Consider the following 1,153,433-nt stretch of genomic DNA (forward strand, 5'->3'; position numbering starts at 1 on the left):
CTGGTCTCAAACTCCTGACCTCCTGATCCACCCACCTCAGCCTCCCAAAGTGCTGGGATTACAGGCGTCAGCCACTGCGCCCGACAATTCTTCTACTTTCCTCTCCATGGTCTGTCTGTCCTCCTATTCCAATCTGGATTTGTTACTCTCTAGACCAGGATTTCTCAATCTCAGCCCTACTGATGTTTTGGACCAGAGAATTATTTGTTGTGGAAGGCTGTGTTGTGCATTGTAGAATTCAGTATCCTTAGCCTCATATACCCATTAAATACAGTAACACACATTTGTGCGCGCACACACACTCCAACTTGTGACAACCAAAAATGTCTCCAGATATTACCAGTTGTTTCTGGCAGGCCAGTGGGGAGGCAAAATCACAACTGGCTGCAAACCACTGTCCTAGACAATAGTTTCCATCCAGAGATTTTTCTTCACTATAGTTTTGAATTGGACTATTTCATGGATCCTGTGTTGATCCCTTTTGTGATTTACTTCTATATTAGCCCATTTTCACACTGCTCTAAAGAACCACCTAAGACTGGGTAATTTATGAAGCAAAAAGGTTTAATTGACTCACAATTCTATAGGCTTAACAGGAGGCATGACTGAGAGTCCTCACGAAACTTACAATCATGGCAGAAGGTGAAGGGGAAGTAAGCACATCTTATCATGGTGGGGCAGGAGAGAGAGTGAGAGAGCAAAGGGGGAAGTGCCACACACTTTTAAACCATCAGATCTCATGATAACTCACTATCACAAGAACAGCAAGGGGGAAATCCACCCCCATGATACAGTCACCTCCAACCAGTCCTCTCCTCCAATTAGACATGAGATTTGGACAGGACACAAATCCAAACCATGTCATTCCACCCCTGGCTCCTCCCAAATCTCATGTCCTTCTCACATTGCAAAATACAATCATCCTTTCTGAATAGTCCCCCAGTCTTAACTCACTTCAGTATTAACTCAAAAGTCCACAGTCCAAAATCTCATCTGAGACAAGATAAGTCCCTTCTACCTATGAGCCTGTAAAATAAAAAAAAAAAGTTAATTACCTCCAAGATACAAGGTGGGTACAGGCATCGGATAAATGTTCCCATTCAAAATGGAAGAAATTGGCCAAAACAAAGGGCCTACCGGCCCCATGCAAGCCTGAAACCCAGTAAGACAGTCATTAAATCTTAAAGCCTTGTGTCACTTATTTGTAGTTTCTTCCCTTCCGTTTCCTCTGCTTTTTCTGTAACCCCTATTAGCTGGATACTGGGCATTTTGGATTTATTCCCTAATTTTCATGGCCCTGATTAGTGTAAATCAGTTATGATAATCCTCTCTTTCTTGCTAGTGATTGGTTTAGGAACCTAGGCTTAAGCCAATCAGAAGTGGACAATCCTAAAATTACATTAATAAGCTGAGGGATGGACAGCGACCAATAGAGACCCCAGTGAGATCGAATGAAAGATTTTTAGTTTTAGCTTAAAGGAGAGGCTGTATCTCTCCTTCCTATCGGATATGAATAAGCATGCATATGGTAATTACTGCAGATAGCTTTCTTAAAACCACAAAATAAACTAGCCCTAGGATGAATAGGACATTTTAGATGGCAGAGAGAGGGACCAAAGAACCTGTGTTGTTCATGAGATTATCTAGTTGCTGAGTCAACTAATCTTGCAGCATACACTATGTCTGGATGTTCTGTATGTGAGATAATACATTATATTTTATTGTTTAAGCCAGCTTGTCCAGGATTTTCTGTTAACATACAGTCAAAAGCACTCTGAGGAATCAACCCAAATGCCCATCAATGATAGACTGGATAAAGAAAACGTGATACATATACATCATAGAATACTACGTAGCTATAAAAAAAGAACGAGATTATGTCCTTTGCAGGGACATGGATGGAGCTGGAAGCGATTATCCTCAGCAAACTAATGCAGGAAGAGAAAAACCAAAAATCATATGTTCTCACTTATAAGTGGGAGCTGAACAATAAGAAAACAGGGACTCAGGGAGGGGAACAACATACACTGGGACCTGTTGGTGGGGGTGGGGAGAGAGCATAAGATAAATAGCTAATGCATGTGGGGCTTAATCTGTGCAGCAAACCACCATGGCACACATTTATTTATATAACAAACCTGCACGTCCTGCACGTGTATCCTGGAACTTTAAATTAAATTAAATTGTAAAAAAGCACTCTGATACCAAGACTTACACACTTACCCTTTAGTTTAATCCTTGTATAAAGAAATTAATTAAATTGATACCTCATGAAACCAAGCATGTATCTTCAGGGTTCATGACCTTTTGTCTGGAAAGTTTGAAAAAATAAATGTCTTGCTCCTGAATCGTTTACCCTATGACTTGAATTAATTCTCTCTGATCAGTAACTTTTTTTGTTTTTGTTTTTGTTTTTTTTCTGAATCAGGGAGGAACTGGAATGTCCATTTTTACGGAGTGACTATTATGTGCTAGGCATTTTGCCAGAGGATTTAAAACACAATATCTTATCTTAACCACTCTGTGCCGATTATATAGGTGAGGAAACTGACGATTGAAGAGGTAAAGTAATTCGCTCAAAGTCACTAACTAGGAAGTGGCAGAGTTGGGATTCAAACCAAAGGAGTCTGTGTCAAAGCTGGTGCCCTTAATCAGGGTACTATATTGTCTCTTTCCCTTTCCTTCACTCATGCCATAGGTGCAAACCTCTGTTTGAGTTTCCTTTTTCTCAGGGAATTATCCCACTGACTATATCACATTTGAGCTTTGTCTCCTTCAAGCAAACTTCTCAACTATGCTCTCCTTTCTGCCTTGACATCCAGAATCACTCAGACTCCACAATCTAATGGGGAAGGAAGAACATCCAACATGTATTTCTGGCCAATTTAGCTTATTCTGCATATAGCAATGGAGTTTACTAAAGTTTGAGTGTCTCTCCTCTGCAACTTTCCCAAAATAAAAAAAAAGGGATTTGCAAAGTCATACGACTAAAATTTGTTGTTATCACAGGGTGTTTCTTGAGGGGTATATTGGAGTATCTTTCAACCACTCCTTCTAGTGGCTGTCCACTTGGATTGCTCCCGAAGAGCAATTGTTTTCCTAGGCTCAGAAAAAGCTTTTAACAATGTCTTGTGAAACATATTTTTGGTTAAGTAAAGGGACTTTCCTACTGTGTGGCTAGAAGACTCCTCCAGTAGTTCTTACAATATGTTCTTCAAAATCGTGCTGGGTGCATCAATAGAATAAAGGATAAAAACCACACAGTCATCTCAAAAGACCCAGAAAAATTATTTGAAAAAATTCAATACCCTTTTCATGATAAAAACACTCAACAAACTAGGAATGGAACAGAACTTCCTCACCCTGATAAAGGGCATCTGAAAACCCCACAGCTAACATCATCAGTTGTGAAAGACTGATAGCTTTCCTAGGATCAGGAACAAGACATTTCTATTCAACATTGTACTGAAGGTTCCAGTTAGGACAATTAGGCAAGAAAATGAAATAAAAGGCACCTAGATTGGAAAAAATAAGCAAAATTATCTTTATTTACAGGTGGCATGATCTTGTACATAGAAAATCCTAAGGCATCCACAAAAAAGTCTATTAGAGCTAATAGTTCAGCAATGTTGTAGCATACAAGATTAATATACAAAAATCAACTGTATTTCTATACACTAGCAGTAAATCCAAAATCAAATTAAGAAATCAATTTCATTTACAATAGTATCAAAAAGAACAAAATACTTAAAAACAGGTTTAACAAAAGAAGCGCCAAACATATATTCTGAAAACTACAAAACATTGTCAAAAGTAATTGAAGAAGACCTAAATAAATGGAAAGATATTCCATATTCATGGATTGGAAGACTTAATATTGTTAAGAGGACAATAACCCACAAGTTAATCTATAGATTCAATGCAATTCCTATCAAAAATTTCAGCTGGCTTTTTTTGTAGAAATTGATAAGCTCTTAAGAGTTTTTTCAAACTACTGGGAAAAAAACAAAAAAATTTGACAAGCGGATCCTAAAATTCATATGGAAATGCAATAGTCAGCATAGCCAAAACAATCTTAAAAGAGAAGAACAAAGTTGGAGGACTCACACTTCCTGATTTCGAAACTTACTACAAAGCTACAATACATAAGACAGCATGATACTGGCATAAGAATAGACATGTAGATCGATGGGATAGAATTGATAGTCCAGAGGTAACTCTCACATTTACAGTAAATTGATTTTTGATAACAGTGTTAAAGACCGTTAAATGGGAGAAAGAAGAGCCTTTTAAGCAAATGGTGCACAACTGGGTATACACATGGTGGACAATGGACACACATGTGCAAAAAAATAAATTTGGGTCTATGCCTCATAACGTATACTAAAATTAACCCAAATTGCTGTAATCCCAAATATAACCCAAAATATACCAAAATATAACCCAAAAATATACCAAAATATAACCCAAAAATCCCAAATATAACCCAAATATACCAAAATAACCCAAAGTGCTGTAATCCCAGCACTTTGGGAGGCCAAGGTGGGTGGACTGCTTGAACTCACGAATTCAAGACCAGCCTGGGCAACATGGTAAAACCCTGTCTCTACAAAAATACAAAAATTAGCCAGGCGTGGTGGCACATGCCCGCTACTCAGGAGCTGAGGTGGGAGGATGGCTTGAACTTGGGAGGCAGAGGTTGTAGTGAGCCGAGATCATGGCACTGCACTCCAGCCTGGGTGACAGAACAAGACTCAATCTCAGGAAAAAAAAAAAAAGTAGAAAGACAACCCACAGAATGAGAGAAACAGTTTGCAAATCATACGTGTGATAAGGGACTTGTATCTAGAATATGTAAAGAACTCTTACAACTCAACAATAAAAAGACAAATAACTCAATTTAAAAATGGGCAAAGGGTCTGAATAGACATTTCTTAAAAAAAAAAAAAAAGATACACATAGCCAATAAGCATGTAAAAAGATCTTCAACATCATTAACCATCAGGGAAATGCAAATCAAAATCACAATGAGATACCAGTTCACACCCACATGATAAATGTAACTAAAAAGTCAGATAATAATAAGTGTTGATGAGAATGTAGAGAAATTGGAACTCTCATATACTGCTGATGGGAATGTAAAGTGATGCAGCCATTTTGAAAACAGCCTGGCAGTTTCTTGAAATGTTAAACATGGAGGACCATATGACCCAGCAATTCTACTCCTAGTTATATACTCAAGAGAAATGAAAAAAAAAATATGTCCACACAAAAATTTTTTATTTCATTTTTATTTTTATTTTTATTTTTATAACATCAACTTTTATTTTAGATTTGGGGGCTACATGTACAGGTTTGTTACTTGGGTATATTACTTGGGGTTTGGGGTATAACTGGTCCTGTCACCCAGGTACTGAGCATAGTTTCTAAGAGTTTTTCAACTCTTCCCCCCATTGAGAAGTCACCAGTATCTATTTTTGCCATCTTCATGTCCGTGAGTACCAAATGTTTAGCTCCAACTTATAAGTGAGAACATGTGATGTTTGTTTTTCTGTTTTTACGTTAGTTATACTAGGGTAATGTTCTCTAGCTGCATCCATGTTGCTGCAAAGGACATGATTTCACTTTTTTAAAGGCTGTGTAGTATTCCATGGCTACACAAAAACTTGTACATGAATGTTCATAGTACCATTATCCATAATAGCCAAAAAGTAGAAACAGCCCAAATGCCCATCTACTGATTAATGGATAAATAAATGTGGTATATCAATGCAATAGAATATTATTCAGTCATAAATAGGAATGAAATACTGATACATGCCACAAAATGGATAAACTTTTAAAATATTACCTTAAATGAAAGAAAGTAGTCAAAAAGGACCACAGATTGTATGATTCCACTTATGTGAAATTTCCAGAGTAGGTAAATCTGTAGACAGAAAGCAGGTTAATAGTTGCCAGGAGCCAGGGGTGGGGATGGGGGAGAGAGTGACCACTAATGAGTATAAGGCTTCCTTTTTTTTTTTTTGAGATGGAGTCTCACTCTGTCACCCAGGCTGGAGTGTGCAGTGATGCGATCTCGGCTCAATGCAATCTCTGCCTCCCGGGTTCAAGTGATTCACTGGCCTTACCCTCCCTGGTAGCTGGGACTACAGGTTCCCGCCACCACACCAGCCTAATTTTTATTTTAGTAGAGAGGGGGTTTCATCATGTTGACCAGGGTGGCCTCAAACTCTTGACCTCAAGTGATCCACCCGCCTTGGCCTCCCAAAGTGGTGGGATAACAGGTGTGAGCCACCGTGCCGAAGCTTCCTTTTAGAGTGGCAAAAATGGCATTTAAATCCATGAGAATGGGCTGGGCATGATGGCTCAGGTTTGTAATCCTAGCACTATGGGAGGCAGAGGCAGGCAAATAGCTTGAGCCCAGGAGTTTGAGACCAGCCTGGACAACATGGTGGGACCCCATCTCTACAAAAAAATACAAAAACTAGCTGGATGTGGTGGCATGTGCCTGTAGTCTTAGCTACTCGGGAGGCTAGGGTGAGAGAATCTCTTGAGCCCAGGGGGCAGAGGTTGCAGGGAGCTGGGATGGTGCCACTGCACTCCAGCCTGAGAGACAGAGTAAGATCCTGTCACAAAAATAAATAAATAAATAAATAAATTCATAAATAAATAAATAAATAAATAAATAAATGCATTACATTTGTGAGAATGGAAGTGATCACCCAGTGAAAGAATGTAGAGTGAAAAGAGGAGGGTATAGGGCAAATTACTGAAGAATACTAATATTTAAACATAAGGTAAAGGAAGAACAGGTAGCAAAGGAGAGTGAGGAGTGGCTAAGAAGTTAGGAGGAAAACCAAAACATTATGGTGTCAAGAAAGGCAAAAGGAAAGTGTATTTCAAAATGAAAGGAATGGTCAACAGTGCTGAATGCTGCTGAGACTGTGAGTAAAATGAAGACAGATAAGTGCCCATTCGATTTGGCAACATGTAGGTCATTGGTGACAATAACTGTTTTGCTGAAATGGTAGGGGGTGAAGGTCTGACTGAAATGGATTGAGGATTTAATGCGACAGCAGGAAGTGGAGACAACATATGTTGACAACTTTATATATGAGAAGTTGGTAATATAGAGGAATAAATAAATGGGATAGAAGTTGGAGGTAGATTTATCTTGGTCAAGGGAGACTGTTTATTTTTTAAGATTAGCAGTACTAGAGCTTGGTTGAACTCTGATGGAAATGATCCAAAGGAGAGGGAGAGATTGCTATTGCAGAAGAGAAAGAAGATAACTGAAGGAACAGATTCCTTGAGGAGAAAAAGAGGGATGAGATTCAGAGTACAATGGAGGAACTCTTGAGCTTTGTGTTTAATGGACTGTAATGGATACTTTAAGATCCATTCTCATGGATCTAACTTAAAGTGAAACCAATCAGCTCAGTTGTGTGATATTCTCCTGCACTATTCAGCAGTTTGGATGCAGGCTCCAAAAAGACAAATTACAAAGTTCATGTAGGGTTGGAGCTTTGCCAGTAGAGTAAAATGGAGAAGTGGGCAAGAGAGTTGAGTGTGTATTTGCAAAGATGAAACATGGATTCAGAATGGTTAAGTAAAAATACAATCTACTGAATGGGAGAAAATATTTGCAAACTAGGCATCCAACAAAGGTCTAATAACAAGAGTCTATTATATAAACCAGTTAAACAATTCAACATGCCCAGAGCAGTGGCTCCCGCTGTAATCCCAGCACTTTGGGAGGCTGAGGCAGGCATTTGAGAGCCCAGAAGTTTGAGACCAGTCTGAACAACATGGTGAAAACCCGTCTTTACAAGAAATGCAAAAAATTAGCCGGGCGTGGTGGCACTCAGAAGGCTGAGGTGAGAGGATCACTTGAGCCTGGGAGGCTGAAGCTGCAGTGAGCCATGATTATGCCACTGCACTCCAGCCTGGGCGACAGAGTGAGACCCTGTCTCAAAAAAAAAAAAAAAAAAAAAAAAATTCAACAAGCAAAAACCAAGTCACTCCATTTAAAGATGATCAAAGGACATGAAAAGACACTCACTCTCATCACCAACAGCGAGAAACCTGACTCCCGTTATCCACAACACATCATATACACTTCTATGGGTTATTGTTATGTTGCCCCAGCGGGTCTTGAACTCCTGGGCTCAAGCTATCCTCCCACCTCAGCCTCCCTAAATGCTGGGATTACAGGCCTGAGCCACTGCACCTGGCTGCAGTCTCTTCTTAGGTGAATTTATCTGCTCTCGTAATTCCAGTGCGCATGCTCATGACATCCACATCTATGTCTTTAGTTCTTATCTCTCTTCTGAGCAACTCATTCAAATATCCATTTGTCTTCTCAACAATTCTTAGTTGTTCCATAGACTACTCAAATGCGACATGTCCAAAACTGATCTCATTATCTTTCCCCACCCCCATTTCTTTTTAAAATTCTATTTATTTTATTTTTATTTTTTCTTATCCCCATTTCTTCTGAAAGTCTGCTCCTCTGTCTGCATTCCCTATCCCAGTTAGTGGCACCACCTCCAGTACCCAATCAGAAAACTGCCTCTTCACTTCTCACTTATTTTATTTATTTATTTATTTTCAGAGTCTCACTCTATCACCCAGGCTGGAGGGCAGTGGCATGATTTCCGCTCACTGCAACTTCCGCCTCCTGGGTTCAAGCGATTCTTGTGCCTCAACCTCCCAAATAGCTGGGATTACAAGCATGTGCCACCATGCCTGGCTAATTGTCGTATTTTTAGTAGAGACAGGGTTTTTGCCATGTTGGCCAGGCCTGTCTCGAACTCCTGGCTTCAAGTGATCCGTCCACCTCAGCCTCCCAAAGTGCTGGCATTACAGGCGTGAGCCACCGTGCCCGGCTTCTCTCACTTATTATGTCACAAAATTCTATTCAACTTTTAAAATTTCTTTTATTTATTTATTTATTTATCTGAGACAGAGTCTCGCTCTGTCGCCCAGGCTGGAGTGCAGTGGCGCGATCTCGGCTCACTGCAAGCTCCGCCTTCCTGGTTCACGCCATTCTCCTGCCTCAGTCTCCCGAGTAGCTGGGACTACAGGCGCCAGCCACCACGCCCGGCTAATTTCTTTTTGTATTTTTAGTAGAGATGGGGTTTCACCGTGTTAGCCAGGATGGCTACGATCTTCTGACCTCGTGAACCGCCCGCCTCGGCTTCCCAAAGTGCTGGGATTACAGGCGTGAGGCACCTCGCCCGGCCATTTCTTTTAAATATATGTTCTCCTTTTTATCTCTTGCTTAACATAGTGCAATTGTTTCTCAACAGCTTTCCTGCTTCATTCTCATTCCCTTCAAATCCACCCTTCCCACAGCTGAGTAATTTTTTAAAAATAAAAATTATATCGTGCCATTCTCTTATTTAAAACCATTCAAAGATTCTGGATAATGTTCATACTCCTTGGAATTTCATAATTCTTTCCATAGTTACTGGATAATGTCCATATTTTTTGGAATAGCATAAAGAACGTTTGTGATCTATTCTCTGACTACTTCATCTACCTTTTCTCTTCATTCCACTCCACACTCAACCTATGTTCGTACAATATTATCAGAAGTTATTAGATTCTCTTTGGCCTTTGTGCTGTTGTGCATGCTGTGCTATCTTTCTGAAATGCCCTTGTTCCCTTGGATAACCGCTACTCTACTTTCAGGACTCATCTTTCCCTGACTACCCTCCTGCTACTTCCGTGGCGTATTATGACACCATCCTACATGCACTGTAGCAGCTTGTATTGATATTTCAGCATTTCATCACATTTTATTGCAATTGTCTGTTTACTTATCTTTTCTCTACTAGAATGTGGGCTCCTTGAGAATAGGGACCCAATATATATTGAACAATTAAACTCCAGAATAACGAGTTTGATTTATGTAAGGCATCCAGGAGAACCAATCAAATTGCTTTGGAGTCACAAGCTTATATCTTGTTTTATTACATATGCATACATTAAAAATTATTTGAAATAAAAGATTCATATATTAATTGTCATATTTTTGGTATACTATATTTCCTAATCCTCTGATTCTGTCCATCTGCACTCCATTTTCACTCCTTGAAACTTTAATTTCCTTAGAAAGAAACTTAAAGTCACTTCTAAATTATTATCTTCAGTGAACAGGTGTTTGTTCATAGTCACACATAACTGAGTTCTTCATCTTCTCCTGAAAATGTGTCAGAAATTAGGGACTCTAAGGGTTGAACACGACCTTTATTGGTCTCATTTTTTAGTGTTTCCCAACCTGATAGTTCATCAGAAGCAGCCTGTAAATATATAGATTCTCAGGCCCCATCACAGAGATACAATACTATGCAACTTAAGACCAGTATTTCTAAATTTCCATTGATAAGTCCAAATGAACAACTGATTTTTAGAAACCTCCAGCCGGTCTAGCCATCCTTCCAGGGCTTACGTACCCTATATAGCAGTACACTCAGCCTTCTATAGCCATAGGTTCCACATCAGTCGATTCAACCAACCACAGATCAAAAATATTTGAGGGCTGGGTATGGTGGCTCATGCCTGTAATCCCAGCACTTTAGGAGGCTGAGGCGGGAGGATAACTTGAGCCCAGGAGTTCAAGACCAGCCTGGGCAACATAGTGAGACCCCCATCTCTATTAAAAAATATATTTGAAAAAAAACTGTGTCTGTGCTGAATATGTACAGACTTTTCTTGTCATTATTCCCTAAACAATGTAGTGTAACAATGATTTACATAGCATTTACATTGTATTAGTTATTATAAGTAATCTAGAGATGATTCAAAGTATACAGGAGGACGCATGTAGGTTATATAAAAATACTGCACCATTTTATATCAAAGACTTGAACATCCACAGATTTTGGTACCTGCAGGAGGTCCTGGAACCAATCCTCCATGATACTTGAGGGATAACTGTATAGCATATGCAATTCTTCTGAAACTTTAATGTGGAATTTCATTTAGTAGGTATGAGTAAGGGCCTGATATTCTGCATTTCTGGGAAACTATCCTGTGATAGGATGCTGGTGGTCCTTGGGTCACATTTTGAATAGTAAAGGCATTAAAAGCACACAACAGTGGAGTCAGAGAAACCTGGATTTAAATCCTACTTCCTCCAATTAGATGTTCAACCTTTACTTCATTTGTCTCATCCTCAGTTTCCCCATTTCTTTTGTTGTTTTGTTTTGTAACTTCTTAAAATTTTTTATAGAGACAGGGTCTCCGTATGTTGCCCAGGCTAGTCTCCAATTCCTGGACTCAAGCAATCCTCTCGCCTCAGCCTCCCAAAATGCTGGGATTACAGGCAGCAGCCACCATGCCCAGCTGGTTTCCCCATTTCTAAAAATGATACAATAGTGCCTCATTGAGCTGTCCTGGAGATTGTTTTAAAGTATACAAATTGACACACATATATTCTTTTGAAAATTACAGCAATTCAAACAAAGTGGACTCTCTCTTCATCTTAATTATGCAGACTAGTTTGTAAGAAATATCTTTACGATACTGTGTCTTTTAATACAGGAATATGTCTCTTTTTATTGAGGTCTATTTTATGTGCTATGATTAAATTAAATGAGATAATGCTTTAAAAGCACTTAGTATGGTTCCTAGCACATCACAGGTGCTCAGTACATGGTAGCAGGTAAATTTTTTTTTTCTTTTTGAGACAGGTGTTACTCTGCCGCCCAGGTACTGGAGCGCAGTGGCGCGATCTCAGCTCACTACAATCACTCCGGCTCAAGCAATCCTCCCACCTCAGGCTCCAAAGTAGCTGGGACTACAGGTGCTAACCACCACGCCCAGCTAATTTTTTGTATTTTTAGTGGAGACCGAGTTTCACCATGTTGCCCAAGCTGATCTTGAACTACTGAGCTTAAGTGGTCTGCCCACCTTGGCCTCCCAAAGTGCTGGGATTACAGACATGAGCCACCAAGCCTGGCTTCAACCCTACGTATGAATCACTTCCCCTGAAAACAGAGGCATGGATGCAGCCACACTCATCAGAAGATGACTTGTAATTGCTGCTCAGGGTCCTGACAACCCGTGTGTAGCAAGTGGCCTATAACATTGGAGTGTGAGTGCAAGCCCACCTGTCCCCTAACCTATCTTCGCTGGTCTGCCCTTGCACCCACATGCCTCTCGGAGGGAGCTAGGGATGAAACAGTATATGTGCATGGAAATTTGTGGGTTGAGCGTTATGTCCAATAAGCAGCCTTCAAAATATGCATGTGCTCCCAGGTGGTCCCCTAATCCTCTACCATCTGCCCATTGTTATGGGACTCCCTGTGCTCCTCCACCTTGGGCCTGAGCCCCCCAGAGTATGTGGCAATGTGCTGGCAGACACAAAAAGCCACAGTTACAATGTGGCCCATACTCCCGACACATTTGAATTTTTCTCCAAGGTTTTGGAGGAAAATATCATTGTGATGACGAATTAAATATTTCTATCTAAAAGTATCATGTGAGGAAGGCAAACACTGAATGCCTTTTAAAGAATACATCTGCCTCAATCTGCCCACCTTGGCCTCCCAAAGTGCTGAGATTACAGGTGTAAACCACAGCGCCTGGCATCCCCTGAATTATTTTAAAGCAATACTAGACATCCATATAATTTTCTCCATGAAAACTTCAGTGTATATCTTTAAAAGATGAGGCCCCTCTCCCTTTTTCTCACTCTCCCTTCTTCTCTCTCATTATAACCATTTTGCTATTATTTTCACCTAAAAATGAACATAAAATCCTTAATATAATCAAATATCCAATCAGCATTCAAAAATTCCCAATTGTCGCCCGGCGCGGTGGCTCACGCCTGTAATCTCAGCACTTTGGGAGGCCGAGGCGGGTGGATCATGAGGTTAGGAGATGGAGACCATCCTGGCTAACACCGTGAAACCCCGTCTCTTACTAAAAATACAAAAAAATTAGCCGGGCGTGGTGGCAGGCGCCTGTAGTCCCAGCTACTCAGAAGCCTGAGGCAGGAGAATGGCTGGAACCCGGGAGGCGGAGCTTGCAGTGAGCCGGTCGCGCCACTGCACTCCAACCTGGGCGACAGAGTGAGACTCTGTCTCAAAAAATAAATAAATAAATAAATAAATAAAAACATAAAATTCCCTAATTGTCGTAAACATCTTTTCAAGGTTGTCTTGAAAAATGTTTATGACAATTAGGGATTTTTGAATCAGGATAAAGATGGTATCTGTATTATTACTGATCATATTATCATTGCAACCCTTGCCAGAGAAACTTCTAGCCTATACATTGACCTCTAGTGACACGGAGCTTGCTAGCTCCCATGGCAGCTCATTTTAATCTTTAGATAGCATGACTATGAGGTTTTCATTCAACATAAAGAAATATTTTTGTCTCCCTATATCTCCCATCCATTGGGTGTCACACAGAACAAATCTGCTCCCTCCACTCCAAGACAGCGTATATTAGTTTCCTGTGACTGCCATAACAAAGTACTACAAACTTGATGGCTTAAAACAACAGACATTAATTATCTCACAGTTCTGGAGGCTGGGCTGGAAGTCTGAAATCAAGGTGTCGGCAGGACTATGTTCCCTCTGAATGCTCTAAAGGAGAATCTTTCCTTACCTCTTCCAGTTTGTGGGGCGGGGGCTCCCATTCCTTGACCTGTGGCAGTGTAATTCCAATTTCTGTCTCCATCTTTTCATGGCTGTCTTCGCTCTATTTCTGTGTCCCAATTTCCCTCTTCTCATGAAGACACCAGTCATATTAGCGTAAAGGACCACCCTATTCCAATATGACCTCATATTAACTAATTATACCTGCAAAGATCCCATTGTTAAATAAGGTCGCATTCTGAGGTTCTGGGGGTTAGGACATCAACATATTTTGCAGGGGGCACACAATTCCACTCATAACACAGCTCTTCAAATATTTGAAGAAAACCATCAAATACCTCACAGTCTTCCCTTATCCTAGCTAAACCTTCCCTGTTCCTTCAACTTTTTTTTTTTTTTTTGAGACAGGGTCTCACTCTGTCACCCAAGCTGAGTGCAGTGGTGTGATCATGGTTCAATATAGGCTTGAACTCCCAGGCTCAAGTGATTCTCCCACCTCAGCCTCCCAAGTAGCTGGGACTACAAGCATGTGCCACCATGCCCAGTTACTTTTTTTATTATTTGTAGAGCAGCCTCGGTCTCACTATGTTGCCCAGGCTGCTCACAAACTCCTGGGCTCAAGCAATCCTCGCATCTTGGCCTCCAAAAGTGCTGGGATTAGAGGTTTGAGCCACTATACCCAGCCCCTTCAACCATTTCTGAGGTTTAGCTTTATTTTTTCCAAACCATTGCCATTTATTGAATAATCCAACTTACCTGTTATTCAGGTGTAGTTTGGCCATGCAGCATAGATCCACACTATTTCCTCTCTGGATTTGTGTACTCTATTTCTATTACTGCTGCTTAAGTTTGAGTTAGTGTATTTTCTGTATCTCCTCTTCCTTCCATTCCACTCACCTCAGGCCAAGTTAGGTGTCCCTTTTCTGTTCTTTTGCTGTACCTCTATCATTGCACTTACCACACTATGTAATAATTACTTGTGTGAAAAAGAATTAAGGTTGTTATAAGTCAACTAAATGAAGCAGCAATGTATGGTGGTCATAAAATAGCTGACTCATTAAGCATTAATTGAATTCTCTCTATGTGCCAGGCACTGTACATAACACTGTGGGTACAACTTTGGATAAGGTGTAGTTCCTGCTCTGAGGAACTCATAGTCTAATGAGGGATACAGGCATGTGAACAGGCAAGAAAAATACAGAAGAATAAGTGCTGTGATAAAGGCAAATTTAGAATGTCTTGGCTGGGCATGGTGGCTCACGCCTATAATCCCAGTACTTTGGGAGTCTGAGGTAGTAGAATCGCTTGAGCCAGGGAGTTCCAGACCAGCCTGGGCAACATAATGAGACCCTGTCTCTACAAATCATAACTTAAAAAATTAGGTGGGCATGGTGGTGCATGCCTGTAGTTCCACCTCCTCAGGAGGCTGAGGTGGAAGGATCTCCTGAGCCCGGGAGTTTGAGGTGTAGTGAGCTAGATTGCACCACTGCACTTCAGGCTGGGTGACAGAGTGAGACCCCATCCCCCCAGCTCCTCAGAAAAGGATGCCTTGAAAGCATAGAAGATGGACACTTAACCCAGCCCAGGATGGGGCATGTTAAGGGAAGCCTTCTTGGAGGAGATAGTGCCTGGGCTCAATCTGAGAGGATGATAAGAAGTCAGCCAGGCAAAGTGGGAGTAAGTGGTAAGGGTTGGGACGAGCCTCAAGGCAGAAGCTACAGCATAAACAAAGGCAGAGAAGTACCTACATGGAGAATTGCAATGTTCCATGCCGTTTGGAATTGTGGAAACATTAGCTGTGAGTGAGCTAGTGTAACTACCCAACAGATTCTTCCTGCCCACTACACAAACAAAATCAGTTCACAGAACCCATGGCATTACAGTGAAGAAAGTTTAATTGATGAGAGGCCAGCTATGCCACCTGGAAGACAGAGTTATTATTCAAATCAACCTCACCAAAAGCTTAGAGGTTAGGCGTTCTTAAAGGTAGTTTTGGGGAGGGAGTGGGAGTGGCTAGATTATGGGTGCTTGCTCTTGGTTGGTTGGGGATGCAATCATATGGGGGTGGGAAATGGTCCTCTTGCACTTTGAGTCACTCCTCTGTGGGGTCACAGGAGCAGTTGGGGGATCCAAGTGGAGCCATCCGTGGTCAGATCTGCAAAGAACCTGAAAACATATCTCAAAAAACCTATTTTAGGTTCTACAATTGTGATGTTATCTGCAGTAGTAATTAGGTAAGTTGTATATCTTATGACATCTGAAATAATGACTTGTAATTGTTTATGTCTACACCTTAGCAGAATTCAAGCTCCTCTATCCTCCTAAACTGTTGGTCTCTCATTAACTTTACAAAGGCGGTTGGCTGAGTTTTGGGGAAGTGCTTTTATCATTTAAACTATAAACTAAATATTTCCCAATGTTAGCTTGGCCGAAGTCCAGAAAAAATTAAGGGCAGCTTGAAGGTCAAAGGCAAGATGGGGGTTGGCCAGATCAGATCTCCTCCACTACCATAATTTTCACACTGTTATAATTTTTGCAAAGACAGTTTCAATAGTAGCTAGCAAATTTGAGGAGATTTATATGGTCTTGATATAGCTTGGACTCCATCTTGTAGGCAATAAGGTGTTACATGATCATGTTTTCATTTAAAAATTCTGATGGCAGTGTGGAGAATCGGATAGGGTCAAAACAAGAGGCAGAGAGACTGGCGAAGAGTTGGTCATGGCTAGTAGGTGTGTGGAGTTGAGAAATATTTAAGAAGTAAAAGTCATTTAGTTTGGGTCAGTGTTTAGATATGGGGTGAGTGAGAGAGGTGAGGGGGCAAACATGACTTTCAGGTTTCTAGTGTGGGGGGCGACTGAGTGATGCTATTAATAGAGACTGGGAATATAAGAAAAGGAGTAGATTTGAGGAAGAGATCATGAGTTTGGTTTTGGACATGTTAAACTTGAGGTCCCTGTGTGATTTTTTAGGCTTGGAGTAAATTTCTGGCCTGTAGCTATAGATTGAGGTGTCATCAGGATGAGGGTAAAAATGGAAGCATCCACATTTTAGGGGCTGATGATGAAGGAGGATCACACGAAGGACAAAGTAAGAACAGTAAGGTGTTCAGGAAACTAGGAAAGTGTGGTGTCATGGAAATCAATAGAGAAAGCATTAAACATTTAACAGCAATAAATTTAACAGCATTACATGACAAAGAAAGTTCTAGTAAGAAAAGGTTTTGAGAAATGCAAATCAAAACCACAGTGAGACACCATCTCATGCCAATCAGAATGGCGCTTATTAAAAAGTCAAGAAACAACAGATACTGGCAAGGTTGCAGAAAAAAAAGGAATGCTTTTGCACTGTTGGTGGGAATGTAAATTAGTTCCACCACTGTGGTAGACAGAGTGGTGATTCCTCAAAGATCTAGAAGCAGAAATACCATTTGACCCAGAAATCCCATTACTGGGTGTATAGTCAGAGGAATATAAATCATTCTGTTATAAAGATACATGCACATGTATGTTCATTGCAGTGAAAAATAATAGCAAAGGCATGGAATCAACCCAAATTTCCATCAACGTCACACTGGATAAAGAAAATGTGGTACATAGACACCATGGAATACTATGCAGCCATTAAAATGAACAAGATCATATGCTTTGCAGGGACATGGATGGAGCTGGAAGCCATTATCCTCAGCAAACTAATGCAGGAACAGAAAACCAAACACAACATGTTCTCACTTATAAGTGGGAGTGGAACAACGAGAACACATGGTGGTGGGGGGAACAACACACGCTGGGGTCTGTTGGGTAGAGGGCTGGGGGAGGGAGAGCATCAGGAAGAATAGCTAATGGATTCTGGGCTTAATTCCTAGGTGATGGGTTGATCTGTGCAGAAAATCACCATGGCACATGTTTAACCATGTAACAAACCTGCACATCCTGCACATGTACCCTAGAACTTAAAATAAAAGTTGAAAAAAAAAAAAGATTTCAGGAAAGATCTTGTTTAATGCTTTGCTAAAATCCAAAGAAATGCGATTCTATTCCCATTTCCTTGTTTCCTCTATTAGCCTCATCAAAGAAGGAAATTAGGTTAGTCTGACTCATTCTTAGTAAATACTGTCTCCCTTTAGTAATCTGAGTGTCTTAGAATTTTTATTAAATTGGCAAATATTTATTGACCACTTATTATACGTCAAACATTCTTCTAGGCTCTGTTCTAGGGTCATCAGTAAACAAGACAAAATCTCTGCTCTTGTGGAGCTTATAATTGAGTTGTAGTATAGCACAATGCTTATGAGCCTGGACCTAAATCCTGAAATCACCACTGGCTAACATATGTGGTTGTGAATAAAATAGTTAATCTCTCAGCCTTTGTTTCTTCACCTATAAAATGGGGAGATTAAGGATTATTGTCAGGAGGTTATTATTAAGATGAAAAGAGTTAATATATATAAAGGGCTTAGAACAATGCCAGGTACATAATAAGAGCTTAATAAATGTTACTTATTATTCTGGTTTGTGTGTGGGGAGGAAACAAGTCAATAAACAAGAAAATATCAGTTAGTGATATGTGCAGTGGAGATAATTAAAATTGGAATATTCGAAAGCAACTAAATGTGTAATTACTTTAGATTGGGTGACGTAATCTGAGAAAATGATGTTTGAGCTGAATTCTGAACATAAAAGATTATTCATGTGAGGGTCCTGGCAAAGTACACTCCAGATGGAACAGCTATGGCCTTGAGCCAGATCTGGTTCACGGCCTGTTTTTGAAAATAAAGTTTCATTGTTTATGTATTGTCTATGGCTGCTTTTGCACTCAACAGCAGAGCTAAGTAGTTGGGCCAGAGATCATATGGCCCACAAAACCAAAAATATTTACCATTGGCTTATTACAGAAAAAGTGTGCTGATCCCTGCTCTATGTAAAGAGAACAGCAAATGCAAAATCCTTAGGCAAGGATGAGCACAGAGGGATCAAGGAAGAGAAAGAAACCCTGGAATGAGTAAGAGGAAGAGTGGTATGAATCTTGTCTCAAATCAACATTAAGCCCACTGCACTGGTCTTTAGTTTGTAGAATCCACCTTTCCCCTTTTGAAAGTTGGTCATCTGTAGTCTTTGGGGATCTGATACTGATACTTCTCCCAGTTGTATATTTCCCCAGAAATCACTGACAGGGATTCATCAATCTTATTTACAGGTTCTCAGTGGCCTAGGGGTAATTCATTCAGGCCAGAATATTTGAACTAATTTAGAGCAATGCTCATAACTAATTTTAAGCCAATATCCTACTAAAAGGTTATTAATTGAATGCACTATCTCCAATTGTTGCCTTACTGTAAACTTGAATTCCCTCCATCTCATCTCATGGACATCTTTGAGTTGGAATTTATTGCCACGAATCTTAAGTTCACTTTGATTAATATCCATAATATAGACACACACACATGCACACATGCAAACACACACACACACACATACATACATACACATCTCCATCTTTATATTATATATCTAGGCAGTGTTTCCAGAACTATAGTTTGAGAGACACTACTGACCTGTGAGATATTAATAAGTGAGTAGAATATAAATGTTCCATGGTCAAATATGTTTGGGAAATGCTAAACAAACCTAAAATGCATTTTATTTGTGACAGGACTCCTTGGAGCCTTAATATGCGAATGTGTATTGTGAGTCTCCGAGAGAAAGATTCAGTCTGCAGCATTCCCTAAATATGTTAGATCAGGTCATTTTTTTTCCCTCAGAACACCAGTTAATATCTTGAGGGACTCTAGCGTTTCTTGAGTAAGTTTGAGAATTGCTGGCATATAGGCAGTTGAGGCCCTGAGTAATGTGTCTGGCCTCCCAGCATGAACCTGCTGTAAATGCACTCGTTCTGCCAAAAGGACATCTCCGAGTGTGATATTTTTATTGCAGATTGAAGATTGGTGTAAGTCTATGTCAGGGTTGTGAAAGTCATCTCTGAACCATACTTTTCCCTCTGTTTACTGCTGTTCATCCAGCAAATATCAGCACCTACTATGAGCCAGGTACTGTTTTAGGTGTTGGAGATATACCAGTGATAGAGACAGACAAGGTTGTTGCTCTCATGATATGTATATTTAGTGTGTGTGTGTGTGTGTGCATGTGCACACGTGCATGGGCACACATACAATAATTTTAGCTAGTGATAAGTGATCTGTAGGAAAGGAATGGAGTGCTATATTAGAGAATAATGCAGAAGGGTTACTTTATATAGGGTGGTTAGGGAAGACTTCTCTGAGAAAGCGATGTATATAACCTGAGAGAATGCACTAGATAGCCATGAGAAGATTAGAAGGAAGAGCACTCCAGCAGAAGGAAAAGAACATGTAAAGTTCTTGGGGTAGCCAGGATCATGACATGATTCAAGGGATGTTAGAAGGCTAGTGTTTGGATTGTAGTGAGCAAGGGTGAGAGTGGAATAGGATGAGTTCAGAGAGGGAGGCAAGGACCAGCTAATGCCTGGTCTTATAGACCACATTAAATAATTTGAATTTTACTCTAACTGCAGTGAGAAGAGACTGAAGGGTTTCAAACAGGGGATGAGGATAAAATGATCAGATTTCCATTTGAAAAGATTACTTTGGCTGCATTACTGATTGGAAGTGGAAGTGGCGAGACCAAAATAAGACTTGATGATGGATTGGATGTTGGACACTGGGGAGAGCAAGGTGTCAAGGACAACTTCCCAGTGTCTGGCTTACACAGTTGGATGGTGTCATTTACTGAAATGGGGAGGAATAAAAACCAAGAGTTCTGTTTTGGTTGCATTAAGTTAGTACTGTCTGTGTGATAGTCAGGTGGAGATGTAAAATAGGTAGATATGCAAGTCTGGACCCAAAGGGAGAAATCTGAGCTAAAAAGGTAAAATTGGGATCCATAAGCTTATGGATTATACTTAAAACCATGGGACTAGAGGAGGTCACCTAGGAAGTGAGTGTAGATGGAGAAGAGAGTCAAGGACTAAGCCCTGAGGCACATTAATCTTCAGGGGTACAATAGAAGAGCAGGAGGAGGAATCAACAGAACCAGAGGAATAGGCAGTGAGATGAGAGGAAAACCAGCAGGATGTAGAATCATGAAAGCCAGACTCTAAGTGACCAGGTGCTGCTGGTTAAGAAGGCATGGCCAGCAGTAAGGTTTAGGTTGAAGACACAGTAAAACTCCAGAATAATATTTACCAATGTAATATAGTTATCCAACATACATGTTTATTGTAACAAACATAATTCAGGTACGTTCAAAATAGATAAAGGCAATAGCAAAATATAGATCAAAGAAGACTAAAATTAGCAGGGTGATATGGTTTGAATCTGTGGCCCTACCAAATCTCATGTCAAAATGTAATCCGCCGTGTTGGAGGTGGAGCCTGGTGGGAGGTGATTGGATAATGAGGGTGGATCCTTCATGAATAGTTTAGCACCATCTCCTCCATTGTACTGTCCTCACAATAGTGAGCTCTCATGAAATCTGGTCCTTTAAAAGTGTATGGCACTTCCCTGTTTGCTCTCTCTTCCTTCTGCTCCCACCATATGAGATGTCTGGTTTCCCCAGTCTTAGGTATTTCTTTATAGTGACGCAACAATAGCCTGATACAGAAAGTTGGTAACAAAGAGTGGGGCATTTCAACAAAGACACCTGAAAATATGGAAGAGACTTTGGAACTGGGTAACAGGAAGAGGTTGGAAGACTGTGGAGGGCTCAGTAGAAGACAGGAAGATGAGGGAAAATTTGGAACTTCCTAGAGACTTGTTGAATGGTTGTGACCCAAATGCTGATAGTGATATGGACAGAAGTGGCCAGGCTGGTGAGGTCTCAGATGGAGATGAAGAACTTATTGGGAACTAGAGCAAAGATCACCTTTGTTATGCCTCAGCAAAGCAATTGGCTGTATTGCGCTCCTGCCCTAGGGATCTGTGGAACTTTGAACTTGAAAGAGATGATTTAGGGTATCTGGCAGAAGAAATTTCTAAGGAGCAAAGTGTTCAAGATGTGGCCTGGCTGCTTCTAACAACCAGCAAATAAATGACCTGGAACTGGAACTTATATTTAAAAGGGAAGCAGAGCATAAATTTTGGAAAATTTGCAGCCGGGCCATGTGGTAGAAAAGTAAAACCCATTTCCAAGGGAAGAATTCAAGCAAGCTGCAGAAATTTGCATAACTAAAAAGAAGGCAACTGCCCATAGCCAAGATAAAGGGAAGAAGGCCTTGAAGTTATTTCAGAGAACTTAACAGCAGTCACTCCCATCACAGGCCCAGAGGCCTAGGAGGACTAAATGGTTTCCTGGGCCAGGGCCAGGGCCCCCACTGCCCTGCACAGCCTTGGGACCCTGCTCCCTGCATCTTAGCTGCTCCGTCTCCAGCTGTGGCTCAGAGGGGCCCAAGTACAGCTCAGGTCACTCCTTCAGAGGGTGAAAACTGTAAGCCCTGGTGGCTTCCACATGGTGTTAAGCTTGTGGTGCACAGAATGCAAGAGTTGAGGCTTGGGCACCTCTCCCTAGATTTCAGAGGCTGTATGAAAAAGTCTAGATGTCCAGGCAGAAGCATGATACAGAGGCAGAGCCCTCATGGAAAACTTCTCCTAGGGCAGTGAAATGTGGGATTGGATCTCCAACACAGATTCCCCACTGGGGTACTCCCTAATGGAGCTGTGAGAACAGGGCCACCATCCCCCAGCCCCCAGAATCATAGATTCACTGACGGCTTGCACCCTGTTCCTGGAAAAGCCACAGGCACTCAATGCCAACCCTTGAGAGAAGTCATGGGGACTGAACCCTGCAAAGCCACAGGGGTGGGGCTGCCCAAGTCCTTGGAAGCCCACCCCATGCATCAGCATGCACTGGATGTAAGATGTAGAGTCCAAGGTGATTATTTTGGAGCTTCAAGATTTAATGAGAACCCTGCTGGGTTTCAGACTTGCATGGAGCCTGTAGCCCCTTTCTTTTGACTAATTTTTCCCTTTTGGAATGGGAGCATTTACCCAATGCTTGTAACTCCATTGTATCTTCGAAGTAACTAACTACTTTTTGATTTTACAGGCTCATAGGTGAAAGGGACTAGCCTTATCCCAGATGAGACTTTGGACTTTGGACTTTTGAGTAAATGCTGGAATGAGTTAAGACTTTGGGGGGCTGTTGGGAAGGCATAATTGATTGCATTTTGTAATGTGAGAAGGACATGAGATTTGGGTGGGGCCGGGGCAGAATCATACAGTTTGAATCTGTGCCCCACTCAAATCTTGTATCAAATTGTAATCCCCAATGTTGGCAGTGGGGCCTGGTAAAAGGTGATTGGATAATGGGAGTGGATCCTTCATGAATACTTTATCACCATCCCTTGCATTGTACTGCCTTTACGATAATGAGTTCTCGTGAGACCTGGTGCTTTAAAAGTGTGCAGTATCTCCCTCTTCACTCTGTCTTCCTCCTGCTTCCAACCATGTGAGATGCCTCTCTTCCCTTTTGCCTTTTGCCATGATTGTAAGTTTTCTGAGGCCAAGCAGATGCCAGCATCATGCTTCCTGTACAGCCTGTGGAACTGAAGCCAATTAAACCTCATTTCTTTATAAATTACCCAGTTTTGGGTATTTCTTTGTAGCAATGCCAAAATAGCCTAATACACAGGGGCATGCCATTTCTTCATACTGGGGACATATTTATTTTAAACCACTCTCTCTTAAGCAGCCTGTAGGGCTTGTTCACAACTAGTTTTGGAACAATGTCCTATTGATGAGTCCATGGCAAAAGTGCTTTTCTTCTCACCATCCTGTTAAAAGCCCCTGGTTAGAAAAGCCTTTGGTCAACCTCTGGATTTCAGACAACTAGCTTATTCTTTTGAGAGCAGTATGAAGGTCCCCTTCTGCAGAATCTCTTACACAACAAAACCATCCTTCTGTGGTTTTCCTTCTGGAACAGACTGGGCTCTGTGCTGCTCTCTGTAGAAAGTATCTGGAGCCATTCCTCCAACACCCTCCCAACATTCTTAGCAGGAAAAAGCAGCCCATGAGCTGTCCCTTTCATACTGTAGGTCTGTGGTCCAATTAGCCTGCTTCAGATTAATTCAGTTAAAACACCTCAAGTTGAACCTGTCAAATGTCTTTTTTTTTTTCCATGGGCCAGATGTATTTTGTTAATAGGATCAACATATGTTATATACAAAGGTAACCATTAAATAACTATAAACAAATAATTTCATGACATATTCCCAGCCAATTTTGCATCTCCTGCCAGATACAAAACATTTACTTTTCATAAATTTACAGTGAGTAATTTGCATAAAACCAGTGAAAGTGGGGATATTTCCAAAGCAGCTGCTTATGTGATGTGATTAGCAAAATCTCCCCTCCCCACCCCATCATCCCCACCCACACATGCTATTAGTCATTCCTTTGAATTAATACGTTGAAGGCCTGTGTTAAAATTAAAATATTATCTACTAATAGGGAGACAAATGAAGCTATTAAGAGTTAGCTAAAATTGGTTGATTGAATTCCTTAATCATTTAGTGAGGTCTTTTGTGAAAAGGAGCCAGAAGCAGTTAAGTTTTGACAAGGGAAAGGAAATGTCCAGGACATGGACTGATGCTTGGAGAGGGAAGATGGGGTTCGGGAGCTCAGTATAGAGTTCTGGTAAGCCAGAGACTAGTTTGAAAGCATTGGCAGCTCAGGTGAAAGGGAGACTGCTAACAAGTGAAGGCTAAGATGATTTCTAATGGACGGTAAAGGTCATTAAAAGCAAATCTTCTTTACTGCCTGTTTTGCTAAGAGCTAGCTTGCTTTGTTCAGGTATGTCCATAATGAAAGAGATCAATTCTTCATATTTTTAGAAAACTCTCCAGCTCTCTGTGGGGATCACACAAAGTGAGATTGAAGAATTTTTAGAGATCAGTTGACTTCTGACTCAACTTTGGGTTCAACTTCTTTTTGGAGACATACCTTAATTTTTTTTTTCAAACTACAAAAGAAATTCAAACAGTTATAAAATAAGTAGAATCAAAATGGAAACATCCTTTCAAACACCCACCCCAATTCCAGGCCCACACTGTTTACAGGATGCTCCTTACAGGTTCTTTTCTTTTCTTTTCTTTTTTTGAGGCGGAATCTCACTCTCTTGCCCAGGCTGGAGTGCAATGGTGCAATGGTGTGATCTCAGCTCACTGCAACCTCCGTCTCCCGGGTTCAAATGATTCTCGTGCCTCAGCCTCCCAAATAGCTGGGATTACAGGAGCCCACCACCATGCCCAGCTAGTTTTTGTATTTTTAGTACAGACAAAGTTTTGCTGTGTTGGCCAGGCTGGTCTGGAACTTCTGGTTAAAAAAGCCTTTGGTCAACCTCTGGATTTCAGACAACTAGCTTCTTCTTTTGAGAGCAGTATGAAGGTCCCCTCCTGCAGAATCTCTTACACAACAAAACCATCCTTCTGTGGCTTTCCTTCTGGAACAGAATGGGCTCTGTGCTGCTCTCAGCCTCCCAAAGTGCTGGGATTACAGGAGTGAACCACCATGCCTGGCCCCTTACAGGTTCTTTTCTATGCATTTGCCAGCATATAGATATGTCTGTTTTCTTTTTTTAATTTTTTGTTTTTCGTAAAAGTAAAAAGATCCACGTTCTTGTACTATGTTGCCCAGGCTGGTCTTGAACTTCTGCACTCAAGTGATCCTCCCATCTTGGCTTCTCAACGTGCTAGGATTACAGGCAGGGGCCACTGTGTCCAGACTATATGTGTTTTCTTACACAATAGAATAATCTGTACTTGTTCTGTAGACCTCTTCCTTTTATTTTTTTGATTTGTTTTATGGTGGTAAATATACATAAAATAAGATTTACCTTTTTTTTTTTTTTTTGAGACAGAGTCTCACTCTGTCACCAGGCTGGAATGCAGTGGCACGATCTTGGCTCACTGCAACCTCCACCTCCCTGGTTCAAGCAATTCTCCTGCCTCAGCTTCCCTAGTAGCTGGGATTACAGGCACACACCACCACGCCCAGCTAATTTTTGTATTTTTAGTAGAGATGGGGTTTCACCATGTTGGCCAGAATGGTCTCGATCTCCAGACCTCGTGATCCGCCTGCCTTGGACTCCCAAAGTGCTGGGATTACAGGAGTGAGCCATTGCACCCAGCCGAGATTTGCCATTTTAACCATTTTTGAGTGTAAAATTCAGTGGCATTATGTACATTCACAATGTTGCATAACACTATTTTCAGAATTTTTTTCATCATCCCAAACAGAAATTCTGTATTCTTTAAATAATAATTCCTCATTTCCTCTCCCTTCAGTTCCTGGTAACCTCCACTTTACTTTCTGTCTCTAGGCTCCTTGCTCATAATTGTTTTTGAAAAGGTAATACATGAACATTATAAAAAACTTAAACAATACAAAAGAGCATATGCAATGTTAAATACTTCCTCCTATGCTTGACCCCCAGGCAACCAGTGTAACCAGTTTCTTAGGTATCTTTCAGAAGAGTCTATGCTCATACAAGCATTCATAGACATATACCTGCCTGCTTCTGTACGCGAATAGTAGGAAATCATACACAGTTCTGCACTTTGCTTTTTTCATTTCATAATATCTGAGATTGTTTTATATATGTATATGTATTATCATATAAATGCATATATATAATTATTTTAATGACTACATATCTTATTTATCCCCTCTTCTATCAGACTGGATTCAGCAGACTTCTGACTCATTAACTTTTAAAAAAATAATTTTTTGTGCCAGAAACCACATAACATAAACTTCATCCTTCCAACAATTTTCAAGTGTACAGTACAATATTGTCAACCACATGCACATTGTTGTGCAACAGATCCCCAGAACATCCCCCTCATCCTGCATGACTGAAATTCCACACCCACTGAACAACTCTTTCCTTTTCCCTCCTCGCAGTCCCTGACAACCAGCATTCTACTTTCTGTTTCTATGAGTTGACTATTTTAGACAGTCATATAAGTAGAAACATGGAATATTTGTCTTTTTGTGACTGGCTTATTTCACTTAGCATAATGTCCTCAAGGTTCGTCAACTTTGTAACATGTAACAGGATTTCCTTCTTTTTTTGAAACTGAATAATATGCCCTTGTGTATATATACCATATTTTCTTTATCTATTCATCTCTTGATGGACATTAAATTTGCTTCTGCCTCTTGAATGATGCTGCTGTAAGCATGGGTTTGTCAGTATCTTTTTGAGATCCTGTTTTCTATTTGCTCGGATATATATCTAGAAGTGAGATTGTTTAATCATATAGTAGTTCTATTTTTAATTTTTTGAGAAACCTCCATACTATTTTCCATAGCAGCTACACCAGTTTACATTCCCTTGCATAGTGGCTGTACCATTTTACAATGGTGTGCAAGGGTTCCAATTTCTCCACAACCTTGTTAACACTTATTATTTTCTGTTCTAATTTTATTTTTTGTAGAGACAACGTTCTCTTCATGTTACCCAGGCTCATCTCTAACTGCTGGTCTCAAGTGACTCTCTTGCCTCAGCATCCCCTCCTGAGTAGCTGGGATTACAAGTGTGAACCACACCTTGCCGTATTTTCCTGTTTGTTTGTTTGTGCGTGTGTGTGTGTGTGTGACCATCCTAATGGATGTGAAGTGATATTTCATTGGGATTTGATTTGCATTTCCCTAACAATTAGTGATGTGGATCATCTTTGCATATGCCTGTTGGCCACTTGTATATCTTCGTTGGAGAAATGTCTATTCAAGTCTTTTGTCCACTTCTAAGAGTTTTTTTTTAATTGAGCTATAGAAGTTCTTTATACATTCTGGATATTAGCACATTATCCGATATATGGTTTGCAAATATTTTCTATCATTTTGTAGGTTGCTTTTTCACTCTGTTGATTGTGTCCTTTCCTGTGCAGATGTTTGAAAGTTTTATGGTCCCATTTACCTATTTTTGCTTTTGTTGCCTGTGCTTTAAGTGTGATTCACTAACTTTTACTTCTCTTAGGGGCCAGACTTTCATCAGGAGAGCCTGGTTGTGATTTTTGCCTTGGTTTCCAACTCAGTGCTCTCTAGCACATTGTTTAACAGGAGTGTTGACTGATTACTGTTGGTTCCCTGAAGGGATATATCAAGAGATACCTCAATTTTTCTGGACTTGTTCCTATGCACAATGATGGGAGGCGTGTGTGTGTGTGTGTGTGTGTGTGTGTGTGTGTGTGTGTGTGTGTGTGCTGGGGTGAGTCTTCCCATTTTCTCATTTCTTTCCCCTTCTTCTCCCTTTTTGCCCCAAGTTAGAAACAGAGTCTCTTACGGGGCTTCCTGCTCTTTCCCTCTCCCATCCACCTTTTGAGTGGGGTGGTGGTCTCTGAGCCAATGACAGGTCAGCAAACAGGCTGACTCCAGACCAATGGGAGGATGCTGGATTCCAAATGGACCAATTAGCTTATTAGGGACCCGGAATACCTGGATAGCTAGCATCTGCCTCATTGTCCATGTGGTAATGACCATCTTGTTTTACTGGTCAGCAATTTGAAGGTACAAGAAAAATCCTACTTTTTTTTTCTTTTGATGGCTTTAATCCACCTCCACAACTTCTGCCCGAGGCCAATAAAACACAGCCATTCTCTCTTTGTAAAAAGAAAGAGAGGTTGGGTTTCCTTCAATTGTCTGCCCTTTTCTATCTCCTCCACTATTTTTGTTTTACTCTGTAGTTAACTTTGCATAGAGCAGCTTCATAGGGAGGATCTGTGCGGTGGACCCGGCGCTCTCTTCTTATTACCCGTTGCAAAGGCCTCTTCCTTGTTCTAACCTGGGGGTTTGTGGGGCTGGGGGACAGGGGGATTGGGGAGTGGGAGAAGAGTTTAGCCATAGTCTTCCTTCTGCATTTCACACACATTTTGCTCTCTCTGTCGCTCTGTCACACACACACACACACGCACACACACACACCACACACACACGCACATACACACCATACACACACACACGCACACCCGCTGGGTCCCTCTCGGTGTGTCTTCCTTCAAGATGACAGTGCGCTGGAGAAAAGGCTGCTGGAATCAGCTGGTAGGTACAGTAGTAACCCGAGCCCCACCCACCGGCTGCCTTTGCTTGCTCAGGTTTCTCCGGTCACTCCTGCCAGGGGAGAAGACATGTAAACGTGCCTCCAGAGGAAGGGCTGGGGGAGCTGGGAGTGGCGCGGGCGGCGGAAGGTGAGCCTGGGAAGGTGGCCGAGCACCCCTTCTTCTTGGGCCCTTCCCAGTGCTCCCTTGGGGTGTCAGCCCCAGCCCCGTTTGCCCCCACTCCGCCTCCCTTTTGGAAGGGATTGCCTTTTTTTTTTCCTCTGCGGCGGCGGAAATGACAGTGTGGTGCTGCCGTGGTGTCATGGTGCTGCCCCTGGACTGAGGGACGAAAACTCTTAAGTTTAGCTCGGGAGGCCCAGCTGCGGTAGCATCGCGGCCGCCGTGCTGTCCCCTGCGGAGCGCGCGGGCTGGCGGATCCCGGCTGCTGCGCGGCGTCGGCGACGGTAGCGGCAGCGGCGGCGAAGGCGGGCGGCGGCCTAGAGTGGTGGCGGCTGCGGCGGCGGCGACCGGGGCCCGGGAGCTCGAGCCGGAGCCCGAGCCAACCCGCTGCGGAGGCAGACGAGAGCCCAGCGCCCTCGAGCGAGCGGAGGAGATGGCTGGCACCTGGGAACGCTATGGGTAAAACGCGCCCCCTCGCCGCGGCCCTGGAGGTCGAGCGTCGTAGCCCTCGCAGGGCTGGTCCCCGGCTCCAGCCGCTTTTCAGGTGCCGCCGGGGCCCGGCGTTGGCCGAGGGCTCTCCGGCTCGGCGAGGCAGGGTGATGGGGCCCGCGAGGCTCGAGACGGCGACAGGGGCCCCAGCTCAGCTCCGGCTCTCAGTCATGCTGTTGGGGCCCGGGTTCCTGCCACTGCCCTCCTGGGACGGAGTTTGCACTCCGGGGTGCGGGACGGGGGCGGCCGAGGCCTCTGCGCAGCCGGGCCGGGCCGGGCGCGGGCAGTCGAGCGAATCCCCCGGCGCCTGGGCGCGAGTCTGGGAAAGGGCACGGCCGCCTTCCCACGCTCCCGCAGCCGGCAGCCTCCTCGGCCCAGGCGTCGCCCTTGGCCGGCCGTCTGCCGGGAGGTGCTGTCGCAGCAGCCGGCGTGGCTGTGGACGCCCTGCCGGCGGGGAGGCCCGGTGAAACTTAATCCCTTTTCTGCCAGGGAGCGATCCTCGAGTCTCCGTCTGGATGGTTCCTTATTTCTGGCCTAGCTGTGAAATCAGCTCTGTGGGGGAGAGGGAAAACTTACATATGTCCACAGGACAGACAGCGACGCAACCAGGGAGAGTGGGGATTTTCCATTCCTGCCTTGTAAGAATTAAGTAAATAACGGCGGAGTAGATTTACAGAAACATTACTGGTGATGATAAGGTTTAGGTTACTTAGCACTTCGTGTGTTGCACATTATTTTTCAGAGGTGTTTCTTCTTAGAGCAGGAAATTGAAATCGTGCAGTCGTTGTACTCTTTACTTTCTCTCTTCCACGGTCCCCTACCCGTTTTCATGATCACTCACCTTCCTATGTCACAACACTTACTTGCCTACCCAAATCCCCCAGCAGAGCCCCTTGGACCCCAGCCTTTCCCCATCAACGTGTGCACTCCCAGCCTCCCAGCCGTGCAGCATCTTACTTCTCAACCACTTTGCCTTTTTGAGGATTTCTGAGTGTGGGGCGGATAGATGGTGATGGTTGTGTGTCTCTGAGGATGAGCCCTTATAAAGGAATATATTGGAAACTAAATAGAGAAGTACCGTGTGTGGGTTGATCCCTCTGATTCTCAAGTTGGGCCAGAAGGGCTGCCTTTAACCCCATTCTGCTCCGTCCCAGTACTCTAATCGGTTCTCTGGCAATATTCCAATAGAAGGGAGTTGCTGAATAGGGAGTTCTCCTCCCCTGCTTTTCTTCTGTTTGGGGAGTGGTTTCATTCTACCCCAGATGGTTAGCTTCCCCCTGCCCACCCCCGACCCTCACATCCCCCTGTCTGTCTCCTCTCATGACTATACTGAGGGAGAAACTGTGTTTGCTATTTTTATATATTCCTGCCCAATCAATGAACTTAACATGGATATGTAATGTGAATTAGATTTCTCCTGGTTGCTCCTCACAACTTGATTTATGTGTTTGATATAGTTTGGATATTTATCCCTGCCCAAATCTTATGTACAAATGTAATCCCCAGTGTTGGAGGTGGGGCCTGATGGGAGGTGACTGCATCATGGGGGCAGATTTCTCATGAATGGTTTAGCACCATCACCTTGGTTGACTGTGAGTCCTGGTGATAGTGAGTAATCTCTCCTGAGATCTGGTCGTTTAAAAGTGTGTGGCACTTCCCCCCAACTCTCTTTCTCCCTTGCTTCTGCTCACACCGTGTGAGAATCTCCTGCTCCCCATTCGCCTCCCTCCATGACTGTAAGCTTCCTGAGTCCTCCCTAGAAGCAGATGCTGGCATCACACTTCCTGTACAGCCTGCAGAACCATGACCCAATTAAACCTCTTTTCTTTTCTTTTCTTTTTTTTTTTTTTTTTTTTTTTTGAGACAGGGTCTCGCTTTGTTACCCAGGCCGGAGTGCAGTGTCACATTCACAGCTCACTGCAGCCTCCACCTCTCGGGCTTAAGCGATCCTTCTCCCTCAGCATCTCAAGTAGTTGGGAACACAGGTGCATGCCACCACACCCAGCTAATTTTTGTATTTTTTGTGGAGATGGGGTTTTGCCATGTTGCCCACGTTGGTCTCCAACTCCTGAGGTCAAGCTATCTGAGGGCCTCGCCAAGTGATGGGATTACAGGTGAGAGTGACAATGCCCAGCCTACCTCTTTTATTTATAAATTACCCAGTTTCAGGTATTTCTTTAAGGCAATGCAAGAATAGCTAATGTAGTGGTTAAAACACAGGTCCAGGAGTCAAGAAGATCAGAGTTCATCCCAAATCTGATGATACATTGGCTTATGGCTTTAGGACATTCCTATGACTTTTCTTTCATAGTTAGTGCACTTGTGTAAAAGCTATAATATTGTGTACTGGGTATTGTTAGTCTTGACTTGGTCCTTTGAAGATGAAAGGGTTCTGTAAACCCTCAGCATTATACTTTTTTTTTCCTTTGAGACGAAGTCTCGCTCTGTCACCCAGGCTGGAGTGCAGTGGTGTGATCATGGCTTGCTGCAGTCTTGACCTCTCTGGCTCAAGCAATCCTCCCATCTCAGCTTCCTTAGTAGCTGGGACTATAGGCACACACCATCACACTCGGCTAATTTTTGAATTTTTTGTAGAGACAGGATTCACCATGTTTCCCAGTCTGGTCTCAAACTCCTGAGCTTAAGGGATCCACCTGCCAAGTCCAAGTGTTGGGATTACAGGTGTGAGCCTGTGAGCCACCACACCCAGCCAACATTATACTTTTCAAAGAAAGCACTTCCTTTACCTTTTACTGAGTTAGTGGATTGACTGGGTGTAAGTAGGAATCTTAGCTTACTGTAAACCTTTAGCTTCCCACCCCCAGAGCCAAATCTTATCATTGTACTTAGGTCCTAAATCTGTTTTTTCTCCAATACATGTTCAACTGAATGAAAACATACATACAACTAGGCATACAGAGTAATAATGATCGTTTAAGTTGAGGTTTGAATCATTTCTAATTCACTCTAACCTAACAATCTGAGTCAGACTAATTTGAAAACATAACCTCACCCATTTTTTAGCCTATATGGGGGCAGTTTGTTAGTTTCTAATGGAAAGTGGCATAAATAATTTGGGGCATGGCTATATAAGCATGATTAACACCTAGTAGCAGAGTCAACAATATTAAGCACCTATAATGTGCAGAGGACCTCTGCTGATTGGGCTGAGGCCCCAGATTTAGCCCAGTATTTTGGCCTCCTGCTTGTTCCAGGCCAAACTCCATACTTGCAACTCCAGGATTAGGTCAGGGAGGGGCTGTGCAGGACATGGGTAGAGGCTAGGGACATGAAAGGGTGGTTGTGTCCCTCTTATTTGTTTTCATGACTACTAGAATTCTCATCTGGCACGTTGTACCTTGCAAGGCCACCTCTGGGAAGTACTCCTATAAATCAGAGTGACTTGATTGCTTTATGAACATATCATCTGAACGGTGCAAATTGATTTAGATAAAATTAATTTAGTTAATCCCTTCCCTAAGAGCAGGGCAACTTGCTTCAACTCGCAGATCCTAAGGTAGTGCCAGTGGAGTCTCACAATTGCATCCAAATATTGCTCTGAGTAGTGAGCCTGTCCATTCCTTCATCCCTCCTCCCATAAAATGTGCTGACACCACAATAATTGACAAGGGAATTACACAAGGAGTATGTCTGTCTTCATCATTCAGCAAACCTCATTGGCTTGGTGAAGAGGAGAAAATGTTGTCTTCTCATTCTATCCCATAGAACTCAAGCTCTGTCTTTTCAAACAGGGACATAGAGCCCTTAAAAGGCTGAAGACAGGGCTGTGGGCACAGAATATGTCTCAAATGGCTGCTCTTGGAAGTACCTGCTTGGTCTTTTGTGTGTCTGCCATTCAATCTTTATGAATCTTGGTAATATCCTTGCTGTTGGGCCATGGGGCTCGCCTCCTAGTAGAGGCCAGGGTGTGTCCCATTTCCATTTAGCATTAAGTTTTTGTCCTCTCTTTGGCACAAAAGCGAGAATGAAGCTCTGTGTTCATGAAGCACTCCTTACTCATTAAGCTGGGTGTCTTGACTTAGAACATTGCATCATCAAAATATGAGATGTAACATGTTGATACTGGATATAAAACAGTTTTGGATAATTCAAAATTGTTTACATTTTGATAAATGAAATTTTGGTACCAAGATGGTGTTGCACTAACATCTGTACTTCAGGTCTTTCAAAAAATATTGTGTTCATCACTAAGCAGTGTACAGAAGAGACTAGAAAAGTGTTTCTCAACCAGTGTGTTGGGTCATACTAGCAAGTGAGAAGACCAGATGAGTGGTGTTGAGACAAGAAATTCCAGCTGTAATTATCTTCTTGTGCAGATAGCTAATCTACTTTTTATTTACCTTCTCATCCACGGATCAATATATTAAATATGTTCCTTTCTCCACTTTCATGTATTAAAACTCTGCTAAGAGTTTTCTGTGGGCTTAAGTAGTCTGTGGCTGTTTCTATTTGTTTCTCTCTTTCTGTCTTCCCCTTCTTTATGACCATAGGCAGATATAATCCTTTTGATGATGAATCTCCCAGATGCTGAGTTTTTTTTTAGAAATTCTATAAATTGCTAAGACTACTAGATAGTATAAGATGCTTAAAGTGTGGGTGGTGGAGGGATTTTGAGTAATGTGCCAGCAACCCATTATTTCCTTTTCCTTGTGGGATTCACCTGAATACACTCTAGGATGCTGGTTCAGCCTAAGTGGGTTGGCAAAGTATCATTTGTAAGCGTTATCCTACTTGGGTTCTGGCCTCCCTGCAGAGCTCTGGCTGCCTGACCTTGGGCTTTGTCTCAGCTTCCTTCCCGTAGGTCAGACTCCGCTGGTTGATGAACAGCATCCCCAGTCTCTGGATCATCGTCTTACAGAGACCAAACAATCTGATAACAAACCCATCATACAATCTGAAATCGTCCTGAAACATGAAATCCCAGTATTTGCAATTTGCCTGGATAGGAGCATAATGTATGGGCATGGCAGACAATGCTAATTCATGACAGTGAAGTGTCTTAATATATACAGCACAGAGGTAGAAAAGTGGTTTACGGTCCAGATCCTTGATCACTTTGTCTATAGCCCTTTGTTCAGTGTTGCTGGGATCCATGTGGTTCCCAGGGAAGTAGAAGCTTGATTTCAAATAGGCCTCTGTTCTCTATCCCTTGTTTCTGACCTGAACTTGGGGTCCTCTCAGCCTAACATTCAATAACATGTCCTACATACATATATTGCCAGTTTTATTGTGTAGATGACTGCCTGTCCAGGTGAACCACTGAACATTTAAAAACTTACAAATATTTTGTCGGGTAACAGAGGTTAGGAAAAGCAATCCTAGAGGAGATGGAAAGCTGTACCAGTAGTCACAGGTAAATTAAGTTTGTTTTCCATTTGTTCCTCAACCCTGCAACTGCCAGTGTAATCTGCATTAAGATAAAGGTGTTATGAATTGTATTTAGGATTCCTGTCAATTATCATGTGTTACCTTGGCAAATCCATTTGTTGGTTACTTGGATTAACCTTTTGGGTTTGTAGCAGATTTAGGACTTCTAGTTCTGCTATTTTGATACTAATTTTAGTGTTTGTATGATGACTATATTGTATAAAATGCTCAATGTTTGGATTTAAAAACTAATTATTGAAAAGAACATACATTAATTCCATGTACTATAAAGTATTAAGTAGGCTTTAATAACCTATTAGACAGGAGCTGGCACTGGTGCTCTCTGCCAGTTGGTAATCAGCCTCCAGTTCTGACTTCTCCCTGTGCAGGATGAAAGTTTAAGAGAAAAGAAGAGAGACAGCCCTTCACTTGGAGAGGGGTAGGGATCCCAGTCTAAAAGGGAAGACATGAGCATAACAAATACCATGATCAGTCCCATGATCTTCCAGAAGTCTTGTGGAGGAGTGTGATTGTCTGCCATTATGTCAACCATGTGTTTGGGATGAATTTCCAAACATTTTTGGCTTTTCTTAATAACTTGCTTTGTTTCTATAATCTATGAATGTATGATGAGAATACCTGTATTTGTAAAGCAAACTAATACTTTTATTTTATCCTCATCTGATCCTCACAATAGCCCATGAGATGGGCAGGGCAGGTATTTTTCATTTGATAGATGAAAAAGCTGTGGCCCAAAGAGTTTAAATGTACTTAGGATTGCTCAGCTAATTTGATTTAGATCCAGGACTACAACCAGGCTGTATTATGAGGGTCAAATGAGATAATGGCTTTGAAATAATTTGAAAAGTATAAAATGATATACAAATGTAAGGTGGCTATTATTGATTATTATTACTGACCACCTAGCCTCTTCTGTCTAGGTTTCTATTTTCAGTTCTTATCCTATACCTTGTGAATTCGATGCATTGGCTGCCTTTTGTGTTCCAAAATGATCTGCTTTGAGCTTCAAGGGGTTCTTTTCTAATCATGGTGTTCTGGAATTTGGATTTTGGTTTCTTTTACAGTCCCCAAATATATTCTCATTAGTTTATATTCCCATGGGACTCTCCTCTCCTTTAGTTGTCCTCTGGAACATCCATTATATCTTTTTTGAGATACAACAGACAGAAACCACTGTACTTTGAGCATCTTAGTAATGCATTTTGTTTATGTCCTGCTCCGGTGGCTGTGATGTCTATCACTTGTTAGCCTTCCTAGTCACACTAATAAATAAAAGTTGTGTTTTTAGGAGCTAGTTTACAATAATCCAAGGTGTCTTTTTATGTGGTAGCAGATAGCAAGAGCTCTATAATAATAGGATGTCAGAGCTGGAAAGCATCTTAAAGAGATCGTCTGGTGATTCTAGTTTAGCTTGAACATTTTACAGTTGAGGAAACATCAGACTAGGCCAGGACTCATTTGCTGCTTACCCCAAGGCAGGGAGACAGTTTCTAATACTTTAAGGAAGAGCTCATGGGACATTAATTTTAATATCCTGAAGAATGTTTATTTATATATACATATATATTTTAAAAAAACCTACAGCTCAGCTCATTTCTCAATCTACAGCCCAGAGATCAGGCTTGGTTTCACACTCATGGATTTTCTGTGAAGGGAATACTATAACTCCTCAAGAAGGTAGTGAGAGCTCATATCCATGCTTTGCAGACCTGGAAGAAAAAAAACTAGATGGAATAATAATTGTTAATTAAGTGGGCATTTAATTATGCTCAAGTAACCTTTGAAATAATAGAATTATGCAAAGTACAGATCACAACTTCTCTCTTGATCAGAGTTAGTTAAAGGCTAGATTTGGAGGACAATGCTGAAATCAGTCTTTTATTCCATAAGTGTAGGATGCATTATTTTTATCTTTTTAAAAAATTTTAATTTTTTAAATTTATTTTTTATTTTTATTTATTTTGAGACAAAGTCTCACGCTGTCACCCAGGATGGAATACAGTGGCACAGTTACGGCTTACTGCAGCTTCGACCTGCTGGGCTCAAGCGATTTTCCCACCTCAGCCTCTCAAGTAGCTGGGACTACAGGTGCATGCCACCACACCCTGCTAATTTTTGTATATTTTGTAGATATGGGGTCTTGCTGTGTTGCCCAGGCTGGTCTCGAATTCCTAGGCTCAAGCAATCTGCTTGCCTCTGCCTCCCAAAGTGCTGGAACTACAGGTTTGAGTCACCACGCCAGACCCATTATTTTTTATCTTAATCACCTTCATCAAAACTCCTTTTGTATTTCTACCCAGTTACACAGCTCAATGGTACCTTCTTCTAGTTTATGCTCATCGACTTCTTTTTTCAGAGGTCTCACCCTGTAGTAAGGTGCAAGGTAAAGAAAAGCCATACAGAAACAAACATACATATCTGACTATATATGGCAGTAACTAAATGGTTTGGAAGGGAACTAATCAGGGTGTGTGGATGTGGACATTTGTTTCTTAATATGGCAATTGGTCCTGCCCTCTCAGGCATTTCATCAATGCGTTTTTATGACAAATTGTAAAAACTTTCAAGATTACCTGTCATTGAGTTGCACCCTATCAGATTCACGTCCTGTCTTCATCCTTAGTATACTCTCTAACTCTGTATAGATTAGTGATTCACAAACTTTTTGAAATTGCAACAGTTTGCCATTGTTTAATTTTTGTCATGCCAGTTCCTCCTGCTAAAAGTATTTCATGATAATAGGAGTCAAATATTTTTCAGGAGTCACTTATATACTTTTTAAAGTGAATAAAAATTGGGAGCTGAGAATTTTGTGACACTCATTTATCACTAGAGATATCCCAGGGTATTGCAAAATCTAGACAGGGAATCATTGACCTAGAAAAACAATTGAAAGGAACAAGCAATCCAATAGAGTTTATAAATACTACATAATCACACAGTTGTTAGTATAGTATAGTGATTTGCTGTTTACACCCTGGAGTCAGACAGACCTGGGATTGAATCTCTTCTTTAAAAAAATTAGATGTAATTCATATGCCATAATATTCACTACTTTAAAGTATACAATTCAGTGGTTTTTGGCATCTTCACAAAGTTGTGCAACCATCATCACTACCTAATTTTAGAACCTTTTCATCATCCCAAAAAGTAACTCAATATTTGTTAGCCATCACTCCTCATCCCCCATCCTCCCCTGCCCAGGTCCTGGCAACCATTAATCTACTTTCTGTTCCTATGGGTTTGCCTATTCTGGATATTTCATAAAAAAGGAATCATACACATTTGTGTGTGGCTTCTTTTACTTACTGTTTTCAAAGATCATCCATGTTGAAGTATGTATCAGAACTTCATTCCTTTTTATAGCCAAGTAATATTCCACTGTGTCTATCCTTTCATCAGCTGAGGGACGTTTGGGCTTTTCCTTTTTGGCTGCTATGAAGACTGCTGCTATGAACATTTGTGTACAAGTTTTTGAGTGAACACGTTTCCATTATTTTGGGTATATACCTAGGAGTGGAATTATATGGTAACTCTACATTTAGCCTTTTGAGGAACTGTCAAACTGTTTCCCAAAAGCAGCTGCACCATTTTTTATTTCTACCTGCAATGTATGAGGGTTCTAACTTCTCCAAATCCTGGCTGACGTGCTGTTTTCCAGTTTTTGTTTGTTTTGTTTTATTATATTATAGCCTTCTTAGTGTGAAGTAGTATCTCAATGTAGTTTTGATTTGCATTTTCCTACTGGCTAATTATGTTGAGTACCTTTTCATGTGATTATTGGCCATTTGTATATCTCCTTTGGAAAAAATCTATTGAAATCCTTTGCCCACTATTAAATTGAGTTACTTATCTTTTTTATTGTTGAGTTGTAAGAGTACATTTCTAGAGACTAGACCTATATCAGATATGTTAATATGATTTGCAAATATTTTCACCTAGTCTGTGGGTTGTCTTTTTACTTCATTGATGGTGCTTTTTGCAGCACTCAAATTTTAAATTTTGATAAAGTACCATTTATGTATATTTTCTTTGGTTGCTTATGCTTTTGGTGTCATCTGAGAAACTGTTGCCTGCCTAACCTAAGTTCACAAAGATTTATGCCTATCTTTCCTTCCAAGAGTTTTATAGTTTCAGCTCTTACATTTAGATCATTGATCTGTTGTGAGTTAATTTTTATAAATGATATGAAGTAGAACTCCAACTTCATTCTCTTGCATGTGGATATCCAGTTGTCCAAGCACCATTTGTTGAAAAGAGTATTCTTTCTCCATCGAATGGTCTTGGAACCCTTGTTGAAAATCAGTTGACCATAGATATATATAGGTTTATTTCTAAAGTTTTATCCTAAATTTGACTCTTAGTTTTGCCACTTATAAACAAGTGTGACCTTGGACAAGTTACTTTTTTTTTTTTTTTTTTTTTTTGAGACGGAGCCTCACTCTGTCGCCAGGCTGGAGTGCAATGACAGGATCTCAGCTCAAGCAACCTCCGCCTCCCGGGTTCAAGCTATTCCCCTGCCTCAGCCTCCCGAGTATCTGGGACTACAGGCATGTGCCACTATGCCTGCTAATTTTTTGTATTTTAGTAGAGACAGGGTTTCACCATGTTGGCCAGGATGGTCTCGATCTCCTGACCTTGTGATCCGCCTGCCTCGGCCTCTCAAAGTGCTGGGATTATAGGCGTGAGCCACCACACCCAGCCTACTTTTTTTTTTTTTTTTAATAATGATAATACCTACCTTTTAGAGAGTTGTTGTGAAAAGTAAATGAGACAATGCACATAAAGGGTACTGTTCAGGTGCTTAGATAACCAGAAAGGTAGGGAAAATGGGGGATAATTGAAAGGAGTCTAAAATATTAGGAGTACCCAGAACAAGAAAGCCTCATAAATGAGAGATGATTGAACACGTCTGAAGAAGTTGATAAAAGTATTCAGTTCCCGAAAATTGGCTAAAACAGTTAATATATGATAATTAAAAATCAAACAGATTCGAAACAGTATAGAAAAGCTAAAATAAGCAAGAGGCAGTGACTATCTTATAATATTCTTTACGGAGCTGAAATAAGTTAAGGTAGGTTATTTTAGAGTACTAATGATTGGCTTTTTTTCTTTCAAAGACTCTTGAGAATCTTTTGAAAGCTATGGGCAACCCTTTCCCCAGGAAAAATGCATATATGACATACAAACCACAGTCTGCAAACAGTTCTAGGAAGTTCAGAAGTCCCCGGTTAATAAATCCTATTGACCTTACCCAAAGCAATCCTGACCCATAGCATGCTTTCCCAAGCTTAATTTCATAATGAGGTTCAAGTATCACACTGATTTGGAAACAAATTTTAGATTTCCAAGCAAAATTTAAGAGCTTTTCCTCTGTACAGGACAATTTATATGGCACCCTCTTAAGCCTTAGGAAAGCTGTGGTACTCTAATTGTTTTTATATAGTTTTCAACATACATAGACATGGCTTTCAGCAATACATCTGACCAACCCAGGTAGCTTCCAACACAGACATTGAAGAATGCAGGCATACAGTTCTAGAAGAGATAGTAATAGAAGTGCAGTGTGAGGTGGAGATGGGCCTAGAAGACAGAGATATGATTCTGGAAGGGACTCAGAATGAAATAGGCAGATTCAGAGAAAGTAAGAGAGACAGAGAGAGATAAAAATAGAAGTAGAAACATGCTGTTTAAAAAAAAAAACAAAACTCTATAAACTATGTTAAATATACCAAAGTAAAGATTTCCAGAATTAAAAAAAAAAAAACAACTGTCTTGTAAATGGTCCAGATAAACCTCAGCGAAGGAGGTGAGATGATTGAAATAAAGGTGTAGGGAAAAGAGCACAGGCATTGGTATTATACTGACCTGTGCTCTGGGTATGTATGTTTTTGGTTGATTTATTTAATGACTCTAAGCCCCAGTTTCCTAACTGTAAGGTGGATACAGTAATAGTAACTTCCTCACAAGTTTCCTGAAAGAATTAGTGAAATAATGTGTAAAGTGCTTAACATAGTACTCAGAATACAGGAGATGCTCAATGAATGCTAGACCCCTTCTTACTCATACTTTAAGTGATACTTCATTAACAATTATTGAATACAGTTTGTGTGAAGCACAAACTTGTGCTGTGAATGAAAATATAAAATAGTTGATACCCTCAAGGATAAACAAGAGTTAGCTGGAAATACAGCTATGTAAGTGAAATAAAACAGAATGTTCTGGAAGCCACCAGTGGTTGAGGTGATAAAAACATGTAGATGAGATATCTCTTAGATTTCTAGGCTTGGATGGTGATATTCACCAGACAGGGAACATCAGAAGAGGAGCAGGTGTTTTTTGTTTGTTTCGTTTTGTGGAGGTGAGGAGGAGCACAACAAGTCCATTTATGGACATGTTGAGTTTGAGAATCTGAGTAATATATCAAATGGAGCTCTCTAAGGCAATATTCCTGCTGTCAGTGGAAGTTGGAATCTTCATCTCTCAAAAGTCTGTTCCAATTCTAAGATTCAATGACGTATGTACATTTTAATTGTTTACTTTTTCATCTGTATAGGTGAACGTTGATAGATGTTATAAGCTACAAAATACTGGCCAACAACTTTCAAGCACCTGTAAATTCTAAAAGAAAAATACCATGTCTCACTTAAAAAAAGTGGCTGTACAAACATCTGAATCTACTAAACCAACTGAGAGAGTGACTGATTTACAAAAAGATTCTTCACTTTTATAACCTCATTTCATATAGATATTCATTAAATAGGTAGTTAAGTCCAGTGCATTTAAAAGGTTTGATTTAGAAACAGCTTTTAGGTGTACATCTATTGTACTTAGGCATAAAGTATGATTGTACTCAGTATTTATGTATCCTGTGACAATATCTGAACAAATATCAATGGCAGAGCAAAATTTTCAAGCTCTGATGAGAGTCTCCAATGATGACAAGATAATGAACAAAAGCTACTCAAAAGCAAACAATGCTTTTCTTGGGCTTGGCGCTGTGGCTCACTCCTGTAATCCCAGCACTTTGGGAGGCTGTGGTGGGCGGATCGCTTGAGCCCAGTAGTTCAAGATCAGCCTGGGCAACATGGCAAAACCACGTCTCTACAAAAAATATAAATAAAAATTAGCTGGGCTTGGTGGCATATGCTTGGAGTTCCAGGAGGCGGAGCCCGGGAGGCTGAAGCAGGAGGATCGCTTGAGCCCAGGAGGTGGACGTTGCAGTTAGCCAAGATTGTACCACTGCACTCCACCCTGAATGACAGAGGGACATCTTGTCTAAAAAAAAAAAAAAAAAAAAAAAAGCAAGAAAGATGCCCTTTTTCTTTCCTATACATAGGATTAACATTTTCAGTCAGTAAGATATGTTTTATATTTTTCCTTAGTTAAAGACAACTTAGAATATTTATGTGTGTGTATTTTAATTAATGGAAGACTCAAGGCAATTAAGAATTAGGTACCTGTGTGTTCAGCACAGAAATGCCTGTGGAAAAATAGATAGATTTACCAAGAGGTTGGTTTCTTGTCAGTTGGGTGGCTTTTTTTTTTTTTTTTTTTTTTTTTTTGGCAGTCTCGCTTTGTCACCCAGGCTAGAGTGCAGTGGCATGATCTCGGCTTACTGCAACCTCCGCCTCCCGGGTTCAAGTGATTCTTCTGATTCAGCCTCCCGAGTAGCTGGGACCACAGGCAAGTGCCACCATGCCCAGCTAATTTTTGCATTTTTAGTAGAGACGGGGTTTCACCATATTGGCCAGGAAGGTCTGGACCTTCTGACCTCATGATCCACCCACCTTGGCCTCCCAAAGTGCTGGGATTACAGGCGTGAGCCACTGTGCCCGGCCGGGTGACCTCTTTTACTCACTGATGCTCAGTAAATTGAAGTTTACCAGATCTTAAAATTTCTGGCACTTTGCTAATTTCTATCTAGATATTGATTTGCATCCTGTTATGTTTTAGAAAGTATGAAAAGACACATGGGAGGTGAGCTTCATAGCAGGCTTGTGCTAGTTCAGCAGGTGTTTAGTAATAAAACCAAACAAGCCACAAGGCAATATGACTTTATTATGATCAGCAACTATTGCTGAGTAAGTTGAAAAGTTTGAAATCATTCCCCATTCAGCTTGATGAACTGAAGGGGTTTCTGAAGGTGAGGGAAGAAGATGAAAGTGAAAACTATCATCTTTTGTCTCAAGTAACTCAGTTTACTAGGAATAGAATGGAACGGAAATTTCCATGTGTGATAATAATAAGTAATTCAAGTTCACATTCTGAGGAAAAACTTACTATCCTGCACCAAGGGCTACATTTTTCTAAAGCTCTCTCTTTTTTATGCAGGCTTTCAGAATGGAATCATTTCAGAAAGTAGCGAGTTACTTTAAAATATGGCATTGTTTTCCTTACACTGGATGTCACATAGAAGCAGCCCTACAGTTTACCTTGAAGTGAAATAGAGAACAATATTGGAGAATAGAGACTGGGCATTTTGCAGGGTCTCAGCCTCATCTTAGTCTAGGAAAAGAGATGTCAGTGGAGAATATGTGAGAGAACGATCCATGCAAATATTGTGAGCTGGAATGGTAATGTTAATCAGTCTATCAGGATTCAGAGGTGGCCATTTGGTTTTATCTATTTGTGCATGAAAATAAACATAGGCATTTGTCTAAAACAAGGTTTGATGGGGCAGAAAGTCTTCCTGATTAGTTCCCAAATTGCTTTTCTATTGCTTAAGCATCCCTGGGAATCCAGCACGTAAACGCGCCCATTGGTTAGTGTATAATTATGTTATATCCATTTTCCTTTGGAAATGCCTAATGACTCTTGCTTTGTATTCCTTGCAGGTGAAAGCACAGCCTCCGTGGTTCTTAATGCCTCAGGAGGATTATTTTCACTAAAGATGGAAACACTGGAGTCTGAATTGACCTGTCCAATCTGTCTAGAGTTGTTTGAAGACCCCCTTCTGCTCCCTTGTGCTCACAGCCTTTGCTTCAGCTGTGCCCATCGCATTTTGGTCTCAAGCTGCAGCTCTGGTGAATCCATTGAACCCATTACTGCTTTCCAGTGTCCTACCTGCAGGTATGTTATCTCGCTGAACCACCGCGGCCTGGATGGCCTCAAGAGGAATGTGACTCTGCAGAACATTATTGATCGTTTCCAGAAGGCTTCAGTCAGTGGGCCCAATTCCCCTAGTGAGAGCCGCCGGGAAAGGACTTACAGGCCCAGCACTGCCATGTCTAGCGAGCGAATTGCTTGCCAATTCTGTGAGCAGGACCCGCCAAGGGATGCAGTAAAAACATGCATCACCTGTGAGGTCTCCTACTGTGACCGTTGCCTGCGGGCCACGCACCCCAACAAGAAACCTTTCACCAGCCACCGCCTGGTGGAACCAGTGCCGGACACACATCTTCGAGGGATCACCTGCCTGGACCATGAGAATGAGAAAGTGAACATGTACTGTGTATCTGATGACCAACTGATCTGTGCCTTATGCAAACTGGTGGGTCGTCACCGAGACCATCAGGTCGCATCCCTGAGTGATCGATTTGAGAAACTCAAGGTAAGAGATCTGGGGAACATCCCCTACACAACTTTGTCGCATAAATGCAGTTAGCAAGTTCTCTAATAAAGTGGGTGACTTTTCCTATATGACAAGTGAGTTAACTTTAAGTTGTTCTCATGAGGAATAACCTGCTCTCCTGCAAGCTCTTCCTGGAGCCTATCTCATCTGTTGCATAAACATGCTCGCATTCACACACTTCTGGCTAACTTTTGGGGAGTCAGCTCATGGCCTGCAACACCAGTAGTTCATCCGGGGAAACAGCACCCTCTCTCTTCTGTCAGTGACATATTGCTTATTATATATCTTTGCTATGATCTTTCCACCTCTTCTTTTAAGTATGTGAGTACTCGTGTACGTGTACTATAATTAGCATATGTGTCGATTTGCATATGTAGGTATATGGCAATGGGAAGGCAGGGTGTGTCTCTGTGTAGGTGTGGGTGGAGGTGGCTGAGTGTATCTAGGTAGGTGAGAGATTTTTGTGGAGGACATTATTGTATGTTTGTGTTTGTGTACTCAATACACTAAAGAAACAAAAGTTTGGCATTGGCCATTACAAATTGCCATTAAGCCTTTAACATAGGGCTAATTCTAAGCCTGCCTTTAAAAACAAAACAAAACAAAACAAAACAAAGAACTGAAGAAACTTCAGTATTCCACGAAATTGGGAGAGATAATTAAATATCTGAACTAACAATTTAAACTGAAGGCAATAAATATTTAATCCAGTATCAAATTTTGTGACAGTGCTCACTATTATGGGCTACAAACTGAAGCACTTGTTTATAGTTCCTGCCTTACAAGTTCCTAGTCATTTATGTGTATTCAATGGACAGAGTTTTCTAAAGTTGTTGTGTCATATAATATTTATGTACAATTCTAAGTGCCCATTTTAAAAAGTCCTCCTACCTTACACTGATGATCCAGCGAATTGTTTTATTCCCATTGCTTGTCTGCTGTGTTGTATAATTTCTCTAAAGAAGGGAGCTACTTAGCAGATATTCTAGAAAAATAAAATGTTTAAACGGATAGTAAAATTACCACTCCAAATAGAACCTGAGTACATAAGCCAAGCTAGAAGAAAGACCCAGATAGGATAAAAGGAGGGCAAGAAGGGAATGGAGATTTTTCTCCTGCCATGCAGTGGATGATTCATTGTAACTTCTGTAAAAAGTATAATGTTGGTGAGAGTAGCAGTACTCAGAATAGGATATATTTGTCCTGTAATTTGTTGCAAATAATATTGAGATGTAGTCACAATGACTATGGTTTGTGCCTCTTTTGGTTATTATTTATACCTGATATGTATAAATGTGTACAAAATTCAATTTTTTTATTTCACTCAAGTTGATACTCTCATTCATATCAAGGCTGCAGAGGGGAATAATCTTGTTGACTTCAGTTCTTAGACTCATAAGATGTTTGTTAGGCCTTTGACTTGGTCTAGTCGAAGCACTATACTTTAAAGTTGTATAAACAGACCTTGATAGATTAAGTGACTTGGTCATAATCAAAGAAATGATTAGTAATGGGAAAGCTAGAACTGGAACTCAGCCTCTAGATTGAGTTAACTATCCTTTGTACTGTAGCCGGCTGCCACTTTGTTTTGGATCTAAGTTTTCCCCATGAAATGTGATTTGAAACTTAACTTTATGCTCCCACAACTGTACATTTCATGGTCATAGATAAATGATTAATGACATCAAGGAAGGGACAGATTGTATAAACTTACAGCTGTATAATGGCAAAAGATAGGAGCGGGGTTATAGGAAGAGTGGGGGATGTGAAGAGGACAGAACAATCTCTGCCAAATATTTGCAGGTGTTGGGACTATAATAAGTCATTGGCCTTGAGAAATATTCCAAACAGAAAAATCTGTGTCCATATGCACTGTTGAGATAACAAAAAGACTTGCTAGTGTAAGCTTGTATTACAGAAAACTAGCTATTTGAAAACATCCGAAAACATGATGATTGATTAGATATTTGGCATCATGAAGCTATAGCCCTCATCTCCAGGGATGGATGGAACATGGACATATTTTACCAAAATATATTTTAGTCTGTGACTAATCAGTAATTTTTGGAGAAAGAAAGCCAGATTTTGAATAGTTCCCCTTTAATATTTTAGGAAATTTGCAGAAAATTCTGATTATAAATTAAGTGGAAACTATTTTTGCTCATTTTTGGATGGAGAGTGGAAACATATGAATCATTCCCAACCGTGTGGTTCGTTATGTTGTCTGAAACATCTTGGACTTTGGGGAGGGTGAGAGAGGTACGGCTTGTGTGTGTGTGTTGCGGGGGTGGAGGGGTCACTTTGGTTTGGTGCCAAGTGTAAAAGAATATTAATTCTCCATGTTAAGCGGAGAGGAAGTCTGACTTTTAGTGTCACATATACTCACTTCTCTGGGTTAATTTTAAATTGGAAAATCATTTAGGATTACCCCCTTAGTCTGCTTGATTCTTCTCCAAGTAGAAAGGGAGAAAGTTGGCTGGCAGGAGCTATGGGAGAGCCTGCCTGAGTATATTCCCCTGGCCCTGACCCTGAGAGAAGCACAGGAGTCCTGTAGGAGATATATACTATACCCTATCATTCTTCCCCATACTATCATTCTTCCCCTGTATCTAGGAGGTTGGCTTTCTAGCCAGTATCTGATACAGTGTTTATTTTTACTTTTTGGTTCTGGAACTTCACTGTTGACATTTGTAACTACTTTTTATATACGAACCTCCCTGATTAGGATTAGTGGCTTCTAATATTTATTTGTTCAATAAAGAATAAACAAACCATTATGTTATAGATGAAAAGTCAGAATAACCAGAAACTAGCCTGTCTTTTTAACATGTTCTCAAAGTGGATTAGAGGGCTTGGGGTACTTAGTTTAGTTTCATGATCTTATTTAGTTGTCCAGTCTACCAATAGGGTTGAGATGCAGGACACGTCTTTCAGCAGGCTACCAGTAGTTCAATTAATTATTCAATTTTAAATAATATTTTTATTCACGACAGTTATTAGAGCAGTAAGTCCTATCAGAGTAATTATTTTCTCCATCACCTCTCACTTTTCACTTACTAGTCCCAATATATATCTTAGTTCATGATATATGGGGCATTTCTATAAAACGGCTTCACATTTTAGAATTTTCATTATCACATGAGTTTCCATCCTTATAAAAGATTGTTGCTATCGTTTTAATAAATTTTGGCTTCATAAAAGAGGCCAAATTTCGGTGACTGTTTATTGCTGATAGACTTCAACTCAATGTAAGTCCCATACAACTTTTTTCTTGTGCTGCCCATGTATTTTCCCCTCTACTCCTCTAAAACATGCTACCTTCATCTACGCCGGTGAGCCTCCTAACTGTCTGCAAAATATACCATTCTCTTTTCTGATTCTTAACTGTCACTAGTGTTCTTCTCTTGGCCTGTTTACAAATCCTACGTATTCTTTAGTGCATTATTCAAACCCCATAAGACCACTCCAAAACATCACAGCTACGCCATAATCTCCTTCAGGTCAGAAATAATGTCTTTTATTTCTTTGTATTCTCCTTAGTTTCTAGTACACATAGTATTTGCTCAAGAAATCCAAATGAATTCAGTTTTCATAATGGATTTGCAGGAAATATACCGGTGCCTATAGCTTGCTTTGGATCTCATCTTAGAAGATATAAATCTGTCTTGCCATTGCATATACCCTGAAAGTCTGAAAAAAGATCTCCTGTGAACTACTGACAATGTTCAAAACCAGAGTGCTAGCAAAAGTATAGCATGTCCTTAATTTTAAGTGCTTATTCATTTTGATCACTGGATTTTCCAACTGCCTACCCCTATGGTGACATCTGTATAAATCAGATGTGATTATTATAATTCTCTTTGAGAGTGATGTCTTCACATTTCCATGCCCACAGCCTGCCAAAAATATAACTGATGAAAACCAGGGGGAATAGAGGAATTTCCTGAAAGGAATAAACAAGCACATTTTCTTTTTCTCACTACATTTCCACAAATTCATTACTACAAATAATTCTTAAATGCAGTTACATTTACATATCAGGGATCTTGTTATAAAATATTACCCAGCACTGGAGTAAGCCTTTTGTCATGGGAAAGTAACACACACACACACTCTCTCTCTCTCTCTCTCTTTCTCTCTCTCTCTCTCTCTCTCGAAGCGAGACTGGGACAGAGAAAGCTAATGATTGCCAGACAACGAGAAGGGAGATATGAGACTTGGAGGATGTTCAAAGGAACGCCACAATGAGAGTTAAAAGGTTGGAAAATATAGTGTTCTAGAATCTTATCACAGTTGATTACTTGTCCTTCTTCCTACTCAGTCACTCTGTCATCTACCCACCCATTCTCACTCAGTCACCACCTTCTCCCAGTCATTTATCTACTCACCCACTTGACACCCACTACTGTCTGCCAAGACAGATACCCTCTCAACTAATGTACTAATGGGCATATGACTATTTCTCAACCAGTGTAAGTATAAACATAAGGGAAAGAAAGTGAAATATATTTATGAGAGACTAGGTTGAGAGTATATTTGCATACACATGTATGCATCACTGTATATGAGTGTGTATATTCCTCCATAAATATGTGGCTGAGAATGACTCTGTGTCTGTGTATGAAAGTATATCTATAAAATGTGTATCTTTGTATGTGAAGATGTGAGAGTGGGTAAATCTTCTGATAATTTGGGTAGGAGGGGGCCATGAGTGTAAGGTAAGCTTTCTGTTGTCACCCTAGGGAGTGTTAGAACCTCAGCAGAACCCATCCTGAGGCTAAGGATCAGTCTAATAAATGAGCCAGATCAAACATATGCATGATAAGAAAAATCTTCAATGGAGGCCAGGGTGGGTTACCATAGGTGAGGGAAAAGAAAAATGTTGTTTCTCACTCTCAGTCAGGTACTAAATCACAGTAGCTAAATATAATAAGAACAAAACATTTGAGACCATATTTATGCTCTCTAAGGTCTGGTGGTGATGGTGGTGAACATGTGTGTGTGGGGTTGGGGACAGTATCTGACAGGTTTCTCAGCTAAACCAGCCTTCAACTCATGCTCATAAAATCGTTCTTGCTTGTAGATCTGCCTTCTCTGTGGTCTCTTAACTGTTCCAGACTTGCTCCCCATCACATACAGTATGTATAAATCTGTACATGTTTCGTGTGTGTATGAGGGTAAAATACATTTTATTTCATCTTTACCCAAACTGTGCACTAAGACTCATTTGAACCCCTGTTCTTTTCTCTGCAAGACTTATATTGATTTTTCTGTCTCTGAACTCATTTATTATTAACAGGACCCTGTTTTGGAAGATGTTTTCCATTGTTTCTTTGGTTTGAGAGCAAGTTTAGCAAGTAGATACTCCTATTATCTGTACCCTTATCTTTCTGTTTTTCTGTTATTTCTTTTGGCTCAAGTTTTCTCTTCACCAATATTTGAAAGGAGCTAACAATCGTTTTGTTTGAGAACAATTTACAAAATGTTGACACAGAGATTGTTCTTGGGTGGATAGAAATCCTGTCTGTTATTGTTGGGCAAAGAAACATATTACAGAAATATAATATAGGTGAGGAAAGATCAAGGAAACAAGAATTACTGAACCCAAAGAAGTGAGGCTTAAAGGGAAAAATGTGATAATGGCCTTCAAGTTCATGAAAGGTTGATATAATGAGGTAGTGCCTTATTCTTTGTCTCACATGAAGCTAGAACTGACAATAACTTAAACCATAGCATCAGGGATTTAGGCTAGGAATTCATTCATTCACTTAGCAAACAATTAATGAACATTCACTTTGTTTACTAAACACAGTTGTTGACCACTGTGGTAGGAGCCGGGACACAGGAAATAAGGCACAATCCCAGTCCTAAAGGGACTTTGAGCTTAGTAGGGGAGATAGACAAGTGGGAAATTCCAATTCAGTATGGTAAGTGCCATGACAGAGGTTTGCACAGGATGCTCTGAAGCACAGTGGAGGGGTCAGGGAAAGGCTATCATTGAGCTCAAAAACAGGGAATCATGAGTGAATTTATTGGAGAAGAAGGACCAAACTGGAGAGAGTCCATGCGGAAAGAATTGACAAAACTTGGTGAATGACTGTGATGATTATACACCGTGAAGAGAATGAATTTAAAAGGACTTTTGAGGTGGAGATGTCTTGAAGGATGGTGGTATTGAGGAGGACAAAAATGAAATTAGGAAGGGGTGGCAGTTTTTTGGGGATGCGTTGACCTTAGATTTGAGTCTGATGTGATTGTGGGTCATTTAACAATCATTCATTCATCAAACATTTCTTGAACATCTATTAGGTGGCAGGCACCAGGATAGGTATTAGGGTTACAGTGATTAAGAAAGCACAGCCTCAACCCTGATGGAGCTCTCAGGTTAGTGTGGGGAGGCAGATAATTAACGACACAGTTATGAGATGGTGTGGTAAGTGCAATGACAGTGGAAGAACAGGGGCTGTTACAGAGTATAGGAGGAATAGCAAGATAGAATTTGGGTGGGTTTTTGAATGCCCTGTTAGGGAACAGGAGTTGAGGCAGGGAAGGGGAGTGCTCTAGTCAGGAGAAAAGAATTTGTTGAAACATCTGGAGGACAGAGAGCATGGGGGTCTCTCAGAACTGAAAGGGCAAGTGTCCAGAAGGGGTTAAAATTTAGGCTTTCCCAGTGGCTGAAAGATTGGGTCTGGAGAAATAGACTTGGGAGTCCTCAGCGTGGTGGTAGAGCCATGCAGTAGTGAGCTGAGCAAAGGCCAAGGATTGAGTCTTGCAGAACACTCATGGTCTAGAAATTAGGCATGAAGGAATAGAAGTTGAAAGAGAAAGAGGGGGATGTGTATGAGAGGCAGGAAGTGAAGAGGAATAGTGCAAGTGGAATACAACCCTGAGTCCTCCAGGAAAGTAGAGTTGGCTTTGGCTCACTAGTCTGAGGGCTATCAAAATAAACACTAGATTTAAGTTTTTAGTACAGGTTTACTTTTAGAATGTCCAAATAATGATGTATCCATTTGAGCTACAGATATAATCATGCTATGCACCTGAAGATGGGGGAAAGAAAAGAATATGGGAAGGTTTGGGCAGCATTTCTGATAAGGAGAGTGGGGGAGGTGTGGGTCTCAGCTGGATGATCGCAGAGCCTTTTGAAAAGATGGCAAGTCTTTCACCTGGCTTGAGGGTCAGGTTATTCTGTAACAAACCTCAAGTAGAGTAGACCTATGTGATATACATCCAGTATATCACCTTAATCTCATTCTGAGACGTAGCCTGTGTCTATACAACAGCAAATAAATGTTTGGGGAAAGAATAAATTCTGGCATAAGGGTGTGGGTTTCAGTTTGTGAACCAGATGGCGTGTTCTGTTGTTGAGAGGCCATATGTAATTGATACATAAAGTGACAGACTGAAGCAAAAGCAAAGTAAGTATTTTAAGACAAGCAGTTAAAAAAAGAAAGCAGACTGTGACCCTAAAAGCATGTGAAGATTCTGGCTTCTGGCTTTTGGAAGAGCTGAAAATGTCGGTGCATAGACAGGATGTCAAAAAAGAGCATGTCAAAGAATAGTAATGGGGCCACTGGCTCAGATTATTTTTAAAGATGAAGTTGTCTTCTGTCAATCAGGAAGACTCAGGTTTGGGGTGAATTGGCCTTTCTGCCCTATTTCACTTCTCCCCTTCCTATGCTCACTCCAAGGTTCAATTCCCACATAAAAGCAGTCAGGATCTTGTCTAGGTTTAGATAATATTCCCCTTGTACCTTTTAGACAGCAAGAGAGAATACAGACATTCTATGACAGTGCCATGTTTCAATGGAAATAATATGTTTCAATAGAACTAATACAGATTACACCCCCTTTTAGGCTTCAGTACTTATTGTGTCAGGTTGATGTGTGTAGGAGTGCTCATATATGTGCGAATACATACGCCTTCATGGAGTATGACAAATGGAGATCATGGTCCAGTTTGTGCCATAATGGGGTAATCTACCTCGCTTTAATAAAGAGGTGGTGTCTTGATGTATGGCTAGTTTTCTTGAGGGAGCCAATGAGAAAGTTACCTGAAATAATCTGTGTCTAGAGAAGTGAAAAAAAAAAAAAACAGCAATTATTTGAGAGGGTTGAAGAAGCCATTTCTGTTAATGGGATGCTGTCTGGAAGAAGAATAGCCTGTGCCCAGCTTTCTCAGATGGCAAAACATTTTCCTCTTTGGGAAGGGAATAAGAGAACACAAAGAGGCCTAATCTATACAACACAAATGAAGTAAAACTTGGGTAAAAATGGAATCAGTGTAGACTGCCAATTTAGCTAACTGAGGCCTTTTAAAATCTGTTATGCAAATCAGCCAAATCTTTCCCTTACTTTGTGCTGTTTAGACACATGTACAATTTTGTGTGAGCTAGCATGATGTAGTCATCTGGAGGTGAAGAAGGTCTCACAGTTTCATAAACTAAAATGACTTCTGTAACACCCATAAAAGGGAAGCACACAAAGACCCAGAGGTAACCTCTTGCAGCAGGAAATGGGAGCTTCATCCTGCCCCCTGGCTGCCAACCTCCTGTCCTGTTTCCTACCAGCAGATATCTCCATTCCAATCTCCCCTGCCACTTTGGCTCTCTTGCTGTCACGGTTCAACTGTCCTGAGAAAGTTGCACTAACTGGGCTTGAACATAAGGAACCTGGCCCAGCCATTAACTACATTGCACAGGAGCAGAGCAAAACACACCAATATTTCAAAACTGAACAACAACGAAGAGACATGTTTACTTTTATATAAAGAGATTTTAGACACACACATCCACACACACACACACACCACACACACACACCCTCTTTGTTTACTCAGCCAGAGTACAGACAAGATAATTACTTGGCCAAATCAATCAAATTATTCAAACCTAGAGTGGCCCAGAATTTTTTGTTCTAAATGATTTGTCAGTGCTAGGCATGATAAGGAAAGAGTGACTTCCTTAGATTGCATAATCGCTTCAATTCTCTGTTTCCCTTTGCATATGTTCATTATTGAGAATAAATTCCAATTTGAGAGGAGGCTTTAATTCCTTGTAAATGAATAGGAAATGAGTAAGTAAATGTTCGGTGTTTTCCTCAAATTATGTCTCATATTGTAAGAAAACAGTGGCAAAAAGCCATCAACAGATGGTGTTTTCATTAGCCAAAGATTTATTTTTCAAAGCATTTTCATATTAATGAAGTAAGGTTGAAATTAGAGTCATCTTGTCAGTTCTAGCTCCGTGTTGTTAACATGTGCTGGCATTCTGCAAATTGCTAGGGGGGCAAAGCAAACTAACCATTTGCCATAATTTTGTGATGGTAACTCAAGGCACATAGTCTAACCAGACCTCAAATTATGTGTTCAGCCCTAATTTTTGTTTTCAGTGGCTTTATAGAAGCCGCGAGTCTCAGTTCTGGGCCACAAAAGAGGAACACATAGCAGAGATTTTGCTATGTCCTGCTCTGTACTGTGAATTATTTATGAGATATCAGTTTTGTGACCAGTGTTGCAACAGGTTGAGGTACTTGTTAAAAACATTATCCTCATGGAATCCCATGTTTGAATGGAAATGCATTACGGTTGGAAACACAAATTTCTAATATTGTATTTGCTTGGCATTCATCAATCTACATTATATTTGCCTAATATATCAATATATTCATTTGTGATACATGGAATTTCCATTGATAGGAATTTGGGCCACTGCTAGAGAAAATTATCAACTGGGTTCACTACCAATTCCCACTGCCTAACTCAAGCTAGACCCTTTCATCCCACTACAGAGTTATTATATTCACCTTACGGCCAAATTTTTGAAGAGGAGTCTAGACTTGCAGCCTCTACTTTGTCACTACACCATACTCTAACCTCAGGATTTCACAAATTCTTCTAAAACCCTACTGAAACACCTTTTCAAAAGGTCATCTGTGACCTCTAATTACCAAATCCAGCTGCCTTTTATCAATCCTCATATTTCTTGCATTCTCCGCATATTTGACAGTGACAAATCCTTTCTTGAAACACATTTCTTTCAATTATCCTCAGTTTGGCCCAGACTTGCATTACCCTACGGCCTTGAATACTGCAGCCTTCTTCTAACCGGTGTCCTTCCCCTACCCCCTGCCCTGGGCTTTCCTATTTCAGTCTGCCCCACATACTGCTGCTAGGTTAATCTCCTAAATGCAACCCTGATTATGCCATTACCTTGCTCAACAGCTTTTGGTAAGTCCTCAGTGCAAACAACAACAACCACAACAACAAACAAACAAACAAAGAAACTACAAACTCCTTATCTAGGCACTTAAGACCTTTATAACAGGACTTTGATCTCCATTTCCAGCTGCGTCCCCCACTACTCTGTTTCTACCCTCCATTCTAGCCAAATGAAACTACTATTCCCTGAATATGCCATATATTTTGTTTCTTTATACTTTTTATTTATTTATTTATTATTTTTTTGAGACAGAGTTTCGCTCTTTTTGCCCAGGCTGGAGTGCAATAGTGCGATCTCGGCTCACTGCAACCTCTGCCTCTGGGGTTCAAGTGATTCTCCTGCCTCAGCCTCCCGAGTAGCTGAGATTACATGTGTCTACCACCATGCCTGGCTAATTTTGTATTTTTAGTAGAGACGAGGTTTCACCATGTTGGCCAGGCTGGTCTTGAACTCCTGACCTCAGGTGATCCACCCACCTCGGTCTCCCAAAGTGCTGGGATTACAGGTATGAGCCACCCACTGCTCATGGCCTTATTTCTTTGTACTTTTCTCATTACATTCCTTGTGCCTGGAACATCCTGCCCCCATGCATCTCTGTCTATTAAAATTCTGTTTATCCTTCAAGACCCATCTTAATTTTACTTCCTCTTTATCTGTGAAGTCACTGTACCTTGAGCAGAGTAGGTGTTCAATACATTTTTGTATTAAATTTCTGAACTGCCACTTCTTTTATTCCTCTGACATCAATTTAGCTTGGAGATCATGTCCAAATCAATGATTGCCTCCTGTATTCTTCTTCCTTCCCCTTTTCTTTGCCAAGAAGACCGCAGATTGAGATGGTAGTGGGATTAAAGGAGGTCAGGGGAGACATTGTGCCCCAACACAAGAAAAATAGAATAAATGGTGAAAAATCACTTCCATGGGAATAAAGCCAAGGAAGCCAAGAGAGACCTGGCAGGAAGGGAAGCAAGGGTTCAGCTGGTCCTCATAATCCAGTTTGAGAAAATGTGAAATCACACTACCCAGCCTGCAAACACATGTATCTATGTGAATATATCCATCTATTCATGGGAACAGTGCCAAATATATTAAGGAGCTACAGGTACTTAGCAGACAGGAAAGGGGTCAAGTACACAAATCCCTTCTTTTCCTTCAAGTTCCCTCTCTCTCCCACATCCCCCCATCCACTTTTTCAAAAGCATGAACTTTGAACTACAAAACATAGGAACAATGGAGATAGCAGTGTAGCACTTAACATGAATGAGGGAAGGAATGCTAGCAGAATGAGGGCCAGTAAGTTGGGGTATTACATTTGGAACAGACTTTATGGGGTATTGGGATAGTGGGTGAGAGAGAAGTAGATATTGGGGTGAGTCTTAGAGGAAAAGCAGCTACCAGGGCTGAAAGACTTGGGAGTGGGGAGAAATAAAAAAGCCCATGATTAATCTAGAGTGAAATGATACTCTTTTTCACATAAGGAATGGGAAACAGTAGCTTGCTCAACTGAAAACATGCTAGAATTCTGGCTACTGTTGTGACAACATTATATTCAACAGATCTGCAAAGTACCCCTAATATGTACCTGAAAGAATCTATGTACCAGTAAACGATGATAAGCAATGGATATCTTCTCTTTTTAAAATATTTATTTATTGAGATAGGGTCTCACTCTGTCACCCAGGCTGGAGTGCAGTGGTGTGATCCTGGCTCACTGCAACCTCTGCCTTCTAGGGTCAAGTGATCCTCCCACCTCAGCCTCCTGAGTCACTGGAACTATAGGTGCATGCCACCACGCCCAACTAAATTTTGCATTTTTTGTTGAGATGTGGTTTTGTTGTGCTGCCCAAGCTGGTCTTGAACTCCTGGGCTCAAGCGATCTGCCCACCTCAGCCTCCCAAAGTGCTGGGATTACAGGCGTGAACCACTGTGCCTGGCTGATGTCCTCTCTTGATACAGTCAGGCTTTGCATTTTGAAGCCCTGCCTCTCTTGTGAGGGAAGCCCCGGTGCCAAAGAAGGAAAGCTGTGAGATACAATGCTAGATTTTGATGAATTCCACACTCAAAATACTCTTTTTTTCCTGAAGGACCCTACTGATAAATATAAAATATTATAATCAAAAACAAAAAAAATCATGCAATACTGCAGCAAAACTGTGACTGAGGGCTGGATACAAGGGTTCCAGTCCTAGTTTTGCACATGCTAGTAATATGACTGTGCAAAATACTTTAACTCCACTTTGAAGCTTGGTACTCCCATTTGTAAAATACTAGCATCTTCTACTTTGTGGGATTGTTATGGTTTTTAAATAGTATATATGAAATTGCCTGGCATAGTGTCTGGCAATCGTTCAATAATTACAGACGGTCCCTGAATTACCATAGTTCAACTTACGATTTTTCAATTTGACAGTGGTGTGAAAGTGATATGCGTTCAGTATGCTTCTTGACTTATGTTGGGGTTACATCTGGATAAGTCCATCATAAGTTGAAAATTTCTTGTTGAAAATGCCCTCTCTAGAACATAACCGCATCATAAGTTGAGGAACATGTGTAATAGTTTTCTTAGTCTACTCATCTGGAAAAGAGATAATAATATCTGTTCTTCATATGTTGTGGGATTACTATGAGAGCGAAATGAGATATTGCCTATGAAATATTTTGAAAAGTTAAAGATATAATCTAAAACATAAGGTTTCTTTAATGTCAATAAATTCCCACATCCACAAAGTCATGAATGTCATATTTTCCCCAATAATGAGCAAATGTACAGCATTATTAATTTGTACCTAGATTAGTGCTTGGCTCATGGCAGATGCTAAATGAATCTTTGAAACATTTGTCTACTGACTAACCGATTTTCACATGACATTGGTTCTCAAGCTCATGGTTCTTTTTTCCCCTCTTCTCTGTTCCCCTCTGGATTCATACTCTCTGCGATGACAGCAAACTCTGGAGATGAACCTCACCAACCTGGTTAAGCGCAACAGTGAACTAGAAAATCAAATGGCCAAACTAATACAGATCTGCCAGCAGGTTGAGGTATGTAACAGAAACATTTGTGATTTTTCAGAGGACCTGAAATGGGTGACCCTTTGGGAGGACTTCAGTTTTGTCAGAGTGTAGCCCAGTCATTTGGAATGAAGGACTGAATGGCAGTTCTAGAAAGTCTCATTCCTTTAGGATGCTTGTTCCAAAAACAGTGTCAGAAACCTACGGTTTAAAAAGAATAGATGGTGGTGATGGATGGTGGGGGGATAATAGTTCAAGGGGCAACCTATTTTCCTTTCCAAACAGCAGGCAGTATGAAAATCAGACGTGAAGTGTGCTTCATCCATCATCAAACTGAACATTATCACTCCTTAAAGAGATTACTGGGGTGTCATAGGGAAGTTGGAAATCCTGGGTCCTTGGGGTATGGTGAGGTTAATTCAGCACAATATTGTTTCTGTAACAATATTATCAGGACTGCTTCTCCTCTTTCTAGCCTCTCCCCCTCTTCATCCCCTGCCCATGGTCCTATCTATACCATGCACCCCACCTGGTCCTCACTCATTACCTTTCCACTTATTCTTGTCATCAACAAATCATATCTATCTTAAAGTTGTAAATTGTAAAGTGCTGTAAAGTGTGAGATTTTCATCAATTGTCATCTACATCAAATCTTAGAGCAGAGCTTAGAAGAAGAGCTGACCTCTTCTTAAATGGACATAATAAAATAAAGATGTTATTTCTCTTTCTCAAGAGCATTAAACTTATACCATTTGGTTTTGTGTTGATTTTGTTGAAGAGCTGATGGTAGGGCTTCAAGTCTAAACAGGGTTGGGTAAAATATTATAGGATTCCTCATGGGCAGTGGTTGGATAAAAATGTTTCTAATTCTATTTAGAACCTGATAGTCTGGTTCTAATCTTACTTGTATGACAGACAAATGTAACAGTTCAAGTTTATTTTATTTCAATTTTATTAAGATCTCATCTCTTAATCCAATCTATAGATTCCTATTTAAGAGACTGTGGAGAATCTTCTTGTAAGGCAAAGAATCCTCTTATTATATGAGTAACCTTCTGACCCCCAATCATTTGGATTTCTTTAAGTATTGAGTTTCTTCAAGTAGAGTGTACTTGTATGATGAGCATACCATAGAAATTTAATCCCTGCTGGGCACTTCATTTGTGGAAGAGAGTGGTGCTGTATGTAGGGTCCATAGAGTACTGGTTAAACTCAGATATGAGACTGTAAAATGAAGTGGGGGATTAGGGAAGAAGCATAAGGAATGAAAAGAAAGAGCGCTAGAGTGTGATTTGGAAAATTGTGCTCTAGACTTGGCTCTTCCATGAAGTGGTGGTATGAATCTAAGTCATTTAGCTTCTCAGTTTCAGTGTTCTTACCTATAAAATGAAGAGTTGAACTGATAACATGACCTCCAACTTCTTTCTAGGTATCACAGGTCATGATGCTGTGAATGGTTACTTTCTTTATTCTATTCTTTTTCTCTCCTGGCTTATTCTTTCCAAGAAGGGAGAAACAAAATATAAAGTATTTCAAAGTGGCTTTCAGCTAATCAGAATCCCTCTAATGTTCCACTCTGTCAAAGTTTCTCATTATGCTGTTAGATTACAGTGTAAGACATCCACACTGGCAAAGGGACAAGGGAGTATTGTAAGCAGGAGATAAGATAAGAGATCCCTTGATTTAGAATTTGCATGATTGAATATAGAGTAACAGCTAATAGTGAATAAAATGAGGTTAGAAATTATAATCACCTTCCTTGTTCTCATCAAAAAGACTGTTAAGTACAGAACAAGTTGTAGTGAAAATAGCAAAGTAAGCAGTTTATTTTTATAGCTCATTCACTTTAGGACCTCTCTAAGGACTCATCTTCCCACTCTGAAGAGCTTATGACCCTGGCCAGCCTCACCCAAACATAGCCTGTTCCAACCTTTCCCAGCCCATCCTGCCAATCAAACCTTTATGTTCAGGGCCCTACTCTTTTTTTAAGTGACAAGTCTCATAAAACAATCCATCATTGTGTTAATAGGGAAGGACCCACTTTGGCTTTTTAGGTAACAAGCAGTGTTTTAACAGTTACGTCCTGAAGTTAGTATTCTTGCTTGAGTCTTAATGAGGTGACACTAGTGCTGCCACATGCAAATAGAGTAAGGGGAAAGAGTAGCCCATACCGTAGATATTCAAGAAGTTTTCTTTTATGGATGCTTGCTAAATCCGATCCTGTAGGCCACTGTCAGCTCTGGATACACAAAAGGTCTACTTTTACTAATCCTTTTTTATGCCTGGCATTGTATCAGGTATAAAGAAAACAGCATAGGCACAGTATCTACCCTCTGAGGGCTTACATGCTGCAAAAATCCACCCTGATGTGGATACACATGTGCAAGAAATACAGACAACTGAATATAAACATTAATTGAGAACTGGGAAAGAATAGTGAGATATTGTTGAGAGTGAGAATGTATTTTGGGATTTAACTTCATAGTTTATTGGGTTTAGGATTTTGTCTTTGATGACAGGGACCCTACAGGATGGCTTATGGAAAGCCATTTCTGTCTTCTATGACATCATCCATTCTGAAAGGTTAGGGATGTGCCCTTAACTTCCTCTTTTTTTTTTTTTTTTTTGAGATGGAGTCTCGCTCTGTTGCCCAGGCTAGAGTGCAGTGGCACAATCTCAGCTCACTGCAACCTCTGCCTCCTAGGTTCAAGCGATTCTCCCGTCTCAGCCTCCCGAGTAGCTGGGATTACAGGCACACGCCACCGTGCCCGGCTAATTTCTTGTATTTTAGTAGAGACGTGGTTTCACCGTGTTGCCCAGGCTGGTCTTGAACTCCTGAGCTCAGGCAATCCACCCGCCTTGGCCTCCCAAAGTGCTAGGATTACAGGCATGAGCCACCGGGCCGGCCAACTTCCTCTTAATAATATGGTGAATCCAGGTTACTTATTATCCTCATTCAACACAGAGCCTGTCTCTCCAAAAGCCTTCAGGACAAACCTGAGGATTAGAAATCTAGTTAATGAAGGGACTTGAGACTTCATAAATGCTTATAAATACAGTAGAAAATGAAATGTATAGTAGAATACTGTCAGTCATGAAAGTCAGACACTGATGGGTGATTTGGAATTTTTTCATTGTATGTAATCCAGATTCATCTATAGGGAATGACTATATTCACAGTGTATACCAGGCATTTCACATTGGGCGGGGGCGGAGGATACCAGCTAAGGCGCTTCTGAGACAACTGGAATAGGGTATTTTCCTGTCAAACCTGTTCCCCTTCTTTATTGTCTGCAAATGTTTTTGTCACAAATTGACTTTTCATAAAAGGGTCATAAATACTGCCTCCCTATCATGGTTCTTTCTCCCTGTTCTCTATTCTCCTCAGAAAGTAAACAAAGCTGCAGTCTTCCTATTATAACAGAAACAGAGATTAAGATCACTACAGATTTGTTAGCCGACTTCTATGGTAATGTAGCTTGTTATAATTGCTGCTGAAGGTTTCAGAATTCAGTAGATGGGTGGTTGGAAAATGTTTTCTGTTGGGGCTGGAGAGCATGGGAAGGAGGTAGAGGCAGCTCCAAGACTCCCTTTAATCTAATTAAGGAAGGGCATGCTTTGACCTTGCTACGATAGCCACTTGATCTCTATATATAGTTCTTTGTCCTGGCTCATCAGGCATCCTTTGTTTACATTTCCAAAGGAAACCTCTGTATAATGCATAGCCAAGGGAAAATGTATACCAACAGATGAATACTTCCTCTTCGCTTCCAATACTCCATGGTTCTGTGAATAATAGGCATTCTAAAACATAGCGAGGGACAAATATAGTTAAATACTTAGTAATCAGTTGGTCAACAGCATTTATTGAGCATACACTGTGTACTCAGTGTGGCGGGCAATTTGGGGGCTACAAAAGAAATATATGTGGTCGATGACCTCCAGGGAACTTTCAGTCTAGTTAGGGAAAACACGGTATATAGTGAGAAAGAGTATTTATAGAGCAGCATGCAGTGCAGAAAATACAAATGAATGTAGTATAGCCCTTTCAATTTTACTTATTTAGTCTTGTTCTTAGCTTTTAGGACACTGAGTAAATTAAAGCACTTTCCTGTATATTTTGTGTGCCACCTTTTTCTTCTTTCCAGAACTGCTGTGATACAACGGCTTAATCCATCCCAGAAGCTCCATGGGCAGGTTGATTTCCTTCTGGCTCTTCTCAATCCTTTTAAAGAGCTGGATGGCACTGCTCTTCAGCATTAGGAGAAAGAAGAAAGAAAGGAGATGAGTTGGAAGAGAGGGAGAGGTTTCCCTTAGTCTGGGGAATTTCAGCTTTCTGTCTTGCTACTAGGTCTTAGCTTCATTCACTTTTGGAAGTCTTTCTCTTTAGAGTTCAAACTTTAGATGGGCTGGTATTCTCTTCTTTCTGCTCTTATTGCCCATTGGAAGGATATTTAGTTTGGGAAGAGCAAGAATATTGGAGTTTATGTAATAGATGTCTGGCTGCTTCTCCAAGCATAAAATATAAATATTTTAAAATAAATTAATTTTAAAAACACTGCTATGGATGATTTCAGCAGATGATCCTTAAATATTTTAGGGTGGTTGAGCTAGAAGAAAGAATAGAATTTACACCATTAGAGCACAAATACATTTGTTGGTGGAGCCCTCTTTAAGGAGCAGTCAGTGAAATTAGTATAATTGGAAAATTTAATGGAGAAAATGCATTTTAGCCAAATGTTGAAGGAGAAAAAAAATTACTCCCTCTGGAGAGACAGAAAGCAGAGGTATTAGTGGAGGTGTAAATGAGCACATTTTATGGGGAAAATGGTGCCTTAAGCACTGAGTGTATACAGATAACTAGGAAATGGCACCTGCCCTCAAGGAACACACAGACTGGCTGAGAACCTGACAGGTAAAATGGCAAATAGAATGTGAAGTGATAATTACTGTAATGAATGTCAATGCATGATGACAAGTTAGCATGGAGGAGGAAACACTCAGGCCTGCCTGAAAAACTTAGGAAAGGCTGCAGAATGGAAAAAAAAATGAGTTATCTTGAAATGAGAGTAGAATTTTGCCAATAAAAATGAGATAAGGGAGTGAAGGGGACCACATACAAGAACACAGAAGGGTGATCAGCATGGAGACGTTCAGGGAACTATCAGAAGTTTGGCTTGGCCAGAATGTAAGACATGAGATTGCAAGAGGCGAGTATGATGAAGTAAGTAGCTTGGGCCCAGATAATGAAGAGCCTTGTAGGCCATGTATAGGTGTTTAGACTTTAACCTGAGAAGTCTGGGGAGCTATGGAAGGATTTTAAGCAGGTGAATAACTGAATAAAATCTACATTTAAGAAGGATTGCTATGGCTGTAGTATGGAGTATGGAGCAAAGGTCAAGGGTCCAGGGTAAAAAGTGAGGACAAAGAGACGAATTAGATTTTTACTGATCCAGGGAGAGATGAAGGCCCAGTTTGAGACAGTGGCAGTAGGATTAGGGAAGAAGGGATAAATTCAAAACATTTTTAGGAGGTGGATCAGTATTAATTGGTAATCAGTTAATGGGTGAAGGAGTGAGGGAGAAGAAATACTATGATGATCCACAGGGTTCTGGTTTAGGTGACCAAATGGGTTTATGGCCTTTAACTAGGTTAAGAAATATAAAAGGAGTTATTTTTAGACCTGCAAGGTTTATTGTTCTCTGGGTCAGAAAGGCAGGTAGGAAATGTCCAGTAGAAAGCTGGCTAGCTGGATTTAGAGGTCAAGAGAGAGGTCTGGGAAAGGGATATACTTGGAAGTCATTAGCATCTAAGTAGCACTTAAAGCCATGGAGAATGTATAGATTGAAAAGAGGGCCTGTGACAAATCTCCAACCCAATTGTTTGTCACTCACAATACAATAACAAACTGACTTTCCAAAAATAAACAGAAAGACTGTGGTGCTTTTGAGGAGATTACTAAAGAATGCTGTGCATTTTGAAAATTAAATATCAAAAGTAAATTATTCATTTGTGGAAAAAAATCAAAGGTTTAGACATTATTATCTTAAAGACTACAATAATAAGTAACACTTACTGAGGATTTCCTCTGTTCCAGCTGAGTGCTTAGTATGTGTTAACTCATTTAATTCTCACAACAGGTCTGTGAGATAGACACTGTTAATACCCCTACTTTACAGGTAAACAGAGATAAAGAAATATTTAAGTGTTTTGCCAAGTTCATGCCACTGGTAGGTAAGAGAGTGGGGATTTGAATACAGGCACTTTAGCTCTGGAGCCTGTGCCGCTGACCACTCCATTACACGTTGTTTTGCAAGGCCAAGGTACATGCCACTTGGATGTCTCTTGTTAATCACTGGTGGTTCCTGGACCCATTGTGAGGATGACTTGTAGTGAGCAAGGGGTATGGGATAGGGATGTGAATTCTAAAGGACAGCAAAGGAGAAACAAAGAGCAGTCAAGAGACAAGGAAAACCAACAAAAACAGAGGATCAAAATCTCAGAGGAAGGAGAGGCCTTCAAAATGTGGAAGATTTGATGAGTCAATTGGAGCAGAGGCATAGAAGATTTCATTAGTCATCTTTGAGGGAGAAGGTTCTATGCAAATATGAAGATGGAACATAAATTCAAAGAGGTCAGGAAGAAAGTAAGTTATAAGGAAATGCAGGGCTGGGCGCGGTGACTCATGCCTGTAATCCCAGCACTTTGGGAGGCCGAGGTGGGTGGATCACCTGGGGTCTGGAGTTCAAGACCAGCCTGGCCAACATGGTGAAACCCCGTCTCTACAAAAAATACAAAAATTTGCCAGGTGTGGTGGTAGACACATGTAATCCCAGCTACTCAAGGGGCTGAGGCAGGAGAATTGCTTGAACCCAGGAGGTGGAGGTTGCAGTGAGCCGAGATCGTGCCATTGCACTCCAGCCTGGGCGACAAGAGGGAAACTCTGTCTCAAAACAGACAAGCAAACAAACAAACAAAAGGAAATGCAGGTTGCAAGAAGTTTGATCACGAAGGTGAAGCAAGAAATAAGGTGGTAGTTATTATCCTTTCGAAGAGCAGAAAAGTCAGACTCATAAATGCTCTGTTTGTGTATTATTCTGCTACTGGTGAGTTAACAATAGGAATCACTAGATCCACTGCGTTTATCCACATATGCTTCCCTTCCCTCCCTGACTTGGTGTCCAGCTTTATCTCCAACCCAGGACACTGTAGCCTTAGTTTCTACAACTTGCCTCTCCTAAAAATGGTATGTACATCTTGGGAGGCAGTGTGCTGTGACAGCTTTGGAGTTGGACAGACAGGAGTCATGTTAGCTGTGCAGCCTTGAACACATACTTTTTCTGAGCCTCAGTTTCACCATCTATAAAACTTAGAGTAATACAATACATTGAAGAGAAAGGCAATACATGTAAAGTACCTGCTACTGTGCCTGGCATATATAGTCAAAGCTCAATAAACGGTGGGGTGGTAGTACTAGTCATAGTAGCAGGAGGAAGAGGAGGAGGAGGGAAAGAAGGAGAAAGAGGAAGAGGAGGTGTAATAGCAGGAACAGTTGCTAGTAGCAGTAGTACTAGTAGTAGTAATTTTGGGCACTACACATTTTGCCAGAGATTCCTAGCCCTGACCTCAGGACTTCCAAAGCTTTTTATCACTATCTCTGAGAGTGGGGAGAACAATCATTCCCAAATACTCATAACCAATTTCAAATTTTACATATATCAACTAGAACTTTTCTTGGGAAGAGGGAGTGGTAATGAAATTGCAGTAGCAAAAATATTGGATATCTCGGCCATGTGACTCTACATAGCCCACCAGTAACTCTGCAGATGTGATAGACTAAAAAGGGTTATTGTGCTCAATAAGCTGCTAGTTTGCAGTTACTAATTTAAACAAATTTTATTTAGTAAGGGAACATTTACTGCCCTTCTGCAAGAATATCCAGAAGATTCTTTGTGTTGATACTTAAGTAAATTTGCCCATTATCCTGCCCAAATTCTTCTTGATTACTGCCTTTATAAAAGCAAAGCCAAAAGAAAAGTTTTAGGGAGGGTCAATGCTTTCATCTCTAGTAATTTTAAAAAGAGAGAGTTTTATAATTTTTTATTTGCGATTTAAAATGTTTATTAGCAAAAATGTTCTGTGAATATTTTTGTGAGAGATGGAAGAGCAAGGGGAGCAGACTTAAGAGCTCCTGAGAAAGATTTGAACTGCTAGTGTCTTGTGAAAATGAAATACCTAGTTTGAAACCACTGTGGAATTATAGGTGGAGAAAATTGTTTCCATGAAAAATGGAAAATAAGTGAAGTGATCCAGTCAGTCTATTCATTTATACTACTGTAATGACTAATTCAGAGTATTACATTCAATCTTATTAAGAATATAACAATTGACATTTAATATAGATGAAAAACCTAAGTTAACTGTGCAATCCAGTGTGTGGTCATAGCCTATTTTTATACTAGAAAAGAAAGTGCTTTATAATTTTTCAGAGACCTAATGCATTCAATCCTTTTTAAAAAATACTTTGTGACAATTCTTCATATATGTCAGTAAAGTAACATTTTTGAAGACATTAAATGTTGCAGTTGAAATACTTGGAGGGTATTAACACATGACAGGGTTTAAGGATAAAATTAGTTAGGATTAATATTGTTTTCCTCTCCCTCCTCCCTCACATCTATAGGGCAGGTAAGCTTTCAGGTGTGGTCATGTCTTCATAGCCGAAACAGTTCACATAGGAATGCACTTTCATCCCACTTTTGCACTTTTCCTTTGGCACAGTGAAGCTTATCTTATAGTCCCATTTCCCATCCCTCCTCTAGTTCACATTTCTGTGTTCAAATTCCAGGTCACTCACTAAATGACCAGAACACTGCTTAATTTTGGCTCCTCTTGTTTGCTCCACTATATTCACAATCCACCCAAATTCCCCATTTCCAGTGTGCTCTTGGAAAGTTAATGGAATCCTAATAATTCAGCTAAGGCTCTATCAAGCTTATCCTATACCTTGAAATGTTTCCAGTTCCACTTTTACCTCTAATCTCTCCTGCCATCAACCCAACCAAAACCAAACACATTTTTTAAAAACCCAGACTTGAAACGAAAACAACTATCACCATAGCAGATAGGCACACAGCCATTGAGATGTCCTTACTGTCTCTGCCTGTCTAGAGGAGTCCAGCTCTGTGGTGTGGTAAGCAAGGATTGGGAGGAAGAGAATCTTACTTGAATAATTTGTTCTGGGCACTGTGCTAGAGACATCATTTCTAATCTCACTTAGTGTTTATGACAACCCTGTGATACAGCTGGTTAATATTCCCATTTTGCAAGTGAGGAACTTGAAGGCCAGAGATATTAGATGCCTTACTCAAGGTCACACATAAGTAAGCTGGGATGCAGTTCTACATATCTCTCACTCCAAAGTCCATGTTCTTTCCATTGCACTGTGCGGCCTAGTGGAGAAGTTGTTGGTTTACTTGCCACCGATTCATTTGTGCTCAGATAGGTAGGAGACAGCTCCAGAAAACCCTTTGTTTTTCTCCACTAAATAGCTCTAGCTCTAGAAAAACGTATGGTCTGTTTGGGGGCCTGGCGTTCCTGAATCCGTGGTAAGCCTCTTAGGTACTCCTGCCATTGGCCTACCTTTAATAGCCCAGAGCAGCTCTCCATATTCTGACAGCCCTTCATGGGGTACAGAGGAGAGGGAGTTGCCTAGGGTTGGCAGAAGGAAGCAATAATACCCACAATTAGGCATTTACTTGCTCAGATTTTTTTTGTGCCATGAGGGGTGAAAATAGTGTGGGCAGCTCCAGGTATCAACACTGTCCTCAGCCACTGTCCCAGAGTTTATGCTGGGACCCATATTTTCTTGCTGAGACTGCCGGGATGTGTCCTCATTCTAGGGCTGTACATGACCATGTTTCAGGGTAAAAGTAGTCTCCATGAGACACAGGGTTTCTTAACAGTTACTAAGAGTTTGGCAGTAAAGATGTACTCTCAAAAGTATAACTAATGTTTGCACGTTTAAAACAGGCTATAAATAACAAATATAATACCACAATGACCGCAAATATATAGATTTCCTCAAAAAAGAGTGAATGCATTGCTATCATTAATGGTGTCTTTTGATGGAATGATTACTTAGAAGTACACATACAGCCAGGAAATCAGCTATTTACTACCTCAAGACAGAAAGAGAATCTAATGCCTCTGTCTATTCCCACTACCTGTCCTCTCACCTAAATCAAATCTTGAATCCACGTTTACCCTATCTCAGCCAGTCCTAAGAACTCTTAATTATTCCTAAGAGCTTTAAATACATTCGCTCATTTAATCCACACAATAACCCAATGAAGTACGTATGATTCTCATTCTCATTTTACAGATGGGGTAACTGAGGCACACAGGGGTAACTTATTTGTATAAAATCACAGGTGGCAAATTAAGAGTTTGCATCCAATTTTACTGAGGTCCTTGCTCTTAATGACTATGCTGTATTAAAAAAGAGGGGCAAAACTAACAACCCATGGCTCCATGTGCAGTGTTTTGCAAGTCGCTGATTATTGTGCTTATGGTCTGGGTAAGGACAGAAAACCAGTATTATGTGAGCGTGTGCCCATGTGGGAATGATGTGGTGTGATACTAGAGCAATATTTGGGCAAGCCTTTCTTTGTGATGATAATCTCTCCAGAGCATGCATCATAATGCCTCTGCACGTGCTATGCATCTGTCTATCTATTTCATAGATGGCTGTGCCTGGCTGTTCATCTCTTATGTGTGTCTGGGGAGGGGGTTGTATATATAAAGAGGATATATGTGGAAAAAAGGATATATGCCCAGTGAGAGAATTAGTGTTTAAACTGGGTCATGAGGATTGCTTTGACCTCTGATTCCCCACCCCCCGCCCGCCCCAAAGGGTTCTTTTCAGTTCTTTGATGTTTTCACCATATAAGGGGAGAAACTGGGACACAACTGGAGGATGTTGCCTTTTGTTTTCTCTGATGAGAAACGTTGACTCTTTCCTTGAGAGAAGGTTTTCCTCCTCTTCTCCATATCCCAAGCCTGTTCCAGCTTCTCCTTAGTAACATCAAAGGCACAAAACAATCATTGGCTTTGGAATAATTTCTAAACCAATAAAACTCTAGCTAAAAGTGTATAGCACCAGTGCTAGTCGCATAGAACAACATAGTTCCATCCTGAGCTCCCTCATCCCAATCTATATATGGGTAGTTTTGCACTGGCATAGAATGGCAGGTTTACGAATGTCCAAAGATGTCTTATTAGAAAAATCTCAGGTGCAGGGGAAAGCCCAGGACATGAGGAGGATTAGAGAAGAGGGTGAGCGACCTAGGCAGGGAAGGATAGCAATGGTATGTGAAAAGGAAGGAGAAACAATTACAAGATGCCAGTTTACTCTATAGTGCACATATAATGAAACTCCTGCCAAATTTGTGGTGTGTTCTAGCATCTGAAGAGCTTTGAATCTTCTAGCACCCTGGGGATATTCTGGGATTCCAATTGCCCCCCACTCAACAGTCAAGAAATTCAAACCATTTCAGGAGGATTCCATTGGCTTTAGAATGAAATGGAATTTATATTATATTGGTAGCTCACAGAGAACACTTACATTTAGGAAGTAAAAATATGATATCACAGATGAATACGCAAATTGCATATTGTCTGCAGGCCAGAGAGTAAAATTAAACACCTTCATGCTTTTGTACTCCATTTCTGTCAAAAACAGGATATCAGCAGCAAAGCAACTGAAAAAAAAAAAACCACACACACACACACACACACACAACACTGACCTACAGTGAGTACTGCCAAACCCCATGCTAACCCAGTGACACATCATTAGCTCAGAAGTTGAAAGCAAATGGTGTCCCTAAGTGGACCTTTATAAAAAATATTAAGCTCCACTGTGGATTTAGCATAGTGTTATGTGATACAGAGGAATATAGTAGCAGGTGTATTAAGTCTCTATCCCTGTCTTCAAGGACTTTATAGTCTAGTTGAGAAAGCAGAGCTAACAGTATGAAGCATTGCCAACCAATATAAAATGATTTAAACTGTGTGACAATAAGTGCTGTAGTAGTTCGGGGGAGAGGGAGATCGAAGAAGGCTAACATCATTACCATCATTAATATCTATTGTTTATTAACACTTAATGTGCTCCAGGTGTCATGCCAAGTGCTTTACATGTATTATCTCATTTAATCCTCTCAGTTACCTCTGAGACAGGCACTATTATTATCCCCATTTTTCAGATGAGGAAACTCAGATAGCTAAATGATTTATCCAAGGGGAGTGTAGAAATGAGACTAGAGAGCCATTGAGGGACCTGATTACAGAGGACATTAAAAGCCATGCTAAGAAGTTTGGCATTTATTCTAAGGTCAAAGGGAAGCCAATTGAAATTTAGTACGAAGCCATTTTAAGCATGGGTGTAGTGTTTTTTGTTTTTTGTTTTTGTTTTGTTTTGTTTTGAGACGGAGTCTCCCTTTGTCTCCAGGCTGGAGTTCAGTGGTGAGATCTTGGCTCACTGCAACCTCCACCTCCCAGGTTGAAGAGATTCTCCTGCCTCAGCCTCCCAAGTAGCTGGGATTACAGGCATGTGCCGCCACGCCCAGCTAATTTTTTTTTTTTTTTGTATTTTTAGTAGAGATGGGGTTTCACCTTGTTGACCAGGATGGTCTCGATCTCCTAACCTTGTGATCTGCCCACCTCGGCCTCCCAAAGTGCTGGAGTTACAGGCATGAGCCACCGCGCCCGGCCTGTAGTGTGTTTTTTAAAAAGTTTATACTGCCCCTCTGCTGGGTTAAGTACACATTGGGAAAATCAATGATTGGAGACAGAGGGGCCAATTAGGAGACTGTAGTAGCATTGTGCTTGGCACATAGTAGGTACTCAACATATATTTGTTGGATGGATATATTAATTCAGGGAAGAGATCTTGGTGGACAGATCTAGTGAAATATAAGGGAAGATGATAGAAAAAGATAGATTTGAATTATATTTATGAGGTAAATATAGGGGATGTGATGATTAACTGGATGTGGGGAATAAGAAAGAGAAGTTAAGAATGAAGCCCTGTGTTTCTGAGGAGCTGGTGATACCCTTCATTCATTTAGGGAACATTAGAGAAGAATCAGATTTAATGGAACAGGATGTAGGAAAGAGACGAGTTCAGTTTGGAAACACTGAGTTTGTAGTGCCTGTAGTTATGCAAATGAAATGTCCAGTAAGCAGTTAGTTATATAGGTCTAAATTTCAGGAGAGAGACTTAGGATAGAGATAAATATAATTAAGGCAAATGGGGATCTTTTTGAGGTGATGGAATTGTTCTAAAATTGGATTGTGGTAATGGTTACAAAATTCTGTAAATTTACCAAAATTATTGAGTTGCCCACTTAAAATGGGTGAATTTTGTGGCATGTAGATTATATATCAATAAAACTCTTAAAATTAAAAAAGTTAAGCAAGGTACTGGCACATAGAGAGTAACTGAAGCCTTAGAAATGGATGAGGTCACCTAAGTCAGTGTGCTAGAACTCTCAGAATACTGACATTTAAGGGACAGACAAAGGAGTTGGAATGATCAGAAGGAAAACTAGGAAAATTTGTCTCATAGAAGCCGAAAGAAGAAAGTATTTTCAGAAGAAGTGAATAGATGACCTTTTAAATAATGATTTGAAAGACTTAAATATCTTGAAATGTCAATGGGAAGGAGTGGAACCAGAAGAGAGGTTGGCTGAAGGAAAGGGAAGAAGATTAATCAAATGAGGACCCCAAGAAGCTAGAAGAGGATGGAATGCAAAACCTCTAGGAGAGGACTGATGAACTTTCTAGAGAGATATATCACTTCTTTGTAATAGGACAAAGGAAAGATGTTTGCTTATTGTTTTGTGAGAATTTAAAATAATTCCCTGGGATAAATTTTATTTTCTCTGTGACAAAGGAAGTAAAATCATTTACTACGGTTTTACTATGAGTGAGAAGGGAGGTGGTAGGGTTGAAGCTTTGTGGATGGTACAGATCACTACTGTGGAGATATAGAGAGAGCTGTTAAGAGAAACACAGAATTAATAAGAAACTTTGAGAGCCTGCTTGAAGTTGGACACCACAAATTTAAGGGGGATCAATCTATGCTTCCATGATTAGCATATAGGTCACACTTAAAACCATGAAAATGAATGAATTTGGCCAGGAAAAGTTGATTAGGTGAGGAAAAGGACATAGATATAGATTAGATAGAGATAATATATATTATTAACCTTTTACCTGTCACGTGTTGTGATATTTTCCCCCCAGTTTGTCTTTTGTCTTTATTTTCTGTATGGCTTCTGGTTTTTCTGGCTTGTGAAAGGTCTCCCCCTCCTCAAACTTTCTTTTCATATTTTCGGTGGTTTTATTTTTTATATTTTAAGTCTTTAATGTACCTGGAATTTGTTTTAGAATATGAGATTTTGAAATGTATTTTAGGGCATGTAGTTGTGTTTCCTTTCAGATAGATAACTATTATGCTAAGCCCATTTATTAAAATAACAGTCATTTTCCTGTTGAGTGGATATGCTACCATTGCCATATATTGGATTTCCATATGTACTTGCTTCTATTCTAGACTCTATTCTGTTCCATTGATTTAATTTTCCATTCTTACGCCAATACCTTACTATTTTGATTATACTGACTTTTCGGTAATATCTGATATTTCCTTACTATTCTTAGATATTTGTTTCTCCATACTTTTACATATTTGTGTCTCCATATGAACTTTTACATAATTTTGTATAGTTACAAAATATACTCAGTTTGGATTGTGATTATCACTATATTACACTTGTGTATTAGTTTTTGGAAGGAAGACATTCCTATGATATGTCTTGCTATCCAGAATCATGGTATATCTTTGCATTTTTTCAGGTTTTATTTTTGGGACCGTCTCTTTAATATTTAGTTGTTTTCTTCAAATAGGTACAGTACATTTTTTTGTTGTTGTTGTTGATTCCTAAGTACTTTGTACTCTTGTCCGTGCTGTGAATGGGTTACTTTTCTATTTCAATTTTTAAAAGCATATGGAGAAAAGCTTTTGATTTTATATATTTTCTTGTGTATAATAATCTTACCATATTGGCAACCTTATATTTAAAAAAAAAAACCTAGAGTCTCGGGTTTATCTGAGGCACTTATATCTCCTTTACCAATATTTATACCAATTATTTCATGTTCTGACTTTCTTTTGCCTCAGCTAAAACATTTAAAACACTATGGTGATATCAGACATCCTTGCCTTGTTCGTAATGTTACTGGAAAGGGCCTTAGCATTTCACCATTTAGTATGAAGTTTGCTATTTATTATATTTGAATGCTGTTTTATTTAGAATTTTCACTTGGGCTGGCTACTGATTTTGTTTAAAAACCTTTTAGAATATATTAATATAACCCTGTATGTTGATTTTTTTCTAATCTTGAATCATTCTTTTATATTTGTAATAAAAAGTGTTTGGTTATGGCATTTTATTCTTTTGTTGCCCTGCTGCTTTTGTTAAACATTTTTCTCTATATATTCAGAACTGAAATCAATCTATAGCCTTACTATTTCTGATATCATTTTTAGGTTTCTGATACTGTGGAATTATACTAGATCTAGTAAATGCATTTGAGACCTTTTTGTCTTTCTCTGTGGTCTTAAATAGTTTAAGTTGTGTGAGAATGATTTGTTCTTTCAAAGTTTACGGAACTCAGCTCTAAAACCATCTAGGCCTGGAGCCTTAAAAAAAATTACAGATTGTTAATCACCCTTCCAATCTGGTCTAAAGTTATTAGATTCTTGAGGTTTTATTACTCCTTCTTGGGTAAAAGCATTTAATAGATTTTAAAATCACGTGGTATACATTGCATATGATATTCCCTTATAATTAATATCTCTCCAATGGTGTGCTGGCGCTGACTTTCCAATTGTGTGCATTTTTCCCATATTTTGGTTTGGTGTCTATACATTGGTAGCTTAAAATCCACTAAAGTGTAAGTTTTCACGCCATGGAAATCAGCAAGCACTACAAATTGTGGCTTTTTTTTTTTTTTTTTTTGAGAGCCAATTGTTAAATGGTTATCAGCATACTATTGTCTATATCTATAAGTGTATCTCCTTTTCCATTGTTAGTATTGTATTTTTGTTTTATTTTCTCCCTTTTTTGTTAATAAATAATTTCAAAGAAGCAGCTTTTGATGTTAATTATCTGTTGATTATCCCTTGTAAGTTAGTTTCATTTTGATTTTGTTAGTTTGAGCTTTTTAAAAGTGAATTTCCTCCTTCTATTTACTTTCATTTTATTGTCCTTTTCCAGTTTCTTAAATTGAGTGAATTCTTGTATTTTCCATTTTTGTATATTTTCCTGAGTAGAGGTTTAACTGTATCCCATATATTTTAGTATTTAGTGTGTGCTATTTCATTATTTTCCATAAAATTAACAACTTTAGTTTCATTTTCCTCTTTGATTACAAGGTTATTTAGGAGTATTCAAGCAGAAAATTTCCCTGACCCCTTTGCTGGCAGGAACTGGAGTGCATGGGTGCTAGAACTAGTCAGTCACTTCAGTGCCAGCAGTGGCAGACTCCACTTGCTTGGCCCCACTGTGTTCCACCCCTTGCAGGAGGGGGAGCGGAGGTGAGCAGGTGAAGGAGCTGGGGCAAGCGCTTTTGGGTGCTGGCAGGAGCAAAACTGTGCTTCCCCACAGCAGCATCTAGTGGGGTGTCCGTATCCCCTGAAGCCCCAGAAAGAGTGTTACAGTCAGTGCTCTTTTAGCTTTGCTGTCCGTGAATGGCTTAAGTGTTAACAGCTCAGTGGAGGGTCAGTGTGACGGCCTTTTGCACTTGCACTTGAGTTCTTGTTCGACATCCAAGAGGAATGAGGTCACATGAACAAATTGGAGATGGTAAATGTGGGGGATTTTATTGCTAATGAAAGTGGCTCTCAGCAGGAAGGGGAGCTGAAAAGGGGACAGAGCGGGACGATCATTTTCCCCCAGAGTCTAGCTGTCCCCGGCCGGACTCCTCTTCGAAGCAACACCGTAAAGCCGTCCCTCTGAAGTCAAGCTGCTTCTCTCCAACTTCAAACCATAGTCTCCAATGTCCAGCTGCTTCTCCTCTTCTCTCTGCTTGTGAACCCTGGGGTTTTTATGGGCACAGGATGGGGGCAGGGTGGGGTATGGGTGGTTTTGGAAAAGGCAGCTTTCAAGTGGGAAAATAGGAATGCATGTTCTCACTTTGGGCCACGGTTCCAGGTTTCAGGGCGAGACCTTTGCCAGAGACCTACCCTCTTCTGCCCAGAATTTCCCTGCCTCCTGTCCCTGTCATTTCCCTCCTCTGAGGAGGCGCATCTAACTGCTGGTGTAATATGGACGATGACTGGTCTTAGCTACTTCCTGTTTACAGGGGGTGTGAGTATGGGAAGAACAGCAGTCAGATTCCTCCCCGAGGTCTACCTAAGGGTCCCCAGCAAAAGGGAGCCAATGTCCGAGGTTCTGGTTGCCTGACTGTTTGGAGTTTGATGGCCTCTAGGTGCGAAGAAACAAGTTTTACAGGGTTAAGTATGCATGCACCAAATATATGTCCAAAGAGGAGTTAAAAGGAGAGAATCTAATGCTGAAGATTACAGAAATAAGAAGTGAAATATACTAATCATTCTGAAAACAACATTATACCCTGTGGTATAGCACAGAATGGAGGTAAAAACAGGAAGCCTAGGCAAGACTATAAAGAGGATATCCATGGAAGATTAATTATTAACACTTATCTTTTGTGATTTTCAGCTTGAGTTCCCCAATATCTTCACATTGGTACTTTGGGTGCTCTTCTGGGTTGATGCAAGTAACTGTCAACTTCCCAGGCCTTTACTCGGGTATAGTGAATACAATGATCTATTCCAGTGACTTTCAGTGCCATAAGAGTAGAAAGAAGTATAATCCCTCCCAATCTGGGCTTATAGAGGGAGAAAGGGAAGCAAGTACCTTTACTAGTACTAGGTCCCCTGGGTTGAATAGAGGTGGCCCTAGTTCCTGGGATTGGACCTCCAACAGTTGTTTCAGTTCCTGTTGGAAATGGGCCAAAGAAGTTATATGTTTAATCAAATCAGAGGTTTTTGGGTCTAGCAAGAAATCATTGGTGAGAAAAGGCCATCCATACATCATTTCAAAGGAACTCAAACCCAGCTTTAGAGGGATGTTTCTAACATGTAGTAGGGCTATGGGGAGAAGGGTAGTTCAGGGGTGACAAGTCTCCTAAGACAGCTTCCTGAGGTGCATTTTGATAATATCATTCATCTTTTCTACCTTTCCTGAGGATTGTGGTCTCCAAGCACAATGAAGATGGTACTGTATGCCTAGTGCCTTTGAGACCCCCTGGGTGACAGCTGCCTTGAACAGGGGCCATTATCACTCTGGAGGTACTTAGGGAGCCCAAAGCAAGGAATTATCTCATTAATTAGTACTTTTATCACCTCAGAGACTTTCTCCGTCTGACATGGAATTGCTTCTACTTAGTTAGTGAAGGTATCTATCCACACTAGGAGATACTGGATGCCTCTTGCCTTTGGCATATGGGTGAAATCCACTTGCTAGTCTTCCCCTGGATAGCCTCCTGTCCTTTGGATTCCTGGGGGAAGAAGCTGTCGATCAAGGGGATTATTTTAAAGGCAGGTCTAGCAAGCATTAATGATCTGTTTAACTGTATCAGGTTTTTACCTGAGAGCAATTTCTGGGCCAACTGATAGATTTTATCCTTACGTAGGTGGAAGGCTTGGTGAAGGATTTTAAGAACTTTCCATTGGTCAGCAGCCTGTAGATGAAGCTTGCTGTCCTCCAATTGTAGCCATCCTGGGGACTGAAAGATGTATCCCTGAGAGGATGCCCATTCTATTTCCACAGGAGAATATTTAGATTATATTTCTCTTAAGGGGCCCTCTCAGATCAGTGAGGCTTCAAATGGATCAGAAATCTGAGGCTTTGTTGCTGCTGATTTAGCTGCTTGGTCTGCCAATCTATTTTGCTTGGCTACTTCATCCATACCTTTTTGGTGGCCTTTATAATGTATTACTGCCACTTCACATGTGAGAAAAACCGAGGATAATAGTCTATTAATTTCCTGATGGTATTTAATGGGACTCCCATTACCTGTGAGGAAGTTTCTCGCTTTCCAGATAGTGGCATGGGCACGGAGGACTAGGAAAGCATACTTAGAGTCAGTGCAAATGTTAACTGTTTTTCCTTTGCTTAATTTGAGTGCCCTTGTGAGGACAATTAGTTTGGCTAATTAAGCACTTGTCCCTGAGTAGAGAGACACACTCTCAACAATATCATTCAGAGTAACTATTGTATACCTTGCTTTATGTATCCCTTGTTCTACAAAAGAACTTCTGTCTGTAAAGAGAATCCAGTTTGGGTTCTCTAAGAGGGTTTCCTTGAGATCCTCTCTGGTCACATAGGTCTGTACTACTAGCTGTTCACAGTCATGTTCAAGCTTCCCAGCTTCCTCTGGGAGGAAGGTGGCTGGATTTAGGGAGGGACAGGTTCTTAATTGGACTTCAGATCCCTCTAATAGCAGAACCTGATACACGAGGAGGCAGTTGTCTGTTAGCCAGAGATTCCCCTTAGAAGACAGCAGTCCTGACACATTATGTGGAGTGCAAACAGTTAAGTTATTCCCCATGGTTAACTTAGTAGCCTTTGGTACCAGCAAGGCTACTGCTGCATCTGCCTGGAGGCAGGCTGTCCATCTTTTGGCTACCAAATCAAGCTCCTTACTTAGGTAGCTTACAGGCTGCTGGGCTGGACCCGGGCTTGTGTTAGAACTCCCAGGGCCATTTGCTTTGCTTCTGACACATAAAGATTAAACATCTTCCCTATGGGGAGCCTAAGGGCTGGTGCCTTAAGCAAGGTTTGCTTTAGCTGGTCAGAGGCTTTTCTAGTCCCAGGTTCCCAAATTAGAGAGTGAGTTTTAGCTGCCTGAGTATCCTTTATTAGGTGATATAAGGGACAAACTATTTCACCATACCCAGGTATCCGTAGTCTGAAGAATCCTGTAATACCTAAGAATCCCCTCAGTTGCTTGAGGGTTTTGGGGAGGGGAAAGGAGAAGATGGACTTAATCCTTTCTTTGCCCAGTGCTCTGGTCCCCTCTGACAAGATCAGACCAAGGTACTTCACTGAAGTCTGACAGAGCTGAGCTTTAGATTTTGAAACCTTATATCCTCTATTAGCCAGAAAATTGAGAACAGCCTTACTACCCTCCGAGAGGTTTCCTCAGTTCGAGCACAGAGGAGAATGTCATCTATATATTGTAAAACTTTAACCTGAGGATAAAGGAACTCAGAGAGGTCTCTTGACAATGCCTGCCCAAACAAGTGAGGGCTGTCTCAGAATCCCTGAGGTAACACTGTCCAGGTTAACTGGGTAGTTTGGTTAGAGGGATCCTCAAATGCAAACAAATACTGGGAGTCAGAGTGTAATGGTATGCAGAAGAAGGCATCCTTTAGGTCCAGGACTGTGAACTGTTCAGTCCCCTCAGGTATTTGAGGTAGCAGGGTATACAGATTGGAAACCACTGGGTGTAATGGAACCACAGCTTCATTAACGAGGTGGAGGTCCTGAACTAGTCTCCATTCCCCATTGGGTTTTTGTACTCCCAATATCGGAGTATTACAAGGGCTGTTGCAGGGTTTGAGGAGGCCCTGCAACCTTGTTATCAATGATGGCTTCTAGTCCTTTTCTAACTTCTGGTTTCAGGGGATATTGTTTCTAATTAGGAAATGAGGTGGGATCCTTAAGGTGAACCTGGACTGGTATGGCGTTTGTGGATTGGCCAGTTTTCCCTTGAATTGCCCAAACTTCTGTGTTAATATCAGTCTTCACTAGGGGGAGACAAGTTGTTTGTTCAGAGGCCATCAGAATGGTGGTCTCCATACTGGCTAGAATATACCGGTTCAACAGAGGAGTTGGGCTCTGAGGCATAATTAGAAAGGCATGGGTGAACAACAGGTCTCCCCAACTACAACTAAAGGGTTGGAAAAAATACCGGGTTAAGAGCCTTTCTGAGAGACCCCTCTCATTTGTGCTAAGAGAAGAGAAGGGGCCCGGATTGGAGAGGAGAGCTGAGAGACCAACCCCAGTGTCCAAAAGGAGGTCCACTTTCCTCCTTTTGATTTTCAGAACTACCCGGGGCTCCTGGATGGTAATGGTGGTCTGGACCACTGGAGCTACAGAGAGGAGCCCTGGGACCCATCAGTCCTATTGGGCCATTTGGGAGATTGGCTCTGGACCTGGTGACCAGCCTCCCTGGGGACAGTCTGCCTTCCAGTGGTCCCCACTACAGATTGGACAGGGTTGAGGTGGCTTCCTCATGCTGCCTTGGCAATCCTTTCTAAAATGTCCTGGCATACTATATCTGTAGCAGTTAACAGGTGCACCTCAGGAATTCTGGGGTTTGTGGGCTTTCATGGTGGCCATTAAACCCTCTGCTTCTTTCCTATGTTTTCTCTCTCCTGGACCTCCCTATCTCTATTATAAAAGATCAAGGTGGTCACTTTCAGGAGATTCACTAAAGTACTATCTGGTCCCAGGGTCTGTTTCTGCAGTTTCCTCCTAATATCAGGGGCTACCTGAGTAATAAATTTATCCTTTAGGATTAGTTGTCCCTCGACTGAATTGGGAGATAGAGAGGTGTGCTTTACCAAGGCCCCTCTTAGCCTCTCCAGAAAGGCAGTAGGATTCTCATCAAATCCCTGGTCTGTCATGGGTAGCTTCGTATAACTGAGAGGCTTAGTTCTGGTCCTACGTAAGCCCTCCATCATGGACACCTAAAGTGTCTCCTCTTCCACTCTCCCATCTCAATATTGGGATCCTTCTTAGGGTCATCCAATGGTACTGCTTCCTTTCCAATTGGATAAAGTTTGACTCCTTCCCTGACAATATATGTGATACTAAGCTCATCCCCAAATCCCTCTGTCAGCTGCAGAATGGCGTGCTTCTCAGTGTTAGGGTTTGATTCAAAAGTAACATAATGTCTTTCCAGGAGAGTTCAGATACTTGGGTTATATTCTGGAAAGCGTCTATACAACTGTCAGGGTCATCTGAAAACTTGCCATGATCCCCCTTAATCTGCCTTAAGTCCCGTAGAGAGAAAGGCACCTGGACCTTACTGGGGTCAAATTCACCAGGCATCTGTTGGAGAGGCAGGAGTGAGACTGGGGCTTGTCCAGGGTGAAGATTTCTAGGAGGGGGCAAGTGAGAGAGAGAAGCTGGATGGGGAGGAAGGGGTGGACCCAGAGGAGCAGGGCTGGAGGGAGCTGGCTCTCCTGCTGGAGGTGTCTCTGGGTTCATTTCTTTCGTTCCTTGGGATTGCCACTTGCAGCCTTCCCTGAGATAGCAAACCGGAGGGCCGAACCAATCCTACACTATCAGCAAAGGTCTGGATTACTTGCAAGGAAAAGAAAGTCTGCATGTATGGCCTCAGACCATCTGTCCTCATGTTTACAGAAAAGGTCCAACTACACGATGGTATTGAAATGAATGGTTCCTTCCTGAGGCCAAGACAGTCCTTCCTGCAGATCATAATTTGGCTAAACCTTTGTGCTATGAGGCATTTTACCTCCAGAGTATGAGGGTCAAAGCAGTTCCAGTGATTCAGGATACCCTCCAGAGGAGTATAGACTAGGGTGGTGAAGATAGCTGGTTACCCATTCCGAAAGACAGGGAAATAGGTGTCCCTCATTTCACTTCCTTCTTTCAGTGAAAACTTGAGGTATGAGGGAGAGAGAAAGTGAACCTCCTCCTTTTCTCTTCCATCATTTTATCCCCAAGACCTGGCAACCTTAGATGGATGCCACCCACAGGTGCCATTGCAGCCTGCACTCATAAAACAAGGAGGGCCTAGAGAATAGGAATTGTCTGCACTCACCTATGCCTTCATCCCCTTTACTGCCGGCAACCTTTGGGTTCCCAGGGCTTTATCTATGCCATGGAGCATGGCCTCCTTCCATGAAGCAGAGGCTTAATCAGCAGGAATTGGTCCTACCCATCTATACTGTGCCTGTTGCCTCACTTGGGATTCCTCAGCTCTGGGGCTTCAACCCAAAGTTTAAATTGAGTTTAGGGCAAAAACGTGCATCAGTGGGTGCATGGATTCATTTAGATTAAGTCCATGATGGGCCCTGCCAAACTTGCAGTTATCAGCCAGCGGGGCCACTTCTCCATTGCTGCCCTATCATAACCAGAGTGCCGAGGTAGGAAAAGAACCCTATCACATAGAAAAAGGAAGGAAAAAAAAACCCCACCGAAGAGAGGGGGAAGAACCCCTTGCTCTATGCAAATGGGTTCCTTTAATCACTGTATTCTTCCCCCGCTTTAGACTGAGCTGAACTCCTCAGCCAGAGGAGTAAAGGCTCTATGGGCATGTGATGGGAGGGGGATGGTGAGTGGGAAATGCTGGACAGCTGCCCATGTGGGGTCCCTGGGCCCCAAGACTGCCCTGGGGCCCTGGCTGCAGCTGTGATTTTCTCCTGCCCTCCATGGCTGTTGGAAGTGGCACATGCATGCTTTGGACATGCCCAAGTGCCCCAGCCAGGAGGGGAGGGGATGGAGAGGAAACTCACTGCGTGCCACGCGTGTCTGCAGCTGTTGGGGTGGGGGTGGGGATGGCACCTCTAAGAACGAACGGAAATCACATTGTTCTGAATTGCATATCTGATTGCTGGGCCAAATGTTCATTCTACTTAATAACATTTCTGCAGTTTGCAGCAAAACTCTTAACATTATAAAAGAAGCAATAGGAGCCATTTGAAACCATGGAAGAAGAAAGGAAAGATACCACAGAAAAATCTGAGCATCTTGGCGGACCACCCATTACATCGGGGATGGGGTCCAGTTCAGGGGCCTTCTGGCAACACCAAGGAGTGGCATTGGCCAGATGCCTTCAGCTGCCCCAGGACTTTATTCTGGTCCCACATGATGGCTAGACCCATGTGAAGGGAAACAGAGCCTTTTACCCAAAAGAGAGAAATGGCAGGGTTGCATCCTGCCCCCTGCAAGTGGCATAGATCAGAGGAAAGTCTGAGGACAAGAAAAGACAGATCCACATTTTTGGATTTACTCACCCTTCTGACGTATCCCAGACAAGGCCCTAAAATGGAGCAGGAAATTTCCCTGACCCCTTTTCAGGCAGGAACTCGAGTGCAGGGGTGCTAGAACTAGCTGGCTGCTTCAGTGCTGGCAGAGATGGACTCCACTTGCTTGGTCCCACTGCCTTCCACCCATCACAGGACGGGGAGTGCAGGTGAGCAGGTGCAGGAGCCAGGGCGAGTGCTTTTGGGTGCTGGCAGGAGCAAAACTTCGTGCAGATCTGCAGCAGCATCTAGGGGGGTGCCCGTGACCCCTGAAGCCCCAGAAAGAGTGTTACAATCAGTGCTCTTTTAGCTTTGCCATCCACGGATGGCTTAGGTGTTAACAGCTCAGTGGAGGGTCAGGGTGACTGCCTTTTGCACCCACACCCAAGTTCTTGTCCAGTGTCCAGGAGGAATGAGGTCACATGAACAAATTGGAGATGGTAAACTTGGGGGATTTTATTGCCAATGAAAGTGGCTCTCAGCGGGAAGGGGAGCTGAAAAGGGGACAGAGCAGGAAGATAGTCTTCCCCTGGAGTCCAGCCATCCCCGACCAGACTCCTCTCCGAAGCAATGCTGTCAAGCTGTCCTTCTGAAGTCAAACTGATTCTCTCCAACATCCAACCATAGTCTCTGACGTCCAGCTGCTTCTCCTCTTCTCTTCTCTCTGCTGGCGGAGCCTGGGTTTTTTATGGGCACAGGGTGGTGGGAAGGGTGGGCCATGGGTGGTTTTGGAAAAGGCAGCATTCAAGAGGGAAAACAGGAACGGATGTTCTCACTTTGGGCCACAGTTCCAGGCTTGAGGGTGGGACGCTTGCCAGGGACCCACTTTCTTCTGCCCAGAATTTCCCTGCCTCCTATCCCTATCAGTATGTTTCTTAATTTTCAAGTGGTTAAGGATTTGGGAGTTTATCTTTTTGTTATTTTATTCTTATTTTACAGGATAGTGATCAGAGATGGTAAACTATAAACTTTTTCTTCATGATCAATTTTAAATGCTCCATGAATACAAGGGAAGAACGTATTATTCTGTAGGATGCAAAGTTTACATGTAACTATTATATTCATGTATTGATAGTTTTTTTCTATAGTCTTATTTTTGTTTTAAACTTGTTTTGTTAGTTTCACACTAAAACTATAACTGTCCAGTGGGTTCCTCTTGTCTGCTGCCCAGATAGAGCTGACTTATCAAGCAGAGGAATTGGCAATAGAGAGAATTTAATTGACATGAGGTGGGCCATGCCTCTCAGAATTTGGGGACTAGGGTTTTTCTTTCTTTTTCTTTTTTCTTTTCTTTTTTTGAGGCAAGGTCTGGCTCTGTCACCCAGGCTGGAGTGCAGTGACATGATCTCAACTCACTGCAACCTTGACCTCCCTGGACTCAGGTCAGCCTCCCACCTCAGACTCCCGAGTAGCTGGGACTACAGACACATGCTGCCATGCCTGGCTAATTTTTAAATATTTTGTAGAGACAGGATTTCACCATGTTGCCAAGGCTGGTCTCGAATTCCTAGGCTCAAGTGATCTGCCCACTTCAGCCTCCCAAAGCGCTGAGCTTACTAGAATGAGTCACTGTGCCCAGCTTAGGGTTTTCCAAAGGTAGTTTGGGAGAAGGGGTGGGAGTGTTTAGTCATTGCCATTGGGAAGTGGTTCTCTTGCATGCTGAGTTGCCTCTGGGTCGGAGCACATGAGTGATTGGCAGGTATAGGTGGAGCCATTCACGGTCAGATCTACAAAAAAACCTGAAAAGGTATCTCAAAAGGCCAATCTTAGGTTCTACAATAGTGATGTTATCTGCAGGGGTAACTGGGGAAATTGCATATTTTGTGAACTCTGGAATAATGGCAGGTAATCATTTATGTCTACATCTTAGCAGAATTCAGGCTTTTCTATGCTTTGAGCCTGGTGGTCTCTCATTAGCTTTACAAAGATGGTCGAGTTTTGGGGAAGGGTTCTTATCATTTAAACTATAAACTAAATGTCACCTAAAATTAGCTTGGCCTAAGCCCAGGAATAATTAAGGGCAGCTTGAAGGCCAAAGGCTAGATCCAGTTTCCATCACTGACATCGTTTTCTCACTGTTATAAGTTTTGCAAAGGCGATTTCAAAATTGTATCTTTTTTCTATCTTTTCCCTTTCTATGTTTAAGGATATTGTTTTCCTAGAAGTGGAATTGACAGTTTAAAGTAAAGCCACGTTTCAATATGTTGACACATATTGTCAACAGTCTCTATTTGCCAAGGCAATTTATACTCCCACCAGAAATATACAAGGGGGCAGATTTTCCTTTACCATGCTGTTAGAGTGCTACTAAATTCAGTCACCTACACTTAGCCTTTTTGGTCATCTCTCAGAGAAAGATTGTTGGATGCTGGGCAGTAGTAGAGAGCAGGAGCTCCCACTGGGTTAGGGTTAGGTCTGACAAAATTGACGGATGTCATCCAGTGGGCATAGTACTCCTGTTACAAATAAGACTGTTGAACTTTTGAGATTTGGGTTGCTTCAATACAGAAAGAGGTCACAGAAATCAGAAGCAGTTTTGATTAAGCAGTTAAATGTCCCCATGTTCGACTTAAGTAGTTCCCTCCACAATTTCTGCCATCCCTGCATCCTCTAGATTTCTCACTCTCTTTGTTCTGCCCAGTGATGACCTTTTCTTCTCTCTGGTATGTCCTTCAAAACTTGTTTTCTGAGATACTGAAATTCACAATGACATATGAATGAACAGAAAGCACTGTACAGGGATCTGACTTTTCATAAAGGACATACATTCCTGAAAGTAGAATTTTAAGCATGGATGGGGTGTATAGTACCAATGAGGTCTTCTATTTCTTCACTAGGAAACAGCACTCATTAATTATTCATTAGAAATATACATGGTATTTGAAAAACCAGTATTAAATGCCTCTTCATAAAGTACCTGATTCAAACAAATCAACTGTAAAAGTACACTTTTTTATATAATCAGGACAATTTAAATATAGAACAAGCATTAGATGAATGATATTAAGGAATTATTTTATTCATTGTGATTATGCAATAAGATATTCTTTTGTTTTTGAGATACAAACTGAAGCACTGGGGGGAAATAACATAACGTTTTGGATTTGCTTTAAAATGCCTCAGCAGACAGTAACCAAAGCAGCATGGTACTGGTACCAAAGCAGATATATAGACCAACGAAACAGAACAGAGGCCCCAGAAATAACACCACACATCTACAATCATCTGATCTTTGACAAACCTGAGAAAAACAAGAAATGGGGAAAGGATTCCCTATTTAACAAATGGTGCTGGGAAAACTGGCTAGCCATATGTAGAAAGCTGAAACTGGATCCCTTCCTTACACCTTATACAAAAATTAATTCAAGATGGATTAAAGACTTAAATGTTAGACCTAAAATCATAAAAACCCTAGAAGAAAACCTAGGCAATACCATTCAGGACATAGGCATGGGCAAGGACTTCATGTCTAAAACACCAAAAGCAATGGCAACAAAAGCCAAAATTGACAAATGGGATCTAACTAAACGAAAGAGCTTTTGCACAGCAAAAGAAACTACCATCAGGGTGAACAGGCATCCTACAGAATGGGAGAAAATTTTTGCAATCTACTCATCTGACAAAGGGCTAATATCCAGAATCTACAGTGAACTCAAACAAATTTACAAGAAAAAAACAAACAACCCCATCAAAAAGTGGGCAAAGGATATGAACAGACACTTCTCAAAAGAAGACATTTATGCAGCCAAAAGACACATGAAAAAATGCTCATCATCACTGGCCATCAGAGAAATGCAAATCAAAACCACAATGAGATACCATCTCACACCAGTTAGAATGGCGATCATTAAAAAGTCAGGAAACAACAGGTGCTGGAGAGGATGTGGAGAAATAGGAACATTTTTACACTGTTGGTGGGAGTGTAAACTAGTTCAACCATTGTGGAAGACAGTGTGGCGATTCTTCAAGGATCTGGAACTAGAAATACCATTTGTCCTAGAAATCCCATTACCCAGCAATCCCAAAGTATTATAAATCATTCTACCATAAAGACACATGCATACATATGTTTACTGTGGCACTATTCACAATAATAAAGACTTAGAACCAACTCAAATGTCCATCAATGATAGACTGGATAAAGAAAATGTGGCACATATACACAATGGAATACTATGCAGCTATAAAAAAGGATGAGTTCATGTCATTTGCAGGGACATGGATGAAGCTGGAAACCATCATTCTCAGCAAGCTATCACAAGAACAGAAAACCAAACACTGCATGTTCTCACTCATAAGTGGGAATTGAACAATGAGAACACATGGAAACAGGGAGAGGAACATTACACACTGGGGCCTGTCGGGGAGTGGGGGGCTAGGGGAGGGTTAGCATGAGAAGAAATGCCTAATGTAGGTGATGGGTTGATGGGTGCAGCAAACCACCATGGCACGTGTATACCTATGTAACAAAACTGCGTGTTCTGCACATGTACCCCAGAACTTAAAGTATAATTTAAAAAAATGCCTCAGCAGAAAAAGGAGGGAATAGATAAAACAAGTATAGAAAAATGTTGATGGCTTTTGAAGCTGGGGGATGGACACATGGGGCTTCCTCATATTCTCTAGTTTTAAATATGCTCAGTTTCACAATAAAAATGTTTAAAATTGCAATAGTAACATATTTTCACTGCAACCAGTTTTTTTAAAAGCCAAAATACATAAAGCTATCATTTTTAAGTTTTCCTTGCCCTCTTTTCACACAATCTACGGCATAGCTTATTTTTATACCAAATCCATTTTTATCAAAGTCCTATATCCCCATTCTCAGGACTAGCCTAGTTTTCTCCCATGCCCAATTTATCTTCCTTTTCATTACATTGTTTGAAGCTCCTCAGTGAGGAGAATGTGATGACAGGGAAAGATCCAGGTGTAAGAGCTAAGCCACATTATTGTTTAAACACAGTCTATGGGAAAGTGGCTGCTAAGGAGATGCATTCTTTATTAGAAAATATATTTGGAATCTGGTGCTGAGGATGTGAGATCAGAACTCAGTAAGAGATCATAGACCTGAATTGCTACAATATATTCAGACCAAAGTAGCGGAATAAGTTAGCTCACTATCCAAATAAGGACAACTTAGCCTTTTAGGTTCTAGATGAGATTAAGAAGAATTATCTATCCACATTTTACAGAATGGAAGTCATTTCTGAGTAAAAACTTAAGTCTTTATTTAGAAACATTTTTATCTACATACATATACACAAGTTATAAGTTCCAAATCTACCGCAAATAACCAAGAAAATATCCTGGAAGTATCAGTTGTAAATGATAAACTCTCAAGAGTTGAAATGCCAGCTATCCTATAGTAAGATGACACAAGTTATAAGTTCCAAATCTACCGCAAATAACCAAGAAAATATCCTGGAAGTATCAGTTGTAAATGATAAACTCTCAAGAGTTGAAATGCCAGCTATCCTATAGTAAGATGAGTAAGTAGAGACATAAATCAAAACCTGAATTTCAGCTTTTTGGGAAAGTACTTTTTGGGAAAGAGGTACCAGACCAGGGTAGCAACTTGGAGCTGGAGAGGAGTAGGCATGGAAATCAATATTTATTTAATTCCTACTATGTTCCAGTAGTGTGCTAAGACCTTTGTCTCTGTTATCTCATTTGATTCTCATAACCACTTGTGAGGTAGGTAACATTGTTTCTATTTTACCAGTCAGAAAGATAGCTCAGAGATGTTAAGTGACTTGTCATGAAGTCACTTGGCTTTCAAGTGTCAAAGCAGGAATTCAGATTCAGGCCAGCTTGGCTTAAAATCCAGACTTTTTTCCACTCTACTGTGCTGCCTGAGTAGAAATGGAAACTTAGCACAGGAAAATCCTCAAAAAAAAGGAAAGGTGGTTTTCCTCAAAAATAAAAATAAAAATAAATTTTAGCTACAAAGAGACCAAAACAAAACAAACAAACAAACAAACAAAAAAACAGGGCAGATTAGAATGGAACATGGCAGAAGCCTTGGCCTTGGAGTTAGGATGCCCAGTTTGGTTGTAACTCTGTCATTTGCTAGCATATATGACTTTGATAATTTACTTTACCTCTCTAGATCTCAGTTTCCTCATCCATAAAATGCAGAAAGTGGTGTCTACCCTATCTAATCAGGTTGTTGTGAAGATCAAATATAGAGATCAAATATATCTGAAAGCACTTTCTAGGCCAAGCCATAACAACTACACAGCTGTAATAACTATACCACCATAATTAATTATTTCTTTTACTAGCAGTAACAATGTATTAAGATGGTCAGATTTTTGGAATTTCCCAGCAGTTGAGATCCCTTCCCGTTTTTTATTTTTTTTTCCAGGAGAATCTTTTTTATTTATTTATTTATTTATTTATTTATTTTATTATACTTTAAGTTTTAGGGTACATGTGCACAATGTGCAGGTTTGTTACGTATGTATACATGTGCCATGTAGGTGTGCTGTACCCATTAACTCGTCATTTACATTAGGTATATCTCCTAATGCTATCCCTCTCCCCTCCCCCCACCCCACAACAGCCCCTGGTGTGTGATGTTCCCCTTCCTGTGTCCATGTGTTCTCATTGTTGAATTCCCACCTATCAGTGAGAACATGCGGTGTTTGGTTTTTTGTCCTTGCGATAGTTTGCTGAGAATGACGGTTTCCAGCTTCATCCATGTCCCTACAAAGGACATGAATTCATCATTTTTTATGGCTGCATAGTATTCCATGGTGTATATGTGCCACATTTTCTTGATCCAGTCTATCGTTGTTGGACATTTGGGTTGGTTCCAAGTCTTTGCTATTGTGAATAGTGCCACAATAAACATACGTGTGCTTGTGTCTTTATAGCAGCATATTTTGTAATCCTTTGGGTATATACCCAGTAATGTGATGGCTGGGTCAAATGGTATTTCTAGTTCTAGATCCCTGAGGAATCGCCACACTGACTTCCACGATGGCTGAACTAGTTTACAGTCCCACCAACAGTGTAAAAGTGTTCCTATTTCTCCACATCCTCTCCAGCACCTGTTGTTTCCTGACTTTTTAATGATCGCCATTCTAACTGATGTGAGATGGTTTCTCATTGTGGTTTTGATTTGCATTTCTCTGATGGCCAGTGATGATGAGCATTTTTTCATGTGTCTTTTGGCTGCATAAATGTCTTCTTTTGAGAAGTGTCCGTTCATATCCTTTGCCCACTTTTTGATGGGGTTGTTTGTTTTTTTCTTGTAAATTTGTTTGAGTTCACTGTAGATTCTGGATATTAGCCCTTTGTCAGATGAGTAGATTGCAAAAATTTTCTCCCATTCTGTAGGTTGCCTGTTCACTCTGATGGTAGTTTCTTTCGCTGTGCAAAAGCTCTTTAGTTTAATTAGATCCCATTTGTCAATTTTGGCTTTTGTTGCCATTGCTTTTGGTGTTTTAGACATGAAGTCCTTGCCCATGCCTGTATCCTGAGTGGTATTGCCTAGGTTTTCTTCTAGGGTTTCTATGATTTTAGGTCTAACATTTAAGTCTTTAATCCATCTTGAATTAATTTTTGTATAAGGTGTAAGGAAGGGATCCAGTTTCAGCTTTCTACATATGGCTAGCCAGTTTTCCCAGCACCATTTATTAAATAGGGAATCCTTTCCCCATTGCTTGTTTTTGTCAGTTTTGTCAAAGATCAGATAGTTGTAGATATGCGACATTATTTCTGAGGCCTCTGTTCTGTTCCATTGGTCTATATCTCTGTTTTGGTACCAGTACCATGCTGTTTTGATTACTGTAGCCTTGTAGTATAGTTTGAAGTCAGGTAGCGTGATGCCTCCAGCTTTGTTCTTTTGGCTTAGGATTGATTTGGCAATGCAGGCTCTTTTTTGGTTCCATATGAACTTTAAAGTAGTTTTTTCCAATTCTGTGAAGAAAGTCATTGGTAGCTTGATGGGGATGGCATTGAATCTATAAATTACCTTGGGCGGTATGGCCATTTTCACGATATTGATTTTTCCTACCCATGAGCATGGAATGTTCTTCCATTGGTTTGTATCCTCTTTTATTTCATTGAGCAGTGGTTTGTAGTTCTCCTTGAAGAGGTCCTTGACATCCCTTGTAAGTTGGATTTCTAGGTATTTTATTCTCTTTGAAGCAATTGTGAATGGGAATTCACTCATGATTTGACTCTCAGTTTGTCTGTTATTGGTGTATAAGAATGCTTGTGATTTTTGCACATTGATTTTGTATCCTGAGACTTTGCTGAAGTTGCCTATCAGCTTAAGGAGATTTTGGGCTGAGATGATGGGGTTTTCTAGATATACAATCATGCCATCTGCAAACAGGGACAATTTGACTTCCTCTTTTCCTAATTGAATACCCTTTATTTCCTTATCCTCCCTGATTGCCCTGGCCAGAACTTCCAACACTATGTTGAATAGGAGTGGTGAGAGAGGGCATCCCTGTCTTGTGCCAGTTTTCAAAGGGAATGCTTCCAGTTTTTGCCCATTCAGTATGATATTGGCTGTGGGTTTTTCATAAATGGCTCTTATTATTTTGAGATACGTCCCATCAATACCTAATTTATTAAGAGTTTTCAGCATGAAGGGTTTTTGAATTTTGTCAAAGGCCTTTTCTGCATCTATTGAGATAATCATGTGGTTTTTGTCTTTGGTTCTGTTTATATGCTGGATTACATTTATTGATTTGTGTATGTTGAACCAGCCTTGCATCCCCGGGATGAATCCCACTTGATCATGGTGGATAAGCTTTTTGATGTGCTGCTGGATTCAGTTTGCCAGTATTTTATTGAGGATTTTTGCATCGATATTCATCAGGGATATTGGTCTAAAATTCTCTTTTTTTGTTGTGTCTCTGTCAGGCTTTGGTATCAGGATGATGCTGGCCTCATAAAATGAGTTAGGGAGGATTCCCTCTTTTTCTATTGATTGGAATAGTTTCTGAAGGAATGGTACCAGCTCCTCCTTGTACCTCGGGTAGAATTCGGCTGTGAATCCATCTGGTCCTAGACTTTTTTTGGTTGGTAAGCTATTAATTATTGCCTCAATTTCAGAGCCTGTTATTGGTCTATTCAGAGATTCAAGTTCTTCCTGGTTTAGTCTTGGGAGAGTGTATGTGTTGAGGAATTTATCCATTTCTTCTAGATTTTCTAGTTTATTTGCATAGAGGTGTTTATAGTATTCTCTGATGGTAGTCTGTATTTCTGTGGGATCGGTGGTGATATCCCCTTTATCATTTTTTATTGCATCTATTTGATTCTTCTCTCTTTTCTTCTTTATTAGTCTTGCTAGCGGTCTATCAATTTTGTTGATCGTTTCAAAAAACCAGCTCCTGGATTCATTGATTTTTTGAAGGGTTTTTTGTGTCTCTATTTCCTTCAGTTCTGCTCTGATCTTAGTTATTTCTTGCCTTCTGCTAGCTTTTGCATGTGTTTGCTCCTGCTTCTCTAGTTCTTTTAATTGTGATGTTAGGGTGTCAATTTTAGATCTTTCCTGCTTTCTCTTGTGGGCATTTAGTGCTATAAATTTCCCTCTACACACTGCTTTGAATGTGTCCCAGAGATTCTGGTATGTTTTGTCTTTGTTCTCACTGGTTTCAAAGAACATCTTTATTTCTGCTTTCATTTCGTTATGTACCCCGTAGTCATTCAGGAGCAAGTTGTTCAGTTACCATGTAGTTGAGTGGTTTTGAGTGAGTTTCTTAATCCTGAGTTCTAGTTAGATTGCACTGTGGTCTGAGAGACAGTTTGTTATAATTTCTGTTCTTTTACATTTGCTGAGGAGTGCTTTACTTCCAACTATGTGGTCAGTTTTGGAATAGATATGGTGTGGTGCTGAAAAGAATGTATATTCTGTTGATTTGGGGTGGAGAGTTCTGTATGTGTCTATATGTCCGCTTGGTGCAGAGCTGAGTTCAATTCCTGGATATCCTTGTTAACTTTCTGTCTCGTTGATTTGTCTAATGTTGACAATGAGGGGGTGTTAAAGTCTCCCATTATTATTGTGTGGGAGTCTAAGTCTCTTTGTAAGTCTCTAAGGACTTGCTTTATGAATCTGGGTGCTCCTGTATTGGGTGCATATATATTTAGGATAGTTAGCTCTTCTTGTTGAATTGATCCCTTTACCATTACATAGTGGCCTTCTTTGTCTCTTTTGATCTTTGTTGGTTTAAAGTCTGTTTTATCAGAGACGAGGATTGCAATCCCTGCCTTTTTTTGTTTTCCATTTGCTTGGGAGATCTTCCTCCATCCCTTTATTTTGAGTCTATTTGTGTCTCTGCACTTGAGATGGGTTTCCTGAATACAGCACACTGATGGGTCTTGACTCTTTATCCAATTTGCCAGTCTGTGTCTTTTAATTGGAGCATTTAGCCCATTTACATTTAAAGTTAATATTGTTATGTGTGAATTTCATCCTGTCATTATGATGTTAGCTGGTTATTTTGCTCGTTGGTTGATGCAGTTTCTTCCTAGCCTCGATGGTCTTTACAATTTGCCATGTTTTTGCAGTGGCTGGTAACGGTTGTTCCTTTCCATGTTTAGTGCTTCCTTCAGGAGCTCTTTTAGGGCAGGCCTGGTGGTGACAAAATCTGTCAGCATTTGCTTTGTCTGTAAAGGCTTTTATTTCTCCTTCACTTATGAAGCTTAGTTTGGCTGGACATGAAATTCTCGGTTGAAAATTCTTTTCTTTAAGAATATTGAATATTGGCCCCCACTCTCTTCTGGCTTGTAGAGTTTCTGCCGAGAGATCCACTGTTAATCTGATGGGCTTCCCTTTGAGGGTAACCCGACCTTTCTCTCTGGCTGCCCTTAACATTTTTTCCTTCATTTCAACTATGGTGAATCTGACAATTACGTTACTTGGAGTTGCTCTTCTTGAGGAGTATCTTTGTGGTGTTCTCTGTATTTCTTGAATTTGAATGTTGGCCTGCCTTGCTAGATTGGGGAAGTTCTCCTGGATAATATCCTGCAAAGTGTTTTCCAACTTGATTCCATTCTCCCCGTCACTTTCAGGTACACCAATCAGACGTAGATTTTGTCTTTTCACATAGTCCCATATTTCTTGGAGGCTTTGTTCTTTTTATTCTTTTTTTGTCTAAACTTCTCTTCTCACTTCATTTCATTCATTTCGTCTTCTATCACTGACTTCCAGTTGATCGAATTGGCTACTGAGGCTTGTGCATTCATCAAGTAGTTCTCATGCCATGGTTTTCAGCTCCATCTGGTCCTTTAAGGACTTCTCTGCATTGGTTATTCTAGTTAGCCATTCATCTAATTTTTTTTCAAGGTTTTTAACTTCTTTGCCTTGGGTTCGAACTTCCTCCTTTAGCTCGGAGTAGTTTGATCGTCTGAAGCCTTCTTCTCTCAACTCATCAAATTCATTCTCCATCCAGCTTTGTTCCATTGCTGGTGAAGAGCTGCGTTCCTTTGGAGTAGGAGAGGTGCTCTGATTTTTAGAGTTTCCAGTTTTTCTGCTCTGTTTTTTCCCCGTCTTTGTGGTTTTATCTTCCTTTGGTCTTTGATGATGGTGACGTACAGATGGGGTTTTGGTGTGTATGTCCTTTCTGTTTATTAGTTTTCCTTCTAACAGTCAGGACCCTTAGCTGCAGGCCTGTTGGAGTTTGCTGGAGATCCACTCCAGACCCTGTTTGCCTGGGTATCAGCAGTGGAGGCTGCAGAACAGCGGATATTGCTGAACAGCAAATGTTGCTGCCTGATTGTTCCTCTGGAAGTTTTGTCTCAGAGGAGTACCCGGCCTTGTGAGGTGTCAGTCTGCCCCTACTGGGGGGTGCCTCCCAGTTAGGCTACTTGGGGGTCAGGGATCCACTTGAAGAGGCAGTCTGTCTGTTCTCAGATCTCCAGCTGTGTGCTGGGAGAACCACTCCTCTCTTCAAAGCTGTCAGACAGGGACATTTAAGTCTGCAGAGATTTCTGCTGCCTTTTGTTTGTCTGTGCCCTGCCCCCAGAGATGGAGTCTACAGAGGCAGGCAGGCCTCCTTGAGCTGTGGTGGGCTCCACCCAGTTCAAGCTTCCCAGCTGCTTTGTTTACCTACTCAAGCCTCGACAATGGTGGGCTCCCCTCCCCCAGCCTTGCTGCCACCTTGCAGTTTGATCTCAGACTGCTGTGCTAGCAATGAGTGAGACTCCGTGGGCTTAGGTCCCTCTGAGCCAGGTGCAGGATATAATCTCCTGGTGTGCTGTTTGCTAAGACCGTTGGAAAAGCGCAGTATTAGGGTGGGAGTGACCCAATTTTCCAGGTGCCATCTGTCACCCCTTTCTTTGACTAGGAAAGGGAATTCCCTGTCCCCTTGAGCTTCCCGGGTGAGGTGATGGCTCGCCCTGCTTCGAGTCACACTCGGTGCACCGCACCTACTGTCCTGCACCCTCTTTCTGAGACTCCCCAATGAGATGAACCCAGTACCTCAGTTGGAAATGCAGAAATCACCTGTCTTCTGTGTCACACACACTGGGAGCTGTAGACTGGAGCTGTTCCTATTCGGCCATCTTGGCTCCACCCTCTTGTTTGTTTTATACCTTTTTTTTTTTTTTTTTTTTTTTTTTGAGAAAGAGTCTCACTTTGTCACCCAGGCTGGAATGCAGTGGCGCAATCTCAGCTCATTGCAACCTCCGCCCCTCAGGTTCAAGTGATTCTTCTGCCTCAGACTCCCAAGTAGTTGAGCTTACAGGCATGCGCCACCATGCCTGGCTATTTTTTGTATTTTTAATAAAGATAGGGTTTCACCATGTTGGTCAGGCTGAGTGTAAAACAGACCTCAAGTGATCGCCTCCCTTAGCCTCCCAAAGTGCTGGGATTACAGGCGTGAACCACTGCGCCCAGCGCATCCTAATCAGGGCCTCTGACCCCCTTGGGGTTTTCCCCATAGAAACCCCTTTATTTATTTCTTGACTCACAAGGTAGTTGAGACCCCTGGAAATATGTTCTCAAGACCTCTCTGTTGCCCAGTCACAGAGTTCAGCGTTGGTTATTATTCTGAGGCTTCCCTTCCCTCTGATGCTTACAAACAGAATTCCTCTGGTCCTTGTCTTTCAGGCTCTTTCCTGGTACTTCTCTATCTTATTTCTCTACTCCCTCAGCTTAGAAGCAACATAGGCTCTTCTTCAGCTATTTTCACTCTTCCACTTGGGCCCTTGCTTCTTCTATTGGGCTGGAATCAGACTGTTTTCTGTCTGCCTGGAGTCAGATTTTTTCCCTTTTGTCATCCAGAGTTCCCTGTCTCAGAAAGAATGACCTCTTTTTCATAACAATGCCCTTTTCGATCTTAGCTATGAGAGTTCAAATTTCCCTGGCCCTCCCAGTAGAAATTCCTTGCTCTGTATATATACAGGGAGTATCAGGATGGTGAATCCATCCCTCAGAAACAAATGTTTTGGGAGGAATGCTTATGTCAGACTTCAGTACAGAGAGTGGCTAAATGCTCCCCACAATCTGATCTGAGACTTAAGAAGGCGGAAACATTCACTGGCTTGCTTTGTTCTCCTCCCCTTCCATAATTCCTTGGTTGTGAAGGCAGTGAAAAGGATGGCCTTGGAAAAAGCCCTAGACTAGAAATCAGGAAACCTGAGTTCTGCTGCTGGCTCTGTCACCCACTAGTCACGTGAACTTGGGTGGAACAGGCTGTGCAAACCTCTATTAGACTGCCTGCTCTTCCATGAAGGAATTTCTTGGTTACAGGCTGTTTCCTTGGTTGGACTAGAAGCTTCCTGAAGGTAGCAGCCATGGCCATGCCACAATCATTTTGGAAACTGCAGTTTCTAACTGGTCTCTCTGGCCCATCCTGTTCCCCTCCTATCCATTTTCCACACTGCTGTGGAAATGAACTTGTAAAATGCAAAACCTGTCATGTCACTCCCTACCACAAACCCTTTAATGGTTCCCCCACTGCCTTTAAAACCCATTATGATCTGGACCCTACCTACCTCTCTAGCATGGTCTCCCAGACCTTTTTGCTGTCTTCGTCTTCTCTGCTGTGAATCTCCCCTTCCTCTAGCTAACTCTTATTCATTCCTTAAAAATATCACATCCTTAGGAAGCCTTCCTTGACCATCTAAGCTCCCCACTTGACAACTGTTGGTTAAATCCCCATCTTATAAGCACCCAAAGATTATCCTTTTTATGTGATAAACCTCTTTTTCAGCACTCCTCAAACAGGTAACTGCTCAGTATCTGCTTCCCTGCTCCTTATGAGATTCACGAGATGATGGCAGAGGCCTTATCTAAATTATGTGCTAGGCTTACTAAAATGCCTAGCACATAATAACAGTAAAATTTGTTCAATGGTAATGTGAAATGACCTGTAATGTATCCACATAAATGAGTGTTGACTGCTTCAAGAATTGGGCGTATCCTCCATGGTAAGAGTGATGTCTGTCTATAATCTTTCATGTTCTTATGGCTTTCTGAAAAGTAGTGCTATTATTGAAATATCTCCCATAAACATTATAAAACAGTAAAACAGTTAATGTACTTTTGATCTTATAATGTAGTATTACACAGATCTTCTCATTTCATGTAAAAAACACAGTCTTTGTCAGTGCTTCTTTTTACTGCTAGAAGATGAAACTATGAATTTTGCATATTAGCTGAAATATTACTAGAATGTTTTTGTTTTGTTAATAACTCAGGTTAACAATCTGCTATTTGATTCTTTAACCTGTCTTGAAAAGGCATGTATATGTCTCATTATTACTTAAATAAATTGGGTAGCTGATTTGAGAATATACCATTATTTTAACTTTTTAGTTGATTCTATTTTTAACATGAAAATAAACAAATCAATTTAAAACTTTTAAAAAGGAACGATTAAGTAGATATATTTTATCTTGTTTTTGGAGGAATGTCAATATTGTGAAGCACTTTTCCAAGTCCTTTTAAGCAGAATATGAGTTGACTTATTAATAGTAATATGCTCACTGGGAGACAGTAAGTGGAAAGAAAAGTGATAGACTTGAGTCTGTCTGGCTCTGTTTTATAAGCTGCGTACACTGAACCTCATTTTATTCATCTAAAAAATAGGATGATAGTGTGTGCTTTGAAGAGTTATTGTGAAAGTTGAAGATAATATAAAGTCCTAGCACATCTAATGATGCCCTTTTGCCATCTGTACTTTATATGCTGTTCATTCATTCCACAAATATTTAAGCGCATTTCTGCGTTGGGCCAGGCACTGGCAACATAATGGTGGACATGGCACCTGTCTTCACAGAACTTACACTCCTTCGATTTTCCATCTGTAGGAGTACTGCTCAGCTCAGCCTTCACCTCCTTCAAGAAGCCATCACCCATGCTCTAAGCCTCACTCCCTGCCTCCCTCATCTGGTTCAGGTGTTCCTCTTCTGTGTCTTCAGGGTAACCTGTGCATACTTTCATCATAGCACTTCTATATACCGATTTGTCTCCCCACCAGACTAAGCTCTCAGGCCGAGTATGGTGTCCTATCCTTTTTTTTTTTTATACCCAGCACATGGCTTGGTACACGAATAGGTACCCAGAAAGGATATTTGGATAAACAGTGCCATCTGGTGGCCAGATGTTGTAAGTACAATCTTTTATGCATCATAAGGGTGAGTAAAGCCCAGGTGAGTAAAGCACCTAGGAAAGGCAACTTTTTCTTTATTTTAACACAGGGAAAGGAAATATTTCAGAATATGTGGTCTCCTAGGATCTCCTAGGTCTCCTAGAGGTGTTGTTATTCCAACGTCTCTCCAAATCTTTCATAATTCAGAAAACAATATTTAAATGACACAACAGATAAAAGAAAACTATTTTGAGTGTGCAAAAATAAAATGAAAGAGAAATTTGTCTCATGTAATAAAGAAATGCAACATAGTATACAATACCTTTTTTCATAATACCTTTATTTCAAGGCCTACACACATTCATTCATTCAACAAATATTTACTGAGCATTTACTGTGTGACAAGCACTATTCTAGGTGTTAGGGATACAGTGAACAAAACAAAGTGCTTAAACTTAAAAAGCTTGCATTCTAATGGTAGGAGACACACAATAAACAAACATATTTTTATTAGGGATTATAAGTATTACGGATAAAAATAAACTAGGTTACAGAGTGGGGTGAGTGTGTGTATGTGTGCGTGTGTGTGTGAGAGAGAGAGAGAGAGAAAGAACGCCATTTGAGCAAAGGCCTGAAGATGTATTAGAACTTCAGAAAACTACAGAAATGTTGGTTGACCAGGCGTGCCTAAACATTATGGGACTTCTAGAGAGTTTTCTTTCTTTTTAAAAATAAGTTTAATCTTACGTAAAAGTTGCTAAAATAATACAGAGAGTTCCCACATACATTTAACTAACCTTCTCCAATGTTAACATCTTACATAACCACACAACTATCAGAACTAGGAAACTGTCATTCGTACAATAATTCTATTGAGCAAACTATAGACCTCATTTGATTTTCACCAGCTTTTGCATGCACTCAACTTTTTTTTTGGGGGGGCGGATAGTTCTATTAATTTTATCACATTTATAGATTCTTGTAATCACCACTGTAATTAGGACATTATTGTTTTATCATCCCCCCAAAACTCATTTGTGCTACTTCTTTATAGGCACATCTGTCCCCTAGCAACCACTGATATGTTATATAGTTTTCTCATTTCTAGAATGTTATGTAAATGGAATCATATAGTATGTAAAATACTGTGATTTACTATGTCACTCATCATAATGCCCCTGAGAGCCATTCAATTTGTTGTGTACATCAATAGTTTTTGATTTTTTATTACTAAGTAGTATTCTACTATGTGAACGTTCTACAATTTGTTTATATGTACCCACAGTGAAGAGCATTTCAGTTGTTTCCAGTTTTTTGCTAATAGAAACAAAGCTGTTATGACCATTCATGTAATGAATGTGTGGACATAAATGTTCATATTTCTAGGGTAAATACACAAGGATGAGAGCTAGAGAGTTTTATTTCTTCAGAGGGATTTATAAGCAAGTGCCGTGCTTCACAAAACAAGCAGTAGATTGGAAAGAACACTGGATAGGACTCAGAAGATCTGGCTCAAGCCTTGCCCTGTCATTTAGTAGCAATGTGATGTTGGATAAGCCTCTCCCCTCTCTAGGCCCCATATTTCTATCTCTTAAGTGATGGAGTAGGAATCAATTATTTCTTCAGTCTTTTTAAGATCTAATTACAGGTTCTGATGAGATAGAAAGGAGGTTTCTGCCTCATTTCACAAAAAATTTTATAGCTATGTACATAAAATACCAGATGAAAAACCTAGGTTATATCTCCCACCTTTTTCTTCCATGTTCCAAACAGTTACGTGGTGGCTTACACCTGTAATCCTAGCACTTTAGGAGGCCGAAGGTGGACGGATCACTTGAGGTCAGGTGTTCCGAGACCAACCTGGCCAACAGATGAAACCCATCTCTACTAAAAATACAAAAATTAGCTGGGAATGGTGGTGCATGCCTATAGTCCCAGCTACTCGGTGGGGTTGTGGGGGGGTTGGGGGCTGAGGCAGGAGAATCACTTGAACTTGGGAGGGGGAGGTTGAAATGAGCCGAGGTCACGCCACTGCACTCCAGCCTGGACAACAGAGCAAGACTCCATCTAAAAAAATAAAAAACAAACAGTTGCTTTGCTTACAAAGAGAATATGGGGGAGACAGTAACTAAGCCTAAGGCTATAAAGGTTTGGTTGTCTGTTTCCTGAGGAGAAAGGACTCCAAAATCAACACAGAATTGCCACACGGCATAATGCCATTCCTAAGGCATGTATATGGAGCAGATTGTCCTCACCCTCTGTCTCCATTCTTTTTATTAGTTAGACATAGGGTAAAGTACATACAAAATATATGTGTGTATATATATGTGTGTGAACTGTCTATGCTTTTAAAATATGTTGTATTATGTATTTCTATACAGGTACTTTTTTTTTCAAAAGTCAGGAAGGAAATAACAAAATATTTGCAATGGTTAACTCTAGAGATTGTGATTGTCATGAGAGGCAACTCTACAGGAAAAAGAAGTATGTTTGTGAACACAGCCTCTCTCTCTCTCACACACACACACACGCACGCACACACACAGTGGTTAAAACCATAGACATGAGCCAGACTGCCTGGGTGCAAATCCTAGCTCTGATATTTACTAGTTATATGACCTTGGGCAAGTTACATAACCTCTATGTTTTCTCGGTTTCTTCTGTAGAATGGGAATGGTAATAATAGTGCCTACCTTATGGGGTTAATGGGAAAAGTAAACAAGTGAAAATACATGAAGCAATTAGAATAGTGCCTAACATGTGGTTAGCACTATAAAAGTATTAACTCTTATGTACTCCTCCCACAAGCGGATAGAAAACTTTTCTGTCAGTCAATGTCTATCTGAAGGCCTCACATAGCATGAGTCCCTGAGCCCAATTCACTACGATAGTTATACTTCTAGAAATGGCTTGGCTGCCACCTCCCCATCCACACTACTTTTCTAACTTTAACAGCCAATCTCCCAGCTACCTCTACCCTCCTAATCCCTCACCCCCTCCCTGGACAAAAAAATTACACACTGAAGCTGTAGATTGCTTAACTATGTCTCAGTATTTTTTTTGCTTGCTAAACTGTAGTTACTCCAGTACAGGTGACTAAAAATTCTATTAATAATTTCATTTATTTCTTACTCCTTTAAGTGACCACCTTCCCTCAAATCTAAAGAAACAGGTATAACCAATTTTTTAAAATCCCTGCTTCATGTAGTCATATTTACGTAAAGCTGGAAGGACCATCTTTGAAATGTTGCAGTGTTTACCTTTAGAAAACAAAAAAGAAGATTGTCTCTTCTTCCTCTTCCTTTTATACATTTGAAACTTCCTGATACAACAGGGCTATAGTGCTGGTGGTGATCATGATGCTAGTGCTAGTGGTAGTGATGTATGTGTATGTGTGTGCGTGTGAGAGAGTGTGAGGGTGGGAGGAGAGAGAGAGAAGGATCCTTAAAGTGTGATCTGGGTTAACACCTTAGCTTTGATGCTGCCACAGCAAATGCTATGTCTGCTTCATAAACATTGTGTTTTCTTAAATGCATCATTTTAAGAAAGTAATGAATTCTTTGCAGCTCAGTAAGGTGACAAGGCTGTTCATAATAATTTCTTGATAATTCATCAGATGTCCAATTTACCTCTTACTTTTCCTTCTCATCTCCTTTGCACAGAAAGTGACTGCTTATTAAATAAAGCCCAACTCAGCCTGTTTTTTCTGTTATGGAGTCTGAGAAGGTGGGATAGTGATCACCCGAGTGGTCCTGGGCAATAATGGGAAGTGGGAAGTTTGTTGTGTCCCCCTCCCAGTTCTTCATGTACTGCGTCTGCCTTCTCTCTTCACCTTGCTCTCAACTAAGATGTCAATTAACAATTCTTAAGGTGTTACTATAATGCTAAGATCCTGACATTTTTATCCAAGTACTTTCAGAGACTCAAAATGACAGCACAGCTCTCCATAATATATCTCCAACCCTTGTTTCTAGCCTTATTTGCCTCCATTACATCTGTCAGGCTGATCTGCTTTAACCAAGCACATTTTCTATTTTTCTGCTTATGCTTTTGCTCATGCTGTTCATGTAATTCACTCTGCCTAAACTTGTCTCCCCTTAAGCTCCATTTCTACCTGCCCAAGTCTTGCTCATCCTTGAAGACCAGCTCAGCTACATGAAACTTTATCTAACCCTCTGATTGTCCTTTTCCAAATTTTCTCTTTCCTATGATCTCATACACCTTTAATTGTATTCTATTACTTGTTTTGCTGGTCCTTAAATTATAATTAGTTATATTCACACTCATAGTCTCTACTAGACTGTAAGTGCCTTGAAGGCAGAAGCTGAGTCTTTTTCATCATTATATCCCACTCAGGGAAACCCAGAACTATGCTGGATACATGTGGGATATACTGTGGTATGTGGGAAACACTCAATAAATGTTTGTTGAAATAAAAACTTACCCAAATGATCTTTAATGCCAAAATTTCACAATATTCTGGTGGAAGGGAGATCTATTTGGGCAGAAGATTTCAGAGAATAAACTAGGTTGGCATTTACTATGTAGAGTGGAGAGCACTGAGATGGAGAAGCCAGTGAGGAATTCCTTGCCATATAATTATTATTATTATTATAATTATTGCATTTCACTTGAGTCTGGGTATATGGGATCATCTACTATTTCATATATCTTGTTCCATCTGAACAGGAAATCTCAGTTCCTTCTGAACTCCTGTGCAGTGATGCTGTATATGACTGATGGATGTGACTAAGCTGAGGTGAAAGTGGAAGTGGGGAAGTTATCGTGGGAGCGGGTTGAAGGGAAGGCTGATGAACTTTAAACCCAGGAATAAAATAACTATAGAATGAGCAATGGAATATCTCCCCTGCCCCTCTCCACCCCAAAAAAGAATCCTATCAAGTAAGCTCTCTGAAAGAAGCTAAGGGCAAAAAGGTCTAGCCCATTTACATTTCAATACAGAAGAGAAACAATTGCCAAAATAACTTTTTGCAGTTTCTTAAATCTTTGCAACTTATGGCTTTGGCGAACTCCCACCTATTTATTTCCTTGTATTGAACAGTGGTAAAGTCCTTCCATCGGGGGCCTTATGTGTTTGTATTAAGAATAGGTGGAAACTGGGGAAGACTAGGTCTTACTCTACAGTCAGTCTTTGGGCTGGGAGGTAGTAGGGTAGGATGGGCAGTTGGAAAGAAATATGCAAGTCAAATTTTTGCTGCCTTAAGAAGAAAGTAAAAGAGCAAAGAGCAGAGAAGAGGACCTGGAGACTTACCAGGGAGCCTGTGTTGTCTAGTGTTTAGGACTTGGAAGATTGAGGCTAAGACTCTTAGTCATAAACATCACAAACTGCCTCCCAAAAGTCTTTTTGGGGTGGGTGGATTTATACAAGTAGGTTGCCAAGATTGACCTAATGGTATTTTCAAGGAGGATAGATTTTTTTCCACAGACATAAAGCCATTTAGACAAAACCACTAACCTAATACAAAGAGCGAATGTCAAATAAAGAGCTAGGGTCTTCCACAAACCAACCAACCAGCCAAGTATGCTTATTAAGGTAACCCAGTTATTTTCAATTAAGCGTTAAAAAGCAAGTGAAATACCTCAATGTATTATGTCTTCAAACAAAGAAAATACCAGGGGCTTTCAAATGTCTTCCAAGCAATTTGAGTTGTTTTATTCACATCACAAAGACCGGTTTTCCCTGAAGTACTTCCTGTTCAGAAAACACTTAAGGACCCTGCTCTTCTGGGGTGCTTCTTGACATGAAAAGATTTTAATGTCATTGCTTTACCTTTAGTTTGGAATTGTGCCTCTTCAGCCAACTTTTCATTCTATTAGTTGTGCCTGGTTTTATCTCCCCTGATGTGACTGTCCAAAAAACATTCCCACCCTAGCTCCCTGATTTCACCTTATATTTTCTCTACAAAATACACTCACTGGAGTATATTTTATAATGCTTGGCATTCTTATTTTGATTTTTTTACTGTGCTAAATCAGTCAGTAAATATTTGTTGTAAGGCTTTGTACCAGTTATAATGGGAGAGACAAAGTAGTGTAAAATCTTCCCTCAAAGAGCTTGCTGTCTAATTGAAGATATGTAAGCGAAAGAGTGCTTCTTGTATTTGATATTTCCTTTCTATTTCTGATATTCTCCTTGGGTATGCCCTGTCCACATCACAATAGCCTCCTAAATAGTCCTCAGGTTTACTATTACCCTCCATCAAATCAGTCCCTGTTAATCTTCTTAAACAAGTTCACTGTGGTACTTCTTGTACCACCTTACCTTTCCTCCCCTCAAAAATACTACTTAAAGATACCATACTGCCTAAAAATAAAGTTCAATCTCATTTGTTTGGCTTGAAATTTCTCTCCTTCACACCTTTTTAATCTAAGTCTTACTCCATCTTTAAGGTTTAATTCAAGTTCCATTTCATCCATGCATCTTTCTTCCACTTACTCACCAAAAGTAATCTTTCCTTTTAATTTCAGTAGATTATAGTCTACATCACCCATTCAGTATTTAATTTATGCTACCTTGATTGGTTTCTTTTATATGTATATGGCTCTTCCCCATCCAGATTGCAAATTTTTTGAGGGCAGAGCCTTAGCATAATGCTTTGCACAGAAAAGATGCTTGAAAAGATGTCTGGTAATGAAGACATGATTTTTCCTGGCTTCAGAGTAGAGGAAGGATTATGAGGATGGGTGGCAAAGGAAATATTCTCAAGGTAGGGAGATTAATTAACGAGGTTTTTGCAACAACAGTCCTATCACAATAGGTGATAAGTGCTTCAACCTATTGGTTCCTTGGCTCAGATCCTCACTATATTAACGAATAACTTTGTTTAAGGGTAGTTAAGTGAAGCAGTGGGAGTGGAGAAGGAACAAAGAAACCTGTAACTATTTGCAATCAGTTAGTTGTAAACACTACTGCACTTGGACCAGCCACCGAGGAAATTTAGCATGATTAAAAAGGAAAGGAGGGAAGGACTTTGGGACTGCTATGAATTTATGTGGGGACAAAGGAGAAGTAGCAGTCAGAGCTTACTGAACCTGAGTAACTGCAATAATGATAGTAGCATTGACACAAAAATAGGAAAATCCGAGGTGGAAGCCAGATCTGGAGAGAAGGCGATAAGTTTGTTTTTAGACTTACTGAGTTTAGGGTAACTTGAGTAACAAAGTAGACGTGTCTAATGAGGAGTAAAAGATACCTTTTTTCACATTTAATTCAATCCAACAAATAATTACGGAGCATTTACTATGTGCCCATCATGATACTGGAGATAGATATAGTCACATAAGACCCAATTCTTGCCCTCCAGAACTCATGATGGAGTGAGGAAGACAGACTAATATGATAAAATATAGGAAATGGTATAATTGAACTATATATAGAGTATGTGAAAATATAAATAGGGGATCAATTGCTTATGTCCAAGCAAGTGAGAAAAATTACAGAAGTGATGATCTTTGAGAAGGGCCTTAAAAGATAAGTAGAAATGTGTTCAATAAACAGATGGGGAAATGACTTTCCAAGTAAAATGACAGTCTCGGGCAAAGGCACAGGACATGAAAGTGCATGGCATTCTAGGGGAACAACAGGAGTCTGAAGTGACTAATGAGAAACAGATGACAGAATAAAGATGGATGATTTGAAAGAGATGATGATTTTCAGAAATTGAAGAAAAGGGTGTTGTTACACTCAACTGGAGAGTAGCATATGTGTAAGGTTAAACGTGTAGTCTCTAGTGTTGGACTCTCTCAGCCCAAATCTCCTCTCTGCTACGTACTAACTGTGTAACCTTAAGCAAGTCACTTAATCTCTCTGTGCTTAGTTTTCCTCATCTGTCAAATGTAGACAAAGGTACCTACCTCGGGACTGTTTTGAGGATTGAGAGAGCCAATATATGTAAACTAGAGCAATGCCTGGCATATAGTGTTATGTAAAGGCTAGTCCAAAGATTACATTTTAAGAAACCAGATACGACATCATTGTGTACTACACCAATAGCCACCTAAAAAAGAAATTATAAATGGCAAGTGTCTAAGTTTCTAGATACTGTAAGCAAGGACCCAGAGAAAACTAAATGAATCTCTTAGTCTCAGATAAAGGAGTTCGTGAGCTGGTAAGATATCTGCCTTGGAAAGGTAGATCCAATTTAGGGAAAGGGTGAGGTGTCTGAGAAAAAAAAGTAGAATGGCTAGAGTGCCATTCAGAGTAAACAGAAGCCCCCATTGTGGCATTGCCCTAGAAAATGGAAAAAAGCAACATAAGATTGTCACTCAGCAACAGACATATTTTATTTCAGTTAAGTAGGAAACAGAAAATTAGCCATCAGGGAGCTTCAAGTATGAGAGAGGGGGTAGTAGGGTCCAGTGACAGGTATTTTGCTTGGGTTGGAGAATATGAAGGAACCCTCTGAAGAGGGATAGCAATTGGAAATGCAGCCCTACCTTGCTAATGAAGCACATCTAGTCCCTTGAGTTTTGATGCTCTCAAGTAACCCATTGTCTGTTCCTCAGCCTTCTAGAGCTCTGCTCGAGTGATCCTTGAATAGACTCTTGGAATGCTTGTGCTTCCCTGTATGACTGCTCTGTGTGCTGCTGAAATGGAACTGAACCTCGCCCGCCCACCCAGCCAGCCCAGGGGTTTCACTTGACAGAACTCGGTTTGAATTCTGGTTTTACCACTTACTAGCTGTGTGATTTTTGAGCAAGTCACTAAAATTCTCTATGCCTCAGTTTTCCCATCTGTGAAATGGGAATAAACGTGGTTCCTATATTGTAAAATTGTTATGATAATTACATGAAATAATTTACCTATGAAGTGCTTGGCAAGTTAAGTACTAAAAAGATGTTAGTTCCTTTCTCCTTCCTTTCCTGTTATACTTGGGCAGCCCCAAAATCCCCTGCTCTCATTTTAGCCCCTCCTGGGGGCTCTGTACCATCTAGTGTCAATAATAATAGAGATGAGGAGAAGGAGAAATCAATCCATGGAAAGAAAATGAAGAATGGTAGTTTTTTTTTTCCAACCCTGACTTTGCAGTAAAGATGTTTTGATGCAGCCAGTATCCCAAAATAGGAAAGGTATTCAGATACTGGACAGCCCAAGGTGAGAAATACCCACTAAAACACGACAACTATGTGAAAAATATATACACATGAATATATGTTTAATGATATATTTAATGTGAAAAATTAGAAGGGAACAAGGAAAACTGAAAACATTTTTGTTAGCACAATATATTGTTGTAATGTTATCTTAATATTGTGCCTGTGGAGGAGGATACTCTTTTCTTGACATACATAAATCTCCTTACCCTCTTTCCAAAAGAACAGCAGGAGGAAAGGGTACTGGAGTAAAGGGAATTGTTCAGTGGGAATAACATGCCCCCATCTCATCTGTCCTTCTGCCCAGCCTTCCATTAACCATCATGATCTACCAGAGGCCTGGAGAGCTTCCTAACTGTGGTGCTTCAATGCCCTTGCATCATTAATATCATCATCTCTACCCTTCTTCTAGGAGTGGATCGTATGAGGGAGGTATGGAAGAAGTTGTGCATGCTTAGCTGTCAGTCCGAACCTTTTAGAGCCAGCAGGGGACAAAGGCAACAATCACTGTGTAATACTCTGAAATTTCTTGGCAGGTGAATACTGCTATGCATGAGGCAAAACTTATGGAAGAATGTGACGAGTTGGTAGAGATCATCCAGCAGAGGAAGCAAATGATCGCTGTCAAAATCAAAGAGACAAAGGTAAAGCACATCACTTCAGTGAATCCAAGGAAGAGTTGACTTTACAAATATCAAAGTTTGATCCAGATGATTCCGGTTTGATCATGAAATCAAGAAGAAATGAGATTATAGGGGGAGAGGCAAAGAAGTGATGTTTGGCCTATTGCTCTGAATCCAGTAAAAACGATGGCCATTCTGGGTGTTAGAAACGTTCTATATCTTGACCTGGTTTATGTGGGTGTATGTGTAGGCAAAAGTTCATTGACCTGTATACTTAGGATTTGGGTGCTTTACTGTTGTATGTTATAACTCAATGAAAAGGAAAAAAGTAATGGTAGAAATGTGAGTCAGGATTATGGACCATGAATTCCAGGATGAGGACTCTGGGCTTAATCTGAAAAGTGTTGGGCAGCCATTCTAGTTTCTTAGGAAGGGAGTAAGATGGATTGATATGGCAGAGGTATGCAGGGTAGATCAGAATGGGATGATACCAAAGTCAGGGTAGCAAGTTATGAGACTTATGGAATGATGCTTTGTAAGAGTTGATAAAGACCTAAACCAGAGTAGTGGCAGCACAAATAGGGGGAAGAACACAACAGGCATTGCTAGAAAGGAAATGATAGGAAACATTGAACTTTTAAATATAGAAGATGAATGAGAGAGAGGGAAGACTCAGTGAAGACATTCAGGTTTCTAGCCTGGGAACTGAAGAATCATGATCATAAGGGTCAAGTGTGAGCCTCCATACAGATATATGGTTTTAGGCTTGTTGGCTTGCTCGTCAGTGTTAGTGGTTATAAGTTCATGCTGTGTGTATAATGTGAGATGTTTTGAGAGGCTAGAGTGATCACTAATAATTTGTGCCATGCTGAGTGGTTATAGCTTATCCAGGAATTAAAGTTTCCTGGATACAGATTTGTGAACACACAGGTATGCATAAAGACACTTAGAGAAATATATACATAGAACTGTAGATACTCATAAAGAAAAAGATGGTACTTTTTAGTAAACATGTGTGAAAATATATTGACAACAAAATGTAAACAAACAAAAATATAAACAATTATAATCTCTGGGTAGTAGTGTTTCTTTTATACTTTTTTATTTTCTGAATTTTCTATAATGGGCATGCATTGATTTATAACCAGAAAAATTAATGTTACTAATACACAGAGGGTGTAGATAACCGAGAGTATATGACTGTGTTGCAGCCTAAGTATACAAGCGGTAGACAAGAGAAGGAGGGGTTGGCACAAGAGACACGGTGGGTAGAGTGAGAAGGTGAGTGGTTAGTACAGGGACCATGGAATATTAATAAACCTTATTTTTAGAATCACTGCAGCATACCTTCTTCATGTTGTTTTTTATTGTTTTTAATTAAGCACTGCATGTTTTATCTTATTTTTTTCTTTTACTAATTCCTTAAAGGTTATGAAACTGAGAAAGCTGGCACAGCAGGTTGCTAATTGCCGCCAGTGTCTTGAACGGTCAACAGTCCTCATCAACCAAGCTGAGCATATCCTGAAAGAAAATGACCAGGCACGGTTTCTACAGTCTGCAAAAAATATTGCTGAGAGGTCAGTTCCTTGTAAGCGCGTGAGCTTTCTATGATGGTGTTGGTATAAGGGTAGAGAAACTTTTAGCTATATTGATAGGTGTGTGCTCTTCTCAGTCTGCATGCAGTTTCTATTGCTTTCATTTAGTTATTCTGCACATAAATCCTTTACGGCAGTAATTTTTAGGCCTTTATTTAATCACTCACTCCTTTCTAAATTAGATGAGCGTCATGAACCTTCTTCCAGAGGAAAAACAATGCATTTAATAAATATACACAGATAATTTTCTGTACTATTTCAGAGGACTCACAGATCCTTAGAAGCCCATCCATAAAAAAGTCCAGGGTCTAAAGTGAAACATTATTCAGTATAGTCACCAAGACTTCAAGAGGCTGCAGAGGCTCATTAGGCCAGATTTGACCTCCATATATCTCCTTCTCATTCATTGAAGACCTTGGCTCCAGGCTCACAGTATTCCTCCCATTGCCTCTGCCATCATTTTGGGTGAGTTCAGCAACAATCACATGGCTGACTCATCTAATGCTTTAGCCATCTAGCTTTTTTAACATCCCCTCTAACAGTGACTCTCACCTCAGAGCTCCATCTCATCCACCCATTTTCATGGACCACATGCTGAACTTCACCATCACTCAGAGTTGCACTGAAATCATAACTTAAAACACCCCAGTTTTTAACTATAACCTCTACTTAGCAACTCTTTTTTCTTATTTTTGTTTCGTTTTGTTTGAGACAGAGTCTCACTCTGTTGCCCAGGCTGGAGTACAGTGGTGCAATCTTGGCTCACTGCATCCTCTGCCTCCCAGGTTCAAACGATTCTCCTGACTTAGCCTCCCAAGTAGCTGGGATTATAGGCATGAACCACCATGCCTGGCTAATTTTTGTATTTTTAGTAGAGATGGGGTTTCGCCATCTTGGCCAGGCTGGTCTCGAATTCCTGGCCTCGAGTAATACGCCCGCCTCAGCCTCCCAAAGTGTTGGTATTACAGGCGTGAGCCACTGCCCTCAGCCAACAATTCTTTTTTTCTTCAAATACATATATACTTCAACTTTGTTGAGACTGCTAAGGCCTGACTCCTATACTTTCTTCTGACCTACCAGCTATTTCCTGTCTTTACTTCTTTCTTTAGCCTATTTAGGATCTGTGATTTCTCACTTCAGATACTCTCTTTTCAATATTCTCAATCCCCTTGCCCCATTGTCCTTTTAACATACCAATCTGATAAAATCCTAACCCTGAATCAGTCCCACTTTTTCCATTCCTATATTTGAGTTGCAGCACCCTACTGGAGAAAATCACATAACCAAAGAGGTCGGTACTACTGCATCACAAATGTATAGCTTCTAAACCTCACCTGGGCCTTCAGTGCTAACCTGAAATCCTTCTGCATTGCTTTGATCAGCTTTCTTTTTAACTTGTCATCATAATGGCTATCTCAAATCTTTTGTACTTACCTCAAAATTCCAACTCTGCCACTTTTCTGCTTATGCTCAGTAAATGCCCTCTTATTTTACAAAGAACAGTAAGTGTGAAATAATGAATTCAGCTTCTCATATCAAACTTCTGAACACACTTATGTCCACATCCATTAACTTCTGCCTTCCTTCTGATTAAAATGGAAGAGATGTCTCTTTATTTGTGCTTTGGCCAAATACACTCTTTTTTCCGTAGCTTCAATTTATCCCTCTCTATAGTTGACTTCACATCCATTTTTAACCCACTCATGTCTTTCCTACCTAAAACCAACCAAACAAAAAAACCCCATGACTTTCCTCTACTTCATATCCCCTCCAATTATCACCTGTCCCTCTCCTTCCCTGCACAGCAAACTTCGAGACTTTACATTTCCTCACCCCTAATTTACTCTTCTGAAATATTTAAAATGTATTTATATCCAAGTACCTTGTGCATAGTTAGAAAGTAAAATATTACTATAAGTCATATTGCAAGAAATAGCAATCTCCTCATTCTCAATGTCTGCTCTCTGATAATACTATTATCAACAGAGTTCTTACTTTGTACTGGGCATTATTTTAAGCCTTCGTAAGTATTAACTCACTTAATCCTCAAAAAAACTTTACGAGGTAGATACTACTTTTATCCCCATTTTATAAATGAGAGAACGATTTTCAGAGAGGTTAAATAACTTGCTTGCAATTGTCCAACTAGTAAGGGGCACAGGCAAGATTCAAATTTAGGGACTCTAGTGCCACAGTCTACACTCTTACAACAAAGCCAAGCAATTTCAGCTCTATCAGGTGTTTGTATCGGCAAGACCTTACATTTCTAAATAACATCCTTACATTGGTAGTTTAAATTTTTTTCAACTTTAGACAGTATCAATTAACTTCTGCAAATTTGGACTTTTTTTCTGCCACTACTTCTACAAATACTTTTTATGCCACTTCCTTCCTCTCTATTGGGGATTCCAATTACATGTATATTTGGCTGCCTGAAATTGTCCTATAGCTTACCAATGCTCTATTTTTGTTTTGCAGTCTTTTTATTTTTTTTGCCATTGTGAAAACACATGCAAGTGTGTTTCATTTTGGGTAGCTTCTATTGCTATATCTTCAAGTTCACTAGCCTTTTCTTCTGTGATACCTAATCTGCTGTTAACCCCTCCAGTGTATTTTTTATCTTAGATATTATAGCTTTCATCTCTAGTTTGATTTGGGTCTTTTAAAAAGTGTCTTCCATATCTCAAGATATTCAGGCTGGGTGTGGTGGCTCACAGCTTTAATCGCAGCACTCTGGGAGGCTGAGGTGGGAAGATCACTTGAGACCAGCCTAGGCAACATAGCGAGATTCTATCGCAAAAAAAAAAAAAAAAAAAAAAAAAAAAAGCCTGCATCTGGTGGCATGTGCCTGTAGTCCTAGCTACTTGGGAGGCTGAAGAAAGAGGATCTTCTGAGCCCAGGAGTTCAAGGGTACAGTGAGTCATGATGCTGCCGCTGCACTCCAGCCTGGGCAACAGGACAATGTCTTGTCTCTGAAAACAAAAAAAGATATTTAGCCTTTCCTCTAGCTTTCTGAACATATGGAATACAGTTAAAATAATTGCTTTTATGTCCTTGCTTGCTAATTCTAATACCTGTGTCATATCTGGGTCCGTTTCAATTGGTTGCCTTTTCTTCTCATTATGGATTGTATTTTCTTGATTTTTTACCTATCAGGTAATTTTTTACTGGATGTCAGACTTGTTAATTTTCTCTTTTGGGATGCTGTATATTTTTGTATTCCTATAAATATTCTTAAACTTTGTTCTGAGACACAGTTAAGTTACTTGAAAACAGCTTGATCCTTTCAAGTCTTGGTTTTCAGATTTGATAGGTGAGATCAGAGCAATGTTTAGTCTAGAGACAATTTTTCCCCACTACTGAGGCAAAACCCTTCTGAGTACTCTATCCAGTGTGCTGTGAGTCATGAGATTTTCCAGTTTAGCTGGTAGGAACAGACACTATTGCTAGACCTATGTGAGCGCCAGGGATTATTCCCTCTTATCTTTTTGGGTGGCTCTTTCCCCAGCATTATGCAGTTTCCTCGCATGCATTTGTTGATCAGTATTCTGTTGACTACTAGAGGGAAACTCTGAAGGTCTCTAGAATTCTCTCTGCAGCTGTTTCCTCTCTGGTACTATGTCCTGTGAACTCCAGCCAACTTCGTCCACTTGGATTCTCAGCTCTGTCTCCTTAATTTTAGGGAACTCGTTGGGCTCTGTCTGGATTTCCCCTTCCTGTACCACTTGATTCCCTTAAGCTTTTCAAACAAACTCTCCTATAGTTTCTTAAGAAAGAGTACATGGGAAGTAAATTTTCAAGAACTTTTTGCCTAAAAATATTTCAAGTTAATTTTCACACTTGATAGGTTGGAAATAAATTTTGAAGGCATGACTTCATTGTCTCCTGGCTTCCATTATTGTGTTGAGAAGTTCACTGCCGTTTTGAATCCAGATCTTTTGAATATAACCTATATTTTAAAATCCAGAAGCTTAAACAAAAGTTAATATTACTTTTAATTGACAAATCATAGTTGTATACATTAATGGGTTACAATATGATGTTTTGATATATGCATATGATGTGGAATGACTAATTGAAGCCAATTAACATATCCATTACCTCACCATTTTTTGTGGTCAGCCATTGAGATTTACTCTTTTAGCTATTTTGAAACATACAATATATTATTATTGATTATATTCACACTGCTGCACAACAGATCTCAGAAACTTATTCCTCCTGTCTAACTGAAACTTTATACCCTTTGTCCAACAACTCCCCATTCCCTCCTCCTCCTACCAGCCTCTGGTAACCACCATTCTACTCTCTATTTCTATGAGTTTGATTTTTTCAGATTCCACCTATGTGCGAGATCATATGGTATTTGTCTTTCTGTGCCTGGCTTATTTTACTTAGCATACATCCTCCAGGTTCATTTATGCTATCAAGGATAACAGGATTTCCTCCGACTTCAGTGGCTGAAAGGTATTACATTATGTATCTATACCACATTTTCTTTATCCATTCATCCATTGATAGAAACTTAGGTATATTCCGTATCTTGGCTATTCTGAATAATGCTTCAGTGAACATGGGAATGCAGATATTTCTTTCACATATTGATTTCAACTTCTTTGGATATATACTGACTAGTGGGATTGCTGGATCCTACAGTAGATCTATTTTTAGTTTTTTGAGGAACCTCCATACAGTTTTTTATAATGGCTGTACTAATTTATATTCCCACCAACAATGTATAAGGGTTCCCTTTTCTCTACATCCTCACCAGCACTTATCCTTCCTCTTTTTAATAATAGCCATTACGATCTAGAAGTTTTAAAGATCTTATCTTTAACCCAGTTTTTCTGAAATTTCACCAAGATTTGCCTCTGTTATAGATTTTCCTTTCCTTTCCTTTCCTTTCTTTTCCTTTCCTTTCCTTCTCTCTCTCTCTCTCTCTCTCTCTCTCTCTTTCTCTTTCCTTCTTTCTTTCTTCTTGTTCTGTTGCCCAGGTTGGAGTGCAGTGGCATGATCTCAGCTCACTGCAATCTCCGCCTCCCAGATTCAAGTGATTCTCCTGTCTCAGCCTCCCTAGTAGCTGGGACTACAGGCTCACACCATTACGCCTGGCTAATTTTGGTATTTTTAGTAGAGATGAGGTTTCACCATGTTGGCCAGGCTGGTCTCGAACTCCTGATCTCCAGTGATCTGCCCACCTTGGCCTCCCAAAGTGCTGAGATTACAGGTGTGAGCCACCGTGCCTAGCCCATTGTGGACTTTTTGTCATTCATTTTTCCTGGGCACTCAGTGAATCTTTCTAATCTAAAGACTGGTGACCTCTAGCTCTGGGAATTGTTCTTGTATTATTTGCTAATAATTTCCTCCCCTTTATTCTTTCTCTTCTTTGTTTATGGGACTTTGATTAGTGAACTGTTGGACATCCTAGACTTTTTTCTCTAATTTTATCTTTTCCATTTTCCATGACTTTGTCTTCTTATTTTACTAAGATACTTCCTTAATTTTTCATTAAATCCTTCTATTGAAATTTTAATCTCAGCATTCCTAATTTTATTCACAAGAGCTCATCCTTCATCCTTGTTTCTTTTTTAGCATTCTGTTTTTGCTTTGTGGATACGAACTATTTGGTTTTCTTCTTGAGAATATTATCATTTTAAAAAGTTTGCTTCTAAACCCTGCATTGTCTGGGTTTCCTCCCAGTTCCTTTTCTCTGTTAGTTTAAATTGCTGTCTTTTCCTAAATATCTGGCAAACTACTGGCTGTGTGTTTGAGTTTAAGCACTAAAAGATGACTGGAAACTGTGAGTGGATGGGAATAATTTATGGGTTGGTGAACTTTGCTATAGGATTATAAGGTTGAATGCCGGCTTTTTATTGATGGACTCCCAAGTGTCAGTTCTGTAGGTCTTTTCTCTTGGGTCAGTTTCCCTTGGATGGAATCCTCCAATTTCCCGCTTTTGATTGGAGGGGCAGCGGTGTGGAAGGTATAAACCTGGCTGCCAGCATTCTGGGAGCCAAGGAGGGAAAAGGAGCTGAGAGTTTTAAGACTGCTTTTAGTATAATGTCAAAGCTCAGCAGAAAGTAAAACTCACATATCCTGCCAGAATGAGGGAAGGGTAGTCTCTGGTTTAGTGTGCATGAATCTGTGGATCTAGTTGTTCCTCATGCAAACTTTCAACTTTCTGTGGCACTAAATCAACTTGATGTTGTTGGCTTCCTGATCTAGCTTTCTCTGGTCTGTTATTGGTTACCACACATTCATCCCTTTCTAGCTTCCAAACATTTGTTGACAATCTTTTACTTGTTGGCATCTCTTTTCCATTCTCTTTGTCTTTGTGGGTTTATGACATTTCATTCTTTGACTGTTATTTCCGTGAGAATTCATGAAAGCAAAAATAAAACATATATTCAAACCACTGTATTTAATAATCTCTACTCTCCAACCCTCTGAAATGTTTTGTCCCACTACCACACCATTGAAAGTATTCTTTTCAAGGTCACCAAATGAATACCTTGTTGCTAAATATAATAGACACCCCTTTGTTTCATCTTACTTGATCTCTCAGTAGCATTTGTCCTCCTGATCATTTTTACTTGAAATTTCTCTGCCCTTACCTTCCATGAACACTCCTGGTTTTCTTCCTACTTTGTTGTTTTTGTTTTGTTTTGCCTTTGTGAGCAGTGTTTCCTTGGCCTATTCCTTTAATGCTATTGTTCTTTGTGATTCTGTCTTAGGTTATTCTCTTCTCTCATTACATGTTCTCCTTGTTGCAAACTCATTGGTTCCTAGGGCTTCAATTACCATCTAGGTGGTTATGATTCCCAACTCTTTATCTGAATCTTCTTTTCATAGGCTCAGGTATAACCTGAGGTGTAGGTGGAATAGATGACTATATATGTAGTATGACTTGAGAATCATCTACCCACCTTCAATACCGGTCTCCGACAGGGTCTGAAAATTTCCCCCACCATTATGCATTGTGTTGTGTTAAGGCACCATGACTTCAGTTAAAATGAAATTTTAGCTGGGAGAGATATCCCTTTCCCCTTACAAATGACACCTTATATTATTTGCAATAGAAACCAAGGCCTTGCGAGACTGCAACAAGATCGCTAATGTTGTGTTTTGCTTAAATAAAAAAACACAGACAGTCAGATACACACACACACACACCCCACCATGTCACTTTTAACCCATTCTTAACCTTTCGTCCATCGTTAACATTTAGGAATAGAGTATTCTAATATTTCTATTTAGATATATTTCACAAACATGATATGCTATATATACTATATTATACTCTACATTTGAAACAATGTATCACAAACTTTTCTCTATATCATTGGATATTATAAAACCTGATTTCCAATTGCTTCACCTTATTTTATCTTTTGATGTATAGTACATTACTTAACTCAGTCTCCACTGTTAGACAATCAGGCTACATATGGTGTGTTGAGTGCCCTTGTAGTTCTATCTTTGCATACATTTCAATTATTTCCATAATAAAAATTTTATGAAATAGAACTGTGGTGTCAAAGAAGATTTATATTTTAAGCTATTTTGAAATTTAATGCTAATTTGGCCTTCAAAATATGTATCAATTTCAATCCTAATACAAATATGTAGGCATTATTGACTATAGGCATAAAAACTCCTATGCTGTTATTTGTTCGTAATTTAAATGCTATCTCATTTTAATTTATATTTCTTTGATTTCTCATAAAGTTGGACTTTTTAAATATATTTATTGGCCATTTGTTTGCTTTGACTTTGTTTTCTTTGATGCTTTGTGAATTAACACTTTTTGTTTTATTTGTTTACACTTATGCTTATTCCAAGACACTTTAAAATCTGGTCTCTTTGCCTCCAATTTTGACCCTTTCCCATCCCTCCACTGAAGCCGTAGTAGTATTCCTGAAACATGAATTTCAGCATATTATTTCCCCACCTAAAATGCTTAGTGACTCCCATCGTTCTTAAGATAAAATCCAACGTTTGTAACATGGCCTACAAAGTCCTGCATGATTTTGTCTCATTCTCCAGGCTTCAAACAAGAGAGAACACACACACATCCACATAGTCTTTGCTTAGTTAACTCTTACTCATTACGTAGGTCATTGGTTAAAATCGACTTCCTCATGGGAGATTTCCCTTAGCTCCCAAGTCTCTTCAGATAACTCCTGTGTATGCTCCACTCCCTTTGTAGCAGCACTTCTATTGCCCATGTAATGTCTTTCTCCTTCATGATGTGTGAGCTCTTGAAGGCAAGAACCACAACAAAACTTGTTCACTTTGTGTATCTCCAGTGCCCAGTACAGTGCCTGGCACATTAGTTGTGCTTAATAAGTATTGGACAGATGGATGGAGGAAATAAAGAAGATTGGAGAGGCCAGAAAGGAATTCCATGAGCTAATTTTCTAGATTAACTGTTATCCTAAAGAAGTTGTTGTCTCCTTACTCACCAAATCCTGGCTATTCATGTGAGAACTTAGGATTGTACTGAGCTAGTCTTTCCTTTGGCCTGTAGTTTATCCCTGAAACATCTCTATTTTCAGAAACAATAAGAGATGTTGTTGGTAGATGTATAGCAGGGTATATGTACATGAGGATATGTATTTTTCAGTTTCCCATTCCCTTACAACTAGTTCACCATAAAAGTTTCCTCTCTGGTCTTCCTACATTCAATGCCTTTTCTCTCTCCTCTAACCTACGTATTGTTGCCAAGTGAATGTTTCTTTCCTCATCATCATTTACATGTTCAAGGATCTTCATTGGCTCTGATTTAGAAGATCTTGCACAGGACTAAAACATGTATATTTTGGCAAAAGCTCCTCCAGATAATCCTGATGTGTAACGATGCCTAAGAATTGCTGAGATATATAAAATATACCTCAATTTTTTGAAGAAAAGAACAGTCTAAATGGTTAAGGGTATAGAATTTAGAATCAGATGGACATGGGCTCAATTATATTTCTGACTCTTACTGGTTGTGTGATCTTGGACAAGTTACTTAGCATTTCAATGTGTCAACTTTCTCATTTGCAAAATGGAAATAACATCTACTACATAGAGTTATGGTAAAGAGTAAATTAGATAATGTATATAAAGTGAATGCGCAGAGCATTGTATATACTAAGCACCCAATAAATGTTAGCAGTTATTTTGTTGTTAGTCATTCAATTGTTCATTCAACAATTATTTCTTCACTATGTGTCAAATGCTGTGTTGGGGTCATGGAAGATATTAAGAGGTACAAAATAGGAACCCTGCTCTTGAGACTCTTAGAATTAGTTGGGAAGATAAAACTATCATAGCACTATACAATCTGAGGATAATAAAGTGAAATATAAATATTATAAAAGATCACATAGGTCAGGCACGGTGGCTCGCTACTGTAATTCCAGCACTTTGGGAGGCCAAAACGGGTGGATCACTTGAGGTCAGGAGTTTGAGACCAGCCTGGCCAACTTGGCAAAATCCCGTCTCTACTAAAAATACAAAAATTAGCTGGGCGTGGTGGCGGGCACCAGCTAGGGAGGCTGAGACATGAGAATTGCTTGAACCTGGAAGGGGGTCGGAGAGGCAGAGATTGCAGTGAGCTGAGATGGCACCACTGCACTGCAACCTGGGTGACACAGCAAGACTCTGTCCCAAAAAAAAAAAAAAAAATCACATAAAGGATATATTTAGGGAAGGTGTTAACCTAGCATGCTGACTTGCTGACTAGCATAAACAAAAAAGAAAAATCTCTCTCAAACTGTTTTTACCAAGGCTTTAAAGGTCTAGTTTTGATGCTGTCTGCCAGATGGAAAATGATGCAGAGGGGAAAAAATCCTGTATTTACTTCTCAAAATTAAGACCGGATGGGGGAGTGTGTTTGGGGGGTGAACATATGTGAATAAATATGGTATAACTCTTAATTGGTTCCTGATGATTAAAATTTAAATGGTTTCCATTGGAAAGGCACAGATATGATATTTTCACTAAATAAATCAAGCCTTACAAGTCATTTATTTTCACCTTGTTAAACCAGAAATCAAACACTGGGTGAAGGTTGCAACCTATTTTGATGTATATTGATGTACTTTTCTCTTTTTCAGGGTCGCTATGGCAACTGCATCTTCTCAAGTTCTGATTCCAGACATCAATTTTAATGATGCCTTTGAAAACTTTGCTTTAGATTTTTCCAGAGAAAAGAAACTGCTAGAGGGGTTAGATTATTTAACAGGTGTGAAAATACTGTGCTTTCCTTCCCATTTAATTTTTTTTCTTCTGGTATGCTTTTATTTAAAAATAATTTGAAAAAGACAATATTTATAATTTACATATTTTATAATCTTTAAAATGATGCATGTATCTTTTCAGACAGAATATATTTTAGTTCATTAACAGAAAAAAAGATGATTTATGATTTGTTAACTATTTCTAGGGTCAAAATGGGTATACCATCTGTACTTAAGAGTAAAACACAAGAAATTGCTGATAGATTTGTCCTTATGAATCTAACAGTAATGTATTGTTGCTAGTTATGAGAGTAGAACTCAGGTGACAATTAGGGAATATTAGAGAATGCCTTACGTGGGTGTACGACCAAAATGGTTTTAAGGAAAATTAGGTGTTAGTAGATCAGGAAGAAAAATGTAAGAAATATCTGGCTCTCAGACAATTTTAGAAAATGAGGAATGCAACCAGCCTGTTAAAAATGCTAGCTTTCAGGATTATTTAATGATCATTTCATGAAAAAATATACACAAACTATTTTTTAACTGTTTTGTTACTATATTAAATAGCTGCTCCTTATTGAACATCTACTTTATTCTAGACACTGTATATTAATTTTGTATCTTTAATCCTTACAACAAATCTATAAGTTAATTATCACCCCTATTTTATAGATGAGGGAACTCATTATTTTGCACTTGACTATACAGCTAAAAATATATAATGGGGCTGGGCACAGTGGCTCACGCCCATAATCCCAGCACTTTGGGAGGCCAAGGTGGGTGGATCACCTGAAGTCAGGAGTTCGAGACCAGCCTGGCCAACACGGCGAAACCCTGTCTATACTAAAAATACAAAAATTAGCCAGACGTGGTGGTGGGTGCCTGTAATCCCAGCTACTCAGGAGGCTGATGCAGGAGAATCACTTGAACCCAGAAGGCAGAGGTTGCAGTGAGCCGAGACTGCATCACTGCATTCCAGCCTGGGCAACAAGAGCAAAAATCTATCTATCTCTCTCTCTATATATATATACTCATTTTGAAATTAAAAAAAAAGTTGAAGACCATATGTTAAGACAACCATATAATCACTTTAATGTCTACATAAGTGTTTATGCAGGCAGACTAGACAGCTGGGGCAATCATCACAAAAATTTAGGCTTATATCTTTGCCTAAAATATTTTTATTGTTGTAGCAAAAGTGGTTTTAGGGAGCTTGAGATCCCAGCATTTTGCTTCAGGTTGCATGGTTCATGCGATCTAAAGATTCTCTATTAAGAAAATCTCTTCAAGAGATGTTGGGTTATGCAGGAAGAGTAACAATTGTAAAATTCCAGAAGACAGAGTATGCTTTCCTTACTTTCTTTTCCACCTTTCCTTACAGCCCCAAACCCACCATCTATCCGAGAAGAACTCTGTACTGCCTCCCATGACACCATTACAGTCCACTGGATCTCGGATGATGAGTTCAGCATCAGCTCCTATGAGCTTCAGTACACCATATTCACTGGCCAGGCTAACTTCATCAGTAAGTCATGGTGTAGTTGGGGCCTGTGGCCAGAGATAAGGAAATGTAAGGAAGCAGTAAGCTGCTCAAGATTGGCCGGGGCGCCACGAGGCAAGTGTTTGTAAGACATGTTAGGTTGTTTAGCATAGTGTTTCATAGACAGTGTAAGCTCCCCAGGGCATTGCAAAGATCTTACTGATGGGTAACAAGCAAGTTGTATATTTCCTTGCTGGGCAGTTGCTGGGGCCATTCCCATTCATTTATGTAACCCTTAGCCTTTCCTCAATTAATCCATGTCACTCCACTTTCCTAAGGAGAGTACAGCTTGGTACTTGTTCCTTGCCACCATCATTGCTGGTTCTGTGTGTATGAACATCTCTCTCCTTGACTCTTCTTCTACTTCATTATCGTGGTAAAATACATTATGTTCAAAGACTTTTCCTTTACCAAACCTACCTCTATCAGTGAATATGGTGACAAGCCTCCTGCCTCTGTCACTCTTCCCTTTACTTCTTCCTTTCCACCAAGAATTATGCTAAATATGAAAACATGTCAGTGGGCCACAAAATGAAAAAGATTAACAAAGCTGTTGTTTAACTCACATGTTATGGTTTCACTTTCTTGCGAATTGGAGCAAGACAAAACAGAGTAGGAACTTCACTCATGCCAGTCAAGAGGGGTTGAGCTGAAAGTTCCCCTCAATGCCCTGGGTGCTGTGGGGGCGGGGATGGGTGATGGTGGAAATGGAAACAAAAGCAAAATTAAAGCTGGATTCAAGACTGGAACAGATTCCCAACCTAAAATAACATCTCCATAGCTGCAAATTAGTATTTTCTTTTACTTTTTTGTTCCTGCTTTTGTGTCTGACTTCACAGGCCAGCATGAGAGTAGTTTTTCCAACTAACCCCTTCAAGTAGGCTTCCTTTTCCTGTTTTGTGACAAATCTGGGGCAGAATTCTGTTTTGTAACAAGGTGGGGTGGGGAGATGAGAGGACATTTGGGGATCAAACTCTAAAAAACATTTGCCTCGTGCAGCTCCAACCTAAACCACTTGGCCCATGTAGCTATGTTCCTGGGTGTTTCTTCAGATTGTGAAGTCACAAACTGTAATGCTTCACTGATTTATTTGTCTCTCCTACTCTGGAAAGTCTTAGCGCCAACAACTGTGCTTCTTTTTCCTGATATGGGGAAAGCAGTAATCTCCCAGGAATCAAGAAGTCTGAGAAGTGACAAAGATCTAAAGGTTGTCACCTCTGTTTTCAAGGTTATATAGTCCTTTGTAAAGAAAAGCTTAAAGGATAATTCTTAACAGTGATAGGATCATAGCATCTTAGAATTGGAATGGACCTTAGAAGTCATCTAGTCTAATATTCTTCCCTCCTACCAGACACCCAGTAGATAATCATCCTATCTCTGCTTGAACATTTCCAGTGATAGGTACCTCACTTCTAACAAAACAACCCATTTGATTGTTGTGCAGCTATAAATAATGGCCAGTGCTTCCTTATAAGAGGCTTAACTTTTCCTTTTAGTAAATAATAACGACAATAATAATTTACATGTGTATTATGCTTTGCCATTTACAAATGCTCCCACATACATTATCTCATTTAGTCCTTATGGGTGCTTACTTAGCCTTATGAAATGTTATTAACTCTACTTTATAGGTGAAGAAACTGGGGCTCAGGTTGAGTGAGTTGCCCAAAGTCACAGAGCTACGAAATGAGGGAGTCAAGGTTGCAGCTTGAGCCTGTCAGACTTCAAGTTTAATGCTCCTTGAAGTAAACCACAGCAACCAGTTAGTCCTAGTTCTGACCTTTTGTGCCTCACTAACAAACCTAATCCATCTTTCACATAACAGTTCTTCAGATAATTTTAGTTAGTTCCTATGTCCTTCTAAATTTTCTCTTTTCCAGGCTAGGCATCTTCCTTTCTTTCAATTGCTCCTCATATGGTATAGTTTCAGATCTTTTGCTATCCTAGTATCATTTTTAAGAACACACTCCTGTTTATCACTGTGCTTTATAAAATGTTCTGTCAATGAAGTGAATTTGGTACTCCAAAAGTGGTCTGAGCACTGCAGAGGATAGCTGGATTATTTCTTTTGTACATTAGCTGATTCCCAATTGCCCTGTACCTTTTTTTCAGCAGCCACTTTGACTACTGACTGTTTACTGAGCATATGATCAACTGAATTTTCTATGTATTCCAAATCCTGTCCTTATACAACTGAATATCTAAAACAAAAATACAAAGCCTTGAATTTATCCCTAGTACATTTTATCTGGTTAGTTCTGCCATTTCATTTCAGCATGCTAAAATCCTTTGGGATACAGATTCTACCTTCAAATATACTTGCTTACCCTCACAGCCTGCCTTCTATTTCTTCCTCTAGTTATTGATAGAAAATTTTGTTAGAACAAGGACAAGGGCAGAGGCCTGAAGCAAAATTTTGGATGGCAATGAGAAACTATCTTACTAGGAATAAGTATTTTTGAAGATTCAGGATCCCAATCCTACCTGCCAGTCTGGCCTGCCACAGTTGACTGAACCTCCGTTCTGAGAGCTACTTTCCTTTGACATTTTTTCACATTTTCTTTGTCCAGAAATTTCATTCTTGTTGGTGAGGATTATTCCCCCTTCACCTTTTCTTTCAACTTTATTTCCTGATTTTTAACTTTCTTCCTACCTCTTCTAAGATTTGAAATGATCACAACCAATAATGTTTCAGATTATGCTGTGAGGTGAATGAGAATTCCAACAGATATTTGAGTGTGTTTGTCTTCTGATTACTGTATTATCTTTCCTCTGTTTGAATTTTGTGTTTTGCATTACAAAAGCATTAGCCGTAAACTGCCTAGCCAGGCAGACCATAACATACAACCAGAAAGACATAACTTCTATTTCCCTTCCTTTTCATTCTCATGCAAATACTCTCTACCACACATTTACACTCAGGTTCAGGGATTTCCATATTGTAATTTTTCCCTTTTGAACAAGAGGTATACTTCCACTGACATAATTCAATCATAAGTCCCATCTTACTAAATCTCAGTAATACCTAGAGGATCATATATTTACCTTTTTAAATTTAGAAATGATTTCAAAATCACAGAAAACTTGCAAGACTAGCACAAAGAACACCCATATATTCTTTACCCAAATTCACCTACTGTTAATATTTGTCCCATTTCCTTTAGCATTTGCTAACATTCCCTGTTCTTTTGGAACCATTTTAGAGCAAATTGCATACATCATGGTCTTTCACCTCTGAATTCTTCAGTGTATATTTCCTAAGAATAAGGAAATTCTCTTACATAACCACAATATAGTTACCAACTTGAAGAAGTTTAACATTGATGCAATACTTTTATCTAAACCAACATTTATATTCCAATTTTTGACATTTGACTAGATAATATTCTTTATGACATATAAAGAACCCAATATTGTCCTTTATAGTTTAGGGTCAAGTATTACATTTAATTGTCATATCTCTTTTGCCATATCTCTTTTAATCTGGAACATTTCTTCAGCCTTTCTTTGTCTTGAACAACATTGACATTTTTTAAAAAGTGTTCTTTTATGTCTTTATTATACTTCATTATACTGTTCCTTATTTTGATTTTTTCTGAAGTTTTCTCATGATTATATTTAGCAGTACAGTTCTTTCTTAGGGATTAATATCTGGAGACACATGATGTCCACTTGCCCTTCACTGATGATGCTAATTTTGATCACCTAGTCAAGATGTTGTCTGATTTATTCACTGTAGTTACTACTTTTTCTTTTGCCACTAATAAGGCATCTGTGTGGTATATTTTAAAACAATAAAAATACCCTGCTGCTTCATCAAACCATCTCATCCCCACCCCCACCCTTGTTTTATTATCAGTTGATGATACTTGCCTGAATCAATCATTAATACGATGATTGCAAAATGATGATTTTCCAGTTGAGTATTCCCTCCCACATTTTCAAGTTGGCACTTGGCATCCTACTATAAGCAAGAGTCCCACTCCCCATTTCCTCCCATTTGTTTATATATCAGTATTGGCTGATGAATTATCTTTTTTCAATTGTTAATAATTATTTACTGCCCTTACTTGTGTTGGTGTTCAGTGTGTCAAGATTTAGCCATTGGGAGGCTTTCAAGGTGATTTCTAGGTCCTTATAATATCCCCCCATCATTTTCTTGAGCACTTCCTTACTTTCTGGCATAAAATGTTCTAGGCTCATTTTGACCTTATTCTGTCCCAGCCTTGAAATCAGTCATTATTTTCCAAGGAACCCTGGTTTCTTTTAGTGGGACAATATTAGAGACCAAGACCTGAGTGCTAGATATGCTAGATATAAACACAAACATCCATATATGTAAGCATATGCACACACATATAATAACACATGCATACATACTTTATATATGTGCATATTTATGTGCACATGCACAAACATATATATATTTTAGGAATCATGAGTTTACATCAATACCTTAAATTCCAGTCCATCCCCACAGGTTCTTTCCTGCCTTTCTCCATTCTGTATTTGTATGTTCCTTCTTCCACAGTATGAACCCTGGCTCCCAACATCAACACATGTACTCATTTGCTCAATCCCATAATACATCTAAAATAGTTTCTGAATTGCTTTGTCCATGCCACTACAAAAACAAACTGGCTAACAATACTTCAGGATTTGTTTGAGGTTTTCCTCCCACCCCCACCACATTGGTGTAATTATGCTGTTCATCTGAAATGCAGTTGGGTTTGTTTCAGTTTGCCTTCATCTTTAGTCCCCACTTTTCCCACCTGTATTGATTTAATTTTATTTTTTTGAATTTGTAAAACAATGTGTTTCCCAAAGAGGATGCTATACAAAAAGGTACATTCAGAGAAATGTCATTTCCTCCCACATCCTTTTAATCCTGTTGCTCCACCCCTAACCCTTGTGGATAACCAACTTCATGAATTTTTTATTTCTCTTTCCTGTTTTTATTGTTGTTGCTTTGTAAATCCAAGCAAATATATGCATGTTTTCTTATTTTTCTTTCTCTCAAAAAAGTCATGTACTGCATATATACTACATATACGTACATACTTTTGGAATTTGCTTTTTTCAATTGACAATATTTCCTTGAAATCACTCTATATCAGTTCATAGAGATCTTTTCCTCATTTTTTTTCACAGATGCATAGTACTTCATTGTGAAGTTTATCTTTGTATTTTTGGGTGTGTATCTGGAGATTATATGTTTTCCTCTTTGTATTAAAATCTTATGTGCAGCTTGTGATTCATACTCTGTATTGGTAACATAGGCAAGGCCTCAAACATTGCTCCTACCCTTTTAATCCATATTGTCTTTTCATTAGAATCATTGGGCACCTCTACCAATTCTTCCTCATCTTTCTCCAGCATATCTGTTTGCCCTCCATTGTTTCTTTTACTAGTTTTAATTTAGGCTCTTCAATTTCCTCTCAGATTAATTATAAACCCTTTGTTCAGATCTCTTGCAAAACACTCATGACTTATTATTTTCAATTTTCAACCTCACTAAATTTTGTACTAGAGTTGCATAGAAATGACTGAATTCACTGCTTATTTTCCTTGCCTTTCCCTTTCTACCCTCTAGTAGAACTGTGGCTAAGAAGTGGTAAACTAACTGAAAAACAGATAGCAGTAGAGAGAAGTCTAAATAATCTGCAGACTAGGATGTTGGTTTTTCTTTTACCGAAAGCTTGCCAAATATATGTTTTAATTATTTACATTTCCCCTGTTTAAGTTAATATTTGCAGTCTAAAATATATCAAAAGCAGAAGCCTAGTTCTCTGATCCCTTTCCCTACTTGGAAGGGAGGAAGATTCCAGATAACAATGTGCTCCTGGACCACTCAACCCAAAATGAACATGGGAATCACACAACAGAATGTGTTGTGTAAGAGTGGTGAGATGATATCTTGCTTTGGTTATCATGTCATCTCTTTGGCTTCCCTACGGTACTGTGGAGACCAGCTAGTTTGGGAAGTAAGGGTGAGGATGGAGTAGGAGAGTGGAGTCGTAAGCCCTGAGAGCCTCACTACCTTGCAGAGACAAAAGAACATTGTTGTTCGCCCCATGAACTGTGATGTGGTAGAGAGAACACTGGGCTACCATTTTAAAAATACCAGGGTTCTACTCTCAGCACCATCACTGACTATCTGTGGCCTTGGGCAAGTCACTTTTCTTCTCTCAATCCTAGTTTCCCATTTGTAAAATAAGGGAAATACAGTACCTATGTGTCCCTTTGGCTGAGTTTCCATGTTTCCCTGCTCTGCACAGGATTGCTCCATCCATACAAGACCAGACTCAGCTCTCAGAGGTGTGGACGTTTGGAGTAAATATCCAGAGACTCCATAAGAGTGATGATTCTGTGACTCTGTATAGTAGCCATTCCTGTGTTATCTGGGAAAAAAATGGAAATAACCTAACTTTTGCTAGTGGTTCCATTCAATTGCCACAAGCAAGGAGCCTGGCCTAAGCCTAGTTCTGTGGGAATAATGAAATAGTGGAATCATAAGCTCTGGTTCATCTCATTACATCTTCTAAGACTCAAAAGAAAACAAAATGAATTCACTTTTGAGGGGGTGGCTTATGATGAATTTTCAGTATGTTTTTCATTCTGTCTCTCTTACCTGCTGGTTAATGTCCTTGTCTTTCCCCATTTTACAGGCCTGTATAATTCAGTAGACAGCTGGATGATTGTTCCCAACATTAAACAGAACCATTACACAGTGCATGGACTCCAGAGCGGGACTCGCTACATCTTCATCGTTAAAGCCATAAACCAAGCCGGCAGCCGGAACAGTGAACCTACCCGACTAAAAACAAACAGTACGTTGTGGTGATTTCAAAAGGAAAGATCAATTTTCTTCTCCATGCCAGAGGAGTACACAGCCTGAGCAGGCACCCACAGCAGTGCATGGGGAGCAGTGGCACTGGGTAGAGGAGCTATACTGTTGTAGTTTGTACTTTGGGCAAGGAGTTTGTTGGTGCCCATGGAAGATTTGTGGACCCAGAGATATGCACAAAAAGACTGTTAGCTTGGGAGGATGTTAGTGAAGAGTTTTCTCTGTACTCCACCCCTTATATTTGGGGGACAATTGCATAAAAGAGCATTATTTGTGATAATCTAGTAAAATCCTACTACAGACAAGCCATATCTGTTAGGAATACTTTTGACAGCAAATAACAAAAAGTGCAAGTAACATAGCTTAACAAATAGTGTTTGTTAATTGTTTAAATGAATAGTATATATTTTATCTCTCACACATACACATAGGAAGAAGTTTGAAGGTAGGCAGTTCACGGCTAATGCAGCTGCTCTGCAATGTCATAAAAGATGCAGGCTCCTGCTCCCTGTGTGCATTGGCTTCTTGCCACATGGCTGCAAGATGGCCACTGCAACTTTCAGATGTCATACTTCCTCTCCAGATAGGAAAGAAGAAAGAGTTGGTACACATAATGGTTATCCCTTTTATCTGGAAAACCAAAACTTTCCTAGAAGTTTCCCCTGCTCTGTCTGACTTCTGCTTCCATGTTCTTAGCTGCCCCTAGCAGTAAGGGAGGCTGGGAGATTGAGTATTTAGCTTTTCCAGCCTCTATAGTGAAAGTGAGTAAGAGAGAAAAAGTTGGGAAAGGGTAATGTGTTAGCCAATAGTGTCTGTCACAGAAGCATTCTGTATAATAAATCTCTTGCCATACCTAGCAACTGGTCCCTCAGTAACAATGCTTTTGTCATATGGTTATAAAGAATTATCTGTTGTGAATGATCCTACATAATAAATGTTTTCTCTGATCATTGATGATGCAACAGTCACTCTAACAAAATTGCCTAATTATATGTTATTTACATCCCAATTGTAAGAGGGCAAAAATAATTGTTCAGTTGCTGAGTTCTCAGGGTTTTCTGGTTCTGCCATCAAGCAGCAATTACCTCATCAATTCCCCTCACCTCAGACATCATAACACTCTTTCCCTTAAAATCTACCCAAATCCCAAACAACCCACTAAAATTAAGCAAAGTACAAAACATATTTGAGAGCATGAAACTTTGAGCACTCCCTTTTACTTTGATAATATATGATGCGGGGGACAGCTTATTAGCTCCTCTTTGCTTGGAATATGACTTCCCACAAATTGCTTTTAGGAGAGATCCACATTTTTTCCTACAGTGGGAAAATAAACGCCTTTATGAAGGTCGTTTTATGGGAGATTGACCTTTATTCTTATTTTATTGAAAACTCTGGTTTCTGGCCTGTTTTCTTAATAAAATTTAAACAGCAGCCAACTTGCAGGGGACCAAGAGTGATCATGTTATCGAGCATACCCTGCCAGTGATGATGCTGGTGGAAAAGGTAGAATTTTAAGATACTTCATAGTGCTTTTTCTTTTTTTTTTCTACTTATTTTTCAGGCCAACCCTTTAAATTGGATCCCAAAATGACTCACAAGAAGTTGAAGATCTCCAATGATGGATTGCAGATGGAGAAGGATGAAAGCTCTCTAAAGAAGAGCCATACCCCAGAGAGGTTTAGTGGCACAGGGTGCTATGGGGCAGCAGGAAATATATTCATTGACAGTGGCTGCCACTACTGGGAGGTGGTCATGGGTTCCTCAACATGGTGAGTGGATCCCATTTTCCTTTTCTCTTCTGTCCTCTGTCGTTAGGTTCTTAGGAGATTCAATTCTGTAGCACAACCATAATACCAATAAGTCAAGGTTAAAAGGTATGTGATGAAAACCACTGCTAGAAAAATTTGCCAGCTTTTTAATAAAATAATGGAAAATATACTGGGCTAGGAGATGGAAACTGCCACATCGCTCTAATTGCTGACTTTTTAAAGCTCTAGTGATATCAGCATTATGCATCTAAGTGTAAACTATTTAAGGAATAAACATATATCCTATTTGTTATATATTATATATGGTGTCTTACACAACTCAGATCATTCATAAATGTTTATTTCTCTCTCCTCTCCACTGTCTCACAGGTATGCAATTGGCATTGCCTACAAATCAGCTCCAAAGAATGAATGGATTGGCAAGAATGCCTCCTCATGGGTCTTCTCTCGCTGCAATAGTAACTTCGTGGTGAGACATAACAACAAGGAAATGTTGGTGGATGTGCCCCCACACCTGAAGCGTCTGGGTGTCCTCCTGGATTATGACAACAATATGCTGTCTTTCTATGACCCAGCTAACTCTCTCCATCTTCATACTTTTGATGTGACCTTCATTCTTCCAGTTTGTCCAACATTTACAATCTGGAACAAATCCCTAATGATCCTGTCTGGCTTGCCTGCCCCAGATTTTATTGATTACCCTGAGCGGCAGGAATGCAACTGCAGGCCTCAAGAATCCCCTTATGTTTCTGGGATGAAAACCTGTCATTAAGTTTCAGGAGAGCATATAATTCACTGGCTCTCTAGTTCAGCAGTTCTTCCCCTCCTACACCTAAGTTAGCGTTCAATATATGAGATACAAAATAAAGTTTGTTTGAAGCATCCAAAATAACTAGATATTGCAGATTTAATTTCTGTGCATTAAAGCTTGTATTTGAATTAATATATTGAGTTTTTCAGAACAAATTATCTGAGTAGTCTGTGTTCAAGCCATTGGAGAAAAATTTAGAAAATGCCTCTGTTGTCATTGGAGAATTAAAAATTCCCAATGATTTAAGAATATAAATTATATTGGAAGCAATTAGGGTAATTCTAGTTAAATAATGTGGAAAGATGCCCTGAATAAGGAGCCAGCCAGCCAGAAGGGGAGGTGGTCAGCCTTTCTAATACTGGCCAGTTTGGCCATGTAGAATTTTGAACAGTGTCAAATTATCACATATTATATTTTACTTTTGATGAAAACCTGTCATCAAGGGTTTGTTAGGAAACCATGAATGTGTATATGTAATATATAAAGTGAACATATATGTACTTTATATATATTCACTTGTGTATGTATGTATATGTATATTCACTTTATATATTACATATACACAAAAAACTTTTTTTTTCCAAACACCAACTCGAACTAGAACAAAAAACTTTTTAATTTGCTAATTTGAGTGAGAAATATACTGGAAGGGAAAATAAGTTACACCATCCATTTTTGTCCCCTAAAGGAAACAACAAAATCAATCAACATTTCTTTCTTCCCTCTATCCATCATTGCCTTCCTCCCTCCTGTCACGCACACATACACATGCAACCATGACATAGATAATGGGAAGAGCTTTATTGGATTAGCAGAGATTTACAGACAAGATTGCACAAGAGATGCTGTTGCTGGATAGAAAATTGATCAGGTAGAAGTGATGCTGTCTACTTGAGGATGGCCATCTGAATTGTTAAAACTTCTGTCATAGACTATTAAAAAAAAGTTTTACTACTCCCAAGTACATACAGTTATGAGAATTAGGCTTTTAAAAAGTTGCACAGTGAAGGCTCTTTAGGAACCTACTTTACTTAATCAGTAAAAATCGAGTATTATTGATGCACCAACTATTCCCATATAAATGTACTTGCATTTTCAGATAAAACACTTCTGATGTGCTCAAGAATGTCTGAAAACTGTTTTCTTAAATAGGATAAATAATCATTCCTTTTGCAATCTTGTTTACAGTATTTATTTGCTTAGCCAATCCCTCCACGCAAATGGAGACATAAACTTCATCCCAGTCCTAACCAGTATAGTTGAAGGGAATGGAGTCTTGTGGTCTATGATTTTTTAAAAAAAATTTCCATTGAAGGGATTGGGGATGTCAGAGAACCAGAGCTTTCCCCCTTCCAGGAGCTAAGTTGGCTTCGGAGGTCTTCTGGGATTTGTGAAAATATTACTGTTGTAAAATTACAAAGTGGTAGCTGTAACAACTCCCTCAGATTGGAGACTTGAAATGTCAAAACTCCCCTCTTCCTTTCCCCTAGTTTGGTGGATGCTCATTTATTAATTCATTCAATAAACTATTAGATGCCAGGTACCAAACTACTGCCATGGGAGTGCACATATTAACAAAATGCTCTACCTGCTGCCAAATGGCTTACTATTCTGTGGAAGAAACAAAGAATATAATCCTCCCCAATAACAGTTGTGTATTGTTTGTTCACTTAATGTGGAAAGCAAGACTGATGCAGACACACAAGGAAGGCTCAAAAATATAAATCTAGCAGCAACGTCATCTTTTTGTATTTTAAAGACCATATGTAGTTACTGCTAATCAGGAAATGAACAACCTCAGTAAAATTCATCAGTGCTGGTAAATAGTGTGCTGTAGTGGAAAGCTCATAACCTTTGGATTCAAATGATCCTAGTTTCTGTACCATTTATTAGCGTTATGACCTAGGACAAGTACCTCACTTCTCTGAGCCTGTTTCCTCCTCTGTAAAATAATGTCTACTTCACAAGGCTGTTTCAAAGGTTAAAAAAGATAGCATATGTAAACTGTCTAGCTCAGCGCTTGACATTTCCTAAGTGTGCCGTAAATATTAATTTCTTTCCTTATCCCCAGCTCCAATACGCGTAGCAGTGCTTTTAAAATGTATGTCCGTCATTTCTCAGTCACCTTTGTCTCTCCCTAGGGCGTATCCCCAAATTCTTAAACAAAAAAAATGATTTTTTTACCCTTCATCAAACTTTTCACTGGCTCCCTTAGCACCCAGTAGAAGGTCCCAACTCCTTACAGAGTCTGGCTTTTCATGTCCCTGTTTGCTTACACAGCTCCATCTTTTGTCACTTTCCCCCTCACATTGATTAAGCTAGCCAAGTTTAACTATTTGCACAACTATTCACACAAGTTATTCTCTGGGCCTGCAGCAGAAACATGATTAACAATTTTAATGCCCAGAGTAAACAACAGAAATTTTTCTTAAATTAAAGGAATAGTGTGAAAATGCTGTAAGTACAGAAAATGCAACCTCCATCCCAGTAGAACAATTTCCTTTGCCTTGCCCTTGGCTCTCCAAAACTGTTCATTTATTGTGGTGTCTTTTAGATTTTAGTGCCCTGGGACAAAGATCTAATTTCCCCACCTTACTTTTGACTCTATCCTGGACTACCTTTCCTCACCTCTATCTCTCTCAACCAGACTAACTTTTTATTCCTTAGACTTGATGATGCATCCCTCTTTGGAGATCCAAAGACACCCCAAGCATCCCCCTCTCTCAGCAATAATCACATTGTATAGCAGTGTTTTTCAAAGTGTGGTCCTCACACTGCCTATGTTAGAATCACCTTTAGTGTTTGTTAAAAGAATTGATTTTGGGTTCCCACTCCTGACCTAACCAGAATATCTGAGAACATAGGCAGGAATTTACATTTTTGACAAGCTCCTCATGATTCTGATGCACAAAAAATTTTAATGTTTAATCATCTTCCCTACTAGACTGAACACCTTGAGAGGAAGGACTGTGTCTTTTATTGTTGTTATATTTTTAATACCTGGCACAGTGCCTGGAACATTAGCTTGGCTAATGTTTATTGAATGAATGTATGAATGAAAAAATGAATTATGAAAGTTTCCCTCTTGTACTCTGATGTTCATAGTGATGTTTGTTACTTCCTGGGCAGAAAAGCTTGGTTACTACTCCATTTGAGCTGTATTAATTCTATTTTGCAGAGGTATCAAGGCTCGTACATAATAAATGATCATTGTCCTCCTCAAAAACTCTTTGGCAGTTATCTTGGGGAAATGTCTTTGGAGCATATGGCACCATTGTTTTCAGTAACATTTCAGTCTTGTCAAACTTTGTTGTTTGAAGGTGGATTTACATTTTGGTTATAGCCAAAAATCACTCAGAGCTAAGCCTACTTTAAAAAGTGGAGAATTAAACTGGGTTTGGAGTAAGCAATGAAGTTTGACTCTGAAGTCCCAAATTCTGAGCCAAACAGTGAAAAATGACTTCTAAGATACAACATGGTGACAAAGTACTCAGTGGGGGTGCGATGGGCCCCAGATATTTACTTCAGTTAACTTGGCTTTTATAGAATCCTGGCAATGCCATGGACCTAAAGAGAAGTAATTGGCTACCTCTAGCTAAACCCAGCTGGACAAAGAGAATAGGACCTGTATTTAACATTTTCAAAGAAGGTGACTCCATAAGCTTTTGTTATTGTTGCTCTACTCAACCTGTTCTCTGCAACTGTTTCTACCAGAAGATTATTTTATGTCTGCAATTTATGCTTGTTTCCACTTTTTATATTGTCTCATTGAAGAAAGCACAAAAATAATCAAAAATAAAGTAAAACCTGTTTTGAGAGTATGAAAGAAATTTTAATGCCACATTGAGGTTCTGGCTACTTGTAAGTAAGGGTAACTGCATCTGGATGTGTTTTTATTATACAATTCTATGTGTATCTTTGGCTGCAGTGAAATTCAGATTGCAGCAAAATCACTTATCTGTTCTTTTCGGCTAAAACACTCTAGGTGAATTTTCTAAACTTCCATGGTTTACATATTTATATATGACTACCAAGATGGAGCAGAGCAATCCACAGATGGACTTTTGAATAAACTCAAATATTTGATACTGCTTCCTCCAAGGAATGGAGAGTGTCAGGCAGGTAGGTAAGAACCACTCTTACACTTATTTCTAGCTCCTGAAGCCAACTGCAGCCTTGGAGCCAATGGCTGTATTTGGCTGTGTGTTACAGGTTGGCCAAACTGATTGCCATCAGGTCAGACAAAACTGCCTTTTATGGTGTAGTCTGCCAGCTTCAGACATATGCTGTATTGTTGTTATTGGCTAGACTATTTATTAGACTATTGTTGGACTATTTTTTATCAAATGCTTTACCCCACGCCTGTTTGTATTGGGAGCTCTGGACCAAGAGTGTCTCTCCTAGTGACAGAAATATGAGCATCTGTGGATTACACAGCCTCATCCCTCTCTACGATATTCCAGCCCATCCAAAATGCTATATTATGAATTAAATAAATATATATGTATTCATGAATTCTTGGTTGTCTCTTGCTGGAGTTGAATTGGGGAAGGACTAAAAGGAAGATGGCCATGGATTCTCCAGGAATTGGGTAAGTGACTAGGGGAAACCAAGGATCATATAATAGGTACTGATCTGGACAGAAAGGACCCAGGGGGTCTGGAGCTCAAAATCCAATCAGAAGACTTTGATTTCAGGAGCATGATATAGTCAAAAAGACCAAAGAAATGAAGATATAGGGTTCAAGGAAACATGACACATTCAGTTGTAGAGATTGGAGCAGAAGGTGAGAATTAAAGAACAAATAAAATCCCAGTGCTGGAACCCATTGATTAAGATTAGGGTAACACCAGAAGCAAGTGAGCTGACTTACTGTTAAAACACCTGGCCTGCAGGAGGAGACTGGGAGGAAGCCAGGAGGTCCCTCAGGGCTAGAATTGGGCATATCTTAATCAGATTTGTAGTGGCACTAAGACTAAAAGGGATCATGCGATATGAAGTGAATGAAGCAGGGCAGTCAAGGGTGGCAGCTAGAGAAGTGACTTGAAACAGGTCATCAGACCAGGGGCCTATAAGAACTACAGCCCAAAGGTAAGAGGAGTAAAATACAAAGGAGAAAAGAATTTGGAACATTGTGTGTTTAGTGGTTTAATTGAAGAGCAACCTAGCCAAATACCAAATATGAGGCTATTACCCATAGCTAAAATTTTAATATTTTTTTTTGTGTGTGTGTGATGATGTTTGGAAAGGCCATCTCCATTTAATGTGCCAGGACAGGGCAGATATGGGATTCTTTATGTTTCCCTATCTGAGAGTAGAATTGGTCCCAGAGTTTCAGTGAATCTGAGCCTGTATTTGGGAGGGAGGTGGTCTCAGTTATGATGGTTAGGAGTAACAGAGACCAAATAGGTTGCTACAAGCTTATTAGAAATGTATATAGCATGACAGCTAATGAGAATGACTCTCCTCCACCATGAATTTCCAGGAATGGAGGATCAAGGTGGTTTTCCTATACTGTTGGGTACAATACACAAATTACAATTGATTACAATTGCGACTGATCTCGTCGGGTCATTCAAGAGCAGTTCTTAACCACTAGTTATGTTCCCAGTACTCTTCTCATTTCTGTGGCGGGATATTAAGATGAAAAATATTCCTAACATTTATAATGGAGTACCCAATTCAATGCTGCTTCTCAGATAGTTTTACATCTATGAACTCAATGAGTTAATAGTGGTAGTTGACAAATGGAGCATTTACTAGAGACACTGGAGCGCAAGTGGAAGCTCTCACCAAGATCTAGCATGGAGACTTGTACATAGTAGGTGCTTAGTAAATGCTAGTTGAATAGAACTACAATCTGATAAGCAGAATGACAAGTAGGCCACCTCATACATTGTGAAGTTGGGTGAACTCACCAGCACCACATGTATAATCCCTCTCAGGCACATATTCCTGGTCCAGGATTCCTATGACTGCTTCTTTCCACTGTTCTTTAAGGCCAGGCTCCTTCAAAGGGAACAATTAGAAGAATTAATAAATTAGCCACCAGTAATGTGCTAATGGAGGAATGTGGGCAAAATTCACACAGAAAACAAGACATTGTTTCTCAGAAAACAAGAAATGTTAACAAGAATCTTCTAGGGAAAATGTTTTTGTGTCTGACTTGGGACTGACAAGTTGGGGAGGGCAAGCATCAGACTTTCCAGTTTAGAAGGGTCAGCCGACAATGCCCTGGCAGGCTAAGCCCCTGCCAGGGGAAATATTTTGGACCAAGAGGACTCTTTCAAAGGGGATATAGATGAGAACTGAGTCTCACTTAGCACAATGCCTGTGATCCTTCTAGAGTACAATGGCTGGCCTTGCACACAGAATGCAAAGAGGATCTGCTGCTCTTCCAGGCAGATTAAAAGTCCCAGAAAATGGAATTTGGGCTGATTTTCCCTTTGATGTATAGTGATAAGAAAAAGCTACTATGGTCAACACCTCTTTGTTCGACTTAACTCCCTCAGTGATAAGAGAGGGTCATGAGATAGCCAAAAATATGAAATTCACAGTAAGCAGCTGTCAAACACATATGGCAAGTCCAAGTCCAAGTCCAAGGCCTGACTGATTTAGTAGGTAAAGATACAAGGAATCACTTTTAGATTCAAACAGTTTATTATTTATACAGTGAAAGAAAAAGCAGTCAAAGATTCCAGCCCCAAATGGTCCTCGTCCCAAACAACAAAAAGGATGATACTGAAACACAAAGGACCAGAAGACTTCCAAGTGAGATGTGGGATACCTCACTGCTAAGAAGCCAATTATAGACTGCACTTAAGTGGCTTTATAGTCTGTAGCTCTATTCTGAGGGAAGTGGTTCAGGAAGTCTTGTACCTCATCAGAACCTGGGAGGTGGGAGGCTATGAAAATCTGTCTCATTAAACTTGCCAAGGGAGATAAGGAGGCAAGTGGGAGATGATCTTGAAGCAGCTCCTCTCAGGCCTCCCATCCCTTGTGCTCTGGAAGGATCACAGGCATTCTGCCAAGACTCAGATTAGCTGTGGTTCAAACCTTTGCTCGAGGGACCATTGTAGATATTGCCAGGTGACTAGGGTGCCAGGGTAGAGCTATTCTCATACAGAGACTAGCTGAAGGTCCAGGTAACTTCCTCAGGGCAAAGCAAAAGGAAGTAAAGTCAGGGTCTTTTGAAGTACCTCTTCTCTTCTTCCCTTCTGCTGACCTTCCATTCATGTCCTTTCATTTTTCTCAGTATTTTGGGAGTTGGGGGTGGGGATGGGGCAGAGATTAAACGCATAATTAGGATATAAAATAAATTCAGTCTCTGAAAGATTCAGTACCAAGGCCAGAGAATTCCAAGGCCTGGGTCCTTTGCTATCTCTGGCACTTAGTTTTTCAACTAGGAATTAAAGAGTATGGGTAATTTCTAAGGTCCCTTCTAGCCCTAACAGTATGAATTACCATAAATGCAAATTTAGTGAATGTAGTGATAGGAGCTTGATGTGCATACCTACCCCAATAATGTTGGGATATCAGGGCAGATCATCAGAAATCCTATGACTGGGACAGAGAAGTGGATGACATTACTGTTATTTTAGGACCATTATCAGAATCCCTTTTGGGGTGACTATCCTTCCCCATACACACTTCACTTCACTTGGACCTCCCTTGCCAATCCTCTGCTACCATTACTTTTGAGCTTTCTGCTTCAGCCCTCTCCCCCATCCTGCTTGATAACTGTACAAAATGCAAATACTGTTTTAGCTAGTGGTGTCTCTGTTTCAAATTTCAGGTCAGTCATCTGAGAATCTTCAATGTGTACATGCAGGGAATTGCCAAAGATATTCTACTCTCCAAGGGCAGAGCAGGTCACTTGATACAGCAACTAACAGGGGTCCTGTGTGCCACCTTCTCCAATTATGGTCTTCTCAATCCAAACTCCCACAGGTACATACCTTAAAAGGCAGAGGAGAGATCCTGGTACAGCCACCACTCCAAGTTATTATTCAGCCATTCATTTATTCACTCATTCAACAAATATTTTACTGATAGTCTGTTTGTGGCAGGTGCTGGAGTTCGGTGATGAATAAGACACATAATCCCTCCCCTCATGAGACTCATAATCTAGAGAGAAGACAGAGTATCAACGAATGAAGACTTTTTGAATCACAGGCGCTATCATTTATTGGTTGCTTACAGTATGCCTGGCACTATGCCAAGCACTCGAGATGCAGTGATTCATTCAATCCTCCCAGGAATCCTGTGAGGTAAAAACTATTATTGGCTCCCTCGAACATGAAGAGTTAATCAATCCCTGCGCCCATGCCCAGACCTGCAGATTCCTATATGCCTGGTGAGCTGCTAGCAAGGGTCTTAGCCATGGCTGCTTTGGGTACGAGGTAAAGTTTAAGGCCCAGCACTGAGGAAATAAATGACCCAGTGCAGCAGCTCCTGAAATCAGGGTTAACCGGGAAGGCCTTCCAGGTCTTTGCTAGACACCCCCAAAACTGCCCCCGACGCGATTTTCCCATCCTCTTTTTTCTCCCCTTTCCCCTCCGGCACCCCATTACCCTCCCTTTCCAGCCCAGCCCCTCCCTCTGGGCTGCCTCCTCTCTGAGTCATTTCCCCTTCTCCGCCCTAAAGACCTTGTCTTTCTCTTGGAATCCCTTCCCCTCTGGCAGGAAGTAGAGGAAGAGGAAACTGACTTTGGAAACCAGGTGAGCGCTTTCCCCAGCGAGGATGAGAAACGCCTCCCCGCAGTCCCCCAACCCACCCGAATTCGGAAGGACGGGAAATCCTGGGAGTTCCCTCGAGCCGTGCGTGGGAGGTGCCTCGCCCCGCCTGGTGTCTCCTGGGATGTGAGGAGGGAAGCGGTGGTCCAGTCGGACGGGCCTGTGTGGCTGCGACCGGCTCCGGCGCGGTGAGCTCAGCGCGCTGGGGAGGGACCCAGCTGCCGCGAAGCTGGGGGCACGTGGAAGGGTCGGATCCAGAAGCCAGTCATTGGGAGGAGAGAGGGGAAAAAGCTCCGAGCCGTGCGTGTGGAGGGTGCAAGCGCGTGCAAGTGGGCTGGTACGTGTATTGAGAAGGCATGCGTGTGTATGAAGGGGTGTAGAGAGGTGTGTACGTGGGGAGGTGCGCGTGTGCGGGAATGCTCGTGTGCGTGTGATGTGTGGGGGAGATGCGAAGATGTGATTTACACAGGTGCGGACGTGGGAGTGTGCGAGTGGTAACATGGAGATGCGTTCGAGCGTGAAGACTCACCGAGAAGCCCGTGGGGGATGTGTGTGCGTGTGCACGTGGAGGTGTGTGTGAGGGGATATAGATTTATTAATATATATACGTGCGCGTGGAGTGCGTGCGTGCGTGGGGGTCCGTACGTGGGGGTGTGTGCATGGGGGGGTGCGTGTGTTGGGAGTGCCTGCGTGGTGGTTGCATGCGTGGTGGGGAGGGGAGAGCGAGAAGGAAGGCGGGAGCCAGGTGCATGCGCAACTGAGAGTAAAGATGGCCGAGAAGCTCTTGCTGGCAGAGCTTAAAGTTAGGATTCTTAGCCTCTTTTTGTTTTTCTTGAGGTGGGCGGTAGGATGCACATGGCACCGTTTGAAAATAAGGAAAACTATTGACCAATTGACCACCTCCTTAAAAAAATGCCCATGGTTTGCATGTAAGCACAGAGGGTTCGTGAACCCACTGATGGTCATCTGTAGACCCTAGATTATGGTTTAAAACGGGGAGAAGATCCAAATAAATTACGTTGATATCCGCCATTGTGTCTTTTGATTCTATGAGAGAAAAAATGGAACAGCAGCTGTCCTTGGGTTGGTGTGGCTTTGAGGCTAGGTTTGCTGCTCCTGTTGGACATGGTGCCAGCAGAGTGGGGAGTGTAAAATGGGATCACTGCCTAGAGTAAGACTGTGGAAGGGTGCCTTGCGGTCTTCAGGATAAAGCTCGGCCCCTCCCTGGCGGATCACTAGCCACAGGTTTTGCGGGTTAGTTCCTTGATAAAGTTGGAAAGTGGAGATTTGTAGTTGCTTTCTTGTGTGATTCCCGTCCCCGCTCTCCGCCCCCAGCCCGGGCCCTGACAGCCTGTGGGTGGTGTCAGGGAGTATGAGTCTAACTAAGGTTGGGACTTCATTGGGTAAGTGACTAGAAGGAGAGCAGCAGACTTGGGTTCTGATCCCATCTTTACGATTAACTAACTGTGTGACGTTAAGCAATTTTCTTGATCTTCTTGTGCATCACTTTATTTATTTGTTTATTTATTTATTTATTTACTGAGACTGAGACTCGCTCTGTCGCCCAGACTGGAGTGCAGTGGCACAATCTCGGCTCACTGCAGCCTACACCTCCCAGGTTCAAGCGATTCTCCTGTTTCAGCCTCCCAAGTAGCTGGGATTACAGGTGCACACCACCACGCCTGGCTAATTTTTGTATTTGTTGTAGAAATGGGATTGTGCCATGTTGTCTAGGCTGGTTTGGAGCTCCTGACCTTAAGTGATCCCCCTGCCTCAGCCTCCCAAAGTGCTGGGATTACAGGCGTGAGGCACTGCACCCAGCCTCACTTTCCTCATTTATAAAATGGTAGTTCACAGGGTAGTTGGAAGTTTAAATAAGACTAAATAAATTCCCAGAACATGGGAAGCCTTTACTAAATGGCTGCATACCTAGGAATAAATAACATGTGTATATATATATATATTTTATACACGTATGTATATATATATACATTTGCAGAAAAGTTAAAGCTATAAGTTTTATTTTGAAAGAATGTCTTAAACTACTGATTTCTTTTGGTTTCTTGTAGGCATACCTAGTTGTGCTGTCAGCCAAAGCCCACCAAGTTCATCCTGTAAAGTCACATGCCTGAAGTAAGTGGGACTTTATTTGGAATTATTTGCAGTGTTCAAGTAGACAATTATTAGTCCACCATCAACTCTCACTTGGATTGCTGCCATGGTCTTCAAGCCTTCACATTTGCCTGCTTCCCTCTTTCATTCTCCATGTTGCAGTCACAGTTATCTTTCCCTCTGAGAGGCAAAATAGCCTACTGGTTTGGAGCACAGACCCTGGCGTCAGACATATCTCCTTCAGATCCCAACTGCACCCTGCTCCACCACTTTCTAGCTGTGTGATCTTGCACAAATTACTTCATTTCTTTTTTGGGGGATTTCAACATTTTAATTTCTTTTTAATATAAGTCACTTTTTGCAAGCTAGGAAACAGATTCAACCTAAGACAATCTAGTCCTCTGGAGATCCAGGCTGAGTCTTTCGATTTTTAGCAGAATGACATCATAATATAAGGTGCTAGCAATAGAGTTATAAACTCTAAATAATAACCACGTATCTACATTTTTCATTAGGAAACAACCAAAAGTCCATTACTTAAAGACATGATATACAGAACATATTGATCTACAAAAGACCCAACGACCCAAATTATATGCTGCCCAACCTATTGGTGAACTGGATTGGAACTGGCCAAGAATTGGTAAATAGAGAAAGGGTTTACATTTTAAAAACTTCCTCTGTGGTTAAAAAAAATTCCTGGTTGTTATCAATAAGAAAACAAGTAAAAAACGTTACAGAGGGATCCACACTGATATTTGACTTTACCAAGGTCTTCCACCAGAACATGAAGGTAGACATAAGTGTAGGAGATTAGATATTGAGATATTTTAACAATAAATTACTTAGTAATAAGAAGTTAGACATACAGCATTGTTCCATTTGCTGCAAGAACAAATGGACAATGAAGATTATTTAAAAGAAATGTTCAACTCTAAAGAGGGTGGTGGGAACAACACTTTCCACTAGAGAATAACCTCCCATTTTCTCAGACAGTTAGCATTGCTATTCTTCCGTAATACATATTCATATGGAAAAACTTGTCAAGAGCTTTTGCCAGGGCCAGGAGATGAAAAATAGAGCATGTTTTAATTAGCAAATTGTAAGCTCAGTTAACATTTTTTGGGATGGACCCATACAATCTGGCCATTGTTTTGTTAAACTTCTGTAAACTGCAGAATTCCCTAACCCTTAATTAGCTTTGGTTTTTGCTCAATATCCTGAAGCTGGGCACAGTCTCAATGTAACTCTTCTCCTAGGGGCTGAAGTGGGTGCTAGTTATCAAAGTTTGGAATGTCATTTTAGAAGCAACCTCTAGAAGTAATCCTGGTAAGCCCTAGAAGTAATCCTTTGGATGCATAGTAGGCTCTGTGCAGGTGGTAAAATCTGGGCAGGAATACCAGAATGTCAATGATCAGGACTGGAACTGCCCAGTCTGCCCTCGCTTTGCTGATGTAGCCAGAAGGTGAGCCTATGATAATGAGAAAGGCACCAATCAAAAAAGAGCACAGTGGCAAGTGCAGTGGCCTTATAAGGGATCTTAGGAGGGCTTTTCTTAAACTGGAGGTCAGTGTAGCCATCATCTGTGCAGGAGAGCCTTGAAAATATCACTTTACTACTGGAGATTCCAGCCAGGTTGATGTGGGAGGGCATCATAACACACTGACACAGCTACAGTTGGAGTGCCATGCCAGGCTGCCAGTGGCGAGACTTTGCTCACAGTTGGCAGCAGAGGCACCCAAAGCTGTGCCACCTAACTGCCACCCAGCCCACCCCACCAAGGACCAGTGCCCTGGAAGTCTGCTTGACCTCTTTTAGAATCTGTTTCCTTATCTGTGAAAGGGGACAATGCTGATACCACCTCAAGGGTTTTGTGAGAGATTGCAGAGATAATGTATGTAATGTGGCTCACAGTAATTGCTCAATAAATGGTAAATTAAAAATGGCAAGGGCAGTGAAGTAGCCAGCAAAAAAGTGGTTGAAGTGATGCACCATGGCACCTACACTGGGTAAGGATCGAAGCCATGAGGTGATAATGAGCTGGAGAATGGGAGAAATCAAAGGATGGGAGATCTTGATGAGAGTGAAAAATGTTTGGCTGTGAAATGAGTCCTTGATCAAAAATTTTTTTAAAAAAGAAAGAGAATGAGGAGTGGGTATTCTGAGAACCAAGAAGTAACTGGAGTAGGAGGTTGTAGCCAGAGATTAGGCTAGTAGAGTTCAGGAATTCTAAAGTGGAGCAGCTCCATGCCTATTGGGTGGTCTAGGAAACTAACGGCTAGTAATGACATAGAAAGTGGCATGTGGTCAGAGGTTGTTGAAGTAGAGGAGCTCAAAGGGCAGTGAGGCTAGCATGTTGGATGAGTCATCCACAGACACTGATGTTGCTTACATGATGGCAGGGGTTGAAATGGAGAGGAAAATGGAGCCAGTGCCAAAGCCAAGGTCCATCCTAATTAACGGAAGGCAGTCATTTATTTCACAAATATTTACTGAGCTTTTACTAGATGTCAGGACGTAACAAGACAGACAAGAATCATGCCATCATGGAGTTTACAGTCTAACAGGAGTAATAACAGACATTAATAATCCTACCTATAAATAGAAAGCTGTAAACTGTGATAAGAGCTATGAATGGGCCAGGCGAGTTGGCTCACGCACGTAATCCCAAAACTTTGGGAGCCTGAGGTGGATGTATTACAAGGTCAGGAGTTTGAGACCAGCCTGGCCAAGATGGTGAAACCCTGTCTCTACCAAAAATACAAAAATTACCTGGGCATGGTGGCATGCGCCTTTAATCCTAGCTACTCGGGAGGCTGAGGCAGGAGAATCGCTTGAACCCAAAAGGCGGAGGTTGCAGTGAGCCAAGATCACGCCATTGCACTCCAGCCTGGGCAACAAAAGTGAAACTCCCTCAAAAAAAAAAAAGCTATGAATGAAAAATAAGGGTTCTGTAAGTGTTATAACAGAGGAACCTAACCCTGTCTGGAAAGTTAGGGGAGGCTTCCCTGAAGAAGTGAGGACTGAAAGATAAGTTAGGGTAGATGAAGGTGGATGGTGGCTAGGTGGAAGACGTGTTCCAGGTAGAGGAAACAGCATGTGCAAAGACCTGAAGCTAGAACATGTATAGTAATTTGAAGAACTGAAAGATATCTCCTATGACTAGAGCATATTAAGTAATACTCTAGCCATAGGAGAGTAATATGAGCTGAGGCTGGGTGGCAGGCTCCCTTAAGGATTTGGGGCTTTATACTATGAGCATTGGTAATATTTGGATGACATGATCATATTTTAAAAATAATCAGGCCAGGCATGATGGCTTGCACCAGTAATCCTAGCACTTTGGAAGGCCAAAGTTGGTGGGTCACTTAAGCCCAGGAGTTTGAGACCACCCTGGGCAACCTGGACAAACCCCATCTTTACAAAAAATATAAAAAATTAGCCAGGCATGGTGGCGCATGCCTGTGATTCCAGCTACTCGGGAAGCTGAGGTGGGAGAATCACCTGAGCCTGGGGAAGTCGAGGCTGCAGTGAGCTGTGATCATGCCACTGCACTCCAGCCTGGGTGACAGAGTGAGACCCTGTCTCAAAGAAAAAAATCAAACACATAAGTATATAGGGTAAATAGTGAAAGGCCAGTTTATGTGTATGTTACTATAGGGGAGTATGTGTGTATGTGTATGTGTATTTGTATACATAAAATATACATGTATAATATGTAAACACATATAATAGATGTATACATATATAATATATAAAAATGATACATACCATTTCACCACTTTAAAGAATGTTAAATATACCATGGTTATATTTCAGTGTCCATACATAGACATCCAACTCATTCTTTTAAAAAAAAAAATTTATTACTAATACAAATAGAGATGGGGTGTCACCATTTTGCCTAGGCTAATCTCAAACTCCTGGGCTCAACCAATCCTTCCTCCTCAGACTCCCAAAGTGCTGGGATTATAGGTGTGAGTCACCAAGCCTGGCCCAACTCATTCTTAAGAGTTGCAAAGTATTCTATGTTATTAATGTATGATGACTTGTTTAACTATTGCCCTATTGATGGACATTTAAGTTGTCTCTAATTATATATTATTTTGCAGTGTGCACTGTTCACAATAGCAAAGACATGGAATCAGCCTAAATGCCCATCAATGATAGACTGGATAAAGAAAATGTGATACATATACATGATGGGATGCTATGCAGCCAAAAAAAAAGGAATGAGATCATGTCCTTTGTAGGAACATGACACAGCTGGAGGTCATTATCCTTAACAAATTAAGGCAGGAACAGAAAAACAAATACCGCGTGTTCACATTTAAAAGTGGGAACTAAATAATGAGAACCAATGGGCAGAAAGAGGGGAGCAAGAGACAGTGGGGACTACCTGAAGGAGAAGGATAGGAAGAGGGAGAGGATCAGGAAAAATAACTATCAGGTACTATGCTTAGTACCTGGATAACAAAATAATCTAAACCAAACGCCTGTGACACGAGCTTACCTATATAACAAACTTGCACTGCACATGTACCCCAAACCTAAAATAAAAGTTTAACAAAATTGCAATATGCCATTCTGTAAATTTTTTTCTCTAATATTATGCTTCAAATTTTATTTTTAAAATTACACTAGGAATACACAAGGAATTACGTGAGGAATATATGAATATATTCTTATAAAAATTGTAAAAATATAGAAATGTGTAACAATGAGAGTAAATGCTTATACAGGCCTTATTACTTATATAAGTAAATGCTTATTACTGTGCCCAACATCACTCTAAATGCTTTAAAGAGATTAGTACGTTTACTCTTTACAACAATCCATGAAATAGGTACTGTTATTTTTTTCCATTTTACAGATAGGGACACTGAGGGCACAAAGAGGTCATGTAACTTGCATGTGGTCATATAGTTAATTATTGTTGGAGCTGGGCTCTTAATCACCTCATTATTTTCCTTCACCTCTACCCAGTTTAGTGCCTTACCTCAAATGTGACAACTGTTCTTTGTTTCATTTGCAATTTTATCTACCTATATAAAACACATGCAAAATATTTATATTTTTGGTGCGTTGGTTTTCTTTTTATGTAATAGGTTAATACTGTGTTATCTTGCAACTACCTTTTTTCACTTAACCATGTGTCTTTGACTTTTTCCATGTCTTTATTTTTAAATTAATAATATATAAGCATATTTTTGTGGTAAAAGATCAAAATAATACACAGGTATAGAGAGAGTAAATCTTCAGACTTCCCTTTCCTGCCTGCTCTCTGACATCTCACCAAAAAAAACCCCCAAAAAACCCCCAATAAACAACCAACTGTCCACAGTTTGGTGAGTGTCCTTACAATCTTCTTTCCATGCATTTTGTGTGAATAAATAAGTATTTATATATATATTTACATAACAGGATTCATTCATATTGTTACATAGCCTTTTAATTTCTTATTTATTGATTTAATTACACACATGATACTTGAATACATTTTTCTTTTGAAAGACTAGAGCACTACAGGGAAGTTGAACACTTCCTTTGATCATCACTGACTTCCTCTCTACCTCTTCTGTCCCTAATCACTGTTTGACTTTCTCCTGAAACTTCTTTTTTTTAAATTATATTTTAAGTTCTAGGGTACATGTGCACAATGTGCAGGTTTGTTACATAGGTATACATGTGCCATGTTGGTTTGCTGCACCCATTAACTCGTCATTTACATTAGGTATTTCTCCTAATGCTATCCCTCCCCCTGCCTCCCACCCCATGACAGGCCCCTGTGTGTGATGTTCCCCGCACTGTGTCCAAGTGGTCTCACTGTTCAGTTCCCACCTATGAGTGAGAACATGTGGTGTTTGGTTTTCTGTCCTTGCGATAGTTTGCTGAGAATGATGGTTTCCAGCTTCATCCATGTCCCTACAAAGGACATGAACTCATTTTTTTATGGCTGCATAGTATTCCATGGTATATATGTGCCACATTTTCTTAACCCAGTCTATCATTGATGGACGTTTGGGTTGGTTCCAAGTCTTTGCTATGGTGAATGGTGCTGCAGTAAACATATGTGTGCATGTGTCTTTATAGTAGCATGATTTATAATCCTTTGGGTATATACCCAGTAATGTGATTGCTGGGTCAAATGGTATTTCTAGTTCTAGATCCTTGAGGAATCATCACACTGTCTTCCACAATGGTTGAACTAGTTTACACTCCCACCAACAGTGTAAAAGCATTCTTATTTCTCCACATCCTCTCCAGCATCTGTTTTTTCCTGACTTTTTAATGATCGCCATTCTAGCTGGTGTGAGATGGAATATCATTGTGGTTTTGATTTGCATTTCTCTGATGACCAGTGATGATGAGCATCTTTTCATGTGTCTGTTGGCTGCATAAATGTCTTCTTTTGAGAAATGTCTGTTCATATCCTTTGCCCACTTTTTGATAGTGTTGTTTGTTTTTTTTCTTGTAAATTTGTTTAAGTTCTTTGTAGATTCTGGATACTAGCCCTTTGTCAGATGGGTAGATTGCAAAAGTTTACTCCCATTCTGTAGGTTGCCTGCTCACCCTGATGGTAGTTTATTTAGCTGTGTAGAAGCTCTTAAGTTTAATTAGATCCCATTTGTCAATTTTGGCTTTTGTTGCCATTGCTTTTGGTGTTTTAGTCATGAAGTCCTTGCTCATGCCTATGTCCTGAATGGTATTGCCTAGGTTTTCTTCTAGGGTGTTTTATGGTTTTAGGTCTAACATTTAGGTCTTTAATCCATCCTCAATTAATTTTTGTATAAGGTGTAAGGAAGGGATCCAGTTTCAGCTTTCTACATGTGGCTAGCCAGTTTTCCCAACACCGTTTATTAAATAGGGAATCCTTTCCCCATTTCTTGTTTTTGTCAAGTTTGTCAAAGATCAGATGGTTGTAGATGTGTGGTATTATTTCTGAGGCCTCTGTTCTGTTCCATTGGTCTATCTCTCTGTTTTGGTACCAGCACCATGCTATTTTGGTTACTGTAGCCTTGTAGTATAGTTTTAAGTTGTGTAGTGTGATGCCTCCAGCTTTGTTCTTTTGGCTTAGGATTGTCTTGGCAATGCAGGCTCTTTTTTTGGTTCCATATGAACTTTAAAGTAGTTTTTTCCAATTCTGTGAAGAAAGTCATTGGTACCTTGAAGGAGATGGCATTGAATCTATAAATTACCTTGAGCAGTATGGCCATTTTCATGATATTGATCCTTCCTATCCGTAAGCATGGAATGTTCTTCCATTTGTTTGTATCCTCTTTTATTTTGTTGAGCAGTGGTTTCTAGTTCTCCTTGAAGAGGTCCTTCACTTCCCTTGTAAATTGGATTCCTAGGTATTTTATTCTCTTTGTAGCAAATGTGAATGCGAGTTCACTCATGATTTGGCTGTTTGTCTGTTGTTGGTGTATAGGAATGCTTGTGATTTTTGCACATTGATTTTGTATCCTGAGACTGCTGAAGTTGCTTATCAGCTTAAGGAGATTTTAGGCTGAGATGATGGGGTTTTCTAAATATACAATCATGTCATCTGCAAACAGCGACACAAAGGGGCTGCTTCCAGCTTTTGCCCATTCAGTATGATATTGGCTGTGGGTTTGTCATAAATAGCTCTCAATATTTTAAGATACGTCCCATCAATACCTAGTTTATTGAGAGTTTTTAGCATGAAGTGCTGTTGAATTTTGTCGAAGGCCTTTTCTGCATCTATTGACGTAATCATATGGTTTTTGTCATGGGTTCTCTGTATGTGATGGATTATGTTTATTGATTTGCGTATGTTGAAGCAGCCTTGCATCCCAGGGATGAAGCCCACTTGATCATGGTGGATAAGCTTTTTAATGTGCTGCTGGATTCGGTTTGCCAGTATTTTATTGAGGATTTTTGCATCAATTTTCACTAGGGATAGTGGTCTAAAATTCTCTTTTTTCGTTGTGTCTCTGCCAGGCTTTGGTATCAGGATGATGTTGGCCTCATAAAATCAGTTAGGGAGGATTCCCTTTTTTTCTATTGGTTGGAATAGTTTCAGAAGGAATGGTACCAGCTCCTCTTTGTACTTGTGGTAGAATTTGGCTGTGAATCCATCTGGTCCTGGATTTTTTTTGGTTGGTAGGCTATTAGTTATTGCCTCAATTTCAGAGCCTGTTATTGGTCTATTCAGAGATTCAACTTCTTCCTGATTTCATCTTGGGAGGGTGTATGTGTCGAAGAATTTCTCAATTTCTTCTAGATTTTCTAGTTTATTTGCATAGAGGTGTTTATAGTATTCTCTGATGGTAGTTTGTATTTCTGTAGGATCGGTGGTGATATCCCCTTTATCATTTTTTATTGCCTCTATTTGATTCTTCTCTCTTTTCTTCTTTATTAGTCTTGCTAGCAGTCTATCAATTTTGTTGATCTTTTCAAAAAACCAGCTCCTGGATTCATTGATTTTTTGAAGGGTTTTTTTTGTGTCTGTATCTCATTCAGTTCTGCTCTGATCTTAGTTATTTCTTGCCTTCTGCTGACTTTTGAATGTGTTTGCTCTTGCTTCTCTAGTTCTTTTAATCTTAATGTTAGGGTGTTGATTTTAGATCTTTCCTGCTTTCTCTTGTGGGCATTTAGTGCTATAAATTTCCCTCTACACACTGCTTTAAATGTGTCCCAGAGATTCTGGCATGTTGTGTCTTTGTTCTCATTGGTTTCAAAGAACTTCTTTATTTCTGCCTTCGTGTTGTTATTTACCCAGCAGTCATTCAGGAGCAGGTTGTTCAGTTTCCATGTAGTTGTGTGGTTTTGAGTGCGTTTCTTAATCCTGAGCTCTAATTTGATTGCACTGTGGTCTGAGAGACAGTTTGTTGTGATTTCTATTCTTTTACATTTGCTGAGGAGTGCTTTACTTCCAGCTATGTGGTCAATTTTAGAATAAGTGCAATACGTTGCTGAGAAGAATGTATTGCTGGTTGGTTTGGGGTGGAGAGTTCTGTAGATGTCTATTAGGTCTGCTTGGTGCAGAGCTAAGTTCAAGTCCTGTATATCCTTGTTAAACATCTGTCTCATTGATCTGTCTAATATTGACAGTGGGGTGTTAAAGTCTCCCATATTATTGTGTGGGAGTCTAAGTTTCTTTGCACATCTCTAAGGACTTGCTTTATGAATCTGGGTGCTCCTGTATTGGGTGCATATATATTTAGGACAGTTAGCTCTTCTTGTTGAATTTATCCCTTTACCATTATGTAATGGCTTTCTTAGTCTCTTTTGATCTTTGTTGGTTTAAAGTCTGTTTTATCAGAGACTAGGATTGCAACTCCCGCTTTTTTTTTTTTTTTTTTTTTGCTTTCCGTTTGCTTGGTAGATCTTCCTCCATCCCTTTATTTTGAGCCTATGTGTGTCTCTGCACTTGAGATGGGTCTCCTGAATACAGCACACAGATGGGTCTTGACTCTTTATCCAATTTGCCAGTCTGTGTCTTTTAATTGGGGTATTCAGCCCGTTTATATTTAAGGTTAATATTATGTGTGTATTTGATCCTGTCATTATGATGTTAGCTGGTTATTTTGCCCGTTAGTTGATGCAGTTTCTTCCTAGCCTCGATGGTCTTTAGAATTTGGCATGTTTTTGCAGTGACTGGTACCGGTTGTTCCTTTCCATGTTTAGTGCTTCCTTCAGGAGCTCTCATAAGGCAGGCCTGGTGGCGACAAAATCTCTCAGCATTTGCTTGTCTGTAAAGGATTTTATTTCTCCTTCAATTATGAAGCTTAGTTTGCCTGGATATGAAATTCTAGGTTGAATATTCTTTTCTTTAAGAATGTTGAATATTGGCCCCCACTCTCTTCTGGCTTGTAGAGTTTCCGCTGAGAGATCTGCTGTTAGTCTGATGGGCTTCCCTTTGTGGGTAACCCGTCCTTTCTCTTTGGCTGCCCGTAACATTTCTTCCTTCATTTCAACCTTGATGAATCTGACAATTATGTGTCTTGGGGTTGCTCTTCTCGAGGAGTGTCTTTGTGATGTTCTTTGTATTTCCTGAGTTTGAATGTTGGCCTGCCTTGCTAGGTTGGGGAAGTTCTCCTGCATAATATCCTGCAGAGTGTTTTCCAACTTGGTTCCATTCTCCCCATCACTTTCAGGTACACCAATCAGACGTAGATTTGGTCTTTTCACATAGTCCCATATTTCTTGGTGGCTTTGTTTGTTTCTTTTTACTCTTTTTTCTCTAAACTTCTCCTCCTGCTTTATTTCATTAATTTGATCTTTAATCACGGATACTCTCTCTTCCACTTGATCGAATTGGCTATTGAAGCTTGTGCACGCATCATGTAGTTCTCGTGCCGTGGTTTTCAGCTCCTTCAGGTCATTTAAAGTCTTCTCTGCACTGTTTATTCTAGTTAGCCATTCGTCAAATCTTTTTTCAAGGCTTTTAGCTTCCTTGCGATGGGTTTGAACATCCTCCTTTAGCTCAGAGAAGTTTGTTGTTACCAACCTTCTGAAGCCTACTTCTGTCAACTCGTCAAAGTCATTCTCCATCCAGCTTTGTTCCATTGCTGGTGAGGAGCTGTGATCCTTTGGAGGAGAAGAGGCACTCTGGTTTTTAGAAGTTTCAGCTTTTCTGCTCTGGTTTCTCCCCATCTTTGTGGTTTTATCTACCTTTGGTCTTTGATGATGGTGACCTACGGATGGGGTTTTGGTGTGGATGTCCTTTTTGTTGATGTTGATGCTATTCCTGTTTGTTAGTTTTCCTTATAACAGTCAGGTCCCTCAGCTGCAGGTCTGTTGGAGTTTGCTGGAGGTACACTCCAGGCCCTGTTTTCCTGGGTATCACCAGTGGAGGCTGCAGAACAGCAAATATTGCTGCCTGATCCTTCCTCTGGAAGCTTCATCCCAGAGGGGCACCTGCCTGTATGAGGTGTCAGTTGGCCCCTACTTGGAGGGGTCTCCTCGTTAGGCTACACGGGGTTCAGGGACCCACTTGAGGAGGCAGTCTGTCTGTTCTCAGAGCTCAAACACCATGCTGGGAGAGCCACTGCTCTCTTCAGAGCTGTCAGACAGGGACGTTTAAGTCTGCAGGAGTTTCTGCTGCTTTTTGTTCAGCTATGCCCTGCCACCAGAGGTGGGGTCTACAGAGGCAGCAGGCCTTGCAGAGCTGCGGTGGGCTCCATCCAGTTTGAGCTTCCCCAGCCACTTTGTTTACCTACTCAAGCCTCAGCTATGGTGGACTCCCCTCCCCCTGCCAGGCTGCTGCCTTGCGGGTCAATCTCAGACTGCTGTGCTAGCAGCGAGCAAGGCTCCGTGGGCATGGGACCCACCGAGCCAGACACAGGATATAATCTCCTGATGTGCCATTTGCTAAGACCATTGGTAAAGCACAGTATTTGGGTGGGAGTGTCCCGATTTTCCAGGTACAGTCTGTCACGACATCCCTTGGCTAGGAAAGGGAAATCCCCCCACCCGTTGTGCTTCCTGGGTGAAGCAATGCCTTGCCCTGCTTTGGCTGGCCCTCTGTGGGCTGCATCCACTGTCCAACCAGTCCAATGAGATGAATCAGGTACCTCAGCTGGAAATGCAGAAATCCCGTCTTCTGCGTTGATTACACTGGGAGCTGCAGACTGTAGCTGTTCCTATTCAGCCATCTTGGAACGGAATCTCTCCTGCATCTTTTTTTTATTCATTCGCAAGCATTTACAAACACGTCTGCATGTGTAGGGAATATATAATATTATTTAGTGGCCTTAAAAATATGAATTGTGTTATGCTATATGTATTGTTTTGCTATTTGCTACTTTCACCCAACATAATGTCTGACAGCTTTTCATGTTAATACATATAAATCTACCATTTTCCTTGTTGCATAGTATTCTACTATGAATACTAAGATAAACACTAGGATATTCTACTAGAATAAATAATTTCTGTAGCCATTTCCCCATTGACATGGTTATTTCTAAATTTTTGCTAATGTAAAACCTGCTGTAATGAATATCTTATATGCCCCTCTTTTCTTTTCTCCACTGACTTTTAAATACTACTTTTAATCAATATTAGATTCTTATTAATACTTGGGTTTGTTTCAGGATTCTCTATTTGGTTCTGTTGATCCATGTATTTATACATGCATCTACACCTTTCATTTTTATATTTTTGTAATGTGTTTTCATTTTATATTCACTTTTCATTTTTATATTTTTATAATACTTTACATTTTTATATTTTTATAATATGTTTGTTATCTGGCATTGAAAGAGCTTCCTTTCATTTTTGTGGTTATTTTTACATATTTACTATTTCAATGAATTTTAAATGCAGATTATCATACCCATGTAGGATCTTACTAGCATTTTTATTTGGTATTTCACTGAGTTTACAGATTTAACCAGGGAGAGTTAGCATCTTTACATGAATGAGTCTTTATATGAATAAACATGGTATGGCTTTCCACTTATCCAAATTTTTAAGTCCTTTAGTAATGCTTCATAATTTTCTCTGTAAATATTTTGAACATATCTTGTTTGCTTTATTTCTAGATACTACATTTTTGTTGCTACCTTCAATAGAACTTTTTCTTTCATTTTATAATTACTATAGGAGTATAAGAAAGCTATTGATTTTTATATGTTGTCTTTTGCCAGCAACTTTACTAACAAATTCTCTTTTCTTTCTAATCGATTTTTTGTTGATTCTATTGGATTTTCTTGGTAGGAAAACAGATTATTACAAATACTGATAGTTTTGTCTCTGTCTTTAGCCTGGATACCATGTGTACATTTTGCGTTTTAATGCATTGGCTAGGACCTCTGATTTAAATTTGAATCATAGCAATATCAGGTATCTTTATTTTTTCCTTCCATTTAATGGGAATGCTTCTAAAATTTCATCAAGTATTATGTTTGCTGTGGGTGTCTGGCAGTTACCCTTTATTAAGTCAAATAAACTCTCTTGAATTTCTACCTTTTAGAGGCTTTTTAAAAACAAGAATGGTCACGCCTCTAATCTAGCAATTTGGGAGGCCAAGGAGAGTAGATTGCTTGAGTCCAGGAGTTTGAGACCAGCCTGCACAACATGGCAAAACCTCATCCTTACAAAATAATAATAATAATAAATTAGCGAGGTGTGGTGGCATGTGCCTATACAGAGTCCCAGCTACTCGGTGAGGGCTGAGATAGTAAGATTGCTTGAGCCTGGGAAGGTCGAGACTTCAGTGAGCTGTGACTGCACCACTGTACTCCAGCCTGGGCGACAGAGTGAGACCCTGTCTCAAAAAAAATAAATAAATAAATAAAAGAAACCAAGAAGGGATGAAAAAGCAAAGCTTTATCCATTGTTTTTTCACCTATAAGTAGGACATATAGCTTTTTCCCTTTACATTATTAATGCATAAAATTGCATTGATAGCTTTAAAAATTTTTTATTAAAATTTCCAAATGTACATAACAGTAGAATGTACAATAAAACCCCGTACGTACTCATAACTCAGCTTCAATAGCCATCAACATCTTGCCATACTTGTTTCAACTATGATCTTCCCCTCTTTTATGCTGGAATATTTTAGGCTAATCAGGAATATCATATAATTTCACTCCTAAATATTTCAGTATGCATAGCAAAAGAATTATAGCAAAAAGAACATCTTCTCATATAGTCACAATGCCATTATCACACTAATACCCAGTGAATAAACTGATTTTTCTAATTGTCTGAAAATGTTTTTGCCATTGAGGTTTGTTGGAATTGGGATCCAATTGAGGTCACCTTATTATATTATATCTATTAAGTTTCTTTTAAAAATTTTATTTTTATTTATTTATTTATTTTTAATTTTAATTTTTATTTTTTGAGACAGAGTCTCACTCTGTCGCCCAGGCTGGAGTGCAGTGGCGCGATCTCGGCTCACTGCAAGCTCTGCCTCCCGGGTTCACGCCATTCTCCTGCCTCAGCCTCCGAGTAGCTGGGACTACAGGCGCCCGCCGCCACGCCCGGCTGATTTTTTGTATTTTTAATAGAGACGGGGTTTCACCGTGTTAGCCAGGATGGTTTGGATCTCCTGACCTTGTGATCCGCCCGCCTCGGCCTCCCAAATTGTTGGGATTACAGGCTTAAGCCACTGCGCCCAGCCTCTTTTAAAAATGTTAAAAGCTAAAACCAAGCAGTACCTCCTCTCTTTTATTGTAATGACATTGGCTTGTTGAAGAAACTTGGCATTTGTCCTCTAGACTGTCCCATATTCTGGATTCGGCTGATTACTTCCTTGAGGTGTTATTCTGCTTGTTTCTATATTCCCTGTTGTTTCTTGTAAACTGGAATGTAAAGCTAAAGACTTGATTAAACTGGATGGTGTGGCTCATACCTGTAATCTCAGCACTTTGGGAGGTACTTTGGGAGGTGGGCGGATCACTTGAGCCCAGGAGTTCAAGATCAGCTGGGACAATATGATGAAAACTTGTCTTAAAAAAAATGCAAAAATGAGCTGCTGTGGTGGCCTGCACCTATAGTCCCAGCTACTTGGGAGGCTGAGGTAGGAGAATCACGTGAGCCTGGGGAGGTCAAGGCTGCAGTGGGCAGTGATCATGCTACTGCAGTCCAGCTGGTCAACGGAGTGAGACCTTGTCTCAAAAAAAGAAAAAAAAAGACTTGATTGATTCAGGTTTTTATAATTATTATTTGGCAAGCATATCTCATGGTTGTTACTATGTACTTCCTTTTATGTAATTTGCAGTTGTCTCACTTTTAGTAATACTAAAAGTGGATTGAGGTGGTGATAGTCTGATCCCTTCATTGTAAAGTTCTCCATCATCCTTTCACCTTTTGCATTGCTTTACCATTTATTTCATAATTGTTATTCGAATCAATTATTTCATTAGGGGTTTCAAAGTAATGATTTTCTAATTCTTTCATTCTTTCAGCATTCATCAGCTAGAATTCCTCTGTAAGAAGAACTATCCCTCATCTACTAGGGTTATTTGGTAAGCCTAAAATACAGTTTCTATGGGAAAGACAGGGTAAATTCTTAACTCTTTCCCTTTAATTGCCAGTTTTCCAAGTAAGGAGTTAGTGCCCTGTTCCACGTTGACACATCTTTAAATGTTAAACCTTCCCTGCAGTCCTAGGATTAGCCTATTGGGGCATAATGTATCTTTTTAAATCTACTGCCAGGCCCCGGTGTGTGATGTTCCCCTCCCTGTGTCCATGTGTTCTCGTTGTTCAGCTCCCATTATGAGTGAGAACATGCGGTGTTTGGTTTTCTGTTCCTGTGTTTGTTTGCTGAGAATGATGGTTTCCAGCTTCATCCATGTCCCTGCAAAGGACACGAACTCATTCTTTTTATGGCTGTATAGTATTCCATGTGTATATGTGCCACATTTTCCACATGTGTATATGTGCCACATTTTCTTTATCCAGTCTATCATTGATGGGCATTTGGGTTGGTTCCAAATCTATGCTATTGTAAATGGTGCTGCAATAAACATATGTGTGCATCCATCTTTATAGTAGAATGATTTATAATACTTTGGGTATATATCCAGTAATGGGATTGCTGGGTCAAATGGTATTTCTGGTTCTAGATCCTTGAGGAATCACCACACTGTCTTCCACAATGGTCGAACTGATTTACACTCCCATCAATAGTGTAAAAGCGTTCCTATTTCTCCACATCCTCTCCAGCATCTGTTGTTTCCTGACTTTTTAATTATCGTCATTCTAGTATGAGATGGTATCTCACTGTGGTTTTGATTTACATTTTTCTGATGACCAGTGATAATGAGCTTATTTTCATATGTTTGATGGCTGCATAAATGTCTTCTTTTGAGAAGTGTCTGTTCATATCCTTTGCCCACTTTTTGAAGGGGTTGTTTTTTTCTTGTACATTTTTAAGAAATGTTTTACAAGTTTAAGTTCTTGTAGATTCTGAATATTAGATCTTTGTCAGATGGATAGGTTGCAAAAATGTTCTCCCATTCCATAGGTTGCCTCTTCACTCTGATGATAGTTTCTTTTGCTGTGCAGAAGCTCTTTAGTTTAAGTAGATCCCATTTGTCAATTTTGGCTTTTGTTGCCATTGCTTTTGGTGTTTTAGTCTTGAAGTGTTTGCCCTTGCCTGTGTCCTGAATGGTATTGCCTAGGTTTTCTTCTAGTGTTTATATGCTTTTTGGTTTTACATTTAAGTCTTTAATCCATCTTGAGTTAATTTTTGTATAAGGTGTATGGAAAGGGTCCAGTTTCAGCTTTCTACATATGGCTAGCCAGTTTTCCCAGCACCATTTATTAAATAGGGAATCCTTTCCCCATTGCTTGTTTTTGTCAGGTTTGTTGAAGATCAGATGATTGTAGATGTGTGGTCTTACTTCCGAGGTCTCTATTCTGTTCCATTGGTCTATATATCTGTTTTGGTACCAGTACCATGCAGCTTTGGTTACTGCAGCCTTGTAGTATAGTTTGAAGTTGTGTAGCCTGATGCCTCCTGCTCTGTTCTTTTTGCTTAGGATTGTCTTGGCTATACAGGCTCTTTTTTTGGCTCCATATGAAATTTAAAGTAGTTTTTTTCTAATTCTGCAAAGAAAGTAAATGGTAGCTTGATGGGAATAGCATTGAATCTATAAATTACTTTGGGCAGCATGGCTATTTTCATGATATTGATTTGTCCTATCCATGAGCATGGAATATTTTTCCATTTGTTTGTGTCCTCTCTTATTTTCTTGAGCAGTGGTTTGTAGTTCTCCTTGAAGAGGTCCTTCACGTCTATATTCCTAAGTGTTTTATTCTCTTTTTAGCAATTTGTGAATGGGAGTTCACTCATGATTTGGCTCTCTGCTTGTCTATTATTGGTGTATAGGAATGCTTGTGATTTTTGTACGTTGATTTTGTATTCTGAGACTTTGCTGAAGTTGCTTATCAGCTTAGGGAGTTTTTGGGCTGAGACAATGGGGTTTTCTAAATATATAGTCATGTCATCTGCAAGCAGAGACAATTTGACTTCCTCTTTTCCTAATTGAATACCCTTTATTTCTTTCTCTTGCCTGATTGCCCTGGTCAGAACTTCCAGTACTATGTTGAATAGGAGTGGTGAGAGAGGGCATGCTTGTCTTGTGCCTGTTTTCAAAGGGGCTGCTTCCAGCTTTTGCCCATTCAGTATGATATTGGCTATGGGTTTGTCATAAATATCTCTTATTATTTTGAGATATATTCCATCAATACCTAGTTTATTGAGAGTTTTTAGCAAGAAGGGATGTTGAATTTTATCAAAGGCCTTTTCTGCATCTGTTGAGATAATCGTGGTTTTTGTCATTGATTCTGTTTATGTGATGGGTTACATTCATTGATTTGCATATGTTGAACCAGGCTTGCATCCCAGGGATGAAACCGACTTGATTGTGATGGATAAGCTTCATGATGTGCTACTGGATTCAGTTTGCCAGTATTTTATTGAGGATTTTCGCATTGATCTTCACCAGGGATATTGGCCTGAAATTTTCTCTTTTTTGTTCTATCTCTGCCAGGTTTTGGTATTAGAATGATGCTGGCCTCATAAAATGAGTTATGGAGAAGTCTCTCTTTTTCTATTGTTTGGAATCGTTTCAGAAAGAATGGTACCAGCTCCTCTTTGTACCTCTGGTAGAATTCGGCTGTGAATTCGTCTGGTCCTGGGTTTCTTTTGGTTGGTAGGCTATTAATCATTGCCTCAATTTCAGAACTTGTTATTGGTCTATTCGGGGATTCGACTTCTTCCTGGTTCAGTCTTGGGAGGGTGTATATGTCCAGGAATTTATCCATTTCTTCCAGATTTTCTAGTTTATTTGCATAGAGGTGTTTATAGTACTCTCTGATGGTAGTTTGTATTTCTGTGGGATCAGTGGTGATATCCCCTTTATCATTTTTTATTGTGTCTATTTGATTCTTCTGTTTTCTTCTTTATTAGGCTGCCTAGTGGTTAATCTATTTTGTTAATCTTTTCAAAAAACCAGCTCCTGGATTCATTGATATTTTGAAGGGTTTTTTGTGTCTCTATCTCCTTCTCTTCTGCTCTGATCTTAGTTATTTCTTGTCTTCTGCTAGCTTTTAAATTTGTTTGATCTTGCTTATGTAGTTCTTTTTTTTTTTTTTTTTTTTTTAATGGAGTGTTGCTTTGTCCAGCCCAGGCTGGAGTGCAGTGGCATGATCTCGGCTCACTGCAAGCTCCACCTCCTGGGTTCATGCCATTCTCCTGCCTCAGCCTCCTGAGTAGCTGTGACTACAGGCGCCTGCCACCATGCCTGGCTAATTTTTTTGTACTTTCAATAGAGACGGGGTTTCACTGTGTTAGCGAGGATGGTCTCGATCTCCTGACCTCGTGATCTGCCTGCCTCAGCCTCCCAAAATGCTGGGATTACAGGCATGAGCCACCGCACCTGGCTGCTTCTCTAGTTCTTTTATTGTGATGTTCGGGTGTCGAATTCAGATCTTTCCAGCTTTCCAATGTGGGCGTTTAGTACTATAAATTTCCCTCTTAACACAGCTTTAGCTGTGTCCCAGAGATTCTGGTATGTTGTGTCTTTGTTCTCATTGGTTTCAAAGAACTTCTTTATTTCTGCCTTCGTGTTGTTATTTACCCAGCAGTCATTCAGGAGCAGGTTGTTCAGTTTCCATGTAGTTGTGTGGTTTTGAGTGCGTTTCTTAATCCTGAGCTCTAATTTGATTGCACTGTGGTCTGAGAGTTATGATTTCTATTCTTTTGCATTTGCTGAGAAGTGTTTTACTTCCAGTTACATGGTCGATTTTAGAATAAGTGCTATGTGGTGCTGAGAAGAATGTATATTCTGTTGGTTTGGGGTGGAGAGTTCTGTAGATGTCTATTAGGTCTGCTTGGTCCGGAGCTGAGTTCAAGTCCTGAATATCCTTGTTAATTTTCTGTCTCATTGATCTGTCTAATATTGACAGTGGGGTGTTAAAGTCTCCCACTATTATTGTGTGGGAGTCTAAGTTTTTTTGTAGTTCTCTAAGAACTTGTTTTATGAATCTGGGTGCTCCTATATTGGGTGCATATATATTTAGGATAGTTAGCTCTTCTTGTTGAATTGATCCCTTTACCCTTCTTTAATGCCCTTCTTTGTCTTTTTTGATCTTTGTTGGTTTAAAGTCTGTTTTATCAGAGACTAGGATTGCAACTCCTGCTTTTTTTTGCTTTCCGTTTGCTTGGTAAATATTCCTCCATCCCTTTATTTTGAGCCTCTGTGTGTCTTTGCACATGAGATGGGTCTCCTGAATACAGAACACCAATGGGTCTTGACTCTTTATTCAGTTTGCCAGTCTGTTAGCCCATTTACATTTAAGGTTAATATTGTTATGTGTGAATTTGATCCTGTCATTATAATGCTAGCTCTTTATTTTGCCTGTTAGTTGATGCAGTTTATTCCTAGCATCGATTGTCTTTACAATTTGGCATGTTTTTGCAGTGGCAGGTACCGGTTGTTCCTTTCCATATTTAGTACTTCCTTCGGGAGCTCTTTTAGGGCAGGCCTAGTGATGACAAAATCTCTCAGCATTTACTTGTCTGTAAAGGATTTCATTTCTCCTTCACTTATGAAGCTTAGTTTGGCTGGATATGAAATTCTGGGTTGAAAATTCTTTTCTTTAAGAATGTTGAATATTGGCCCCCACTCTCTTCTGCCTTGTAGGGTTTCTGCAGAGAGATCAGCTGTTAGTCTGATGGGCTTCCCTTTGTAGGTAACCTGACCTTTCTCTCTGGCTGCCCTTAACATTTTTTCCTTCATTTCAACCTTGGGGAATCTGATGATTATGTGTCTGGGGTTGCTCTTCTCGAAGAGTATCTTAATGGTGTTCTCTGTATTTCCTGAATTTGAATGTTGGCCTGTCTTGCTAGGTGGGGGAAGTTCTCTAGGATCATATCCTGAAGTGTGTTTTCCAACTTGGTTCCATTTTCCCCATCAGTTTCAGGGACCCCAATCAATCGTAGGTTTGGTCTTTTCACATAGTCCCATATTTCTTGGAGGTTTTGTTTGTTCTTTTTCATTCTTTTTTCTTTAATCTTGTCTTCACTCCTTATTTCAGTAAGTTGATCCTCAATCTCTGATATCCTCTCTTCTGCTTGATTGATTCAGCTATCGATACTTGTGTATGCTTCACGAAGTTCTCATGCTGTGTTTTTCAGCTCCATCAGATCATTTATGATTTTCTTGAAACTGGTTATTCTTGTTAGCAATTCCTGTAACCTTTTATCAAGGTTTTTAGCTTCCTAGCATTGGGTTAGATCATGCTCCTTTAGCTCAGAGGAGTTTGTTATTACCCACCTTCTGAAGCCTATTTCTGTCAGTTTGTCAATCTCATTCTCCATCCAGTTTTATGCCCTTGCTAGAGAGGAGTTGTGATCATTTGGAGGAGAAGAGGCATTCTGGTTTCTGGAATTCTCAGCATTTTTCACCAGTTTTTCCTCATCTTTGTGGATTTTTCTACCTTTGATCTTTGAGGTTGATAACCTTTGGATGGGGTTTTTGTGTGGGGGTCCTTTTTGTTGATGTTGATGCTTTTGCTTTCTGTTTGTTAGTTTTTCTTCTCACAGTCAGGCCTCTCTTCTGCAGGTCTGTTGCAGTTTGTGGGAGGTCCACTTCAGACCCTGTTCAACTGGGTATCACCAGTGGAGGCTGTAGAACAGCAGTATCACCAGTGGAGGCCACAGAACAGCAAAGATTGCTGCCTACTCCTTCCTCTGGAAGCTTCGTCCCAGAGGGACACAGGTCTGATGCCAGCCAGAGCTCTCCTGTATGAGGTGTCTGTTGATCCCTGTTGGGAGGCCTCTCCCAGTCAGGAGGCGTGGGCATCAGGGACCCACTTCAGGAGGCAGTTCTGTCCCTTAGCAGAGCTCGAGTGCTGTGCTGGAAGAATCCTCGTCAGGATCAGCTGCTCTCTTCAGAGACGGCAGGCAGGAAAGTTTAAGTCCACTCAAACTGCGCCCACATCCACCCCTTCCCTCAGGTGCTCAGGTGCTCTGTCCTAGGGAGATGGGAGTTTTATCTATAAGCCCCTTACTGGGGCTGTTGCCTTTACTTTAGAGATGCTCTGCCCCATGAGGAGGAATCTAGAGAAGCAGTCTGGCCACAGCCACTTTGCCACGTTGTGGTGAATTCCACCCAGCCCAAACCCCCCAGCCTCCTTAGCAGTGTCAGCAGAAAACCAAACACTAAAGCCTCAGTAATGGCGGACACCCCTCCCCGCACCAAGCTAGATCGTCCCAGGTTGACTTCAGACTGCTGTGCCAGCCGCGAGAATTTCAGCCAGTGGTTCTTAGCTTGCTGGGCTCCATGGGAGTGGGACCCGCTGAGAGAGACCACTTGGCTCCCTGGCTTCAGCCCCCTTTCCAGGAGAGTGAATGGTTCTGTCTCACTGAGGTTCCAGGCGCCACTGGGATATGGAAAAACTCCTGCAGCTAGCTTGGTGTCTGCCCAAACAGCTGCCCAGTTTTGTGCTTGAAACCCAGGGCCCTGGTGGTATAGGCACGTGAGGGAATCTCCTGATCTGCAGATTGCAAAAACCATGGGGAAAAACGTAGTATCCGGGCCGGGTAGCACAGTTCCTCATGGCTTCCCTTGGCTGGGGGAGGGAGGTCCCCTGGATTCTTGCATTTCCTGGGTGAGGCGATGCCCCACCCTGTTTTTGCTTGCACTCTGTGGGCTGCATCCACTGCCTAACCAGTCCCAGTGAGATGAACTGAGTAGCTCAGTTGGAAATGCAGAAATCACCTGCCTTGTGCGTTGGTCTCGCTGGTAGCTGCAGACCAGAGCTGTTCCTATTTGGCCATCTTGTCTGTACTCCAAAATTCCTTCTTGCTTGGGGGAGATTAGTCTTTGTTCTATTAAAGCCTTCAATTGATAGTATCAGGCCCACCCACATTATACCCTTTCATATTTTAATGTTAATTTGTGCCTTCTTTATTTTTGAAATCATACTTGCCAAAAACTTTTGTATTCTATTAGTCTTTTCAAATAAATATTATTTCCTCTTATCGATCTACTCCATGGTTCTATTATTGTTTGTTTTCTATTTCAGTAATTATTAATTTCATCTTAATTATTTTTATTTTTTATTTATTTTTCTTAATGTTTAATTTTTGCCAGTACATGGTAGGTGTATATTTTTATCTAGCACATGAGATATTTTGATACCGGCATGCAATGTTTAATAATCACATCAGATTAAATAGGGTATTCATTACCTCAAGCATTTATCCTTTATGTTACAATCCAATCATACTCTTTTAGTTATTTTAAAAAGTATAATTAAATTGCTATTGACTATAGTCAGCCTGTTGTGCTATCAAATACTAGATCTTATTCATTCTATCAATTTTTTTGTGCCCATTAACCACCTTCCCTTCCCAGACTCTGGTAACCATTCTTCTGCCTTCTATCTCCATGAATTCAATTGTTTTAATTTTTAGATACCACAATAAATGAGAACATGCGATGTTTGTCTTTCTGTGTCTGGCTTATTTCATTTAACATAATGACCTCCCGTTCCATCCATGTTGTTGCAAATGACAGGATCTCTTTTCTTTTTCGTGGCTGAATAGTAGGACTACATTGTGATGTGTACTACATTTTCTTTATCCATTTGTCTGTTAATGGACACTTAATGTTGCTTCCAAATCTTGGCTGTTGTGAACAGTGCTGCAATAAACATGAGAGTACAGATATCACTTTGATATACTGATTTCCTTTCTTTTGGGTATATACCAAGCAATTGGATTGCTAGATCATATGGTAGCTCTATTTTTGGACTTTTGAGGAACTTCCAAACTGTTTTTGTTAGTGGTACTAATTTACATTCCCATTGACAGTGTACGAGGATTCCCTTTTCTCCACATCCTCTCCAGCACTTGTTATTGCCTGTCTTTTGGACAGAAGTCATTTTAATGGAGGTGAGATGATATCTCATTGTAGTTTTGATGTGCATTTCTCTGATGATCAGTGATGTTGAGCACCTTTTCATATGTCTATTTGCCATTTGTATGTTTTCTTTTGAAAAATGTCTATTCAGATCTTTTAGCCATTTAAAAATCAGATTATTTGCTTTTTTTCCTATTGAGTTGTTTCAGCTCCTTGTACATTTTGCATATTAATCCCTTGTCAGATGAATAGTTTGCAGATATTCTCTTTCATTCTGTGGGTTGTGTCTTCACTTTGTTGTTTCCTTTGCTGTGCAGAAGCTTTTTAACTTGATGTGATCCCATTTGCCTATTTTTGCTTTGGTTGCCTGTGCTTGTGGGGTATTACTTAAGAAATTTTTTGCCCAGACCAATGTCCTGAACAGTTTCCCCAGTGTTTTATTTTAGTGTTTTCATAGTTTGAGGTCTTAGATTTAATTCTTTAATTGATTTTGATTTTATTTTTGTATAAAGCAAGAGATAGGAATCAAGTTTCATTTTTTTGCATATGAATATCCAGTTTTCCCAGCACTATTTATTGAAGAGACTGTCTTCCCCAATGTATATTCTTGGCATCTTTGTTGAAAATGAGTTCATTGTAGGTGAATGGATATTTTTCTGCGTTCTCTATTCTGTTCCATTGGTCTATGTGTCTGTTTTTTTTTGTTTTTTTGTTTTTTTGTTTTTTTTGCCAGTACCATGCCCTTTTGGTTACTATAGCTCTGTAGTGTAATTTGAAGTTAGGTAATATGATTCCTCCAGTGTTATTCTTTTTGTTCAGTATAGCTTTGGCTATTCTGGGTCTTTTATGACTCCATATAAATTTTAGGTTTGTTTTTTCTATTTCTGTGCAGAATGTAATTGGTATTTTGATAGGGATTGTGTTGTATCTGTAGATTGCTTTGGGTAATATGGGCATTTTAACAATATTGATTCTTCCAATCCATGAACATGGAATATTTTCTCCTTTTTTGGTGCCCTCTTCAATTTCTTTCATCAGCGTTTATAGTTTTCATTGTAAAGATATTTCACTTCTTTGGTTAATTCTAGGTATTTAATTTTATTTTTGGCTATTATAAATGGTATTTTTTTCATTTCTTTTTCAATTGCCTATTATTGTTATTGTGGTAAAACATACATAACATAAAATTTGACATTTTTACCATTTTTAAGTGTAGAGTTCACTGGGATTAAGTAAATTTACATTGTTGTTCAATCATCACCACCATCCATTTCCAGAACCTTTTCATTCTCAAACTGAAAGTTCACAACTGTTAAACAATTACTCCATTCTCAAACTGAAAGTTCACAACTATTAAACAATTACTCCATATTACCCTTTTCCTCAAGCCCCTCGTAACTTTCTGTCTCTGAATTTGACTACTTTAGGTAACTTATATCAGTGTAAACACACAATATTTGCCATTTTATGTCTGGATTATTTCACTTAGCATAGTGTCTTCTAGGTTTATCTATGTTGTAGCATGTGTCAGAATTTCCTTCTTTTTAAGGCTGAATAATAGCCTATTATATGTATAGACCACATTTTGTTTATCCATTCCTCCACTGATGGACATTTGGGTTGTTTCCACTTTCCCATTTTCTTTTACAATTGCATTTTTATGGATTTTATTTATTTGATATTGTTTGATTTTATTCACATACCATAAAATTTACCTCTTTTTTGAAGTGTACATTTTTGTGGTATTAGTATATTCACAATGCTGTGGAACTATTACAACTATCTAGTTCCAAAATATTTTCAACACCCCAAACAGAAACCCTATACCTGTTAGCAATCACTAGCAATTCTTCCTTCCCCCACCGCAGCCTCTGGCAACCATGAATCTACTTTCTGATTATATGGATTTGCCTATTCTGGATATTTCATATAAATGGAATTTCACAATATGTGGCCTTTTGTTTCTGGTTTCTGTCACTTAGCATAAAGTTTTCAAGGGTCACCTGTGTGTAACATGTATCAGTACTTCATTCCTTCTTTGTTTTTTTTTTTAAACACAGGGTCTCACTCTGCCACCTAGGCTGACTTAACACTACATAGAAGCTGCCAAGGCTTATGGCTTGTACCTTCTGAAGCAGTGGCTGGAGCTGTACTTGGGGCCCTTTGAGCTGGTGCTAGAGGGGCTTGGATGGGTGGTGAAGTGTCCTGAGGCTGCACAAGCCAGTGGTGCCCCAGGCCTGGCCCCCTAAACCATTATTTCCTACTAGGCTTCTGGGACTGCGATGGGAGGGGCTGTCCCAAAGACTTCTAAAATGCCTTTGAGGCCTTTTCCCCATTGTGTTGGATATTACCACTTGGCTCTCTTCTGAGTCATGCTAAGCTCTCTAGCAAGTGGTTGCTGTGCAGCCTGCTTGGATTCTTCCCCTGAGAATACTTTTCTTTCTCTGCCACAGGGCCAGGCTGCACATTTTCTAAACATCTGGACTCTGCTTTTAAATGTGAATCCCAACCTTAAGTTATTCCATTGCTCCCATATTGGATCATAGGTTGTTAGAAACAGCCACACCACTTCTTGAATGCTTTGCTGCTTAGAAGTTTCTTCCACCAGTACCCTAAGTCCTCACTCTTAAGTTCAACCTTCCACAGTTCCTTAGGACCTGGACACAATGTAGCCAAGCTCTTTGATAAGGCATAACAAGGGTGACCTTTCCTCCAGTTCCCAATAACTTCCTCATTTCCATCTAAGACCTCATCAGCCTGGCTTTCACTGTCCATATTTCTATCAGCATTTTGATTACAACCACTTAACCAGTCTCTAAGAAGTTCCAAACTTTCCCTCGTTTTCCTATCTTCTGAGACCTCCAAACTCTTCTAGCCTCTGCCCATTACCCAGTTCCAAAGCTGCTTCCCCATTTTCAGGTAACTTCATATTAATACCCCAACCTCAGTACCAGTTTTCTATATCAGTTTGTTCTTGCATTGCTGTAAAGAAATACCTGAGGCTGGGTGTTTTATAAAGAAAAGTGGTTTAATTGGCTCCTGGTTCTGCAGGCTGTACAGGAAGCATGATGCCAGCATCTGCTTCTGATGAGGGCCTCAGGAAGCTTCTAATCATGGCAGAAGGAGAAGGGGGAGCAATCTCATCAAATGGCGAAAACCAGAGGAAGACAGGGGGAGGTGCCACACTCTTTTGAATAACCGGATCTCATGTGAACTCAGAGCAAGAACTAATTTATCATCAAGGGGATGGACCTAAGCCATTCATGAGGTACCCACCTCCATGATCCAAACACCTCCCACCTGGCCCCACCTCCAACACTGCTGATTACCTTTCAACATGAGATTTGGAGCGGACAAACATCCAAACCATACCAAATGTGAGGTGATGGATGTGCTAATTAGCTTGATTGTGGTAATCATTTCACAATGTGTATGTATATATATCAAATCATCACATTGTACATCTTAAATATACACAATTTTTATTTTTCAGCTATATCTTAATAAAGGTTGGAAAAAATTGTAGCATTTCTTTCCCCTATTTTTGGCTGCATGCATACCATATAGAGTCACCATATAAGGTTTTTCAGTTTGTTGACTTAAAAGGCACAGGACCAAGAGTGTGAATGGGGACTGCATTAACCCATACTCTGCTCTCTAACTTATATATCCTAGTTTGGTCCTGCCCCATCCAAGAGAAGAGAGCACCATTTCACCATTTTGTAGTTCAACTACTTAGAGGACACATCTCAGTATGATTTGTCTTCTTGAAGAGGGTACCTTTTAGTACTTTGTATAAATATCTGATATGTATTGGTGGAAATCCTAAAACAATGGATACTATTTTCCTATCCTGGAATTTGGGCCACCTCACAGCCTTTAGTCTAGCCGAGACTAATAACCGGTTATAAAATGCCCCTCATAATTCCCTCCAAATGTCTGGTGATTGTAACTGGCTCTGTGGTATAATTTTTAAATCAGAATTCTTTAGTTGCAGACCACAGCAATTGATTTTGCATAACTTAAACAAAAAGGAATATTTAGAAGGATACTGGAATTACTCAAATCTAAATTGACATGCTGAAAAACAAGGCCTCAGGAAGGTCAGGAACCATCAAGCTTGAGACATTTAGGTAGCAGAACCTCAGTCTGTATAGTCCCCAGTCAGGATTAAAAATTCAAGGATGGGGAATCTGATTATTTCACTAAGAGGGATGGGATCTTTCATCAGAACAAGGTCAGTGAAAGAATGCTGGACAAACCAAGCAATAGTTACCAAAGGTGACAAAAAAGCAAGGTGTCAACATCCAAGTGGAGATGTTGAGTAAACCTTTAAATATATAAGTCTGAATCTCAGAGGAGAGGGCTGGACTGGGATAAACGATTGGGAATCATAAAGATAACTGAAATAATGGGCATTGCCCAGAAAGAGAGTGAGAGGCCATACAGCCCTCCAGCTCTGTTGCCCAAGGGCAGGAGCACTTACTACACAGTAATTGTAGCTGGAAGATTGTTCCTATTTTGGGGAGTGCAAAAAAATATTCCTAGAGATTGGGAAGAGTGTAGGGTATGGGACTATAACACTGTGCTGAGAACATTCCATTTCATAAGAATGAACTTGTTATGTGGAGATTTTAATGGAATGTAACATCTTTCTGTCAAAGTTACAATAAATGCCATCTTATTGTTTCTGTAACATTTATCATTTATATTGCACCTGGGCCTGTGTTGAGTGTTTTATGAGTATCATCTTATTTAATCCTCACAACAAATTAACGAGGTAGGTATTATTATCAACCACATTTTACAGTTTGGTTACCGAAATCTCAGAGAGTTTAAGTAATTTACTCAAGGTCATGTTGCTAAAAAGGGTAGAAATGGGACTTAAGTAAGGTCTACCAGAATTTAAAAAAATTTCTACTCTATATAAAATGGTACAGCAACACAAACATTAGCTATGGTTTAGGATTCTTGAGCCCCTACTGTGTAGCATGCAATGTGCTGAATACTTTACATTATCTCATTTAATCTTAATAAAACCTTATACAGAAAGTACCATCATTATCCCTACCTAACTGATAAAACTAAGACCTGGAAATATTAATTTCCTGGTTGTCACACAGTCAGTAAGTGGTAGAGTCAGTACTTGAAGACATTTGCTTGATTCTAAGGCTTATATGTTTCACCAACACACACTTTTCTCTAACAAAAATAACCAAATCTTATAACAGTGGCTCTCTTCTCTGGCTTTGTACTAGTATCACCTGGGAAGTTTTAAAAAAATGATGCTGAGCCTCATCATCAAAGATTCTGATATAATTTAACAGTAATGTGGACAAGTCATTGGGTTTTTTAAAAGCTATTCACTCATTCAATTTATTTGATAAATATTTAATGAATGTCTACTCTGTGCCAAACACTTCCTAGGCATTTACATTCTAGCAGGATGTATCAGTTAGCTATTGCCACAGTGATGTGTAACAACAACCACAAAATTTCCGTGGCATGAAAAATTAATCACTTATTAAGCATTTATCTTCACAGATCTGGAGGCCAGCTGGGACTCAGATGATTAAAGAGGGCTCTGTTGGGTAACTTTATTCAGGCTGAGGTCACTGTACTTTCCTTGCCGCAGTACTGTGGGTAAGCTATGGTGGCTCTGCTTCATGTATTTCTCATCCTCCTTAGACCAGTGAACTAGCTGGGTCTCGTTTCTCTGTGGCTTCTTTCATGAATCATAAGAGATGACATGTCCAACTCTGGGTTCACTCCATTAACCAAAGTCTCATGACTGAGCTCAAAGACAGGAGGTAGGAAAATAAGCTCTTTTTTCTGTGTGGATTGGCAAAGTTCATGACAAAGGTTGAGAAAGGGGCCAGTAATTCAGTTTGGGTGGGAAAGACTAACAAAGAACGATAAGCATAATACATAAGTAAATTATCAAATATATTAGAAGGAGATGAGTAATATTTCAAGATTCTAATGTGTAGCTAGGACTGAGAACTACTGATCTTACAGTGGTAAACCCGGAAAGAAACCTGGTCTAACATTCCTTGAACCATTTTGAAAATAGTAAAGCAGACCCTTCTCCCAGAAAGGAGAAGAATCTTATTCGAGGTCCATGGATGGATAGAAATGGAGCTAGGACCCAGGTCTTCTGATTCTTTAGATTATTTCTCTTATACCACAGTATTCAAATCTGTAGTCTTAGAATTCTCCCTTTATTGATGGCACCAAAAATATGTTGTGGAAGGACATCGTCATTCTTACTTCTCTTAATCTCAGACATTAGAAGTATGCTACCTAATTCCTATACTTCTCTTAGTGACTCAATTCAGAGCCCAATTTGACATTCTCTATATTTGTACCCTTCAAAACTTTATACACATTCTATCCTCTTTCAGCTTTTTTTTCTCTTCAAGTTGAAGACGGTTAGTTTTGGTCTGTCTTCATGTGATTCCCCAGGGTGCTACCTCAGCTGTCTGCTTGGTTATTGGGCCTTCTCTTTTCTCCAGCTCTCTAATGCCTTGAATGAAGAGTCTTGAGTTACTTTTTTACTCTGAGCATCCACTAGGCCTTATAGTCATCGTTGCTGTTCTGGATTATGGTCTTCCTGATTTGCCAGGATGAACAATCAGAAGAAAAGAAAATATATGGAACTTGCTTGTACCTGGAGTTTATTGTCTGGAGAGAATGGTGAGTAACTGAATGAAGTAAGAAAGGGTATATACTAGGTAAGCCTATTCATTCTCTTTCTCCTGTTTCTTTTCCTCATACCCTTTGAGATTCTTCTGAAACTTTAAAATTTTGTTAGATGTGAATTACTTGGATACAGTATTTACCCATTAATCTCTTGAAACTGTCTCCACAATTTTTGTGTTGCCTAAAATAAGGATAAAGAAAGACAGAGAAGAGGCAACTGTGGTTTCTGTTGTTTTCCATAATCCCCCAAACATTTACAATTATAAAAGACTCCAAGTCTCTTCCTTTAATGTAACCATAGCTTTTCACAGGAGACAGCACAGAAGAACAAAGAGTGAAGATTGCTGGAGTCCTGCCTCTTGTGGCTGATTCCTGAAATCCAAGGAATGTTTAGTTGTGGGGAACAGAAACCAGTTATTCTCAACAGATCACTCACTTGCCTGCTCATTTCTGTGACAGTCTAATGTCTGCCCATCCATACCCTGCTTCTTCCCATTCACCTGTTAGCACCCATGTAGTCACAACTTCTTCCCAACTCTAAATCTTACTCTTGCTTTTAAAAGTGTGCAAGAAGTAAACAATTATAGAAATGTGGAGTTGTGTGTGTGCTTGTGTATTCTTATTTATATATCTATATGTAAAGTATCTGGATTGAGTGTGTGTAAAATATGTATTTGAATGTAGGTCATCATATATATCTTATATATCTATCAAATTCATATTCAGCAAAGCCCTGTTCTTTCCCATTAGCAAATTAGGCTCAAAGGAAGCCACAACAGAAGCAAGAGGGTAATATTCAGTGGAAAGAAAATAGCAGAAAACAATCGCTTCAAATAATGTATGTATCTTTAAGCTCATGCCTAAAATTTTCCTTACTGATGATATAAATTAAAATACCCACAGCTAAATATATGCATAAGGGAAATTCTTTTTTTTAAGAGTTAGGATCTCACTCTGTCAGTCAAGCTAGAGTGCAGTGATGCAATCACAGTTCACTACAGCCTTGACTTCCCAGACTCAAGTGATCCTCCTGGCTCAGCCTCCCAAGTATCTGGGAACACAAGTGCACACCACTATACTTGGCTAATTTTTTACTTTTTGTAGAGACAAGGTCTCCCTATGTTGCCCAGGCTGGTTTCAAACTCCTGGGCTCAAGTGATCCTCCCACCTTAGACTCCCAAAGCGCTGGGATTACAGGTGTGAGCCACTGTGCCCAGCTGGGAAATTCTTATGTTTTATTTTATGTTGCATATTAGCTATAAAATACCTTTGTGGGTAAGTTTGAAAAGATGTGAGATGATTTACTTCCTTTGTTGTATTTCTGTTTGGGGAGCAGCATGAATGGCTGTTACAGTGTGGCAAAATTTCTGTGCATTTCAGGTTTTGGTATAAAGGTGTATTTGTGCTACTCCTAACTTTAACTCTTTCTCCCACAGGTGCTTCAAATTCTCTGGCTTCGTTTTCATGTAAAGAGCTTACAGGTAGATGTCTTTTCTATTTTACTCTCTTTTTCTGTTTTGAGAATAGTATCTTCCAAGAACCCAACTACCCATCCCTACCCCGCCCCGCTCCTCTCTAATTTTTCCCTCTTATTCACTGGGGCGACAATCACTGCTTTTTTGGCAACTATAAAGCCCCAAACTGTCACGACAAATAGGGCTTCTATTGAGATTTGGGAAAGACCAGGGGCAGATTTATATGGTTTGGATCTCTATCCCCAATCAAATCTCATATCAAATTGTAATTCCCAGTGTTGGAGATGTGGCCTGGTGGGAGGTGACTAGATCATGGGAGTGGAATTCTTATGAATGGGTTAGCACCATCACCTCAGTGCTATTCTTGTGATAGGGAGTGAGTGAGTTATCACAAGATCTGATTTTGTTAAAAGAGTGTAGCGCCTCCCACCTCTCTCTTGGTCCTGCTCTGGCCATGTAAAATGTACCCGCTTCCCTTTTACCTCCTGCCAAGATTTTAAGTTTCCTGAAGCCTCTCCAGAAGCTGAGAAGAAGTTTTTATGCTTCCTGTACAGCCTGTGGAATCGTGAGCCAGTTAAACCTCTTTTCTTTATAAATTACCCAGTCTCAGGCATTTCCTTAGAGCAATGTGAGAACAAACTAATACAACATTCTTAACATATATGTACATTTCTCACGCAAAAATACCTTGGAAAAGAATTGTTAAATCATAGGGTAGAAACATGTTTCACTTTATTAGAAACCATCAAACAACCCCTTCAAAGTAACTGGACTGTTATGTACTTCCGTTACCATGTTTGAAAGTAATAATTGTTCCAAATCTGTTGACCTACATTTGTTATTATCAGTCTTTATAATGTTAGCCACTTAATCATGTGTTGTGATACCACTGACGTTTTTTTCTTTGCTTATTTGCCATTCATATATCTTCTTTTGTAAAGTGTGTGTTCAAGTCTTTTAACAATTTTATTGGGTTGTTGTAGGAGTTATTTATACAATCCATAAAATTTTTCTCATGTCTGTGTTACAGCTACTCTTTCATTCTGTGGCTTATCAATTTATTTTCTTAAAAATGTCTTTTGAAGAATGGAATGTCTTAAGTTTGATGAGGACTAATTTATCAATTTATATGGTTAGTGCTTTTTTTGTCCTATAAGAAAAAACTTTGTCTATGTCAAGTTAAAGATAACTTTGTTTTTTTCTAGAATCTTTACAGTTGTAGATTTTATATTTAATTCTATAACCTACTCCCTTTTTCAGTTCAGGCTGCTATAACAGAATACTATATACTACATGGCTTAAACAATAATTTCTTTCTCACAGTTCTAGAAGCTGAAAAGTTCAAGACTAAACTGTGCACAGATCTCTTGTCTGGTGAGTGCCCACTTCCTAATTTGAACATGGCTGTCTTTGAATTATATCCTCACATGGAGAAGAGGAAGAGAGAGAGAGGGAAAGGGCAAAAGAGAGCAAAAGCAAGAAAAGAAGAGCTAGCTTTTTTTTTGTTGTTTAATAAAGGCACTAATCCCAAAAAAAAAAAAAAAAAAAAAAAGAAAATATTCAAATACCTATTCGAATACTGAGAGGACCACTGGTGGTGGTGGTCAAGAGCTAGATGTAGAAACTTTTATTCTGAGAAAAGGCCAGTCCTCTTCTGGAATTATCTAGATCAGGGCCAGCAAACTATAGCTAGTGAGTCAAACCCAACCAGTTGCCTATTTTTGTAAATAAAGCTTTATTGGAATACAGCTATTTGTTTACATATTATCTATGACTACTTTCACAGTAACATGGCAGAGTTGAGCAATTGCAACAGAGACCAAAAAGCCTAAACTATTTAAGAAATTTTACAGAAAATGTTTGCCAACTCTTATCTCTATTAGCATTCCCCAAACTGAGTTCTAGGAACAGTTATGCAATAATTAATAACTTTGCTGTTAGAAAAGGGTTCTGTAGTCATTTAAGACCAGAAAACTTTGGGTTAAACACAGTTAAACAGCCTTTTTCAACTGTAGGAGAGTTAAAGAGTGTTTCATATGCTAGTACAAGAGCCTTTCATATGCTAATAAGCATTGAGAAACTCTAAGAGACTAGAGGGTCTAGTCCCCTCAACTTATTAATGTCTTGCAGACAGTTTTCCAGGGAACCCTGATTTGGGAAATACTGGCATAGACATTCACTTAACGTAAGTTTGTACTTGATGTCACTTACTAGCATTGGACAAATTACCTAAAGCTATGTAAAGCAGCACTGGCTACATAATTTGTGGGATACAGTACAAAATGAAAATGCAAAACCTCTTTGTCAAATATTAAGAATTTCAAGACAGCAATAGCAGAGCATTAAACCAAGTATACATCCTTTTGAGCACGGAGACCTGTGTGACTGCACAGACTGCACACTCATGAAGGTGGCCCTGATTATAAGTTTCAATTTCCTCAACTATCAAATGTAGGTAATACCTACTTCATGGGATTATTGTAAGAATTAAATCAGAAATGTACAAAAAGGTCCTAACAGTATCTGTCACAGAATAGGCAATAATAAATAACTTGTTTGTAATCCAAAAGCATTTATAGCCATATTCAATAAATATTTATTGAGTGTCTGTTATGTGCTGGGCTCAGTGCCAGGTACTCAGGGTACTTATTGTAAAGGAGATAGACAGATAAGGCCCCTGTCTTCATGTATATTATTGTATAGTAGAAAAGACAGTGAAAAAGTAAATGAACCAGACAGTTATAAATTGTGATAAGAGCTATAAAGGTAAAAATATGGTGCTGGCGGTGAAACCATGTCTCTACTAAAAATAGAAAAAAATTAGCCAGGCGTGGTGGCGGGCGCCTGTAGTTCTAGCTACTTGGGAGGCTGAGGCAGGAGAATGGCGTGAACCTGGGAGGTGGAGCTTGCAGTGAGCAGAGATCGCACCACTGCACTCCAGCCTGGGCGACAGAGCAAGACTCCGTCTCAAAAAAAAAAAAAAATATATGGTGCTGGGAAGGGAAATAGTAGAGAGGATTTCCTTTAAATTGGGTGGTCAAACAAATCCTAGGAATTCTAGGAAGTAATCCTAGGAATTCTAGGAAGTAATATTTGAGATCAGAAGGATGAAAAAGAGCTTTTCATGGGAAGAGCAGGAGGAAGAATGTTCCAGGTGGAAAGATTAGCTAGTGCAAAGTCCCTGAAGTAAGAGAGAACATGGCATTTTGGAGAACTGAAAGTAGGCCAGTGTGGCTCTAACGTAGAGAGCGAAAAGGAGAATGATAAAAAATGAGGCTAGGGAGGGGAGGTAGAGAGGGCCCAGATCATGAGAACACCTTGTAGGATGAGGATTTTGGATTTTATACCAAGAACAATGAAAAGCTCTTGAAGGATTTTGGGCAGGGAAGTGACATGATCTAATTGGTATCTGTAGAAGACTGTTTTGGCTGCTTCATAGGAAGGAACCAGTAGATGGACAAGAATAGATTAGTAGGATGCTATTTGGCCAGTCTAGGAAAGAGGTGACAGTGCCCTGGACTTGGGTGATATTTGAGGATATATTGGTAAATACATGGATTTGAGGCTTATATTGTTAGGCCTTGCTAATTGATTGGATGTAGAGAATTGAAGGAAAAATACTCATAACATTTTTCTGAGCAACTGGATAGCACCACTTAACTGAGATGAGATGCCTGGGGAGGGTTTTTTGGTGGGGACAGAAGAGTATAAAAATCAAGAACTCGGGTTTAGACATGTAAAGTTGAGGATCCTTTGAGACATCTAAGTGGAGATGGTGGCGATGGAGGTACTAGTTAGAGTTGTTGTCTAGGATTCTGTAATTACTAACTCTTGCTGTCACCATGTTAGATTACCAGGAAGTATTCAGAAAAAATCTGAAACAAAAATACCTAAAGATAGGAGTTGATAAATGTTATCAGCATGGCAAGCATATAGAGTCACGACTGCTTCTTGTAAAAGACCATGGTATATCAGAAGAGACACCATGTGGAATTCCTCAACAAGATCATTTTATTGACACGGAACATGTATTTGATCCTAATGAAGAGGGCTCCAGCTCACCCTGAACTGTGGTGCTTCAGGGATGTGCTGGGACTGGGAAAACAGCTGTGGTGCACAAGTTCATGTTTGACTGGGCAGCAGGAACGGTTACTCCAGGCAGGTTTGACTATCTCATCTATGTCAACTGCATTGAAATCAGCCATATTGCTAACCTTAGTGCTGCTGACCTTATCACTAACACTTTTCAAGATATAAATGGACCAATCTTGGACACTATTCTCGTATATCCAGAGAAGATTCTGTTCATTCTCGACAGATTTCCTGAGCTGCAGGACCCTGTTGGTGACCAAGAAGAGGATCTTAGTGTTCACCCTCAGGAGAGGAGGCCAGTAGAGAGTCTCTTGTGCAGTTTTGTGAGGAAAAAACTGTTCCCCGAATCCTCCCTCCTGATAACTGCCTGGCCTACAGCCATGAAGAAGCTCCACTCTCTGTTAAAACAACCTATCCAGGCAGAGATATTATGGTTTACAGATACTGAAAAAAGAGCATATTTATTGAGCCAGTTTTCAGGTGCTAATACAACAATGAAAGTCTTTTATGATCTTTGAGAGAATGAAGACATTGACATTATGTCTTCACTTCCCATTGTCTCCTGGATGATATGCAATGTCCTGCAGTCACAGGGAGATGGTGTCAGGACTCTCTTGAGGTCACTTCAGACCATGACTGATGTGTATTTATTCTACTTTTCCAAGTGCCTCAAAACCCTTACAGGTATCTCAGTATGGGAGGGACAAAGTTGCCTGTGGGGTATTTGCCGTTTGGCTGCAGAGGGTCTGCAAAACCATCAGATTTTGTTTGCAGTCAGTGACCTCAGAAGACATGGGATAGGAGTGTGTGATACCAACTGCACTTTTCTCAGTCGCTTTTTGAAAAAGGCTGAAGGAGCTGTCAGTCTACACTTTCCTTCACTTCAGTTTCCAAGAGTTCTTGACTGCTGTCTTCCATGCCCTGAAGAATGACAGTAGCTGGACGTTTTTTTATGAAGCAGAGAAAATGTGGCAAGAAATGTTCCAACAATATGGAAAAGGTTTTTCATCACTAATGATACAATTCTTATTTGGCCTCTTACATAAAGGAAAAGGAAAGGCTGTGGAAACTACTTTTGGAAGAAAAGTTTCCCCAGGACTTCAAGAGGAGCTACTGAAGTGGACTGAGAGAGAAATAAAGGATAAGTCTTCTAGGTTACAGATTGAGCCAGTGGACCTGTTTCACTGTTTGTATGAGATTCAGGAAGAAGAATATGCAAAAAGGATAATTGATGATTTACAGTCAATTATACTGCTTCAACCTACCTATACAAAAATGGACATTCTGGTTATGTCCTTCTGTGTAAAAAGCAGTCACAGTCACCTGTCAGTGTCTCTGAAGTGTCGTCACCTACTTGGATTTGAGGAGGAAGAGTGAGCCTCAACATTCGTGCCACCGGCCTTAACACTCAATCAGTGCGTATATACAAGTCTTTCCTCCAGTTTTTGTCCTTCCCAGACAATGGGCACTGTACTAGTCACTGTGTGTGTGTGTGTGTGTGTGTATTAGTATTGTCACTCTGTGGATGTGCTTTGTAATTCTAAAGTGTTATGAGCATGTAAGGTCATCAAGTTGAAGACTCTGCTATTTTGGTGTAATGACCATTCTGGAAAAAGGTATAAACGTAACATTCGATTGGTTGTCACTCTCCTCTAAATATACTTCATCACTGAGGCCTCAAGGAACTTCAGGTTAGTAAGGGGCAGAGGTACACTCCTGTATTATCTTGCTGTAAATCCTGGTTATTTCCACCAGAGCTTGCAACTTCACAGAAGGTCATGAGCTGAAGTTTAAAGAGGCTTAGGTAAGTTACTTTTATAATATGGACTCTGTATACCATAAAATACAGTCCTACTGGCTTACTGACTAAAGAAGCAAAGAAGACTTATACCTGTGTTATCTAGAAAATGCTGTAAGTCTGTTCTCAATATTTGGGTTAAGATTGATAATGCCTCTCCCTTAGTTTTCAGGCCAGTTGAGGGGCAGGGGACTGGGAGGAGAGGGGTCAGCAGAAAGCTCCACTTGAGGAATGAAATAACTCAAGTTGTGTCCCTTATAGTTGTATTTCTTGTGTTGGCAATAGCATAAAGGTGGAAATGAGCATGGGATATGGTGTTTGAGGGAAACGAGAGGGAGGGAGGCATTAACAAGAATTTGTGTTTGGAACTAGAGGGGGAAGGGATAAGAGAGGTTTAATGGACTCAGAATTATGAAAGACCTTGCCTACAAGGTCTTGACCAATTCTGTATGTGTATATAATATACAGCTTTATTCCAGTTGTATATTATAAAGTAAAATAATGGGCCAATACATTTAAAGTTGAAACACTGATGGAAACAAAGGGTCTTCTGGTTCATTCTGGGTTTCCAGAAAGTCAACCTTAGATGGAGTCCTCCCCCATAACCCTTACTGCCTTTATCAGAGGGCTTAAACTCTTCTCAAAAATTTAACCCAACATTCTTCTTTCCCAAGCGTATTGGCTGTGTAAGAGTTTACTATTGAGCTTTCCTGGTTTTTAATTATTGTTATGAATTCTTCTATTAGTACCGACAACCAAGAACCAGTTATATTGTCAAGTTAGCTTGGGCAAGTCACTTGATGACTCAGAGCATGTGGAAAATGGTGATTATAATACTTGTTATTGGATTAAGGGCCAGATAAGATAATTTGTGAAAATGAAGTGCTTACCTCAGTGCCTGGCACACAGTAACATGGTTTTGGAGTCAGACCTGAGTAATGACCTCAGTTCTGTACCTACCTATGTGACCTTGAGCAGATTACTTTTTGTGCCCTAATTTCCTTATCTGCAAAATGGGATAATACCTCTCAAGGTTTTGCGAAGGGGTAAATTAGTGCTACTAGCAAGGTAACAAAAGCCAAATAAGCCTTTTACTTAAGTTTTATTTTAAATTACTTTTTATTTCCTCATCTCTTTTAGGTCCTTTCAGCTGCGCAGTTTGCCAGTGTCTCAGCTACACCTGCTCTGCCAAGCACTGCGTACTCCATACTGTAAAATCAAAGACCTGAAGTAAGTCGAACTTTGCTTTAAACTCTTAGGTATTTGCAGGTAAAGATTAGGTTGCTAGAAATTGCACTCCCAGCTGATTGACCTGAAAATAAAATATAGCCAGTTTTCAGCTTCTCCACAGTGGAGCAACAAATGAAGAGATATGCTACAGGCCTAGAAGGGGCAGGAAGGAGTCAGGCCCAGATCTCTGCCTGCCCGTCCTGCCTTTTCTCCTTTTGTATGTACTGTTTTGCTGTAATGAGTAAGTGGACGGTTGTAACACCTGAGAGATAAATTTGGGTGTGCTGCCCCACTTGGATCTGCCACCCCAACTTTCTTTTCCTCCCAGACTGCCACTGCTCTCCCCCTTAGTTTTCTTTCAGTTGGGTCTTATCCTATTCCATGCAGCCTGACGTTCCTTTTCTCTCCTTCCATTCCCCACCTTCACCCCGTAGTTATTCCCCAAAGTACCCAAAGAGGATCCCACCCCTGCCCTGCCCTTCCATCTTCACTTACTTCCAAGCACTTTGTCCACAACACAAACACACAGGCAGGTACCCCCTTGTTTTCATACCCTTTTGCCTTATAGATCAATGTCTGCTCTTCTTTCCTCCTGTCCCAGAGGAAAAGGCAGCCCTTGCAAGCCACCCAAGCCAGTAAATTCACTTCATTATTTTTGAATTTTTGTGAATAATTATTTTACTTTCATAACACAGAGGTATATAAAGAAAGAAAAGCCCTCCACCCAACTGCCCCATACCCCATCCGACCCTATATCCCCATACCCTGCTGCCTCCTATCCCCTGACCCTGAGCCCACCCCCACCCCAGGTACCTTGTTTGCTAAATATATTTCCAGACCATTTTCTATGCTTACACAAACATAAAACTGTAATGTAAGACAAACATAAATACATAAATTTGTAACATTCATATACATACTCACAGAACTTTGGGGGGTTTTGTTTTGCAAAAACAAAAGCAACCTTGTCATATGATTTTTTTTTCATTTAACAATACAGGGGCCATGCCTCCAATACAGTATGCAAAATCTACCACATTCTTTCACAAGTGTTTTGCATTTTCAAGCTTTCTTCAGCTATCTCCTTCTCCATGGCTCAAATTTCTCCCATATTCAAAAGAATCGGCTGGGCACGGTGGCTCATGCCTGTAATCTCAGCACTTGGGAGGCTGAGGTAGGTGGATTGCCTGAGGTCAGGAGTTTGAGACCAGCCTGGCTAACATGGTCTCTACTAAAATTACAAAAATTAGCCGGGCGTGGTGGCACATGCCTGTAGTCCCAGCTACTGAGGAGGCTGAGGCAGGAGAATCACTTGAACCCGGAAGGCAGAGGTTGGAGTGAGCCAAGATTGCACCACTGCACTCCAGCCTGGGCAGCAGAGTGAGACTCCATCTCAGGAAAAAAAAGAAAATTAAAGAAAAAAAATCCTCTCTCAACTGAGTATCTCACTTCAATCCTTCCCTTCACAACCAAGAATCCTTGAGGAAGAGCCTCCCTCACTGACTCCACATCATCCTCACTCACTCCTCACTTCTGCAGTTTGGCTTCTGCCCCTGCCACTCCCCTAGATCTGCTGGAAGATCCAAAGTAAATGCCAGACCCAGTGGATACTTTTCAGCTCCTATCTGAGAGGGCCCCTCAGCTTCATTGACCTTTTTCTCCTAATTCTTCCCATTCTGACTGCTCCTAAGTACCTCATTTTCCAACCAGGGACAATTTTGCCCTCTAGTGGACATGTGGGAGTATCTGGAGGCATTTTTGGTTGTCACAACTGGGACTCTGAGGGGGTGGATGCTCTGGCAACTAGTGGGTAGAGGCTAGGAATTCTGCTAAACATCCTACAATGTACTGGACAGCCCCCTGCAACAAAGAATTATCCAGCTCCAAATGTCGAGAGTACTGAGACTAAGAAACCCTGCCCTAGAGATATATAAAGAAACCCAAAGACATTTCTGAAATTGCAGGCCAGGAACCTGGCCCTCAATCCTGATTATTGTTCATCCCCAACAGGAGAAAACCTAAAAATCAAGTTTAGCTGCAGCAGAGATGTCCCAGGGCCATGACAGCTTCTTAGTCTCTAGGTCCACAGATCCTGGGCAATGTCCAGGGCTCCTTCAGTTGTGCCTCAGTCTGGTCCAGGTATAGCCCCTTCTCATCCTTCCACCTGTGGGCTAAAACATACATGTAGCTCCCATCAACAAAACTTACAATCATCAGAGGGAGAGAAGCAGACTAACCTGTCACCTACCCCCTTACCCTACCCACTCCTATCCTCCTCCACCTCACCCCTTCCCTCTGGAAGTTGATTTCCCACTGGGATATGTTTCTGTTCTGTTCTACATTTCTGAATTCACTGAGAGCTTTGTAGCCAGATTTCCCTCCCACATGTATGATGGTGGTGGGTTGGGGGGAGAGAATCTCTCAAGATGGCACCATGCTTTGGCTCATAGTCTAGACCAGCAAACCCTCTGAGCACTATCAGTTGCTGACTCAACTCCTTGGCAGTGGCAGTTCTCTTTTCAGATCTGACTGTCCCTGGTTCTACTCACTGGGGACTGGAAAGGATTCTCCTGTCATGGGGCCATACACTCATAGCAGTCTGCACCTGCAAGGTGCTGGTGTCTTCTGTAGGTAGGCCTAAGGGATTCCCTTAGGGGTGGCAAATCTCTGCTGTGTTGATTTGGTCAGGATGAACCTGGGGTTCATCCCGGGCCTGTTTTGATTGTTTCTTGTGATATAACTCACTCAGCATGAATGAACTTCTATCCAGTTCATTCATGGAAACTCTTGGGATTCAGGAATCTCCACTGCTCACCACACCCTGATGCAACTCCCCAGCCAGTCCCACCATTTTCTTTAATGGTTTTTTGTTCAAAATTGCTCTTCTGGTACAAACTTCTGACTGGGAAATAATCTGGTTGCTCAGAACAGAAACTCACTCAAATTATTTTAAAGTAAAGGGGATCTGTGTAAAGTAGATTTTCCTGTAGCACAACTACAGGAAGTGAAAAGTGATTGGGCCATCACTACCCTCTCCATCTCTCTGGAGTCACAGGATGAACCCCTCTATGCCTGTCTGCTCCCTGAAACCTCATACTGATGTCCTCTAAAAGACACTTGACTCTGTAAAGCATCCAGTTCTGTTCCCCCACAGCCAGGGCCAGGCCTCAGCTATGGCCTTGGTGTCCATGGCTCTGACCCTGGCCCCAACTCCAAGTGACCCACTGCTTCATTGCCCAACACTATTCTGACTGTGGAATCTGCCTGTCTGTTCAGATTTTCTAACGTAAAAATTCATTTGGCTCAGGATTGGTCAAATATATACTCCTGCTCCAATTATCTAAGGCCTACATGAAGGGAGAGAGTGTAGGTATTACATACTGCCCAGGTCCAACAGATACTTAAGATAGGGAGCTAGAGACACACACACAAATAAAAACTGCAGTAGTTCTGGAGTGTTGACTACTAATACTCTGAAATACAAAGGGAGTCATTAAAACATGTCTCTCCCTGCCTGTCATCTACATCCTCCCACCCACAACCCCGCCTCCCCACCGCCCCACTGTCCAATCTTCCCACTCATCCCCTTTCCTCCACTCCATCCAATCCCCCTCCCACCTCTTCCCTCTCCCCCTGAAGATTGATTTCCCATTGAGATATATTTCTGTTCTATTTTACATTTCTGAATTTACTGAGGCTTTTGCAGCCAGATTCGCCTCCCACAGAGGAAGCAATTTTCCCTCCGTGAAAAATTCACAGCTTTACACCACGGGCAGTCCCAGTCCCCTGGCCTGCGATATACTGGAGGTCTTCTCTGCTGATGGGGTTCGGAGTCTCTCCTGTCTCTTGGGGGCTCTTGAGGGTTTATTCCCTGGGCCTCTACATCTGACCACAGGCTAGCATCAGAGGCCCCCCAGTTGAAAGGCATCTGAGTTGGAACCCGTGCTGTGACCTTTGCTAGTGAAGGGGGTATATTGGGTATGGCTGAGAAGGCGGACAAAGGGCATGGGTATGAGTATGTGAATGAGGTAGGGAGCTGGACAGGAAGAGGCTCCAGTGAGACTGTGGACCCAAGCCCAGAGAAGACAGACATGGCTGTTTGTACTGACCTGAGATCTTCCTCCCTCTGCCCCGCAAAGGTGTAATTTGCCTGCTACACAGCTCCGAGAGGCTGCCTGAAGCCTCCTCCCAGCCCCTGCAAGGCCTCTGCAGGGGCAGGCCCTGCCTCTGCATACCTCTCCTCTCCTTCTCCTCCAGCAGCACCAGCAGCAGCCACCGCCTCCTTTTCCTGCTCACCTGCTCCTTCTGTCCAATCCCCTCCAGCAGTGGCCAGGCCTGGAAACACTGTAGCCTGGCCCTGTCTCTGGGGAGGTGCCAGCTCCTGGAGATAAGTAGGCAGAGCTGAAACACATCCTGGGGACAGGGCAGGGGGTCCGGGCAGGTTGGGGCAGGGCAGGGGCATTGGACAGGGACCATTCGGGGGATCTTACGGCATGGAAGAGCTTCCATCTCAGCATGTCCCGCTCTCTCTGCACCTCCGCAAGGCTGGTCTCGGTTAGCCGCAACTGGAAGGTCGCCTCATTGCATTCCATCTCCTGCTGTTCCTTGAGTTCCGTCAGATTTGAGGCCAAGACCAGCGCAGCTGATCTGTGCAGTTTGGCAAAGCCTTGCAGCCACTGCACCCTGCGGTTTTGTAACTGCCCCTGCCTGTGGGCAAAGCGCACGCCCAAGGCCAGGCTGCCCCAGGTGCAGGCCTCTTTGACCTCGCTGGGCACCTCGCTGTCCTCCAGGATGACCCTGAGCTTGTCTTCCACCTCCTCCCAGGATAAGGATATATTCTCGCGGTAGAACTCGGGGCCTTTCGTGTGCCTGGCCATTTTCTCATTGATGAAGGCCACCACGTTTCCATGCCGGAACCCACTACTGGGGTCCTCAGGTCTCAAGGCCATGATCGCCTAGGGGCTTAACGGTTTCACTAGCCCTGCGTGGATGGAGCAGCCAATAGGTTCCTTTCCTACCCCTTAGCCCCTCCCCTCATCCGTCTTCTCCCACCTTCTTGCCCCCGCCCTCCCCCCTCTGACAAGACCCTCCTAATGACCCTCTAACCGGCTTGTCCTACCCTAGGACACCTAACACCAGGCCTCACCTCTTCAGCCAGGGGCCAGGGGAAGTACAGGCCAACCCTGCTGCTTAACACGCCTGAAGAGAGGGGGGCCTCTTTCCCTCCTAGGGCTCCGCGGGAAAAGAAGCCTCAGGGCCAACGTTCGAGGCTTTTACTCTGGGACTGTTCCAATTTCCAGAGACCACAGGGGTGAAAGGGAGTGAGTGAGGAAGGCCTCTGCCACTCCACTGGGACATAAGGGAACCTGCCACATGGTTGGGAGACCTTGAAGGCTGAAAGAAACAGGAGTGGTCCGGAAGGACTTAGAACCAAAAAAAGTATTTGTAAACAAGTTGAAGACTCATCCCTCCCCACCATAATGGTTTGTCCCATGCCAGGGGAGTTTCGCCCCCCAACTGGAATATTCTAGAGCAGGAAACAGCCCCAACCCCTCAGTTGCCCTTGGAGGAAGAAGGTGGAGCCAGGGACGGAGCTTATCCCCTATTTGCTCAGGACTAAACATCACAGACACCCTAACAAATCCTGGCTTGCCCTTCCTCCGTTAGCTCCTCTTTCCCCACACTCCTCCCATCACCCCTTCTCCCACTCCTCCCTGACTAAAACGCCTTGAATCTTGAAGCAACTGTGGGAGAAAGAGAGTTGGGAGTAGCACAAATACACCTTTTTACCAAAACCTGAAATATCAGAGATCTTCCATCAGAGGGATATGAATATGTCTCTTAAAACCTTCGGCCAGGCGCAGTGGCTCATGCCTGTAATCCCAGCACTTTGGGAGACCGAGATGGGCGGATCACGAGGTCAGAAGATCGAGACCATCCTGGCTAACACGGTGAAACCCCGTCTTTACTAAAATTACAAAAAATTAGCTGGATGTGGTGGCACGCGCATGTAGTCCCTGCTACTCGGGAGGCTGAGGCAGGAGAATCGCTTGAACCCACGAGGCGGAGGTTGCAGTGAGCTGAGATCGCACCACTGCACTGTAGCCTGGGCGACAGAGTGAGACTCCGTCTCAAACAAACAAACACAAAAACAAACCTTGAATGACTTTCTGAGACCCACAAGATAAACCAGACAAATCTCAGGTTGAGTCCAACGTTGCTACCCATTGCATGACATTGTACTGTAACTGAATCTGTTTCTACCTATGGATCTATGATGATGGCCAATGACAAAAGGGCATGTAAAGTTGTAAGAGTAATGTTTTCTATGATCCCGTATTTGTATGTATGTGTGTGTTTGCATATGTTTGTATGTTTCTATAATCTTGGAGAACAAAATGAGGGAGGATATATAGCAGACTCAACGTTAATTATCTCTGGGAAGTGGGGTTGGACTGGAGGTTAGAAAAAAGTTTTTAACTTTAAAATACATTTTTCTCTAATTTCGCTTGTTATAAAGAGCATATAACTAACTATATGTATGCATGCATCACAAATCTGGAAAGTTATATACTAACACTTTAACAGTGGTTATCTTTGGGTAATAGGAATACAGTACTTTAAAAAATATTCCTGACATTTTTCTCTATTGTAAAATTGTTTATAATAACCGTGTTTTGTTTTTCAAAATTGAAAAAAAAATGTTTCTCCCAGTAACAGCTGATCATTGTAAATAATTTTTAAGTGCTTGGAAAGTACTTCTATAATCCTACCCTTCCTTCAACCTGGGTGATAATCCCTCTTAATAGTTATATAGTCTTTTAGATGGGCCATAGCAAGTAATTTTTAGTTTTTCAAACGAAGCATCTTCTCTCCTCTGTGGCCCTTGCACAGGCTCCTCTGTGCATGCACGGATTTCTCCTCATCCCCTCCTGCTCTCTCCACTCGCATTCTCTTCATTCACCTAACTCCTATACAGTTTCTATTCCCTTTTCATGATAGTGCTCAAACATTTCTTCCTCTTGTATTTCCTGATTCTCCAGACCCCACCTCAAGCTAGGCTGAATTGTGCAACCTTTTTGTGTCCCCATAACAACTTGTGCATATGTCTGGCAGTACTTTTCACACTGTATTGTAATCTGTGATTTTCTCGTCATTTTTCTGCATCACCTGGGGATTCCTTGAGGGTTTAGTCTGTGTCTTAATTATCTTTGTGTTTTCAGCATCTAGCACAGCGGTAAGCACCCAATATATTAATTATTGAATGAATTGAAATAATTTATTACATCAGCAAGGTGCTAACAAGTACCTCTAAAGATATCTCTATTTTTTTTTGTTTGATTCTGAAATGTATTTTTTCTCCACACAGACTGATTTTCTGTCGCCTCACAGCTTCTTGTGGTAGAGACCTCTCCTCAGTATTTGAAACTAACCAGCATCTGACAGATTTAGAATTTGTAAAAAATACCCTCGAAGATTCAGGAATGAATCTTCTGTGCGAAGGATTAAAACAGCCCAACTGTGTATTACAGACATTGAGGTAATTGTAGCAGGATAATTTGTTATTTGATATTCTTATTTTGGGGGTCAATTTCTATTTCTGTTGGGGGAGAGCATGAATGTGGTAATGAGGTCATTCTTCTGTTCTCTAAAGGTTGTACTGGTGCCTTATCTCTTCTGCTTCTTGTGGGGCTCTAGCAGCTGTTCTTAGCACCAATCAGTGGCTCACTGAACTGGAATTTAGTGAGACAAAACTGGAAGCTTCAGCTTTGAAATTGCTCTATGAAGGCTTAAAAGATCCAAATTGCAAATTACAGAAGCTCAAGTAAGTTGTAACTGTTAGTTTTCATTCTGCAGGAATATTTGAAAAATATGCAACTCAAGACGGATGTCTTAGGATCAAAACACATTTCAAGGAGTCATGAAGAGGAGGAATAAATGTGGCAGTCCCCAAAGTTACTTCTGTGTAACAAGTTTAGGAAGACAATTTTCATTTTAAGTGGAAACATTATCAATAACAATAATAATAACACATGCTTAGCAATTATTGAGTACTAAGCGTTGTGCTGAGTATGCACAAATTCTTTTAATCTGCACAACAGCTGTGAGAGATCCAGATTATTACTCGTATTTTCGCAGATGAGGAAATGGAAGAGGTCCAATGTAGTTAGGGTAAAAAAAAATGGCAGAGGCCCAATTCAAAACTCAGATGTGTCTGACATCAAGTCCACCATAATCACATTAATTAAAAAAAGTATTATACATGTTAGTCAAGGTTCTCCAGAGAAACAGAACTAATTGCGCGTGTGTGTGTGTGTGTGTGTGTGTGTGTGTGTGTGTAGAGAGAGAGAGAGAGAGAGCCAGAGCCAGAAACAGATTTATTTTTAAAAATTGGCTTATGCAGTTATGGAGGCTGGCAAGTCCAAAATCTGAATGGTAGGCCGGCAGGCTAGAGAATTGGGAAAGAGTCAGTGTTGTGGTTTGAGCCTGAAGGTTGTCTGGTGGTAGAACTCCCTTTTCTGAGGAAGTCAGTCTTTTTCTATTAAGGCTTTCAACTGACTGGATGAAGCCAAACCATACTATGGAGGATAATCTACTTTACTCAAAATGTACTGATTAGAACGTAAATCTCACCTAAAAAGTACTTTCACAGGAACATCTAGAATAATACTTGACAAAATATCTGGGTACCATGGCCTAGCCAAGTTGACATATAAAATTAATCATCACAATATGTATGTGAGATTTTTTTTAAAGCAAAAGCTCTTTAGCATTCAAGTGTTATGAAATCCACATTGAAAACTCATTTTATGCAAAGTACCTCTATTTAAAATTTCTAAATTGGGGAGATATAAATGCATCTCCATATGAGCTCTCTCTCTTTTTTTTTAATGCACAAGGATTTATTCTCTCTCTTTTTTTAATTATACTTTAAGTTTTAGGGTACATGTGCACAGCATGCAGGTTAGTTACATATGTATACATGTGCCATGTTGGTGTGCTGCACCCATTAATTCGTCATTTAGCATTAGGTATATCTCCTAATGCTATCCCTCCCCCAGCCCCCCACCCCACAACAGGCCCCAGTGTGTGATGTTCCCCTTCCTGTGTCCATGTGTTCTCATTGTTCAATTCCCACCTATTAGTGAGAACATGCGGTGTTTGGTTTTTTGTCCTTGTGACAGTTTGCTGAGAATGATGGTTTCCAGCTTCATCCATGTCCCTACAAAGGACATGAACTCATCCTTTTTTATGGCTGCATAGTATTCCATGGTGTATATGTGTCACATTTTCTTAATCCAGTCTATCATTGTTGGACATTTGGGTTGGTTCCAAGTCTTTGCTATTGTGAATAGTGCGGCAATAAACATACGTGTGCATGTATCTTTATAGCAGCATGTTTTATAATCCTTTGGGTATATACCCAGTAATGGGATGGCTGGGTCAAATGATAATTCTAGGTCTAGATCCCTGAGGAATCGCCACACTGACTTCCACAATGGTTGAACTAGTTTACAGTCCCACCAACAGTGTAAAAGCATTCTTATCTCTCCATATCCTCTCCAGCATCTGTTTTTTCCTGACTTTTTAATGATCACCATTCTAACTGGTGTGAGATGGTATCTCATTGTGGTTTTGATTTGCATTTCTCTGATGGCCAGTGATGATGAGCATTTTTTCATGTGTCTTTTGGCTGCATAAATGTCTTCTTTTGAGAAATGACTGTTCATGTCCTTCACCCACTTGTTGATGGGGTTGTTTGTTTTTTTCTTATAAATTTGTTTGAGTTCATTGTATGTTCTGGATATTAGCCCTTTCTCAGATGAGTAGGTTGCAAAAATTTTCTCCCATTCTGTAGGTTGCCTGTTCACTCTGATGGTAGTTTCTTTTGCTGTGCAGAAGCTCTTTAGTTTAATTAGATCCCATTTGTCAATTTTGGCTTTTGTTGCCATTGCTTTTGGTGTTTTAGACATGAAGTCCTTCCCCATGCCCATGTCCTGAATGGTATTGCCTAGGTTTTCTTCTGGGGTTTTTATGGGTTTAGGTCTAACATTTAAGTCTTTAAACTATCTTGAATTAATTTTTGTGTAAGGTGTAAGGAAGGGATCCAGTTTCAGCTTTCTACATATGGCTAGCCAGTTTTCCCAGCACCATTTATTAAATAGGGACTCCTTTCCCCATTGCTTGTTTTTGTCAGGTTTGTCAAAGATCAGATGGTTGTAGATATGCAGCATTATTTCTGAGGCCTCTGTTCTGTTCCATTGGTCTATATCTCTGTTTTGGTACCAGTACCATGCTGTTTTGGTTACTGCAGCCTTGTAGTGTAGTTTGAAGTCAGGTAGCATGATGCCTCCAGCTTTGTTCTTTTTGCTTAGGATTGACTTGGCAATGCGGGCTCTTTTCTGGTTCCATATGAACTTTAAAGTAGTTTTTTCCAATTCTGTGAAGAAAGTCATTGGTAGCTTGATGGGGATGGCATTGAATCTATAAATTACCTTGGGCGGTATGGCCATTTTCACAATTTTTATTCTTCCTACCCATGAGCATGGAATGTTCTTCCATTTGTTTGTATCCTCTTTTATTTCGTTGAGCAGTGGTTTGTAGTTCTCCTTGAAGAGGTCCTTCACATCCCTTGTAAGTTGGATTCCTAGGTATTTTATTCTCTTTGAAGCAATTGTGAATGGGAGTTCACTCATGATTTGGCTCTCTGTTTGTCTGTTATTGGTGTATAAGAATGCTTGTGATTTTTGCAGATTGATTTTGTATCCTGAGACTTTGCTGAAGTTGCCTATCAGCTTAAGGAGATTTTGGGCGGAGACGATGTGGTTTTCTAGATATACAATCATGTCATCTGCAAACAGGGACAATTTGACTTCCTCTTTTCCTAATTGAATACCCTTTATTTCCTTATCCTCCCTTATTGTCCTGGCCAGAACTTCCAACACTATGTTGAATAGGAGTGGTGAGAGAGGGCATCCCTGTCTTGTGCCAGTTTTGAAAGGGAATGCTTCCCATTTTTGCCCATTCAGTATGATATTGGCTGTGGGTCTGTCATAGATAGCTCTTATTACTTTGGGATACGTCCCATCAATACCTAATTTATTGAGAGTTTTTAGCATGAGGGGTTGTTGAATTTTGTCAAAGGCCTTTTCTGCATCTATTGAGACAATCATGTGGTTTTTGTCTTTGGTTCTGTTTATATGCTGGATTACGTTTATTGATTTGTGTATGTTGAACCAGCCTTGCATCCCAGGGATGAAGCCCACTTGATCATGGTAGATAAGCTTTTTGATGTGCTGCTGGATTCAGTTTGCCAGTATTTTATTGAGGATTTTTGCATCGATGTTCATCAGGGATATTGGTCTAAAATTCTCTTTTTTTTTGTTGTGTCTCTGCCAGGCTTTGGGATCAGGATGATGCTGGCCTCATAAAATGAGTTAGAGAGGATTCCCTCTTTTTCTGTTGATTGGAACAGTTTCAGAAGGAATGGTACCAGCTCCTCCTTGTACCTCTGGTAGAATTCAGCTGTGAATCTATCTGGTCCTGGACTTTTTTTGGTTGATAAGCTATTAATTATTGCCTAAATTTCAGAGCCTGTTATTGGTCTATTCAGAGATTCAAGTTCTTCCTGGTTTAGTCTTGGGAGAGTGTATGTGTTGAGGAATTTATCCATTTCTTCTAGATTTTCTAGTTTATTTGCATAGAGGTGTTTATAGTATTCTCTGATGGTAGTCTGTATTTCTGTGGGATCGGTGGTGATATCCCCTTTATCATTTTTTATTGCATCTATTTGATTCTTCTCTCTTTTATTCTTTATTAGTCTTGCTAGTGGTGTATCAATTTTGTTGATCTTTTCAAAAAACCAGCTCCTGGATTCATTGATTTTTTGAAGGGTTTTTTGTGTCTCTATTTCCTTCAGTTCTGCTCTGATCTTAGTTATTTCTTGCCTTCTGCTAGCTTTTGCATGTGTTTGCTCCTGCGTCTCTAGTTCTTTTAATAGTGATGTTAGGGTGTCAATTTTAGATATTTCCTGCTTTCTCTTGTGGGCATTTAGTGCTATAAATTTCCCTCTACACACTGCTTTGAATGTGTCCCAGAGATTCTGGTATGTTGTGTCTTTGTTCTCATTGGTTTCAAAGAACATCTTTATTTCTGCCTTCATTTCGTTATGTACCCCGTAGTCATTCAGGAGCAGGTTGTTCAGTCTCCATGTAGTTGAATGGTTTTGAGTGAGTTCCTTAATCCTGAGTTCTAGTTTGATTGCACTGTGGTCTGAGAAACAGTTTGTTATAATATCTGTTCTTTTACATTTGCTGAGGAGTGCTTTACTTCCAACTATGTGGTCAATTTTGGAATAGGTGTGGTGTGGTGCTGAGAAGAATGTATATTCTGTTGATTTGGGGTGGAGAGTTCTGTATATGTCTATTAGGTCTGCTTGGTGCAGAGCTGAGTTCAATTCTTGGATATCCTTGTTGACTTTCTGTCTTGTTGATCTGTCTAATGTTGACAGTGGGGTGTTAAAGTCTCCCATTATTATTGTGTGGGAGTCTAAGACTCTTTGTAGGTCTCTAAGGACTTGCTTTATGAATCTGGGTGTTCCTGCGTTGGGTGCATATATATTTAGAATAGTTAGCTCTTCTTGTTAAATTGATTCTTTTACCATTATGTAATGGCGTTCTTTGTCTCTTTTGATCTTTGTTGGTTTAAAGTCTGTTTTATCAGAGACTAGGATTGCAACCCCTGCCTTTTTTTGTTTTCCATTTGCTTGGTAGATCTTCCTCCATCCCTTTATTTTGAGCCTATGTGTGTCTCTCCATGTGAGATGGGTTTCCTGAATACAGTACCCTGATGGGTCTTAACTCTTTATCCAATTTGCCAGTCTGTGTCTTTTAATTGGAGCATTTAGCCCTTTTACATTTAAGGTTGATATTGTTATGTGTGAATTTGATCCTGCCGTTATGATGTTAGCTGGTTATTTTGCTCGATAGTTGATGTGGTTTCTTCCTAGCCTCGATGGTCTTTACAATTTGGCATGTTTTTGCAGTGGCTAGTACCGGTTATTCCTTTCCATGTTTAGTGCTTCCTTCAGGAGCTCTCATAAGGCAAGCCTGGTGGCGACAAAATCTCTCAGCATTTGCTTGTCTGTAAAGGATTTTATTTCTCCTTCAATTATGAAGCTTAGTTTGGCTGGATATGAAATTCTGGGTTGAAAATTCTTTTCTTTAAGAATGTTGAATATTGGTCCCCACTCTCTTCTGGCTTGTAGAGTTTCTGCTGAGAGATCTGCTGTTAGTCTGATGGGCTTCCCTTTGTGGGTAACCAGACCTTTCTCTCTGGCTGCCCTTAACATTTTTTCCTTCATTTCAACTTTGGTGAATCTGACAATTATGTGTCTTGGAGTTGCTCTTCTCGAGGAGTATCTTTGTGGCGTTCTCTGTGTTTCCCGAATTTGAATATTGGCCTTCCTTGCTAGATTGGGGAAGTTTTCCTGGATAATATCCTGCAGAGTGTTTTTCAACTTGGTTCCATTCTCCCCGTCACTTTCAGGTACACCAATCAGACGTAGATTTGGTCTTTTCACATAGTCCCATATTTCTTGAGCTCTCTTTAAGATTGAGTTTATAGTCTTTAGAAAAAAATTGAAAGATATGGCCAGGTGCGGTGGCTCACACCTGTAATCCAAGCACTTTGGGAGGCTGAGGCGGAGTGATCATGAGGTCCGGAAATCAAGACCATCCTGGCCAACATGGTTATACCCTGTCTCTACTAAAAATACAAAAATTAGCTGGGCGTGGTGGCGTGCACCTGAAGTCCCAGCTACTCAGGAGGCTGAGGCAGGAGAATCGCTTGAACCCAGGAGGCAGAGGTTGCAGCGAGCTGAGATCGTTCCACTGCATTCCAACCTGGGCAACAGAGCGAGTCTCCATCTCCTCCCCGAGAAAAAAAAAAGAAGAAAAAAAGAAAAGAAAAGAAAAAATCGAAAGATTTAAAGCCTGTAGTGTATATCTAGAAATTCTTGAAAGTGATAGGAGAAAAAGTTGATGGAAAAAGATTCAAGGAATTGGACTACTTAATATGGAGAAACAAAGATTAAGAGACAGGGACGTCAGTAAGAACCACTCTTTGTGACAAAGAAAGAATATTATGGGCTGGGCCTCCCTAAGGATGGCAAATTAATAATGACATTTAGATAAGAGGAAAAGAAGGACCTTATTATTGTGTGTGTGATGGGGTCTCACTGGAGTGCAGTGGCATGATCTCAGCTCACTGCAACCTCTGCCTCCTGAGCTCAATCTATCTTCCCACCTCAGCTTCGTGAGTAGCCGGGACTACAGACATGTGCCACAATGCCTAGTTTTTTTTTGTTTTTGTTTTTGTTTTTGTTTTGAGATGGGCTTCTGCCATGTTGCCCAGGATGGTTTCAAACTCATGGGCTCAAGCAGCCCACCCACCTCGGCCTCCCGAAGTTCTGGGATTATAGACGTGAACCACAAGAAAGACCTTTTGCCTATAAAATTTATGATTATTGGATTCATCTCCTGGGATTTGAAAGAAGATATGAGATAGAGTGTTAAATTCATACAAGGATTTAAAATGAGATTAGATCATCTTAATATTTCCTCCCAACCTTTTCTTAAACAGTCAACATTTATTGAGTTTCCACTGTGGGACACATTGTTAATGAAATTATTGCCCATGTCCTTGCCATGGGGATAGGGGGCTGTGACATGCTCAAGACTGGGTGTCTTGTATCTGTGGGTCTTGATTTTCTGTGTTCATGCAATATTGTTGATAGGGAGTGAATAGTACACTAAAAAGTCATCAATTGTGTCTCTGTACATCCTTCCCTTCAGGTTATGTGCTAGCCTTCACCCAGAAGGCCCAGAAGCTGTTTGCAAGTATCTTTCTTGTGTTCTTATTTGCAACCCACACCTCACTGAGTTGAACCTGAGTGAAAATCCCTTGGGGGACATAGGGGTGAACTATCTTTGTGTGGGTCTCAGACATTCCAACTGCAAAGTGGAGAAACTAGAGTAAGTTTCTTAGAACTTATCTGGTGTCATCTAATGACTATTGAACTTGTTGTGTACCTACTATGTGCCTGGTGCTTGCTAGAAGTTATCTCACTTTAATCTGTCCTTACAATCATATAAGGTGGATTTTTAAAATCCTCATTGTACAGGTGAGGAAACTGGGGTTCAGGGAGAAAAATGACTGTTCCACAGTCACACTACTAATAAGTCAGGATGTGGCTCCAAAATCTATCTCCAAATGTCATGTTCTTTCTAGTATACCACAGCTGTTTATGCTTACAGGAATGACAGTTAAATATTAACTATATAAAGAGTAGTTACTATGTACCCAACATTGGGCTAGATGTGAGTGGAGTTATCAAAATTCTGCAAATGACAAGGCTGTCCTTAGGACACAGATGTGTGTCAAATTCCACGGAATTATTTGAAATGCTAGATGAGCCCAGGGGAGAGGAGAAGGTCACTGCGAGCTAGACACCTCAGGAGGAGGTTCTGAGAGGAAAGTAGGGGAGGGGCTAGAACTTAAAGGATGGCAAGGACTTAGCTAAGTGGGCAGATGGGCAGAACATTTCTAGGAAGCCAAAATGATGGCAGAGGCTGATTTTTCTTTTCTTTTTCTCTTGATAGCTTGAGCACATGTCACCTCACAGATGCTACCTGTGTTGAGCTCTATTCTTTCTTGCAAGAGAGTCAGACTTTAAAAGAGCTGTTTGTGTTTGCCAATGTCCTGGGGGACACAGGAGTACAGCATCTCTGCGAAGGTCTGCAGCACACAAAGGGTGTAATTGAGAATCTTGTGTAAGTGTCTGCTTGTCCTTGTCCTTCTGCCTTGGGATTTGAGAGTCAGTGGGACACCCTGCTGCCATAGATAACAGCCGCCTTGTCATCCTCATCCCTCTAGGCTTTCTGAATATTCCCTCTCTGCAGCTTGTTGTGAACCCCTTGCCCAAGTCCTGAGCTCCACCCAGAGCCTGACAAGGCTGCTTCTGATTAATAACAAAATTGAAGATATGGGACTGAAATTGCTGTGTGAAGAATTAAAACAGCCTGTCATTTAAAAGATCTGGCGTAAGTATCATGGACTATAGCCACGGGCAAAATTTCCTGATGTTTCAGCAACTCCCAAAATTAAATGAGTATTTTTTGGCCTGGTGAGTAAATCTCCAAGGAAACAGTAAATGAAGAACCGAATAATTTACAGGGAATAAATCATTCTTTCTCTACAGTCTCTCCCTGGCCTTGGCCCAAGGGATTTTTTTTGCATGACACTCTGATTTCTTGTTTTTTTTTTTCTAATGGGCAAACACAATTCTTAAAGTGACCCAGAGCAGATTTAATCATGCCAGCCTTCTCTACCTTACTTCCTGGCAGGTTGTGGACCTGTCACCTGACTGAAGTGTGTTGTCAGGATTTGTGCAATGCACTGTACACCAATGAACACCTGAGAGACCTTGACCTCAGTGACAATGCCTTAGGGGACGAGGGCATGCAGGTGCTGTGTGAAGGGCTGAAACGCCCCTGTTGTAAACTACAGACTTTGTGATATGTGCATAGAGACTCTGTCTACTGGGCCTTTATTCTAGGCTGTATATGAAAGAGAGGGCCACTGGGAACTTGGGATAAAAGTGATTACCTTCCTGAATCTTCGATCACTCACAGGTTAGCAGAATGTCATCTTACAGATGCATGCTGTGGAGCCCTCGCCTCTGTCCTCAACAGAAATGAGAACCTAACATTGCTAGACTTAAGTGGAAATGACCTGAAGGATTTTGGAGTGCAGGTGCTATGTGATGAGCTGATTCATCCAATATGTAAACTTCAGACATTCTAGTAAGTCACTGGCGAGGGAAGTGGAAGGGAAGGGGTCAAGACAGGCATATTGGGTTTGGTCATAGCCCATTGTAGTGAGGAAAGAGAAGAAAACTGAGGGCAGGCCAAGCCTGCGTTACCTTACTAGTAAAGTAAGTGGAATTACCAATAGGCCTATCCTCCCTGGACATGAGCAGGGAGAGGCAAAGGACAGTCTTCTCTGTTATCAACCTGTTAAAGGAAGTAACGTGGTATAAGAAAAAGATCATAGGATTTAGGGTTTGCTAGGTTTGGCTTAAATCCTAGGTCTAGCATCTACTAGCTATATGACCATGCTTAATGTCAGTATCCTTGTCTATAAAATGGTGATAATGCTAGTACCTGACTACCTGGGGTTAACATGGGCGTTGCATTGAGACTGCAGTTATGAATGTGCCTAGTACAACCCCTTCGCACATAGGAGGTACTCTACAAATGTTACCCTCTTTCCATTTCCACGTCTAACTGCTAGAGGGCTTGATGTATACATTTTGAGAGTCTTCCAACACTCAAGGGATGAAGCTATAATGGTACAGTTACAGAGGGTGGAGGTCTTGGCCCTCTCTGGTCAGTGTCTGTCTGTCAACTCAGCAGGCTGGCATGATACACAAAGTAATTCTTAATTAAAATACAACAGTGCTCTGTTGGCAGCTAACCAGTGACCAAATGGCCATTCATTTCTGACATTCAGAACTGGAATACATAATGGAAAGTAAAGACCGAGTGCAAAAATTCTACATTCCAAAACCAGTTTGATGGATAAATGAGAACAGCATAAAAGCCTGATTACGAGTCTGGCTAAAACAGAAGCTGGTTCTCTACTAGCCAGGTGAAGTCTGTTAGTTTTGAAGGTCCAAGAGTGTGGTGATTACTGCCCAAGAAAAGGGAATTATTTACAACATGATAAGCCTCAGAGGTTAGGAATTTCTTTGGTGTCTTTCTCAGAAAGAAGTGGATGAAATCTTTATTATCAATAGGTTGAAATAAGCTCAACAATCAACCTTAATGTTTCCTTAAATGTAGAGTAATTTAGTGTGGTAGCATTCCACAGTGTTGATGCTATAATAAAGGTCCTAAGTAGCAGAAAGGAGAAATCATTTTGTCAGTGATGGCATGCCATTATTTTTTTATTGTAAGTTGTTATGCCATTTCCTATTTTGCTCATGTTTTGTCTTTTAACCAATATACTTCCATTGTGTTTTCAGTCCAACTTTCAAACCCTTATAAATTGTCAATCCAGTTGATAGCAGTGTGCAATAATAGCTCTGAGTGCAAAATAAAGGACACACACATACAAAGTAGACATAATTTGCTGACTTCAAATACATTTTAAATGTTAGAATGTATATCAGACAAAACTGAAGTCAATACAAGTATATGCTTACCCAAGTAAAGTGAGTAGAATATATGGATCATTTAGTGTGGTGAGCTGGACAGGAATAAATCCAGGAGAGCCTCCTAGAAGGGGGAGTTGTATCTGAATATTGGAAAGGTTGGAGGAAGGTTATTTTCTAAGACCTGCTTGAGTGCAGGGTCTGAATCCTATTCCTTGCTGTATTTTCCCCTGTAAACTTCCTGGCACAGTGCTTTGCATATAGTAAGTACATATAGGAGATCAGTTAGTGATTTGGGCTCAAGGCAAGGAGACAGTTAATGATATGTTAAACAAACAAAACAAAACAAAACAGGTGTCTTGGCCGGGCATAGTAGCTCATGTCTGTAATCCCAGCACCTTGGGAGGCCAAGGCAGGCGATCACCTGAGGCCGGGAGTTTGAGACCAGCCTGGCAAACATAGTGAGACCCCGTCTCTACTAAAAATACAAAAACATTGGCAGGGCGTAGTGGCCTATGCCTGTAATCCCAGCTACTCGGGAGGCTGGGGCAGGAGAATCGCTTGAACCTGGGAAGCAGAGATTGCATTGAACTGAGATCATGCCACTGTACTCCAGCCTGGGCAAAAAGTGAGACTCTGTCTCAAAAAAAAAAAGAAAAAAGAAAAAAAACCAGATTTTTTTGACATTCAGAAGGTCAAGTGAAAAGAAGAGGAGGTTGCCTCAAAGGGAAAAAAGCTCATGTTTATTCATTCCATAATCATTCCACTTGCTGAATACCTCTTATGTACCTGACAAATGTGCCAGGTGCTGGGGAGACAAGAATAAATAAGATAGGAGACACGACCTGTGCTCTTCAGGGGCCAGTGGGCCTAGTAGTAGAGACAGGCACATAAACTGATTAGTGCAATGATATACTTATGAGCTATTAAGAGAGCCATGGCAGGATACAATTAACCTAGCCCAGGAGGGTCAGAGAAAGCTTCTTGGAGGAAGAGCCACCTGAGTTGAGTCTTAGGACTGTAGCTAGTGGCAATGGGGGTAAAAGTGGAGAAGGGTAGTCCAGACTTAGGAGATAGCATGAGCAAAGATACCCAGACAATAAATAGCATGGTTTATGATACTTGATGGGGATAAGGTTGGGGTATCTCTAGGAAGTTTGGTATTGCTGGAGCATAAAGTACAAAGCAGAGTATGTCAAGAAATGAGACTGGGGAGTTAGTCAGGACCTTGTGTACCATGTGTGATGAGTAAGACCTGTTAGCAGAATTCTCAGTACAAGTTCAGTCATCTCTGTTTCTCTCACATGCTCTAGTAGTAGTACATTTTGAGGCATCTCCTCACCCCAACTTTCTAAACTGGTCCCAAAGATGGGGCCAGTTTTGCTTTCAAAGCTAGATAGAGAAGCATTCTACTGTTGCTGCTATTTCTCACTGCCACATCGGGTTGATCTTGAGAACTGACCCTACACAGTCCAACAGAAGCTTGGAGACTGGACAGAGATGCCCTGGCTGGTCCAGTATCCCTGCCAGCCCTGCCTGCAGTGGCATTACACTTGGGCTGCAGAGTTACAGATATCTTAGTCTTCACCCAAATGTGCAGCTGTTGTTCGATGAAGTACCATATATGTCAGGGTGACAGGGTCTAGAGAAGCTCCTTTCATCAGCCACAGGTACATATGTGGTGAAGCCTGGCCTTGCCCATAAAGATGTAGGCCCTTGATTTGAGACAGGGATACCACTTAAGTCTTCTTCTTTCTTCAAGGTAATTTTATTTTGGGGTCTTGGTGCCTTCCCAGGCACTGGACTTTGGATGAAACGCTGTTCCTCATCTTGATACATATTCCTAATTCTAAATTGGGAAAGAAGAGATTATGGGTAACTGGTCTCTTAACTCCCAAAAGACCTTTGGGCTTCCTAAGCAAATTGATCCACTTTTTCCCCAGCAGCGAGTTCTACTTATCAGGAAGAAAGGCAGCTTTTGCTGAGTCACTCAAAAAATTCTAAAGGTCTTGTTACACTTCTATGGCATTAAATGTCTACTTACCCTACAATTACATAACTAACAGGGTCACTCATTTCACTTTGCTAGATAAAGATTAGCTTCTATCCATTAAAAACTAAAAGTGATACTTTGCTACACACTTGAAAGAGCTTGTAATTCTTTTGTAGTCAGTGGGTTTTAATCGTGGTTACACACACTGAGTTTGAAAGGCCTGGTGGGGTGGGGGGCAGATGCTCAGGAAGTTTTCTAGTAGGTAGGTGGTTGGATGCAGGAGTGTGCCCTGGGAAGTGATCATCCAGGAAGAGGTGATAGCTGAATCTATGAAAGTGCATGAGATCTACTAGGAAAAGTGAGAAGAGAAAAACCTCTCAGGAGTATCACCGGGGAATAAGCCCTGGAAGATACCAATTTTAAAGAGATGGGTATGGAAAGGAAAACTTATGAAGAGAACCAGGAGAAAATGGTGTCCTGAAAGCTAAGGGAAAAGTGAATTTCAAGGAAGAAGTGCTCAACAGTATGAAATGCAGCAGAGAGATCCAATAGGATGAGCACTGTGAAGTGTCCACTGGATTTAGCGATTAGCAGGTCATAGAAGACCTTGTCAAGGGCTGTTTTAGTGGTGTGGTAGGGCTGGAAACCACATTGTAGTGACTTGGAGAGATAGATGATAAACAAATGGAGAAAGAGAGAAGAGATTACTTTTTAAAGAAGTTTATGAAAAGGAGAATAGATTTGGGGTTGTAGCTAGAGGAAACTGTGGAACTAGAAGAAGCAGGGATTTGTTTTTTTCCTTTTTTGCCCTGTTTTGAGACAGGCAAATTTGTAGGCCTGTAGAAAGGAACCCATAGAGAGGAAGAGGTTGCAGCTACAGGAGTAAAAACTAATGGACTAATGGAGCAGGGCCTTGGACAAGGCAGGGAGGGACAGGAGTGATATTTCAAGAGAAAGAGTTAAGAAATTTATCTTTTGAGACTCAGGGAAAGCTGCTAAGGCTGGAGGAGGAGGTAGATAACTGAGTGGATGAAGTAACTCAGTGGTGCCATGGAGCAAGTGTGAATTGGAATCTTATCCCTGAGAATAGGAAAGCTACTGCAGGCATCTCTTGGCTTGACTTAATGCAAGATTTTTTCCCTTTTTCACAGCATTGACACAGATCATTTACATAAAGATACATTTAGAAAGATGGAAGTTTTAAAAATGAGCAAGCCTGGAATCACCTGGTAGTTTCCAAGGAGAGCTCCTGAATTGACTGCATATGGACCCCTCCATCTGACGCCGTCTTTAACAGTTGTGCAATATTATTTTTCCAAACTGTTAACCTTTTCTGAGGATGCTAGTGTGAAACAAGCAGCAGTGATTGTTGTTTCTTACATACAACTATCCACTAAGTAGGATGTAAAACGCAGAAGCACTTTAGTTTAAATGCCTTCAGCATATAATACCTTACATTCATAATATTTATGTTGCAATGTTTACTATGCTTTTACAAGAACCCTCAGAGGTGGGAAGATGAGGCTCTGAGAGGTTGTGACTAGCTCCAGGTCATACAGCTCTTTAGAGGGAAGTCAAAACTGGAATTTATCCAGGTCTGTCAACACCCAGACCATGCGTGGAAACAGTAGAAAAAACACACATAAATGAGTCCACTTAAAGAGACAAGGTACTTGAAATGATTAAACAACAAGAGAGTATACAAACACATGTTATATCTTATGGTGCTGATTTTAAATACATTTCTAATTCATGAAAGAAGAATGAGCTGGACTAATAGGGAATGGCTTCATGGAAGAGGTGAGACTTGATGAGGGCCTTGAAGAGTGAGTAGGATTAAGGTGAGAATACAGTGGCCAGTGGCTATAGGACTGCACGGCAACAGGGCTGTGTTTGTGAGCAGCTCACCAAAAGAGCCTAGGGAGAAAGAAATGTTTGCACTAAAATTTCTTGAGCTGCCACAATATCCATAATCCTAGGCTTCTGAGGGTGCTCTCCAGTTCCCAGTCTCATCTCCCTTTCTGAACTTTGAATACCTTCCGAATGTGTTTGTATTTGTTCATGGCCTTCTAAGACTGACTCAGTCTTGATCTCTGACAGCATCTTACATAGCCAAGCATGGATCCTATACAACCCCCTGTTTTTCTCTCTGCCTAGCTTTCATAAAACACCAGATGAGGCAGTGGAGAAAGGGAGTGCCAGGCAACGAAATAGCACAAAGTCAGTGAAATAGTGAACATGATGTGGGATCAACAGAAAGTAGGCCAGCCTTATTAAAGTGTAGAGATGTCTCCAGAAGCTATAACTAGCTGTGTGACCCTGAATATGTCACTTGGATTCCTGAAACCTCACTTTCCTTATCTATGAAATGGGGATAAGTTGACATTAACCTTGCAGGGCTGTTTCCCAACATGGTACTTTCCCCACAGTAGGCACCTGTTAGTTGTAGCTGTTTGCGTGTTTACCTGTAGTATAACTCAGCTGTATAATGGAGCTCCTAGATTTTCTTGCAGTGTAAATCATGTGAAGTGTGCATTTGAACTAAATGTATGTGCTGGACACAATGAACCTAGTGGAGGAAAAGACTCATAGTGGGAAGTTATTCCAGAAGAGAGGTTGTAGTATAGCACAGCTGCTCCATGGCTTTATCCATCATCATGTATTGTTCTTCACTGCCCTGGGAGGTAGTAACACTCAATAAGCAGACCAGGTCTATTCTAAGAAAAATGGTCAAGAGAGCAGTTTGTCTCCAGTTTTCTAAAGTTTTCTTTGCTTTTAGTTATGTAACACATTTATTGCACATTTATTACGTGCCAGATTTTGTGTTAAGTGTTGACTTGGCAGAAATGAATATGCCTTTTCCTGTGCAATTCCTCTACCGTGTTCTCTGACTGCCTTAGTCCGTCTGTCAGTCTGGAAAACATCTGATAAAACTCGGTCTCACTAAGATCTTAAAGATATAATGTTAAATGAGAAATTGCACAACCGTGTGTGTGCACAATCCAGTTTGTGTACAAAAGGATATATATGCATGTGTATGTATGTGTCCAGAAAATCTATGGAAGGATATATACAAGAAACTGCTAACAGTGATTACTCTGGCAAGAGGAATTTGGCAAGCAGGGGCAGTGGGGAGAAGAGGAAAGACCTTTTCATCAATAGCCTTCTGTCGTACTTGGTGGTTTTTTTTCCTTTTTTTTTTTTTAACCGTGTGCATGTTTTACTTTTACAATTAATAAACATGATGTTAAAATAAAAATCATATTGAGGAGTAGTTTTTTTCTTTTTTTAATTTTTATTATTTTATTTGTCCATAAGTTATTGGGGTACAGGTGGTATTTGGTTACATGAGTAAATTCTTCAGTGGTGATTTGTGAGATTTTGGTGCACCCATCACCAAGCAGTATACACTGCACTGTATTTGTAGTCTTTTATCCCTCACCCTCCTCCCACTCTTTCCCCCAAGTCCCCAAAGTCCATTGTATCATTCTTATGCCTTTGCGTCCTGATAGCTTAGCTCACACATATCAATGAGAACATATGATGTTTAGTTTTCCATTCCTGAGTTACTTCACTTAGAATAATAGTCTCCAGTCTTATCCAGGTCACTGCAAATGCTGTTATTCATTCCTTTTTATGGCTAAGTAGTATTCCATCATATATATATACACCACAGTTTCTTTATCTACTCGTTGATTGATGGGCATTTGGGTTGGTTCCATGATTTTGCAATTGTGAATTGTGCTGCTATAAACATGCATGTGCAAGTATCTTTTTTGAATAATGACTTCTTTTCCTCTGGATAGATACCCAGTAGTGGGATTGCTGGATCAAATGGTAGTTCTACTTTTAGTTCTTTAAGGAATCTCCACACTGTTTTCCATAGTGACCGTACTAGTTTACATTTCCACCAGCAGTATAGAAGTGTTCCCTGATCACCACACCTACGCCGACATTTACTGTTTTTTTTTTTTTTTATTATTATGGCCATTCTTGCAGGAGTAAGGTAGTATTGCATTGTGGTTTTGATTTGCATTTCCCTGATCATTAGTGATGTTGAGCATTTTTTCATATGTTTGTTGGCTATTTGTATACCCTTTTGAGAATTGTCTATTCATGACCTTAGCCCACTTTTTGGTGGGATTTTTTTTCTTATTGATTTTTTTGCATTCATTGTAGATTTTGGATATTAGTCCTTTTTCAGATGTATAGATTGTGAAGATTTTTTTCCCACTCTGTGGGTTGTCTGTTTACTCTGCTGGCTGTTCCTTTTCCTGTGCAAAAGCGCTTTAGTTTAATTAGGTCCCAGCTATTTATCTTTGTTTTTATTATATTTGGTTTTGGGTTCTTGGTCATGAAATCCTTGCCTAAGCCAATGTCTAGAAGGGTTTTTCCAATGTTATCTTCTAGAATTTTTATAGTTTCAGGTCTTAGGTTTAAGCTCTTAATCCATCTTGAGTTGATTTTTGTATAAGGTGAGAGATGAAGATCCAGTTTCATTCTCCTACATGTGGCTAGCCAATTATCCCAGCACCATTTGTTGAAAAGGGTGTCTTTTCCCCACGTTATGCTTTTGTTTTCTTTATTGAAGATCAGTTGGCTGTAAGTATTTGGGTTTATTTCTAGGTTCTCTCTTCTGTTCCATTGGTCTATGTGCCTGTTTTTATACCAGTACCATGCTGTTTTGGTGACCATGGCCTTATAGTATAGTTGGAAATCAGGTAGTGTGATGCCTCCAGATTTGTTATTTTTGCTTTGTCTTCCTTTGGCTGTGCAGACTCTTTTTGGTTCCATATGAATTTTAGAATTGTTTTTTCTAACTCTGTGAAGAATGATGGTGGTAATTTGATGGGGATTGTGTTGAATTTGTCGATTGTTTTTGGCAGTGTAGTCATTTTCACAATATTGATTCTACCCATCGATGAGCATGGGATGTGTTTCTATTTGTGTTGTCTATGATTTCTTGCAGCAGTGTTTTATAGCTTTCCTTGTAGAGGTCTTTTTACTCCTTTGTTAGTTATATTCCTATATTCCTAAATATTTTACTTTTTTGCTGCTGTTGTAAAAAGGGTTGAGTTCTTGGTTTGATTCTCTGCTTGGTGCTGTTGGTGTATAAAAGAGCTACTGACTTGTGTACATTAATCTTGTATCTGGAAACTTTGCTGAATTCTTTTATCAGTTCTAGGAGCTTTCTGGAGGAGTCCTTAGGGTTTTCAAGGTAAACAATCATATCATCAGCAAACAGGGGCAGTTTGATTTCCTCTTTACCGATTTGGATGCCCTTTATTTCTTTCTCTTGTCTGATTGCTCTGGCTAGGATTTCCAGTACTGTGTTGAAGAGGAGTGGTGAGAGTGGGCATCCTTTTCTTGTTCCCATTCTCAGAGGGAATGCTTTCAATTTTTCTCCATTCAGTATTATGTTGGCTGTGGGTTTGTCATAGATGGCTTTTATTACATTAAGGTATGTCCCTCGTGTGCTGATTTTGCTGATGGTTTTAATCGTAAAGTGCTGCTGGATTTTGTCGAATGCTTTTTCTGCATCTATTGAGATGATCATGTGATTTTTGTTTTTAATTCTGTTTATGTGGTGCATCACATTTATTGACTTGTGTATGTTAAACCATTCCTGCATCTCTGGTATGAAACCCACTTGATGGCGGTGGATTATCTTTTTGATATGTTGTTAATTCGGTTAGCTAGTATTTTGTTAAGGATTTTGGCATCTATGTTCATCAAGGATATCGCTCTGTAGTTTTCTTTTTTGGTTGTGTCCTTTCCTGGTTTTGGTATTAGGGTGATGCTAGCTTCATAGAATGAATTAGGGAGGATTCCTTCTTTATCTTGTGGGATAGAGTCAAAAGGATTGGTACCAATTCTTCTTTGAATGTCTGGTAGAATTCCGCTCTGACTCCACCTGGTCCTGGGCTTTTTTGGTTGGTAATTTTTAAATCACCATTTCAGTCTTGCTGCTTGTTATTAGTCTGTTTAGGATATCTAATTCTTCCTGATTTACGCTAGGAGGGTTGTATTTTTCCAGGAATTTATCCATATCTTCTAGGTTTTCAAGTTTATGTGCATAAAGATGTTCATAGTAGCCTTGAATGATCTTTTGTATTTCAGTGGTGTCAGTTGTAATATCTCGTTTCGTTTATTAGTGAGGTTATTTGGATTTTCTCTCTTCTTTTCTTGGTTAATCTTGCTAATGGTCTATCAATTTTATTTATCTTTTCAAAGAACCAGTTTTTTATTTCATTTAGCTTTTGTATTTTTTTGTTGTTGTTGTAGTTGTTTCAATTTCATTTAGTTCTGCTCTGATCTCAGTTATTTCCTTTCTTCTGCTGGGTTTGGGCTTGGTTTTTTCTTGTTTCTGTAGTTCCTTGAGGTGTGACCGTAGATCGTCTGTTTGTGCTCTTTCAGACTTTTTGATGTAGGCATTTGGGGCTATGAACTTTCCTCTTATCACCGCCTTAGTTGTATCCCAGAGGTTTTGCTAGGTTGTGTCATTATTGTCATCCAGTTTGAAGAATATTTAAATTTCCATCTTGATTTCGTTTTTGACCCAGTGCTTATTCAGGAGCAGGTTATTTAATTTCCATGTATTTGTGTGGTTTTGAAGGTTCGTTTTGGAGTTGATTTCCAGTTTTATTCCACTGTGGTCTGAGAGAGTGCTTGATATAATTTCAGTTTTCTTAAATTTACTGAAGCTCGTTTTATGGCCTATCATATGGTCTATGTTGGAGAAAGTTCCATGTGCTGTTGAATAGAATGTGTATTCTGCGGTTGTTGGATGAAATGTTCTGTATATATCTGTTAAGTCCATTTGTTCCAAGGTATAGTTTAAATCCATTGTTTCTTTGTTGACTTTCTTTCTTGATGACCTGGCTAGTGCTGTCAGTGGACTATTGAAGTCCCCCACTATTATTGTGTTGCTATCTATCTCATTTCTTAGGTCTATTAGTAACTATTTTATAAATTTGGGAGCTGCAGTTTTAGGTGCATATATGTTTAGGATTGTGATATTTTCCTGTTGGACAAGACTTTTTACCATTATATAATGTCCCTCTTTGTCTCTTTTAACTGCTGTTACTTTAAAGTTTGTTTTGTCTGTAAGAATAGCCACCCTGCTCGCTTTTGGTGTCCATTTGCATGAAATGCCTTTTTCCACCCGTTTACTTTATGTGAGTCCTTACGTGTTAGATGAGTCTCCTGAAGGCAGCAGTTGGTTGGTGAACTCTTATCCATTCTGCAGTTCTGCATCTTTTAAGTGGAGCATTCAGGCCATTTACATTCCATGTTAGTATTGAAATGTGAGGTACCATTGTATTTAACATGCTCTTTGTTGCCTGTGTACTTTGATTTTTTTGTTTGTTTGCTTTTTGTTTTTACTTTTTAACTTAGTATTTTGGTTTTATAGATCTTGTGTGATATATGCTTTAAAGAGGTTCTGTTTTGATGTGTTTCCAGGACTTGTTTCAAGATTTAGAGCTCCTTTTAGCAGTTCTTGTAGTGGTGGCTTGGTAATGGTGAATTCTCTCAGCATTTGTTTGTCTGAAAACGACTGTATCTTTCCTTCATATGATGCTTAGTTTTGCTGGATACAAAATTCTTGACTGAAAATTGTTTTATTTGAAGAGGCTGAAAACAGGGTCCCAAATCCCTTCTAGCTTGTAGGGTTCCTGCTGAGAAATTTGCTGTTAATCCGATAGGTTTTCCTTTATATGTTACCTGTTATGCCTCACAGCTCTTAAGATTCTTTCCTTCATCTTAACTTTGGATAACCTGATGACAATGTGCCTAGGCAAAGATCTTTTTGCAATGAATTTCCCTGGCGTTCTTTGTGCTTCTTGTATTTGCGTGTCTAGGTCTCTAGCAAGGCCGGGGAAGTTTTCCTCGATTATTCCCCCAAATGTGTTTTCCAAGCTTTTAGAATTTTATTCTTCCTCAGGAACACCAATTATTCTTAGGTTTGGTCATTTAACATAATTCCAGACTTCTTGGAGGCTTTGTTCATATTTTCTTATTCTTTTTTCTTTGTCTTTGTTGGATTGGCTTAATTCAAAGACATTGTCTTCAAGCTCTGAATTTCTTTCTTCTACCTGTTTAGTTCTGTTGCTGAGATTTTCCAGAGCATTTTGCATTTCTAAAAGTGTGTCCAAAGTTTCCTGAATTTTTTATTGCTTTTTCTTTAAGCTATCTAGTTCTTTGAATATTTCTCCCTTCACTTCTTGTGTCATTTTTTGGGTTTCCTTGCTTTCGGTTTTGCCTTTCTCGAGTCCCTCCTTGATTAGCTTAATGACTAACCCCCTGAATTCTTTTTCAAGTAAATCAGAGATTTCTTCTTGGTTTGGGTCCATTGCTGGTGAACTAGTATGATTTTTGAGGGGTGTTGACGAGCCTTTTTTTTTATCATATTACCAGGGTTGGTTTTCTGGCTCCTTCTCATTTGAGTAGGCTCTGTCAGACAGAAGGTCTGGGGCTGAAGGCTGTCGTTCAGATTTTTTTGTCCCACGAGGTGTTCCCTTGATGTTGTACTCTTCCCCTTTTCCTGTGGATGTGGCTTCCTGTGAGCCAAACTGCAGTGATTGTTGTCTCTTGTCTGGGTCTAGCCACCCAACAAGTCTACCTGGCTCCAGGCTGATACTGGGGGTTGTCTGCACAGATTCCCGTGATGTAAACCATCTATGGGTCTCTCAGCTTTGGATACCAGCGCCTGTTCCTGTGGAGGTGGCAGAGGGTGCAGTGGACTCCATGAGGGTCCTTAGCTTTGGTGGTTTAATGCTCTGTTTTTGTGCTGGTTGGTCTCCTGCCAGGAGGTGGCACTTTCCAGAAAACATCAGCTGTAGTAGTATGAAGAGGGACCGGCAGTGGGGGTCCCCAGAACTCCCAAGATTTTATGCCCTTTTTCTTCCACTACCGGGGCAGGCAGGGAAGGACCATCAGGTGCAGGTGGGGCTAGGCTTGTCTGAGCCTAGACTCTCCTTGGGTGGGTCTTGCTGCTGCAGCTGTAGGGGATGAGGATGAGATTACCAGGTCACTGGAGTTGTGTACCTAGGAGGATTATGGCTGCCTCTGCTGAGTCATGCAGGTTGTCAGGGAAGTGGGGGAAAGCTGGCAGTCACAGTCCTCACCCAGCTCCCATGCAAACCTAAGGGCCATCTCACTGCCATCATGCCACCTGCCATAGCTCTGATTCTGTTCCCAGGCAGAGGGCAAGACAGGCTTGAAAACTTGCCCAAGGCTTTCTGCCTCCCAGCTGTGAAAGAAAAGGGCTTTAGTTCTTCCACCACTTGTGAAGTCTGTAAGCTGGGTTTGCACCCTCCCTGAGTTCTGGCCAGGAGACTTCTTGCCCCATTCAAATTGTTACAGAGTTCAGCTAGAGATTTCCTTCTCCCTGTGGAGTTTTACCCCCTGCTCCTCTGGCTACCCTCCTGATGGATCCCTATCGTGCCAGGCAGGAATGGGCTTCTTGGGGACTCAGCGAGCTCCCAGGGCCTTTCTGCTGCTTCCTCTACCCCTGTATTTTTCTCGGCTCAGCTCTTTAACTTGACTTAGCTCCGGGTAAAATCAGGAACTTCTCCTGCAAACAGACCTTCAGCTTCTCCAGTGGGGATGTGTGTTCAGGAGAGGAGGGTCTCCCTTTCCAACTTCTGCAGATGGGGCACTTAAAAGTATTTGGGGTGCCTCCTGGGTCCTGCAGGAGCAGTCTGCTTCCTTCAGAGGGTCTGTGGGTCCTCTCAGGATTGCTGGTTTGTTCTTGCAGTTGATCTGGAGCTAAAAATCACAATGTCATTTTTATTATTTTAAAACATGATGGTTTAGAAGAAAATATAGGGGCAGGGATTTATAAGCATGACATTAAAAACTCAAAGGAAAAGAACGAAAGATTTGATAACATCATAAAACCTCTTTATGAAAAACTACACTATATATATAATTAAAAGACTAGTGACAAACTGAAAATACTTATTTGGCACACATATAAATCAGAAGGCTAATATCCATAATGTAAAGAACAACAAATCAGTATAAGAACCACAAAACTTGGAGTGCTTCCACTTTCTAGCAATGATGGAGTAACAGTCACTGGATTTAGCCTGCCATCTTAACAACTCAAAAAATGAGCAAAATATATGAAACAACAATTTTTGTACATTAGATAACAGGCAGAGTTGGGACAAATAAAAAAACAGATGGTAGATTTAAAAAGAACCATATCAATAATCATATAAGTTAATGGTTTCACAGCAATCCAGTTAAAAGGCTGAGAGGTTGGTAGAATGGAAAAAAAATTGTTTAAAACACAACTATATGTTGCCTATAGGAAACATAATTTAAGCATAAAAACACAAATAGGTTAAACATAAAAGATGTACCACGTTAACATTAATTTTTAAAAAGCCAGAATGACTATATAATTATCAGAGAAAGTAGACTGCAAGGCAAAGAATGCTATCAAGATAAAGAGAGCTATTTCATAATGATAAATTGGCTAATTCATCGTGAGGACATAACAATGCTAACTATATATGTATCTAATAACAGACACTCAAAATACATGAAGCAAAAACTGGCTGAACCTAAGAAGTAGACAAATACACAATTACAGGCAGAGACTTTGGCGCCTCTCTCTCACTAACTGTTAGACCAAAGAGAGAGAAAATCAGTCAGAATATAGAATACTGAAACAACACAAATAACTTGATTTAATTAACATTTATATAATACTCAACCAAACAACAGAAAACATGCTCTTTTCAAGTGTACATTGAAAATATACCAAGATAGACCATATCTGGGTCATATAACAAGTCTCAGTAAAGTTAAAGAATTCAAGTCACACGAAGTATGTCCTCTGACCACATGGAATTAAATTTAAAAAGATAAAAGAAAGATATATGGAAATCCCCCAAATATTTGGAAAATAAATAACACATTTTAAAATAATCCATGGCTCATAAAGGAAGTCTTAAGGGAAATTATAAAGTATTTTAAACTGAATGAAAAAACATGAGATATATGTATTTGTAGAATATAGGCAATGCAGTGTGCTATGAGGGAAATGTACTAAACAGCTCTGTTAGTAAAGAAAGGTTTTAAATCATTGACTTCAGCTTCCACAATAAGACATTAGAAAAAGAAAATCAAGTGTAATTAAGGGTAAGTAGAAGAAAGGAAATAATAAATAGAAAAAGAAATCAGTACAATAGAAAAAATCAGTGAAACCAAATGCTGGTTCTTTGAGAAGATAATAAAATTCATAAACCTTTAGCAAGTTGACTAGGAAAAAGGAAGAGAAGACACAACTTCTCAATATCAGGAATGAGAGTGAGCCACCATTACCAATCCTACAGACATTAAAAAGATAATAAGGGAGTATTACGAATAACTTTATATCAAAATTTTATAAATTAGATTGAATGGACAAATATTTTGAAGAACACAAACTACCAAAGCTAACTCAAGAACAAAAAAATAGAAAACCTAAATAGCCCAATATCTAGAAATTAAATTTTATTTGAAAACCTTCCCACAAAAGAAACTTTAGGCATAAATGTCTCCACTGGTGAATTCTACCAAACACCACTTCTACACAAGAAGAAAAAATAAATGCCACTTCTACACAAAATCTTTGACAAATTTGAAGTAAACATTTCCTAACATTCTATGAGGTCAACATTACCCTGCTACCCAAACCAGAAAAAGATATTACAAGGAAAGAAAACTATACCCCAATATCTATTATAGAGATAGATGCAAAAGTAACTTAAAATTTTAGCAAATAAAATCCAGCAATATGAAATTGGTCATTATGAACAATTGGGCTTCATCTTAGAAATGCAAGGATGATGCAACATTCACAAATTCGTATAATTTATCATTTGGACAAACTGAAGAAAAAACATGATTATATCAATAGATGCAGAAGAAAATCATTTGCCAGACTCCAACATTCGTTGCTGATAAAAAAAAATAACTAGGAATATTTAGGAAATATTTTAGCCTATAAATAGGGATTTATTTAAGGAAAAAAAAACACTACAGCTAATATCCAGCCTACTGGTGAAGTGTTGAAGGTTTACTCCCTAAGTTTGGAAACAAGGCAGGGATGTCTCCTCTCACTACATCTGATCAGTATTCTACTGGAGGTTCTAGCCATTGCCATAAGGGGAAAAATCATAAAGATTAGAATGAAGTAAAATTGGTTTTGTTTCCAGATAACTTGTTTCTCTGTATAGAAAATTCTAAGGAATCTACAAAAAAGCTGCTAGAACTATTAAGTGGGTTTAACAAGTTTGCAGGCTATAAGATACATATACAAAAATTAACTGTGGTATTTCTGTATAGTAGCAGCAAACCATCAAGGATGGAAATTTTTAAAAATACCATTAATAATAGCATCAAACATTTGAAATCCTTAAGGGTAAATCTGGCAAAAGTTGTGTAAGACATGTGCACTGAGCACTATAAAGGCTTGCTGAGGTAAATCAAAGACCTAAATAAATGGAGCAATATATCATGTTAATGTATAGGAAGACACAATATTAAGAGATCAATTATTCCCATATTAATCTCTGGATTCAGTGCAATCCCAAGCAAGATCCCAATAGGCATTTTTTAGTAGAAATTGACAACCTGAATCTCAAATTCATATGAAACTACCAAGAATCTAGAATTGCTCAAACAACTTTGAAAAATAAGAACAAAGTTAGAGGACTCGCCAGGCGCAGTGGCTCATCCCTATAATCCCAGCACTTTGGGAGGCCAAAGCAGGTGGACCACTTGAGCTTAGGAGTTCAAGACTAGCCTGGGCAACATGGTGAGACCCTGTTTTTACAAAAAATATATAAAAAAAATTAGCTGGGCGCAGTGATGCACACCTGTAGTGCAAGCTACCTGGGAGGCTGAGGTGGGAGGATCACCTGAGTCTGGGAGGTTGAGGCTGCAGTGAGCTATGATCATGCCACTGCACTCCAGCCTGGGCGACGGAGTGAAATACTATCTCAAAAACAAAACAAAACAGTTAGAGGACTCATTCTATCTGATTTCAAAACTTACTCATCCTACCCGAATCAAAAACTTATTGCAAAGCTACAGTAATCAAAAGTGTGATATTAAAGATATACTTAGAACAATGGACAGGATAGAAACCAGAAATATATCTATATGTATGGACAATTGATTTTCAACAAAAGTGCCATGGCAGATTCTGCTGGGAAGGATAATATTTTTCAACAAATGGTACTGAACAATTGGATAGCCATTTGCAAAACAATGGTTCTCAGCCTTTCCTTCACACTATACACAAATATTAACTCAAAATGGATTACAAACCAAATGTAAGAGCTAAAATTATCAAACTTCTGGAAGAAAACACAGGAGAAAGTTTTAGTCACCTTGGTTTGGCAATATTTATTTAATAAGACATGTAAAATTATGAACTATAAAACGAAAGAAATTAATAAATTCAGTTTCATCAAACTTTAAAACATTTGCTCTTCAAAAGGCCCTACTGCAAAGATAAAATGGCAAGCCAAAGACTGGGAGAAAATATTGGCAAAACACATATCTGACAAAGAACTTGTATCTAGAATATATAATGTATATGGCTCTATAAAAGACAACACAATTTTTGAAATGGCAGAAGTTTGAACAGACAGTTTATCAAAGAAGATATATATTTAAACATAAGCATATGAAAAGACACTCAACATCGTTATTCCTTAGGGAAATGTAAACTAAAAGCACAATGAGATACCGCTACACACCCCTAGAAAGAATAAAATAAACAGGATTGGCCATATAAGTATTTACAGTAATGAGACTCTCATACACTGTTGGATAGGAATGTAAAGTCTTATGCTCACTTTGAAACAAAGTTTGTCAGGTTTGTCAAAGATCAGATACTTGTAGATATGTGGCATTATTTCTGACGGCTCTGTTCTGTTCCATTGATCTATATCTCTGTTTTGGTACCAGTACCATGCTGTTTTGGTTACTGTAGCCTTGTAGTATAGTTTGAAGTCAGGTAGTGTGATGCCTCCAGCTTTGTTCTTTTGGCTTAGGATTGACTTGGCGATGCGGGCTCTTTTTTGGTTCCATATGAACTTTAGAGTAGTTTTTTCCAATTCTGTGAAGAAAGTCATTGGTAGCTTGATGGGGATGGCATTGAATCTGTAAATTACCTTGGGAAGGATGGCCATTTTCATGATATTGATTCTTCCTACCCATGAGCATGGAATGTTCTTCCATTTGTTTGTATCCTCTTTTATTTCGTTGAGCAGTGGTTTGTAGTTCTCCTTGAAGAGGTCTTTCACATCCCTTGTAAGTTGGATTCCTAGGTATTTTATTCTCTTTGAAGCAATTGTGAATGGGAGTTCACTCATGATTTGTCTCTCTGTTTGTCTGTTATTGATGTATAAGAATGCTTGTGATTTTTGTACATTGATTTTGTATCCTGAGACTTTGCTGAAGTTGCTTATCAGCTTAAGGAGATTTTGGGCTGAGACAATGGGGTTTTCTAGATATACTATCATGTCATCTGCAAACAGGGACAATTTGACTTCCTCTTTTCCTAATTGAATACCCTTGATTTCCTTCTCCTGCCTAATTGCCCTGGCCAGAACTTCCAACACTATGTTGAATAGAAGTGGTGAGAGAGGGCATCCCTGTCTTGTGCCAGTTTTCAAAGGGAATGCTTCCAGTTTTTGCCCATTCAGTATGATATTGGCTGTGGGTTTGTCATAAATAGCTCTTATTATTTTGAGATACGTCCCATCAATTCCTAATTTATTGAGAGTTTTTAGCATGAAGGGTTGTTGGATTTTGTCAAAGGCCTTTTCTGCATCTATTGAGATAATCATGTGGTTTTTGTCTTTGGTTCTGTTTATATGCTGGATTACATTTATTGATTTGCGTATATTGAACCAGCCTTGCATCCCAGGGATGAAGCCCACTTGATCATGGTGGATAAGCTTTTTGATGTGCTGCTGGATTCTGTTTGCCAGTATTTTATTGAGGATTTTAAAAAACAAGAAATGGGGAAAGGATTCCCTATTTAATAAATGGTGCTGGGAAAACTGGCTAGCCATATGTAGAAAGCTGAAACTGGATCCCTTCCTTACACCTTATACAAAAATCAATTCAAGATGGATTAAAGACTTAAATGTTAGACCTAAAACCATAAAAACCCTAGAAGAAAACCTAGGCATTACCATTCAGGACATAGGCATGGGCAAGGACTTCATGTCTAAAACACCAAAAGCAATGGCAACAAAAGCCAAAATTGACAAATGGGATCTAATTAAACTAAAGAGCTTCTGCACAGCAAAAGAAACTACCATCAGAGTGAACAGGCAACCTACAAAATGGGAGAAAATTTTTGCAACCTACTCATCTGACAAAGGGCTAATATCCAGAATCTACAATGAACTCCAACAAATTTACAAGAAAAAAACAAACAACCCCATCAAAAAGTGGGCGAAGGACATGAACAGACACTTCTCAAAAGAAGACATTTATGCAGCCAAAAAACACATGAAAAAATGCTCACCATCACTGGCCATCAGAGAAATGCAAATCAAAACCACAATGAGATACCATCTCACACCAGTTAGAATGGCAATCATTAAAAAGTCAGGAAACAACAGGTGCTGGAGAGGATGTGGAGAAATAGGAACACTTTTACACTGTTGGTGGGACTGTAAACTAGTTCAACCCTTGTGGAAGTCAGTGTGGCGATTCCTCAGGGATCTAGAACTAGAAATTCCATTCGACCCAGCCATCCCATTACTGGGTATATACCCAAAGGACTATAAATCATGCTGCTATAAAGACACATGCACACGTATGTTTATTGCGGCATTATTCACAATAGCAAAGACTTGGAACCAACCCAAATGTCCAACAATGATAGACTGGATTAAGAAAATGTGGCACATATACACCATGGAATACTATGCAGCCATAAAAAATGATGAGTTCACGTCCTTTGTAGGGACATGGATGAAATTGGAAATCATCATTCTCAGTAAACTATCGCAAGAACAAAAAACCAAACACCGCATATTCTCACTCATAGGTGGGAATTGAACAATGAGAACACATGGACACAGGAAGGGGAACATCACACTCTGGGGACTGTTGTGGGGTGGGGGGAGGGGGGAGGGATAGCATTGGGAGATATACCTAATGCTAGATGACGAGTTGGTGGGTGCAGCGCACCAGCATGGCACATGTATACATATGTAACTTACCTGCACATTGCGCACATGTACCATAAAACCTAAAGTATAATAATAATAATAATAATAATAATAAAAGAAAAAAAAAAGAAAAAAAAAACAAAAAAAAAAACAAAGTTTGTCAGTTTCTCACAATGTTAAATGCTTAGTGTACAGCCAAGCTATTTTATTCCTAGATATGTAGCGAACAGAAATGAAAGCCTTTGTCTACACAATGCCTAAAAGCTGTTCATCGCAGCTTTGTTAATAATGTCTAACACCTGGAAACAACTCAAATGTCCATCAACAGGTGAATGGATAAACAAATGGTGCTACATCCATACAATGGAATATGGCAAATTAAAGGAAACAGACTATTGATACATGCAGCAATATGAATGAGTCTCAGAATAAATATGCTAAGGGAAAGATGCTAGACAAAAAGAACACAGATTGCATGATTCCATTTCTTTTAAATTCTAGAAAATTGGAAGTATTTATTATTGACAGAAAATGGATCAATGGTTACTTGAGGACAGGACTGGGGAGAGGAAGGGATGCTCTCCAAAAAGTCAAAAGAAAAATCTTGGGAATGATGGTTATGCTCATTATCTTGTTTTTGGTGTTGATTTCAGTCCAAACTCATCAAATTGTACTATATAAATGTTTCTAGTTTGTTGTATGTGAATTATACTGCAATGGAGCTGTAAACACACACATTCATACACACACACACATGCACACACACACACTCACAAACATGCCTAAAAAAGTCATTTAAGAACATTATTTATCTAAGCCCCTTATTATACAGATGAGGAACTTGGGATCCTAATAGGTCAAGGTCACACAGCTAATTCATTTATAAGACTGAGATTGGATTGGAACGTAAGTGTTCTTATTTGTGGCCTTGCTCTTCTTAGTACACTAAAGACAGAGCTCAGACCAAGGAAATAAATTTCAATTGGTGGATTTTCAGGCCTTTGTGGCAAACCAGTGGAAAAGAGACATAAACATGATGAAAAGGGGTGACTTTCCCAGGATCCTTTCAGTGATGTGCTGGAACTGATGTACTGTCTCATGAAAGTTGATGGTTAATTTTTCAGGAATTTTACAAGTTGATTATTTAAACAAAGCCATTACTAAAACTTAAATAATAAACTTACAATTAAATAAATTCCATTAAAATAAAGGTAATAAAAACTCAAAACTCATCACTTTCTAATTATTTTGCTACATTTTACTATCCGTGCTCATAAGGTTATTCACGTCGATTTTATCTGTGTGGTGGAAATATTAAATAATGGTGTTCTATTCTACATATTTTCTCTATTCCACACTTAATGACATCACTTTGTTAGCTTGAAATTAGCCATGGTGGGTGTATTTATACCACAGAAATTAGTAAATGCTAAATTCAGGGATCCCCCTCACCCTCACCCAGAGAGCTGATTGTTAGAAACACTTACCAGCACATTTCTGCCTTAAAGCATCACTTGCCCTGGCCTTCATTTAAGGCTGGCCTGGAAGACACCCATCAGTGCCTAAAGTCATCCTAGGTAAACAGTGGGCAATCACTAAATGTTCTAGTGTAACCAACCATCCCAGTTTGCCCAGGACTCCCCTGTTATAACATGGAACATCCCTGGAAACCCCTCAGTTCTGCAAAAGCAGGATGATTGATTACTCTAGTGTTTGTACACTTTTCTTTTTTTTATTATTATACTTTAAGTTTTAGGGTACATGTGCACAACGTGCAGGTTTGTTATATATGTATACATGTGCCATGTTGGTGTGCTGTACCCATTAACTCGTCATTTACATTAGGTATATCTCCTAATGCTATCCCTCCCCCTTTCCCCCACCCCACAACAGTCCCCAGTGTGTGATGTTCCCCTTCCTGTGTCCAAGTGTTCTCATAGTTCAATTCTCACCTATGAGTGAGAACACGTGGTGTTTGGTTTTTTGTCCTTGCCATAGTTTGCTGAGAATGATGGTTTCCAGCTTCATCCATGTCCCTACAAAGGACATTAACTCATCCTTTTTTATGGCTGCATAGTATTCCATGGTGTATATGTGCCACATTTTCTTAATCCAGTCTATCATTGATGGACATTTGGGTTGGTTCCAAGTCCTTGCTATTGTGAATAGTGCCGCAATAAACATACGTGTGCGTGTGTCTTTATAGCATCATGATTTATAATCCTTTGGGTGTATACCCAGTAATGGGATGGCTGGTTCAAATGGTATTTCTAGTTCTAGATCCCTGAGGAATCACCAAACTGTCTTCCACAATGGATGAACTAGCTTACAGTCCCACCAACAGTGTAAAAGTGTTCCTATTTCTCCACATCCTCTCCAGCACCTGTTGTTTCCTGACTTTTTAATGATCACCATTCTAACTGGTGTGAGATGGTATCTCATTGTGGTTTTGATTTGCATTTCTCTGATGGCCAGTGATGATGAGCATTTTTTCATGTGTCTTTTGGCTGCATAAATGTCTTCTTTTGAGGAGTGTCTTTTCATGTCCTTTGCCCACTTTTTGATTGGGCTGTTTGTTTTTTCTTGTAAGTTTGTTTGAGTTCTTTGTAGATTCTGAGTATTAGCCCTTTGTCAGATGAGTAGTTTGCAAAAATTTTCTCCCATTCTGTAGGTTGCCTATTCACTCCGATGGTAGTTTCTTTTGCTGTGCAGAAGCTCTTTAGTTTAATTAGATCCCATTTGTCAATTTTGGCTTCTGTTGCCATCGCTTTTGGTGCTTTAGACATGAAGTCCTTGCCCATGCCCATGTCCTGAATGGTATTGCCTAGGTTTTCTTCTAGGGTTTTCATGGTTTTAGATCTAACATTTAAGTCTTTAATCCATCTTGAATTAATTTTTGTATAAAGTGTAAGGAAGAGATCCAGTTTCAGCTTTCTACATATGGCTAGCCAGTTTTCCCAGCACCATTTATTAAATAGGGAACCCTTTCCCCATTTGTTGTTTTTGTCAGGTTTGTCAAAGATCAGATGGTTGTAGATGTGTGGTATTATTTCTGAGGGCTCTGTTCTATTCCATTGGTCTATATCTCTGTTTTGGTACTGGCACCAGTACCATGTTGTTTTGGTTACTGTAGCCTTGTAGTATAGTTTGAAGTCAGGTAGCATGATGCCTCCAGCTTTGTTCTTTTGGCTTAGGATTGTCTTGGCAATGTGGGCTCTTTTTTGGTTCCATATGAACTTTAAAGTAGTTTTTTCCAATTCTGTGAAGAAAGTTATGGTAGCTTGATGGGGATGGCATTGAATCTATAAATTACCTTGGGCAGTATGGCCATTTTCACCATATTGATTCTTCCTACCCATGAGCATGGAATGTTCTTCCATTGGTTTGTATCCTCTTTTATTTCATTGAGCAGTGGTTTGTAGTTCTCCTTGAAGAGGTCCTTCACATCCCTTGTAAGTTGAATTCCTGTGTATTTTATTCTCTTTGAAGCAATTGTGAATGGGAGTTCACTCATGATTTGGTTCTCTGTTTGTCTGTTATTGGTGTATAAGAATGCTTGTGATTTTTGCAGATTGATTTTGTATCCTGAGACTTTGCTGAAGTTGCTTATCAGCTTAAGGAGATTTTGGGCTGAGACAATGGGGTTTTCTAGATATACAATCATGTCATCTGCAAACAGGGACAATTTGACTTCCTCTTTTCCTAATTGAATACCCTTTATTTCTTTCTCCTGCCTGATTGCCCTGGCCAGAACTTCCAACACTAGGTTGAATAGGAGTGGTGAGAGAAGGCATCCCTGTCTTGTGCCTGTTTTCAATGGGCATGCTTCCCGTTTTTGCCCATTCAGTATGATATTGGCTATGGGTTTGTCATAAATAGCTCTTATTATTTTCAGATATGTCCAATCAATACCTAATTTATTGAGAGTTGTTAGCATGAAGGGTTGTTGAATTTTGTCAAAGGCCTTTTCTGCATCTATTGAGATAATCATGTGGTTTTTGTCTTTGGTTCTGTTTATATGCTGGATTACATTTATTGATTTGTGTATGTTGAACCAGCCTTGCATCCCAGGGATGAAGCCCACTTGATCATGGTGGATAAGCTTTTTGATGTGCTGCTGGATTCGGTTTGCCAGTATTTTATTGAGGATTTTTGCATTGATGTTCTTTCGGGATATTGGTCTAAAATTCTCTTTTTTTGTTGTGTCTCCACCAGGCTTTGGTATCAGGATGATGCTGGCCTCATAAAATGAGTTAGGGAGGATTCCCTCTTTTTCTATTGATTGGAATAGTTTCAGAAGGAATGGTACCAGCTCCTCCTTGTACCTCTGGTAGAATTTGGCTGTGAATCCATCTGGTCCTGGACTTTTTTTGTTGGTAGGCTATTAATTATTGCTTAAATTTCAGAGCCTGTTATTGGTCTATTCAGGGATTCAACTTCTTCCTGGTTTAGTCTTGGAAGGTTGTATGTGTCGAGGAATTTATCCATTTCTTCTAGATTTTCTAGTTTATTTGCATAGAGGTGTTTATAGTATTCTCTGATGGTAGTCTGTATTTCTGTGGGATCGGTGGTGATATCCCCTTTATCATTTTTTATTGCCTCTATTTGATTCTTCTCTCTTTTCCTCTTTATTAGTCTTGCTAGTGGTCCATCAATTTTGTTGATCTTTTCAGAAAACCAGCTACTGGATTCATTGAATTTTTGAAGGGTTTTTTGTGTCTCTATTTCCTTCAGTTCTGCTCTGATCTTAGTTATTTCTTGCCTTCTGCTAGCTTTTGAATGTGTTTGCTCTTGATTCTCTAGTTCTTTTAATTGTGATGTTAAGGTGTTGATTTTAGATCTTTCCTGCTTTCTCTTATGGGCATTTAGTGCTATACATTTCCCTCTACACACTGCTTTAAATGTGTCCCAGAGATTCTGGTATGTTGTGTCTTTGTTCTCGTTGGTTTCAAAGAACATCTTTATTTCTGCCTTCATTTCCTTATGTACCCAGTAGTCATTCAGGAACAGGTTGTTCAGTTTCCATGTAGTTGAATGGTTTTGAGTGAGTTTCTTAATCCTCAGTTCTAGTTAGATTGCACTGTGGTCTGAGAGGCAGTTTGTTATAATTTCTGTTCTTTTACATTTGCTGAGGAGTGCTTTACTTCCAACTACGTGGTCAATTTTGGAATAGGTGTGGTGTGGTGCTGAAAAGAATGTATATTCTGCTGATTTGGGGTGGAGAGTTCTGTATATGTCTATTAGGTCTGCTTGGTGCAGAGCTGAGTTCAATTTCTGGATATCCTTGTTAACTTTCGGTCTCGCTGATCTGTCTAATGTTGACAGTGGGGTTTTAAAGTCTCCCATTATTATTGTGTGGGAGTCTAAGTCTCTTTGTAGGTCTCTAAGGACTTGCTTTATGAATCTGGGTGCTCCCGTATGGGTGCATATATATTTAGAATAGTTAGCTCTTCTTGTTGAATTGATCCCTTTACCATTATGTAATGGCCTTCTTTGTCTCTTTTGATCTTCGTTGGTTTAAAGTCTGTTTTATCAGAGACTAGGATTGCAACTCCTGCCTTTTTTTTGTTTTCTATTTGCTTGGTAGATCTTCCTCCATCCCTTTATTTTGAGTCTATGTGTGTCTCTGCATGTGAGATGGGTCTCCTGAATACAGCACACCGATGGGTCTTGACTCTCTATCCAATTAGCGAGTCTGTGTCTTTTAATTGGAGCATTTAGCCCTTTTACATTTAAGGTTAATATTGTTATGTGTGAATTTGATCTTGTCATTATGATGTTAGCTGGTTATTTTGCCCGTTAGTTGATGCAGTTTCTTCTCAGCATCGATGGTCTTTACAATTTGGCATGTTTTTGCAGTGGCTGGTACCGGTTATTCCTTTCCATGTTTAGTGCTTCCTTCAGGATCTCTTGTAGGGCAGGCCTGGTGGTGACAAAATCTCTCAGCATTTGCTTGTCTGTAAAGGATTTTATTTCTCCTTCACTTATGAAGCTTAGTTTGGCGGGATATGAAATTCTCGGTTGAAAATTCTTTTCCTTAAGAGTGTTGAATATTGGCCTCCACTCTCTTCTGCCTTGTAGGGTTTCTGCAGAGAGATCAGCTGTTAGTTTGATGGGCTTCCCTTTGTAGGTAACCTGACCTTTCTCTCTGGCTACGCTTAACATTTTTTCCTTCATTTCAACTTTGGTGAATCTGAGAATTATGTGTCTTGGAGTTGCTCTTCTTGAGGAGTATCTTTGTGGCGTTCTCTGTTTTTCCTGAATTTGAATGTTGGCCTGCCTTGCTTGGTTGGGGAAGTTCTCTTGGATAATATCCTATAGAGTGTTTTCCAACTTGGTTCCATTCTCCCAGTCACTTTTAGGTACACCAATCAGACGTAGATTTGGTCTTTTCACATAATGCCATATTTCTTGGAGCCTTTGTTCATTTCTTTCTACTCTTTTTTCTCTAAACTTCTCTTCTCACTTCATTTCATTCATTTGATCTTCCATCACTGATACCCTTTCTTCCAGTTGATCGAATCAGCTGCAGAAGCTTGTGCATTCATCACAAAGTTCTTGTGCCATGGTTTTCAGCTCCATCAGGTCATCGAAGGACTTCTCTACACCGGATATTTTAGTTAGCCATTCATCTAATCTTTTTTCAAGTTTTTAGCTTCTTTGCCATGGGTTCGAACTTCCTCCTTTAGCTCAAAGAAGTTTGATCATCTGAAGCCTTCTACTCTCAACTCGTCAAATTCATTCTCCATCCAGCTTTGTTCCATTGCTGGTGAGGAGCTGCGTTCCTTTGGAGTAGGAGAGGCGCTCTGATTTTTAGAATTTTCAGCTTTTCTGCTGTTTTTTTCCCCATCTTTGTGGTTTTATCTACCTTTGGTCTTTGATGATGGTGATGTACAGAAGGGATTTTGGTGTGGATGTGCTTTCTGTTTGTTAGTTTTCCTTCTAACAGTCAAGACCTTCAGCTGCAGGTCTGTTGGAGTTTGCTGGAGGTCCACTCCAGACCCTGTTTGCCTGGGTGTCAGCAGCAGAGGCTGCAGAACAGCGAATATTGCTGAACAGCAAATGTTGCTGCCTGGTCATTCCTCTGGAAGCTTCGTCTGAGAGGGGTACCCGGCCGTGGGGGGTGTCAGCCTGCCCCAACCGGGGGGTGCCTCCCAGTTAGGCTATTCAGGGGTCAGGGACCCACTTGAGGAGGCAGTCTGTCCGTTCTCAGATCTCAAACTCCATGCTGGGAGAACCACTACTCTCTTCAAAGCTCAGTTGGAAAGGCAGAAATCACCCGTCTTCTGCATCACTCACGCTGGGAGCTGTAGACTGGAGCTGTTCCTATTCGGCCATCTTGGAACCTGGTCCTTGGACTCTTCATTTGCACACTTTTCAAAAAAAGGAACCAGGTGGGTAAATCAAATGAAAGTTGCATATTTCATGGAAAAAATAGCCTAAACATGTCTCTATCTGTGGGATAACTAGTGGCACATTTGTGAATAAAACTCCATACATTCACTATACAGTCTCAATAGTAGCCAGGAAGGAAAGACAGGGCCTTACACACGTTAGGTGCTCAATAAATGTTCTTTGGTGATAGATGGCTGGTGAAAGGCAAGCCTACAATTGGAATTGACTCTCAGGGATGATAGAAAGCGAAAGGCTGGTCTACCAGTTGGTGGCAACTGCAAATGGCAGTGACTCTGGATCTGAGGCAAGCAGGGGTTAGGGAATCCTTAAGAGAGAGAAGATCAGAAAAGATACTGTCAACAAGAATAATGTGTAAACACTAATGGGGGTCGCAGCAACTTTGAGGTGTTTATTGTGGTTGTTACCACTTTGAGGACATCAAAGGAGTTTACTGGGAAGGGCCTGCTCATTTCACTTCACATTCTTTTTCTTTTTTTCAAGGCTCACTCTACCCAAGGGCTTAGTAATCAGTTGCCTATGCAGCATGGGAAAGTTTTCCTTGCTCAAAGACCTGATCCTTTCCACATTCCCAGGCCTTCAGTTTTCACCACAAGTCTCTCTCATGAGACAAGATGCTTGAAAGCATGGTATAGTGAAGAAACAAGAAACTATTTGCAGCCTGTTAACACCTGACCTCTAATTAGGTTAGCATATTAGCTCCTGATTGTTTCCCAGGAGTCTAGAACTTACATAACAAGTGACTTTTAGTAGTTAGAAGAGCAGAGGGGAAGAGGAGGTTCTGGAGCATTGGTAGACAACATGGCAGGCTTGATCTGGGCATATCTGTAAGTGCCTAAACTGGAGAAGAAGGTAATGGCCTGGGGAAAGAAGGTGTACACCACTAACAAGTGTCACCCACTTGCCAGTTTTATTTATAGTTGATCCAGTTTCTCTTACTGTCTTGTGTCTTTCTTGCTTTTCTAACTCTAGAAAATCTTCCCTGAATGACTTGGAGGTGCAGTAACATGTTCCATTCCCTAGTGGGAATGTATCATGCCCCACCTCACCAAACCACTCCTTAATCCCCAATGGAATGAGCTGGGGGTATGCCCCCTTTTCCAAAAGAAACAGATATTAATAATTGTATTAGTCCATTCCCGCATTGCCATAAAGAAATACCTGAGACTGGATACTTTATAAAGAAAAGAGATTTTATGAACCATGAACCTAGACCAGACTCATGGTTCTGCACACTGTATAGGAAGCATGATGCTTGCCTTCTGGGGAGGCCTCAGGAAACTTACAATCATGGTGGAAGGCAAAGGGGGAGCTGGCATGCCACCTGGCTGGATCAGGAGGAAGAGAGAGTGAAGGGAGAGGTGCCACACACTTTTAAATGACCATATCTCATGAGAACAAACTCACTATTTTGAGGACAGTACCAAGAGGGATGGTGATAATTCATTCAGGAGAAACTGTCCCCATGATCCAATCACCTTATAATTTGACATGAAATTTGGGCAGAGACACAGATCCAAACCATATCAATAATAATAATAGCAATAGGAATTATTACTGTTAATATTAATAAGAAGCTACTAATATTTGTACAGGCATGGTACATTACTAAATTTTCTTATCTAATTCTATGAAGTAGATATTTATTTTCTTGATGTTACTTATGAGACTCAGAGCCATCAAGTAATATGCCAAAGGCCATACAGGTAGTAAGTGGCAGAGCCAAAATTCAACCCTATAACTGACTCTAAAACCTGTGCTCTTAACAACCAAACCTCTTCATGTAGACTTCAGCTAGGGGTAGAGGAAGAAGGAAGAGGTAGACATAAAAGAATTATTCCATTCAACAAATGTGTCTGTACTTCCTACTATGTGTTGAACCTATGGAGTATGAAAAGATCAGTGTGTACCGTCCCTGCCCTTAATAAGATTAGTTCAACAGAGGGGATATGACCATTGTTCTAATAGCTCTAATAAAAGGCAGAGTTGGATCAGTCCCATAACATAATAATGATAATAGCTACCATTTATTAAGAGTATAGTATGTGTCAGGCACTATGCTAACACATTCTACATATATTTAATCTTCATGACAGTTCTGGAACTATTAATATTAGTCAGTTTTATACATGAGAAAACAAGACTAATAGAGGGTTAATTAACTTCTGTGGCTCAGAATAATGTGTTACTGTGCTCTTCAGAAGCAAAAGGAGAGAACTGGACTCAATATTTACTTATACAACATTTTCGAGTGAACAAAATATTTGCACCCAGCTCAGTGCCTATAAACCAGAATCACCACCTGCTTCTGTATCACCTGTACCTCAGCCAGCACTGAATCTGAAGCATCTTGACATTATACTTTCATTTCATTTGGAACCTTGATAACAGTGAAGCCCACTAGAGTCCTATCACTGGCTACCATTACAAATGCCCCCCACCTCCTTTTTATGTTCAAAACCATTTATTGATTATGAATATACTAAGTGCCACTGAATGGTACACTTTAAAATGGTTAAATTGGTAAATTTCATGTTATGTGTATTTTACAATAAAAAACATTTGTTAAACAAAATGTTAATTTTTATGAAAAGTGTAATATACATTGCTTGCTTCGAAAAAGTTAATCTTCCTGCCAAAAAGTTTCCAAAGCTATATAATTAGGGCAACAGAACCTTTTTCCAAGGAGAAAAATAGACCAGCTCTACTGCCACCTGGGCAGACTTTTGGAGAGCAGTTTTGCTTTCCTTGTCTCTCATATTCCTATAGGTTGTGCTTCTTATCCCAGCCCTTCTTTCCATGTCTTCCTTTCCTCATAAATATTTCTACTATGTTCCCCAGATTCTTTGTTGTGTGGTAAACAAGCTCTCTTTCATGCTCACCCTTGTCACCAAATGCTACTTGTGCCTCCTTGCCCTACCTGACTCGACTTTTCTCTAAGGACGCTGTTGGAGTAGTAGAGAGTGGAAGATGCCCATTCTAATACAGGGACTGGAGAAGGGGCTGGCATCCTCTAGATTTTCTGAGGCTGTTTCCAGGCTGTTTGTCTTCCTTGCTGGAACCACCACTTTAACCCATGCCAGATGAATCAATCACTTACCACAGCTCATCTCTGTTGCCTGGCCACTGGTCACGCCCCCAAAGTAATCCAGGCCTTTTGGCCTCTAACACATATCTTTCCTTGCCAACATTCATCTCATTGTCCTGGGGGGTTTCAAAGTCCAAATGGTTTATTACTCCAAACCATTGGCCTAGCAGTTCCTGACTTTTTGAAACATAATGACCTTGACCTGCCTCCATTTTAGTCATCCTCTTTCATGTCCACTCTCTAGACTCGTGCATCTTAATATAGTAGCCACTAGCCACAGGTGATTGTTGAAATTTAAATTAACTGAAATTAAATAAAAATTTTAGATCAGCTCTCACTCGCACCAGCCACATTTTAAGTGCTCAATAGCTACGTGTGGCTAGTGGCTAACATATCAGATAGTGCAGACAGAGAAAATTTCCATCACCACAGAGAGTTCTATTAGATAGCATAGCTTCCAACATTGTCCTCACTCAGAATATATACTTCTGCTCCACTACAGAAATATAAGAAAATGTAACCAAATGTGGTAGCATGTGCCTATAGTCACAGCTACTCAGGAGGCTGAAGCAGGAAGACCATTTGAGTCCAAGGAGTTTGAAGATGTAGTGCACTATGATCATTCCTGTGAATAGCCACTATACTCCACCCTGTCTGTCTCTTAAACAAACAAAACCAAAACAAAACAAAACAAAAAAACTTCACTCCAGCCTGGGCAACAGAGTGAGACCCAGTCTAAAAACACAAAAACAAAAAAGAGTAAAGAAAAAAGTGTCCCCAAATTTAAAGGCACAAAAATATTGCATCAGGAAAAATGGCAGGTAGGAGGAAGGACTAACTTGCAGCTCCCACTTGGATGGACAGGGTAGCGTGCAGAGGAGACTCAAATCGTGAACTTTTGCTCCAAGAACTACTGCAGGAACATACCAGGAAAGCTGAGAGAATCCACAGACCCTTTGAAAGAAGTGGCTTGCTGCTGCAGGCTCTGTGAGACAGATGAAAAACTGTGAGTGCCCAAAGTGTGAGAGGGGGCACATTTGCCCCCAAACACACATCCTCACTGGGGATCCTGAAGATCCAGATCACGGGAGAAGGATTTGACCTTACCTGTAGCTGAGATGAATTTAGAGAGCTGAGCAAAATACAGGGATATAAGAAGCAATGGGAAGAGCCCTGTGGGCACTCTCCGTCCCCAGGGAAGCCATTCCTGACTTTGTCTCACAGGAATCCATGGGGTGGGCTGTCAGTGGAATTGGGGAAAGCCCACAGGGAGAAGGAAACTTCTAGCTGAACTTGGTAACAATTTCGACTGAATGCAAAGTTTCCTGGACAGAATCCACGGGAGGGAGCAAACGGGAGTGTGGATACAAGCAAGGTAACTGTGGCAGGCAGGGAAGCATGAACCCTGAAAGCCCTACTTGCTTTCTCAGTGGAGAGGCTTGTAGCCTGGGGCAAGTTCTCAGCCCTGCTCACCAGCTGCCTGGGAATAAACTCAGTGCAGTTGGCGGGGGCATGGTGGAAGTAAGACTGGCCTTTTGGGCTGTGTGGGAGCCCGGTGAGACCTGTCACTGCTGCTTTCCCTCACTTCCCTGGTGACCTGTATGACACAGCAGAGACAGCCATAGTTCCCCTGGGAACGTAATTCCATTGGCCTGATAACCACACTCCCATCCGCCACAGCAGCCACAGCAAGCTCTGCCTAAGGAGAGTCTGAGCTCAGACACAACCAACCCTGCCCCCACCTTACGGTCTTTCTCAACCCACCCTGGTAGCTGAAGACAAAGGGCATAATCTCTTGAAAGCTCTATGGCCCTACTCTCTGCCTGAGACACCCCGAATACTTATCCACCTGACGCTAGGGCAAGCTTATATCCTCCCTATACTACCGCAGCTGACACTGTCTTGAAAGCACCACCTCCCGGCTGGAGGCCAACCAACACAAAACCAGTGCGCTAAACAGAACTACAACCAAGGACCCTCACAAAGTCCACTTTACTCCCCTGCTACCACCAGTGGAGATACATAGGTGCACAAATGGCTAACAAACATATGAAAAAATGTTCAACATCACTAATAACCACGAGATGCAAATCAAAACCATGATGTGATACCACCTTACTCCTGCAACAATGGCCATAATAAAAAAATTAAAAAAATAGATGTTGGCGTGGATGTGGTGAAAAGGGAACACTTTTACACTGCTGGTGAGAATGTAAACTAGTCCCAGCCACTATGGAAAACAGCCTGGAGATTCCTTAAAGAACCAAAAGTAGATCTACCTTTTGATCCAGCAATCCCATTACTGGGTATCTACCCAGAGGAAAATAAGTAAGTATACTAAAAAGATACTTGCACACATATGTTTATAGAAGCACAATTTGCAATTGTAAAAATGTGGAATCAGCTGAAATTCCCATCAGTCAACTAGTGGATAAAGAAAATGTGGTATATATATATACCATGGAATACTACTACTCAGCCATAAAAAGGAATGAAATAATGGCATTTGCAGTAACATGGATGGAATTGGAGACCGTTATTCTAAGTGAGGTAACTCAGGAATGGAAAACCAAGCATCATATGTTCTCACTCGTAAGTGGAAGATAAGTTATGAGGACACAAAGGCATAAGAATGACACAATGGACTTTGGGGACTCGGAGGAAAGGGTGGGAAGGGGATGAGGGATAAAAGACTACACATCGGGTATAGTGTACACTGCTTGGGTGATGGGTGCACCAAAATTCCAGAAATCACCACTAAAGAACTTATCCACGTAACCAAACACCACCTATTGCCCAAAAATCTATTGAAACAAAAAATAAAAAGTAAAAAAAAAATTGAATCAAGAAAATAATGTGTTTTGTATCAATTTGCTAGGCACCTTGCAAGGAGTTGAGGAGTTGTTGTTAACAAAACAGACATTATCTATTAAGGTTACTATATAGCTATAATAATCAAGACAGTATGGTGTTGGGGGTGGGATAGACACATAGATCACTGAAACAAAATAGAGAACTTAGAAATAGGCCTGCATAAATATGTCCAATTTTTGCACAAGTAATTCAATGGAGGAAGGATAGACTTTTCACCAAAAGGTATTGGAGCAATTGGACATTCATAGACCAAAACAAAACAAAAAGCCCCAGCCTAAGCCTCATACAAAAACTAACTCAAAATGAGTCATGAACTTAAATGTAAAATGTAAAACTGTAGGCAGGGTGCAGTGGCTCACGCCTGTAATCCCAGCACTTTGGGAGGCTGAGGCGGGCGGATCGTGAAGTCAGGAGATCAAGACCATCCTGGCCAACATGGTGAAACCCCATCTCTACTAAAAATACAAAAATTAGCCGGGTGTGGTAGTGCACACCTGTAGTCCCAGCTACTCGGGAGGCTGTGGCAGGAGAACTGCTTGAACCCGGGAGGCGAAGGTTGCAGTAAGCCAAGATCGCACCACTGCACTCCAGCCTGGCAACAGGGCGAGACGCTGTCTCAAAAAAAAAAAAGTAAAATTGTAAAACTTGAGGACAAACAGAGGAGAAGTACATAGGAGAAGACCTCTAGGATCTAGACCTAGTCATAGGTTCTTTGGTTTGACACCAAAAGAACAGTGTATAAAAGGAAAAAAATAGAGGGAACTGTTCTATACCTTGAGTGTACTAATGTCAATATTCTGAGTATGATATTATACTATAGTTTTCTAAGATGTTACCATTGGGAAAAACTAGGTGGGGGGTACCTGAGATTGTTCTGTATTATTTCTTATAACTGAATATCAACCTACAGTTACTTCAAAATAATTCAATTTTAAAAAGCTAAGGGAGGTGAACATTTCAAGAAGGAGGAAATTATTAACTGGTTCAAAGGCTGCCAAGAAGTCAAGTAAGTTGAAAAATGAAAAAAAGTTTGACAATATGGAGGTTATTGTGACATGAACAAGAGCTTTTCTTGCTGTAGTAAAGGAGCTGGAAAGCAGGTAGAAGTACACTGAGCTTGCTCCTTCTCTCGCCATGTGACATACCTGCTCCTCCTGTGCCTTCCACCATGAATAAAAGCTTCCTGAGGTTCTGACCAGAAGCAGATGCTGGTGCCATGCTACCTGTACAGTCTGCAGAACCACTTTTTAAAAATTATATATATATGTGTATAGAAAGAGAGAGACAGAGTGTCACTCTGTCACCCAGGCTGGAGTGCTGTGGCAAGATCTCGGCTCACTGCAACCTCTGCCTCCTGGGTTTAAGCAATTCTCCTGCCTCTGCCTCCTGGGTTTAAGCAATTCTCCTGCCTCAGCCTCCTGAGTAGCTGGGATTACAGGCACCCGCCACCATGTCCAGTTAATTTTGTATTTTTAGTAGAGACAGGGTTTCACCATGTTGACCAGGCTAGTCTTGAGCTCCCGACCTCAAGTGATCTGCCTGCCTCGGCCTCCCAAAGTGCTGGGATACAGGCGTGAGCCACCACACCTGGCCAGAACCTTATTTTAATGGTAATGCAATTTCCATTAATAAAGCTGATTCCAACATTCATGGTGTTTAAACGTGAACTTTTAAGTTAAGATAGTGGATGAGAGGCTTTTAGTGTGCCTTGGCCACTTAGAAATAGCAAAACAGTGTATAAAGATAAAATCTGTGAGCTTTAATTCAAGAAGGAAAATGGGAATTCCCTGGAATCATGATGGACACCCCAGATCTCAGGGAGGAGGACATGGGCAAACAGCCCCCATGACATTGTCAAGCTGATAAGAGCCTGGGACAAGAGAAGATCTGCTACAGCTGCAATTTCTCTTGGGTGATAAGACTTGCTGCCACGGCTGGCTTGGCAACCTGGATCTGGTGTGCATGTGTCATTGCTGGGTTCCTTAGCCTGCTCCCCTGAGATGGTGGGGAAGTGGAGCCCTCTCTGCTCCACCCCCATGCAGAACTCCAGGCATTCGGAGCACCTGCTCACATGGACTGGCAGCCTGAGTTGCCCCATCCCTCTTGGGAATAGGTTGTGGTGCAATGGATCCCTCTCTGCTCCATGTCCAGGCAGAGCTCCATACACTTAAAGCTTCTGCTTGCCCAGATTGACAGCCTGAGTCACTTCACCCTTCCTGTTCAGAGATCTAGGTGCAGAGAGCCCTCTCTGCTTCATGCCCAGGCAGATCTCCAGGCATGCAGAGCACCTGCTTGTCTGGTTCAGCAGCCTGACACCCCACTCCTATGCAGAGATTATGGTGCAGGGGGGCCCTCTCTGCTTCACACCCAGGCAGATCATCAGGTATTAGGAGCACCCATTTGCCAGGGTCAGCAGTCTGAGTTGCCTGCCCCTCCTGTGCAGAGGTTGTGGGGCAGTGGTGCCCTCTGCACTCCACACCCAGGCAGATCTCCAGGAATCTGGAGCACCCACTCTCTTGGATTAGGAGTTTAGGCCTTCTCCTCCCCCGTGCAAATAACTTGTGACGTAGAAGGTTTCCCAGCTCCATGCCTAGGCACACCTTTGGGCACTTGGTAACTGCTGACTGGATTCTCCTTTGGTGCTGGTGCTTGTGCCTGTCATCAGGGGAACATGTAGGTGGGCTGTGGCCTGGCCATTTTTCCCCCTGCCAACCCGGGGCTGAACAGGAAGTTCAGATCACTGTGTACTCCGTGGATCAGCCCATCGCCTGAGGCAATATACAGTTTCTCCCAGTAAACAAAGATGAAATTTATACCCAGCCGCATGGACGGCAGCTGGCTCTTACCTATAAGCGCCATCTACTGGCTTACAAGTCAAACCGCATAGCCTAATATAAAACCTGCTTACAGAAGTGCATAGGGCTGTAGGAGCAAAGCTAAAAGACGCTACCCACCAGTCACACACCCTAGAAAGGGGGAGAAAGGGAAAAGGAAAGAAAAAATGTAATAATATTATAGGAAAATAGACAAAATCCTACCTGTAAAAAATAATTAAAAAATTAGAAAGTGCTAGTGTCTCTAGAACCATTGCAAGAATTCTGACACCATGAAAAACCTGAATGTAGTGAAACTACCAAAGAATCACACTAGCTCTCCAGCAATGGTGGCTAATCAAAATGGAAACTCAGAAACAACAAAGAATTCAAAGTATGGATTGCAAGAAAGCTCAATGGGATCCAAGACAAGACTGAAAATCAACACAAAGAAATTTCTAAAGCAATCCAGGAAATGGAAGATATAAACATCTTAAAAAGAAATCAATCGAAGCTTCTGGAATAGAAAAACTCACTTAAGGAATTTCAAAATGCAATGGAAAGCTTTATCAATAAACTAGACCAAGCAGAAGAAATAATTTCAGAGCTTGAAGACCAGTTTTTTTGAACTAACTCAGTCAGACAAAAATAAAGAAAAAAGAATTTAAAAAAAAAGTCTATGAGAAATGTGGGACTATGTAAAGTGGCCAAAACTATGAATTGTTGGCTTTTCTGAGAGAGATGGAGAAAAAAGTAAATAAGCTGGAAAATATATTTGAGAGAATAATTCAAGAAAAATTCTTAAATCTTGCTAGAGAAGTAGACATCCAGATACAAGAAATTCAGAGAACACCTGTGAGATACTATATAAAATGATCATCACCAAGGCATATAGTCAAGGTCAACACTAAAGAAAAAAATCTTAAAAGCAGCTAGAGTAAAAGGTCAGCTCATATACAAAGGGAACCCCATCAGGCTAATGGCGGACTTCTCAACAGAAACCTTACAAGCCAGGAGAGATTGGGGGCCTAGTTTAGCCTTAAAGAAAAGAAATTCCAACCAATAATTTCATATCCTGTGATGCTAAGCTTCGTAAGCAAAGGAGAAATAAAATATTTTCCAGACAAGTAAGTGCTAAGGCAATTTGCTACCACTAGACCAACCATACAAGGGATCCTTAAGTGAGTTCTAAACATGTAAATGAAATATGATACCTGCTACCAAAAAACATACTTAAGTACATAGCTCACAGACCCTATAAAGCAACCATACAATAGAAACTACAAAGAAACCAGCTAACAACTTCACACTTTTCTCAAAACCTCACATATTAATATTGACCTTGAATATAAATGGTCTAAATGCTCCCACTTAAAAGGCACAGAGTGGCAAGTTGGATTAAAAAAAGATCCATCCATCTTCTGTCTTCAAGAGACTCATCTCACACTTAATGATGTTCATAGGCTCAAGGTAAACAGTTGGAGAAAGATCTATCGCATAAAAGGGAAACGAGCAAGAGCAGGAGTCACTATTCTTACATCAAAGAGACTTTAAACCGACAATAGTAAAAAAGGACAAAGAAGGGCATTACATAATGTCAAAGGGTTCAATTCAACAAAAAGACTTAATTATCCTAAATATATGCACACACCAACATTGCAACACCCAGATTCATCAAACAAGTACTTCTAGATCTATGAAAAAACTTAAATAGGCACACAATAATAGCGGGGGACTTCAATACCCCACTGACAGCATTAGACAGATCATCAAGGCAGAAAACTAACAAAGAAATTCTGGACTTGAGAATTGAAACCAAAATGACACTTGACCAGTTGGATCTAATAGACATCTACAGAATACCCCATCCATTAACTGCACAGAATATACATTCTTCTCATCTGCATACTAAACATACTCAAAGAAAGACCACATGCTTGGCCGTAAAGCAAGTTTCAATAAATTAAAAAAAAATTAAACTCATACCAGCCATACACTTGGAACACAGTGGAATAAAAATAGAAATCAATACCAAGAAGATCTCTCAAAACCACACAATCATATGGAAATTAAACAATTTGCTCCTGAATGGCTTTCGGGTAAACAATTAAATTAAGGCAGAAATTTTAAAAAATTTGAAATAAATAAAAACAGAAACACAACATGCCAAAATCTCTGGGAGACAGCAAAAGCAGTGTTAAGGGGAAAGTTCATAGCACTAAATGCCTACCTCAAAAAGTTAGAAAAAATCTCAAATTAATGATGTGACATCACACTTAGAGGAGCTAGAAAAACAAAAACAAACTAACTGAAAATCTAGCAGAAGAAAATAAATCAGGGAAAAAGTGAGAAAAATTGAGACCAAAATTTCATAAAAAGCATTAAATAACAAACCAAAAGTTTATTTGAAAGGATAAACAGAATTGAAAGAATGCTAGCTACATTGACAAAGAAAAAAGAGGGAAGATCCAAATAAGCACAATCATAAATGACAAAGGTGACATTATAACTGATCCAAGAAATACAAAAGATCCTCAGAGGTTATTATGAACACCTCTATGCACACAAACTAGAAAATCTAGATGAAATGGGTAAATTCCTGAAAACATACAACCTTCCAAGACTAAATCAGGAAGAAACGGAAACTCTGAACAGACCAATATAGAATTCTGAAATTGAATCAGAAATAAAAAGCCTACCAATCAAAAATGCCCCAGATTAAATGGATTCACAGCCAAATTCCACCAGATGTAAAAAGAATAGCTAGTACCAATTCTAGTGAAACTATTCCAAAAAATTGAGGAGGAGGAACTGCTCCCTACTCATTCTATGAAGCCAACACCACCCTGATATCAAAACCTGGCAAAGGCACAGCAAGAAAAGAAAACTACAGGCCAACATCCCTGAGGAACATAGATGCAAAAATCCTCAAGAAAATACTAGCAAACTGAATCCAGCAGCACAACAAAAAGTTAATTTATCACAATCAAGTAGGCTTCATTTCTGGGATGCAATGTTGGTTCAGCAAAGCAATAAAAGTGATTCACCACATAAATAGAATTAAAAACAAAAACCATATGATCATATTGATAGATGTGGGAAAAGCTTTTGATAAAGCCCAATACCCTTCATGACAAAAACCCTCAATATATTAGGCATTGAAGGAACATACCTCAAAATAATAAGAAACATCAATGACAAACCCACAGCCAACATCATACTGAGCAGGCAAATGCTGGAAGCATTCCCCTTGAGAACAGGAACAAGAAAAGGATGCCTACTCTCACCACCCCAATTCAACATAATACTGAAAGTCCTAGCCTGTGCAGTCAGGCAAGAGAAAGAAAGAAAATGCATCTGATATAGTTTAAATATTTGTCTTCTCCAAATCTCATGTTAAAATGCAATCCCCAATGTTGGAGGTTGGGCCCAGTTGGAGGTGTTTGGATCACGGGGGCAGATCTCTCATGAATGGCTTGGTGCCGTCTTGGTGGTAAGAAGCGAATTATCACTCTATGAGTTCATGCGAGATCTGGTTGTTTAAAAGAGTGTAGGACACCCTCCACCTGCTTCCTCTCTTGCCATGTGATGTGCTGGCTCCCCCTTCACCTTCCACCATGATTGTAAGCTTCCTGAGGTCCTCACCAGGAACATTTGCGGGCACCATGCTTCCTGTACAACATGCAGACCATGAGCCAAAATAAAACCTTTTTTTTCCTTACAAATTACCAAGCATCAGGTATTCCTTTATAGCAACACAAAAACAGACTAACACAGAATCCAAATAGGAAAATAAGTCGAACTATCTCTCTTCACTGATGATACGATTCTGTACCTAGAAACCCTTAAAAACTCCAGTGAAGGGCTATAAAACTGATCAAAGATTTCATTACAGTTTCAGGATACAAAATCATTGTATAAAAATCAGTAGCATTTCTATACATCAATAACACTCAAGCCAAGAGCCATTTACAGGAACCACACACACACAAATAAAAACCTAGGAATACATGTAACAAAGGAGATGAAAGATCTCTACAATGAAAACTATAAAACACTGCTGAAAGAAATCATAAATGACACAAATGGAAAAACATTCCACACTCATGGGTTGGAAGAATCAATATTTGTAAAAATGACCACATTGTCCAAAGCAATCTATAGATTCAACACTAGTCCTATCAAGCTACCAAAATCATTTTTCACAGAATTAAAAAAATATATTGTAAACTTCATATCCAACCAAGAAAGAGCCTGAATGGCCAAAGCAATCCTAAGCAAGAAGAACAAAGCCAGTAGCATCATATTACCTGACTTAAAATTATACTATGAGCTACAGTAGCCAAAATGGCCTGGTACTGGTATAAAAACAGCATATAGACCAATGGAACAAAATGGAAAACCAAGAAATAAAGCCACACACCTACAGTCATCTGATCTTTGACAAAGTTGACAAATATAAGCAATGAGGAAAGGACTTCCTATTCAATGAATGGTGCTGGGATATCTAGCTAGCCATATGCAGAACAAGGAAACTGGACCCCTACATTTCACCAAATACAAAAATTAATTCAAGGTGGATTAAAAATTTAATGTAAGACTTCAAACTAAGAATCCTAGAAGAAAACCTAGGAAATACCTTTCTGGACATCAGCCTTGGGAAATAATTTGTGACTAAGTCCTCAAGCAATTGTAACAAAACCAAAAATTGACAAGTGGGGTCTACTTAAATAAAGAGCTTCTGCACAGCAAAAGGAACCATCAATAGAGTAAACAGACAACTCACAGAATGGGAGAAAAGATCCGCAAAGTACGCATCTGACAAAGTCTAATATCCAGAATCTATAAGGAACAATTATAAGAAGCAAAAAAAACTAATGACTCCATTAAAAAGTGGGCAAAAAACATGATCAGACACTTTTCCAAAGAAGGCATATGAACGGCCAATAAACATAAGAAAAAATGTTCATCATCACTAATTATTAGAGAAATGAAGATCAAAATCCTCTCACACTATTCAGAATGAATATTATTAAAAAGTTAAAAAAAAAAACAACAACAGATACTGGCAAGGCTGCAGAGAAAATGGAATGTGTATATACTGTTTGTTGGGAAAGTAAATTAGTTCAGCCACTGTGGAAAGCAGTTTGGAGGTTTCTCAAAGAAGTAAAAACAGAATTACCATTCTACCCAGCAGTCCCTTTACTGGGTATAGTCCCAAAAGAAAATGAATCGTTCTATCAAAAAGACACATGCACTCATGTGTTCATCACAGCACTATTCACAATAGCAAAGACATGGAATCAATCTGGGTGCCCATCAGCGGTGAATTGGTTAAAAAAAATTTGGTACATATACACCATGGAATATTGTGCCGTCATAAAAAGAACAAAATCATGTCCTGTGCAGCAACATGGATGCAGCTGGAGACCATTATCCTAAGCGAACTAGTGTAGGAACAGAAAACCAAATACCACATATCTTGTTATAAGCAGGAGCTAAACATTGGGTAGACATGGACATAAAGATGGCAGCAATAAAGGCCAGGCTCAGTGGCTCACGCCTGTAATCCCAGCACTTTGGGAGGCTGAGGTGGGTGGATTGTTTGAGCTCAGGAATTCGAGACAACATAGTGAAACCCCATCTCAAGAAAAAAAAAAAAAAATTAGCTGGGCCTGGTTGCGTGCGCCTCTAGTTCCAGCTACTTGGGGAGCTGAGGCGAGAGGATTGCTTGAAACCAGGAGGTCGAGGCAGCAGTGAGTGGCAGATCACGCCACTGCACTCCAGCCTGGGTGACAGAATTAGACCCTGTCTCAAAACACACACACACACCTACAAAAGATGGCAACAATAGAAACTGGGGACTACTGGAGGGGAAAGGAGGAAGGGTGGCAAAGTTTGAAAAATTAACTATTGAGTATTATGATCACTACTTGGGAGAAGGGATCATTTGTATCCCAAACCTTAGCATCATGCAATATACCCATGTAACAAACTGCATATGTACTTCCTGAGTCTAAAATTAAAATTGAAATTGTATAAAAAAGTAGTGGATTGAGGGGTAAACAGGAGGCCTGGAAGCAAGACACTAGGAAGATACAATTCTTTTAAGAAGTTTGGCTGTGAAAGGGAGAAGCTAACTTGAGTAACGTGTAGAGTTCAGTAAGTTCTTTGGTTTTCGTTTGTTTTAGTGGAGATACGGAAACATATTTAAACCTATTGGGAAAGGTCTAATGGAGTGGAAAATGTTAAAAAAAAAAATAGGAAAGATAAAGGACCACCAATAGTGCAAGGCTCCTGAAAGATAGAAGATCCAAAGTACACATGGGGGATTGCCACTGGAGAGACATAGTAACAGCCTTTCTATTCTTTTTTTTTTTTTTTTTTTTAAATAATTGAGATATGGTCTTACTCTGTCACCTAGGTGGAGTGCAGTGGTGCTATCACAGCTCACTGCCGCCTCAACCTCCCTGGGCTCAGGTGATCCTCCCACCTCAGCCTCTTGAGTAGCAGGGACCATAGGTGTGTGCCACCACACCCAGCTAGTTTGTTGTACTTTTTGTTGAGATACTGTTTTACCATGTTGCCCAGGCTAATCTCAAACTCCTGGACTCAAGCAATTCACCCTCCTTAGCCTCCCAAAGTCCTGGGATTACAGTCCTGGGAGTGAGCCACGGTGCCCAGCCAGTAACAGCTTTTCTAATGTAACAGAAGAGAATAAGATGAGAATGGAAGCAGATATTTTTCTCTGTGAAGTAGGAAGAACTGCTGAGAGCAGAGGAGGATGTGAGGGAAGGAAGTGTGTCAGGGAGAACCAGGATTTGATGAGACAAAGAATGTTTGAAATATTTGTTCTGGAGAATTGATTGTCCAGCAGTGTTGGTGACCTATTTCAGACTGATGATCTTAAACTTCTTGTAAACCAGTGTGCCCTATTGTGAATTTCTCTAGCAGTGCTCAGGTGCAGGTATCGAAAACACAGTGTATTAATCTGTTTTCACACTGCTGATAAAGACATACCTGAGACTGAGCAATTTACAAAGGAAAGAAGTTTAATGGAGAACCCACAGCTCCACGTGGCTGGGGAAGCCTCATAATCACAGTGGAAGATGAGGAGAAGCAAGTCACATCTTACGTGGATGGCAGCAGGGAAAGAAAGAGATTGTGCAGGCAAATTCCCGTTTTTAAAGCCATCACATGTTGTGAGACTTATGTACTATCACAAGAACAGCACAGGAAAGACCCACCCCCAAGATTCAATTATCTCCCGCTGGGTACCTCTCACAACACGTGGGAATTATGAGAGATACAAAATGAGATTTGGGTGGGGACATAGAGCCGAACCATATCACACCGAATTGTGTTTAGCAAGGTAGAAGTTTTACAAAACAAGTTCAAGGCAAGGGAGCTTAGAGTACTGTCAAGAGTGTTATCAATATGATGAAGCATGGGATCTAAGTTAAGTAAAGAGGGAAATAAAAAAGGAGATCCTTGATAGACTTGGAGGAAGTAGAAGGATCCATAAACTATAGGAGCTGAGGAATGATTGTAGTGTTAGTAGTTGAAAATCTGTGAATAGGAGGTTGTGGCTAGAGGATTGGATGGTACAATTCGTGATTTAAACTAACTTGTAATTCTGGAGTGAAGTGGTTTCAGATAATAACAGGATCTCTGGTATGACTATCAGTGTGTGTGGCTAAGGTGAAAGACAAAAGCCACTTGAGATATGGATTTCAAATAACTGAGTAGTGAGATGTTGCATTGGTTATTCTTGGGGATGTTGAAATCACTGAGGATAGTGGCAGATCTTGAGGTAGGAAGAAAGGATGTGAGCAGGGGCCAAAGTCATTGATAAATGAAGGGGAGTGGCCCAAAGGTAAATCTAGGAATGACTAGAAGTGAAAGAGGGGATATAATTGAATGAACTCAAAGCATCAGGTTTGGGTTTTATAGTTTACACTTTTATTTCAGGAGCGTAGGAATGTAATGGTCTGAAAGCAGAAATGGGGGCAAGGAGGACACCAACCCTACCCTTCATCTTGCTCTGAGGACAGAAAAGAAAAGCCCTACTCCAAAGGGCTGCAGTGGTGGCCCAGGTTTCACTTAAGGTCAGGGATGAAGGGAACTCTTGATGACAAGGCTGAGGATATAGAAGGGTTTGCTGGATACAGTGAGACAATTCTAGAGGGCACAGAGAACAATTTCTAGGGCTGAGAGAGGAATGGAGTGCTGGATGAGGAGTAAGGATGTACATGGCATTATAAGGATGATAGTGGAATAGAGGCTAGATGTCAGTTTTAGGAGAAGTGATGACCACTTGGATTTAGCCTCAACAGACTCTTGAGGAGTCTGTGGATTTAGCCTCAACAGACTGTTACAGGGAATGGAAACTAGCCCTAATGGCCAGAGTTTCCTCAGTGCAGCATCTATAGTCTCTATCTATTTGAACTAACATGGTGGTAAACCCAGAAGTTACAGTTTCTGCACTGGTATGATCTGGAATGGCACTGGTCCCAGATGAAGTGGCTTCAGTCTTGATCCTTGTAGCCTCTGGTAGTGGTGTCTTTGGTGGTTAGAGTTCTATTTCTCTGTCCAAATCCTTCTATCTCTTTAGTTTTTATGTCTTTATTGTCACTACAGCTATTCTAGCTCATTTAACTCTCTTATTCTTCAATCTCTCCATTATCTCCCAAGCAATCTATGAGCTGTCTTTTTCATTTCCAGCCCAGACAACCGTCTTACCAATATTTTCAATGGCCTTGCCCCTAGTCCGTTCATTGTACTTGTATAATAGCTGAATCCTGAACCTAGTTCACACCAAAATGTCTACCTTCTATGGATGGGGTTTGGCTTTAGTCTCAATTGGGTTTTCAATAGTGCTATGGACCCATGTGCCCTTTATTAGCACATTCTCTCACTCTCTCCTTCACCCAAGAAGCTATTTAAGCCCTTCACCTGTTTTCCTAAGTTCCTTTGCCCCTGTCTCTCAGCAGATAACCTGGACTCCCACTTAACCATAAATATAGGGGCCAGAAGTAACCTAAACTTCTTGCCACCCAACCTGATACATCCCTCACAAACATAGGCATCTAAGGTTAATCATGGCATCTATGCTCTGTATCCTCTTTCCTTCTTAGAAACCCTCAGCCATTATTTGGCAACCTTCCCTCCCTGCCTTGTATCTACTCTCTCTCTCTCTCTCTCTCACACACACACACACACACGCACGCACATGCACACACCTGCTAGGTACAAATATGCTCAAGTGTCATTCAGCTTAAAAGACAAATTCTACAAAAATTAGCCGGGTGTGGTGGCCCACGTCTGTAATCCCACCTACTCAGGAGGCTGAGGTAGGAGAATCGCTTGAACCCCAGAGGCAGAGGTTGCAGTGAGCTGAGATAGCACCACTGCACTCCAGCTCTGGCAACAGAGTGAGACCCTGTCTCAAAAAAAAAAAAAAGACAAATTATATTTTCACACAAGTGTTTCTCTGATATTTTCTTCATTTGTTATTAAGTCTATTTTGACATAATTAATTATACTTCCAATGCACAGTAGCTTGTGTAGGGGTGGAAGGGAGGGAAGGGAAGGGGACAGATGGGAAAGGAAGACAGAAGAGAATAGATGCTGACAAGGAAAGAAATGATGTTTCAATATGGCCTGTAAGAATACCATGTAGATATTAGAATGTTGCTTACACAGAACATTTATTAATAGGGCAAAGTGTTTATAATGTATTTTAATTGAAAAGTAAGTTACAGACATAGGTGGAGCCAAAATGGCCGAATAGGAACAGCTCCAGTCTACAGCACCCAGCATGAGCGACGCAGAAGACGAATGATTTCTGCATTTCCAACTGAGGTACCAGGTTCATCTCACTGGGGATTGTTGGACAGTGGGTGCAGGACAGTGGGTGCAGCGCACCCAGCGTGAGCCAAAGCAGGGTGAGTCATCACCTCACCCAGGAAGCACAAGCAGTCAGGGAATTCCCTTTCCTAGCCAAGGAAAGGGGTGACAGATGGCACCTGGAAAATCAGGTCACTCCCACCCTAATACTGCACTTTTCCAAGGGTCTTAGCAAATGGCATATGAGGAGATTGTATCCTGTGCCTGGCTCAGAGGGTCCTATGCCCACAGAACCTCGCTCATTGCTAGCACAGCAGTCTGAGATCAAACTGCAAGGTGGCAGCGAGGCTGGGGGAGGGGTGCCTGCCATTGCTGAGGCTTGAGTAGGTAAACAAAGCGGCTGGGAAGCTCGAACTGGGTGGAGCTGACCGCAGCTCAAGGAGGCCTGCCTACCTCTGTAGACTCCACCTCTGGGGGCAGGGCATAGCCAAACAAAAGGCAGCAGAAACCTCTGCAGACTTAAATGTCCCTGTCTGACAGCTTTGAAGAGAGTAGTGGTTCTCCCAGCATGCAGCTTGAGATCTGAGAATGGACAGACTGCCTCCTCAAGTGGGTCCCTGACCCCCAAGTAGCCTAACTGGGAGGCTCCCCCCAGAAGGGGCAGACTGACATCTCACATGGCCGGGTACACCTCTGAGACAAAACTTCCAGAGGAACAATCAGGCAGCAACATTTGCTGTTCAGCAATATCCACTGTTCTGCAGCCTCCGCTGCTGATACCCAAGCAAAGAGGGTCTGGAGTGGACCTCCAGGAAACTCCAACAGACCTGCAGCTGAGGGTCCTGACTGTTAGAAGGAAAACTAACAAACAGAAAGGACATCCACGCCGAAACCCCATCTGTAGGTCACCATCGTCAAAGAACAAAGGTAGATAATACCACAAAGATGGGGAAAAAACAGCAGAAAAACTGAAAATTCTAAAAATCAGAGCGCCTTTCCTCCTCCAAAGGAATGCAGCTCCTCCTCAGCAACAGAACAAAGCTGGATGGAGAATGAATTTGATGAGTTGAGAGAAGAAGGCTTCAGACGATCAAACTACTCTGAGCTAAAGGAGGAAGTTCGAACCCATGGCAAAGAAGTTAAAAACCTTGAAAGAAGATTAGACAAATGGCTAACTAGGATAACCAATGCAGAGAAGTCCTTAAAGGACCTGATGGAGCTGAAAACCATGGCATGAGAACTACTTGATGAATGCACAAGCCTCACTAGCTGATTCGATCAACTGGAAGAAAGGGTATCAGTGATGGAAGATCAAATGAATGAAATGAAGTGAGAAGAGAAGTTTAGAGAAAAGAGAATAAAAAGAAATGAACAAAGCCTCCAAGAAATATGGGGCTATGTGAAAAGACCAAATCTACATCTGATTGGTGTACCTGAAAGTGATGGGGAGAATGGAACCAAGTTGGAAAACACTCTGCAGGATATTATCCAGGAAAACTTCCCCAATCTAGCAAGGCAGGCCAACATTCAAATTCGGGAAATACAGAGAACGCCACAAAGATACTCCTCGAGAAGAGCAACTCCAAGACACATAATTGTCAGATTCACCAAAGTTGAAATGAAGGAAAAAATATTAAGGGCAGCCAGAGAGAAAGGGCGGGTTACCCACAAAGGGAAGCCCATCAGACTAACAGCTGATCTCTCGGCAGAAACTCTACAAGCCAGAAGAGAGTGGGGGCCAATATTCAACATTCTTAAAGAAAAGAATTTTCAACCCAGAATTTCATATCCCACCAAACTAAGCTTCATAAGTGAAGGAGAAATAAAATCATTTACAGACAAGCAAATGCTGAGAGATTTTGTCACCACCAGGCCTGCCCTACAAGAGATCCTGAAGGAAGCACTAAACATGGAAAGGAATAACCGGTACCAGCCACTGCAAAAACATGCCAAATTGTAAAGACCATCGAGGCTAGGAAGAAACCGCATCAACTGTCGAGCAAAATAACCAGCTAACATCATAATGACAGGATCAAATTCATACATAACAATATTAACCTTAAATGTAAAAGGGCTAAATGCTCCAATTAAAAGACACAGACTGGCAAATTGGATAGAGAGTGAAGACCCATCAGTGTGCTGTATTCAGGAGACCCATCTCACATGCAGAGACATACAAAGACTCAAAATAAAGGGATGGAGGAAGATCTACCAAGCAAATAGAAAACAAAAAAAAGGCAGGAGTTGCAATCCTAGTCTCTGATAAAACAGACTTTAAACCAACAAAGATCAAAAGAGACAAAGAAGGCCATTACATAATGGTAAAGGGATCAATTCAACAAGAAGAGCTAACTATTCTAAATATATATGCACCCATACGGGAGCACCCAGATTCATAAAGCAAGTCCTTAGAGACCTACAAAGAGACTTAGACTCCCACACAATAATAATGGGAGACTTTAAAACCCCACTGTCAACATTAGACAGATCAGCGAGACCGAAAGTTAACAAGGATATCCAGAAATTGAACTCAGCTCTGCACCAAGCAGACCTAATAGACATATACAGAACTCTCCACCCCAAATCAACAGAATATACATTCTTTTCAGCACCACACCACACCTATTCCAAAATTGACCACGTAGTTGGAAGTAAAGCACTCCTCAGCAAATGTAAAAGAACAGAAATTATAACAAACTGCCTCTCAGACCACAGTGCAATCTAACTAGAACTGAGGATTAAGAAACTCACTCAAAACCGTTCAACTACATGGAAACTGAACAACCTGCTCCTGAATGACTACTGGGTACATAAGGAAATGAAGGCAGAAATAAAGATGTTCTTTGAAACCAACGAGAACAAAGACACAACATACCAGAATCTCTGGGACACATTCAAAGCAGTGTGTAGAGGGAAATGTATAGCACTAAATGCCCATAAGAGAAAGCAGGAAAGATCTAAAATCAACACCTTAACATCACAATTAAAAGAACTAGAGAAGCAAGAGCAAACACATTCAAAAGCTAGCAGAAGGCAAGAAATAACGAAGAATGGAGCAGAACTGAAGGAAATAGAGACACAAAAAACCCTTCAAAAAATCAATGAAACTAGGAGCTGGTTTTTTGAAAAGATCAATAAAATTGATAGACCACTAGCAAGACTAATTAAAGAAGAAAAGAGAGAAGAATCAAATAGACGCAATAAAAAATGATAAAGGGGATATCACCACCGATCCCACAGAAATACAAACTACCATCAGAGAATACTGTAGACACCTCTATACAAATAAACTAGAAAATCTAGAAGAAATGGATAAATTCCTCGACGCATACACCCTCCCAAGACTAAACCAGGAAGAACTTGAATCTCTGAATAGACCAATAACAGGCTCTGAAATTTAGGCAATAATTAATAGTCTACCAACAAAAAAAAGTCCAGGACCAGATGGATACACAGCCGAATTCTACCAGAGGTAAAAGGAGGAGCTGGTACCATTCCTTCTGAAACTATTCCAATCAATAGAAAAGAGGGAACCCTCCCTAACTCATTTTATGAGGCCAGCATCATCCTGATACCAAAGCCTGGCAGAGACACAACAAAAAAAGAGAATTTTAGACCAATATCCCTGATGAACATCCATGCAAAAATCCTCAATAAAATACTGGCAAACCGAATCCAATAGCACATCAAAAAGCTTATCCACCATGATCAAGTGGGCTTCATCCCTGGGATGCAAGGCTGGTTCAACATACGCAAATCAATAAATGTAATCCAGCATATAAACAGAACCAAAGACAAAAACCACATGATTATCTCAATAGATGCAGAAAAGGCCTTTGACAAAATTCAACAGCACTTCAGGCTAAAATCTCTCAATAAATTATGTATTGATGGGACATATCTGAAAATAATAAGAGCTATCTACGACAAACCCACAGCCAATATCATACTGAATGGCCAAAAACTGGAAGCATTCCCTTTGAAAACTGGCACAAGACAGGGATGCCCTCTCTCACCACTCCTATTCAACATAGTGTTGGAAGTTCTGGCCAGGGCAATCAGGCAAGAGAAGGAAATAAAGGGTATTCAATTAGGAAAAGAGGAAGTCAAATTGTTCCTGTTTGCAGATGACATGATTGTATATCTAGAAAACCACATCGTCTCAGCCCAAAATCTCCTTAAGCTGATAAACAACTTCAGCAAAGTCTCAGGATACAAAATCAATGTGCAAAAATCACATGCATAGCTTCAAATTTAGCTTCAAATTCAACCTATATGTTGATCACTTTCAAATCTACATTTCCAGGCAAGACTTTGATCTCTCAAACTCCAAACTTATATAGCCTGCTTACTATTATTCAGAATACCTTCTGAATGTCATTTCTATTCTCACATTCAAAGCTTGATGATTCTGAAGGACCATAGAAAAGTGTTACGTTTTCCCCTGTGCCTTCTGCTTTATTCGCTTAGCTGCTCACTCTCTCTTGTTCCAGAACACTTTTTCACTTACTTTTTTCTTCTATCAGAATCCATCTAGCATCCATTCCCTTGAATCCTGGCAGATGACAAGTGCTAATCTTATCCATTCATTCATTCATATAGGTGTTTGTCGGATGGCTAGTATGTTTGAGACACAGCATTGTCCTTGGAGAATTTAATATAAGGCTATATCAGAGGAGATATAATTGATTAATCATTTTCCTGGTTATGTCAGTAACTGGCTGTGTGACCTTACATTAAGTCAGTTACATTTTCTGGGCTTCAGTTTCCTCCTGTAAATTGAGAGGGTTATATTAGCACAGTTTCCGGAATATGCCTGATTACATCAATCGCCAGAGCTGCTTGTTAAAAATAACAATTTCCAAGCATTTCCCCAAGGTAGGAGTCAGTATGGTCTATCATGTCATGGATTTAACCACCTAAAATCCCTTGTATCCACCTTAACTCCAATGGGCAAACTCAAGAGCAAAAATCTCCATCTTCACAACTCAGAGTTCTTCTCCAGTCCTGCTCTGTCCCATCCTAGAAGGATATTCCTCTGCACTTCCAGCACTAATGCCTTTCCATTGTCTTCCCCTACCCACCCCCTAGTTATAGGAGAGGTTGCAACTGTTGGGGTTAAATGAAGGCACGGAATCAGGGAAGGCTGCATGGAGGAGGTTGCATTTGGTCTGGGCCTTGAGGGATAAGGCACAATTTCCCCAGATATGGAACGAAATAACTTTCCAGAAAGAAGCTATAGTGTGAATTAATTTATTTAAGCTGTATTGACTGGTATCTACTGTGTGCCAGGCTCTAAGAGCAAGGTGAAGAATGGCACAGGCTTTAGCGTCAGAGGGACTTGGGCTCCAAATACCTGTTTTATTTTCATTCGACTCCCTTCTTACTGCCAATGACAACCTCCTGTTCTGGAGTCGCCCACTCCTACCCTCACTACTCAAGTGCAGTTGTCTAATGGGTAGCCATGTTGCCTCTCTTTCCATGAAATTCTTGCTCCCGAGATATACTTTCTAGGGGGCTGGTTTCCCCTGCCCTGACACATTGGAGGTGCATTTTGGTGATTTAGAGCTTTGTCGGTAACAACTTCAATTAAAGTATACAAACTCAATTGCAAAACTCCAAGTTATCCATCCCTAATCTCTGGTCAGGGAAAGCCGTCTTGGCCTGTTTGCCCACATTTCTGTGCCCCCTCCCCAAGCTTCAGTGCACATGTGCAGTGGCTTATGATAGTCATATTCTCTCCCTTTTTGTGAGGTGTGCACACATGGTCTCCACAATTCCTCCCCAGGGATCTGCATGGATGTGCTTGTGAGATTTGCTGCTTTAACCCATCAGTATTAGTATGAGGTTTATAACTGTGGTGACCCCATAGTTTATTGTCCCTGGTTGGCCAGGCTGTAAAATTGGCACTATTAATCATTACACTGTGACAAGAGTGACTGTATATCCAGCCTTGCACCTCAGGAAAGTAAGTCACAGAACTGTCTGGGGCAAGCCATGGTGTATAGTCACCTTATTTATACTTATATAGAAGCATTAACTCTAGGGTGAAAAATCAGGGGTAAAGATCTTTCTGTGTAAGCAGCGACTTGGCCTAGAAAGGCGGTTGAACCTTTTGGTGCTAACTCTGAGTATGTTGTATTAACCTTTTACAGTACTGGTCCTATTTGCTTGCAACAAAGTGGAGTCTAAAATCAGGGGGTATTCCTTCGTCTCACTTGTCTGCTTGTGATGTATTCATAAGGTGACAATCAATGTTTGCCAGAGGGAGAGAATTGGATTGTCCTTAGTGTCAATTAGAATATCTTAAGCCAAGTTAGTTGTCAATATTTAAAGAATTTAAGAAGTTTTGGTTTTAAAATTCTATTAGCTTGAGTCAGCTCCAGCAGAGAGCAAGGTGAGAATTGAGTTCTAATCCCAGAGACAACCCAGCCAGGTTGGCCTATGAGCTGGATGCCTGGGGGTGGCCAGTGGCTTTGATGCTTTGGTAACCTAGAACCCTCACTGCCACAGTCAGGCTAGTCTTTGTCCTGAGATAGCAGCGACCCCACCCGCTCCCATCTCAATGACCTAATGGCTCCGGTGGCCTCCCTAGGCCAAGGCAGTGCCTGCTGCTGCTTGTTTCTTGGCCCAGCCTGGTCAGGCCATCAAGGATGTTGTGCCTTTGGGCAGCAGACATGGTGGGGCAGGAAGAATGGCCGCAGCCCAAATGCTTAGGAGGGCTTTGAGGGGCCTTGAGGTCTGAGAAGGCGGGTCAGTGTGGATGCCAGCTGGGTCACCTCAGCTTTAGACCATAGGCCCATTCAGGTCTGGAGATTTGGAGTCACTGCTGTGTCCCATTTGGATAAGATGCCACCTGGCCCTGGCAACAATAAATAAACGCCTTGCCAGACCAGTCAGTTGTGTGGAGCCCTGGACGAACACAAGTGCAGGGATCTAATGACCAATGCTCTGTCTTTATTCTACCAGACCTTGATAATGGAAGACAGAAAAAGTAAAATAAAGAGCCACTTTTGGCCAATAGAAAGTGTCCAATACACTTTGGAAAGATTTTCTGTCTCCTTTAAGAGGGCCTAGTGTATATAATTTGAAAAGGCTGCTTTCAGCTTTTTTTTTTCCCAAAGTAAAAAAGAAATTTTTGCTACATCTTCATAGTTGCTTATTCCAATGTTTAGAATTTGCTTTCACAGAGGAGGACTTTTTTTGAAGGTGTACCTGTGGTGTTACTTGAGTAGGGCACTTTGGCTTTGATTCTGGGTGCATGAAGTAGTGTAGTCTCTGTATGATTTCTTTGTCTGTAAACAGTGTCAGTGGTGTCTTTCATTTCCTTTGTGGCTTAGGGTATGGTTATTAGTGGAGGTTACAGTGAAGTTCTGCTGGGGACTGGGATGACAGGTAAGCTAGTCTTTGGGCCCTCGTGGTGGTAACGGTGCACTGAGTGCTCCTGTTCTTGGGCCTCAGGGCAGCATATGCTGGCACCACTGTTAGTGTGTCCAGGTAGGCTAATTCTGGGGCCTCCAGGTGGCTTAATTGGGTGCTGGAAGTGGCAGCAGTGGGCCAGGCAGGTGAACAGTTTCTCTAGCCCCTGGGCAGTGAGCATAGCATGGGCAATGTCAGTACCAGTGGTGAGACAACACTTTGGGATATAAGTGTTCCACTCTGGTATTGGCAGGAGTTGTGATGGGTTGAGAAGGCTGGTGCCCAGACCTGTGAGTAGCATGTGCAAGTGGGTGCCAGTTGTGGTGATAGCAGAGGTTGAGTGTGCCTGACTTCAGACTCCGGGAGGATTACTCAGGTGCCACTATGGTGAACTGGGCTGTGTGATCTGCAGCCCCTGATGTGCTTGTGTACTGGGGTGGAAGTAGCCTGGCCAAATTGTGCTTCAACCCCGCCCCCCCGTGTTGCATATAAATGCTGGCTTTTGTATGCATGGGCAGGGTGAGCTCTATACCACCAGTGGAATGATCAGGTGGAGGTGGCATGGCTGTGCTGCAGCCCTGCTATTGAACAGGTTGAGGTTTCCTTCCCTGGGAGCAGCCATAGGCAGAGAGTTGAGGGGCATGGGCTTCACTTGTACCTTGGCCCACAGTGTCTGCAGCTGCAGCAGTTGCAGGCAGTGGAATCTGTCCTTTGCACATGAGAATGTGCAGCCACCCCTCTTCGGGGGAGGTTAGAATTGTTTTCTGTGGCTTCTGCCTCAGCCCTAGTTGCAGGGCAGCATGTAGTCTGGTGTGGGTTGGGCTTTCAAAATGGTGCTATGCTGACACTGCTTAGAACTTGCAGGTTTGTGGGACCCAGCATGAGTTTTCCCTCTGAAACAATGCCTTCACACAGTTTCCAGGGAACTTTCTATGTTAGTCTTCAGCCAGCAAGGGTTGGGAGACTCTACCACGGCTAGGATTTTAGGAACCTGAAGCAGGAGCCACTGGGAGTCTCTCGCTTATCCTTTCCCCACACAGGAGGGTCTCTCCTGGCTCCCAGCCGATCTTGGTTAGGAGGCCACCTTGCTTCCTTCTCCTTTCTTGCTCTGGGTGTTTCCTGCCACTTCTGTTTTGAATTTCAGTATTCTCTCTGATGATCTATTCAAAGTGTGATTATCTACTCACTATTTTGGTTTTTCCTAGTGGAGGAGGCAAGTAAGAGATGCCTCTAATCAACCATTTGAACCCCTCACCAGGTGGTAATTTTCTATATCTTGTAGGTGATATTTGTTCCTTTTATCTTTTTTTCTTTTTCCCTTTGTGTATTTTCAAATAGCCTGTCTTTGAGCTCACTGATTCTTTCCTCCGCTTGATCCATTCTTCTGTTGGAAGCCGCTAATAAATTTTTCATTTCAGCAAAAGTATTTTTCAGTGATTCCTGTATGATTTTTTTTAAAAAATCAATCTCTGTTAAATTTTTCTGATAAATTTCTTAATTGCTTTTCTGTGTTATCTTGGAGATCACTGAGTTTCCTTAAAACTACTATTTTGAATCCTTGGTCAGAGATCATCTAATTAGGGTGTAAATCACTGGTTGCTTGCTTTGTCTGTTTGAGGAGGTCTTGGTTTTGTGTTTGCTGTTGTTTCTTGTGTACGTACATCTATGTCTTTGCAGTGAAGGATTAGTTATTTATACCAGTCTTCTCTGTCTGGCTTGTTTTGGTTTTTATTAGATATGTTTGATTAGAGATTCTTTGCAATTTACCTGTTGTTATCTTTTTTCCCACTAGGTCACTGCCTCTTTTTTTGCACTAGATGGCGCCTTAATTAAGCCCGGGTTTGCCTCCTCAGTTCTGGTACTCAATCAGGGTACCACCAGTCCTAAATGGAGAAGGTCCCAAATAGGATATCCTGTTAGTATGGGAAGGCTGGTCAGGGGTTCATGCCTGGAGATCTGTGGAATGAACCTCTTACAGCATGGTGCTGCTGAACAGCTAATCTGTTTTGGCATCTCTTTTGACTGATTTACACAGCAGAGTTTCCAGGGCTGAGGATGGCAGTCCCACTTCCCCTACTTTTCTGTGGCTATCTATACGAATATTCCTCTCTTCAGGTACTCTCAATGCTTCCCATGAGTTGAGGCAGAGACAGGTCTCCTGTCAGGTAACCTAAGATGATGGGAAGCTGTTGTTTACCTCAATCACACTTTTTCCAATGTGGAAACTGTGAGTTGGGGGAAATTTTTCTATGCACTTAGTGCTGGGCAGATTGGGGAAAGGGCATCACAAATACGGAAGTTTGATCCTCTAACATCTGTTCAGAATTTTTTTCACTTCTCTGCTGCCCTGGGAACTGTCTCATCCTCATATTTGAGTTCTGGAATGTTGCTGGTGATAATCTCAATGCCGTATATTTGTTTTTGGTTTTGAGGGTAGGAAGTAAAACCAGCTTGTTTCTATGCCACCATTTTGAAGTGGGAAGTCTAAATTGGGTTGTTTGTCTTTTCATCATTGAGCTGTAATAGTACTTATATATTATGGATACTAGACCATTATCAGATATATGATTTGCAAATATTTTCTCCCATTCCCTTTGTTGTCTTTTCACTTTTTTGATAATGTCCTTTGACAAACAAAAAATTTTAATTTTGGTGAAGTCCAATCTATTTTTAATTCCATTGCTTATACTTTTGGTGTCATATTTAGGAAAACATTGCCTAATCCAAAGTACAAAGATTTACACCTATGTTTTCTTCTGATAATTTTATAATATTAGCTCTTACATTTAGGTATATGTCCCACTTTAAGTTAATTTTTGCATATGGTGTGAAATAGGAGTAAAAAAATTATGCTTTTTGCATGTGGGTATTCATTTGTCCCAGCAACATTTGTTGAAATGACTATTCTTTCTCCATTGAATGGTCTTGGCACCCTTGTCAAAAATCAATTGACCATAGATTTACATGCTTACTTCTGGACTCAATTCTATTCCATTGATCTATATGTCTGCCCTTATGACAGTATCACACTGTTTTGATTAATCTAGATTTGTAGTAAGTTTTGAAATTGGGAAATGTTAATCTTCCAGCTTTGTTGTTTTTTAAGATTGTTTTGGTTATTTTTAGGTCCCTTGTATTTCCGTATGAATTTTAGAATCAGTTTATCGATTTCTCTAAAAAAGGCAGCTGGAATTTTATTAAGAATTTCTTTAAGTCTGTAGATCAATTCAATGAATATTGCCATCTCAATATTAAGTCTTCCAACCCATGAACATGGGATGCCTTTCCATTTATTTAGGTTTTAAAAAATTTCTTTCAACAAGTGTCGTAGTTTTCAGTGTACAGTTTTTTCACTTCCTTGGTTAAGTTTATTCTTAAGTATTTTATTCTTTTTGATGCTACTGTAAATGAAATTATTTACTAAATTTTATTTTTAGGCTTTTCATTGCTATTGTAAAGAAATGTAACTGATTTTCAAGTATTAATCTTATATCCTGCAACTTCACTGGACTCATTTTTTAGCTCTAATTGTTTATTTGTGGATATTTCAGGGTTTTCTATATATGAGATCAAGTAATTTGTGATCAGCAGTACTTTTTATTCTTTTCCTATACGGATGTCATTTCTTTCTTTTTCTTGTCTAATTTCCCTGACTAGAGCTTTCCATACAATATTTAATAGGAATGGCAGAGTAAACATCCTTGTTTTGTTCCTGATCTTGCAGGAAATGATTCAGTTTTTCATTATTGGGTATGATGTTGTCTGTGGGGTTTTCATAGATGCCTGAAATAGCTTTGATATTTGTCCCCTCCAAAGCTCATGTTGAAACTTGATTTCCAAATTGGAGATGGGGCCTAGTGAGAGGTATTTGGGTTATAGGGGTGGATCACTCAGGAATGGCTTGGTGCCCTCCATGTGGTAGTGAGTAAGTTCTTGCTCTATTAGTTTATGTGAGAGTTGACTGTTTTGGAAAGCCTGGCACCTCCACCCATCTCTCTTCCTCCCTCTCTCACCATGTGACACATCTGCCCCCATTTCACCTTCTGCCACGAGTAAAAGCTTCCTGAGGCTCTCACCAGAAGTAGATGCTAGTGCTATGCTTCTTGTACAGCTGTAGAACTGTAAGCCAAATAAATGTCTTTTCTTTATAAATGACCCAGCCTCATGTATCCCTTTATAGCAATGCAAAGTGGACTGAAACAATGCCCTTTATCATGTTAGGGAAGTTCCCTTCTATTCCTAGTTTTTCAGTGCTTTTATTATGAAGGAGTGTTGGATTTTGTCAAATGTTCTTTCTGTGTTTATTGAGATGATCATGTGCCCCCTCCTTTAGTCTATTAATATGGTGTATTACATTAATTTGTTTTCATACATTGAACTAACCTTGTATTCCTGGGATAAATCTTACTTGGTCATGTTGTATAGTCTGTTAACATGTGAGTTTGCTAGTATTTTGCTGAGGATTTTGTGTCTATATTCATAAGGAGTTTTGGTTTTTAGTTTTCTTATGATGTCTTTGATTTTGATATCAGGGTAATACTGACTTCATAGAATGAATTGAAACACGTTAACTGCTTTTCTACTTTCTGGAAGAGTTTGAGAATGATTGGTTTAAATTATTTAATTATTTGTTAAACCATCAGCAGTGTAACCATCTGGTCCTAGGCTTTTCTTTGTTGGCATTTTTTTTTATTATTATTACTGACTGTTTCAATTGTACTCACAGGATTTTAATTTATAGAGCTGACCAAATGACAACAGACAGTGATGCTAATCCCATCGAAAAAGTTTTGTTAATTACATTTCCCAAGAGAAGGGAATGCATCATGCCACACAGGGTCACATGAGGAAGCACCAGTGTTGGTTAGGAGGCAGAAATAAATGAGGGAAGCTTATGCCAGAGCCTTTATTGGAGTTTCCATAGGAAAAGCAAGGCAAGGCAGGAGAAACAGCTTAGGGTTGGCTACTTTGAATAATTCTGGTGGGTTTTGGGACATAGGAACGCTCCCTAGTTGTCTGGTACCTGACCCTGGGTTGATTTAGGGCAGGGGAAATGTGGCTTGATATGTGAGAGTTAGATAAGGTGGTAGTTCCGAGTATAGGCTCTGGATTGCAGGGGAGATGTTGATAACTTGGCCATTAGTTTGGCCCTGTAATTAATGGATGCCAAACAGACAAATACAGAATCTGCAAAAACATAGTTAGAACACTGACTCAATTCCTTTACATTCAGATTTTCTAACTAATTTTAGTCATTTTTTATAATTTGTGTGTTTCTAGGAATTTTTCCATTTCATCTAGATTATCTAATTTGTTGACATACATTTGTTCATAGTATTTTCTGATAATTCATTTTTAAAATTTTCTGTAAGGTCAGTAGTAATGTCCTGAGTCTGACTCCTGATTTTAGTAATTTGAGTCTTTTATTTTTGATCAGTCTAGTTAAAAGTTTGTGAGTTTTTACTGTTCTTTTAAAAAACTGACTTTTCATTTCACTGTTTTTTTTTCTATTGTTTTCTGTTCGCTATCTTATTTATTTGTGCTTTAATCTTTATTATTCCTTTCCTTCTGCTTGCTTTGAGATCAGTTTCCTCTTGTTTTCCTAGTTTCTTAAGGTGCAAAATTAGGTTATCAATTACAGATCTTTCTTCTTTTTATAATGTAGGTATTTACAACTACAAATTTCCCTCTGAGTACTGTTTCTGCTGCATCCCACAAATTTCGGTTTTTTGTTTTCATCTTCATCATCATCATTTCAAAGTATTTTCTAGTTTACTTTGTGATTTCTTCTTTGACTCAAGTAGCTGTTTAGTAGTGTTTAGTTTTCACTTAGTTGTGAATTTTCCAAATTTCCTCTTCTTACTAATTTCTAATTTAATTCCATTGTGGCCAAGGAACATACTTAATGTGATTTTAATCTTTTAAAATTCATTGAAACTTGTGTTGTGGCTTACTATGTGACTTATCATGGAGAATGTTTTATGTGCATTTGAGAAGAATGTTTATTCTTCTATTGTTGGGTGGATTGCTTTCCAGACATCTATGAGGTCAAAATGGCTCATGCTGTTGTTTACATCTTCTGTTTCCTTGGTGATCTTCTCTGTATTTGTTGTAGTCATTGTTGAATGTGGGATATTGATGCTTCCCACTATGAATGTAGAACTATGTATTTATCACTTCAATTCTATCAATTTTTGCTTCATGTATTTTCAGGCTCCACATTAGAGGAATTTATATTTATAATTGTTATATAAAACGAAAAATGTCGAATAATTCAATGGAAGCATATCTTTTGGGTAATATTTTAATAGTATAGATCTAAGAATGAATTCCCTTAGAAGCATTATACTTATTGTTCATTATTGTTTTTGTCTCATTTTAAGTCGCGCATTAAGAGAATAAAGTATTTTAATTGTAAGTCTGCCAGACTCTTTATCCAGATAATTTTTGTCATTTTTGTCTTTTACGAAATTTTTGTCCCCATGGAAGGCAGGATTACATTTCTTTCCCAATTGAGTTGGTGTTGTATATTCTTGGTTTTCAAAATATTCATGACTTTGGGACATTGAATTGATAAAAATTCATGATATTCTTTGAACTAGTAAAGATTCATACTGTATGATCTCAACCACATACAAATATATGCTCAATTGTGTGTGTACACACATAAGGATTTAGATAGATATTTCAAGCTGTAAGCCGGGTGTGACTGTGGGTGATTTTGTGTTTTTAAATTTTTCAATAATGTACATATTCACTTACAAAAGTTAAACAAAAATAAACATTATTTAAAATACCATTAGCACTTTACGTTCTTCCCGAATGGCTGAGATGGGTAATTTCTGGCCATAAGGCAATACCTTACAAATCTTCTTAATTATAGTCCTGGTAAAATGAGTATCTCTGTCACAAGGAAGGCTAAAAGGAACAACTTCTGGCTATCCAGAGAGAAGGAAGGCAGTAATGAATACATATTCAAATCCTTGCGATAAAAGAAGTTATACAAAGTTCACTTGTAAATGTTCGAAGAGTCCTCAAGGCTGTGGTTCCTGTCTATGTCTCACCCTAACAGTTTTTCCAGGGTTATGAGTCTTGTAGGTGGAACATGCACTAGAGACTTCAGCTCCTATCTGTTTAAAATTTTCCCAACAATGTTGTCTGAGAATAGTTTTCAAGTTTATTTACTGTTATGAATCATAACCTGCAAAATTTTCATCAAGCTCTGTTTCAGAGAGACTGAAGAGACCAGGTGCAGTCTTGGTGTCTCCATAGGAACCCATCTGATTGGAGGGAACACCCAGATTTCTCCCAGTATCTTTTATCAGAGTCTGGTGCTTTAACTGCAATTTGCTCAAAGTTTCATGGAAGTAATCTGCAGTAACCAGGTTGTCTTTAATATGCTGAACAAATTGAATGTGGTGAGAGCAGCCTGTTTAGCATACTGGTCAGACAGGGCATTTCCTTTTTCTTTGTGGGTTTGTTCCCTAGTATGAGATTGGACATTAATTACAGTCACTTCCTTGAGAGAGTAGCAAAGCATCTAGTAAAGCTTGTATGTGCTCATGCTGCTTATTGAAGTACCAGAAGCTGTTAGGAAGCTGTGTTGTTTCCATAGTATGCTAAAATCATAAACCATACCAAAGGCACATCTGCTGTCTGTGTATATGTTAGCCCTTTTATTCTTTGATAGCATGGTAGGCTAGAGTTAAGCCTATAAATTCAGCTGGTTATGCTAACTTGACTTCGAGAAGGTGGTCATATTCAAAAAGCTCTTGGGAAGTAGTGACGGCATACTTAACTTGAAAATACACTTGTTCAGTCTCAATATATGACCAATCTACAAAGAATTCTAAGTCTGAGTTTTGTAGAGGAGTTTCAAGAAGATCAGAGAGAGGCAGATAAAGTTCTCAAGTTAAACAATCATGAGACTTTTCACCTTCTCTGAAAGAGGAAATAAACTAGCTGCGTTAAGATTATGACACTATTAAAGAAGATATATAAATGGCCAATAAACACTTGAAAAGTTGCTCAACATCATTAGTCATTAGGGCAATGCAAATCAAAACCACATTGGGATACTACTTCACACCCAGTAGGATGGCTATAATTTAAAAAGCCGGGCAGTAACAACTGTGAGGATATGAAAAATGGAAACCTCATATACTATTGGTGGGAATGTAAAATGGTGCAGTCATTGTGGAACAGTTTGGCAGTTCCTCAAGCAGTTAAACATAGAGTTACCACGTGACCTAGCATTTTTACTCCTAAATATATACCTAAAGGAATTGAAAACCCATATTCAAAGAAAATCCTATGCACAAATGTTCAAGCAGCATTATTCATCATAGCCAAAACGTGGATACAACCCAATTGTCCATCAACTGATGCATGGATAAACATATAATGGAATATTATTTGGCCATAAAAAGAATGAAGTAATGTATTGATACATTCTACAACATGGATAATTCTTGAAAATGTTATGCTAAGTTAAAGAAGCCAGATACAAAAGGCCATATAGTGTATAATTTCATTTATATAAAATGTTCAGAATAAGAATATCCATAAAGTTGGAAAGAAGATTAGTGGTTGCCAGGTGGAGAATAACGGGTAATTGCTTAATGATTTTTCTGGGAGACAATGAAAATGTTCAGAAATTAGATGGTGATGTTGGTTGCACAACATTGTAAAACATGAAAAACCATGGAATTGTACACTTTAAAAGGATGTTATGGTATGTGAATCATATCTCACTTTTTAAAAAAGAGTACAGTATTCCTATAGACTTCTAATAGATGATGATATGAATGAAGGACAGAAATAGTAATTCATAAGAAATGAGTCTAGAAGCAGAGAAATGTTGGGTGCTTTGGTGATGAGAAGGGTCTGAGCTTCATTAGGTACCATTAGGTGAAAAGGTGATCCCAAGATTAAATGCAGTGACAGCTACTGCCCCCAGGCAAGAGGGATATGTTTAGCTACTGGATGGAGCAATATTGTAATACCCAATGAGTCTCTGATTTCCATCATGTTTCTAAGATAAAACTCCAAGAACTTGACCATCCCTTTTATATATAAACCAAAAAAAAGATAGTATAATTTTGGGGTGACCCCAAATGAAATGCCTTGGGTTGGTCAATGGCTAACTCTGTAGTGACCATCCAAGGCAGAAGCTCAGGAATACCATTTTAATTCATGTCACTGAGGGTGCCAGCTAATTCAGAAGAGTTGGAAATCTACCACCTGCAATATCCTATAAGTCCCAGAAATCCTCTAAATTGTCTTTTGGTAATAGGGCAAGGGCAATTTTGAATGACCGTACTCCTATCCACCGGGAGGAATTTGCCTCCCTAGGATATACCATGGCTTAGATAGTGAACTTGGGCCTAAGGATACGGTAATTTATTCTTACAAATTTATCCTTTTATGCAGTAATTTAAACAGTAAATTATTCTTACAAATTTGTCCTTACAATATTTCCTTTTATAAACAAAGTTTCTGAGATACAGTCTTCTTGAGAAGAGGTTAAATCAGGTGAACATAAGAGCAAGTTACCTACTATTTGATCAAGGCAGAGGACCAGGGAAATTGTAAGTCTTTGAGATTATGATTGAGAAGCTGAGAGAAGTATGAGGGGGCTTGCAATGTGAATGCGATGAATGAAGTGAATAGAGGACTTAAGAGTGAGTGCATAGGAGTTGAGGGAAGCCACCATAGGATGGTGTACTGGGTCATGAGAGACTGAGAGATCAAGAAAAAGGCCTTTGGATATACATCTAATAGTAGTTCCCCATTGAGCCAAAAGGTCCATCTGTATAGGTTAGGGAGGGTGGAAGACAGAAGAGAAAGATATATTGAGAGGTTAAGCATCCCAAAGAGATAAGCAAAGGGTTAGAGAGAGGAAGCGAATATGTTCAACAGGTAAGTCCCACTACTGAGCTTTTTAAAATTATTCTGAGGAAGGATGGTAGGAAACTAGAAGGAATTAATGATGGAGAGTGTGTCTCCAGGGTCTACTAAAAAATGAGCTTGGATAGCCATTCACAAATAAATAGGGTTATTTCTCCTTGCTGATCCAAAGATAATTGAGGATACTGAAGGGTACATTCCTCGGAGAAGGGGAATTGCTTTATTTCAGATTGAGTAACCTGTATAGTGTTGCCAGATAAAATATGAGAAGTGCAGTTAAATTTGAATATCAGATAAGAAATGAATCATTTTTTAGTACAAGTGTGTACCCAACATTTCATGGGACATACTTATGCTAAAATGTTACTCATTTATTTGAAATTCATATATTTTTTCATTTTTATTTGCTAAATCTAGCAACTCTAGTTGAGTGTCTCATTTCTTTGCTACAGCGGGATGATTGCAGGTCCAGTGTCTTTTTCTCTGCAATATCTGCAAGTGTCTGTGTCTCTCTGTGTTTAAATTGTGGAGGGCCTTTTTATTTCCCCCAGGCTGTTCCAGTTGTAATGACATAAGTTTGCGGTGTGATTCTCTCTTTATTTACTATGCTTTCCACAAAATGCTGGTTTAAAATCTGCTGAACTCAAAGTGTTATAAATCATGAGTGGATGTGGTCTGCCAGCCTGTTTTATGCTTCTGAATAGCATCTGATATATCAGGGTTAAGGCCATTAGTAAAGAAGGTGCAGATTGTTGTTGGAGTGTTAGTGTTAATGCCCAACCCTGAGCATTCCTAAAAGTGCTTTCTATCGTCGGTCCCTAAAATTGGAAACAGATTTATCACACCCTTGCTGACAGGTTTGGATTATTCCTCAGTCGATGGAAGAGTGAAAACCTTCACCAATTGCCTTTAAAAGACTTTCTCCTCTCTATTTGGCTTTTGCATATCCAGAAAGGGTGAAGGTATGGGTCAAAAGATGAGAGGAAGGTGAGAAAGGGGAAAAGGAGGAGAAAGAGAGCAGAGCAGAGGACAGAAAGCAGAAGAGGAGGGAGGCCAGGAGAAAGTCAGATTGTAAGGGGAAGAAATAGAGTTTGATAGAAAGGAGGAGGTCTTTGGAGAGAGAGAGACAGCTGAGGTTGTTTTAAAAGAAGACTCACCAGATTGGAATCTTTCTGAATTGTTTCTTTCCTCAGCGTCTTCTTACGGCTTAAGGAAAGCTGTCCATTGTAAATATGTTATCTGGTTTCCTTTTGCTCTAAGGAATCATGCAAATGCTTGCGTTGTGACATGTCCCAAGAGTCCCAAATGAATCACTGCAGCTAAAAATTGTCTTCCTTGAGGTCATACCACTTAGTTCATAACAAAAAAGTTTCAATGCAGAAGAAAGGAGAAGGGCCTGGTCCTACATTATGATCATCATCTAATTCTCTGCTCTTGGAGACCTGAAAGGCCAGAGAACTCCGAAAGACAAAAGGAAAATAGAGGCAATGACTTTAGTCAGAAAATAGGTTAACCTTTCCAAAGAATCAAAACATGGAACTTCCTTGACACAACAAAAAATTGGAGCACGTGAGTGGGAACAGGACTCATCTGACCCAATAGGGCCCTCCAAGAAGGGAGGAAGAAGGTCCCTTAGTTCATTGTGTCTTTATCTGAAACCTCAGTAGGCTCAAGGGCCGATTCAGACCCAATCTGAGTCACAGTGACAAAACTGTTAAGGACCAAAATAGTTAAAGTGACTCAAATAGAGGTTACAGGCTTTATTCAGTTAATGTGCATCACGGAACACGCAACTCAATGTTAAGTAACTCCTTGAGCCAAAGTAGGATCGGGTTTTTATAGGACAAGCAGAGGAGACTCCTCATCTCTTCTGTGACTGTGGTCTTGTCCTAGCTTGCAGTTTTCTTTATCTGTAACCGCTGCAAAACTTCCAGTTGGAATGGTTGGAAATTGTTCTGGTTTCTCGGGATCATTGGTGCAATCTCATTTTGGCTACTGTCAGGACAGTTCTTTCAAATGTGATCTTTGTAAGCTGGTGAGTTGTCTAATGCCAGTTAAGGTACAGGAAGTGGAGACATAGGAAGGAAAAAAAGGCAAACAAGAGGATAAAATAAAAGGAGACAAAGTTTCAAGCAAGGAAAAACTGTAGTCTGTTTTAATTCTTTGACAGTTGTCTCTCAGCTTCCACCATTTATGCACTCCCCACTCAGATGCACAAACTCCAAAGTTCAAACCTTAGATATTTTCTTCTACCTACAGCCCAGCTCTAATGATCCCAGTGATCGGCCCTCCAAATACTCCTCCGCATCCCAGTTTTGTTGCCTTCAAGTCCTCCATCCCTTAGCCACAGCTGTTGGAGTGGGGAGCATGAAATCAGGGAAGGCCTCATGAAGGAGGCTGCATCTGAGCTGGGCCTTGAGAGATAGGGCAGGATTTGCCAGGGTAGAAACAGAGGCAAAGACCTTTCAGTAGGAGACAATGGAACGAGTGTGTTCCTTCTTCAAATACAGTATTATGGAGTGTCTTTTTTTGTGCGTGCCAATCATTAATCATGTACTGGGTAAGAGTATGGGCTTTATGGAGAAAGGCTCAAATCCCAAACCTTGCCACTTCCTGGCCATACCAGAGCTTGAGGATCAGCCGTAACATAGTCACTGAAAAAGGCTAATTTGGGGCTTTGACAAACTGGAGAGCCAGAGCTCTGTTTAGTGGAGATAACTCCTGCTCAGATGTTGGCAATCATAGCCATGTGGGCCTGGTGGGGTGTGATATTCTGGTATTTCAAGAAAAGCAAGAATTTTGGATTTTTATGTGAAATATTTTAATGTTTAAAATATTGGCCACCAAATTTAAAGGAATAATTTTATAGGTCAAACTATACACATCTGTATACTAAATGTTTATAGTGTTTTTGTTGTTTAAATTGACAGATATCATTGTGCATATTTATCGTGTACAACATGATCTTTTAAAGTATGTCATCATTAAGTATAGTCACCACACTGTACAATTGGATCTCTGCATTTGGCAAGTTTGCCATACTGACTTAAAGGCTTAACTGGATACTTATTACAGCAGGCAAGGCTCTCAAACTAGGGCCTCTGCTTCATTTCCAGCCTTGCTTCTACCAACATCTTTCCTTCCCTGCCATTCTCTGGCCCCATATGGTAAAGCTGTTGCCCAGAGGAGCCTTTTTCTTGCACATGTTGTTCCCTCTGCTTGAAGTGTGCTTCTCCACATCCCCACTTCAATTTTCTTTTCCTGACTAACATCTTCTGTTATTCAAGGGCCATCTCCTTTGACAAGCTTTCACCAATTTCTTCTTGTGCTTCCACAAACCCTGGATAGTACTTACTCTGCTGTATTGTCATTTCATGTCAACTCATCTTTGTTTTCCACTGGACTGGGTGGGAAGTCTGAGACATAAGAGAATGCAAGATGTATTTCTTTGGAAAATGAATAAATGGAATGAATATATGTTTACAAAGCCACTTTCATTTATGTAAACATGCACCGCTTTTCTATCCACCCATCCATTTATTCAGTAAATATTTATTGAGCACCTATTATGTGCCAGGCCCTGTTCTAGGTGATTAGGATGCAGGAACGAACATACCAGACAAAGTCCCTGTCCTCACAGAGCTCGTATTTTGGTGCAGAAAGACACTAAACACAATATATACTGTAATGTAACATGATGATAAATGCTCTATGGAGAAAACAAAAGTAGGGCAAGGGGTTTGAGGGTGACAGGTGCATAGGGCAACTGGGGAAGGGATCTCTGAGAAGGTGATACTTGAACAAATATTTGAGGGAAGAGAGGGAGCAAAACCCTACAGACACCTGGAGAAGAGCATACCAAATGGAAGGAACAGCAAATGCAAAGGCCCTGAGGTGGGAGCATTTTTAGCATGTTTGAGGAATAGAAAGGAGGCCAGAGTGGCTGCAGAAGGCTGAGCAAAGAGTGGTGGGAGATAAGGTCATAGAGGCAATGGAGGTCTAGACCATATGCCATCAACTTATCCAACCACCCATTGAACACATACCCTCACTGAATAATGTGGTAAGAAATTTCAATATTGCTGAGGTGAGTGGTGGCAGTTCCAGGGAGCTATATGTAGGACAAAACAGCTTTCCCTACAGATAGATGCTTTCCTTAGTTCTCTCCTTACCCAGAGCCCTTCCCACAAGATTCTCAGATGCAGGTCCTACAGGAGACCAGGCACTGTTTGCCTTGGGAGGGTCATGAACTGGTGGAAATTGGCCAAAGTTGTTTCCTGCTGGTTGGGGCTGGGACCAGGCTGTGCACCTCCGCCTAGTTGGAAAGGGCTCTAGGGCTGTTACCCATCAGATACGCTGCTGTGTGTAACCATTCTCAAGTTTACCTGCTTTGCACCTCTCCCTCTCCCAGGAAGTCACACCAAAAGAGTCAGGAGACCCGTGTTCTACTCTCTGCTCTGTCGCTACAACGAGCGGTGAGATCCAGGGCAGGTTTGGGGCTCTGTGAAATGAAGGCTTTGAACTTGTTCTAGCGCTGTTAGGTCATCTCTGTGTCTTAACGCTTTCTGCATGGTGGGCCGCCTGAGTTCTATTCCTGGCAGTGGGTCTTTTGTGACCCTCATCATGCTGCTGCACCCAGGTGTAAGCACAGCTGGGCTGCTTATTCAAAAGCAGTGCAGGTAGTGGGGTTTGACTGAAGCCCCAATGTCTCTTCTCCTGAACGTCTCCTTCCACACTTTTCTCCTGGGTGTCCTGACATTTCTGCCATTAGTCATTCCCCACAAAGGTGGGAGACCGTCTCCAGGGGTAAAGGAGCCAGCAGGCCTGAGTGTCTGCCCTGCCCAGACGGGGCTCAGTCATCCTCTTGGAGAGAAGAAAGGAAAGGCATCTCTCCAGAGGGGGAGTGATAGGAGCTGAGACTGTTAGAAAACCACTGGGAGAGGCTGATGTGGGGCTCACTACTGAGTGTTCCCGAGCAGCTCCAGACCACGAAGAGCCAGGGGAAATTAGAAAGCTCACTGCCTGAAAAAAAAAGCCTTAACAGATGAGGGCTCTGAAGAAATAGTTAATCTCACGGTTTGGTTTAGAGCTAGTTGCTGTGTAAATAACTCCTCAGCTGTGGATTTTTTAGATCGTGAGGCACAGTTGAATCCACTAAACAAGCAGAAAAAGGAAGACACGACTTATTTGTCTGGCAACTCAGAGGAAGGCTGCACATTCTTGCTTTGCTAATCTCAGCTCTGGCCTTCCCCCAGAGTTGCTGCTGCGAAGGATTGTGGGAGTCCTAAGTCCTCCTTCCTATCAGAAGGGCTGAACTGGGCAGGAAGACTTGAGGCAGTGGAGGAGGTTTTGGGGTTGGGGGTGCTTGTGCAGCCCGGTGACCCAGCATCTCAGGTCGGGGGACCCTGGCTGGGAGAGGAGGACGGATATTTTCTCTTGAATTCTAAGGATTAGAGCATCCTGTGAACTCAGCCAGGTCTGGGTTCCAGACCCAAATTGCTTCCTTTATGAGCTCTCTTTGAAAATATAAAGGCATATTAGGAACCAAGATGTTCCTTTCACTTTAAACTAGGAGTCACAAGATCACACGAAGTGGGCCAGGTATAAGCAGCAGGGAGTGAAGGGGATTGTGGGAGCTGGCAGCAGCCACTACTCTGATATCGTCAATTGTTGCCATGGTGCCATCTGCCTGGACGGCCACATCTACCAGGTGGTTTTTTTTTGTTGTTGTTGTTGTTGTTGTTTGTAGAAAGATCTTTACACAATGATTTTAGAAATTTCCCACATTTCAGTGTTGGGAATGAATTGCTTTTGCATTTCTACCACAAGCATATCGAGAGCACTTACTGTCTGCAGGCACTGTTTTAAGCACTTCAAAATAGTAACTTATATAGTTTTTATAACAATCTTATAGGTAAGTTTTATTATACCTTATTTTGTGGATGAGGAAAACGAAGCACAAAGAAATTAAATAATTTGCCTAAGGTCCCTCAGCCAGTAAGTGGCAGAGCCTGAGTTTAAAGCCAAGCTGCCTGATTCTAGAGCCCTTACTCTTTGTCACTAGGCTATGCTGCCTCTCGTTAAAACCAAAGACAGCAGAAACAAAGCATATGCAAAACAATGTACAGGACTAAAACCAGACAAATGACCAACAATAAAAAACACACACACACAGACCTTTTGTTTGCTTCTTATGATTTAAACCCAATAAAACAGAATTTGCCACCTTTGTCATTTTCTCCTGCTTTTGTGTCTACTTTGTACACTCCTTCATGCCTAACTCCTGTCTTAACAATTATTATTATTATTTTAGATGGAGTCTTGCTCTGTTGCCCAGGCTGGAGTGCAGTGGCGTGATCTTGGCTCGCTGAAACCTCCGCTTCCCGGGTTCAAGCGATTCTCCTGCCTCAGCCTCCCGAGTAACTGGGATACAGGCATGTGCTGCCAAACCCAGCTAATTTTTTTTGTATTTTTAGTAGAGCCGGGGTTTCATTATGTTGGACAGGCTGGTCTCAACTTCTGATCTCAAGTGATCTGCCTGCCTCAGCCCCCCAAAGTGCTGGGATTACAGTAACAATTCTTTTTTTTTCTTTTTTTTTTTAAAGATATTTCCAATACTGATATTTCCCAGCCCTTACATACAACCAATCTTGCCACCTGCCTTTCTGCCATTCTTGGTCTCTGAAATGGTACTTGTCTCTTACTTTTTCTTTTTCTTCCTTTTATTGTCCATTCTAGATTCTCACTTTCAAAATTCATTATCAAGTCTTCCCAGAATTCCTCTCCCCTGCCAGGTGAACCCCAATGAGCAATGAGTATTTGAGTGCTCACAGACATCCCATGCAATGACCCACAGTCTCTTTCCTGTACTTGTATTTATTTGTTTTCTGTGTTGCATAATTTAGCTATTCATAATCATAATACTTCTTAGTATTAATCTCTATTTTGTGTGTATTTGTCTTATCTTCCCAGCAAGAGTGTGACCCTGGGGAGCAGGAATTGGGTTGACTATGTATTCTATTGTCCCTTGCCCAGTGCCGGGAGGCCATATCACATAATGGGTAAGGGCATGGGCTTTGGAGCTGTCCCACCTGGGCTCAAGTCTTGGTCTTCTACTTACAAGCTGTGTGACCAATGGCAGGTCATTTACCTCTCTGAAGTTCATTTTCCTCATCTGTAAAATGAGGAATATAACTAATACTTCCTTTATATGATTATTGTGAAACATAATGCATAAGAAATGCTTCAGCCAGGGCCTTACTGTCATCTAGTATGTCATCAGCATTTCGTAGCTCTTATCACTATGTCACAGGTACCATTAATCAGTTTTGGTATCTGTGAAATGCTTCAATTTCTTGGCTCCAAAAGGATGTCTGTTTTTTAGGGTTAATTTCACTCAGGTATGGCATTTTTAGGAAGTGTTGGATAGGACCAGTTAAAAAATACAAGGCACTGCAATTATAGAAATAGAATGTGACTTTTTTGTGGCTCTGGTCAAGCTTAACCTCTCAAGAATTGAAAGAATTGGAGGGTCTAGGGCCTGTTTGTATTGAATAGGGGTTGGGGGAGGTGCAACTGCACATGCCTGTGATTTTTTCCAGACAATCTATGACATGTGTTTGTACAGTGCGTCAACAGAAGTTGCCTAGGAGTAGGCTTCCCCAAACAGTTCAATGTACATAATAGGTTGAGTCACACTATCAGTTAACATAGAGTTCCTGGTACTAACCCACTCCAGCCTCCCTACTATCACTAGGTAAGCAATCCCAGGCTACTCAGCACAAGCTGACTCATACTTATTGTTAAAACATGACTTGCCAAAGGAGAACTTTCTGCATGGTTCTTCCCTCTAAAACAGGAAACAAAGATATTCCAAATTCAAGATGACAGGAACCTCCATGGCCCTCCTTTAATACACCGTTGAAATTCCCCTGCTTCACAGCCTTACTGAGATCCACTTCTGGCACTTTTCTGAAGGCCTCTGGAGGACTCCCAGTAAGATGTCCAGAGGGCACATTTAGGGACGTGTGGTCACACTAGGTTCATCACTGAGAAAAATTCCTGTCCTTATGCGTGGGGATGATAGGGAGAAGAGGGACTTCCACTGCATAACAACATCACAGAGCTCACTTGGGTTTCTCTTACTGTGAGAGTCCCTAGCCTGGGACTCCCAACTCTTGGTTTAGAGAATTGTAGAATTATGTGCTGCTGCTTCTTCTTTTATTGTTTCTAAAGCAATTCAGTCTTAATATGGAATAAGAAAGTTTGCTGTCATTGACGGTGATGATGATACAATTTGGGGTTTGTTTTTCAACAAATATACCAGATTATGAACATCCAAATGAGGGTCACCCTTCAAAATAGTCACTTTGAGAGATCATGAATTTGAAAAAGTGAATTCACCAAACATCTCTTAAATACTTTTTATGTGCCAATACCATGCCAGGTCCTTAAAGCCATAGTAAGTTAACCATAAGTTAAGAGCACAGCCTCTGGAGCCTACTGACTTGGGCTGAGGTCCTGGCCCTGGTGTTTATGTGATCTTCCGAAAATTTCTTTCTAAGCTTCAGTTTTAGCAATAAGGTGGCTACTGGGAACTGAAGTCTTGACCAACAACAGCCATACTTGTGAGGAGGACGACCAGCAGCCATTTCACCACTGGGAACTGGTAAAACAAGATAAAAATAGCTGCTCACTATAGACATATGCAATAAAGAACAGGGAGGGGGAGCCAATAGGTATCATCCACTGAAGAGAACACTACCTAACTGCATGTGTGAAATAGGACATGGGCTACATAGCGGGAATATCTGAGGTGAGTTGAGAGGGATGAGAATATGAGTCCTGAGTCTACCTGTTGTTATCTATGAGATTTCTGCAAATTGTTTAATTTCTCTGTGCTTCAACTGTCTCACCTAAAAAATGGAGTTGAAACTACCTACTTCATAAGGCTGTTGAGATGATTAAACGAGACAATGCATATAAAGCACTTAGCACAATACCTGGCCCAAAATAAGCACATGCGCATATGTGCAGGTAAAAATCACTAAAACCCAGTCTCTATTCTTGTTAGAAGCTTTTAGTCTTAGAGCCACGAAGAGGGCCAGTACATGAACAGCTTGGACATACACTTCACCTGATTTTTCAGAGACGGGGATTTCACTGTGTTGCACATGGTAACCTCAAACCTGGGCTTAAGTGATCCTTCTGCCCCAATCTCCCAAGTAGCTGGGATTACAGGCACATGCCACTGTGCCCAGCTTACTCTAAGTGCTATGTGAGAGGTATTAAATTATGCTGTAAATGTGAGTTCATATCCTGTAGGAGTCAGTAGACAATCCATAGAAGAGTGAACAATTGTGGTGAGGCTCATGGGATTAGTAGAATTTTTGACAATTAGACTTGGGGTGAGTAACCTAGGAGAAGGGAATGGAATCGCCTATATGAAGGCACAAGGGTGGAAAAATGAGGATACATTCAGGTAACAGAGTGTATTCCGTTTTGTCTGGAGACCACTTGTAAGACTTCTGCCAGCTCTGACTTTTTTTGTTACAAATAGCAGAAGATAGACAGGAAAGGCAGGTTGGGTACCCGTTAAATGTTAGATTAAAATGTTTATGTCTAAGGAAAAGGATGATGGGGAGTCATGGAAGATTTTTTAGTATAAGGATGATATGATTGGACTTCAGGAAAACTTATAATCTGGTAGGATTATAAAGGATGAATGAAAGGGAGGAAGTTTGGAGGCCAGGAGATGGGCCAGGAGGCTACTGCAACTGTCTAAATGAGAGATAACAGGGGCTGAAATATACAGTGTGGCAGATGACATGGAAAGGAGACAATGGACTGAAGAGAAGTTTCAGATCTATTGTCAGTAGGAATGGATACTGGTAGAATGGTGGGTGAATAAAAGTAGGAGTCAAAGAATACTGTAGTGAAGAGTTATAATAATGAGGGCACCAGCAACAGTGGTTGGAAAGTTGCACAGGTTTGCAGGTTTGGAGAGACAGAGAGATGTATGAGGTGGAATTTGAAGTACCAGGGGGATCTTTAAGAGGAGATGCATGGCAGGCAGTTGGAAAAAATAATGAAGCCTCAGTGGTGCTGTTATTGCCCAAGGGGTTTTTGAAACACCTTCTTTAGAACCATTCCAATATAAATGAATTAAAATCTTTAGACTCTAAGCACTGACTAGATTTCACCTTTCCATATGTAATTCAGATATTTAAAAAATTATACAAAACCACAAAATATGTAAAAGAAAGTTCAATCAATAAATTCTGATTTTCCTTTGATGCTTACTTTGATGATCAAAAAATATATATTTGAAAAAGCTTTAGCCTCAGATTTTCCCCATCTACCCTGTTTCTGTTTCTCTCTCATGCTGGTGCCATAAGAATTACATTGGACTGCATTTTGGAAACCCCAGACTGCCTTCTAAGTCAGCTCCCAAGCCCCGCAAAGACAGTAGCCTCTTTACTTTATGATTACACCTCATTTATTGACTACGAAGCAGCATTACTGCACTTGATTACCACCTTATTAATTAGAATTTGCCTCAAGTGACCTAGCTGTTTCCAAAGAGCAAATCTTCATCAAAGGGTAATGATTTGCCACTATTTCAGACTTTAGGACATTTAAAAAACATTTCACCGTATCCCACACAATACACAAAAAATATTCCAAATGGATTAAATCCAAATTCATAAATTCACCAATTTAACAAATAGTTATTCAGTGCCTACTGTGTGTAAAGCACAGTTCTATGCCCTCGGGATAAATAGTAAACAAAACAGACTGAAATTCCTACTCTCTTGAAACTTACATTCTAGCTGGGTGATGAAGCAAATAATAAGTAAATTGTGTATTATGTGAGAAAGTAATGAGTGCTATGAAAAAAGGAAAAAGCAGGTGGATTGGGAGGGCTGGAGTGGGGACAGTTAAAATTTAAAATTGTGTAACCTTGCTGAAAACTGATAAGTGGGCAAAGATCTGGAGAAGATGAGGGAGTCGTTTCTGCTGATACCCAGGGTGAAAGTGTCACACAGGCAGAGTCAACAGCTAGTATAAATGCCTTTTCTCATCTTTCTTTTTTTTATTTTACTTTAAGTTCCATGATACATATGCAGAACGTGCAGGTTTGTTACATATGTTTACATGTGCCATGGTGGTTTGCGGCACTTATCAACCAGTCATCTAGGTTTTAAGCCCCGCATGCATTAGCTATTTTTCCTAATGCTCTCCTTCCCCTTGACCCCCAACCCTGCGACAGGCCCTGGTGTGTGTTGTTCCCCTCCCTGTGTCCATGTGTTCTCATTGTTCAACTCCCACTTATGAATTAGAACATGCGGTGTTTGGTTTTCTGTTCCTGTGTTAGTTTGCTGAGAATGAAAGCTTCCAGCTTCATCCATGTCCCTGCAAAGGACGTGATCTCATTGTGGAAGACAGTGTGGCAATTCCTCAAGGATCTAGACCAGAAATACCCTTTGACTCAGCAATCCCAATACTGGGTATATACCCAAAGGATTATAAATCATTCTACTCTAAAGACACATGTACACGTATGTTTATTGCAGCACTATTTACAATAACAAAGACTTGGAACCAACCCAAATGTCCATCAATGATAGGCTGGATAAAGAAAATGTGGCACATATACATCATGGAATACTATGCAGCTTAAATGCCTTTTTAAAAGTGGGCATGTACCAGGCTAGTTGAGGATTCAACAAGGAGAGCAGTATGGCTGGAGCAGAGTGAGAGGGGAAGTATGCTAAGAGATGAGGTCAGAGAGGTGGTGGTGTGGGTAAGACAGATCATTTTAGCGTCTTCTAAGCTATTTTATTTTTTTAAATTTTAATAATATGTTTTACTTAACCCAATATATTCCAAATATTATTATTTCCATAATCAGCATAAGAATTAATGATATTTTTCCATGTTAAGTCTTTGAAATCTAATGTGCTTGCTACACTTACAGCACATTTCAAGCGTTCAAAAGCCACTTGAGGCTGTGGCTGCCACATTGGACAGCACAACTGTAAGAGAAATACAAAGGGCACTGGAATTGACTTTAGCAAATTTAGGGGCTTATAATTGCCCCCATCAACCACCTAGAATGTGTTAACTAAGGTACTTCACACATGGGCTATACATGTCTAGGTAATTTTTTGTCTGTTCGTTTGTTATTGTTTTTGAGATGGAGTTTCGCTCCCCAGTCACCCAGGCTGGAGTGCAGTGGCCAGATCTGGGCTCACTGCAACCTCCAATTCCTGGGTTCAAGCGATTCTCCTGTCTCAGCTTCCCGAGTAGCTGAGATTACAGGTGTGCACCACCACACGCCCAGCTAATTTTTTTTTTTTTGTAGTTTTCGTAGAGACGGGGTTTCATCACGTTGGCCAGGCTGTTCTCGAACGCCTGACCTCAAATGATCCACCCGTCTCAGTCTCTCAAAGTGCTGGGATTACAGACGTGAGCTACCACACCCAGCCTCTAGCTATTTTAAATGCTTTGGTTTCTACCAAATTGGAAACGAGTGGAGAATCTGAGCAAAGGTGAGACATGATCTGACTTACATATTAAAAGGATCCTTTTGCCTGCTGTGATAAGAATAGACTGTGAGAAGGACAAAGGTGGAAGCAGGAAGACCAGTCAGGAGGCTATAGCCATGATCCAGGTAATGGGCACTGGTGGCTCAGATGAAGAGGGGGGCAGCAAAGATGGGGGAAGTGCTTAGAGTCTAGATAGGCTTGAAACACAGAGCCCAAAGAATTTGCTGACGAATTAGATGTGTTATATAAGAAAAGGAGAAGACTCAAGGATGATACCAAGGTTTTGTCCTGAGCAATTAGAAGAAAAGAATTGCTATCACTGAGATTGCAAGAGATAAAATTATAGAAGCATTAACAGAATATATAATATCATAATTACACAATAATAATATAGAATAATATTTCTATAGTCTTGGATTGGGGAAGACTTGCCTAAGGAAGGCATGAAACTCAGAAGCTGCAAAGAAAAAAATTGATAGATTAAAACATAATGAAAATTTCTTTATGGTGAAAAACATAAAATTAAAAAGGAAAGTGATAGACCAGAAGAAAATATGTATAACATAGATACCAAACCCAGGGTAAGATTCATAATATACAAAGAGTACTTCTATAATATCAGAAGACAGATAACCCAGTGGAAAAATGGGCTAAGGTTGTAAACAAGCAATTCACAGGGAAAGGAATACCAGTTAGGCCAGTAAACTTCTACAAAGAGGCCCAACCACGTTACAGAAATACAAATTAAAGCAACAACACAATACCAATTTTCACCCATGATACTAGTAAAAATAAAAGGCCGAGAACCACAGAGGAGGTTTACAGAATAAATAAATAAATAAAAGACTGATAATTTTCATTGTCAACAAGGCTGTGGAGAAGCAGGCACTCTCATACACCCTTAATGGAGGTATGGTTTGTAAAGAATTTCTGGCGGACAATTTTGCAGTCTACCAAAAACGTAAACTACATACCCTTTGATCAAGCAATTCCATTTCTAGGGACCTAATCTACAATAATAACCACACAAGTGGGCAGATCTAGACAAAAGGATGTTCATTGCACCATTGTCAATAATATTGAAAAACTGGAAACCATCTAAGAATTTACCAATAAGAGGATGATTAAATAAATTGAGGTACATTCATATCATGAAATACCATGCAGCCTTAACATGGACAAGGTTGATCTATAGATGCAGTTGGACATAGTGACAGAAAGAGAGAATAAAAACACTTTTTTTAAGGGAGAAAAGCAAATTATAGAACAAAATGTATAGTATTATCATCTTTATGTTTTAAAAAACCTCGTGTGTGTGTGTGTGTGTGTGTGTGTGTGTGTGTACATGCATAGAAAAAGGTCTGAGAAAAATGCTAAACTCCTGTTCCTTGTGAGCCTGGGAAAGGGATTACATGTGTGAGTGAATGAATGGGACTTTTTTTCCTCTGTATCCTTGTTTGTTCTTTGAAAACCATTTACTATCAAAATGTATTAATTTTGTAATTTTTAAGTTAAAAATGAGGGATAAATCAGATATCACATATTTCTGAAAGTTCCCAAGGAAGAATACTGGGGGCAGTAGCATATTTGTTACATTACAATCACACCATGCCATTGTGTGGTGTGACAGGAACAGCTTCTAATGCGTGCTATGGTGACCTTGGGAAAAGCACAGCACTTTTGACCCTCAGTTTTCTTATATAGAAAATGTAGGTATACCTGACTTATTTGTTGTATTGGAAAGCTACAAAGATAAAATGGAAAATTAGTTTAAAAATTATAAAGCTCTGTAAAACTGCAAAGGATATTTAATATTTTGTGTCCTAGTTAATGACCCACTTTTTACAGCAATAGTTAATAACATCAAAATTCAGGTCCAAGCAGAGAGTTTAAATTGTCTTTTAGAGATTGTTATAACAGAATTCTTCCTGTCCTGGTTAGGTCTTACATAGCAACAGTATAGGTATTTTACTTAAATATTCCAGAGTGTTTTGTATTTGCACGAGAGATTTTGGTGCAGATGGGTTTGGACAATATCCTTAAATCATACCCTTTGCTGCACTCATCTTAGGGCCAACCAACTCAGACATACTGAATTAATTAGCAAGCTCTTACTTAGCACCTACTTTGTGCCTAGTAATCTCCTGTGGGTAGGTGACCAGACACCCAAGTTTGTCTGGCACTGTTACTGTTTATGCTGTCTTTCCCAGGTAATTGCTAATAGTGCCCCTTTCACTTTCAAAAGTGTCCTAGTTTTAATGATCAATGGTCACACTACTATAATCACTTATGGGGCATAGAAGGAACACAGGAAGCCTCTGGCTTACAAACGCCAGACTTACAAATTTCGCTCCCCATCCCACGTCCTCACCACTGGAACTACCGGTATTACTTCCAGGGTGGGGGGCATTGTGAAAACTGTGGGTCTTTTAGAGACTTGGTGGACTTAGAAGTAAAGGCAGAACCAAGCCTGAGAAAAGGTGGTATGGATCTCCAGAGGCCCACCCTACAAGTTGTCCTCCTTTGCAAAATCTTCTCCCTCAAACTATTTCTCTTTATTGCGTTGCCTAATTCTCCTGGTCAGAGATTTATTTGAGGAAAATAAGCATTGTATTTTTAATAGCACAAACAGGTTGGGGAATGTTCAATGAAACATTTTTTTCCCCTTCCTAACATGGAGCTGCTGTCTGCTTATACAGGGGAAAGGGAGGGTTTCTGGGAGGAATAGGGGTGAAAAGGAAAAAGTAATTTTGGAGCATGAGATATTCTGGGGAATGAGACTCTCCCTTAGGGCAAACTAGGGACCCAGGAGCCGGGGGCCGATGAAGGTGGGAGGCAGAAGAGAAGGTGGATGTCAGAGACATGCAATAGTTATTTGGGGGAAAATGTTGATTTGTGCACAACTCATATCTTGGGAAATGAAAGGAACGTTCTTTCTCTGTCACCTGCTGTTCCTCCTCACCCTCCACTGCCTTATGTGGCCCAGTATGCAGAATTCAAGCCAGTGCTAGATTACGTGCTACATGCCTGACAGTGAGACTCGTATTATAACATTGCTTCTGCAGGAATTCTTGCGTCCAGTCAATGAGTTTACCATTACATCTTGGGACACGCTCATTTTAAAGTTGGGAACTGCCTGTATAAGACATGGTCCCTACCCTGGAGGGATTCACAGTGACTAGATTTAAGGTAGACCAGTTAATAAATACAAAACTACTGGAGAATAATCAATGGTCAGCTGTAGGATATTGGCTTTAAGTAAAATGCAAATTTATGCTAGGGTGGTATGTCGGTTCATTGAAATTCTCACATAGGACAGTATGACTGATCTATGCTAAGAATATACTTGGCTAGTAAGAGGAGGAAGAAGAAAACTCTAAATAGTGATGGAAATCACCTGGAGCCAACGTTTGGCATCAGACATGAGCATGGACAGGATAGGCTGCAAGGAGGAATCAGGCATGATGGAAGCAAAATGGCTTTCTAAGAAGCAGTGGGAGATTGGAATGGCTAAAGTAAGATGGGGTCAAACATTTCCTGTAAATTAAAGTTCATAAAACATATCACTTGAAATTTGCACACATTTCATGTGACTGAACACTTTGAAGCAATAAATCTTGACATACTTTTTCAGGGGCATGAGTTAATGTGGCTAAAGTTCAGATGAGGTGAGGATCAGATATTGGAAGAATGGGAATCCATATTAAGGACTTTGGATTTGATGAAAGAGTCCATTTATGGTGTTACTGGAAATATTTCATTAGGGCTGGAACATTGGCCTGCGGCTGGCGCACAGGATGAAGGTGGAAGAAGTCAGGGAGACCACTTAGGAAGCTGCTATGATAGGCCAAAGTGAGGAGCTGAGTACCTGGACCAAGACGGAAGCAGCAGATTGGAGAAAGAACACGTCTGAAATTCGCTGTGGAGATGGAAATGATAGGACTTAGAGATCACATGGGAAGAGCCAGAGAAAGTCCTTAGGTTTCTCTGGGTAACTTAAGCATAATAGGAACACTATTAGAAGTTCATGTTCCCATGAAGGTTCCTTACCTGTGGAGCCTCCCATGCCCTTCTGGTGAACCTCCATTTCTAAGGAAACCCTATAGCATCTACTGAGTAACTTAATTCTCCAAAAAATCAGACTTCTCCAAAGAAAGTCTTTAAGCATGTATTCACTAACTTGATTTTGCAAAATTAGTTAGCAAATACGTGCTATAAGATTTCTAACCCGACAGACAAAAGCATGTAAGTCATTTTACTGCTAGTTTTGGTGGAGGGTAGTGACAACTGCCAGTGTTTCAAAAAAGGGTAACATGTTCAGAGTTTGTTCACACAGAAATGAATGCTTTTTAGCTTCATAACCCCTGTGCCCTTCCCATGAACCCCATCTCCCCAGGAAACGATATAGTACCAGTTTACTAACTTAATTTGTAAAAGGAGGTTGGTGAATCAATTCTGTAAGACTCATGGAAATATTTGAAATTAATTAGCCTTGTCAGCTTTTATTTGCATAGGCTCTCTTTCAACCATATCCCCCAGCCCGAGTACAACGTTTTAGTAAGATTGATTTTAAACAATGAGACTTAGAGAATCTGTGTACAAGGAGCTTGAATAATTTAAATGCGTGGGTTTATTATTAACACAGTAGCAAATATATCAAGGAAACACGCCCCATGAAAAGTGTTTCAAAGAAACACAAATCTGTTCTGAGAAAGGTCTATAGGCAATAAGTAAGCCCAAAAAGGCATGTTTGCTTGGCGATGCCCAGCAGATAAGCCTGGCAAACCTCGGTGTGATTGAAGAAGCCAATTTGAGACTCAGCCTAGTCCAGGCAAGCTACTGGCACCTGCTGCTCTCAACTAACCTCCACACAATGGTGTTCGCATTTTGGAAGGTCTTTCTGATCCTAAGCTGCCTTGCAGGTAAGGAAAGGATCTCTGAACCACCAAATATAATTGGAAACAGAGTTTCCTTTTAAATAAAAATTCCACATTTTTACATGGAATTTTCATCTCCTGTACTTCAAATGAATTGTGATTAGTATGATAAGTTAAATAATTTTCAGAACTCTTGCTTAGCAAACATATGCCATGCTGATATATTAGGGGTGTAAGCCCATAATATTATTGTTTTATGGAGCTTCTGAATGAAAATTTTCTCAGAAAAAAATATAGTTTATTACTTTACTTACTTTGAAAGGTGAAAAAAATGAATTTACTCAGAAACCAAACTTTGTGCTAGGGATAATTTTGCCTCTGTTTTACTTACTTTAGTGTTTCCTTTAAGCTCAGTGATTGACTTGCTCTAGCAGACAGAGCCTGGGTTGGAGGGCCTGCCCTGGCTTACACGTGGGAAGAACAGAAATTTACTGAGTGCTTTACTGTCTAATATTTCTTAAGGAGTTGTGGTTTTCCAATCCTAAGACTGTATTTTGCAAAATATGTGAGTGATTTATGGTGCACAATATGGGTGATTTTAGGGATCTGAACAGAAGAAAATCAATTTTGGAATCAAAATACTGATGTTAGTTAGATCCAGGAGAGATCATTAATTCCAAAAATCCCTTGGCTAGTTTTCAAATATCAGATACATTTTGCATCTGTTCTTATAAGTTAGGTCCATAGTAAATACAATAATATTGTTTATCCAAAAACAGGATTTTCAAGCCATTAGAAATATTAGGCAGTCGTTAGAATGAGGTTTACTAGGCATATTAATGACATAAGAAAATACCCAGGATAAAATATTAAGTGAAAAAGCAGGATACACACATATGCCTAGAATAAATTACTAGAAGGTTATATACCGAAGTGCTCGTGGTGGTTGCCTCTGGGTGATGGGATTATAGACGATTTTAATTTTATTTCCCAGCTTTTCCTACTTCCTGGGTCTTCTACGAAGAACATTATGCTATTTTTATAATTAGAAAAAAGTGTTGCTTTTCAAAATGATCTCATGTTTAGAAATAGTTCTTTAAATGTTCATTACTAAATGTTTAAGCATAGATGTTTTATGGAGTTAAACATCACCAGAAGGCAACACTCCATTTGTCCAGTGACCTAACTAGGCCCTAGAGCTGGAAACACATGTTCCTGTTTTCTCTTCTCCCCAGGCATATTCATTTAACTGTAACTTTAGATATGAAAGTTTTGTCTCTTCTTAAAGGGTTTCCAGTCATTAGCCAGTTGGGTCGACCCCTGGGCCTTCTGCATCAGCCCTCTAAGATCATACCTGTTTCCTTATGTGAGGCCTTGCCCTGGCCCATACTAGACACAGGGTTTGGAAAGGTTGTTAAGAACAGTTTTTGGTTTTTTTTAACTGTACCTAACATACAAGTAATTTTTACTGATTATAAATGTAATGCATGGTCATTGTAGAAAGGTGGGGAAATATGGAAATTTAAAATAAAATAAAAATCATCTGCCATTTTACCACTCAGATTTGGGTGAATTATCATTCTTTTATTTGCAGGTGTATATATTACATTTTAAAAATTGTGTTTATTCCTTGTATACTATTTTATTGTTTAAAAAAATTGTTTAGCATGATGTCAGGATTTTATTTGATTGTGACTTTTAGAACAAGACCAATAAATACTTCAGAGTGTGTTTCCTAAGTTACTAAATAACTGATTTTGTTGGCATATAGTGTACACTATATATCTATACACATATTATCTAGTTGGCCCAAAGCAGTAGTGTCAGTACAGCAAATTGTGGTATGCTCTATTGTCGTTTGCTGTGCTTACATATGTATTGAAGTCAGAGAAAGGATCACTTTAGTAATCTACACCTGTCATTAGCAGTGTTCATCAGTTGATCTGGACAACTGATAGTGTTTCCATCAATGTGCAGTTTGATGTTCTTCCTGGACTTGTTTTGGAGAGCATGTCACTTTTTGGTGTTAAGCATGGTGCCTAACACATAGTGGATGCATAGTAAATGTTTGTTGAAAGAATGAATTACTTTCCCAAATTCCAAACATCCAGACGTCATTTTCACATACATATTTAAAATCGATTTTGGTATAACTAAACAGGTCAGATTTTGCTTAAATCAAAATATTTTCAATGACTTCTTAGGAATTCTTAGGTTAAATTCTAATTCGGGAAAACGAGTTTTAATCAAACTTCTGCAAAAAATTTATGCATATCATTTTAGGTACTTGAAATATGTATTAGTAACCTCTTAGAAAGATATGTTAATGCGGCTTTCATTTTCTGGAGGTATATGCTATGCATTTTAAAGGAGTAATATATTTGAACTTTGAGTTTGCTATCAAATCCAAAAAAGTGAGTGATCATTTGATTATATTATTTCCTAAGTCAAAATGAAGCAGTTATATACGAAGTTGCTGGAAATTAAATCACTTCAAATGCATCAGATTAAATATGGCTATTTGGGGGATATTTTGCTGTGGTACATTAGAAGGATAATAATCCTTCTATAAGCAAAATGTTTGCCACTTTGTAAGCATTAAATGAATGAACAATCACTACCAAAATACAAGACATTCTCTCTCTCTCTCTCTCCATATATATATATACTATAATATATACTATATTATATATACTATAATATATACTATAGTATATATATATACTATAATATATACTATAGTATATATATATACTATAATATATACTATAGTATATATATATATACTATAATATATACTATAGTATATATATACCATAATATATACTATATTATATATATACTATAATATATACTATATTATATATATACTATAATATATACTATATTATATATATACTATAATATATACTATATTATATATATACTATAATATATACTATATTATATATATACATAATATGTACTATATTATATATATACATAATATATACTATATTATATATATACATAATATGTACTATATTATATATATATATAATATGTACTATATTATATATATACATAATATGTACTATATTATATATATACATAATATGTACTATATTATATATATACATAATATGTACTATATTATATATATACCATAATATGTACTATATTATATATATACCATAATATGTACTATATTATATATATACCATAATATGTACTATATTATATATATACCATAATATGTACTATATTATATATATACCATAATATGTACTATATTATATATATACCATAATATGTACTATATTATATATATACCATAATATATACTATATTATATATATACCATAATATATACTATATTATATATATATACTATAATATATACTATATTATATATATACATAATATATACTATATTATATATATACTATAATATATACTATATTATATATATACTATAATATATACTATATTATATATATACTATAATATATACTATATTATATATATACTACAATATATACTATATTATATATATACTACAATATATACTATATTATATATATACTACAATATATACTATATTATATATATAACATATACTATATTATATATACTATAACATATACTATATTATATATATACTATACTATATACTATATTATATATATACTATACTATATACTATAATATATACTATATTATATATACTATAATATATACTATATTATATATATACTATAATATATATATACTATAATATATACTATATTATATATATACTATAATATATACTATGATATATACTATATTATATATATATACTATGATATATACTATATTTTATATATATACTATAATATATACTATATTATATATATATTCTTTTGAGACAAAGTTAAGCTCTTGTTGCCCAGGCTGGAGTGCAATGGTGCGATCTCGGCCCACCGCAGCTTCCGCCTTCCGGGTTCAAGTAATTCTCCTGCCTCAGCCTCCTGAGTAGCTGGGATTTACAGGCATGCACCACCACGCCCGGCTAATTTTGTATTTTTGGTAGAGACAGGGTTTCTCCATGTTGGTCAGGCTGGTCTTGAACTCCCAACCTCAGGTGATCCGCCCACCTCAGCCTCCCTAAGTGTTGGGATTACAGGTGTGAGCCACTGCGCCCAGCCTAAAAATATTTTTAAATGTTGATTAAGTGTGTACATCTTGGATTATTTTTCTTTAATAATAAGCACTGGTTTTGTTTTATTATTATTATTATTATTATACTTTAAGTTTTAGGGTACATGTGTACAACGTGCAGGTAAGCACTGGTTTTTAAAAGAGATTACACATATTTCAACCACATATGCATTTTTGTTTTGTTTTTAAATTTGGTCAAGTCAGTGAGGGACATTGTGTTCTTGGGTTCTGTTTAAATCAGATATTAATCTTTACTTTGCTATTTATTCACAGTCCTATTGATGTAGAAATTTTTCTGACTTATTCAATTTTTAAATAATTTCTCAACTTAGAATGACTTAATCCAAAGGAAAGGAAATTTTTTCCCTGACACTCAGAGAATCACCTCCACTTTCGGACTAAATTTGCACTGCCTATTGTATACATGTGGCTATTGAAATTTAAATCACTTCAGATTAATGAAAATTATAAAGTCAGTTCCTCAGTTTCACTAGCCACATTTCAGGTGTTCGATAATTCTATTTGTGCTACTGAACTGGATGGCGCAGAGGTAGAACATTTCCACCATCACAAGAAGTTCTGTTGGACAGCGCTGTAAGGGTGAGCTCAGAGGTTTTAAGTAATGTGTACTAATTGAATGATGTGACATTTTAAAAAGGCTCATCTGGAAATAAATAACTTTTAGCTCTGAAGCATATCATCACTGTATCATGGTTGGACAACATCTGAAAAACATCTTTTCTTCAGAATTTAATTGGTTATGGTGCTAAGAATTGGGAATCTGGGCAATAAAATGGCCTGGAGGTTTTGCTTTGCCAATTGTTACTTATTTACATGACAATGTGTAGTACCTCAAAAAATATTGTCTCACTTTAAAATTTGAAATTACCATCCTAATTCCAAGGTGATATTATTAAACTTTTGCAGATTTCTAATTAGTTACACATTTATATATCTTCTATATTTAAAATGTTGGAAATGTTTGAATCAGATTTATATTTTCCAAATCCTTGATTTTCATTCACCTTTATTCTCATCTGTGCTATAAATGGCTTCCTGCTGCACTGAGGGATGGCAGAGATTGTGTCTGTCGTGTTCATTATTGTTTCCTCAGTGTTTAGCACTGTTTGTGGCACAAAATGGGTGCTCAACTGATATTTTTTGCTAGGCTCCACAGCCTCTTCCATGGCTTGACTTGTGTGAGTACTGTGTGTACTCTGCCATCAAACACTTTTTCCAGGAGTGGCCTCCAAAGGGGGTTTGTGGGGTTTTGTTTATTGTTTTGCCTTATCTGTTCATAAATTCTCACCCTTAACCAATCTCGTAACAGTTACTGGGTCCCAAACTAGAGAACAAAAATTATGGCCAAATAATATCTCTAAAATCTCTGTTTTTAGGGAATAAGTCTGGGAACTTTAAGGGCTACCAAAACCCCAGTTTTATCCTTTTTATTTTGGACACTTTAAAGACATTTGGAAGTCATCATTTAAGCATGGCCAGAGATGTGGCTAACTTCCAGGAGAAATGAAATGGGCTCTTTGAGGGTGGGAGGGAACCATCTTTCTCCAGTGAAGTTTTTGTTGGAAAGATTAGCTGCTTTCTGAAAGCCAATTTCCTTTTTGGAGGAGGCATTATGGAAACCAGGAAAGCATGGGGAGGAGAATATTGGGAAGAGGGAAACTGTATGGAGTTAAAAAGTGCTGCATTTATGTTTGCGTTCAGGAACTTTTCTTAATTTATCAGTGCATTGGTTGCCATTAAACAGCCAGCTTGTGGCAGGAAAGCAGCTGGACCAGGTGGCCTGGCTGTGACAGAGAACACAGATATTGAATCCATGAAACCAAGAGTAATCAGTACAATGATTTTTTTTCTTTTACTTTTTAAAAGTGTTTGTCAATCCTTTAAGTTCTTTTTGTCTGACTGCTGTCATTAAGTAAGAAAAATATGAAATAAATAAGTCTTTGGGTATGCAAAATTGGGAAGATGGACAGGAATTAGTCCCTCTATGCAATTTCCTCTGAATCTCTCATAATTTATGTATCCTTATCCCTTCCCCTCAACCCTCCAACACCCTCTGTGACCCTGCAGGCAGCTAGGACAGCATAGAGAGTGTCTCTTGAACTTGACTTTCTCTTCCAGTGCTTGCCTGCCAATCCTGTGTCCCATCCTGGAGAACTTTTATAGTCTTTGACAATGCAATGGATAGTAACCAGTTAATAAGATAAGCCAGTGACTGTATAGTGCTCCCCAAAGTGCCACCACCTAAAAGAGCCCTTTGGAAAGTGCTCATATAGAACTGAGAATTTTAGTATAGTGGCAGGCTGGATTTGGGTAGGGAGCACTTCGGTGGTCCTCCAAATCCTATGGGAAGCTTAATTACTTCACCTTTCTGTAAGGCCAACAGTTCTCAAAATTTGTGATCTCAGGACAATTTTACACTTTTAAAAATTGAGGGAGATTTCTGGTCTGGACATGTAGCACAGACCTGTTTTTCATTGTTCCTCCCTGCTAAGCACAAGTATAAACCCTGGAAATAATGCAAGAGACAACCAGGGGAGAACTCTGGAAGGTTGTAAGAAGAAGGCAAACTGGTTTGAGACCCAGGGAAAAACAAAGAGCAAGGGTATCCTATGTTTCCCACCCAACAGAAGAAATAAACCTAGTCCTGGCCATTCCTGATACCCAACTGAACAACAGAGGGCAGCCCAGGTAAGCTTACTCCTCCCTCAGAGTCCCTCTGACAACATCAGGTAGGCCCAACACCACAGGTAAGGGGGGATCTTCAGAAACCCCACCAACAACAGTGGACAAAAGAAGCATTCGCCTTCTCCCTGGGCCTGAGATGTCCCACTTTCACCTAGAGATATCGAGGTGGGAGGGTAGAACAGACACGAGGCATAAAGTGATGGCAAGCAGCCCAGTCTGGGAAGGCTGTGTCTCAGTGGGTGTATGACTGTCCTCCCCTCCCCATAGAGACACCAACAGTGCAGGGCGCCAGTAGAAGTGTCCCACCATACCTACCCCAACTGAGAGACACCTGGAAGCCTGACCTAGGGAAACCTTTCTGCTCCTTCAGGCGATATGATCTGGGACAAATGTCAGCCTCAGTGATACCCGATAAACCAAACAGAGCAAAACAATACTGAAAATTAAACTGCTGTTAGAACAACAGACCACAAAAGTAAGCCAACACCTGCATGCATGTGAAGCATAAATAACGTGACTGACTGCAAAAATAAAAAATGTAAATAGGACTTTCCTAACATAGTAGACAAAATGTTCAATCAAAAATCATCTGTCACACCAGGAATCAAGTAAATCACAACTCGACTGAGAAAAGGCAACTACTGCCAACATTAAGATGAATCGGATGTTGGAATTATCTGACAAGGATTTCAAAGTAGCCATCATAAAAATGCTTCAACAATCAATTAACATTATCTTAAAACAAGTTAAAAAAAAAGGAAACTTGCAGAAAAGAAAAAGAAGTTATAAAAATATAAGAAAGAAGGAAATTCTGTCATTTGCTACAGCATGAATGAACCTGGGGGACATTATGCTAAGTGAAGCAAGCCAGACACGGAAAGACAAACACCACATAATCTCACTTATATGTGAGATCCAAAAGAGTTGAACTCAGAATTAGAGTAGAATGGTTACCAGGGACTGTGGCTTGGAGGGAGTGGGAAATGGGGAGAAATTGACCAAAGGGTACAAAGTTCCAGTTAGACAAGAGGAATAAGTTTTTAAGACCTATTTTGCAGCATGCTCACCATAGTTGATAATAATGTATTGTGCATTTCAAAACTGCTAAAAGCATAAGATTTTAGTCTACACATTGGGTACAGTATACACTGTTCGGGTAATGGGGTCACCAAAATCTCAGAAATCACCGCTAATGAACTTATCCGCGTAACCAAACACCACCTGGTCCCCAAAAACCTATTAAAAAAATAATAGATTTTAAATGTTCTTGCTACGAAAAAAACAAAACTAAACAAAAGATAAGTAGGCCAGATGTGGTGGCTCATGCTTGTAATCCCGCCACTTTGGGAGGCCGAGGCAGGTGGATCACTTGAGCTCAGGAGTTCGAGAACAGCCTGGGCCATGTGGTGAAATCCCATTTCTACCAAAAATACACATACACACTCACACACACACACACACACACACACACACAAAATTAGCTGGGCATGGTGGCGTGTGCCTGTGGTCCTAGCTACTCGGGATGCTGAGATGGGAGAATTGCTTAAGCCTGGGAGGCAGAGGTTGCAGTGAGCTGAGATCACACTACTGCACTCCAACCTGGGTAACAGAGTGAGATCCTGTCTGAAAACAAAACAAAACAAAACAAAACAAAAAACAAAAAAAGGATAAATATGTGAAGTGATGGATATGTTAATCAGCTTGATGTAATTATTCCACAGCGTATGCATATATTAAAATATCACATTGTACCCCATAAATATTTGCAATAATTATTTGTTAATTAAAATAAAAATTAAGTTAAAAACAAGAATTTTAAAAATACATACTTTGCAATTGTCTACTATTTTTCTAAAGACCCTTATAATCTATAGGTTCTTTCTCAGTTTTCTTTTTTCCCCCTTGGAATTATTTTTTGAATAAAACTGGCTTGTTTGTCCCCTTCCCCCCAAAAACAAATATAAATTATAGAACTGTAAAATAAAATAACAAAAATGAAAAACTTGCTGATGGACTCAATAGAAGAGCAGAGATGACAGAAAATAGAATCCATATCTGGTGAAACTATCCTTCAGGAATTAAGGGGAAATAATCAAATTCTCAGTTGAAGGAAAACAAAAAGATTTGTTGCTAGCAGACATACTGTTAAAAAATAGCTAAAAGGGTTTCTTCAAACAGAAAATAAATGATAAAGAGCAATCAGGAAGGATGAAAGGACAACAGAAAGAGCAGAAATGTAAGTACATAAAGTAGACTATCTTTTAACTCATGAGTTCTATAAATCATATTTGATAATTGAAACAAAATTATAACACCATTTTATACTCTAGACAATGATATTTAAAAGTGGGGAAGGTAAAGGAACCTAAATGGAAGTGAGATTTATACACTTCAATCAAAGTGGTAAAATATTGATATGAGTAGACTGTTATGACTCACACATGAATGTTGAATACCCAGAGAAACCACTGGGAAAACTCTACAAAGATATATGTTTTAAAACACTATGAATAAGTCAAGATGGAATCATAAAACATGCTCAAGTAACTGTCAGAAAAGCAAGAAAAGGGAAACAGAAGAATAAGAACTAAAGGGAACAAACAAAAAACAGATAATAAAATAGCAAACAAGAATAATATATCAATAATTACATTAAATAATCATATTGAATGTGAATACAACTACAGTAGTCCCCTTTCATCTGTGGTTTTACTTTCTGAGGTTTCAGTTACCCATAGTACAGTACAATAAGATATTTTGTGAGAAAGTGTGAATGTGTGAACACAATCACATAATTTTTACTCCAGTACATTGGTATAATTGTTCTATTTATTAGTAGTTATCATTGTTAATCTCTTACTGTGCCTAATTTATAAATTAAACTTTATCATAGGTTTGTGTGTATAGGGAAAAAAAACAGTATACATAGGGTTCAGTACTATCCATGGTTTCAGGCATCCACTGGGGGTCTTGGAATGTATCTCACTCTATATGCTACTCACAAGAAACTCACATTAAATTTGATGACATAGGAAGATTGCAAGTAAAAATATAGAAAAAGATGTACCACATAAGTATTAATTTTTCAAAAATCTGGAAAAGCTTCATTAATATCTGATAAAGTAGTCTTCAGAGCAAAGAAAAAGAGATAAAGAGAGACGTTACCTAATGATAAATGGATCAACCCAGCAGGAGGATACAATGATCCTTAATGGGTACACACCAAACAACTAAGTCTCAAAATTCGTGAACAAAAACTTATCAAGCTAAAAGAAGAAAGAGACAAATCCACAATTATAGTTGGGAACTTCAATATGCCTCTCAGAAACTGAGTAAATCTATTAGAAAGAACATCAGTAAATATAGGGAAGATCTGAAAAAGACAATCAATTAACAGAATCTAATTGAATATTTTTACGATTTTATATTGGTTTATCCATAGCGGTTTTAAATTATATCTGTTTGTATAGAACACTCCACCCAACAACAGCAGAACACACTTTTTTTTGGCACCTGCAGAACATTCACCAAGAATGTGCTTGGCCGTAAAACAAACCTAAACAAATTTAAAATAATTGAAATCACACAGAGTATATTCTCTGACCACAATGCAACGAAACTAGAAATCTGTAGCAGAAAAGTATCTAAACACGTGGAAATTAAACAACACTCTTCTAGATAATCCGTGGATCAAAGAGGAAATCTCAAAAGGAATTTTTTAAAAATACATAGAACTGAATGCAAATGAAAACACAACATATTGAAATACGTACCATGTAGCTAAAGCAATTTTGAGAGAGAAATTTCTAACACTAAATGTTTACATTGGAAATAAAGAAAGGTCTTAAGTCAATAACCAAAATTTCTACATCAAGGATCTAGAAAAGAAGACCAAAATAAACCCAAAGAAAGCAGAAGGAAGGGAATAATAAAGAGCTGAAATCAATGAATTTGAAATAGAAAAACTATAGGGAAAAATTAATAACACAAAAATTTGCTTTTTTGAAAAAAAATCAATAAAACTGACAAACTTCTAGCAAGACTAATAAAAAGAGTTAAGACCCAAATCACTAATATCAGAAATGAAATATGGAATATCACTATAGATCCTGCAGTCATTAAAAAATATAATGAGAGAATGTTATGAACAACTATACATTCATATATTTGACAACTTAGAAAAAAATTGGCCAATTTATCCAAAGCAGCAAGCTACTAGAACTCACCCAATATGAAATAGATAATCTGAATAACTCCATAACCATTAAAGAAATTGAATTCATAATTTTAAAAGCTCCTACAAAAGAAATCTCCAGGCCTAGATAGCTTCAGCAAATAATTCTAACAAACATTTAAAGAATTATTAAGATCAGTTTTACACATCTCTTCCAAAAAACAGAAGAGGAGGAAACACTTCCAGCTCATTTTATGAGGCCAGTATTATGCTGATACCAAAACCAGACAAAAACAGTACAAAAATAGAAAACTACAGGCCAATATCTCTCTCATGAACTTTGACACAAAAATCCTTAGCAAAACACTAGGAAATTGAATCCAACAATGTATGAAAATAATTATACACCATGACCAAATAGGATTTATTTCAGGTTTATAAGGCTGGTTCAACATTCAAAAAGCATTCAGTGTAATCCACCATATCAACAGGCTAAAGAAAAAAAAATATGATCATATCAACTGATGCAGATAAAGCATTTGACAAAATCCAATATCCATTCATCATTAAAACTCAGCAAGTTAGGAATAGAGGGTGTATTTGTTTCCCAGAGCAGCTGTAACAAATTGCCACAAATGGGGTGGCTTAAAGCAAGAGAAATTAATTCTCTCACAGTTCTGGAGGCCAAATGTTTTAAATCAAACTGTTGGTTTCTTCTGAGGGCTCTGAAGGAGAATCTGTGCCATAAGTCTCTCTTAGATGGCTGCTGGCAATTCTCGGTATTCTTTGGCTTGTAGATGCATCATTCCAATCTCTGCTTCTGTCTTCACAGAGCCTTTCTCTTTGTGAGTCTCTGTGTTAAGCCTCCCTCTCCATTTTCTTATAAGGACAACAGTCATTGAATTTAGGGTTTGCTCTAAATCAGTGATTATCTCATCTCAGGATCCTTAATTACATCTGCAAAAACCCTATTTCTAAATAAGGTCACATTCACAGATACTGGAGGTTAGAAATTGAACTTATCTTTTTGGAGGACACAATTTAACCCCCTATAGAGGAGAATTGCCTCAACTTCATAAAAACACCTACAAGTAACCTGCAGCCAACATTATACTTCATGGTGAAAGACTGAACGCTTTTGCCCTATGATTGGAAACAACGCAAGGATGTCCACTCTCATCTCTCTTATTCAACATAGTATTGGAAGTTATAGCCACTGCAATTAGGCAATAAAAATAAATAAGAGGCCTACAAATTGGAAATGAAGAAATAAAACTTTCTATCCCCAAAAGATTTGCATCTAGATTATATAGAGAACTCTCAAAACTCAATCATTAAAAAACTAAACAATCCAATTAGAAAATGAGCAAAGGACATAAACAGATATTTTGCTGAAGATTTACAAATGGCAAATAATCCCATTAAAAGATATTTAGCATCATTATCTATTTGAGAAATGCAAATTAAAACCACGATGATTATATTACTTCATACCTGCCAGAATGTCTAAAGTAGAAAACTGTGACAACACCAAATGCTGGTAAGGATGCAGGACAACTGAATCCTTTTTTTTCGTGGCGGAGGGGAATGTATAAAGGTACAGTCATTCCGGAAAACAGCCTGGCTGGTTTTTTAAAATAAAATAAAATACGCAACTGGCATATGATCCAGCAATTGCACTGTTGGGCATTTTTGCCAGAGAAATAAAAATTTATGTTCATGCAAAATCTGTACCTGAATGTTCACTGGAGTTTTATCCAATACTCAAAAACTAGAAACAGCCCAGATGTCCTTAAATGGATGAATGGTTAAACAAACTGTATTACATATATATCATCGGGTACTACAAATCAATAAAAAACAACAAACTACTGATACACACAACAACTTGGGTGAAATTTTAGATAATTATGCTGAGTGAAAAGAGTCATCAATTCCAAAAGGTTACCATGATTCCTTGTATATAACATTTATGAAATGACAGAATTTTAGAAATGAAAGACAGATTAGTGGTTGTCCATGATTAGGACAGGAATGGGGTGCAGGATGGAGGTGAGTGTGATTATAAAAATGTCAACATGAGAGGTCTTTGTGGTGATGGAACTGTTCAATATCTTGACTGTGATGGTGAATACACGAATCTACACATGATAAAATATAGAATTAAATGTGCATGTACACACACACAGCAGTATACGTAAAACTGGAGAAATATGAATAAGGTCGATAGGTTTTATCAATGTCAGTATCCTGGTTGTGATATTATACCATCATCTTGCAAAATGCTACCATTGCTGGGAACTGGGCAAAGTGTACATGAGATCTGTCTTATTTCCTAGAACTGCATGTGAATCTACAAATATATAAATAAAAATTTTAATTAAAAATTATTGAGGACCCCAAAAAGAAACTGATATGTTTTGCCTGAGATTTACCCGATTTTAAAACTATAAGTCCCACATTCAAGGAATTCCCACGGTACTGGGAAAACTGGGTCAGTTGTTCTCTATACTCCCAGACAGTTTTGGGTCCCTGGACAAGACTTTAAGAACCTATGTAAGGCCACCCTTAACAGAGAAGAAATTCTCAGTTCAGTGTTATTACCACACCGTCATCTAGAATTTGAGTATCTTCATATGATAATTTGTTAGAAACTCCCCTCCCACTACCCCAATGAGCCCCAGGAAAACTCAACTTTCTTGTATGGTTTATTCTACCTTCTTCCCCTCACCTTGGATTCCTCAAATAAGATGTCTTTGTAACTGTTCTGTAATGAAACAGTGTTACCAGAATGTGAGTATGTACTATTGATTTTTTTATGATTATTTTTTCAGGTCAGGTTAGTGTGGTGCAAGTGACCATCCCAGACGGTTTCGTGAACGTGACTGTTGGATCTAATGTCACTCTCATCTGCATCTACACCACCACTGTGGCCTCCCGAGAACAGCTTTCCATCCAGTGGTCTTTCTTCCATAAGAAGGAGATGGAGCCAATTTCTGTAAGGACACTTTTTCCTAAACTCTTCACCTTTTGTAGTTCTGACTGAAAACTGTTGGGGTAGAAAAAATGTGAAATGTGAAAGAATGGCATGCCAGTGACAGTAGTGGCAGGAATCTCAGATACAAAAAGTTTGAAGACAGCTGTATAGAGAAGATCACCATCTAAATGACTTGACTCTTGTCCTCTCTTCATATTTAGTTATAACCCATTATCTCAGTTCTGGGTAGGTCCACATCAAGTGGATCATGTATTTTAGAGAAGACAGAAATGGTTCTTCTCATAGGTGAAATTAACAGTAATTCTGAAAGGGCTCCCCCTCCACCTTTATCTCCCTATTATTTCCAGAAGAAACTAGTTCAAATGCAAGTCCTGATTGATCTGCAGATCTCTGCCAAATTTAATATCTAGGATCTGGCTGTCAAGTGAACTAGCTCACTGTGCTAGACTGAGGCCTGACAGAATGAGACTCTTCAGATGGGTGAAGAAGGGCCATAGTAGTGATGAACCCTGCGTAGTTCATCAAGAACAGCATGAGGATAGAGGACAGGGGATGGAGTGGGTAGGCATAGGGTCGGGGGGAAGAGGTTGCTAGAAAAGGATGGGTTGAAAGTCAAGGGAGGATAATGATTTCACATGCAAGCTGCCTATTCCCAGGTTTCCTTCATCTGGCCTTGAGGGAAATTCCTTCTTTAGCCCAAAGATTCAAATTGTATACTCAAAGGTGGGTGTGTGTGTGTGTGTGTGCGTGCACGTGCACACACATGCATGTGTGTGTTTGTGTGTTCATGCACATGTTTATATGAGCACATATGCCATGCATGCCTACACATATCCCTTGATGGAAAAGGTCTGTAGCTTTCATCAGGTTCTCAAAAGGTTGCATGACCCAAAGCAGAGTTTAGAGAAGAGACAAGTCAGTGTGGTTTGGAATAGTTGGATGCAGCTGAATTGGGCCTTGAAGGAAAGGAAAGGTTTTGATTAGTAGAAAGATAGAGGGAGAGCAAGTTGAGGAGGCTGGGGGAGGCCTAGGGACAGGGGTGGAGAAGAAAGAAGGCATTAGTTTAGAGGAGCCACACGTTGGCCAGTGTCACTTCAGCCATCACTAGTCCTTCGGAAGTGCTGAGTCCTCTGTTTACAAATCCTGAGCATTTGTTTAGCAAGAAATGCCGTACAGGGGGAGAGTCCATCAATGCCACTCTCTAGTCCAAGTTAAACAATTTTGCTCAATGCTGGTTACCTTGGACAAGTATCTGAATCACTCTGTACCTCTCTTTAAAATATGGTAGATCAGCAATACCCATGGGGAATCAACTGACATAATGCATGTGAAAAATATAAAGCCATGTAAGTTTTATCCCTTGTAAACACTATTATGGTTATCATCATCCACAGCAGCACCACCACCAACAATGCTTCTACCAGTTTCCATCACCCAAGATGTCCAGACCAAAGGCCTTGTATGTAGGAGTCAACTAAGAAATTATTGCCTTCTTTTGCAGGATGCTCTGTTAGATTGTAGATGGCAATAATCACATGACCTTTCTTCCTTTTTGAAATTCAATTTCCGGACTAGTCTTTTCAACACATTCTTTATCTGTAGGCTTGAAATCCTTCTCATTTTGCCAGGTGGGGCTGGATTTAGAGAGACCTTGCCAATGTATTTTGAAATATTTTCTGCTTGATACTCAAATCAAGATGTTCTCAACTGCCTGAAGGATGGGCAAGGCCACAAATTTTTATTTATGCCTCCTCTGACACTGGGATTTACAAGGCCACCTCTTGGTTGAACTGCGTGTCTAGTGAGGAACTGGGAAGGAGCTGCAGAGCTGAAGGATTCTGTGACCAGCAATGAGCTTTTTCTATACCAGGAAATGCAAGGGAAGAAGATATGGTGATTGAATTGAGTGTGACTTGAGCCCAGAACATCTCTTAGAAGCACTTTAAAAAAAAAATCTGTTAACAAATAAATATTTATTGAGTAGCTTATTTACTTGCCATTTGCTTCATTCTTCAAAATGTCAGGTACAGGTGGGGCAAGTAATTTAAGATATATACTCTTTTGGAATGTCCACATCAAAGGAGGGCCTCTGCACTGAGCTGCTGGATCAGGCAAAACATGCTCTCTGATCTTAAAGCTGCATGATACCTGTGTTACGCCTGTGCCTTAGCTACATAGAAGACAAGCTTTCGTGTTTTTATTGCTCCCACAGCTTGGGAGCAATAAAAATCATCCCCCTAAAGGCAAATTTTATCCTCCTTCTATTTTCCTGTCTTTCTTTAGCTTACCCTAGCCAGATCCCCATTACAACCATCTTTAGCTCTCTACTTCTAAAGAACCGGAGTCCTTCTCCTGACTCCCCATATCCTGCTGGCATGGGCTTCTCACTGCTTTACCAGATGAGTAGTTTTGAAGTCCTAGTGGAAATCGCCTGATGAATGTCAATTCTTCTTGCTCTGCCACTTATTTATTGACTGCGTGATCTTAGACAAGTCGTTTGACCTTTCAGTTGTTCCATTTCCAATCTTTACAATGGGGCTACTTACCTATCTCATAGGTTGAATATGAAGATTAAATGGGATGATGCTTGTGAAGCACTATGAAGCCTTCTACCCAGTAAGCATTCAGTGAATGTGAGCTTTTATTATTGGCATCATCTCTTACAAAATGGCGATTTTGCAAAATCCCTGTTCCTTCCATACCCCTGGTGATCTAGAGGGACTGACTCATGGGCACTAGGGAGCCTAGCTCAAGAAGATACACTTGAACAGGGACAGAGCTCTTCAGGGCCATCCTAGCCCACTATCAGCTTCGGGTTCCACTGCCTACCAGGTCACTGTGGCTAAAGGGAGGGCCCAGGCCCTTTCTCTACCTGCTTGTTATCCCTGAACTGACAGCCTGCTCAACCAAGAGGTTGCAGACATCCTGTGTTGAGGTGGTATTTTTCAAAATGGGATTTGGCCTCCATTTCAAGACTGTTTCCTCTTTGAAAACATTCAAAATTCTGTGGAGCATGTTGTATGTTAATCTAGGGATTGCTGGTGGAACATTTATGGGAGGATAAAAAGACTGCTGCACTATTAGACAATTATGTGATTTATGGGACTAAGATGTTGCCAGACATCAGCGGTCACACTGAAAGATTCAGTTCAACTCCTGGGTTTATGTGGCAGTATACTGTGTAGCATTCAGCTCTCAGATCCACCCATTTCTGCTCAAACACAGCACAGCTCGTGCCTCAGTACTGAGGGTATGGAGGAAAAGGCAGTCAGTCAGTGTCTAAAAATGATGCATGCAAGAGACGCTCGGGGAAGATGTAGCTGGACCTCTCAGGTAAGAACACTTATTGGTGTACTACTGGACTTCTTCATTGTTTGGAGACTCCAGGGCACTGGCACCAGCTTTAGGAATGGGATGGGAGGGTCTGACTTTGGTAACAATCAAGATCAGCACAAGCCCCTGACAAAACTGGGACAGTCTTGAGTTTACCTTCTCACATCCATGTCTGGAGTTCTTCTGCCTCTTCCTAAAAGCTCAGGACCCTATTGCTTCCCTGATCAGGGCAGTGGCCAGCTCTTTCCATAGTCCCATCTTCTCTTTCCTGAAATCATTGTGTTAGATTAGCAATTGACTCTGAGGCCTGGTATTCCTCAATACCCAGGGGCTGATGTTATTTCTTACTGACTATCCCCTTTGGCAAATAGAGACTGAAGTATCCCACAGGTCTTCCCACCAAGAAGGCCAGGATATTCATTAGCATGGTCCTTCTCTCAGAGAAACATTCCTCTCAGAAAATATGAACAGCTTTAGATAGTCAATCCCTCAGCAGGGAATCTCAGCTGAAAACTCTAGGCCAGTTATGGGCAGGCTAACATGGAAATTTGGGGTGGTCTGGTGCCTTTCTGGTCGCACAGATGGCCTCATCTTCCATCCAGCCTGTTAATGCTAACACTACAGAGACCTTACCTATCCCTGAACAGACCATGCATTGACTCTGCTTAGCATGAATCTCTCAGACAATACTTATTCTTCAAGAATGTTCATAGTGAAAAATACCCTTTGCCAGTCTCATAAACAACTTAGACAACTTCTTTCCCAGGACCTAGTGTTCTTATGTTCTCTGGCTTCTCAGGTTTTACAACCTGAAATACACAGGACAGAGCCACACAACAAAGAGTTGTCTCCCCAAAATGCCAGTGTCACCCCTACTGAGAAATACTGCAAGTTCTTCCCTACCCCACCATCAAATTTATGTATTGTGTCCCATTCACTTTCTGCTAAATCTGATAAATTAATCTCATGGTAAGGTGTTAGGGACTAGTGAAAGCTTATTTTATTCTCTTCTAAAGAATGCATTGAATCAGGGACCTTCCATGCCTTCTTCCAAAAGGAGCAACTCAAATGGCAGATACCCAGGCAAATGGCAGGTTGGTAAGAGAGTTGGTTTGGAAACAAGAGAGTCTTTCTTTTGGTATCCTATTTCTTGCACATGCCATCCCTGCACTGCAATACAGTCCAAATAAAATTCTGAGCTTGTGACCATTGCCACCTTATACCTGTACACCCCTTCCCTATCCCATGGCTAGCCCCTCTATCAGTAGTACAAGAAAGCAAGAAGCTGGAAAGGAAAGAATGGGTGGTTTGCTGTGGACATCCATGTCCTCCACCTTCCCAGAAGGAATCTGCAAAAGCAGCTCTGAAAGCTAACTCCAACTCAGATTCAAACAGAAAGCAGACTGAATTCTTTCAACCCTTCTTGTTTATACTCCTTGCTTCTAGTTAGAGAGCAGCGTCACTAAGCTGAGGAAAAAGTCTTTTAGGACAAATCTGGTTCCCAGCTGCACGGCCTTGTGTGAATAGGAACTTGGCACAGTAGGAAGGGAAAGGTTGCTCTGCAAAGAACTGAGGGGCCTACAATTGCAGCTGGCAAATATTGAGGGCATCATGTTGTGAACATACTCAGCATGGGAAGCATCATGCCAATAAATAGCAACAATTGACAGGAGAAAGGTTGGGCTGGAGCAGGGAATGGAATGGTCCCAAAAGGAGAAGTTTGCCCAGGAATCATCTTTCTCATCTTAAGAAGGACTGTGAGTGCCATCTTAATATATTCAGTGGGAATCAGGAGGTCTGAATTCCAGGTCTGACTGTAAATTGTGTGACCTTGGGAAAATGGCTCCCTCTATTGAGGCCTCGGGGTCCTTTTTTGTATTAGAAAAGGATGAATTCGAGTTTACTAACCGCAGGCCTCTGGGTCAGATTTGGCCAGTGGATGTATTTCAGTCGGCCTGCCCAGTATTTTGTTTGTTTGTTTCAACAGTTTGAATGCCTTGTTTGCGTTGACTTTTCCATTCCCTGCAGTCCCCGTGTCTATTATGAGCTTACCACTTCTTACCAGCCCCTCCCAGCCATTTCCCATATTTCCAATATCCATCGGGCTCCTGAAGGCCCCTTAACCTTAGAAACCACAAACCAAACTATCTCACAAAGGTCTTATAATTAATGTGCGATTATGACTCCACCCATCAGCCTCTAGCATCACCCTGGGGGCAGGCAGAGAGGACCTTGGGAGAAAGCAGGGCAGTCTACCATGAACCCAAGCACAAAGTGCAAGTGGGTAAAAGGTTAACAAGTGCCCCTTAAGGGAACGCTGGGATGGATTTCCTTAAAAAAATCACCTCCTCCCCACCTCCCCCCAAAGATGTGGCTCATTGTACATCCAGGGCTTTTTCTGGATCTCCATTGCTTTGATGTCTAAATTGATAATATTCTTTCTTTGAAAAGTGTACAAGCCACACAGGATCATGAGCCGGGCTTTGGCCACTGCTCAGCTTTGATTTTTAAAAGAGTTATTCTTTTATGGAAAGTGGAATCAAGTTGTAGTCCTTCCTATATGATTAGATAAGCAGTTTCAGGAAAACACTTCTTTCTTTTTTCTTAACAAGGACAGTGTGACTGTGTGGACTTCCCCTTAACAGAAAGCCCCTCCATGTATGTGTCTGGCTGCTGCTGTCTACCCCCAGGTACTTTACTTCTCACAGAGAACTGTGAAGCCAAAGCCTTGGCTCTTTTAGGTCTCCATTGTTAGCCCTCACTACCCCCATTTCTGTCTCTAATACCTTTTAGTGTCAATCGTGAGAGGGCAAAATGTATTAGACTACAGCATGAGGGGCTAGCATGTAAGAGGTAGTAAAGGTCTTTTTCATAGGTAAGGTTCCAGGGCCTCATTGCTTATATACTCATTTCACCTTGACTCATGCCCACCTATGGGACTTTTACAGTGGGCTGGACACATGGATACAGTGGACACTTTTACTTCTTTTCATATCCTAATTCTGGCCTAAAACACACTAAAATAGTGTGGCCTCAAGATCTCTGCAGAAATAAGGTCCTTTTCACCTGGATCCTCTGGGACTTGCTGTGGGCCTCAGGCATGACTGATGTTGTATCTCATTGTGATGTCATCAAGCATCAGTATAAAACAGGGCTGATGTTTTACACTGTCCACAGTCTCCTTGGGAGGAGGGGAAGTGGCCAGATGTTGAGGCTGTGAAGGGCACTCTTGATGGACAGCAGGCTGAACTCCAGGTAAGAAACAACAAGACCTCAAACTGTCAATTAGAAAGTAAATAAGCCCAATGCAGCCTAGTGAAATTGAAAGCCTGATAGCGTGGGTGTCAACTCAAATGAAAGTAATCCTCTGATGTATTGAACCTCCTTCTGTCCCACTTGAATATCTGGAGTTAATCCTGGCTTTCTGGTTTGGAAGTCAAACAAGACCATTCTGGGGCAAGAGTTTGTGATTTCAGTAGGTGTGAATGAATGAATTATAAATGGCTGCATTTATAATGCAGGCAAGAAAGCACGTTGATGTTAGAAAAAACGGGAGAGAAACAAATAGTTTTCTCTGTAAATGTGCTCTTTTCCTGGGAATTTTCCCTCAAAATCCAGCTTCCTGCCTTAGTTTTAAAATATATTGACTTTCTGCTTAAAGGAGAAAACATTTGAATTCATCTAGACAATATCTTTTGGTTTTCTAATTGCTTTCCCTCTTTTATTGGCCTATTAAGGTAAAGCCCACAGTACAAGGAATTAGGAAAATTGGATTCCAGATCTGTCTCAACCATCAATTTTGTCTTTTATTTTTTAACCTCTCTGGGCTTTGGTTTCTTCTGTAAAGTGAGGGAAGTGACTTAAATGAACTGTAAGGCCTTCCAGTAGATTTTATGAAAAATTATTCTCACCAGACTAAGACAATACAATTTATTGAACAATAACAATCACTTGAATAATATACATTTACATGAAACCAACAAAATATGTACATAGAAGGTGTGTATTATGAAGAGACCTCAGGAATTACCTAATCCAGTGATTTCCCAGCTTCAGTCATTCATGTACCATCTACATGATTTTTGTCATATTTGTGTATCACCAGCACTATTTATTATTTAATGTTATTTTCTGTATTGACTTGTTTTCTTAAAATGTTAAAAAATATCTACCTTAATCTACCCTATGCAACAATATTCAGGAAGTCATAGATTTAATGTGTTAGATTTTTCTGTTTCTAATACACATTCAAATTTTAAGTTTTCATTTATATACTACCTAAAATCAACTTAAATGCCTATACCTGGTAAATACATATCATACTTTGGAAAACATTACTCTCTTTTCTCATTCAGTTGTGGAAAGTAAAGGTTGGAGAGATTAAATAACTTTGTTTCTTATCTAAAACCAGGTTACCATGGAGGCATGACTAGAGGCCACCTCCCCTAACTATGTCACAGTGAGGGGCAGAGCTGTGACTAACTCAGGCCACCTGACCCCTAGACCAGGACCCTTTCCACCATATCATGCTGCTCCCACAGTTGCCATTATGATCTAAGTATCTATGCTCTTTAATAGAGATGGGACTAGAATCCAGATCTTAAGTTTAATAAGTTATAATAATAATAAATGAGCCCTTGTGGCTTCAGATGGGTCACTTAATCTCTCTGGGTCTGAGATGCCTTATTTGTTTAAATGATAGAAGAATTCCAGTTCTGCCTTCTGCCACATGGGGAGAAAGATGGTAGCTATCATTGGCTGAGCACTTCCGAGGTCCTTTACTAGATTTCTTAGTTTCATCTTCACAACACCACTATAAAGGGATGGGACCAGATGATTTCTAAGATGCTTTTCTGCTTTGCTTCTAATAAACAAAACAAACCGAAGTTTGTCTATCCAAAAGAGTAGGTGTGTCTAAAAGGAGCATGAACATTTGAACATTTAAGGAAACCAGATAGTCTCATTGGGTAAGGTAAATTCAAATTTTAAGAAGTTTATAAAATGGTAAAAAAAAAAAAAAAAAAAAGATGGTTTTGGTTTCCCATCAGACATTTGTGTTCTACATAATGAGTTTCTCTCAGGTGGATTCATTAAGTGAGCATCTTGATCTCCTAGTCCAAGCTTAGGTGTTGAATCCTGTCAGCTCCAGCTGCCTCCTCCTCTGTAAGATAGGCATACTAATCCCTGCCCTGATGACATCACAGAGCTGCTCTGAGGGCCAAATGCGTAGCTGTGAGCAAACTAAAGTGCCCCATTGAGTTGAGAAACCTTGGCCACAGGGACCTGTTCCTGGTGGGGGGAAGATGCTGCTTCTTTATCAAAGGTAATGTGTTTAGAAGAAGCTTTCAGGTAGCTTATCCTAGTCCTGGACACTCTCCAGTTCTCATTTCTGTTATTTTTCTGTCTAGATTTACTTTTCTCAAGGTGGACAAGCTGTAGCCATCGGGCAATTTAAAGATCGAATTACAGGGTCCAACGATCCAGGTAATGCATCTATCACTATCTCGCATATGCAGCCAGCAGACAGTGGAATTTACATCTGCGATGTTAACAACCCCCCAGACTTTCTCGGCCAAAATCAAGGCGTCCTCAACGTCAGTGTGTTAGGTATGAGCACTTTTTTCTGCCTTTTCTTTTCTTGGAAAAAGTTAGGACACTGAATGAGCCAGGACAGTGAGTTATGATGCCAATTAAGTCTCTGTAGGTAAATATACTCCCTAATATTTTCATTATCAGGGAAATAGAGACAAGCCACCAGCCCAACCAATACAGTAACACTGAGAAATCACTCATAAAACATGCAGAACAATTGTGCAAAAGGGCTGCCAAAATGACAGCAGTAGATGACCCAACCTCCAGTGATCCCTATCTCTGAGGGATGGAATGAGAACAGATGAGACAATCCACCGTCCCACAAAATGATCACTAGCAACTCTTTTAGAGGAAACCTCCATTTACAGCCAGATCTACCTGGGGGAGACTACTGTCAACTTATTATTCCTTTTAAGCTCGACACAATTCCCACCATTAAATTATTCTTTTAAATAAAGACAGGAGAGTCCCTTTTTTTAAATGCTAATGTTATTTGGAAAAAGGACTGAAATTAATCTAGTGTTGAGAATCAACATATTTACATACAAATATTCATTATATGATATTGGGCAAAACATATCTGCTCTTAAAATGAATTTGGAATCTCATTTATTCAGTATTTATCGAGTTACAGTGATGGAGGTGTTGTTTTTGCCCTTGGGAAGCTCCCAATTTTGGCCATTTCTAGAAGTCCTTTCAGTCTCTGTCTGAGAGGACAATGTGGGCTAAACTTCCATCTGCAGGCTGGGATTGGGAAGTATCAAAGCAAGGGATGAAAGAGCTGCCAATCCTCAACTTTTACAGACAGACCAGTTGAGATGAGCATTTTCCCACTTCTAGGTAGCCCCAAATGGAGCTGATCTAGTCATTGCTCCTCTCAAGCTGTGTGCACACATCACAAGAAAGGAGGAACTACATCAAATCAGTGACTTAATAATTGAGTAGCTTGGAAAAGCAGCAATTGGTAACAAGGTGCATACCTAAGAGAACTGTTTACAGTTGTCCTGGCTTGCCACTCAGGTAATGCCACAAAGGAACCAGCTGACATGTACTGTGAGGTTTGCCACTGCATCTACCCACCTGGGAAAGAGGGAAAGGTACCTAAGAGCTATTTTTTAAGAGTGGGTTAGCTTAATCAATCATATTTTTATCTTACTGAGTTCTGTGCCAGGAATTGGGGTACAGGAACAGACAAGAGAAGTATTACTCAAGCATATTCCTGGGAGAGTTTCTGTTTCAGTTTGGAAGACTAGTGTATTAGTCTATTCTTGCATTGCTGTAAAGAAATACCTGAGACTGGGTAATTTATAAATAAAAGAGGTTTAACTGGGTCATGGTTCTGCAGGCTGTACAGGAAGCATAGCAGCTTCTTGGGAAGCCTCAGGAAACTTACAATCATGGCAGAAGTCAAAGGGGAGGCAAGATGTCTCACATGGCTGGAACAGGAGGAAGGGGAGGGGAAGATGCCACACACTTTTAAACAACCAGGTCTTATGAGCACTCACTCACTATCACAAGATCAGCACCTAGGGGGAAATCCGCCCCCATGATCCAGTCACCTCTCACCAGGCCCTACCTCCAAGATTAGTGATTACAATTTGACATGAGGTTTGGGTGGGGACACAGATCCGAACCATATCAACTAGTTATATACATGGGAACTAAGTGGTGTGCTAGTGTGCTATAAATGCCAAGGCATCAAACTGGCACTCAGAAGACCTGAGTTTTAGATCTTACTCTGTACTCAGTGACCTTATACAAGTCAGTCCACCTTTCCCTGACCATTGTGAGATGGGGTTATAATTTCTGCCCTGTCTTCTTTACAGGTTTGTTATGAACAGTTTTGTTATTTTACCTATAAAATGAAATACTGGAGATCAAAGAGGTTTTAAATGTTCAAAAACTGGAGGGATTAGCTAATGATTTTCTGTTGCTTCCTGGTTCTGGGATGTTCTGATCAGAAACAATCTAAAGAAGCCAAGCCTTTTCATCTCAGAGCTTGGAAATAGCCCTGAGATAAAGTTAGACAAGAAGGTTAATATTCTTAAATTTAAAGCTCAGAGGATCCTAAATCAATTTCCATAAGAAGTTGAGGGTCACTTCCTCTCAGAGGTGTTTTTTCCCGGAAGTCTTTGTGTCAGATAACTCTGTGTCATGACTTTTCCTTAAGCAGCCAGGATCCAGACAAGGTAAGAGGCAGAAGGGTCTGTGGATTTCCTTGTTTGTTTAGGAACTCTAAAAAATATTGTTTTTATTAATTGGGCAAAGAACAAAGGCCTCCTCCAAATTTAGGCTTTTTGGAAAATTTGAGACTGCTAATTTTCTCTAAAAATTGCAGCGACTATTTGCAATTCTCAAATCTCATTGTATATGAGTGCCAATTTTGCTTGCCCTGACTGAAAGGTGAGGCAAGATGGGGACAGGTGGGTAAGAGAGAGAGGTTAATTGTGGGGAGAGGTGTTGATATTTCCTTAAAGATGTCTCTCATAGCAACGTATCTTTCAGATGTTTTGTTACCCAGCAGTGAGAATCAATCCCATGCATTTACTCGTTCATGCATGAATTCGTTTAACAAACTCTGAGCACACGTGCCAGTTACTGTGCTAAGCAATGGACATGGGGAGATGTAAAAGATAGGGTCTTAGCCCTCCAAAATTCAGTCTAGCGAAGGAGACAGACGCATAACATAAAAGCTTTCAGTGGAGGTATGAGAGGAGAGCTATGAGGGCACAGGGGAAAGGGCAAAAAGCTGTATCAGGAATTGGAGAAGGCTTATTGAAGAAAGGACTTTTGTGCTGAATGTTGAAGGATGTGCAAGAGTGTGTGATGAAGAAGAGAGGCTGAGATGGCAAGGCACAGTTTAGGTGAAGGAAACAGCAATGGGCAAAGAACCAGGTGGTTTGGATGGCCATTCATTTGAGAGCTTTCCATTAGGTATGACAACCTTGGAAAATTAATCTCTGAAAAATACCCGGATCAAGTTTGAATAATTATTTTGTGTGCATTTGGAATGAGCATCATCTACCTTCCGCAATTTGGCACATAAAAAGAAAATGATTGATTTAGGGAAGGTTTAAGAACTTACTGTTTTTTTTTTTTTTTTTTTTCTGAGGTGAGCCTTTTCCTCCCACCCCAATTCTATTGAAAGCAATAAAGCTAAATGGTAGATCAATGGCTTTGCCAGTAAAACACCCAAGTTCCACTGGGGACTTTAACTGGATGAAATGTCAGTTCAATCCTGAGTCAGTAGTTTTAGAAAATATATAGGTTTGGGACTTGGTTCAAAGTGATGCACTAAATGTTTTGTTAATAAAAAATAAAAGGAGAAAAATATTCTAAGCAAAAAAAATGCCTATCTGAGTTTGATTCTGGGCTCAAGAAATGAGTGCAAGTCAGTCCAGGTTTTTGCCATAATTTAGTTCAAGTCCTGGTGTCCAACTTTGTGATGAAACACCCCCATTTAATTTTCTGTTCAAATTGTTCTATTCTGTTGTAAAGGCTATAAAATAGCCATCTTTTTTAAAAGGCAGTATCTAAATCTAGTGATAGCTGCAATGGGCTTCTGGTTAAATAGCTTAGTTTAGGATAGGCACATCCAACAGGTCGTTCCCACCTGAGAAAATCATTGGTGAGAAAGAATAAAGAACTAAGTAGAAGGATACTTCTTTTAATTAAAAGACACCTGCTTAAAAGATAGGGCTAGTAAAATGTTCAAGAATTATACCTATATGCATGTCTTCTCGCACCTGTGTACAGATAGTGAGAGTCTGGGATGGCTGAGCTGAGCAGAAGTCAATGGGAGAGTAACTTTAGTAGCAGGAATTAGTCCTGCTGTGGCCAACAGAAATTCCAGGTTCTAAGCCCTATATTTATTATTGTATTTAATATTTGGATCAGCCAGAGGTTAGATAATCTCTTAGTCACGTTTTACAGATGAGTCAACTGAGGTTTGGCTAAGTTAGGTAACTTGCCTACACAGATCCAGGGTAGAGTTACAGAGCCCGTATTCTGTGTGGATCCAGAGCTGTGCCCTTAACCACTGCGTCTCAGGTAAGAGCTGTAGGACTGAGTAATATGACACATTTCATGTCTAACTCACCTAAATTAGAGAACCTAAGCTTTAAAGGGTTCTAGAGCAAAATGAAGATAAGCAAGGTGAGTTGGAAAGTATAGAAATTTACATCATTGTCTGTATATAAGATAGATATATAAGGTGTATAAGGTAGATGTATAGATATAAAATAAATATCTAAGATAAGAGATATAAGATAGATATGTAGATATGATAGATATATAAATGTATAAGATATATAAGATAGAATAAACCATGCAAAGTAAGATGAATGAAGAGATTCAGATTCCCAGCTTCCCACAGGACTTCTCCCCTGACGTGTTTTCATAAGCAGCTAAAACTCTATGTCCCGGACTGACCTCATTAGTACCCCTTCCTCCTTGTCACCCCTTTACCTAAAACCTGTTCCTCCTGCTGTGGTCTTGGAGGCCTCTTCCCCTCTCTAAAGTCATCTCTCATCCCTCTCCCACCCCACTTTAGAACTGTGTCAAAGTTACTTTTGAATTCCTGGTGCCTAGTCCCATGCCGGGCCCACAGAAGGCATGGGTGCTTGCTGAGTGAAGGATGAATAAATATTTCAGGGCTGAGTAGCGTGCACCCCCCAAATGGACTTCCCCTACTGATGATGCACACAGGAAAATTCAAACCTTTCAACTATTTGTGTCACCCACAGATGAACAAATGCAGAAAAAAAAAGAAAATAATCATAAGGGAAAAGAGAAATACAGCATTAAATATTTTTAAAAGAATAATAGGTTATCTCAGAGTATTTAAGGGTTCTATTTCCTTTAAAACTGTGCTTTTAAAGCATAAACTATGTTCCTAGTCATTTAGTATTTGCTTATATTTGGCTGTTTTGATAAAGGCATATTTTAAGACACAATGCGGAAATTCATGGTTATAAATTTGGGGAGGAGGCAGACAGAGGAGTCACTATTTGAATCTTAATGGCCTCTTGACTAGAAGTGCTCTGCACTTGAAGTGCTCTACTCCCACCTGGTGGTGCAAGCAGAAAACTGCCAAAATACATTTTAATAATTTTTTTTTTTTTTTTTTTTTTTTGTGTGTGTGTGTGTGTGTGTGTGTGTGTGTGGAGACCCAGTCTCACTTTGTTGCCCAGGCTGGAGTGCAGTGGCGTGATCTTGGCTTACTGCAACCTCCGCCTCCCAGGTTCAAGTGATTCTACTGCCTCACCCTCCCAAGTAGCTGGGATTACAGGCGCCCACCACCACGCCCAGCTAATTTTTGTATTTTTAGTAGAGATGGTGTTTCATCACATTGGCCAGGCTGGTCTCAAACTCCTGACCTCAGGTGATCCACCCACCTTGGCCTTCCAAATTGCTGGGATTACAGGCATGAGCCACTGCGCCTGGCCAAGAATTTTTTTAAAAAATAAATAAACACACATATTCAAAATGAAAGTGAGGAAGTGACTGCAATTGTCACAGACTGCAATTCATCCTAAAGAATTTTTATTCTTTGTCATTGCCTTACAGTGAAACCTTCTAAGCCCCTTTGTAGCATTCAAGGAAGACCAGAAACTGGCCACACTATTTCCCTTTCCTGTCTCTCTGCGCTTGGAACACCTTCCCCTGTGTACTACTGGCATAAACTTGAGGGAAGAGACATCGTGCCAGTGAAAGAAAACTTCAGTAAGTGTAACCTGCAGTAGACCCTGGAAAGGCCTGGTGTCTGTGGTTGGATGACAGCAGGAGTGTGTGGTTGGCTGCTTGACCTTACAGTTCAATCTTCTTGTTTTCTCAGTGGTGGCGGGTGGGGGGCAGGTAATGTAAAAAGAATGCTTGTCTCCCAACACGATGACTGCGTTCTGGTCTACTCCCCAAATTCTAAAAGCCAGCTCAGAGATGGTGAATATATAGGGAACAGGCATGGTCCCAGGTGAGTTAGCACTGGAACAGTCCTGAGGGGCCTAGTTGAATCCTGAACAACTCAAGAAAGAGAGGCCAATATGGGGGAGTGGGTGGACATTGACTGATCTGTTACACTGATGTTATCCGTACGCACAGAAGAGATCTCAAAAGTCTATTTCCTGGTTTCAACAGACCCAATCACCGGGATTTTGGTCATTGGAAATCTGACAAATTTTGAACAAGGTTATTACCAGTGTACTGCCATCAACAGACTTGGCAATAGTTCCTGCGAAATCGATCTCACTTCTTCACGTGAGTTGACCATACAACTTTAACAGTTTCTCCTTAAATCAAGTAGTCTGGGCCTGTCAGCCAAATAAATTAGTTAGGATCCCCGGTTAGTGCTTCCTGCTTCTCTGGAGATTTGTGTGCTTTATATACAGGCTGATATAATGAATGACCATCCTAATATCTAATGCTCACATAATAATATATGCCATATGCTGCCCTAAATCCTTTACAAAAAGCAATTTGTTTAAGCTTCACAAAATCACTAGAAGGTAAGTATTACTATTCAATAATAAAAAAGAAGCCTTTCTGATAACAGCAGGCTGAATTTCTCTTTTTGATGCTGTTGGTAAATCCAGGTGACACTGTAGCTCTGACAAACATATACCTTGCAAAGATCTGCCACTAATAATAATAGTATTATAATAATAACACTTGTACCCACAATCACGGTAGCTACTATTTGTGGAGCACGAATTATGCTGAGTATTATCTCACTCTTTCCTCCCAACCACCCCTATCTAGGGAGGCAGACTATTGTTGGCCTCATTTTGCTGAAAAGAACACTGAAGCTCAGGGAAGTAAATGACTTGCCCAAGGTCATCCAGTTAGTAACTGGCAGAGCCAGGATGCCTGTAACCTCAATTTTCCTGTTCAAAGGTGCTTACTCACTCTCTGAGTGTAAGATTTAAGACTCCTGGAATTGTCCAGTTGAGCTGACCCAGGGGCAACCCCTCACAAGGAATATCTCACCAAACATCTCAAGGATCACTTAATAACACTTAGGATCTTGTCTTTTTCAAACTTACTTTGAATTTGTGGTTTTAATATATGCCATATCCAGGGGTGTCAAGTTCCAGTGGGTTTTTGCTCTTCCTATGCAGCTGAACTTTCTTCCTTTTATTTCTCCTGAAGTTTGCTCCTTTATTCTCATATCACTTTCAGCTATTTTTCCTGCATCATTTCTGTTATCTTTCTTTAGAATTCCCTCAATATCTTTTTGCCTTCTCAGGGGTACAATCATACTGCAGATGTGGAGATATGTAGGATTTGGACTTGAGCATTGCTTCCTTTCTAGTCTTTTTTCCAATGATGTCCAGCACTGCCTTCCTGTCTCCCTCCCACATCCCTTCTTTCTTCCTTCCTTCCTCAAATATTTATTGAATATCTACTGTGTGCCAGGGACTGTCCTAGGTGATAGAGATACAGAGATAAAGAAGATGTATGTCATATACTCAAGGAGCTCACAGTTCAGCTAGAGGGAAAAACACAACTAAAACATGCTAAATCCTATAATAGAAGTCTGAACAGGGTCTATAGAGCACCAAGGGAGGAACAATTATGCTTATAGAACCGGGATGGCTTTACCAACCAAGTGCTATTTGAGCAGGATCTTGAAGGAACTTGCAAAGCCTCGTCATCTATAAAATGGGAAAGTTGAAGGATGACAGTAGAGCAGCAGGCTTAGGAGGGCAACCAGGTCATGATGGGGAAAGAGAATGGAGGGCTTCACATGGCATGTCTCTGAGGGAAAAATCACAAGAAACCGATATATCATCTGATATGTTTGAATCAATTGAAAGAAGTTTAATGGTTTTGTTGGAAATTTTGGGATGAGTGATAATGCATTTATTAATCCCCAAATGAGGCAATTATTAACCTCCGGGAAAATTTTTGTAAATGTTGTACAAGAAAGAATCATGGTATACTGTGTTCCTCAGCTGTGAACAATATTTATATAGCCATACTACTGCAAACTTGGATTTAACTAAAACTTGTGATAGAACTATTTTGGAAGAATGTGGTGGGTGTGAGGGGAGTGGTGTAAAAGAGCTCAATCTCCAACTTCTAGGGTATGAAGTTGAAAGAAAATGATGGAAATGGAAAAAAGGTAGGACATATCAGAGCAAACATAATAAAAACATGGGGGCAAGAAGACTTTTAAGAAGAGTTAAGAGTGGTTGCCTTTCGTGAATGGGACTCAGAAATGGGAAGGAGTCGGGCAGGGAACTGCTGTTTTTGTGAGACATGTAGTAGAACTATTTGACTTTTTAAACTATTCACTTATATGCTCTTAATCATAAAAAGTTAAAGGAATTATTATCAGGCAGCTCAAAATATAAGGTGTCCATCCTTGTGTGAGGGGAGGCAGATGGGGATGGGTTGGCTTATAACTCAGATGTGGTCTTCCAGAGACAACACCTCAGGGCTTGAAGGTCTGGTGCTCAGCTGGATAGTGTCCCACTCGTTAAGTTTGTCCATAGACCGAGACAATAAACCAGATGCCTGTTTATCAAAATGGGCATATCACTTCCCAGTGACCAGAGTGCATGAGGTTCCTTCGTAAGCATGGACGCCGTGGGGGAGGTTTTTAGGGACCAATTTCACCTGGGCTCTGGGAAAGCCTAGTGAAATGTCCCTGCCTGTAACAGAGGCTTATCTCTAGTGACCAGATCACAACTCCATGGTGTCTCAAGACTCTTTTCTCTAAATCCCATTTCAAAAGCAACCCCACCTCCTCCAAGTTGGCCACATTTTATTCTTTATGTACACAAATGTCAATAGTCTTCTCCCACTGTGAGTCCAAATGACAGAGTTCTAGGGGTTTCCATTTCCCTAGCCTATACAAATCATTTTCCCACTATGTGAATGGCCCTGATATTCCCCACTAGTCACAAACACACATTATAAAATGACAATATATTCCACTTTATTAACCAGCTGCTTGTATCCTTCAGATCCAGAAGTTGGAATCATTGTTGGGGCCTTGATTGGTAGCTTGGTAGGTGCCACCATCATCATCTCTGTTGTGTGCTTCGCAAGGAATAAGGCAAAAGCAAAGGCAAAAGAAAGAAATTCTAAGACCATCGCGGAACTTGAGTAAGCCTTCATTTTGTTGTCTTTACTTGAATACAAACATTTCTCAGTCATGTCTCTTTCAGTCATCAATTCCTAAGCACTCCTTTTAGCATAAGATATCAGAGGTATCTTTCTGTTTACTCTCATTGAATTTAAAAAAGAATGATGATGGCTGCTATTTATTGAGTGCTGTGTGCCAGGCTCTGTTCTAAGCACTTTATGTACATCAACTCATTTAGCTATCACAACCGTTTTAGGTCCAAGAAAACGTTTTCATATATAGTACTAACATACTTGTCTTTATACCAACACAGTCATGAAATATAATTTTAATTTTTTTTATGGAACAAGAGACCCACAAGGACAGTGCCCAGGGAACACGGAAGTTAGAATGTGGCCCAGCCCACAGCCCATGCTCTTAATGACTCTATTTCTTCCCTAGTGTGTACCACACTCATTCATTTTTTCATCTCCTTGCTTCTACAACTATATATTGGGTATCAACCAGGTGCCAAGTATTGTACTAGATGGAGTGAGAAATAGAGATGCATCAGAGCTATGGAATTGGACCTTAAAGACCTTATTAGATTCTTAGACTCTTTCATTCTGACATTAGTTTTCCCACCTTGAAACACTGCTCTTTCTTAAACTTTCATGATATTGTTGAGACCTAACCTTTCTGAACTCAAAATGACGTATGGCCTGACAATGAGTCAGAATATCAGAAATAACAGATTTCCTGAAGTTTGGGACCTGTGGTCATTGAAGCTACAGAACATATGGTTTCACATGAAATTTCAAAGTTAGCATCTCCCTAACTTGTTCTTTTCTGGGCCTTCTTTCTTGCAGGCCAATGACAAAGATAAACCCAAGGGGAGAAAGCGAAGCAATGCCAACAGAAGACGCTACCCAACTAGAAGTAACTCTACCATCTTCCATTCATGAGACTGGCCCTGATACCATCCAAGAACCAGACTATGAGCCAAAGCCTACTCAGGAGCCTGCCCCAGAGCCTGCCTCAGGATCAGAGCCTATGGCAGTGCCTGACCTTGACATCGAGCTGGAGCTGGAGCCAGAAACGCAGTCGGAATTGGAGCCAGAGCCAGAGCCAGAGCCAGAGTCAGAGCCTGGGGTTGTAGTTGAGCCCTTAAGTGAAGATGAAAAGGGAGTGGTTAAGGCATAGGCTGGTGGCCTAAGTACAGCATTAATCATTAAGGAACCCATTACTGCCATTTGGAATTCAAATAACCTAACCAACCTCCACCTCCTCCTTCCATTTTGACCAACCTTCTTCTAACAAGGTGCTCATTCCTACTATGAATCCAGAATAAACACGCCAAGATAACAACTAAATCAGCAAGGGTTCCTGTATTACCAATATAGAATACTAACAATTTTACTAACATGTAAGCATAACAAATGACAAGGCAAGTGATTTCTAACTTAGTTGAGTTTTGCAACAGTACCTGTGTTGTTATTTCAGAAAATATTATTTCTCTCTTTTTAACTACTCTTTTTTTTTTTTTTTTTTAGACAGAGTCTTGCTCCGTCACGCAGGCTGTGATCGTAGTGGCGCGATCTAGGCTCACTGCAACCTCCGCCCCCTGGGTTCAAGTGATTCTCCTGCCTGAGCCTTCTGAGTAGCTGGGTCTACAGGCACGTGCCACCATGCCTGGCTAATTTTTTTGTATTTTTAGTAGAGACGGGGTTTCACCTTGTTAGCCAGGATGGTCTCCATCTCTTGACCTCATGATCTGCCCACCTTGGCTTCCCAAAGTGCTGGGATTACAGGCATGAGCCACTGCGCCCGGCCTCTTTTTAGCTACTCTTATGTTCCACATGCACATATGACAAGGTGGCATTAATTAGATTCAATATTATTTCTAGGAATAGTTCCTCATTCATTTTTATGTTGACCACTAAGAAAATAATTCATCAGCATTATCTCATAGATTGGAAAATTTTCTCCAAATACAATAGAGGAGAATATGTAAAGGGTATACATTAATTGGTACATAGCATTTAAAATCAGGTCTTATAATTAATGCTTCATTCCTCATATTAGATTTCCCAAGAAATCACCCTGGTATCCAATATCTGAGCATGGCAAATTTAAAAAATAACAATTTCATGCCTGTAACCCTAGCACTTTGGGAGGCCGAGGCAGGTGGATCACCTGAGGTCAGGAGTTCGAGACCAGCCTGGCCAACATGGCGAAACCCCTTCTCTACTAAAAATACAAAAATTAGCTGGGCGTGGTAGCGCGTGCCTGTAATCCCAGCTACTTGGGAGGCTGAGGCAGGAGAATCGCTTGAACCCAGGAGATGGAGGTTGCAGTAAGCCGAGATTGTGCCACTGCACTCCAACCTGGGTGACAGAGTGAGATTCCATCTCAAAAACAAAAACAAAAACAGAAAACAAACAAACAAAAAACAAAAAATCCCCACAACTTTGTCAAATAATGTACAGGCAAATATTTTCAAATATAATTTCCTTCAGTGAATACAAAATGTTGATATCATAGGTGATGTACAATTTAGTTTTGAATGAGGTATTATGTTATCACTGTGTCTGATGTTATCTACTTTGAAAGGCAGACCAGAAAAGTGTTCTAAATGAACTCTTAAGATCTATTTTAGATAATTTCAACTAATTATTTAAATAACTTGTTTTACTGCCGGTACATTCCACATTAATAAAGCGAAACCAATCTTATATGAATGCTAAATATTACTAAAATGCACTGATATCACTTCTTCTTCCTCTGTTGAAAAGCTTTCTCATGATCATATTTCACCCACATCTCACCTTGAAGGAACTTACAGGTAGACTTACCTTTTCACTTGTGGAATTAATCATATTTAAATCTTACTTTAAGGCTCAATAAATAATACTCATAATGTCTCATTTTAATGACTCCTAAGGCTAGTCCTTTTATAAACAACTTTCTTGACATAGCATTTATGTATAATAAACCAGACATTTAAAGTGTACAATTTGATGAGTTTTGACAGAGTACATACCCATGAAACCACCACACCCATCTAGAGAGAAAACATTTCCATCAGCCCAAAATGTTTCTTCATGCCCCTTTGTGCAATTGCATCATTGCCCTGGACCTAGGAAATCACTCAGTGTTTTCCATCACTAGAGGTTAACTTTGCCTTTTCTTGGCCCTCATACATATGGGATGATACAGTATGTACTTTTTTGTGTCTCACTTCCTTCTAAGGTGAATCCTTTTTAAACGAAGTAGTGAGTTTCTCATTTATCACTTTCAGATTTTCATGTAAAAGATTTTCTTAACTGCAAACTCCTTTCTATATAGATCATAACCACACAGATTGAGGTAGAGTCTCTGTAGGTTTTAAGGAGAGTTAAAATGGAAATTAACATTACACTTATCTAGAGCCATGGAGAGAAGAGATAGCCAGCATTTATTTCTGCATTTTCTTCGATGTGTCCATTTTCAGAAAATGTCAGGGATTTCTGATGCATCTATAATTTCATTCATACTAAATATGATAGTATGGTATATGGCGTCTCATTGACACAAGAAGCAAAATAATGAAGGTCTTAAGAATGACCTAATATTTAGAGATTAAAAAGTAAATAACAGTGTAAACATCTCAATTACCAGAATGCCCAAGTAGCTGGAATTCATTTTTCCTTTCCATTTTTATTATAGAGGCAAATCACAAGAGGCTGACATCTAATAGTCAACAATTACACCCCAAAATTTTTGATGGATCAGTGCAGTCCAGGAAAGAAAGCACTACTCATAGTCTTATAGAGCTCTGTCCTTATTAGCACTGTTCTGTTCAAAATACTGATGAATAGTTGGATCAGTGGCTTGTAACCTTTTTCTGAGGTCATGGATCACCTTGAGAATCTGCTGAAAACTCTAAACCCATCTTCACTGAAACATGCTTATACACACAAAATGTCACATATAGTTTCGGGTGAGTTACAGACTCCCTGAATCCAAGATGAAGAAACAGTTACTTAGATCAAAACACACAAAGTACACTTAATAAATTTGTGGATGACTTGCTCCTAGGGGGAATGGCCACTAGGCTATAAGAAAGAATCACGATTCAGAATGATCTTGATAGCTCAAAAGTGGAGTTGAAACCAACAAAATGAATTTGACAGGAATAAATAGAAAAATCTGGATTTAAAAATATGAAGTACATGTTGCCCAGGCAGAAACCCTACATGGGCAAGGTTAGGAAGCACATGAGATTAATCTGAATTTGTACCTTTGGATCTCTCAGTGCCATTTCTGGCCTTGTGGCACCTTATTTTCCAAACACCCAGGATTCTCATGCTCCTACTAGCTCAGTGACCCGCTCAGTTCTTCTTCCCTTGGGCAGGACTCATTGCGCAGGACCTAAGGTAGCTGTTCTTTAACCCGTTCTTGTCCAGTGAACACGATCTTTCATCATTCAGTGATCTCATTAGGTTGATAAATGAGTTAGTCTTCTTTGGAGTATTTACCTTTTAAAGAGGACTCAAGCACAGATAATACTTAATCTGAAGAGTCTAAACAATCCACAGGAGATATATTTCTGAAAAAAGGAAACTTGTCAGCCCCTCTCAAATCAAACCAGGTGGTTTACCACCCATTCAATCTACTCTGGGCAACTCAGTTTTGATCAACTTTGATCAGAGCTAGAAGAGTGCTCTGAAATAAATAGTATTCAAACTTTTTCAACCCCAGCACACCTGAGTTATAACACACACAGTGGGCCACTCCTAACAATGATGAGGCTGGAGGTGGGAGATGATGTACAATTAAATTATTGGTGGGGGAGATAGGAAGGGGTAAATGTTCTTCTAAAAAGCTGGTTCACTCTTACATATTGCCACCCAGCCCCTAGAGGAGAATCCCCGAGTGCAGAGAAGTAAAATAATCTGCCTGAGATTACACAAAGTCAAAACTAGATCCACATCATCTGGATTTCAGGGCAATGCTTTTCAACTGCACCAAACTACTAATTTCAATGAAACAAACCCAAGCTTTAGTAATAAAAGGTTGTTTTACAATGTCTACCTGCTGGAAAACACATCAGTGGGCCTCATAAAAGGTTTAAACAAATCGATAAAGACTCAATACTCCCACTTGTCTTTGAAACTTTGGTTTAAAAACAAAACAAATAATTCAGAGATGATAATGAGGGCTCCAGGAAACAATAAAAAGATGTGCCAATAAAGAAAACTGTTCCATTACTCACAACACTTCAGAAAGCAAATGTGTGGGGTTTCCACACCAAGTAATTCTCCAGTTCTCTGCAGACACCGACTGGGTGTCCTACAATTTAATTCAATTCTGACACTACCCAGGGTTGGGTCTGACAAGACTGCCCCCAACTTCAGACACATCACAAGTATTGGGTGCCCACTGTACCCACACTTCTGTTCAACTTGGGTACAAATTGGGGGTTCCCGCAACCTCAAGTTTGATAATTTGCTGTAATGGCTCACAGAACTCAAGGAAACACTGTTGTTCACCAGTTTATTATAAAGGATAATATAAAGGATACAGATGAATGGCCAGCTGAAGAGGTACATAGGGTGAGGTCCAGAAGGGTCCTGAACATAGGAGCTTCTGTTCCCATGGAGTGGGGGTGCACCACTCCTCTGGCATGTGGGTGTGTCACCAACCTAGATGCTCACCAAACCCTGTAGTTTATGAATTTTTATGGAGGCTTCATCACATAGGTATGATCAACTATTAACTCAATCTCCAGCCCCTCTTCCCTCCCTGGAGGATGGGGGGTTGGGGCTGAAAGTTCTAATCCTCTAATCATGGCTTGGTCACTAATAGCCCCCGTTCTAAAGCTATCCAGGAGCCCACCAAGAGTTGCATCATTAGAACAAAAGGCACTCCTATCACCCAGGAAATCCCAAGGGGTTTAGAAGCTCTATGTAAGACACTCCTATCACTCAGGAACTGTCAAGGGTTTTAGGAGCTCTGTTTCAGGTACTGGGGGCTGAGACCAAATATGTATTTCTTATTATGTCACAGCCAAATTAAAGAAAAGCACCAGGGTAGGTGTTTCAACTAACCGGTTATTTTCAAAATGCCAGAATACCTTCCATTTGGTCCACTGTTTTTGAAGAGGCAGAAAAGAAAATGAATTAGAATCCAGGAAAGCTAGACTTTGATACTGGCTATTTCTCTAGCTCTGGGTATATTCTCATCTGTAAAATGGAGATGATTTCTGCCTTCTTAAAGACTACAGTGAGAATAGATGTGAAAACTTATAAATTAAAAAACTGTAGTAGAACTATAGTTGTAGAAATGAGGTCTCCCAACAACTGATTCAGTACTCTTTTCTCTCAACCAGGGATTTTTAACCTTTTGGGGGAATCACAGATGTCCTTGAGAATTTGATGAAAGCAATAAATCCTCTTCCCAGAGAAATTCACATTACAAATTTCTGCTTTCAATTTTAGGCAGTCAATAGAACTGTGAAGCTGGAGCCATAAACCACAAAGTAAAGAATCTTTATACTCTGTCAGATTTGCCAACAGATTGATTTGGAGGCCTTGTAGTGTAACAGAATATGGGAGCAGAAAGCAGCAGACACAGCCATCTAAGGAATTCATTGTAGTTGGTACAGCTGAGAAATTGGGGAATCAAACACCAGTGTCATACAGTTAAATGTTAAGTCAAAGATTATGAAGAAAAACACAGATTTACTTTGAAGTTCACAAAACCTCACTGAAATTATAGATTCTCTATAACATATTTAAGAATGTAAATGTTTTCACTATTTTCATTGGCCTTTTTCTTCCATCTTATATTCTCAGTTAAGCTTCACAATTAAATTATTTATGTATTTTGAGATGAATTATCGCTCTGTCACCCAGGTTAGAGTGCAGTGGCACCAACTCGGCTCACTGCAACCTCCACCTCCTGGGTTCAAGCGATTCTCGTGCCTCAACCTCCTGAGTAGCTGGGATTACAGGCGCCCACCACCACACCCGGCTAATTTTTTTTAGTAGAGATGGGGTTTGGCTATGTTGGGCACGCTGGTCTTGAACTCCTGACCTCAGGTAATCTGCCCACCTCGGCCTCCCAATGTGCTGGGATAACAGGCATGAGCGACCGCGCCCAGCCAAATTATCTTTTTTTTGTTTTGAAACTGTAAAATCTGCTGACCTTGAATCAGCTTCATCTCTAACACCTTTCCTACAGACACAGGTAACAACCTGATCAATATCCGAGGCCACTGATATCTTTAGTTTATACAAATCTGTGATTTAAATATTAACAAGTCATGCCACTTAAAATGCCAAAAGCCTACAAATTACCTGTGGCTTAGCTCCATCTGTATTGCTTATTGAAGAACTCGGATGAATTTCCTTTTACACCCACGAAACCTATCACCTCAGATAATTAACTCAATATTTATGAAGAGTAAATGTCTTCAGTTGTAACAGACAAAACTTTACTCTGATCACACTAAAAATACTAGAAATATTATTTCCCCTGCTTTCAATTCTATCTCCAGCATTCAATAGAGTTTTGTTCCATAAGATGCTTCTCTGATTGTTAAGGTTAGTACTCACAATACTTCTGTAAAGAGTTTCTATATCAATAACACAGTTGGTATTTACGAAACTCATTTTAGCTACTGATCAAGACTTTGACCGAAAATTAATGCAAGTTTGTAGGTTCACTTGGATCACTTATTTCGAGCAGTATTTGCAGCATAAAATTCAAATAAAAAATAATCTGAAAGTCACTTGGAGTTCATTAGATTTTATGACTAGTATCAGTTAAGATGCTTCCCTAAATGGAGCTCAAGTTTATACTTACTAATTTCCTTTTGTTCTACATTTAATTAGCAATTCAGAAGATGGCTATTTTAAAAGATTTTAGCTACAATTCAAGCTTCACTAATTTTACTGACTTAGAGCTACCAAAAACTGAGAAATGTCTTTACTAAGGATTCTAAGGCTTAAGTGAATTCTAGCTAATTTGAAAGAAAAATTGGAAGATTCTTTCAACATTTTATTTTTTAGTTTCTGAAATACAAATCAAAATACATTTTTGTTACATGTCATTTTAACAAGCTTGACATTCTTTTCAATACAGGATGACTCAAAATAGGTACTTTAAAACTTCCTTTTAAGAAAACCATACATTTTATTTCAGAGTAAACAACCCATCAAAAACACATACATAGGTATATGGGCTATTGTTATTCAGTATTTTAGAGCACACCGTCCAACTTAAAATGTGGTCCACTAAAATATGTAAATATCCCTCCTATCACAAAAATAAATTAAACCTCAGGGTTGAAAAAAACAGAAACATTTGGCGTAGGCCTGAGTGAGCTTGAAAAACAAGTTAGGATGTTTTAACTGTATGGAGGAACATTACAGAATCCACATAGAAACATCTGGCAGAACAACTGGCTTGTTGCTATTGGAGCTGTTCTGTTTCAGAGAGGGATATAAGGTACATGGGAGGGTGCTGAAGACTCACAACAGCCACAGAATTAGTTACTCCAAATTAACCAGAATTCAATATAGAAGAATATACGACAACAGTAGAACAATCTCAACAGTTATTTGATGCCTGGAAAACAAGCTGTAAGCTTCGAACAAGTAACTCAGCAGGAACAAGAGTCTACATGTTTATAAGACTTTGAAGGTGAGAAAACTTCATCATTCATAGATGATGTCTTGTGCACAAATACATTAGTTTGTAGGACACTGGGGACAACAACACAACATACAAAGTAAGAATAAATCCAAGCTGTTTAACCTTCCACCATTCTCTTGAGTATTAAACCCAAGCCACCTTTGGCCACTTGCAGAGGTGTCTTTTCTTCTTTATTCTCAATGTAAATACTCGCTCCTTGGGACACCAGCAGTTTTGCTTCTTCCACTCTCTCCTCATCACAGGCTAAGTGTCTGAAATCAGGGACCACCAGAGACCAATTAAATCACTACCAATTCTATGTAATGGTTAGGATTTCTTGCTAGGTAGTCTAAAATGCATATGATTAGGAAATGGTAACACTGGAAAGTTATTTAATCAGGAAAGAAACATCAGTTTGCATAGGGAGACTGTAAGTTAAAATTCTACAAAAAAAAAGCCTTGTAATACCAGATCGTAAATCATAATTCTGGTTCTACTTACAATAGAAGAAGGGATCTAAATGCCAGCCTAAGGAACAACTTTCTCATTTTACAGAGATAAGTAGTTGTTTACCTCAAACACTGCATATAATAATTCAGGGTTAGAATTTAGAAAAGTCTCAGTTCATAAACTGTTAATAGTAATTCGTGCAGCTTAAAGTTTGAAAAAGCAGTTTAAAAGATTTTATCTCATTTAATCCATATATCTATCTTATAAGTTAGCAAAGTATTATTATCACCATTTTACAGTTGAAATGGTGACAGAGGTTAAAGTTCCTACCTATGCTGACATGTCTTGGCAGTAAACTGAGTGGAAGAGGGTAACAACAACTTTTGCCATGCGCTTAAGAGTTTGCCAGGAGGGTATTAGGAGGCACTTTACATGTTGCTTTACTTAAACCTCACAATAATCTAGTGAGGAAGGAATTATTATCCTTATATTACAGATGAGGAAATTAAGATTCAAGGAAGATTAAGTAACTTTTATAAATTGTTTAATATAAGTATTTAATATTGTTAGTAAGTGGTACAGTCTGAATTGGGTGAACATCATCTAGCTATTCATAAATCCTATGTTCATTCCAGTAACTATCTTGTCTGACTCCTAGATTTCCTCTAGGCCATCCTGCCTTTCTATTTATGGAGAAAAGAGGTAGGGCATACAGGTCTTTCTAAACAGGGTCTCTTAGAATGCAGGAAAGATTTTAAAAACTAAGAGTTAAGAAAATAATACTTTTTAAAAGTTGGTTTAAAGTCAAATTGGAAAAGGCTGAATCTCACTCTGGACTAAAAAGAAGACTCACAGCACTTCTGGTTCAAGAAAAAGTCACCATTCAACACAGAAGAAAAGTGGCCAAGTACCGTGGAAAAATATCAAGGTAAAGGCGAGCTTCAGGTCATAGACATAATTCAATTACAGATGGATTTTAAGAATTAAATGCAAAACAATAACACTAACCCTCAATCAAAACCAATGAAATGTTAAAATAACCTATAATAAAAGACGGGTGAATATTTAACTAATTTCAGGGTAAGGAAGAGCTTTCTAGTCATGAGGAAGGATGAATGGGCTTGACTACATAGAAATTTTAAAACTTGTCTTATGTAAAAGAAATTATGAACAAAATGAAAAGATAAACTAGGAAAAACATTTTCAACTAACATTGCAGAAAATTAGTATTTTACCATGCCAAATCAAGAGCACTTAAAACCCAGTGAAAATAAATTAATTCCCCAAAAGGAAACAGAGAAAGGGACACAAAAAGTTACAACTAGATAAGAAATGTAATTAGCCATGGACATTAAAAAAAGTTCAAATTCACTGATAATAAAAATGTAAATTACGTCTATGACATATCATTTTCACATAACAAAAGGATAATTTAGTGTTGGTGAGGGGGTAATAGGCACTCTTAAACTGCTGTTGGGAGGGTAAAACGATACAACTCCTCTGGAAGCATTTTGGCAACATATAGCAAGTCTTAAAATGTGTGTATTTGTTGACGCAGCAATTCGACTTCTAGGAGTCTATAAGAAGGTAATAATCAGAAATATGGCCAAAAGTTTTCTGTACACAGTTGGTCAATTATTTTAGAGACAAGGTCTTGCTCTGTTCCCCAGGCTGGAGTGCAGTGGTGTGATCACAGCTCACTGTAACCTGGAGCTCCTGGATTCAAGCAATCCTCCCACCTCAACCTCCCGAGTAGCTAGTACTACAGGTGCATGCCACCATGCCTGGCTAAGTTTTTAATTTTTTCTAGAGACAGGGGGGTCTTGCTGTGTTGCCCAGGCTGGTCTTGAACTCCTGGCCTCAAGTGATCCTCCCGCTTTGGCTTTACAAAGTGCTGGGATTACAGACATGAGCCATCATGCCTGGCTCAATGTACCATTATTTATAATAGTGAAAAACTCATAAAAGTTTAAATATACAGTAATAGACGAATGATTAAATTATGGCACATCTATACAGCAGAATTTTATATACCCATTAAGAAGGTTTTAAACATATTTAATGACACTGGAAAATACTTATAATATACTATGAGGTGAAAAGAACAAGAGCTAAAAACTACATACACAGTATGACCCCAATTTTGCTAAAAAATATGTATGTGTAAAATATATACATTTGAATATAAAAGACCAGGAGGAAATACACGAGAATGTGATCAGTAGTTATTTCTGAGTGGCAAGATAATAGGCAATTTTTATCTTTATATTTTGTGCAATTTAACATTTTTGCCATTAACACGTATTGCATTTATAAGCAGAATAAAAAAAAAATGATGTATAAGAATTATTGCAAGAAGGCTAATGTCAAGTAGAATACAAATGACTGCTACTTGTCACTTACAGAGGAGTGTTACCCTCAGTGTCTTGGATGTTTGTGGATGCTTTGTAGTACAGAAGGATATGAATCATCTTCAAGTTACCCTTGGCTGCTGCCCGGTGCATTGCTGTAGCCTCATAATGGTCCTTAGCATCTGGATTAGCCCCACCTTCCAGTAACATGACAGCGATCTGGAAAGATGGAGAAGAAAGAAGAAAACAATGCAGAGATCTGTGTTTGTATACACGTTTAGAACTCAATAGAAGTAGCCTAGGATGGAACCATACCTCATGCCTGTTTTTCGAAGCTGCATAATGTAGGGGAGTACAGCCATTTTGATTGACAGCATTCACTTGAGCACCTTTTCCCAGAAGGGCTTTTACAATCTCATCCCGGCCAGCAGAAGCTGCAATATGAAGAGGAGACCAACCTGCCTATAAAAGAAGTAGGTAGTAGAAATACCAGGGGAAAAAGGCACAAGGATTAGTGCTAACATTTAGGCAGGGTTAGCAAGGAGCTTTACAAAGGCAAAAAAATATTTGCCTACAAAAAAGGTTCCATTCTTACTCTTCACATATCTAATCCTAATATAACCATATCATTAGAGTAAATCTCTTTATGTAACAAAAAAGTTCTTTAGGTCCTCATTATTCAGGCCATGTTCACCAAAAAACAGAAAATCCAACATAACAGAAAGAGTTTATGGTCTTTTAGGGTTCACCATAACAACCCCTGACCTGTATGTTTATTTTTGTTTTTTTATTTTTAGAGACAAGGTCTCAGTCTGTCACCCAGGATAGAGTACAATGGCTCACTGAAGCCTCAAACTACTGGGCTGGAGCAATCCTCCTACCTCAGCCTCTCCTGTATGTTTACCTTAAATCACAGAGTATGAGTGGCAAACATAACATTGTAAAATAATGCAACCATGAGTCTCATGCTTGATCACAAGGGCCATGATGTAACTTTCCAGTCGTAAAGGTTACAATTTTCTTTATGAGCATAATGCACAGGCTTCAGTAAACACCAGTCTGGAGTACAAAGATAACTGGGAATTTATCAATTCAACTTTATCAAAGTACTCACATCGTCTTTATCATTCACTGGCACTCCAAGTTGCAACAAAAATTCAACAATTTCTGTATGTCCAGCTGAGCATGCCCAGTGCAATGCAGTTCTGCTGTCCTACAGAGAAGCAGTAATAAAACATTCTTGAAATAGAAGGCAAAAAAGCAAGAAAAAAAAATACGGGTGTTGTCAAATCTATAGCTTGAAAATACGAAATGCAGAGCACTGAACCCTCAGGTAGGTAACCTTAAACTATATTACTTACTGGTATATAAGACAGATGAAGGTTTAAGTAACATGGGGAGAATGACATTGATGAACATACGTAATTCTGGGCAGAATACGACAACGAAAGTAGTAGAGCAAGAAACTGATTTCAATGCTTTGACAGAAATACATCTTTGGTTGTTTTACTATTACATTATTTACTTACTTTTATGTCAGGCACTGTGCTGGGAGTTTTACATGCATCGTATCATTTAATTCCTACCATTCTACACAGTGCTTATTATCTCCATTTTTCAGATGAGGAAACTAAAACTCCTCAGGGTAAGCAACTTGTGGACGGTCATATGGATACTAAATAGTGAAGTTGGGACACAACTGTCAGTGAAGTTCTGACTCTGAAATCTCCACTACCACACTGACCTCAAGTTAGATGCTGTAGAAGGAACACATGAATCTAATGGGGGAAGAAATGTTCATTAAACTAGTTGAAATCACTTAGAATTTAAAATCATAAATAGATTAGAAATATAATTTAGAAAACACAACACACAGAAAACAAGAAAATTACTTTTTATAAAAAATAATAAGCTATGGCCAGGTGCGGTGGTTCACGCCTATAATCCCAGCACTTTGGGAGGCTGAGGTGGGCAGATCACCTGAGGTCAGGAGTTCCAGACCAGCCTGGCAACATGGTGAAACTCCGTCTCTACTAAAAATACAAAAGTTAGCCAGGCGTGGTGGCAGGCGCCTGTAATCCCAGCTACTTGGGAGACTGAGGCAGGGGAATCGCTTGAACCCGGGAGGCAGAGGTTGCAGTGAGGTGATACCGCACCACTGCACTCCAGCCTGGGCAACAAGAGCGAAACTCTGTCTCAAAAAATAAATAAATAAATAAAAATAAAAATAAAAAAAGCTATAGTAGTCATTATTTGTCAAAGGGAATCCCTATTTGCAGTGACTGCTATACGTCTTAGCCCCACAGAATAGAAAATGGTATTTTAAACTCTATTACAAAAAAATTTCAAACACACAAAAATAGAGGGAATAGAATAGAAACCCACATGCCTACTGCTTAGATTTAACAACAAACACCTTGCCCTATTTGCTTTATCTAGTTTTTTCCTTGCTGAGCTTTCCAAAAACAAATCCTAAATATCATGACTTTTCACCCTTCTGTTTCACTATGTAAAAAATAAAGGTATTTCTTATATGAGACCATTATTACACTTACTAAAATTAACAGTAACTCCTTTAGAATGTCTAATATCCGGTCTGTATTCAGATTTCCCTCAACTGTCTCCCAAATGTCTTTTTGCAGTTGGTTTGTTTAAATCAGGAACCAGACGAGATCCATAAATTGCATTTCTTCATGTTTTTTACGTCTCTTGTTGCTGAATAGTTCCCTTCCCTTTTTAAGCCATTGACTTGACTGAAAAATGGTTAAATTTCCAATGGAGAATTAAATCTTAACTTAATATAAAGTATTACGTTTAAATTTAAATCGTTAAATATCACCAGACCATAATGAAGTAAACCACGTAAAGATAAGGCCATTTTCAGGTTGAGTAATAAAGGAAAGTTCCAGAAAAGAGAAAACAGTCTCTTGATTTCTAATTCTCTCCCAAAAGACACAAAATGGAGATTTGTAAGTATGGGGCTGTCTCACTAGTGCTTAGCACACTGCCTGCAAAACACAAGGCCATCTATAAATATTTGTGGGCTTAACCATGAATCCTAGAAACTGAGGATGAAGGCACGAGAGTCCTGTGAGCAGGAGGGCAGAAAGAAACACTTCTCAACTTTTGTCTGCCTCTGCTTAGAATGTCCACTCATTCCCCCATGGAAATCCCACTCATGCTTCAAAGTCTAACCTTCCTTTCTTTGCAAAAACTTTTCCAATTAACGACAGTCATATTCAGCATCAGATCCTCCTATTAACGTGTTCTGAAAGCACCATGTAAACTTCTCTGCCGAGTATTTACCACAATTTGTAATCGGATATGTTTTTGTGCTTATTTTATTGTCTGCATCTTCCACTCCACCGTATCCCCAGCTCCTAGCAAACTGCCTGGCACGGAAGGGGCGTTCAATTTCACATGTGTTACTGAATACAGTTACTAGTAAAGGTAAATAAATTCATATAAAAAGCCTTCCTTTTCACTGATTCGGAGTTTCTGAGAAATGCGGTAGACGTTCTAGAACTATCCAAAAATCAGGGAGCGGAGCTCCGGGCCAACGGGAAAATACCTGAGGTCTGTGGGGCTAGCTCCCGCAGGCCTATCGCGAGTCCTGAGGTGACCCCGGGGGACTGCTTGGGGCGGCGGGGGCGGGGTTCTGCTTCTCTCAGAAACCGGGCCTCCGCTAGGGCTGGGCCCCGAAAGCCACGTAGGGCTTCGCCGACCCCGCCGGCTGCGGAGAGACCTAGCGTTGCTTTACCTGGTCAGTTCTAGTAGCCAGGGATTTATCGGCCAGAATACTCTCCTTCAACTCTTCCAGCTTCCCGCTGTAGGCCAGGTTGCAGACCATTAGGTTAGACACACACCCCTCCATTTCGCTGGCCCAGCGACTACTTGACGCGCGAACAACGCCCGCCTCACGTCGCCGGCTCCGGCTGCCAGTCAAAACAGCCGTTAGAGCTCCACCAATCACCGGCCTTCCTCGTTCCCTTTTCTTTTCCCGTCGCGCGGCGCCTCTGGGAATTGCAGTTTGAGAGCAGTTCCGGGCCAGGAGGCACCTTTGCTGCCCTCACAGACTTGGCCCCTAGCAGTGCAGAACTACAAGTCCCAGGGAACCTAGCGACCGTCCGTCCGTAGTCAAGTTGCCGGTGGAATTGGCCCAGGATGACAGCTGGAGAATGGAGTCAGGTACGGGGAGCGGCTTTGAGTGGAACCGTGTGAAAGAGCTGGAGTGGGTAGGCGCTGGCGGGTCGTTGAGTCGGCCATATGAAACAGGTTCGGGGGCAGGGCAAGAGTAATGAGAGCCTAAAGGTCCTGTCCCCCGGGGTTCCTGACCTGCAGTGGCAGGCGGAAGGGACAAGGGTTGGAGCAGAGTACTACCTCCTGAGCTCGAACCGGTGACTGTGGCTACCCTCCCCCTCCCTGCCACCGCCCAGGGAGTGGAAAGAAGTGGGGGTTAATTACTCTGACATCTCGGCGGTGTGGTATCAGGACAGGGTTCTACCACAGCAGTGATAGCATATGGCACCGTACTGAGGTGATGTGCCAGGGTGATGCCAAAGGCAGGGTGTGATGCCGTGGGAGCCACTTGATATCTAAGAGACCTCGGTGAGTCCATAGCCTGGTGACATCACAACTTGATAAGGGTCATCTTAAGGATACCGGGCTGTGGTGTTGGCACTTTAATATCACGATATTAACTATGTTGTCAAGGCTTTGCTACAACTATTAAGCTAATAGTGTTTCTTTTTATAGATATCCCAAATAGTGCCATAGCAGAAGCAATGCAAGACTGATCCTTTATAGGGCATATCCAGAGGACATTATGCCACAACTAGGTAACGATAAGAATACATTCAAGAAAGAGAGTGATTATGTTTATGTTTATCCTGTTATAGTGTAGAACAGGAGTTGGGAAACTTTCTGTAAAGAGCCAGATAGTAAATATTTTAGGCTTTGTAGGCCAAAAGGCAAAATCAAGAATATTTTGTTGGTACTTTTATGACAAAAGAGAAAACAAATTTCAACAAATTTTTATTGATGAAATTCAAAATATAATAGTAATTGAGTACTTTTTTTGTAATACAGGAAGACTACCAATGAGAAGAATAGAATTCTTTTTAGGGGATAATATTTTGCTTAATTGGGGCTCAGAATTAGTGTTCCCTATTGTCAAAATTGATTTTAAGTGTTCATCTGTTAATGCTGATCTGTTATGAGATTTTTACCTATTTAATCTTTGAAAATGTCATTTTACACAGATAGGTACTGCCAAATACTGATATCAGTTCATAAACATATACTTTTTTATTTTTATTTTTATTTAAATTAATTTTTCAAAAATTTCAGAATAGTTGTAGATTTATAGAAAAGTTGCAAGGTTAGTAGAGTTCCTGTATACCACCACTCAAAATGAGGCACATTTTACATATCATAAAATTCACTGATTTCAAGTGCATAATTAAATGATCTTTGGTAACTTCACTGAAGTGGGGTAACCATCACCATAAATCAGTTTTAGAACTTTTTGATCCCTCCAGTAAGATCCCTCATGCTTATTTATACTTAATCAATCCTCTGTCCCATTCCCAGCCCCAGACAACCACTAATCTACTTTTTTGTTTCTATAAATTTGCCTATTCTGGACATTTTATGTAAATGAAATCATACAATATGCAGTCTTTGTGTCTGATTTCTTTCACTTAGCATAATATTTTTGAGATTCATCCATATTGCAGTATGTATCAGTACTTCCTTACTTTTTTATTGCCAAATAGTATTCCATTTTATGGATATAACACATTTTTATCTATCTACTCACTATTAGATAGGCACATCAGTTTCCAATTTTTGGCTACTATGACTAATGCTGCTAAGAAGATTAGTATCTAAGTCTTTGTGTGGACATAATTTTTTCATTTCTCTTTGATAGATACTTAAGGGTGGAGTTACTGGATCACGGGGAAAATTTATGTTTAACTTCTTAAGAAACTGCAAAACTGTTTTCCAAAATGGCAGCAACATTTTGCACTTCCATTAGCAACGTATGAGAGTTCCTGTTTCTCCACATCCTTGCCAACATTTGTTATTTACTGTGTTTTTTGTTATAGCCATTCTAAGTGGGTGTGAAGTGGTGTCTCATTGTGGTTTTAATTTATAAATTATAATTTATAATACGGTGAGCATATTTTCATGTGCTTATTAGCCATTTGTATATCTTCTTCAGTGAAGTGTCTGTTATATCTTTTGTCCGTTTTTAAATTGAGTTATTTGTTTTTTTAGTGTTGAGTTGTAAGGATGGTTTATATATTCTAGATCAAGTCCCTGAGAGATATATGATATGCACATATATTCTCCCAGTCTGTTGCTTGCCTTTTTCTTTTCTTGATGGTGTCTTTTGAAGTGAAAACGTTTTGAATTTGGGTGAGGTCCAATTTATCATTTTTTTTTCTTTCATGGACCATTCTTTTGGTGTTGTACTTAAGAAGTCTTTGCCTAATTGCAAGGTCTCAGTGATTTTCTCCAATGTTTTCTTCTAAAAGCTTTATTACTTCATCTCTTACATTTAAGTCTATGATTCATTTTGAGTTCATTTTTTCTCTGTGATGTGAGGTGAGAATCCAAATTCATCTTTTTGCATGTGGATATAGAAATTGTCCTAGCACCATTTGCTGAATCTCTTATCATTAACATCTTACATTGCTATGCTATCTATGTCACAACTAATAAGCCCACAGTGGTGTATTGCTATTAACTATACCCCATGCTTTTTTTTTTTCAAGTTTCACTAGTTTATCTCTAGAGATGCTGTCCCATCCAGGATACCACATTACATTTAGTCATTGTATCTCCTTAGCCTCTTCTGGTTTGTGACACTTTCTCAGACTTTTCTTGTTTTGGTGACCTTGATAGTTTTAAGGAGTACTGGTCAGGTATTTTGTAGAAAACCCCTCAATTTTATGCTTAGACTGGCATTATGTGTTTGGAAGAAAGTCTGCGGAGGTCAAGTACCACATTCTCATCATACATTATCCTCAGACATGATTTTAATTGAGCATATTCATTGCTTGGAATAGAATTCTGTTCTTCTCTTAATAGTGCCTTTTAGTATTATGTGGCAGGTTAGTCACTTCCAATTGAAAGTTTGGTGAAAGCTGCTCAATTGTACAGTTAAAGGGATTTTGGAATATGGAATATCCTTTGCACTTGCTTCAAGGTTCAAAAACTGCTGCTGGAACTGTAGTCTGAATTCAGAAAATATATATGCTGCAAATTCGTATGGAAATAGAGATCTTGCTTCTTGTTTTAACTTTTATTTCATTTTATTTTGAGACGGAGTCTCACTCTGTCACCCAGGATGGAATGCAGTGGCATGATCTTGGTACACTGCAATCTTTGCCTCCCAGGCTCAAGCGATTCTCCTGCCTCAGCCTCCTGAGGCGCATGCCACCACGCCTGGCTAATTTTTGTATTTTTAGTAGAGACAGGGTTTCGCCATATTGGCCAGGCTGGTCTCTAACTCCTGACCTCAGGTGATCCTCCCAAAGTGCTGGGATTATAGGCATGAGCCACTGTGCCCGGCCTATTTTATTTTTTATTGAGATAGAGTCTTCTTCTGTTGCCCAGGCTGGAGTGCAGTGGCACGATCACGGCTCACTGCAGCCTCCACCTCCCTAGCTCAAGCAATCCTGTCACCTCAGCCTCTGGAGCAGCTGGGACTACAGGCATGCACCAACACACTCAGCCAATTTATGATTTTTTGTAGATACAGGGTCTTACTATGTTACCCAGGCTGATCTCGAACTCCTGGGCTCAAGTGATCCTCCCACCTAGGTCTCAGAAAATGCTGGGATTACAGGTGTGAGCCACCATGTCCAGCTGAGATTTCATTTATTTCTTCTGGGTACTTAACTAGGAGTGGAATTGCTGGGTCATATCATAACTCTGTTTAACTTTTTGAGAAACTTTCAGACTCTTTACAAAAGTGGCTGTACCATTTTACCTTCCCATCAGCAATGTTTGAGGGTTCAGATTTATCCACATTTTTTTTTCTTATTTTCTTTCTTTTCTTTTTTTTTTTTTTTTTTTTTTTTTTTGGAGACAGAGTCTCACTGTGTTGCCCAGGCTGAAGTGCAGTGGCATGATCTCAGCCCACGGCAACCTCTGCCTCCTGGGTTCTAGTGATTCTTGTGCCTCAGCCTCCCGAGTAGCTGGGATTACAGGCATGTATCTCCACGCCGGCTAATTTTTGTATTTTTAGTAGAGACTGGGTTTTGCCATGTTGGCCAGGCTGGTCTGGAACTCCTGTCCTCAAGTGATCTGCTCACCTTGGCCTTCCAAAATGCTGGGATTATAGGCGTGAGCCACCACATCCAGCCAAATTTCTCCATATCTTTACTAATACTTATTAATATCTATCTTTTTGATTATAGGCATTCTAGTGGGTATAAAGTGATATTTAATTGTAGTTTTATTGTTTTGACTTGTGACAGCATGGGAAGTGGATAAAGCATCTTGACATTACTTGTGATTCAAACAATATTGTCAAAATGACTTTACTACAGTTTTTTTCATATGTAAGCATTGTTTTGCCTTGTAAATTTAGGTTGAATTAATTAATAAACATTATCAAGCCTGCATCAAAAGTTAATTTCCAAAGCAATTCAGTGTTCTCTAACAGTGTTTGAAGGTGGTTCTTCCAACCATTTAAAATTGTGAGAATCATTCATACCTTGCTTGCCACACAAAAACATGAGATGGGCTGAATTTAGCCTGCCAGTCATAGTTGGTGTAGAGCAGAAGTGCCCTGCATATTCAATAAATATTTCTCTAGTTGATTATGGAGGTACAGTATCCCTGTGTTGTGGTATTCACAAAGTATTGGGTATAGTGACCTTTCACCATAAAAATGCATCACGTACTTGGATCTGATTGGTAGAAAAGCTGGAAAAACAATTCCAAGTGCCTTTCCTACTGAGTGACTTGTTTGGGTAGTCTTCTTTTATAAACAGTGTATTTTGATCTTATTTTATTTTATGTGACACAGTAATTAACTTTCAATTCTGCGTCCTTTAAGGCTAAGGGGAAGTTATCCTTTGACTTTTTGAAAGCTGCAAGATAAATAGGTCTTAGAGGAGAAGGTCTCTTCTCTTTTGTGGCTGGCCCCAAGTTATGGAGGAATGATGTGGTTGCTGTTTATGTCCATTAAGAGACAAATGGGGCCCTGTTAGGGTCTGACTCCTTTGCTGCTCTTATGATTGAACGTTCCCTATTGCCTTTTCCACTGATCACCTGGATTCTAGACACTAAAACAAGCTAAGTTCATCTTCTAGACTTGAAGAATAATGCCAATAATAACTAGCATTTATAGATGACATTGTCAGTTACTGAGCTTATCTTATGCAATCCTCACATCAGCTCTGTGAGGTGGATAATATTATCCTGCAGCTCCTACCTTTTTTAAAATGAGAAAACAGGCACAGAGGAGTGAAGTTACATGCCCAAGGTCACACAGTTTAGTTGGAGCTATAGTAGAAATCCAGGCAATTCTACTCCAAAGTCCTACCACTTAACCACTGCAACATGCTGCTAAATATTGCTGAAAATGGAATTATGTGTAAATGAAAATCCTAAGTAATGCAATACCAAATGCTATCAGAGTTCTTTGGGCTGTAACTCTACCTGTGATTTTGGTGAAATGACAAGATTTTAATGCTCTAGAGCAGCGCTGTCCAATAGAACTTTCTGTGGTGATGGTAAACTTCTATATCTACGCTGTTCTAGTATGGTAACCATAACCACATGTTGCTCTTAAAGACTTGCAATGTGTCTAGGAACTGAATTTTTAATGTCATTTAATTGTAATTGTTTTACATGTAAATAGTTTTGTGTGACTCATTATTAATCATCTTGGACAGTGCAGAGAGAGATCACTTCCCCCCACTTGTTCCTTTTTAATTACACTAAATATTTTACCCAATGCAAATATTCTTTCCATAGCACAGCAGGAAATGAATATATTCTATACTGAAAAACAACTTGAGGGTATACGCAAATCAATTAACTGCATGACAGTTGCAGGAACAGGTTCTGGGTTATCCACCATGAAACTTCTCCATTCCCAGCACTTACTAAATAAGGTTCCATAACTGGCTCAAAAACCTTTTGCAATTGATTTTTCACTGCTTACAAATGTAATTTATGTGGCTTATTGCACTTTATAGTTGCCAGTTGCTTGGTTTAAGATGAGACATCTTAATCTGTGGCTCTAATTTTTTTTTATGTACTTTAAGTTCTGGGGTACATGTGCACAATGTGCAGGTTTGTTACATAGGTATACATGTGCCACGTGGGTTTGCTGCACCCATCAACTCGTCATTTACATTAGGTATTTCTCCTAATGCTATCCCTCCCCCAGGCCCTCGCCCCCCGACAGGCCCTGGTGTGTGCTGTGGCTCTAATTTTTTTTAATCCCATGTTTTGATCCCACATGTTAAATGTCCTTGGTGTTATATGTCACTGGGCTATACAAACCTTCCCCATTTAAAAGCGATTCCTTCACAAAACTGGCAAACTGTTACAGGCTGTTATAATAAAGCACTTTATATTTACTCCCTGAGTTTTAGCTTCCACACTCTTGTTTTAAGTTATTTGCTTTATAAGTGGTTTCTTTTTTTAAAAGGGTTTTATTATGAATAAGAGACTCGCAATAATTTGCAAAGATAGTACAGAAAGGCCCCATATAATCTTCATCTGGGTTACTTCAATCATTGCATTTTACATAATTATAATACAATATCAAAACCAGGAAATTGATACTGGAATGATATGTGTGTATAAGTCTATGTTATTTTATGATGTGTAGATTTAACCATTATCGCAATCAAGAAATATTCCATCTCTCCTGTGCTACCTCTTTATAGTCACACCCACCACCTACCCCCACCATTGATAACCCCTGACAAATACTAATTTGTTCTCCTTTTCTATAACTGTCAAGAATTTTATATATAATTAAAATGATTTAATTTTTAGAATCATAAAGTATGTGACCTTTTCCATTATTTTTCACTCAGCATAATATATTTGAGACTCATTCAAATTGGTATCAATAGTTCATTCCCTCTTATTGCTGAGAAATATTACACGACATGGAGGTACCACAGTTTGTTTAACCATTCATCTATTGAGGGACATTTTTAAATGTCCAGTTTTTGGCTATTACAAAGAAAACTCTTATTAACATTGAGTACAGTGTTTTGTGTAGATGGAAATTTTCATCTCTCTGAGATAAATGCCCAGGAGAGCAATTACAAGGTGGGATGGTAAATATATGTTTAATTTTAAAAAAATCTGACAAACTGTTTTTCCAAAGTGACTGTACCATTTTGTATTCTCACCAGCAATGGTATGAGAGATCCAGTATCTCCACATCCATTCCAGCATTTGGTATTCTCACTATTTTTTTTTTAAGTTTTAGCCATTGTGATAAATGTGTAGTGATATATTACTGATTTTATTTGCATTTGTCTGATGGCTAATAAAGTTCAACATCTTTTCATGTGTTTATTTGTCATCCGCATATCTTCTTCATTTAAATATCTCTTTATATCTTTGGCCCATTTTCTAATTGTATTGTATTGTTTGTTTTACTGTTGAGTTTTCAGAGTGCCTTATGTATTCTAGATACCAGTTCTTTGTCAGATATGTAGCTTGCAAATATTCTCTTCCAGTCTGTGGCTTGTCTTTTCATCTTAATAGGATTTTCCACAGAGAAAGAGCTTTTAATTTTGATGACATTCAACTTATTGATTTTTTCCCTATTATAGATTGTTACATCTAAGAAGTCTTCACCAAGTCGTAGGTCTCAAATATTTTCTCCTAGATTTTCTTCTGAAAATGTTATAGTTTTACATTTTACATTCAAGTCCATGATCCATTTTAAGTTAATATTTGGCATAAAATGTGAAGTTTAGGTCAAGGTTAATTTTTTTGGATTATTGATATCCAGTTACTTCAGCTCCATTGAATTGCTTTTGCACTTTTGTAAAATATAAGTATGCCGTACTTGTGTATATCTATTTCTGAGTTTTCTAATCTGATTCATTGATCTACATATGTGTCCCCCTGCCATACCACATAATGTTGAATACTGTAGCTCTATAATAAAACTTAAAATTTGATAGAGTGATTCCTCCTAGTTTATTGTTTTCAATATTGCCTGTTCCTTTAACTTTCCCTATAAATTTTAGAATAAGCTTGCCTATATCTGAAAAAAGTTTGCTGAGATATTGATAGGAATTGTATTAGACCTGTATATCAGTTTGGGGAAAACTGACGTCTTTACTATGCTGCGTCTTCCAATCCATGAGCACCATATGTCTCTCCCTTTGTTTAGATCTTCCTTTATTTATTTTATCAGCACTGTTCAATTTTCAGCATAGAAATCTTATATGTCTTATTAGAATTATACATAACCATTTCATTTTTGGAGTGACTATTAATGGTATTTTATTTTGAATTTTGGTTTCCATGTATTCATTGCTAGTATATAGAAATATAAATGATTTTCGTATGATAGTCTTGCATATTAAAACCTTGCTGAATTCACTGATTAGTTCTAGGGGGTTAAAAGGTATTTTTCTATTTTTTTTTCTTTTGTTTTCATTGTTTTTTAGGACTTTCTATGTAGACCATCTTGTCATCTGCAGAGAGGGACAGTGATATTTCTTCCTTTCCACTCTGTGTTTTATGTTGAATAGCAGTGGTGAGAGCTGAATTCTTGTCTTGTTCCCAGTCTTAGGGAAGAAGAGGTCAGTCTTTCAGCATCAACTATAATGTAGTTTTTTTTGAAGTTTAGATAGTTCCCTCTTGATTTCTAGTTTTCTGAGGGTTTTTATCATGAATAACTATTGAATTTTGCCAAATACTTTTTGCATCAATGGATATGATCTTGTGATTTTTCTTCTTCAGTTTGCTAATGCAGTGGATTACACTAATTTATTTTCAAATGTTGAGCTAGCCTTGCATCCTTGGATAAAACACATTTGGATGCGATGTATAATTTTTTTATATGTTGCTGAATTATATTTGCTAATATTTGCTGGGGATATTTGCTTCTATTCATGAATGATATTGGCTTGCAATTTAATTTTTTGGTACTGTCTTTGTCTGATTTTGGTATCAGTGCGATATTGGCCTTATAATAAGAGTTGGGAAGTAGTCCCTCCTCTTCTATTTTCTAGAAGACATTGTGTAATATGAGTGTTAATTCTTCTTTAAGTATTTGGTAGAATGCTGCAGTGAAATCATTCAGGCCCAGATGGTGTCAATGAATAATTTTTTTTGGAGTTTTAAAATTATATATTCAATTATCTTAATAGTTACTAAGCTATTGAAATTATCTAATTTCTATTGAGTGAGTTGTGGTGGTTTGTGCTTTTCAAGAAATTTATCCAGCTTATCAAAATTATCAACTTTATGCATGCATATTTGTTTGTAGTAATCCCTTTTGGTGTCTGCAAGGTCTATAATAATATCTCTTGTTTCATTCCTGATATTAATGATTTGTGGCCTATCTTTTTTATTTGTGAGTTTTGCTTGAGGTTTGTGAATTTTATGAGGCTTTTCAGAGAACTACCTCTTTGTTTCACTGATGTTGTCTATTGATTTTGAGTTTTCAATTTCATTGACTTCTGCTCTTTATCTCCTTACTTCTGCTTGCTTTCAGTTTAATTTGCTCTTACTTTTCTAGTTCCTTAGGGTGGGAAATTAGATTATTAATTTCAGACATTTCTTCTTCCCTAAGTTAAGCATTTAGTGCCATGAATTTCCATCTCAGCACTGCTTTAGCTGCATGTCACACATTTTTTTATCACAGTAAAAAACCATAGCAGGAGATTTAGTTCTTAACAAACTTTTAAGTGTACAGTACAATATTGTTAACTATAAGCACAATGTTGTACAGCAGATCTCTAGAAATTTTTCATCTTGAATGACTGAAACGCTATGCTTATTGAGCAGCAACTCCCCATTTCCCACCCCCCACCAACCCCCGGCAACTACTATTTTCCTTTCTGTTTCTATGAATATAACTAGTTTAGATAACTTATATAAGTGGAATCATGCAGTATTTACCCTTCTGTGTCTGGCTTATTTCATTTAACATAATGTCTTCAAGGTTCATCCATACTGTGGCATATGACAGGGTTTCTTCCTTTTTATAGCTGAATAAGATTCCATTATATGTATATACCACAGTTTCTTCATTTATCTGTGGATGGACATTAGGTTGTTTCCACCTCTTGGCTATTGTGAATAATACTGCAATGAACATAGGAGTACAAATATATGTTCAAGATCCTGATTTCAGTTCTTTTGGATACATCCCTAGAAGTGGGATTGTTAGATCATATGGGAAATTTTAATTTTTTAAGGAACCTCCATACTCTTTTGCATACCAACTGCAGCATTCTACACTCGCACCAGCAGTGCACAAGGTTCCAATTTCTCCACATTCTTGCCAGCACTTACTATTTTTTTTTTATAATGGCCATCCTAACAGTTATGAAGTGATACTTCATTGTGGTTTTGATTTGCATTTCCCTGACAATTAGTGATGTTGAGCATCTTTTTGTATACCTGTTGGTCATTTGTATGTCTTATTTGGAGAAATGTCTATTCAAGTTCTTTGTTCATATTTTAATTGAATTATTTGGTGAGATTTTTTGTTATTGAGCTAAATAATTTAGATATTGAACCCTATCAGATGGTTTGCAAATATTTTCTCCCATTCTGTAGGTTGCCTTTCATTCTGTTATTTCCTTTGCTGTACTAAAGCTTTTTAGTTTGAGGTAGTACCACTTGTCTCTTTTTACTCTTATTGCCTATACTTTTGGTGTCATATATAAGAAATCATTGCCAAGACCAATGCCATGATACTTTCCCGCTATGTTTTCTTCTAGGACTTTTACAGTTGCAGGTCTTATGTTTAAGTCTTTAATACATTTTGAGTTGTTTTTATATATAGTGTGAAATAAACATCCAATTTAATTCTTTTGCATGTGGGTATAAAGTTTTACTAGCACCATTTTTTTTTTCTTGTGGGGGAGTTGGGCTGGATCTTTGCCCCCTTTTTTTTCAAAAACTTTTAAGTTCCTGGTTACATGTGGAGGATGTGCAGGTTTGTTACACAGGTAAACGTGTGTCATGGTGATTTGCTGTACAGATCAACCCATCACCTAGGTATTAAGCCCAGCATCCATTAGTTGTTCTTCCTGCTGCTCTCCCTCCTCCTCCCCCTCCTCCCCGACAGGCCCCAGTGTGTGTTGTTCCCCCTACCCATGGGTCCTCATCGTTCAGCTCCCACTTATAAGTGAGAAGATGTGGTGTTAGGTTTTCTGTTCCTGTGTTAGTTTGTTGAGGATGATGGCTTCCAGCTCTATCCATGTCCCTGCAAAGGACATGATCTCTTTCCTTTTTATGGCTGCACAGTATTGCATGGTGCAGATGTACCACATTTTCTTTATCCAGTCTATCATTGATGGGCATTTGGGTTGATTCCATGTCTTTGCTATTGTAAATAGTACTGAAATGGACATATGTGTGCTAGCACCATTTGTTGAAGATACTACCCTTTTCCCCATTGTGTATTTTTGGAACTATCGTTGGAGATTAGATGACTGTATATGTATGGATTTATGATCAAGCTCTCTGTTCTGTTCCATTAGTCTATATGTCTGTCTTTATGACTGTACCGTACTGTTTAATCCACTTATATTTAAAGTAATTATCGATAGGGAAGGACTTATTATTGCAATTTTGTTCATTGTTTTCTGTCTTGTAGCTTTTTTGTCCTTCCTTTTCTTTCTTTCTCTTTTCCTTTGGGTTTCATTGATTTTTTTGTAGGGACATGCTTTGATTCTTTTCACACATTCTTTTGTGTATAATTTAAAGGGATTTTCTTTGACATTACCATGGAACTTACAGAAAACATCTTACAACAACCTATTTTAAGCTGAAACAAACTTAAACTTCAGTTACATATAATACTTTACTCTTTTATATTATCCACCCCACACTTTATGTTATCGGTGTCACAAATTACATTTTTATATTGTGTATCCATTAACATGTTTGTATAGTTGTAGGTATTTTTATACTTTTTTTTTTGAGACAGAGTTTCTCTTGTTGCATAGGCTGGAGTGCAGTGGTGCGATCTCAGCTCACTGCAACCTCCGCCTCCTGGGTTCAAGAAATTCTCCTGCCTCAGCCTCCCGAGTAGCTGGGATTATAGGTGCCCGACACCATGGCCAGCTAATTTCTGTATTTTTAGTAGAGATGGGGTTTCACCATGTTGGCTAGGCTGGTCTCGAACTCCTGACCTCAGGGGATCTGCCTGCCTTTGCCTCCCAAAATGCTGGGATTACAGGCATGAGCTGCCGCACCCAGCCAATTTTTATACTTTTGTTTTTTAACTTCTATACTAAAATTAAAAGTGATTTACCCACCACGATTACAGTGTTACAGTATTCTGTATTTTTCTACATATTTACCTTTACCAGTAAGATTTATGCTTTCAAGTTGCTGTTGAGCATCTTACTATTTCAACTCAAATGTCTCTCTTTAGCATTTCTTGTAAGGCAGTTCTAGTGGTGAAGAAATTCTTCAGCTTTTGGTCATGTGGGAAAGTTTTTATTTCTCCTTCATTTTGAAGGCTAATTTTGCTGGATGTAATATTCCTGGTTGGCAGGTTTTTTTTTTTTTTCTTTCAGCACTTTGATTATTCCATTCCCTTTTGTCCTGCAAGGTTTCTGCTGAGAAACTCACAGATAATCTTATGGTGATGTCCTTGTACATGATGAGCTGGTTTTCTTTTGCTGCTTTCAAAATTCTTTCTTTGTCTTGGACTTTTGACAATCTGATTATAATGTTTCTCAGTGTGGATTTCTTTGGGTTCATCCTACATGGAGTCTGTTGGGCTTCTTGAAACCAGATGTTCATTTCCTTTCACAGATTTGACACATTTAGAGATGTTATTTCTTTAAATAAACTTTCTGTCCCTTTACCCCTTCTCCTTCTTGGAATCCCATAATGCATATATTTGTTTGATGGTGTCCCATAAATCCCTTAGGTTTTCTTCACTGATTTTTTGTTCCTCTGACTATATCATTTCAAATAACCTGTCTCTGAGTTCACCAGTTCTTTCTTCTGCCCTATCAAGCCTGCTGTTTAATACCTGTCATGTTTTTTTTTTTTTTTTTTTTTTTTTTTTTTTTCAGTTCAGCTGTTATATTCTTCAGCTCTAAATTTCTGTTTGGTTCTTTTTTATGTTTTCTAAATCTTTATTGATATTTGTCATTTTTTTGAACTCATAGACGCCATCTTTATGATGGTTATTTTGACTTCTTTTTCAGGTTATTGATATACCTCTCTTTCTTTAGGATTGGTTTCTGGAGATTTATTTTGCTTCTTTGGACCATGTTTCTCTGTTTCTTCATATGTCTCTGACGTTTTTGTTGGGATCTGCACATTTGAAACATTGGTGACTTCTTTCAGTCATTATGGACTGGCTTTGTACAGGGAAAGACCCTCACCAGTCAGCCCAGCTAGAGATTCTGGGGGCCTTTGAAACCTTTTTGGAGGATACTTGACTTCTCTGGGCATGTGTAGGTAATTTCTCAACTGGAAGCTTACCAGTTTCTTTTACAGGAGCTTATAATCACTTGCTCCCTCTGTGTCTACAACACTGCAAGTTTTCTGGTTCTATATCAGTAAGCCTCCTCTCTCTCTTTTTGTTCTCAGTGGTCATCAGGTATCCAATGTGTGCTAGCTTCCTAAGTCAGTGCCCCAAGTCAGGTGAGACCTATACTAGTACCTTAGGCAGCCTGGTGAAAAGTCAAAATGCTGATGAATATTCCACTTGTTTCCCTCCCTCCTGAGGAAGAAGCCTTAAGTTGTGTATCTCCTCCCAACTGTGCTGAGCTGTGCTGGCCACAGCAAGTTACCCACCACTTTCCTTTGTTCTCAGCAGCCTCAAGGCAGCCAAAGTATGCTGGTTTTGTTAGTGCTTCCAGTGGGGCAAAATAGAAACCTCTTCCTGGTTCCTTGAGCAGCCCTCCAAAAAGACAGAACATTGAAAACTTTATACAGTCTTTGTTCCCCCCACCCTGAAATTGAAGGCTGGGATGTTATTTCCTGATGCTGAGCTGTGCCAGCTTGGGAGAGGAGCTGATGCAGATAAGGTGAGATTGCCCTTCCTACCCATTTTAATGTGGTTATTCTTGACTTTGTGCTTACCTCGGGTATGCAACTTCTCAACTGAATTCTGGAATTCTCATAAAATTATTTTACTCAATATATCATTGTTAAATTGGTCTTCCTGTAGGGGAACAAGGGCTGGAACTTCCTATTCTGCCATCTTGCTCCTATGTCACATATTTCGATATGTTGTATTTTCATTTTCATTCAGTTCAAGGTATTTTTTTTTTCTACTTCCCTTGAGACTTCCTCTTTGACCAACGGATTATTTAGAGGTATGTTGTTTAATTTCCAATTGTTTCAAAAACTTTCTTGTTTCCTTTCTGTTATTGAGTTCTAGTTTGATTCCATTATAGTTAGAGAAATACTTTGCTATAGAAATCTTACTTCCCTTTAAGTCTCTTTACTTTCTCCCATCTATAATATAATTTTAAAAATATTTTTCCCATATATTTTTAGAATCACATCAGACAATGTTATGACTTTTGCTTTAACTGTCAAATATAATTTAGAAAACTGAAAAAAGAAGCAAAGTCTGTTGTATTTGGTAATATTTTTTACTCTATTTTCTTTCTTCCTTCCTGATATCTAAAGATTCCTTCTTTTATCTTTCCTTTCCAATTCACAAATTTCCTTTAGCCATCCGTTCCTTTAGGTATGTCTGCTGGCAATAAATTCTTAGTGTTTCTTCACCTGAGACTGTCTCGATTTTCCCCTAAAAGATATTTTCACTGGATATGCAAATTTGGGTTGATAGTTCTTTTATCTCAGCATTTGAAAAATGTGCCATTTCCCTTTGGACTCCATGGTTCCTCTTAATAAATCTACTCTCATTAAAAGTGTTTTTCTTCTATAAGTAAGGTATTTCTTCTCTCTCACTACTTTCAAGGTTTTTTTCTTTTTCTTTAGTTTTCAGGAGTTTGATTATGATGTGTCTTACTGTGGAATTCATTGGATTAATCCTATTGGATTTGCTCAGCTTCTTGAATCTGTAGGCTTATGTCTTTTGCCAAATTGGGGAGATTTTCATATTAATTAGCTTGATTTAGCTATTCCACATGTATACACATATCAAAACATCATGTTGTATACCATAAATATATACAATTTTATTTGTCAATTAACAAAATTAATGATTGTTAAATATTTGGGAGATTTTCACCTATTTTTTTTCTTTTTATTATTATTATTATTATTATTATTATTATACTTTAGGCTCTATGGTACATGTGCGCAACGTGCAGGTAAGTTACATATGTATACATGTGCCATGCTGGTGCGCTGCACCCACCAACTCGTCATCTAGCATTAGGTATATCTCCCAATGCTATCCCTCCCCCCTCCCCCCACCCCACAACAGTCCCCGAAGTGTGATGTTCCCCTTCCTGTGTCCATGTGTTCTCATTGTTCAATTCTCACCTATGAGTGAGAATATGTGGTATTTGGCACCAAAAGCAATGGCAACAAAAGCCAAAATTGACAAATGGGATCTCATTAAACTAAAGAGCTTCTGCACAGCAAAGGAAACTACCATCAGAGTGAACAGGCATCCTACAAAATGGAAGAAAATTTTCGCAACCTACTCATCTGACAAAGGGCTAATATCCAGAATCTACAATGAACTCCAACAAATTTACAAGAAAGAACAAACAACCCCATCAAAAAGTGGGCGAAGGACATGAACAGACACTTCTCAAAAGAAGACATTTATGCAGCCAAAAAACACATGAAAAAATGCTCACCATCACTGGCCATCAGAGAAATGCAAATCAAAACCACAATGAGATACCATCTCATACCAGTTAGAATGGCAATCATTAAAAAGTCAGGAAACAACAGGTGCTGGAGAGGATGTGGAGAAATAGGAACACTTTTACACTGTTGGTGGGACTGTAAACTAGTTCAACCCTTGTGGAAGTCAGTGTGGCGATTCCTCAGGGATCTAGAACTAGAAATTCCATTTGACCCAGCCATCCCATTACTGGGTATATACCCAAAGGACTATAAATCATGCTGCTATAAAGATACATGCACATGTATGTTTATTGCAGCATTATTCACAATAGCAAAGACTTGGAACCAACCCAAATGTCCAACAATGATAGACTGGATTAAGAAAATGTGGCACATATACACCATGGAATACTATGCAGCCATAAAAAAGGATGAGTTCATGTCCTTTGTAGGGACATGGATGAAATTGGAAATCATCATTCTCAGTAAACTATCGCAAGAACAAAAAACCAATCACCTATTTTTTTAAATACTCCTTTAGCCCCACACTGTTTCTCCTCTCCTCCTGGAACTCTGATGATATGAATGTTTAATGTATCATTAAAGTCCCGTGTGTCCCTGAAACTCTGTTTACCTTTTTCAGTTTATTTTCTCTCTATTATTGTTCGATCGCATAATTTCTATTGTTCTGTCACCAGTTTCACTGATTCTTTTTTCAGTCTCCTTTTTGCTATTCAGCCCATTCAGTGAGTATTTCGTTTTGGTGATTGTGTTTTACAGTTCTAAAGCTTCCATTTGCTTCTCCTTTATGTCTTTTATTTGCTGAGACTTTCTTTTTATAAAAAAATTTGTTTTCAGCATGTTTGTAATTGCTTGTTGAAACATTTTTAAGATGACTGATTTAAAATCCTTGTGGGATAAATTCCAATCTGTGTCATATCAGTGTTGGTGTCTGTTGAATGTCTTTTCTCATTCAAGTTGAGATGTACCTGGTTTCTTTTATCATGAGTGATTTTCTGTTGTATCTTGGGCATTTTATGAGACTCTGGATTTTATTTTAATCTTCTGTTTAGTAGGCTTACTCTGACACCATTCTGGTGGGGGATTGGGAGCACAGTTTTATTATTCAGGGAAAGGTGGGAGTCAAGGTTCCTTACTCACCATCCATTGATACCCAGGGTAGGGGCAGGGATGCCATTATTACTAGGAAGGAGTGGAATTTCAGGATCCTCACTAGGCCTCCAGTGACACCACTGACACCTCCCTAGGCCTCCATTGACAGACCTCTACAACCGTCATATGCCAGGGGACTCATTACTGCCTGGCAAGGATGAAAGTCCCAGATCTCCATTCGGTCATTTCTGAAACCACCTCAGGGAGAAGGGGATGTGTGACTATTTAAAACCAGTTGAAGGTAGAAATCTAGGCTCCCTACTTGATTTTTGCTGAGGGGAGTGGAGGGAGGAGTGTAGTTTTTTTCTGCTGTGGTGTTTGCCTTGGATAGGGAAGTTATTATCTAAAAGTTTTCTGTCTCTCTAGGCTACCCCTTTTCTGTTCCTTTGGCTAGAGATAGCTAGTTTTTTGAGGCAAATTTTTTTTTTTTTTTGCACTCATTGGCATTGCTGGGTTGCTGGCTTCTCCATCACCAGGTCCAGGATACATTACTCAAAAACAAATCCGGGGAACTCACTGCCATATTGTTACTTGGGTCTTGAGATTCCTAGCCACCAGGAATAGAAGAAGCCACCTGCCTCCTTCTATTTACCTGTTAGAGATGTATGAGTTATGTATATATATATTTATTTATTTATAATGTCCAGTGTTTTTAGATATAGAGGGATAAATAGGGGAAAGTGCATCTATTCTATCTTTTCTTGGAACCAGAATATAAAAGTGACAACTTAATGAAAATATGGATATTGTGTTAGTTATAGCCTTTCTCCCAGTAAAAATTTAGTTAGGAATGGGAAAAATCACCACGATCACTACCTTCACTCATATACTTCTTTATTTTTAGCTTTTTTTTAAAATTGTGGTGAAAAATATAAACCATAAATTTTACCGTCTTGATCATTTTTAAGTGTACAATTTAGTAGTGTTAAGTGAAACAGATCTCTAGAACTTTTTTTATCTTGGAAATCTGAAACTCTATACCCATTAAGCTACAACTTTCCATTTCCTCTTCCTTCCAGTCCCTGGCAACCACCCTTCTAATTTCTCTTTCTATGAATTTGACTACTTTAGATACCTCATATAAGTGGAATTACACAGTATTAGTCTTTTTTGTGACTGAGATATACATTTTTTCTTTATCCATTTATCTATCAATGGACATTTGGGTCACTTCTACTTCTTGGCTATTATAGTGCTGCTATGAGCATGGGTGTGCAAATATCTCTTTGAGACCTTGCTTTCAGTACTTTTGGATACATATCTGGAAGTAGGATTGCTGGATCACATGGTAGTTCTATTTTTAATTTCTTTAGGAACCTCCAGACTGTTTTCCATAGCACTTGTACCATTTTACAATCTCACCAGTGGTGCACAGGGGTTCTAATTTCTCCATATCCTTATCAACCCTTATTATTTTCTATAGCCATCCTAATGGGTATAAGGTGAAATCTGATTATGGTTTTGATTTGCATTTCTCTGAAAGTTGATGTTGAGCATCTTTTTATATGCTTTTTGGCCATTTGTATATCATCTTTAGATAACTATTCAATTCTTTGCCCATTTTTAATCAGGTTATTTGATTTTTTGTTGTTCTTTATATATTCTAGATATTAACCCGTTATCAGATATGTGATTTGCACATATTTTCCCCCATTCTGGAAGTTGCCTTTTCACTCTGTTGGTTTCATCCTTTGATGCACAAAAGATCTTAAGTTTGATGTAGTCCCATTTGTCTATTTTTGTTCTTGTTGCCTGTGCTTTTGATGTCATATCCAAGAAATCATCACCAAATCCAATGTCTTGAAGCTTTTCTCATATGTGTTCTTCTAGGCATTTTACAGTTTTAGGTCTTATGTTTAGGTCTTTAATCTATATTGAGTTAATTTTTGTATATGGTATATGCTAAGGGTCCAACTTCATACTTTTATATGTGGATATCCATTGTCCCCAAAATCATTTGTTAAAGAGATTGTTCTTTACCCATTGAATGGTCTTGGCACCCTGTTGAAGATCATTTGAATATGACAGGGTTTATGTGTGAGCTTTCTGTTCTATTTCCTTGAGCTATGTGTCTACCTTTATGCCAGTACCATACTTTTTTGATTACTGTAACTTTATGATTCTTTTGAAATTGGGAAGTTTGAGTCCTCTAACAATGTTCTTTTTCAAAATTGTTTTAGCATTTCAGGATCTCTTGAGATTTCATATAAGTTTTAGGATGAATTTTCCTTTTCTTAAATTTTGGTTTTATTAATTGACACACAGAATAATTGTACATATTTATGGGATACATGGTGATGTTTTTTATAAATATGTGTAGTGATCTGAGACCAGGTATGTGGCTCAGAGCTGTAATCCCAGCACTTTGGGAGGCCGAGGCGGGGGCGGATCACGGGAGTTTGAGACTAGTCTGGGCAGCATGACGAAACCCTGTCTCTACAAAAAAAAAAAAAAAAAAAATTAGCTGGGCGTGTTGGTGGGTGCCTGTAGTCCCAGCTACTTGGGAAGCTGAGGCAAGAGGATCCCTTAAGCCCAGAAAGAGGAGGGTGCAGTGAACCGAGATTGTGCCACCGTACTCCAGCCTGGGTAACACAATGAGAACCTGTCTCAAGATAAAAAAAAAAAATGTATAGTGATCAGATCAGGGTAATTAGCATATCCATCATCTGAAATATTTCTTATTTTTTTTCTATTGGGAACATTCAATATCCTCCTTTTAGCTATTTGAAACTATGTTATTGTTAACTATAGTCATCCTACAATGGTATAGAACACTAGAACTTATTTCTCCTATTTAGCTGTAATTTTGTATCCTTTAACGCAGCTCTCTCTCTCCCTTACCACTACACTCGTTAGCCTCTAGTATTCTCTGTTCTACTTTTTACTTCTATGAAATTAACTTTTTTCAACTTTCACATATGAGTGAGAACATATGGTATTTAACTTTCTGTTTCTGGATTATTTAGAATGCATTTTTTCTATTTCTGCAAAAGTGTTAGGATTTTGATAGGGATTGTGTTGAATATGCGTATTGCTTCAAGTAGTATGGACATCATAACTATATTAAGTCTTCCAATCCTTCTGTCTCTTTGTTTATTTTTGTCTTCTTTAATTTCTTTCAGGAATATTTTGTAGTTTCTCATTGGTATACTTGGGTTTTTTGAGACAGGATCTTGCTCTGTCACCCAGGCTGGAGTTCAGTGGCGCCATCACGGCTCACTGCAGCCTTACCCTTCCAGGCTCAAGTGATCCTCCCATTTCAGCCTCCCGAGTAGCTTGGATCACAGGCACGTGCCACCACACCCAGCTAATTTTTAAATATTTTGTAGAGACAGGGTCTCCCTATGTTGCCCAAACTGGTCTCAAACTCCTGGGCTCAAGCACTCCCACCTCAGCTTCCCAAAGTGTTGGGATTACAGGTGTGAGCCATCATGCCTGGCTCTCATTGCTATCCTTCTATATATTAAATTAAAGTCAACTATAAAGTAAAGATTCTTTGCTAAATCTTGCTTTTCCAATAATTTCAGGTTACAGAACTATGATTGGGGTACTTTTCATTGGTCCTACAAATTCTTTGCTGCTTGGCAAAATTGCTGCCCATGCCAGAGGCCCTGCTTATTCAGACATTAAGCCTTGGCTGGCTCCTTTACACTGCAATAGAATGGGACCAGAGTCTGCTTCCCATCTTTTTCTTTATTCATTATTATGAAATTTTCCTAAAGACTAGTCGCCTTCGGTGACTCTTAACCTGAGGCCCTGGCAGTACTGCATAAGGGTTGCAATCAAGAAAGGCAGCACCAGGCTTTGGATGAAGAAACTCAAATTAAACCCAATTCTGGGTCTGCTTCCTTCATGAAGCCTTCTCTGACTGTGCTTACCCATGTTCATCTCCCTTTTCTGGCCTCCTATAATACTTGCTTCTACTGTGCAAGCTAACACTCATCGTGTCTCACCAAGTAGAGTAAAACCTTGGTTACTTGACTCTTTCTGGGAAAAGGGCTTTTAAAAAATTTTTATTTCTTTTAGAGTTGCATTTTCACTGAGTATATTTTATTAATTTTTTATTTTTTAAACATTCTTAAACAATTATTTAAAAAAAATAGAGACATGGTCTTGCTTTGTTGCCCAGACTGGTCTCAAACTCCTGGCCTCAAGCAGTCCTCACACCTTGGCCTCCTAAAGTGCTGGGATTACAGTCATGAGCCACTATGCCTGGCCCTATTCATTTTTAAATAATTTTTTAATTTTTAATTTCTCGTGGTCACATACTAGGGATATCTATTTATGGGGTATATGCGATATTTTGATATAGGCACACAATGCATAGAATCACATCATGGAGAATGGGGTATCCATCCTCTCAAGCATTTATCCTCTGTGTTACAAACAATCCAATTATAATTTATTTTAAAATGTATAATGGAATTATTATTAACTATAGTCACCCTGTTGTGCTATCAAATAGTAGATCTTATTCATTCTAATTTTTTTGTACCCATTAACCTCCCCACAAGGACATTTTTAATAACCAGTTTTTCCCAAATGGCTCATGATTTGATCAATTTAAGCACTGTGAGCTTTTAACATTTTAACCAAAACACAATCTACTTCCCTGACTTTTTTTTTTTTTTTTTTTGAGACGGAGTCTTGCTCTGCCGCCCAGGCTGGAGTGCAGTGGCGCGATCTCGGCTCACTGCAAGCTCCGCCTCCCGGGTTCACGCCATTCTCCTGCCTCAGCCTCCTCAGTAGCTGGGATTACAGGCGCCCGCCACTACGCCCAGCTAATTTTTTTTGTATTTTTTAGTAGAGACGGGGTTTCACCGTGTTAGCCAGGTTGGTCTCAATCTCCTGACCTCATGATCCGCCCACCTCGGCCTCCCAAAGTGCTGGGATTACAGGCGTGAGCCACCACGCCCGGCCCTTCCTTGACTTCTTAAACAGTATATAGAATATAAATTTGTTTTGAGTAAGGATCATTATTATGACTATTAGTTGTTGTATTATCCTATAATACACTGATATTCTGAGGCCTATTGAAATGTTTTTTGATGTCTTCCCCTGTACTAAATGGTCCCCGAACATTTAGTCTGTGTATGTGTGTATGTGTGAAACCATACTAGGTTTTTATGATTTTTTTTAATCTCTTTTTTTGTCTTTTAGCCCTTCTTGCTTCTGTCAACCTACTTTTGTAAAATTGACTCCCCATCTCCTAGCTCAGTAGGCTTGTAGCCGATCAAGGCTTCTTGATTGGACTTGATGCCTGAAGGGAATGCTTTTCAAGGGTCCTGAGAGGTTCAGTATTTACCTTCTCTAGTCCATTTTTTTTTCTTTATCTACAATCATGTTCTAGTTTGGAGAGCTAATTTGTGGGACTAATAACTAAATCTACAGAAACAAAAACTACCGCAGACTTTGAAACCAGATCACCCTACTTTTTCCTTCTTTCAAGCTCCTTGCACACTGCAGGGCTCTCCAATTGGAGATTTCTTGCTGGGGATGCTAGAAAGACTAGTTGGTGACAGGAAGCATTTTAGGCAACTCTGGTATACATCATTTCTCATCAGAGAAACAGGCTTCAAAAGGTGACACAAGAAAAGACACTGTCCATTGGAGGGCACTGGCAAGGAGTATTTGGGGCACTGACGAGTTCAGAGTGAGGAATATTTTAAAATTTTGTTATGGGGCTCATGATGGATGGCAGAGGGTAGAAAGGGGAGAGCAGTTTTCAGGGACAGTTATTGTGAAATTCAGAATTGGGAGTTGGGGACTATGGCACTATGCATGTGTATTAGTCTGTTTTCATGCTGCTGATAAAGACATACCCGAGACTGCGAAGAAAAACAGGTTTAATTGGACTTATAGTTCCACATGGTTGGGGAGGTCTCAGAATCATGGCAGGAGGCAAAAGGCACTTCTTACATGGCGGTGGCAAGAGAAAATGAGGAAGAAGCAAAAGCAGAAACCCCTGATAAACCCATCAGCTCTCATGAGACTTATTCACTATCACAAGAATAGCACGGGAAAGACTGGCCCCCGTGATTCTATTACCTCCCTCTGGGTCCCTACCACAACATGTGGGAATTCTGGGAGATACAATTCAAGTTGAGATTTAGGTGGGGACAGAGCCAAACCATATCAATGTACCACATGGGTGTTGCAGATGCAGTTCAAAGTTCTAGATAAGGGAATTAAATCTAGAACTTTGGCTAGAGATGCATCTAAAAGTCATAATTGCAAAAAGCAAGGAAGGATGTTATTAATTGTACTTCTCTTTACATGTCTGTTTTTAGTATTTATTATAATGGCATTGTTTTGACTTCTCAGAGATGTTAGAATTTGAGTATACTTGCTGATCCTGACTCTTTGGTGAAAGCTAGATATGTGAAACTTGAATACAAGCTTTGAAATTAAAGTACTTTTTTTATTGGCTACACCGAGGCACAAGCTCTTATGGAACGCTTAGTTTGGGGCATATTAACATTTCTTGAAAGTTTACAAAGCATTTTCATATTCATTTTCTCATTTGATCCTCACTACAGCCCTGTGGAGAAGGTATTATCTCTATTTTATGGCTGAGGGAAAGAAATCCTAAAGAGCTTAAAAGTCTGGCCCAAAGTGACTTTGCAGTAAAAGGCAGAGCAGAAATAGAACTCAGCTCTCCTAATTCATAGGCCAGCATTCTGGTATTCTGTGGCATTCTAGTCTACTATGCCCTCTTTCAATAAGATTTGGAGAACAAACTTGTTACAAAATAAACTTAGGCACATTAAAATTTTAAAGAGTTTATTTGAGCAGACAGTGATTTATAAATTGGGTAGCACCAAACCACAGGTGGTTGGGCTCCACAGCAGGGATGTGAAGGGAAACTTATAAGATTCTTGCAGAAATAAGACAAAGAAACTATTTGATTGGTTAAAGTGGAAAGTCCCTAGTTAGAGGTTAGTTGGTGGTTTTTAATTGGTAAAGTCTCTAGTTAGAGGTTAGTTGTTGGTTTCTAATTGTTTAAAATTAAGTGTCATTTTGCTATTTACAGTGACTTGGGTATTGGTTGGCTCAAGTAGGAACCAAAGGCACTGGAGCCATCTCAGCCTAATGACCTCTCAATTAATTTTTTTTTAACAGACTTAATGATTTATGTGATGAAGATCATCTAATGCTATAGTAGAAAAGAACAATTAATGAATTTATAAATTTGTAGTCAAAGCAAGTCTGTAAATATAGGTAGCATTCTGCAATGCTATAAATGGAAAAATCTAATAAATTAGCCTTATAGATAATATCTGAGGCCCCTAACTGCTTGCATTTAGATTTGATGTGTATGTGTGCATGTGTGCATGTATGCATGTGTGTGTGTGTGTGTGTGTACTGAGGGGTGGGATAAATTTAGAACTATGTCTCTGCTTTTGATAAATAAGAGATTGTGGTTAGTATAATTTTGACAGTCTATACCAGAAATAAATCTAGTACAGAGACTTACCATTTTCTTTTTTCTTTAATTAAGGTATTCTTACAGGCAGTAAAATGCACAAATTTTAAGTGCATAGTTCAGTGAAATTTTATGTATGTGTAAACTCCACACTGGAAAGTTATAGACATTTCTGGTCCCTCAGAAGGTTCTCTCTTGCCTCCTCCCAGGTAATACCACCTCCCAAATGTAACACCTGTTCTGACCACTGTCATCATAGATTCGTTTTGCCTGGTTTCAAACTTTATGTAAATTGAGTCATACTGTATCTACTATTTTGCATCTGGCTTCTTTTGTTTAACATGATGTCTGTGAGATTCAGTTCCTTTTCTTTGCTATGTAGCATTCCAAAGTATGGTACACCACAAATTTTTTAATCCATTTCCCTGTTGATGGACATTTGGGTTGTTTCCAGGTTTTTAAAATCATGAATAAAAATTGCTGTGGACGTCTTTGATCATATCTCTTGGTGGATATAAGCACTCATTTTTATTGGATGTAAATCTAGGAGTAGACTCACTAGGGTAGGTATGATAAAAAAAGTTTTAACTTAGAAAAGTCTTAATGAAGGAACTGATGGCTAACCATCTTATAAGAAAACCCACTTTATGAAGAGCCACTGTTAGAGATTAAAAATGGGTTTGTATTTTGTTTAGCAGGACATATTCCCTGTCAGACATTAGAGACTATTTTTGCTTCACACAGTGGGCTGGGTCTTTCACACTTGTGAGTAGATATTTATTTTCCTGGTGTCTGCTACATACGGTGCACATCAGGGATGAGGAGCCATTTAATTGCAAGCTGTATCTTTTTTGGATGGGGTCAAATTGTCTTTTCTTGGGCAATGTGGCTCAAATGATCATAAAATAACCTTGGAAAATCAAGTTCATGTTACAGAAATGTGCCTTAGGATTAACTTGGAATACATCTTTTGTTTTGAAAGTGAAGATACGTGTGTAATTTTATGTAATCCAAAAACTTAACTCTGGCAGTATAATTTTACATTACTTCTAAGGTAAAGAATTTTTAAACATCTATGTCTGCTGGCAACATTTACTAATGAGGTGCGATGTTGAAAGGGTATGGGGAAAATTCCTGTGGTATGGGAAGAGGGTGAGGTGGTTGTAAACTGAGGAGAAAACTGGGAAGGTACTCCAAAGAGTACTCTTTCTGGAAAAGCCTCTGTACTTCTCCCCCATTGTTGTAACACTTCACATGCTGTGAGACAGAGAACCTCCATCCTCCTCAACAAAGAGAATCACTTCCGGTCTTTGTTTTTTTTAACAGAATTTAATTTGATGATGAATGTTCAAAGAGCTAGGATTTTCTTTCTGGGTGACTACTTGGTGCACCACTTCTATTCTGCAAATTGCAGGATACCCAGACTGGATTTTGGGTGTATCCAAAACCCTTTAGGGGCCCCACGAAGTCTGGCTTAAGTCCAGAATTCTGACCAAGGCTGCCAAGGCCAGCATCTCCTGGCTCCACCTTCCTCTCCAGCCTCAACCCTTGCCAGTCCCCGTACAGCATCACTAATTCCACAGTCTCTTAGCCTTCTGCATTTGGTACAAGCTTTCTCTGTCTGGAATGTCCTTTCCCTGATGAATTTGCTTAACTCTCACTCATTTTCTAAGGTTGAGTGCTGCCATCAGCTTTCTTTCCACAGCCTCCTTTATGCCTCAGATTGACTTAGATGACCCTCTTCTATTCTTCCTTAGCCTCCTATACAGATACTCATCACATACTGCATCAAAATTAACTTTTCCTTCTCTTTCTTCCCATTAGACTCAGAATTACTAAGATATGTTGCTACTGCTAAGGCCTAGCACAGTACTGGTTACATGGTAGGTACTCAGTAAAGGATTGTTAAATTGACATTTGGATGGACATATAAACCAGCTTTTAGGCTTTTTTTTTTTCTGTACCCATCCATTCAACAAACGTTAAACCTTAGGAGAGGACTTATTGCAAGGCACTATGACCAGAGCTGTAGGGGATAGAGAGATGAACATTACATGGACTGAGACTTTAAGGAGTTCATTTCAATAGCAGAGAGATAACATGTCCACAAATAACAATAATCTAAAGTAGACAGTGCTCAGTGTCATAAAGGAGGTATAAATAAAGGACTGTGGATGTTTAGAAGAAGCAAGTACTCCTTGTTGGGAAAACTGAAGAAGAATGATTCATCAAGAAAGGAGCATTTGAGGTGAGATTTAAGGGCAAGTAGAACATGAATGAGCAAAGATAGAATCTCCTCCGTATCATGTGTTTTATTTTGACTGAAAAGAGTAGATATTATGAAGGAGTAATGAGTAGTGGGAAACAACTGGAAATTTACGAAGTGGGCCTTATTAGAGAGGGCTTTAAGTGCCACGTTGATGAGTTTATATTTGATTCCTGTCAGGTGGAACAGTCTTGGAAGCCCATGGAAGATGTTTAGCATTTTATTGTCAACAGCAGAGAGATCCTGTAACATTAGTCTGGCAATGGCATATCTTAGTAAATCATTCTTAACTAATTAATTGCTAAGCATATAGTTTTGCTAAGTAGTGTGGAAAAACCCTAAGGCCTTTAGCTCTTTTACCTTTCTGCACCTGTCTTTTCTCACTGGAAATCTAGATGAGGTAACAGATTATATGACCAATTAGTTCTGAAAAATGAAAATAGAAATTGACAGGGGAAAGAAACACTACCAAGACAGAAGTGCCTCATAGTAATGCATAGACATATAAAGTGTTGTTTGCTTAGGAACCGTGTCCAAAACATTGCTTTCAGCTGTCTGGAAAAATCCAGACACAGTATGTGAATTATATTGTTAATATTTATTCCTCTGGGAGTAGTTTAGATCACTTTCAGTTAAAGATAACTATAATGTTCTAACCTCAGACTGTCTGCTCTTATTGTCCCTTATAAACAGTGGGTATTGCATTGTCAGTTTGTTTTATAGTGTGTTATATAACCAGAGCATCTGGTTTCTTGCCACCTTAGGCCGGGCCTTCAACACTTTATGCCTGGATTGTTGCAACAACTTTCTCATTGGTCTCCTTATCTCCTGTGCTTGGAATCTAGCTTTTCTTTTCATAACAGCAATGTATAGTGGGAAGAATACTGGATGAAGAGTAACATTAACTGGGTTTGAATCTTGATTATACTGCTCACTAGCTATATGATATTGGGCAAGTCATATCACCTCTCTGAGACTCAGTTCCCTCAACTCTAAAATGGAGGTAATGGTCCCTGCCCTGTCCCTCTCAAGGGGCCGTCACCAGAATCATGTGAAAGTGCTCTGAAACTGTCAATAGCTTTACCAAGAGTTGGACTCCACTGGCTGGCTTTATACCTTTCAGAATCTAGTCCCATGCCACCTCTTTCATCTCATTTATCAATATCCCCCAGAACCTACCCCACTCTCCAATGCATGTAAACGTATGGTGCTGTCATCTGGAATACTCTCCCCTCTTGTCTCTGCTCATCCAAATTCAAGGAATAATTTAAAGACCAGTCCAAATTCTACTCCCTCCTTAAAATCTTCCCTGATGACTCCAGTGCTCCTCAATTTCCTCCTTTTGTGCATTTTGACAGCACTTAATTATTATTAACACTTGCCTGTACATTACCCCTTATTATTAACTCTTTTACATAAGGTTCCTATCTTTAATTCAATTATGATATTATGATGCCTTCACTGGTTCATTTAACATCCAGTGAATGTTTTTGAGGAGGCTTCCTTTGTATTCCTCATAGAACGAAGTTTGGAACTTAATAAATAATTGTTGGTTCATTTATTTAGAAGTTCACATACAGACTCTCTTAAGAGAGACAAGTGAACACATCTTCTCTTCCTAGGGCTCAGGGTACTCCTCCTAACACCCCATCCTGCCTCCACATACTACAGAACCATAAAAAACTCCTTATAATAAAACTGTCCAGTAAATTTTTCTGAGATTCTGAAACTGTTCTGTATCTGTGCTATCCAATACGGTAACCACCAACCACAAATGACCATTGAGTGCTTGAAATGTGGCTAGTGTGACTGAGGAACTGCATTTTTGTCTTTAATTTTAATTAAACAGCTGCATGTGACTAGTGGCTACTGTATTGGACAGTGTAGGTCTGGACCGGTGGCTTTCTAACTTTTTTTTTTATCATAACAACACAATGAGAAACACATTTTACATTGCAACGTAGTTTTTATACACACAAACAAGTTTCATGAAACAATACTTCTTATCTGCAATATACTGATCTTTTCTATTCTATTCAATTTCATTTTTAAAAAATGCTGATTGCAACCCCCATATAGATTTCACCACGCACTGATAAATTAGGATGTGCTGTTTGAAAAACACACTGCTCATTTTATAGATGGAGAATCTGAAGTCCAGAGAAGTGCAGTAGATTTTCTAAGGTCATATATTAAGTGGCAGGGCAGGACTAGAACACAAATTTTGGGGCTCCTAGAATAGAGCTATTTCTAAGAGGGATGTAGGCATTTCCTCCTTTTCCCTTTCCTTTTCCTCCTTCTCCTCACCATGCTGGATATTAAAGAAAAATAAGTCAACACACTATTCATTTTGATTAAATATTTTCATGGTGTCTTGATTCCTAAATGAGCCATGAGCTCAGTATTTGAGTATTGCTGCTTTTTAGTTTGGTTATTGTCCAAAATCAAAGATACAGTACCATGGAAGCTTTCTTTTAACCCACTGCATGGCTTGGCAGTGGTACTAATGTGAAACTGTCCTCCTTGGGAATTCGATCATGCTTTCCTCCAATTTCCCAGTAACAACTGACTAGCAGGTTGATTCTAAAGAACAAAACCTGTTGAAGAATCAAGGTGATTCTCACCTCAGTTTGTGAAAAAGGTGCCTCTAGTCTTGAATTATATCACCAACCAAATATTTTTCTTCATCAATACATCCAGTATGCTACCCTTTCTGTATGCCTTATCAACAAAAAAGATAGCCTTTACAAAGGCGGCATCCTCTGAGCAGCACCTTGTTATCACAGAGGCATTTAGACTCTCCTTTCAAAGCTAGTCTTTTTATCCTTCTGGAAATGGCATCTATCAAAAAAGAGCAGAGCTATCTTAGCGAAGGCAAAAAGAGGCAGCAATTCGGAGGTGCAGTGGTCTATGTGTTAGGTACATTCCTGACCAGTTTGTGTATGGAATCTCATTTCCCCATAGACGTTTCCAAATGCATTTCAGTCAGCAGACAGCAGGCAGCAAGCAATTTATCCCCAAGTGAAAACAACAAGAAAAATACACTTAAAAGGGGAATAAGATTTTCAAAAACATCACTTTAAAGGAAACACAGAAATAGCCCAATTTTGCATTACATTTGTCAGTGGGATTACCATTATGTCAGTAGGATGAATTAACTGAAATCTCTAAGAAATGTCATATTTTCTGGGGCCAAATTATCTATGGCCTGATTAATTTTTCTAGCTGAAAACCAGAGTCTTATCGCTTAACAATTGTCCCTTGCTAACCCGACTGGTTACTTTGCTGACTTGCCCTGAAATTTGTCAGGTGTAGCCTCCTCTGCTTCACCACTGCTAACACTAGTCAGTTAAATAGAATCCCATAAAGTCCTCTCTAGCTGAATGATAACTCTTTGGTTAAGATTCTCTAATGTAAGTTTGAAAATTTCACTGTTGTCTTAGGAAGTCAAAGTTTATACCAGTCTGTAGAGAAATCATTCATGTCTTTTGCATTATTTGACAACCTAGCATTGCTAGGATGTGACTTGCTGAGTAAATTCAAGAAAACTTGCTGTTTTGATTGTGAAAATCCACTTGAAATGCTAAGAATTTTTGCCCCATCTTCTGTTTTCTAAGTTCTTCGTTGTTAGAAAAGCAGGTCACAGGGTGGAAGACAAATGAAGTTGGGGCAGGGCCTGTGCACAGGTGAGCAGAAGCTGGGGACTAACAGGGGAGTAAGTGAACCCAGGAGGAAGGGGATGAAAGCATGTTGCAGGCTGGGCCAGAGCCTTGGTCTTCTGGCTGTCTTCCTGCTTTCCCAGGCCCTGCTAATTAACCTGCCATCTACCATGCCTGTCTTCAAAAGCCCTGTGCAGGTTGACTTTCCCTTCACTGTTTTTTAAACCCCTGTCCACAAATCTACTGAGTCCAACAGATTCTGGCTAGACCAAGCTTATTATCTCCCTACCCACCCCCATGGTTTTCTGCCACCATTTCATCACCAACACTTGAAAACTGCAAGTTGTTTTTGACTCTCTCTCACTCTCCCCTGCCCCACCCTACACTCAGTTGCTTGCCAAGCCCTTTTGGTGTTCCCTCAATCAGGAATTTCCTCCCTTCTCCCTTACCACTTATATCTTATTTCCATTAAGGCTCAGCTCTGATGCCACCTTTTCTAGGTTGTAGAAAGCCTATTCACCCCCAGTTGGAATTAATTACTGTATTTATTTCCTTTTCTTTCCCTGTCTTCCACATCACTTTCCTTTCACTTATTGCACTTCTGTTAGTTGTTTCCAGACCTAGCCTCTCCACTAAAAAGCTTTTGGAGGGTGGAGACTGTATCTCACTGATGTTTTACCCTATATACCTAACACATAGTAGGTACTCTATAAAGTTTATGATATGAATGAATATTCAGCTGGCACCATACCTATCCCCTGTGGATGTTGTCCCAAGTTCTTTAAGATGTAATTTGACGTATGCATTGCTGAGAAGGCTGTTTTAGCACCAGCAGTGTCCTGGCATGCTGTTAGAATTGAAAGACCTATAAGGAGGTTATCCTATATCTCAGACCCCTCCTGGCCCTGAGATTCTATGGCCGTTTAATTTCACTTTAGAGAGTTTGTGGTGCTTCTTTCTTTGGCACAAGCTCCACAGAATCTAAGATGAATTGACTGAAATTCATGTCATGAGGTATAAGTGTTTTTGTTAAGCCCTGTCAGAAAATTTGTTTTTCAAAATGATTTTCTCATTTACTTGTAATTTTCCAAATAACCCTTAGAAATGTAGTCAATTGCCGGAAAACATATTATTAAAGTGAGACATTGGCAAAAATAGCAGAGTAAGAACCTCTGAAAATTCTCTCCATAATAGCAATGAAAAAGCGGGCAGAAATAGCATCAAATTTTTCAGAACTCTAGAAATGAACTAAAGGCTTGCAGCAATCCAGGGAACATTTATTCAAGAAAAACGGCTGCATGTTGATAAGACCAGTGAGCTTTGTGGCATTAGTATTTTCATTCACCCTATTCCCATCCCTTTCTCCCTAGCTCTGCAGTAGCCTTCAAAATCAATAGCCTTCACTCACAGGGAAAACCAGCAGCCTGGCAGCCACCAGAGGAGACAGAATAGGGTTGGGGCTCCTTTAGAGCCTCATTTCTAGAGAATTGTCATTATTTGATCTGTCTGGAGTTCCCCCAGAAGACCTCCACTTCTAAGACTTTATTTATTTGGCCTGACACAGAGCTACAGAAAGCCTTTTCCCCAGGGCCTTTCTTTTGGAAAATGATTAGAGGCAATCAATTAACTTCTCAGCTGCCTGAAGCAATGGATAACATTTCCAGCTAACCACAAAGCTTTGAAGAAAAAGCTGGGGAATGAGATTCCTTGGGGCTTTGGAAAGCTTGGGCATACTCCTGGGAATCTACAAGATTACATGCATACATAGGGCTGTGCACATGCTCCAGAAAGACCTCAATAGGTCCTAAGCTCTCACTTTGGGTGATCTTGAGCTCAGCATAAGCAGAAAGTGAAGACAAAGGCAGAAGACACTGTGTGGCTGAGTGTTGAAGACATGCCCCAACATGTACACAGAGTCCCTTGGCCAAAACTGGGAGGCTTTTTGGTTCCAGGAATTTAAGGAAATCTTTGTCTAATTATGAGCTGGCCACTAAACTAACCCAGAAGAGACTTCAGTACAATAATTATTATTAAAGTACAGTGGAACAGGATGAAGCCTGTTGTCCCTGAGACCTTGTAGAAACTAATTCTTGGTCCACCAAGTTATAGATTTGTAGCTCTGCCTTTATAGTCCCTATCTCTTTAAACAGACAGAAAAGGCAGGGAACTCATATCAGCCTGATATCTGGTTTGTTTATTTTTAAAGGCAAGACAAAGGAAGTTTGTGAAAAATTTAAAACAAAAAATATTGCTGTTAATCAGAGGTAATTGTATTGGAAATGATCTTTTACTTCTGCACCTCATCCACTTCCCAGATTGCTTTTTCATCTGAATTCTCCCTATGTAGGACCTGTTCCTCTTTCCTCCCTAGACCCCCATGTACATAATCTTCTCATGTCACTGCTTCTTGCTTCTGTTGATTTCATTTTCTGTTCTTTCATTTGTTCCATACATGTAGCCTCGATTCAAGGATAGCTGTGGCCTCACATACTGCATTCAGGGTGTCTATCTTTTAAGAGAAGAATCAAGAAGAGTAGAGACTATAATGACCTTCTTGCTGGCCTAGCTAGGCCTGAGAGGGGGTGAAGTGCAAGAGTAAAATTCTTTGGCTGCCATTTTGATCAGAGCCATCCCAAATGAAGCAAGGCAGTTGTCACAAGCTTTAAAGGGCTTTACTAATTTGACCAGATAACTGGCCAGTGACTCACTGAGACAGGGTTGGCGATAGAGAAATGGTATTTCTTTGGCCAGTACTAAAAATAGACCCAAGGCTTATATGCATACATGCTGTACATTCATCCAATGCCACCCATCCTCACCCCTACCAAGGCAATGCCAGAGAGGTTGCCCTTTTCCTACAGTCTACTCAAGTTACTTATTTTCTGATTTTCTTTCTCTTTTTAGGCTACACTAGATGTTCATTTAAAACTGATTTCTTCTGCCTGTGAGGGGTAGAGGGAAGGGTGGGGAGGTACACAGTGTGATTTGCCCCACCTCAGTCCACCACCTCCTGGGGATGGCCTGACCTGGATAATCATTTTTAGCCTGGTATTTCCTGGGCATGGGCCAAGGGTTGAGGCCAGCAGCAGAGAGGCTAAGATGGCACAGGCTCCCTGTCAGATTTGGTAGTGATGAATTTTCACTGGGGAATAAAATGGCTTTTTCTAACTTCTTTAGATCTGAAACACTGCAGAGACTATCATCTTAATAATTAAAATATATTGAGGAGAAAGGCTACTTAAATCCCTGAATGACTGGAATTCTGTAAGATATTTTAAGAAAGGTAATATCCCTGGTTAACAGTGTTTCTTTTTCTTTTTCTTTTCTTTTCTTTTTTTTTTTTTTTTTTTTTGGGGACGGTATCTTACTGTGTCACGAGGCTGGAGTGCAGTGGCGCGATCTTGGCTCACTGCAACCTCGGCCTCCCGGGTTCAAGTGATTCTCCTGCTTCAGCCTCCCGAGTAGCTGGGACTACAGGCATGCACCACCAAACCCAGCTAATTTTTGTATTTTTAGTAGAGACGGGGTTTCACCATGTTGGCCAGGATGGTCTCGATCTCAGCTGTGTTTCTAAAAGTACAAATTATAATTTCAACTTCCAACAAAATATTTATATGATCAGAACAGACTCATTTTTTTTTTTTATCAGAACAGACTGATTTATATTTAGGAGCATTTATTTCTATGAAAACAGCATGCCCTTGCCTTAGAAAACAAAAACAAAATAAAATAAAACAATTTATCCTTTCAAGGGATTTCTTTTAGAGAATCTCTGTAGCTACTTGTAGTTGTACAAATGGCCCCCTACTTTCTCTGTGCTCCCTTCCTCACAGGGGCTGAGGAGCCCCCATGAGTTGAGAGGTGTATGTTGAGTATCTTAGCTTTGAACTTGAATTATATTTTCTCATAGATATAGCACCATAAACTGTGAAATAAACTATCAATTTAAATTTTCTAGTTACAGATTAAAATAGGTTTTGTGGACTAGCTTGGAAATATATTTACTGTTTATAATATAATTTCTCTCAGAAAATTATTATTATTTATTTATTTTTTTAAAGAGATGGGGGTTGGCACTGAAAGTTCCAAGCTTCTGATCATGGCTTAGTCTTTCTGGTAACCAGCCTCCATCCAGAAGCCCACCAAGAGATACTTCATTAGAACAGAAGATGCTCTTATCACCCAGGAAATTCACTAGGAGCTCTATGTCAGGAACCAGGGAGAAAGGCCAAATTTCAGAAGAAAAGATGCACATAGCATCCCTGTCACTCACCATAACAAAGGTTTTAGGAGCTCTGTGCCAGAAAACAGTGATAGAAACTAAATATATATTTCTTATTATATCTTAATAGTCATCTGTGAATACCAAGAACAAGTTATGTTTACCGTTAATTTCAAGATCCTTCTTTGCAGAAGCCATATGTGAATAAAATGGCATATAAAAATACTATGAAAACATCTGGTCTTCCAGCTAAAATATTACCATATACACAGTTGTACAAACATTCACGCTTGTCACAGCACCTTCCAAGCCACTGGCCACTAGAAACCTCGCAATACAAACCTCATGATATTCCCTGTGACATGAACAGGAGTTAGGTATGCAGGTATTGTATCACCTCAACACACTCAGAGTAGGGGAAGCTCGATAATTGGCTATTTACAAAGAAGGCCCCATGGTATAAAATGTTTTGAAGTAACTGTGGCCAAATGATTTTTTAGAGATGGTGTTAAATGGGACCTTGAGAAAGGGAAGGTCAAAAGAGATGGTCAAGAGGAGATCCTTCAGCTAAAGGATTTAGAGGTCTTGTGAGTGTCTTTGTTCCTCAAGGAAAAGGAATTGCTTCCATTAGATTCAAGCTGCTGACCTTTCACCTTCAGGGCAAAGGTAATAATCAGTCAACCACAAAGGTAAGCCCCTTCTATTAAATTTTACTTAAGTTTCTTTCCTTTTCTTTCAGTTTTATCCAAGTATGAAAACCAGATTACTATTTTCACTGACTACCTAGAAGAATATCCAGATACAGATGAGCTGGTATGGATCTTAGGGAAGCAGCATCTCCTTAAAACAGGTAAGATTTGGTAGCATTTGTCTGTAAGAACCCACATGAGGTAGGCACCTGTGGTTCAGGGTTTGTACTTTTTCTTCTTGGGTTGGCAGAGCATTGTCTTGCTCAATGTTAATGCTACTCTGAGGTGGATTTAACTTGTAGTCAACGGAGCTTAAACCTCAGGACTTTTGCTTGGACAGGCCCCTTCCAAGGCCCTGAAAGGCCCTAGTAGTGTGTTTACATGGTTATAGGTTTTTGCACAATTTGCACAAGTAATATATTTTTATTCTTTTCCTTAAAGGAGAATCCCCAAATTCTAGAAGCCTTGGATTTCAGAAAACACGGACCCACTCCTGGTATCACTAATCAGTCTCTAGCCTTTCATGACTGGCCTACATATTTATTACTCTCACATGCTTGTCTGGCTAGATAAAAACACCCAAGGACTTCTAGACAACCCATGGACCTCAGAAACAATATCAGACCTAAGTTTTTCTTAAGTTTTAGATCTTTTGCTGACCGTAGCACTGTCTCAGTTTATTCTGATTTTGTATAGAACTTTTAGCCACTGCAGCTAGGTGGAAAGGAGGCTTGAATTTTTCTTCCTTACCATTACATTCTTATAGATTGGGAAAGAAAGACCTTTTAACCTGAAACTGCTAACAGCCCAGCACCCAGATAAAGCCAGAGCTTGGAAAGAGGCAGCTCTGAGATTTGTGTCTTTCTGAGGAGACATCCTCTTCAGAGGCCCTCGCTTAGCGTGGAGGAAGGAACAGGAAGAGGCTGATGAAAAGGCAGGAGAGGAAGTTAGGCATTGTTGAGCTCCTCCTGAGCCTGGCTTCATTATTTTGATTGGAGAATTCTGAACAGTGGAAAGCCTGGAGCTAGTGATTAGGAGACCTTTTGTATTCAGACTCTTCTAACTCAGGTAAGTCACTGTCTCTTTCTGGATCTTAACTTCCTTCAGTGGTACTTAAAATGAGGGGATTTGAGGGGATCTCTTCTAATTCTGCATTCCATGACAACAGGAATCCCCAGGTTGCCAAATCCACTCATATTCAAATGTTAAATTGGGAAACGCCTCTTAAAGTGAAATCATTGCTAAAATGTCCATACAACTTCCCCAGCATAAAGCCACACAGGAAGGCATAAAGACTGTCAGAGGCAGGAGTGAGGGTGTGGACATTTAAGAGGACGGGCACATAACAGCTAGCATTCGTTATAGGTTCACTACATACTAGTCACCATCCAAGCACTTTACGTGTATTATCTTTTGGATATTCACAACTCAATGAAGTAGGTACTATAATTCTCCCCATTTATGGATGAGGAAACTGAAGCTCAGAGAGGTTAAGTTAACCAGGTTACACAGCTGGTAAGTAGCAGAGTCAGGGTTCAAACCCAAGCAAAGTATGACTTCAGGTGTCTTACTCTTAACCATTATACATCTGCTTCCCTGAATGTGCTAGGCACTGGGGCATGGAAGGGAGGGGAAATACAGATAGCTCAACTTTCCGATTTGCTCCAAAGAAAAGGAAGACAGAAAATAGAAACTATTGGCTAAAAGTAGATTTCCCTTTGTTCTTTTTAAGTGCAGTGACTATAAGTTCTATACAGAATATAATACAGACATGTTGTTGAGAAGAGGGAGAGAGGTGACTTAAGAAAGACAGCCACATCTAAGTACGGATAAAAATGTGGAAGCCATATTTGTGGCCCATCAAAGTAAATTTATGTCATAAAATACAAGAAAGCATGCTTTGAAAAAAGACACAAAAACATTTGTGATATTATATATGCATTTAGATTATAAGTGCCAGTTGCACTAGTTGCTATAGATACATTTCTTACACACCTAATTTGCTTAGTAAGACATTTCCTTTTTATTTAAACATGCATGTGTGCATGAACAGACACATATGCATCCACACAAACAAGCCAACCCCTAGTTTTTGTTTTGTTTTATTTTGTTTTGCTTGAGACAGGGTCTCTCTGTTACTCAGGCTAGAGTACAGTGGTGATCATAGCTCACTGCAACCTCGAACTCCTGGGTTCAAGTGATCCTCATACCTCATCTTTTTCGTAGAGATGAGGTCTCACTGTGTTGCCCAGGCTGGACTTGAATTCCTGGCCTGAAGTGATCTCCCTGTTTCAGCTTCCCAAAGCACTGGGATTACAGGTGTGAGTCGCTGGGCCCAGCCAAACCTCTAGTTTTAGATAAGGGATGATGGGTGCTGGTGCAAGATCCAACCAACCATTCAGACTGGAGCTGATAGACTTGTTAGTGGGTTTTCTAGGATCCTTAATTTTCTTATTCCTTGTCTTTTGGCAATGATCCCAGTGTTTGTAACTGCCAGGACTGTGGAACTCAGTAAAAAGATGACAGGAGCTACCCAACGTCATTATACCAGTCAAGTAGCTCTGGTCAAACCATAGGTTGGGAGAAATACTGAAATTATTTGGCTAAAATGAGAATGGGTTTCCTGTGAATTTACCTAGCCCCATAATAATGGAATTGACTGGTTATTTGAAATTAAGTTAGTAGCTGGCTCAGAAGTAAAGGTGGGTATTTTTAGATATGGTGATTTAATTTTAATTTTACATTTAATTACAGAAAAATCTAAGCTGTTGTCTGATATAAGTGCTCGTCTATGGTTTACATACAGAAGGAAATTTTCACCAATTGGTAGGTATATCATTTGTTTTACTGTGCTTTATTCCTTGTGGATAGCTTGCCTGAGGTTATCAGTGACTTCATAGAAACCTCAGAATTAACAGCTCACTATAGCAAAGAATTTGATTTAGGAGACTAGGTAAATCTTACACTTCATCCAAAAGTTTCATTGCTAAAGTATCCTTTCACATATGGCTCTATGGCATTGAGGGATTATGACAATATACTTTTGACACCACCTTCAAGTGTTCAGATGATATTACTTGTTATACTTTTGAGATTAAGGGGGAAAATCACATAATCTTTTAATTTGTATAATATCTGTTAAATTACAATCCACTGCTTTGTGGAACTACATGATTATTAATGAAAATTGTGTCTTGAAAGAAAGAAAATAATTTATTTTTTTCCCCCCTTATGACATGAAAGCACCTTGCCATTGAGAGACAAATTACAGTAATTTCCTTGGAACTAATTCTAGGCTGTTACCAGCTGTCAACTGGAAAAAAGGACAGCTCAATAGGTGAAGTGAATATGCTGTCTTCATAAAGGATGTACAACACATTTGCAAGTAGGGTGGCCTCTTCCTAGTATCATGGCCCTGTAGGAAAAGGGCCTAGAAATGGTGAAATCTACTCTTCTAAGAGGAAACTAGAATGAAATCAACCTTTCTGTTCAGTGCCAAAAATGAAGGTCACACAGACTTTTCTTTCCTTTCTTTCTTTCTTTTTTTTTTTTTTTTTGAGACGGAGTCTCGCTCGGTCACCCAGGCTGGAGTGCAGTGGCGTGATCTCGGCTCATTGCAAGCTCCGCCTCCTGGGTTCACGCCATTCTCCTGCCTCAGCCTCCTGAGTAGCTGGGACTACAGGCACCCGCCAACACGCCCGGCTAATTTTTTGCATTTTTAGTAGAGACAGGGTTTCACCGTGTTAGCCAGGATGGTCTCGATATCCTGACCTCGTGATCCGCCCGCCTCGGCCTCCCAAAGTGCTGGGATTATAGGCGTGAGCCACCGCGCCCGGCCCCCTTTTTTTTTTTATTGCTCTCCCCAGAAATACCCCAGTCAGTAACAAACAAAAGAACGATCTTTAGTAACCAATGGTTCTGAACTGTTAACTTTCTCTGGCTGCGGAGCTCTTTGCAAGGCTGGAAAATATTTCTAATTTTACTCTGCCAATATTTTGGCAATAGATGATCTCTTCTTTATGTGGGCCTCATTGCATCTTTTCCATACTAATCTGGCCAATAATCCCAGCATTAGCAAGAGCCAAAAGGCACCCCTTCCAGGTCATAAATTGGCTCCCTCCTTCCCATCTTCTTGTAGTAACTCTCCTTCAGTCCCCACAACTAAAAGAAAGGGGTGACCACCTTGACCCACTTGTCTTACAAGGTTGATGACCCCCTTTGAAGTTAGTCTTCTGAGATCATGCTTATAGCATATTTTTCCATTTCCACACTGGGAAAAGAAAACAATGAAAACAAAATATCCTCTCTGCCATACAAGTTATTTGATTTCATTGGCCTCTTGGAAAAGGATATTGAGCTCACCCTGGCGTCATATGTGGGATTTTCTTTGCAGAAGGTGTTCTTAAAATGGAACCTATTGTCTTATTTCATTTATTAACTAATTTTGTACCTTTTAAAGATACATTTCTAATTTATTAATATGGGTTTAAATTATGATCATACTCAAAACATCAAGTATTTGCATCATTCTCTATGGGTTCTAGAACACTTTCACAGATATTCTCTCAGTTCTTACAATACCCACTGATAGTAGGCAGAGTATGTACTATTATGCTCAGCCTATAGATGAGATTTAGATTAGATAACTAGAGACTGGTCTTCTGATGCCTCATCTAGGGATCTTTCCCCTATTTTACAATGTCTTTCTTGCTGTTCAGATCTTCATAGTGTATATTCAGAATAGTCATGAGCCTTCCAAATCTCTTTGACCATTTTGATGATTGCCTTTGGTAGTATTTGTTCTTTATCTAAGTAAGACTGGCTTCCTTGAGAATTTCAGGGCCATGCAAGTGAGCTATGCAAGGCAAGGTTTGGGTCTGGCAGATGATGACATGGAATGGACTAAGGGTTGGTATTCATACATAGCAGTCACCTACCAAAATTGCATGTATACCTAGAAGTCTTCAAGCAGAAAACATAAGGGACACATTTAGTTCATTTGCTTGTTTTATGTTTGGCCGTAGAACCTGTTTTGGTTGACTCAGCACTATGTTTGCAAGTTCCAACCATATACCCAAATCTTGTTTGGTCTGTGGGTGTATCTGTCACCTCGCTTTTCAGAGTATATATATTTACCTGTCTTGTGTGAGTCCCAAATATGCTGATGTTTCAGGAAAGGGCAATTTGAGGAACCCATATTCATTCCTTTCCATTTTGCCAACAGGTGGAACGGGCCCTTCATCAGATGCTGGTTGGGGATGTATGCTACGCTGTGGACAGATGATGCTGGCTCAAGCCCTTATCTGTAGACACTTGGGAAGGGGTGAGTTAAATTTGTTTTATAAACTTTCTCAGAGACCTCTGCAGTATCACTTGCTGCTGTTGATTTAGCTTGATGCTGAGCCTTGGGAACACTCAGTAACAAACTTGAGGGTCTTAAAATGCTCTCTGCAAGCTCAAGTGGTGGGGCTGACAAGTCAACAAAGCCCCTCATAAGAAGGAAACAGCTAGTGTTTCCTTGTGAGTCACCAAGCCAGGGAGTTATTTTCCTGGGACAGAACTGAACATTGAGGGAGGTATGTCATTTATCCTTTCCATCTTTGCTATTGTTTGAGTAAGTCCTTAGAAATGCAAGATAACAAAGGGAGCAGGAAGAAGGGTGTGGTGGTAAGTCTGTTTCTTGACCTCGTTTAAGATATCTGCCTGGTGAAGGATGTAAGTGATCTAAAGGAAGTGCGTAGAGGGAGCTGGCGCTATTTTGGTTTTGGTTCACTAAGGATGTCCAGCTGATGACGAAGGAATCTTTAAATTTGCTTCCTTGGGAGGACATTTAATTAAGAAAGCCTTCTGATAATGGTTGCTGGAACTCTCTTTTTTTTTTTCGAGTCGGAGTTTCGCTCTGTCTCCCAGGCTGCAGTGCAGTGGTACGATCTCGGCTCACTGCAACCTCTGACCCCTGGGTTCAAGCAATTCTCCACCTCAGCCTCCTGAGTAGCTGGGATTATAGGTGCCTGCCAACACGCCTGGCTGATTTTTGAATTTTTAGTAAAGATGGTGTTTTGCCATGTTGGCCAGGCTGATCTCGAACTCCTGACCTCAGAGGATCCACCCGCCTCGGCCTCCCAAAGTGCTAGGATTACAGGCATGAGCCACCTCGCCTGGCTGGTTGTTGGAACTCTTGAGTCTTGCTTTCTTAAGACATGTACATACTTCCCTATGGGCATCTGAAGGATGGGGTTGGCTGGATGCCAGCTCAGGCACTTGGGTGAAGGTCCAGTTGGACTTGGGGATGAGAGAGTGAAAGGAAACTTTGGATGAGATTGGGCTGCTGAACTCATTGGCTGTTGCTAATTGAGGTTCAGAAGTATAGAAACATCATTTTCCTTTTCCCACTGTGCAAACTCACAGATTTTGCTACAGCTTTCAGAGAGGATTGGAGAAGGGCCTAGGGAGGTTTCAGGGCTTGTTACCTTCTCTTCAGGGTTTGGGATATCCTACTTCCCCTGGATAGTATAATAATTTCCATTTTACAGATGAGGAAACCGAGGCTCAGGGAAGTGATGTGATTTACCCACGGTAAAACAGCAAGAAATCAAAGATTTGGGGATAAAATAAAGATATTCCAACTCCTTGTCCAGTGATTTCCCTTGTTTATACATGCTTCTTGGTATAGATCCATTCTTACTATTTAATTTTTTTTTCATTTATAACACACTTCAAAATGATTATTTTGGAAGCGAGTTCTGGAAGTAGGGAGCAAACTGGAAAAAAAAAACAAAACTCCACAGTCAGCAATCTCAATTGTTTCAATACAAAATCAAGTAGCAGGAAGAAGTTGGAAATAGATCTTGTAGTTAAGATGAGTTAAAAGAGTAATTTTGTAAAGATGTCTTTTGGATTGTTTCCTATTCAGCTATTTTAAAATTAAGGTAGAGTATTCACTTACCATTGTCGTCAGCGAATATTTAGTGGTATTTAGCAGCCAGCTAATTAGGATTTCCCCAGACTTGGACAATTTGGTAGCTAATGAAAAGAAGTTGGATGTGGTTCACCCTCTGAGGGCTGTGCTGGATCCAAAGTTAAAAACTTTGGTTTTAGAAACACTAGAAGCAAAAGACAACTGAAGAGTCTGGAGATAATGGCTTCAAGTGTAGTTTGGTCTTTATTTCAAACTCTCTCTAAAACCTCAGGAGAAAAATTTGTCTTGGACGCAAACTAAGCCTCAAAAATGTGGCCCATTAGATAGCGTTTCTAGAGCTGAGAGGATTGCAGTGATTACATAGTTTTTGCAGTTGTCCCCAGTAAGTTACGAATGGCCTCTGTAGGATTTAGGGGACTGTGCTGAAGGCACAGATGGTATCCGTACAGATGTAGTTATTTTGGCATTGGTCTTAGGGAAACCTTGAACACCTAATAGCAAAGGTATTTGTTTTCCCAAAGCTCAGCATGGACTTTTTAAAAGGTGGTGTAAAAACGACAGCATGCAATTTTTTTAAGCTTCCTTAGTTGTGAGCTGTGTATATTCCCCTGTGAATTGTCGTATATCAGAATAGCACTTCTTACCCATGAGATCCTTTTGTCAATGCTGCCAAAATATAAGAGCAAAAGCCATTGCTGTCTATGTGGAGATGAGATGCTATGGCATCTGGCTTATATACCGATGTACTGCCGGGCTTTGTGGTGACCTCCTGTTTACTGAGTAACTGGCCAGAAAGGCCTTTGTGACATTGTTTTTATGTAATATTTATCCAGCTCCAGCCCTTGGGTTAAGTCAGTTCCTTGGTCAACTTCTTGTTTTGCTTTTACTTTATACCCACTGAGTCCTTGAAAGCAATCACTTTCAGATGTCTTTGTCATCAAAATGAAAGATACTTAGAAATGTTCTAACTTGATCATTCCTGCCTTCTAGATGTGATGCCTTTGTTTTCCTTCTAACTTTGTAGTTACAATAAAAGTGCAGAGAGGTAATAAACAGTTATAAAAATGTTTCTAACCCATTTCTTTTTCTTAAAAAGACTGGAGCTGGGAGAAACAAAAAGAACAACCCAAAGAATACCAACGCATCCTACAGTGCTTCTTAGATAGAAAAGATTGTTGCTACTCTATCCATCAAATGGGTAAGGTCATAAATCAATAGTTTAAAGGCAGTGCCTATTCCTGTTCCTTCTCTTCCCTTGCCTTATATGTGGCTCCATTAAGTTGTCCATCTGCTTAATTATTTATGCAAAAAATTAAGATTTTGTGGCTTATTGGAAGATCTTTTGCTAACATGTTATTTTTTTCCACATAAAAACAGCACAAATGGGTGTAGGAGAAGGGAAATCAATTGGAGAATGGTTTGGACCAAATACAGTTGCACAGGTGTTAAAGTAAGTAAAAGAGTCTGGCATCTGCCTTATTCTGCTGTCTCCTATGCTTCCCTCCCTAGACAACTAAACCTCCCATCAACCGAGGTATTCTTGCAATCCCGCTAAGCTACTCCTCCCACTAAACCATCAAATATCTGTGCCGTTTTGCTCAGATGGCTCTTTGAAATGTGTAGGCATGGATATCTGTCTTGGTGTATCAGAGTTATATTCACTGGTAGCAGTATATGTGGCTGTATCCTAGGACTCATTCAGTGTCTCATGCTACAGATTGATGCTCATGTGCCTGGGAGCCATTGGCCTGAGGGTCCCTTTGAAGCCAAAAGTTTCATACTAAGTGGTAGTGGCTAAGCCAGCCTAAGCAAGAAATGGACCCCCACAGGGCTCCCACATGCACTACATAATATTTAAAAACCCTGTTCATTCAGCATTTTCTGTGTACCTTTACTGTGCTAAGTTCTGGGGGTGCAGAAATAAACTTGACACAGTCCTTGCCTCAAGGAACTCACCACCTGTTGGGGGCGACAAACCCCAGGGAAGTCTTGGAATCAGTTTGTCATCTCATAGCAGACTCAAGGTGTCCCAGTGTGGTATTTTTCCAGTTGTCTTGTTAAATTCCAGAATTCACCTCCCACAGCAAGAGGCAAGGTGGAGAGGTCAGGACCAACTTTTTGAAAGCAAACGGGGTGAGTGATGTTAGTACTTATACCTGCAGACCACCTTACCTGTTGTCACTCTCCTTCCTAACAACCTATCACTGGATGGAAACTCCATGAGGGCAGAGATTGTATTTATCTTGTTCATTCTGTAACACTAGCACATAGAACTGCCTGGCATGCATAAGTAATCAATAAGTGCTTGATGAATAAATGAAAATGGCAGCCAGAATCTGAGGTCAGATTTAGGGATCAGAAGATTGAAACCTTCTGGCCTCCTTTGGTGTAGAGTATTAAGCTCCCGGGCATTATGGGGGAACCTGTTCCAAGCGAAGTACAGACAGGACATTGTTTCCATTACTAACGAGTCTTCAGTGAACTAGAATGCTTTGGGAATGTGTCTGTGAGGGGAGTGGCCTGGATTTTTTGGGGACCCAAGGAAAATCTGTATTGACTTTACTCCTTCCTAACAATGTAACCTCTCTGAGGCTGCTCTCTTGCCATAGTCAGAGTGCCTTTTGGGCATCGCTGACTCTGCTGAGTGAAAATCTGGCAGGATTTCAGGAATCACTGTATGAACGTAGTGTGGAAAGTATAAGAGATTAGAATGGCTGTGCTGAGCCCAAAACCCGGCTTGAAATGGTTGGTGTTAAAATAACATCCCTCAGAATTTGCTTCTTGCTTCTAAATTTTAAGGTTACCAACAACACAGTGGAAACCTAGATTTTTTTTTTTTTTTTTTTTTTTTTGAGACAGAGTCTCACTCTGTCACCCAGGCTGGAGTGCAGTGGCACAATCTCGGCTCACTGCAACCTCCACCTCCCAGGGTCAAGCATTCTCCTGCCTCAGCCTCCCAAGTAGCTGGGATTACAGGTGCCTGCTACCACGCCCAGCTAATTTTTGTATTTTTAGTAGAGATGGAGTTTCACTGTGTTAGCCAGGCTGGTCTCGAACTTCTGATCTCGTGATCCACCCGTCTCAACCTCCCAAAGTGCTGGGATTACAGGCGTGAGCCACCACGCCTGGTGTAGATTTTTTTAAAGAATGTAAATGGGTTCCAATTCATCATGATCATTAGCATTAACAACAGCATATTATTATTATTATTATTATATTATTGTTATTATTCTGGGGAAAGATAATACATTAAAATGAATGAAATACAAGGGTGATGGTAGTTAACCTCTTCCTGGGAGCTACCTGGTAGAGAGAATGTGTTTTCTTTGGTCCAATGAGACTGGGCTTTACCCACACATCCCAGAAGTAGCCAGATTAAACATGGCCTCACTTAACTGGCAAGGGAAGAAGGAGGAAAGGGAGAAATAGGCAGGGTACTTTACATAGACCTCAGATCATCTCTCTTTTAAAGGGGTTTTCTTTCTAATATACCATAAAGTCCTACAGTTCAGCATGGTGGCTCTCTTCAGCTGCTGACCAGTAAAGCTTGGCACCTGAGTCAATCTGTAGCCTATGTCACTTGAGAGGCATTCTCAGGGCAGCTGGGGAACAGTGGAAGTGATCTCTCTCTCTCTCTCCCCTCCACCCACTGTCTCTATCTCTGGGTTTACCTGGAACATATTCTCCATATTATCTATGATCCCAAACAAATATCTATTTTTTACAGACAGCTTCCTTTTAAAAAGTTTTTTTTACAGTTTTCCATTTGTAAAATAAAAATTCGGTAAGTCAGAATGTCTTTTATTTAAGAAAACAAAGTCTCTTGGGACTTTGAGAGCAGATGCATGGGTAACTTTTCTTTTTTCCCCAGTAGGTGTCCCATCATTTTGTGAAGTAGACTTCTCCAGGTTGTAAAGCAGAAACTTCTTTTTGAGGTTCAGATACAGTGACTCTGTGGCATTCTCAAGGTCTCTAGACATGGAGCATCCCAGAGCTCTGGCAAAGAAGCCAGAGCTGACCTGAACACCAGCTTTTCTGTGGCTCAGTGTTTGGTGACTTTAGGAACACTGGGCATAAATTGTACTGTTTTCTGCTGATATTTCCATCTTCCCAAATTGTGACTTCATTATACATTGCTTTGCAGAAAACTTGCTTTATTTGACGAATGGAATTCCTTGGCTGTTTATGTTTCAATGGATAACACAGTGGTCATTGAAGATATCAGTGAGTTACCAGCCTGTTTAACTTCCCAGCTGATGGGTGATGAGTTCCTTCCTCACCATTCAGAATTCTGGGGCTCAAGAGAGTCTCTTTGGTCTTCCTCACCAGGACAGGGGAGCTTAGGGGAGCACAGGGCTCTGATTCTCTTTCTTTTCAGCTTTCTGAGAGGGAGAACACCATTAGAGGGGCCTTGCTCCTCCTCAGTGAGGTACCACACTCCTTCCCTGCAGAAAATACAAAGTGTGTATAATAATTTATTCAACCACCAACAGATCTTTCATGGAGGCTCACCCTTGTTCAGGCATGTGATTCCTGCACTGAAGAGTGAGAGCAACCTAAAGATACAGTCCCTGTCTCAAAGGCCCTGGCAGACTTGAGAAATGAGATTCTTCCAATGAGCCTAGAATCCCTATTGGGAGCTAAACAAGTACCCAGTGGCCAGAATGAAGAGCATGAGCCCTAGAGGAATGGCCTGGGCTTCGTGCAGGCGGGGAGTCAGCTCAGCCCTGGTGGCAGAGGAGAGGGCCTTCTAGGCAGGGTGGGGGGCATGTGAGGTTCCCCTTAGTTTTGATACTGGAGTATCTTCTAGGGCTGAAGACTCCTTACTTATCCGATGTTCTGTTCTTCCATTTCTAGAAAAAATGTGCCGTGTCCTTCCCTTGAGTGCTGACACAGCTGGTGACAGGCCTCCCGATTCTTTGACTGCTTCAAACCTGAGTAAGGGCACCTCTGCCTACTGCTCAGCCTGGAAACCCCTGCTGCTCATTGTGCCCCTTCGCCTGGGCATAAACCAAATCAATCCTGTCTATGTTGATGCATTCAAAGTAAGTCACTTCTTTCCCTGAGCCCATTGCTGCCTGCCCATCACACCGCCATCTCAGCACAGAGATCCGTGAGCAGCAGTCCACAAGTGAGTTGAGAATCTTGCATTCTCTTTCTCTCCAGGAGTGTTTTAAGATGCCACAGTCTTTAGGGGCATTAGGAGGAAAACCAAATAACGCGTATTATTTCATAGGATTCTTAGGTAAGAAAGGAGGAATCACAAGTAAGTCATCGTGGGCTAGGGGAGGGCGTGGGGACAAGGTTTGCATGGGAGACCAGGCAATTCCAGTTAGTGGGTTCCCATCTAGCCCAGGAATGCCGCGGCCTCTGGTCAACTCCTTCTGTCTCCAGCCTAACTGATGGAGAGTGATGTTTCTGTGTGCCTGATGGAAAGCAGGTCCAATTTCAATGCCTTTACTTCCTTGCTTCTTGATAAGATGGTTCCATTGCTTTCCCACTGGATAGCCCCAAGGTCATAGCATTGCTCCAGCACGCCTCTCCTGCCTGTGGGGCCCAGGGTGGTGGAATTTCAATCCCTTGGCTTTGCCAATATCTCTCTTATTAGGGCCTGCTGGCTCACTGTTCAGAGCTGTGACAGGATGGGAATTGGAGGAGGCAAAGACAGAAGTATCCCTTTCCCAAGAATAGGGGCTAAGCCTTAAAACCACTAACCTCTTAATGTGGACCCGAGCAAGCAGCCCAACATTCCCTGCATAGGAAGGCACCTCTGGAAACCCAGTCTCTTTACTCACTAGCTGTGACCAGAGACATTTGAGGTCCTTGGTACACAAGGTAAGCTAGCCTAGTGCTTCTGAAGCTTTAGCATGCACATGAATCACCTTGAGAGCCTATTGGAGTGCAGGTTCAGTAGGTCTTGGGTGCGGCCTGAGTTTCTGCATTTCTAACTAGGTGGTGCCGATGCTGCTGGTCCACAGACCACACTTTGCATACCCAGAGCCTAAACACCTGGTTAGTGTTGAAGAGCATGAGTTACAGAGTGATGTGGCCAGGAAAATTTGGTACAGGACACCTGTTGCAGGGGTGGAGTGGTCTGAGACTTGGCCTTAAGAAAGTTATGAGGTCAGATTGGTTGACAGACAAAGGAGAGCTACAGGAGTTACAAGGGAATGGCATGAGGGCACGTGCAAAGGACTAAGGCGGAGATGGCCTTAGTCATCCTCCCCAACACATTTTCTCTTGGACATTCAGGGAGGTGAGGTGGGATGGGAACAGACACATGTGGCTTTGCATGCCAATCCCCCACTTGCTAGCTGTGTGACTTCCAGGAAAAAGATATCAGTATTCAGTCTCAGGTTCCTTTTATGTAAAATAGGGCTAATGCCTGACTCGCCCTGTTGTCATCTTACAGTAAAGTGTTCAACAAAGAGCCAGGCATATAGGACAGTCACTGAAAGGTGGCTGCACCTTGCTTTACCCCAATACCTCTTTCCTTTGCCAGCCCCTTCTTCCTCTCTTTAGGTTGGGGGGTGTGAAGCAGGGCGCAGGGATTGCACAGCTGCCTCTGCTCTCTCTAATGCTGCCATCTGTTGGTTGAGCCCAAGAATTACAGCTAAATGGAAAATGTGGAGCCTGTAAAGGCTTTTATTTTTCTAAGTATAAAACCTAGTGTTTGGAGTTCTGCAAAATCAGATGCCCTCTGTTCCTAAGCATTTGGGTTCAAAGAAGATGTTGCAAAAAATAGATTTCCAGTTGTTCATGCTTGACTTGTCCCTTCAGGCGGCTATAACAGAATAGTATAGACTAGGTGGCTTTATAAACAACAGAAATTTATGTCTCACTGTTCTGGAGGCTGAAGGTCCAAGATCCAGGCACTGGCAGATTTGGTGTCTGGTGAGAGCCCACTTCCATGTTCATAGATGGCTGTTTTCTTGCTGTATCTTCAAATGGCAGAAGAGGCAAAGGAGCTTTCTGGAGTCTCTTTTATGAGGGCACTAATCCATTCATAGGGGCTCCACCCTCATGACTAAATCACCTCCCAAAGACCCCACTTCCTAATACCATCATATTGGGGGTTAGGATTTCAACATATGAATTTTAGGGAGACATAAACATTCAGTCCACAACAGTGTTTGAGGACAGCTTTGAAACAGATTAGAAAATAACTTTGGAGGAATCTCAGTGAATAGTGTATGTGATTCCTGGGTGTCCTGGCCTCCTTATCCCAAGTTACCTACAGAGAATTTCTCCAAGGTGGTGTAGCCCTCCTGTTTCTTGAGGCCACTGGGTCAGAGTAGCTTTTGTGAAGTTTGACTACTCATTAAAAAGATGTGGGCAATCCTCAGTTCTTTAATATCCCAAGACAGAGGTTCACATAGTGCCCATTTGCCTGTTAACTTTTATAAGTCCCTTTGTGCAAACTTCACTTGAGGGCTTTAAGTCCCTCCAACTCCCCTTTTCTGACTCACACCCTTACTGTTTGAGGTTGAGTGGTCCAGATTGGCAGAATGTCTGAAGGGAGGGAAGAGATGCAAATTGCCATTTTCTAAATAGTTGTCCTGTTCCAGAGACTTCGCAAAGTATATTATCTCTCTGTCTACACACATATATATATATACACACACACACACACATTTATACATATATATACATACTTACATATACATTATATATATAAAATATATATATAAAATGTATTACATATACATATACATACATATACATATACAAAGTATTACATATACATTTTATAAATATATAAAATGTATAAATGTATATATAAAATACATTGTATATATAAATAAATGTATATATAAAATAATATATAAAATATATAAAATAAATGTATATATAAATATATAAAATGTATTATATATACATATACATACACAAAGTATTACATATACATTTATATATATAATGTATTACATATACATATACATACACAAAGTATTACATATACATTATATATATATGTATGTGTGTATATATATATATATGTATGTGTGTATATATATATATATATATAGCACCAAGGAATGGTGCTATATTGAGGGCTCAGTGTTGGTCTCTGCTGCTGGCAAATTGGGCACTCAGCAGGGGCTGTAGGCAGGTCAGCCTTGGTGAGTGGAAGTCCATGTTGCTGAACCCATGTGTAACCTCCATCCCTGCCACCATGGCCACTTTGTTCATGGGCCCATTGGGTGATGACACGGGTGGCTGGGGAAAAAGGCTGAGTGGTTTCCACAGAATGGGTCATCCTATCTACGTGATTATTAATCAACAATACACACAATATTTCTGTGAGGTAGAGACTGTTTTTTCTGTTTTACATGCAGTGAAACTAAGAGCTAAGATTAAGAGAGATTAAAAAAGGTTATTTCTTCAAGGTGATTCAGTTAGAAAGTAGTGAAGCCAAGATTCGATCCCAATTTGGTCATCTCTACCTACCACCTTCCATTGCTCCCGCAGGGCCCTCCTGCCCAGTGGGAAGCTGAGAGAGCTCTAGGTGTGGGAGGATATGGCCAGGATGACACTCTGGCCTTCAAATTTTGCCTGCTTAGAGAGAAGGAGATGCTGGTTCCCTGCACTTGGGTATAGGTTGCCACCTGGAGATCCTTAGCATTAGCCCTGTGTCTGCAGGTGGTTGGTCAGCCTGCCTCTTCTCTCCAGGCCTCACTGGAGACCTTTGTTTAGTCCCCAGATCATTTCTAGAGCTTTTTACATCTATTGTATATCTTTTTTTAAAAAAACTTTGTTTCAGATTCAGGAGGTACATGTGTTTGTTTGTTACATGGTTATTACATGTGTAATGGTGGGGATTGGGCTTCTAGTATACCTGTCGCCCAAATATTGAGCACCATACCCCAGTGGATGATGATTAGATAAATAAAATGTGTTATATACACCATGGAATACTGTGTAGCCATAAAAAGTAATGAAATCATGTCCTCTGAAGCAACATGGATGGAGCTGGAGGCCATTATCCTAAGTGTACTGTATCTCTTATAAGCACTCTCAGAAATGATGCAGCTTGTGGCAGCTTGTGGCCAGGTGCAGTGGCTCACACTTGTAATCCCAGCACTTTGGGAGGCCAAGGCAGGTGGATCGCCTGAGCTCAGGAGTTCGAGACCAGCCTAGGCAACATGGTGAAATGCCGTCTATACCAAAAATACAAAAAATTAGCTGGATGTGGTGGTGCATGCCTATAGACCCAGCTACTTGGAAGGCTGGGATGGGGAACGCTTCCAAGCAGATCGCTTGAGCCCAGGAGGTCAAGGCTGCAGTGAGCCGAGATTGTGCCACTGCACTCCAGCCTGGGTGACAGATTGTATTAGTCAGGGTTCTCTAGAGGGCCAGAACTAATGGAATATATATACATATATATGTGTATATATATATATGTGTGTGTGTGTATGCTACATACACACACACACACACACACACACACATATATGTAAAGGGGAGTTTATTAAGTATTAACTCACATGATCACAAGGTCCCACAATAGGCCATCTGCAGGCTGAGGAGCAAGGACAGCCAGTCTGAGTTCCAAAACTGAAGAACTTGGAGTCTGATGTTTGAGGGCAGGAAGCATCCAACATGGAGAAAGATGTAGGCTGGGAGGCTAGGCCCATCTCTCTTTTTCACATTTTTCTGCCTGGTGCCCTGGCAGCTGGTTAGATTGTGCCCACCTGATTAAGAGTGAGTCTGCCTTTCCCAGCCCACTGACTCAAATGTTAATCTGCTTTGGCAACACCCTCACAGGCACACCCAGGATCAGTACTTGTCTCCTTCAATCCAGTCAAGTCGACACTCAGTATTAACCATCACAAGTCCACCCCTTGTCAACTTGAACCCATGTACATATCCTGAGATCATACATCATCTTCAAATAAAGACAATAATAAGGTGATAATTTGCCTAACATAATACAACTATCTTTCGTACAACTGGAAACGCACCAATCCCCAACCCAAATACTATTACATGAACTTAATAATACTTAAATGCTGATGTGAAGTCAATAAATCTTATGTCACATGATAAAGGAGAAAGGAAATAAAATGAGAATATTTTCTTAGTACAAGTGTATACATGCACAAACATATTTTTAACAAAAGAAGGAGGAAATATTCATGACAATTGCAGTCCCCGTTTCTGTAGCTGGTCACGTGGTCGTAGCTAGTATTGATGACTACCTACTTTTACTACCTATTCTGTATTCCCTTTGCCTTCAGTAAACACTTCAGCAGGTCATGTTTTTCTTCCTGGTGGAGTGACCCAAACCTTCATTCCTGAAGGGTCTGGGCCATTTGTAGTCCTGCCTGGATTGGGCTGTTGTAGTTTCCCATTGACCTTAATCACAGGGCATGGTAATACTAAGAGACACCCAAATGGATCTCCTGTATTCCATGCATACTTTTTCTTACCTCCATTGTGGGGTAGTAGACTGATTTCATCTTGATAGTCCGAGTCAGTCACCCCACCCAACACAGTAACTCCCTTATTAGCCTGTTGATGTAAAGGGAAGAGGAGCCCAAAGTGTCCAGGTGGCAATCTTAACTTCCGGTTTAATGGAATCGTGTCTCCTGGTGGCAGCATTCCTTCCTCTGGAACTAAGACCTCTAGGCCAGCAGAATGTAATGTTGGGGGAACAGGAAGCAAAAATTTTGCTAGTGGATCACTAGGGCTGGTGGTGAGTGGTGCCACTTCCACTTCCACCCCTTGATTCCTGGACCTGTGAATCCTGGCTATGAGAGAAAGAGTACCATATATTGAATGCTAATTCAGAGCTTACACAGCCTTCTGGAAAACTTTGCCCCAGCCCTACAAAGTATTGTCACCTAGTTGGCATTGTAATTGTAACTTCAAAATGAAATTTCACCATTCTATCAATCCAGCTGCTTCAGGCTGGTGGGGAACATGGTAAGACCAGTGAATTCCATGAGAATGAGCTCACTGCCACACTTTCTTAGCCATAAAGTGAGTGCCTTGGTCAGAGTCTGTGTGGGATACCGTGATGTTGGATAAGGCTGATGGGGAACACGGTAAGACCAGTGAATTCCATGAGAATGAGCCCACTGCCACACTTTCTTAGCCATAAAGTGAGTGCCTTGGTCAGAGCTGTGTGGAATACCGTGAAGGTGGATAAGTCATTCTGTGAGTCCATGGATGGGAGTCTTGGCAGAAGCATTGCATACAGGAAAGGTAAACCCATATGTGGACTAAGTGTTTATTCCAGTGAGGATAAATCTCTGCCCTTTCCATGATGGAAGAAGCCCAATATAATCAACCTGCCACCAGGTAGCTGGCTGATCACCCCAAGGAATGGTGCCATATTGAGGGCTCAGTGTTGGTCTTTGCAGCTGGCAAATTGGGCATTCAGCAGGGGCTGTAGCCAGGTCAGCCTTGGTGAGTGAAAGTCCATGTTTCTGAACCCATGTGTAACCTCCATCCCTGCCACCATGGCCACTTTGTTCATAGGCCCATTGGGTGATGACACGGGTGGCTGGGGAAAGAGGCTGAGTGGTTTCCACAGAATGGGTCATCCTATCTACTTGATTATTAAAATTCTCCTCTGCTGAGGTCACCCATTGGTGAGTACTCACATGGCATACAAATATCTTCACAGTTTTTGACCACTCAGAGAGGTCCATCCACATACCTCTTCCCCAAATTTGGCACCAATTTCCCAATCATGCTTCTTCCAAGTCCCTGACCATCCAGTCAAACCATTGCCTATAGTCCATGAATTAGTATATAATCGCACATATGGCCGTTTCTCCTTCCATGCAAAGTGCACAACCAGGTGCACTGCTCGAAGTTATGCCCACTGGAAGGATTTCCCTTCAATGGGCCGGAGTAACACACCCAAATGAGGAATGTGTTGCCTCCAAAATCCAAATAGGCCCAAAAGGCATTGTGCCTCTTTCTTGGTTGTAGGAGGGGCCAATTGCAGCAACTTATCCTTCACCTTAGAAAGAATATCTTGACAGGCCCCACATCACTGGCCCCTAGAAATTTTACTGAAGTAGAAGTTCCCTGAATTTTAGTCAGATTTATTTCCCATCCTCTGGCATGCAAATGTCTTGCCAATAAATCCAGTGTGTTTGCTACTTTTTGCTCACTGGATGCAGTCAGCATAATGTCATCAATGTAATGGACTAGTGTGGAAGTGAAAAGCGATCAAGGTCTCTCCAAATAAGATTATGTCACAAAGACGGAGAGTTCATATGTCCCTGAGGTAGGACAGTAAAGATATATTGCTGGCCTTGCCAGCTGAAGGCAAATTTCTTCTGGTGGGCCTCATGGACAGGAATGGACAAAAAGGCATTTGCCAAGTCAATAGCTGCATACAAGGTACCAGGAGATGTGTTAATTTGCTCGAGCAATGAAGCCACATCTGGTACAGCAGCTGCAATTGAAGTCACCACTTGGTTAAGCTTGCAATAATCCACTGTCATTCTCCAAGATCCATCTGTCTTCTGCACAGGCCAAATGGGAGAGTTGAACTGGGATGTGGTGGGAATCACCACCTCTGTGTCTTTCAGGTCCTTGATGGTGGCACTAATCTCTGCAATCCCTCCAGGGATGCAATGTTGTTTTTTATTTACTATTTTCCTAGGTAGAGGAAGCTCTAATGGCTTCCATTTGGCCTTTCTCACTGTAATAGCCCTCACCCTACCAGTCAGGGAGCCAATGTAGGGGTTCTACCAGCTGCTAAGTATGTCTATGTCAATTATGCATTCTGGCACGGGGGAAATGACCACGGGATGAGTCTGGGGACCCACTGGGCCCACTGTAAGTCACACCTGAGCTAAAACTCCATTAATTACCTGACCTCCATAAGCCCCTACTTTAAGTGGAGGACCACAATGATATTTTGGGTTCCCTGGAATCAGTGTCAGCTCAGAGCCAGTGTCCAGTAGGCCCTGAAATGTCTGATCATTTCCCTTCCCCCAGTGCACAGTTACCCTGCTAAAAGGCCGGAGGTCTCCTTGGGGAAGGATGGGAGAGCGATTCACTGCATAAATTGTCAGTAATATAGTGAGGTCCTTCCTCAAGGGGACCTGGCCTCCCCTTCATTCAAAGGGTTCTGGGTCTGTAAACTGGCTCAAGTCTGGAAATTGGTTGATGGGCTGTGATTCTCTGTTTCTGTAATTCAAATTAGTCTTTTGTGCATTCGACCTAGAATTTTTCTGCTTATATAAATTAAGTAGGAATGCAGTAGGCTTCCTATCAATTTCACTTCTAGGAACACATATATAGGAATATATATATTTATATATGAGTTTATTATTCTAGGAACGTATATATATATGAGTTTATTATTAACTCACATGATCACAAGGTCCCACAATAGGCCATTCGCAGGCTGAGGAGCAGGGACAGCCAGTCTGAGTTCTAAAACTGAAGAACTTGGAGTCCAATGTTTGAGGGCAGGAAGCATCCAGCATGGGAGAAAGACGTAGGCTGGGAGTCTAGGGCTGTCTCTCTTTTTCACATTTTTCTGCCTGCCACCCTGGCAGCTGGTTAGATTGTGCCCACCCAGATTAAAGACAGGTCTGCCTTTCCCAGCCCACTGACTCAAACGTTAATCTCCTTTGGCAACACCCTTACAGACGCACCTGGGATCAATACTTTGCATCCTTCAGTCCAGTCAAGTTGACACAGTATTAACCATCACACAGAGGGAGACCCTGTCTCAAAAAAAAAAAAAAAAATGATGCAGCTCGTAAAGCTCCACTCCATGCACATCCACACACACACACACACACACACACACACACACACCCATGGGAAAAGGTCCTGGTCAGAGTCAGAGAAGATGTTATTATTCCCAACACCTTAACTCCAAACATTCCATTAGATGACTCAGTTTTGGCTTTCTGTTTTCTTGCCTACAACTTCCTTTCCCTCAGACTTTTCTGTGGTCTTGGGTAGGCTTCCTTCTAGCCATCTTGGTTGCTCTTTAGTGTAATCTGAGGCTTTTTCAGTATCACTGATCTTGCCCACCTGTGGTCTAGGGGAAAAATATCTACCTTGACTTTCATAAAGCAAGTCATATGGGGGGATTGATTTCTTAAACATACATTTAAACATACTCTTAAACATACATTTGTAGGAAAATACTGTTAATTTGCAGTAAAATATTTCTCTGGCCACTTTCTATTTGTATTGTGTTTTAAGCATTTCACAGAGGTGAAATCTTCTGGTCCTTGTAATATACCATGAGGCAACTAGAACAGGCCCAATGACCCTAGTTTAAAAACAAGAAAATTAAGACAGAGTGAATTAAGTGGTTTGTCCTTGGCTTATGATAGAAAAATGTTAAACTTTTCATGAGACTTCAGAAATCAACATATTCTTTGCCAACAGAAACATGTAGATGTGCCCAATACAATCCTGGATACCATTCCAGAGGGAGTCTTTGGGGCATCCCTCCCTACCCCAGTCTTTGGCAGCAGGTAGATCTCTCCTTGCTCGCCTGATGTAGCTGAGCACGCAGAGAACCAGATGGCCCTCAGGCCTGGACAGTGAGGCTGGGGTACCTCTTGGGCACCTTTGCCTCCTCAGCCTGTGGCTGATGAACATTAGAGGGACTCTCAGCCCTTTGAATATCAGGTCAAAGCAGAAATTTTATTATCCTAAACTCCTCCCATGTTGTTTTGGGCCTAGACTTTTTCAATTTAATGAAGCATAGCTTATATCTCTTGTGTCAAGGTCAGTCATCTCAAAGTGAATTTTCCAAGTGAGCTGCATCTGTACTGATGTTAATGTGACAAAGTCAGTGCTTTCTGACAGGAACTTACTAACTTGCTAATAAGTACTAACTTGCTAGCTAATCAGGACCAGAAGTCAGCTCACTGGTTTCTCATCCATAAAGAGTCAGCATTCCCATTGCATAAAAAGTCAGCATTTCTTTTGAAGGTCAGGACCTCCTCCCTTACCAGAGGTGCTTTCTGAGCGTGGGGCTGAGAACCAGCAGTCTAGCCTGAGATGCTTTCCAATGTCAAAAGAGGCAGAAAGCTCCCTAATGGTACCTGGGCCCGCGACCTGGTGACTCCACCTACCGCCTCTTTGCTACTGCTGCTCACAGAGCCTGCCATGCCATCTGTGGTCTCTCATTCCCACATTTTCTCAAACCCGTCACTTTCCATTTTTGGACTTGGACTTTGAGGAGATGTAAATGCTAGGGCACATCTTCTCATTGAATGATAAGATTTGGGCGCAAGTGGCTTCCTTTAAGCATGCTCACCCTGGCTTCAGGCTTTCTGTCATTCCATTCTCATTGTCACCAAGGGAGGGGTTAAGAGAACCAGAGTGCCTCCTCCCAATGACAGCAGTGGGGCCAGGACCGGTAGTCCTTTGAAGGTTAAGCATATCTCCTTCAAAACAGGTGACGAGCTCATCTTCTTGGACCCTCACACAACCCAGACCTTTGTCGACACTGAAGAGAATGGAACGGTTAATGACCAGACTTTCCATTGCCTGCAGTCCCCACAGCGAATGAACATCCTGAACCTGGATCCTTCAGTTGCATTGGTGGGTATTCGTAGGTTGGGTGGGCCAGGAGATACGATGTGTACAGATTGGTTCCCTGGGAGTTATCCAGATTGCTAGGTAGGGAGGCAAGAGTATGTTTGCTCACTATCCCCATTAGAGGCAGTAGAGTGTAGTGGGGAAGGAATGGACCCTGAAGCCAAGCTGCTCCAGTTGGAATCTTGGCTCTGCCACTTACTAACTGTATTAGTCTGTTCTCCCACTGCTGATAAAGACATACCCGAGGCTGGGTAATTTATAAAGGAAAGATGTTTAGTTAACTCACAGTTCCACATGGCTGGGGAGTACTCCCAATCATGGTGGAAGATGAAGGAAGAGCAAAGGGATGTCTTACATGGTGGCAGGCAAGAGAGCTTATGCAGGGGAACTCCCATTTATAAAACCATCAGATCTCATAAGACTTATTCACTACCACAAGGATGGTATGGGGGAAACCACCCCCATGATTCAGTTATTTCTACCTGGCCCCACCCTTGACACGTGGGGATTATTACAATTCAAGATGAGATTTGGGTGAGGACACAGCCAAACCGTATCACTAACTATGAACTTAGGAGGAGTCACTTAATCTTTCTGAGCCTCAGTCTTCTCATCTCTAAAATGAGGAAAACAATAGTTCATTCCTTATGGGGTTGTACGAGGTGCAATGCATGTAAGGCACTTGGCACTGGGCCTGGCACATTGTAAGCATTCTATAAATGTTAGTTACTATCATCTTTCCCCCGTTTCCTTCTTATCCTCAAATTATTGCTACCCAGGCACAGGGAGGAAGATGGGATATCACTAGGGAGAGATAAGGGAGCAAGATGCCCTGGGTGCACACAATCTAGGAAGCTGCAGGATTTTCCCCCAGAAGTATGGTTGGTGTCTACACACACTGAAGGGGCATCTGCCTGTGAAGTAACCAGTGATTCTGAGGCCTGTCTGCATCCTCTCCTCCAGTTTAATCCAATTGTCAGTATACCAGTGACCAGGAGCTGCAAGTCCTCCTCTTGTGAACCATTCTTTCACTACTCTGGGATGGCTTTGAGGTTGAGAAAGCACAGACTGATGGTTCTCTCTATTCTGGTAGATAATTTCCTTAAGGTCAATGCCATCTTCTTAAGTATTGCCTCTAGCTAAAAGTACTATTTGGCTTTGTTTGTTGGCTTAATTGAATGTTCTTTGGAGATGTGTATATTTGTACACTGAAAGTAATGGAATTAACCCTACACTTTGAGGATGATCTTCAAGTTAAAATATCTTGCAGCGTGAGGAAAGAGGGAAAGGGACAGAGAGCAAGGGTGAGAATGAGAGCAAGACTGAGATAGTGATGTGTATGTCTGAGTAAGGCAATGAGTTAGGAGAGAGAGAAGCCCAGGCAGTCTTCCTCCTTTATTGCTGAGAAGTCACATCCACAGAGACTGGCCCACATTCTAATTCTGGGCCAACAGCTACATTGTGCAATACCAAGGGTAATTCTAAGTTGTGTTCTTTTGCTTTCCCCCAAGGGATTTTTCTGCAAAGAAGAAAAAGACTTTGATAACTGGTGTAGCCTTGTTCAGAAGGTAAAGCTATATGTTTTTCTTAGTCTGAAAAATGAAGTTACTCTATTTTATTCCTTTTCAAGATTGTTTTTCATGGTAAAAAAATCCTACTCTGATACGACTTTACTGCAAGAGAAAGAAACTAAGGCAACAAAGAAACTGTCAGGTGTGCAGAATTGTGCATAACTTCAGGGAAACTGAACAAAAATTTTGGTTTGAAATATGCTTAGCATGTCAAGGGCGTGATATTTTTAGTGATGAAACCTAATGTTTTATCTCATTAATAGATAATTATTTTCTAAAGGCAATACTTACATTTTAGAATGCAGCAAAACTGTATTTATGTCACATTTAAAGGTGGAGTGAGAATTTTCTGATAAGACTATGCCTTTTATTTTATTTTATTATTTTTTGAGACAAAGTCTCGCTCCGTCACCCAGGCTGGAGTGCAGTGGCGGGATCTGGGTGCACTGCAACCTCCGTCTCCAGGTTCAAGCAATTCTCCTCCCTCAGCCTCCCGAGTAGCTGGGATTACAGGCGCCCACCACCATGCCCAGCTAATTTTTGTATTTTTAGTAGAGACAGGGTTTCACCACATTGGCCAGGCTGGTCTTGAACTCCTGACCACAGGTGATCTGCCCACCTTGGCCTCCCAAAGTGCTGGGATTACAGGCGTGAGCCACCGTGCCCAGCTAAGACTATGCCATGTAAATTAGGATATATACCATACATGTTGGACTGCCACTGAAACCATGCCAATATGTAGCAATAGTCTCTTGGGGCATATTTAATTTGACTAACTGACACTTCTTTGGAGCCAATGCTTCAGGAACATGTCACCCCTAAGGTGAGCTGGAGCCGTGCATCTGGCACAGGAACTATGCCTCATGATGGAGAATAGGCAGTGAGTGCTGGCCTTCATCAGATACTCCCCCCAATGTCCTTCCTTCCTGGCCAAACAGTATCTAGAATTGAAGATGGCTGGGTCTTCAGATGCTTTAAGTAGAGGATGCATGTATTTTCTAGGCCCCTGTTTTCACCTGGCAACCAGCAGACCACTGTCTCAGGGTTTGGGGTCAAAGATTGCCAATTAGAAATGTTGTGACTCTGAAGTATTTAAAACTGTTTCGTTATCTCCCCAGGAAATTCTAAAGGAGAATTTAAGGATGTTTGAATTAGTTCAGAAACATCCATCACACTGGCCTCCCTTTGTACCTCCAGCCAAGCCAGAAGTGACAACCACTGGGGCAGGTAAGCTGTTGTTCAATGGCTCTCAGCTAGCAGACCCACGTATAGCAATTGTTTTATGAGAAAGAAGGAATTGTGGCCCATGCTTTCTGTGGACAGTAAAATTTCTACTCAGCTGGAGTGATCAAAAAGTGGTGCTTCTGGTTATTTTAATCTTCCGACGAGCTGATATTTACCAATTTCAAAGAATGATAAAAGAAGAAAATGAGCTCATTGCAAAAGTTCTATGCAAAATCAAGATGACTAGGATTGCTTTTTCATGGTCTGGTTCAGAATAGCAAATTGAGGCCATCGATAATTCAAAGGTATCTTGAAGGGCTTTCAGAGCCTTGGCCACATCACCGTCGTTAGGTTTAGGTTTGTGTAACAAGTCTGGCTATTTTGAGTCTTTATAGATAATTTCTAATACTTGGCAGTAGTTCTAATTGTAAGTCTCCTCCACACAAGTCTTTCTTTAGTAAAGCAATTAAAAAATGCTTAGTCTTAACTACTGAGTAAAGTATTGATTGACCACTTCAACCCAAGTGTCAAGCTTTTCTTCTTTCTCATTTCCGTATTCTGATAGAATTCATTGACTCTACTGAGCAACTGGAGGAGTTTGATCTGGAGGAAGATTTTGAGATTCTGAGTGTGTAGAATCCTGGGAACTCAACTTGAAGGTCTGTCTTCCATCTGGCACCATAAAAACATGAACTTATTACATAAAACTTTTCTAGTCAGCAAGTGCCTGATATGCCAATAGCATACAAACTCAATAGCAATCATGACTGAGCCAATCACCGTTTCTCAGAAAAACAAAACAAAACAAATGACAGTAACCCTTCCCCAGAAAGAAATAGAACAATCATGGAGCCTAGGAGCAGAGAGATGAGGAGGAGTTCATTGCTTCCCAGTTTGTCTTATATGGCTACAGCAAGTCTTCAGCTGCTGCAATGAGGAAATGGACATCTGGAAGACAGACAGCAACTCTCAGCTTGCTTCAAGCACCAGCAGATAAGAGATGGTTAAGCTGTTCTTCACCCTTTCAGGTGTGACCTCTTTTGGACTAAATACTAAGCAGCAATCTGTTCTCTTGCTCAAATAATAAAGTGACTGAATCAGGGAGGAAAAGGTTCTTGTTAAATTATTTGATTGTGTAGTTGAAGTAATTATAATTTATATCAAAATGTTTGTCAAAGTAACGATGTCAAATATACACTTCTTGATCTCCCTTCTGTTTGCGGGAATCTTACTATTTGATGGGTCACTGTCCCCATTCTTACTGATACTTTTGTCAGATATCACCCTGTCCTTAAATCATGATCACTTAAATCAGGGGTCAGCGAACTTTTTCTGTAAAGGGCCAGACGGTAAATATTTTGGGCTTTGCAGGCCATGCGGCCTCTGTCACATCTACTCAACTCTGCTGTTGACATGCAAAAGCAGCAACAGACAATATGCATGTAAATGAGCATGGCTGTACTCCAAGAAAACTTTATTTACAAAAACAGGTGGAGGGCTGGGTTTGGCCTGCAGGCTGTAGCTTGCCAATCAGTGACTTAAATTGTTGATTTTTGTTTGATAAATTAAAAATAAATTGTGTTTGAAGTATACCCTACTTGGTTGACAGCCATATTTAGAATTATTCATGTGGTGAATTACACATTTAATCTGTGCATCATATACAATTCCAAACCATTTGAGGACTAGCAACATAATAGGTTTTAAAGCATGTGTTCATCAAATTAGCTTTACTAACCACTTTCCTGTGAGGATGAACCTCAAGCCCCAGCAATACCTTCCCATTTTCCTTTCCTTACTCCCTTAACTTGCCTACATTTCACCCCCATCCTTAATCAAGTCCCGAGGAAGGTCAGCCACTGGAAGCTAGCACCAAACCAATCTGCTTGTTTCCTTAGATTCCATGTTTTTCTTTTTTCCCCAGTATATTCCAATGGTTCAAAATTCAAAAGTTGTAAAATGATATTCAGTGACTTGTCTCTCTCTCCGATAGGTCAGTTCCCTCCCTTGGAAATTCCCAACGGTATTAATTTATTGTTTATCCTCTCAGAGGATGTATTTTAAAATACATATATAAATATATGCACACACACACACACACACATACACACTCATACATACACAGCTTGGATTTGATTTTAATGACTTTAACATTCTCTACTTTTGTTTTATCTACAAATGATCCTAAGGCCACAGAAGTATGAAAATGCCTTTCTTGAACTCTTTTTTTATTCAAAAAATTTATTTATTTTTATCAACCTACATCATGCTTTGATATGTTGAACTCTAGCGTGTGACAGGGATAAAAGTAGGCATAGGCTTATCTTGAAGCAGCTTATGGGTTTGTTGACTGTTAGAGGACTGTTTCAGCCCTTTGACTTTGATCATCTTCTAATTTTTTCCTGCCTTAGTGTTTTGTTACAGAGTTCGACTTGGCAGTAACAGAAACCTCTCAGGCTCTGAGAGGGACTCATAAATTGCAGTGAGATGGACATTAGAAAAGTTTTCATAAAAGAACATCAGAAGAGTCACATGTTCAGATTTCATTTATTTTATTTGCTATGTACAAAACTGACACCATGCTTATTACTCAGGAGGTGAAGATAACAATAATTCAGATTATACTGATTATGCTTTGTCTGTATTGGCACAGTTTATATAATACTTAAGGAAACAGAATCACCTGGAAGGAATTGCCTCATGTCAACATAGCTAAGAGTGTTCTGGAAAACTGGTAATTAAAGAAAATGGCTAAAACAAATTCCCCCAAACAGAATACAATGTACTGCATAGCGAATTCAGGCTTGCTTTAGGCCTGCTAACTGCTCAAGAGAAGAGTGTGCTAGATTTTTATGAGGTTTAAAAAAAATATTAAAATAGTTTAATAAGCTACCTGTGAAAGAGCAATTGGATGACCATTTAACAGAAAGTCTTTAACATCCTCAGAATACAAGGAAACCAACACTGTGCAGCTTCAGTTTGCCACATTGCACACATCTGGATGGCATTTGGAATAAACAGGGACTTCTAAGAAACTGGGATGTGGGATTTACCTTTTTGTTCCTGGAGTCAAAAGCAAAACTCACACATCCTTATGCACCCACCCCTCTAGTCCTGGCCCAGGAAAAAAGGCTGTCATTCTCATTTCCTTTGATAGGCTTGGCCACATTTGTTGCATCCTCTGCTTTACTTTGAACCAGGCCACGTCCTCTGTCTCTGGCTGGAGGGGGAGCCGGCAAGGAGGAGATGGTTTGTCTAGGACCATATGCCATTAATGACCACTACCCCCAACCCAGCTGCTGGCCTTCAAGCCTCCCTAAGCCATATGGGGCCCAGTCTTGCTCATTCTAGAGAGAGCTAAAGCTCACCCTGGGCTACTGGGTGGCACCTCATTTCAATTCTCTTGCCTGCCTAGACACAGTGGGCCTCCTTGAAGAGTGAGGACTTGCCCTGTGCAGACTTGAGCCATCCATGAATGTTCGGTTAGAGAATTTAAGTGTGGAAACACTGGGTTTTGGTTTAAGCCAAATAATGTGTGCTGACCTCTGTACATGAAGAAATGACTGATTAATGATTAGGAAGAGCTTTCCGATCAAGACAATGAGGAGAAAGCTAGGGGTCTAAGACAGTGGTGGCCCATCAAATCTTTCTGAGGTAGCCATGAATAGTCACACAATCATCCGAATCAAACAGTAGCACCAGCTTGACAGAAATGGGACAGCAGATCTCAGCAGGGTGGGCTCATCTCTGTGGACCCGAGGGCTGGGGTGACGAGTGTCCAGTAGTCTAGCCCAAATGAGACTCCAATGTACAACTTGACAGATAGGCAAAGGGGCTCAGGCCTTCCTTCTTCAGACCATTCAGGTTTGTGAGGTGACTGTTGTGAGGGGCAGGGGAGGGCAAGGGGCAGAGTGGCAGGTGCCACCCTACAGGCTTTTCATACACACCTGGCAGCGACTGACTCGAGTGTGGAGCTGCCCAGCTTTCAGCGTTTCAGACACAGGCAACTCCCCAAACTGCTGCCTCTCCTCCACTGTGGTCAACCAGAAACTGTACTTGTTTGCAAAGTAGTGGCAGGTGCCTCGGGCGCCACTGCACTCGATGAAAGGAGTGGCCCGAAAGTCCTCTAGGCAGGAGCCAGGTGAGACCAGGGACTGGCCTCCACCCTCAGCACCAGCGGCAGTGTGCTGAAACAGACAGGAGATTAGTGCATGAGCTGTGCCTGCCAAGGGTTGGTGTGGGGAGGGGACGGGTGCTCCGCTGCTACAGGGGCACATGAGCTCCATTCCTAAGCCCTGGTTCCTTGTCTCAGTCCCCACTTCAAGCCAGCATACCACGAGCTGTGTTTTAGGTGCAGGGGCTGCTTGTCCTCCCTCATAGCAGCTTTCAGGGCCAAGAGTGTCCCCTTCCAAGCTCCCTAGTGCCCTCCTAACCCATTATGTGGGCAATGACTACATGTCAAGCAGCAATTCCCAAACTGCTACTGTCCCACTGGGTTCAGAGGTTTGTTAGGTACCCCCCTTGCAAAATTTCCTCAGACAAATGGATCTGAGAAAAGCTGAGTGAAGGAAAATTCAATAGGCTTCTGGACTGCAGTTCTCAGAGCCCTCTCTCAACCATGCATTGTACTCTAAGAAGGAAAAGAAGGACAGTCCAAAACCTACTGAAGTTCTCCTTAATTTGTTGTATTTGGCCCAAATGCCCTGGCCCTCACCTCAGAGGGCTCCCTCAGTATTCAGTTTCAGGGCTACACATGAGCTGGTGGTCTTCAGTTACTATTCCCATAGACAGCAGCTCCTGTCTCTCCACACTCCTGCCTGTCTCTCTTCACTTTAGCTGGGCTATCATCTGGACCACAAGGAGATAGGGAAGAGGCCTAATACACAACCGTGTCAGCAAATGGCCAATGAGACAAATGCCCAAGTTGGCACACAGGGACTCCTTACTTTGCAGAACTTTGCAAGAGTGAGAGTCTCCATGGGACCTTTCAGGTGACCTTTCCTGACAACTGAAGCATCAAAATTTTCCTCACTTTGACCCTGAGAATCAAAAACTTTCTAAAGCGCACAATACATTTTCCTGCTTTACTAAGTAGCAGACACTAGGTTATTTTAAACTTTGCAGATGAATCAGGCTCGTCATTGTGAATGTCAGTTTTTGTGGGCGATGATTATGCAAGAGCCCCATACCAAGGGGTACGGCCCGTAGAATCCTTGGGCCTCCTTTAAATTATTTTCTCCTTTTTAATAGGTATGTCTCATTGCTTCAAGATGCCTTGCTAGGCAGTCCAACTTCTCACCCTTACATATGTTCAGGAATAATATTCTAGTATATTGGAATTAATGTGTAAAGGAAGAGTAAAGAGACTCTGAATAAGGGCTAAGAGCCCTCCCATAAGCAGGGCACATGAGATTTAGTACACAGCGTTTGTATCATTTCCTGTGGAAGCTCAGGGGCCTCTTCTTATTTCCTGGTCAGGGTGGTGGACAGGACAGAAGGACAGCTGAGGTGATTCTGTATTACACTGGGATAAACTGTCCAATGTCCAAAGACAGAGCATAACAAGGAAAAGTACCTTTCCCCAGGTAGGTACGCTAATGTTGGGGAGCCTGCAGCTTTGGTCATTTTTTAAAGACACTCTCTCACCATCTCACCCTTGGCAATTCAACAGAGAAGCTCTGGCAAGGCAGAGTACTTCAATGGGTGCCACAGTGGTTTTCCCTGGGGGATGTCCTGACCCTAAACCTGACCTTTTATTTGAAGAAACATCCCCAGGTATTCACAGGATATTATGTGAGGGACTTGATGCCTCTTTGGGCCTGCAGATATTCTTTTTCTTAGCAAGACACACAACATGGCTGACCGCTGCCTTCCCACCGAAATGGAGAGGCAGCAAAAATACCAGCAAGGACATATAAACGCAGCATGCACTCATCAAAGCCTTTTGGGAGGAGATGGCAGAGGCCAGAGGGATCTGGGAGGGTGGAGAGAAGAGGGGACAGTGCCACGGCTGGGCTGATTAGTGAGACTGTGTCCTGGCCCCAAGTAGTGGCAGCCTCTCCCTCACTGTCCTCCCAGATTTTAGTGTGTTTTGCTCTTCCCTTGGGTGTGGCATAACTGAAGCGGGCAGGGAGACGGCGGGGCATTGACCTGTGACTCACAGATATTCTAGCCCCTGAACCACTGGGTGCAAACTGCTGTCTTTCCCCTACACCCATAACTAGCTGCCATTCATGCAGAACTGGGTTCTCCATTCTTTAGCCAAGCCCAGTCCAAGCATTTCTCTTCTTTTCAAACTCTATGCTTTCTACCTGGTGTCCCTTGAGCCTGGGAACCAGTCCAAGGGGCCCTTTGCCTCCAACTAGGGGAGGGGACAGTGCAGGACCTTACCATGAGGAAGGAGTACCCAATCCAGAGGCTGCGCCAGCCCAGGGGGCACTGTGGGATGGTGATGTCCTGGCTGTGCACAGCAATGGCTTGCGAGGGTGCCTCACACACAGAGCAGCGGCTGATGTACTGGGGAATCTGGGTCTGGCTGACGGGCATCATGGGGATAGGGGCGGTAGTGGAGAGCCAGTAAGATTTATCATTGCGCCTGGCATAGTGGCACACCTCGTTGATGTTGCAGTAGATGAACGGCATGGTGCTGAAGCGGGGCAGACAGGAGCCAGCAAAGCCTGGAAGGAGAGAAAGTGGGCAAGGGCAGGGGAGGTCTGGCTGAGGGGCTTTGACGAGATGGCGGTTTGGGTTTACATCCAACCACTTGCACCAGACTGAGGCAGCCCTCTCCTTCCAATCCTGTAACATTGTACATGCGCCGAAGTGTGTTGATCAAATTCTATTTTAAATGCACCAGGGAAATTTGATAATAACAAGAATCTTTTTATAAGCTGTATAATTCCGCCCTAATTAATCTGCTTTGAAAGAAACAGCATTTAATAGACTGAGTCTGCTTTTAAGATTTAGCACACCTGCAGACAACACAATTAATTCTCAGGTAATCATCATTGCCCTGCAGGTCATATTATTATTATTACTACTACTAATTGCTAATATTTAATGGATGGTTAAATGCCAAATGTTGCTCTAAGCAATTTACATTGGGTGATTGATTCATGCAATCTTTCCACCAGCCTGTGTGATAGGTACTAGAATTAGCTTTGTTCCATTAAGGAGGAAGCCAAAGCCTACAGAGGTTGAATAACTAATGCAGTGTACACAGCTAGTAAGTGACAGAGCCAGGATTTGAATCCAGATCCACCTGACTCCAGAACTGATGCTTGTAACTCACTACACAACAGTGGACCTAGAAAGGGCTGGGAGAAGAGAGGGGTTGGCTGTTGGTGTTTGTGGGGACAGGTGACCAGGGCTGGCTGTCAGAGCTGATACCTACCCAGGTCCTGGTTGTGGGCTTTCTCTTGTCCCTCCACAAACAGTAAGCTGTACCCCACCCACAGCTGGCTCATCCCGATGGGACACAGGGGCACCTGTTCCGACTGGCTGTGCTTTACCAACGTGTAGCCCACTCTCACGCTCTGGCCAGGCATTCCAGGCATCCCGAAGGGGCCTTGCTGTCCTGGAGCTCCTGAGAGAGACAGATCATAAAAGGTGAGTGTGGTGCAGCTAATGATAACATCAGCTACTCACATTGTACCACACATTGTCCAAGGCATGTTATACACATGTATTATCTCACTCAATCCTCACGATGACCCTGGAAAATGGTATTACCACCCCAATATTTAGATGAGTAAGTTGAGGCTCAGATGTCCTACAGCTAGTAAGTGGTAGAGCTACAACTCTATCTCAGATGTATCCAGCTACAGACGCCCCATTTTTCAAAGTACATTGTTAGGCTTCCTTCCCATAGCCACCTGACCTTGGGGTCTCTCTCAGTGGGGATTAGGGTGTGGAGAGGGATACTTCTCAGGTCCAGCCTTGCAGGCCCTCATAGGAAATAACTATGTAGCTGCTGAATCAGAGGCATCGAAAGCAGAGTTAGGATTAGCAGGGTAAAATCTTGCCCTCCTCTCCTGCCCATGACAGACATGACAAATCAACTGCCACAGTTTCCCACCGAGCCTCTGAACTGTTCTCTACTCAGGACAACTAATTTGTCATCCCCAATATAAAGTGGGACACAAATAGAAGAGGTATATGGACAGCCACACCTTATCTCAAGTGTTGTTATTCCTTGAACATCCCCCTCCCATGTGTGTCAGAATCCCTGGGTAGAAAAGGGGAGGTAAAGGGCAGGGGGCCATCTGTAGTATAAAGTCAGACCTTTTAAGCACTGGAAGAGAGCCCAGAAAAGGATTTGGAACAGTCCTTTGCCTTCCAGAATGTAGGGTATCCCTTCACAGGCTCAGAGGATAGTGGGGAGTGAATGGACTTAGAGCCCAGTTTTTGAGCATCTTAGGAGTGTCAAGCTCTACCACTGGGTTTATTAAGTTTCAGACTCGAAGTTTTACTCACCCCCTAGCCTCAAACCATCCCAGACCACCCCCCGCTCCGCCTCCTAATGTGGCATCATCAGACCTTCAAATCCTGGAGGGCCTTGCAGTCCAGGCAGACCAGGATCACCAAGAGCCCCAGGTGGGCCCGGGAGCCCACTGGGGCCATCTTTACCGGGGATGCCAGGTAAACCTTTGGAGCCTGCAGGAGAGAAAGCCCAAAGGAGGGTACTCAATGTAGAGGGTCCCCAGGCGCCTTCCCCAGGAAAGGGGACTTGTGTGTCATGCCCAAGACTCACTAGGAGACGGTGCACTGGCTGTCGACTTGGTGTGCACACTGCACATCAAGGCTGCAGCCGCCTGGGCTAGTTCTTAGTTCATGCGGGCATCTCTGCCCTGGGGCAGTGCCCTCAACTTAGCCTTTCTGAGCCCCTTTATGCCCACTTCCACCTCCCTTCTTCTCATCCTTCCAGCAACAATGGAAATTATGCAGGGCAATGGCAAGCATCCCATATCAGAAATGAGGACACCGAGGCTGGGCGCAGTGGTTCATGCCTGTAATCCCAGCACTTTGGGAGGCCAAAGCAGGCAGATCACCTTAAGTCAGGAGTTCAAGACCAGTCTGGCCAACATGGGGAAACCTTGTCTCTATTAAAAATACAAAAATTAACTGGGTGTGGTGGCATGCACCTGTAGTCCCCGCTACTCGGGAGGCTGAGGCGGGAGAATCACTTGAATTCGAGAGGTGGAGGTTGCAGTGAGGCGAGATGGCGCTAATGCACTCTCAGCCTGGGTGACAGAGCAAGACTCCATCTCAAAAATAAAAAAAAATAAAAAGAAGAAGGAGGAGGAGGAGGAGGAAGAAGAAGAAGAAGAAGAAAGAAGAAAGAAGAAAGAAGAAGAAAGAAGAAAGAAGAAAGAAGAAAGAAGAAGAAGAAAATGAGGACACCGAGACCCAGAGAGACTTCTAACTTACTCCAATTAGAGGCCAGGTTTTCTGTCCCCCAGCCTTGGACTTTCTTCATTGTCTTGTGTGGCCCTTTATTCGCCACCACACTCCCTCCATCTCTCTGCAGCACATTAGAGAGGGGCGAGTGGTCTGGAGTAGCAACCTTGCTCTGCCCTCACATCCTCTAAAGCCAAGTACCAAGTACAACCACCCTGCTGGTCCTGCTGGCCCTTCTTCTCCCCAACAGGAAGCTTGGGAGCTTCGTGAATGAACAGAGGCAACGCTTGTTGAAGACACACCCTTGGAGCTGGACATCCAAGCCAGCCTCTCAGCCAAGCTGTCTCAACTCCCCAACAAATCTCCTTTCTCTGGCACCCTCCTCACCTTGTAGGCCTACAGGGCCTTGAGCCCCAGGGTCCCCAGTGAGGCCAGGGATGCCATCGATCCCTGGTAGACCCAAGGGTCCAGGAGGAACCTGGACAACTTCTGCAGTTGGTGTTTGTCCAGGAGCACCTTGGGGGCCAGAAGAGCCTGTGGGCAGGTGGGGGAAATAAGAACATCAGGCTGAGGCAGAGGCAGGCGACTGGGGCCCCAGAAGCCTTCTTTACTAATTTGCAATCAACAGCTTTCTACCCTGTTTGTCCCCACAGGATATCTGGATATCTCCAGGATGGCACTGTGTGATATTATACAATGCCTTCTTTATCCATCTCTCTCCCCAGTGGCTGGGTAGCTCCAAGAGGGAAGGAACTGGGTCATATTCATCCTGTCTCCTCAGGGCCCAGCACTGGGCCCAGTGGGTGACAGGCAGTCTGGAAGCATTTGCTGCTAATATGGTGAGCTGAGCCTTCTCTCAGGGCTGGGGTGGCTGGTTTACTCACTGGTTAGAACACAGTGCCAAGGAGGCTGAGGGGATGCTTCTAACCCCAGAGGTTCAGTTGGCATCCCAGCCTAGGAACCCGACACCAGCCAGCTGCCTTTCTAATAGCATAATTTGCTTAGTAAGTCATTGAACAAATATTTCCCCAGTGCTTATTATATGCCAGGGTCCTGGTAGCTCTGGGGATAGAGCAATGAATATGACAGACATTTATGGAGATTATGGTCTGGTGATGAAGATGAATAATGCCTAACTCGACAAATACTGTTAATCTGAGTGCAAGTTGGGAGAAGTACTGTGGAGGAAAGGACTAACACAGGGACACTGGGAGGGAGCAGAGGGTGGTATGGGGTGGAGGCATCTGTTTTAGAGAATGATCAGTGGCCTTTTGCAAGCAATGGCATTTAAACTGAGACCACCAAAACATTGGAAGGACTTTGCTATTTAAAGAGTAGACGGGCAAGTGCACTCTGGGAAGTAGAAGTAGCATGTGCAAAGGCCCTGTGGTAGTCCAGGACTTGGTGTTTTTGGATAACTGAAAGAGGCCAGTATGGCAGGAGCACAGTGAGCAGCAAAGGGGAAGGGCTGGTCATGAGGATGAAGAGGGAGGCATCACACAGGGCTTTGCAGGCCACGGTTAGTTCATTCCTATGCCATGGGAAGCCACTGGATGATTTATGTTTTTATAAGCTCTTTTTGGCCACTATGTGGAAAAGTGACCGCTAGGGTCGGGGGAGGAAGGGTGCTGCCTGAGAACTATTGGTGGCTTGGATCTGGGGGTAGCAACCAAGGTACTGCGAGGTGAACAGATACAAAGCACATTTAGGAAGTACAAGCCTCAGGGCTTGCTACTAGATTGCATGTGTGTGAGTGGGGGTGGGAAAGGATGCAAAAGATGGTTCTTTATTTCTGAATTGAGCAAACGGGTGGGTGGTGATCTGAGTGCAAACCCAATGCCCACTAATGCAGAGATAACACAGAGAGGCAGTCAGTAGCAGGATCCATGGTGGCAAGGCAGCAGTGGTCTTCAGTCCTGGGAGGTGATAGAGGCTGAAGGATCCCCAAGGTAGAGAAACTGCCTCTCTGGGGTACTTTGACCCAGCTGTTTTAGACATTCAGAATTTCTTGGCGTGGTGGGCAATGATGCTTGAAGGAACCTTACCACCAGGCCCCTCCCTCGAGCTCTGGATCAGCCCAGCACATGCTCCCAACTTACCTCTTGGCCCTGCCTTCCCCTTCATTCCGGGAAATCCTGGGTCTCCAGGTGGCCCAACCTTGCCTGGAGTCCCCATGAAGCCAGGCTCACCTCTCATGCCTGACAAAGTCCAAAGGAAGCAAGTCAGGTCCTGGCATGGTAGGGGCGGTAGGGGTGGAGGATAGGCAGGGGTGAGGTGGGGAAGAACATCAGCCACTGGCCTCTCTTCACAGGACTGCAGGAAGGAGTCCTGGCCGTGGAGTGGGGAAGGGCCCAGCAGCCAGCCGAGCAGCCGTACCTTTCAGTCCTAGCTCTCCAGGGAGGCCAGAAAAACCTGGAATTCCTTGGTCTCCCTTAGGCCCTTTAGGTCCAGGAATTCCAGGGAAGCCAGGGTCTCCGGTGTCGCCTTGATTCGAGGATGGCCCAGGGGGACCTGGGGGTCCAGGGGGGCCTGGGCGGCCTAGGGATAAGATCGGAAGAGGGGCAAGGGGCAGGTGAACAGGCAGTAGCCACTGCAGAAGGCCTAGGGACTGACAGGACTCCAAAGCCCATTCCCAGGACAGAGACTGTTCCCTCACCATCTGTGGGGTCCCAGTGCCCAGACTTTCCCAAACCATTGTAGCAAAATGCACTCGGCTCAAGTCCCCTGTGTCCCCACTCGGGGAGGGATGTGAAGCCAAACACACCCACATATGTCCAGCAACAGGGACTTGGCTGCGCTGTATACATGACTTCCCCAAATGTCAGACAAAAGGTGGTAGCTAGCCCTCTTTTGGGCTTCCTGTCTTTACCTCGTTCTCCATCTAGGCCTGGTCGCCCGGGGTCACCAGGCTGTCCTGCTATGAGTGAAGGCAAGGAGATGCCTGGGGCACCGGGGAGACCAGCAGGGCCCTGGAGACCTGGGAAACCTGTAAAGAATAAATAAAAGGGGCTGGATAGGCTCCGTGTGCCCAGAAGATGGCCAGGCTCTTTCAGAGAAAATGGAAGCTCACACAGAGAAAATGGAAGCAGTTAGGTAGGAGCCAGACCAGAGAACGCCAGCAGAGGGCTCTTCTCCCATAATCCTTCCTTCCCAGAAAGCAGACAAACAACTGACAAGGGCTCAGAGACTCCCCTTTTCCAGCTGGAGGTGCGTTTTGTTGGAAAGTTCTAGCTCCCTTACCTCACTGGTAATGGAAATATTTTAGGCCAATTTCCCCCACACCAGAAAGAAAAGAAGGCATGACTGAGCACCTGGACTTTTAAGTTTCCAAAGTGATTTTAAACCTACTGTCTGTGTCAAAAAACACCTCTTAAGTTAGCCAGTTATGTCTGATGCTGCACAAAGGTTACAGAACGTAGGCCACAGACCCCAGCCAGTCAGAACAGACACCAGGCCGATCAGAATGGAGGCAGCAAGAGTGCGGTGCCTCTGTGTCTTCTAGGGCTATCTTCTGCAATTTCTAGGCAAACTGGAAAACAATCTTTTATAGATTGTTTTATATGAAACAATCTTTTCATATCTTTTCATGATATGAGCCAAGTGAGTGCTTAATTGCCTATGGAACAAATGTCTCTGTACTAAATCCCTCCTCCCTTTTTGGCCAAAGAGAATAACCACTTATTACAATAGATACAGAATACTCATTTGCTCAAATTTTAATACTGCTTTACATGTTTTCTGTTTGTGGAACTATTTCTATTGTAATATGTTCAAAACCAAAACTTTCATCTGATCACAGAAGATTTATTTAGTGCTCACATATCAAATACATCGATGGTAATCTTGATGGGAAAACACAAAGGTAGGTGTTGATATTATACATGTAGCACGGAAGATGTATATTTATTACTTTGGGATATTCTAGAAGATATTCAAATGAAGATAAATGGATTCAAACTGGTTGATAAACTGTTCTGGTGGTTGAGATTCTTAATTTTTGTTTGCGACAAGAAAATCCAAAAATGTTAACATCGAATTTTATCTTTTGTGACAAGAAAAATGCAAAAACATGCTGAATTTCTCTTATTAAGGTAAATCCATGAAAATTTATATAAAGTGATGGTAGATTTGGGTGTTTTTAAATAGCTCATTAATTAATTGAATCTTGAAATTTAGACAAAGAAAAAATAAATTTTGAGAAAAGTCTCTCTAGGTCTCTTAGGTCCAGGAAAAAAAAACACAAAAAGAAAACTATTAGCTAAGCCACGTTGTGGTACTCATAGAATTGTTACTTCTGGTTTGGCGAACCTTTGAAATATTTTTCTTTATCCCCAGGGTAAAAATCTGAAAAGAAAGACATATTGTATACTTTTTTTCTGAAAATACAGCTCTACACATATATTATGTATATATACATATAAAGCATATATATATATAGCTTATATATATAAGCTGAAATTATGCAAAACTAATAAACAAGACACCACATGTGTGATAGAGTAGGCAGTGGTGGGCAGTACACAAATTATAAAAGTTCCCATGGCAGTTTTTGGAGACTCTTTCTCCGTTTACCTGTTTCTTGATTTTATAATTACACTTACGTGTTATCAAACCTGAAATAAAGGCACTACTGACTTCAAGTATTGCAAAAAGCTCATGCATTTCTTTAACAATAAAACACTTTAAATGAGCAAATGAAAATGCAAAACAGCCCATTTTTCCAACTCAGTCCATTGTCAAAGCCTTGAAAAAACAAAATATATAAATGCAGCCTCTACATATTTAGTGCAATTATGAAAACAGATAGTATCGTTGAAAGTTATTTAGATAACAGTACTGTAATGAGAGGGATTGCTCTATGAAGTTTTTTTATTGGTTAGTTTGTTTGAGATAGGGTCTTTCTCTGTTGCCCAGGCTGGTGTGCAGTGATGTGGTCAGGGCTCACTGCAGCCTCAACCTCCCAGGCTCAAGCAATCCTCCCACCTCAGCCCCCGAGTAGCTGGGATTACAGGCGCACACCACTATGCTCTGCTAATTTTTGTATTTTTTGTAGAAACAGAGTTTTACCATGTTACCCAGGCTGGTCTCCAACTCCTGGGCTCAAGCAATCTGCCTGCCATGGCCTCCCAAAGTGCTAGGATTACAGGCATGAGTCACTGCACCCAACCACTCTATGATGTTTTCTTAGGAGTAAATCATCATATTGCACTGACTCCCATTGTCAAATCAAAGATAGGTTCCTGTGGGGTGGGTGGGTGGTGTGATATTTCTTGTATTCTTTTTAAAGAAATTGTTTTAATTAGATATTGAGAAGATATGACATAATATTTATAATATGCAAAGAATAATTCAGATACAATGACACTTGTGTTTCAACCACTCAACTTAAGATGTCACTTGTTTTGAATTTCCTTGTGTGCCCTCCACCTCTTCCTTCCCTCCCTCTCAGAGGCAATCACTCCTGAATTTTGTTCATCATCCTCTTCCCTTTTCTTCAGTTTGACCATGTATATCTCTAAACAATGTATTGGTTGGTTTTGCTTATTTTTGAACATTTATTGACGGAATCATACCAAATGTATTCCTCTGTGACATGTTTGTTTTTTGCTTAGTGCTATGTTGCTGAAATGTATCCTTCTTGACCTGTGCTGTTTACTACATGCATAATTGTGATTTTATTATCTCAGATAGCTAAAGAAAATGAATAATCTAATGACCATCAAGATTTGAAAACAAAAGAAAATGTCCCTGTGCTTTTATCCAGTCCCCTCTTCCCTACATCCTATGAAAGAAGACAGTCTCTGGGCAGGCTTGGACCCTGCTTTGAGCCCTTCCTCTGGAGAAGCTGCTGGCTTTCGGAAAAGAACAGTTTGGTCCAGATCAAAGGGAAGAAGAAACACAGAAACAGCAGATGCATCAATTTAAAATGCAGCAGGAAATGAATTAATATATGAATATAGTCCCTGGGAAACATATACGCTGTACACAAACATGCACATAAACAAAATGTGGTGAGACCTCAAGCCCCAGAGCAAAGAGAAACAGGAAATTTTGCAAATATGATTTCCCCAGGTAACATGCAATAATATTCTTAAGTATATACTATGTGCCAGGCACTGAGCTTTTGTATATCTTACTTCGCTCCTCATTGATTCCTCAGAAAACCTATGAGGTAGGTTCTGTTATAATGTTCATTTTATAGAAAAGGAAAACTAAGGGCACATTTTGGATTGAGGAACAAGTAACTTCCTTGTTTAAAGTCATATAGCTAGTGAGAGGTATAGCTTGAATTTGAACCCAGCTAGTCTGATTTCAGAGACCATACTCTTAACCGTGATGCTATGGTGAATTCATTTCCTGGTTAACATGGAGTGGAATGTACACGGGTTTTTGGAACTTTCCTGAGGAAAAGTTGAAGAACACAAGTCATTCTTACTTTTTGAGAGGTGGGGAAAGGGAGACTCAGAAAGGGACTTCAGGCCATGTGATGAGTCAGGGGCCGAGATTAGGGTAGAATCTGCTTTCTAGTAAACCCAACAAATTCTAGTGGAGGGTATGCTGTGGTTCTGTCCGGTGGAGACTTGTATCATCTTAGTCTTGGGATCCTTCCAGCAGCCACACTGTCTTCCCAGGGCCCTGGGAGTGCCATCCACACTGGACACTGAGGAAATGCCAGCCAACCTCTCACTAAATGGACAAGCCCTGTCCCTCAGGACCAATAATTCCAAGCTCTGACCAAGCATGCCAGAGAGGCTTGAGGTTAGCAAGGAGGAGCAGAAGAGAATCTGGAGGCTAAAATGGACTTGGTGAACTGTGCCCTGACAGTCTTCACCGGAAAATGCTAAGCACAGCCTATCCTCTCTTTCTCAGCAGTCATTCCCACTGGGTTGTGAGACTCCCAGAGATGTGAAGACACTCACAGCCCAACCCTGTGAGCCACATGGCCCTGCTGTACCCTAAACCTGACTCTCCCAGCAAGGCCTCACCCAGCCTCTACAAGGCCTGACTTGGACTCACCTCGATCACCTTTTTGCCCTCTCAGGCCCGGCTTCCCTGGAGCTCCGATGCCAATTCCTGGATATCCTTTTTCTCCTTTGGGTCCAGGGAGACCAGCAGGCCCGGGCACACCGGTGACACTAGGTCCTAGGAGGAGATGCAGGGTAGGGGGCAGACCTCAGTGGAGGTGAGGCCTTCCTGCCTAGCTCACTCGCCTGTGGCCTGAGAAGCCTGACTGACAGACACCAGAAGCAGAGTACTGAAGTAACAAGAAAGAAAGTTAATTTGAATAGAAGAAAAAACCCCGTCCTCTTTCTTCTCCATATCAAGGGACCTCAAATTGGAGGCTGATAAGGAGATCTATGAGTCCAAGGATATGGGATACACCACAGTCGAGAATTCATGGCCAGCCCTTGCCAGGCTTCTGGAAGAGCTGATGCCCTCTTCTTCACCCTGAGGGTCTTCCTAACCTGGAGTGCCATGGGTACCCTTGGTGCCCGGAAGCCCATTCAGTCCATGTAAACCAGGAAATCCAGGGAAGCCTGAGGGGAGAGAATGTCAAAAATGGCTCCAGCAACTCTGAATCATGAAGCATCAGCAAGAGGTAGCTACCTGCCCCCAAAGGCATTGCGAGGTCCTTATTTTAAAGTCCTGGTCTTTTTTTGAGGCATTTATTTAATGCCCTGAGGGAGAAGAAAACACTCCCAACCTATATCCTACACCATAGGTTCTCATGACTCTTATCAGAGACCAATACAGCTTTAGGAGTAAGATGGCAGCTCATTAGGTATCTTGAAGAAGAACTCAGAGTAGCAATGTCAAGACCTTGAGTTGTCAGCTCCCAGAGACTGGTTCCAGAAACTCACTGCCCAATCTCTAAGTCAGGGAAAGGCTACACATGCCAGGGCAATTGCCTTCCTTGCTAGCTCTTCTCTTCATGGATCCCATATTCTTCTCTTCCCACTCATGCTTGCCTGCCTTCATTACTCTTCATCTTCCTTTCCCATGATTCCTCATGTCCAATGACTCCTGTAGGCATGGCTTAACCCTAGCTAGTATCTTCTAAGATAAAGTAGTTGGTGTCCTTCATTGAGGGAAAGACTTTCCCCCACTGCCTGCTCCCCAATACACATACCTTTGGGTCCTATTAATCCGGGGGATCCTAGGGGCCCAATTGCCCCTTGATGACCAGAAGAACCTTGAAGTCCTGGTTCTCCTCTCATGCCGGCAACTCCTGGAAATCCTAAATGTGAAACCAAGGCAGAGGTTCAGAATAGGGCATGGCTTGAAGCTAATCCAAACTCTTTCAGAATAAGGTTATCATGTGGCATGGTACCTGGAGCTCCAGGAAGGCCAACATCTCCGGAAACACCAATTTTTCCATCTTCACCTTTGTTTCCAGGGAAGCCTATATTGCCTATTAGTCCATCTCTTCCTTTTGTACCTATAAAACCAAGAAAAATGCTGAGTGATTAGGCCATATTTCTAGCAGTGTATTCCTCCATAGGAAAGAGTAGATTCTGAATTGCTGAAGGAGCTAGACCCAATGAAGAAACTCTAAAAAGGATAGTGGCGGCTGTTTTCACATTAGAAAGGTGCTCTACAATTGAGAAGCAAGTAAATTTGTTATGAGTATCCCTTCATAAGTGGGAGCAATGAGTGGAAATGTTCAAGAAGGACAGTTTAGATAACAATTTCTAAACTAAGGGGATGTAGGCCATTATCCCAAAGGTCTTTGCCAGTCTATGAGTCTTGAAGGAAGAGTAGGCTGATTTGCTTGGGGAATTGATAGATAGGACATTTTCTGCACTGGATAGAAGTTGCAGAACTTGGGGTTGACCTCCAAAATTCCTTCTAATCCTCAGTTTTGTGGAGTCTGTGAGGCAAACAAGACAAAAATATAGCAACCTTACCTTTAAAACCAGATTCACCAGGCTGTCCCTTGGGTCCTGGGCTACCGGAAATTTCAACTGTCTGGCCGTTGTCTCCTGAGGATTGCAATACATTGTTTAAATGGCCAGGAGAAGCTATAGCTCATTTTGCACCACTGAGATCTTTTGAAGACATTTTTTTTTTTTTCAGATTCAGTGTAGCCAGAGGAGCTCCTTGACAAAATTATCCATTGGGTAAAAAGCGATGAACCACCATCCAGGAGCTGGGATGCTGGTACCAGACTACTGGCATGAAATGCTGCTACATACAGCATATCTCCATTGGGAAACACATCACTAGGCTCAGTATGGGCAGAGAAGATGGTAGGCAGGGCCCTCAAACATCACCAGAATGGAACAGTGATGCCAGAAAGAATGGGAAATTTTCCTGTCTAGTGGGCTGGGTTTATCAGGAGAAGAGACTGGAGCCGAGGTTCTCCTCGCTGCTAAGTCTGGAAAGCAGATGGGCAAAACCACAAAGCCAAAGGACAGCCTTTTCCTTGGATCCATGAAAGCCACAGGGAGAGATCTTGGTAAGTACCACTGTTTGTTGCATTGTCTGTGAGGAACAAGGACTGCAAAAGGGGTTTGGCCAAAGAGAAAATGTAAATGAATTCACTTTCCCCTAAACACAGACTCTCCGTTACCCCTCACATGAGACCCTTGGGCTGGCCAGGTGCAGTGGCTCACGCCTGTAATCCCAGCACTTTGGGAGGCTGAGGTGGGCAGACCACGAGGTCAGAAGTTTGAGACCAGCCAGACCAACATGGTGAAATCCATCTCTATCAAAAATACAAAAATTAGCCGGGCGTGGTGGCGAATGCCTGTAATCCCAGCTACTCAGGAAGCTGAGGCAGGAGAATTGCTTGAACCCGGGAGGCAGAGGTTGCAGTGAGCTGAGATTGCGCCACTGCACTCCAGCCTAGGTGACACTAGGTGACAGAGCGACACTCTGCCTAAAAAAGAAAAAAAAAAAAAAGGAGAGACCCTTGGGCCTGCTAGAAATCTACCTTGCTCTGGAAGAATACATTAAAAGAAAAAAAAAATGCTCCTTACCTTTCAGGCCTGGGAGACCAGATGCTCCTGGGAGTCCAGGCGACCCTCTGATACCTTGTGAACCCTTCAAAGAAATATGGGAATCATCATTTCTGCCCAGAGCTCAGGGCTGCCCACCCTCTTACTCCCTCACCCCTCACTGAGCCACTGGCTGAGAGATGTCCATCATGTATTCTGTGGCAAGGGTGGACTGTGGGCTGGAAGTGGGGATGTTACGTCCTGCAAACGGGAAGGTGATGAACAAAGGGCAGAGCACATACTTAGGGTTTGTAGGGGAAGGATTCGATCCCACTGCTTATCAAAATGGGAATCTTAGGAAGTCACAGTGTGGCCATTCTAGCGAGTCTCTTAGAAAATGCAGAAGATGACAGGCCAGGCACTCTATGGACTCAACACACAGTTGGCTACCACTGTCCTTGCCAAAGCTCTGGAGCCATTATGCATAGGAAGAAGTTTTGCTTCACCCTGCAGGGTTAGCCCTCTGCCACAGGTTCCGCAAGGAACACAAGGTCTTTCTGCCACCAGGTAGCAGGTGGTATGTGTGCAGGTGCTGGAGTCTGAATTTGGGCAAATGTTACCATTTTCAGAGGAAAAGCTGCGTTCACTGGCTAATGTCCAACACACTATCTGAGTCTGGGAAGTGGCCATGTCAGCTGCCATCAGCAAAGTTCTTTTCTCGATATCTGCTATGGTTTTGGTTCATTTTGAGATGTACCCAGTATCCAGTAAAGATTTATGCCACTTAGTGCTTTGGGTAGGAGGCTGAGTACTGGGCTGGGTCACCGTGTGCACTGGACCACTACCCAGGACACCCCTCCATTTTGGCTGCTTCCTTGCCTGGCTTCATCAGGCACATTGCCATATCTTCTAATTCTGAGCCTTTGTTAATGCCGGGACTTCTCCTAGAATGCATTCCCACTTTGTTTTCATCCCCCTAGAATGTAAGTAGTCAGGACTATCCAGTCTAGAACTATTTATTTTCAATTGCTTCAGGTGTGTGTGTGTGTGTGTGTGTGTGTGTGTGCACGTGCGCAAGCACCATGTTCTCTCCATCAGATGGACTGACACTTTTGAAGTTCAGGGACTTTGCCTGCAAGGAGCCCAGGTGTTCTGTGATTCAATTCATTGAGACCATTTGATACAGCTGCTATTTATGCAGAGCCGGCTATGTGCCAGACACAATGTTAAGAGCTTTAAATGTGTGATGTCACTTAACCCTCCCTACTGTCTGAAGGCTATTTAAATATTATTCCCAATTTCTACAGATGAGGAAAGTGAGGTTTAGGTAAGGTAAACAGTGTGCACAAGATCACAGAGCTAGCGAGCAATGGAGCTGAAGTTCAAATCCAGGTTGGTCTCATTGCTAAGCCACCTCTTCCACCTTGCCTTGTAAGAGCCCAGATAAGCTGGACTTGATTCTTTGCTAGTCGTTGCACCTTGTGGAGCTTCAAAGATCTTTCTAGCAAAACATCAAGAAGTTTTTACGAATTCTTACAATGTGCCAGGCTCAACATGAAATGCTGGCAGTGGGGTGCAGAGAAAAAAGCATGTAAGGTAGTTCTTGTTCTCAAGCCGTAACAATCTCATTGAGGAAGTCAGACCCACACAGAAGCAACTAGAATTGATGTCAGCAGTGATAAGTATAGAGTGGCAGCACGGTGGGAGCTCAGGGACTCCTGGAGGAGACGGTGCCTGGGCTGGGGACTGAAGGGCAGGCAGATATTGGATAATTGTAAAGGCAAGAGAAGGCTCTGCCACGTCAGGGAGATGTGAACAAAAGAACAGAGGAGGAGATGTTCAGGAAAGGGTGGGAAGACCTGTCAGACTCAAGGAGAGAGCTCTTTCTGAGGACGTCCTGGGAGAAGGGGCTGAGAAGTAAGCTGGGATCAGAGAGGTGGGCAGTGGGGGTATATCCCCCTGAGATAGGGGGCCTTTTCCGGTATAAAGACAAAGATCTGGTCACACTTACACTTTCTCCTGGCATTCCTGGGAAACCTGTGATTCCAGAGGACCCCTTCAGGCCAGGTAAGCCCCGGATTCCCATGAAGCCAGGGGGCCCTGGCTTTCCACTAACTCCTTTGATAATGCCTGGGAGGCCAGGAGCTCCAGGCAGGCCTGGTGGCCCAGGTCGACCAGCCTCTCCTTTGTCACCTGTAAAAGAAATAAAAAGACTTGGAAAAAGACAATGGGCAAGAAAAACCCAGCTTGCCAAGATGCAGGTGCCCCAGGTCGCAGGCCAAGTGCAGGCTCAGGGAGCAGTTAGCTCAAAGGTGAACGTGAAGCGGGGAGAGATGCTTTCAGTCTTATGGGGCAGCGACAGAGTCGCTTCTGCTACAACACTGGGAAAGCAGCACAGTGCTCAGGCTCCTCCAGGGGTACCACTGCCTGTGGTTGAAAACCTCAGTTCTACAGTGGCAATAACAAATGGCAGTCTCAAAGTCCAGGCAGCCTTCAGGCCCAGGGGAGGCAGCCTCCTTTGACTCCTTGCTGCCAGCCACACTGCTGCTCTGAGGTTGGGGATGGGGGGCTTTGCTCAAGAAGGAAGCCAAGTTTGGTTATGAAGCCTTTCTTGAGCATTTCTCCTATCCATCCCCTGCCCCAGCACCTCTTGGCCCAGGAAATCCACTGGATCCGGCTGAGCCTTGAGAGCCTTTGTCTCCTTTGAGCCAAAGGTTTGACATTGGACGTCTTGGACTAGGTATTCCGACTGGCCCCGGATTGCCTCTGTCTCCTGCAGGGATGGAGATCAGCGTGAGAAAGAGAGCTCAGACGCAGGGTCAGGCAAAGGCTGACCTTTCACATCATTTCCTCCCATACCACCACAGCCCTCTTTTGGGGCCTCTCCATTTTATTCCCCACCCCTATTCCCCCAACTTCACATTTCTGTGTATGTCCTCTTCTACAAATCCCAAGTCCATCAGCAACTTTAGACTCTCCTCAAAACCTTCCTCCACTGGTCTTCTGGGAATGGGCACACATGGCCTCTAACATGCAGTGTTAACTAAGAGGGGATTAAGTCTTTTGGTTTAAAAGGACTTAATTCGGAAGCCCAAAATTTTATTATCTAACATAGATTTGGTACAAACCACAGGAATAACCAAGTCAACAAACAAAATATGTATATTGAAAAGCATGGGCAGCAGTTCCAGAATTCAATTCCCCAGCTCACCCTTTTCACCAGGAGTACCAGCGTGTCCAGATGGTCCCATTTTTCCAGCTGATCCCGGAATTCCCTTTAATCCTCTTGTCCCAGGAATACCAGGCAGACCTGGTATTCCTGGAAAACCTACGAATCCAACAGACCCCTTCTCTCCTGTTGAAAAACAAGAACTTTTATTATTACTCCCATCTTACATACAAGGAAATGGAGGCTCAGGGAGGTTGAGTAACTTGCCCAAAGTCACACAGCAAGGAAGTTGCAGAGAAGGAATTCAAACCCAGGTTTCTCTAATTCCAAAGTCTTAGTCATTACCAAACTCTTATTTATTACATATTATACTACCTTCCTGAATAGGGACATGGCACTACACAATACAAAGGAAAGAAGTGGGCTCCTCTCGGCCGGGCACAGTGGGTCACACTGTAATCCTAGCACTTTGGGAGGCTGAGGCGGGTGGATCACCTGTGGTCAGGAGTTCGAGACCAGCCTGGCCAACGTGGCCAAACCCCATCTCTACTAAAAATACAAAAATTAGCTGGGCGTGGTAGTGGGTGCCTATAATCCCAGCTACTCGAGAGGCTGAGGCAGGAGAATTGCTTGAACCTGGGGGGCAGAGGTTGCAGTGAGCCGAGATCGTGCCACTTCACTTGAAAGAGCAAAACTCTGTCAAAAAAAAAAACAAAACAAAACAGCTGGGCCCCTCTCTTATGATTCACCAAGTTATAGCTCATGTGTGACACAGGAAAAAAAAAAAAGCCTAGGGCCAGGAGGCAAGGAGATGAGCTTTAGCCTGGTTCTGCTGCTAACCAGTTGTGTGACCTTAAACCACTCACTTTCCCTTATTTTAAATGGAGATACCACCTGCCCAACTACCAATGGCTATCAAGGCAATCATAGGAAGTGAATGCTATCAGCCTCCATGGTAGGACTATGCAAATGAGTAAACCCAGTGTGGCTGGTACTGCCCAGGGCTTTGCTGACCATGATACTCAGCCTAGTGTTCCACCCAGCAGGCAGTAAGGGTGACTCACCTTGACCAAGGGTCCCCCTTTAGCACTAGCCTTGTCCAACTATCTTGACACAAAAAGCCCTGTCCAAGTCCCTCCCCATTTCCCATTCCTAGGCAGAGAGGAAGGAGCAAGCTGCGCAGCTGAAATGCTCCTTTTTGGCAACCACTGGTCACTTCACTGATCACTTCACTTACCCTTGGATCCAGAGAGGGCTGGCAACCCAGCGACCCCTGGAGAGCCTGGGCTTCCTTTCAGTCCTACTAGGCCTGGATTTCCAGGAAGGCCTTTTAACCCTGGCAGCCCTTTCTTTACAATTGATCCAGGAGGACCTTTCTTGCCTCTTGTTCCTTTCTTTCCAGGATGTCCTGAATCAGCACAGGAGAGAACACAGGACAGCTGTCAAGTGAGGCTCTGGCCAGATCTGGGCCACTGCCTATATCATAGCTTCTGATTGGTTTGGCTTCTTAGGTTTTGTAAATGGCCCTTTAACAATAGCACATGCAAACTGCTAACAGGCAGAGTTCTTAGTTGGCTGAAGCGTTAGCATCTACTACCCAGAGTGCCACGCCAATGGTTATTACTTCCAGCATGGCAGAGTCGCTGGCAGGGAGAGCAAACCCCTTCTGATTATAACTTTTTGTCCCTTTGTGAATGTGGTTTACACTTTAGCCCCTGAATGGAGCTCCAGGAAGCCAGGGTGGCAAGTAGGCTCCAGTTTCCTGGTACTTCCAGTCTGAATCACACCACAATGGCTGTTTCCTGAGCCAATCGGTGAAGTAGAGGTTAAAGCTGAGCTGTTGTTTCAGCCTCCCAGGGAGCCTTGGATACAGGGTTGCCCTTTTAATCCCTCAAGCAATCAGTTAAGTCAGCCAGTTCCTTGGCATTAAGGTTGAAAGACCCCCTAGTGCCAAGTACTGTAGAAACCCACAAGGCCCATTTGGTCTCCTAGGTATTCTGAGACGTCTTTCCCCACGCTTTAAAGTTGGTCAATGGGATTAACCTCCTGAGCTGCTGCCAAAGTGGAATGTTCAGGTACAAAGCAAGGAAATTAAAAAACGAAAGGATTAAATCAATGACGACAGAGGTATTTGGGTCCCCAAGGACCCAAATGAATGGCTGACTTGGCTTTCTATGGATTGAAAAGCATCAAGTAGCTGCAAGCCCCAGGATTCAAATGGGAGGCTGTGAAGGGAACTCCACAACAAGGGAAAAATTCAATGGGAGCCAACCCCACAGCAGGAGCTCAGGGATCCCTGGCCTTGTAAGCAAGGCCATGTTATAGTGTATAATCAGATACATTCCTGAGTGGCAGAGCCAGTGGGGGTGTTAGTCTGTGAGCTTGTGTGCTGTGTTTTCTCACTGAGGCAGCCTATGTGAAGATCTCAGAAACACAGAGAGACAAAGGGAATAAAAAGGACATTAATGGCTCTGCAAATAACTCAGCTTCAGTCACTAGGCCAGGAGTAAGGGGCGGTTGGGAATGGTGCAGTCACCGAAGCAGGTTGAGGAGGGTGGTGCGAGAAAAAGGCAAAGCTGCAAACACGAGTCTGGAAGCAGCAAGTGTCAGGCCCCACTGCTGAGTAAAAGACACTTGGCCATGGGTCCTTGGAGGCACTCTCGCCTGAGAGACAGGCTGCCAGTGTGGTCACACTCTGCTCAAGCTTCTCCCCAACCAAAAGCAGGCTGCCCACAGCACCAGTGAAGGCATGGAGATGGACTAGACTCCCTCAACGATGAGGGTGGCTTCTCTAACTGGGGAGGTCGGGAGAGTTGAAACCTGAAAACTGGGCATGAGGCCATGGAGGAGGCGGGGGGAGGGGAAGGATTTGTGGCAATAGTTTGGAAGCTAACCTGCAGCAATCTGTTCTGCTTGGTACTGCAAGGGTGACTTGAGATTTGAAACTTGAGAGCTTAGGAAAGTCAAGTCTCATTCTAAATTCTGACCATGTCCCACTATTGCTATTGCCCCCCCAGGGCATCTGGGCCCAGGGCCTAGCTGAAGTCTGTCAAGGTGGGACTCTTCCTCTGAAGGACCTACCTGAGATGCCTGGGAAGCCTGGTGCTCCTGGGAGCCCAGATTTGCCCTTGATGCCATATGGACCACTAGATCCTGGGGTGCCTGGCTGTCCCACCTGTCCTGGTGTCCCAGGGCTGCCCTGCTCACCTTTGGGGCCTAGTAAGCCAGGCTTCCCGTGCACACCTGGTAAAAGAGAAGGGCAAATGATCACAGCCTGGAGAGACAGCAGTGAGTGGGTCAGCAAACCAACTTCCAGGACTAATCCCAGGTGCCACTGTCTTCTCAGCTCCAGCCTTGTTGCTATTCCCAGCCGTAACCCAGTCTTTGCAAGAAATTTGACTATTAGTTATGGTCACTTTTGGAATTACTAAGACAGTAAAGTCGACTCAGGCTATTTAAGGAAAATTTCACAAAAGGGAAGGACAGAATAAAATATTTCATTTTAACCCCTTAATTAAACCATCACCCCAGATTCATGCAAGTATTCATGGAAGTATACGAATTAATATAAGACTTTCTGTAGATTGTTAAATAATTGGGGCAAAAAGATTCACCCTTGAGTCCCGGAAGGCCAGAGTCTCCAAGAAATCCTTTGTCCCCTGTTAATCCTTGTAGGCCTTGTTCCCCCGGAGCACCATTTTCAGCACCAAAGATGTCACCAGTGGCTCCCTTGGAACCAGGTAAGCCTGGACTGCCAATCATCCCAGGCAAGCCATCTTTTCCAGGGAGCCCAGGAAACCCAGGCAAGCCCTTCTCCCCACGAGGTCCAGGAAATCCTAAATGTAAAAAGGCGAACATAAAAGACCATGGCTGTTTAGAAGCAATTTCTCTGGGTACAGATCTCTGAGACAGATTTTTCTAATATGAAAGCTAACACTAACATGTTAATAATATATGTCACTTCTCTTGAAGGTCAGGAGTCTCTGTTCCTGCAAGGCCTTGTGCAGAGGCAGGGACTGTGCCCTGCGACCTGGAGGAGGTTCTAGTTCTGGGAGGCGGGGCTGTGGGCAGAGGTCCACAAACTGTTCCTGAGGGTCCTACAGTTGTCGAAGAACACACGCCACCCCATAGCATCCTGAGAAAAGTTCAACCTCTTCTGGAGCTCTCTAGCTTCTGCTGTCATGCCTCCTTCTTCTTGGGTGGGGAGAGGGTACTGGAGGGGACCCTGGAGCACATGGTCCAAGATGAGCCCCGAGCCCTAGAGCAGTGCGGTTCTCAAACCTGAGCAAGCATCACAATCACCTGGGGTAACAAGCAGATTACCAGGCCCATCCCCAGAGGTTATGATCAGCAGATCCTGTGGAGAGGCAGAAAATTTGCATTTCCATCAAGTTCCTAGGTGATACTGATGCTGGCCCATGGAGTACAGTTTGAGGACCACTAGTACAGTGAAGAATCATGAAGCTCAAGTTGGAACAAGAGAGTGTGAGAAAAGGGATAGAAATGGACAACTTCCCTCTGACTGATCTCAATCTCTTTCACTGGCCCTTAAGGAGTTGATCCAGGAAACTCACAGAACTGGCAGACAGACAACCTGGCAGAGTCCTAGCTCTGTCACTAGTGGTTTAGTGATCTCGGACAAGTCATTTCCCATCTGGGCCTCAGTTTCCTCATCTGAAAGTTAAGGGGTTGCCCCAGCTGATTTTGAATGGTCCTTATTGCTCTGATATGCTGTCATTCTATGGCTGTATGCTGTGTCTTGCCAGGGTATAAAATTAAACCATCCTACCCACACCAGAGAGCAAACTTGGCTTCCTGTAATTGGCAGAGGACTACCACAACCCAAATACACATACACACACACACACACACACACACACACACACACACACATACAAAGAGAAGCAGGTGAGGAGACACTCCTTTTCTTACCTGGTAATTCAGGAAGATGAACCAATCCTGGACTCCCTGGCTCTCCTTTAGTTCCGCTTGACCCAGGCTGGCCTGGGGTCCCAGGGAGGCCTCGGGACCCTTTAGGGCCTGAAAAAAGCAGTGAGGGGAAAGGAAAGTCAGTGTGCCAAGTATGATTTGTGATGTTCAGTCAAGAATCCCAGTCTCTTGGAGAGCCTCTCCTTGTCTCACCTCCCCACACTGCCCTCTCCAGCAGCCATCCTGTTTCCTCAATCCCCAAGGCTGCCCTCAGGAGGAATGTGGATCCCCAAATACTACTGGGCTATCCTCTGCTTCCTTTGCCTCACGGCCCTTACAAGAGTGTTTAGTGGCTTTCTCTGGCCTCATTCCATACCTGGGAATCCGGGAGTGCCTGGAAATCCTGATGGACCATATGACCCGGGAATAATACAAGGCAGAGTGATTCCTGTAAATGGTAACATGTATGCATTCAGTGAACCCAGAGTTAGGGAGGATTTTTCCCTAGTACGCTCCTTTACTTCTATTCCATTTAATAGGACAGCCAAGTTCTTCCCACTCAGCAGCTGGGAGCCCACATTGGAAAACCTTGGCATCATTAGCTCTGGGGAGTTACAACCAGTACAGTTGCTTACAGATGAGAATGCTCCTAGTGCCCAAGTGCTAGGATATCACTTATCAAACCACTGATGCCCAGTGGGCAAACAGTCACTATGCAGCACTATGCAGCACTATGCAGCAGATGTTACCTAACAAGGTTTCTTAGAGATTGCCTGTGCAGGAACAGCAGCAAACAGCAATTGCCTACTCACCCTGCCCTCAGATAGAGCCTCTCCCTAGGATGGGTGTTGGGGGTTAGTCCTAAGGGTCCATTATGCTTATATGACTAGATTGGAAGGTTTGAAGCCAAGATCCCTCAAGTTCTCCTGTTTACCCTTTCCTTGGAATGAGGTTTTCCCCAAACCACTGGGTTCTTTTGATGCAATTCATTTGGGATCTGCTGAAACCTATTGATTGTCCTTGGTCAAATGTACCAGTATGACTGTACTATGCAAACACTTAAGACCACTCTCTTGTCCATGACACGAAAGTGGTGACCCTTCCCTCAGCTCCTTATTTGAAACTGTCAACTCTGCTACTCGAGGAGAGAAAGTAGCAATTTTAATATTCAAGATGTCAAAATTGGCATGCATAGCCCTTCCCCTAGCAAATTCTCCCTTGCCCATTCATAATGCAAATAAAAAGAATCTATAAGATCACAGAGGGGAGGTTTAATAAAATACTGGTGAACAAATTGTTTGCGGGCTCCCTCAAGTGCCATTTACAAACAATTGCTATGCTAATTAAATAAGCCTTGCCTGTTCATTAAAACAATCCCCCAAGGTCTGCTTTAAACCACAGAACCAACAGTTTTAATAAACATCTATAGCTTTTGCCTGTACTTAAATCACAAATTACATTTCTGAAAAATATGTACACATCTTATGATTCAAACTGCTTGCTGAACTCGCTGGCATCCTCCCCTGATCCCACTTGTATTTTCCTAAATCAAGATTGGGAACTGAACAGTATAATGTATTGGTTAACAAGTTAGGCTCTGAAGCCAGACAGGCCTCAGCTGGTATCCTAGTTCTGCTGCTAACCTGCTGCGTGGACAAGATACTTAAACCTCTCTGAGCCTCATGGCAAAATGGGAACTACTTCTACTTTTCTCATACGGTATGTGTGAGGATTACATTAAACTGTGCACTTAGCACAGTGTCTAGCACTCTGGTACATGCTCAATTAATAATAGTTCTTATTATCTTGAACTATTATCTTATGTAAGAATGAGTACTCAGTAGAGCTCCTGCAAGGCCATCCCCAGGTTAGTGACACCGCTTGTAGTCTGGGCAGCACTTTCTGCCTTCCAGACTTCAGGTTTCTATAGTTATATTTCCAGAGGTGAACAGATGGCCATAGGCCTGGATCCTCCTCCGTAGGTGGTCAAACCCACCTCCACCCTGCCAGACATCAAGATGACAAAACTATTTCAGATAGTTATTTCCCTACTATGGAAATATGATCTACAGGCCAACACTTTATGGTGAGATGCTTCACTGGGAGGGGGTTTTTAACCTTGTGCTTGGCTCAGGCCTGGGCTCTTTGAGTTAGGCTGAAGAATTTCCTCCAGAGGGTGTATCATGAGAGGGATCCTGCAAAAGACTCTCCTGCCCTCAACAATCTCAATAGCCCATTGGCTCCAATGTGTCAAACTCTAACATTACAGTTCCATTGTTTTACGTCTTAGGAAACAAACTTGGTAAAATAAAAATATCCCTGGGCTGGGTCCAAATATTAAGCCATTCATCCTTAATTTATCAGACTGATTTAATTGCTTCTTTTCATCTGTGACAGCCAGATAAAAGCAAAGCCTTTAGAAGATGAAGCTGAGGACAGGCATCTGGAAAGTTTCCAGGATGAGAAAAATAGTGGTCAAAGGAAAGACGGTTAGAAACCAGAGGAAATCAACGACATATTTCTCTCAATAATTTTGTCTTATGCCTGTATGCCACACCACACTTGTGTATTGTAAGCAGAGGTTCAGAATGGTGAGAGGGAAGGACTTCAAGTCATACTGGTATCTGGCTCTTTTCCTTTATACTGTCTTCTACTTTACATTCCTGAATTCAGAGCCTTCTCCTCAACAAAACAGAAATCTGCTCTACCCATGTTCTGTTTAGTAATTGCAACAAATGACCTAATTATTCAGAATTTTTCCCATTAATGCCCAAATCCATCTTCAGAATAAAAAGAGTCTCTGGTTCCCAAGATTCTAACATCTCAATTTGTTCTGGGCCCAATGAATAAAGTTCAGACATGTGTGGATCCTTTCAGGTACCTCTCAAGGCAGATTATGGCCCCAGTGAAGTTCAGAAAATGAATTTGCTTAAGGTAGAGATCAGCCAAGCCATCGACATGCATGGTGAAGGAAATCAGCCTCTCTCAGAGACTGCATGCCCACTCAATCCCGTACTGCCTGCTGTAAGAGGTATGTTCTAAGGAGCCTCTGAAGCAGTGTTGGTGTCAGCCTTTGCATCCCAGCCTTAGACTCCCCGCTCCCCAAACAGGGCATCCAGTGTGGTGCTCAGGCCATTGTGACTGTCTGAGACAAAGGTAAACAAAAAAGGGGTGTTTAGCTAAGACTAGTGTCTGAGAGCTTGTAGACCTAGCTAGCTCTCACCTCTCTCTGTGTCTAAGTCTCCTTTACCAACCTTCTCTCTAGCAGCAGTCACCTAGAGCAATCAAGTGAAGAAGAAAATTAAACTAGGACAGAAGTTCCTTGAGGCCCAAGGGAAGTCTTCTCAGCAGCCCAGATATGCCCACCAACCAAATCCTCTGTCTGAACTGAGTGGAGAACACTCGCACTCACATGAGATCAAGCACACAGTCACCACGGTTCAGTAATAACCAGGGTGATTGATTACTATGAGCATCTGGAACAGAGCCTCTTTGGAAATAGCCAGTTGTCTGCTTGCCCAAAGTTTTTAATAATTCACACTAGTAGGCTGAAAGGCTTCTGATGATTACATCCTCTTTCCTGGCAATACAGCTGTCCTAGTCTGGGCTACCATTGATTGGAGTGGGCACATTCAGGAATAGCATCTTAATTTTTTTCTAGCAACAGAAATGGCTACAATGCAAATGTGTGGGGACCACAGGTTATTTGTTTTTAAAACTGTGCAGAAAAAAGGTAGGTTTGAAGAATTATATTTGGTTGTCATAGAGAGAAAAAGAAAGCTAATGCTCTTTATTAGAGTAATTTCTTGAAACTCTTCATACTGCAAGAAGGACATGGCTATGGTTTGAATATGATTTGTCTCCACCAAAACTCATGTTGAGACTTGGTTTCCAGAGTGGCTGTGTTGGGAGGTGGTGCTTCTGAGAGGTAATTAGGTTGTTAGGGTGGATTAATCTCTTTCTCGGGAGACTGGGTTATTTCTCAAGGGAATGGATTAGTTCCCACAAGAGCAGGCTGTTATAAAGCAAGGTTGCTTTAGTGTTTGGACTCTTTTGCATATGCCCTTCTGCTTTCCACAATGAGTTGAAGAAGCGCAAGGCCCTCAACTGATGGGCTGCCCAATCTTGGACTTCCTAGCCTTCAGAATCATGAGCTAAATAAACCTCTTTTCTTTTTAAATTACCCAGTCTCAGATATCCTGTTGTAGCAACAGAAAATGGAATAAGACAAACATTTTCTGCATAAGGCATCTCCCAGGCTATAGCTTACCATATCATATTCCTAATAACATTCTGTATCCAGGGACTAGTGATATTTGGGATAAAAATGGTCCTGCAAGCTTCCTTCTGTTGACTCAGCAGGTTCTCAAATAGTTAAAATGTTGCTAATAGCCAGAAGACTTGGAAGTGTGTAAGTCTATAGGTATCATGTTATTATAACTCAGTTTAAAACCTTGTTGCTTGCAAAATGGTTTAACCTACAGTGAAGACCCAGTTAAGGGAGGAGCAGTAGAATGACCATGAGTAATGTCTCTGGGAACAGAGCTAGAAGCAAAGCTATAGCTGACACTAGGACTTCCAACAGGCAGAATGATTTTATTTGATGAATCCTTACGGCCAGGAGCAGTGGTTCACGTCTGTAATCCCAGCATTTTGGGAGGCCGAGGTGGGTGGATCACTTGAGGTCAGGAGTTTGAGACCAGCCTGGCCAACATGGTGAAAGCCTGTCTCTACTAAAAATACAAAAATTACCCAGGTGTGGTGGAGGGTGCCTGTAATCCCAGCTACTCAGGAGGCTGAGGCAGGAGAATCGCTTGAACCCAGGAGGCAGAGGTTGCAGTGAGCCAAGATCATGCCACTGCACTCCAGCCTGGGTGAGAGTAAGACTTCATTTCAGAAAAAAAAAAAAAAAGGAAAATGCCCTTACAACCTTCCCAATAATTTGTGAAATGAAATATTGACGGTTTTAAGAATCTTGAATTATCAAGTTTTAACCTGTACCATCTACCATCAACCTAAGTGTGGTGTCACTAACGGAAGCATAGAAGTTGTGGAAACCCAGAAGTTGGGATGAACAGCTGTTCTGGCTGTATTGAAGAAGACTAGTTATTAGTATAGCACCTTCATAAACTATAAGCAGGACTGTTACACATAATTTCTAAAATTCAAGTAGAAAAAGAAGTTATATAAAGAGGAAGGAGTTAAGGGATAAAATGGGGGATTAGACTATATGCAACTAGATTTCTGCCCAATCTGAGATTCCATGAGTTGAGGAAAGGTTTTTCCCAGCTGATGATATCACCACACAATTTGGAGGGCACCTTGTCCAATCTCCCACTCATTGCTTTGACGACATTTGCAGTAAGTGGTCATCCATCTTCTTCTTGAACTCTCCCAGGGATTATGAGCTCATAACCTCCCTCGGTAGCTCTGTTACATTTTCAGACTGCTCTGGTAGGAAGTTCTTCACAAAGTAGAGTGGAAATCTATGTTATTCTGCCTCCTAAGCTTACCACAATACAATTATAATACTTTTTTTCACATGCAAATCCTTCAGGGGGTTGAAAGTAGTGATTATGGTCAGACAAGTCTCTTCTTATGATACATTTCATGCACCTGAGTCATATCCACTCTACAAGGGATCAGATTTCCAAGTCCAAAGCCATATGATTCTGTGACTCACCCTTAGATCCGGGAAGGCCTTGTTGTCCTGGTAATCCATCATTGCCTTTATCTCCAGGAAGCCCAGGGGGTCCAGGAAGTCCTGGTAACCCAATTCCTGGGAGGCCAGGTGGACCAGGATGGCCTTTTTCACCAGGAAGTCCAGGTAACCCCTTTTCACCTGGGAAGCCCTGTCCACCATCACCCTAGACAACACATAAAAAAAAGAATGAAAATTCAACTCAGAGATTTATCTGGACAGTCCTCTGACTACAAGAAAGAGGTAGCCAGTGTGACCAATGCTTTGTGTTTTGTTAAAATTATCTATCATCACCATAGTTTATCTATCAGTCTCCTCTGACTTTAGTTAGTGGATATGAATCTTGTCTACTCTGGATGATCTAACAACGCAAAAGGTTCTGGATAGGGGTGAGGAGACAGGGCAAGATATGAGCAGGATAATAACAACCCTAGAGATCACAGAAAGTGGCTAGATTACTTGAGGAAAAAAGTTGCTGAGAAGCTGAAGTATTTTTAAGTCATATGGTCAGGTGTTACTAGCATTTATCAAATGAGACAATGATCCATTCTGAGAAAATGATTCCCACTTTACATAAGGGAAAAGCAAAAAGCAAAAAGTTTCAGTGGCAGAGGCAGGGCAAGGTGCTCTAGACTCTGTTCTTCCCTGTTTCATGGTCCAGTCGTCATCAGACCCCCCAACAAAGTCAGGTGTGAAGATCTGTAGAGCTAATCACCTAGGAACGATCAACTTACCGGAAGGCCTGGCAGACCTGGTAAACCTGGTACTCCGTCCTTGCCTGGTTCTCCTATTACACCATGGAAGCCCTGGGAGCCAGAATCACCCCGATCCCCTGGCATTCCTTGAATTGTACTGAGAATTGGTTCCCCCTTCTTTCCTTTGGGTCCTGAAGGACCCAGAGGCCCAACTAAGCCCTGACAAAGAGAGAAGAGGGAGTAGTCAGAAGATGCAGACTTCATAGAATTCCGGCACCTAGCATTGTGACTTAGAGCAGAACCTTGGGTACATATTGGCACTGTTCTAGACACTGATTATGTTGTAATCTTGAATAATAGTTACCCATTTATTTCTGCACCTTTTGTAAATTTTGAAATCTTTGAAGATGGAAACCTCACCTTAATTCCTATTTTATCTTCATGGGCCAGCACATTGCTAGGCAAAGGTAAACAATGTTGTGGAAGGAAGAAATTGGGGAAAGGGAGAAGGGAAAATAGGTAGGTTAAAGCAGAAAGGACTTTAAGAGACTCTATAGTCAGATTTCATGTTGTAGATCAAAACCCCAAAACTTTGTTTTAATCCCATCTCTCTTGTATGTGCTTTAGAAAAGTAATTGGGGGGTTGAAGGACACTTGAAGGATTCCATTGCTTCCTCAGGGTCAAAGTTTGGCAAGACTTACTGGAGCCCCTGCTGGGCCCTGTGCACCCCCAGAGCCTCGATCTCCTCTGGCTCCTTTAAGGCCTGGAAGGCCTATGAGACCCCGTGGACCAGGTGGGCCTGGTTCCCCGGGTGGTCCAGTGTTGGGAACACCACCGTCACAAGCACAGAAACCTGAGTCTCCTGGGAGAAAAAGACAACATAGAACGAAGTGGGTCATTTTTTTCCAAGAAGAATAAAGAATTGATCGTGGTTATTTGTGACTTGAACAACTCCATAGAGGGAATCTGAAGGCTTGCAGAGAACACACTCAAATGAACTTGGTTCACTCTCCAGCAGAGTATGTCTGTGTTAGTGGTTCAGATTTTGTTAGTCAGGGATGAGGCTCAGCCATCAGTGAGTCTAAAGTATAGCCATAGTTGAGAACCACTGACCTCTACTAACCAGTTGAGAGTCTGGAATTCAAGCCGCTCAAAGATTTTCTTTACCAAAATATCTTTTCCCCTGACTTTTGTACATATGACACAAATGTGTACATATTTTTGTAAATGTTGAGACAAATGCCACATAAATAATGATAGGGATTTCAGCAAAGCACCTTTGAAGAGGTATCAAGGTCTAACTCCCTATATCTTCTATGCTTATTGTCTGGAAAATAAGAATTGGTGCCAACATAGGTGACCCTGAGTTTCCCTAAGATTCTGAAGGGCCCCTTCTTACTTTTAGAAAATTGATGATTCCTAAAACTCTAAGAGAATAGTCTGTTCTTCAGATTAGTGTTTCTTGAGTGTGATCCTGCATGAGTCACCTGTGATGCTTATTTATAAGGCAGCTTGCTGGGCCCTATCTCAGTCCTAATCGATCAGTCTCAGGAGGCCAGACCAAATAATCTAATTTTTAATAACCTCCCCTGGGTGATTCTCATGTATAATGAAGCTTGAGAATCCCTATCACTATTCCATACTTAGAGAAAATCTTTCAGCCCCATGGAAATACAGAATGGGGAGCATCAGAAATGTCCCTCTTTTAGGACTGTGAATGGTATCAAGAAATACACCAGCTTTGTAGTGAGTTAGGTAAGGGCCAAAATTAACATCTAAGTTAACTTAATGCCCTTTTCCATCAAATAGTTTTCCTGGGACCTGAATAGCAGAGAACAAGCTATCAGGCATTTCTTAACCAGACTCTATGTACTTAGGTAATGACATTTTATGACAGAGCAATGAGAAAGGAGAGGAGTAAGTTAGAACATCTCTGTTTGAGGCTGAGGAAAGCAGTTCATTCCTAGAGATCTTGAATAACTGAACCCTAGGCCATCCCAAAACCCCTCTTCAGTCAGTAGTTTCACTTCTTCCTCCCCCTGGCCTAGGCCACAACCATAATTAATCGACTTATTGAGCATCTTCCCCTCAGAGTAAGTGATAGAAGGGGGAAATGACCCAAAGGCAGCTGTGGTCATTGATCAGTTCTCCAACACCAGTGGGGGGCTAGGGTTGTTTTCCTGGAGCCAGTTGGGTTTTTCAGAGTCCCAGGTCTTGACCTGTTCAGAGCACTTTGCTTAAGGCTGAAGGTAATAAGTGGCTTACATCCTTGGTCTTGCAAACTGGGTGGGGTAGCAGCATGCATTGGTTAACAGACTGGGCTGCAGGTGGAGGAGAAAGAAAAAGAAGCCTGCGAGCAGCTTGGTCCTGTGTGACCTCCATTGCCAGCCTCAGTCTTAGAGACCCAAATATAGCACTTCTAACAATCCTATAATCAAAGCCCCAAACAAGATCCACAATTGCTTCTGTTTAGGTTCCCGAGGCTGTTGGTTTTCTCATTCCCCAGGAAGCCTTCTCTAAGGAGTTTGGAGGACCAAGAAACTCAAGGGGAAAAAATCACCTTTTATTCCTTTGAGGCCTGGGTTTCCTTTTGGACCTTGTTCTCCTCGGAGACCAGGGAACCCTGGCTCTTTGTTGTGTAGAGTTTCAGTCTCAAATTCTGGACCTTTGGGTAAAAAAAAGATAAAGGATTAGCAACTTGTATAAGCCTGGTGACTTCCCTGACTCAACACAGCAGTTCAATCACCAAGGCCCAAGTCCTTGAGGCTGAACAACCAGAGCAGAGACAAAAAAATAAAATTCAAGACCGGGACCCCAAATCTGCAGCAAGGAGTCAACAGGGCCTCTGTTGGCTCAATTCACTCTACTAATATTTACAGAATGTCCATTATGTTCCAGGCACCGTATTAGACAGTGGGGTTAGAGGAATGAACAAGGTAGCTTCCAAAACTCAGCAGTCCCAATGTCTACCCCAGAAACCTCCCCTAGGACAAAAGAGGAAAGAGGTTCAAGCTGCAGTGGACATGGGCTTCAAGGCACAAAGAAACATTCTGGGCAACATTTCCAGCTTTTCTCTCAGAATCTAGAATCTCACACTCAAGTAGGAGATCTAAGAAGGACAAGCCCTGTGTAGGCTTTTAGCAGCCACCTCGAGGGTCCAGGCTTGGTTTCTTTTTTTCTCAGTCTCTCAGCCCACCCCATTGGAGCCTTGTGGACCAGGGCAAGCTCAAAAGAACCAATCCTGCTTCTTTAGGAGCTGAAAAAACAAAGGCTTAAGGGCTGAGAACAGTGAAAGATGGAGTGGGAATGGGTACAAAACTTGGAAGGCATTAGGCCTTAGTTTGCTTGTTCCTTGATGGAGAACACTCTGCTGTTATCAATAACTGGTAGAGGCAGGGATCTGACTCAGAGACGATGGGGCCTTCATGGCTGCCCCTCTGCAATTATCATGTATCCTGGCTTAGCTGTTTCACCTGTGAGATGCCCCCTCAAAAATCATGACTGTTCTGCAGTCTGGATCACGTCTGAATCTTGAGACCAAAAAGAGAAATGAGTAACTTACTAGGTGGGCCTGGTGGACCTGGTGGGCCTGGCAAACCATCTCTGCCAGGGAGGCCAGCTGCTCCAATTGTGGTACGGCCTGGGTTTCCTTGGTCCCCCTTCAGCCCTGGAAATCCCTGAGGCCCTAGGGCTCCTGGGACACCTGGAAGAATAAGCCCACACACAAATGCTCATTATATCACCCTACTCTCTGGAGTATTCCTATCTGTGGCATATGTTGGAAACAAATCCAAGGAAGAATTTAGGGAAGCATTTGCCCTTCTCTTGTACCAGAGTTAGAAGGATCCTTAGGGATCAATTAGCCTAACCTCTTGGGAAACAGAGACCCAAAGAAGAGAGGAAACATGATCATGGGCCCAGCATTTCTCAGTGGCAAACCTGAGAGGAAAATCTGGGTCTCTAGCCTTTCATTTCTTGATTTTTTTCCAACTTGGTGCTGGGGCCAGCTGTACCATTTCCAGGTGGCTGCTTTAAAAACATAGGTATCCTCACAGCAGCCCATCTCCAAGGAATTTAGAAACTGGTGGCTTTAAAAGTAAAAGTTGAACTTTATATCTGGGGCATCACTGCCTCCCAGACTCTGGCATGCCCTTTTCCCACATGTCACTATAGAATGACATATGGATGTGATTAGTTCAAGAGTGTTACCCACAGGATCCTGGGACCATTCAGTGCCTGGCTGAATCCTACAGCAAGGTTCTGGGTACAAATCTTCCTCTGGGCTTTTGCTAGCCCCTCTTGGCAAGCATCAGCTGGGATGGCACAACCACAGGAGGGTGACACAGCTCCAGCAACTCCACCCAGGACTCCTCTTGTTGCTGCAAACCTCAGTGACAGTCTAGGATCACCTGTCCAGCTATGATACATTATTTAAGCCAAAAACAAAAGCTGCTCACCCAGGCCCTCACTACCCCCACATACGTTAGCCTTGGGCTGGCAGTCGGGAACCTACTGACTATAGTCTACCTCTTGTTTGACTTTGGCTAGGTGTGTGCCCCGACCCAGAGGTATAGAAGGGAATGCTGGGAACCACAGTATATAGAGGACTGATCTGTGTAGGAGATGAGTTAGTTTTTTTTACCTGATAATGCTGGCAAGCCAGGGGCACCAGAAGGGCCACGTAGGCCTTGGATGCCTTCATCTCCTTTAAGGCCTGGGAGGCCAGGTACACCAGGATCTCCAGGATTACCTGGCATTGTAATGAAAGAAAATAGTAAATAAAGACAGAGGAGGCCCACAGATGCTACAAAATGCCCAAGAAGAGGTGCAGGAGCTGTCCTGGCATTAGAAGTGCCTTTCATGCCTTTCCCAAGTCTCTAATGCTAATGGCCTCACATGATAATGGGTCTTCTGGAGCCAAGGGGCCTTCTGGAGCCAAAATTAGTGTATTAAGAATTGGTCTGGCCAAGGCCTGCCTTTCATGATAAGCTCTGGTAAGTACTTCTTCTTCTTCTACCACTAATCTGCTGTAATGCCTAAGATGTCTACCATTTGGATTAAGATGTTGAAGTCCACTATTTATGTTATACATATATGTTTCCTGGGAGTGGCATACAGGAAGCCACTGTCAAATATTAATACCAAACAGGACATGGGCCTTAGAGGATGAGAGGAGAGGGATAAGTTGGAAGACCCATGGAAGAGTCGCTACAGTAGAAGCCTTTGGTCAAACAAGAGGTAGCTGGAGATACTGGGCATCTCAGTCTTTGGAGAAGGTAAAGGGAAGAGTTGGGCACACAAAATAACTAGGACAAGGAGAGGTGAAGACAGACTTTCTAAGCATCATACTCTTGAGGGCTCTCAGCCACTTGCTCCCCTAACCAAAGGTACTTTTCCACTTCCTATGAAATTGTCAAGCTCAAGCATACATGGAATCACCTACATGAGGCCCTGAGTATTCCATAGTATCAAACTGAAGTCAGCCCAGCTTGGGGGTGGTTATCAATCCTTCCCAAAGCATTGCCAGGAGAACCATTTTCATCAAATTCAGGCCCAGGCAGACCCAAATCCTAGGCTTGGTGGACTGAACACAAAAATGGGGTGCTGGGCTTGGCTTCTCTGCCCAAGAGATTGGAGATAGCTTTATTCCCCAAGCTCAGGAGCCATGAGGGGCTCTTGGGTGTGTCAAGTTTAGCAACAGTCGAGTAACTAACAAGGTATCCTTTTAATAATTACAGGGGATATAGGATTTAACTTCCTGTCTTTATTTTCCACTCAAATTAATGAGAAGTTGCACCTGAGATCACAGCACCATCTATATCGATGAAAACATCTGGGCCTGGCAGGCCAATGTCACCCTTTTGACCCTGCAAAGATTAAGTACATTAAACACAAATATTTCCATTTCCTTATTACCCAAGATCTATGTGCCATTAAAGCCCATCCCTAGGAAAATGAAAGGTTCTTCCTTCTATAACCCCGGATTTTCAGGATCAACTAGTCCATAGGTTAATTTCAAAGTCCCACAAATTTAAGATGAAGGTGACAAAAAGCAGGCCAGAGGCCTAACATTCAATTGGAAACCTGTCAAGGACAAGGGATCCCAATTTTATTTTGCAACTCTACTCAAGGACAGTCTGCTCTGGGCCTTGGCTGTACCTAAGTAGTGCTACGGAGAGAACAGAGTTTTAACTTTTTTCCACTCTCAACAGGCCTGGGCCTCTACTACCATCACAATCCTTGTTAGTGGATGATGTCACGCAGAGGAAATTAAAGGAGTTCTAATACTCCCCAAAGAGGGACTTAAGTACCAAAAACACATACAGTGGCATATTCAGGGTGTGATGGTGGCAGTTATATGCCCCAGGTATAGGCAAAAAGGGGACGCATTGTCTGTAGAGAATTTAAAACAATAGTGAAACCAACAGTTGGCAATTCTAAGCAATATGAATAAAATTTTCCTCATCTTCGGGATGGACTTGCTCCCACCAGCCCCTGTCCCTTAATTTACCACTGATCAAGTAGTATCTAAGAAATGCTCATTAGCAGCTTTGTGTGTTCAAAGCAGATTACATGCATTTCTTAAGAAAAAATTGAAACTTAAAAGGTCAAAATATTAAAAATACTTAATCTTATATACAGACATTTGTGGTAATTCACTCTTCTACCTACCAACCCTGGATTTTTCACTTCCCAACATTACCTCAATTCCTTGGAATCCATTAAGCCCAGGAAATCCCAGGGTCCCTTTCTTGCCCTGTGACAGAAACATAGTTACCACTAAGTTGAAAGTATGAGAGCATAAGAGAGTCTGGTCTTTGGATTAAGCCAGGGCAAATGGCACAGGGATCTTGGATGTCATTGCAGGGTACATATGGCTTCTATCTGACTCTGGAAGCTGTAAAATCTTCCAGAAGACAATATGGCAGTAGGTAGCCAATTTACATATTAGGAGGTACAAGGGCCACAAGGCTAGACACGGATACAAGCAGGCTGGCCTTGCTAGTCCCTGATAGCATGCCAAAGATGTATGACCACAGCATGGCATGGCAAGGCACTGAACTTGACACTGGATACCCGTGTTCTTGAGTGAAAAGAAAAGAGGACAGTGGCTAAGATTATACCAAAAAAAGGGAAGATGAACAATTTGCATTATAAGTAATTTCCCCCTTTGGCCATGTTAGGTAAAGCAAGGGGGACTTTTGATTGGGATTTCATACACCAAGGCTTTAATGATATTAACCAAAATACCTGTTGCCCTGGAGGGCCATGGACTCCTTCTGAACCCATGGGACCCTGTAAAGAAAATAGTTACACCTTAGAAAAAGCAATAGGTTACCTAGAAAAAGCCACTAGACTTACATAACAAAGTTATCCAACTGAGTTCAGGATTTAGCAGCTCCTAAAATCAGGTAAGCGAATGTTCCTAGACCTAGCTTAATGACTTTTTCTTTTCTTTTTTTTTTTTTTTTGAGACGGAGTCTCACTCTGTCACCCAGGCTGGAGTGCAGTGGTACAATCTCGGCTCACTGCAACCTCCACCTCCAGGGTTCAAGCGATTCTCCTGCCTCAGCCCCCCAAGTAGCTGGGGCTATAGGCATGCGCCACCATGCTTGGCTAATTTTTGTATTTTCAGTAGGGACGGGTTTCACCACGTTGGCCAGGCTGGTCTCGAACTCCTGACCTCAAGTCATCCACCCGCCTTGGCCTCCCAAAGTGCTGGGATTACAGATGTGAGCCACCGCGCCCGGCCTAATGACTTCTTTCTAAGCTCTAATCCATCAGGCTAAATAGCCACATGCAGCATTTTTTAAGAGCTAAATAAATGGAAACAGTTTAAGTAGTAGGTGGAATTTGACAGAAGGGCTGGGTGGTATTATACTTAGTCTGCATTAGTTCCAAGTCAGGAGATCTTTAAATAGATTATGGGAGGGCCTCGTCTTCCACCTCAAATGCATTCTTTGTTGGTGATTATATGTATTTTCAAGACAAGGGAGGGGGAAAAGTAGAGAAAGAAATGGCAGGGTAATGGATAAGTATGGCTGAATACTCAAAAGACTCTTAACTTCATAGTCAACTTAACAACCAATTCTCTAAAATGTTACTTCTTTGAGGCTAAGCTTGGCCCACTGCTTCTAGCTCAAGACCTAAGTGCCTGAAGCTAGGAATAAGAGAGGCTAATAGTTATTTTTCCATTTCAAATGAGATTATTATTGGAAACTGTTGACTCCAAACATCACTCACTATGTTCTAGAACTTTCCAGGCTTGTTTCTGTCCTATAAAGATTGCACTTGGCCCTCTTTCTTCCATTCCTGTGCCACTTCCCTGTTCAATTCCCTCAGAATAGAATGGAATGAAAGCAAGACAACACTCATATCATTCTTTAGCCCAGAAGACAATGATACGTGACAGCAAGGAGATAAATAGGCTGAGGAGCCACCTAGAGTAGGGGGTGCCTCATTCCTTTTCAAGGGAGCCATTCAATCAAGGGAATGGGGCTAAGAGAGAAGGAGGTCTTAGGAACCTGCCATTGGGTTGAGGAGAAACGAGAAGCTTAGGTCGCAATCAAGTTGCAAAACATAAAGTAGCAAACAGGAAAGAAAATGGACTAGGTGACTTGACAGACCCAGGCAAGTAACATTCCAGGTTCGTACCCTAGGTCCTGGCAAACCAGGGATTCCCTTTTCTCCCTTTTCTCCCTTTTCTCCAGTAGTTCCAAGGCCCTAAATGAAAAAAGAAACCACAAGTTATAACGTTTGTTTTCTCATTGGTCTCCTGGCTTCATTCAACGCAAGGAGGCTATTTTAATTAAGCTCCACTCTCCCCTTAGGGAGGCTCACCACGCTGTCTCTTGTCACTGCCTGAGAAGCACATAGGGTCTGAATATAAATTGGACCATTCATTCAAGGTTCCCTTTTGGTTCTAGAAGTAATGCCCCCCCTACCCACAACACTGTTCCATGTATTTACAGTACCATGGGCTAACAGCATAGAAATGATTAAATATCTAACCTTTTACAGATGAGGAAACCAACATCTAGATGGGTTAAAAATGAATGAGAAAGCCATATCTTGTGTTTTTCATTCCGGGGACCTTTCCATTAGAACAAGCTGCCTTCTATCATCTAGGAACTTGATGATTTGACCCACAAATGGAGGATTATGCAAATTCTTGGGGGTTGATACTAGGGGGAAGAGCAAGAGCTTTTCCCCTTTGGAGACATAATGAGCACAACATCCTTTTCAGTGGGAAGAAGTATTTCTATCTAGGCACGGTCTGAAACCCTGCAGCTCCTGTATTGGGACTGTAGGGCTCTTGCCTGGCCCTAGAGATAGTCCAAAGGGGACTGTGAGATGGTCTCCAAGCCCTCTTGCCCTGCTCATCGGAGGTGAGGGTTTGTAGCCATGAATATGACTTGGGGATTCTCTAGGGAAAAGCAGGAACTCCAAGAAGCAGAGTGAGTAAGAGAGAGCTTCCTCCCCTCTGGGTCCAAGGCAAATGTCTGGGCCCCCAAGATACAGAATAGTTCAGTACTAAATGTTTTTCACAGATAACTTAATGTTATTTCACAGATAATGTTTTTCACAGAAAACTTAAATGAGGCCACTTTGTTGTTGTTTAAAATTGTACTTTTTGGAGCATAGATTTAGCAAACAACATTTTGGCTTATTATGAAAGTAAAGGAGGCAATGAAGAAAAGGCACTAAATGTTGTGGAACATCTGTTGTCCCTTTAATGTGACCTGGCTCACCTGCTCAAATCCCATTTGTGGCTTTTTCTTCCTTTTACATACATACTCAGTGCACTCCCATGAGTACTGAAAGCTGGTTGAGCACCCCTTGGCTTTCTGGGCCCAGGGTTTTTCATTTTTGTTTCCTTTTGGCTAGTCATGTTTTTGCTTTTTTAATGTGGGTTGTTTTCATTGTCTTTTTATTGGGAGGAATGTGTGTGTGTGTGTGTGTGTGTAGGATCCAATTCAAAGCAGGCATTGGTCCCGTACTTACCTGTTGTCTTTTCTGCATTTATATAACTGTGCATCAAATAGCTCAGCCTTCATGCTACATTAAATTTCTAATGTGAAAGGCTCGTGGGTTAAACTGAATGCAAACTTATTTAAAATATGAGTTTTTCTGCATCAAACCAAGGCATGCTGCGACTTGGTGGAATGTCTATTGGCTTCTGAGGTCAAACGCTTCAGGAAGACTTCTCTGACCTGTCCATGAAATCTGTGGCAGCCCATGCTGCCCCAAACTCTTAAAGTGCAAAGAATGGTTGCATATGAAAGTTTTGTAAGCATGAGACCTATATTACACTCTCTTTTATCTTCCTCCAAGGCCCATTACTAGTCTGAACACATACAAGGTGGTCCAGTAAATACTTGTTGAACTGAATGGAATAATGGCCAAGAGAACAAAACTATTGCAAAGGGGGAAGGAAATAATGTTCAGGAACCATCTTGTGCCCCCATCTATCTTGCCCTCAGTTGTAAATATAAGGGGGCCTTGTACTCCTTCTCCAGAAAGCAGAAGAGTCTTGCTTTCTCAGAGGGCCTGAGAGCTTATGCTGTAGTGTGACAAAAATAAATATTTAAAAAAAATTGTAAAAAGGAAAAAAAAAGACAAATTTGTGTGTGGGGGTTAGAGCCAAGAAAAGATAAATAGCTTGGCAAGACACTGGCTGTGCTGTAGATTCAACTTGTTTCCCAGAATAGGGAGGCACTGTACAGGGACCCTGCTGAATAAGCTGTTCTAGCAAGATGCCCTGGGACTGGCCCCGTCACAGTCAGTCCTCCTCATGAGTAATCTTGTAAATGCTGCTCCCACACTCCTACTTACCCATGGCCTGGAAAGCCTCAATGGAGCTAACTTAACTGTTTCCAGGCCTGCTCTCCTGGGCTCTGGACTCCTGATGCTCTTTGGTTCTCAGGAGGCTCAATTGAAGAATCCCACCTACCTAGTAGTTACCCCTACTGGGTAGGTGTGTGGGTAACTATTGACCTACTCAATAGTTACCTCAGGATTTGCCAGTTTCTTCTCTTATCCCTCCCTTCACCTATTCCATTTTTGCCTTCCCCTGTGTTTGCTAGTCCCTTGAACAGAGGGCACATGGATATACAATTCTCTCTGATGACCTCCATGGAAGGACCTGTGGCCTACAAGTGTGAGTGTGTTGCTGGAGACAATGGGATAAAATGTGTGAGGTGAGGACTGAGCCAGAAAATAAGGGATGTTTGGTCACTGCAGAGGGGCCAAGAGAAAGAAGGTAAGGGGCAAATCTGTCAGGTTGGGCACTTTGTCTCTTACAAAGATTTGGACTCATATAGGAAGAAAACAAATAGTTAAAAGGAACATTTTGGATTCCCTAGAGATTTCTGTCTTCAGTGCTGCCTTGTTTCTCAGTGAGTGTGGATAATTGAAAGCTGATGTGAAGGCTTTGGATTTGAGAAGCACATTTCCTCTGAAAAGCCCAGAGTATCACAAATACATTACCACCTTTCTCCTCATAACTTTTCTGTCATAAGGCATTCATATAAAGTACCTACGAATGTTCCCATTAAACAGATAGAGATATTAGGACTGAAGGAGTTACCTGATTTGGCCAAGGTCACACATTGAATCTGTGCCAAAGTGGGCTGAGAACTCCGGTTTCTTAATTCCCACCGTATGAAAACATGCTGTTCTATGTAAAGGGGTTATTTTCCAGCTTTGATGTCTTTACAATCAACTGGGGTTTCTATTTTTCAGCCCACACTCTGAAACACTGGAAATACTGAGTTTGAAATGGTACTGCAATTTATCACCGTGCATTGTCGTCAGTCTTTCTTTTACAGGACAAAAGGGAATGGGTTGAAATTGCAGCAGGGGAAATACTCTGGGTTCGGATGTGGAAGGGAAGGGGAGTGAGGCAGTGTGAGCCAGTGAAGCCAATCACACCAGAGGAGATCATAAAATCCTTTTCAGAGATTTAGAGATAAAAACCCCACCACGGCTGGGATTAGAGCAAACTGGACTGTAGGGGGCAGTATGGTATGGGGAAAAAGCCACCAAATTGGCTAGAATTCAAGAAAGCTGAATTTCAATCTCAGCTCTGCTAATAATTAGCTGCGTGATTCTGGACAAACCTCTTCACCCGTTGAAACTGTGGTTTCCTCATCAGTACAAGGAAGATAAGCCTGGCTCACCTTGCTTACCTCACAGGGACAATGCCAGGTGGCTAGAATCTATGTGAAATGCTCTACGAAGAAAGGTGAAAACTTTATTCCCAAACTCACTTGCAAAATACTTTTTATCTGTACTGTCCAATAGAAATATAATGTGAGCTACTATGTTATTTTCATTTTCCTAGTAGCCACATTAAAAAAGCAAAGTAAACAGAGATTAATTTAAATGATATATTTTACTTAACCAAATATATAATAAATATTGTCATTTTAACATTGAAGTAAAAAATGTTACTGAGATATTCTAGATTTCTTTTCATACTACGTTTTTGAGATCTGGTGTGTATTTTATACTTACAGTACATCTCATTTCAGATCAGCCACATTTTAAGGGCTCAGTAGCCACACGTGGCTGGTTGTTATCTTATTGAACAGGACAGCCTTATATTTTGCAAAGAAACTTCGCATACATTATTAGTTGGGTCTTAAAAGAGTAGCTATATGCATGTTCTTACTCATATGCAGAAACTAAAAAAATTTATCTCATGGAGGTAGAAAGTAAAATGAATGATACCAGTGGCTGGGAATGGTGTGAGTGTGGGGTGGGGGGAGAGATGGAGAGAGGTTGGTTAATGGGTATAAACATACAGTTAGAAAGAATGAATAAGTTCTAGTGTTCGATAGTGGAGTAGGGTGACTACAGTTAACAACAATGTACTGTATATTTCAAAGTAGCCAGAAGGGAGATTTGAAATGTCCCCAACACATAGAAATGATAAATGTTTGTGGTCATGGATATCCTAAATACCCTAACTTCACCATTACACAGTCTGTGCATGTAACAAAATATCACATGTACCCTATAAATATGTAGAAATATTTTCTATCAATAAAAAGTATAAATATGACCATTGTCAAATTACAGATATAAAGAGAGGTTTAGTGACTTGCCAAAGTCCCAGAGCAGGGGCTGGGTCTAAAGTTTGGGTGTTCTGTCTCCAACACTAGGGTTCTCTTCCTTTCTGGCTCATTAGATACAAAGGTGATTAAAATCAAGTGCATTGAACAGATGATTCTCCATGCCCCCTTTATTTCTGTGGAGTAATAAGAATCATCATGGAACACTGGCTCCACTGGCTCTGCTTTCTGGCCACCCAGAGAGACCCAAACTATTTCAAAGTACTGTAGGGAAAGAATGGAGTCATCTATCCCCATTGGCCCAGCAAGCACAGGCAGGCCTAGTCATCTTTGATTCATCCATTTCCCACCTGATCCCTATTCCCAATCCATGAAAATCTTGTCAGCTCTTTCAAAACATATCTTGTGATTTAAAAGACACATTAAACAAATGTAATGTATTGGTCTTGTTTGGCCTCTCATTGAAGCAAGGCAACTGTAAAAAAATATATATACCTATAAGACAATCAAAAATTTGAATTCTGCCTTGTTAACTGATATTAATTACTGATCACAAATTACTGATGATGATATTGTCACTACGTCTTAAAAAGCCCTTACCTTTTAAATATTCAGAGGTATTTGTGATGAAATGATATGTCTATTATTTGCTTCAGATTGGCCATAAATTGCTAATTATTGAAACTGTGTGATGGGTACACGAGGAATCATTATGACATTCTCTCTGCTTTTGTAAATGTTTGAAATGTTCCCTAATAACAAGGTTGAACATTTTTACATTTTGAATCTATCCACTTCTTTCCATTTCCATTGCTGTCACTATAGTCTAAGTCACCACCACCATCTCTTGCCTGGACTACTGCAATACCCTCTGTGTTTGCTCTTCCACCCTTCCCATTCCCTCTCCCCTTCCTCCCACAGCCAGAGTGATCTTAAAAATACAAGTCAGAGCCTTTGAACGGCTTCCCATTACATTAAAAATAAAAAACCGCATTGACCTCTGAAGGTAGCCAAGATCTGGTTCCTACTTCTCTGTCTGGAATTATTAGCCTTGCTTATTCTGTTCCACTTACCTTCTTACTGTTCCTCAAAAGTACTGAGGTTTTCTTAACCTCAAGGTCTTCGCACTTATGGTTCCCTCAGCCTTAAAACCTCTTTCTGATCTTCACAAGACGTGCTCTCTCATAATATGCAGGTCTCAGCTCATACATCACTTCCTCAGAAAGGCCCTTCTTGACCACTCTGTCCCAAGTAGACCACCCTGTTCCCCATCCACATTTCATCACTTTACCCTTCTTTCATCTTTTATATATATGAACTTATATAACCACTATATGAACTTGCTATAGATTCATCTGTTTACTGGTTTCTTGTTTGTTTTTACCCTCACTCCCCCATTACAATGTAATCTCAAGGACAGGGACTTTTACTTAGTTACTGTTGTAACCTCCAAGTCCAGCAGAATGCCTGGCACATAGGGACCCTCAAAAGGTAACTGATGAGTGTAAGAATCTAAGCTAGAAAGGCAGATATGAAAGTGGAGGTAGGATTACTAAGATTAGCTACCATTAACTGAATAATAAGTGCTAGACATGTAGTAAGCCCTTTTCATGCATATTATCTCATTTAATCCTCATAATCACCCCATCATTCTCCCCTTTTTTGTAGGTTAGGAAACAGGCTCAGAAAAGTTAAGAAACTTGTCCAGGTTCACATAGTTAGAAACTAGCAAAATCAGCAGTCAAGCCTAGGTCTGTTTTAACTATAGAGCTTGAGCTAATAACCTCTAAGGTATACAGCCTCATGGAGAACCATGCTTATGTCTCCATGTGTTTGAGAAACAAGAACATCTCCTTAAATACCTTCTAATAATAAAGATGGTGGCATTCTCTACAATATCCATGGGAAGAGGTCTTTCTGTTAGCCTTCTATTGCTACAGCTTTTATCCAATCAGACCCTTGAATACATATTGATCAAATAGAGAGACTTACCGGGAAGCCTGGAGGGCCACTTATGCCTGGAAAACCCTTAGGCCCTGGTTCACCCTGGAAAATCAGCCCAAGGTTAGTAAGTAGCATCAGGAAGCAGTGAACACACAGTAGGATGGCTCTCCGCACGTACTTGGACTGAGGAGTGGGGAACCAATGAAGTATCAAGATTAGGGTAGCAGAGAGTGGTGCAGATTCCCCAGGCTCCCTAATTAGTAGCTGTACCAGGATGTCTTGGTTCATGCAGCTCCTTGCTGTGGGAGAAGGATTATGGACCATAACTGTCTAAAACAGAATGTCAAATACTGAGGCTAATTGGGAGACAGAAAGGATGATTGTCTATTTTCTTTCTAGTGGAAGAAGCTGTTCAGTACAATTTCCTATAGCAAATTAGAGGCAGCAGAGAAATCCATAGTTTTGGGAAAAGGGTAACAATTACAATTTGGATAGGGACACATAACAATCTGATCTGTCATTCCCTGATATGTGAATTTATCTATATGTGCCATGGAAAAGCTCCCTAAGTTTTGGGAATGATCAAGGAAGCAGACAATCTCTTTTATGTTGCCAGACCATTCCCAAATCAATGACTACTTCCTGTAAACCTGGAGGGGCTTGGAGTTGTTACAGCTTCCACAAAGACAAATTTAAAGAAAGGAGACTAAACATATTTCCCTGCCTAGGCCCCTTGGCCATGGGAACAGAATCACAAAGCTTAAAGGAACCCTGGCAGGAAATGCAAGTTACAGAAAGATATCTGCACACCTTAACAGTACACGGCCATTCAATTACAACCATGTAGGTAGTATACAGTGACTCACATAAAAGTACAGATCGTAAAATATTTCAGTTAAACAGGTCTATAGTGTAAGCCTTGGTAGTTCAGATCAGGTAAATTAGGGCATCTCTTGTCACCACTTGGTGACAGTATATCCTATTTTCAGGGTCAAGTTTTAAGAGCAAATAACTTCTTTAAAAAGATAATTCAAGAGCAACTATTCATACCCTATGTGTTCTGTCACAGTACTTTGGGGACACCGTAAGTATTGAGAGGGTTGGGAGTTAGGAGGAAAAACACAACTATTTAATGTTTAAGTTATTCAGCATATCAAAAATTGAATCTGCAACACTAAAACAGAGAAAATAGTGCTTAAATGAATACTCAGATGCCCAGGCACACTCAAACCTACACAACAAGAAACATACTCCGCCTTTTAAGAAAGCTTTTCATAAGGGGCAAAACAAAGAAGCCTTTTTACTCTCACTTCTAAACAAAAATCCATTACCCAGAACGCTCTATTCTTCCAGTATTGTCTGGTTATGAGTTAAGTTCTTGTATTATAATTATAGGAAAAGGTTTATTAATTTTTTCCTATTCTTAAATGTTCACTACCTTGGATCCTTTCTGCCCTTTGGGGAATCCCATGAATTCCAGCTCTCCAGTAGATGGTGGAGGTCCTGCTGGGCCAGGGAGGCCAACATCCCCCTGTAAGAGTAAATGGAACATTAAGCAAAGTGAAAATCACACCGACCATTTTTCCAGAGCGGGGGTTTGTCCTCTGGATGTAACTCACAAATAAACTGTCTCTTACTTTGGCCTCTTCACCCTCATGCCAATGAGGAAACAAAACTCTCACTGCCAAAGGGTGAGAAGAATTATAAGCCCGACCAATGAATTTTGTACCAGCACTGCAGAGGGAAGAGTAAGATGGATAGAAGGAAACTTTAAGTTCATGGTTGCCATGAAAGGATGTTTAGAAGAGATTAAAAAAGGAATCAGAACAAGGTGAATGGCTACCTCTTGGCAACAATGATCCGACTCTAAGTGGTCTAATCCTTGCCAAGAGCACAATCAGAGGCAATGACGTCCAGGTTAGAACATTGGAGGCAAGAGTTGTTCCTTCAGAAGGCAGTGCAATTGTAACAGAAGGGTGGGAATGGCAAGTTCTCAGCCTCGCTTGAGGCTCTGAAATCATAATGTAATTGGTAAAGAGAGAAATGAGAGAATGAGGGAAATAAAAGAGAATGGTGAAAGAGAGGTTAAAGAAGAGAGATAGAGGACAGAGAGAGAGATACAGAGAGAGAGGAGGACAAAAAGGAAAAGGAGGAGGAAGTGGAGGAGGGGGAGGAGGAGAAAGGGTAGAGAGAAGAGGGGAAGCAGAGACAAGGAAAGAGAAGGGAACAGAATACTCAAAACACCAAGGAAAGACCCAGATGGAAGGAAGAGAAAGAATCTATTTCAAGGGAATATGTTTGTAAGACATACACCTTTCACAGGTAGGAAGCAGGGAAATAACAATATTTTGAAGGAAAAAGAACCACAATAGCCCATGTGTGGCATGTACACATGTAGCCCTCAAGAGATCCTACCAGAGGATCTATGTGGGTTGGGAAATGCTCATTTCCCAAGGCGAAAAAACAAATCCTCTTACACAAGCAGCCACATGTGTGTAATCAGACACATTTCTTGCAGCATATGGAATGCAGATTGTATTTTTTAAAAGCTATTTACCTTGACTCCTTTCTCTCCTTGAAAACCTAGCCCCATATTCCCCTAGGGAATAGGGATACAGGGAGGAAAAACAAAATCGATTACTAAATAAGCTCAGGGAACTTAAATTGGAATGCAATCTTTTTTACCAGAAAGTAGGGTTAACCAAACCAGTATCTCTCTGGGAAATCCAGAGTACTTAGGAGTAGGAAGCAAAATGCCCTAAGACAAAGTATACTTACATCAGGACCAAGAGGACCAGGAGGCCCTGGAGGACCCTAGATTTTTTTAAAAAATAAGAAAGAGTTAGCACTTGTTAGTTTCAGTCAAAAAGAACACGGCATGTTGAGAGTCACTCCCCAGTAACTCAGCCATCTTTCCTGCTTTGGCATAGTAGAGTCTAGCTGTCTTTCCTATGGTTCCCTTTTATCCCCTTTGAAATCCCCCAAATTGACCTGGTAATCACATTAATGCTAAGGTAGTGAAGACTTCATGTGTCATTCCTCCCAACAGGCCAGAAATTTTAAAATGATGACCTTTGGTGAAGCTAAGCCAAAGTACTGAGTAATGGGATTTCTTGCACTGGAAAGAACAATCTGGGGACGCAGCTTTCCCAGAACCACATAGATGACTGGCTATGCTTTTCCTCTACCAGTGATGATAAACAGGTTTTGTGTCAGAAAAATGGGTAGGTAGGTAGAACTGCCCAAGATGCAGTGTTAGCAAGGAATTTGAAGCTTCTTCAGTGTTCAGGGTGGGTGATAGTGATGGTGGTATGATTAATTAGCAATACCTGTCATGGGTGAGGAAATGGAAGGTGGCAATAAATGTGTCAGGGATCTGCCATCCCTGGGCTATACTTTAGGTTGAGCTAGGGTGGGAGGCTTTAGAGGCACAGATTGAATGGTCAGATAGACTCTGATAAATAACTCCAATAGCTCCTGGCAAGAGCATGCTTTACTTTAACCCTCCAAGAATGGAGGTTGCCCTTGCTCACCCAGGAGGACCTAAATTACACAGGTTTACATTGAATCCATAGTATGTAGGGAAAACAGTCATGTGAACACTGTGATCACAAACTAGGCTTAAATTGATCTTACTTGTAATCCTGGTGGTCCTGCAGGTCCTACAGCTCCAGGAGATCCGAGTGCTCCTTGTGGGCCCTAGAGAGGCAAGTTTTTACCAAGTTCAAAAAGCAAGGAAGTTTTCCAAGAAAAATGAAAATATGTATGTCCACGAGAACTGTACAAGAATGTTCATAGCAACTTTATTCATAATAGTCAAAAATTGGAAATGTTCCAGTTGTCCAATGATACAAGGATAAACTCTGATAGATTCAAACAGTGGAATAAATGCCTACAATAAGAAGTAGCAAACTACTGATATATGAAACGATGTGGATGAATCTCAAAATCAGTGTGTTAAGTGAAAGAAGACAGACCCAAAAGGCTAGAGGTTATATCATTCCCTTTACATGAAGTTCTAGGACTGGCATAGAGGAGAAAAATCAGGATTGTGGTTGCCTTTGGGGTGAATTGGGGCAGAAATTGACAGGGAATGAGCAGGAGGGAACTTTCTGAGGTGATAGTAATTTTCTACACCTGAATAAAGGTTTGGATTACATACAAGTATGCATTTGTCAAAACTCAGCAAACATACACTTAAGATTTAAGTGTTTCATTGTATGTAAATTTTATATAAAAAGAAAGAACTGCAAACAAATATTGAAGTCTAATTAAAGACAGGCATGCTATAGGATTTAGGAGTAAGTGAACTCTTGTCTACTATTTACTTTGACATTCATTAAAAATAGGATGGATTAAACAGCGCATATTCACACTCATAAGTGGGAGCTGAACAATGAGAACGCATGGACACAGAGAGGGGAACAACACACACTGGGGCCTGTCGGGGGGTGGGGTAGGGGGAGGGAGAGCATCAGGAAAAATAGCTAATGCATGCTGGGATTAAAACCTAGATGACGGGTTGATGGGTGCAGCAAACCACCATGGCACACGTTTACCTATGTAACAAACCTACACATCCTGTGCATGTGCCCCAGAACTTAAAATAAAAATTAAAAAATAGGATGGATTGATGGACAGAGAGAGGGATGGATAGACAGATAGAAGGAGGATAAAGCAAGTACAGTTGGCCTTCTGTATCTGTGGGTTCCACATCTGTGGATTCAACCAACTATTGATTGAATTTTTTTTTTTTTATAAAAGGATGGTTGCATCTGTATGGAACACATGCAAATTCTTTTTTGTTACTGTTCCCTAAACAATACAGTATAACAACTTTTTACATAGTATTTACATTGTATTAGGTATTATAAGTGACTTAGAGATGATTAAAAGTGTAGGGGAAGATGTGTATAGGTTACAGGCAAATATGACACCATTTTATACGAGGGATTTGTGCATTCATGGATTTGGGTATCCATGAGAGGTCCTGAATCCAATCTCCCATGGATACCAAGGGATGATGTATAGTAAAATATTAATGGTATGCGTGTTCACTGCAAAATTCACTCTACTTTGCTCTATATTTGAAATTTTTCCTATTAGAATGTTATAAAAAAACAAAAACTTTTTTAAAAAAGCAAAAGAGTTATATTAATATCAGATAAAGTAGACTTCGAGACAAATAATATTACCAGAGATAAAGAAGGACATTTCAAAATGATAAAATAGGTCAATTTATCAAGAAGACAGAACAATCTTAGATGCCTATGCACATAATAGCAGAGCTTCAAATTACATGAAGCAAAAACTAACAAAACTTCAAGTAGAAACAGTCAAATCTGCAATTACAGTTGGACATCTTAACATCCCTCCTTCCATAATGAACAGAAACACTAGACAAAAATATCAGTCAGGACATAGAAGATCCAAACAATAGTATCCATTACCTTGACCTAATGGATATTTTTAAGATCATTATACCCAACAACAGCTGAATACATATTCTGTTCAAGTGCATATGGAATATTCACCAAGATAGACTGTATGCTGGACCATAAAATAAACCTTGACAAATTTAAAAGAACTGAAATAACACAGTGTTCACTCTAATTACAATAAAATCAAACTAGAAATCCATAATAGAAAGATAGCTGGAAAGTTACTAAATATTTGGACACGAAGCAACACACTTCTAAATATTCCATGGGTCAAAGAAAAAAATCATAAGGGAACAGAAAATTTTTGAATCAAATAACAACAATGTTAAACATAAGACAGTGAAATCACAAGAGAAAAATGGTCTGGTGAAATGCAAGGGTCCATTTCCAGTGGTGGAGCAGGAATAACTTGACATGGGCCTGGATAAGGGGCGGAGAGGGTAAGAGAGGTTGGAACTCAGACAGGAGGAAGAGAAAGGAGGGGTTCAAAGGGCCTCCAGAAATAAATGATAGTCTGAACATTGTTTTGAAAATAACTAGCCACCTGTGATCACCTTGCTGATCACAAATATCTTAGCCACCAAATGCCCTCTCCCCAAATTGAAGCAGTTTGTATATCATGCCTGTGTATGTGGACAAACATTGAGCCTTTGTGGGCAGGAAAACAAGTACCTAAGAGAAGCTATGCAGCAAGTACAGTGGATGTTGTTCTGTAAATTTAATGAATACACTATCTAAGCCAATTGTTTTGCCCTAGGGAATATGTATGGCCTTGGTCCTATGCATCTCTGTTTTTGTGTGTGCTTGCACACATCCCATTTTTTTGCCTACTTTTTCTCATGAAACTCCGTAACTCTCTATTTAGAAAGTCTCCTCCCACTGCCAGCTAAACATCATTGACACTTCTCACAAGCTACCTTCTGTCTCTTAGACATGAAGACTCACATGACATATCCTTAAGTGAATGGCATCTCTTCCTCTAAGTTGCTGTGGAATTCTTATGCCACATTCCTACTAGTTTTTCCCAACCTTGGGGGCAGGGGCTGTGTCTACATTGTCTCAGAGATTACTGAAAAAAGATAGAGGGAAGAAAGAAAGTGAATACAGGAAAGGGAAAGAAAGAAGAAGGAAAGAAGCGTTTTTTTCTTAAGCTCTTTCAAAAAAAAAGTGATGACAATGTGGAATCTCAAAGAAAAATAATGCTCTTATTAACATAACTCACAGCCTTACATGGACTCACCATTATCAAGAGTCCCTAAAAGGAATTTCTGTGTGGAATACCTTTTAAAGCAATGTGCTCTACTTCTTTTGATTTACTCACAGCACTCGACACACAGAAAACATTTAGTAAGTGCTTGCTGAAGGAAAGGCAAAATATTTTCCTAGGGGAAAGTACATCCCAGTGAATACATGTCTCTGGCCTAAAGTCTGAAAGCCTGCTTGTCATGCAACTTGACAGTGGACAGTTCATCCTCTCAGTGCTTTCTCATTTGGAAAATGTCAATACTGTGACCCATTCTACTTCAACTGTCTAGATTTTCCTTGAGGTCTACAAAGACTTTAGAACATCATAGAGAAGAACGAAAATGCACCATTAGTGATTTTTAGTCAACACTGAGAGCTCAACACATAAATAACAACTTACAGTGATTCCATCCAGTCCAGGCAGCCCAGGATCCCCCTGAGAAACAAAGGCAGGACACTGAAGAGTTTAATAAATTAAGCCTGCAATATTTCAGGTAACTAACCTAACATTCATAGGGACAAAAACACATCTCTGAAACTTGGGCCTCCTCTGTCAAAGTCTTGTGTTTTAAATAATGTATGAATTGGACATATTCGACTGTTTAGATTGTTTATTTTTTCTGTAAGAAAAATCTGGACTGTAGAAGATACATATTATAGCCTTGGCTGAACAGGATTTCACATTTTACTTGGATTAATTAATTTTCACCTTTGCTAGGAACTTATCAATTAGAAACTACTTCTGTGGACTGGTGATTTTCCTACTCCTTTTGGAGGAAAGCAAAGCTACCTTCCCGTGTGCCTTTATCCCCAAAGATTCTGTGCCCACATGTACACAATGCAAATCGGACATTTCAAGGGAAAATCAACAGAGCATACACTCTCTGATTATGTTTTAATTACTTTGTTGCATCTTTAGTTACTGCATGAATCAGTAATATAACCATCTTGTGAAAATTGTTGTGTTCCACTGGATCCAGGGTCTCTTTGATTTTTGGCAAAACCATTTAATCAATGTTTTCTAAGACAATGACCAATTTTTGACACCTGCTAGTCTTACTCCACTTGGCTTACAGTAAAAAATCAGCTCTCTGTAGCATGGAAAGAGCACTGCCTGAGTTTTAGCTCTTTAGTGAACTGGCTTTGAGCAAGTCACATAGCCTCAGTACACCTCAGTTTTTCTATCTGTAAAATGAGCAATACTAGTCTAACAATCATGAGGTCCCTTCCAACTCAAACATTCTATCTACTACTATGGCATCTATAGTTAGAAGCCTGTACCCTAAATCTTATCCGGCTCTCCAGCCACCCACCCCCATCACTGCCTTCCAAAGTGATTTCCAATGTTCCAGGCTCTATGCACTAATGGAAGACAGAAAAGTGCCATCAATTAGCTGAGTGAACTTGGTGCATCTTCTCCTCAGATGTTGGGCACATAAATTCTTATTCGCTACCAGGGAAATGATGGACTCCTGTCCCGCTCTGCAAGGGAATAGGGCCAATCATTTGGAGCCAGGGTTTTCTTAGGCCCCGCAGGATATCAGGCAACACAGTCACAAGAACACAGAAGGTTCTTGTCAATTCTGGAAAGAGATGAAAGTTTCCAGCCAGCTTCAGGGCTGATGGGCAATTTTTGCAGACATCCAGGGGCCCAGCTAGGGTGATGGGTTGGTGTGCAGTGACAGAGAAGGGCAGAACCAGGATCTTTGGCTAATGGCCATGTTGAGATGGGCAGAGACATACATGGCTTCAAACCAAGGAATACAGACAATAAGGATTCTAGAGTAGACAAAAGGTATCTGCCTCCAGGAAATGTCTTGGTTTGTGAAAGAAAATGATACCCATGCAAACTGTTTGTTTGCTGATCTGTCTCCTATTTTTGGTCTAGATCCTGCAGAGCAAATCTCTTTGACAGTATAGTTGCAAACATTTATGTCAATGTTTCCACCACAAAAAGCTCCAGATCCTTTTAAATCCAGCTTGGTCTGCTCCTTAAATAGAGACACAGATGCTAGTTCTGGAAATGTTTTCATTGGAGGTGGGGCCCAATGCTGGGGAACCCAGCTTATAGCCTACTCAGCTATCTGACTTACAGGCTCTTACCTTCATTCCTTTGAAACTACCTGGAGCAAGGACAGGGTCACCTTTTGATCCTTTCTGACCAGGAAGCCCCTGAATAAAATAGTTAAAAAAATTGAAGAAATACACACACTTATAGTCTTTTTAATTGCATTATCTGATCAGATAGAGGATGGGACAGCAAGAGCCTGAAACCATGTGGCTTTTTCTATGGCAAAATTGGCTGTACTAAGGGGCAAAACACATTCCTTGACCAGGTGCTCTGATTCAGAGCTGTATGCCCTCCCAATCCCCAAGCCAGAAGTCTGTAAAGGGAAAGGGTTTGAATGGGTCTGAAATGTGTTAAAGTCAGATACTTTACATCTATTCAGAGTACTGGTCTGAACAACCACAAATAACTCATGTAATGGAGAGTTCACTGCTTCACCCCTCACAGGTATAGGTCACTGACAGAACCTTTGTCTAGGACAGAGGTTAGTAAAATTTTATGAAAAGAACCAGATAGTAAATAATTTAGGCCTTTTGGGTCATATCTAAACTCTGTTTTATACTCTTCTTCTTTCTTTCTTTTTATTTTATTATTTAAAAAAAAAAAAAAAAACAGGCCACAAGCCAAAGGCCACGTGGTCCAGTTTGTAGACCTCTGGTCTAAAAGATATCTACAAAACTACCTTCATCCTGTACTTCTACCACACAACTTCAGATTCAAAGTCTGTCTAAGAGGCTGGTGTATCTCACTGCTAACATGAAAAATGGTTCAAAGTACACAATTCCAATCTTTCAACTAGATTTTTTGCTGTCTTAGTGGCAGATGCTGGCTAATATCTGCTAGAGTTTGTACACCTGGGGATAATCAACGTCCCTACACCTAAGGGGAAGTTAGGATTAGTATTTGGGGTAGGGCTAAGCTTTGTGGACTGAAGCATTTATTGAATGATTGATTCCTTCAGCACAGGGATTATTGGTATCATAAAACAACAACGTGATCCCAGGAGCAGAAACCGTTTTTTTTTTTTTTCACTTTTTTTCCTAACACTGCCTGTTTCACCTTATTCTTGTGGCCACTACTGTCTTGAAAGAAGCTTCAAAAAAGCCGACTGAATGATCTGTTTGGTATTTAGCAAAGGATACATCTCCACTTAGTAAAATACATGCCCAAGTTCCTATTTAGGCTTGAGGTTAAGTTTAGAGACAGGACTAGGTTTTTTTCCTTTGTCCTTTGTCAGTGGGTATTTATTAGCTCAACATTTATTTTCTCCCTCTAGGGGGTAGCATGTCCTTGCTTTGCTGGATTTTCATGGAAATGTTTTGTTCTATACCTGGTTGCCATGGCAATCTTTGGAGAACTTTGCACCCACTTATCTCATCCTATGTTAGCAATACATCTTTCCTTACCTCCCCACCCCCTGGCATATTGATTTGGTCCTTAGGTGTCAAAGTCCCATATGCCAATCTGGGGCTTGTGCTTTGTCCATCTATCTCATTTTCTCACACATATACCCACACCCCAACCTGGTCACTGAAGGTGGTGGTGCTGCTCTTCCAATGAAGTGTCAATTAATTCATGTAGCTATAAAACATGTCTAATGAATGGAGTGATTTCTAGTTGAATATCTCAGATCAGTGCCCTCATGAGTTTAGATTATTTCAAGGGAGGTTGAAAATGGGTCTGAAATGTGTTATTTTTCTCTTTCCAGCCACTTGTAAAATCAGCCTGGAAGGGCATTGTATTTACTAGAGATCCCTTAGATCAAAATATCTGAGCCCTATCTGGATGAATGGAATTAAATAAAAGTGGTGACACTGGAATCCAATAAATACCTTATCAATACCATAACCAAGGGTTATGATGTGGGAGTGTAGCCACAAACTCTGTTACCATAGAGTAGGGTTTCTCAACCTCAGCATTATTGACACTTTGAGCCAAATGATTCCTAGGTGTCGGGGAGGGGGCTGTCTTATGCCAGTAGCACACCACCAATTGTGAGACCTCAAAATATCAATAGCAATTGCCAAATGTCCCCTGAGTGGCAAAAATCACCTCTGGTTAAAAACCACTGGTATAGACCAAGCTTGCAAGCCCTTTGGATTTTGGTTAGTGCTTCCATGATCCCATATTATTCTTCCAAACATTCCTCAACATTGTCTGATGTGGGACCATGTCAAATAGCCCAAGTGTGTATTTTGCCATGAAATTTACTACAGCCTTTTAACAATCTTGCCAACTTCACAAGCTGCATTAAAAAAAGGTAACCCTAAGCAGTGTAGCAAGTGCACACCCCACTGCAACTGGTATTCTTCTTTAGACTTTTACTGTTGTGGTGCTGCCAGTATTGACTCCTACATTGGACAAGGGTCTGTAGTGGCTGCCCCACAAAATCTTAATGAGGTTTCCAGAGAGGCAGAAAAAGGGCACACGTAGAGACAAGCAAAGCCATTTGAAATAAAATGCAAATATCTGGCAGCATACGGGTGGTCCGAGAAGCCCAGGATAGCCATCAGGGCCTGGAAATCCAACAGCTCCTTGAGTTCCATTACAGCCATCCAGACCAGGTGGGCCTCTGGGGCCTGGCTGTCCAGGATGGCCCTGTTCAAAGAGAGAAGGGATCAAGTTAGCCACAGGACTGTCAGCTATTGTAAATGGCTCCACAGCGAGAAAAGCCAAGCATGCTATTAAACTCTGACTCCTTGTTCACTCCCTTAGCCCCATCACGTATGTTTGCATGTCTTTCCTTTATACTCAAGCACATGTGTCTAATCATAGTTCAATGTTGCCTCTCCCAAAAGGATGAATGCTTTAATAGGGACCAAGCTGAAACCAAAGGGATCAAGCATGAACAGATGGGATACACAAGGTCTTGCAACTTTACCTTCCTTGTATACAACGATGTACTAAAATTGGGCTTAGCTGTCTGGCAGCTGAAGTGATACCAGCAGGGAATCATGCCAGGCCTTGGGATTCCTCAGGCCAGACAGAACCTGAGCAGCCTGGCATGACATTCAGTATTGGAAACTCTGCATGGGAAATGATGCTGGATTTTGGTTAACAGAGCAGAAGCAGTTCCCACAGCACCCCCTCTCCTGAAAGTTGCTTGGTCCAAAATAAGCAAGTCCTGCAAGAATCACATTTTCAATCTCATTTTATCATGCTCACACATCAGGCTATTGCTTCAGTTAGAAAACTGTATGTTTTCCTCTTCTCTGTACTAACTACTGAGGCAGTTGTTTTGCTGGGGAATTAGTAATCATTCTCATACAATTCATCTGAATTCAATAATTTTCCAGAGTTGGGATTCCTTGGTACATAGAGTCTACCCTTTTGTAGATAATATATCCTTTTTAATTCATCAAAAGCCAATTGTGTGTTGGGCATGGAGCAAAGAGATGACCAGAAAGACCAGAAATATAGACAGGTCAATAAAAGGTAGATTTCCCCCCTGCCGACGCAAACACACTTTAAAAGCCAAGTATATATATTTAATGATTTGAGAGAAACATGCTATATGTTCAAAAATGAACTTTTCAAATTATTGAGGAAACAACCTTTTATCAAATTCTTATAGAGAAAATATTCTATACAATTCTGTTTCATTTTCGTTGTTATTATAGTTGTAAGAGCTAGACACACTGTTAATACAAAAGTGTGAGTCTAGACTACTGGACTCATGGAATGCTAAGTCCAGAGGAATAGTCAATAAACTTGTCTTTGCAACAAAGTTGCTGCAATCTGTGCCTCTGCAGACTCAGGTGATGATTTTTAGTTGCATTGGGGAAGCTGATGCAGCTCACTAAAGTTTGCAACTTTTTATTGTTAACTGGGATGGTTACTCTTGTTTGCCCTGAAGATCTACACTCTATCTCCCTCGATCTGTGTCCTAGGAGCCTGGCCTCTATGGACTGTACCACCTAGGCTCCCCTTCCCTCTGTCTTCCAGTTGTATTTGGCCACTGGGAGACACAGACTGGAGAGATCCAAGCAGGAAGAGAAAGACACAGGTTATTTATTTCTCCCATGCCCTCCCTCCCTGGCTATATTCCAAGGAAATGGACAAATTTTTCCATAGTCTTAGTTCCTGTTCGGCAACAGCTTTTTCATGGTTCCAGATCTCAGAGGATTCCAGTAATTACCATTCCATTTTTTCCCCTTTCGGGTCTAGGGGTAGCTTTGAGTTAGTCGTTCCACCATCCATTGTTGTTTCCCTTAATCTTTCCCACATCTGTTAAATATAGCCTTCACTCAACTCTATTCACCTGAAGTTAAACCCGTCAGGTGAAATGTCTGTTTCCTGCTGGGATCCTGATCACCACTATTATAAAATGTCCCAGCCAAACTTGCTAGGGGTGATCGCTCAGCTAGGTTACAGGGATAAATTGATGCAAAACAACAGGCTGGCTCAGTGCCAGGAGTCTTCCTTACTCCTGAGCCCTTGTTTCTGTTTGACACCAAAACCTTTGTCTGGATTCTTAACCTTTGGTATCCACATCTTTTACTTAGGCCTTATCCTTTTCTAGTTTTCTTGACTGAACTCCTGATATTTCCTACCTGTAGGATTTCAGGGATACCTGTGTACACTTTCCTACCTTAGCTGAATTCTCTGGAAATAAATCTCTGACCTCTGACTCAGATCTATCCGCCCCTTTTCATCCAGCTGATACCAAGGAATGGGTAGACAAGGCATGTTTTGAGCCAGTTAGACTTGTGCTCCAATCCCACTGTTTCCCTTCCCCAGCTTGAGCCTCAGTTCCCTCATCTGTCAAATGGTGATGATAATACCTACCTTACAGAGTCATTATCAGCATTAAAAGCAAATAATGCCTGTTCCACTGGGTTATGGTTAAAATAAGTGAGACTAGGTTTACTAAGTAGGAGCTCAATAAATGGTCTTCTCTCAGTCAAGTCAGCAAGGTTAAACCACAGGACTGAGCTCTCCTCTCAGTTCTCAGAACCACAGAATTTCTGGCACATTGCCCTTCATTCTTATAGCTAATGATTTTACATATGTGTGTGCCAACCCTCCAAGGGCGTATAGCTCTTTGAGGGGGGAAATCATAGTTCTATATTGCCTCAAGGGACTGAGCACATGGAATAGGAGGATCTGTTGTATTCCAGAAAAGCTAAAGCAATGTTCCTCAGAACCCAGTTTCAAAGGAAAAGTTTCCATTTGGTGAGTGGTATGTGTTCACTTTGAGGATATAAATCTCATGTGCTCATTTACAAGTCTCCAGGCAGGGAACTAGAGATTCGGGATTGACTCCATGGGGAAAGCTAAACATAAATTGCAAAGTGAAAATCTCTGCTCCCAACTGCTTTGAACTGAAAACATTTGATAAACACACATTTCTTGTGGATGCCAACAGGCCCAACTCACAGCTGGGATATCATTAAAAGCCACAGCCCTACTGTCCCTAGTCTATGTTGTTCTAATGTTGACTATCTTAGGAATGCTTATTTGCTCACTCTCTTGATTAGTTGCTGTGCCTTTTAGTGCAAAGACTTAGGTTATCATGAAGTGACGACTAACCCACTCATGTTGAAATTGTCTACATGACAGCAAAAATGGAGTTTTGAGACCAAAACTAGTGACACATATGTTAACAATCAGCTAATATTAAGAGGGGAAGCAGATCTGTGCAGTGATCCAGTTAATAAGATGTGTTGGGAAAGCTGTTGGTTTCAGCCAAATTGCTTAATATGTGTTACTGAAAGTTGAACAAAATAATCAGTCTGACTAGGCCTATGGTGTCTGTGTTTTTCTGTCTGAGGGAGCCCTGACAGTCTAAGAACTATTGCTAGGCACTAGAGGTTGGAGTCAGCCTCCCCCGCAATACCTTTAGAGTGTTTACTCTATGCAGAGTTCAGTCATGGGCCTCTCGGGCTTCTGAGAGGAACAGAAGATATAATCTCTGCTTTCTAGGAGCTGGATGAGACTATCACAAAAAAACTACCTATCACTAAGTCCCATAGGGCTGTAGGTAGTGAGGTGCTGGAGTATTTGAGACAGGTACCAATGACTCCTGGGAGATTAGAGATGGAAGGAAGAGGTAAGCACTGAACAGAAGATGTTCAACAAATACTTCTTGAGAGGCTGCAAGAGAGAGAAACAACAAGAAAGTGGGATTTTATGGAGTAATGAGGTTTGGAGCCTGCAGCTAGGGCAATCAGCAGTCAAAAGAAAACACATACAATTTTTGGTCAAGGAAAGGAAATATCAGGAGTTCAGGCAAGAAAACTAGAAAAGGATAAGGCCTAAGTAAAAGATGTGGATACCCCACAAGGGAGTGGGGACTTCTACTGGGAGCAGTAAGCTCATTAAGAGGGGTCTGAACAGCTGCAACTCATTCTGCCAAGCAATGAAGCCTCGAAGAGAAGTGATCAATTCCTGCAAGCTCTAGGGCTCTCTTGGCCACAGGTTGGAGGCAAGAGTATCCAGCTGGACTCTGGGGCCGTTTCCAGCTCAGAATTGGAAACAGCCTTAGCCTCACAGGATTCACTTCCTTCCAGCTTCCATTAAAACAAGACTGCAGGAGGAAGGGCATACTAAGATGGTAAGCTCCAAGTCCTCCACTCATCTCTGGCAAAGCCAGGTCCACAGGATGAATGGAAGAGGCTGTCTCCAGTTTGCTAGTTTCCCTTACCCAGTGGCTCCCAGAAGATACACAGTCTGGGTGGAGACTCTGGTTAAAGGGGCCATAAGAACACAGCCATAAGAAAATGTCAGGAGACATCATAAAAGGATGGCCAGCCCCGTCCGCTTATTTTCCCACTGGTCTATTTCTGGGCATTTTTGCAGGCTCTGCAGTTGAATAAAATGCTGAAGTCTGATGGCCGATTTGTTGATACATGCAACAGATATGAGGTAAGTGAGCCTTCAATTCTTCAAATTCATAAATTTCTACTAGATCAGAGGAGACAATGAATCAGATGATATTATCTTTCAGGGCAGAGCCACATGATTCCTCTGTATACCCAAGGTTGAGTGCTAACATATAGCAGGGGCACATTAAATATCTATAGATTGGCAAAAAGAGATTTGAACCCCTTTTCCTGATACTAGATTATTATTGAGTATAACACAAAAGCTGTTAATTATAGGGCCTCCAAAAACCATGCTTTGATAAGGTTCAGAACAACCTCTGAGAGGCTGTTGGAAGGATAAAAGCAGGCTCTAGGACCTCCCACAAATGGAGGAGCTGCACTTTTTTTTTTCTGTTCTATATGCTGAGATTCTGTTCTTCTATTAAACAAGATTGAAAACTGCTGCTGTAGACAAACATAGCCCAGACTATGGCTTAAATATATAGAGACGTGTCAAAGGGAAAAACTAAAAAAAGATAGCCAATAAGTTCTAAATATTGTATTTTAAAGGCTGGTGCAATGCTACCATGGAATCACCAGTGGTGGGGTAGGCACAGATACAGGATGAAAATAGAGAAACTAAGGGATTAGGCTGGGTGGATGGAAAAAAGAAATGTCTGCAAGTTCCAAACCTTCCACTTCTCTTGGGCGGAGCAGAGGTCCACAGGATAAATTTTGCAAGAGGCTGCCTCCAAGTGATCTTTGGAGTAGTCACTTTGTAAAAACTTTAAAGGAAAATTCACTCTGAAATGAGGTATGGCTGAAGAGAACAAATTATGAAATGGAATGTATCAAGATATCATGAAGGATTTTACCCTCTAATTTCATGTACCATCTTAATTTCCCTATATGAGGATATATATCCTCTAATGTGGCTCTGTCTTTACACCTTAGAACCAGTTCCTCCTCTCCAATCAAAGCTCCACTCAACCCACAAGACTTAACTCATGTTGGCTAAGATATTGATGTTATGGCTACACAGGTCCCTCCGCTCTCCAATCCGACATAGGGCTGCTTGTGCCTGAATCCAAGGGCAATTGTGTGTGACCACTGCCCTTTAAACCTCACCACACATATCTCAACACTTGTTCCTGAGCATGCTTGCATGAGACAGGATGTTGCTGAGGTCAAAGTGTCCGAAATATGAGGCAGAACCTAAAGGAGGATATGAAAAATTCATCTGTGGACACACTCACCGGAATCCCATTGATGCCAAGAAAGCCAGGAACTCCCATGGGACCCTAAAAAAAGGAGTAGGGAGAGGAATGTAAGACACAATCCAACTGATGTTTGTTAGACTCAATAGGTTTGTTTATGAGAGTCAATGGCCTACATTTTTAAGAAGTGTTTCATACCTCCCTCCCCATATTGTATTCCCTTGATTCCTATTGCAGTTCCAAGTGACCATTTACCTCTACCTAAGGCCTTAGACAGGTCTTTGTTCCGAAACCAGCTCTTTTTTTTTAAGGGAGTATAGTCGAGGTTTTAAAATTAAGGCTTACTATTACCTGCTGCCATCTGGGGAAAACTGGAGAACCTCGAATGACCTAATCACAAGTTTCCCTCTCCATTATGCTTCTACAGATAAGGTCCCCTAGCCGAACAACTCTCCTTATCAAATGGACCAGGTGCAACTCCTGCTTATCCTAGAATAGCAGTTTAAATTTCTTGCTGGCCTACTGGACTATTCAAACAAGCCAATTGCATCCACCTTCAGGAACCAGGGGCACCCTGCCCTACTGATACTACAAAGTCTGCTTTGCACAGCCTTTTCTTCTAAACTCTGTTCCCAAGTGCTATCCCTATGTGGCCCTATGTGGTGTGTGGTATCTTCCTCCCCTGAGCTGTGAGTATACGTGACTAATAAATTGCTGTCAACTTCATCTGCCCAGTGTCAGGTGTCATATCTTTAGTCATCCCCATGATCCTAGTGAGGGAATCGTTCCCTCACCAACAGGGCAAATAGAAGGTGATTAAAGTAGGCAGGGAACATAAACTGAGCTGCTGAACAGTCAGCCTGCCACCATGACATTATCACTCTCGTTTCTTGCAGCTCTTTCCTTATATTTGTGGCCTAGGTTGTTTCTAAGCACTCTGACCCCTTTCTTCCCTGTATCCTTGCTTGGATTCCTGATCTCTGCTGCCCAGGTGATTGGACTTCCGGTCCATGCACAGTTCAAACCCACCTGACTTCTTACCACAGTGAGCCCACTTGTTTAGCAAGCAGCTAATACATTTACTTTATGGTGTGCTTGCTATGGGAGTCCTTCCAGAAGTGGGCTGATCCATTGGCAGGCCATCACCCATCCCATCTCTTATTAAAATATGCAGCCTGGGTGGGGCACGGTGGCCCATGCCTATAATCCCAGCAGTTAGGGAGGCTGAGGCTGGTGGATCACAAAGTCAGGAGTTTGAGACCAGCCTGGCCAACATGGTGAAACTACATCTCTACTAAAAATACAAAAATTAGCTGGTGGCAGGCACCTGTAATCCCAGCTACTTGGAAGGTGGAGGCAGGAGAAATCGTTTGAACCCAAGAAGCAGAGGTTGCAGTGAGCCGAGATCATGCCATTGTACTCTAGCCTGGGCAACAGGGCGAGACTCTGTCTCAAAAAAAAAAAAAATGCAGAAATGCAGCCTGGCACCAAACTACTCAGGAATGACATCATAAATGAGCAGAACTGGGATGGAGAACTTCTGATCTTTACATTTGTGGCCCATGCATCAAAGAGAAATCAAGCTTTCCTGGTCTTACCTTATCTCCTTTTGGTCCATAAGGTCCGAGAAGGCCTGGGGAACCCCTTTCTCCTTTCAATCCTGATAAACCAGTAGAGCCAGTGAATCCTTGAGGACCTGTTGGGCCTTGAATTCCAATTGGTCCAGGTCGCCCCTAAGGTGGTCAGAAGGAGTGCAATTAGTCAATAGAGGACTTAGCATTAATACTTCTCATTTTCCCACGCACAAAGAGCACTGTCATCACTTCACTGAATAATTTTGGCTGAGAGATCTGTGAGGCACGCCAAAGTTCCAGACACGGATCATAAAAGGCTATTTTAGGGGCTGCTAAGCTTATTTGGATAGAACACATTTTATAAGCACACAATTTAGTATAAGAACACAATTTAGTAAGATTCATGTGCACCAAGATCCTTCAACTTTGTACTTCTTAGGAAATTAGTTATTCAGGATGGATAATATTGTCCTCTTCCTAGTTAATGCCAGGCTATCCATCAGATTGTCAACATAGTGAAAGAACAGAGCGCTGGAGAGCATCATGACATTTTATAACTCACATCCAAATGGCCAACTATGTGCTTGCAGTGAAATCCAGAAATGGCTGTGCCTAAAGAACATTGCCCCAGGGGGTCAGAGTGGGCCCAGAAACCTACAAGCTGACAAACCTGCAAGAGCTCATCTTTGTTGGCAGATCCCAGGACTCCATCACTGCACCTAGTAGCAGACATTCACAGGGAAAACACACATACACACGCACATATACACACATGAATTGCTTATTTGTTCTTTCTTCCTATCCCTCTCTCCTCTCCTCTCCAATCTGTAAAGTGTTGAATGTGTAAAATACAAGAAGTCTAAGAATATCTATTAAGTATCAATTATGATAGCAAGAGGGAACAGCCTGAGGATTTTAAATGCCCTGCTTATAAAATGTCTGTAACAATTAAGTCTGAGAGTTCAGGCTGACATTTTAAAGTGGACTCAGACTGAGCATTAACCCCAGTGGGTGCAACACAGGCAGGCTGGTCTATCATTTAGAACAAATCCCAGTAGGGACTGAATTTTCTTGGCAGAAAAATGAAAACCATTAGTAATATGCATTACCTCTCAGAGAACACAACACCGTATCAGGTAGAAAGTCCATTTTCATAAATGCTTCCCATCTCCACCTCTTGGCCCCTTTACTGACTGTCCATCATTTCCTACAAATCTGTGAAAAACTTTGAAAAGAAGCCCATTAAGCATGCCCTTTACTGTTCACTTTCAAGGCTTACTTTTTAAAAGGCTGAAAATGGGACAGATGCCTTATGCTGTGGCTACAGTTAAGTACTGGAGATGCAAGTGGCCACCAGCTGTGATGATCCTTTGGAGTATAATTTTGAGTGTCAATCAGGCCCACGAAGACCTACGACCCTTGCAAGGAAGTAAAAGATGCTCTGTCCAAGGAAATGCAGTGCTCTTGGGCACCACCTACCACTCAACCTTTTCCGATACCCAACATGTGGCCTACAAAAAATGATAGGTTGCAAACTGTTTAACAGGCTTCATTCTGGGAATGATGGGGGTGGAGTAAACTTTCACTTTTTAGGCTCCTACCTCACATTGCTGGAACTTTGTTTACAGTGGTTCTGTTATTTATTATTATTGGGATTTTCACAAAATCAATAAATATGTGTGTATATATGTACGTGTGTATAATGCATATTAATAATATAAAAAGAAAAAGAGCAGTACTTAAAAAATAGTGCTGGGGTGCTGTTGACAGTGAGTAGGAGGTCGAAAGTGTGGGCCTACATCAATGATAGACTGCATAAAGAAAATGTGGCACATATACACCATGGAATACTATGCAGCTATAAGAAAAATGAGTTCACATCCTTTGCAGGGACATGGATGAAGCTGGAAACCATTATTCTCAGAAAACTAACACAGGAACAGAAAACCAAACACTGCATGCTCTCACTCATACGTGGGAGTTGAACAATGACAGCATATGGGCACAGGGATGGGAACATCACCCATGGGAGCCTGTTGAGGGGTGGGGGGCAAGGGGAGGGATAGCACTGGGAGAAATATCTAATGTAAATGATGGGTTGATAGGTGCAGCAAACCACCATGGCACATGTATACCTGTGTAACAAACCTGCACGTTCTGCACATATATCCTAGAACTTGAAGTATAATTTTGTTAAAAAAAGAAAGAAAATGTGGGCCTAGGTTTCAAGACTAATGCATACAAAATCGCAGCAAACGGTACAAATTTGGAACAGAACCTAAGTGCTGTGGGAACACGAAAAAAGAGTTGGCAGTGGAGGGTTTGTGGAATGCTTACATTTTGCCCATGGCTAGGGGAAGTCATGGGCCGCATTGGAAAGGTTGATTGGAAAGGTTCTAGCTGAAGCAGGCCTGGAAAGCACCTCAGAAAAGTCGAAGACTTGATGTGGAAGGACACAGGGAACCCTCAGAGGTTTGGGAACAGGGGGAGAGTTGGGAGAAGAGCGGTCTTTCAGGGCTGAAAGTCATCAAGAAGCATTCAGGAGAACATGTGTGTATGTCAGAATGAGGCCAGGGCTGCCTGCCTGAGGCTGGGACAAGGGAGGCAGATAAGAAGCAGCTGTTGAGGAGGAGGGAACTGCTTGATGGGAGAACGGAGGGCAGGATGGGCTTGCAGAGGCCGTGTTATTACTAGCAGAGAGGATCCAGTCAGGGCACTGAATGCTTGACCCAAATCCAAGCCCTGACAAAAGTTTTCCCACATCAAGGGAAGGAAGGGGAAGAGCACAGTAAATCACTGAACAGCTACTGAGAGAGCAGGTTGTGATGTGGCCCAGTCCCATCCTGCTCACACCATTAGAGAGAAGAGTCCCAGCAGCACCCAGCATAGGCACAGGGACTGGCACCCTCTACCTCTGGTCTCTTACCTTTGCAAGCACATGCTTATCAGCAAGGGTAAGCAAGGAGACTTAGGAGGTAGGCAACTCGAGGGCTGGGCCTAACTAGAACTCCGATTCCATGCAGAAAAGACAGGGTCCCACAGCCTGCTTCCTTTCTCCTTGCTTGGTGGGCATGCAGAATTTCTTGACCCCTGTGTTCCAACCAGAGAGCTGAAAGGAACTCTCCTAAAGAACTCACATATATTTTTAAAATTCTAATTCTTTTTCCAAATGGGAGTTTGAAAAGGCACCCCCTAGAGGAACGTGCACTTCTGGACTGGCCCCAGGTTCCAGCTTGGGTTGGTGGGTATGCCAGCACCTCAGTTTGAAACCTCTCACATTAAATCAAGGGCCAGAAGCAGGGCCTGTGGGAAGTTTCTAGGTTTCTGCTCATCCAGAACTGTCCCCTCAGCATGGTGTGAGGCCCTTATGGAGCCTGCAGTCATAGGATATGAGACAAAAAGCCTTCCCATCCATGGATGTCCTTTCATACACTGGCACAGAACACCGGGAACAAATGAAGGTGACTGAGAAAAAAAAGAGGGAGACCCATTTCTTCTGCGGGTTGTTTTGTCATCCAGATACGCTTACTTTGTGCATATAGCTGTATGATCTTTTTTCCTCATCTCTAATGCACAGGATTTCTGCCTCATTACCCATACAGCTAAAGCTTAATATTAACTAAATCAGTGGTGAATTCCTTTCCTTTCCCACACGACACTATCAGCGACATTTTTCATAATGGCCAGCAGGGGTCAGTGTGAGAACATAGAGACTACAGATAAGCAGGTGGGTGGGTGGGCCTCTCCCTCTACAGAGAAAAAGAAATCAAACCAGAAGTCACAGAATGTTCAAGCAGGAAAGGCCCTTAGAGACCATTCAATTCAGGCTTTATTTTATACATGGGGTGGGGGGCGGGGGGAAGGCGGAAGGCCGAGAGAAGAGGAAGGACTTGTTTAGGTCACATAGCTAGTAGGAACTGCATGGAACTAAACAGACCACCTGCTGCCAGTATGTGGCTGTTTCCCTGTTTGCCAGTGGCAGATGTCTTAGGGGGTCCTTGAGGCTGCCCCTCCGCTACCCTGAGCCCGCCCCTGGGACTGTCCCCATCAGTAGGCTGCAGCAGCCAGATGCTCACACATTATTTCTTTCTTCCTAACCCTGATCATTTCACAGAACCAATCTGAAACACCATCACTGTTTGGACAGCTAGCAGAATTTCAATGGGCTTGGACTAATGCCCTGCCCTGATACATGTCATTTATTTTGGCAAATAGACCCAGACAGGGCAGAAGGAACTCCTCCAAGTCTTTCCAATGAGCTGTCCTGCTTCCATCTGCTCAGGATTTTAAATATGCACATCAGGGTCTAATTCTCAAGGGAATGAGTTGGGACTTGTGCTTAAGGCCAGGAACCGCAGGTCTGCAGCCACAGCCCAGGCTGGCTGCCTCCTGCCAACCACAGTGAGTTGGGATCAGTGTGCAGTTTAAGGTGGCCTCTGATCAGACCCAGATAACTAGGGTAAAAGACCTAGAAACGGGGCTGCCTATAAAGTAGTAGACATATGTAGAAATATCATCGAAGAATCTTAAAAGCATATGCCTCACACTAGACAGGATGGTGAAACTGGTGGAGGGGGCTGACTTTTCATAATTTAGTCCCTTTCTGCCTTTTTATACCTCTGTTAAGGTTCCAGTGTTCTTCTCCCATAAAATTAACATTTGTTCCTGAGGAAGAATCTGAAACTCATTCCCACTGAGGCGTTAATGACTGACAACTTAGAGCTTTGCTTTTCCCAGGGGGATTTGTAAAGCAAAGCATTAAGCTAGGGGATGCAAATGGTATTTATGAAGCAGGGAAGGGAGAAGGGTGTGCACAGGCCTTCTAGGATCCAGTTGTGTTGTAGAAGGTGGTGCAGTGCTGTTAGGTACACTTTAAGTGAAGTCTCCTTAGTGCCAATTAAGTTATGTGACCTTGGGCAAGGGATATAACCATTTTGAGTATCAACGGCTGAAGTGTAATAATAGCTCTTATGTTGGATTATTGTCAGCATTCAAATGAGTTAATACATATAAAACACCTGGCAGATAGAATGAAAGCATCAGTTCCCTTGTTCCTTTAGGCATCATTTATGGCAAAATGGAGAGTTTAGGATTGGGCATTTAATGCTCCTTCTCTTAAGTTTCAGTTGGAGATGCACAGACATCATTGAGCAACCCTCTTTGGTGGCAGAGATGTGTGCTTGGGAATAGATGAGCATGTATGCCAGCACCCCACATCTGTGAGAGCATTTCTCCTTTTACATAGCAATGGTGTCCTGGTTCTCCTGGGTACTTGGCTTCTCAGTGTTTATTTTTCCTCCTGAAGGGCTTTAATCTACATACTAATGACTCCCAAATCTGAACCTCCAGCCCAGATTTCTCTTCTGAGTGTGCCAGATCCTTACAGTCAATGACTTATAAGAGATCTATTCAAATAGATATTCCAACTCAAACCCAACATGCCCCAAACTGAACCACATTGGCTTCTCCTCAATCCCATTCTCCAAACCAGCTCCCTTTTTCTGAGTTAACTCAGTAAATGGCACCATTCATAAAGTTGATCAAGCCAGAAACTCAGGGGTCCTCCATGACCCTTCCATTCCCTCATCTCCCACATCCGATCCATTAGCAAGGACTGTGAATTCTACCTCCAAAATCTAACTGAAACCTGTTCATTGATCTCTAGCCCCATGGTCTTAGTTCAAGTCTTTCTCATCTCTCGCCTGGAGTGTTGCCACAGTCTGCCAAATGGTCTGTGACCTCCAATCTTGCGTTACTCTCTCCTAACCTCCTACCCCAGGGCCTTTTTATGTGCTTTTGTATATGGCTCTGCTCTCCTGGCTACCACTTCTGTATCTTTCGGGCTCTAACCAAGATATCAGCTTCTCCAGGGAGCTTTCTATGATTACCCCCACCCAACTGTGTGGGCTAGGTTGCCTGTTTATGTGTCTATACCTCCCAACAGACTGAACTCCTTGAGGACAGGGCTTATGTCTTACTCTTTACTGAATCACCTGTGCTCAGCACTATGCCTGGTACACAGTGGGCATCAGTAAATGTTTGCTGAGTGGAGAAATGATTGAGAAATGACTGAGAAGCCAGTGGCCCAGGTACAGCAGTATCTTGTTTGGAAGTCTAAATAGTGTAGAGGAAAAAGTCAAACTCTGTAAAATATTTGAAGAGATTTATTCTGAGCCAAATATGAGTGACTAATGGCCCATGAAACAGCCCTTGGGAGATCCTGAGAACATGTGGCCAAGGTGGTCAGGCCACAACTTGGTTTTGTACATTTTAGGGAGACATGAGATATCAATCAACACATGTAAGATGTACATTGGTTCAGTCTGGAAAGCTGGGACAACTGGAAGCCTGGGGCAGGGTGGGGGGCTTTCAAGTCATAGGTGGAATCAAAGATTTTCCGATTAGCAATTTGTTGAAAGAGTTATTATCAATAGAAGAGAATGTCTGGGTTATAATAAGGGGTTGTGGAAACCAAGGATATATCATAATAGATGAAGCCACCAGGTAGCAGGCTTCGGAGAGAATAGATGGTAAATGTTTCTTCTCAGATGTAAAGAGTCTGTTCTATCAGTAACTCCAAAAGGGAGGAGAGTATAATGAGGCATGTCTGGTTCCTTGTTCCTAACATGGACTGAACCAGTTTTCCAGGTTAGCTTTGGAAAGCCCCTGGCCAAGAGGATGGATCCATTCAGATGGTTGGGGGGGCCTTAGAATTTTAACTTTAATTTATGATAGTTGCAATAGAGTGCAATCAGGAAACATCTGATCACAGAATCACTGAAAAGAGAGCTGCGTAAGACTCAGGAATTGATCCAGTTCAGGATGGAGAAGTTGAAGGGCAGAAAGAGAATGGGACTTACCCAAGTTCATACAACATCAACTGTAGACTTTTAAAACAATACCTTTTAGAGCCTTTGAAAACAGAAATGGTCTACATCTAATGTAGTTTCTGGGCATTCTTTGTTCTCTGAGATCGCTGAGTGAAATGGCTTTGATTCTCATCCTGAATGGAATTCATCCATTCAACAATGATTTATTCAGCACTTACTCTGTGCCAGGCACAGAGGTTAAGATGGCAGGTAAGACATAGTTTCTGCATTCATGAAACTTATAGTTATGTTATCCCTTGAAAACAGATGATGCATGGCCCATCACCAACCTAATTAAACACTTTTCATCTCATGCTAAGTTTTGTGCTTGGCAAGTATGAATATACATGTAGGGGCTGAGAAGGCAATACACAAAAGAAACACACTGCATGGCCCATGTCCTCAAGGAACATTTAAGCTTGTTGGGGGAGATAAGGCCATATCACAAAAAGTATTGGAGATAAGGTCATTGTATTAAAGGAAAGAGATTTAATTGACTCACAGTTCAGCATGGCTGGAGAGGCCTCGGGAAACTTATAATCATGGCAGAAGGGGAAGCAAACATGTCCTTCTTCACATGGTGGCAGCAAAGAGAGGTACAGAGTGAAGGGTGGGGGAAGCCCCTTATAAAACCATCAGATCTCATGAGAACTCACTCACTATCAAGAAAACAGCATGGAGGTAACCACCCCCATGATTCAATTACCTCCCATTGGGTCCCTCCCATGACGTGTGGGGATTACGGGAACTACAGTTCAAGATGAGATTTGGGTGGGAATACAGCCAAACCATACCAGTCATATGCAATGCATTTTTACAATTATACTGTATATACCACAAGTCCAAGAGGAATTCAGAGACATGCGAGTTGACAAGGGAGCAGAGGGGCAAAGAAAGACCCAACAAACTGTTAGTGAATGCATTCTAAATATGAAGAACAACATGTTGATGGGAATCAGCAAATTCTGTCAGCGAGGGCCAGTCAGAAGCCTGGGTCTGGCTGGAGCAGAGGTGAGATCACAGGGAATCAGGAAGAAAGGGCAATAGAGGATAACCTACAAAAATTTACAGAAGCTGAGGTGTTTAATCTGGTACATTAGCATGTTTTGTTTTAAACTTTGGTTTGGCTTCCAGTTTGGTTCAGAATTTAGTGAAGTGAGATGATATGCTAGTTAAGTGTACAGGGTTCAGAGTTCAAAAGTCTAGGATTCAAATTCCCTCTTCACCACTGTAGGACTTTGGGACAAATGGCATCTTCAAATTTCTTCAGCTGTCAAGTGAGGATAATATCAGTGTCTACTTCATAGGGTAATTATGAAGATTAAATAAGAAAATTCGAGTAGATCATTATTTTCGCTCCTTAGCATGCATCAGACTTACCCAGAGGTGATTAAAACACAGATTGCTGGGCTCCAGCTCCAGAGTTTCAGATTCAGTAGTGCCGGCTGGGTCTAAAAATTTGCATTTCTAACAAGTTCTCAGGTGGTGCTGACTCTACAGGATCAAAGACCACACTTGCAGAATCCCTGTTGTAAATCATTTAGCATTGCACCTTGCATATATTAAATGTGCAATAAAAGTTATTTGTTGTTATTGATGTATTATTATTTAGCAAACGATTATGGCTTGTGCAGGTTTGGAGTTCACAATCTCTGAAAGGCCCTCAGCATTCCTTTATCACTATGACTTAGGGCACCTCTCCTTCTTCCTCATTATGACACACCACAAGAGGAAAGGAGTGGATGGAGTAGCAAGACTGGAGACAGGGAACCCCACGAGGGGGCTATGACCTCCTGAAGAGAAATAATGGTGACAGGGACTAGGTTCATGGCAGTGGAGACAGGGAAAAGACATATTTGAGAGATATTTCAGAGGCTAAAAACTATAAGGACTTAGTGCCATTTTGGAACTGATGAGTAAAACAGAGGAAAGTGCAAATGATGACTCCAGTGTTTCTTGATTGGGCAACCGAGTGGATCTCTTTGATGACATGAGAGAACTTAGAGTAAGAAGAGTCTTGGGTGGAAGATGAGGAATTCACCTTTGGACAGGTGGAATTTAAGATGCCTGGGCAAACATCTAGGGAGATGTTTAGCACATTTTTCCCACAAAACAGGAAGATTTGAGGAAACAGAGTGAGGTTGGTTCACCACTACATCCCCGGAGATGCAGTATTTGGTGTGCAGTAGACACACAAAACATAATTGTGGGGAAAATGCAGAATTATGAAATGAATGAAAATAGAGAATTAAATATGCCCTTGGGAATGTTTGAGAAGGCCACTTCCAGGTCTCATTTGCTAGGAGCAAAATGGAGTTAAAAGAATGTGACTATCCTAAAAAACTCCTTATGGCCTTTTGAGAAGGGGGAGCAGAGATCCTTGACCTCCAGCCTAGAAACAAGGTGGCTTGATTTTTACAATTTGTCTTTGCTTTACAACTGAAATTCTCATTTCAGCTAGTGGGTGGGGGGAAATGCAAGAACTTAACAAACTTTACCTCAGTAGCTAGGGATCTTTCTCCTAGCAATGAAATGTGGTAAGAAAGATACTAATAATAACACCCCCATAAGCAGAATACTTAAACTTCACAGCAGTTTTCTTTTCACCCTTCCTTTGGATCATCACAATACATCTGCAAGGCAGGCGAAGGGCACCAAGCTGCAAAGCAGTTAGCCAACAGGCTGGCTAATGTCACACAGCTGCTCAGTGGAAGAGTTACATCAGAGCCTCCCAGTCAACTCCGTGCTCTCTCTGTTGAAACAAACGGAGATGAGTATCCATAGAGCCGTACACTTCACTCTCCTAGTAACAGCACTAATGAACTAGCATTGCCTGCAGAAATAAATAAAAAAGAAAGAATGCTGGTGGTGAAGACTGTGTCTAGCATATGGCAGGTAAAGACTCATATCATGCAGATATAGAGACCTATTTTGTGGCCCAAGAAGCTTTGGATCAGCTTGATAATGTTAACATCACCTACAATTTGCCAACAAGAGCAGTGACCCTTTCCATCTACATACATACATACATGCATACATACATAATACATACATACATACATACATACATACATAGTGACTGATGTCTTGCAAAGGCAATTTTCAGGTCTGCCACAGCTAATAAATAGTATCAGAGTCTCCCCCTCAACACTTAAATGGAATCACATTTCTTTTCTAGTTCTTCATCTATAATCAGCGTTTGAAGCAGCCAGCCCAGGCACGAAGACATGCATCTACACGTTTTGTTTTCAAAGATACATATACCCATTCCACTGGTTATTGTCAGCATGTTGAAATTTTTAGGAAGACATATCCGGACTGATAAAGTTAACTCTTGCTAGGCAAGACTTTGCATCCATTTCTTCTAACTGTTTACTCATATTTCTCTTCTAAAACATAATAATAACTTTCTTTTACCAAGAGTTTATAAAGTGCTATTCCTTAAATTCACCTCCTTTAATCTTTTAACAGCCCCAACAGGTGGGTATTAATCTCATTTTACAGATGAGGAAACTCAGATACAGAGAGATTAAGGAACTTGCCTGAGATCACACAGCAAGCAACTGGTGAAGCCAATTTGCTGATATCAAAGCCTCTGTTTCTTCCACCAAGCTACACTGTCTCTGCATTGAATGGTGCTCTGAACGCAGAGACACAAACCCATGAACAGGAGCAGTAAGAGCTACACTGCGGAGAAAATATTGTTATTTTCATTGATACCAAAGCAATTTATCTCAATTTACCTACACTTTTCATTGGAATAGGTACTCTTTAATAGAAATGTACTAATATAATTAATAAATTAAGAAATAAGATGCACTTCAAGGAATGGCACTCCCTAGAACTTAAAAGATGGGGGATTTCTTCTGGTTCCACAACTGAAGTGGTCTTCTTACCAGGTCAGTGGGTAATAGTTAGTTTATCTAGGCTCTGGTAGACAAATTCTGATGTGCTATGAGTCTCCAATGCTAGCATATTAGTTTAGTGGCAGAAGGAATATAGGCACAGTATGCTAACTTGATGGTCATTAGGTTGAGCAGAAATTGGAGAATTAGTCTTTAGACATGTCATATTTTCACTTACCCCTGGGAAATGTCAATAATTGTTAAAATAGGATGAAGTGGAGATGTCTAGATAGAGGCAAATTCATGGGAGAATCTTCAGGTCTCCCTTTCCTCCATAACACATTCATAAAACTACTATCAGGAACCATGCCAAACTTCCCTTTTGTGATATTTAATGGGAATTGCAAGAATAAAAAAATCACATAAAACTGTAAATATGATCAATAGTTGGACATAAAAATAAAAACAGAACAACTAAACACCTTTGTAACTATTATAAATGGTTGAATGAGCTCCCATATCACTTGGAATGGGCATTCAGTCTATACAAAGATCCCCAGTGTGTACCGAGTTTCCAGACTGCATGAGAAAATAAACACAAGTTTACTTGGGATGAATTTAACCTAAAACTAATATACCTGTTGGAAAAACATGAAATACTTAATTTGAGAATGATTTTGATTTGAAAATTTTCTAGCAAACTTGAATTGATGTCACCTTTGCCTCTTAAAAACGTCTCCTGTTTGAAGCAGAAGAGTTAGATTCAATTCCCTGCTCCAACCTTCTAGCTGTATGATATTGAAAAAGTTAATTAATCTCTAAGCCTTTGTTTTCTCATCAGCAAAATGGGGATATTACTTGCTCTACCCATTTCCTAGGTTGCTTTGAGCATCAGTTGAGACAATGCATGTGAAAAGGAGCTATAGTTTCATTCCACTGACAAAACTTTGCTTTTGGAGAAAAAACTCGAATAACCAAACTCCAATTGTCCACCAAACAAACAAACAAACAAACCTCATTTGCTGGACTCATGAGGCAGTAAACCCTTAAGGAAGAGCTTTCAGTAGAAAAAAGATTGAATAAAAAGAGGAGCAGAATTTAAAGCTGTGAAAGGTAGGAGCAAATTGACTGTCTTTCACAGGAGTCTCATTACAGTTTTAAAATGATTAGATCTACATTATTACAAATGTATGGTTTATTTAAAAATACATGGTTTAATTACAATCTGGAGCCAACCTTTTTCTTTTAGTTTTTCTAGCAAAACACAGCTACGGTTTTATAATAAAAATCAAAGTGAAACAGGACTTGCCAGAAATTCACTTCAGAGCAATTTTTGCTGCAGTGTATCTATTCCATTAGACAAGGGATACTTTTGGCATTATTCTCTGACATAATATATTGCCCATCATTGATATGCTACACAACCTTTGGTCCAATACTGAGCTGGTGGGAGCTGATTGCTTCTGGATCAATGTTGACTTCCCTGATTCTCTGGTGAAAAGCCATCAAGTTTTGGGAATGAGAGGTAACTGGGAGCAACCAACTACTATTCCCTAAATGGAAGGAGTAAAAAAAAGGGTAGGATCAAAGAAATCATGTCAGGACCTCCTTGTCAGAGAACTCAGGGAGCTCTGAGATGGAAGGGCAAGGAAGAGAGGGAAGCAATTTACTTACATAGTTTCAATGCTGTTTCCATGCAAACTTACACCCCTGTATTCATTTAGAACCAGAGGAGCATTAATATGCACACCTATGCTGATAAAGGGATACACATTCCAATCCAAACACACATGCCCACAGGCACAAGAGCCTGCTAAAATGGTAGGGCCTGCTGGTAGTCTGGCATAGCCTGCCATATAATCATGGATTATCATAGACAATCATGGAGTTGAACTAAAGAAGATGAGATGACACAGCTCCCTTCCCTTGACCCTCACAACAATATGTAGTAGTCCCTATGGACTAGTAAAGCCCTCTGCACAGACACACGCAGGCAAAAAGATGGGAAGGGAATGAGATCTCCACATTTGTGATATATTTTCCCTTTCCATCATGGACAGTTGGAAGCTGAGATGAGATCAAGTTCTGTGTGCAACAGGAAAGATGGGCAGTGGAGGTGGTGGCAGCTGTGGTATGGATAAAGTAGAAGCTCTAGAGCTGTTGGTGGCATCAGGTCTAAGAGTTACAAGTTTACATTGGTGAAGTGCTTCAGATTTCAAAGTGTTTTCACACATATAACTCCATCTAATGCTCATAACAACACTGTCCTCAATGTACTAGAGAAAGTAATTGAGACCCAGGGGTTAACTTGTCCATGGCCATGCAGTTTAAGGGGAGGAGAGCAAGATCTTTAGTTTGAGTCTAGCAGCTTTTCCAACTATTCCCTTAATAAAGTGATAGGTCAATTCTTGGTCAAAAATTCCAAATAAAATGTCATATAACTCCACCAAAAACCCTGGGTCTGGAGTGTATTGAATCCTCTTGACTCTTCCCTAAATTCTTCTTGCTGCCCAGTGGCACCCTTAGCAATCAATTACGTAGATGCACAAAGGACAAAGAACTCAAATCAGTCTACTTGTTCCACCAACAACTCATCAGTTCAGTAAATCGATGAGGCAATTTTTTAGAGATGAATCAGGCAATTTGTTGATTGCCGACTATGCCATGGTGCAACATGCTGGAAACAGAAATGAATGCAACATGGGCCTTGTCCTTGAGGAACTCTCAATCCAAGTTAAAAAAGAGAAGTTATGCATGCACATGAGTATATACCATAAGGCATAGAAAGGCAGGAGGGATATGATTCTCAACCCAAGGACTGTTGATGGGTTCATCTTGGAGATAGAGGGGGGCTTTTTATTCTTCCAAACTAGAGAGTAGAAGAAGATGTATAAAGAAAAAGATCCAGGACACATTTTGGTAAGTGAGAGGGAAGTGGAGAATGTCTATTTCAAATTGATCTCAATTTTCTCAACAAATGTAGGAAGTGAGGTCATGAGTAGAGAGGGAAGGTATTGGAGGTCGAGGATGACTGGGGAGGGCCAGAAGGAGATGCTATGGAGGATGTGGCAGGACGTCAATTGTTAGAAAAGTGTGAAGGCCTACCAAGCAGCACTGAGAGCTCCATCGACACTAGAGAACATGTTTTTATGTGTGCAGGAACCTTCCTCAAACAATAGTTGGCAGCTTAGGAGAAGGAGGAAGCAAAGCAGGTGGTGGGGTTTTCCAGGTCTGGGCACTGGCAAATATACCAGAAGTACTGGAGCTGAGGATGCAGGTGAGGGAGAGGGATAAGTCCAATAGGAGGAAGGTAAGAACAATGTGGAAATGGCTGATCTTGGGCTCCAAGCTGGAGAGAGAGCCAGAGGGGAGCCAGCAATTCCTGGTAAATAATGATTTATAAGAAAATTTGCCCTTGCTCTAAGTGAGACGCTTGAACCACCTAGTGGTATAAATTATGTTCAACATTTAATACTTGAGCCTATTCTGTCAAGACAAATCTGGAGTCAGAGAGAGCAACCTGAGGATTCACACGTGGGGAAAATCCACTAGACTGTTAGCAACCTCACCCCACATCTACCTCAGGCTGAAGACCTTGTCTAGCATTTAACTCAAAGAGAGATGGTTTCAGCTGCTGGGGAGATAATGGTGCTAACTCCCAGGTCAGAGTCTATGGCTTGTATAGGGAGGAGAGTAGGCAGCCCATGTGTTCACAGCTCACTAGAGACTCATGTTTTGTCAGGGTTCTTCATCCTCTGTACCTTCCCCACTTTCACACCGTCATCTACTTTTGGTTATATCTCACTCTGCCCAACTGTTTCCTTAGAGTTTGTAGCAATGAAAACACTTTAAACAAATTAACAGTCCATTATCTGGTTCTTAGAGAAAGCAGAGCTAGGGATAAATCAGGAAACCATCCCTAAAGGTATCTAGATGGGAAATTGAGGAGGGGGGAAGTGGCAGTCTGAAAAGCAAGCAAAACAGGCTAAATCCTATGATCTGGGGGAGAAAAAGAGGTGAAAAGGAGTTGGCCAGACCAGGGGCCTGGCCGGATGGTGAACTGGGCAGGAAGTCCCATGTTCTGCTTACCTTCCACCTCCATTATTGCTTTTTTTCATTCTCTAGTTTTATGAGGATTTTAAAAGCTTTTGAATCAGGTGCTGGCAATCTTTCAGAAAAAGTTAATACAGAATTCTGTAGAGATAAAGTCCCCTATGAAGGCTGCCACGGCCGAGAGTAGCAACACTTGTCCCTTAAAGCTGAGTGGAAAACAAATCTTCAAGTACTTTCCCCTTCAGGGCTTTGAGTGCTTCAGGTCCTTTGGCCTGAGAACCAAGCAGCTAATCACATCCCTTGACTTGCAGACTTGACAAAGACAGGTGTCTTTGTTAGTCCAGTTTCAACCAGTCTCCGGAACCCAAGAGAAGAAAAAGTGAGGGGTTGTTATGGGGGTGGGAGAAGCTCTAGTAAGTGTATCTGCAAGAGGAAAGATCTCCCAAAGGCAAAGCTAAAGAGCACAATTAGGTGGAAGGTGCACACCAAGATACAGCAAGGCTAGCTTGCAGTGAGCACTGCCAGGTAGCTGCTCCAGGGATCCTAGCCCTTGGAACCCTACTCCAGTAACTATTCTGGACTGGTTGCTTTCCTTTCATCTTTGAAACATGCTCTGGAGTGCCTGATACTAACCAATAAAACAAACAAAAATGCTTCCTCTGACTCCCTTACTCCCGTTCCCTGTAAGCTACCATCCCATTTCTCCATTGCCTTTCCAGAACAAACTTCATGGTAAACCAGCCAACAGTCACTGCATCCATTTCCTCTCCTTTCACTCTCTCCAATCCCTGGCAATCTGGGCCTACCAACTCCTCTCTCTTGAGAGTACTCTGGAAGGTAACCAGTGACCTCTGTTAAATTCTAATCCCACAGACCTCTGCAGCATTTGTCATCACCGAACACTCTTTTCCCTTCTGAAACCCCCTCCTTGGCTTTCACTGCACTATACTATGGGCTCTTCAGTCCTTTGTCCCTTCATCATCGTCTTCACTGGCCCCTTCCATTTTGCCCAAAGGCTCTTTTCTCTCTCATGGTGACTTCATCCATCTCCTACAATTTCCACCACCTTTGCTATAAAAATGAGACAGCATTCTAATTTATTTCTCAGGTCCCGCCAATTTCCTGAGTCCATGTCCATGCCACTCTTATTAGTCCCTTTAGGAACCAATAACCAAAGCCTAGCTCAGTCCCTCATTAGTTCTCACCTGGATAATGACAACAGCCTCTGGAGTTCTCTCTGTGTCCAGTCAAACATTGCAGCAATCTATCTAACACTCTGTGACAGTAATTGTCCTAGGTCTGGTCCTATTGCTCTCCTGCTCAAAAACTGTAAACCACTCCATATTACTTTCAAAATAAAACCCACACTCCTTAATCACACATTGAAAGCCCTTCACCGTTCAACTCCCACCTGTCTTTGCAGGCTTATTTTCCGCAAAACACCCCTACTTGCCCTAGACTTCAAAAATTACAGTCTCCTTGCTGATACTTAAACCCATCTTGTACTCTCTCACCACCTGGCCTCCAACCAAGTTGCTTCCTCACCAAAAATACCCTTCTCTTCCAGAACTTTCTACCAAGGCTCTATCCATCTTTCAAAGCTCAGCTCAAATCTGCCCTCTTCCAAACAGACTTCTCAGATTTCCCTGGTTGGAGTTGATGTCTCCCTTCCCAAATCACTTAAAAATTTTGGGGGAATAACTCAGCTATAAAGAGCCAAGTTAATTACATCTATTAGTTCATAATAAAATGTCATCATTAGTCCATGTCCAGCTCCTCATTTTGAAAAGATCTTTTCCTTCATCCACATCCCCATTCTCATTTCTATCCCTCTCAGGTATCTTCTTTAATATATTTGATATGAGTCCAGGATATCTAACAACTATCTCTCTCTTTCTCTTTCTCTCTCTCCCTCTGTCTCTATCATCTATCTATCTATCTATCTATCTATCTATCTATCTATCTATCTATCATCTATCTATCTCTATCATCAATCTTGATGTGTCTCTATTATCTATCTATCTATCTATATCTATCTATCATCTGTCTGTCTTCTGTCTCTATGTGTCTCTATCTATCTGTCATCTACTTATCACCTCTCTATATCTATCTATCCATCTATCTATCTATCTATCATCTATCTATCGATCTATCTATCTATCTATCTATTTATCTATCTATCTGGCTTTGGGTGTGTGTGTGTATTTTTTTTTTTTTTTTGAGATGGAGTCTTGCTCTGTCACCCAGGCTGGAGTGCAGTGGCGTGATCTCGGCTCACTGCAACCTCCAGCTCCTGGGTTCAATCAATTCTCTGCCTCAGCCTCCTGAGTAGCTGGGATTATAGGCGCCTACCACCATACCCGGCTAATTTTTGTATTTTTAGTAGAGATGGGGGTTTCACCACCTTCGCCAGGTTGGTCTTGAACTCCTGACCTCGTGATCCACCCACCTCGGCCTCCCAAAGTGCTGGGATTACAGGCGTGAGTCACCATACCCAGCCGTGTGTGTATTTTAAATTGATGTTGCTGTCTTTGGGTTATAGATCACATTGTATTTCTCATTCTTGCTCAAGAATGTCTTCAAGATCTATATTACTATTTGCACAACTACTTTATTGCTTCTAACCCTTATGTAATATTTGAAAGTATGCATTTACCACATTTTACATGTACATCTCTCTATGGATAGACATCTAGTTTGCCTCTAATCCCTTACACAAAAAATTCTGTGATAAACAAATGATTCTGTGATAAACATCCCCGTAAGTGTCCTATTTTCAAACCACGGAGAGGTTCTGCAGGATATATATGCAGCACTGAGGTTTCTGGGTGTAGGAATACATGGTTAATACCAATGAGTGCTGTCAGATTGTAAGCTGTAACAGTTTACACTTCCATCAGCAATACATGAAAAATCATTTTTTCTCCTCATGCTAACAAACACTTGGTGTTATCTGACTTTAAAATTTTTGTCAATCTGATGAGTATAACTTGATATCTCACTGTTATTTTAATTTGCACATCTCTGAATACTAGCAAGGCTAATCATCTCTTCATAGGCTGGTTAGCCAATGCAGTTTCTCCCCTTCTGTGGTCTGTCCATTCTGTGAATATGCTTTTCCCATTTTAACAGTTGTGTCTTCTGCCTTTTTCTTGTCAATTTGCCAGAGTTCCTTGGACATTGTAGCTATCAATGCCTTGTCAGTTTTAGACATTGCAAATACCTTCTCCCAGTCTATCATCTGTCTGTTACCTTTGTCTATAGTATCATTCATTGAACCGGAAGTCTTAAAATTGATGTAGTAAAATTTATGACTTTCCACCTTATGTCTTGTGGTTTGGGGTCTTATTTAAGAAGTTCTACACTATTTCAGGTTATAGAGAAATTCTCCTACATTTACAGTTTTACCTTTCACATTTAGGCTTGTAATCTATCTAGAGGTCACCTTTGTATGTGATATAGGGTAGCAATCCAACTCTATTTTTCTCCAGATAACAGTGCTTTTCTTTTCTTTTTCAGGTAATCGAACCAAGAGGATATGATAGCATATGCTTAGCATAATGTGGTAAATTGGTGGGACTGCTCATAGTCACCCGTGGAAGCCACCAGCCTGGGAGCTCTGGCCACGTTAGGTTCTTCCTGGATATCCTAAGGGTCAAGGAGATCAATAGCTCTGTATACCTATAATCCATTTATAGCTTGTAATGTGACACACTGGTTTGGAAGTTCTGTCACATGATGATCCACCCATTCCAATACCAAAAGTCCATCCTTCCCTTGATGTAAAATTACTTTTATCTCATCATCTGTTTCTGAGCTCTATATCCTATTAATTGGTTTACTGGCCTTTTACTGTGCACTCCTACTTATTATTAATAATAATATGTCTTTGCAGCATTTCTCAAATTGTAGAGGGGAAAGTCACCTGTTCTTTATTCAAAAATCAATTTAAATATTCATGGACATTTATTCTTCTATCTACATTTTAGAATAAGTTTTTAAAGTTCCTTAAAATATACTGCTGGTATTTTCATTAGAATGGCATTGAATTTGGCTGGGTGTGGTGGCTCACACCTGTAATCCCAGTACTTTGGGAGGCTGAGGTGGGTAGATCACTTGAGGTCAGGAGTTTGAGAACAGCCTGGCCAACATGGTGAAACCTCGTCTCTACTAAAAATACAAAAATTAGTTGGACGTGGTGGTGGGCACCTATAATCCCAGCTACTCGGGAGACTGAGGCAAGAGAATCATTTGAACCTGGGAGGCAGAGGCTGCAGTGAGCCAAGATTGCACCACTGAATTCCAGCATGGGCAACAGAGTGAGGCTCTGTCTCAAAACAAAAACAAAAACAAACAACAACAACAACAACAAAAAAGAATGGCATTGAATTTGTAGATTTGGGAAAAATTGACATCTTTACAATAAGTCATCTCATCCATCAACATTGTATATCCCACCATTGATTCAGATCTATTACATCTGTTTGTAGAATTTAAAATTTTTACCTATAAAATGTCCAATATACTTTTTGTCAGGTAAATTACTAATAAAAAAGATATGCTACAGGTTTTCTTTTTTGTTGTTATTGTAAATGGTAATTTTACATGTAGAACTTCCCATTTCTATTGTTATATTCAGAGTGTGCTTTGGACTAGAATTCTATGTCTAAGGGCCTGTTTCCCAAATTGGGCTTGGAGCATCTAAAGACAAGCCTTTGTTTGGTTCACCTTTCTTTCTACTACTGTGCTTTGCCAAATTAAGTGCTCACTCAATATTGGTTGAACTGAATGAAGGGGGCTGTGACGCACTTCAGAATGCTTTGAAAATTACTGTTCATGCAATTTTCTGACAAAAATGCCACGTGACTCTCATTTAAAAATAAATTAGCCATAGTGCTTCAAATTAAATATTGGAGGAAACAGAGGGGAGAGGAAAAACATTACTAACTATGGTTTTGCATTTTGAATCATGCTAATGTTTTCTACAATCCCCAGATTAACTTATGAAAAATGGAGGGGGAAGTATCTCTGAAACTGAATAGAAACAGAAACACATGGAGTTAATTTTGGTGGGTAATAACTGGGTGGGGGCATATAGGAAATTTTGGGGTGATGATAATGTTCTGTATCTTGGATCTGGTTGGTGGGTACTTGGGTATGTTAACTTTACGCTTATGATTTGGGCCCCAAAAATATCATATAATTTAGAAGTTATAAAAAATGTAAAATGAGACATTATAGCAGTTCACAAGTAATATAAATGTATATAAAACACTTAATATAATGCCTGACACATAATAATAATACCTACACTTACTCTAAGTCAGGCCTGTGCTAAGCATCTCATAAAGATGGTACCATAGAATGCTCAGAAAAGCTTATGAAGTAGGTACTATTATCATCGCCATTTTATGTATAAGGGAAATGAGGCAAAGAGAAGTTAAATAACTATTCACAATCATACAGTTGGAAAGTGGTAGAAATACCATTTAAACCCGGGCAGTCTGAGTGCAGATTGTGTACTTTTAATCACTATGCTGAACTGCCATCCAGTAAATAGTGTTATTATGATTCATATATTATATATAATCTTACATATTATTCATATATAATAAATATACATAATAATATAATATATAATAGTAAATATATATATTTTTATATATATACAAAACCCTGAACAGAAAGTGTTCTGACTGAGCTGTTTTCAGAGTAGCATAGCTTGGTGAGGGGTGCTCTACTGCACCTTAGCTACTATCATTTCTAAGGAGCTCAACTTGGAAGCTCTGGAGAAGAAAAAGGTTCTACCTCTTGGTCTTCTGCCAGATTATTCTGATGGTCCTTTCTACCTCCTTTCCAAAATGATGGGTCAAAATAGAATCCATTTTCTTAAAAAAACTTTCTATTTTGGAATAATATTAGATTTATAGAAAAGTTCAAAGATAGCAGAGAGTTCCAGTACACCCCTAACCCCATCACCTGGTTTTACTAATGTTAACAACTTATGTAACTATTGTACATTCATCAAAACTAGCAAATTTAACATTGGTAGATACTATTAACAGAACTCCATATTTTGTTCAGATTTCACCAGCTTTTTTTTTTTTTTTTTTGTAAGAGACATGCCAGTATGTTGCCCAGGCTGGTCTCAAACACCTGGCCTCAAGTGATATTCCTGCCTCAACCTCCTGAATTGCTGGGATTACAGGTGCAAGCCACTGTGCTTGGCAGATATTACCAGTTTTTATACTAATGCCCTTTTTCTGTTCCAGAATCCAAACCAGGATACCTAATCACATTTAATAAAAAGCACTGAAATTTGTTTTTGATCATGGTAAAAATTCCTAACATAAAATTGGCCCTTTTAGCCATTTTTAAGTATACAGTTCTGTGGCATTAAGTACGTTTACACTGTTGTACAACCGTCTCCACCATCCATTGCCAGATCTTTTTCATCTAATCCAACTGAAACTAGTAAAATAAATTTTCACAACAACAAAGAAAACCTGCAGTCCAGAGTAGCTGGAGCCCAGAGAAACACCACCGCACAATTAACTACTAAGCTGTGACAAGACCAGACAGAATGTGTAGAAAACATCTAGACTGAGTTAGTGGTAAACCCTCTTAATAAATATTTGGCAATAATAAGCTAAGCAACCTATTTGAGTGAAATCTATAGCCTGAACAAGAAGCTGCAAATAAATGGTTTTTAGAAGACACAATTCTGTGAAAACAATCCAAAAGTAAACAAATCACCAGGAAGAACAAGAGGACTATACTCCTGTTTTCAGAAGAGAACCTAAAAGTGGTCGCTTGACTCACTCCCTGGCAGTTACCCAGCAATGTGCACAGCACCTGAGTGAGTGATGAGACATACCCAGTCTGGATGTCTTCGGTGGCCCTCTCAAACTCACCAGTGCACCACCTCATGTATTCTGTACCATTAAGCAACTGTCGGAAGACTGCACAGTCAAGCACCTGGTTCTGAGAACAATCCCATAGCATATAAAAAGCTCACATAGCTACTGTTGCAAGTATTTGGCAAAATAAAGAAAGAAGAAGACTCTCTAGATTAGAAACATGCTAGATAATCTCAATCAGTTCCTCTCAACTGTCCTGTGTCTACAAATCGCTTAGGAATCCTGTTAAAAAAAAGGTTCTGATTCAGCACGAGACTCAAGGTTCTGCTTTTCTAACAAGCTCCCAGGTGATGTTGATGCTGCTGAAGCGACTTCACACTGAACAGCAAGGATATAAAATAGTAGTTCTTAACTTGGCTGCATATTGGAATCACCTAGGAGATTTGGGTCCCATTTCCAGAGAGTCTGATTTAATTAATTGGTTTAGGGTATGTTATGAACTGAATTGTGTTCCCTTCAAATTCATATGTTGAAGCCCCCCTCCCCCATGTGACTGTATTGGAGATGAGGCCTTTAAGGAGGTGATTAAGGTTAAATGAGGTCATAAGAGCGGCACCTTGATCCAATAGAACTGGCGCCCTTATAAGGAGAGGAAGAGATACCAGAGTTCTCTCTTGCCATGTGAGGACACAGCATAAAACCAGGCCACCCCATTAAACCAGGAGGAGAGACCTCACCGGAATCTGACCACACTGGCACCCTGATCTTGGACTTCCAGCCTCTGGAATTGTGAGAAAATAAATTTCTGTTGTTTAAGCCACCTAGTCTACGGCATTTTGTTATGGCAGTTCAATCTGACTAAGATAAGGCATGGCCTGGATATTGGGGTTTTTAAAAGCTCTCAAGGTGATTCTAATGTGCAGATAAGGTTTGTGAACCTCTGCTCTAAATAGTAGTTGAACTGAATGCAATGTCAAAGGTGCATCACTCATATACCCATGCATCACTCATACACAAAAGCTACAGAATATGCTTGGAGAAACATCAACCCAATTCACCAGTTAATTACAGGATAGACATGAACACCCTCCTACACAAACAACTTAGTCATATTCATCAAGGACATCAGTGGCTTCCCCAAAACCTGGGAGAGCTTATGTGATGTTTACAAAATGACAGCGGTCACATTTTCTCTTTTAGTTCTCTTCAGGAGAAAGACTGTGGACAATGTTATTATTTGTATTTTCTTAACCAAGACATATGATCCGTTTTTCTGAGTGGGCATATGGAAAATCCTGTGAAGAATAACCCTTCAAGTATGTTCACCATTTTTTTTTTTTTTTTTGCTTAATTCACAGGAGAATGATAAGAGAGCTATCAAACATTCTTCTCTGATCACACCAAGCAAGGCTGGGCTGCCATAACATGTTATTTAGTGTTCACTTCTAAGCAGCATTCTCAGAGTTGGAGTTCTTGAAATCAACATTGAGTTTCATCAGAAAAGAATATATCTACCTTGAAAGACTTTTACAGCAAAATCAAAGGATTAGGGAGAAAACCCATAGTCTTTTTTTGGTCATCTACTGTGTACTATTGGCCACTAATCACAAAAACATTCCACTGTGAGCTCAGTTTACTTAGGCTCTGCTTCTTCTTGTCTGACCAATAATGCTGCAATTCCTCACGTCTTAGGATCAGGGCACCTGGAAACACACACCTAAGCATTTGACCTGCTAACCAACTGAACTACAGTGTCCCTCCTTATGGAACTTTCACTGAGTTGCTGTAAAGATTAAGTCTGAATCTTTAATGGAAAAGGGCTTTAGAAAAGGATTCAGTACTCGGTGAACAAGACCATAGCATGATGATTAGGTCATGAGAATGTTTGAGGGTGCTGAAATGGTTGGAATGAGCAAGCTTTAGGTTGGTTCAACTGTCCTAACCACCACTTCTTTCCCACATACAGATAATCAAGAAATGATCATGAAAATATCTAACAATTTCCTAAGGTTCACTCTTTCGCTTGTTAGCCCCAGGGACTCATCCAAAAAAGAGCCAGATCAGGTGGCCACAGGGCTAGGCTTGACCCAAGGAAAAGAGATGTCTCTTTTCAGACACCATTCAGATGTTCCCTTACATTAGCAGAGACTAAAAAGATATTCCTGAGGGACCAGTCATGTGCTACAAAAGGCAGGCCTTCACAAATTCTCTCCCAAACAACAACTTGGCAGAAGTAGGGTTTTCTGCTTTAACTGGTGAGAGAAGTTTGCTGGGGGTAAAATCATAGAGGAAAACACTTCATCAGTACATGTGACAAGACAAACTTCTTTCATGAACTTTCCCACCTAGCTTAAAAGTAGACTATTTTAACAGAAGGGTGCGTGCATGTGTGCACACAAACAAACAGGTCAGTCCGATAACATTCCCAATGCCTTTATCGAAGAAGTCTTCTTCACCACTCTGCAGTTTGATCCTCCTTCCCTTCAGATGCTTCCAACAGAAGGCTCACTGCTGTGAGATATTTTTGTCACTAATTAGCTCAATTAAATGGTGCACTGAGCAGAGGGAGCACCATGTTATTGTCAGCATTTACAGGAATCACATGGAAGGAACTCTGGGTCTAGTAGGTAAGGCTGAAAAGCTAAATGTGCTTAAACCTCCTCCCACGTACTCCCCCAAAGCTGTGATGTATTGGCAAGTATCTTAGCATTTAGCAAAGCAAAAGCTCGAGATTGCTAAACCTGGAGTGAAAGTGGTAATCTGCCCCAGCCACACTGAGACGATGGAGGATTGCCTATCAAATAAGCTTCTGTGGTCATCTGCACTTGCGCCACCTTGAAAGAGGGTACAGACTCCATATTTCGATATGCAGGTGGCAGCAGTGAGCAAGCCTTACACCCTGTCCTCAAAGGGTGCATATTTTAGCAGAGGAAACAATGACTTTGGCTACTGTCAGTCTGGATCCAGTGTAGGTCCCAGTGACCTGGAAGAAGGAATTCAAACTCTACGGCCTAATATAGTTCTGAGACGCAACTCAAATAAATTCTGAATTTCTTAGCAAGCAAAAAGCTGGCACATGATCTGAGAATTGATAGGTTAGTGTACCCTTTTGACAGAGGCTTAAACCAACATTTCAGTAGACTGTATAGAAGTGGCCAAGAGGGAGATAAATGTGTCAAAACCAAGCTACTGGTATCTCTGTTCCTTTTTTCTCTCACTTTCCATGGCCCTGATTACTTGGGTTCCTCTGAACTACTGGGGGAAAATGATTCTTTTCTCCAGTATCTCAAAAGAGGCCTGGGACTGCTAATTGCTCCATCTCCATTTTCTTTATCTCTTTCATGTATGATAGAGTAAGATTTGGGTTGGAATTTCAGTGATTTTACTTACTATCTGTGTGATCTTGGGCAGATAACCTGTCTGTGTCTGTTTCATTATCTTCAATATGAGATTAAAAATAGCATCTACTTGGGAGGGTTGTTATAAGGATTACATGAGATAATCCATTTATATCAGTTAAAGTTCTTGGCTGCAAGCAACAGAAGTCAACTCTGAATATATTAAGCCAAAAACGGATTTACTGGAAAGAGCAGGAGTGGTCAAACTTTATCTGCTAAGAGTCCAATAGTAAATATTATAGGCTTTGCGGACAATGCTGTCTCTGTTACAACTACTTAACTCTATCATTGTAGCACAAAAGCAGCCAGAGGCAATAAGTAAACAAATGGATGTGGCTGTGTTCTAACAAAACTTTATTTAGAAAAAGAGGTGATGGGTCAGATTTATGGTTTGCCAATCTATGATATAGAGACTTCCAGAACAGATGAAAAGGTGAAGGAGACTTTTGAAGCTACATAGCAGGAGCAATCTGGCCAGGGTATCATAATCACAGCCGCTGACTACTACTGTGATTGAACTCTGGCTCATGATCTTAGCTTCAGTTGCTCCACAGAGAAAGTGTCCTATTAGTCCAACCTAGGACCTATGACCACTTCCTAGCTACACAGGGACAGGAAGGGGGTATCTGAACTCCTTTGGCTTCCGCAGTGAGAGGTGGGCCCCAGCTCACATCAAGACTCACACAATGAGGGATTCTTTTCAACTAGCAAAGGCATTTTCCTGCTGAGTGATTAAAAAATGACAAATATTCACTAAACCTCATAAAGTTCTTGACATAGGGCCTTGCATATGGAAAACTCTTGGTGATAACGATGATGATGCTTATTAATATTAGAGCACTAGTACAATGCCTGATCCATGCGGACACTCGATAGGTTCTAGTCTGTTCCTCTGTTCCTCCCTTTTCCCCTTTCCCTTGTGGACTTTCCCACAACTCACCTCTCACCCCTCACTATTGAGAGGCAGCATGGCACAGTGCTCACAGGCATAGATTCTGGAGACTGCTCAGGTTTGAATCCTTACTCTGATCCTTCCTAGCCTGTGACCTTGGGCAAGCTGCTTTATCTCTGTTTCCTGTTTATAAAGGAATGATGTTAATAAGAGCACTTGTTTCACAGAGATGATGATGAGGATTAACAGCATCAATTGATACAAAGCACTTAGAACAATGCCTAGTGCATAAGTGTTTACTATTTTTATTCTCTCTCTTCTCATAACCTTTCTACTCTCACCATATCAACACCCCAATCTGTGTCTCCTATCCAATTATTCTCCCTAGCTTTATCCCCACATTTCTCCCTGCCCTCAGACCATGTTTTCTGGGATGCTGGGCTGTCATCTGAACCAGTTAATAATCACCCTTCCCCCACCACCCCCAACTTGAGGCCTCAGAGTTGCCATTGATTCTCTTCCCTCCCTTCTCCCTTCATCCACTATTGATCATTGAGATCTGCCTATGCTTCCTTTGAAACACCATTTGTATCTGTCCTCTCTTTTCTATTTACATAGCATTTGCATTTCCGGCATGAGGTTTTGAAATAGCCTATTAACTTGTTTCCCTGCTTCTACTTTTTGTCCACCTGCCCCCCACTGCCACCAATTCATTTTGCACACTACCAGATTCAACTTCCTAAAAGATTAAAGAGTATGTACCACTAAGCTACTCAAAAGCCTTCTGGGCCTTTCTCCACCCAGAGAAACTTAAACTGGGGTACAAGAATGGGCTTCAGGAGGTCAATAGCCCACTCCTCTCCTTGAAATTAACTGTATGAAGAAAATGTTAGGCATCTGTGCATACATTTCTGAGGAGAGGAGAGGATATGTAGCTTTCATCAGATTCTTAAAGAGGTCTGTGGTTTCCAAAATGTTTAACAGATGCTCTAAAGCAGTGGTATCCAGAGTAGGGGTACAGATACCCAGGGGGAGTACAAGATGGTTTTCTGGGGTATGAGAAGGAACTATCAGAACTATTTTGTTCATTGTATTATATCATCCTGTATGATTTTGTGTATGTTATAACGTACTAATATATTAGTATAAGTATACAGTTTATGAATATACATATATTGAGGGTGTGCTATTTTTCTTATATGTGTGTATGATCAAAAAGGTTTTGAGGATACTGCTATAAAAGATAAAATAAATATTCCTTTGCACTTCACTCTGTGGTCTGAAGCTATTTTTTCTACCCTTACTCTTTCATGTGAACTTCCACATATATAATGGGCTCATTCCCATCTATGGACTTTGGTTTATGTGCTTCTCTTTGCACAGAATGCCCTCTCCCTTCTCTGCATATTAAAATGATATTTGTTTTTCAAGGCTCGAGGAAAAATCTCACCTCCACCAAGAAGCTGGTTCTGACTGATTCACCTGCTACACCACTACAAAACTCTCTAACACTCATTGTATTAGCTAAGCAGGTGGTTCTTACATATATATGTTGCATGTTTTATTATCGACATATCTTCCACAACTAGAAAGCAAGCTCATTAAAAGAAGACATATCCTCTATAGCAGGGGTTCCCAACCCTGGGGCCACAGACTGATATCAGTCTGTGGCCTGTTAGGAACTGGGCTGCACAGTGAGAGGTGAGCAGAGGGTGAGTAAGTGAAGCTTCATCTGTATTTACAGCAGCTTCCCATCACAGGAATTATCACCTGAGCTCCACCTCCTGTCAGATCAGCAGCAGCATTAGATTCTCATAGGAGTGCAAACACTACTGTGAACTGCACATGCAAGGGGTCTAGGTTGCATGCTCCTTGTGAGAATCTAATGCCTGATGATCTGTCACTGTCTCTTACCACCCCCACATGGGACCATCTAGTTGCAGGAAAAGCAGCTCAGGACTCTCACTGATTCTACGTTATGGTAAGTTGTATAATTATTTCATTATATATTACAATGTAATAATAATAATAGAAACAAAGCACATAATAAATGTAATGCACTCAAATCATCCCAAAACCACCCCACCCCTGGTCTGTGGTAAAATTGTCTTCCATGAAACCAGTCCCTGGTGCCAAAAAGGTTGGAGACTGCTGCTCTATAGGACCTAGTACAGTGCTGGAACAAGTGTTTAGCAGAGACTTCCTGAATAATCTGCTTGGGATACAACAGGATATAGAGTCCTCTCATATTTCTACCAATTATAAGGCTATTGACTGGCAAATGAGGAAACTCATACGAAGCAGGGAATCTTTAGTTATTGCTGATGATCTAGAAACCAGGTGTCAAAGAGTAAAAAGCCTGAGAAAACACAATCCTGTCCAGCCATCCCAGAAAGCTTTATACTTCTAGTCCATTTCCCCAGGGGTTCCAATTTTTGCTGAGACTAATTTATTAAATGTATTTGAGGGGTAAAGCATTAATAGACTGATAATGTATTTAATGAGTGTCCCAATCTCAGATAATGACAGCACTCAGATATCTTCATGGGGTGAAGAATGATGTCAGGAATAGCTGGGGAGGTCTGCACTTGGGGTTTCCTCATGTCCTTCACATCCACCCCAAAAATGAATAGGGAGAAAAGGAAAAATGGAGGAGCATCAGGATTTTTTTTAACCACACAAAGAGGTGAAATGTCTGTCCGAGGTAAGAGTAAGCACTAGAGCCTCTGTTCTCTCCATTCCTCTCCAGCGCTATCTGCCTTCCACGACATCCACTTCCTCCCTTTCAGGAGTCTGCAGTTGTATAATATATAATCCATGATTAAAATGTCTTCCATTGCGAAGTTCAAGGTAGGTTGCAGTGAAGTGACATGAAGGACACGGAGCTTGAAATACTTCAAAATCCAAATAACTAATCTGAAGCTGGATTTATTGCAATGGTTCAACCCCCCTCAGGCTGTGGAACTGTGCAAACGAAACTCCAGGAACACAGAATGGCATCCCAGTCCCATCTCTGTTCAGCAGGAAGTCTGGAGGATCAGAGAAAGCAAAACAGCTGGCCAAGTTGGGAAACCACAAATTTCTAAACAATTTCCAATTCACTTTAATGTAGCTGTTCTCTATAGAGTACTGCCTTTTACTTCAAGTCTTTTTGGTGGTAGTAAAGGAGCTCTGAAAGCTGGAGGCAAAGATTAAGACCCCCAACAAGTTTCTGAGAAGGGGCCAAGTGAGAAAACGTTTCTCGGTGTTTAAAACTTCCCTCCACTACAAAGTGGTGGATGTGCATCAGGCAAACATCCTGAGATGAACTCTTTATTTATCTCAATTCCTCTTGGCCAAAGTCTATGAAATAATTAATTCCAACCCCCTTGTCATCACTTAGATCATCTAGAGAAGTTCATGGACATTGATGACAAGGCTGTCAACCTCTCCCTAAAGCACCATTCCTTTGTGTGCATAGGCTCCCCTTCAAATCTGCTCAATCTCGGGAGGACAGGGCCCTTTGTCTTGAAAATCCCTCCCTCCACAATACAATCAGGGCTTAAGTGACTCCCTGGGCCTGTAGAACCAGTCACAATGCCCCACGCTTCCTGCCCTGAGAGCCCAGAATTCTGAGAGCCCAGAATTCATGACCGTGCAGATAAATGAATTATACACTTGGCCAGAGATTAAGCCTGGTCCTTTGTACAGCATCCTCTGAGGTCTGGGGGAAGATTTGACCTGTCAGGATCTGTGTTCATTCTGCCTTGATGAGAGGCAGAGCAAAGCAGTCCTGGCTGTACAATCCCACACCCTGGGGTGTGATAATCAGCAAATTGCAGACAAGGAATTGGCTATTGCCTGATTCTCATTGTCCGGGGCCTAGGCTCAACTGTTCAGTGGCTGGCAGGCTGCTTTTTTGACTCCAGATGGTGAACCCATCTCTTGCCAGGCAAACCAAGAAATAAGAGCCTTCTGAGCTGAGGTGCTAGCCAGAAACGGGTCACAGGGGAGTTTCAAGGGGCCAAATGCCCAGAGCTAAGTCTAACTCAGGATTCCACATGGGGACTGAAGCAGGAGGGAAACTTGAGTCTGAACTTTGTTTCCTTGGCTTTAAGCCCAAAGATTTAGATATAGATGGGAGAATGAAAACATGTTTTGAACAGGAAAAACACAAAAATTGCTATCAATCAAAGTGATTCCCTAATATGTCAATCAAACTGATTCCCTAATGTATCAACCAAGTAGCCTGCAAATGTGAGTCATTTGAAACCAAACATCATCAGATTTCCAGAGACCTTTGCAAGCCAGATGTGAGCTGTCTGTTGTCTGATTGTCTTGGCTAACTCCTTCTCTCTCTCTCATGTCTCTGCCTAAATGTCTCTTCCTCAGAGAGGCCTAAACTGTTTCCCCAATCTACATCAGATCCCCTTGTTATAATCTCTAATCGTATATGTTAACTTCTTTCATAGTACTTATCATGATTTTAAATTATTCATATTTGCTCATCTGTTCAACAAATATTTATTATACATTTACTGCCTCTGTAGATACAACAGTGAATGAAATAGACAAAATTCCCTACCCTTAAGTAGCTTACATTATAGGAGGAGAGACAAATAAACAAAAGTAATGTTATAGAGTAAATAAAGGCACAAACATAAATTTTCATGCCAAACATATTTTTCAACAAGTTTTATGCTGGTCAATATATATTCTACAGTGTATGGTTATAACGAATTATGTTTCTTTTTCTTTTTCTACTTGCCTTTTTTAAAAGTTTTGTTTTTAATTGGCACATAATAATTGTGCATATTTATGGGGTACAGTGTGATGTTTCAATCATGTATACATTATTTAATGATCAAATTAGGGTACTTAGCATATCCATCCCCTCCAACACTTGTCATTTCTTTGTGGTGAGAGCATTCAAAATCCTTTTTTCTAGCTATTTGGAAATATACAATACACTATTGTTAACCGTAGTCACCCTACTATGCAGTAGAAGACAAGAACTTTTTCCTCCTATCTAAGTTTATATCCATTGACCAACAGCTGTCCCTCTCCCCTTCTCCCTACTCTCCCTAGACTCTGATAATCACTATTTTACCCTCTACTTCTACAAGATCAACTTATTTAGATTCCATATATGAGTTAGTTCATGTGGTATTTACCCTTCTGTGCTTGGCTTATTTCACTTAACATAATGTCCTCTAGGTTCATCCATGCTGTCACAAATAACAGAATTTCATTCTTTTTTATGGCGGAATAATATTCTGTTGTGTACATATACCACATTTTAAAAATTCATTTAACCTTTGATGAACAATTAGATTGATTCTATATGTCGGGTGTTGTAAATAGTGCTGCAACAAACATGGAAGTGCAGATATATCTCTTCAACATATTGATTTCATTTCCTTTACATATATACCCAGTAGTAAGATTGTGAAAAACAAGTCCTCCATCAAAGAAAAGCTCAGGACCTGATAGTGTCACTGCTGAGTTCTACCATTTAAAGAACTAATACCAATTCTTCTCAAACCATTCCAAATAGTTAATGGAAGGAATTCTTCCAAACTGTTCCTACAAGGCCAGCATTACCCTGATATTAAAACCAGACAATGACACAATAAAAAAGAAAACTACAGGCCAACATTCCTGATGTACATAGATGCAAAAATCCTCAGCAAAATACTAGCAAACAACATCCAACAGCACATAAAAAGATCATTCACCATGATCAAGTGGGATTCTTCCCAGGGATGCAAGGATGGTTCAACATATACAATGAATCAATGTGATACACCACATTAATAGAATGATGGACAAAACCATATGATCATGTCAATAGATGCAGAAAAAGCATTTGATAACATCCATTCATAAAAATAAACGTGAACAAATTAGGTATAGAAGGAATGTACCTCAACACAGTAAAGGCCATATATGACAAACCCACAGCTAGCATAATGCTGAATGAAAAAAAGTTGAAAGCTTTCCCTTAAAAATCTGGAACAAGACAAGGATACCCACTTGTGATTACCACTTCTTTTCAACATAGTACTGGAACTCCTAGTCAAAGCAATTAGGCAAGAAAAAGAAAAAAGAGCATCCAAATTGGAAAGGAGGCAGTCAAATTATCCCTATTTGCAAATAAAATGATTTTATATAAAGAAAACCATAGAGACTCCACTATGAAACTCTCAGAACTAATAAATGAATTAAGCAAAGTTGTAGGATACAAAAATCTATCTTTTTAAAAATTATTGTTCAGATAAATCTGATCTTAATCCATAATAACAAAGTGGTCATCAACAAAGGAAATACTCATTTTTATAGATACTCCCACTGTCTGTTAAATCAACAAAACGTGCTCACACTACATTATGTTTACACCTTTATATATTTACCTCTCTAAATTGTGATTGTTAATATCCTGGTCTTCTTCTATCACCAGGTAATGAGCAGCTTGAGGGCAGGGACTATGTCTTATTCATCTTTGTATCCATACAGCCCAGTTAGGTGTTCAAGAAATATTTGAGAAATATTTGTTGAAATGAGAATCCTAGAGCCCTGTGTAGGTACTGATACCACTTGGTGATTTGCATGTAAAAGCCCGGGAACCAAGGAAGAATAAAGGATGCATCCAGCCCAGTGGAGTCCAGGACAGGATGGAACATATCCATAACCCCTAGTTCTTTCCTAAGTGCAAACGGCACTGTCTTGATTCACAAGCCTTTGGGAATTTTATTCTAGGATTTGTGGGTTCCTATGGCCCCCATCTGTAAGACAGCCCATTATTTTATTAAGGCATTTGTTAGAGATTACAGTGAATCTTTCATATAATGGGACCTCTTGGAGAATAGACCGTGCAAGTTTACAGAATTGTTTGGTTCACTGAGGCCTAAGGGGAAAACTTTTATTGATGAAAATCTTTCTAAACTGTCAGATGCAACCTTCCTGCCTCACGAGGTACAGTCAAGTGGAGATGACAGAAAATCTTTCTTTGCTATTTGAGGACTAGCTGTGTCTCCAAGTTATTTTCCAGTACATCATTTTCCATTGTCTGAGACTGTAGGTATAAGAGGTATAGGAGGGAGACTAAATGACTGAGGATCCCTGGACACTACCTGGAGGCTGCTTTTTTTTTTCCTGGCTTATATCCCTGATTTTTTCTTAGATCATTTTCCTAGGGTATATGATTCCTCCTAAAAGAGGAATGCCACAAACATTCCAGATAGCAAAGGTTCTAGCCTATCAGGATTTTACTGAGCATGTCGGTGGCATACCTGTAATCCTATGGGCACACTTAATTTAAGAGAAATTACTTTCATTCTACAATCTTCTTCCATAAGGTGGCAGAAACAGGGTTTCAACAAAAGCACTTCTAGACAGTTGCAGTTGACATCAGGGAATTCTTGTAGTTCACTTTGTTTTTGGTTTTGTTTTGTTTTTTATTTTGTTTTTTTTTTAGTTCACTTTGAATCAACACACTCCTAGTCCCAAACAACTTGACAGGTTGATTTGCTAAAATGCAAGGGGGAATAATGAGTTGCTGCCTAGGGAAGAAAAGGTGAAATCAATCAATTGTACATGTTAAATGCACATTAATTTGAGGCTGGAATGTCCATTTTATATGGCTCACACACTTATCTAAATCTTGCATCAATAGATGTGGTGATACCAGTAGGCACTCTAAATATACCTACTTGTATTAGTTTTGCTTATCTTGGGGGAATTGTGTGGAATGGAATAGGGGTCAGAGGTGAGTACATGCCAGGATTGTGGTGGCTGGGGTGGAGGTATGGGAGTAGGTGAGGAGAGGAGAAGTTAGGTTTGGAGAAACAACTAGTGGAGTAAAGCATTTTATTTACTTAACCTTATCTGGGCAAATCCTAACTTCTTAACTATAGTGATCTTAAAAAAGTAACAATGGAAAATGGTGCCTCAGGGAAAAAGCAAACTCTGCCCAAGTTTTGTATAAACTCTTCTCTAGATCTGCCAGGAAAGCTTTCCAAAAGTTGGAAGCCTTAAGAAGGCTCTACTCCTCTTGAGAGCAAATATACAAAGAACCCCCAGTGTTAGTTTTGCTGATTGCTCAAGCCACTCTGTGTCCCACAGGCGGCAAAAAAAAAAAAAAAAAAAAAAAAGGAAAGGCATCCTCAAATGGAAGGGAGGAGCTACTTCCTGAAGAGAGCTTTCTCCAAAGTTCTGCTCTGATAGCCTGCTGTTTGAATTGGACCAAGGAGAGAGGCTACATTATCTAGAAGAGTCTGTGTTAGTGCTCCACACTTTAGTAACTTTAAAACGTAAAGCAGCATTTCTCAAAGGGAAGGTCAGGGTGACCTTGGGGGCTGAATGAACTTGTGTGTATGAGAGAGAGATAGTTCAATAAAGGGACTCAGTGGCAAAATATACTTTTCCCTTGCCTGCCCAAGGCCTGCCACAAAAAATACAGCATTCAGAGGCTCATTTTTCCTCCTCATTCATCTCTTTTCTTTCCCCTAATTTTGTTTAGAGCCAAGTTCTGTACGTACCCTGAATCTGTTTTTCAGTCCTCTTTTGTCACTGGTTCTGCCAACTTCACCCTGTTAACAAACTCTGACTCTTTGCTTGCCCATGTTCATTTTTCACACTTCCACCTAATGATCTAGCAGCCAGCACATTTGGACTCTCTTTCAACTCTAAGCTCTTATGACAATAATCAACCATGGCCAAAACATCTGTGCTATAACAACATATACCTCCACAGAACATACGAAATTAAGTTAAATGATCAAGGCTTCATAGAAAATTAAGTATCTTCAGCATTAGAGATACAGCTGCCATGAAGTCATCATAAGGCAGGAGGAGGGAGGAGTGGGGCATTTCTTCAAGAGGTGGTATGTAAAGTATACTAGCCAGGGAGACAGGAGACCTAGTCTCAGCTCTACCACCAACTTTCTGTGATCATAAGCAGTCCCTTTTCTGGATCTCAGTTTCCTTATTTGAAAAAAGAAGAATTATATAGTGAAATCAGAGCTTTTGCAAAGAGGAATACATAAACCACACGGGTAAATCTTTTGTATTCTAATTGTATTGCATGTATTTTATTTTACATTAGCAAAACTCTAGTTTTCCATAACCAGTTTCATTCTAAAATAAATTTATTCAGGTAAACCTGAGAACCAACCTAAAGAAAAGCATTTATTAAAATAATAAATACTACATATAGCAAGACTTATGCACATTTTGACTTGGATTTGGTGAATGATGGGCTTAAATGTTTCTTACTGGCTCTAGCATCCTGAGTCAATGAAATAATAACTAACACTTTACAGCATTTATTATGTGTCAGGCAAGTGCCAGTGTTCTAAGCACTTCATGTATATTAAATCATGCAATCTTCACAACCTTATGGGGTAGGGATCATTGTTATCTCTATTTTATAGATGAGGCAACTGAGATATAGAGGGGCTAGGAACTTGCCAAAGGTCACACACCTTAAGAGTCAGAGCCAGGATTTGAACTTGGGCTGATTAAATCTAGAAGACACACTCCTTAACAGCCATACCAGTACTTTTCAAAGTGTGGATCCTGGACCAGGAGCATCAGCAGCATTTGGGAGCTTGTTAGAAATGTAAATTATCAGGTACTAACCCTGAGACCTACTGAATCACAAACTCTGGAGGTGGAGTCTAATAATCTTTGTTTTACAAGCCCAGCAGGTGATTCAGATTTGAGTTTCTTATTCAAATTTGAGTGTATACTAGACTATACTGCACTGTACTACACTATACTGAACCGATGGCAGCAAGTGTGGAATGAGAGGAAAGTAATTTGATGTCAAATTGAGGTAGAGTGAAGGTTTATGCAAGATTGAAGAAGCATGGATACATCTAATAGCAGAAAGGAGGGAGGCAGTTTAAGATTATGGAAACAGAAGAGCGGAAGAAAGTAGTTTGGAGGTCCCAAAGGAAAATGAGGATGGTTATCTCTCAAAGAACTGGAAAAGGCAAAGAAAGACGAATCAAGGCAAGAAGTTGAGGGTTTTAATTTTTTACCCGTATGACAAAACATAAGTAATAGCTTTTAGTGATGGTAGAGGTTTTAAGGAAAGAGGAACTGACCGGGTTTTGAGGAAAGAGATGGTTGATTCAAACAAACTTTGCTGTGAGCCACAACATTGACATGGGTGAAATAATATTTACTTGTAATACTTAAGTTAGAGTAGCAGCTGGAGATTATGATGTTCCAGTGAACCAAGCCCAGTGATTATTAGGGTCTTGTAGCAGTCATGCTTGGATCTCCTGCTTTAGGGAGCATATTTGATCCATGCACTTAGTTGTTGACCCCTTGAGTCCATCACTGCACTTGAGTCAAGGCCACGTGTCCAGTGGGCATTTCTCAGCTAATTACTGTGCATGGTAAGAATACTAAGGTAGACCCATTACTGTGAGACAGAAAACTCCTCTGATCACTGATTCTGGCTTGAGAACTCTACTGGCCTGGTGGAAACTTTCTTAGAACTGTGCTCCAATCTGAGATTCTGCTTGTCCAATCTTCTTTCCTTCCTTCTCTCCTCCACAGAGGTTGTACCTGCCCTGTGGTCGGATAAATCCTACCTCCTCTGGCTCCCTTCCTTTTTTTCTCTCAAAGTCACCTCCCCCCGGAAGATCTCTTGCATATTTAATACGATCTTGGAAGCTGCTCTACAGAGGTACCAAACTAATAAAAGGTTCTTCCCCAATCATGCTTTGCTGTATGAGTGAAGATGTTTACTCTGGAAATATTTCATGGTTGGACGATTTGAGGTTAAGAGTAACATGTGGGTAATGAGGTAAAGAAGGATAGAAGTGACGGATAAGATACCTTAAGTTTTGAATAGTCAAAAGGTTTTTGATTCCATGTGAAAACAGGGAAGGGAATGGCAGCAAGATTGAGAAAGAAGAATGTTTGTCAGAAGTTGAAGGGGCTAATGTTGGCACTCAGACTTTCCTTTTTATGAGTGTACACTTATAATGCTCTTCAGGAGGGACCTCCCCCAAGCTAAAAATACCTCTGGGAGAAATAACATTTTAGGAGCCAATAGCTTAAAGGAGATGATCTGCAAAACAGAAGACAGCTTGTTAAGGATGAACTGTGGGGCGTGACTAAAAGAGGAGCTGAGATGATATGAAAAAAACAAACTTTTACAACTTTACCTTTTACACTTTGGCTCTGGTAGAGAGGACACTCACACCCTCTTTTCTGTCAAAGAAACCTGGGTGTCTTACCCACTTCTTCCTAGACCTCAGGATATGGCAAAAGACAAGCCAGTCTTGTAATGAAAACTAGAGGTATAAGTCACTTAGCTAAAGAGTGAGTCTTCCAGTGGAAACTGGGGGATCAGGCCTATCTTACTAATGACTTTGGAAAAGCTGAGCTGCTTCAAGCACATTGAAATTTAGTTTACTTAAAGGATTATAAGGAACCAATTGCAAAAACAAGATTGGAATCTTTAAGACACAACAAATAGTTAAAAGGAAATAAAAAGGAGGGAAGGTAAACTACCTGAATACAACTTGATCCTCAGTGGGAATGTTCAGCAGCAGGGGAAACCTTAGGGTATAAACGTGTTCTAAACAGAGGCACTGAATATTTGTTTAGAAACAGATGCATCTGAAAATTAAATGATAATGCCATTAACCACAATTATATTCCTCTCCTGAGTGTCCATTTGTAGTAATTATAGTATTTAATAAATAATAATGGTATTTCTCACTTTAGAAATCACTTAACATTTCAAACCTAAAGAATCATTTAGGTCATAAAAAACAACTTAAAGAACTGGTAACCAAGACTTCTATGTTCCCACTGTTGCCTCTGACTGGAATAGCAGGATTCTCTCCTCTCTATTGAAACTGGGATGACTAAACTCTTAGATATTGCCTGACAGTGATATCAATGTTAGTACACTTAATAAACACAATTTTGGAATAAGAACAGTCCCTATTGAAGGCATAGACCGTAAGTAAGAGGAGCAAATTATTAGGTGGAGAACAACACATTAACAGAGGCAAACATCCAGAAATTTGCTCATTATAATAATGGAAACTGCATTTGTTAATCAGAGCTACACATTCCAGCAGATCCTGATAAGCAGCTCCTCTTTCCGTCAGACCCCACAGTTAATCCCATCGTTTAAATTAATGGGCTGCTATTTCTTTCTTCTAATCAGGTGGCACCGGACACAGATGCCTGGAAAACATGTAAGTCTAACTTATGGGAAAATCCACCAAATAATCTATTTGGATATGACCACCCCACAAATAAATAGTTTATCATAGTTTAATAGCCAGGCCTGTCTAGCCTCAATGGTCCAGGCAAGCAGACATCATTTCCAGTAAACTTAAAAGTGATTATAATCATCTACCAAACATCTAATGTACAAGTACTACACGGTGGGCTCAAGGCAGTGTCTTGTGGGATTCCCTCCGAGTTAGGAGGCTGGAATCTAGTTCCACTTTTTGCCACCAACTGTCTGTGTAACCATGGACAATTCCCCATTATTCTTTAAGCCTTGCTCTTCTCATCTATAAAATAAGAGGATTAAGGTTGAGTGCTCTCTAAGGTCCCTTTCAGCTCTAGGACTGTATGTATTTTATTGTGTTTTTATCTCTTACAAATTGATCGCAACCACCTGCAAAGATTAGAGGGAAAATAACTTTAATCTTAAATGTTGTAATTTAAATGCCCTAGCTGCTTGATGCTAGCTGCCTAAAATGCTGTGTTAAGAAAAATGACGAGTTAATGGGTGCAGCACACCAGCGTGGCACATGTATACATATGTAACTAACCTGCACATTGTGCACATGTACCCTAAAACTTAAAGTATAATAATAAAAAAAAAGAATTCTGAGGCTAGGTCCAAACTCAGCAGGAAAGAATGCCAAAGACAAATGAATAGGTGAGAAATGACAATTTTTGTGCGATGGATTTACCATTCCAGATATAGATACTACCACTTGGGAACTGAATCATACTAATTAGAAGCCTCCATTCTAACCAGTTTATGGAGCTAAAGTTTAGTATTTTTTTTTCAGATGCACTAAAACTTATCATGAGTGTCATATGCTCTCTAAAAACTATGACAGAACAGTCTTGACTAGATAAGAAATGCTTATAATTATTTAGCTATAATACTAATATTAACTAATAATAATACTAATTATTTTCTATATTATTACAATTATTATAAATTTGAAAGCAGAAAAGTCCAGTCCAGAAACAGCATCTATCTACTGGTCCATAGCTGATTTTCAACTCAATGAGTTGCATAATAAGGACCTGTCACTGTTTTTAAGTCAGACAGTTTAATAACTCTCTACCATCAATGCTATGGGAAATAGATCAACAAACTATTAAATGGAAAAGAAACATTGTGCAAATTAAGTGAATGATATGGTTTGGCTCTGTGTCCCCACCCAAATCTCATCTTGTAGCTCCAATAATTCCCTCGTGTTGTGGGAGGGACCCAGTGGGAGATAATTGAATCATGGGGGCGGGTCTTCCCCATGGTGTTCTTGTGATAGCGAATAAGCCTCATGAGATCTGATGGTTTTAAAACAGGAGTTTCCCTGCACAAGCTTTGTCTTTCTCTTGTCTGCCATCATGTGAGATGTGCCTTTTTCCTTCCGCCATGATTGTGAGGCCTCCCAGCCACATGGAACTGTGAATCCAATAAACCTCTTTCTTTTGTAAATTGCCCAGTCTTTATCAGCAGCATGAAAATGGACTAATGCGGTAAACAAGTTCTTTTTTGTATGAAAAATGTTTCATGTGGGATGATTGAAGTTGATTCTGTGGAATCTGCTGTGTATGTCTTGGAATGCCCTGCAGTGATACTGTTTTCCTAATTTAACATAATGTGGCTAGAAGCATATTAACAGTTTTCAGATAGAAAAAAAGGAAAATTAGTTCAATGACTTGCCACACCTGTTCACTTTTTAGTGGAATGAATAAAAACTCAGGAGTTGTGCATTTTGAAAACCTCAAGGCATCTACAATATTTGACTGTATCCTACCTTCCACATTGGAGAAAAAGGATTCCCACTGAGCAGTATTTTTCAACTACCTCTTTAATCATCCCCAAATTAGAAGACATCATTAGCACAGACAATGGCCTTCTTCAAGGAGCTGGCCAACACGATTGCTAGTCATTTAGCATGGTGCCACCCTATATGGTAGCCACTAGTTGTGCATAGCTATTAAATTTGAATTAATAAAACAAAATGAAATTTCAATTTCTCAGCCACATTAGCCACATTTTTTTTTCTTTGTAATCAATACATATTTAATGGGAGGATACTTTAATTTTATGCAAATATCATAATGGTTTCATAATTTCATCCACCAATTTTATCATCTATTGATGATTCTTAACTGCAACAATTATTACTGTGGCATTTGATTCATAGTGATTTTCTATTTTCTTTTTTCTTATACAGTTATTAATTAACATTCAACAGTAAAGAAGAGCTGTCCCTTCTCTTCCACTTTAAAATTTGTTTATTTATGTCAGTATAAACTCACGAATATTTATTTTATTGCAGGACTGATAATCCAGTACTATCATTATTATGCTGCTCAAATTGTCCCAGGTTTTTCTCTACAATTAGCCACATTTTAAATGCTCAATAGCTACATATGGCTAGAGGCTACTGTATTGCACACCATAAATGTAGAATATTTCCTTATTGCATAAAGTTCTATTGGATGTTACTGCCCTAGAAAGCATAAGTATTATACCTGGAGTGGGTAGGGGTTCCAAGATGGTTTAGAGAAAGCTTCCATGAAGGCTCATCTCTGGAAGAAGTCTTAAAAATTTGAATTCATCTCTCTCATTTTATAGATGAGGAAAATGGGGCCCAGAGAAGGTCACATAGCTAATTTCTAGTAGAGTTGGAACTAGAATCCAGCTTTCCTGCTTCTGTGGCCCCTGCTCATTCCATGATCCTGGTTATATACATAGAGTATTTTCCTAGTTACTCTACTATCCCATAGTCACCTCTCACCAGTATCAGTAGCTCTAAACAATTAGCCAGATGTTTTCATCATCTCCCACAACACACTTGTATTTCAGAGAGAAAATATCAGGAGGACACTGGATCAAGAGGAGGCAGGGGAGGAGTATGTAATTATGCAAGTAAATACCTAGCTCCAGAATTAAGAGTAAACATTCCATCTGATCTACAAATATTTAACCAAAGTCATACATCTGGGCTCCAAGGAAGCAGGTTTGTTCTTGGCATTTACAATTAAAATGGATTAATCCTCTGATACTATGTTAATACTAACCTTTCTTAACTATAAACATGTCCCAGGATACTCTGCAGTGAGTGTAAATGTATAGGAACACATTAGTCACTGGATAACCAACTCTTGGCAAAAACACAATGGTTTACTCTTATAACATGTGGTATTGCATCAGCAAGGGATTTGTTGGGTCCTGTTTTCCATGGGGGTAAAGGAAATGATCTTGTTTACAAGGCTGGTGAGGCTGTCTTCTGGAGGTTCAGCTGCTGGGTCTCATTTGGATGAGTCCAAGGCTGGATTCAAAATTTCTCATGGCAGTTCTAAGATGGTATATTTTCTTTGGCTGCCATTCCTTCCACTACTCTGAACCAGGTGCTAATGTAAGACACTGGGGCTACAGAGATGAATAGGCCCTAGTTCACTGTCCTCCCATTGCTCCTCAGGATTGACCCTTGAATTCTTGCATTAACATGAGGAGTTGGTCCTCTCAACCTCAGGCTGTCTTTGTGAGGTCCTCCAAGACAGTCATGGCTCTTCCTTCCTGAGAGTATTGGAGGGACTTAATGTGTTATTTCTGTTTATATTTAGAAACAATAATCTGAAGAGGGAATGTTTAACCAAATACATTAATCACTAATGGTGGAAATTCAAGCATAAGTGAAAAAACTGGATGTAATTTTTTTTAAATGCATTTTGAAGAAGAAGGAGAGTCCTGCTGAACTCTACCAGTCTCACCACTTCATGACCATCCATGCAAGGCTGACTGTCTGAGGTTGTCTGGCTGTCTTACACGACTAATGTGAGGCAAATAAACATACAGGCAAAGCTTCTAGGAGAAAGAAATTATATCTTTACCAGTTGCTTCAAAAGAGACCAGTAGGGCCAATCACGGATTGGTGGTTAAGATGTCTATTTGCCCCTACTAATTCATAGTTGATGGGCCTTGCAAGATTCCAAGTTTAAATACAACTTTGTCTTTGCAAAGCCTCTGTCTCCTAAACCATCAGTTGTCCTATATTTCATTTGATTATTTTTTTTAAATAAACAAACCCTCATCAAAAACCTTTCTTTAGACTAGTAGAAGATATTGGAATCTACATTTCATAAACATTAAGATACATTCCATAACCATTTGTTTAAAAGCATGGGTGAGTGATTGCAGCCAATGTTTACTAAGTCCAGGATAATTCATGAGACCACCACAACCATCATGAATGACAGATTCTGGTTGTAAATAAGGTTCAGGGAACAGAAGCAGTTCTACCATCTAATATCAAGCTGAAACTACCAGACTAACTCAGGGACTAAATCTATAGAAAAAGAACAATAAAATCTTTCTGATGAGGTCCCCAAATGAGATTCCTGTGCTCCACTTCTTAGACCAGTGAGTCTCAGTTTTAGCTACACATTCGAATCTTCCGGATTCCACCCTAGAGATTCCAATTTAATTGATGAACTTAGGCATTGGTGTTTTAAAAAACTTTCTAAGGGGATACCAATGTACAGTTAGGGTTGAAAACTTTTGTCCTAGGCACAAGGTTCTGCTCAAAGTTTTCATTCATTTGAGGCATTGAGAATAGCTTAGGACCGTGGTTCCCATCAACATCTTCCTGTGTGGTTTTAAAAAATACAGATTCTTGTACTCTACCCCCATACTTCCAAATTAGAATTTTTAGGAGTTGGTCCCAGGAATCCACAATTTTACAAGCTCCTCACATAGTTCTTATGAAGCCATCCTGGCAGGTCCTGATTGGAAGAAATGCATTTGGTAACTATTGAATTAAGTCATCTCTATGTCTACAATTGTGCACAGCAGTGGCTCTCAACCTTTGTTGCTCCAATGCCTGATTGCTTGAATCTCACCTCCAGATAATTTAATTTAATTAGTTTGGAGGTAGATCCCAGGTATCAATATTTTAAAATAGCTCTCAGTAATTCTATGTGCAATTAGGTTTAGGAACCACTGGCTTGGTGCAAGGATGGATAAAAGGTAGCCTGTTTGCTGACCCTCCATGTTTTTATGTCCATGGCAGACATCAGTAATCAATCCCTATAGTGCCCATATGTGGCCTCATAATTCTTCTCACTATATTGTCCTAGGCAGCCACTCCCATGCATTGAGTGGGCATAAACTACTATTTGCTGTCTTTATCTTCGATCCAGTCTGGCAGAAAGTTAATGACTTCTAAAGAGTCCTTCCGGGGTTTTGTTTCTCGGGATAGTACTTAAATGTCGAGATTACACTGTTCTGAAGTAGGAGAAGGTAAAAGCCGGAGGTGGGTGCAATAGAGAGATCCATCATCTAGCTACCTCTACTACCCAGGGAAGCACTTTCAGTCTCAGCTTCTGTTAAAAGTAGAAAGCTTTATGCAGAGTAATTTATCTACTGTATACATATTGGGTTAACAGAGGGCCTCTGTAAGACCTCCTAACACCAAGTGTACAGGAAAGGCCAAACATGAAGGGAGTTCACTTAATGTTTACCTCAAATCCCTGATGGGATCCCCTATGTTCTTGTTTGTATATCCCAATCTACTTTTCATAAACATTCTACCTTATTGAAGCCTGTCTTATCATAGGACTAATACCCAGTTCACTGAACCTTTCTCCTAGGCCATGGTATGCAGGAGAGCGTTTGAGCTTCAGAATTAAACTTGTCTCTTGCTGTGCTACTTCCTGCTTTGGAGGAGAAGAGCCAAGTGAGCCAGAATTTTCAGCAGTTTCTTCTGTACTTGATAATTAATATGGTATGTGGGGAAAGAAGAAAGAACATGGTTTTTTTCTTCTAAAAAAGGGCTTCTTTCCCTGGGGCCTGTTGTTTCAACAAGTGCAGAACAAAGAACTGCAGGGAGACAGAGTTTTTGCCTCTTGGTAACCTACAAAGAAGCATCTTTAAAGGCAACAGATCGTAATTCTAATAGGACTGAAGAGGTAAGTGCACATTAAGCATGCCAAGGATCCTGAAGTCTGCAAATGAGGAAAACTCTGTGAGGAACAAGCAGCCTAGAATTAAGGGAAAGAGCATGGGCTTTGGAGGCAGAATATGTTGAATGACTCTATCACTTACTAGCTGTGTGACACTGAGCAAATTACTTAACCTCTCTTAACCTCAGCTTTCTTATCTACAAAATAGGGGATTACAATAATACCTTCCTCATAGGCTAGAAGAAAGGATTAAATTAGGTAATATCTTTCTATAAAGCTTCTTAGATCAGTACCTGGCAAACAAACAGTAACAATCAGTGGTAGTTGATATTATTATTTGAGAGGTCACTATACTGCTTTGACATCCCATTCAAAATCCATATTAGCCTTCTTCAAAAGATGATTCCTGGACATTCAGCATCAGAATGATATGGGGGGGGCTTGTTGAAATGCAGATTCTGGATCTAAAGAATCATAATTGGGTTTGGGTTTGAAAATCAGGCATTCTAGTTGGAGGAGAGCGACAGCAAACAGTTTAAAAACTTGTGACTAAAAGACTATTAATTCATTGATTCATTCACCTATTCAGTTTTTCTTTTTTGACAAACATGGAACTTATATCTAGAGGAAGACAAAAACTCTAAATAATTACAAGTTATTAAGTACTACAAATAAATGCCTGGGGCTACAAAAATGCATGGTGCTAAGGGATTACGTGTCTGAGGGAGGCTAGTATCTAGGAAGGCCTAATACAAGGGTAACTTTTACAGCAAGTCATATTTAAGTTGTGAACTGTTGGGTGAGGAAGCCAAGTGGAGAGGGTAGAGATGGGAGTGGACAAAGAAACAGTTGATGAAACACTATTTCAGGAAGACAAAATAGTGTGTTCAAGGTCCAGAGGGTAAAGAGAACATGGCAATGTTTGAAGATGTCAGAATGGCTGCTGAGTATAGAGAGGGAGATAATGGCACTAGATGAAGTTGGAAGAGAAAGACAGGGCCATCAGATCATGAAGACCTAGAGTGCTATGATGAAGAGTTTGGACTTTATCCTGAAGGAAGTGGGAAACCACTGAAGGGATATCTGGTCAGGAAAATGTCAAAATGCAGATGACATACATAAAAAAAAAAAACAGAACAAAACAACACAGTAAATAATAAGGCATATTAATGCATGACTCAGAACTATATGTACTATAGAGGCAAAGGTGAGCAGCTAGGGCTGGGGAGGGCATCCTTGGAGGCAGACATAAGCTGGATTTGATAATTGGGAGAGACTTGGGTTTGATGAGGTGGTTTATTTTGAATGGAAGAAAATATGTGAGTGCAGTGGAAAGCTTAAAGTGAACTTGGCTTAAAATGAACCTTGGGAAGGTAGAGCATGAGGGAACCACTCTTCTTTTTCCTTGGTGGAAATATCTGTTTTGCTGCTATTTTGATGTTGGAAGACTGTGCTGACAGAATTTCAGAAAATCACTTGGTGGGATGGGGAAATAGGTGAAAGAGCAGATGCCAGAGTCACAATCACAGGCAAACTGAGGGAAAGGACTAAAGGAAGAATGGAGCTAGTAATGCTTAAATCTTGTTTTACAAAAGATCAAAAAACCCTCAAACACTGTAGGTGTTCCTCAGTCCTGAAATATAAAGATATTGAGGCAACCCTTGCCCAAGTACACGTTTTGAAATGAGAAAGATAATAGTGAAAATAGCCTGAAAGCTCAATAAATACGTGCCGTATGTCTATGCTGTTCACTAATGGTAATTTGTTCATTGGTGGTAATTTGTTATATGCTATAAATAGCATGTAATATGTAAGTATAGAATTCTGAAACAGAATATATTTAAGCATTACTATAAACAGCATATAACAATAATTTGCTGAGGCATTTAGCATATTGCCTGGCAAATGGTACGGACTTAATGAATATGGTGCTACTAAGATTAGACCCAGATATTAGTGTAAATCCTATGTTTAGGGCATGTGAAAGCATGAAGAGCCTAGATATCCTGTGAGTACAGTTGGAATAGGGATTTAGGGATAGGATTTTTTGTCATCAACTTGACTCAACCTCTGTATTAGCATCCTATTGCTGTTATAACAAATTATCACAAACCTAGGCTTAAAACCAGACAAAAGAAATTTATTTATTATCTTACTATTCTTTAGTTCACAAGTCTGAAATGGATGTCACTGGGCTAAAGTCAAGCTGTTGGCAGAATGGCATTTCCTTTTGGAGGCCCTAGGGGGAAATCCATTCCTTTGTATTTTCTAGCTTCTAGGGCCTGCCTGTATTCCTTGACATGTGGCCTCTTCCTCCATTTTCAAAGCCAGCACCATCAGGGTAAGTCTTTGTCACCTAACACCATTCTGACACACTGTCTTCAGCTTACCTCCTCCACTTATAAGCACCCTTGTGATTACATTGAGACCATCCAGATGATCCAGGATAATCTCCTCAACTCAAGTTTATCTGATTAGCAACCTTAATTCCATCTGCAACCTTAATTGCCCCCTGCCAATAACATGATACATCTCCAGGTTCTAGGGATTAGGAATGTGGACATCTTTGGGAAGGGGAAGCATTATTCTGCCTACCACAAGCTCCAATCCATAAATCGGTAAATGCATTCTACTGGACAGTGCTCCCTTCTTGTAAGCCCACAGCACGTAAAGTACTTAACATAGAACATTGACTATACAGTAGAAGCTTTCTTGAATAGCCCTTAGAATAAGTGATAATTTGTTAAAGTGAGGAATCATATAAAACAATACATACACACATGTACATACATACACACATATATATACATACATAAAGCATTTTATTTTAACCTAAAACACACAAAGGTACATTCATTCACCACTCTGGTGATGTGTTGTAAGGCCAAGGCCTTTTCTTTGAGAGTGAGGCCACACCCTGGGATTTCACAGACTCTTTTTCACATAAGTTACATTCCTAATGCATCACATTTGATTTCCACTTTCAGTTTTGTTTTATTTTTAACAATATGGCAGTTTTCAAAAGCAACTTTTCTTTAGTAAGTCTTTCCAAATCATTGAACTTAGTTTTCATGAAAATAATAGTTTTCTTTTTATACTCATATTTCACAAATTTACATGAAATTACCTACTTGTAATAACGAGTACAACTGCCATAAATGGGCTTGGCAAAAACACAGCTAACTTTTGGTAAGTGATCAACTTGTTGTGTGGAAGCAGAAATATAAGTGTTCACCAGAAGTAACTTACCTGCCCATGAGCTTCCACTGTGCCCTGAGCATTGGCCAGTGTATATTCCAATAGGAAGGAAAAACATCGACTTACTCCATAAAGGAAGTTAAGCAGAGGACAGTGAGGAGGGCTTTTAATGTATTTAAAATAGTTCATTTAAAAAGGAATAATCAATAGATGCCATAGTCTCAATTTACTATTGTAATCAATTCTTTCTTGAAAGTGCCCCCAAATGTGCATCAGCTAATATTAATAATGACTAATATTTATTTACTGCTATGTGTTCAGCACTGTGCCAAGCACTTTATAAACATTGTTTTATTAATCCTCACAACAACCATATGAGGGAGGATGTATTATGCCTATTTTGTACATGAGACAGCTAAGACTTAGAGTTTAGAAATTTGCCAAATGGCACATATCAATAGAGATTCAGGCCCAGGTTCTCTAGAGCCCACAACTGTGCCAATACTATGTTGCCAACCATCAGGCAAAAAAGTCATGAGTCATAGCACGTGGTGTCACACTGCCAGCTGCCTCCTTGCTTCCTCTCCACAATCCAATGATAGATTGTTCCAAAGCAGGGGCAAGAATATCCATGGCAGTGCCCTTAGTCAGACTTCTTTGCTTCCTCATCTCCTCTGACATGGTAGTTGTACAGCTCTTTCTCCCGAGCAATGAGCCAGCATGACATTTGAGGGCCAAACGCAGACATTGTTTGAATTTATTGAGGTTCTTTATCAGCAGCAGCTATTTTTTCTCCAGCAGCAACTTTTTTTTTACAATCTTATCACTATTTATTTTCCCTCTGGATTTAGCTGTCATCTCTGAAGGCTTAAGGACAACGATCATTCTTTCTTGGTTCTACCATCATAGAGGCCACTTGCTTATCTTCTGCCTCCAGAAATCACTGCAAGTAATCTGTCTTCCAGTCTTCCATAGAAGTATGGGGAAAGAGAACATCAGAGCTCAGCCTCCTTGCTGTGGCTGAGCCACATTACCCCTTAGAATCAAAAGAGATTAGGCAGAACCTCACTGAAATGGTAGAGCCGGCCAGCCATATCATTCAGTAGCTGCAAGTTGTGCTGCAGACAAAAAAAAAATAATAGATCAGGAAAGCAAACTGTGCCAATGAAAAGGAAGGGACTTTCGGAGCCTGCACTCATGAGGACATTTGTCTAGAAGGTTCGTGAGAGCAAAGCACACTGTCAGTGCAGATCAGCTGGAAACCTAGAAGAGGCAAATTTAAGATCCGATGATATTTTCTACCTGTAGGATGCTGGAGGCCAGATTTAAGAGTGCAAATGTACTGAAAACCAGAGGCATAGAGTTGCCATGGAGACTCACACCTGAAAAAAATCTCACAGATAATGACTTGAGATCTCAGAGATACTAGCTCAAATCTTTTCAAGCTAGATTTGAGCAACTCGGTCTAAAATTTGACTCAGACCAGACTGGGCAGGATGGGGCAGATTCACAATTCAAGGGCCGTTGAAGGAACTCTACAAAGGCAGTCAGGGAAGGGCTAACAGAAAACTAGCTCAGACCTATTAACATTCAGGTGAAGCTCAGTGTCAGTAATAAGCATTTTGACACATTTCAGATGATTACAATACTCCCATTCTTCAAAGAACTATAGTATGTTGGGGTTTGAGGTCATTCTGGTTCAATTATCATGTGATGTTTGGATTTTCTTTTAAAAATCAATTTTTATTAAAAATAGACTGGTATGTCTGTTTCAGGGGTGGAAGAATTTGTGTTTTAGTAGGGGGAACTTTATCCAACCCCCACCTCAAACAGGTCCAAATGGAAGAGTAGGTGACAACTATGAAGGAGGCAAATGGGCCAAACCCCAGGGACATAAGATAAAAAGAAAAAAGGAGCAGGCCACAAGGAGTCATCCTTGGAGTTGTCCTTTGGAGCCATGGGCCTTTAACTAGTTGATACAGCCTCTTATGGAATCTTGGAATTCAGTGTGGCAAAAAGCAGAGAAATCTTCAGAGTAGGGTTTGCATTCCAGCACTGTCCAAATTTTCTGTGTTACCTTGAACAAATAATTTCAGCTTTCTGAGTCTCAGATTTCTCATCTGTAAAATGGAAACTGTCATACCTGCCCCATCTACGTGTGGCAAATTGCATTACTGCCCCAATTCTTTGCCCCCTACTCTATCCATGTCATTTGGCTCATTCCTTCCATAAAAGAGGTGGAGTATATTTCCCATTCATTGACTCTGGGTTCAATCATGTAACTTGCTTTAGCAAATAGGATGATGTGGAAGAAAACAGTGAGCCAGTTACAAGCCTGTGCCTTAAGAGGCATTCTATGTTTTTGTTTGCTCTTGCATGTCAGCCGTAACCATGAAAAGAACCTGCCCAGGCTAGCCCACTGGTCCTAGGAAAAGAAGGAGGAACACATGCAGCAGAGCCACTCCCAGCCTAGATCAGGTAACCTGGACTAATGACTGAGCCCAGTCCAGACTGACTGATGCCCAGCAAACCCGCAGACTGGTGAGAAGTAATTGTCTGAAGCCACTGGGTTTTGGAGTGGGTTGTTACATAGTGACAGCTAATTGATACATTAACTCATAGAGGTGGTATGAATCTTAAATGTGTTAAAGAATGAATCCTTCTTCAAATTTTCAAATCTTTTTTCAAAGGTTTACACAAAAAATTGTACAAATTATTGTTCTAAGAGTGGGTAAGTAACTTAAAGGCCTGGAATGCTAAAGTAAAGTAGAATTAGGTCATATTTGGTTCCTGTAGGTTTTAATTGAGAGTTCCCTTTGCCTTGAGAAAACTAGGGGCACTAAGTCCCGAGGATCCATCCCAATGACCTCATCTCAAAGCTATGGTTGCCCATGAGTTCCTGTTCAGGCACTTGAGAAAAGGCAACACGGCTTAGAGCAAAAGGAGATAGTAAGGATGGTTTAATGAGAAGACTTTCAGACCTCTTCAGACGATGGAGCAGGATGCCAACAGCTCTTTACTCTGCTTCTTCAAATACTTGTTCTATTCATTAAATCAGCCATAAAATTTGTCAGTGTTGGTGGAGTCTTGTGGGCTGTGGCCGGCAAGTTTGCTGGGCAATAATTCTGTCAGCTCTCTTCCAAGCAACTGTTTCTGAGAGCTCCAAAAGCTAAACACAGGAAAACCACACCAGCCACAAGCCTTATTAACCAATAAACTCTTGATGGAAAGCAGGATCTCACACCATTGTTTGTGGTACAAGACTCCCCCAAGGGAGAGGGACAGTGGTACTTAAAAATCCCATTGGGCTGACTAAAGATGATCCTATGCTTCACAATTTACTTCAAAATTTGTGTCAGGCCAGTATTTCCACCGATAAAATAAATATCAGAAAGGATATTTAGAAAATCTTGGCAAGAAAAGTATAAGTAAATATGAGTGCAGGCAGGGGTATTTTAAGAAATAATATTAAATGGATTCAATCAGATGAAGAGTAAATAATTTACAGTCCTAAGGATTCAGGGCAGACTCAGCCATAAAAGGGAGGGAGGAACAACCATCTGCTGCTCCAGGTATGAGTGACCAGCTTACATGTCACATGCCAAGGCCTGAACCCCAGCCAAAAATACGAATCATAACCAGATATGGCCCTAGAAAGTTCTACCTTGGGGGTCTATAAAGGGAAAAAAATCATATACTCTCTTTATTGGCGGTTGTGATTGTTCTCACTTCATGCAATAGTCCAAAGGAAGTTCTCTCTTTTACAGTGAGGGAGAAAGAAGCAAACTACTTTTAACTACTATATTTACACCATGTTTCTCTTATGAAATCCATTCCTCATCCAGCTACCCTGGGCAAGAGAGAGTCTACAGTGGATGTATTTCCTGTGTTATCCAGCTGCCTTCAGGTATACACAATAACACCTGAAAGCTAATTAACCAGTTTACCCTTCCTCTAACCAAAATGCCAAAATCAAATTCCTTATTACCTTTATACCAAGCCCAAGTGCAACCCCTGTCATCTTTCACTCCCATATCCAATAGGTCTTTCACATTTGCTTTTTTTTCAGGTCCATCTCCAGATTTGTCCTGCCCCTCTCTGTTTCCATTGCTCTGCCCTAGTCTAGGCTCTGTTCCCTCATGATTTGCTTACTGTAACAGCCTATAAGCTTCCTGGCCTCTAGGTTTTCTCTAACTTTTCTTTATATTGCACTCAGGTTATCTTGCTGAGCTACTGTTTAGAAAAATCCGTTAGTTCTCATTCTTTTAAAGGAATACGAATGAATGACTCTTGGTTTCCTATGGCATCAAAGCCTCTGTGTAGCAGCCTTATTACTCGAACTTCACTCACTGTGTCAACCCACTTCAGGCTGGTACCTAGAACACTGATTCTCACTTTTGAGACTTTACTCAAACCACCTCCTTTGCCTAAAATGTTCCTTGAGACCTCCTCAACAATCCTGTCACTCCATGTATGCATAGCCAGCCTCAAATTTCTTTTTTTTTTTTTTTTTTTACATTTTTTTTTTCTTTTATTATTATTATTATTATTATTATACTTTAGGTTTTATGGTACATGTGCACAATGTGCAGGTAAGTTACATATGTATACATGTGCCATGCTGGTGCGCTGCACCCACCAACTCGTCATCTAGCATTAGGTATATCTCCCAATGCTATCCCTCCCCCCTCCCCCCACCCCACAACAGTCCCCAGAGTGTGATGTTCCCCTTCCTGTGTCCATGTGTTCTCATTGTTCAATTCCCACCTATGAGTGAGAATATGCGGTGTTTGGTTTTTTGTTCTTGCGATAGTTTACTGAGAATGATGATTTCCAATTTCATCCATGTCCCTACAAAGGACGTGAACTCATCATTTTTTATGGCTGCATAGTATTCCATGGTGTATATGTGCCACATTTTCTTAATCCAGTCTATCATTGTTGGACATTTGGGTTGGTTCCAAGTCTTTGCTATTGTGAATAATGCCGCAATAAACATACGTGTGCATGTGTCTTTATAGCAGCATGATTTATAGTCCTTTGGGTATATACCCAGTAATGGGATGGCTGGGTCGAATGGAATTTCTAGTTCTAGATCCCTGAGGAATCGCCACACCAACTTCCACAATGGTTGAACTAGTTTACAGTCCCACCAACAGTGTAAAAGTGTTCCTATTTCTCCACATCCTCTCCAGCACCTGTTGTTTCCTGACTTTTTAATGATTGCCATTCTAACTGGTGTGAGATGGTATCTCATTGTGGTTTTGATTTGCATTTCTCTGATAGCCAGTGATGGTGAGCATTTTTTCATGTGTTTTTTGGCTGCATCAATGTCTTCTTTTGAGAAGTGTCTGTCCATGTCCTTTGCCCACTTTTTGATGGGGTTGTTTGTTTTTTTCTTGTAAATTTGTTGGAGTTCATTGTAGATTCTGGATATTAGCCCTTTGTCAGATGAGTAGGTTGCGAAAATTTTCTCCCATTTTGTAGGTTGCCTGTTCACTCTGATGGTAGTTTCTTTTGCTGTGCAGAAGCTCTTGAGTTTAATTAGATCCCATTTGTCAATTTTGGCTTTTGTTGCCATTGCTTTTGGTGTTTTAGACATGAAGTCCTTGCCCATGCCTATGTCCTGAATGGTAATGCCTAGGTTTTCTTCTAGGGTTTTTATGGTTTTAGGTCTAACATTTAAGTCTTTAATCCATCTTGAATTGATTTTTGTATAAGGTGTAAGGAAGGGATCCAGTTTCAGCTTTCTACATATGGCTAGCCAGTTTTCCCAGCACCATTTATTAAATAGGGAATCCTTTCCCCATTTCTTCTTTTTGTCAGGTTTGTCAAAGATCAGATACTTGTAGATATGTGGCATTATTTCTGACGGCTCTGTTCTGTTCCATTGATCTATATCTCTGTTTTGGTACCAGTACCATGCTGTTTTGGTTACTGTAGCCTTGTAGTATAGTTTGAAGTCAGGTAGTGTGATGCCTCCAGCTTTGTTCTTTTGGCTTAGGATTGACTTGGCGATGCGGGCTCTTTTTTGGTTCCATATGAACTTTAAAGTAGTTTTTTCCAATTCTGTGAAGAAAGTCATTGGTAGTTTGATGGGGATGGCATTGAATCTGTAAATTACCTTGGGAAGGATGGCCATTTTCATGATATTGATTCTTCCTACCCATGAGCATGGAATGTTCTTCCATTTGTTTGTATCCTCTTTTATTTCCTTGAGCAGTGGTTTGTAGTTCTCCTTGAAGAGGTCTTTCACATCCCTTGTAAGTTGGATTCCTAGGTATTTTATTCTCTTTGAAGCAATTGTGAATGGGAGTTCACTCATGATTTGGCTCTCTGTTTGTCTGTTATTGATGTATAAGAATGCTTGTGATTTTTGCACATTGATTTTGTATCCTGAGACTTTGCTGAAGTTGCTTATCAGCTTAAGGAGATTTTGGGCTGAGACAATGGGGTTTTCTAGATATACTATCATGTCATCTGCAAACAGGGACAATTTGACTTCCTCTTTTCCTAATTGAATACCCTTGATTTCCTTCTCCTGCCTAATTGCCCTGGCCAGAACTTCCAACACTATGTTGAATAGAAGTGGTGAGAGAGGGCATCCCTGTCTTGTGCCAGTTTTCAAAGGGAATGCTTCCAGTTTTTGCCCATTCAGTATGATATTGGCTGTGGGTTTGTCATAAATAGCTCTTATTATTTTGAGATACGTCCCATCAATTCCTAATTTATTGAGAGTTTTTAGCATGAAGGGTTGTTGAATTTTGTCAAAGGCCTTTTCTGCATCTATTGAGATAATCATGTGGTTTTTGTCTTTCGTTCTGTTTATATGCTGGATTACATTTATTGATTTGCGTATATTGAACCAGCCTTGCATCCCAGGGATGAAGCCCACTTGATCATGGTGGATAAGCTTTTTGATGTGCTGCTGGATTCGATTTGCCAGTATTTTATTGAGGATTTTTGCATCAATGTTCATCAAGGATATTGGTCTAAAATTCTCTTTTTTTGTTGTGTCTCTGCCAGGCTTTGGTATCAGGATGATGCTGGCCTCATAAAATGAGTTAGGGAGGATTCCCTCTTTTTCTATTGATTGGAATAGTTTCAGAAGGAATGGTACCAGCTCCTCCTTGTACCTCTGGTAGAATTCGGCTGTGAATCCATCTGGACCTGGACTTTTTTTGGTTGGTAAGCTATTGATTATTGCCACAATTTCAGCTCCTATTATTGGTCTATTCAGAGATTCAACTTCTTCCTGGTTTAGTCTTGGGAGGGTGTATGTGTTGAGGAATTTATCCATTTCTTCTAGATTTTCTAGTTTATTTGCATAGAGGTGTTTGTAATATTCTCTGATGGTAGTTTGTATTTCTGTGGGATCGGTGGTGATATCCCCTTTATCATTTTTTATTGCATCTATTTGATTCTTCTCTCTTTTTTTCTTTATTAATCTTGCTAGCGGTCTATCAATTTTGTTGATCCTTTCAAAAAACCAGCTCCTGGATTCATTTATTTTTTGAAGGGTTTTTTGTGTCTCTATTTCCTTCAGTTCTGCTCTGATTTTAGTTATTTCTTGCCTTCTGCTAGCTTTTGAATGTGTTTGCTCTTGCTTTTCTAGTTCTTTTAATTGTGATGTTAGGGTGTCAATTTTGGATCTTTCCTGCTTTCTCTTGTGGGCATTTAGTGCTATAAATTTCCCTCTACACACTGCTTTGAATGCATCCCAGAGATTCTGGTATGTTGTGTCTTGGTTCTCGTTGGTTTCAAAGAACATCTTTATTTCTGCCTTCATTTCGTTATGTACCCAGTAGTCATTCAGGAGCAGGTTGTTCAGTTTCCACGTAGTTGAGCGGTTTTGAGTGAGGTTCTTAATCCTGAGTTCTAGCTTGATTGCACTGTGATCTGAGAGACAGTTTGTTACAATTTCTGTTCTTTTACATTTATTGAGGAGAGCTTTACTTCCAAGTATATGGTCAATTTTGGAATAGGTGTGGTGTGGTGCTGAAAAAAAAGTATATTCTGTTGATTTGGGGTGGAGAGTTCTGTAGATGTCTATTAGGTCTGCTTGGTGCAGAGCTGAGTTCAATTCCTGGGTATCCTTGTTGACTTTCTGTCTCGTTGATCTGTCTAATGTTGATAGTGGGGTGTTAAAGTCTCCCATTATTAATGTGTGGGAGTCTAAGTCTCTTTGTAGGTCACTCAGGACTTGCTTTATGAATCTGGGTGCTCCTGTATTGGGTGCATATATATTTAGGATAGTTAGCTCTTCTTGTTGAATTAATCCCTTTACCATTATGTAATGGCCTTCTTTGTCTCTTTTGATCTTTGTTGGTTTAAAGTCTGTTTTATCAGAGACTAGGATTGCAACCCCTGCCTTTTTTTGTTTTCCATTTGCTTGGTAGATCTTCCTCCATCCTTTTATTTTGAGCCTATGTGTGTCTCTGCACGTGAGATGGGTTTCCTGAATACAGCACACTGATGGGTCTTGAGTCTTTATCCAGTTTGCCAGTCTGTGTCTTTTAATTGGAGCATTTAGTCCATTTACATTTAAAGTTAATATTGTTATGTGTGAATTTGATCCTGTCATTATGATGTTAGCTGGATATTTTGCTCGTTAGTTGATGCAGTCTCTTCCTAGTCTCGATGTTCTTTACATTTCGGTATGATTTTGCAGTGGCTGGTACCGGTTGTGCCTTTCCATGTTTAGCGCTTCCTTCAGGAGCTCTTTTAGGGCAGGCCTGGTGGTGACAAAATCTCTCAGCATTTGCTTGTCTGTAAAGTATTTTATTTCTCCTTCACTTATGAAGCTTAGTTTGGCAGGATATGAAATTCTGGGTTGAAAATTCTTTTCTTTAAGAATGTTGAATATTGGCCCCCACTCTCTTCTGGCTTGTAGGGTTTCTGCCGAGAGATCAGCTGTTAGTCTGATGGGCTTCCCTTTGATGGTAACCCGACCTTTCTCTCTGGCTGCCCTTAACATTTTTTCCTTCATTTCAACTTTGGTGAATCTGACAATTATGTGTCTTGGAGTTGCTCTTCTCGAGGAGTATCTTTGTGGCGTTCTCTGTATTTCCTGAATCTGAATGTTGGCCTGCCTTGCTAGATTGGGGAAGTTCTCCTGGATAATATCCTGCAGAGTGTTTTCCAACTTGGTTCCATTCTCCCCGTCACTTTCAGGTACACCAATCAGACGTAGATTTGGTCTTTTCACACAGTCCCACATTTCTTGGAGGCTTTGCTCGTTTCTTTTTATTCTTTTTTCTCTAAACTTCCCTTCTCGCTTCATTTCATTCATTTCATCTTCCAGGGCTGATACCCTTTCTTCCATTTGATCGCATCGGCTCCTGAGGCTTCTGCATTCTTCACGTAGTTCTCGAGCCTTGGTTTTCAGCTCCATCAGCTCCTTTAAGCACTTCTCTGTATTGGTTATTCTAGTTATACACTCTTCTAAATTTTTTTCAAAGTTTTCAACTTCTTTGCCTTTGGTTTGAATATCCTCCCGTAGCTCGGAGTAATTTGATCGTCTGAAGCCTTCTTCTCTCAGCTCGTCAAAGTCATTCTCCGTCCAGCTTTGTTCCGTTGCTGGTGAGGAACTGCGTTCCTTTGGAGGAGGAGAGGTACTCTGGTTTTTAGAGTTTCCAGTTTTTCTGCTCTGTTTTTTCCCCATCTTTGTGGTTTTATCTACTTTTGGTCTTTGATGATGGTGATGTACAGATGGGTTTTTGGTGTGGATGTCCTTTCTGTTAGTTTTCCTTCTAACAGACAGAACCCTCAGCTGCAGGTCTGTTGGAGTACCTGTCCGGCCGTGTGAGGTGTCAGTCTGCCCCTGCTGGGGGGTGCCTCCCAGTTAGGCTGCTCGGGGGTCAGGGGTCAGGGACCCACTTGAGGAGGCAGTCAGCCCGTTCTCAGATCTCCAGCTGCGTGCTGGGAGAACCACTGCTCTCCTCAAAGCTGTCAGACAGGGACATTTAAGTCTGCAGAGGTTACTGCTGTCTTTTTGTTTGTCTGTGTCCTGCCCCCAGAGGTGGAGCCTACAGAGGCAGGCAGGCCTCCTTGAGCTGTGGTGGGCTCCACCCAGTTCAAGCTTCCAGGCTGCTTTGTTTACCTAAGCGAGCCTGGGCAATGGCGGGCGCCCCTCCCCCAGCCTCGCTGCCGACTTGCTGTTTGATCTCAGACTGCTGTGCTAGCAATCAGCGAGACTCCGTGGGCGTAGGACCCTCTGAGCCAGGTGCGGGCTATACTCTCCTGGGGCACCGTTTCCTAAGCCCGTCGGAAAAGCACAGTATTCGGGTGGGAGTGGCCCGATTTTCCAGGTGCCGTCTGTCACCCCTGGAAGGGGAACTCCCTGACCCCTTGCGCTTCCCGAGTGAGGCAATGCCTCGCCCCTGCTTCGGCTGGCACACGGTGCGCTCACCCACTGACCTGCGCCCACTGTCTGGCACTCCCTAGTGAGATGAACACGGTACCTCAGATGGAAATGCAGAAATCACCCGTCTTCTGCGTCGCTCGCGCTGGGAGCTGTAGACCGGAGCTGTTCCTATTCGGCCATCTTGGCTCCTCCCCCCAGCCAGCCTCAAATTTCTATCTCCCCATGAAAATTTTCTTCATAATAAAAATGAGATGAGTGGAAATTTAGTTAAAACCAAGCAATCGACCAACAAAACAAACAACAACAACAACAAAAGCGAGATAAGCAGTAGGATTCCCAGTCTTCTTACTGTTTGGTTATCGGTGGCTTCTCCAGAAATACTTTTTTTTTTTTTTAACCCATCTCTCATTTTTTATTTCAGTAGGACAACTTTAATTGCAGATAGCACTCTCTACTTCTATCTGCCAATGGTTATCAACCTCCGCTTTGCATGAGAGTCACCTGGGGAGATTTAAAATACCAGATTCCCAGGTTGTATCTCAGATTAATTAAAGTAAAATATCTACGAGTAGTGAGTTCTAGGTGTCTGTATTTTATTTTATATATATATATTTTTACTTTCTTTTTTATTTATTTTTATTATTCTTATACTTTAAGTTCTAGGGTACATGTGCACAACTTGCAGGTTTGTTACATATGTATACATGTGCCATGTTGGTGTGCTGCACCCACTAACTCGTCATTTACATTAGGTATATCTCCTAATGCTATCCCTCCCCGCTCCCTCCACCCCACGACAGGTCCTGGTGTGTGACGTTCCCCATCCTGTGTCCAAGTGTTCTCAACCCCATTGAAAAGTGGGCGAAGGATATGAACAGACACTTCTCAAAAGAAGACATTTATGCAGCCGACAGACACAGGAAAAAATGCTCATCATCACTGGCCATCAGAGAAATGCAAATCAAAACCACAATGAGATACCATCTCACACCAGTTAGAATGGTGATCATTAAAAAGTCAGGAAACAACAGGTGCCGGAGAGGATGTGGAGAAACAGGAACACTTTTACACTGTTGGTGGGACTGTAAACTATTTCAACCATTGTAGAAGACAGTGTGAGATTCCTCAAGGATCTAGAACTAGAAATACCATTTGACCCAGAAACTCCATTACTGGGTATATACCCAAAGGATTATAAATCATGCTACTATAAAGACACATGCACACGGATGTTTATTGCGGCACTACTCACAATAGCAAAGACTTGGAACCAACCCAAATGTCCATCAATGATAGACTGGATTAAGAAAATATGGTACATATACACCATGGAATACTATGCAGCCATAAAAAGGATGAGTTCATGTCCTTTGTAGGGACATGGATGAAGCTGGTATCTGTATTTTAAAAGTGTTTCTAGGTGATTCCAAGGCTGAGTACCACAGATCCAGATGATCACTATAATCTCCCACCATGTTTTCTCACGTGTCCCACATTTTACTCCTGTTTCAAATCTCAGCTTCAATTGTTCCATTCCTTTACTCAAAATCTTTCAATGGCATGGAGATATACATGCTAATATTAAGTGGGAACACATAGGTTAGAGAAAGATAGAGTATGTTTATATATAATTTTTTTCATGTGTACTAGTTTTCTATGGCTGCGTAACAGATTTCCATGAACTTAGCAGCTTAAAACAACACAAATTTATTGTCACAGTTTCCATGATGAGGGAGTGTGAGCATGTTTTAGCTGGGCCCTCTGCTTAGGAACTCTCACTGTCCTGAAATGTAGGTTTTATTATTAATTAGGTATGATGAGGTCTACAGAGCAAGAGATGAGTGCCACTGAAAAGCTGTTTTGTTGCTCACAGTTAAGAGGAGGGAGCTTGCCATGCTACATGGGGCTACGTGGGGAAGCACCAGGGTCAGTCAGGAGGCAGAAGAAGTGAGGAGAAAGCATGGCCCAGAGCCTTTATTGTGGTTTCCATGGGAAAGGCAAGGCAGGATAAGCATGTTTTGGATTGGCTAGCTTGAATGATTTCAGTGGGTCTTGGGTATAAGGATGGTCTCTAGTTTCCTGGTTACTGGCTCTGCGATGATCAGGGCAGAAGAGTATTGCATTCTGGTATGTAAGAACCAGATGCAGGAGGTGGTTCTGAGTGTGGGCTCTGGATTAGTTGGCTTACATATGAAATACATGGTCTTAGGCAAGTTATTTGCTGTCTCTAAGATATAGCTAGCCGTGGAGAATCTCTTCCCATTCAGTGAAGCTCCAGAGGCCAGAGCATCAGGAATACAGAAAATAAGAAAATATAGTTAATACAGTCAACTGACTAAAATTATAGTATCAGCCAGGACTGTGACCCAAGCTCATTGGTTGTTCGAAAAATTAAGTTCCATGTGGTTTTAGGACCAGGGTTCTTGTTTTCTTGTTGGCTGCCTGTTGGGAGTGAGTCTTAGTTCCTAGAAGCTACTCTCAGGTCCCAGCCACATGGCCCTCTCACAGCATGAAGATTTTTCTTCTAAGCCAGTTGGACATTTTTCTATAATATAATCATGGGAAAGACTATTCTAGCACCTTTGCCATGTAACATAACTTAATCAGGAGAGCAATATCCCATCATATTAACAGGTCCCACCCACACTCAAGAGGAGGGAATTATACAAGGCATATAGGCGGGGGTGGGAGTCTTAGAATCTTGTCTTCCATAGCAGAGAATTATTTTATATTAATATATTTTAATAAGAAAGAAATCTAGGGGTATAGATGTTAGGATGTTAACACTAATCATCCCTGCTTTCAAGTGGTATTCTATTTTGAAATTATATAGTTTTTATTCTATAAAGCACTTGTATTACTTGGGAGGAAAGGAAGAAAAATAGAAATGAAGGAAGGGAAGAAAAGGTAAATAAGGAAGAAAGGAAGAACCTTCTGTTGCTTCCAAAACTAAGCATAGTTCATTCTATCAAAACAGTTTCTCCATAAGATACTTTCAACTATATTCAAGGAATTATCACCAATACCTCCTTCAAGCAATCCTATATTCAAAACAAGCCAAGTACCCTGGCCCATATTTAGCCTGTGTTTTCCTATCTGTATGGCACACTCAAATTACTCCACTGCTTCATTTCTGTTAAAATCCTATGTATCCCACAAAGCCCATTGCTCTATCCTGTATGAGTTCATTCTTGATTCCACCAGCCATGAGGTGTTTCCTCTTGCTTTTGAAATCCCTGAGCAATAGAGTATAGAGGTTAAGCTCCCAAATTCTAGAGTCATATTACCTAGTTTCTATTCTTGGCTCTTGCCACATTCTAACTGGGCAATTGGGGTAAACTGCTTAACCTTTAATAAATCAGGATCACTGCTCAAAGGAGATAAAGCAATTGAAAGAAGAAGGGATGCAATTTATAATCTAAGGGGGCATTAGCAGAGTACAAACACTGGAATTAAGTCTCCAAGGCAGAAACCCAAATGAAAGCACATATGCCTTCAGGAGGAAATCAATCGTGTGGGACTGAGATTGGCATATGGGTGCACATGAGTAGAGCTTTGAAGTTCAAGCCCAAAATGTAACCTTTGCCTTGGAAAATTCCCCAGCCAAAGTCACAGACACTAAACAGGAAGCACATACACTATGAAAGCAGGCAATGCCATCCATGATGTCTTCCAGGCCATTTCTCTAAAACAGAAGGTTCCTCCTGTTTAGATCTCTTTGTAGCAATGTATACGAATGTTAGTTCCAAGTGAGGAAATTTCATTCGTGATTTCTCAAGAATGGAATTTATCCAAGAAAAACAACCATCCCTTATGACAATTTTCTCCCTCATTTATGCCAGTCAGATTATGAGAGGCAAAGCAAAGAATTGTATTTTCCAGACCTATGCCTTAAACAAGCCCTAATACCACATCTTCTTTTTAGCACTTTGTTCTGGCACAGTAGGGCACAGACCTTGCCAAAGCATACCAGGCTCTCTGGCAAGTTAAGGCTGTTCCTTGATCCCACCAACTGACATGAAATTGACATTTAGCTGGTAAACCAGGTAAACTTTGGACCTGGATTCTGATTCACAGATTCTCATTTTCTTTGCTTATAGAATAATCGGGAGCCATAAAGCTAGAAGATAGGCACTTTATGTTCCAAATAAATAGTTATAGTATTAAGTTCTACCATTTATTTAGCACCTACTATGTCCCAGATACTTTGCATGTGTGATCTAGATTAATCCTCACAACAACTCTAGCAGCTAGGTACTCTTATCCCCTGTGAAAGATGAGGACATTTGAGGGCAGCAAAATGGAAGGCTAAACTACATCCCTTACTGATCTCTCCCTTTTTTTGACCTCCTAGAGTAATGCAGACCTGAGCACCTGGCTCAGGATAACCAAAGGCAACTTCTTCCTGCTCCTAAGGCAGGTGGCTCTTCCTAAGGCAGCAGGCCACTCTGCCATTTTAAAGGTGTTTGCTGCTTGGCTGCTAGGTGGCATGGGGAAGTGGATCACTAGAATCAGGATACTGAGGATTTCAGTCTTTAATTGGCTATGTACCTCAAACATTCCCTTACTTTCTGGAGCTGTTTCTTCATCTGTATCATGAGAAAGCTGGACTAGATTAATAACATGGAAATTTTTGAAAGCAATGGAACCTTTGTCCAAACAAAATCTTACAGAATTTCAAAGAAGTACCAGTGGTTGAAAGGTAGAGAGGCAAGAAGGGCAGATAGTCAGCCTTTGAGGCACTCTGCTGAATCTTAGGGCTTGGTGATCCACAGTTTGAAAACACAGTTTGGCTAGGTGATAACTAAAGGTCCTTTCCAACTTTAGCATTTGATGGTTTATAAGATGGACAGTTTGCTCTTACAGTTTTGCAGTTTATTTCTCTCTTCCCTAAGCTGGAAATAGAACATCTTTCAAGGCGACAACCATACCATGCCAGTCTTGTATTTCCGCTCCTGTACCTAGCTCAGTTCTGTACGCTTCTAAGTGTTCAATAAGTACTTGCTATGTTCCTGTCAGTTCAAATAATGTTTGCCTTAGGGCATCTGTACCTTAAGATTAACACTCTCCTTTGGCCAGAGGATGATCCCCCCAAGTTTTTTTTTGGGGGGGTGGCAGCGGGGTTGGGGGGAGTGGAATGAGTCTCAAAGACTATCTTTCTATTCTCTTCAGTACCTAAAGCTGATCATGTGAGATCTGACATCCTTGATTACAGGGAACAGCAGGACACAGTGCTTTACAGCTGGAGCACTTAAGAAAGCCTTTAAAATCTACCATGGCAAAGGCATACAAAGTGACAAGAATGTATTAGACATGGTCTTCCAAGAAAAAAAGAGGGCTTGGGAGGAAGGTAGAGCCTCTTTAATAAAAGGTGGGCTACGGGGGAGGAAGATTGATGGATGCTAATTTGCTGTTTGAAAAGATGCTCTGGTGATAGAGGACAACATCTGAAGAAGGGTCACACTTGAGAAATGTGAGCAAGATGATGAAGCCCAAAATACAGAGGCAGAAATAACTGTAATACATTCAGTAGGTTTAGTGTTATATTTATTGATTTGCTAATACTACTCTATTGTTCTGCCTGACTGGCAGAAGACAGACAGCTCTTGTGCTTTAGGTTTAACCCACTGAAAAGAAAGATACAAAACCTAAAAAGCTGAATTATTCTTTTTTATATAATTGGGTGAAACTCTCAAGTTTTTTACTTAAAGACAACGGACACTGCATGTTCTCACTCTTAAGTGGGAGTTGAACAATGAGAACCGTGGACAAAGGGAGGGGAACATCACACACTGGGGCCTGTCGGGGGATGGGGGGATAGGGGAGGGATAGCATTAGGAGAAATACCTAATGTAGATGATGTGCTGATGGGTGCAGCAAACCACCATGGCACATGTATACCTATGTAACAAATCTGCACATTCTGCACATGTATTCCAGAACTTAAATTATAATAAAAAAGAAAAAGGAAAAGACATGATCCAATATAGTAAAGCATGAATATGGGCGACAACATACAGAAACAAAATAAAACAAAACAAAACAAACCACCAAAAAACTCTTTGATTTGCCTCAACTGGAGAAAATCACTATTTGGATCCAGACACTATACAGATCTGTAGCAAACCAGTTTAAAGAATGTTATGCTTTCCAAATCAATAAAAAAGTGGTCAGAAAGACAGGCATTCAGCTAGCAAATGTTTGCAATTTACAGTATTAATAGTCATTGGCAGTTCAAGCTTTCACACCAATCTTTTGATAGTCATGATTAAAGAGGGATTACTTAAAATAAATGGAACCCAGTTTTAGTTTTTCGAGTTCATAAAGCATCAAGCTTCAAACGTGCCTCCATGTCTAACAAAGGTTTACTTCTTACTTTCACCTGGAAAATAACTTAGCCTCTTAGTGTCCATTTCCTCTTTATAGAAACACCTGGCCAGTCCCACAAGTTATCTTCCCTTTACCTCAACTTTCTACCCCTATCCTTCCTTTTATCCAAACAGCAAGGTCTTACTGCAAACGAAATTGTACCTGACAATCAGCATTTTGTCAAGTCAAAAACCACCTGTTCTTTCCCAAGTGGCCCAGGCTGTATACTCTGGGTCTACTGGGTGCCCAGTGGGAAATCAAATCAGATAGGGCACAGCAGGTCAGTGAGTGTGTTTATTGGACATATTCTATCATGCCTCTGTGGACAGGTTCACAGCAGGAGAGCCCAAGAGGAAAAAATCTTCCTCTGAAGTCACAATCTGCAGTCCAAATCAGCACTGGAAGTTCTATCCCAATCTCTTCCACCAAAGTATTTCTCTAGATTGTTAGTTGGCTATACTAAAACCCCTGTGAATGTTATACTTCACAATTCACCATTACTTGGTGTAAAGAATAATGATAGTTGTGATGCTAATCATAGAGAAGCAGTGTGATTACAGGATGAGAAAGCTTTTATCGGGGTAAAGTGGAAATGTCATATGGCAATGTCTGAGCAGAGGGTTGTTAAAGCAATCAAAGCCATTAGCAACTGGAAAGTACTCAGGCCTGACTTCCCGCAGATTTTTTTTTGGGTCTGAGTTGCTCAAGACAGCACACAGAGCTAGTGCAAAATGCTCTGCAGGAACACTCAGTGAGCCAGCCATGACACTTGGTTTGTATGGCACCTTGCAAAAACTGCCATTTTTCAGCAATACAGTCTTGCCTGATAAAAACAGATCAACTGTATGCCCACCTACCATCTCTTGAGAAGAATGGCATCCACTTTGGCATTATGAGAGCAATAATATACGCAGAAATACTGAAAAGCTGTTAAAAAGGACCAATAAGTTGTAACAGCCAGGTGATTCAAGATTGAGGAATAGCTGTGTGGCTAACCAAAAGAAATTCTGGGTAGGAGTGAAGTGGTCCCATAGAAAAGGGTTGTATCTATTATGAGCCAATTTTTTCTCCATCAGGAAGAAGGCTCTGGTGTTCTAAAGAATGCAGTGTGGATGCTCCTGTGAATGTTTGTTTCAGCTGCAGGTGTTAGTGACTTTATTAGGAAAGAAAGAAAGTGAGCTCTTTCAGGAGTAGAGTATAAATAGGCTGGGTGGCCCCGGTTTCTTGGCAATGATAAATATGTGCATAAGTCAAACAAAATGTTAAGCTCCACCTCCAGCTTGGTGTCACTGATTTGGAAAATGAAGCAACTCTGGCAGTTTGTTTGAGATAAACCCGAAAGTATATAGAAGCACGGGGGCTGGAATTTAAACAACCACAAACAGGTTTTTAATTTCTAGGTAACAAAAACACCGAGGGGCAGTCTCATTCAAGTTATTTTTAAGCCAGGGATCATAATGCTATTCAAACTGGATCAGGACCTCTTCTGCACTATGAGAAGGCTCTGAACTTGAGATGTGATGGCTAGCTGTTCCCCTATTTCAGTTTTCCCATTCTTCATTAAATGATATAACTCTGACATTTTAGCTAGGCACATAGCCACCCAGAATAAAGACTACAATTCTCGATCTCACTTTTAGGTGACTGTGACCCTGGGACTAAGTTCTGAACCATGGGATGTAAGCAAAAGGGATGTCATAAGATATTTCTTTTTTTAGAGACAGAGTCTCAGTCTGTCAGTCAGGCTGTGGTGCAGTGACACAATCATAGTGCACTGCAGCCCTGAGCTCCTGGGCTCAAGTGATCCTCCTGCCTCAGCCTCCCAAGAATCTGGGACTACAGGTGCACATCACCACACCTGGCTAATTTTTAAAATTTTTGTAGAGACAAAGTCTCACTATGTTGCCCAGGCTGGTCTTGAACTCCTGGGCTCAAGTGATCTTCCCATCCAGGTCTCCCAAAACGCTGGGATTAAGGTGTGAGCGATCATGTCTGGCTGAGATTTCTAAGCATCTTTAAATGGAGGGGCATACTCCTTTCCCCTAGTCTCTCATGGTGCTGTTGGAAGGAAGATATGATGGCTCAAGCTAGAGCAGCCATTTTGGACCCTAAATTGGAAATCATATGTTGAGAATAGTGGAGAAAGAAGATAGAAGGAGCCTGGGTCCCTGATGATCATGGAGATGCCATTCAAGCCCGCAACTACCTACATGGACTCTTACATCATCTCAACATTGAATTTTTCAACTCTAGAAGTTCTATTCGGGTCTTTCATGTCTTGACTTAATATACTCAATTTTTCATCTAGGTTCTTAAAAACACCAAAAGTTATAATAACTGTTTAAACATCTTTGTCTTGTAATCCTATCATCTGTGTTATTTCTGGGTCAGTTTTGGTTGGTTGACTTTTCTCACTAGGAGTCCTATTTCCCTGCTCTTTTTCATGCCTGGTAGTTTTTGTTTGTAAGTCAGATGTGAATTTTATCTGGTTGGGTGCTGGATATTTTGTATTTCTGTAAATACTCCTTGGCTTTGCTCTGTGACACAGTTAAATTACTTGGAAACAGATTCTTTCAAGGCTTGTTTTAAAACTTTATTTGGCAGCTCTAGAGCAGCCTTGAGTTTAGGGCTAATTTGGCACTGTTACTGAGGCATGATCCTTTTAGTACTCTGATGCTATGTGAGTTATAAAGTTTTCTATTGTGGCTGGTGGGGCAGGCACTATTTACAGCCATATGTGATCTCTGAGGATTGTTCCTTCTGCTCCTTTTGGGTAGTTCTTTCCCCAGTCTAGGTTAGTTTCCTTACACACGTGTTGCTCAGTGCTCAACCGAAGATTCAAGGAGGACTCCAAATATCTCCGGAGTTCTTTTTCCATGCAGCTCTCTCTTCTCTAATACTTGTTCTGCAAATTCTACCTGTCTAGGTCTCCCTGGATTCCCAGCTCCATCTCCTCATCTGCTGGGCTTTGCCTCAGTTCCCTGTCCTTGTACCACTGCCTGGAAACTCTGTCCAGGTAATAAGCTGGGGTCATCATAGGGCTCACCTTGTTTGTTTCCTCTCTCTCAGGAATCACTGTTCCTTGTGGCCTGGTATCCAGTGTCTGAAAACCATTGTTTTCCTTTTGTCTGGTTTTTCACTTGTTTTAGGCATGAGGGTAAGTCCAGCCCCTGTTGCTCCATCTTGGCCAAAAGTGGGAACTTTTATATCAGAGAGAAATAAATGACTGTATTGTTTAATTAAATGACTCTATTGTTGAATAGTGCCTAAATAAGGTCAAATACCTGGATGAAAACAGAAAGCTCTGTCATTTCCCATGAGAAACATAGTACTTAAGCAGCCAAATCAATTCCAGCTGGTGCCAGTTGACAAAAAAAGTATATATATTTTTTGTTTAGTATGATTAATTTCTCATTCATGGAGACAGTAATTCCAACTGGACAGAAATTTATTCAATAACCTTTTTCTGAGCATATACTATAGCCTAGGCACTAGGCTAAGTTCTAGACATAAAGGCGTGTATAGACTGGGGCATAATACTCTACCAGGAGTTCAAAATTTAGATATGGAACTCCTTATTTAGATAAGGTCCCTTGTCATGTGAATAGTTCATGAATTTGGCTAAGAAGCTTAGTGCCAGCTTATTTTTAAATAAATCTCTTTTTTTTCATTTAATTAGGGATAATGCCTTTTCAACCCATGGTTCTGCAGTGAACCAAGTAATTTATACTTTCAGTGTAAAGAAGCTTCTCCTGGAACTGAATATTCACACAAATGATAAGCTTTACTGATATCATTGCAATGGAGAAATATATTGGGTGCCACCCTAACCAAATGATTATGTTTAACATTACCAATAATTGGAAAAATGACATCATGTTCCTCCTGATGTGAGACACTGAGAAGGACATAACATGGTAGTAAACTAAAAGGTTTAACTGCAATGTATTCATGAGAAATAATCAGACAGATCTGAGAGATGTTCTGCAAAACAACTGGCCTGGACTCTTAAAAAATGTCAGCATCATAAAAGACAAAAGAATAAAAGTGGGGATCTGGGGAATTGTTCTAGATTAATGGAGATCAAAGAGGCTGTCAGCTAAATGCAAAGCATAATCTTTGATTGGATTCTCCATTAAAAAAACAAAATTATAAGGACATCATTGGGATAACGGGGGAAGTTTGACTACAGACTCTAAACCTGTATATTTTATCAATGTTATATTTCCCAAGAGCGATGAGTATAGTGTGTGTGTGTGTGTGTGTGTGTGTGTGTGTGTGTGTGTGTATCAGAGTGTCCTTGTTCTTAGGAGATTCATGCTTAAGTATTTAGGGGTGAAAATTCAAATATCTGCAACTCACTCTCAAATAGTTTGTAGAAATAAAGAGATGGAGCAAGTGTGGAAAAATATTAACAACTGGTGAATCTAGGCGAAAGGTATATGGGTGTTCTTCGTACTATTCTTGCAACTTTTCTGAAGGTTTGAAAATGTTCAAATTAAAAAGTTGGCAGGAAAACAAAAGGCTTGTGCCAAGTTTTTTTTTTTTTTTTTTTAAAAACTTCTCTAATTATTGTAGGTGCAAGCTTTGGTGTTCCTAAAAGGTTTCAAGAATGGCCAGACATAGACTTGCAGGCAGCAACCTCCATTCCTCTGGGCATTCCCTTAAGTTGTCCTACTCTCTGCAATATCCCAGCCCATTGGTCTGCACTCACTTCTCTCTCCCTTTTGCATATATTAAAACCAAGCTCCCTGAATAACGCTCACACTTTAATTCTTATTGAATTTATATAAACTCAGGATAGCAATGGCCTCATGGAATTCTGCTTCCAGTGGTGTGCTGGAACTGGCTTGCACTGGCCTGCATTGGCTGGCACTGGTTTGCAGGAGCGAATCTCGTCGGTAGTTTGAAATCAGCCATGCTGGAAATACTTACACCATGGATATCTGCAAATGCTACTAATCAGTGTCCCCCTCTCACCCTCTCCCAGAGCCAGTGGTTAAACATTTACCAGAGCATCCCTAACTTTAATCCTTACCCTGTAAGCGATATTCTTCAGACTCTATAATTGTTTTACAATGTTTCTAAAGGATCTTGAAATTCTCAGAAGATTGCTAACAAAATATCTCATCGAAGGCTCCCTGGTGGCCTCTATTTAGTCCAAGAGGAAGCTTTCATTAAACTGAAGATGTAAGTAGGAAGAAGGAAGTTTATTGTAAAAAGAAAAAATGTTGACTGTGCTCTCATCCAAAAAGGCTTTCTACTGAGTGGAATTTAATGAAGTAGAAAAGAGGGCTTGACCAGGAGACAAATGGCCTTGTCACTTGCTGGCTGTATAAAATTAAGCAAGGTAAATAACCTCTCTGGGCCACAATTTTCTTGTCTCTAAAATGGGATCATAAATAAAAGTACCTGTCTCACAGAGTTACTATTAAGTGGTGTGGGATTTCCACATCTGTGTATTAAAATGTGACATATAATCATCAGAGCTAACGTTTAATGAGTCCTTTGTAGAAGGCAAGCATTGTACTAATTTGCTTAGAAATATAATCTCAATTAGACTTTACCATAATTCTATAAATTTGGAATTATTAATACTTCCTTGATCTTAGAATTGAGCCCAAAGCAATGTAGTATGTGCTTAATACTTGTTTATTGTTACTGGTAACTCCTTGTATTTGTGAATAATTAAATTTGGTCTTTGTCATAACCTGGTGAACAAGCAAGGTGTTATGTCCTTAAACTAAACCTCAGATTAAATGTCTTGCTAATAAGCAGCACAGCAGAGAGCAGAGGTAAATCCTTTGAACTCTCAGTCCTGTGCTCTGCTACCTGTGTGACTTTGGTCATGACACTACCCATCTCCCAGTTTCAGGGTGCTTTTTAATCTGAAAAAGAAAGAGGTTGAATTTGGAGATCACATAGGGCCTTCCAAATAAGATACGTCTTGAATCTGGGGTGACCAATTCATTCCAGTTTGCCTAGGAATTTTCCAGTGTTAGCACATTAAGTCCCATGTCTTGGGAAAGCCCTCAGTCCTGTGCAAAGCAGGGTGGCTAGTCACTCTAGTTGGGTCTGCCCTCTCATTCGCAGAATCAACCTAGGCTTCTGTCCAAGAGGACCTACCCAGCTCCATTATCTAGCTCCAGTCACCTCATTTCCTCAGCTCTCATTAGGACCTTATTTACTGATACTTTCTCAGTCTCTTTTGTGGTCTTCTCTTTCTCTGCATGTCCAACAATTTCCCCATAATCCTCTCTGCTGGTGATAAGCACTGACAACATTTCAGTGCATGTCATTTCAAACTTTTTTAAAAATTGGGTGTAGAATAATTATCATTACAAAATTGTGATAATATTGTATAAATACTTGTTTTCCATAATTCTCACTTAACATTATGCCATAAGCATTTTTACAAGTATTAAACATTCTTCCAAGAAATATTACTTTATGTGACCATATGATATTCCACTGTAAGGGATATACCATACTTCTTTATGTAACCATTCTCCTATTGTAAGAGAGGTAGGCTTTTTCTATTTCTTTTTTTTACTGTTAAAAATAGGGCTCTGATTAGTATCTTCACTTATAAATCTTTCTTCCTGCTGTATTTCCTTCAATTAAATTCATAAGAGTAGAATTCCTGGGTTAAAGACTGTGAACATTTTTAATGTTATTGATACAAAATGCCAAAAATGCAGAGAGGATTAGCTGAGAAGGGAAATTGCCAGTATTAATTTTAGAGACACATTTGGAAACGCTTTAAACAATATCTGGGTGAATGTGGAGCTTCTTTTTATAAATGGCTCTGTGGCGAGAACTTAGATTACCTTGGAGAGCACTTCAAAGTTAAAATCTAAGAAGGCAAACAAAATTGTTAATGAAATGCTTAGTCAACGTGTATTGCATTGTTTATTGTAGGTGGCATTTTAGATTTAGATGACAAAGATGATATAGCAGAGGCCTCTTTTTAATCATTGTATAGAATATATCTATGCCCAATATAAGGCATACAACTTAATTTTTTATGTAGAATTATTATACTCCTACTGTAATTGTACCTTTGTTAGTATCACAAATTGTTGGTCATATTTTTAATTTTTTTGATACAGTATCCTTGGTCTGAAACATAATTCCATTTATAGCATTGTTCTTATGGAAGCAATTTTCTTCGAATATCACTTGCAATATTGCATTTACAGTTAAAAAGTAGGCACCACTTATACCACCATTGTCTCCTCCTTCCACTGACCGCTAGAGGGGAGAAACATTCAGCAGTAGCTTACAACATATTTTCATCTTCCAAAGGGACCAAGGTGGTTTCCAACACATGCTTTCTGTTTAACACTGCCTTCTGTCTTCAGCTATTTCCTGCTGGGACTATTTCTGTAGCATCTAGACTTCATCATTGCAAAATGGGGCCACCTCTTAGAAAGATTGTTATCATTTCCTTTATTAGGAGTTTATGAAGCTCTTTAAGAGTGAAAGGGTCATCTTCTCCCACTTGTTGCGTTTTCTCTTCTAGATGAAGGGAAGGAGATAAGAACTTTAAAGGTAGAGTGATAGAAGCTATTATTCTATATGTGAACAATGAAAATTAGAATATGTGAAGCAATCAAGACAAAATTCCCAGGACATATCTATAGGACAAAGTGAACTTGTGTACAACATCAAGAGAAATAAAACCCTGAAAAATCACCACAGTAATCTGTTTCAATCCAATTCAGGACTTCTCTGAGCCCCTCCCTGAAAGTCTCAGCCCCCATCTCAGCCTCTTGGCTTACTGCTGCCCCCACACAGTAGAAGGAAAAGCACTGTGGTCCCAGCTACTAGGGAAGCAGAAGTGGAAAGGTCTCATGAGCCCAGGCGTTCAAGGCTGCAGTGAGCTATGATGATGCCACTACCCTCCAGCCTGGATGACACAGTGAGATCCTGTCTCTTAGAAAAAAAAAAAAAAAAGAAAGAAAAGAAAGGAAAGAGAAGGAAAAAAGCAAAAAAAAAAAAAAAAAAAGCCATGATTTCCACTTCAATAATTGTCTGGCAAAACAGTAAGCCAGCTTTATTGCTGGGACCATTTTATCCTTGTGCCCAAGTCTCCAAGCCTTTGGTTGCCAGCAGTACTTTAGTGTTTTGGGAGGTATTATTCCAGTATAATGGTTGAGGGTATGCACATTTGAACCAGACAGATATGGGATTGAATCTCAGCTTCACAACTTTCCAGTTATGTGACCTTTGATTTCCTTTATTTTTGAAATGGAGAGGATGATACCACTTATTCTCACAAAATTGTTGTAAGAATAAAGAGATAATTAATATATAATAAAGCCTTTAGCAAAGTGTCTCACCTATGATAAGTACTTAATATTATTATTAGTCAAGTTTGGGTCTCTGGTACTTGCTCTTACATTGTGTTCAGGGAGCCTATTTGGACCTCTGCCAACTGCCCACCCTGCCCATGCTTAGAATGGACTTTGGGAGCTACTTAAATCCTTAAATGATAACCTGGCTTCAAATCTATTCCAGATTCTCATCCCAACCTGCTAACTCTAAAATAGCCCATGGGTTATAATCTGAACTACATTTGGGACTTCGGATTCTACCCAACCATATAGGTCTGATGAGGCTACTTGGTTTACTCAGGCAGGTGAGACCCAACCTGACACTGTACAAGTCCAGGTTACACTAGGTATTCTACAGGTCAAGTGATATTTTGTTTTTTGATGACATCTGGGAATCATTGTAGATTCTTAAAGAGGAAAATGTTGTGACTGCCATGAAGAAAGCAGTCAGAGATTTAAAGCCAAAAGTTATCTTTATGTTTTTAGTTGATTAAACTGGCAATAATTTGCAGGAGCTATTTAACTTGATTAGTATACTACCTGGCATGCATTTCCTTGCTTAATAAATGCTTTTTATCAAAACTCGCCTTGTGGGCAGGCAGCCTAGGTTGATTCTAGGCCATATAACTTGACAAGTACTCTATAATTCCACATTCTATCCACCCACTGATGCTACTAAAATAACTACCAGCATTTATTGAGCATGTACTCTGTTTCAAGACATTGCATCAAACATTTAGCATGTATATTCAATTTAGCCCTCATAGCAGCCCTGTGATATACATAGGATTACTATTTTCATTTTCACCTGAGGAAACTGAGGCTTACAGGGGTCAACTGCCCAGGGTAACACATTTAGTATGGGGAAACCAGACCAAACATAAAATCCAAGCTTGGTGCCTAAGTTCTTTTCTTATCACTATGCTAAATAATGACTTACTATTAAACAAAAGTAGGTCTAACAAAGTGTAACAAATTCAGGTTTTATAAGTGTTTAAGATCTTCTTTGCAAACTAATGTCACTAGCTGAGAATAAATTTTGTTAGGGCAGTTGTGTTTTGTCTGTGTGTGTGTGTGTGTGTGTATGTGGTGTAGGTAGGCAGGAGGATGGCAGTTGCTAGGGACACCAAAGCCATCAATTCCTAAGGAACAAAGGAGAAAAGGGGAAGAAGTAGAAGAGCAAAACAAGAAGGTTACAATTGTTCCCTTTGGTGTTCCTATTAATGAAAATGAAAATAGACCGTGGCACAAATAAAGAACCATCAGGGAGGTAGAAAGAGACACCTCGGTTTGGGGTCCAGAGAGATCTGTCTTTGACTCTCAACTCCACCACTTACGTGCTATGGGAGCTTTGCAAATCATTTAACCTCTGTAAATGTTGCCTCATCTGCAAAATGGGGTTTAAAATAAATATTTATTCCCCAGGGCTACTGTGAAAATTAAATGAGACAAGGTAATGAGATGTTCTGGAATTAGTGGTGGTGGTTGCAGAACCTTCTGAATATACTAAAAAGCACTGAATTCTACACATTCAAGGGGTGAGCTTTATGGTATGATATTTATATCTCATTTAAAAAATTAAACGAGACATATATAGAATACCTAGCACAATGCCTGACACAGAGTAAATACAGATAGCAACAGCTATTCCTATCTCATTATTATGTGTTATCCTTATCATTTTTACAATAATGATGATTAAAAAGATGACAATTGTTATCTTTAATAGATCTGACAGCAATCTCTGTATCTTAGTAGGACAAATACATCTCCATGTGCACATTAGTCAAGAGGAGGAGATGATCGGGCAGTTTCTGTATACATTTAGATCACAGATGGGATTACTAGACAAGGAGCTCATTTGGCATCTACAGGAGGCTCAGGGGATGCTGGCAGCTAGGTCACCTTTCCAGAATGAATTGCAACTTCCCCCTTGGGCTCTATCAACACTTCTTTCGGGAGCTCTGGCTTTCTGTGGGCCCAGGTGGATACTGAAGGATCTTTGACAAATAATAGTAGAACTGCCAAAGCCACCAATAGCCAAGCCAGTTGGAAAATCATGGTGGCCTTTATGTCACTTGCACATTTATTAAGCACCTACTGGAAGGCTTAAAAAATAAGACTGTTGTTTAAAAAAGCGAAAAAATGCTGATTTGAAAATAAAGTTGTATCAACATAATTCCTTTTGAGGTTAATGGTTTGGGTTTTGTGGATCAAACATTTTTCTTTGGTTGCTTATGCAAATCGGACTAAACTTTTTCTCTGCACTTGGACAGGTCCTATCTGGCAATTTATAGATAGGCTGACCCCTCTGCAAAGCAAGTTGGTTATTGCATATGGGCGATAATGCAAGTGAGTAGGAGTGTGGGTTTTGGATGGTCAGGGATTGGAAACATATGGGTTTTATTTAATAACGTTTCCAAGTCAGGGTCCAAATTATGGATGTTTTCTTGGTATGAGTGGTAAAGTGGAGAAGGGAGAGACTAGCCACCATTTAACGCCACAGTTGGTGGTAGTTAATGGCTTGAATATTATATAAAAAACTAGACATTCTGTTTTTAGTGGAAAAAAGAAACTTGGTTCAAAGATCCTATTTGGTTATTACCTCATTTTAACTGAAAATGCTGCCAAATTATGTTATCAGAACGATCAGCAACACCTAATGGATGCTTTGAGTGTTCAAAAGTTTTCTAATAGATTTGGGTTGTGTGCTTTTTCTAATGACTATCCCTAAGGGACCATATTCTCGGGGTAATATAAATGCCACTTGCAAATTTGTAAAGATGGTGATAGGAGCAGGAAAATGTATAAAGTTACTCAAAGTTCAACATGGCTGAAAATTAAGTTAATCCAGTACTGTGAGAAAAGTGAATTTATGTTGTTTGCTCTGTCAAACCCAACAGATAAGCTCTGTTCATGCCAATATTTGGCCACAGGTCCACTTCTCCTCCATACCTGGGCAAGGAGGTATTGGGATGATTAATGGGTGAGAATTGCTACTCCTTCCCTTTTGTGGTCCTATCATTTTTGAATCAGAGAGTGAAAATGGGTAGGGTATGACCTCCTACTGCATGCCTGTTCCTCTGAGCCTCTAGCCACTCACCTCTAACTCCAGTAAAACTCTTTATAACATATTTCTCCTCTCACACCATCTTCAGCTAATTCTGCCCATTGGAAACTGTTTTCTGGATATTGGCTATATATTGTTCTATTGAATAAAGCTCTATACAAAGGAGAACCAAGACAAAGTACCATTAGTCTGATTTTCAAGGGGCTCATAATCAGTAGGGGAGAATAATAGTAATGCTATTATCAATGCTAACAGTCGTAGTGATGGTGGTGATGACTATTGAGTACTTAATGTGTGCTAAGCACTTTAAACAATTATCTCTTTTAATCTTCATAGTAAATATTATTTGTTCATTCATTCAACAAAACAAATCAGACCAAGCCCTCTACTCTTGGAACAAAGTAAATGTGAAGCTTTGTCCACCAAGGTAGGAAAATTATCAAAGGAATAGTATCCTGGAAGTCAAGCAAAGAAAGTTTTTCAAAAAAGAGAGAGTGAAAAGGCATTTTAAATGCTGATGGTAGGTCAAGTAAGACGAGGACTGAGAGATTACCATTGTAATTAACAATGTGTTTGTCACTTGTGACCTTTATAAGAAAGGAGTGGTAGCAACGAAAGCCTGATTAGAATAGGTTCAAGAGAGAATTGGGAAAGTGGAGATTTTGAGTATAAACAAATATTTCAAGAAATTATGCTATAAGGGGAACAGGGAAATAGGATGGTAACTATAGGAGATGGTGGAGTTAAGGGAGGGTTTGATAATACTCAAATCTAATAATCAATGGAGTGCTTACTTTGTGCCAGGCACTATGTTAATTGCTTTATAGGTATTAGCCTATTTAATTATCATAACAACCCTGAAAGATAGGTAATATTATTCCCAAGTCACAGATAAATAAATTGAAGTTCAGAAAATAGCTAAGCCATTCACCTAACGCAGAGTTTCTTAACCTTGGCACTATTGACATGTTGGGCTGGATAATTCCATGTTGTGAGGGGCTGTCCTGTGCATTATAGGATGTTTAGTAGCATCCCTGTCCTCTACCCACTAGATGCCAGTATCACCCCACCAGTTGTGGGAATCAAAAATGTTCCCAGACATGGCCAAATGTTCCCTGGGGGGCAATATGGTTGAGAATCAACGGGTAAATGTGTATCATTTACACATCTAGTAAATGATAGAACCAGGGCTTAAAAGATTAGCTATCTGACTCCAAAATCCATGCTCTCAACCACTGCCCTTACTTGTACTCCCCAAATGGCAAGTTTCTCTACCCTGCTCTGGGTCCCTGTGGGCCCCTGGGAAGTGGGAAGAAAATCTGGTCTCTAGAGTGAGGGGCAACTTAGACTAAAAGATGTTTTTGTTTGCACTGCAATTAGTGTTCCTGCTCACAAGTTCCCTGGCTCAGGCTTGCATGCAGTCCCTCCCCTCCCCTCTGCTTCTCTCCTCTTCCCTCCCCTCTCCTGTCTTCTCCTTTCTACCCCATCTCGTCCCCACACCTCTTTTTCTCTCTCTCACGTGTGTGTGTGAGTACACACCACACACATACACACACATCTTGCCTTCATAATCGAGGAAAGACTTTTCAAAAACACTCTTCAGAGTTTAAGTCTATTCTTTACTGTGGGCCTGTTTCCCCATATGTAAGATGAAAGGGTCAGACTAGATGATCGCCCTTCTGGTTCTGCCATCTGTTCTGTGAGTCTAGCGCTCTCCCTTTTTTCATGAGGTAAATACTTTTGTTGGGGGGGATGAGGGGGGTGTTTGGAACAAGGGACGTTTTAGGCCTTCCAGTGTGGAAGCTGGTGCAAAGTTCCCAGGCTGCGTTTGTCTTTGTGCCGTGTTTGCTTTTTCAGAACTGCCTTCTCCTGTCGCTCAGGGTGGAGGGCCGCTCTGGCTCTGGCCGTGGCCTGGCGTGGTGGGGCGGCGGGTCAGACGGGGCAGTGTCCAGGGCTACCTTGACAGCCTGGGCTGGCAGGGGGAATTTCTGTCGCTTCTGCTCTGTTTCCCGCCTGGCCTCCAGGCCCTCTCCCTGGGCGGCCTCGCCACTGACCCTGGGAGGTCACCTCCCAACCACGGGTGGGTGATGGCGCTGCAGGGATGGCTGTGTGTGGAAACGGGTGCTGTTCTCGGGGCTCCCCGAGGAGCAAGGATCTCTCGGAGATGATGTGAAGAGCCCGTGCTGATCCCAGGGCGGGATCAGGTTCCCCTCAGGAATCTGGGAAACTCTCAAGGAGGCCCTGCGGGGGCTGGTTAAACTGTCTGGGGTCTGGGGGCATTGGGTCATTGGACTGTAAATGCAGGGAGGGGGCAGGCGGACTTGCCACATTGCAGGCTCTGGTCCCTCCAAGGGACCTTGGAAGCCTTCAAGTCTCCTTGCTCCTTTTATGAAGGAGGGGGAAGAGGGAGAGACGGACTTCCATTCTTCTCTCAGAGCTCTGGCTCAGTTTGGACTTGATTTAAAAAGTAAAATTCAGGGAGAAGTTTAAATTTCTTACTCTGGTACCAATTACAGAAGCAATGGGACCTCAGTTCTGATAATGAATCGCATCAGATCACTAAACTGTCTGCCACATGCCTCCAAAAGCAACCCACGTTAGGCATCTTGTGACTCTGTGTCCTCCTGCTGTTGAGCCTCTTCTTATGTTTGTTATCTGTGTCTTTGTGGTACCTTTGTGGTTCCTGAGGGGTCAATATTAGTATCTATGTGGATATGCAGGTTTAAGCACATTTCTGAATTCATAGAGTGTCTGAATGGGTTTTAAGAATAGCAAATGTTGCTGTATATATGTGTGGCTTTTCTCTCTGTGTATTTTCAGTTAATAATTCTTCAACTGAATTTCAAAGGCCATGTTTAACCCCTGGCTTCCTTTCCTCCCTGAGCTTTGTGAAGTTTAAGGCTCTGTTCTTAAAGCAAAGGGGCCCTGTCTAGGGAGCCTGTTTAGACCTGTCTCTTCCTTTTGTTTGCTTTCTTTTTGTCTCTCTCTGGGGAAACCTGGCTCCTGAACCCTGGTTACCCCTTATTCCGCTCTGGGCCCCACAGCATGTTCCTCCACAGCTCCCTCCCTTGCTCATAGCTGTATTGGCATTCCCCCAGCAACTTGTGAAGGGGGCAGCAATCACTGACTCGTGTCAGCTCTGAGAGAGAACCTAACTGAAGTAATGGAATGCAAAGTCACTACAATTACTTGAACTAGCAAAGACATGTACAAGGACAGAGACCACAGTTTCTTTGATAACCAAACATATACATTAATCTCCCTTGGGGCCAAAGAAATGAGCATTTTTTCTTTTGGTCTTCAAAAATTAAAAAGTAAAACTGAGCTTATAAGGCTGAGGATAAAAGGTGTAAAGGCTGTCATAGCAAAGCCTAGGGCTTAGCTAAGTCCACAGTAGGAGCCTGCTATGGTCACAGCCAGTAATTCAGGATAAGGGCACAATTCTAAGGTACTCTGCAGACTTTTCTGCTGACCAAGCTTTAAAATCTGTTTTATATGAAACAATGACTTCCCTCTTTCATGATTCCCCAAACTCTGCCTTATACTTATAACCTCCACAATAAAATTTGTCAAGTAAGAAACAGATGCTCTTTCAGGACCCTTTGAGTTGGTCTTTCTCCCTGGGCATCGTAGTAATTACAGGAACTTTTAACATCCCAGAGAGAAAAGCATCTAATAGTCCTACCTCTGGAATCAAGACAGGATCATCTCAGTGATGCCAATTCCACTTGATTTTATGATGAATTCTCCTTAAGTGGAATCAGTACGGACTAACCAATGGGGACACTGGTTTCCAAAGAGTTAGAGAAATGTGAGGGAAAGGAGCTAGAACTATTTTCCAGCTAATTTTTTAAAAATTAAAACGTCATACATTCATCTAAAGTGAAGACTAGGTCACATCATCAAATCACTAGTTTGGGTCTCTCTCTCTCTCTCTCTGTGTGTGTGTGTGTGTATTCAGGAATAGAGAAAACCACTGAAAGAAAGCACATAAGCAGCAGAAAAAACAAAGTTTCCATTCTGTTGTGCTAGGGGGTCTTGGACATGCCACTTACATCTAAAAATAGGGAGCTTAGTGTCTGCCTATCATGTCTCTTACTCCAATCCACCCTGGATAACCCTCACCAAATTAATATTTCTAAAGAAATATTTTTTGTCATAATATTTTAAAAAAGAGATAGCTTAATTACTCCAGACCATACCAATCTATCCATTTGAGGTTTCATGATTTACCATTTAGACTTTTAATCAGATGCAGTGATGGGTAGTCAAACATTGGCGTGTGTGTGTGTGTGTGTGTGTGTGCGTAGCTGCCCTAAGTAGAAGTCTGGTACTTATGAAATGTTTGCATTCCCCACAGTGCCTGCACCAATATTTAGCCCCCAGAGTACTTTCTTAAATGTTTTTCTAGGGGGCTTGAACCTCCCAAAACACAATGAGATAAAAGAAAATACAGAACATAGTCTAGGACTTCCATCTCTAAAAGTAAAGATGGTCATTAAATAATTGGCTATGTGCCTCATTTGTTAAAATAAAAGCTCTTTTGAAAAGATGATAGTGAAGCAAATTTCTGCAAAGCAATGCACATTTTTCCATCAACTTCTACTATAGCTTAGAGAGTTGCTGTGCAATTAATTTTCTTAAACATTCTTGGAAGACTTCCATTAATGCGAGTCTTCTCAAAGTAGACACCAAATTACTTCCCTGACATATACTTGGTAATTTCATCTCCACACGTTTTTAACTCCATTGCAGTGAACTTTCATACAGTCAGTGGCCTACATAAAGGGACAGACACACATTAGAGCTGTGAAAACTGACATGACTCCTCACAAAACTTGTAATCACATATGAAAAACAGGCTTTCCTTAAGCTTGGAATTCATTTCTTAAATCTTTAAAAGAGAAGGATATTAGAAAAACACTTTAAAACCCAGACAGGGATATAAATGGATGCTATACACGCAGTCAGGAATTACTACTCACTAGGGTAGAGGACGAAGGGCAATTGATTTGTTGATATCTCGTGGATGTCTTCCTAGCAGATTTTCTCCACTCCAAGTATTCCTCCAATCACAACAATCTGATTGCAATGAGTAATGCAGGGAGCTCAGCTGATTATGGCCACAAAGGTTTCAGAGGCCATTTGACATGGTGGAAAGAACACTATGGAGGGGAATTGAACACTTGATTTAAATCTCAGTTATGTCACTTACAAGAGATCTTGGGACGGTCTCTTAATCTCTCTGAAACTTTCTTCCAAGCTCATTCATAATTAAAGTGAGGGAAAGAGCATTCATAGGCATGCCAGGAAAGCCTTTTGTAACCTATGATGTACCTCTTGAGGGCTGGATCCAACCTTCCAGGCTTGCAATTGTATTATTTTATAAGTTCCTTTGGTGTTTCACTTCTCCCAGTTCCTGAGATCTCCATTGCTTTATTCTATGTGAAATTGTCAAGGTGAAGCTCTAAAGTTGGTTGCATGACTATGCTATAAGGAAAGAACAAGAGACTTTGTGACAGTTATTTTTCTCTTATCCAGAGTTCTTTTGCCTCTGTTTGTGGGCCCCCATCTATTTTAAGTATGGTTTAGGCCAGTGGTCTCCAAATCCTTTTGATTGCACACCCTCTTTCAATTAGAAAAGCTTTGAGCATGCTTCCTCAAAACATGTATATTTATACATTATTAACAATTATATAAATCATACACATGTCCTAATCTCTCCCCCGTGTATTAATGATAATATATATAAAATGAAACACACAGTAAATAAAAAGTGTAAAAGGATGAGACAAAGATGAAATAAACAGCATGTTAAATGTCTTGTTAATTGTGATGGCTTTATTATATTCTTAGCTAATACCTCAAGGCACAATATATACTTAGGGCAAGATCTTTCATCATTGAGAATTGATATAAATCCATATTTCATATAGTCTTCTTCATTATTCTTGCAATATGTTTTTGCTGACTTCTTGTCAGGTGTAATTAGATTACCATGGTTTTTACCTCATAATGAGGCTGATAAAAAACTCATTTTAGGAGTAGAAGTGTGAGCTCTGCCATGTGCTTACATTACTAGTATTATCCCCAATACATGGTCTATTTGCAGGAATCTTAAGCTGCTTGTCCATTTTGTGAGGGTTAAATGTCGTTAGATAATATCCATAAATCTACTTAACTAGGTCCAAGGAAACATCAATATCTCTGGTGTACATTCAGGAAAAAAAGTAAGGGCCCCAAGGACACCCCTCCATCTTGTGGAGCCCCCACTCTTCCCTCAGGATACCTTACAGAGTATGCGCAACAGGAAAGCCGAAGAAAGCCAACTCAACTGATGAGGACGCCAGTGAAAATACACAGGTTACATATAATAGTAATAATAATAGTCTAACACATAGCATTTAGTGAACCACACAGCTTTAAACACTTTACATAAATTATTTAATCCTAAATCTTAATTTCTTTCTAGTGTCTCTCAAATTAAATGTAAACAGAAATTTTCATATTTTCTTCTATACCCAACAGATTGACCTGCATGCCCTCCCCCCTCCACCCCTCAATTTGCAGACCACTTATTCAGGCCCTGAGATTAAGAATCTTTGGATAAGTGGGATGCCTCTATAAAGTACATTGCAGCAACTCCTCCCTGCTATCCTGCTGCTGCAGTTTTCATGTGTGCTGATAAATGACAAAAAATAGAAACTGGCGTCAAAGATAAGTGACATAGGAAGCAATCCCAGGCAACTGAAGGCAGAAGGGAGAAACTAGGTGAGGAGGAGGCCATGGTGGAGAAACCAGGAATGAGGGATGGAAAGCTAGAAATGGAGCAAGAGGGAAGGAAGTCTTGAGGGCGAAAAGGGGAAGTTAGAGACTAGGGAGGAAAGGAAGAACAAGAAGCAAAAAGGGGCACACATCTGGCAACTGAAGGAGGGGGTAGACTAGGAGGAGATAATATGTCGCTTGTTGACCTGCAAGATGCTCACCCATGTCTTAATATCTGATGTCTCTGTCATATGACTTAGCAGGGACAGCAAAAGGAAAACTGAGTGGTCCCCCAAAATTTGTGATTTGTGCACACAGATACGCAGAGTGAGCATGGCTCCTCTCATCAGAGAGGCACATGAAATTTATTCAAGCAATGCAAGGACAGGGCAATGCTTCATTTAAAGAGTGAGTTTCTAAAGCTAGAACGGTAAGCAGAATGACTCCCAGGCAAGGCAGGGAAGATTTTGTCGGGTTTTGGTGAAGAGAAATTCCTGTGACTCTTCAAATCACACCATCTAGATGACCAAGGAAGGGGAGTCCTGCACATTCCTGCAGAAGCACAATTTCAGCTGTCAGGAGCGTCTAGAAGCAGCAGCAGTAAAGAAGCCACAGCAAATGAGTTATATCTGAGGCAGCTGCCAATACACCATTCAGAGGATAGGACATTGTCAAACATCACCTTCCATATCTCACTTCAATACTAGAAAGCACGATAATGCACTCTAGGGGCAAGGAACCATCAGGGTGTCTGACTTAGATTGTCAGAGCTTGCAGGTCCTTTGAGATCACACATCCCAAATCTCTCATCCCACCTATGGGAAAACTGAGACCTTGAGAGGGGAAAGCACCAAACCAAAGTCATCCAGTTGGCAAAGCTCACGCATGACACTTAGGTCTCTGGATAGTTAAAGCAGTGTTCTTCTCTCCACAGCTGTGTATTTATCTATCTCCTTCTCCAGCTCCTTGGCTCTTCTCTAGCAGAAGCCTCCCTCACTAGTACATATAATATATTCCATAAATCCTGTAATGTCACAATACAATCAAATAAATGATTAAGATAACCACGAACATCTGCAGGGCTATGATTGCATCTTGATTCAGTGCAGAGACACACGTTTTAACACTATCATTAATTATCCTGAACCGAAAGAACCATATGTAAATATACAAAGACCTCTGATTTTCTAACCCCTCCCTAACTACCACCTAGTGGCTACTTCTCTGCTCAGAAGTTACTTCCCCCCTCCCACAAGGAAGAGGAACAAGACCATCAAATTTGCAAAAGGTTAAGAGGTTTTTAATGAAAGGTTTGGTGGAGAGGAGGGTGGAAACAATGTCACAAAGAAAGTTAGGGATTACCTTTGACTCACAATTATTCATTAATGTTCTCATCTTGGAGAAAGAATGAATTGCTGGAAGTAAAAGATAAGCATTTTGCCAAGTACCTTGCATTGTTAGGTATAGAGTAAGAAGCAATCAAGCAAAAGAAGAGGCCAGGTCAAAAACTCAGAGGAGTTAAGGAAAGCAGAATCCCAGAGAAAATGTGTGGGATGTGTGGTCCTTGCAGCTAACAGGAGCTAAAGAAGATGTGAAAATGACTGCCCCAGCTCTTTGCCTTCTTTCAGCAGCAGGGATTACTCCCTCAACAGGAGACTTCCCATCAACTTCACAGAATCCTAACAGCTAATCCTGGATGTGGAGAGTAGGGCTAGAACCACACCTATGCAAAATTGCTTGGTCAGTTGGTCAGTCTTTCATGAGACAGTGTGTAGAGCCTACGGACTCTGCAGAGTCTAAGAACACTGTCTCTGCCCTTTAGTTGTTCTTAAGATAGTGGAGAGCAGACAAGTGAAGAGAAATGATGGTAAGAGTAGATAACCCCAGCCTGGCAGATTGTGGAAATCTTCCCAAAGAGATGAAATCTGTGCTCAGTTTTAAAGGATGGAAAAATAGAAGCAAGTCAACAGAGAAAGGGCAGAGCTAGTGGAAGACTAGTATATGTAGAAGGGGTGGCAAGTATAAAACCTGCAACACATTAAACAACACAGTAGCTCTGAGAACTATAAATAGTTCAGTGAACTCATACGTTTTTTGAAAATATTTGTCTTGTTTTGTTTTCTGAAGTGAGGAGGGTTCCTAATAATGAGAGATAATATTGGAGAGGTAGTCCAGGGCCAGGTAATGAAGGACTTTATAGGTTTTCTAGAGTTAGGATTTTATTGTGAAGTCCATGGAGGAGCCATTGAAGGACTTTAAGCAAGAGTTTCATGATACATATTTGTGTTTTGGAAAGATTATGGCAGGACAGTGGCACATTGATGGGGGAGAGTGAGATTAGAGGCTGAGAGATCAGTCTTGAGGTTATTGAGGTAATTCTGGCAAGAAATTATATAAGCCTAGATTGGAGAAATGGGTACGGAGAGAAGTGTATGTATTCGAGCTCAATTTCAGAAGACAAATGGACAGGACTTAATGATGGATTGGAGGTAGTAGGGAAAGGAAAGAGAAGACAAGCATGACTCCCAGTTTTCTGGCTTGAGCAGCTCAGTGCTTGTTGATGCCATTTGTTGTGATGGGGAAGATGTGGATAGAATTTAGGAAGCAGTACATCTGGTGGGGGTTGGTAATGGAGTTCTGTATAGACATGTTTATGGTGCCAGTGAAATCCAAGCAGAGATATCCAGCAAGAAATTGACAATGCCAATCTGAAACTAAGAAGAAAGATCTGAACTAGAGCTAGAGATTCAATATTTATCATTGTATGGATGGTGGCTGAAATCCCTGCAGTATATAAAACCACCCTGGGAGAGGCCTACACTGAGAAGAAAAGTGGGATGAGGACAGAATGCTGGGGGATCCCAATCACAGTAGGAAAATAACTAGGAAAGGACAGCATAACATTCAAGGGAGCAGAAAGTTTCAGGAGAGAAGGAGGTGTCTTATATAGCAGGGCCATCAAGGAAGATAAGGAATGAAAAATATCCATTGGATTTGGCAACAAGTAAGTTAGTAATGATTACTGTCAGCAATAGGGCCAGCCCACAGATGTCTGAGGAGTGAGAGGGCAAATATTTGTCATGAAATAAGGCACAAAACTTAAGTGCAGGCAGCTGGAGCAAGGCCTGGCCACCCAAGGAGGTGATATACAATATGAGCTTTCATGTTGGAGCAGTAGAGGACAAAGACATTGGTGTGTGTAGTAGTGGCTAGTCAGGAGAGGGGCATGAGGGGATACACAGAGAGGAGGAAAGATGTACATTGCAATTTCCTAATTCAGGATAAAATGGAAAGGCTTCTTGGTAGCCATGGCATCAGTCAGCTGACACAGGGAATGCCAGATGTTTGCAGGAGGAGAATAAATTGAAGGGCTAATTGTTAATGCATCTAGGTTCTGGAATTCATGGGAAACACATTTTGTGGCAGTGGAACAGCAGGATGCAGGCAGGAGATGAGGAATTAAGAAACCTGGGCTCAGTTTCTCATGAAACTCAGGCTAACTTCATAAACTCTCAAGCTAGGCATAAAGTCCCAAGTCATAAAATGGGGGACAAACAGCCTTTACCTAGAGGGCAATCCAAGCATTCCCCATGGTTTTGGATTATCTGTGATAATGCTTCTTTAGATGGCATGGATAATTAGGGGGTCACCATGTTTTAGATAAACACCAGAACAATGTTAAAACAGGGAAAACTCTAAAAGAGTATTAAGGAATACTAGGCTCAGAAGAAAACAAACTACTCCCTCCTCCCAACCCCAACTTCAGACAAACACACACTGATGGAGTATAATGCAGAGATAGCTTTCAGATCTAGTAGGGAAAAAAAGAGAAGTGTTGGAAATGTCAACCTAAAATGTTTTGTTTGATCAAGTGGCAGGGGAAAAAATATCAGGGAAGAGAACAACCCGAAAGAATAGTTCTTCCAGGTAATAACACCTAACTCCTAAGAAAGAAAAGTGAAAGTCATATATTAAGTTCAAATCTGAATATCTGGGGGAAAATGCCTTTATTTAACACTATGAGGCAGGTCATTTTTAAAGATTGCCATTCTCTTAAAGTTGGCTAAATAAGGTTTAGCTACTAGCAGGCTGGTGACCTTGGGCAAGTTACCAGTTTATTTGTTGCATACATACAGGATTACAGCCCCTGAAATAAGATGTTTTGGAAACTGCAAAGCAGTGCACCAACATTAGGTAGGGACTTTTACCAGGCAGGGCATACCTTTGAGAAATTGGTTTGAGATAGCTTCAGCCAAAAAGGGTTGGATTGCAGTTTTGCAGGAGTGCTAGGTGTTGTGTAAATGTCCTAGTCAGTTCAAGAGGACTTTGGCAAAGGAAAAGTACACACTGCCCAGCAAGCTATGCGCTTGATGTTTCCCCAAGGCAGGGGGCAGGCCTGCCAAGGGCTGCAGCATATCTCGGGGTGACCCAATGTTCCGTTCCCCTCCCAGCTCAAGAGGAACAGCTTGAAATATAAATGGGGCCCTCTGCTCAGCTAAGGAAAACAGTCCCAAATCTTTCTGACATCTGCACACAAGGGGTACTGAGGGACTGTCCTGCAGGGTCAATAGTGCTGGGGCCAGTTTAAACAATTCTGCTTGGCCCTGGGAAGGTAGGAGGAAAGGGAGGATGACTAAACAGGACCTGGTGGTGCTTCAAGCATCCATGTTCACTTTTCTGCGTGAGCATCGGTCTTATCTATTTGGGAAATAGGACATTCCTGCTCTTGACTCATGAAATATGGCTTGGTCTGGTTCAGTAACTTTGACAAACATTCTTTGAAACTTTAGACTTTGCAAATACATTTTTAGGAACATATTTGACAGTGTGGAGTCTGTGTCTTTTAAATATTGAGGGAAAAATCTGTGCAGTGATATTCTAATTTCCTCCATCCCCCATCCCCTCAGCCACTCAGATGTTTTCAAAAGAGAAGCCAGACTAAGGCTCCAGATGTTTGAAACCTAAATGAGGGCTCCTCATGAAATAAATCTACCGCCCTCCATTTCCAGAGATCAAAATCTTAGCCAGGGGTTTAACAATGAGGTCACTGTAGGCATGTTTTCCTGGTGTAGGACTGACCTCAGATCAGATATATAAGATTTTCTACTTTTAAAGGCTCCCCAACCCAACAAACAGCCCAGAGCTTCTCAGTTTACTGGTTGTTGTGTCTAACTGCTTCTCACCCTGCCACAATCCATCAGGAAATGTCCCTTTGTGTCAAACCTCAAATCTCACTTGCATCGATTTGGGTCATTTTTATTTGCTGTATCTTTGCAGAGGTAAAGTAAGTCAATAAGAATCATCAGTTAGGAAAGTGGCTAGAGAATATGTCCAGGAAATTCACAGAAGACATATGAATTTCCAGGTAATATGTGAAAAGACATTTAAACTCAGGGAATTAGAATGATTTTCACTCATTATATTAGCAAAAATATCAAGTGTTGGCAAGGGTGTAGAAAGATGGGCATTTTTGTGCAATGCTGGTGGGAATATAAATTGGAGAATACTTTGTAGCCTAATTTGTCAGTGGCTTTGAAGGTTAAAAATGTCTATTACCCTTCTACCAGGTAATTATGATCCTTAGTATCTATGCTAGAGATGTATCTATGCTTGAGCTAGTATCTATGCTTGAACACAAGGAGGCTTGCTCTAAGATTTTCACTGTAGCTCTGCCATTTTACAAATAGCAAAAATTTAGAAACAACCTAAGTAGCAGTCAAAAGGGTGGCTGAATTAAACTATGGGGTAGAGAAAAAGATCTTAAGGACACGTTAAGTTTACAAAAAGGGCCCAGAATATATACTTAGAATTCTATTTTGGAAAAGAAAATCAGATAATGAGACTATTTTTAAACATAGGTGTACATATCTCTGATTATGTATGGAAAAAGATAAGAAAGACAATAATGGCACTGAGATAGCATCAAGGGAGATTTTTGCTTTGTCTATACTGCTTGCATGTTATTCAAGAATGTGTTCATATATTTATTGTGAAATTTTTTTTCTAGAATGTTTCAGAGGTGAGGGCATGGGTCTTGGTGGCTACAGTGAACATGTCTTCCGTGAGAGGCAGCAGTAGATAAGCTGGTGACGTAAATAGATGAGAAATCAAAGGACCCAGATAAAGGCCTGGAATCTGTCATCACTTTGCTATGTGATCCCAGGAAGTAATTTTCCTTCTGAGTCTGTTTCCTCTGTACAATCAACAAATAAGATGTGAAGCTTACTAAGATACCTTCCCTTTCTCATATTTTACGATTCTCTAAGTCCATGTTTTTAATGTAGAATGCATCTAGTCCCCTTTGATGAGAAGATGGATTTTTATTCTCTTCCTTCAAATTCTGGCATAGTTTGACATTTTACTTTACCCCAAATGTAAGATAATGAAAGAGAAGGTGGAAAGGTCACTGTGTTCCCTGTTTGGCTATGGGTTTGAAAGTTTGGTTGACCTATTTATACTACTACCTTATTTTGACAGTATAAGCCCTTAGGCTTGTTTGAGTGTGATGAGAGTGTATTCACAATGCTAGAAATGGGAAGTTCTGAACTCTGTAGGATGGCCGTTAATCCTGGAAACACACACACACACACACACACACACACACACACACACACACAGATGGAGCATCCCTAGTCCAAAAATCCAAGACCCAAAATGCTCCAATGAGCATTTCCTCTGAGTGTCACATCAGTACTCAGGAAATGTTGGGTTTTGAAACATTTCAGATTTCAGATTTTTGAATTAGGGATGCTCAACTTGTGTATGTGTCTAATTTTTTTTTCAGATTGAACCCCTTTCAACACTTTTCCTGGGTTATAATAAAAATGCATTTATTTCAGTGAAAATCATAGATACAAATATCTAGGGGCTATGCATATTCAGGGATTGATAGAAATGTTGTGTCAATGACTGAGTTCATTGCAATTTGCACAACAATTTGAACTGTGCATTGCTAATGAGGGACAATACATGGACTGTGTCACAACATTTTAAAACGTATCCTATGTTGTAATTTAATACCTATAAACCATTCTTTATGTATCGTCACCTATATTTCTGGACTTTATGGCTACCCTGTTCTCTTGAGTCTATCACTAACAAGCAGGGTGATTTTGGACAAGTCACATCCACAGTCTGTAGATAACAATTGGAACACCTGTTCCCCAGACTGGGAGGGAAGAATCAAGTGAGCTATGAAAATGTACACTTATCTACAAACATTGTCACAATCTGGCTCTCTACAACCTAATTGGCTTTTGGAAAAACTCCAGATGAAACTCTGAGGAAACCTTGGCATTAAGTGAATGAAGGAAACCTCTTCTTGGTACCTCAGAGAGTTTGACCAATCTAACTCTGACTATCATTAGTTAGCAAAGCTCTTCCAGCTGGTCCTCATCACTTTGCTTGTTCCATGAGGTCATAAGAGTAAATTCTAAGCAGTTTATTTCTAAAGAAAACAGGTAACAGCTCCCATGCAACTATTTGTCTTTCAACAATGAAATAAGCAACTTACTCTCGCTCCTTTCTCAGGAAAACACTGACAGCTCCGTCTGCAGTCTTGGCCCCCACATGGCTTTCCATAAGACTTCTCTCCCTATTAAAAAAAGGAAAAAGTTAATAAACCATGTGAACCAAGATGCAATGTTGTCCCAGCAAACCTAACTCTTAGCTTCTTTACCAAGTAAATCTATTGCAGCTTAATGATCTTATCTGGTATTGTCAGTAGTCAAATGAAAGAAAAACTAATCTTAAGCTAGCATCCTTTTAGGTCAGGTCTATACCTCATCAAATAAATAGCCGGTTTGGGAACTTTGCTTTAGACACCTCCTCACTGGTAGAAATTCCAGGCACAATATACAACAGAATATCTTTACCTGGGGGCTGGAAATGGACTCCAGACATATTCCTGTGAAAACAGGTGTCCAGTGACTTATGGATTTGCACTCATTGGTAAAGAAGTAGCTGTAGCAGATAACTTGAGTGAAATTCAAGTGCTAGATATGTAGTGACAAATGAAAATGGCTACCTTGTACTCTGCTCTCAGAATTGTTCTCCTCAAACTCCATTTCAGCACACCATTCACACCTTACAGTGGCACTCCCATGCCCAGTTAGTCAGATCCAAATTCCTCAGTTGGTAATTTACAGTACCCCCCAAGCTCTCTAACTTCATTTTTCCCTCTCCTCTGATTGATGGTGATGATTGCTAGCTGAATTTCTGCAAGGCACCCACATGATCTGACATGTGCTGATCCTCACCAACCTCATGTCCTTTCTCTCTGGCTCATTCTGCTTCAGTCACACAGGAGGGCGTTCATTCTGTTCATTAAAAACATCAAGCCTGTTCCTGCCTCAGGGCCTCTGCCCTCGCTGTTACTTTTTTCTGCAATGTTCTTCTCCTAGATATTTTTTAAAAATCCTGGCCTCTTTTCATCACTCAGGTCTCAGTTCAATTGTCCATTCTCAGAGAGGTCATTGCTGAGTCTCCTGTTACTTCCAATCACATCATTTCATTACCTTTTCATCGTTAGACATTCTGTTTACTCTTACTAGAATGTAAGCTTCATGTAAGTAGGGACTTCATTGTTTTGTCCAACACTGCATCTCCAATGTCTAAAACCATGGATGACACTCAAGGAATTTTTGGTGACTATATTAATGGAGTTAGGATTTGAACTCAGGTCTAACTCCAAAGTCTTGACCTTAACCCTTAAGCTTTAGTGTTTTCTAAGTCCTTTGTCTACCAGAACCTCAATACAAGGACTCAACAATGAGAAAAACTGCCATTCTGACCATATCCACCTTGGGAAAAAAGCAAAACATAAATTCTAACTGTTATCTGTAACAAGAACTTTAACTCTGGGATGGATTTAGTACCATCCAACTTTTTTGTTTAATGTTGGATGTTTTTTCCAAAGAGAAAGGCATATTTATGAGCTGACCTCATGCTTAATCATTCTTGCCTCTGTATACTGTGTGCCTTTTCCTAATTCCTAGAGAGCACTGTGAATTTCTCAGATGGTCTCTTATCTCTTTAGACATTCCCACAACACTTTATCATCACAATACCTTGGTAATAAGGTAAAGATGGCAAAGCTATGACAAAATACTACTATTTTAGATTCCAAACAGCTTCCTTATACGTTATATTTTATCTCTCTTATAAGCCCTTGACATGGTAAGTGTTATTGCACACTTTCCAGTTTACCTTCCATTTTATGGAATATAGGACAGGCAAGTTTTAATAAAGGTGAGATCAAGAGGTACTCTGGCAGGAGGAAGCTAGGGGCTGGAATACAAGAGAGAACTGAGAGAGCGGCATTGAATTTTATCTTCACCTATGCTGACACCCTTGTCTAATGTTGAGTACTATATTTCTTGGTATTATGGATAATTTGTATTTCCTTCTCCATACATTTCTGTGTTTTCTAAGCAGTCTTCAACAAGCACATATAATTATTAAGAATACAAAATAATACATGATATTAAGTGATAAAAGTCATCCCCTTCAAGGAAGAGAACATGACAGGGGTTGCCAAAGTTGAAATGGCATCTATTTGGAGCTATGGCCTACTTCCAAACAATGTCTGTTTGAGTGTTCCATAAAATTGGTCTATAGTAGATGAAAAATTTCCAGACCCCTCAAGCATGGAGCAAAGAGGCTGGAAGCAAGGGAACTGGATAAGACAGGGAAAAACAAACCAATAGCAGGAGCTGAACAAAACCATAAGAATCAGAAGCTAAGGTTTCTTAGGAACTCGCCAGAACAAGGAGGCAAAGACACTCAGCTAACAGACAGGAAATCATCACTGTCCTTTGTCATGAGGAAAGTAACCAGAGAAGCCCTGTTAGCCACAAGGCAATTTCCTGTAATGCCAGCCCTGGCAGTTTCCCCAGGAGTCTTCAATTACAGTGAGGTGGGAGGAGTGAAGGCAGGCTTCCAGGGAACATGACCAGACTAGACCTGAGAAGCCTCTGCCTTATCCTGGCTTGTCTGAGGACACTCCACCCGCTGCTTGACCAGGCCATGTGGCTGGTGTCATTTCCACCTTGGAATGCTCTCCCTTTTCTCTCAAGATCAAACCCATCTTATACCCAAGAAAATTAAAACTGGAAAGGCTTTGGGAGATCATCTAATACAGTGGTTCTTAACTCTATCCGAGCAGTACTTTATTATTTTTATTACAGTTATTACTCTCCCTTGCTATCCTAAAAATAAATCCATAGGAATAAGTTACGATAAAAATGTAAGCAAAAATTTTTTTTTAAAATCTTATTATTATTATACTTTAAGTTTTAGGGTACATGTGCACAACGTGCAGGTTTGTTACATATGTATATATGTGCCATGTTGGTGTGCTGCACCCATTAACTCGTCATTTAGCATTAGATATATCTCCTAATTAAGCAAAAATTTTAAAAGCACATATTATGCCCTAACTGTATTGCAAAGAAAAAAAAGAAAAGTCATTTATAATAAAAAGATATGTATTTCAATATATAAAAGCTCATACATGGCTATATTAGAAGATGTCATGAAGTGGTAGTCAGAGGCCAACAGCTCTATAGAGAATTATTACGAATGTAACAGGCTGCTGACACAGAATGACACTGGGATGTAGTATTGATGATTCAAGTATCATGAACGCAGTTGCTATTAGTAAGTGCAGTGATTCTCTCAAATGATAAACAACTCATGGTGATGATCGTGGCTGGGGGGCAGGAAGTACAATCTTCCCTTTATTTACTGGGCAGTTTCATTTGTAACAAGAAAACCATGAAAAACTTCATTTCAATATGTAAAATGTGGTTATGTTCTAGACTTAAATAATTATAAACAGAGTTTTCATCTCCATGAATATCCAGAGGTCTTCTCTATCCTTCAGGATGCATAGTATTCAGAACACCTATCATTCCTGGCAGCCGCCTAGTAAGTGTCCCTGACTCCCTGATCATTTTGACAATCACAAATGGCCTCACAAGTTCCAAAATACCTCCTGGGGTGTACTTTTGTTAAGAAGTATTGGTCTAATCCAAATCACCCATTTTACAGATGATAACACTGAAGAAGATTATTTTGGCTTGGGTCACACTGTTAACAAGTGGATTCTAACACTTCTGAACATAACGCAATATTCTTCCTACTGTTCCGTACCTCTCAAGGCCAAATTCAAGTTCTATATTTTCCATGACCACTTCAGCTTCGGTGAACCACAACAATACTCACTAAGTCCCATTCACTGGGTAAGTGTCTCATGTTGTTATGGGAGAGTCTTTGCAATGTTCCTAAGGTTGCATAGATGAGAGTCTTGTTTCCTCATTCAGACCATAAAGTTTATAAGGGAAAAGTCAATTTATTTTACTCCTTTGTATAAAACCACAGTGTTAAGGGGCAAAACTATGTTCTAGCCAATATCTGAGGCAGTATCCCTTAATTAGGAATATAAGTTCTGGAGTCAGTCTGTACAGGTTTAAATCCCAGCTCTAATATTTCTGAGTTGGATGAACTTAGGCAAGTGACTTTATCTCTCTGAAACCCAATTTTCCTATCTGTAAAATGAGGATGGCAACAGTATCTACTGTATAGAGTTTGATTGAAGGACTCAATAAGATTAAGCATGCAAAACATAGTACCTGGCTCATAGTATGCACTAAGTGTCAGCTGTTATTATTATATTAACATTAGCTATACTAGACTACTCAGCATTTTTTGCAACATTCTGGTCTCTCTCAGGAGCTCCTTATCAAGTGCTGTGCACTGGTATGATCATGCCAGTTTGTCTATAGCTGATGTTCACTTTGCTTGGTCAGGATGTCCATTTGGATTTGTTGATGTCTGTATATGTAATTATCTGAATCAAGAACATAATCACATTTTATACATTGAAATGAATTTTTCATGGTTCTACTGTTACTGAATAAAAATGCCTAGTAAATAAAGGGAAGATTGTACTTTTTTCCCCCAGATCACCACCATGAGTTATTTCTCATTTCAGAGAATCACTGCACTCACTTAACTTTTTTTTGAGATGGAGTTTCACTCTGTCACCCAGGCTGGAGTGCAGTGGTGCGACCTGGGCTCACTGCAGCCTCCGCCTCCCAGGTTCAGCCATTCTCTGCCTCAGCTTCCCGAGTAGCTGGGATTACAGGCACCTGCCACCACACCCAGCTAATTTTTGTATTTTTAGTAGAGACGGGGTTTCGCCATGTTGGCCAGGCTGGTCTCGAACTCCTGGCCTGAAGTGATCCTTCCACATTGGCCTCCAAAATTATTTTTAAATGCTAAAAATATTTAGCAATTAGGGTTAAAGGTTAGGGTTTGCTAAACCATAACCCTAAATATTGCTAAATATTTTAAATATAATCTCTACTCCACACATCTATCCTTTTGCTGATGCTGGTTCCTATGTCTAAAATGTTTTCCTACTCACTTTGCCACAAACAAAACTTCTATTCATTCTTTTAAACCCAGTGCAACCATCTTTTTGGTGAAGACACCCTTATATTCTGCCTCCCTCTCAGCGATTTCAGGAGCAGTTCTTACTCTGTTCTCTTTGCTGATGGAGTTTTGCAGTATTTTACTCAATTTGATTCTGCCATCAGACTGGGATCAGGACCATGTCTTATGCTTCTCTGCAGCCCTGTCACAGCAGATATTCAGTGAAGGGCTGTGAAATAATTGCTCTCAGAACAATTGAGTTACAAGTGTTAGAGATCAGCATCATTTGGGATTCTTCCTTTCTCCTGGGTCTCCTGAAATAAAGAGTTACATCACAGTGCCTCTACCACCAACCAATAGGCTTTTCTAGGCATCACCAGTGCTTTCTTGCATGGGGGTTGGCAAGGATGACAATGATGCAAAAGGTAACCCAGGAAGCAAGATAGGAAGTAACAGAGGCTTAGCTGAAGCGATTGGATTGCAAAGGCCAGTTATCTTTGTGAGCAATTTTCTCCAGAAGCTTAGGTCACAGAAGACTGGCTGTGTATAATTTTATTCTCACCATTCATTCAACAAATATTTATTCAGTGCCTACTATGTGCTAAGCACTGTGTTAGAGATGGGTGATAGTGGCAGTATCATACAGCCATAAGTGAAACCAAGTCCTTGTTTTCATGGTGTTTGAAATTTAGAGGGAAGACAGACAGTAAATGAATATTACATACATATTTGTCAGTTGATCTGTATTATGGAGGAAACTAAATTGGGTAAGAGGGTAGGAAGTGTTGGGGTTAGGTTGTTATTTTATATAAGGAAGTCAGAGAAGGCCTTGCTTATAAGGGGACTTCTGAGCAGAAAACAGTGTTTTTCAAAGCACAGTCCTTGGCCCAGAATCATCAGTCCTGGGAAATTGTTAGAGTTGCAAATTCTTGTCTCCTCCACGATCCACTGAATCATAAACTTTAGGGTTGGGCTCAGAAATCTATGTTTTAACAAGCCCTTCAGGTGATTCTGATGCACATAATGTTTGAGAAACACTGCTATAGAAGATGAAGGAATGAGTTATGTGAATATCTGAGGAAAGAGTATTCTAGGCAAAGGGAACAGCAAGTGCAAAGGCAGTAAATGAGAGAATATGCTTGATGTTTTGGCTACAGCAAGGAGGCCAGAATCCTGGAGTTCAGTGAATAGGGGGATGGGATACATGATAAAGCCAGAGTTGGAGCAAGAGCCAGATCATAGAAGAATTCATAGACCAGTGTAAGAGCTTTGCCCCTGGAAATCCACTGAAGGGCTTGGAACATATGAGTGACACCAGTTGATTTACTTTTTAAGGGGGATTACTCAAGCTGCCATGTGAACTGTAGTGGGGCAAGCACAGAAGCACAAAGGCCACTTAGGAGGCTGTTATGGTAGTTCAGCAGGATGATGGATGTTTATAACAGAGAGGCAGTTATAGAGCCTGACAGAAGTAAAATGATTCTAGGTATGTTTTAAAGGTAGAGCTGCTAGGATTTGCTGATGGATTGGATGTGGGATGTGACTGAAAGGGAGAAGTCAAGAATGACTCCAAAGTTTCTGTACTAGGCAACTAGAAGGATGCAATTGCCATTTATTCAGATGGAGAAAACTGTTGGAGAAGCTTGCTTGGGAAGCATGAGGAATTCTGGTTTTGAGATGTGTATAAGATATTCAAATGGAGGAGTTGAGTAGCTGGCTATGGAAGTCTGGAATTCAAGGGAGATGCTTTAGTCAGTATAGACTTGACTATGTTGTGGTAACAAACCTAAGATCGCAATGGTTTAGCACACAAAGTTTGATTTCTCACTTTTGTCATAATCCAATAAGACACAAGCAGCTCCTCTTAGTGGCCTTCTCCAAAGGTGACTTGGATTTCCAAGCTGCTTTTGTCTAGAAACTCCACTATCTCAGATCCTAGTAACTGCTCTTAGTTCCCCATTACTGGAAGTGATACATCTCTTGTGTTCATATTCTCTTTAAAAAGAACCAGACATACTGGAAAACCTAACAACATGGAGAGTAGGAGAGAACATGGTTTATCTGGCGATCACCATCTCTGCTATCATTGTTATATAAAGCCAAGGGGTTAGGTGTGGTGGCTTGTGTCTGTAATTTGTAATCCCAGCACTTTGGGAAGCCAAGGCAGGGGGATCGCTTGAGCCGAGGAGTTCGAGACCAGCCTGGGCAACATGGTGATACCCCATCTCTACAAAAAAATTAGACAGGTATGATGGCATGTGCCTGTAGTCTCAACTACTCAGGAGGCTGAGGCAGGAGGATCACTGGAACCCAGGAGTTTGAGGCTGATCGTGCCACTGCACTCAGCCTGAGTGACAGAGTGAGACCCTGTCTAAAAAAACAAAAAGCCTCCAAAGTAGATGAGATTAGGAAGGGAGTGAAGGTAGATAAAGGGAAGAGAATACACCCTAGAATTAAGCACTGAAGCATGTCAGTGTTAAGAGAACATGAGGAGGTACTTGAGAAGGAATCTGAGAGGGAGTAGCCAGTGAGATGAGTAAAGAATCAACATCCAGAGGGATCCTGGAAAGTAAGGAGGAAAAAAAGTGATAAACTTAAATTGTTGACAGGTCAAGTAAGACAAGATATGAAAACATACCAATGGATTTAGCAATGTGGTGATCTGTACCAGATAAATTTCAGTGGCTTAGTGTGGCTAAAAGCCAGATTGCAAGGGGTTCAATAGAGAGTGGGAAGTGAGGAACTGGAGAAATCCAGGATAGCCAATTATCTAAAGGGGTATTGGGAATGGAAGAAATAGCACTGTAGCCAGAGAGGGATATGGGGTAAGAAGTATGTTTAATTTTTTTGTTAAGATTGGAGATATTGAAATATGTTAGTAGTTTGAAGGAATATGTGTTGACACAGGAAAGAGATGGAAAAATTGTTGGGGATGACTTTAAGTGTACAAGAGAGGATGGTATCTAATACAGAAGTTGATGGAATGCCCTTAGGTAAGATAATTGAAAGTTCATCCACAGTGACAGGTGGGAAGGCAGAATACATAGATACAGATGCAGGTAGGGTAGTTGATGTGATAATGGAAACATGCAGACATTCTCTTCAACATACTTATTTTTTCCTCTCAGTGAAACAAGAATCAAGGTTATCAACTTAGGATAAGAACATGAAGGAGTTACTGGAGGTTTGTGGAGAGATAAGGTGTGACATAATCAGTTAGAAGAGCAAGGAGAAGGCATGAACTAGGGAAATGTGGCAGGACTGCAAGGCAGCTCTAAGGGCCCACTTGAGTTTGGTGGTCATGGACTTAAACGAACATCAGTTATCGATGTTGTGAGGTTTTCGGTAGACTTGTCCAGCCACGTGGATACATATGTAGATTAGAGGAAGAGTTGGATTTAATCAAGGTTGGGGTCTGCTAGGTGAGGATGATAAAGGAAAAGAGGGGCAAGGGAGTCAAGGGTATATGGAAAGAAGTGATTATGATTATGGACCATAGGATCTAGGTTTCCTGTGGAAGGAACTGAGCACAGGCGGTGGGCAAGGGGCAGTAGAAAGGTAGTAGGATCAATGGATGATTGACTCTGGTGGGATTAAAGAAATATATGGGTTTTAGGATTGTGACTATGTCTCATAAGAAAGAAGGTGTGGTCCTGTAAAGATGTTAGCTCTGTTAATACTCTGCACAGTGCAAAACAAGACAGTCCTTGGAATATAATAAATTCATCTTGAATTAGCACAGTAAATGGTTGTTGAAATGGCTGCTCATTCCTGGTTTCATACAACATAATAAAACTGTCCCCTTTTAATAACTTCAGGTTTCTTCAAAATGTCTTTCACATAAAATCTCATTTGATTTTCCACCGCAAATCTGAAATATTTTAGATATATGTGTGTGTGTAGAGACACAGACACATATGCAACATTACAATGATTTATTTATATCTTCACCTACCCTCCTAGACATTAGGTTCCTTTGAGATGAAGATCTTGGGTTCACTATAAGACAAATCAATGGAAATCCTTTAAGCCTCAATTTCCTGAACTATAGAATAGGGATATTTTACTTTATATGGTTTAGTGAGGTTAAATAAGATGATGCTCTTTGTCAAGTGCTTGGTATATTGAGAACATGCTCAATCTATGTCAGCTGGTATTATTTACAATTACAGTGTCTAGTACTGTGCATGTGGATGCCTAATAGGTTCTCATTCAATGACTAATTCCCATTTTAAATATGAGGAAACGAAAACTCAGCTGTTAAGTGACTTTTTCAACATAGAAAGTTAAGTATCAGAGTGGGGATAAGAAACCAGATACCTTCAACTGTGTGACTCTTGTTTTTTTGTTTTGTTTCATTTTGTTTTTTGTTTTTGTTGCTGTTGTTTTTTATTGGAACTGCTGCCACTAGTTCCAGGAATTGGCCTGAAACTTAAAAAGTCAGGAAAAGAAAGATGAGTGTTGACAGGTGCCTATTTGGGGGTACTTTTTATCAATATTACTCTACTTACTTCACAATATTATTTGTACTGTGTGTACATTTTCTAAATAACCTTCATATATAATTCTTATAACTACTTTTGAAACGAATTATTTTTCATATGACCATTTTCCAGATTAAAAAAAGCATCCTGAGTTTCAGACAGTTGGTATCATTTGCTAGTTAAGTGACGAAGTGAAGAGAGCCAAACATCTAAAAGAGAAAAATAATACAAGATGCTGAGATGTATATATATATAATCTTCATTCCCTGCCAGCGGCCTCAGGGTCCAGAAATTCTGAGGCCTCTTTGGCTAGATCAGACCTATCCTGGGGCCACATTCACAATAATGGCTACCGAGAGCATCTGTTATGTGCCTAATTAAGTAGTTCACTTTTGTTATCTCACTGAACTGTTCCACCTCCACTATGAGGTAGGCACTATTACCATTATCATTTTACAGATAAAAAAACTGATGCTTCAAGGGGTTAGTTTGCCTTCCCGAGGTCAGTCAGCTAGGGAGCAGCATAAATTCAGACCCAGGTTTGACTCAAAATCTTAGAGCTCTTCCCTTAAACCAGGCCCCCTTTAACATCACCCTACGTTTATGAACTTCTTGCTAATAATACAGAGAATCTGGCTTTACTTTGAGCAATTCTAAAACAACACCTAAAACCTTTGCATTGAAATGTGAACATACACACACACGTGCGCACACACACAAGCACACACACACAAACACACACACACACATTCAAACACACATTAAACCAAGCTGGGTTCTGTTCCATGTTTAATGTGCATTTGCCTTTTAAGAACAGCTCCCTATGAGTTATGAATGAAAGACTCTGAGAAGAGAAGGAAGTGATCTGTGGGAGCTGGCTTCCTACCATGTGGGACTTGTCACCTATACTTTATTTTAAGGAAGAAGCTGACACCAGACATTTCTGAATATTTCAGGAAGCCATTTCCCTCCAACATCTGCTCAACTGTGTTCACACCATAGATAAAAACAACTGATGGCATCAGGGGTAGAAGAGGAACAGGCATGCCAGGTTTCACTTGAAAAGCTCTAGCCAGCCAGTATGAACCAGGGCCTGAGGGGATATAGTACTACCCAGTTAGACCTTAAAGTAAATTCAACAAGCAAATGCTTAACACACAAACAGGCAAACTAAATGTTGCCCATAATGTTCTTAAAATAGAAGCCTCTTTTTCCTCTGTTAGTAAGAATTTACTGAGTAGCTATGAAAGAACAACACTTCCCAAGGCTAGTCATAGGGAGCATGTGAGGAATACTCAGATTTAGCAAATAAAAATACAGGATACACATTAAGCTTGAATTTCAGAAAAACCACAAGTAACTTTTTAGTATGAGTATGTCCCAAATTAGTATATGTTCCATGCAATATTTGAGGATATACTTATACTTAAGATATATTTGTTATTTATCTGCAATTCAAATTTAACTGAGTGTCATCTGTTTTGTCTGAAAACCCTACAAGTAGCATCATGGCACACTTGTGTGACAAATTCAGCTATGATGTGTGTCAAAAGTAATTGTTAGTAATAATAGTTAAAATACAAATTCTTCCCCTTAATTTTTCAGAAAATTAAGAGGGGATTCATGTTTCTTTCTGTAATTGAGTCACTCCTACTCATTTGCATTCTTATATGCTTTCCAAAGTAGGAAGGGAAAGTAGAGTTATAACTAACACTGCAATGATTAAATTTATTCATTTACTCAGCAAGTATTTATTGAGTTCCTGCTGTGTACTGGCCTGCTGTGTGCTTGCTAGACAATCTTTAATGCACACCTGCTGTGTATAAAGGCACTGTGTTGGGCACTGTGAAAAAAAGACAAATATTTAGAAAACATGTTCTTTGCACTCAGGAAACTAAAAGCTTGATACAGGAGATAACTGCAGTCAAAAGGAGAAAGTGAGAAGTGTCATTGGAGAAGATAAAAAGATACGCTTCTAAAACTTGGATGTGATTGTTCTGTCTTCACTCAAAAGCCTTTGATAACTCCCTGTTACCCACAAAGTTCGAAATTTAAGCATGACATTTAAGGGCACTCAAAATTAGGCTCAACCTACCATTGCAAGTCCACCTGTCACCCCCTCTAGTCATAGAGGTCTATTTATTATTATTCCGTTTTCCTGGAATATCTTTCATGTTTCATCCATTTCTCTCGAAATTCTAGTCACATCCATTCTTTTTCCTTTTTGTAAAAATTTTACTGAGATAGAACTCATATATCACACAATTCACACATCCTTTCTTAAATTTCACTTTCTGTCTTTTCCAACAATAGCACTGCTAATGTTTCACTGTTGTATTCGTTGCTCACTCTAACAGCCTCCCTTTTTGACTACTTTAGAGAAACTGTGGCAATAGTTTTCCAATAAAAATATTCAAAATTATATCAGGTGATTGAGCTGGGCCTCAATTTCCTCAGTTGCGCAATGCGTGGAGAAACTGTATGTCCTTCTACATCCTGTGAGCTTACTCTTGCTACTAGACCTTTAGTATGCAGTGATTGTCATGGCCTTTAGTGGCTTGGCAAAGAGCCTGTCTGCTAATTTATAACATGATAGCATTAGGAAAATCATTACAAGTTGAAAACAAAATCCTTTACTGTTTCTAGTTGGGAGATTAAGAATTTTGTTTTTAAACCTACAGAAATAGGAAGGGTTGGGATTCCAGGACAGAGACTGTGTCCCGTTAGAAATATCCTGGCAGATTGTCTCCTCTGTTATGAAGTCCAAATGGTTAAGGGCAGTGCCATTTCTGTCTTTTGGACTAGTGGGACACAGTCTAACCAATGCCCAGTTGAGACAGATGGTGAGCTCATGTGTGTAGTTCTCCAGTAGTAGCAGCTATTAGGAGACAGAATAGGAGACAAATACAGGTCATTTCCACATTTAACACACAAACAGGCAAACTAAATATTGCCCATAATTTTCTTAAAATAGAAGCCTCTTTTTCTTCTGTTAGTAAGAATTTACTGAGCAGCTATGAAAGAACAACACTTCCCAAGGCTAGTCATAGGGAGCATGTGAGGAATACTCAGATTTAGCAAATAAAAATATAGGATGCACATTAAGCTTGAATTTCAGAAAAACCACAAGTGGGGAGGAGTCAAGATGGCCGAATAGGAACAGCTCCGGTCTACAGCTCCCAGCGCGAGCGACACAGAAGACGGGTGACTTCTGCATTTCCATCTGAGGTACCGTGTTCATCTCACTAGGGAGTGCCAGACAGTGGGCGCAGGTCAGTGGGTGAGCGCACCGTGCGCCAGCCGAAGCAGGGGCGAGGCATTGCCTCACTCGGGAAGCGCAAGGGGTCAGGGAGTTCCCCTTCCAGGGGTGACAGACGGCACCTGGAAAATCGGGCCACTCCCACCCGAATACTGTGCTTTTCCGACGGGCTTAGGAAACGGTGCCCCAGGAGAGTATAGCCCGCACCTGGCTCAGAGGGTCCTACGCCCACGGAGTCTCGCCGATTGCTAGCACAGCAGTCTGAGATCAAACAGCAAGTCGGCAGCGAGGCTGGGGGAGGGGCGCCTGCCATTGCCCAGGCTCGCTTAGGTAAACAAAGCAGCCTGGAAGCTTGAACTGGGTGGAGCCCACCACAGCTCAAGGAGGCCTGCCTGCCTCTGTAGGCTCCACCTCTGGGGGCAGGACACAGACAAACAAAAAGACAGCAGTAACCTCTGCAGACTTAAATGTCCCTGTCTGACAGCTGTGAGGAGAGCAGTGGTTCTCCCAGCACGCAGCTGGAGATCTGAGAACAGGCTGACTGCCTCCTCAAGTGGGTCCCTGACCCCTGACCCCCGAGCAGCCTAACTGGGAGGCACCCCCCAGCAGGGGCAGACTGACACCTCACACGGCCGGCCAGGTACTCCAACAGACCTGCAGCTGAGGGTTCTGTCTGTTAGAAGGAAAACTAACAGAAAGGACATCCACACCAAAAACCCATCTGTACATCACCATCATCAAAGACCAAAAGTAGATAAAACCACAAAGATGGGGAAAAAACAGAGCAGAAAAACTGGAAACTCTAAAAACCAGAGTACCTCTCCTCCTCCAAAGGAACGCAGTTCCTCACCAGCAACGGAACAAAGCTGGACGGAGAATGACTTTGACGAGCTGAGAGAAGAAGGCTTCAGACGATCAAATTACTCCGAGCTACCAGAGGATATTCAAACCAAAGGCAAAGAAGTTGAAAACTTTGAAAAAAATTTAGAAGAATGTATAACTAGAATAACCAATACAGAGAAGTGCTTAAAGGAGCTGATGGAGCTGAAAACCAAGGCTCGAGAACTACGTGAAGAATGCAGAAGCCTCAGGAGCCGATGCGATCAAATGGAAGAAAGGGTATCAGCCCTGGAAGATGAAATGAATGAAATGAAGCGAGAAGGGAAGTTTAGAGAAAAAAGAATAAAAAGAAATGAGCAAAGCCTCCAAGAAATGTGGGACTATGTGAAAAGACCAAATCTACGTCTGATTGGTGTACCTGAAAGTGACGGGGAGAATGGAAACAAGTTGGAAAACACTCTGCAGGATATTATCCAGGAGAACTTCCCCAATCTAGCAAGGCAGGCCAACATTCAGATTCAGGAAATACAGAGAACGCCACAAAGATACTCCTCGAGAAGAGCAACTCCAAGACACATAATTGTCAGATTCACCAAAGTTGAAATGAAGGAAAAAATTTTGAGGGCAGCCAGAGAGAAAGGTCGGGTTACCATCAAAGGGAAGCCCATCAGACTAACAGCGGATCTCTCGGCAGAAACCCTACAAGCCAGAAGAGAGTGGGGGCCAATATTCAACATTCTTAAAGAAAAGAATTTTCAACCCAGAATTTCATATCCTGCCAAACTAAGCTTCATAAGTGAAGGAGAAATAAAATACTTTACAGACAAGCAAATGCTGAGAGATTTTGTCACCACCAGGCCTGCCCTAAAAGAGCTCCTGAAGGAAGCGCTAAACATGGAAAGGCACAACCGGTACCAGCCACTGCAAAATCATACCGAAATGTAAAGAACATCGAGACTAGGAAGAGACTGCATCAACTAACGAGCAAAATATCCAGCTAACATCATAATGACAGGATCAAATTCACACATAACAATATTAACTTTAAATGTAAATGGACTAAATGCTCCAATTAAAAGACACAGACTGGCAAACTGGATAAAGACTCAAGACCCATCAGTGTGCTGTATTCAGGAAACCCATCTCACGTGCAGAGACACACATAGGCTCAAAATAAAAGGATGGAGGAAGATCTACCAAGCAAATGGAAAACAAAAAAAGGCAGGGGTTGCAATCCTAGTCTCTGATAAAACAGACTTTAAACCAACAAAGATCAAAAGAGACAAAGAAGGCCATTACATAATGGTAAAGGGATTAATTCAACAAGAAGAGCTAACTATCCTAAATATACATGCACCCAATACAGGAGCACCCAGATTCATAAAGGAAGTCCTGAGTGACCTACAAAGAGACTTAGACTCCCACACATTAATAATGGGAGACTTTAACACCCCACTATCAACATTAGACAGATCAACGAGACAGAAAGTCAACAAGGATACCCAGGAATTGAACTCAGCTCTGCACCAAGCGGACCTAATAGACATCTACAGAACTCTCCACCCCAAATCAACAGAATATACATTTTTTTCAGCACCACACCACACCTATTCCAAAATTGACCATATACTTGGAAGTAAAGCTCTCCTCAATAAATGTAAAAGAACAGAAATTGTAACAAACTGTCTCTCAGATCACAGTGCAATCAAGCTAGAACTCAGGATTAAGAATCTCACTCAAAACCGCTCAACTACATGGAAACTGAACAACCTGCTCCTGAATGACTACTGGGTACATAACGAAATGAAGGCAGAAATAAAGATGTTCTTTGAAACCAACGAGAACCAAGACACAACATACCAGAATCTCTGGGATGCATTCAAAGCAGTGTGTAGAGGGAAATTTATAGCACTAAATGCCCACAAGAGAAAGCAGGAAAGATCCAAAATTGACACCCTAATATCACGATTAAAAGAACTAGAAAAGCAAGAGCAAACACATTCAAAAGCTAGCAGAAGGCAAGAAATAACTAAAATCAGAGCAGAACTGAAGGAAACAGAGACACAAAAAACCCTTCAAAAAAATAAATGAATCCAGGAGCTGGTTTTTTGAAAGGATCAACAAAATTGATAGACCGCTAGCAAGATTAATAAAGAAAAAAAGAGAGAAGAATCAAATAGATGCAATAAAAAATGATAAAGGGGATATCACCACCGATCCCACAGAAATACAAACTACCATCAGAGAATATTACAAACACCTCTATGCAAATAAACTAGAAAATCTAGAAGAAATGGATAAATTCCTCAACACATACACCCTCCCAAGACTAAACCAGGAAGAAGTTGAATCTCTGAATAGACCAATAACAGGAGCTGAAATTGTGGCAATAATCAATAGCTTACCAACCAAAAAAAGTCCAGGTCCAGATGGATTCACAGGCGAATTCTACCAGAGGTACAAGGAGGAGCTGGTACCATTCCTTCTGAAACTATTCCAATCAATAGAAAAAGAGGGAATCCTCCCTAACTCATTTTATGAGGCCAGCATCATCCTGATACCAAAGCCTGGCAGAGACACAACAAAAAAAGAGAATTTTAGACCAATATCCTTGATGAACATTGATGCAAAAATCCTCAATAAAATACTGGCAAACAGAATCCAGCAGCACATCAAAAAGCTTATCCACCATGATCAAGTGGGCTTCATCCCTGGGATGCAAGGCTGGTTCAATATACGCAAATCAATAAATGTAATCCAGCATATAAACAGAACCAAAGACAAAAACCACATGATTATCTCAATAGATGCAGAAAAGGCCTTTGACAAAATTCAACAACCCTTCATGCTAAAAACTCTCAATAAATTAGGAATTGATGGGACATATCTCAAAATAATAAGAGCTATTTATGACAAACCCACAGCCAATATCATACTGAATGGGCAAAAACTGGAAGCATTCCCTTTGAAAACTGGCACAAGACAGGGATGCCCTCTCTCACCACTTCTATTCAACATAGTGTTGGAAGTTCTGGCCAGGGCAATTAGGTAGGAGAAGGAAATCAAGGGTATTCAATTAGGAAAAGAGGAAGTCAAATTGTCCCTGTTTGCAGATGACATGATAGTATATCTAGAAAACCCCATTGTCTCAGCCCAAAATCTCCTTAAGCTGATAAGCAACTTCAGCAAAGTCTCAGGATACAAAATCAATGTGCAAAAATCACAAGCATTCTTATACATCAATAACAGACAAACAGAGAGCCAAATCATGAGTGAACTCCCATTCACAATTGCTTCAAAGAGAATAAAATACCTAGGAATCCAACTTACAAGGGATGTGAAAGACCTCTTCAAGGAGAACTACAAACCACTGCTCAAGGAAATAAAAGAGGATACAAACAAATGGAAGAACATTCCATGCTCATGGGTAGGAAGAATCAATATCATGAAAATGGCCATCCTTCCCAAGGTAATTTACAGATTCAATGCCATCCCCATCAAGCTACCAATGACTTTCTTCACAGAATTGGAAAAAACTACTTTAAAGTTCATATGGAACCAAAAAAGAGCCCGCATCGCCAAGTCAATCCTAAGCCAAAAGAACAAAGCTGGAGGCATCACACTACCTGACTTCAAACTATACTACAAGGCTACAGTAACCAAAACAGCATGGTACTGGTACCAAAACAGAGATATAGATCAATGGAACAGAACAGAGCCGTCAGAAATAATGCCACATATCTACAAGTATCTGATCTTTGACAAACCTGAGAAAAACAAGAAATGGGGAAAGGATTCCCTATTTAATAAATGGTGCTGGGAAAACTGGCTAGCCATATGTAGAAAGCTGAAACTGGATCCCTTCCTTACACCTTATACAAAAATCAATTCAAGATGGATTAAAGACTTAAATGTTAGACCTAAAACCATAAAAACCCTAGAAGAAAACCTAGGCATTACCATTCAGGACATAGGCATGGGCAAGGACTTCATGTCTAAAACACCAAAAGCAATGGCAACAAAAGCCAAAATTGACAAATGGGATCTAATTAAACTCAAGAGCTTCTGCACAGCAAAAGAAACTACCATCAGAGTGAACAGGCAACCTACAAAATGGGAGAAAATTTTCGCAACCTACTCATCTGACAAAGGGCTAATATCCAGAATCTACAATGAACTCCAACAAATTTACAAGAAAAAAACAAACAACCCCATCAAAAAGTGGGCGAAGGACATGAACAGACACTTGTCAAAAGAAGACATTTATGCAGCCAAAAAACACATGAAAAAATGCTCATCATCACTGGCCATCAGAGAAATGCAAATCAAAACCACAATGAGATACCATCTCACACCAGTTAGAATGGCGATCATTAAAAAGTCAGGAAACAACAGGTGCTGGAGAGGATGTGGAGAAATAGGAACACTTTTACACTGTTGGTGGGACTGTAAACTAGTTCAACCCTTGTGGAAGTCAGTGTGGCGATTCCTCAGGGATCTAGAACTAGAAATTCCATTCGACCCAGCCATCCCATTACTGGGTATATACCCAAAGGACTATAAATCATGCTGCTATAAAGACACATGCACACGTATGTTTATTGCGGCATTATTCACAATAGCAAAGACTTGGAACCAACCCAAATGTCCAACAATGATAGACTGGATTAAGAAAATGTGGCACATATACACCATGGAATACTATGCAGCCATAAAAAATGATGAGTTCACGTCCTTTGTAGGGACATGGATGAAATTGGAAATCATCATTCTCAGTAAACTATCGCAAGAACAAAAAACCAAACACCGCATATTCTCACTCATAGGTGGGAATTGAACAATGAGAACACATGGACACGGGAAGGGGAACATCACACTCTGGGGACTGTTGTGGGGTGGGGGGAGGGGGGAGGGATAGCATTGGGAGATATACCTAATGCTAGATGAGGAGTTGGTGGGTGCAGCGCACCAGCATGGCACATGTATACATATGTAACTTACCTGCACATTGCGCACATGTACCATAAAACCTAAAGTATAATAATAATAATAATAATAATAATAATAATAAAAGAAAAAAAAAAAAAAACCACAAGTAACTTTTTAGTATGAGTATGTCCCAAATGAGTACATGTTCCATGCAATATTTGAGGATATACTTATACTTAAGATCTATTTGTTATTTACCTGCAATTCAAACAACAAATTCTGTTGTTTGTTAATTATCTACAAGGCTTACATGTGTTGATAAGGCAAAAGATGTTTTAACTTGCTCACAGATGGGGAAAGATGACATGTGGAGAAGACTAACCAGGAAAATTGAGTGCCTCATAGAAAATCCATCCCTCATGACTAGGAAGAAAAATCAGAAGGAAAGAAAATCCTACAAAGTACAAAACCCAGCAAATACACCAGAACCTCTGTCTTCATTTGCCAAGAACAACATATTACTTTTACCTATTTTTTGGCTGCAATATTAAGCTGTAAATCCTTTCAGAAGTTAATTTTCATTTTGCTTGCAGCATGAACAAGACAGACCAACTTGTCACGTATGCCTACATTTCTAAAATTAGGAGAAACAGCCCTAATCCCTTCTCATAGGCAGAAAATAGAAACAAGTCAAGTAGTCTACTTGGTTGGTGGGAACGGACTTTAAAAAGCATCATGCTAGAAAAAAAGCAGTGCATGTCATAAGCAAAGTTCAAACTCCAGTTTAAACTTTTTGGGCTTAATCAAAGCCATAGGCAAACGAGTGGTCCAGTATTTTTGTCTCTAATTCCATATTTCATGACTTCAAAACTCATCTACTTTTCTTTTTGTTTCTAAGCACAGTGAGATGCAAAACTAATTTTTAAAAGCCCTTCTGTGGCAAGACTTTATCTTTGGTGATTCCTGTGCAAGACATAAACTACCAAATCTCACTGAAGAAGAAGTAGAAAATCCCAGTAGTCCCTTATCTATTAAAGAAATTGAATTTGCAGTTAAAAACCTTCCAATAAAGGAAACTCCTGGGCTAGATGGCCTCACTGGTGATTTCTACCAAACATTTAAGGAATGAATATATTGATCCTACACAAATTCTCCCAGAAAATCGAAGATGAGGGATTAATTTCTAACTCACTCTGTGAGTCCAGCATTACCATTACAGACCAATATTTTTCAGGGATATAGACACAAAAATTCTTTAAAAAAACTCACAAAATTGAACCTAACAATATATAGAAATGATGGTACATTATGACCAAGTTCAGTTTATTCCAGGAATGGTAGTTCAGTTTAACATCTAAAAATTAGTCAGTGTAACTCACCATATTAGCAGACCAAAAAGAAAAAAAAAAAACCTATGATTATCTCAATAGATGCAGAAAAAGAATTTGAGAAAATCCAGCCTCTACTGTCATAAAAACTCAAAGCAAACTAGAAATAGAAGGGAACTTCTTCAACCTGCTAAAAGGCATCTATGGAAAATACTACAGATATCACTGTGTCTGTTGGTGGAAGCCTGAATGCTTTCCCCGCTAAGATTGGGGGCAAGGCAAAGATGTCCACATTTACACTTCTATTCAACATTGTGCTAAAGGTTCTAGCCAGTGCAAAAAAGGCATCCAAATTCAAAAGGAAGATTCAAAACAAGTCTTTATTCACAGATAACATGATCTATATAATATATAGCATGAGATCTACAAAAAAGCTACTAGAACTAATAAGTGAGTTTAGTAATGCTGGATGATACAAGGTCAATATACAAAAATTAGTTGCATTTCTGTAAACTAGCAACAAACTATTGGAAACTGAAATAAAAATGTCATATGATAACATCAAATATATAAAACAGGAATAAATCTGACAAAAGATGTGCAGTCGCTTTGCATGGCAAAGTTAATTGCTGAGAAAATTAAAGAAGGCTTAAATAAATGGAAAGATATCATTATGATAACAATTTTCCCCAATTGATGATCATAAACTCGGTGCAATTTGAACACGTATATGAAAATCCAAAGGACCTAGCATAGCCCAAACAACTTAGAAAAAGAAAAAGCTGTAAGACTTATAGGACCTACTTCAAGACTTATTGTGAAGCTACAGCAATCAAGAGAGTGTAAAGATAGACAAAAGTATGAATGAAACAGAATAGAGTCCAGAAATAGATCCACATATATATAGTCAACTGATTTTTGACAAAGCTGCAGTGGTAGTCCAGTAGAGAAAGAATTGTCTTAAACAAATGGTGCTGAAACAATTGGACATTCAATATGCAAAATAAACAAATGATGAACTTTGATCTATACTTCACACTATGTACAAAAATTAACTCAAAATATATTGTAAATGTAAATATAAGCCTGAGACTTTAAAATTTCCGGTAGAAAAATTAGGAGAAAATCTTTGTCCTCTTAGATTAAGCAGAGATTTAGATACAACACCAGAAACTTGAAGTATGAAAGAAAAAAAATGAAGAAATTGGACATCATCTAAATAAAAACTTCCTTTTTGAATGATATTCTTATGAGAATGGAAAGATAAGCTCTAGACTGAGACAAAATATTTGCATATCACATATCTCAGCGATCTCCAACTCCCAGGACAAAGACCCGTACCTGTCTGTGGCCTGTTAGGAACTGGGCCGCACAGCAGGAGGTGAGCAGCGGGCATGTGAGCACCTGAGTTCTGCCTCCTGTCAGATAAGCGGTGGCATTAGATTCTCATAGGATCACAAATCCTATTGAAAATTGCACATGCAAGAAATCTAGGTTGCATGCTCCTTACGAGAATCTAACTAATGCCTGATGATCTGAGGTGGAATAGTTTCATCCTGTAAGCATCCTTTACCCCACACCCCCCACCCCGGCCCCTTCTATGGAAAAATTGTCTTCCACAAAAGCAGTCCCTGGTGCCCAAAAGGTCCTGGGGGTTGGGGACCTTTGTCATACAGGGCTATTGGTACAGGCAGCATCATGAATGAGTATCAAAATAATTATGCTGAGTAAAAAGCGTAATTATTTTTTAATTATGTAGAAAAGCACACATATTTTATATTTCCATTTCCATAGAATTCTAGCAAATTAAAATTTATCTATAGTGACAGAAAACAGATTTGTTATTGCCCAAGGATGGGGGGTGGCAGAGAGGGGTGAGAGAAGGTATTACAAAGGAATATGAGGGAACTTTTGCAGATAATGGACATGTTCATTATCTTCATTGTGGTGATGTCTTCATGCTTGTACATACTTGTCTAAACTTATTAAATTGTACACTTTAAATATGTTCAGTTTACTATAAGTCAGTTATATCTCAGTAACACTGTTAAAAAAAAAAACACAGCAAAGGGACTCAGAAGTCATTCTGAATAGGTTCCCACTGCCCAAATAAGTGATGGCCTGAACACCAATAATGATAACTGCATTCAATGAAATTTGTAAAATATTTGGAACTTCATGAATCCATAATGGTATCCTACACACAAAAAAACCTTCAAAGGCCACTTTTGGAGGATGCTAGGGAAATAATTATTTTTTAAATTTGTTAAAAAAAGGATAGTGGAATCAAGCATTCATTCTGCCTTTCCTAAATGAACTATAACTCAGGATAACCATAAAAATTAATGAAGGGATGTTTCTCCTAAATAAAGTATTCAGGTATGGTATGCATAAGAAAAGACAGAATTACACAATTAACATTTGCAACTCCAAGTGAAGTAATAGATTGAGGTAATAGATATCAACAGCTGCTAGTATTTCAGAAAGAAGATCGAGCAGACATTGCAAACATTTTGTACATCAACAATGATGGAAGAATAAAACACTACGTGATTAAATAGTTTTGCAGAAAGACAGGAAGGGGAAGGGGGGCGGAAAGGGGAGAAGGAAAGGGGGAGAGAAGGAGGGAGGCAGAGAGGAAGAAGGAGAGAAAGAGAGAGAGAGAGAGAAATGGAATATGATTAAGTCTCTAGATCTAACTACCAAAGCTTTACAATATCAGCACCAACCAATACCAATGCCAACACCAACCAACAAATCAAAACTGTGGAAAACTTACAAGACAAAATGATCCAGTTTTTTCAACAAATATTTCAGGGAGAAAAAAGAGAGATTGAGGAGAAGCTACAGATTAAAGCCATTATGAACAACAGTATGGAGATGCCTCAAAAAATTAGAAATAGAACTACTACATGATCCGGCAATTCCAAAGGAATATGAAATATCCAAAGGAAATGAAATCATGTTGAAGAGATATCTGTGATCCCAGATTTATTGCAGCACTATTCACAGTAGCCAAGATATGAAGTCAACCTAAGTGTCCATCATTGGATGGATGGATAAATAAAATGTGGTACATATGTACATGGAGAAATGCTACTCAGCCATAAAAAGAACAAAATCTTCTCATTTGCAACAACATGGATAAGCCTAGATGATATTATGTTAAGTGAGATAAGTCAAACACAGAATAAATACCACATGATCTCATGTGTGAAATCTAAAATAAGTTGATGTCACAGAAGTAGAGAGTAAAATAATGGTTTCTAGAGGCTAAGGAGAGTGGGATGGGGGCTGGGAATGATGGAGAGAAGTTGGTCAATGGATACAAAGTTATAGTTAGAGAAGAGGAATAAGTTCTGGTGTTCTACTACACAGTAGGGTGACTGCAGTCAAAAGTAATATTTTGTATAGTTCAAAATAGCTAGAATAGAGGAATTTGAATGTCTTACCACAAAGAAATGATAAGTGTTTGAGGTGATGGATATGTTAATTACCAGGATTTGATCATTACACAATTTATATATGTATGGAAACATCCCACTGTACCCTCTAAGTATGTACAATTATGAGTCAATTTAAAAACAAAATAAAACTTAAATAATACAGTGACTTAAGAGATTTATCATCCAATCACAGTGTAGGGACTTTATTTGGATACTCAAATGTAAGGAAGCAAATCCATTTATAAAACAATGGGGAAATATGAACATTGTCTGGATATTCGATTATATCATATTATTGTCAATTTTGTTGGTGTGATAATGGGATTTTGGATGTTTTCGTAACTTACTTTTAAGAGATACTTAATGAAATACAGATGAAATGAGATTATTTCTGGTATTTGTTTCACAATGATTGAGGGTGAGGAGAAGTGAGGATTGTTGGAAATGAGACTGTCTATGAATTGGTAAATTTGAAGCTGAGCAATTGGTACATGGGAGGAGTTTCATTGTACTATTCTATTTTTTTATGTTTTAAGTTTAAGTTTTATTTTATGTTTGGGATTTAAGTTTCTTAGTTGGTAAATGGACGGATTAAGGTGAATGATTGAACCTTTGTGGGAAGGGAAGGAAAAAGAGGAGTCGAAGGTGACTCTTTCAGCTTGAGCAACAGGGAGGATGGTAATGCCATTTGCTGAGATGGGGAAGCATGGAATAGGACCAATTTGTGTGTATGTGCGTGCGTGTGCATGTGTAGAAAATGAGTTCGGTTTTGGACATGCTGAGTTTGAAATATCTGTGAATAGCCAGGAAAATATGTCTAAACAGCCATATATATATATATGGGCTTGGAGCCTGGAAGACAGATTTGGGATAGAACATGGAATTATGCAAGGATGAGTTTGTGCAGAGAGTGAAAGAGTTCCGGGAAAAAGCCCTGATGAACATCTACCTTAAAGATCTGTGTAGAGAAAGTAGGGCTCAAACTTATATGGATACAAAGCAGAATGGGACAAAGACTCTGCCACTGGGGAGCTCAAACTTTAACCAGGGATACACATTCAATTAAATTCTATAGGCCTGGTCCTGGCCCAGATAATAGGCAGAAGACACTGCTTTGAAAATATTCATGTGCTGTCATGCATGGCTCTCCAAGTACTCTATGAGCTTTAATTAGTCTTATCTCTCAAAAGACTCTAAATGACTTCAGTGCAGGGAGTCAGAGAAGAGCTTGCATCCTTGGGAATAAGTGGAATTCACTACATTTTAAGGACATGATCCTTCCCTGAAATACCCAGGGCTGGCCTTTAAATGGTTGATGAATGCAAACTAGGTACTGATAGAGCCTGAAAACTGAGTAGGCAATCCTGGAAACCAGGAGGTGGAAAGCAGGGGACAGGTAACTGCCACCAACCCATATATTCAATTTCTAATTTGGCCCAAATAAAGTTGTCAGAGATACAGGTGGTCTCAGCAGGAGCACCTGTGTGCCCGTTTTCACTCCACAGCTATACCAAGTAATTTTTCCAACCCTAGCTTGGGTTCCAGAGATTAAGCCAAGCTTAGGGGGAAACGCTGGCAAATCTGAGGTTTCTTATATCATCACAACTATGTCATTACACACTGTGCACAAAGCTAAGATTCAATAAATGTTTATTGAATTAATGTATTGAGTAGATGTAACAAACAGGATAGTCTAAAGTAAAGAGGGGAGTCTATTTTTACCTCTATTTTTGCAAGGTTTCTCCTTCTGAATTAAATAAATTTCCCACTTGCAGATAAATGTCTGAGTGTCCTTAGTTATCATCAGGTGTAAAGGACATCATGAAATGCCCCTGGATGCTTTTCTTGTGGCTTTATTTTCCCGCCTTGATCTACCTTTGTCAATGTGTTTTGTCACATTTTGCCATATTGTGCAAATTTCTTTGTACAGAGGTCTCTTCTAAATATTCCCAGAGCCTAGCACTGTGCCTGGTACATTAGTAGGTGGTTATTAGTTCGGAATCTCCAGGAAAATATAGCCAAAATGATATGTGTGTGTGTGTGTATGTACACTCCTGTCACTCAACAACTAGGAAGTATTCTGAGAAATACATCCTTAGGCGATTTCGTCATTGTGCAAACATCATAACATACTTACACAAACTTAGATGGTATAGCCTACTACACGCTAGGCTATATTTTATAGCCTATTGCTCTTAGGATAAAACATGTACAGCATGTTACAGTACTGAATACTTCAGGCAATTGAAACACGATGTTAAGTAATTATGTGTTTAAATATATCTGAACGTTAAAAAGGTACAGAAAGATACAGCATTAAAATACTATGGAACCACTGTTGTATATGCCATCCGTCCTTGACCAAGACATTGTTTTTGGCACATGATTATATTTATATTAAGGAATTAGCCCACTCAATTGTGGGAACTACCAAGTCTGTAATCTGCAGGGCAGGCTGGCAGGGTAGAGACCCAGGGAAGAGATGTTGCTGTCTAAAGTCCAAAGGTAGTTTGGAGACAGAATTCCTACTTTGTCAGGGGATCTCAGTCTTTTTCTCTTGAGGCTTTCAACTGATTGGATGAGGTCCACCCACATTATGGAAGGTAATCTGCTTTACACAAAGTCTACTGATTTACTGATTTTTATAGATTTAGGGGGTAAAAGTGCAGTTGTGTTACATGAATATGTTGAGTAGCAGTGAAGTCTGGGTTTTTAGTGTTACCCATCCCCCGAATAGTGTACATTGTACCCAACAGGTAGTATTTCATCCCTCACCCCACTTCCACACTCCAACCTTTTGGAGTATCCAGTGTCTATTATTCCTTTCTGTATGTCCATGTCTAATTCATTTTTTATCTCCCACTTATGAGTGAGAATACGTGGTTTTTGACTTTCTATTTCTGAGTCATTTCACTTAGGAAAATGGCCTCCAGTTCCATCCACGTTGCTGCAAAAGACATGATTCCATTCTTTTTTGTGGCTGTCATTCCATGGGATATATACCACATTCTTTTTATCCAAACATCCATTGATGGACATTTAGGTTGATTCCATGACTTTGCTATTGTGAATAGTGCAGTGATAAATACATGAGTGCAGGTGTCTCTTTGAAACAATGATTTCTTTTCCTTTTGGTAGATACCCAGTAGTGAGATTGCTGGACACACAGTAGTGGTAGTTCTATTTTTACTTCTTTGCGAAACTTCCTATACTGCTTTCCATACCAGTTGTACTAATTTACATTCCCACCAACAGAATATAAGCATTCTCTTTTCTCTGCATCCTCACCAACATCTGTTGTTTCTTGCCTTTTAAATAATAGCCAGACTGCTGTAAAAAGGTATGTCATTGTGGTTTTAATTTGCATTTCTCTGACGATTAGTGATGTTGGGCATGTTTTCATGTTTGTTGGCCACCTGCATTTCTTCTTTTGAAAAAATCACTTGTTCATGTCCTTTGCCCATTTTTAATAGAGTTATTTGTTAGTTTTTTTTAAGTTTAGTTCCTTGTAGATTCTTGACATTAGATGTATAGTTTGCAAATATTTTCTCCCATTCCATAGGTTATCTTTTTACTCTGTCAATTATTTCTTTTGCTGTGCAGAAGCTTTTTAGTTGCATTAAGTTGCATGTGTCTATTTTTGTTTTTGTTACGTTTGCTTCTGAGGATTAGTAATAAATTTTTCTCCTAGGCCAATGTTCAGGAGTATTTTTCCTAGTTTTTTTTTCTAGAATTTGTATAGTTTGAGATCTTACATTTAATCTATCTTGAGTTAATTTTAGAATATGGTGATAGATATGGGTTCAGTTCCATTCTTCTGCATATGGCTGTCCAATTTTTCCAGCCTTATTTATTGATAGAGGGCCCTTTCCTCAATGAATATTCTTGTCAATTTTGTCAAAGATCAGCTGGTTGTAGGTATGTGGCTTTCCTTCTGGGTTCTCTATTCTATTCCACTAAGCTATGTGTCTATTTTTATACTAGAACTATGCTACATCATGATCAAGTGGGTTTTATTCCAGGGATGCAAAGATGGTTCAATATGCAAATCAATAAATGTGACTAACCACATAAACAGAATTAAAAGCAAAAATCATATAATCATTTCAATAGATGAAGAAAAAACATTCGATAAAATCCAGCATCCCTTCATGAAAAAACCCTCAACAAACTAGGTGGAGAAGGAACATACCGCAAAATAATAAAAGCCATACCTGACAAACCCACAGCCAACATCATATTGAACAGGAAAAAGTTAAAATAATTCCCTTTAAGAACGAGAACAAGACAAGTTTGCCCACTTTCACCACTCCTATTCAACATAGTACTGGAAGTCCTAGCTAGAGCACTTAGGCAATAGAAGGAAAAAAAAAGGCATCCAAATTGGAAAAGAGAAAGTCAAATTATCTGTGTTCACTGATGATATGATCTTATATCTAAAAACCTAAAAGACTCTTAGATTTGATAAATGACTTCAATAAATTTGCAAAATATAAAATCAATGTGAAAAAATTAGTAGTGTTTCTGTACACTGATAACAATAAAGCTGAGAACCAAGTCAGGAACTCAATCCCATTAATAGTAGCTACAAAACACTACCTAGGAATACATTTAACCAAGGAGATAAAAGATATCTAAAAGGAGAACTACAAAACACTGGTGAAAGAAATTGTAGATGACACAAACAAATGGAGAAACAACCCATGCTCATGGATTGAAAGAATCAATTTTGTTAAAATGACCATACTACCCAAAGCAATCTACAGATTCAATGCAATTTCTATTAAATTATCAATGTCATTTTTCACAGAATTAGAAAAAAAACAATTCTAAAATTCATATGGAACCATAAAAGGGCCTGAATAGCCAAAGGAATCCTAAGCAAAAGTATAAAGCTGGAGTTACCACATTGCCTGACTTCAAATTATACTGCAAAGTCTCCTGATTTAAATGTTCTTCACATCTTAAAAATATCTTTACAATAACACCTAGACTAGTGTTTTACCAAACTTCTGGTCATCATAGCCTAGCCAAGTCGACACATAAAATTACCCACCACAGTGGTTATAAACTAGAACTGAAATAACCTGTGGACTGCCTGCATTTGCATATTTACTTCTGAACATCAAGTAGTGAATACAGTGGGCACACAGACATCAGGGAACACCAGGTCATTAGTTCATTTCTAACTACACAAAACAGTTTTTCAATAAGGTTGGTGAAACATGAGATGAAAATAAGTTATGGATGAAATTTATTTTCAGATTTTCTCCCATCATTTAATCATTTTTAACTGATGAACTATTACATTATTCATCCATTAGAGGCAATAAAGTAACATGAGATGGCATTCCTGGAACTGGTTTCCAGTCCTGCTTTATTATTATAATAAATGGCTGAGTGACCTTGGGCAACTCACTTTACCTTTCTTGGTTTCTGCCTCACTAATAGCAAAAGAAAATCTCAGAAATTTTTTAAAGTAAGTGTGTGGTATAGTAAATTCAAGTCTTCAGAAAGATCTGGTTCAAATCTTGCTTCTGACACTTATTATTTCTGAGCAAGTTTCTTCTGAGCCCCAGTTTCTGCAGTTCCAAAATGGGAATAAGGATATTTACCTCATAACAGAGTTGTTATAATGATCAAATAAGACAAGCTGAGTGCAGAGTATCACAGATGTTAAATCCTTTCACTGTCATTTTCCCTTTCAGCTCAAATACTATATGGTACTGTTCTGTGCAGACGGAAAGTTAATTCCTCTTAGAAAAATGTAACTACCAACAGAGACTAAGCATAATCAGGATACTCAAAGGATACATTTGAGATTACAGAGTCTTGAGCAGCTTTTGTTACGGTGTAATTTCATTTCATTTGGAAACACTCTTTATGACCATTTGATATTCTTTCAGGCCTAGCTAAAGTCTTTGGCTCTTTAACTCCTGTGAGCCACTTTGGTGGCCTGTGGTGTGTGGGAAAGCAAGGAAGGTCAAAGTCATGGGTATCTTTGTAGCACCAGACTGAAGATTGTGTGCTTGCTGTGTTCCTAGCACTAATGCTTGCTTTATCCCATTTATTATTCACAAAAAGTCACAAAAGTGGGTACTACTATTTATATTCTGGGTTTACAGATGAGGAAACTGAGGCTCAGATGGATGAGGTAACCTTCCCAATATTACACAGCTAATAAACACTGAATTTTCATTCATTCCCATGTCTATTTTGATTCAAACATATTCTCTTAACTACTAAATTGCATTGCCTCTTCCTGAAAAGTGTCTGTTTTATAAAAGACACACAGGCTTTTGAGATTTTTTTTAATTTCTTTTTATTTATTTATTTATTTATTTATTTATATTATACCTTAAGTTTTAGGGTACATGTGCACAATGTGCAGGTTAGTTACATATGTATACATGTGCCATGCTGGTGCGCTGCACCCACTAACTCGTCATCAAGCATTAGGTATATCCCCCAGTGTTATCCCTCCCCCCTCCCCCCACCCCACTAGGTGGGAATTGAACAATGAGATTTTAAAGAAATGTTTTCACTAGAATAATTTGTGTGTACAGTACATGGAAGTTTGTATGTATAGATGTATGTGTGTAAATATATACAGAAACACACACATATACATACACATACATACATGCACAATTCTAATAATTTAAAATTTGGGGGTTAAGAAACCAGGGTAGATCATTATTCTGGAAATTCCGACCACTTCCAGAGCTCTACAAGGTGGGAGTGAAGAGGTAAGTAGCAAAATAAATAAGAGGGTCATGCCTCTACTTGTCTATGATGCTGACTATACAGAACATTTTGAATAAGACTACTACAGGATATACCTAGTAGCTGATAGGTATCTAATGCTTAATATGTCTCAGGCACTGTGTTGAGACTTTATATGCATCACGTCATGTGATCCCCAAAACAACCCTATTCAGCAGATGGGAAAACTGAGGCTGACAGGTTATATCACTTGCTCAACGTCAGCCAACTAGCAAGTAACAAAGCCAGGATTCAACTCAAACTTGAAAGCCCTTGTTTTTAAGTAATATGACAGATTTACATTAAAAGTTCCTCAGTAAATTAAACATAGAATTGCCATATGACTCAGCAATTGCATTGCTAGGTGTATACCCAAAAGAATTGAAAACAAGTGTCCAAACAAAAACTTCTACGCCAATGTTCATAGCAGCTCTATTCACAATAGTCAAAAGGTGGGAGCCAACCAACTGTCTATCAACAGATAAATGAATAAACAAAATGTGATATATCCATACAATGGAATTCAGCCATAAATACAATACAATTCAGCCACAACAAGAAATGAAATTCTGATACATATTACAACACAGATGAATGTCGAAAAAGTTATGCTAAATTAGAGAAGCCATATATTCTATTATTTCATTTATATGAAATATTCAGAAAGACTAAATCCATAGAGACAAAAGATTAGTGGTTGCCAGGGGCTGGGGAGACAGGTTAATGAGAAGTAGTTGCTTAATGGGTACAGGGTTCCCATTTGGGGTGGTGAGAAAGTTCTGGAAGTAGATAGTGATGATGGTTGTACAATATTGTGAGTGTACTTAATGCCATGAATTGTACTGTTTAAATGGTTAAAATGGTAAAATTTATATTATGTATATTTTACCACAATAAAAATCAATCAATCGATCAATTGATTAATCAATCCATTGGTCCCTGATTTTTTTATGCCTAACTATGGGTTTTGCTCCTTTAAAGCATGTATGCATGTCTCCGCTCTTGGTTAAAAATGAGATTGCACTGTTGCAATGAAACACATAAGCAGAGCTTTGTTTGGTCTGGCCCTAGAATTGGTTATACCTTTGCAACCATTTAACACTCTAGGCTCATTTCCCTTCTCTTTACCCTAACTCCTACTTTTCCTTGTTCCTTCTTGGACCTGGAGTCTCCTCTCCCTTTCCCACCAATTCAAATTTTGCCCATTCTTCATAGTCCAGCTTGTCCATGAAGACTTTCCTGATTATTTCTTCTCTGCTTCTAGTCAAGAAACCCAGAATGACTGAGGTAGGCCCACTTTATTTTAAAATTAGCATTAAAAGTTAACATTACACAACTGTTTCTAAAACAACACTGGTTCTCAGACCAGTATCCTTTCTATTAACACCTTCAGTGTCTCGCCCAATATTTAGAGTTGTCACATGAATTGGCATATTATTTTACATGTGTATATATGTTCTGAGGGGGTTCCTGTCAGGTAGCCTCATTTCTCTGGTAAGACACTCACTCCTGGTAATTCCTATTCCTTACACTTCTTTGAATCACCCACCATGTGTTGGTACATAATAGATGCCCAATAAATACTTATGATGAGAGATCTACAAATGTCCACAATTGGCCTCAAAACTATTGCTGACATGTAAAACAGGACATTGTAACCCATCACTCCATCAGAAAGGAAACATCTGTTTATTCTACTGTATTTTCAGTTTCTAACAAATTAAAATCAGATGAGTTCTTGCTCGTGAAGCGAGGAGCAGACAGACACCTTCCAAGAAGCAGCAAGTGCATATGCTCTGAATCAAAACAGACATGAGAACAAATTCCAATTCAGTATTTATTAGCTGTGTAATCTTGGGCAAGTTTTCTCACCCTTCTGAACCTCAGTTTCCTCAACTGTAAACATGGGGATATGAATAATAGTAAGTAACCTTGTTGGTTTGTTGTGAATATTCAATGAGATAATGCAAGCATTAATGCTAGGTTAATAAGCACTTAATACACGTTAGTATTTATGATTATCCATTACTTTCCCAAATCTTCCTAAGGAAACAGTTTATTCATAGTTCTAGGACTTAGGGAACATTTAGCCTAGTTATATATAGTATGGTAGGTTCAATGATTTGTTCTTAAATGGTGGTATCAGGACACAAAGATATAGATAATGAGGCTTAATAATCAATTCCAGGAAAATGTAGGCTGATGTCACGATACTGTAATTACGACCTAAGAAGTCCAATTAGCTGGACCAACCAGATTTTTTTTTTTTTGAATAATGGCAGTGTTCCTAACCCTGAGAACAAAAGTGAGACTTGAAAGAAGTGTTAGTTTGCATCCTGGCCAATGAACAAGGGATCTGCTGGTGGCTTTCCAGCTGATAATAGAGAAATCACTGGGGAGGAATGAGATGGCATTCCCAGTGTTTAACCATAAGAATAAGGCTTTTAATTCTCTAAGCCCTTTGGATGTCTTGGACACATGGTTATTCATCAATTTTCTTCAAACATCTGATTGCCCATGCATGCCAAGACAGCTGCCCACATTTTGGTAGACTGGCTTGTGCCTAGGCATAGGGATTTGAAGTTGAAAGAGTGAAGTTATATGAGATGGAAAAAAGTAGAGAAGTCAGAAAAAGGAATAGTCTTGGGAATGAAGACTTGTAATCTTTGTAAAGAATTAGCGATGCCCACATATAGTTCTTTCAGACTGGTCTTGCTCAGGAATCCAAACCTCTGTTAGTATTGCTTGAAGGTACAGAAAAGCATCAGACTTCTGGGATTGCAAACCCACTGCTGGCAGACAGTTGGCTGCTTTCATAATGCACAATCTACACTTGAAGGATTAATTTCCTAAGGTCAGGTAGAATGGTTTGTTCGCCCCTTTGGGTGAGCTGTCTCCAGCCCTTCTGTAATATGCTGCTATTCTCAAAAGCTATGGTTAAAAATGAGATTGCACTGTTGCAAACAAACACATAAACAGAGCTTTGTTTGGTCTGGCCCTAGAATTGGTTATACCTTTGTAAACAAAGGTAGGCACTAATCTGATTATCAAGTTTTGAAAATAACAGCTGAAAGCTTAAATTAGTTTAGACTATAGTGTGTAAAATTGTGAAGGGAGTGGGCAGGAGAGATGAGATTTTTACCGTCAAGCTGAATTTTACAAGATATGAGAGAGACATAGGATAGCCTGCTTGACTCTGGCACTTTAAAATGGCTGTCTCTGATTTTTCACTCATACCCAACTTCCCCTGTGGCCACACACCTGCCCTCTCTCCCTGCTAAAAAAAATGTTGGGAATCAGATCTTTTAATCAGTACCTCTGAAGGTTAGTGGGGTTGGTGGGGCAGGAAAGAGCTGAAGAAACTTTCGTGAAAATCAGGAGTGGGCTACAAAGCAGCTCAGAAAGCTAGGCGAAAGCCTGGGGCTAGAGCTCTCTGTAGTTTTTGCCTAAATTAGACCAACAGCTTCTGAATCCCACATCACATTCCTGCTGGCTTTTAAGTTTATAGAAATAACTCCACAATTAATTGAAAACCAATGTTAAGACCTGCACAACGTCCCCTCTCATTGTATTCGATTTTTGGCTGACCTTCGCCCTTTTCATCCTCCTTTCCTTTTTGATCTACTCTTCTATACCACATTTGCTTCCTCCATGGTCTCTTCCTCTTCCTAGAGTAATTAACCTCAGAAATTCAGTTCTTAGCAGCCCAGTTCAGGCCTCACCCTCACCCTCCCAAATTTTGATAACTATATGTTGTGGGAGTCAAATCCTATTCTTCCACGTGTTTACAGATAACCCTCTCTTAAACATAGCTTTCAAAGTAGTAGATAGGTCTTGTGGATGATGGCAATATACTTAGGAAATGAACATATTTTGATCCCAGGGTTGAGTTTACTCAGCCCTCAAAGCCCAGAGCGCAGATTTCAGATACTTTACATTATTCACAGCATCTGTCCTGAACTGCTCTCTCTGACCTGCCTTGCACTCCACCTCTTGGCCTCCTTTTAATCTTTTTGGCTTCTGACCTCATAACTCGTTTTCCCCTCTCACAGTCTTGCTTTGGATCTGATTCTTGCTACGGCTTTTCTGTTCTTTAGCTATCTTATTTTCTCTGCAATAATGATTTCCAACTCTTCCTCTTGCTATGCTGCAGTTGATTACCCTGGATAAACACCTTAGTCGATTCTCCTCCAAGCCCATGCCCAGGACCCTTATACGCAATCACCTCCTCTAACCTCGTATAGCTCTTCTTCCTGGAATTCATTTAACATTTACCATATATAGCTCTGTAATGCAATATTTTCACATTCATTCATTCACTCCATAGCTATTTAGTGCTTTTTATGTTCATAGTGTACTGGGAAAATACAAATAAAATTATTCTCCAGGGCAGCATTGGAGAGTTCATTGGAATGTCTGTGATGATGGAAATGCTCTATATCTGTGTGGTTCAATTCAGTAGCCACTAGCCATCTATGGCTATTAGACACCTGAAATGTGGCTACTTCTACTGAGGAGTTGAAATTTAAATACTATTTTATTTTTAAATTTTAATTAATTAAAGTTTTAATTTAAATGGTCACATGTGGTTAATGGCTACCATGTTGGACAGTGCAGACCCAGTGTATATATCTAGAAATTGACTTACTTAGTCGACAAGCATGTGCATTTTCAACTTTACTATATATTGGCAAATGTTTTCCAAAATGGTTGTCTGTGTTACCCCAAAAATGTAAACATAACTTAAATATTCAGGAAGAAATGAAAAGATCACCAAATTATGATTATAGGCATATGATGAAGTAATAAATAAAGGTTAAAATGAAAGAAATAGAAATATAATATAGTTGATTATTAAGATGTAAGTGAAATGAATGAAAACAGCAAGCTGTAGAATGATGTTTCATATCATTTAAATAAGGTTTAAAAACATGTAAAACACTTTTATGTTTCTGAAAAATCCAGTAAAAATATAAAGACATACATAGGAATGACAAATATCTAAAATAGTTCATTAAAAAATAAAGTTATTTTTCTTCCAGGAACTTATAATCTACTAGTCGGTGGGGGGGGAATGGACAGGAGGGCAGGTCAAATTTATATATTTACAAAAATAGCTATACTTTATAAAGGCCATGAAAGGAAAAAATGCTTTAGAAGCTTATGGAGGAAGCACTCTCATATTTGTGTTTGTGTATTTAGAAAAGATTTTAATAATTTAATGATCAAGGCTTGGCTTGGATGCAGTGTTTCAGACAGAATGGGCAATAGCTGCTGTATCCTAGGGTTTGTAAGGCTGAATGAGAGTCATGCAACAGGGGATGTATCTGAGCTTTCTGTCATTGAACCTACCTAAACATCCATTGGGCTGTGTCTTATTCATCCTAATATGCAACAATGCCTTACAAGTACACAATAACATGTGTACAAGTTGTTCTCTCCACTTGGAAATTACCATATTCTCCATTCCACATCTAGAGCTTCTAATTTGTGATTCAGCTCTAAAGTCACCTCTTCTGGAAAGCCTTTCCTAACTCCCTGTATGGTTTGGCTGTGTCCCCATCCAAATCTCTTCTTGAATTGTAGCTCCTATAATTCCCACCTGTTGTGGGAAGGACCCAGTGGGAGATAATTGAATCATGGGGAGCAGTTTCCCCCATACTGTTCTGGTGGTAGTGAATAAGTCTCAGGAGACATGATGGTTTTATAAGGGGTTTCCCCTTTCTTCTGGCTCTCATTCTGTCTTGCCTGCCACCACGTAAGGTGTGACTTTTGCCTTCCATCATGATTGTGAGGACTCCCCAGCCCCATGGAACTATGAGTCCATTAAACCTCTTTTTCTTTATAAATTACTCAGTCTTGGGTATGCCTTTATCAGCACCGTGAAAACAGACTAATACACTCCCCAAGGCAAAACTAATCACTCCTACCACTGAAAAATTTTTCTTCCACCTGAAAAAATGGCAGTGACTCTTGGGTCAGAAATGCATTTCCCTCTTTCATTTGAGAATTGTACTAGATTATATGAAGATTCCCAGAGGACCGAGAAATGCATCCACTAAACTCTGAGAATTTGATGAATAAAATTAAAACACATTAGATAAGACCAAAGGTGCGAAGTCACCTTAAAAGAGACAGCAGAGGTTCCAGGCTGAAAGCTAGTCCAGACAGTAACCCAAACAATGTTATTATCACATCTAAGGAAAGAGAGAGTCCATTGAGAGGAAGAAGGTCAATTGGAAATATTGAAAATGTGGATTTTCAGAAGGAAGTTCTTGGCAAAGCAGCACTCCCAAGGCTAGGAAGAACCTCTGGCTCAAGAAATCTATTTTCCATTAACTGAGGTTAGCAAATCCTCATCCTGAAGACAGATGGATCAGACCATTAGAGTTGGCTGCCACAAAATATTAAGATTATGCAACCAACTCCCCTTGCAATGGTGCTACACACATAAAGTAACCTTTCTGTTATCTTTTGGCTTCCCACATGGATTTTCCTACAGGCAGAAGACTTGTTCATGTGACCATCAGATGTTTAGCAATTATCTTTTCTTATGCTAATTCAATAAATTGTATTCTAGTCTAGGTGTCCACCTCTTGTAACCTTGGCTAGTGTACGCTAATAAATGATATATCCCTACTACCCCTGGGCTGACAAAATTAAATTCCCAAGTGGGCAAAGCTTAGGGCCAGACCAAGAAATATGGGGAACTAAGTAAGGTGACACCCAAAGGGCCAGGTAACCTTCCTCTGAGAACACTCCTAAGCTAACACCCCTTTTGAACCAAAAATACACTTTGTTCAATGAATGAGAAAAGCAATGGCACATTCTACGAATAATTATGGGTAGACATCTTGCTGCACAAGGTATGTCTTGCATCCCTATTTAGAAACAAAGTTTTCAAGGGCAGGCATCTTTTGCTAAATTCTTTGGGCCTGCAATAGAGCAGATCACAGTGCTTGTCTAGGTAGCTACCCAATGGATATTTATTGAATGAAACTTTGACCCTACATGCCCTCTAATGGTGGAATTAGACAGTTATATAGAGCTAGTTTAAGCGTAAGTAAAAAATTTTTCTTCATTTATTCAAACAGTATTTGAGAGTGCCTGGTATGTGTTAGACACTGCATTATCCACTGGGGATACAGTGGAAAACAAGTGGGACATGAGTCTTGGCCTCATGGAACTTACATGACTCACAGAGTTGCTCCAAGTGACAAGCATATAGAAAGGTACTAAGCAGTACTTTTTTTAATGTGTGTAGATATGCAGTTCAGTTTTTATCAATCTAGAAATTTAGAAGTTATAATAAATACTACAAAGGAAAGGAAAAGAGTGCTATGAGAAAGATTAATGGGAATATATATATATATAGTGTGTGTGTGTGTGTGTGTGTGTGTGTGTGTGTATGTATGTACAAAGGCTGGGAGTTGACATGGTGCCCATAAGTGACTCAATTCAATTTAACAAACACCTGCTATGTGTAAGCCACTAAATATGGCTTCTGTCTTCATGCCATCTAAATCAGGGGGACAGAACTGTGGCAAGATCCGAGATGTATAGACAATGATATAGGGCAGTAAAAAAATGATTGAGATTCTCAAGGTCTATTTTTGGTCGGATGGAATGTTTAATTACAGAAAAAAAGTTACTGCTTATAAAATGGTCCTTCTTTCAAGGAAAAGCATAACAAAATAAACATTACTAAACAAGAATAAATATCCCTAGTCATAGAGGCATGTAAGTTTGGAATTAGAGATGAACAGGATTTGTGGATTGGAAGAGATGTGAAGTTTGAGATTTGACTTTGCTGATGAATTAACTATTGGTTGAAATGGCAAACAAAGCAGTCATTATCCAGATAAAGGATAACAGTAAATAATAAATGTTCAGAGTAACTGAAGCAATAAAAAAGATTGCAATAAAATTTTGGTTTTTCCCTTCCATTCCAAATTAGGTTGAAAATGAACATAATTTGCCAGCTATTTTTGGCTGCAAAGGCAAAAAGCCAAAAAAAAAAAAAAAAAAAAAAAAGGCAGTGAAGAAAGGAGGGGTGAGCGTTGGGGGGAGTTAAGTTGCATGCCATTTAGCACTTCCAGCCATTAACCAAAGGTGACCCAATCAAGCATCCTGGAAGTGCAACAATAGTGAAATTGATTAGACAATCTTAACTATTATCAAACTGTAGGGATAAAATACAATTGCATGATTTTTTTTCATGAATGTTCTGTTTGTAAAGATCCACTTTACTGGCTGTAGTTAGTAAGTATTGTTTCTATTTTGTCAATCCCAAGAATAAAATCAACTCCATTTCAAAAAGTAATGTTTCTCACAGGCTCAGATCTGCATTGAAAGTTCCAGGACAGGACTCCATGTCTAAAATCAGCCCCTCGAAACACCCCAAACATTAGTTTCCACTGAGAATGTACTTAAAGGCAAAAGTTGCATCTGCCTTTTACTTCAAGGAAGCAAACCAAAGCTTTAAAAAACCCTTCATATGGTAAGGTAGTGATCCCAGCCAAAGAACAAAGCAACCCAGGATCTGTCTCTTGGCCACCAAGAATAAACAAGAAAGAGGGAACAGCTTTACAAACAAAACAAAAACCAACTATGCTCCCTTTCTGCTTTCTTCATCCAACTTGGCAGAATCTCAGAGTTTTCGGAAAGATTTTGGAACATAAAAGATATGTGCTTAAGATAAAACTTGAATTTTGCTGAGACTCAGCACTAAGGCCCGTCCAGAAGGCTTTTTTTTCCTGATGTTTCAAAAAGATACTTTTCATTTTTTTAGAGCAATTTAAGTCACATATTAAAAGCCATAGTATCAACAATTCATTTCCAATGAGTGATTACGAGAAAAAATGCTTTAAATTAAAACAATATTCTATGATCAACAATCATTTGTTTCTGATTCAAGATCCTTTGATTTCAAATTGACAAATTTATTTGCCACTAGACTTTTTGGGGTTCAGAGAGTTGCTTCATAAATCATGTCCTTATGTAAAAACCATATCCATTTTCCTCCATCAAGAGCAGCAAGACATTTACAGGAAAGAATCCAGATATAAATTCAAATATTTGAGTGGATATGATTTATATTTCCATTTTATATAGAAATTAACTTCATCTGGCCTGTTACCCAGATGGATACTAACCATGGGTGGGGGATGAATGTTCCTATGTTACTAATAGTGTCTCCAGCATGGATTAAGTGTCTAAACTAAGCTAAACTAAACTTAAATTAAGATAGTACACATCATAGACATATAGAGTGAATACCTGTTCCTAACTACTGAATCTCAAGGTAGGGTTTTATTTACCTGGTTTTGAGCCCTCCAAGAAAACAAAAGTTGCCCTACTTGTTTTTAATCCATACTAACCAAAACTTCAAGTACTATGTTCCCTCCTCAATCTTTCCCATCCCATAAGACTTCATTAACCAAACAAATCTGTTTTCAGATGACTTTTAGTATGTAAAAATGAAGAGTGGATCTTACCACTCATCATCCATAAATGAAACAAAATTACCAAAACAGTTGAAAGCTGAAATAGTTTCAGTTTATCTAAATAAAACACATGTAGTCATCTTCTGGAACTGACAGAAGGGCATGAGTTATAGCACCATCTGGAATTGTGGACAAGGCAGATACATGTTCAAGCCTAAATTAATAAAAGCTGAGTAATAGCTAACAACCCAAGCATAGGAGATCAGCATTAATGAGATTAACTCTTAGACTACTGTACATTTTCTTAACCTGATTACAAAACCAGGTGTGAGCTTTTTATCCCTGCCCCTTATGCAAATTACGTGCATTTAATGGAGTGTGGTACAGTATGGCTGATGGTGACATTTGATAAATATAGGTGGGGCTAATGCAAATTTTGTGGGTTGGTGATTATTGCCCTGGGTCAAGAGATTTGGGAAGAATCCATGATCAAGGCTGTAGTGGCACGCTGCCTCCAATAGCATGATGTTAATTTTCATCATCTTTGTCACAGATGTGGAGCATCTGCCTAAAATCAAGTGATTCTCAACTCTGACTGCACATTAGAATCACTTGGGGGAGCTTTGAAAAATCCCTTCGCCCAGGTCCCACTGCAGATAAATTAAATCAGACTCTCTGAAGGTGGGACTCAGGCATCCATACTTTTTAAAGCTCCCCACATAATTGCAATGTGCGGCCAAGGTTGAGAAACACAAGTCTAAATGTTGTGATTCACCAGGATTTGAAGCAACACAATAGGGGAAACCAGAAACACCTCCGCACCCCCCACACACCGTGGCACCAACATTTAACTGGAGGGTCAACTGGCTCCCCTGCGTGGGGAACACTACCTTGCCACCTGGAGCCATGTGGATACTGCCTTCCCCTTGGAGAATACAGCCATCATTTAATGAACATAGAATGTATTATGTGCCAGGCAGTGTGTGTGAAGCGCTTCATCTACTGCTCTGTTTCATTTAATCTTTACAACATCACCATAGAGAATATATTATTATTTCCCTTTTACTAAGAAGGAAACTGAGACAGAACAGATGAAATTATTTTCTTAAGGTCACTCAACTAGTACTCTTAACTCCTCTGAAATGAAAAAAAAATAGTGTCTTTCACAAACTGTCCAGAGGCCTAGGCTCTCTTTTGTTACATTGTTTTCCCACCAAAAGGTTTCTTCTCTTTGGAGAGAGCCTGACAGTCTACCAATAAATAATGTGCTATACCAAAAATATCAGCATGAACCCACCAAATATCACCCATTTATACAATGGTATGTAAGTAAGTCCTTACTTAACATCAATAGGTTCTTGGAAAGTGTGACTGTAAGTGAAATGATGTATAATGAAGCCAATTTTACTCTAGGCTAATTGATACAAACAAGAGTAACAAAAGTTAAGTTCCTACAGCATACATCTGGCCAAAGCCACCAAACTTCTAAATAAAGACTCAAAACACTTCTAATATTAAACATTTAAATAAGTGTGAGCTATACATATATTTAAGAAAAGTTAATAAGAACAAGAAAGAGAATTATTTGCCCAATTTTTGGTGAATCGGTGAGTGACAGCGGTCATAGTGATGGTGGGTCAGGTCAAGATATAAATGTTTGCAAAGCGAAATCATAAGGAGCACCTCCTGCCACCCAGCAGTTCCAGAAGAATCACAAATGTGGCAGCTTGTTGAGTGCTTTCCTATAGTGTCATTTATTGTCATGCATTTGTATGGTTATCATATACTTTACAAATTTTTATTTTCCAATAATTTATATTACTTCATTTAGTTATTTTCCAACCCGCTAATTCCAGCTCAGGGTCGTGGGTGGCTGAAGCCCATCCTGGCAGCACAGGGGGCATGCAAGGTGAGAACCACCCTGGACAGGACTCTATCCCATCACAGGGAGCACTCACACACCACCCACTTACACTAGGACAACTTAGACACCTCATGTGCACAACTGTGGGAAATGAGAGGAAAGTGGAGTACCCAAAGAACACACGCAGACATGAGGAGGATGTGCAACTTCCACATGGACAGTGGCCCTGGGGAGAATCAATTTTTTCCTCCTTAACATTTTAATAAAATGGCATTGAATAGGACCTACTGTATATACAATTTACCACACGTTTAAGCAACTCCTAATTAAGAGCCGCATTTCCCAAACATTTGGTGATTATCTGTCTTTCAACGTTGGCCTTCAAGGAGGGAATTGAACTCAGGAACATGTCAGAAAAGGATCTGTCAAATCCACATTTGAGACTCACAGGCAAAAGCAAAGATTCCAGAGAGGTCAGTTACTTTACCTTACCTTCTGGTAAGTCTTGTTGGCCACTATTCCCCAACTTAATAATGAGCATCTACTTCAGAAAGAAACATTAATTTCCCAGAGTCAGTCATCTAGCATTGTTATTATGACTGGTAAATTTTTCTAGGGTATTGTTTCACAAAAATCAAGACTGAGGAGAGGGAATGAACAAATTCCATTTCTAACAGCGCCCCACTGGGCTGGACATGTGTGAAGGATGGATGGCCCCAGGATACCAGATCAGACTGTTGTATGGTGAACTGAAGTGAGGCAACCCCAAGCAGGGAGGGCAGAAGAAAACCCATTAAAGCAGCTCTGAAGCCCCACTTCAAACAATGGGGCTGAGCTGCAGGCAGCAGGAAACAAGCAGCAGGCAGGCCAGGCTGGCTACAGCAATAAGGGAGTGCAGGAGGGGGTTGTTTTCTGAGCTCTAGGATGACCTCGGGTCTCAGAGGCAGAGTCCCAATCAGTCACCATATCCGCACAGCTGCAATTGTAACTCAAAAACAGTCTTTGTGTGTACAGTGGTCTATGGAGTGGAAAAGGCTGAGACTGTCACCCTGGTCTTTTTAGTCCCATCTGTACTCACAGATAACAATCCCCATTAGCAGTATTATCTTCAAATGCGTGAAGAACATCAGCATAAATATAGCTAACATGCCATTTCCATGAATATGAATAGAATGGCAGGACCTGTACAAGGAAGATAATAATCTGTGATAGCTTTTCATTTTGCAAATGGATTTCCTTTATTGTAGGGCTATTTTTTTTTGGAAAAAAATTCTATCTGCATATAGGAAGAGAAAAAACATTAGAAATATGTACACCAGTATGTTAGCCATGTTTACCTCTGGATTTTGGAAAAACGGACTTTTTTAAAACCTATTTTCTTTTGTTTGTGTGAGTTTTCTAAATTTCCTAAAATAAATATGTGTTCTTTGGGTCATTTTATAAGTTTTAAAACTGTTTTTTTGGTAGTTTAAATTAAAACAAAATAAAAACAAACAACTTCATTAGTGTACTTTAATTTATCCTCAATTTCAAAGATATCAATTGAGACAAGGGATTAGCATTTCTAAAGATAGAGCATGACACAATATATTCATATATCCTTTGGGGGGAAAAGTTCTATAAATAAGTCATAAGAGGATCTTGGCAAAGGCTCAATCCCAGTAATAGAACCAGTCCTAAACTCTAAAAGAAGGGTTGGCGAGGATACCAATTCTATTGAATTTCAGAATCCTGGCATATAAGAAACACTCATTTTTTTCTTCACCATCAGAATCTTAGCTTGGAACAATACTCAGGGTTTGGTTGTCATTCTCTATGAGGACGGATGCAGTGGTATGCTAGAGTCAGCTCACACCAGCTTGAGGCAGTGGATTGTGTGCATCTCCTCCCAACTTAGCATCCAGTGCCATGACATGGATAAGTTGAAATCAGCCTTGGTGGGAGTATCTATACCATGGAAATTGGCAAAAGCTACAAATCAGGGCTTTCCCTTCCTCCCACAGAGAGCTGATTGTTAAATTTTCCCTCTAATTCAGTAGAGTCATTGTTTGTTTGTCTGATGCTTGAACGGCACAGTGAAAACTTTTCATTTGTACCAAAGCAAAACTATATTGCTGTAAAAAATTCAGAGGTTAGAGTCAACCCAAGTTTAGCTCTTGGCTTTGCCATCAGTGAGCTGATGTATCTCACTCCACCACCAGGCCTCAGTTCTTTCATCTCTACTATGAAAGGATTACTCTGTGATGTCTAAGGTCCCTTCTAGACAGGGACAGCTTATGATACTGAACTGGAGAGGCAGTATTGTGCAATAATTAGGGGGCTCAGACTTTGGAGAAAAGAGCCCTTGGTTTAGATCTTGGCTCTGCATTTATTAGCATGTGTGGGACCTCAGGCAAGTTACCTAACTTTTCTAAGCCTCCATTTCCTCATCTGTAAAATAATGATAATAATAATACTTTCCTTATAGGGCTGTCGTTAGGATTCGATGAGATCATTCTCAGCAATCATAGTAGCAGGCACCAATAAATGCTTGCTGTAATTATTCCTGTTCCCACTTGTCCCTGACACAAAATATGTCTTAGAACCATAGGGAAATCTTGATTTGCTGAGATCTCCAGGAGATGTTGCCTTGGCTCCATTAGATAGATACTATATTCTATTATAGATGAATCAACACTGGAAATAGTAGTAACAATCCCTGCAACATAAATACAGATAATAGAAGGGATATGGGGGCCTAACATTTATTTTCCTCTATGCTAGGCATTTTATACACTATTTATCTTGTCTAATGCACACACTCCCTAGGTGAGCCACATGTTTTTCTGTTTGTTTTGGTTTTGTCCTTTTTACAGATGTGGACACTGGGGTTCAGAAATGTTAGCTAACTTGCTGAAGGATCTACAGCTAATAATTGGCAGAGCCAGAAATCTTCTCCAAAAAAGGCTGCCCAGATACCACTGATGGTATTGGGAAATTATACTTTTTCAGAAAGACAAAGATGGGAGAAATTCTGTTGATCAGAGGGCAGAAGGATAGATAAAAAGGAACTCTAAAACAAAAATGCTATCATAAATTGAAAAATACAATCTGCAATATATATGGGGTAATGGAGTAGTGGTGGCTAAATTCAATAATTTTCTACCAAAATTAGCCTAAATCAGGAATAATATTTTGGAAAAATCACAGTTTCATCTTTTCCCTAAATATTTTGAGATGAAATCATGCCTATATATTCTTGTAGGGCAGTGATTCTTAAAATCTGGTCTGAAACCAGCATTATCATCATCACCTAGAAACTTGTAGGAAATGCAAATTCTCAGGTCCTCATCCCAGACCTACTAAAGTCAGAAACTCTGGAAGTAGCACCCCCTTCCATCTCCAAGCTCTACAGGTGCTCCTAAGGCTACAGTTTGAGAACCAGAGTTGTAGGAATTGGTGGAAAGAATGAAAAAACAAATTCAATTCAGGCATCTAGGTAAATCTATATATACATATATTGCCCTGACATGCTCATGGGTAGTGACAATATAAGTGGATATTTAAGGAGGTTCAGCTTCAAGAGAGATTTAAATCATTCATCTTCCCATAAGTAACAACTAAATCTTGCGGAACGCTGAGTTTCATGTCTCTTTGCCACACATCCCACTCTCCCAAAAAGCATCTGTAATTGATTTTTTTTTTGAAAGAGTGGTTCCTGAAAAATAAATGATGTTCAAAGGACCTTGGTACTTAGTACTGACTCCACTTCTGGTTTGGGGACAATGCGTGATGGTGATTATGTGTAGTTGACTGTCAAAATCCAACCCTTTCCTTCTCAAGAGTCAGAACTCAGGGTTTCAGCCAGCAACGAGTAGGGAAAGTTTTGCTTACGCTATAGAGCCTGGGCAAGGACAGTCAATCCCTCTGTAATAGCTTCTGTTCTGGCATTTAATTCTCTGTTCTCTTCACAATGAATTCCGCTGCAGCCAAGTTTAGCCTCGGGGTCCCAATCATCTCTCAGGTGCACATCCTAGCGCCTGGACTTTGCTTCATTTCAAGTCACATTACTGTCATCGTCCGAAGAATTGTGCCCTATTGACAGTTTTCTTTTCATTACTAAGGTGAAATTAAATGAATTTGTGTCCTAGAAAAATGTAAGTCACTTCTATAAATGCTAACAGTGGCTATTTTCTTGGGGTTGGGGGGTGGAATGGTATTTGTTTCTTCTTTATACTTGTCTGCATTTTCTGATTTGAAAATAAATCATTGTAGCAATGGGTATAATTTAATTTTTAATTTATAAAATTCAGTCTTTAAACATACAAATAAACAGTATTAAAAAAGGAGGTAACTCTGTGTGTGTGTGTGTGTGTGTGTGTGTGTGTATGTGTGTATGCCTGTGTATATCTATGTGTATGTTAGAAGGGTAGCTGGGGAGACCCTCACAGCCACACCTTGAGTGAATACAACTCTGTGATTGTAATCTACTAAGGCACTTGGCTGCATGGCTTCTGTGACTGATTGCACATGGAAATACCCTCACAAGACTGTACCCTGATTTTAAAGTCAGATGTTTCAAGATTCAACAGGAAGCTTTGCTTGTAGAGGCACAGAAAGAAGGAGACAAAAACAAGAACAATAAAAAAGTTATTTTCAACTGGGGATAAATAGTGATTTTATGTGCAAAGAAAAAACATCGAAGCTGTATCTCTTCAAGCAGCAAGAAACATAAATTAAACACACACTTCAACATGCACGCATACACACACACCCCACACAGAGGCAAGATAGTGAAACAAGATATCTATATATTCACTGCATGAGGCTTGTAATCAGCGATCATTTCTGCCAGGGAACATACTGGCAGGTAAAAAACCCTTTGCAAATTGTCTGGGTAATTGCCATCTTAATACAAAACCTCTTTTTCCCCGATCAATATGGCAGGGTCTTCGGGACACAGGAATCTTGGTCAGAATATTCTGCCTGCGGCCTTTTCTTTGGAGTCAGTCAGGTGAATGCAGGCATTTGAAGAAGTATTTCTGCGGCTGTTGTGAAGTGCGTGTGCACCCAAGTGTTGCTTACCTGCTGTTGCTTCCATTTTATTTCCTCTATCTCCACATAAAAAGAGAAGGACATGCCTGATGCATAAGAAATGAACACTAAAGCTGTGTTGAATGTGAATACAACCCAACATTTTACTCTGTGGAATATGAACAGCAAAGTCCTCCCCTCAAAAGTGGGCTTTTACATTGCCAGGCAACAAGCAGTCAATGTACTTTGCATGCATATTTCACAGAATCCTAGTGACAAATCTTTGATGAAGATATCACTGTAATCTCATTTAATGGACAAAGAAACTGTATTCTGAGAGAAATTAACCATAAACAAGTCCCATATGGGGAGCACTTACTATGTTTCTAGCACTGGGTTGCATGCTAAATATTATCTCATTTAATCCTCACCACATCACGGCTGAGACTAATACTGGAATATACAGAGGTGTCCCAGGTAGTCCTTTAAAGCTACAGTATAAACCTATACACATCTATGGAATATCAACTTCATCTTATAACATTATTTTAAATATCCCAACAAACACAATTACATTTAGAGAAGACTGCAAAATAGGTCTGAATTTTTAAGATAAAGCATGAGAATTACACTTATGGTAGGTGCTTTGGGCCATCATGCCATGGTCCTAAGGGATTACGTGCTTATGGCCCTCTGTCACTAGCATTGAGCTATGTATGCCATGCTGCTTCTGGACAAGGTAGCAGGCAATTTTGCCTGTCATCTTACGAGGCTTGACAGAACTTTGGGCTTCCTTGTGGGGATGTCTTAATTAAGGGAATGTATATTTGTTTTCTTTCCTTGTATTAATCCCCCACCAGTGGAATCCCACCATATAGTTTCCTTGGCAACAGAATGACAGGACACTGTTTGATGAGGTGATGGTGAAGGCAATGCCAGCGTGGCTGAGCTATACAGGGTAGTGGTGATAAGAAGAAAAAAAGGCTAGACAAGTCCACTGTCCTCAGTGTTTCTATGGCTCCATATCTTTCCCCCTAAGGCCTGGGTTCTACTCCTAGCAGTGACAAGCTAGGTCTTCTCAGAAAATCCTTAGTTGTACTCATGTAAATTTCCTTCTCTTTCCCTGATTATTGCTGCCCAAACAATCCTGAAATTCATCTTCTCTTTTTATCATGGAAGACAATGAGAAAACAAGCTTCAGTATACAGAACACCTCTTAGCTAGCCTTGCAAGATGGCTGTCATTTCTGCCTCTGAGAGGCATATATGTGACTCAACCTACAGTTCATTTATAATTTTTTCAAATATTTGAATACCTGTATGGGAGGCTTTGTGTTAAGCCTCAGGAGGACGAAAAGAAGATTAGGAGAAAAGGCTAAAGGAATTCACAACACCAAAAGATCACCTCCTACTGAGGTAGCATTTAAATGAGCTTTAAAGGATGGGAAGAATTTCATTAGCTAGAGATTATAGGGTGAGGGAGAGGCATTCCAGAGGGAAGGAACAGCATAAGCAAACATTCAGTGGAGGAGGGGGTGGTGGGAAAGATCAAACCAAAAGAGCACAAGGCATATACAGGAAATGCAAGATAAGTACTCCAGGATGTCTGAGATTAGAGTATATTATGGAAGTAGTGGGAAAGTAAGCTAGAAAGATAGATCTTGAAAGGGTTTTAGTGTTAGGCTTAAGGGTTTGATTTTATTCAACTGACAAGGAGGCACCATTAAATGTTTTGATAGAAAGTGATGCTGGCTGGGCGCTGTGGCTCACGCCTGTAATCCCAGCACTTTGGGAGCCTGAGGCAGGTGGATCACTTGAGGTCAGGAGTTCAAGACCAGCCTGGCCAACATGGTGAAACCCTGTCTCTACTAAAAATACAAAAATTAGCTGGGCATGGTGGCATGTGCCTGTAATCCCAGTTATCTGGGAGGCTGAGGCACAAGAATTGCTTGAACCCAGGTGGCAGAGGTTGCAGTGAGCTGAGATTGCAAGATTGTGCCACTGCACTCCAGCCTGGGTGACAGAGTTAGACTCCATCTCAAAAAAAAAAAAAAAAAAGTGATGCTATGAGAAGAGTAACTTAGAAAGATTAATACAAGGGAGCAGGAAAAGGAAAGAGACCTTGCAGATGAGACAGGTTAAGGTGCTGCACTGGATGCAAAGGGAATGGTAAGATGTGGTCTCTTCCCTCAACAAGCATATACTAAGATAAATTGTAACTACCAGACACCACAAAATGTTTCCATGGTGCTCACTACATTTCTATAAGTGCTTTATCAGACGACACTGATGATAACTTTTTCTTTCTACAAGTCCCATTTTCTGTGGCAACAACTATTACAGGCACAATATAGCCCTGAATTTTGAACCCTGTGACTTGGAACTCTTTCTTCTTTCCTTGTATATCACCTTCTCATTCACGGTAGGGGAAAAGAAAGGCTTCACAACTCTAGCCTTTTCCTTAGGATGCAGTTTAAATTCCCTTTTTTTTTACTTCATTTAGCAAACTAGGCCTTTACCAGGTAGCAAGGCTCGAAGCTGCCATAGTCACTCCTTTCTCACTCCCAAATAACCTGTGCTAATTTCCTGAACAGAATTCTGAGATTACAAGCAAATATCATTTAGGAAGAAAAACATGCCATCTCTATGGCAACCTGAAAGTCTGACAGGGAACCCACCTTGAAATCACCAAACAATGGTCTCTTTGAGAAGTATCTAGGGCCTGGGTTAGACAATCTCTTATTAGGTGATTGGCTGTTTTTAGTGTATTTGCTTTTCAAACCCTCAAATATAAGTCATAACTCTTGACAATCCTATGTAAGTTGTCTCTTTTCTTTCCACACCTTGTTGATATATGAAGTTGTGATGTTAAAGAAAAAGAGAAGGTTCCTTCACAGGGTGGACAATTATTGAGCACCCACTGTGTACAAATCACTGTATTAAGTGCTCTAGAGACATCAAAATAAAAATTACAAAGTCATAACCCTTGAGATGTCGAGATCCATCCAGGGAGACCCAAGGGACAAGAGGAGGGAGTGACTAACACTATCGGGTACCCATTTTGCAAGGACCACTGTAGGAAACACTGGCATTACAGAGATCACATGAATGGGTTTTCTAAGCCAGTTCTAATGACATTCTCAGTGCTGTCTCCACCTAAACTATCAAAAATGTACAAGAAATTTCCATTTTAATAATCCAAAACATACCGTCCAGTAGTTTCTACACCTAGAAGCACACAAATAAAGGTTCTTTGACAGACAAGGTGCACTGGCTTTGGTTCAGAAAATGGAATCACAGTATTTGTTTATTCATTCAATACATTTCAACTGAACATTGCCACATGCTATTTGGTACAGTGGTGAACAAGGCAGACAAGGTCCGTGGCCTCATGGAGCTTATGTTCTGGTGAAAGTACTCAAATAGTACATAAATAAAAAAACTAGATAATTATAGATGGTGGACATGAACAATTAAGGCAATCACAAATAACTGAATTTTTTTTAACTTCAGAAGACTGCAGACATAATAAAGCAGAAGGCTTTCTTCAGCAGTCTTTTCTTTTGAATTCTGTCTATAAGCTGGCAACATAACATAAGGTAAGGTATGGGTACAATAAGGTGGCTGAAATGGAAAGCTAGGAGTCCTGATCCTTTCTAGAGGGTGGTGTTTCTGGAGCAGGCATGAGGGAGAGGGAGTACATTGAAAAGAGCTTCAGAGTCCTAGGGACTGGATCTGCACTAGAGATAAGTAGTTTGAATATGGTTCAAGACAGAGCTGAATTCCAAACCATTCTGAAAGCAGATCTGTCCATAGTGTTCAAAAGATATTATCTCCAAGTCCTTGCCAATCAGTTATTCTCTCCCTTTCTTGTATCATCAACCTTTTATTCTCCACTGGCTCCTTCTCCACCTCGTAAAAAATGTGAAAGTCTCCTACATCATTTTATTTTATCCTCAAGCCAATCCCGTATGGTAGGCCATATCATTATCCTCATTTTAGAAATTAGACAATTGAGGGCCAAAGAATAAGTAAATTACCCAAGGCCACACAGCTAATCAGTGACCGGAGCTAGGACTCTAATCCAGATCTGTCTGACACCAAAGTCCTTGTTTTTAATCATTCTGCTAATATTGCCTTCTTATCTAATTCAGGCAAGCTGCAATTGCAGGTATTTTTCCTATTATCCTGTCTTGCAAGGTAATGAAGGATAACTGTCTACACTATTCCTGTAATACTCTTTCCTGTACCAGGAGATTCATGATTGTGTCTATCTCTGGTCATTTCTTCTTAAAATTAAATACAGGTGGTTTGGTGTTTAGACTCTATTTAGCAGATCTTTAATTAAATCAGCCAAAACTTATTAAGTGCCTACTAGATGCCTACTTTGTGTTTCAGGACTCAATACAAACAAGTTCTTGGCTTGAAGTGGGAGCAATGTATCAATGCAGAATTCAAGACAGTGGGGGGCAGGTGTGAGTGAGCAAATATATGGTATTCATTTTAAATGCTTATATGTTCAGGAAAGTTAAAGTACAGGGGCTGCCATAATTTGCCTTTAGGAAGTATAAGTTTCAGGGTAATACTGCCTACATAACATATTTGCAGTTAAAGAAATAAAGAAGTTCTGTGTACCTTTCTTACTTGTGTAGAGTCAACAGATGTGATCCAGAATGGCCATATTCTGAGTAGCTGCTAGAAGACTGGACACAGCTGGACAAAAGTCATTAACCTTGGAAGAGAAGTAATTCTAAGTACACCAACAGCTGCATTGATCATATTTGGAGGCAACCAGATGTTTTGGTCTGTGCAGTACTACCATCGAATCTTCTTACCCAACTGCTAAATAATCCGAAACTCCAGAGATCTATCCAGTTTTCCTTCATTTCAATGGCTGAGGTCCCCACAATTTCATTCTTGTCAATATCCAACTATGAGTCTTCCTTTTCCATTCTGTTCAACTATGACTCTCCTCAAACATGAAGTTATCAACTAACCAATTAATCCAGTATCTACTATGCAAAAGGTGCTGTTGGGAATACAAGGACATATTATACAAAGAAGCATTGGGTTGTGTCTTTCAGGAGCTTACAAACTGATAATATTTGGGAGACAAGAATGACTCACATGAGTAGATTACTAGAATTCACTCCCCCAAACTATGACATGCCACATGAGAATGCAGAGAGGAGTACAGGATTTCAGAAGAAGGAGTAGAGAGATCGATGTTTTGGGATTACTATAGTCAGGGCAGTTTCATGAGAGTTGACACTTTAACTTTTTTTTTTTTTTTTTTTTGAGATGAAGTCTTGCTCTTGTTGCCCAGGTTGGAGTGCAATGGCACAATCTCGGCTCTCTGCAACCTCCGCCTCCTGGGTTCAAGCGATTCTCCTGCCTCAGCCTCCCGAGTAGCTGGGATTACAGGCACCTGCCACCACGCCCAGCTATTTTTTTGTATTTTTAGTAGAGACAGGGTTTCACTATGTTGGCCAAGCTGGTCTCGAACTCCTGACCTCGTGATCTGCCCGCCTCGGCCTCCCAAAGTGCTGGGATTGCAGGCGTGAGCTACCGCACCCAGCCAACACTTTAACTTTTGAAGGACCAGGGGGTTTTCTTTTAAGAAGTGGAGTCATTTTATAAGTAAGGAGGAATGGGAATGATTCATTAGAGAGTGAAGAGTAAGTCTGGGAAATTAGTGTGGGGCAGATCAGGGAAGGCTGTGTTCCCTGTAAAGAGTGTGACTATCATCTTAGAGGAGGCTGGAAGTCAGAGCTATTGCAAACATTGGAAGTCAGATATTGCAAACATTGATTTACCATTTTTAATTTTGTGGAAACCAGTCCCCATGACCCCTCCATGCAATATTTAATTATTCTTCTGCTATCATTTTTAATTCTGTTTTCAAGGATTTTTTTCCCTCTGGTTGATTAAAATATATATTTATGGTATGAACCCTCAGCTCTAAGGCCTTCATCCCTTAGCAGTCACAACCTGAAAAGTCACTAATGCCTATCACATTGCACTCAGCTTAATTAACTGCACAAATAGATTACTTCCCCAATACAAAAATTATCTGGAGAGAGAAATAAAAGGATAGGGAGGGAAGCTATGAAAAGCAGAAGCCAGAAGACAAATTTATCTCACTCAGGAAGCCATACTGGTTATCATAACAATAACAAATATTTATAGAGGGCTTTCATCCTGAAGAATCCCAGAGCCTCAGAGCAATGAACACTTGTGGTAAATAGATTAAAGGAACTACTCAGCCATCCAAGAGAGGAAGCCCTCTCTCCTAGGCCCAGTGCACTAAGTCATCCCTGGGACAGCATTTGATTTTAGCCAAGGGATTTTAAAGGAAGCTGAATGGAACTTCCAAGTCATAAAACATGGACAGTATACATAAAGAACAACCCAGAATCTTTTCACAGGAGAGAGCCTGGGAGCAACAGGCATGCCCATAGTCATCTTAAGTCTCATGTATTAAGATCACCACAGCTTCTGAGGCCAGTGAAACCTCACTGATTTGAGATAAAAGGAGTCATAAATACCATCAGATGTTGTTTTATATCTTGAAACTACAGACTTATCACAAACACACACTTCTAAATTAATTAACTCTGTAAGTATTTAGAACATATATTAGAAGAGAAAAAGGGCTTACAATCTCATCAGAAATTCAAGGCACACTATTAATAATGTAACGTATATTGTTCTGGTTCCATTCCTAGATCTAACATTAAGTAACTACATGAACTTGGACAAGTCATTTGGCATCTCTAGATCTCAATTCCATCAAACTAGTTTGTGTGTGTGTGTGTGTGTGTGTGTGTGTGTGTGTGAGAGAGAGAGAGAGAGACAGACAGAGAGACAGAGACAGAGAGACAGAGACAGAGACAGAGAGAGCACGTGTGCTCAAGAGAATAGAAAGTGAAATAACATACCATCCATATTACTCTAATAACTCTTTTGCCTGCCTGTAGGGAGTGGTCACAGGTCATTTGGCTCCAGGCCAAAAGGAATACAATCTATTAGACAGCTTGGATCTTTCCCCTTACAATAAGTTTAACAAAACATTTTAAAAAGAGGAGTAGGTTACAAGAAGGTAGAACTTGAACACATGGGTAAAATGTTAATACATGATCATGGGCATGTTGATATATAAACTGGATCACAGGCATGTTGATGTGTACTCATAGGGATAAACTGGGCTGTAAATGTCGCCTAGTCCACTTCTTTTCAAGTGATTCCAGGGAACATCAAGGTTCCTTGGGAACATCTCAAGATCCACCCAAGGGTCCATGACGGCTGGGCTCCCAATCCAAAAATGTCCTCTACGTTATCCTCACTATTTTTAAAAAGCATTCAGTCTATGTTGAAATAACTGCAGTTACTGGGTACTCCTTCCCTCTCAAGGTGGCCTATTTATTGCTCCTTTGGAGAACTCAGACTATTAGATAGCTTTTCCTTATATTGAATTAAAATTTATTTCCTAGAGCTTCAACCTATTGATCCTAGCTCTAGTCCTGTGGCAATGTAGAACATGGTAAATCCCTTTCCCCCATGACAGCCCTTCAAATATTTAAACACAGCTAACCTGTCCAGCAGTCTTTTCTCCAGTCTCAACAGCCCCACTTTCTTCAGCTGTGCCTTCATGTCCTAAGCCACTCTCTTCTGGACACAACTCAGTTGCTTTACATATGTGCTAAACCTCATGCCCCAGAGCCATCCTTAAACCTTGAGGTATGATCTACCCTCGAGTGCAGAAGAATTCAAGACAATGAAGTCTCCTGGTCTAGATACTATGCTATTTTTACTTCTATTTATGCAATGTGAGATTACAGTAGCTCAAAACAAGGATGGAACTGCTAAAACTCAGAGTGGCTGAGGAGAATTGCACTAGCACATGAGAGAGTGGACTATATGTAGCTGGAGATGATGCGTGTCCTACTGGAAGGGGACAAACACAAAGCAAGATTATTATCTGGTAGGAATATTATAGAGGAGGTTTGGTGAGGTAAAAGTGATACTCCTTCCACATTTCCTTTGAGCCTTGAAATTCCATGATTCTATGAATCAACTGGCATTCTACAATTGCTCACAAATCTCTATATGTGGGCCTCTTCAGAGCTTCCTCAAAAGTTGAGTCAGTAAATTCCTGCAGAGAATCTAGTGGGCATTTAGTAATATAATACCGCATTTGCCCTGGTGGTTTCATACAAGATCTTCCTCAAATAGGAAAGCAGGTTATAAAAATAAAAAGTAGCAGGGGCGTATTTTCAGCCCCCAAACACAAGTATAACTTGCCCCCAAATTACACCACTAGTAAGTAGAAGAGCATGGCTTGGAAGTTGGTTGTCCAGACCCCTAAGCACAATTCTTTTTCTTCACAGCTGCAAGCTTATAACAAAACCATGTGCATGTACTTCTGTCTTCACTTTCCAGACACTCACAGGCCTGCTACCTGTAAAGGGGGATTTCAAAGATTCTTCACTTATATCAGACATTCTGTCTGGGTTTGGATGACATAATAGCCTGCATTTTATTCAGATCAATTTGTTCTGAGGCTTTACAGTTGTGCTTTGATTTTGCCATTCTGATAGGGAAGTCTCTTAATTAAGTTACGCATAGTTATGCATATTTCCCTCTCTCATCACAGTAGCCCCCCACCTTTTTTTTTCTTGAGAGGGCGTCTTGCTCTGTCACCCAGGCTGGAGTGCAGTGGTGCGATCTCGGCTCATTGCAAACCTCTGTCTTCTGGGTTCAAACGATTCTCATACCTCAGCCTTCTGAGTGGCTGGGATTACAGGTGTGTGCCACCACACCCTGATTTTTTTTTGTATTCTTTGTAGAGATGGGGTTTCGCCACGTTGGCCAGGCTGATCTTGAACTGCTATCCTCAAGTGATCAACTCACCCAGGGCTCCCAAAGTGCTGGGATTACAGGTGTGAGCCACCGCGACTGGCCCACAGTAGTCTCTTAACAAGCTTAATTTCAGAGTAAATTAAAGAATACTTTGCCTACAACCTTGAGAAGAACCTTTTATCTCCTTCCACAATCTATTCAAGAAAGTTTTATTGAGCACCTGCTCTGAGATAATAGATCTGAAAATCACCGAGAACTCCCCATTGTCTAATGAAAGGAAAAAATCAACCTAAGTTCCTTACTGTGGTAAGTGTTACATAGAACATGTATAATGTGACTTTTGGCTTAATTTTTTTTTAATTTTTAATTTTTATTTGTATAAATTTAAGGGGTACAAGTGCAGTTTTGTTACATGGATATATTGCACAGTGGTGAAGTCCGGGCTTTTAGCGTATTCATCACACGAATAATGTGCATTGTAGCCATTAAATAGTTTTACATCACCCACTCCCCTCCCACCTTTCTGAGTCTCCAATGTCTATCATTCTACACTCTAGGTTCATGTGTACACATTTTTCAGCTCTCACTTATAAATGAGAACGTGTGGCACTTGACTTTCTGAGTTATTTCACTCGGAATAATGGCCTCCAGTTCTATTCATGTTGCTACAAAAGACATTATTGCATTATTTTTATGGTTGAATAGTATTCCATTGTATACCACTTTTTTCTGGTTGAATAGTATTCCATTAATTACCACATTTTCTTCATCTAATCATCTGCTAATGGACACTTAGGTTGATTCCATATCTTGGCTATGGTGAATAGTGCTGAAATATCCCAGCCTAAGTTTGAGCCTTATTTCTAGCCACCCAGACTTCCCCTGCCCCAGAACACACATATTCCATGATGTCACCACACCTAACGACTCAACATTCCCTAAACATAAAACATAGTATGTATTTAGTGTGTATGTGCGCATGCTGTTCCCTCTGTGTGGGAGACCCCTGTCTACCTAGGGGTTCGTACTCAACTTCCAAATTCAACTCTAATTTCTTTCTGTAACCTTTTCTACTTCTTCACTTCCCAAATTAATCACTCAACTGCACTCCCAAGGCAATACTATTACAGCATTAACAAATGTAAATTTACTTGCTTATGGTCGTATGTATTTTTACTAGACCCAAAATAAGAGGTTTTGTCTCAGCTATCCTCAAATTCCCAACAACTAGTGCTGTGTCTGAAATAGGTAACGTTTATAAAATACTGAAGGATAGATGAAAGGAAGGAAGCAATGAAATAAGCAAGAAAGCAATTTCTCCATTTCCTAGACCTTGAGTCCCTTTAGGGTAGGCACTACATCTTACTCATTTTTTTGTACCCACAGTGGCTTAAACACAGAAGACCCATAATAAACCTCTGTGGTATTGAAAGTAGGTAAAAAAATTTCTTAAACACAAAATCAGTAAATATATAGCTGCCTCCCAAGTGCCTACAATCTCAAAGTTGAAAACAATAGTTTTCAGTAGCAAGACAGACACTGCTAAATGCCCTAAAAGTCCAGAGAAGGGAGAAGCGAATGTGGGCTGGAAAGCACTTCTCAAACTCTATGTGCAAAGAAATCATTTGGGGAATTTGTTAAAATGCAGAAGCTGATTCAGTAAGTCTGGGCAAGACCTGAAGATCTGCATTTTTAATAGTCAGGTGTGAGGATCATATTTTGAGTAGTGATGAAGGTGTAGAAAGCCTTCTTGGAGGGGGCACTTCTTAAGCTAGGTGCACTTCCAAGTTGCTTTAGTTAGATGGAAAGGACAACCTAAGCAAGAAGAAGAGCATAAGTAAAGTAACAGAAGCAGGAAAAACAGTATCTCCAGGAGAGTAAGAAAACCACAGAAATGGAGCAGAGGGGTTTAATTAAGGCATAATTAGTGATAATTCTAGAGAGGTTAGGTGGGGTCAGATTATTAGCTGCATCAAAAAGTCTTCTGAGGAGTTCGGACTTTATATTGTACATTCTTAAGCAAGAACTTGATGTATCATTCTCATACCTTATATTGGTATAGAAATGTCCAGTTCATGAGACATATTTTTCCTATGTATTGGCCCCCTGATCCTCCCAACAACCCTCTAAGTTGGGCCAGGTGTTTTGTTTTCATCCCCATTTTACAGGATGAGGAAACTGAGGCTCCACAGAAGTGAAGTTACTTTTCCCAAGGTTATCCAAACTTGGATTAGAGGCGGTACCAAAACCAATTTTTATCACTACCACTGCAAAGTGATTTTGCATCACATCATGTTGAGATTGCCCCTTTAAACCAGAGGGTCCTGAAAAGGGGCACTTATGAAATTATCTTCACATTATTCCAATCTTCTCTTTAACTGCAGCTCATTATCTGGCTAAGGAAAATCTGCTTTCAGAATTATAATTCTCTGACCCAAAAGGCTATTAATTTCTTTCTATTTAGTCATTGAGGGGTTTCTCCCTGCCCCCTACCATTCTCACTGTATGTTAAAGAAGAATGAAATTACTGGAGTAAAAATGTGGGGTGGCACCTGCTAATATATTTTGTTTAGGAAAATTAAATGGAACCAGTTCCAATCTCTAAATGATAGCATCAAACTCTCCTCCCTGAGGCCTTGCTATTGTAGTTCCACTTGCCATGCACCTTTTATTTATATATATCTCCCAGCCTGGAGAGCTGATCACTCTGATATTGCCTATTGTGACCCTATGGGAGTCTATTGTTCCCCAAATTCCCTTCTTTACAGATTCTTTTTTGGAGATCTGCAGGGCTATGGGACTAATAGTGTATGACATCAGTGTCATTCTTTCTTTTCAGTTGCAAACAATGTGTTTGGCCACATGGGAATTAAGTGGGTTAAAATACCATCAAAGTAGCTCAGGAATTAGAAAATACTTTTTCTAGAAAGGAGAAGAGGGATAGACTTAATTCAAAGCTCTACAGAACTCGGATCATGAAACAAGTGTTAGAAATCTAGCAGGTTCTCAACCAGTGTTTCAAACCTGATTAATTTCTATCAAATCTGATGAAAGTTCAGAGAATATCAAATTGAGTTTGTGTTTATTTCATTACTAATTATGTAGGCAAAAAAACATACTGGCTGTGTGGCCTTGGGCTAATGCCTTAACTTCTCTGAGCCTCAAATATCATTATCTGATAATGAGATGATGAATTGTGCCTATTTCATAGGATTACTGTGAGGATTAAATGGTATAATGTACACAAGGTACTTTGTGCACTGTCTGGTCCCAGAGTAGGTGCTCAGTAAATGGTGGCTGGTGTTCTCTCACTCACTCTTACACTTACTCTGAAAAGAGCACAAAGGTAAACTTGGAAGTACCTGGAGAACATACCCTTGTGTCTTTAAAGACGGGAACCTGGAGAAGCTGTTATCTATGTGACAAATTGTAATTATATAGAGCCAAAGCAGATCTTTTGGGTCAGTGATCTTTCCGGACTGAGACTCACGATGAGAGGAAATGCATTTTACATAGTTTTACAAAACAATTATTTCCAGAAAACAACTGGAAATGCTCATTCTATTCTGTTTCAATCTTGTCCATTCCATTCTATTGCATAGGAAACAAATGTTGGTCAGGATCCATACAATTGATTTTTTCAAAATGGGTTTCAACCTTCAGATTGAAAAAATACTAATTTACATGTTTCCAAACTCCATTTTCATCAACCAAGAAAGGAAACAGTTACCAGTACTACTATCTCGATTTATTTGTCCTACACATCCTTCAGATATTAGCTGGAATGCTTCTCCCTGATGTCATCAGTCTAGATCTTATTCCCTTGTTATTTGTTGCCATGTGACCATGTTCTTTTTCTTCAGAGCATTTATAACAGTTGATAATTATATACTTATTTGTCATTTTAAAATTTAATATGTATCTAAGGTCCATGAGAACAGAAATTTTGTTTTTTTTTTTATTTTCATTAGTATATTTTTCCATCTAGCCCAGCCCAGCACCTAGCACATAATAAGTACTTTATATATATAGTCATATGTCTCTTAACCACCATGGTGTCTTCTGAGACATGTGTTGTTAGGCAATTTCATTTAGGTTTACACAAACCTAAATGGTATAGCTTACTATCTATATACCTAGGCTATATGATATAGCCTATTACTCCTAGGCTACAAACCCATATAGCATGTAAGTGAATTCTGCAGGCAATTATAAAACAATGTAAGTATTTGTTATATAAACATATCAAAACCTAGAAAAGGCACTGTAAAAATATGGTATAAAAGATTTAAAAAATTATATCCCTGTCTAGGGCACTTACCATGAATGGAGCTTGCAGGACTAGAAGTTGCTCTGGGTGAGTGGGTAAGTAAGTGGTGAGTGAATGTGAGGGCCTAGGGTATTACCGTACACTACTGCAGGCTTCATAAACACTACACCACTGCTATGATGTTACAATGGCTATAACTGTATACTTAGGCTACTCTAACTGTATAAACTAATTTTCTTTCTTCAATAATAAGTTAACTTTATCTTACTATATTTTACTTTATATACTTCTAATATTTTAGACTTTTGAATATTTTGTAATAACACTTAGCTTAAAACAGACACTGTACAGGTGTACAAAATTATGTTTTTCTTTATATTCTTATTCTATAAGTTTTTTTATTGCTAAAATATTTTATTTTGTTAATTTTTTAAATTTTCTGTTAAAAACACAGGCACAAACACACACATTAGCCTAGGCTTACACAGGGTCAGGATCATCAATATCACTTTCTTCTACCTCCACATCTCATCCTAGTAGGTGTTTGGGGGCAATAACACCCATGGAGCTCCTATGATAACAATGCCTTTTCCTACAATACTTTCCGAAGGACCTGTCAGAGGCTGTTTTACAGTTAACTTTTTTGTTTCAGAAGTAGAAGGAGTACACTTTACAATAATGATAATAGTATAGTAAATACGAAAACCAGTAATAGTAGTTTATAATTATTATCAAGTGTCATGGCTGTACATAATTATATGTGTTATACTTTTATACAACTGGCAGTGCAATAGCTTTGTTTACACCAACATCATGACCAACACATAAAGAATGTGTTGTGCTATGATGTTACAATGGGTATAATGTCACTAGGCAATAGGAATTTTTCAGCTCCATTATAATCTTATAGGACTACCATTGTACATGTGCTTCACTGTTGACCAAAATGTCATTATGTAGTGCATGACTGTATATGTTGAATGAATGAAAGAATAAACTAATAAATGAATGAATAAATGAGTTCATAAACCCAAATGTAAACCTGGACAGTTCAACCTACCATGAAATAATTTGTTGGCTTTGCTTTCCAAAGTGAAAGATATGAGGAAGTTCTGTTAAAAACTGTCTCCTCCAGAAGACGCTAAGCTCCATGACTGCTAGGATCATGTCTGGTTTGCTCCCCATTGCACCCCAGAATTATCACTGTACCTAGCAAACAGCAAATCCTTAAAACGTTTTGGATTAATAATAAACAAAAACAAAATAATAAACATACAGGTGGGACCTCTGGAGTATTTCCAAATTTCATGAAAGGTTTCCAGGTGAACCTAAGGATTGCAAATGGTCTGACACATTAAGTCTTTAGCAGTACGGATATCACAGATTGTCAGAGGTGGAAGGGACCTTACACATAAATCAGAGGTTAGCAAACTATTTCTGTAAAGGGCCAAACAGTAAATGTTTTTGTCTTTGCAGGCAATATAGTCTTTGTCACTTCTCAACTCTGCTGTTGCAGGGGGAAAGCAACCACAGATATTAGTTAAATAGAGTGGCTGTGTTCCAATAAAACTTTATTTATAAAAACAGGTGGCTGACTGGATTTGGCTGCAGTTTGCTGACTCTAACTCTAATCCAATCTTAACTCCCATAACAAAGAGGGACCATTTCCCCAGAAGGGGGAAATGACATTGTTGAAGATCACACAGCTAAGAGATGAAAGTGGGAACTTCCAACTCCCATTTTAATTCTCATGACACTACAAAGCAGCCATGTTTCAGGGTCTTCCTGCTTCAGTGTTGGTGTTAGCATTATCCTGACTTGTTTATTGAAGCTAAGAGACCTTATCTTAAATTTGGTTTGTGTTGATGGTTTTTCATTTTTACTTTTTATTCTGTCATCCATGTAGTACAAAAACCTTGGGGGTGATCATCTTCACAGAGAGAATACACAACTCCCTTTATTTTCTTCAAGTACCTGGAGCTCTGCCTCCTCACAAATTCAGAGATGGTATGTACTAGGTTCTCTTAGGCAAAATGTTCTGACTTCTCGGTACTAAAGACCGGATGGAGAAATAGGAGGTGAGATCCCTGTCATATCATGTCCTACCATACACCTTAATCAACTCTCTCATCAATCATTCAGTCGTAGGGATTTGCTGAGTTCCTACTGTATATGCAGCACTAAGCTGGAGTTAGGAGAAAAGGAATGGTAATGATGAGATAACAGCTAACTTTTTTGAGGTCGGGCTATACATCAAGGACATTATATGTAGCTTCTCTAAAACCTCAACACAGTGCTTTAAGGAAGGATTAGATAGACCAAATTGCTATGATTGCAACCCAATTTGGTCCACACCCAAACTCTGGGCTGCTGCTGTCTCTACTACTGCTGCTGTTCTTAAGGCCAGAGATTGCTGAACACCCTTCTAAGGATTAGAGGTGGAGAAATTAAAGCTCCTAGCCCAGTGTCCAGCACATAGTATGTGTTGTTATTACTTACCGCTCTCCCTTACATAATCACCTGCAGACACATATTAAGGTGTCTTCAACCTCAATAAACACTCTTTGAATACACGATGGCCTTCCACACCACTGTGCCTTTGTATGGGCCATCCATTCTTCCTGGAATGTTGCCCACCAATGTCCTGTGCTCTACCAAGACTTAGCTCAAATGTCACCTTTTCTGTGACATTTTCCTGATACCTTTGGAGAAATGGAACCAGTTTCTCCTCCATGCTTTCCTCAGAACTTTGTTCAAACCTCTATTCTTGGATCTAGTAAAGCATCTGTTCTCTGGTTTATCACATTCACTACGAACTCTACTGAGACAGGGTCTGTCTTATTGATTTCCTTTTTAAAATAACATCTATTGTGTGTTTTTAATATAGAAAAGCATCAAAAAGAAAAAAAGAATGATAATTCATCTTCCAGAAACCCCCTTTGGCCTTTAAAAAAGCTATATGAACATGGTAAGAAAATTCAAACTGTACAAAAAAGTACAAAACAAAAATTAAAAGTCTCCCACTAGCTGACTCTCAGCCCAGAAGAAACCTTTGATAACCAGTTTCTTACATATTCCACCAGTAAACATTTGCACATATATATTAGAACTTATGTATGTATTGTAGCTTATTAAAACATTTAAAAAATTCTAAACACAACTTTATATACTTTAATTTTCACTTGAGTGAGACGAGGAGTTTGAGATCAGCCTGGGTAACATGGAAATACTCTGTCTCTATAAAAAAAAAACTCTTTTAAATATTAGCCAGTGTGGTTGTGCATGCCTGTAGTTCCAGCTACTTAGAAGGCTGAGGTGGGAGGATTGCTTGGGCCCAGGAGGTAGAGGCGGCAGTGACCCATGATTGTGCCACTGCACTCCAGCTTGGGTGACAGAGCAAGACCCTTTCTCGATAAACAAACAAACAAACAAATACATAAATAAAGTGTGTGAATGCTCTGGAGAGATATGGGTTGGATCAATGTAGCATGACAGAGGTCCAATATGAAGGAAAAAAAAAAAAGACCTGAATAGGAGCTGGGAAAGAAGAGTGTGTGATTAAGTGTAAAAGATGGAAAAAAGAGAAAGAATAAAAGCAGGAAGAAAAAAGTTGAGCTGCCACTGAGATCATGGGAAACAAGAAAAATGAAATCTCCATTTTGCTTCTCCTGCACAGACTTAAACCCCCACCCGTAAACAAGCATTATGAAAGCTAAGGAGTTGGTTAAAGCGCTTTTCAAGTGCTTTGCGAAATCAGGGAGACTAACAGTCATTTTTCTCATTGGGGAAGGCCGGGCCTCTCAACATCAAAGAATGGCCCCTCTTTTCAATGGGGCAGCTTCCCACAGCAGTACCTAGCTCCCTTAATCTCAGTAACTACAATAAATGCACAAGCCCCCTTTTGTGTGAAACTCCTATCTAATCAAAACTAATCACCAAACAGATCTTTGCCTAACATATCTGAGTAACAGAGCTGAAATCTTTACCCTAGCAGAGGCCCCCAATAAGCCCCTGTGAATGAAGAAAAGGGTGGTTGGGCTGTTTGCCTTCCTCAGTGTTCCGTGAAAACTCTACATTCACAAGAATAAAATCAAAGGCACTTGGAAAATAAGAATGCAGTCCAACTCTCCACATCTAGATTGATTGGGACCAGGCAGATCCAGATACTGACAAATTGAAAATAGCAGAGATGCCTCAAAATCAGTTTTCTGGGAGGGATGTTGAGGAAGTCTAATAGTGTCAGAGGGAGGGGGTTGCTGTTGTGTAAACTGACATGGAGGACCTCGATTTCAAGATGATAAAAGTTCAGTCTCTAAGGAGGAGCTAAAGAGTCCCCTTTATGTAGGCTAATTTGTCTAGCAAAACAGTCCAGGCAAACGAGAGCTACAGTAATTGGAAGCTATGAATGACTACCATTTATTGAGTGCTATGGCAAGCCACAGGTGCTTTGCTCAGATTAATTTATTTCATCTTCAAATAAACTCTATTTAGTATGTAGTATTATTATTCCACTTTAATAATTAGAAAATTCTTGTTCAGAGAGGTTAAGGAACTTGCTTGAAATCACAACTAAGTGGGTAAGTGGATTCATACCTTAGACAGGTAGGTCTATTCAACCCCAAAGCTTGTGTTTTTTTCTACTACATGATAACTCTTTTCCACATATCTGTCTAGTGCATTTGATACAAAATTTTCTGTCTCATATTTTTTTTTCTTCATATGGCTTTTCCTTATGCTGGTTCTGGGCCTTAATAAATGGGCCTTCAGCCAGGCACGGTGGCTCATGCCTGTAATCTCAGCTCTTAGGGAGGCATAGGCAGGAGGATCGCTTGAGCCCAGGAGTTCAAGACCAGCTTGGGCAACATAGCAAAACCCTATTCTTCACACAAAGGGAAAAAAGACAAATAAAGGGGCCTTCATAAGGTCCATCCCTCTCTTCTGTAATCTCTTTATTTTCAGCCATGAGGTCTACTGAAAACTTGAGAGCTTGACTGAATTTAAAATTTAAAGTTCACTTCTCTTGAGGAAGTTTTCAAATCCCAGAATGCCCTCCTTGGAAATCTTTTACATAGTGCTGACCCCTGAATTGTGGAGGGCGTGACCTAAAGTTTGAAGAGGGGAACTGACAAGCCAAAGGTCAAAGAGCTACAGAATGGTGAAGTTTGCATCAGGACTAAACCCAGGTCTCCTGAATCCCACTGCAACACTATTTTCCCTCCAGTCTCCCTGTCCCTGTTACTCCACCCCCATCCCTGATTATGTCTCTCTCCTTCCTTGATTAAGCCTGTTATATCTCCCCAGCCCCCAGTCCATCCCACACACTTCATCTTGTTCGTTACTATCCAAAGCAGGGCCTCTACATCATTCAAGCCTGTCACCTTAAGCCCACTTCAGTGCTCATTTACTCTAGAGTCTCTTCACACATATGCATAATGTTTGTGGCTTACAGATTTCTATAACTAGCTTAACTTCCTCAGATCCTTTGCTCCTTTAAAATTGTTTTTCTTTTATATTCCTTCGTGTCCCCCAAAAGGCCTTAAAGATGCTTAGTAAACATTGGTTAAATTAACAAATATTGTCTCCTTGCAAAAAACACAAATGTTTGCTAAAAGAATATATCCTCCCCCAAAAGAAAATAAAACAGGCTAAAAAGACTCCTTATCAGTTCTCATTAGAATTTGACAAAGTATACACTGGTTAATTAGCCCTTAGCAAAGGCTTAGATAAGAGCTGGAGGATGCTAATTAACCCAAAACCCCACATACCAAAGGCGGAGAAGTGGGAAAATATTTTAAGCAAATTTTGTTTTCAAGAGTGTATGCTTACGTGAAAACTGAGCATGGCGTATTTACAACATTTTTGCTGTAGCAAAATGAGCCAAACCAGAAGCAAAGGAACCAGGAAAACATGGCAGTTCATCTTCAAAGCAGCTCATTCACCACTTAATTTTCAAATCACCTCTTTGGGGTAAAAAAAGTATTATTATCCCACTTGAACAATGGGGAAACTAAGACAGGCAGGCTAAGAGACATGTGGGGGCCCAAAGCTGTCCAAGGAATATAACCATGGAAGAAATATTTAACACATTTTTTTAATGCTCATAAACCACTAACAGAATTGAACCTAAAATACAGGTTTGGCTGACATTTTAGTATTCAAAGGTAATTTAAAAGGGGCTGTCAATCACATCCTATTTTCAATGCATAGAGAAGGTTCTCAGGAGTGAGTAAATTCTTTGGTAAAGTAAACAACCACCTCATTTGTTCATTTCGTAAATAATCTGCCTTTTTAATCACAAAGTCCCTAGACAAGCAATCTGGCCAAAGAAAAAGAGTTAGAATCTACCAGTATAACTCATAGAAGTACAGCAATTTAGGGTGGTTTTTCAAAATGTTAATAACTACTTGGTCATTATACTGATTAGACTTCACACTTGCTTTAAGGGTGTGGGAGTAAGGGCTGACCATCCATGACACAGAAGGATTGTTGTTATCGGCACTTGGCAGAATTTCATTCAGCTATTTGAAATCAGGAGAGAGCGCTCTGATTCATTTTTAAAGGGCTTGCAGTCTCTTTAATAAAATTTAGAAAAGCATTTTCAAGGCGTTAAGTAAGTAAACGGAAAAGAGAAGTGCAAGAAGTGCAATGAAGTTGTCTTTTCTGAGTTGTCTGTCCCCTGGAAACCATTAACATCCATCTAAGTTAGCTCAAGGACTTAGGATCATTTTAAGTAATCAAGGGGAAGGCTCCAGGCTTTCTAATCTAATTGCCATCTCCAGGGAAGTGCCTTCTTCACTCAGCTAGGTTGAAGGGGAAGAGCATCTCTTGGGATTAAGAAGTGAATGATTTGGACTGTAGATTTTTCAATCATTTTGATGGTGCTTATCTCAGGAATTAAGGTTATTTTTTTCAAATGTAGTATATAATGAAAGACACTGGCCTGTGTGGGTCTGTATAACAATCAACCTACCTCGTGCAAATTGCTGGTCTCAGGAATTTTTACTAATCTGACTTGAAGATGAAAGAAAGAGTATTATCCTAAAATATTTTTTTCTGAGTTACCTGGGGAAAACTCTTCTATAATCAGAATCAATGAGAGTTTAGAAACATGATGCTGAGATTCTTGGGAAATGCTACCAACCTCTTGTTTTTAATACTCTTTTTGGATTCTGAATAAAAGAGGTGTCCTTAACTATTCCAAACTATCTTTTCTCCTGGAATCTTAATATGTGGGTCAGCCCTCTACCTGATTTCTAACATTTGCAGTTCTCACTTCTGGAGCCATTTGCCTCCCAGCTGCAGCCTCAACCATACTCCAAACCCTAGGCTAAATCTTAATAATAGTTAAGGGGAGGAGGAGAATTTAAAAAGCTCTAACTCGGCCGGGCGCGGTGGCTCACGCCTGTAATCCCAGCATTTGGGAGGCCGAGGCAGGCGAATCACGAGGTCAGGAGATGGAGACCATCCTGGCTAACACGGTGAAACCCCGTCTCTACTAAAAATACCAAAAAATTAGATGGGCATGGTGGTGTGCGTGGTGATGCACACCTGTAGTCCTAGCTACTAGCGAGGCTGAGGCAGGAGAATGGTGTGAACCCGGGAGGTGGAGCTTGCAGTGAGCCGAGATCGCGCCACTGCCCTCCGGCCTGGGCGACAGAGCAAGACTCCGTCTCAAAAAAAAAAGAAAAGCTCTAACTCAACTTTCTAGTCAGACATAGGCATATGAACAATATTCAGAAATTAAAGTAGGCAGTCCATTTGTGTAGGTGGTAGGTAAGGATGTGAAGAAATTTAAAAAAAAATGTTTTCATGTAGTGGCTTTATATTTTTAAAAGTTTTTATGTACAAGAAATTCCAATGAAAATATATGGGATCATAAATAATTTCCCTAGCACTGCCTGGACTCTACTCCCTTCATCTCCCACTCCAAATGCAAGTGAGCATCAGTAACTTTATTATAAAATAGTGTTTACCAACATTTTAGGGAGTTTTTTGTTTCTTTGTTTCACACTATAAGACTTTTCAGAACCTTTGATATGTTAATACGCATTGTGAATCTCAATGTGAAGAAAGAACCTGTAAACATTATTTCTAATCATATATGGTCTCAGAACCCATTTTTTCCCTAAACAGTCTCCAGTACATGTGTTGTATATATGAAATACCCTTTAGGAAAAGTTGGCTTAGAGCAAGGAAATTAGAGGAAATTTTAAGCGATAGAAGCTGGCCAGATGTTTGCCAGAGTTTTTTCATCTTTCTGGGCACATAGATTATATTCGCCAGCTTCACTTGAAGTTAGATGCAGCCACATGACTCAGTTCTGGACAATGAAATATGGGTAGGATTCTTGTATGCCACTTCCAGGTATGATCCATAAAAACTATTCATGTAATCTTCCACATACTCTCTTTTTTCTTATCTGCCCTCAGATGTAAAGGATTCCATGGAAGATTATGATGCCTTAGGCCTGGATTGGCAAACTATGGCCCCCTGGGCCAAATCTTGATGCTACCTATTTTTGCAAATAAAATTTTATTGGAACACAGTTATACCTGTTCCTTTAAGTATTGTCTATGGCTGTTTTCATGCTCAACAACAGAGCTAAGTAGTTGTGACAGAGGCAGACGCACAAAGCCAAAAGTATTTACTACTTGGCCCTTTACAGAAAAGTTTGCTGACTCCTGCCTTAGGCCATGGCAGAAAGTTCATGGAAGGAGCTTGGGTTTCTGAATGACTGCATGGGACACAGGCACCTATTTCCTCCATGGACCCACACTGGATCTTTGTCATATTAAACTCCCAATATTTTGGATTTTTTTAAATTACTGCAATTGGCCTAACATATTGTTAAAGGATGTGTTAGGTATTATGTTTGCCCATTTGATCTCAGTGCTCCACCTTTTTTCACCCTGTTTTATGTCCAGGGAGAATGCCCACACTTTTGTGAATAGTCACTTCATTAAATTCCTTTATTTTTATTTTTGACACAGGACCTCGCTCTGTTGCCCACACTGGAGTGCAGTGGTGCAATCATAGCTCACTGCAGCCGCAACCTCCTGGGATCAAGCTGTCCTCCCACCTCAGTCTCTTGAGTAGCTGGGACTATATGGGACTACAGGTGCACACCACCACTCTCGACTAATTAAAAAACTTTTTTTTTTTTTTTTTTTGTAGAGAAGGGGCTTGCTATGTTGCCAGGACTAGTCCCAAGCTCCTGGACTTCAAACAGTCCTCCTTCCTTTGCCTGCCAAAGTGCTGCGATTACAGGCGTGAACTACCTTACCTAAACTCTTCTAAATTAGTCTTTTTAGTGTACTATCCGCTTCCTGCTGAGACTCTGACTGATTTAAGGGATAATCTTGACTCTGCTTTATTTATGTTAAAAATCCACAAATGTTACTATTTTATTATTAATATGTTAATTGCAGTATACTTCACAGCTGATGGAGACACACTGGTAGTATTATGACAAATACAGGTGAAACATACTAGATTTGTCTCAATATCACATTTAAAATAAGTTAATATTTTCAAAAAGCTCTCAAGGCTGGATGGTACAGAAAGAAGAATATCCCTCCAGCAGTTGGAGACCCCAAGTCTTCTCTTTGCCCTGCCCCTGACTCTGTTTGTGTCTTCTCTCTTCATTATTGCCAATGATCAGGCTGGACCTGGTTGTCTGTCCTATAAATCTGTCTGCCGCCAATGTTTGATAATAATTCCAAGAATCTGCCAAATAATCCAACATGCTAAAGATTCAGCATAGACGCTCCTGGATTTATGCATTTACTGAGATTCTTCAGCAGGAGAGTTTTTGCTTTATACTCATTCAACCAGATAATGCTGTCAATCTACTATTTTAAAAACACAAGCTAATGGAGATAGTATATTTAATTAACACAAACTAAATTTAAGAAGCCTATTTTTTACTTTTGTGAATCAAGAATGTTGATAGTCTTTCCTAAATAAATTGTCCTCTACAGCTTAAGGGGATTATCTCAGTAAACTAGTTCAAAAATAGCTGAATTGCCATTTAAGAAAAAAAAGTTTAACTGAATTGCTTTTTGGAAACTGGATTTCTTCAGGGCTGGAGGAATAGATCATGCACTGGCCAGAGTGAACAGTGAAGTCTCCATTGGCCTACGCGTTATTTACTGAGCTTTAAAATAGACAGGAAACTGGATACACATTGAACCTAGGAGCTTTTCCATAAGGCAATGACATCCATTTCAATCCAGAACAACCTGTGGTATTGATTAACTTTTGGGATCTTTTTCACCACTACTGATCTGTCTCATCTTTTATTCAACAGTTCCCTGAAAGAAATTTAGAGGCAACTATGGAACACCTGAGGCAAATCATACTTGTAAGTTCTCTGCAACACTATTACTTACTCAGTTTACAAATTCTTCTTAGAGAATGTGGAAACTGAAGATTTTCAGCACTTTCTGAAACTACACTATAGAGGGCTCTGAGCCAGAATCAGAAGCCCAGAGTTCTTGAATCAAAAAGTAGCTGTGTATTCTTGCACAAATAACCAAAGTGATATGGGCCTCATTTTCCTCATCTGTAAAAAGAGGATAATAATCTACTCCTTAGGATTGTTGAAAGGATTCAAAGAGATATATGCATGTAAAGCATTTGTTACAATGCCTGAGACATAGTGAGCATTATTATTATTAGAGTATTATTACCTATAAAGTGGATCAAGCCTACCTTCATGGTTCTATTTGCATCTACTCTTCAATGTAAGCCATCTTCTATAAAAATTCCCAGTTCATCACTGTCCCTTTAAAATATTGTGCCCTCAACCATGAGTGTATTATTAAATTATAGGTTATCTTATTTATTATCTTCCATTTGTTTGTCTTAGCCCCCAATTCCTGAGAACTGCAGGTATTCTTGTGCCTTAAGGTTTGTAACTCACCCCAAAAGGGATAGTCAGGTAACATAAATAAGGTAAGCAGGATGGATGGGCACTGAGTTCTACTTGAGAGCTTATGATCTGTCTAAAGGGGCAGCTCATTAAGTCCAGCTGAACAGTGCCATATGGGAAAGCAGACCCAGTATAGCCAGATTCTAGCATATTGCTTTAAAAGAAGCTGAGAAATATGTATCTTTTAAAAATTTAAGTTATGTTGATGTCTACATGTTGAAAACAAATTAACATTTTTTTTAAAAAAGAAGCTTTGTACAGGCCAAATAATTATATCAATACTTTCAGACTAGATTTGGCTGTACTATTTATTAGCAATGTGCCTTTGGGCAGTTACTTAACCTCCTTGGACCTCAGCTTCCACAATTGCAAAATGGAATATTAGTACCTAACTTACAAGGCTGTTATGGGAATTAAATGAGGTAATACATATAAACAAAGCAATTAGAATAGTACCTAGCACATAGGTAACACTTGGTAAATGTTAATCATTATAATAATAATTTGAAAAGTTATTGGTAATGAAAGTTTCATTAACAACAACAACGTTATTAATGCCAATAGCATTAGTATACAGTCTAACAAAATCATATGCAACTGATGATATTAGTATCAGTAATAACTGATATTCGAATCTACTCTTTCTTCCTAAGCTTAGCACAAAATAAGGACTTTTCATTCTCTATTTTCTTCCTATCGCTCTCTCTTTATGACTAATATCTCAGCTCATATTGATTTTTCTCTTGAATTTTAATTTTCTTTTTTACTCTCTTTTTTATTTTCCTATTTTAGGCATTCATTATTTCTCACCTAGACTCTAACAGCAGTGTCTTCACTGGTATCTCAGTCCAAGTTTTGGTGCCCTCTAATTATTTCCAATTCAGCAGGCAGAGTTGTGTTAAAATACAAGTCTGCTCACATCTTGTCTTTCCTCAGAAATTTTCAAATGCACCCCAATATAAATATACCATTTTCTTTTCACCTTCATTATGTCTGCTAGGATTTTCATCCTGGATTTGTCTCTTACTTGCTATGTGACCTTTGGAAAGTTACCAAGCCTTAGTTTTCTCATATCTACCCACTGGGTAGTTGTGAAGATGAAATGATTTAATTGAATATGTATAAAACACTTACCACGGTGCCTGGAACATAATAAGTACTTAATAAATGAAAATATTATCATCACTCTAGTCTGATTAATGGTTACATTAACCCCTACATTAATCTCTAAGATCCAGGCAGAAAGAACATTTCACTTTCCAAATATGTCAGATTATTCCATACCTCCATAGCCATGAATGTGTATACTGTGATAAATTAATTGTAATCCCTAGAACAATCACGACAAAAAACCTCCCTCCAATCCCCAAACAACAACCAAGACGCATAGCTAAAAATCCAAAATTGAAATGAGATGAAATGAAAAACTAGGCCAGGCATGGTGGCTCACGCTTGTAAACCCAGCACTTTGGCAGGCAGAGGTGGGTGGATCATTTGAGGTCAGGAATTCAAGACCAGCCTGGCCAACATGGTGAAACCCTGCCTCTACTAAAAATACAAAAATTAGCTGGGCGGTAGTGGTGCGTGCCTGAAATCCCAGCTACTTGGGAGGCTGAGGCAGGAGAATCGCTTGAACCCGGGAGGCAGAGGTTGCAGTGAGCGGAGATCATCCCACTGTACTCCAGTCCGGGAGACAGAGTGAGACCCTGTCTCCATCCCCCCGCCAAAAAAAAAAATAAATAAAAAACCCTTTTGATTAATTCCAAAAAGGCAAGAAAAAAGAACAAAGGAACAAAGAGAAATATAAAAGAAATAGCAAGTTAGTACACTTAAATGATAATAACCATTACATTTAATGTAAATTGATTAATCACTGCAATTTAAATGCAGAGATTGTCAGAACGAATAAAAAGCAAGACCCATCTGACCCAACTACAGAGTTATAGTTTAAGTATAAAGAGTCACACTTTAAATAAAAATAAAATCAGACATAATTGACTTTAAAACAAAATATGTTACTAGAGAAAAATAGGGACATTTTATCATGATGAAAGGGTCAACCCATCAGAAAGACATAACAGTTACACACATATATGCATCTAGCAACAGAGCACCAAGCTATAAGAAGTAAAACCTGGACTCAAGCAGCATCCTCAACCCCGATGGCTTCCTGGGCTATCCCTGTGCCTCCTACAATGAGTTTTGGGAGGCAGGTAACCCCAGAAGCCTGAGGAAGATGTTGGTGGCCCTGTTTTGGGTGTTTTTGCATTCCTGTGGCTTTGAACAGAACAAAGAGATGTAACTCTGCAACGAATGCGAGGAGAATAGCTGTTTCCCTTGTCCAGCTGAAGGATGCCCCAAAATGGGGCACTATGCTGACCAATTTAAGGGGAAAACCAGTGCTGTTGAACAAATATTTTTCCTCAACACAGGAGAGAGTGGTAACTTTACTAGTTGGAGATATAAGGTATCAGTCACACTGTCTGGAAAAAAGAAAGTGAGTGGGTACATCAGGATTGCTTTGTATGGAAATAATGGAAACTCAAAACAATATGAGATTTTCAAAGGATCCCTCAAACCAGATGCAAGTCACATGAGTGATATTGATGTGGATCTCAATGTTGGAAAAATACAGAAAGTTAAGTTCCTCTGGAACAACCATGTGATAAATCTATTCTGGCCCAAACTGGAGGCTTCCCAAATCACAGTGCAAAGTGGTGAAGATGGGACTGAGTATGTATTTTTTATTGCACCTAAGTTTGGTTATTTATATTTACATATCGATTTACCTGTCTATGCATTCATTCATCCAATTGCCCACCTACCCATCTACTCATCCATTCATCTACCCATTTATCCATTTCTCTATCCTTTTTATCCTCTATACTTTTAACCACTTAGCCACTTACCCATTCACTTATTCCTCTACCCATCCACCCAGACATCTATCTCCTCATTCTTCTGGCCCTCCAGCCATTCTTTGATCTTCTCATCCATCCATTCATCTTCCCAGCTATTCATCTCAACTCTCCATCCATCCATCTGATTTACTGTGAAAAACCAAACATCATTTTCCTTAGGCAAAATTCAACTTGGCAGGGGCAAGGCAATGATTATAGGCACAGATTCAAGGAACAGGCAAATATGAATGACTGTTTTATCTCAAACAATGAGGAAAACACCTGGGAAGCACATAGGGGAAATCTCTGAGTTAATTCCTGTTTATGTGCAGTTATTAATGTAAACTGGTTTGTTTGGAGACTATTGCATGAGAGGGATACACACTGTGTTGGGGATCTGGCTCATAGTGGCAAGCTTTTCCATTCTGAGGGAATAGAATCCTACTTGGTAGGCATGAGAGAGAACATAATTGTTTTTGAAATATGGAAAGAAAGAAGGACACCTCAAAAGAAGATAATTAAAAAATAATGGAATATTAGAGAATAAAGGAAATGTAAATGTCGACTCTCAACTGCTCTCGTTTTAAGATGAGGAAATAAGATTTGGAGAGTCGAATAACTTGTCTAAGGTCACATGGGGAATCTAAAGGGAAAAAATATTGGACTTCAGAATATTTTCAAAACATACACCAAGACTTTGCTCCCCTGCTTGACTTAACTTTGCTGCCTGTAAAAGTGGCAATAACCCCAATTACTTAGTGTATTTTTGGAAGGATCAGATGTCACAGTTAGCATGCTGTCACTTTGTATGCAGTAGACCGCCTTATCTGTGGGGGATGGGTGGTATTTTCCAAGACCCCAGTTGGATGCCTGAAATCTCAGTACCAATTCTTATATATACTATTTTTTTTCCTAGTCATATATACTATATGAATGGGAAATATAGTATGTGTATAGAATGGGAAAAATGTTTTGTAGTTTTCCAACTAAGTTTTGCCTTTTTGATAGTACTTCTGTACACTGGTAATGAACAATTTGAAAATGAAATTACGAAAAGTAATTCCATTTACAGTACTATCAAAAAGAATTAAACATATAGGAATTACTTTGACAAAAAAGGCAAAACTTAGTTGGAAAACTACAAAACATTTTTTAAAAGATATTAAAGAAAATCTAAATAAATAAAAAACACGACTATTTTAATAGATCAGAAGACAAAATTTTTAAGATGGCAGTACTCCCTCAAATTGATTTACAGATTCAATAAAATCCCCATTAGAATCCCAGATGGCTTCTTTGTAGAAATTGATCAGCTGATTCAAATTCCATGGAATTGGTTGGTTTCCAGATTAACCAAATCAATTTTGGAAAATAAGAACAAAACTGGAGGATTCACATTTCCTCATTTCAAAACTTACTTCAAAGCAACAATAATCAGGACAGTATGGTACCACTGTAAGGAGAGAGATATAGATCAATGAAATAGAATTGAGACTTAAGACATAAACCCATACATCTTGGTCAATTGATTTTATTTTTGTTTCTTTTTTGAAATTATACTTTAAGTTCTGGGATATATGTGCAGAACGCGCAGGTTTGTTACATAGGTACACATGTGCCATGGTGGTTTGCTGCACCCATCAACCCCTCATCTACATTAGGTATTTCTCCTAATGCTATCTCTCCCCTAGACCCCCACCCCCCGACAAGCCCCAGTGTGTGATGTTCCCCTCCCTGTGTCCATGTGTTCTTATTGTTCAACTCCCACTTATGAGTGAGAACATGCAGTGTTTGGTTTTCTGTTCTTGTGTTAGTTTGCTGAGAATGATGGTTTCCAGCTTCATCCATGTCCCTGCAAAGGACATGAACTCATCCTTTTTTATGGCTGCATAGTATTCCATGGTGTATATGTGCCACATTTTCTTTATCCAGTCTATCATTGATGGGCATTTGGGTTGGTTCCAAGTGTTTGCTATTGTGAACAGTGCCACAATAAACATACATGTGCATGTCTCTTTATAGTAGAATGGCTTATAATCCTTTGTGTATATACCCAGCAATGGGATTCCTGGGTCAAATGGTATTTCTAGTTCTAGATACTTGAGGAATAGCCACACTGTCTTCCACAATGGTTGAACTAATTTACACTCCCACCAACAGTGTAAAAGCATTCCTAATTCTCCACATCCTTTCCAGCATTTGTTGTTTCCTGACTTTTTAATGATCACCATTCTAACTGGCGTGAGATGGTATCTCATTGTGGTTTTGATTTGCCTTTCTCTAATGACCAGTGATGATGAGCATTTTTTCCATATATTTGCTGGCTGCATAAACGTCTTCTTTTGAGAAGTGAATGTTCATATCGTTTGCCCACGTTTTGATGGGGTTGTTTTTTTCTTGTAAATTTGTTTGAGTTATTTGTAGATTCTGGATATTAGCCCTTTGTCAGATGGATAGATCACAAAAATTTTCTCCCATTCTGTAGGTTGCCTGGTAACTGTGATGATAGTTTCTTTTGCTGTGCAGAAGCTCTTTAGTTTAATGAGATCCCATTTGTCTATTTTGGCTTTTGTTGCCATTGCTTTTGATGTTTTAGTCATGAAGTGTTTGCCCATGCCTATGCTCTGAATGGTATTGCTTAGGTTTTCTTCTAGGGTTTTTATGGTTTTAGGTCTTATGTTTAAGTCATTAATCCATCTTGAGTTAATTTTTGTATAAGGTGTAAGGAAGGGATCCAGTTTCAGCTTTCTGCATATGGCTAGCCAGCTTTCCCAGCACCATTTATTAAATAAGGAATCCTTTCCCCATTGCTTGCTTTTGCCTGGTTTGTCAAAGATCAGATGCTTGTAGATGTGTGGCGTTATTTCTGAGGCCTCTGTTCTGTTCCATTGGTCTATATATGTTTTGGTACCAATACCATGCTGTTTTTGTTACTGTAGCCTTGTAGTATAGTTTGAAGTCAGGCAGCATGAGGCCTCCAAACTTTGTTCTTTTTGCGTAGGATTTTCTTGGCTATGTGGACTCTTTTCTGTTTCCATATGAAATTTGAAGTAGTTTTTTCCAATTCTGTGAAGAAAGTCAATGGTAGCTTGATGGGGATAGCATTGAATCTATAAATTACTTTGGGCAGTACGGCCATTTTCACAATATTGATTCTTCCTATCCATGAACATGGAATGTTTTTCCGTTTCTTTGTGTCCTCTCTTATTTCCTTGAGCAGTGGTTTGTAGTTCTCCTTGAAGAGGTCCTTCACATCCCTTGTAAGTTGGATTCCTAGGTATTTTATTCTCTTTGTAGCAATTGTGAATGGGAGTTCACTGATGATTTGGCTCTCTGTCTGTTATTGGTGTACAGGAATGCTTGTGATTTTTGCACATTGATTTTGTATCCTGAGACTTTGCTGAAGTTGCTCATCAGCTTAAGGGGATTTTGGCCTGAGAGTATGGGGTTTTCTAAATATACAATCATATCATCTACAAACAGAGACAATTTGACTTCCTCTTTTCCTAATTGAATACCTTTTATTTCTTTCTCTCGCCTGACTGCCCTGGCCAGAACTTCCAATACTATGTTGATTAGGACTGGTGAGATAGGACATCCTTGCCTTGTGCTGGTTTTAAAAGGGAATGTTTCCAGTTTTTGCCCATTCAGTATGATATTGGCTATGGGTTTGTCATAAATAGCTCTTATTATTTTGAGATACTTTCCACCAATACTTAGTTCATTGAGAGTTTTTAGCTTGAAGGGCTGTTGAATTTTGTTGAAGGCCTTTTCTACATCTATTGAGATAATCATGTGGTTTTTGTCATTGGTTGTACTTATGTGATGGATTACGTTTATTGATTTGCGTACGTTGAACCAGCCTTGCATCCCCAGGATGAAGCCAACTTGATCGTGGTGGATAAGCTTTTTGATGTGCTGCTGTATTCGGTTTGCCAGTATCTTATCGAGGATTTCTGCATCGAAGTTCATCAGGGATATTGCCCTAAAATTTTCTTTTTTTGCTGTGTCTCTGCCAGGTTTTGGTATCAGGATGATGTTGGGCTCATAAAATGAGTTAGGGAGGATTCCCTCTTTTTCTATTCTTTGGAATAGTTTCAGAAAGAATGGTACCAGCTCCTCTTTGTAACTCTGGTAGAATTCGGCTGTGAATCCATCTGGTCCTGGACTTTTTGGTTGGTAGGCTATTAATTACTGCCTTAATTTCAGAACTTGTTATTGGTTTATTCAGGGATTTGACTTCTTCCTGGTTTAGTCTTGGGAGGGTGTATGTGTCCAGGAATTTATCCATTTCTTCTAGATTTTCTAGTTTATTTGTGTAGAGGTGTTTATAGTATTCTCTGATGGTACTTTGCATTTCTGTGGGATCATTGGTGATATCCCCTTTATCATTTTTTATTGTGTCTATTTGATTCTTCTCTCTTCTCTTCTTTATTAGTCTGGCTAGCAGTCTATCTATTTTGTTGATCTTTTCAAAAAATTGGCTCATGGATTCATTGATTTTTTGAAGGGTTTTTCGTGTCTCTATCTCCTTCAGTTCTGCTCTAATCTTAGTTATTTCTTGTCTTCTGCTAGCTTTTGAATGTGTTTGCTTTTGCTTCTCTAGTTCTTTTAATTGTGATGTTAGGGTGTCAATTTTAGATCTTTCCTGCTTTCTCTTGTGGGCATTTAGTGCTATACATTTCCCTCTACACACTGCTTTAATGTGTCCCAGTGATTCTGGTATGTTGTGCTTTTGTTCTCATTGGTTCCAAAGAACATCTTGATTTCTGCCTTCATTTCGTTGTTTACCCAGTAGTCATTCAGGAGCAGGTTGTTCAGTTTCCATGTAATTGTGTGGTTTTGAGTGGGTTTCTTAATCCTGAGTTCTAATTTGATTGCACTGTGGTCTGACAGACTGTTTGTTATGATTTCCATTCTTTTGCATTTGCTGAGGAGTGTTTTACTTCCAATTATGCAGTCAATTTTAGAATAAGTGTGATGTGGTGCTGAGAAGAATATATATTCTGTTGATTTGGGGTGGAGAGTTCTGTAGATGTCTATTAGGTCCACTTGACCCAGAGCTGAGTTCAAGTCCTGGATATCCTCGTTAATTTTCTGTCTTGTTGATCTGTCTAATATTGACAGTGGGGTGTTAAATTCTCCCACTATTATTGTGTGGGAGTCTAAGTCTCTTTGTAGGTCTCATAGAACTTGCTTTATGAATCTGGGTGCTCCTGTATTGGGTGTATATATATTTAGGATAGTTACCTCTTCTTTTGCATTGATCCCTTTACCATTATATAATGACCTTCTTTCTCTCTTTTGATCTTTGTTGGTTTAAAGTCTGTTTTATCAGAGACTAGGATTGCAACCCCTGGTGTTTTTTTGCTTTCCATTTGCTTGGTAAATATTCCTCCATCCCTTTATTTTGAGCCTATGTGTGCCTTTGCATGTGTGATGGGTCTCCTGAATATAGCACCCTGATAGGTCTTGACTCTTTATCTAATTTGTCAGTCTGTGTCTTTTAATTGGGGCATTTAGCTAGTTCACATTTAAGGTTAATATTGTTATACATTAATTTGATCCTGTCATTATGATGCTAGCTGGTTGTTTTGCCCATTAGTTGATGCAGTTTCTTCACAGTGTCGATGGTCTTTACAATTTGGTATGTTTTTCCAGTGGCTGGTACCGGTTGTTGCTTTCCATGTTTAGTGCTTCCTTCAGGAGCTCTTGTAAGGCAGGCCCAGTGGTGACAAAATCTCTCAGCATTTGCTTGTCTGTAAACTATTTTATTTCTTCTTCACTTATGAAGCTTAGTTTGGCTGGATATGAAATTCTGGGTTGAAAATTGTTTTCTTTAAGAATGTTGAATATTGGCCCTCACTTTCTTCTGGCTTGTAGGGTTTCTGCAGAGAAACCCACTTTTAGTCTGAAGGGGTTCCCTTTGTGGATAACCCAACCTTTCTCTCTGGGTGCCCTCAACATTTTTTCCTTCATTTCAACCTTGGTGAATCTGACAATTATATGTCTTGAGGTTGCTCTTCTGGAGGAGTATTTTTGTGGTGTTCTCTGTATTTCCTGAATTTGAATGTTGGCCTGCCTTGCTAGGTTGGGGAAGTTCTCCTGGATAATATCCTGCAGAGTGTTTTCCAACTTGGTTCCATTCTCCCCATCATTTTCAGGTACACCAATCAAACATAGATTTGGTCTTTTCACAAAGTTCCATATTTCTTGGAGGCTTCACTCGTTTCTTTTCATCCTTTTTTCTCTAATCTTTTCTTCTCGCTTTATTTCATTGAGTTGATCTTCAATCTCTGGTATCCTTTCTTCTGCTTGATCGTTCTGGCTGTTGATACTTGTGTATGCTTCACAAAGATCTCGTGCTGTGTTTTTCAGCTCCATTGGGTCATTTATGTCTTCTCTAAACTGGTTATTCTAGTTAGCAATTCATCTAACCTTTTTTCAAGGTTCTTAGCTTCCTTGCATTGGTTTAGAACATGCATCTTTAGCTCGGAGGAGTTTGTTATTACCCACCTTCTGAAGCCTACTCTGTCAATTCATCAAACTCATTCTCCATCCAGTTTTGTTTCCTTGCTGGCGAGGCATTGTGATCCTTTGGAAGAGAAGAGGCATTCTGGTTTTTGGAATTTTCAGCCTTTTTGTACTGGTTTCTCTCCATCTTCGTGGATTTGATGTTGGTGAACTTTGGATGGGGTCTCTGAGTGGACATCCTTTTTGTTGATGTTGATACTATTCCTTTCTGTTTGTTAGTTTTCCTTCTAACAGTCAGGCCCCTCTGCTGCAGATCTGCTGGAGTTTGCTGGAGGTCCACTCCAGACCCTGTTTTCCTGGGTATCACCAGTGGAGATGGTGTTCCTTCCTCTGGAAGCTTCATCACAGAGGGGCACCAGCCAGATGCCATCCAGCGCTTTCCTGTATGAGTTGTCTGTCGGCCCCTACTGGTAGGTGTCTCCCAGTCAGGATAAACAAGGGTCAAGGACCCACTTGAGCAGGCAGTCAGTCCCTTATCAGAGCACAAACGCTGTGCTGGGAGAACCGCTGCTCTCTTCAGAGATGTCAGGCAGGAACATTTAAGTCTGCTGAAGCTGCACCCACAGCTGCCCCTTCCCCCAGGTGCTCTGTCCCAGGGAGATGGGGGTTTTATCTATAAGTCCCTGACTGGGGCTGCTGCCTTTTTTTCAGAGACACCCTGCCCAGAGGGGAGGAATCTAGAGAGGCAGGAGGCCTTGCTGAGCTGTGGTGGGCTCTACCCAGTTTTAACTTCCTAGTGGCTTTGTTTACACTGTGAGGGTAAAATCGCCTATTCAAGCCTTGGCAATGGCAGAAGCCCCTCTCCCCACCAAGCTCCCAGTCGACCTCAGACTGCTGTGATAGCAGCAAGAATTTCAAGCCAGTGGATCCTAGCTTGTTGGGCTCTGTGGGGTTGGGACCCCCCGAGCCAGGCACCAGAGGGAATCTCCTGGTCTGCCGGTTGCAAAGACTGTGGGAAAAGTGCTGTATCTGGGCTGGGGTGTACCGTTTTTCCCGGTACAGTCTCTCATGGCTTACTGTGGCTAACAAAGGGAAATCCCCCTACCCCTTGTGCTTCCTGTGTGAGGCGCTGCCCCACCCTGCTTTGGCTTTCCCTCCATGGGCTGCACCCACTGTCCAACCAGTCCCAATGAGATGAACTGGGTACCTCAGTTGGAAATGCAGAAATCACCTGCCTTCTGCATCAATCTTGCTAGGAGCTACAGACCAGAGCTGTTCCTGTTCGGCCATCTTGCCAGCTCTCCCTCCTCAATTGATTTTTAACAAAGGTGCCAAGACCATTCAACGAGGAAGGAAGTCTTTTCAACAAATGGTGTGGAACAACTGGATATTCACATGCAAGAGAATGAACTCGGACTGCTACATCACACAATATGTAATAATTAACTGAAAATGGATCAAAGCCTTAAATGTAAGCGCTAAAACTATAAAACTTTTAGAAGAAAACATATAAATATTTAGGACCTCAAATTTGGCAATGGATTCTTATATATGACTCCAAAAGCATGAACAACAAGAAAAAGAATAGAGTGGATTTTATTATAATTAAAAATTTTCGTACCTCAAAAGACACTATCAAGAAATTGAAAAGATAACACATGCAATGGGAAAAAATATTTGCAAATCATCTATCTGATAAGGATCGTGTAATCTAGAACAGGTAAAGAACTCTCACAACCGGATATCAAAAAGACAATTAACCCAATTAAAAATGGACAAAAGATTTGAAAAAAAAACTATTCTCCAAAGAAAATATTTAAGTAACTGATAAGCACATGAGAAGATGCTCAATATCATTAGCCATTAGGGAAGTGCAAATAAAAACTACAATGAGATACCACTTCACACCTATGAGAATGGATGTTGTGTATGACCTGGATCTTTGTGTCTCCCCAAAATTAACATGTTAAAATTCTGACCCCCAAGGTGAGGATATTAGGAATTAGGGCCTTCTGGAGGTGATTAGGTCATGAGAGTGGAAACCTCATAAATGGTATTAGTGCCCTTAGAAAAGAGGCCCAAGAAAGCTTGTTCATTGCTTCCACCACATGAGAACACAGTGAGAACACTGTCCATGAAACAGAAAGTGGGCCCTCATCACACACTGAATCTGTTGATGCCTTAGTCTTGAATTTTGTAGCCTATAGAACTGCGTAAAATAAGTTTCTGTTGTTTATATACCACCCAGGTTATGGTATTTTGTTTCAGCAACCCAAACGGACTGAGACAATGGCTATAATAAAAAAGATAACAAGTGCTGACAAAGATATGAGAAACTGAAACCTTAGTATATTGCTGATGGGAATGTATAATGGTGCAGCAATTTTGAAAAACAGTCTGGTAGCTCTTTAAAAAGTTTACGTAGAGTTGTGATTTGACCTATCAATTTCACATCTAGGTATATACTCAAGAGGAAAAAAATGACCACACAATAATTTGTACATGAATATCCATAGCAACATTATTCGTAATAGCCAAAAAGTGAAAAAAGAATCCTAATGTCCTTCAACTGATGAACGGATAAAAAAATGTGGTATATTTATACATTGGAATATTATTCAACCATAAAAAGGAATAAAGTACTGATGCATGCTACCAATTAATGAACACTAAGAACATTATACTAAGTGAAAGAATCCATTTACAAAAGACTACATACTGTATGGTTTCATTTATATGAAATGCTCAGAATAGGCAAATCTATAGAGACAGAAAGCAGATTAGTGGTTGCTTGGGGTTTGGGGAGATAAAGTTATAGAGGGATCATTGCCCATAGGTATGGGATTTCTTTTTGAGCTGGCGAAAATGTTCCAAACTTGACTGTGGTGATAGTTATAAACGCCAATGAATACACTAAAAACCATTGAACTATACACTTTAAATAAGTGAATTCAGTGGTACAGTATGTGAATTACATCTCAATAAAGCTGTCACCAAATAACTATAAAGTCATAGCATGGTTGAAATTATTAGGTTGGTGCAAAAGTAATTGGGATTTTCACCTTTAAAAGTAATAAAAAGTAACTTTAAAAGTAAACAACAGATGCTGGAGAGGATGTGGAGAAATAGAAACGCTTTTACACTGTTAGTGGGAGTGTAAATTAGTTCAACCATTGTGGAAGACAGTGTGGCAATTCCTCAAGGATCTAGAACTAGAAATACCATTTGATGCAGCAATCCCATTATTGGGTATGTACCCAAAGGATTATAAATCATTCTACTATAAAGACACATGCACACGTATGTTTATGGCGGCACTGTTCACAATAGCAAAGACTTAGAACCAACCCAAATGCCCATCAATGATAGACTGGATAAGGAAAATGTGGCACATATACACCATGGAATACTATGCAGCCATAAAAAAGGATGAGTTCATGTCCTTTGCAGGGACATGGATGAAGCTGGAAACCATCATTCTCAGCAAACTAACACAAGAACAGAAAACCAAAGACTGCGTGTTCTCGCTGATAAGCGGGAATTGAACAATGAGAGTGCATGGACACAGGGAGGGGAACATCACACACTGGGGCCTGTCGGGGGGTGGGGGGCTAGGGGAGGGATAGCATTAGGAGAAATACCTAGTGTAGATGAGGGGTTGATGGGTGCAGCAAACCACCATGGCACATGTATACCTTATGTAACAAACCTGCACATTCTGCACATGTACCCCAGAACTTTAAGTATAATAATAAAAAATAAAGAAAAAGAAAAAAAAAGTAATGGCAAAAACTTCAATTACTTTTGCACCAAACCTAATAAAAAGATGGGAGGGGTATCTTTTGTAAACACTAATCACAAAAAAAGCTGGTGCGGCTATATTCTTATTTTTAGCCTGTTCATCTTTTCCACTAAAGCTGTTAGTTCCTTGAAGGCAGGAACCATATATAACTGGGTTATGAATTCCTAGCACCTAGCACAATGTCTGGCATGTAGAAGGCATTTATTGTCTACTTGTGGAATCACTGAATTGTTCACTGATCAATTTGCATCAAAATTAATTGTAAATACTACTAGCAACAATCTTACAGATGATAACAAAAAAGCTAGACATAAAAGAATTTACACCATGTAATTCAATTTTTATGAATTCAAGAAGAGTCAAAAACTAATCTATGTGATAGAAGTTAGAAGCCAGTCTGGTGCAATTCTGGAAATGTTCTATATCTTGATCTAGGTGGTTTTATATACTGAGCAGAATAGTTAAGGTTTTTTTAATATTTCATTGAATGTATATTATTACTCAATAAAAATTAATAGTAAAAATAATCCATATGAATACAGGTTCTGAGATTCTATGATGCCATATACCACTTTCTCTAGGATGGTATACTTATGTAGATTATTCAGTGAAGTTTGTTTTTATATTAATGTCATCACCATTCCACTCCACCCCAACCAATTTACTATTGCTTGTCTTTGTCACTCAATGCACTACTGAAAGATCAAGGGCAAGAGTACCTTTTCCTAGCAAAGTTTATAAAGCTCTTCATCAAAAGCTAAACATGTGTTACTGTATGATCTTCCACATGCTACCTCTGGAACATCAGATTCTGACTCACAGTTGAAAGTTGAAATAACTTATCAGTTTGAGGGTTTATGGGGCTATTATCTATGACAGCAGATCCTGTGTATACTGTGAAACGTGCCCCATCAGCCAAAGGAACTTTCTTTAGGTGAGAAGAAAAATCCTCACAGATAATATTTATCAATCTCAAAAGAAAAGAACTATAAGCAAAAATTACAATGAGTTGATGCAATAACTGCAGGTATCTCATGTTTTTCCTTAACCCAATATCTAGAAAACATTACAGCTTATAAAATATAAATGATTTGACTTTGGTTTATCCTGTCAGTCTTATTAAGCAGGAGAATCAACTTTCCATGTTTCCTTAACTTTCCTATGTGCCCTGAATTATAGTTTATATTTGCCTTTACAGTTTGCATGGCAATGTGAACAAATGTACTATGATTGTTCCTGCGGATGTTTTGTATTTTCTGAAACTAACTTCTGTCCCAAGGGTCTCTCACAAAGATAGTAAAAAATACATCTAACTAGCTTTCCCAAAGGGCTTCATAATAAGAGGGGCTGACATCATTTTCTCTCCCAGTTAACCACCTTGTAGTTTTATGACGAATCAGAACAAGCATGATTTTTGTTCTTCATATACCTCATTTAAACATGGCTGATCCAGGACCACTTTAAACAGCATTAAACTGTTCACTTTGGACATTCTACAGCCAATTTCTTTTTTGTGTTTAAGTGTTTTAAAATGTTAATTCTCTCTCCTTTTTCACGGTACCCTCCCTAAACTCTGGGAAATAAAACATATTAATAAATAATAACAAATAAAATTGGTAAATAAAAATAAGTTATTAAATAAAATAATTATATAGAATTATTAATTCTTTTTACCACACTGTCAACTGTCTGCAGAGTGGACAGAATGGAAGTTGGGTAAAATCTGTTTTCCTCAGGTATGTGAGAGCACTAGCCTGTACCTGTGTCTCTTGCTGTTCACACATTCCTCTGTTGTGGAATTCAGGTCAGAAACTCCGTATCCCCCACCTCGACTCCTCCTCCTACTCTTTCCACCTTCCCTTTTCAAGGCCTCCCAAGAATGAATTCACAACCTTGGAATGAAGAAGGTGAACGAAACCTTTTCTTTTCTCATCTTAGTGTCCGTGCACTGGTCTGGGTTTTCCCAAATTGAGTGAATTCATCAAATGTGTCGGGACAGAGGTGCTCTCTCTCATTAAATGCACTCCAGCACAAAGGCATTTCTGTTATCTAAAGTCTAGGTCCAGTGCCTGAACTTCTGGTTGGATACCTATAGAAGCTCTGTTAACTCTTTCAGGACAGAAAGGTATGATGCAGCACTATCTGCCAGTGCTAAATAATCATTGCACAGGCTGTTGGGGAGATAACACTTCCAATTCAAAAGTAACGCAAGTCATGATGCACCGAAGATTTATAAAATGATGTCATTCAGAAGGTGAGTCACAGGAAGAGAGTTCATTCAGTGCTGACTGTGAAGTCAGGGAAGACAATCAATGTAATTTGACATGAGCTCCCTTTCTCTGCCTGTTCGATTTCTATGTCTCTTTCAAGGCCTAGCTCAAAGTTTCACCTGATCCGGGAAGGCTTCCCTGACCACCAAGGCAAATGCTGACTTCTCTTTCTCCTTTGATCACTTAGTACTTGCAAATGACACTTATCTCAAAATTATTTCTATTTGTAATGACTTTCTATGCATGTATATGGTGCCTCTCCACGCAGGTTACAACATTATTGAGAATAGGAACCTTGCCTTACACATTGTATCTTCCACAAATTCAGTTATACACACAGTAGATTGGGACTCTTCAACCAAGAAGATTTTCTCTCCTTCACTATGCCAGGTTAGTATTCTTCAAGATCCATTATAAATAAGCATATAATCTACATAAGAACAGTATGTTTGTTAATGTAAATGCAGCTTCAGGACAAGTCCCTCAGCCCTTCCTTCTACTCAGATTGCTGTACCCTAAGCCTATTCTACATAGAAATTATGAATTAGCTACGATGGTGATGATCCATTCTTTGAGGCCTTCCTCATCCTCTCCAAAAGTGGGTTACTCACTTAACAATCAACAATTGTTAATGTCTTTATCATTTATTGCTTAAATATAGTCAGGCGTGCACTTTTGTTTATCTCTTTTTTATGTCTTGTTTCTCAAACTAGTCGTTAAATTACTAGGTGATTTAGACCAGCACATTCTATTTCTTTTTCATCTGCCACAGCCCTTGAATGCTGTATGCATTCAAGTAAGCAATAAAAACATGACATTCAATTAATGGAAGATATTCAGGACAACAAAAATATTAGGCAAAAAGAACAAGCAGAGAGGAGCCATCTAAATGCCTGAAAAAAAAAAAAACCACACATGGAGAAGCAGGTATACTGATGTAATCATATCACAAAGACATTGTATGGAACTGATGCTCATTTGCAGTTTTTACTGATTAGTTAGATCAGTCTCTGCCTACACATGTAGGTCCTTGCTGTAGTGTTGTCCACCCTCAGTGCAAACACATCTTTCTATAGCTGATACCAAGCAAAGAAATTCCATTTAAGTCTGGTAGAAACTACCAATTAGACAAAAATGTACCTTTTTGAGAAGGCTAATTAGCTGACACTGTGGTTCAAAATGGCCAAGCAGACACTGAAGCACAAAATGGTTAAGCAGATACTTACTGAGTTCTTTTTACATGCAAGACCCCGTGTTAGACGATGTGAGAGTTTAGTCCACAAAACAGCTGACTATTCTTAAAATTATTGTTAAACAGTAAAACACAAAGCCGTGAGCAATATATGTTAAAATAGTTAAATAAAGCTCATTTGGTAGGTCAAAAAGTACTCACCCCACCCTACCCTCACAGCAAGAACTGACTAATGATGAATCAATCTTCGCAAATCCTTGGCACTGCCCATCTATTTTAGGCATTATCAGATTCTGATTCTGAGTCACTTTACTTTTGCAATTACTTCTGCAAATTCCCCCTCATTTTATGTAAAGAATCAAACTCAGAAATCTTAGATCTGGGAAAGCCTAAAAGGTTGTCCATGGTTCTGTACCTTTTAAAATTTATGTGTGTCTGTGTGTTTTGGACACCTTCTCAGAATAATTTCTTAAATGCATAAACCAAACACATAACAGTGATTCCTACTAATTAAATTTCAAGAACAGACAAAACTGATCTATGGTGTCAGAAGTCAGGATGTGTTACGTTCTATATTCTGTAGTGGTGGTAATATTCTTGTTCCTTGTTCTGGGTGGTAGTTACACAGTTTTATTCATCATGCAAAAATTCACTTATGATTCGTGCGCTTTTCTAGATGGATGTTCTACTTCAATGAAAAAGTTCAAAACTAAAATAGGACCTATAGGATTACCAAAAAAATAGGTTACATTGAAATATAGTTCTATCCACAGACCGTTAAGTGATCCCCTTCCTTGATTAAGACCCTAGATTAAGAACCCAGAAAAAAGAGGTAGGGTGTACAGAGAGATATATGCTAGGATCTTCTCACTTCTAAGAGTTGACAATCTGAGAAAAAAAGACTGGAAAATTGCGAATTTGGAGAAACCAATAAGTATACTTGGTAAGAGTCAAACAAGAGGGAAAGACAAAAGAGAAAAGTGGCAATAAATACTTTGGAGCTAGAGTGTCAGGGCAGAATAAGCAGAAGGATGTGGAATCCATGCTGTAAGTAGAAGGCTGTGAAGTGTTTGGATAAATTGAAGGGACAGCATCCTTTTTGTAGTATGGCCAGTCAAAGTCTTGGGAAGCATTATATCTATTTTGCTGGCCATGGTGAAGGAGGCACATAAGTTGGTAGTATGAAATGAAGCTGCTGACTACCGCTGGGTACAGAATGGGAGGAGGAGTTGAACTTGGATTTCTCATAAATGAAAAACCATGGAAGATTTTTTAGCAAGGCAGTAATAGAGAGAATGCTGTTTTACGAACTCATTCAGTTTAATTTAACAAACACGTATTAAATGCCCACTAAGTTCAATGTACTATGCTAGATTCTGCTCTGGTTAATGGTCTCAAATAGACTCTAAGATTTTCTATTTTGTGCCTTTCATTAGTACTAGACCTATCTAATTTGTAAATTGTCCAATTACATTTACATTCCAGATTGGTATAAATTATACTGTAATTTCTTCAAAACAGCAACTCTTTAAATACTACAAATCAGGGAAAACTGGGGCAAAAAGACAATAGGATATGTTCCTATTTGGGTCAGGAAGATGCCTCCAAGTTTTTAGTTGGATTGTTTCCAAGTGTACTGTTTGTGCAAGTGTTTTCCCTTCAGGCAATGTTCTTTTCAACACACAAAATGGTAGGGCTGGAAGGAAGATGAGACACCCAGGGAAAGCAGCAGATTTTAATCACCATTGAATAATCCAATGATTCATCCAAGTATATTTCATTATTAACCATTTTGAAAGTTTGATAATGCAAAGGGACCATAGAAAAGCCCATCTAAGAACATAAACCCAGATAATGCAGAAGCTTCCAAAATTCCCAGCCCACTCTGATTTTCCTACTTGTTTAACATGGAGATCACACTGAATTGTAAACTAAGTATTGTCAGTCTCACATTGAAAAAGACAGTGGAGATGGCTAATTTCAGGGAGTTTACTGTGTTCCTTTTAGTGCCTGAAAGCCATTCTATTGCTGTCATCATGACTACCAGTCAAGACATGCTTTATGATTTCTATCAGACTCTGTATTCAGACTACATGGCTGCCAATAAAACATTTCTTTTCTGAAGGCCAGTAGTGAGCCTCCTTTATTATGAGGTGAAGATTTGTAGAGATTATTATTTTCTAGGAAAAAATGTCTTTAGACAATTCTCTAAGAAGTGATTTCTTTGCCCTCTTTACTGCTGGGCAAATATTTTGCTGTTACTATCCCCAGGAAATAGAAGTCTCTAGGTTTGCCATTTAATTCTGCTTTCTCCCTCCTTTCCTTCCCTCTCTCCTTGCTCTTTCAGAGTCTCTTAAATTAAGAAACTTCTTTACTACAATGTTAAAAACTTTGGCCATAAATCACATAAAGATGGTACTATCTCATTACTCATTTTAGCTTGTAATAGATTAAATTATCAGCATTTTAGTAGTCACACCCAGATTTTCATAGCCCACTTATTTTTGTTCTTAGCTCAAGGCTAGAGCTGCATCTCAGAGCAATGACAAAAGGAATATGCTTTCTATCTGGGGTCCAAATACAGCAGGGTGAAACTGCTGCCTCATCTCACCTGAACCCCAGAGAAAAATGCCTTTTGCAATTTACAATCTGGTTTCAGAAAATCTCTTTTCCAGCTCCCACTGTGAAAAAGGACAAAAGAAAAAGTCTTATCTTCTGTTTTTTGAAAAAGGCCCATGTGTGTATGTATGTATGTTTGTGTGTGTGTATATGTATGTGTATGAATGTGTATGTGTGTTTAAATATAAATGCACAGATAAACAAAAGATAGCCTTCATTTCTTTATATAGTAATGAATTAAGCCTTTCTTTTACTCATGTTGTAAATATTTGCCCAAATGTGGCATTTGCCTACTATTTTTTTCATGAACTATTTTTGACACAAAAAATTTAGAAAGTGTTCAAAGGTATCAAGAATTTTCTTTAGCCTTTCAGGCTTTATAACATCCTTAGAATTTAGAAAGTCATTCCCTATTCCACACTTATATGAGAATATTTCTCTATGTTCTCTTGTAGAATTTTTAAGGTTTTGTCTCTCACATTTAAGATTTTATTATACCCGATGTATATTGTGGTGTCTTGTATGCAATACAGATTTCACTGTTTCAAAATTACTGTCAACTATCTCCAAAAAAGCTGATATGAGGTGCTACCTTCACTATTTATTAAGTTCACATATATATTTAGATATGTGTTTGAAAATAGTCATTTCTGAGTCCTTAAAATGTGCACATCCTTTGACAGAGTAATTTTATGTGTAGTTATGTTCCCTAAGGAAAATAAGTAAGTATAAAGCCTCAGCTATAAAAGTGTTAATTACAGTATTATTTTCAAGAACTTAGGTTGAAAACAACTTAAATGTGTAACAATATGGGAGTAAAATATAATATATCTATTTAATATGATAAAATGTGGTCATTAATAGGTGATGTATAAGGCTGTTAGGGAGATTATATTAAATATATTTATGATACTGATAAATGAAAATAGGTTACAATAGCATAATATGTACAGTATGGTCACATTCCTTTACAATACAAATATATACACATACATAAAATCTATTGGAAGGATATGAACTGAAAAAGTTAAGAATTGTGGAATTATAGGTGGGTACTCTTTTATTCCTTATTCTTTTCTGCATTTTTCCATTTTTCTACAATGCAGATATATTATTTTGTAATCAGGCAATATAAGTTTTATTTTTAAATAAAATAAAAATTTGCAGCATTTACATGTTAACAAGGAGTAACCAAACTGAAAACCAAGACCTAAAACTCACAGCTTATTGCTTTTAAAATGTTTCATCCACTATGGAGGTCAAGTGAATTGCCAGGGAGTTATCCATGTACTATTGAGTGGAAATCTCTCTACTGAGATGAGTACATTTTTCCTCCTTTAATCTATTGATATTGTAATTTGAATTTATGTATGTCTTAATGTTAAAACCACTTTACATTCCTGATATTAACCCAATATGTCATGATAGATTTTCCTTTTTATATCCTACTGGATTTAGTTTCCTAGTATTTTGTTTAGGATTGTTACATTTACGTTCATAAAAGAAACTGGCCAGTAATTTTCTTTTCTCTTTTTGCCATTATCTTTTTTTCCCCTTAAAGTTATACTGATCTCATAGGATAAGTTGGTGGGGTACTCCTTCTTTTTCTATTCTCTGGAAAATCTGTATGAAGACTGAGATAATCTGTTTCATAAAAGATTAGTATAACTTTAACTACAGAATGCATTTCTTTAATCGTTATTCTTCTAAGAATTTGTCTATTTTATTTTAAGCAAAATTTAATGGCATAAAGTTGTTTGCAACATCCTCTTATCATATTTTCAATATCTAGAGCATATACAGTTATATCTTGTTTTTAATAACTGATATTGATTATTTGCGACATTTTTTCCTTGCCAGAGGTTTTCAGTTTTATTATTCTTTTCGGAAAACCAACTTTGACTTTAATGATCCTCTCCACTGCATGTTTGTTTTCTATTTAATTAATTTCTGCTCCTAACTTTTTCTTCAAGTTTTTAGGATTTGTTCTGTTTTTCTTTTTCTAACTTCTGAAGTTGAATATCTATATCATTAATTTCTAGTCTTCATTTTCTTATTATAAGCATTGAATACCGTACATTTTTCCATGTATAAATTTCATTACATGCTACAAGTTTTGATATATAGTATTTTTGTTATCATTCAATTCTAAAATTTAGTTTTTATTATAATATTACGTGTGTTTTCAATGTCTAAATGCATAGGGATTTTGAAAATTATCTTTTTGTTGTTGACGTCATGTGGTTAGACAACATGTTCTAGACGTATGGATTTCTTTAAATTCTGTTGTAATTTGCTTTAGGGCAGAATACATGCTCAATTTTTATGTATGTTCCATGTCTGCTTGAGAAGAATATGTATTCTCTAACTGTTGGGTATAGTGTTCTATTAACATTTACTATATCAAGCTTGTACTTAGGTTGTTCAAATATTCTATATCTTTGCTAATTTTTTATCTGCTTGAAGTATTCATAATTGAAGGAGGTGTTTAAAAATCTTCCTCTAAGATAGCAGATTTGTTATTTTCTTCTTGCATTCCATTAAATTTTGCATTCCATTTTGATCGGTAAGTGATCTGCTATCAGTGTAACTGTTGTTCTTCTCTATGTGATCTGTCTGTCTGCTGTTAAGATCTTCTTTTTCTTGATGGTGTCCTAAAGTTTCACCACAATGTATCTATGCAAAGATTAGCTCTCTCTCTCTCTCTCTCTCTCTTCTTGTTTTGGTATATGTTGTATTTCCTGAATTTGAGGATTCATATCTTTAATCAATTCTGAAATATTCTTTATAATTATGCATACAAATAATACCTCTCCTCAATTCCATTATCTCCTTCTGGCGCTCTAATTCAATATGAGTTAAGTATTTGCATTCTGTGCTCCACATCTCTTATTTTTTTAATATTGCTACCCTTGTTTTTCTATCCCCATTGTAGATAATTCTAGATTTTTCTTCTAGTTCCCCAATTTGCTCTTTATTTTTGTTTTTAACCATTCACTGCATTTCTTATTTTAATAAATACGTTGTTCAATTCTAGAAGTTCCATTTAGTTATTTTGCAGATTTCCCTAGTAACTCATATTTGTCTCTTTTTGTTTGATAGCTCATCTTTGTGATACAGCGCTAGCTTTTTCAACACATCATACATAAATATTCTATATAAAGCTTTTAGGGATATAAATCTGCTCATTATTGTTTTTGCTGATTCCTGTTTACGGTGACTTACTTCCTCAGTACTTGGCGATCTTTGATATTTGTGAATCAAAGATCTGCTTCATAATCTGTTGTAAAACTGTATATCTAAATTGGGGATTTTTAAATAATTCTTGTCTGTTTGTACTGGAAGGGAAGGACACTATCAATCTGGGACCATTTGCTCTCTTTATGTGTCCTGATTTAATGAAGGGGTCTTAGGTTCAGAGGTTCCTTCTTTGTGCCCCTCAACCTTGCTGCTATTCCAAGTCTTAACAAATTGAAAGCAGAACTACTATAGGCTTTTCCCCTCAGTGCAACTCCCATATTTGTGGCACCTTGGTCTTGAACTTCCCAGCCTCCAATACTGTGAGAAATAAATTGTTGCCTTTTGTGGATTACTCAGTCTGTGGTGTTCTGTTATAGTAGTGCAACATAGACTAAGACATATTATTTTAGTAAATAAAAATGACTACTTTACTTTTCACTTTTAAAATATATAAATCCTATTAATCTACTCCTGTCAGATGATGATAACATTGATTATCCTTATATGTTTGACTTCCAGGGACTTATTTATTCTACTGATAAATTATAAACATGATATAAATCTTGTTGCTTAGTTATTAGAGTGGCATGGAGGGGAGACAGATGATATTACTCCCATATACAAATTATCTATATCCTCAGTTTTAAAAGAAGCATTGACCAACATCCCTGTGGAAGTTTGGGTTTGTAGAAATTTCATCCTTTAGGAATGCTAATTTTCAATTCACCTCATGTGTTATATGTGATCAGTGATATGGTTAAATTTATTCTAAAACATACATTAAGGCAAAAGTCTACTGGAGAACAATGGCTTCTAACTGTTCATCTGATCATATCCAAAGTCAGTAGCAAAATATTTAAAAATCTACCTTACCTGCTTCATGTACTCAATTCCTCATCTGGCATGCATCTCCTAACAAATATGTATTCCAATTTCTCCCCTATTCTTTCATACTTAGTAATGTATGATGATTTAATGATGCTGAAGTGAGTGAAATAGAGCTGAATACCAGCCGTATATCATTGCCAATTTTTGAAATTGATTTAATCCCTTTCTTTTCACCAAAAGTAGAGTTTGAGCCAGGTATTCATCTTGAATATTTTGTTTACTATATTTAAATCAGATTTTTGGCACAATGATTGTCAAACTTCTCTTTTTTAACAACAGCAACCTCATCTACCCCCCCACACAAAACAAACATACAATGGAAAAAGAAACACACACACACATACACACACGTAGAAGTGAAGCTCTTCTAATTAAAGCATGAGTGAAAGACTGCTCAGCCTATTCCTTATCCTCTGCACCTCCTCAGAAACCTGGCACTTTGAGAAGCAGTTTGAAATTTAGTATCATGGTTTTTGTTTTGTTTTGTTTTTGTCTTTGTTTTTTTTTTCTTGAAGCGGAGTTCTCCCTCTTTCCCCCAGGCTGGAATGCAGTGGCGTGATCTCGGCTCACTGCAACCTCTGCCTCCCGGGTTCAAGCGATTCCCGTACCTCAGCCTCCCCAGTAGCTGGGATTACAGGCCTGGCTAATTTTTGTATTTTTAGTAGAGATGGGGTTTCACCATGTTGACCAGGCTGGTCTTGAATTCCTGATCTCAAGTGATCTGCCCGCCTCAGCTTCCCAAAGTGCTGGTATTACAGGCGTGAGCCACCATGCCCGGCCAGAAATTCAGCATCATTGTTAACTAGGTTGTGAAGTCCTTTAGGTCAGGGCTTTCCTATATTTGGTGTAAGCACTCAAGAAATATTTATTAAATGTTGATGTTATGCCTGGACTCCATTATCAGATCTCTGTTCTTTTCATGCTACATTTTCTCCTTGAGTAAACCCATCCATTCCCATAGTTAGTTTCAACTACCATCAATATGCCCATCATTCCCATATCTATATCTGGCCCAAACCTCTACCAAGAACTAGTATTTCCAATTGCCTTATAATTAATTCCACTTGCATGGACCAAGGGAGAGCAGGCATCTCAAACTTACATCCAAAGCTGATATCAAGTCTAACTCCTCCTAAATTTCTCCTTCTTCCACTGTCATTGATATCACTAAGCAGGAAACCTAAGATAGACATTTCTTAATAATTCTTCTTTCCCTTACCCTATGTGCACGAAATTATGAAATCCTGCCAATTTTACCTCCTATTTATCTCTTTTTTGGTGAAGACAGGGTCTTGCTGTGTTGCCCAGGCTGGAGCACAGAGGGGTGATCTTGGATCACTGCAGCCTCGACGTCCTGGGCTCAAGTGATCTTCCCACCTCAGACTCTTGAGTAGCTAGTACTACAGGCACATGCCACAATGCCTGGCTAATTTTATTTTAACTTTTTGTAGAGAAGAGGTCTCACTATGTTGCCTAGGCTGGTGTCAAACTCCTGGGCCCACACCATCTTCCCAACTTGGACTCCCAAAGTGCTGGGATTATAGGTGTGAGCCACAGCACCAAGCCCATGAATCTGTTTTTTCCACTCCATTTCTACAATCCTCGCCCTACCTCCTGACCTTATCTTAACTCTTTACTTACCAGACTTCTTAGGAAAATTGTCACCCAACATTTCTACTAACCTTCCAGTATCCACCCTTATACTAGAATCTTCTAGTAGATCATTATCACTTGCATGATACATTTCAGGCTTTTTATGTTATCTGTTATCCAAGGTCCTCCTTGATCTGGTACCTGCCTATTCTAGGCTTGTTTTTCATCAGTTTCTACCTGGCACTTCATGCTTCTCTAACAATGAACTACTTGGAGTTTTCCACACACACCATGCTGGTTCTTACCCTGTTTACTTTTTACTTTTTAATTTTTGTGGGTACATAGTAGGTGTATCTTGCCCTGGCTTTATCCTCAAGGCAGCAACCTGTGCCTGAAATAGTCTTTCTTTCTATCCTCACCCCTTTTCCTGGATAACTCCAATCTATCCTTTAGGATATCCCACTAATGCTGCTTTCGGTGCTTCCCTGCTCTGTACTTTTATAATATACTTTGTATATTTCAATTAGAATGTCATGCAATAAATGTGAAGGCATTTTTTTGTGTGTATCTGTCTTCCTTGCTAGAATTTTAACTACTTGAGGGCAAGAACTGATAGGGGTGATGGTGATATAATGATTGTGGAAGGAAGGAAGAAAGAAAGGAAGAAAGGGAGGCAAGAAGTTAGAAGTTCTGTAATTCTTTAAGCAATGGCAATCTAAATTTGCCTTCTAGAACATAAGGACAGGTTGTATTAACAGCCAACTGCCACAGTTTTATGGAGTCTGTGATTTTACAACCAGAAATCTCAACTCTGGGAGCGAATTATATGTAATAGAACGGCTTTGTTATGACTGCTAATGACTTTTAGATGGTTGCTAAAAGCAATTTTATAACCAGAAACTGTCAAGTTTAGAATCGAATGTTTCTTGCCTCTCCCTTGAAAGATTAATGCTAAATTGCTTTCCTTCTTCAGAGGATATTCAGGCCTTCAAAACCTGGAAGTTCCAACTGAGGAACTGAGGAACTCTTTACCACCGAAAGGTTGGGACTCTTGATTCAGGGGATAATTTTTAAAATTTACAGTAATGTTGGAGAAAATGTAGAGGAAGACAAAAAAGAAAATTTGATTTTAAATGGAAAGGTAATTAGGGGTAATAGTAAGCTTCTTTAAAATCTATAGACATGAACCTGAATATAATCTAAGAAATATTTTTTGAGCATCTGCTGTCTCAGGCACCAGAAAGAATACACAGATAAATAAAATAGCCCCTGCTCTCAAACAGCTCATAATCTACCAGGCAATCTTTGCAGAAACTTGGTCAGACTTCTACACCAGTGATTTCCAAATTATGTACTACAGGACCTAGAGTTAGTATCTGATAGAGATGGGCATTTAAGGTTAAGCATTTTACAATATTGTAAGATTGATTTGAAAAAGTGTTTCCCACCAAACAACGAAGATGAAATGAGCTAAGGAATCTACTTACCAATTTTCCTGCTGTAGGATTTACGGAATTCAAACGGATGCTGCTGCTGATGGTGGTGGTGATCGCGATAGTACCAGTTAGTATTTACTGATTGCTTATGTGCCAAGCATTCTGAAAAGTCTGCCAAATTCCTTAGAGACTTTACATACAATGTGTTACTTAACCCTCAAAACCCCCTGAGATAGGTACTATTATGATTGCTATTTTACAAACAGGAAAACCAAGGCTCAGAGAAGCTAAGTAGGCCGGGTCGGGTGGCTCATGCCTGTAATCATGGCACTTGGGAAGGCTGAAGTGGGGGGATTGCTTGAGCCCAGGAGTTCAAGACCAGCCTTGGCAATATAGTGAGAATTCATCTCTATAAAAAATTTAAAAATTAGCCAAGTGTGGTGGCACATGGCCTACAGTCCCGGCTACTCGGGAGGGAGGCTGAGGTGGGTGGATTGCTTGGGCCTGGGAGGCAGAGGTTGCTGTTTGCAATGAGCGGAGACAAGGCCACTGCACTTCAGCCTGGGTGACAAAGCAAGATCTTGTTTCAGAAAAAGAAAGAAAGAAAGAAAGAAGCTAAGTAGCTTTTATCAGTCCACACAATTTTTTTTCTGTTACTATTCTTTTAAGCTTATGGATCACTTATTAAAATGACAAAAAATCTGCAGCCATTTGCACTTACTACAGAGATGTGAATTTTATTTTTCAATACTGTGTAGAAAAAAATGCAGGACCAAGTTGAATTATACACCAATAAAAGACTACAACTGTCAATCTTAGTACCTAGTTTCATTTTTTTGTACTGAAAATAATATATAAATATCATGCATATGAACCTATGAAAAAACTCATGTTAATAAAATATGGCAGGGCACGGAGGCTCACGCCTGTAATCCCAGCACTTTGGGAGGCTGAGATGGGTGGATCACCTGAGGTCAGGAGTTTGAGACCAACCGACCAACATAGAGAAACCCTGTCCCTACTAAAAATACAAAATTAGCCAGGTGTGGTAGCACATGCCTGTAATCCCAGCTACTCAGGAGGCTGAGGCAGAAGAATCGCTTGAACCTGGGAGGCAGAGGTTGTGGTGAGCTGAGATCGCGCCATTGCACTTCAGCCTGGACAACAAGAGCGACACTCTGTCTCAAAAAAATAAATGAATAAAATATTACTTTCATATACTTTATGTGTTGTGGTTCTGTATATGACTTCACTTGGATATAAAAGGGGTATGTTGCTGTTCAAAAGTTTTGAAAACCACCGGTCTAGATAATTGAAGGAGTAGATTCAGAAGTGAAAAGAGATGCAGCCTAAGTGAAATGTTCAGGATCTTTGACCTCCATAGCTGATAACTTTGTAGTTGTAATGCCTAACTTTTAAGCAGGTTGTATTTGTAGAAGACAATTACCTTGGATAGAAGCAACTTAGCCTGAGTATGTGAGGAGATGAATCTAGCAAACTGTTCATCCTAAGCTGTAGCCATTAGAGGTTCCCAGAGACCTTTCATAAAGGCCACAAAGATAGGAAGTTATTTATTATTTAGAATAATAATTATCTTAATGAAACTGTAATGTTGGGAACAACTAGTAGCAACAATCGAGTGACTACTATGCTAAGTGATTTAAAACTGTTATCTCACTTTTTCCTCTAAACAATCCTGAGAGATGAGTACTATTATTTTACCAGTACAAAAATTCAGGCTTGGATAAGTTCGAACAGGTAAAGTCACTTGTGCAAAGTCTCACTGCTAGGAAGTGGAAAAGCTGGAATAGAACCCAGGTCAGTCTAACATTACCTCCTGTGCTCCTAACAACTATGGCCAAGAGCAACCACCCTACAAGTCAGCTATGTAAAAGCTCCATTATGCTACCCTTTTAAATTTAAGCCCCTCAAAAGTAGTAAGAAACAATGGGAAGGCATCAGGCAGAGAATGGGTTGGATGACGAATGTCTTGCTGAAAACTATGCCCCTCTGTAGGACAAAAGTGGCATTAGATGATCAAGGGTGAGAGAAGGTCTTCATTTTTTCATTGAATGACTAATAAAATCTTCTCCAACAATGTCTTCCCTAAGCTGGGCAGGATCAACCCTTCTGTTTCTCTCAAGCAGCTCATTCCAGGTTTGTCTCTTGAAGTCTTCCCTGGAATCCTCCTCCTATCATCCAGGAAAGAGATCCCCGGGAAGGTGAGAAATTAAAATTAAAGAATTTTTCAGGTGACTATTAAGCAGCAGGTCTGACTGAGGGTGTTTGGAAAGTGATAAGTATGTTTCCTGAACGTTCTTATCTCCAGAGTAGTGCCAAAAGTCCTGGAGTCAGTGAAATTTTCTCCAAACATGGTCTAGGAAGCCTAACAATGAAGAAGCCAGAGGAAAACATGATTGCATGGCCACTAAGTCAAGGACCCTTTTATCACTCCTTAGCCTCCATGATTTTGCACCACTCTGTTTTCTTGAATTATCTGATTAATCACTGTCACATTTATTGAACACCTACTCTGAGTAGAAGTAGTTTAGTGGGTGCATAGGTAAGGGCATGTTAAAATAATTCAGGCACTCAAGAGTTTTTTTTATATAGATAAGAAGGCAGACATATAAAACAGATAGATAATATCCTAGATGACATGGTAAAGGATGGCCTTTACCATGTTTTCCAGGTTAGATTGATGTACACTTTTCTAAATTAAATAAGCACATATTAATAACATTTGCTGTTTGGCAATAGTAGTTTCTGGATAAAACATGACAACTTTAAGCCTATCTCTAGTCAATGTCTTTGGAAGTGGGATTGGGTATATCAGTTTAAAAATAATTTACCCCCCTTTCCCACCAATGTTATGGCCGTAAGAACATCATTAATATCATCAATCAATTAATATTTCTTTGACAACTGATTATCAACATTTTAGAGTACCCAAAGGCTTGCTTTGCCCCTTCCCCAGCAAGACTCCAGCCATTCATGACACTTAGGTACCCCATACTTCCATTTTCTTAAGTGACATTTTCACCAAGAACTCAATTTCCATCTTAAATGAGTGACAAATGAGTTATATTTTTCAAAGCAAGCTTAAACAGAGAATGTTTACTTCTTAACAAACCCTGCACCAGCCTACCTAGGATAACAATCATTTCCCAAGCTTTTAATAACTGTTATGTGTCTAGACATCAACTCATAGGAAGAAGGCAGAAATGCCTGTCAAAGGATAAAACAATCAACATCTCAAAGATGAAGAATTTGGGCACAGCAAAGGTAAATGAAAAATGAATAAATTGCATTTCAATATGGTGATTAATGCATAAAAAAGATAGGATCAGAGGTAGGCCAAGGCAGGCACTAGTTAATGTCTTCTTTTAAAAATCTTGCCAGTAAATCATAATTACATACAGAGATCATAATATCTTTTGTAAGAGCTACTTTTCACTTGGCAAGTGGACAATACCTTAAAAATATAAGGAAAAGACAGATAAGATTGATGATTATGATAGTAAGTTTACCCTTTAATTTCTTCTAGATGCCAGTTTATAGGAAAAGGTATGCAATTTTGTCTTGTCTGTGGTAAGGAAGGAGGGAGTCTGAAATAAGATGATTTTCCAGGTGTGTGGGGCTGTGTACATATACACTAGTATGTGGGAACTTGGCTACAACCCTGTGAGGTGAACAGGACAGACACTGTTATCTCCACTTTACAAATGATGCAACTCAAGAAGAGTTGAAGTGAATTCCCTAAGGCCACAGTTGCAGGGCCAGAAGATCCCCCCAGTTGGTACCCAGTGAGTTTCCATTACTCTTGTCCCCTTAAAACAGAGGGTTAGATGAGGGTACTAGGTCATTTATTAATTTAATGTATTGAGGATATTATATTATATGGCAGGAAAAACAGAGAGTGAGATATACTTCAACTGCTTAGAACTGTAATTCTCTGAGACTTGTAAATCCAGGGTGCTTGTGCATGCCAAAGTTGATGCTTAGAACATTAAGCTTTATTGCAAAACCTGGAGGCATTTCAAGTGCATCTCTTTAGTTTCATATTTTTTCCTCTAGTGCTGTTTGAAGGGAGGGGTTGCTCAGTGTTGAGGAAAAGGGTGGGATCAGAGGGAAAAAGAAAGAAAGGTTTATGGAAACTATGCAAGGCAGGCCATGGGGTGCCTGTTTTGCTGGAGGCTGCATTTCACAGACTAAAATAGGGATTTTCACAAAAGCATACCTAGATCTTACTGAAGAGAAGCATGAGATAAGCCTTATCAGAGAAAAAGAAAAGACACACAGGAATAACATTGTGTTTGTTTTAATAGAAAAGCATGAAATGTGTTCTGGGACCCATCCAAAATGCCTGCTCAATAAAAGGAGTAAAAGACAGTGTCATAAGATTTATAGGCTTATCTAGCTTTCCAAAAACAAGTATTATATGTAAATACTGGTTTATTCCTATTCTTTATAATTACGTTACTTAGAGAATATGGCACAACATAGGACAAACCAAAATTTCTATTCTCTCAGAAATATTAGATACATCAGTATAGTTCGCTGGCTGGAGTTCCTATATCCCTCTCACTGGAAATTTGAACATATAGTCTCTCACGCTTAACAAGTCTAAACTTATTGTGCCAAGAAGCATTCTACTAAATCCAAGACTGCCATGAATTCATAAAGAAGGAAGAAGCATAGGTGAGAGGTAAGGATGCATCGCTGTCATCACATGCCATTTCAGGGGCCATTTTCTGTTTGTAGGAGATCTGTAAAGCTAGCACTCCACTCTACTGATGTCCCCACCAATTTGACAAAATAACTGAATGTCTTTGTCTCTTCTGTTGCCTTCCGGTACCCAACCACCTCAGGCACCAACTTCACTGAATTAAAAGGGAGCCTAGTTAACATGGGAAAGGTAGGATTCTGACAGCCAGTGTATAATGAACCAAGCAGGTACACACCTGCCAGCTGAACAACCACTGCATAACAAAGGCATTTCCCTGACCCAGGTGAAAATACATTTAATTTCATATTCCAGCTAATTCAACAAAATTTTGGCACAAATAAAAAAATCAACACAGCCTGGAGTCCCATGTAATTGATTTGGGGTATGCATGCCAAAGAATCAAAGGTGAGGAAGTGAGTTTCTTTCAAAAGGTCTTGTTAGTCATTGCTCTACAGTCTATATCATTTGACTCATTTGCTCTTGTTTGAAGAAAGCTGAAGGTAATACCTTGCTGGGGAATTTGGAAGAGTAGGTTATAGACCCTTAATGTTTAGTATTCTTAAAGGCACACAGCAGGATTGCTACACTAGTTAAAGTAATATAAAGTAAAAAGGCTTTATTTGGTGCTAGAGAGTTAGCATCACAGTCCCACACAAAATTAGGGTACAAAAGTGTGAATCTCCAAATGAGAGTACTGATGCCAAAATTCAGGTGTAAGAAGATGATAGATTTAATCTTAACATATTTTAAAAGAATGAAAAGAATCTATTGGATAGAATTTAGCCAATGGATTGTCTGGCTTACAGAGTTAATCATAACACTGGCGTCTAGTGTCATCCCAGTCCATGTGAACTGATTCAGCATGTTCTTTAGGACCCAAAAGGAAAAGATAACCTGACAGGTCATCAGAAGCATTTATTTTTTCTTTTCTTTTCTTTATTATTGTTATTATTTTTGACAGAGTCTCGCTCTGTCACCCAGGCTGGAGTGCAGTGGCGCGATCTCGGCTCACTGCAAGCTCTGCCTCCCAGGTTCACGCCATTCTCCCGCCTCAGCTTCCTGAGTAGCTGGGACTACAGACGCCCGCCACCATGGCCGGCTAATTTTTTGTATTTTTAGTAGAGACGGGGTTTCATCGTGTTAGCAGTATTCAGTCAGTTTCCACTGCTTTGATGGAAATAGGATGTGCTGGCCTTGCCTGGCTTCTAGACAGTCCAGTTAGAACTGGTTTCCCAGCCTTGGTTCATGGTACTCTGGAGAGTCACAAAGACTGAAGGCAATGTAGGAGTTAAACATCTTTTACTACTGGTTTTCAGACACAGTGTGGATAATATCTGGTGGTTCTCATCGGTGCAGAGCTTTTCAGAACCATAACATCCTCAAGAGACACTAATTAAAGGTTTCATTCTCTCCTCATGTCATTTGTTACAAAATGCAGGTTGAGGGTTAAGTCTATGGCCACTGCACAGAGCAAAGCAAAATTCACAGAGACATGGAAAATGCAGTGTATGATGATTTTTAATGGAACTCTCTAATCAAACCTCTGAGTTATGCTCAGTAGTCAGTGACTAATAGGTTGAAGAGGAAAAGATTATATTCAATCTGCCTGTTAACTAAAAGACTTTAATCAATTTCAGAGGAAAATGCTCTGAGGCAGAAAGAAACATAATAGGGCAGTGATCTAATCTCTCAGAAAGCTTGATGCCATTTTGTACTTTCTGTCTCCAGTTAGGAAGATGCGAATGCTGAGACCATTCCTAAGTGTATTCTACATAAGTGTTGAGGAAGAAGAGGGTCATTTTGCTCAATGGACCACACATGTCCTTGGCTATGTACTGTTGAAACCTAAATCTCCCAATATGGTCGTATTTCACCATACCAAAACATCTAGAGAGTCTTGTTGAGAGGTTATGGCAAGTCTGGGGTTCAGAATCCTGCTCTTCTCTCCAAGAAAATAAATAAAATCCCACCCCTGGCTGGATGCAGTGGCTCATGCCTGTAATCCCAGCACTTTGGGAGGTCAAGGTGGGAGGATCACTTAAGTCCAGGAGTTCAAGACCAGCCCTGGCAACAAAGCGAGACCCTGCCTCTCTCTCTCAAAAAAAAAAAAAAGAAGCTGAGCATGGGAGTGCACACCTGTAGACCTAGCCACTCGGGAGGCTGAGGTGGAAGGATCACTTGAGCCTGGGAAGTCGAGGCTGCAGTGAACCATGGTTGTGCCACTGCACTCCTGCCTGGGCAACAGAGTGAGATCCTGTCTCAAAAACAAAAAGAATAAAAGAAAAAATAACCCAACCCCTAGGCTACAGCAGCACTGATGAAAACAAAACATGTCTTTGAACCATATTAGGATCATGGATCACCAGTTTCTAACAGCTAGTCTACACTATAGTTATTAGAGGATTTCAGATAAATGTAAGATTAATGGAGGCCAGAGCAGTCACAGTACAATTTGTGGAGGTAGTACAATTTGAAGTTACCTTGGCAGAAAAGTAGGATTTCTCTTCTCTCCAACTAATTCCTTTAATGTAAACATACTTTTAAAAGGTCTACAAATATCATCCTCTACATACCCACCATTCTCTATTAGCAAATATCTACACATAGCTGAATTAATTTGGAATCAGGAAAGCATATCTCTTTCCTACCTACAGGATTTATGAAAGAATGAGGGAGATCGGTAAGCCATTGTTTCATGTGGCAACTCAAATTTCACTTCCTCCGAAAAAACTTTCCTGTTTACCCTGGTCCCAAATGGGCTCTCCCTTCAATCACCCCAACTGACTACTGTAAAATGTAATGCCTATATTATTTATTTGGTTCACACAGGAAGCTTGTATTAGAGGAAGAGGAATGTACTAGGTCACAGGATGGGCAAGAAGAACAGGAAATGCAGGATTATGGGAAGACCAACTGATTCAACTTGTGGCTTTGTAAATGGTTATTTTATCTGTTAGCCAGTTAATAACTTAATATCATTAAGCCTCAGTCACTTCCATCTACAAAATGGATATATAATCCCTACCTATCTGATATAACTGGTAAGTAGTTCAATTCCGATAATATATATAAATACTCTAAACACAAGTTTAAAGGAAATATCCTTATCATTCATCATTCCAGCCTGTGAGAATGGGTTTCTTAAAGTTCACTCTGGAAGAATGATCAACCTTTCAATTTACTAGTTGCAAAAAGCAACTCTTCCTATGAATTATTCATTGCTGCTAGTAGCCTTAAATGATGAGAATTTATAAATAACACATTTTGAGCTGCATACTGAAGATAAGGTTTATGCAAAGGAGATCTGACTATATTGTTCAGGCTTCACCTGGCAAACAACATTGAAGACCAAAGAGGGTGACCAAATAAGCGGAGGAAAAATAAAGTAGCTAGTGACGCTGAATGAAAGGGAAGTGGTTACCTCCAGGAGGATTTAAGCCAAAATATCTGCCATAGGACTTGAGTCCACAGACTTGTAGTCTCCACTGTGACTTAAGTAAATGTTTGGCCTGGGTATCTTCCTAGCAACCATTTGTATATTCTTTCCCATTCGTCCTCGCTGCTTCTTCTTACTCCCACTGACAAAGCAGTGAAGGTTTATTGTTAAAAACAGGAGATTTGGGCTTAGTCAGACTTTTGTTTAAATCCCAGTTCTGCCACTTGCTAGCCTTTGACCCTCCACAAATTATTTAACTTTTGAGTCTCAGGTTTCTCATTTACAAAATGGAATAATAATATTGTTTATAGCATAAAGTCTGGCACGCAGTGTATGCTGAAAAAGCACCAGTTATAATTGTTAGAGTAGAAAATAAACAATTTGTTAAAGCACTCCTTGTAAACTCACCCCAATCGTGTTCCCTGCTCCAAAACTATCTTTTATCTTTTTAAAAACAGCCTGAGTGAAATCCTCAGCAAAAATGTTTTTAAAAATCTATTTTTCACTAATGTGGAAATTACTTGTACTTCCTAGACATGTATGGAATTTAGGATAATGTCTAGGAGTATCAGTGGCCAAAAGAATGTTTCTACAATAGTTTACTTTTAGACAGTGTGTGATCATTGGTAGGAAAATATTTGGGGTCCTTCTGTATTAGGGAGTTCCTAAGATTTAGAAATTACACAGCTTAATGAATAACTACATACTAACCTGCTGCAAGACGTACCTGAAATTTATTGTATTCTTTTAGCTCTTTATCCATTTAAGTATAAAATCTAACAAGCCAAGTCACTGCATTTTTTAAGTGCCTATGGTGTGCCTGATACCTTGTTGGGTGTAGAACGGCACAATCAATGAGGATTAAGATCTATCTCCCTATTAACTGGTAAACAAAGACAAGTGTACTTTGCACACTTAAAGAAGAATCAAGATTCAACATAACAATAGTAGAAGGTAATATGAAGAAGACTTGTACCTTGATGAATTAAGAAATATTTGAGCCTCCATTTCCTCATCTAAAATTCACTTAATACTCTATTTTCCTTTCTTATTTCATTGTGTTCCTGACAGGATCAAATGAGATCACATGTGTAAAAGAGACTGTGTTAACTGTGTACAAATATTAGATGCTGATGAAGTATTGATACTACAATACGGGAATGAATGTTATAGCAGTAGCAACCCACTGCAAGATGGGAAAGGAGAAACTGCCCATATGAACTGCAAGCAGATAGACTCCAGGAGCTTCCACCAAAGGACACTGCCTGATATCAGCAGCACCACAAGCACACATGAAGAAGAAACCTACCACCCTACTGCGTTTGGGTGGTGGTGAGGATGAAGTAAAAAATGTAAATAAGATTCTTAGTACAATGACTGGCATATAGTATTATCATCATCCTTTTGCCACTGTTATATTAGTAGTAGTAGTAGTAGTAGTAGCAGTAATTAATCTACATAGAATGGCCTAAACTATGTTCTTGTTCTTTCACAGTTCTGAAAGAAACTGAAAGCATTAGTTTCTATTCTGAAGTCAGTTTAGAAGCCTCTTACTGCCACTGAATAAGCTGTGTATCAGTAGTCTGGAGCCTTCTTTCTACCAAATTATTGTTCTTTGTAATATAGGTATAATTTTGAATGTTCAGCTCTGCATGAGAAAAATAAACTGTTGTAAATTTCAATGTTTATTAATTAAGACAAATATATAGAGAATATTGTTTTACTTACATAGTATGAAAACCCGATACAGCATCCTACCTAGATTGGGAGACAGGCTTCTATACCATACATGTATTTTGTTTCACAAAATTATCAAATATTCTACATTATTCCCTTAGAGTGGTATTTCTCATCCTTCAGAGAACTCTAAGGAACTCTAGAATGGATTCATGAACCTATTTGAGAAACGCTGGCATAAGAAAGTTAAATCATATTATGGAAATGTGTTTTGATGATGCATTGCCATTTTAAAAAACAAGTACTGGTAAAATAATTTAACCTGAGTAAGAGTGAACACTCAAAAGAAGTGTTACCATTTTGATATTAAAACAATGTTTCTTAAACTTAAGAAGTGTTAGATCACCAAGAACATATTTGCAGACACCCAAATGTTGCAGACCATAGTTGAGAAGCAATGGTGCTTTTCTAGCTTCTAAGTGGTTTGATATAACGGATAGGTGTTAATAGAAGGATGCTGTCTGACTGCTTCTAAGAATATCTTAAGAAATTGGTTGATATCTGTGATTGAGCTATGCTAATGGCATGAATACTTTGGATATTATTTTCAAGTGGTTTGAATAAATTCTCTTTCCTTATATAAAATCCTAACATTTATACCTGTGGTTGCCCTAGAAAGTGAAAAATAATTAACAAACAGTTCACAGACATGAAATGCAAATGATTATGATAATCTTCATAAAGGTCTCATAGCAGATTGGCCACAAGTTGATAACTGTTGAAGCTCAGTGATAGGAACACTGTTTACTTTGCTTCATTTTGCACAAAATTTTCCACGAGAAAAAAATCAGCCTGATAGCTACATAACTACAAGAAATAACTCTGTAAGAAAATATTATGGAAAATGTCTCTATCATGACAGATATACCATAATTAAAACTGGCTTTGACTTTGCACTAATGGCCAGTGTCCTCAGATATGTAGCTTTGTGCTTCTACATAAAATAATAATCCCAGATTTTAGTGTCAGAAGAGTAATAACGATCACCTGATGCCAGAGGACAAACTATTAACACAATTCAGAGCATTATTCTAATAGTTTCTGTGTGGCATTCTTTGACAAGTCTCCTTTTCCTTAATCTACAAATTTAAATTACTGAATCCATATAAAAACCCAATGATGTATCCTTCCACTGCATCTTGGGCAAAAGTTGGTGGTACCTGCAGATACCCTGGACCACCCGTGTGACATTTGGTTGATATCTTGACAATAACTCTGTGCCTACGTATTAAGATTTGTTTGTGTACAAGATGCTGCCTTTATCATTTGTGATTTTTAGTGATAATCTCATTGGCTAGCACCTTCTCTTAAGCCCTTACTAATAGAAAATTTGCTTAAGACAAGAGGAATTATTGTAGAGCTTTATAGTAAACTATATATAAGAAGAATCCACAGCATATCATATAAAAAGTAACTCCAAACTGAGGCAGGTTGACATCGCATAAACATAATGCTGTCACCAGGCTATTGATTTCATTTTTAATTTTAATCCTGGAACATTGTCTGACATTCTAAATACTAGTAAGAAACAAACCTGCAATAATACAATATATACAATGCCTTATGTTAGATTGAGGTGCAGCAGGGGTGGTGAAAGTTCTTATTTATTTGAGTCTTATAGATAGGATTATGTTATTGATCCATTCAGGGCCAGTTACTTGTTTGCTTTAAGCAAGAATACACACTAGTTGGCATAGGAATCCCAGGAATCTGATTTTATTACATGGAATTCATCAAAATATTCAAAAGGAGGCATTTAAATGGAAAATTCCTTCTATTCAAGATTAAAGACCAGATTCTTTTGTTACCAATTGTCTCTGGAAGTAAATTACACTGCTGTCAGTTATACAACATTTTAAATAATAGGACATGGCATAATAAATATAAAACAGTCTATGAGTCAGAAAACCTGAGTTCTAGTTCAGGCTCCTTTAATACTACCTTGTTACATACCCTTAAGCAAATCATTTAATCTCATTGTTATGGTCAAAGGGTCACAGAATTATAGCTATTCTATTACCATAACACTAAATAGCACAGGATGGCAGGAAAAGTCAAAAATAGATAATTTTATTGAAACAAAATTGTTCTAAGCTAATATCTTTGTCCATCACTACAGCATACAACTGCGAGAACACCAAAGGGGTAGAAAAAATTCAAACTGAGCAAAAAAAGACCATGGTCTTGCATTAAACAATACAGACTGCAATATGCACAAAAATTACTAAATTGACAAGTTCCTTGGTTTCTGCAGGAGCAATGGAACAAGAATGAGTGAAATCAAAGGGACATGACTTAGTAAGATGTTCTAGGGAAAGGGACAGGGCTAGAGAGACCAGAGATGTCTTTCTACAGGGTGCATTAAGTGTGCAAGGGGGTCATTAGGGCTGCTTACTGAATATTTTCAGCTCTCCACCTTCAGGGCACATGGTAGGATTATACTTGATGTCCCTTAACTAGCCCCAATCAAAGCTGACCAATGGTGTGTGAGAAAAAAGTGTCATATCTTTTCCAGGAATAATATTTAATTGGTGATGCAGTGTGAGACCTCCAGAACTCTCTTTCCTTCTGCCATGATAATAAGCAGTGTTCCAGGTGGTGGCTGGTCCATCTAGGTCCTAGAGTGAGGACCCTGTAATGTCCCCCAGGTGACTCATTATGGACATGTAGCATAAACAAGAAGAAACTTAGGTTATTTTAAGCTACTGAGATTTGGGGAGTTGTTTGCTATGACAGCATAACCTACCCTATCCTGAGAGAATGGATGGCAGTTAGGAGTTCAAGCACTCTACTCAACAGAGGGCAAAGATAGCTTGGCTGTTTTTCTCCAGGCAGTTGAGCCTCAGTAGGGGCCTTGGTGCTTCTCAGAGGATTGTGCCTTAAAATACTGTAGGATTCTATTATGAATATGAACAAAAGTATGTCACTGTTACTGGCATCTAATAGTGGACATGAGAAGATAAAGGCACAATTCAGGACAGGGCAGGCTCAGGGGACTGGTATAAATGCTTCTTCTCATTACGCTCCAAGTAAATAGTGACTGAAAGTCATATGGCTCTTCAATGGTCCATCCAGAATAACTGGCCCCAGCCCAGCTTGAAACAAGCAGGTGTCCTTCATAATAGTGTTGACGCTTTCATTAGTCAGTCTATTTAGTAGCAGAATGAGCAAAAAGCTGAATAAACAAGCAGGGGAGAACTACATTTTTACTTTCCGAGGTCCTTAAAAGTGACCGGGCCGACAATAGTGTTACAAGCTTTAGGAAATGAAATTAAATTTATATCTCTATATAATTTAATGCTAACTAGTCTTTACCTAAATGATTTTCTCCTGAAGACTCTACAGATTACTGATACTGTCTAACCAGAACTACTAGTAGTTATAAGGCTGCTAGTAAGCTAATGAACAGCAGTGCAGGACATTGAGGCAGTATTTGCTGGCTGTCTTTTTGGCATGATCTCTGTCCATTAGCAACATCTTGAATAAAGAGCTGGAAGATGATGAGATGCAACACAGTGGTATGAGGATTAATTGCTAATAACAGCTAAATTTATTGAGTGCATACAACAGTCAGGTGCTTTGGGAACATTACAGCTAATTCTCACACCCACATGAGTTAGGCATTATATTTTCTAAACGAGGAGACTGGGGAATATCAAGAGAGTGCAGAAGCTAAGGGAAGGGAAATAATCTAGAAGGACAAGTGAGCTAAGAGTAAGAATCTGCAGGTAGTTCAATGAGGATAAGGATGAAAAGAAGCCATTGGATTTAGTGATTAGGAAGTGAACTTTAAGAAATTAATCTCAATGAACTGGTTAGATAGAAAGCTAGAATACAAAAAGCTAAGCAATAAATGAGTGGCAGAAAAGTATATGCACTAGCTGTAGACAATTTTTTCACAAAATCTGGTACTTTGCACAGCTTACCTTTATCCATGTAAATCTCATTAAAGCTATGGACCTTTTCCCCAGAAAAGTCCAGACACACATCAAATTCTACATACAATTTGAGGGTGCTCATAGACCTACCTGAAACTAACTTAAGAACCCCAGTTTAGAAATGAACGATATACACCAAATTTATGACGGTGGAGGCGGGGCCATGGAAGTGGTACATAAGTGGTTTCATTTGCATTGGCAGTGTTTTACTTCTTAAGCTGGGTGATGGTCATATAGGTGTTCATTATGTTACTTTATGTCATATTTATATAAATGATATTATAGTTTTTGTTGCCTAAAATATTTCATACTAATTTTTAAAATAGAAAAATGGCTACATAGCATAACATCTTTGTTTGAAGAATGCACATTAAAGTATTTGAGGGTAATGTGGCATCATATTAGCAACTTATTCTCCAATGGTTATAAAAAACAAAATGGGCCGGGTGCTGTGACTCATGCCTGTAATCCCAGCACTTAGGAAGGCTGAGATGGGAGGATCACTTGAGCCCAGGAGTTCCCAGCTTGGGCAGACCTTGTTTCTACAAAAAATTTTTTAAAAATTAGCTGGACATGGTGGTGCATGCCTGTAGTCCTAGCCATATGGGAGGCTGAGGTGAATGGATCTCTTGAGCCCAGGAGTTCCAGGCTGCAATGAGCTATGACTATGCCACTTCACTCCAGCCTGGGCAGTAGAGCAGGACTCTGTCTAAAAAGAAAGAAAAAGGAAAGAAAAATTTGTCCTATACTTGAAACTATTCTGTAATTTTGAAATTGTTTCAAAATGTTACAAAGACAGTAAAAGACAGCACTAAAAGGAAAACAAATTGACAAACAAAAATCCGTAAATGAACACATACTCTCAAAGGAATTCAGGAGGGCACAACCAAACTTCCAGAGGAATATACACATAGAAATGTGTAGAGAGATCCTTTCAAATACAGAAAGGAGCTGCCACCAATCTGACTCTAAAATGCAATGTTTTATGTCAAAAATCTTTTCCCTGCTGACTTATACTCTGAAAACTAAAAGTCCATGGACAAAGAAGGAGCAATCTCAGCACCTTTGGCTATCCTAGCCGTTAGGTTGAATGGGAGCCTCAACCTACTCTCATGGTTTCAAAGACTGGAAAGTTTAGGCTGAGGGCTCAAAACAGGTGCTGGACATCAAAACAGGGAAAGCTACAGGTCTCTTCTAACATGACCATTGTGCCTTTTATTCTTCCAATAGTCCTAGGTTGGGGTGCAGTAGAGGGATTTGGCAGGACAGAAAAACAGAAGAATTTGGAAGTTTAAGGATTGCAGGTGCAAACTCCCTGACACAGAATATACTGTTGGAAGAGTCTCATCACTTCACTAAGATATAAAACTGAGAAAATGATATTTTTGCCTTTAGTTTGCGATTTCTTTAATTCTTCAGACAACAAAAACTGAAAATCTTACTAAATTTGATACCCACTATGTCAGTTTCAAATCTTGTCTTCTAAGTTTCCTTTGAGGGAAGAATGCTTAAACAAATGGCAATAAGCACATAGAAAATTTACAAGGCAAAATGTTATGTGATGTGGTGTACTGTGAGAACTAGATTTGGCAATTGACCAGTTAAATGTGAGAAACATGCTTCCAATGGACGGAAATCAAATGGTTGGCATCAAGTTCTTAACAATAACCCTAACATCAACAATAATAATAGCAAATAAGATTTAATTAACACTTGCTGAGTGCCAAGAGTAATGCTAAGAGTGTTACGTGCATTATCTAATTTAAACATCTCAATAACTCTATGAAGTAAATCCCATTATTTCACAAATGTAACAATGGAACACAAAAAAGTTAAGATGACTTCCTCAAGCAGAAACAGATAGGAATGGCAAAGAAAGAACAGTTTTAAACCTCGATCTAACATTCTGGTTCCAGCACCTCACTTACAGTAACATCTCTCCAAACGGAAACTCTCATTATTAATAACATGATTATTAAATGCACACACCTCTGACTTCTGACACCTACAAAGCACTGATTGCTATTTGGGGGAAATATTGACATGATCAAAGGTCTTTTGCTCATTGTTCAGGATAATTGTTTGTACATATAACTCCCTGTATCCTATATATCTAACATAGATATACTTACCAAGAGTCTACAATCTATCTTTTTATAATAAAGGCTTTCCTTTAAACACAGTCTTTGCTTCTAGTTTCTTCCCTCTTAACCACTTTTATCTTTCCCCTGTTCAAGAAGTTGTAACAACACCCACATCCCCAATCAAAGCCAATTCTTCCCTCTGCCTTGAGGTTAAGGTCTCCATAGCCTGACCCTGTTCCAACTGTCCACAGTTGTTTCCCTTTACTCCATAATAATCATCCTGTGCTTTAGCTCTTCTCACTGCCCTCCACTCACCCATGTTCATCCCTGCTAGAACTGTAGTGTATTATTGTTCATAGGGTTCACTGCAAAAGAAAACCTGATTGATGGGGCAAATGGGGGCAGAAGTCCAGCCTGCTCATTGCTTACCAATGAGTGTGGCATGGCACAGAACTATGACTGCCTAGAGGAAGGAGTGCCCTTTTCTAATATCCTCAAAGATTCTGTATGCAGTGGCAGCACTCTGATTCCTCTTACATGTTTTAATTTATGCTTTCTGATCAGCCTGTCCCTCCAATATTTAATAGGGCTGCATTTTGAAAGCAAGGATAAGTCATCAATCCAGATAAATACAAATATATTTGTGTATTTACTTGTTTTTCTAGAAGTTTTCTTTAGAAGAAAGCATAAAATCAGGGATGTCCTGGAAAATCTAGAATATATAATATAGATATTTATTACTCATTTTCTACTATTTCTTTGAGACCCAGCATGAATCATACTTCTGTGACACCTTCCCTAACTACAATCCATGTTGACCTCTCCCTTCTTACACCTTCTGTAGCACTTTATTCTGTCTTATGGAGTTTAATGACTGATTACCATATGATACAGTATATTGAAACTGTGGAAGTAACTGAAATTGTGCTGTTTGAAATTTTGGCAGTTCCACAATACCAGATTTTAATTTCATTAAAAAAAACATATTTTATATGGGGTGGCTCACGCCTGTAATCCTAGAACTTTAGGAGGCCAAGGTGGGCAGATCGCTTTTGCCCAGAGTTTGAGATGAGCCTACAAAGTGAAAACCCCATCTCTACAAAACATACACAAATTAGCTGGGCATGGGGGACCACACATCTAGTCCCAGCCACTCTGGGGGCTGAGGCAGGAGGATCGCTTGAGCTGGGGAGGTTGAGGTTACAGTGAGTGGTGATCACACCACTGCACTACAGCCTGGGTGACAGAGTGAGACCCTGTCTCAAAAAATCCATAAAATGAATAAATAAATAAATAACATATTTTAAAACTGTTATAAAACAAAGCATGCACCATTCAAACGGGTTACATACCAAACATTAACACATTGGAAACCAACACTGATTGTATTAATGGGTGCTGCCTAGTTAACTGTATGTGTGTATGTGTGTGTGTGTGTGTGAGAGAGAGACAGAGAGAGAGAGAGAGAGAGACAGAGAGACAGAGAGGAGAGAGAGGAGAGAGACAAAGAGAGCGTGAATTATGTGTGCAGACCTGGAAATATAGGTTTTCTTTTTTTTTATTATTACTATTATTATACTTTAGGTTTTACGGTACATGTGCGCAATGTGCAGGTAAGTTACATATGTATACATGTGCCATGCTGGTGCGCTGCACCCACTGACTCGTCATCTAGCATTAGGTATATCTCCCAATGCTATCCCTCCCCCCTCCCCCCACCCCGAGGTTTTCTTGCTATTTCTGTTTAACTGCAGAGCATCCTGAGATAGCAAGATAAAAAAGCCCTCACCCCATGATGTTCACTATTACATCAGGATTTTCTCAACATTGTATAAAATAAACAGAAATAAACTGGAGATTAAGACTTCTATAGCTCTCAGGCCAGGCATGGTGGCTCATGCCTGTAATCTCTGCACTTTGGGAGGCTGAGGGGGGATGGATCACGAGGTCAGGAGATCGAGACCATCCTGGCTAACAAAGTGAAACCCTGTCTCTACTAAAAATACAAAAAATTAGCCGGGCGTGGTGATGGGCACCTGTAGTACCAGCTACTCGGGAGGCTGAGGCAGGAGAATAGCTTGAACCCGAGAGGCAGAGGTTGCAGTGAGCCGAGATCGAGCCACTGCACTCCAGCCTGGGCGACAGCACAACACACACACACACATACACATACACAGACACACACACACATACACACACACACACACACAGAGACTTCTGTAGCTCTCAATTTCAGATGTTTATGTTCATTTCAAGCTCTTCCTTCTTACTGACTTTATAAATTACTGTTAAAAATTTGAATTATTAATAAATACATTGATATTTTTGGGGAGGGCATATGAGATTTAGTTTGGGGGAAAAGGGGTCTACTGTTGTAAATTTTGAAAAATGTTATAATAGAGTGTCCCGTTTTTCTTCATTATCAACAGCAACCTCAACATCAGTATCTATGAGCATGTTCTGGATATCTAGTTGCATGCTAGGTGCTAGACGGTATTTATGCAACTTAATCATTTCTAAAAGACAATATACATCTCATACATCTAAGGTTTGTTCCAGTCCTTAAGGGATCTGCTACACTCACAGAGTTTAGAAATCTAGGCATTTTAAATTTTCTTTGCCAATCCTCTTCCCTTGGGTACGGAAAAATGGTCACTCAAAGTTGTACAGAGCAAGAAAAAATATAACTAACATTTATTCCCTCCCCAAGAGAAAAATCTGTCTCCCAAAAGACTAATTCAGCCTCAGAGCCAGAGGTCCCAGACAATTCTGGGAAAGCTTGGTCTCTCTGCGGTAAATGTAGAGCTTTATGACCCGGGAAATTTCCAGTGAATAACACCAACTCCCCCTCAATACAAGCAAACCAGACTGAAAGATAATGGCAAACTAGCCTTATTGTTGTTAGACAAAGGGGAACTGGGACTTCAAAGATGCCTGGGGCAGTGTCTTTGGGTATAATCTTTAGTTGGGAAGCAAATCTCTACAGGAAATCACAAAGGTAGGGCAGCAGAGGTAGAAGCGGCTTTGGGGAAACTGGAACAAGTGAAATAACAATTCTAACTCTTTTTCCCTTAGGACACTTGAAAAACAAATTCAACAAATAATTAAGCAATTTTTTTTCCTAAATTGTCACCCAAATGGGCTCACTACCCATTTCTAGTAGAGAGGCAATCACAATGAATGAGGGGAAAATAATAACTGCAATAGTAATAATTTTACAGTTAATAATATATTTAATGATTTGTCCTAAGGCCACAGTTAATAGTGGAGTTTGTGTTTGAATCTGGGAATATTTGGCTTTAAAGTTACAGCTTTTAATTTTTTAACCACTGCATAAAGAAATAGAAGGGGAAAAAATCAGGAAATGGACATCCAGAATTAAATACGAAACCCCCAAAAAGCTTGAGAATAGACACATACCTCATGGCTTTCCTGTATTTGATAAATGTGGAAGGACCAGATATATGCTGCAGGAGTGAGTCCTCCATGTATAAAGGGTTTGTTAGAGAACTGGACACAAAATAAGTGGCCAGCAATAACTATAATGTCAATCACACCCCACATAGAGAGATATACGGTAGTACAGGTATTAGGTAAATGCTCTGAGGAGTTACGGAGCAAGTAAGAGTGCAGAACAGGTCTCTTTCCTATCCTCCATCCACATCTCACAAAGTTCTACCTCTCTCTTTCCTCTTCCCCCTCCCTGTGCTCTGGCTACAGTGGCTTAGTACTTGACATAGTCCTTCCCACAATGGGGTTGACCACAATGCCTGGCACATAGTAGTCACTAAATAAATATTAGTTGAAGGGAAGAAAAAACAGTGAGAAACAGAAGGACAAAAGAAGAGGAGACTTCAGAAAAATACTAACTTAACTTCCTAAGAGAAGAACAATATGTCCATCTGTAGAGACAGGTGGAAGGCAAGGCAGAGGATGAAAAAAGCAGGAGAAGCAGAAGGAGTGAATATGCACGTCCTGTTAAGCCAACATCACAAGTATAACTGTGACCTAAACATCAGCTACATGAGGACAAGACAGGAGATGGAATTGGATGGGTAGGCAGGGCCAGATCAGATTCTCTATGGGTGTAGGGAGCTTCCACAAATGTTAGAGTGGCATGATCAATTTGTGTTTTAGAATAAGCTCTTTGCTTTCAGAGAGGATGGATATCAGGAAAGCCAATGAGGAGACAGTGAAAGTCTGAAACTGGAACAGTTAGGTTTGCTGTAGGGAGTCCAGACAAGAGATGATAAAAAACCTAAATTAAAGAGATAGCACAGTAGAGTGGGCTTTAACTCTGCCACTTGTTGGGTTTGTGACCTTAGATAAATCAGTTAATCTCTCTGGGATGAGAATATTTGTCCCTCACAGGGTTGTCTTGAGCAGCTAACAAAATAATATATGATAAAGTGCTTTGTAAACTTGAAAGACTTGAAAACATATGTTACTATTATGGTGGTGAAATTGGGATAAAGAGATGAGGGGGACAACTGAGAAATATGGCCATTGTCCCCAGGGGTGTCCAATCTTTTGGCTTTCCTGGGCCACATTGGAAGAAAAAGAATTGTCTTGGGCCACAAATAAAATACAGTAATACTAACAATAGCTAATGAGCTAAAAAAAATAGCAAATATATCTCGTAATGTTTTAAGAAAGTTTACCAATTTGTGTTAGGCCGCATTCAAAGCCATCCTGGGCCATATGCGGCCCTTGGGCCACAAGTTGGACAAGTTTGTTCTAGACATACAATCTACAAATGAGAGAGTCTTCTCTGACATCTCCCTTTCTCTCATCTTATCAAACACCAGTTGTCAAAATTGGGAAATGATTTTTAAGTCTCTGAGGATACTGGGGGGAAAAGATGGGAGAGGAATTTAGCACCTACCTGGTGCATGGCATGTTCACATACAGCATCCACAATAATACCTCAAGAATAAAGCATAATATCATCATCCCTTTTCTGCTGATGAGAAAATTAAACCTTGGAGGGAGAGGGTCAGAAAAAAATAATTATTGGGTACTAGGCTTAGTACTGGGGTGATGAAATAATATGTACAACAAACTCCTGTGACACGAGTTTACCTGTGTAACAAATCTGCACATGTGACCCCCGAGCCTAAAATAAAACTTAAAAAAAAAAAAGATTCATGGGTTCAAGAAGGTAGAGGAAAATGTGACCAGGATGAGGAGAAGAATGGAAGTTTGTAAAATTTAAAATCCAAAAGGAATTTCTAGAAAAGAAAAATATAATATCTGAAATGAAAAAAACACACAGGTGATATTAATATCAGATTAGACTCTGAAGAAGGAAAAATCAGTGAATATGAAGCTATAGACTTAGAAACTATCCAAAATGAAATATCTGTTTACCATATAGCAATCATACTCCTGGATACCTACCCAAGAGAAATGAAAACATGTTCACATGAGGACTTGAATATTCATAGCTTTGCTCATAATAATGAAGAACTGTAAACAACCTAAAAGTCTATGGACTGACGAAGAGAGAATTAACATGTGGTATATCCATTCCTTTTATTACTCAGCAATAAAAGGAATGAACTACTGATACTTATAACAACATGGATAAATCTCAAAAGCGCTATGCTGATTACATTTACATGAAATTCTAGAAAAGGCAAAACTACAATAATAGAAAGCATATCAGTGGTTGCCTAGCATGCGGAATGAGGGGGAGGGAATTGACTACAAAGAGTGTAAGGGAACTTTCGGGGAAATAAATATTTTTATTACAATTGTGGAGACAGTTATAAAACTGTATACATTTGTCAAAACTTAATATATGTTGTTGGAGGAGGAATATGGATGTGGTTATAAAAGGACAGCATGAGGGATCCTTGTTGACTTTGGTATCTTGACTGTGGCAATGGATATCCCAACCTACACCTGTGAGGACATTGTATAGAACAAAATGCACACATACAAATGAGTATGAGGAAAATGAAATAAGATCAGTGCATGTTATCAATGTCAGTATCTGGGTTGTGATATTATATTATGGTATTACAACTAGGGGAAAACTGGATAAGGGTACATAGGATCTCTCTGTACTATTTTTTACAACTGCATGTGAATCTACAATTATCTCAATAAAAATGTCATTGAACACTCGAAAAGAAAAAAGAAAATTAAATCTCAGAAAGGTAAAATGAGTTACTCTAAGTCACACAGCTAGGAAGTGTCAGAGGGCAGAGGCAGCATTTTGACAAAAATCTGATTCTAGAATGCTTTCTCTTAAACATTATACTATTGAACAGGGTAGATATTTTTCCATCCATTCAATTGTTATTGGAGTTAACATTAGTAATTTTTAAGACAGACAGGGAGAAGGCAGTTTGTTGCGAGCCATTAGGAGATGTTTACTCATTTGAAAGTCATCTGTTGATCACCTATGCTCAGCCTGGCAGTATCCTGGACATCCTAAATACAAGGTTGAAGAATGTAACGTAGTCATATAAGCATAGGAATCTTACCACCACATGGATGTGCTACCAAAGAGGCCCAAAGCTCCTTGGAAGCACAGGATAAGGAAGAATAAATTCATTCTGAAGAGGTCTGGAACTGTTTCATAGAAAAAATTATATTTGGTCTGGGTATTAAGGATTGAGTAGGAGTTCATTAGATAGAAAAGAAGGTAGAAGCAATAGAGAAGGATATTCCAGAGAGAGGGACTGCATATCCAGGGGCAAAGAGATGTGAAAGAACATAAAGTGGTTTGGGAATGGTGAGAAGTTCAGTCTGAATGAAGTGTAATATACACCATGAGTTTGGAAAGAAGGACTGGTAGGAAGAAACACACAGACATGAAGCTAGAAAAGTAGTTGGGTCAGAAAATGAAAGCCCTTAAATGTGCCAAACGAAGTAGTATGCATTTTATCCTGGAAGAAACAAGAAACCAATAACGGCATTAAATCAGAAGATAACATAATTGGGTTTGTTGTTAGTAAAATAACTCTGGTGGCAAGGTAGAGATAAGGATGGAGTCAGAAGGTAGAAAAGCCAGTTAGGAGGCTACTGATGTATGAAGTTTGAAGCCAACAGAATATGAATGGAAAAGCCAGATTCTACAGATTTTTGGTAAAATTATCAAAACTTGGTGAGAATTTTGGAAATAATGAGAGCTGATGGCTGCTTCTGTAGCTTCTTGCTGAAACTTGGTGGATGGTGATGACATTTAACAAAAATAAAAAAGATCACAGCTGGTTGGAGTGTCATGGGAAGGAGAAGAAAACAATTTCACCTTTAAATATACTGTATTTGGGGCAATAAAAATAATAATAGCTGGCTTTGGCTGAGTGCCTATACTAAACTCCAGGCACTGTTTTAAGTGTTTTGTATATATCAACTAATTGAGAGACAGGTACAAGGGCTTAGCAGGCAAATGGAAATATAGATTTAGAGCTCAAAAGAGATATCTTGGCTGGGGATATAAATTTGATAATCATCACTATATAGGAGGCATAGTTAAAACCATTGAGGCAAGAAGACAGTAAAGAATTAAGTTTTGGAAAAAACCCACCATTTTAGGACAAGAGAGTGATAAAGATTATAAATTCCATAACAGCAAAGTTCATGGCTAACTTGTTCACCACTGTGTCACTAGGGCCTGGCATACTATCTGGAATATAGTTGTTGCTCAGTAAATATTTGTTGAATTAATAGCATAAATAAAAAGATCAGAGAAGTATAAGGAGAACTAGTGAGGCAAGTTTGTGTCATAATCCCAAAAGACACAATCCTGAATGCTATAATTCCAAATGTTGAAATCCCAAAGATCAAAATCCCTAAAGTCTAAATCTCTAGAGTCTAAAATCTTTAACATCTAAAATCCTGAAAATCACAATACTGAAAGATTAAAATCCCAAATGTTGAAATCCTGAAAACTGAATTCTGGGGAAGTGTGTTTTTGGTCACAGATGGGATAGTTGTGCCATGTTAGTTGCATCATGTGAAGTGGAACTATTTCCTTGTTATTGTCTTTATTTAGAAACTAAGTATGGTTTAAGGAGATGCATAACGGGTGCCAAGTTGACAAGGGGTGGACTTGCGGACTTAATTTTAGGTTCAATTGGACTGGATTAAGGAATACCTAGAAACCCGGTAATGTATTATTTTGGGTGTGTCTGTGAGGGTGTTTCCAAAGGAGATGCATATATGAGTCCCAGTGGACAAGCTAGGGAAGATCTGCCCTCATTGTGGGCTGGCACCATCCAATAGGCTAGAGGCTGGGAGAGAACAAATAGAGAAGGCAAATTGGTCTCTCTCTGAGAGCTGGGGCAGACTTTTCTTCTGTTGCATTGGACATCAGAAATTTGATTCCATGAACGTGTATTATCACAATGGTGACTTTCTGTGTAAGCATTGTGTGTGTATGTAAAAATGTGTAAACTTCCTCAGTGAATGAAGAGATGTCTTTTTGTACACCCGCATTTGTGAAAGATAAAATTTCTCAAGATCTTGGCTCTTTGGATGACTGCATATATGGTGGTCACCTATGGTGGTTTTTTATCTGTCTTGTCAAAAGACTTTTGTTGTTCATCAAGGTATTTCAGATGACTACAGTTATAAAGCCAGATGCACACAATTACCAACCATAGTGATATGTCTTTATACATTTTCCTTTTGACCTATTTCTTTGTGAATACAGTTCAACTAGTTATAACTGTCATACAAGTGCGACTGTCACTAGTATATACTAAGTGTTTATCCTTACAAAACTATGTATGTTATTATTGTCTATTTTATTATGTAAAGTGACCTTTGGAATGTTCTGTTGTGTTTTATGTTTCTCAAACAACTATCCTTTTAAAAATGTAAGTAAATATCTTTTAAATAATTTTTAAAATTACTTTTTCCAGAATATTTTTGGGATTTTGATCTTTCAGGATTTCAACATTTAGAATTATGGGATTCGGGATTATTTATTTCAGGATTATTACCAGCTCCCTAGTGAGGTATAATGTCTTAAAAAACAAGAGGAGGCTGGGCGTGGTGGCTCACGCCTGTAATCCCAGCACTTTGGGAGGCCGAGGCAGGTGGATCTTCTGAGGTCAGGAGTTCAAGACCAGCCTGGCTAACATGGTGAAACCCCGTCTCTACTCAAAATACAAAAATTAGTTGGGTGTGATGGCGGGAACCTGTAGTCCCAGCTACTCAGGAGGCTGAGGCAGGAGAATCACTTGAACCTGGGAGGCGGAGGTTGCAGTGAGCCAAGACCATGCCACTGCACTCCAGCCTGGGTGACATAGTGAGACTCCGTCTCAAACAAAAAAACAAAACAAAACAAAATAAAAAAAACAAGGGGAAAAAGAAGTATCAGAGTAACTGGGAAATGTCAGATAACACAGTGAAGTCAGATAGAGTGGGGACTGCAAATAAGCCATTGGGTTTGGTAATTAGGCAGCCATTAGTAGCTTGAAAGAGGGCTGTTTGCCTGGAGTAGACTCAGTTGAGACTATAATAGGTTGAAGGGTAAGTGGTTGGTGATGAAGACTAGACAATACCCAGGAACTTGGGGGTAATGCAATTGAAGAGGTTAGAGTTATTAAAGAAAATGAAGTGATTTTTTAAAAATTCATTGTTATAACGGAGGAGAATTCAATATTGTTTATAGAAGAAAAATAGAAACCCTAGGAAAGGGATAGATTAAAGAAAGTAAGAGAGTTGATAATTGCTCTTAGCTAATTTTCCCATTACTATTTTCCCTTGAGCATGCTTATCAGGTCTTCTATTTACATTTAATTAAACTTTAAAACAAGTAAAAGCCCTATGATCTGCCTCACTGGGACATTCAGGCAGCTATAAAGGACTTGATAGTTTAATATAGCCTGATGTTATCCCACGATGTTCTTTTTATATGCGTATGTCTTGTCACCTACACAGTATAAGACAAAGTCTATACTCCAAGTATATTACTGTATACTGTTTTTTTTCTTTCTTTTTCTTTTCTTTTTTCCTTTTTTTTTTTTTTTTTGACAAGGTCTAGCTCTATTGCTCAGGCTGTAGTGCAGTGGCATGATCTCAGCTCACCTGCAACCTCCAACTCCTGGGCTCAAGCCATCCTCCCACCTCAGCCTCCCAGTAGGCGTGCACCACCATGCCCAGCTAATTTTTGTACTTTTTGTAGAGACGGAGTTTCACTATGTTGCCTACGCTGGTCTTGAACTCATGAGCTCAAGCAATCCACCTACCTCAGCCTCCCAAACTGCTGGGATTACAGGCATAAGCCACTGCACCCAGCCATACTTTTAAGATCATTCTAACAGGAAGCTGTGGTGTGTGCCTATAGTCCCAGCTACTCAGGAGGCTGAGGCAGATGGATTGCTGGAGGCTGTGGTGTGCCATAATTGCACGTGTGGTAAAATTATGAAATAATCCATATAATTCGGGCAAATAAAAACCAATATTAATAATTGAGGTCAATCAGTTTTATTCTATTAATGAGATAATAAGGGAAACAGTATACTTTACCCCAGTTATATGGCTTGATTATGAGCTTACAGAATATAGGAGCATATTTATTGAAGACTCCAAACTATGCTTAAAAATTAAAAGATTGTTGGCACTTAGAGTCAACACAATTCCCCTCATGCCTGAACAAACATTAGAAAATGACTGTTTTTGTAAAACCAATTTTCTTAAACTAGGGGTACTTTTTTAATGCCATACTTTGGCAGTCTAGTGAAGCCTATGGACTCCTTTTTAGAATACTATTTTTTTTTCTTTTTGAGACAGGGTTTCACTCTGCTGCCCAGGGTGGAGTACAGTGGCTATTCACAGGCACGATGATGGTGCGCCACAGCCTCAAAGTTCTGTTCTCAAGCAATCCGCCTGCCTCAGCCTCCTCCTAAGTAGCTGGGACTACAAGCACACACCACAGCACCCTGCTAGTTTTAGAAGTATACAATAAAATACATGGGATTACAATGGAAACTGATTACACTGAAATACAATCATTAAAATGTATAATAAAACAATTTTTGAAATGGTTATATATTTGCTTCTTTAGTAACACTTTAGATAATAACATCTATTATCCCCTCCTCTTTTATCTTAAAATATATTTGAATTTCACCTATAAATAATGCAAATATATTATCATCTATGGATTATCTATTTACAGTCATTTGATGATTTACTTGATAGTGTACTCATACATTTCTATCAGTATCCTTAGTCATCCCAAGATATATATATTATATATTTATATACACACATACACACATGTATATTATATGTTGTGATTTTTCATAGCTAGCTGGTATAGGATATTTGCTAGCAGGTAAAGTAGAAGAGTACTTTAAGGATTTATAGAGACACAGCCCCAGATAATGCAAATATTCCTCTTGGTCTTTAGAACTGGAAGAGATCGTCTCCATCTCTGAACTCCCTTAACATAATATTCATATTTTGATGACTACTATAAGACTGAAAATCACAACAGAAAGGACCAACCTGGGCATGTTACAACTTTAAAGAAAGAATTTGACATTTCAATCAGACCTTGATTTGAGTGCAGCTAAAGGCATTTTACCTATGCTGTCTGCAGAAGGAACAATAGAAATGTTTTCTCTCCTTATCCTCCTCCCAACCCAAGTAAGTATCCCCCTAGGCTTTTGACTTTAAGTATGCTTGATTGTATTAGACCTTTTCCTGAAAGCTCATTTGGAGGGGGCAAAGTGTGAAGAAAACATAAGGATCTGACTACTTTGGGATATATGTTTTTTCCTAGATATATTAGCTGATGGTGAGATTTGTATCTTTCTAGACTTTTCTCTAACACGATGCAAGTACATGTAGATAATAACTTATCATTAAGCATCTTATCTTCTAAGGAACATAATGACCACCATTGTCTGAGAAAGCAAATTCCTAGAGAGTTAGGAACTATGTTTAAATAAATCTTTGCATGCTATGCTTAGCCTAGCACAGCCCCTTAGATAGTTAGGCGCTTAATAGCCAAAGACAATTATGGATGTTCTGAGATCCTAGACTCTATGTTATGCAGATAAATTGTGCAAATATTTCACCTGAATGAAGATCATTACTCCTTTAAAGTAAATTTAATAGAAGCTCATTCTTTAACATGGATTTTAACATTAAGTTTTCCTTTACTTTATATAGATGTACTTTGTAAACTCGGGGATAAAAAGAGCCCAAAAGCCCCTAAATGACCCAATCTTTAAATGCTTGCCAATATTATTGGCAGCTTAATTCTCACAGTAAAGAGACTTTCTCATAGCAAAACGCAACATAGTTCCTGCCAATCTATTTTTAATAGCTATTTTTGTTAATATTAGTCAAACATGGCACAGAGAATTTAAATGTTTAAAACAATCCAAAGGGTGAAAAACACACAAACTCAAGAGGATAAACTGGAATTGAGTGTAGAACATGAGAACCAGCCCGTATAGATGAGAATCCAGTGCAAAGAGTGTAAAAGAAAAACAAAACATCCCTTCAGAAAAGTAATCTCTAATAACTTATTCTGTGACTGTCTTTATATTTGTCATTTTCCTCAAAACTGAAAAAAAAATAGCTTTACAATGTCAAAGATATTGTGCATAAGTAAACAACAAGTGAAGGAAGTGGCTCTGTACTTAAATAAGTCAAAAAATAAAGTATTATCTGTGGAGCTCAAGGTCAATTTTAGACTTACCATGGTCAATGACACTGACATAGCAGGTGACATCATAAAACAATGAGACAGAGTCTAAAACTCATACACCAAAGCAGTGCTTAATTTTGGAGACTCATTTCAATACTTGAAAGAATTGCAAGCGTTAAAGTGGTTTTTAAAGGTGTTAAGTGACAGGATGCAGTGTTTGTGAAGTCTTCAGCTATCTGGAATGATCTGTAGTGTTTTTCCCAAAATTACACTGAATAAAATCAGCCAGAGTCTAAAAATAAAAGTTTTGCTTGAGGGTATTCTGCCCAAGCATGACACTTTTACAAGTGGCAAGATTTCTGGATGAATTGCTAACTAATCAAATCTTGGCATTTTCAATTAATGTAGTATTGAGCCTCAAGGTAATACATAACTAAACTTGTATATTGAAGGAATAAGATGGAGAAGTACACAGAGTCTTAGATCAGTATCTTTGCTTACGAAGTCCAGAATTTACTTACATAGGAACTGATATTGAGTTAAGGGGTCACAAGATGTTGGTATTCAAGTTTTCTGGCATCTTCCTCTCTTTAGAAGAAAAATAGCTTCACTCTGGTATTTTCTTAAAGACATCATATGCCAAGATAAAATAATCCATTTTTTCATAAACGCATCAGGTGATTTATTAGGTTGAATTAAGTACGGCCCTATAATAGTATTTAAAAATATTAAAATATTAAAAAGTAGAGCCAATCAGTTAAAATGATCAAAACCCACAAGATAAATATTTGCAATATATATTCATCTCTCATCTGTATAGTGAATGGCTTTGGGTATCATTAAGAATTTTTAAAAAAAATACAGCAGTGAAATAGTACTCAACAACTGAACAACTTCGTATTCAAACTCAACAGTTTTTATTTCTGCCAGCTTAAGTAGCTAGTGAAACTGGAAAACTGCAGCATCTTTGATTATTTGGGTCACTCCATCTTTGTGAAATTATCCTAGTAATTCCACTGGAGATTTCTCTACTTTCTGGGACCCATTAAACTTTTCTTGACCAAATGTCTTCAGAAATTTCTTTACCTGCAGTCCCTAGTTGATTTGATAGATGACATCTAAACAGCCTATGAAATGTTAACTTTGATTTTTTTTTTCTGTTATAACAGCTTTATCTTTTAACTTTCTGGTGATGCAGAAAACGAGTAACAGGACACATCAGACAGAAATTGAACATCACCTAGTGGTATCAGTTCAATTCAGGTAGTTAAAGAATCCAGATGTTGTCACCTGGTACTGTCAAACTACTCTAAGCATGTACTTAAGTTTCATTTCCATAGCATCTGCGGCACTTTCAAGTTCCACTCCTTGTGCTCTCCTCTCACTCTCAAACTAGTGTGCCAATTCAAGTTCTTGAAGACCAGGGAAATTTATGTTTCTTCTGCCGTGGAGATTGATGCAGAGGAAGGCATCAGATGCTAGTCATCTTAAGTAGTCTGGGGAAGAGGCTCAGAAATGTGTACATCTTGTGTCTTCCACTTTTATTTTCCCAACCCATTACGAAGTTTTGGAAGATATATTGGTCCCAAAAACACTGACTTGACACCGTGCTATTCCTCTCCAAGAATCTCATTAACTCCCATTAGAAAGGGGAGTGGTGTGGACTCCGTCTCGCGGTGAAACTCTCTGCAACCCCCTAACATAAATACTAGAGATGGGGATGGTGAGAGGGTCAAAGGAGGGGGAGGGAAAAGGGTCGTGAGAAGAGACTCACCGCTCCTGCCAGTTCCTCGGTCAGGCACAACGTAACCAGGAGCAGCCACAACCTGAAATGGGAAGGAGGGTGAGTAATATGGGCTCTCTAGGCTTCAGGGTCGTGCGTCTGCCTGTAGCCCCCCGAACCCTTTTGGATGCCTGCTTCCAATTTCTCTGCAGTGACAGAAGTACAAGCATAGTCCTGGCCTGGCAAAGTAACCCGAAGTAAGAAAGAGGAGGGGAGCTCGGGGCAGCAACAGCTCACCCAGGGTGCATGCTTGCGGCTCCTCCGGAGCTGGGTCCCGGGAGACTGCTAAGCGGCTCCGCGGCCCGGGCTCATCTGGGCTCTGCTGATGCTTGGAGGCTGTTTCCTTACTCAGAACAGAGTAGGTGGACGAAGTAGCCCAGTTTGGAAGAAACTAAACACAGCTTCTAGATAAGAAGTGCTCCAAAGGGAAACAGGCTCAGCGGTGCCCGTTACAACTTGCAGCACTCAGGAGATAGTTTCATGCAGCAGGAGAGGAAAGAATGGAGGGGAAAGGGGCGGGGCTGTCTGCTGTCAATCATCCCCCCTACCTTGGGCAGCCGGTAGTCTTTCCCACTTTCAGGCACCTTTCCACACAACAGCCCTAAGTATCTCCACAGCTTCACACACAGCCCCTTAGAGACCTATATGCTAAGACCTAAGCAACTGTGCATCATATACTTTCAACTTTACTGTTAGATTACACATAAAGAGACATAGGCATACTATTCCCACATAAGACAGATGGGCCCGAAAGTGCCCTTGCACACATGCCCAAATGCATACAACACTGATTCAAATTGATAGTACACTAGGCTATTGGGAAGGGGAGACAGTTTCTGGAGTTGTAAATCCACTCTGAGTTAAGCAGAACCTAAGGATGAGTGGGCCCTCGTGAAATAGATCCAAAACCTTGAAAGACTCTAAAGTGGTTAATTCTAGGAAGATAGAAATGTTGTGAAGAATTCTTCATCAAATTCTTGAAGATTCTCCAAGGAGTCCGCAGAAAGTATTTTCTAGTTCTTTTGTTACTTTAAAAAAAATCTATATATCAGGATTATCAAAGGAACATTCAAGTCTTTATTTGGGAGATATCGATTTAGCTGCCATCAATTCTATTTAAATATTTTCAATTAAGTGTTTATATTAATTCTAAGAAACACTGCACTAAATTTATTTAATTCCCTGCCCTAAATCTTTCTGAAACACAACTACAATGAGAGTCAATACCTTTTACATTAGCTCAATATAGGAGGCATTAATTATGGCATTCAATGCAGCTAAACAAAGAGATATAGCTGTATTATAATAACATAATACCATAGAATAATTAACAATACCTGCTGAACGCTCCCAGATCTTAAATGTATATAACACACATAAAATATTCACGCACATATACTTGTTTTCTTACTTGTTTATAAGCATATACTTTATTTATTCCCAATATTTTCACATCTTCTGCTTGTATGTAGAAACTCTCTGTTCTGTGAGCAGCTGGAAGGTAAAGAAGACCAGCAGCCCAGGGAGCACCGACCAAAATTTGTTTCTAATGATTAACAATAAAAAGCACGGCTTCTCTGAGATCCATCCGCCAAAAAAAATAGTCCCAGTTTAGATCTATTTGTAATTGGCTTTGGTGCTCACACCGATGAGAGTGGAACTGAGCCTAGAAAAGTAGTATCAACGGAAGGTGCAAATGAACGAATAGAAAAGCTTCCCGGTTGGACTCATGGTGCTCAATCAACTAGTCTGGAAGTTTCCCTCCCCCAAATAACTGAGCGTCACTCCCTCGCAGGTTGCTGGTGCAGTCTAAAACTGTGGCGGAGTGATACTCAAATTCCCTTGTGCTGGTGAGGAGGGGGGCCTTGCAGGGGGAAGAGAGGGAGGAAAGTAGATCTGTAGGAATTGAGTGAAGAAAAGTTTGCAAGTCTGGACAGAAGGGAAAAGTTCTCCTGAGAGACCGGCTTTGGGGAGGTGAGGGGGGGAAGGAAGAGTAGCTCCTTCTTCTTCTTCTTCTTTTTTTTTTCTTCCACTCTTAAAAAGCTTCTTTCTCTTCACCCAAGCCTCACTGTCCCTCTCCGGCTCTAGCTCTCTCCATATAAACCCTCAAGATTATGTCAATTGGTTAGAGCCAGCCGGGACTTTCGTGCGGGTGCTGAAGGAGCTGCGGGAGCTGGAGAAGAATGAAACTGCGTGGAGTCAGCCTGGCTGCCGGCTTGTTCTTACTGGCCCTGAGTCTTTGGGGGCAGCCTGCAGAGGCTGCGGTAAGTCCTTCCTCCCCTCCCCCGCGCCCATCACCGCTCTTTCACGCTGAAATTACCTTTTTTTTTTTTTTGGGGTCCCTTTATCTTCCTTTTGGCCTTGACCAGGGAATTCAAATTTGCTTTCTCATGTTTAGGAAGAAACGTTATTTGCAACACCGGTAACTCAAGCCTTCTGAAGTCCAACGGAGAGGTTTAAGTGCTTAAAAATAGGGCTGCTTGCTTCCCTGCAGCTAGCTCCTCCGGGGGCAAGAGCAAAGTCAGAAGTGGGGGACGCTAATTAACGGCTCACTAGGCTGTGGTGGGTATTTAAAACTTTTCCTCCCCTCCCTCCACCGTCGGGTGTTTCCCTGCCTGGCGACTAACCTTTTCACTACTTGTACCCAGCCCACTCACTCTTTGAATTTTGTCTGTAGTTTAATATTTTGGCTCTTCGAAAATCCAGCTTCCATCAAAGTGTTTTTAGCGCCTCAGTGAAGTTCGTCCCCTTTGCTCTTTCCTTAAGCAACATGAACCTATTCCCACCTCAGGTCATTCAAGCCACTGACCTGCTTTTTCCTTTTGACATCCTTGTTACAAATGAAATGCTAAGGTAACATACCAAGAAGAGTGAGGTAAAGTCTCAGGCTTCAGGTCTTTTGCGTCTTTTTGTTGTTGTTGTTGTTTTTTCTAAGTTATGGGTTTTTTGTTTGTTTACTTTTTTTAACCCACCAAGGCACCTGAACAAATTGAGAATTTGCCCATCACCTATTCAAAGGAAAATACTCCTTTTTCAAAGGAGAGTCAGTGTTCCAGTTTAAAGGAAAGTGGGGGAGGATGTACATGTGAAATAGCAGCAAAAAGCTCCATTCAGTTTTAGGAATGTAGAATTCAAACCTCAGTATATCTCTTAGAAGGGTATCTGGGTAGTCCCACCCACTGTCCTATTGGGGATGAGGGCCAGATGTTAAAAAATGAATGGCTTTGTGAGAGAAAATGTTCTCCAGCCTGAAGCCCATCATCTTTAATTTCATGTAACCTCTAAAGAATAAGTGTGTGACAAATTATTTAAATTTATTTCAGTGATCATTATGGATGGTTTTAAAAACTGTTTAATATGAGATCATGGCTTAGGCCTTCACATGGTTGAGTGACTGTCAATTCTTTATAAGCAGCTGCTATGTTACAGCTCATCTGGGTCCACTTTTAAGTTAGCTGTCTAGCTTCCCTGTAGCACTTAGCATGCCTCAAATCACATGTCCTCTTTCTATCCTTCTGAAGGTGTGTACCCAGTGTATGAAAACTAACTTTCATGTTACTCTGAGCACAACATAATTATAATAGCAAATTTGCTGAGAAACCATGCATATCAAATATTTTTACTATACATGCCATAATTTTCTTCCATCAAAGTAGACAAATGATTTAAAAATGCTTTTTTGATGCAGATCATCTTAATGGGGGTAAGGTTTAGCCAGTCAATAGGGCTACAGACTTGGATAAAACTACAATTGTGCTGTTGAAAATAGTTCATTTTAAAAACATCTTCTTGGTACCCTCTGTTTATGGCATTTGACCCAGGGACAAAGATTTTGTAGATGTTTGATTAAATATATATATATGTTTTTTGATGTTACTTTTAACAAATTTGCACCAGATGACAACTATACAGGTATGTATAGCAACACTACACATCAATTTATATTAAATCAATTTATATTAACAATGAGATTTCTTTTTATTGACAAAACTTGAGAGCAAGCTTGTTTTCTTGGATTCTTAAACTAATGAGTATTCATGAAGTCTTTACAGCTCTTTCCCTTTTCCTCCTATATAATTATTAAAGAACATTTTACATCCCCTTTTCCTATCATTAGGATATTGTGCCTCTATTAAAACCAAGGGTTTGTTTTTCCTGGTTCATACATAAGTATTTTAATAGGCTCAAAAATATGAATGATATCGGCTCTCCATACTAGTGCTGGAGATATCGGTGACCATTTCCAGAGTATAACTGGATGGTGGTAGGGCTAGTCGTTGACTGGAGTAGTTTAGTATTAGGGTTTTTATATCAAAAAAGTGTTGCTATTTGAAGTGCTTTACTCTTTTATAGATAAATGATTTCTTTATCTCTGAAATCATGCCAAATTGGTACATCACAAATATGTGGAAGATTTTTCTTTTAGGTAGAGCATTCATTAGGTGGAATAAAGTAACCTCTATGCCAAAAGGTTAGTAATAAGAGAAGACAGTTTTAAGTTGGAAATATAATTTCTAGTGATGGAAATAACATTTTTATGTGAAGGTAATTATACCTGTACTGATTCACTGTCAGTGGGATATGCACTTAGATTTGTGGATGTTGGTAGTATGTAAAATTATGTTAGTTTTATTTTACATAGTTAGTAAGTTGTTTTCTGTGCAATTGATTGGATATTTTTCTCTACTTTAAGCGTACTATCTTCCTTGTGACCTGCAGCACGAATTTATCAAGGGTAGGAGTGTTGTTAGTAGCCATGAAACACTTCATCCTCTATGAAGTATATTGCTCCATAGGAAAAATTTGTCATCATTGTGATCATTATTAATGTAGATAACATAATGTTTACTATGTGCCAGGCACTGTGCTAATATGATAATACATATTATCATATTTAATCTTCAGAACAAACTTATGAGACATATACCGTTATTATCCCCACTTTACAGATGAGAAAACTACAAATTACAGACGTTGAATACATTCCCAGAAATCCAGTAATATAGGCAGTAACTTGTGAAGCTGGAAAATTTGAATCCAGGCAGTTTGACTCTAAAATCTTTGCCCTTAATGACTGTCCTATACTGCCTACTTTGTATGTGGTCTATAGAGATTTACTGGTGTGTAAAGTATTTGGATCTCTGCCACTTTTTTTGGACACAGGAGGTGAAATGGAAATGATAATGGGGGTTACATGTCTTCCTGCTGATTAGGAGAAGCAGCATAGTGTAATGGAAATAGCTTTGGGCCTAGAATAAAAAGATCAGAGTTTGACCTCTGTATCTGCATCTATATAGAGTGAGATTATTTAAAAGCAATCTAAAAGCAAATGCTGTTGAAGGTTTTATGATTTTATGTAATCACAATATGTAAACATTTCAACTTATATAACTACTATAATTTGTGACAGATGATTTGTTTTGAAGGAAGATTTGCCTTATGATTATTTAATTACTCAGTTACTGCATTAATTTTAAATCCACCAAACTTTTCAGGAGGGTATCTATTGTGAAACAACCGGGTATGTGTGTATGGTAACACACTTTACTTAACATGCTTAATTTAGTTTTGTTCTTTTTTTGTACTAATTTGCCTACCTATCATATCCAATTTTATTCACAAACTATATAGATATATATCTTTAGTCTTATGCATATATCTATATAGGTATCTGTCCCGTGGCAGTGTAAGAGGTTGTATTTTTTCCTGTGTTTTTATTTACCTTTTGATGTCTGTACATGTAAGACATGAGACTCTTTACATCCCTGAAAGCTTGGTTAAGATGGTGTCTGCTAGGTTTATTCACTATAAAGTCACTATTTTTTCTTTTGTAATTACAAAGCGAGACTATGCAGGGCAATATTGTGAGACAGTGTAAATATCCTGTTTCTCATCATGTATTTGCCCACTAATTTTAGCATATGTTGATGATTCTGGCTTGACTAAATTATTGTTGTGACATTTGCCAGACATTGATTTCAATTTTCAACATTTTTATTAATTGATTGAATTATACTGTAATAAAAAACTTTCTCTTCTCTATGCTTAATGTATATATTTATTTATTCAGCTGTTTATAGCAGTATGGACTTAATGAATATTTGTTTTATTCTATAGATTATAATGAATTATGCTCTTACTACTTTTTGTTTTTGCTGAAACCCAGATTTGGCCAACAAGAGCCCCTTCAAATTGGCTTCTGTGTCCTTTCAACATGTCTCCATCATTTTTTAAGCACCCTCTTACTTTCTGGCACCACAGATGTTCCAGACTCTTTTTTTTTTGAGACAGAGTCTCGCTCTGTCACCCAGGCTGGAGTGCAGTGGTGCGATGATCTCGGCTCACGGCAAGCTCTGCCTCCCGGGTTCATGCCATTCTCCTGCCTCAGCCTCCCAAGTAGCTGGGACTACAGGTGCCAGCCACCACGCCTAGCTAATTTTTTGTATTTTTAGTAGAGATGGGGTTTCACCATGTTAGCCAGGATGGTCTCGAACTCCTGACCTCGTGATCCACTCACCTCGGCCTCCCAAAGTGCTGGGATTACAGGCGTGAGCCACCGCACCTGGCCTCCAGACTCATTTTTTAATTTCCTTGCCCCAACTCTGGAATCAGAATCTTTTCTCCAAGGAGCTCTGATTCTTTTTATTGGAGAATGGTATGTAGAAGCCAAGATCTGGGTGCTTGGCATGCTTATTGCTACTGAGGTGTCATTGCCTCTAGGCCCTCTCAGCAGGCAGAACTAGGAAATATATGTATATATGCACACATACCTGTTTCTATATCGATTTCTTGAAGTCCCTCTTTATATATGTTAAAATCATGGATTCATAATGATATCTCTGATTCCAGTCCAAGACCCTAGAATAAATATACATGATCTCATTCTCTTCTGGTATTTCTCTTCACACGTTTTGTGGACTTTGTAGAGGTCTTATACAGAGTCTTCAAGAGGTTGGCCTCTGAAGTCAGACCTGGAATCTGACTGGTAGATGTGTAACTTTCAGCAAAATAGTAATCTTTGAGGCTTAATTTCCTCATTGGCAAAAGGGAGGCAGTAGCACCTATCTCACATATTTTTTTTTTAGGATAAAATGAGAAAAGTTATGTAAAACATATAGTATTTGACACCATAGTAAATGTTAAATCAATTTTAGATTTCATTATTGTCATTACATTTATTGACTTACCATTTCTTACTACATCAACTTTCAAATCTCCTGCCTGATTTTCAAGGCCTATCATGATCTTTTCCCTTATCCAACCTTATTGTTCATTACATTTTACAATATACTCCCTCCAGTCTAGCCTAGGTAAGCTTTCCTACAATCCCCTGAGCACTGCATACACATTTTGGCCCTCCATCTTGATTAGAATTTTGTGGATCCAAGTCTTTGCTCAATTCCAGCATAATGTTTACATTTATTCAGCAGATATTTATTCAGCAACTTCTAAGTACTCAAAAATGCTATTTATGTTGTTCTATTTCTATTCATGGAGGTGTACTGCCTACAAAATCATTTTGTGCTAGACACTATGGCTAAAACCAAATAAAGACAAGGTTCTTCCCTTCATGGTGTTTACATACTGGTGAGAATAGATAAATAGTCCTGTGAAACTTTCCCTTATTATAGTATCAGGTACTTTGTACCTTTCTTTGAACATCTGTAATATTTAGCCTCTCCCAGTTTTGTATCTGCATGTATTTGGTCTTACAGGCATTTTGTTTTATGACATTTTATCTGTTCTTTCTATTTCATTAAAGTCCCTTTCATATGTTGATTTTATATGGTAACAAAAGTAACAGCTGCTCAATGTTGGAAACTTGAAAAACATAAAGAAAATAAAAATATGTCCACAGTTCTACCAGCAGGCCAGAACTGTGCTGACTGAGCACAGAATAATGGTGTGTGTTTTGATTATTATTGTTTTTATTATTTTCTTTCCTATGTATATAATCTGTTTTTAAAAATAAATTTGGCATAGAACAATGACTTGTAAGAGTACAGTTTTTGAATTGTAAATGATATGTTAAGGTTTGGACGTGAATCGTGAAACTCTAAGCACAATTCATGTTGCAATTGCTATGGTAAAGTTTTCATTTCATGAAGATACTGAATTTTTAAAATACTAAAAAACCTGATTAAATAAGCACTTGCTAATAACTAAAAAAAAAGTTGGTTAAAATAAAAGAGTAAGCTGGGATTATTCTACATATAGTTTTGTTTCTTACCGTTTGATCACTTATCAAGCACTTTCCCATGTTAACTTTCTTAGTTTTAAAATGTAATTTTAAAATGATTACATACAACTTCTATTTATACACACCCCAATTTATTCACCTGTTCACTTCTGTAGAATATATTTTAAAATGTCAAGATTTGTTAGACATCGTAAGAAGTGCTGCCGTGAACATTTCTTATTCCATATTTTTATTATTTTATTGCTACAGCCTCCTTCATGGGGAATCAGTGGGTTAAACGCTATAAGTATTTTTCAAGTCTTTGGTACATACAGTAGACCCTGATATTTAAAAAGGCTATATCAACTGATAAATTATGGTAACTTTTTTAGTGGTTAATATGTTATTTTAATATGTGAATTTTACATATGTAAATCATACCGTAAGAAAAATAATTAGTATTTTATCTTTGGATAAACAGATCAATATATAAATGAATCACATCTCTACATCTTAGCAACAAGTAATTAAAAATAAAATTTTTACCTGCATTTGATATTGTCACTCTTTTTAATTTCAGTCATTTTGATATCTTAGTATTGGTATGTTCTTGTCATTTTCTTATAGTCACCTTTTGTTTATATTGAGTAAAATTCGCTATCTTTGGTGTACTGTTCTATGAGTTTTGATAAAAGCATACAACCTTTAACTACTGCCATAATCAAGACTCAGAATACTTCCATCACCTCAAAATGTTTCCTCATATTGCTATGTAATTAACCTCTCTACTTACCCACAGTTTCTGGCAATCACTCATCTATTTTCTGTTCCTATAATTTTACCTTTTTTATAAATGTGCTATAGATTGACTCATCCACTATGTAAAATTTTGAGTCTAGCTTTTTCCTCTTAGCATAATACATTTGAGTTCCATCCATGTTATATGCATCAGTAGTCCATTTCTTTTTTATTTGTTTTCTTATAATTGAGTAGGAAGAGCTTTTTGTGCATTCTGCATATAATATATTCATTTCATACATACATGTTATGCGGATATGCTCTGCCATTTGGTGGCTTGCATTTTTGTTTTCTTACGTATAATTTTCAGAGAATAAAAGTTTAATTTTGATACAGTCCATTTTATCACCTTTTTATGATTATAGCTTTCTGTCCCCTTCATAAGAAATCTTTGACTTCCCCAAGGTCACCAAGATTTTCTTTCATATTTGCTTCTAAATGGTTTTATAGTTTTTGCTTTTGATCCATTTGCTTATTTTTGTGTGGTGTTTGGTAAGAGTTCTGGTTCAGTTTTTATCCCATGTGTTTAGTTCCAGCATCATTCGTTGAACAGACTATCCCTTCCCCATTAAATTACCTTGATACTTTTGTTTTGTGGGTCTGTTTTGTATTCTAGTCTGTTTCACCAATCTCTATGTCTATCCTTATGCCAATACCACAATGTCTTCACTACTGTACTTTTATGATAACATCTGAAATCAGGTAGTATAAGTTCTCCAAATTTGTTCTTTTCATATTTTGGGGTCTCCTCTTTCTCCCCCTCCTCCTTCTTTGAATTTCTATATAATTTTTTACAGTTCTAATTTTTTACTGTAAAATTCTAATAAATTTTACCGTTACCTTGGCAATTTGTACAAGTAAAACTCCTGGAGTTTTGAATGGGATTGTATTTAATCTATAGGTCATTTTTGGGAAAAATGATGTCTTAACAGTATTCAGTGTTCTGATAAGTGAACATGGTGTATCTTTCCGTTTATTAAGATCGTCTTTGGCCAGGTGCGGTGGCTCACGCCTGTAATCCCAGCACTTTGGGAGGCCAAGGCGGGCGGATCACGAGGTCAGGAGTTCGAGACCATCCTGGCTAACATGGTGAAACCCCATCTCTACTAAAAATACAAAAAATTAGCCAGGCGTGGTGGCTGGCACCTGTAGTCCCAGCTACTGGGGAGGCTGAGGCAGAAGAATGGCGTGAACCCGGGAGGCGGAGCTTGCAGTGAGCCCAGATCACGCCACTGCACTCCAGCCTGGGTGACAGAGAGACTCCGTCTAAAAAAAAAGATCATCTTTAATTTCTCTCAGCAATGTTTTCAGTGTGCAGGTCTTATATGTACTTTATTGAACTCATCCCCTAAGTATTCATGTATTTGAATAGTACTATAAATGGTATCATGTTTTATTTTCTTTCAATTGTTAGTTGTTGGTATATAGAAATACAACTGATTTTTTTTTCTATTGACCTGTACACTGTGGTCTTGCTAAATTGATTATTTTTAGTAGCTCTTTCATGGATTATTTATAATTAACTACATACATGATTATGTCTTCTGTGAATTAAGATAGATTTGCTTCTTTCTTTCTAGTCTTCACACTCCTTTTTTTTCCCCTTATTGTACTAATTAGGGCCTATAGGATAACGTTTAATGTAAGCATTAAGACCCCAGTTCTTTGCTGCCTTTTCCCAATGTTTGAAAACATGCTTCACACATTTTGTATAGTTTCCTAGTTGTTTGTAGCAAGAGGGCAAGTCTAGTAGCAATCATTCCAACAAAATCTGCTTTCAGTTTTTTGATATTTATAAATAACAATGATGTGAACATTTTTGAACGTATTTGCACTTCAGATTATTTCCTTTGAAAAGAGTTCTAAAACTATATATTGTAATCTATATACATATATCTGTATCTATCTCTCTGCCTGCATATTTAAACCTACAGTATAAGAGCTACCTCAAGAGCAGTGACTATATTTCAAATTTCTGTACCTTGCATCATCTCGCAGACAGTCTTTCATTGGATTAATGGAAAGTAAAATCTTTATGATTAATTTTCTCATACCCAGAGTATCTATTTAACTATAGCATAGAGATATTTCTAATCTTGCCTGTGAAGTCTAAAAAGACTGTGATCATTACCATAGTTTTAATTTACTATTACTTTATTTTGCTTCATTTTAACTGTCTTATTTCTCTTTGATAATGTTGTAGGAAACAAGAACTATGTAGGTCTTAACTTTGGCCACTGTTAAAAATTTAAAAAAAAATATATAGTTTGGTTTATTTTGAGAAAAGGAAGACATTTTTCCTAACTTTCCTACATTTTGTGTTAACTTTGTAGGATGTTGTTTGAGCAATGACCCTGTAGGAAGTGGCCTTATATATTTTGAGTTCATTTGAGTTAATTTAGTTTCAGGAAGGCTTCTGAAATAGGAAGCATTTATTCAAGTTTTAGTGTTCCTTCTGAATAGTTTTGCTAGCTAGCTATAAACAAGCCAATTTGCCCTAGCTCTAAGTTTATGTTAATTTTCATTACTTTGTTTCAAAATAAAAGGGCCAATTCCCGTTACATTTTGATTTAAAAAATTAAGCTATACATTTTTCTTAGATGTGGGTATGTTAAAGCTTTTCAATGTCTGGCAAAATTAATCACCCTAGGCTGTGGATTTCCTCACCCCCAACTCCCTCCACCCCCTAAAGATACTTGATACATGTTGGAAGGAGAGAAATAATAGCTTTTTTCTTCCAGTTCTTATGGTCAGGTGAGTTCCTAGGGTTTTTGTTTGTTTGTTTGTTTTGAGACGGAGTTTTGCTCTTGTTGCCCAGGCTGGAGTGCAATGGTGCGGTCTTGGCCCACTGCAACCTCTGCCTCCGGATTCAAGCAATTCTCCTGCCTCAGCCTCCCGAGTAGATTACAGGCGTAATCCGAGTAGATTACATCTCTCCCGAGATGAGATTACAGGCGTCTGTCACCATGCCTGGCAAATTTTTGTATTTTTTTTTTTTTTTTTTAGTAGAGATGCGATTTCACCATGTTGGCCAGGCTGGTCTCGAACTGCTGACCTCAAGTAATCGGCCCACCTCGGCTTCCCAAGGTGCTGGGATTATAGGAGTGAGCCACCGCGTTCGGCTGAGTTCCTAGGGTTTAAATGTTTTAAAATATTTTTATTCATAGTATACTTAAGTTATAGGAATTTGGTTAATAGTGAATAAATTGATTCTTAGCACTAGCCTCTCTCAATTCTATTTGCTTGCTTATCTTTTACAGCCTATTTAGACATATCATTTTTCTCCACAGTTGCAGTAAAGGCTTCTTTCTGTTATAGCGCAAGCTTATTAGACCTTATCACAGCCTTCATGCCTTCATTTGTGTATGCTATATAATGGAAAAAAAAAGACTAATGTTGTAAATTAACAAGTGAGATCAAAATGAAAAGGGTCACCTTTCTTAGAGGCTGAAAAAGAGATTCATTTTCTGGGGCCTGGATTTGTTTTTCTGACTAATTTTACTGCCACTTTCGAATTTGCAGATTGACAACCTTTATACTAAAAATATGTATCTGTATCCTAGTAGATTTCCAAATCCATATTCTCAGTTTTCTCTACTCCATGATACGCAGATATGGAAGAGGAGGCATTTCTTCCCCTCAGATGGTTAATGTTATAATTTGAAATTGGTAATATGCTAATAAACAAAGGTAGGTTCAAAATCAGATCTTTCTGATTTCCATGAGGCATTATAAATATTATATTACTTAGGATTTGTTTTAAAATCAGGTTCCAATTTAAGTTGGAAAAAACTGAAAATGTTTAGAGGTAACAGTGATTAAATTATTTCAGATTATTATATTTTTCTTAGTTTTCCCTACATGTCTACTTCTTCTTCATCTGTTGTTTTGCTTTATGGTACTTAAACATTCTATAAAGTTTGTTTTTTTTTTTTTTTTTGAGTTGGAGTTTCGGTCTTGTCGTCCAGGCTGGATGGCATGATCTCGGCTCACTGGAACCTCCACCTCCTGGCTTCAAGCCATTCTCCTGCCTCAGCCTCCCAAGTAGCTGGGATTACAGGCATGTGCCACCACCCCCAGCTAATTTTTTGTATCTTTAGTAGAGACAGGTTTTCACCATGTTGGCCGGGCTGGTCTCGAACTCCTGAACTCAGGTGATCCACCTGCCTTGGCCTCCAAAAGTGCTGGGATTACAGGCGTGGGCCACCACACCCAGCCTCTATAAAGATTTTTAGTGCGTTTAAACATTAATAGAATGGAAAAGAATTATAAAAGGCAAGAATATAGACATAGGTTCTCATTAAATCACAATTAATGGAAATGTATACTCATAGCAAAATTAATTATGCTCTTTTTGGGTAGAATATTCTGGAGCCTAAAGTTTCATCTCCTTTTCATACCACTGTCCTTAAAAATGCAACATTAGCTTAAACATGAATTTGTTTATATTAACATAAAACTCCTCTATAAGAAATGTTTATTCAAAATTGAAGGAGGAAAAAAGATTTAGAGTAAGATACATACTAATATTAAATACTAGTGCTGAGATTATGAGTCATTTTTTCTTATATGTATTTTCTCTGTTACCTACAGAGAAACAGTAATAGTAAATGCCTATTACTCTTACAATAAAATGATTTTAAAATATTTAATATTAGTTTAACATATATTTCAACAGTTTTTGGATTTAAATAATTTAACAACATATTTTACAGTCATAGGGTTATTTTATTTTATTTTTGTTTGTTTCTTTTTTCAGACAGGATCGCACTCTGTCACCCAGGCTGGAGTGCAGTAGTATGATCATGGCTCACTGCAGCCTTAACCTTCAGGGCTGAATCAATCCTTCCACTTCAGCCTCCTGTGTAGCTGGGATTACAAGTGCACGCCCCCATGCCCAGCTAATTTTTGTAGAGACAGGGTCTCACTATGTTTCCCAGGCTGGTCTCTACTACTGGGCTTAAGTGATCCACTGGCCTTGGCCTCCCAAAGTGCTGGGATTACAGGCCTGAGCCGTTGCATCCCTTCCTATCCTCCCTCTCTTGTAATAAATGTTTTAGGTAATTTTTAAAGTTTTCTTTTACTTGGCTTTCTTAAAGGAGAACTTCAGTTGCTTTTTTCCAGTAAAAAAATTCCAGAGACTGCCAGAAGAAACCTAATGCCAGTAATAATTCTGTGATTGAACATAATGGAGTCATCTTAATTTGTATGCACTCTTTTTTATATCATGTGTAACACATCTTCTTGTCCTTCCCTCCAAGTGAGTTACAAACAGCTTTTCTCTTTCACTTTACCAACATTAAAAAGAGTGATTTTAAGAATGCTGGATTCACCTTTTTCCACTTATATTTGGAATGAAATGTGTAATTTATGTATAAAACCTTTAATTTTAATTTAAGGTCTCGTGAAAGTACCAAAAATCTTTAAATTGACACGGAGTTGCTTTAAGATACAAATTCCTTCTTAGTAAAAAAAAGGAAGAATTTTAAAACTTTATGTTTTAATTGTTTCTAGTTGAATTCAGAATATTAAAGCTTTGTTATATATGTAGTAACTCTCTAATAAATACTTCAAGAAAGTGTCTTAGTATTTAATTAAAGTACTATAATTTATTATAAAGCCTTAATAAAATCAAATTTCTATTAGTTTATGCTTTTCTCAATGTTCATTGAAAATATTGAGTCATATTACCTATTACTGCTCCAATCCCCAGCCCAGCTTGTAACTTTCCTGAGGAGGAAAATTGAGTGAACCTCAGTGATTATTTGACAGTTGACTCCATAGCCAAGCTGGAAGACAGGATGTTGTGGGAGGGAGATAGGCTTTTAGGATTTTACTGAAGAAAGGATGTAGATTTTCTGATTCTGTTTTGAAGATGATATAGGTGGATGCTGCTGGGAGAAGTGACAGTGGCATCCCATTAGGCATGTCGTGCCCATCCCCTTTTAGGATTCCGCATATCTCTTAGTTTTTCCTTTGTCAGGTAACAAAGGTGTAACATGGGAGATATATTCCACTTCTCCACATTGTTAGCTTAGTGTAGTACTCCATCCAGCAAATTATTGGAAAGAGCAGGATTTGGAAGTTAGACTAGATTTTATTGCTTGGGTAGAGAGAGAATGCTCAAGAGAGTTTATCTTGGACACCAGAGGATGAGCAATTGGAAAGATGCACTGCTTTAGCATTTTGGTGTTATTTTGCAATAGATAGGGCAGATTCCCCTCTTTTTATTGCAGTACAAAATCCCTTTAATAGCTAGCTCTAACGTTACTATGGCACTATAGTGTAATGGTTTAGTTTAGAGTATGGGCGTTGATGTCAGACTCGACTTGTATCGAGACTCTTCCACCTACCAATTGGGCTAACATTATTAGTCTAAAGTGTCTTAATGCCTGGAGTAGAGTAATTGTTCAATAAATAATTTTCCACAGGATCTGTAGTGTCCTCTTCCAATATAATTTAGTTCAATCTTAGGCCTAATAGTTTGTTTTCCTTCCTGATCAGCTTTCTTCATCTCTAGCATTTTACCATAGGAGGGAAAGATGTCTTAGAAATACTTTTTTTGTTTATTTCTAGAGGTATTGGCTAGACTTCATGTTAGTTATATGCATATGCCAATATTTTATATATTAAAAACAAATATAATCCCTAGAATAGCATTGTCTGATTAGAGATAAAATGGTCCCAAAAGAGGACAGGAAAATAGGGAAGTGGGAGTAGTAGTAAAGAGAAAGTTAAAACCAATGTGTAAACAAGAAAGCAGGTTTATCTGCAACTATAGGGAAGAACTGTTCAAATTACCTTGTACATTTTTATTTCTTAGGAAGCTTCTTAAGATTTTAAATTATTAAACTATTTATTGGGTTGAATTAAATATTTAGATAAACGCAGTATATAGATATGTCTGCCTGCATATATGTTAAATATACATAAGTTTCTTATACTTTAACTAATTTTGGGATTCCTTCTCACCCAAAAGAAATTTAAATAAATACTTTGGATATTTCTGTAAATACAGCATGCCATTTAGCAAATTTAAGGGAACAAGTGAATAACTTAGCTATGCCAACAATGTTTTGCCTCCGCATTCCTTGGCGCAAACAGGGACCTCAGTGAAGCGTTCCTCATGGGAGTTGCCTGGGGAAATCTTACTGAAGAAGTCTAGGTCCCAATTCAGGCTCCTTTCCCTTCTACTTTCTAAAATATCAACTTTATTGAGGTATAGTTTACATACAATAAAATGTACTAGTTTTAAGTGTACAATTTAATGTTTGACAAATGTGCGCACCCACAACATTTACAATATTGAGCAGTTTCATCACCCCAAAAAGTTCCATTTGTTTTCCTTCCCAGTAAATCTTTCCCTATCCCTGTACCCTGAAAACCACTGACCTGCTGTCTGTCGCTATGAATATTTGTGTACAAGTCATTTTGTACACATAATTTTCATTTCTCTTGGGTGAGTGCAAAGGAATAGAATTGCTGGGCTGCATAAATATGTAATGTATTGAACCTTACAAGAAACAGATATGTTTGCAAAATAATAGGAATATTTTACATTCTCACCAGCAGTTTATAAGATCTTTTTAATTATAGCTATCCTGGTGGGTATGAAGTGGTATCTTGTTTTAATTTGCTTTTTCTGATGTTGAGCATATTTTCATGTGGTTATTGGCCATTCAGATATCTTTTGTGATGTGTATTCTCAAATCTTTGCCCATTTTTTTCAAAAGTTGGATTACTTGCCTTATTATAATTGTAAGAGTTCTTTATGTGTTCAGAATACAAATTATTTGTCATATTTACATAAATATACACACATGTATATTATACACACACCCAGTATTTTTCCCATTCTGAGGGTCGTATTTTCTTTTTCTTAATGGTATATTTTAATTAGCAGAATTCAAAAATTTTATGTAGCCCAGCTTATCATTTTTTTCTTTGATCTTTATTGCCGTTTGCATTATAAGGAAGAATCCTTTAACTATTAGTACACTGAAGTTTTAAATTTTGCCTGCTTTCTTCTAGATATTTGGTGCTTTTAACTTTTGATAAACTTAGTGTTATTTTGGTGTGCAGTGTGAGTTAAGGGTCCTGGTTTAATTTTTTAAAAAATTATCAAGGTGAAATTTACATAACGTAAAATTAGTCATTTAAAAGTGAACATTTTAGTGACATTTCGTATATTCATCATATTATGTGACCACTTCTACCTAGTTCCAAAAATTCGTATTACTCCAAAATAAAATTTGGTACTAAAACTTTGGTTTCTCTCACTCCACCTTGTCCCTGGAAACCATCAATCTGCATTCTGTCTTTGTGGATTTACCTATTCTGGATATTTCATATAAATGAAATAATACATTATGTGACATTTTGTGTTTGACTTATTTCACTTAGTATTTTCAAAGTTCAGCTTCATTGTATATCATCCCTTTTTATGGCTGAATAATTTTGCATTGTATGGATATACCACATTTTGTTTATTCATTCATCCATTGTTGGACATTTGGGCTATTACCACTTTTTATCTATTGTGACGAGTGCTGCTATGAACATGTATATATATGTATTTGTTTGAGTACTTGTTTTTAATATTTAAGGGTATATCCTTAGGTGTGGTATTACGGGCCATATGGTAATTCTATATTTACGTTTTAAGGAACCACCAGACTATTTTCCTTGGCGGTTTAAACATTTTACATTCCCACCAGCAAGGTATCAGCATTTCACGTTCTCCACAATCTTATCAACACTTGTTATTTTTGTTTTGTTTATTTTAAGTTTTAATTTTTTAATTATGGCCATCCTAGTTTGTTATGGAGTGGTTCTTCATTGTGGTTTTGATTTGCATTTTCTGAATACCTGATGATACTAAGCATTTTTCATGTGCTTGTTGGCAATTTGTATATCTTCTTTGGAGAAATACCTATTCAAGTCCTTTGACCATCACTATTTTTTTTTTTTTTTTTTTTAGACTTGAGGTCTTGCTCTGTTGCCCAGGCTGGAGTGCAGTGGTGTAATCATGCCTCACTGTAGCCTTTAACTCCTGGGCTCAAGTGATCTGCTGGGCCTGCAGGCAGGTGGCACTACATGGCCAAGGTGTTTTTTTTTTTTTTTTCTTTTAGAAATGGGGTCTTGCTATGTTGCCCAGGCTGGTCTTTCCTACCTCTGCCTCCCAAGCAGCTGGGATTCCAGCCCTATTTTCAAGTTGGGCTGTTTATCTTTTTGTTGTTGAATTGTAAGAGTCATTTATATATTCTGAATACTAGAAAAATACATAATTTGCAAGTATTTTCTCCCATTCTGTAGGTTGTTTTTTTCACTTTTGTGATAATGTGCTTTAATGCAGAAACATTTTAAAGTTTCATGAAATCCAATTTGTTTTTTTCTCCTTTCTTGCTTATGCTTTTGGCGTCATATCTAAGAATCCATTGCCAAATCCAAAGCCATGAAGAGTTATCTCTGTGTTTTATTATACAAGTTGTGTGGTTTTAGCTCTTACGTTTAGGTTGTTGATTCATTTTGAAATAGTTTTTGTAAATGACATAGAGGTCCAACTTTTTTAAATGTGGATATGCAGTTGTCCCAGCTGTTATTTTCTCATTGATTCGTCTAGGCACCCTTATCAAAAATCAATTTACCATTGATGTATGGGCTTATTTCTAGACTCTCAGTTCTATCTCAATGGCTATGTTTATCTTTATGTACCACACTGTTTTGCTTACTGCAGCTATATAGTAAGGTTTGAAATCAGAAAGCATGTGTCTTCCAGCTTTCTTTTACTTTTTCCAGATTGTTTTGGTTATCAGGGCCCCTTGCAATTCCATATGAATTTGAGGATTGACTTTACTCTTTCTGCATAAAAGGCTGTTTAATAGGGATTTCATTGAATCTGTAGATTGCTTTGGGTAGTATTGCCATCTTAATAATATTAAGTCTTCCAATCCAGGAACACAAGATGTCATTCATTCATTTAGGTTTACTTTAATTTCTTTCCTCATTGTTTTCTAGTTTTCTGTGTACATGTTTTTTACCTCCTTGGCCAAATTTATTCCTGGGTGTTTTATTCTTTTGGATGTTATTGTAAATGGAATTATTTTCTTAATTTCCTTTGCAGATTGTTCATTTGGGCTCTATAGAAATAAAACTAATTTTGCGTTTTGATTTTGTACCCTAGAACTTTGCTGAATGTATTAGCTTTAGTAGTTTATTTGTGGATTCTTTAAGGCTTTCTGTATACAGGTTGAGTATCTCTTATCTGAAATGCCTAGGACCAAAAGTGTTTCAGATTTTGGAGTTTTTCAGGTTTTGGAATGTTTGCATATACATAATGAGATATCTTGGGGATGGGACCCAGGTTTTAATATGAAATTCATTTATGTTTCATATACATCTTATACACATAGCCTCAAGGTAATTTTATATTATATTTTAAATAATTTTATACATGAACCAAAGTTTAGACTGCGTTTTTACTGTGACCCATCACATGAAATCAGGTGTGGAATTTCCCACTTGTGGCATCTTGTCGGTGGCACTCATAATGACTTGAATTTTGGAGCATTTTGGATTTTGGATTTTCAGGTTAGGAATGCTCAACCTGTATGAAAAAAAAAATATCTGCAAAGAGAGATAGCTTTGCTTCTTCCTTTCCAATTTGGATGCCTTTTATGTCTTTTTCTAGCCTAATTACTGTAGCTAAAACTTCCAGTACTATGTTGAATGGAATTGGTGAAACCAAGCATCCTTAGCTTGTTCCTGATCTTATAGGAAAGTAGTTTTTCACCTTTGAGCATTCATTAGATGTGGGTTTTTTGTTAGTGTTTTTTTTTTTTTTTTTATCATGCTGAGAATGCTCCTTTACATTCCTGGATTTGAGCATATTTATTAGGAAAGGGTGTTGGATTTTGTCAGATTTTTTTTTATCATTGAGATGATCCAAATGTTTTTTCCTATCTGTTCTATTAATGTGGCATATTGCATCAGTGGGTTTTCTTATATTGAACCACATTGCATTCCTGGGATAAATCTCATTTGGTCATGGTTTATAATTCTTTTAGCATGCTGTTGGGTGTGGTTTGCTAGCATCTTTGTTGAGGGTTTTTTTTTTGCCTCTATTTTTACAGGGAATATTAATCTATAATTTTATTTTCTTTAGCATCTTTGGTTTTCGTATCAGAATAAAACTATATTTATAGAATGAGTTAGGTAGTGCTATTCTGCTTTTTGGAAGAGTGTGAGAGTAATTGGTGTTGTTTTCTTTAAATTTTTGGTAGAATTCACTAGTGAAGCTATCTAGCTATGGACTTTACTTTGTTGTTAGGTTTTTGATTATTGAGTCAATGTCTTTACTGGTTATGAATCTTTTCAGATTTTCTATTTTTTCTTGAGTTAGTTTAGGTAATTTGTATATTTCTAGAAATTTGCCTATTTCATCTAAGTTGCCTAATTTATTGGTGTATGATTTTTCATAGTATTTTTTTTCTCTCTCTCTCTCTCTTTTTTTTTTTTTTTTTTTTTTTGAAACGGGATCTTGCTCTGTCACCTAGGCTAGGCTCAAACTCCTGAGCTCAAAGGATCCTCCTTCCTCAGTCTCCAGAGTAGCTGGGACTACAGGCACCTGTCACTGTGCCTGGCTAATTTTTTAATTTTTATTTTTTGTAGAGACGGGGTCTTGCTTTGTTGCCCAGGCTGGTCTCAAACTCCTGGGCTCAAATGATCCTCCTGCCTCGGCCTTCCAAAGTGCTGGGATTACAGGGATGAGTCATCATGCCTGGCTCATAGTATTTTCTTATAATTCTTTTTATTTCTGTAAGGTTAGTAGTAATGTCTTCATTTTCATTTTTTATTTCAGTTATTTGTATCTTCTCCCTTTATTTTTTAGTGTAGCTAAAGATTTGTCAATTTTCTTGGTCTTTTCTGAGCACTAACCTTTGTTATTTTATTTTAAAGTTTTCTTTTTGCTTTAAAGCTATAATAGTAAACAACATAATTTGCACATATATTCGGACTCATTTTCAAATTTTATTTTCATTTCAAAGGACACATGTGCAGGTTTGTTACATGGGTAAATTGTGTGTAACTGAGGTTTGATGTATGAATGATCCCATTACCCAGGCAGCGAGCATAGTACGTGATAGGTAGTTTTTCAACCCTTGCTTCCCTCCCACCCTACCTCCTCTAGTAGTCCCCAGTGTTTATTGCCCCCCTCTTTGTGTCTGTGTATACTCATTGTTTAGCTCCCACTTATAAGTGAGAACACGTGGTATTCGGTTTTCTCTTCCTGCATTATTTCACTTAGGATAATGGCCTCCAGCTGCATCCATATTGCTGCAAAAGACTCAATTTCACTCATTTTTATGGCTGTGTAGTGTTCCATGGTGTATATGTACCACATATTCTCTATCCAATTCACCATCGATGGGAATCTAGGTTGATTCCATGTCTTTGCTATTGTGAATGGTACTGCAGTGAACAAAGACATATATGAAAGTGCATGTTTTTGGTATAATGATTTCTTTTTTGGGGGGTATATACCCAGTAATGGGATTGCTGGGCCAAGTGGTAGTCATGTTTTAAGTTCTTTGAGAAATCTCTAAACTGCTTTTCACAGTGGCTGAACTAACATACATTTACACCAACAGTGTAATGTCTGCATTACACTTCCCTTTTCTCTGCAGTCTCACCAGCATCTGTTTTTTGTTTTGTTCTGCTTTTTAATAATAGCCATTCTGACTGGTCTAAGATGGTATATCATTGTGGTTTTGGTTTGTATTTCTCTAACGATTAGTGATGTTGAGCATTTTTTCATATATTTGTTGCTTGCATGTATGACATCTTTTGAGAAGTGTCTGTTCATGTCCTTTGCCCATTTTTAAATGGAGTTATTTGTCTTTTGCTTGTTGAATTAAGTTCTTTGTAGATTCTGGATACTATACTTTTGTTAGATGCACAGTCTGTTAATATTTTCTCCCATTTTGTAGGTTGTTTGTTTACTGTGCTGATAGTTTCTTTTGCTGTGCAGAAGCTCTTTAGTTTAATGAGGTCCCACTTGTCAATTTTTGTTTTGTTGCCATTTAGTCATAAATTATTTCCCAAGGCCAATGTCTAGGATGGTGGTTCCTAGGTTTTCTTCTAGGATTCTTATAGTTTGATGTGCTACATTTAAGTCTTTAATCCATCTTGAGTTAATTTTCATATATGGTGAGAGGTAGGCATTGAATTTCATTTTTCTTCATATGGCTAGTCAGTTATCACAGCACCATTTATTGAATAGGGAGTCATTTTCCCATTGCTTGTTATTGTTGACTTTGTCGAAGATCAGATGGCTGTAGGTGAGAGGCTTTATTTCTGGGTTCTTTACCCTGTTCCATTAATCTGTATGTCTGTTTTTGTACCAGTACCATGCTGTTTTGGTTGCTGTATCCTTGTGGTATAGTTTGAAGTCAGGTAATGTGAGGCCTCCAGCTTTGTTCTTTTTGCTTAGGATTGCTTTGGCTATTTGGGCTCATTTTTGGTTCCATATGAATGTATAAATAGTCTTTTTCTAATTCTGTGAAAAATGACATTGGTAGTTTGATAGGAATAGTTTTGAATCTGTAGATTGTTTTGGGCAGTATGGCCATTTTAACGATATTGATTCTTCTAATCTGTAAGCCTGGAATGTTTTTCCATTTGTTTCTATCATCTATGATTTATTTCTGCAATGTTTTGTAGTTCTTCTTATAGAGATATTTCACCTCCTTGATTAGGTGTATTCCTACATATTTTTTGGTGACTATTGATAATGAGATTGCTTTCTTGATTTGGCTCTCAGCTTGAACATTACCAGTATATAGAAATGGCAATCATTTTTGTACCGTGATTTTGTAACCTGAAACTTTACTGAACTCGTTTGTCAGCTCTAGGAGCCTTTTGGTGGAGTCAATAGGGTTTTCTAAGTAAAGAATCATAGCATCAGTGAAGAGAGATAATTTGACTTCTTTTACAATTTGGATGCCTTTTATTTGTTTGTCCTGCCTGATTGCTCTGCCTAGGACTTCAGTACTATGTCGAAAAGGAGTGGTGAGAATGGACATTTTTATCTTGCTCTGGTTCTTAAGTAGAATGCTTTCAGCTTTTGCCCTTGCGGTATGAACTTGGATGGGGGTTAAAGAACCAACTTTTAGTTTCATTGATTGTCTCGATTGTTTTTATATTTTCTATATTGCTTATCTCCACTCTAATCTTTCATAATTTCCTTTCTTTTGCTAGCTTTGGGTTTAGTTTGCTCTTCCTTTTCTAATTTCAGAAGGTATAAATATAGGTCATTTATTTGGGCTCTTTCTCATTTTTTCATGTAAGCATCGACTACTATAAATTTTCCTCGTTACCATTTCCTTCACTACATCCCATAATTTTTAGTATGTTGTATTTTTATTTTCATTCTTAAGTATTTTCTAATTAGTTTTGTAATTTCTTCTTTGACCTATTGGTTGTTTAAGGGCTACATTATTTAATTTGTACATATTTGTGAAATTTCCAGCTTTCTTCTTTTTATTGATTTGTAGTTTAATTCCATTGTGATTGGAGATTATATTTTGTATGACTTCAATTTTTGATATTTTTTCAGACTTATTTTGTGGCCTTACATATGTTGTGTCTTAGAGAATGTTACATATGCACTTGGGAGGAATGTGTATTTTACTGTTGTATATTCTATACATGTCTAGAAATAGGCTTATGATGTTGTTCAAGACTTCTGTTTCCTTATTGGTCTTCTGTGTAGATGTTCAATCCATTATTGAAAATTGATTATCAAAGTATCCAACAATCATTATAGAACTGTCTATTTCTTTCTTAAATTCTGTCAAGATTTGCTTCATATATTTAGAGGCTCAGTTACTTAGTGTGTGTATGTTTATAATTGTTATACGTTGATGAATTTACACTCTTTTCAATAGATAATATTGTTGTCTCTTGTAACAGGGGTGACTTAAAGCCTAATTTGTCTGATATGATTATAATCAGCCACCCCAGCTCTCTTTTGGTCATTATTTGCCTGGTATATCTTTTTTCTTTCTTGAAATTTCAGCCTATTTGCATCTTTGAATCTAAGGTGAACCTCTTGTTGAAAGAATCCCTTCAGAATGCTAATTTCATTTCCTTTGGGAATATACCTACTAGTGGGATTGCCGGATCTTATGGTAATAACACTTTTAGTTTTTTGAGGAACCACCATACTGTTTTCCAAAATGGCTGTACTAATTTGCAGTACCACCAACAGTATATAAGGGCTCCCTTTTCTCCACATCCTCACTAACATTCATCTTTTAGCTTTTTGATAACAGCCAGTCTAACAGGTGTGGGGTGTTATTGTGGTTTTGATTTTCATTTCTCTGGTGATTAAAGATGTTGGACATTTTTTTGTGTATCTGTTGACCATTTGTATGTCTTCTTTTGCTAAATGTCTATTCAAGTCTTTAGAACATACATTCTTCACATGTTTGTGGTGATGCTGGTTTAAACCAATTGCAGTACTAGTCATATAAAAGTATAGTACATACAATTATTTACAGTGTGTAATATAATAAGTCACTATGTTACTGGTTTATGTATTTACCATACTACACTATTACCATTATTTTGTTATCACTACTTCATAAGTAGAAGGAGTGTATTCCTTCTTCTCATAACACAAAAAAGTTAACTGTAAAACAGCCTCAGTCAGGTACTTCAGAAGGTATTTGAGAAGAAAATATTGTTATAATAGGAGGTGACAGCTCCATGCATGTTATTGCCCCCAAAGACCTTCCAGTGGGACAAGATGTGGAGGTAGAAGACAGTGATATTGATGATTCTGACCCTGTGTACGCCTAGACTAATATGTGTGCTTGTGTCTTAGTTTTTAACAAAAAGTTTTAAAAGTTAAACAATAAATACAGTATTTTAACAATAGAATAAAGGTTATAGAATAAGGATATAAAGTAATATATGTGTATATATATATATATATATATTTTTTTTTTTTTTTGAGACGAAGTCTTACTCTCCAGTAGCCCAGGCTGGAGTGCAGTGGCACGATCTCGGTTCACTGCAACCTCTGCCTCCCGAGTTCAAGCGATTCTCCTGCCTCAGCCTCCCAAGTAGCTGGGATCACAGGCACCTGCCATCACGCCTGGCTAATTTTTGTATTTTTAGTAGAGATTGGATTTTACCATGTTGGCCAGGCTGGTCTCAAACTCCTGACCTCAAGTGATCTGCCTGCCTTGGCCTCCCAAAGTGCTGGGATTACAGGTGTAAGCCACTGTGCCCTGCCAATAAAATATTTTTGTACAGCTGTACAGTATATCTGTGTTTTCAGCTAGGTGTTATTACAAAAGTATCAGAAAGCTAAAACAATTCTAAAAAGTTTATAAAGACAGTCAAAGTAAGCTAAGGTTAATTTATTATTGAAGGAAGAAATTTTTTGTGAATTTAATGCAGCCTAAGTGTACAGAGTTTACAGAGTCTATAGTAATATGCAGCAGTATCCTAGTTCTTCACGTTCACATACTACCCACTCAACTGGTACAACCAGAACAACTTCAAGTCTTGCAATGTCCATTCATGGTAAGTGCCCTATACAGGTGTACCATTTTTAATCTTTTATATCATATTTTAAAAATCTTTTATATCTTATTTTATATTTTATATCATATTTTACTGTACCTTTTCTATATTTAGATATGTCTAGATACATACTTACCATTGTGTTACAGTTGCCTACAATATTCAGTACAGTAACATGCTGTACAGATTTATAGCCTAGAAGCAATAGATTATACTATATAGCGTAGGAATATAGTAGACTATACCATTTAGGTTTGTGCAAGTACACTCTATGATGTTTGCACAATGATGAAATTGCCTAACAATGCATTTCTCAGAACATATCCCCATTATTAAGTGATGCATGACTGTAATTGTTTCCTTTGCTCTGTAGATTTTTAGTTTGATGCAATACCATTTGTTTATTTTTCCTTTTATTGCTTGTGCTTTTGGGGTCATATACAAGAAATCTCTGCCCAGAACAATGTCACGGAGCTTTCCCCCTATGTTTTATTCTAGTAATTTTATAGTTTCAGATCTTACATTTAATCGATTTTGGGTTGATTTTTCTATAAGGGATGAGATAAGAGTTCATTTTCTTTCTTCTGTATGTGGATATCCAGTTTTCTCAACATCATTTATTAAAGAGACTGTCCTTTCTCCAATTTGTGTTTTTGGTGCCTTTGTCAAAAATCAACTGACTGTAGATGTATGGGTTTATTTCTGGGCTCTCTATCTTATTCCATTGGTTGATATGTCTGTTTTTATTCCGGTACCACGTTGTTTTGATTACTGTAGCTTTGTTATATATATTAACATCTGGTAGTGTGACGCCTCCTGCTTTGTTCCTTTTAGTCAAGATTGTTTTGACTATTTGGGGTCTTTTGTGGTTTTATATTAATTTTATTATTGTTTTTTGTATTTCTGTGAAGAATAGCATTTTAATTTTGATAGGGATGGCATTGAATCTGTGGATCGCTTTGAGTCTTTGTATACATGTTTATGGTATATTTAGTTTTTTAGGCCTTTAAGAACTTATTTTAGCAATGTTTTATACATTTCAGTGTACCTGTTTTATTATTTCTTGTAGTAGTAGTAGTAGTAGTAGTAGTAGTAGTAGCATTCGTAGCTTTTTGTAGATTTTTCAAGATTTTTAATATGCACAACTATGGTGTCTTTGAAAAGAGACAGTCTTACTTCTCCCTTTCTTCCCTATATGCTTGTTATTTGTTTTCCTTGCCTTGTTAAACTAGCTAGGACCTCCAATATAATATTTCAAAAGAAGTAGTGAGAGCAAAGCAGTGAGATCAGACATCCTCAACTTGCTTCTATTATTAGTGGGAAGGCATTCAGTCTGTTACCATTAAATGTGATGTTATCTCAGTGGTTCTCAATGAGTGGGGGATCTTCGCCCACCAGAGGACAGTTGGCAATGTCTGGAGACATTCTTTGTTGTCACAACTGGGGGCTGTTATTGGTTTTTTAATGAGTAGAAGCTCACCAGAGCCCCTCTTCCAGGCCTAGAGCCCCTTCATGTTTTACTAACTCTGGCACCAAAACTCAATTGATCGCAAACACTGATGGGAACGTATATGAAACTACTTATAGTCTTGATCCAACCTTAGGATATTCATAAGTTTTACTGCTAAATATTAATTTGTTCAATTACAAAATGTTATGTAACTTGTACAGTATATAAAACTCTCTAAATTCTGATTTTCAAACAGTATATGGACATAAGGATTTCAGGATTTCATTTAAGGGTCTATAGAGATGCTGCCAAACATCCTACAATTCACAGGACACCCACTCACCCAGACTCTGCAACAAGAAATCATCTAGCCCAAAACGTCCATGGTGTTGCTGTGGAGAAACTCTGTACTACCTGTAGGTTTTAAGGGATATCTTTTACCCGATTGAAGAAGCTATCTCTTAGTCTGATAAGAGTTTTCATCAGAAATGGCTATGAAATTTATGTCAGATGGTTTTTCTTCTGATTGTATACTCCTTTATACTCATGTATTCGATGAATATAAAAAATACCTTGATTTATTTATTTTAAATTTTTAATTAAAAAAGTTTTTGATTTTAATTTTTATGGGTACATAGTAGGTATATTTATGGGATACATGAGATGTTTTGATACAGACACACAATGCGTAATAATGACATCATGTAAAATGGGGTATCTGTCCCCTCAAGCATTTATTCTTTGTGTTACAAACAATCCAATTATACTCTCTTAGTTGTTTCATATGTACAATTAAATTATTATTGACTATAGTCATCCTGTTGTGGTATCAAATAGTAGGTATTTTCTAACTGTTCTTTTTTTTTTTTTTTTTTTACTTATTAACTATCCCCACCTCCTCCCTACCACAACCTCACTACCCTTCCCAGCCTCTGGTAACCATCCTTCTACTCTCTATCTCCATGAGTTCAATTGTTTTGATTTTTAGGTCCCCAAAATAAGTGAGAACATGCAGTTTGTCTTTCTGTGCCTAACTTATTTCACTTAACATAATGACTTCTAGTTCCATCCACGTTGTTGCAAATGACAAGATCTCATTCCTTTTATGGCTGAATAGTACTCCATTGTGTATATATATCACATTTTCTTTATCTATTCATCTGTTGATGGACACATGGTTGCTTCCAAATCTTGGCTCTTGTGAATAGCGCTACAACCAACATGGGAGTGCAGATACCTCTTTGATCTACTTATTTCCTTTATTTTGTATATTGCATTAGTTGGGGTTCTCTTAGAGGGACAGAACGAATAGGACAGGAAGCATCCAGCATGGGAGAAAGATGTAGGCTGGGAGGCTAGGCCCATCTCTCATTTTCACATTTTTCTGCCTGCTTTATACTCGCTGGCAGCTAATTAGATTGTGCCCACCAGATTAAGGGTGGAACTGCCTTCCCCAGCCCACTGACTCAAATGTTAATCTCTTTTGGTGACACCCTCAGAGACATGCCTAGGAGCAATGCTTTGTATCCTTCAGTCAAATCAAGTTGACAACTCAGTTTTAACCATCACAAGTCCACCCCTTGTCAACTTGAACCCATACACAGCTCCTGGGATCATACATAATCTTCAAATAAAGACAATAATAAGGTCATAATTATGCCTAACATAATACAACTATCCTTCGTACAACCAGAAACACAACAATCCCCAACCCAAATACTATTACATAAAGTTAACATACTTAAATGCTGATATGAAGTCAATAAATCTTACGTCACATGATAAAGGAGAAAGGAAATAAAATGAAGATACTTTCTTAGTACAAGTGTGTACATGCACAAACATGTTTTTAACGAAAGAGGAAAGGCCGGGCGCGGTGGCTCATGCCTGTAATCCCAGCACTTTGGGAGGCTGAGGTGGGTGGATCACCTGAGGTCGGGAGTTCGAGACCAGCCTGGCCAATGTGGAGAAAAACCCTGTCTCTACTATAAATATAAAAATGAGCCGGATGTGGTGGTGCATGCCTGTAACCCCAGCTATTTGGAAAGCTGAGGTAGGAGAATGGCTTGAACCTGGGAGGCAGAGGTTGCAGTGAGCTGAGATTGTGCCACTGCACTCCAGCCTGGACAACAGAGAGAGACTTTGTCTCAGAAAAAAAAAAAAAAAAAGAAGGAGAAAATACTCATGACAATTAGTCCTGATTTCTGTAGTTGGTCACATGGTGGTAGCTAATATTATGATTACCTTGTTCTACTACCCATTCTGTATTCCCTTTGCCTTCAGCAAGCAGCTTAGCAGGTCGTGGTTTTTTTTTCCTGGTGGAGTGACCCAAACCTTCATTCCTGAAGGGTCTGGGCCATTTGTAGTCCTACCTGGATTGCATTGTTGTAGTTTCCCATTGACCTTAATCACAGAGCATGGTAATACCCTAATGGATCTCCTGTATTCCATGCATACTCTTTCTTACCTCTGCAATGGAGTAGTACACTGAATTCATCTTGATAGTCTGGGTCAATCACCCCAGCCAACGCTGTAACTCCCTTCTTAGCTTGTTGACTTAAAGGTAGGAGGGACCCAAAGTGTCCAGGTGGCAATCTTGACTTCTGGTTTAATGGAATTGTTGTTGTGTCTCCTGGTAGCAGCTTTCCTCCCTCTGGAACTAAGACCTCTAGGCCAGCAGGACATAATGTCGTGGGAACAGGAAGCAAAAATTTTGCTAGTGGATCACTAGGGGTGATGGTGAGCGGTGCCACTTCCACTTCCACCCCTTGATTCCTGGACCTGTGAATCCTGGCTATGGGAGAAAGAGTACCATATATTGGATGCTGATTCAGAGCATACACAGCCTTCTGGAGAACTTTGCCTCAGCTCTGCAATGTATTGTCACCTAGTTGGCATTGTATTTGTGACTTCAAAAGGCCATTCCACCGTTCTATCAATCCAGCTGCTTCAGGATGATGGGGAACATGGAAAGACCAGTGAATTCCATGACCATGAGCCCACTGCCACACTGCTTTAGCCAAAAAGTTAGTGCCTTGATCAGGGGCAATGCTGTGTGGAATACCATGACAGTGGATAAGGCATTTCGTGAGTCCAAGGATCGTAGTCTTCACAGAAGCATTGCGTGCAGGATAGGAAAACCCATATCTGGAGTAAGTGTCTATTTCCAGTGAGGACAAACCTCTGCCTTTTCCATATGGAAGAGGTCCAATATAATCAACCTGCCACCAGGTAGCTGGCTGGTCACCCCGAGGAATGGTGCCATATCAAGTGCTCATTTTTGGTCTCTGCTGCTGGCAAATTGGGCACTCAGCAGAGGCTGTAGCCAGGTCAGCATTGATGAGTGCAAGCCCCTGTTGCTGAGCCCATGCATAACCTCCACCCCTGCCACCATGGCCAGGGCCCATTGGTGATGACAGGGGTGGCTGGGGAAAGAGACTGAGTGGTGTCCACAGAATGGGTCATTCTATCCATTTGATTATTAAAATCCTCCTCTGTTGAGGTCACCTGTTAGTGAGCAATCACATGGGATACAAATATCCTCACAGTTTTTGACCACTCAGAGAGGTCCATCCACATACCTCTTTCCCAAATTTCTTTGTCACCAATTTCCCAATCATGCTTTTTCCAAGTCCCTGACCATCCAGCCAAAGCATTGGCTACAGCCCGTGAATCAGTATACAATCGCACATCTGGCCATTTCTCCTTCCATGCAAAGTGCACATCCAGATGCACTGCTCAAAGTTCTGCCGACTGGGAAGATTTCCCTTCACTGGTGTCCTTCAGGGATGTCCTAGAAAGGGACTGTAGTGTTGCAGCTGTCCACTTTCGGGTGGTGCCTGCATATCGTGCAGAACGATCTGTGAGCCAGGCCCTGGTCTTCTCTTCCTCTGTCAACTGATCATAGGAAACTCCCCATGACACCATCATTGCATGCTGGGGAAGAGAAGACAGGGTGGCAGGAGTGGAGACCATGGGCATTTGACCCACTTCCTCACGTAACTTACTTGTACCTTCAGGACCTGCTCGAGCCCGATCATGTATATACCACTTCCATTCGATGATGGAATGCTGCTATGCACGACCACTTTATGGCTAGATGGGTCAGAAAGTACCCAGTTCATGACAGGCAGTTTAGGTCGCATGGTGGCTTGATGACCCATAGTCAAATGTTCAGTTTCCGCCAAAGCCCAGTAACAGGCCAAGAGCTGTCTCTCAAAAGGAGAGTAGTTTTTTGCAGAAGACGGCAGGGTCTTGGTCCAAAATCCTAGAGGCCTCTGCTGTTACTCACATATGGGGGCCTGCCAAAGGGTCCAAACAGCATCCCTATCTGCCACTGATAGCTCAAGCACAGTTGGATCTGCTGGATCATATGGCCCAAGTGGTAGAGCAGCTTGCAGAGCAGCCTGGACCTGTTGGAGAGCCTTCTCGTGTTCCAGACCCCACTCAAAACTGGCAGCCTTTCAGTCACTCGATAAATGGGCCTGAGTAACACACCCAAATGAGGAATGTGTTGGCTCCAAAATCCAAATAGGCCCACTAGGCGTTGTGCCTCTTTCTTGATTGTAGGAGGGGCCAAATGCAGCAACTTATCCTTCACCTTGGAAGGAATATCTTGACAGGTCCCACACTACTGGACCCCTAGAAATTTTACCAAGGTAGAAGTTCCTGGAATTTTAGTCGGATTTATTTCCTATCCTCTGGCATGCAAATGTCTCACCAATAAGTCCAGTGTGTTTGCTGTTTCTTGCTCACTGATCCAAACAGCATGTCATCAACATCATCAACATAATGTCATCAACGTTATGGACCAATGCGTCCTTGTTCGCTGTTTCTTGCTCACTAATCCAAACAGCATGTCATCAACGTCATCAATATAATGTCATCAACATAATGTCATCAACATAATGGACCAATGCAATATCTTGCAGAAGTGAAAAGCAATCAAGTTCTCTCTGAATAAGATTATGACACAAAGCCAGAGAGTTGATATACCCCTGAGATAGGATAGTAAAGCTATATTGCTGGTTTTGCCAGCTGAAGACAAATTGCTTCGGGTGGGCCTCATGCACTGGAATGGAGAAAAAGGCATTTGTCAAGTAAATGGCTGCATACTAGGTACCAGGAGATGTGTTAATTTGCTCAAGCAATGAAACACATCTGGTACAGCAGATGCAATTGGAGTAACCACTTGGTTAAGCTTACCATAATCCACTGTCATTCTCCAAGATCCGTCTGTCTCCTGCACAGGCCAAATGGGAGAGTTGAAAGGGGATGTGGTAGGAATCACCACCCCTGCATATTTCAAGTCCTTGATCTTGGCACTAATCTCTGCAGTCCCTCCATGGATACGATATTGTTTTTGACTTACTATTTTTCTAGGTAGAGGCTGCTCCAATGGCTTCCATTTGGCCTTTCCCACCATAGTAGCCCTCACCTTACCAGTCAGGGATCCAATGTGGGGGTTCTGCCAGCTGCCAAGTATGTCTATGCCAATTATGCATTCTGGCACTGGGGAAATGACCACAGGATGAGTCTGGGGACCCTCTGGACCCATGGTAAGTTCAACCTGAGCTAAAACTCCATTAATTACCTGACGTCCATAAGCCCCTACTTTAACTGGAGAACCACAATGACATTTTAGGTCCCCTGGAATCAACATCAGCTCAGAGCCAGTGTCCAGTAGTCCCCGAAATATCTGGCCATTTCCCTCTCCCCAATGCATAGTTACCCTGGTAAAAGGTCAGAAGTCTCTTTGGGGAAGGATGGGAGAAAGATTCACTGCATAAATTGTTGGTAATGTAGTGGGGTGCTTCCTCAAAGGGACCCAGCCTCCCCTTCATTCAAGGGGTTCTGGGTCTGTAAATTGGCTCAAGTCTGGAAATCGATGGAGGGGTTGAGATTCTCTGTTTTTATAATTCAAATTAGGCTTTTGTCTATTCGACCTAGAAGTTTTCTCTTTGTATAATTTAAGTAAGAATGAAGTAGGCTTCCTATCAGTTTCCCTTCTAGGAACACTGTGATTAATTAGCCAATGCCAGAGCTCTACATGAGTCAGACTATTCTGATTGCTGCTTTGCCTCTGCTGTCCATTACGGTAGGTACACCCACCTTGCCTTTGGCGGTTGAGTACCACCACTTGGCCACTGCCACCTCAGGATCCAATTATTCCCATTGTATTTAAATTTTGTAGTTGAGTGACCGCACTTCCCACCATTAGGTCTGACGTACAAAGAAGAGCAATTACAGGGCTCTTTAAAGATGCATGTTCTGCCCTCACAAATCTATTTCACAAGGCATTGGTCAAGGGTATATCTTCTGGACCCTCCCAGCTGGGATCAGTAGGTCTAAAGTGACTAATCCACTCCACCATCCCAATCTCCCTAAGCCTTTGGATCCCTTCCTCTACATAAAACCAAGGGAGATCAGGCATTTCCATCTTGCTCACAGTGGGCCATCTTTTAATCCATATTTCAGCTAACCAAGCATATAAACTATTAGAACCATTTTTAACTCCCCGAGCTGAAACATTGAATGCAGAGTCCCTACGTAGTGGGCCCAAATCAACAAATTCAGCCTGATCCAACTCTGTGTTCCTTCTACCATTATCTCATACCCTTAATATCCATTCTCATGCCTGTTCTCCAGATTGCTGTTTTTATATAAATTAGAGAACTAAAACAGTTCTTTTCTAGTGTAGTGCACCTCCTCATGGGTCACACTCTCAAACTCACCTCTAGTGGCCCCTGGGACTTTAACCTAATTATAGGTCTAGAAGCAAACAGAGGTGTTGGGGGTAGCTTCTGAGGAGAATCAACATTATCTTGCCTGGCAATTGCCTCAGGGGAAGCCATCACCGTTACTTCGGGCAGTGCAAGGTGTATCTCCTCAGACAAAGGTGGAAAGGCTGATGGCAGCATGGGTCAGGGAGGGGATGTTGCCACTACTGGGGATGGGGAAGCTGTTCCTTCTGGCAAAAAAGGTTCATCAGAGTTTACAAACTCAGTGTCCCCAGCTTTATCAGGGTCCCCCAACACATCCCCATTCCAAGTTGCAGGGTCCCATTATTTTCCAATCAATGTCCTCACTTTAACAGTAGCCACCTGGTGAGGCTGTGCATGCATCTTTCATTGCAGGCCAGTCACTCACATAAGAGCTTGTGTATGTTTTTCCACAGTTTTAGCTCTTTCTCTACAAGGGAGAAGACTCTCACTCAGGACAATCTTAGCAGATTTGAGGCTCAGTATCTCCTTCTGAAGCCAGGAGGCAGAATCCCTGAGTTCCTTATTTTCTTTCATCACTTTGTCCTCTGAACTTAGGAGCAACCAACTGGCTTCATTATGTTCCTTGGTTCTCCACATAAGGTCAAATGTATTATGTATAGAGTCACTAAATTCTTTGCCTCTCATGAGTGGTGAATCAAGAGTGTCAAATGCATTTATTTTGCATAATTCTCTAAATAGTTCATGCAAAGAATATCATTGTTCTCCATACTATTTGAAGTAGAGTCCTTAGCATTTTGGGGTCTAATCATATTCAGCAGCCAACTCCAGAAACCCCCAAAAGAACTCCATCCTTAATATTCTGTTCCTCTAGAACCACTCCTCATACCAGAATCTGTATTAGTCAGGATTCTCTTAAAGGGACAGAACTAATAGGATGTGTGTGTGTGTGTGTGTGTGTGTGTGTGTGTAAAGGGGAGTTTATTACGTATTAACGTACACGATCACAAGGTCCCACAATAGGCGGTCTGCAACCTGAGGAGCGAGGAGAACCAGTCTGAGTCCCCAAACTGAAGAATTTGGAGTCCAATTTTCAAAGGCAGGAAGCATCCAGCATAGGAGAAAGGTGTAAGCTGAGAAGCTAGGCCAATCTCTCCTTTTCAGGTTTTTCTGCCTGCTTTATATTCGCTGGCAGCTGATTAGATTGTGCCCGCCAGATTAAGGGTGGATCTACCACTGACTCAAATGTTAATCTCTTTTGGCAACACCCTCACAGACACAGCCAGGATCAATGCTTTGTATCCTTCAATCCAATCAAGTTGACAGTATTAACCATCAAAGATGTCTACCTAGGAGTGGAATTGCTAGATTATATGGTTGCTCTATCTTGTTTTTTGAGGAACCTCCAAACTGTTTTCCGTAGTGGTTGTACTAATTTACATTCCCACTGACAATGTACAAGCGTTCCCTTTTCTCCACATCCTTTCCAGAATTTGTTATTGCCTGTCTTCTGGATAAAAGCCATTTTAACTGGGGTAAGGTGATATATTATTGTAGGTTTCATTTGCATTTCTCTGATGAACAATGTTTAGCACTTTTTCATATATCTGTTTGCCATTTGTATGTCTTCTTTTGGGAAATGTTTATTTAGATCTTTTGTCTGTTTTTTATTCAGATTATTAGACTTTATCTTGTTCAGCTGTTTGAGCTCCTTATATATTCTGATTATTAATCTGTTGTCAGATGGGTAATTTGCAGTTATTTCTTTCAGTCTTTGGGTTTTCTATTCACTTTGCTGATAGTTTTTTTGTTTTTTGCTGTGCAGAAGCTTTTTAATTTCAATATGTCAATTGCATTTTCAACTCTAGAATTTCTGCTTGATTCTTTTAAATTATTTCAACCTCTATGTTAAGTTTATCTGATAGAATTATGAATTCCTTCTCTGTGTTTGAATTTTTTGAGATTCCTCATCACATCTATTTTGAATTCTCTGTCTGAATGGTCACACATCTCCATTTTTCTGGGATTGGTCTCTGGTGCTTTATTTAGTTTGGTGATGTTTTCCTGGATAGTCATGATGCTTGTAGATGTTCATCTGTGTCTGGGCATTGAATAGTTAGGTAGTTATTGTTCACAGTTTGGGCTTGTTTGTACCTGTACTTCTTGGGAAGGCTTTCCAGGTATTCAAAAGCACCTGGCTGTTGTGATTTAAGCCGTATCTGCATTAGGGAACATCCCAAGCCCAGTAGTGCTGTGGTTCTTGCAGACTCGAAGAGGTACCACCTTGGCGGTGTTGTATAAGATCTAGAAGAATTCTCTGGATTACCAGGCAGAGATTCTTGTTCTCTTCCCTTATTTGCTCCCAAACAAGGTGGTGAGCCACCTGGGGCTGGAGATGTGTTGACACAAGCACCCCTGTGGCCACCACCCCTGGGATTGTGCTGGGTCAGACCTGAAGCTAAGACAGCACTGTGTCTCATCCAAGGCTCAATGCAATGACTTCTTGGCTACCACCTATGTTTGTGCAAGGCCCTAGGGCTCTATAGTTAGCAGGTGGCGAATCCAGGCTTGTGTCCTTCCCTTCAGGGCAACGGGTTCCCCCAGGTCCCAAGCAAGTCCAGAGATACTGTCAGGGAGCTAGGGACTGGAATTAAAAATCTTTGCACTCTACCTGGTGTGTTCTATTTTACTCTAGCAGATTTGACCCTCAGTCCATGAGGCATAGTCCTTCCCACTATTCTCTGCCCTTATCACAGGCAGAGGAGCCTCACCTCACGGTCACCACCACCACAGGCCCACGGGGAATACTGCCAGGCTACCATCTATGTTCACTTAAGGCCCAAGAGCTCTTGATTCAACTTGTGGTGAATGCTGCCAGGCCTGGGCCTCACGTTTCAGGGCAGTGGGCTCCCCATTGTCCCAGGGCGGGTCCCAAAATGCTGTCCAAAAGCCAAGGCCTGGAATTGAGGACCCCAAGAGCCCTCTTGTTGTTGTACCCCACTGTGGCAGAGTTGGTACCTAAAGTGCAAGACGAAGTCCCCTTTACTTTTCCGTCTCCTTTTCTCAAGCACAAGGAGACTTTCCCAATAGCCACCACAGCTGGGAATATATTGAGTCTTACCTGAAGCTAGTGTATCTCAGTCTCACCCAAGGCCCATGGTGTACTACCTGGGTAGCTGGGTATTGCTACTGGTTATTTAGGGCTACTGGTTATTTAGTCTGCAGGTGATGGATCCTGCCAGGACTTGGCCCTTCTCTTCAAGACAGCCAGTTCCCTTCTGGCCTGGGGTGTGTCTGGAAATGTCACCTGGGGGTTAGGACATGTAATGGAGTCTTCATGACTCTGACTGGAGCCCTATCCTACTGTGTCTGAGCTAGTATCCCAGACAGAAACAAAACTCCTCTTTACTCTTCCCTCTCATCTCCTCAAGTGGAAGGAAGGGATCCATGATGGACGAGTGATCTTTGCAGCCTGGGGTTGAGGGAGGGGTGACACAAGCATTCCCTTAGCAGCACCAACTGGTGTCTCAGTAAGTCCTGTGTCTCCCCACCCCCAAATCCACTGTCTCCAAGCCCAGCTCAGCGCTAGGACTTGCAGACTTTGTGGCCTAGATTTTCTTTCAAGTTTATTTAATGTCCCAGAGCAATTTAGCCTGCAGTGGTGAGGCTTGCTGGAACTCAAGTTCTGGTCACAGGGATGGATGATTTCCTCTGACTAGGGCTGGTTCGAATGCTCCCACTGTAGGCAGGTGTCAGCTGTGTTCAGCCTTGTTTTGCTTTCTGCTGTGACAGGGCAGCGTTGAGTTCAATGCAACATCTCACTATCACTGCAGCCTCCTTCTCCTAAGCACATGTATTCTCTCTCAATCCACATGGTTGCTGCCAATGGGTGGGGAAGGGGTGGCGTCAGTGATTGAAGACTCTTTTCTACCCTCTCCAGTGCCTCTTTCAGTGATATGAAGTTAAAACCAGGTACTGTGAGTGCTCACCTAATTTTTAGTTTTTTATGAAGGTATTTTTTTGTGTAGATAATTGTTAAATTTGGTGTTCAGGGCGGGGATGATCAATGGGGCCTTTTATTCTACTATCTTGCTCCACCACCAATTGATTAATTTTCAATTTATTTATTTATTTCAATAGATTTTTGTGGAACAGGTGGTATTTGGTTATATGAATAAGTTCTTTAGTGGTAATTTCTGAGATTTTTGTGCACCCATCACCCGAGTAGTGTACACTGTACTCAATGTGCAGTCTTTTATCCCTTATACCCCTCCCACCCTTTCCCATCAGTCCCCAAAGTCCATTGTATCATTCTTACGCCTTTGCATCTTCATAGCTTAGCTCCCACTTATGAGTGAGAACATACAATGTTTGATTTTCCATTCCTGAGTTACTTCACTTAGAATAATGGTCTCCAACTCCATCCAGGTTGCTGCCAATGCCATTATTTCATTCCTTTTTATGACTGAGTAGTATTCCATGCTATATATATACCATATTTTCTTTATCCACCCATTGATTGATGGATATTTGGGCTGGTTTCCATATTTTTGCAATTGTGAATTGTGCTGCTGTAAACACGAGTGTGCAACTTTTTTTTTTTTTTTTTTTTTGTATAATGACTTCTTTTCCTCTGGGTAGATAACCAGTAGTGGGATTGCTGGAAAGAATGGTAGATCTACTTTTAGTTCTTTAAGAAATCTCCACAGTGTTTTCCATAGTGGTTGTACCAGTTTACATTCCCCCAGTAGTGTAGGAGTGTTCCCTTTTCGGCTGGGCGCGGTGGCTCATGCCTGTAATCCCACCACTTTGGGAGGCTGAGGCGGGTGATCACTGGAGGTCAGGAGTTCGAGACCAGCCTGACCAACATGGAGAAACCCCATCTCTACTAAAAATACAAAATTAGCTGGGCGTGGTGGTGCATGCCTGTAATCCCAGCTACTCAGGAGGCTGAGGCAAGAGAATCACTTGAACCCGGGAGATGGAGGTTGTGGTGAGCCGAGATTGTGCCATTCCACTTCAACCTGGGCAATAAAAGCGAAACTCTGTCTCAAAAAAAAAAAAAAAATGAAGAAGAAGTGTTCCCTTTTCAGCACATTCACACCAACATCTATTTTTTTTAATTTTTTTTTTATTATGGTCATTCTTGGGGAGTGAGATGGTATCACATGGTGGTTTTGATTTACATTTCCCTGATCATTAGTGATGTTTATCATTTTTTCATATGTTTGTCGGCCATTTGCCAACTGATATGTTTTCAAAGGCAAAATAATTAAATGAGATTGTTTATTCCACTTAAACGAATTCAAAAATAATGACTTACAATGTAGTAATATAATTCCACTGCCCATGTGTCCAAAATGTTGATTTATTTATGCCAGAATGTTGTTTCTCTGACCAAATATTGTCTTTTGGAGCTGGAGGATCTCCAAAAGAGAAAGCTCTTACAGCTAATCAAGAAGTTTCAGTGGGGAAACTTATAATACCGTGAACTAAGCATCAGCCTGATTAGCTTCTGATTTTGTGACTGAAATAAAATGGTACCTTTCGTTCTTACCCTGCCCCAAGGTGTTTTTTAGACAGGGGAAATTAGGTGCAATAATTTCCTCTGAAAGGTGAGTTTTGTTACTTTTGATTATTTTTCTTTTTACTTCTTTGTATTTTTTCCTCTTACATTTATTTTTGATTAGATAACACATACATGTGGTTCAGAATTTGAAATTTACAATAGAGTATAGAATTAAAGGTCTCACATTCTTCGTGCCCACCCCCACAGTTCTTCCCAGAGGTAACCAGTGTTTTTACTTTTATAAATATTTTATGCATACACAAGCACAGGCACTTGCAAACATGTGCACACATTCTTCTCCCCACTTGTTTTTACACATTTTTCTGTACTATGCTTTAGAGCATTTCATATCAGTGCATAAAGAGCTATGGCTACATAGTATTATTTGTTTGTATAGAGATGCCATAATTTATTTAACAAGTCACCTACTGAGGGATGTTTAATTTGTTGCCTGTCTTTTGCTATTGCATTTCTGCAGTAAGTAATCTTGTAATACGTCATTTCAGATGTGTGCTATCTGTAGGGTGAATTTCTAGAAATGGAGCTGTTGGGTTGGATGGTATGGACCCTTGTCATTTTGATAGATATTGCCGGAATGTCCTCTATAGAAGTTGTGCCCAATTTACACTCCTACCAGCAATGTATAACTGTGTTTTCCTAACCCTCACCAACACATTATGTTATCAAACATTATATCTTTACGAATATGCTATGTAAAAAATACTATGTTTTTAATATGCATTTCTGTTCTGAATAAGGTTGAACATCTTTTCATATATTTAAGATCCTGTGATATTTATAAAAATAATTTCCTTTTTTATAATGGCTGGAATGCTGCAGGATTGATAGGCACAATGTCTTTTCTCCTTAACTTATACCTGCAGGTATATTCTTTTACACAGGAGTATGAGAGTGATTCCAAAGAGCACATTTAGGTCAAATAAATAAGCCAGGAACACTTTGTGTTTTAAAATTTCGGTAGCATTTTATAATTCACTCATTATACAGCTAACATATTATAGTTGACAAACAAATGAACCAACATCCCCTAGTAACTTTAAATGATTTAAATTACTCAAGAAATTTAACTCAGTGGTTTTGTTACTTCTTAATATACACCATACTTTATAATTTTTTCATTTTCCAAGAAAAATAGAATTATCCTTTATTTAGGAAGTTACCAGTGTGTTAGAATTTGCACGGAGTTATCTTAAGTTATGGCCTGTTTATATTTGAAATGTGTATTTGAAATTTTCTTCCTTAATACCTAAGCCACATTGCAGAAAGGTGAGAAGTTCAGTGTATATTTAAATGTGTTGACTGATTCATAAATGGCCCCGGACTCTTTTGCATCACACAACAAATTTTTGTCAGATCTTTGTCTATGGCACTGTAGATCACCTCTATTATAGCAGTTATCAAAGTCTGTCATGTATTGTCATTATTTATTTATGTGTCTGCTTTTCTCACTAGATTATGAACTTCTAGAGGATACAATTTGTATTCCCCTCTAGCACTGGCCTAGAGCTTTGCATATATTTCAGACTTATAAAATGTTTGTTGAACTGAATTGAATCACATTTATATTGAGGTTCTGAGGTTGCCTTTTAAGAAACGTTTTTCCACGTCTTGTTTGCTTTTTTTAATGTAAAGTCTTATTTTAATACCGCCCAAGTTTGCTTTCTGCTAATATTATTGAATTTGTATTGAGAATAATTATTCAAAATACTCCTGTAATAATATCAGTGAAGAGGCAGATTTTTATTGTGCATATTTCCTAGCTGTTCATAGTTTTAACCGTCAGAGTCCTGCTTTAATTTTAGCCACAGGAGATTCTAAATATTTAGTGAGCCAAGTGGGAAGATTAGACACTTTAGTGCGGGATGTTATTTGTTTCATCTCATTAAGATTCCCAATTTATACAGGCCATTTGAAATGTGCAATTAAAGTTCTGGTCATTGCTAATATTAAGGAATTTAGAAGGTTCTATAGCAGAGTAAACAGCTTTACAAATGATAGTGGTGTTTTTTAATTTAAATTTTTATTGAGATATTTGTGGATTCATATGTAGCTCTAAGAAATAATATAGAGAGATCCCTTATACACTTATGCATTTCTCCCCAGCGGTAACATCTTGCAGAACAGTTGCCTGCTATCATAACCAGGATACTAATATTAATATAATGTGCCACTCTATATTCACATTTCACCAGTTTTACTTGTGTTCATGTGTATGTGTGTTCTGTACAATTTTATTACCTATATATGTTCATGTTTCCACCACCACAGTTAAAATACTAAACAGTTCCAACACCGCACATATTCAGAAGTATGCTATCTGTAGGGTGAATTTCTACAAATGGAGCTGTTGGGTTGGATGGTTTGTACCTTTGTCATTTTGATAGATATTGCCAGAATGTCCTCTATGGAAGTTCTATCAAATTTACACTCCTACCGGCAATGTATAACTGTGTTTGTTTTCCTAACCCTCACCAACACATTGCGTTATCAAACGTTTCCCTTTTATAACCACTCTCTGACCCTTATCATCCTAAATCATGGCAGCCACTAATCTGTTCTCCACTTCTAAATTTTGTCATTTAAAAATGTTATTTATATAGAATAATGTAGTATAACCTTTTATGATTAGCCTTTTTTATCATTATCAAGTATTATGTACTTTACATAATTGTATGTGCTATACTTTTTAATGAGTATTTTTATGTAAATATTTAAAAATTTATCTTATTTTAGGTTTGGGGGTACATGTGAAGGTTTGTTACACAGGTAAACACGTGTCATGGGGGTTTGTTGTACATATTATTACATCACCCAGGAATTAAGCTTAGTACCCAATAGTTATCTTTTCTGCTCCTCTTCATCCTTCCACCCTGTCTTCCTAAGTAGACCCCAGTGTCTGTTGATTCCTTCTTTGTGTTCATAAGTTCTTATAATTTAGCTCCCACTTATAAGTGAGAACATACAATATTTGGTTTTCTTTTCCTGCATTAGTTTGCTAAGGATGATAGCTTCCAGCTCCATCCATGTTCTCACAAAAGACATCATCTTGTTCTTTATTATGGCTGCATAATATTACATGGTGTATATGTACCACATTTTCTTTATCCAGTCTGTCATGGATGGGGATTTAGGTTGATTTCATGTCTTTGCTATTGTGAACAGTGCTGCAGTGAATATTTATGTGTGCACATGTCTTTATGGTAGAATACTCATGAAAGTGTCTTGGAGCCATTTGGACAAGGAATTTTAGGATCTTGGGTACTCAAATTATGATATGGAAGGGAGAACACAGGCTTTCAGTGGTTCTTTCCCTTTTGCCCCACAGACTCTTCCTTTCTGAAACTGAGAGCAGCTGAGGAACAGCTAGAGTGGGATCTGCTACATTGGAGAGCATCTCTTGTCCATGTCAAAGTGTGACACTTCATTTATTAATTGTTTTCTATGATTTAACTACTAAATGCTATTTTTTTGGGTTGAAAATAAGTCTTAAGATGTCATCAAGCTTGATGCCAGCAAATATGGCAGAGTAGGGAACCCCCAAAATTTACCTTTTTTACAAATGCACTAAATTGGCAAATACTCTCAGAATCAACTTTACTGGCATTATGGAAACTAATCAAAAGTTTACAGCAACCAGACAAATGCTTAATAATAAAAAAAGTTGAATCTCAGTAGGAGAGATTTGTGGCATTTTAGCTTACCCTTGTCCCACCCCCGGCTCTCTAGCTTGGCAGTGGCTCTGAAGGCAACAGTCTACATTTCACTGTACTAGTCCACTGAGTACAGGTTCTTAGTACCTGAGGGAGTAGAAGTAACCTTATCCTTAAATAATTGTGTTTGTTGGTTTTGACCTGTGTTGTGGATCTGAGGGACCAGTTCAAAAGGCTTGCCTTTATTTTGCCTAACTCAGAACTTTTCCAAGGTTGAGGCAGCTATGGGGGTGGAGGAGAGATTTGTGAAAACATTTACAGGCAAATGTATTAGCTGCTACTTCCTAGGGGTAGGGATAAAGGTTGGTCAAACAGTAAACTAGCTAAAAAGCTTGGGAAAAAAGGCTGGGAAATGAGATGCTTTGGAGAATTAGAGCTTTGAAAAGCTTCCACATATTCCTGGTAATTTCGAAGGCCATGTGCCCCCAAGGCTATGTGGATGCTCAGAAAAGACCTGAGAAGGCCCTAAGCTTTCACCTCTGGCTTATCTTCAGGGTCTCAACTAGCAGGAATTTAAGGCTAACGCAGAATAGTAAACTTTCTGGCTGAGTGTTGAAAGTGTGCACATCTGCAAAGACTGGGAATTTGTTGTTGTTGTTGTTCCAGGCATTTTAGGAAATTTCTGTTTCAAGTCACTAGATGCTCACTAAGATAATGAAACAGATTTCAGTGGCCACACAACAAAGAATACAGACTTTACAAAATTAGTTTAGAAAAGTCACTAGACAAACAAACAACTACTATAATAAGCATCAATAACAAACCCTGGAGAGGGAAGAGAATCTGATTTTCAGATTTGCTGCATCGTAATATTCAAAATATCCTATCTTCATAAAAATATGAACCATGCAAATTAAAAAGAAAGTATTACACATAGGAAAGAAGAAATTACTATAATTCCCCAAAGAATCCCCTGGCTGTAGTATGGGAGAGTAATTAATCTGCTATTTAGCTAATTGAACAAGTAAAATGGACAAATCGAATATTGAGCACGACTAGAGGATCCCCATTTACTAGTAAAACATGCTTTTATAGAGATGGATAGCTGTTCCAAAAATGTCTGACCATTTTTATTGCATTATAACCTTAAGTTAAATTTTAGTTTTCGTTTTATCTTGTGAAATATGATATATGGAAGCTAACTCATTTCCTATGAGCAAATGAATTGATGAGTTTTGCTCAACTGCAGAAAATCATTGAGTCTTTTATAGGATTTTTTGGTCTCTGACTTTAGATAAAACGGTATGTATGAACTCTTTCCCAAATAGTACCTGGATCTGCTATGTTTCTCTTTCTACCAAGCAGATAGCCTAATTCTCAATGCCTGGCTGTCTCACTTGTGCCTTGTGCTGGATATTTTTATTTGCTGAATATTATGTTAAGTACAGTTGACTATCATTTTCATCTTTATAAAAAATCATTGTATAGCTATATTAAAAAACGAGTAGTTTTTATACTGTTTTAACTATAGACCCTTAGTGGTTATAAAGACTTAGCAAAGGGCCAAAGAGTTTTTAAAATGATATATTTATAAGCAAGTATAGAGAGGAATTCAATAAGTGAGTCTGGCATTGTGCATCTATTTTAGAGATTTCATTCATTAGAAAATAGAGAACACCATGGGGAAAGACTCTCAATTTTATTAACTAAGTACGGTCCATGCATATGAAGCGATTTCAGTAGAATAAGTTCAAAGGAAAAATGAATGATGTCAAAGAGAAAAGTAATAATTTTACTTCATAAGTTGCCAACTCAGGTAGTTGTCATTTAGGAAGTATACTGGGACAGCCTAAAGGTAAGTTAACTTTTTTCTTAATTAAGCCTTCTTTGAAGAAGTTAAGTTTAGTGAGTAAGATGCTTGTTTTTTATAATGGTTTTTATTTACATATCTCATGTTGGTGAATCATGTGTTAGTAGAAATCATAAGGGAATAGATATGCTGCTATTTAACTTCAGTTATGTTTTTCCAAAAAAATAATAAATTAATGGATAATGTAGCTTCTCGCTTATACAGGGATTACAGGGACCTAATTCTTGGATGTACATAGCCATCAACTGTAATACCATATTTCTCTTGAGGGAGCTCCCCAAATGAATGGGAGAGTTAACCAGCATTTATACGGCTTACCTTGTATCTCAAATCTAAAAAGAAAAAAAAACGGATGTAGCTAATGGTATCTTTTAAATGTTCTGTGACATTTAATCAATTTTCACTCTTAATGGTTCTGTGTATTCTTATTTTACTCAGAAAGGTCAAAGCCATGTCTGAAAGACCTTAAAATAAAATGTTAAATTGTGAATATGCTTTGGTAACTTTGTTTATTTTGATATTGCCTGATGCACAGAAAATGATCAAAATTTCCATAAGAAAATAGATTGCAACTATTTAAGTCTACAATACTTTTTCTTGTTTTTATAAATTAAAATTTAAATACAATTTTAAGTTCTATTTTTTGACCTAAACAATTGTAATACTGAGTTCTTTGTGTAGTTCTTAAGAATTTCTTTGCAGGTCCAAACAGATCTAGCATTATTGAGACTGAATAAAAGATGCTTCTTTCAGGTGGCCCCTAATTTAATTGTTTGTAATGATTATTCTAGAAAAAAGCACCACTCTGACACATGGATTTTCTTGTAGGTCAGCATTTTATAAAAAGTATCCTAATGACAAATGGATGATAGGAAGAGCAAAAGAGGAAAAAATATCCATAAGAAAAGATGTAATACAATTAGTACAAGGGGCAGGAGGTAACAGGAATTTGGTTCTTCTTTCCATATTTTTTTTACTTTGAGTTTCTCAAATATTTTATATGCAAGAAAATATTTTAAGTTTTAACATGTATGTCATACCATTTGCTTAGTTTGTATTCCATCATGCCATAAGCATTTATCTCCAGAAGGACTTTTGGTTTTATAAATTAAAGGCCTGATTTTTTTTTTTTTCAGTGCACTTCTAAGTTAGATAACGCAGAGGGAGGTTTATGTGGAAATGATCGTTTTTCTAAGTGAACGTTCGAACACTGAGTCACTCTCAAGTTCTTAAAATCCTATATGTTTTAAGATATATTAGAGGCAGATTCTATACTGAAGACATAGTGCAAATTTTGTGCAGTTAACATAAAATTTAGCATTTTTCATCCTCCCATTATCTTCAGCCCCATGATTTTGTGTCTTTGGGGGTGAATACTCAGACTTTCACTTGATGCATTCAGACTCTGGGTTAGAAAAGATGCTTAAAGACTGAGTCATGAATATTGGAAAAGAATACAGTGGGAAGAATCACTCTACATGATATTATGACCTATTATATAGCTATAGTTAATTAAAACAGTTGCAGTAATAAAGAAGGAATAGACACATAGATCAATATGATAGAAGGAAGAATTAAGAAATAGACCTTTACAATATGCCCAGCTACTTTTTGACAAAGGAGCAAAAGCAATTTAATAGAGGAAGAATAACTTTTTTTTTCAACAAATGATTCTGGAACAATTGAACATCCACAGACAAAAAGATGAACCTTGACCTAAGCCTCACACCTTACAAAAAAGTTAACTCAGAATGGATCATGGGTTTAAATATAAAAATAAAACAATAAAATTTTTAGAAAAAAGTAAAATCATCACCTAGAGCTAGATGAAGCATTCTTAGACATGATACCAAAAGCCTAGTTCATGAAATAATCAAAATTTAAAAATGTTTGTTCTGTGAAAGTCCTTGTTAGGAGGATGAAAACACTAGCTATAAATGGAGAAAATATTTGCAAAACACGTATCCAATAGAAGATTATTATTTAGAATATATATTTTTAAAACTCCCAAAACTTATCAGTTCAATAAAACCCCCCAAAATCTCATTAGAAAATGGACAAAAGATATGGTCATACATTTCATGTAAGAGGATATACATGGAAGGAACATTATTGGGAAATTGGTGACAAAGAAGTTTGGAGGAGAGATATGTGAATAGACCTCCCTGAATGGGCAAAAAACATGAAGATAATTGTGTCTCATCAAAGGGCAACCTCAGCAGAGGAGGATTTTAATAGCCAAATGGATAGGATGACCCGTTCTATGGATATCAGTCAGTCTCTTTCCCAGCCACTCCTGTCAGTGCCCAATGGGCTCATGAGCAAAATGGCCATGATGGCAGGGATGGAGATTATGCATGGGTTCAGCATCCTGGACTTCCACTCACCAAGACCCAACTGGCTATAGCCATTGCTGGATGTCCAATCTGCCAGTAGCAGAGACCAACCCTGAGTTCCAGATAAGGCAACATTGCCTGGAGTGATCAGCCAACTCTCTGGTGGGAGGTTGATTACATCGTACTCCCTCTATCATGGAAGAGGATAGAAGCGTTTTGTCCTTAATGGAACAGACAATTGGGATATGGATTTGCCTTCCCTGCTTTGCAGTGCTTCTCCCAAAACTATCCATGAATGGCTTCATTTTGTTTTTTCCTCTCCAGTTTCTCAGGATGTAGCTTTAGATTATTGAATTGAGACATTTCTTCTAATGTATGCATTTAATGTAATAGATTTCCCTCTAAGAACATTTTAGCTACACACCACTCATTTTTGACATGTTATGTTTTCGTTTTCATTTTAATTTACTCAAAACAGTTTTTTTCAATAATTTTACTTTGACTCATATGTTAATACTTGGAAGTGTCTTGTTTCATTTGCAAACATTTGGGGATCTTCTCAATATCATTCTCTTTTTTGATTTCTAGTTCAACTCTATTATGATCAGATAATGTACTCTGTATGGTTGCTATTTTTTAAATTTATAATTTTTTTTATGTCCCAGAATATGTTCTGTCTTGGTGTGTGTTCTATATATATTTGAGAAGAATGTGCATTCTGGCTGGATGGAATATTCTATATCAAATTGGTTGATAGTATTAGTCATATCCTTACTGATTTCTTCATATTTTTTCTATTAATTACTGAGAGAGAACTGATGAAGTCACAAAATATAGTTGTGTGTTTGCGTTTTTTTCCTTTTATTTCTGACAGGTTCTGCCTCATGTTTTGAAGCTCTGTTAGTTGTATACACATTCAAATATTATGTCATCTTGGATAATTGATCCCTTTATTGTTAGGTATTTTTCCTCTTTCTCTTGGATTATATTTCTTATTCTATAGTGTCAAAAATTAATATCACTATTACAACTTTGTTTTTTGATAGTCATTTCTTTTTGAAAAAAGCTTTATTGACTTGTGATTCACCAATTTAAAATGTATAAATCAATGTTTATTAGCATATTCACAGAGTTGTACAATCATACTCACAGTCTAAATTTTGAGCATTTTAATCACTTCATGGAGAAATCCCATACCCATTACCAGTAACTCTCCCGTAATCCCCCAAATCTTGGCAACCACTAGCCTACTATCTGTCTCTATAGATTTGCCTATTCTGGACATTTCGTAGGAATTGAATTATACATTACATGGTATTTTGTGATTAGTTTCTGTCACTTAGCAGAATGTTTGCAAGGTTCAGCCATGTTGTAACATGAATCAGTATTAGATTCGTTTTCATCACTGAATCACATTACATTGTATGAATATACCACATTTTAGTTATCGGTTTATAAGTTGATGGACATTCAAGTTGTTTCCTCATTTGGCTGTTAGAAATAATGCTGCTGTGAATATTTGTGTAAAAGTTTTTGTATAGATATATGTTTTTTTTTTATCTTGGGTGTATACCTAGAAGTAGATTTCCACGTGATGTGGTAAATCTATGTGTAATCATTTGGGGACCTAACATCCTGTTTTCTAAAGTGACTGCATCATTTTCTATTTTCACCAGAGAGCCTGGTGGGGTTCCTGGAGAAGGCTGTTAGAGAGTGTGAGTTCCTCTATGTTTGTGGGCCCCAGAAGTTTCACATTATCTTATTAGCCCACACCTGGCCTTTAGCAATTAGTTGAAATGTCTAATTGAATCTTCCTACCTGCTTGTATTCTGTATTGCATTCAATATTGTCATTCAGTATTCAATTTGCTTATAAGTAAGGAAATGCTCTGGACCTATTTCTCTCTGGAGGTTTTGGACTGATTCTTTGCTGTGATCTCTGACAGGTCCAAGAAAAATTGTTACTCTGAAACCTGCTTGACTTTTTTCTTATTGCAAGTTTAGGAGTAACATCTTTCTAGCTGTCTACATCTTCAAGCTAAAAAATGTCATTTAATGATGAGTTTACCTGTTTTTTATATATTATGGATACCAGTTCTTTATTATATATACATTTCACAAAAGTTTTCTTCCAGTTTGTTGCTGGCTTATTCTTTTTCTTAATGTTGCTGGCTTATTCTTTTTCTTAATGTTGCTGGCTTATTCTTTTTCTTAATGTTGCTGGCTTATTCTTTTTCTTAATGATTTTTTGATGAGCAGGTGTTTTACATTTTAATGAATCTAGTTTATCATTCTTTCTTTTATTATTTGTGCTTTCTGCTGCCTAACAAATATTTTTCTATGCCAAGGTCACAAAGCTGTTTCCTGTTGTTTTTTCTAGAAGCTTTAAAGTATTTTATATTTAAGAACATCTTTGATCTTGAAGTAATTTTTTGAATGGTGTGAATTAGAGGTTGACGTTTCTGTTTTAAAATATGGGTATACTGTTGTTTCATCAAAATTTATTGGAGAAATTTCCTTTCCCAGTGAACTTTTATGTTACCATTTTCAAAGATCATTTGACTTTGTCTGTGTCTAATTTTGGATTATCCATTTTGTTTGATTGACCTGTTCATTCAGGAATACCACACTGTCTTGGTATTGTACAGCGAGTCTTAAAATAAGGTAGAGTAAATATTAAATATAAATATTAAAACTTCCTTCTTCTTTTCAATATTATTTTGGATAGTTTATGTTCTTTCCATTTCTATATAAATTATATAATCACCTTGTCAATTTTTACAACAATGTCTCTGATGATTTTGATGGGTGTTGTAGTGAATCTATGGACAAATTTTGGGAATATTGTTAACTGAAGAATATTTCATCTCCAGTATATGAGTCTAGCATATATTTCCATCTACTTGATAGGTATATATTTACTTTACATTACATTTAATATTTCTCAGCAATGTTTTTATCATTTTCATAGCATAGGTTTTGCACATCTTTCACTAATTTTATCTCTAAGTAATTTATGACTTTGGATGCCATTGTAAATGGTATTAGTATAAAATTTTTCATTTTATAATGATAACTGATTTACTAGCTTGAGTTTTATAATCACATTTATACTGTGAGTATACAAAATTTACTTGTTTAAATTTTATAGCTTTTTAAAGATTACTTAGAAGTTTCTACAATTAATAATCACATTATCTTCAAATAAGAGATGATTTTGCTCTTCCGTTTTCAATTATTTTGCATTTTTCCTTATCTAATTGCTGTGGATGAGCTCAATGGCAAATGCTAAATAAAAGTGATGAGATAAGATATTTTTGTCTGTTTCCCAATCATAAGGAGGAAAAACTTCAGTATTTCACTATTAAGTATTATGCAATAAGTATGTATTTTACATGCACATCATCAGATTGAAGAAGTTCCCTCTATTTTTATTTTGGTGACAATTTTTATCATGAATGGGTATTGAATTTTGTTCAATGATCATATAATTTTACTCCTTTAATTTGTTAATAAGTAAGTTTTATTTGTTGATTTTTATTGTTAAGCCAATCTTGCATTTTGGGGATTAAATTCTATTTGAGCAAGATGTAGTATCCTTTTAATATGTTGTTGTATTCTATTTAGTAATAGTCTATTAAATATTTTTGGATCTGTGTTCTTGAGAGATATTTGTGTATAATTACATTTTCTTGTAATTCATTTATCTGGTTTTCATATCAATGTAATATAGGCCTCCTAAATGAGTTTGAATGTGCTTCCTCTTCCTTCATTTTCCAAAAATGCATTTGTAGTATTGGTATTTTTCTCTTAAATATTTGATTGAATTAACTAATGAAGCTGTCTTGGCCTAGATTTTTCTTTGTGCAACAGTACAATTTTGTATTGTGTTTATTTAATGTTTTATCATTGGCACTTTTGTATTTCATTAAATATTTTTCAAAACCAAGATTTTTCACAGTTACATAATACTCATTTGAATAAATATACTGTAATATGTGTAACTAGTCCCCTACATAACTGGTACTTTTTTTCTCAAACATACATCTGTGTGTATATGTGTATTTGTATACAAATATATGTATACATTTATATATAATATGAAGTATGCATAATATAGTATATTGCATACATACATAATAAATACATGTATGTATAAAAATGTACATATGCATGCCCACACACATAGACCCACTAAGAGAGGCAGACAAACTGACGGACTCTAGAATTAGATATATCAGTACATTAACAGAGTTTAACTTTGGATGTTGGGAGTTTGGGCACCTTTTACTTTCTTTCACAGTTTTCAGTATTCCTATTCTTTTCAGACCAAGAGTGTTACTCTATAATTAGAAAGTAAATACCTGAACTGTTTTCATTCTTGAGAATTAAAAAATGGATAATTTCTTAAGCTAGCACAGGCAGGTAGGGAAATGACCAAAATACTGCGTGGTAATTAAAATTATAACAATGTTCATGTTTGTGATCCCCCACCACCCAAGAGCAGAACATTAAATGATGTTGGAGGAGGTGCAGTCTTTCAGGCTCCCATGAGAATTGCCAAATGGGGCACTTATGCTTTTTGGGACGAGGTCCAGGTTTTATTTTTTTCTTCTTCAAAAGTCTTAAAATAAATGAAAATTGTCACAGCAAAATGCATTTTCCCTTTCATTTAGAGCATTGAAGGCTACCCAATGTCAGGTGAAACTGGAAGAATTTGGCTTGAATTTTTAAAGTTGCTTGATAGGGGAAAGGGAGATGAAAATTACTTTGAAGAATTATCTAGTCAAATTTGGTTAATGTGGGCAATGATAGAATAAAGTAAAAATTTTAGACATGTAATCCATTGTGATTGCTCCAGTTTTTCATGACAGTTAAGAAATAGCCTCTATTGCTCAGAGTCTCAAGAAATACTGGAAAAAAATGCATGGATACTTTATTGGTTGCTTGTTAAATTATTAAATAGGTGACAATTTAGGGGTGCTGGCTAAACTTTTTAACTTCTTGTTTGGCCTTGTACAGTTTATAAATTTTAGAAGTAGCACTGAGAGGACAGAAAATATCTAGAAGACTTTTTAAAGGTGCATGCATATATATACACACATGCATTTCAGACCAACCAGTGAGGGATGAGTATGGCAGGAGGAGTGGGGACAGAGGACCGAAGAAGAATGAGAAGATGTTGGGAGGTGGAGAGAGAGATAAGAAACAAAATAATTAGAGAAAAATTAAAAGGTGTATTTATTAGGTATAAGGTGAAAAAATTTGCCTAATTCCTGAATTTGGATGATTTCAGAGTGTTCCTATCTGGTTCTGTACCCAAAATAATTTATTCTTAGGTAAATCTGTGATGGATTAAATGACACTAGAGACAAATGATGAGGCGATGAGAAAATTATGAAGAAATGAAGGAGAAGAGCAATATCTTCTTATTTGCTATGATTCATAATACATGGATGTTTGAGAATCACTACTATCTAGTGTATAAGGCTGACTTGTTCCCATTATTTCCTTATCCATAATACTGCTCCTTTTTTACCCCATCACCCTTCCCTTAAACCACATGTGCATCATTTCTTTCATCTGGAATGGATGTCTTGTGTTTCAAAAATGTTTTACCTTATCACTCTTATTTTCACTTCTGAACTAAAGGTACATTGCTTGTATAACCCCCTTTTTGCTGTTTTGATAAGGTACTAAATTGAATAATGTACCTTTAGGCCAGAGAGCAGTATAGGGCAAGTTACTTAGTTTGTGAGAGAGCCTAGGCAACTGATTGCTGAACAGCTATTATCTCCTTGTGATTTCATTTCCTTTGCTCATTATTAGGTACACTATAAGTACTGTGGTATTTTGTTTGGAAAATTTTGGTCCTAATCAGAAAGCCATCTGCTAACAATTGTGCTGGAAGTGAAGCAGCATGATAAAGTTACCTTTAGCCATCACATAGTTGTGTCAATGACCTTTGAGTTACGTATTACTATTATATAATTTGTAGGGAACATTTCATGTCTTAGTGCTTTTTGTAATGTGGGAATTTGGCAGTTTGAAAAGGTATGGAAAGCACTACAGTTATTGACTCTTTTTTTTGGTCATCCAAGTTTCGTTGGGTTCTTCATGTTTCCTTATTTCCCTTTGACTATTTGAGAGGTAGGAAACCAAGGGAGAAGGAAATGGACTCCTATGGTGGAACAAATTGAAGTATCACTTCTGCTTTTTTTTCTTTTAATCCAGATGTACAGTAAACGTGGACAGGACCTAGAGAGTACAGACTACAGCCAGGTTATAGAACAGATAGGTCTCAGTAGTAGGCAGTATGTTAGCTCAGATATCTGGGTAGTCAACATGGTTGAGAGTGTGGTAGCTATCATTCATAGGTGAGTTGAGTGCAAGAGCCAGGGTAGCTGGTAGCAGGCAATATCCAGAGATCCAGGTGAACGTTATAGTTCTGACAGTGGGATTGGAGTTCATGTTACTATTTTTCCACATCAGGTATGCTGGAAGGTAATAGTTTTTTTTTTTTTGGAGATGGAGTTTCGTTCTTGTTGCCCAGGATGGAGTGCAATGGCGCGATCTCGGCTCACTGCAACCTCTGCCTCCCGGGTTCAAGTGATTCTCCTGCCTCAGCCTCCTGAGTAGCTGGGATTATGGGCATGCACCACCATGCCCAGCTAATTTTGTATTTGTAGTAGAGACGGGGTTTTTCCATGTTGGTCAGGCTGGTCTCGAACTCCCGACCTCAGGTGATCCGCCTGCCTCAGCCTTCCAAAGTGCTGGGATTACAGGCATGAGCCACTGCACCCAGCTACTGGAAGATAATAGTTTTTTGTGTAGTACTTTGCCTGAAATTTAAAACATTTTTTTCATTTAAAAATAAAGACAGGCTTAGAAAATCACACACACACAATATATGGTTTAATAAATTATTACCAAGTAAATACCTTTGTAACTAACACCCAGGTCAAGAAATAAGAACTATGCTACCCACCCCAAAAGCTCCTTTTGTGGACCACATCCTAATCCCAACCCAGTTGCTCCACAGAAATAAACATTGTCTTGACTTTCTTTGGACTTTTTATGGTTTTATCACCCAAATTTGCATTCCTAGGTATTACTGTTTTATTCTTGTGCATCTAGAAAACTTTGATATGTTTTTTAAATATCTCTTAAATGTGTAGGTTTTCCCTCTATCCCTTACTTTTCTTTACAATTAATATTTCGAAGAACCTATGCCATCTGACTTACAGAGCATCTCACCTTTTGGATTTTTCTGACTGCAAACTCAAGGTGCAGTTTAACATTTTTTTCTGCCATTTATATTTTCTACATATTGGCAGCTGGATCTAGCGGCTTGATCAGACTTAGTTTTGATCTCTGGCAAAATTATAAGTGGTGTCTGACAGTCATATATGGGGAAGATAATGTGTGGTTGTCTCTCTTTTTGTGATAGTAGTAGCTATTGGTGATTAATGACAATATTAGTTAACTCAGTTTGAAAAGTAGTGACATTCTTGGCCAATATCATACTGAATGGGGAAAAGTTGAAAGCATTCCTCATAAGAACTTGAACAAGATAAGGTTGCCCACCACATTCACCACTTGTCTTCAACATAGTACTTGAAGTCCTAGCCAGAGCGATTAAGCAAGAGAAAGAAATAAAGAGCATCCAAATTGGAAAGGAGGAAGCCAAACTATCTCTGTTTGTCAATGATATAATCTTATACCTAGAAAACCCTAAAGGCTCCTCCAAAAGCCTTCTAGACTTGATAAACGAATCCAGTAAAGTCTCAGGTTACAAAATCAATGTATACAAATCAGTAGCACCACTATGCACCAACAACAATGAAGCTGAGAATCAAATCAAGAACTCAGTCCCTTTTACAACAGTTACAAAAAGTAAAGCACCTAGGAATATACTTAACCAAGGAGGTGAAAGATCTCTACAAGGATAATGACAAAACACTGATGAAAGAAATCATAGATGACAAAAACAATGGTTCATGGATTGGAAGAGTCAATATTGTGAAAATGACCATACTGTCCAAAGCAATCTACAGATTCAATGCAACACCTATCAAAATACAAATGTCAGTTTTCACAGAATTAGAAAAAACAATCCCAAAATTCATATGGAACCAAAAAAGAGCCTGCATAGCCAAAGCAATCCTAAGCCAAAAGAACAAATCTGGAGGCATCACATTACCTGACTTCAAATTATGCTATAAGGCTACAGTAATCCAAACAGTATGGACTGGTACAAAAGTAGGCACATAACAAATTGAATAGAATAGAGAACCGAGAAATAAAGCCAAATACAACCAACCAATCTTCTATGAAGAAGACAAAAACATACAATGGAGAAGGACTCCCTATTCAATAGATGGTGCTGGGAAAATTGGATATCTGCATGTAGAAGAATGAAACTGGATCCTTAACTCCCACCATATACAAAAATTAACTCAAGATAGATTAAAGACTTAAATTTAAGACCTGAAACTATACAATTTTAGAAGAAAACATAGGAAAAACTCTTTTGGACATTGACCTAGGCAAATAATTTATGACTCAGACCCCAAAAGCAAATGTAACAAAAACAAAAATAAATAAACGGGACCTATTTAAATTAAAAGCTTTTGCATAGGAAAAAAATAATCAACAGAGCGAACAGACAACCTACAGAATGGGAGAAAATATTTGTAAACTATGCATCTGATAAAAGACTAATAGCCACAATCTACAAGGAACTCAAACAAATCAGCAAGAAAAAATCAAATAATCCCATCAAAATGTGGGCAAATGACATGAATAGACATTTCTGTCTTCAAAAGAAGACATGCAAATGGCCAAGAAACATGGAAACATGCTCAATATCACTAATCATCAATGTAAATGCAAATTAAAACCACAATGAAGTGCCACCTTACCCCAGCTAGAATAGCCAGTATTAAAAAGTCAAAAAACAATAGATGTTGGCAGGGTTGTGGTGAAAAGAAACACTTCTACACTGCTGGTGAGAATATAAATTAGTACAACCTCTATGGAAAACAGTAGGGAGATTTCTCAAAGAACTCAAAGTAGACCTACCATTCAATCCAGCAATCCCACTACTGGGTATCTGTCTAGAGGAAAATAAGTTATTGTATGAAAAAGACATGTGCATGCATATGTTTATTGCAGCACAATTCAAAGATATGGAACCAACCTAAGTGCCCATCAGCCAAGGAGTAGATAAAGAAAATGTGGTATATATGCATCATGGAATGCTACTCAACCACAAAAAAGGAATGGAATAATGTCTTTTGCAGCAACTTGGATGAAACTGGAGGCCATTATTTTAAGTGATATAATTCAGGAATGGAAAATAAAATACTGTATATTCCCACTTGTAAGTGGGAGCTAAGCTATGGGTACAGAAAAGCATACAGAGTGGTATAATGGACTTTGGACACTCAGAAGTGGGGAGTCGGTGAGGGATTAAAAAAACCTACATACTCAGTACAGTGTACATTATTTGGGTGTTGGAGTACACTAAAATCCCATACTTTGCCACTATACAATTCATCCATGTAACCAAAAACCACTTGTACCCCTAAAGCTATTGAAATAAAAATAAAACTCAAAGAAAAGTAGTGATATTCTAATGTAATTATTTTTTCATTTATTAGTTGGTATTATGGACTGAATTGTGCCCCTCGAAATTCATATGTTGAATCCCAAACCCCAAGGTAACTGTATATGGAGTAAGAAAGTAATTAAGGTTAAATGAGGTCATAAAGGTGGAACTCTAATCAATATTATTAGTGTCCTTATAAAAAGAGACACCAGAGAGTTCACTCACTCCCTGCCATGTAAAGACGCAGCAGGAAAGCAGACATCTGCAAGCCAGGAAGAGACCCCTCACCAGAAACCAGACCTTGCCAGAACCTTGACCTCACAGCCTTGAGAAGGGTGAAAGAAATAATTTTCTGTTGTTTAAGCCACTCGGTCTACAATATTTTGTTTTGGTAGGGTGAGTTGACTAATACAGTTGGAATACTTTTAAAAAGAGATAGTTTCCCCAATCCATTATTTGGTTATCAAGTGATATTGTTTATATTGAAGAGACTATAAATGTTTGAGGCTTTCTCTGTATGTACTTACCAGTTTTCAAGAAAATGAATTGGCTCCCCATCATCCTCTTAAAGTGAGTAATTCTTTTCTCTTTACAATATCATTATGAACTCTTGAACTTAAACATATTTGATGGGTTTCAATCCATTTCAAATATTATTGTCACTGAAGCACATATTGTTTCATAGTTGACTAATGGGAGTGTCCACAAGTTGACTCCTGAGTCCTTTAACAAGATTCTAGTCTTTAAAAGCTTTCTTATTACCTAGTATGACACAATGTTTCTGGTTCATTTTATACATTCCTTGCTTCAAATTTAGAATCAGGCATTCTACATATGTCACTTGTTTCTATTAATTCATAATGGCATCTCAATACCACAGTCTTGGTGGAAAAGATGCTTATTGTTACTTCTTTGATAATTGTTTTTTTTCCCACTAGCCCTTTATTCTATCTATCTATCTATCTATCTATCTATCTATCTATCTATCTATCCATCTATCTATCTACCTATCTACCTACCTATCTATAAGACAGTGGTCTCCAACGTTTTTGGCACCAGGGACGGGTTTTGTGGAAGACAATTTTTCCACATACTCAGGGGATGAAATGGATGATTCCAGGATGAAACTGTTCCACCTCAGATCATCACGCATTAGAGTCTCATAAGGAGAGTGCAACTTAGATTCCTCCCATGTGCAGTTCACAATAGGGTTCGCATTGCACTCCTGTGAGAATCTAATGTCAATGATGATCTGACAGGAGACAGAGTTCAGGTGGTAATATTTGCTCGCCCACCACTCACCTCCTGCTGTGTGGCCTGGTTCCTAACGGTGCAATCTGGTTCCATAGACTGGTACCTGTCCATGGCCTGGGGGTTGGGGACTCCTAAGAGATAGGTCTGACTCTGTGCCTAGGCTACACTGTACTGGGGCAGTCATGACTGACTGCAGCCTTGATCTCCTGGGCTCAAGCAATCCTCCTGCCTCAGCCTCCTGAGTAGCTGGGATTACAGGTGCAAGCCACCACACCTGGTGGTCATTGTTTATACATCTTTTCAGTGGAGAGAGCTAAGAAATATAAAAATAAATTCACATACACCCTCCCAAGACTGAACCAGGAAGAAATGGATTCCCTGAACAAACCAATAACAAGCTCTAAAGTTGAATCAGTAATAAATAGCCTACCAACAAAAAAAAGCCCAGGACCAGGTGGATTTACAGCCGAATTCTACCAGATGTACAAAGAAGGGATGACACTGTTCCTACTGAAACTATTCCAAAAATTTGAGGAGGAGGGACTCCTTCCCAGCTCATTCTATGAGGCCAGCATTATCCTGATACCAAAACCTGGCAGAGACACAACAACAACAAAAAAAAAAAAAAAAAAAAAGGAAAACTTCAGGCCAATGTCCCTGAACATCAGTGCAAAAATCCTCAACAATATAGTTGCACACAAAATCTAGCAGCACAACAAAAAGCTAATCCACTGCAATCAAGTAGGCTTCATCCCTGGGATGCAAGGTTGGTTCAACATACACAAATCAAGAAATGTGATTCATCACATAAACACAACTAAAGACAAATCCACATGATGATCTCAATAGATAATGCAGAAAAGGCTTTTTATAAAACTCAACATTCCGGCCGGGCATGGTGGCTCACGCCTGTAATCTCAGCACTTTGGGAGGCAGAGGCAGGTGGATCACAAGGTCAGGAGATCGAGACCATCCTGGCTAACATGGTGAAACCCTGTCTCTACTAAAAATACAAAACATTAGCTGGGCATGGGGGCATGCACCTGTAGTCCCAGCTGCTGGGGAGGCTGAGGCAGGAGAATGGCGTGAACCCAGGAAGCGGAGCTTGCAGTGAGCCTAGATCACACCACTGCATTCCAGCCTGGGCGACAGAGCGAGACTCCGTCTCAAAAAAAACAAAAAACAAAAAACTCAACATTCCTTCATGTTGAAAACTTTCAATAAACTAGGTATTGAAGGAATATGCCTCAGAATAATAAGAGCTCTCTGTGACAAACCCACAGCCAACCTCATACTGAATGGGCAAAATCTGGAAGCATTCTCCTTGAAAACCAGCACAAGGCAAGGATGCTCTCTCTCGCCACTTCTATTCAACATGATACTGGAAGTCCTGGCCAGAGCAGTCAGGCAAGAGAAAGAAAGAAAGGGCATCCAAATAGGAAGAGAGGAAGTCAAACTATTCCTGTTTGTAGACGATATGATTCTATATCTAGAAAACTCCATAGGCTTGGCCCAAAAGCTCCTTCAGCTGATAAACAACTTTAGCAAAGTTTCCGGATACAAAATCAATGTAGAAAATCACTACCATTCCCATACACCAACAACAGCCCCACCAAGAGCCAAATCAGGAAGGCAGTCTCATTCACAATTGCCACAAAAAGGATGAAATACCTGCTAATACAGCTAACCAGGGAGGTGAAATATCTCTACAATGATAATTACAAAACACTTCTCAAAGCAGTCAGAGAAGACACAAACAAATGGAAAAACATTCCATGCTCATGGATAGGAAAAATCAATATCATTAAAATGGCCACACTGCCCAATGCAATTTACAGATTCAGTGTTATTCCTATCAAACTACCAGTGACATTCTTCGCAGAACTAGAAAAAACTAGTTTTAAATTCATGTAGGACCAAAAAAAAAAAAAAAAGAAAAAAGAAAAGAAAGAGCCTGCATAGCCAAGGTAATCCTAAGCAAAAAGAACAAAGCTGGAGGCATCACATCACCCAACTTCAAACTACACTACAGGGCTACAGTAACCAAAACAGCATGGTACTAGTATAAAAAACAGACACATAGACCAATGGAACATAATAGCCTATAAATAAAGCTTCACTCTGCAACCATCTGATTTTAGACAAATATGACAAAAGCAAGCAATGGGGAAAAGACTTTGTATTCAATAAATGGTGCTGGGATAACCAGCTAGCCATAAGCAGAAGATTGAAATTGGACTCCTTCCTTACATCACATACAAAAATCAACTCAAAATGTATTAAACAATTAAATGTAAAACTCAAAATTATAAAAACCTTAGAAGACAATCTAGGCAATACCAATCTGGACATAGGCATGGGCAAAGATTTCATGACAAAGACACCAAAAGCGATTGCAGCAAAAGCAAAAACTGGCAATGTGATCTAATTAAACATAAGAGATTCTGCACAGCAAAGAGCAAAAGAAACTATCAACAGACTAAAAAGACAACCTACAGAATGGGAGAAAATAGCTTGCAGACTATGCATCTGACAATGGTCTAATATCCAGCATCTGTGTTCTCAGTTATAAGTGGGAGCTAAATGATGAGAACCCATGGACACATAGAGTGGAACAACACACAATGGGGTCTTTCGGAGAGTGGAGGGTAGGAAGAGGGAGAGGATCAGGAAAAATAACTAATGGGTACTAGGCTTAATATCTGGGTAATTAAATAATTTATACAACAAACCCCCATGACACAGTTCACCTATGTAAAAAACCTGAACTTGTACCCCTGAACTTAAAAGTTAAAACAAATTTAAAAAACAAATTTACAAGAGAAAAACCAACAACCTCATTAATAAGTGGCCAAAGGACATAAACAGACACTTTTCAAAGAAGACACAACATGCGGCCAACAAACATGAAAAAATGCTCAATGTCACTGATCATTAGAGAAATGCAAATAAAAACCACAGTGAGATACCATCTTACACCAGTCAGAATGGCTATTTTTTAAAAGTCAAAAATAACAGATGCTGTTGAAGATGTGGAGGCAAAGGAACACTTATACACTGTTGGTGGGACTGTAAAGTAGTTCAACCATTGTGGAAAGCAGTATGGCAATTCCTCAAAGAACTAAAAACAGAACCGCCATTGTACCCAGCAATCCCATTACTGAGTATATACCCAGAGGAATATAAAGCATTCTGCCATAAAGAAACATGCACACAAATGTTGATTGTCACACTAGTCACAATAGCAAAGACATGGAATCAGCCTAAATGCCCATCAGTGACAGATTACATAAAGAAAATGTGATACATATACACCATGGAATACAGGCATAAAAAAGAATGCAGGCATAAAAAAGAATGATCTCATGTATTTTGTGGGAACATAGATGGAGCTGGAGGTTATTATCCTTAGCAAACTAATGCCATAACAGAATACCAAATTCTGCGTGTTCTTACTTGTAAGTGGGAGCTAAATGATGAGAACTCATGAACACAAAGAAGGAAATAATAGACACTGTGGCCTATGTGAGGGTGGAAGCTGGGAGGAGGGAGAAGAGCAGATAAAATAACTATTGGATACTAGGCATACTACCTGGGTGATGAAATAAACTGTACAACAAACCCCCATGACAAGAGTTTACCAATATAACAAGCCCGCACATTTACCCCAGAACCTAAAAGTTAAAATAATAATAATAATAATAACAGCACTTTGTAATCTTAAAAAATTAACAAACTCTTAAAACCTTATGAGTTTATATTGATACTTGCAATTCAAATGCAATGCCATATATATAGACTTCTGGTTAACTTTTTTTTCCTGTTCCATCCTATTTGCTGTCTTTCCTACCAAGAATTGTGCTTTTTAAGGCCAGAAGGGATGACAGGATTAGAATACCCTGAAAGTATTCATTTATCTTATTTCACAATAGAAATACAGCAGCCTCAGAATAACAATACGAATACTACTACCATAGTCGGATGAATATTAAATAAAAGCAGGAAAGGAATTAGAACAGAGAGAAAAGGGGAGGAAGGAATAATAGATACCATTCTATTGAAGGTTTTGTGGCTATTGGTAGTTTCCTCATTCTAATATTTTGCCTTTGTGATACCTTGTCTCCCAAAGTTTTATGAAACGTTCATGTGTTTTTGGTTTTGCTTTAGTTCCTCTATTTTTACTGTCTGTGTACTTTTCATATAACTTTTTGTTTATTTTTTAAATTTTATTTTTTAATAGACAAATAATAATTGCACATATTCATGGGGTGCATAGTGGTGTTTCAAAACATATTATGTGTAGTGATCAGATTTGGTAACTAGCATATCTATCATCTCGTACCTTTATTATTTCTTCATGTCGTGAATATACAATATCTTCCTTCTAGCTATTTGAAACTATATATTATTGTTCAAAACTACAAAGAAGTTTAAAGAATAGTACAATGAACCCTTGTATACTTTTCACCCAGATTCACCAATTTTTAATATTGTGTCACTATATTTATAAATATATAATTCTTCCTTTCTACTTAATATTTTAATATGAGAAATTTTAAGCATAAAGTTGAAAGAGTTTTACAGTGGCCACTCCTGTAGCTGCTGCCTAGGTTTTACTGTTAAATTTTGCTATATTTTATCAGTGTCAGTTTATCCATTCCATTATCTATATATTAATACATATTGATGCATTCAAAAACAAATTGCAGAAAGGCATTCATGATCATGCATCAGAAAAATTAATATTGTTAATATGGCAATACTCCCCCAAATTGATCTAAGCATTCAGTGCAGTCTCCCTCAAAGTCTCAGCTGGTTTCTTTGCAGAAATATGAGAAGCTGACCTAAAATTCATATCGTATGGAAATGTAAGAGATCCGGAATAGTCAAAACAGTCTTGAAAAAGAACAAAGTTGGAAGACTCTTCCCAGATTTCAAAATTCACTACTAAGTTACAGTAATCAAGACTGTTTGGTGCTGACATAAGGATAGACATAAATCAATGGAGTAGAATTGAAAGCTCAGAAAAAACTCTCACCTTTATAGTCAATTGTTTTTCAACAAGGATGCCAAGACAGTTGGAGGAAAGAAAATATTCTTCAACAAATAGTGCTGGGAAAACTGAATATCAGGTGCAAAAGAATAAAGTTGGACCTATATTACCCACCTTATGCCAAATTTAATTCAAAAAGGATTTTTTATATGCAATGTACAAAATAGGCAAATCTATAGAGACAGAAACTAGATTAGTGGTTGCCTAGGACTGGGTGGGGGATGTGGTTGGAAGACAATTTGAAGTGACTGATTGGTATGGGGTTTCTTTTTGGGATGATAAAAATGTTCTAAAATTGATTGTGGTAATGGTTGTATAACTCTGTGAATATACTGAAAACCATTGACCTGTACGGAAGTCATAGCCCAATAAGCTGTTAGAGAAAAACAATTGCAGAAACCAATACACTTTCTCCTAAATGGTTCAACATTTATATTAATAGCTAGGGTTCAATATTTGTTTATGCATTTTGGTTTTGATATAAAAATTACATAAGATGAAATGCAGAAATCTTAAGTGAACATTCACTGAGTTTTGACAATACATACATCTGTGTAATCCATCCCCCATCATGTTATAGAACATTAACATCACCCTTGGAAGTTCCCTCCTGTCATCCTTCTAGTGAGTTTTCTCCTATGTACCACCTAAGGCATATTTTGATCTGATTGTTTTCCAGCACGGAATTATCCACCTGATTTAGTATTTTACATAAAATGCATAATTTAATAGGTACTTTTTTATATAAGACTTTCACTCAATATGCTATTAGTGAGATTAATCCATATTGTTGCATTTCTTTAGTGACTGAGTCATAGTCCATTGTATGAATATACCAATGAAGATTTTTTTTAAAATTTTTTTTATTTTTTGAAATTTTAAAGCTGGGCGTCCGGGGGAGACATCACATGTTGGTAGGTTCCGTGATGCCCCACAAGCCGCAATACCAGCAAGTTTTTATTAGGGATTTTCAAAAGGGGAGGGAGTGTGCGAATAGGTGTGGGTCACAGAGATCACGTACTTCACAAGGTAATAGAATATCACAAGGCAAATGGAGGCAGGGCGGGATCACAGGACCACAGGACCGGGGCGAAATTAAAATTGCTAATTAAGTTTCCGGCACCATTGTCATTGATAACATCTTATCAGGAAACAGGGTTTGAGAGCAACCGGTCTGACCAAAATTTATTAGGCGAGAATTTCCTCTTCCTAATAAGCCTGGGAGCGCTATGGGAGACGGGTTTATTTCATCCCTACAGTTTCGACCATAGAAGACGGCCACACCCAAGGGGCCATTTTAGAGACCCACCCTCAGGGGTGCATTCACCAATGAAGATTTATTATCATAATGATACTTAGGCTCTGTTTGGTTTCTGTATATTGTGAATAAAGGTGCAGTGAATATTTTTAAGCAGGGTTTGTGTGAACCTATGTTTTAATTTCTTTTGGATTAATAGCTGGGAGTGGAATTGTTGAGTCATAGGGAAGGTGTATGCTTAGTTTCTTTTATTTTTAATTTTATTATTATTATACTTTAAGTTTCAGGGTTCATGTGCACAATGTGCGGGTTAGTTACATATGTATACATGTGCCATGCTGGTGCGCTGCACCCATTAACTTGTCATTTAGCATTAGGTATATCTCCTAATGCTATCCCTCCCCCCTCCCCCCACCCCACAACAGTCCCCAGAGTGTGATGTTCCCCTTCCTGTGTGGTTAGTCCTGAGGCCTCCATCTTGGCGGAAATAATTTATGCTAATAAGAAAGAGGTTGATGATAAAAATCAAGTATAATCTCATGTCAACAAGAGGCGAAGCAGCAGATTGCCAGGTTGTTGCTATTTTTATTAAGATCAAAGCTCATTGGTTGACGATATGCATATAAGACATATCCTGGACTCTTTCTGCCTGTAAAGAATTCTGCACCTCCATCTTCCAGACCTGTTTATTAAATCTCTTTCTCACCCATGCTTCCACTGATTTCTGTAAGATGGAGCTAATTAAAGGACAGATTTTTTTTGTCATGACAAGAGCATAAAGTGACAGTAGATTTTGAGTAGTATATAAATGGAAGCTGCTTTGGAAATAATTGCTATATTTGAGTGACGAGTATTGAGAAAACACTGCTAGCTTTAATATTTGAGGAAGTCATATGTTTTCTAAATATTAATCACTAGCCTGTTACATAGAACTGGAGCTTTTGAGATTTGGGAAGGTCTGTGGTGGCATTGGTACATTTTTTCCCACCAGTGATATCTGATTTTATGTAATCAGTGTTTGATAGTAAAAAACATTATTAAGACTGCATTTTTTTTCTGTTGGTTACAAATGAAACAGCCAGAACTGTAGCATTCCTTGTTTTTGTGATCTTACTAAACTATGGTTTTCCTGATTTCTGCTCATGTTGGAAAATACCATGGGAACTTTCATGCAGAACACTTGCCTTACTGAAAATGGTAGCAGAGCTTCTTCTTTGCTGCCTATGAAGTAAAGATCGTATTAGCTCTTCCTATTGTGAGTTCCAGATGCTTTGATGATCAGCCAGTAATTGTGTTAGAAATGCACAGGAAATGGTTGGTGCACTTGGTGTAAAGGCAAAAACCAATTTCTTCTTACTGCCTGTCAGCAGGCCACAGGGAGGCCTATGGCATGTTAGTGCATTTTTACACTGGCATAGAGCCCTGGAGTTAGACTTACTGAGTCTTAAATGCACTTAGAACACAGGTTTTGACTGCTTCATAGGAGACATTCCAGACATATTTATGCTCAGCACAACTCTGAAGTTTTTATTCTTATTATCATGGTACTGTGGTCTTTTTGTTTGCTTCTTTTATCTGTGATGTTAGTACTTTTCCAAGGCCAAGTTAAAACAAATAACTACAGTTAAGTTCAACTTGTGTTAATCTGTTTACATTTATGGAACAGCTTTACTGCAATCCGGAGAAAGATAATGAAACACAGGATATGTCTGTACATGCCTGGTAGAATGGAAAGCTGCAGTACTGTCAATAGGCCATCAGTAAAGATATTCTTACCATAAAATTAAGGTTCATCTTATTTCCCAGTTTTCTTTTTACAGTAAGGCTATATCTGTTGATTAACTCATTTATCTGGAAGTAAATCATTCTAAATGGCATTGGACATTTTCATAACATCCAGAAATAAATTCTAGCTTGAAATCTGATGATTTTATTATGTTACTCATGTTTTTTGCTTCACCATTCTTGATCACTAATTTTTAGTTGGAAGTCTTGGATAATTTCTTCCAGTGAAATTAGTTAGTAATGGAAGGAATGTGGCATTTGAAAGCAAAAGATGGAGTTCAAGTGTTAGCCTACTGTGCTATTCTAATCTAAATATTCATTTAAGCCTTCTAAACCTCAGCTTCTATATCTGAAAACATAGATAAATATTCCTGCATACATCAGAGCATTATTACTGAGAGGACCAGATAAGTATATGTCATATTATTTATAAATTGCAAAGAAATATACAAATGTTCGTCATCATTTTTGTTGTTTGCAATGCTTTTAACTCAAGCTTCTTAACACATCAATCCCATGTATATAATTCCTTATGTGTCAGGTTAGATATAATAATATAACTTGAGAATGTATGTTTCATTTTATTTTTGAAAATATACGTATCTCAAGATTTTCTTTCCAAGGTTTCATATTATAAATGAATAACAATCATGACAGCAGAAGAAATTTAATTATAAGCACTGTACATCTCTCCCCATTCCCAAAGTAAAATAACTGCTTTCAGTTTGAATAGGGAAATTAAATGTTTCTCTGCTGCTTCTATTATAGCTTTTAAGAAACAGTATTAAATGATTCCTTGAGTTGATTTCACTTTAAGATTATTTTAATCCGTTACTCATTTGAGTTTGCATCACTGAATTTTCTTTATCAAGGACGTAAGCAGGTTAAATGTGTATTGGGGAAATGTCTTAAATGTCAGTACTATAGTCTGGCTGCCTTGGGAGTACCTCATCATTTGAGGTGTTAATAAGGTGTGACTGGATGGCTAGAAATATTTTAGGTGGATATCATACATCATGTAGAGCCAAAGACTGGAAAACTGCTAATTCTATGCTGTGATCCTTACTTATGTTTATTTTCCAATTTAGATGATTAACAGATACAAATAGTTATTTCCTTCAAACATTGCTTGTTTCACTTCAAAACTTTGGGAATGCATGCTACAGAAGAATCTACTTCAGTAGCATGTGAAAAAATACATCTTATTTGCCTTACCATCAGTTTTCTAAGCATTTTTTTTCTCTTTTGAATACTCATAATATTTTATGTTTGTCTTATACCATTTATCTCATTCTATCTAATAAATACTAACTTGTTTATTTCTCTTATTGTCCTTATTGGGTTTTAAAGTTCTTCTGGGGAGATATTTAACAATCTCCGTATACCCCACATGAACTATACAGAGCCAAAACTATATAAAATAAAGTTATCAAATTTCATTTATTGTCATTAGTGCCTAAAACTTGGGGAAAAGTTGCTATTGAATAAAATAGCGTACACTTGGTTTCTTTCTTATCTGCCAGTCACAGAATCTACTCTTAGTAAATGTCATTCTGATTTAGGGTAATTTTCTAATATAGAAATCTCATTTACCCAAATACCATTAAAATTATCTAATAAGGTAATGATTTTTAAAAGGTCCCATTTCACATATTTCCAAATGGCATCCAAAAGTACTTGTAAATAAAAAATTTACCCTAAATGAGCTGTAGGCATAGCTTCCCCATCCAAAACATAAAGTTATAGAGGCTAATCTCACGAACTTTTCTGTGGATTTTTAAGGTTAAACTACTGGTAAAGAAGCAATTGGTAATTTGTTCAGGCTGGATGCCAGAATAGCTCCGTTGTCTGTTAGCTGATTTCTTTGAATCTTTGGGCTCACTTTTTATCAATGTGAGTTTATGAGAAGCCTTAAACTCTGGCATACTTCAAAGTCTGGTAACTTTTTTTAGGCCTCTCACCTCCTTTCTGCAACCTTTCTTAACTCTCGCATTAGGGGGAAAAAAACATGTGGGATCTCAAAAACTAAGTAAGCATATTTTATTCTTTGTTTATCTTTAAAAATGCATTTTTTTAAATCAAGGGAAATCATTAACTACATCAGTATCGACGAATTACATGTTGTAGTCATCATATTTTAATGAGTCTTCTCTAATATTTTTAGTTCTGAGTTTGTAGAAAGTGGCAGATGCTGTTCTGCTTAAAAGGTTTTCCAACTGATTAACGTGTTCATCCCTAATTTAATTTTTTGAGAAAGACACTTAGGACAGCGAGAAGAAAACATTTCATCTTCATAAGAAATCTGGCAAAATATCATGGCTTTTGCTCAAAATTTGAAAGAAAATGGGAATCAGTTTCAAATATTGGAAAAGTCAAGAAAACTATTCTAGCTCTGGCTCTGTCATTTGCTCTCTATTTCTTCATGTATAAAATGATGGAAATAGATTAGTTTCTAATACCTCTTTCAACTCCACTAACATTCTTTTATTGATAGCATTTGTTAGGAAGAAATAACAAGATTTGTTTATGGATTGTGATAGGATATCAATAAGGGGTTATAACAAAGATACCTAAAATTTTCATCCTTGGACTACTAAAGAATGGTCAGTCCACAAAAACAAAATAGGGGTTTTATGTTAAGGGTAGCCAGGTCGAAGATAACTCCTGTTTTGAAATGTTAAAGGAATATCTTCTACAAGTTTATGAGACTCATGGGAGTGGCCATTGCATGGTAATATGGCATAGTATTATATTGTATACATACAATTTAAAAAGTACAAGTAGTACTGAAAAACATCTGTTCCTGTCCTCATCCCTTTTGACTCCTAGATCAGTTTTTCCAGGGCAAAAGTTGCAAGTAATTTTTGCTTTATCAACATTTTTTATTAACTTCGTGCTATGATAGATGAGGTACTCTTTGTGCTACTTCACCTATCCCTCTTCCACTATCTCCTCCCAATGTGTTACTCTGTTTTTAATCAAATCAATAAGCAATGTTTACATTATTTTGAATATGTACATATTATAAAAATGTTGCTATTGTATTGTCAGGTAATACTCTATGATTATATTTCTTTTTATCTTTTCCCTATAGTTTCTACATTTCTTTTATTCCTGTAATGCATTTCTTATACTATTTGGGTTTTTCTTAATGCTCCATGATACCCACTTTCCTCACTTTTTCCCTGAGAGACTGCACTGGGAACCAAATTGTCAGTGGTCTTTTTTTGTTTTCTGGTTTTGTTTATGGTACATAAAAATATAATTCACTTTAATATATTGGTTTCATATCCAGCAACTTTGTTAAAATTCATTAATTCTAATTTCTTTGTAGATTCTTTTGAATTTTCTCTGTATGCAATCATATCACCTGTGAATAACATTTTTGTTTCTTTTTTTTAAATAAACTTTTTCTTTTCTTTCAATAATGGCTAGGCCCTAGGTTAAATCCAACTTTATCACATTTTATTTAATATTTTTGCATTCTGTATTCACTGGTAAGATTGGCCTGTAATTTTTCTTTCAGACTCAGTTCTGTTTAGGTTTGATATAATGGTTATGTTAGGTTTATGTCTCTTCTTCTGTTTTCTGGAAGAGTTTGGTTAGATTTAACGCTTTTTGTTCTAGCTTAATTACATTATGGTTAGAGATCATGTTCTGTACAAATTCCATCCTTTGAGATTTGTTTAGACAAGCCTTAAGGCCCAGTATATGGTTAGTTTTTCTAAATATCCTGGATGTGCCTGATATAAGTGTGTGTCTTTCATTTCATGAGGCATTGAATTATATATGTCCATTAGAACACGTTTCTTAGTCATGTTCAAATCTTTCTACATTTTTACAGTTTATTTTCTTTACATGTTCAATCAAGCCATTAGAGGTCTGTTTAAAATCTCCAACTCTGATTGTGGATTTGTTTATTTCAATTTATTTTAATATCTTCCTTCGGAACCAAACATTTTATCATTCTGAAGTGGCCTTGTTTTAGCTTTTGCAACACTTGTGCCTCAAAATCTACTTTGACTGAAATTAATACAGCTATACTAGCTTATTTTGGTTATTATTTGTGTATGACTTTTAAAATTTTTAATTCCAACCTTTCTGTGTAACTGTATGTTTTTTGATATCCCTGATAAATGGCTCAAATGTTGAAATCTGCCCCTGTTTTTGCAGTCTGAAGGTATTTGTCTCTAGAATTTTTCTCAGTGTACTTACCTAACTTTTTAGTAACCAGATTTTCAAAAAATTTAAAGACGATATAATGAACACCATTGTATATTCATCTAGATTCAATACTTGTTAATATTTTGCCATATTTGTTTGTCTCTTGCTTTCCAGAGTATCTATGTGTGTGCATGTGTTTAATGATTATGTAAGTATATGTGTGTTTATGCACATTTTGCTAAGCCATTTAAAAGTAAGTTGCAGAAATCAGACACTTTATATGCATAAATACCTGAGCATGCATCATGCCTCACCTAAGGAAACATAAACATGACATAGTTATCAAACTTAAGAAAATCAACAGCAATCTTAAAGTGTTATTTAATATGCAAGTCATAAAAAAATTTCCCTAATGGTCCTAAAAAGTCTTTCATAGCTGTTCATGTACTGCATTTATTTATTCTCTTACAAATTTGAATATCTAGCATGCGTTGGAGGAAAATTTTCCATGGATCTTTCGTGTCTCTGTACATCCTGAGAAGAGAGGCATTGTCATTGTTCTGAACTCTCTTTTCAAGGATGTGTTATAATGAATGACTCGGAATATTGAGATAGTATCTCACTTTGGAGGAAAGGCCAGGTTTGTTTACCTTCTAGTACAATAAAGATATTAAAAATATCTCTGGGCAAAGGTAAAGCAAGCTTACTGCCCATTATAAAATCTATGGATTCCCTAAACAGCCAGTTTTTCTTCTATAACCTATTGCACTGCATGTGAAGGCATCACCTTGTCTGCTTTACATCACCTCGTGGGAATTGGGGCTTGGAGAAACCCAGGCTATTACTGTAAATAATAAATTAGTTGTTGTCTCTGATTAAGAAGTCTTATAGCGTTTGCTGGTGTCTATAAAACTATGGCAAGGCTAACTTGTTAACTTTCAAGCATAGAAAAATCTCAGTCCCTTCATGGTTCTTGACAGAATGGTCTTCCCACTTTTTACTTCATTGCACTGATTTTTTTTAACAGCTTCATTGAGATATAATTTACATACCATACATTTTACCCATTTAAAGTTCTCAGTAATTTTAGAATATTTACAGTAGGGCAAGCATCACCAAAATCAATTTTAGAAGATTTTTTATCAACCCAAAAAGAAACCTCATGTCTCTTAGCTGTCACGTTCCATGGCAGCCCAGCCCCCCAGCCCTAGGAAACCATCAATCTACTTGTCACTATAGGTTTGTCTATTCTGAACATTTCATAGAAGTAAAATCATGCAACATGTGGTATTTTTTGTCTGGCTTCTTTCACGTAGCATAATGTTTTCAAGGTTGATCCATGCCGTAGCATAAATCGGTACTTCACTCCTCTTTATTGCCAAATAATATTATATTGTATGCATATACTACATTTTGTTTTTCAGTTCATTTTTTCATAGACATTTAGGTTGTTTTATACTTTTTTGACATTAATAATGACGCTATGAACATTCATGTACAGAATTTTGCACAGACATGTTTCTATTTTATAACTAAGAGTGGAATTGCTGGATCATATGTTTACTTTGTTTAGGAACTGCCCGACTTTTATAAAGTGGTTACTCCATTTTACATTCCCACTAGCAATGTAGGAGAGTTTCAATTTCTCCACATCCTCAAAAATACCTGTTATTGTCTGCCTTGATTATAGCTATCTAGTGTGTGTGAAGTGGTATTTCATTGTGGTTTTGATTTTCTTTTCATTTCCCGGATTATTAATCATGTTGAGCATATATTTATGTACAATAAGCCCATAAAAATAAATATATTTTGAAAAATGTCTATTCAAATCTTTTGCCCATTTTATTTTATTTATTTTTTTTTTATTATTATACTTTAAGTTTTAGGGTACATGTGCACAATGTGCAGGTTAGTTACATATGTATACATGTGCCATGCTGGTGCGCTGCACCCATTAACTTGTCATTTAGCATTAGGTATATCTCCTAATGCTATCCCTCCCCCCTCCCCCTCCCCCCACCGCACAACAGTCCCCAGAGTGTGATGTTCCCCTTCCTGTGTCCATGTGTTCTCACTGTTCAATTCCCATCTATGAGTGAGAACATGTGGTGTTTGGTTTTTTGTCCTTGCAATAGTTTACTGAGAATGATGATTTCCAATTTCATCCATGTCCCTACAAAGGACATGAACTCATCATTTTTTATGGCTGCATAGTATTCCATGGTGTATATGTGCCACATTTTCTTAATCCAGTCTATCATTGTTGGACATTTGGCTTGGTTCCAAGTCTTTGCTATTGTGAATAGTGCCACAATAAACATACGTGTGCATGTGTCTTTATAGCCGCATGATTTATAGTCCTTTGGGTATATACCCAGTAATGGGATGGCTGGGTCAAATGGTATTTCTAGTTCTAGATCCCTGAGGAATCGCCACACTGACTTCCACAATGGTTGAACTTGTTTACAGTCCCACCAACAGTGTAAAAGTGTTCCTATTTCTCCACATCCTCTCCAGCACCTGTTGTTTTCTGACTTTTTAATGATCACCATTCTAACTGGTGTGAGATGGTATCTCATTGTGGTTTTGATTTGCATTTCTCTGATGGCCAGTGATGATGAGCATTTTTTTCATGTGTCTTTTGGCTGCATAAATGTCTTCTTTTGAGAAGTGTCTGTTCATATCCTTTGCCCACTTTTTGATGGGGTTGTTTGTTTTTTTCTTGTAAATTTGTTTGAGTTCATTGTAGATTCTGGATATTAGCCCTTTGTCAGATGAGTAGGTTGTGAAAATTTTCTCCCATTCTGTAGGTTGCCTGTTCACTCTGATGGTAGTTTCTTTTGCTGTGCAGAAGCTCTTTAGTTTAATGAGATCCCATTTGTCAATTTTGGCTTTTGTTGCCATTGCTTTTGGTGTTTTAGACATGAAGTCCTTGCCCATGCCTATGTCCTGAATGGTAATGCCTAGGTTTTCTTCTAGGGTTTTTATGGTTTTAGGTCTAACATTTAAGTCTTTAATCCATCTTGAATTGATTTTTGTATAAGGTGTAAGGAAGGGATCCAGTTTCAGCTTTCTACATATGGCTAGCCAGTTTTCCCAGCACCATTTATTAAATAGGAAATCCTTTCCCCATTGCTTGTTTTTGTCAGGTTTGTCAAAGACCAGATAGTTGTAGATATGCGGTGTTATTTCTGAGGGCTCTGTTCTGTTCCATTGATCTATATCTCTGTTTTGGTATCAGTACCATGCTGTTTTGGTTACTGTAGCCTTGTAGTATAGTTTGAAGTCAGGTAGCATGATGCCTCCAGCTTTGTTCTTTTGGCTTAGTATTGACTTGGCAATGCAGGCTCTTTTTTGGTTCCATATGAACTTTAAAGTAGTTTTTTCTAATTCTGGGAAGAAAGTCATTGGTAGCTTGATAGGGATGGCATTGAATCTATAAATTACCTTGGGCAGTATGGCCATTTTCACGATATTGATTCTTCCTATCCATGAGCACAGAATGTTTTTCCATTTGTTTGTATCCTCTTTTATTTCATTGAGCAGTGGTTTGTAGTTCTCCTTGAAGAGGTCCTTCATGTCCCTTGTAAGTTGGATTCCTAAGTATTTTCTTCTATTTGAAGCAATTGTGAATGGGAGTTCACTCATGATTTGGCTGTGTGTTTGTCTGTTATTGGTGTATAAGAATGCTTGTGATTTTTGTACACTGATTTTGTATCCTGAGACTTTGCTGAAGTTGCTTATCAGCTTAAGGAGATTTTGGGCTGAGACGATTGGGTTTTCTAGATATACAGTCATGTCGTCTGCAAACAGGGACAATTTGACTTCCTCTTTTCCTAATTGAATACCCTTTATTTCCTTCTCCTGCCTAATTGCCCTGGCCAGAACTTCCAACACTATGTTGAATAGGAGTGATGAGAGAGGGCATCCCTGTCTTGTGCCAGTTTTCAAAGGGAATGCTTCCAGTTTTTGCCCATTTAGTTTGATATTGGCTGTGGGTTTGTCATAGGTAGCTCTTATTATTTTGAGATACGTCCTGTGAATACCTAATTTATTGAGAGTTTTTAGCATGAAGGGTTGTTGAATTTTGTCAAAGGCCTTTTCTGCATCTGTTGAGATAATCATGTGGTTTTTGTCTTTGGTTCTGTTTATATGCTGGATTACATTTATTGATTTGCATATATTGAACCAGCCTTGCATCCCAGGGATGAAGCCCACTTGATCATGGTGGATAAGCTTTTTGATGTGCTGCTGGATTCTGTTTGCCAGAATTTTATTGAGGATTTTTGCATCAATGTTCATCAAGGATATTGGTCTAAAATTCTCTTTTTTTGTTGTGTCTCTGCCCGGCTTTGGTATCAGGATGATGCTGGCCTCATAAAATGAGTTAGGGAGGATTCCCTCTTTTTCTGTTGATTGGAATAGTTTCAGAAGGAATGGTACCAGTTCCTCCTTTACCTCTGGTAGAATTCGGCTGTGAATCCATCTGGTCCTGGACTCTTTTTGTTTGGTAAGCTATTGATTATTGCCACAATTTCAGATCCTGGTATTGGTCTATTCAGAGATTCAACTTCTTCCTAGTTTAGTCTTGGGAGGGTGTATGTGTCGAGGAATTTATCCATTTCTTCTAGTTTTTCTAGTTTATTTGTGTAGAGGTGTTTGTAGTGTTCTCTGATGGTAGTTTGTATTTCTGTGGGATCAGTGGTGATATCCCCTTTATCATTTTTTATTGCATCTATTTGATTCTTCTCTCTTTTTTTCGTTATTAGTCTCACTAGCGGTCTATCAATTTTGTTGATCCTTTAAAAAAAACCAGCTCCTGGATTCATTAATTTTTTGAAGGGTTTTTTGTGTCTCTATTTCCTTCAGTTCTGCTCTGATTTTAATTATTTCTTGCCTTCTGCTAGCTTTTGAATGTGTTTGCTCTTGCTTTTCTAGTTCTTTTAATTGTGATGTTAGGGTGTCAATTTTGGATCTTTCCTGCTTTCTCTTGTGGGCATTTAGTGCTATAAATTTCCCTCTACACACTGCTTTGAATGTGTCCCAGAGATTCCGGTATGTTGTGTCTTTGTTCTCGTTGGTTTCAAAGAACATCTTTATTTCTGCCTTCATTTTGTTATGTACCCAGTAGTCATTCAGGAGCAGGTTGTTCAGTTTCCATGTAGTTGAGCGGTTTTGAGTGAGTTTCTTAATCCTGAGTTCTAGTTTGATTGCACTGTGGTCTGAGAGACAGTTTGTTATAATTTCTGTTCTTTTACATTTGCTGAGGAGAGCTTTACTTCCAACTATGTGGTCAATTTTGGAATAGGTGTGGTGTGGTGCTGAAAAAAATGTATATTCTGTTGATTTGGGGTGGAGAGTTCTGTAGATGTCTATTAGGTCCACTTGGTGCAGAGCTGAGTTCAATTCCTGGGTATGCTTGTTAACTTTCTGTCTCTTTGATCTGTCTAATTTTGACAGTGTGGTGTTAAAGTCTCCCATTATTATTATGTGGGAGTCTAAGTCTCTTTGTAGGTCACTGAGGACTTGCTTTATGAATCTGGGTGCTTCTGTATTGGGTGCATATACATTTAGGATAGTTAGCTCTTCTTGTTGAATTTATCCCTTTACCATTATGTAATGGCCTTCTTTGTCTCTTTTGATCTTTGTTGGTTTACAGTCTGTTTTATCAGAGACTAGGATTGCAACCCCTGCTTTTTTTTTGATTTCCATTTGCTTGGTAGATCTTCCTCCATCCCTTTATTTTGAGCCTATGTGTGTCTCTGCATGTGAGATGGGTTTCCTGAATACAGCACACTGATGGGTCTTGATTCTTTATCCAATTTGCCAGTCTGTGTCTTTTAATTGGAGCATTTAGTCCATTTACATTTAAGGTTAGTATTGTTATGTGTGAATTTGATCTTGTCATTATGATGTTAGCTGGTTATTTTGCTCGTTAGTTGATGCAGTTTCTTCCTAGTCTCGATGGTCTTTACATTTTGGCATGATTTTGCAGTGGCTGGTACCGGTTGTTCCTTTCCATGTTTGGTGCTTCCTTCAGGAGCTCTTTTAGGGCAGGCCTGGTGGTGACAAAATCTCTCAGCATTTGCTTGTCTGTAAAGGATTTTATTTCTCCTTCACTTATGAAGCTTAGTTTGGCTGGATATGAAATCCTGGGTTGAAAATTCTTTTCTTTAAAAATGTTGAATATTGGCCCCCACTCTCTTCTGGCTTGTAGAATTTCTGCCGAGAGATCCGCTGTTAGTCTGATGGGCTTCCCTTTGTGGGTAACCCGGCCTTTCTCTCTGGCTGCCCTTAACATTTTTTCCTTCATTTCAACTTTGGTGAATCTGACAATTATGTGTCTTGGAGTTGCTCTTCTCGAGGAATATCTTTATGGCGTTCTCTGTATTTCCTGAATCTGAATGTTGGCCTGCCTTGCTAGATTGGGGAAGTTCTCCTGGATAATATCCTGCAGAGTGTTTTCCAACTTGGTTGCATTCTCCCCGTCACTTTCAGGTACACCAATCAGACGTAGATTTGGTCTTTTCACATAGTCCCATAGTTCTTGGAGGCTTTGCTCATTTCTTTTTATTCTTTTTTCTCTAAACTTCCCTTCTCGCTTCCTTTCATTCATTTCATCTTCCATCACTGAAACCCTTTCTTCCAGTTGATCGCATCAGCTCCTGAGGCTTCTGCATTCTTCACGTAGTTCTCGAGCCTCGGCTTTCAGCTCCATCAGCTCCTTTAAGCACTTCTCTGTATTGGTTGTTCTAGTTATACATTCGTCTAAATTTTTTTCAAAGTTTTCAATTTCTTTTCCTTTGGTTTGAATTTCCTCCTGTAGCTCGGAGTAGTTTGATTGTCTGAAGCCATCTTCTCTCAAATCGTCAAAGTCATTCTCTGTGCAGCTTTGTTTTGTTGCTGGTGAGGAACTGTGTTCCTTTGGAGGAGAGGCGCTCTGCTTTTTAGAGTTTCCAGTTTTTCTGCTCTGTTTTTTCCCCATCTTTGTGGTTTTATCTACTTTTGGTCTTTGATGATGGTGATGTACAGATGGGTTTTTGGTGTGGATGTCCTTTCTGTTTGTTAGTTTTCCTTCTAACAGACAGGACCCTCAGCTGCAGGTCTGTTGGAGTTTGCTAGAGGTCCACTCCAGACCCTGTTTGCCTGGGTATCAGCAGCGGTGTCTGCAGATAAGCGGTTTTTCGTGAACCGCAAATGCTGCTGTCTGACCGTTCCTCTGGAAGTTGTGTCTCAGAGGAGTACCCGGCCCTGTGAGGTGTCAGTCTGCCCCTACTGGGGGGTGCCTCCCAGTTAGGCTGCTCAGGGGTCAGGTACCCACTTGAGGAGGCAGTCTGCCCGTTCTCAGATCTCCAGCTGTGTGCTGGGAGAACCACTGGTCTCTTCAAAGCTATCAGACAGGGACATTTAAGTCTGCAGAGGTTACTGCTGTCTTTTTGTTTGTCTGTGCCCTGTCCCCAGAGGTGGAGCCTACAGAGGCAGGCAGGCCTCCTTGAGCTGTGGTGGGCTCCACCCAGTTCGAGGTTCCTGGCTGCTTTGTTTACCTAAGCAAGCCTGGGCAATGGCAGGCGCCCTTCCCCCAGCCTCGCTGCCGCCTTGCAGTTTGATCTCAGTCTGCTGTGCTAGCAATCAGCGAGACTCCGTGGGCATAGGACCCTCTGAGCCAGGTGCAGGATATAATCTCCTGGTGCGCCATTTCCTAAGCCCGTCGGAAAAGTGCAGTATTGGGGTGGAGGTGACCCGATTTTCCAGGTGCCGTCTGTCACCCCTTTCCTTGACCAGGAAAGGGAACTCCCTGACCCCTTGCGTTTCCCGAGTGAGGCAATGCCTCGCCCTGCTTCGGCTGGCGCGCGGTGTGCTGCACCCCCTGTCCTGCGCCCACTGTCTGGCACTCCCTAGTGAGATGAACCCGCTACCTCAGATGGAAATGCAGAAGTCACGCATCTTATGTGTGGCTCACGCTGGGAGCTGTAGACCGCAGCTGTTCCTATTCGGCCATCTTGGGACGTTCTTTTGCCCATTTTAAATTGTATTATTTGCTTTCTAGTACATTATAAGAATTCTTTATATATTCTTGATATGACTCTCCTATAAGGTATATGATTGGCAAATGCATTTTCCCATTCTGTAGGTTGTCTTTTCACTTTCTTGGTAGTGTCTTTCGAAGCTCAAACTTTAACAATTTTGATAAAATTGTTTTTAACCTTTTTTTTTACTTGTACTTTTGGTATCATATCTAAGAAGGCTTTGACTAAACAAAGGTAAAAAAAAATTTTTTTTTTTTTTGAGACAGAGTCTTACTCTATCACCCATGCTGGAGTTCACTGGCGCAATCTTGGCTCACTGCAACCTCCACCTCCCGGGTTCAAGTGATTCTCCTGCGTCAGCCTCCTGAGTAGCTGGAATTACAGGTGTGCGTGCCACCATGCCCAGCTAATTTTTGTATTTTTAGTAGAGATGGGATTTCACCATGTTGGCCAGGCTGGTCTTGAACTCGTGACCTCAAGTGACCTGCCTGCCTCGGCCTCCCAAAGTGCTGGGATTACAGGCATGAGCCACCCTGCCCTGCCCAAGAATATTTAGCTCTGTGTTTTCTTCTAAGAGTTTTATAGTTTTAGTTCTTGTGTTTAATCTTTGATCCGTTTTAAGTTAATTTCTATGTATAGTGTGTGGAAGAGGTCCAAGTTTATTCATTTGCATATAGGTATCCAGTTGTTCCAGCAGTGTTTGTTGTAATACTATTCCTTCCCTCAGTGAATGTCCTTGGCACCTTTGTCAAAAATCAATTCACCATAGATGTATGGGTTTATTTTTGTAATCTCAGTTCTGTCCCATTGATCTACACATCTATCCTTTTGCCAGTACCACACTGGTTTGATTACTGTAGGTTTGTAGCAAATTTTGAAATTGGGAAGTGTAAATCCTTCAGCTTTGTTCTTTAAATATTATTTTGGCCTTTGGGGTTCCTTGCAATTCCCTATGAATTTCATGTCAGTTTTATGATCAGCTTTTCCATTTCTGCAAAGAGGGCGGTTGGAATTTTTATAAGGATTGCCTTGAAGGTGCAGAAAAATGTGGGGAGCATTATCATCTTAGCAATATTAAGTCTTCTGATCCATGAACATGGGATAATTTTTTATTTAGTTAGGTTTTCTCTAAATTCTGTCAACAATGATTTGTAGTTTTTCAGAGTAAACATTTTTCATTTCTTAAGTTTATTCCTAAGAATTTTATCCTTTTCATGCAGTTGTACATGGATTTTTTCACTTAACTTCATGCTAGTCTATAGGAATACAATTGATTTTTATATATTGATCTTGTACCATGTGACCTTGCTAAATTCATTTATTTGCACTAACAGGATTTTCTGTATACAAGACTGTGTCTTGTGCAAAGAGATAGGGCTTTACTTCCTTCTTTTTGATATGGATGGTTTGTGATGTGATTATTTCACATTGCATGCCTGTATCAAAACATCTCATATACCCCATAAATACATAAACCTACTATGTACCCACAAAAAATTAAAAATGAAAAAAATGCATATGGATTGTTAATTTCCTTGTTTAATTGCCCTACATAGAACCTCTAGGATTATGTGGAAAAGAAATGACAGAGTGGACATTCTTGTCTTGTTCCTGGTCTTATAGGGAAATGATTTAGTCTTTTACCATTAAGTATAGTTTTAGCTGTGGGTTTTTTGTAGATGCCCTTATCAAGTTGAGGAAGTTCCCTTTTATTCTGATCTTGATAGTAATGTCCTCTCTTTTATTTCTGATTTTAATTTGAGTCTTCTCTTTTCTTGGTGGTTTGACAATTTTTTTGAGCTTTTCTGAGAACCAGCTTTTGATCTTGTTGATTTTCCCTATTCATTTTTTATTGTTCATTTCATTAATTTCAGCTCAAATCTTTATTATTTCCTTCTTTCTACTTGTTTTAGGGTTACTTTGCTCTCTTTTTCTAATGTTTTACATTGAAATGTTAGTTTATGATTTGGCATCTTTTTTAATATAGGCAGTTACTGCTACAAATTTATCTCTAATCACTGCTTTAAATGAGTCCCATATGTTTTAGTATTTTGTGGTTTTATTTTCACTCACCTCAAAATATTTCTAATAAACCTTGTGATTTGTTCTTTGACCTACAGGTTAATTAAAAGTGAATTATTTCTTTTCTGTATACTTGTTGATATCCTGTTTATTTCTGTTATTGATTTCTAATTTTATTTCATTGTGGTTGGAAAACATGCTTTGTGTGATTGCAGTACTTTTAAGTTTATTGATGTTTGTTTTATGGCCTAGCATATGATCTATCCTGGAGAATGTTTTATGCATTCTTGAGAAAAAGGTATATTCTACTGTTATTGGGCAGAGTGTTGAATAGATGTGTCTTAGATGCAGTTGGTTTATAGTGTTGTTCAAGTCCTCTATTTCCTTGTTGATCTTCTGTCTCTCACTGCTCCACTCATTATTAAAAGTAGAGTACTGAAGTCCTCAACTATTTTTGAATTGTCTATTTCTTACTTCGATTCAGCCAGTTTTTGTTTCATGTATCTTGGTGTTCTGTTGTTAGATGTATCTGTGTTTATAATTGACATGGCTTCCTGTAGAATTGACCCTTTTATCATGATAAAATGCCTCTCTCTATCTCTAGAATTTTTTTGTTTTAGAATATATTTTATCTGTTATTAGTACATCTACTCTAGCTTCCTTAAGGTTGCTGTTAGCATGACTGTATTTTTCAATCCTTGTAGTTTCAACCTTTTTGTATGTTTTAATCTAATGTGTTCTGTAGCTGCCATTGGATCTTGATTTTTTTTTATGAAGTCTGACAATCTCTGACTTTTGTTTGGCTTGTTTAATCCATGCACATTCAATGTTATTATTGATATAGTTGGATTTTTGTCCGTAATTTCACTTTTTGTTTTCTATGTATCTCATGGTTTTTTTGTTGTTGTTCTTCTGTTCCTCCTTTACTGCCTTCTTTTTTTTCATTAAGTGAATATTTTCTAGTTTAATATTGCAGTTTCTTTAATGATTTTATTTAATGTATTTTTTATTTGTTTTTCTTAATTGTTGCTTACCACGTAAATTATAACCTATTAGAGTTTACTTAAGATTTATAGAGTTCTCTGTTCTTACTGTCTTCTCTTACTCTAGGCAAAATTGCTGATATTGTTCCAGAGCTGGGAGTGGGAACAGTGTTCCCCTTCTTTTGGAGTAACACCCCTGCTTTATTAGCAGGACACTAAGCAGGAAGAATAGCCTTTGATCTTCCTGGCTTGCCTCTTTCAGCATCATCTTCTGTTCTATGAGCAAGTTAGAGTGAGGGCAATCAGATCAAATACTCCTGGGCTGCCGTGCCTGGCTGGAGTAGAGCTTTTGCATTATGAGTTAGGGCTGTGTGGAGGACAAGAGCCTAAGAACTCTCAGCTACTCTCACTTGGAACAGAGCTTCTATAACAGGAAACACAGGGTAGGGGAAGATCAGAAATGCTGATGACCTGTTCCTTCCTGTGAGATACTGTAGTGCTTAACTGGGAGCTGGGAGGAGAAGGAGCCCTGGTTTATGGATGCACCTACCTTGGGTGAAGCTTTTGTGAAGCTGAGCAAGGGAGGTGGAGAAGGAAGGAGCAGGTCATAATGCCATAGATACCTGTTGTACATATCAAGATTTAACACATATTGTTGAATGTTTCTTCATTGGCTGTATGTTCTTGGGACAATATCCAGATACTTGAGTTTTTAAAACATAAATTTCACCACATATCATTGTTTTGCTAGGGAGATGGTCCACAGAGGTCCTCACACTGCCATTCACAAAGTCATCTCTCCCATGGCATGGCATTGACTTTTTCCCTTTCCTTTTCCTCTTTCTTTCTTCCTTTCTTTCTTTCTCTTTCTTTCTTCTTTCTTTCTTTCTTTCTCTCACTCTCCCTTCCTTCCTTCCCTCCCTCCTTTCTTTCCTCCCTCCCTCCCTCCCTCCTTTCTTTCTCTTTCTTCCTTTCTTTCCTTCTTTCTTTTCTTTCTTTTTCTTTCTTTCTCTTTCTTTCTTTCTTTCTTTCTTTCTTTCTTTCTTTCTTTCTTTCTTTCTTTCTTTCTTTCTTTCTTTCTTTCTCTTCCTCCTCCTCCTTCTTCTTCTTCTTTTCTTTTCTTTTCCTTTCCTTTCCTTCTTTTTTTTTGACAGGGTCTTACTCTGTTGCACATACTGGAGTGCAGTGGAACAATCATGGCTCACTGCAGCCTTAATCTCATAGGCTCAAGTGATCCTCCCTCCTCAGTCTCCCGAGTAGCCAAGATTACAGATGCATGTCACCATGCCTGGTTAATGTTTAATTTTTTTTGTAGAGATAGGGGTCTCATCTTGTGTCCCAGGCTGGATGTGAACTCCCAGGCTCAAGTGTTCCTCCCACCTTGGCCTCCCAAAGTGCTGGGATTGCAGGAATGAGTCACCACACCCAGCTGGCATTGACTTTTTGAAGAGTCTGTGCTAGTTGTTTTTTATAATGTACCTTATTCCAAATTTGTCCCATGTTGTGTCGATTTATACTTAATTACACTTAATGTAATTACTGATATATTTATTTTATTTGTCTTGCATTTTAAGGTATCACTTTCTCTGTCTGCCTCTCTTTCATCTTCTTTTGGATGTATTAAGTATTGTGCCCCTCAATTTCTTTGGGATTAATACTCTATTTATCTTTTTTAAAGATTTACCCTAGAAATGACAATTTCTACACAGTTACAAAGACCTTAAGAATGCTTTAACTTCTTTCACCCTATCTCACTTACATCATATTACCAATGTGTATTTCTTTTAATTCTATATTTTAAATGCCACAGTATGAAAGAGATGCATGTTGCCTACCCACCAGCCCAAGCTGAGGCCACCAAGGACAGCCCCACTTTTTCCAGTGGCAGAGTCTCAGCATGGCTGCTACCACCCCTCACCTGAACACTCCACCTGGATACTGAATATTACCCAACCCCCACCTAACAGAGCTGGTGCTTGCACTCACCACTGGGGTCCTGAGCACAAGCTGCAGAGCCGAGCTTCTGCTCTGAGAGAGAACACATAGCCTGAGGTCCTGGGGATTATCTAACCCAATCCACCACTGTGGGCCCAAGTCCTCCTGGGGGCCTGAGGTTGGGCCTAAACTCCCAACCATTACCACTTCAGCTGGTACCTGCCTGCAAGCACCACATATGGGTCTGGACACGGGCCTACCCAGCCCATTGCAGCTACTATCAACATCAGTGCACACTGACAATTGTCCGTCCACTGCTACTGCCATTACCCACACCACGCCAGCTGCCCAGGGACTGAAGAACCTGCTCACCCACCTGGTCCACTGCTGGCATTATCAGCATCCAGGCAAGACACCTGGAAGCCTAAGAATAGGCCCACTGACAATAGCCAACACCAGTGCCAGTGTAAAATGCTCTAGGGCACAAAGATATGCATGCTCAGCCCACTGGTGCCACCACTGCAGCCTTAAGACTAGCTCACCTGTTGTTCCAGTCCCCAGCACAACTTCACCGCAGCCTTCACTAATAACCATACCCTAAAACACCAAGGAAACCATAAACACCACTAATGCTGTTTACAGCCAAAGAAATCACACAGAGACTACAGTACTATGAACAGAATCAAAGTCAAAGTACCATACATAGCCAATATCTTAGATACATCTTCAGAAAAATATCCTTCCCTATGAAACTAAATTCAAAAATAGGAAGAAATGACTGTTACACCAGATGCACAGTTACCAACACAAGGACACAAGAAATATGAAAAAGCAAGGAAATATGACACTTGCAAAGGAACACAATAATTCTACAACAATAGATCTTAATCAAAAAGACACTTTTGAAATTCCAGAGAAAGAATTCAAAATATTGATTTTAAAGAAGCTGGGTGAGATATAAGATAATTCCGAAAAACAATACAAAGAAATCAAAACACAGTTAAGGATAAGAATGAACAATATTACTAAAGAGATAAGTATTTTTAAAAAGAACCAAATAGATTAGGTGGAATAAAGAATCTCAAAACTTGAAGTCAGTGCTTTTTAAATAAACCAGTCAGGTAGGAATAAAGAAAGAAGAATTTTAAAAAGAATGAGCAAAGCTTTGTGTCATTTGGGACAACATAAATTGATCAAATCTTAAAAATTTTTGTTAGCCCCGAGGATGAAGAGACAAAGAAAGGATTAGAAAACCTATTTAAAGAATAGGTGAAAACTTCCCAAGTCTAGTGAGAGATTTACATAATCAGATACAGGAGGCTCAGTGATCCCTAGGTAGATATAATGCAAAGAAATCTTCTCCATGGCACATTATAGTCAGAATGTCTAAAGTCAAATATAAAGAGCAAATCCTGAAAACAGTAAGAGAAAAGTGTCTAGTCACTTCTAAATGAAACCCTATCAAATTAACAGTGGATTGCTCAGCAGAAACCTTACAGGCCAGAAGAGAATGGGGATAAATATATTCAAAGTGCTGAAAGAAAAAAATTGCCAGCCAAGAATACTACATCCCTCAAAATTATCCTTCATCAATGAAGAAGAAATAAAAAATCTTTCACAGATAAGCAAATGCTGAGGGAATTCTTTATGATTAGGCTGACCCTACAGGAAATGCTCAAGTGAGTCCTAAACCTGGAAGCAAAAGGACAATATTTAAGATCATGAAAGAACATGAAAGTATAAAACTCACAGATAAACCAGTCAATCAAAGAAGGAAAAGAAAGGACTGAAGTGGTAACACTATAGCAATCTACCAAACCTCAAAAACAATTAAAAAGAGAAAAAGAAATAAACAAAGAATATATAAAACAACCAGAAAACCATTAACAAAATTACAGAAACAGAGCTTCACATATTAATAATAACCTTGAATGTAAATGGATTATATTTTCCACTTAAAATATATTAAATGGCTGAATGAATTTTTAAAAAAACATGATGCAACTATATGCTACGTATAAGAAACTCACCCTAACAGTAAAGACACATATAGACTGAAAGTAAAGGGATGGAAAAAGATATTCCATACAAATGGGAAATAGTAGTAAGCAGGAATAGCTATACCTATATCAGATAAAAGAGAGTTTAAGTCAAGAGCAGTTAAAAAAAAAAAGGCAGAGAAGGTCATTATATAATGATAAATGGAACAATCTAGCAAGAAGATACAACAACTCCAAATATATATGCACCCCATACTGTAGCATCCAGGTTCATAAAGCAAATATTCTAAAGAGAGAAATAGATGACAATACAATCAAAGTGGGGGTTTCAACACTCCACTCTCAGCATTTAGACACATCATCTAGACAGAAAATCAACAAAGAAACATTGGATATAAATAGGGCTTTAGACCCAATAAACCTAACAGACATTTACAAAACATCCTACCCAACAACTGCAGGATATACATCCTGTAGTTATACATGGACCATTCTCCAGGATAGATCATGTGTTAGGCCACAATATAAGTCTCAACAAATTTTAAATATTGAAATAATATCAGTTTTCTTTTCAGACCACTTTGGAATAAAACTAGAAATCAATACAAAGAGGAAGATTGGAAACTCTGAAAATACATGGAAATTAAATAACGTGCTCCTGAGTTACCACTGGGTCAATGAAGAAATTACGATGGAAATTTAAAAATTTATTGAAGTGAAAATGTAAACACAACATACATATTCAGCAAAAATAGTGCTATGAGAGAAGTTTTGAGCAATAAATGCCTACATTAAAAACGTAGAAAAATAAAAATTTAACAATCTAGCAATGCACCTCAAGGAACTAGAAAAGCAAGAACAAACCAAATCGAAAGTTAGCAGAAGAAAAAAAAATAGCAAAGATCAGAGCAGAACTAAACAGAGACTACAAAAGCAAACATAAGGGATCAACAAAATGTAAAACTGCTTCGTTGAAAAGATACACAAAATTTGTAAACTGCTAGCTAGTCTAACCAAGAAAAGACCCAAATAAAATCAGAAATGAAAAAAAGACATTACAATTGATATCACAAAAATACACAAGATCATCAGAGATTATTATGGACAACTATACACTGACACACTGGAAATCCTAGAAGAAATGGATAAATTCCTGGAAATATACTACTTACCAAGATTGAATCAGGAAGAAATAGAAAACCTGAACAGGCCAGTAATGAGTAGTGAGATTGAATCAGTAATAAAAATTCTCCCTACGAAGAAAAGCCCAGGACCAGATGGATACACAGCCAAATTCTAACAATCATACAAGACAGAAATAATATCAATCCTCCTGAAGCTATTCCAGAAAATCCAAGGGTAGGAAATTCTCCCTAATTCATTCCTGGAGGCCAGCATCACCCTGATATGAAAATCAGACAAGGACTCAACCAAACAAGAAAACTGCTGGCAAATATCCCTGGTGAAGATTGATTGAAAAACAGTTTAAAAAATACTAGCAAATCAAATTCAACAGTACGTCAAAAAATAGAGTACGCATGGTCCATTGGGATTTATAGCAAGGAAGGCACAACCTTTGCAAATCAATAAATGTGATACATTACATCAACGGATTGAAGGACAAAACAATATGATCATCTCAATAGATGCAGAAAAGGCATTTGATAAAATTTAACATCCCTTCGTGATTGAAACTCTCAACAAACTAGGCATAGAAGGAACATATCTTAACATAATAAAGGCCATATACTTCAAATCCACTGCAAACATCATATTAAATGAAGAAAAGCTGAAATCCTTTCCTCTAAAAACTGCAACAAGACAAGGATGTTGACTTTCACCACTCCTATTCAACATAGTACTGGAGGTCCTAGTAAGAGCAATCAAGCAAGTGAAAAATAAAAAAAGCATCCAAATGGGAAAAAAAGCAGTCAAATTGCCCCTCTTTACTGATATATCTATCTAAGTTGCAGGATACAAAATCAATGTACAAGAATCAGTAGCCTTTCTATACACCAATAATGATCTAACCAGGAAAGAAAGAAAGAAAGCAATTCCATTTACATTAGGTAAAATAAGTAAAATACATAGGAATAAATTTAACCAAGGAGGATAGATTCTACAAGGAAACCTACAAAACACTGTTGAAAGAAATGCAGATGACACAAACAAATGGGAAAATATTTTATACCCATGGATCAGAAGAATTAATATTGTTAAAGTGATCATATTGCCCAAAGGAATCTATACATTCAACATAATCGCTATCAAAATGCCAATGCCATTTTTTCACAGAATTAGAAAAAAGATCCTAAAATGTATATGAAACCAAAAAAGAGCCTGAATAGCCAATGCAACCCTGACCTAAAAACAAAGCTGGAGGCATCACATTACCTGACTTCAAAATATATTACAAGGCTGTAGTAACCCAAACTGCATTATATTGTTATGAAAACATAGACCAATGGAACAGAATAGAGAACCCAGAAATAAAGCCACATCTTCATAGCCAATTGATCTTCAACAAAGCTGACAAGAACGTACACTGGGGAAAGGTAATCCTCTTCATTAAATGGTGCTGGAAAAATTGGATAGCCACATGTAGAAGAATGAAACTGGACCCGTATTTCTCACCATATACAAAAATTAACTCAGGGTGGATTAAAGACTTAAATCTTCTTTTGCACAGGAAAAGAAACTATCAACAGAGTAAACAGACAAACTACAGAATGGGAGAAAATATTCGTGAACTGTGCATCCAACAAAGGTCTAATATCCGGAATCTACAAGGAACTTAAGCAATTCAACAAGCTAAAATTTTATGTAAATATAAGACCTGAAAATATAAAACTACTAGAAGAAATTCCAGGGGAGAACTCTCCTGGACATTGGTCTAGGCAAAGAATTTGACTAAGACCTCAAAAGCACAGGCAACAAAAACAAAAATAGACAAATGGGGCTATATTAAATAAAAAGCTTCTGAATAGCAAACGAAGCAATCAACAGAGGGAATGAACAACTTGTTGAATGGGAGACAATTTTTGCAAAGTATTTATCTGACAGGGGACTAATATTGAGAATACAAAAGGAACTCAAAAACTCAACAGGAAAAAACAAACAAACAAAACAAAATAAAACTCCAATTAATCCTGTTTAAAGTAAGCAAAGGACCTGAATAGACATTTCTCAAAAAAAAAGACATACAAATGGTATATGTAAAATGCTCAACATCGCTAATCATCAGAGAAATGCAGATGAAAATCACAATGAGATATCATCTTATCCCAGTCAAAATGGCTATTAATAAAAAGACAAAAAACAACGGATGTTGGCAAGGATAAAAAAAATAAGGGAACTCTTATATGCTTTGTGAACATAATCTAGTACAGCCACCAGAAAACTGTATGGAGATTTAAAAGAAAGAAAGAAAGAAAGAGAGAAAGAGGAAGAGAGAGAGAAAGAGAAAGAAAGAAAAAAAAACTAAACATAGAATCACCATACAACCCAGCAATTCCACTACTGGGTATCTATCCAAAGGTAAAGAAATCAATATATCAAAGAAATACCTACACTTGCCTGTTTACTGCAGCAGTATTCATAATCACAAAGATATGCAATTAACCTAAGTGTTTATCAACAGGTGAATGGATAAAGAAAATGTGGTACATATACAGAATGGAATACTACTTTGCCATAAAAACTAGTGAAAACATGTCATTTGCAGCAACATGGATGGAACTCGATGTCATTCTCTTAAGTGAAATAAGCCAGCCACAGATAGACAAATATTGCATGTTCTCACTTGTATGTGGGAGCTAAAAAATTGACCATATAGAGGTAGAGAGTGGAAAGACAGAGAACAGAGACTGGGAAGGGTAAGTGGCAAGGAGGGAGAGGATGAAGAGAACTGGGTTCTTAGCATATTAAAGATGTCATTCCGTGGTCTTCTGGCTTTGATTATTGCTTCTGAGAACTAATCTGTAAGTTAATTTTCACTCTCTTGAAGGCGGTCTGTCTTGTCTTTTTTGATGCTTTTAAGGCCTTTCCTTTACTTTTATGTTATGCAGTTATGTTCTGCTGCACCTAGTTTCAGGTTTTATTTTTATGCCATTCGATCTGTTTTGTTTCTTGAATCACAAATATCTGTAGATTTTTCTTGAGAAATCTTAGCCATTGTCTCTTTAGTATTGTCTTTATTCCCTCTCTCACCTCTTCTAGAATCCCAATTTCCTTTATGTTATTCTTCCTCACTCTTTCTTCCATGTCTCTTAATGATTATTTCACAGTTTCCATGTTTTATCTCTATGCCACATTATATATAATTTATTTTTAGCTTTACTAAGTCTTTTATCTTTATTCTGTCTCTCTTCAGCTCTATCTAGTCTGTTGTGAAGCCCATCCATTGAGTTTTAAATTTCAATTACTATAGCTTTTACTTCTAGAATTTGTATTTTATTTCAATTGAGCTATGTCATTTTCATACAATTGCTGGCTGGCTCCCTTTATTATTTTTAAGTTAGAAAAATTCTTTTATAATTGTAAAGATAGTTAGTATATATTTTTTATCTGATAATTCCAATGTCTGAAATATTTAGTGAGTACTTTCTGTTGTCATATGTTTCTTTTGGTTTTTGCTTATGTTTTTTTTTCTTGTATGCTTAATGGTTTTTAATTAGGAAATCTCATCTTCCTTTAAAACATGATGCATTAGAATTATTTGAAGTTTACTGTGAAGGCATGTTTTTTCTACGTAGAGTTTGTATGTATTTTTGCCCAGCCTCTAGAAGGTCAATGCAGTCAGAGTCCACTCAGGTAATGCTAATTTGGATTGCAAATCTGGCCAGTTTGTGGTGAGTTTTTTAAGGGTTTTTTTTCCTGTACTTCTCTGCTAAGCACCAAGAGATCTTTTCTTCCACCTCCCTGGGTGTGGGATTGTGAGGTACATTTATGCGTGGTACACCCTTACAGTAAAAGAAATTATAAAACAAAACCCGAAAATTATCCAAGTTTGGCAAATGTCCTCCAGGAAAAAGTAGTTTCATTGGTCAGTTCATTTTTTGGTTTTCCCTAGATTTTGGTTTGATAAATCCTACTGTGCTTCCCTTTGATGCTTTTAGGAAGAAGTTTTTACTTTTTTCCAAGCATTTTTTTTTAAGTAAGCATTTCAGTCTGGATACCTAACTAGCCACCTTACTGGAATATTTCTTATTTCTCTCTGCCATTATTTTGTAGTATGTGTCTCCTTGAACACCTGAATCAAAATTACTTAGAGATGTTTATTAAAATTTCAGATTCTGCTATTCAACTTCAGGCTTACTGGAAGAATCTTTAGGATGGGTTGCTGGTATGTGAATTTTTGTGAGGTTCTTTAGGTGACCCTAATTCATACAGAATTTGTTTTTATTTGTACTTTTAAGTCTAATATCTGCTGTTTTAATTGTAGTAGCATGAGATCTAAATTTATTATTTTTTATATTTATTCTAGCACCATATGTTGAAAAATTCATTGTTTTCACATCTATTTTACATGTCAACTTTTATCATATCGTAGTTTGTGTGTGTGCGTGTGTGTGCATGTGCATGTGTAAATCTGTTTCTGGTCTTCCTATTTTTGTTAACTGAATACCATACTATTTTAATTATTGTAGTGTTGTGATGTGTTTTACTGTGTGATAATACAAAACTTTCCTTACTCATTTATTACTTTCTCCCACAATAAAAATTTAAAATATTACTGTAGTTTCATCATTTTCTTGCTTCTTTCATCTTCAGTGATTTTGAAGAATCAGTTTTTTTCATACAAACTTAGCCTTTTAGACTGAGATACTTAATGTTCATTTTACTTCTTTGCCCCAATCAATTTTATGTTTTAATCATGCTTAGCAAGGCAATTTTTCCTCAAGGTAGCTTTCTGTCTGTCCTTCCAAGATGAAGTCCAGGTATTCACTTTCTTCACAGAACCTTTGTCAATACTTTCAGGCTCAAGGGAACTGTTTTTCTTAACTTTGATAGAAATTATTGTCTATACCACTCATTTTTACCTGGCAAATCCTACAGAATCACAGAGAGGGAAATCTGGAAGCTACCTAAGGAGATCATATTGTCTATGTATGCCATTTTACAAATGAGAAAACAGCCCAAGAGTATGGAAATGATTTGTCCATGGTCAAATGATTCAACTTCTGAACTAGACTTATGATATACCGCTGTATCATTATTCCGTTGTATTTTGATATTCTTTTCATATGTCCTGAAAATACCCAGTTACTTAAAAAATAAAATACCTAGTTACTTAAAAAAACAAAAAACCTAGATTGGAAGTTCCTTAAAGGCAGCACCTACATCTACTTTTGTACAACTCATAGAACTATTGTTGTGCTTGTGTTTATTAGACACCTAATCAATATTAATAGATGTTGGTAAAAAAACAAATTGTTCCATTAACCAGATGTCAAACTGGGGCTATCTCCTTGTGGGCGCCACTGTTATAACTGTATAGAAAGTGGCATCTAGTGGTTGGTGTGCGTATTACAATTGCCTGTTTTGTTTTAACCTATAAGTACCAGAGTCATTCTCATAACCTAGGTGGAATAAATAGAATATAAATTAAAATTTTAAATTGAATTTAAACACATTTATCTATAATTCACAACTGTTTTAGTCTGTGTTCTCTCTAAAGTAAAGCTACATGTTAATAAAAAATTGCAAAAAATTATGCAAAATTACTTGTAAAATGACATGCGGGAGTATTTAAGGTTTTGCTTGTTTATAAATTATATTAGGAGTTAGGGACTATTGTTGGATACTGAGAAGTCAAAATGCAATTATAAAGAAAGGTCACATAGAAACTTGTTCATATCAATGAAATCCTGTCAGGCTATTGCTTTGCATTATTTTTAGGAGCTTAATTTGTATTTAAAAGAAGAAGATCTCTCAATAAAGGCTGAAGATGGAAAGCTATACTGTCTTCTACTTGCAACAACAAAAACCTGTGCACATATATTCACATATAAAGTTCAGACATGCATTTCAGTGTCAGATGTTAATTATTCTTACATTAACAGCCATTTGGGGTTATCACTACTCTTTACCTCTCCATTAATGCATGAGTGTTGACAATATGCACAATTTAATTCAGGGACTACGACTGTTGACAGTTACTGTCTTGTGAACTTGTGAATCAGTATCTTCTTGTGAAACGGTATCTCCTAAATTTTATAAAATCCATAGTCTGGAACATAAATGTTTGCACAAAAGTATTATATATTTTTAATTAACCTCTGTTTCCTGCACATTGTAATATAATTTTTTGTAGATGGGTTCATCCTTCCCATTAGAGAGCAATGATGTACTTTGTACTTCTACCTGCACCTAACATAACATAGTGGCTGTCACATAACAGGTGATCAATAAGTATTTCTTGAATTAGTTACACATGTTGGAGGGAGCTGTGTGTTACTCATCTTAGAAGTCTAGTGACTAACAATTTTTCTGGCCTCTAGTACTATTAAATTCATGTTTGATGAAAGAGTAAGTCTGAATAAGCCTATTTAATCTGTAGTGTAGTTAGTGTAAAATACTAAAATCAGTATATAACCCCCAAACATCTATGAATAATAAATAATAGTGGCATAACAGACTTTCTGTTTGAAGTGTCAGGAGCACAGCTTTCACTGGAGCAGCCTCTTGTAGTGTGAGTGAGAGATTACTCCAACATCAAGCCATTGTAGTTTGCTTTTATAATCAGGAAAAGAGGTTTCAGCATGAAGGTGACTTCTAGTTGCAGCTGAGTTAGTTAGGAGTTCTGACCAGAAGGATAAGGTCAGTACTTTCAAAAGGGCTGAGAAGGGTACTTTGGTAGTGACTAGAGTAAAGGAAATCATGGAATGTTGAGCAGCAGGCTAAGGTATTTTATATCAAAGGCTCTCAAGGTTGATGGGCATTATTTGGTATTTATGTCACATGAAGGTTTCAGTAACTCAGTCTGATATCTATCTGATGAAAAGAATGCCACCTCCTAAATAAACACTGAGCTATCCATGTATATTAAACTAACTTGTTTTTCTAAGCGGTTCATTTTCTAAGAGTAAAGGATAGTACTGAATGGCAGAAGTCACATACTGTATTCTTTTCCTCTATAGGTTTTCTATTTTAGAGGAGGATATTTTTCTGGCTTGAGGACCTCAATTCCTAATATGATTGAATGCCTGTTTAGAACATCTAGACTGTGGGAGCAGCATTTATGGTAAAGCTGTTAGAGACTGAGCTATTATTAGTGATGAAGGAGTAGGAGCAAAGAAAAGAAAGGAAGGTGGTAAAAGATAGTGTTATATATTTTATGCTCCATGATTGCTCATGAATGGAGAGAAACAAGTGACTTGAAGTGGTAGGCATTGTTGTCTAGTTGCCAAGGTCATTGCTAATACAGAGTGAGAGGTAATTTTTTACAAGCAATGTTAGAAGAAAAAAAAGGAGAGTTCCTGAGAGTTTGGACATGTGGCAAATCATATTATAGGGAAGTTGTATGAATTTCTTTTCCATTTTTAACATATTTTAGATTGTGCATGCTATCAACACTCATGCATTAATGAAGAGGTAAAGGGTAGTGATAACCCCAAATGGCTGTTAATGTAAGAATAATTAACTTTGGAATGTATTTCTGTACTTTATATGTGAATATATGTGCAGGGGTTTTTGTTGTTGTAAGTAGAAGATGGTGTAGCTTTCCATCTTAGCCTTTATTGAGAGATGTCTCATTTTTAATGTCTTGTAAAATGATATTTTTCACTTTAAAATTATAAAAGTTATGTTTGCTCATTTTGAAAAGTTCAGACAGAAGTGTATATAATAAATGGTGCAAGCTTTCTGAGAGGTAACTGTTATTTGCAATTTCATATATCTTTTCAGATATTTTTCTGGTATTTATCTTTCAAGTTTGGATTGTTGATTTCAGTTGAGCTGTAAGTCAGAGTCTGATTTTTGGGTTCATATTTAATTATTTTTTTCCCTCTTTCTCTTCCTTATAGGCTTGCTATGGGTGTTCTCCAGGATCAAAGTGTGACTGCAGTGGCATAAAAGGGGAAAAGGTGAGGTCTTAGATTGGCATTTGAAAATTTAGTAAAGCCCGTAAACTAATGTTTTTAATAAATATTTTTTTAAGAAACAGGGCTTCTATCTCAGTACTTAAGTAAGTGAAATGAATCCTATTGTACTGCTTATTTTAAAGAGCTTATAAGGAGTAGATTATATCTTAAGGTCAGCAAAGATTTTCTGTAAAAGGCCATATAGCAAACATTTTAGGATTTATGGGACACATCAGTTTCTGTCATATATTCTTAACTTATTTATATAAATAGACCTTTAAAAGTGACTTAAAAATATTCTTAGCTCTTGGATCATAGAACATGAGCCTCTTGGGGTCTGGATCAGGACCCCTTTCCTGTAACATATTTCTGGCGACCACAGAAGGGACTATAGTGCAGAAACCCTAGCTCAATGGCTACCTTTGGGTAAGTGTTGGGGTCCTTTAATATCTGCATTTGGCCTGAGAGCTATAATCTGCCAAACTCTGATTGGTCTTGTTGAAGGCGCTGACTTACTTAATAGGCAAAGACAGGGGAAAAACACTTAAGAAGGAAACTAAACATTTATCAAGCTACTAATCTCTGCCAGATACCAGGCAATATCATGTATTTTTATCTAGTCTATGCAGGTTAATAATAGATGAACGTCTTTTTTTTTGTTTTTTTTTGTTTTTGTTTTTGAGACACGGTCTTGCTCTGTCACCCAGGCTGGAGTGCAGTGTCACAATCAAAGCTCACTGCAACCTCCGCCTCCTGGGTTCAAGCAGTTCTCATGCCTCAGCCTCCCAAGTAGCTGGGATTGCAGGCATGCTGCACCATGCCTGGCTTATTTTTGTATTTTTAGTAGAGATGGGGTTTCGCCATGTTGGCTAGGCTGGTCTCAAACTCCTGGCCTCAAGTGATCTGCCCACCTTGGCAGGGGATTCCAGGCATGAGCCACCATGCCCAGCTGAATGTTTATTTCTATCTTACTTTTTCCACAGCAACATCTCCTATTGTACAGATATTATGATTACAAAGTAAGTATTGGTGAAGATTATATAGCATAAGCCTAACCACTGTCAGTGAATGACATTAATATTATCAAATAAAAAAAGAGATAGCGAATTATAGCCTAAAGAGAGTTATACTAGGCGATGGGATCATACTCTTGTCTCCACTCTTTGGGGCTCAATATTTTTGAATGAATGAGTGAATGCTGCTAATTATATATGAAGCAGTTTAGGACAGTATGTCTAGGGCATAATCTACTTAGAGGTATAGAAGGTACGTTAACATACTAGACATTCTAAAAAGTTCTGGAGCAAAGAAACCTATTTGTTTGTTTTGTAATGCTACATTTCCAAGCCCTGTTTGACCATGTTATAGACTTTCCCCCTAACAGAGCAGCTATTAATATTAATTGGATAGTCTTCTGCAGAACACTTATTTGAGTAACATTAGTTTGATGGGAGTAGTTTGGCAGTAAGGGTGCTTTCTGTAGTGGTGAAAATACCAAGAGGGATTAACTTCATATAATAGTAGAGTGATGTTTATCAGATTAACTTTTCTTGAGATAAGAATGGAATACTCTGGACAAAATATAACAGCTACTTGATAGTACAAGAAAATAACCAAAGGAAAAAGAGGAGAGGACTTCACACATGAAAGAAAAGAAATACACTGGGCATATTTGCATTTATATGGCTTTTCCCCTGAGTACAGCTCTTCGTCTGCATGGCAAAGGAAGGCTAAAACCCAGACAAAAACCCATGGTCTTACTGGCTTGAGTCAGCAGACAGAGTTGAGGATGCCAGAATGGCTGAAAAGTGAAGGGGGATATACTGGAATGTAGGGAAACACATTGGAAAGAGCTCAAAAAATTGCTTATAGATTCCATCCAAATTCTTGCTTGAATCCTGAAGTTTATAGCTATAGAGGAAGGTTTATACAACCCAGCAAAAAGGAACAGCTGGAAGTCTGCAATAACTGAGAATAGATTTAACCATTGTCCGTTGAAAGGAGAATGGAGTTTTAAGTTCAAGTTCAGCTGAGTTAACTATACTATTTCTTAAAATAGAAGTTTAATCAATACTCTTCAGAGGAAGTTAAGAGAATCCAGAATCTTTCCATATTACCTACAATGTCCAGTATGCAATTAAAACTTACCAAGTAAAAGTGATCTACAGTCAAGAAAAAGACCAATCAATGAAAACCAACCCTGAACTAACACAGATGTTGGAATTTGTAGACTATGACTTAAAGCAGAAAATAGAAAAGGAAAATCTCCTCATGATGTGTGACCAAATAAGGAATCACAACAGAGTAATGGAAACTGTATTTTATTTAATTATTATTTTTTTATTATACTTTAAGTTCTAGGGTACATGTGAACAATATGCAGGCTTATTACATATGTATACATGTGCCATGTTGGTGTGCTGCACCCATTAACTTGTCATTTACATTAGGTATATCTCCTAATGCTATCCCTCCCCCCACCCCCCACCCCACAACAGGCCCCGGTGTGTGATGTCTCCCTTCCTGTGTCCAAGTGTTCTCATTGTTCAATTCCCACCTATGAGTGAGAACATGCAGTGTTTGGTTTTTTGTCCTTGTGATAGTTTGCTGAGAATGATGGTTTCCAGCTTCATCCATGTCCCTACAAAGGACAAGAACTCATCATTTTTTGTGGCTGCCTAGTATTCCATGGTGTATATGTGCCACATTTTCTTAATCCAGTCTATCATTGTTGGACATTTGCTATTGTGAATAGTGCTGCAATAAATATACATGTACATATGTCTTTATAGCAGCATGATTTATAAACCTTTGGGTATATACCCAGTAATGGGATGGCTGGGTCAAATGATATTTCTAGTTCTAGATCCCTGAGGAATCGCCACACTGTCTTCCACAATGGTTGAACCAGTTTACAGTCCCACCAACAGTGTAAAAGTGTTCCTATTTCTCCACATCCTCTCCAGCACCTGTTGTTTCCTGACTTTTTAATGATCACCATTCTAACTGGTGTGAGATGGTATCTCATTGTGGTTTTGATTTGCATTTCTCTGATGGCCAGTGATGATGAGCATTTTTTCATGTGTCTTTTGGCTGCATAAATGTCTTCTTTGAGAAGTGTCTGTTCATATCCTTCGCCCACCTGTTGATGGGGTTGTTTGTTTTTTTCTTGTAAATATGTTTGAGTTCTTTGTAGATTCTGGATATTAGCCCTTTGTCAGATGAGTAGATTGCAAAAATTTTCTCCCATTCTGTAGGTTGCCTGTTCACTCTGATGGTGGTTTCTTTTGCTGTGCAGAAGCTCTTTAGTTTAATGAGATCCCATTTGTCTATTTTGGCTTTTGTTGCCATTGCTTTTGGTGTTTTAGACATGAAGTCCTTGCCAATGCCTATGTCCTGAATGGTATTGCCTAGGTTTTCTTACAGGGTTTTTATGCTTTTAGGTCTAACATTTAAGTCTTTAATCCATTTTGAATTAATTTTTGTATAAGGAGTAAGGAAGGGATCCAGTTTCAGCTTTCTACATGTGGCTAGCCAGTTTTCCCAGCACCATTTATTAAATAGGGAATCCTTTCCCCATTGCTTGTTTTTGTCAGATTTGTGAAAGATCAGACAGTGGTAGATGTGTGGTATTATTTCTGAGGGCTCTGTTCTGTTCCATTGGTCTATATCTCTGTTTTGGTACCAGTACCATGCTGTTTTGGTTACTGTAGGCTTGTAGTATAGTTTGAAGTCAGGTAGCATGATGCCTCCAGCTTTGTTCTTTTGGCTTAGGATTGACTTGGCAATGCGGGCTCTTTTTTGGTTCCATATGAACTTTAAAGTAGTTTTTTCCAATTCTGTGAAGAAAGTCATTGGTAGATTGATGGGGATGGCACTGAATCTATAAATTACCTTGGGCAGTATGGCCATTTTCACAATATTGATTCTTCCTATCCATGAGCATGGAATGTTCTTCCATTTGTTTGTATCCTCTTTTATTTCGTTGAGCAGTGGTTTGTAGTTCTCCTTGAAGAGGTCCTTCACATCCCTTGTAAGTTGGATTCCTAGGTGTTTTATTCTCTTCAAAGCAATTGTGAATGGGAGTTCACTCATGATTTGGCTCTCTGTTTGTCTGTTACTGGTGTATAAGAAGGCTTGTGATTTTTGCACATTGATTTTGTATCCTGAGACTTTGCTGAAGTTGCTTATCAGCTTAAGGAGATTTTAGGCTGAGACAATGGGGTTTTCTAGATATACAATCATGTCATCTGCAAACAGGGACAACTTGACTTCCTCTTTTCCTAATTGAATACCCTTTATTTCTTTCTCCTGCCTGATTGCCCTGGCCAGAACGTCCAACACTATGTTGAATAGGAGTGGTGAAAGAGGGCATCCCTGTCTTGTGCCAGTTTTCAAAGGGAATGCTTCCAGTTTTTGCCCATTCAGTATGATATTGGCTGTGGGTTTGTCATAAATAGCTCTTATTATTTTGAGATCTGTCCCATCAATACCTAATTTATTGAGAGTTTTTAGCCTGAAAGGCTGTTGAATTTTGTCAAAGGCCTTTTCTGCATCTATTGAGATAATCATGTGGTTTTTGTCTTTGGTTCTATTTATATGCTGGATTACACTTATTGATTTGCGTATGTTGAACCAGCCTTGCATCCCAGGGATGAAGCCCACTTGATCATGGTGGATAAGGTTTTTGATGTGCTGTTGGATTCGGTTTGCCAGTATTTTATTGAGGATTTTTGCATCGATGTTCATCAAGGATATTGGTCTAAAATTCTCTTTTTTGTTGTGTCTCTGCCAGGCTTTGGTATCAGGATGATGCTGGCCTCATAAAATGAGTTAGGGAGGATTCCCTCTTTTTCTATTGATTGGAATAGTTTCAGAAGGAATGGTACCAGCTCCTCCTTGTACCTCTGGTAGAATTCGGCTGTGAATCCATCTGGTCCTGGACTTTTTTTGGTTGGTAGACTATTAATTATTGCCTCAATTTGAGAGCCTGTTATTGGTCTATTCAGAGATTCAACTTCTTCCTGGTTTAGTCTTGGGAGAGTGTATGTGTTGAGGAATTTATCCAGTTCTTCTAGATTTTCTAGTTTTTTTTGCGTAGAGGTGTTTATAGTATTTTCTGATGGTAGTTTGTATTTCTGTGGGATCGGTGGCGATATCCCCTTTATCATTTTTTATTGCATCTATTTGATTCTTCTCTCTTTTCTTCTTTATTAGTCTTGCTAGTGGTCTATCAATTTTATTGGTCTTTCCAAAAAACCACCTCCTGGATTCATTGATTTTTTGAGGGGTTTTTGTGTCTCTGTCTCTTTCAGTTCTGCCCTGATCTTAGTTATTTCTTGCCTTCTGCTAGCTTTTGAATGTGTTTGCTCTTGCTTTTCTAGTTCTTCTAATTGTGATGTTAGGGTGTCAATTTTAGATCTTTCCTGTTTTCTCTTGTGGGCATTTATTGCTGTAAGTTTCCCTCTACACACTGCTTTAAGTATGTCCCAGAGATTCTGGTATATTGTGTCTTTGTTCTCGTTGGTTTCAAAGAACATCTTTATTTCTGCCTTCATTTCGTTATGTACCCAGTAGTCATTCAGGAGCAGGTTGTTCAGTTTCCATGTAGTTGAGCGGTTTTGAGTGAGTTTCTTTTTTTTTTTCAAATTAAAATGTCATGTTTTTATTATTATTATTATTATTATTATTATACTTTAGGTTTTATGGTACATGTGCGCAATGTGCAGGTAAGTTACATATGTATACATGTGCCATGCTGGTGCGCTGCACCCACTAACTCATCATCTAGCATTAGGTATATCTCCCAATGCTATCCCTCCCCCCTCCCCCCACCCCACAACAGTCCCCGAAGTGTGATGTTCCCCTTCCTGTGTCCATGTGTTCTCATTGTTCAATTCCCACCTATGAGTGAGAATATGCGGTGTTTGGTTTTTTGTTCTTGCGATAGTTTACTGAGAATGATGGTTTCCAGTTTCATCCATGTCCCTACAAAGGACATGAACTCATCATTTTTTATGGCTGCATAGTATTCCATGGTGTATATGTGCCACATTTTCTTAATCCAGTCTATCATTGTTGGACATTTGAGTGAGTTTCTTAATCCTGAGTTCTAGTTTGATTGCATTGTGGTCTGAGAGACAGTTTGTTATAATTTCTTTTCTTTTACATTTGCTGAGGGGTGCTTTAATTCCAACTATGTGGTCAATTTTGGAGTAAGTGCGGTGTGTTGCTGAGAAGAGTGTATATTCTGTTGATTTGGGGTGGAGAGTTCTGTAGATGTCTGTTAGGTCTGCTTGGTGCAGAGCTGAGTTCAATTCCTGGATATCCTTGTTAACTTTCTGTCTCGTTGATTTGTCTAATGTTGACAGTGGGGAGTTAAAGTCTCCCATTATTATTGTGTGGGAGTCTAAGTCTCTTTGTAGGTCTCTAAGGACTTGCTTTATGAATCTGGGTGCTCCTGTATTGGGTTCATATATATTTAACATAGTTAGCTCTTCTTGTTGAATTGATCTCTTTACCATTATGTAATGGCCTTCTTTGTCTCTTTTGATCTTTGTTGGTTTAAAGTCTGTTTTATCAGAGACTAGGATTGCAACCCCTGCCTTTTTTTGTTTTCCATTTGCTTGGAAGATCTTCTTCCATCCCTTTATTTTGAGCCTATGTATGTCTCTGCACATGAGATGGGTTTCCTGAATACAGCACCCTGATGGGTCTTGACTCTTTATCCAATTTGCCAGTCTGGGTCTTTTAATTGGAACATTTAGCCCATTTACATTTAAGGTTAATATTGTTATGTGTGAATTTGATCCTGTCATGATGTTGGCTGGTTATTTTGCTCATTAGTTGATGCAGTTTCTTCCTAGCATCAATGGTCTTTACAATTTGGCATGTTTTTGCAGTGGCTGGTACCGGTTTTTCCTTTCCATGTTTAGTGCTTCCTTCAGGAGCTCTTTTAGGGCAGGCCTGGTGGTGACAAAATCTCTCAGCATTTGCTTGTCTGTAAAGGATTTTATTTCTCCTTCACTTATGAAGTTTAGTTTGGCTAGATATGAAATTCTGGGTTGAAAATTCTTTTCTTTAAGAATGTTGAATATTAGCCCCCACTCTCTTCTGGCTTGTAGAGTTTCTGCCAAGAGATCCACTGTTAGTCTGATGGGCTTCCCTTTGTGGGTAACCCGACCTTTCTCTCTGGCTGCTCTTAGCATTTTTTCCTTCATTTCAACTTTGGTGAATCTGACAATTATGTGTCTTGGAGTTGCTCTTCTCGAGGAGTATCTTTGTGGCATTCTCTGTATTTCCTGAATCTGAATGTTGGCCTGCCTTGCTAGGTTGGGGAAGTTCTCCTGGATAATATCCTGCAGAGTGTTTGCCAACTTGGTTCCATTCTCCCTGTCACTTTCAGGTACACCAATCAGACATAGATTTGGTCTTTTCCAATAGTCCCATATTTCTTGGAGGCTTTGTTCGTTTCTTTTTATTCTTTTTTCTCTAAACTTCTCTTCTCACTTCATTTCATTCATTTGATCTTCCATCACTGATACCCATTCTTCCAGTTGATCGAATCGGCTACTGAAGGTTGTGCATTCGTCACGTAGTTCTTGTGCCATGGTTTTCAGCTCCATCAGGCCCTTTAAGGACTTCTCTGCATTGGTTATTCTAGTTAGCCATTCGTCTAATCTTTTTTCAAGGTTTTTAACTTCTTTGCATTGGGTTTGAACTTCCTCCTTTAGCTCAGAGAAGTTTGATCATCTGTAGCCTTCTTCTCTCAACTCGTCAAAGTCATTCTCTGTCCCGCTTTGTTCTGTTGCTGGTGAGGAGCTGCGTTCCTTTGGAGGAGGAGAGGCACTCTGATTTTTAGAATTTTCAGTTTTTCTGCTGTTTTTTCCCCATCTTTGTGGTTTTATCTACCTTTGGTCTTTGATGATGGTGACGTACACATAGGGTTTCAGTGTGGATGTCCTTTCTGTTTGTTAGTTTTCCTTCTAACAGTCAGGACCCTTAGCTGAAGGTCTGTTGGAGTTTGCTGGAGGTCCACTCCAGACCCTGTTTGCATGGGTATCAGCAGCAGAGGCTGCAGAAGAGTGAATATTGGTGAACAGCAAATGTTGCTGCCTGTTTGTTCCTCTGGAAGTTTCATCTCAGAGGGGTACCCGGCCGTGTGAGGTATCAGTCTGCTCCTACTGGGGGGTACCTCCCAGTTAGGCTACTCGGGGGTCAGGGACCCACTTGAGGAGGCAGTCTGTCCGTTCTCAGATCTCAAGCTCCGTGCTGGGAGAACTGCTAATCTCTTCCAAGCTGTCAGATAGGGACATGTAAGTCTGCAGAGGTTTCTGCTGCTTTTTGTTCAGCTATGCCCTGCCCCCAGAGGTGGAGTCTACAGAGGCAGGCAGGCCTCCTTGAGGTGCGGTGGGCTCCACCCAGTTTTAGCTTCCAGGCCGCTTTGTTTATCTACTCAAGCCTCAGCAATGGCGGGCGCCCCTCCCCCAGCCTTGCTGCCACCTTGCAGTTTGATCTCAGAGTGCTTTGCTAGCAATGAGTGAGGCTCCGTGGGTTTAGGACCCTCCTAGCCAGGCGCGGGATATAATCTCCTGGTGTGCCGTTTGCTAAGACCATCGGAAAAGTGCAGTATTAGGGTGGGAGTGACCCGATTTTCCAGGTGCCATCTGTCCCCCCTTCCCTTGGCTAGGAAAGGGAATTCCCGACCCCTTGTGCTTCCTGGGTGAGGCGATGCCTCGCCCTGCTTCGGCTCACACTCAGTGTGCTGCACCCACTGTCCTGCACCCACCGTCTGACAATCCCCAGTGAGGTGAACCCGGCACCTCAGTTGGAAATGCAGAAATCACCTGTCTTGTGCATCGCTCACGCTGGGAGCTGTAGACTGGAGCTGCTCCTATTCGGCCATCTTGGAACCGCCCATTTTGGAAACTATTTTAAAAAGGAAAATTTATATTTGAAAAGCAGAATATAAGAAAAAACAATTCACCATATGGGTTTAACAATAGAATGGAGATGGCAGAAGAAATAGTCAGTAATCTTAAAGATAAATCAGAAGAAACAACTCAATCTGAAGAGCACTGAAGAAAAAATGAAAAAAAGAAAAAACAGAATAGGACCCCAGTGACCTCTGTGACAGTGTCAAATGGTCTAATACAAATATAAATGGAGTTCTCTAAGGACAAGAGAGAAAGAACAGGGAAGCAAAAAGAAAAATAAATTGTGGGGCACTAAGAATGGCAAGAATTCTCCACACTTGGTGAATAGTATAAATTTACGGATATAAGAAGTCCAGCAAACCTCAAGCAAAATAAAAACGAAGAAAACTATACCTAGGCCCATCATAATGAAACTACTGAAAAAATAGAGATTGAAAGAAAATCTTGAAAGAAGCTAGAGAAAAATTTACACCGTGTATAGTGGAACAATTATACGAATGATGACAGACTTCTCATCAAAAAGATTGGATAATGTACAGCAATGTGAAAACATCATTAGAGAGCTAAAAAAAATTGCAAGCACAATTATTATATACAGTGAAAATATACTTCAAAAATAAAGGCAAATTTAAGACATTTTCTCATAATAAAAATAGGGAATTATTCATGAAGAGGCTTGCATTAAAATAAATATAAAGAAATTTCTTCAGGCTAAGGGGAAATCTCACTAGATGGATGTGTGAATTTATAGGAAGGAATGGAAAGTAATAGAAATGGTGTAAATGCGGGTAAATATAAGAGGATTGTATCTCTTTTCCTCTATTTATTTAACAGAAAGCACTGTTTCAAGTGTAACAACAGAGATTCAAAATACATGAAGCCAAAACTGACAGAATTAAAGGGAGAAATAGACAAATCCACAATCATGGTTGTGATTCTAACACTCCTATTTCAGTTGTTCTACTCTTAACAACTTAGGCTTTATTGACATAAAAAGAGCCCAACATCAAACAACTACAGAATATAATTTTTTTCAAGAGCCATGGAATTTTCACCAGTGTAGATTATGTGATAGGTCACAAAATGAGACCCTCTAAATACCAAAAGATTAAAAATATCAGTATATTCTCTTATTACAATGGAATGAGTAAGAAATAAATAATAATATTTGTAGAAAATTTCTACTATTTGGAATTTAGAAAGCACTGTTCTAAATAACTGCTGGACCAAGGAAGAAATCAAGGAAAATTAGAAAATGATTTTAGTTACATATTGTTGAAAACTGAAAATTTTGGAATGGGGTTAAAGCAAGGCATAGGCGGGAAATAGATTTAAATGTCTGTGTTAGAAAAGAAGAAAGATTTAACATTGGTGACCTACGTTTCTCACTTAAGAAGCTAGAAAAGGACAAGCAAATTAAATTTAAGAGAGTGAGGGAAATAATAAAGACAAAAGTAGCAATATATTAACTAGAGAAAAAATAGAAAACACAGTCAAAAGTTGGTAATTGATAGCACAAAAGAAGATAAGAAAATAGAAAACACAAATTATCCATATCAGGAATGTTCCTACAATCATTAAAAGATCAATAAGGGACTATGATGAATCACTTTATAACAATAAATTTAACAGCTTAGGTGAAATGGACAAATTCCTTAAGAAACATACATTACCAAAAACAAAAATAAATAAATGCGTGAGTGAAAGAAAGAAGCAAAATATAAATTAGCCCTATATATACTAAGGAAGTTGAATTATCAACCCTTCCAACTTAGAATTCCTGTTCCAGAAGAGTTTACTGACGAATTCTATGAAACATTTTTGCAAGTGACAGTGTCAATCTTGCATAAATTTATTCAGAAAATAGAGGGATATTGAATGCCCTCCAATTAATTTTGTGAAGCAAGCAAAGCCCTGATACCAAAACCAAGCAATGACAAAATTACAGAAACAGAAAACCACAGACCAGTATCCGTTGTGAGCATAGATACAGAAATTCTTAAAATTTTAGCAAATCAGATCCAACAACATATAAAGTGGATGATAGGTTGTAACCAAGTGGGATTTATGCCAGGAATCCATGTTTGGTTTAACATTTGAAAATGAAAAATTGTGATTCACTATATTAAGACCAAAACAAAATTTAGAGCATAAATATATAAACCCCCAATAATTATCTTAATAGATAACAAAGAATGCATTTAATGAAATTCAATATCCATTTCTAATAAAAATTACTCTTAGTAAACTAGGAGTAGAAGAGATTTCCTCAACCTTAAAGGGCATATGCCAAATCCCTAAAGCTAAAATTATACTCAATGGAGAAAGACTGAGTTCCTTTCTCCTAACTTCAGGAACATCTGCTCTCACCATTTCTATTCAACATTGCCAATACAGTAAGACAAGAAAAAGAAAAGAAAAAGTATCAGTATTGAAAAGGAAGAAATAATTTTTTTGTTTTTTTTTTTGATGATGACATGATTTGTCAATGTAGAAAATGTTATGACATATGCTAAAATACTCTTAAAACTTATAAGTGAGTTTAGAAAGATCACAGAATAAACAAAACCAACAAACTAAGATCAGTAAATAAAAATCGGTTGTATGGGCAATGGGGAAATAATTCCCTATTCAATAAATGGTGCTGTGATAACTGACTAGCCATATGTAGAAGAATGAAATCAGACCCCTGCCTTTCACCATATACAAAAATTAACTCAAGATGGATTAAAGACTTACGTGTAAGACCTCAAACTATAAAAATCCTAGAAGAAAATGTAGGAAATACCATTCTAGACATTGGCCTTGGGAAATAATTTATGACTAAGTTCCCAAAAGCAATTTCAACAAAAACAAAAATTGACAAATGTGACCTAATTAAACTAAAGAGCTTCTGTATAGCAAAAGAAACTATCAACAGAGTAAACCGGCAGCCTACAGAATGTGCAAAAATATTTGCAAACTATGCATCCAACAAAGATCTAATATCCAGAATCTATAAGGAACTTAAACAATTCAGCAAGCAAATAAATAAATAAATAAATAAATAAATAAATAAATAAATAACCCCATTCAAAAATGGGCAAAGGACATGAACACATACTTCTCAAAAGAAGACATACATATGGGCAACAAATATGTGAAAAATTCTCAATGTCACTAATCATCAGAGAAATGCAAATTAAAGTCATAATGAGATACCATTGTCTCAGTTAAAATGGCTATTATTAAAAAGTTAGAATGGCTATTATTAAAAAGTTAAAAAATAACAGATGTTGGTGAGGTTGCAGAGAAAAGAGAATTCTTATCCATTGTTGGTGTAAATTTAAATTAGTTCACCCACTGTAGAAATCAGTTTGGAGATTCTTTAATCAGTTAAGCCACTGTAGAAAGCAGTTTGGAGATTTTTTAAAGAACTTAAAACAGAATTTCCATTCAACCCAGCAATCTCAGTACTAGGTGTGTACCCAAAGTAAAAGCAATCATTCTACTGAAGAGACACATGCACTCATATGTTCATCACAGCACTATTCACAATAGCAAAGATGGAATCAACCTAGATGCCCATCAGTGGTGGACTAAAGAAAATGTGCTACATATACACCATGAAATACTATGCAGCCATAAAAAAGAATGAAATCATGTCCTTTGCAGCAGCATGGATACAACTGGAAGCCATTATCCTTAGCTAATTAACGCAGGAACAGAAAACCAAATACCACATGTTCTCACTAATAAGTGGGAGCTAAATATTGAGTACACATGGAAATAAATATGGCAGCAATAGGCACTGGGGACTACTAGTGGGGGAAGATGTTGGGGAGACTGTTGAAAAACTGCCTATCAGTACGACACTCACTACCTGGGTGATGGGATCCTTTGTACTCCAAACCTCAGTGGCATGCAATTTACCCATGTAACAAACCTGCACCTATACCCCCGAACCTAAAAGTAGGTAAAAAATAAATGTTATACAAATGGAATCATAAAGTATGTACCTTTTTAAGACTGACTTTTGTCACTCTGCATAATTCCTTTGAGAAGCATCCAAGTTACTGCATGTATCAATAGTTATTTCCTTTTTATTGCTTAGTATTCCATGGTATGGATCTGCCAAAGTTTGCTTAACCATTCACCCATTAAAAGACATCTGCTTTTGTTTTTCTTTTCCAATTTGGGAATATTATGAATAAAGCTGTTACGAACATTTGAAAAAAAATCGGTCATATGTCCATAATCTAACAATGAAAAGTAGTAAATTGGAATCATAATAGTGCCATTTAAAATAACAACAAAAATTTGAGATACTTAGGAATAAATCAGACAAAAATGTGCAAGTCTCATACCCTGAAAACTACAAAAATATTGCCGTGAGAAATAAAAGAAGACCTGAATAAATGGAGATATATATCATATTCATGAATTGGAAGACTCAATATTGTTAAGTTGACAATTGGCCCCAATTTATCTATAGATTCAGTGCAACTCCAATCAAAATTCTTGTGGTTTTCTGGGGCTACAAATTTAACAAGCTGATCCTAAGATTTAGATGGAAATGCAAATACAGCTTTTATAAAAAACAATGTTGGAGGATTTACAGTACACAGTTGCAAGACTTATTATAAAACCACAGTAAACAAGATAGTGTGCTATTAGCCAAATGATAGACATATAGATGAATGGGACATAATAGAGACTCACAGGTAAATAGTGAATCTGTTTTTTGACAAAAATGCAAAGGCAGTGGAGAAAGTCTTTTCAATAAATAGTCCTGGAAGTGTTGCATATGTGTATGCACAAAAATGGCTCACACTTTATATAAAAGTTAATTCAAAATGCATCATAGACCTAGATATAAAATCTAAACCTTAAAGCCTTTAAGGAGGAAAAAAAAGGGAAAATCCTTGTGACTTTGGGTTAGGCAGATATTTCTTAGATCTGACATCAAAAACACGATCCACCAAAGAAAATACTGTTAAGTTGTATTTCCTCAAAAGTAATAACTTGTTCTCCTCTAAAAGTATTGTTAAAAGAATAAAAAGATAATCCACAGTCCAGGAAAAATAATATTTGCAAATTACATATCTGATAAAAGACTTGTATCCAGAATATATAAAGAACTCTAAAAATTTAATAATAAAACATACAGCTCCAAATAAAATTTAATTATAAACAAATTGGAAGAATATTTTGACACTTAATAAAAGCAGATATATAGATGGCAAATAGATACATGAAAAGATCCTCAACATTATTAATTAGGGAAATGCAAGAGAAAACCACCATGAGATGCCACCATAAACCTGTTAGAATATCTAATAAAAACTTTTAGCCAAAGCAAGTATAGATGAGAATGTGGAAGCAACTGGAACAATTATAGATTATTGGTATAAGTGGAAAATGATCTACACAGTTTGGCAATTTAATAAAATGTTAAACATCTATTAAATGACCCTGTTGATTCCTAGGCATTTACCCATGAGACATCAAAGCATATGCCTATAAAAACTTGTACATGAAAATTCATAGTAGCTTCATTTGTAATAGCCAGAAACTGGAAAACAACTCAACTTCCCATCAACAGGTAAATGAATCAACACATTGCAGTATATCTCTACAATGGAATACTACTCAACAATAAAAGGTAAAGAACTATTGATATTCACCACAACAAGTTTGAATGTCTAAGTAATTATGCTGACTGAAAAGTCAGACAAAAAGAGTACATTCTTTATAATTCCATTTATATAAAATTCTAGAAAATGCAAATTAATCTACAGTGACAGAAAGCAGATCTCTAATAGCCTGGGGTAGGTAGGAGTAGGGAGATGGGTATAGGCATAAGGAAGACATGGGCACAAAAAAGCTTTTGTAATGGATTGGCTATGCTCATTATTTTGATTGTGGTGATGATTTCTGTATTAGTCCATCTTTGCACTGCTATAAAGAAATACTCAAGACTGGGTAATTTATAAACAAAGGAAGTTTAATTGACTCACAGCTCCGCATGACTGTGTGACCTCAGGAAACTTACAGTCATGGCAGAGGGCTTAGGGGAAGCGGGCACCTCCTTCACAAGGCAGCGGGAAAGAGAAGAGTGAGGAGCAAAGAGGGAAGAGCCCCTTATAAAACCATCAGATCTTGTGAGAACCCACTCACTATCAAGAGAACAGTGTGGGGGAAACTGGCCCCATGATCCTGTCATCTCACACCAGGTTCCTCTCTCAACACTTGGGGATTATGTGGTATACAACTCGAGATGAGATTTGGGTGAGGACCCAGAGCCAAATCAGTTTCACTGGTGTATATATGTGTCAAAACTTTTGGCCAGGCATGGTGGCTCACAACTGTAATCCCAGCACTTTGAGAGGCTGAGTCAGGTGGATCACTTGAGCCCAGGAGTTTGATATCAACCTGGCAACATGGTGAAACCCTGTCTCTACAAAAAATATAAAAAGCCTGGGCATGGTGGCACACACTTGTAGTTCCAGCTACTCAGGGAGGCTGAGCTGGCAGGATCACCGGAGCCCAGGAGGTCTAGGCTGCAGTGAGCTGTGTTTGTGCCACAGCACTCCAGCCTGTGCAACAAGGTGAGATCCTGTCTCAAATAACCACCCCCCAAAACAAACAAAAAACCCCAAACTTTTAAAATAGTATACTTTACGCATGTATGATTTATTCTGTTAATTATACTTCAGTAAAACTGCTTTTTAAAAATATGTTTTTAACATAGAAATAAAACATCTAGATTTCCCTAAAAGGAATCTGTCCAAGTGCACATTGCTAAACAAAGAAAACTTGCTAGACCCTGGATGAGATCAGGTTAACCAGTTGACAATGTAAAATCTGTGACACAATCAAACATTAACTAAACAAAGTGTGCCTCTGTCAGTGGCATCAGCATTTACTGGGAGCTGGTTAGAAATGCTAAATCTCAAGCTCTGCAGCTGACCTACTCAATCTAACTCTGGTGTCAGGGCCAGGTAATGTGTGTTTTAATAAGGTCTCCAAGTGGTTCTAATGCAAGCTAAAGTTTTATATCTGACTTAGAGTATCTCCATTTTGACAGTTGCCAAAGGTCTATTTTCTTGTTCTACCAATTGTAATACATAAAATATTTCTAGTGCTACATAACTACAAAAACAAAACAGACATTATGCAAAAAAGAGAACCAAATTGCCTATAATTGCATTACCTAATTAAATTATCATTTTCATTTGCTCATTAAGGGTCTTGCCTTGTCCATATGTTTACATAAATATGTTCATATAATGTCTGCATTTTTACAATATTATAATCTGAAATAATTTTAATCTCAATTATTATTATAGCAGTTTGTCCTATTTTGTATTTTTCCTATCCTCAGAGTTCTAATATTTTCCTGTTTAATTTTTTCTTCCTTGAGAAACTATTCTTAAAATGCTTTTTTATTTTAAAGTTGCATGATTATACAACTGTCTTATTGTCATTATAAAGTGCGCTTCCTGAAAATGGTAACACTTTTATGGATGCCTTTAACTCACAAGCTAGTCTACTTCTCAGTACATTAGATTTTTATTCTTCTTAGTGCTAGCTTAGGATATATAAACCAGCCAAAGGATCACTAAAAGTTATCCTTTGTATAATTTCCCCTAGCCCTAAATCTTACATGTTTTTAACTTTTGACAAAAGCGTATGCCATATTTTTTATTTAATCCATTAAGGAAGTTTATTCATTGAATGAGAATTTACTGAGTATTTGTTCTGTTGGGCACTAAGAATACAAAGTTGAAGAAGATATAATTGATTAGATGAAGTAGTAATTCGAGGGGAGTTAAAGTTATTACAAATTTCTGACTGGGGTAGTTGGGATGTGCTATTTCCTGGAATGGAGAAGACAGTAGAACATGAATTCAGTGTTGTTTATATCAAGTTTCTTCTTAGGAAAATGACACAATTTTTCCTTGTCCTGATTCTTCATATATAAAATGGAAATAATAATGTCTACCTCATATTATCATTGAGAGTATTAAATAAGATAAAAAATGGAAAGAGTTTAGAGTAATTCTTTGGTGTATAGAAAACACTAAATACATGTTAGCTATTATTATTGTCATTGAGTTTTAGGTGCCTGTATGCATTCAAGTGAAGATGTTTCAGACAGTTGCCTATGAGAGCCTAGTTTTTTAGGAAAAAGAGTTGATATTTTAGATTCCCAGGTAAAGAGAGAGAAGGTCAAAAAAAGAATCCAGTGTAATACCAGTATTTAAAGGATAGGCAGAGGGAGAGAAATATTATTGCACAAAGGAAAATACGAATGATATTTTTATGCAAATATGGGCAGGCAGCATAAACCAGTTTTTTTTAAGTTTGACCTTTAGAAATAGCCATTTTCTGTTTGTGAGTGTTAGCAAATTACAGGAAAATCTACAGTAGTTGTAAGTATTAAACGAGTGCCTAACAACAGGCAGCAAAGAGTAGGCAACAACAAATGTCAACCTTCCCTACCATATGTATTAGAAATTAGGTGGAGGATCCCATCCCCACCACATCCTCGCTCAAGGCTTCTATAATTTCTACTTAGTAACCTTAGTACCTTTCAAAGGCTCTGGTATTGATCTTTGAATTCCTTTTGCTACTGTCTGATAGTTGCCCTTCTCTCTTCTTTACTATAGTATTGCTCACTCTGCTAGATAGGACCATGATATTATTTGACTGCAGTGCAAGGAGATTTCAGGATATATCACTTATAGGTATATGGTTTTATTAATATCAACAAAATTAAGGTTTTTAGCACCTCCACTTAAAATTTTTAGCTTATTCCTCTCTTATCTCTAGGCGAGATAGCAGTTTTGCTTCTGAGAAAATATGGCTTTCTTCAAGTACTATCCTCCAGTTTTGGCAGAGATATGCTCTAAATACCAGCTGAGATCCCAAAATGTACCTGTTTTCCTCTCATGAAAATCTACTGTAACTAAATTTTTTTTCCTTTGTGCTTTCTTTCTGACTGAAACTTGTAATCAGATTTCTACTACTAGCTCTGCCAGTAATAATTTGAGGGAATCTAGCTCTAAAAATTTTAAAACTTTTAATTTCTTCCTCTTGTTTTATTTCCTCAAAAACAATTGTGTTGAGGTTGATGAATACTAAATTATCATCATTTAATCACTAATTAAAACAACAAAGGGATATATGTCTAGAAAATAAGAAATGTAGTAATATGTCAGTAATAATTATTGTCAAAACTACAGGAATGTTGCCATCTATCATTAATTGACTAACATTAGCTTCATTAACTTTGAAATGAAAAGTGGAAACTGACCAGAAGTAGTCTTTTCAAAGTACTTATATTTATTATAGGATGTTTGTTGAATTATTCAGCACAAAATCATCTAAGCTTTTTAGACTAAATTTAGTACTTACAAAACACACACACACACACAGACACTTTCAGAGTAGAAATAAAAGTGTGCTGTACCTTAACCTCTAGAGATATGTGTCTTCAATGGCCCATTAGTCAGTCACCTAGTAGATATGGATGCTTTCTCTTTCTCACGTGCTGTCCAGGCTGTCACTGTGGGTAGAATCTGTTAAGAGGGTTCCCAGAATGAGGTCTGACCAGAGACAGCCTTCAAGCCTTAGGAAAGTAGAGGAACTACTTGTAATCCTGTAGTTGGGAGCACGTGCCATGAAGCTGTCCTTCGGGGTTCTTTTATATATATATATACATATATTTTTTTTTGTACTTTAAGTTCTAGGGTATATGTGCACAACGTGCAGGTTTGTTACATATGTACACATGTGCCATATTGGTATGCTGCACCCATTAACTCGTCATTTACATTAGGTATATCTCCTAATGCTATCCCTCCCCCCTCCCCCCACCCCACAACAGGCCCCGGTGTGTGATGTTCCCCTTCCTGTGTCCAAGTGTTCTCATTGTTCAATTCACACCTATGAGTGAGAACATGCAGTGTTTGGTTTTTTAAAGCTGGAAACCATCATTCTGAGCCTTCGGGGTTCTTAAACTTCATAGTGATGAATTATCTTTGTGTAACTGGATCCCCTAGTTTTGGAGTGTACACCCTTACTAGGATTGGCTATATGCAGATTAACTAACCGTAATGTGTTAATCTAAATAGCATTAGTACACATGCTGGCTCTGCTTCCCCACCTTTCTGGCTGTACAGATATTCACATCAGGCAACCCTACTGTAAAGGTGCTGATAAGATATGATGGGTCCTCACTGGTAGATAGGCAGTCTTCCTGTCCTGGTGATGATAAAGGCTGCTGTTAGAACTGAGACCTGAGTCACAATTCGAGTAATTATTCTGAGTAAAGGAATTAATGGTGGTGTTTTCTTTATACTTTTGTTTTCTACGGTGAGTGTATATTCCTTTTTAGTATTAATTTTACAATTAGAAAAAGTAATAAAAGTTTTGATGTTTTGAAGGTTTTTTTTCTGGTTAATTTCAAGTCTGGGAGCTTCTCTGATGGTTTCCTTTTACCCTTCCCTGCTCCATACTTATTTAATGTAACCCTTACAGATCTGGTTTCCTGGATTTGCTATCTTCCCTGTTAAACTCTTGATGTCAGTATGTTTAAATCTCATTTCATCTCTGATATGCTTTTTACTTTTACAAGAAAGAAAGAGATTACCACATATGATATAATTTCCAGATGGTTTGTGTTTTCTCCCCCCACATCTTAACAGGTTTTCCCATGTTAGTAGATACTGTGAATTTACATAATTAAATTAAGTTAGTTTTGTCTAGATAGTCATGTGATCTTTTTGAATCTCAACCATGCCTGTGCTTGAAAATTCACAAATGACTTTACCTTTCATTCTCATTTAATTGCAGGGAGAGAGAGGGTTTCCAGGTTTGGAAGGACATCCAGGATTGCCTGGATTTCCAGGTCCAGAAGGGCCTCCAGGGCCTCGGGGACAAAAGGTATGTATCATGTTGCCAACCAGTAATGCCAGATGAATTAAGTCATCTTAAATGTGGGACTAGGTGTCACATCAACTAAAAAGTTACTGAATTATAGCAAGAAACTAATATGTAAATGAAACAATGGAATGACGGGGAGTCTGTGCTTTATTGTATTTTGTTAAAAAACTAAATATTACTGCCATATTCAGATGCTTTTGGAAGATGCTGTTGATTGTATGTAGTTATTGGCTGCCTTCACAAAAATTGAGTTCTGTCAAGAGCTTAGCTGAGCTGGAGAGAGCTGAATTACCAGTTGTTAGAGTAGCTGATAAAGAGAAGAAGCCAAAATGAAAGTAACAGTCAAACCTTTACTCACTTACTGCAATATTATAAGCAGAAAGTTAAACTGGAGAAAGTGCTGACTCCCCCACTGTTCTATTTGTCCCCATGGTGCAGCATCAGCAAAGGTCAGATGGATCAGCACAGATGTTGGAAATCATTTGACTGCTGAGGGAGCTCAGAACGAAAAGCTCCTGCAGTTGTATGGACCCAGGGGCAGGGTGGGAGAAGGAGAAGAGCTAGGATGGAAATGTACTGAATCAGAGTGCAGAAAAAGTATTTTTATGGTTTCTTTCTCCTCCCATAAGAAGGTCTCCACCAAAAGAGGCCTTTAAATGCAGAAACGCAGTTGAGCACAGCCAGCCATGGGAGCCTGAATCTTTGACTGATACTTCAGAGATTGCAGTGCATTAGCTGTGCACCAAGTTTGCTCTGTGGAGGGTAGCTGTCTCTTATGAGGCCTACCAAGAGGACTTTGGTTGGACCCGAACAGTCATAGGTGTTTAGACAAGAGCCACATTCTCAATTCTATACCTTGATTTTTCAGGGCCTGAGTGAGAAACATAAGCTGCCCCATCATGGACCTAAATGGGTTGGACTTTGAAGGGCTCTGTCAAAAACAGGATAATGTCTGAGGCCACAGTAGATTATGATCATGATCAATCATATTCTAGGCATGATGAACAGGCCTGCTTGGAGAACTGAATGTAAGCATGAGCCCCAGCTATTGCCAAGCCAGTAATAGATGTCCCATAGCCCACTTGATCTACGTTAGAGAGCCAGGAGGCTTTTTTCTTAAGTCTTATGATGGATTGTTCTACTTTGCCAGTTTTCATTGATCTAGGTGCAATATGAGGTGCTGGCAATTCCAGAGACCCCTCACAGTTGGCCAGCAGGCAGTTAAGGGCTATATGGTTAGCTAACACTATGTGGGCCAAGGAATTGAGGCTAGTCTGTTTTGTTTCCAAAGCTGAAGTAATATCATTAATGACCTCAGCAAGGGTCAAAGACAGGTTGCGGACAACCTTTTCTAATTGAGTGATGCTGACAGTGAGAAAAGTTGTGTGGAGTATTCCCATGAGTAGACAGTAGGTAATGCCGGCTGGCAATTCTCCTGAATAACCGGAGTCTATCTAGTTTTGGAGTTCTCATTTTGTTTTATGTAATGTTATATGCTTAATGGGAGGGACTGTTTTGAATATTTGAGTATCTCTTATCAATGTCCTATTATGTATGTTACATTGGTAGGAATGTTGAAAGCCTGATTTTTACAAAAGAAATAATACCCCAAGAAGAGTGCACACAGTTCTGGGAATGTAAGAGTCATTGGTTACCATGGAGATCAACCAGCCAGAAGTCCCTCCTGGTGAGCAGAGTACTTGAGTGGAATTGAAAAATTTGTGTAAGGTGGAGGCAGAAATAGAGAAATAAATTGCCACCACCATCGAGGCCAAAATGGCTCCAATGGCAGATCATATGTCCCTTTTCCCAGATGATTCAATTGCTTCCATATGGGACAGGAGTGAGTTGACATCCCAGCAGGTATTTTCTTCCTGTGGTATCAGAGTCAATTGTTGCAATCTATCAGGTCCAGTGTAATAAAGTTAGGGTACCTGAAGTACTAAAATGGACCATGTTTAGAGAAACGTCCATTCATAATATTCAGCAGCACAGCAATCAGATGTTTATCTGCAGGGTTCAGCGATAGGTGACATATCCATTAGTTTGTCAAAATCAGAATCTTGTGAACTACCCAGGACAGGCGATCAATGAATTTAGTAAGGTGGAAGTCACAAGGTTAGTCTGTAGGAGAAAGGGAAGAGAGGTTAGATCCCTACCCTCCAGCCCCATGGATCAGCCCCATGGATCAGCTCATGTATCTGGAGGTAGTCTCAACCTATCAGTTGTGGGGACTCTGTCCTTTGACTGCCATGTGGGCAGTCTGTCCTATACCATGAGCAAAAATAGCATCTCAATGTGCATATTAAGATATGGAATTGGAAGAGATAATAGTGGACTTAAGACTCAGAGAATTTTCTGGGTTTTTTTTTTAATGACTCTTTTGGCTGAGTGCCTTTTTCCATCTGTATTAGGTAGAATGGTGAATTGATATATGAAAGGGCTACTTCTCATCATTTGCCTGGAAAGGAAAACTGGCTTAAAACCCTTTTTCTTAATTTTATTATTTTATATGATGGTGGTACATCATGTTGTTAGAGTATTAAGGAAATCAAATGGATACTCACCAGGTAGTCTTTCCAATAAAGGGAGAAAATTAATTTAAATGCATGAATACTTTTTAACACTTAACTATAATCAGAGCTTAGATTTGGGGAGAATGTTGGTCATGATCTCTGGGAAGATAGCATTACATCAGGTAGTTTTGTTAGATTCAAGAGCAGAAGGGACCTGTGCTAAATTTCCCAAGTAGAACTTCAGTACTTAGAAAACAGCGGGACCCTAAATGTGTGCATACAATTTTGGTGGATGAGCTACTCAACTGAATTTCCTGTGTCTAATGGCACATCAAGAGCAAGAGCAACAGAATGATTCTTGTGCACCCAGGAGTAGCACAGAAGTATCAGAGATATCTGAAAGAATCAAGTGGATGGAATTGAGCAGTAACTTGGCAGCAATCCATGCATACTATTGGCATGGAACAACTCAATGAATACCAGCTTGGACTACACTGTCACACTCCTCAACATATTGGAGCTAGTTAAGTTCTCCAAAACTTAGACACGATCTTGTGAAAATGAGGTGGCAACTCCAATGGACTGAGATTAAACTTCAGCCATGTTATAGAAATAGGTGTTTTGGAAGAGAAATTAAGTTAAGCTACAGGAAAAGTTACATTTCTTGTATCTGAGTTTACTTGGGATTAGGGACTGAGTTTCTTGCACCCCATGCTTGCTGAGAGATGGCAGTTTTAATAAAGATTTGTATTAAATTAAAATAAGTTACCTAAATTAGAATTCCTTTGAAATAATTTAGTATTAACTAGGACTATTCTACAATAACATGATCATCTATAAAGGTGTGCTTGTATGCAGGTTAAGTTTAGAAAGCAGTCCAATCTTTTTTTGTGATTTCATTTCAATTATCTAAAAAGAGAGAAGGTAAACTGCTTTCTAAACTTTTAGGATTCTGAATTTGAAGCATTGTGTACTTCTGCGTCCAGTATGACTCCATGTTTCCCCAAATGGCTGAATTTGTACCTTTTATGTGATTGGGTATTCTGGTACATGTGTATGTTAACATATATACTAAGTCAAAAAACTTGTAGGATTATTCTTTAATATGCACACTCGCAATTTTCCAAAGGTTTTTTATTCTAAAAAATCAAATTTAGTTAATTTTGATAGGCAGTACGTTCATGTCACTCAAGAGGGTATACAATGAAAGATCTCCTTGTCACCTGTGTCCATTAGTCCCTGAGTTACCCACACACACTTTAACCACCTTTGTTTGTAAAATAGTAGCACATTAAACACACTGTTTTACCTTTGTTTTTAATTTAATATACATTGTAGACATCCTATTATCAATATATACAGAACCTCCTCATTTTGTATAACTGCATTGTATTTCATTGTATATATAAACCATAACTTAACATTGTATGTATAAACCATAAATTATTAAGCCAATCCCCTATTGATGATTTAGGTAGGTTTCAATTTTTTGCTATTAAAAGTTCCTTTTCCTTGGAGCAGAATTAGGTTTTTTAATTCTATTTTTTTTTAAAGAAAATAGTTAACGAAAACTCAGTGAGGTAAGACTAAATTCTCAGCAATGCGGTTGTGACTAGAAATGGGTACATATATTAACATACACACATGGGTAGGTTCTTTTGCATGGAACTGACAGCTAGAAAGGAAAGTCTATGGTTCTTTTTAAATTGTTCTTAAGCTCTGCCAATACAAAGTGCGTTATAAAACAAAGCAGAGGTTTGAAAACAGCAAATTCAAGAACAGCACATATTTGGGCTCAGAGATGATGCTCATTATACCAGCATGGCAAGCAGATTAACACAATATGGGAACTGCCCAGATTTTCAGCTCCTATTTTGTTTACGAATAAATTATTTGGGGAATGACTATATCAATATTTTATCTTTGTTTTCTTGTATGATTCATAATTAACTTTACAGGTATAGAGTTTCATTCATATGTCAGCGATTTCCTTCTCAGGAAATAAAGGCCTTTCTTATTTTGGGTCATACAATTTACCTCAGTGCTTTCAGTCTCAATAATAAATGATTCTTCCTTGGGTGTATAAGTTTTTCACTAACTTTCACAGATGTTTACAGTAGTTTAAATCTCCTATTTTATAATTGAAAATGAGTTATTTGAGGACTTTTTTGAAGGAAAAAAAACTAAAAATATTGCATTTTTCAGGGTGATGATGGAATTCCAGGGCCACCAGGACCAAAAGGAATCAGAGTAAGTAGTATTTTCTCTATATCAAATACTTTGTTGGTGGAAACAGATAAAGAACAAATGAAGTATTATGAGACAATTGGAAAAGACCCATATTAAAAGCCAAGAAGATAAATACAGTCTTCAAAAAGTTAAATTTAAGAGTTGGTATATGTCTATAACTAGCCCTTCTTTAGTATTTTGATAGCTATTATATATATTTATATATATATGTCTATTTAATATAAAAGGATTTTAAAGTAGCTTATGGTTGAGAATTATGAAAGTCCTAAATTCTAAAGTTTGTCATTTAATTAAAAATCTGTATCATGTAGTTGGTTTAAACCAGAACTTCCTAACCAGTGTGATTATCTCAGCCTAGGTCCAGAAGGCTGGTTACCTCAGGCTGTGTATCCTCCTAGTGTACCATGTATAAACATTATCATTTTTTTGTGTATCTAGAAGAGAATAACTTTAGTTTAAACCACTGTATTAGAGAATAACTGTTTTGGAATACTGCATTTCTTCAAATCTAACGTGCATGGCTTTTCAAGTCTTGAGGCTCTGAAAAGTAAGGATGCATCTCAAAATTGAAATGTACATTTAGTATAATTTTTTCTCAAAAGCTTTTAAGTTGACATACGTCTTACAGTGTATTTTACAACTGAGAGGAAACCGTAGTTTAAAAAATAGTACTGGCTTTTAAAAAATCACATTTAGCTTTCTGACCCTCAGTTTCTTCATTTGTTAAGTTAGAGAGCTAAACAGAACAATCTCCAAGGTCCCTTTTAGCTCTGAAATACTGTGTTCATAGATTGATGAAGCTCTCTAATTTGAAAATAAAATATATAGTTGGTGACATAGCATGTTTACGTGTGTGACAAAGATAACCATTTGATCATCAGAAATTTAGTAGATGCATAATTTTACAAACATTAAAAACATTCTGTTTGCTATATACTTCTTAACATCATGTAGCTTGCCTTATGTGCATCTTATGACTGATATGGATAGGGTACTGGAAAAGCAGGGAAGAAACTCAAAACCCTTAGTTTATTTCAGCAGACATAATTCTTTATTTTTCTGTTAAAAATTGATATCAATATACTATTAAAGCTCTTTATAATAATAAAAAATAATTTTTAATATCCCTATAGTTAACATTAACTATATTCTGTATTCTAAGCACTATTGAGACTAAAAAGAATCGGCTAGTTTCTCAGTTCCCATTGCAGGTGTTTGAGATTGCTTGGAAACTCCATGTCCCTCAACTAGAACTCCAAGAGTGCTTGGGAATAGGTGGCCTGATAGTTTCTGCATCCTCAGGTGTCAGCTCACAGGCAATTCTTGACACGCAGAATTTTGAAGACATTATTGTGGAAACTGATAAACGTATACAAATGTACAGAGCATATAGTATAATGAACCCCCATGAACCCATCACCGAGCTTCAAAAATGAACAACATTTTGATAGTTTCGTTTAACATATACCTTACCACTTTATTTTTTGGAATATTTTAAAGTAAATCCCTCACATCATTCATTCTACCAATGAAAACTTCAGCATGTCCCTCTAACTAACAACCACGTAACAACTAAACCATCATCATACCTTTAAACATTAGGAATAGTTTTTCAATACTCTGACGTTCAGTCCACATTGAGTTTTCCTCAGTTGTCTGAAAGATGTCCTTTTACAATGGTTTATTCAATTTACAACCCAAGCAAGTTCCACGTATTGCTTTGGGTTGCTGTTTATTAAGCTTGTTTTATTATGCCATCGGAAAAACTGGGTCATTGTACTGCATTCCACATTCTGGATTTGGCTGATTTGTTTCCTCATGATGTCATTTAAATTGTTCCTCTGTCCCCCATATTTCTTGCAAATTTCAGGTTGCCTTGGAAGAGGCACTAAAGAACTTTCTGGGAGTACAGAACTGTACACTTAAGATTAGTATATTTTGCTGTGCATAAATCATACTGCAATAACATTAAAGAAAATAGGAAAAAGTATACTTTATAGGTAGTGTTGTGAACTTAACTATTGAATAACATTATGCAGCATGAATATGAGGCTATTCTTTTTTTTTTTTTTTGATGTTAGGTTTGATCAGTAGTCTCAGATAACATTAGCCTGATTCTGCCATCAAAAATTTCCCTGTCAACTTTGACTAATGATTTGGCACCCATGGATGGTCATTATTTTGCTCAGACTTGCAAGATGCTGATTTTTAAAATTCTATTAATCATTCATTTATTAGCTGGAATTCTAATGGGACAATGAGTTGCTACACCAGAAACTTCAAGTGGTCATCAAGGAAAGTTCTTCAACTTTTTTTTTTTTTTCATTATATCCACATGGAATTTTTGTGTTTCAATCAATTGTAGTCATTTTTTTGAAGGCCAATTTGTCCCGTCTTTTGCCTGTGAAAGCCTTTTAAAGTTGACTCCTGTCCTGTGCTCTTTTCAGAAAACTCCATTGATCTTTGATAACTTCTTCCTTTTTGACACAACAAGCTCTTTCAGGCTCATCCTTGGCATTTCCCCTTTAGATCTGAAATGGGCCATGTCTCTAATTCCAGGTTCTTTTTAGTGAAAAATGTGATTTAGATACCACAGCCTGAATGTTGGGGTTTTTTGTTTTGTTTTGTTTTTTTGTTTTTTCTTTTTTTTCTTTTTTGGAGACGGAGTCTCACTCTGTCGCCCAGGCTGGAGTGCGGTGGCACGATCTTGGCTCACTGCAAGCTCCGCCTCCCGGGTTCACGCCATTCTCCTGCCTTAGCCTCCCAAGTAGCTGGGGCTACAGGCGTCCACCACAACGCCCGGCTAATTTTTTGTGATTTTTATTAGAGACGGGGTTTCACTGTGTTAACCAGGATGGTCTGGATCTCCTGACCTCGTGATCCACCCGCCTCAGCCTCCCAAAGTGAGCGGTTTTTATTGCTACTCGATTTGTCACTGTTTCAATGTCTTCTCAGTGGAAATATGTATTTTTAAGAGAAAAATTAACATGAGTTCATATTATTGCTTCCAATTGCAATTTAAAATTAAGAAAGGTTTTGTATACTTATTACCTCTTCCCTTCATCTCTCTCTCTATTGAGGTGAAAATGTTCATTCCTAATAACATAAATGTAATTTCTTATTTGCTTTTTCCTACAATATGCCTATTTCCTACAATATGCTTCAAAATAACACTGTATAACTTAACAAAATAAGAATTTACATTTTAATAGTGATAAAAGGATAATAGGATTCTTGAAAACCATTAATTATTTCTTTGTTGAGTTTTCCCCCTTTGAATTGACCAGTTTTGCTAAAGAATTAGAGTTAAGATACCATGTTTGATGAAAGGCACTTGAAGTAATTCTTTTCTCTGTATGGTTTTGTCAACAACTTGAAACATACGTACACTGGATCCAATTTATTTTTCATTTTTAATGATTTCCTTTTTTACCTTTTTAAAAATTTTAAATTATTTAAAACATCTATGTGGTTTTATAAGACAAGGTGTAGTCAGAGATGCTTCTCTTTCATTCTTGCCATTTCCCTAGTGTTTTAATCTTCCTCTGAGAGGTAATCATTAGTTTTTACATAGTAATCATAGTTTTACATTATGTGAATGTGCCATAATTTATTTAGTCATGTTCCTATTGGTGGTCATTTGAGTTGTGTTATTAGTCTGTTCTCACACTGCTTATAAAGACACACCCAAGACTAGGTAATTTATAAAGGAAAGGGGTTTAAGGGAGTCACAGTTCCACGTGGCTCCGGAGGCCTCACAATCATGGCAGAAGATGAAGGAAGAGCAAAGGGACATCATATATGGCAGCAGGCAAGAGAAAATGAGAGCCAAGCGAAAGGGGAAACACCTTATAAAACCATTAGATTTCGTGAGACTTACTATCACAAGAACAGTATGGCGGAAACTACCCCCATGATTCAATTATCTCCCACCGGGTCCCTCCCATAACACGTGGGAATTATGGGAGCTACAATTCAAGATAAGATTTGGGTGAGGACACAGCCAAACCATATCAAGTTGTTTCTAATTTTAGCTATAACTGGTTACATGGTTGTTTCTAAACTTTATCTATAATAATGCTGCAATTGTTAACTTTGTTTCTCATATTTTGTTTCACAATTTCTAGGGTATCTTCAGGATAGATTCTTAGAAGTGAAATGCTAGGTCAAAGGGCAAATGCATGGGTAATTTTGCTAGATATTTCCAAATTTCCCTCCGTAGAGTTTGAATCTTCATTAGCAGTATATGAGAATACTTTTTCATCATAGCCTCACCTACAGAGAATATTGTCAAACTTGTATTTTTGCCAATCATGACAGAGAAATTTAAGAATTTTGGGGGTGATCACTATTAATGTCTTCAGTGGCAATATATTTGCCACTCCCCCATCCCCTGCTGAATTAATTTTTCATCACACACCTGGGAGATCTTTATCCATTAGAAGAGACGTTTCATCCACGAATTTGCCGGCTCCTAATAAGTGCAATGAAGACAATGCTTCCTCAAATTGAAGTTTCTTTTATAGTTTTCAATAAAAGAGACTTTTAAACACATGTAAGAGATTTTTCTCTAATGTTTCAAAGAACAATGAGTAGTAATAAATAGTGAGACACAATTTTTCCAAATCTATTCTAAAATAATTTTCATAATATCCTTAGGTAGGATATTATTTTATTTTTATTGGTTGTCATTTAGTTTAAGGATTTTATTTCTTCTTATAGGGTCCTCCTGGGCTTCCTGGATTTCCAGGGACACCAGGTCTTCCTGTAAGTAGCATTTCACCTTTTATTTTGAAATCTCTTGAAAAGTAATCTAAGACATATTATACATGTGTTATGTCGCTTTTCAAAGGGAATGCCAGGCCATGATGGGGCCCCAGGACCTCAAGGTATTCCCGGATGCAATGGAACCAAGGTGAGATCCATCCATTTCATCTTAGGTAGTATACTTGACAATAATTAACTTAAAAACCTAAAGAAATCAATATGAAGAATGTAGAAGAAGGGATATAGTGGCTTCAGGTCTTGGCTATTACATAAAGTATGCTCTGACTACAATTTTCTATATATTGAACTATCAATAATTTCATTAAACATGTATAATTAGCTGGGATATTGCATTGGGTTGAAGATTACTTACCAAACCCTTTTTTGACTTTAGCATAAAGTAGGATGAGAATTAAAACGAAATTAGGATATATATGTTTCAAATATTATATCAGTTGTTGAAAGTAATACTTCTGAATGTCATTCATTTGCTTTGCCGTTATTAAAAAACTAGGTACAATTTATGTTTTCAAATATTTCGTGTTTTTAAGATTTTTTAACATGCCGAATAACTTCCTTAAGAAAAATCTTAAAAAATTATATATAATACAGCACATCCGTTTTTACTATAAACTGTCAGTATGAAACCTGAAACTTCTTCATCAGCAAAGATGATACATTTAACAATTGTAAATAACCCTAACTTTAGATATAGCAAACATTTTTTTTTCTGATCCAATGTTTCTTCTCTTTAGTCAACTGTTGGATTGAATATAAAGTAATAGATAGCAAGAAAAAATGAGGAAAATTTGCTCTGCTTGTAAGCTTACATATTATAGCCAATTCTTATTCCCTCCCCTTTCTCCTTTTCCTTTAGGTTAATGCAACATATTGTTATTCTCTGTATTTTCTTTTGATATTTTCTGTTTTTCACATAATATTCTGTAAAACTATTCATAAAATACCTTAGATCCTTCTTTCTTTCTTTCTTTGTTTTTGTTTGTTTTTTGTTTTTTGTTTTTTTGAGACAGAGTCTTGCTCTGTTGCCCATGCTGGAGTGCAATGTCACGATCTCGGCTCACTGCAACCTCTGCTTCCAGGGTTCAAGTGATTCTCCTGCCTCAGCCTCCTGAGCAGCTGGGATTACAGGCACGTGCCACAATTCCCAGCTAATTTTTTTGTATTTTTAGTAGAGATGGGGTTTCACCATGTTGGTCAGGCTGGTCTAGAATTCCTGACCTCTTGATCCGCCTGCCTTGGCCTCTCAAAGTGCTGGGATTACAGATGTGAGCCACCGCGCCCGGCCAGATCTTTCTAATTAATGGCATATGTCAGATTTTATATAGGGCATATTTTAAAAATAACTTGAACAACTATTTTGCATTACAATGGCCATATTTTGTGATAATTACTGTACTATATACTTGAGGCAGTACAGTTCTTTTCATCTCCAATATTTCTTCAGGTCAATGTAACCCTTGTCAATAATAATAATTTTTAAAAAAAATTTTGGATTCATGAGGACTAATCGTGTTCTTCATTTTAGCTAGGGCAACCTTAAAGTGATAAGACCAATGTGGAGTTAGTTTGCCTGATACATTTCATGTTAAATTGGACTAAATTTTTGTGCCTCTTCCGGTTATTTGTTTATTTTTATTTACTTATTTATTTTTGCCAGTGTGCTTTAAGAAACAAACAGACCACTAACCAAAGTTTCAAATTTGAAGGGCCAGTGTATCTATAATCAGTACAGTGTGCTATATGATTAAAGGGAGCATTGATTAACTTGTGTTTCAGGCTTCCAATTATGTGAGTAACAAATTTTAAACAAATTAAATTGATTTATTATGCATATTTTTTAAGTCTGAATGCTTTTCTTATATTTCTTACTATGTAAGTAAAAGAATGAACTTTAAAGTTGGAGCCACAATGTATAGGTTTTTTTCTTTTTCTGTCTTTTAAACTTGATGTCTAGGCCACTTCCTTTCTCTCAGGACCTACTTTTTCCATGTGTAACAAGGTGGAGAGAAGGGTATTGGACTCACAAAGACACACAACAGTAGTAATTTTATTCTTTCAAACCTTCTGATGAAGTTGTTTCTAGGATTACCGTGGCATACAGGTATTTGAAAGGAGGTTGCTTTGGTGTTCTTCTACAGCAATTTCAGCTTTTGTTTTCTAAACCAAGTGTCCATATTAGTACTTTACAATAGTGAGTGAGAAAAGCTGGATGCCTAGAAAACATAATGACCTGCAATTGCTAGAACTACTGCTATTATTGTCCTCTTGGTGATATTAATGGCCTTCTTTCTTACCATCTTTTCCCCTTTACAAAAATAATTTGAAATAGTTTACAATAAAAGAAAAATGCAATAGAGCAGTTAAAATAAGAATCCATATAACACATGGGCAGGAAATTGGGGCAGATCATTAACTTTTAAATATGATGAAAGAATTTGCGGCATGATTGTCTCAAAATGTCTTTGTTGGAAGAAAAGAACTGAGGTAGATGATTTTTTTGCTTTACTTCTGATTGGGATAGATGAATTGGGATAAAAGTTGAATTGATATGGGTAGTTGATATTGAAGTAATTGGAAAGTGAAGACTAATGAACTTTTTGGCAATCTGGCATGTTTCAAAATGGCTTTTACAGAAATCTTTTCAAGAAGTCATATCTTGATGTTATAGTTATTCTTTGTTTCTTGTTCCTCCATGCTCTTTATTTTTAACTCCTTCTAGGGAGAACGTGGATTTCCAGGCAGTCCCGGTTTTCCTGGTTTACAGGGTCCTCCAGTAAGTTATAAAATTTGGGATTATGATGAACACAGGAATTAACAAAAGAAGCAGAAATGTAGTGAGAGAGCCCAATGCATTCATGTGGAACAAAGTAATACATTTTAAAGTAATAAACTAGAGGAAAATGTTTCAAAAAGAAGTTGGTAATATAGTTTTCTCCTGGGCAAAAGCAAGGATTTTGTATGTATACAAATGTCACCTCTAAGTATCCTAAGGTATAGCCTATTCAGAAATGACGCTACAGCAGTCTACTCATTTTATACTCTATTTAGAAAGCATTCTGTAATTGGCTTGTTTCTCTCTCATACATATAAAATAATCCTTTTTCTTTTTAATAATAGGGACCCCCTGGTATCCCAGGTATGAAGGTAAGCATCTCATCCTGGGGAACGAAGGTTTTGAATAAAATATTAGGAAAGCCAGCAACTTCAGTAGGATAATGACTCAAACTTCTGTCTTAAAATTGATGTTTCTAGAAGTTGTGCAGGTGTAAACTTACAAGCTCTCCTTAAGTAGTCTCCTGTGTTCCCATGGCTTTAAGTACCTTGTATGTGCTGATACACTTGAAAATGTGTATATCAGACTTGAGTTTTTTTGCTGACACTTTAAGTCTTCATCTTCTTACACTTTGATACAGTTAACCACCTACTCTCTGTAGAATTACTTTTTTCCCTGGCTTCTGTGACACTATCCTTTCCTGATTTTTCTTCTACACCTCTGGTTAATCTGCAGTCTTCTATGTAAGGTCATTATTTTATGTCCATCAAGCATCAGGTCACAGTCTGTACTCCTCCTTCCCTGCAATGCCCAGAAATATTACTAATGCCCATATTATTGAATACTATCTAGTTACTAAATACCAAATCAGACTTTTCTTCTGAGTTAGCTACGTGTATTCATCAGCCTTTCTGACATCTCCACATGTTCCAAGTTAATCCACCCACAAAATAAACCCGCTCCTCCCTGTGGCTCCTCATATCTCAAATTTGCATCTCTATATGTTATGTACACTTTTACATGATCTCAAAACCTGGGAGTTAATATTTATATCTTCCATTCCTTCACACACCTCCTCATTCAATTCCATCACTAAACACTAAGTGTGCCTGTAAAAGGCACCTTAAATTCATCCACTTTTCTTCATTTCCACTGTTACCACGTTAATCATAATGTCTCATCTGGATTACTGCAATAACCTCTTATCTAGTCTCTAGTCTCTTTTTTTCACCACTACTCCACCCTTACCTCCCCTCCTGTTTTATTCTTTACAAAGCAACGAAGAATGGCATTTAAAAAGTGTTAATTGATAATTTAATCTGCTTATAAACCTTCAAGGGCTTTCTACTGTGTATCTAAGGTAAAGTCCACAGTTTGTTTGTAAGAACTGCATGCTCTGGTCCTTGCCTACATTGACAGCCTTATCTTAAACCACTAAACTTATCCCTTAGCTCACTGACCACATCAGTCTGCATTTAGTTATTGGGATGTGCCAAATGTTTTGCTTTTAGGGTCTTTTGTATATATGGTTTACTTTGCCTAATATTCTTCCTCCTATCTTTGCCTGGATGACTCCTTATTATCCTTCAGGTCTTAACCTGAATGTTACCTTCACAGATTGCCCTTCTTTGACTACCCAAACTAATTTTCTCCACTAGTTTTTTTTTTCAATTATTGTACCATGTTATTTTTCTTCATAGCCGTTAATATTCACAGCCCTTGATATTGTCATCTTATATTTTTACATATTAGGGTCTGTATTTTCCCATTATATTGTTAGCTTTATGAGAACAGAGGCCTTGTTTATCTTCTCCATTACTGATTACCCAGAACCTACCACAATTGTTGGCAAATACTTAATATTTACTACATATCTTTTAATAAATAACTGAAGGTACTACACTCTTAATAAATCTACTGTTCTTCAGTGTACTCTGGCCACTTCCTTATTTTCCTTTAAAAGGTAAACTTATCATTTTTATTACTGAGATGGCCTAATCTTTTAGTACATCTCTGTTACAAATTGAATCTTTAGATCATTTTTCTGGTTTTGCTGGTTTTCATGTATAATAACTGTGTCTTAGAACTTCCATTGATGGCTTCTTTTAGGGTGAACCAGGTAGTATAATTATGTCATCACTGCCAGGACCAAAGGGTAATCCAGGATATCCAGGTCCTCCTGGAATACAAGTAAGTATCCAGTGATTTTCTTTTTTTGCTATATTGATTAAACCAGAAGATTACAACAATCCCTCAACCTTTAGTACTCTCTGCTTTTGTCATAAAAATTATCATCAGATGTTTACTAGACATTACGTGTACTTTCTACCTGAAAATAAAAGCAATCTGGACCAGGGAGAATTTTAACAACATCGGCTTCATTCTTTTGCCTTTCTATCCAGTTTTTTGGGGATTGGCAGCAGAAATAGGGTTCTATATTCTTATTCTTGTACTGTGGAGAGCAGTAGGGTCTTTTGTACATTTACAAAAGACCTAATTAAAAATAAAAATTATGGAAGTCCCATTGAATATATTAAGATATATCATTTGTAACACTATCAGTTATGCATAATATATGAACATATTTTGAAGGCTGAAGGAATACAGTTTATGCATGGTGAACATCAAATGTAATCTTAAGAAAAAAATTTTAGCCTACAGAAAACATGCATAGAGAGAGCAGTAACTTTTGAGTGTAGATTAAGAGGTCAATTTCTTAGGGTTTATATTTCATGATAGTCGAATCCTTTGCCCAAAATAAAAAATCAAAACTTCCTGGTAGTTTATCACTAAGATACAAGATTGGGGACTTTTTTCATTAGCTACCTTCTCATTCCTTACTTGATATCACCCATCCATAGTTTTTAAAATTCACTCAATCTTGCCCTTTATATTTTATAAATTGTTATGAAGTAATATTTGAAAATACAACAGAATACATGCAAAATATATGTATGTTATGAAGCATAAATATAAAGTGAACAACATTTAAGAGCTAGAAAATTACAAATAATTTTGAGTCAACCTGTGTGTCCCTTGGTAATCAAATCCATCTGCATTCCCCCAAGACATAGCTACCATCTGTGCCTTAAAAATAGCTTTATTATATATGCATATATTTCTAAGCAATAGAATATTTAGCTTTGCTTTATAAAATAATGTAACATTTATGTAGTTTTCTGCAACTTACTTTTTCTACTTGGTATGCTAAGATTCATCCATGTTATTGGATATGGCTTCAGTTCACTCCGTTTCACTTTCATATAACTTTCCATTTGTGAACATACTACCATTTGGTGTTTTTTGTTTTATGTGGTGTTTGTTGTTGTTGTTGTTGTTTTGAGATAGCGTTTTGCACTCTTGCCCAGACCGGAGTGCAGTGGCATGATCATGGCTCACTGCAGTCTTAATCTCCTGGGCTTAAGCAATCCTCCCACCTCAGCTTCCTGAGTAACTGGGACCATAGGTGCACATCACCACACCTGGCTACTTTTTGAAAATTTTCGTGGAGACAAGTTCTCACTGTGTTGCCAAGGCTGGTCTCAAACATCTGAGCTCAAGTGATCCTCCTGCTTAGGCCTCCAAAAGTATGAGGATTACAGGTGTGAGCCTCTGTGCCCAGCCTACAATTTTTTCATTACAAAAAAAAATCCATGATTTATATCTAAGTATAGAATTGCTAGATTGTAGGCCAAATTTTCAGTTTTTAACATGCCAAATTATTCCATAACACTTGTATCATTCTCTTATAATTTATCCCAGTTCCTCTCATTACCCTCTGTCTTTAATCTTATCTATTTTAAAATTAAGAGACGCTATCTTGAAAGTAGTAGCCTTTCCCTTCTCATTGATAGCATAAAAGCCCCAACTAAATGCATACCTTTATCACTTTATTTTGTAAATTTTCCTTATTATTTGTCTTATATTTATTTACCACTTTAAACCACAAGTTTTCTTACAATTACTTAATCCTTTTATCTCTATGCATTTTAAAATTTCACTTATAATATTGCTGAATGATAAAATTATAGAGCAGAATTCCAATGACGACTGAAGTTTAAATGAAGTCTAAATTTCATCCATTTAGTTCTTTGTAAGATACAATGAGGGGGCCGGGCACAGTGGCTCACGCCTGTAATCCTGGCACTTTGGGAGGCTGAGTCATGAGATCAAGACCAGCCTGGCCAACATGGTGAAACCCCATCTCTACTAAAAATACGATAATTAGCCGGACCTAGTGGCAGGTGCCTGTAATCTCAGCTACTCAGGAGGCTGAGGCAGGAGAATCGCTTGAACCCTGGAGGCGGAGGTTGCAGTGAGTTGAGATCACGCCATTGCACTTCAGCCTGGGCGACACAAGTGAGACTTTGTGTAAAAAAAGAAAAAATACAATGAGGGGCTTGTTTTTCTTTTTTTTCATCATTTTCTTTACTCACTTTATAACAGGGCCTACCTGGTCCCACTGGTATACCAGGGCCAATTGGTCCCCCAGGACCACCAGGTTTGATGGTAAGCTCTCTTCTTTAATTTAATATCCCCCCCTTTCCTTTCTGACTTCTTTCACGAATATTAATATTATTTATAATACTTGAAAACATAATGCATTCTCAACATTCATAATTTATAATTTTCTTATTTAAAGGTGACTTTACAATGATACGGTGAATAATATGCATTCTAAGTAATGGCTCCATTTTATAGATGGAAAAATGAGGTATATAAAAGGAAAGATTTACAATGAAATATTTTGTTGCTTGCTCTTGATGTATCAGTGCTGAAGTCAATTCTGGCCATTTCAGAAAGTCTTTTAAGGCAGTTTTCTAATCACTTGATGAAACATGTTTCTTCAAACTGCAATTGTTTGTTTAAGAACAAAAGCAGGGCTTCATAAAAAATATTGGCTCTCATTTCCTAGGTGCCTGGGACAAAACAGTAGAATTGGTGAGGGGAGTGATCACTATGCAATTGGTCACAGGTTTTTGTACCCCAAAAACTTCTACAGATCCTGAATGTGCAACCGGTTCTCTTACTTTACTAGCTCTATAGTCACTCTTATTTTCTATCCTAGTAAATTCTAAGTATTTTTACTTCTGCAATACTTAGATTTCATTCAAGTCATGTTTTGGACTTACAGCTTTGCTGTTGCCCTCTTAAAAGGGCAAGAAAATTGTATTTCAGTAGAAGTAATTTCTCATGTGCCACTCTATCTCTCATCTACCATATATTTAAGTGACAGTTTTCATTATACCTTTATAGGTTGTACATTTTTGTGACAATTGGTCCTGCACTTTTGAGTGAAGGAAATAATGTTTGATAACTGCTAGAAGAATCTACCAGAAAAGATTGTGATTTCTGCTTTCCTGTAACTTTTTGGGGAAAGATGAGAAAACTCTTTCATTTGTTTTAGTTGTAGACTTCATGCAAAGCATGAAACTATGGACTTTCACACTTTTTCCTAATTCTGCTGTTGGAACATTGGTGCCCCTTGAGTATATTGTTACACCTTGAATTTCCTCAACCATTGTGGCCACTTAACCAATTCACTTTACGTTTCTGGATATTCCTTGAATTAATGCTAATTCAACAGGTGAAGCCAAATCTTAGAAATGCCACCAAGAGGCCAGGTGCGGTGGCTGATGCCTATAATCCCAGCACTTTGGGAGGCTAAGGTGGGTGGATCACCTGAGGTTGGGAGTTTGAGATCAGCCTGACCAATATGGAGAAACCCCGTCTCTACTAAAAATACAAAAAATTAGCCAGGCGTGGTGGCACATGCCTGTAATCCCAGCTACTCGGGAGGCTGAGACAGGAAAATCACTTGAACCCAGGAGGCGGAGGTTGTGGTGAGCCGAGATCGTTCCATTGCACTCCAGCCTGGGCAACAAGAGGGAAACTCCTTCTCAAAAAAAAAAAAAAAAAAAGAAAAGAAAAGAAAGAAAGAAAGAAATGCCACCAAGATACAATATATAAATAAATAGGCCCATTGAGGTTAAGAGGCAACATACTTGAGCAGAAAGGTGCCTATTTAATTTTTTAAACCTTGAAACATTCTCAAATACACAAAGTCATATTGTATAAAAATCAAACTGGATTTAAAAAAATAAACATATGCTTTTTAGAACTTGAGAGTCAATTAGAGTTAATTGCTTTATGGTACCTAAATTTACCTATAATTCTGACGTGAAAAATTTGATGGGTCTGTTGATATTAACTTTTGAATTGATTTTTGACAATGGGGCTACCTCTCTACCTCTGCCCATCCCAGCTTTTTTCTCTTGCCCATTTCTATTTTGTCATCAGAGGTACTCACATTCATCTAGCTCATTTTAATCAATTAAAATGTGTGTCTCTGACTAAAATGAAAACAAACAAGAAAATACTATTTTGATGGGCTTTTTCACACCTTACTCTTTCTGAAACTAAACAACTTTTAAAATTAACTTATTAATATAACATTTTATTTTCTCTTTTGTCTTCTCTTCTTAGGGCCCTCCTGGTCCACCAGGACTTCCAGGACCTAAGGTAATTTTCTTTTTCTTTATATCTTTTATTTGGTGTGGATTCCTTTTCTTACTGTCAGTGAGATTTTTACATGGAAACTTCTCTCTCCAGGGGAATATGGGCTTAAATTTCCAGGGACCCAAAGGTGAAAAAGTGAGTAAAGAAAGAGAGCTGGTTATTCAGCCCTCAGCTTTCTCTTTTTGTAGTCATTTGAACTGCCTTTTTCTTTCTCTTGCTTCTTGCAGTTATCTTATCTTACATGTTATATTACTGTCTGTGGAGGTTATGAAGTATCACTGTCTTATTTTATCTTGCAAACAGGGTGAGCAAGGTCTTCAGGGCCCACCTGGGCCACCTGGGCAGATCAGTGAACAGAAAAGACCAATTGATGTAGAGTTTCAGAAAGGAGATCAGGTGAGTAAGTAGGGAGGAAGTCAATGAAAATCTTGCTATGGATATGTTAATTAGTTTGATGGTGGTAATCACATCACAATGTATATGTATATCAAAACATCACATTGTTTACACCTTAGATATATACAGTTTTTAATTTGTCAGTTATACCTCAATAAAGCTGAAAAAATAAAATAAAATGATAAAAAGTTAAAATAATATTTCTATGTAAGTGGCATTCCATTAAAATGCATTATAAGCTGAAATGTGGTTATATATAAGGGTATTTTTTTTTAAATAACAAGGATTTGAGATTATTAATTTTTTTTTTTTTTTTTGAGACTAAGTCTTGCTCTTGTCACCCAGGCTGGAGTGCAATGGCATGATTTTGGCTCACTGCAACCTCCGCCTCCCAGGTTCAAGCGATTCTCCTGCCTCAGCTTCCCGAGTAGCTGGGATTACAGGTGCCCACCACCACGCCCTGCTAATTATTGTATTTTTAGTAGAGATGGGGTTTCACCATGTTGTCCAGGCTTGTCTCGAACTCCTGACCTCGTGATCTGCCCGCCTCAGCCTCCCAAAGTGTTGGGATTCCAGGCATGAGCCACCACGCCTGGCCGAGATCATTAAATTTTTAAAATAGCTTTATCAAGATACGGTCTACATATGTATAAGCCACCCATTTAAAGTGTACAATTCAATTTTTTTTTTAGTGTATTCACAGGGTAGTGAAACTATCAGTGCAATCTAACTTTAGAAAATTCTGAGGCTTCCTCAAAAAAAATCTCCATACCTATGTTAGTTGTACTCCTTATTTCTCCCCAAATTGACCAGCCCTAGGTAATCACTAATCTACTTCTTGGCTCTGTAAATTTTTCTATTCTGGATATTTCATATAAATGGAATCATATAATATGTGGTCTTCTGTGTCTGGCTTCTTTTACTTAGCATAGTGTTTTCATGTTAAATCACTTTGCAGCACATATCAGTGCTTCATTCCTTTTTATGGCTGAATAATAGTTCATTGTGTAAATAGTCTACATTTTGTTTATCCATTTATTCATCAGTTGATGGGCATTTGGGTTATTTCCATTTTTGGCTATTTGAAGAATCCATTCATGTATAAAATTAGGTTATGGTAAGTCAGAATGATGACAGTGTTCCCTACATTTCACTGATATGCAAGGAGAAGGATAATGTTACTCTATAAACCTTTGTTGTGTTTAGAAATAATTATCTGATACCCTGCTTTTGCTAGAGTAGATGAGGGAAATTAGATATATTTTTAAAGCGTACTGGCCCACACTTTAACAAACAGAATGTGTGCATTTTTGTTTCACTTAAATATTAATAAGAAAGTTAAGAATAAAGGAAAAGTTGTATTGAAACTCTACCATCAATATGAATTTGGCCATTTAATTATCTCCCAAAATATATGTATGCCGTGTGACCCCAAAATCTCCTTGTTTTAGGTATTCTTGCTTTTTATAAAATATTTTATAAGAATAAAAAATTGTCATTATTTTCATTTTAAGTGTTGCCTTGTTATTTACCTCAAATCTTGGCTTGTATATAGACAAAAAATTAACTGAAATGAGCAGAGATAGCTCTAGTTAATTTTGCCTAGAAGATTTCAACTTTAAGTTAGAAACACCCTATTATCTTTGGTTATACTACGTAAGTATTCAGTTCAGTTTAATTTTTTTAGGGGGAGATTTATTTTTATTTTATTTTATTATTTAAAAAATTTCAACCTTTATTTTAGATACAGGGGGTACATGTACAGGTTTGTCACATAGGTATATTGTGTGATGCTGAGGTTTGGGGTACAGATCCCATCAGCCAGGTAGTGAATATAGTACTCAGAAGTTAGTTTTACAAGTATTACCTGCCTCCCTCTACTCTTAGTAGTCCCCAGTGTGTATTGTTGCCATCTTTATGTCCTTGTGTCCCCAATGTTTAGCTCTCAGTTATAAGTGAGAACATGTGGTATTTGATTTTTTGTTCATGCATTAATTCACTTAGGATTATAGCCTCCAGCTCTAACCATGTTGCTGCAACATAGATGTAGCTGTGGTTCAGTTTATTAAAAATGCTCCTAGCTAGCTCTAGTGCTTAGAATGAAAATGCATGTTCCAGTATTAACATTGATTTCCTTTCCCCTACTACTGCATAGGGACTTCCTGGTGACCGAGGGCCTCCTGGACCTCCAGGGATACGTGGTCCTCCAGTAAGTAACCTAAAGTGCTTTAGCATCATTTAATGTAAATTGGTATTGGTACACAGTATCCCATGAACCATTGTGAAACTATTTTTATGTGTACAGGGTCCCCCAGGTGGTGAGAAAGGTGAGAAGGGTGAGCAAGGAGAGCCAGGCAAAAGAGTAAGTGATGTAACTGCTAATATTCTTTGCAAAAAATTCTAAATGTGTTTGTGTGTGTGTGTGTGTGTGTGTGTGTGTGTGTGATTTTATTCTTTCTTCCTACATCTTACTTCCATTGTTTCAAAATATCACTACTGACATTATAATGTTGATGTCTTAAAAGTCTACTTAATATAGTCCAAGCCAGGAATAAAGCTTGTTATATTCTTTAACTTTATGCTTCTTAACTAACAAATGTATGTTGTTGCCCTATCATTTCTTTGTATCCTATAGGGTAAACCAGGCAAAGATGGAGAAAATGGCCAACCAGGAATTCCTGTAAGTAGCTAAGGTTCTTTCCACCTGCAAAACTGGAGACATTTATGTGTTGGTATAACATAAGGTGGCAGAGAAGCAGTATGACAAAGATTGTGGGGTCTGGAAATAGTTTAAATGAATTGAAATTATCCAGTCTTTGTCTTTTGAATATAATTTTCAATTTTTAAAAAATTTTATGAGTACATAGTAGGTATATATATTTATTTATGAGGTACATGAGATGTTTTGATACATGTATGTAATGTGAAATAAGGACATCACGGAGAATGGGGTATTCATCCCCTCAAGCATTTATCCTTTGCATTACAAACAATCCAATTACACCAAATATAAATTTGAGGTTCCTCTATTTTTTAAAGTCAGATTTATTGAGATATAATTTACATAAAGTAAAAGGAACTATTTTTAGTTTACAGTTCTGTGTTTGACAAACACATACAGTTGTGTCACCACCACCATAATCAAGAACACTTCCATCACCTTCAAAAGTTCCCTCATGCTATTTTTTAGTTATCCTCTCCCTATTCCCCATCCCAACCTCCTTGTAACAACTGATCTTTTGTCAATCTCTTTAATTTTGCCTATTCCCAAATGTCAGATACATTGAATCATATTGCATGTAGCCTTTTGAATCAGGATCCCTTCACATAGCATAATACATTGAATTGTGTATCAGTTCATTTTTTTATTGCTGAGTAGTATTTGATAGTTTGAATAGACCATGGTTTGTTTATCCATTTACACATTGAAGGATATTTTGGTTATTTCTATGTTTTGGCCATTATGAATAAAACTTTTATATTCATATAAAAATATTTATATGAATATAAATATTCCCATACAGTTTTTTTTTGTGTGTGAACATGTTTTTTCAGTAAAAGTTTTGACAGGTAATTCTTCTACTTACTACCAAAAAGGGGCATAGGAAATAAAATATGTAAGTCCAAGAACATTATTTCAAGCAGCTTCAGTATCAAGAGTAATCCGCAGTAGGCAAGAGTTTTTCAAGGACAGAGAGAATATTTGATGAAATTTGTAAGTTATTCTAAGGGAAAAGGATAATTCTTAACAAGACAGGTTAGAATTACTAAATTCAGATAAATTGGTTTCAGGATATTTTACTAAACAGGCAATCCTCAACTTACAATCTCTAGTTCAAAAATATTTTGTATTATAAAATATCAAGAGGTAAATTCAGGGCCTCAGTTCCTGGCTTCCTTTGGAACAATTGGTCTTTGTCTTGATTCAGGCAGCTGTGATGTTCAACAATTGCCTCTTAGTGTTTTAAACAAATTGGGGTTGGGGGGTAGGGAGGCTGTTCTCTTGTTCTCTGTTTGCGCTGGGAGAACCCAAGTTGGGTCAAATAAAGGCAGCCTTGCAAATAGTCTTCTTTTGAACCAGCAGACAGATCAAATAATGATAATTCTCTGGAAATGGGGCTTTGAAGGAGCTCCAACCCTGTTCTTTCCTCTCCAGTTGCTACTAGGCTGCTGGTTTTCGCCTTGATTGTGAGGAGAGGTGGTGGGAATAGAACAAGTTAAAATGCCACAAAGCTCTGAGAGGTGGTGGGAATAGAGCAAGTTAAAATGCCACAAAGCTCTGAGTTCTCACCAAGATTCAGCTTTTTTTTTTTTTTTTTTTTTTTTTTCTGAGAAAACACTCCTTGAATTGCTGCAAGCTTTGGTTAAGTTCTGAAAGTTAATTCTGACTGACCATTTTTGCCAGTATTCTCATTGCTTCTATGGAGAAGATGATCTTTGGAGATTTCCTAACCCCATCATTTGTGCTGATGTCACCCTATCCTCTGTGTTTTAAAGGGTTTGCCTGGTGATCCTGGTTACCCTGGTGAACCTGGAAGGGATGGTGAAAAGGTAAGAATTTTAATACTTTGAAGTGACTGGTTTAGTCTAGCTAAAATACTCCTTTTCTTCTCCCAGGCTTGAGTTATAAATGGAAAAAGTCTACATAACTAGCTTTTATATTCAAAATATGCCTTCTTTATTCATCTTTTGCTCATTTTTCTTTTATACCACACTTGCTAAATTTTATTCCATTGCCTGAAATCAGTCCATGTTGCAGAAATACATTAAGCATTGTTTAACTTTAGCATTTCCACTGTGAAAAGTCATTGCCTTTACTTTGAGCATGTATTGGCAAAACTTCTTTTTTTCCACAAAGAGAATTCAGCACTATTTTAGTGAGGTCCTCTTACTAAAAAGGCTTATAACTGTGAATGTAGAACGTCGCCACTAAACATTTCCATTCTGTATGCAATTATTGTCTGTAAGTCTGTGGCTAATTCTTTGTTGTTTTTTCCCCCCTACTGGGCCAATGCAGCCTGACTGAGGTCATTTATTTAGTTACCTATTTTTCAAGTGACTTTGAAAGATTGTATGAAGCATACAATTACCAGATTTTTAGCAGGGCACAAAATAACCAGTCCTCCAATCCCTCTTGTTTTTAATTGCTTTGTATCAAAAACTGAAAGCTTTTTGGTTTTTCAGGCAAGGAAGGAAAGGCGTTACAAACTTCAATGTACCCAGAAGGCACATATTTTAATGGTGGTTTATTTTTAAATTAGGTCCAAGTTCTAGCATGGCTTAAAAGGCACAATTAGAATAGATGGAGGTAGGAAATACTCCGATAAAATGATTTTTTGTCAAATAGTATTTGTATATAGATGGATGGCTTCTATGAACAAGTCTAGAGTCAGAATAGAAGTATGAAACAAACCATCCTTGTGTCTTGGCCAGTAGTAGAGTAACATTTGAATATTGAATATTGTGGTTTTTTTCATGCTGTTGTAGCTTCTAATCAAGGATGAAAGTTTTATCTGAACTTGTCTTTCATTAGCTTCTAAGAGCAAGCTCATGAAAGCAATTCAGATTTACTAGCTATTATTGGTGATAGTTAAGTCCATCACATCTAAAATATCTGTCACTAATAGAAATGGCACTACATTTATGTCCTTGACTAGTTTTATGAGAAGAAACATGGCTAAATGTAAAAAAAAAAAAAAAAAAAAAAAAAGTAATTTTTTCACTGATTCTAGTGCTACCATTTTTTTTCTATTATCTTCTTTATAGAGTATTTGTAATTGGCTAGAAATAGGAATCTTAAAAATCAAAGAATATTACAACTAGAAATACCTTAAAACTCTGGTCCAAAAATCTTTATTCTTTGTATATAAACCAGAGAAGTTAATTAACTTGGTGAAGATTATATAGCTAGTAAATCTGAGACAACATCACAGGTTAGGCTTAGCTCAGAATTGTTTCATTACTTCATGTTGCATTTCTCATTTGAGGTATTTTATGATTGATTTCTGGGTCTTTTTGGAAAGTTTCTCTTATATTCTTGAGGAAATTGATGTTTTCATGCGAATTTTACCAACCTATTTTACGATTGCATTGAACAGGGCCAAAAAGGTGACACTGGCCCACCTGGACCTCCTGGACTTGTAAGTTTTTTTTTTTAGTCTTCATTTATCAAATTTATTAATGCATTATCATTTTTGTGCCTTAATTGCATACTCCCTGCTTTTTCTTCATAGAACACAAAATTTCAAGTCATTATCAATTTCTACTGGCTTAAAAGTCTTTACATCTAAAATCTTCAGTAATGTTGACCTCAAGGTCTTTGTATTGTTCTGCCTATGCGTTACTTCTGCATGGTAAAGGTCTAAAATTATGGCATTGGGTTGTTTTGCCTCATAATTGCCAGATCATTTCTCAAGCAACCAGCAGGTGGTGCAAGTGTTGCTTACGAAGGTTCAATGAAAACAACAACAACAACAAAACAAAACTTGGGGAAGTTGGGGTGGGGGTGGGGGATTGGTCCTTTCCCCTGCAGAGCTCAGGAGAAAATAGATTTGGTCTTAATAGGTTTTCTCAATTTGTAATTGTCTGATTCACACCTCTTTCTTTCCTGAATGTGTGCTTTCTAGGGACTTTTAATAACGCATGTAGGAAGCTGCTTTATGGAAGAATAATTGAGGGTGGGGGAGCTACAGATTTTCTGTCATGTTTGTGTTCACTATGAAATTTAAGTCAAATATACTTCCAGTCTTATTAGGAATAAAATATCATTGCTGAGGTTTAGCATATTGGTTTTTCTTTGGTTGAAATTTAGTAAGACTCGACTTCAAACTGCATTGAAGCCGCAACAGTGCGAATGTTGGAAAACTTATGTGTCCAGACGTGTTAGTAACATTAACTTAATTCTTATTATCCATAGTGAGTCTCAGTTATTAATACTTAGGACTGTACTAAATCTAATGAGGATATACTTAAAGAAGATCTTAGATATTTTTTATTCACTTTCATTTTAAAATCAGCTTCAGTCCTCTAGGAAATAATCTCTTTATAAAATGAGAAGATAAAATTTTAATAAGTATCAGAAGAAATGGAAATTTTGAGAGTACAGTCCTATTTAGCAGCCTAGTTTCCCTTTTGAATCACTATTCCAATCTTAGGTCCCACAACTTTTTGTCTCCTTTTGTGTGAATATTTCTTATATCCATCCAATAGAGACAGGATGAAATATCACACTGCTATTAGGTGTTGATTTGTACATCAGACTGGCAGTCTCTTAAATCTGAAGTTCATTTACCTTTATAGGTCTATAAGAAGAATTTGTTAATATTTAATTTATTTAATATTAAGTTTTTTTAGAAAATACTTAATGAGTTACAAGAATACAGAGTAAAAAGAAATGATTAGTTAGTTGGGTTTAATCAATAAAAGCACGGGTTTTATTTTTAAATTTTTTTGGTATATAGTAGGTATATATATTTATGGCAGAGTTTTCTTTTTTAAAGGAAGAAATAAATGTGGGTTAATAAAGAGAAAGATTGGGGAAAGGCGTTACACATGTTTGGAATGGAATATGCAAAGACATAGACAAGAATGTGCAAGTTGAATGAAATGGTTAGAATCAGACAGACTTCACTATAATAAAAATTTATTGTAAGACATAGTAGGAGATTAAATAGGTGAGAGAAGTATTGGAAGTGAGAGGTGACTTACAGTTCAGGATTAAAAGTAGCAGCACTTATAGTAAAAAGTAGTGAGCAATTTTGAGTCCTTAAGCAGAATAGTTAACACACACACAAATGGTTTTTGAGGAAGCATATCCTAACAATAGATTGGAATTCAAGGGACAAGATCAGAGGTGCTTCTGTTACTCTAAGTGTGAGTTGGTAATATAGCTGTGGCAACAGAAATCAAGGGAGCAAATTGGAGAGACATTTTCTGTAAAGAATTGTCAGGCTTAGGAGATTGGAATGAATTGAATGTGAATTATAGGAGAAGGGACATCAAAAATACTTTTAGTTTTATATGCTTCAGGCTCAGGAACATGGTAATGTTGTTACTTGTATTGGACATTTTCTAATCAGTTGGAGGATGGGAGTGATACAAAATGTGACTCATAAACTATGTGAAAATGATGACATTGTAATCATATGTAGCTCCCATAATGTTTTCAGGAGAACAAGCCATTTCTTCTTTGCATTTCTTTATTTTTTTTTTCTTTCGTAATAAAGGTAATTCCTAGACCTGGGACTGGTATAACTATAGGAGAAAAGGGAAACATTGGGTTGCCTGGCTTGCCTGGAGAAAAAGGAGAGCGAGGATTTCCTGGAATACAGGGTCCACCTGGCCTTCCTGGACCTCCAGGTAAATGAGATTGCATTTATGGCCTTGTGCTTATAGCATCCTTACTAATCCATGTATACTTTTTATCAGATTAGTTCCATGGTCAGCATGGAAGTAGAAGACACAAGTCCTTTTTAATTGACAGATGCTCCCCAACTCTTACTATACCTTCTCTCACCATATTACTCACTTGTACTTTAAAAAAGCCCAAGTGAATAGTGTCCTTTAATCCTAAGATTCCTATTTCTACATTTTATTTTTTATTGATACATAATTGCACATATTTATGGGATACATGTGATATTTTAACACATGAGTACAATGTATAATGATTAAATCAAGGTAACTAGAATATCCGTTACCTCAAGTATTTATCTTTTCTTTATGTTGGGAACATTCAAATCTTCTCTTCTAGCTGTTTTGAAATATACAATAAGTTGTTGTTAACTGCTGTGAATCTACTGTGCTACCAAACACTGAAACTTATTGCTTCTATCTAACTGTATGTTTGTACCCATTAACCAACCTTTCTTCATTCCCCCGACCCTTCTCAGCCCCTGGTAACCATCATTCTACTCTCCATCTCCATGAGATCAACTTTTTTTTTTTTAACCTCCTACGTAAGAATGAGAACATGCATTTGTATTTGCCTTTCTGTGCCTGGTTTATTTCACTTAACGTAATGTCCTTCAGGCTCAACCAAGTTGCTGCAAATGATAGAACTCCATTCTTTTATGGCCAAATAATATTCCATTGTGTATTTATACCACATTTCCTTTATCTGTTCATCCACTGATGAACATTCAGGTTGATTTCATATCTTGGCTATTGCGAATAGTGCTGCAATAAACATGAGAATGCAGATATCTCTTTGAATTACTAATTTATTTTCTTTTGGATATATACCCAGACGCGAGATTGCTGGAACATATGGTAGTTCTATTTTTAGTTTTTTGAAGGACCTCCATACTTTTTTTCATAATGGTTTCATTAATTTACATTCCCACCAACAGTGTATGAGAGTTCCCTCTTCTCTGCATCCTTGCAGCATCTGTTATTTTTTGTCTTTTTGATGATAGCCATATTAACTGGGGTATATTTTATTATTAATAAATTACACCAAACAATTTAATAGGCAAATCATCACACTTTTCATGCTAATAGGGAAGGATATTCTCCCCAAGTAATGCCTAGTTTTGCAAGATTTCCTATATAAAAATGGCGAGCAGCGTTATCCACCTAAAATTTCAGAAATACATAACTAGAAATCCCCATGGTGATTTTGTTATAGAATAAAATCTTCGAGCTCAATACTGAGTTTTATATTATTCCCTTTGAAAACACACAGTATAGTGGAACATTTCTAATTTGGCCACAAATTGAGTACTGCCCTTATCTAGAATGTTTATTTGAATGTCCTCTGAAATAGGGTAATAACAGTGATTTATGTAAGATTTCTAGATGCATGTGGTACAGTGCCTAGCACACATACATATTCAATAAATTATTATTCCTTTTCCTTCAAAAATATGTGGCTAATGAAATACTAAAATGATGAGATGAGTGATATTCAGTGATCTTTCCCAAGAGAAAGAGAATAAATATAGGTTCCATTATGCTCTAAATGCGAACTTCAGATTCCTAATCTCAAAATAGTGAATTAAATACAGACTGTATTTGGAAAATTGAAATAAAGAATTACCTCAGGATGCAGTAAAAGAGATAAGGAGTTGGGAAGTATGAATGAAAAGTTAAGAGGTATAAAAGATAAACCTAGAAACTCCAAAATTATCTCATGAGGGAGGTCAAGGAGGAGAGACTGGGACAAGAGGCAGCATTTGAAAAAAAATAATGGCTGAGAACTTCCATCTGTTAAAAAACACATGCATCACTATGAAAAAGCTCATGAAGCACTAAGCAATAGTAAAATAATAGTAATGCAAAGGTCCATAACTAGACACATTGTAGGGACATTTCAGAATTCAGGGATAAAAAGAAGCTCTTAAAAACTATTTGAGAACAAAAGGCCGATCACCTACAAAGCAGTGAGTCAGAGGATGATAATGGAGCACATTTTCAAAGTGATAAGGACAAATTACTATGAATTAGGGATTCTGTATTACACTAAACTATCATCCTAATGTGAAGATGAGATACATAGGAAGTTTAACACCTTCAGACTGTCTCTGAAATAGTTACTGGAAGTTTTACTCCAAAAAGAAAAAAGGGAATTCTGGATAAAATGAGAATTGCAGTAGGATGCAAGAATCAAAGCTTAGAAAATATATTAGTAAAGCATGTTAAGTCTAAATCAGTACTGGTCATTTTTTAAAAAGGTGTTTTAAGTAACAACTTGGAGCTATAATTGTAAACATTATTAACATGTGATGTGTAGATGCAGAGAGAATAAGGATAAGAGTTTTTGTCTTGTTAGGGAAAGATAATATAAATCTTGTTAACTGTATAAATTTTTAGAAATATATAGGTTTAAGTACATAGGTTAAAATGTTAATAGTAGCCACTAGAGAAGAATAGAAATAAAATGTATAACGTACACACCAATTGAAGAAAGAAAATGACTAAAAATCTCATATATAGTACAAGTTAAGATTGGGGCAAAATAAAGACAAATCTGGGTAAATAGAAAATGAAATATAAGGTGACAAGAAGAAATTAAAAATAAGTCAATAACTCCAACAAATTTGAAAGAACTAAACACTGATTAAAAGACAGTGACTAAAATAAAATTGAAATTAAAAATACCTATATATAGTGCACAGTAGACATATCTAAAGCAAAGTGACAGATACAGTCTGAAAATAATGCAATATATATTGGGCAAATGCCATACATAAAAAAGCTGGTTTAGCAATTCTAATATAGTATGAAATATAATTAAATGCAAAACTTGAAACTATAAAAATTCTAGAAGAAAATGCAGGAAAAACTTTTCTGGACATTGACCTAGGTAAAGATTTATGACTAAGACTTCAAAAGTAAATGTAACCAAAACAAAAATAGACAATTGGGACTTAATTAAACTAAAGAGCTTCTGCACAGCAAAAGAAACAATCAGTGGAGTAAATAGCCTACAGAATGGGTGAAAATAATTGTAAACTATGCATCTGGCAAAGGACTAATATCCAGAATCTATTAATATAAGGAACTTAGACAAATCAATAAGAGAAAAAAATAACCCCATTAAAAACTGGGCAAAAGACATGAACAGAACACTTCTTAAAATAAGACATGTATGTGGCCAACAAACGTGAAAAAATGCTTGACATCACTAATCAGCAAATAAATGCAAAGTAAAACCACAATGAGATACTAACACATGTTAGAATGGCTATTATTAAAAAGTCATAGAATAACAGATTTGGGCAAGAAATAATTTCAGTTTTTCAGAGACCATCTGATTATCTACTAGAAAGCTTTAAAAAATCCATTGACAAATTCCCAGAACTTAAAAAGAATATGTGTGCAAGATGGCCAGATCTGAGTAGCATACTTAATTTGCCTTCCTCTTCACCAGCAAATGTATAAGAGAAAAAAATACACTTCACAATAGTAATAGTATTAAAATTAACAGTAGTTATAAAACAAACCCATGAATAACCCCAACAATACATGTGTAAGACTTCTTTGCAGAATTTTGTAAATTATTATTAAATAATATAAAATTACTAAATAAATGGAGAAATAAATTTAATTATTACTTGATGTGAAAAACCAATATTATAAACAGTTGATTCTACCAAAAAATAATCTTTAAATTCAAATTAATCCCATTCAGAATCCCAACCAGTTTTTGAAAATGAAACTGAAAAATTTATTTAGAAAAGTAAATTTGTAGATGGTTTTAAAAATGAACAAAGACAAGCGTGTTTTCCTTAGCAGTTTTGAAAACATTATAAAGTTATAGTAACTAAAAAGTGTGTTAATGGTGCATGAATCACCAGTGTAACAGAAGAATGTCCGGAAACAGAGCCATGTTTATATGGTAACTTTGAAATATCTTTTTATCTTGCTAATGACTTTCCAGTATTTTTAAGATTATAAGAACATAGTGTCAAAGGATGGGGTGACTAGTAATTTCCAAAAGTAGTAAAGCTACTTTAAATTATTATTTCCTACCCTCAAACTGTTACTTACATTCTTTGAAACTTTTCAACCTTTTTTTCAGACTTTTGAGTCTCATAGAAAAAAACATAACCAGAATTATATGTTAAAGGAAGATCTTATCATTATCTAATGTCTCAATGAGAACTAAAGTAACATCTCTAAGATGAAATCATTTTGATCACTTTTTTGAATCTTAGGGGCTGCAGTTATGGGTCCTCCTGGCCCTCCTGGATTTCCTGGAGAAAGGGGTCAGAAAGGTGATGAAGGACCACCTGGAATTTCCATTCCTGGACCTCCTGGACTTGATGGACAGCCTGGGGCTCCTGGGCTTCCAGGGCCTCCTGGCCCTCCTGGCCCTCACATCCCTCCTAGTAAGCATATTTTTCTCCTATTAAGTTCTATTTTTGTTTTTGTTTATTTTGTTTATAAGTAACTCTAGCTAAAGGTTGGCCTCATTTGTTGCGTTTCTGATATCTAAGAAATTCTACTACTGCTTCTACTTTTTGGGTTTTGGTAGTTCTTGGATGTTTACATTTGCTCTTCATATAGTATTTATTAGCAATGTTATATTTTCCTTTTGCTTATAGGTACTTGTATTTCTTCAGAGAATTGGTCTTTTTCTAGCTTGTCAGGCTTTCTTTTGTTTAATCTTCTGGATATTTCACAATTAGCTTGCTATCCTTTCTTTATCTTACTCAGGTGATGAGATATGTGAACCAGGCCCTCCAGGCCCCCCAGGATCTCCAGGTGATAAAGGACTCCAAGGAGAACAAGGAGTGAAAGGTTTGATCTCCAAACATATTCATTTCTTCATTTTCTTCATTCTTTCAAATCATCAGCAAAATCCCCTATATCCTCCATCACACCTTAGCCACTGACTCCCATGGTCATACCCCAAGACCATCTCATTACCAATAGTGTTATACTTACATGACCTTGGTTTCATGCATCCCATTTTTTGGATCGCTCTCTTCTTTCTAGCTTACTACCTCTAGTAACATGACTCCAGCAATACTCCAACCTCACTGAGACCTAGCAACTTTGACTAATGCTTAACTTTTTGATGTCCTTTCTTCCCTCTTAAACTTGCTTAAATTCCATTATCAATCACTGTAATCAATACCATTCATAAATCCAAGATTCCTTTGCCCTTCTCTCACTTCATTGCACTCACTTGGAACAAAAGCATAATCCAAATTTTCATGTTTTCTGAGCCTACACTTTCTCTTCTCCTTTCATATTTTAACAGTTCCTCCCCTATTCTGACCTTGCTTCCTACTTCACTGACCAATTAAAGCAATAACAAGAGAACTTTCACTGATTGCTACCACCGTATTTAATTACCTACTTGCACCTGTGCCCATATACTCTCCCTTCTTGCATATTACTGTTACTGCTCATATCTAAAGCCAGTTCTTCTATTTATACAATAGATTCCATTTCCTCTTATTTCCCCAAGGATTTTTTTTCCAGCAATTTTTGCCTCTCCCACATCACCAATTTTTCCCTCTCTATTCAGTCATTCCAAGGAGCATACATATATGCTTTTTTCACCTATCTAAAAAAATGTAATCCTACATTCCCTGCCAGCTGCTTCTCTATTTTTCTATTCCCATTTGCAACAAAACTTCCTAAGAATTTTCTCCTCATTACCTCTAGATACTCTCCTCTTGTTTTCTCTTAAACATACTCCAATCAAGATTTCATCCCCTCTTCCCCCAACTCCCCACTGCCTACCACTCCACAAATGCTGGTCAGTCACCAGCAGTCTATATCCTACTAATCCAAATGTCAGGTCTGTCCTTTTTTTGCTTGCTTTTTGCCTTCTTTAAACATTTGCATCCCTTAGCTTTCAGTACATTTCCTGTTTTTTTTTTTCATTCCTCTGTGGTGTACGTGTGTGTGTGTGTGTGTGTGTGTGTGTGTGTGTGTGTGTGTGTATCCATGTAATTACCATCTAAACCAAAATATAGAACATTTTCAGGACCCTGGAAGACTCTTGTGCTCCCTACTCAGTATCCCCCAAAGGTAATCACTATTTTATCCTCTGGCATATATTAATTTGCCTAATCTTGAACTTTGTGTACATGGAATTATACTGTATGAGCTCTTTTGTGCCTGGTTTCTTTAGCTAAATATAATATATGTGAGATATATCTATGTTCTTGTTTGTTGCAGTATTTTTCCACCATTCTTTGGTTTTCCACTGCACATTACCTCAGTATTCTAATGTTGATGGACATTTGGTCTGGAGCTATTATGAATAAAGCTGTCATAAATATTCTTGTACATGTATTTTTTTGTAGGACATAAACACTAATTTTTATTGAGGATATATCTGGAAATTGAATTGCTGGGTTATAGGGTAGGTGTAGGTTTTGTTTCATAGATATTACCAAACAATGTTCCAAAGTGATTTTCATTTGCATTTGCCTAATGACTTGATTATGAAGTACTTTCTTACAGTTTTTATATTCTCTTTTGTAAAGTGCCTGTCTTTATCTTTAATTTGATTATTGGATATACGTATTAAAACTATCTTCTGTTTTGTTAACTTTTGTTTAACAAAAGTTACTAATTAAATGAAATCAAATTAATTAATGTCCTATTTTATCATTAGTACTTTCTATGCACTGTTTTAGAAATCTTTACTTATCTCAGAGGCCTGATGATATTCCTCTGTGTTTTCTTCTAGGCACTTTATTGTTTTACCTTTCACGTTTTGATTTTTCCTCAGTTAATTTTTGTGTATAGTTTGGAGTAGGGATCAAAGTTCATTTTTCCCATATGGATGTCCAGTTGACTCAGTACTATAGAACAAAAGATCATCAATTACCCCAATGAACTGCATTAGCACTTTTTGTAGATCATATGACCATATGTGTGTAGGTCTGTTTCTGACTGCTCTATTCTGTTCTATTGTTTCATTAGTCTCTCTTTGCACCAATACGCTATCTTAATTACTGTAGCTTTATTGTAAGTCTTGGATAGTCTAGGTTCTTTGCATTTTTTTGTGTGCATCTTAGAATTATCTATCCAATTTTTAAGTTTAAAATGCTCCAAGGTTGAGTCCTTGTTCTTCTTTTCTATCTAAACTCATTTATTCAGTCTCATGACTGTTAATAACACCTAATTGCCCATGACTTCCAAATTTATGCCTCCTATCCAGCTATAACTCTTTTCCTCTAGATTTGTGTATCCATTTGCCTAGTCAACATTTTGAACTTGACATCCTGATCAAATTGAAGTCGTGATTTCTGCCACCTCCTCCCCATAGTTGCTGCACTCACATCTTCAGCTTCTTACTTAAAAAGCAGGCCACTTTAGCCTTCTAAAACCTTGGAGTCATCCTTGATTCCCCTCTTCTTTTGTATTTCATATATGATCCATGAGAACGTCCCATTGGCTCTACTTTCAGATATGTCTATAATCTAACCGGTTCTGATCATTTTCATTGCAGTCACTCTGGAATGAGCTACCACCATCTCTCTCCTAGATCATTGCAACAGTAGCCACTTAAGTGGTTACCCTGTTTCCATCATTGCCTTTAGAGGCTATTAACATAGCAGCTAGAGTCATCCCTTAAAAACTTGAGTTATAACATGTTGCTTTTCTTTTTAAAATTTTCTACTAGATTCTCATTTCACTCACAGTGAAAACCACAGCCTTTATATTTCTTATATGCCTATATGCCATTCGTTATAAACTGTCAACTTTCTGACCTTGTTCCCCTCCCTCATTTTGCTCTAGCAATCTGGTCTGCTTGCTGTTCCTTGTATATACCAAACATGGCTATTCTTTCTGCTTGGGATGTTCTATACTCTTATGCACATGTCATGTCCTTTAAGTTTTATCATATAACAACTTCTCAATCAAGTCTATCCTGACTACCCTATTTAAAATTGCAACCCCCCACCCTTCCCTGGCATACTCAATACCACTTATGTAGTTCTATTTTTTCCTATAAAAATAATATCTTTTAAAGCATATTAAATATTTAATGTATATTTAATTTTTTTAGACAGGGTCTTGCTCTGTTGCCCAATCTGGAGTGCAGTGGTACAATCACAGCTCACTGCAGCCTCAATCTCCTAAGGCTCAAGCAATCCTCCCACTTTAGTCTCCTGGGTAGCTGGCGAGTACAGGCATGCACCACCATGCCTGGCTAATGTTTTTATTTTTTCTGTAGAGATGGGGTTTCGCCATGTTGGCCAGGCTGGTCTTGAACTCCTCACCTCAAGCTATCTGCCTGCCTCGGCCTCCCAAAGTGCTGGGATTACAGGCATGAGCTACTGCACTCTGCCTATACTTAATATTATATTAAAATATTTCATATATACATTTTGATAATTCATTTCCTTTATTGATTATTATCCCTTTCCCCTGGTAGAGTGTGAGGCATGTAGACATGAATTTTTATCCATGACTTTTCTTTTGCTTACCAATGTAACACAAGCATCTGGAACAGTTCTTGGCACACAGTAAGCACTCAGTAATTTATTTGTCATAAATTGATTCAGGATATAGGCTTCTCCAATCACACCATTAAGTGGAAATGCTGTCCCTTAGTGCTAACATTTTTAGAACCTATCTATAGAAGGTATATGTACCCCTTTCAGTAAAATTTTGTTTGTTGTTATGATTTCACTAGGTGACAAAGGTGACACTTGCTTCAACTGCATTGGAACTGGTATTTCAGGGCCTCCAGGTCAACCTGGTTTGCCAGGTCTCCCAGGTCCTCCAGGTAAATTATGCCTCAGGGTAACCTTCTAAATATTTTTTGGCTAGATTTTGTTGAGCTTACACTTTTAGAATGTTACCAGTTTCTCATTTTATAACTAGTCACTCATATCTATAAAGAATTAAGTATGGAATGCCTCTATTTGTTATCAAATTAATTATGCTCTTGTTTCTAATACTTGAAGCTACCAACATTTTCTATTAAAGCATTTTGACAATATAATTTCAGGAAATATATCTTCCCCATTTTCCATGTGGAGAAGAAAATCACTTATACAGAGTCAGACTTCTTTCTTCCAGAATACTGGGAGAAAAGTTCATAATGCCTAGCCCCTGAGTATAGTTTCCAGTGGCAGAGATTCCAGTCACTGGGGATGTATCACATGATGTCGTTCAGGAATAGGGGTTCTATTGGAGTTTGGCAATCAACTGCCAGTATTCCTCTCTCTATATATATAACTCATCTATCCCCCTTTCCAGTCAAAACTATATGTGATATCTGTCAGACCCTCAACTGTTTCATTTAACTGCCCCTTAGGTATCCCAGTATTCTCTTGAAATTACACTTTATGTTTGAGTCAGGGCTGAGAATAGACACAAGATCTCTTACCTTTCTGTCTAGTGAGTCTACTAAGGACACCAATTCATTTGGAGGTTGGGAATACTTTCAACAAATCTTGTAGACATTATTGGATGTTAATAATCTAGCCTTGTACCTCTAGTCTCATGGTTCTCAAACTTGAGAGTGCATCACCTGGAGGGCTTATTGAAGCCCAGAATGCTGAGCCTCACTCTCAAAGTTTCTGATTCAGTAGACCTGGATGAAGGCTCAAGAATTAGCATTTCTAATTAGTAGCCAGGTGGTGATGATGCCACTCGTCCAGGGATCCATTTGGAGAACCACTGCTTTACTAATGTTTCCTCTAGTCTTTGGGCTGCAAATATTTCTCATAAACCAAATTTCAGGGAATGACAAACCAAAGAAAGGACTGGTAAGGATCTAGGAAAACTGCATAAGTCAGAATAAAGATATTCAAACCTTTTCATTATCTTTTTTCTCCTTTTGGCAATGGGAACATCATAGGAACCCAGGAAATGTTGTGCATAGTATTTGGTAGTTGCAAGGTCTGAGAAAGTCTGCTTTGGAGTTGGAAGTTTCTTAGGATACAATATTGTATGTAACATGAAATGTTAAATTTATTTTTTAAAAAGGATGATTATCTCATTTTGTGAACATAAAAGGAAAATACAAATGTGACTTAAATGGGATTGAATGGGGTTCTTATTTTAAAAACTTGACTTTCTGCCTTGATGATTTCTGTATGAGCTTTGTCAGGAGTTCAAGCTCAAAGCTTACATTATTGTGTGTGTTTGTGTTTGTGTGTGTGTGTGTTAGGATCTCTTGGTTTCCCTGGACAGAAAGGTGAAAAAGGACAAGCTGGTGCAACTGGTCCCAAAGGATTACCCGTAAGTTTTGAGTATATTATAAAACAAAAAGAAGTAGAAGGAAGGCATTTTACACATTGATTTTCAATTATTCATATATATACACACATACACAATTTAATTTTTCCATTAAGTTGTACTTTGATTCCTTGACTCTTCCTGACTCACATGCCTCACTTGATTCAGCCCTTTGTACATTAAATGTTATTGGACGGGTTGAAGGGGTAAACTGGAGAGAAGAAAATGTTAGAAAAAAAGAAACTGATTTTCTTTTCTCTTTCTTCTTTTTCCACTCTTTTTCTTTTTTTCCTTACTCATTTCAGGGCATTCCAGGAGCTCCAGGTGCTCCAGGCTTTCCTGGATCTAAAGGTGAACCTGGTGATATCCTCACTTTTCCAGGAATGAAGGGTGACAAAGGAGAGTTGGGTTCCCCTGGAGCTCCAGGGCTTCCTGGTTTACCTGGTACTCCTGGACAGGATGGATTGCCAGGGCTTCCTGGCCCGAAAGGAGAGCCTGTGAGTTGGTTTGATATTTTTGGTTTTGTGATGTTAAATTTTCACTTAGAAATGTTTTCTAAGTTAATTCGAAGGATGGGCCTGATGCTGAGATAAACACCCAATCAATGCTTAAAACAATGTGACCATACAGTAATGGCACATTGTTACTGACTATGTAGGGTTTCTGCACTACTCTTTTCTTTCACTTGTTTTGTAAACTTATTTTTCTTAATTTCTTATTTTTCATTAATATTGAATAATATTTTCTATGAATAGGTGGGCAGGAGGTTAAGATGTTTATGAGACAGTATAAGCTTCCCCATCTCTTAACCCCCGCATATCTTTCCTTGGGTTTACTTAAACCTCATGACTGGGCATGGTGGCTCACACCTGTAATCCCAGCACTTTGCGAGGCGGAGGTGTGCGGATCACCTGAGGTCAGGAGTTCGAGACCAGCCTGGCCAACATGGTGAAACCCTGTCTCTATACTAAAAACACAAAAACTAGCCGGGCATGGTGGTGGGCGCCTGTAATCCTGGCTACTCAGGAGGCTGAGGCAGGAGAATCACTTGAACCCGGGAGACGGAGGTGGCAGTGAGCCGAGATTGCACCACTGCACTCCACCCTGGGCAACAAGAGCAAAACTCCATCACAATAAATAAATAAATAAATAAACCTCATAGCCAGCAGTTTAACTTGTTTCTGTATATATAGAGTAAGCTTAGAGAATAGTACAAGTAGATAGCCATGTTCAGTGTGCCACAGAACTGAAAGATTTAACATAAATGAACAATCTTATTTTGTACATTACACACAGCCCAGGATATTTAGGTAGGAAGTGATATTTTATAATGTTATCTAGACTATAACCTTTCTGACTTACACTAAAATGTAAGCTGCATAGTCAGAGATTTTTGTGTATTTTTGTTTTCTGTTGTATCACCAGTACTTGACACATAGTAGGAGCCCAAAAATATTTGTTGGAAGAATGAGTAAGTGGAATGATCACACATACCATCTCATAATACCACTCACTTATATAGCTTTTAAGAAGAACTATTTATGGCTATATCCTTTCCCCAGTTGTATTTAGTACCAACCTACAGATAGTTGTTGTATCTATACGTTTCTGTATTAAACTTTTCCCTTTTTAGGGTGGAATTACTTTTAAGGGTGAAAGAGGTCCCCCTGGGAACCCAGGTTTACCAGGCCTCCCAGGGAATATAGGGCCTATGGGTCCCCCTGGTTTCGGCCCTCCAGGCCCAGTAGGTGAAAAAGGCATACAAGGTGTGGCAGGAAATCCAGGCCAGCCAGGAATACCAGGTAAGTTTACTGTGTTTTGTTTTAAACTTGGTGCTTAAAAACAGAAATTTATTATGTTTTGGCTACTCATGGCTTCCTTCCCCGAGAGGTGTGTTTCCCTGGCCGTTTATATTTGAACTCTTCAGAGCATCTTAGCAAGGGATCACAATGTTTTTTGTAAGGGGGTTTCTTTTTAAATCTTTTCTAACTGTTTCATTGTTACTGTTGATTTTGCTCTTTTTAAGTACATGATACATAATGCAAAGTTTCATAAATAGTTATAACAGAAGCACACAGGTAACTACCACACACATCAAAAAATAGAATGTTACCAGCATCCTAGAAACCCCTAACCTTTTCTCCCTGTCATTTCCTAATCACAATCCCCTTCCTCCTGTCTACTGTCTTGACTTTTACATAGCTTTCTTCCATTACCCCTCTGTTTTATGACCTCTGTATGCATTTTTAAACAGAGTATTTTAATTTTGTTTCTTTTTGAACTTCATGTTAAAGGAATCATAGGGTAAGTGTTTTTTATATTAACTTTTCATGTGGCTATAGTATATTCATTTTTATTGCTATATAGTATTTCATTGTATGTATGTTTATGTGTGTGTGTGTGTGTGTGTGTTACAGTTGATTGATCCATTCTATGGTTAATGGTTAATTGGGTTATTTACAGTTCAGGTCTATTATGAATAATGCTTCTGTATACAGTCATATAGATAGATAGGTAGATAGATAGATCCCTACATCTCCTTGTGTTCATGTGCTCACACTTCTCTAGGGCAAGAGTTGGCACACTACAGAACTGCAGTCCATGGACCACATCCAGCCTACCACCTGTTATAAATAAAAGTTTTATGTAAACACTTAAACAACCATTCACTTTTGTCTATGGTTGTTTCTGCACTACAACTGAAGAGTTGAGTAGTTGCTACAGAGACTGGATGGTCCACAAAGCCTAAAGTATTTACTCTGGTCCTTTACACAAAAGGCTTACCAATACCTGGGCTAGGGTATGTATTTAAGATTAGCATTTTCAAAGCATAGGATAAGTGCATCTTCCACTTGACTGGATAATTACAAACTATATCCAGACCAATTGTACCAATTTTTACTACCACAAGCAGTGTTGAATATTTTATGTTGATTTACATCCTTGGAAACATTTTGTATTGTCAGACTTTTACATTTTTGCCAATCTGTTGAGTGTGATATTTTGCATTTCTCTGATTAAAGTTTAGCACCTTTTCATGTGTTTATTGGTCATTTGAATTTGCTTTTGTGAAATGCCTAATCAAGTACTTTGACCAGTTTTATATTGGATTATTTCTTTTTTTATTGATTTAGAGGAGTTCTTTATATATTCTGTGTATTAGTTCTTAGTTACCTATGTATTTTGCGAAAAGAAATCTTTACCTACTGTGGCTTGCCATTTTTACTCTTTGTATGGTGTCTTCAATGAGCAGAAAACAACTTTCACATCATCAAAATTATCAATCTTTTCTCTCATGGTTAGTGCTTTTTGTGTCATGTTTAGGAAATCTTTTTTTTTCTTGAGCCAATTTCAAGTTCATGTTTCCATTAATAAGAAGTAGATATACTTGAACTTTGCACATGTAAAACCTAAATGTACCTATTAGCCAAAAAAATATTTTCCTTGTTTACTACAGTTTGATTTTTAACGCTCTTTTGGCCTACATTTTAAAAATACTTATATAGATAACACCCTGTTTTAGGGGTTTCCAGAGAAACAGAACCAATAAAAAGGATGGACAGATGGGTAGATTAGATAGATAGATAGATAGATAGATAGATAGATAGATAGATAGATAGATAGATGAGAGGTGATTTATTGTGGGAATTGACTTACATGATTATGGAGGCTGAGAAGTCCCACAGTAGGCCGCCTGTTAGTTGAAGAACTAGGGAAACCAGTAGCTTCGCTCAGTCCTAGTCTGAATGCCTGAGAACCTGAGTGGCTGCTTAGTGCAAGTCCCAGAGTCTGAAAGCCAGAGAACCTGGAGTTGTGATGTCCAAGGGTAAGAGAGGATGGGTGTACCAGTTTCAAAAGAGAGAGAGCAGAGAATTCACCTTTTTTTCTGCCTTTTTGTTGTATCTGGTCCCTCAGCTGATTGGATGGTACCCACACACATTGGGTGAGGGTGGATCATCCTTATTCGTTTCACTGATTCAAATGTCAGTCTCTTTCGGAAACAGCCTCACAGACATATCTAGAAATAATGCTTTACTAGCTATCTCAGTATCTCTTAATCTAGTCATGTTGAAACCTAAAATTAACCATTATACATCTTGAATCATGGAAGTCCTTAAGGCTGTCATATCCTTTTTCTTTTTGAAATTCTATCCTTCTGTTTTATATATTTCTTGAATATATAGTGGAAGATTGTTTTTCTTGTGAATTTTTGTTAGTTTACATTTTCAAAAGATTACTGATAATTTTCTTTTTTGTTTTTAATTAAAAAGAGACCTTTAGTCGAGTAAATACTTCTCATTTACCACTGATTTACTCTTGCTTTCAGGTCCTAAAGGGGATCCAGGTCAGACTATAACCCAGCCAGGGAAGCCTGGCTTGCCTGGTAACCCAGGCAGAGATGGTGAAGTAGGTCTTCCAGGTATGTGAGGAATTTATTTCAAAGTAACTTCAACACTGATGGCTTTTTTTTTTTTTTTTTTTTGACAGAGTTTCGCTCTGTCACCCGTGCTGGAGTACAGTGGCGTGATCTTGGCTTGCTGCAGCAACTTCCTACTTCTGGGTTCAAGCAGTTCTCCCTGCCTCAGCCTCCCGAGTAGCTGGGATTACAGGCGCCCACCACCACGCCCAGTTAATTTTTGTGTTTTTAGTAGAGACGGAGTTTCTCCATGTTGGCCAGGCTGGTCTCGAACTCCTGACCTCAGGTGACCCATCGCCTCAGCCTCCCAAAGTGCTGGGATTACAGGAGTGAGCCACTGCACCTGGCCCTGATGGCTTCTTTCTTTGAACGTTTTCCTTTCAATAACTGCTGTTTCTCCATAGGTGACCCTGGACTCCCAGGGCAACCAGGCTTGCCAGGGATACCTGGTAGCAAAGGAGAACCAGGTATCCCTGGAATTGGGCTTCCTGGACCACCTGGTCCCAAAGGTATGTTGGAATGGGTAGCAGTCAGAGTAGGTTAGAAGTTTAGCATGATGTTATTCTCTCATAAAATTCATTCAACAAATAAAATATATTAATTGTATCTTTTTTCTCTGTGCTATAAAGAATGTAAATAAAAAATCACAGTGTATTTTCACTGTAACTTCATTATCTTTATCTAAAACAGTCCAGACAAGAAAATATCTACATTTTAGATACGCGAAAGTGATATATAAGCTTAAAAATCACAGGAATTATTGTCTTTTGTGTTCACCATAGTGTTTTCAGGGTTTAGAACAGTTCCTAACACATAGTGTGCACTTGATATTTATTGAGTTGAAGGATTTTTTAAACAGAAAACAGACTTATTGCACATGTGTAGCCAAGTAATGTTTTATGCTAAATAATATTTTCTTGATTTATTGAAATTTTTAGGGCTTATGCTTCAGTTCTGCTTTATTCCTCACAGAATTTATTCTCACAAATGGCAAGAGCACACAGTGGTCTGAGGACAGTTCTTAAATATATCTTTACTCATTTATACAAAATGCTTTCAAAAGTATCAGGTTTGATTTTATGTGTGTATGTATCTATAATATCTGCAGTTATTTTTAGTTCATTTCCAAAATTATATGGTAGGCCCTTTGTCATACTACATCCAGATATAAGCAGAAGAAAAATTCTTGGGCATTTTTGTGTGGGATTCATTCCTTACAATTTAGTTCTATCTTATTATATAATAGCCCTCATTTTCTTCAGAAAAGCATATGTTCCACATACATTAGCTCTATGTGAAAATAAAAGGAATGTAAGATGATTGAGAGGATTGTAAGGCTTAATCCTAAGTAGTAGAATGTCATTGTGCTTTTGACATCTTACTGTTGTCACTAAGCATGAGTAGAATGTGGGTTTGGGAATTTGAATATCTTTCTTAAAGTGCCTTTCCTTTCATAGTTAAAAAATGACTTATCATTTTACAGGCTTTCCTGGAATTCCAGGACCTCCAGGAGCACCTGGGACACCTGGAAGAATTGGTCTAGAAGGCCCTCCTGGGCCACCCGGCTTTCCAGGACCAAAGGTCTGGGACATTTTTCTTTATTCTTTGCATTTTCTTATCTTTCCCACCTTCCTTATTTCTAGCTCTCTCTTTTGACTCAGATATCATCCCAAGCCCCAAGTCTTTACTATAAATATATAGATAATTTATTATATTTCCATTTAAAAAATATTTAACCCCAAATCATCTTTAATAGTCCAAGAGGTCACATTTGGAGAAAAAAAAACCCAATTTCTGTACTTACTTTTGAGTGCCCAGTTCTTTGATTAGAGAATACAGGCATACCTTGGAGATATTGCAGGTTTAGTTCCAGACCACCACAATAAAGTGAATATCAAAATAAAGTGAATCACACAATTTTTTTTGTTTCCCAGTACATATAAAGGTTATGTTTACACTATACTGTAGTCTTTAAAGTGTGCAATAGCATTAGGTCTAAAAAAACCATATGCATACCTTAATTAAAAATTCTTTATTGCTAAAAAATTTTAGCAATCATCTAAGCTTGCAGCAAGTTATAATCTTTATTCTGGGGGAGGGTTTTGACTCAATATTGATGGCTGCCCACTGATCAGGGTTATGGTTGCTGAAGGTTGGGTGGCTGTGGCAATTTTTTAAAATAAGACAACAATGAAGTTTGCCACATCAATTGACTCTTCCTTTCAGAAAAGATTTCTCTGCAGCATGTGGTGCTGTTTGATAGTATTTTACCCACAGTAGAACCTCTTTCAAAATTGGAATCAGTCTTCTCAGACCCTGCTGCTGCTTTATCAACTAAGTTTATGTAATATTCTAAGTCCTTTAGTGTCATTTCAACACTGTTCCCAGCATCTTCACCAGGGTAGATTCCATCTCTAGAAATCACTTTTGCTTATAAGAAGCGACTGCTCATCTGTTCTACTTTTATTATAAGATTGCAGCAATTCATTCACATCTTCAGGCTCTACTTATAATTGTTATTCTCTTGCTACTTCCACCACATTTGCAGTTACTCACTCCATTGAAGTCTTGAAACCCTCAAAGTCATCTGTGAGAGTTAGAATTAACTTCTCCAAACTCCTGTTAATATTGATGTTTTGACCTCTTCTTATGAATCCTGAATATTCTTCATGACATCTAGAATGAAACCCTTTTCAGAAGGTTTCCAATTTGTTTTGCCAGATCCATAAGAAGAATCACTATTTATGACAGCTATACATTACACAGTGTGTTTCTTAAATAATAAGACTTGAAAATTAAAATTACTCTTTGATCCATGGGCTGCAGAATGGGTATTGTGTTAGCAGGCATGAAAAGAACATTAATCTCTTTGTACATCACCATCAGAGCTCTTGGGTGACTAGGTGCATTGTAAATGAGCAGTAAAATTTTGAAAGGAATCTTTTCTTCTGAGGAGTAGGTCTCAACAGTGGGCTTAAAATAGCCAGTACACTATGCTCTAAATACATCTGCTGTCATCCAGGCTTTATTGTTCCACTTATAGAGCACAGGCAGAGTAGATATACCATAATCCGTAGGGCCCTAGAATTTTTAGAATGGTACATGAGCATTGGTTTCAACTTAAAGTCAGCAGCTGCATTAGTCCCTAAAAATAGAGTCAGCCTGCCCTTTGAAGCTTTGAAACCAGTAATTTACTTATCTTCTCTAGCTATGAAAGTCCTGTGAGCATTTTATTCCAATAGAAGGCTGCTTCATCAACATGGAAAATCTGTTGTTTAGCGTAGTCACTTTCATCAATGATCTTAGCTAGAACTTGCTGCAGCTTCTATGTCAACACTTGCTGCTTCACCTTGCACTTTTATGATGTGGAGACAGCTTCTTCCCTTAAACCTCATGAACCAACTTCTGCTAGCTTCCAACTTTTCTTCTGCAGCTTCTTCACCTCTCAGTCTTCAGATAATTGAAGTTAGGGCCTTGCTCTGGATTAGGTTTTTGCTTAAGGGAATGTTATGGCTGGTTTGATCTTCTGTCCAGATCACTCAAACTTTCTCCATATCAGCAATAGGGCTGTTTTACTTTCTTCTCATTCGTGTGTTCACTGGAGTAGCACTTTTAATTTCCTTAAAGAACTTTTCCTTCACATTCACAACTTGGCTAACTGTTTAGTGCAAGAGACCTAGCCTTCAACCTACCTTAGCTTTTGACATGCCTTCCTCACTAAGCTTAATTATTTCCAGCTTTTTATTTTAAGTGAGAGACATGTGACTCTTTCTTTCACTTGAACACTTAGAGGCCATTGTTGTGTTTTTAATTGGCCTAATTTCAATATTGTTATGTCTCAAGGAACAGAAAGACCTGTGGAGACGGAGAGAGATGCGGGGAAAATGGCTGATCAGCGGAGCAGTCAGACATTTACAACATTTTTTTATTAAGTTCACCATCTTATACAGGCACAGTTTATAGTACCCCAAAACAATTATAATGGTAACATCAGTGATCACATGTCACCATAACAGATGTAATAATAATTAAAAAGTTTGGAATATTGTGACAATTACCAAAATGTGACACAGAGACAAAAAGTGAGCACATGCCATAGGAAAAATTGCGCTGATAGACCTGCTCAATGTAGGGTTGCCACATACCTTCAATTTGTAAAAAATGCAGTGTCTGCACAGCACAACAAAATGATGCACAATAAAATAAGGTATGCCTGTACGATGGTCAGCTCCCTCTGTGCATCTCTATAGAGTAATCATCCCATGTCATCTTTGTTCATGCCTGTGTGATGATTGGTTGAAATGGTGTTGAATATCATTTCCAGACCTTCTATACTGTTGCCTTCTGTCCCAATTCCATTACAGATACATAATGCAAATCACTGCAATTGACTTAGTAATACTAATAATAAATAATACTGTGTTTGAGTTACTTTTCATTCCTTTTATTATTTCTTATCTAATGTTAAGCTTTCCTGAGTCAACCTTCAGCAAACTGCTGTGGCATGTAATTATTGTGACTATTCCTATATATTTTATCTCTGCGTCATTGATTTAAACCTTCTGTGTTTTGTAATTATTACTTATTTTTCATGGAAAAAACAGTTAACCCGTGACACCAGTTCTCATGAGAAAACCACTTCTCTATTGGTTGATTCTTTTTATTATGAACATTTTCAAATGAAAATAAAAGTAAAATGAATAATACAATGAGCTTTCATATATCCGTCACCCAGATTCAAAATTATTATGATTTTATAACATTTGCTTCATCTAGTCCTTTTTACTTTGCTTAAATATTTTACCCAAATCTCAACACAGTATCATTTCACTTATAAATGCATCAGCATTCATCTCTAAATAAATTGACATTTTATACAAAAACCACAATGTTGTTATCATACTTAGTAAAATTAAAAATAATTGTTTAGTATTATCTAATACTCAGCCTATAATCATATTTCCCTACAAGGGTAGTCTGTTCTTTAATCTCATACTCTCTCAGTTTTTTTTTTTATCCTGAAACCAGTCCAAATCATCTAATTTGTTTTACTAAACCCTGTTTCCCATCCTTCCATATGTTTTCTCCAACATACCAATTACTTTTTATTTAATTATCTTCTCCTCTCCCCCCATGGAAAGAAAAGTATTGTCTTGTATTTTCGGCATTAAGTTCTCTGTGGCAAACAATAAGGACCAGAAAATCATGGGCGTTTTTGTTGTGTTTTGTCATGTGTATGCTCAAGGGTGAACCAGGATTTGCATTACCTGGGCCACCTGGGCCACCAGGACTTCCAGGTTTCAAAGGAACACTTGGTCCAAAAGGTGATCGTGGTTTCCCAGGACCTCCAGGTCCTCCAGGACGCACTGGCTTAGATGGGCTCCCTGGACCAAAAGGTATGGAGGCTGTCACTGCATCTCAATTTGCTTTTAACTTTTATAAAAATTGACACCTTTGGGAAAGTTTACGGGTGATAAGCCCAATTAACTGGAAACCCCATGCTGCCATTCTGTTACTGCTACACATTTTTTTCAGTCCTTCATTGATTATTTTTGTCTTTTATTTCATTGAATAGATAATAAAATCATGGCCTGGCACGGTGGTTCACACCTGTAATCCCAGCACTTTGGGAGGCCAAGGTGGGCAGATCACCTGAGGTCTGGGGTTCAAGACCATCCTGGCCAACATGGCGAAACTCCGTCTCTACCAAAAATACAAAAATTAGCCAGGCATGGTGGCACATGTCTGTAATCCCAGCTACTTGGGAGGCTGAGGCAGGAGAATCACTTGAACTTGGGAGGTGAAGGTTGCAGTAAGCCATTCCAGCCTGGGCGACAGAGTGAGACTTCGTCTCAAAAAAAAAATAATAATAATCATATATGTTATAAAAGTAACACTGAGAAGTCTTCCTTCCAACCCATCTTCATCCACTTTGTTCCCCTCCATCCTCCTACATAACTATTTTTTATTTTCCTTTCTTTCCCCCACCCTCCCCCCACACCTCAAGACAGAGTCTTGCTCTGTCTCCCAGGCTGGAGTGCAATGGCGCGATCTCGGCTCACTGCAACCTCCACCTCCCAGGTTCAAGCAACTCTCCTGCCTCAGCCTCCCAAGTAGCTAGGATTACAGATGCATGCCACCAGGCTCGGCTAATTTTTGTATTTTTAGTAGAGACGGGGTTTCACCATGTTGGCCAGGCTGGTCTTGAACTCCTAACCTCGTGATCCGCCCACCTCGGCCTCCCAAAGTGTTGGGATCCTTCCGGTGTTTCTTATATAAATACCAGCCAAGAATTTGTTTTATTTTCTCTGTTCTTAAAGGAGAAGGTATTTTCTTTTGACTTTATTTGCGCTTTAGTTATTTTACTTAAATTTGTATCCTGAAGATCACTCCTTATCAGTAGACAGAGATCTTGAGTTTTTGAAAATGGGCGCCTAGTGTTAAATTGCGTGGATATACCATAGTTCATCCCAGTTGCTAGTTGCTAGACTGGATTTTTGCCAATCATTTATTACAAATAATGCCATAGTGAATAATCTTTCATGCATATTATTTCAGATATGTTCAGGTATAATAGTAAAATAAAGTGATGAAAAAGGATTTTCTGAATTAAAGGGTAAATGCATCTCTGGATATTGTCAGATTCCTCTCAATTTGCACCATTTACACTCCACCCACAATGTATGAGTGTGTTTCCCCACAGCCTTGATAAGTGAGTATGCTGACAAACTCTTGGATTTTTGCTAACCTGATGAAGTAAGTAGGTTTCTAAGTATATTTTTAAACATTTTATTGTGAAAAAATTTTAAGTACTGTGAAAACTAATAGTACAGTTAACAGCTGTATATCTACCACCCAGATTCTACAATGAACCTTTTATCTCCCTGACAACGTTTTATTTTTTTAAATTTTAAATATAACAAAGTAGACAGAACTTTATTGGGACTACTATATACCCATCACTGATATTTTACTGTCAACATTTTACTATATGTGCTTTGTCACATATCTATCCATCCCTGTCTACATCCATTCATCTATTTTTGATGCATTTCAAAATAAATTACAACAACAATATACTTCTCTCTAAATACTTCAGCATGCATACCATAACTAAAATTCCATAGCTGTATATTACTTTTCTTCTGATATATAATTCACATTAAATGAGATGCACAAATCTTAAGGGTACATTTACTGGATTTTGACAAATGCATACACTTGTATAACACAAAATCCTTGTCAAGATATTGTTTTAGAAATTTTCCTTATGCCCCTTTCCAGTCAGTCCCTATCCCATCATCCACAGTGGCAACTGTACTGTTGATTTTTTCATCATAAGTTATTTCGCCTGTTCTAGAACTCCTTATAAATGGAATCATACGTATGTACTTTCTTTCTAAGGCTTCTTTCACTCAACATAATGTTTTGGAGATCCATCCATGTTGTTGTGTTTATCAATAGTTCTTTTCTTTCAGTGAAATCATTGAGTATTTTATTATGTGACTGTGTCATGGATACCTGGGTTGTGTCAAGTTTTTGACTACTATGAGTGAAGCTGTTAAAGACATTTTTTACAATTCTTTTTTATGGATATGTGATTTCATTTTGCTTCAATAAACGACTAAGAGCAGATTTGTTGGATCATAAGTGGATGCTTAGTTGTACTAGAAACTACTAGACCTTTTTCCAAAATGGTGATACCATTTTAAATTTACACCAAAGTGGTTCAGAAATTTGCATTGTTCCACATTTTCTCAAATTTTGGAATGTTGGTAGGTGTGTGGTAGCATCATATTGTGATTTTAATTTACATTTCCCTGATGACTAATGATGTTGAGTTCTTTTTTTATGTACTTGTGAGCTACTTACATATTCAAATATTTTGTCTATTGTGAAAGATGGTTTGTTTCTCACTTTATTATTAAGTTGGAAGTGTTATTTCTATGTCCTGCATACTGGCCCTTTCCTAGATATATGTTTATTAGCATTTTAGCCCTGGCTGGCTGACCTGTTCATTTCCTTACTGTATTTTGATGGATAAAAGTTTTAATTTTATTGAAGTTTCATTTATCAATTTTTCCTTATATGATTATAATTTTCTGTGTCTTGTCTAAGAAACATTTGCCTGCCCCAAAGTTGCCAAGGTATTCTATGTTTTATTTTATAAGCTTTATAGTTTTAGTTTCTATGTTTAAAACTACTACACGTCAAATAATTTTTGTTCAGCATCATTTATTAAAATAACCCCCTCTCTATTGGATTACTTTGGGATCTGTGTCAGATCAAATAATAATATTTGTGTTGGTCTACTTCTGTGCTGTCAATTCTGTTTTATTTATTTATTTTGCTGTCGTTAAGCCAGTACCACACTGTTTATATTACTGTAGCTTTATAGTAAGACTTGAAGTCAGGTAATGTAACCCACCAACTTTTTTCTTAAAAAAAAAAACACACATTTCTTTAGCTATATTAGGTCCTTTGCCTTTACTCTCAGAGTGGTTTAAATTGTATGTCTCTTACTGTGAGTGAGATTGGCCATCCTTTTATGTGTTAAGGGCCATATTTTTTTTTCTTGTTAACTGCCAATATCCTTTACCCACTTCTCTGTTGTTTCTTCTACTCCCTTGATTTTGAGTTATCTAATAATGAGAAGGAATAGAATTAGTAAAGCTGACTTGCATTTTTTTTTCCTTTCTTATTTGCAAGGAACCCGACTTCCCTGGTCAATGTTTTGACTCCTAGTGAATAATCTGAACAGGGCCATGCTTCTGGAACATGTTGGATTGATTTCTATTAAAGCAGGAGGACAGCCCAATCCAATTTTAACCAGGCTAGATTGTATTCTGCCAGCAAAAGCCCCAGACTAGCCCAATACAAACTCTTCTTAGATAAGCTTTTAAAAAAATACCTTTCTGTTTTTGACTAAAAATTCAGGCCAGCTATAAACTGTAACACTCAAAGTTACAAGTTGTGTTTCCCATCAGTTATCTCCCGTAGCTGTAGACCTGTAACAACAAAAATTGCAGATAAAGATATTTGAAATGATATGTGGCAAACAGTCTTCCTGTGGAAGTTACCCACTTACTATATTTTGTTTATATATATTCTTGAGACACAGTGGTAGTGAAGAAATGCATTGAAGGCTATTTAAACATGAATTTAACAGGTATTTGCCCAATCTTTGGAAGGAAATTAGGATATGGCATTCCCATATCCTCACAGGAGTGATTCTCAATTATTAAAAGCTGAGTACAGTTCTTTAAGTGCTAGAAAAATAAGTGTTTGGGATATTCTGCCATGTAACTCCTTCATTCTTCAAATATTTATTATGTTCTATGCCAGCTAGTACCTGAATCACTGGAAGCTCAAATGCATAGTTTCTGATCTTGAAGATCTCAAGGATTGCTCTCTACTGTGAGAAAATCTAGGTAGCATCACCATGAAAGTGATTATCTCAATGGGAACTTCTATGAACATGTATCACTAATATTTTGGATCAGTAGACTACACTCAAAACTCAGCAAGCAGATCACAATAAAAGTTCACCTACCAAACACACACCACACACCAATGAATGGGTATTAGAACTCAGTTACTAAACTGTAGGAAAGGTTGATGCAACACTTTCAAAACAATGTAGTGACCAATAATAAATTAATAAGGCTAATACTCATCATGATATATCTATATGAGGAAGAAAATGTGCTTAAGGTTGAACGTTAGAATCAGATTATACAAAAGAGAAAAAAAGATGATTTTGGAAGCATTCAGTTTACCTCATGTATTACTTTTGTTCAGGGCCTTATCTAAGGTACCTGGAGAGGTTTTATATAGATGGTGACAGTTGAATTTAGACTTAAGGGAAAGGTGTTCCAGGCAGCAGGAATAACATCCAAAGGTATTATTGTGACAAATATTGTGTGCTTGGAAATGGTGAAAGAAATACAAAAGTATATAATTTATGATAACAACAAATCTATATCAAACAAATATGACAAACAACTGCATGCCCATACATTTGACAACTTAGATTAAATGGACTAATTTCTTGAAAGACATAAATTGTTGAAGCTCACTAAAGAAGAAATAGGTAATCCAGGAATCTATTTTTTAAAAAATTGAGTTGTAGTTAAAAACCCACCAACAAAGAAAACTACAAATCCAGATGGCATCACTGGTAAATTCTAACAAATATTTAAAGAAGCAATAACACCAATTCTACACAATCTCTTCCCAAAAATAGAAGTAGAGGGATCACTTTCCAACCATTACATGAGGCCAGCATTATTTTGATATCAAAGCCAGGCAAAGACATATGAGAAAAGAAAGCTGTAGACCAATATCTCTCATGAACATAGACATAAAAATCCTCAAGAAAATATTGGCAAAACAAATCTAGCAATATATGAAAAGGATAATACAATACAATCAAGTGAGGCTTATCCTTAGAATACGGACTGGTTCGACATTTTAAAATCAATGTAATTTGCCATATCAACAGAGTAAAGAAGAAAAACTATATTATAATCTCAATAAATCCTGAAAATTATTTGATAAGTTTCAATATTCATTCCTGGAAAAATAGTCTCAGAAAATTAGGAATAAAAGGGAACTTCCTTAGCATGATAAAGACATTTACAAAATCTTGATCCATTATGTTTAGTGGTGAAAGACTGAATACTTTTCCCCAAAGTTATGTAACACAAAGATGTTATTTGTTACCATCTTTGATGGTATGAAAAGGTTCAATATTGTATTGGAAGTCCTAGCCAATGTTATAAGACAAGCAAAATAAATGAAGGGCATACAGATTGGAAAGGAAGAAATAAAACTCCCTATATTCATAGATGACATAGTTTTATACTTAGAAAACCCTAATAAATCTACAAAAATTTACTAGAACTAAAAGGTGAATTTCGTAGGATCATAGGACAAAGCAAATATCTAAAAATAAATTGTTTTTATATACTATCAATGAACAACTAGAAATAAAAATTAAACAAAAACAGTATAATTTACAATAGCATCAAATGACATGAAGTGCTTAGGTATGCATAGGTCTAACAAAAATGTGCAGGTTTTGTATGTGGAAAATTATAAAACACTGTTGACAGAAATTAGATACCTAAATAAATGGAATGGTATATTGTGTTCATGGATATTGTTAAGATATCAGTTTTCTCCAAATCAATCCATAGATTGAAAATATTCTCAAGGAGAACACACAATTTTTCTTCTAAAATTTATATGGAAAAACAAATGACCTAGAATAGCCAAAACAATTTTGAGAAAGAAGTACAAAGTTGGACAATTCATAGTACTTGATGTTAAGACTTAAAATAAAGCTACAATAGTTAAAATAGTGTCGTATATGTGAAATATAGACTAATAGATCATTGTAACATAATAGAGTCTAGAAATACACTCACATATTTAATTTTTGACAAAGTTGCTAAGGCAATCTCAACAGAAAGATAAGTCTTTTTAACAAATGCTGCTAAAATATAAAGCAATTGGACATCCATATGCAAAAAAATATATAAACAAACCAACATAACAAACCTCTACCTGCACTTCCTGCCTTGCACAAAATTTAACTCCCAATGGATCACAGACCTAAATGTAAAACCTAACATTACCAAACTTCTAGAACAGAAGCAGGCAAACTTTTTCTGCAAAGAGCTAGAGAGTAAATATTTTAGTCTTTATGGGCTACATATATGGTCTCTGTCACATATTCTTTTTTAAACAACCCTCTAAAAGTGTAAAAACCATTCTTAGCATGTAGGCAGGACAAAAAGAGGCCTATAGGCCATATTTAGCCATGGGAAGTACTTTGTCATCCCTTGTTTTAGATGAAAAAGCATAAGAGAAAACTCTGTGATCAGATGTTAGGCAAAAACTTGTCAGAATACCAAAAAGACAATTCATAAAAGAAAAATTGGATATATTGGACTTTATTAAAATTAACTGTATTTTCATATCATATATCTGACAAAGGACTTATAAGCAGAATATATAATGAACTCCCAAAACTCAATAAGAAAACAAACAACCAACTTTTAAAATATAGTTGGAAAAATGAGCAAACAATTTGAGTAGATACCTTACCAAAGAAGACACCCAAATGGCTAATAAGCACATGTAAAGATGCTCAGTATAATTTATCATCTGGGAAATGCAAGTTAAAACCACAATGGGATACCACTTCATAAATATTAGAATTGGCCTTTTTTCAAAAAGGATAACTGACAATAAGTGCTGCTAAAGATGCAGAGTAACTCGAACTCTCATACATTGCTAGTTAATACACAAAATGGTGCAGCCACTTTGAAAAACAGTTTGACAATTTCTTATATAGTTAAACATTGTCTTCACACATGACACAGCAATTCTACTCCCAAGAAAAATGTGAAACTTCACATAGAAACCCGTAGAACAGTGTTCATAGCAGCTTAATTCATAATCGCCAATGATTGTAAACACCCCAGATGTGCCTCAAATTGCAAAAAGATTAACAAAATGTACATATTCATCTGATAGACTAATAACCAGCAGTAAAAAGTAACTACTGATATACATAACAACATGGGTGAATCTCAAATGCATTGTATTAAGTGAAAGAAGACATATTCAAAAGGCTACATACTATATGATTGCATTTGTATGACATTCTGGGAAAGAAAAATCTGTAAGACATAAAATAAATCAGTGGTTGCCAGGTAATTGGGATGTGGGGACGAGTTGACTACAGCACACAGGAGCTTTTTTGGGTTTATGAAAATGTTCTATGTCTTGATTTTAGTGGTGGTTATATGACTATATACCTTTGTCAAAACTCATCAAAGTGTACACTAAAAAGACAGAATTTTAGTACATGTAAAAATTGTTTAAAGTGGGAGTGACAGAGGAGCAGACAGAAGATGGAGAGATGGACAGTGAAGTTCCTAATGTCAAAGAGATGTTTTACTAATGAAGGGAGAAACTTGAACATGTTTATAAGCCATGGCCCTGAGTTAGTAAAAAGGAAAATGTTGAAGTTATCTATCTTAAAATATAGGTAACTTGAAAATATATTTTAAACTTATGAATACATAACTGTCCCCAATGAGTTACAAGTAGAAGGAATATGTGGTTTGTAATCTTTTGTACTTTCTTGTGAAGTTGATTTAAGTATTGAAGTAGTGATCAGCATATGTTAAATTATAAGGCTGTAACTATTAATGGATTCCCTATCCTCTGCTCTTGATACTTATGTGTACTTTTCTTGCTGAATGAATGCCCAGTTTTTCAAGATTCTTGCTTAATATGATATGGTTCCCAAGGACTAGTGACTCAGGTGTTGTTTTTAATATTTAAACTGCATTTATTTCTTAAAGGTGATGTTGGACCAAATGGACAACCTGGACCAATGGGACCTCCTGGGCTGCCAGGAATAGGTGTTCAGGGACCACCAGGACCACCAGGGATTCCTGGGCCAATAGGTCAACCTGGTAAGATTAGAGTAAATGTGCATTTTGTAGCACTCATAGTATATACATTGGTTAGCTCATCAATAAAGTGAAACCTACAAAACAGTCTTCCAGAAACAGACTTAAAAGGCAATGTATCTATGTGTATGATTTTATAAAAGTGGAAAAGTACAGGCCACAGCATAAAAGCTACTTTAATCCCTGATATTTCCCTTCTGAGTTCATCTAAAATTGATGTATTTCCAATAATGCAATTGCAGTGTGTTATTATTGATATGTAATTGCTGAGCTAGACATAGTTTTGGAAGCAGAGGCCTAGAAACTTCTAGTGCTGATCATTTCAGATCTGAGTAGCGGTACAGCATTTATAGACCTTTGTGGAACCTCCTAACATTTCTTAGCACATGAAAACTAGAATTAGGGTTCAGCAAAACTTTCTGTAAAAGTGTATTTTAGGCATTCTCATTTTCTTTTTTTTTCAGTAAGTGAGTTGAGATATTTTCCCTTTTTGCCCCTAAAATAGCAATCATTTTGCAATTCATCAGCACTCCAAATCTTTACTTTTAATATTTTATATTGGATACTCAAAAAGGTCTTTTGTCAACACGTAACCTAATGGGTTTGCCTCTATAGATAGAAAATCATATGGTTCCTCTAAGTTTGTGTGAAAGCATATTGAGTTTCTGGATTCTGAGCTGTCTGGTGATGTGAATTCTCATTATGTTAATCTAGGTAAGTAAAGTAAAGGCCACCTTGGGGCCATCATTATGTTACTGCAAAATACCATAATAATTTATGAAATTAAAACAAATATGAAATATTTAATTGTTCCTTAATTCACATGAATACATCTGAAGGCTTAAACACAGAGTTCAGATGTGCATACATTTATCTGAAGCAATGGCTATATGTTTCCTGACCTTAAATGGCAGTAGATATTTTGTTATTATTCTAAAAATTTAGAAACTTGGGTTAACAATATAAAAAGCCTGTAAATGTTATTTTCATTATGTACTATTTTACAATTGATTATATGGCACAGTATATCTTTTTATGGTCCCTGACATGTCACTACTGATTTAAAACTAAGAAAACTTAGAGTGTTGCTTTGAACCGGGTTCTTAGAAAATAGCTGCTTTATCACTTATGGAAAAAGCGTTCTGTCCAACTAACAAAGCAGAGGGATCTTCAGGAAAAAGCACTTATTTTTAGGTTTGACCTGCTGTTATTTTTTTTTTTCTTTTGAGACAGAGTTTCACTCTTGTTGCCCAGGCTGTAATGCAATGGTGCAATCTCAGCTCACTGCAACCTCCACCTCCTGGGCTCAAACGATTCTCCTGCCTCAGCTTCCCGAGTAGCCAGGATTACATGCATGCACCACCATGCCCGGCTAATTTTTGTATTTTTAGTAGAGACAGGGTTTCACCATGTTGACCAGGCTTGTCTTGAACTCCTGACCTCAGGTGATTCGCCCGCCTCGGCCTCCCAAAGTGCTGGGATTACAAGAGTGAGCCACTGCGCCCGGCCCCTGCTGTTTTACAGAGGTGGATAAAATGAACTTATCACTCCTATGGTGTTTTGTCATTTGTTTCAGTTCCAAAAAGTGCATGAGTCTTTAGAAGCATTTTGAATTCTTAAATCACAGCTGAGTGAGAATAAAAAAAGGAACACCATTAATATGAATCTAAACAAAATACAAATATGTTAACACGTGTCACGCTTTTTCAGATTTACCTGATACCTTATAATGTTTTATTAATCTAATGTTCTCTCTCTCTTTCTCCCTCTGTTATATCGTATATCTGACAAAGGACTTATAACCAGATATAAATATAATATATAGATAAATATAATCTAGATATAAATGTAATATACATATAGAGATATTGATTTATAAAGTATAAATAGGATGGGCAGGAAGAAAAGTAATAATGCTGAATTAAACTACATCTGTTTCTTTTGTAAATATATTTATAGCCATAGAATTCAAGATATTAATATGATTCAACAAATAAATGAAATTAACAGGAACTAGCATGAAAATTTATTGAATTCACTCTTAATATAGAAATGTTCTCAAATCACAGTACTTTTCATTTTACTATGAGATGGACCACATTTCATATTTATACAAGGCACATATACTCACTTTCTAAGTAAATTTTACTTACATCACCAAAGTAGAATATTATCTTAGTTCATTTAAAAAACATCCTGATTTATGTCCATAAATCTCAATAATAAGGTAATCAGAAAGATTATTACTTATATCTTGATAAACTTACTTATGTTGCATGGCTGAAACTCTAACTATCAATGTTTTTGTAATAAGCTTATTTAATGTACTTGTATTTCATTTTGCGATAGGAAAAATGCAAAATATTCTATACTGTTATCTCTTTATTGTAGAATGTTTACATTATGCTTTTTAGGCTTTCCTTTGAACTCCAGTTTTCTATTATTTAATTAAGCTTTTGCTATTTACCTTTCTCTTTTCTAAGCCAGGCTATACAGTTTAACATGTTTATAAGTTAAGGTCCCATTGAATATCAATTTCGCATTCCATAGCAGGGAAATAAAAGTAAAATTGCCAAAGGACTAGAAATAAATATTTTTCATCTCATGACCTACTAACCCAGGCAGAAATGGAGATTGTTGATTCTTGTTATTTTCTTTGGCCATTACCTGTACAATTACTGTCTTACTGAATTTTTCTAGAGATCGGTTAAATATACTCTATTTCATGTTCACAGATCATATCATAACCAGAATCAAATGTGTTATAGTGCGTGTCCAGTCTTAGGACAAAGCATATGGCTAAATCAGCTAAAGAGGAAAAAAAATTCATCACCACTAATGTGAATCAAAACAAACAAAACAACAACAGCAAAACCCTAGGAATTGTTTATGAATTATTCATGTCATTTTCATAGATGAAGGAGAAAATAGTTTTCTAACACTTTAGGAGGCTACAAAACCCTTGGGTAGGGGGAGGGCATGTGTATGTGTGTGTATGGAAAGTTCTCACGAATAGTACATGTTTTTGAAATTTTCCTTTTTTCATAAAATGGTTCCATTTGGCTGCCAATAAGTTTAGAACATCAATATATCCCTATATCACATCTGTAGACATATCCATATAATTCTTGTTATTGTGGGGAAATTTAGCGGAACTTTGGGATTTATATTGACTTCTTCATCCTGGATCTTACTAGGATGTGTATTCCTGACAGTATTCATGGAAAACATCTATGCTATGGGAGGAAGTATAGTACAATGTCTGTTATTACTACTACTAATAATAACGATGAAGAAAGAAATCCTTGCCTAGTGCATGCAAGTTGTTTTTCCATAATCATATGCTAATAATTATTGATTTATCTATATCCAACCTGTTGTAGTATAAAATTAAATTAATTTTTAAATTTGAACTAAACTTTAGGAGCTTAAATTCCAAAATGATTATTTAAATCATTAAGTCAGAGATAAACAATTGAAAAGCTGACCTTTACCAAAAGGTAACACTTTTGTGAATGTAAATATTTTATTATGTCATTATTGGCAAATACATTTCATTTACAGAATATGCTATATGAACATCTAAGCAAATGCCTAAAATAAGTTTTTTCACTCATTTCTAATATATGATAGCAGTGAATAAAGGTCTAATAACTTCTATTTGTAGAGTTTTATGTTCTAATTTTTAAATGCTTAGTTTTTTTTCCCCTAACCTAATGAAACTTTTTGCAACTTACTTCTGCTTGGGTGGCCCAACTTGCTGCTGAACTGTAATTCCCTGCCTCTTGAACATCAGGTGTACCAGGTACTGTAGTTCTTCCTCAAAAGCCACATCTTAAAGTAAAGCTTTAAACATGGAAAACAAACATTTCTCCAGATTTAAGTCTTTGGTTTATTTTCCTTATTTTATAGAACTGCTCTCTTGGAGCATGTTTCAAAAGATAAATTATTTATATTGAAAACCCAACTATTAAAAATCTTTGTGAGCTATAATATAACAATAGATAGTGATCCATATAAAGCTATAATCATGTTCACTGTTAGGCATCATATCATCTTTCACAAATATGATATAAAATCTCTCTCTCCTTTTTATAGTCTTTTACTATAAAATGGCAGCATTGGAACTATCGCTACTTTGCCAACTGAGTGTAATTCTCTAATCTTCAAAGTGGATTTTGTCAGTTTAGGGCCATGCTGAAATATGACATAAAACAGATCTTAAAACCCTAGCATCTTACTCTCTACAAAAATAATCACCAGTGAGTCTTCAACAATAAATTTAGATCTTACTGTTGAAAGGACACTTGGAATGATCATCTGGCTCAACCCCTAGTTTCCAATTGGTTATGGCATAATCCCCATTTAGCAGATGAGGATCAACGTTAAGTGACTCACGTAAGTCGCACAGCTGGTAGGCTTTGGAGTGGGAAGTTACACAGTATTTTTAGTGTAATTCTTTTCCCATAAACATACTCTTTTTTAACCACCTTGCTTTTGGGGGAAAATCAGCCTTACAGAAACTTACTAAGGTTAAATATTTTTTGCTGTGTCATTTTTTTTCTGTAAAATCTTGGTTGGAGAAACAAAAGATGACAAAAAATACTAATAGTAACATATTATTAATGTATTATTAAAACAATGTGCAAAACAAAGGTAAAATACAATTTAAGAGGTCCATTTAAGTGACTTATTCAGTAATCAATAATTTTGGGAGCTCATAGAGATGTGTACTAATAATTTTTAATACATTAGAACAATGCAAATGTAAGCGTGGTCAATAGACCAGTGTCAAATAACTTATCAGTCTGCAATAGGATTAATACAAACGTTGAGAATAAGCATTTAGAAACTTTTATAGCAATTTGATAGTGTAATTGTATCTGTTGAATATAATAACCAAAAAGGTAGGCTTTTATTTTGCATTTTTGGCTTTTTATTCAGTTTTAGTAATTTTTATTGTATTTTATAAAAAAATTAGTCTGTGATTAACTAGGAATTAAGAAAAGATTGACCTTTTGCCAGAAATAATTTGAGAAGCACTGTCTTAGAGCAATCTGCTTGAAAATCCTAAAGCTTGATTGTTCAGTTATTTTGTGTGCATGATGTCAAAAGTATCTCTAACTCACTCTTAGGTCTGTTATACACAGGGTTCTATCACTTGTTTACTAGAAATATAACCAGATACATCTTTTAAAACTGCTTCAGTACTTATTAATATTGATATTGTATTAACTAGGTTTACATGGAATACCAGGAGAGAAGGGGGATCCAGGACCTCCTGGACTTGATGTTCCAGGTCCCCCAGGTGAAAGAGGCAGTCCAGGGATCCCCGGAGCACCTGGTCCTATAGGACCTCCAGGATCACCAGGGCTTCCAGGAAAAGCAGGTGCCTCTGGATTTCCAGGTAATTTGTTTAAAGTTTTCTCTGACTTGGATTAAGGAAATTAAAACTAATACGACTCTGGTAGATAATTCCCATGTTACACTTTTCTAGATTGGCGTGATCCCTTAAGGATGAGCATTAAATATCTATGACTGCAGGAAGCTCACTTTGCTATTTTCACTGCACATTTTCCTCTGTGAGAGTTCCAGTTATATATTACTGTATAACAAACAACCACAAAACTTAATGATTTTAACCAACCTTTTAATTTTGCTGAAGATTTTGCAGCTCTAGAATTAAGGGATGACTTGACTGGGTCATTTATCTCTAACCCATGTTGCCCCAGCTGGAGTGTTTGGGACTGAAAGGTCTACTTCTAAGATGGCACTTCTCTGACATCTGGGTGTTCATTAGCTCACATGTCATCTCATCGTCCATGGTACCTCTTCGCATGGCTTAGGCTCCTCACATTATGGTAGTATAAGGCTGGTTTCTCCCCTTCCATGGCAGCTGACTTCCAACAGAGAGAATCCCACAAGAGAAAAGTGAGTGTTTCAGAAACTACAGGTAGAAGCGGCAAGATTTCTTTTCTTTCGCTCTCTCTCTCCCTTTCTTTCTTTTTCCCTTTGTTTCTCTTTCTTTCTCTTTCTTTCTTTCTCTCTCTCTTCTCTCTCTTTCCTTCCTTTTCTTCTTTCTTTCTCTCCTCTCTTTCTTTCTGTCTCTCCTTCCTTCCTTCTTTCTTTCTTTTTTTTTTTGAGACAGGGTCTCACTCTGTCACCCAGACTGGAGTGCAGTGGGACATGATCACAGCCTACTGCAGCCTCAAACCCCTGGGCTCAAGCCATCTTCCTGCCTCAGCCTCCTCCCAAGTAGCTGGGACTACAGGCACATACCACCACACACAGCTATTTTTTATTTATTTTTTTCTTTGTAGTGATGGAGTCTCACTACGTTGCCCAGGCTGCTCTCAAACTCCTGGCCTCGAGCAGTCCTCCCACCTCAACCTCCCAAAGTGCTAGGATTATAGGCATGAGCCACCGTGACTGGCCTGCAAGACTTCTTTTGATCTAGGCTTGGGAGTCACACAATGTCATTTAGTCAAGTGTGAGGTACAGAATCAACCCTAGTTCCAGGTGAGGGATTTATAGTAGATTGTACATACTGGGACATATGGTTCACTGGAGGGCCATCTTTAGAGATTAGCTACCAGACTGAGTCTCCTTATTCATGGGTATCAGCAGTAGTGGGCACTATGGTCAAAAAGTCTAAAACTTAACAGTGCCTTACCTCCAACCCTCAATAGTTTTCTGGTTGACATCTTAAAACTTACTTTTTATGTTCCCTAAGTCAAAGAAAGGCAAACATTACTTATTGATATTCTTCAAAGGTACCAAAGGTGAAATGGGTATGATGGGACCTCCAGGCCCACCAGGACCTTTGGGAATTCCTGGCAGGAGTGGTGTACCTGGTCTTAAAGGTAATAATCAAGGTTTGCTGCCAGACGTATGTGAGAGGGAAAATTAAACGTAGCTTTCTATCAGTACAGAATATTTTTGTTGACTGTTTTAAAATGAGCAATGGTTACTTGTGTTTCTATGTAACGTGGCATTTAAATAGGTCTTGTTTTCAATTTGTGTGCATGCTTAGTTTGGATACCATGATACATGGTAAATGCTTAGCTCAAAATAACAAAACATAAGGATTAAGCATTAATTTTTTTGTTTGTCTTTCGAGACGGAGTCTCGCTCTGTTGCCCAGGCTGGAGTGCAATGGTGCAATCTCAGCTCACTCCAAATTCCATCTCCTGGGTTCACACTATTCTCCTGCCTCAGCCTCCCCAGTAGCTGGGACTACAGGCGCCTGCCACCACACCCGGCTAATTTTTTTTTGTATTTTTAATAGAGAAGGATTTTCACCATGTTAGCAAGGATGGTCTCGATCTCCTGACCTCGTGATCCGCCCACCTCAGCCTCCCAAAGTGCTGGGATTACAGGCTTGAGCCACCGTGCCCGTCCGGATTAAGCATTAATTTTTTTATAGTCGGCCTCTATCGTTGTCAAGGAATTCCAGATGGAGGGATTGTTATCTGAGTGTAAAAATGTGTATGCACTCAAGTAATTCATGGAGTACATCCAAGGTGCATAAATGTTTTGAGTGGCCAGTGGCCTACTCAACTATGAAACATATCAATAATCTTTATATGCATTAATCTTTGATGGATAAAATTGATATATTGTGTTTTCACACACATTGATTTTAGGTGATGATGGCTTGCAGGGTCAGCCAGGACTTCCTGGCCCTGCAGGAGAAAAAGGTAGTAAAGGAGAGCCTGGCCTTCCAGGCCCTCCTGGACCAATGGATCCAAATCTTCTGGGCTCAAAAGGAGAGAAGGGGGAACCTGGCTTACCAGGTGAGTGGATAAATTTATTTATGAATATTTTTCCTGGTATATCTGAAGTTTAATTTTTAAATAGCATGAAAAGTGACTTATAATACAGAATTCACCAACAAAGGCACTTAAATGCATCAAATTTTGGTAACAAATATTAATTTTCACTTCATTCATACTGTTTCACCAATCAACTTTTGTTTGAGTATTCTCTTTATAGTTTACTTATCACGAGCTTTACCTAACCACTAGTGAGGTTTTAAAACAGACTTAGGCAGTCAACTACTAGCTTTCTAAAAAGTAACACAGGAAAAGGATATATAGCCACAATCACTTGAAAAACAAATTTCAGTGTTTAGGAAATTTGCTAGTCCTTTCATTTTTTTCTCCTTGATACCAGATAAGGATGAATGGTACATTGTTGTACTGCAGTATTTTGATATCCATATCATACTTGGCTTTCAAATACAGTTCACCGTTATTCTACTTTGGCAGAATAAACAAGTATTGGACTATGAACAGCCAAGCTCAGCCCGGGGGGAAGTCACTGAAAGTAGATCTAGGGAACAATTGTGTCCATATAGTTATTTTATTAGAAACAAATACAGCGTAAAATATTACGTGGGGTTTTCAATAAAAAAAAACCTTTTCCTTTTTATAGAAGTATAACATGTTCAGAACAAAACATCGTAAAATATGGATAAGCATAAATCATTATATAAAGCACTTGGCACCCAATCTATATAGAATAGCCTTTCAAGCAATATGGAATGTTAAAACTAGCTATATCTGTGTATCTGCAGTTTACAGTAAAGCTTGTGGCTCTTTGTATGTTCTATCCATCAATATTGTCAGTTCATGTGTATGTGTATGTGTATGTGAGTGTACACAGATGTTATCAGTTTCCCTATGAGCAGGATTTGGTGGGATTTTTCCTCGAAAAAGAATTAAAAATATTAATGCAGTGTTTTATATAGTCAAGAAAGAGGCAGGGTCACCTAATTTTTTATGGTTGCTAAAATGAAATGACTTTCTTGGCTTACCCCTTGCAAGGCTTCTTTTCTGTTTCAATTATGCTTCCTGTATAATAGGGGCAGTAAAATATACTTGACCTCTACTATAGGCTTATTAAATTTAGTCAGAATCTAAGAGATAACCTAGAGATTATCTGTCCTTATTCCTTATTTCTTCATTTCCATTGTAAGAAAATGAGGCCCAAAATAGGAAAGTGATTTCACTACTGAGTGCTCTGAATTTCTTGATGGTAGGTAACTAAAAAGTGAAGGATTTTCGTGTGAGTCCAGTGCTAATAGCTCATACTATATCAGAATATCACCAGTTCCTCTAATTCACTTATAGTTTAACACTTGAGCAGCTTGCTTTGCCAAAGTTATTTCATGGATGAATAATATCATCCTAACTTGCCTCTTCTACTCATTCTTGCAAGGTATACCTGGAGTTTCAGGGCCGAAAGGTTATCAGGGTTTGCCTGGAGACCCAGGGCAACCTGGACTGAGTGGACAACCTGGATTACCAGGACCACCAGGTAAGTGTGATAGGCCATTTGTAGCAATTGCTTAGCTGACACTGAATTCTGGATGAATAATTATGTGTTTGTCACGTTTGAAGATGCTGTGGATTTGGTCATGGTAATAAGCTTGGGTAGCTACTGAAATATGGAGCTCACTTTCGGCAAAAATGTTGCCCTTTGGCTCTGGTTTCAGCAGTCAAGATTTTATAGGATATTTTGCCTTGATTATTCAGTTTCTTCTTTTTGTGGCAGCAGGGTATACACAGAATCAGAAATGTGATCCAAATAAGGTGTTGTGTTTTGTTACATACATTGCAAAATATATAAATGAGACAATTATCTCATGAAGGCCTGAAGAATTCACCTTGTCCTGCTTTTTTTTTTCTTTCTGCCTTTAGACAAGTCAGTCATTAAACCGTGTAAAACAGATGGCTATTGATTCTATTTTTTTAAATTTCTAGGCATGAAAATTTCACAAATTCTCTTGGTAGTCAGTTACAGCATTAATCACTCTTAGAGTTGACATTTTTTTAAATCCTACTAAAACTCTTTCTTTCTTCTTCAGCCACTTTCTTTTAGTTTGTTTCCTAAGGAAATAAAGAGCAGCTGGTCCCCATTCTTACAAAGTCCCTTAAGTTCAGTTATTTGCTCTAGACTCCACGCTACATGGCCTTGATATAGTTGGAAAGAGAAACTCCCTTCCTATCTCTCCCTCACATCTTCTGCATTCTCTTTTCCAAGTTGGAAGTCATTGTAAAGGAAAGAAATAAAATAAAAAAGGTTTAAGGCAATACCGTGGTCCTAGGAAAAAACCCAGATGACATCACAGAGCTCAAGCACCTATGTGCTAGGAAAAATGTACAAACAGAGCAGCCATGTCTGTTTGGGTCACTGCCCAGTATCTGTCCACCACCTCTAATCTCTCCCTGGCCTAATGTACTAAACTATATCATAACAGGTTACCACCTTTTATCTTCCTGATCTCGTATAATCAGGCTCTACATGAGAAGCCCATTTCTGAATCTTTTAAAAAACAGACTTGTTAGATTGGATTTATCTGTGAAAATACATTAAGGGTAGTTGTACACATACAACAAATAGCACTTCAGGTGATTGGAATTGTTTTAGGGAAAGAAACAAGGTGTTCTGGTAACTTTTTAATTTTTTTTAAAGTTATATTAGGAGACCTCTATTACCATGGTTATATTGTAATATGTTCCCAAGGAGATGTTTTATGTTGGGTTCTATCTGTGGACCTTAATCATATACTCAGATTTAATCCATCTAATCCCGTGTTTGCACTTTAATGACTATCCATTCCATGAAACCAGACAACCCCAATATTGCTACATTGTCTTAATTTTACCAATTTGACTTTTCTAGGTCCCAAAGGTAACCCTGGTCTCCCTGGACAGCCAGGTCTTACAGGACCTCCTGGACTTAAAGGAGCCATCGGTGATATGGGTTTTCCAGGTGAGTGATGAAAATCTTCCAAATATTTAGTCCCATTAATGAAAGGTGGTTCAATATCTCTTTTTTTGTCAGAAAAGAGACTGGTGTTGATAGAATCAGACTGAAACAATATCTGAGGTAATCAGTGGGTAGTGCTCTCTTGTTACACAAATATTTAAAATGGGAATTAAGGGACAAAATTGCAGAAACCTTAAAAGTTAGAATTCACAAACATCTTTTCTCCAGCTATACCCCTTTTTATTTAAACTTCCTTTAAAAGTAGGCTTTTATATAATTCTGTTTGTGAGGCTCATTATTATCTAACTCAGAGTTTGCAGAGCTTTTTAAAAATCTTTTTGCTTGGTCATATGCATCTTAGATAATCCACAAGTAAAGCATATTTTGTAAAACATTATATATTACATATTTTCAACAGGGCCTCAGGGTGTGGAAGGGCCTCCTGGACCTTCTGGAGTTCCTGGACAACCTGGCTCCCCAGGATTACCTGGACAGAAAGGCGACAAAGGTGATCCTGGTATTTCAAGCATTGGTCTTCCAGGTCTTCCTGGTCCAAAGGTAATCTTTGGCATATACTTTTAGGCACATACTTGAGCAGATATGAAATTTTTTAATACTATGCTCATTCCTAAGTTTTCATTAAACAAACTATAGAATGACATAGTATATTCTGGATAAGAGATTTATTCCTTTTCTTTTCTCTTAGATGATAAGAAGATATGTTTTAGGGTTTGTGGCCAGTCCAAAATAAAAAGGGAAACTTTGTTTTTTTTTTGTTTTTCTTCTATCTTAATTTCTGGATATACTTCAATAATCTCAATGCCTAGATTTTTCTGGTCTTGTTAGTCCATCCCTTTTTAGTGATGGAGTTGTTGGCCTTTGTCCTAATATTATTATTAACTAATTTGAAAAGACTTATAAACAAAGTGACAGTTAATGATAATGTAGTAGTATTCTTAACTGTGTGTCTGAGATAGTCCTCTGGATACAGTTTTACAATTCCCTCTACTTCTCTCTTCAATGTGAAAACTTTGGTGATGTTTCTCAAGTAATCAAATTTAGAATTTGTTTCAGAATCATTGGACTCAACAGGAATTTATTTGACAATTGTTTAGTTCCATGTCCAAAGGTAGTAACTCCTTAATCATGTAGTCAGACCACAGACCTAAAAAGTATTAGAAAAGGAATTTTGATACTCAGCTTTCATGGAAATAGTGAAAGTTCCCAGTGATATAAGAATTTACTGAATTATATGTAAAGATAATTTTTCTTTTAATATTATATAAAAATAATTTATTTTGATCATCTAATTGATCAATGTCTTATAAAGAGATAATCAAGAGAAGTTTCTGCATGTTCATTCCAGTTTAACAATGTAAAGTTTCTTGAAGTGAATTTTAATTTTCTCTGTTATATTTATATTTTACCAGTGACATATGAATATATGATTTTATTAAAAAATAATATAGACATATTAAGAGTAAGAGTGAAAATCTTCTTCATGCCCCATCCTCTTTTTACCATTCCTTTCCTCATAGAGGCCCACTGTCAATAGTTGATATATAAATTTGAATTCCTTGTTCTACACATTTATATATATGCATATAGAGTTTGGGATTTTTTCTACACATTGTATATATGTAGAATCATGGTATGCATGCTACTCTGTACCTTGCTTTATCACTTACCCCTTTTTATTTCTTTTTTCAATATATCTTAGACAATTTTCTTTGTCATCATACATTGTATCTGTGGACATATATGTAGTTATTTATACTGTATAGTTTCATAAAAGTGTAATTGTTGGATCAAAGGATAAGTGCATTTAATTTTTTGGCTTTTTAAAACACTTTTAATAATGTAACATATGAACTTGATTTTAAAATAGAACCAGTATGAAAAGATGTAAAATAAAAAGTCTCCTTTTTACATGTTCGCAAACCCCAAATCCCCAGTTCTTCTTCTCCAGGGTAACCACTTTTAGTAGTTTCTCTCATATTCTTCAAGAAAGGTTTTCTAGGGGAGGAGCCAAGATGGCCGAATAGGAACAGCTCTGGTCTACAGCTCCCAGCGCGAGCGACACAGAAGATGGGTGATTTCTGCATTTCCATCTGAGGTACCGTGTTCATCTCACTAGGGAGTGCCAGACAGTGGGCGCAGGTCAGTGGGTGAGTGCACCGTGCGCCAGCCGAAGCAGGGGCGAGGCATTGCCTCACTCTGGAAGCGCAAGGGGTCAGGGAGTTCCCTTTCCAGGGGTGCCACTCCCACCCGAATACTGTGCTTTTCCGACGGGCTTAGGAAACGGTGCCCCAAGAGAGTATAGCCCGCACCTGGCTCAGAGGGTCCTACGCTCACGGAGTCTCGCTGATTGCTAGCACAGCAGTCTGAGATCAAACTGCAAGTCGGCAGCGAGGCTGGGGGAGGGGCGCCCGCCATTGCCCAGGCTCGCTTAGGTAAACAAAGCAGCCGGGAAGCTTGAACTGGGTGGAGCCCACCACAGCTCAAGGAGGCCTGCCTGCCTCTGTAGGCTCCACCTCTGGGGGCAGGGCACAGACAAACAAAAAGACAGCAGTAACCTCTGCAGACTTAAATGTCCCTGTCTGACAGCTTTGAGGAGAGCAGTGGTTCTCCCAGCGCGCAACTGGAGATCTGAGAACGGGCTGACTGCCTCCTCAAGTGGGTCCCTGACCCCTGACCCCCGAGCAGTCTAACTGGGAGGCACCCCCCAGCAGGGGCAGACTGACACCTCACACAGCCGGCCAGGTACTCCAACAGACCTGCAGCTGAGGGTCCTGTCTGTTAGAAGGAAAACTAACAGAAAGGACATCCACACCAAAAACCCATCTGTACATCACCATCATCAAAGACCAAAAGTAGATAAAACCAGAAAGATGGGGAAAAAACAGAGCAGAAAAACTGGAAACTCTAAAAAGCAGAGTACCTCTCCTCCTCCAAAGGAGCGCAGTTCCTCACCAGCAACGGAACAAAGCTGGACGCAGAATGACTTTGACGAGCTGAGAGAAGAAGGCTTCAGACGATCAAATTACTCTGAGCTACGGGAGGATATTCAAACCAAAGGCAAAGTAGTTGAAAACTTTGAAAAAAATTTAGAAGAATGTATAACTAGAATAACCAATACAGAGAAGTGCTTAAAGGAGCTGATGGAGCTGAAAATCAAGGCTCGAGAACTACGTGAAGAATGCAGAAGCCTCAGGAGCCGATGCGATCAAATGGAAGAAAGGGTATCAGCCCTGGAAGATGAAATGAATGAAATGAAGCAAGAAGGGAAGTTTAGAGAAAAAAGAATAAAAAGAAACGAGCAAAGCCTCCAAGAAATGTGGGACTATGTGAAAAGACCAAATCTACGTCTGATTGGTGTACCTGAAAGTGACGGGGAGAATGGAAACAAGTTGGAAAACACTCTGCAGGATATTATCCAGGAGAACTTCCCCAATCTAGCAAGGCAGGCCAACATTCAGATTCAGGAAATACAGAGAACGCCACAAAGATACTCCTCAAGAAGAGCAACTCCAAGACACGTAATTGTCAGATTCACCAAAGTTGAAATGAAGGAAAAAATGTTAAGGGCAGCCAGAGAGAAAGGTCGGGTTACCATCAAAGGGAAGCCCATCAGACTAACAGCGGATCTCTCGGCAGAAACCCTACAAGCCAGGAGAGAGTGGGGGCCAATATTCAACATTCTTAAAGAAAAGAATTTTCAACCCAGAATTTCATATCCTGCCAAATTAAGCTTCATAAGTGAAGGAGAAATAAAATACTTTACAGACAAGAAAATGCTGAGAGATTTTGTCACCACCAGGCCTGCCCTAAAAGAGCTCCTGAAGGAAGCGCTAAACATGGAAAGGAACAACCGGTACCAGCCACTGCAAAATCATACCGAAATGTAAAGACCATCGAAACTAGGAAGAGACTGCATCAACTAACAAGCAAAATAACCAGCTAACATCATAATGACAGGCTCAAATTCACACATAACAATATTAACTTTAAATGTAAATGGACTAAATGCTCCAATTAAAAGACACAGACTGGCAAATTGGATAAAGACTCAAGACCCATCAGTGTGCTGTATTCAGGAAACCCATCTCACGTGCAGAGACACACATAGGCTCAAAATAAAAGGATGGAGGAAGATCTACCAAGCAAATGGAAAACAAAAAAAGGCAGGGGTTGCAATCCTAGTCTCTGATAAAACGGACTTTAAACCAACAAAGATCAAAAGAGACAAAGACGGCCATTACATAATGGTAAAGGGATTAATTCAACAAGAAGAGCTAACTATCCTAAATATATATGCACCCAATACAGGAGCACCCAGATTCATAAAGCAAGTCCTGAGTGACCTACAAAGAGACTTAGACTCCCACACATTAATAATGGGAGACTTTAACACCCCACTGTCAACATTAGACAGATCAACGAGACAGAAAGTCAACAAGGATACCCAGGAATTGAACTCAGCTCTGCACCAAGCAGACCTAATAGACATCTACAGAACTCTCCACCCCAAATCAACAGAATATACATTTTTTTCAGCACCACACCACACCTATTCCAAAATTGACCATATACTTGGAAGTAAAGCTCTCCTCAATAAATGGAAAAGAACAGAAATTATAACAAACTATCTCTCAGATCACAGTGCAATCAAGCTAGAACTCAGGATTAAGAATCTCACTCAAAACCGCTCAACTACATGGAAACTGAACAACCTGCTCCTGAATGACTACTGGGTACATAACGAAATGAAAGCAAAAATAAAGATGTTCTTTGAAACCAACGAGAACCAAGACACAACATACCAGAATCTCTGGGATGCATTCAAAGCAGTGTGTAGAGGGAAATTTATAGCACTAAATGCCCACAAGAGAAAGCAGGAAAGATCCAAAATTGACACCCTAACATCACAATTAAAAGAACTAGAAAAGCAAGGGCAAACACATTCAAAAGCTAGCAAAAGGCAAGAGATAACTAAAATCAGAGCAGAACTGAAGGAAATAGAGACACAAAAAACCCTTCAAAAAATCAATGAATCCAGGAGCTGGTTTTTTGAAAGGATCAACAAAATTGATAGACCGCTAGCAAGATTAATAAAGAAAAAAGAGAGAAGAATCAAATAGATGCAATAAAAAATGATAAAGGGGATATCACCACCGATCCCACAGAAATACAAACTACCATCAGAGAATATTACAAACTCCTCTACGCAAATAAACTAGAAAATCTAGAAGAAATGGATAAATTCCTCAACACATACACCCTCCCAAGACTAAACCAGGAAGAAGTTGAATCTCTGAATAGACCAATAACAGGAGCTGAAATTGTGGCAATAATTAATAGCTTACCAACCAAAAAAAGTCCAGGACCAGATGGGTTCACAGCCGAATTCTACCAGAGGTACAAGGAGGAGCTGGTACCATTCCTTCTGAAACTATTCCAATCAATAGAAAAAGAGGGAATCCTCCCTAACTCATTTTATGAGGCCAGCATCATCCTGATACCAAAGCCTGGCAGAGACACAACAAAAAAAGAGAATTTTAGACCAATATCCTTGATGAACATTGATGCAAAAATCCTTAATAAAATACTGGCAAACAGAATCCAGCAGCACATCAAAAAGCTTATCCACCATGATCAAGTGGGCTTCATCCCTGGGATGCAAGGCTGGTTCAATATATGCAAATCAATAAATGTAATCCAGCATATAAACAGAACCAAAGACAAAAACCACATGATTATCTCAATAGATGCAGAAAAGGCCTTTGACAAAATTCAACAACCCTTCATGCTAAAAACTCTCAATAAATTAGGTATTGATGGGACGTATCTCAAAATAATAAGAGCTATTTATGACACACCCACAGCCAATATCATACTGAATGGGCAAAAACTGGAAGCATTCCCTTTGAAAACTGGCACAAGACAGGGATGCCCTCTCTCACCACTTCTATTCAACATAGTGTTGGAAGTTCTGGCCAGGGCAATTAGGCAAGAGAAGGAAATCAAGGGTATTCAATTAGGAAAAGAGGAAGTCAAATTGTCCCTGTTTGCAGATGACATGATAGTATATCTAGAAAACCCCATTGTCTCAGCCCAAAATCTCCTTAAGCTGATAAGCAACTTCAGCAAAGTCTCAGGATACAAAATCAATGTGCAAAAATCACAAGCATTCTTATACATCAATAACAGACAAACAGAGAGCCAAATCATGAGTGAACTCCCATTCACAATTGCTTCAAAGAGAATAAAATACCTAGGAATCCAACTTACAAGGGATGTGAAGGACCTCTTCAAGGAGAACTACAAACCACTGCTCAGGGAAATAAAAGAGGATACAAACAAATGGAAGAACATTCCATGCTCATGGGTAGGAAGAATCAATATCATGAAAATGGCCATCCTTCCCAAGGTAATTTACAGATTCAATGCCATCCCCATCAAGTTACCAATGACTTTCTTCACAGAATTGGAAAAAACTACTTTAAAGTTCATATGGAACCAAAAAAGAGCCCGCATCGCCAAGTCAATCCTAAGCCAAAAGAACAAAGGTGGAGGCATCACACTACCTGACTTCAAACTATACTACAAGGCTACAGTAACCAAAACAGCATGGTACTGGTACCAAAACAGAGATATAGATCAATGGAACAGAACAGAGCCGTCAGAAATAATGCCACATATCTACAATATCTGATCTTTGACAAACCTGACAAAAACAAGAAATGGGGAAAGGATTCCCTATTTAATAAATGGAGCTGGGAAAACTGGCTAGCCATGTGTAGAAAGCTGAAACTGGATCCCTTCCTTACACCTTATACAAAAATCAATTCAAGATGGATTAAAGACTTAAAGGTTAGACCTAAAACCATAAAAACCCTAGAAGAAAACCTAGGCATTACCATTCAGGACATAGGCATGGGCAAGGACTTCATGTCTAAAACACCAAAAGCAATGGTAACAAAAGCCAAAATTGACAAATGGGATCTCATTAAACTAAAGAGCTTCTGCACAGCAAAGGAAATTACCATCAGAGTGAACAGGCAACCTACAAAATGGGAGAAAATTTTCGCAACCTACTCATCTGACAAAGGGCTAATATCCAGAATCTACAATGAACTCCAACAAATTTACAAGAAAAAAACAAACAACCCCATCAAAAAGTGGGCGAAGGACATGAACAGACACTTCTCAAAAGAAGACATTTATGCAGCCAAAAAACATGAAAAAATGCTCACCATCACTGGCCATCAGAGAAATGCAAATCAAAACCACAATGAGATACCATCTCACACCAGTTAGAATGGCAATCATTAAAAAGTCAGAAAACAACAGGTGCTGGAGAGGATGTGGAGAAATAGGAACACTTTTACACTGTTGGTGGGACTGTAAACTAGTTCAACCGTTGTGGAAGTCAGTGTGGCAATTCCTCAGGGATCTAGAACTAGAAATTCCATTTGACCCAGCCATCCCATTACTGGGTATATACCCAAAGGACTATAAATCATGCTGCTATAAAGACACATGCACACGTATGTTTATTGCAGCATTATTCACAATAGCAAAGACTTGGAACCAACCCAAATGTCCAACAATGATAGACTGGATTAAGAAAATGTGGCACATATACACCATGGAATACTATGCAGCCATAAAAAATGATGAGTTCATGTCCTTTGTAGGGACATGGATGAAATTGGAAATCATCATTCTCAGTAAACTATCACAAGAACAAAAAACCAAACACCGCATATTCTCACTCATAGGTGGGAATTGAACAATGAGAACACATGGACACAGGAAGGGGAACATCACACTTCGGGGACTGTTGTGGGGTGGGGGGAGGGGGGAGGGATAGCATTGGGAGATATACCTAATGCTAGATGACGAGTTGGTGGGTGCAGCGCACCAGCATGGCACATGTATACATATGTAACTTACCTGCATGTTGTGCACATGTACCATAGAGCCTAAAGTATAATAATAAGAATAATAATAATAAAAAGAAAAAAAAAAAAGAAAGGTTTTGTAAATGCATTTATATGCATGCATATATGATATTTCATCAATTTTAATACTCATTTTTTACATCCAAAATATCTAATAATGGAATGCATCTTATTATGATGGAAAGCATATTACAATGAAAATTGTAAATATTTTTCCCCAATTATTGATACATGAAATGATGCTGGACCTTCCAATTGTAGATGTTTTCTCATATTTTAATTTATATACACAAAATTATACTATACATCTGCTCTGTACCTAGCTGTCATCACATAGTAAATCTTGACAAACTTTATCAGCCTGTAAATGTATGCCTTATTATTTTTTATAATTACATAGTATTTTTATGGGGGTTCACTTTAAATAATTTAACCTATTATGAATATGAAAATTATTTCTAGGTTCATGATTACAAACATATTTTGCACTGAAGATTCTTATCCATATTCTTACATACATAGCTTAAGGATCTTTGGTAAATATCACCATAGAATAAATTCTGAGCAGTTGCTAGAACCCAGCATATATGTGCCTTTTTAATATCTATATTTGCTGCCAAATTTTCCAATTAGGTAACTCTACACCTTTATACTTTCATGATTAGTATAAGTGATTTTCTCCTCATTCTACAGATAGTGGGTGTTATCAATTTAAAAAATTTTACCAATCTAATGGGTGAAAAGTAGTGTATCATTATTGTTTATATTTGAATTTTCCTGATTACAAGTGGGGTTTCGGATGTTTTTAACTCTTTTGTAAATTGTCTATTTATACTCTTTGCCTCACTGTTTTAGGAGAGGACTTGGTTATGTATTTCATGCTGATTTGTAAAAGTACATTATAAATAGTGAAGTTGCATCCACTGTCTGTTATATTTGTTGCAAATATTTTCTCCCAGTCAGTTGTTTGTCTTATAGCATGTTTACTGTGCATTTCATTATGTAGATGTTTGAAATTTTTACATAGGTAAATTATGTAGTCATTTATTTATTCATTCACAAAATATCTGTTGAGTATGTATGATTTACCAGGTACTGTTTTAGGTGCTGGAGATACAGTCTGAACAAAACAGACAAACTTTTACTGCCTTCATGGAGCTTATATTTAGTCAAGGAGTCATACAATAAACAAAATAAATAAGTCTGCATTATGTTAGAATGTGATAAATCTCATGATGAAAAGTAAAGCAAGACTTGATGATAGGAATTTCTGGAAATTGTTATATTTTGAAATAGGTTACTAAGGGAAAGTCTCTCTGATAAGATAGAGCAGTGAGCTCACTGCAGTAAGAGAGTAAGTCATACAAAAACCCTGAGGTGTGAGCATACCTGACATGTTTGAGAAACATAAATGAGTCCAGTGTGTTAAACAGAATGAGTGAGTTGAAACTAAGTAGGAGATGAGATTAGATTGGTAATGGGGGAAAGATTATATAGTGCCTTATAGGTCATCATAGTAGGGGTTTTTACTCCTGAGTGAATCGGGGAGCAAATGGAAAGAGTTAACATGATTGTACATTAATTTTAAGAACTATCACACCACCTGTTTTGGAAACAGATCATAGAGGAGCAAGGATGGAAAGCAGGGAAACCAGTTATGGTGATATTTAAATAATGCAGGCTAACAATGTTGATGGCTTGGATCAAGATAGTGGCAGGGGAAGTGATAAGAAATGGGCAGATTTTGAATATATAATATATGTCAAGCCAGGAAGATTTGTGTATGGAATATGAGAGAGAGGAATCAAGAATGACTCCAGTTTTTCTCCTGAGCAAATAGAGTGGAGTTGCTATATGCTGAAATACAAAAACTTTGAAAAAAGCAGGTTTAGTGAGAAAGATCAGGAGCATAGTTTTTTATTTTATTTATTTATTTGTTTTATTATACTTTAAGTTCCAGGGTACATGTGCACAACGTGCAGGTTTGTTACATATGTATACATGTGCCGTATTGGTTTGCTGCACCCATTAACTCATCATTTACATTAGGTATTTCTCCTAATGCTATCCCTCCCCCATTCCCCCACCCCATAACAGGCCCCAGTGTGTGATGTTCCCTGCCCTGTGTCCAAGTGTTCTCATTGTTCAATTCCCACCTATGAGTGAGAACATGTGGTGTTTGGTTTTCTGTCCTTGCGATAGTTTCCTCAGAATGATGGTTTCCAGCTTCATCCATGTCCCTACAAAGGACATGAACTCATCATTTTTTATGGCTGCATAGTATTCCATGGTGTATATGTGCCACATTTTCTCAATCCAGTGTATCATGGATGGACATTTGGGTTGGTTCCAAGTCTTTGCTACTGCGAATAGTGCCACAATAAATATACGTGTGCATGTGTCTTTATAGCAGCATGATTTATAATCCTTTGGGTATATACCCAGTAATGGGATGGTTGGGTCAAATGGTATTTCTAGTTCTAGATCCTTGAGGAATCACCACACTGTCTTCCACAATGGTTGAACTAGTTTACAGTCCCACCAACAGTGTAAAAGCATTCCTATTTATCCACATCCTCTCCAGCACCTGTTGTTTCCTGACTTTTTAATGATTGCCATTCTAACTGGTGTGAGATGGTATCTCATTGTGGTTTTGACTTGCATTTCTCTGACGGCCAGTGATGATGAGCATTTTTTCATGTATCTGTTGGCTGCATAAATGTCTTCTGTTGAGAAATGTCTGTTCATATCCTCCACCCACTTTTTGATGGGGTTGTTTGATTTTTTCTTGTAAATTTGTTTAAGTTCTTTGTAGATTCTGGATATTACCCCTTTGTCAGATGGGTAGATTGCAAAAATTTTCTCCTATTCTGTAGGTTGCCTGTTCACTCTGATGGTAGTTTCTTTTGCTGTGCAGAAGCTCTTTAGTTTAATTAGATCCCATTTGTCAATTTTGGCTTTTGTTGCCATCGCTTTTGGTCTTTTAGTCATGAAGCCCTTGCCCATGCCTATGTCCTGAATGGTATTGCCTAGGTTTTCTTCTAGGGTTTTTATGGTTTTAGGTCTAACATTTAAGTCTTAATCCATCTTGAATTAATTTTTATGTAAGGTGTAAGGAAGGGATCCAGTTTCAGCTTTCTACTTATGACTAGCCAGTTCTCCCAGCATCATTTATTAAATAGGAAATCCTTTCTCCATTTCTTGTTTTTGTCAGATTTGTCAAAGACCAGATGGTTGTAGATGTGTGGTATTATCTCTGAGGGCTCTGTTCTGTTCCATTGATCTACATCTCTGTTTTGGTACCAGTACCATGCTGTTTTGGTTACTGTAACCTTGTAGTATAGTTTGAAGTCAGGTAGCATGATGCCTCCAGCTTTGTTCTTTTTGCTTGGGATTATCTTGACAATGTGGGCTCTTTTTTGGTTCCATGTGAACTTTAAAATAGTTTTTTTCCAATTCTTTGAAGAAAGTCATTGGTAGCTTGATGGGGATGGCATTGAATCTATAAATTACCTTGGGCAGTATGGCTATTTTCACGATATTGATTCTTCCTATCCATGAGCATGGAATGTTCTATTTGTTTGTGTCCTCTTTCATTTCGTTGAGCAGTGATTTGTAGTTCTTGAAGAGGTCCTTCACATCCCTTATAAGTTGTATTCCTAGGTGTTTTATTCTTTTTGAAGCAATTGTGAATGGGAGTTCACTCATGATTTGGCTCTCTGCTTGTCTGTTATTGGTATATAAGAATGCTTATGATACATCTATAGAACTCTCCACCCCAAATCAACAGAATATACATTCCTCTCAGCACCACATTGCACTTATTCCAAAATTGACCACATAGTTGGAAGTAAAGCACTCCTTAGTAATTAATTGTAAAAGAACAGAAATCATAACAAACTGTCCCTCACACCACAGTGCAATCAAATTAGAATTTAGGATTAAGAAACTCACTCAAAACCGCATGACTACATGGAAACTGAACAACCTGCTCCTAAATGACTACTGGGTACGTAACGAAATGAAGGCAGAAATAAAGATTTTCTTTGAAATCGATGAGAAGAAAGACACAACATTCCAGAATCTCTGGGACACATTTAAAGCAGTGTGTAGAGGGAAATTTATAGCACTAAATGTCCATAAGAGAAAGCAGGAAAGATCTAAAATTGACACCCTAAGATTAATTAAAAGAACCAGAGAAGCAAGAGCAAAAAACTTCAAAAGCTAGCAGAAGGCAAGAAATAACTAAGATCAGAGCAGAACTGAAGGAAATAGAGACACAAAAAACCCTTCAAAACATCAATGAATCCAGGAGCTGGCTTTTTGAAAACATCAACAAAATTGATAGACCGCTAGCAAGACTAATAAAGAAGAAAAGAGAGAAGAATGAAACCGACAAAATAAAAAATGATAAAGGAAATATCACCACTGATCCCACAGAAATACAAACTACCATCAGAGAATACTATAAACACCTCTACGCAAATAAACTAGAAAATCTAGAAGAAATGGTTAAATTCCTTGACACACAGACCCCCCCCAAGTCTAAACCAGGAAGAAGTTGAATCTCTGAATAGGCCAATAACAGGCTCTCAAATTGAGGCAATAATTAATAGCCTGCTACCCCAAAAGAGTCCAGGACCAGATGGATTCACAGCCGAATTCTACCAGATGTACAAAGAGGAGCTGGTACCATTCCTTCTGAAACTATTCCAATCCATAGAAAAAGAGGGAATCCTCCCTAACTCATTTTATGAGGCCAGCATCATCCTGATATCAAAGCCTGGCAGAGACACAACAAAAAAAAAGAGAATTTTAGACCAATATCCCTGATGAACATCGGTGCAAAAATCCTCAATAAAATACTGGCAAACTGAATCCAGCAGCAGATCAAAAAACGTATCCATCAAGATCAAGTTGGCTTCATCCCTGGGATGCAAGGCTGGTTTAACATACGCAAATAAATAAGCGTAATCCATCACATAAACAAAACCAAAGACAAAAACCGCATGATTATCTCAATAGATGCAGAAAACACCTTCGACAAAATTCAACAGCCCTTCATGCTAAAAACTCTCAATAAACTAGGTATTGATGGAACGTATCTCAAAATAATAAGAACTATTTATGACAAACCCACAGCCAGTATCATACTAAATGGGCAAAACCTGGAAGCATTCCCTTTGAAAACTGGCACAAGACAGGAATGCTCTCTCTCACCACTCCTATTCAACATAGTGTTGGAAGTTCTGGCCAGGGCAATCAGGCAAGAGAAGGAAATAAAGGGTATTCAATTAGGAAAAGAGGAAGTCAAATTGTCCCTGTTTGCAGATGACATGATTGTATATTTAGAAAACCCCACTGTCTCAGCCCCAAATCTCCTTAAGCTGATAAGTAACTGCAGCAAAGTCTCAGGAGCATAGTTTTTTGATTGTCTATATTTTGTTGCTGAAATAGGAAATTCATCAATTGAGGGGGAGAGGGAGGAAGAGGTAAGGAAGGCTTGAGGCCTGTCACATAGATTTTAGGATTTTTTGGAAAAAAAGTCTTCTGCTTATGAAGACTTCTATATCCTGAGATTATAAAAATAGATTTATATATTTCTTACAGGATTTTCATGGTTTTTTTCTATACATTTGCATTTTAATGCACCTGAATATTTCTGTATGTTGTGTGAGGTGGGAAACTAACTTTATTTTTTTTCCCAAATAAATATCCAGTTGACTGAGCCTCATTTGTTACAAACTCAATTCTTTACTCACTGATATAAAATTCTATTTAAATTTTTTTTCCAAATTTATTCATGAATTTTTTTTCTGGAATGAGTGAATTTTAACATTTTACTAATGGAACCAAAATTACCATAATAAATTGTCTCTACATTTTTAATGGGTGATAGCAGAAAAATATGTTTTAATTGGTAAATGTCCAAAGTATATTCAACTCTACAAGCGAGAGGTTAGCTTTTAGTTTTTCTGTGTAACCTACAAGTATATTTCAGTAAGCAAATTTTACACTAAATTTAGAAACTTAACAAAGATGATATTGTGGAAATAATGTAGTCTGTTGTTTCTTTCAGATGGCATTATTATACCTTAAAATAGTGACATGTTGAAAAAATAAGTTTTTTTAGCTCAGTTCTATTAGGTACAGGTGATCTTTGCTTTTGCACAAATGTCAGTTATCATTACTTAACACCAATCCACAACAACATTATTTAAATTTTAGTTGGTATGATATATTAACTCTTCCATTTATAAATCATCATCTAAATAACAGATGTGCATTACAATCAGTGGACAGTAATTTCACTTCTTTCAAATTCTGTCACTAATTAGTAACCATGCATCTGTTCAGTTCCTGCACTGACAGCAAAGCATTTAGTTGTGTCACCTCCTTGTCTCCCAGTGATAAAGCAATGTGACATTTTACAAAAATAGATAATCAAAAGAGAAAATTAGCCAACAAAGAAGAAAGTGCAACAACAACAACAAAAAAAGGAAAGTGATAACACTGGAAGTAAGGTTTGAATCTAAAGTAAATGGGGTTATAGAATTAATAGCCAACCATGGAACTGTAGACACTGCCACCATTTGAGAGACTCTAGATATGCAGCTAAGGAACTTAGTGAAGGCAAACTTATCAACATTAATGAGGAAAGGAGCACTGATGAAAAGGATGAAGATATCACAGAGGAAGTGTTGCCATCACAAATTTCACATTAAAGGAACTCTTGGAGATATTTTACAAGTTTGAAAGTATAAAGGTTAACATGCTGGAAGCTGATCTCAGTTTAGAAACAGTGAGACAATTTCTGTGCCAAGGCATAGAAAAGATGTGTGCTCTGTATTGTAAGTTATACGAGAAAAAGGGAGACACTGTTCAAATTACTCTTGGTAACTTTTTTACAACGAAATAAATCACTTTATTTTTCAATGTTTCTGTTTAAATTAGCATTTACTAAATAAATATTGGATTTACTGTTTTTTATTTCTTTATACATGTGTATCTGACATTAAAACATATTTTAATGTTTTGATAACATTTTTAAAGGTCATAGAATAATCACATTTTCCCCTATTGATTATTAAGATCACTTTACATGATTTTGGTTTTCAGTTTTATTTTTCCAGTTCCACACTACCACGTGAAACAAAGAGTACCCATATTATAAAGGAAGAGAAGAAGAACAGTTTTAGGAAATATAATGGTATTATTGAGGGAAAAGAAGCATAAGAGAAATTTCTGTAATTACTGAGTTGTTAAGAAATAGGGTAGTGGTAAAATATCAGATAGGTAGTTTGTTTTATAGATGTCACTGTTTATGAAACAGCAGCTCTGTTAGTCAAAAAGCATGATTAATATAGTATACTGAAAACCCCAGACAAGGAGTCAGTAGGCAGAAATTTGAGTTCTGGGTTTGTGTACATGACCTTGATAAGTCACTTAATTCTTCAGTGTCTTCAGTACCTTGTCCATAAAAAGTGGGAGAAAAAATATCCTACTTTTTGTAGTTATTGTGAGGTTTCAATGAGATTAAAACATGCGTCATAAAAAAGAAAAAAAAGGAAAAGGAATGAAACACTTTGTAAATTATAAAGCATTCTATACATAGTATTTCTTTTTATCTAAAATGAAAGGGCTGGAGTAGAGGGTGTCTAAGATTTCTGGAATTCTCAAATATAATGACTCTATGGAACTATATGAATCTGTAATGTTCTTTTAATATAGTGTAATTGTTCTAACCTTCATAATTCCTTTTTAAAATCTAATCATACTGCAGGTTCATCCCTTTCATAATCCCAGATGGCTTTTATGCTGAAATTGACAAGTTATCCTAAAATTCATATGGAAGTGCAAGGAACACAGAATAGTCAAAGAAATCTTGAAAAGAACAGATTTGGAGGACTCACTCTTCTGGATTTCAAAACTTACTACAACTATGATACCAGCACTGGATAGACATAGAGACTGATGGAATAGATAGAGTCCGGAAATACCATACATTTTTGGTCAACTGATTTTCAACATAGGTACCAAAACAATTTAAAGGGGATTAAGGATAGTCTTTTCAACAAATGATGCTGGAACATGGTTGCAGCTGGAGGCTACTATCTATCCTAAGCAAATTAATGCAGAAGCAGAAAACCAAATAGCACATGTTCTCACTTAAAGTTTGGAGGTAAGCATTGGGTATACATGGACACCAAGATGGGAACAATAAATTCTGGGTATTCCCAAAAGGGGTAGGGAGTGGAGGAAGTGTTGACAAACCTATGGAGTACTACGTTCACTACTTGGGCAATGGGAACATTAGAAGCCCAAACATCAACATCACATAATACACCCATGTAACACACCTGCATACATAACCCCTGGATCTAAAATAAAAAACAAAACAAAAATCAAATCATGCTGGGAAAAGAGGATACTTATCTGCAAAAGAATGAATCTGGACCCCTATCTCATACTGTATACAAATATTAACTCCAACTGGATTACTGACCTAAATATAAGAACTAAACCATAAACAGATTAGGATAAAAGATGACTAAATTCTTGTGACCTTGCGTTAGGTAATGGTTTCTTAGCTATGACACTAAAAGCACCAAGAACTAAAGGAAAAATAAATTGGGCTATATTAAAATTCATTAGGTAATGGTTTCTTAGCTATGACACTAAAAGCACAAACAACTAAAGAAAAAATAAATTGGGCTATATTAAAATTTAATGTGTTTTCTGCTGCAAATGATGCCATCAAGAAAGTGAAAAGACAGCTCACGAGATGAAAGAAAATATTTGCAAATCATATATGAAATAAAGGCTTTGTATACAGAATATGTAAAGAATTCTTATAATTCAACGGAAAGCAAATAACTCAGTTTTTAAAAGTGCACAAAGTGAATTGGACCTAACAAACATATACAAAATATTCTATCCAAGAAAAATGCAGAATATACATTTTTGCAACTGCACATGGAACATTCTCCAGAATAGACAATATATTAGAGCACAAAATAAGTCTTCATACACTTAAAAAGATTAAAACCACACAGCATATATTTTTTAATCATGATGGAGTAAAATTAGAAATCAGCGGCAGAAAGTAAACTGGAAAATCTACAAATGCATGTAAATTAAACAAGACGCTCTTAACCAATGAGGCAAAGAAGAAATCACGAGGGTAATTAGAAAATGTAATGTCTTTTTTTTTTTTTTTTTTTGACAGAGTCTTATTCTGTTACCCAGGTTGGAGTGTAGTGGCGTGATTGTGGCTCACTGCAACCTCTGCCTTCCAGGCTCAAGCAATTCTCATGCCTCAGCCTCCTGAGTAGCTGGGATTACAGATATGCACCACCATGCTTAGCTAATTTTTTGTAGAGATGGGGTTTTGCCATGTTGACCACTTGGTCTTGAACTCCTGACCTCAAGCAATCCACCCTCCTTGGCCTCCCAAAGTGCTGGGATTACAGGCATGAGCCACCATGTCTGGCAGAAAATATAATGAGACAAATGAAAATGAAACCACAACATACCAGAACTTACAGGATGCAGTGAAAGCAATGCTAAATGGGAAATTAATAGCTGTAAATACTTACATTAGGGAAGAAACATCTCAAATCAAAAACATAACTTTACATCTTAAAGAACTAGAAAAAGAAAAACTAAATCCAAAACTAGCAGAAAGAAAGAAATAATAAAGATTAGAGCAGAGATAAATAAAATACAGAACTAAAAAAATCATAGATGAAGTCAACAAAACTAAAAGTTGTTTCTTCAAAAAGATAACAAAATAGGAAAAGTTTTAGCTAGCTTGACTAAGAGAAAAAGAGAGAAGACTCAAATAACTAAAATCAGAAATAAAAGAGGAGACATTACTACCAATCTTACAGAACTAAAAATATATAAGAGACTGCTATGAACAGGTGTTTGCTAACAAATTAGATAACCTGGATGAAATGGGCAAATTCCTAGAAAGACACAATCTACCAAGACTGAATCATAGAAGTAGATTATATGAATAGACCTAAAGTGAGTAAGAAGATTGACTCAGTAATCAAAAACCTTCCAATAAAGAAAAGCTCAGGACCAGATGGCTACACTGGTGAATTCTACCAATCTTTTTTTTTTTTTTTTTTTGAGACAGGGTCTCGCTATGTTGCCCATGCTGGATGGAGTGCAGTGGTGCAGTTACGGCTCACTGCAGCCTTGTCCTTGTGGGCTCAAGTGATCTTCAGCCTCCCAAATATTTTCCAAACAATTAAAGAAGGATTAACAGCATTTGTTTTCAAGGTCTTCCAAAAATTGAAGAGGAGGGAACACTTCCAAACTCATTATATTATACCTAGATTACCCTGATACCAAATCCAGTCAAAGACCCTACAATAAAAGAAAGCTACAGACCAAAATCCCTTATGAATATTGATGCAAAAAATCCTTAACAAAATACTAGCATACTGAATTCAACAGCATATTAAAAGGATTATATGCCATGGTCAAGTGAGATTTTTTCCTGGGATGCAAGGATAGTTCAACATACAAAAATCATTAGTGTAATACACCATCACACTAACAGAATGAAGGAGAAATCCCACATGATCATCTTAATTAATGCAAAAAAAAGCATTTGACACCGTTTCATGATTAAAAAAACACACCACAAGCTAGGAATAGAAGCGAACTATCTACTTATAATAAAGGTCATATATGAAAAAACCCACAGGTAACAATGGTAAAAGTCTGAATACTTTTCCTCTAAGACCAAGAAGAAGTTAAGGATTCTTAATTTTACTACTTCCTTTCAACATAGTGCTGGAATTCCTAGCCAGACCAATTAGGCAAGAAAAAGAAATAAAAGTCATCTTAATTGGAATGGAAGAAGTAAAATTATCTTTGTTCAGAGATGATATAATGCTAGGTAGAAAACTCTATAAAGATACCATATGAGGAAAATTGGTAGAACTAATAAACAAATTCAGCAAAGATTCAGGATAAAAAATCAACACACAGCAGTCAGTTTTGAATGTGTTGATGCATCAACAATGAACATTCCAAAAAGGAAATTAAGAAAATTAAATTTACAGTTGCATCAAAAAGAATAAAATACTTAAGAATAAACCTAACCAAGATGGTGGAAGACTTGTGCTCTGAAGACTACAAAATATTGCTAAAAGGAATTAAAGAAGACAGAAATAAATGGAAGATTTAATACTGTTAAAATGTCCATACTACCCAAAGCAATACACAGATTCAATGCAATGCCTATCAAAACTCCAATGGCATTTCTTTTTTGCAGAAATGAAAAACTTACTCTAATTCACAAGGAAATCTCAAGGGACCCCAATTAGCCAAAACAATTTTGAAAAAGAACCAGGTTGGAGGACTCATAATAATTTTTTATTACAAAACATATTACAAAGTTATGGTAATCAAAGCAGCGTGGTGCTGACATAAAGACAGCAAATAGACCAATGTAATAGATAGACCAGAGATAAAATCTCTGGTCTGTAGTTGAATGATCTTTGACAAGGGTGCTCAATGGGGTAAGGCGTTCAACAAATGGGTGCTGGGTAAAATGAATGTCCATATGCAGAAGAATGGAGTTGAACCATTTTCTTACATCATATATAAAATTAATTCAAAAAAGAATGAAGACCTAAATGTAAGACCTAAAACTATAAAACTCTTAGAAGAAAACATGGGACAACATGCCTCACAACATTAGATTTTTTTCAATGATTTCTTGGATATGACACCGAAATCACAGGCAACAAAAGAAAAAATAGATAAATTGGACAACATCAAAATTTTAAGCTTTTGTGCATCCAAGAACACTACTAATAGAGTGAAAAGGCAACTCATGGGATGGAAGAAAATATTTGTAAATTGTATATCTGGTAAAAGATTAATTTCCAGAATTTTAAAAAGAACTCCTACAAGTCGATAACAAAAGCCATCAAACAACCCAATTCAGAAATAAGCAAATGACTTGAATAGACCTTTCTCCAAAGATGATATACAAATGGCAAATTAGTACATGAAAAGATGGTCAACATCACTAATCATTAGGGAAATGCAGTCAATTCTACAGTGAGATAACAATTCATACCCATTAAGAAGGCTATTATATAAAAAACAGTAAATAACAAGTGTTGGTGAGGATGTGGAGAAGTTGGAACTCTCCTGTATTGCTAGTAGGAATGTAAAATTGTGCGGCCACTATGGAAAACATTATGGCGGTTCTTCAAAAATGTAAACACAGAATTATCATATGATCTAGCAATTTCACTTCTGGAGATACATCTAACATAATTGAAAACAAAAATGGGACCTCAAAGAGATGTTTTTGTAGCCATGCTTCTAGCAACATTATTCACAAGTCACAAGGTGGAAGCATCCCAAATGTCCATTGATAGAGGAATGTGTAATAAAATGTGGTGTGCACATACAATAGACATTTTTGACCTTAAAATGGAATAATATTCTGATACATACTACGACGTGGATTAACTTTGAAGCCGTTATGCTAAGTGAAATAAGCCAGTTATAAAAAGACAAATATTACACGACCCCAGTTATATAAGGTACCTAGAACAGTCAATTTCATAGAGATAGAAAGTAGAATGGTAATTGCTCAGGGTTGGGGGAGGGGAAAATAAGGAGATATTGGCCAAAGGGTACAAACATTTAGTTAGTTATAAGATGAATACACTCTAGGGATCAAATGTACAGCATGGGCACTATAGTTTAAAATATTGTGTTGTATACTTGAAATTTGTTGAGAGTAGATCTTAATTGCTTTCACCACACACTGAAAAAAAATTGTAACTAGGTGAAGTGCCAGATGTGTTAACTAATTTCATTGTGGATATGAGTATAAGGTTTCAGTTTGGGTTGATAAAAAAATTCTGGAGATGTATGGTGGTGATGGTTGCAAAACAGTGTGAATGTTGTTTATGCCACAGGACTATACCCTTAAAAATAATTAAAATGGTAAGATTTATGTTTTGCATATTTTGATACTCTAAAAAGCCACATAAAGTGAAAATGTTAATTAGCTTGATTTAATCATTTCACAATGTATACATGTATCATAGCATCACATCATACTCCATAAATATATATAGTTTTTATCAGTTAAAAATAAAATATTTTTAAGTGAAAAAATGAACAAAGGAATTGAATAGCTATTTCTCCAAGAAAGATGTACAAATGGCCAGTATGTACATGAAAAGGTGTTTAACCTCATTAGTCATTATGAAAATGCAAATCAAAACCACATTGAGATACCACTTCACACTTACTTGAGTAGGCATAATAAAGAGAGAAAATAACAAATGCTGGCAAGGATGTGAAGAAATTAGAACCCTTTTGCATTGCCAGTGGGAATGTAAAATGATGCAGCTGCTGTGAAAAATATTTGACAGTGCCTCAAAAAGTTAAATAAAGAGTTATCATATGGCTCAGCAATTCCACTCCTAGGTATTTTCCCAAGAAAAATGAAGCTGTATTTCTGCACAGAAACTTGTACTTGAATACTCACAGCAGCCAAAAGTGAAGAAAACCCAAATCACAAGAATGGCTAAACAAAATGTGCTATCCCAGAGAAAATTGAGGAGAGTGAGGATCATCATGGTGGACGGGAGATAGGACTGGATTACAGCTCCAACTCGTACAGACAGAGCAGCATACAGAGGTACGCATTGTGAATTTAGTTCCAGATCAACTGCAACAACAAACCAGTAATCACAAGAGGATGCACAGACCCTCTGAAGGAAGTGGACTTCTCTTGCAGGACCCAGGAGACACCCCAAATACTGTGAGTGCCCCAAATATAGAAGTGGAAAGTGGAGATCCTTCTCTCCCAAATACACACCGCCACTGGAGAAACTGGAGGTCTGTTTGTGGGAGAAGTTTCTGACCTTACCTGGAGCTGAGTCCATTTAGAGAGCCAAGTGAAATACAGGGGTAGAGGAAGCAGCAGGAAAGGCCCTGGGGGCTTGCTGGGTCACCAAGCAGGCCATTCCTGCCTGGCACCACAGGGATCCATCAGGAGGGCAGCCAGAGGAGTGGGGGAAAGCACCACAGGGAGAAGGAAGCCTCCAGCTGAACTTTGTAACAATTTGAACCAGGCGAGAAGTCTCCTGGCCAGAACTCGGGGGAGGGCGTGAATCCAGTGTGCAGACTCCACAGATGGGGGAAGAACCAAGCCCTTTTCTTTTGCAGCTTGGAGGCAGGTAGCCTGGGGCAAGTTCTCAAGCCCTGCTCACCCACCACCTGGAAACAGACTTGGGGCTGTTAATAGGGGCACAGTGGGAGTAAGATCGTCCCTTTGATTTGTGTGGGAGTTGGGTGAGGCCTGTGACTGCTGGTTTTCCCCCACTTCTCTGACAACCTGCATGACTCAGCAGAGGCACCCATAATCCTCCTAGGTACACAACCCCATTGACCTGGGAACCTCACCTCCATCCCCCACAGCAGCCACAACAAGAGCTGCCCAAGGAGGGTCTGAGCTCAGAGGTCCCTAGCCCTTCCCCCCACCTGATGAGCCTTTCCTATCCACCCTAGTAGCTGAAAACAAAGGGCATATAATCTTGAGAATTCTAGGGCCCCACCTACCACTGGTTCCTCTCCATGCTATGACAGCTGATGCTTTCTGGAAAGTGCCACTTCCTGGCAGGAAGCCAACCAGCCCCAAAATAGAGCATTACACCAAAGATAAGAACCCTCACAGAGTACATTTCACCCCCTGCCACCTCCACTGGAACAGGTGCTCGTACCCGTGGCTGAGAGACCATAGACAGTTCACATCACAGGACTCTGTGCAGACAATTCTCAGTAGCAGCTAAGAGCTGGGTAGACTTTCTGGGTGGCTAAACCAAGAAGAGAGACAATAATCACTGCAGTGCCGCTCACAGGAAGCCACATCCATAGGAAAAGGGGGAGAGTACTACATCAAGGGAACATCGCATGGGACAAAAGGATCAGAACAACAGACTGCAGCCCTAGACCTACCCTGTGACAGAGCCTACCCAAATGAGAAGGAACCAGAAAACCAACTCTGGCAATATGAAAAAACAAGACTCTTTAACACTCCCCTCCTCCAAAAAAAAAAAAAGTCACACTAGTTCACCAGCAATGGATCCAAACCAAGAAGAAATCTCTGATTTACCTGAAAAAGAATTCAGGAGGTTACTTATTAAGCTAATCAGGGAGGCACCAGAGAAAGGTGAAGCCCAATGTAAGGAAATCCAAAATATGATACAACAATTGAAGGGAGAAATATTGAAAGAAATAGATAGCATAAATAAAAACAATCAAAACTTCAGGAAACAATGAACACACTTATAGAAATGCAAAATGCTCTGGAAAGTCTCAGCAATAGAATTGAACAAGTAGAAGAAAGAAATTCAGAGCTCAAAGACAAGGTCTTCAAATTAACCCAAATCCAACAAAGACAAAGAAAAAAGAATAAGAAAATATAAACAAAGCCTCCAAGAAGTCTAAGATTATGTTAAACAACCAAACCTAAGAATAATCGATGTTTCTGAGGAAGAAGAGAAATCTAAAAGTTTGGAAAACATATTTGGGGAATAATTAAGGAAAACTTCCCCAGCCTTGCTAGAGACATAGACATCCAAATACAAGAAGCACAAAGAACACCTGGGAAATTCATCACAAATCGATCATTGCCTAGGGACATCGTCATCAGGTTATCTAAAGATAAGATGAAGGAAAGAATCTTAAGAGCTGTGAGGCAAAAGCACCAGGTAACCTATAAAGGTTACCTGATCAACAGCAGAATTCTCAGCAGAAACCCTACAAGCTTGAAGGGATTGGGGCCCTATCTTCAGCCTCCTCAAACAAAACAATTATCAGCCAAGAATTTTGTATCCAGTGAAACTAAGCATCATATATTAAGGAAAGATACAGTTGTTTTCACACAAACAAATGCTGAGAGAATTTGCCACTACCAAGCCACCACAACAAGAACTGAGGAAAGGAGCTCTAAAACTTGAAACAAATCCTGAAAACACATAAAAACAGAACCTCTTTAAAGCATAAATCACATAGGACCTACAAAACGAAACTACAGGTTAAAAGGCAAAAATAAAAACCCCCAAAATACCAAGGTACGCAGGCAACAAATAGCGTGATGAATGCAATGGTACCTCACATCTGAATGCTAACATTGAGTGTAAATGGCCTAAATGCTCCACTTAAAAGATATAGAACTGTAGAATGGATAAGAACTCACCAACCAATGATCTGCTGCCTTCAGGAGACTCACCTAACACATAAGGACTCACATAAACTTAAAGGGGTGGAAAAAAGCCTTTCATGCAAATAGACACCAAAAGCGAGCAAGAGTAGCTATTGTTATATCAGACAAAATAAACTTTAAAGCAACAACAGTTAAAAGAGACAAAGAGGGACATTCTATAATGCTAAAGGGCCTCGTCCAACAGGAAAATATCACAATCCTAAATATATATGCACCTAACACTGGAGTTCCTAAATTTATAAAACAATTACTAATAGACCTAAGAAATGAGATAGACAGCAACACAATAATATTGAGGAACTTCAGTCCTCTACTGACAGCACTAGACAGGTCATCAAAACAGAAAGTCAACAAAGAAACAGTAGATTTGAACTATACCTTGGAACAAATGGACTTAACAGATATGTACAGAACATCCCATCCAACAACCACAGAATACACATTCTATTCAAAAGCCCATGAACTTTTTCCAAGATAGACCATATGATAGGCCATAAAAGAAGCCTCAATAAATTTAAGAACATTGAAATCATGTCAAGCACTCTCAGACCACAATGGAATAAAACTGGAAATCAATTCCAAAAGGAAGCTGCAAATACATGGAATTTAAACAACTTCCTCTTGGGCCGGGCATGGTGGCTCATGCCTGTAACCCCAGCACTTTGAGAGGCCAATTTGGGCGGATCTGAGGTCAGGAGTTTGAGACCAAACTGGCCAACATGGCGAAACCTTGTGTCTACTAAAAATACAAAAAATAGCTGGGCATGGTGGCAGGCACCTGTAATCCTAGCTACTCGGGAGGCCAAGGCAGGAGAATCACTTGAACCTGGGAGGTGGAGGTTGCAGTGAGCCGAGATTGTGCCACTGCACTCCAGCCTGGGTGACAGAACAAGACTGTCTCCAAAAAACAACAACAACAAAAAGAAAGCAAGGAAAAGAAACCTGCTCCTAAATGAGCATTGGGTCAAAAACGAAGTCAAGATGGAAATTAAAAAAATTGTTTGAACTGAACGATAATAATGATATAACCTATCAAAACCTTTGGGATACAGCAAAGGTGGTGCAAAGAGGAAAGATCTTAGCCCTAAACGCCTACATCAAAAAGAGGAAAAGAGCACAAACTGACATTCTAAGGTCTCACCTCAAGGAACTAGAGAAACAAGAACAAATCAAATCCAAACCCAGCAGAAGAAAGGAAGTCACCAAGATCAGGGCAGAACTAAATGAAATTGAAACAAAAAAAAATTGCAAAAGATAAATGAAACAAATAGCTGCTTCTTCAAAAACATAAATAAAATTGGTAGACCATTACCAAGATTAACTAAGAAAAGAAGAGAGAAAATCCAAAGAACATCATTAAGAAATGACACAGGAGATATTACAACTGACACCACTGAAATCAAAAGGATTATTCAAGGCTACTATGAACACCTTTATGCACATAAACTAGAAAACCTAGGAGAGATGGCTAAATTCCTGGAAAAATAAAACCCTCCCTTTTTTTTTTTTTACAATTAGTATTAAAATGGGAAGCATATCTAGCTCCCAGATCTTGGTTACTTTTTTTTAAAATTATTACTATTATACTTTAAGTTTTAGGGTACATGTGCACAACGTGCAGGTTTGTTACATATGTATACATGTGCCATGTTGGTGTGCTGCACCCACTAACTCATCATTTAGCATTAGGTATATCCCCTAATGCTATCCCTCCCCCCTTCTCCTACCCCACGACACGCCCCAGTGTATGATGTTGCCCACCCTGTGTCCAAGTGTGCTCATTGTTCAATTCCCACCTATGAGTGAGAGCATGTGGTGTTTGGTTTTTTGTCCTTGCGATAGTTTGCTGAGAATGATGGTTTCCAGCTTCATCCATGTCCCTACAAAGGACATGAACTCATCATTTTTTATGACTGCATAGTATTCCATGGTGTATATGTGCCACATTTTCTTAATCCAGTCTGTCATTGTTGGACATTTGAGTTGGTTCCAAGCCTTTGCTATTGTGAATAGTGCCGCAATAAACATACGTGTGCATGTGTCTTTATAGCAGCATGATTTATAATCCTTTGGGTATATACCCAGTAATGGGATGGCTGGGTCAAATGGTATTTGTAGTTCTAGATCCCTGAGGAATCGCCACACTGACTTCCACAATGGTTGAACTAGTTTACAGTCCCACCTACAGTGTAAAAGTGTTCCTATTTCTCCACATCCTCTCCAGCACCTGTTGTTTCCTGACTTTTGAATGATCGCCATTCTAAATGGTGTGAGTTGGTATCTCATTGTGGTTTTGATTTGCATTTGTCTAATGGCCAGTGATGATAAGCATTTTTTCATGTGTTTTTTGGCTGCATAAATGTCTTCTTTTGAGAAGTGTCTGTTCATATCCTTTGCCCACTTTTTGATGGGGTTGTTTGTTTTTTTCTTGTAAATTTGTTTGAGTTCATTGTAGATTCTGGATATTAGCCCTTTGTCAGAATGAGTAGATTGCAAAAATTTTCTCCTATTCTGTAGGTTGCCTGTTCACTCTGATGGTAGTTTCTTTTGCTGTGCAGAAGCTCTTTAGTTTAATTAGATCCCATTTGTCAATTTTGGCTTTTGTTGCCATTGCTTTTGGTGTTTTAGACATGAAGTCCTTGCCCATGCCTATGTCCTGAATGGTATTGCCTAGGTTTTCGTCTAGGGTTTTTATGGTTTTAGGTCTAACATTTAAGTCTTTAATCCATCTTGAATTGATTTTTGTATAAGGTGTAAGGAAGGGATCCAGTTTCAGCTTTCTACATATGGCTAGCCAGTTTTCCCAGCACCATTTGTTAAATAGGGAATCCTTTCCCCATCGCTTGTTTTTGTCAGGTTTGTCAAAGATCAGATAGTTGTAGATATGTGGCATTATTTCTGAGGGCTCTGTTCTGTTCCATTGGTCTATATCTCTGTTTTGGTACCAGTACCATGCTGTTTTTGTTACTGTGGCCTTGTAGTATAGATTGAAGTCAGGTAGCATGATGCCTCCAGCTTTGTTCTTTTGGCTTAGGATTGACTTGGCAATGCAGGCTCTTTTTTGGTTCCATATGAACTTTAAAGCAGTTTTTTCCAGTTCTGTGAAGAAAGTCATTGGTAGCTTGATGGGGATGGCATTTAATCTATAAATTACCTTGGGCAGTATGGCCATTGTCACGATATTGATTCTTCCTACCCATGAGCATGGAATGTTCTTCCATTTGTTTGTATCCTCTTTTATTTCATTGAGCAGTGGTTTGTAGTTCTCCTTGAAGAGGTCCTTCACATCCCTTGTAAGTTGGATTCCTAGGTGTTTTATTCTCTTTGAAGCAATTGTGAATGGGAGTTCACTCATGATTTGGCTCTCTGTTTGTCTGTTATTGGTGTATAAGAATGCTTGTGATTTTTGCACATTGATTTTGTATCCTGAGACTTTGCTGAAGTTGCTTATCAGCTTAAGGAGATTTTGGGCTGAGGCGATGGGGTTTTCTAGATATACAATCATGTCATCTGCAAACAGGGACAATTTGACTTCCTCTTTTCCTAAGTGAATGCCCTTTATTTCCTTCTCCTGCCTGATTGCCCTGGCCAGAACTTACAACACTATGTTGAATAGGAGTGGTGAGAGAGGGCATCCCTGTCTTGTGCCAGTTTTCACAGGGAATGCTTCCAGTTTTTGCCCATTCAGTTTGATATTGGCTGTGAGTTTGTCATAGATAGCTCTTATTATTTTGAGATACGTCCCATCAATACCTAATTTATTGAGAGTTTTTAGCATGAAGGTTGTTGAATTTTGTCAAAATTTCTGCATCTATTGAGATAATCATGTGGTTTTCGTCTTTGGTTCTGTTTATATGCTGGATTACGTTTTTTGATTTGCGAATGTTGAACCAGCCTTGCATCCCAGGGATGAAGCCAACTTGATCATGGTGGATAAGCTTTTTGATGTGCTGCTGGATTCGGTTTACCAGTATTTTATTGAGGATTTTTACATCAATGTTCATCAGGGATATTTGTCTAAAATTCTCTTTTTTATTGTGTCTCTGCCAGGCTTTGGTATCAGGATGATGCTGGCCTCATAAAATGAGTTAGGGAGGCTTCCCTCTTTTTCTATTGATTGGAATAATTTCAGAAGGAATGGTGCCAGCTCCTCCTTGTACCTCTGAAAACCCTCACATCTTAAATCAGGAAGAATTAGATACCCTGAACAGACCAACAAGAAGAAGCAAGATTGAAATGGTAATTAAAAAATTACCAACCAAAAAAAGTCTAGGACCAGATGAATTCACAACAGAATTCTACCAGACATTCAAACAAGAATTGGTACCAGTACTTTTGACACAATTCCACAAGACAGAGAAAGAAGGAACCCTCCCTAATTCATTTTAGGAGGCCAGCATCAGCCTAATACCGAAACCAAAAAAGAAAACTGCAGACTGATATCCTTGATTAACATCGATGCTAAAATCCTTGACAAAATACCAGTTAACTGAATCCAACAACATATCAAAAAGATAATCCACCATGATCAGGTGGGTTTCATACCAAGGATGCAGTGATGGTTTAGCATAGGTAAGTCAACAAATGTGATTCACCACATAAACAGAATTAAAAACAAAAGTCACACGATCATTTCTATAGATGCAGAAAAAACATTCAACAAAATCCAGCATCACTTTACAATTAAAACTCTCAGCAAAATCAGCATACAAGGGACATACCTCAATGTAGTAAAAGCTATCTATGACAAACCCACAGTCAACATAATACTGAATGGGGAAAAGTTGAAAGCTTTCCCTCTGAGAACTGGAACAAGACAAGGATGCCCACTCTCACCACTCCTCTTCAACATAGTACTGGAAGTCCTAGCCAGAACAATCAGACAAGAGAAAGAAAGAAAGAACATCCAAATCGGTAAAGAGGAAGTCAAACTGTCACTGTTTACTGAGAATATGATCGTTTACCTCAAAAACCCTAAATATTCCTCCAGAAAGCTGCTGGAACTGATAAAAGAATTCAACAAAGTTTCCGAATACAAGATTAATGTATACAAATCAGCAGCTCTTCTTTACACCAACAGTGACCAAGCAGAGAATCAAATCAAGAACTCAACCCCTTTTACAATAGCTAAGATACTTGCACACGCATGTTTATAGCAACACAATTTGCAATTGCAAAATCATGGAACCAACCCAAATGCCCATCAATCAAAGAACTAATAAACTGTGGTATATATATATATATACAATGGAATACTACTCAGCCATTAAAAATGGCATTTGCAGCGACCCGGATGACATTGGAGACTATTATTCTAAATGAAGTAACTCAGGAATGGAAAACCAAACATTGTATGCTCTCCCTGATATGTGGGAGCTAAGCTATGAAGACGCAAAGGCATGAGAATGATACAACGGACTTTGCGGACTTGTAGGGAAGGGTGGGAGTGGGGCAAGGGATAAAAGACTACAAATACGGCACAGTGTATACTGCTCGGGTGATGGGTGCACCAAAATCTCACACATCACCACTAAAGAACTTACTCATGTAACCAAATACCACCTGTACCCCAATAACTTATGGAAAAATAAAAAAAAAACAAGCAAACAAAAACCAAAGCGTGCTATCCCATACACTGGAATATCATTTGACAATTTTAAAAAATGATGTACTGATACATGGTGTAAAATGGATGAACCTTGAAAACATTATGCTAAGTGAAATAAGCAAGGCACAAAATAGCCACATATCATATGATTTCATTTATATGAAATGTCCAGAATAGGCAAATCTGTACAAAGAGAAGGCAGATTAGGTTTTGCTAGGGCTTGGAAGGAGTGAGAATGAGAAATGACTGCTAATGTGTACAGTTTATTTTAGGGGGAAATGGAAAATTTTCTAAAATTAGATTGTGATGATGGTTGTACAATCCTATGAAGATACTGAAAACATTGAATTGTACACTTTAAGTGGATGAATTGTATGGTATATAAATTATATCTCAATAAAGTTATTTTAAAACAATGCACATTATAGAAAATCTACAAAGTTTCTACTAATAACATGTAATGTTTTTAGTTGTCTTTAAATTACTATATTTTAGGATGTTTTTAGTTCTAGAATCCTGAGATTTGATGAACAAATGGGTGTTATTTTCCTCATAATTAACTTTGGACACACATTTTAAGTAATTGTATGTGCTGTGATTACTAGAACTACACATGCTGTGCTAGTATGGAATAGCATGATTTAGGAATCATATTTTTTCTTTAATATTTCTTTAGTATTTTGAGCCACTTGTGGGCTCATTGAGCTGATGTTTGGAGCAATTTGCTGTTATGCCTATCTTGAGTGGTAAAGGGTAGTATAGAGCTCATTATCTTTTAAGTTTAGTTCATATTCTTTTTCTCTAGGTTCATCATTACCTTAGACATACTACTATTGAATTTCATGTGGCGGCTTTGGCCTGCTCAGGCAGCCTTGAGCCATTATTTATCAGTTTGTTACTGTTAGCTTAACATTTCACTACTGGGAAGAGCTAAATAACATGCATATTTGAAGGTCTTATTGTATAATTCCTTTTCTAGATAATTAAAATGTTAATGGTTGCTCAATGGATATAAAGCTTCAGTTATGCAAGATGAGTAAGTTTTACAGATCTGTTATACAATATGGTGCCTACAGTTAACAGTACAGTATTGTTCACCTTAAAATATGTTAAGAGGATAGATTTCATGTTAAGTGCTCTTACCACAACCCCCCGACATAAGAACATGAAGAAATTTTTGGAGATGATGGATATGTGTAGTACTTTGATTGTGCTTATGGTATCATGGGTATATGCACGTATCCAAACTCATAAGTATGTATGCATTATGTGCAGTTTTATATATAAATTAATAAAGCTTTAAAAAAAGTATCTCTGCATGCACTTTTAAATTTCCCTCTGTTAATATTCTGGGTCTAAAATAGAACCTATTTATGGTTTTGTTCATGGTCTTTAATGTCCAAATACAGTTAAGGTTGTAAAAACATAAACAATTATGTGGGAACCATAACTTCCAACTGATGGACTACTCTTGTAATATTCTTCTTGCGTAAAGCAAGATATGATGTTTACTCTTTCTCCTCAAATATTTTCCTTTTGTTGTCTTTTTTTCCCCCAGTGGCAATGCTTCTTTAGTTTTACAATGGAATGCAAGAACAAAAGTGATTAGCTTTTTTACTAATAGATGTCTTCTGTTCTGTAAAGTGGGGCAAGCCTGTAAGTTTATTCTGAATTTTAGGTTATAGTATGGAATGGAGGAGAAGATGCTATTACTAAGACATAGTAGAGATTGGCTATGATCCAAATACCATTAAATTACAATTTGAATCTTAACAACAAAGAAGATATCAAATTGACTCCTTTTTCTACGTGATACAACACAGTGATCTTGAAAGCAGTTCTAATTTCAGGCTTGTCTTTCAGTGTTACTATAGTCATTAGATAGTTTCACAATGGTAAATGTGACTTATTAGGTATGAGATATTTCATTTTCAGAATTATATCAAAGCTTGATATTAGAACAGATGTAGATATTTGCAGCTGTGTGTCCAAGTCATTCAAATTGCTTCTACCTAGAAGTGCAAATAGATTTGAATTTTCCTTTCTCAGAGTGATTTGTAAGATTTGTGTCCAGTTTGTAGATTTTCTGAGCACTGTCTTCTTTATCTCTTCTTGCTTTCCTTTTTTGAAACTCATTGCTTTCAATGAGTTTGTGTGTGAATAATAAAAGGCTAGATAAAGCTTAAGCTAGCAAATTTCAGTGTTTTTTTCAGAAGCCCTAATAAAATATTTACTTTATTTTTAAAAGGTACTTGGTTTGAAGGAGTAGGGCCATAAGAGTGATTACAGAAACGGTATTGAGGGCAAGTTCTGGCTGAACTTAGAGACTGGGCTTACAGTAGTCCCCCCTTACCAAAGGGGATACATTCCAAGACCCCCCATTGGATGCCTGAACCTGTGGATAATACCTAACCTTTTATATACCGTGTGGTTTTTTTTTCCATCTGGTAACAGAGACAGCTACTAAGTCACTCATAGACAGGTAGTGTTTATAGTGTGGATATGCTGGGGAAAGGAGTAGTTCAGGTTTTGAGAGGGATGGAATGGGACAACATGAGATTTTATCATGCTACTCAAAATGGTGTGCAATTAAAAACTTATAAATTATTTATTTCTGGAATTTTCAATATTTTCAGAACACAGGTGACTGAAACCATGGATAGCAAAACCATGGATAAGGAAGAATTTCTGTACTTTTAGAATTTAATGTACTTTAGTATCATAAATAATCCAGAGTTTGCCTTCTGCCTTTCAGATTTACCACTAGCAGAATATTGGAATTTTTTTCTTGTTTTTTATTTTGGTATATACACTTAATTTTTTCATGAATAACAAAAAGAATCATGATAGTTTATTCAAAGGTTTCCCATGTAAACACCTAAGATGGGACCAATTCAATCCAAAATTTAATTGTATACCTATTATGTGCCTCAAAATGAACTAGATATTTGATTTACAAGGTTCAGAAAAATATATATATATTCCCAGCCCAAGATTCTTAATTTTTTAAAATAATAGGATGTAAGGAAAAAAGACTTTAGTTTAAAGAGCTATTACCATAATGCAGAAACATGAGTCAGAAATAGATCTTACTCACCTGCAAGTGTATGTACTAAGTGAGGAAGGAAGCATTCAGTAGGTGATGTTGAACACTAGCACCTTATTGTAAAGGTCCTGATCTTCATGAGCAGAGCAGTAAGCCCTGCAGTAGAGATTTAGTGTTAAGGTATATGTTGCCATTGTTATTGGGAAAAACTTGTTTTAATTGTGAAAGTGGGTATGAATTTTCTAAGGCTCTATTGGAAAAAAACTTAATGCAAATATTCATTGAGCAAAAACGGTTATACATATGTGAATTATCTCTTACCCAAAATAAACTTTCAATGTAATTAAGGAGTTAAGACTTGCATATATGAAGCCATTGTAGACATGACAGAGTAAGAACCTACCCTAACTTCTTGGGGTAAACTCTTTTTGTCCAGGAATGCTTCATGGAAGAAGTAGGATTTTTCTTTTCTTGTTAAGAGGCAGGGCTCATTCTGTCATCCAGGCTGGCCTGTAGTGGCATGATCACGGCTCAATGTAGCCTTGACCTCCTAGGCTGAAGCCATCCTCCCGCCTCAGCCTCCTGAGTAGCTGGGACTACAGGCATGCACCACTACGCCCAGCTGATCTTTTTTATTTTTTGTAGAGACAGAGTCTCCCTTTGTTGCCCAGGCTGGTCTTAAACTCCTGGGCTCAAGCAATCCTCCAGCCTTGGCTTTCCAAAGTGCTAGAGCCACAACACTCAGCCAGAAGTGGGATTTTAGATGCCCACTGAAGAACTGATAGACTTCCTTATGTTACAGTGAAAATCACCTTTTTCAGTAGAACGTACTATAGCTTTTGGTTGACATGTGTACTGGAAGCAATGAATTGCATTATGGCACAGTAGGAATGATAAACACAGGTTCTGAAGTCAGACTGTTTGAATCCAAATTCGGATTTCATCACTTACTAGCTCCATCCAACATGGGGATAATAACAGTATCTTTCTAATAGGGTTGTTAAGGATTAATGAGAATTAATGAGAATAATACATCTACATACTGTGAGAATAGTATGAGCTATGTAGTCTGATTGACTACATAGCTGATTGTAGTCTGGTTCAAATCCCAGTTCTGCCACTTACAAAAACCTTAGGCACTTGGCTTCTCAAGATTCAGTTTTCTCATTTATAAATGGAGATAATGAAGCCTAACTCACAGCACTGTTGTGATGAGTAAATGAAGCAATTTACATCAAGTACTTACTGGAGTGCCTGACATATAATAAAAGCTCTATAATGTTATGTTCTTATACAATCTAAGTCATGTAGAGACTTCAGTATTATCTTTTTATTCGTGTTTTCAGGGTGAGCCTGGTCTGCCTGGATACCCAGGGAACCCTGGTATCAAAGGTTCTGTGGGAGATCCTGGTTTGCCCGGATTACCAGGAACCCCTGGAGCAAAAGGACAACCAGGCCTTCCTGGATTCCCAGGTAAAATTTCTTCTCTTAAGTGCTTCCTTCTTTCCTTCCTTATCTACTCCAACCAGTATCACAGAGCAGCTTCTTATTTGGCAGACTTATATTTTATTTCCCAATCAGATACTGACTAGCAACATAATCTCAAACTATCTCTTTACCTTTTCCTTGCCCAAATTTATTTCTGTATAAAATGAGAATGAATATTACTGACTCAGCAGGACAATATCCTGTGGACAGAGAGACTGTTTGGTGGAGCATTTTTCAATCTTTGACTGCTAGCCACAAATCACTTAAGAAGCCTTGCTATTTTTGTAGGTGATAATATATACTTCCAAGCCTCCGCCTGCAGCTGATTATCTTAGAAAGGTATGCCCAGGCACACAGCTGGTAGCGGTTGGTAGAACAATCATACAGTTCCTTCAAATGGCAAGGATTGAGTCATTCAAGTAAGAGATTAGCACTATAGTCAATTATGTAGCCTGAACTAGATTATTATAGTACCTATTTGTTTAGGGTTGAATTTATTTTTTGTTTGTTTTTTGAATTACACAGTGGCATGGATGAATGAACCTTTCCTTTTTATTGAAGTGAAGCATACATGTAGTAAAGTACACTTAAAACTATAGATGAGTTTTTACCTAAGTACATATATATCTTTGAATTGACCATATGTATCAAGATATAAAATAGTTTCTTCATCCCATGAAGTTTACCCATGCCCCTACGCCCCCCAACCCCGAGGTAACCACTACTATGACTTCCATTACCATCAGTTAATTTTGCATGTTATTGAAATTCATATAAATGAAATCATACAGTGATCCTTTTATCTGGCTTTTTTCAGTCATCATTATGTGTAAAAGATTCATTTATTTTGTTACATGTGTCAGTAGTTTGTTCTTTATCATTGCTATGCAATATTACATTGAAAAATGTACCACAGTCAATTACACATTCTCCTGTTGATGGACTTTTGGGTTGTTTCCAGTTTGGGACTATTATTTTTAAAAATGCTATTAACATTCTTTTACATATCTTTCGGTAAACATATACATTGATTTCTCTTAGACAAAAACTTAGTAGTAGAAATACTAAATCACAGGGTAGGTGTACATTGAACTTTAGTAGATGCTGCCAGTTTTCCAACGTGGTTTGTAAATTAATTTCAACAGCAATGTGTGAAATGTCCAGTTCTCCAATTGCCCATGTCCTCACCATCACTGGGTAGTGTCGGTCTTAATTTTATCTGTTTTGATGAGTATGTAGAAGCATCTAATTGAGGTTTGAATTTACATATTCCTGATGAATAATAGTATTAATCATCTTTTTATTATACTATTGGCCATTTGGATAGCATCTTTTTGAAGTTTCTTCTTAAGTACTTTTGTTCATTTTTTATTGAATTGTCTGTTCTTTTTCAAATAGATTCAGAGTAGTTCTTTATATACGCAAGATATGAATCCTTTGTCAGATACATATATTGCAAATCTGTTCTCTATGTCTCAGATTTGCCTTTCCTAATGCTGTTGTGTAATGAACGAAAGTTGTTAATTTTAATAAAATCCAGTGTATCAATCTTTCCTTTCATGAATAGTGATTTTTTTATCCAATTCAATAAATATTTGTCTATTTGAGGTTATGGAAATAATCTTCTAATTTTTATAACATGTTTCATGTTTAGACTTTCATGTTTGGCTTATGATCTGTCTCAAATAAAAATATTTTTACAGTGTGAGGTAGGGGTCAAGGTTCATTTTTTTTCCAGCACAGTTATCCAATTGCTCCCTACACTATTTTTTTTTTTTAAAGAACCTAAATGCACCCAATAAATTACAGTCACGCCTTTGTAAGAAAGCCAAATGACTGTATATGTGGTGGGCTATTTCCAGACTCTGTGTACTGTTCCAATGGTTTATTTTCTATTGCTGCTTTAACACAACACTGAATTACTATAAATTTATATTAAGCCTTGAAAAATGGTGGGTAAGTACTAGAACTTTGTTTCACTTTTTAAAGCTTGTCTTGGCTATTCTAATTTTTTTGCAGGGGAAATCAGTTTATCAATTTCCATTTAAAGTATCTGTAGGGATTTTTAAGTTTGCAATAACTCTCTAGGTGAGGTAGAGGAGAATTGATATTTTGACAGTATTCAACCTTCCAATAAAATGAACATGTTAGCTCTCCGTTTATGTAGGTATTGAGTTTAATTTAACAATATGCTGCACTTTTTGTTTTGTAAATCTTGAACATATTTTATTAAATTTATGTCTGGAAATTTGATGCTTTCTGGTGACATTTAAATCATATTGCTTTTCTGAGTTCATCTTCCAGTTGTTTCTTGGAAGTATATGGAAATAATTGACTTAGGAATATTGAAATAATATATGAGAAAATTGCCAATTTCACTTTTTAAAATTCTGAGTTTGTATAATTTTTTGTTTTATAAAATATCACCTCAGATATTTTTATTTCTTCTTTTTCATTTCTTTATACCTTTTATTTCTTTTTCATGCTTAATTGCACCAGTTAGGACCTGTAGTGCAGTGTTTAATAGAAGTGGTTATAGTCAACATCATTATCTTTTTTCTAAACTCAGAGGGAGAATGATTGCTGTTTTTCCATTAAATGTGATGCTAGTGCCAGGGTTTTGGTACATATATTTTACTAAATTAAGGAAATCCCTTTCTATTCATACTATAATGGGAATTTTTATAAAGAATGGATGTGAGTTTTATCAAATTCTTTTTCTGAATCTACAGAGATGATAATTGTTTTTTCTCCTTTACTCTTGATATAGTGAATTACACTGATTGATATTTTATGTAAAAATAACCCTGTATTCTTGGGATAAACTCCAAGATGGTCATACTGCACACATTATCTTTAAGTATTGTTGGACTGGATTTGCTATTTTTTAAAAAATTATATATGGCCATGAGAGAGATTGGCCTATGATTTTCTTTTCTCATAGTGTCCTTGTCAATGTTTTAGTATAGGGATTTTCTGACCTCATGAGCTGGGAAGTATTCCCTCTTTCTCTATTTTTTCTTTAAATGTTTCATAGAATTCACCAGTTAAGGAATCTGGATCTGTAGTTTTCTTTGTAGAAACCTTTTTAAATTACAGATTAAAAGTTTTTAACAGTTATATTACTATTCAGATGATTTATTTTTATGTCAGTTTAAATACGTTGTGTTTTTCAAGGAAATTTACCATCTCATCTAAATTGTCAAATTCATTGGCAGAAAGTTGTTGATAATATCCTTGTTTTGTCCCTTTAATTTCTGCAGAATGTGTACTGAAGTCTGCATTTTAACAATGTTTTGATATAAGTAATTTTATTTCTTTATTTTGATCAAGCCTCCTAGGCATTCATTAAGCTTTATTAATTGTTAAAAATTAACTTTCGTAAGTGATTTTCTCTACCGTTTGTTTTCTATTCCATTGATTTCTGCTTATATCTGTATTATTTCCTACCTTCTACCTTCTATGGATTTAATCTTGCTGTTCTTTTTCTAGCTTTTTACCTGGAAGCTTAAATCATAGATTTTTCAGCTTTGTCTTTTCTAAGATGTATTTAAAAACTTAAATTTCCATCTAAGGAGTGCTCAAACCATATCCCACAAATTTTGTTCTTTTGCGTTTTTCCTTTAATCATACAGTTTAAGGTATTTTCTAATTTTCCTGTTGATTTCTGTTTTTCTCCATAGATTATTTAGAATTGTATTGCTCAACTTAAAAATATTTGGGGGCTTCCCAGATATCTTTCTGTTATTGATTTTTAATTTGATTCTATTGTGGCCAGAATACATATTTTGTATGATTTAACTATTAATACTTATTGAGACTTATCATATGGCCAAATTTAGGGTTTATCTGGGTGAATTTTCCTTTTACCCTTGAAAATAATTTGTATTCTGCAATTGGTGTATTGCATTATAAATGTCCATTAGGTCAGGTTTGTTGGTAGGGTTGTTAAAATCTTGTATATTCTTACCAACTTCTTGCCTAATTGTTTTATCAATTACTGAGAGGTAGGTGTTAAAATTTCCAATATGATTGTAGAGTTTTCTATTTCTCCTTTTCTGTCGATTTTTTGCTGTATGTCTTTTGAGATATTTTTATTAGGTATATATAAATTCAGGAAACGTATGTCTTCTTGAATAGTTGACCTTTTTATCATTATGTAAAGACCCTCTTTATTTTCATAATACTCTTTTCTTTGGATTTTTCTTTGTCTGATATCAGTATAGATACATCAGATTCTTTATACTTAGTACAGTATAACTTTTTCTATATAATTTTTATTTTTACCTGTCTGTACATTTAAAATATGTTTTTTAGGAATAAAATGCATTCATATCTTGCTTCTTTTCCAGTCCAACAATCTTTCCCATCTGTTTGGAGTGTTTAGTCGATTTATATTTAATGTATATTGTTACGTTTGGATTGTAGTCTGCCACATTGCTATTTGTTTTATGCTCCTCCTTTGTCCCTGGTTTCCTGTTCTGTTTGGGTTCATCAGATATGCTATGGTATTCCATTCTATCTCCTCTATTGGCTTTTAAGCTCTCCCTCTTTCTACTATTTTTAAATGATTGCTCCAAAGATTTCAGTGTGCACTCGTAATTTACCACATTCTGCATTAAATTAATATTATGTGACTTCACATATAATGTAAGATTCTTAAAACAGTGTAATTTTATTTACATATAATGTTCTTTTGTGTGATTGTGTTTATATGTTTCAGATGATTATTATATAGGTAATAAATTTTATAATTAAATGCTATTACTATTGCTTTAAACAGCCTCTTCTAAAGAATTTAGCATGAGAAACAAAACCAATTTTCATATTTACCAACATATTTACATTTCTACTGTTCTACCCTCCTGTGCAGCAGACTTCTATTTGGTATCATTCCCTAAAGCCTGACGTTCTTCCACCGTCATTTATTGTAAAATGATTTTGCTGGTGACAAATTCTCTCACCGTTAATTTATCTGCAAATGTCTTTGTTTTAGTTTCATTTTCAATAAATTTTTCACTGGATATAGAAATCCCTTTTTGATATTTGTTGCTTTCAGCACTTTAAATATTTCTTCCACTGTTTTTTGGTCTCCATTTTTCCTGATAATAACACATCAATTATTTTTCATATTTTGCTCCTTCATATTATGTCTGGGTTTTCTCTGGATGTATTTGAGATTTTCTCTCTGTAATTGGTTTTCAATAGTTTCTTTTTGTTGTGGTTAGTTATGGTTGTATTTATTTGCCCTCTATTCATTGATATTCCTGGATCTGTAGGGTTGTTATTTTTTAATAACTTTGGAAAATCTCAGCTATCTTTTCCTCATATATAGTCATGTGTCACATAATGACATTTTGGTCAACAACAAACCATGTATATGGTGGTGGTCTCATATGATTATCATGGAACTGAAAATTTCCTATCACCAAGTGATGTTATAGCCATAGTAATATTGAATCACATTTATAATGTATTTTTACTGTACCTTTTCTAGGTTTAGTTATACAAATACTTACCACTGTGCTATAATTGCCTACAGGATGCGGTACAGTTACATGCTATATAGGTTTGTAGCCTGGGAGCAATAGGCTCTACTATATGGCCTAGATGTATAGTAGGCCATACCATCTAAGTTTGTGTAAATACACTTTATATGTTCACACGATGACAAAATCGCCCAACTCGTTTCTTAAAACATACCCAGTTGTTAAGTGACACATAACTGTATTTCTTCTGTTGTATTTTCTCCTCTTCTTTTGGAGTGCATATTAGATCACTTGATACTGTATCACAGGTCACTGAGGGTCTAGGTATGTTTTCCATTTTTATTCTCTCTGAGTTTAATTTGGATGGTTTTTATTCACTGCCTTCAAATTTACTGATTTTTTGATGTGTTCAATATTCTGTTAATCGCCACAAAAATTTTAATTTCCATTTGGTTCTTTTAAGAGTTATCATATTTTTCCAGAAATTCCCTATTTTTTACTCATTATATACATTTTTGCCTATAGATTCTTTAACATATTTATTATAGCTATTTTAAAGATCTTTTCAGCTTATTCCAAATTTTCAGATATCCATGCGTCTATTTCTATTGGTAGTTTTGTTTTTCTTGAATAAGCACCACATATTCAAGTTTCTTCCAATCTGCTAATTTTTATTGTATACTGAATGATATGGATGGTATGGTATAAAGATTCTGGATTCTATTAAATTTCTTGAAGAATACTGAATATTGTTCTACCTGGCAGTTCAATTCCTGGTATCAACTTGATCCTGTAGTGATGGAGTTTTAGATTTTGTTATAGCAGGGCAATTTTCAATGCCCTTTGTCTTACGTGTATCCCTTGGACTTGGCATACGGGCTTTATTGTTAATGTGTGGCTTTTCTGGGGTAATTTTATTTAAAAAATTTCATTTAGTATTCCTTTTTTAATTTTATTATTATTATACTTTAAGTTTTAGGGTACATGTGCACAACGTGCAGGTTTGTTACATATGTATACATGTGCCATGTTGGTGTGCTGCACCCATTAACTCGTCATTTAGCATTAGGTATATCTCCTAATGCTATCCCTCCCCCCTCCCCCCACCCCACAACAGTCCCCGGTGTGTGATGTTCCCCTTCATGTGTCCACGTGTTCTCATTGTTCAATTCCCACCAATAGACTGGATTAAGAAATGTGGCACATATACACCATGGAATACTATGCAGCCATAAAAAATGATGAGTTCATGTCCTTTGTAGGGACATGGATGAAACTGGAAACCATCATTCTCAGCAAACTATCGCAAGGATAAAAAACCAACACCACATGTTCTCATTTAGTATTTCTTATAGTGAAGTCTGTTGGCAACAAATTGTCTTAGCTGTCATTCATTAGAAAACATTTCCATTGTGCTTTCATTTGTTATTGAGTTACATAGTAGACAGAATTCTACGATCTCCACCCCAAGGTTTCTGATCCCTGGTTATTTAGTCAAAAACCAATCTCCTTAAAGCTGATAAGCAACTTCAGCAAAGTCTCAGGATACAAAATCAATGTGCAAAAATCACTGGCATTCCTATACACCAATAATAGACAAACAGAGAGCCAAATTATGAGTGAACTCCCATTCACAATTGCTACAAAGAGAATAAAATACCCAGGAATACAACTTACAAGGGATGTCAAGGACCCCTTCAAAGGAAACTACAAACCATTCCTCAAGGAAATAAGAGAGGACACAAACAAATGGAAAACATTCCATGCTCATGGATAGAAAGAATCAATATCATGAAAATGGCCATACTGCCCAAAGTAATTTATAGATTCAATGGTATTCCCATCAAGCTACCACCGACTTTCTTCACAGAATTAGAAAAAACTGCTTTAAATTTCATATGGAACCAATAAAGAGCCCGCATTGCCAAGACAATCCTAAGCAAAAAGAACAAAGCTGGTTGCATCACGCTACCTGACTTCAAACTATACTACAAGGCTTTTATCACCTAGTGATGTCATAGCCATAGTAACATTGCTAAGGAGAGAATCCAGCTCAGGTGTGCCCAGAATATTACCTACAGAAATGGTGAGATAAAAAATGGGTATTGTTTTAAATCATTAACTTTGTGGTAATTTGTTACATAGCAAGAGAAAACTAATGCACTATCCTTTTGGTCATTATATAAGTTTTTACTTCCCTCCTAAGTATGCTTGTTAGTATTTATTTTAGGGTCTTTGAATAGTTGCTTTTTGTGTTCTGTCAAGTTTTTAATTATAATCAGTGAGAAAAAAAGGCTGTAGTGGGCTTATTCTATCTTGGCTTGCCTCAGAAGTGTTTAGGGGTAAATTTAAGAAAATATTTGCATGGTATATTCACTGAAAACTATAAAACCTGCTATGATAAACTTTTAAATACCAAAATAAATGAAGAGATAGATCATACTTATGGAATGGAAGATCAAAATTGTTAGGAAGCCATTATCCTTAGTAAACTAATTCAGAAACAGAAAACCAAACACTGCATGTTCTCACTGACATGTGGGAGCTGAACAATGAGAATACATGGACACAGGAAGGGGAACAACACACACTGTGGCCTGTGGAGCAGGGTGTGTGGGTCAGGGGGATGGAGAGCATCAGGAAAAATAGCTAAGGCATGCTGGGCTTAATTCTTAGGTAATGGTTTGATAGGTACAGCAAACCACCATGACACACGTTTACCTGTGTAACAAACCTGCACATCCTGCACATGTACCCCAGAACTTAAAATAAAAAAAAAAAAGATGCCAGTTGCCTCTAAAGTCATTCATAGATTCAAAGTGATTCCAGTTTAACCCAACAACCTTTATTTGGTAACAATTGATAAATGGATTCTAAAACGTGTATGGTAATGAAAGGGACATAGAATATCCAAAACAATATTGAAAACGAGGCCAGGCGCAGTGGCTCACGCCTGTAATCCCAGCACTTTGTGAGGCTGAGGCGGGCAGATCACGAGGTCAGGAGTTCGAGACTGGCCTGGCCAATATGGTGAAACCCTGTCTCTACTAAAATTACAGAAATTAGCTGGGCATGGTGGCGTGCACCTGTAGTCCTAGCTACTCAGGAGGCTGAGGCAAGAGAATCGCTTAAACCCGGGAGGCGGAGGTTGCAGTGAGCCGAGATCACGCCACCACAATCCAGCCTGGGCAACAGAGTGAGACTCCATTACAAAAAGAGAAAAAAAATGTGTGGTATTTGATAAGGATTGAGAAATAGATCAATGAAACAGAATATGGAGGATAAAAAAGACTAATATACAATAAATTGACTTTTGATAAAGGTATCAAATAAATTTTTTAGAGAAAGCAAATTCTTTTTAACAAATGGCCCTGAAACATCTAGATATTCATATGGGGTAAAAAGGAAACTTAATTCATACATTACATCATACAGAAAAATAAATGTTTTTAATTAGATCTTAGTCTGAACATAAAAGCTAAAACCATAATGCTTTTAGAGGAAAACATAGATAGATATTTCCATGACTTGGCATAGGCAGATTCTCTTAGGATACGAAAAGCGGTAACTGTAAAAGAAAAAAATTGATAGATTAGATTTAAATTTTTAAACTCTTTTTATCAGAAAACACCACTAGGAAAATGAATAGGAAAGCCACAGACAAGGAGAAAATATTTGCAAAACATACCTGACAAATTACTTATATCTAGGATATGTAAAAAACTTCAATAACTCAATAATAACAAGATGTATTATCCAATTTTGAAAAATGGAGAAAACTTTGAACAGACACTTCACGAAAGAAGATATACAAGTGGCCAATAATCACATGAAAAGGTGATCGATGTCATTAGCCATCAGAGAAATGCAAATTAAAACCACAATGAGGTAGCTCCACATACCTACCAGAATGTCTGTTATTACAGCAACTGATATCATCACAAAGGTTGTGCAAGGATCTGGAACAACTGGAATTTCCACACATTGTTCTGAGTGTGAAATGGTTTGGCAGTTTTTAAATAAAACGCAACATATACCTACTTTTTGACCCAGCAATTCCACTTCTTGTTACATACCTAAGATAAATTAAGGCAGTGGTCTACAAAAAGACCTGTGCAGAAATACTCATAGCAGCTTTATTTATAATAGATAAAAGCTGGAAATAAAACAGGTTTTTATAAATAGGAAAGTGGATATTTGTAATAACTAAAACCTGTCAATAAACCAAAAGTCCAGCAAGAGGAATGGATTTTTTAAATTATGGTATATTCATTTAATGGAGTTCTACAAATCCTACCAGTATAATATGGTGGTAGTTATTTTTATGTTTATGAATATATAATAATGCCAACTTCAGGATAAATGATTAAAAACATAAAATTATTATTAAAAATAGCCAACAAACGCTAGCATCTTTTGGATTTCTTTTTGTTCTTCACTGTTTCTATGCTATCATTATAAATTGTAAGTTTGAATTGTTGCTCTTAAAGCAATGCAGTTTTTCTTTCATTTTTAAATTGAGCTCTTTACTCTAGGAACCCCAGGCCCTCCTGGACCAAAAGGTATTAGTGGCCCTCCTGGGAACCCTGGCCTTCCAGGAGAACCTGGTCCTGTAGGTAAGCATGAAAAATAAGAGTTTGCTGTTTTATAAAACTAATGTTTATCATATTAAGTTTGGGAAAGTCAAATCATGTTCAGCTGTGAACATTTTCAACACAAGAAAATATAGTGTTCATTCACTTAACACTGCATGTGAGGTACAGAATGAATAACTTTTAATAAAAAGTACTTAAAATTGGCTGGACACAGTGGCTCACGCCTGTAATCCCAACATTTTGGGAGGCCGAGGTGGGGGGATCACTTGGGGTCAGGAGCTCGAGACTAGCTTGGTCAACATGGTGATACGCCATTTCTATTAAAAATACAAAATATTAGCCGGGCATGGGGGTGGGCTCCTGTAATCCCAGCTACTTGGGAGGTTGAGGCACGAGAAGTGCTTGAACCCAAGGGGTGGAGATTGCAGTGAGCCGAGATCGCACCACTGCACTCCAGCCTGGATAACAAAGCAAGACCCTCGGAAAAAAAAAAAAAGGACTTAAAATTATCATATGTGACCTTATTTTCTAGGCCCACTTTTTCCAGGGAGAGTTAATTCAAGTGTCCTAGAATAGAAACTTTGATTTTTTTAGAATGGCAGGCTGTAGTAAGTAAGTTTGTTTATTGATTTCTAAAGTAAATAACTTCTCTTGGCCCCATATGAGGCCTATAATTCTCCCCATCACCCTTTGCACCTTACTCTGTTAGATATTCTGAAACTATATTAAAATGAAGAACTGAAAGGTTTTAGATGCTGAATGACTATTCCTTATTTTCATTATCCTCCTTCATATTTTTATAACATTTTGTGATCCAAAGGAGTGTCTCAAAAGCACCTTGTTTCTTTTGGATAAAGAAGGGAGCATATGGAAGTAAAAGGGAGTTGGAAATTGGAAAACTGGGTGTAACCTGCTGTACTAAATTTTTTAGGTGGTGGGGGTCGTCCTGGGCAACCAGGGCCTCCAGGCGAAAAAGGCAAACCTGGTCAAGATGGTATTCCTGGACCAGCTGGACAGAAGGGTGAACCAGGTGCTGTATTTTTTCATTTTTCCTATTTTTCTAATTTTCTCCTTGTTGAATTTAACTTGCCTTTTTATTACCCACAGTGAAATTGTATCTTCTTTCTTACTAAGCTACCACACACTTTCCCCTTTTCCTAGTTACCGTCTTCCTCTTCATCCTGAGAATATTAGCTCATGTATCTTGATCAAGTTGCCTCTTACAAAAAACCCCATATCTTTTCTTGTCTAATTTTTCATATCAAAAAGAAGTTACCTAGCTTTTGCAAATTTCTCTGTGGTTTACTATGCAATCTATATTTCATTTATATATTTTTTCTTATAAGCATATAGATATATTTAACATTCATCACAAATAGAATATATGTTTAGATCATTTTCTCATGTTAGAATTGTAGTTCTATGTTGGAAATAAATCTTCTGCATGTTTCATATAATATACATTGCTGCACCTAATGAAAACCTCAATGATCTAAAAATAATTTGGCCTTGTTTCAGTTTGTATTATCCACTTGAGTTTTGTTTTGTTTTGTTTTGTACTCTGACAGGTCAACCAGGCTTTGGAAACCCAGGACCCCCTGGACTTCCAGGACTTTCTGGTAAACCTTAATAAAACATGCTAAATCAATCTATAATAAAATGAGATTATTTCCAAATACATCTATTCTTCCATCTCCACCTTTTACTATCATAAAATGCATGTAAGAACCCAGAAAACTCAAACCTAGTGTTAACATTAAAACATTTATTATTTAGCAACTTAGTTTAAGGAGTTGTGTTAAATAAAAATGTATCCTTAAGGAAATTTACATGTAGATATCTCTTCACTAAATTCATAAATAAGTGCTGAGGAAATAAGAAAGAAGGCAAAATTGCAGGAAGATAAGAAAAGTCTGTAGGAATATATGCCAATAATAAAAATGTTTCTGGAAATTTCAGTCTTAATATATGTTTTGCATATTTGGGTAGATGTGTGTGTGCACACACACATCTACCCTCCCTCTTTTGTGCTTACTCTTACTGTAAGCACCAAATAGTAGAAGGACTGAATATACATACAGACATGTATGTTTATGTTCTGAAATGACGACTGGCCATTTTATGGAGACTTTTCTCAAACCATACACATATCTCCTGAAAAGTCAGATAGATATCCTTCCCATGATACCAACATGGAAATTATTACTTTAATGTGTCACTGTTATACTGCTCTTAAAAGTGTCAGAGGTAGAGAAAAAATGTTGAGAACAATTTTGCTAGACGGTGATTATAAATATTGGGTAGAATGGTCTTCGGGGACACATAACAACCATTGAAGAGCCATATCTTTCATTAGTCTCAAAATTAGACTCAAAATATTTCTTTTAGAAATTTCCTCCAGCCATCTTGAAACTATTTTTGAAGATACTTTATACTTTTTTTCCTCACAGCTGTTGGTGATGTGTCATTGCTCTGTCTTAACACAAAGGATACCTTTTAGAATGAAAGCTATTATTATTTCTACATTTCTATATATACTCTAATAAATACTTCTACTAACAAATGCATATGTTTAATAGGAAGGATGGTTTTCTGGGTAGATATGGGATTTGGTAGGAGATGGAAATGACTCTTGTGAATTCCATTAATTGCCCTAATGTGTGTGAATAGCTAACCTTATAGGCAAGCCTGTAACTCAGTATTATTTATCTTCTAATTATACTTTACTTTCATAGGCCAAAAGGGTGATGGAGGATTACCTGGGATTCCAGGAAATCCTGGCCTTCCAGGTCCAAAGGGCGAACCAGGCTTTCACGGTTTCCCTGGTGTGCAGGGTCCCCCGGGCCCTCCTGGTTCTCCGGGTCCAGCTCTGGAAGGACCTAAAGGCAACCCTGGGCCCCAAGGTCCTCCTGGGAGACCAGGTATGTCCGTGAGTGGTAGGAGAATGGTCTATTTATTAGTCCATGTATTTCATTTTGCTGGCTGGTTATTCAGTCTTTAAGACTTTAGAATTTTTCCGGTGCATTGTAGGATGTTAAAAAAAAGACTTTAAAATTTGTGATATAATAACTTCTTACAAGTAAATAGCTTGGTTCATAGCTAACTCTATCTATTTCCATGGTTCTAATAATTTGCTTTAGTAATGCATTTTATCATTTATATAGAAGAAGTAAAACAATTTGGAGGAATAAAGGAAATGGTAGTTTTATTAGTCTTGTTGCTAAAAGGTAAAACTATACTGTTAACCTGTCAGCAAAATGCCGTCTGCATTTTTAAATGTGAGCTTCTCAGCATGTCATCACAGAAATCATTCTAGTGATCACCCAATAGATGCTTGTGGTCCATACCAGAAGTATTGCTTTGGTTCTGTCATATGATCAGCAAATCTCACCAGGCACAATTGAAAAAATTATCTTCCATAGGAACTAGGCAATCAAATTTATCTTCAACATCACAGCATGATCAAATTGACTAGTGATCTCTTCATACCAACCTCATGTCTATACCTCATTTGTCTTGTGTTCACTGCTCTTGTAGTCTCAGTTTTGCATCCAGTGTTCACCTTTTCATTTTGTATCTGTGCTATGTCATTTCATTTTACTAATTTTGGAAATGCTTGTTTTCATCTTTGATTAATGTCGCTGAGCCTAGTCACTGGTGATAGGTTATGAACAGATTTTGAGACTTGATATTCAAATTTTATATTTCCGGTCACCGAAAACTTGGAAGTAAATGTCCTTTTATTCTTTGAAAGTCTCTGACATTATATAAGTGCATTTCAAAATGAAAAATGTTATTTATATTACAGTAAAATCTAAAGTGATTGGAATTCATTTTAATACGATGTTCTAAGCACATGAATTAAATGGGATCACATACTGTGTTCATAGGATCATTTTCAAAACCAAATTTTATCTGATCTGACATAATCTGATGGAAAGTATTGTTTAAGGTTTTATGTTTGTATACTACTGAAGAAAACCAGTGAAAATCTCCTCAGCCATGTTAACTCTCTTGCATGTAATGTAAAGAACTGAAGCAAGTATCTTGCTTGGTTTTGCATGCAGTAATTCAAATAAACCAAACTATTATCTTTTTTATATTTTAATCATCACTGTGGTTATTCATTCTTACTAGTAATGAATGAGTAGTGAGCTCACTGTTGAACGTTACTTTGAAATTTGTCGGTATGAAGCCATTAGTCACAAAGATGTCCTAAAAATTACATTTTTAAAGAAATAATAACAGAAGTAGTTAGAAGAATGGACACCTGATGAGTGTTTGTGACTTCTCAATTTATTTCATAAACTATAAATTAAAACTGAGCTGTAAACCCCATTGCTCTTAGAATTGATTGTTCTTAGTCTGAGCTCATAGTAATGATTATGATAGCAATGACTTTTGGCCTTTAAAAATACGCCACAGTGTGCTGTTTTCATTTTAGTTTTGTCACTAAGTGGTGATAATTTGGTTTATATACAGATGCATGGATATGAACTTTCAGAGTATTCTTTTATTGAAATAAATTTTAACTTGAAAGTATTTAGTGTAATGCTTTTTAGTTTCTTGATATTTCTAACAGTTTTGATATTTTTCCTTTTTGTTAATGATGACATTGGGCCTTGGTGAACTTTGATCCCTATCCAGGTCCTACAGGTTAGCTCCTTAACTCCAAAGTAGTAACTGCATGAAGTTTGAAACTTATATACCTGTACCTAATGTTTTCAAGTGTTTGAATGTATTTTAAGAGCGTATGTGCCAATTCAATTCTTACATAGTGGCTTATCTCTTTAAGTTTTTAGGAACTTGTAGAACCCAGTGTTTCTGTCTATTGGAAAGACCCAAAATTACCTAACTAGGAAAACTAATTTAACATTTAAAAATTCATATATTTGTGTCATTATCAGTTGAAAATCTGTAGTACCGAAAACAGCCTTATATATTTTACCTTTCTTTGGAGTCTGTTTCTTATGTTTAATTTATATCTGTTAATGCAAACAAATTGAACTATCCTTCAAAAGGACATTCTTTTTTTAAACAATAATATGTATTATCAGATCCTGAAAATATGTAATTCTTAACTTGCCATATCTTTTGCAGGTTTTCAAACTATCCCACCTTCACATTTTGGGTTGTCACAAAGTTCTCAATTCTACTGCTGTTAAAAATGGACTAATAGGGCCGAGCACCATGGCTCGTGCCTGTAATCCCAGCACTTTGGGAGGCCAAGGCGGGTGGATCACCTGAGATCAGGAGTTCAAGACTCACCTGACCAATATAGTGAAACCCCATCTCTACTAAAAATATAAAAATTATCCAGGCGTGTTGGTGTGCTCCTGTAGTTCCAGCTACTAGGGAGGCTGAGAAAGGAGAACTGCTTGAACCTGGGAGGTGGAGGTTGCAGTGAGCTGATATCGCACCACTGCACTCCAGCCTGGGCGAGACTAATAGGCACAGAGAAAAAAAAATCAATGCAACCAGCACAGATTACAAGGTTCTTAATCTTATTTTCATTATACATATGTAAACAGTACACACCAAAGAAAATTAGCAAGAGCTACCCAATGGAAAATTGCTGATTCTTAGTGAAAGATGTTTGTTTACCTAATTAGCAGTAAAAAGAGCCACAAATATTTGAATGTATTTATTGTTATTCAAAATAAATAGTCCTTTTCAAATTTTTAAGAAAGAATTAAAAGAGATAATAGTATACCCCATGATATCTGGCTGTTGAGAATGGCAGGACATTTTTTCGTCTTAGAAAATTAAAAAAACATAATTTTTCAAGATTGTTTTTAGGAAGCCATTTGTTTCTACCTGAATTGATTCTCTAGTTTCTTACTCCACTGCAAACTCATTATTTCATAGAACCATAGAATGTCAGATCTAGAAGGGACCTAAGTTTTACCTATGTCGAGGAGAAATTATCCACAAGACAGATTTTATTCAGGACGATTGCAGTAGAGTAGAAATTATTGCAGTAGGAGAGAGACTGAGCTCAACTTCAAATACAACAAAGAAAAGTGATTATTTATAGCCAAGGAGCAGAGTGAGAGGGCCAGTAATGGAAAATTACTAAGAGGAGACATCAAGGGTAAAGAGGGGTGGGTTCCTGTTAAACTGGCCCAACAGGATTTTTGCTAGAAACAGGCCAAGGATTTAGACATCAAAGGCGGGAGCTGAGGAACTTGATCAGATATCAGGGGTGAAGGGACTCTCTCTAAACTGACTTAGCAGGATTATTGATGTAAATGGATTTAGAAGGCCAAAAAGTAGGCCCAAGGATGAGGCCTAATTGAGAGGGCTCAGAGGAGCCTGTCTAAAGTTTGGTCAAGGAGTCTTTGTCACATATGAAAAAATTGAGGCCCAAAGAGGTTAAGAAACTTGCTCAAGGTAATACTGTTAGTTGCTGGCATAACTGGGACTCTGACTTAAGGCTCCCAAGTGATCAATTAGGTGTCTATTCTACAGGGAGCAGACTGTTGGCTGCATCCACTTTCTTGTTTTCTGTTACCTCAAAAGCTCCGTCAACACCTCCATCAACCAGATTGCTTCTTGTGTTCTTCTTAAATGATGTCAACGAAAAGAGTAAGACAGTGCATACTATTTAACTATCACTAAGATAAAGCAAAGACTAAGGGGTTACTTTGAAGTAATGTTGAGTCCCACCTTATCTGACCTACATAGAATTTTGCCGCTTTGATTACTGCTAAACTCTACTGTTAGCTAGGAGATTTCTATCTCCTGAGTTACTATAATATATTCAAAGAAGAAAAAGAAAAGTAGCCACATTCCTTTAAAAGAAATTTAACAATTTCTTATTTACCAAATGTACTCTAAATTGCATAGTTGTTGGAACTTGGTCTCTGTGATGTTTTCTTCTTTGCAAGACTACAACCTTAAGTGGAAACTGAATTTAAGATATACCAGTCAATTCATCAGTATACCTTTAGTAATTACTACTTATGGACAATATTTTAGGTTTTTGTTTTGTTTCCTTTTTCAGTTTAACTTTGGTACATAGTTGAAAAATAATGGATTGTGAGCCTCATACAAAAAAAATTGACTTGGCATATAGCTCATTAAAATGTTACCTTTTAAAATAGTGTCTTAGAAGTTTTGCTATGATATGATCCACAGTTTTCCTTGCTAATTACTCAGGCTGAAATGTCATATTTCAATGAAATATTTTTCTGAGAGTTCTTGTTATTGGTCCCTCTATATCAAACACACATATAAAATGTCTTTACTCAAACCCTGAATTGTCTTAGGTGGGAATTCTAATTTATTTAACTAATTTTGTGGCCAGACTCTGCTCTAAGTATTGAGTTAATTTGCTGTCTGTGATTTAGAAACAATTTAAACAAACAGAAGCCAATATTTAGCTTTCTGAATTTCAAAGTATCAAATGCTTTGAAAGTTTTATTAGGAGATAATGATAATGTTTTCTATTTATATGACATGCCACAATTTACATCATATAATGTACTTTTATTGTAAGCGTCTTAAGGGCAGAGTTTGAGTCTTGCTCATCTTTGTGTTTCCTGTAGCACCTTGCACATGGCAGACATTAGGCCAGTATTTTAAAACTTGAATTTGATCTTTAAAATATTCCTATGAGGGAGGCTAGGGCAGATACCACTATTCCCATTATACGGGTAAAAAACCATACTCAGAAAGATTGAATTGCCCAAAGTCCTATAGTTATTAAGTAGCAGAGTCAAAAATAGATCCTAGGTCTTCTAACTCCTAGGATTCATTGCTCTAGCACAATTTATTCTCTCCGCTAACATTTGGTGCTTATAAATCATAGCAAGACTTGTAAGAAAAGAAAATTGTGTTTATAGTCAATTAACACTAACCAAGGGTGCTCTATTTGTAGGCTTTTAATCTTTTTATTTAATGATCCTTCTTTTAATAGTGAATAGCCTGTCTTAATATGTGCATTGAATAATAATAGAGTAAATATGATATTTTCTGTGGTTTGGGGTGGGATATTGCATGCCAAAACATTTTCAAGTACCCTTTCACTGATAGTCTTCATATCTTGAAAAAGTTGAATCTTTATTTTTGTGTTCAGTGGTGTACAAATATATATTGGCTTTTTCTCCTTAAGTAACTTATTGCAAGTACTATAATAATAATATAATAATAATAATAATAGGCCAGGCATGGTGGCTCACGCCTGTAATCCCAGCACTTTGGGAGGCCGAGGTGGGTGGATCACCTGAGGTCAGGAATTCAAGACCAGCCTGGCCAACATGGTAAGACCCCGTTTCTACTAAAAATACGAAAATTAGCTGGGTGTGGTGCTGGGTGCCTGTAATCACAGCTGCTCGGGAGGCTGAGCCAGGAGAATCTCTAGAACCCAGAAGGTGGAGGTTGCAGTGAGCTGAGATCACACCATTGCACTCCAGCCTGGGCGACAGAGTGAGACTCTGTCCAAATAATAATAATAATAATAATTCAATAAATAGTAATAGGAAAGCCTCCTGGTGAATTATGAAAAAAATCAGAATGTGGCTTCATGAAATGCTTTTCAAATACAAACAAAAGTACAGTTGGTAATGGCCATGGTATATTCATGATTTGATTTTTCTATTCCGTCACCCATCATCTTTATATTTATTGCCAATGAGGCCTTCAAAGTCAACTGTATCTTCTTGAAGTAGTCTGAGCATATCAAGAAATTGGCACCTGGTGTTTTTATTAAAAGATAACACAAGCCAAGGTAAACTTCAACATCAATCCAAAAATACCCCTTTGCTAAAGGAATTTGAAGGCTGTTGGTGAAATGGTACTCTCTAGCCAACTTTAATGTTTTGAAAAGCTAATTTTTGGAAAGCCACAGTAGCAGTGTTAACATGATGTCTTCAGTAGAGTTTTCTATTTTCTGGATTAATGAAGACCAACAGCTTATCCTTTAGAATAAGCTCTATTTGAAAAAGTTTGGCTCTCTATACTTCTGTATGGTTCTGTTTGCATACTGTTTATGCTGTAAGTATAAGAAATGCTGGCAAAGAACATTATTGTTTTAACTTGTACTATAATGTGAACCACTTCTAACTCATAATCTTATTTTGTACTGTGTGATGTCTGATACTGCTAACATCGATCTTTGGGCTTTGGTGAACTCTGATCTTCCCAGGTTTTCAAGGTTAGACTCTTCACTGGTCAATTCTTTTTTTTTTTTTTTTTTTAATGCTTTGTGTGTGTGATAAGAGAAATGCAATTTTTTGCTATAATTCAGAAGTCATTGAAGAGTGCTGTTATCCTCAAGCTGGGGTTTTAACATTTTGATGAAGGTAATGTGACTTGATTATAATTAAGTTTCAAATGACGTTAGGGTCTTTGTGTTTGCAATTGTTTGTTATAAGTAATCAATACATAAAGACATGTTGAATTTTAAACGGAAATACACTTATTTTTACCTTCAAGACTGCATTAAAATATTTAGGCAAGCATACGACCTATTTGTAATCTCTGAATATTGATTTTATTTTCTCAAAATTTTGTTTTCTCAGATTGCCCTGATCTGTGTATTTATGGCTATTTTCGTGATGGCAGAGATATACTATTGAATACTGTTAAAAATAAAACTTATATGTTCTTTATGTAATTAATAACTCATAATTTGAAGGACTCTAAACATCAGGTCTGAATTAACATGCAAGTTTCCCTTTTTTTTTTTAATTTCCAAAAGTGCAGTGCCTTAGGTTATTTCAGATGATACAGTGTTCTGATAACTTTTAAAATGGAGTAGAGGGTCATAAAAGGTTTCTTTTTTTCCCATCTTACTTTGTTATTGTTATCAGGTTGATTCACAGTTTATTTATTTTTCATAATTTGCTGATTTGCTACTTAATTTCTAGTGCAAATCATACATTGTGCATTAAATTGACAAGTTTGCTTAGAACACTGAATTTCTGTTTTTTTTTATTCAAATGTACAATGTACTAAACCTTTTCGTTATGATTGAGAAGGGAATTTCTGTGTTGACTGGTTGCCAGGCTAGGGTGACTATATGAGTTAAATTGCTTAAATGTAAAACAATTGTTGTACTATTGTAAATCTCCTTCCTCTTTCTCATATGCCAGATAGAGTCATGTTATATTATGAAATTACATAGAAATACCTGAAAGATTAAAAAGATGCTCATATTTTAAGATATGTTTTTATCTTCAATTTTACTAATAAAGAAAATAATAATAATTTTAAAAAGTCCTTCCATAGCTTCTACTATATATGAGGCACTGTGCTAAGTAATTTTTACGTGGTATCTCATTTAATCCTTGGAACAACCTGCTAAAGTAGGTGCTATTCTTAATTCCATTTTATAGAAGAAGAAATTGAAGCCAAGGAGATTAATAATCCTACTGAAGTCAAACAGCTAATAACTAATGGAGCTGTATTTGTAACCCAGCATTCTAGCTCCAAAGTCCAGTGTTCTTAATCACGGTGCCATTCTGCCTTGTTAGTATTTTGCCATTGATTCTGAATCTTAAGAGTATTGGAAAGGGAACTAAAGTCTGAATTTTATTTTAGATTAAAAAGACAACCCTTTGTCCATAAGAATGAACTCTATTCTAAATTCATAACAAGTGCCTATTATAGTTCCTCAAAAAATAATCCCTACATATCTTCATTTTTTGTTGAAATCAATAAAATCTGAAATGACCAGAGGAGAGAAGGTGTAAATGCTAACTATTGGCTGTTCATTATTTAGGGTTTTGTAATTATTTTCTTAAGGCAGGATTACTTAGTCTCAGCCTCAGCCGCTGAACACTCTGCAAGCAAGTAACACCTATTTGCCACCTGGTGACAAAAGACTTGGCCAATGATAAGATCTCCCTGGTTCTTAATGGACCTGATACCTTTATTCAGAAAAAGAAATAAAAAACACAGCATAAGTAAAAATGCTAAGCAAAATCCTGTTTTAAATTATTTTGTTTATTCACAAGATACATACAGAATTCTTTATGTTTCTTGAAAAATATTTAAAATGTAAAGAATATGAAAACATTTTAAAAATGAATTTTAAAGTACTTTATTGATTCAATAAATTTCTAAGATTTAAAAAAATTCCTATGTATCAAGCGTATCACTAAAATGAAATTAGTTTGCTTAAATTACTATCTGTATTGCATAGTAATAAAAGCTGAATAAATGTAACTACTTACAAATAAAGCAATTTGATTTTAATCACAATGAGACATGGCTTGAATTTCTGATTGCCCTACAGCAGTGATGCTTAAAGTGTGGTCCTGGAACTAGCAGCTTTAGCTTCCACAAAGCACTTGTTAGAATGCAAATTATTGGGCCTCTCCTAAGTCTCTTTTTTCTAAATTATTTATTCTTAAGACTGGTCAAGTGTAGTAACGAGAAGGGAGGAAAGAGTTGAACAAGGTGTTCAATCTATAACTGAACAATCAATTGAGATAACTCACTACCTTCAGACCAGTCTCCTCAGTCTTACTGAATCCAAAACTCTTGGGGTGGGCCCAGGAATCTGTTTTAACAAGCCCTCTAGTTGATTCTGATGCATGCTCCAATTTGAGAAAATGCCCTACAGTTTCTGTTTGATTTAACTTTAAGTCAAACTCTTTGTTAAGGATTACAGAGCCACACATTGTTAAGCCATGAGTCTTTTTCTTTAGATGTTATTTTATTGAATTTAATATATAATAAAATGTAAACTAAAAGAGTCTGCAAATCAGTATTCATAACAAAAAGAATCCAGTCCAATTTATATTAGAAAGGGAATCAGCATAGGTCTAGATATTTTAATGTTGTCTGGGTTTTATTCTGCAAACTAATAGGAAGATGACTGATATTTTAAAAGCCTGACTTTTATGCTACTCTTACACTATACTGAAATGTCATCATTTGCTGTGGATTATTAAGGTCTACCAGGTCCAGAAGGTTCTCCGGGTCTCCCTGGAAATGGAGCTATTAAAGGAGAGAAGGGAAATCCAGGCCAACCTGGGCTACCTGGCTTGCCTGGTTTGAAAGGAGATCAAGGACCACCAGGACTCCAGGTAGGAAATGGGAGTAGATATCTGATGAGAGAAGAATGTGGGTGTTTGTATTCAAAATGTGAATTCTAAGCTGCATCATTTTAATTAACACTCACTAGACAAGGTTCTATGTGTGGCTCACTGGCGAATTAAAAAGACAGTAGAAGGCAAGTTTCCTATAGTCTCCTAAAGGGACTTTGCTGTATTATAGTCAGAGTTCCTGAAAAGATACTTCACCTGGAGTCTTTGGTATGCATATTTGGATTTGAGTAGCCTTCATTTCAGTGAAAGCAAATTTATGCAAAGGAGACATGCATATTAGAGCATTGCATATAGATGAATCCACCCATAGAGAAGTAATTGTGGTAAATAGAGGAATCTTTTAGGCTTTGAAATTAGATAAAGTTAGGCTCAAATGTCAGCTCCCCTGCACACTTCTGCTTTGTATCTATGAGGAAAACAGACACTGGGTTTCTGTCTTCACCTATAAAAAGAGAATAATAACATATCCACTCATGTGCTTTCTATGTTGGTTTGAGTGACCCAGAGCAGAGAGTCACATTCCTCTTTATGGGTTCTCAAAACTGCCTCCATTCGGTCAAGATGACTGCTGGTGGGTTTGGCAGTCAACACAATCTGGACTGTCTTTTAATTCTGAAGACTGCTTTATGGCAGAAAAAAAGTATTTAAAGTAGTGGTCCTTAAAGCTTTTCAAAATCTAATCTTTTTCCTCATGCCATCACTATTCTTCCAGTTACCTAGACTTAAAAATTTACTTCTGTTTACTCATTCTCTACTCACTCCCTATAAATACACATATTTCCAGAAACGATTAAGAGTAAGTTTCACCTGCTATACCCCTTTACCACTAAATTTTTTAATGCAGATTTCTTAAGATTCTCATGTGTTATTATAAGATGACAATAAAAAGCTATGGGATTGTTTATATTTTATAAAATTCTTACCAAATGTCTTAGCTGCAGCCTGTAATCCCAGCAACTTGAGAGGCTGGGGCAGGAGGGTTGCTTGAGGCCAGGAATTTGAGACAAGCCTGGACAACATAGCAAGACCTTGTCTCTAAATTTTTTTTAATTGTATAACCACAGTACACTTATTAACTTCAGAAAATTTAACATAGATATACATTAATTTCTATCTTTCATATTCCAGTTGGGTCCAATGACCTAATGATGTTCTTAGCATTTCTTCTTCCAGTACAGGATCCAGGCCAAGTCATGTTTTGCATGTAATTGTCATATCTCTTTAGCCTTCTTTAATCTGAAACAGTTCCTAAGTCTATTTTCTTTTTTTCGTGACCTCGATATTTTAAAAAAAATTGTACCGCCACCTCCATTTTTAAATAGAATATTCCTTTTTTGTCTGATGTTTATTCATAATTAGATTCAGGTTATGCATCCCCAGCTGGGATACTACATGAGTGATTCTGTGTCCTTCTCAGGCTAACCGATAAGGAGGTCCATGATGTCTATCTGCCTCTCATTTGTGATTTTAGTTTTGATCATCCAGTCAAGTTGTTGCTCAGTTTCTCCACTGTATCATTAGGTTTTTCCTTGCAACTAATAAAACTGTAGGAAGGCACATTAAGATAGTGCAAATATACCAATACTCATCAAAAATTTCCCTTAGATTTAACATCTATTAATGATTTTGCCTCAACCAATCTCTAGTGAGATAGTGGCAAAATGATGTTGTTTCAACTCTAGCACTACCTCCACATATACTAGTCAGTCCTACTGTAAGCAAGAGCCCTCCCTTCTCTCTGGTTTACTTATGCATTTCTTATCATTTTGGACTCATTTTTCCCATGTTTTCCACTAATTTACAATTTCTAAACTATCATTACTTATTTCAATGCTCTCATTGTTCCAGATTTGGAATCCCCTTCAAGCTGGATTTGATGTTTTTCTGATATGTACTTCCCTCCAACTATTTTTTTTAGCACTTTTTAATATTATTCCATAATAAGATGCTCCAGGCTTGTCCCTCTTTCATTCTTACTAATATAAGCTTCGTTGTCCTGCACTTGAAGTAGAGCAATAGCCTCCTATATGATCTTGCTATTCTATATTCTTCCTGTAGTTGGGTGGCTGAGGGGGGATGATTGATTGTTTGAGCCTAGGAGTTTGAGGCCAGCCTGGACATCATAGTGAGATCCTATCTCTATAGAAAAGAAAGAAAAAAGAAAGAATAAAATAATAGTTACCTTTCATTAAGTACACACCACACACCAGTCTTCTAAGCACTTAATATTGTCAGCAAAAGACAATGAGATCTACAGGAGAAAAAGGAAGAGCTTTATTTTCTGTAAAAAGTAATCTGCGGATTGGGAAGGCACAACTTTCAGTACAAGCGAAAGTGTGATCTCTGAAGAACAAAGGGAGGATTTGGCTTAAGTAGGGAAAGTTCTCACCCATGTTCTCAACCAGGTCCATTTATGCAAATGAAGGATTCAGACTTGTCAGTTCTGATTGATTGAAATACTTGAGCCCTGATCAGGTGATTTCCAAAACCAAAGCCAGAAGTCTGCCAGATGTTTCTTTCAAATGGCCAATGGGCAGGGGGTGTGTTCAAGCCACAGTTTATCTTCGCAGTGGTTTGACTCTATTGTAGAAAGGGAGATCCTGTGACACTTTTACAACATCTTTCCAAGAACACAAGGTATGTGACATTTCCCTTACCCAGCCACGGCCAGTTGTTTGTGTTTTAACTTTGCGCACCTCAGTTAGCCATGGGAAGTTCATTTTGTCTGTCAGCCAGGGGTATATTTTAACAATACGAACTGTCTCATTTAATTCTCACCACAACCCTATGAAGTAAATACTGTTATTTTCTCCAAATTTGAGCTGAGAAGACCATGAATCAAGGAGGTTAAATAATCAACTCAATTCACACAAGCTAATATAAGGCAAAATTGAGATTACAGTCTTGGAAGTTTGACTCTAGAAACAGTGCTATATGCCACTATGCAATTCTTATGCCCTGACTCCCCTTCCTCCCCTCGCTGCAATTTTTTTGTAACATTAATGATTTTATTTATTCAGGGTAATCCTGGCCGGCCAGGTCTCAATGGAATGAAAGGAGATCCTGGTCTCCCTGGTGTTCCAGGATTCCCAGGTATTTGAAGGGATTTTTGTGGTTTCCCTTTATATTAAACTCCTCTGGGACAAGATAGCCATTTTCTGATTTGACTGGGTAAAGGTTGTAGCCCTGTTGCTTTGCCATGCAACTGTGTGTACCTTCTGTGCAGGCATGAAAGGACCCAGTGGAGTACCTGGATCAGCTGGCCCTGAGGGGGAACCGGGACTTATTGGTCCTCCAGGTAAGACTTATTCCTGAAGATAGTTATACCTGATACTTAGATGCTTTAAAGAATTTGAAAGTTTTCATTCTGTCTTTCAGCCAGACCGTCGGAGGCTAAGTCCCCAACAACTGAGAGAAAATAAACAAGACTCTGCCTTTATTTACTAATCTCTTAAATTCTCTATTTTATTAACATAATATTGATAGCAGACCTTTTAAAGTTAAGATAGATGCAGGATCAACAAAAATGCTTCCTTGACATTAGCTTCTATACTAACTTCCCCAAATTCAATTGAACAGATCACAAGAGCAAGTCACATATGAATTTTTTATAATATTTTCGATATTAAAATAGTTCTTTTTTCTAAGAGGCTTATAGAGGTTTCTTATAAATTGAGAAATAAGGAATCTGCTAAATTTCCCTACTAGATCAAAGAGTCCCTTGACAAGCACAGCAAGCAAAAACTGCAAATGATGTTGGAGTCGGAATGGATGTGTAAGGGAATAAAATTGTCTTCCCCTGACACCAGTGTTCACAGATTTGAACACAGATGGATGAGACTTTGTAGTAACTGAGTAATATTCAAGGTTTGAAAATAGAGATGATATGCCTAATTTTTACACTGACCGTAAGAACTTATTTTTCAATTGAAAATTATTTTTCAATTTTTAGTTTTCCTAAACAGATTTCTGTTAGATATGGCAGCAATTCAAAAACTGGTTTCTCTCACACCAATTTTTGTCCTGAACTTAGGTCACTTTGGCTTCCATTTCTTGTAACCTTTCTCTTTCCCTTCAGATTTGTGTGTTTTGTCTCATAGGTCCTCCTGGATTACCTGGTCCTTCAGGACAGAGTATCATAATCAAAGGAGATTCTGGTCCTCCAGGAATCCCTGGCCAGCCTGGGTTAAAAGGTCTACCAGGACTCCAAGGACCTCAAGGTTTACCAGGTACCAATGCAAATCATCTTTATTATCATTATTATACTTTTAATTTCTGGGATACATGTGCAGAATGTACAGGTTTGTTACATAGGTATACATGTGCCATGGTGGTTAGCTGCACCTATCAACCCATCATCTACGTTAGGTATTTCTCCTAATGCTATCTCTCCTCTAGCCCCCTACCCCCTGACAGGCCCTGGTGTGTGATGGGCCCCTCCCTGTGTCCATGTGTTCTCATTGTTCAACTCCCACTTATGAGTGAAAACATGTGGTGTTTGGTTTTCTGTTCCTGTATTAGTTTGCTGAGAATGATGGTTTTGTCCCTGCAAAGGACATGAACTCATCATTTTTCATGGCTGCATAGTATTCCATGGTGTATATGTGCCACATTTTCTTTATCCAGCCTATCATTAATAGGCATTTGGATTGGTTCCAAGTCTTTGCTATTGTGAACAGTGCTGCAATAAACATACGTGGGCATGTGTCTTTATAGTAGAATAATTTATAATCCTTTGGGTATATACCAAAATGGGATTGCTGGGTCAAATGGTATTTCTAGTTCTAGATCCTTGAGAAATCGCCACACTGTCTTCCACAATGGTCGAACTAATTTACACTCCCACAAACAGTGGAAAAGCATTCCTATTTCTCCACATCCTCTCCAGCATCTGTTGTTTCCTGACTTTTTAATGATCACCATTCTAACTGGTGTGAGCTAGTATCTCACTGTGGTTTTGATTTGCATTTCTCTAGTGACCAGAGATGATGAGCTTTTTTCATACGTTTGTTGGACTCATAAATGTCTTCTTTTGAGAAGTGTCTGTTCATATCCTTTGTCCACTTTTTGATGGGGTTGTGGCTGTTTTTTTCTTGTAAATTTGTTTAAGTTCCTTGTAGATTCTGGATATTAGCCCTTTGTCAGATGGACAGATTGCCAAAATTTTCTCCCATCCTGTAGGTTGCGTGTTCAAACTGATGATAGTTTCTTTTGCTGTGCAGAAGCTCCTTAGTTTAATTAGATCCCATTTGTCAATTTTGGCTTTTGTTGCCATTGCTTTTGGTGTTTTAGTCATGAAGTATTTGTCCATGCCTATGTCCTGAATGGCATTGCCTAGGTTTTCTTCTAGGATTTTTATGGTTTTAGGTCTTATATTTAAGTCTTTAATTTATCTTGAGTTAATTTTTGTATAAGGTGTAAGAAAGGGGTCCAGTTTCAGTTTTCCATGTATGGCTAGCCAGTTTTCCAACACCATTTGAATATGAAATCCTTTCCCCATTGCTTGTTTTTGTCAGGTTTGCCAAATATCAGATGGTTGTAGATGGGTGGCATTATTTCTGAGGCCTCTGTTCTGTTCCATTGGTCTATACATCTGTTTTGGCACCAGTACCATGCTGTTTTGGTTACTGTAGCCTTGTAGTATAGTTTGAAGTCAGGTAGCGTGATGCCTCCAGCGTTATTCTTTTTGCTTATGATTGTCTTGTTTATATGGGTTCTTTTTTTAATTCCATATGAAATTTAAAGTAGTTTTTTTCTAATTCTGTAAAGAAAGTCAATAGTAGCTTGATGGGGATAGCATTGAATCTATAAATTACTTTGGGCAGTATGGCCATTTTCATGATATTGATTCTTCCTATCCGTGAGCATGGAATATTTTTCCATTTGTTTGTGCCCTCTCTTACTTCCTTGAGCAGTGGTTTGTGGTTCTCCCTGAAGAGGTCCTTCACATCCCTTGTAAATTATATTCCTAGGTATTTTATTCTCTTTGTAGCAATTGTGAATGGGAGTTCACTCATGATTTGGCCCTCTGTTTGTCTATTATTGGTGTATAGGAATGCTTGTGATTTTTGCACATTGATTTTGTATCCTGAGACTTTGCTGAAGTCGCTTATCAGCTTAAGGAGATTTTGGGCTGAGACAATGAGGTTTTCTAAATATAGAATCATGTCATCTGCAAACAGAGACAACTTGGCTTACTCTTTTCCTAATTGAATACCCATTATTTCTTCATCTTGCCTGATTGCCCTGGCCAGAAATTCCAATACTATGTTGAATAGGAGTGAACTCAGGATTAAGAAACTCACTCAAAACCGCACAACTACATGGAAACTGTCCCACATGCTCCTGAATGACTACTGGGTAAATAACGAAATTAAGGCAGAAGTAAATAAGTTCTTTGAAACCAATGAGAACAAAGACACAATGTACCAGAATCTCTGGGACACAGCTAAAGCAGTGTTTAGAGGGAAACTTATAGCACTAAATGCCCACAGGAGAAAGCGGGAAAGATCTAAAATCAATACCCTTATATCAAAATTAAAAGAACTAGAGAACCAAGAACAAACAAATTCAAAAACTAGCAGAAGGCAAGAAATAACTAAGATCAGAGCAGAAGTGAAGGAGATAGAGACACGAAAAACCCTTCAAAAAATCAATGAATCCAGGAGCTGGTTTTTTGAAAAGATCAACAAAATTGATAGCAAGACTAATAAAGAAAAAGAGAGAAGAATCAAGTAGACACAATAAAAAATGATAAAGGGGATAGCACCACTGATCCCACAGAAATACAAACTACCATCAGAGAATACTGTAAACACCTCTACCCAAATAAACTAGAAAATCTAGAAGAAATGGATAAATTCCTGGACACATACCCCTCGCAAGACTAAACCAGGAAGAAGCCGAATCCTTGAATAGGCCAATAAAAAGTTCTGAAATTGAGGCAGTAATTAATAGCCTACCACCCAAAAAAAGTCCAGGACGAGACGGCTTCACAACCAAATTCTGCCAGAGGTACAAAGTAGAGCTGGTACCATTCCTTCTGAAACTATTCCAAATGATAGAAAAAGAGGGACTCCTCCCTAACTAATTTTATGAGGCCAGCGTCATCCTGATACCAAAACCTGGCAGAGACATAACAAAAAAAGAAAATTTCAGTCCAATGTCCCTGATGAACATCAATGCGAAATCCTCAGGGAAATACTGGCAAACCAAATCCAGCAGCACATCAAAAAGCTTATCCACCACGATTAAGTCGGCTTCATTGCTGGGATGCAAAGCTGGTTCAACATACGCAAATTAATAGACATAACCCATCACATGAACATAACCAATGACAAAAAACACATGATTATCTCAATAGATGCAGAAAAGGCCTTTGACAAAATTCAACAGCCCTTCATGCTAAAAACTCTCAATAACGTAAGTATTGATGGAACATATCTCAAAATAATAAGAGCTATTTATGACAAACCCACAGCTAGTATCATACTGAATGGGCAAAAGCTGGAAGCATTCCTTTTGAAAACGGCACAAGACAAGGATGCCCTCTCTCACCACTCCTATGCAGATCATTCTTTTAAGGCTTATTCATTGGAGAACATATCCCTAGTTCTCCTTTTATATGTCAGAGGTTGTCTCTGACAATAGGTGTCTAAGCAACTAGTAGAATACCAGACCACCACAAGTTCCATTTTCTTTTTTCTTGAAAGTGTTAATTTCTTATGGTTGAATTTCTTTTAGACTATGTCAGGTTACTGTTAGCCCCTCTGGCTGTTCCAGTTTGAACAACTAGTTAATGTTAAAAAAAATTATAATGAAATGAAAATGCATTTAAGATCTGGTGCTTTCTGTACATCATCCAGCAGAAAGATTGAAGGCTGATTTGGTGGGCTATCAGTTTCCCACTGTGAAGCCCCTTGTCTTTTAAACTAACTGGTGTCTAGCTGGCCATTTGACTCTATGCTTATAGCCAACTTTCATTAATCATTATAAAAGAAAGCTAGAACTAACTTCAGTCTTTTGCTCTTATTAAGTGATCAAGTGACAGTCTTATCAAAAACAAAGTATACCTGGCAGTAATTTATGGTGGAATAGAAAACAAAAGTTGGGACTTACATTCTTGTCTGAGTCTGAAGGCAAAGAGAACACAACTCCATTAAAAGCATCCCAGAAGCAAATGGAATATTTAAAACTAAAGCTAAATCCTTGTTGGCTTCTTTGGTCCTGGACTTGAGTTATCTCTTCTTTTTTCTGGATTTAAGACAAAACCAAATTGTGAATTCAGTGTCTCCAGAACCTTATGTCTCCTAGATCTGTCCAGATGAGAAAATATTCTACTCATATTTGAATGCCTCATTTCTTTTCCTGTAGGTCCAACTGGCCCTCCAGGAGATCCTGGACGCAATGGACTCCCTGGCTTTGATGGTGCAGGAGGGCGCAAAGGAGACCCAGGTCTGCCAGGACAGCCAGGTAAGACAAGTAAAACATGCTGTTGGTGGAGGGAAAGTCTTTGAGTCTGGGGGACCTCTGGACATAGGGCCTCCACTTAGAGCTGTGAGATCTTCTCTTGATGTTAGCATAGCTGACTGGTGAATGTGGACCTGAGGAAAATAGGAAAGCACATAATAAGGAGATTTGTCACTATAAGAGAAGCATACAAGATTGCTTTTATTTGTGTTTAGAGCAGTGGAAAACTCAGTTGAATTTTCCAGGCACTCACTGTACTTACTTGTTCAGCAAATTTTCAATATGTTGATTTAAATCCCTTGACCATCTTGAAACTATTGTGAATATTTCCACATTTGAAAATATCGCAGTAGGCTGTAATTTCTTTCATAAAGAGCAGCAAATATAAATGAACAGTTTAAGTGATTGCCATAGACCTTTAAGAGTCATGGTGAAGTTTCATGTTGAGATGATAAATTGATATTAGGAGCATTAATAGGTGCTCCTGATAATATTGAGTGTGGTATCTATCTATTAGATTTTCAATCTGTACTCATCCTACTTCCAAAAAGAATTTGAGTCAACTTGAAATAAAAAATACATTAATGTTAAGCTTTCTAAAATAGAAATAGAGGACCATACATTATATATGTTAACAACTCTAGATTATATAAATATGACTAATAAATAAACATAAAGAGTTTGTATTTCAAATATCAGTGGCAACACAGCAGAGTGGTAATTCCTATAGCCTTCCTAGAGTCAGTGCCCTGACATTTCATTAATGCTATGTTTCTAGGGAAATAAGTTAGTGTCATCTTCATCACAAGTGTTTCTGTGAAGTTTCCCTAAAATGAAAATTTATACACACACTGTCCAAAAGCCTGTATATACAGAAAATTATTAAATGAACTCAAACCAAGAGGCTAAATCAGGAAGGGAAGCCAGTGGTGGATTGAAAATGGGCATTTTGAAAATACTTCTTTAGAATGCCCTGCCTTTTCTCTACACAAAAAGGTATGCCTGAGAATAATTCCCCCAGACAGATTCAAAGGAAAATATTTTTCAGCAATGAAGCTGGCAGATTGATGGCAACCACACCCTTCCTTTCTCATTGATTAACAAAACAGCAGGCTGAAAATTGACCATGGGGTTCAGATTCTTTTAGTACAACGAGAGACTAAATAACATACAGACTCTCCAAATAAGCATATTTTATTTGTCTCCTAGCCTATGATATATGACAATGCCTTTATAGACACTCTATAAATATCAAATAAATTAACTAGTCAAATGAGGTCATAATGTTTTGTCAATACCCATAAGAGTGGATCAGAGCTTACTTAATCTTGTACACTGATTATTTCGTGGAAATAGGTACCCGTGGTTTGGATGGTCCCCCCGGGCCAGATGGATTGCAAGGTCCCCCAGGTCCCCCTGGAACCTCCTCTATTGCACATGGATTTCTTATTACACGCCACAGCCAGTCAACGGATGCACCACAATGCCCGCAGGGAACACTTCAGGTCTATGAAGGCTTTTCTCTCCTGTATGTACAAGGAAATAAAAGAGCCCACGGTCAAGACTTGGGTGAGATAATCAATATCTAATTTCCTACTGTGCATTTTGGTTTTGTTTCAGAAATCCTGTTGGGTTCTAGAGTAGCCTTGGCCAAAGTGCCTCTCTCTATTCTTTTGGGGCTTCCGAATTGAAAACCATGTCAAAGGCAACTGAATATATTCACTATGATTTTTAAATAAATAATATTTAACCTTAAACTAAAAGCATTAATTAGCTCTTGTGAGGTACAATTCTTGGCCTAAAGCAAATCATTTCAAAAAGGCCACATTTACTTTTAGTTAGATTAGTTATTAAGGGAACAGTTTCCCTGGGCTCTTTGCAGTATAGCAGCTGCTTGAGTGTGCAGTGTTTATAATTCATGGGAGCTAGTTACCTCGTCTTTGAAACTGGTCTTCATCAAGTTCATAAGTTCTGAAGAGAATCTTGGTTCATAGATCAAAGAAAGTAAGGTCATTGCTTAATTATGCTAGTTTGTAGTTCCTAAAATAAGTGCCTTAGCTTTATAAAGTATTACTGGAGTCATTTAAAGCTATATAAAGTATGACATTTCTGTACAAAATCCAGTTCATTTAAGGTGTTCCCATGTATCTTCTCTATACTGGGGTGGACAGCTAGGTTGATGGGATGAGGGGACTAAATCACTCTCAAGGACTCGTCCATCCCCATGAATTCTTTTCCTGGAATTTTGACTTCGGTTGTTGAAGTCCCATTGTCTTACCTGGGGCTGCATTTTGTTGTTGTTGTTGTTGTTGTTTTGTTTTGTTTTTTTGAGACGGAGTCTCGCTCTGTCGCCCAGGCTGGAGTGCAATGGCGTGGTCTCAGCTCACTGCTACCTCTGCCTCCCAGGTTCAAGCAATTCTTCTGCCTCAGCCTCCCAAGTAGCTGGGAATTACAGGCACCCGCCAGCATGCCTGGCTAATTTTTGTAATTTTAGTAGAGACAGGGTTTCACCATGTTGGCCAGGCTGGTCTCGAACTGCTGACCTCGTGATCTGCCCACCTCTGCCTCCCAAAGCATTGGGATTACAGGCGTGAGCCACCGCACCCAGCAGGGCTGCCTATTTTAAGACTGACTATCCCCTTTGCCTCCATAAAGACATTTAAGAAGATAGTCTGGGCTCCCAGTTTCTGGGATCTCTATGATGAGAAGCTTCCTGAGGTCTCATTGGCTGGGCCATTCATTCTGTGGAAATGGTTCTGCAGCAGCAGAGACCCCGGAGGTCAGCTTTACTCCCTATTTTTCCAAGGCATATGGCCACACCAGTTCTGGCCCACCAGAGTAAGGATATTCACTTACATGTAAGTCAGTGGTCATAGGTCATTTTATGAAACCAAATAATGTAAAGGGTTTGCCCAATAGCTTTCTTTTCCATCTTCTTTTTTTCTTCCGTTTATATTTCCTTTTTCTCCTTTTCAACTTTCCTCTGCTACTTTTCTTTCTCCTTTTCACTTGGTTACATCTTTTTAAATTTTATAATTGACAAATCTTCATTAAATTAGTAATTAAATTATCTTTCCATAATTTAATTGAATAATAAATATCTAAATAATTAATCTCTTCAGGTAATTTTCTCTAGTCTTTCTCCTATACATTTCTTCTTTTTTGTTCATGCTCTCTACACTGTCAGACTTATAATCAAACTTTAAACTTCAAATCCCTAACCTACCAGGTCAACAGAGGAACCATTATAAGTCTTGAGCACTACAAAATTCAAAAATGTAATGCAGTTAGAAGATGGAATCTGCTATCAGCATGTAATTATAACTTTTCAGAATCCATGTATTTTCTCTAATAAGAGCAATCAGATTTGGAATCTATAAACTGGCCCTGACTCTGGTACAGTTTAGGCCTCAGACACAGGAAGGCCATGACAGAGCCCAAGATCCTAGGAGTGGTCCTGGATTGCAGAGGCTCTGCTGGGGCTCACACAAGGATCACATTGGAAGTATCTTGATGACTAAGCAAAGATAGAGGTAGCTGTAACTTTAATGTTAAAGAAACAATTACCTCCTGATCGAATAAATGCAGTCTGTGTTGAATTAGTGGAAGGATTATAGGATGTAAGAAAGAAGACAGAGAAGGTGGATTAAATACTAAAGCTTTTCTGTCTGGGAGAAAAAAAAACATACTGAGAACCATTAGTCTATTAAAGTCTTATAACTATGAGGTATAGAGGGCATTGGGAGTATATGGGTTCACTCTCTCTTCAGAAATTTGGAGACTGTAACCCAGAATTCTGCATCATTGTGGGCAGCCACAGTTGCAACCAGATACTCCAGATACTTCCATCATTATGGGCCTTCCTTTTATTTACCTTTCTTTTCTCTTCCTTATGAAACTGGATATTTTCAGCTCTGTTCCAAATTAGGCAGTAGAATAGTTTTTTTTTTAATTACTTTATAATGTACAAAGCACTTTCATGTCCGTTGTCTAATTTAATTTACACAACTATGATTAAGAAAAATGTATACAAATATTCTGCTTTTTCATTTTATACACAAAGAGACTGGCTAATAGGTTAAATAACTTACAGTTAGAAAGTGATGGAGGTAAGACTTGAATCCAACACCTGCCAATTCTAAATCCATTTCTTTTTAAATTTTCCCATGTTGTTCACTCTTACATGACTGTGAGTCAGTCAGGTTTTTCTTAACCAGTTTTTTAAAGGGATAAATTAGACTAAATCAATGATTTTCAACCTAGGGAATTTTTTAAGACTCCTAGTCCTATGCCAAATCCATTGTATAAAAATTCCAAATAGTTCTGATAATACAGGTTTAAGATCTATTGGTCTTTTATCAGTCATCTTCAGCCTGAGATAAGCATACCCCTTTGAATATATGAAGAATTTCCAAGATGCACAGATGCATAATTTTTAAAAAATCAAATTTCAACTCCTTGACTTTTATATGTATTTTCTCCTAAAGTCAATCTGACTTTAGCAGATGTGCTTTGGGCAATCTCCTTTCCCATATCTCCTTTCACTGTCATGCATTCCCCACTTTGTAAGAGTCATACTCTTGCACATTGCCTTGAAGTATGAAAACCTCTGACAGACAAATTCAAAGGGATAATTCAAAATAACAGCTTTGCTAAAGATACAATTACCATTAGATCCAGCAATCCCATTACTGGATATTTACCCAAAGGAAAATAATATATCAAAGAGATAGTTGCACTCACATGTTTATTGTAGCACTATTCACAATAGCAAAGATATGGAATCAACCTAAGTATCAAACAAAGGATGAATGGATAAAGAAGATGTGGTATATATACACAATAGAATATTATTCAGCATATAAAAAATGAAATCATGTCATTTGCAGCAACATGGTTGGAACTGGAAGTCATTATCTTAAGTGAAATAAGCCAGGCACAAAAAAAACAAGTATCACATGTTCTCACGTATATATGGGAGCTAAAAATTTGAACACATGGAGGCAGAGAGTGGAAAGACAGGTAGCAGAGACTTGGAAGGGTAAGTGTGGGGAATGGGGAGGATGAAGAGAAGTGGGTTAAGGGATACAAACATACAGGAAGATAGAAGGAATTAATTCCATATTTGATAGCAGAAAAGAATGACTATACTTAAAAAATATATTGTACATGAGTGATGGACACCCTAAATACCCTGACTTGATCACTATGGATTATATACATAAAAAAAAGTTCATGTGCCCCATAATTTTGCACAAATAAAAAATTAATGGTTTTGTTAAAGTCTCCATTAACTCAAGCTCTGTAATTCACTTTTCATCCATCTTACTAAGAAAAATGTTTCTAATAAAAGTTTTTTTGTAATAATTATATAAAAATTTATAATACATATATTTTTATCAGTTGTGAATTAATAATAACAATGACACGTCAAAATAAAACTTTTAACGTGTAAAGTCTTATAGTCACAGAAAGGTTTAAAAAGGTATATTCAATATTAATTTTTGAGAAATATGATAGCATGATCAATAAAAAACTTTCAAAAATAAAAATATGTTACATTAGGATAAAACTGTGTGAGAAAAGTGGAATGGAAATATAATTTTTAAATGTAGAAGGAACAATGTATAATTTCCAACTGTTAAAGACAAGTTTATATATTTTCTATAATGGTTAATGTTAGATCTCAAATCATTATATTGGATGCATTTAAAAGAGTGATATAAAAGTTTGTTCTTAGATATCAATATTCACAAAGCACCATAAATGAAAGCTGGCAAGGTAGAAATGTGGTTTGCAAATTCCCAGTCCCTGCTATTACAAAGTGGAATACAGAAGGGTGGATGTGGAGCTGAGAGACAATAGCTAATATCTTAATACTGGCACAGTATCAATTTAAACTTATGATGAAATTTAGATATCAAAACTTTAGATATGTTAACTTTCAAAAGTGTAAGAGAGTGCATTTTTCATCATTCTTTTGTGAGTAAATGAGAAAAGAAAGGCTTGATCACAAGTAAAGATAACCTCTTGTCCCTACTAGCTCAGAATTTCAAAGATTAGTTTCTTTCTTTTTTTGGTTTGTTTGTTTTCCCGTCACATCTTTCCTTCCTGTCTTATTTTTTTCCTTTTTACATATTCTTAAAACCTGACTGTGGTGGCTGTGCACACTGGCCAGCATTACTATTGTCCCTAGGCCTAAGGAGATTGTAGATTCACACAAGATACATACTGAGGAAGTCTTAGAAGAAGAGAGGGCAGCCTGGAGCACGAAATATTGATAAGATATCATAAGGACTCAGTATGTGTCCTTCACTTTTACACAATGAATTACTAAATATTATCCATAAGACACCATTGTTTATAAGATGCATCACTAGTTTAAAAACAGCATTGGGGAATATATAATGAGCTACCACAATAAATATTAACATACTTTATATAACACATCCTAATTTTATAAATGTTAAAATATGAGTAAATCTTAGACTTAAGAAATATAGTATATTTATTACCTATGAAAGGCTGGCAAGTTTCCTTGAAAGGCTGTTTGCTATGGTTTTAGAATAAACCAAAGTATCATTATCATGCAGTCCTTTACTGTTTTCTCTCCAAATCTTTCTAGGGACGGCTGGCAGCTGCCTTCGTCGCTTTAGTACCATGCCTTTCATGTTCTGCAACATCAATAATGTTTGCAACTTTGCTTCAAGAAATGACTATTCTTACTGGCTCTCTACCCCAGAGCCCATGCCAATGAGCATGCAACCCCTAAAGGGCCAGAGCATCCAGCCATTCATTAGTCGGTAAGGTATTGATTTACTGTGACTTTTACCAATCCCCAGTTAGTTAGCTAGTCAGATTTGAGTCCAAAGCTAACAATCTGTTGATATTCCTCCTAGGTTAGGTAGAACAGAGGTACCTCTTAATATTCAATTAAGTATTTAGTTTGACTCATATTTATTGGGGGTCTGCTTTTGACCAGGCCCCCATGATAGACATAGTGTAATAGCCAGATAACACACAGTGTAGTAATCATTTATTACATAAATTTGTCTAATATATATCAGATTTGGGCTAAGTTCTATAATAGGTATAATAAAAATGTTATGAAAACATAGGGAATGAGATGTTTAGTTTCAACTGGAGAAATGTGGGATGACCATATGGAAAAAATATGTCTTGAACTGGTCAGTCCTTGAATGACTAGAAGGACTTGAGGCATAGGCAGTTATAAAGGGGAGATATACACTAGGCAGATAAATGACAATGGGTAATAAAATAATGTGTCTAGGATGTAGTATGTAAAGGTTATGTTGGGAGAAAAGATTATAAAGTTAGCTTGGGCCCAGATGATAGAAGGCCTTCTGTACCAAATTGTAGTTTAAAGTTTATTTGATATGTAACAAGGAGCCCCGAAATATTTTAGAGCTACACTTCAGGTTAGATTATAGTGCCATCAATGTGTAACATGGATTACAGAAGGGATAGTCTTGAGGTAGAGACCAGTTGGATTGAAGGGTATTGCTATAGCCCTGATGTGAGTAAATTGGAACTCACAGTCGGGTACATGTATCACATTATTAGGCTAGATAGGATTTGACAGTTGATTAGCTATGGGAAGAAGGTGGTAGCTGAGATTTGGAGCATGAATAACTAAGAGGAGGGTGATACCATTAATAGAAATCTCTTAGAGTTTTGCCATTTTGAAACCTAGTTTAACTCAGTCTGTTAGGAATGTTGGTTATTGCCGTTTTTATTCTGATCATGACCCAGGATTTCAATAACCATAAAGGATGAATTCCTGGAAAGTCTCGTTCCTTTGATAGTAAATATAAAGATTAAAGCTGGTTCAGCCTTAGTAGCAAATTCATAGTGCCCTTTTTAATACATTTTCCTGAATCCTTTGGGAATTTGGGAGTGTGTGTGTGTGTGTGTGTGTGTGTGTGTGTGTGTGTGTGTGTGTGTGTACAATTTTGTCAGTCCCAACTCTTGGGAGTAAAAGCTTGTCTAAATGTATTACCTATTTTGTTAGGTAAACTGCAAAACTGGCCTCAGTAGTATGTCAAGAGGTCCACTCATGTTTTTTATTAAAGATATGGAAGGCTCAGCTATATTCATTCTGTTGCTATTTTACTTGATTTTATAGATTTCAGCCACATCTCCAAGTGCCTCTTCTGGATATGTTGTACTTCACCAGATATAGTCAAATGCTTAATAAATGTCCTTTGGACCAAGAATAATGAGTAGAGATTGAGAAAGTGTCCGTTTCTTATATTTTCCAGTCTTTCTGACATTGTTCTTACCACAGTTTCAGCATTACTAAATGTCTCCCCTCCAATTGAGCACTTTGACAACAAGTAGTACGTGCAATACACCAAACCAAACTCTTACAGCAATTAAGGCATTGACTATAGCAAGTATGAATAGACATTTAGGGCATAATGGAATATCAAAAGGCCATTGCACTGGTTCTGCAGTTTTTTGAAAAAAAGTTTACAGTTTATTATGTATATTGGGAGACAATACTTAGCAAATGCAATCCTCAAAGTGCATTTTTTCACCTTTTGTGATCATTGAAAGAGACAGTAATCGGCTTCCATACTAAGAAGGCTTCCAATGAAGCAGGATGGCTACTTCTCACATGCTCACTCTGTAGATTATGTTCCTTCTCCTTTTCCTTTACCAGATGTGCAGTATGTGAAGCTCCAGCTGTGGTGATCGCAGTTCACAGTCAGACGATCCAGATTCCCCATTGTCCTCAGGGATGGGATTCTCTGTGGATTGGTTATTCCTTCATGATGGTATTTTACACTGTTCCTTGCATTTGTCATCATAGCTGACTGTCTACATTTCTTCCCAATATGAGGAATCCCTGTCATTTGCATAATAAGAAGCTTAAACTTCAAACAGCTTCTATCCAAGCACTGTGTTCCCCCTCACACATTTTTTGTAACATATTTTCATAATCTGCCTATTACTTTTTTTGACTACCCTTGGTGTGGATACTATTGTCTTACCTCTGGGCCTGTTCCTTCACTAGATTTGAATTTGGCCAAGCTCAGCACACATCTTTGGATATTCACTAAGCTATTATGGCACATGGGTATTGCAGCACATTTTTCCTTGTCTTTTATAGCATACAAGTGCAGGGGCAGAAGGCTCAGGTCAAGCCCTAGCCTCCCCTGGTTCCTGCTTGGAAGAGTTTCGTTCAGCTCCCTTCATCGAATGTCATGGGAGGGGTACCTGTAACTACTATGCCAACTCCTACAGCTTTTGGCTGGCAACTGTAGATGTGTCAGACATGTTCAGGTAAAGTGCTTATAGCTTTAATTCAGGTCCAAAGCTTCCTTCAGAGATACTAGGGAAGAAAGAGACAATTTATGGATGGTTTATCCTCAACAAATATTAGGAATTTATTGGACTGTGTACTTTGTTCTTGCTTGTTCTTCTCATATACATGACTCAGGTCAGAAAAACAGACTTGATTAATATTAGGTGAGTTTGGTTTGTGATAGCTTAGTAGTAATCCTTCAATAATGAAACAGAGATGAAGAAAGGTTATGTGACCTTCCTAATAAGTCAGCAGCTGTTCAACTAGATTGGGGCCACCCGAGGAATTGAAGTTACAGTCTGTCTTTTCCCTCTCAGTCCAGTGGTCTCCTTTCCCAGGATATTTTAAAGATTCTCATTTAAGTGTTTGAATGAGCAAGACATACATAATATATGTACCTCAGGATACTTCATTCTATTGATTTTTTTCAGTTTAAATTTATTTTTATGTGTTGCTTTTGAGTTATCACTACTTGGTATTTTTCTTATGGTCCTTGTTATCTATTCATCATCAGTTGCCCAGATTTCCCTCATCCTGTGAATATTAGAAAAATGTATTAGAGAAAGAGAAAAAGATAGAAAATGAGAGGGAGACACAAATATACAAAGATAATAGTGGTGGGGAGAATCGTTACAAAATATCTATGATCACTAATGGCTCTTAAACCATACTAGTCACTGCATTAGATCATATTGCTGTAAAGTAAACCATTAAGTCACCAAGAAAGCTACTTAACACAAAAAGAATGTTTAGTTATAAATTTGAACCAACAACAGAATTGAAATACCAGAAAATGTGGATCTGATTGTCTTATTTCTTATTTCCCAGTAAACCTCAGTCAGAAACGCTGAAAGCAGGAGACTTGAGGACACGAATTAGCCGATGTCAAGTGTGCATGAAGAGGACATAACATTTTGAAGAATTCCTTGTGTGTTTTAAAATGTGATATATATATATAAATATATAAAATTCCTAGGATGCAATGTCTCATTGTCCCCAACTTTACTACTGCTGCCGTCAATGGTGCTACTATATATGACCAAGATAACATGCTGACTAGTAACCATGAAGATTCAGATGTACCTCAGCAATGCTCCAGAGCAAAGTCTCTATTATTTTTCTACTAAAGAAATAAGGAAGTGAATTTACTTTTTGGGTCCAGAATGACTTTCTCCAAGAATTATAAGATGAAAATTATATATTTTTCCCAGTTACTAAAATGGTACATTAAAAATTCAATTAAGAGCCACATTGAGTAAAATAAAAGACTGCAGTTTGTGGGAAGAATTATTTTTCATGGTGCTACTAATCCTGCTGTATCCCGGGTTTTTAATATAAAGGTGTTAAGCTTATTTTGCTTTGTAAGTAAAGAATGTGTATATTGTGAACAGCCTTTTAGCTCAAAATGTTGAGTCATTTACATATGACATAGCATGAATCACTCTTTACAGAAAATGTAGGAAACCCTAGAATACAGACAGCAATATTTTATATTCATGTTTATCAAAGTGAGAGGACTTATATTCCTACATCAAGTTACTACTGAGAGTAAATTTATTTCGAGTTTTATCCCATAAGTTCTGTTTTGATTTTTTTAAAAAACAAACCCTTTTAGTCACTTTAATCAGAATTTTAAATCTTCATGTTACATACAAAATTATAATATCTAATGGAGCAATTTGTCTTTTGCTATATTCTCCAAGATTATCTCTTAAGACCATATGCCCCTTGTTTTAATGTTTCTTACATCTTGTTTTTACTCATTTCTGACTGGACAAAGTTCTTCCAAACAATTCTGAGAAACAAAAACACACACACAGAATTAACAATTATTTTCCCTGTGCTGCTTCTGTAAGAATCCTCCTGTGGTCTCTGCTTGTACAAAACTGGGAAACAACACTTGGTTAGTCTCTTTTAAGTTACAAAAAGCCAATTGATGTTTCTTATTCTTTTTACATTTTAAATATTTTGTTATAAATACTCACAGGATACCTTATTTCCCTAGCTGTCATCTTCTCACTTAATGTTTTTTAAACCCACCAATATAAATTTAATTAAAGATATATGTTGTAAGGATGGTCTGTTGTGTATCTCTTCAGCCTGTGTGGAAAAAACCTCTGCTCATTTACAGATAGATTACCAATCTGCACATCAACAAGTCATCTTTTCCCAGGGAATCAGTTTCTCCATGCTTTGATCACTCTGATAGTAGATAGAAAACATATAGTAATGTAAACTTTTTCCAATGAAGAAAACTACCTATTGGAAGACATTTCTGAGATAATAAATTTCTTGACAACATTGTGTTAATGGCTAAGAAAGGAAACAACTGGCTTCTATTTGGGGAAGAATTCATTAATAATGTTTAAAGCAGGTGACTGACCTAATATTCTTAATGATTAAGAATGAACACGCATAGTTCTCTAAAATAGTCAAGGACTTGTTAAAAATAAAATATTAAAAACTTCCATAGTAAAATTTGTGTTACAGCTAAAAGATAAAACAACCAAAACAATTTTGAGTATTCTAAATCCTAATATGGACCTATGCAAAATCTAAAGCTTAGAATCTCTGGTGGTAAAACTTAGGATCCAAACAATGATAACTATCTAATTATTTTGTTGATTCTGGATAGCCACCAATCGCAAATTTTAGCTTTATGTTTTCATTTAGTCCCATGCCTAAAGTCAGTAATGAGTAATTGTAACTGAAAACACCATATCACAGCCCCACAGATTTTTCTACATGGTATACACTCAAAGGTGCCCCTTCTGTTATAGTCGCAAACACTAATTCCAAAGATTTTGCTTTTTGTAGCTTTCCCTCTCATTTATAGCTGGTTGAAAGCCTTGGCCCAAAAAGAACCTCCTTTGTTTGTTTGTTTGGTTTGTTTTGTTTTGTTTTGAGACAGTCTCCTCTGTCATCCAGGCTGGAGTGCAATGGCATAATCTCGGCTCACTGCAACATCCACCTCCTGGGTTCAAGTGATTCTCCCACCTCAGCCTCCGGAGTAGCTGGAATTACAGGTGCATACCACCATGCCCGGCTAATTTTTTGTATTTTTAGTAGAGACGGGGTTTCACCATGTTGCCCAGGCTGGTCTTGAACTCCTGAGCTCAAGCGATCCGCCTGCCTCGGCCTCCCAGAATGCTGAGATTACAGGCGTGAGCCACCATGCCCATCCCAGAACCTCCTAATTTTTAAATTGTTGCATGTGCAGCTAGTCTATGTGTTTCTTAAATCCCTAACTATTCCTAGCCTTGCTTTGTTGTTTGAAGTACACAAATTCATTCCAGGACATTAATATTGTTAACCCTCCCTTGCGATGAATTATTCAAAGATTAATCTAGCTGCTCTACTAATTACCTATGGTGAGTTTTTTGTGTTTTGTTTTTTTTTTGTTTGTTTGTTTTTGTTTTTTTGCTTTTTTATCATCTGTGAAAATTCCAGAAGTACTATGGCGAGTTTTACAGTCATACACAATTAATAGCTTTCTCACATTGGCAGGAAATGAATGAACTATTCTGCTTAATCAGATAGTTTGACTACCAAATAGTTATGTGTACCAAATGTGGTTTTACCAGTTAATGAATCTTCCGTGATTCAGATGTTACTTGAGGACCAAATCCTAGTATTTTATAGCTCTGTGTGTGTGTGTGTGTGTGTGTGTGTACCCGCACACACGTGCACATGTATCTTCCGAAAAGTTGAGGTCTACATGAATAACTTCATATATATATATACATATATATACACATACATACACACACATATATGGGTAAGTGTATACACACACACACATATGTTGTATAAGAAAGTAGACATTCCAATTATTTTTATAGCTTATTGGCCTGATCTATGCCATGTTGGTGTCACACTCATTGCTTCCAAAGGAGGTTGCATCGGACACCTTGTGATTGTATGATGTTTTTTCCCACCCATCCAAATTTGAAGAACACTTTTTCATTCTTGTAGTGGCAATGAGGTTCTTTGCCTCAATGTCATGCCAAGCCATCAAATGCTTATTCAGAAGTTAATCACAAGAGGGCACTATTGCCTATAAAAATGAATCAGCATGTGTAATGATTTGTTTGAGCTCATTGTTGGTGGTGGTAGGGTTGTCTAAAGTCCTGTCTCTAGATTCCCTGTTTTAAGTTTCATTTATTCTTTCGCCCTCATAAAAATCATTAGCAAATATTTTAAGAGGTGGCCTAGTTTCCCAATGTCTGCGTCCAAAATGAAGAGAACAGCTTTGCTGTCAAAGATTCTCTTTTGTTTGTTTGTTTGTTTTTGAGACGGAGTTTCGCTCTTGTTGCCCAGGCTGGAGTGCAATGGCACGATCTCGGCTCACTGCAACCTCCACCTCCTGGGTTCAGCGATTCTCCTGCCTCAGCCTCCTGAGTAGCTGGGATTACAGGCATGTGCCACCACACCTGGCTAATTTTGTATTTTTAGTAGAGACGGGGTTTCTTCATGTTGGTCAGATTCTCTTCTTAAGAGCCTGATTAACAGTTGGTTCTGGTAGCACTTCCCATGCCTCTCAACATAGAAGCAAGGAGCAATCACTTTTGTTTGGCAGGAACTTCAATTGGTTTCCTTGGCAGAGAAACTCAGTTCTCATGCTGGACTATACAAACACCTTCATCCCTAGGCAGCTCCAAAATAAATTGAATAATATTTTAAAATCATATGTCATTTCCATTTTAGAGCAGTGGTTTTAGAGTATATTCAGGGAGCTTGGAAAGTTTGTTTGGTGGAAATACTCCTAAGTTGGAATTGAATCCAGAGAGGCCTGTCTCCTGAGTTCTATATCAACAAATATTGATTGGATGCTTGTTAGCTAAGGACACCATGACGGATAGCAATCTAAAATGAACTCAACCAGGAGAATAAGCAGTGACCATAATACAGTAAATCCTCCCTTCACGTGGTCAATATATTTTTAGAAGCTGTGACTTTAAAGGAAATGATGTCCAATATTATTCAGTTATAATGCTGATGAAGAAAAAATGGATTTATTACATGTCATTTAGCTTTAAAGTCGAAGTTTCCAAGAACCTATGGACGTTAACTGAGGACTTACTGTATGTACACTGGAGAAGAGGTATGCTAGTCTGTCTTTGACTACCAAATCTTACTAACTCTAGGCCAGATAATGGGGATTTTTGCAAGAGTTGCTGTCTGCAGGAAGCTGGCTCACCAACCTGTTCCCCAAAACATGGGCTAAAATCACATTTATGTAATCTTAATCATCTATTTCTCTATTAGTGGACTGCATACCCAACACCTGACCCTACAGGATAACAAATTGCTTACATCATACCAATTTATGCCAAATATCTTCTGTTTCCCCCTCCACCATCACATTTCATCCTGCTTTCTGCCCCAGAGGGTTCCTGAGCCCTCTGGCTTCTGATTGGGTTCAACCAGTTGGAAGTCCCAGCAGAATACCAGAGGAGGGGACAAGAGTTGGGTTAGGGTATTTATTGTCATGGCTCTTTCTCTATGAGGTCACCTCAGGTTGGCTTGTGACTCTCAATTGAATGTCCCTACTCCTCTCAAGATGACTTACTATTCCTAATTATCTTCCTTTCTGGTTCCACTAACCCCTTCTCATGTTTTCAGGTCTAGGTGTGATGGGTATGGTGACAAGTCTTCTGTTGCTGTGCTGCTAGACCTGGATTCCTGAACAACCATTTGTGATTCCCCCTCCACACCATCTATATATCTCTAATTAAACTCTCCTCAGATTATCCTAATTTAAGTGTGTTGTACTTTTGCTGTTGATACTCCAACAAATACTCAACACTTCTAGTTCCCAAAATCTAGAGAAAGTGCTTTATTTCTGTATGTGACAAAATGAGAGTGAATTGATAAAACTGACATGCATGATTAAGCATGCATCTTTGACTTTGAACTAAGGGATGGGCAGCAGAAATATGACTTAACACCACTTAATCTAAGACCTAGTTTATCAAGAGTTATTGGAAGCTGTGTTCCAGGGTACTTATGGTGAAATGAGGCAAAATATGTTCCTTATGATCCTAAATGATTTATCTTTTTCCAAATAGTGTCCCACTGGATCTCTAAAGAATGCACTTTTATTTCCCCCAGGTAGTCATTTGTCTTCCTCCATCTTAACTTCAAATAATTAATTTGTTAACTCACTAGCAGACTAGATTACAAGTACCAATAACTCATCTCTGAAAGCTCCAAAAAGAAACTCCTGGTAGTATTACTTCAACCAGAGGAATCTGCTAAGCCAGATATACCTGCTTGCAGTCAGTGAAAAGCCCTAAAGTGTTACTAGCTGAGAAATGAGTAATTTATTAGTGGTTTTCTAGCCTCAAGAGCATCTGTAAAAGTAAGCCTGCAGAAGTTCTTCAGATCTGCTTCCCTTCTGTTCAAGGGTACCAGAGTGAATGCTTATACTAGGGATTATGGAAGACAGGTCATGTTCTAAAGCCAAAGACAGCCTGAGAATACTGTACTTGGTAATTTCAACCAGTCCCACACTGAACCTACCAAGAAGCCAGCATACTTTCTCTTCAAGCAAAATAGTTTTCTGATTGATTTTCATAGGGCCAGCAAAGTGCTTGCTGTTGCTGGTCTATCATAAGCTACAATGGTAACCCCCGATGTCAGATCTTTGTGTCTCTCTGACACAATAATTTGACCTTTGCTTGGGCTGCAAGGAAGGCTACCTCTAACACCTCAGTAGTAATAAGACTAACACCTTATATGTATGTAGTTCTTATTAAAATATCATCCTTTACACATTTCATCTGAGTCTCAACAACTCTGATGTACTCAAGCAGTGCAAGGATTAGTCTCCAATATACAGATGCAGAAGCTGAGCCTTGGAATGGTTAACTGACCCCAAAAGTCACAGGACAAGTTACTAAGTTCTTTTCACTCCAAATCTAATCGTCACTTTTGAGCCATGAAGATGCCTATATCTAAAATCTTATAATCCTGTGTGGTAGACATTTATAGCAATATATATAGGGGTCTCTGCCTCATGAGAAGTGATAGGCTTATGTTTTGGAAGTCTTGGTTCCCAGGTAAGGATGAATGCTTTCCTAGCACCTTTGCAGCACCTGAAACCGCTTGGAATTAACCTTTAGACACAGGGGGCTTATAGTTAATCCATTGTACCTCAGGATACTCTGTCTAGTCTAAGCCTCTATAGCTAAAGAAAACTTGATGGGTGTGGCCTGGTGCCCTCATGTGAACTTCCTCAGGGCTTTTGAATCCAGATGAACTCCTGGAATTTAAATGCCCTGGCCTGCAGCCTCATCAATGCTATTAGTGTCTAAGGAAGGGCCAATTTTGTAAATCTGAGACCATCCTGCTAATTTTATTATCTATTATAGACAATGCAGAAAGGACTCCATGGGGGGGAAAATTTCTTTAGCTCCAACAGTAAAGTTCGTTATATTTTGTTTACACTTAATATACATAAATATATAGAAGCAATTTGAGTTTGCTAACTGTAACCTCCATTGGTCACATTTTACATGCAGAAGTTTCCCTTATTTGACTCCTTTAGCGGAAATTTACACTAGGAATCATATGAGCAAACATAAAGCCAGCTGGGCCAAGCAGTATGTGGCTATTTATCAGATTAGAGAGACAGGAAAGGTTAAAGACAAGTTAGAGAACATGTGGGCTAAAATAGGGCTCTGCATAGCTTATTGCAATCAGAAATAAGCCTGGCTTTGAGGTTACTGGGTTTGTTATTAAGTTGACTATGTACTTTCAGATGTGGCAGTTGTTGCCCACCTTAAGGCCAGCAACAGCACAGAAAACTACTCCCCATGGAGTGTAAAGTGATAACAACCTGAAGCCATTTTTACAAACACTTCCTTCTCCTACTCAGAAAGCAGCATTTTCTTTTATTCTCTGAGCAGGCAGAAGCACCCATGGGTGCATGAAAGTGTGCTAGTGCTTTTCTTCTTGCAGCTCTATCTGTTTTTCCTTCATCTATTTTGAAAATTTGCTTTTAGGTGCATAAATATGATTGTTATATCCCCTTGATAAAATGATCTCTTTATTATTATGATAATAGTAATATAGTAAAGAAAATATTATTTGCTCTGAAAACTACATTGATAGCAATATAGCCATCCAGCTTTCCTTGTGTTAGTGTTAACATATTTTTTCATTATTTTACTTTTAACTAGTTCTTTCTTTCTATTTGAAGTGCATTTCTTGAGGGGCACATAGTTGGATCCTACTTTTTAATACAATGTGACAATTTTTATTTTTTAATGGACTGCATTTAATGTGCTTATTGATATGGTTAAGTTCAACTCTGTTATCTTATTTGTTTTCTATTTGCCTCATTTGTAATGTGTTCACTTTTTATGCTTTGTTTTGGATTAATTGAATATTTTTTCTGATTCCCTTTTATCTCCTTTGTGGATATTAACTATAACATTTTGTTTGGTTAATTTAGTGGCTGCTTTAGAGTTTATGGCACACATTTTTAACTTATCACAGTCTATATTCAAGTCACATAATACCACTTCATGTATGCTATAAGAATGTTACAATAGTATACTTTCAATTCTCCCCTCTTGATCTTTGCACCACTATTTTCATACGCTATGTTTATTATGTTATAAATACCACACTACATTGTTATTATTTTTGTTTAAACAGTATATTCTCTCTTATATTAGACATAATTCATATACAATAAAATTCACTCTCTTAAAGGGTACAATGTAATGGTTTCTAGTATATTCACAAAATTTTTCAACCATCAATCCTAATTCCAGAACATTTTCATCACCCTGAAAATAATCCCATGCAATCACACCCCATTTTCCTCATCCCTTCCTCCTCCTGGCCCTACGAAACCACCAGTCTGTTTTCTGTCTCTATAGATTTGCCTATTCTGGACATTTCGTATAAATGGAATCATACAACATATATGGCCTTTTGTGTCTGGCTTCTTTAACAAGGATCATCCATGTTGTTGCATGTGCTGGCACTTCATTCCTTTATTTTTTAAATTCAAGTTAAATTAAAGTAACTTAAAACTAACCATCTTAAAGCAAACAATTCGAGTGCCATTTAGTACATCCACAGTGTGCAGTGTGGTGCAACCACCTCCTTTATCTAGCTACAAAACAGTCTCATCACTCCAAAAGAAAACCCCATATCCATTAAGGAGTCACTCTCCAGGCCCCATAGCCACTGGCAGCCACTAATCTACTTTCCGTCTCTATAGATTTACCTATTCTGAATGTTTTATATAAATGGAATCTTACAATATGTGACTTTTTTGGGTCTGCTTTTTTTTTCATTTAGCATAATGTTTTCAGGGTTCATCCATGTTATAGCATGTATGAGTACTTCATTCTCTTTTATGTTGCATAATAATACATCGTATGGTTATGCCACATTTGTTTGTCCATTCATCCATTGACAAATATGTTGTTTCCACCATTTGGTGATTTTGAATAGCGCTGCTATGAACATTCATGGACAAATATTTGTTTGAATACTTGTTTTCAAGTATTTCAGGTAGGCCTAGGAGTGAATTTGCTGAGTCATATAGTAATTCTGTTTAACTTCTTGAGGAAGTTAAGCCAAACTGTTTTCTACTGGACCAATACCATTTCACATTCCCACCAGCTATGCGCAAAAGTCCAGTTTTTCCACATCTTTACAAAAATGTGTTATTTTTCCATTTTTAATTATTGCCATCCCAGTGAGTGTAGAGTGGCATCTCATTTTGGTGGTTTTTGGTGTTGCTGTTGTTGTTTTTATTTAGACAAGGCTCTGTCACCCAGGCTGGAGAGCAGTGGCAGAATGATACCTCACTGCAGCCTCAAAACCTGGGCTCAAGGAATCCTCTTGCCTCAGCCTACTGAGTAGCTGGAACTAAAGGCACATGCCATCATGTCTGGCTAATTTATTTTTATTTATTTTTTGTACATATGGGGTGTTGATTTGTTGCCTGGGCTGGTCTCAAATTCCTGGGCTCAAGCTATCCTCCCGCTTTGGCCTCCTAAAGTACTGGGATTACAGGCATGGGGCCACTGCACAGGTCTCACTGTGGTTTTGATTTGCATTTCCCTAATGACTAATGATTCTGAGAGTCTTATGTGCTTGTTGGATTTGTGTATCTTCTTTAGAGAAATGTCAATGTAGGGGGGAGGAGCCAAGATGGCCGAATAGGAACAGCTCCGGTCTACAGCTCCCAGTGTGAGTGACGCAGAAGACGGGTGATTTCTGCATTTCAATCTGAGGTACCGGGTTCATCTCACTAGGGAGTGCCAGACAGTGGGCACAGGTCAGTAGGTGCAGCACACCGTGCTTGAGCCGAAGCAGGGCGAGGCATTGCCTCACTTGAGAAGTGCAAGGGGTCAGGGAGTTCCCTTTCCTAGTCAAAGAAAGGGGTGACAGACGGCACCTGGAAAATCGAGTCACTCCCACCTGAAAACTGCGCTTTTCCGAAGAGTTTAAAAAACGGTGCACCAGGAGACTATATCCCGCACCTGGCTCAGAGGGTCCTACGCCCACGGAGTCTCGCTGATTGCTAGCACAGCAGTCTGAGATCAAACTGCAAGGTGGCAGCGAGACTGGGGGAGGGGCGCCCGCCATTGCCCAGGCTTGCTTAGGTAAACAAAGCAGCCCGGAACCTCGAACTGGGTGGAGCCCACCACAGCTCAAGGAGGCCTGCCTGCCTCTGTAGGCTCCACCTCTGGGGGCAGGGCACAGACAAACAAAAAGACAGCAGTAACCTCTGCAGACTTAAATGTCCCTGTCTGACAGCTTTGAAGAGAGCAGTGGTTCTCCCAGCACGCAGCTGGAGATCGGAGAATGGGCAGACTGCCTCCTCAAGTGGGTCCCTGACCCCTGAACCCGAGCAGCCTAACTGGGAGGCACCCCCCAGTAGGGGCAGACTGACACCTCACACGGCCGGGTACTCCTCTGAGACAAAACTTCCAGAGGAACGATCAGACAGCAGCATTTGCGGTTCACAAAAAACCGCTGATCTGCAGACACTGCTGCTGATACCCAGGCAAACAGGGTCTGGAGTGGACCTCTAGCAAACTCCAACAGACCTGCAGCTGAGGGTCCTGTCTGTTAGAAGGAAAACTAACAAACAGAAAGGACATCCACACCAAAAACCCATCTGTACATCACCATCATCAAAGATCAAAAGTAGATAAAACCACAAAGATGGGGAAAAAACAGAGCAGAAAAACTGGAAACTCTAAAAAGCAGAGTGCCTCTCCTCCTCCAAAGGAGCGCATTTCCTCACCAGCAATGGAACAAAGCTGGATGGAGAATGACTTTGACGAGTTGAGAGAAGAAGGCTTCAGATGATCAAACTACTCCGAGCTACAGGTGGAAATTCAAACCAAAGGCAAAGAAGTTGAAAACTTTGAAAAAAATTTAGATGAATGTATAACTAGAATAACCAATGCAGAGAAGTGCTTAAAGGAGCTGATGGAGCTGAAAGCCAAGGGTTGAGAACTATGTGAAGAATGCAGAAGCCTCAGGAGCCAATGCGATCAACTGGAAGAAAGGGTATCAGTGATGGAAGATGAAATGAATGAAATGAAGTGAGAAGGGAACTTTAGAGAAATAAGAATAAAAAGAAATGAACAAAGCCTCCAAGAAACATGGGACTATGTGAAAAGACCAAATCTACATCTGATTGGTGTACCTGAAAGTGACGGGGAGAATGGAACCAAGTTGGAAAACACTCTGCAGGATGTTATGCAGGAGAACTTCCCCAATCTAGCAAGGCAGGCCAACATTCAGATTCAGGAAATACAGAGAACGCCACAAAGATATTCCTCGAGAAGAGCAACTCCAAGACACATAATTGTCAGATTCACCAAAGTTGAAATGAAGGAAAAAATGTTGAGGGCAGCCAGAGAGAAAGCTCTGGTTACCCACAAAGGGAAGCCCATCAGACTAACAGCAGATCTCTCAGCAGAAACTCTACAAGCCAGAAGAGAGTGGGGGCCAATATTCAACATTCTTAAAGAAAAGAATTTTCAACCCAGAATTTCATATCCAGCCAAACTAAGCTTCATAAGTGAAGGAGAAATAAAATACTTTACAGACAAGAAAATGCTGAGAGATTTTGTCACCACCAGACCTGCCCTAAAAGAGCTCCTGGAGGAAGCACCAAACATGGAAAGGAACAACCGGTACCAGCCACTGCAAAATCATGCCAAATTGTAAAGACCATCAAGAATAGGAAGAAACTGCATCAACTAACGAGCAAAGTAACCAGCTAACATCATAATGACAGGATCAAATTCACACATAACAATATTAACCTTAAATGTAAATGGACTAAATGCTCCAAATAAAACACACAGACTGGCAAATTGGATAAAGAGTCAAGACCCATCAGTGTGCTGTATTCAGGAGACCCATCTCACGTGCAGAGACACACATAGGCTCAAAATAAAAGGATGGAGGAAGATCTACCAAGCAAATGGAAAACAAAAAAAGGCAGGGGTTGCAATCCTAGTCTCTGATAAAACAGATTTTAAACCAACAAAGATCAAAAGAGACAAAGAAGGCCATTACATAATGCTAAAGGGATAAATTCAACAAGAAGAGCTAACTATTCTAAATATATATGCACCCAATACAGGAGCACCCAGATTCATAAAGCAAGTCCTCAGTGACCTACAAAGAGACTTAGACTCCCACACATTAATAATGGGAGACTTTAACACCCCACTGTCAACATTAGACAGATCAATGAGACAGAAAGTTAACAGGGATACCCAGGAATTGAACTCAGCTCTGCACCAAGCGGACCTAATAGACATCTACAGAACTCTCCACCCCAAATCAACAGAATATACATTTTTTTCAGCACCACACCACACCTATTCCAAAATTGACCACATAGTTGGAAGTAAAGCTCTCCTCAGCAAATGTAAAAGAACAGAAATTATAACAAACTGTCTCTCAGACCACAGTGCAATCAAACTAGAACTCAGGATTAAGAAACTCACTCAAAACCGCTCAACTACATGGAAACTGAACAACCTGCTCCTGAATGACTACTGGGTACATAACGAAATGAAGGCAGAAATAAAGATGTTCTTTGAAGCCAGCGAGAACAAAGACACAACATACTGGAGTCTCTGGGACATATTCAAAGCAGTGTGTAGAGGGAAATTTATAGCACTAAATGCCCACAAGAGAAAGCAGGAAAGATCCAAAATTGACACCCTAACATCACAATTAAAAGAACTAGAAAAGCAACAGCAAACACATTCAAAAGCTAGCAGAAGGTAAGAAGTAACTAAAACCAGAGCAGAACTGAAGGAAATAGAGACACAAAAAACCCTTCAAAAAATTAATGAATCCAGGAGCTGGTTTTCTGAAAGGATCAACAAAATTGATAGACCACCTGCAAGACTAATAAAGAAGAAAAGAGAGAAGAATCAAATAGATGCAATAAAAAATGATAAAGGGGATATCACCACTGATCCCACAGAAATACAAACTACCATCAGAGAATACTACAAACACCTCTACGCAAATAAACTAGAAAATCTAAAAGAAATGGATAAATTCCTTGACAGACACACTCTCCCAAGACTAAACCAGGAAGAAGTTGAATCTCTGAATAGACCAATAACAGGAGCTGAAATTGTGGCAATAATCAATAGCTTACCAACCAAAAAGAGTCCAGGACCAGATGGATTCACAGCCGAATTCTACCAGAGTTACAAGGAGGAAATGGTACCATTCCTTCTGAAACTATTCCAATCAAAAGAAAAAGAGGGAATCCTCCCTAACTCATTTTATCAGGCCAGCATCATCCTGATACCAAAGCCGGGCAGAGACACAACCAAAAAAGAGAATTTTAGACCAATATCCCTGATGAACACTGATGCAAAAATCCTCAATAAAATACTGGCAAACCGAATCCAGCAGCACATCAAAAAGCTTATCCACCATGATCAAGTGGGCTTCATCCCTGGGATGCAAGGCTGGTTCAATATACGCAAATCAATAAATGTAATCCAGCATATAAACAGAACCAAAGACAAAAACCACGTGATTATCTCAATAGATGCAGAAATTTTGACAAAATTCAACAACCTTCTTGCTAAAAACTCTCAATAAATTAGGTATTGATGGGATGTATCTCAAAATAATAAGAGCTATCTATGACAAACCCACAGCCAATATCATACTGAATGGGCAAAAACTGGCAGCATTCCCTTTGAAAACTGGCACAAGACAGGGATGCCCTCTCTCACTGCTCCTATTCAACATAGTGTTGGAAATGCTGGCCAGAGCAATCAGGCAGGAGAAGGAAATAAAGGGTATTCAATTAGGAAAAGAGGAAGTCAAATTGTCCCTGTTTGCAGACGACATGATTGTATATCTAGAAAACCCCATCATCTCAGCCCAAAATCTCCTTAAGCTGATAAGCAACTTCAGCAGAGTCTCAGGATACAAAATCAATGTACAAAAATCACAAGCATTCTTATACACCAATAACAGACAGAGAGCCAAATCATGAGTGAACTCCCATTCACAATTGCTTCAAAGAGAATAAAATACCTAGGAATCCAACTTACAAGGGATGTGAAGGACCTCTTCAAGGAGAACTACAAACCACTGCTCAATGAAATAAAAGAGGATACAAACAAATGGAAGAACATTCCATGCTCATGGATAGGAAGAATCAATATCATGAAAATGGCCATACTGCCCAAGGTAATTTATAGATTCAATGCCATCCCCATCAAGCTACCAACGACTTTCTTCACAGAATTGGAAAAAACTACTCTAAAGTTCATATGGAACCAAAAAAGAGCCCGCATCACCAAGTCAATCCTAAAAGAACAAAGCTGGAGACATCACACTACCTGACTTTAAACTATACTACAATGCTACAGTAACCAAACAGTATGGTACTGGTACCAAAACAGGGATATAGACAAATGGAACAGAACAGAGCCCTCGGAAACAACGCCACATATCTACAACTATCTGATCTTTGACAAACCTGAGAAAAACAAGCAATGGAGAAAGGATTCCCTATTTAATAAATGGTGCTGGGAAAACTGGCTAGCCATATGTAGAAAGCTGAAACTGGATCCCTTCCTTACACCTTATACAAGAATCAATTCAAGATGGATTAAAGACTTAAACATTAGACCTAAGACCATAAAACCCCTAAAAGAAAACCTAGGCATTACCATTCAGGACATAGGCATGGGCAAGGACTTCATGTCTAAAACACCAAAAGCAATGGCAACAAAAGCCAAAATTGACAAATGGGATCTCATTAAACTAAAGAGCTTCTGCACAGCAAAAGAAACTACCATCAGAGTGAACAGGCAACCTACAAAATGAGAGAAAATTTTCACAATCTACTCATCTGACAAAGGGCTAATATCCAGAATCTACAATGAACTCAAACAAATGTACAAGAAAAAAAAAAACAACCCCATCAAAAAGTGGGCGAAGGACATGAACAGACACTTCTCAAAAGAAGACATTTATGCAGCCAAAAAACACATGAAAAAATGTTCACCATCACTGGCCATCAGAGAAATGCAAATCAAAACCACAATGAGATACCATCTCACACCAATTAGAATGGCAATCATTCAAAAGTCAGGAAACAACAGGTGCTGGAGAGGATGTGGAGAAATAGGAACACTTTTACACTGTTGGTGGGACTGTAAACAAGTTCAACCATTGTGGAAGTCAGTGTGGCGATTCCTCAGGGATCTAGAACTAGAAATTCCATTCGACCCAGCCATCCCATTACTGGGTATATACCCAAAGGACTATAAATCATGCTGCTATAAAGACACATGCACACGTATGTTTATTGTGGCACTATTCACAATAGCAAAGACTTGGAACCAAGCCAAATGTCCAACAATGATAGACTGGATTAAGAAAATGTGGCACATATACACCATGGAATACTATGCAGCCATAAAAAATGATGAGTTCATGTCCTTTGTAGGGACATGGATGAAATTGGAAATCATCATTCTCAGTAAACTATCACAAGAACAAAAAACCAAACACCGCATGTTCTTACTCATAGATGGGAGTTGAACAATGAGAACACATGGACACAGGAAGGGGAACATCACACTGTGGGGACTGTTGTGGGGTGCGGAGAGGGGAGAGGGATAGCATTGGGAGATATACCTAATGTTAGATGTTGAGTTAGTGGGTGCAGCGCACCAGCATGGCACATGTATACATATGTAACTAACCTGCACATTGTGCACATGTACCCTAAAACTTAAAGTATAATAATAATAAAAAAAAGAGAAATGTCAATGTAAATGCTTTGCCCATTTTCAATTGGGTTATTTGTCTTTTCACTGGTGAGTTGTAAGAGTACTTTATATATTATAGATACCTATCCTTTATCAGATATATGATTTCTGAATATTTTCTCTCATTCTGAGGGTTATCTTTTTACTTTCTTGATGGTGTCTTTTAAAGTACAGGATATTTTAGTTTTGATGAAATATCAAAAATATTTTCCTTTTGTTACTTTTGTTTTTGGTGTCACATATAAGAAATCATTGCCTAATCCAAGTGCACAAAGTGCTCCTATGTTTTGGCTCATACATTTAAGTCTTTAATCTATATTGAGTTAATTTTTAAACATTATGTGTAGTAAGATTTCAAATTTATTATTTTGCATGCAGCTACCCGGTTGTCCCAGCACCATTTGTTGAAAAGACTTTTTCTTTCCTCTATTAAATTGTCTTTATACACTTGTCAAAAACGGATCCACCACAGAAGTATGGCTTTATTTCTGGATTCTCTATGCCATTGATCTATATGTCTGTGTTTATGCCAGTACTACGCAGTCTATTTTTTTTTAAGATAGGGTCTAACTCTGTCACCCAGTTTGCAATGCAGTGACATGAACATGGCTCACTGTAGCCTCTACCTACTGGGTCCAAGTGATCCTCCTTACTCAGCTTCCTGTGTAGCTGGGACCATGGGTGGTGCCACCATGCCTGGCTAAGTTTTTGTAGAGGTGGTATCTCACTTTGTTCCCCAGGCTGGTCTCAAACTCCTAGGCTCAAGCAATTCTCCTGCCCCTGCCTCCCAGAAGGCTGGGATTACAGGCATGAGCCACTGTGCCTGGCCTCACAGTCTTGATTACCGTAACATTGCAGTAAGTTTTGAAATAGTCAAGTGCCAGTCTTTCAACATTGTTCTTTTTCAAGATTGTTTTGGCTATTCAGGCTCTCTTGCAATTCCATATGCATTTAGTCTCAGCTTGTCAATTACTGCCAAAAAATAATAGAAGAAGGCAACTGGGATATTAATAGATTACATTGAATCTGTACATCACTTTGGGGAGTATCGTATTTTAACAGCATTAAGTCTTCTGACCCATGAACACACACTGTTTTTCTATTCATATAGATCTTCCTTAATTTCTTTCAATAATGTTTTGTAGTTATTGGTGTACAAGTCTTGCACTTTTATTCCTAAGTATTTTATTATTTTGTGTTACTATAAATGGAATTTCTCTGTTAATTTCCTTTTCATATTTTTCATCGCTAGTGTATAGAAATACAATTTTTGTTTTTGGTTGTATATTGATCTTGTATCCTGCAACTTTGCCTAATGCATTTGTTAGCTATAATAGTTTTTTAGTCGATTTCTCAGGATGTTCTATATATAAGGTCATGTCTTCTGCAAATTGACATAGCTTTCCTTCTTTCTTTCCAGTCTTTATGCTTTTTATTTTGTCTTCCTTGTCTAATTGATTAGGCTAGAAACTTCAGTACAATATTAAATAGAAGCAATGAGAATAAACATATTTTTCTTGGCCCCAGTCTAAGGAGGAAGGTTTTAGTCTTTCACCATTAAGTATGAGGTTAGCAGTAGATTTTCATAGATACCTTTTCTCAGTTTGAGACAGTTCCCTTGTATTCCTAGTTGTTGAGTGTAGTGTTTTTATCATGAAAATATGTTGGATATTGTCAAATGCTTTTTCTGCACCAACTGAGATCATTGTGTGAATTTTATCCTTCATTTTATTAACTAGATGTATGACATTGATTGATTTAAATATGTTGAACCAGTCTTGCTTTCCTGGTATAAATCCCACTTGGTCATGGTGTATAATATTTTTAATACGCTGTTGAATTTGGTTTGCTAGTATTTTGTTGAGTATTTTTACATATTTATTCATAAGGGATATGGCTCTATAGTTTTCTTATAGTGTCTATCTGGCTTTGTTGTCATGATATTACTGGCCTTAGAGAGTGTAATTTGGGAAATCCCTTATCTTCAATTTTAAAAAGAGTTTGAGCAGGATTGGTGTTAATTATTTAAATGTTTGTTAAAATTCACCAGTGAAGCTATCTGGTCCTGGACTGTTAATGTGTTGCTTGATTGGATTTGCTACTATTGTTTTTTATTTTGTGTCTATGTCCATAGGGGATATTGGTCTGTATTTTCTTTTCTTGTGGTATTCATGTCTAGTTATAGTATCAAGTTTTTGGCCTCTATGAAGTTTTGGCCTCTAGAATGAGTTGGGAAGTTTTATCTCCTTTCCCATCTTTTAGAAACTTTTGTGAAGGGTTGTTGTTAATTCTTCTTTAAACATTTGGTAGAATTACCCAGTGAAGTTATCTGTCCTGGGCTTTTATTTGTTAAAATTTTTAAATTACCAATTCAATCTCTATTTTTATATCTGTGCAGTTTTCTCATTTTTTCTATTGATTTTTATTGCTCATGCCCTTTGTGTCTATTCCATCTAGTGTATCTAATTGGTTTGCATACAATTGTTCATAGTATTGGTTTTTTTGTTTCTGTTTTTGTTGTTTTTTGTTTGTTTGTTTGTTTGCACAGGATCTCATTCTCTAACCCAAGATGGAGTGCAATGCAGTGATTATAGCTCACTGCAGCCTAACTCTTGGGCTCAAGTGATCTGCTCGCCTAAGACTGCTGAGTAGCTGGGAGTACAGCTGTGGGCCACCATGCCCAACTAATTTTTATTTTTTCGTGGCGATGGGCATCTCTCTTCGTTGCCCAGAGTGGTCTTGAACTCCTGGCCTCAAGCAATCCTCCCTCCTTGGCCTCCCAAAGAGTTGGGATTACAGACATGAGACACTCCACCCAACCCATGATATTATTTTATAGTCATTTTTATTTATCTAATGTCAGTAGTAATGTCCCCTCTTTCATTCCTGAATTTAGTAATTTGAGTCTTCTCTCTATTTTGGCTTGGTCTATCTAGTGAAAGATTAATCAATTTTGTTAATTTTTTTATAGAACCAACTTTTGATTGTTAATTTTCCATATTATTTTTCTATTCTTCATTTTATTTATTTTCATTCTTCTGCTTGCTTTGGGTTTAGTTTGTTGTTTTTCTAGTTTTTCAAGGTGGAAGGTGGAAGGTTATTGAGTAGGTTGTTGATTTAAAGTATTTCTGCTCATTTACAACTATAAATTCCCCTCTAAACACTGCTTAGCTGTACCTTATAAGATTTGGTAGGTTGTGGTTTGTTTACATTCATTTCAAAGTATTTTTTAATTTACTTTGTAATTTCTTCTCTTACTCATTGGTTACATAGAAGAGTATTAATTAATTTCCATGTATTTGTTAATATTCCAAATTTCCACCTGCTAATTTCATTCCAGTGTGGTCAGAGAACATACATTGTATGGTTTCAATCCTTTAAAATGTATTGAGATATGTTTTATGGACTAACATATGGTCTGTTCTACATAATGTTCCATATACTCTTTGGAACAATATGTATTCTGTCAGTGTAGAGTGTTCTATAGAGTCTATCGGATCTGGTTGATTTGTAGTGTTGCTCAAGTCTTCTACTTTCTTGTTAATCTTCTGCCTACTTGTTCTGTCCATTATTGAAAGTGGGGTAGTCCAATCTCCAGCTATAATTGTTGAATTGCCTATTTACCACTTCAATTTGGTCAGATTCTGCTTCATGCACTTTGAGACTCTGATCTTAGGTATATATATATATATATATATTATATATATATATATTATATATATATATATATAATTTGAATAATTGTTACATCTTCTTTATGGATTCATTCTTTTATCTTTGTAAAATGCCCTTTTTATCTCTGGTAGCCATTTTTGTCTGAAAAGGCTATTCGTTTGATATTAATATAGCCACTCCAGCTCTCTTTTGGTCACTGTTTTTATATCTTTTTTTCATCCCTTTACTTTCAATGTATTTGTGTCTTTGAATTTTTTTTTTTTTGTGATGGAGTCTCACTCTGTCACTCAGGCTGGAGTGCAGTGGAACGATCTCGGCTCACTACACCCCCGCTTCCTGGGTTCAAGCGATTCTCCTGCCTCAGCGTCCGGAGTAGCTGGGACTACAGAAGCCACTATGCCCGATTAATTTTTTTATTTTTAGTAGAGACGGGGTTTCACCATGTTGGCCAGGCTGGTCTCAAGCTCCTGACCTCAGGTGATCCACCCGCCTGGTCTCTCAAAGTGCTGAGATTACAAGCATGAGCCACCGTGCCTGCTGTTTCTTTGATTCTTAACTGTTTGTCTTCTAGGCAGCATACGCTTGAACCACGTTTTTTATGTCTGTTCTGCCAATCTCTGCCTTTGAATGGATTGTTTAATCTATTCACATTTAATGCAGTTACTGATAATGTGGGATTTATGGCTGCCATTTGTTTTGTGTATGTGCCATGTCTTTTTGTTCCTTTATTTCTCCATCATGTCCTTTTGTGTTAAATAGCATTTTCATTCCCTTGTCATTTATTTTACTATATTTTTGGTGTTATTTTCTTATTATTTGCCCTATGGATTACAATTAACATCTTAAATTATAACAATCTAGCAACTTAATTTCATAGTAAAAATAAATTTTACTCCTAAACGGCTCCATTATTTCTCCCCTCCTTTGTTCTGTTACTGTCATATAATTGCATCTTTATGTATGGTATGCCCATCAACACAGATTTATAATTATTGCTTTATGCAGCTGCCCTTTAAATTAGGAGTAAAAAAGAGTTATAAACAAAAACTACATTTATACTGTCTTTTATATGTACCTCTACAGTTACATGTGTTTTTTATTTCTTCATGTGTATTTAAGTTACTGTCTACTGTCCTTTCATGTCTACCTGAAGAATTCCTTTTAGTACTTCTTGTAGGGCAATCCACTAGTGTTGGATTCTCTTAATGATTACTTATCTTGTGATCTTTTAATTTCTCCTTCATTTTTGAAGAATAGATACACTGGAATAGAACACTTGAATTACAGTCTTTATTTTCTTTGAGCACTTTGAGTACGTTATCCCAATTCCTTCTGGACTGTAGTTTCTGATAAGAAATCAGCTGGTAATATTATGAAGCATCTCTTGTACACGATGAGTCACTTTTGTCTTACTGTTTCAAGATTCTTTGTCTTTGGCTAATTTTTTTTATTTTTAAAACTTTTCTATTGTGGTAAAATACATGTAACACAAAATTGATCATCATAACCATTTTTAAGTGTACAGTTTAGTGGTATTAAATATATTCAGAATGTTGTGCAACCATCACCACATCCATCTACATAACTGTTTTATCTTATAAAACTGAAATTCTATACCCATTAAACAATAACTCTCCATTTTCCCCTCCCTCCAGCCCCTAGCAGCTACCATTCTACCTTCTTTCTGTATGATTTTGACTACTTTAAGTACCTCATAGATGGAATCATGCAGTATTTGTGGTTTTGTGACCAGTTTATTTCACTTAGCCTAATGTCCTCAAGGTTCATCAATGTTGCAGCATATTTCAAAATGTTCTTCCTTTTTAAGACTGAATAATATTCAATTGTATTTATATTCTACATTTGCTTATCCATTCATCTGCTGATGAACACTTGGGTTGCTTCAATGTTTTCACTATTGTGAATAATATTCCTATTAACATAGCTGTCCAAATACCTCTTTGAGAGCCTGCTGTGAATTCTTTTGGGTATATAACAAGACATGAAATTGCTGAATCTTACAGTAATTCTGCTTTTATAAGTTTGAGGAAACACTATACTGTTTTCCACAATGGCTGTACTATTTTGCATTCACATCAATAGTGTACAAGGGTTCCAACCTCTCTACATCATCACCAACACTTATTATTTTCTGATTATTTTCATAGTTAACCATCCTAAGAGATGTAAGGTGTTATCTCATTGCAGTTTTGATTTACATTTCCCTAATGATTAGTGATGTTGAGACTCTTTTTAAGTGCTTGTTAACCATTTGTATATCTTTGGAGAAATGGTCTTTTTTACTTTTGACAGTTTAATTATAATGTATCTCGCTGAGGTTGTCTTTGAGTTATTCCTACTTGGAGTTGAGCTTCTTGGATGTATATATTAATGTAGTCCATCAAATTTGGGTAGATTTTGGATATTACTTCTTCAAATGTTCATTCTGCCCCTGTATACTCTCCTTTCCTTGTGGTACTTCAATTATATGCATGTTTGTATACTTGATGGTGCCCCACATTTCTCAGAGGGTCTGCTCACTTTTAAAAAAATTATTTCACCTTTCTGTTTATCAGACTAGATAATCTCATTGGACCTGTTTTCAAAGGTGCTGATTCCTTCTTTTGCCAGTTCAAATCTATTGTTGAGCCCCTCTAGTACATTTTTTATTTCAGTACTTTTCAACTCCAGAATTTCTGGTTAGTTCTTTTTATAATTTCTCTCTGTATCATTATTGTCTATTTGGTGAGAGATCCTTCCCAGACTTTTCTTTAGTCCTATAAACATGGTCTCCTTTTGTTCTTTGAACATATTTGAAATAGCTAATTCAAAAGTCTTTGTCTAGTAAGTCTAAGGTCAAAGCTTCCTCAAGAACACTTTCTATTGATTGCTCCTTTTCCTGTGTGTCAGCCATAATTCCTTGTTTGTTTGTTTGTTTGTTTGTTTTACTTCTCATACGTTTTATTCACAATTGGACATTTAAAATAATATAATCTGGCAACTTTGGAAACCAGGTTCCACCACTAACCCCAACTCCCAGAGTTTGTTGTTGCTATTTTTTGTTGTCTTTTGTTTGTTTAATGGTGTTTGTGTACTAATTTTGTAAAATCTGTATTGTTATGTGTAGCCACTAAAGTCTTTGCTCAGTTAAATTGGTTTCCAGCTAATTATTTTAGAGAGATTTCCTTAAATGACTAGGATTAATAAATCTCCCAGTCATTTCTGAGTGGTTCTGTGTGCTCATTAGGACACATTTTCAACATTTAGCTAGGCAGTTTTTAGCTCTGCCTTAGTCTTCACTCCTTGCTTATATAGAAGCCTCAAGATTAGGCAGTGATGAGAGATTTGGGCCTTCTCATGTCTCTCCTGAGCCTGTACATAGCCCTGGGCATTATCATATCACTACACCTGTACTTTTTCTTCTAGGTTCTTCAAACTATTTTATAACTTTTCAAAGTCTCCTATGGGAATCTTATTCTCCCTCCCATTTTCTTTTTCAGATTTTTAGTTAGCCTAATGTTTTCCCCAACTGTCATTCACCACCTCAGGCAGCTGCAATATTAAACAATTGCCACTGAGTGTTTTCAACAAATGCCCCCAAGGAAAATTTGTTTGCATGGGCAGAGCTCTGTGTCAGGGCAAATAATGACAAGACTTGTGATTAGGGTGTCCATAGAATCACCAAACAGGTCAATAATGGCAGTTCTCTGGGAATGAAGCTTTCAAAAAGCTCCAACCCTTTTCTGCTCCCTCCGGTGGCTACCAGGTGGGTGACTTTCATCATGATTATGATTGAGGGCTATTAGTTTACTAGGCTACTATAGAGCTTGGGGAGAGCGAGATGGGAATAGAGCAAGTTAAAATACTAGGAATCTCACTGTTCTTACTGAGATGCAGACATTTTTCTTAAATAAACACTCCCCAGATTGCTACAAGGCTTTTGTTAATTTTCAGAGTTCTTAAAAAGTTGATTCTGAAAATTTTTTCAGTGTTCTCTTTGCTTTTATGGAGAAGTGAATTTTCAGAGTTTCTTAGAGCACCATTTCCACTCATGCCCTCGTTTAAATAATAAGAAATAAGTAATAAAAATAGTTTATATATAGTTTACATTTTCAATGCTCTTCATTTCTTTATATAAATCTATATTTCCATGTTGTATTATTTTCCATGTATGAGAGAATTCCTTTGACTTTTCTTTACTTTTTCTTTTTCTAAAAAAATTTTGTGAGTACATAGTAGATGCATATATTTATGGGGTATATAAGTTGTTTTGATACATGCATGCAATGTGAATTAAGTACATAATAAAGAATAGGGTATCCATTCCCACAAGCATTTATCCACTGAATTGCAAATAATCCAAGTACACTCTTTAAGTTCTCTAAAATGTACAGTTAAGTTATTATTGACTGTAGTCAATAAATCAATTGACTACAGTCAATAATAAATCAATTCACTATAGTAGTACTGTCAAATATTAGGTCTTTTCATTCTTTTTAACTTTTTTGTACTCATTAACCATCCCCACTCCCTCCTCCCCCAAACTTTCACTACCACTCCCTCCTCCCCCAACCTTTCACTACCCTTCCCAGCCTCTGATAACCCTCATTCTGCTCTCTATGTCCATGAGTTGAATTGTTTTGATTTTTAGATTCCACAAATAAGTGAAAACATGCTATGTTAGTCTTTCTGTCCCTGGCTTATTTCACTTAATGATTGCTAGTTCCATCCATGTTGTTGCAAATGACTGGGTCTCATTCTTTTTATGGCTGAATAGTACTCCATTGTGTATATGTACCACATTTTCTATATCCATTCATTTGTTGATGGACACTTAGGTTGCTTCCAAATCTTAGCTATTGTAAACAGTGCTGCAACAAACAGGAGTGCAGAAATCTCTTTCATATACTGATTTCCTTTCTTTTGGGTACATACCCAGCAGTGCATATTTGCTGAATCATTTGGTAGCTCAATTTATAGTTTTTTGAGAAAACTCCAAATTGTTATAGTGGTTGTACTAATTTACATTTCCAACAACAGTGTACACGGTTTCTCTGTTCACATCTTCACCAGCATTTGACATTTCTTATGGAGCAGTCTGCTGGTAATGAATTCCTTCAGCTATTATAAGTCTGACAAAATCTTTATTTTTGCCTTCAATTTCACTAGATATAGATTTCTAGTAAATAGTTTTTTAATTCTATCAATACTTTAAATATGCTCTTCCAACGTCTTCTTACGTGCATACTTTCTGGTGAGAAAGTTGTCATATTTATCTTTGTTCTTTCTACATTACATAATCATGCTGTGTCTTGGTGTACTTCTCTTCATATTTCTTGTACTTGGTATGCATTGAGGCTCTTGGATATGTGGATTTATGCTTTCATTTAATTTGGAAAATTTTCACCTACTATTTCTCAAAACAGTTTTCTGCCCTTTTCCCCTTTGCTGTACAGACTGTATTCATGTATATCAAGACACTTGAAGTTGTTCCATATCTCCCTGATGCTCTGTTGATTATTATTTTTTACTTCTATTTTTCTCTTTGTGTTTCATGTTGAATTTTCTATATTGCTATGACCTCAGGTAGACAAACTCTTTTCTTCTGCAGTGTATAATTTGCCATTAATCCCATTCAGTATATATTTTAATCTCAGTAATTGTAGTCTTTGTCTCTAGTAGTTCTACTTGTTTCATATACATATATATATCTTCTCAGTCTCAACTTAACTTTTAATATATGGAATATGGTTATAATAACTGTTCTAGTGACCTTGTCTATTAACTCCATCCTCTTTGTCATTTCTGGATAGATTTACACATATTTTTCTCTCTAATATGGGTCATAATTTTGTGTTTCTTTGCATGTCTAGTAATTTTTTCATTTAATACTGGACATTGTAATCTTATCTTGTTGAATGCTGTGTATTTTTTTAATCTTCTTTTTTTTTTTTGGGGACAGGGTTTTGCTCTTGTTGCCCAGGCTGGGATGCAATTGCGCGATCTTGGCTCACTTCAACCTCCGCCTCCCGAGTTCAAGTGATTCTCCTGCCTCAGCCTCCTGATTAGCTGGGATTACAGCCATGTGTCACCATGCCCTGCCAATTTTTGTATTTTTAGTAGAGGCGGGGTTTCCCCCTTTTGGCCAGGCTGGTCTTGAACTCCTGACCTCAGGTGATCCATCTGCCTAGGCCTTTCAAAGTGCTGGGATTACAGGCATCAGCCACCACACCCTGCCTGTATTTTTTTAATCTTAAAAATACTTTTAGCTTTGTTCTGAAACACAGTTAAATTACTTGGAAACTGTTTGTTCCTTTCAGTTCTTGCTAGTAATATTTTTTTAGCTAAGTCTGGAGCAATGCTCAGTCTAGGACCAACTTTTCCCCATTACTGGGGCAAGACCCTTCTGTGCACTTTTGTGTAACATTCCATGAATCCTGAATTTTGCTATTCTGGCTAATGGGAATACGTCCTATTGCTGAGCACGTGTGAATGTCAAACACTGTTACCTCTACTTCTTTCAGGTTGTTCTTTCTTTGGCCTCAGATAATTTCATTGTATGGGTGAGATGATCAGTAGTCTGATGAATACTCAAGGAGGACCCTCCCTCTGCAGATCTCTGGAGTTCTCTGTGTGTGTGTGTGTGTGTGTGTGTGTGTGTGTGTGTGTGTGTGTGTGAATCTCTCTCCTCTCTTATTCCTTATCCCATGAATTATAGCCACCTTCATCTCCTTGGACCCTGAGCTCCGTCTCTTCAATTTAGGAAGTCTACCTGGGTTCCCCCACTCTACCCCATGGCCTAAAATCGCTCTTAAATCAGTAAGCCCAGGCAATTGTAGGGTTCACCAAGTTTGTCATCTCTTAGGGACCCCTGTCTTTTATTGCCTGATTCAAGTGTCATTAAAACAAAAACAAAAACAAAAACAAAACCCTTGTTTTATATTTTGGGTGTTTTGGGGGATTGTTCAGGTGAGATGGTAAAACTGATCTATCTTGGCCAGAGGCTGAAGTGTTCCTAAAGTTTTTTAGTCCTCATTACTTCCAATGCCTTGGTACCAGGGCAGGGTATATATTCACTACAACAACAGGTCAAAATTATTCGAGAAGATTTTTGTTTACTATGTGGCACGTAGGCTTTCAGTGTAGGGTCATCTGTTTTGTCCCTTGCAATATGAATATTTGTATTAAGATGGCCTAATCTTTTGTCTCAGTTGTGTCTCAGTTTTCTCTCAACTGGAATTTCAGTTAACATGTGTTTTTCTTTAATTCTAGCAGGATGGGGTTTTACTTTTCCTATCATAAGTGAAGGAAGTGGAAAATGGTTTTAAAGTCTTGGAATTCACAGAAAGAAGTCCTGTGAACACATGTGAAATTAAGCCATTTCTTGTTGAAGGTAGGGAGTATCATAACAGGGAGGGAGAGGAGACAATATTCCTTTTAAATCCTATATGGCAAACTTTCATTTTCCATGACTACTATGAGTCAGAAAACTGTAGTTTAAGAAGAAATCTTTCCATCCCATTCCCCTGCAAGACCTTTTATTAGGACTTTAATAGCTAGGAAAGATGATTAAAATAACTTCTCCAAGGGAGAGAAGTAAATGAACAGAGATGTAGTTGAAGACTAATAGGGATTGGTCTATACTATATCTAAGATTCCTTGCAATTCTAAACCCAATTCCAGAATATCCACTCTATACAGAGTCAACTGTCATTTCCTAAGGTGTTATGGAGTCAAACTAGACCGTTTCAAGACTAAATGTTGACCAAGTGTCATTGTCACACATCCACAAAAAGACATGGTAGTCTTTCAAAAAAGTTTTTTTCAAGTATCTATATCACACATGAGTTTTATCTACTGTAATTAAAGTAATATGTTTAGCTATAATTCTAAGCACTAAGCACCACCACCAATATCTCCTGTGTTCCTGGAATGAACATAACCTTAATATAAAGCGGGGGAAAACAGAATGAAAAACAAGGTTAGAAAGATAGTCCCTAGCTGCTTGTGAGAAAGTTAAAACAACTATAACAAAAGTCTGAGCATGGATATATTTTAAACGGCCTACATACTTTTAATTCCCTGAAAATAATGCAGAAAATCCAAAAATGTTGAAAATCTTCTTGGGGATTACAAGTGTGGAAATACAGAATGAATTGCAAACTTCATATTTTTTTTTTCTGTAGATATTTAAGAATCTGTTTTCCAATTCAATATTTCCTTGCTCCTTTTGTTATTGAAATGCTAATTCAGATTATTGCCAGAGAAATAGAAGATCCTATAATGGATATTCTGAGATTGAAAAGTGGGAGGGTATTGCTTCTAGTTCAGTTCTATGGACCCAAACATAAATCAATGGTCTCCTCCTAAATTCTCAGGACTTTATTCTAAATAAGCTTTCCCCGTTTACATAGAATGGCACTGATGTTGCTGACAAATTCCAATGTAGCATGCAACAGTGGTTCCTAATTGCTTTAGCATTTATCATGCACAAGAGACAGGAGGGAAGTTGTCTCATTTTGTACAGCTCAGTTGCATTTCTGATCTCTGAAGTACATTTAAGCAGCAAACTGGGACTTAAGGTAGCTGCCTGAAAACCAGCATCCATTAACATGCATATCTTGGGCGGGGGGGAAATGAATTGGGTTTTCTAAAGCAGAATACAGTTCCATCTCATTCTGTGCATTAATTTTACATAATTTCTCTTTTACACATTTTATAAATTAAGGACCATGATCTGACTTACCCATACAAATTCTCATGCTCACATTTTCCAGGTTGTGCCTTTTGTCTGCTTTGTTTTCAAAACATTTATTTTATTTTTCCTTTTTTTCCCACACTATGCTGATGTAAGTTTTCAAAACATTATGAAAAAGCATCTTGGTGCATTTCCAAGATGCTCTTTGGGCTCAATTAGCACCTGGTAATATTCTTCCAAGTAGTCATGGGAGGTGTTTAACTACTGTGCACTTAGGCATCTTTTACCTGACAAGTCTTCTAAACAGGTTTTATGTTATAAAGAAACAGTACCCCTTCACATTCTACAGCAAACATTTGGTTAGCATATATGAGTCTAGGAGAGTGGGGAAGCTGAAGTTCTGCTTATGCACTCTTGAATGTAATCCTTCCTGCCAGTGAGTTCTGATGATTTGTCTAAGCAGCAACAGACTATGGTTAGTGTTTCAGGAATTCAAGTCCCATTAAGATGTAAACCCCCAAAGGGGTATACAAAATCAGATGGACTGAGAAGCACAGGTATGCCTATTTGTCTTTGAGGGGCTGTTTGGATGAATAAAGTATATTTGGACTATGACCTGGCAAATATAGATTGCCCCCTTGAAGTGAGGATTAAAGTTTATGTATATATACATATGTATATATAGGTATGTAAATATATACCGATCCTAAAATGGTCTCTGCTGTAGACAGTTTCTAACAGTTTCTAATATAAAGGCAGTCTAATTACACCTTCCTATTGTGATGTAGATATTGTTTTACAAAATCCCCCCTAGGTGCATCAAGTGAAGTGAAGCTGTACAATCAACTTAATTGTCAGTATATAGACAATCCATGTACCTTGTAGATTTTTGCACACCATTTGTGACTTGCTTTCCTATCCTGTGGCCCATGTGATCACACAGATGCCTTCTTTGGACAGGCACCGGTCTCTAAGTCTTACTCTTACTGCCCTTCTGCATGGCAAGGGTGATTTGGTAAAGAAAGAATCAGGAGTAGGGGCAAATTATTTTTCTAGAGTTCTTTTAAACTTTTGGTTTCCAATAAGGCAGGCATTATAATTTGCTAAGAAATTATTGATATGCAACCCATCTATCCTTCTATATTCCATCAGTGCAAGCATACTTTCTTGTCTGTGATGAGTATATTTTCCATGTACTCACCGTTGCCTTCCTAGTGGTTAAAAATAAGAAAATGAAAAGGGAGTCATTTAGGCCGGGCACGGTGGCTCATGCCTGTAATCCCAGCACTTTGGGAGGCTGAGGCGGGTGGATCGCCTGAGGTCAGGAGTTTGAGACCAGCCTGGCCAACATGGAGAAACCCCGTCTTTACTAAAAACACAAAATTAGCTGGACGTGGTAGCTCATGCCTGTAATCCCAGCTACTTGGGAGGCTGAGGCAGGAGAATCGCTTGAACCTGGGAGGCGGAGGTTGCGGTGAGCCGAGATCGCGCCATTGCACTCCAGCCTAGGCAACAAGAGTGAAACTCTGTCTCAAAAAAAAAAGAGTCATTTAAAGAGCAAGACTAAGTGTCAAGGGAAGGAGACAGAAAAAAAAAGTAAATGATCACCTCAATCTCCTTGAGTAGTTGCTTCAATATAGGAGTCACTCATTATCCAAGGTCTGCATGAAAATTTAGGTAAGTCATTTTATAAATTGTTCTACACTAGTATCACCTCCACATTTGAAAAATCAAGAGTTGACTTTATTGACTCTATTGAAAAGCCTCATGTTTCTAGGCAAAGTACCTTTAGCCCAAACCCTAAAATACCCCATTTGTTTCATTCTGAAAAATGCAGTCAATCCTACTACAAAGCAGGAAAATATATTTATAATAGAGACAACAGTATTAAAAAATGAATCTCCACAGGAATAATTTACATGAACACATTTATTGTGAGTAGCTCTATGGAAAGGCAAGTCAGATATATATAGATATACATATATATATAAACACTATACAGAGTTGCAAAGTCGTCTCCCAAAACTGCAAACGAGATGTTTACAAGGAAAAGAAAGTACAAGAGTATTTACAAAGGAAGACAAAGCCAAAGCAACTCAAAGCATATCTGTGAAGCAGAAATAGCAGATGTAATTAGCTGGTGGAACTGTAAAGTTTCAGTTTTTAACGACCAAGTGACTATGCCTGATACCAAATTAAATGTAGAGGTCACACACACACAAAAATTCCATCATTGTTTTTTCTTAACAGCAGCATGAACTGATAGCTGGAAGGTAAGAGATATGTTGGCAAACATATTCCATAAAGATTCTTCCAGCACAATACTGAATAAATTAATTGTCTGTAAACTAATAAATAATGAGAACAAGATTGCATTTGTTATGCAGTACCTGTGACTATGTGTACCTGTTACTATTTGTATAATACGTACTACTGTGTATGAGGTTTCTCATTCATTTATTCAGCAACTGTTACATCTGTGCTGTACCCTCTGTACCCTGTCTGCTGGCAGCTTCTGAACCTAATATGCAAATAAAGTGATATAGCATTTTCCCCCAAGTAATCTTTTTTCCCACACTTCTGAACAATTATTACTTAACTTACTTGAAAAAATAAAATGGTGACAGAAGGCTTGTAAAAAGGCTGCCTAAAGAGCACGTTGTTATAATGAACAAAAGCCACACTGCGTTATTTGATTAGGTTGGAAAAAGAGAAGAGTCTGAAGGAACTGATGAAGTTGATGCCCTAGCAGTGACCGGTAACTGGAACAATGACTGATCTCATAGCCACGTCCTCTCCTCAGCACAATTTACAAGGGGAAAAAAGAGCCCACCATCCCTTTGGTTGGTAGGCAAGGAAAAATAGAAGTCAACTCGGTTCTTTGGAAAAGTTAGTTTAGCAACATGTACTATAAGCTTGCTTGAAGATAGAAGTACACGTTCAAAGACATTAAAACCAAGTAGTGAAAACCTTTAGATAAATATCACACTACTTCAAAGTTGCACATTAAATGCGAAGCAAATTTCATTTTAACACAGTTTACACACAACAGGTACATCTACAATCACATGTACACAGGTACACAAAGGTGTGCATACACACGAATATGTACACACACACACTAGTGCTCACACACATACAGACACTCAAACACACCCAACTGTGATATGATGAGGTTTGCCAATGATGGTACAGCAAGCCAAGATTTGTGTGCCACCACGGAACAAAGCTCTAAGCAAGCTTCAAGACCTTTGTACCTATTCTCTGTGGTCACCACCTTGCTAGTGTCATGTTCTCAAAGGTCCAGGTTCCTAAAATCTTAATTCAGTTTACATCAGAGGCAAGCAAAAATAGAACGGGGGGGAGCTTGCTCTGATTTTTTTTTTTTTAATTTGGTACATCTTATATTGGCTCAATATCCAGAAGGAAACAAGGCCTTATAAGAGGTGGCTTTTGGCTTAAGTTTTTGTCAGAATATTGATTGATAAGTAAACACTAATTTCTTGAATATGGGAAATTGATCTGTTTATAGTAGCCATGGGCATAGGAGGGAGAGTGTGCATTGGGGAAAATGGAGAAAGAATAAGAAAAAGTAGAATAGAGGTTGAAAGTGGGGAGAGGCCCAGAGAAGCAGGGAGGGGCCTTGGGAAGAGACTTTTGAAGAGCCTTGCTTCTTTTAGGAGGTAAATGTAGGTTTCACAACAAATGAAAAATAATAGGTTTGGAAATAATCGATTTTCAGGCAGAACATCACAGTGTTGTATGTGAACAAATAGACAGCTGTTTCTCAGTTCTGCCTTTAAAATGTTGGAAATGCTCAATGAAGATATTAGTTTCATTGACATATAACATGAGCAGAATGTTGCAGTTTTGCTAATGAGCAAAACTTGAAATAATCTGCCCTTTAGTCCTGCCTTAAAAATACTGGTAATGCCCCATCAAGATATCAGTTCAGTTGACATTTAATTCATTGATCAAGAAATGTTTTGTGTGTGTAATACTCGGAAAAAAGATTCCAGATCATACCTACCTTCCCATTATGACAGCTGTTTTTTTCTTTATGTGTCCTGGTTTAAAGGTTTTTCAACTTCAAAATTGAATCTAAATATTTTACATTATTAAAATTGGCATTGACCAAATTTATACATATTCTAAGTCACTTTTTTTTAAAGAGGGAAAGAGTTATGAGATGCTCACTTGTATAGTATCTGTTTCCTTTCAAAGGGACAGACTGGGGAGGAAAACCAGAAAACAATAAACAAAGCACAGTGTAAATATTGTTAATTAGAAATCACTGGATCCATAAGCAGCAGTATGAATGATCTGCATGAATAGGATCATTCAATTGCCAGAGTCCACCTGTAGGCTTGTAGAAATTTGGGTTGCTTTCTACTCAGAAGCCTCTGAGTTTTCTTTCCTTTAGGCAGATCTGGAGTAGACGAAGATAAAGTTCCATAAGCATCACTTTTCTTCTAAAATGTGTTTTTGTGGCAATATAATCACTCTAGGAAAAAGATAATAAAACAAAAGTTACTTGCAGAATTAATGTGGAGAGCGGTCACCCCCACCCTGTTTTAAAACAAAACAACACAAAACAAAACAAAATCTAACTAGAAGTTTTTGAGAGATATATAGAGGAGACTGCCTGGGCATGGACATGGTTAATCAACTCTGCTGGCTGCCTGTGAGGAATATCAGCTGGGCAAAGACACAAGGGCAGTTATTCCTCTTGCCTCCAGGCTGTCACTCTGACATTTCTGGTGGACAGCATCTTTGCACGTGCGTGCACTGTTCTACTTTCTTCCAGTGGAGCCCACAAGTGAGCCAGGCATTGTGCAGAGAAACAGATTTTTTTCTTCTTCTTTTACATGTTTGACTATGCCTTCACCAGGTTATGTGGCACAAGTCATAGGATTTAAGTACAGCCTTGGTGATGGTCTCTAGACTCAATTATTGAATTTCTTCTAATAGAACAAAGTCATACCTGCAAAGGAGACTTGAAATTCTCATCTGTTTAATAAAAGAAAAAAGTTCCAGCATTATTCTCTTGGCTTTCTGCTTTTGAGTGGGTGCATAATGGGGAGTGTGGCAGGGGATGATCAGATACATAGAAGAAGGTGCTGGACCAGAGAAGGGATAGGAATAAATGATCAGCAAATTGATTATGGGATGCCAGTGTTACCTTAAGATCAGGTCACCACAAAGTACCAAGTATTCTATTTCATTTGAGACATCCTAAAAGAATCCATGGAAAACATCCCCCAGAGTGGGCTTCAAGTACAAGATTGTCTAATAAACTGGAAATATACATTTTAAGTATTCATTTTCTCATCAAAGGTTTTACAATTTTTTTTAAAGAGATGAGGTCTCACTATGCTGCCCAGGGTGAAGAGCAGTGGCATGATTATGGCTCACTGCAGCCCCGCCCAGACTCCTGGGCTCAAGGATTTTAAAAATGTAACAAATTTGCAGCTGGATGAAGCACTGAGTGGGAAGAGTACATTTCCCTCTTACTACTTGTGTCTCTTCATTAAGATTCAATGTATAGGTTTGTTCTTGTAGATTAGAAGGTTAAAAAAAATGCCAGCCATGGTGGCTATGCCTATAATCCCAGCACTTTGGGAGGCCAAGGCAGGTGGATCCCTTGAGGCCAGGATTTCAAGAACAGCCTGGGCAACATGGTGAAACCTTGTCGCGCCACTACACTCTAGCCTGGGTGACAGAGTGAATGAGACCCTGTCTCAAAAAAATGCCATAGATTAGTAAAGATATCAAGCTTTCCTGTCAGCAGTGGGTTTAGGAAATTTTACATTTTATGTATCTAGTTGTACACAGGAAGAAAGGAGTCTGTGATAACCACAGTTAACTGTGAGACTGCATATTAGTAACTGTTATTTGCTGCAAAATTAGGCTAGACCAGTACCAGTATTACAGTGTTATCAGATATCAGCTACATTTTAAAATAGATATTTAAGGTTAGGAAGGTATTTCACCTAGTTTAGTTTACTATTTTGTTTTAATACCAAAAATATCTTCATATGTCCATATATGGCACATTGCATGTGCTTTAAAAGGGACTTCTTGCTGTCTTATATGATACACTGGATTTCATATATATTTTCCCAGAAACCTGCAAATTAAGCTCCATATAACTACCCTATTGGCATTATACTAAGATTAGGAACATTTGCTTTTATTGGAGTTGTTTTTCTTTCTCTTTCCTTTTTTTAAACGACAGAGCCTCTACTAAAATTTGATTCATATTGCCATCGCTTTCCAATAACACCTACACCAGCATTAAGTGAATGCTTGGTAACTTAATAAAAAGTGACAAATAATTGTGTAATTTCATGTTTACTTCACAAAATACATTTGTCAATTCTTGATTAACTATGCTAGTAGAAAGGAATAATGCTATCCCAAACAGGATAATCCCAAAATAATTTAACTTGCTTTTGAAATGCATTATGGGAACTTGAGCCACAGATTTGCCTTTATAATCCTATTTTACTTAGGCCAATATTAAAATGAGTTTACATTCCCGGGGTACATTCCAAAGAACAGCGTAAGGAAGCAACTCAGAAGCTTGCTGGGTGGCAAAGGAAAGCAATTCGAGATTAAAACTTGGTTGTGAACAGTCTGCAAAATGAACATTAAAGGGCTAAAAGTCATACCTTAGATTTGTCTCCTGTTCATTTTTATGTGATTTCACCATCAGCAAGGTAAATGGTGATGCTTTTAATAATGTGGTCTGTTTTGGATGTATTATTCCCATTTGATACTGACAGGTTATAAATACTTACCTTATTGTATATTCTTATTTTCCCAATTAATCAAAGGTCTTTTAAACGACAAGTTAATTTCACCCCTTTTAATGGGTGGTATACTCTTCAGGTAATTTTTCTCTGTAAGATAGAAAACCTCAGTGGACTCTGATGAGTCAAAATATTTCCCTACTCCTCCTACCAAAATCTGGCAGGGAACTTTTTTTTCTCAAAAACAAATGAAGTAAACTTTTCTGTTTCGAGTTATATAATGATATAAACCTGAACATTAATCTTTAATACGCTAATAATGCACAGATGACTTCAATATCCCTGGAAATTTGTAGGGTGAGCCAAGAAGGCAGTTCCTCCAGGGTATTTCAGTCCTCTTTATACGAATCATAAATATGCCTCTATTACATTTTGAAGTCTGAAACAGCAGTATTTCCTCTGCTCAGAGAAAGGTGAACCTATAACAATATATTGTTATTCTCTCATTCTCTTTTCCCTTTCTGCAAACTTATTGTCTTAGTTATCTTTTCAGCTCCAATTTTCCTAGAGCTCAAAAATGTTTTTCAAGGGTTTTTGCAAATTCCTCACTCTGTTCATTTGACAACATGCTATCCCTGCACCCCTGCGATCAACTGGAGCTCACATAAGCAGGGGCAACCAAGTAAAGCACCAAAAAAAAAAAAAAAAAAAAAAAAAAGGAAGCAAAGAAAGATAAATTGAAGCATACATGCCAAAGATGAATGTATAATAATGCAATTATATTACTTAGCTTAGCATTGTCTCTGGAGTATATGTAGGGTTTTTTTTCTCAATAAGAATGGATCATCATACTTTTCTGTGCCCTGTGATTGTAGAGGAGGATGACTCTCTAGGACTTGATAAAATTAAGTGCTATTGCTCAAGGCTAAAAACTAGTAATAATCGCTGCTAGTCTTTACAACACCAATTATACCAGACTATTATCTCCTTCATAGATCAGATGATAAAATATCTTTGTTCCCACAATGGCAATAGTTTTGGGACAGAATGCTCAAAAGAATCTGTAAGGGAAATGTATGACACTTGTAAACCCCCATATCCTCAAAGGTCAGCTCAATCGTTTTACACTTGCCCTTTGTTAGCAGGCCCAGGGCCACTTATGCATGTGCATTCCAGTCTTGAATATCTGGATACAAACTCTACGGATATCAGCTACAGGATTTTCATGGTAGGTCAGCTTCTCCACTACCTCCCAACACACACATGGGCCACTTCACTCTGCTGCCTAGTTACTGCCAACTTAAAGAATGCAAGTTACTAGAATTCTAATATAGGTAGTTTCAAATTTACAAAACAGACATATTCCAAGGTCATTGTTTGGTTGAAACTCAGAATAAATTATCTTATAGAAACAATGTCATAAATTAATGGTGGATAGGTTCATAGCTTTGTCTACATATGCCTATATTTAACCTATGCAGCTCCTGAACTAACAGAGAACTATTTTGACTATACCCAGTCATCATTTCTGAGGAAAGATGTATGTGAAGTTTCCGTTTGAGACTCCAGGAATATATGTCTTCCAGCCATGGCAATAGGAATTGTGTCCCCCAAACTCAACCAGTTGGAATAGTCAGAGGCAGGGTGACAGCGGAAGGGAAACTATGGTAAAAGCTACAGCAACAATAAGGACTTCATCATGGAGGTGGGTGGGGGCACAGGACTCTGAGTGCGAGGACAAGGTTGGTAAGCTTTCAAGACTGGAGGCATAACACTTTAAAAAGCAAGAGTGAAAAATCACATTTGCTGGTCAGACTTTCAAGGGCCCCATGGATACACATGTGAGCAATTTTCAAGATTAATTGTGAGATGGAAACTTCACCGATATTCTTTCTAAGTTTCAAGTCTATAAGTAGGAAATTATTAATCATAGGAGAAATATAAATTGTCAAAACTAGCTAAAGTGACTACAATTTATAGGGAATTAGATATTCGGTAAATCCAGGTGTGACTAGCATCAAACATATTGTGATCAATCCAACCATGAAAATAGCTTTAAACACCGGCCCAGCTGCTTCTGTGCAAAGTGACAGTAGAGCAGGCAGCACAGCCTTGGATCTGTACAACAAGGATCCCTACAAGGAAGGTTGCCTCTGCAAGCTAAGTGCAAGAAGCCTGCGTACTGGGAGTGATCGACATCTGGTGAAGCCCTCTATGTGCCCTGCAGGACTCCCACAGTGGCCCTCACCTTTTCAGCCAGAGGGAGACCAGGAAAGGGCATGTTTGCCTGAATTCAAGGGCACAAGTTTGGCAAATGGTACATGAGGGTAAGACTCACAGAACACAACCAATGCAATCCTAACCAATAAGAAAGAGGTATCAGGAAGCTAAGAGAAAACAGCAGCAACTTTCTCATTTCACTTAATAAGTATTTCCATTCTAAAAGGAATTAATTATTCAGCCAGAAGTTGAAAGGTACCCTCTAAAAATGCAAATCTAAAATAGTATATAATTTACACTAGAAAAATCTTTAAACATTCCTATTTCTCAAGTGTTGAGTCTACTTTTCCAAAATAAGGTGGAAATGTGAGACCTGTAGCTATATTACCAATAATCAATGCAGAATTGCTGGAGAATATATTTCAAGTTCATATGGCAAGCACATTTTTCTTGGCAATTTTATCAATAGCTTTAAAAACAGCAATCCAATGATTGTGGCAAAAACTCAGTGCATTGTGATGTATTTATTTCATTATTATAAAAAGCAGTGTCTTAAATTTCTCATTTCTCATTCAAGACCAAGCAACGTTTTCTAGTAAATGATCCTCACTATCTAAGAGTCTGGCAGCACCTCTTACAGAAAATATACTGAAGGTTTTAATTAAGCATTTTACAAAAGCTATTTTCCAATACTGCCAATGAAACGTCTGGGCTATTTTTATATACTCTTAAAGCCTTAAAAAAGGTGCTAAATCAAAATGAACTTAATTTTAAACAGGGATTTCTATGTCCCAAGGAGAGAGTTTGATTTTCAAGGCTTCTAAAATCTACTTGCCTGACTGCCAAAAGCAAGTTTACTTTTTAAACAAATGAAGAACGTCTGTTGCTACACTGCTTATTCTTCCACCTGTCTTACTTTATCCTGTTTTGCCTACTGTGCTGGTTTAGATTAGAATACCAAATTTTATAATGAAGGAAGAAATTAAATGAAAAGACTTTTTGCTATAACTCCCAAATGTCAATGAATTATTAGGAAAATCAAAGAAATCTAACTTCAGTTAAAGAAATGACCATTAATGGAAATTTACTGAATGCACCCTCAATTCACTTTCTTTCCTTTCAATGTTTCTGTGGGATCTAAATAGATATATACACTATTTGTGTTTGGGCAGTGAAGACTAACCAACTCCTCCCTATATCAGATTTAAAACATTCAATTCCAGCACAAGTCAAATTCTTTTATTCTAAGAGCCAGGGCAAACAGTTCAATGTAATAAAATTACCCAGGTCCTGGAAGATAGTCCACAGTTATAATGCTCTGAATGAATTACTTACAACAAAATTTGCTACTATCAAGAGAAAGCAAACTTGTAATTTTTCCTAATCATTAACCATGTAATAATCTGTCACCAATGGGAAAATAACAGACTAAACACCTGATTAAAGGGAGGTGTCATGTGTTGGGTGGAGCGCTGGACTTGAAATCAGATGTATGAGTTAGAGTTTCAGCTCTGCCACTTACCTTTTTGATCTTGGGAAAATTCTCAACATGGGCTTCATTTCCAGTACTTACCGTCCATCAGTAAAATAATGAATGTGAATGTGCTTTGCAAACTATAAGGCAATCTGCAACTGGAAAGCATTTCCTCAATCAACAATTTGACAATTTAACAATAGACCCTTTTAAATCACATAAGCTATTCCTTAGTTCTCCCTACACTCGTCAGCCACATCTATTCCCACAGGAATTATTTTTTTGTCACTCTGAGAAGCCTAAGTTTGTTCCCAAAACAGGGGATTAGGGAGAGAAAAAGAAAGTAAGAGATCTCGTTTGAATTTTTATACATGTGTGACATTCTGGTGTGCTTAATTAAAGTTCTGGTCCTTGTTTAAAGTATTTTGCTAGCAGTTGAAATTTTTACCCTGAAAACATCACTCTTAAAATAGAATGAATGCAAATGAATAATGATTGTGAACAACTTTAGTTAACTTTAATTAAGTGAGGTCCTCTTTAATTGTTATAGGTCAAATACCTCATTAGTCCAAACACTGTCCAATTTTGAAGTGTTGAATATTACCTAAAATAAATGATCCGTCAATGGTAACTGGGAAATTTCTGCTATATGGAAACTTTATTCTAATAAATTATAATAATTAACTTAAATGGAACAAAAACAATGTGCTCTTAGTGCCTATAACTGATAGTAACAAGTTTGGCAGTAGTACACTCAAAAGAAGCATAAGATTCCTTCATGGCGATAACAGTGTCTAACACTCAAAAATTCATTACTAAAGTTTTTTTTTTTTTTTGCTTTTTAATACCAAGTGCCATCATAACATTACTAATTTGGCTGACCGATTCTCTCACCCCTCCTAGAGCTGCCCTTTTATATCCTCCCATCTCTTGAATTAAAAAACCAGGAAAATGTTCACCTCAAGTCATTTTGAACCATGAATTCTACATCAGGTAAGGTAGAAAAAGAAGCAAATAGTCATACATAGGTTAACAGTCAAACTGAACTACATAAGAAACAACATTCTTCTCCTAAATGCTAATGCCTATAACCTATGTGTTTAAAATGTGAAGACTTCATCTTTAATAAATGATTAAAAATTATTTCATTTATTAATACAGTCGTGTCTAAGGTTATACCTCTGGGTGTTTCTTTCTAATCGACTTGAGTAAATTCTTTTACGGTACTTACTTATACGCAATGTGACTGTAGGTAAATGGAATTACATATTAATTTTGTGTTACATGAGAACAGCTGTCTCACAGATTTATAATCTCACTTCACTTAAATGGTAATCTATAAAGATCCCAACTCTGAACAATAATGTAAAGTATTTTAAATGCAAGTAAAGACTAACTGAAAAGTGAGATTTTCAGATGGAGAATCTTAATTTAGGTTTGTTTTTCTAAATGTAATAATAACAGTAGCAACAATAACAATGGCAACAGATGTAAAATAATTCATGTATAGTACTTACTATATGCCAGGCACTGTTCTAAGCACCTGTCATCAATTAAAATGACTTTTTGAAATACATAACTTCTAATAAAGATGGTAATTGTTCCTCTGTCAAAGCATTATGTTTTTGTTTCCTAACGTGATTGTTTTTGTTTTAATGTTAGATAGGAAAATAGAGATCAGAAATGAGTGAAAATTATTCTACAGCTTTATAATAAAAAAAGGATCAGAATCATTCAGCTTGTTCTTAACACTTCACAGACAACATTCTACCATACAATTTACATTAAAATGCTAACCAAAGTCATTTCCTACAATGGGTTGTTTCACCACCATCAACACCACCACCCCCCCCTCCCCCCGCCGGCAATCCCCACCATTCCTTTCATATATTTCAGCAAATTATGTGCAGGAATCACCCTCAAGACCAATTATTTTGCAAGAAACTAAATCAGTTTAAACTGCTGAAATTTCACTTCAGTATTAATCCAATGACACTAAAAATATCTTACATTTGTAAAGTGCTTTAACATTCCAAAGTGCTTCCACGTTGATTCTCTTATTTCAACTTAAGCGCCTGCCTCCCTGTGAGATAGAGCTTCCTTGCTAAAGTCACTCAATAAAGCTAGGAATTTCCTCAATAAACAATGCATTTACAGAATGTTAAATCTCCAAAATAGCTACAAAGTCATAAATCAGGAATTTATGCTAAAATAATGATCATTGTGTCTAGGTATTCCTTGGGAAGTCAGAATTTATTCAAGGAACAATAAGATTTCACTATTTAAATCTTAAACTTCTTAAAATAAAACTCTATGAAAACTGGTCCTTTTGAAAGTACTACAGGGACACAGGCAACTATGTATCATCTACACCAAAATCATAAATGGTATCTTCAATAGTTAGACTCAAACAATAGCTTGAGATCAATTTTCAGGTATATTCTACAGAATAAAGTAGATCTACTCTTGAAAATCTTATTATGGATTAAAGACTTGGAAATGAAATTATATATTTTAAATGTATGATTATGGTAGCAGTGGTGATCATGTGTGTTTGTGTGTGTGAGTGTATGTGTGTGTGTTGGGGAGGGAACTCACAGTTTAAAAGAGGTCTGAATTGAATCCTTTGGCAAGCCAAAGCATCCTTTTGTTGTTTTAATGATCACTCTTTAATGTGTCCATGCTGCAAATGTGAGTTTGTGTATGGCAAGTTTTCTATAGCAGGGAGAAAAAGGGGATGTGGGGGGGCTACACCTGCATTAAATAGGGAGCTTGTTAGGTGACTGTTGTGATCAGTCCCCGACTTGTTCTGCCTGATCAAGCACAGTGGGCAGAGATCCAATCACAAAAGCATTCCACAAAGCAAGCAAAGCAAAAATCTTCACTAAACTGACTACTGGAATGAAAACTGCTGGGGTCCATCCCTTCCCTTCACTGGGAAAGAAGCATATTCTACTTAAGAGGCAAGGTAGTTGAGACTATGGAGACATCATCTTCTGCAATCATCTCTTGAAAATGTTTCAAGACACACTGATGACAACATTCCACAATGTTGTACACAGTAGAATTACTCTAAGTCTTGTTTCCAAGTCTGACAGCTCCTACTCTTCCTTACTTCCTCCTTTGGAAAAGTAGCCCTTTAAAAACTTCCACCATTCCAGGGTAAGTTGCCCCTGGAGTCAGGTCTTCCTCCAGACTTATCTTGCTTTCCTTGATTTCCCATAAGATATACGAATTAAATGTTTTAACTGCTTTTTAAACCTTTGAAATAATATTCATATCCATTATCAAGTTGTCACCACACCCTCTTTTAGAAGGGTGGGGGGTTAAAAGAAGAAAATGAGGCACAGCAAATGTGACTTGCCTGTCATTACTAGTGACAGAGAAAAGGAACACTCAAGGTTTCTGGAATTTATCCTGTGTAAAAACAAAAAGAAAATCAACACACAAACACATTCCAGAGCCAAATACTGTCTTCTTTTAATCACCTCCTGTTTTGGATTATTTATGTTTTGTTCCCCCCAGACATTCACGTTAACAATTGAGATTTAACTTTCTTGGTAAATCACAGCAAACTAGCATAACAATGACTGCTCTTTAAAAAGTAACTTTCAGAGGAGAAAATTATCCTCCCCAAACATAAATAGTTGATTATTACTGCTTAATAGTCTGTGCTCTTATTAAATTCCTACACTTAAATATGGGCATTTGCAGAAAAGCAGCTTTTAATTGTTGATTTGAAAATTAGTTGGTGGAACCCAATTTACGATATCTTGCTTTACATTATCATTAAATGATGGGGAAGGATGTTTAAAAGTATCCTTATTTTTTTTATGTCTGCGTTTTAACTACTCCTAAAAAAGTAGAACCAGTGTTTAAATGATAATCAGTTCTGTCCAGATAAAGAAATTGATTAGATAAAAACAAATTTTTGCAAAGATCAAAAAGGCATTGTGTGAATAATTAAAACTGAATTCTATCCTCCATGTCGAATAGCACCAGTTAATGAAATATTATCCCTAACACTGTAGACTGTAGCGCATCGAATCATTAGACAATGACCATTCACTTTAGGGAAATTAATTCTAAAATTACCGACCTCTTTTGGGAGAGTCGAACTGGTTATCACGTCTGGCAAAATCCATTCTCACGTAAGTGTCGTCGTCGTTGTCAGAATCTTCTCTCTCCGGGGGTCTTGGCACCCGGCGACTGCGAGGTGGTGGTTCCGGAGCGGCAGCTGCAGCGGCAGCCCCGCCAGCCTGGTTCTCACCTCCGGCAAGGTTTGCAGATGGGCTGTGGGCTCCAGGGTTCGAGCCACCGGCAACGTCTTGGGCTCCCCTTACTGCTTCGGCATCAGCAGCATTAGCAACAGGTTGAAACCAGCGGGCAGAGGCGGAGTCAAATCCAGCAGCTGCGGCTGCTGCGCCGATGCCCGGGGCTGCGGCGAGCGCGGAGGCCGCAGCTACAACTTGGCTGAGGGCTAAAGTCGGCTCTGCAGCCGAAGCGACAGCGGGGGCTGAGGATGGGGAAAGGTCTCTCTCGAGGCTGTCTGTTGGAAAAGCAGAGACAGCGGCTCTGGCTGCTGCAAAGAAACTTTGAGAACGGCTTTGTGGGCGTCTTCTCTCCTGTTCCTGCTGCAGCAGCCTAGCTACAGGTGGTGGTTCAGAACATCGGCTGGGGGAGAGAGAAATATCCATACAGCACTCGGAAAATGGGTCGACCACATAGATTCGACCTGTTTCAGCATCATAGCGAATGGCACTGTCAGCAAGAGCCATGGCTGGTGTCATTGCTGAGTTGAAAATTACTTCAATGTAGTCACCCTCTTCCTCATTAGCATTGCTACCTGTAGCACTGAGGGGAAGGGGAGGAAGTGGCCACCTAGCACTGTCCAGAGATAAGGGGTTGGCACGTGGTATAGCTCTTAAAAGATCTGAGAGGTCGTTTGCTGGATTTGGAAATGGCACTCCAAACTCAACATTCACATAATTAGAAAAGGCTGACTGTCTGGGTTCAGCAATTATGCCCCACGAATCTGGTAGTCCTTGAGTAGAGGGAGCTGGTGTATTGCTCTCTCTTTTAGTGAAGTCCATGTTGACGTAGTCACTAGAGCTGTCAGCTTCTCTCTGCTCATGTGTGGGCTTTTGTGGTTTTGGCTTGATTTTATATCCTTTTGTAATAAAAGAAAGTCGGTTAGGTCTCTTAGCTTTATTCTTTGGGGGCTCATCATCCGAAGGCCTTGAAGGTGATCCCCCATCTCCAGGCTTTGAGAATGATCCCTCACCTGAAGGCTTTGAAGCTGCATCTTTGGGGCCCCAGTTATAGGAGACTTCTTTGTCTAGGCCCCTCCCCAGGAACTTTCCAGGTAACATTGGCACATACTCACTGTTGTCACTCTGTCCCAAAGGTGAGCTCCGAAAAGGGTTTGGTAGAGAGAAGTAGGAGCTCCAACTTTTGGAGGAAGAGCCACCCTGAGGATTTCTGGGGTTTTTTGGAATTGCACCGGCTCCAGGAGCCATAAACATGTAGTCACTCTCACTGTCATTGTCCTTTGAGTCATCCTCTTTATTAGTATCAGGTGCTTTTGGAGGACTCGGAGCAGGTGGTGGGCTCACTCTGGGAAACATCATCATGTACCCTCTTGAGTCTTCAAAAGGGGATCGAGAGTGGCGCTTTTTTGAAGCAGAGACATTTTGAGGAGCCATTGGCATATAATCACTGGAGCTTACAAGAGGGGCAGCCACCCCTGGCCTCATTGGCACGTATGGGTCATCCTCATCTTCATCAAAAGCTCTGGCTCTGTGGGGACCTCGAGCTGCACCTTCTGGGATCTCTGCATCTTTCACTTCTTTGGCTTCTTTGCGTTCTTTTGTGGCTCCTCTGTCAGCACAAAAATAAAGCCGGAATCTTCCCCCAGACTTCCCTTTTCCACCAGTTGCTCCAGCTGGTGGGGGTGGAGGAGGAGGTGGTGGAGGTGGTGGCATTTGCTGTTGCTTGCTTTGAGTTAATTTGCCAAAATAGGATCTTTTCTTCAGAGATTTTCCACGTTCACCATCACCATCCGATCCTTTCCCACTTCCTGAGCCTTTGCCCCCTCCAGAGTTCTTGCCACCACCTGAGCCATGGCCATCTCCAGGTCCCTGGCCACCACCTGAGCCATGCCCACCTCCAGGTCTCTGGCCACCACCTGAACCGTGCCCACCTGCGGTGCCCTGGCCATCTCCAGAACACTGGTTTCCTCCTGAGCCCTGGCCATTTGAGCCCTGGCCACCACTTGAGCCCTGACCACCTCGGGATCCCTGTCCCTCGCCTGCACACTGGTTTCCTCCCGAGCTATGGCTACTGGAGCCTTGGCCACTTGAGCCCTGGCCACCTCCTGAGCCCCGGCCATTTCCTGAGCCCCAATTGTTCATGGGCATGTAGTCACCTCCGCTTCCTTCCTGATCTTCTTTGCCCTGGGGATTGCCTTCCTCCCCAGAGTTGCCAGAGCCAGAGCCAGACACTTCAGAAGACAGGCGAGCTCCATTGTTCGGGGCTTCTGCAGGGTGCCGCGGACGTGCTGGGCTGGGTGCTAAGCGGCGAAAAAAGCTGGCCGGCACTGAAACCGCTCTCCTTGACCTGCGCCCTCTGGGCAGGTGCAGTCTTCCTCGCCTGGAGTGGGCCACAGGCTCGCTGGGTGTTATGAAGCGCCTGGTGAAAAGCACCTCGTCTTCCCCGTCGCCGATGGCCCTGAGGTGGCAAAACTGCTCAAAGCGGGACCTTCTGAGCCAGCCTCCCGGCTCGAGCGGCACCAAGCCCAGGTGCCTCCTAGCGGACAGCAGGGTTAACAGGTGGGCGCCGATGCTGATGCTGTAGCTGCGGCAGCGGGCTCTGTATTCGTCTGCACACAAGGCTCTCATCTTCTCCAAAAACAGCTCATGCATGTTTTGGGCAACCACACAGTCATCGACCTGCATCCAGAGCTCTCCCGGACCGATGACAGTGGACCTGCCTACTTCCAAGAAGAAATACTGCTCCGAGTGTCCACAGCGACGGATGCTCAGGAGCTGGACGACCACGCTGGCCACTTCGGTGTTCAGCCTCACAAACACGACCTCCTCGTCGGTTAGACACAGCCGGAACACGCCGCTCAGCTCTTTTCTGTGCCCCAGCCCCCTGGGTTTGACTATTACCTGCCACACATCTTTATAGAAGGGTGGCTCCGCCGCCGCTGCCGCCGCCAGCGCGGCCGGCTCTCCGTCCGGCTGCGCGCCGAGCGTGCCGCAGCGGCGGCGCTTGCTCTCGAGGATGAGGCGGCTGAGCAGCAAGTACCAGCTTTCCTGCTCCGACTCGTTCTCGGCCACCATCGCGAAGTATTCGTCTTGGGTGAAAAGAGCAATGAGGTGTCGGTACCTTGCATCTGCTCGCTGGCTCACGGAAAAGCACTGGTATAGGGTGATCACGCGCCGCGGTGGAATGAGCGGGGGGATCGCCGAGCCAGAGGCGGCCGCCGCTGCTGCAGCCGCCGCGGCGCGGACACTGTGCCGGAACTTCCTGGCATTTTCGTAGTATTCCAGCCGAGCTGGGGCGTCAGCAGTCTCGAGTTTGAGCACGAAGTAGCGCCTGTGCCCATGCTTCTGTTTCCGCAGGTAGCCGCGTTTGCAGACTTCCTCCCCGACGGGCAGGTCCTCCTCTTCGGACTCGGAGTCTGACCGGGAGCCAGTGGCCGTGGAGAGCCACATGGCTCCCGGACAAGACGACCCGGTCCCAATGAGTGCGGTCGGGGTTCCCGAGGAAAGAAGCGGGGTGGTCACCACTGCTGCTAGAGCTGCCGCTGCTGCCGCTGCTGCACCTCTTAGTCTTCTTGTCGCTTGGTCGCGAGTGAAGGAGCAACTCGCCATGGTGATGCACGATGGTTTTAAGGTGAGCGAGGAGGAGGGGGAATTCAGGAAAGGGAGGGTTGGGGGAAGAGGCTGTCTACCCTCGTCTGCCCGCCCCAGCCCCCTCCTGCCTTGGCCCGCGCCCCCGCCCACTCCACTCTGAGCGCACGACAGCGGGCAAAACAACACGTGACCGCAGCCTCACGCGGCGGCCGCTGCGGATCCTGCTACCGGCGCAATGGAGGGGCGCAAGCGGCCACCAGTAGAGGTGAGCAAGGGAGGAGGCGGCGGGCTCGGGAGGCGGAGCCACCTCCAGCTGTGCCAAACCCTCCCGGTGAATCTCCAGGCCTGTGGGCCAAGGGAGGACCGAGAGGAGGAGGCGGGGCTCTCTGGCCAAGCTGATTCTAACAGGGAGTCCAGAAGGCATGAGGGGGCGGGAGAAGGCCTGGAGGGGCGGAGGAGAAAGCGGCCGGCTATCAGGGTCGGGAGAGGGCGCCACAGTCGGGGCCCCATTGGTGGGAGGTGGTGGGAGGGGGCGTAGCGCAAGCAGTGCCTGTGGCGCCAGGGTGCAGAGCGGGCACAGTCGCGGGACGGTTTGTTTGTTTATTTGGGAAGCCGGAGCCAGGTGAAACTGTTGCAAGGCTCTGATTGGTTGGGATAGGAGCCAATGGGAGGGTCCGGCAAGAAGGCAGCCCCGAAATCATTAGTTTGGCGGGAGGGAGGGGTGAGAGGGAAGAGGGGGCGTGGCTGGGGTCCCAAAGTGGCTTCGCTGTCGGCTTGTGGCGCTCTCAGGCGGTAAACAACCTTACGCAAATAGCTGTTAATGGTGGTGGTAAACTCGTGCAAATCCCAGAGCCATGGTGACCCGGGATGGAGTCGGGTGCCCTGGTACTCCCTGTCAATCACATAAATTATCTGTTCCTGTCACAGTCTGGTTCATTCTTTCCAGCCGCACACGGCGGCGGATCGAGCTTCTTGGGAGAAAGTGTCGGCACCCCCTGAAAACGGGTTGACGACCAGGGCGCTCAGAACTGCTTCCCACCGCGCTGCAGGCACTCCCGAGCTCGCTGCACCCCTGACAGAAGCCCGCGACTCTAAGGCACACGAATAACAGCGATGAATTCAAAATGAACATGATCTTTATTAATCAGAATGCACTTCTAGCCCACGAAACACAGGTTCCCTAAATACAGTGTTTCTGCCTATTTGATTAACGATGACTATGAAAGCACAAATTTGGGGGCCTGCAATGTATACAGCCATATTGGAAAAAATTGGACTCGATTCTTACTGAAATAACCAGTGTTGGGCTGTGAAGGTATTTTTCTGTGGGAAATGCTTTGGAAGGTGCCTTTAAAAGAATCTCAAAATATTGCTTTCCTTTCCTTGAGCGAGACCGAAAAACTTTAGAAAAAGAAAAGCTCATACCTAGAACAAAGGACCACGCTGAATGCATATTCTAGAGCACATTTCACATCCCTCGCGTCAACAAGAAGAAGAAGACGAGCTTTGATGCATTTCAGTCTACAAGTTGACATCACAAAAGTAGGAACTACTGCCTCCCTCATTTCTGGAAAAATTGCCGAAGTGTAAGTGCAACCTCCTCAAGTCTCTCTCTCTCTCTCTGTCCCTCCCTCCCCTTCTCCTTTTCCCTCTCCCTCTCTCCCCCACCACCCCAGTTATTCCTTGACTAGGATTTTAGACTCCTCTCCCCCTCCCTGTCTCCCCCACCACCCCAGTTATTCCTTGACTAGGATTTTAGACTCTTAATGGTGGAGATGGGTCGTGAATTATCAAATGAGTGACCAGGTTTGCAAAGAGGAATGGAAGGAGAGGAGGAGAGAAATACAGCATTTCTTTCTGAAAGAATGGAATGTCAGTTCACCCTTGCTCTAGGGTTGATATGGCAAAGGGTACTATTTATAAAATCCAACAGTAAACTAGGCAATGTGTATATCATAAAAATAAACCATATCTCTGCCCTCTTAAGAATTTGCTCTCTGTTAGAAACAGAACACACGTCTTTGAATAAATGGCTCCTTTTTGATGCTATAATTTAAGAGAAAAAGAAATTGGTTTGGGTTGTCCCCCAGATATTACAAATATTCAATAACATTCCCTCTGCTGCCAATGGTTTATAAGTGCAATATATTCACAGGTGCTGGAAGCAGCCGTGGTTTCGGAAGGGAGCTAGAGGCAGAACGAGTGTGGATGCTGAGAGAGCCCTGACTGTGACTGCTACATATTTCAGCTGCGTAGTCACATATATACAAGATTCCCTGCACTTACCACCAAAATGATAACAAATGCTCTAATTTGGGATTTTGTTTGATAGTCATTAGGATATTTTATAAGTCTTTCCAAGCACAAGATTTTTTTTTTTTTTAAAGAGAAATGTGACAAATAAGGCAACATATTTGAAAGTGCTTTGAGTAATAACATGACATTAAAAATATCAAAATGAATATTAAATGAAATGGGAAAATACTGGAGATTTTTAAATCTTCATGTCCTTTTTCCTGTATATATAGAGTTTTTACATAGAGCAGTAGGCTTACAATTTATATAATTTTGCATTGTGTTCTTTTCTCTTAACATTATACAATATTTCCCCATATTATTATGCATCAGCCTAAATATCATTTAAAATGCAACATATTATCCAACACAATTAATGTATATTAATGTAATTAATCATCTGCTTTGGGGCATTTAGGTTGTTTTCATTTTTTTCAGTATTATAAATAACATGTCAATGAATATCTTCTACCTACAGCCTTTTAAAATTCCCATTGGGTAAAAACTGAGCACTGGAATTAGTAGGCTAAAAGATATGAATATTTAATACATTATTTTTCAAAAATATTATATTAGTTTACCCTGTCACCAGACTGATTGTCAGCATTGGACATTCTTATTTTTAAAAAATTGAGGTAAGATGGGTGAAATGGTATTCCACTATTCTTTTTTTTTTTTTTTTTTTGAGATGGAGTCTCATCCTGTCACCGAGGCTGGAGTGCAATGACGTGATCTCAGCTCACTGCAACCTCGGCCTCCCGGGTTCAAGCGATTCTCCTGCCTCAGCCTCCCGAGTAGCTGGGATTACAAGTGCCCACCACCATGCCCAGCTATTTTTTGTATTTTTAGTAGAGAAGGGTTTTCACCATGTTGGCCAGGCTAGTCTCGAACTCCTGACCTTGTGATCCACCTGCCTCAGCCTCCCAAAGTGCTGGGATTACAGGCCTGAGCTACTGCGCCTGGCCTCCACTATTCTTTCAATGTACTTTTTTTTTTTTTTAACTAGTGAGATGAAACATTTATATATATGCACTGACATTATATTATTTCCTATAGTATGTCCTTTGTGTTGTCTATTGTATTCTTAGTATTTTCTTCTTATGTGTAACTTGTTTATGTAATAAATACATTGAAACTTTGTGGTATTTGTTGCAAGTTTTTTTTTCCCCAGTCTGTTGACTTTAAAAATCACATTTAACTTGATTCTCTTCTATTTTGAAAGATATGTAAATTGGGCACGATGTGATTTGTAGCACAGTTTGAAAGGGAGCTGTTGATACAAATGTCACCATGGTCACTTTTAAATTTCTTTTAAAAGATCTCATGTATTTCAGCTTATATGCTCTTTTAAAAGGAGAAATAAGTTTCTTCTCTTGTCAACAAATTATGAGAGCATCTAAACTAGTGAAATTTTATTTATCACTCTGAAATAATACTTTATGAGACATTTTCTATTTTAAGGGGAAATATCTAGCATTAATCAATGTGTTAAAAAAAGAAGTGTGAAAATAATTTCTAAACTATTACAGTGAAAGATGAACAGTGCTGATCACTTTGTACCCGGGGTATATTATTTGGCTGCAGCAAAGTGGAATTAGAGCTATAGTGAGATGCTTCACAGAGGAATTTTACTTCGTATCTTTCCTGATCTGGCAAGCATGAGTACTTGTGAACAGGGAGAATGTCTGACTAGAACATTGTTTTCTTCCTATAGGTCAACCAAACCTTCTCAGTCCTAAAGTTGTCTCAACACTGAAGCTCTGTAGAGCAGACCATCATTACTGAATTGTACCAGATGCTAGAGCTTGTCTGACATACATTTAAATTTTCATTTTCCTGGACAACTTAATGATACAGAATAGTCATTTAGTTTAGGTCAGATTCTCATAGGCAAAGTAAAACAGATGTCTAGATGGTTTAGGCAAAATGTAGAGAATTTGTATTTGGCTTGAACTCACTCAATGGTGGCTTTAATGCTCTACCCTCTTTTGGTTATAGATTCCTGTCTCTTATTTTTTTTTTTTGTTTTGTTTTTATTTTAGGACAGTTTATCCCAGAAGGCTAAAGTTGCCTTGCATAGTCAGTTATTACAACTGTAAAGTTTGGAATCTGCACAAAGCGTCTGAAATACAGATTTTTAAAACAACAGATAATAAGACTTAAAAAATAGTTCTTGTTTTAGTTTGCCAATTCAACTCAAGGGATAAAAAACACAAGCATTGTAACTGGCATTTTATGGCTATAAACTAATGTAAATGGATAAATAGCCACAATACCTTTAAAACCGATTCCAACTAATGAAGAAATATGCCTTTAATGATGTGTGCTTTAAAAGGAATTTCCTGTGAATCCTGTTTTAAGAAAGCAGTTGTTTGAATTGACTTGTCAGTGATAACAAAAATTCATCTGCTTCTTTTCTTACATACATGATCATGAATATTCTAAACTCAACTTGTACTAAAATCAAAATGGGTAATTCAAGTGTGGATTTATTTAGTTTAAAAATTAAACTGTTGTATTAAATATGGACTACATTATGCAAGAGAATAAAACCTAAGAGGAAAAGTAACCAGTATAAAAAAACTATTATTCTTGTCCCATGTATAAATTATCTTCTAAGTATTAATTCTAAAAGCTTCATGAGCTGACGTCCAATTATGTTGATAAAAATGCGATGCTACCCTTGATATTAAAAAATGATGTTAGTGATGACGATTGCTTCTCTGTGATGGGACATAAATCATGTACAATGAAAGATGCTTTCTACACTATGCAGGAATAAGGGCTGCCCTGTGATTTGTGGCTGCAGCCACTGTTGGCAGATGATGGCTTTGCTTCTCAGCTTCTTTACTTCTGTGCTACTCAAAACCTCTGCTAGAGAAAACAACCATCAAATGCCTGACTGCTGCACACAGAACAGGTCTGTTTGCTGCTTTTGTTTCCTAGGAGTCTCCAGCGAAAGTAATTAGAGCAAATACGTGGTTTAATTAGGCTCCTAAAGCTTTCCTGTTATCTTAAGAGTCAACTTAAAATTAACTTAGTTAAAAATCAAGCATTTCTTCCCACCTTCAAAAGATAAAAGTTTCATTTGGAAATAACTTTTACTAAGTAAGATAAACATCAGAACAATGAAGTCTGCTAGGTTTCACATAAATTTTAATGATTTAACATCATACATGTTCTCCATGCTAATATAAATCAATAATAGAAAATTTAGCTTAATGCTATGCTCTTCCATATTAATATCATATAGCAGTATTTTTCTTAGTGTCAAAAGGCTATCAATTCATACTGCCTTGTCTTCAAAAGTTAGAATCTTTATTTTTTTAAATTAAGTAGGATAATTACATAGTTAAATATATTATTTTAAAGGAGTTAGTATCATAGACTTGTATTTTTCTTTGGATATTTAGAAAGCCAGCTGTCATATTTAGGATAATATGTATTATGTTTCTTGTTGATTCCCCTCTCTCCACTCCTCACATGGTCCTGCAATATCTGTCAGATTGAACCCTTTGTTTCACTTTCATAGTCACCATCCTTGTCCCTGCCATAATTAACTCTACCAGAATTGCCTAAGTAACTTCTTAAACTGGCTTCTGCGTTCTTCAGTCTCTTCTTCATATAGCCAGCAGAATATTTCCTTTCATATGTTCCTTTCATCATACAATTCCCTGCTCGAGGACATACAGAAGCCCCCCTCCCCCTTTCTCTGCTATATCAGAATTAAATAAGTAAACCTAATATGTTTCCCTGTTCTCCACTGACACGACAACCAACCTCTTTTTCTCTCTTGCTGTATACAACCTTTGCTTCCAAATTTGCCTCCCATTCTATCACAGTACATTCTTGCTGCTCACACCTCCACATAGGTTGGTTTCTTAATGACATTCTGTATATGATTTATCAATTTCCACCTTTACTTAAGCTGTTTCCCTCTTTTTCCTCATCACCAACTGATGCCAATCATCTTTCTCAAGAATAAGATCAAGACCCAGAAAAAGGTTTCCTCCATCACATAATCCCACTGCCTAATCTCTTTAAGCATTGGATGTAGGTGGAGCTAAGGATTTAGTTGGTATTCATCCATACAGGCATATCATTGTTAAATTATAGTCATTGGTAAAATAACGAATACTTTTCTACCACTTAGTAAATAGCTACTGCCCTGAAACTGCTCCCCACTGAGTAGTCTTCTTGCCCACCCATTGTCCTGGCTACTACAACACCTCCGTTAGGACCTTCTACCTCTCCACTATCCCGCAACTACAAGGTTAACTACTGGCACATTGAGGGGCTTCCAGGATTCCACACTCAAATTTTGACTGACATACATTCTTATTGGTTGGCTTGTGCTACACAGGTTGTTAAATAGTTAAAATTACCATGCCTGGATATAACTAATCCCAGAGTTGAGAGAACACGGTTCTAGGCTATATGCTCCTCGAGGACCAGGAATTAATGCTTGGTATAACAGTCTGGCAATTATCAGTACATGTTTGCTTCAAGGAAGGAAGGAGAAAAGAAGAGTGGGAGGGAGGGAAGTGGGGAGGGAAGGGAAGAGGATTAAAGGAAGGAAAGGGAAGAAGGAAGAAGGAAGGGAGGGAGGGACAAGGGAGAAGGGAAAGAGAAGAACAACAATGTTCAAGACTGGTCTAAAACGTCAGTGCAGACTACCTCCCCCTCCAAATCACTTGCAACCATGCCAAAACTCTCCATGACTGATGGCAAGGCTTGGTGACTTTTGCCCAACTTAATATCTCTTCCCTCTCAAAAATATCACGCCCATTGTTTTCCTCATCTATCACAGGTCAGCAAATCTGTTTCTCACACATATTTCTTTCCCATCTTGCAGTTGTTGTTAGAAACCTCAGGAAATGTCTGTGCCCATAGATTTCCCCCTCCTGTCTTTAGTTCCATTTAGGAACAAAGAAAATTTAACCTTGGTCATGTAAGGTTATAAGTATAAACTTAATATTGATCTTAGGGTAATGGTGATGATAAACCTCCATTAAGGAAAAGCACTTAGCAGTTCCTGATACCATTGTTTTTCCTTTCTCATTCCTTCCACTAGAATATAAGCTCCCTATATTCCCATATATTTTCCGTGTATACTTACCTTGTATTCCCATTGCCAAGAACAGTGCCTGACACATGGTAGATACTACTCTCAATAAATATATGCTGAAGGAGTGAATGAAAATTAAAAAAAAGTTTTGAAATAGAGATACCTCAAGGATCACAAGTGCTTTTGTAAAGGATCCCCTTAAGAATCCATACAGAAATCTTCATCTATCTGCTTTAATTAAACATGCTCTTTCTCAATCATCAGCATTCAAAATATGTCCAGATATATTTTATAAGCCTAGTTTGTAATCACTTTTATTTTCCAATGTTTGTCTAATTGTTAGTATTGCAACCCTTTTTCTTTCTACTGTATTTTCATAGCAAATATGCAGACAGAATTTTCACATATTGTGAATTAAATGCGTTTCTTTTGGCAAATATATAAATCCAATCAGCGTTTATTCAAAATGTTTCTATTGGTAAAATGTGTTCTAAGTTTGAAGCAATCATTTTACAAACTGCTTTTGAAATACAACCATTTTAAGTTTCCTGAGTTTCTGTATTCAGTCTTTATTTTACTGTCAGATGATTGTTTATGAAACGTAAGTACTTTTCATTTGCCTCCTGAGTGGATGCTTTATCCTCCCAAATGTTTTGTAAGCCCTCCTGAGGGCAGGGATTGCATTCTTCTACTTTTGTTTGCCCTTTCATGGTGTCTACTACTGCGTGGAACCCAGTAACTACTTGTTGAATGAAAGATTTTACCTAAATGCAAAATACTACATAAGGTGATGAGCTCAGAGGACAATGTATTATTTTTTGCAGAAGGTGAAACATCAGTCATTCAATACACTTTTCAGTATTTAGGGCCACTGCAGCTGTGAGTCATGTTAGACAATACATTTTCTTTAGGCTTGTTAATCATCCCTCTTTGAAAAAATTTTTCACATAAGGTTTATTTAAAAAGACAGCAATACAGGACAATAAATTATAATTATGAAAATAGCAGCATAAGTTTAAAATATTTCTTTCATTAATTATATGTTGTTTCTTCCTCTTAAATTCATTATCACGGAGGATCATGAATTATTATATAAAGAATGTGATTTGAGTTCAGGAGTTAGAAGGCAAAATGTTTGTGCTTATTTTTTTCAGGACCTCTTCTAAATTTGAGACTAAGAAGTCAAAAGAGAAATAAGGAGGGAAAACTTTCATTTGTGGTCATGCAACAAGGAAATTTAGGCTCCCATAGTGAACTGCTCTCTTCCTTCTGTGACTGCATTAAAAATACCTAGAATTGTATTTCTTAACCTGAGTCATAGTTACTTGGACATTCAGTTTATAGTTATTATTTAAACTGCATATATGTACTTACGTACTTTTCTGTATATATGATATATTTTGCAACATAAAACAAAATAGATACCTTAAGGCAAAATCTGGTCCAAAGAGGGAAGCATATTAATACTTCACACTGATTCAAAATTAAGAAACAAGTAAATCATTTTTTTCTTTTTCCTAATTAGCATTCAGAAAAGAATAATGTTAACATTTGAATACAGCGTTTAAGAAATGGTTGACATTTGCGTCTGAAAGGAAGTGTCCCTTGGAAAATAAAATTGGTGCTTTCAGTATTAAAAAATAAAAAACCAAACGAAGCAAAGTGTTTTGTCTACCTAAAAAGATTTCTTGAAAGATTAAGGTCCACCTGAAGACTTTTGTCACATGGTTCAGCACTCCCCTGGAATCTTCCAGGTGTAATAGAATCAAAGCTGAGAGTACTGCAAAGAGTGAGACATGTAAACGGAGAAATCTTATTCAAAGTACCTAATTGTACAGGTTGATATTTATCAGGGAAGATTTACTTTTTTCTTGAAGCTTATTCGTTTTCTATGATTTTGTCTGTGTATATGTGTGTACAATATAATTGCGGTTTTAGTATAATTTTTTCTCATGAACAAGATTATATCTTTCTTGAGGATAGGGATAATCTATTGTCTGGTTTTCATGCTCCCTGCGTGGCATAACTCTGGTTAGTCACCTAATACTTTTGCTTGATTTTCAAATGCATACATGTCACATTCTGATAGCTTGTGACTCCTTTGTCTCATCCATTTTATACCCGAAAGAATATGCTAGAAGATAGATACAACAGCCTCTTGTTTTGTAATGTATACCATCTGGAGGCAGTAATAGCCATTAATTGTAAGTTTTTAGGGTGTCGGTGTAATTAAAATGATTAAACTATAAATTTGAAAGCAGGTGTGATTTGGAATCTTGAAATATTATTCATTCTACAGACATTCAATTTAAGTTGATTATTTGGTATTCTTACCTACCCTAAATTAAAACAAAACAAACAAAAACTCACTGAATTTACTAGAACCATAGGCTTATGCCTAAAATAATAGCATGACATAATATTTGAGAAATATATCTTTAAATTTCTATTACTTGAAGTACAAACTGATTTCCTCTCCATAATCTTTCTTTGAATTGAAAGTCTCATATGTTAAAATTTAATCATTGTCATAGTTTACAGTGTTACAAATTACTTTTAGCAACTGTATTGCTACATACAGTCTCTAATTTTTAGAGATCTTTATTCAGCTTTGGCTAAGTGTTCCTCTTTCATGAGAATTGTACATGTATGATATATCTTTGTTTTACAATTTCAAGTACATACCCATAGCATACCACCTACTCATAAGTACTAATAAAACTTTCTTTAACCCTTCATGTCTCCTCGCTAACTAGTTGGACGGCCATTTGACCTTTGTTACGCCATAATGGAACCAGTATTTGATAATGACCACAATATTGATCTTTAGTAACAAGAAAGGTATGGAAAGAGCACTCTACTGGAACTCAGGGGAGGTGGGTTCTAGTCCCATTTCTGCCACGTATTAGCTGTGTGATCTTAAGTAGGCCATTTAATCCCAGTTTACTCTTTAAAAAATGAGAGATTAGAGCCCAGTGGTTTCTAATGTTTCTGAGACAGGGAGAAAGAGGACAGATATGTACTCTCTGGTTTCTGTATGTTTAGTTTGTTTCTTATGTTGAATCATTTCCACAGAGAATGTTTCGCTGTACTCTCAGAACAAAAAATGTAACAATGGAACATCTTAAAATAAACTACAACTTTGTTTTCATCCCTTTTTTCTTCCATTCATTTATTCAAAAACATTTATTGCAGTTCAGATATGTTCTAGCTAGTGTTTAAGGTACTGCAGATGTGGCAGTGAATAAGACAGACGAGGTCTTTATACTCTTATGGAGTTTATATTCCAGTAAGGGGGTAGCCAAATAAATAAACACATAAGAAAATATTAAGTAGTGACAATTGCTATGATTAAAATGGAACTGGGTGATATGATGGATAATTTAACTATGTTGGGTCATCAGGGAAGGTCTCTTCCAAAGGAGAAGACTTTCTTCTGAGACCCAAATGCCAAGAAGAAACTAGCCATGCAAAGATCAGAAGAAGAATTCCAGGCAGAGGAACAGAAGCTATCAGAAAGGTACAAAGGTATAAAAGCCTTCGTGAGCTTGGAATGTTGGAGGAACAGAAAGAAGGCCAGTTTACTTTAACATAGTGCGATCAGAGATACAGGGGCCACATCAGGGAGGGGTTTATAGGACAGGTAAAGAGTCTGGAGTTTATTCAAAGTGCAATAGGTAGCCACTGGAGAGATTGTAGCAGGAGAATGAGATTACCTGGATTATGTTTTAAAAGGGCACTCTGGCTGCCACTTGAATTGTAGGTGGCCAAAAGTGGAAGCTGAGAGACCAACTAGAAGAATATTTTAGTGCTCTAGATAAAGATGGCTTAGACAATGGTGATAGTAGTGCATGTAGAGATAATTGCACAAACTTGGGATGTATCTGGAAGGTAAGGTCTACAGAACTTGCAACAGGATTGGATTTAGATTGTGAGGGACAGGAATGAATCAAAGCTAACTCCTAGGTGTTTGGCATGAAGAGATTTAGTGGAGTTCTTATGCACTTAAACATTTTTACGGAAAATAGAACCCATTGAACATTAAACTCTATATAACTTCATTTTCCCCATCTTTTTGTGTACACACATGTGATTTTGTATAGTAGTCCCCTCTTATATATAGTTTTGCTTTCTGTAGTTTCAGTTACCTGTAGTCAACCACAATCAGAAATTATCAAATGGAAAATTCCAGAAATAAATAATTTATAAGTTTTAAATTTCACACCATTCTGAATAGCATGTTAAAATCTTGTGCCATCCTGCTCCATCCATTCCAGTACATGAATCCTCCCTTTGTCCAGCATATCAGCAGTGACTTCTCTACCCACCTGTTAGTCACGTAGTAACCATCTGGGTGATAAGATTGACTGTCATGGTATTGCAGTGCTTGTGTTCAGGTAACCCTTATTTGACTTAATAATAACCCCAACATGCAAGATAAGTGATGCGGCATTTTGTTATAATTGTTGTATGTTATTATGAGATTTTTTTTTTTTTTGAGACAGAGTTTCGCTCTTGTCGTCCAGGCTGGAGTGCAATGGCCTGGTCTCGGCTCACTGCAACCTCTGCTTCCTGGGTTCAAGCAATTCTACTGTCTCAGCCTCCCAAGTAGCTGGGATTACAGGCGCCTGCCACCGTGCCTGGTTAATTTTTGTATTTTTAGTAGAGATGAGGTTTCACCATGTTGGTCAGGCTGGTCTCGAACTCCTGACCTCAGGCAGTCCTCCCTCCTTGGCCTCCCAAAGTGCTGGGATTACAGGCGTGAGCCACTGTGCCCAGCCTATTATGAGTTCTTATTGTTAATCTCTTACTCTGCCTAATTTATAACTTAAGTTTTGTCATAGGTATGAATGTACAGGAAAAAAATAACAGCAGATAGAGGGTTTAGTACTATCTACGGTTTCAGGCATCCACTGGGGGTTTCAGAAAGTGTCCCCTGAGGATAAGGCAGAACTGATATAGCTGTAATCAGTGAAGCAGAATGTTTGAACAGTTTGATGTTCTTTTTAATATTATTTACACAAACAACTATATGAACATAAATCCTAGCCCTTGTCATTTTCAGCATGGCTATATCATTCTCATAAATTCCTCTATTATTATTCCTATTATCACTCTAATCTTGAAATGTATTTGGTATTTTAAAAAATACTACCAATTTAATTTTTTGTCAAATTCCACACTACTTTCCCAGGTCTGTTTTCCATTTTTTATCAAATATTTATTAAGTACCTTCATGTACTAGGTAATTAATTACTATCATTTTATTTTAAAAAAAATTTAAAAATTGTAAAATTACTGTGTGACTCTGGAGATTAGGTTGAAGAAGGGTAGGTAAAAGGAGCACCTGAAAGCAATGGAGGAACTTTTGTACTACTTAGTTCCAAATACTACTTAGTTCCACTTTTTTATGATGAATGCTATCATACATAATATGAATTAAATGATGGTTTTAGCTATCTTCATGTTTGAGCGGGACTATAAGAGTCTGTTGCACAAAAGCAGAACACGCATGAAGGTGATTTGTAGCTTTATGAGAATCTTTTTTTCAGATTATTATTGTGCTACCCTAGAAACTTTGTTTGGAAACAGACATTCAGTCTCTGATAGCTAAACAAACCAAACTGATGTGTCTTCTGCTACTGTTATTTCTCAGCTGGATATCTAATGCTGCATTGTTTGAAGTTTTCATATTCAGACTGCCCTTGAAATGTTTCCTCTGTTCTCCTTGGTTATTATTTCCTCTCTGAAGATGATCATACCTGCTTTCATCCATCCTTTTCATTTCATTTGCCAAGATACTGTCTTGCCACTTAAAGTTAGGTGAGGGGACGAAAAGAAGACATTAATAAAAATATTCCAAAAGGCCCTCAGGATCTCCGTAGTAGCCGATGATCAACACCCATGGAAAACATGGAGTGAGAAGCTCTAGTGCTCATTTAATTTGGAATTACACTTATGTGTAGCATCCTGGCAGGGTTATCTTTATGTTGTTGTTATCGCTGCATTTGGGGTCATGGTTTTAAAAATTACGTAGCTCTACAAAGATTATTATAAAAACAGCAGTCCTCTTCCCCCATTTTCTCCTCTCCAGAGGCAACGATCTTCATCTCTTATGCCTTTATCTTTGATTCTTAGCTCATTATTTCTAAGCTAAGTGTTTATATTGTTATGTCTTGATTGTTCAGGTTTAGGTATCTGTTAACTTCTCTCTATGAAAGATCAGTATTTTGATCTATTTCACATAGATACATAGACACTCATATACACTCCACACACATGCAACCTTCACATCCCTTCATTTTTCCACTGCAGATATACTGTGTTTCCATTGTTTTGACTATGCAAATGCAATTAACAGGTGATCCAGGTAATATACTAGGATACTTTGCATTTCCTCTATTACTTTGTATTCTTCTTGGAATTAATATTTTTTGGCTGTTGAATTTTTTGTTAGTAGCACTAATTCAACCATATATTTTCCACCTATTTTCTAAATATGCTTTCAATTTATTCAGACACAGGAAGTCCTTGAGTTTTATTTGCTGTCCTATTTTCCAGGTCTTTTGCTCTATTCTTATTGAGTATTCCATTTCTGCTTTCATATTTTTCATCTTTGAAAAGTTTTTTTCTATTCTCTATTTTTAAATAGCATCCTATTATTTCATAGTTCAATATCTTCTCTAATATCAGGGATATTGATTTTAATTATAATTATTCTCTCTGCATGTGGAAGAGAAAATTCATTGCCTCTGAACATCCTGGAAAACTGGAAGTGGTTAGACAGCAGGTGGCAAGGACAGATTTTTCATACCAGAAAGCTGGTACACTTTTGTTAAAGGTAACAGTCACCTAGGATATCTTGCAAGTCCGACCACATGCTGCTAACTGAGCCTTCAGTATTGGAGGAAATGGTTTTTAAAAATTCATAATGTTGGTGCATCTCTTACTTTGTGCTGCTTTTAACTACTAAGTTTTCTTACAAGAGAGAGAGTGCAATCCAGAGATAGCCAAAAGGAGGCATGCTATGCTTGTAGTTTGCAATGTAATTTTACTTGCAGAACATGCAGAGATGAAAAAACCAATTACTTTTAATATTACAAAATGAAACAGTGATAATCAATAAGACAGTATTAGAAGGAGAGAAACTTTTGGCCCCAAGTATTTTTTCAGGAGGGTCTATTTAAGAGTTCTCTTCCTGATGATGGGATCTAGCAAAAATTAAAGTAAGGGAATTTTCTTACCACTGAAACTTATTTAGATGACTTCCAGGTATCCACCATTAGGTTGAGATAGAAAGAGTAAGGAGAAACACAGAGACTAATGAATAAAATATCAGAGATCGGATTAAAAACTAACTCTAGAAAAGATCATTGTATGTTCTTACTCCCTCATGAGACTGAGAAGAAGTAATGAGTCTAGAAGCCTATAAGTGTTTAAAGATATTGAATTGCCAAAGAAGCTATGAAGGTTCCAAAAACCTGTGATACAATGGCACCAAATCCTGTGAAATATTACGTATAAACCTAATAAAATATGTGCATGAGCTGTACATTGGAAACTATAAAAGACTGATGAAATGAAGACCTAAAGAAATAGAAAAATGTTTTATGTTCATAGATTGAAAGACTCAATAGTCTTAGTATGTTGAAACTCCCTAATCTTATCCATAGATTCAATGCATTTTCAATAAAAATCTTAGCAAGATCTTTTGTAGATATCAGCAAGTCAATTTCTAGAATTTACATAGGAAGCAAATAAATTAGAATAGCCAAAACAACTTTGAAAAAGATTTAAGTAGGAGGGCTCACATCCTGAATTCAGAATTCACTATAAATTTGTAGTAATCAAGGCAGTGTGATATTTGTGAAAGAGCATACGTATGGATCAATGGACAAAAGATAGAGACCAGAAACAAGGTGCAAAGGCAATTGAATGGAGAAAGAGTAATCTTTTCAACAAACGGTGCTGAAAAAATTGGACATCCATGTGCAAACAACAACAACAACAACAACAAAATAAAAAAGCCTTGATTCTTTATTTTATTAAAATTTTGTTGTGGGTACAAAGTAGGTGTATATATTTATGGGGTATATGAGATATTTTGATACAGGCATACAATGTGTAATGATCATATTAGGATAAATGAAGTATCCAGTACCTCAAGCATTTATCATTTGTGTCACAAACAATCCAATTATACTCTTTTAGTTATTTTAAAATGTACTATACATTATTATTGTAGTCATCCCCTTGTGCTATCAAATACTATATGTTATTCATTCTATCCAACCATATTATTGTACCCATTAACCATCCCCACTCACCTGCCTCCCAACTACACTTCGTAGCATCTGGTAACCATGATTTCCTCTTATCTCCGTGAGTTCAGTAGTTTCAGCTCATGGGGATAGAACTGATTTTATTAGCTCCCACAAATTAGCTCCCATGTCAGAACATGTAAAGTTTGTCTTTCTGTGCCAGGTTTATTTCACATAACATAATTAACTCTAGTTCCATCCATGTTGTTGCAAATGACAGGCTCTCTTTTTTTTTTTTTTTTTTTTTTTGAAAGGGAGTCTGGCTGTCTCTCAGGCTGGACTGCAGTGGCGCAATCTCGGCTCACTGCAAGCTCTGCCTCCCAGGTTCACGCCATTCTCCTGCCTCAGCCTCCTGAGTAGCTGGGACTACAGGCGCCCGCCACCACGCCCGGCTAATTTTTTGTATTTTTAATAGAGACGGAGTTTCACCGTGTTAGCCAGGATGGTCTCGATCTCCTGACCTCGTGATCTGCCCGCCTCGGCCTCCCAAAGTGCTGGGATTACAGGCGTGAGCCACCACGCCCGGCCTCTCATTTTTTTTCTATGGCTAGATAGTACTCCATTGTATATATGTGCAATATTTTCTGTATCCATTCATCTGTTGAAGGACACTTAGGTTGCTTTCAAATCTTGGCTGTTGTGAATAGTGCTGCCACAAACACGGAAGTGCAGATATCTCTTCAATACACTGATTTCCTTTCTTTTGGGTATATACCTAGCCATGTGATTGCTGGAACATATGGTAGATCTATTTTTAGGTTTTGAGGAAACTCCAAACCGATCCTCATAGTGGTTGTACTAATTTACATTCCCACCAACAGTGTACAAGGGCTCCCTGTTCTCCACATCCTCACCAGCATTTCTTATTGCCTATCTTTTGGATATAAGTCATTTTAACTGGGCTGAGATAATATTTCATTGTAGTTCTGATTTGCATTTCTCTGATGATCACTGATGTTGAGCATCGTCTCACGTAGCTATTTACTACTTGTATGTCTTCTTTTGTGAAATGTCTATTCAGATCTTTTGCCCATTTTTAAACTGCATTATTTGATTTTTTCCTATGGAGTTGTTTGAGCTCTTTTTATATATTCTGGTTATTAATCCCTTGTCAGATGGGTATTTTGCACATATTTTCTCCCCTTCTGTGGGTGTCTTTTCACTTTGTTGATTGTTTTCTTTGCTGTGCAGAGGCTTTCCAACTTGATGTGATACTGTTTGTCCATTTTTGCTTTGGTTGCCTGTGCTTGTGGGGTATTGCTCAAGAAATTTTGGCCCAGACAAGTGTCCTGGATATATTCCCCAATGTTTTCTTGTAGTACTTTCATAGTTTGAGGTCTTAGATTTAACTCTTTAATCCATTTTAATTTCATTTTTGCATATGGCTAAAGATAGGGGTCTAGTATCATTCTTTTGCATATAGATATCTAGTTTTCCCAGCTCCATTTATTAAAGATATTGTCCTTTCCCCAACGTGTGTTCTTGGCAACTTTGTCAAAAATGAGTTCACTGTAGATGTATGGATTTATTTCTGGGTTCTCCATTCTGTTCCATTGGTTTATGTCTGTTTTTATGACAGTACCATACCTTGCGTATTGTAACTCTGTAGTATAGTTTGAAGTCAGGTAATGTGATTCCTCCCATTTCATTCTTTTTGCTCAGGATAGCTTTGGCTATTCTGGGTCTTTTGTGGTTTCATATACATTTTACAATATTTTTTCTATTTTTGTGAACAATGTCATTAGTATTTCGATGGAGATTGCATCTAATCTGTAGATTGCTTCAAGTAATATAAACATTTTAACAATATTGATTCTTTCAATCCATGAACATGGAATATCTTTTTATTTGTTTTGTGTCCTCTTCAACTTCTTGTATCAGTGTTTTACAGTTTACATTGTTGAGATGTTTCTCTTCTTTGGTTAAGTTCATTACTAGGTATTTTATTTTATTTGTAGTTATTGTAAATGGGATTACTTTTTTTATTTCCTGTTCAGATTCTTTGCTGTTGGAATATAGAAATGACACTGATTTTGTATGTTGATTTTGTATCCTGAAATTTTACTCAATTTATTTATCAGTTTTAATAGTTTTTGGTGGACTCTTTAGGTTTTTCTAGATATGAGATCATATCATCTGCAAACAAGAGTAATTTGGCTTCTTTCTTTCCATTTTGAATGCCCTTTATTTCTTTGTCTTGTCTGATTGCTATAGCTAGGACTTCCAGTGCTATGTTGCATAGGAGTAGTGAAAGTGGGCATTCTAGTCTTGTTCCAGATCTTAGAGGAAAGGCTTTCAATTTTTCTGCATTCAAGATGATACTAACTGTGGGTCTGTTGTATGTAGCCTTTATTGTGTTGGAGTATATTCCTTCCATACCTGGTTTTTCGAGGATTTGTATCATGAAGGGATGTTGAATTTTATCAAATGCTTTTTCAGTATCAATTGAAATGATCGTATGGCTTTTGTCATTCATTCTGTTGATATAACGTATCACATTGATTGATTTGCATATGTTGAACTACCTTTGCATCCTTGGGATCAGTCCCATTTGGTCATGACAAATGATCATTTTAATTTGTTGTTGAATTTGGTTTTTTGGTTTGCTAGTATTCTCTTGAGGATTTTTGAATCAATGTTTATCAGGGATATTGGCCTGTAGTTTAATTTTTTTGAGATGTCTTTGTCTGGGTTTGGTATCAGGGTAATAATGTCAGCTTCATACAAGGTGTTTGGAAGTATTCCCACCTCCTCTATTTTTTGGTGAAGTTTAAGTACGATTGGTATTACTTCTTCAAATTTCTTCTGAAATTCAGCAGTGAAGCCATTGGGTCCTGGGAACTTTTTATTCTTGATCTTTACCTTGCATCCTATAAAAAAATTAACTCAAAGTATGTGTTACACCTAAATGTAAAACCTAAACCTACAAAAATTCCAGAAGAAAACATATAAAAAAAAATCTGTTAACCTTCAGTTAGGCAAAGATTTTTTTGCATATGACACTAAGCACATGATCCATAAAAGAAAAACTTGTAGATTTGCCTTCTTCAAAATTTAATTTTCTGCTCTGTGAAAGACACTTTTAAGAGAATGAAAAGACAAGAAATGAACTGGGAAAAAATATTTGCAAAACATACATCTGATCAAACACTTGTATTCAGAATATGTAAAGCATTCTCAAAATTCAATAAAAAGAAAATGAACAATTCCAGTATAAAAGATGTTAAAAGTTTGAACAGACACTATATACCTAAGAAGATACACAGATGACAAAAAAGCACGTGAATAAATTCTCAGAATCTTAGTCATTAGTGAAGTGCAATTTTAAACTACAATGTGATACTACTACACTCATAAGAATTTCTAAAATTAAAAAAAAAAACTGGCACATGGAATGTTGGTGAAGATGAGGAGCAACTGGAACGTTCATACGTTGCTAGTGAAATGCAAAATGTCACAGCTATTTTGGAAACATCTTGGTAGTTTTTTATAAAGTTAAGCAGACACTCTACAATACATTCCAGCTATCCCACTGCTAGCTATTTAGACAAAATAGTGAAAACTTACGTTCACACAAAGGTTGCATGTATTTATAGCAGTTTATTTTTTATGATTACCCCAAACTGAAAACAACCCAAATATCCTTTAATTGGTAAATAAAGGGACAAAGTTTGTTTTATCTATACAGTGTATAGATTTCATCTATACAATGAAATGCATCACTTAATGATGGGAATATGTTGTGAGAAAATGCATTGTTAGGCGATTTTGTCACTGTGCAAACATGATACAGTTCATTTACACAAATGCAGATGTTATAACTTACTACACACCTAGGATATAGAGTATAGCCTATTGCTCCTAGGTGGCAAACCTGTATAGCATGTTACTGTACTGAATACTGTATGCAATTCTAACACAATGGTATTAGTGTATCTAAACACATCTAAACATAGAAAAGGTATAGTGAAAATATGATATAAACGATTTTAAAAATGCTATACCTCTATAAGGTACTTACCATGAATGGAGCTTCTACCACTGAAAGTTGTTCTGGGTGAGTCAGTGAATGAGTGGTGAGTGAATGTGAAGGCCTAGGACATTACTGTACACTACTGTGGGCTTTATAAACACTTCGTATAGGCTACACTAAATTAAATTATTTTTCTTAATTTTCTTAAAATTATTTTTCTTTCTTCAATAATAAATGCAACTTACTGTGACTTTTTTACTTTACAAACTTTTACTATTTTTAACTTTCTCTTTTGTTATAACACAGCTTAAAACAAACACATTGTACGACTGTACAATTTTTTGTTTATATCCCTATTCTATAATCTTTTTTCTATTGTTAAAAAGTTTGATTTTTTTTTAACTTTTTTCTAAAAACAGAGACACAAACACACACAATAGCCTAGGCCTACACAGGGTCAGGACCATCAGTATCATTGTCTTCAACCTCCACATCTTGTTCATTGTAAGGTCTTCAGGGACAGTAATATGCAAGGAGCTCTTATATCCTATGATAACAATGCTTTCTCCTGGAATACTTCCTGAAGGACTTGCCTGAGGCTATTTTACACTTAACTTTGTTTTTGTAAGTAATACCATGAACTATTATGCAGCCAGAAAAAATAATTAAATCATATCGTTTTCAGCAACATAGGTGTAGCTGGAGGCCATTATTCTAAGTGAATTAACACAGAAACAGAAAACCAAATACCACCTATTCTCACTTACAAGTAGGAGCTAAACAATGGGTACACATGGGCATAAAGATGGAAATAATAGACACCAGGGACTTCTAAAAGTGGGAAGGATGAGTGGGGGAAAGGGCTGAAAATCTATTTATCGGGTAGTATGTTCACAATTTGGGCGATGGGTTCAATAGAAACCCAAACTCCAGCATTATGCAATATGCCCATGTAACAAACCTCCACATGTACACCCTGAATCTAAAATAAAATTTAAACAATAGAAATTATCTCAATCATGCTGAACAGAATTTGATGATTGCTACAGGGCAGTGATTACCACATGTTCTCATTTTTACCTTGCTTCAATATCAGTTTTTGTTTTTGTTTTGTTTTGAGGCAGGGTCTCTCTCTCTGTTGCCCAGGCTGCAGTGCAGTGGCGTGACTCGGCTAATTGCAACCTCTGCCTCCTAGGCTCTAGTAATCCTCCCACCTCAGCCTCCTCAGTAGCTAGGGCTACAGGTGCACACCACCATGCCCGGCTAATTTTTGTATTTTTGTGGGGGTGGGTAGAGATGGGGCTTTGCCATGTTGCCCAGGCTCGTCTCAAACTGCTGGGCTTAAGTGATCTGCCCGGCTTGGACTTCCAAAGTGCTGGGGTTACAAGCGTGAGCTGCTGTGCCCAGCCAATTTCAGTTTTAATTGCATTCTATCTTATTCTTACTCTACTATCTTATATTTGCTGTTTTGAGGGTGAGGTAATGAGAAGAAGGTAACCTGCCATTTACATGAAGTTGAATCTGCAACTTATCTAATACATTGCATAATCTGTTTACTTAAAGTTGATCTCTTCTATTTGTTTTGGTTGCTGTCTCTCACAAGAGAAAGTTATCAGGTTATTCTTGGTTGTCCGCTCATGTTAAAGACTGTGAAACTAAAATGTTGACTGGAGATTTCTGCTTCTGGTAATTGCAGAATCAGTAAGTTGGACTAAACCACAAAAAAGAAGTAATATCTCTTAATATCTTCAGTGCATCTGAGAGTTAATAAGGTAGTGAAAAAACACTGAACTAGGATCCAAGGAGACGACTGAAATTCAGAAAAATCAGCTTGGGAAAAGCTAATGTAAATTTTCTCTGGAGGAAGATAACATTATCCTAAACTTTGAATTATTTTTATAACCAATTTTAATTGCAACATTTAACATACGGTAAAAATCACACTGGAAAAAAAGAATGTGAACAAAAATTAACAGAAAAAATAGACCATAGTAGCATCTCCACAGGTGATCCAGAAATATGAGATATCTCACACAAATTTTAAGGTATGTTTATCATATTCAAGGGGTTATAATACAAGATTGAGAATTTTGGCAGAGTAATAAAAACTAAGAAGATATGAGACTTGAAGAATAAAATGGATATTTTAGAATTGAAAAACTATGAAAAACAATATTAAGAATTCCATGGATGTGTCCTCACAGGAGGTTTAAATCTGGCTGAAGAAAAATTTGGTGAACTGAAATTTGGTGAAATTTTTCCTCGGAAAGATCAGAAGAAAAATCCAGAATAAAGCATGCTCAAAAGATGAAAAACACTAAAACAAGGAAGGAACCATAAGGAATGCAAAGAGAAGGTCTAACATATGTGTAGCTTCAGATGCAGAAAGAGGAGAGAGAGAATAGATCAGAAGTAATATTTGTGGAAATGATGGCTGAGAGTTTTCCCAAACTAATAAAAGACATTGAGACACCCAAACAGAATAAGTACAAGGAGCTAAACACCTAAGCCTATTATAGTAAAATTGCTCAAACCCAAGTTAAAGATAAGATTATAAAATCAGCCAGAGGGCTGGGCGCAGTGGCTCATGCCTGTAATCCCAGCACTTCGGGAGGCCGAGGCGGGAGGGTCACCTGAGGTCAGGAGTTCAAGACCAGCCTGGCCAACATGGTCAAACCCTGTCTCTACTAAAAATATAAAAATTAGCTGGGTGTGGTAGTGCGTGCCTGTAATCCCAGCTACTTGGGAGGCCAAGGCAGGAGAATGGCTTGAACCTGGGAGGCAGAAGTTGCAGTGAGCTGAGATCATGTCAGTGCACTCTAGCCTGGGTGACAGAGCGAGATCCGTCAAAAAAAAAAAAAAAAAAAAAAAAAAAAAAAAAAGCAGGTAGAGGAAAAATAGGTCAATTTATTTATTTATTTATTTTTGACACAGGATCTCACTGTCGCCCAGGTTGGAGTGCAGGTGTGATCACAGCTCACTGCAGTCTCAACCTCATGGGCTCAAGCTACCAACCCACCTTAGCCTCTGGAGTAGGGTGGGACCACAGGCGTGTGTCACCACATCCAGCTAAGTTTTTAAAGTTTTTTGTAGATATGGGGTCTTATTATGTTTCCCATGTTGGTCTTAAACTCCTGAGCTCAAACGATCCTCCCACCTTGGCCTCCCAAAGTGCTGGGATTACAGGCATAAGCCACTGTGCCTGGGCTAGAGGTCACTTTAAAAGGAACAAAGACAAGGCCCAGGGGCTCGCATCTGTAATCCCAGCACTTTCGAGGCTGAGGCGGGAGGATCACTTGAGCCCACAAGTTTGTGACCAGCCTGGGCAACATAGTGAGACCTCTTCTCTACGAAAAAAAACTGAGCATGGCAATCACCCCTGTGGTTTCAGCTACTCCAGAGGCTGATGTGGGAGAATTGCTTGAGCCCTGGATGTCAAGGCTGCACTGAGCCATGACTGTGCCACTGCATTCCAGTCTGGGTGACAGAGTTATAGTGTCTCAAAAAAAGGTGGGGAACAAAATAAGACTGACAGTTCACTTCTCAGTATAATTAGTGGAAGCTAGAAGACAATGAAATGATACCTTTAAAGTACTGAAAAACAGTTACTGCCTATGTAGAATTGTATATCTAGTTAAAATATTCTTAAAGAATGAAGGTATAATAAAATCATTTTCAAACATCCAAAAACCAAGAGAATTTGCCACAACAGATCCAATTCAAGGAAAATACTCTAAGATATTCTTCAAGCAGAAGAAATAGGATACAGATAAAAGGTTGGAGACACAAGAGAAATAAACAATGAAAATAGAATATATGTACCTTAAACTGAAAGAATATTTCCTAATAATATTTTGTTGCTTTTTAACAAATATAGAGAATGAAAATACAAGACAGTAATCAGGAAGGGAGTAAATTGATTTAAACTGTTCTAAAATATTTGTGTTTTTCAAATAAAAGGTAAAGATACAAATGAGCATTAGATTCTATCTTTGTTATCTCTGGGGTAACTGCTTGAAGATAATACAGGAGTGTACAACTTTCTTTGACAGCTTTATTGAGATATAATTCACATACCACACAATTAATCTTTTTAAAATGTATAATCCCATGGTTTTAATATATTCCCAGAGCTGTACAACCATCACCTCTATCTAGTATTAGAACATTTTCATCACTCAAAAAAGAAACCCTATCCTCATTAGCAGTCAATATCCATTCTCCCAGAATCTATCATCCTAATCCTTGGGTGGCCATTAATTTACTTTTGTCTATATAGATTCCCCTATTCTGTACATTTCATATAAAGAGTATCATACATTCTGCATTTTTTGTGATTGACTTTTTTCACTTACCATAACGTTTTCAAGGATCATCCATGTTGTATCATATATCAGTACTTTATACATTTTTATTGTTGAATAATATTCCATTGTATAGACATACCACATTTTATTTATCCATTCATCAGTTGATGGACATTTGGGTTGTTTCCACTTGGCTATAATGAATAATGATGCTATGTACATTTGTGTACAAGTTTTTGCATGGATGTATGTTTTCAATTCTCTTGGATATCTACCCAGAAGTGGAATTGTTGGGTCATGTGGTAAATATATAGTTAACTTTCAGAGGAACTGCCAATTTTTTTTCTTTTGAGATGGATTTTCACCCTTGTTGCCCAGGCTGGAGTGCAATGACATGATCTCGGCTCATTACAACCTCCACCTCCCTGGTTAAAGTGATTCTCCTACCTCAGCCTCCCAAGTAGCTGGGATTACAGGCATGCGCAACCACTCCTGGCTAATTTTGTATTTTTAGTAGAGATGGAGTTTCACCATATTGGTCAGGCTGGTCTCGAATTCCTGACCTCAGGTGATCCACCCGTCTCGGCTTCCCAAAGTGCTGGGATTACAGGTGTAAGCCACTGCGCCCAGCCCCAAATTATTTCCTAAAGCAACGGCACCATTTTATATCTCCACCGCAGTGTATGAGGGTTTCAATTTTTCCACAAAATGAATAACACTTGTTATTGTCTGTCTTTTCTATTTTAACTGTCCTAGAATAAGTATAAGGAACTAAACACCTAGGCCTATCATAGTAAAACTGCTGAAAACCCAAACTGAAGATACGATAAAAAAGCAGCCAGAGGAAAAATATGTCACTTTTATTTATTTATGAGATAGGGTCTCTCTCTGTCACCTAAGCTGGAGGGTGGTGGTACAGTCACCTCTCACTGCAGCCTCTACCTCCTGGGCTCAAGTGATCCTCCTGCCTCAGCCTCCCAATTAGCTGGGACTACAGGCATGTGCCACCACACCTGGCTATTTTTTTTATAGAGATGAAATCTTGATATGTTGCCAGGCTGGTCTTGAACTCCTGGACTCAAGTGATCCTTCCATGTCAGCCTCCCAAAGTGCTGGGATTACAGGCATGAGCCACCACGCCCAACCTCATTGAGGTTTTGATTTGCATTTCTTGAATGACTAATAATGGTGAGCATCTTTTGTGTAACTTCTGTGGTGCAATATCCAAATATTTTCCCATTTTGATTAAGTTATTTATCTTCTTATTAGTGAGTTGTAAGTTTTCTTTATATATTCTGAATAATATTGTTTTATCACATATATGATTTTTACAGTCTGGGACAGAATTTCCACTTACATAATGTCTACATAATGTCTTTTTTTTTTTTTTTTAAGATGGAGTTTTGCTCTGTCACCCAGGCTGGAGTGCAATGGCCCAATCTCTGCTCACTGCAACCTCCGCCTCCCAGGTTCAAGCTATTCTCCCACCTCAGCCTCCAGAGTAGCTGGGATTACAGGCGCCCGCCACCACACCCAGGTAATTTTTGTATTTTTAGTAGAGACGGGGTTTCACCATATTGGCCAGGCTGGTCTTGAACTCCTGACCTCAAGTAATCCACCCACCTCAGTCTCCCAAAGTGCTGGGATTACAGGTGTGAGCCACCACACCCAGCCCAACATAATGTCTTTTGAAGAGCAAACATATTTTAAATTTCATGAGTTTCAATTCATTAATTTTATTTTCTTTTGTGCCATGATTTTAGTGTAATATTAGGAAATCTTTGCTTATCCCAAGGTCAAAACAAATTTTCCATCTTTGTTTTCTTCTATAAATTCTATAGTTTTAGCTTTTATATTCTGAGCTATAATAAATTTAGAGTTAATTTTTACATATGGTTTTTGGTAATGATCTAGGTTCACTTTGTTTTATGCATATGGTTATCAAATTGTCTCAGTATGGCCGGGCGCGGTAGCTCACGCCTGTAACCCCCAGCACTTTGGGAGGCCGAGGAGGGCGGATCGCGAGGACAGGAGATCGAGACTGTCCTGGCCAACACGATGAAACCCCGTCTCTACTAAAAAAAATACAAAAAATTAGCCGGGCATGGTGGCAGGCACCTGTAGTCCCAGCTACTCGGGAGGCTGAGGCAGGTGAATGGCATGAACCCGGGAGGCGGAACTTGTAGTGAGCCGAGATCACGCCACCGCACTCCAGCCTGGGCGACAGAGCAAGACTCCGTCTCAAAAAAAAAAAAAAAAAAAAAAAAGTTGTCTCAGTACTATTTGCTGAAAAGACTATTCTTTCCTTAGTGATTTGGTTCCATAACTTTAATGAACATCAATTTAGCATAAATATAATGGTATTCTCTGTGCTTTCTATTATTTTTCATGTTTCTTAGTTGGTTTTGTGCTGCTGTAACAGAATATTTGAGACTGGGTAACTTATAAATAAAATAAATTTATTTCTCACGGTTCTAGAGACTGCGAAGTTCAAGATCAAGGAGCCAGCATCTGGTGTCTGTTGAAGGCCTTATTGTTGCCTCCTTCAGAGGTGAAGAATGTTGTGTCTTTACATGGCAGAAGGCAGAAGGTCAATGACTGTCTTCATCAAGCCCTTTTATAATGGCATTAATTTATTCATGAGGACAGAGCCCTCATAACCTAAACATCTCCCCAAAGACCCAACCTCCCAACAGTTGCATTGGGGATTAAGTTTCTAATATGTGGATTTTTGGAGACATATTCAGAATATAGCATTTTGCTTCTGGACTCTCAAAATTCATGTCCTTCTTACATGCAAAATACATTCGTTCTATCCCCAAAGCACCCAAAGTCTTAACTCATTCCAATATCAACTCAAAAGCCTAAAATCCAGAGTCTTATCTAAATTAAATATGGGTGAGACTCAAGACACGATGCATCCTGAGGCAAACTTCCCTCCATCTGTGAGGCTGTGAAATCAAACAAGTTATGCATTTCTAAAATATAGTGGTGGGATAGGCACAGGTTATACTATTCTATCACAAAAGGGAGAAATAGGAAAGGAGAAAAGAGTAGTGGGTCCCAAGTAGGTCCAAAACCCGAAAGGACGAACATCATTAAATCTTAAGGCTGGAGAGTTATCTTCTTTGACTTTATATCCCACCTTCCAGACTTACTGGGGCAGAGGTTGGGTGTCCAAGGCTCCCCAAAACCCTACCCCCATGGTTCTCATGGTTTGGAGTCAGATGCCTGTAACTATGCCAGGCTGATGTGGAATACTGGTAACTCTACAAGTCTGAGGCCTCAGGGGCAGCCCTGTTTCCATGGCTCCATTAGGCATCGCCCTAGTGGAAACTCTCTGTGGAAGCCCTGCCTCTTTGACAGGTGTCTGCATGGGCCCTGAGGCTGTCTGAGACATCCTTTGAAATCTAGGTGGAGGAAGCCGTGCTTCCACAGCTTTTACACTTTGTATGTCTGCAGAATTAGTACCACAGGGATGCTGCCAAGGCTCACCACGTGTGCCCTCTGGACCAGTGGTCTGAGTTACACTGGGGCCTGCTTGAGCCACAGCTGGGGTGGGCCAAGGAGTACTGAACCATAATGTGGAGAGCACGGACCTGAGGTGACCCTTGACAGTGAGCCCTGAGGTCTTGAAGGTACCCTGGGCCCCTTAATGAAAATCATTCTACTCCAAAGGGCCTAGTACTCTGAGCCTGTGGTGAAAAGGATAGCTTAGAAGATCCCTGAAATGTCTTCAGGATCACTCTCTCATAGTGATTTGTTGAATGAAATCTGGCTTCTTTCTATTCATACTAATCTCCTTATCAAAAAGTTGTTGGCCACGCTCTTAGTTTTCTCTACTAATCACACTTTTAAATTCTTCATATGGCCAGGCTAAGAATTTTCCAAATCTTTACATTCTTCTTTCCTTTTAATTATAAGGTTTGTCTTCAAATAATTTCTTATGGCATTTTACTATAAACAGTTAAGAGAAGCTATGCAGTGTCCTGAACAATCTGCTCCTTAGAGATTTTTTCTGCCTAATATCTCACTTCCTTGCTCTTGAGTTCTGCCTTCTGTAAAGTCCCGGGACATAGACAATTTAGCCCAGTTCTTTACCACTTTATAATAAAGATGACCTTTTCTTCAGTTTCCGGCACATTGTTCCTCCTTTCCACCTGAGACTTCATCAGAGCAGTCTTTATTGCCCACATTTCTAGCAACATTCTGTTCGAAATCATTTATGTAATTTCTAAGAAGAATGAAGCTTTCTCTATAGCTCTTCCCGTTCTGAGCCCTCACCAGAATCACTCTTAATGCTGTATTCATGTTAATACAGACTTTTTTCCAGGATTCACTTCAAAACTGTTTCAGCCTCTACCTATTACCCAGTTCAAAAACAGCTTCCACATTTTAAAGTATTTGTTATAACAACATCCCATTCCTCTGGTACCAATTTCTGTCTTAGTAGTTTTGTGCTGCTAAAACGGAATATCTGAGACTGGGTAGTTTATAAAGAACATAAATTTATTTCTCACAGTTCTGGAGGCCAGGAAGTCCAAGAAGGCATTGGCATCTGGTGCCTGGTGAGAGCCTTCTTGCTGCATTCTCTGGAGGGGAAAAATGTTCTGTCATCACATGATAGAAGGTGGAAGTCCAACAGAGCAAGCTCCCCCAATCAAACCCTTTTATAACAGCGTTAATGCATTCATAAGGGCAGAGTCTTTATAACTTAAACACTTCCCAAAACATCCTACCTCCTAACACTGTTGCATTGTTGGATTAAATTTCCAACACATGCATTTTGGAGGACACATTTAGACCAAAGCACTATTGATATACGTGTCTATCATTAAGCCAGGATCATTCTGTCTTTATTAATGTAGATTTATCGTAAATTTTTTAATGTGGTAGTTTAATGTCTCTCACATTTTTCTTCACTTTCAAAATCATTTAGGCTATTCTTGGTACATTGCATTTCCATATGGGACTTAGCATCAGCTTGTTAATTTTTCCAATAAGGCTGCTCAAATTTTTACAGAGATTTCATCAACTCTATAAGGCACTACAGGAAAACATCCATTTTAACAATATTGAGCCTCCAATCTATGAACATGAATTTTCTATTTATCTTAGATTTTTCTAATTTCTCTCATCGATAATTGGTAGCTTTCAGTGTAACTTACTTGTGCACTTTTAAAAATCAAATAATTTTTTGTTGTGGTAAAAATATACATAACTTAAAATTTACTATTGCCACAATTTTAAGTGTACAGTTTGGTGGCATTAAGTACATTCACATTATTGTACAACCATCACCACCAAGCATCTCTAGAACTTTTTCATCTTCTCCAACCAAAACTTTATACAAATTAATCATTAGGTCCCCATTCCACAGCATTTTCCACCTACAGCCTCTGGCAACCACCATCCTACTTTCTGTCTCCATGTATTTGACCACTATAGGTACCTCACATAAGTGGAATCTTACAATATTTTTTTAACTGACTTATTTCCCTCAACATAATGTCTTCAGGGTTCTTTCATGTCTTGGCATGTGTAAGAATTTCCCACCCTTTTAAGGGTTAATAGCATCCCATTGTATGTATTTATTAAATTTTATGTAACCATTCTTTCATCTATGAATATGGTTTGCATCATCTTTGTAGCTATTATGAATAAGGCTGTTATGAATATGGGTATAAAAATATTGCACACTTTAAAAATTAAATTTAAACCTACTTATGCATCATTAGTTTATTCTTTTTTATGGCTGTACATTATTTCATTGTGTGCTTATGTAACATTTTGTTTATCCATTCATTCATTGAGGGGCATTTGTTTTCTTCCCCACTTTTTGACTATTATTAAAATGCTGCCATGAACATTTGTGTACAGATTTTTGGGTGAACGTATGTCCTCATTTTCTTGGGCATATAATTAGGAGTAGAGTTGCTGAGCCATATGATAACTCTATGTTTAGCTTTTTGAAGAATGCCAATTTTTTTTTACAGCAGCTGAGTCATTTTACATTTCCACTACCAATACATGACGGCTACAATTTATGCACGCCATTTGTAACACATTTTATTGTCTATCTTTTTGGTTATAGCCATCCTAGTTGTGTGAAGTTCATTGTTTCATTGCTGTCTTGATTTGTGCTTCATTAGTGGCTAATATTCTTGAGCATCTTTTCATATGCGTATGGCCATTTTATGTACTCTTTAGAGAAATATCTATTCAAATGTTTTGCCCATTATAAAATGGGATATTTATGTCTTTATAATTGAATTATATTTTTTATATATTACAGATATAAATCCCTTATCAGACGCTTGCAAATATTTTGTCCCATTGTGTGTATTGTCCATTTGTTTGATGGAATTGTTTGTAGCAGAAAGTTTTAAGTTGTGATGAAGTCAAACGTATTTTTTTCTTTTGTTGCTTATGCTTTTGGTGTCATTATCTGTAAAGTCTTTGCTTACCTCAAGAGCATGTGGATTAACTCCTACGGTTTCTTCTAAGAATTTTCTAGTTTTAGCTTTTACATTAGGTCCATGATCAAGTTTTAGTTAATTTTTGTGTATGGTTTAAGGAAGGGGTACAACTTTATTTTTTTGCATGTGGATATCCAGTTATTTCATTGCCATTTGTTGAATAAATTATTCTTTCCCCGATTGCACTATCTTGGAACCTTACTGAAACTCAATTGACCATACTGAAAGTGTGTATTTCTGGATTCTCAATTTTGTTTCAACTCTCACATATCTATCCTTATGCTAGTACGTCTTGATCCCTGCAGCTCTGTAGCAAGTTTTGAAATTGTAAATGGCATCCTCATTTTCTCCAGATTATCTCTTGCATTTCCATATGAATTTTAGGATTAGCTAGTAAATATTTGCAAGCAAAAACTTCCAAACAGCTGGGATTTTAATAGAAATTATGCTGAATCTATAGATTAATTGGGGGGGGGGTCAGTGCCACTTTTAGAATATTAAATCTTCTGAAAAAGAATGTATTCATATTTATATTGATTTTATTTATTTTTCACCAATTTTTAAAGTTTCTTTAACATTGCATTTCCTTTGTTAAATTCATTTCTAAGTATTTTATTCCTTTTGATGCCATTGTAAACAGAATTGTTGTCAATTTCATTTTGTTCATTGTTTACATAGAGAAATATAATTAATTTTTATATATGTTGTCTTGCAACCTTGCTGAATTTATTTATAAATATTAGTTCAAGTATTTTAGTATTAATGGTTAATTTCTTAGAATTTTTCCATATAAAAGATCATATCATCCTTGAATGCCAAGAGTTTTACTTATTTTTTTCAAACGTGGATGCCTTTTATTTGTTTTTATTGCCTACTTGCCTTAGCTAGAACCTCTTATATGCTGTTAACTGGAAGTGTCAAGAGTGGACATCTTTATCTCATTCCTGGTCTTGGGAAAGCATTCCATCTTTCACCATTATGTATGATGTTATCTGTGGGTCATCTGTAGATGTCCTTTTTCAGGTTGAGGAAGTTTCCTTTTATTCCTAGTTTGTTGAGTTTTTTTTTCAATCATGAAATAGTGTTGGATTTTGTCAAATTATTTTCTGCCTATATTGAAGTGAGCATGTGATTTTTGTCTTTTATTTTATAGGTATTGTGTATTTCATTAATTGTTAAATCAATATTGCATTCTTAGGATAAACCCAACTTGGTCATGGTGTAAAATACTTTTTGTGTGTTTCTGGATTATTCTACTAGTGTTTTGTGGAGGATTATTTTATTTATAACAGATATTCATCTGCAGTTTTCTTGCAGTGCTTTTGTCTTGTTTTGTATCATAGCAATATTGGTTTCACAGAATGAGTTTGGGAGTGTTTTCTTCTCCTCTGCTTTTTGAAAGAATTTGTGGAGGATTGGTGTTAATTCTTTAAATTTCTGATAAAACTTACCTGGGATGCCATCTGGGCCTTGGCTTTTCCTTGTGACATATTTTAAATTACTAATTTGTTTTCTTTACTTGTTATAGGCCCACTTAGATTATTTCTTCTTCATTTAGCTTCAGAAGTTTGTGCTTTTATAGGAGTTGTCCATTTTATCTAATTTACCTAATTAGTTGACATACTGTTGTTCATAGTATTTCTTTATAATTTCTTTCATTTCTGCAAATTCGGTCCCAATGTACATTTTTCTTTACTGATTGTAATAATTTTATTTTTCTATTTTTTCTGGTTTGTCTATCTAAAGGTTCGTCAATTTTGTTGATGTATTTAAATAACCAATTTTGATTTTGTTGATTTTCTCTATTGTTTTTATATTCTCTATGTTATTCATTACAAATCTAGCATTTATTATTTTCTCCCTTCTGCTTTAGGTTTAGTTTACTCTTATTTTTCTGTTGTCTTAAATAAGTCAGGTTATTGATTTGAGATCTTTCTTATTTTATAATATAGGCTTTTAAACTAAAAGCCTATATTAAGCACTACTTTAGCTACATGACAAGAGTGTATAACTTTTAAGCCAATAGAGGGGGAAATAAAATAATAAAAATATTCACTCCAAAAGAAAGGAAGAAAGGAAGGGAAAAGGAAAAATAGAGAAAATGGGAGAAATAGAAGTGTATAATAAAATAGTAGATTTAAGCAAATAGAATCTTGTTCTGTATGGCAGTCAGCTGTGTACATATATGTATAAAAATTCATAGTTCTACGCTTAATATTTCTATGTTTTATAAAGGTCAATAATGCCTCATTAAGGTGTACTTAAAAACTCAAAATAAAAAGTAATTATATTATGTGGAAAGGGACTAAATATTCCAATTAAGACAAGCTTGTCAGACTGCTTAAAATCCCAACTACATGCTGTTTACTCGAGAATCTGAAAGGATATAGAAATGTTGAAAGTAAAAAAATGGAAAAGATATGCTATATAAATTCTAGCCAAAAAGAAAGCTGGTCTGACTGTATTAATCTTAGTTAAATTCATTTTAAGCCAAAAATATTTGTAGAAATAAAAAAAGGGACTACATTTAAAATGGTGAATTTATCAAGAAAATATAAAAACACTAAATATATATGTAACTAATATTATAATTTCAAAACATGTAAAGCAAAATCCAACAAAATTACATAGAGAAATAGACAAATCTACAATCATGATTAGAGATTTTTATACATCTATCTTGGTAACCAATCAAGGAAACAACAATAAATACTAAGAATAAAGAATCTTTGAGCACGTAATTTAAATACTTGATTGAATTGTTACATATAGAATAGTACATCCAATAATTGCATAAAATACATTATCTTAAGCACACATGGGACATACATAAAATTTCATTATACACTACACCATCAAACAAGTTTCAGCAAATTACATTGGACTTAAGTAATATAGAGTCAGTTATCTGATCACAGGTGAAGTGAGAAATCAATTATGAAATGATACCTAGAAAACACATGTTTAATAATTTAAAATACACTTCTAAGTAATCAATAGGTAAAATAATATATCATAATGGAAATTTTTAGAAACTACTTTAACTGAATGATAACAAAAATATACTGCATATCAAAACTTGCATTATTCAGTTAAAGCCATGCTCAGAAGGAAATTTGTACAGTTACATGAAGAAAATAGAAAAGAAGAAAGGCTGTAATCATTGAGCTAAGCATGTATCAGAAGAAGTTAAAAAGAACAGTAAATTAAATTTATTAAGGAGGTAGGATATACCAGTGATAAGAATGGAGATCAATGAAATAGAAAATGAATGTACTATAGAGAGGGTCAGTATAGACAAAAGTGGATTATTTGAAAATATGAAAAGAATTGACAAACTCCTGGCAAGACTAACCAAAAAGGAGGAGAAGAAGGAGAAAATAGCTAATGTTATTAGTTATTAGTTCATTTTCACACTGCTATAAAGATACTACCTGAGACTGGGTAAATTACAAACAAAGGAAGTTTAATTGACTCACAGTTCTGCATGGCTGGGGAAGCCTCAGGAAACTTACAATCATGGCAGAAAGGGAAGCATATCGGGGAGCCCACCCTCAATATTTCAACATACGTTCTTTCTATTTTCTGTTAAGTGTTGGCCGGCTGAGAAATAAAGAGAAAGAGTACAAAGAGAGGAATTTTACAGCTGGGCCTCCGGGGGTGACATCACATATGGGTAGGACCATGATGCCCACCTGAGCCTCAAACCAGCAAGTTTTTTTTAAGGGTTTCAAAAGGGGAGGGGTGTAAGAACAGAGAGTAGATCACATACTTCAAAGGGCAAAAAGGAGAACTACTGATAAGGGTCCAACAAAGATCACAAAGCAAAGGGCAAAAAGGAGAACTACTGATAAGGGTCTATGTTCAGTGGTGCACAAATTGTCTTGATAAACATCTTAAACAACAGAAAGCAGGGTTTGAGGCAGATAAAATATACTGATACATAAAATCCCACAGCAATTCTCATATTTAATGGTGAAATGTTGAAGGCATTCTCTATTAGGTTGGAGATAAGACAAGAATGACCACTATCGCCATTTCTATTTAATATTGTACTGGATAATGCCAGTACACTAAGGGAAAAATAGAAAAAAGAAATAAAAGGTATTATGATTGGAAAGAAAGATATAAAACAGTCATCTCCTACAAATATAAGTATTAATAAGTGAGTTTATAACTTTTGTGGTACATAGAGTTAATATGTAAAACTCATGCCAGTAATAGACAGAAATATAAATAAAAGCATATAATTTACAATAACATTGAAATGTCAAATGCCTAGGAATAAATCTAACAGTAATCTAACATAAGATATATAAAGCTTGTATACCTAAAACTATAGATCATTATTAAGCAGTATTAAAGAACATGTAAAAAAATGAAAGGATACACCCTTTTTTCTAGGATTGAAAGATTCAACTTTAAACACATGTCACTTCTTCCCAAACTTGTATATATTTAATGAAATCTCAATTAAAGTCCCAAGAGGTTTTTGTGAAACTTGACAAGCTGATTCTAAAATTTATATGGAAATGCAAAGATGAACAAGATCATAGAATTTGCTCCACAACACATGAAGACTTATAAAACAACATTAATTAAGCTTGGTATCAGTACAGAAATAGAGAAGAAGAGCAAAGGAACAGAACAGCATGCCCAGAAACAGACTTATGCATATTTGGCCACTTGATTTAAGACAAAGCTGGAATTGCAGAGCAGTGGAGGAAGGGCTGTTTTTCAACAAACAATGTAGGAATAATTTTATAGAAATTTAGAAAGAAAAAAGAAACTTGATTGCAACTTTATGCCATATGTAAAAAATTAGTTTCAGAAGGAATGTAGATCTACATGTGAAAGGTAAGATGACAGAGCTTCTGGGAGATAATTGAATATTTTTATGATGTTGAGGTAAATAAATATTTCTTAAACATGCTAAAAAATACTAAAAGGAAAAATTATAAATTTGATAATAAATTTAAGAGCATCTATTCAGGAAACTATTAAGAAAGGGAAAAGATAAGCTACAGAACATACTTTCAATACATTTATCTGACAAAGAATGCCTGCAAATCCATAGGAAAAAAAGCATGACTATGCACTGCCAAAAACTAGACAACCAAATGACCAAAAACATGCGAAAAGTTAATCAACTTTCTTAGTTATTAGGAAATTCCACAAAATGCCAATGCAACAAAATGGCTAATATCAAGTGTGGACAAGGATGTGGTTTAACCAAAACCCTCAGACAATGCTAAGAGGGAATATATATTGGTACAATAACTTTGCATAACTATTTGGCTCTTCCACTAATTTAAAAATATTCATCGGCCGGGCATGGTGGCTCATGCCTGTAATCCCAGCACTTTGGGAGGCAGAGGTGGGCAGATCACCTGCAGCCAGGAGGTCAAGACCAACCTGGCCAACATGGTGAAACCCCGTCTCTACGAAAAATACAAAAAATTAGCCAGGTGTAGTGGTGGGTGCCTGTAATCCCAGCTACTCAGAAGGCTGAGGCAGGAGAATCACTTGAACCTGGGAGGCAGAGGCTGCAGTGAGCCAAGATCTCACCAGTGCACTCCAGCTTGGGCAACAAGAGCAAAACTCCATCTCAGAAAAAATAGAAAGAAAGAAGAAAGGAAGAAAGAAAGAAAGAAGGAAGGAAGGAAGGGAAGGAAAAGGAAAAAGTATCCATATCTTATAACCCAGCAGAGGTATAATCTTTATAGATATGTGTGCGTATGGACACCAAGAAACATGTACGAGACTATTCATAATAGCATTTTCTAAATAGCCCCAAACTGGAAACAACCCAAGCGTAAATTAACAGTGGAATGTATAAGTAAATCATGGTACTTTCATAGAAAATAAAATATTATATGGCAGTGATCCTCAAAGTGGGGTTCCTCAACCACCAGCACCAGCATCACCTGGGAAGTGGTTAGAAATGCAAATTCTTGAGCCCCATCCTAGGCTGACTAAATCAGAAACTGTAAATTGGGGGCCCAGAAATATGTGTTTTCACAAACCTTCTGGGTGATTCTGATACACTCTCAAGTTTGAGAATCAGTACTCTACAACAACGAAATGAATCAACTGCAGCAATATGCAGCAACATACATGAATCTCACAAATACAATGTTGAGTATGAGAAGCCATATATAATATGCACTACATGATTTTATTTATTTGAAGCTTTAAAAATTGAGCAAAACTAAACAGCAGTGTTTGAGGATACATGCCAAGGTAGGAAACTTATAAAGAAAATCAAGAATATGCTTACTATAAAAATTGACATACTGGTTACCCCTAGGTGAGGAAGGAGCAGGTAGAGATTTAAAAGTACCTTGATGGGGATTATGGGTCTGGTGGCAAATTTCTATTTCTTTATCTGGGTGGTGGTTATTTAAGAGTTGTTTGTGATAATTCATTAAGCTGTATCAGGGTAAATGGGGTTATTGATCACCTCATGTGTTTATCCTTTGTGTTACAAATAATCCAGTTATATGCTTTTAGTTATTTAATAATGTACAATTAAATTATTTTTGACTATAGTCACTCTGTTGTGCTATCAAATGCTAGGTCTTATTCATTCTTTCTTTTTTTTGTACTGAATAAACAACCTCACCTCTCCCTCACTGCCCTAAATCTTAATAAAAACTTTCATTATGCCTTTATATTATAGAAAAGCATTTCATATACTGTTACAATATACAATTTCTGCTAATTTATACTAAGCATAGAGAATTTCTATCGATAGTTAACAATATTTTTTTGACATTTGTGGATAGCCATGATACTATTCAGAAGTGAAGCTATATTCATTTAAATGTTATTTTAGACATAAATGAAGTAAATTTCAAACAAAAATAATTTAATGTTTTGAAAGATCCAAAATCAATGCTAAGATTTCCAAATCTGAAATAAACACCATCATTATATAATATCATAATTTATATAATGTGAATGATGAAATCAACCTTATATTCATTTCTGTCAACCACCTCATACTTACAGATAAGGCTTTTAATACTCCCACAAGTCAAAAGCACAATATTCAAGTATTATAGAATTTGCAAAGTATTAAGAATTGTTAAAATGTCTTATTCAGATGAATTTGTTCACCTCTAAAATGAAATATGAATATCATTTTAATTAGATGACAAACTGGAATTCTAATTCTTCTACCTCTATGCTAAAACTGTCTTTTTGAGATTTTTGAATATGCATTTTTTTCAGTAGTGGCTTTAATTCTAGCAAATTTCTGATCTCAATTATGGCATTAAAACTTGGAGACAGGGTAGTTACAAAGAATTCTATTTTTGATGCAACCAAAGGCTAATCTATCACCGTTGGTGCTTTCAGTAGCACTTCTCAACTACTATCTTGATTGTTTTACTTTTGAGCTTAAAAACCTTCAGTTTCTCTTCAATAACAAAATGATAAAGTAAAACTCCCTACATACAAAAAAGACCCTTCACAGTCAGTCCTAATCTGCTCTCCAGCCTCCTTTCCTATCATTTTCTCTCTCTATTTCTATCTCATTCTCCCATGCTGCAACCATACATATCTTTCTTTTCATTGACACCAAGGCAACTCATTAATTTTTAACACCCAACTCAGGCATTATCTCCTCTGTGAAGCCTTGCCTAACTTCCCGAGGCATAGTTAAGTTATTACTTCACTGTTAGTATTGGAAATTCAGGTTGCTTTAACAAATAGGCTCCCAAATTTTATCACACATTAGCACTATATAAATATTTTTGTCTTTGTCTTTTAATAGTTGTGAAAGATTTTTCAGGTTGGTGAGATAGCTGTCTTCTATCTAGTCATTCAAGACTTAAGCTGAGAAAGCACTCCAATCTTAAAAACACAGCTTTTAAGTTGCCTTGAATGTTGGCACCCCAGGCATACAGAAGGGGAAAAGAGAACAGAGGAGCATGCATGGGAGGTTTTAAAACCCAGATCTGGAAATGAGGTACATCATTTCTGTTCTCATTTCACTGGAGACAGCTTATTTACCTGGCCACATATAATTGCATTAGAGATTAGAATGTAGTATGGTTGTGTGCCCAAGAAAGGTAGAAAAATGGTGGAGAACTGTGATTTCTGCTATACCCATCTAGGAGGTTCTCATAATACTACTTAAGCACATTTCCATTTGTAATATGATTATCATTTTATGTATCTATCTCCCTCATTGATCTATTACTAAATTGTGGGTTTCTTGAGAATTGGGACTTTAGTCAATATTCATAATTTATTCCATCAATTAGTGTTCATTAAATGTCCTCTGTGTGCCAGTGTATCTGTGTTATTATATATAAGCTCTATTGTTGCTACCATACCTATTATAATGTTCAATGGATGCTTATTAAATAAATAAATAAGTAAATAAATACATAAAAAATAAATATCTATATGAATTAGTGAATGAATATTGATATTACCATAATTGGGTTTTAGTGGTGCAGTGCTATGGTCCTCTCTTGTTAAAAAAATTAACCCTGTCACTTGAATTGATACCTTCTTTCCTTCTACAAAAAATTCATTTTAGCACTGTAATAACACTCTTTTCTGTGGTGGTGTCCATATTTCCAAATTAATTAGTTAACTAAGCTTAAAATATTATAGTGCAAGGAATAGCAATTTTTTGGTAAAGAGACATATAAAAATTATTTTAGGACTTGCAAGACACATATAGTCTCTGTTGCAACTATTCAACTCAGACTTTGGAATATATGGGCTGATTTGGCCCATAGAAGACCATAGTTTGCCAACTTCTGGTTTAGTGTAATATACGCTAAAATATAGAAATCACTGGATATTTTTATTACCCAGAAAGGTGTAAATAATGTCAAATTGGCTTTAATGATTACTTGGAAAGCCCTTATAAAGAATGATGTTGGACAAGATGACATAGACTACATTTTCTCTGTTTCTATCTAAATATAACTAAATACAATTATAAAGAAGATCCAAAAGATGGAAAAAATGGTAGATTGGCTAACTCAGAATTTGGAGAAGGAAACTGCAGTGAGCTCCTTGGGTCTTATCTTTATATCCCAAGTAGCCGGAACTGTGTGCTGAAGCACTCTGCAATGTAGAAAAACCAACAGGTGTAGACAAACTACCCAATAAGTAAAAACAAAAAACATTTGCTCTCTCTGGCCAAATGGGAAACCCAGCAGGGACTTAGTAGGAAGAAATATACTTGCTGGTAGAAGCAGGTCTACCCATTAGAAGCAGTGGCAAAAATGGACTGACCCTGGTGGTGCTAGCCCACCTTACATCCCTCACCTGCCACCTGAAGTGGACCCAATCTGCCTACAGCAGTAATAGCAGAACTCGGTCAGGACAACTCACCTCACATCCAATACTAAGAGGTAGCAAGTGGGCCCCTTTGCCCACAGTAGAGGCACTAGCATGCCTGATGTCTCCTGGGTTTTATCCAGTAGCAGAATATACCCCAGGGATATTGTATCCTGACTCTCCTTTGAATGGCAGAAAGCCACACAGGCTCAGCAGCTTCTGGCCCCTCCACCTAGTGTCAGAAGGTGGTCCATGTAGGTACTTTCCTCCCCTAGAGGCAAAAGCAGAAATAATAGTGGGAAGCCCACTGGCAGGAATCAAGTGATGTGGGAACAGGTCAGGAGAAACACTTTCCATCTTGTGGGTCTGGTATCTCCATTCCACACCTAATGATGCCAGATGGCACCAGCAACGATCCAGCAGGAACTTGAGTGGAGCTAGAAGGAAACTGACTAGAATAGTACCATAAGAGCTCAGAAAACTAAATTTCATTGGGACTACACACCACAAAAAAGGCCAGAACCTATGTGCTAAACCTAAACAAGGTGACTGCTTGCTAAAACAGAAGATCTATATAGCATTGAGTTTCCTAATATCCAAAATATACACAATGAAATAGAAATTCATCCATCATACCAAGATCCAGGAAAATCACAACTGGAATTGAAAAAATTAATTAATGGCAATACTGAAGTTAATCAGAAGTTGGAAATATCTGATGAGTATTTTAAAGTAGCCACCATAACATTGCTTCAACGGTAGTTAGAACACCACATAGATACTCCTCGAGAAGAGCAACTCCAAGACACATAATTGTCAGATTCACCAAAGTTGAAATGAAGGAAAAAAATGTTAAGGGCAGCCAGAGAGAAAGGTCGGGTTACCCACAAAGGGAAACCCATCAGACTAACAGCGGATCTCTCGGCAGAAACTCTACAAGCCAGAAGAGAGTGGGGGCCAATATTCAACATTCTTAAAGAAAAGAATTTTCAACCCAGAATTTCATATCCAGCCAAACTAAGCTTCATAAGTGAAGGAGAAATAAAATACTTTACAGACAAGCAAATGCTGAGAGATTTTGTCACCACCAGGCCTGCCCTAAAAGAGCTCCTGAAGGAAGCATTAAACATGGAAAGGCACAACCGGTACCAGCTGCTGCAAAATCATGCCAAAATGTAAAGACCATCAAGAATAGGAAGAAACTGCATCAACTAATGAGCAAAATAACCAGCTAACATCATAATGACAGGATCAAATTCACACATAACAATATTAACTTTAAATGTAAATGGACTAAATGCTCCAATTAAAAGACACAGACTGGTAAATTGGATAAAGACTCAAGACCCATCAGTGTGCTGTATTCAGGAAACCCATCTCATGTGTAGAGACATACATAGGCTCAAAATAAAAGGATGGAGGAAGATCTACCAAGCAAATGGAAAACAAAAAAAGGCAGGGGTTTCAATCCTAGTCTCTGATAAAACAGACTTTAAACCAACAAAGATCAAAAGAGACAAAGAAGACCATTACATAATGGTAAAGGGATCAATTCAACAAGAAGAGCTAACTATCCTAAATATATATGCACCCAATACAGGAGCACCCAGATTCATAAAGCAAGTCCTGAGTGACCTACAAGGAGACTTAGACTCCCACACAATAATAATGGGAGAATTTAACACCCCACTGTCAACATTAGACAGATCAATGAGACAGAAAGTTAACAAGGATACCCAGGAATTGAACTCAGCTCTGCACCAAGCGGACCTAATAGACATCTACAGAACTCTCCACCCCAAATCAACAGAATATACATTTTTTTCAGCACCACACCACACCTATTCCAAAATTGACCACATAGTTGGAAGTAAAGCTCTCCTCAGCAAATGTAAAAGAACAGAAATTATAACAAACTGTCTCTCAGACCACAGTGCAATCAAACTAGAACTCAGGATTAAGAAACTCACTAAAAGCCACTCAACTACATGGAAACTGAACAACCTGCTCCTGAATGACTACTGGGTACATAAGGAAATGAAGGCAGAAATAAAGATGTTCTTTGAAACCAATGAGAACAAAGACACAACATACCAGAATCACTGGGACACATTCAAAGCAGTGTGTAGAGGGAAATTCATAGCACTAAATGCCCACAAGAGAAAGCAGGAAAGATCCAAAATTGACACCCTAACATCACAATTAAAAGAACTAGAAAAGCAAGAGCAAACATTCAAAAGCTAGCAGAAGGCAAGAAATAACTAAAATCAGAGCAGAACTGAAGGAAATAGAGACACAAAAAACCCTTCAAAAAATTAATGAATCCAGGAGCTGGTTTTTTGAAAGGATCAACAAAATTGATAGACTGCTAACAAGACTAATAAAGAAGAAAAGAGAGAAAAATCAAATAGATGCAGTAAAAAATGATAAAGGGGATATCACCACTGATCCCACAGAAATACAAACTACCATCAGAGAATATTACAAACACCTGTATGCAAACAAACTAGAAAATCAAGAAGAAATGGATAAATTCCTCGACACATACACTCTCCCAAGACTAAACCAGGAAGAAGTTGAATGTCTGAATAGACCAATAACAGGGGCTGAAATTGTGGCAATAATCAGTAGCTTACTAACCAAAAAGAGTCCAGGACCAGACGGATTCACAGTTCAATTCTACCATAGGTACAAGGAGGAACTGGTACCATTCCTTCTGAAACTATTCCAATCAATAGAAAAAGAGGGAATCCTCCTTAACTCATTTTATGAGGCCAGCATCATCCTGATACCAAAGCTGGGCAGAGACACAACCAAAAAAGAGAATTTTAGACCAATATCCTTGATGAACATTGATGCAAAAATCCTCACTAAAATACTGGCAAACCGAATCCAGCAGCATATCAAAAAGCTTATCCACGATGATCAAGTGGGCTTCATCCCTGGGATGCAAGGCTGGTTCAATATATGCAAATCAATAAATGTAATCCAGCATATAAACAGAACCAAAGACAAAAACCACATGATTATCTCAATAGTTGCAGAAAAGGCCTTTGACAAAATTCAACAGCCTTCAGGCTAAAAACTCTCAATAAATTAGGTATTGATGGGACGTATCTCAAAATAATAAGAGCTATCTATGACAAACCCACAGCCAATATCATCTTGAATGGGCAAAAACTGGAAGCATTCCCTTTGAAAACTGGCACAAGACAGGGATGACCTCTCTCACCACTCCTATTCAACATAGTGTTGGAAGTTCTGGCCAGGGCAATTAGGCAGGAGAAGGAAATCAAGGGTATTCAATTAGGAAAAGAGGAAGTCAAATTGTCCCTGTTTGCAGATGACATGATTGTATATCTAGAAAACCCCATTGTCTCAGCCCAAAATCTCCTTAAGCTGATAAGCAACTTCAGGAAAGTCTCAGGATACAAAATCAATGTACAAAAATCACAAGCATTCTTATACACCAAAAACAGACAAACAGAGAGCCAAATCATGAGTGAACTCCCATTCACAATTGCTTCAAAGAGAATAAAATACTTAGGAATCCAACTTACAAGGGATGTGAAGGACCTCTTCAAGGAGAACTACAAATCACTCCTCAATGAAATAAAAGAGGATAAAAACAAATGGAAGAACATTCCATGCTCATGGGTAGGAAGAATCAATATCGTGAAAATGGCCATACTGCCCAAGGTAATTTACAGATTCAACACCATCCCCATCAAGCTACCAATGACTTTCTTCACAGAATTGGAAAAAAACTACTTTAAAGTTCATACGGAACCAAAAAAGAGCCTGCATGGCCAAGTCAATCCTAAGCCAAAAGAACAAAGCTGGAGGCATCATGCTACCTGAGTTCAAACTATACTACAAGGCTACAGTAACCAAAACAGCATGGTACTGGTACCAAAACAGAGATATAGATCAATGGAACAGAACGGAGCCCTCAGAAATAGTGCTGCATATCTACAACTATCTGACCTTTGACGAACCTGAGAAAAACGAGCAATGGGGAAAGGATTCCCTATTTAATAAATGGTGCTGGGAAAACTGGCTAGCCATATGTAGAAAGCTGAAACTGGATCCCTTCCTTACACCTTATACAAAAATTAATTCAAGATGGATTAAAGACTTAAACGTTAGACCTAAAACCATAAAAACCCTAGAAGAAAACCTAGGCATTACCATTCAGGACATAGGCATGGGCAAGGACTTCATGTCTAAAACACCAAAAGCAATGGCAACAAAAGCCAAAATTGACAAATGGGATCTCATTAAACTAAAGAGCTCCTGCACAGCAAAAGAAACTACCATCAGAGTGAACAGGCAACCTACAAAATGAGAGAAAATTTTTGCAACCTAGTCTTCTGACAAAGGGCTGATATCCAGAATCTACAATGAACTCAAACAAATTTACAAGAAAAAAACAAACAATCCCATCAAAAAGTGGGCAAAGGATATGAACAGACACTTCTCAAAAGAAGACATTTATGCAGCCAAAAGACACATGAAAAAATGCTCATCATCACTGGCCATCAGAGAAATGCAAATCAAAACCATAGTGAGATACCATCTGACACCAGTTAGAATGGCAATCATTAAAAAGTCAGGAAACAACAGGTGCTGGAGAGGATGTGGAGAAATAGGAACACTTTTACACTGTTGCTGGGACTGTAAACTAGTTCAACCATTGTGGATGTCAGTGTGGCAATTCCTCAGGGATCTAGAACTAGAAATACCATTTGACCCAGCCATCCCATTACTGGGTATATACCCAAAGGACTATAAATGATGCTGCTATAAAGACATACGCACATGAATGTTTATTGTGGCAGTATTCACAATAGCAAAGACTTGGAACCAACCCAAATGTCCAACAATGATAGACTGGATCAAGAAAATGTGGCACATATACACCATGGAATACTATGCAGCCATAAAAAATGATGAGTTCATGTCCATTGTAGGGACATGGATGAAACTGGAAATCATCATTCTCAGTAAACTATTGCAAGGACAAAAAACCAAACACCACATGTTCTCACTCATAGATGGGAATTGAACAATGAGAACACATGGACACAGGAAGGGGAACATCACACTCTGGGGACTGTTGTGGGGTGGGGGGAGGGAGGAGGGATAGCATTAGGAGATATACCTAATGCTAAATGACGAGTTAATGGGTGCAGCACACCAACATAGCACATGTATACATATGTTACTAACCTGCACATTGTGCACATGTACCCTAAAACTTAAAGTATAATAATAATAATAATAATAATGAAGAGATTACTTCATTTTTTAAATATTTTATTTGATTTTATTTTAAGTTCCAGGATACATGTACAGGACATGCAGGTTTGTTACATAGGTAAACGTGGGCCATGGTGGTTTGCTGCACCTATCAACACATCACCAAGTATTAAGCCCAGGATGCATTATCTATTTTTCTGGATGCTCTCCCTGCCCCCGCCCCCCACCTGACAGACCCCAGCGTGTGTTGTTCCCCTTCCTGTGTCCATGCATTCTCATTGTTCAGCTCCCACTTATAAGTGAGAACATGCAGTGCTTGGTTTTCTGTTCCTGTGTTAGTTTGCTGAGGATAGTGGCTTCCAGCTCCATCCATGTCCCTGCAAAGGACATGATCTCACTCCCTCCTATGGCTGCATAGCACTCCGTGGTGTATATGCACCACACTTTCTCCGTATAGTCTATCATTGATGTGCATCTGGGCTGATTCCATGTCTTTGCTATTGTGAATAGTGCTGCAACAAACATACTCGTGCATGTATCTTTATAACAGAATGATTTATATTCCTTTGGGTATATACCCAGTAATGAGATTGCTGGGTCAAATGGTATTTCCACTTCTAGATCTTTGAGGAATTGTCACACTGTTTTCCACAATGGTTAAACTAATTTACTTTCCCACCAACAGTGTAAAAGTGGTCGTTTCTCCACAGCTTTGCCAGCATCTATTGTTTCTTGACTTTTTAATAAGTGCCATTCTGACTGGCATAAGATGGTATCTCATTGTGGTTTTGATTTGCATTTCTCTAAGGATCAGTGATGTTGGGCTTTTCATATGTTTTTTGGCCACATGAATGTCTTCTTCTGAGAAGTATCTGTTCATATCCTTTGCCCACTTTTTGATGGGGTTGTTTGTTTTTCTCTTGTAAATTTGTTTACGTTCCTTGTAGATTCTGGATATTAGACCTTGGTCAGATGGATAGATTGCAGAATTCTCTCCCTTTCCATAGGTTGTCTGTTCACTCTGATGATAGTTTCTTTTGCCATTCAGAAGCTCTTTGGTTTGGATCCCATTTGTCAATTTTTGCTTTCATTGCAATCGCTTTTGATGTTTTCATCATGAAATCTTTGCCCGTGCCTGTGTCCTGAATGGTATCACCTGGATTTTCTTCTAGGGTTATTATAGTGTGGAGTTTTACTTTTAAGTTTTTAATCCATCTTGAGTTAATTTTTTATAAGGTACAAGGAAGGGGTCCAGCTTCAATTTTCTGCATTTGGCTGGCCAGTTTTCCCAGCACGATTAATTAAATAGGGAATATTTCCCCATTGCTTGTTTTTGTCCAGTTTGTTGAAGATCAGATGGTTGTAGATGTGTGGATTTATTTCTGAGCTCTCTATTCTGTTTCATTGGTCTATGTGTCTGTTTTGGTATCAGTACCATGCTGTTTTTGTAGTATATTTTGAAGTTGGTTTATTAGTCAGCGTTCTCTAGAGGGACAGAACTAATTGGATATATATATATATATATATCCTATATATATATAGGATATATATATATATATCAGAACTAATAGGATATATATATATATATACACACACACACACATATATATAAAGGGGAGTTTATTAAGTATTAACTCACATGATCACAAGGTCCCACAATAGGCCATCTGCATGCTGAAGAGCAATGAGAGCCAGACTGAGTTCCAAAACTGAAGAACTTGGAGTCCTATGTTTGAGGTCAGGAAGCACCCAGCACGGGAGACAGATGTAGGCTGGGAGGCTAGGCTAGTCTCTCTTTTTCACATTTTTCAGCCTGCCTCCCTGGCAGCTGATTAGATTTTGCCAGCCCAGATTAAGGGTGGGTCTGCCTTTCCTAGTCCACTGACTCTAATGTTAATCTCCTTTGGCAACGCACTCACAGACACACCCAGGATCAATATTTTGTATCTTTCAATCCAATCCAGTTGGCATTCAGTATTAGCCATCAGAAGTACACTTCTTGTCAACTTAAACCCATGAAAATCTCCTGAGATCATACATAATCTTCAAATAAAGACAATAATAAGGTCATAATTACACCTAACATGATACAACTATCCTTCATACAACCGGAAAAGCACCAATTCCCAACCCAAATAGTATTTCATAAAGTTAACAATACTTAAATGCTGATGTGAATTCAATAAATCTGATGTCACATGATAAAGGAGAAAAAAATAAAATGAAGATATTTTCTTAGCACAAGTGTATACATGCACAAACAGGTTTTTAACAAAAGAAGGAGGAAATACTCATGACAATTACAGTCCTCGTTTCTGTAGCTGTTCACGGGTAGTAGCTGGTAGTGATGACTACCTTCTTCTACTACCCATTCTGTATTCCTTTTGCTTTCAGTAAGCACCTCAGCAGGTCGTGTTTTTTGTTTTTGTTTGTTTGTTTTTTCTTTTTTTTCCTGATTGAGTGACCCAAACCTTCATTGCAAGGGTCTGGGCAATTTGTAGTCCTGCCTGGATTGGGCTGTTGTGGTTTCCCATTGACCTTAATCACAGGGCATCATAATACTAAGAGATGCCCTAATGGATTTCCTGTATTCCATGCTTGCTCTTCCTTGCCTCTGTTGTGGAGTAGTAGACTGATTTCATCTTGATAGTCTGGGTCAATCAACCCAGCCAACACTGCAACTCCCTTCATAGCCTGTTGACTTAAAGGTAGAAGGAACCCAAATTGTCCAGGTGGCAATCTAAACTTCTGGTTTAATGGAGTCGTTGTTGTGTATCCTAGTGGCAGCTTTCCCCACTCTGGAACTAAGACCATTAAGTCAGCAGAATGTAATGTCCTGGAAACAGGAAGCAAAAATTTTGCTAGGGTATCATCAGGAATGATGGTGAGTGGTGCCACTTCCACTTCCACCCCTTGATTCCTGGACCCATGAATCCTGGCTATGGGAGAAACAGTACCATATACTGGATGCTGATTTAGGGCACACAAGGTCTTCTGGAGAACTTTGCCCCAGTCCTGCAAAGTATTCTCACCTAGGTGGCATTGTAATTGTGACTTCAAAATACCATTCCACCACTCTATCAATCCAGCTGCTTCAGGCTCATGGAGAACATGGTAAGATGAATGAATTCCATGAGCATGAGCCCACGGCCACAATTTTTTATCCGTAAAGTAAGTGTCTTGGTCAGAGGAAATGCTATGTGGAATACCATGATGGTGGATAGGGCATTCCATGAGTCCACGGATGGTAGTCTTGGCAGAAGCATTGCATACAGAATAGGCAAACCTATATCCAGAGTAAGTGTCTATTGCAGTGAGGACAAACTTCTACCTATTCCATGATGGAAGAGGTCCCATATAATCAACCTGCCACCAGGTAGCAGGCTGATCACCCCAAGGAATGGTGCCATACTGAGGGCTCAGTGTTGGTCTCTGCTGCTGGCAAATTGGATATTCAGCTGTGGCCATAGACAGGTCAGCCTTGGTGAGTGGAAGTCTATGTTGCTGAGCCCATGTGTAACCTCCATCCCTGCCACCGTGGCCACTTTGTTCATGGGTCCATTGGGCGATGACAGGAGTGACTGGGGAAAGAGGCTGAGTGGTGTCCACAGAATGGGTCATCCTATCTATTTGATTATTAAAATTCTCCTCTGCTGAGCTTACCTGTTGGTGAGCACTCACACAGCATACAAATATCATCAGGGTTTTTGACCACTCAGAGAAGTCCATCCACATACCTTTTCCCCAAATTTATTTGTCACCAATTTTCCAATCATGCTTCTTCCAAGTCACTGATCATCCAGTCAAACCATTGGCCACAGCCCATGAATCAGTATATAATCATCACACATCTGGCCATTTCTCTTTCCATGCAAAGTGCACAACCAGGTGTACTGCTAGAAGTTGTGCCCTCTGGGAAGATTTCCCTTCACTGCTATCCTTCAGGGATGTCCTAGAAAGGGGTTGTAGTGCTGCAGCTGTCCAATTTCAGGTGGTGCCTGCATATCATGCAGAACCATCTGTGAACCAGGCCCTAGTCTTCTCTTCCTCTGTTGACTGATCACAGGGAACTCCCCATGAGGCCATCGTTGCAGGCTGGGGAAGAGAAGGCAGGGTGGCAGGAGTGGAGACCATGGCATTTGACCCACTTCCTCATGTAACTTACTTGTACCTTCAGGACCTGCTCGAGCCCGATCACATATATACCACTTCCATTCGATGATGGAATGCTGCTGTGCATGACCACTTTATGGCTAGATGGATCAGAAAGGACCCACTTCATCATAGGCAGTTCAGGTCACATGGTGACTTGATGACCCATAGTCAAACGTTCAGTTTCCACCAAAGACCAGTAACAGGCCAAGAGCTGTATCTCAAAAGGAGAGTAGTTATCTGTAGAAGATGACAGGGCCTTGCTCCAAAATCCTAGAGGCCTCCACTGTGATTCATCTATGGGGGCCTGCCAAAGGCTCCAAACAGCATCCCTTTCTGCCACTGACACCTCAAGCACCATGGATTCTGCTGGGTCATATAGCCCAAGTGGCAGAGCAGCTTACACAGCAGCTTGGACCTGTTGTGGAGCCTTCTCCTGTTCTGGATCCCACTCAAAACTGTCAGCCTTTCTGGTCACTCAATAAATGGACCCTAGAAACACACCCAAATGAGAAATGTGTTGCCTCCAAGTCCAAATAGGCACACTAGGCATTGTGCCTCTTTCTTGGTTGTAGGAGGGGCCAAATGCAGCAACTTACCCTTCACCTTAGAAGGAATATCTCGACAGGCCCCACAACACTGGAACCCTAGAAATTTTACTGAAGTAGAAGGTCCTTGAATTTTAGTCAGATTTATTTTCCATCCTCTGGCACACAAATATCTCTCCAATAAGTCCAGTGTGTTTGCTACTTCTTGCTCACTGGATCCAATCAGCATAATGTCATTAATGTAATATACCAATGTGACATCTTGCAGAAGTGAAAAGCGATCAAGGTCCCTCTGAATAAGATTATGACACAAAGCTGGAGAGTTAATATACCCCTGAAGTAGGACAGTAAAGGTATATTGCTGGCCTTTCCAGCTGAAGGCAAATTGCTTCTGGTAGGCCTTATGGACAGGAATGGAGAAAAAGACATTTGCCAAGTCAATGGCTGCATACTAGGTACCAGGAGATGTGTTAATTTGCTCAAGCAATGAAGCCACATCTGGTACAGCAGCTGAAATTGGAGTCACCACTTGGTTAAGCTTGTGATAATCCACTGTCATTCTCCAAGATCCATCTGTCTTCTGCATAGGCCACATCTGTCTTCTGCATAGACCACATGGGAGAGTTGAATGGGAATGTGGTGGGAATCACCACCTCTGTGTCTCTCAGGTCTTTGATGGTGGCACTAATCTCTGCAATCCCTCCAGGGATACGATATTGTTTTTGATTTATGATTTTTCTAGGTAGAGGAAGTTCTAATGGTTTCCTTTTGGTCTTTCCTACTATAGTAGCCCTCACCCTACCAGTCAGGGAGCCAATTGGGGATTCTGCCAGCTGCTGAGTATGTCTATGTCAATTATGCATTCTGGCACTGGGGAAATGACCACAGGATGAGTCCAGGGACCCATTGGACCCACTGTAAGTCGGATCTGAGCTAAAACTCCATTCATTACCTGGCCTCCATCAGCCTCTACTTTAACTGGAGGACCACAATGACGTTTTGGGTCCCCTGGAATCAATGTCAGCTCAAAGCCAGTGTCCAGCAGTCCTTGAAATATCTGATCATTTCCCTTTCCCCAGTGCACAGTTACCCTGGTAAAAGGCTAGAGGTCTTCTTGGGGAAGAATGGAAGAAAGATTCACTGCATAAATTATCAGTAACATAGTGGGGTCCTTCCTCAAGGGAACCCAGTCTCCCCTTCATTCAAGGGGTTCTGGGTCTGTAAAGTGGCTCAAGTCTAGAAATTGATTGATGGGCCATGATTCTCTGTTTTTTTTTTTAATTCAAATTAGTCTTTTGTCCATTCAACATAGAAGTTTTCTGCTTATATAAATTAAGTAGAATGCAGTAGGCTTCCTATCAATTTCACTTCTAGGAACACCGTGATTAATTAGCCAATGCCAGCACTCCACATGAATCAGACTATTCTGATTGCTGCTTTGCCTCTGCTGTCCATTACTGTAGCTAGCCCACCATGCCTTTGATGGTTGAGTGCTGCCACTTGGCTGCTGCTACCTCGGGATGCAATTATTCCCATTGTATTTAAATTTTGTAGTTGAGTGACTGTGGTTCCCACCATTAGAACTGACATGCAGAGAAGAGCAATTACAGGGCTCTTCAAAGATAAAGGAGCTGCCCTCACAAATCTATTTCACAAGGCATTGGTCAAGGGTATCGCTTCTTGATCCTCCCACCTGGAATGAGTTGGTCTAAAGTGATTAATCCACTCCACCATCCTAATCTCCCTAAGCCTTTTGATCCCTTCCTCTACATGAAACCAAGGGAGATCAGGCATTTCCAGCTCACTCACAATGGGCCATCTTTTAATCTGCATTTCAGCTAACCAAGCAAATAAGCTATTGGAACCTTTTTTAACTTCCTGAGCTGCAAGATTAAATGCAGAGTCCCTACCTAGTGAGTCCAAGTCAATAAATTCAGCCTGATCCAACTCTATGTTCCTTCCACCATTATCTCACACCCTTAATATCCATTCCCATGCCTGTTCTCCAGATTTCTGTTTACATAAATTAGAAAACTCAAGCAGTTATTTTCGAGTGTAGTGCACCTCCTCATGGGTCACACTCTCAACCTCATCTCCAGGGGCCCACCAGGACTTTAGTCTAGTTATAGGTCTGGAAGCAAACAGGGGTGTTGGGGGTGGCTCCTGAGAATCAACGTTATCTTGGGTGACTACTGCCTCAGGGGAGGCCATCACTGTTGCCTCATGCAGCACAGGGTTTATCTCCTCAGACAAAGGTGTTGAGGCTGATAGCAGCATGGGCTGGAGAGGGGATGTTGCCTCTACTGGAGATGGGGAAGCTGTTTCTTCTGGCAAAAAAAGGTTCATCAGAGTTTACAAACTCAGTCTACCCACCTTCATCAGGGTCCTCCCACAAGTTCTCATTCCAAGTTTCAGAGTCCCATTCTTTTCCAATCAATGCCCTCACTTTAACAGTAGACACCTGGCGAAGCTGTGCATGCACCTTTCATTGCAGGTCAGCCACTTGCGTGATAAGAGCTTGTGTATGTTTTTCCACAATTTCAGCTCTTTCTCTACAGGAGATAAGGTTCTCACTCAAGGCAGTCTTAGCAGATTTGAGGCTCAGTATTTCCTTCTGAAGTTGTGAGGTAGAAGCCCTGAGTTCATCATTTTCTTCATCATTTTGTCCAATGAACTTAGGAGCAACCAATCAGCTTCATTATGTTCCTTGGTTCTCCACATATGGTCAATTGTCTATTGTTGGTGTATAGGAAAGCTCGTGATTTTTGCACATTGATTTTTTATCCTGAGACTTTGCTGAAGTTGCTTATCAGCATAAGGAGCTTTTGGGCTGAGATGATGTGGTTTTCTAGATATAGGATTATGTCATCTGAAAACACAGACAGATTGAATTCCTCTCTTCCTTTTGTATGCCCTTTATTTCTTACTCTTTCCTGATTGCCCTGGCCAAAACTTCCAACAGTATGTTGAATAATAGTGGTTAGAGAAGGCATCCTTGTCTTTGCAGGTTTTCAAGGGGAATGGTTCCAGCTTTTGCCCATTCAGTATTATATTGGTGGTGGGTTTGTCATAAATGGCTCTTATTATTTTGTTAATTTTTTATTATTATACTTTAAGTTACGGGATACATGTGCAGAATGTGCAGGTTTGTTACATAGGTATACACGTGCCATGGTAGGTTGCTGCACTACATCAACCTGTCATCTACATCAGCATTTCTCCTAATGCTATCCCCTCCTCTAGCCCCACACCCCCAGACAGGCCCCAGTGTGTGATGTTCCCCTCCCTGTGTCCATGTGTTCTCATTGTTCAACTCCCACTGATGAGTGAGAACATGCTGTGTTTGGTTTTCTGTTCCTGTGTTAGTATGCTGAGAATGATGGTTTCCAGCTTCATCCATGTCCCTGCAAAGGACATGAACTCATTCTTTTTTTAATGGCTGCATAGTATTCCATGGTGTATATGTGCCATATTTTCTTTATGCAGTCTATCATTGATGGGCAATTGGGTTGGTTCCAAGTCTTTGCTATTGTGAACAGTGCCACAATAAACATATGTGTGCATGTGTCTTTATAGTATAACGATTTATAATCTGTTGGATATATACCCAGTAATGGGATTGCTGGGTCAAATGGTATATCTAGTTCTAGATCCTTAAGGAATTCCCACATTGTCTTCCACAGTGGTTGAACTAACTTGCTCTCCCATCGAAAGTGTAAAAGCATTCCTATTTCCCCACATCTTCTCCAGCATCTATTGTTTCCTGACTTTTTAATAATTGCCATTCTAACTGGTGTGAGATGGTATCTCATTGTGGTTTTGATTTGCATTTCTCTAATGACCAGTGATGATAAGCTTTTTTTCATGTTTGTTGGCCACACAAATGTCTTTTTTTGAGAAGTGTCTGTTCATATCTTTTGCACACTTTTCGATGGGGTTGTTTCTTTTTTCTTGTAAATTTGTTTAAGTTCTTTGTAGATTCTAGATATTAGCCCTTTGTCAGATGGGTAGATTGCAAAAATTTTCTCCCATCCTGTAGGTTGCCTGTTCACTCTGATGATAGTTTCCTTTGCTGTGCAGAAGCTCTTTAGTTTAATTAGATCCCATTTGTCAGTTTTGGCTTTTGTTGCCATTGCTTTTGGTGTTTTAGACATGAAGTCTTTGCCCATGCCTATGTCCTGAATGGTATTGCCTAGGTTTTATTCCAGAGTTTTTATGGTTTTAGGTCTTACATTTAAGTCTTTAATGCATCTTGAGTTAATTTTTGTATAAGGTGTAAAGAAGGGATTCAGTTTAAGTTTTCTGCATATGGCTAGCCAGTTTTCCCAATACCATTTATTAAATGCAGAATCCTTTCCCCATTGTTTGTTATTGTCAGATTGGTCAAAGATCAGATGGTTAGATATTTGGTGTTATTTCTGAGAACTCTATTCTGTTCCATTGGTCTATACATCTGTTTTGGTACCAGTACCATGCTATTTTGGCTACTGTAGACTGTAGTATAGTTTGAAGTCAGGTAGCATGATGGCTCTAACTTTGTTCTTTTGGCTTAGGATTGTCTTGGCGTGCAGGCTCTTTTTTTTGGTGCCATATGAAATTCAAAGTATTTTTTCCAGTTCTGTGAAAAAAGTCAATGGTAGCTTGATGGGAATGGCATTGAATCTATAAATTACTTTGGGCAGTATGGCCATTTTCATGATATTGATTCTTCCTATCCATGAGCATGGAATGTTTTTCCATTTGTTTGTGTCCTCTTTTATTTCCTTGAGCTATGGTTTGTAGTTCTCCTTGAAGAGGTTCTTCACATGCCTTGTAAGTTGTATTCCTAGCTACTTTATTCTCTTTGTAGCAATTGTGAATGGCAGTTCACTCATTATTTGGCTCTGTTTCTCTATTATGGTGTATAGGAATGCTTGTAATTTTTGCACATTAATTTTGTATCCTGAGACTGCTGAAGTTGCTTATCAGCTTAAGGAGAATTTGGTCTGAGAAGATGAGTTTTTCTAAATATACAGTTATGTCATCTGCAAACAGAGACAATTTGATTTACTCTTTTCCTATTTGAATACCCTTTATTTCTTTCTCTTGCTTGACTACCCTGGCCAGAACTTACAATACTATGTTGAACTGGAGTGGTGAGAGAGGACATCCTTGTCTTCTGCTGGTTTTCAAAGGGAATGCTTCCAGTTTTTGCCCATTCAGTATGATATTGACTGTGGGTTTGTCATAAATATCTCTTATTACTTTGAGATACATTCCATCAATACCTAGTTTATTGAGAGATTTTAACATGAAGTGCTGTTGAGTTTTGTCAAAGGTCTTTTCTGCATCTATTGAGATAATCATGTGGTTTTTGTCATTGGTTCTGTTTATGTGATGGATTACGTTTATTGATTTGCCTATGTTGAAACAGCCTTGCACCCAGGGATGAAGCCAACTTGATTCTGGTGGATAAGGTTTTTGATGTGCTGCCAGATTCAGTTTGCCAGTATTTTATTGAGGATATTTGCATCAATGTTCATCAGGGATATTGACCTGAAATTTTATTTTTTTTTGTTGTGTCTCTGCCAGGTTTTGGTATCAGGATGATGCTGGCCTCATGAAATGAGTTAGGGAGAATTCCCTCTTTTCCTATTATTTGGAATAGTTTCAGGAGGTATGGTACCAGTTCCCCTTTGTACCTTTGGTAGAATTTGGCTGTGGATCCATCTGGCACAGGACTTTTTTGGTTGGTAGGCTATTAATTACTGCCTCAATTTCAGAACTTGTAATTGGTCTATTCAGGAATTCGACTTCTTCTTTGTTTAGTCTTGGAAGTGTGTATATGTCCAGGAATTTATCAATTTCTTCTAGTTTTTCTGGCTTATTTGCATAGAGGTGTTTATAGTATTCTCTGATGGTAGTTTGTATTTCTGTTGGATTAGTGGTGATATCTCCTTTATCATTTTTAATTGTGTCTACTTGATTCTTCTCTTTTCTTCTCTATTAGTCTGGCTAGCAGTTTATCTATTTTGTTGATCTTTTAAAAAAAAACCCAGCTCCTGGCTTCATTAATTTTTTGAAGGGTTTTTCGTGTCTCTGTCTCCTTCAGTTCCACTGTGATTTTAGTTATTTCTTGTCTTCTGCTAGCTTTTGAATTTGTTAACTCTTGCTTTTCTAGTTATTTTAATTATGATGTTAGGGTGTTGATTTTAGATCTTTCCTGCTTTCTCTTGTGGGAATTTAGTGCTATAAATTCCCCTCTAAACACTGCTTTAAGTGTGTCCCAAAGATTCTGGTACATTGTGTCTTTGTTCCAATTGGTTTCAAGGAATATCTTTATTTCTGCCTTAATTTTGTTATTTTCAGGGTTGTTGAGCTTCCATGTAGTTGTGCAATTTTGATTGAGTTTCTTAATCCTGAGTTCTAATGATTGCACTGTGGTCTGAGAGACTGTTATGATTTCTGTTATTTTGCATTTGCTGAGGAGTGTCTTACTTCCAATTATGTGGTCAATTTTAGAATAAGTGTGAAGTCGTGCTCAGAAGAATGTATATTCTCTTAATTTCAGGTGGAGAGTTCTATACATGTCTATTCGGTCCACTTGTTCCAGAGCTGAGTTCAAGTCTTGAATATCCTTGTTAATTTTCTGTTTCATTGATGTGTCTAATATTGACAGCGGGATGTTAAAGTCTCCCACTATTATTGTATGGGAGTCCAAGTGTCTTTGTAGGTCTCTAAGAACTTGTTTTATGAATCTGGGTGCTCCTGTATTGGGTGCATATATATTTATGATAGTTAGCTCTTCTTGTTATATCGATCCCTTTACATTATGTAATGCCCTTCTTTGTCTCTTTTGATCTTTGTTGGTTTAAAGTCTGTTTTACCAGAGACTAGGATTGCAACCCCTACTATTTTTTTGCTTTCCATTTTCTTGGTAAATATTCCTCCATCCCTTTATTTTGAGCCTATGTGTGTCTTTGCACATGAGATGGGTCTCCTGAATACAGCACACCGATGGGTCTTGACTCTTTATCCAATTTGCCGGTCTGTGTCTTTTAACTGGGGCATTTAGCCTGTTTACATTTATGGTTAATATTTTTATGTATGAATTTTATCCTGTCATTATGATGCCAGCTGTTTATTTTGTCTGTTAATTGATGCAGTTTCTTCATAGTGTCAATGGTTTTTACAATTTGGTATGCTTTTGCAGTGGCTGGTACCAGTTGTTCCTTTCCATGTTTAGTACTTCCTTCAGCAGCTCTTATAAGGTAGGCCTAGTGGTGACAAAATCTCTCAGCATTTACTCGTCTGAAAATAATTGTATTTCTCCTTAGCTTATGAAGCGTAATTTGACTGGATATGAAATTCTGGTTTGAAAATTCATTACTTTTAGAATGTTGAATATTGGCCCCCACTCTCTTCTGGCTGTTAGGGGTTCTGCCAAGAGATCTGCCATTAATCTGATGGGCTTCCCTTTGTGGGTAAACTGTCCTTTCTGTCTGGCTGCCCTTAACATTTTTTCCTTCATTTCAACCTTGGAGACTGATGATTATGTGTCTTGGGGTTGCTATTCTCGAGGAGTATCTTAGTGGTTTTCTCTGTATTTCCTGAGTTTGAATGTTGGCCTGTCTTGCTAGGTTGGGCAAGTTCTCCTGGATAATATCCTTATGGGTGTTTTCCAACTTGGTTCCACTCTCCCCATCACTTTCAGGTACACCAATCAAACATAGATTTGGTCTTTTCACATAGTCCCACATTTCTTGGCAGCTTTGTTCATTGCTTTTCACTCCTTTTTTTTTTTTAATCTAATCTTGTCTTTTCACTTTATTTCATTAAGTTGATCTTCAATCTCTGATATCTTTTCTTCCACTTGTTCAATTTAGCTATTGATACTTGTGTATGCTTCACAGAGTGTTTGTGCTGTGTTTTTCAGCTCCTTCAGGTCATTTATGTTCTTCTCTAAAGTGGTTATTCTAGTTATCAATTCATCTAACCTTTTTTCAAGGTTCTTAGCTTCCTTGCATTGAGTGAGAACATGATCCTTTAGCTCAGAGGAGTTTGTTATTATCTACCTTCTGAAGCCTACTTCTGTCAATTCTTCAAACTCATTCTCCATCCAGTTTTGTTCCCTTGCTGGTGAGGAGTTGTGATCCTTTGGAGGAGAAGAGGCATTCTGGTTTTTGGAATTTTCAACTTTTTTTGCTGGTTTCTCCCCATCTTTGTGGGTTTATCTACCTTTGGTCTTTGATGATGGTGACCTTCAGATAGGGTCTGTGAGTGGACATGCTTTTTGTTGATGTTGATGCTATTCCTTTCTGTTTGTAATTTTTCCTTCTAACAGTCAGGCCCCTCTGCTGCAGGTCTGCTGAAGTTTGCTGGAGGCCCACTCCAGACCCTGTTTGCCTGGGTATCATGAGCAGAAGCTGCAGAACAGCAAAGATTGCTCCTTTTTCCTTCCTCTGGAAGCTTTGTCCCTGAGGGGCACCCACCAGATGCCAGCTGGAGCTCTCCCGTATGAGGTGTCTGTTGTCCCCTATTGGGAGGTGTCTCCCAGTCAGGATACACAGGGGTCAGGGACTCACTTGAGGAGGCAGTCTGACCCTTATCAGAGCTCAAACACTGTGCTGGGAAATCCACTGATCTCTCCAGAGCCATCAAGCAGGGATGTTTAAGTCTGTTGAAGCTGCGCTGACAGACGCCCTTTCCCCCAGGTGATCTGTCCCAGGGAGATGGGGGTTTTATCTGTAATTCCCTGACTGGGGCTGCTGCCTTGTTTTCAGAAATGCCCTGCTCAGAGAGGAGGAATCTAGAAAGGCAGTCTTGCCACAGCAGCCTTGCTGTGCTGTGGTCGGCTCCACCCAGTTCAAACTCCTGGGTGGGTGGCTTTGTTTACACTGTGAAGGTAAAACCACCACTCAAGTCTCAACAATGGTCGATGCCCTTCTCCCCACCAAACTCAAGCATCCCAGGTCAACCTCAGACTGCTGTGCTGGCAGCAAAAATTTCAAGCCAGTGGATCTTAGCTTGCTGGGCTCCATGGGGTTGGGACCAGCTGAGCCAGACCAATTGGCTCCCTGGCTTCAGTCCCCTTTCCAGAGGAGTGAACAGTTTTTTCTCATTGGTGTTCCAGGTGCCACTGGGTTATGAAGAAAAACTCCTGCAGTTAGCTCAGCGTCTGCCCACATGGCTGCCCAGTTTTGTGCTTGAAACCCAGAACCCTGGTGGCATAGACACTGGAGGGAATCTCCCAGTCTGTGGATTGTGAAGACTGGGGGAAAAGTGCTGTATCTGGACTCGAGTGCACCATTCCTCATGGCACAGTCCTTCACGGCTTCCTTTGGCTAGGGGAGGAAAATCCCTTGACCCCTTGTGCTTCCTGGGTGAGGTGACTGCCCACCCTGCTTCTGCTTGCCCTCCATGGGCTGCACCCACTGTCCAACCAGTCCCAATGAGATGAACCGGGTACCTCAGTTGGAAATGCATAAATCACCTGCCTTCTGCATCTATCTTGCTGGGAGCTGCAGACTGGAGCTCTTCCTATTCGGCCGTCTTGCCAGCCTGATTTTTTTTTGGTCACATTTTTAAAAGGAAAAACATTATTGATAAAAGAGAAATTTTAAAAAAGAATCAAATGTAAATTACAGAACTAAAAATACGACAGCTAAAATTTTAAAATCACTGGATGGGATGAATAGTAAGAGTGTATATGAAAGAATATAGAAACAATGTACTAGGGGACAAATAAATAGAATTTACATGTTCTGAACAAAAGAGAGAAGGTGAGAAAAACTGATTAGAGGCACATGGACCTGTGGGGCAATTATGGAAAACATACCACTTATAAAAACAGTGGCTCTATGAGTTCCAGAAGGAGAAAAAAAATAAAAACACATGAAAAAAATAATGATCCAAAATGTCTCAAACTTGACAAAAGGCATACATCTACAGATTTAAGAATCTGAGCAAACCACAAATAGTATAACCCACTACCAAAATCCATGCTAAGGCACATTACAATTAAACACCTAAAAACTAAAGGCCAAGAGCACGTTCAAATCGACCACAGGGAAGTGATGCCTTTATAGGGGAACACTTACTGGAATGGCAGAGGATTTCTCATCTGAAACCATGGAGACCAGAAGAAAAAGACACAACGTACCATGTTGTGGAGTATGGTATGTTAATGAATTGGAAGACTTAATATAATAAAAACGTCAGTCCTCTACAATTGATCTGTAGATTTAATGCAATCTCTATTCAAATTGTAGTGAAGATTTTAAAATATAGAAAAACTTATTCTAAAAATTATATAGAAAAACACAAGATAGCTAAAGCAATCTTGAAAAGAAGAATAACATGGGAGAAATCATTATATCTTACAGTAGGAATTATTACATAATAGGTACAGTAATCAAGCATGTCATATTGGTGGAGTAACATGTGTGGATTGATGGAAGAGAATATGGAAGCTAAAAATAGACCCATGAAAATATGCCCAACATATTTCTGACAGAAGTGTAAAAGCAGTTCAATGGAAGAAGAATATACTTTTCAATAAATGATGGTGGAGTAATTGGCTCCCATAGACAACAACAAAAAATTTGACTTAAACTCACACGTTATTAAAAAAAAATGCCTCAAAGTGGTGCTCAGTTTGCAGTACATATGCTAGATTTGGAATGATACAGAGAAAATTAGCATGGTACCTGCACAAGGATGACATGCAAATTTGTAAAACATTTTGTATTTGAAAAAAGAAAATAATTACCTGAAAATAGATTATGGTCTTAAATGAAAAACATAAAACTATTAAATTTTTAGGGAAAAACATGGTAGAAAATCTTCAGGATCAAGGGGTAGGAAAAGGGTTCTTAGACTTAATACTAAAAGCACAATCTAGAAAATCAAAAATTGATCAACTGGGGAGGTGGAGCCAAGATGGCCGAATAGGAACAGCTCCGGTCTACAGCTCCCAGTGTGAGCGACACAGAAGACAGGTGATTTCTGCATTTCCATCTGAGGTACCGGGTTCATCTCACTAGGGAGTGCCAGACAGTGGGCGCAGGTCAGTGGGTGCACGCACCGTGTGCAAGCCAAGGAAGGGCGAGGCATTGCCTCACTCGGGAAGTGCAAAGGGTCAGGGAGTTCCCTTTCCTTGTCAAAGAAAGAGGTGACAGACGGCACCTGGAAAATCGGGTCACACCCACCCGAATACTGCGCTTTTCTGATGGGCTTAAAAAACGGCGCACCAGGAGATTAATATCCCGCACCTGGCTCAGAGGGTCCTACACCCACGGAGTCTCGCTGATTGCTAGCACAGCAGTCTGAGATCAAACTGCAAGGCAGCAGCGAGGCTGGGGGAGGGGCGCCCGCCATTGCCCAGGCTTGCTTAGGTCAACAAAGCAGCTGGGAAGCTCGAACTGGGAGGAGCCCACTACAGCTCAAGGAGGCTTGCCTGCCTCTGTAGGCTCCACCTCTGGGGGCAGGGCACAGACAAACAAAAAGACAGCAGTAACCTCTGCAGAATTAAATGTCCCTGTCTGACAGCTTTGAAGAGAGCAGTGGTTCTCCCAGCACGCAGCTGGAGATCTGAGAACGGGCTGACTGCCTCCTCAAGTGGGTCCCTGACCCCTGACCCCTGAGCAGCCTAACTGGGAGGCACTCCCCAGCAGGGGCAGAGTGACACCTCACACGGCCGGCCGGGTACTCCAACAGACCTGCAGCTGAGGGTCCTGTCTGTTAGAAGGAAAACTAACAAACAGAAACGACATCCACACCAAAAACCCATCTGTACATCAGCATCATCAAAGACCAAAAGTAGATAAAACCACAAAGATGGGGAAAAAACAGAAGCAGAAAAACTGGAAACTCTAAAAAGCAGAGTGCCTCTCCTCCTCCAAAGGAACGCAGTTCCTCACCAGCAACGGATCAAAGCTGGACGGAGAATGACTTTGACGAGCTGAGAGAAGAAGGCTTCAGACGATCAAATTACTCCGAGCTACGGGAGGATATTCAAACCAAAGGCAAAGAAGTTGAAAACTTTGAAAAAAATTTAGAAGAATGTATAACTAGAATAACCAATACAGAGAAGTGCTTAAAGGAGCTGATGGAGCTGAAAACAAAGGCTTGAGAACTACGTGAAGAATGCAGAAGCCTCAGGAGCTGATGCGATCAAATGGAAGAAAGGGTATCAGCAATGGAAGATGAAATGAATGAAATGAAGCGAGAAGGGAACTTTAGAGAAATAAGAATAAAAAGAAATGAGCAAAGCCTCCAAGAAATATGGGACTATGTGAAAAGACCAAATCTATGTCTGATTGGTGTACCTGAAAGTGACGGGGAGAATGGAACCAAGTTGGAAAACACTCTGCAGGATATTATCCAGGAGAACTTCCCCAATCTAGCAAGGCAGGCCAACATTCAGATTCAGGAAATACAGAGAACACCACAAAGATACTCCCTGAGAAGAGCAACTCCAAGACACATAATTGTCAGATTCACCAAAGTTGAAATGAAGGAAAAAATGTTAAGGGCAGCCAGAGAGAAAGGTCAGGTTACCCTCAAAGGGAAGCCCATCAGACTAACAGCGGATCTCTCAGCAGAAACTCTACAAGCCAGAAGAGAGTGGGGGCCAATATTCAGCATTCTTAAAGAAAAGAATTTTCAACCCAGAATTTCATATCCAACCAAACTAAGCTTCATAAGTGAAGGAGAAATAAAATCCTTTACAGACAAGCAAATGCTGAGAGATTTTGTCACCACCAGGCCTGCCCTAAAAGAGCTCCTGAAGGAAGTGCTAAACATGGAAAGGAACAACCAGTACCAGCCGCTGCAAAATCATGCCAAAATGTAAAGACCATTGAGACTAGGAAGAGACTGCATCAACTAACGAGCAAAATAACCAGCTAACATCATAATGACAGGATCAAATTCACACATAACAATATTAACTTTAAATGTAAGTGGACTAAATGCTCCAATTAAAAGACACAGACTGGCAAATTGGATAAAGAGTCAAGACCCATCAGTGTGCTGTATTCAGGAGACCCATCTCACGTGCAGAGACACACATAGGCTCAAAATAAAAGGATGGAGGAAGATCTACCAAGCAAATGGAAAGCAAAAAAAGGCAGGGGTTGCAATCCTAGTCTTTGATAAAACAGACTTTAAACCAACAAAGATCAAAAGAGACAAAGAAGGCCATTACATAATGGTAAAGGGATCAATTCAACAAGAAGAGCTAACTATCCTAAATATATATGCACCCAATACAAGAGCACCCAGATTCATAAAGCAAGTCCTGAGTGACCTACAAGGAGACTTAGACTCCCACACAATAATAATGGGAGACTTTAACACCCCACTGTCAACATTAGACAGATCAACGAGACAGAAAGTCAACAAGGATACCCAGGAATTGAACTCAGCTCTGCACCAAGCAGACGTAATAGACATCTACAGAACTCTCCACCCCAAATCAACAGAATATACATTTTTTTCAGCACCACACCACACCTATTCCAAAATTGACCACATAGTTGGAAGTAAAGCTCTCCTCAGTAAATGTAAAAGAACAGAAATTATAACAAACTATCTCTCAGATCACAGTGCAATCAAGCTAGAACTCAGGAGTAAGAATTTCACTCAGAACCGCTCAACTACATGGAAACTGAACAACCTGCTCCTGAATGACTACTGGGTACATAACGAAATGAAGGCAGAAATAAAGATGTTCTTTGAAACCAATGTGAACCAAGACACAACATACCAGAATCTCTGGGATGCATTCAAAGCAGTGTGTAGAGGGAAATTTATAGCACTAAATGCCCACAAGAGAAAGCAGGAAAGATCCATAATTGACACCCTAACATCACAATTAAAAGAATTAGAAAAGCAAGAGGAAACACATTCAAAAGCTAGCAGAAGGCAAGAAATAACTAAAATCAGAGCAGAACTGAAGGAAATAGAGACACAAAAACCCTTCAAAAAATTAATCCAGGAGCTGGTTTTCTGAAAGGATCAACAAAACTGATAGACCACTAGCAAGATTAATGAAGAAAAGAGAGAAGAATCAAATAGATGCAATAAAAAATGATAAAGGGGATATCACCACTGATCCCACAGAAATACAAACTACCATCAGAGAATACTACAAACACCTCTACGCAAATAAACTAGAAAATCTAGAAGAAATGGATAAATTCCTCGACACATACACTCTGCGAAGACTAAACCAGGAAGAGGTTGAATCTCTGAGTAGACCAATAACAGGAGCTGAAATTGTGGCAATAATCAATAGCGTACCAACCAAAAAAAGTCCAGGACCAGATGGATTCACAGCCGAATTCTACCAGAGTTACAAGGCGGAACTGGTACTATTCCTTCTGAAACTATTCCAATCAATAGAAAAAGAGGGAATCATTTTTTATGGCTGCATAGTATTCCATGGTGTATATGTGCCACATTTTCTTAATCCAGTCTATCATTGTTGGACATTTGGGTTGGTTCCAAGTCTTTGCTATTGTGAATAATGCCACAGTAAACATACGTGTGCATGTGTCTTTATAGCAGCATGATTTATGGTCCTTTGGGTATATACCCAGTAATGGGATGGCTGGGTCGAATGGAATTTCTAGTTCTAGATCCCTGAGGAATCGCCACACTGACATCCACAATGGTTGAACTAGTTTACAGTCCCACCAACAGTGTAAAAGTGTTCCTATTTCTCCACATCCTCTCCAGCACCTGTTGTTTCCTGACTTTTTAATGATTGCCATTCTAACTGGTGTCAGATGGCAACTCATTGTGGTTTTGATTTGCCTTTCTCTGATGGCCAGTGATGATGAGCATTTTTTCATGTGTTTTTTGGCTGCATAAATGTCTTCTTTTGAGAAGTGTCTGTTCATGTCCTTCGCCCACTTTTTGATGAGGTTGTTTGTTTTTTTCTTGTAAATTTGTTGGAGTTCATTGTAGATTCTGGATATTAGCCCTTTGTCAGATAAGTAGGTTGCAAAAATTTTCTCCCATTTTGTAGGTTGCCTGTTCACTCTGATGGTAGTTTCTTTTGCTGTGCAGAAGCTCTTTAGTTTAATGAGATCCCATTTGTCAATTTTGGCTTTTGTGGACATTGCTTTTGGTGTTTTAGACATGAAGTCCTTGCCCATGCCTATGTCCTGAATGGTAATGCCTAGGTTTTCTTCTAGGGTTTTTATGGTTTTAGGTCTAACATTTAAGTCTTTAATCCATCTTGAATTGATTTTTGTATAAGGTGTAAGGAAGGGATCCAGTTTCAGCTTTCTACATATGGCTAGCCAGTTTTCCCAGCACCATTTATTAAATAGGGAATCCTTTCCCCATTTCTTGTTTTTCTCAGGTTTGTCAAAGATCAGATAGTTGTAGATATGTGGCATTATTTCTGAGGGCTCTGTTCTGTTCCATTGATCTATATCTCTGTTTTGGTAGCAGTACCATGGTGAGTTTATGTCCTTTGTAGGGACATGGATGAAATTGGAAATCATCGTTCTCAGTAAACTATCGCAAGAACAAAAAACCAAACATCGCATATTCTCACTCATAGGTGAGAATTGAACAATGAGAACACATGGACACAGGAAGGGGAACATCACACTTCGGGGACTGTTGTGGGGTAGGGGGAGGGGGGAGGGATAGCACTGGGAGATATACCTAATGCTAGATGACGAGTTGGTGGGTGCAGCACACCAGCATGGCACAGGTATACATATGTAACTTACCTGCACATTGCGCACATGTACCATAAAACCTAAAGTATAATAATAATAATAAAAAATAAAAAAAATAAAAAAATAAATAAATAAAAAAAAAAAAGAAAAGACTATCTTTCCTCCAATGAATTACTGTATACCATTGTCAAATATCAGGTGGTCACACTTGTATGGCACTAATTCTGGGTTCTCTGTTTTGTTTAATGATCTATGTATCAATTTCTCCACAAATTCCATGAAGATTACTATAGCTATATACTAAGTACGGAAATCAAGTGGAGGATGTCCCCCATTTTATTCATTTTCCCCCAGAATTGTTTTAGGCTGTTCTAGTCCCTTTGCCCCCTTTCCATATGTAATTTACAATAATGTTGTTATATCTACACAATTATTTATTATTATTATTATTATTATTATTATTTTGAGATGGCGTCTCACTCTATCACCCAGGCTGGAGTGCAGTGGCATGATCTTGGCTCACTGCAACCTCTGCCTCCCAGGTTCAAGTGATTCTCCTGTCCCAGCCTCCCTAGTAGCTGGGACTACAGGTGCGTGCAACCATGCCTGGCTAATTTTTGTATTTTTAGTAGAGACAGGGTTTCACCATGTTGGCCAGGCTGGTCTCGAACTTCTGACCTCAGATGATCCACACGCCTCAGCCTCCCAAAGTGCTGAGATTACAGGATTGAGCCACTGTGCCTGGCCATTATTTATATTTTGATATAAATTATTTTAAACCTGCATGTTGGTTTGGGGAGAATACACATTTTGACTATTTTGAGTCTTTTAGCCCATAAACATGATATATGTCTTCATTTATTTAGGTTTTAAATTTCTTTCATCAATATTTTAGTTTTTACCCTAAAAGTACTGCATGTCTTTGTTAGACTTATATCCAGGTATTTTATTTTTGATTAATAGTAAGTGGTAATGTGTCTTAAATTTTAGTTTATAGGAACCAATAAATTGTTCATTGCTAGTATATGGAAATAAACTTGAATTGTATATATTGATGTCAAAAAAAAAAAAAAAAAGAAAAAGAGGGAATCCTCCCTAACTCATTTTATGAGGCCAGCATCATCCTAATACCAAAGCCGGGCAGAGACACACCAAAAAAGAGAATTTTAGACCAATATCCTTGATGAACACTGATGCAAAAATCGTCAATAAAATACTGGCAAACCGAATCCAGCAGCACATCAAAAAGCTTATCCACCATGATCAAGTGGGCTTCATCCCTGGGATGCAAGGCTGGTTCAATATACACAAATCAATAAATGTAATCCAGCATATAAACAGAACCAAAGACAAAAACCACATGATTATCTCAATAGTTGCAGAAAAGGCCTTTGACAAAATTCAACAACCTTCATGCTAAAAACTCTCAATAAATTAGGTATTGATGGGACGTATCTCAAAATAATAAGAGCTACCTATGACAAACCCACAGCCAATATCATACTGAATGGGCCAAAACTGGAAGCATTCCCTTTGAAAACTGGCACAAGACAGGGATGACCTCTCTCACCACTCCTATTCAACATAGTGTTGGAAGTTCTGGCCAGGGCAATCAGGCAGGAGAAGGAAATAAAGGGTATTCAATTAGGAAAAGAGGAAGTCAAATTGTCCCTGTTTGCAGATGACATGATTGTATATCTAGAAAACCCCATTGTCTCAGCCCAAAATCTCCTTAAGCTGATAAGCAACTTCAGGAAAGTCTCAGGATACAAAATCAATGTACAAAAATCACAAGCATTCTTATACACCAAAAACAGACAAACAGAGAGCCAAATCATGAGTGAACTCCCATTCACAATTGCTTCAAAGAGAATAAAATACCTAGGAATCCAACTTACAAGGGATGTGAAGGACCTCTTCAAGGAGAACTACAAACCACTGCTCAAGGAAATAAAAGAGGATACAAACAAATGGAAGAACATTCCATGCTCATGGGTAGGAAGAATCAGTATCATGAAAATGGCCATACTGCCCAAGGTAATTTACAGATTCAATGCCATCCCCATCAAGCTACCAATGACTTTCTTCACAGAATTGGAAAAAACTACTTCAAAGTTCATATGGAACCAAAAAAGAGCCCACATCGCCAAGTCAATCCTAAGCCAAAAGAACAAAGCTGGAGGCATCACACTACCTGACTTCAAACTATACTACAAGGCTACAGTAACCAAAACAGCATGGTACTGGTACCAAAACAGAGATATAGATCAATGGAACAGAACAGAGCCCTCAGAAATAACGCCGCATATCTACAACTATCTGATCTTTGACAAACCTGAGAAAAGCAAGCAATGGGGAAAGCATTCCCTATTTAATAAATGGTGCTGGGAAAACTGGCTAGCCATATGTAGAAAGCTGAAACTGGATCCCTTCCTTACACCTTATACAAAAATCAATTCAAGAGGGAGTAAAGACTTAAATGTTAGACCTAAAACCATAAAAACCCTAGAAGAAAACCTAGGCATTACCATTCAGGACATAGGCATGGGCAAGGACTTCATGTCTAAAACACCAAAAGCAATGGCAACAAAAGCCAAAATTGACAAATGGGATCTCATTAAACTAAAGAACTTCTGCACAGCAAAAGAAACTACCATCAGAGTGAACAGGCAACCTACAAATTGGGAGACAATTTTCACAGCCTACTCATCTGACAAAGGGCTAATATCCAGAATCTACAATGAACTCCAACAAATGTACAAGAAAAAAAGAAACAACCCCATCAAAAAGTGGGTGAAGGACATGAAGAGACACTTCTCAAAAGAAGACATTCATGCAGCCAAAAAACACATGAAAAAATCCTCACCGTCACTGGCCATCAGAGAAATGCAAATCAAAACCACAATGAGATACCATCTGACACCAGTTAGAATGGCAATCATTAAAAAGTCAGGAAACAACAGGTGCTGGAGAGGATGTGGAGAAATAGGAACACTTTTACACTGTTGGTGGGACTGTAAACTAGTTCAACCATTGTGGAAGTCAGTGTGGCGATTCCTCAGGGATCTAGAACTAGAAATACCATTTGACCCAGCCATCCCATTACTGGGTATATACCCAAAAGACTATAAATGATGCTGCTATAAAGACACACGCACATGAATGTTTACTGCGGCACTATTCACAATAGCAAGGACTTGGAACCAACCCAAATGTCCAACAATGATGGACTGGATTAAGAAAATGTGGCACATATACACCATGGAATGCTATGCAGCCATAAAAAATGATGAGTTCATGTCCTTTGTAGGGACATGGATGAAACTGGAAATCATCATTCTCAGTAAACTATCGCAAGAACAAAAAACCAAACACTGCATATTCTCACTTATAGGTGGGAATTGAACGATGAGAACACATGGACACAGGAAGGGGAACATCACACTCTGGGGACTGTTGTGAGGTGGGGGGAGGGGGGAGAGATGGCATTGGGAGATACACCTAATGCTAGAAGACGAGTTAGTGGGTGCAGTGCACCAGCATGGCACATGTATACATATGTAACTAACCTGCACATTGCACACATGTACCCTAAAACCTAAAGTATAATAATAATAAATAAAAAAAATTGATCAATTGGACCTCATTCATTTAAAAAAACTTTGCTCTGTGAAAGACACTGTTAAGAGGATAGAAAGACAAGCTACATAGACTTGGAAGAAATATTCACAAACTCTACATCTGACAAATGACTAGTGTCTGAAATATATGAAAAGTTCTCAAAATTCAACAGTGAAAAACAAGCAATTCAATTAGAAAATGAGCAAAAGACATTAATAGACATTTCACCTACGAGGATATACGAATGTCAAATAAGCACATTAAAAAATGTTCATCATCACTAGCTATTATGAAAATGTGAATTAAAACAAAAATGAGCTATTACTACACACTTAACAGAATGCCTGAAATAAAAAGTTGTAAAGCATCAGTTGCTGGCAAGGACACAGAGAAACTGGATTATTGATAAATTGCTGGTGGGAATATAAAATGGTACACCCATTCAAAAAGTGATTTGGCAGTTTCTTAGAAAACCAAACATTTATCTGCTATACAAATCAGAAATTTCAGTCCGGGCAGTTATCCCAGAAAAATGAATTTTTTTTTCACACAAAAACCTGCGTACAAATGTTCATAGCAACTTTATCCTAATAGCTCCAAACTAGAAACAATTCAGATGTCTGTTAACAAGTGAATGGTTAAATGAACTGTGGTACATCCATACCATGGAATAGTACTCAGCAATAAAAATAAACTATTGATGCACATGACAATGTGGATTAAACTCCAGGGAATTATGCTGGATGAAAAAGGCCAATCCAAAATGTTATATACTGTATGATTCCATTTATATAACATGCTTGAAATGACAAAATTATAAATGTTGAGGGCATATTATGGTTGCTGGAGGTTAAGGGTGTGTGAGAGAAGTGGATGTGGTTATAAAATGGCAACAGGTGTGATCTTTATCGTGACAAAACAGTACAAGTAAAATTAGTGAAATTTGAACTAGTAGGTGGATTGTATCAATGTCAATATCCTAGTGTGATAGTACTATGGTTTTGCATGACGTTAACATTGAAGGAAAGCAGGTAATGTGTATATGGAATATTTCTGTATTTTTCTTACAACTGCATGTGAATCTACAATCATCTCAAAATAAAAGTTCAATGTAAAAAGTATAATGTTGGCGCATGAAGAGTTAGAAGATGGTTAAATATATGATAAATGATTTTTAAAATTCATAAGAAGGATGCTGTCTAATAAAGCTGCATTTCTGATAGCCAAAATGGGAAGCAGAATGATAAACAGTTTCATGGAAAATGTCTCTAAAGGTCAACTGTGCAATAAAGGAAAAAAATGTAAACATCAATGTGAATGACATGCTCTTATCTCCTTTGGAAGTAGTGTTGAGTTTATTTTGTGAATTTATAATAAGTAATTATACTGATAGTTTGCTGCTTTATTTCTCTGATGAATTAATACTGGAATGAACTACCAGAAAGACGTGAATTTCAAAATCTGTGAGGTATTTCAGAGCCTGTGCTGGCAAGATCACTCTTTTTTGGGGGCCATGATTTTTGTTTTATTAGAAACTCTTTTCTAGGGGTAGGAAGTTTTTGCTCTTTAGAGAAATCTTGACCCCCTCCCCCCAAAAAAATTGCAAAGATCAAAAAGCTGGCCAAGTTTTTCATCCTGGTAAAGGTTATTTTAATTTTTGAAAATCCTTTTTTTTTTTTTAATTGTACTTTAAGTTTCAGGGTACATGTGCACAATGTGCAGGTTAGTTACATACGTATACATGTGCCATGCTGGTGTGCTGCACCCGTTAACTCGTCATTTAGCATTAGGTATATCTCCTAATGCTATCCCTCCCCCCTCCCCCCACCCCACAACAGTCCCCAGAGTGTGATGTTCCCCTTCGTGTGTCCATGTGTTCTCATTGTTCAATTCCCATCTATGAGTGAGAACATGCGGTGTTTGGTTTTTTGTCCTTGCGATAGTTTACTGAGAATGATGATTTCCAATTTCATCCATGTCCCTACAAAGGACATGAACTCATCATTTTTTACCTTAAAAGCTTATCAGAGAGTGTCAGTTCTTTTAGAGGAATATATTCTGATAGAGGTATCACTGTGTTTAAGGCAAGGGTAGAGGACTTTGGGAATAGAAGGGCGACATGTTTGACTTCTGTAGCATCTAAAACATCGATGCCAGGTTGCTTCTTGCTCCTAAACATATTATGTTTATGCTATTTATTTTATCAGGTGGCTAATTACGTAAGAGAATCCCCAAAGGAGGTTTTTCTGGTCCAGGTTTTTGTTGGTGGATTTTAGTCATCTTGAAAATCTTCTAGTTCTGTTTCTGGGAACAGTTCGTGACTTGAAGCTATTATACCACCATTTCACCCTTGAGTTTCTTCAGAATATCTGAGTAAGTGGCACCTGATGTGTATATTATTTACCATCAGGTCTAGAACTTGCCTGTTTAACTGTTTATGATTGAATGCCTCTGTACTTCAAATTTCATATGGATTAAAGATTCTCCTTAATGGCTTCCTCTGTAAAGAAAATAACCACAATACCTCACTGAGTCTCTCTGTTACCATCCTTTCATGCCTGATTATATCATAAAGTGGCCCCACTGATTCTGTAGCTCTCTTCCTGATTTTGTTGTCTTTAAAAAAATTTACTATTCATTTAGGATGTCTTATAAGGTGATCCTTGGAATTATTATTATTATTTTTTACTTTATTGGCCAACATTTACAGATTTCTTATCTGCATGTAGGCAGTTTTTTTTTCATTAAAAAAATATGCTCCTCTTGTCCTCCTACCTCCCCAAGCCTCCTTACTTTGTCATATAGCCATGGATAAATTAGATTTTGTTTGACTGCTAAATTATTTTTGATACACTGCATTTATTTTTGGTCTTTTTGAAGTGATTTTGAAAAGTACTCCTATGGGCTTTCAATCTGTGAAAATATATTTTTGAAATAGCAATACCTACGTTGATTGTCACTCTTTCTCCTAAAGGTGGATAACTAAGTGATGGATAATTCTGGTTTACTTGCTTAAGCTAGTATGTAAAATTAAATTACTATTATATAGTATCTCCTATAGCTATTTATATCCTTTCAAAACCATATTCTTTTGAATCCTACAAATCTCATTATAGTAAGTAGCCATACTTTTTATGCAAACCTCAATATTACATTTCATTCTGACAAAATATTTGATCAGTTTGTGGATAACTGAAGACCTCCCAAAATTACATCACCTAATTTCTATATTGTGGCCAAAATTGTATTATTCCTGTCAAGTCTTCTGTAATGACTATAGGCCTGTAACTTTATCAACACATTTTATATTTAAAAAATTTCATTTTTCCACTCACAGAATTTTTATTACCCTTTCCTTATCTAATATTTTATGTTTATACTATGTATGTTTGCCTTCATACACATAGCAACATGCTTACTTATCTGTCCAGGTTGGGCCTTCCTGTAGTCTGTATGTACCTTGGCATTGCAAGTGGTTGGTTTTTCTCCTTCTACCAAATTGCTTGAAGTCTAGTTATGTATCCTTGCATCCTGGCCTATATTCTAATTCAGCTATTTTCCTTTTAAAGCTTCTAGAAAAAGTATATATGTGTATATCGTATTTTAGTTACTTTTTACCCCTCCCTGTATATGTCAGCTGTTCTTTCAAAACCACAATGAGATAGCATCTTACCCTAGCTAGAATGGCTATTATTAAAAAGACTAAAAATAACAGATGCTGTTGAGGATGCAGAGAAATGGGAAGTCTTATACACTTTTGGTAGGGATATAAATTAGTACAGCCATAATGGAAAACAGTATGGAGATTTCTCCAAAATAAAAAACTAGAACTACTATACAATCTAGCAATTCCACTACTGGGTATTTATTTCAAAGAAAAAATTGGTATATCAAAGGGACACATGCACCCCATGTTTATTGCTGCACTATTCGCAATAGCAAAGGCATGGAATCAACCTCTGTCCATTAACGGATGAGTGGATAATGAAAATGTGGTACATACACACAATTAAATACTAGTTGGCCATAAAAAGAATTAAATTCTGTCATTTGCAGCAACATGGATGCAACTGGAGGATATCATATTAAGTGAAATAAGCCAGTCACAGAAACACAAATATCATATGTTCTCACTCACATGTGGGAGCTAAAAAAGGTGGATCTTACGTAGATAGAGAGTAGAATGGTAGTTACTGGAGGCTAGGAAAGATGTGTCGCGGGGAAGGGGATAAAAAGAAGTTGGTTAATGGGTACAAATATATAGTTAGATAGAAGGAATAAGTTCTAATGTTCTAATGCAGAGTAGGGTGACTATAGATAACAACAATATATTATATACTTCAAAATAGTTAGAAGAGAGTACTCGAAATGTTCCAAACACATAGGAATGATAATACTGGAGGTGATTAATATCCTAAATAACCTGACTTAATCATTATACCTTCTATGCATGTAACAAAATATCACATGTTCTTTTAAATATGTACAAAAATTGTGTATCAGTAAATTATTTTAAAGTTGGCATTATAAGTTGCCTCCAATTTTCTTTGTTTCACTGTCATAGCCCTGGCCCATTTGTCAAACTTTTCTTATATTCTTTTACTCTAGTGGAATCTGAAACAGTTTGCCTTTTCTCCTATCTTGCCTCATAGTTTTTCCTTTTTAATACAAGATTCATGATGACATTTTGTTAAAAGTGTAGCCCAGCCTTCCTGTGTATCCTATAACTATTAAAAAGAGTTCTTGTGGATTCTGGAGAATTTGGAGTGCCCACTCTTTTTTCTCTGCATGGAACAGATGCTATTTGAGAAAGCATCACCCTAGAGATCTTGGCCTTGAATTCATTTCTAGGGCATTAAATTTGGCCTACAGTACTGTATTTTCTTAAGTCTTCATATTTAAATGCGCAGTGACCATTGGTTTTTCCTCTCCTGCCATCACCCGAGGCTGGCCTAGCAAATATTAAAAGGTTACCATGTAGCTAGCACAGCTTTGTTCTAACACATAACCTTCATTATTATCATACACATGGCTGTCTACACACTCTACAATCTAACCTACGCATGCCATTTCTTACTAGCCTATCTCAGAGACATATTCTCTGTATATAGTACATGGTGGCATAATAATGATGCCTGGATCTCATCAAAGGGTCATTTCTTGTTGAAGCCAACCTTCTTTAAGGCCCTTTTCCTCCTTAGAACCACAATTACTGCCCTCATGGAAATGAGAATATTTTACAGTAATCTAGAGGCCCTTCGATGCTGTTTGTATCTGCCACATCTGCTATATTTACCAACAGAAAATGGGCCTGTTCTATGATAGCCAAGAGTTCAGGAACACTACAGCTCTCACACTAATCCTGGCATTTTAAATTGAAGATAACGGGTCATAATAAATGGTATGTTGCTCAAAATGTGAACCTCTGACTTTAAGTCTTAGCTTCAACTATACATGCTTGAAGAAGTCATTAAAATCGTTTGAGCCTCAGTTTCCTTATCTGTAAAATGGTCTATCTCACAGGGTTGTTAAAAAGTTTAAATTAATGCATTCAAATTGTTTTATAATTTTTTATGATATAACAATACTTAGATTTTATAAACTCATAATATATTGGACCTGAAGACAGCCCTAGGGATCATCTAATACAAATACATATTTTTACAGATGACTAATCAAAGTCCCAAACAAGGCCAAGAAATTTGCTCAAGCTCTCTACAGCTAGTGTGGCAAACCTGGAGTTAGAGCACATGTATCCTAATCTAGTTCTCTTTGCCTCTTTTTGTTTCCTTCAGTCAGTCACCAGGTACTTTAGATTCTGCCTTGGAAAAGTGTTTATATAATAGCTAACGTTTATTGAATATTACAATGACCTAGACACTCTTCTAAGCATTTTATGTGTATTTCCACATTTAATCATAATAATAACCTCAGGGAGTAGGTGCTATTTTATCTCCATTTTGCAGATGAGATAATTGAGAGTCAGAAAGTTTAATTTATCCAAGGATACATAATCTTTACAAGATTAAACTTTCAAAAGCCAATTGAAAGATGATGTGAATAGTTGGATAGAAGTGATATGATTGGTGTCCAAAGCAGGGTAATGGAGAGAGTAAATAACAATAGCAGAATCCAGATTCAAACTTAGGCCATCTGTCTCCAGAACCCATGTTATTAACCAACAGTTTATTGCCTCTCATCTATGTTTTCTCTATTCCATCATCACCACCATAAACCTAGGCCTCAATTCCTCCTGAAGGATTTCCCTCCATTCTTGTTCTTTTTCCTGCAACCCATTCTTCTCACCTCAGTCTGATCAATATTCCTAGGCCACCACTTCATTCAAATCATTATCTTTTTCAGGAACAAGTCATAATTTCAAATTGCCTCACAAATCAGTCGAAAATCCTGTCCCTGTTACTCAAGTTTCTCTAGAATATGAACTTTCTTCATTTTCTGATATGATTGTTCAGTATTCATCAACACGAATCCTTTACTTTTGCCAGGTGAATTGTTGGACAAAACTTGACTTCATCCTTACCTCTATGTTAGTGTTATTACTTGAAATGTTCTTGTATCAGTTAGAATTCTGTATTGCACATGATGAAAAATCAAGTTAAACTGTCTCTAATAATAAAGGGAATTTACTAGCTCATTTAACTAAAAATCCAGAGATTTAGGCAAGGATGTCTGAGTGATGTTGCCAAGGATCCAGATTAAATCTCTTCCACTTTGTTTTCAATGGTGTCCATACCAACTGTCAAAGACCACATAGTCTCCTTTCACCACACACATGTGATTTGGTTTTTAATGGCTATAAGCTTTGTATCCCCATAAAATACCATCTGGTAGAAGAGAGAATCTGTGTCCTAGCATTTCCAAAAAATGTACAGAAGTTTACTCTGATAAGACCCTTTCAGTGTCTGCTTCAATTTAATTACTGGGCCCAGAGGAATAAGATGCATGAATTAGTTTAGGCTTGAGTTATATACCTTTCCCTAAGTCAGTCACTAGTGCCAGGAGGACAGAATATTCTGGTTGACTTAGGACAATTATGATGCACACATGGAGTTAAAGTCAACTCTGTCTGAACCACTTGGCTACAAATTGTGGATGGAATGGTTTTCCAAACAAGATTGAAGTTTGCCAGAAGAAGAGAGAAATGGGATTCCTGGAAGGCACTCAGCAAATATGTACTACAGTTCTCCTCTCTTTCTCTTTGACAACTCAAATTGTATCTTCTCTTTTATGGCCAATTTAATTTTACTCAATCTAGTTCACACCAATCTCTGAAGTCATACAGCATGTATAATACAGTGTACTCTATATTTGGCTTTATATGTTTTGATAGTTTATGTATTTAGAACTTGTGATTCCAACAAAATCATGTTAATTTATGGCACAGGCTATGGATTCTAACTTTGTGTAGCCCTCACAGCATCTAGAACATTTCTGGGCATACAGCCAGTGCTATAAAAGCACTTGTTCACTTGACTTGATGACTTGTTGGGTTAGGTACAGCCACTTTGTTCATTTCAGTCATCATCAAGATTGATGCTGATTGCTCTGGTTCACTCAATCATTTGGCTCTCCACATCAATCATGAGGATAACACAGTAAATGGATTGGTTAGGCTCCAGTTCATTCACTGTGCACTTATAGATATAGCCTTGCCGATGAATAGTACTTGTCTGTCTGTACCCAAATCATGTTCCATAGTTTTGTGTATGTTTTTGAAGATGTATCTTTTTGTTTGGATATGACTACTATTAAAACCATTTCTATGGAATGCATTCCCTAATAATGGGTTACATTTGAGTTACTGGTAAGTGCTTTCCATTTTGTAATGTTTACTTGTATTAAGTATTGTATCCCATTTGATGTGCATCTGCTTTAACCTTTTTCTATTTCATTTTATTTTATTTTTATGTTCCATAATCAAACTTCTGGAAAACAGCATTAGCCACATTGAATGCAGTTCATCTTGTACAAATAATCCACTGCTAGCCTGATTTTTCCCCTAAATGGAACACTCAACTTTTTCCCCAGATCCATGGCATTTTTATTTTTCTATTAAAAGCTTAAGTGAATCCCAAAGAGTTGTTCTGTTCTGTTTTTTTTTTAAGACGAAAGTTTCAAAAGCTAATGAAAAGATGATGCGGATCATTGGATACCAGTGACATGAAAGTTTCTAGACCAGATCTCAAAGCGTTTCAAGTTTTTTCCTGCTTCTGAAAATTTACACAACCTAGTCTGTTCTCCTGGAGTCATGTTTTTCCTACTTCTTCACGTAACTTTGATTACTTTTGCTCATTCTTAAGATTTCAGCTGAAATTTTACTTTATCATGAAGGTAGAAGTTAAGCCTGATTTGTTCACTGCTGTATTAGGCATTCAATAAATATTATTGACTGACCAAATGACACATTATTTACTCTCATTTTCACTAAATTTTAATTTGAAGTTCATTAATATAAGCATAATTTTCAAATCAATGCAATATCTAAATTAGAAGCCAAGAGGATCATAAATATTTATCTGTCAAATAATGTTAAGATTTTAGAGATATTTGTTTTAAAGCAAAGCACAGAAATCCTTGAGTTAAATGAAAGTAAGTTAAAGTGACAATAAAGATCTACACTAATAACTTCCATTTTGAAAATTTTAGACCTAATGAAATAAAACTTTAAGGCTTAACTTGGAAAGATTTATATAAGTTATAAAGGGCCTGTAAACATAAACTGAAGAGCCTACTTCCAAAGTCTAATACAGAGTCATTTTTTTATTTGAGAAATGAAAGTCAACTAAGGGTTATATTTGTTTTGTATTTTTCCTAAATTTTTAAAGATTTATTTCTAATTCTGTGTTTATCAGATATTTAGCACTTCTAATTTTGTAAAATATTGTTACACATGTATTGCATATTCATGAAAGAAGAGAATACAGACAAATATGGATAAATAAAATAAAATCACCTACAAAGCTGCCACCTGACATAAAACTACTGTTTACATGTGGTGCTTAGTCAAATGAACTTTTGAGTGACTATATACACACATATGGGTAGGTACAAAATAAGATCATGTTTTACATAATTATTTGTGATCTGCTGTATTATTGTAGTAATATATATATGTATAAAATTTACCATATTTAAATGTACCATTTTAAAATGTATAATTCAGTGGCATTAGGTACATTCACAAAGCTGTGCAACCATCCACTATCTCCATTTCCAGAACTTTTACAACAAATAACCCAATTTGAAAATGGTAAATGATTCAACCCAGAAATCCCATTACTGGGTTTATGCCCAAAGAAATATAAATCTTTCTATTATAAATACACATGCACATGTATGTTCATTGCAGCACTACTCACAATAGCAAAGACATGGAATCAACCTAAATGCCCATCAGTGATAGATTGGATGAAGAAAATGTGGTACATATACACCATGGAATACAATACAGTGATAAGAAGAATGAGATTATGTCCTTTGCAGGGACATGGATGGAGCTGGAGGCCATTACCCTTAGCAAACTAATGCAGGAACAGAAAACCAAATATTGCATGTTCTCACTTATAAATGAGAGCTAAATGATGAGAACACATGGACACACAGAGGAGAACATGCACTGGGGCCTATCATAGGGTGGAGAGAGAGGAGGGAGAGGATCAGGAAAAGTAACTATTTGGGTACTAGGCTTAATACCTGGGTGATGAAATAATCTATACAACAAACACCCATGACGCAAGTTCATCTATGTAACAAACCTGCAGGTGTACCCTCAAATTTAAAATAAAAGTTAAAATAAAATAAAATAAAATAATAAAAAAGAATATCCAGCAAATTGTTATTTATGAAAGTAAGATATTTTAAATAATCTCAGTTGGTTAAATTATGATAAATCCACATTTTAAAGAAATGCTTTGCAACCATTAAAATTCTTATTTTTACATAACTGGCACAGAGAGTCAAAATGTATTTCTAAGTAGAAAAAAAAAAGTAGATCACATATATGCTACAACATGGATAAACTGAAAACATTGTGCTAAGTGAAATAAGCCATATACGAAAGAATGAATACTGAATGATTCCATTTATATGAAGTATCTAGAATAAGCAAGTTCTTAGAGACATAAAACAAAGCTTACCTGGGGCATGAAAGAGGGAGATCATAATATGCATAACTTTTTTCACTTAGTTTACTGTGAATTTTTTCATATCTATTTATCTATCCATCCTTCTATGTATACATGTACACACATGTTTTAATGGCTCATAATAGTCCACTGCATTAATTAAAATATTTAACCAAATTCTTATTTATAATGTAAGTTGTTTCTAATTTTTGAATTAAAAATAATGATATGAAGGACATCCTTGTGCACAAATCTCTTAACATTTTTCCAATTATTTCCTTAGATAAATTCCTAGAAAAAGGATTGCAAAGTAAAATGGCATGAACTTTTAAGACTTTTTATACAAGTTGCTAAGTAGCTCTCCAGAAAAGTTATGACAATTTACCTTTCCACCATCCAACACTTTAAAACAGTACCCATTTTCCTCCATCTACTCAACATTGAGCATTTTTATTTTTTTCTAAATTTTGCTAACTGTATGCACAGAAAATGGTATGTCATTTAATTTTCATTTTTAACTACTAACAAAGTTGAATTTGTTTGAACTTTTTCTTATCGTTTGTTGGTCATTTGTATTTCTTGTTTCATAAATTGCTTGATCTTATTCTCTGCCAATTATTGTCACATACTGGAGTATGCACTTTTTCTTATTAATTTGTAAGAACACATTCTATATTAAGGATATTATTCATTTGGCTGTCATCTATATTTCAAACATTATATTATATTTTGCTGTTTGCCATTTTTATTTCAAGATTTTCCAATTTATTGCATATAACTTTATAACACTTTTTTCTAAGAATCTCTATTACACTATAGTAATTGCTTAATTTTTCTAATTCTAAATTTTTATTATTTGACCTTTTCTATTGCTTATTTTTAATATTACTTTTTCTCAACATTTTATTTTGAAAAATTTCAAGGCTACAGAAAAGTTGCAAGAATAGTACAGGTTGAGTATCCCTTACCCAAAATGCTTGGTACCAGAAGCATTTTTTTTTCTAATTTCAGAATACTTGCATTACACCAGTTGAGGATCCCAAACCCGAAAATTCAAAATCCAAAATGCTTCGAGGAGCATTTTTTAAAATGTCATTTTGGAGTTAAAAATGTTTCAGATTTTGGAGCATTTCAGATTTTGGATTTTCAAATGCAGGATGCTCAAGATGTATAATGACCACTTGTCTGTATTCTTCACTACTTTCACTAGGTTTGTTTTCTCTATTTCAGTTTCTCTCTCCCTGTCTCTCACCTCAACATGTGCACATATTTAGCTATAGTTTGCTTCTTAAGTTTGTTTATAATTGGTTTGTTCCCTATATAAATTTGAAATTTGGATATAGTTTAATATATTCCTTTATGTCTTCTGCCTTTAAGTTCATATTTGGAAGTCTTTCCTCACCACAAGAATATTCACCAGCATCTTATTATTTCTTCTTTTCTCTTAATATTTTCAATCCATATAGAATTCATTTTAACTTATGGTATTGGGCTGAATTTTTTTCCAAATGGTGAACCAACTTTTCATACTATATAAATAATTCCTACAAGTCAATAAGCAAACAGATCAATAATATACTATGAAAAATATGTAAAAATTATGACTAGACAGTTTGCAGAAAAAGAAGCAAATAAAAGAAATGTAGATTAAACAACGGTCAGATAACATTTTTCACCTATCAGATTGGTAAAGATCAGAAAACTTGTAACAATCTGTATTGGGAACAGTGAAGGGAATCAGTGAAGACAATACATTGCAAGTGTAAGTTTAAATTGGCACACTCTCTGTGGAGGACATTTTGGAAATAATACAACAAAAATAAAGACGAACAAAGTAGTTTGACTTAGAAATTCCACTCCTGAGTATTTATCCTGTAAAAATAGTTACATTTGTGTGAAATAATAATTGCAGCATAGTTTTTATCAGCAAAATATTGGAAACAGCCATAACAGAGGGCTAGTTAAATTGTGGTAAATCTATCTAATGGAATACTCTATGTAGTTATTGAAAAGAATGTGGCAGCTCAATATGTAGTTATGCTGAAGGGTATCCAAGATATATTTTTAAGTGAAAAATCAATTAAAATTTATCATATATATGCATACATACAATAAATACAGTACTTACAGGATTGGGTACTATCTGTGGCTTCAGGTGTCCACTGCAGTCTTGGAATTTATCCTTTAGGAGAAGACTAATGTGTAAGTATTTACTGAGCACTTACAATTTGTCAGACACTAGTATACATACTAGTGATAGGTGAACATGTCAGTGAACAAGTCAAGCAATATCACTAATTTTGAGGAGCTTACATTATAGTTGGATGCGATGATATGGAGATAAATTATAAACAAGCAAATAGGTACACAAACAGGATAATTTCACATAGTAATGAATGTCATGGCAACATTTAAACAGCATAATGTGATATGACCATCTCAGCGAATGGTGAGGGTTTGTTTAGATCAGGTGGCTTCAAAAGGTGACACTTGATCTGAGAACTGAATTATGAGAAGAAGCCTTGTGAAGATCTGAAGCAAAAGTGTCCCAAACTGAAGTTAGAAGCCAAGAGTTCTGTTTTGTACCTTCAAAGTTTGACATGCTAAGACTTATCAGTGTGACTTGCCAAGTAGATAATTGGGTACATGACTGGCAGTCAGGGGAGAGACAGGGCTGGAGTCATCAACATATAGTTAGTATTTAAAACCATAAGAAAAGGTGTGTTCATCCAGGAAGAATGCAAAGAGAGAAGAGAAAATGGTTAAGGACTAAAACCTTCAGAAGTTTTCAGGAAAGGGAAAATCCAGGTAAGAAGCTGAAAGGAGCAGACAGTAAGGTGGAAACACAAACAGGAAAAGGTTGTAGCATAAATTCCAAGAGAAGGATGTGTTTTCAAGAGAGAGGGAATCATCACATCTTTACACTACTGTCTTCCTCTTGAGAAACATGATAAGTCTCTGCATTTATTTAAGCCTTCTTTTATGCCTTTTCTGTTTCTTAGTAAAGTTTTGTGGTTTTCTTCACAGAGGTTCCCAACACAAAAAATATTTAGTTTATCTTTTATTTTAAAATCATTATTTTATTATAAATTGACAAGTTGTAATTGTATATATTCATGATTTATGGGATACAAAGTTATGTGATGATGTATGTGTACAATGAGAAATGAGTAAATCAACTAATTAACATGTTAATCACCTCAAATACTTATTTTTTTGTAGTGAAAACATTGGAAGTTTGCTGTCTTATTAGCAATTTTGAAATATACATTATTATCAACTATAGTCACTGTGCTGTGCAATATATCTCAAAAAATTATTCCTCCTATCTAACTGAAACTTTGTATTCTTTGGCCAACATCTCCCCATTTATATCTGCCCCCTAGACCTGGTAACCACCATTCTACTCTCTGCTTCTGAGTTCAATTATTTCAGATTCTACATATAAGTGAGATAATGAGGTGTTTCTATTTCTGTGCCTAGCTTATTTTGTTTAACAAAGTATCCTCCAGGTTCATCCACGTTGTCTCAAATGAGAGAATTTTTTCTTTTGGGGTGCTGAATAGTATTCAGTTGCGCATATATAAAACATTTTCTTTATCCATTCATCCTTTGATTGTCACTTAAGTTGATTCTATAACTTAGCTACTGTGAATAATGTTGCAATGAACATGAAAGTGCAGTTAACTCTAACATACTGATTTTATTTCCTTTAGATATAAACACAGTACTGGGATCGCTGGATCATATGGTAATTCTATTTTTAGTTTTTTGTGGAAACTGCATATAGTTTTCCATAATGGCTATACTAATGTACATTCCCGCCAACAGTGTACAAGGATTTTCTTTTCTCCACATCCTTTCCCACATTTTTGCTCTTTCATCTTTTTAGTAACATCTATTCTAACTGGTGTGAGGAAATATCTCATTATGGTTTTAATTTGCGTTTCCCTAATTATTAGTGATGTTGAGTATTTTTTCATGTATCTCAAATATGTGGTCATTTGTATGTCTCCTTTTGAAAAAATATCTATTTAGGCCTTTACCATTTCTATTAATTTAACATTTTTTTAACTGTTATTTTATATCCGGGGTACATGTGCAGGTTTGTTACATAGGTAAACTTGTGTCACAGGGGGGCTTGCTGTACAGATTATTTTATCACCCAGTTATGAAGCCTAGTACCCATTAGTTATTTTTCCTGATCCTCGCTCTCCCCCCATGCCCCACCCTCCGAAAGGCCCCAGCGTGTGTTGTTCCCCTCTTTGTGTCTATGCATTCTCATCATTTAGCTCTCACTTATAAGTGAGAAGATGTGATATTTGGTTTTCTGTTCCTGCATTAGTTGGCTTAGGATAATGACCTTCAGCTCCATCCATGTCCCTGCAAAGGACATGATCTCATTCTTCTTATCACTGTATTGTATTCCATGGTGTATATGTACCACATTTTCTTTATCCAATCTATCACTGATGGGCATTTAAGTTGATTCCATGTCTTTGCTATTGTGAGTAGTGCTGCAATGAACATACATGTGCATGTGTATTTATAATATAAATATTTATATTTCTTTGGGCATAAACCTTGTAGTGACATTTCTGGGTTGAATCCTTTACCATTTTTAAATTGGGTTATTTGTTTTCTTGCTATTCAGTTGTTTGAGTTCCCTGTATATTTTGGATATTAACCCCTTATCAGATGTATGGCTTGCAAATATTTTTTCCCAATTTGTATGCTGTCTTTTTACTATGCTTATTGTTTCCTTTGCTGTGCAGAAGATAGAATTCAGGAGCAAAGCCATCAAGTCCTTGGCTTGGACTCTTTAATGAGAGTCTCTTTAATGGGAGATTCTTTATTACTGACTCAATTTCCTTACTCATTATTAGTCTGTTCAGATTTTATATATATATTTATTATTCAGTCTTGGTAGGTTGTATGTGTCTTGGAATTTATCCAATTTTTTCCATGTTATCCAAATTGTTGCTGTAGAATTGATCATGGTGGTCTTTTATGATCCTTTTTATGAATTTGATGTTAGTCATACTGTCTCCTATTTCATTGTTGATTTCATTTATTTGCATATACTTTCTTTTTTTCCTAGACTAAGGTCTTATCAATTGTGTTCGTCATCTCAAAAACCAACCCCTAGTTTGTTAACATTTTCTATAGTTTCTGTAGCTTCTATTACTTTTATTTTTGCTTTGATCTATATTATTTCCTCTCTTCTACTAACTTTGGGCTTAGATTGTTATCATAGTTCTTTGAGGTGTACAGTTAGGTGGTTTATATGAGATCTTCTCTTTTAATGTAGGCATTTATTGCAATAAAATTCTTTCTTAGAACTGGTTTTGCTGTATCCCATAAGGAGTGAGAACATGTGGTGTTTGGTTTCCTGTTCCTGTGTTAGTTTGCTGAAGATAATGGCTTCCAGCTTCATCCATGTCCCTGCAAATGACATGATCTCATTCCTTTTGATGGCTGCATAGTATTCCATGGCATATATGTACTACATTTTCTTTATCCAGTCTGTCATTGATGGGCATTTGGGTTGGTTCCGTTTCTTTGCTATTGTAAATAGTGCTGCAGTAAACATACTTGTGCATGTGTCTTTATAGTAGAATGATTTATATTCCTTTGGATATATACCCAGTAATGTGATTCCTGGGTCAAATAGTATTTTTGGTTCTAAATCCTTGAGGAATTGCCACAGTGTCTTCCACAATGGTTGAACTAATTTACATTCCCACCAACAGTGTAAAAGCATTACTATTTCTCCACAGCCTCATCAGGATCTATTATTTCTTGACCTTTTAATAATCTCCACTCTAACTGGCGTGAGATGGTATATCATGGTTTTGATTTGCATTTCTCTAATGATTAGTGATGTTGAGCTTTTTTCACACGTTTTTTGACCACATACATGTGTTCTTTTGAGAAGTGTCTGTTCATATCCTTTTCTCACTTTTGTTTTACATGTATATATTTATTATACTTTAAGTTCTATGGTACATGTGCACAACGTTCAGGTTTGTTACATATGTATACATGTGCCATGTTGGTGTGCTGCACCCATTGACTCATCATTTACATTAGGTATATATCCTAATGCTATCCCTCCCTCCTCTTCTAGAGTTTTTATGGTTTGGGGTTTTACATTTAAGTCTTTAATCCATCTTGAGTTAGTTTTTGTATAAGGTGTAAAGAAGTAGTCCAGTTTCAGTTTTCTGCATATGACTAGCCTGTTTTCCCAGCACCATTTATTGAACAGGAAATCATTTCCCCATTGCTTGTTTTTATCTGGTTTGTCAAAGATCAGATGGTTATATATGTGTGTTGTTATTTCTGAGGTCTCTGCTCTATTCCATTGGTCAATATATCTGTCTTGGTACCAGTACCATGCTCTTTTGGTTACTGTGGACTTGCAGTATAGTTTGAAGTCATGCCACATGATGCCTCCAGCTTTGTTCTTTTTGCTTAGGATTTCTTGGCTGTACGGGCTCTTTTTGGTTCCATATGAAATTTAAAGTAGTTTATTCTAATTATGGGGAATATGTCAATGGTAGTTTGATGGGACTAGCATTGAATCTATAAATTACTTTGGGTAGTATGGCCATTTTCACAATGCTGATTTTTCCTATCCATGAGCATGGAATGCTTTTCCATTTGTTTGTGTCCTCCCTTATTTGCTTGAGGAGTGGTTTGTAGTTTTCCTTGAAGAGGTCTTTCACATCCCTTGTTAGCTGTATTCCTAGGTATTTTATTATCTTTGTAGTGATTGCAAATGGGAGTTCATTCATGATTTGGTTCTCTGCTTGTCTATTGTTGGTGTATAGGAATAATTGTGATTTTTGCACATTAATTTTGTATCCTGAGACTTTGCTGAAGTTGCTTATCAGCTTAAGGAGTTTTGGGGTTGAGACGATGGGGTTTTCTATATATATAATCATGTCATCGGCAAACAGAGACAATTTGACTTCCTCTCTTCCTATTTGAATACCCTTTACTCTTTTATCTTTCCTGATTACCCTGGCCAGAACTTCTAATACTATGTTGAATAGGAGTGGTGAGAGAGGGCATCCTTGTCTTGTGCACGTTTTCAAAGGGAATGCTTCTGGGTTTTGCCCATTCAGTATATCAGCTGTGGGTTTGTCTTAAATAGCTCTTGTTATTTTGAGATATGTTCCATCAATACCTAGTTTATTGAAAGTTTTTAACATGAAGGGATGTTGAATTTTATATAAGGCCTTTCCTGCATCTATTGAAATGACCATTTAGTATTTGTCTTCAGTTCTGTTTGTGTGATGGATTAAGTTTATTGATTTGCTTATGTCAAACCAGCCTTGCATCCCAGGGATAAAGCCAAGTTGATCGTATTGGATATGCTTTTTGATGTGCTTTGGGATTCGGTTTGCCAGTATTTTATTGAGGATTTACGCCACATTGTTCTGCAGGGATATTGGCTTGGAGTTTTCTTTTTTTGTTGTGTCTCTGCCTGGTTTTGGTATCAGGATGATGCTGACCTCATAAAATGAGTTAGGGAGGAGTCTCTCCTTTTCAGTTGTTTGGAATAGTTTCAGAAGAAATGGTACCAGCTCCTCTTTGTGTCTCTGGTGGGATTCCACTGTGAATCTGTTGGGTCCTGCCTTTTTTTGGTTGGTAAGCTATTAATTACTGCCTCAATTCCAGAACTTGTTATTGGTCTATTCAGTGATTTGACTTCTTCCTGGTTTAGTCTTGGGGGAGTGTATGTGTTCAGGAATTTATCCATTTCTTCTAGTTTAGATCATTCTACTATAAAGACACATGCACACTTATGTTTATTGTGACACTATTCACATTAGCAAAGACTTGAAACCAACACAAATGTCCATTAATGATAGATTGGATAAAGAAAATGTGGCACATATACACCATGGAATACTATGCAGCCATAAGAAAGGATGAGTTCATGTCCTTTGCTGGGACCTGGATGAAGCTGGAAACCATCATTCTCAGCAAACTAACACAAGAACAGAAAACCAAACTCTGCATGTTCTCACTCATAAGTGGGAGTTGAACAATAAGAATACATGGACACAGGGAGGGGAACATCACACACAGGGGCATGTCGGGAAGTTGGGGGCTGGGGGAGGGATAGCATTAAGAGAAATACCTAATGTAAATGACGGGTTCATGGGTGCAGCAAACCATGGCACATGTATACCTATGTAACAAACCTGCACGTTCTGCACATGTACCCTAGAACTTGAAGTATAATAATAATAATAAAAGAAAACCTCTGAAAGAGCACAAATAGACAATCTAAGGTCACACCTCAAGGAACTAGAGAAACAAAAACAAACGAAACCTAAATCTAGCAGAATAAAAGAACAAAGATCAGAACAAAACTAAATGAAATTAAAACAAGAAAAATACAACAGATAAACGAAACAAAAAGCTGGTTCTTTGAAAAGATAAATAAAATTTATAGACCATTAGCAAGATTAACTAAGAAAAGAGGAGAGAAGTTTTAAATAAGCTCAATTAGAAATGAAATGGGAGATATTACAACCGATAGATACCACAGAAATATAAAAGATCATTCAAGGCTACTATAAACACCTTTATCCACATAAACTAGAAAACCAAGAAAAGATGGATAAATTCCTGGAAATATACAGCCCTCCTAACTTAAATCAGAAAACATTAGAATTCATGAGCCGACCAATAACAAGTAGCAAAAGTAAAATGGTAATAAAAAATCACCAATAAAAAGTAGTCCAAGACCAGATGGATTCACAGCTGAACTCTATCAGACATTCAAATAAAAATTGGTACCAATCCTATTGACACTATTTCACAGAATTGAGAAAAAGGGAATCCTCCCTTAATTATTCTATGAAGCCATTATCACCCTAATACCAAAACCAGGAAAGGATGTAACAAAAAAAGAAAACTCCAGGCCAGTATCCCTGATGAACATAGATGCAAAAATCCTTAACAAAATACTAGCTAACTGAATCCAACAGCATATCAAAAAGATTATCCACCATGATCAAGTGGGTTTCATTCCAGGGATTCAGGAATGGTTTAACATACACAAGTCAACAAATGTGACACAGTACATAAACATAATTAAAAACAAAAATCACATGATCATATTAATAGATGCAGAAAAAACATTTGACAAAATCCAGCATTCTTTATGATTAAAACCCTCAGCAAAATTGGCATACAAGGGACATACCACAACGTAATAAAAGCCATCTACAACAAACCCACAGCCATCGTAATACTGACTAGGGAAAAGTTGAAAGCATTCTCCCTGAGAACTGGAACAAAACAAGAATGCCCACTCTCACCGCTTCTATTCAACATAGTACTGGAAATCTTAGCCAGAGCAATAAGACAAGAGAAAGAAATAAAAGGCATCCAAATCTGTAAAGAGGAAATCAAACTGTTGCTGTTTGCTGATGATATGATCTTATACCTAGAAAACCCTAAAGACTCATCCAAAAAACTCATAAAACTGATAAATGAATTCAGCAAAATTTCAAGATACAAAATTAATTGTACAAAAATCAGTAGCCCTGCTATATACCAATAGTGACCAAGCTGAGAATCAAATAAAGAACTCAACACCTTTTACAATAGCTGCAAAAAAAAAAAAAAATACTTAGAAATATACCTAACCAAGGACGTGAAAGACCTCTATAAGAAAAACTAAAAAACATTGCTGAAAGAAATCATAGATGAAACAAACAAATGGAAGCTCATCCCATGCTCATGGATGGGTAGACTCAATAGTGTGAAAATGACCATACTGCCAAAAGCAATCTACAAGTTCAATGCAATTCCCATAAAAATACTACCATCATTCTTCACAGAACTAGAATAAATACCCTTAAAATTCATATGGAACCAAAAAAGAGCTCACATAGCCATAGCAAGACTAAATGAAAAGAACAAATCTGGAGGGATCACATTACCTGACTTCAAATTAAACTATAAGGTGATAGTCACAAAAACAGCATGATATTGGTATAAAAATAGGCACATAGACCTATGGAACAGAATAGAAAACCCAGAAATAAAGCCAAATGCTTATAGCCAACTGATCTTCTACGAAGTGAACAAAAACATAAAGTGGAGAAAGGACACCCTATTCAACAAATGGTGCTGGGATAATTGGCAAGCCACATGGAGGAAAATAAAACTACATCCTCGGCCAGGTGAGGTGGCTCACACCTGTAATTCCAGCAGTTTGGGAGGCCAAGGCGGGTGGATCACGAGGTCAGAAGATCGAGACCATCCTGGCTAACACGATGAAACCCCATCTCTACTAAAAATACAAAAAAATTAGCCGGGCATGGTGGTGGGCACCTGTAGTCCCAGCTACTCAGGAGACTGAGGCAGGAGAATGGCGTGAACCTGGGAGGTGGAGCTTGCAGTGAGCTGAGATCGTGCCACTGCACTCCAGCCTAGGCGACAGCAAGACTCTGTCTCAAAAAAAAAAACAAAAACAAAAACAAAAAAAAAGACTGCATCCTCTTCTCTTACCTTATACAAAAATCAACTCAAGATAGATCAAGGACTTAAATCTAAGACCTGAAACTATACAAATTCTAAAAGATAACATTGGAAAAGCCCTTCTAGACATTGGCTGAGGCAAAGACTTCATGACCAAGATCCCAAAAGCAAATGCAACAAAAACAAAGATAAATAAATGGGAGTTAATTAAACTAAAGTGCTTCTGCACAGCAAAAAGTATAATCAAAAGAATAAGCAGACAACCCACAGAGTGGGAGAAAATCTTCACAACCTATACATCTGACAAAGGACTAATATCCAGAATCTACAAGGAGCTCAAACAAATTAGCAAGAAAGAAACAAAGAATCCCATCAAAAGTGGGCTAAGGACAAGATTAGACAATTTTCAAAAGAAGATACACAAATGTCCGACAAATATATGAAAGAATGCTCAACATCACTAATGGTCAGGAAAATACAAATCAAAACCACAATGTGATACCACCTTACTCCTGCAAGAATGCCCATAATCAAAAAGTCAAAAAAAAAATCGATGTTGGGAACACGTCTACTTTGCTGGTGGGAATGTAAACTAGTACAACGAATTATGGAAAACAGTGTGGAGAGTCCCTAAACAACTAAAATAGAACTACCATTTGATGCAGCAGTCCCAAGAAAGGAAGTCAATATACGAAAAAGATACTAGCACACACCTTTATAGGAGTACAGTTTGCAATTGCAAGAAAATAAAACAAGCCCAAATGTCCATCAATCAATGAGTGGATAAAGAATTTGTGATATATATATATATGTGATGGAATACTACTCAACCATAAAAAGGAACGAATTAATGGCATTCACAGCAACCTGGATGGAACTAGAGATTATTATTTTAAGTGAAGTAAGTCAGGAATGGAAAACCAAACATCATAAGTGGGAGATAAGCTATGAGGCTACAAAGGCATAGGAATGATACAATGGACTTTGGGGACTTGAGGAAAAGGGTGAGGGGGTAAGGGATAAAAGACTACAAATTGGGTTCAGCGTATACTACTCAGGTGATGGGTGCACCAAAATCTCACAAATCACCACTAAGTAACTAAATACCACTAGTTACCATGTAACCAAATACCATGTAACCAAATACCACTGGTTCCTTAAAAACCTATGGAAATAAAAAAAAAAATTGTTTTAAAAAAGAAATAACTCTCCTGCGTTCACTCCCCCTTTTGGAAAGGAAAGTGAACACATTCCCTCTGGTTTTGTTGTATATTTTATGGTGAATGCAGATGAAAAACAAACATCAAATGTTTGTCAATTTTTGTTGTGACAGCACCACTCAACATGCATAAACTTATATTTTCTAATGACAATAAAATGCAGATAACATTTCTGTAATTAAAAAACCCTTGAAAATCAGAGCGTTTTATGGGTTTTTAAACCCAGTTTCTCAGGATTAAATTTAAGATGAGACACAGAATGTATTTGTACTCCCCAGTATTTGTCCTTTACTGTTTAAAAAGAAAACTCTCCAACAGGAAATCAATTTTCTTATTATGATAGTTGTAAAATCTTTATCAACATCATGCCTGATGGAAAAGTCATTGTTATAACCACTGTGAAAAACAGTTTGGATATTTTTTAGTAGGCATTTACTCAAGGGAAAGGGAAACGTATGTCCATATAAAAACCTATATGCAATCGTTTATAGCAGCTCTATTCATAATCTTCCCAAAGCAGAAACAATCCAAATGTCCATCAGCTAGTGAATGAATTAACACTGATTTATCCATCCACACAATGGAACACAATTTATCAATAAAAAAGAGCAAACTACTGATACATGAAACAACATGGATGAATCTCAAATGTGTATTGCTAAGCGAAAGAAACCAGACTCAAAAGGTTATATACTGTTTGAATCCATTTATAAGATATTCTAGAAAATAAAAAACCATAAAGACATAAATCAGACCAGTGGCTGGTGGGAGGGGAGCCAGGAAGTGTTGACTACAAAGGGACACAAGGGAAATTTTTGAATCATGATTGTGATTATACAGCTGTATGCATTTTTCAAAATTCACAGAACTGTACACCAAAAGGGGGGATTTTAATGTATCTAAATTCATCTCACATTAATAAAACACATTGTAAGATATTATTTAACTATTTCCACTAACAATTACTCACAACTGATTAACTATTCAGTGAAATTTCCAAGCCCATTTCTTCTTCTCTTGTTGACATTTTGGCTGGTTTCTGGCATATTCACACTTCTACCAGAAAGTGATAGATGCTCAAATGAGAATGGGATAAACCTTAAATCAGTTGATATTTATTAATTATGAAAAATATAGATGTAAGTATAGGAAAGCCAAGGTCTGAAATTAGTTTTGGGGGTGAGCATGTTAAGAATTACAAGGATTTATCTCCAGTGATTCTGAAACATGAAAGCTTAAAGAGCTTTTATGTAAATTATATCCTCCAATATTTACCATATCAATAATTAAAACTGAGAAATGTTAAAAATATTTTTTACTAATTCATTTAAGATGAACAATAATACATCTATTATATGTTAACATAATAATATAGGTATGAAAAACCCCTACATTTTCAGAAACAAAAAAGATAGCCATAGTATGGGGGGAGGGGCCAGGATGGTCGACTGGAAATAGCTGCAGTCAGAAGCTCTCACAGACAAGAAAGAAAATGGCAAGTGAATCCTGTACTGGCAACTGAGGTATCCAGGTTGTCTCAGTGAGTCTGACTAGATGGTTGGTGCAACCCACGGAAAGCAAGACAAAGCAGGGTGGTGCAATGGCCCACCTGGGAGCCACATGGGGCAAGGGGAGCTCCCACCCCCAGCCAAGGGAGGTAGTGAGTGATAGTGCTACCCTGCCCAGGAAACCACACTTTTTCCATGGATCTGTGCAACCCATGCATCAGGAGATTCCCCTTGTGAGCCCCCGCTTCCAGGGCCTTGGCTCCCAAGCACAGAGCTGTGCAGATTGTCAATGGCCACTTGGCTGCAGACTAAGACTACTGAGTTTCTGGGAGGAGAGGTGGCCACCATCACTGTGGCTCCCTGCAGCCTAAGATGACTGAGGTCCCTGGGGGAAGGGGTGGCAGCCATCACTACAGCTGCCTGCAGCCTAAGATGACTGAACTCCCTGGGGGAGAGGCAGCAAAAATCACTGCAGATCCAGTCAGCCATCTTTTCCTGGCTGTCCCAAAGAGACTGGGCAGTTTGAACCCAGGAGGATTTCCCCACAGTGCAGCACAACAGCTATGGCAGATCATGGCCAGACTGCCTCTTTAGGCCAGACCCTGACCCATCCTTCTTCACTGGATGGAGCATCCTTGCAGGAATTTCAGCAACTCCAGCCAAGGGTTTAGGGGCAAAACTCTGAACTCCCTGAAACTGAGCCTCTGTGGGGAAGGGTGGCTGCAGTCTCCACAGATCAGCAGACTTAATCTTTCCCCCTGCTGGCTCTGAGGAATCCAGGCAGTCCAGATGAGGTTGACTCCCCCCACTGTGGCACAGCCCCTCTGACAAGGGGCAGCGAGAGTGCTTTGTTAAGCAGGTCCCAGATCCCATGACTCCTGACTAGGTGAGAATCCCCCAACAGGGGTTTCCAGACACTTTATACAGGAGGGTTCCTGCCTGCATTAGGTCTGTGCCTCTCTGGGACAGAGATCCTAGAGGAAAGAACAGGCAGCCATCTTTGCTGTTCTGCAGCATCCACAGATGACACCTCCAGGTGTGAGAGGTATCCCAGTGAATAGGGTCTGGAGTGGATCCCCAGCAAACCACAGCAGCCCTACAGAAGAGGGGCTTGACTGTTAAAACAAAAACAAACAGAAAGCAACAATAACTATAACAGCATCAACAAAATAGTCCACACAAAAAACCCATCCAAAGGTCAGGAGCCTCAAATATCAAAGACAACTCATGAAGATGAGAAAGAATGAGTGAAATAATGCTGAAAACTCAAAAACCCAGTGTGCCTCTTCTCCTCCAAATGATTGCAACACCTCTGGAGCAAGGGCACAGAACTGGGCAGAGGCTGAGATGGATGAATTGACAGAAGTAGGCTTCAGAAGGTGGGTAATAACAAACTTTGCTGAACTAAAGGAGCATTTTCTAACCCAAGGCAAAGAAGCTAAGAATCATGATGAAACACTACAGGAGCTGTTAACTAGAATAAACAATTTAGAGAGAAACATAAATGACCTGATGGAGCTGAAAAACACAACACGAGAACTTTACAATGCAACCACAGTATCAAGAGCCAAATTGACAAAGCAGAGCAAAAAAATTCAGAGCCCGAAGACTCTCTTGCTGAAATAAGACAGGCAGACAAGATTAGAGAAAAACAAAAGAAAAGGAACAAACAACACCTCCAAGAACTATGAAATTATGTAAAAAGACTGAACCTACAAATGATTGGGGTACCTGAAAGAGCCAGGGAGAACAGAACCAAGTTGAAAAACATCAGGATATCATCCAGGAGAACTTCCCCAATCTAACAAGACAGGCCAACATTCAAATTCAGGAAATCCAAAGAGCTCCAGTAAGATACTCCATGAGAAGATCAACCACAAGCACATAATCATCAGATTCTCTGAGGTCAAATTGAAGGAAAAAATGTTAAGAGCAGCCAGAGAGAAAGGTCAGGTCACCTACAAAGGGAAGACCATCAGAATAACAGTGAACATTTCAGCAGAAACTCTATAAGCCAGAAAATATTGGAAGTGAATATTCAACATTCTTAAAGAAAAGAATTTCCAACCCAGAATTTCATATCTGCCCAAACTAAGCTTCATAAACGAAGTAGAAATAAAATCCTTTACAGACAAGCAAATGCTGAGGGATTTTATCACCACCAGGCCTGCCTTGCAAGAGCTCCTGAGGGAAGCACTAAATATGGAAAGGAAAAACCATTCATTACAAGCCACTTCAAAAACACACTAAAGTACAAAGATCAATGACAATATGAAGGAACTACATCAACAAGTCTGCAAAATAACCAGATAGCATCATGATGACAGAATCAAATTAACACATAACAATATTAACCTTAAATGTAAATGGGCTTAAAAATGTCCCAAATCAAAGACACAAAATTGCCAGCTGGGTAAAGAGTCAAGACCCATCTCACGTACAAAGACACACATAGGCTCAACATATAGGGATGGAGGAATATTTACCAAGCAAATAGAAAGCAGAAAAAAGCAGGAATTGCAATCCTAATTTCTGACAAAACAGACTTTAAACAAACAAAGATCACCCAAAACAAAGAAGGGCATTAAATAATAATAGAGGAATCAATTCAACAAGAAGAGCTAACTATCCTAAATATATATGCACCCAGATTCATAAAACAAGTTCTTAGAGGCCTACAAAGAGGCTTAGATTCCCACAGAATAATAGTGGGAAAGTTTAACACCCCACTGTCAATATTAGACAGGTCATTGAGACAGAAAATTAACAAGTGATATGGTTTGGCTGTGTCCCCACCCAAATCTCACCTGGAATTTTAATAATCTCCATGTGTGAAGGGCAGGTCCAGTAGAGATAATTGAATCAGTGAGATGGTTTTCCCTATACTGTTCTCGTGGTAGTGAATAAGTCTCATGGGATCTGATGGTTTTATTTAGGGGAGTTCCCCTGCACAAGCTTTCATGCCTGCTAAAATGTAAGATGCCTTTGCTTCTCCTTCGCCTTCCACCATGATTGTGAGGCCTCCACAGCCATGTGAAACTGTGAGTCCATTAAATCTCTTTCCTTTTTAAATTACCCAGTCTTGGGCATGTCTTTATTAGTAGTGTGAGAACAGACTAATACAACAAGGATATGAACAAGGACGTGAACTCAGCTCTGGATCAAGTAAATCTGATAGATATCTACAAAATTCTCCACCTCAAATCAAAAGAATATACATTCTTCTTGGTGCCACATGGCACTTACTCTGAAATCAATCACATAATTGAGAGTAAAATACTCTTTGGCAAATGCAAAATAACTGAAATCATAACAGTCTCTCACATCACAGCACAGTCAAATTAGAACTTAAGATAAAGAAACTCACTCAAAACCACATAACTCATGGAAATTGAACAATCAGCTCCTGAATAACTCCTGGGTAAATAATGAAATTAAAGAAGAAATCAAGAAGTTCTTTGAAACCAATGAGAACAAAGAGACAATATACCAGAACCTCTGGGATGCAGCTATACCAGCGTTAAGAGGGAAATTTATAGCACTAAATGCCCACATCAAAAAGCTAGGAAGATCTCAAATTAATACCCTAACATGACAACTAAAAGAACTAGAGAACCAAGAGCAAACAAACCCCAAAGCTAGAAGACAAGAAATAACCAAGATCAGAGTGGAACTTAAAGAGATAGAGATAGAAAAACCTTCAGAAATCAATAAATCCAGGGGCTGTTTTTTGAAAAAATAAAATAGAAAGACTGCTAGCTAGACTTATGAAGAAGAAAAGAGAAAAGAATCAAACAGACACAATAAAAAACGATAAAGGGGATATTACCACTGACCCCACAGAAATACAAACAATTGTCAGAGAATAATATAAACACCTTTATTCAAATAAAGTAGAAAATCTAGAAGAAATAGATAAATTCCTGAACACATACACCCTCCTTAGATTAAACTGGGAAGAAGTTAAATCCTTGCTTAAACCAATAACAAGTTCTGAAATTGAAGTAGTAATAAATAACCCCAAAAAAGCCAGGACCAGACAGTTTTACAGCTTAATTCTACCAGAAGTACAAAGAGAAGCTGGTACCATTGGTACCATTTCTTCTGAAACTATTAGAAACAATGGAAAAAGAGGGACTTCTCCCTAACTCATTTTATGAGGCCAGCATCATCCTGATACCAAAACCTGGCAGAGATACAACAACAAAAAAATTTCAAGCCAGTATTTCTGATGAATATCAATGCAAAAATCCTCAAGAACATACAGGCAAACCAAATCCAGTGGCACAACAAAAAGCATATTCAACACGAACAAGCCAGATTCATCCCCAGGATGCAATACTGGTTCAACATATGCAAATCAATAAACATAATCCATCACATAAACAAAACCAGTGACAAAAACCACATGATCATCTCAATAGATGCAGAAAAGGCCTTCGATAAAATTCAACATCCCCTCATGTTAAAAACTCTCAATAGACTAGGTATTGATGGAACATACCTTAAAATAATCAGAGCCATTTATGACAAACTCACAGCCAATATCATAATGAATGAGCAAAAGCTGGAAGCATTCCCCTGGAAAACCTCCACAAGACAGGGATGCCCTCTCTCACCACTCTTATTGAACATAGTATGGGAAGTTCTGGCAAGGGCAATCAGGCAAGAGAACGAAATAAAGCACATTCAAATAGGAAAAGAGAAAGGCAAACTGTCTCTGTTTGCAGATGACATGATCCTATATTTAGAAAACCCCATCCTCTAAGCCCAAAAGCTTCTTAAGCTGATAAGCAACTTTAGCAAAGTCTCAGGATAAAAAATGAATGTGCAAAAATTACAAGCATTTCTATACACCAGCAACTGACAAGCAGAGAGCCAAATCATGAATGAACTCCCATTCACAATTGCTACAAAGAGAATAAAATACCTAGGAATACAGCTAACAAGGGAAGCGAAGGACCTCTTCAGGGAGAACTACAAACCACTGCTCAAGGAAATAAGAGAGGACGCAAACAAATGGGAAAAACATTCCATACTAATGGATAAGAAGAATCAATATTGTGAAAATGGCCATACTGCCACAAATAATTTATAGATTTAATGTGATTTCCATTAAACTACCATTGACATTCTTCACAGAATTAGAAAAAATACTTTAATTTATATGGAACCAAAAAAGAATCTATATAACAAAGACAATCCTAAGCAAAAAGAACAAAGCTGGAAGCATCATGCTACCCAACTTCAAACTGTACTACAAGGCTACAGTCACTAAAACAGCATGGTCCTGGTACAAAAAAGGACACACAGACCAATGGAAAAGAATAGAGATCACAGAAATGAGACCACACATCTAAAAACATCTCATCTTCAACAAACCTGACAAAAACAAGCAATGGGGAAAAGATTCTCTATTTAATAAATGGTGCTGGAAAAACTGGCTAACCATATGCAGAACATAGAAACTGAACCCCTTCCTTACACCTTAAACAAAAATAAACTAAAGATGGTTAAAGACTTAAACGTAAATCCTAAACTGTGAAAATCCTAGAAGAAAATCTAGGCAATACTATTCAGGACATAGGCATGGGCAAAGATTTCATGATGAAAATATCAAAAGCAATTGCAACAAATGCAAAACTTGACAAATGCGATCTAATTAAACTAAGGAGCTTCTGCACAGCAAAAGAAATTATTATCAGAGTGAACAGACAACCTACAGGATGGAAGAAAGTTTTTGCAATATATCCATCTGAGAAAGGTCTAATATCCAGAATCTATAAGGAACTTAAAGAAATTTACAAGAAAAAAATAAACAACCCTATCAAAAGGTGGGCAAAGAATATGAACAAGCCGCTTCTCAAAAGAAGACTTTTATTCAGCTAACAAACATATGAAGAAAAGCTTAACATCACTGATCATTAGAGAAATGCAAATCAAAACCACAATGAGATATCATCTCAAGTCAGTCAGAATGATGTTTTTTTCAAGATTTTGAAAACTTTTAATGTACATATAGCAATTTGTACACTATAGCAAAAATTGCATTATTCAAGAATAAGTTACTTGTACAGTACATAAACAATACATAAAAATGTGCAAAATACCTTCTGCCTATAATCATACAAGATGAATCCACTTTTTGTGTTATCACAATGTACTGTATATTCTAACCAAACACTGGATGTCAGATGTATCCTTAATATACTCTCAAGTTCCTCTAGCTTGTGGGAGATATTAGAGCTAACACTTTTGCAATAAAGGACTTAGCCCTGAATAGAAAGCATGAAGGAATCTCAGGCAACCCTCAAGGAAGGGTCCAAGGCCTTGATTTTAGGTTAAGAAGCTGTTATGTAAAAATAGTATTCTCTGGCCCAAGATTTTAATGATTGCTATTCCTTTTTCCTATGGTCCAGAAGTGATCAAAGGCAGCTTTATACCAGATAAAGCCATATGGATTGCTGGTCTAATATTCAAGGCAGGTTAGTTGACTTAATTCTTTGGTGCTGGTGACTGTTAGTTTGTAAAAGTTCAATAAAGTCAGATGAAGGAAGTGATGGTCCTGGGAGCTGTCAAGCTGTACTGTTGGGGTCTGTAATTAAGGCTAACTGGAGGGATCATGATGTCTACTTTCCAATCTGGTGTTGAGCCATGGCTCTTGGTGGAAATTGCTGGCAGGGCCTGGTAGGGACTGGAAGGAGATTGGTGGGGTGTGCTGTGCCTGTGGTGGCCTTTTCTTCGTGCTGGAGCAGGCCCAGCTGATGAAGGGGTGTGCAGCAGTGTGGGGTATGCACCTTACTGGTTGCAGCTAGAATGGTGATTATTATTATTTTTTATTATACTTTAAGTTTTAGGGTACATGTGTGCAACATGCAGGTTAGTTACATATGTATATATGTGCCATGTTGGTGTGCTGCACCCATTAACTCGTCATTTAACATTAGGTATATCTCCTAATACTATCCCTCCCCCCTCCCCCACCCCACAACAGGCCCCAGTGTGTGATGTTCCCCTTCCTGTGTCCATGTGTTCTCATTGTTCAATTCCCACCTATGAGTGAGAACATGCGGTGTTTGGTTTTCTGTCCTTGTGATAGGTTGCTGAGAATGATGGTTTCCAGCTTCATCCATTTCCCTACAAAGGACATGAACTCATCATTTTTTATGGCTGCGTAGTATTCCATGGTGTATATGTGCCACATTTTCTTAATCTAGTCTATCATTGTTGGACATTTGGCTTGGTTCCAAGTCTTTGCTATTGTGAATAGTGCCACAATAAACATACGTGTGCATGTGTCTTTATAGCAGCATGATTTATAATCCTTTGGGTATATACCCAGTAATGGGATGGCTGGGTCAAACGGGTGATTTCTGCATTTCCAACTGAGGTACCGGGTTCATCTCACTGGGGAGTATCAGAAAGTGGGTGCAGGACAGTGGGTGCAATGCACGGAGCGTGAGCCAAAGCAGGGCGAGGCATCGCCTCACCCAGGAAGCACAAGGGGTCAGGGAATTCCCTTTCCTAGTCAAAGAAAGGGGTGACAGATGGCACCTGGAAAATCGGGTCACTCCCACCCTAATACTGCACTTTTCCAACGGTCTTAGCAAACGGCACAACAGGAGATTATATCCGGCACCTGGCTTGGAGGGTCCTATGCCCACAGAGCCTTGCTCATTCCTAGCACAGCAGTCTGAGATCAAACTGCAAGGCGGCAGCGAGGCTGGGGGAGGGGCGCCCGCCATTGCCAAGGCTTGAGTAGGTAAAGAATGGTGATTATTAAAAAGTCAAGAAACAACAGATGCTGGCAAGGCTGTGGAGAAATAGAAACACTTTTACACTTTTGTTGGGAATGTAAATTAGTTCAACCATTGTGGAAGACAGTGTGACGATTCCTCAAAGACCTAGAGCCAGAAATGCCATTTGACCCAGCAATCCCATTACTGGGTATATACCCAAAGGAATATAAATAATTCTATTATAAGGATACATACACATGTATGTTCATTGCAGCACTATTTACAGTAGCCAAGACATAGAATCTACCCAAATGCCCATCAATGATAGACTGGATAAAGAAAATATGGTACCTATACAACATGGAATACTATTCAGCCATAAAAAAGAATGAAATTACATCCTTTGCAGGGACATGGATGGAGCTGGAAGTCATTATCCTTAGCAAACTAACACAGAAACAGAAAACCAAACATAGCATCTTTCACTTATAGGTTGGAGCTGAACAATAAGAACACATAGACACAGGGAGGAGAACACCACCCACCGGGGCCTGTGGTGGGGGTGGGGGGAGAAAGAGCATCAGGGTAAAGAGCTAATGCATGCCGGGCTTAATGCCTAAGTGATGGGTTGACAGGTGCAGCAGACCACCATGGCACACGTTTACCTATGTAACAAACCTTCACATCCTGTACCTGTATCCCGACTTAAAATAAAATAAAATTTTTAAAAATGATAGCAAGAAGAGTGCCATAATTTTACATTTTTCCAAATGTCTGGCTTAACCGAAGACAGCTGGATTCTCATATCCACTTCTGCATTCAGCCCATTGTGATACACCACTCGACTGTAAACTTGTAAGAGGATGAGGGTAAAAAAGGAAAATATTCTTTTAGTATTATTATAAAAATAGTTTTGATTTCATGGACACCCTGAGAAGGGATTAGAGACCTGCAAGGGTTCCCGGACTACATAGTTAGAATAGTTGTTCTACACTATTAGTGTAGGGAAAATGATGCAATATTTATAAAATACTTACTACAAGTTGGGCACTGTGCTTAATACTTTGTATACATTATATATTATTTTCCTCATTTTATAGATGAGAAAACAGAGGTTTAGGGCCATTAAGTGGTTCAGATCCCACTGGTAGTAAATGGTAAAGTTAGGACTGAAACCTAGGCCTGTCTGCCTGTAAAGCAAGGCCTTTCTTCACCATACCCCAACACCAATTTTACCAATAATTGATGTGTGGCCATGGAACCTGTTTCCATCCTGTAGTTGAAAGAAATAGGACTTTACATTGCTGGAACAACTAAGGATTTTACATAATTAGCTTCATTCCACGCATTTGAAATTTATTCCTCATAAAATTGAAAGGGATTAATGACTGACAGAAGGCAAGCCTTCATGCTAGTAGAAGTTATTTCCAAATTTCCCTTTCAAAATCCTTCCTTTCCCTGCGTTTTCAAATCCAGAGCACAATCATCCTCCAACTACCTTTTTATTCCTCAGTATCTCTTGCAGGAAGGGATCGATAAAACCAATTCTCACTTAGGTGTTAAGGTTTAATGATACTCCTCTGAAGAGTATTTTTACTACCTGAGGGTGGGGAATGGCTCTTATTCATCTTTGTAACCCTAGCAACCTGCACACTGGAACTGTCAGTGTCCAATAAATATTGGTTGCCTTTAATGGGAAGTAAAAGGCCAAAGAGGGAGTTTTTGAAACCAAAGAAAGAATGAAATTTCAGTCATCAGTGGGGGAAATATATTTCTCGGACCCAATGAATCACAACATACATAAAACTACATATCTAACTGCATGGAAGGACAACAAAAATATTTGCTTTAATGTAAATGTCCTTTATGTTCAGTTTTGATTTGATTGTTCTAGAAACTCTGGAAAGTAGATATTGTTGATTTGACAGTAGTTAACCTTCTAAAATGTTAAAATATTAAATATCATTATTAAAACTAATATTTTTGGCTACATTGTTTTTATGCTGTTGGTTTTCTCACACGTATTGGAGAGATCTAGAGAGAGTGTAACTTCAACTGACAGTGATGTTGTTAATTACTTCTCTCATCAATGGTTTGTCTCTATTGTAGCTTGTGCAGCAATCAAAAGAAAGTTCCTAGCTATCTTTTCCATTCATTGCATTTGGAAGTTTGCACAAATCTAAGAGGGAAGAGATGTAATCATTGCGTAGAGGATCAAAACTGGGGCATGGTACATGATATGTATGCTCAAACTGTAAACTAGTCTTTCCCTGATATCAATATCAGTTCTGTCTCTAACCAAATTATGTTTACATTGAATGCAGTTTTTTAAATCTGCAGAGGAATAATGCAAAGATAATTGTGTGTGGTAGTTTTTAAAAATGGGTTTTTAATTTTAAATTTGAAAATAAACATGTTAAATGTAATAGCTTCCAGCCAGAATTCATTTTAAAAATGCTGATGTATATTGGCTCAGAATTAACTCTTTGTGATTCTAAGCCCAGTACCGAGTTTGCCCATGTATAAATAATGATTGATAGACAAGGTTATTAAGTTTTGCCTTGTTGGTATGGCTGCCTTCTAGAAAAATAAAAAATATTAACCTGCTATCAACCTCTAGGATAGATGGCAGTTGTTATAAAATCCAAGGAACAACTTGCTCTACCCATGTGTTTGTCAGTAAAAGCTCAGTATCAGAGGAATTCAACTATTAATTATGCAAGTTCTTAGATAGTTGCAATACAATACTACTGGCAGTCTCTATTCATACTGAAGTCTTATTTCTGCTCTGGGCTTTAGATGTCTTATCAAGATGGTCAAAAGGAATCATTTATGTGCTAAAATTACCCTAGGTAAGGGCATTTCTATATCATACAGAATATTGAAATGTGACAAGAACTTTCTTTTTTCATCACTGTAGTAGATAACGCTGAAGATTTTCCTGATCTAATTGGATTCAGATAAGCAGACTGAAGTAATAGTACACTGTGGATCTTGCTGTGTTTCTCATTCAGCAAATAAAAATGGCTAATATTTTTTAGTCACTTTTTAATAGCTTCTTTTCTTCCCTAAAAGCCCCCTTTGGGAGTGAAATACTTCACTACTGCTAATGTTTTCTACTCTATGGAGGCATCACCATAAGTGTATGTGATGCACTTGGCCTCTCTTCACCCTTTACTATTCCTCCGCCATGAGAGGTAGAGTGACATGGTTAATAAGTTTGAGAACAAAAACTGGATTTTAATACAGCCCCCTCTTTCTTACTGGATATGATCTACATCCTCTTTTGTTCTTCTAAGAAAAGGACTCCCCATGCAACCTATGCTCCCATACAGCATCACCTTTAACTAGATAGAGATAATTGTTAATGCTAAGATTCAGTGTCAAGAAATACTCTTGACCAGTAACAATAGTTACATCCTTCAACCCAGACTTTATCAGTAATAAAGGTTCACTGTCTTGTCTTACGTCACATATGATTCAGAATTCACATAGGAAAAGGGTGACCTTTTAATAATGCCAACACCAGTCTCCATTATCAACCTACTCTGCCATTCTTTCCAATGTAAACCATTCTCTCATTTACCTGTTCATTCATCTGTTCCGTTTTCTTTCTACCTGCCTACCAAGCCATATAGCATTTAAAAGAACTACAGTTATCGCTATGTTTACTAATATATGGTGTAACCTTGGATCTTACCTAAAAGGAACTCAACACTTTAGGAATTAAACCAAAAATCATTACAAATTTGAGGCAGAGTTTTTCCTAGGGCACTGTGAATTGAAAATTTCCCTGTCTTCTTTGCCCAAGGGGATTGGTAGTGAGGGAAAAGTGACTCCTTTTGTGACTACTAAAATTGAGACCATTATACAAACAATTGCCTAATAAAATCTCCAATTATCTACAAAGTAAAATAATCGGGCTACTTCTTCTCACTTCCAATATATCTATTTTATAACTTTATTTTCCTCATTTAATGCTACTTTTAACGTATATTTGAATCTTATTTTACCATAAGTAGGTTTAGGAATATGTATAGAGGGTGGATAAAAGTACATGGTGTGGTTTCCTCCATGAATTCCTCCTCTGGAAGATCCTAGATTCATGCCACCCCAAGGAAAGTCTTGATAGAGGGGAACATATACATACATTGCCCAGGCCGGTGGATACAACCTGGCAAAGAGTGTTATCACCATGCCACCATTAATTTCAGGAATGGCAGAAAGCATGTACTCTGTGACAGCTTTGGATCTGAAAATTCAAATACAGCAAACATTTATTTTGTTCCTAACACGTGCATGACTTTACTAAATGTAGTGAGGAATATGAAGATACTACCTACCTCGGGCAGTGTATTCAGTCACATAGTCCTCATATGGTATGACAACTATCTCAGAGTTCAGAGTATACACCAGGGATGCCAAAAATGCCAGATATCCACAACATATGTGGAGGGCTCCTAGGGCTTAAGACTTTATTTAGCTCTGGGTCATATAGCATAGGGTATATGCTCTGAGGGTTAGTTTTTAAATATGAAGTCTTAGAGTTGGAAAAAACTTTAGAGATTACCTAGACTAGCCTCCAACTCAACATAGGAATCTCCACTACACTCTTACAAGTGGTCATACAGTTTTTATCAATATCCCTAGTGATGGTAAGCTAATTACTTCAAAAAGGCATCTTGCTATGTGTTTATAAAACTTTTGTGTAAAATTGCATGCTATTTGTGTGTTTATAGATGTAATTTAAATATTTATTTCTGAAAACATTGGGTTTTTTTTGGCAAAGTACTAAACAGAAGCTCATATTATTAGGGCAACAGAAAATGTGGTAAATTAAGGTCGTTGAATCAGTTGGTTACCAAGAGGGCCCATAAAAGATGAGGATATATATGGAATCTCAAACCAAAATAAGAGAAGAAAATTTTAAGGGAATTTTCTAGTATCTTGAAGTGAGTGTACTTCCAGTTAGAGTTAAGCACTGACTGTGTGGCTACCAAAAACCATCTAGCTGCTGTTCTTGAGGAGAAAGTGCAGGTTGTAAAAACATCTCTCTGGATTCTACATTATCAGGGAAGATAAAAAGCATCCACAAAAATTGAGGCAATATTATTTTTAAAAAATAAAGAAGTTTTAGTTTCTAATAACACAGAAAGAACTCAAAGCTAAAACAAGACTGCCAGCCCTTCTATTTTAGAGAATATGGAATTGTATCCACTGCCTCTAAAAAAATACCTTGCTAGTAGTTGAATTTTATTTTTATTTATTTCCAGTTAATTTAGTTTAACATTTAAATTACTATTTTTGGGGTATATAGTAGTTGTACATATTTATGGGGTACAGGTGAAATTTTGATACAAGCATACAATGTGTAATGACCAAATCAGAGTAATTAGGATATCTGTCACCTGAAATATTTATCACGTCTTTGTATTAGGAACATTCCAATTCTACTCTTCTAGTTATTTTGAAATATAAAATAATTATTGTTAACTATAGTTGCTATTGTGCTACTGAATACTGGATCTCATTCCTTCTAACTGTATGTTTGTACCCATTACCTATTAACCCCTTTTTATTGACCCTCTCCTTCTACCATTCCCAGACTCTGGTAACTACCATTTACTCTCTGCCTCTATGAGATCAATTTTTCTTAACTCCCACATAAGAGTGAGAATATGTGGTATTTACCTTTTGGTGCCTGGTTTATTTCACTTCATATAGTGTCCTCCAGTTCAAAACATGTTGTAAATTACAGAACTTCATTATTTTATGGCTAAATAATATTTCATTATGTACATGTACAACACTTTATGTATCCATTCATCCATTGATGGACATTTAGGTTGATTTTATATCTTGGCTATTATGAATACTACTACAATAAACATGGGAGTGCAGATATATAGTCAATATACCAATTTCCTTTCTTTTAAATATATACCCAGCAGTGGGAATGCTGGATCATGTGGTAGTTCTATTTTTGGTTTTTTGAGGAACCTCCATACTGCTTTCCATAATGGCTGAATTAATTTACATTCCCATCAACAGTGTATGAGAGTTCCCCTTTCTTTGAATCCTCCTCAGCAGTTCATACTTTTTGTCTTTTTGATAGTAGCCATATAAACTGGGGGAGATGATAATCTCATTGTGATTTAGTTTTGCATTTCTCTGATGATTAATGATGTTAGGCATCATTAATTTTTTCATTTTCATATAACTGTGGGCCATTTGTATGTCTTCTTCTGAGAAATGCCTATTAGATCTTTTGGCCATTTTACATTGGATTATTTGGTGTTTTGCCGTGGAGTTTTTGAACTCTTTATATACTCTGGTTATTAATCCCATGTCAGATAGACAGTTTGCAAATATTTTCTCCTTTTCTGTGGATTATTTCTTCACTTCGTTGATTGTTTCCTTTGCTATGCAGAAGCTTTTTAAAAAAAATTTGATGTGATCCCATTTTCCATTTTGTCTTTAGTTGCCTGTGCTTTTAGGGTATTACTCAAGAAATCTTTGCCCAGCCCAATGTCCTGGAGAGTTTCCTCAATGTTTCCTTTAGTAGTTTCATAGTTTGAGGCCTCAGATTTAAGTATTTAATCCATTTTGATTTGATTTTTGTACGTGGTGAGAATTAATGGTCTAGTTTATTCTTCTGCATATGGATATCCAGTTTTCCCAGCACCATTTATTGAAGAGACTGTCCTTTGCACAGTGTATGTTCTTGGAACCTTTATCAAAAATGAGTTCACTGTAGATGTATGGACTTATTTCTGAGTTCTCTCTTCTGTTCCATTGGTCTATGCATCTGTTTTTATGCCAGTGCCATGCTTTTTTGGTTACTATAGCTTTGTAGTATAATTTGAAATCAAGTACTGAGATGGCTCCAGTTTTGTTCTTTCTGCTCAGGATTGCTTTGACTACTCTGTCTTTTGTGAGTAGTTAAATTTTAGCTGAATGTGTCACAGATTAGAAAAAGGGAGAAATTGAAAAACTCTGACCCAGTGAGTTATGTAACATATCTATTAGGTATACAATCCTTTTTTTTTTTTTTCTGAGATGGAGTCTCGCTCTGTCACCCAGGCTGGAGTGCAGTGGCGCAATCTCGGCTCACTGCAGGCTCCGCCTCCTGGGTTCACACCATTCTCCAGCCTCAGCCTCCCCAGTAGCTGGGACTACAGGTGACCACCACCATGCCTGGCTAATTTTTTGTATTTTTAGTAGAGATGGGGTTTCTCCGGGTTAGCCAGGATGGTCTCGATCTCCTGACCTCATGATCTGCCCGCCTCGGCCTCCCAAAGTGCTGGGATTACAGGCACGAGCCACTGTGCCTGGCCTGTATACGATCTTTTAACCAGAGGGTGATGCTTGACCTCTTGAAGAAGCAGCAGCATCCTAGAAACCATGGGACAAAGATGTCATGGCTTATGAAAGGTAGTTATGAGGGGAGTGAGAGAAAGTTTCATAGAAAAAGAAGTGAAGCAGAGGAATCACTGTACCACTGTAAATATATAGATATAAATATATGAAATAGATAATAATAGGTCCACCACCCTAACCACAATGGAGTGAACCAGACCATCTTAAAAAGCTAAGAATGCTTGCACATTATTAGAAGTAAGGGATTGTGCTACAGACTCTCAGAGGAGCCAAGCCTTGTTCACTAGTATTACCCATAGAAGTGTAGAGGATGTTGAGAATAACTCAATGAGGCCAGTGTGAAAGTGTGCCCCATCTACTGGAAACAATGTCGAGGATGTACCATAAAGCCTGCAGAGACATACCAAAGCTGTTGATTACTACCAAATCCTGATGATTCTTTTGCCACCATAAGAATCAGCCCATTCTCACACTGTCATAAATAAATGCCTGAGACTGGGTAATTGATAAAGAAAAGATATTTAATAGGCTCACAGTTCTATAGGCTGTACAGAAAGAATGATGCTGGCATGTGCTCAGCTTCTGGGGAGGCCTCAGAGAACTTACAATCATATTGTAAGGCAAAGGGAAAGCAGGCATATCTTACATGACCAGAACAGGAGCAAGAGGTGAGGGGGAGGTGCCACAAACTTTTGCAACCAGTTCTCATGAGAACTCACTATCAACAACAGCACCAAGCGGGCAGGGATAGTGTTAAACCATAAGAAACTGTCCCCACAGTCCAATCACTTCCCACCAGGCCCCACCTCCAGCACTGGAGATTACATTTCAATTTAAGATTTGGTTAGGGACAAAGATTAAAATTATATCATTTTGCCCCTAGACCCTCCAAAATCTCATGCCCTTCTCACATTCAAAATACAGTCATGTCTTCCCAATAGTCCTCCAAAGTCTTAACTCATTCCAGCATTAACTCAAAAGTCCACAGTCTAAAGTCTCATCTAACACAAAGCTAGTCCCTTCTGCCTGTGAATCTGCAAAATAATAAAAAAAACAAGTTAGTTACTTCCAAGATAAAATGAGGGTATAGGCATTAGGTAAATACTCTCATTTCAAAAGAAAGAAATTGGCCAAGAGAAAAAGGCTACATGCCCCCCATGCAAGTCCAAAACCCAGCAGGGTAGTCATTAAATCTTAAAGCTTCAAAATAATCTTCTTTGACTCCATGTCCCACATCCAGGGCACACTTATAAAAGGGATGGGCTCCCAAGGCCTTGGGTAGCTCTGTCCCTGTGGCTTTGCATGGTTCAGCCCCCATGGCTGCTTTCAAGGTCTGGCGTTGAGTGCTTGTGGCTTTTCCAGACACATGGTGCAAGCTTTCAGTGGATCTACCATTCCAAGTTCTGGAGGTTGGCTCTCTTCTCACAGCTTCACTAGACAGTGCCCCCATGGGGACTCTATGTGGGAGCTCCAACCCCACATTTACCCTCTGCACTTCCCTAGTAGAGGTTCTCCATGAGGGCTCTGCCCCTGCAACTGGCTTTTGCCTGGACAGCCAGGCTTTTTCATATATCCTCTGAAATCTAGGCAGAGGCTCCCAAGCCTCAACTCTTACAATCTGCATACCTGCAGGTTTAACACCATATGGAAGCTGCCAAGGCTTAAGGCTTGCACCCTCTGAAGAAGCATCCTGAGCTGTACCTGAGTCTCTTTGAGCCATAGCTGGTGCTGGAGTGGCCAGGATGCAAGGAGCAGTGTCCCAAGCCTGTGCAGGGCAGCAGGGCCCAGTGCCTGGCCCAGGAATCCATTCCATTCTCCTAGGCCTCCAGGTTTGTGATGGGAGGGGCTGCTGTGAAGGTCTCTGAAATGCCTTCAAGGCCTTCTCCCCATTGTTTTGGCCATCAACACGTGCCTTCCTTTTAGTTATGCAAATTTCTGCAACCTGCTTGAATTTTTCCCCTGAAAAATTGGCTTTTCTTTTTACCACATGGGCCAGGCTGCTAATTTTCCAAACTTTTATGTTCTGCTTCCCTTTCAAATACAAGTTCCAGTCATTTATTTGTTCATTCATAATGCATAGGCTGGTAGAAGCAGCCAGGCCACATTTGAATGCTTTGCTGCTTAGAAATTTCTTCCACCAGACATGCTAAATCATCACTCTTAAGTTAAAAGTTCCACAGATCCCTAGAGCAGGGGCACAATGCAGCTAGGCTCTTGGCTAAAGCATAGCTTAGCAAAAGTGACCTTTACTTCTGTTTCCAATAAATTCTTCATTTGCATCTGAGACCTCAGTCTGGACTTCATTGTCCATATAACTTCAACATTTTGGTAACAATTTAACCAGTCAACCAGTTTCTAGGAAGTTCCAAATTTTCTCTCATCTTCCTGTCTTCTTCTGAGTCCTCCAAAGTCTTTCAGCCTCTGCCTAGATAAACTTAAAAATCTAGTTACTATAACAGGAATAACAGAAAGAGAAGAAAAATCAAAGTTTAAGACTTATCTTGTGATTAACACAAGAAATTTGGGAGAGGGCTAGTCACAATATTTGTGTCCACAAATGTTTGACACTAATGAATAAAGACAGTATAAGACAGTATAAAGACAATAATTATTAAAATAAGTATAAATATGTTTGAAGAGGGTCCTTAGGATTAAGAGACTTGAATGAATGTCTTTGGATGATCAGGTGAGGGAAAATGGGAATAACAAAAGGAGGGCAGGAGAAACCCCATCTCTACTAAAAATACAAAATTAGCCTGACCAACATGGTGAAACCCTATCTCTACTAAAAATACAAAAAATTAGCCAGGTGTGGTGGCACATGCCTATAATCCCAGCTACTCGGGAGGCTGAGGCAGGAGAATCACTTGAATCCGGTAAGTGGAGGTTGCAGTGAGGCTCCGAGATGGAGCCATAGCACTCCAGCCTGGGCAACAAGAGTGAAACTCTGTCTCAAAAAAAAAAAAAAAAAAGAATCTTTTCTGCACTACCCATTTCTCTTAACCTGCAGCTGAAGATGCAGTACTGAATTCTTTGACTCCCTTGTTTAGCTGCCTGGAAGCTGGGATGGGAGCACCCAGGCTCTGAAAGTGCTATGTTCAGAGTACCTTTACCAGGACACAAAGAAACAAGAGGGCTAGGTGAGGAATTTTCTTGTAAAAAAAATGTCCTGTGAATAGAAGGTATTGGAGGTTGGAGTTAGCAGGGAGAGATGGGGGCTGGTGGAGGTGTATGCTGGAAACTCCTTTTGCATGTAGCTTATCTTGTCTCTACATCTCTGGGGTGCCAGACAGGAGAAGGTGCCACCCACACAGCCTAGAGTGCTTGACATGTGGAAGCCTGCTCCATCCTGGGAACCAAGTCTTGGGGTTATTGGGTTACTTTAGGTAGAATAGTATTCACTTCCTTATTACTCCTTTTGTCCATCTGGAGGATTTATAGGGATTCTAAAGAGGAACATAATTTTGGGTTTGAGTTGGCATCTAGAGATGGAGGTACTTATCACATACCCCCATTCCTACCTTACTTTATGAGCAACTATTGCCAATGGGCCTCTTTGCATGAGGACCACAAGACCTTTTGGGGTTAATGATGAAGAGAATTTGATGACCAGTGGTCAGGCTATAGGACAGTAACACTAACACTCCTGATCAAAGAGAAGATACAAAGCTTACTGTCACACTACTCCCCAACTTCTGGGGAAGGGAGTCACGGTATCGAGAGTGATAAAGGATTTTACTCAGAGGTAGATGAGAATTGAGTGCTCTGGACTATATCTTGACTCACTGGCTCATTTTTAGAAAGAGAACTTTTGAGTAAGACATAGAATAAGTAAGTAGGTAAAACGTTGTCTAACCTAGGTCCTGACAGTTTGCCCCCAAGGTCTTCAGCAGAGGGGAATGTGAACTGAGGAGCCAGATGACCCTTTGAGAGCCTCAGGAAAAATTGCAAATGTTACTGAGGTGAGTAGCTGCCCCAACTCAGCCGGGAGCAGAGACAATAGGTTTAGCCAGTGGCTGTTTTCCTCAGCTGCTTCCACAGAGACCACAAGGATATGCCACATTTCAGAGCAGTTTCACAGCTGGTCCCTGAGACACCCACAAGCTGCCTATACAGCAGCCACTTATCTTGTGAGACCAGAGTAGGTGTGGAATATCATTTGGCTGTTTCAGAGGGGTGAGTGGCTGGAAAGAATTTGGAGGGAAGGTTGCAGGGGGGTATTGTGGGTGAGAAATGAAGAGAAATGAATCAGTGACGTAGTGCCTACGTAATCACAATGATGTTGGGAAATTAAAAGGGAGTATGTATAGTCATAGGCAACAATGCTGGGATGGTTGTAAATCTCTTCAAAGTAGCAGAATGATTTCTCACCTTCTAAAGAAGACATGAGTCAGTATTTATGGGCTATATTTATGTACATAATTGATCTTGGACAAAATGGTGAGGGAAGCATGTTTGATACTTTGGTCTACTCATATTTTAACTGAACTAAACAAATTTGAGAAAAAGTAAGTGTGTGTGTGTGTGTGTGTGTGGCTTGTAGTATTTAGCACATAGATTGGTTCTGGATGTCAGATCTTGCTGACTTCCTGGGACTCTCCTCCCTCAGCTCCTGCTCATCACCACCCAAATTGGGCTTCCTGTTTCCCCTTCCTTTATGCCTTGTAGATTCTCCTGCCTCCTCCAACTTAGGTCCCTGGCCCTTTTCTCTCTCACCTTCTTTCTCCCTGCTTCTTTCTTCTTGAGTCATGTTTCTCTGCACTCCCTTCTCTGTACTCCTCTCTCCCACTCTCTCCTCCCTTCCCTCTTAATCCCTCTCTTGTTTTTCTTCCTTCTGAACCATCTGCTCAGACCTCCCAGATTTCTCCCCTCAGGGGCCTCAGTGTTGACATTCTGCTCTTTCCTTTACTTCCTCCTAGTACACGGCAGAAAAGGAGAAAAAACTTTTAAGTCTTTACACAAACTGCAACTGCCCTAATTCATTCTGATTTCAGGGTAAGGGTTGGGAGTGGGAGAGAGGGAGGAGTTGAAATCAGTCTGAATTAATGAAAAATCTAAGTAGTAGAACAGTTTGAAAGAAATGTGATTGTATTACTTTCAAATGTATCCAGTCATATTGCTAACTGAAAGAGAATCTAGGAGACTCCTATAAGTGCTTTAACAAAGAGATAAGGATTATTTATAATTATAATTATTTAAATATAAATGAAGGTTGGTTAAGGCCCTCACTCTCACTTAAATAGGCTGACATTTCCCTTATTTACACTTAAATCTATGAGCAGACCCCTTTTCTTAGCCAAAGGTAAACTCGTGTTATAAAGGATCTTTACAACAGCGATTTACCTGTCACTGCAGGTGGTCTGTTATAACAGTGCTTTGTTGATCTGGTTACTCAAATAGCTGACAATAATGCACAACAAATATCTTTCCTGGTCCGTATCTATTTAATAGTTATTCTCTATAGAGGTGGTGAGCTCCTTTCCATTGCAGATGGTAAACAGGAGAGGGAAGTGGAGATGAGTTATTCTGGAACTGACTCATATGGTTGACGTATTTGCCTATCTGTGTACAAAACTATGGTTGTCTGTGAGCACATAAAGAAGGGAGGAGAAGGAGTTAAGGAATTGTGTGTATAGTAGCAGATATAAAGAAGTCTGGATGTATGTCTGTACATGAGGACATGGTAGATACCTAGATGTGTGTTTAAGTATCTCAAATAAATGTGTTTGTATAGGGTAATATGTGTCTGAGATCTGAGTGTTTAGATAGATATGAGCACATGTGAGCAAACTTGTATAAACATTTGTGTAAAGGATAAAGTTTGTGAAAATTGTAGTTTAGCCCTGTGAGTAGCTCAGCATAATTTATATGTGTGTGATTAAAAAAAGTGCTCTGTACCAGTACTTCTCAAAAATGGTTGTGAGAATCTCCTTAAGTCCTACTCCTCTACTAATGCAGATCCTTCGAGCTCTCTTTTACTATTTCTCCTTTATTTTCCTCTCCATGATTAATTCAAATGCCATTCTGAAGTGTGCTCAACCCATAACTAGATGCTGAAGAGCAGGTGGGGGGAACTTGCAGAAAAAGCCCTGTAAGTGTGACAGTAAGTGAGGAGAGTATCCTTCTTTGTTGCATCCAGCAATTTTAGGCTACAGGACTCCTCAGATAATACTCATAGTGTCTCCTCAATGCCTCTGCAAACAGTCAGGTACCAAGGTGACTTTGACTTGCTTAGTACCAGTGATCTTTTTCACCACTTCCTCAGCCCTCTCATGGGAGGCTATAACTTTAGACTTTGTTGCCACTCACAGCTCTTCTATCTCCATGGCTTTCCCCAAACTCTGAATTTTGGTCTCTCTTACTATAATTATAATGAAACCATAATTCATTCATTTATTCAACAAATTTTCAGTGACAGATATTCATGTGTCAGATACTGTTCCAGGTATATGCAATATATCAGTCAACAAAAGACACAAAAATCCCTGCCCGTGAGTTCATATTCTAATACGGAGAGACAGACAACTAGCAGTGAACATGAAAAATATGTAAAGGATACAATATGTTAGACAGTGATGAGTGCTATCGAACAAAGTAGAACAAAATAATAGAGGTTGGGAGTGTACATGTGGGGATGGGTATCACAAATTGCAATTTTAATAAGAGTAGTCTGAATTGCCCTCATAAAGAAGGCGACATTTAAGCCGAAAATTGAAGGAGCTGGGAGAGTGAATTATGCAGATTTCTGGGGGAAGAGCTTTGCAGCAGAGGGACTAGCTAGTGCAAAGGTCCTGCAATGGGAGCATGCCTGGAATTTATTACGGCATAGGGAAGATGCATAGTGGGTAGAACAAAGTGAGCCATTAGCAGGAAATGTGATCCAGAAAGGAAATGTTGAAGGATGGGGCTGGGGGAGAGAAAACACATTTAAGGAGCTTGGAATATTGTAGGCCCTTATGGAATGTTAGTTTCCTTAACTCCTTCCCACTCTCCTTAAGTACCCCCTGACTGGCCATCTCACCAACAGTATAGGGAGATTCAGTGAGAACTCTCATGGTTTCTATCTCAAAATCTTTAATTTCCTCTGTTCTCTTGATATATTCTGTCTTTAAGAAATAATTGTTCCTCCATCCTATAGTTTGAGTGTTTGTCCCTTCTGAAATTCATGCTGAAATTTATTTGCCATTGTAACAGTTATTAAGAGATGGAAATGTTTTTTGTTTTTTTTTTTTTTTGAGATGGAGTCTCGCTCTGTCATCTAGGCTGGAGTGCAATGGCACCATCTCGGCTCACTGCAAGCTCCGCCTCCTGGGTTCACGCCGTTCTCCTGCCTCAGCCTCCCAAGTAGCTGGGACTACAGGCGCCCGCCACCACGCCCGGCTAATTTTTTTTTTTTTTTTTTGTATTTTTAGTAGAGACGGGGTTTCACCGCATTAGCCAGGATGGTCTTGATCTCCTGACCTCGTGATCTGCCCTTCTCGGCTTCCAAAAGTGCTGGGATTACAGGCCTAAGCCACTGCTCCCCGCCAAGATGGAATCTTAAGAAGGGTTAGGTCATGGGGGCTCCTCTTTCCTGAATGGATTAATGCATTATTGTAGGGATAGATTAGTTATCTTGAGAGTGGGTTGCCATAAAGCAAGCCCAGCCCTTCTTTTTTCTCATTTTTCATGCACTTGGTTGCTCCTTCACCCTCCTCCTTGTGATAATGTAATAGGAAAGCCCTCACCAGATGTGAGTACCATGCCTTTTGTACTTCCCAATCTCCAGAACTGTGAGAAATAAATTTCTTTTCTTTATAAATGACCCAGTTTTTCATATTCTATTATAGCAACAAGAATCAGACTAAGACACCTCATTCTTGCTAAAAGCTGACTCCTCTGTACCTGTTTTTTTGTATCTCCATCTCTTCCCACTGTTTATCCTCTTTCTTGCCTGTATTTTCAAACCCTCTCTTTCAACTGGCTCCTTTCCTTCCAGATACAAGTATACATGGTTTCGGTCTCTTAAATAAAACACCATACCATAAAATACTTTCCATTAACCCTACTACATACTCAAGCTACAGCTTCATCTCTCTTCCTTTTCAAATTTCTTAAAAGAGTTACGTTGCTTTTCCTGTCTCAATCAATGTGCAATTTGACTTCCACTTTAATTTCTGTACAGAAGCTGAACTCTGGATGGTAACTAATGTCCTCTTTCTCATCAAATTCAAAAACATATTTTTAGTTTTCCTTTTCTTAATCCCTTTGTAGTGTGCTTTGATGAAAAGAGCATAGACTTCAGCTCGAAACTGATGTGGATTTGAATTCAAATTCTGGCCCTACCTTTATGTCACTTTTTGAGCCATAGTTTTTTTTTTTTGTTTGTTTTGTTTGTTTGTTTTTAATCTTTGAAAAGGGGTTGATTATGTCTACTTTGCCAGGAGTTGTCAAGATTAGAGAAAAGGATGTAAAACACCCAGTATATAGTTGGTACAAATTAAGTTATTTCTACCCACGTTTTGTAATTGCTTTTAAAAATCTCTTAAGCGGGATTTCCTCCTCCTGTCTCCTTAGAAAGATTTCCATACCTCGAGATTTTGCCCTTGGACCCATCCTTTCATCATATTGTACCTCCCCAGTGTCTTATGTACTACCACCTCTTCAACTAATATGTATGTGTAGATGTCTTTCACACCTAGTTCGAGATATCTAGAAACCTCTTCTAAATGCCTGATGTGAATTTCCGGCTTAAAGTTCCATTCCAATATGTATTTTCTGGGATTCTACATTCAGGATAAATGAAAGCAGAATTTGAGATGGGCATGGAAAGAGAGACAACTGAGGCGTGGTACTGAATTCTAGGCTAAAGAGTGAGTTGACTAAATCAGCAAACTAAAGGGGTTCAGAGAAGAGTAGTCACATGATTTGAATTTACCATCTGTATGAGGGATGCAGTAGAGCAGAGAAGCTAAGGCAGGGAAGCCATTTAAGAACATATTGCAATAACCTACATATTAATGTGATTTTAGAAAGAAAAAAATAAGTTAAAATTCAAGGAGTTTGCAGAGAAATGAATAGAAAGATTTGGCAGCATACTGGAGGTAGTATAAAGATTTAACAGGGATTAAAATCATTCCGCAGCTGCAAGGATAGATATTGGAAAACTAATGGTGCCATTGGTGGTAATGGTGAGGTTAGGAGGAATTCTTGTTTTGAAAAGGGTCAGGCAAGTGAGAAGGGAGAATAATTAAGATTTTGACATATTAATTTTCAGGGGATAGTAGGAAACCCAAGGGAAAAATATCTTGCAGGCAACTGAAACGAGAATACAGCAATGAAAATAAGAATTTCAAATTAAGTCAGTGCTGGTGCTGGACATATTAGAGTCATTTGTACACAAGGAGTAGCCAAAATCAAAAGAATACATGAACTCCCCTGAAGGAGTGAGGACAAAAGGGAATAGACAGGGGGCAAGAACTGAACTTTGGGAGACAGTCAGAGGGAATAAGTGGGAGGAAGAAGGAGAGCTGGAGGAGCCAAAGACAGAGAAATTAAAAAAAACAAAACAAAAGGAGAAGCAATGTGACAGAAGCCTACTGACTTTTGGACTAATTCATTGGTCTCTGACTGACTCTTCAGTTATGTGCCTGCTCTCTTTCACTCCCACACCTGGGTCCCAAGCTTTTCTTTCTATTCATTGTTTAGCTGGGCCTCCTGGGCTTCACTATCTAATTATTATTCATGCTGTCTAAACCACTTTCAATTCATGCTTCCCTGCACCCATCAAGCATACTCATTTGCAAATATATATAAAGTGCTATCTTTGCTAATTTGGTAAGTGATGATGAAGAACTGGGATTCAATAGTAGACGGTCTTTCCGTCCCAATAGGGTGGTCTGCAAGAAAAAATAAAGCTGATACAACCTGCATTTATTTATTCAGAAGCAATGAATGAAGCACTACACCAACACATTCTTATTAAGTCCTACTGTGCATTCAGCTACTCCCAAATTAATAAATACTGTGAGTAAATTTAATATATAATATGAATAATGAGAGTGACAGCTTCTAAATTGATGTGCATTCTTTTCCTATTTTGAGTGTTCTGTTTCCCAGCATACATTGTGCCTCCTTCTACTTCTTCCCTTTTCTTTTGTTACCTTCAATCACATCTCTTTCCTTTCAGATACTCAGATTGTACACACATCCATAAATACTCTCACTCAGAAATCTTTTATATACTAACTTGCACACAAAAACCTCCTGCTCACATGTTTTGATGCTTTTCTCAAGCTTGACTATTCAAGGGAAACTCAAAATAGAATAAAGAATTGTTATAGTACTCCAATATAATAATTAAATCATTTATATTTTTCCATCTTTGTATCTCTAATAATATATTGCTAACAGAGGGTGCAACATGGGGATCTAATACTGCCTTTGATTCATAAATAGGCCTTTTCTCATTGGTTTACATTTGACTTAAATATGATTTTACATCATAAAATGCCTTTATTCTTTCTTCTTATTACTCAAGCAATATAAACTCATAGTAAACATATTAAAAATTTAGAAAAGTGTAATGGATAAAAACCAGACATCCTGGGCTGGGAGTGGTGGCTCACACCTATAATCCCAGCACTTTGGGAGGTCGAGGTGGGCAGATCACGAGGTCAGGAGTTCGAGACCAGCGTGGCCAACATGGTGAAACCCCATCTGTACTAAAAAAAAAAAAATTAGCTGGCTGTGGTGGCACACACCTGTAATCCTAGCTACTCAGGAGTCTGAGGTGGGACAAACGCTTGAATTCAGTAGGCGAAGATTTCAGTGAGTCAAGATCGCGTCACTGCACTGCGGCCTGGGTGACAGAGCAAGACTCTGTCTCAAAACAAAAAACAAAACAACGACAACAACAAAAAACCAGACATCTTATGCCATCATGACAAAGTAACTGGCTATAGACTTGCCCTCCTGATGTAAATAACAGTAAAACTGGAAAAAAATATTTGAGGAAACCCTTATCAGGGATTGAACAAGCAGCAGCACAGAAACATGAACCCTGAGAGAAGGGAGACAAATGAGGTGAGTCTCACATTCTCCCCATCTAACTGTTTGGAGGCAATGACACAGAGACCAGTATTCAGTGAGAATATTTTCTGCAAGTATTTGGCTGAGGTCTGAGCTGCAAAAGGGTAGAGCAAGATGCCAGGAAGCCTAGCGGAGAGTGGCTGCTACAGGTTGTGAACAAAATGGAGATACTAGAGATAACACAGTGTATGGAGATGTTGGAATTTTGGTCCAGACAGAAGGAAGAGAGCTTGCTAAAAACCTAGGGCCAAAGAAGAGGCACCAGGAAGGCCATAACAAGAGTAAAGTCCATTCCCTAGTACTGGGGCTACTTTAGACACATCGAAAGAAAGCTTAAAGTTAAGCATCCCCACATTCAAGGAGAAACACTAGAAAATAAACTGCCACTCACAACAAACCTTATCATTCTTTAAAGGAAGATAAATTCAGACACCTTAAAATGTGTCATTCACAATAATCTGCATACAGTAAAAATACTAGACATATGAAGAACGAGAAAAATTTAGACAAAATCAAGAAAAAATATGTACTGTCAATGGACAACAATTTTGAAATGGCCCAGATTTTGGAATTATCAGCTGAGGACCTTAAATCAATAATGTTAAACATGTTCAACTATTTAGAGGAAAATATGGTCTTAATGAGTGAAAACATGGGGAATCACAGCCAATTGGAAATTCTAGAAATGAAAAGTATAAATATATCATAAAAAATAAGGTGGATGAACCTAACAGCGGATTGAAGAAAGCAGAAGAAAGGGGGAGTGAATCTGAAAACAGAGTAATTAAGTGATCCACTCTGAAGAAGGGAGATAAAAAAAGATTGAAGACAACAAAGAACAGAGTCTCAATGGCCTGTTGGAATACCAGATGAAGAGAGAAAGCTAGAATGAGACAGAAAAGAATATTTCAAGAAGTAACGGTTGAAAATTCCTCAAATTTGGTGATAAATAGCAACCCCCACATTTCCCCTCCACACTGTCCTAGTAGAGGTTCTCCATGGGGCTCCACCCCTGCAGTAGACTTCAGCCTGGACATCAAGGTGTTTCCATACATCCTCTGAAATCTAGGTGGAGGTTCCCAAACCTGAAGTCTTGTCTTCTATGCACCTGCAGGCCCAACACCACGTGGAAGCTGCCAAGGCTTGGGGCTTGCACCTTCTGAAGCCATGGCCCAAGCTGTATCTTGGTCCCTTATAGACCTGGCTGGAGCTGTAGTGGCTGGGATGTAGGGCACCATGTCCTGAGGGTGTACAGAGCAGCTGGGCCCTGGATCTGGCCACAAAACCATTTTTCCCCCCTAGGCTTCTGGGCTTGTAATTGGAGGGGTTGCCCTGAAGATCTCTGAAATGCCCTGGATATATTTTCCCCATTATCTTGGTTATTAGAATTTGGCTCATCATTACATATGCAAAATTCTGTAGCCAGCTTGGGCTTGAAATCCTCCCTAGAAAATGTGTTTTTCTTTTCTACTACATGGTCAAACTGCAAATTTTCCAAACTTTTATGCTTTGCTTCCCTTTTAAACATAAGTTCCAATTTTAAGCCTTCTCTTTCTGAATGCATATGACTGTACATTTTCAGAAAAAGCCAGGTCACCTCTTGAATGCTTTGCTGCTTAGAAATTTCTCCTGCCACATACCCCAAATCATCTGTCTCAAGTTCAAAGTTCCATAGATCTCTACAGTAGGGATAAAATGCTGCCAGTCTCTTTGTTAAAGCATAACAAGAGTGACCTTTACTTCAGTTCCCAATAAGTTCCTCATCTCCATCTAAGACCAACTCAGCCTGGTCTTTATTGTCCATATTACTATCAGCATTTTGGTCACAACCATGCAACAAGTCTCTAGGAAATTCTAAAACTTTCCCACATCTTCCTGTCTCTTTCTGATTGCTCCAAACTGTACCAACCTCAGCCTGTTACCCAGTTCCAAAGTTACTTCCACATTTTCAGGTTATCTTTATAGCAGTGTCCCAAACCCCTAGTAGCAATTTTTGCTATAAGTCCTTTTTCACACCACTATAAAGAACTACCTGAGACTAATTTATAAAGAAAAGAGGTTAAGTTGACTTACAGTTATGCATGGCTGAGGAGGCCTCAGAAAACTTACAGTCATGGTGGAAGGGGAAGGGGAAGCTAGGCATGTGTTACTTGGTGACAGGAGAGAGTGAGTGAGCCAGCGGGGAAGTGCCACATTTTAAAAGCATCAGTTCTTGTGTGAACTTACTCACTATCATGAGAACAGCCAGGGAGAATTAAATCCCGATGTTTCAGTCATCTCCCACCAGGCTCCTCCTCCAACACGTGGGTATTAAAATTTGAGATGAGATTTGGGTGGGGACAGAGCCAACCATATAGTGGGTATAAAACCAAAGGAAACAAAATCAGTATCTTGAAGAGATATCTGCACCCCATGCTTATTGTGTAATTATTCAAAATAGCAAGACAAAGAAACAACCCCTACATGTCCAATGACAGATGAATGGATAAAGAAAATGTAATATATGTGTTTGTATGTGTGTATGTATGTGTATATATACATATATATGCATACATGTGTGTATATGTGTACATATACATGCATACACAAACATCAACACACTTGCATACATATATACATACAATGAATATTCAGCCAAAATAAGAAAGAAATACTACCATTTGAAACAACATGAATGAACCTTGAGGGCATTATGCTAAGTGAAAGAAAGCAGACAGAGAAAGACAAATATTATATGACTTAGTATGAGTTAGTGTGGAATCTAAAAAGGAAAATCTAATTCGTAGAAACAAAGAGTAGAATGGTGGTTGCCAGGAGCTGAGGTGTGGGGGAAATGAGATGTTGGTCAAAGAGTACTAACTTTCAGTTATAAGATGAGTAAATCCTGGAGATTTAAAGTACAGCATGGTGATTATAATAATGTTATATTGTACACTTAAAATTTGTTAAGACAGTAGATCATAAATATTCTCATTTAAAAAACTGTAACAGAATTTGGTATCTAGTGAGAAATAATCTTCAAACATCAGGGTGAAAAAAAGATGTTTTGGATAAATGAAAGCAGAAGCAATTTTTAATAGATCTTCACTGTAAGGAATACTAAAATATAGTTTTTTGGCAGAAAGGAAATGTAGAAATGTATATGTACAGGAAGGAAAAGTCAGCACCAAACATTATAATGAATGAAATATTTATAAAGTATGAGACTGAGCTGTGTTTATTCTTATTTTCTTAAAGAAAAAATTACTAAACAAAAATAATATCATTGTAAAGTTTATGACATATTATAGAGAAAAACATATAAAAACAATAACACAAAGGATGGGAGTGTGAAATTGAATTACACTGCTGTCACATTATTTACTTTTGAAATGTATGAATTGTGAAAAATTACAGTATTAATTCTAAGCAAATTTTGATAATTTAAAATGTATATTCCAATATCAGGAGCAACCATTAAAAATAAACAGAGATAGAAGTTAATAGCAAAATTAAGTGAAATGTTGAAAAATATTCATTTAGTGAAAAAGAAGACAGAGAATGGAGAGAAATAAGTGGGTGAGAGAAACAGAAAACAAATAGAAAGATATTTAAAGTGAAATGTGTCAATAATTACTTTAAATATAAATGGACAAAAAATTTCAAAGTAAAAGGCAAAGATTGTCAGATTTTATAAAAAATGAAGACCTACTACATGCTGCACAGCAGAGACAAATTTTAAGGACACAATTAAGTTGAAATAAAAAGGATGTGAAAAAATATCTTATGCAAATGATAAGAATATGACAACTGGTGTAGCTATAATAAGATCAGTCAAGACATTCTTATATGAAAAGAAACTAAGAAAATTTGCCACCACCAAATCTGTCTTAAAAAAATGGCTAGCGGAAGTTTTTTAAATAGAAAGGAAACAATAAAAGAATCTTTGATCCTCAGGAAGGAAGAAAGAATAAGTGTAAGGGAGAAATATGAGTAACTATCATAGATTTTCTTTCTCCTTGTGAGTTTTCTTAATTATGCTTGATGGTTAAAGAAAAAAATTCTACTATTGCTTTGGTTCTTAATGTGTAGGGAAAATTATTTATGACTCATAAATAAGGGAGGGTAAATAAATGTAAAAGAAGTTAGATTTCTGCACTTCACTTTAGCTGGTAAAATGTCAACAGGAATAAATAGTGATAAATTAAGTATATAGAATACATAATGCAAATGCTAAAGGAACAAAACAAGAAATGCACTCAAAAATGCTATAAACAAATCAAAATGGAATTCTATAAAGTGGCCAAGTAACTCATATTAAGGCAGGGAAGAGAAGACAGAGAAATAAAAAATAGAATCCAAAGAGAAAACAAAAAATAAATTGGCAGACTTGAGCCTAATACATCAATGGTTACAATAAATGTAGAGGGTCTAAATACACCAACCAAAAGACAGAAATTGGCAGAGTGGATAACAACAACAAAAAATGGCCCACTACATGCTATCTACAAGAAAGCCACTTCAATGTAAAAATATAAGTTGACTGAAAGTAAAAGGATGCAAAAGAATATGCCATGTAAATATAATCAATAGAAGAGAAGTGGGTATATTACTGCAAAATTTTAAAAGTGTTAATCCAACAAGAAGGCATAGCAATCCTTAATGCATAGCCACCAAACAACAGAGCTGCAATATATGCAAAGCCAATGCAGATAGAATTGAAAGGAAAAATAGACAAATTTACAATTATAGTTGAAGAGTTTAACACACCTTATGAAGAATTTATAGAACAGAGAAAAAATAAGCAGGGATATATAAGAACTAAACAACACCATCAACAAACAGGATCTAATCAACATTTGTAGAAAATTCCATCCAACAACAGCAGAATGCATTCCTTTTCAAGTGTACATGGGACATATACCAAAGTAGACCAAATCTTGGATCATAAAACAGACATTAACAAAGGTAAAATAATTGAAATCATTCAGAGTGTGTTTTCTGACCACAGTGAAATCAAGCTACAAATCAGTAATTAAAAGGTAACAGGAAAATTTCAAAACACTTGAACATTTAAGAAAATAACTCTCAATAATCTGTGGATCAAATAGTAAGTCTAAAGGAAATAAAAATGCATGGAACTAAATGTAAATTAATATACAACATATGAAAATGTGTGAGATGCACTGAAAGCTGTGCTGAGATGGGTATTTACAGCACTAAGTGCTTCTATTGGAAAAGAGCTAAAGTCTTAGATCAGTAATATAAGGTTTCACAAGAAGAAACTATGAAAAAAGAGCAAAAATACCCAAACCAGCAGAAGAAAGAAAATACTAAAGATAAGGGCATAAATCAATGAAACTGAAAACAGAAAATCAATACAACAAAGAATTGTTTCTCTACAAAGTCAAAGAAAAAGGAGAAGATACAAATTGCCAGTATCAGAAATAAAACAGAGGACATTACTACAGACTTCACAGACATCAAAAACATAAGAAAAAATACCATGAACAACTGTAGACACACAGCTTTTATTAATACAACTTAAATAAAATGGATCAACTACTTGAAGAATACCAATTACCACAATTCATCCAATATTAAACAGATAATTTGAATTGTCCTATAGCTATAAAAACATTGAAAGTGTATTTTAAAAGCTCCTGAAAAAGAAATTTCCTGGCACAGATGGTTTTATTGGAGAGTTCTACTAAATCTTTAAAGAAGAATCCTACACTATCCCTTTCAGAAAATAGAAGAGGAAACTTTCCTAGTTCATTTTATGAAGCTAGTATTAGTCTGATTCAAAACCCAGAAAAAGATAGCCCAAAAAAGAAAACTTGTGTATTAGCTTTCTATTGCTACTGTAACAAATTACCACAAATGTAATGGCCTAAAACAACACAAATTTATTATCATACAGTTCTATAGTTCAGAACATTCAAAATGGGTCTCATTCAGCAAAATAAAGGTTTCAGCAGGGTTGCATTTCTTCCTGGGGGCTCCAGGGGAGAATCGATTTCCTTGAGTTTTCCTGCTTCTAGAGGCTACCTTCATTCCTTGGCATATGATCCCCCTCCTCTATCTTCAAAGCTAGCAACTGCAGCCCAAGTTCTCATGCTGTCATTTCTCTGGTTATTTCTTGCATAGTCACATCTCCCTCTGACCACATCTGGGAAAGATTCTCTGCTTTTAAGGACCTATGTGATTAGATTGAGTCCACCTAGATTATCCAGAATAATCTCTCCATCTCGAGGTCCTTAATTATATCTGCAGGATCTATTTACATATTCTGTGAATATGTAAAGTAATATATTCACAGGGATGGGATAATAATATGTTCATGTCTTTGGGATGGCCATAATTCTGTCTATCAAAACCATACACCAATATCCCTCATGAATACAGATACAGACATTCTTAACAAAATATTATCAAATAGAATTCAACAATATATAAAAAATTATACACCATGAAAAAGGAAGGTTTATTCCAGATATGTAAGTCTGGTTCAACATTTAAAAATTAATCAATTCAATGCAACATATTAATAGGCTAAAAAACAATCACCCAATTCTATCATTTGACAAAACTCAGTTTCCATTCATCAAAAAATTTCTCTGCAAACTTAGAATAGAAAGGAGCTTCCTCATTTTGATAAGGTATATCTACAAAAGAACTACAGCTAACATCATACTGAATGGTGAAAAACTGAATGCTTTCTCACTGCTATTCAGAAAAAGGTAAGAATGTCTGCCGCTTTTGCCACCACTATTCAACATCATATTGGAAGTTTTAGTCAGTATAATAAGACAGGAAAATAAAATAAAAGACATACGGATCAGAAAGGAAGATATAACTGTGTCTATTTGCAGATAACCTGGTGGTTTTTAATGGAAAATATTAATGAATCTACAAAAATATTCTAGGGCTAAGAACTGAGTTTAGAAAGGTCACAGGATGTAAGATCAACATACAACAATCAACTGTATTCTCATATTCTAGCTGTAAACTTGTGGAAACCAACATTTAAATTATATCTTATAATCGGCCAAAGTAAATGAAATATTGATGTGTAAATCTAACAAAACATCTACAAGACTTAGATATTTAAAACTACACAAATGAATGAAAGATATAAAAGAAGATCTAAATAGATGGAGAGTCATGCCATGTTCAGGGATTGAAATATTTAACATAGTAAAGGTGTTAATTCTCCCCAGGGTTTAGTACAATTTAAAAAATCCCACCAAGGTATTTTGTAGAAATAGACAAACTTATACTAAAACTTGCATGGCAAGCCAAAGGAACTAGAATAGCTAAAACAATTTTGAAAAAGCTTAATAAATTTGGAGGTATGGCTCTCCCTGATTTCAGGAGTTATCTCTACAGCAATTTATATTAGCAGTATTGGTGAAATATTGGAAGAGAATAGACTCCAGACATAAATTCACACATGATGGTCAACTCGTTTTTTACAAAAGTGCAAAATCAATTCAATATGGAAGGATAGCTTTTTCAACAAATGGTGCAAGAGCAATTAAATATCCACAGAAAAAAAGCAAACAAAACCTCAACCTAAACCTCATACCGTGTACAAATATTAACTAAAAATGTCCAAAAACAGAAATGTAAAATATAAAAGCTTAGTAAAAAACATCAGAGAGAAACTTTGCAGCCATGGACTAGATAAAGGATACTTTAATTTTTTTAATTGACAAGTACAAATTGTACATATTTATGGTTTATAACATGATTTTTTATATGTGTATACACTGTGATTGGATAAATTAAGCTATTTAACATACACATTACCTCAGATACTTATAATTTTTTAAATAGGGAGAACACTTAAAATCTACTTTCTTAGAAATTTTTAAGTGTGCAATATATTGTTGATTGTAGTAACCATGATGTAAAATAGAACTCTTGAATTTATTTCTCCTGTCTAACTGAAAATTTATGTACTTTAACCTACATTTCCCTAATTCCTTCAACCTCCCAGCCTCTGGTAACCACCATTTTACTCTCTGTTTTTTTTAATTCAACTGTTTTACACTCCACATGTAAGTGAGATGATGTGGTATGTGGCTTATTTCAGTTAATATAATGGTCTCCAGTTTCATCCATGTTGTTACGTATGACAGAATAGTCTTTTTTTTTTTTAAGATTGAACAGCATTCCATTGTGTATATATACATTTTCTTTGTCCATTTATCCTTTGATGGACACCTAGGTTGCTTTCATATCTGGAAATTGTGACTAATGCTGCAATAAACATGAGAGCATGTGGATATCTCTTTGACATACTGATTTTATTTTCTTTAAGATATATACCCAGCAGTGGAATTGGTAGATCATATGATAGTTCTATTTTTAAGTTTTTAAGGACTCCCCATACTGTTTTTCATAGTGGCTGCATTAATTTACATTTTCACTAACAGTGTGCAAGAGTTCCCATTTCTCCACATCCTTGTCAACACTTAATATAGGATATAGTTTGAATATTTGTCTCCATTCAAATTTCATGTCGAATTGTAATCCTCAGTTTTAGAGATGGGACCTAGTGGGAGGTGATCAGATCATGGAGTAGATCTCTCATGGCTTGGTGCTGTCCTCATGATAGTGAGTGAGTTTTCATGAGATCTGGTTGTTTAAAAGTATGTGTCACCTCTCCCCCAACCTCTAACTCCTGTTTTTGTCATGTGAAGGGCCTGCTCCCATTTTGCCTTCTGCCATGAGTAAAAACTCCCTGAGGCCTCCCAAGAAGCCTAACAGATGCAGGCACCATCCTTGTAGAGCCTGCAGAACTATGAGCAATTAAATTTCTTTTCTTTATAAATCACCCAGTCTCAAGTTCTTTTTTTACAGCAATGCAAAAATGGCCTAATACATTATCTTTTGACTTTTTGATAATAACATTTTAACAGGTGGGAGGTGACATCTCATTGTGGGTTTAATTTGTATTCCCCTAATGATTAATGATGTTGAGCACTATTATGTACCTGTTGGCCTTTTATATGTCTTCTTTTGAGAATTGCCTATTCAGTTCCTTTGCTTATTTAAAAATGGGCTATTTTCTCTTGCTATTGAATTAAGTTCTTTATATATTTTTAATATTAACCCCTTATCAGATATATGCCTTGCAAATATATTCTCCCATTCCATTGGTTGTCTCTTCACTCTTTTTTTTTTTTTTTTTTTTTACTGTGCAGAACCTTTTTAGTTTTATGTAATACCATTTGTCTATTTTCACTTTTGTTGCCTGTGCTTTTGAGGTCATATAAAAAAATCATTACCGAGACAAATGTCAATAAGCTTTTTCCCTATGATTTTTTAACACTTTTACAGTTTCAGGTCTTACCTTCAAGTCTTTAATCCAATTGAGTTGATTTTTTCATATGGTGTGAGATGAGAATTTTAAAAATGAGAAGAACTATTGATAACTAACCAGCATAAATGAATCTCAAATCATTATTATTAGTGAAAGAAAGCAGGAAAAAAGCATATTTCACCTATATATAATTCTAGAATATCCAATCTATAGTGATAGAAGGCAAGGCTGTAGTAACTGGAACAGGGGTAGGACAGAGTGAGGGAAAGGATTACTATAAAGATGCACAAGGAAACTTTTTGGGCTAATGGATATGCTCATTACCTCGATGGTGGTAATGGTTTCATGGGTGTATAAATATGTCAAAATATATCAAATTGCATAATTAAAATATATAAAGTTTATTGTTTGTTAATTATTCCTTGAGAAAGCTTTGTGGGTTTTTTTAGAGGCAGGGTCTTGCTCTGTGACCCAGGCTGGAGTGCAGTGGCATGATTCTCACTCACTGCAGCCTTGAGTTCCTGGGCTCAAGGGATCCTCTTGTCTTGGCCTCCCAAAGTGCTGAAATTATAGGCATGAGTCACCATTCCTGACCTGATAAAGATTTTTAAAGTAGAATTTTTGAAATCTTCTTAGATACTTAATATCTGTGCATTTTGGAAGAGGAAAAAGAAGAACAAACTAAATCAAAAGTTAGCAGAGGGAAAACAATAATAAATATCAAAACAGAAATAAATCAAATGGAGAATAGAAAAACCACAGGAAAAGTCAATAAAACTAGATTTGTTTTATTTTAAAAAGTAAACAAAATCAACCAACCCTTAGCAAGACTAATAATCAAATAAAATGAGGAATAAAAATGGAAACATTACAACAGATGCTTCAGAAATAGGATTCTAAAGGGACTATTATGAATGATTATATGCCAACAAATTGGATAACCTAGATGAAATGGATAAATTCCTTTAAAAGTACAATCTGTGTAGATTGAATCAAGAACAAATAGGAAGCATAAACAGACTAATAATAAATAAATTGAAAGAGCAATTAAAAACTTATCTACAAAGAAAAGCCCAGGACCAGATGGTTTCATGGCTGAAACCAAACATTCAAAGAACAATTAATAGAAATACTTCATAAACCCTTTACAAATAGAGCTAGAGGTTATATTTCCTAACACATTTTAGGAGGCCAGCATCACTTTGATACCTAAGCCAGATGAAAATACTGCAAGAAATGGAAACTATAAGCCAACATCTCTGAAGAACTTTGATGCAAAAATCTTCAGTAAAATACTAAGAAACAAAATTCAACAACAGATCAAAAAGATTATGCATCATGACCAAGTGGGATTTATTCCTGGCAGGCAAGTCTTATTTAACATACACAGTTCAATCAATGTGATGCATCACATTAACAAACTGAAAGATGAAAACCACATGATTTCAACTGATCCAGAAAAAGCATTCAACAAAGTTCAACATCATTTCTTAATAAGCACTCTCAACTGTTTAGGTATGGAAGGAAAATTCCTCAACATAGTAAAAACCACTTATGAAAAATTCACAGCTAACATTAAAATCAATGGGGAAAACTGAAAGCTTTTCCACTAAGATCCAGGACAAGGCAAGGATGCCCATTCTCACCATTTCTATTCTTGTTAGAATTGGAAGTACTAACGAGAACAATCAAACAAGAAAAAGAGATATCCAAAGCCAAAAGGAAGAAGTAAAATTATCTACATTTGCAGATGACATGAGTCTACATATACAAAATTCCAAAGACTCCATCAAAGAACCTGTTAGAACTAATAAATGAATTCAGTAAGGTTGCAAGATACAAAATCAACACACACAAATTGGTAGCATTTCTATACAGAAATAACAACGTAACCAAGACAAAAACAAGAAAACAATCCCATTTATGAAAGTATCAAAAAATGATAGAAACAAATTTAACCAAGAAAATGAAAGGCCTGTACGCTGAAAGCTGTAAAACATTGATGAAAGAAATTCAGGAAGTCACAAATAAATAGAAAAATATCTCATGCTCATGGATTAGAAGAATTAATACTGTTAAAGTGCCCATACTACCCAAAGCAATACACATATTCAATGAAATCTTAATCAATATCCTGGTGGCATTCTTCACAGAAATAGAAAAACAAATCCTAAAATTCAAATGGAAACTCAAAAGACCCCAAATAGCGAAAGTAATTCTGAGATACAGAAAAAAGTTAGAGTCATAACACTTCCTGATTTCCAATTTTATTTACAATGCTACAATAATAAAAACAGTGAAACTGGCATAAAATAGGCACATAGACCAGAGGAACAGAATACAGAGCCCAGTAATAAATCCAAACATATATTGTCAACTAATTTTTGACAAAGGAACTAAGAATTCACAATGGGGAAAGGATAATCTCTTAAATAAGTGGTGTTAGAAAACTGGATTTCTGCATGCAAAAGAATAAAATTGAACCCTTATTCCATACACAAAGTTTAACTCAAAATGGACAAAAGACCTAAATATAATACCTGAAACCATAAAATTCCTAGAAGAAAACATAGACGCAGATACACAATTTTTTTTGGATATCACACCAAAAGCTTAGTATACCAAATAAAAAAAAAAAAATAGAACTACATCAGACTAAAATCTTCTGCATAGCAAAGAAAACAATTAACAAAATGAAAATGCAACCTGTGGATTGGGGAAAAATATTTGCAACCTGTATATGTGATAAGGAGTCAATAGCCAATGTATAAGGAACTCATAAATCACAATATAAAGAAAACATATAATCCAAGTGAAAAATGGGCAAAAGACCCAAATAGACATTTCTCAAACAAAGACATACAAATGAAAAACAAGTATCTGAAAAGTTGTTAAACATCATTAGTTATCAGGGAAGTGGAAATCAAAATCACTATGAGATATTACCTCACACCCATTAGGATAGTTACTACCAAAAGGCAAAAGAAAACAGGTGTTGAAGATCGTGTGAAGAAAAGAGAACCCTTATACAATGTGGTAGGAATGTAGATTGGTGCAGTCATTATGGAAAACATTATGGGGATTCCTTAAAAAATTAAAAATAAAACTACTGGATGATCCAGCAATCCCTCGTGTGTGTATATGCCCAAGGGAAATGAAATTCTGACCTCATGGAGATAGCTGCACTCCCATGCTCATTGCAGCATTATTCACAATAGCCAAGATATAGAAACAACCTAAGTGTCCATTGACAGATGAATGGTTAAGGAAACTGGGGTATTTATATACAATGGAATATTATTCAGCCTTATAAAAGAAGGGGATCATATCATTTGCCACAATGTAGAATAGACCTGGAGGACATTATGATAAATGAAGTATGCCAGATACATGAAAAAAACTACTGCATGAAGTGACATATATGAAGTCTTTTAAAAATCCAAATATACAGAGATAGATAATAGAACAATGATTACTAAGAGCGGGGTCAATATTGGGGAGAAAATGGAAGATGTAGATCAAAGTATACAAATAACAGATATATAGGATGAACACTCTAGAAATCTCATTTACAACATGAGGGCTATATTTAATAATAGTGAATTGAATTTAGGATTTTTACTAAATGAGTAGATTGTGCAGCTGCCCTTGATGCACACAAAAATGGGTAACAGAAAGATGATGGATATGTTAATTTGCTTCACTATTATAACAATTTTGCTATTTGTCTAATAACATCATGTTGTATACTTTAAATGTACACAGTAAAATTTATGTTAAAAATTTGTGTATTTTATCTTAGGCAAATTATACTTCAATCAAGTTTATTTAATAAAAAGAAAAACAGAAAAAAGAGCAAAATCCACCATTGGCATTTAGATGTACACATATTGACCTGTTTACTATGCACATGCATAAAGATATATATGTATTTTAAAAGCATAGAACTATACATGTTATTTTAAGTTTGATTTTTCACTTAATTCATGAAGTATGTCTGTGTACTCCAAAGAATATAAATTGACACTGTCTTTTTAATGGTTATATAATATTCCATTGTACATATACACTACATTGTATTCAGTGGATCACCTATGGCTGACATTTGTTCACAATATTTCAATATTATATACAAAACTGGGATGATAATCCTTGTGCATGTATCCTTGCAATGTTATTTTATTATTTTCTCATAATATATTATTGTAAATTATTTCTAGGTAAAATCCTATCCTTTTATATAGGGCTTTTGATGCATATTGTGAAATATCCTTCTGGAAAGGGTTATGGTAACTTATATTCTCATAAGAAATATATGAATGTGCCCATTTCTACATATTCAATCATCCTTGAGTATTTCTATTTTTTTCATGGCTAAACTGATGTGTGAGAAGTGGCTTTCTTATAGTTATTTTAAATTATATTTGTTTGAATAGTGAGGATAAATATTAGTCAGTTTCATCCAGAGAAACATAATATGTATATATATGAAAAAATCTATTTTATATATATATGAAAAAATCTATTTTATATATATATGAAAAAATCTATTATAAGGTAATAAATTGCCTCATGCAATTACGGAGGCTGAGAAGTCTTGTAATCTACTATCTGCAAGCTGGAGACCCAGGGAAACTGATGTTGTCGTGTTGAAAGGCCTGAGAAGTGAAGAGAAAATGGAATAGATTCCAGTCCTTGTTTGAATGCCTGAGAAACAAAAGTTTATATTTTTATACAAAATAACTATTTTTATATTAAAATCATTAACCCTTTTTATGTCATGCATATTTCAAATATTTTTCCTAATTAGTTGTTTATCTTGTCTCTTAACTTGTCTTTTGTCATATGGAAGCTTTTAATTTTATGTTCTACTTATAATTTATATTGTAGATGTTAAATTTTGTTCTATTTATAATTTTGTTCTATTTCTAATTTCTATTTTCTAATTTATATTATAATTTACATTATTTTCTATATAATATATTCTATTATAATTTTATATTATATTGTAGATGTTAAATTTTGTATGGCAAACAGGGGCCAGGTTTTATCTTGTCTTTTTCACAATACTTTGTGGTGCATTTATTTGACACTTATAAAATGTAAGAGTGCCTGACACTATAAAAGTTGAGCACTAAAAACAGTGCCTGTCATATCCGAAGTGCTCAATAAATTTTAGTTACTGCTATTATTGTTATCATTATTGTGATGGTTGGGAATGCCCAGATAGCTGATAAAACATTATTTCTGGACATGTCTGTGAGGATATTTCTGCAGGGGATTAGAATAAAATTTTTGGACTGAGTAAAGAAAATTGTCCTTCACCAATATGGGCTAGCATCATCCAATCTGTTGAGAGCCTGAATAAAACAAAAGGCAGGGGTAGGATGAATTATCTCTCTCTCTTCTTGAGGTGGAACATATTTTTTCTCCTGTCTTTGGACATTGGAGCTCTTGGTTATTGGGTGTTAGGACTCCAGGGCTTACAGCCCCCTGCCCCAGTTTCTCAAGGCTTTGACATTGGACTAAGAATTACACTTATCAGCTACCCTGGTTCTCCAGTTTGCAGACAGCAGATCATGGGACTTCTTGGGCTCCAACATCATGTGAGCCAATTCCCATAATCTCTCTCTGTCTCTCTCTGTCTCTGCCTGTCTGTCTGTCTGTCTGTCTGTCTGTCTCTCTCTCTCTCTCTCTCTATATATATATATGTGTGTGTGTGTGTGTGTGTAGATATAGGGATATATAGATAGCCTATTGGTTATGTTTCTCTAGAAAATCCTGACTAACACAATTATCAAATTAAAAAGTGAGTCTGATGACCTGGGAAATGGGATAGTCACATCAAGTACAATAGCCTTCATTATGTGGCCTTCGGCCTGAAAGAAATAAAGTTTACCTCATCCAAACATCAACCATTGACTCCTTTTTGAATATTTTACAGGAAGAATGAGTAGCTTGGTCTTTGAGGGCTGATATAAATTATTCATCAAGTCTAGTTGTCCTTCTTCTTGCTTACAAACCTAATCTGAATCTCCCTCTAAATATGACAATTTAAAGGAAATGTTTTGCTAATAAAATGTCTTAATAGTTGAGCCTGAGTGTGATGAGAAAACTTTCAAACATCCTGTATTCCCAGCTCCTATAGCTGCAGGCATCATACTGAATGAAAATAAACAGAGATAGTAATGATGACATCAACAGGAACCTGCAGTGGTTGCCAAGCAGCTGAAGGAATCCAAGAACAGACTGATGCCAGGTAAAGGGAAATTGTCTCAGCTCAGGAATAGTAGCATGTGATTAAAGTAGGTGAGAAATGGACCCAGATGAAGATAAAATAGATGCAATTGGCCATCTCTCTCTAGGAGGGCAAATGATAGGTAGAGATGGGTCTTTATCATGGTCATATTTGTACCTCAGCCAAATTATATACAGATGTTTAAAGCATCTAGAGTATATGAGTTTGGAGTGTTGTATAATAAATATAGCATATTAACAGTCAATTCATTGGTTTTATGAATGAGATCTAGGTAAAAGTAACACTGAAAATTGATGTCTGAACTTAATATGGTGTTGCAGCTTTTAATTATAATCACAAGCTGTCTCTTACCTGGATCAACGAGAAGAAACTTTAAAGGAATTCATCAAAGACTAATAAATTTTGCATGAAAATTGAGGCATGTACTTTATTGCTCATAATGTTGATGCTTTTAGTGGGTTGTACAAATGTAGGCTTTTAATTACAACAGAAAAAAAAATCACATAAGAATTTTTTTGAAAATACCATCTATTGGTAATGTAGCCCCTATGGTTTATTGCAGAATCTAACCTGGCTGATGGTGGGTCAGAATGCCCCCATAGCCTCAGTCCTGATGTAAAAAAGATGGCATAATAGGACTTTCCAGTGCTTATCTCCATGCAGAAATATCCATTTGAATAACTTGACACAAGCAAAAATATCACCGCAAGACCTAGGAAACCACATGAAAGATTACCTGGGTGTACCACAGAAATAAGAAAAGACAAAAGATGCAGTGAAGTGGGTAGGAAGGACACTTTTACCTTACCCACATCATCGCTCCCTCAACCCAAAGCAGCACAGTATGAAGAAGGGTACCATCCACTCGTGGGAAGGAAAGAGAAGTGAGCATCAGATTTCCCCCCAGACCCGCAACATTGGGCCCACCCCAGGAAAGCCCAGCACCAGGCAGGCACCCAGGGCCCCAGACTCCAGGTAGGTATTCATAAACTGAGATTCCAGACCTGTCCTGATGCCAGGCAAGATACCACAGCTCCAGGCTACAGTTCTGCCCTGCAGACTCAGTCTCCGGACTTGACCCACCACCAGGCCAAACCCAGCAGTCTCAGGCTCAGCTACAGCAGCCACAGGCATTTGACTGGCCCCAGTGACAACCCTGTTCCCAAATACTCAGGCTGCAAGCTGCAGAGTAATCTGCCGATTCAGTCTGTAGACCCACCCCAGGTCTTCCTCCAGCACAGGGATGGTCCTGAAGGCCTCAGGCTTTAGGCCTGTCCCAATACCAGGTTGGCCTCTGCAGTCCTAGTCATCAAGCTGGCATGTGTGAACCCAGTCTCCAGCCTGACCCCTATAGATACAGGCTCCAGGTACACTCATTGCCAGCCAATCCCTGCAGCCCCAAGACTCTAGGTGCACCTTAAGCACCAGACCAGCTCATAGTTAGGTAGACCCACACAGCCCCAGGGTTCAGCATGCCTAGCCTCAGGTACCACAACAGCACACATAGACACAGGCTCCAGGCCTATTCTGTACCAGCCTGGTCCAGGTGGCTCCACACTTTGTACCAACCCCTGTGGCCCCATGCTTTATCAGAAATAGGGTCCAAGTCTGTCTCAGTAGACCAAAGTGCAAGGCCAAGCCCCATAAACTGAGGTTCCAGGATCACCCCTGCACACCCAGATTCTAGACTAGCCCTTGTGAACTCAGAATCCATGCCCAACCTTGCAGATGAAGGCTCCAGACCCATCCCAGTGCCTGGCTAGCCCCTGCAGACTCAGGCTCAAGGCTTACCCCAGTACCAGATCAGCTCCTGTGGACCTAGTATTCAGTTTGGCTCTCATGAACACAATGCAGGTTCCAGATCCACCCTTATAGACCTAGACTCTAAGCTCACACCCATGGACTCAATCAACTGTACCATCCCAGTGGATATGGGCTCCTAGCTCAAACCACAAACCCAGGACCCATGTCTGCCCATTTGCTGATCCCAGCACCAGGCCAGCTTGTTTAAGGACTCTGGTAGCAACGCTGCCCACAGACCAGATGTCTTTCCCAGAATCTCTGGAAAGGCTGACTAGTGAATGGATTTCCCAGACAAAGCCAGTCTGCCAAGACTGAAATAAGTTCCTACTTCTTCAAAGCACAGACACCAACACATGACCATAAGGACCAAGAACAATCAAGAAAAAAGAAAAACACAAAAGGAACAAAAGAAAGCACATGTAACCAATGCTAAAGAAGTGGAAATTTATAAACTTCCTGACAAAGTATTCAAAATAATTGTTTTAAGGAAGCTCAGCAAACCTCCAGAAAATATAGAAAAAAAATTTGACAAAATTAGGACAACAATATGTGACTAAAACTAGAAAATTAACACAGATGGAAACAGTAAAGCCATCCCCAGAAATTCTTGAGCTAAAAACTTAATGAACAAAATGAAAAATGCAATGGAAAACATCAACAGCAGAATTGATCAAGCAGAATAATGAATCGGTGATTTTAGAGACAGGTTATTTGAAAATATTCAGTTAGAGAAAACAAAGAAAAAAGAATGAATAAACCATATGGGATTTATTGGATGGCGTTGAAAAAGCAAATATTTAAGGTATAGAATGTAAAGAAAGAGAAGAGAGAAACAACGGGGTAGAAAGCTTATTTAAAGAAATAATAGCAGAAATCTGGAATTTGGATGTAAATATCCAGGTACAGAAAGGTCAAAGTTTTACATGCATATTCATTCCAAATAATACTACAAAAAGTGATATGGTTTGGCTGTGTCCCCACTCAAATATCATCTTGAATTGTAGTTCCCATGATTCCCACATGTTGTGGGAGGGACCTGGTGGGAGGTAATTGAATCATGGGGATAAGTCTTTCCCCTGGTGCTTTAGTGATAGTGAATAAGTCTCATGAAATCTGCTGGTTTTATAAAGATGAGTTTCCCTGGACACACTCTCTTGCCTGGCACCGTAAGATGTAACTTTGCTCCTCATTCACCTTCTGCCATGATTGTGAGGCCTCCCCAGCTATGTGGAACTGTGAGTCAATTAAATCTTTTTCCTTGATAAATTACCCAACCTTGGGTATGTCTTTATTAGTATCATGAGAACAGACTAATATGGTAAATTGGTACCCATAGAGTGGGGTACTGCCATAAAGATACCCAAAAATGTGGAAGTGACTTTGGAACTGGGTAACAGGCAGAGATTGGAACAGTATGGAGGGCTCAGAAGAAGACAGGAAAATGTGGGAAAGTTTGGAAATTCCTAGAGACTTGTTGAATGGCTTTGACCAAAATGCTTATAGTGACATGAACAACAAGGTCCAGGCTGAGGTGGTCTCAAATGGAGATTTGGAACTTGTTGGGAACTGGAGTAAATGTCACTCTTGTTATGCAAAGAGAGTGGCAGAATTTTGCCCCTGCTCCAGAGATCCATGGAACTTTGAACTTGAGAGAGATGATTTAGGGTATCTGGGGGAAGAAGTTTCTAAGTGGTGAAGCATTCAAGAGGAAGCAGAGCATAAAAGTTTGGAAAATTTGCAGGCTGATGATGCAATAAAAAAGAAAAAACCATTTTCTGGGAGAAGTTCAAGCCAGCTGCAGAAATTTGCATAAGTAACAAGGAGCCAAATGCGAATTGCCAAGACAACGGGGAAAATGTCTCCAGGACATGTCAGAGGTCTTCACATCAGCCCCTCCCATTACAGGCCCGGAGGCCTAGGAGGGAAAAATGGTTTCCTGGGCCTGGTCCAGGGCCACCTTGCTGTGAGTAGCCTTGGGACTTTGTACCCTGCATCCCAACTTCAGCTCCAGCCATGGCTAAAAGGGGCCAAGGTGCAGCTTGAGCCATGGCTTCAGGAGGTGCAAGTTCCTAGCCTTGGCAGCTTCCACATAGTGTTAAGCCTGCAGATGCACAGAAGTCAAGAACTGAGGTTTGGGAGCCTCTGCCTAGATTTCAGACGATGTATGGAAATGCGTGGATGTCCAGACAGAAGTTCGCTGTTGGGGAAGGAGGGGAGCCCTCATGGAGAACCCTGCTAGGACAGTGCTTAAGGGAAATGTGGGGTTGGAGATCCCACACAGAGTCCTCACTGGGGCACTGCCTAGTGGAGCTGTGAGAAAAAGGCCATCATCCTACAGACCCCAGAATGGCGGATCCACTAACAGCTTTCACCATGTGCCTGGAAAAGCCAGAGATAATGCTAGCCCATGAAAGCAGCCAGGAGGGGAGCTATAGGTGGTTCTGTATAAGGCTGTGGGAAACCACCTCTTGCATCAGTGTGACCTAGGTGTGAGAGACATGGAGTCAAAGGAGATAATTTTGGAACTTTAAGGTTTAAAAATTCCCCTATTGGATTTTGGACTTGCATGGGGCCTGTAGCCCTTTTATTTTGGACAATTTCTCCCATTTGGAATGGGTGTATTTATCCGATGCCTGTACCTTCATTGTATCTAGGAAGTAACTAACTCACTTTTGATTTTACAGACTCATAGGTGGAAGGGAATTGCCTTGTCTCAGATGAGACTTTGGACTGTAGAGTTTTGAGTTAATGCTGAAATGAGTTAATACTTTGGGGGACTGTTGAAAGGCATGATTGGTTTTTAAATGTGAGGACATGATATTTGGGAGGTGCCAGAGGTGGAATGATATGCTTTGGTGGTGTCCCCAGCCAAATCTCATCTTGAATTGTAGCTCCCATAATTCCCACATGTCATGGGAGGGACCCAGTGGGAGGTAATTAAATCATGGGGGTGGGTCTTTCCCATGCTGTTCTCATGATAGTGAATAAGTCTCATGAGATCTGATGGTTTTATAAAGGGGAGTTCCCCTGCACATGCTCTCTTACCTGCCACCACGTAAGACGTGACTTTGCTTCTCATTCACCTTCCACTATGATTTTGAGGCCTCCCCAGTATGTGGAATTGTGAGTCAATTAAATCTCTTTTCTATATAAATTACCCATTCCCAGGTATTTCTTTATTAGCAGCATGAGAACAGACTAATACATCAAGACACATTAATCAAGCTGTCAAAAATCAAAGACAAGGAGAGGATCCTGAAAGCATCAAGTGTAATAAAGCACATCACATATAAAAGAGTTCTAGTAGGCTAGCAGCAGTCTTCTCAGCAAAAACTTTTAGGCCAAAAGAGTGGGGTTATATATTTATAGGATATAAAGGGGTAAAAAACTGCCAAACAAGAACACTTTACCCAGCAACACCGTCCTTCAGAAATGAAGGACAGATAAAGACTTTCCCTCACAAAGAAAAGCTGAGAGAATTCATCGCAACCAGACTTGTCTTGCGTGAAATGCTAAAAGGAAATCTTCAAACTGAAAGAAAAGGATACTAATGAGTATCATGAAAACATCCAAAAGTATAAAACTCACTAGAACAAGTAGATACACAGTCAAATTCAGAATACTTGAATACTGTAATGGTGGTGTATAAATCACTTGTATGTTCAGTATAAAGGTTGAAGATAAAGCTATTAAAATATTTACAATACTATGTTAAGGGTATACAATATGAAAAGATGTTAATTGTAATGTCAAAAATTGGGGGGAGGAAGAATTGAGTAAAAGTATTGAGGATTTTTTGGACAATGAAAGTTAAGTTCTCATTAGCTTAAAATAGCCTGTTATAACTATAATATGTTCCACATAAGCCTCATGGTACTCACAAAGTCATAACCTATAGTAGAAACATAAAAGATAAAAATCGATGAGTCAAATCACACCACTAGAGAAAAATTACTTAGCCACAAAGACAGCAAGAAAGAAAGGAAAAAAACCCCAAAGTATCTAAAGAAATAATGAGAAAATAATTAGCAAACTGGTATGAGTAAATTCTTACCTATGAATAATTACCTTGAATTTAAATGGATTAAAATCTCTAACTAAAGACATTAAATGGCAGATTGGATTAATGAAAAACTAGAAACAAATATATGCTGCCTGCAGGAGACTCGCTCTTCTGTAAGGGCACACATAGACTTAAGGTGAAGTGATAGAAAAAGATGTTCCATGCAAATGAAAATCAAAAAAGAGCAGAATACCTCTAAAAGTACAAAATGAGACAAAGAAAATGGTTATATAATGATATAAGGGTTGGTGCATCAAGAGGATATAAAAATTGTAAATATATATGCACCCAACATTGGAGCACCTAAATATACAAAGCAAAAATTCATACATCCAAAGAGAGAGAGAAATGATAATACAATAATACCAGGGGCTTCACTACAGTACTTTCAGAAATGGACAGATTATTAAGATAGAAAATCAATAAGGAAATATTGGACTTAAACCACAGTTTAGACTAAATGGACCTAACAGATATATACAGGACATTCCATTCAACAGCAGCAGAATGCACATTCTTTGCAAGTGCACTTGGAAAATATGTTAGGCCACAAAATAACTCAACAAATTTAATCAAGTATCTTTTCCAACCATAGCAGTCTGAAAGTAAAAGTCAATAATGGGAGGAGTTTCAGAAAATATACAAATACCTGAAAATTAAGCAACATCCTTCAGAACAACCAATGGGTCTAAAAATAAATTGAAAATGAAATTAAAATCATATCTTGATACAAACAAAAATGGATGTGCAAAATACCAAAACAAACTGGATGTAGCCAAAGCAGTTGTAAGAGGAAAATTTATTGCATTAAATGCCCACATCCAAAAAGAAAAAATATGTCAAATAAACAAGCTAACATTAAAAAAATTCTAACATTACACCTCTTGAAACTGAAAAATACAAGAAGTAGCTAAGCCAAAAATTAGCAGATAGAAGGGAATAATAAAGGTTATAGCAGGAATAAATGAAGTAGAGACTGGAAAAACAATAGAAAAGATCAACAAAAGCCAGAGTTGGTTTTTGGAAATATAAACAAAATTGATAAACATTTAGCTAGTCTGAAAAAGAAAAAAGAGTAAAAACTCAAATAAAATAAGAAACGAGAGAGGAGGCATTACAATTGTTTCCACAGAAATACAAAGGGTTATATAGAACTGCTATGAACAATTATATGCCAACAAATTGGAAAACTTAGAAGAAATGGATAAATTATGACACACATACAACTTACAAAGACTGAATCACAAAGAAATAAAAATCTGAACACACCAATAATGAGTAAGGAAATTGAATCACTAATAATAAGTCACATGAAAGAAAAGCCTAGGACTTAATAGATTTACTTTTGAATTCTACCAAACATAAGTTAGTCCTGAACTAACACCAATCCTTCTCAGTCTTTGAAGAAATTGAAGAAGGAACACTTCCAAACTAACTTTACAAGGCCAGCATTACCCTTACTCAAAGCCGGGTAAGAATGGTACATGAAAAAACAAAAGTATGAGCCAATATCCTTGATGGGCATATATGCAAAAAACCTTGAAAACAAATTACTAGCAAATTGAGTTCAACAGCACATTAAAGTTCATTCACTATGATCAAGTGGGATTTATGTCTGGGATGCAAGGATGGCTTGACATATGCAGATCAATAAATGTGATGCACCAACCACATTAACAGAATGAAAGATAAAAACTATATGATCATCTCACAAGATGCAGAAAAAAAATTTTGACAAAATTCAACAACCTTCATGATAAAAACCTCTAACAAATTAGGTTTAGAAGAAATGTTCCTCAACACAATAAAGACCATATGAAACAAGCCCAAGGCTAGCATCATACTCAATGGTGAATACATGAAAAGTTTTCCTCTAAGATTAGAAACAAGACAAGGATATTCCCTCTCACAACTTCTATTCAACATAGTACTGAAAGTCTTGGCCAGTGAAATTAGGCAAGAGGAAGAAATAACATAAGTTTAAATTGGAAAGAAGTGAAATTTTCCCTGTTTGGTGATGACATGATCACATATACGGAAAACCCTAAAAAACCTGTTAAAACTACAACAAATTCAATAAGGGTACAAGGTACAAAATCGACATACAAAAATCAGTAGCATTTCTCCAATCTCATTCAGGTAGCTGCAAATGTCATTAATTCATTCCCTTTTATGGCTGACATTATCTATATCTATATCTATATCTATATCTATATATTCCTAAGCTATGGAAATTATACATATATATATATACCACTGTTTCCTAAGCTATGGAAATGCAAAGGCATAAGAATGACACAATGGACTTTGGGGACTTGGGGGAAAGGGTGGGAAGGGAGGAGTGATAAAAGACTATAAAGAGTGTGTAGTGTATTCTGCTCCAGTGATGGGTGCACCAAAATCTCACAAATCACCACTAAATAAATTACTCATGTAACCAAATAACACTTGTTCCCCAGTAACCTATGGAAATAAAAAAATTTAAAAATCAGTAGCATTTCTATATACTAACAACAAATGATCTTAAAATGAAATCAAGAAAACAATCCCATTTACAAAAACATACAATTACAAACTACTGAGAAATAAATTTAACCAAGAAAGGAAAGACTTGTACACTGAAAATTCTAATATATTGATGAAAGAAATTGAAGAAGACACAAATAACTGGAAATATATTCTATGTTCATAGATTGGAGGAATTAGTATTGTTAAAATATCCATACTACCCAAAGTGATCTACAGATTGAATCTAATCTCTAGCAAAATTCCAATGATATTTTTCACAGAAATAGAAAAAAAAGTTCTAAAATTCATATGGAAACACAAAAGACTGAATAGCCAAAGCAATCTTGAGCAAGAAGAGAAAAAGTGGAGGCATCTCTCCACCTGACTACAAATAAACTAGAAGGGCATAGTAATAAAAATAGAATAATACTGGCATAAAAGTAGACACGGACCAGGGAAATAAATAGAAAGTTAAGAAATAAATTATGCATTTATGGTCAATTGATTTATGACAAAGTTTCCAGGAGCACAGAATGGGGAAAAGAAAATCTCTTCAATAGGTAGTATAGGGCAATACAGATATCTACATGCACATGAATGAAATTAGATCAATTCCTCACACCATATACAAAAATCATTTCAAAACTGATAAAAACTTAGAGACTTGAAACTAAAACCACTAGATGAAAACATAATAGAAAAGCTCCATGATATTGGTATGGACAATGATTTTTGGATAAGATCCCAAAAGCACAGCCAAAAAAAGTGAAAATAGACAAATGAAATTATATCTAACTAAAAAGCTTCTATAAAGCAAAGGAAAAAATCAACGGGGTGAGGTAATGAACTATAAAATAGGAGAAAATATTTGCAAAACATACATGTAATAAGGAGTCAATCTCCAAAATATATAAAGAACTCAGAAAACTCAATAGCAAGAAAACAACTCAATTTAAAAATGGGCAATAGATGGTGCACAGGAGACAGGGCTAATGTGCAGCTCCCACTTAGACAGACAGACTAGCATTTGGAGACTCACACCATGGAATTTTGTTCCAAGAACCACTGCAGAAATGTACCAAGAAGACTGAAAGAATTCACAGATCTTTTCAAAGAAGTGGCAAGCTGCTGCAAAGTCTGTGAGACATTAAAAACTGTGAGTTCCCAAAGTGTGAAAAGGAAAAACCTGTCCACTGGGGAACCTGAAAATCCAGATTACAGAAAAAGAATTTAACTATACCTAGGGCTGAAACAGATTTAGCATGAAATACAAAAGTAGACTCAGCAGCGGGGAGAGCCTTGTAGGCACTCCCATTCTCCAGCTGGAGCCTAGGGAAGCCATCCCTGACTATATCTCACAGGAGTCCTTGGAGAAGGCAGCTGGCAGAATTTGGAAGGGGTCACAGGGTGAAAGAAATTTCCAATTGAGCTTTGTAATAATTTTGACTGGGCACAAACTCTCTTGAGCAGAATCTGGGGGCAAACAGGAACTACTGCAGAAAAGAACACCGGGGCCATGGATGACAGTGTAGGCAGATTTTGGGTGGTGGTGGTGGGGGTGTGGTGGCAAGGCCTGAAAGCCCTGCTTGCTTTCTCAGCAGAAAAGTTTGTAGCCTAGGGCGAGGTCTGAGTCTTGTGCACAGGCTGCCTGGAGATAAACTCAGAGCTGTTAGTGGGGCACAGTGGGAGTGAGACAGGTCCAGTCAACTGCATGGAAGCTGGGTGAGGTCTATCACTACCAGCTTTGCCCCACTTTCCTGGTGACAGACGCAGCCATAATTCCTTCTGAAACATAACCCATTGGCCTGAGTACCACCTACTTATCCACCCCCCACTTAGCTAGACATGCCCAAGGAGAGTCTGAGCTCAGACCCACCTAAACCTGCCTCTACCTGATGGTATTTCTCTACCCACCTTTGGTAGCTGATCACAAAATACATAAACTCTTGGAAGCTTTATGGCTCTAGTCATAGCCTGAGAAACCCAAATACTTATCCTGGCCAAATTAGGGCAAGCTTGTATCCCCCCTTCTACTATCATAGATGATGCTCTCTTGAAAGTACCACCTTCTGGCTGGAGGCCAACCAACACAGGACATTACAGCAACTCATGACAGAATGACCCTGCTCCAAGGAAAGAGAAAAGAACAGCTAATTCCACTGCCTTCTACATCCTGAGTAACCAGAGATCCTGAGTCTGTCCATGTGACAACTTCACTGCTAGCAAACCCAGTCTTGGAGAAAGCCAGAACAATAAACATATCACCACCAAGGATTCTCACAGAGTCTACTTCACTCCCCTGCTACATCTAGCAGAGAAAGTGCTGGCATGCACAGCTGGGAAGTCTGAAGACAGACCATATCACAGGAATTTATTTGCAAATATTCCCCAGCACCAGCCTGGAGCCTGGTAGACCCAGTGAGTGGCTAGACTCAGAAAGCAATAAAAATTACTGCAGTTTGGCTCTCAGGAAGCCCCATCCCAAGGAGAAGGGGGAGTGCCACACATCAAGGGATCACCCTGTGGGACAAAGGAATCTGAACAGCAGCCCTTGAGTTCCAGATCTTTCCATTGAAATAGCCTACACAAATGAGAAGGAACCAGAAAATTAATTCTGGAAATATGACAAAACAAGGTTCTATAACACCTCCAAAAGACCACACTAGCTCCCCAGCAATGGACCCAAATGAAAAAGAAGTCTATGAAATGCCAGATAAAGAATTCAGAATGTTGATTATTAAGCTACTCAAGGAGACACCAGAGAAAAATAAAAACCAACTTAAACAAATTTTAAAAATACAAGATGTGGATAAATAATTCTCCAGAGAAATAGATATCATACAGAGGGTTCCAAGATGGCCAAATAGGAACGGCTCCAGTCTACAGCTCCCAGTGTGAGCAATGCAGAAGACAGGTGATTTCCACATTTCCAACTGAGGTACCAGGTTCATCTCACTGGGGCTCATTGGACAGTGGGGGCAGAAGAGTGGGTGCAGCCCACTGAGTGTGAGCCTAAGCAGGGTGAGGCATCACCTCACCCTGGAAGCACAAAGGGTCAGGGAATTCCCTTTCCTAACCAAGGCAAGGGGTGAAAGATGGCACCTGGAAAATCAGGTCACTCCCACCCTAATACTGCTCTTGGTAGTATTAGGGATATAGTAATATGTTTGGCAGGGCATAGCCAAACAAAACACGGCAGAAACCACTGCAGACTTCAATGTCCCTGTCTGACAGCTTTGAAGAGAGTAGTGGTTCCCCCAGCACAGTGTTTGAGATCTGAGAATGGACAGACTGCCTTGTCAAGTGGGTCCCTGACCCCTGAGTACCATAACTGGGAGGCACCCCCCAGTAGGGGCAGACTGACACTTCACATGGCCAGGTACCCCTCTGAGACAAAGCTTCCAGAGGAACGATCAGGCAGCAACATTTGATGTTCAGCAATATTCGCTGTTCTGCAGCCTCTGCAGCTGATACCCAGTCAAACAGGGTCTGGAGTGGACCTCTAGCAAACTCCAACAGACCTGCAGCTGAGGGTCCTGACTGTTAGAAGGAAAACTTGCAAACAGAAAGGACATCCACACCAAAACCCCATCTGTAAGTCACCATCATCAAAGACCAAAGGTAAAGACCACAAAGATGGGGAAAAAACAGAGCAGAAAAGCTGAAAATTATAAAAATCAGAGCACCTCTCCCCTTCCAAAGGAACACAGCTCCTCAACAGCAATGGAACAAAACTGGACAGAGAATGACTGAAGAGTTGAGAGAAGAAGGCTTCAGATGATCAAACTTCTCCAAGCTAAAGGAGGAAGTTCGAACCCAACATAAAGAAGCTAAAAACCTTGAAAAAAGATTAGATGAATGGCTAATTAGAATAACCAGTGTAGAGAAGTCCTTAAATGACCTCATGGAGCTGAAAACCATAGCATGAGAACTATGTGACGAATGCACAAGCTTCAGTAGCTGATTCAATCAACTGGAAGAAAGAGTATCAGTGATTGAAGATCAAATGAATGAAATGAAGTAAGAAGAGAAGTTTAGAGAAAAAAGAGTAAAAAGAAATGAACAAAGCCTCCAAGAAATATGGGACTACATGAAAAGACCAAATCTACATCTGATTGGTGTACCTGAAGGTGACGGGGAGAATGGAACCAAGTTGGAAAACACTCTGCAAGATATTATGCAGGAGAACTTCCCCAACCTAGCAAGGCAAGCCAACATTCAAATTCAGGAAATACAGAGAATGCCACAAAGATACTCCTCGAGAAGAGCAACTCCAAGACACATAATCGTCAGATTCACTAAAGTTGAAATGAAGGAAAAAATGTTAAGGGCAGCCAGAGAGAAAGGTCGGGTTACCCACAAAGGGAAGCCCATCAGACTAACAGTGGATCTCTCTGCAGAAACCCTACAAGACAGAAGAGAGTGGGGGCCAATATTCAACATTCTTAAAGAAAGAATTTTCAACCCAGAATTCCATATCCAGCCAAACTAAGCTTCATAAGTGAAGGAAAAATAAAATACTTTACAGACAAGCAAATGCTGAGAGTTTTTGTCACCACCAGTCCTGCCTTACAAGAGGTCCTGAAGGAAGCACTAAACATGGAAAGGAACAACCAGTAGCAGCCACTGCAAAAACATGCCAAATTGTAAAGACCATTGATGCTAGGAAGAAACTGCATAAACTAATGAGCAAAATAACCAGCTAACATCATAATGACAGGATCAAATTCACACATAACAATATTAACCTTAAATGTAAGTGGGCTAAATGTTCCAATTAAAAGACAAAGACTGGCAAATTGGATAAAGAGTCAAGACCCATCAGCGAGCTGTATTCAGGAAACCCATCTCACGTGCAGAGACACACATAGGCTCAAAATAAAGGGATGGAGGAAGATCTACCAAGCAAATGGAAAACAAAAAAAGGCAGGGGTTGCAATCCTAGTCTCTGATAAAACAGACTTTAAACCAACAAAGATCAAAAGAGACAAAGAAGGCCATTAAATAATAGTAAAGGGATCAATTCAACAAGAAGAGCTAACTATCTTAAATATATATGCACCCAATACAGCAGCAGCCAGATTAATAAAGCAAGTCCTTAGAGATCTACAAAGAGACTTAGACTCTCACACAATAATCATGGGAGACTTTAACACCCCACTGTCAACATTAGACAGATCAATGAGACAGAAAGTTAACAGGGATACCCAGGAATTGAACTCAGCTCTGCACCAAGCAGACCTAATAGACATCTACAGAACTCTCCAACCCATATCAGCAGAATACATTCTTCTCAGCACCAGATCCCACTTATTCCAAAATTGACCACACAGTTGGAAGTAAAGCTCTCCTCAGCAAATGTAAAAGAACAGAAATTATAACAAACTCTCTCAGACCACAGTGCAATCTAACTAGAACTCAGGATTAAGAAACTCACACAAAACCACTCAACCACATGGAAACTGAACAACCTGCACCTGAATGACTACTGGGTACATAACGAAATGAAGGCAAAAATGAAGGTGTTCTTTGAAACCAGTGAGAACAAAGACAAAACACACCGGAATCTCTGGGACACATTTAAAGCAGTGTGTAGAGGGAAATGTATAGCACTAAATGCCCACAAGAGAAAGCAGGAAAGATCTAAAATTGACACCCTAGCATCACAATTAAAAGAACTAGAGAAACAAGAGCAAATGAATTCAAAAGCTAGCAGAAGGCAAGAAATAACTAAGATCAGAACAGAACTGAAGGAGATAGAGACACAAAAAAACCTTCAAAAAAATCAATGAATTCAGGAGATGGTTTTTTGAAAAGATCAACAAAATTGATAGACTGCTAGCAAGACTAACAAAGAAGAAAAGAGAGAAGAATCAAATAGAGGCAATAAAAAATGATAAAGGGGATATCACCACTGATCCCACAGAAATACAAATTACCATTAGAGAATACTATAAACACCTCTACACAAATGAACTAGAAAATCTAGAAGAAATTGAGAAATTCCTTGACATATACACCCTCCCAAGACTTAAACCAGGAAGAAGTTGAATTCCTGAATAGACCAGTAACAGGCTCTGAAATTGAGGCAATAATTCATAGCCTACCAATCAAAAAAAGTCCAGGACCAGATGGATTCACAGGCGAATTCTACCAGAGGTACAAGGAGGACCTGGTACTATTCCTTCTGAAACTATTCCAATCAATAGAAAAAGAAGGAATCCTCCCTAATTCATTTTATGAGGCCAGCATCATCCTGATACCAAAGCCTGGCAGGGACACAACAAAAAAAGAGAATTTTAGACCAATATCCCTGATGAACATCGATGCAAAAATCCTCAATAAAATACTGGCAAACCAAATCCAGCAGCACATCAAAAAGCTTATCCACCATGATCAAGTGGGCCTCATCCCTGGGATGCAAGTCTGGTTCAACATACACAAATCAATAAAAGTAATCCAGCATATAAACAGAACAAATGACAAAAACCACATGATTATCTCAATAGATGCAGAAAAGGCCTTTGACAAAATTCAACAGCACTTCATTCTAAAAACTCTCAATAAATTAGGTATTGATGGGACATATCTCAAAATAATAAGAGCTATCTATGACAAACCCACAGCCAATATCATACTGAATGGGCAAAAGCTGGTAGCATTCCCTTTGAAAACTGGCACAAGACAGGGATGCCCTCTCTCACCACTCCTATTCAACATAGTGTTGGAAGTTCTGGCCAGGGCAATTAGGCAGGAGAAAGAAATAAAGGGTATTCAATTAGGAAAAGAGGAAGTCAAATTGTCCCTGTTTGCAGATGACATGATTGTATACTTACAAAACCCTATGGTCTCAGCCCAAAATCTCCTTAAGCAACTTCAGCAAAGTCTCAGGATACAAAATCAATGTGCAAAAATTACAAGCACTCTTATACACCAGTAATAGACAAACAGAGAGCCAAATCATGAGTGAACTCCCATTCAAAATTGCTTCAAAGAGACTAAAATACCTAGGAATCCAACTTACAAGGGATGTGAAAGACCTCTTCAAGGAGAACTACAAACCACTGCTCAATGAAATAAAAGAGGATACAAACAAATGGAAGAACATTCCACGCTCATGGATAGGAAGAATCAATATCATGAAAATGACCATAGTGCGCAAGGCCAACCCCATCAAGCTACCAATGACTTTCTTCACAGAATTGGAAAAAACTACTTTAAAGTTCATATGGAACCAAAAAATAGCCTGCATTGTCAAGACAATCCTAAGCCAAAAGAACAAAGCTGGAGGCATCATGCTACCTGACTTCAAACTATACTACAAGGCTACAGTAACCAAAACAGCATGGTACTGATACCAAAACAGAGATATAGACCAATGGAACACAACAGAGCCCTCAGAAATAATACCACACATCTACAACCATTGGATCTTTGACTAACCTGACAAAAACAAGAAATGGGGAAAGAATTCCCTATTTAATAAATTGTCCTGGGAAAACTGGCTGGCAATATGTAGAAAGCTGAAACTGGATCCCTTCCTTACACCTTATACAAAAATTAATTCAAGATGGATTAAAGACTTAAATGTTAGACCTAAAACCATAAAAACCCTAGAAGAAAACCTACACAATACCATTCAGGACATAGGCATGGGCAAGGAATTCATGTCTAAAACACCAAAAGCAATGGCAACAAAAGCCACAATTGACAATTGGGATCTAATTAAACTAAAGAGCTTCTGCAGGGCAAAAGAAACTACCATCAGAGTGAACAGGCAACCTACAGAATGGGAGAAAATTTTTGCAATATACTCATCTGACAAAGGGCTAATATTCAGAATCTACAAAGAACTCAAACAAATTTACAAGAAAAAAACAAACAACCCCATCACAAAGTGGGTGAAGGATATGAACAGACACTTTTCAAAAGAAGACATTTATGCAGCCAACAGACACATGAAAAACTGCTCATCATCACTGGCCATCAGAGAAATGCAAATCAAAACCACAGTGAGATACCATCTCACACCAGTTAGAATAGCGATCATTAAAAAGTCAGGAAACAACAGGTGCTGGAGAGGATGTGGAGAAATAGGAACAGTTTTACACTGTTGTTGGGATTGTAAACTAGTTCAACCATTGTGGAAGATAGTGTGACGATTCCTCAAGGATCTAGAACTAGAAATACCATGTGACCCAGCCATCCCATTACTGGGTATATACCCAAAGGATTATAAATCATGCTGCTATAAAGGCACATGCACACGTATGTTTACTGTGGCACTATTCACAATAGCAAAGACTTGGAACCAACCCAAATGTCCATCAATGATAGACTGGATTAGGAAAATGGAGCACAATCATCCCTACCATCTTCTGTCTAGTCATACTCCTATTCACCATTCTCAACTACTCATAAATGCCCTGGTCTTGTTTACACTGCCAGTTTACACAGTTTCTCCAAGCCATCACAGCTGATATCTCCTGGTGCTATCCCCAAACCGCCACTCTTAACTCCCTCTTAAAGTAAATAAATAATCTTTCCTGGCAGGGTATGCTGAACCTCCTTAGGCACTCTCTAGTTAGATGTCCTAGGTCCTCCCAATTCTTAGTCCTTTAATACCTGTTTTTTTCCTTGTCTTATTCCGTTCTTTTTTCAATTCATACAAAACTGTATCCAGGCCATCACCAATAATTCTAAATGACAAATATTTCTTCTAACAACCAGAAAATATCACCCCTTTCCATAAAATCTTCCTTCAGCTTAATCTCCCCAACTCTAGGTTTGCATGCCACCCCTAATCCTGCTTGAAGCAGCCCTGAGAAACATCACCCATTCTCTCTCCATACCACCCCCAAAAATTTTCACTGCCCCAACACTTCAACACTATTACGTTTTATTTTTCTTATTAATATAAGAAGACAGGAATGTCAGGCCTCTGAGCCCAAGCTAAGCCATCATATCCCCTGTGACTTGCACGTATACATCCAGATGGCCTGAAGTAACTGAAGAATCACAAAAGAACTGATATTTAAGTGGCTTGTTCCTGCCTTAACTGATGACATTCCACCACAAAAGAAGTGAAAATGGCTGGTCCTTGCCTTAACTGATGACGTTACTTTGTGAAATTCCTTCTCCTGGCTCATCCTGGCTCAAAGTCTCCCTCACTGGACACCTTGTGAGCACCTCTCCTGCCCACCAGAAAACAACCCCCCTTTTTCCTTTACCTACCCAAATCTTATAAAACGGCCCCACCCCTATCTCCCTTCACTGACTCTCTTTTCGGACTCAGCCCACTTGTTCCCAGGTGAAATAAGCAGCCTTGTTGCGCACACAAAAAAAAGAAAAGAAAAGAAAAGAAAATATGACACATATACACCATGGAATACTATGCAGCCATAAAAAAGGATGAATTCATATCCTTTGTAGGGACATGGAAGAAGCTGGAAACCATCATTCTCAGCAAACTATCACAAGAACAAAATACCAAACACCGCATGTTCTCACTCATAGGTGGGAATTGAACAATGAGAACACATGGACACAGGAAGGGAAACATCACACACTGGGGCCTGTCGTGGGGTGGGTGGAGTGGGGAGGGAAAGCATTAGGAGATATACCTAATGTAAATGATGAGTTAATGGGTGCAGCACACCAACATGGCACATGTATACATATGTAACAAACCTTCATGTTGTGCACATGTAGCCTAGAACTTAAAGTATAATTTAAAAAATAATAAAAGAGAAATAGACATCATAAAGAAGAAACAATTGCAACTTCTGGAAATGAAAGACACACTTAGAGAAATACAAAATGCACTAGAAAGTGTAACAATAGACTGGAACAAGTAGAAGAAAGAAATTTGGAGGTCAAAGACAAGTCTTTCAAATTAACCCAATTGGACAAAGACCAAAAAAAAATTTTTTTTTTTTTTTTTTAGAAATGAACAAAACCACCAAGAAATTTGAGATTATGTTAAATGGACAAACCCAAGTATAATTGGTGTTCCTGAGGAAGAAGAGAAATCTAAGTTTGGAAAACTTATTTGAGGAAATAATAAGGAAAATTTCCCTGTCCCCTCTAGAGATCTAGACATCCAAATACAAGTAGCTCAAAGAATAACTGGGAAATTCATTACAAATGGATCTTCCCCTAGGCGTATAATTGTCAGGTTATCTATAATCAAGATGAAGGAAAGAATCTCAAGAACTGTGAGGCAAAAACATCAGGTAACCTATGAAGGAAAACCTATCAGATTAACAGCAGATTTTTCAGCAGAAACCTTGCAAGCCAGAAGGAATTGGGGGCCCATCTTTAGCCTCCTCAAACAAAATAATTTCCTCCTGAGAATTTTGCTAGCAAAACCAAGCTTCATAAATGAAGCAGAGATAAAGTATTTTTCAGACAAACAAATCCTGAGACAATTTACTACTACAAAGCCAGCACTGCAAGAAATGCTAAAAGAAGTTCTAAATTTTGAATCAAAACTTTGAAATACACCAAAATAGAACCCCCTTAAGGCATAAATCTCAAAGGACCTATAAATCAATAACACAATTTTAAAAACCAAAGTATTTAGGCAACAACTATCATGATGAGTAAAAGAGTACCTCACATCTCAATACTAATGTTGAATGTAAAAGGCCTAAAACCTCCAGTTAAAAGATACAGAATGACAGAGTGGATAAAACATTTACCAACCAAGTATCTATCTTCAGGAGACTCACCTAACACATAAGGACTCACATAACCTTATGGTAAAAGGGTGGAAAAATAGATGTTCTATGCAAATGGAAATCAAAACTGCGCAACAATAACTATTCTTATATCAGACAAAACAGACTGTAAACAACAACACCTAAAAAAGACAAAGAGGAACATTATATAATGATGAAAGAAGTAGTCCAATAGGAAAATATCACAATCCTAAATATGTATGTGAGCTCCCAAATGTATAAAACAATTATTACTAGATCTACAAAATGAGATATATGGCAACACAATAATAGTGGGGGACTTTCATACTCCACTGACAGCACGAGACAGGTCATCAAAACAGAAAGTCAACAAAGAAACAATGCACTTAAACTATACCCTGGAACAAATAGACAACAGATATTTTTAGAACATTCTACCCAACAACTGCAGAATATATATTCTTCTCATCAGCACATGGAACATTATTCAAGATAGACCACATGATAGGCCACAAAAAAAGTCTCAATAAATTTTTTAAAAATTGAAATAATGTCAAGTACCCTGTCAGACCACAGTGTAATGAAACTGGAAATTAACTCCAAAAGGAACCTCCAAAACTATACAAATACATGGAAATTAAATAATCTGCTCCTGAATGATCTTTGGGTTAACAATAAAATTAAGATTAAAATTTTAAAAATATTTGAACTAAATGATAACAGTGACACAGCTTATTAAAACCATTGGGATACAGCAAGAGTAGTGCTAAGAAGAAAGTTAAATGCCCACATCCAAAAGTCTTAAAGGGCCCAAATAAATGAATTTGAAGCAATAAAATACAAAAGATAACTGAAACAAAAAGCTGGTTCTTCGAAAAGAAAATAAAAATTGATAGACCATTAGCAAGATTAACCAATAAAAAAAGAGAGAAGATCAAAATAAGCTCAATTAGAAAGGAAATGAGAGATAAAACCAATACCACAAAAATACAAAATATCATTCAAGGCTACTGTGAACACCATTATGTGCACAAACTTGAAAATCTAGAGGAGATGGAGAAATTTGTGGAAATATACAACCTTCCTAGATTAAATCAGGAAGAAATAGAAACTCTGAACAGACAAATAACAAGTAGTGAGATTGAAACAGTAATAAAAAATATTGCCAAGAAAAGAAATTCCAGGACCATATGCATTCACAGCTTAATTCTATCAGACATTCAAAGAAGAACTGGTATCAATCTTACTGAAATTATTCCAAAAGATAAAGAGGGAATCCTCCCTAAATCCTTCTATGAAGCCAATATCACCCTACTATCAAAACTAGGAAAGAACATAACAAAAAAAGAAAACTACAGTCCAACATCTTTGACGAACATAGATGCAAAGATACTGAACAAAATACTAGCTAACTCAATCAAACAGCAAATCAAAAAGATAATATACCATGATCAAGTAGGTTTAATACCAGGGATGCAGGGATAGTTTAACCTATGGAAGTCAATAAGTGTAATACATCACATAAACGTAATTAAAGACAAAAATTACATGATCATCTCAACAGATGCAGAAAAAGCATTTGATAAATCCAGCATTCCTTTATGATTAAAACCTTCAGAAAAATCAGCATAGAAAGGATATACCTTAAGGTGATTAAAGCCATCTATAATAAATGCACAGCCGACATTATGCTGAATGAGGAAAAGTTGAAAGTATTCCCCATGAGAACTGGAAAAAGACAAGGATGTCAACTTTCATCACTTCCATACAACATAGTACTGGAAGTCCTAGCCAGAGCTATCAGACAAGAGAAAGAAATAATGGGCATCCAAGTTGGTAAAAAGGAAGTTAAATGGTTGCTGTTTGTGGATGACATGATTGTATACCTAGAAAACCCAAAAGACTCATCCAAAAAGCACCTAGAACTGATAAATGAATTCAGTAAAGTTTCAGGATACAAAATTAATGTACACAAATCAGTGGCACTGCTACACACCAAGAGCGACCAACCTGGGAATGAAATCAACAACTCAACTCCTTTTACAATAACTTGAAAAAAATACTTAACAAAATAGCTGCAAAAAATAAAGCACTTAGGAATATATCTAAGCAGAAAGGTAAAAGCCATCTACAAGGAAAACAACAAAATACTGTTAAAATAAATTATAGACGACACAAACAAATTGAAACACATCCCGTGCTCATGGATGTGTAGAATCAATAGTGTAAAAATGACCATACTGCCAAAAGCAATCTACAAATTTAATGCCATTCTCATCAAAATACCACCATCATTCTTCACAGAACTAGAAAAACAATCCTAAACTTCATATGGAATCAAAAAAGAGCCCACACAGCCAAACCAAGATTAAGCAAAAAGAACAAATCTGGATGCATCACATTACTCGACTTCAAACTATACTATAAGGCCATTGTCACCAAAATAGCATGGTATTGGTATAAAAATAGGAAAATAGACCAATGGAACAGAATAGAGAAGCCAGAAATAAAGCCAAATACTTACAGCCATCTGATCTTCGACAAAGCAAAAAAAAACATAAAGTGGGGAAAGGACACCCTATTCGACAAGTGGTGCTGGGATAATTGGCAAGCCACATATAGGAGAATGAAACTGGATCCTCATCTCTCATCTTATACAAAAATCAACTGATGATGGATTAAGGACTTAAATCTAAGGCCTGAAACCATAAAAATTCTAGAAGATAACATTGGAGAAACTCTTTTAGACATTTGCTTAGACAAAGAGTTCATGACTGAGAGCCCAAAAGCAAATGCAACAAAAACAAAAATAAATTGATGGGATCTAATCAAACTAAAAAGCTTCACACAGAAAAAGAAATAGTCAACAGAGTAAACAGACAATCCCACAGACTGGGAGAAAATCTTTGCAAACTATACATCCAAAAAAGGAATAATATCCAGAATCTACAAGGAACTCAAACAAATTAGCAAGAAAAAAATAAGCTCATCAAAAAGTCAGCTACAATGAGTATGTTTATTACAGCACTATTAACAATAGCAAATACATGAAATCAACCTAAATGCCCATCAATGATAGGCTGAATAAAGAAAATGTTGTACATATGCACCATCGAATACTATGCAGTCATGAAAAGGAATGAGATTACATCCTTTGCAGGGACATGGATGGAGCTGGAAGCCATTATCCTCAGCAAACTAATGCAGGAACAGAAAATCAAACACTATATGTTCTCACTTATAACTGGGAACTGAAAAATGTGAACACATAGACACAGAGAGGGGAACAACTCACACTGGGCCTGCTGAGGGAGTGGGGTGGGGAGAAGGAGAACATCAGGAAAAATAGATACTGCATGCTTGGCTTGATACCTAGGTGATAGGTTGAAAGGTGCAGCAAATCACCATGGCACACATTTACCTATGTAACAAACTTGCATATACTGCACATGTACCCTGGAACTTAAAATAAAATAAAATAAAATAAAGAAGAGAAAGAGAGATCTATTTTCAACATGTGAGAACACAGCAAGAAGGTGGCTGTCTACAAGCCAGAAAGAGAGCCATCACCAAAAACCACCATGCTGGCATTTGGATCTTGGACTTTCCAGCCTCCAGAACTGTGAGCAAATAAGTTTCTAGTTTTCTTTTTTTTTAAGTTAGCTAAGAACATGAATAGACAATTCAGAAAAGAAGACATATAAATGGCCAACAAACATGAAAAAATGCTCAACATCACTAATTATCAGGGAAATGCAAATCAAAATCACAGTGAGATATAACTTACTCTTGCAAGAATGGCCATAATTTAAAAATTAACAAATAATAGATGTTGGTGTGGATGTGGTGAAAAGGGAATACTTTTACACTGCTTGTGGAAATGTAAACTAGTACAACCACTATGGAAAACCATATGGAGATTCCTTAAAAAACTAAAAGTAGAGTTACCATTTGATCCAGCAATCTCACTACTGGTTATCTACCCAGAGGAAAAGAAGTCATTATATGAAAAAGATACTTGCACACACGTTTATAGCAGCATAAATTGCAATTGCAAAAATATGGAATCAGCCCAAAAGCCCATCAATCAATGAATAGATAAATAAATTATATAATAATAAAAGAATATATGCACATACATACATATCATGGAGTACTACTCAGCCATAAAAAAGGAACTAAATAATGGCCTTTGCAGCAACCTGGAAGATGTTGGAGACCACTATTCTAAGTGAAGTAACTCAGGAATGGAAAATCAAATATCATATGTTCTCACTCGTAAGTGGAAGCTAGGCTATGAGGATGGAAAGACATAAGAATTTTATAATGGATTTTGGGGACTTGTAGCAGAAGGGTGGGAGTGGTCTGCAGGATAAAAGGCTACACATTGGGTACAGTATACACTGCTGGGGTGACAAGCTCACCAAAATCTCAGAAATCACCAAAGAACTTTTTCTTGCAAGCAAACACCACCTATTCCCCCAAAACTATTGAAATGTATTTATTTATTTTTTAATTGTTACTTGATTTTATTTATTCCACATGAATGGTAAGAATTTTTTTTTTATTATTATACTTTAAGTTTTAGGGTACATGTGCACAATGTGCAGGTTAGTTACATATGTATACATGTGCCATGCTGGTGTGCTGCACCCATTAACTCGTCATTTAGCATTAGGTATATCTCCTAAAGCTATCCCTCCCCCCTCCCCCCACCCCACAACAGTCCCCAGAGTGTGACGTTCCCCTTCCTGTGTCCATGTGTTCTCATTGTTCAATTCCCACCTATGAGGGAGAATATGCCGTGTTTGGATTTTTGTTCTTGCGATAGTTTACTGAGAATGATGATTTCCAATTTCATCCATGTCCCTACAAAGGACATGAACTCATCATTTTTTATGGCTGCATAGTATTCCATGGTGTATATGTGCCACATTTTCTTAATCCAGTCTATCATTGTTGGACATTTGGCTTGGTTCCAAGTCTTTGCTATTGTGAATAGTGCCGCAGTAAACATACGTGTGCATGTGTCTTTATAGCAGCATGATTTATAGTCTTTTGGGTATATACCCAGTAATGGGATGGCTGGGTCAAATGGCATTTCTAGTTCAAGATCCCTGAGGAATCACCACACTGACTTCCACAAGGGTTGAACTAGTTTACAGTCCCACCAACAGTGTAAAAGTGTTCCTATTTCTCCACATCCTCTCTAGCACCTGTTGTTTGCTGACTTTTTAATGATTGCCATTCTAACTGGTGTGAGATGGTATCTCATTGTGGTTTTGATTTGCATTTCTCTGATGGCCAGGGATGGTGAGCATTTTTTCTTGTGTTTTTTGGTTGCATAAATGTCTTCTTTTGAGAAGTGTCTGTTCATGTCCTTTGCCCACTTTTTGATGAAAATTAAAAAAAAAGAATAAAATGGGCAAAGGCTCTGCATAGCCTTTCTCAAAGGAAGATATGTGAATGGTCAGCAGATATATAAAACCATGTTCAACATCACTAATCATCAAGGAAATGACTATTAAAACTACAGTGAGATTAGATGTTGCCAAAACGACAAGAAATAAGTGTTGGCAAAGGTATGGAGAAAAGGGAAGAGACCCTTTTACACTGTTGGTGGGAATGCAGATTGGTGCATTCATTATGGAAAGCACTATGGAGGTTCTTAAAAATATTAAAAATGAAACTTTGATATGACCCAGCAATCCCACTACTGAGTATATATATAAAAGTTATCAATATGTCAAGGAAATATCTGCACTCCCATGTTCATTGCAACATTATTCATAATAGCCAAGATATGGAATCTACCTAAATGTATACCAACAAATGAATGGGTAAAGAAAATGTCGTATATCTATACAATGGAGTACTATTCAGCCTTATAAAAAGAAGGAAACCCTGTCAGTTGTGACAACATGGATAAACTTGGAAGATATTGTGTTAAGTGAAAGAAACCAGGGGCACAGAAGACAAATATTGCATGGTCTCATTTCAGATAAATAGGAGAAATAAGTTCAAGAGATCTATTGTACAACATTGTGACTCTAGTTAATAACAATATATTGTACAGTTGAAAATCACTAAGGGAGTAAATTTAAGTGTTATCACCACAAAAATGGTAAGTGTGTGAGGTAATGCATATGTTATTTAATTTAGCCATTTCATGATATATACATATTTGAAAGCATCATTTTATGCCCAATAAGTATATGCAATTATTTTTGTCAACGGAAAGAAAAGACAGTAGGAAGGAAGGAAAGAATGGAGGAAGGGAGGAAGGGAGGGGAGGGGAGGAAGGAAGGAAGGAAGGAAGATCCCATAATTTAACTCATTGCCTGAAATGCTGATGTAATTCTTTTCTCTCTTTGCCTCTCCTAGTAGATTATGGAGGAACTCTTGGAGGCTTCTGCATCTTCTGATTTCAGTAGCAGCTGTTCATGCTGGTTTGGTGGAGGAGCGTAATAGTGTCTCACCACAAAAATCTTGGAGTAAGCTGGATTTGGATTGTAAATAAAAATCACCTGCAAATTACCTTTAATTCATTTTTTGTTTTCTTTGGCTTTCAAAAGGGACTTGCCCCACTTCAATAAGTTAAAGCTGATGATAAAGTAAGAAGAGAATAGATGATGCTTCAAGGGCCTGTCCTCAGCTTCATTCTTCTGCATCTCTAATTGCCTATAACTCTTAATTTAGATCATCTTCTCCTTTTTGAAATTTTATTCTTTTGGTTTCCATGACACTACACTGCCCTGGTCTTATCCTACCTCTCACCACCACTTTCTTTTTCTTCTTCTATCTTCTTTTTTGGATCACTTTCATAATCTTATTTCCCAAGCATGTGTGCTTTGGTTGAGTCTTTGGCTCGGTCTTTGGCTATATGCTTTTCACTTTGCATGTACTCTCTCACACTGCTTAAAATGCCAAAATGTGCCTGAATCCCAAATCTTTCTCCAGGTCCTTTCATATTAAACTCCTTACTGAATAGTCCCAATTGGTTGATTCACCTAAACTTAAGAGATCTTGAAATAAGTTCACTAGTTTGCTACTCTTTCTGCAAAAATAATTTTTTTCTGACTTAACTATTTCTGTTAGCAGACTATTTTCTTTTTTTTTAAACATATCTGTTGTTAAATGTTTATTCACAGTAATGTATTCACAGTTTAATTAATAGTTCTTTTTGTTTTGTTTTGTTTTGTTTTTTTGTTTTTTTTTCCTTTATTATTATTATTATTATTATTATACTTTAGACTCTATGGTACATGTGCGCAACGTGCAAGTAAGTTACATATGTATACATGTGCCATGCTGGTGCGCTGCACCCACCAACTCGTCATCTAGCATTAGGTATATCTCCCAATGCTAACCCTCCCCCCTCCCCCCACCCCAAAACAGTCCCCGAAGTGTGATGTTCCCCTTCCTGTGTCCATGTGTTCTCATTGTTCAATTCCCACCTATGAGTGAGAATATGCGGTGTTTGGTTTTTTGTTCTTGCGATAGTTTACTGAGAATGATGATTTCCAATTTCGTCCATGTCCCTACAAAGGACATGAACTCATCATTTTTTATGGCTGCATAGTATTCCATGGTGTGTATGTGCCACATTTTCTTAATCCAGTCTATCATTGTTGGACATTTGGGCTGGTTCCAAGTCTTTGCTATTGTGAATAAGGCTGCAATAAACATACGTGTGCATGTGTCTTTATAGCAGCATGATTTATAATCCTTTGAGTATATACCCAGTAATGGGATGGCTGGGTCGAATGGAATTTCTAGTTCTAGATCCCTGAGGAATCGCCACACTGACTTCCACAAGGGTTGAACTAGTTTACAGTCCCACCAACAGTGTAAAAGTGTTCCTATTTCTCCACATCCTCTCCAGCACCTGTTGTTTCCTGACTTTTGAATGATTGCCATTCTAACTGGTGTGAGATGGTATCTCTGTGGTTTTGATTTGCATTTCTCTGATGGCCAGTGATGGTGAGCATTTTTTCATGTGTTTTTTGGCTGCATAAATGTCTTCTTTTGAGAAGCGTCTGTTCATGTCCTTTGCCCACTTTTTGATGGGGTTGTTTTTTTCTTGTAAATTTGTTGGAGTTCATTGTAGATTCTGGATATTAGCCCTTTGTCAGATGAGTAGGTTGTGAAAATTTTCTCCCATTTTGTAGGTTGCCTGTTCACTCTGATAGTAGTTTCCTTTGCTGTGCAGAAGCTCTTTAGTTTAATGAGATCCCATTTGTCAATTTTGGCTTTTGTTGCCATTGCTTTTTGTGTTTTAGACATGAAGTCCTTGCCCATGCCTATGTCCTGAATGGTATTGCCTAGGTTTTCTTCTAGGGTTTTTATGGTTTAAGTCTAACATTTAAGTCTGTAATCCATCTTGAATTGATTTTTGCATAAGGTGTAAGGAAGGGATCCAGTTTCAGCTTTCTACATATGGCTAGCCAGTTTTCCCAGCACCATTTATTAAATAGGGAATCCTTTGCCCATTTCTTGTTTTTCTCAGGTTTGTCAAAGATCAGATAGTTGTAGATATGTGGTATTATTTCTGACGGCTCTGTTCTGTTCCATTGATCTACATCTCTGTTTTGGTACCAGTACCATGCTGTTTTGGTTACTGTAGCCTTGTAGTATAGTTTGAAGTCAGGTAGTGTGATGCCTCCAGCTTTGTTCTTTTGGCTTAGGATTGACTTGGCGATGCGGGCTCTTTTTTGGTTCCATATGAACTTTAAAGTAGTTTTTTCCAATTCTGTGAAGAAAGTTATTGGTAACTTGATGGGGATGGCATTGAATCTGTAAATTACCTTGGGCAGTATGGCCATTTTCACGATATTAATTCTTCCCACCCATGAGCATGGAATGTTCTTCCATTTGTTTGTATCCTCTTTTATTTCCTTGAGCAGTGGTTTGTAGTTCTCCTTGAAGAGGTCCTTCACGTCCCTTGTAAGTTGGATTCCTAGGTATTTTATTCTCTTTGAAGCAATTGTGAATGGGAGTTCACTCATGATTTGGCTCTCTGTTTGTCTGTTATTGATGTATAAGAATGCTTGTGATTTTTGTACATTGATTTTGTATCCTGAGACTTTGCTGAAGTTGCTTATCAGCTTAAGGAGATTTTGGGCTGAGACAATGGGGTTTTCTAGATATACAATCATGTCATCTGCAAACAGGGACAATTTGACTTCCTCTTTTCCTAATTGAATACCCTTTATTTCCTTCTCCTGCCTAATTGCCCTGGCCAGCACTTCCAACACTATGTTGAATAGAAGTGGTGAGAGAGGGCATCCCTGTCTTGTGCCAGTTTTCAAAGGGAATGCTTCCAGTTTTTGCCCATTCAGTATGATATTGGCTGTGGGTTTGTCATAGATAGCTCTTATTATTTTGAGATACGTCCCATCAATTCCTAATTTATTGAGAGTTTTTAGCATGAAGGGTTGTTGAATTTTGTCAAAGGCCTTTTCTGCATCTATTGAGATAATCATGTGGTTTTTGTCTTTGGTTCTGTTTATATTCTGGATTACATTTATTGATTTGCGTATATTGAACCAGCCTTGCATCCCAGGGATGAAGCCCACTTGATCATGGTGGATAAGTGTTTTGATGTGCTGCTGGATTCTGTTTGCCAGAATTTTATTGAGGATTTTTGCGTCAATGTTCATCAAGGATATTGGTCTAAAATTCTCTTTTTTTGTTGTGTCTCTGCCAGGCTTTGGTATCAGGATGATGCTGGCCTCATAAAATGGGTTAGGGAGGATTCCCTCTTTTTCTATTGATTGGAATAGTTTCAGAAGGAATGGTACCAGCTCCTCCTTGTACCTCTGGTAGAATTCGGCTGTGAACCCGTCTGGTCCTGGACTTTTTTTGGTTGGTAAGCTGTTGATTATTGCCACAATTTCAGCTCCTGTTATTGGTCTATTCAGAGATTCAACTTCTTCCTGGTTTAGTCTTGGGAGGGTGTATGTGTTGAGGAATTTATCCATTTCTTCTAGATTTTCTAGTTTATTTGCATAGAGGTGTTTGTAATATTCTCTGATGGTAGTTTGTATTTCTGTGGGATTGGTGGTGATATCCCCTTTATCATTTTTTATTGCATCTATTTGATTCTTCTCTCTTTTTTTCTTTATTAATCTTGCTAGTGGTCTATCAATTTTGTTGATCCTTTCAAAAAACCAGCTCCTGGATTCATTTATTTTTTGAAGGGTTTTTTGTGTCTCTATTTCCTTCAGTTCTGCTCTGATTTTAGTTATTTCTTGCCTTCCGCTAGCTTTTGAATGTGTTTGCTCTTGCTTTTCTAGTTCTTTTAATTGTGATGTTAGGGTGTCAATTTTGGATCTTTCCTGCTTTCTCTTGTGGGCATTTAGTGCTATAAATTTCCCTCTACATACTGCTTTGAATGCATCCCAGAGGTTCTGGTATGTTGTGTCTTGGTTCTCGTTGGTTTCAAAGAACATCTTTATTTCTGCCTTCATTTCGTTATGTACCCAGTAGTCATTCAGGAGCACGTTGTTCAGTTTCCATGTAGTTGAGCAGTTTTGAGTGAGATTCTTAATCCTGAGTTCTAGCTTGATTGCACTGTGATCTGAGAGATAGTTTGTTATAATTTCTGTTCTTTTCCATTTATTGAGGAGAGCTTTACTTCCAAGTATATGGTCAATTTTGGAATAGGTGTGGTGTGGTACTGAAAAAAATGTATATTCTGTTGATTTGGGGTGGAGAGTTCTGTAGTTGTCTATTAGGTCCGCTTGGTGCAGAGCTGAGTTCAATTCCTGGGTATCCTTGTTGACTGTCTCGTTGATCTGTCTAATGTTGACAGTGGAGTGTTAAAGTCTCCCATTATTAATGTGTGGGAGTCTAAGTCTCTTTGTAGGTCACTCAGGACTTGCTTTATGAATCTGGGTGCTCCTGTATTGGGTGCATATATATTTAGGATAGTTAGCTCTTCTTGTTGAATTAATCCCTTTACCATTATGTAATGGCCTTCTTTGTCTCTTTTGATCTTTGTTGGTTTAAAGTCCGTTTTATCAGAGACTAGGATTGCAACCCCTGCCTTTTTTTGTTTTCCATTTGCTTGGTAGATCTTCCTCCATCCTTTTATTTTGAGCCTATGTGTGTCTCTGCACGTGAGATGGGTTTCCTGAATACAGCACACTGATGGGTCTTGAGTCTTTATCCAATTTGCCAGTCTGTGTCTTTTAATTGGAGCATTTAGTCCATTTACATTTAAAGTTAATATTGTTATATGTGAATTTGATCCTGTCATTATGATGTTAGCTGGTTATTTTGCTCGTTAGTTGATGCAGTCTCTTCCTAGTCTCGATGGTCTTTACATTTCGGTATGATTTTGCAGTGGCTGGTACCGGTTGTGCCTTTCCATGCTTAGTTTTCCAGGAGCTCTTTTAGGGCAGGCCTGGTGGTGACAAAATCTCTCAGCATTTGCTTGTCTGTAAAGTATTTTATTTCTCCTTCACTTATGAAGCTTAGTTTGGCAGGATATAAAATCCTGGGTTGAAAATTCTTTTCTTTAAGAATGTTGAATATTGGCCCCCACTCTCTTCTGGCTTGTAGGGTTTCTGCCGAGAGATCCACTGTTAGTCTGATGGGCTTCCCTTTGATGGTAACCCGACCTTTCTCTCTGGCTGCCCTTAACATTTTTTCCTTCATTTCAACTTTGGTGAATCTGACAATTATGTGTCTTGGAGTTGCTCTTCTCGAGGAATATCTTTGTGGCGTTCTCTGTATTTCCTGAATCTGAATGTTGGCCTGCCTTGCTAGATTGGGGAAGTTCTCCTGGATAATATCCTGCAGAGTGTTTTCCAACTTGTTTCCATTCTCCCCATCACTTTCAGGTACACTAATCAGACGTAGATTTGGTCTTTTCACATAGTCCCACATTTCTTGGAGGCTTTGTTCATTTCTTTGTATTCTTTTTTCTCTAAACTTCCCTTCTCACTTCATTTCATCCATTTCATCTTCCAGGGCTGATACCCTTTCTTCCATTTGATCACATCGGCTCCTGAGGCTTCTACATTCTTCACATAGTTCTTGAGCGTTGGTTTTCAGCTCCATCAGCTCCTTTAAGCACTTCTCTGTATTGGTTATTCTAGTTATACATCTTCTAAATTTTTTTCAAAATTTTCAACTTCTTTGCCTTTGGTTTGAATATCCTCCCGTAGCTCGGAGTAATTTGATCTTCTGAAGCCTTCTTCTCTCAGCTTGTCAAAGTCATTCTCCGTCCAGCTTTGTTCCGTTGCTGGTGAGGAACTGCGTTCCTTTGGAGGAGGAGAGGTACTCTGCTTTTTAGAGTTTCCAGTTTTTCTGCTCTGTTTTTTCCCCATCTTTGTGGTTTTATCTACTTTTGGTCGTTGATGATGGTGATGTACAGATGGGTTTTTGGTGTGGATGTCCTTTCTGTTAGTTTTCCTTCTAACAGACAGGACCCTCAGCTGCAGGTCTGTTGGAGTACCTGGCGGGCCGTGTAAGGTGTCAGTCTGCCCCTGCTGGGGGGTGCCTCCCAGTTAGGCTGCTCAGGGGTCAGGGGTCAGGGACCCACTTGAGGAGGCAGTCAGCCCGTTCTCAGATCTCCAGCTGCGTGCTGGGAGAACCACTGCTCTCCTCAAATCTGTCAGACAGGGACATTTAAGTCTGCAGAGGTTACTGCTGTCTTTTTGTCTGTGCCCTGCCCCCAGAGGTGGAGCCTACAGAGGCAGGCAGGCCTCCTTGAGCTGTGGTGGGCTCCACCCAGTTCAAGCTTCCAGGCTGCTTTGTTTACCTAAGGGAGCCTGGGCAATGGCGGACGCCCCTCCCCCAGCCTCGCTGCCGACTTGCTGTTTGATCTCAGACTGCTGTGCTAGGAATCAGCGAGACTCCGTGGGCATAGGACCCTCTGAGCCAGGTGCGGGCTATACTCTCCTGGGGCACCGTTTCCTAAGCCCGTCGGAAAAGCACAGTATTCAGGTGGGAGTGGCCCGATTTTCCAGGTGCCGTCTGTCACCCCTGGAAAGGGAACTCCCTGACCCCTTGCACTTCCCGAGTGAGGCAATGCCTCGCCCCTGCTTTGGCTGGTGCACGGTGAACTCACCCACTGACCTGCGCCCACTGTCTGGCACTCCCTAGTGAGATGAACACGGTACCTCAGATGGAAATGCAGAAATCACCCGTCTTCTGCGTCGCTCGCGCTGGGAGCTGTAGACCGGAGCTGTTCCTATTCGGCCATCTTGGCTCCTGCCCCAGCAGACTATTTTCTTAGCTGTGAAACCTTTGTTTCTTTTTGTCAGCTTTTTTTACACCCAGTCAGTCACAAAGTTCCATCTATTCTTCTTTCCCAATTACTCTTATGTTATCCCTGTGTGTTTTTGTTTCCACTGTCCCCAACCCATAGTTGTGGTCCTTATTATTTCACACCTGGTTTACTGTGCTAGCCTCTCTGTCTCTTTTATTTCTTTCCTCCAAACCACTTGAACAAAAGATTAAGCTCATCTTCTTAATATACTATTCTCATTGTGTCATTAAATGCCTAATCTATTATCTCTTCATTGAAGCCTTAATTCCTTATTTTGGCATTTAATCTTCCTAATAATATGGCCCCAATAGTCTTTCCAAACTTATCTTTCATCATCTGTTAGAAGACTTTAACTCAGTTTCCCCACGTGCAGTTTTCTATGCTCCTGTTGCTGTGTTTTAATCCTATATTGTTAAAATCCTACATGTGGTTATTATTGTATCAGACAAGCAATGTTTATTTAGATTTACTCATATGTTTACTACTTTCCTTGTTCTTCATTTCTTCTTTTTTTTTCCTGGAGTATATCCTTTAGAATAGCTTTAGTTATACTTCAGATCTACCAATGGACCTCTTAGTTTTTGTTTGTTTGAAAAAGTCTTTATGTTCTCTTTATTTTTAAGTGATATTTTGTTGACTGCAGCTTTCTAGGTTGGCAGTTACCTTTAAGCTAATCGAAGTTATCATTCACTTGTCTTCTGTTTTTGTTGTTGTTGTTGCTGCTTTTGAGAGTCAGTTGTCAGTCTTTTCACTCCTTTGTTGGTAATCTGCTATTCTAAAATCAGGCGTTTTAAAATTTTCTCTCTATCTGTTTACTGCAATTTTACTACAATGTTTCCAGATGTGACTTTGTTTATATTTATCTTGCTTTATATTTCTAGGAATTTAAATATTATAGATTGGGTTTTTTTATTAGTGTAAAAAATTGTCAGTCGTTATCTCCCCGCATAATGCCTCTGCCCCATGTTTTTCTCTTCCCTCCTTTGGTATTCCAATTAAACATATGTCAAATTTTCTTTTTTGTGTCTTACCCTCTATTCTGTATATTCCATTATTTTACTCTATGTGCTGTATTCTAATACTATGTTTTGACTTATTTTAAGTTCATCCATCTCTCTTCTGCTATGTGTAATCTGCTGTTCTATCTGCCAAAGAGCTTCTAGTTTGATATTAAATGTTTCAGTTCTGAAGTTATATTTTGTTCTTTCTTATATCTGCTATGTCACTCTCATGTTTTCATATTCCTTGCAGAAATATTCATACTTGTCCTTTATTTCTTTAAGCATAGTAAATATATATTTTATAGTCTGTGTCTGATAAGTACAAAATCTGAAGTTTTGTAGGCCTCTTTCTGCTGTTTTTCTGCTGGTTCATTCAAATAATATATTGTTTTTATGTATGCCTAGTTGTCTTTTAATGTAGGCTAACAATTACATCTTAATACTTGTTAATAGGAATAATTCAAGGTTGAGGTAGAAGGTACCCTCACCAGAGATGCTTCTGCCAGGCACCGGAGGGCTTAACAATTTAGGACCATGTTAACCTAAGTTCATGGCATGACATTCGCTGGACCACTCATAAACTTGATTGCAAGTCTGTGGAAGGGAAAGCCCAGTTCCCCTTTACACTTGAGGATGTCGCCCTTTTGGGTCGAAGCTTATTGGGGTTCATAAGAATCTCCATATTGATAAAATATTGGGCTTTGACTTCTGTACCTCTCACCCTGTAATACTGGCAAAACCACTACTCAATTTCACTGCTATTTCTTTATGACTGTCAAAAGACTTCAGGGCAAAAGTAGCTTTCAATACTAGGCTTATCTCTTTGAGATATTGCTTTCTCTTTGATTTTGATAAGTAATTCCAATTTTGCTACTTTCAAGATGATTTTAAAATATTTCTCAACTGGGAGCCATCAGTAGGAACTACACAATTATCAGAAGCAGAGGTTGCTCTGTTTTTCTTTTCAATGTATGCTCTACTAAAGCCAAAATGATTCATGCCCTGTTACCTAAAATGTGATCTGCATATTCCCAAGTACCAGTCTTTTCTTATGCTATATCTTATAATTATCTCCATTCTCTTTGCTTTTCCATTTAAACCACTCACCTGCATATCATTTGTCTATTGTAATATTACCCACACATTAGGCCTGATTCATTCTCACCTCCTCTATATAGTCTTCCCTTGCCATTTCAAATTACAATGAATTATCCTCTGAACTATTATGAGGACACTTTTCCTATCCTACTCCTTTGTGACATATCACATCTTGCCTTTTGTCTACTGCATTTCACTGACTCCAATATGCCATTCTGATTTCAGAAAAGTTAACATGAGAAAAATGTACATAATAGAATTGATGAAATATGGTTTTATGTAAATTGCATCATTTCTTATGTGCATGCCTAGATTGTAAACTGCTCAAAATCAGAGTCTGTGTCTTAGACTTTTCTATAACCCTTTGCAATATATGTCACATGCTAGGATCTAAATATATATATTACTTGGTTGATTGGTTCTTCCTGTGTTTTGATTGGAAAGTTTAAAATTGTGGCTCTAGAATAATCTTTCATATTTCTTTAGTGGTTTTTTAAACAGTCAGAAAATTATGGAGGAAAGAAAAGAGCTCTTTTTAAAATATCGTAAAATATCAAAAATGTTATAATTTGCAGCATTTGTGTAGCCTATCTTTTTTAAGTTAAATTTTTAATTTTGAGATAATTGTAGCTTCACATGCAGTTATAAAAATATAGAAGTATGTCAGGTACAGGCATATCTTCTTTTTTTATGCTTCACAGATATTGCATTTTTTACAAATTGAAGTTTTGTGGTAACCCTGCATCCAGTGCCATTTTTCCAACAGCATGTGCTCACTTCATATCTCTGTGTCACATTTTGGTAATTCTCACAATATTTTAGATTTTTTCATTATTATTATATCTGTTCTGGTGATATGTGATCTGTGATCACATTTGGTGTCAAACTATGGTAATTGTACTGGAGCACCACAAACCATACCCATATAAGATGGCAAACTTAATGCATAAATGTGTATGTTCTGAGTGCCTCACTGTTCAGGCCTTCTCCATCTCTCTCCCTCTTCTTGGGCCTCCCTATTTTCTGAGACACAACAGTATTGAAATTAGGCTAATTGATAACACTACAATGTCCTCTAAACATTGAAGTGAAAGTAAGAGTCATCTGTCTCACATTTAAAATCAAAAGACAGAAATGATCGAGCTTAGGGAGGAAGGTGTGTTGAAAGCTGAGATAAACTGAAAGCTATGCCTCTTGCACCATTTAGCCAAGTGGTGAATGCAAAGGAAAATTTCCCAAAGGAAATTAAAAGTGCTAGTCCTGTGAACACACAAATGATAAGAAAGCAAAACAGCGTTACTGCTGATAGGGAGAAAGTTTTAGTGGTCTAAAGAGAGGATCAAGCCAGCTACAGCATCCCCTTAGGCCAAAGCCAAATCCAGAGCAAGGGCCTAACTCTCTTCAGCTGTATGAAGTTTAAGAGAGGTGAAGAAGCTACAGAAGAAAAGTTTGAAGCTAGCAGAGGTTGGCTCATGAGTTTTAAGGAAAGGTGTCATCTCCATTACATTGAAGTGCAAGGTGAAGTAGCAAGTGTTAAATGTAAATGTTGTAGCAAGTTATTCAGAAGATCTAGCTAAAGTAACTTATGAAGATGGCTACACTTAAACAACAGATTTTCAATGTTGATGAAGCAGACTTCTATTGGAAGTAGATGCCATCTAGGACTGTTATAGCTAGAGAGGAGAAATCAATGCCTTGCTTCAAAGCTTCAAAAAACAAGCTGACTTTCTTGTTTGGGGCTAATGCAGCCTGTGGTTTTCATTTGAAACCAATGCCCATTTACCATTCCAAATATCCTAGAGTCCTTAAGAATTATGCTAAACCTATTCTTCCTGTGCTCTATACATGGAACAACAAAGCCTGGATTATAGCACATCTGTTTACAGCATGGTTTACTGAATATTTTAAGTCTACTTGTGAGAACTACTGCTTTGAAAAAAAGATTCCTTTCAAAATATTACTGTTCATTAACAATATGCCTACTCACCCAAGAGCTCTGATGGAGACATACAAGGAGATTAATGTTGTTTTCATGCCTGCTAACACAATATCCATTCGGCAGCCCATGGATCAAGGAGTAATTTTGACTTTCAAACCTTATTATTTAAGAGACACATTTCATAAAGCTGTAGCTCCTATAGATAGTGATTCCTGTCATGGATCTGGGCAAAGTAAATTGAAAACTTTTTGAAAAAGATGGACCATTCCAGTGCCGTTAAGAATATTGGTGATTCATGGGAGGAATTAAAAATATCAACATCAACAGGGGTTTGGAATAGGTCGATTCCAACCCTCATGAATGACTTTGAGGGGTTCAAGACTTTGGTAGAGAAACTAACTGCAGATGTGGAAATATCAAGAGGAATAGAATTAGAAGTAGGCCCTGAAAATGTGACTGAATTGTTACAGTCTCATGATAAAAATTTAATGAATGAGGAGTTGCTTCTTACAGTTGAACAAAGAAAGTGATTATTTGAGATGGATTCTACTCCTGGTGAAGATGCTGTGAACATTGTTGAAATAAAAATTTATTTATTTATTTATTTAGACAGGGTTTCACTGTGTTACCCTGGCTGGAATGCAGTGGTGTGATCTTAGCTCACTGCAACCTCCACTTTCCAGATTCAAGCGGTTCTCTTTCCTCAGCCTCCCAGGTACCTGGGACTACAGGCACACACCACCATGCCTGGTTAATTTTTGTATTTTTAGTAGAGACAGGGTTTCACCATTTTGGCCAGGCTGACCTTGAACTCCTGAGCTCAGCTGATCTGCCCACCTCAGCTTTCCAAAGTGCTGAGGTTACAAGTGTGAGCCACCTCACCTGGCTGACAATGAATGATTCAGAATATCGTATAAACTTAGTTGATAAAGCAGTGGCAGGGTTTGAGAGGATGGGCTCTAATTTTGAAAGAAATTCTATTGTGGGTAAAATGCAATCAAACACCATTGCATGCTACAAAAAAATCTTTTGTGAAAGTAAGAGTACACCAATGTGGCAAACTTAATTTTTCTGTTATTTTAAGAAATTACAGCTGGGTGCCCAGGTGCATAGATGCAGCCTGTAGTCTCAGCCTGGACAATATAGGGGGAGCTCATCTCTAAAAAATAAAAAAGAAAGAAAGAAAGAAAAAGAAATAGCCACAGCCACATAAATCTACCTTCAGCAACAACTACTACCCTGATCAGTCAGCAGCCATCAACGTCAAAGCAAGACTATTCAGCAGCAAAATGATTACAACTCACTGAAGGTTCAGATGATCATTAGCCTTTTTAGCATAAAGTATTTTTAATTAAGGTATTAAATTGTTCTGTAGACATTATGCTATTGCATATTTAATAGACCACAGTTAGCATAAACATAACTTTTATATGCACCGGGAAACCAAAAAAAAAAAAGTGTGACTTGCTTCACTATGGTGGTCTGGAACTGAACCTGCAATATCTCTGAGGTATGCCTGTGCCTTTTCCCTAGTTTACCTCAATGGCAGTATCTTCTGAAGTATAGTACAATACCACAACCAGGATATGAGTATCAATACAGTAAAGGCGCACAATTGTTCTGTCACCATAAGGATACATCATACTGCCTTTTAATAATCACACCCACATTTCTTCTGCCTGCACCCTTCCCTTAAACATTCGAAACCACTAATCTGTTTTCCATTTCAACCTTGTTGTTGTTTCAATAATGTAAATGAACTCTTGTAGTATGTAACCTTTCATAATTGTCTTTTTTTCATTTAGCATAATTCTATAAAGATTAATCCAAGTTGTTACATGTATCAACTGTTAATTTCTATTTATGGCCAGTATTCCATGGTGTTGATGTACCACAGTTTGTTTAACCATGCACCCATTGAAGGACAGCAAGGTTGTTTCCAGCTTTTAGCTATTACAAGTAAAGCTACTGTGAACATTCATGTACAGGTTTTGTGGGAATGTAAGTTTTCACTTCTCCAGGATAAATGTCCAAAAATGCAATTGCTGAGTTGTATGGTAATTGCATGTCTAGTTTTTAAAGAAACTGTCAAATTGTTTTTCAAAGTAGCTTTATCATTTCACATTCTCACCAGCAATGTATGGGTGATCCACTTCTCTGCATCCTTACTAGCATTTGGTGCTATCATTATTATAATTTTTTGTTTTATTTTAGCCATTCTCGTAGAAGCACTGATACCTCATTGTGGTTTTCATTTGGATTTCCACAATGGCTAAGTGATTTTGACTATTATCTTTTAAGGTGCTTATTTTCTATCTGTATATAGTCTTTGGTGAAATGTTTATTCATGTCCTTTATCTACTTTCTAATCAGATTTTCCTCCTACTGCTGGGTTTTAATAATTCTTATGTTCTGAAAACAAGTAATTTGTCAGGTTTCTGGCTTACAAATATTTCATCCAAGTCTACACCTTGTCTTTTAATCCTCTAAAAATCTTACTAGGCTCTTTCACAGAGCAAAAGCTTCTTAATTGGATGAGGTCCAATTTATCAATTTTTGCTTTTGTGTATTGTACTTTTGATATTTAGTCTAAGAACTCTTGGCCTAGACCAAGACCCTGAAGGTTTTTCTTAAAATTTTTATATTTTACAGTTCATATTTAATTCTGTAATCTATTTTGAGATACCATTTGTACAATGTGTGACACTTAGGTCAATTGATTTTTGCTATGAATGTCTATTTTCTCTAACATTGTTTGTTGAAGATGTCTTTCCTCTATTGAATTGCTTTTTTTCTTTTTGCATCTTTGTCAAAAGTCAGTTGGGTGTACATGTGTGGGTTGAGTTCTGGGTTCTCTATCCTGTTCTATTGATCTTTGTGTCTTTCCCTAAACCAAAACCATATAGCCTTGATTAGTATGACTGTTACCAACAATGCTGGTCCCCAAAGATGGGATTTTTTTCTGTTCAGTGTCACAGAGCCAATACATGAAACCAAAAGTGAGTGTCAAGCAGTACAGGCTTTATTTGAAGGCCATGGAATTGAGAAGTGGGAGCATGACTAACAAATCAACTTCTCCACTAGTGTGGGGCTTAGGGGTTTAAAAAACAGGGTTTCTTTAATGAGGGGGTTGGGCATTAAAAGCAAGGGGAGGAATATTAATTTCTTTTCTGGAAGTGGGCAGTGAACTTCCCAGAATGAGAATGCTGCTTTCCATTTTGTTCTTTTATGGGTTATTCCAATCATTGTCATAGAAATTGTCAACTGTCATGGCACTAGTGGCAGTGTAATTTAGCATGGAAATGAGATTATCATGAAGCCTGAGGTCTTTTTGAAGTAATTCAGTTGGCTATCTTGGTTCTAACCAGCCTCAGCTGGTCCAGTTACAAAGGGAAATTTTTATCACAGGCATTCTGTTTCTTAAAGATAAGCAGAGTTAGGGCGGGGTAGAAATTCAGCCATGTCAAATAGACATTACACCGGGTAACATGACTATATAAGCATTGAAATCAGACAGAGTGATTTTTCCACTTTATTCTTGTTTTTCAAAATGGTTTTATCTCTTCCAGTGTCTTTGCTTTTTCACATGTTATAGTCTGAATGTGTGATTCATATGTTAAAACCTAACCCAATAGGCAAGTAAGGCCTTTGGGAGGTGATTAGGTAATGAGGGCAGAGCCCTCATGAATGAGATTAGTGCCCTAATAAAAGAGGCCCAGAGGATCTTATTTGCTCCTCCAGCATGTGGGGACACAGCAAGAAGGTACCATTTTTAAAGCAGAGAGCAAGGCCTCACCAGACACTGAATGTACTGGAGCCTTGAACTTAGACTCCCCACCTCCAAAACTGTGAGAAGTAAATTTCTGTTATTTATAAATTCCCCAGTCTAAAGTATTTTGTTATAGCAGTCTGAAGGAACTAAGACACCATATATATTTAGAACAGTCTTGTCTATAATGGAAAACAAACTTGCTGAGAATTGATAGAAATTTATTACACACATCAGTTTGGGAAAATAGATATCTTTATTTTTCTGAGTCTTCCAATCCAATAACACATTTATCCACATTTATTCAGATCTTTTAAAATTTATTTTGTTAGTTGTTAATACTGTACATGTATTTCACATTTATACTTAAGTAATTTATTTTTGATTAATTGTACTGTATTTAAAATTTCAGTGGCCACATATGTATCCATTTTGAGAATATAGAAATGATTGATTTTTATATGTTTATTTTATATACTTTGCCCATGCTGAACTCATTTATTAGTTCTAAGAGAATTTTATAGATTCCTTAGAATTTTCTACTGAAATCATAATGAGATGCACAAATAAAGATAGTTTTATTTCTTCATTTCCAATCTGTACTTTTAAATTTCATTTTCTTTCCTTATTGCTCTGGCTAGAATATTCAGTAAATGTCAAATAAGAGTGGTGAGAGTAGACATTCATGCTTTGTTCCCACCTTAAATAGAAAGCATTCAGTCTTTCACAGTTAAGTAAGTTTAGCTTTAGTTTTAATATGGATGCTCTTTATGAAGCGGAGAAAATTTCTATTTCTGTTTTTTTTCTGAGAGTTATTGCTTTAATCATGAATGAGTGTTAAATTTGGTCTAATGATTTTTCTGTATTGATTGATTGATATAATCATGAGATTTTTCTGTTTTAGACTGGTAATAAGATGGATTACACTGATTGGTTTTCAAATATTGAACTAAACTTAGATCCCTGTGATCAACTCCATTTGATCATGGTGTATAATCATTGTATGTATTGCTGAGTTTTACCACTAACATTTTGCAATTTTTTTTTTTTGCAATTTGACAGAGAAAAGATATCTTCAACAAATGGTCTATATTCATAAGAAATATTGACCTGTAATTTTCTCATTTTGTATTGACTTTTTCTCATTTTGATATTAAGGTAATACTAGCTTCATAAAATTAATTCTCTCCTCCTCTTCTTTTATATTTTCTGGAAAAGATTATATAAAATTGGCAATAATTCTTCTTTAAAAGCTTAATAGAATTCTCCAGTGAAATCACACGGGCCTGGAAACTTGGATGGGGAGTTTTAAATAAAGAATTTAATTTCCCTAGATATAGGGCTATTAAAATTATCTACTGTTGACCCTTAAAAAAACACTAGTTTGAACTTCATAGGTCCACTTATATGAGAATTTTTTTCAAGTGAACACAGATTGAAAATGCAGTATTCATGGGATACAAAACCTCATATGCAAAGGAACGGCTTTTTCTATATGCATATTCCACAAAGCTTGAGCATGTATGGATTTTGGTATACAAAAGGAATCCTGGAACCAATGCCTCATATATAGGGAGGGATGACTGTATTTTCAGTGACTGCTGGAAATTTGTGTTTTTTTATGAATTGGTCTCATTGAAGTTGTTAAATGTATATGTGTAGAGTTGTTTGTAGCATTCTATTTTACTTTTGATGTCTGCAGGGTCTGTGGTAATATCCTTTGTTTTATTCCTATATTGTAATTGTGTCTTCTTTCTTTCTTTTGTTGGTCTTGTTAGTGGTTTGTCAAATTTATTCAGTTTTTTCAAAGAACCAGATCTTTAAGTGATATTTTGTTGTCAATTTCATTGATCCTTGCTTTTGTCTTTATTATGTGTGCTTCTGCTTCCTTTGGGTTTATTGTCTCTTCTTTTCCTAGTTTCTTCAGATGAGAGCTTAAATTATTGATTTGAGATTTTTCCTTTTTTTCTAATGTTATTACTTAGTACTATAACATTCCTTTCAGCACTACTTAAGCTGTAGCTCACAAAATTTGATATATCATTTTCATTTTCTTATGTACTTTTGTTTTTTTTCTCTAATCACATAACAGATTATTCAATAAATTTTTTTCTATTTCACTTGAGTCAAAACTTACTTTTTGACCCGTGGGTTATTTAAAAGTGTGTTGAGTAATTTATAAGTATTTGGATATTTTCCTGTTATCTTTTCTGTTACTGATTTGCGGTGTGATTCCATTGTGTCAGTGAAGATACTTTGTATGACCTCAATTTTTTAAAATTGTTGAGGGGATTTTTATGGCCTAGGATGTATTCTACTTTAGTATATGTTCTGTGAGCAGTTGAAGAGTATGTATTCAGGTGTTGGGTGGAGTGTTTCTTAAATGTTGATTAGATCTTGTTGTTTGATGATGTTTTTGAATTCTCTATGTTTTCTGATTTTCTGTCTAGTCATTCTATCAATTTTGCTGAGATGAATGTTTAAATTTCCAACAATAATTGTGAAATTAACTATTTCCTTTAGTTCTGTCAGTCTTCATTTCACATATTTTTCAGCTATGGTGTCTGCTGCAGATGCATTAAGAATTGCTGTCTTCTTGGTGGATTGATACTTTATTTATTATATAATGTCCCTTTCTGCTTTTGGTAATTTTCTTTGCTTTGAAGTTTACTTTTTCTGAAATATTCACTCCTGATTTTCTTTGATTAATTTTTATATATCTTTCTCATTATTTTACTTTCTACCTGCCTATATCTTTATATTTGATCCCAATTTTCTTGGACAGCACAATTTGGTCATGTTTTCCAGTCCAACTTTCCAATCCCTTTTCTAATTGATGCCATTTGTATTCATCCATTCTCATATTGCTAATAAAGACATACCCAAGACTGCCTGGGTAATTTATAAAGGAAAGAGGTTTAATTCACTCACAGTTCAATTTGGCTGGAAAGGACTCAGGAAACTTACAATCATGGTGGAAGGGGAAGCAAACACATCCTTCTTCACATGGCAGTAGCAAGGAGAAATGCCAAGCAAAAGGGGCAAAAGTCCCTTATAAAACCAGCAGATCTCATGAGAACTCACACACTATCACAAGAACAGCATGGAGGTAACTGCCCCCATGATTCAATTACCTCCCACCAGGACCCTCCGCCACAACACGTTGAGATTATGGGTACAACAATTCAAAATGAGATTTGGGTGGGTACACAGCCAAACCATGTAATTCTGCACCTGGCCACATGCAAATCTCATGTCATCACATTTCCAATCACAGTCATGCCCTGCCAACAGCCCCCCAAAGTCTTAACTCATTCCGGTATTAACTCAAAAGTCCAAGTCCCAAGTCTTATCTGAGACAAGGCAACTCCCTTCCACCTATGAGCCTGTAAAATCAAAAGCAAGTTGGTTGCTTCCTAGATACAATGGGGGTACAGTCATTGGGTAAATAAACCCATTCCAAATGGGAGAACTTGACAAAAACAAAGGGGCTACAGGCCACAAGCAAACCCAAAATCCAGCAATGTAGGCATATCTTAAAGCTCCGAAATGATCTCCTGTGACTCCATGTCTCACATCCAGGTCACACTGATGCAAGAGGTAGCCTCCCATGGCCTTTTGCAGTACCACCCCTATGGCTTTGCAGGGTACAGCCCCCTTCCTGGCTTCTATATGGGCTGGTCTTGAATGTCTGTGGCTTTTCCAGGTGCATGGTGCAAGCTGTTAGTGGATCTATCATTCTAGGGTCTGGAGGATGGTGGCCCTCTTCTCACAGCTCCACTAGACAGTGACCCAGTGGGGACACTGTGTTAGGGCTCCAACCCCACATTTCCCTTTGGCACTGCCGTAGCAGAGGTTCTCCATGAGGGCTCTGCCCCTGCAGCAAACTTCTGCCTGGATAGCCAGGCACTTTCATACATCTTCTGAAATCTGGGCCAAGGTTCTCAAACCTCAATTCTTGACTCCTGCACACATGCAGGACCAACACCATGTGGAAGCTGCCAAGACTAGGGGCTTGCACCCTCTGAAGAAACAGCCTGAGCTGTACACTGGCCCCTTTTACAGGCAGGTAATGAGTAATACTCACATCATGAAAACTGGGGTATCCATACCATCAGGCATTTATCCTTTGTCTTACAAACAATCCAATTATACAATTCTTGTTATTTTAGAATGTACAAATAAATTAGTATTGACTATATTCACCTTGTTGTGCTACCAAATAGTAGGTCTTATTGTTCTTTATATATTTTTTTTAGCCATTAACCATTGCCATCTCCCCTTGCAACCCCTCACTCCCCTTACACTTCCCAGCCTCTGGTAATCTTCCTTCTACTCTCTGTCTCCATGAGTTCAATTGTTTTGATTTTTAGATGCCAAAAATAAGTAAGAACATGTGATGTTTGTCTTTCTGTGCCTGGCTTATTTCACCTAACATAATGAACTACAATTTCATTCATATTTTTGCAAATGACAAGATCTCATTGTTTTTATGGCTAAATAGTACTCCGTTGTGTATAAGTACCACATTTTCTTTATTCATTCATCTGTTGATGGACACTTAGGTTGCTTCCAAATTTTGGCTATTGTGAACAGTGCTGCAACAAACATAGGAGTGCAGATATCTCTTTGATATACTGATTTCCTTTTCTTGGGGTATGTACCCAGAAGTGGGATTGCTGGGTCATAGGGTAGCTCTATGTTTAGTTTTTTGAGGAACCTCCAACCTGTTCTCCACAGTGGATGTACAAATTTACATTTCTAGCGAGAATGTATGAGGGTTCCCTTTTCTCCACATTCTTGCCAGCATTTGTTATTAACGGTCTTTTGGATAAAAGCAATGATAATTGTGCTGAGATAATACCTCTTTGTAATTTTGATTTGCATTTATCTGAGGATCAATGATGTTGAGTATCTTTTCATATGTCTGTTTGCCATTTGCAAGTCTTCTTTTGAGAAATGCCTATTCAAATTATTTGCCCATTTTTAAAATCAAATTTTTAGATTTTTTCCCTATACAGTTGTTTGAACTCCTTATATATTCTCTAGTTATTGATTCCCTGCCAGATTAATATTTTGCAAATATTTTCTCCCATTCTGTGGGTTGTCCCTTCATTTTGTTGATAGTTTCCTTTGCTGTGCAGAAGCTTTTTAACTTGAAGTGATCCCATTTTTCAATTTTTGCTTTGGTTGCCTGTGCTTGTGGCATATTGCTCAATAAATTTTTGCCCAAATGAATGTCCTGCCGAGTTTCCCTAAAGTTTTCTTGTAGTACTATAGTTTGTGGTCTTAGATTTATGTTTTTAATCCATTTTGATTTGCTTTTTTTATATGGTGAGAGATGGAGTCTCATTTTATTCTTCTGCTTATGGATATTCGGTTTCCCAGCATCATTTGTTGAAGGGACTGTCTTTTCCCCAGATTATGTTCTTGGTACCTGTGCTGAAAATGAGTTCACTGTAGCTGTGTGGATTTGTTCTTGGGTTCTCTATTGTGTTGCATTAGTCTATGTGTCTGTTTTTATGTCAGTACCATGCAGTTTTGGTTACTATATCTCTGTGGTATAATTTGAAGTCAGGCAATGCATTTCTTCCAGTTTTATTCTTTTTTTGCTTAGGATGGCTTTGGCTATTCTTGGTCTTTGGAAGTTCCATGTAAATTTTAGGATTGTGTTTTCAATTTCTGAGAAGAATGTTGTTTGCATTTTGACAGAGATTGCATTGAATCTGCAGATTACTTTGGGTAGTATGAACATTTTAACAATATTAATTCTTCCAATCCATAAGCATGGGATATTTTTCTATTTTTTGCATCCTCTTCCATTTCTTGCATCAATGTTTTATAGATTCTGCCATAGAAATATTTCACTCTTTTGGTTAAATTTATTCTTAGGTATTTTATTTTATATGTAGCTACTGTAAATGCTATTATTTTCTAAATTTCTTTTTCGGATTGTTCACTGCTCTCATATAGAAATGCTACTGATGTGTGTATGTTGATTTTGTATCCTACAAGTTTACTGAATTTATCAGTCCTAATAATTTTTGGATGGAGTCTTCAGGTTTCTGAAAATATAAGACCATGTCATCTGCAAAGAAGGCTAATTTGACTTCTTCCTTTCCAATTTGGATGCCTTTTGTTTCTTTCTCTTGTCTGATTGCTTAGTCTAGGAATTCCAGTACTATGTTGAATAACAGTGGTGAACGTGGGTATTTTTGCCATGTTCCAAATATCATAGAAAAGACTTTCAGATTTTACCCATTCAGTACGATACTTGCTGTGGATCTGTCATATATGACTTTACTATGTTGAAGTACATTCCTTGTGTACCCAGTCATTTGATATTTTTATCTTGAAAGGATGTTAAATTTTATCAAATGCTTTTTCAGTATCAATTGAAATGATTATATGCTTTTTGTCCTTCATTCTGTTGGTATTGATTGATTTGTATATTTTGAACCATCCTTGTATCACAGGAATAAATTGCACTTGATCATCATGAATGATTTTTTTAAGTATTGTAGGATTTAATTGGCTAGTATTTTATTGAGGATTTTTGCATCAGTATTCATTGTAGATATTGGCCTGTAGTTTTTGTTTTTCTGATGTGCCTTTGTCTGTTTTATTTTATTTTATTATAATTACACTTTAAGTTTTAGGGTACATGTGCACAATGTGCAGGTTAGTTACATAAGTATACATGGGCCATGCTGGTGCGCTGCACCCATTAACTCGTCATTTAGCATTAGGTATATCTCCTAAAGCTATCCCTCCCCCTCCCCCCAACCCACAACAGTCCCCAGAGTGTGATGTTCCCCTTCCTGTGTCCATGTGTTCTCATTGTTCAATTCCCACCTATGAGTGAGAATATGCAGTGTTTGGTTTTTTGTTCTTGCGATAGTTTACTGAGAATGATGATTTCCAGTTTCATCCATGTCCCTACAAAGGACATGAACTCATCATTTTTTATGGCTGTATAGTATTCCATGGTGTATATGTGCCACATTTTCTTAATCCAGTCTATCATTGTTGGACATTTGGATTGGTTCCAAGTCTTTGCTATTGTGAATAGTGCCGCAATAAACATATGCATGCATGTGTCTTTATAGCAGCATGATTTATAGTCCTTTGGGTATATACCCAGTAATGGGATGGCTGGGTCAAATGGTATTTCTAGTTCTAGATCCCTGAGGAATCACCACACTGACTTCCACAATGGTTGAACTAGTTTACAGTCCCACCAACAGTGTAAAAGTGTTCCTATTTCTCCACATCCTCTCCAGCACCTGTTGTTTCCTGACTTTTTAATGATTACCATTCTAACTGGTGTGAGATGGCATCTCATTGTGGTTTTGATTTGCATTTCTCTGATGGCCAGTGATGGTGAGCATTTTTTCATGTGTTTTTTGGCTACATAAATGTCTTCTTTTGAGAAGTGTCTCTTCATGTCCTTCACCCACTTTTTGATGGGGTTGTTTGTTTTTTTCTTGTAAACTTGTTTGAGTTCATTGTAGATTCTGGATATTAGCCCTTTGTCAGATGAGTAGGTTGTGAAAATTTTCTCCCATTTTGTAGGTTGCCTGTTCACTCTGATGGTAGTTTCTTTTGCTGTGCAGAAGCTCTTTAGTTTAATGAGATCCCATTTGTCAATTTTGGCTTTTGTTGCCATTGCTTTTGGTGTTTTAGACATGAAGTCCTTGCCTATGCCTATGTCCTGAATGGTAATGACTAGGTTTTCTTCTTGGGTTTTTATGGTTTTAGGTCTAACGTTTAAGTCTTTGATCCATCTTGAATTAATTTTTGTATAAGGTGTAAGGAAGGGATCCAGTTTCAGCTTTCTCCATATGGCTAGCCAGTTTTCCCAGCACCATTTATTAAATAGGGAATCCTTTCCACATTGCTTCTTTTTCTCAGGTTTGTCAAAGATCAGATAGTTGTAGATATGCGGCATTATTTCTGAGGGCTCTGTTCTGTTCCATTGATCTATATCTCTGTTTTGGTACCAGTACCATGCTGTTTTGGTTACTGTAGCCTTGAGTATAGTTTGAAGTCAGGTAGTGTGATGCCTCCACCTTTGTTCTTCTGGCTTAGGATTGTATTGGTGATGCGGGCTCTTTTTTGGTTCCATATGAACTTTAAAGTAGTTTTTTCCAATTCTTTGAAGAAAGTCATTGGTAGCTTGATGGGGATGGCATTGAGTCTATAAATTACCTTGGGCAGTATGGCCATTTTCACGATATTGATTCTTCCTACCCATGAGCATGGCATGTTCTTCCATTTGTTTGTATCCTCTTTTATTTCATTGAGCAGTGGTTTGTAATTCTCCTTGAAGAGGTCCTTCATGTCCCTTGTAAGTTGGATTCCTAGGTATTTTATTCTCTTTGAAGCAATTGTGAATAGGAGTTCACTCATGATTTGGCTCTCTGTTTGTCGGTTATTGGTGTATAAGAATGCTTGTGATTTTTGTACATTGATTTTGTATCCTGAGACTTTGCTGAAGTTGCTTATCAGCTTAAGGAGATTTTGGGCTGAGACAATGGGGTTTTCTAGATATAGAGTCATGTCATCTGCAAACAGGGACAATTTGACTTCCTCTTTTCCTAATTGAATACCCTTGATTTCCTTCTCCTGTCTGATTGCCCT

At 38.7% G+C, this 1,153,433-nt stretch overlaps 9 protein-coding genes, 3 long non-coding RNA genes and 1 other non-coding gene across 36 annotated transcripts; 8 read left to right on the forward strand and 5 right to left on the reverse strand.

Annotated features, from left to right (window-relative positions):
- Positions 1 to 28,503: 28,503 nt before the first annotated feature.
- On the forward strand, positions 28,504 to 129,892 carry MID2 (midline 2). Of its 6 annotated transcripts, none has more exons than XM_009235148.3 (10): positions 28,504 to 28,692; positions 43,604 to 44,319; positions 57,504 to 57,599; positions 106,934 to 107,041; positions 108,449 to 108,597; positions 118,719 to 118,846; positions 120,223 to 120,456; positions 127,050 to 127,211; positions 128,793 to 129,000; positions 129,370 to 129,892. In XM_009235148.3, the coding sequence occupies exons 2-10, from the start codon at positions 43,660 to 43,662 to the stop codon at positions 129,770 to 129,772; spliced, it is 2,148 nt and encodes a 715-aa protein (XP_009233423.1). In that variant the 5' UTR covers positions 28,504 to 28,692; positions 43,604 to 43,659; the 3' UTR covers positions 129,773 to 129,892. The 6 variants fall into 6 exon arrangements, with proteins under 6 accessions (XP_009233423.1, XP_054400917.1, XP_063577105.1 ...); XM_054544942.2 differs by having other exon boundaries at positions 28,589 to 28,692; positions 120,223 to 120,366; XM_002831971.5 differs by lacking the exon at positions 28,504 to 28,692 and adding an exon at positions 28,735 to 29,327 and having other exon boundaries at positions 120,223 to 120,366.
- Positions 128,815 to 138,975, reverse strand: LOC134760877 (uncharacterized). The gene is made up of 4 exons (XR_010138931.1): positions 138,588 to 138,975; positions 137,770 to 137,938; positions 135,730 to 135,820; positions 128,815 to 129,065 (listed from the first exon to the last, which is right to left on the reverse strand). It is a non-coding gene; the product is annotated as an uncharacterized LOC134760877 (long non-coding RNA).
- Positions 137,921 to 162,637, forward strand: LOC134760876 (uncharacterized). 2 transcript variants are annotated; one of them, XR_010138930.1, is made up of 5 exons: positions 137,921 to 138,531; positions 140,616 to 140,679; positions 141,174 to 141,301; positions 155,550 to 155,609; positions 161,217 to 162,637. It is a non-coding gene; the product is annotated as an uncharacterized LOC134760876 (long non-coding RNA). The 2 variants fall into 2 exon arrangements; XR_010138929.1 differs by lacking the exon at positions 141,174 to 141,301.
- A 10,413-nt stretch (positions 162,638 to 173,050) lies between these two features.
- LOC103889090 (ribonuclease inhibitor-like) lies at positions 173,051 to 202,286 on the forward strand. Its single transcript, XM_063721036.1, has 9 exons — positions 173,051 to 173,071; positions 178,728 to 178,817; positions 186,187 to 186,357; positions 186,472 to 186,642; positions 193,673 to 193,852; positions 194,480 to 194,650; positions 194,754 to 194,920; positions 195,512 to 195,682; positions 200,179 to 202,286. The coding sequence occupies exons 3-7, from the start codon at positions 186,302 to 186,304 to the stop codon at positions 194,908 to 194,910; spliced, it is 735 nt and encodes a 244-aa protein (XP_063577106.1). The 5' UTR covers positions 173,051 to 173,071; positions 178,728 to 178,817; positions 186,187 to 186,301; the 3' UTR covers positions 194,911 to 194,920; positions 195,512 to 195,682; positions 200,179 to 202,286.
- Positions 182,433 to 183,854, reverse strand: TEX13B (testis expressed 13B). The gene is given in 3 exon segments (XM_024240956.3): positions 182,433 to 182,976; positions 182,979 to 183,198; positions 183,308 to 183,854. Coding segments are annotated over 3 exon segments (936 nt in total). The 5' UTR covers positions 183,767 to 183,854; the 3' UTR covers positions 182,433 to 182,719.
- Positions 202,287 to 274,567: 72,281 nt separating the features above from the next.
- Positions 274,568 to 311,004, forward strand: VSIG1 (V-set and immunoglobulin domain containing 1). Its single transcript, XM_063721114.1, has 8 exons — positions 274,568 to 274,660; positions 275,917 to 276,067; positions 289,919 to 290,082; positions 298,824 to 299,022; positions 304,576 to 304,731; positions 305,143 to 305,262; positions 307,977 to 308,118; positions 308,947 to 311,004. Exons 1-8 carry the CDS (start codon positions 274,568 to 274,570, stop codon positions 309,278 to 309,280), a joined length of 1,359 nt encoding a protein of 452 aa, XP_063577184.1. The 3' UTR covers positions 309,281 to 311,004.
- A 5,106-nt stretch (positions 311,005 to 316,110) lies between these two features.
- PSMD10 (proteasome 26S subunit, non-ATPase 10) lies at positions 316,111 to 323,450 on the reverse strand. The gene is given in 7 exon segments (XM_002831976.6): positions 316,111 to 316,877; positions 316,879 to 316,913; positions 316,916 to 317,031; positions 319,613 to 319,779; positions 319,876 to 320,022; positions 320,675 to 320,773; positions 323,321 to 323,450. Coding segments are annotated over 7 exon segments (828 nt in total). The 5' UTR covers positions 323,435 to 323,450; the 3' UTR covers positions 316,111 to 316,727.
- A 131-nt stretch (positions 323,451 to 323,581) lies between these two features.
- ATG4A (autophagy related 4A cysteine peptidase) lies at positions 323,582 to 385,844 on the forward strand. 5 transcript variants are annotated; one of them, XM_054544064.2, is made up of 14 exons: positions 323,622 to 323,748; positions 324,316 to 324,398; positions 359,038 to 359,148; positions 361,742 to 361,813; positions 364,212 to 364,310; positions 367,003 to 367,104; positions 367,284 to 367,356; positions 370,051 to 370,130; positions 370,764 to 370,951; positions 371,073 to 371,151; positions 381,310 to 381,455; positions 382,964 to 383,020; positions 384,142 to 384,250; positions 384,813 to 385,844. In XM_054544064.2, the coding sequence occupies exons 2-14, from the start codon at positions 324,386 to 324,388 to the stop codon at positions 384,881 to 384,883; spliced, it is 1,200 nt and encodes a 399-aa protein (XP_054400039.1). In that variant the 5' UTR covers positions 323,622 to 323,748; positions 324,316 to 324,385; the 3' UTR covers positions 384,884 to 385,844.
- A 906-nt stretch (positions 385,845 to 386,750) lies between these two features.
- COL4A6 (collagen type IV alpha 6 chain) lies at positions 386,751 to 669,837 on the reverse strand. Of its 6 annotated transcripts, none has more exons than XM_054544945.2 (45): positions 669,700 to 669,837; positions 668,280 to 668,331; positions 541,177 to 541,257; positions 451,481 to 451,615; positions 449,922 to 449,966; positions 444,341 to 444,457; positions 441,895 to 441,963; positions 440,192 to 440,227; positions 436,742 to 436,804; positions 435,884 to 435,919; positions 435,663 to 435,704; positions 434,544 to 434,636; positions 433,154 to 433,207; positions 426,738 to 426,806; positions 425,334 to 425,378; positions 424,786 to 424,839; positions 423,880 to 423,949; positions 422,725 to 422,832; positions 421,645 to 421,785; positions 420,643 to 420,747; positions 418,784 to 418,944; positions 418,121 to 418,300; positions 417,369 to 417,552; positions 412,062 to 412,133; positions 411,689 to 411,796; positions 410,371 to 410,592; positions 409,838 to 409,999; positions 407,994 to 408,164; positions 406,799 to 406,942; positions 406,235 to 406,360; positions 405,599 to 405,780; positions 403,630 to 403,693; positions 402,556 to 402,630; positions 401,979 to 402,086; positions 401,778 to 401,885; positions 401,113 to 401,184; positions 400,664 to 400,789; positions 396,516 to 396,632; positions 396,023 to 396,184; positions 395,746 to 395,844; positions 394,034 to 394,180; positions 392,786 to 392,902; positions 391,641 to 391,832; positions 390,638 to 390,924; positions 386,751 to 388,434 (listed from the first exon to the last, which is right to left on the reverse strand). In XM_054544945.2, the coding sequence occupies exons 1-45, from the start codon at positions 669,711 to 669,713 to the stop codon at positions 388,174 to 388,176; spliced, it is 5,076 nt and encodes a 1,691-aa protein (XP_054400920.1). In that variant the 5' UTR covers positions 669,714 to 669,837; the 3' UTR covers positions 386,751 to 388,173. The 6 variants fall into 6 exon arrangements, with proteins under 6 accessions (XP_054400920.1, XP_009233428.3, XP_054400922.1 ...); XM_009235153.4 differs by lacking the exon at positions 669,700 to 669,837 and adding an exon at positions 668,526 to 668,818; XM_054544947.2 differs by lacking the exon at positions 396,516 to 396,632.
- A 297-nt stretch (positions 669,838 to 670,134) lies between these two features.
- COL4A5 (collagen type IV alpha 5 chain) lies at positions 670,135 to 925,527 on the forward strand. Of its 7 annotated transcripts, none has more exons than XM_054544950.2 (52): positions 670,136 to 670,262; positions 670,352 to 670,552; positions 762,599 to 762,658; positions 782,434 to 782,523; positions 787,245 to 787,289; positions 792,012 to 792,056; positions 792,142 to 792,204; positions 794,797 to 794,850; positions 795,195 to 795,221; positions 796,960 to 797,040; positions 799,297 to 799,359; positions 801,337 to 801,372; positions 801,463 to 801,504; positions 801,673 to 801,765; positions 803,921 to 803,974; positions 804,071 to 804,127; positions 804,401 to 804,445; positions 806,263 to 806,316; positions 807,864 to 807,905; positions 809,991 to 810,123; positions 814,425 to 814,598; positions 814,927 to 815,010; positions 818,879 to 818,971; positions 820,364 to 820,434; positions 820,737 to 820,928; positions 822,065 to 822,233; positions 824,759 to 824,851; positions 825,253 to 825,357; positions 826,332 to 826,429; positions 830,094 to 830,244; positions 838,231 to 838,344; positions 843,581 to 843,748; positions 845,115 to 845,204; positions 845,988 to 846,137; positions 847,564 to 847,662; positions 849,031 to 849,120; positions 849,536 to 849,675; positions 883,370 to 883,496; positions 893,536 to 893,616; positions 894,527 to 894,625; positions 895,164 to 895,214; positions 896,331 to 896,516; positions 905,500 to 905,633; positions 908,675 to 908,747; positions 908,881 to 908,952; positions 909,755 to 909,883; positions 914,028 to 914,126; positions 915,480 to 915,692; positions 920,749 to 920,926; positions 922,810 to 922,924; positions 923,260 to 923,432; positions 924,283 to 925,527. In XM_054544950.2, exons 2-52 carry the CDS (start codon positions 670,472 to 670,474, stop codon positions 924,362 to 924,364), a joined length of 5,058 nt encoding a protein of 1,685 aa, XP_054400925.1. In that variant the 5' UTR covers positions 670,136 to 670,262; positions 670,352 to 670,471; the 3' UTR covers positions 924,365 to 925,527. The 7 variants fall into 7 exon arrangements, 5 of the variants coding, with proteins under 5 accessions (XP_054400928.1, XP_054400925.1, XP_054400926.1 ...); XM_054544951.2 differs by having other exon boundaries at positions 670,377 to 670,552; XM_054544952.2 differs by having other exon boundaries at positions 670,418 to 670,552.
- A 29,982-nt stretch (positions 925,528 to 955,509) lies between these two features.
- IRS4 (insulin receptor substrate 4) lies at positions 955,510 to 971,004 on the reverse strand. 2 transcript variants are annotated; one of them, XM_063721203.1, is made up of 3 exons: positions 966,701 to 971,004; positions 957,137 to 966,018; positions 955,510 to 956,656 (listed from the first exon to the last, which is right to left on the reverse strand). In XM_063721203.1, exons 1-2 carry the CDS (start codon positions 970,479 to 970,481, stop codon positions 966,014 to 966,016), a joined length of 3,786 nt encoding a protein of 1,261 aa, XP_063577273.1. In that variant the 5' UTR covers positions 970,482 to 971,004; the 3' UTR covers positions 955,510 to 956,656; positions 957,137 to 966,013. The 2 variants fall into 2 exon arrangements, with proteins under 2 accessions (XP_063577273.1, XP_002832028.2); XM_002831982.4 differs by lacking the exon at positions 957,137 to 966,018 and having other exon boundaries at positions 966,701 to 971,002.
- LOC103889091 (uncharacterized) lies at positions 970,011 to 974,021 on the forward strand. 2 transcript variants are annotated; one of them, XR_008518137.1, is made up of 3 exons: positions 970,011 to 970,728; positions 971,391 to 972,049; positions 972,619 to 974,021. It is a non-coding gene; the product is annotated as an uncharacterized LOC103889091 (long non-coding RNA). The 2 variants fall into 2 exon arrangements; XR_008518138.1 differs by having other exon boundaries at positions 970,011 to 970,503.
- A 56,783-nt stretch (positions 974,022 to 1,030,804) lies between these two features.
- LOC112131101 (U6 spliceosomal RNA) lies at positions 1,030,805 to 1,030,910 on the forward strand. The gene has a single exon (XR_002913248.1). It is a non-coding gene; the product is annotated as a U6 spliceosomal RNA (small nuclear RNA).
- Positions 1,030,911 to 1,153,433: the final 122,523 nt, after the last annotated feature.

The sequence above is a fragment of the Pongo abelii genome, chromosome X, assembly GCF_028885655.2.
Source record: "Pongo abelii isolate AG06213 chromosome X, NHGRI_mPonAbe1-v2.0_pri, whole genome shotgun sequence".
Classification (NCBI taxonomy): Eukaryota; Metazoa; Chordata; class Mammalia; order Primates; family Hominidae; genus Pongo; species Pongo abelii.

What these genes read in the sequence shown, in the direction of transcription:
- MID2 (XM_002831972.5), top strand. An exon ending in AGATCTGCCAGCAGGTTGAG is followed by an intron (nt 57,600 to 106,933) that starts GTATGTAACAGA and finishes ATTTCTTGGCAG; the next exon opens with GTGAATACTGCTATGCATGA. An exon ending in TCAAAATCAAAGAGACAAAG is followed by an intron (nt 107,042 to 108,448) that starts GTAAAGCACATC and finishes AATTCCTTAAAG; the next exon opens with GTTATGAAACTGAGAAAGCT.
- LOC103889090 (XM_063721036.1), top strand. Translation starts at nt 186,302, where the DNA reads ATGAATCTTCTGTGCGAAGGATTAAAACAGCCCAACTGTGTATTACAG. An exon ending in TGTGTATTACAGACATTGAG is followed by an intron (nt 186,358 to 186,471) that starts GTAATTGTAGCA and finishes TGTTCTCTAAAG; the next exon opens with GTTGTACTGGTGCCTTATCT. An exon ending in GGTGTAATTGAGAATCTTGT is followed by an intron (nt 194,651 to 194,753) that starts GTAAGTGTCTGC and finishes TCATCCCTCTAG; the next exon opens with GCTTTCTGAATATTCCCTCT.
- VSIG1 (XM_063721114.1), top strand. Translation starts at nt 274,568, where the DNA reads ATGAGCATGGACAGGATAGGCTGCAAGGAGGAATCAGGCATGATGGAA. An exon ending in AGGAGATGGAGCCAATTTCT is followed by an intron (nt 290,083 to 298,823) that starts GTAAGGACACTT and finishes TTTTCTGTCTAG; the next exon opens with ATTTACTTTTCTCAAGGTGG. An exon ending in AAGACCATCGCGGAACTTGA is followed by an intron (nt 308,119 to 308,946) that starts GTAAGCCTTCAT and finishes TCTTTCTTGCAG; the next exon opens with GCCAATGACAAAGATAAACC.
- ATG4A (XM_054544064.2), top strand. An exon ending in TGGATCCTTCAGTTGCATTG is followed by an intron (nt 381,456 to 382,963) that starts GTGGGTATTCGT and finishes CTTTCCCCCAAG; the next exon opens with GGATTTTTCTGCAAAGAAGA. An exon ending in GGTGTAGCCTTGTTCAGAAG is followed by an intron (nt 383,021 to 384,141) that starts GTAAAGCTATAT and finishes TTATCTCCCCAG; the next exon opens with GAAATTCTAAAGGAGAATTT.
- COL4A6 (XM_054544945.2), bottom strand. An exon ending in CTGGGCTTCTCGGACCACCC is followed by an intron (nt 441,964 to 444,340) that starts GTATGCTGCCAG and finishes TATTTTATTCAG; the next exon opens with GGGCTTCCTGGTCAGAAAGG. An exon ending in GTAGTTTCAAAGGAATGAAG is followed by an intron (nt 440,228 to 441,894) that starts GTAAGAGCCTGT and finishes TTTGTTTCTCAG; the next exon opens with GGGGATCCTGGGCTGCCTGG.
- COL4A5 (XM_054544950.2), top strand. Translation starts at nt 670,472, where the DNA reads ATGAAACTGCGTGGAGTCAGCCTGGCTGCCGGCTTGTTCTTACTGGCC. An exon ending in CTGGTCCCAAAGGATTACCC is followed by an intron (nt 820,435 to 820,736) that starts GTAAGTTTTGAG and finishes TACTCATTTCAG; the next exon opens with GGCATTCCAGGAGCTCCAGG. An exon ending in CGGTGATATGGGTTTTCCAG is followed by an intron (nt 849,121 to 849,535) that starts GTGAGTGATGAA and finishes TATTTTCAACAG; the next exon opens with GGCCTCAGGGTGTGGAAGGG.
- IRS4 (XM_063721203.1), bottom strand. Translation starts at nt 970,481, where the DNA reads ATGGCGAGTTGCTCCTTCACTCGCGACCAAGCGACAAGAAGACTAAGA.